Source organism: Ranitomeya variabilis, chromosome 4 (genome assembly GCF_051348905.1).
Source record: "Ranitomeya variabilis isolate aRanVar5 chromosome 4, aRanVar5.hap1, whole genome shotgun sequence".
NCBI classification, from domain to species: domain Eukaryota; kingdom Metazoa; phylum Chordata; class Amphibia; order Anura; family Dendrobatidae; genus Ranitomeya; species Ranitomeya variabilis.
In genome coordinates this window covers 79,356,158-80,462,456 of record NC_135235.1, presented here as the reverse complement: position 1 = coordinate 80,462,456, position 1,106,299 = coordinate 79,356,158, and the positions used below count along the sequence as shown (strand labels likewise).

Sequence of the window (1,106,299 nt, the reverse complement as noted above, 5' to 3'; positions counted from 1 at the left end):
TCCTTCAGTGTTTCAGTCCTTTATGCATGATATTTTCCGGAAGTATCTGGATAAATTTATGATTGTTTATCTGGATGATATTCTGGTTTTTTCTGATGATTGGGACTCGCATGTAGAGCAGGTCAGGATGGTGTTTCAGGTTTTGCGTGAGAATGCTTTGTTTGTTAAGGGCTCAAAGTGTCTCTTTGGAGTACAGAAGGTTCCCTTTTTGGGTTTTATTTTCTCCCCTTCTGCGGTGGAGATGGACCCAGTCAAGGTCCGAGCTATTCATGATTGGACTCAACCCACGTCAGTTAAGAGTCTTCAGAAGTTCTTGGGCTTTGCTAACTTCTACTTTAGTTTGTGCCTTTCACGCTGCTCATCCTGATCGCCCTGGTGGTCTTGGTGAGGGTTCGGTGACCCCTCCTTAAAGGGGGGGTACTGTTGTGAATTAGACTTTTTTGGCTCCCTCTTGTGGTCACTAGTGGTATGACTCTGAGATTGTCTTTCCCTAGTTTGGCACCCACCTGGGTCGTTAGTCCAGGGGTGTTGCTATATGAACTTCCTGAATTCTTAGTCTGGTGCCTGGCATCGTTGTAATCAGTCCTTTCTGTTTGCTCCTGTCTGCTGGTCCTGGTTCATGCAAAATTAAGCTAAGTCCTGCTTCCTTGTTTTTTGGTTATTTGTATTGCCATTATTTTTTGTCCAGCTTGTACTAAATGTGATTCCTGATTTTGCTGGAAGCTCTAGGGGGCTGGTATTCTCCCCCCGGGCCGTTAGACGGTTCGGGGGTTCTTGAATATCCAGCGTGGATATTTTTGATAGGGTTTTTGCTGACCGTATAAGTCATCTTACTATATTCTGCTATTAGTCAGTGGGCCTCTCTTTGCTAAATACCTAGTTCATTCTTACGTTTGTCTTTTCTTCTTACCTCACCGTTATTATTTGTTGGGGGCTTGTATCCAACTTTTGGGGTCTTTTCTCTGGAGGCAAGAAAGGTCTATCTTTTCCCTTCTAGGGTTAGTTAGTTCTCCGGCTGGCGCGAGACGTCTAGAACCAACGTAGGCACGTTCCCCGGCTGCTGCTATTTGTGGTGCTAGGATTAGCTATACGGTCAGCCCAGTTACCACTGCCCTATGAGCTGGTTTTTTGTGTTTGCAGACTTGGTATTCATTGCAGAGACCCTCTGCCATTGGGGTCATAACACATATGCATGGGCGATGTGGATACTACCATACCTTAAATAACTATAAAACAAATGATAACTTCAATCTGGGGTGCACAACATTTTTAGTCCAAGGGCCACAATGTCATACTGAACCAATCCAAGGACTGCAATTTTTTTAAAAAAGGGGTAAAACATGACAACTTCACCAAAACCACCATCAGTGCATCAATACATCATCACAAACAAATTTGGAGTATTTAAAAAGGATTTGGAGAGTTTCTGCTCAGTTTCGGCTAAAAAAAAATCATTGTCAACACACGCTAACCTAAACTGAGTTTTTGGAGTAGAAGCTCTCTAAATCCTCCTCATAATCTCAAATATCTAGGGTTTGACACTTTTTAAGTTTTAACATAGCCATGAAAAACGTTATGAACCGAAGGACCCGGTACCGAGTACCCCATTGCCCTTACGTGGGGGCGCTCCATCTTTCTAGAAGCTGCAGCTCTCAGGGCATGCACAGCTCCGTGTCCTTCTTCCTCGATCTCTGACAGGATCCCACCCCTGCCAGGGACCAACTACCTGAGTGAAGCTCAGCCAGCAACTCTCTAACTTTCCCTACAGGTCACCAGTTTTACCAGAGTGTGAGGAGTGACCTAATAAATAGGAGCGGAGCTCCCTCTGGGGGCCTGGAGTGTAAAATGTGTTGCATGTTTGTGATGCCTGGATGCAGTTGTCCTTCTTTGCCTCCAAACGTAACACCACTCTCCCCTAGAGGAAAATGACATTACTGCAACAAACAGGACCCCGGGGCGCTGCACTCCCCCCCCCACCCCCGTTAAATCCAGTACTCCCGGACTAGGAAAAGAAAACACCAATACATAAGCAAAAAGACATACAAACATTTTTTTGAAATGCTATGAAACAAATTAATATAACTAATGCTTCCCTTTATGGGAGGTGAGGACTCTTGAACGTTGCATAACAAACATATTTACATTGTGCGCGCGCGACTTAGTCATGAACAATATAGCTATAAACTAGCTATGAAACACAAGTACCCTTACAGGTATACTATCTATTAAGTGCAAATCAACATCTGATTATTTCGACTCTTCTTCACATGCAGGACTGTCTATCAACCCCCACAGGCTCACTGCATTTTCTCTCAATTTTATTCTAAGTGCTCTATAATTTTAGTTACATACGATCAGCTATGTAAAACACAATTCTATCTAGATTTTAATTTTTAACCTTATCTGCTATATTAACCCTTTAATATACTCTGTCAAGTGCAACAATTAAACATTCCCTTTAAGGGCGAACTCAAGTCTTTTCTGAGGTAGTGCAAAATATCAATACTCAAATCAATAATAGTGTAACAACAGGAACGATGAGAGGGACCCGTTATCAACCTCCAACGTTGGTTTTGGGCGGGTTACAAGGCGTGTATCCAGACCCGGAATTCTGCCACACCAACGAGTTTTTCTTCAGGCTTCTGAAAAACAAAGCAGTTCTCACAACAAGATTAGCAACAGTTTCTGTTGGAGGCAGTCTCTGTAAAAGCCTCCGTTGTAAAACCAGTAGGAAGCACCTTTAAGAAGGTGCAAACTATTTACAAATAAAGTTTGTGAATCATTCACCGTCCATGATTCAAATGTTCTTTAAAGCAAGGCAACTTGTGCAAAACAGGTGCAGAACTTGGAATCCTCCTATAACTGAGGACCCCCTTAAGGCATAGCCCAAGTCGGGTTCAATAAACTTCAGCAGCAGCAAAAAGAACTAAACAACTATATACAGTCATTTTCAGATTTGTACGGTTCTCTTACAGTAGGTAGCAAGGCATCAGCCAGTAACGAACACTTCCTGGCCTGGGAAGGTTTGTATTCGAGTTCTCATCTGATGCTGTATTAACATCATTGGTTTGTCTCTCAGGTGTGGTCAAGTCATTAGCTACCTGAGTACGGATGTCAGCTTTAGCATTTGCCACAGCGGCAGTTCCACTGGTGGTGATTACGCACACAGTGTAGTAGTGTTAGTTTGAGGAGTTGCTGTTTCAGAGGCTGGAGGGATAGCGCTGGTGGTCTTAGTTTTGGCACTAGGTGGCGCTACTGCAGGTGCACATCGTTTAACATTCTTGGCGTACCAATCTTTCTCGCCCCAGTATAGGTCACATGATCCCCTCGGCACAAGTCTCGGTCAGGATGTCCTTCCCGGAGATGGGTTTCCACGTTAAGGCTGGTGACATAGATTTCTGTCTGCAGTCCCGGCTCCTGAATGAAGCCCCAACCCTTTTCGGGTGAAAGGCTATTATTATCCCCCGCTTCGCTGGACTCCTGTTACATCGTTTGGTTTTGTGGGTCTGCGCTTTACGTACGGCTTCCCGCTCCTTTCTGTGTCTCCAGTGTAAGAGCAGGCTTTCTCTATACTCCTCCCAGGTGAGGATTCCAATATAGGCCCCGTTCAACCCATCTCTCAGAGTGTCCCAACGAAATATCACCCCCTCAGGGCTCACGTCCAGCGGTATTCCCTCGGTTGCTAGGAGCGGGAGTGGTGTCTCGTCAGTGGCGTGGGGAGTCGCTGGAGCTGTAACGACGGATGGTGTTCGCTTGCCGTCTGGAGGAGGAACGGTCACGGAACCGGGATCAGTAGCTGGGGGGGAGCAGTCGCTGGAGCAGTATCGGTCACTGGGGCAGGGGCGTTTTCTGTACCTGCGTCTGATGTGGTTCCACCGATGCTGGTCCCCTCCGCTAATGAGGACGCTGGAATCCGCTGCTGCCCGGACCATGATTCTTCCAGCGCGATCTTCCTGCACAGGGCCGACTTCCATTTCTTCACCGCGGTCAGTTCTGTGTTTAGGAGTTGGTGGCTCAGCTCCTCCTCTGGCGACTCCAGGAAGTCCACATCCTCTAGTGGCGGTAGGTCTGGGTACTCCTCTGGTGGCTCGAGACAGTCCTGGATCACTTCGTCGTCGTTCAGGTACCCGCTGGTCGCCATCCCTGTTCCTCAGTCTGCAGCCGCACATGCACGCTGCTCCTCCATTTTCTGGGGGTGGGACTTCATCTCCTTGTTCCAGCCATTGCAAATAAGAGGGTGGACCTCCTCGGCTGCTGGGCACGTCTTCATCTCGTAGCAGCAGTTGGAGGGGGCGGTCGTCACTTCTGGCACCACTTTGGTAGTCTCCTCCCATAATGGCACGCCCTTCTTCTCCAGCGCTCCTCGTGGTGCTGTAATGGCGACGGTTTGGGCGGGAATTTTGGCGGTCTTTTGCAATACACAGTCCTTTAGTAAATCACAGTTCAAGCATAATTCTGGCACAGTCCCTAGGCACACATGACCCAATTTTCAGGCTTAAGTAGATCCTGTTAGTGACGCCAAAGTTTGGAGCACCTTCATGGGGCCGTGGGGTACTCGGTACCGGGTCCTGCGGTTCACAGGGGGATGTCACGGTGGCTGACCCGGTCCGTGGCCCTGGGACATCCGTATTAAAGGGAAAGGTCTTTAAGGGGAATGTTCGTGATGCCACCTGTGGTATTCGGTCAGGCTGACCGACGCTGCTTTAAGGGGTCCGCTGGGGTGATGCTATGGCAGCTAGATGGTATACCTTCCCACAAGTGAAGTGTATCCCCAGGGCTTCCCGGTGTGTAGATGGTGGATGGTGAGAGGCGTAGAGAAGAACGAGGACACAAGGTTGCAGTCTCTTTACCTTTACTGAAGACTTCAGTGTCCACAGTCCAGAGCACCAGATCACAGGGCAGACAGAGTCCGGCCGGTTTGGAGGCAAGTCCAGAATCCCCTTATCCAGGTGGAAATCAGTAGCCTTCCTCTAGCGCCGTGGTGTTGTAGTCCCTTACTGCTAAGCTTCTCATAAGGTCCTCACAGATGTTGTAGATGTTGTGTCTCTCTCTGTCCCCCAGATGGATAGGACAAACCCGTATGACAGGTGGCTTGAGGCGTTTTACAGGGACTCTATCATGCCCCAGCCTCTAAGGGGTGCCACCGTGCCTCCTGGGTGTAGGGGCGTACAGGTAATGTGAAATTAGCTGTCCTGCCGGTCTCTCTGGAGCAAGGCATAAAGGATCGTTGCTCCCTCGGTGTTGCGGCTACCGGGATCTTGCGCCTCAGAAGAAGGCAGCTTGTGTAGGGCTGATCCCCTCCTGGTATCCACTCCTTTGCTACAACTTCTTTCACTCTCTCTGCAATACAGTTCTCCTTCAGTGTCTCTTTCTAGAAGCTGCAGCTCTCAGGGCATGCACAGCTCTGTGTCCTACCTCGATCTCTGACAGGATCCCACCCCTGCCAGAGACCAACTACTTGAGCGAAGCTCAGCCAGCAACTCTCTAACTTTCCCTACAGGTCACCAGTTTTGCCAGAGTGTGGGGAGTGACCTAATAAATAGGAGCAGAGCTCCCCCTGGTGGCCTGGAGTGTGAAATGTGTTGCATGTTTGTGATACCTGGATGCAGTTGTCCTTCTTTGCCTCCAAACGTAACACCACTCTCCCCTAGAGGAAAATTACATTACTGCAATGACCAGGACCCTGGGGCGCTGCACATATCCCCCCCACTCTGCCCATCTGTATAATATTTCCTCCACACTGCCCCCCTATATAATATCTCCCCCATGTAATATCCCCCAACATAAACCCTCCCCATAATGGTCCCTCACAAACTGCCCCTTTCCTATCTCCCCCAACTGCCTTTTTCCAAGTCCCCCATCCCTCTGTCCCTTCTTATACTATGCCCCCTTTCTCAATCTCCCCTAATTGCTTATAATGTTCTAAATTGTCCTACAATGTCCCAAAATTGCCCCACAATGTCCTCCATAATGTACCAAAGTGCCCCATAATGCCCCAAATTGTCACATTATGTGCCCTTGTAGGAATGTAACCCTTCTCTCCCTTTAACATAAAATAACATGACATTTAATCTTCGTCTCCTCCATGAAGCACAATTTTAGAACACTTCATGCTTCCCTCTGTCGACAAGCTTTTTGGAGATGGAGATTGCCAAAAGTACCAATCCCTGGTTTAAAAACCAAAGTATCACTGTGCTTGATTGGCCAACAAACTCTCCTGACCTTAAAGGGAACCTGTCACCACGTTTTTGGAAGATGGGATAAAAATAGCGTTAAATAGGGGCAGAGGTGGGCGTTACATTAGTGTGTGTGTTATGCGTTTATTACCCACCTAAGTTGCCGAAATAACTTTGCAAAGTCTCCGTTTTCGCCTGTCAATCAGGCTGGTCAGGTCGCATGGGCGTGGTGTCTTCACCCAGATTTGGCGTAGTTTTCCGTTGGTGGCGTAGTGGTGTGCGCATGCCCAAGGTCCCGAATCCTCTTCCAGGGGATTTAAAATAGCGCGGTGTTCGTTATTGCATTGGTGATCGGTGGGCGCGGCCATCTTCCTTTGGCCGCGCGTGCGCAGAAGCGGCGCTCTGCTGGCCGCGGCTTCAGGAAAATGGCCGCCGCGATGCCGCGCGTGCGCAGATGGATATCGCGGCGGCCATTTTCCTGAAGCCGCGGCCAGCAGAGCGCCGCTTCTGCGCACGCGCGGCCAAAGGAAGATGGCCGCGCCCACCGATCACCAATGCAATAACGAACACCGCGCTATTTTAAATCCCCTGGAAGAGGATTCGGGACCTTGGGCATGCGCACACCACTACGCCACCAACGGAAAACTACGCCAAATCTGGGTGAAGACAACGCCCATCTGACCAGACTAGCCTGATTGACAGGCGAAAACGGAGACTTTGCAAAGTTATTTCGGCAACTTAGGTGGGTAATAAACGCATAACACACACACTAATGTAACGCCCACCTCTGCCCCTATTTAACGCTATTTTTATCCCATCTTCCAAAAACGTGGTGACAGGTTCCCTTTAACCTCATAGAGAATCTATGGGGTATTGTCAAGAGGAAGATGAGAGATACCAGACCCAACAATGCAGACAAGCTGAAGGCTGCTATCAAAGCAACCTGGGCTTCCATAACACCTCATCAGTGCCACAGGCAATACCTGCATGCATTTACTGAACATACATTTCAGTAGGCCAACATTTCAGATTTTAAAATCATTTTTCAAGCTGGTGTTATAAAGTATTCTAATTTACTGAGATAATGACTTTTGGGTTTTCATTGGCTGTAAGCCATAATCATCAACATTAACAGAAATAAACACTTGAAATAGATAACTCTGTCTGTAATGACTCGCTTTTTGTATTGAAGAACTGAAATAAATTAACTTTTTGTTGATATTCTAATTTAGTAAGAAGCACTTGTATATTGCACCGATAAATATACATTTTTCTGTAAAAATTAAAAAAGCACACATATTGACCCGACCTATACCACTGTCCCACTTGTTAAACTCTTAAGTGAACAACAAAAAAAACCTAGGCAAAAACGTGTGCCTTTTAATTATACTAATGAACAGAAAAAGGAATGAAATGCTATCAAAAAGACGATCATCTTGTCCCTCAAAAACGACCCGCCATACAGCTACATCCGCAGAAAAAAGTTATGTCTCTCAGAATAAAGTAATGCAAAAATGATTAGTGGTAGTTTTTATTGTGTAAAAGCACAAAAACATTAAAAAAAATTAACATTGTCATATCAATTTTACAACATGTAGAATGGTTAAAAAAGAAAAGAAAAAGAAATAATTCTGAATTGCTGTTTTTTGTTCATTCTGCCTCCCAAAATTTAATTGGAATAGAAAGTGATAAAAAAAGTTATGTAACAGAAAATTGTACCCACAAAAACATAAACTCATCCCGCAAAAAACAAGCCCTCACATGACTCTGTCGGCAGAAATATAGAAAAATGATAATTCTCAAATATGGCGATGCACAATCTTGTTTTTGCAAAAAAAAAGTGTTTTAATGAGTGACAGTAGCCAAACATAAAAAAACTTATATAAATCTGGTATCACTAATACTGCACCCACTCGAAGAATAAAGTCACCTAATCACTAATACCACACGAGGAACAGCGTAAAAAATAAAACCAATTCCTCACCTGCTGTTGATTTGTTCATTCTGCCTTCTAAAGATTGCAGTAAGGCTTGGCACACATTTATTTATCTGAAATATGTGATTCAGATGGAATCCCGGATGGAAATGACGAGGCAGATGGAGACACTGTGGATTCCGTCTGTCCTATGATCCAGCGGTGTACGTCTGTTAAGGCGTGCATTAAAGCGTGATTGGCCACAGCTTTGTGCAATTCTGAAAAGAAAGACACTGCTGAACAGAGTCCAGACGGAATCCAGCATAACTCTGCTGCCTCATCATAGTGAATGGACCTGCCGGGCATGCCGTCTGAATTACTTCATTCAGAGATTTAGATTGAAACTCCGATGTAAGTACTCAGCTTAGAGCATAGGATAAATGTGATCCAAAATGTTAATTCAAAATGTTCCCAATAAAAGCTTCAACTCAACCCACAAAAAAGCAAGTTTCCACTCAAGTCAGTTATTTCTTAATGGAAATATAGGGGGCTTCCACATTACTGGTAACACAAAGGCTCTGGAAAGCGCTAGAACTCCTCACACCCACCCCAAAAGAAATCCAGTGAATTCTGTACACCCAAATCCAAAATCTCTCTCCCTTCTGAGTCCCACTGTGCTTAAGCCACCTTTAGTGTCCACATATCTAGCATTTCTGCAGAAATGAGAGCCTGCCTAATTTATGGGTGTGTATCTCCAGAAGCATGACCTGGGCATAATGTACTAAGCACTACAATGGCAGATTTTCAATTTTCACTTACAAACATCCACTGCTGCTTGTTTCCTGAAAACAACCATGGAGTCAAAACATCACTACCCCTGTAGATAAATTCCCAAAGGGGTATAATTTCCACAATGGGATCACTTGAGGGGGAATTCTGCTCTTATAGCACTTAGGGGCTCTGTATTTCGAGTCTGCAAACTATTTTAGGAAAATCTGTACTCCAGGATGCAAATAGCACTCCATCCCTCCCAAGTCTTGCCATATGACTAAGCAGTACAGTACAGCCACATATGAGGTATTTCTAAGTTTCTGCTCTTCTGGCACTTCGGGGCCCTGTATATGGAATCCGCAAACTATTCTATAATAACACAGGTCTGCAACTAAAAAGCTGTTTGATTATTTTCATCTAATTTCCATGTATTTTGGCGTGCTGAAAACGAAAAAAATATTGAAAAAAATCCTGGACGTCAGGATTTGCCACAAAATGCAACATTCTCTTCAAAGTTAGTATATTTTTCTCAATTTTTGGTATTTTTTGTTATCTTAGGGTTTTGAAAGTCAAAATTACTATTAATTAATTCACATCAATGCATTGAAGATATACAATGCCAAAAAAATATAACTTTCAAAGAAAAGAACTTTCAGAGTGAGCTAATGAAACCAGCATCAACATGCTGCAAGCTGAACGAGCGGGCTCTGACATGCCCAGGCTTGATTCAATTGTTTTATCTTGGTTCTCGCCTGTTCACACTTTTTCATCTAAGTTCGTGTTAGCTCGTCATATTCAACCGTGTTTCCCAAAATCAGCAATATGGCTCAGCGGAAGTGTATTAATTCCCCTCCTTTCTGTTACATTTGTGGTGAATATCCTCAAAAAGAAGGGTGGTTTGCATTTAAAGAGGTCGTAGAGAAATTTTTAGGCAATAACAAAGACCCTTACTACAAAAAAATCGTCGGACGAATGCTGAAAGCATTTCAAGCTTAAGGTTGCCTGATGAGTGCATTTCCTCCATTCCCACCTTGACAACTTTCCTGAAAATTTGGGAGCTGTGAGTGAAGAGCAAGGTGAACGATTCCACCAGGACATTAAAGAGATGGAAAGAAGATACCAGGGAAAATGGAGCATTACAATGATGGCAGACTACAATGATGGAGACATTCCAGATGCTACTCACAAGCGGAAATGTACCAAGAGAAGCCTCACAGGGTAGAAGAATCGATTTTAGTGTGTGTTAGTGAGCTCATTGCAGTTAAAAAATGATTTTCATGAAACATTTGTAATAAAAAATTAATTTTATGAGTCTATTTTCATTTATTTTGAGGTATTGTCTTATTTAACATAGTTACTTAAATTGTCAGAAAACGTGATGTCCTATGACAAAACGGAGGTCATATTCGGATTCAGCACACTTGAAAACATAAAAATTACGTGGAATAACCAAAACAGCTCTTGAAAAAATTTTTTTTGCAGACCTGTGATTTAGAATTTGTTCACCAAAAGTCAATAGCGCTTCCTCCCTTCCGAGTCTCGCCATGTAGCTAATCAGTATTGTACAGCCACATATGAGTTTTTGGCACATTCAGCAGAAATTATGTGACAAAATTTAGTGACATGTTACACATTTGTAAAATCTGGGGCCAAAACAAAATTTTTGTTGTTAAAAATTGAATTATTATTTTTTCACTGCCCAATGGTATAAAATTCTGTGACACACCTGTGGTGTCAATATGTTCACTGCCCTCCTAGATGAATTAATTGCATGGTGTCATTTGTAAAATGGGGTCACTTATGGGGGGGTTCGGTTCTGGCACCTCAGGATCTCCGTCAATGTGACTTGATACCCTCAAATAATTCCAGCAAAATCTGCAATGTAATATGGCGCTTCTTCCCTTCTGAGCTTTGCACTGTGCGTCAAAAGTAGTTTTCACCAACATATGGGGTATCGGCATATTCAGGGGAAATTGTACAACAAATTTTGGGGGCCATTTTGTCCTGTTACCCTTGTGAAAATAACAAATTTGAGGTTAAAGTACAATTTTTGTGAAAAATAGTAAAACATTTTTTTTTCCTCCACATTGCATTAATTACTGTGAAGCACCTAAAGGGTTAATAAACTTCTTGGATGTGGTTGTGAGCAGTGTCAGGGGCGTAGTTATTAGAATGGTGCCACTTTTGGGTATTTTCTGGCATATTGGCCCCCCAAAGTCACTTCAAATGTGATGCGGTCGCTAAAAAAAATAGTTTGGTAAATTTTGTTAATAAATTAGAAACTTCTGATCAACGTTTAACCCTTATAACGTCCTAAGAAAATAAGTTTAAAAAATGATGGAGATGTAAAGTAGTCATGTGCAAAATGTAATCCGAGGTCAGATACCCCGCTTTGATGCAGGGCTCCGCGGTGAGCCCGCATCAAAGCCGGGACATGTCAGCTGTTTTGAACAGCTGACATGTGCCCGCAATAGCGGCGGGTGAAATCGCGATTCACCCGCCGCTATTAACTAGTTAAATGCCGCTGTCAAACGCAGACAGCGGCATTTAACCGGCGCTTCCAGCTGGGCGGCCGGAAATGAGCACATCGCCGACCCCCGTCACATGATCGGGGGTCAGCGATGCTTCTGCAGAGTAACCATAGAGATCCTTGAGACCTCTATGGTTACTGATCGCCGGTAGCTGTGAGCGCCACCCTGTGGTTGGCGCTCACAGCACACCTGCATTTCTGCTGCATAGCAGCGATCTTATGATCGCTGCTATGTAGCAGAGCCCATTGCGTTGTGCCAGCTTCTAGCCTCCTATGGAGGCTATTGAAGCATGGCAAAAGTAAAAAAAAAGTTAAAAAAAAATGTGAAAAAAATTACAAAAATATAAAAGTTTAAACCACCCCCCTTTCGCCCCAATCAAAATAAATCAATTAAAAAAAAAAATCAAACCTACATATATTTGGTATCGCCGCATTCAGAATCGCCCGATCTATCAACTAAAAAAAAACATTAACCTGATCGCTAAACGGCGTAGCCAGAAAAATGCAATAACGGGCGATCAAAAGAACATATCTGCACCGAAATGGTACCATTAAAAACGCCAGCTCGGCATGCAAAAAATAAGCCCTCAACCGACCCCAGATCACGAAAAATGGAGACGCTACGAGTATCGGAAAATGGCGCAAAGTTGTTTTTTTTTAGCAAAGTTTGGAATTTTTTTTCACCACTTAGATAAAAAATAACCTAGTCATGTTAGGTGTCTATGAACTCGTACTGACCTGGAGAATCATAATGGCAGGTCAGTTTTAGCATTTAGTGAACCTAGCAAAAAAGCCAAACAAAAAACAAGTGTGGGACTGCACTTTTTTTGCAATTTCACCGCACTTGGAATTTTTTTCCCGTTTTCTAGTACACGACATGGTAAAACCAATGATGTCGTTCAAAAGTACAACTCATCCCGCAAAAAATAAGCCTTCACATGGCCAAATTGACGGAAAAATAAAAAAGTTATGGCCATGGGAAGGAGGGGAGCGAAAAACGAACACAGAAAAATGGAAAATCCCAAGGTCATGAAGGGGTTAATTATAAGTTTGAAAGTTGCGAAATGTTCGCCAAATTTCCAATATTTTCACAAATAAACGCAAGTCATATTGAACAAATTGTATTGCTATCATGAAGCACAATATGCCACAAAAAAAGTCTCAGAATTAGTGGGATCTGTTGAAGCGTTATCCTATTTATATTGGAATCTGCAGTTAAAAAACTTTGTGGATTTTTCTGTGTGAAACTATCCATTAATTTCACTGTCACAGAATTTGTACATTCTCCCTGTGCTTGTGAGAGATTATTGTTGTTTTGCTCTTTTACTCAATTGAAAATTGTAAAGTAATTTTGTATGTAAGATTAGTACCGTAGTTATGATCGGGCACTAAAATGCTTGAGTGCTCGGTACTCAAATCGAGCTGGTCGAACACTCGGATGGTCTCAACTCGAGTATTGAGTATAATGGGAGTCAATAGGAAACTCAAGCATTTTTATGGAAGACTCTAGCATGTGGGGCTGAGTAGGTAGGACAAATCGCTAAAATGTATGGAAATAGTGCTCAAATGAAGTGGGAACAGAATGGGGAAGGTGCCTGGACGCGTCGCTAACTCCCATATCGCTGCTGGGAACAATATTGTCAGAGTATTACTTAACTTTTATGAACAGACAATAAAACATACAAAGCCTAAGATTAAATGGATTTTACAGGAAAAAATGATAGGAAACATTCTTTGCTGTATAATGACTTGTACACAAGGCAAAATTTAAAAGAGAAAAAAAAAATCCTGCCTCCTCAACCCTTCAGACTACGTGCCTATGATCACCAATACTAGCGTTCTGGACGCAGTACAAGAAGTGTAGATGGGATTAATAGAAATCCCATGCCCACTGTGCTTTTTTTTTATGCTGCATAAAATCACCTGTGGTGTGGGTTTCTGAGTCACAGTGTGTCAATTTCTCTTGTGGGACATTCAGTCTTCTGTGTAGAATTTTCCCATAAATTTGCATTAGATGTGGTAAATGTGAAGTTAAAAAAAGCACGTGCATTGTAAGTGCATTTACGCAAGTGTTTTTAGCATGGTTTTAATAAATATATAAATTACTTTAAAAAGTGAGCTGGGGTCCTCCCTATTTTTGATAACCAGCCAAGATAAAGTAGACAGATGTGTAAGGCTGGGTCCCTGGTTATTGGGCCCATCCCAGCCTAAAAATAGGAGGCCACAGCCACACCAGAATTGGCGCATCATATTAGATGTGCAATTCTGGGACTTTGTCCGGATCTTCCCAATTGCCCTAGAGCAGTGGCAATCAAGGTAATGGTAGTTGGGGTTGATCACAACTGTGATTTGTCAAAAATCACAGCCTCCGTCAAGCCCTGGGGTTAGTAAAGTAATGGTAATTACTGGTAATAAAAAATATATACACACATAAAAAAAATCCACCAGCCAGAATGGCGGCATTTCAAGGGCTAGGAATTTGGACACTACTCCCACAGACACGGATGCAGAGTAGAACAATTTGTTTTTACGCACACTACTTCAACAGACTCGGAGGCAGAGTAGAATAATTTGTTTTTACGAACATTACTCCCACAGACACAGGTGCAGAGTAGAATAATTTATTTTTGCGCACACTACTTCCACAGAAACATATGCAAAGCAGAACAATTTGTTTTTACACACACTACTACCACAGACACAGGTGAAGAGTATAAAAAATTGCTTAGTCATACAACTCCCACAGGCATGGTTTCAGAGTTGAAAAATTGGTTGGGCACACTACTCCCTTAGACATGGGTGCAGAGTAGAACAATTTGTTTTTACACACACTAGACACAGGTGCAGAGTATAAAAATTGGTTAGATACATTGCTCCCACAGACACAGGTGGAGAGTATAAAAAATTGTTTGTATGCACATTACTTCCACAGACATGGGTGAAGAGTATAAAAAATTGGTTTTAGGCACATTACTCTCACAGGCATGCATGCGGAGTAGAAAAAATTGGTTTTAGGAACACTATTCCCACAGACATGGGTGCATAGTAGAAAAAAATGTTTTTAGACACATTACTCCCACAGACATGGGTTCAGCGTAGAAAAAATTTGTTGTAGGCACATTACTCCCACAGACACAGGTGCAGAGTAGAACTACTTGTTTTTACGCACAATACTCCCACAGACACGGGTGCAGAGTATAAAAAAATGGTTAGGCACTCTACACCTACAGACAGGGATACAGAGTAGAAAAAATTGGTTAGGTACAGTATTCCCACATACATGGGTGCGTAGTATAAAAAATTGGTCGTAGGCACACTACTTCAAAAGACACTGTTGTACAGTAAAATAAATTAACTAGGCTCACTACTTCCACAGACAAGGGGACAGAGTATAAAAAATTGGCTTTAGGCACACTACTCCCACAGACATGGGTGCAGAGAAGAAAAAATTGGTTTTAGGCACACTATTCTCACAGGCACGGGTGCAGAGCATAAAAAATTGGTTAGGCACACTATTCCTACAGAAACGAGCACAGAGAATAAAAAATTGATTGGGCACACTACTAACACAGACAAGGGTGCACAGTAGAAAAAAATGGTTAGGCACACTACTCACACAGACACGAGTGTAGAGTACACACAGAGAGGCTTTTTTGAAAATTGTCCACACATAAAACCTGGTACTGTTCCTCACTTCAGCTGCGTCCTGTCCCTACACTAAGCAGAGCAAAATGGCGGCGGCACCTGTGATCCGGCATTTATATAGTCTGGGTCTTGTGGTGCGCCGGCCAATCAAAGACATGCCATTACTTGCCATGGCTGTTATGGCTCAAGAAGTGCCCACAATCTAAAGGCTTGTTGACTGGTTGCGCTACAGCCTTTCAACAAACTTTATTCGCTATTCTAACCCAAGTAGTAAACTGGACTTCTGGTAAAAGGTCTGTGTCCAGGGTTCGGTACCGGACTTTGCAATGGATTTACAATTGGATGTTATTGTAATGTTTAGGTGTCCAAATACTTTTTTCTATATATAATAATAATAATCTTTATATGAATAAATTTAGTTACAAAGAAACAACAAGGTTCCAGGAGTTTTCGGCACAGACCAATGTGAAACCAACATTATAGAAAAAAGAAGCTTTTGCCAGCATGTTTGCCTTTGAAATAATCTCTCGGCATTTACATGTGATACAAAGTTTCTGGTTCACACGTTCCCAAATTTTAATCTCTATTGCTTCTCATGTAGGATTTATCAGGAAGAAATTTTTCATCTTAATCTTCTCAGAGGGTCATAGGAAGGGGCGCAATAGACTTATTAATGGAACATTTGGTCATAAATAACATCATTAAAGCCATTAGCAAACACAAATAGACAGCTCAGTTAAGGAGAAAAGCACAAAATCGTGAGACAAGCGTAGGATTATGTAGCATGCATTCATTCTGACCAAAAATGTTGAAGTAAGTACATCAGCTTCATCTGGTCTGAAAGATCTCTTTAACCCCTTCCTGACATGTAACGTACATATACATACATTTTTTTGTACTAGTAGGTGTTATACAGCTATTATTTGCCTATAACAACTGCTGACAGCAGGAATTGCGTGGTTAGAATCACTGCAGTCAGGGATCAAGTCAAGTCCCTGAGCACTGGACCAAATCGTACAGGAGGGGACTAAATATTTGGATAATATCGTTTAAAAATGTTCCAAAAATAAAAAAAAATAATGTTTGTTATTACTGCATCTGTAAAAGTCTGATACTCCATAATATAAAATTATTTATCCTTTACAATAAACACAGCAAAAAAAGAAAATGGAATCTCCCTTAAAAAATGGAATTAAAAGTAATCAAAAAGTCTTATGTACCCCAAAATGGTGCAAACTATTGCTCACCTAACAAAAGATAACTCACAGAAAATAATAAATTGATGAGTCTCAAAACATGTTGACAGAAACCACATTTTTCTTAAAACAGTTCTGAAAGCCAGTAAAATATAAAACATCTGTATGAAATTGCTAAACATACAGTGCCATAAAAATGAAACCCCCAAAAAACCGCAGAATTGCTTTTTTTTCAATATTTTGTCCCACGTGGAATTTTTTTCCCTGAGGTTTCAATACATTATAAGTTAAGGTGAATTGTGTCATTCAAAACTGCAACGCGTCCCTCTATTGTTTGTAAAGGTGATTATATACATTAGATGTATTGCTGACAAATAATGAACAATAATCAATATACACATGAACATTTTATCAAAATGGTGACACTCCGTCTTTGTCTGTAAAGAAGTCGGCCATGTTTTAACTTTTTGCCTAATTCACAAACAACTATTAAGACATCTTTGTGCGAAAGGCCTTCAGCCAAGACTGAATGAGCTTTCAGCAGAAGAGCGGCGTGAGGCTGCCAGACATCTGTAATCGCAACTTATCTTTCCTGAGAACAAAAGGATTGAGTTTTGAAAATCAATATGTCGATCCATGATCCGTCAGGAGAGATTTGGACCCTGCAAAGACTAAGAACTATTGTTCGAAACGTGTCTGCCCGTACTACTATTCTCACATGGGGGTTGTGATTTTTTAATAATGTGTGAATATTTTTAATGGAAAACGTTTTCTTCAATAAAAATTTTAACGAAATAATTTTAAAACGGACCCATCTGAGCTGGATTTCTCTTTGGATGATTGCTTGTTCTGCCGCACTGCTGTTTCCGTGCTCGGCTTTGGGACCGATTGATGGGTGAGCTGACTTTTTGGTTTTCTAATGTCTCAATGAATAATCCTCACTAAGCAGTGTGATATACTAAATAATATCTAGAACTGTTCTGCCCAAATTATCACCATTACAGCTCTGCTCAACCATCAATGGTGGCTTGTTCCATCCTGCCTCTCCTTCTCACTCCTGACTCTTCAACTCCTCTTCTGCCTCTAAGTCCATCATATCGTCTGAGTATGGTGATCCCCCAATAGTCAACCCCACATCTCCTGCATCACTCAACATGTCATTAAGACAAAACCTATCCATATAGCTTATTAGTGCATATGGACATCACGGAGAGAGCGTTACACACCTGTCACGGGAATCCTGGTCCATGCTTCCTTCCCCTGTAACCACTACCAGTGTTGTGGTCCACGCGGGGCAACTTTCAAAGCCAGTCAATCAGTGACATCATCTCCCTAGACCTATTTAAAGCCCATTGACGCCAACACCTTTGTCTTGAGATTGGGCTTCTAGATGTCTGTTAGGTGTTCTCCACCTTTTGTGCTGTTTATATTTTGTGTTCATGGTTGCATTAATTCTTGTTGAGTTTAACTGCAACCGCCCTGCTGATCCTGGTGATCTTTCCCAGTTCTCACGGCCCACATGCCTTCCTGCTTGCTGCATCGAAGCCCAGGGTCCGTGTCCCCACCCAACCTGGGGCTTAAAGAATACACATCACCTTGTGAGCAGTGACAAAGGTGTTCACCACTTTGCACCCCACCCCAGGAGCCACAACTGCAAGCCGCTTTGCAATCAAACCTCCTATTCTGGTGGACTCCCCATTCTTGTCTTACAAGGAGGACAGCCATTCATGTAAGTGAGTCCTGGGGTGATTAGCTGAGGCCTCCGTTGTAAAAGTGGTTGTTTAAAAAAAATCAGAGGAAGAAGAAAAATGAAATAACATGTATAACACAGCAACTATTTGAAGTAAATGGACACACAAAATGCAGTGTGAAACCATTCTAATGATTTACTTCTCTGCTTTCTTTTTAAAGGGCCGTGTAGGAAAGCAGCGTACTTTCTCTGGCTCTCTGCTGCCGGGCCAAGTCACTGTTACTAGTTGATACCAATTCCACACTTAACCTAGTTCTGACACAGCTGACTTCTGTTCATAAGGCTTGATGGCCTGGCTCAGCAATAGTATTCAATTATAACTGGAATTAAGCTGCATTCACACATCCATGTGACACGTCCATGTGCTGTCGGTTTTTCTCTCGGACGGCACATGTACCCATAGAGTTTCATTGATCCATATACACATGCATTTTAAAAATGGGCCTGTGTCTCCAGTCCGTGAGACTAAGATCATGGCCTATTTTTATCTGTTTTTTGGATCAGACTCGGTCATTAGAGTGTATGGGAACCGTATGAAATGGATGACACATGGAAGACAAACTTTATACTTCAAAGTTCCATCCGTGTTTCATACAATTTTTTGTGGAAAAAAATCGATAAGGAAAAGAAAGGATACAGCTAGGAAGACACCTGAAAAAAATCTCTTGGATGGTAATCCTCCACATCCACGTTTGAACGTAGCGTAAAATTGACTCAACTGCTTTAAAACTCAAAAATATCAGCACTTGTCAGTAGCAGCAATTATTTTACCAGGGCCAATGAGTAAATATATGTGACAGTATTGACTAAGCATCATTGATTAGATAGTCCCTGTAAGGTATTTGTCACATTCCTCTACTATATACAGTACTATATACAGTACATATCAGCTCTGCATGTAGCGTGTGAAGATTTTTATTATCACTGTTTGGAGTGTTCCTTTCATTGCTTTCTACAATGAAGACAGACAAGAGTGTAAAGTGCATCCAATTACACATATGTGGAAAGCTCAAAGACATCTTTGCATTGCAGTAAATGTATGTGCACACAATGTCTTTTTCAGGTTGATACCACTTGGAACCCCCCTGAAAAAACGCTTAAAAAAACATAAAACATGATGATCATATGCACAGCAATTTAAGACGACTTTTCCACTTCTTTTAACAGCTTCAAGCTTCAGAAGTTGTAAAAACACTAAGGCCACATTCACACATTCAGTATTTGGTGAATTTTTTTACCTCAGTATTTGTAAGCCAAAATCAGGAGGGGAACAATCAGAGTAAAAGTACTGTAGAAACACATCAGCACTTATTCATTTTTCACCCACTCCTGATTTTGGCTTACAAATTCTGAGGTAAAAAACTCACCTTATGCTCAATGTGTGCACGTGGCCTAAAAGAAGTGACTGACCGGTCCATACATTGGTAACTTCTGATTGGAGGCCACCTCTATTTTATATGTAAAATGTAAAAAAAAAATGGCGGCAGAGGCAGCAAAACCTGCGTCAAAAGTCGTCCAAAAAGAGGGAAGGAAAGTCACTTCAGCTAAAACACAGTAGGCCTTCTCCTGAAGTGCATTCTGCTTCAAAAATGGTGTGTGTACGCTGCTGTCTAAAAGATACTCTGTGCCCTAAGAACTATAGTCTGGGGGACAGCCATACTATACAAACTGCACCTATATGTGATAAATAGGGTGCAGGGACCCATCGGAGCTGGATTTTTCCTCGGATGATTATTCATTGACACAGTGTCAAAAATAAAGTTGAATCTTCAAGTGTTTGTAATAGGATTGATTTAACGCCACCTCTATTACAAACTGTGCCAAAGTTAAAAGGGTAACGTCTCCTTTAATAAACCTTGCCACAGGACTTAGGGCACAAGCAGGGCCGGACTGGCTATCTGGCAATTCTGGCAAATGCCAGAAGGGCCTGTCTGGTCATGGGCTGCCTTGTCTGCTAGGTTGTTAGCAGAATCTGTGTTTTCAAGACACCCATACTGTTAAGAGTTGTGATGGAGCACAAAGTCGCTCACTCAGTCACTTACCCCAGCAGGCCACGGGTATCATCAGAAATATTGGTCTTGTAGTATATCTTCCTTTCCTCCATCCAGGGTAATATTAGTAATATATTCCATCTGGTACTTGGGGACAGGGACAGCATGGGCCTATGTTATTTCAAATGCCAGGGCTGAATTACAGCCCCAGTCCGTACCTGGATACAAGCCAATCCAAGGCACTCTATTTGTAGAAACGTTTTCCCCTCTTCAGTGCAAAGCGAGAGTTATGACTTAAATGACTGAGCGGCCTCAGGTTTCTTCATCTTTGTGATTAGCAAAGATAATAACGTTATTGTCTATCCTAGTGAAAGGCTGTAACATTATTTAGATGGGTGTATCCCTTTAAACATATTTCAATAGAATTCCACACAATGAATATGTTTGACCAGTTGGTAAACTTCTGTACACTTGACTTGCTTTTCCCTTAAGCATCAAGTCTGGTAATTACTAGTCCAGGATTTACTCTATATTATTTGCCTAATTGCTTTAATTCTAATCTGACCTTTCATGTTGACTTTGAGAAAATACATTAATACTTTTTGAAATATTTTATTTGACTTTTAAAGATTTGCTCTTTTCACATGTAACACTGAGGTTTACCAGGCAGAGTCCTGTGAATACATTAATTGTAACATTGTGTTTGTTATGCTTTATGAACACGGTGTATTAAAAAGTTCATCAACTTTCTAATATACAAAGTTGTTTTCCCTGTTTTCTTGCGGAAAACACTTTGAGATCTTTCTACATTTTTGCTCAATTCGAAGTTGGGCAAAAATGTGACTTTTTCCATCAAAGCGGACAGTTAGGATGGGAAAGACACGTGGTAAAGTCTGCCCGTAAATTTAGCAAAATTTGCATCACATTTACAATGTAAGTCACGTTTCTGGGGTGGCGCATGGCAGTTGTAAGATGCGTCTCTTAAAGGGAATCTGTCACCAGCTTTTTGTTACCCCATCTTTGAGTACATGATGTAGAAACAGAGAAACTGATTCCATCAATGTATCAAATACTGGGCTGAATGTTGTTGTTTTTTATAAAATCACAGTTTTCTTTGTGGCAGATCTGTCAGTTCTCTGAATGCTGAGCTTTGTATAACACCGCCCTCACCACTGATTGGCAGTTTAGTTTTCTGTGTGCACTGTGCATAGGCAGAAAGCTTCCAATCAGTGGTAGGGGCAGGTTTATACAGATCTCATAAATATGGAGGACTACCTGGCAGCAGGTTTACATGTTCTCAGTAATAATCTTCTGCTAATAAAACACTGATTTTATCACAACTACAGCAAGTGACACATCCCTGGAATCAGGGTCTCTGCCCCTAGATTACGCTGCTGTCATATTAGGTGACACTAAAACCTAGTGACTAGTGTTGAGCGATACCGTCCGATACTTGAAAGTATCGGTATCGGAAAGTATCGGCCGATACCGGCAAAGTATCGGATCTAATCCGATACCGATACCCGATACCAATACAAGTCAATGGGACTCATGTATCGGACGGTATTCCTGATGGTTCCCAGGGTCTGAAGGAGAGGAAACTCTCCTTCAGGCCCTGGGAACCATATTAATGTGTAAAATAAAGAATTAAAATAAAAAATATTGCTATACTCACCTCTCCGACGCAGCCTGCACCTTACCGAGGGAACCGGCAGCGTTGTTTGCTTAAAATTCGCGCTTTAACCTCCTTACGTGATGTCCCGGCTTGTGATTGGTCGCGCGCCGCCCATGTGGCCGCGACGCGACCAATCACAGCAAGCCGTGACGTAATTTCAGGTCCTTCAGGATTTTAAAATTACGTTCCGGCTTTGTGATTGGTCGCGTCGCGGTCACATGGGCGACGCGACCAATCACAAGCCGTGACGTCACGGGAGGCTGGACACGCGCGCATTTTAATGCGCGCGTGTCCTGCCTCCCGTGACGTCACGGCTTGTGATTGGTCGCGTCGCCCATGTGACCGCGACGCGACCAATCACAAGCCAGAACGTAATTTTAAAATCCTGAAGGACCTAAAATTACGTCACGGCTTGCTGTGATTGGTCGCGTCGCGGCCTCATTTTCTTTGAGAATCTAAAACATGTACAAACCTAATACTTCCCAAAGTTGATATCTTGCTACCAATGTGACAATCTATGCAGTATCACATCTAACATACTCTTAACTTCCCTTTTCTTCCAGAATCCTCTCAGCTGATTTATGACCATAAGAAAGGAACTCAGAAGTCAGAGGATACAAATTATAAACTCTTTAATCAGTAAGAGCACCCTGATGGATTCTCAGTTAACTTATTCCGTAGCCAGCAGTAGACTGTACAACACAGAGGCTATAGAAGGCAAGCAGTGACATTTTTTTAGGAAACCAAATTGCAATAATGATTTTAGACAGAAATTCATGTTCAAGTTTCACAAAATACTCCCTTAAGATGATAATACTTAAAGGGACTCTGTCAGCAGGTTTTTGCTATGTAATCTGAGGACAGCATGCAGTAGAGGTTAAAACACAGATTTCAACAATGTTTCACATCCTTATTTTCTTAAACTGAAGGTTTTGTCACCTGGTGATTATCACTGTCTGGACTACAGCAGAGTGCTTGCTAGTCTGACTCCGCCCTTCCTGTGATAAGCAGCTCACTGTCTATAGACCAGTAAGAGAGCCTGGTGGGGTGCAGGGTTATTTTTCTCAGCTCTGCTGCATCTAAAAACTCTGATTGTGTCAGATCTGCTGCACCGAGTAAGCTACAGGGTCTCTTTGACTACATCATGCTGCTCTTAAGGTACCGTCACACTAAACGATATTGCTAGCGATCCGTGACGTTGCAGCGTCCTGGATAGCGATATCGTTGTGTTTGACACGCAGCAGCGATCAGGATCCTGCTGTGATGTCGCTGGTCGTTAATTAAAGTTCAGAACTTTATTTGGTCGTCAGATCGCCGTGTATCGTTGTTTGACAGCAAAAGCAACGATACCAGTGATGTTTTACACTGGTAACCAGGGTAAATATCGGGTTACTAAGCGCAGGGCCACGCTTAGTAACCCGATGTTTACCCTGGTTACCAGTGTAAAATGTAAAAAAACAAACAGTACATACTCACCCTCTGATGTCTGTCACACGTCCCTCGCTGTCCGCTTCCTGCACTGACTGAGCGCCGGCCGTAAGTGAAAGCACAGCACAGCGGTGACGTCACTGCTCTGCTGTTAGGGCCGGCGCCCAGTCAGTGCAGGAAGCGGACAGCGAGGGACGTGTGACAGACATCAGAGGGTGAGTATGTACTGTTTGTTTTTTTACATTTTACACTGGTAACCAGGGTAAACATCGGGTTACTAAGCGTGGCCCTGCGCTTAGTAACCCGATGTTTACCCTGGTTACCCGGGGACCTCGGCATCGTTGGTCGCTGGAGAGCGGTCTGTGTGACAGCTCTCCAGCGACCAAACAGCGACGCTGCACCGATCGGCATCGTTGTCTGTATCGCTGCAGCGTCGCTTAGTGTGACGGTACCTTTAGATGAGGTATCAAAAACTTGCTGACAGATTCCTTTTAAGATTGATCAAAGTTTAGCTAATGCACTTTAAACCTTTAATTTAAGTTCACATGCAGCAAATTTGTTGCAGAGACTATTAAAAAAATGTTTCATAAATCTGGACTTGTTTTGGTAGCAATGAAGATTACTATAAGCCCTACGTAGGTGAATGGAACAATCTGAATGTTAGAGATGATACAATGTTCTGAAATGCAAATTTGCCAGCTTAGTCACATAATACAGATTACATTGATATCTTTGTGGAAGAAATCCATGTTATTGTTCTTCTGTAAATCACCATTTGAAGTGTTATTGCAGCGTCCCAGGGTCCTGGTCGTTGCAGTAATGTCATTCTTCCACCAGGGGGAGTGATGTTACGTCTGAAGGCAATAAAGGAGATCTCTTTACCAGGTATCACAAACCACACAACACACTTCACACTCCAGTCCACCAGGGGGAGCTATGCTCCTATCTATTAGGGCACTCTTAACAATTAGGTAAAACTGGTGGTCTGGATAGGAAGTTAGGCAGAAGCTGACTGGGCTTCACCCAGGCAGCACCCTATCAGGCAGCCAGAGGGAAAGGAGGAACAGCTAAGAGCTGCGGACAGAGTGGTCCCTGACAGGGGTGGGATCCTGTCAGAGGCCTAACCAGAAGGCCACGGAGCTGTGCCTGCCCGACATGCGGCAGCATCCTAAGGAAGGGCACGAAAGAGAATTGTATTGTAGAGGGTGAGAAATGAAGTCATAGCACAAGGAGAGGAAACCAGAAGGAGTTCTGCCCTGCAAAAGGCTGCCTCTTTTCTGAGGCACAGGATCTGGTAGCTGGAACACTGAGGGAGCAATCGTCTCCATGCCTTGCTCCAGAGACCGGTAGGACAGATAATTCCACGTTACCTGCCCGACCTATACCCAGGAGGCACGGTGGCAACTTGTGGGGGCTGGGGCGTGCTAGAGTCCCTGTAAAAAGCCCCAGGCCATCAGTCATACAGGTTGTTCCTATCCATCTGGGGGACAGAGAGAAAGACATAACACCTAGAACATCTACAACAGTTGTGAGGACCTTATGAGAGGCCCAGCAGTAAGGTACTACAACATCCAGGCGCTAGAGGAAGGCTACTGATTTCCACCTGGATAAGGGGACTCTGGATTTGCCTTCGGACCGACCAGACTCTGCCTACCCTGTGGTCTGTACCCTGGACTGTGGATGCTGAAGCCATCAGTAAAAAGGTAAAGAGACTGCAACCTTGTGTCCTCGTTCTTCACTGCTCCTCACACCATCCACCAGCTACACTCTGGGAAGCCCTGGGGATACACTTCACCTGTGGGAAGGTATACCATCTAACTGCCATCACATCACCCCAGCGGACCCCTAAGCAGCGTCGGTCACCCTGACCGAATACCACAGGTGGCTTCACGAACATTATCCCTTTAAAGACCTTTCTCCCATTTAAAATGGACGTCCCTAGGGCCACGTACCGGGTCAGCCACCGTGACATCCCCCTTGAGAACCGAGGGGCCCGGTACCGAGTACCCCACTGCCCTACTGGGGGGTGCTTCATTATGATTAAATTCAATTGCACAGGGGCCGGACTTTGCACTGTGTCTTCCCCTCCCTGTATGTGATTCCCGTCTCCTGCGCCTGCCTCTGGTCTTTGAATAACAGGTCATTGCTTTTTCAGTCAAATAAATAAATTGGCCAAGAAGCACTCCTCATTTTAGCCACAGGTGTTTATAATCACAGCAGGATCACTACATTTAGTCAAAGAGAGCACTCACATTAGGTTCCCATTCAGATGAAGACTTTATTCTCAGAGAGGAAAGCCATTGCTAGGCCATTGTATACGAGAAAAGCCTTATTGTGGCTACAAGGTACACATAAATTGGCCAATTTATGCGCTAAACTTTCTCAATTTTACATGTATCTAGTGCAGTAATGCAATTCAATTTCCATGTTTCATGTTTGCAGGTTTTGGCGCCACAGTGTGCTGCCTTATTTATTTGACTGTATATGAGTTGGTGACTCTAGGTTCAGCACCTGTTCACACTTAGTCTATGTCAGTGACCTTGTTCCTTTTTCTGAAATCTCACACCGGCACTGTCATTGCCGTGTGTCATCTCTCTGTGTGAGTTTACATTTTTTGATGGTGCTGTTTGTGGCTTACAAGGTGTACAGACCATGGAAGACAGAAAGTCAGGATTGAATTGATTTTTTGATCACCTTCTCTAACCACGTTGATACAGGAAAGATAATCACTGAGGACTCTCACTTCTACGGTAAATATTTTTCTTCTCTAACCAAGTCAGTTACTGATGAAATATAACACTGCTGAATGAAAAACATGTATGAAAAAACGGTAATAGATACTGGACCATCATCAGAATTAGCCATCACTAATGAAATATTTGTTGAGCCTGAAATATATGAAGAAGTGACTTCTTCTCAACTCTTGAAGATGTATCCAACAGCATTGAGCAGCATTGATCTCCGAGATTTTATATTTGCTGACAGCAAAATTTTCCTTGTGTCTATCCCTGTGAAATTTTTTAACTATGCCCACATTTCACACTAAGCACTCATACTTCCCACCATGCTGCCTTTTTCAAACTGTGTCCCCTCCTCATACAGATCCCCACACAGTATGACGGTCACCACAGCCCTACATACACACTATGGTGTTCATCACAGCCCCCATATACAGTTTGAGATCCATCACAGCCCCCATATACAGTATGATTTCCACAACAGCCCCCTATATACAGTATGAGATCCACCACAGCCCCCTATATACAGCAAGATATTTACCACAGCCTCCCATACAGTAAGGTCACCACAGCCCCCCTCATAATGTCTCCCATAATCCCTTATAAAGTATGGTCATCACAGATCCCAGTATAATATCCCCCATAGTCCCTTATGGACACTACAGCCTCCCATTCGGGGGCCAAATAATATAAGAAAAATATTAAAAAAGCTAATACTGGTACTTAATCCAGGCTCCCGTCCTTCGCAGCCACAGTCTCCTCTTCTATCTTATGTCACAGTGGGCGCTGGGCAGCACGATGCAGTGATCTCCTCGCGCCACCCGATGTTCTCTGCATGAAGTCGGCCTCCAACGGGCTGTAGACCAAGTAGTCTGCATTCTGCTGGAGTTACCGGCGGAGCAGGAAGCTGATTCAAGCTCCTCTGCTCCTGTCCCGGGTGGCGCTCATGCAGCGCCCCCACTGTCGCAGGGCCGAGGGGTACCCGGTACCGGGCCTCTGAGTCTCTGTTCTGGGGTTGTCACGGTGGCTAGACCCGGTCCGTGACCCTGCTGAGGGGCGCCCAATAATAGGTGTGGATGGTGGTGGTAGTGCGGTGCAGTAAATAACGAGGACACCAGGTTGCAGTCTCTTTACCTCTTTACTGAAGGCTTCAGGGTCCTCAATCCGGAATACGGTTAACCGAGCTGCGCAAGCCTGGTCGGTCCGATGGCACATCCAGAGTTCCCTTTGCAGGTGGAAATCTGTGCCTACCCGCTAGCGCTTGTGTGTTGTAGTCCTTCCCTGCTGAGCACCATGGGATAGTCCTCACAACTGTTGTGTCTGTTTCTCGTGTTCCCTCACAACTCGATTCTGATGTTCTCCCTCTACGTCCCCCAGATCTTATGGTTAGGACGCACCCGTATGACGGGGAGGCTCGGAGCTCTTCCGGGACTCTAGCGTCGCCCCACTCCTGTTGTTACCCCCCTGTGTCTTGCTAGGTCAATTGGGTGAGACAGCCCGCCTATAACTGACTGTCCTGCCGTAGGTTTGAAGTTTGGCTTGGAGCTCTATACTTCCTCAGCGTTCCGGCCACCGGTTATGCGCCTCAATAGGATGTTGCCTCGTCTTACAGCACGACTCCTACTGGTATTCTCCTTGTTGCGTTGATCTCGTTTCTCACTCAGCACAATATACCTCGCTTCTTGTCCTTTCTTAGGGTACCGCCGCTATATCGTGCAGGCGCGGTCCCGTAACGTTCCCTCTGGTTGCTAGGCCTCTGTCAGGATCCCACCCCTGACAGGGACCCCTCTGAATCTTCCCCTACAACACCCTCTGCCACAAGGTGTTGCCTGGTTCCAACCCAGTCAGCTTTCTTAACTAACCTCCTGCCTAACCCCCAGTTTTACCAGATTGTGAGGAGTGGCCTAATAAATAGAACCCTTAGCTCCCCCTGGAGGCCAGACTGTGAAATGTATTGGTGTCTGTGATACCTGGTCAGATGAACTCCTTCAGTGCCATCAGACGTACCATAGCCCCCCTTAGTGGCGGAGCTACAGTACTGCAACAACCAGGACTCTGGGGCGCTGCACTCCCCCCCGGTTAAATCCAGTACTCCTGGACTGGGAAGAAAACAACAATACATGTCAGCAAAAAGACATACAATTTTGAAATTGCAAGTACAAGTAAACTTTTTAACAGAGCTTCCCTTTATGGGAGGTGAGGACACTTGAACGTTACAAACATGGTTAAATATTTTAAATAACTTTTCTTACCCAACCGGGTATTCTACTAAGTGCAAAATCTTTGAACAATAATTTAACATTGCCTTTAAGGACGTACTCGCTGGATCCACTAAAGACCTTCTTATAAAACATTATAAGGCTAATCAACTTTTATGCATTCTCCTTCTTTACATCGGCAGGACCGCCTGTCCTAACTGCTCCAGACCTACTGCCTCTCCTTTCTGTCACAGGACCGCCCCTTTCTGCCTGGGCCTACTGTCTTTCTACTACTATACACAGTATAGAACATATCATCCATCTTTCAGTTCGGATTACTGAGCCATCTCTGTATGGCTCCTAAGAGGACTCACCACTAACCCCTACGGGTTCACTTCCTGTCCTCATTTTCTAGCACATTATTAAACATTTTCTATTAAATAAACATTAAACTTCCTTCATTACTTTCTTACTGACATGTATGCAGGACGCTATGTCTACCCCTACGGGTCTGCTGCATCTTTCTTCTAGCTTTCACCTTTACAGGACTTTATTTCAGAGCACATTACCAACATGTCTTACAATCAACTAGTTAGTTACATTTAACTTCTTCTTTCAAGACATTATTGCCATTTAACCATCTCAAGGCAACACTGTTCATAAGTGCAATATGTGAACATTCCCTTTAAGAGGGAACCAAGTCTCTATGAGGTAGTGCAACTTCTCAAGCTGCAAGCCCGTTCGCAGCAAGGACTCCGGTGCTGGTTCTGCGACCAGTGTCTTCGCAAAGAGTCCTTTCCTTGTGTAAAACCAGTAGAGAGCACCTTTAAGAAGGTGCAAACTATGTACAAAAAGTTTGTAATCATGGATTGTTCATGATTCAGCAGTTCTTTCAACAATGATAAAACAGGAAACAAAAACAAAAAGCAGAAGAAGGGATCCCGGGTAAACAAAGGGATCCCTTTAAGAGTTACCCTGATCGGGTTATAGCAGCAAGAGGACAAACAGTTAACTATTTACATACTCGTGGTTCCGAGGTTTATTCTCGCTCTGGCGGCCGTAGCTCCGCATAGACCTCGCCCGGCAAGGTGATCGGCGAGATCGGGGCCTTTAAGAAGTGCTCCATACCCAGGGCCTGGTCCCAGGGTGTAAGGCGCTGGAGTCTATAGGTCCCAGGGAGAGGGGGTGCCGTAACGGGGCCTATCAGCAGGTCCTCTGCTGGCGGGGCAGGGTCGTTCTTCATACCTGCTTCAGATGCGGTCCCTCCGGTGCCGATCTGCTCCGTCTCCGCTGGGATCTGGAACGCTGGTTGCAGGGCCTTGCGCTGCGGCGCTGTCATCTCCGTTTGCAGCATCTCGCTTTCCGGCAGGGCCTTGCTTTCTGGCTTCGGAGCGCTGGAACTTCTTTCCGGCTCCGGACCAGACGAGGCTGCCGACAGACGTCTGGCGAGGCTCCCGATGATGGTCTTCTTCCACTCGGCCTCAGTGCTGAGCTGCGTCTGCAGGAGTTGGTGGATCAGCTCATCCGCTCCGGTCTGCAGGAGGTCAGCGTCAACTGTGGAGGTCTGGCTGCGGTGCCTCTCCAGGTAGCTGGGGGAGTCCTCGGCTCTGACCCCACGCTCCGGCTCCGGGCGGCTGGCCATGGCGTCCTCCATGTCACTGACTTCTTCCTGGTCCTTTTCCCGCTCTCTCCTTCGTGGGCGGTTTCCCTTTCGTTGTCTTCGCCCCCATTGAGGATCAGTAGGCGGATCTCGGCTGCTGACGGACACGTCCTCAAGGGGCAGAAATATTTAGACTGGGCGGCCATTGTCTTTCGCTCTCTCCAGCTTGTCTACGCCCACTCCACGCCCTTCTTCTTCTCCTGCGCTCTCCTTAGCGCTGTAATGGCGGCGGTTTTGGCGGGAACTTCTGGCGGCAAGTGGCAATACACAGTCTTTGCAATAAGTCACAGTCCAAGCACAATAAATCGCAATTCCAAGGCACACATGACCTGATTCTTCAGGCTTAAGTAGATCCTGTTCGTGACGCCAAGTTGCAGCGCCCCCACTGTTGCAGGGCCGAGGGGTACCCGGTACCGGGCCTCTGAGTCTCTGTTCTGGGGTTGTCACGGTGGCTAGACCCGGTCCGTGACCCTGCTGAGGGGCGCCCAATAATAGGTGTGGATGGTGGTGGTAGTGCGGTGCAGTAAATAACGAGGACACCAGGTTGCAGTCTCTTTACCTCTTTACTGAAGGCTTCAGGGTCCTCAATCCGGAATACGGTTAACCGGGCTGCGCAAGCCTGGTCGGTCCGATGGCACATCAAGAGTTCCCTTTGCAGGTGGAAATCTGTGCCTACCCGCTAGCGCTTGTGTGTTGTAGTCCTTCCCTGCTGAGCACCACGGGATAGTCCTCACAACTGTTGTGTCTGTTTCTCGTGTTCCCTCACAACTCGATTCTGATGTTCTTCCACGTCCCCCAGATCTTATGGTTAGGACGCACCCGTATGACGGGGAGGCTCGGAGCTCTTCCGGGACTCTAGCGTTGCCCCACTCCTGTTGTTACCCCCTTGTGTCTTGCTAGGTCAATTGGGTGAGACAGCCCGCCTATAACTGACTGTCCTGCCGTAGGTTTGAAGTTTGGCTTGGAGCTCTATACTTCCTCGGCGTTCCGGCCACTGGTTATGCACCTCAATAGGATGTTGCCTCGTCTTACAACACGACTCCTACTGGTATTCTCCTTGTTGCGTTGATCTCGTTTCTCACTCAGCACAATATACCTCGCTTCTTGTCCTTTCTTAGGGTACCGCCGCTATATCGTGCAGGCGCGGTCCCGTAACGTTCCCTCTGGTTGCTAGGCCTCTGTCAGGATCCCACCCCTGACCGGGACCCCTCTGAATCTTCCCCTACAACACCCTCTGCCACAAGGTGTTGCCCGGTTCCAACCCAGTCAGCTTTCTTAACTAACTTCCTGCCTAACCCCCAGTTTTACCAGATTGTGAGGAGTGGCCTAATACATAGTACCCTTAGCTCCCCCTGGAGGCCAGACTGTGAAATGTATTGGTGTCTGTGATACCTGGTCAGATGAACTCCTTCAGTGCCATCAGACGTACCATAGCCCCCCTTAGTGGCGGAGCGTCAGTACTGCAACGACCAGGACTCTGGGGCGCTGCACTCACATCCTTTTAGTTTGAGTCTTAAAGAAGCTAATAAAATTGAGCACAGCAAAGAAAGCACCACCTGCGCACAACCAAAGAGAGCGGTGAGCGGTGTTAAGTGAGTCACTGACACTGCACTGCTTACCTGTGATACCTACGCCCTGACCGTCACTGTGCAGAGATTTCATTTTTTTCAAATTGTGCCCTTCTCCCAGGAGGAAAGAGGTAGCACCGTAAGTTTGTGCCCCCCTTGCCTCCCTGTCACCCCAGACCTATCTCATTGTATTAGTATTCTCTGTAAAAGTAAGATTAATTAACTCATATGGGAAAGTGAAGGCATAGAATAGATGTTGAGGAATTAGCATGAGAAGTTACCCAACACAGCAGATGGGAAGAATAGAAAGTAAGAAATAAGTTATTTCCTGGTGAAAGTGATTTAGCAGTTAGCGATTAGTTCTGAAGAATAAAGGACGTGAGTCACATTACTGGGGTCACGGGTACATGTGAAAAAGGAAGATTGCTGAGTAACTGTACTGGAGAACAAATGGCAGAGATGCCCAGATATGGCCAGATCCTTGACACTTAGAAGTGAGCCTTACAGGAGGGAGCCAGCCGAAGTGATTAGGGCCTTAAGCCAGAAATACAGCCATGAGTCGTGGGCTCAAGTGGAGTGTGGGGCTGAAGAGGCAACATGTAAGCCGGTCCCGAAAGCATAGGAAAAAGATATCAGACAGTATGTGACCTGAGGAGGGTACCAGAGTCAGACCGTAACACACACAGGAGCGTGTTTCACTTGTGCCTGGGGTTGCCACTCTACACCCTGATGCTTGCAACCCTTACAGTGCTTCCTGAATGAAAAAATGGTGTCATTAAATTCACAGGCATCCATAAATGGTGCCGTACTGGATTATATTACAGGTCAATCAATTCACTGTACAGTGATCCATAAGTGTATACAATACATAAAATCAAGTCCATATGTCCAAGACCTTGTTTCCTGTGTCATTTTTGCAATAGATTCATGAAAAATGGATGTCATACAGATGTTACTCCCTCTGGCCTTCCATGCTTTTTGTTCACCCATATGGTAAAATGAGCTAGTTTCATCCAGTTTCATGCATGTTTCACATAGATCATGTGCTCAAAAGGAAAAACACTGCTTCGAATTGTGTTATAAGCTTAAATCAATCCAAGTGCTGTCTGTGTGCTGTTCTTCATGCAGGAGGACTGCACATGGCCCTAAAATACAAATATCTAAACTAAACCATAGGCCAGGGTCACACTACCATAGATTTCTTCATCCAAGCAAATCAGATCGATTATGCTAATGACACTCTGATCAAACTCTGATCTGAGGTTGCACAGTGTCAGCTTAGTGTGATCAGACTTTCATGGATGGGAGCAGATTTTTCCATATTCTCCATTATGTGAACTGGACTGTACTCAGATGATATCCAAGTGAAGTCCGATGTTTTCCACGCACTCATAGACTTGAATGGGTGAATTCAGAAAGTGAAAAAAATCCATCATCAGCACTGCCCCATTGAATAATATCGAGTAGCACTCATTCGATTTATATGCTCGTGTGACCCCGGCCTTAATCCGAGTCTTTTTCTCTGAAGGACCTGACAAGTTTGAATTAAATTATTGACCCATTGATTTTAATAGACACAGGCCCCTATTCATCAAAGCTTTTATTCCAGAATTTTGGGATACAAAATGTGGAAAATTTTACAATATTTAGCGTTTTCATTCCGTTTTGTCCACCTCTGCTGAAATGTGCAGAGCAAGAGTTGAAATTGTGCACGGCAGGGCGTAACAACCCCTGCATGCCCCTACATGCCTCACCCGATTCATTAAGATGTATGCACTTCGCTCTCCACATTGCCCCCTCGGGGCCACTCTGTACTGCTCTGTATCCACTGTGGGGGCGCTGCTTGGGAATTGAATATTTGTTGCCAGGCTTCCTCCTCCAGAAGAATGCTGGGGTCAAACAGTGGGGACAACCGGTGACCAAAATATCAACATGGGACTCATAAAAAAACATAAAGAAAGAGCCTGACCAAAATGGAAAACCGCCTTCAGGAGAGCTGGATTCTGAAAATGGTGTCTGTTGTACTGCGTACAGATCCCTGGAACTCAGCATGTCTTATATAGTATGTTTTTCACATGCATAATACTGTTCTTAAGAGGAAAAATGCTAAAAGGTTGAACAACTAGATTCCGATTTGTAACCCTTTGCAATTTTAAATCAAACCAAGTATTGAAGCAATGTGGCAGTATTTAGAGATACTCATTGAAGTTAATGGTAATTAAGAAAGTGCTATATTCTCAGTATCAAAATCATGTTTGAACATGGTAAGACAAGACAAAGTCCCATCTCATTTATTACTGCTCTACTAGGTTATAGTTTAACTCTGATTATAGAGATCCAAGCTGCAGAACATTCCGTAATATCCAATTTGGCAGGAACCAAAGAATGGGATGACATAATAATAGGTTAAAAGATCAGTGGAAGAGATACTGTATATGTTGATGAGAAAAGCAAAATTATGTTAAAGGATATCTGGACAGAGATATAACTGGCAGGTTGGTTTCTTCTAGCCTCGTTGGCTTATAGTATATAGTACGATGTGTAGAGTGGGTAGTTCCCAAACCACTCTGTACTATTACATTATAGGGAAAGTATGGTCTCAGGAGTTGTGCCTGTACCATGCAAAGCAGCAAGCAATTGTAACATGTAAATGATACCCAGCTGCAACAGCGAGGATCAGAGTTATTACAGATCTCAACTGTTTAACATCTGTAATGCTATGGTTGATATTGAAAATTGAAGATGGGGATGTAAGCTCATTGGCCTCCTTGTAATGTGATTACGGGGGTGCCATGGCCCCTAGGTCTGCAACCTACTTAAACCTTCTACTGAGAGAAGTAAAGAAGATCACTAAGATCACTGTGGCTGAGCTCCAGAGATGCAGTAGGGAGAAGGGAGAAAGTTTCACAAAGTCAACTATCACTGCAGCCCTCCACCAGTCAGGCCTTTATGGCAGAGTGGCCTGATGGAAGCCTCTCCTCAGTGCAAGCCATATGAAAGCCTGCATAGAGTTTGCTAAAAAACACATGAAGGACTCCCAGACTATGAGAAATAAGATTCTCTGGTCTGATGAGACGAAGATAGACCTTTTTGATGATAATTCTCAGCAGTATGTGTGGAGAAAACCAGGCACTGCTCATCACCTGCCCAATACAATCCCAACAGTGAAACATGGCGGTGGCAGCATTATGCTATGGGGTGATTTTCAGCTGCAGGGACAGGATCACTGGTTGCCATTGAAGGAAATATGAATGCGGCCAAGTACAGAGATATCCTGAATGAAAACCTCTTCCAGAGTGCTCTGGACCTCAGACTTGGCCGAAGGTTCACCTTCCAACAAGACAATGACCCTAAGCACACAGCTAAAATAACAAAGGAGTGCCTTCAGAGCAACTCTGTGACCATTCTTGACTGGCCCAGCCAGAGCCCTAACCTAAACCCAATTGAGCATCTCTGGAGAGACCTGAAAATGGCTGTCCACCAACGTTCACCATCCAAGCTGATGGAACTGGAGAGGATCTGCAAGGAAGAATCACAGAGGATCCTCAAATCCAGGTGTGAAAAACTTGTTGCATCATTCCCAAGAAGACTCATGTCTGTACTAGCTCAAAAGGTGCTTCTACTCAATACTGAGCAAAGGGTCTGAATACTTATGACCATGTGATATTTCAGTTTTCCTTTTTTAATAAATTTGCAAACATTTCTACACTTCTGTTTTTTTTCAGTACCTACTGTAGATATTTATTGATATAATATTATTAGATTTTTTACATTTATTTTGTGATTATTTAAAAAAATATTTTTACAATTTTTCTTAGCTTTTCTAACTTTTTTACTTATCCAGGTCCAAAAATGTTGAAAGCAATATTTTTTTTATCTAACTGTAGGACAAATCCAACAAAAAAATGCAATTGATGTGTTTGATGCCTGGAACGATCTTATAGAAGACTATGGAATCGGATACAGCATTAGTTTTCCACTGCTGTTTCAGTACTACATTGTGGGGAGGCCTTAATGGGTGCAAATGCATTGCCTTATATCTTACAATAATGGCATTATACCTATTCCCTAACATAAAATTATTTTCACCAATCTTACTACTGTTCCACTTCAATAATTTATATTATAATTTACAGTAAATTACATAATATAATGGAAGATACAAAACATGATGATGAATGGATATTCATGTCAGATCGGGTGCATGAATGAATTTGTATCTCATTATTTATCTAGGTCAACTTTATTAGAGTAACAATCTGCTAAATAGAAAGATAAGCTGACAGGTTTAATACAAATATGGTTTTATAGGTGTTGTACCTGCAGGGCTCAGATGTTAACCCAGATTTTATGGTGATTTATCTTGACAATCTCCAATGCATGGATGCGTGCCATGACTATTGCGTCCAAAGTGCTGCCATTTCCCGATCGTCTGCACATACCGAAAGGAATATTCAAGCCATCAGTATTTATCACCTATCCACAAGATTGGCGGCAGCGAAGACCTCCAATGACCTCTAGAAGTGCTTAGTCATTTCTATCCATGGGCCCCACATGGTTGTATGGATCTCTGTTGGTCTACAGACCAGGAGAAGTCTCACAGGTTGGACCCTATTAATCCAACATTTATCATCTGGATAAGTAATGTATATTGATGGAGGGAAAATCATTTTTAGTCACTACAGAATCTGCTGCTAATGTAAGTCCATTTATTTGAGCTGCATAGGGTGGTAAGTGGAGGTTTGGGATTGGGAAGAAATAATGGCAAGAGTATTTCATTATTCTTGAATGCATTTGTAATTTTTTAATTAATTTTTAACCCTATATTAATATTACCGTATATTATTTTTTTATACTGTATGATTATCATTATTATTATCCCATGGCATAATATATTATATAGAAATTAGAAATTCAGCTACAGTACAAAAAAAGAAAAAAGGAAAAAGAAAGAGAAATAAAAAAAATAGTGCCCACACTCCTTTAGCGCTAAATTGATGTACAGGTGGACAAACACGGTATGTGGCCAATATACATACATGATGCGTCAGTGCACTGTAATTAATGAACTCGAATACTGATAAAAATGTTAAAACGTAATGTACCGGTATTTAGATTTTTTTTATAGAAGAGCACTAAAGCCATCCAACCACGTCAAGGTGTTCCTAAATATAGATGGTCCCTATCGCAAATGTGCTAACTCACAATGTGCCAAATCAGTCTCATCTGAACGAGGAATGAAAAGGAAACCAGGCGTAGCTTGCAAATAATATCTTGCTTGGGAAAGATGGGTGGGTAAGGATGCTGAGCCCTGAAGGGGACCACACCTGATACGTACTTAGATACGTAGCGATACGTTAAAAGAAAAATAGAGCCCACACACCTCTAGCACTAAATTAATGTACAGGTGCACAAACACGCTATGTGGCCAATATAATAATCACAGTGTGCTGATGCATAGTGTGCACAGGTGGATTATTATGAGGGTAATCTTGGCTACCGCCCAGGGCCCGAGGCTCCAGCAGGGCCCATGGCCAGATTGATCTTATTATAATATTTTTTGCACCACCATCGGGGCGACTCTTATCGCAAACGGAGCGCTCCTATTGCTCTGCTGCTGGCAATAGAGAGACAGAACAGCGGGGGATCACCAGGGAGGTGAGTTATTCTTTTTTTCCTTTAAAGTTAATTAATTGGGATGGGGATGTGTAAGAATACAGTATGCTATACCGAATAGGATGGGGGATGGGTGAGAGCACAGAATGTTATGAATTGAGGTTGAGGATGGGTGAGAAGATATTACACTATAATGAATTGGGGTTGGGGTGTTAAAGAGGACATTGCATACTGAATTGAGGCTATGTAACTAATTATAATGAATTGGGGGTATGTAACTATAATGAATTGGGCGTATGTAACTATAATGAATTGGGGGTATGTAACTATAATGAATTGGGGGTATGTAACTATAATGAATTGGGGGTATGTAACTATAATGAATTGGGGGTATGTAACTATAATGAATTGGGGGTATGTAACTATAATGAATTGGGGGTATGTAACTATAATGAATTGGGGGTATGTAACTATAATGAATTGGGGGTATGTAACTATACTCAACCAACTTGATCAATGTAGTCAACACTAAACAACAAAATGTTAAACATAGTGAAGGTTTTGAATAAAAGAAAATAATGAAGCAGTAGAGAAAAAAAGAAAAAATACAGGTGCAATAATACCGATAATGCAGCCACCCTACAATCAGGAATTGGCCGCTTGGTGCACCTGTGCAAACAAATAGTCTGTATGTGGCGTGTTCACACAGGAATGCAAAGTATATGGCTCAAAGCCTATTAATGATGCCATGTAGCGGGCTCACCATAATGCATCCTGTGTACACTAAGGTGCAAGCTGCCATCTTAACTTGGGTCCGCTGCACCTTGGTTAGTGCAATTGTTGGAGGCCTTGAACAGGTAAGCATCTCTGCCTCTATACTGGTGTTTTTTTTGTTTAGAATAATGGAGGTTTTTCCTCTTATGGTGTTTTTTTAGATTAGGACTGCCAATATGTAAGGACCCTTGACGCGGGTTGGCAGCTTAAATATTGTGGCCATAATATCGACCAATACCTTGCATACATTGTTATGTTTTTGGTGCACTGTATATTTTTCTAGGGTGAGGTTGGGCCCTAGATGGCTCTGTACACTGTGGCCTCTGTTCACACAGGATGCATTATGGTGAGCTCGCTACATGGCGTCATTAATAGGCTTTGAGCCATATACTCTGCATTCCTGTGTGAACACGCCACATACAGACTATTTGTTTGCACAGGTGCACCAAGCGGCCAATTCCTGATTGTAGGGTGGCTGCATTATCGGTATTATTGCACCTGTGTATCTGCCATCTTAACTTGGGTCCGCTGCACCTTGGTTAGTGCAATTGTTGGAGGCCTTGAACAGGTAAGCATCTCTGCCTGTATACTGGTGTTTTTTTGTTTAGAATAGTGGAGGTCTTTCCTCTTATGGACTTTTTATTTAACCAATGTTTTGTAGTAGCATGTCAAAGGGTAACCTCTAATATGTGGGCCCCCCAGGAGAGTGAACAGCCAGGCTCGGATTCGGGCCTCTGCCCTAATCATGGGGATGAGACGTTACTGTATAATTCTGGAAACTTTTGTAATCCAAGTCAGAAGGTGCTTTTCAGCGTACCGTATATACTCGAGTATAAGCCGACCCGAGTATAAGCCGACCCCCCTAATTTTGCCACAAAAAACTGGGAAAACTTATTGACTCGAGTATAAGCCTAGGGTGGAAAATGCAGCAGCTACCGGTGAATTTCAAAAATAAAAATAGATGCTCCATACCGTTCATTATGGCCCCATAGCTGTGCCATATAGTGCTCTGCACCGTTCATTATTGCCGCATAGCTGTGCCATATAGTGCTCTGCACCGTTCATTATTGCCCCATAGCTGTGCCATATAGTGCTCTGCACCGTTCATTATTGCCCCATAGCTGTACCATAGAAAGCTGTGCCATATAGTGCTCTGCACCGTTCATTATTGCCCCATAGCTGTGCCATATAGTGCTCTGCACCGTTCATTATTGCCCCATAGCTGTGCCATATAGTGCTCTGCACCGTTCATTATTGCCCCATAGCTGTGCCATATAGTGCTCTGCACCGTTCATTATTGCCCCATAGCTGTGCCATATAGTGCTCTGCACCGTTCATTATTGCCCCATAGCTGTGCCATATAGTGCGCTGCACCGTTCATTATTGCCCAATAGCTGTGCCATATAGTGCTCTGCACCGTTCATTATTGCCCCATAGCTGTGCCATATAGTGCGCTGCACCGTTCATTATTGCCCCATAGCTGTGCCATATAGTGCTCTGCACCGTTCATTATTGCCCCATAGATGTACCATAGAAAGCTGTGCCATTGCTGCTGCTGCTGCTGCAATAAAAAAAAAGACATACTCACCTCTCTTGCTTGCAGCTCCTCAGCGTCCCGTCCCAGCGTCTCCCTGCACTGACTGATCAGGCAGAGGGCGGCGCGCACACTATATGCGTCATCGCGCCCTCTGACCTGCACAGTCAGTGCGGAGAGACGCCGGGAAGATGGAGCAGCGCCCGGCGTGTGGAACGCGGACAGGTGAATATGTAATACTTACCTGCTCCCGGCATCCCGCTCCTTCCCCCGGACAGCTGGTCTTTGGTGCCGCAGCCTCTTCCTCTATCAGCTGTCACCGTTACCGCTCATTAGAGAAATGAATATGCGGCTCCACCCCTATGGGAGTGGAGTCCATATTCATTTCTCTAATGAGCGGTCCCACGTGACCGCTGAACAGGGGAAGAGCTGCGGCACCCGGAGACTGTAAGACTGCAGGGACAGTGCCAGGAGCCCCGGAAGCAGGTAAGTATGCCTCAGCACCCTCTCCCCCTCACCCGCCGACCCTGCCGCCGACCGTGACTCGAGTATAAGCCGAGAGGGACACTTTCAACCGAAAAATTTGGGCTGAAAATCTCGGCTTATACTCGAGTATATACGGTAATAATAATAAAATGTATATTTCTATAGCGCAACATATTCCACATTGTAAAATGAGATACTGATTAGGCTTTTATCCTAAGTCATATTGCAAGACTAGTTTAAGGGTTGATTGTGATTGTAGGATCGCTACTTCCAACAGGTGGCGCTAGAGAGTTCAAGTCCTCTTTTTCTATGCAGAGGCAATTTGCATATTAAATTTCCCAGAGGAGCATTGTACGGCAAATAAGCCTCCTTACCTTGACAAGCCAGAGCTGGTATGTCACTCTCCACAAAGAGAAACCTTACCCCTTAGACCCCAGTCCAGAACATCTCACATAGCCAAATCAGTTCTCATGCTTTGCACTGACAAGGACCAATAGGCCAAAACACCATGTGTGCAAATTGAAATACTGATTTTGCTTTTATCCTAAGGGTACCGTCACACAGTGGCACTTTTGTCGCTATGACGGTACGATCCGTGACGTTCCAGCGATATCCATACGATATCGCTGTGTCTGACACGCAGCAGCGATCAGGGACCCTGCTGAGAATCGTATGTTGTAGCAGATCGTTTGGAACTTTCTTTCGTCGCTGGATCTCCCGCTGTCATCGTTGGATCGGTGTGTGTGACACCGATCCAACGATGCGTTCGCTTGTAACCAGGGTAAACATCGGGTTACTAAGCGCAGGGCCGCGCTTAGTAACCCGATGTTTACCCTGGTTACCATCGTAAAAGTAAAAAAAAAAAAACAGTACATCCGTCAGGGTCCCTCGCAGTCTGCTTCCCGATCTGACTGCCGGCCGGCCGGAAAGTAAGCAGAGCACAGCGGTGACGTCACCGCTGTGATCTGCTTTCACTTTACGGCGGCACTCAGTCAGAGCGGGAAGCAGACTGCGAGGGACCCTGACGGACACCGGAATGTGAGTATGTACTGTTTGTTTTTTTTTACTTTTACGATGGTAACCAGGGTAAACATCGGGTTACTAAGCGCGGCCCTGCGCTTAGTAACCCGATGTTTACCCTGGTTACCCGGGGACCTCGGCATCGTTGGTCGCTGGAGAGCGGTCTGTGTGACAGCTCCCCAGCGACCACACAACGACTTACCAACGATCACGGCCAGGTCGTATCGCTGGTCGTGATCGTTGGTAAATCGTTTTGTGAGACAGTACCCTAAGTCATATGGCAAGACTCGTTAAAGTGTTGATTGTGACTTGTAGGATCACTATTTCCAAGAGATGGCGCTATAGAGTTCAAGTCTTCTTTTTCTCTGAAGAGGCAATTTGCATATCACATATTCCACAGCACTTTACAATCCAGAGGAGACTTGTACAGACATTACAGACCAACACATAATTCAACACAAATCAGGAGGAGTGAGGGCCCTGCTCCCAGGGTACAATCTAGCATGGTAGAAACCAAAAAGAAAACTACAATGATGTTTATAATATAAAAACTGAACCTTTGAGTTTCTTATCTATCACCACAATAAAAGATAGTGCAATCAGTTTTTTATCTAAGAAGAAAGCACAGATAAGAAAACTGCAAGCTGGCCAAATTACAAGGTGTCACTCTGACCAGCATCAGACTGGCCTGGCGGAACACCAGATGATCCTCCGGTGGGCCCCGAGAAGTCAGTGGGACCCCATGTTAAATAGAGAGAGGGCTCACAGGTAACTGTTGTCGTTAGAAGCGTCAGTGTGCTGCCTCTGATAGGCCGGCGGCCATTGACCGTCACTGCTATGCGCTAGGTGCTGACGTCAGCAAGCAGCCTCTGATGGGTCGGCAGCCATTTTAACAACTGCGTAGGATATGAAATGGCAAGAGGAGGCCGGGGGAGTGTAGGAAGGTGAGAATAATATTTTTTTTTCCCCTCTGGGAATGGGCAGGGTAGTGGACATAGGTGCTCAAGATGGGGAAGCATAGGAGCCAATGACAAGTGCATGGGGCCCAGGATGGTGGGAATATAGGGGCCTGGGATGGACAAACATAGCGGAACATAGGTTTCCACGATGGGGGAACATAGGGGCCCAGGGTGGGGGGGAACATAAGGGCCTAGGATGGGGGAAATTATTAAATAAAGGGGCCCAGGATTGGGACATTGTTAAATAAAGGGGGCAGGATGGGAGACATTATTAAGTAAAGGGGTGCCAGGATGGGTGACATAATTACTGTATAGGTGTTAGAATGAGGAACATAGATTATTGCTTTATGGTGGCAAGTGGGGGACATAATTACTGTAGGGGACATTATTACTGCTGTAATATAATTTACTTTTGAAGATAATGTCTTCCATTGAGGGGAGCAGGGCAGCACTATGTCACTTTTTTTCATCTTATATAGAATAGAAGTCAGGGAAAAATTGGGGAATGTGCTCAATAAGAGATCAACTATAGATTCCAAAGACATACTGATAGGGAATTTAGATTGTGAGCCCCAACGGGGACAGCGACGTTAATGTGTGCAAACTGTAAAGCGCTGCGGAATATGTTAGCGCTATATAAAAATAAAGATTAAAGATTATTAGATGTCTGTGGGTTACTTTCTGCAGAGATGGGTCCTGGCTAGAAGAAGAGATAGCGGTCTGCTTTTGGAGAAGAAGAAAAGCAAAGATGAATGACTTTAACTATAGATGTCACTGGTAAATCACTGTATTAACTGTACACTTACACTATACACTATATAGTATACACAGAGCTCCTGTGCATAATGTTACTTGTGATCGATGTGTTACCTGTAAACTGACACTATACACAGAGCTCCTGTGTATAAGGTCACTGATGATCACTGTATATTACCTATACACTGACACTATATCCAGAGCTCCGATATATAATGTCACTGGTGATCCCTGTATTACCTGTACATTGACACTATATACAGAGCTCCTGTGTATAATGTCACTGGTGATCACTGTATTACCTGTAAACTATACACTATATACAGAACTCCTGTGTATAATGTCACTGGTGATCACTCACTGTATTACCTCTACACTATATACAGAGCTCCTGTGTATAATGTCACTGGTGATTTCTGTATATTACCTGTAATCTGACATTATATACAGAGCTCCTGTGTATAAAATCACCACCGCTCACTGTGTTACCTGTACACTGTATACTTTGTACAGAGCACCTGTGTATAACTGGTGATCCCTGTATTATCTGTACACTGACACTATATACAGAGCTCCTGTGTATAATGTCACCAGTGATCCCTGTATTACTTGTGATGAGTTTTACTGTGATGCTCCAGTATAACAGGGATAATGGATTACAGGTATTTGCATGTAGCTCTAGAGTCAATTCCTCCTGTGGGCCCCAGACACCCTCTCCACATTTATGTTGTTTAAGTTTATTGTTCTTGTGCATGTGATAATTATTAATATGTTTTCATATTTTAAGGACATGGAAGCCATTTACAAAAAGCACTAATAAGAATTGTCATATATGATACCACTCAGGAGATACTGATTAGGGTTGTGAAAATATAAACAAAGTAAGCAAAACAGCATTCTATCTGAAACTGCCTCCTTAGTTCCACCTATAGTGGGCTACCTCCATTACAAATCATGGGCTTCATTATACAGTCTGTAAGGTATGAGTGAACAAAGTCTCTCTATAAGGGGGCGGAGGACACTGTCTCTTTATAAATAATGTAAGTATAATACAAGATAATTAATTGCTATTCAATTCAGCACCTTAGAAATAAGATCAACTTACTGATTTGCGGATTTTAAAATGTGTAAATTTGTTAAAGCCATTTGGGAACCTGCAGTAGGATATGTCTGCATGAACTTCGCAGCATTGCATCCTTAGATGTCCCAAATTTGGTCATGTGCTAATTAGGTTTTGTGATGTTTGTGGTTTTTCTTAATGGCTAAAAATAATGTCAACTTAAAGTTTAACAATTGTCACAAAAAATAATCACATTCAGTCCATAGGCTGCCATAGATGAGTATTAGGTGAAGAACATACAGAAAAGTTGCTTACAACAATTTCAATTTTTAGAATTGGAAAGTGGATGTATAAGCAATGAGCATAGGTTCGGACTTCCTTAGCGATATATGATGCACTGGTACGTCGTATGCCAGCTGCCTGATTTTTATGCAAGCTAACAAAACAAGCTCGCATCTTTCCCAACAAATGGTGACAATGTTATTCAGCCATCATCTGCCTCTAACAGCCACTGGTGGAGCAGAGCAGAGCCCACGGCTGTTGACCTGATAAAAGGGATCTGCAGAACTTTAGAAAAAAAGGCATTTAGTTGCTAACAGAGGCATCTACCTGCCTGTTGTACCCAGCGCCGGTCATCTCCTGCCAGAGATTCAGCTGCTCCCTATCAACAGAGCAGCAGTTCTCTTCCTGTTGACAGGGCTGGACTACTGGTGTCATGCTGATTGACAGCTGGCTTCCTCCAATAAGGCAGCAGGAGACAGTTGTCAATCAGCATGACACCAGTAGTCTCACCTTGTCAACAGGAAGAGAAACTGCTGCTCTGATGACAGGGGGTAGCTGAATCTCTGGCAGGAGCGATCAATGATCGGGCTGGGTACAAAAGGCAGGTAGCTGCCTCTGTTAGCAACTATATGCCTTTATTTTATTTCGTACCATGAGGGGTCATGTTATTATATGCGCCCATCAGTGCACTCATGATGCAATCGCAAGGGGTTGATGGGTTTTCATGACAGCTGGGGGTCTTCTGAAGAACCCCATGTTTATTGTGACGGTACTCCTGTGAAAGCCAGCCTATAGCTGGCATTCATAAGAGACTGTGAATTTTACTACACATAGCAATGCATTAGAACTGCTGTGTATACTAAAAGCAATCAGATGATCACAAGTTCAAGTCCCTTAAGGGGACTAATAAATGCAGTGGAAAGAGGGGAAAAAAAAGTTTTTAAAGATATGGAAAAAAATAAAAATATAAAAGTTCAGATCACCCCCTTTTTCCCCATTAAAAATAAAGAAAATTAAAAAAAAAAAAAATACACGTATTTGGTATCGCTGCGTTTGTAAAAGTAAGATTTATCAAGATATAAAATATATTAACCTACTCAGTAAATGGCCAGAATTAAATCAAAAGGCCAGAGTTATCTTTTTTTAGATGCAGCAGCACCTAAATAAAATGCAATAAGAAGCAATCAAAACATCTTATCTACCTCAAAATCATATCAAAATGTCAGTTCACGGAGCAAAAAAATGAGCCCTTATACAGCTCCATTGACCAAAAAGTGAAGTTATGAGTCTCAGAAAATGGCACACAAGTGAAACACAAGTAACATGCCTGTTTGGTATCTGTGTAATTACAGTGACCTGGAGAATCATATTACCAGGTCAGTTTTAAGTCTTTACCCCTGATCAGTTTTTTCGTGACATTGTATTTCATGTTAGTGGTAAAATTTCTTGAATATAACTTGCGTTTACTTGTGCAAAAAACGGAAATTTGGCAAAAATTTGGAAAATTTTCAAACTTTGAATTTTCATGCCCTAAATCACAGAGATATGTCACACAAAATAGTTAAGGAATAACATTTCACACATGTCTACTTTACATCAGCACAATTTTGAAAAAAAATTTTTTTTTTGATAGGCTAGGTTCACATCGCGTTAGGGCAATCCATTTAATGGATCCATTTCTAAGCGGCACTAACGCTATTTAACGGATCCCTTAATGCACCCATAGACTTACATTAGCATAACGCATCCTAACACATGTCAAAATTAGCATGCGTTAGAGAATAGTCCATTATTTTGTGACGCACCTTTGAACGTAGACTACCACATTTTCGGATCCGTTACAGCGAACGCACATCGAACAGAAGCATTCGCTCTGCATAGAACTCTATTGTTAACACATGCGTTAACGCGATCGCAAAAATACAGACAATTGGGTGTTCGTCGTTAGCGCATCCGTTTAATGGATCCGTTAAACGGATTGCCCTAACACGATGTGAACCCAGCCTTAGGAAGTTATAAGGGTTAAAAGTTGACTAGCGATTTTTCATTTTTCCAACAAAATTTACAAAACCATTTTTTTAGGGACCACATCACATTTGAAGTCACTTTGAGAGATCTATATGAAAGAATATACGCAAAAGTGACACCATTCTAAAAGCTGCACCTTTTAATGTGCTCAAAACCACATTCAAGAAGTTTATTAACCCTTTAGGTTAATTCGCAGGATTTAAAAAAAATAAATAAATTAACATTTAACTGTTTTTCACAAAAAAACTACTTCAGATCCATTTTTTTTATTTTTACAAGGGTAACAGGAAAAAATGTACCCCAAAATGTGTTGTGTCATGTCTCCTGAGCATCCCAATACCCCATATAAGGGAGAACACCACTGGGTGCACGGCAGAGCTCGGAAGGGAAGGACCGGCACTTGACTTTTTGAATGCAAAATTTGCTGGAACGATTGACGGATGCCATGTCGCGTTTGGAGAGACTCTGATGTGCCTAAACAGTGAAAATCCCACACAAGTAACACCATTTTGGAGACTAGACCCCTCAGGGAACTGATCTAGATGTGTGGTGAGCATATTGAACCCTCATGTGCTTCACAGAAGTTTACAACGTTGAGCTGTAAAAATAAAAAAAAATCTAATTTTCCCCACAGATATGTTTTTAGCACAAAATATTGCATTTTCATAAGGGTAACAGGAGAAATTTCACCATACAATTTGTTGTGCAATTTCTCCTGAGTACGCCGATGCCCCATATGTGGGGGAATACTACTTTTGAAGCACAGTGCAAAGCTCAGAAGGGAAGAGGTGCCATATTGGAGTTCAGATTTTGCTGGAATGGTTTGAGGGTGCCATGTCACATTGGCAGAGCCCCTGAGGTGCCAGAACAGCAGAATTCCCCTATATGTGAACTCATTTTACAAACTACACTCCCCAATGAATTCATCTAGTGGTGCAGTGATCATATTGACACCCCATGTGCCTCAGAGTTTTATACCACTGAGCAGTGAAGAAAGAATAAATGACATTTTTATCACTAAAATGTTTTAGCCCCAAATTTTTAATTTTTCTAAGGGCTAATAGGAGATTTTTTGTTTACAAGAAACTGAGGTTCATTTTTTACTGAGTGTGCCAATACCCTACATGTAATCGGGAAATATTTTTCAGGCTAGCGGGCAACAACATGCGGTCATCCTTAAAGGCAGTACACTTTTAGACATTTCCCCTTTGGGGTACACAAACAACCGCTTAGATCTTGGTACAGATGCTAGTGGACACAACCATGCATTGACCCTTCATCGCTCAGATTTATGCTTGAAAAAGGCTTAATCAAGCCGAAACATCATGCTGAGATAATCTGTGTCCAAAAGGGTCGTATTCGTATTTTTATTTATATTTTCTTGTTTTTTTTCTGCAGTATTTGTATCCACACGGGTTGTGTCTTTCTTTTTTTCTAATTGTTTTTTTTTGCCTCAAAGTCTGTACACGACAATAAACTTTCAGTTTGAGTGCCGAAGTTTTTGGTTATTTTTGTAGTACAGTTTCTTCAGAGCACCAACATCTCTTGTTAGCAGTGAGCACCCCTTAATCTCTGGACATTGATTTATTGCTGCCTGACTTTGGACCTGGTTCTATCTGCTTGCTCAACCCCTCTGCTCTGATCTGCTTTTCTCCTGGTATTCTGACTTTGGACCATGACCTGACCTTCTTTTTTTCTTTGCCCTTTTGTTTATGTGCTCTCTTGGTATCTGACCCCGGAAAGTTTGATATCCTGCCACTCGGCTTGTTTGCAAATGGCAAATAGCATTAGAATATGGCCAGTGTCACACTTGCATGTGCAATGCGAGAAACTCGCGTGTCTATCACATCAATTCCTGGCACTGCTGCCGGCAGTTCGGACCGGAGCGTTCAGCTGCATAGAAATACATGCAGCCGCACACTCTGGTCCCGAGGGCAGTGCCGGGTATTCTTGCGAGAGACTAGCTCGAGTTTCTCGCATTGCACATGCAAGTGTGACCCCGGCCTATGGTAAATATACGGAGTATATTCTGAGTGATAGTCGCAGTCATTTATTTGATACAATAGAAGAAAGCATTCCAAGAAAATAAAATTGTAAAAAGGGGAACATAAAATGTTTATAATTAGTTAACGCAATAGGTAATGGTATGAAGCATGTTTACACAACATTTTGCATGCTTTTAATGATGTTTTATATTTCCCTGGGTAATAAAATAAAATATAATTTTTAATGATTTAAAAAAAAAAAATGTGGAAGCTTTAAGGAGCTACGTCTGGAGTTTCAGCTTCATGTAATAAGCTTTTTCCATTATACCATTTACTTAGAAGTGTTTATCAGAAATTGGACCATGTGATAGGTAAACAGGATGTCATCGTTGAGCATAAAACATATGACAGTGCTACTCCCCTGATCTGGGGGAGGATGGTTGGCGACAGTAAAAACATTGAAAAGTTAAATAACAATGCATGTAAGTGTTTGTTTTTGGAAAACCCCTTTGGATCATATTATAATTGGTATTTGCCTATTCAAAATAGTTCAAAGAGTGTTACTAAAATATGTGAATCTAGCAACTTATGGATGACATATAAATACTAGCTGGTAAGTGATTGCCTCACTTAACTGGGAGAAAAATCACTTGCACAAAGGTATTTTATAAGTTACTTATAGTTAGTAGAAAATGTGTTGTTTGCGCCTTTTAATTCTTCACTAGAAAAGTTATTCTAAGATCAATGTAAAAGTTTTTTCATTATGGTAGAAATCTGTAGAACTCAGCATTTAACATGAATCTTCTCTTTATATGTATGTTATGTAATGTGGAAAGTGGAACCTGAGACTTTAGAAACAAATAGAAGCCAAGATCACAGTCGTAGACACATGTACATAGTGTGTGGTTGGGCCGTAGTCAGGGTCACAAAAGTAGGTTTGTAATGGAGAAACAAGACAAGAGCAATCGGAGGACACAAGTAAAAGGTTGAAGGGAATAACGAAAAACAACAACGTGACTCAAGTGGTTCAAGACAGGCTCGGGCAGGATTAAAGCACTGAGGATCTCAGAGCAAAACTGACAAGTGACAAATGTAAACTATCTTCCTCTGACAATCAGGAAAGGCTCAAAACATTCACAGAAATGTTGGCAAGAAGCAACACCTGTAACAGGAAAAGTGAGATTTTGTCCTTCTTACGAGAATATCTACAAATGCAGAATTATTATGAAATTAAATGAAAAACTAAAATTTTGCATCTCAATTGTTTATTTACATCTTTTAAAGTGAGGATAATACCGTAATCAAACAACTTAAAATGTACAAAAATACTTTTCTGAAATTTCAACAAAAAATATCAGTGACTAGTGTTGAGCATTCCGATACTGCAAATATCGGGTATCGGCCGATATTCGCTGTATCGGAATTCCGATACCGAGTTCCGATATTTTTGGGATATCGGAAATCGGAATCGGGATCCATATTCATGTAAAAAATAAAGAATAAAAATAAAAAATATGGATATACTTACCCACCGACGGCCCCTGGCTCTCAGCGGTGCAACCGGCAGCCTCCGTTCCTAAGGATGCAGTGAGTGTAGGACCTGCGATGACGTCGCGGTCTTGTGATTGGTCGCGTGACCGCTCATGTGACCGCTCATGTGACCGCGACGTCATCGAAGGTCCTTCACTCACTGCATTCTTAGGAACGAAGGCTGCCGGTTGCACCGCTGAGAGCCAGGGGCCGTCCGAGGGTGAGTATATCCATATTTTTTATTTTTATTCTTTATCTTTTACATGAATATGGATCCCAGGGCCTGAAGGAGAGTTTCCTCTCCTTCAGATCCTGGGAACCATCCAGGATCGCTCCCTATTAAGTTCCGATATTTGTGTCCCATTGACTTGTATTGGTACCGGGTATCGGTATCGGCGATATCCGATATTTTTTGGATATCGGCCGATCCAATCCGATACCGATACTTTCAAATATCGGAAGGTATCGCTCAACACTATCAGTGACCAATATAGCCGCCTTCTTTTCAATATCAGTCAAAAGATCTATCCATGGAATCTGTCTGTTTCTTAATCTGTTGACAATTAACTTTTGGGCAGCATCAATCACAGCCTTTCAGACACTGTTCAGAGAGTTAAAAATGTAAAGAGATGAACTGGAATATATGTTGGTATGCATACAACGTGTAGGCGCATGTTCACACTGGCCACTAAATATACAAAACCTAAGAAAAAGACAAAATGAGCAAACACTGCAGTAAAAAAAAAAATAGCAACAGCGCATGAAAATAACATAGGGTACTTAGTTAACATAATTTTGATTAAAACAAAAACTAAAAATCATGCCACGGTGTCAAGTTGACCCCATTTGGGATGATCTTAACCTCTGATATTAAAATCTTACCATATGTCACATCACATAAATGTGAATAATGGCCGAGCAGGACCGAGACCTCGACTAATGGACACCTAGCCATGGAGAGCAATATAAACATAATGTCCATCTCAAAGAAAATAGAGACCACACCCTTAATTGGAAAAATCTGAAACAAAAACCTAAAGAGATGAACAGAAATATAATGCATGCAACGTGTAGGTGCATGTTCACATTGGCCACTGGTCTGGTCTGTTTATTTTGTTTCAGATATGTGACCTTTTTCCTTGATCACAAAGCTTCAGTTTAAGAAGGGCCCATAAGTTCTCAGATCAGGTAGTGAAGAAGGGTGCATATCATTAAACTTTTACTGGCAGCCAAGAAGTTGAGTACATCAATGCATGCGATGGAGCATTGTCCTGCATAAAAATCATGGTTTTCTTGAAAAATTCAGACTTGTCCTCTATCACTACTTTAAGAAATTATCTTATAAAAACTTTCAGTAGGTTTGGAAGTTTATTTTGAGTCAATGTTCCACCTGAAAAGGTCCAACTAGCTCATCTTTAATAATACCAGTCAATACCAGTGCCTCACCTTCATCATGCTGGACTCTGAGCGGAAGTGGGGGTCTGTCCTCGTTACTGATCTACAGGCCCATCCATCCGGTCCGTCAAGAGTCGCTCTAATCTTATCAGTCCATAAAACCTTTGAAAAATCTGTCTTCAGATATTTCTTGGCCCAGTCTTGACATTTCAACTTCTGTGTCTTGTTCAGTGGTGGTCATGTTTCAGCCTTTCTTACCTCAGCCATGTCTCTGACTACTGAACTGGCAACATCTTGTATTTCTGGGCCCCTCCAGGGAGGTTGCAATTCTGGAATATGACAGCACTAGGGAAAATAGGTTCCTGGTCTCTTCACATTTGTTTCTTCTCAAATCTTTGGCACTTTATGTGTTTTTTTTCTCAACACGTTATTTGTGACCCTGTTGACTATTTGCAACAAAACGTTTGATGGTTCCTTGATCACACCCTAATATCTTAGTAATTTCAAGAGTGCTGCTTCCCTCAGTAAGACTTTTAGAAAATTTTCACAATGCAATAGCAAGAAATTTTTATTTTTTTTGTGCTGCCAAGAATAGCAATGGGAAATCCGGAGAAAGAATCAAGAACCAGGATAAAGGACTATGGTATCCTCATGACAAACCACAAGCCAAGTGAGCAATTCCCTGTACCCTAGCATCCTTATCACTGGGATAAGACAATATTGTGCCATTATTTTTTTCAGCTCCTCCATATTGCTTTTAGCAATTTTTGACTTTTCAGTCAGCTGAATGTCTTTATTGGCCCATTTTGCCTGAGGAAAACAAGTTGCCTAATAATTCTGCACACCTTGATAAAGGGCATTTAGCCTACACCCCCTCATTACACAAAAACATATCATTTGATCTGTTTTATCCAAAAAGCATTCAAGTTTATACAGCTTGGATTTGGAAAATCTGCATAAAAATGATGATATGGTGAAAACACTCACTTTCCCAATAATTGTACACACTAATCAAAATTGTGCATTGGCGACTCCCAGTATGACTGTAGCCACCCAGTGTTTCACCCCCACCCTCTGGAGCATGCAGATGTGCCTCATATGTATCGGTGGAAATAGCCACTCATTACAAATGTACATTTCCAAAATTTCATAAAATATTGTAAAAATTAATAAACAAATTCCAGTAAACCATAAATCTACATTGTCCCAAATACTACACAAAACAAGCTGCCCACTCTCCTCCCATCTGCTCTGTCTCTCTCTGCTTCTCCTCACTGCTGGAGACATATCTCCCAATCCTGGACCCCCACAGCTCATACCCATTACAACCCTGTTATGACCCCAATGGCAGAGGGTCTCAGAAATATATACTAAGTCTGCAAACACAAAAAAACAGCTCATAGGGCAGTGGTAACTGGGCTAACCGTATATCTAATCCTAGCACCACAAATAGCAGCAGCCGGGGAACGTGCCTACGTTGGTTCTAGACGTCTCGCGCCAGCCGGAGAGCTAACTAACCCTAGAAGGGAAAAGATAGACCTTTCTTGCCTCCAGAGAAAAGACCCCAAAAGTTGGATACAAGCCCCCAACAAATAATAACAGTGAGGTAAGAAGAAAAGACAAACGTAAGAATGAGCTAGATATTTAGCAAAGAGAGGCCCACTGACTAATAGCAGAATATAGTAAGATGACTTATACGGTCAGCAAAAACCCTATCAAAATTTCCACGCTGGATATTCAAGAACCCCCGAACCGTCTAACGGCCCGGGGGGAGAATACCAGTCCCCTAGAGCTTCCAGCTAAATCAGGAATCACATTTAGTACAAGCTGGACAGAAAATAAGAGCAATGCAAATAACCAAAAAACAAGGAAGCAGGACTTAGCTTAATTTTGCAAGAACCAGGACCAGCAGACAGGAGCAAACAGAAAGGACTGATTACAACGATGCCAGGCACTGGACTGAGAATCCAGGAAGTTTATATAGCAACACCCCTGGACTAACGACTCAGGTGGGTGCCAAACTGAGAAAAGACAATCCCAGAGTCATATCACTAGTGACCACAAGAGGGAGCCAAAAAAGTCTAATTCACAACAGTACCCCCCCCTTTAAGGAGGGGTCACCGAACCCTCACCAAGACCACCAGGGCGATCAGGATGAGCAGCGTGAAAGGCACAAACTAAATCGGCCGCATGCACATCAGAGGCAACCACCCAGGAATTATCCTCCTGACCATAGCCCTTCCACTTGACCAGATACTGAAGCCTCCGCCTGGAGAGACGAGAATCCAAGATCTTCTCCACCACGTACTCCAACTCGCCCTCAACCAACACCGGAGCAGGAGGCTCAACAGAAGGAACCACAGGTACAACGTACCGCCGCAACAAAGACCTATGGAACACGTTGTGAATGGCAAACGACACTGGAAGATCCAAGCGAAAGGACACAGGATTAAGGATTTCCAATATCTTGTAAGGACCGATGAAGCGAGGCTTAAATTTAGGAGAGGAAACCTTCATAGGAACAAATCGAGAAGACAGCCATACCAAATCCCCAACACGAAGTCGGGGACCCACACCGCGGCGGCGGTTGGCAAAACGCTGAGCCTTCTCCTGTGACAACTTTAAGTTGTCCACCACATGATTCCAGATCTGCTGCAACCTATCCACCACGGAATCTACCCCAGGACAGTCAGAAGACTCCACATGTCCCGAGGAAAAACGAGGATGGAAACCAGAGTTGCAAAAAAAAGGCGAAACCAAGGTAGAGGAACTAGCCCGATTATTAAGGGCAAACTCAGCCAACGGCAAGAAGGTCACCCAATCATCCTGATCTGCAGAAACAAAACACCTCAAATAAGCCTCCAGAGTCTGATTAGTTCGCTCCGTTTGTCCATTAGTTTGGGGATGAAAGGCAGACGAAAACGACAAATCAATGCCCATCTTAGCACAAAAGGATCGCCAGAACCTGGAAACAAACTGGGATCCTCTGTCAGACATGATATTCTCAGGAATGCCGTGTAAACGAACCACATTCTGAAAGAACAAGGGAACCAAATCGGAAGAAGAAGGCAGTTTAGGCAAAGATACCAAATGGACCATCTTGGAAAAGCGATCACATACCACCCAGATGACAGACATTCCTTGAGACACCGGAAGATCTGAAATGAAATCCATGGAAATGTGTGTCCAAGGCCTCTTCGGGACAGGCAAGGGCAAGAGCAAGCCGCTGGCACGAGAACAGCAAGGCTTAGCCCGAGCACAAGTCCCACAGGACTGCACAAATGACCGCACATCCCGTGACAAGGAAGGCCACCAAAAGGACCTAGCCACCAGATCTCTGGTGCCAAAAATTCCCGGATGCCCTGCCAACACCGAGGAATGAACCTCGGAAATGACTCTGCTGGTCCACTTATCAGGAACAAACAGTCTGTCAGGTGGACAAGAGTCAGGTCTACCAGCCTGAAATCTCTGCAACACACGTCGCAAATCCGGAGAAATGGCTGACAAGATTACTCCCTCTTTAAGAATACCAACTGGTTCTGCGACTCCAGGAGAGTCAGGCACAAAGCTCCTTGAAAGAGCATCAGCCTTCACATTCTTTGAACCTGGTAAATACGAGACCACAAAGTCAAAACGGGAGAAAAACAATGACCAACGGGCCTGTCTAGGATTCAGGCGTTTAGCAGACTCGAGATACATCAGATTCTTGTGATCAGTCAAGACCACCACACGATGCTTAGCACCCTCGAGCCAATGACGTCACTCCTCAAATGCCCACTTCATGGCCAGCAACTCCCGATTGCCAACATCATAATTCCGCTCAGCAGGCGAAAACTTCCTAGAGAAGAAAGCACATGGTCTCATTACAGAGCAACCAGGGCCTCTCTGCGACAAAACGGCCCCTGCCCCAATCTCAGAAGCATCCACTTCAACCTGAAAGGGAAGTGAGACATCAGGCTGGCACAAAACAGGCGCCGAAGTAAACCGGCGCTTCAACTCCTGGAAAGCCTCCACGGCCGCAGGAGCCCAGTTAGCAACATCAGAACCTTTCTTGGTCATATCCGTCAAAGGTTTAACAACGCTAGAAAAATTAGCGATAAAACGACAGTAGAAGTTAGCAAAACCCAAGAACTTCTGAAGACTCTTAACTGACGTGGGTTGAGTCCAATCATGAATAGCTCGGACCTTGACTGGGTCCATCTCCACTGCAGAAGGGGAAAAAATAAAACCCAAAAAGGGAACCTTCTGTACTCCAAAGAGACACTTTGAGCCCTTAACAAACAAAGCATTCTCACGCAAAACCTGAAACACCATCCTGACCTGCTCTACATGTGAGTCCCAATCATCAGAGAAAACCAGAATATCATCCAGATAAACAATCATAAATTTATCCAGATACTTCCGAAAAATATCATGCATAAAGGACTGAAACACTGAGGGAGCATTAGAGAGCCCAAAAGGCATCACCAAGTACTCAAAATGACCTTCGGGCGTATTAAATGCAGTCTTCCATTCATCTCCTTGCTTAATGCGCACAAGGTTGTACGCACCACGAAGATCTATCTTGGTGAACCACTTGGCACCTTTAATCCGGGCAAACAAGTCCGACAACAGAGGCAAAGGATACTGAAATTTAACAGTGATTTTATTCAGAAGCCGATAGTCAAAACAAGGTCTCAAAGATCCGTCCTTCTTGGCCACAAAAAAGAATCCCGCACCAAGAGGGGAAGAGGATGGACGGATATGCCCCTTCTCCAGAGACTCCTTAATATACGAACGCATTGCGGTATGCTCAGGTACAGACAGATTAAATAGTCTTCCCTTAGGAAATTTACTACCTGGAATCAAATCTATGGCGCAGTCACAGTCCCTATGAGGAGGCAGAGCACTGGACCTGGACTCGCTGAATACATCCTGATAATCAGACAAATACTCAGGAACTTCCGAAGGAGTAGAGGAAGCAATAGACACCGGTGGGGAATCACCATGAATTCCCTGACAGCCCCAACTTGACACAGACATTGCCTTCCAGTCCAAGACTGGATTATGGGTCTGTAACCATGGCAGACCCAAAACGACCAAATCATGCATTTTATGCAGAACAAGAAAACGAATCACCTCCCGATGTTCAGGAGTCATGCACATGGTTACCTGCGTCCAAAACTGCGGTTTATTTTCCGCCAATGGCGTAGCATCAATACCTCAAAGAGGGATAGGATTTACCAACGGTTCAAGAACAAAACCACAGCGCTTGGCAAATGACAGATCCATAAGACTCAGGGCAGCACCTGAATCCACAAACGCCATAACAGGGTAGGAAGACAATGAGCAAATTAAAGTCACAGACAATATAAATTTAGGTTGCAAATTACCAATGGCGACAGGACTAACAACCCTTGTAAGGCGTTTAGAGCATGCTGATATAACATGTGTAGAATCACCACAGTAAAAACACAACCCATTCTGACGTCTATGATTTTTCCGTTCATTTCTAGTCTGAATTCTACCACATTGCATTAAATCAGGTGTTTGTTCAGACAACACCACCAGAGGATTAGCGGCTTTGCGCTCCCGCAAACACCGGTCAATTTGAATAGCCAGCGCCATGGAATCATTCAGACTTGTAGGAATGGAGAAACCCACCATCACATTCTTAATGGCTTCAGAAAGGCCATTTCTGAAATTTGCGGCCAGAGCACACTCATTCCACTGAGTAAGCACGGACCATTTCCGAAATTTTTGGCAATACACTTCAGCTTCATCCTGGCCCTGAGAAATAGCCAGCAAGGCTTTTTCTGCCTGAACTTCAAGATTGGGTTCCTCGTAAAGCAATCCGAGCGCCAGAAAAAACGCATCAATATTTGCCAATGCCGGATCTCCTGGCGCTAGCGAGAAGGCCCAATCCTGAGGGTCGCCCCGTAAAAAAGAGATAACAATTTTCACTTGCTGAGCTGAGTCTCCAGATGAACGGGGTCTCAGAGATAGAAACAATTTACAATTATTCCTGAAATTCCTAAACTTAAATTGATCTCCAGAGAATAGTTCAGGAATAGGTATTTTAGGTTCAGACATAGGACTACTGGTAACAAAATCTTGTATGCCCTGCACACGAGCAGCAAGCTGGTCCACACTTGTAATCAAGGTCTGGACATTCATGTCTGCAGCAAGCACAAGTCACTCAGAGGTAAAGGGGAGGAACAAAGAGAGGAAAAAAAAAAAAATCAGAATTTCCTTTCTTATAATCCCACTTCTGCAATGCATTAAACATTCAATGTTGGCCTGGCATACTGTTATGACCCCAATGGCAGAGGGTCTCAGAAATATATACTAAGTCTGCAAACACAAAAAAACAGCTCATAGGGCAGTGGTAACTGGGCTAACCGTATATCTAATCCTAGCACCACAAATAGCAGCAGCCGGGGAACGTGCCTACATTGGTTCTAGACGTCTCGCGCCAGCCGGAGAACTAACTAACCCTAGAAGGGAAAAGATAGACCTTTCTTGCCTCCAGAGAAAAGACCCCAAAAGTTGGATACAAGCCCCCAACAAATAATAACGGTGAGGTAAGAAGAAAAGACAAACCTAAGAATGAGCTAGATATTTAGCAAAGAGAGGCCCACTGACTAATAGCAGAATATAGTAAGATGACTTATACGGTCAGCAAAAACCCTATCAAATTTTCCACGCTGGATATTCAAGAACCCCCGAACCATCTAACGGCCCGGGGGGAGAATACCAGCCCCCTAGAGCTTCCAGCTAAATCAGGAATCACATTTAGTACAAGCTGGACAGAAAATAAGAGCAATGCAAATAACCCAAAAACAAGGAAGCAGGACTTAGCTTAATTTTGCAAGAACCAGGACCAGCAGACAGGAGCAAACAGAAAGGACTGATTACAACGATGCCAGGCACTGGACTGAGAATCCAGGAAGTTTATATAGCAACACCCCTGGACTAACGACCCAGGTGGGTGCCAAACTGAGAAAAGACAATCCCAGAGTCATATCACTAGTGACCACAAGAGGGAGCCAAAAAAGTCTAATTCACAACACTACCCCCTCCTACCACTCCCAACCCAATATAAACACCCGAAATCTTGCCCACCTCAAATCCGTGCCCATGACGCCCACCCCCCTCCACCCTCTCTCTGGATCACTATGGAATGCCCGCTCCATCTGCAATAAACTCCATGTGATTCACGACCTCTTTACCTCTCGTAATCTTTTCTTTCTGGGCATCACCGAAACATGGCTGACATCCTCTGACTCAGCCTCCCCCGCTGCACTATGTGATGGTGGCCTCCACTTCACCCACACTCCTCGCCCTGGCAATAAACATGGTGGAGGAGTGGGCTTTCTCCTTTTTTCCAACTGTACCTTTAACCCAATCCCACCTCTACCCTCCCTTCTTTTGAAGTCCACACTGTCCGCATCTACTCCCCCTACAACCTCCAAATGGACATCATATACCCACCTCTGGGCCCAAACCACTGCCTTTATTGACCAATTCTCCACCTGGCTCCTTCACTTTCTCTCTGCTGACATTCCCACCATCATCATGGGTGATTTCAACATCCCCATTGACACCCACCAGTCAGCAGCCGCCAAACTCCTGCCCGTTACTTCATCCTTTGGACTTACTCAGTGGTCCTCCTCAGCCACCCACACAGACGGACACACATTAGACCTTGTCTTCACTCATTACTGCTCCCTATCTAACTTCACAACCTCCCCTCTCCCTCTATCTGACCACCATCTACTCACTTTCTCATCCCTGTCCTCCTCACCTGTCACCCATGTCCAGCAACATGCGCACCCACGCAGGAACCTCGCACACCTAGACACCCACACACTCTCTGACTCTATCCTACCACTAGCATCCATATCCTCACTCCACAACACAGACACTGCCACTGCTTTCTACAATGCCACTCTTGTATCAGCTATTGACATGGTCGCCCCAGTCATGCATAGCAGAGTACGACGAACCAAAAGACAACCCTGGCACAATAACATCACTAAAAAGCTTCGGCAAGTATCCAGAATTGCAGAACGGCGTTGGAAGAAAACACATTCGCAAGATGATTTCACTGCACTCAAACAAGCAATACTCGCATTCAGGCTAAACAGGCCTACTTCACAACACTCGTATCTTCCTTATCCCACAACCACAAACAGTTGTTCAACCCTTTTAACTCCCTCCTCTGCCCACCACTGCCCCCTCCGAGTTCCCTAATCGTTGCCGAGGACTTTGCCACGCACTTCAAAAATAAGATTGACCAAACAAGGCAAATCTTTGTCGTCAAACCACCACAACCCCTTTGTATACCAGACCAATGCCCAAACCCCATAACTTCCCTCTCCAAAATCACTGAAGGGGAGCTTGCTCATCTTCTCTCCAAATCACACCTCACCGCTTGTGCACTTTACCCCATCCCATCCCACCTCCTCCCCAACCTCATCACCACACTAATCCCATCCCTAAGCCATCTCTTCAACCTATCACTAACTTCTGGTACCTTCCCCACTGCTTTCAAACATGCCACAACCACACCTATCCTCAAAAAGCCAACACTTGACCCAAGCGCTATGTCCAGCTATCGCCCCATATCTTTGCTCCCATTTGCATCCAAACTCTTTGAGCAGCACTTCCATGCTGAACTTTCCTCTCACTTTGCCTCTAACTCACTCTTCGACAACCTACAATCTGGCTTCCGTCCCCACCATTCCACTGAGACTGCCCTGACCCAAATTACTAACGACTTACTTACAGCCAAAGCTAACAGACAATTCTCTATACTCCTCCTTCTAGACCTGTCCTCTGCCTTCGACACAGTTGACCACTGCCTCCTACTACAGATCCTCTCTTCCTTTGGGGTAAAAGACCTCGCCCTATCTTGGATCTCCTCATACCTTGCCAACCGCACATTTAGCGTTTCCTACTCCCATACTACCTCTTCATCTCGCCCCCTCTCTGTTGGTGTCCCTCAAGGCTCTGTCCTTCGGCCCTTACTCTTTTCAATCTATACACTCGGCCTGGGACAACTCATAAGGTCCTTTGGCTTCCAGTACCATCTATATGCTGATGACACTCAGATATACCTCTCTGGCCCAGATGTCACCTCTCTGCTCTCCAGAATCCCAGAGTGTCTATCAGCCTTCTTCTCCTCTCGCTTCCTCAAGCTCAATGTGGACAAATCTGAACTAATTATCATTCCTCCATCTTGCATTTCTTCCCTACCTGATCTGTCTATCAAAATAAATGAAATCACACTTTCCCCTGTCCCCAAAATCCGCTGCCTCGGAGTAACCCTGGATTCTGCCCTGTCCTTCAAACATCCAAGCTCTTGCACCTCCTGTCGCCTCCAGCTCAAAAATATTTCCAGAATCCGTCCTTTCCACAACCCTCACTCTACCAAAATGCTTGTGCATGCCCTAATCATCTCCTGCCTCGACTACTGCAACATCCTCCTCTGTGGCCTACCTTCTAACACTTTTGCACCCCTCCAGTCCATCCTTAACTATGCTACCCGACTAATTAATCTCTTTCCTCGCTACACTCCTGCTTCCCCTCTTTGCAAATCCCTTCACTGGCTTCCAATTTCCCAGCGTATCCATTTTAAACTACTAACACTGACCTACAAAGCCATCCATAACCTTTCTCCTCCGTATATTTCCAAACTAATCTCTCAATAACTTCCCTCACGTAATCTCCGGTCCTCCCAAGACCTCCTTCTCTCCTCCATGCTTATTCGCTCCTCACCCAATCGCATCCAAGACTTCTCCCGAATATCCCCCATCCTCTGGAATTCTGTGCCCCAACACGTCCGGTTATCCACCACATTTGGATCCTTCAAAAGAAACCTGAAAACCCACCTCTTCAAAGAAGCTTACAACCTGTAATGACCACACGGTCACCTCAACACCAGCGGAGCTACTGCAACCCTCAACCTACTGTCTCCTTCTCCAAAATCCTGTAGAATGTAAGCCCGCAAGGGCAGGGTCCTCGCCCCTCTGTATCAGTCTGTTATGGTTAGTTTTGCTTACTGTAAGTGATATTTGTATTTTGATGTAACCCCTTCTCATGTACAGAACCATGGAATTAATGGTGCTATATAAATAAATAATAATAATTATGTGTGTTGCTCCGCATACCAGTCTAATATGTCCCAATTTTCAACCTCTTTAACTTTTGAGCGTGTGGTTCTTCTTCATCAGCATTCTGCCACCATTATAGGTGCTGGAACTTTTTTTTCTCTTACTTTCCAGCATGCATTGCAGATGCCATTGTCCAATGACTTGCCTAACCGGAACTGAACACCTTTCTCTCTGATATGCCTATAAGGTCGGTAGCAGGAGTCAAGAGACACGGACCCACAGCTACTTCCTGAAAATCTTCTTAGCATATTTTGTGCTCGTTGTGGATTTCACTTGACAACAGGCAAGAGACAGCTTGTTAGAGAAAATGAAAACACCTTGTGATCGGCACTTTGGAGGTAAAACCGCATAATCTGTGAAGAAAGTGTTTACAGGGAACCTTACAGCTGATACTTGTTGCCTCATGTGTCCGGCGTTGGCTGTATTATTTTAACCATGTATGTTTTGACTCTGAAATGCTGCAGCATTGCAAAGAAAAACATACTGTAAAAACTGCCTGGATCGAGCAGCATAGGAGACTAGTCGGAATGGTGGCTTTTTCACTGCCAATGACTGACAGGTCACTCCCTATACATGCAGGCAGGGAAAGACCTGTCATTCAATGGGAACAAGAGGAGTGAAGCAGCAGGGATCCCGCCTTTCTTACTATTGGCCAGAATGTGGCCCCTGTCAATTTCCCTTTAACAAATAGTCTATTTAGATAACAAATGAGATGAAGTTGTCTTAAAGTACTATATCATTACAGTGCTTGACTACTGCAGCCATCATTTCCTCTCTTGGCTGACGGAAAGCATTAACATTGATTCTGAAGGAAAAATACACCCATTTATTTCCTGAAAAGTTAAGGTATGTCTGTTACAGGGTGGTGTAATGTAAGTGAACTTATTCTCTGGGATTAGTTCCTCTTCAGTACAATACAGCAAATGGAAAACTTTACTTGAATGTTATAGTTTTTGCTGGATGAACTTTCTCTTGTTTCATACATAATAGTAAACTAGTACACAACGTCAAATGGTAAAACTAAAACTAGCCTTAGCTAAAGTGTGACAAAAGTTCAAAACAAGAGAAATGTTAAAAAAAAAGAAAGCGCTCCTTTGAAACAAGTTGTTTTGCTGAGTATCATTGTGAAACATATTTGCAGAAGTGCAAACTGGATATTCAACATTTATTAAAAAAAAAAAAAAAATCCAAGAAGTGATTTGGTTTCTTTTAAGGCAAATCTTGTATAGAATCATCTGACGGGTCACAGTGACATGTCAGTGGATGTTATTAACTGCCGATCTCTTGGGATGAAAATCTCTTGAACAATGTTAGCACTAAAATCCTTGAGAGGGACATTTGAAACTGCACTTATGTCAATAAGTGTCCTCGGAGCCACATTCCAACTGTTAACGTGGCTGCTCAGAATTCTCCCCATCCTCTTCTACCAGCGTTAAAGGAGCAGATGCCCACGGTTTTTGCAGAATGTATCAGTCAGCTGACAGATTCCCTTTAAGGACTCACTTCAAAAGCTTTCTCCTAGGTTTATTGGTGCATTCCAGATAAGTCAGTCTGCTCACTTCCAGTTTGAGAATGGCCTCTAATTGAAGACTGCGAATGCTTTTCTAATCTTCTTATTCCTTCCTCTGGCTCTCAATAAATTCTACTCTACGATCAAGTCAGCTCCTGCTTCCTCTACTGATCCAGACATAGAATGAAGGAATCTTTTCTACTTGATAGACTGTAATGGATACAGTCCTAAAAGAAAGATGTTTGTAAGCAGAACATTAATGCTCCAATTGTATCACAAAGTTTTTAGATGTAGCAATCCATCAGAGCTGAGAAAGCTTCCTCCGCCCACAGCAAATATATTGACGTTGTCTATTGACAGTGAACTGCTTATCACAGGAAGGGGCGGAGTTGAACTAGCAGTCGCGCGCCCGCAAGTCCAAACAAAGATAATGTCCTAGTGATAAAACCTTCACTGTATGTAAACAACAGCACACAGCTTGATATGTGAGACATCATTGAATTTGTGTTTTAGCCTCTACCTCATGCTGTCCTCAGATTACATAACAGAAACCTGCTGACAGATTCCCTTTAAATGGAGGTAATGATATCTGTTTTGGCATCAATGCTGGGCTTTGAATTCTCAATTCCTAGCAGCCGCCTCACTCTATGCTTGTGCTTCTCAGGTTATCATTATAATCCAATGTGTGTCTCTAATGTAATCCAAAGTCTTTTAAGGGGAGCTCACGTGGATGCAGTATGCAAGTTCATGTTGTTAGCTCATGCTTTCCAGGAGTTTAGCCATCCTTCTACTTAGTAGGTCCTGAGTGCTATACATCCAACTTTTCTACTGAAAGGTACCTGACTGTCTATCCAGCTCTGCTGATCCTGAGTGTTATCCACAATCCCAGGTCTGCTACTAAAAGGTGCCTGGTTGCCTATCAAGCTCTACCTTTCCTGAGTGCTATTTACACATTCATCCGTGTCAGTACAAGGTTCCTGTCTACTTAGCTCAAGTGTTGGGCTGCCGTCACACTAGCAGTATTTGGTCAGTATTTTACATCAGTATTTGTAAGCCAAAACCAGGAGTGGAACAAATAGAGGAAAAGTATAACAGAAGCATATGCACCACTTCTGCATTTATGACCCACCCCTGGTTTTGGCTTACAAATACTGATGTAAGATACTGACCAAATACTGCTAGTGTGACGGCAGCCTTAGTGTAACCTTTCTGCTACAAGTTGCTTGGTTATTTACTCAGCTTTGCTATTCCTGAGTGCTGTCCACATGTCCAGCTCTACTAAAACAAGATGCCTGAATGCAGGGCCGGCGTCAGCACCCAGCGCACCCTGGCAAGTGCTGGGACCCTGAGTAGATGGGGGGCCACTTGCCGTGCGCCCGCGAGTGGGTGCCCCAGCTTGCTCAGTGCCCCAGCACTTGCGATACCTACTTCTACCCACTCCACCGTAGCGGCTTCTTTCGTATCTCCTCACTGTGACATTCAGGTCAGACGGCGTGATGACATCAGTCTGTGCATCCTATGCCTGAACAGTCACAGTGCAGAGAGCCCGAAGACGGCGACACTGAGGAGCCTGAGCAGAGCAGCGGCCAGTGAGGAGAGGTATTTCATTTTTTTATGTTTGGGCAATATATGGGGCCCATCACACACTGGAGCATCATATATGAGGCTCATTATATATGGAGCTTCATATGGGGCCCATTATATATGGAGCAATATATGGGGCCCATCATATACTGTATGGAACATTATATGGTTCCCATTATGTATGGGGCATTATATGGGCTCATTATACTGTTTGGAGCATTATATGGGGCTCATTATACTATTTATAGCAATATATGGGGCCTATAAAATACTGTATGGAGCAGTATATGGGGCTCATTATTCTGTATGGAGCAATAAATGGGGATTATTATTCTGTATGGAGCACTATGTGATGCCCAGAATGCTGTATGGAGCAATATATGGGGTCATTATTCAGTATGGGGCTCATTCTGTATGGAGCATTATATGGGGCACATTAGTCTGTATGGAGCAATATATGGGGCTCATTATTCTGTATGGAGCAACATATGGGGCACATTAGTCTGTGTGGAGGACTATGTAGTGCCCATAATACTGTATGGAGGACTATACTATCCAGTTTCTGAGCTATTGTAGAATTTACAATAGATATCACTCATGTAATGTAAGAAGTGAAATCTTTGACATTGTACTACACCTATATTTCTCTGCTGTATCTGTGCATCATGAATCATGGCATGTGTTAAAGGGGTCCACTGAGACTCTTTCGCCCGGGGCCCATGAAAATCTGGAGCCGGCCCTGCCTGAATGTCTGCTCAGATTTGCTGTTCCCAAGTGTATCCGCACATCCAGCCCTGTAATAACAGCGCCTCCTGATTACCTAACTCAGTTCTGTTGCTCATCAGTGATATCTACATACCGCTATACTCTTTGAGATCTGTAATACAAATACAGTACAACCCTTTTAATTTCCAAGTGACTTTAACTTATGGAAAAACGGATGGTAACCAGAGGTAACTAACAGCGCATTTAACAACACTCTGTGGTATCAGACTTTGTAAGCTAATTATATTGTAAAAATGGTCCAACAGTCAGACTTATTTTTATGGCGCCCACGATTGCTAAAGTAGCCTAACAGTTGCCTTAACCTTTCATTGTTTTTTTGTATTGTTTTTTTGTTTCATTTTTTTTCTTAAATAATGATGATTCCCCCCTCCCTTCAACAAAACTGAAAAGTAATTTAAGGAAACTAGAAATAAACATGCAGCCTCAGCGCGCAGTATGGCCGTGGGGTGTACACTATCTAAAACAGACAATTAAAACAGGAATGCAATGAAACAAAGAGATCTTTTATATCAAAGATGAAAAAAAAAGCATGGCCATGTGCCTTTACAAAACAAGATGGAACCAGAAAATCTAGGTGGAATCCCGTCCCAAAAGCAAGCAACTGGAGCTGACCGCTGTATTCTGGTGGCGTGTGCACACTTCTAATATTAGACTATTTGAGCAATGAAGAAGAGGGCTCACAAAATTATTTTAACCAATGTACACACTTTTATGGGTAAACACATGTTTAAATTTCAGGATTATGGAGATTTCTCTTTAAAAAATAAAAATAAAACAATGGCTTGCACATCTCAAAATGCAGGAATCTCACTTTCAGTGACTCACAAGCTTTGAACTCAGATTTTGGTATGTGTTGCAAAATTAGCAATGAGGGGCTTAATACAGACTCTCCTTACTGACACTGTGTGAAAAAAAAAATGCAGCTAATTAAAGTGATGCTGCCCCAGTGTATCACAGATCAATCGATTCACTGTCACTCTGCGCGACTACACAGCTATAGCATTGTCCTTTATATCATCTGAACCTTGGATTTCTATTCACAGATTGAGACTATCACCCCCATTTTCAATATGCTGTATCAGCCAGTACACGACAATCGCATTTGGCCTTTTTCTGTCCCTATCCTGTGTTCCCTGAGCTCCTATCTCTACACAGCACAGGCATATAATGTAGTGATGGATCATTCGCGAATGATCTGGTACAAAGAGCCGGCTCCCAGCTGTGAAAGATAAGAGCCGGCTCTCACTGGGCATAAAATCCCGGCGTTCGGCAGACATAACGCCGCCCACCACAAAGCTCCACCCACTCATCAAGTTAATTGGTTACTAGCAAGGGGGCGGAGTTCCTGCCATAGGTTGGCGGGGTTTTGGATGCATTACGTCAGCATAAATATGTCTCCACGTATTGCGAACACATATCTAATAGGGATCCATTTAGGTTCCAAAAAGAGCCGAAGCCATGAGAGCCGGATCACCAAAAAGAGACAAACTGCCCATCACTAATATAATGGCATTCCTTTGCCAGACCCTATGTTTTATACTGGCTAAAATATCACCCCCTGATTGGCTAGACTAGACCATGTGATCTTTTAGGGAAGGAGACTAAATAGGCTGGATGGCGGCTGTAGGTTGAAGTAGGGTTACAACAACATCACGGCAGAATAGTTTCATCACTGGAGCAGAGTTGAGCAGTCCAGGAGACGCTCGCAGAGTTGAGGACAGTAGTAGAGCCCAGATGCCCAGCAGATCTGGGGGTGACAGTAGATCCACAGCTAGCAATGTAGCAGATTCTTGGGTATGTCAGGAGGCACACTTGTGGTGATGTAGCAGGGCCTAGCGGTATGATGGTTTGTTTTTTGTGGAAGGAGATGTAGTTTTAAATGACACTATTCATTTTATCATCTAATGCATTGAACATTGGGAAAAAAAAATACACGTAAGGGAAAATGGTGAAAAATATGCAAATCCTCCATAGTGTGGTTTTGTTTTACGGCATTCATTGTATGGTAACGAATGATAAAATGTATGGTAAAAATTACCTGGAAACCTGATACTCTAAGTATAGTGATACCAAACTTACATTTTTTTGTACTTATGTGTTGAAAAAAATTCTGGAGTTTGTAAAATAAAAAAAATTGTTTTGTATCTTGATTTTTGGAGACCTGTAACATTTTTATTTTTCCATCAATTAAGTTTTGTTGCTTTTTTTCGTGATGAGCTGATGTTTTCATTCATACCATTTTGGGGTCCAAAAGACGCTTAAATTACTTTATATTGCATTTTGCTAGGAAAAATGTAATAATGGCAATTCATTTGTTTTCTGTTTACCTAATTGAGAATGGGGCTGTCCACATAGTGGATAACCCTTTTAAAATTATTAGAAGTCAACGATTAAGGAGTTGCTGTAGTAGTAACTAGAACAGGAATACTGAGCAGGTATGCAGAGCAGTTGGTGAAGGACAGGTTAAAGGAACATCGCCACCTGCTGACCGAATGTGTAGTATGTTACTGCAATATACAAAAACAAATATAGTCCGCTCTCCTTCCTGGTCATGAGGAATTCAGAGATTCCGGAGCCAGGCACGGATCAAGCCACAGCAGCAGCAACAACTAAGGAGGAGTGTGATCCAGCGATATAAAGGCTTTCAGTCTCAGATGTAAAACATAGCATTTATTAAGCCATTGAAAGAAGCTCCAAATACATTGGCATTGTGCAACTCAAATACTAATGGCCGGAGCTACGCGTTTTGACTTGTGTCTTACTCATGACCCGTGAAGGCTGATCTGCAAGTTTTTCCTCAGCTGGAATTGGGCTGATGAAATAAATCGCAGCATGCTGCGAGTGGCCACGTATATCAGACAATACTCGCCTCTATGCTGATGACACACAGATCTACATCTCTGGACCAGATATCACCTCCCTACTAACCAGAATCCCTCAATGTCTGTCCACTATTTCATCCTTCTTCTCCGCTAGATTTCTGAAACTTAACATGGACAAAACAGAATTCATCTTTCCCCCATCTAACGAGACCCTCCCCAACGAACCTATCCATTACAGTAAATGGCCGCCTACTCTCCCCAGTCCCACAAGCTCGCTGCCTCGGGGTAATCCTTGATGCTGATCTCTCCTTCAAACCACATATCCAAGCCCTTTCCATTTCCTGCCGACTTCAACTCAAAAATATTTCACAAACCTGTACATTCCTCAACCAAGAATCTGCAAAAACCCTAGTCCATGCCCTCATCATCTCTCGCCTTGACTACTGCAACCTCCTGCTCTGTGGCCTCCCCTCTAACACTCTCGCACCCCTCCAATCTATTCTAAACCTTGCTGCCTGACTAATCCACCTGTCCGCCCGCGATTCCCCGGTCTCTCCCCTCTGTCAATCCCTTCACTGGCTCCCCATTGCCCAGAGACTCCAGTACAAAACCCTAACCCTGACGTACAAAGCCATCCACAACCTGTCTCCTCCATACATCTGTGACCTCGTCTCCCGGTACTTACCTACACGCAACCTCCGATCCTCACAAGATCTCCTTCTCTACTCCCCTCTTATCTCCTCTTCCCACAATCGTATACAATATTTCTCTCGCATATCAGCCCTACTCTGGAACCCTCTACCACAACACATCAGACTCTCGCCTACCATCGAAACCTTCAAAAAGAGCCTGAAGACCCACCTCTTCCGACAAGCCTACAACCTGCAGTAACCACCGATTGACCAAACCTCTGCATGACCAGCTTTATCCTCACCTACTGTATCCTCACCCATCCCTTGTAGATTGTGAGCCCTCGCGGGCAAGGTCCTCTCTCCTCCTGTACCAGTTGTGACTCGTATTGTTTAAGATTATTGTACTTATTTTTATTATGTATACCCCTCCTCACATGTAAAGCGCCATGGAATAAATGGCGCTATAACAATAAATAATAATAATAATAATAATAATAATAATAATAATGTAAGTCAATGGGTGTGAGAAAAAAAACAGGTGGCACACGATTCATGCGTTTGCCATTCGAATTTTATGCATACATCTCAAAGGAACCAAGACGTTGCACCAGTCAAGCACAGGAAGATCTAAGCCAGAACCCTGAGAATACATACAGCGGGGAAAATAAGTATTTGATACACTGCCGATTTTGCAAGTTTTTCCACCTAGAAAGAATGGAAAGGTGTGTAACTTTTATCATAAGATACACCTCAACTGTCCCCTGTGCAGAAATGCACCACCAAAGGTTTCCACCACCATGCTTCATGGTTGGGATGGTGTTCTTGGAGTTGTACTCCTCCTTCTTCCTCTAAACATGGCGAATGCAGTTGATACCATACAGTTCTATTTTGGTCTCATCTGATCACAAGACCTTCTCAGAAGGTCACTGGTGAACTTCAAATGGGCCTGGACCTTTCCTGCCCTGCAGGATTTTAATCCATGACGGCGTAGTATGTTACTAAGGCTAGGTTCACATTGCGTTAACAGCAGCCTGTTCAGCACATGCATTAACGGGCTGCTGTTAACGCAAGTGCCAACTTGTTATACCGCTAGCGCAGATAGAGCTAGCAGATGCTCTATCTGCGCTAGCAGTGACGGACCCGGAAACGCTGCAGCCCGGTCCCAGGGTCCGTCACTAGTCGCTAGTGATGCGCCCACCATAGGGCTTAATGGCGGCATTAATGGACTGCGTTACACCACGTTATGTTGCGGTGTAACGTAGTCCGTCTAACGGACCGCTAAAACGCAGTGTGAACCTGGCCTAACGGTAATGTTTTAGACCGTGGTCCCAGCTCTCTTCAGGTCATTGACCAGATCCTCCTGTGTAGTTCTGGGCTGATTCCTGACCTTTCTCAAAGTCATACTTACCCCTCGAGGCAGTATCTCGCATAGAGCCTCAAACTGAAGAAGATTGACAGTCATCTTGTGTTGCTTCCATTTTCTCATAATTGTCCCAACAGTTGTTACCTTCTCACGAAGTTGCTTGCCTATTGTCCTGTAGCCCATCCCAGCCTTGTGCAGGTCTACAATTTTGCCCCTGGTGTCCTTAGGCAGCTCTTGCTGGTTGGCAGGTGATCAAATACTTATTTCATGCAATAAAATCCAATGTAGTTGTTTAAAAATCACACAATGTGATTTTCCATTTTTCATTTTTAGATTCTGTCTCTCACAGATGAAGTGTACCTATGATAAAAATTACAGTCCTCTCCATTCTTTGCATGTGGGAAAACTTATAAACTCATATCTGCCAGATATATTACTAGTAGAACACAGAGGCTTGGGCAAACATAGATAAAAATGTGTATTTTTATTAACAATTACATAAAATCATACGTAAAACAAGACAAGGAAATTTCCTGAAAGTGTAACTGATGATAAGAAAATTTGTAAGAATTAAGAAATACTAAGGGCACAATATCAAAGAAGGTTCCAAAATGTTATATTTATATGTAAATGCCTATGACCCCTTTAAACCCATTAAATAAAGTGCATCATGCAATAAACCATCTCTCGGGTAAAACAAGGGGGTAGCCTGAACAAATTAGAATATGAACCTAAGTATACTTACTATGCATAGACTGCTGTAACTGTATATACTACTGCATATAGCCTGGTACAATGTAGAAATAAAGTGCAAAAGTGCTGTGTAAATATAGGTACCATATAAACTAACCACAGCTCACAAAGTGCATACTGCTGTGCAAATATGAATAACACTAATGGACAGGCAGCAGCTCTCATAGAGATAGAATATAAAGCACAATTATACATGAAAAATCAAAATGTACCCTAGCGTATGAATTCTATTACTTACATCAGTAATATTATCAGTGACCCCGACAGCGCCGTTTCGCCATACTGGCTTCCTCAATGGGGGCGTATGTGTGCACTGAAAAAAGACCGTTCTATTTAAACCCCCCGCGTACTTACTGCTGATTCATTATCAGCCTCGCTGGCGTGCCTTTGCGCATGCGCAGCTTTACGGACTTCCTCCAGGGAAAAAGTGACTTCCCGTGCCGCACGCCCGGAACGCAGGCATGGAACGCACAGCATCCGGCAATGGGCAGAACAGGAAGTTACGGAGTTGCCCCAAACTACGCATGCGCTAGCCGTGCGCTGAGATGAATAAAAAAAAGGGAGAAATGAAGAAGAAAAGTGAGAAAAGGAACTAAAAAGCAATACTAATGAGAGGTGAACAAGAAATAATAATAATAATAATGAAGTGCATGTTATTGTGAATAAAGAACTGTGAGCACTATATTAAATTACACATAAGTAAACACTACAAATGTAGTAAAATGAGGTATAATGCAACAACCTCCAAATAAGAGAGAATATAATAAGGAATAAATTAAATTGATAAGTGATGACTCCTATGTACTAATAACTACAAAATTGTGATACCAAAGTAAAATTAAAAAACAAAGTATACGCATATATATATAAACACATACATACATTTACATACATAAACACCTCTCAATGTGATAAGACAGCAACTAATAGCTTACTGCATGTGACCTCTGCCCATCATGGATCTACTATTAAAGGTATCCCCACTGGCCAGTTTGTGAGATTAAAAAGAATTTGTACCACGGAGGAAGATTTTATGAAGCAAGCCTCAGACCTAGCCCATAGGTTGAGTGACCGTGGGTATAGTAAAAGATTAATTAAAAAGGGATTCAAGAAATGGGTGGGCCTGGAGGGTGATCTCGTTGGCGGGGATCCTCAGACGATACTATGGAACACGGGAGGGGGGAGGTCGAACCTTCCATTCATGACTAGGAACATGCTTCTACTTGTACGACAGAGTGGCAGAAATACTATAACCTCTACAGCCCCGGGTCCACTAACCCCAATTTACGACAATCCTCACTTCCCCGCAGGTCTCCGTAGGGAAAATTTCCTGAGTAAAAATAGAGCTTCAAGACCCATTATATTTGACTTCATAAATCAGACAGGTATTAAGTCCCTACACGAAATTTACCAGGGGAGTGAACCTCCTGAGGGCTCTTGGTTCTTTTACGAACAGCTAAAGAGCTTCATAGGCACATCATTTAAACTTAATAAGTCCATGGGGGTGTTAACCCCTTTCGAGAAAATTTGTCTCGCTGAGGAGCCCCCGTCTCATAAGGTGTCCCTCTTATATAATATTTTCCAGGAGAGTCAGACTCCAACACATGACTTCCCAATGTTTTTCTCAAGATGGGAGTGTGACTTGGGGATTTCTTTGTCCCAAGAGGAAAGGGACAAGATATTGCTGTTCACCTTTAGGACTTCGCTGTCGGCTGTGTCACAGGAGAGGAGTTATAAGGTTCTGTCGAGGTGGTATAGATGCCCCTGCCGGGTACACACTATGTTCCCGGTGATACCGGATATTTGTTGGAGATGCACATCAGAAAAAGGGACTTATGTCCATATCTGGTGGGAATGTCCACCCATAAAGAAATTCTGGATGCTAGTTTTCGATCTCCATAACAAATTATCCTTTCGCAAAATACAACCCACAGTGGAACTAGCCCTCTTGTCTCTGTGTGACATGTCGATATCTGGTTTTAAGAGGAGTCTTCTCAGACATTTTCTTACGGCTGCCAGGAATTTGATTCCTAGATACTGGAAGCAGGATCGTTACCCCTCAGGCTCCGATTTTGTTGCGGAGCTTAACAACATTTACAGAATGGAACAATTGATAAGTGAATCTATAGGGGATTCGGCGAAATTTTTTAACACTTGGGCTTCATGGATTGTATTCAGGGAGACCCCGGAGTTGGACATTTGGTTGTCCAGGTCCTAATCCATATCTGGAGCCGATTTGGGAGCGCTCGCGTAATGGCTGTTGCCCCTATCCTCTGGCCTGCTGTCGTGGCCTAAAGCCAATGTTGGTGACTTAATGTTCTTCTCTCCACTACATGGGGCCTGGGGTCGGCCTGGGAGGGATACCGCATTCCTCATACCTAGCGTACCCTCTTACCTTCACCCGCTTTCCTTCCCCCCCCCCCCCTCTTTTTTTTTTTTTTTTCTTCTTTCTTTCTCTCTTTCTCTTCTTTCTTTCCTCCTCGTTCTGTTTCTTTACTTCTTTCTACCTCTGCTTACTATTATACTTATTATAGCTAGTAATGTTTGATTACCTTTGATGCTGTTTATATGTTTCAACTATGAAAAGTATCACTGCTAACTTGAAAGTTTTATCGTTGGCTGTGGCCAACTTCATTTAATATTTGCTGAGACTTTCTTCTTTGGTGTGATCTACGGGTTGTACCCTGTTGAGTTTAACAATTGTTTCAGCACTGTACCATTGTTTGTATTGTTTATTTGCTTCAATAAACCTGATTTATACAAAAAGGGATTCAAAAACGCCACTAGATGTACTAGGGATGAGCTTCTCTATAATCAGAGTAAAAATAAAAAGGGCAAAATGGGAACATCTAATTATGTAAGATTTATTACAGAGTATAACAAACAATGGCCTGAATTAGTGACAATAGTCGAAAAACATTGGGGTATTCTGCAATCAGATCCAATTTTGAAAAAAAATCTACCCAACAGACCTTTAATAACTCCTAGACGCTCCAAAAATTTGGGGACTTTTTGGTACATAGCCATTATTCAGGCTCCCCTGTGGGTAGGAGGGAATCGGAACTCCAAGGATTTTTCCCATGTAATAATTGTAAAGTGTGTAGCAATCACTTTAAAAGCACCTCTTTTCACAATTATGATGGAAGCAGGATTTTTTAAATTTGGAAAACTTTAACCTGCTCCTCAAAAGGGGTAGTTTACCATGCATGTTGTCCATGTAAAAAGGTGTATGTAGGCCTTACTACCCTGGAGCTCAGAATAAGAACTAGAGAGCACGTAAGAGATATCGAAAAGGCATCTACAATAGAAGATATTACGCTTAAAACTCTCCCTAGGCACTTTAAGCTGTACCATAAATGTGACCCTTCGGGCCTAAGGATACAGGCCATTGATCAAGTTTATTTAGGGCCTAGGGGAGGTAACATTGGCAAAGTCCTAGCACAGAGGGAGAGTAAGGGTATGTGCACACGTTGCGGATTCTGCTGCGGATTTTTCCGCAGCAGATTTGGAAAATCCGCAGTGCAAAACCACTGCGGTTTTCACTGCGGATTTTCTCGCGGTTTCTTCTGCGGATTCCTCTGCGGGTTTTCAACTGCACTTTCCTATTGGTGCATGTTGAAAACCGCTGCGGAATCCGCAGAAAGAATTGACATGCTGCGGAAAATAATCCGCTGCGTTTCCGTGCGGATTTTTCCGCAGCATGTGCACAGCGTTTTTTTTTTCCCATAGGTTTACATGGTACTGTAAACTTTGGGAAAACTGCTGCGGATCCGCAGCGTCAAATCCGCTGCGGATCCGCAGCAAAATCCGCAGCGTGTGCACATACCCTAAATGGATCTATTTACTGGGTACCATGGCTCCGCGTGGCCTGAATGAAAATTTAGGATTTATGGCATTTTTGTAGAATATTGCCGTTTTTGATCTTTATTAGTATATATTTTATTTATTAATTTTCCCCTTCTTTTCTGTTTTTATTCTTTTTATTGTTGTGTTTGTGTGTTCTGCTTTTAATACTTATATTTTTTGTCATCCATTATATAGTGAGGATCTACCATGTGAGGTGGTTTTCTGTCTCTTATGGCATGCATTGAGTTCTTGTCTCCTGGAATATATGGATTATTCTGAGGTCATTCCTCTCCAGGGATTTGCAAGACGTTTGCTCCATACAGCAACCTTATGGATTATCTTGGTCCACATAATGTGGGGTGGTCCTCTCTTTTTTGTTTTTGTAATTATTTATTTATATATATATTATTGCTATACTAATTGTGTTATTCTATACACTGCACCTTGTTGATATATTTTTTGATGTATTTATATATTGGATACAATTTATTGCAAGTTATTATATTTATCACATTGAGAGGTGTTTATGTATGTAAATGTATGAATGTGTTTATATATATATATATATATATATATACGTATACTTTGTTTTTTAATTTTACTTTGGTATAACAATTTTGTAGTTATTAGTACATAGGAGTCATCACTTATCAATTTAATTTATTCCTTATTATATTCTCTCTTATTTGGAGGTTGTTGCATTATACCTCATTTTACTACACTTGTAGTTTTTACTTATGTATAATTTAATATAGTGCTCACAGTTCTTTATTCACAATAACATGCACTTTATTATTATTATTATTTCTTGTTCACCTCTCATTAGTATGGCTTTTTTAGTTCCTTTTCTCACTTTTCTTCTTCGTTTCTCCTTTTTTTATTAATCTCAGCGCACGGCTAGCGCATGCGTAGTTTGGGGCAACTCCGTAACTTCCTGTTCCGCCCATTGCCGGATGCTGTGCGTTCCATGCCTGCGTTCCGGGCATGCGGCACGGGAAGTCACTTTTTCCCTGGAGGAAGCCCGTAAAGCTGCGCATGCGCAAGGCACGCCGGCGACGCTGATAATGAATCAGCTGTAAGTACGCGGGGGGTTTAAATAGAACGGTTTTTTTTCAGTGCACACACACGCCCCCATTGAGGAAGCCAGTATGGCGAAACGGTGCTGTCGGGGTCACTGATGATATTACTGATGTAAGTAATAGAATTCATACGCTAGGGTACATTTTTGATTTTTCATGTATAATTGTGCTTTATATTCTATCTCTATGTGAGCTGCTGCCAGTCCATTAGTGTTATTCATATTTGCACAGCACTATGCACTTTGTGAGCTGTGGTTAGTTTATATGGTACCTATATTTGCACAGCACTTTTGCACTTTATTTCTACATTGTACCAGGCTATATGCAGTAGTATATACAGTTACAGCAGTCTATGCATAGTAAGTATAGTTAGGTTCATGTTCTAATTTGTTCAGGCTACCCCCTTGTTTTACCCGAGAGATGGTTTATTGCATGATGCACTTTATTAAATGGGTTTAAAGGGGTCATAGGCATTTACACATATTATATATATATATATATATATATATATATATATATATATATATATAACGTTTTGGAACCTTCTTTGATATTGTGCCCTTAGTATTTCTTAATTCTTACAAATTTTCTTATCATCAGTTACACTTTTATGAAATTGCCTTGTCTTGTTTTACGTATGATTTTATGTAATTGTTAATAAAAATACACATTTTTATTTATGTTTTCCCAAGCCTCTGTGTTCTACCATTAATATATCTGGCAGATATGAGTTTATTAGATTGATTAGATGTGGCTACTCCACTATTGGACTTTTTGGTAATGTATAAATGTGGGAAAACTTGCAAAATTGGCAGTGTATCAAATACTTATTTTCACCACTGTAGATCGAGAGATCGATAAGTCCAGAGATTGGAGGCAGTGCACCATTCAAGTGAAAAAAAGCTTCTTATTTGATGGGCCATTAAATAAGGTGTTTTCACTTGAATGTGCGCGCTGCCTCCAATCTCTGAACTTATATTGAAGGTTAGGTACCGTAAATACCTGGGGGACCCTGCACCAAAATAGCTCTTATCTGTGCTGTTCTTATTTTTTCATTTTAGATAAATAGCTAGATAGAATAGATAGATATCCTGCAGTTATAACCCCCCTACATATTATACATTTGCACCCTTTAGTGCCTTGTTTGTGCAGTTTTTTGTTGTTGAGATTTTTAGGTTTGTTTAACTTAATAAATAAATAAATGAAAAAAAAATGACGTGGGCTTCCCCCTATTTTATGAAACCAGCAAAGGTAAAGCAGATAGCTGTGAGCTGATATTATCAGGCTGGCAAGGTCCATGGTTATTGGTCCCTTTTCAGCCTAAAAACACCAGCCATTAGCAACCCCAGAAGTGGCCGCCAATTCTGGCACTTTGTCTTCGCTCTTCCCAATTAACTTGGGGCGGTGGTAACTGGGGTAATGGAGTTTGGGGTTGATGTCAGCTATGACTTGTCAAAAGTCACAGCTGGCATCAATCCCTGGTTTTAGTAATGGAGAGGTGTCTATGAGACATTAGTAAACCAGTAGTTATTTGAATAAACAATCCCCAACACTTTCCCTGGTTAACCGATTTATTAACAAAACACATGCAGGTCCAACATAGTCCAGGGAATCTGACGTAGTCCACAAATAGAAACCTGAACAACATAAAAAGAGAGAAATAGAAACAAGACACTATCCCTCGTTCACCAATTTATTACATAATAAGGTTCCCACGCAGGCCCAATGTAGTCCAGGGCTTCCCTCAACGTTCCCCCATTCCGTCGTTAAAAGCCTATGGAGACTCGTTCTGAGGCTCCATAGGCTTTTAGCAGCAGCCACTCCCTGCAGTCTTTATATAAGATTGCTTTATAGGTGTTGTAATATAGCTTTAAACATGGAGCATTATAGTATGTAAAAGATTATGTTAAAAATGGATGTCATACAGATGCTGCGCAACAAAAAAAAAACCACACACTCGTATAGCATTTGCATGACTTATGGAATGACATACGCATGGCATTCGTCCAACTTTTCAGGATGAACATCAGAGCAATTTTTAATACGCAGATGTGAGCAAACCCTAAAGTGCAGCGGCTTTGATTACAACGCACTCGCTGTGTCCTGATCGCTGATTATTCTCTGCGATGGGTCTGCCTCAATGAATGGAAGTGAGCAGCTGCAGGGAGAATACAAATTCATTTTCTTCCTGCAGCCGCATTTTCAATTAGACACCAGCACATTTTACCCATTATTTACTTGCAGATACCCACAATGGCTGCAGGTAAATACAGTTGTTATGCTAGCAAGTTCCCTTTAATGCCAAATAGCAAAAAAGGAAAGAAAAAAAAAAGATTTGCTAAGTAAAGACCACAAACTATGCAAGTTAAAGTTTCATGAAAACATAAAAGCTGTCATTTAACAGATTGCCGCAATATAAGTCAACCTTTAGGATGTCAAAAGTTCAACTTATAATACTGCAGTAATTAGCATAATTTCCAGAGGTCTCTTTATGCCAAATTACGTGTATGCACTAGAGCCTGGACTTTAGTTTTCAGTTAAAGTAGTAATTCTCTGTGTCGTAGTTCTCTACCTGCTCATTACAACTGAGGGGGATGTGCAATTAACTTATTCGGTTCAAAGCGCTAAGGGACAAAGAATAGATAGGGGCTTTCATTTTCTGCACAAGCTGGATGGGAGCGCTCTTGTCGAGAAAATAACTGGAGCAGCTGCATCACATAACTAATGTCAGAAGATGACCAGACGACCACAGCACTAAGCGATAACATACCCTTGTCACATCTAGTGATGGGCAATCCACTCTAGTTGGGACTATCTGCAGTTATGAACTGTATATTTAGACATTGTTTTCATTTCCAGTTGGCAGAAGAAAAAACAAACTTTATTCCTCAAAAATGGCCTCTTTCAGTCATAGAGGCGCGGCCTTAGTCACTGCTCAGTACATAGTGAGCAGGGGTTGTAACCAGCACTGACTGACAGCCGACTCTGCAGAGTGAATCAGTGCATAGCCGACTGTCAGTCAGTGCCAGGTGTGGCTATAGCCGCTGCTCACTATGCACTGAGCGGTGAACTGAATAGAATCAGCTGCATCTCTATGACTGAAAGCTGGAGGCTGCTGGGAGAAATAAAGTCCATTTCTTCCCCATAGCCTGTCTTTCAGTGCAAAGGCCGCACAGTTTGGAATGTGGTTAACCTGCAGATGATCTGTCTGGGGACATGGCAGGTTCCATTTAAAGATGAGTGACTAAACTCATTGGACCTAGGTTTAGCAGACATGTTCGCAGTCCATGGCCGCTGAAGGGGAGCCCTGCAAACTGATTTCTATGGCCGCATTTCCACTTGCGAGATATACGTCCGTGTCTCGCATGTGAAAACTAAGCTCTGGCGCCGACACACCAGAGTGGAGATTGCGGCTGTATAGCAATACATGCAGCCGCACGCTACGCTCCCAAGTGCCGGCGCCAGAGCTTGGTTTTCACATGCGAGACACGGACGTGTTTCTCGCAAGTGGAAAGGAGCCCTAAATGTGGGAATTCCTATGGCCTTTTCTAATTAGTAGGCCTGGTGTGACATCATAGTTACGTTGTGATACTACATGATGTTGCATCGGCAGCAGTAAAGAGACAGTTCTCCAGTCCCCTGTTCAGCGGCCATGGACTAATGACGTTTGACCAAGGTCTAGCAAATTCCTTCACTGATCTGTAAGGGTATGTGCACACGTAAGAATTTCTTGCAGAAAATTCCTGAAGAAAACCGGATATTTTCTGCAAGAAATCCGCACGCGTTTTTTTCCGGAGCTTTCCCAATGCATTATATAGCGGGAAAAACACGAAAAAAACGCAAAATTAATGAACATGCTGCGTTTTTTACCGCGATGCATTTTTTTCGGGGAAAAAAAAGCATCATGTGAACAAAAATTGCGGAATGCATTCTAAATGATAGGATGCATATGTATGCGTGTTTTATGCTTTTTTATAGCGAAAAAAATGCAACGTGTGCACGCAGCGTAAAGCTATATGTATAATGTTATTCATGTAGTGTAGGGAAAGTCTAGGATTAAGTTTAGAGTATAAGGTTAGGACATAGGAATAAAGTTAGAAAGGGGGAAAGATTCAGTTGTGGGCATGTAAGGTGAACAGGGCGGTAGTCATGGGCAAGGGGCTGCTGTTTTCCCCCATCCTGGCACCCTACAAATAAACAGTGTCCCAATTCTTCTGTGCTATGCGTATGGTGTGTTAAACCCATGTCTTGGTCACAGGCCTCTGCTTTCTCCGGTTCTTCAACTTCAGGAACCGTGCACACACATTAGGGGACATCAAACTGGTTTTATAATAAAAAAACTTTACTTAACTGTCCATTTTCATCATAATGAGACACGCAGTATTGAGCCCAAACTTTTCTGTTTTCAAAGTCCATAATATAGAACGTTCTAATGTCCGCTGTTCGTTTGCCCTCAGCTATCCCTTCCTGGTCTGGCATCTCTAGCCCCAGGGATACTCCATCCGTTTCTGCAGCTGCCATGAGTCCCGTCCCAACTCCCATTTGTGATTCACCATCCAACTTCCTCTCCTAAGAAGATATTGAGGCACACTCCTCAGGGCCTCAGTTGGACCATAGGCTCTAGACGATTCAGGAATGTCCACTCGGAGTTTTATGGCTGACGTTCTCTTGCTGCTGTGCAGCCGGCGCGCTCCACGTGCACTCAGACTGCCAATTACTGCTGATATCTCTCCATCTAAATTCTCACTCTCCCTGCACTAACCAAGAAGTGTTCCTCTTGTTATCTGGTCCTGCCCTGGTCTGTTCCTGAACACATTAACTACTTCTATCCTAAACCTGCCCTTCGTGAACTTATTGTGCCCATCACTGCACTACACCCAGTCCATCTTGTAGCTAAATCTTAACCTATGTCCTAATCTTATCCTTTCCCTATCTCTAATACATTTATCAGAACACATGGAGTCATCCACATATTATAACAATACATTAATTGTGCACCTTGGTGCCTATTCGGTTCTATGCAATATAAAACACTTTTTAATACACAGGATATAACCGTTTTTCTAATTAAGGGAGAAGGACATGACCGTCCTGGTCACCCTCTTAGGGTGCGTGCCCACGATCAGGATGTAGCAGCGCTTTGGATGCATCGCATTTTCACTGCTTCCAAAACGCTGCATTCGGATCACGCAGCTAAATCCGCATGTGTTCACTGAACAATGCGGACTTACTGCATCCAATACATCCTATTGTGGAAATTTCTGTTATGGAGACTAGCGTTTGGAGCCAGCACAGTTTGGGAGGGGACAAGGTCAGTTAATAAGGGGAGCACTTCTTGGTTTTAGTCAGACAGATGAGAGTTACAGATTAGATTAGATAGTTTGAGCGTTCAGTATAAGAAAAGCAAAGTTTAAGGGAAGTCGGCTGGAGGCACATGTAACGTTTTTTGCAGCAGACGGTCCGCCACAACACGGCGCAACCGTCGCTCGACGGTTGCGACGTGTGGCAAATCATCGCAAAGCGACACTAATGCTAATCAATGGTGAAAAAACGCATCCTGCAAGCACTTTTGCAGGATGTGTTTTTTCTACAAAACGACGCATAGCGACGTGCAGTGCACGACGCTAGTGTGAAAGAGGCCTAAGTTGCACTTTCACACATGCTTTATAGTGTAGGTTCTTAACCTTTATATGGCTCTCTGAGTTTAGTCTATAGTGCGATTGTATTATACTGCACTTGCAGATTATATTCAATTCCCTATTAGCTATAACTAGCAATTAGGATAAATCAAGTACGTTGGCTATTTACCTTTCTTAAAGGGCCAGACATCCTTTTGGTTTCCTACCATATACAGCAACTTGCTTTAAAAAAAATGGCTATATGAAACCCTTTATGGTTAAGACATTAATTTATTTATTACTTTTTAAAACTATATATTATTAAATCTTGTTTGCATTAATGGTTACTTACAAATAGACCTGGTTATATTCTCCCTCTCTGAACCGGCTTGGTTTGTGGTACTCTACTCCTATGTAACATAATTCGCTTGTCGCCTGTGTTAGATACTGCGTGGCTGCTATATACTGCGTGGGCTGTTATATAGTACTTGGGCTGTTATATACTGCGTGGCCTGTATTAACGCATCGGGTATTCTACAATATGTATGTATGTATGTATATAACAGCCACATAGTATAGCACAGGCCACGTAGTATTTGTCTGCTATATACTACATGGCTCCTATATACTATGTGACTGCTATATACATACATACATATTCTAGAATACCCGATGCGTTAGAATCGGGCCACCATCTAGTACACTCATATTAGCTTAGCCAAATGGTGAATTTATCGAGATCTACTGGGTCGACGTTGACTTGCATTGCCGAGGGCAATCTGATTTATGGTTGCAAGCTGGAATTTTTTTCCTTGGGTAGATTCGGTCTCAGGAAAAAATTCAGACATGTGCACGGCCCCATAGAATAACATAGGTATTTTTTATTTGGTTAGATACGTAGAGGGATGGATATATTTTTTTTTCTTACAAGCTGCACAAACAATGTTATACTGGAGAATGTGTTTGTTTTATTAAAGAAAATGTCCCATCAAAATGTTTGTCATAAACCGCCCTAATTACCTCTGTAAGGGCACGTTCACAAAGCGGATATTAAACCCCAAGTCTGTTTTCACCTTCCTGACGGGGCCAAATTTTACAATTCTAACCAGCGTAACTTTATGTGGTAATAACTCTGGAACGCTTCCACGGATCCCACTGATTCGGAGACTGTTTTTTTGTTTTTTTTTGTGACACATTGCATAGGCTGCATCAATAGTAAAAAAATTGGGGACACACAGGGTTAATAGCAGCGGTTACGGAGTGCGTTACCCGCGGCATGACGCGGTCCGTTACCGCCAGCATTAACCCTGTGTGAGCGGTGACCGGAGGGGAGTATGCGGGTGCCGGGCACTGAGTGCGGGGAGTAAGGAGCGGCCATTTTCTTCCGGACTGTGCGCGTCGCTGATTGGTCGTGGCAATGGTCGTGGGCGTTTTGCCACGACCAATCAGTGACTTGGATTCCATGACAGACAGAGGCCGCGACCAATGAATATCCGTGACAGAAAGACAGAAGGACAGACAGAAGTGACCCTTAGACAATTATATATATAGATGGGTCCATAAAACCCTAATCCCATATGGGTCACCACTCGTACATCATGCGTTTTTCACAGATACACTACAAAGACAGAACGCTACAGTTGTCCTTTATGTAGTAAATTGTTCCTGTATAAAACAGGTGACGTATGGTGGCACACAGCCATAAAAAAAATGGACAGTAATGGCATACGGATGAAAATAGTTTCTCTGCACTTAGAACAAAAGACTCTACATTTTCTTGCGAGAACCCAGCCTTACACTGAGAAAGCGACTTCAGCTCCAGCATAAACCCCTTTATAATCCAGCTAATCTGCAGGTCAGGTGGGCCAGAACAGGACTGGAAACTGGATAAGATGGCAATCAGTAAGTAAATTAGCACTTGCTAGTAATGAGCGAGCGTAGTGGTCGTAAGAGTGGTCGTAACCATGGATACCCAAGTTACTGCAATGCCTGCACATGGGGTAAGCAACAGTGAATCATATACCACATTTCAAATTGGAGGGATTTGCATTATTATTACACCTACTACATATTGATATAGCATCTTAGAGATTGAATTATCCCATTAAGCCTAAAATGGAGTTTACATCAGCTCATGTCCAATTAAAGGGAGGCAATAATAAAGACACACATTGATCCACTGCAAAGTGAAACCCAAACAATTTATTTGTGCTAAATGAAAAAAACTAAAAATAATTGTACTCAAAATAATTCTTTATACATTGTACCGGCTAACAGTATTCTTCTGAACAAGCATTCATTAGTGCCAAGCTGTGCTACTTCGATAGGTAACCTGTCCTGCTTCTATTAAGCAATACAAAATGAATTCATGTGCTGCCAAGTACATTGCTAAAATTTCAATCTCAAGGGTATTTTCAAGGTTGATTTTTACGTGAATCATTAAAAATACTTTGCGCAATTAAAAAAAAAACAAAAAAAACCTGCCAAGATATATTTTTTTTTATAGCTTGTACAGCCAAGTGTATACATAATTAAAAAAAAAAAAAAACGAACAAAAAAAAAACGCTAAATACTGTGAGTGATAGAAATGGATTTGCGGACAGCTTACAGGATAAGAGTCACCTAAAACTGATACAATTAAATCTTAAGCTCCATTTACAATACATTCCACATAGTTAAACAAGGATTCCCACATTTTACTACCATGTCATTAATAGAGGAGGATTTGGTTTGGTGATTGTTGCATCAGTCATGGTTTGTGCGCGGTGGACGCCGCCGTGTCTGGTTTATGTATAGCTAGCTAGTAGATGTATGTGAGTTACAGGCACTGGATAACTTGAACCTACCTTCGGTAAAGCCATAAACACATTCTTACTAGCACATGATTTGTACATTTAACACTGTGCTTTTATAGGCCTTTATCATTTTACTTTTTTTTTTTTGCAACATAGGAGACATGCTGTTATATCAGATCACTGCTCTGCTCACAGGCTTGGCGTTACTAGTTTCCACTGTGCGCGGGCAGAAGATGTGCATCTCTCAGCAGCTGCAGTCTAAGACTACTTGCATGTAGTGATTTATCATATACGGGATACTTTCTAAAAATCAAACCCCTACCCTTCAAAAGAAAGAAGAAAAAAAAATAATCAAACCATCATGCTTTAGAGCGTTTATGCAAAATCCATGAGGAAAAAAAATAAAAAAAATAAAGGTATCCCTTTAATTATATAAACCTAAAAGCCTTAAAGAAAAAGCATTTGAGCAGCATGATATAACATTAAGGTTGCCCTGCTCACTATAGGAGCAGCGTCCCCAGCCAGGATACTAACGTACATGGAACGGGAACAGTGTGGGAAGGTTAACGCCGTCAGACCCACAACACTGGCCGATGTCTGGGACGGACACTTACAACACAATTAGACAGTGAAGCCTATGTAACCTCAGTGCAAATAAAGTCAAATCCGAATATGACAAGTAAGCCTTTGGCTCTGAGTAAACTGTTCCATGTTATGAGTCCGACTCAAGATGCAGAGACTGCGGAGGACATGCACTAGGGCTGAGAGGGAGGATGCGCTGAGTTGTGGGAAGTGGCGGACTGAGATGCAGCTGACGGGGCAGCGGGTAGTGCCGGAGGAGGTGGCGGGGGTGGAGGCTGCACCGGAGTCTGGGTGTTTGGAGATGGAGGTGGAGTGGGACGCTTAAACTTGTCAGGGCTGTTGCTCCTTCGAGGGGAGGGTCTCTGGTGGGGAAAAACAAAAAACAAAGTTAAATATGAGCATATTTTATCAGACAGAAAGTAGAACCGGACCCTCGCACATAATTATGTTGAGTATTACGTAGACAAACACTAATTATCTCATGTGAGTGCCAAGGCCCCTTCATTTTGCAGTTGAACTGGTTTTGGCCCTCAACTGTTGGAATCTCTACACATCAAAAACCTCTCTTTAACCATAAAAATGGAGACTCCTTAGTAAGGCTATGACCCCCCCACCGTCTCCACATAATCTTACAGGCATTCACAACTCTGATAACTGCTAAACTGTTGTCAAAAACGAGTAAAGAGTTGTGGTCTAATGTGTTTAGGGGCTGCAGAAGCATCTACTGGTGGGAACACAGGAATGAAACTTGACCTGAACCTTTGTACTCTTGTATAGGTCAGGTCCCCCCTGTATGATCTATATACACTGCTCAAAAAAATAAAAGGGAACACAAACAACAGAATATAACTCCAAGTAAATCAAACTTCTGTGAAATCAAACTGTCCACTTAGGAAGCAATAGTGATTGACATTCAATTTCACATGTTGTTGTACAAATGGAATAGACAACAGATGGAAATTATTGTCAATTATCAAGACACACTCAATATTTAGTGGTTCTGCAGGTGGGGACCACAGACCACATCTCAGTACCAATGCTTTCTTGCTGATGTTTTGGTCACTTTTGAATGTTGGTTGTGCTTTCACACTTGTGGTAGCATGAGACAGACACTACAACCCACACAAGTGGCTCAGGTAGTGCAGCTCATCCAGGATGGCACATCAATGCGAGCTGTGCAAGAAGGTTTGCTGTGTCTGTCAGTGTAGTGTCCAGAGGCTGGAGGCGCTACCAGGAGACTGGCCAGTACACCAGGAGACGTGGAGGGGAGTGTAGGAGGGCAACAACCCAGCAGCAGGACTGATACCTCAGCCTTTGTGTAAAGAGGAACAGGAGGAGCACTGCCAGAGCCCTGCAAAATGACCTCCAGCAGGCCACAAATGTGCATGTGTACGCACATAAAGGTTAGAAACCAACTCCATGAGGATGGTCTGAGGGCCCGACGTCCACAGATTGGGGTTGTGCTCCAGCCCAACACCGTGTAGGATGCTTGGCATTTGCCACTTAGCAACAAGATTGGCAAATTCACCACTGGCGCCCTGTGCTCTTCACAGATGAAAGCAGGTTCACACTGAGCACATGTGACAGATGTGACAGTCTGGAGACACCATGGAGAGCGATCTGCTGCCTGCAACATCCTTCAGCATGACCCGTTTGGCAGTGGGTCAGTAATGGTGTGGGGTGGCATTTCTTTGGAGGGCCGCACAGCCCTCCATGTGCTCGCCAGAGGTAGCCTAACTGCCATTAGGTACCGAGATGAGATCCTCAGACCCCTTGTGAGACCATATGCTGGTGCGGTTGGCCCGGTGTTCCTCCTAATGCAGGACAATGCCAGACCTCATGTGGCTGGAGTATGTCAGCAGTTTCTGCAAAATGAAGGCATTGAAGCTATGGACTGGCCCGCCCGTTCCCCAGACCTGAATCCGATTGAACACATCTGGGACATCATGTCTCGCACCATCCACCAACGTCACATTGCACTACAGACTGTCCAGGAGTTGGCGGATGCTTTAGTCCAGGTCTGGGAGGTGATCTCTCAGGAGACCATCCGCCGCCTCATCAGGAGCATGCCCAAGCGTTGTAGGGAGATCATACAGGCACGTGGCGGCAACACACACACACCTGAGCATCATTTCCTTGTCTTGAGGCATTTCCACTGAAGTTGGATCAGCCTGTAATTTGATTTTCCACTTTGATTTCGAGTATCATTCCAAATCCAGACCTCCATGGGATATTCACTTTGATTTACATTGATCATTTTTATGTTTTATTATTCTCAACACATTCCACTATGTAATTAAGATTTGCAACTGAAATATTTCATTCAGTGATATCTAGGATGTGGGAGTCCAGTGTTCCCTTTATTTTTTTGAGCAATGTATAATGTAACCGTGCATATGGATATGCTTTACTCCTGTCTTAAGGACAAAGCCTAATTTATTTTGTCCAGGACACACAGGAATTTCGTGCTGCTTAGCCACATTTGGAGTGTTAACTTCTTTTTTGTCAATAGCTCTACAAAGGATTATTTCTTTGCAGCAGGGGTATTTTTTAAGACAATTTAAGAAAAAAAAATATAGCCAATTGAATCATTAATTTTGCATTACTTGTACGGTGCATGTCATGAAAGGATTAATTTACGCTGTAAGGATGGGTAGGTAGCATTATTGAATAACCAAAAATGTATATATTAAAGTTTTTAGCATTTTGTGCAATATTAACACATTCTGGCCTCACATTCCAAGAGTCATCACTTGTTTTTATATTTAACCATACAATTTTTATTTATTTATTTTTAGAAACAAGTAATATTTGGAAACATTCTGGGGTACATCCGAAAAATACATTAGTCTCGGCTGCTTTCAACACTTAAGTGCCCTTTACTGGATGCTGTAATCTCTATTGACCACAGTATCTACAAGGTTAAATGGCCAGATCAGAGTTCTCCCCAAAACCAAACCTGAGGATGTTGGGTGCGTATTAAACCCAGGAAGGTGTCCTGATGTCCTAATAATGTAGGAACAGGTTTAGCCCTAATTTTTTTTTTTTAGGGTGGAACATTTTTTATGGGAGAAGTAATGTATAAAAGGAATATTTAAAGAAGACCACAAGTTACACGTTTTGTTCCTTTTTGAAATTAGCATTTTAAAAGCTGTATACCCCCTTCACTCGTTACTTACTGTAATACCATGGGATGAACCCATGTGCTGCACGTGTAAACCTGGAGAATTGAAATAAGACATTCCAGCTCTAGTGAGGGAGGTTGGAGGTGTGAAGCCAACATTGTGACTGGCATAGGACAAGCCTAAAACACAGAACATAAATGTCACACACAGCACAAGGTTGTACAGGACAAACGTTCACTAGAACTTATTACATGTATTCAAAGTAAGGGTATGTGCACACGCTGCGGATTTTGCTGCGGATCCACAGCAGTTTGCCATGCATTTACAGTACCATGTAAAGCTATGGGAAATGAAATCCGCAGTGCATATGCTGCGGAAAAAACCGCGCGGAAACGCAGCGGTTTATTTTCCGCAGCATGTCAATTCTTTGTGCGGAATCCGCAGCGGTTTTTCACCTGCTCCAATAGGAAACTGCAGGTGAAAACCCGCAGCGGAAACCGCAATAAAAACCGCGATAAATCCGCAGTAAAAACCGCAGCGGTTTTGCACTGCGGATTTATTATCAAAAACGCTGAGGAAAATTCTGCAATGGAATCCGCAGCGTGTGCACATGGCCTAAGGCTGCCCCTTCACAGATTGTCTGTGATACCCCAACATTAACCTAAAGTGAATGGGATCTTTTCTACTGTCCACTCGCTGGAAATAACGGCAAGAACTAGTCCCGTGCATGTGAGATTTTACCTGGTTTAGTTCAATATTCAATATGGCTTTTACAGTACGTCCACACAGACTGTGGCTTTGCCGTTTAAAAATCTGCTGCCTATCATGCTACAAGCGTTGTGGATGAAACTTCATGCCTAAAAATGGAGGAGAAACCTGCAATGTAAATGGACTAGAAGTGTCAAATTATGCTGTGGATATTTCACCCTTTGCAGACAATGAAGCACAACACTGCCTGCAAAAAGGGAGCATACTGTTACTGTGGAATTGCAGGGGCATTTTCACAGCAAATTCATCATGTGTGGGTATACACTTCTGATAACGGTTTGCCTTCACTCAAAACACAAACATCCATACTTGGCCAACAAAATGCATGTTTGTGGAGAGATTAGTGTGTTCATATACAGCAACTCCAGTCCTCAAAAGCCACCGACAGATCATGTTGTCAGGATTTCCTTAGTAGTAAACGTGATAATTCCATCACCTGTACATTACCAAAGAAACACTACCTGAAACCATAATCTGTTGGGGGCTCGAGAACTGGTTTTGAGGGTCCCCTGATCTACAGTATCTTAGAAAAATGGCTGGTTTTACATGTTATAAGATTTTCCCCATGATCCATACAAAATAAATGGAGGGGAAGTTCGCATGCACACCACTAGTCCATTCAAGAAGAAATTCTGCAAAACCTTGTTCTTGTGGATCCAGATGCCCCTTCTTGGGATCATTGGGGATCGCCACAGTTAGACTATCAGTTATCCCTTAACCCATGTATTTGGGATAACATGCAATCCTGGGAATACCTTTAAGACACTTAGCACAATGTTTCTACCGTGTTTCCCAGAAAATAAGACAGGGTCTTATAATATTTTTTGCTCTGAAAGATGGGTTAATTCTTATATTCAAGGAAAGTCTTTTCCCCCATGAACAACAGCTCAGTTATTCTTTAACAAAAAAAACAAACAACATTTATTCAAATATAATCATGTCATCACACACACGTATATATACACACACACACACATATATATACATACACATGTATATACACACACTGCACATGTGGCACATACCAGCCTGACTCCTATATAAAGGCCCGGACTGTAACGAGGACTTATTGGAGTACGGCTTATATTTCAAGCAGACTCCAAAAATTCTGTAAAGTCATGATAGGGCTTATTTTCGGGAAACACAAAATTATGCTACACCATCTGATGAGGCCATACTGTTTCTATATTTTGGTGGCCACTTTTGCAAAAAAAAATTATAGAATTCGTTGTCTCTATCACATTTCTAATAACTTTCCAGCATTGGGTGACAAACTGTTCCAATGACGCCCGCTACTAAGAACCCGATTACATATTTTTGGGTTTTTAATTTCATCCTATCAAACTCTTTGTAGCTCTAGACATGTGCAGAGGCCAGCAATAAATGCCATCAGTGTGGCGCTCAGTCACAGCTACACAGTTATACAACAACTCACCAGGAGAAATGGGTCTGCTGGAACTTGGCGATGGTGTGTATGGTATGGGGCTGGACACAGTTCGTGGCCTTAATCCTTGTGCAGACATTTCATTAAAATACCTAAAGAGAGAAAGAAGTTGGATATTGTCTGTCATGCTGCATAACATATGAAGATGTATTGTAACAGCTACGCAGGCGGGAAACCTGAATGGAAACTTCCACTACTGGGAAGATTTCATGAACTGTGCAGTGAGGGTGGCCATGGACATAACCATCAACGATCTAATAATTTTTACTAACTATCTTAAAATTGCTCAGAGCTATGATACTACAACAGGTCATAACCAGTTTAAATCTGCACCCACCATACTTACTACCAATGCATGAAACGTATCCGTGTTACTGGTGGTAAATGGCGCAATTACTTTACGCGGGGCAATATGAACCAGAGCGGATTTCAGCAAGCCCGCTCCTTTGTTCCCTGGGCACTACATACTGCCAGACATGTGCGGGAACGTAGCCTTCTCTCCCTACAGAGATGAAGATATCTGCCGGGCGGATCCATGAATATGAGTCCACGAGGAATTGGGGGATACAGCTATTGGCCAAATGAGCACCCTGTCCTAGTAATCTTATGTGTAGGGCCAGCAAAAAAACAAACAAACCGAAGAATAGGCCACACTTTCTGAAAATTAAGATGGAGATATCTATGCATGCACCCCTTGCGTTTAATAAGAGGATTTTCATCCAAATCTTAATAAATAAAAAAAAAGTGTTTCCAATATTTTGGTTTTCCTTGAGAAAGGCAACAAACACCTGGTGGATCCAACTCTAATCCTATAATTTCCTAAAGCTGCTTAAAAATGAAACTTCTCAGAAGACTGTCTTGTGTTTTTCAATGCCTGACAAGTAGGTAATGATTGTGTTAAAAGGTATGAATGTAATGACGGCTTAATACTGCTATATTGTCATGATAGACTAAAATGTAACCTCTCGTCATCCATTTCCAAGCTGGATTCGCTTTCCGACAGCTGCCTGCACAGGGCTTCCCGTCTCTCCATTTCCCTCTGCAGTTTTCTCTGGAGCCTTAAGTTTTCTTCCCTCATGTGGCGCTCCTCCTCCAAGTATTGGGCCATTTTCTCTGTGTCTGTATCAGATAAAAGTAGTTAATAAGATAGAATTTTATTGTAAAACGTGAGGACAGAAAAATAAACCAGCTGACCAGTGATGCATTTGTTGAGCTTCGGGAGGACGGACCTGCTTTGTCCAAACGCGTAAAGTACAAAAGAAGAAAAAATGTCCAGCTCCACCGAATCCGTGAAGATAAAATTTCTTTATTCACAAACTTGTAGCATAGAGGGTACAAACTTCAGCACAAACCATGTGTGTGTGAATCTCAACACGTGTCTGGAGACTAAGCTCCTTTAATCATGACAATGACGACATGACAATGACGACATGACAACGACGACATGACAACGACGACATGACAACGACGACATGACAATGACGACATGACAATGACATGAGGTCATGATTAAAGGAGCTTAGTCTCCAGAAACGCGTTGAGATTCATACACACATGGTTTGTGCTGAAGTTTGTACCCTCTATGTTACAAGTTTGTGAATAAAGAAATTTTATCTTCACGGATTCGGTGGAGATGGACATTTTTCTTCTTTAAAAAGTGATGACATTACTTTGGCAAGAAGATTAATAGTCCGGCAGCACATCTAGATGGATGACTGAATGAAGACCTCCAATATTTTGAAGGTGGCTGGCTTATTGCTCATTAATATACATGGGCCAGGCCCCTTCTATCTATGCAGTGGCTGCCATAGAGTCTGCTATACTAACACTGAACTCTAGCAGATACCAAAGGAAGAGACAGGACCATGTCTGCATAATGTTCCAGGCAAAGCACTTCTAGCTCCCCTACCCCTAAACCCCCGGACTATTTGCCATTTTTCCTTTTTTACGTTTCTCTTAACTTTCTTCCCAGAGTCATAACTTTTTAATTTTTTCATCAACATGGCCATGTGAGGGTTTGTGTTTTTTGCAGGAAGACTTTTGAAAAACATTGATTTTACTATATAATGTACTGGAAAAACGGAAAAAAGCGCGGTGGAGTTGCAAAATAAAGTTCAATTCCACAATTGTTTTATTACCATGTTCACTAAATGCTAAAACCGACCGGCCATTATGATTCTCCAGATACCAAGCATGTCTAGGTTCTTTTTTTAGACCCGTAGCGTCTATTATTCAGAATCTGGGGCTTGGTTAGGGCTTCATTTTTTGCGTGCCGAGCTGATGTTTTTATCAATACCATTTTGGGGTAGATACGAACTTTTGATCACGTTATTGCAATGTTGTGGCAACCCAAAAAAAGCAACTCTGGGACATTGGGATTTTTTTTGTCGTTTTGCCGTTTGCAGATCGGATTAATTATTTTTATATTTTGATAGATCGGGCGTTTTTATTGTTTTATTTTGAATGCAGCAAAAAGAGGGCGATTTCAACTTTTAGATTTATTTTTGTATTTTATTTATTTTTTTAACTTGCTTCAATAGGCTCCTTGAGGCTGCGATCTCCAGCCCTGCTATGTGTAGCAGAATTAATCATTTGCTATGAACGCCCCGGGCCAAGGTGTGGCGCTCATAGATTGGCAATGACAACTACGGGGGTCTCCGGCAGACACTGGGTTGTCATGTGACAGGGGTGCCGATGGGTGGAGGCAGTGACGTGCTTCCAGTATGATCATTGTAAATGTACTATTAGAGATTGGAAGCGGCATTTAACATGTTAACAGACATGGATAGATCACTATTCCACCTGCGGCTTTAAGGGGCACATGACAGCTGATCAGATCAGTTGTCTTGTGCCTGAAAACATGCAGGCTCAGCGCTGAAAGCCACATTAAACGAGAAGACAAGACATATGCATACGTCATATGTCGTGAAGGGGTTAAAGGTGATGATAGTTTGGACCTTGCCATTACTAAGCTGCGGCATTGTACAGGCACGGCCCAGGGGCTTCTACATAACAGATACTGAATCAAGGTTCCATTTTGTGTAACAAAAGAAACATCTCTGCGTTTATGGAGCTATACAGCCGGGATATAAAAAATGCATCTGTAGTTGACAGCCACAATGTTCATGGAAATGAAGGAATGTATAGTGTCATGGTGTGGGAAGAGGTTACCCATTGACGCAGACATGTTGGGCGTTATCTGGATCACACCATCCCCCATAGTTTATCTACCCTTAAACTTCCAAGAGTAAATACTTGATCTAGTGGTCGGCCATCTATAAACCGGCTGACTCACTTCCACCTCTTTATGAAACATGACATCAGATAAAAGGATTCAACAATCTGATAAGCACCAAAAGTTTATCGCCTGAAAATACAGAGAAAACAAAGTGTTCAAGGGCAAAACCAAGAGCAAAAGATCAGCAGCTTCATTTATCATCAGACTTACAGCATTAATGCCTTCTTTCGTTTATTCTGCATTTTCTGGTGGCCATGGATTTTTTTTTTTACAAGCCTTTTATGCGTTTGTGAACAAGACGTCAAGGACCGAAAAAAAACAATCAAAAGTGTGAAAGGCAGAATATCGTTTCTCCTTATGGAGAGTGACATACCATCTCTGGCTTGTCAAGGTAAGGAGGCTTATTTGCCGTACAATGCTCCTCTGGGAATTTAAATATGCAAATTGCCTCTTCTGAGAAAAAGAGGACTTAAACTCTACAGCGCCACCTATTGGAAGTAGCGATCCTACAAGTCACAATCAACCCTTTAACGAGTCGTGTTGTGCACGACTCGTTAAAGGGTTGATTGTGACTTGTAGGATCGCTACTTCCAATAGGTGGCGCTGTAGAGTTTAAGTCCTCTTTTTCTCAGAAGAGGCAATTTGCATAAAGGCAGAATAAAAACCTGTCTGTGGCATAAAGCGTGAATTGTTCAAACCTTCATTCCTACTGGAATACTGTACTCCGGGTGTAACGGTCCAATTCCCACGGTTACATTTGGTTCAGTGGAACCTTGGGTGGACCTGGAGTTACACCCGGATACAAGCAGGTAAGGGGTTAGAACTGCAAACGTCTGAAAATTACACGACCCCAGGAAAGGACAAAAATGGGAGTGTATGCAAAGGGATCAATAAAGCCATCAGTGGCAGGAGCACGCAAAGGAGGGAATGCAGAGGGAAGTGACGAGGGCGGGAGAATGTGCACTGCCCAGCTAACGAAATGGAGGTCAATGGTGACGCCTCGTTTCATGGGCTGGGACCTGGCGGGTGCACTGAATGTCAGCGATGAAGGAAGCGCGTGCCAAGCATTCGGACTTTACAGCAGAAGCATGCGCAGCAGAAAATACACAGCCCAGCGTATAAAACGGACGCCTCGATTCATGGGTCACCGCCCCCGGATGCTTCGGATGTCGCTTACTCTCAGGATGGAAAGGATAGTGACAGCGGTTTCAGCCAGCAGCTGACGATTTGTTTGAGAATCCATAGTGCATGATGGGATACTCAAAGGAATCATCATAGGAGGTGGGTAATATAAACAGAGCCATAAAGTTGCAGTACAGAGTGAATGGTGAGGAATTTTACCATTACTTAAATTAGAAAAGATATTCGTTTTTACAGATTTATTACTTGAAATCTACTTTTGGTTTCGGACTAACCATTTAAATACGTGTACAGTAAGTCAGAACGATGAAGTCTTCGCTTTACATATGATTTGTGTTACTTATCTTACACTGACCCCCGATTTGCATCGTTGGCCAATCAAGTCATTAAAAAAAAGCGGACAAGCTGCTCGCTAACAATAGGCAGAAATCACTAGAGAAACCATACTAAATCCGGAACGATCTCCGCAGTGCTATGAATTCTGTAATTCAGGGTCAGTACATTTATAAAGTTACACTTTATGAAGATTTTCTAAGCTTTCAGTCTATTGGGAGAAAAGCTCAATACAAATGTTGTCTTATAAACTGTATTCAGAGGAAAAATACAGGATTCAATTTCGCTGGTTAATTAACGCCGATCGATACAGGATTTACAATAACTAATTTAACACTAGGTTATGTCCATGCACTATATTACCGCAGCAGCAAAGTCGCCCCAAATAAGAATGTTGCTGCAGAAGTGCTGAGGGTTTATGAAAGCAGATTTCAGCCTAGAATTGCAAAAGAAATCCCAACAGGCTCAAATGTGCAGCGCCAGCGTGTGAGACATTTAGTAAAATTGCATCCACAGAGATATTGGACTAGAGAGCGGATTTTCCCATTTGCATATCTGACCCATGTGGACCCTCATGACTCAACCACAAGACACACAGAGCGGGTGTACTTACGCTGGAGCTGAGCGGCCCTCAGCTGCTTCTTCAGCCTTTCTACTTCATTCTTAAGGAAACGTATGTGTCTCATCATGTTTTCTGGGGAGTCGATCTCCATCGATATGTCACGAGGTGAAGGTGGAGCAGACACTGGTTGGTCTAATTTTTCCTGCAAAATCCTAGAGACGACATACAGCTATAAGGCTTAGCACATTAATTATTGGCATTACATATGCGTTGCACTATTTTCCGACATGGAAAATGAGTAACTAGGTTGGCACTTTTGTTAGTGATATACTTTGTTTGCACATTTTTATATTTATTTATTTATTTTTCTCCTTTAGTATATCTTTTACTACCTATTATATTCTAAGCAGCATTGTTAAATATACTTTTGATATACCTTTGGTCCAATAAGTTACACCTTGTTCGATTGCGATATATATTACTTCAATTTATTCTATTTTAAATCTGGTTGAAATTTATATTTATTATTTATTTTTGATTGTGCGCACATTTTTACTTATTTTATATTACTATTATACTACTGTCATTTGGATCAATAAAGACATTTTTCCACTATTATCTCTATTGTCTGGGCACTTATGGTCTTTCCGTAGTGTTGGTTTCGTGCACTTTGTGAGTATTTTTGTACTCTATTGCTTTATAGTACACCAAGTGGTTTAATTCTATTAAATATTATATCTCACATACATTGATATAAATATATTTTACCCCGTAAGGTGTCACTATTCTTTAAATACTGCGTGGGCTGCGCTCCATACCACCGCGTGGGCTGCGCTCCATACCACCGCGTGGGCTGCGCTCCATACCACCGCGTGGGCTGCGCTCCATACTACGTGGGCTGCGTTACATACTACGTGGGCTGCGTTACATACTACGTGGGCTGCGTTACATACTACGTGGGCTGCGTTACATACTACGTGGGCCGCGTTACATACTACGTGGGCCGCGTTACATACTACGTGGGCCGCGTTACATACTACGTGGGCCGCGTTACATACTACGTGGGCCGCGTTACATACTACGTGGGCCGCGTTACATACTACGTGGGCCGCGTTACATACTACGTGGGCCGCGTTACATACTACGTGGGCCGCGTTACATACTACGTGGGCCGCGTTACATACTACGTGGGCCGCGTTACATACTACGTGGGCCGCGTTACATACTACGTGGGCCGCGTTACATACTACGTGGGCCGCGTTACATACTACGTGGGCCGCGTTACATACTACGTGGGCCGCGTTACATACTACGTGGGCCGCGTTACATACTACGTGGGCCGCGTTACATACTACGTGGGCCGCGTTACATACTACGTGGGCCGCGTTACATACTACGTGGGCCGCGTTACATACTACGTGGGCCGCGTTACATACTACGTGGGCCGCGTTACATACTACGTGGGCCGCGTTACATACTACGTGGGCCGCGTTACATACTACGTGGGCCGTGTTATATACTACGTGGGCTGTGTTATATACTACGTGGGCTGTGTTATATACTACGTGGGCTGTGTTATATACTACGTGGGCTGTGTTATATACTACGTGGGCTGTGTTATATACTGCGAGGCCTATATTAACGCATCGGGTATTCTACAATATGTATGTATATAGCAGCCACATGGTATATACCACAGGCCACGTAGTACTCCTATATACTACGTGGCCTGTGCTATATACTATGTGGCTGCTACATACATATATACATATTCTAGAATACCCGATGCGTTAGAATCGGGCCACCATCTAGTTCAGTAATACTTATGAAAGCACTTGTAACATTTTAACCTGGGAGAGGCATAATTGATAAATATTAGGTTATCAAAGAAACGTCATCTTGATGTGGTTGATGGGCTCTCATCAACTGGCCAATTTATGGGCCAAGAATCTTCATTTTTGGAAAGTATATTCAATGTAGCAGTAATGAAGTCCTGTCATATATTCAATGCCTGCATACATGTTAGCCAATCATTTAAATCCACCTTGCCACCCGCTTGTTTTCCTTCATCTCCACAACTGTTTGTTATTTACCATGATCAATTTACGGTAAAACTGACCTGGCAATAGGATTCCCCAGGTCATTAGAAGTTCACAGACAGAAAAAAAAAAAAAAAAAAAAAAATACAAAACTGAACATGTTTGCTATTTAAGTAGCAAAAAAAAATTCAGAAATTTGTAAAAATATAAAATGGATTGTGGAAAAAAGGTAAAGACCGCGCATAAGGGAATACACTAGAAACAACACACAGTTAAAAATGGTATGCAATACCACAGCCCATGGAGGCATGTAATGAAACAAAAACCCCCCCTAGAGACTGTGGGTCCTTCTGATCAATGGATCCTATTGATCAATAGACAGCGGTACACAAACAAACTGGGCAGAATCGCTGATGTAAATTAATACACAACCAGCAGAAATAGACTTAAGATAAAATGGAGTAGAAAAAACTCCTCAGCATTAATGGTACACGTACCTGTAGCCTGTATGTTTCGCGTGGGGAAGCTGTAGATGTGCCGATAGATGTGGCTATATGATGAGCCGGAGTTCAGGCACCACGGTACCAAGTGCAAGGCTGTAAGGTAGAGTGTCCGGTATATGGATGCGGCGGTGGGTCGGCGAATACTTGTTCGTATCCAGGGATGCCACCGGCCGGGGCTTTCCCTGGCTCTACGCAGTCTCCCTGCAGCGCCCTTGTCCGGCAGCACTCCAGCATTCGCCGACCCACCGCCGCATCCATATACCGGACACTCTACCTTACAGCCTTGCACTTGGTACCGTGGTGCCTGAACTCCGGCTCATCATATAGCCACATCTATCGGCACATCTACAGCTTCCCCACGCGAAACATACAGGCTACAGGTACGTGTACCATTAATGCTGAGGAGTTTTTTCTACTCCATTTTATCTTAAGTCTATTTCTGCTGGTTGTGTATTAATTTACATCAGCGATTCTGCCCAGTTTGTTTGTGTACCGCTGTCTATTGATCAATAGGATCCATTGATCAGAAGGACCCACAGTCTCTAGGGGTTTTTTTTTTGTTTCATTACATGCCTCCATGGGCTGTGGTATTGCATACCATTTTTAACTGTGTGTTGTTTCTAGTGTATTCCCTTATGCGCGGTCTCTACCTTTTTTCCTGGTCCATTGTTCATATCAGGGGAGGCGTCCACCTGTTTTGAGTCAAGCTGCTAAGGGAATTGTTTATGTTAGTAAGCGCTGGTGTGTTTATTATATAAAATGGATTGTGTCGCCATTTTTCTGGAGATTTGACTGCCGAGACCACAAAGTGATGTGGAGTATGCACTCTGCAACCCCATAGCAAATGCAGCAGAGGTGCATTTGTTCAATTTCCGCATTGTTCATTGCCTATGGGTCTCGTACTGTCACATCGGTCATCTTAAAAAAACATTTCTCTCAAATGCAGCCATTATTTAGCAGCTACCCATAAAACCTCTGCATGAAAAACCAACCTTTTCTCAGCTTCAAGTTTGTCCATCCTCTTCCAGAGACGATTAACTAATGCTTCTTGCTCTTGTTCCAGGGTGTTTTCGAGGTCAATCTTTTCACGTCTTAGCTGAGTGCATAAAAATAATTCTGTTAGAAAATGAGCAGATGCACAACGGTTGCGAATGGGACACAGGAAAATGGATCCTTTATCTAAGACAACCAATAAAAAAAAGAGCCAATTCATTATAAACTTTAATAAGGGAAGGCCTTGCTTTAAGCTGCAAACAATTTGGTCTGCAACTATACACCCCGAGCTCCATAAATACCCCCAGGCTTCAATAAGCACATGAAATAGAAAAATGACAACTAGAATTTAATAGCATACTCATTAAATCTCTCCCCGATTCCACCCGCGCAGCTGGAGGGGCCTGTGACCTGATCTAGCTGGATCCTTGCAGACACAACCAAGCACAACTTGTAGAAATTCTACAGTCTAGTGCCATCTAGTGGACACAGCTGAAAATTCATTAGACACAAGTGAGGAGGGACAATAAAAATAAAATTCTTAGGTCTTTCACACTTCAGTCTTTTGGCGTCAGTCTGAAACCGCCATTTTCCTCAAATAGCGGATCCGCTATTTTCCCATAGACCTACATTAGCGACGGATTGTGGCGGATGGTCGTCCGTTCCATCCGCCATGCGACGGATCCGTCGAGATTTGGCGGACGTCATCTAGACATTGATGGACATTATAACGTTTGTCTGCGCCAAAATGGCGGTTCATGACGGATCCGTCGCGTCCGCCATTCCATAGAATGGCCGCCTATGGGCAACGGATCTGTCGCCCCAATCCGCTTTTTCAATTGCGCATGCTCCAAAAAGTAGATACTTTTCCCAGACAACTCCCAAGTAAAGGATCCATCAAAAAAACGGATCTGTTAGAACAGTTTTCTCAAAAATTGTGACGGATCCGTCACTATGTCGGAGGTGACTGACGCCAAACAACTGAAGTGTGAAAGAAGCCTTATGCTCAATTTAGGAAATGGGCATAAATATATCTGCACCACAAAAACCATACATGCAATATGTTCTGATAAAGTGCAACTCAGTCTAAATGGCTCAGGGGACAGATCAGTCAGCAAAACAGTGTGCGTGTGAGATTATATATATATTTCTGGCTGTAATACCTGTAATTGATTAGCACTGGCTGTATAAGACTTGATTTGGCTAATACAATATAAAGATTGTATGTATGTATGTATGTATGTATGTATGTATGTATGTATGTATGTATGTATGTATGTATGTATGTATGTATGTATGTATGTATACATACACACACACACATACATACACACTGTATTTCTTTATTGTATTAGCCAAATCAAATCTTATACAGCCAATGCTACTCAATTACAGGTATTATAGCCAAAAATGTCACCATAGAGTTGATGAAGTCTAAACCCATTTAAATATATAAATAAAATAAAAATCTCAGTAGAATTATGAATGGGAAAGGGCTCCCTCAAAATGATATGGCCACTTCCAGTCTCGTTGCAATCTCTTTATCGGCCATTTACAGCCTTCGCTCTCACCTCGGCATCCCATAGCCGAAGATAAAATCTGCTGACTGCTAATCCCCATTCTCACAGGTATCGTCTGTCATCCTTCAACCTTTTTTCTGTCCCTTTAACAAGGCCTACAGAGTGTTATTTAAGCTGGTACATCAGCAATTCAGGCATATCCTACAACAATCCTTGCATGCAAGTGTGACCAATTAAAAAGGTACAGAAAAGACTGTATAGCCTGCGGTGACTGAAGTCATCCATGTAAGTCACAAACAGGAATTGCTGCAGCAATCAAGCTGTAGATTAAATCTGAGAAATAAGCAAAATGGAGTTAAATGATCTAAGAACTTCAAAACATCAAATTGTGCGCTCATTTTTATTTTTTAACTTAAAAGTTATATGACCAAAACCTGCCTTCAATGGTCTTCGCACACTTAAACACTACAACACCCCCCTCCCCGAGACACTGCATCTTAATTCCCAAATGGGAGAGAAGAAGAAATGAACTCCGTGTCCGACTGCTACAATTACAGGGGCTGGTTGAAATGGAAATAAATACACTGCACAAGACCGGCAAACATACAGTTACAATCCTACACGTTATTTATCTATCATTACAAATTACGTTGATTAGTAAAACTCTACAGACTTCCTGCAGTTTACAATAAACCAAACAATAACAATTCACATAGCTCAATGCGACTAAAAAGTGGCTTCTCCAAATTAAGCAAAAATGGCACTCAATTATTCAACCCCTTCATGACCAGCGGCTTTAGTACTTAGAGCCCCTCTGGTTGTTTCTAACATGATGCAGAAGTAATGCATACCCAGCGACTGCCAGCGTTCCTGAGCAATCCTGGTCCATCCTTACTGGGCAATGGATTCAGTGTCACTAATATTCACTGATTTTCAAGAAAGGGGTCCAAAAAGTTAGGAAAACTGATCAAACAAGGAAAAAAAGATGAAAAAAGAAACTACATTGAATGTGCCTAAAGATACAGCTGGAAGCAGACTTCGCAAGTTGGAAGTTAAAGGGAACCTGTCACCCCCAAAATTGATGGTGAGGTAAGCTCACCAGCATCAGGGGCTTATCTACATTCTGTAATGCTGTAGATAAGCCCCCAATGTTAAGGCCCCGTCTCACATAGCGAGATCGCTAGCGAGATCGCTGCTGAGTCACTAGTTTTGTGACGCAACAGCGACCTCCATAGCGATCTCGCTATGTGTGACACGTACCAGCGATCAGGCCCCTGCTGCGAGATCGCTGGTCGTGTCAGAATGGCCTGGACCTTTTTTTGGTCGTTGAGGCCCCGCTGACATCGCTGAATCGGTGTGTGTGACACCGATCCAGCGATGTCTTCACTGGTAACCAGGGTAAACATCGGGTTACTAAGCGCAGGGCCGCGCTTAGTAACCCGATGTTTACCCTGGTTACCAGCGTAAATGTACAAAAAAACAAACAGTACATACTCGCCTTCTGATGTCCGTCAGGTCCCCTGCCGTCTGCTTCCTGCTCTCACTGACTCCCGGCCGTACAGTGAGAAGTGAGAGCACAGCAGTGACGTCACCGCTGCGCTCTGCTCTCACTGTACGGCCGGATCTCAGTGAGAGCAGGAAGCAGACGGCAAGGGACCTGGACACCGAAAGGCGAGTATGTACTGTTTGTTTTTTTTGGTAACCAGGGTAAACATCGGGTTACTAAGCGCGGCCCTGCGCTTAGTAACCCGATGTTTACCCTGGTTACCCGGGTGCTGCAGGGGGACTTCGGCATCGTTGAAGACAGTTTCAACGATGCCGAAGTCGTTCCCCTGATCGTTGGTCGCTGGGGAGAGCGGTCTGTGTGACAGCTCCCCAGCGACCACACAGCGACTTACCAACGATCACGGCCAGGTCGTATCGCTGGTCGTGATCGTTGGTAAATCGCTTAGTGAGACGGGGCCTTTACCTGAAAGAGGAGAAAAAGAGGTTAGATTATACTCACCCAAAAATCACTCTAGTGACTGCAAATGCCCTGCAGCAAGAATGGTGGCAGCAGGCTCTGAGGATTCAGTATGCATAGTAAGGAACATGACTAAATGCTGAAGAGCTGCATTTCTCTAAGGCTGGGTTCACACTGCGTTATTGGCGTCCGTAGACGGACTACGTTACACCGCAGCATAACGTAACCCGTTAACGCCGCTATTAATTCCTATGACAGACGCATCGCTTGTTGGGCGTGCGCTAGCTATGTGCTGTCATTGAGTGACGGACCCTGAGACGCTGGCTGCAGCGTTTCCGGGTCTCTCACTGCTAGCGCAGATAGAGCATCTGCTAGCTCTATCTGCGCTAGAGCGATGACATATTGGCACTTGCGTTAACAGCAGCCCGTTAACGCATGTGTTGAACGGGCTGCTGTTAACGCAATGTGAACCTAGAGGCATGCCCTTACTGACCCAAAAGAACAAGAGTCAGCTCCAATATGCTCAAAACCACATACCGTCTATACTCGAGTATAAGCCGGGATTTTCAGCCCATTTTTTTTAGGCTGAAAGTGCCCCTCTCGGCTTATACTCGAGTCACTGTCCCAGGGGGTCGGCAGGGGAGGGGGAGCAGCAGCTGTCACATCATACTTACCTGCTCCGGGCGTGGTCCAAACTTCTCACGTGGTACCGCTCATTAAAGTAATGAATATGGACGCGACTTCACTCTCATAGGGGTGGAGCGCATATTCATTACTTTAATGAGCGGTACCATGTGACCAATGAACACCGGAACAAGCTGCCGGCGCCCATCTGTCAGTGAGAAGCAGGGACCGCGCCGGGTGCAGGGGAGTATAAAACAGGGGAGGGTGAGCATTCCGATATTCACCTGTTCCCGTTCCACCACAGTGCGTCGCTCCATCTTCCGCGTCCTCTGGCTGTGCCATTCAGGTCAGAGGGCGCGATGCCGTGTTAGTGTGTGCCCTCTGCCGGAACAGTCACTGCGGAGACGGGATGCTGAGGAGCAGAGGGCAGCGACAAGAGGCATGTCATTTTTTTTTATTGCAGCAGCAGATATACAGTACAGTTAGTCATATAAGCATAAACCACATCTTATGGGGCCATAATCAACTTGTGTGTGGCATTTTATGGGGCAAATTTTCTATGGAGCATCTTATGGGGCCATAATCAACCTTTATGGAGCATTATATGGGCCTCCTGATCCAATATGGATATTCAAAAACGCTTAACCTACTGATGTCTCAATTAATTTTACTTTTATTGGTATCTTTTTATTTTTGAAATTTACCAGTAGCTGCTGATTTCCAAACCCTAGGCTTATACTCGAGCCATTTTTTCCCAGTTTTTTGTGGCAAAATTAGGGGTCTCAGCTTATACTCGGGTCAGCTTATACTCGAGCATATACGGTATGCAAGCCACAGAAGTTTTGGGATTCTGTTCTGTGAAGCAAAGATACAAAGCTAACTTTTCAAGCTTCTCAATTATGTCCAGAGGAATAAGAATGATGCACATGTAAAAAAAAAAAAAAAAAAACCCTGCCTACAGTGAAGCATGACATGGAGGAGGCTTTGTGATAAGCTAGGGCTGCCTTGTTTCCTCAGCAACTGTAAACTTGAAACGTGTGGAGGGCAAGATGGAGTCAGTCAAGTATCAGGAAATCCTAAGAGAAAATGACAATGAAGCTGAAAAATCATTGGACCCTTCAAAGAGAAAATAATCCAAAGCGTAATTCTTAATCCAGTGTTGTTTTAGAAGTAGCCCCAGAAGAATTTGGAGTGACCATGACAATTACTTACTTAGACCCCATATAAAATTCTTGATAGGATTTGTAGAAGGCCATTACTGCACCCAAACCTAGAAAATTAGTGATCTGGGAGGCCATTGCCCCTGGAAAATGAGTAGATTTGTCAGGCACGCTGCCAGAAGGTGCTGTCTGGTTATGCATCACATTTGCAGCAGGTTGTAACAGCCAGAGGGGCTCTACGAAGCACTATAAATGGTCGTCCTGAAGAGGGTGAATAATTCTGAAGCTGCAGTGCGCAGTAAAAGTAACCTTTTGTGTTGAATTTGGAGAAACCACTTGTATATTAGTTGTTTTGAGCCATTTACATTGTTATTGGTTCCTTGTAAACGAGAACATTTGTACATTTTTGCTGTAAAAAACGGAGTTTGTAGTGGGGCTGAATAACTGACTGCCACTGTAGCTGCTGTTTTCTCTGCCAAGCGCAGCGCCACTCTGCTGTATGGGATGTGTGTGGTATTGCAGCTTCGCTCTACTCCCCTGCCAGTACAGAGTATTACCTGTTCTAGTGTTAGCTGTTTGGAAATGGTGTCATTTTCCAGCTTCTTTATTTTTTTCATTAATTTGTTAACTTGAAACTCTTGTTCTTGTTCCAGGTGTTGTTCAAGCTCTGCCTTCTCGTGCTGTAACTAAATATAGGGGCAAAGAGGGGAAAGTGTTAAATGGACAGAAGAGGAGTAGATTTATGGACAGTCCATCATTATATGCCAAACTAGTGAAATGGCCGACGATACAATGCAGCACAGGTCAGGTCTAGAGCCTCAGACATTTATAGGGCCTACGAAGCCATAGACACAAATTACGCGCACATGAAATATTCAGTCTACAGAATCAATCAATCCTCTACAGTCCTGTCATCAACTTGATTATCATTGTACAGAGGTAAAAAAGAAAAATGGAACACAGCCTAAATATACAGAAGGATGAGGGATCATGCGTATCGTGATTGTAGCAAAAAGCGGAGTCAGAGGAAAGATGATGGAACTGATGAGGAGTTCATTATTCTGTTTGGAAGCAATTATACAATTAGAATAACTAGGGAGGAAATTATTCTGCATTTCCAGGCTCCGCTCTGCGAGGCTTACATGTAATTAACACCTCAGATTTCGGATGGATGCTTACAGGGGTCCAGCAAATCAGACAAACCCCTAAAGGTACCTTCACACGAAACGACTTTGTAACGATATCGCTAGCGATCCGTGACGTTGCAGCGTCCTCGCTAGCGATATCGTTTAGTTTGACACGCAGCAGCGATCAGGATCCTGCTGTGATGTCGCTGGTCGCTGAATAAAGTTCAGAACTTTATTTGGTCGTCCGATCGCCGTGTATCGTTGTGTTTGACAGCAAAAGCAACGTTACCAGCGATATTTTACAATGGTAACCAGAGTAAACATCGGGTTACTAAGCGCAGGGCCGCGCTTAGTAACCCGATGTTTACCCTGGTTACCAGTGTAAAATGTAAAAAAAAACAAACAGTACATACTTACATTCGCATCCCCCGCCGTCTGCTTCCCACACTGACTGAGCGCCGCAAAGTGAAAGTGAAAGCACAGCACAGCGGTGACGTCACCGCTGTGCCCTGCTACTGCCGGCGCTCAGTCAGTCAGTCAGTGCAGGAAGCGGACGCCGGGGGACGCGCAGGTGAGTATGTACTGTTTGTTTTTTTTACATTTTACGCTGGTAACCAGGGTAAACATCGGGTTACTAAGCGCGGCCCTGCGCTTAGCAACCCAATGTTTACCCTGGTTACCCGGGGACCTCGGCATCGTTGGTCGCTGGAGAGCGGTCTGTGTGACAGCTCTCCAGCGATCAAACAGCGACGCTGCAGCGATCGGCATCGTTGTCGCTATCGCTGCAGCGTCGTTTCGTGTGAAGGTACCTTTAGTGAAAAATGTCTCACAATGATGAGCTGATCGGAGGGAACTCTGCTGCTGGGAGCAATCAGCATAAATGGAGGCAGAAAGAAAGCCACCAGAATAGTATTTCCATAAAGAAGCATTCGACACCAGCCAATGAAGTCAATGGGCCAGCCACGTCATGCTTTGACCAGCTGGGATACACTTCACTATCCTTATGCACCGTAGATAATACAAGTCCTACTAATAAGATCTGTGAAATTCCCCCCCCCAAAAAAAGATTAAACTATACTGAAATGTTCCAGTAAGCCTCCGTTGTGCAGATATATGTCATAAGTGTCGACAGTCACCTGCCAGTCATGGTCGCATTTTAATTAAGTGTCAGGTGTACAATACCTACTGGTCATGTATGAGACCCGTCTACACTTGGGCAGGGGACCGTGGAGGCATCCTAAGCAGCACCTCTCACCGCAGAACTGAGCGCCAGATAAACCCCTTAGGGTTACTTGGGTCAGAATCACAAAGTGTGTGGCATGCATGTGCATCTGTATGAGCAATTACTCCATTAGCTGAACATCTGGAGCCAGTGCGCTTTCTAAATGTAATACTGTCTGCCATCGGACACCTGATTCCGGGAACGCTGCCGCCATGTGCGAGGATCTAATCACCTGCATGAGCTTCCGTGACAGTTCATTAGTGAGAAACTCCTCTTCTTTCTCGTAGTTCACTGCAAGAGTTTCCTTCTCCTTCTGCAAGGCTTGGATCTTCTTAAACAATGTGTTGCTGATGAATTCTTCTTCTTGCTCAGCCCTCGCTTGCTGTGAAGAAGAGACGTGAGAAATGAGGGAACGCCATCAGCACATAACAGCTTACTGCAATATACATTCACGGAATTGTACCTCGCACGTTCTTTCATCACTAAACCTACTGAATATTGATTCCAGGAAAGTTTTGATGTGAGAAAGCGAAGTGTTAAATTTATAAACAGCAATGTTCCCAGAGATATACTCCAATTACAGCTATTGAGACAGGCGCATGTTCTTAGCAGAGACCTGCCAGGAGAAAATGTACAAAGCTCCGGGAAGATGAAAAACTACTACTTATTGAAGTTACATATGTTGTGTGGATGCAAAATGCCCAAAAGATCCATGTCCCGGCATACATCATTACATACGTGTCACCGTGAAAGCCAGGGAGGATATAGATGTCAATAAGGAAAGAAATCACCGAGTAATGGAGCAGTCCCTCAGACCCCCAGGAGTCCAGGCCACTTACAACAATGTGCACAACCTTTAGGGTACCATCTCACAGTGGCACTTTTGTCGCTACGACGGCACGATCCGTGACGTTCCAGCGATATCTATACGATATCGCTGTGTCTGACACGCAGCAGCGATCAGGGACCCTGCTGAGAATCGTACGTCGTAGTAGATCATTTGGAACTTTCTTTCGTCGCTGGATCTCCCACTGTCATCGCTGGATCGGTGTGTGTGACACCGATCCAGCGATGCGTTCGCTTGTAACCAGGATAAACATCGGGTTACTAAGCGCGGCCCTGCGCTTAGTAACCCGATGTTTACCCTGGTTACCCGGGGACTTCGGCATCGTTGGTCGCTGGAGAGCTGTCTGTGTGACAGCTCCCCAGCGACCACACGACTTACCAACGATCACGGCCAGGTCGTATCGCTGGTCGTGATCGTTGGTAAATCGTTTTGTGTAACGGTACCCTTACTCTTTAAAGGGGTTGTACCACTTAATGCATTTATCACCTATCCATACAAATGGATGATTGCTGGGGGTCCGACCTCTCAGATGCAAACTAATCCAAAGAATGGGGGAAACAAAATGCCCAGTGTGGATCAGGGCTGTGGAGTCTGTGTCTATTTTGATGGAGTCAGTATAAAAAGGACCTACTCCTAAAAATATAATACATTGGGTACAGTAGTACAGTGCGGGATGTGCTGTAAATGTTTTCAGTAGTATTTGGGAAAGTCATGAAATGTCTGTTCTGCTCCTGATATAAGGATCTGGGCTTTTAGGTGAGATGAATCTGTGCTGCACTTTATGTACATGCTCAGTAGTGACCAGTGCTGTGGAGTCTGAGATGAAATGAATCTGTGCTGCACTTTATGTACATGCTCAGTAGTGACCAGTGCTGTGGAGTCTGAGATGAAATGAATCTGTGCTGCACTTTATGTACATGCTCAGTAGTGACCAGTGCTGTGGAGTCTGAGAAATTGAGGAGTCGGAGGTTTGGCTTACCAACTCCACAGCCCTGGTGTGGATGCAGGGGTACTATGCCTATTTTAACACTGCTCCATTCACTTCCATACAAGTGACTGGAGCTGTGGTGGGGCAATCATTCTCCAAGTCAGTGAAAGACCCAAAAATAGGACCCGAGTGTTCGTATAGTTATTGCTAGAGATGAATCGATTCACAAGTCCCTGCTCCAGCAGTCACAAGTGTCTCAGCGTAAAATCATTTTTACGGTGTGACGCAGGCAAGACTTTGCACCTACTAATCAAAAGAGATGTTGTGGTTCCGAGCAGGTAGGAGGAGGTTTGCAGGGCTATGGTCCAGCGCTGGACCAGGGTCCGGTGAATACATTTACTCATCCTTATTTATCACCTATCTTGTGGATAGCGAGAAATGTATTCAGTAGGAAAAGCCTTCAAGGACAGCGGGATACCAGCAGTTTTATAGGCAAGAAAGTCTATGCACAGTAACGCTTGCTATCATTTTATCAGGTTAGTGATGGATGGTAACACTGCTCAGTAGAATAAACTAAGCTAACCTGTCAGCAGTTTTGGCCAATATAAGATATGGCCATCACCTTTCAGGGCTTATACACAGCATTCTATAATGCTGTATATAAACCTCCCAACCCGACCTGGAAGAACTAAAAAAATACGTTATTATACTCCACCTGCGGGGCGGTCCGGTCCGAGTGGTGTCGCTGGTCTTAGTCCGGTGCCTCCCTTCTTGCTATGATCGCCGCCCTCCTACTTGCTTCATGTGGCTGACGCGTCGCTTCATTACACACACACACACAGTCCTCGGCATTGTGCTCCTGCGCCGCCGCACTTCTCTGTCCGGATGAGAGCAGAGCAAAGTACTGCAGTGCGCAGGTGCTGGGAAAGGTCAAAGGGCCACGGAACCTGCGCACTTCAGTACGTTGCTCTACCCTCAACAGGACAGAGAAGTGCGCTCGCGCAGGAGTGCGATGCCGGGGAGCCTGTGAGGATGATGCAGGGTCATGTCATCCTCAAGAAGCAAGCAGAAGGGCGGCGATCATAAGATGGGAGGTGCCGGACCAAGAAAGGCAACACCTCATAGACAGGACCGTCCCACAAGTGAGTATAAGAAAAGTTATTTTTCAGTTCTTCCAGATCGGGTTGGGGGCAGATATAGCGCATTATAGAATGCTGCATATCAGCCCTGAAAGGTGATGGCCGTATCTTACATCGGCCAAAACTGCTGACATGTTCACTTTAACTGCTGATCAGAGTGATTTCAATTAAAACTATGCAAAGGACATAAACAGTAGAAGAGCCTTGAAGACTACATGTATTACCACCACCATATAAACCTATTAAAACCATTGCCAATTGCGTCCTTATGGTCTGGACGTCTCTCTGCACATGACCCTACATAAGTGAGCCACAAACTGAAATTTTGAAAAGGTTATGCGATAAAAGTTTGTATACTAAAGGAAGTCACAATAAGGCCAAATGCAAAATCGTAAAATGAGTTGTGCAACATTGAGATTGCGTTGTTGCAGTGAGAGCAGGGCTGTGGAGTCGGTAAGCCGAACCTCCGACTCAGACTCCTCCAGGACACCGACTCCACATACCTGAGTGAGACATCGCATTTACCGTAATCATTTCCTTTAATGTTGTATTTTGACTTCTGACTTCCTGCGACAAGGTGCCCAATGCTTCCATATGCGTTTCATTTTCCATCGCCAGTCAAACAGTGTCTTGAGAGTTGCTGCTGAGCGCCGTGCATCGCCGTCTAGCCACAAAATAAGCGCTGATTGATGGGACATCCGGATAAACATCTTTCCCGACCCTTTCGGAATGCTGAACATACTGTGGCCTAAACGTTGTTGTGGAGATCAACTATTCAAAGTGTATGGAAAGATGGTGGTGGGTGTTGCAGCTTATTACTGACTGCCCAGCCCCCCTGTAAGTGTCCCATACATAGCGCTGACCACTGCACCTTTCCAGGCTTTCCGCACAGGACCGCGAGAGTTTCAAGGAAACACATCCAACACAAGCCTTGTACAGCAGAAGGGTGTGGAGCGTCTGCCATAGCCAATTCATGAGCTCACCACATATATTTATGGAAAGCTGTAAAGAACAAGCTACAACAACAAGGCATAAAGCTGCTCTGACATCACACATACAATGAAAAATTATGCTTGTAGGAAATCATTAAAAGGGTTGTGCAGATATACAAAAAGTGGTTTGTTTGTAACAGGAATTGACTGAACAGAATATATGAAAGCACAAGGGAGGTGTCCGTCAGACCACAAGCGATAGCCATCCACTTCGGCTCAGGTAAAGGAGAGAACTTCCTCCCAGCTTCAGCACCTGACCAACGATACGTATGACCAGGACTGGTTCTCTGCATCAGTTTAACAGCTATATCTCTGAATGACATGTGATGAAAAGTGTGCTGACTTTGCTAGCCAGCCCCCTTAACTGGTAACATTGCTTTGCAGATAGAGAAGTTTTGATTCTGTGAACACAAGAGAATGTGCCAAGAGAGGTGAATCTACGCAATAAATCTACAATTCAGTGATGGCGTCCAGTGCCCAAACTCACACACTTTGCTTAGCAAAACAGTTTTGTTCACCTGAAACAAATAAATGCATGTAACCTGGTTAATTATCTGGAACAGGTTATTGTGCAAAACCAAGGTGTAAACACGGTAGCTAGTCTCCGGGGGAAGAGTATCTCCAGAGGAGCTCAGCTAGGAATCAACAGAAATGGATGGAGACTAGACCAGCCTGTACAGCCCTAGCATAGTGAATCCTAGTCTGGCAGGTCTCTCCCTATACACACTCCCATAAAGTAGAGATCTGTGCATTCAATGGAGCGGGTTAGGAAGAAGCTGCCAGGGACCTGCCTCTTTGACTAGTCATGGCTGTAGTCTGCAGCCAGTTTTCAGGTCAGAGTAAAACATACAGTGCAGACTCGGGAGGGGTTAAAAGGAATGTCCAGGTTTGACACAAGTTGTCACTATGCCACAGCAGAGCTGTGAATCCTCACATTTTGCTGCTGTCAGGATTCTCTGGTGCCAAGCGATCATATGACCACAAGAATGCAATATGCAAACTTTCAGCCACATTCCGACTAGACAAGCATGGCCCTGCTAAACACAAGTGAATTTAGCGTGACCGGGCACACAGTCGGAAATATGCACATCGCTTACTTGTGGTCACATAACCGACCAGTATTGCCACCAGCACCAGAGAATCCGGACCTGGCGCACTGTGAGGATTCACATGTCTGCAGTCACAGTAACTAGACTTTCGTGCCAAACCAGGACAACCCTTTTAATGTTAACCCTGGTTCTGCAGCATTAATCATCGGTCAGGTTCCCCTTTAACGTGCAGAGTTTTGGCTACATTGGATGCGGTGGTTCTGGTACCTTGCAGAGATGATATTCTTCAATTAAGAGCACATTTTATGCACGGACGGAGTCCTGCTCTTCATCTATTCCAGTATAATCTGATGAGTAGCACTAATGGACGCGTCTAACATCGTCCTCTGCCAGGAGGAATGATTCATGTTTGAGAGAAGGGAGCCAAAGCTCGGCTGGTCCTCAGCCATCTACCTTTCTAATTTATATAGCGTCTGCTGGCGAAATAATCCAACATATACGTCAACATCTTGGAGTTCAGGTAATGGAGACTTTACGGTAGAATTGTAGCAAACACAAGGAGTCCTTTCTTAGCAAATTTCATGTAGTGAAAATACAGGTGTTCAATAAAGTTGGGCTGGATTGTAATCTGCATAGTTTCTTCAGATTACACTTTTAGGTTAAGTTCACACTGGGCGTTTTTTCTGTGCTTTTTTAATGCGTTTTTTATGCTAATTTTCAGTTGTTTTTTTACAGCACCAGCAAAACCTATGAGATTTCACAAATCACATGCACACAGCTTGGATTTTTTGTCAACAGAATTTTTGCTTTGCATGGTTATTTGGACTTCGAGCATGTCACTTCTTTCAGTGGTATTATGTTTTACTGCGCTTTTTGTGACAAAACCTGATTCGGTCGAATAGGACTTTTTTTTCCAACACTAAACTTTATCAGCATGCACAAGAGACAAATCTAGAATGCCAAAACCACCACAAAAAACATGCTTTTTTCCTGCAGCTTTCTTGCCAAGGGATCAGGTTTTGCTGCAAAAACGCCTAGTGTGAACTTACCTGTAAAGGTCACAGATCTCACTGAGTAATATTTAATCAGTATACTATGAAAGATCGCAAATATAAAAAAAAAAATTCCATTAAATTTGCCTACAACCAAATCAATGCAAAAATGCCACGCTCCAGTGCAATTGTGACCCCGATTGGCCCCTTTAGGCCAAGTGCACACGTTGCGGATTCCAATGCGGAATTTTCCACAAAAACCGCTGCGGTTTTCACTGCGGATTTATGGCGGTTTCTTTTGCGGTTTCCTCTGCGGGTTTTCACCTGCAGATTTCTATTGGCCCAGGTGGAAACCCGCAGCGGAATCCGCAAAAAGAATTGACAAGCTGCGAAAAATAATCTGCTGCGTTACCTTGCGTTTTTTTCCGCAGCATGTGCACTGCGGATTTTGTTTCCCATAGGTTTACATTGTACTCTAAAACTCATGGGAAACTGCTACGGATCCGCAGCTGCAGAAACGCTGCGGATCCGCAGCAAAATCCGCAGCGTGTGCACATACCCTTACTCATTCCTCTGCAGTTGTGGTCTTTTCTCTTTGTGTGGCCTGTGGATAGACGGTCCAAGGTGAATCAGAAGAAGCAGAATCTCTCAGGGGGCATTCCATTTTACCAACTCCTCATCCCCTGCCTTCTTCCCCAGACTGAAGATCACACAGCCTCTCAGTGATCCCACTAATGGCCAATGTCCCATTGTTAATTAGTCAGCTATCCCTCTATCAATCTCAGGACAGAGCAAGGAAGCTACCTTCCATGTGCATCCATCACTGAAAATGGATTAATATCCCAAGCCCAGGAGAAATCTCAAATACACGAGAAGATGTGATGTATATGTAAATGCCCACACTATTTTTAGTGGATGTATAATACTCTTGTATGTAACTTGGAGGTCCGGTACGATTCTGTGAGAATTTTTAAGAAGGGGTGGCTTAAGAAGAACAATTCTCAACAGAGAATCATACTGGACTTTCAAGTTACATACAAGAGCCCCACAGGGCAAGGACAAAGACAGAATCTAATATTGCAATATACCGTAATTATTCTATTTTCAACCTAAACAGTCAATGCTGGAGATTTCCCTTTTTTCCTTGTTCAATATAAAGTTATCACTTTCACCCACAGATCTCTTATTTTCTCCATCCACATTCCCTGACCGTGCTCTCCGCTCCACTACAGACTAACCTTTATAATCCCAATCACCCACTCCTGTCTCAGACCTCGCTCGTATGGATGCTCCATGGTGACTGGTTCATGCAGCGTTATATGAATGCCCCTATACAATACAAGAACAATTGAGCTTGCATCCCCCCTATTTCCTCATAGATTGGAAGATTTAGTGTAGGAGGCAGCCCCTTTACTCGCCGCGCTCAGGACTCAGCATTGAATGCTCCTTCCCCTCATCTCTAGTGGTCTTCTATTGTCTCGTCTCACAGCACTGGGGGCTACAGGGAAGGTACATGTTTCAGATACAGCTGGGCAGATCAATTTGCAGACTGACGCCAACATAAGCAGCCCAACACCCATTTAAGCCCCAGCAGTCTTGTACTAAATCAGTCACCTGTATACACGGATACTGTCTTATTACCCAGATCTCTAGACTACACCTGCGTTTATCCAATTATCACTGGAATAACGTCTCCTCATTATAATCCTTTGTAATTATACAGGATCGAGCTGCCACCTGAAGCCTCAATAGCCTTCAGCAGAAAACACTAAATGTTTTGGGAGATAAATGGCACACGAACAACAATATAATGATGCATAAAATTACAATGTAAGTACCGCAAAATGAAGAAATAAAAAAACAAAAACAAACAAAAAAAAGCAATATAACCCTCCAGTGTCCCCATATCTAGGGAGGGGAGCGTTATCTAAAAACACCACTTATTTAAGACAATGGCATGTATCTATTAATGAACCAGTGCCATAGTTTATCAAGACACTAACTATTAGTTTTGGATAGCAGTCATCAATAAATACGGGAATATGGTTTATTTGTCGATGTGCAACTGTTACCAAACATTCTGGTGACCTACCCAAGTACCAAAGGCCATATCTCAGTAGCAGCAGGAAAATGTAATCCTGGAGGTACAGAAGCCACATAACTCAGCCGTGCCATAGCCTCAGCTTGTGTCCGGCATATGACCGCTGCCGATTATCCCACCTCTGCTATGAAACCACCAAGTGCACTACCCTGCACACAGCAGCGCATGGACAGACTCACTGATCTGTATGGAAGATTAACGGGGGCATTTTTTAATAAATTTGCAAACATTTCTACACTTCTGGGGGGGTTTTCCACTCAAGATGGGGTGCAGAGTATACATTAATGAGGAAAAAAAAAAATGAAATTTTTTGAATTTACCAAAAGGCTACAATGAAACATGTGAAAAATGTAAAGGGGTCCGAATACTTTGCATACCCACTGTATTTATATTTCATTTTCAATCTTGTAATTTCTAGAAAAACATGCTACAAACCATGCTGTACACTAGGAGGTGACCAAAGTAACTTGAAAAGTGGGATCCGCGCTGATCCTGAGAACAAGGTTCTGAATTGTTCTCTTGGTCCTTCACTATTCTGCATATTATCACCTTTTCCTTTCATTAAGGTTTGTGCCCACGAAAAGGTTTCCTAGAAGACTTCAGAAAAAAGCCTGTGGTCTTATTCCTGAAGTGGCCTCGCTGGCGGTTCTGCTGTCGCCGTCTTTTTTCCTGTGCTTCCAACTATAAAGAAAAGGCGGCTTCCAAGAGAGGCTGCCCCCAAGAATGTTACAAAACACTGAACATGCCCAGAAATGTCATTTTAACATTGCGTATTGTTAATTTTTTGTGGCACTTTTGCAAGTGGGTCTGAGGCGAAATCTGCTTGATAAAAGATGTAGTTTGCACATACCCTTATATCTATGTTGGCAGCTCACCCCGAGTGGTGCGTTCACAGATCACAGTAATCCCCTAAAGAACCTTTGTGATCTGATCATGTGCTGATTTCACAGGGCCCGGCCTGTGATAGGTGTACTGCAATGGGGCAAGCTGCTTTCACCATGTAGGTGAAGGATGAACAACGGTCATTGCCACATTATTTTCAGAAGTGCATTTTATGCTACTTGCACCTTTTTCTCTCTCTCTGACTATTTTATGTTTGTGAGCACGCCTATAAATCTTTACTGTGGCCGCCTTAGCACAGTGGATGAACCAGTCTACTTTCCACAATACATCTCCTTGCCTCAGGGCAGGTGCAATTGAAAGCGTCCCTATCCTCAGGTTTCTTGGACACAGGAATCCAAACAGTCTCTACCTGTTAAACGGTTCAATGATTAACAGCTCGCTCCCCGTCCTGGCACCACGCTGCTGTAAAGCTTTATAGTGCACTGCGTAGTGCCGAAGGAGGACGTGGCCCAACTGGAATTGTGGTGACATCCGCTCCACAACTTAAGACCGTGTTTACTTTAGTGCTTTGTGATTATGGAATTATCTGAATACATCAGGTACAGTTTTGTATTACTTCCTAAAAGACACAAGGCAAAGTCTGACATATGGAAGAGATGTCTAAGAAAAGTCCAACATGTGATATTCTAAGCTGGAAACACTGGAGTTCTAGAGGCAGCGCTGGCAGCACCGATACAGGACATGACAGATCGCAAAGTATGACAAGCAGGAATCAGACATTGGCTGCTTATTGCAGCCATGTGTTGTATAGGCTACATGTTCCATGTGACACCAGATTGCATCTAATAAGGTCCGATGTCTCACTGCAACCGGTGAGAATTGCTGTTGCCAGACACGTCACCGTGTAGTCCTAGCCTATGTTCATATCATGTATGAGTCCCACGCCAGTAGCTTTGTCGGGTCTTACATTTGAAGTCCTGGGAAACTGGATTTGGGCACATGTGCTTCCGGGGCCTAATTATGCAGATGAAGTCACGGTGCTCTCTCGGACCTCATTTATGGCCAGATCTAAACTGGACACAAGTCATCAACTGCATTTTGGTGCCCGCCTCAAATATGAAGAAGGGGACAGAAAAGCTTGACCAACAGAGCAAACAGTGACTTCGTCTGCATCACTACAGTCAATGGGCTTTTCAACACACATCACAATCCATTTTTCCAGGACACAAACCTGAAGAAGCCGCTGACGTGGGGATTAAACCTGATACAATCATAGCCTTACTCTGAAACACTGCAGCTTTTCAGAGAAAACATACTTTGACTAGCCGGCAGAGGACTAGTCTTCTTGTAGGAGTAGTGCGAGGTAAGTAGTAAGTAACCCAGCAACTTGTCCCTGCCCCATTCCTCATGGCTGACAGGTCTCTCACTGGGCACATACACAGCAAGATTTGTATATATGGAGAAAAAAAAAAGGCAGCTAGGGACGCCAAACAACTTTTCAAAGTATGTTTTCCCTGAAATGCTGCAGGGTTTCAGAGTAAAACATACGCTGCTGCAATATTGGAGTATATAACTCATACTGAGTAAGGATCAAGCAGCGTAAATCTACTCCCATGAAAAAAAAATTGCAGAACATCCTCTCCTATAACTGTTGTGGTGTGCCTTGTGTTATTCCTCCTGAATACTTACTGACAAATGGAAAGTACAGTTTTGTCTGGCAAAGACCTGCAACCCCACAGTCCTGTACTGACTGGATACTATCATGAGATACATCGCCCCAACCTGTAACGGCCAAAAGTCAACTGCGGCTAGGACTGCGTCACAACAAATGAGGATAGCGAATGTGGATGTGCTGCAACCTGCAGGTTATGGCATCCACAAATAGGGGGGGGGAAGACCACCATTTTGGATATCCGTGTATTAATATTAATCATTAGAAGTGACTGGCAGCACATTTGGGAGCTTCTTGACTGGTGACCTTGAGTCGTGATCCTTGTGGATACATCTTAATAAAGGATGTATCAAAAGGAGAAATAGGAGCAATCAGGTATGATAAGTTAAAAAAGTCATTTATTAGTAATTCAAAATATGGAAAAAGTACATTATAAGTAACACCATCAAGTATATAAGAAAAACGTACGCAGGAAGGAGACACAAAAATCAGGAACCAAACAATTGCATCTGCCCAAGTTGTGCAAACAATTTACATTGTATAAAGTGCAAATGCAGTAGTATATCACATTTAAATGGCAAGCCCATTCATCCTGCGGTAAATATCAAGTGACTCCGTCAGAATACGGCCCAAGGGAGAAAAAATGCTTACCAAAGGCAGGGGTTGAAGGGTCCTGAACCGGGTGTGGATACCCCAGACACCCCCATCTTAATAAAGGAACAACAATACAGATATATATTGTGTACACACACACCAGGTCCTCTTCAAGGGCATGTTCCCACATAGTAAATACTAGTCAGACTAAAAAAAAAAAAATCTAATGTGTACACTGTGTAACCACCTGCAGCGTAAACTGACTTCTAGTGCAGATTTTCAGCCCAAGTTTCCGATTTTACATGCAGATTTCACTTTCGGGCCAGAGAATCCATAACTAGTTAGTATGAACATACCTATTTCTATAGACTACGGCTGTCGGCACAGATAAAAAATAAGGTAAAACCTGTGAGACCCCATAGAGCTGTCCCCTGCTCTAAGACCAGAATGCTCTAGTAAGGCTTTGTGCACACGTTCAGGATTTCTTGCAGAAATTTCCTGAGCAAAACTGGACATTTTCTGCAAGAAATCCGCATGCATTTTTTTTTTTGCACTTTTTTTTCCCCCGGAGCTTCCCAATGCATTAAATAGCGTGAAAAACGCGAAAAATCCGCAAAATTAATGCACATGCTGCGTTTTTTACCGCTATGCGTTTTTTTTCACGGAAAAAAACGCATCATGTGCACAAAAATTGCGGAACGCATTCTAAATGATGGGATGCATAATGTATGGGGTTTTTATGCGCTTTTATAGCGAAAAAAAACGCAACATGTGCACAGTCTTACTTCCAGACTGCCCTGCAACATCTCCAGCTGTCAGTTTAGCTTTTGGGAAGGTGAGACAATATAAAAGTGCACTTTATACACAATATTAATGCAGGTAAGCAAACAAAAAGGTAACAAATGCTATACTCACCGCAATGAAAGATTATTTATTCACAACACATCCCACAGCTTGTCTAAAAAGTATCCTGTATGGATATGTGTTATATCAAGGGGATTCTCATCCCTAAAACAGCTGTCCCAAGGTCCTGGCAATGCAATACCAACAGTTTACAGCTGACTAGGTGCTTATGTCCAACAAAAATGATACCATGTTTGTAGAAGTGCACGGGGGGAGTGTCTAAGTACTTTGCTTCTTCCAAGGGCATTGACACACCCCCAGTGCACTTCCAGCCTGCTTTGCATATTGCTTCTATGCTAGGTTTTTCATGACTGGCACTCAACAATAAAAAAACAAACCATTTTTACTGGCACCTACACAGACATAAGATTACTTACATATGTAAAAATGTATCGGCAGGTTCTCTTTAAAATTTCCACTAAAGTGTTATTTCTTATTGCATATCTAAAATATAGCAGGTGGAAATTGAAAGTAATTGTAATTTCTAAATCCCAGAAATCTCCTGCACATTTGGGGTCGATATACTACTGCAATGGAAAATGTGCTACATCAACTACAGAGCTTTGCAAACAATGAAACAACTACTTATCCGGATACTGACACGAATGCTGGAGCTGCAACTTTCTGCACCGTTTCATTACTACTCCCCAAGGCGTGGGAAGAGGCGTCTGCAGATTACACTGTGTAGGGGGCATTGTGAGCAGCGCCGTACAACTACTCCAGGCTGCTTGTTCCACGACTGCACAGAAGGAGCAAACATTTCTGATTAAGAGGTAATCATAGATAGAAACTCAATTTAGGAACCTCCAGGAAAATAAAATTGTAATAAAACCTGCAACTATCACTTTGGTTTACGAGTCAGAAGCCTCAGAGCTGGATGTCTACTGTCAGTCTTCAGCCATCAAGAAATAACAGATGTTCTTGCCAAATTCAACTAGAAACAAAGTGTCAAACAATCAGTTTACGTATTTTGCTACAGAATTATTGACAATAGTTAAGGACTTTTTATTTTACTTATGAGGCAGGTAGTTGCCAACTAACATAACAGACCGCCCCTGCTGGTGATTCTCGTTTCCTGTTTAGTCATGTAGACCACAATTCAGAAGAGAAGGAACTGCTCCGCCGACGTGATGTCACAGGAAGCAGGAGATTTGCAGGCAGGAGCGGAACATGACCGCCCTGAGATTGTACATATTAGCCTATGAAACTGTCGAATTTGGGTGACAAGATGTGCAGCCAGATGATGCTGACAATCATGTAATGCTATGGGGGGCTTTAAGTCTTGGGAAAGCAGTGACAAATTCACCTGTAAGGGCAGTTGATGCAGTCTAAATTAAGGCGGATCTGTTCCCAAATTTTACAACACAAACTGTAGACGATATTAAATATATATTAGACCTGATTGGACTGGTGTACTTAGAAAATTAATGTTAAAATGGCTGTATAATCCTGAGTCCAGCTATATAAAGTGTAAGAGCTGATTCCAAGTGTATTCCATCTCCACCCAGCCAGACTGACTGACTGACAGCCGCAGCTTGTACTGAGAAGTAGGGGGAGGAAGCTGTTAGTCTAGGAGTGCCTAAAATAGGTGAAAATCTGTCAGAAAGGCTGTATTATGAAAGTTCAAAGTAAACACACTCATCAGGTCCAAGAGATATCTAATGTGTGCAGCTTGTATTGTGAAATCTGATGACAGATCCTCGCTTAAGTACTCCGGAAATTTGGGTCCAATAGAATAAAAATAAACATCCAGATCTTCTATTCTTAACTTTCAGACCTCTATTCAGTTCCTAGGCTGTACTGTGCGACACTAACTGCTCCATACATATACATTACAGTTGTCCAAACCTGGCCATGTCGGCAGGATCATCCGCTAATCTTATGTGTATGGTGGCCTTCTGGTTCTAACCCCAACAGATGATGTAGCGGGAGAGAAGGATCTGGCCTGTTGAATGTCAGCAGTCGATCTGTTCGTTCTCCATGTAGAGATACACCTCTGCCATAGGAGTCTGGCTGCGGTGCTCTCAGAGAATACAAGAATATATAGCTGGGCTGTGCGGTCCGGTCTGTGGAGGAGTCAAGAGGTAATAATAGAGAAAAGTATTCCTGTGGATTATTTAAAAAAAGCCATCTATTTAAGTCAGGAGAGACAAGCGTCGGCCTTCACGCTGGCCTTCCGGATTACTCACTATCTTTCATGTAGACTGGAACTTGTGCATTCCTCTACTTATACTTGTCACTGCTTCTTCAGAAACGCCCTTCAGTCACATTCCAAAACAGCAGTAAAATGTTACCCACCTCCCACCTTACCTCGGCTATCTATATTAGCTGGCAATATCTGCTTGTTATAAAGAAAAGTAGAAAGATGCAAAAAAAAAAAAAAAAGGAGGACATACAGGTCCTGCCTTTCCCTGGAGCATCTGGCAGCTTAAATAAGAACTTGCGCAAAAGGTAACCTGTGCCAACTAGGAGAGCTCCATGTGCAGGGTACATGACTGTGAGCAGCTCTCTGCGGAGAGACCAGTAAAGTTACTACTTATTGTTATGGCACCCGATTAACCATTAATTACATCAGCCTGCCGACATGGAAAACGCAAGTAAATCAGATTAAAGTCCACCCTGCAATGACGAAGGACTTGTCTGCAGCGAGGCAATTAACATTACACAACCCAGGGATAGAGTCCACTACTGGATGATAATTTCTCAGCTCTTGGAGTCACTGCTAAGAAACTAAGAATTTAAATGGGTTTTTGTATTGTTTTACATGGTTAAAATTGCAGTACTTGTAAAAAAAACAAGAAGCCTCGCCACTTGCTTGTTAGCAAAAACCCTCTCAGTTCTTAAGACCAGAGGGATTTTTATTTCTTAAGTTTACTGCATTTGGCCTAGGTTACTGTGCACCTTGGCAGTGTATCAGCAGTAGCCGGTCTCTTAGGGAAGGCGCGCTCCATTTCTACGCTCTTCGTTACTCTTAGAAGCAGTCTGCATTGCTGGATCACCCCAGCTTCAGTCCCCCATGCTACCTGCACTATCAGAGAGCCCAGTTTAGGTCATTAGTGGAGCCTCGCCGCTGGTCCGAACTGTCAATCAGGATCACATGTTCATGGCAAGCAGGAAGGCAGGGAGCAATATGCTCCAAGAAAAAAGCCAATGCAAGAATAAACCTATGAAAAGGTCTGATATAAAACCATCAGAAACATAGCTGAAAGACAACACTTATCCATCTATTATATTAGCTGTATCTGATGGAGCCAGAATGTCCCATTCATGCACTATAAGGATGGCGAATATTCCAAACCCATATAAGATAAATGGTCCGTTCCCATTCACTTCTACGGAAACTGCAGCAACAGAGAACATTTCACAGTGTACGGCACACATTGCTTTTCTGACTCTGTAAACTTGGCTGTGGATAGAGCTGTAAAAAGTAAAACATACAATTCATGGACAATCCCTTTAAAATACATTTTCCTTGCAGCGTCCAATGCGCAGGAAATGTACAGCCAAATCCAGAAAAAGGGGTGTGTGGATATAAAACATCCTTTACATTAAGATCCACGACAAGGAACTGGTTTTCACCAGCCCAAACCATTCGACAAAGTATTTTGGTGCTTAAATGTCACGCAAACTCAAGCACTCAAGAAGGTGACAGTACTCAAGAGCTAAGCAATGGAACAGTTATCAAACTTACCCAAAAATGAAGGGGCCAACAGGAAATCTCTAAGGATAATGACCTGCCTGACTTCTGGGCATGATCCAACCAGGACAAGGCGCCTCACAGTAAGGCTATGTGGACACGTTGCGGAATAGCCTTAAGAATTTCTGGTGCGGATTCTGCCTCTCCTGGCAGAAAAAGCAGCTGCGGACTCGTCGCGTTTATGCTGCTTTTTTTTGCGGATTTGCTGCGTTTTTTACCCCTGCAGATTTCTATAATGGAATGGGTACAAAAACGCTGCAGATTCACAAAAAAGAAGTGACATGCTACTTCTTTTAAACCGCAGCGTTTCCGCAGCGGATTTTCCACAACGTGTGCACAGCTTTTTTTTTTTTCTCATTGATTTACATTGTACTGTAAATCAATTGCGGATCTGTAGCGTTTCTGCACCCCAAAAAACGTTGCGGATCCGCAGAGATTCCGCAATGTGTGCACATAGCCTAAAGAGTTGTGGCTCATCAGGAAAAAGCATGGTCTAATCAGCAACACAGTGCGCCAAAAATGCACCAGAATTATGGCGCACATTCTGGCACAAAGACAACTAAAATGTGGCATAAACTTAGACTTACAATACACCAGCATGACTCACTATGATAAATATGGTGTATGTTAAGACTGTCTAGTCTAGGGCCCATACGATTTTTGTGTACATAGTGAACAGATCGATATACTGAAGAAACGATAATTTTTAAGTTTGCTAGTGTTCATAAGGGCATAGTCAGAAGGCCGTATAAATCGACCAGAGATCAGAACAATGGCTATGGAGTTGGAGTAGTGGTGTCGGTGTCCATTTTGACAGAGTTGGAATAAAATGGACTGACTACTAAAATATATAATAAAATGGGTTCAGTATACAGTGTAGGATGTGCTGTAAGGCTATATGCACACGTCAGGATTTTCTGCAGAATTTTCCTGAACAAAATTGGACTTTTCCTGCAGGAAATCCGCATGCGTTTTCACGTTTTTTTCCCGGAGCTTTCCCAATGCAAAAAAATCTGCAAAATTAATGAACATGCTGCGTTTTTTACAGCGATATGTTTTTTCGCCGAAAAAAAAGCAACATATCCACAAAAATTGCGGAATGCATTATAAATGATGGGATGCATAAGTATGCGTTTTTATAGCGGAAAAAAAAAGCGAAAAATCCTGAACGTGTGCACACAGCCTAAATGTTCTCATAAGAATTTGGGAAAGTAATAAAATGTCCTATAAACGTCTGTTGCTGATCTAAGGATACCGACACTTAGTGGAGATGAACCTGTGCTGCACTTTATGTACTTGCTCAGTAGTGACCAGTGCAGGGGGAGTCGGAGTCTGGGAAATTGAGGAGTCAGAGGTTTGGCACTGATCAGAACGCAGTGCACGGACTGGCTGGTGGCTCTAATGACCCAAGCATGGCAGCTTGATATATTTCTATGCAGCTGTCACTCGGGTCAGGAGAGCAGTCGGTCAGTCCGCATACCGTCTTCTAATCTCGGGCAGATTTATACTGACTGCACCCCAAAAACATTCTTTCCTCAGTCGGTCTAAATGAGCTCTAAGTTTGCAATGTTTAGGAGCTAGAATTGGTAAAAAAACATCATAATGCCAAGAAAGCGGTAACCTGGGCAGCACGGTGGCTCAGTGGTTAGCACAACAGCCTTCCAGTGCTAGGTTTAAATCCCACCAAGGACAACATCTGCAAGGAGTTTGTATGTTCTCCCCGTATTTGCGTGGGTTTCCTCCGGGTTCTCCGGTTTCCTCCGGGTTCTCCGGTTTCCTCCCAAATTCCAAAGACATACTGATAGGGAGTTTAGATTGTGAGCCCCGAATGGGGACAGTGATGATAATGTCTGTAAAGCGCTGCAGAATAAGAAAGAGCTATATAAGCAAAGTATAATAAATAAATAACCTGAATTTTGTATCCATTTGCTTAGAACTCAACCCATCCAACTCAAGCAAAGAAGAGATGCTGCAAAAAGTGGCTTCAATACAGACATTATGGCCAATTTTACCAACTCCCCGTGGCTTCAATACAGACATTATGGCCAATTTTACCAACTCCCCTTGAACACTTGTGGACCTTGACAGAGACCTAAGAACAATAGTGGGAACAGAGGCATAGACATTAGGCAACTACTTACCTCCAGGAACCCAGTCCATGTTTGGCATGCAAAAAAGAACTAAAGTATTGGGGAATGAGAAATCTCAGATACCAATAGCCTATCAGCCTAATATTTTTCTGCCAACATCTTTGGAAGTTATTTTTGTCTGAGTAAAATATAAAGTTCTCCTGAAATGTCTGCTGCAGTGCACCTTTACATGGATTTACGCCAATGAAGACTCGCTTTGTAAAACTTGTGTAGGACATTTAGGAAGAACATTAGTCAAGTTGCTGAAGACAAGGCAGCTGTCTCATATACACTCCTCACAGTATCATATTCCAGTTGTCATGAAAGCACTCCTTTTAGGTGAAGGCAGTCTATAAGAAAGGAGAAAGTGACAGCCATAGTCACTGCATGGTTTAGCTATACTAGTCATTCCCCTAAAAGTAGATCTGTAGGAATGATTCATGAATTAAATGCAGTTCTCAATAATGTAGAGCCCCGCTGGCTGCTGAAAGACCCATGTATTAACCACTTAGGGTATGTGCACACGCTGCGGATCTGCAGCAGTTTTCCATGAGTTTACAGTACCATGTAAACCTATGGAAAACAAAATCCGCAATGCACATGCTGCAGAAAAAACGCGCAGAAACATTGCGTTGTTTATTCCGCAGCATGTCAATTCTTTGTGCGGATTCCGCTGCAGTTTACACCTGCTCCATAATAGGAATCCACAGGTGTAAAACCGCAGGTGGAATCCGCACAAAAACCGCGATAAATCAGCGATAATTCCGCAGTGCAGTTTACCTGCGGATTTACAAAAACAGGTGCGGAAAAATCCGCAAACATCCCACCTACGTGTGCACATACCCTTAGCGTAATGAAAACGTATGCACAGGGATTGGAATAATGCTATAGGATGGGACACAGAAGACATGTCACTCATACAAAGTGCGGATTAAATATTTACAGCCATACCACACTCCCCATCACACAAGATCCCTCCAGTCAGAAGATTAAAAGAGGTTTTCTAGACTTTAACAATCCCACTCACAATATAAAGAAAATGAACGTTATACACGCCCATGAGAAGTGGAAACAGCACTCTTCCCTAAATAAACCACTTACCCATACTATGCAGTTCAGGATAAGCAGCTATTATGTATAGCCTGTGTTAGCTATTGTCATTCGGGAAAGGGTGGCTGAAGGCAATAGGGTCACTACAGCACCAACAAAGGTTGTTCCCAATGTTTCCAGATTTCAATGCAGAAAATCTGTCATGTTCAATTGTGGGCACACAACATAGATCATGGCATAACTAAACATGAGCAAGCTGTGCTCACACCTGATCTTAGTAATAACTATTCTCTGCTCTAGAATTACCGATGGAGAACAGGACCGTTACATAATGAATGTAAACAGCACCAGAAAGACCGTATTAAGTATGATAGAGGTGCAGATAAAAAAAAAAAAAAAAGTGCAGCACACTTGTGCCCAAGCTATACCAACTATAATATAAGAACATGTACAGACCTGGCGCAAAGCTTGTGCCTGATCTATAGTATATTGTATGCAAGAGTACAGACCTGGCGCAAAGCTTGTGCCCGATCTATACTATATTGCATGCAAGAGTACAGACCTGGCGCAAAGCTTGTGCCCGATCTATACTATATTGCATGCAAGAGTACAGACCTGGCGCAAAGCTTGTGCCCGATCTATACTATATTGCATGCAAGAGTACAGACCTGGTGCAAAGCTTGTGCCCCATCTATAGTATACTGCATGCAAAGGTACAGACCTGGCGCAAGGTTTGTGCCCGATCTATTGTATATTGCATGCAAAGGTACAGACCTGGCGCAAGGTTTGTGCCCGATCTATTGTACAGTGCCTACAAGTAGTATTCAACCCCCTGCAGATTTAGCAGGTTTACACATTTGGAATTAACTTGGCATTGTGACATTTGGACTGTAGATCAGCCTGGAAGTGTGAAATGCACTGCAGCAAAAAAGAATGTTATTTCTTTGTTTATTTATTTTTTTAAATTGTGAAAAGTCTTTTCAGAGGGTCATTTATTATTCAACCCCTCAACCCACCAGAATTCTGTTTGGTTCCCCTAAAGTATTAAGAAGTAGTTCAGGCACAAACAACAATGAGCTTCACATGTTTGGATTAATTATCTCTTTTTCCAGCCTTTTCTGACTATTTAAGACCCTCCCCAAACTTGTGAACAGCACTACATGGTCAACATGGGAAAGACAAAGGAGCATTCCAAGGCCATCAGCGACAAGATCGTGGAGGGTCACAAGGCTGGCAAGGGGTACAAAACCCTTTCCAAGGAGTTGGGCCTACCTGTCTCCACTGTTGGGAGCATCATCCGGAAGTGGAAGGCTTATGGAACTACTGTTAGCCTTCCATGGCCTGGACAGCCTTTGAAAGTTTCCTCCCGTGCAGAGGCCAGGCTTGTCCGAAGAGTCAAGGCTAACCCAAGGACAACAAGGAAGGAGCTCCGGGAAGATCTCATGGCAGTGGGGACATTGGTTTCAGTCAATACCATAAGTAACGTACTCCACCGCAATGGTCTCCGTTCCAGACGAGCCCGTAAGGTACCTTTACTTTCAAAGCGTCATGTCAAGGCTCGTCTACAGTTTGCTCATGATCACTTGGAGGACTCAGACTGACTGGTTCAAGGTTCTCTGGTCTGATGAGACCAAGATCGAGATCTTTGGTGCCAACCACACACGTGACGTTTGGAGACTGGATGGCACTGCATACGACCCCAACAATACCATCCCTACAGTCAAGCATGGTGGTGGCAGCATCATGCTGTGGGGCTGTTTCTCAGCCAAGGGGCCTGGCCATCTGGTCCGCATCCATGGGAAGATGGATAGCACGGCCTACCTGGAGATTTTGGCCAAGAACCTCCGCTCCTCCATCAAGGATCTTAAGATGGGTCGTCATTTCATCTTCCAACAAGACAACGACCCAAAGCACACAGCCAAGAAAACCAAGGCCTGGTTCAAGAGGCAAAAAATCAAGGTGTGGCAGTGGCCTAGTCAGTCTCCTGACCTTAACCCAATTGAAAACTTGTGGAAGGAGCTCAAGATTAAAGTCCACATGAGACACCCAAAGAACCTAGATAACTTGGAGAAGATCTGCATGGAGGAGTGGGCCAAGATAACTCCAGAGACCTGTGCCGGCCTGATCAGGTCTTATAAAAGACGAAAGGTTATTCCACAAAATATTAAACCTAGGGGTTGAATAATAATTGACCCACACTTTTATGTTTAAAATTTATAAAAATTTAACTGAGCAACAAAACTTTTTGGTTTGTAAGATTTATGCATCTGTTAATAAATCCTGCTCTTGTTTGAAGGCTCTAACTTATTTGCATCTTATTAAACCTGCTAAATCTGCAGGGGGTTGAATACTACTTGTAGGCATTGTATATTGCATGCAAAGGTACAGACCTGGCGCAAAGCTTGTGCCCGATCTATACTATATTGTATGCAAGAGTACAGACCTGGCGCAAAGCTTGTGCCCAATCTATAGTATAACGCATGCAAGAGTACAGACCTGGTGCAAAGCTTTTGCCCGATCTATAGTATATGTAAGAGTACAGACCTGGCACAAAGCTTGTGTCTGACTTATAACAGCTGTATTCGATTTTAGACCAGAAATTATTCCTAATATTTTTATCAAAATGTACATTCATTCTTCCAGAATTGGAACAATTTCAGCACAAAAAAACTGAAGTAGCAGGGGCACTGTCCAGTGAGATTATGTACAATTAAATAATTGTAATTTATCACACATACAGTGCCATGGAATTAATGCGGCTTTAAAAAAAAAATAAAAAAAAATTGTAGTCAAAGCCTGATTTTCCATGGTGATGTCCTCCTGTTAGTGCATAACAAATCCATTTTGCAATGGCAGCTTATCAATTTTCCTTTTTCACTGGCCAGACTACCTATCGGGGACATAGCCTTAGAGGGTTATGCAAGTTTGGAGAAAAAAAAAAGTTGCGTTACGCCACATAAGATTAAGTCCTTACAGCTCGTCTCTTTCTTTGGTTAAAAGCGGCCAGCACACAAGTTCAGAAGCCCATCAGAGCCCGCAATGGTCACATAGCATCACGACGCAGAGCAGCAACGTCAATCACTGGTTATGTGCTGACATGTAGTTTGTGTGTTACATAATTTTTTTATTTTTTTTTTAGGTTGGATAACACGTTTTACATGATTCCATCATAAACACGTATCCTCCGCTAAAAGGGGGAAAATCCTCTGGCACAAGCTCAGGTCCTACAGGCACAAAGGACTCCAAACTATGCGCATTCCTTCCTATTCCTAACATTTGCCATACAGTATGGAGCCCCCCATACCCATCAGATCAGCAAGTTCTCACAATTTTTAGCTAAAATTGACAACTAAAAAGGGGTTGTCTGGGACAAACAACAATGACTTATCCACAGCATAGATCATCAATTTACTTGCTCCTGTGCTGGCCCATTGCAAACCATGTCCAAAGCTGCAACAGCACAGCTGTGTACACCGCGGGGGCCGCACCCGGGGACTGCATAATGTCTCCGATTCAAATTAACCAGAGATAAGGGGCCATACTGAGCAGTGGCAACCACACAGCTGTGCTGTTCCAGCTCTGTACACTGTTTACATCCAGCAGCAGAAATCATTTGAACAGTGGGAGAAGCGGGTATCGGACCCCCACCAATCTTAGACTGAACCTATAATTTAGCAATATCATAAGTATGTACCTTTTAAAGCCCCTGATTTCTATAAGTCATCCATGTAAAGGCGGGCCAGGACCACCAGAGAAAGAGCTCTACACAAGAGTGGACGGGGGTCCCCAATATGAAATCCATATGTCCTTATTCTATAGACATGGGGTTACTACTTAGGCCCCACTGAACATTACTATATCAGGGCTGCATCCCTCTCCCCCACACATGGGGGTACGGAGCTGATTATCAGTAGTATACAGCGCTGCAGATGCTCTCACGCTACGACTGGCATAGAGATGGCATGGAGTGTAGCTGCGTCCATAGATTAGACTGGCATGTCAGTGACGGAATGTGCACAGTTATATGACTAACGGCTGTACTCTACAGGCTAGAGCAGTGGGTCAGAGAACACTATGTGCCGCACCAATCAGTGGTGGCACTACATGTACCAGCATTTCATCCAAGATTCTGTAGGGGGCAAGGGGCACAATCAGAGCCGTAGTTCCCCTGCTGTGGTGGGAGGATTCACGCCAGGACACATAGCTCCCCAGCTGAGGAGAGGGGGTTGCACACTGGGAAATGTAGTACCCCAGCTGTGTTAAAGGGGGGATTGGATACTGGGAGGTGTAGTGCCCCAGCTGTTGGGGGGGGGGGGGAATGCTCTGGGAGGTGTAGTTCCTCGGCTTTGGGGAGGAGTGCACGCTGGGAGGTGTAGTTCCCCGGCTGGCGGGGTGCAGTGCTGGCAGGTGCCGCCCTGGGCTCCGCTACTCACTATGGTGACGCTGGCTTTCCGCAGGTCCCGGTTCTCCTCCTGCAGGGCCTTGCACTTCAGCTTGTAGGTCTCCAGCTCGATTTTCAGCACTTTGTTCTCCTGCTGCAGGGAGGCCAGGCGGTTAGTCAGCTCCTCAAGGCGAAATGGAGAGATGACGATGCCGGTCGATTTCCCGGAGGTAGAGGCTGAGGAGGACGTCTGCATAGCGGCCGAACTGTTTCCCGCTCCGTCCGTGTCACTCTCGCTGGCGCTGTCCGCCATCACCGCGGCTTATCACTGGGAGGAGGGATGACACAGGACAGGTGGCGGCGGCGGAGACCAGACACTCGCCCACTGTGTGAGCGCACACTGCACTGCGCACACTCTGCCTCACCAGAGAGCGCGGAGCCGGGAGGGAGCGACCGCTCACCACAAGCTAAGTCACTAACCCACAGCGCCACCGTCCGGCCACCGTGTGTACGACACGTGCGCGAGCCTGGGCCGGCTCTTGTGCTCTCACGGCCCTGACTTTGCACGTGTATTTTGTTCTTTCTGCCTTATCTTTATTAACTCATTAGGACGTTTTCCGTTTAAATTTTTTCTCCCCTCCTTCCAAGAGCCGTATTTTTTTTTACTTTTCCATCATTGTAGCCATATGAGGGCTTGTTTTTGGCAGGCGGGGATGATTTGCAGTTTTGTTTGACACCATTTGGTTTATCATATAATGTAAAGGAAAAAAATTCCAAGTGCGATGAAGTAGTAAAAATCACAATTCCACCATTGATTTTTGTTTTGGGTTTATGGGGTTCACTGTGTGGTAAAAATGAGCCGGTAATGTGATTCTCCAGGTCGGTATAAATCTGGCGATACCAAACTTGCCTGGGTGTTTTATAATTATTTTAGTGAAGAATAAGAGATGTAGCCGGTGCTCGTCCCAAAAATGACTCTACCCGAGAAAAACACCCGTGCAAGGACTAAAGGGCAGAAGAAGGAAACATGAGCAGTGGTCGCTACTGAATTATTCATAAAAGAGAATAAATGGCATGACAGGCGCGGGCAGGTGCGGTGGGTGAGGCGATAAGGCGGCGTCCACACCACCAGCTTTTGGTGCCACAAAAATACACAAACGCAGCGTCTTACAGTTCCAGTAAAGTGGATGGGACTTCTAGAGATCTCATACTCTTGTGCTTCTTTTTTACTCAGCCCTGTGGTTTGTGTTTCAGATCCGCAGCATGTCGATTTCTCTTGCACATATGCTGAGTTTTATGAGCAGATTTTCCCCACAGACTTGCATTAGACAAGGGTAAAAAAAAACGCACAAGTCCTTAGTACGTTTCCGCGGCACTAAATGCATCAAAAACACATGTAATCCACATATGACAAAAAGTCAATAACGTTTAGTCAAAGCGAAAGACCAGGAAGGAAGTATCAAAAACAAAGGAGCTTTATTTAAAGCTTGACATAACAACAAAAGACAAGACACGCAATAAAAATGCGTGTTAAAAAGAGCAAGTAACCTAATTTAATGGGATTGTTCCGACCAAACCGTTAAGGCTACTTTCACACTTGCGTCGTGCACTGCACGTCGCAATGGGTCGTTGTGGCTAAAAAACGCATCCTGCAAAATTGCTTGCAGGATGCGTTTTTTGTCCATAGACTAACATTAGTGACGCATTGCGATGCATTGCCACACGTCGCAACTGTCGTGCGACGGTTGCGTCGGACCGTCGGCACCAAAAAACGTTGCATGTAACGTTTTTTGGTGCGTCGTGTCCGCCATTTCCGACCGCGCATGCGCTGCCGGAACTCCGCCCCTGACTCCCCGCACCTCACAATGGGGCAGCGGATGCGTTGAAAAACAGCATCCACTGCCCCCGTTGCGTGGCACTTTCACCGCTTGCGTCGGTACGTCACAACGACGCAATTCGTCGTGCGTCGTACGACGCTAGTGTGAAAGTAGCCTTAGTCTGCAGCCACTCTGTGTGACTGCAGACTTATGAATCCACCCAGTGTGTGCACTGTGCACTGTTTGCTGTGGGGATTTGCCGGTTTCTAAGGCTACTTTCACACTTCCGTCTTATGGCGTACGTTGCAATGCGTAGTTTTGGAGAAAAAACGCATCCTGCAAAGTTGCCCGCAAGATGCGTTTTTTTCTCCATAGACTTGCATTAGCGACACATTGCGACGTATGGCCACACGTCGCATCCGTCGTGCGACGGATGCGTCGTGTTTTGGCGTTCAATGCAACGTTTTTTTGTTCGTCGGTTCCACTTTTTCCAACCGCGCATGTGCGGCCGGAACTCCGCCCCCTCCTCCCCTCTCACAATGGGCAGCGGATGCGTCGTAAGACTGCATCCGCTGCCCACGTTGTGCTAAATTTAGCACAACGTCCGTCGGGCCTACAGTTTGCGACGGCCCCGTACCGACGGAAGTGTGAAAGTAGCCTAAGCCGGGACTGGAGCGTATGTATGAGTTATACGGCCAGTGGGCACGGCATATCTCTGGATACACTTGTGCTGAGCGAGGCCGCACCCCGATTATTGACGCGGCCATCCAGTGGGAGTGGCTAATTAGAGCGCCACATCCATGTGACATCCGTGTATCCATTTGCTATCCGTGTGTCACACCCATGTGGCATCCGTGTGCCGTTCAAGTGCCCATGTGACATGTACCAGCACCTGGGAAAAAGTACAGTTAGCTGTTCCCAGACAATGGGTGCTTAAGGCAGCTTTCATCATTGTTTCCTGGTCTCCCTGAGATCAGCGTGATTAGGCAACAATGATGGGAGTTGTATTCAGCACCCCCTGTGTATATCGTGTGTAAAAAAAAATAATTCATAATCAGCAGAGGGAAAGCCCACAGCTGGGGGCTGAGGTTACTAATCTGGGACAAGGGACAATATCCCAAAAGGTTCCAGGCTATTAATAACAGACCACAGCTGTTTGTTTAGTCTTTACTGGTTAGTTTACAGGTGACACCAGAAAAAAAATGACTCAAGGTCCCCCTATAAAATAAAACCAGCAAAGGCTTAACAGTCAGCTGTGGGTTGATATTAATAGCCTGGGAAGGGGCCAGGGATATTGCTCCCCACCCTCCCTCCAAGCTACCAACATCAGTCCTCAGAATCTCCAGAAATATTGCATGCATAAGATGTGCCAATTCTGGCGCTTAGCTTAGTTCTTCCCACTTGCCCTGGTATGGTGGCAAGTGGGGTAATAGTATTGGGGTTGATATCAGCCATGTATTGTGAGCTGACATCAATCCCAGGGGTTAGTAATGGAGAGGTGTCTATAAGACACCCCCATTACTAACCCCATAGTAAGTTTTGAAATAAACACACAGCATAAATAGAATCCTTTATTTGAAATAAATACTCACGACCCTCTTTTTCCCATTTATAACAGCTGGTTATGAAAATTACGCTGGAGCTCATGCCAGTTTTTTTTATCTAATTCTTAATTTTACACACAATGTACACAGCGGTTGCTGAATACAACTCCCATCATTGTCGCCTGGTCGCATTCATCACAGGGAGACCAGGCGACAATGATGAGAGCTGCCTTCAGCACCTGAGGCCTGGGATCTGAACGAACTGTACCGATTTTTCTCAGTCGTCGGTACATGTCATACGGATGTTATCTGTGTGCCACACGCATTTTTTCTGTGCTGTGCAAAAAAAAAGGAAATGTCTGCAGGTTTTTCACACAGTTCGTGTGAAAACCTGACATGTGCGCACAGGGTCGGACTGGCCCACCGGAGAACCGGAGAATTCTCTGGTGGGCCCAGCCACTGATATCTGCAGGCATACTGGCCAGCAGCTGCCTAGGGCCCACACTGGTCCAGGGGTCCCCAGCCAGTGACGTGTCGCTAATAGCGGCACACCCAGCAGCTATGGGGCCCCTGAGTCAAGGGGGCCCATCTGGTGCCAGCGGAGAAGCAGCTGGAGACAGGAGCCTCTCCCGGCTGCTTAAGAGAAATGAATATTCATGCTTCCCCATGCCCCTATGTGCGTGGAGAGGAGTGAACATTCATTTCAGAAGGCAATCATGGAGGTGTTGAAATGGGCAATGATGGGGGTGGTGTGGGAGAAAGCAATGATGGTTGTGATGTAAAGGACAGTGATGGTAGTGGTGGAAAGGACAATGGTGGTGGTGGGGGAGGAGGCAATGATTGAGGTCATGGAATGGGCAATGATAGGGGTTGTGGGGGAGAAAGCAATGATTGAAGTGGTGGAAAGGGCAGTGATAGGGGTGGTGGGTGAGAAGGCAATGATGGAGGTGGTGATGAGGACAATGATGGGGGTGGAGGGGGATAACAATGATGTAGGTGGAGGGGGGCTGCATTATGCCCTATGAGTGGGGCTGCATTATACTTTATGAGGGGGCTACATTATATTCTGGGGGGCTGCATTATATTCTGTGTGGGGGCTGCATTATTCTCTCAGGGGACTACTGTTGTGAACTCTATTTCTGGGCTCCCTCTAGTGGTCACAAGCGGTACTGTGTAGTGTTGTCTTTCTGCAGGTTGGCTTCATCAGCTGGTTCGTTATCCTTGGTTGGTTTTCTATTTAGCCCACCTGGATACTCAGTTCCTTGCCTGCTATCAATGTATTCAGTGCTCTTCAGATTCCGTGTGTCTACCTTGCTCCCAGTCTCTCCAAGACAAGCTAAGTTTTTGTTTGATCATTTTTTGATTATCAGTGTTCATTATGTTTTTAGTCCAGCTCGCTAAAATGTGATTTATTCGCTTGCTGGTTGCTCTAGGGGACTGAGTTTCTCCCCCCACACCGTTAGTTGGTGTGGGGGTTCTTGAAATCTCAGAGTGGATATTTTGTAAGGGTTTTTTACTGACCGCATAGATTCCCTTTTCTATTTTCTGCTATCTAGTATTAGTGGGCCTCATTTGCTGAATCTGCTTTCACCCCTGTGTATGTGCCTTCCTCTTACCTCACCGTTATTATTTGTTGGGGGCTTCTATATCTTTGGGGATTATTTCTCTGGAGGCAAGAGAGGTCTTTCTTTCTCTCTAGGGGTAGTTAGTTCCTTAGGCTGGCTCGAGATGTCTAGGAATTCAGGCACGTTCACCGGCTACTTCTAGTGTGTTTGGTTAGGTTCAGATTTGCGGTCAGTCCAGCTTGCCACCTCCCTAGAGCTTGTCCTATGTTTGTTACTTAGCTGGAGTAATTTGTGATCCTCAACCACTAAGGATCATAACAGACTACATTATATTCTGGGGGGCTATGACATACTATATGAGGGGGGCAGCATTATGCCCTATGGGGGGCTGCATTATACCTTATGAGGGGGCTTCATTATATTCTGTGGTGGGGCTGCATTATACTATACAAGGGGGGCTGCATTATATTTTGTGGGGTGCTGCATTATGCCCTATGAGGGGGCTGCTTTATATTCTAGGAGGGGGGATGTATTATATTCTATGAGGGGGTCTACATTATATTCTATGAGGGAGGCTACATTATATTCTATGAAGGGGGCTACTGTATATTCTATGAGGGGGCTACGATATATTTTATGAGGGGGCTACCCCAAGTCCTGCTATGTAATTAAGATGTGTACTACCTCATATTATACCCTGATATTAGCGCGTTTTACTGCACAGTTGGTGGTCTTGTATTTATTTCTATGTAGCTACATAGTGGATCCCAAGAGTGATTTTCTCTGGTGGGCCCAAGGTACTCCAGTCCGACGCTGTGTGCGCACCACCATTGAACACAATGGGTGTGCCTGTGTCCGAATTGTCCGTATTGTGTCCTGAAAAAAAGGATCGCACATGGACACAAAAAACAGACGTGTGAAAGGGATCTAAAAGCTTGTCATATAATAAGTAAGTAACGCATCATGAATTGCTCCAAGATTCTAGGTGACATGGAAATATTAAGGAACAATCAAATGTAACCATGTAAAGGATCCAAGTGTAAAAGGAGGCATTGGAATATAAATGAAGGTGCCAACAATATTAAAGTCCCATGTAATGGCATAAAGTGCACATAGTACACATGGTAATAAGGACAGGGTCAGGTCACCCACCAAACACCCGAAGTGCGTTTCACCAATGCTTCGTAAAGATCATTCATCATGTTTTTTTCGTATCTACTTTAGTCCTTAATTATTACAGAAGTGAAAACCAAAATTCTGAACAGTGTTAAAAAAACTTTTTAGTTTTTTGGTGTGTGCAGATTTTACTGACCCTATTTTAAGGTTCATACAATGTTTTGATCGCTTTTTATTGCATTTTAGAGGGAGGTTCAGCATCTGATAAGTGGCAATACTAGAATGTATTTTTTACCGCATTTTGATAGATCAAACCTTGATAGACCAAATTTTCTTGGCTTACTTATAGCTTTATTTATTAAAAGGGGGTGATTCAAATTTTCTTTTTTTAACCCTGTTCTGATCGCATTTACTATACACTTGTACTGTTTCGAGTCAATATGACCCAACCTATTAAAATGTTGCTTTTAGCTACTGTAAGTGTTTTATTTGAATACCTATTTCATTATTAAACTGTATGTGAACATGGTTGATCATAAACAAATGAAAAATGAAATTAAAACTTAATTTTTATTTTTTTCAGAAAAAGGTAACACGGATCGACTCACTCGGCTACTTAACAAGGTAGTCATAGGAATGCTTTTTGTTTAAATTGTCAACTGATTTATGAATAAAGTCTTCATAAACCAGTCCAAACAAAAAAAATACATATTCAGTCTTCTTGACATAAAACAGCACTCACTATAGTCCTCATAACTGCAGGGTTTGTCTGCACAGAGAACAGGATTCAGCTCTCTTTACCAAGAGCCCAACTCGTAAGGCCCCGTCTCACATAGCGATTACCAACGATCACGACCAGCGATACGACCTGGCCGTGATCGTTGGTAAGTCGTTGTGTGGTCGCTGGGGAGCTGTCACACAGACAGCTCTCTCCAGCGACCAACGATCAGGGGAACGACTTCGGCATCGTTGAAACTGTCTTCAACGATGCCGAAGTCCCCCTGCAGCACCCGGGTAACCAGGGTAAACATCGGGTTACTAAGCGCAGGGCCGCGCTTAGTAACCCGATGTTTACCCTGGTTACCAGCGTAAAAGTAAAAAATAACAAACACTACATACTCGCCTTCTGATGTCCGTCAGGTCCCTTGCCGTCTGCTTCCTGCTCTGAGTGCCGCCGTACAGTGAGAGCAGAGCGCAGCGGTGACGTCACTGCTGTGCTGTGCTCTCACTGTACGCCACTCAGAGCAGGAAGCAGACGGCAAGGGACCTGACGGACATCAGAAGGCGAGTATGTACTGTTTGTTAGTTTTTACTTTTACGCTGGTAACCAGGGTAAACATCGGGTTACTAAGCGCGGCCCTGCGCTTAGTAACCCGATGTTTACCCTGGTTACCAGTGAAGACATCGCTGGATCGGTGTCACACACACCGATTCAGCGATGTCAGCGGGACCTCAACGACCAAAAAAAGGTCCAGGCCATTCCGACACGACCAGCGATCTCACAGCAGGGGCCTGATCGCTGGTACGTGTCACACATAGCGAGATCGCTATGGAGGTCGCTGTTGCGTCACAAAACTTGTGACTCAGCAGCGATCTCGCTAGCGATCTCGCTATGTGAGACGGGGCCTTTAAGGTCAACTCCCTTCCAGAGTACACAAAACAATCATTAAGTCCAAAGGCTTCACTTTTACCTCCTGGACGCCTCCCTAGTGTGGAGATATGGTGACCAGCTGTCTTGCCCACCTCTTCAGCTATTCATAATACAAGTGCTTCTCACTAAATTAGAATATCATCAAAAAGTTATTTTATTTCAGTTCTTCAATACAAAAAGTGAAGCTCATATTATATAGAGTCAATACACACAGAGTGATCTATTTCACGTGTTCATTTCTGTTAATGTTGATGATTATGGCTTACAACCAATAAGAACCAGAGAGTTATTATCTCAGTAAATTAGAATAATTAACAAAAAAACACCTGCAAAGGCTTCCTAAGCGTCTAATAAGGTCCCTTAGTCTGTTTCAGTAGGCTCCACAATCATGGGGAAGACTGCTGACTTGACAGATATCCAGAAGGCAGTCATTGACACACTCCACAAGGAGGGTAAGCCACAAAAGGTCATTGTTAAAGAAGCTGGCTGTTCACAGAGTTCTGTATCCAAGCATATTAATGGAAAGTTGAGTGGAAGGGAAAAGTGTGGTAGAAAAAGGTGCACATGAACCAGGGTAACCGCAGCATTGAAAGGATTGTTAAGAAAAACCCATTCAAAAATTTGGGGGAGATTCACAAGGAGTGGACTGCTGCTGGAGTCATTGCTTCAAGAGCCACCACACACAGACGTATCCAGGACATGGGCTATAAGTGTTGCATTCCTTGAGTCAAACCATTCATGATCAATAGACAATGCCAGAAGCGTCTTACTTGGGCCAATTAGGAAAAGAAATGGACTGTTGCTCAGTGGTCCAAGGTGTTGTTTCCAGATGAAAGATGAAGGAAGAGTGGAGAGGCACACAATCCAAGTTGCTTGAGGTCTAGTGTGAAGCTTCCACAATCAGTGAAGGGAAACTTGAAGGGAAGATGGATGGTGCAAAATACAGGGATATTCTTGAGCAAACCTGTTTCAGTCTGTCAGTAATTTAAGACTGAGACAAGACAATGACCCAAAGCATACTGCTAAAGCAATTTTAGGGTGGTTTAAGGGGAAATGTCTAAATGTTTTGGAGTGGCCTAGTCAAAGCTCAGACCTTAATCCAGTTGAGAATCTGTGGCAGACTTGAAGATTGCTGTTCACCAGAGGAAACCATCAAACTTGAAGGTGTTGGAGCAGTTTTGCCTGAAGAAATGGGCAAAAATCCCAATGGCAAGCTGGGGAAAGCTCATAGTGATCTGCAGCTGTAATAGCTGCAAAAGGAGGCTTTGCAAAGGACTGACTTTAGGGTAGTGAATTATTATGCACACTGACGTTTTCAGTTATTTTTCTTTTTTGTTGTTTGCTTCACAATAAAAAGAAAACCACATGTTCACAGATGTAGGCATATTTTTTACATGAACTGAAGCACACCCTTAAAAAAACTGTGAAATTCCAGGTTATAAGGTAGCAAATTACTAAAAATGCCAATGGGGATGAATTCTATCGTAAGACACTGTACCGTATATATTCGAGTATAAGCTGAGATTTTCAGCCCATTTTTTTAGGCTGAAAGTGCCCCTCTCGGCTTATACTTGAATCTTTGTCCCAGGGTGTTGGCGGGGGAAGGGGAGCGGCAGGGGTTGGCGGCTGTCACATCATACTCACCCCCTCCTGGGACAGGCTCTGCACTTCCCTGCTTCTAAGATGGTTTTTGGCACCTGCAGCTCTTCCTGTGTTCAGCGTTCACATGGTACCGCTCATTAAAGTCATGACTATGGACGCGACTCGACTCTCATAGGCGTGGAGCGCATATTTATTACTTTAGTGAGCGGTACCATGTGACCGCTCAGCATTGGAAGGAGCTGCTTCCCTGGGACAACGGAGAAGCAGGGAAGTGCAGAGACCGCGCCAGGAGGGTGAGTATGACGGGGGAGGATGAGCCATGCGATATTCACCTGTTCCTGTTCCACCACCGAGCTGTGTCTTCCGCGTCCTCTGGCTGTGACGTTCAAGTCAGAGGGCGCGATGATGTGGTTAGTGCGCACCATCTGCCTGAACAGTCACTGCAGAAAGACGGAAGACACAATGACGTGTGGCAGTGGAACGGGGACAGGTGAATATTGCAAGTGTCGGGGGCCTGAGCCAGCGGCGACTACAGCACCTTGGCCCCCATAGCACGCCGGTGTCCCCGCCTGCTCAGGACACCAGTACCTGACCCCCCAGCGACGAGAGGTGAGTATGTCATTTTTTTTTAATCACAACAGCATTATATGGGGCTTATTATTCTATGGAGCATCTTATGGGGCCATCATTAACCTTTATGCAGCATTATATGGGGCATATTTTAATATGGAGCATCTTGTGGGGCCATTATTAACCTTTGTGCGGCATTATATGGGGCATAGCTTTTGTATGGAGCATCTTATGGGGCTCATGAACTTTATGGAGCATTATATGGGGCGTATTTTGTATGGAGCATCTTGTGGGGCCATCATGAACTGTATGGAGCATTATATGGGGCTCCTGATTCAATATGGATATTCAAAAACATTTAACCTACTGATGTCTCAATTAATTTTACTTTTATTTGTATCTATTTTTACTTTTGCATTTTACCAGTAGCTGCTGCATTTCCCAACCTAGGCTTATACTCGAGTCAATAAGTTTTCCCATTTTTTGTGGCAAATTTAGGTTTATACTCGGGTCGGCTTATATTTGAGTATAAGTATATGGCAAGTCCACAAAATATGCCATAACTACGGTATTTATTAAAGGCAGGTCACATCGCTAGGATTCCTTTCTTTGTGCAATGAGAATGCAGATACAGTTGAAAGCTGTACATGCCCCCATGTGTAGTTGTAAGAGAGTGTACAACGAAAGATGAGATTCCCCAGCGTTGTACACCATTTGTGATTAGAGACTGCAATCTACTGCTCAAACAGAACACTGCATAACTAGGAGATAGAGGAAGTGTTGCAGGCAGGACAGGTCCAAAGATACCAAGATGTTAAAGGGAACCTGTCACCTGAATTTGGCGGGACCAGTTTTGGGTCATATGGGTGGGGTTTTCGGGTGTTGATTCACCCTTTCCTTACCCGCTGGCTGCATGCTGGCCGCAATATTGGATTGAAGTTCATTCTCTGTCCTCCGGAGTACACGCCCATATGACCCAAAACTGGTCCCGCCAAATTCAGGTGACAGGTTCCCTTTAAGGAGTTTGACGCCAATGAGTGAGACCGTGTGTCATCAGTGTGACAGAAACAGGCACCTGGGAAGAAATGGTACAGTTCACACTGTTTCCAGGTGTCGTCTGCTGAAGGCAGCTCTCAACATTGTCTCTATTCCCAGGCATCGGTACGTGTCACATGGACACACGGACTGCACACAGATGTGAAACACGGACACAAACAGCAAATGGATGTCACTTGGATGTCACATACGCACATACGGATGGCACATGAGGACGGGCCACGGATTTCGCTAGTACTGGTTTTTCCTGTACATGAATCACCAGGACATGTGAAGGCGGCCTTAAAAGGTAAAACACAAGTACAAAACACAGAATAAACACAAAGTGTTATTAGGAACTATCAAGACTAGCACAAATGTTTTTGATTTGAACGTCTTTATCTTTGCTTTTGTGCCAACTAGAGGACTACGGGTTCACCCAATCATATTAGCAACTACTTACTCATTTCCTTGATTCCTTTTATCTAAATTAATTACCGAGCAGCCAACACTCAAGGCGACCTGTTGACAACAAAGCAATAGGGATGGTCGGACCCAGCGATGTTCGAGTCTGTCAAGTTTGGCCGAACTCTATAAAAAATTTCAGTTTTGGTACCATAACGGTACCTGAACTCAATCCCGAATCTGGACTCCTTTCAAATGAATTGGGGGTCTGAACATCCATCTGTTCCCACGTTGTCATCAATATGACAGAGCACAAAACACTGGCTCTGATCGGCGGTAACCTTACTGACGTTACTGCTGGTCACAGTTACTGCGGTTCCCATGCTGCCACACAGATAACAGTGTGTGAGCCAACATCTGTGACTGGCGGTGAAAAGTTTACCACCAGTCAGGCATCAGATGATGACTACTACTCTCATCAGCATACGCCTGGTCTCACTGATAGCAGCGAGAGCAGGCGTACGCTGATGCCAGTATTCACCAGCCAGCGCCTGTGCATAGTAAGAAATACGTCAGTGGCAGTGAGATAATGCAGCTCGTGTGTAGCTTACTATATGTGTATTTACCTAATAAATAAAAGAAAAAAAATATATGTGGGGTCCCCCTTATCTATATTAACCAGCTGAGGGAAAGCAGACAGCTGGTGGCTTGTGTTAGCATTCTGGGAAGGGGCCAATATCCAGAAAAGTTCTCAGGCTATTAATATCAGCTCACAGCTGTCTGCGTGGCCTTTACTGATTATTAAAATGTGGGACACCCAAAAATATAACATGGTGTTCCCCCTATATTTAATAAAAAGCAAAGGCTTAACAGACAGCTGTGGGCTGATATTAATAGGCTGCGAATGTCCATGGATATTGCCCCCCTCCCAGACTAAAAGCACCAGCACTCAGAATCCCCAGAAATAGAGCATCCATTAGATTAGCCTCGGCTCTTTCCACTTGCCTTGGTACGTTGGCAAGCGGGAAAATAGTTTTGAGATTGATGTCAGCTATGTAATGTCAGCTGACATCAAACCCAGTGGTCAGTAATGGAGAAGTGTCTATCAGATACCCCCATTCCTAACCCCCATTACTAATAATCAAAAGTAAGAAAGACAGACACCGAAAATAATTATTTAATTGAACTAAACACTGCCCGACAAATCTCCTCTTACTTTTGATTACTCAGTTAGCAATAGGGGTGTCTGATAGATGCCTCTTCATTACTAACCTCTGGGCTTCAAATCAGCTGACATTACAAAGCTGACATCAACCCCAAAATTTGATCCCCGTTGCCAATCCCATGGCAAATGGGAAGAGCTGGGCAAAGCGCCAGTATTGGCACATCTAACGTATGCGCCATTTCTAGGGCAGCTGGGGGCTGATGTTATTAGTCTCAGAGAGGGCCAATATCCATGGCCCCTTCCCAGCCTACTAATACCAGCCTCCAGCTTCTGCTTTAGCTTGGCTGGTTATAAAAAATGGGAGGGATTCAACACCGATTTTTTTTATTATTTAAATAATTTGTAAAAAATGACATTGGGTCCCACCTATTTTTAATAACCAGCAAAGGCTAAACAGACAGCTGGGGATGATATTAATAGGCTGGGAAGAGGCCATGGATATTGGCCCCCTTCCAGACTAATAACATTAGCCCTCAGCAGCCCCTGAAATGGCGCATCCATTAGATGCTTTTCCCACTTGCCTTGGTGCATTAACAAGTGTGATAATGGATTTGGAGTCACCGTTGGTCACACGCAGCTGTGTTCTCATACTCAGCTCAGTGAGAGCTGGTTGCTAGCCTTAACGGTAGCATTACTGATGTCACTGCTCAGCAATGGAACCAATGCAACCAGATGTAGCAGAGTTGGTGCTCATCATTGGACATCAGCATTATGGATTATCAGCTGACAGGTGGGTATAACTTTGATTTTGGATTTTGTAATGAATAAATGGGAAAAAGAGGGGATTTGTCAGGAGTGTTTTGTTCCATTAAATTACTTTTTTCTGTGTTTGTCTTTTTTAATTTTTACTACGGGGTTAGTAATAGGGGTGTCTGATAGATGTCCCTCCATCTTTGTCATTACAAAGCTGACATCGACAGCCAAATATTATCCTGCATGCCAAGGCATCAGGGCAAGCAGGAAGAGCCAGGCAAAGCTTTAGCTTGGCCGGTTATCAAAAATAGGGGGACTTTTTTTAAATTATTTATATCATTTTAAAAAACGGTGTGAGGACCCATCTATTTTTGACAACCAGTCAAGGTGACAACTGAGGGCTGCAGCCAGCAGCTGTCAGCTTTACTTACTTGCGCTTGTTATCAAGAATAGAGGCGACACCATGTCTTTTTTTTTTTAGCACAGTGCACCGCCTAATAACAGCCATGCCCAATACTTGAAGTGGCTGTGATGGGGCAAATGAACCAAGCTTTGTTTGGGCTGCCAAACCCGAGTGGTAACACGGTCCGTTCGGGTTCGCCCTAACCCTACACAAAGTGGTGTGAAAAGAGGGTTTTATAGGTAAAATGTGTGACCCAGTGCATTTCTTCCTGTAAGCGTTACAGACCCAGGGTCTGCATCCTTTTCTCTGCATACTGCCTCTGTTTTTATATCTTTCCACTTTGTAGTAGTAGCGTAAGGCCGGGGTCACACTTGCGTGTTTAACGCGAAAAACTCGCGCAAGTCTCAATACCCACCACTGCTGCCAACACTCGGGACCGGAACGTTCAGCTACATAGAAATACAAGCAGCCATACACTACAGTCCTGAGTGCCGGCAGCAGTGCCAGGTATTGATGCGAGTTTCTCTAACAAGTGATTTATATGTGGCACTGCGATCAGCATTCAGGTAATATCTGCAATGTGCTGGATGAAGGTTGTAAAATATATGGTGCATCATAGGCATTACTATAGAATGGAGGCTTCTAATGCAATCAATTGCTAGATTGCATTTCCATAGCAATATCAATTTGTATGTCACAGCATAAAGTAGGTTTGACAGCTTGACATTTTTTCAGACAAAAATGTGTATGTCTATGTATATCTGTATATATATAGTCATGGCCTAAATTGTTGACACCCATGAAATGGTTCCAGAAAATGAAGTATTTCTCTCAGAAAATTATTACAATTACACGTTTTGTTATATACATGTTTATTTCCTTTCTGGTCTCTGGTGTGTTCGCCTGTACCCTGTGCTGTAAGTTCTGATCTTCTTCTGCTGCTGACCTTTGGACCGTGTTCAGACTACCCATTTGTTATTGCCCCTTTGCTTATCCGCTATTTCTCTGGTATTCTGACCCTGGCATGTGACCTGATTTACGAGTTTGTATTTTCCCTTGGTTTACTAGTAATCTTTTGGTATTGACCCCGGAACATCTGACTGCGCTGATTCACGGCCTAGCCGTGGGTTGTGACTAGCCTCACAGTATTGTTGGTGTTTTCATTTATCTCTGTCTGTCTCCCTTGTTTGTCTGATTAGTGTGCTCCTATACACTTTAGCTTCCCGCTACCTGAGGTGGGGGAGAGAACAGATAGGGGTTGTTATAGGGGCATAGCAAGGCACAAGAACCCGACGTCTCCACCTTCAGGAGTAATCCTGGAGACAGGGATAGATCAGGGCGCCCCTAGTTTTAGGGACCTGGTTAGAGCCCATAGTCTCAACCACAATGGTGACAGTAGTGCCCAATGTCAGAAAGCCTGGTTTTGTGTCCTAGGTTATGGGTCTTTCAGCAGGACAATTACCAAACATACTTGAAAAAGCACCCAGAAACGGATGGAAACAAAGTGCTGCAGAGTTCTGAAATGACCAGCAATGAATCCGGATCTAAATCCCATTGAACATCTGAGGAGAGATCTTAAACTTGCTGTTGGGAGAAGGCCCAAAATTCCACTTGAGAGTTGTAAGAAGCTTGTTGATGGTTATCGGAAGCGATTGATTGCAGTTATTCCAAAGCGTGTGCAACGATCAGGGTTCCAACAATTTTATCCATCCCATTTTTGGTTTTTTTCCCTGTTTTTTTTTTTTTGTCATATTCCAATACATACAAAGGAAATAAACGTGTGTAACAAAACAAGTGTAATTGCAATAATTTTCTGGGAGAAATACTTCATTTCCTAGAACACTTGAAGGTAAGGGAGATGGAGTATCATGGTGACTTGGCATTAGATGCTATTTCTTCCTAGCACCATAGTGTTGCCATTCCTTTTATGACTGTATTAATTACACGCTACTATGTGTTCAGTGACATATGTGACGTATGTGCGCAGTGGTGCGTCATTCATGCAATCAATTGTTTTTCATTCCCTTTTCACCCGTATTTAGATTTTGTAATGGAATTATGATATTTTTCTATAGTAATCATCATGTTTATGAAATCCCATGGTTACTTTTGTTCTAAGAAAGTCAAAAATATACCACATTTTTCGGACTATAAGACGCACTTTTTCCCAAAAAAGTTTGGGAGGAAAATGGGGGGTGCATCTTATAGTGCGAACGCAGGCTTACCTGAAATAGCAGCATTTTAATATATCTATTAGATGATTCCAAATAGGCATGTGGTTCGGTTTTGCTGCATATCAGTTATGGCGCCCCCCGGTGTTCATTTGTGCATTCACTGAATGTATCCAGTGGTTGCACATGCTCAGTAGTTCAATACCATCGCCTTTATTTTCTAGTAGAATGGCAGCAAAGTGATCCCTGCACATGTGCAGCCAATATGAATCCGTGTACTGGAAGCGACATCTTCTAACCTGCACTGGACACATCCTGAAAAAGGAAGCAAACAGATAATGAGGGGATATGGATCATAGATAGGATCTCGCTGATTGACTTCCAGGCATATTTTGTAATCTGTGAAGAAGTCATAGGTAAAGGGGGTGGACAAGGTGAAGTCTACTCTTCCACTTTTGTAGTTTTTGGTAGTTTTCTAGGTGATTTGGTTCAAATGAAAAATAATTTTTTTTGTTATAATCATGTTAAAAAATATCCGTATGTAGAACACTTTGGATCACACTATTCATTACTGTAATGGCTGACCTGATAGACCCTGACCAGCAGCTGCTCGGTAATACTGCACTGCACAGCCTTGTGGACCGCATCATCCGTTTGCATAATTGTAATGATCAACATAATAAGTGGCTATTAGGCATTGCCTTAATCTGCAGCTTCGTAGAGACAAATTATACTTTTTATTATCCACTTACTGTGGGAGTTCTTTGTAATCTTTGGATTTATCACTTGAGAGGTAAATGACACCGACCAAACATTTCTGCATTCCATAGTCCTAGCAAACGCACCCGAGAAACACTAATAGGACAAGAAGAAGAGAGCCCGATCCTTATTCCGTGATGATTAGACTTGGTGAATTGTAACTGTAATTATATCATGAGACAAAACCTTGACAATATAATTGTAGACTGCAAGCGGAGAGAACAAAGGAGGAAGGTATTTCATAGCTTTCAACAACTAGGAGATTGTAGAACAGGCTGAACTAAAAACAAACTTGGTGAACACAGCGAGATTAATGAATGGGCAGGTGTTATTAGCAAATGATCTATTGACCTATTTTGTTATGCTCATTCTGTTCACCTAGACTTGTACTTCGAAAATGTAAAGCGCTGCGGAATATGTCGGCGCTATAGAAATAAAATTATTATTATGTTCTGTACAGATAACTTTTCAGTAGTCTCATTATCAGCACAGATAGGATTACAATGAAAGGTATCCGCTCTGTATACATTACATGACAACACAGTATGTACCATCCACAATAAGTTGCTGTTTATGAGTCGCCCACCAGGGCAGCGGGGTACCCGGTCGCTATTAAAGGGGATGTCACGGGGGCTGCAACCCGGTCCGTGGCCCTGGGACTCACTGTAAAAGGGGAACGGTCTTTAAAGGGAATTGTGATAAAGTCTGTCGCGACGCCACCTGTGGAGTTCGGTCAATAGGGGAACCGACGCTACTTTAAAGGGGTCCTCTGGGGGATGTTGTTGCTGCAATGATGGTGACGCTTCCCACAGGTGAAGTGGGGTCCCCAGGGCTCCCAAGGTGTATGGCAATGATGGTGTATGCCGGTCAATGAGTAAAGGACACAGCATTGCAGTCTTTACCTGGTTTACTGAAGATGTAACAGGCCTCAATACAGGGTACCGGCAACAGGTACATTAGGTGTCCAGACGGCCCGGAAACAAGTGAAATCCCCTTGGCAAGTCAGGTTGGGAGCCTTCCACTTTGCTCTCGCTATAAGTCCCTTGCTGCCTGAAGTGTCCTAGCAAGGTCCTGGTTCTTTCCCCTGTCCTGGGACAGGTACCTGTATGGTAGGCAGCTTGAGCCGTTCCTTCTGGGGTCTCTGCACGGTGACTCCAGGTTCCAGAATGCTGCTGTACCACAGGCTTAATTTGGGCAATATACGTGTAGTTCTGTGCCCTCTGGTTCTGCTATGGGGCTTGCAGCTCTCCACGGCCTCGGGTTCCCGATACCCTGTCTCTGCGCTCTGGCTCCTCGGAGGCCCACTCGCAGCCTCCTTGAGCCCTATTCTCTCCTCTGTGCTCCTTTCCTATCTGTGTTCACTCTCAGACTGTCTGACTCCTCCATCAGACCAGGATCATTATTCAGGGAAGCAGCCCTAAAACCGGGTTTTGAGCTCCCCCTCCTGGATTCAGAAGGTGTTGTGTGTGTGAGGGTACCTGCCAAAGAGATCCCTCTTGTTTCCAGGCATAGCACTACCCTTCCCTAGAGGAAGACAGCACTACTGTGGTACCCGAATTCCTGGGGTGCCACATTTATCTCATCCGCTGCGCATATCGGAGCATGCCCAGAAAACTTTTCTGCAAAAGTCAATAAGTCATAGACAATCTATTGCTCCAAATTGCCATCCAAATAATAGAAAGTAGGAGTCTAGTCTGGCCTAGTGGCCAGTGTAAAAATTTCAAGAGTTTAATTTTACTTTACTATTTTAATACCATAGAATGTTAGAGTTGGAAGGGACATCCAGGGTCATTGTATACAACCCCCTGCTCAATGCAGGATTCACTAAACCATCTCAGACAGATGTCTGTCCAGCCTCTGTTTGAAGACTTCCATTGAAAGAGAACTCACCACCTCTCATGGCAGCCTGTTCCACTCATTGATCACCCTCACTGTCAAAGCGTTTATTCTAATATCTAACCTGTATCTTCTCCCTTTCAGCTTCATTCCATTGCTTCTCGTGTTTTCATTTGCAAGTGAGAATATGGATGATCCCAATACACTGTGACAGCCCTTCAGATATTTATAGACAATATGGAATATACTCTCTCTCTCTCTCTCTCTATATATATATATATATATATATATATATACACATTTTTCTTTAGGAGTACATTTGCCATAAAAGTTTAATTTCACCACTTATTAATGACAAATTGCATTTAAAGAGAACCTGTTAGGCGATTCACACTGCCAGAACTGTGGGCAGTGTGAATCCCAGCCCGGTTGCATGATTACAGCCTGTAGTATTACTCTCTGAAATGCTTGGACACTGCAAAGAAAATATACTGGCCAGGCACCATATATCTGGAGACCAGATTCGTCCAGCACCACCTCAGCCTGCTATTCCCAGCGCTGCTACAGCTGATTGATAGTTCTCTCCCTTGCATGAACACAGTAAACACTGTAACCAAGCCAGACCCCTTTTCTGCCAAAGCCAATGCATGGACAGTGAAAGGAGCTGGCTTAGCTATTCAAATGAGCCCCCTTAGCATTAATCTCTGGTCACCTGCCGACAATCAAATACTCTTCTGTACTTCAGTTTGACGTGGAAAATAATCTTGAGATTTAAGCACCTTCCTCAATTCAGGTATATTTTTCTATTAAACACATATAGGGATAATTTTTGGACTAGACAACAATCTTAATTTGATGGCCTCTTGTCGAGCGTCTGAGATTTATGGCAAACAACTGCTTTTGCCTGGGGAAGATGCCAGCCTCATATGATAAATGGCTGTCAGAGCGAGATTTGCTGCTTCTTAACAACTCTAAGCTGTGAAGCTCTTTCTGTCTGGTGAAGGGATTCTTATGATGAAATTTAGGATCACGGATGAGGCTACTCCTGCAGCCATGGGCCCCTCTCCCACATGTGGTGGATGCTTAGTGCAGACTGAAAAATGTTCCTCTACCAAACAGCCAAGCTTATGATATTGACAACAGCATTGACGCGTATCAGCTTCCACTATGAATTATGACAGCATCTGCTAGCAAACTAAATTACCAGCTATTACTGATCGCTAGCATTGGATTTATGTCAAATACCTGCCATAAATGCACATGGCATCTGTGATATCAGATATCTAGATTTTGATATTGGCCGGGCTGACATTTAGATATGCGAAGAAATTAATGGTCAACGTGCATCAATTCATATCAAGTCATATATTTTTTGCAGTTCATTTTGCAATAGATTTATCTTAACAGATAGGCACCAGCTTATGGGCCCCACATCTTCTGGAGGCCCCCACATTGAAAATATTGATTAGATATTGAAAGAAATGTACCATCAGCATGTCGGTCCGGCTGTCCGGCACTGGAGGCCATATGGCGCAACGGCGCTCCAATGTGAACATTATAGCAAGTGGCAGTGAAATTATGTTTAAACTGTTGTCAGGTATATTCAAGAATTCACAAGTGGTAGAGGAGGGAAATCGATGCAATCAGGCGTGGCAGAGGAGAGGTTTGCAGCCATTTTGGGGTGAATCTGGATAGTGACAGGACGTCACAGATCACAGATTCTCCATTGAGATAGGGAGAGAAATCCATAAAACACATAGAAACTGTACAGATAGTGTGTGACGGCACAACAGCGAAGAAAATCAGTGTGTGAGCTAAAGAAAAGAGTTTCATGCACGTACGTTTAGGGCACTTGGAGGCTTTCAGTACTTTCAGTTTGCCTTAAATTAATTTGCCACAAAACTAATTTTCTGGGAAAAAATTGGCAAAGCTGAATTTCAAAAGATTCACTCATCTCTTGAATTTTCAAGGTTCATTTAAATTGTCTTCTTTATGGATTCCCCTCTACCAATTTAATACCCATAGCCAGCAACATTAACCCCTTCAGTGCAGTACTGTTTTCTTTATGGCCAACTACACTTTGTCAGTATAGTTTGGCACTATTTGGAATGTAAGAAATTTTTTTTAACATACTTCAGCATACAACTCTGACAATGACTATAACGTTCCGATGTTTTGTCCAGATTTGAAGCTTTCCCCCTCCATTTTCTCCTGCTTACTCTCCTGTACGTCTTAACATGAGCAGGTTTCTTCGCTCCAGTCTCCAGGATGTTTGTGTGGGTGGAGAGGTTAGATGGCAGCTCAGCTATAAATGTAGTAATAACATCTTTATAAGCAGCACATAGAAGCCCTCAAGACATTTCTCACCAGATAAAGCAGTTATGTACTGCAGACTCAGAATTGCTGAATGGAGATGTCAGGTTTCCACTTTCTGCTGATTTCCTTTTTTTTTATCTTTAATATTTTCAGTCTTGCTTTTTTTTGATGGTCACAGTCTACATCTGAAAGTGAACAGATGCTCAGTAGTCTCCTTTAAAATATTGCAATGGTATTTTCATGCAAAAAAAAAATCTTTATGCTAAGCTCATACTTATACAGGTATGAGCTTAGCATAAAGATTTTTTTTGCGTGAAAATACCATTGCAATATTTTAAAGGAGACTACTGAGCTTTTCAGGGTATCTGTTCACTTTCAGATGTAGACTGTGAACATCAAAAAAAAGCAAGACTGAAAATATTAGCACTATATCGAAATTTGTGATGGAACATTCAAGACAGGAAGCCATTCATTTGACTTAATTTTTGGGATTCACGTTACTCAATTTGCCAGCCAGCCACTATTTTCCTAGATTTGTTTGGACTGAAAAAAGTCAAAATATATTTAAAAAAATGATACCCCATTTTTCTCACCTCTGCCACTATTGCAGCTCACATGTTCTGTTCTTACGGTCTTATGTTCATCCTCCATTTCGCCCATGAGATCAATCTTTTGACTGTGCAAGGCCAATAACAGGCCTCAGATTGACCTGATGCATCGGAATGGGTGAAGAACAGAAGTCTGGCACAGAGGACCAGGGAACTGCATTGGGGGTGTAAACAGGTGCATGGTTGCAACGGCGCAGAAGATGAAGACAAAGTTGTGTAACTAGTGTACAATATGAATGGATTAACAAAGGATTGGAATACAGTAAAGTATTTACGATATGAATAGCTCAATTCTGAGTAAAAAGATTCTAGTAACAATTCTAACATCTCAGCTCTGCCAATAAAATAAATGTACGATTACTATAAGTATTAATGTCTCAATCGAACACCTCGCTCTATAATGCATCAGAGTCTGCCCCATGGCCATTACTGTCATCACTTAATCACTATGTCTATGATAATATGCACCGTAAAGGCCCTCTCGGAAGATAAAGATGCCGCTTTGGTAGGTTGTAAGTCTCTTGCTTTTGAGTCCCTATAAGCCCAGCCCTGGTCCCTTCTGTACTGTACTGTATGCCTCAGGTCACAGCTCACATGATTTCCCTAGTTCCTCTATCTGGTCTCACAATCATGTAGGTCCCGTTTGTCTGTGCTCACACGGTTCTGGCTCTGTTCACACCAATCTGGCTATACTTACAGGGATCTACTCTATCACTCTTCCTCACTCCAGACTCAGGCCTCACTTCATTGGTTTCTCTAGCCTTGGTGGATGTGGATATAAGCCAGCTCAGGTGCTTTATATATCTGTCCTGATACAGGTTCAGCTGTCGACTCCTGCACCTCTTGTCCTCCTAGGCCTTTTATAATTCTTAACTGCGACACAGCTGTCACCCACCTGGTGTTTCTTCTTAACTCTTTCCTCCAGGAAACACATGGTTTGATATACAGTTCCTGTTTGCTCTCTTTTTGTTCCTGTCCTTACAATCTCTAGCCGCTAGATGGCGATCTTTACTTATTTAAGCCTCACAGTACATTCCGCTTCAGAGGTCCTTGATCTCCTTACAGAGGCAGAATAAGAACAGTTTAGAAAAACATTTGAATATGTTTTAACCTTTTGTAAAGAGCAATTAAGGCAGTGTTGATTTGGACTAAATTTAATCCAAATTCATGCAAATCTGCCAAAATCAAATTTCGAATTGTGAGATGGTAAATGCTAGTTAAAATTTTCCTTGATTTCAAAATTTCTCTTAGTTTGGGACATAATTGTAATTTCTGAATAAACTCTTATTAAATCTTTTACTGTTTTCTGCATTGTTTGGGATTTACAATTGCTCAAGAGCAGGGGTAGTTAATTAATTTTCACTTAATAATGAGCAGAATTAAAGCGGTATTTCCGTCTCCAAGATCCTATCCCAATATGTAGTCGGTGTAATATTAATGTTAGTAAATACCTCTACATAGAAATATACCACATTTTCTACCAATACTGGTACAAAGTGATTGAAAGAATCTTTAGGAATAAAAGAATGCTTTTTATTGAATACAATAATTAAAAACTGAATTTAAAAAGACAAGGGAAAGAAAGGGAACAACCTAAAAAAAATCAGGGAAAAGGAACAGTTAGGTGGAACGTTTTTACAAATACTGCAATTTAAGAAGAAATCAAATGAAAAATTATGTATCAGCCTGCTGGGTAGAAGGAAAAGGAAAACCTCACACCTCTACTTAGATATCACCTCAAAAATATTACAGCAGCTTTTTTTTCCAAAGGCAATGCAGCAACCAAAAAACACAGAGTACATGCAGTAAAATAAAGTGCTTTGTAACATAAATGCTTGCAAACAAAGAAATAGAATTATCATATGTACCAAAGGGCCCTTAGTGGTAGATTGGCTATGATATACTGAAAAATTCCTATTGTGGCTGTTACAGAAAGTAAGCACAGACATAAAATAACTCCATTCGGTGGAGATAATGATGTAAATCAAAATGTGATGTTACATGCAATTGAATGCTGGAGTGCAGGGCCGGCTCCAGGTTTTTGATGGCCCCGAGCAAAAGAGTCTCAGTGGGCCCCCTGCCCCCCTTTAACACATACCCCGATTTATGATGCACAGATACGGCAGAGAAATATAGGTATAGTACAATGCCAGATTTCACTTCTTACATGAGTGACAGCTATTGTAAATTCTGCAGTGTATATATACAGGACAGGAGGAGTGGTACTATACAGTGTATATATACAGGACAGGAGGAGTGGTACTATACAGTGTATATATACAGGACAGAAGGAGTGGTACTATACAGTGTATATATACAGGGGAGTGGTACTGTGCAGTGTATATATACCGGACAGGAGGAGTGGTACTGTGCAGTGTATATATACAGGACAGGAGAAGTGGTTCTGTGCAGTGTATACAGCACAGGAGGAGTGGTACTGTGCAGTGTATATATACCGGACAGGAGGAGTGGTACTGTGCAGTGTATATATACAGGACAGGAGGAGTGGTACTGTGCAGTGTATATATACAGGACAGGAGGAGTGGTTCTGTGCAGTGTATACAGGACAGGAGGAGTGGTACTGTGCAGTGTATATATACAGGACAGGAGGAGTGGTACTGTGCAGTGTATATATACAGGACAGGAGGAGTGGTTCTGTGCAGTGTATACAGGACAGGAGGAGTGGTACTGTGCAGTGTATATATACAGGACAAGAGAAGTGGTTCTGTGCAGTGTATACAGGACAGGATGAGTGGTACTGTGTAGTGTATATATACAGGACAGGAGGAGTGGTACTGTGTAGCGTATATATACAGGACAGGAGGAGCGGTACTATGCAGTGTATATATACAGGACAGGAGGAGCGGTACTGTGCAGTGTATATATACAGGAGAGGTACTGTGCAGTGTATATATATAGGGGGAGTGGTACTGTACAGTGTATATACTTCAGCATCTCAGCTGTAACCTGCAACTGCCCAGCTCACCCAGAACTCCAGAATACAGGGATACCATTGCACTCACTCAGGCGCCGGTAGGAGCTCCTCCGGAATCTGCCTGATAAGTTCAGCACTGCAGCCAGGGGTGGAGAGCAGAGCAGGAGAATGTGCTCTCTCCGCCCACAAACAGTCACGCTGGCTCCGTTCTCTTAACCCCTATGTGCTTGCCTGCCTGGCTGCACTGTCTGAGTGAGAAGATGCTTGTGCCAGCTGTATCTATGACAGCGTGAGAGGGCTCCAGCACTTGCCCGGGTGCTGACGCCGGCCCTGCTGGAGTGGCAAGCAGAGCATGAAGAAACTGTACCAGACCCTGCACCCGACGAGCGCCGCTTCGCTAAATAGCTTCTTCAAAATGGGGCATGGAGTAGCTACTTAGTGGGCCCCAAGAATGATTTTTTCTGGTGGGCCCAAGGTGCTCCAGCCCAACGCTGCCTGTGCCTGTCCCTAAGCTCCTCTTACGCCCTATGTGGGTCTTTCTCCCTGCCGCTGCCATGTGACTAGTCCCTGATTGTCATCTCAGTATACCCTAGCTAGTGATGCTAGCCTCACCACTGCAGATGGTAAAAACACAGGGAAAGTGATGAACACGGAACAGACAAAGATAAAGGAATATATACTCCGCTTCAGGCTCTGCTGCTAAGCTCCAAAGCAGCAGAGAATACAGCACCAGGAATCCAAACTCCGACAGCAGCAGAAACACCACTGACACCATAGAGCTCCTTATTCCATGCTGGTGTGCAAAAATTAACTCTATCACTGATGATCAGCTGATGGGTTATGTGACTATTTAAAGGAAGGTGGTAGAGTTTACCAGCCAACATTAGCTGACTATCCTAAAACAAGCTGCCAGCAAGACACTGACATTAACTCTTGCTGGACCAAAAGGAAAAAACAACATTTAAATTACAGCAGAACCAGAGCTGCCACAAATCTAATAATGAATCGTGACATTCGTTTAGACCTTCCGGGGATATTGTGGATAGTTTGAAAATCCAAAATGATTCCTTGTTTATTATTTTTGCAATCTATTAAAACATTTATCAGAAATCTACTCTAAAATAATTAATCGTAAGCTCTCAGGATTTTTTTGGTGTATATGAAAAAAGTGTCGAGAGTGACCTATTGTTAGATATGTATCACGTATCTGACAAGTTATAGCTTGTTACATATGTATAGAATCAGAGTCAAACACAGAGATGCATCACTAGAACCACCAACATTACTGAAATACATCACCAGTACCACCATGAGTAAATTAAGACTTCACTAGAACCATCATCAGTATATGAATACATGACCAGAACCACCATCTGTACATGAATACACCACCAGAATCCCCATCAGTACATGAATACATCACCAGAACCATCATCAGTATGTGAATAGATCACCAGAACCACCATTAGTACATGAATACAGCACCAGACCCAACATCAATACATGCATATATACCGTATTTTTCGCTTTGTAAGACGCTCCGAATTATAAGACGCACCCCAAATTTTGAGGAGAAAAATAGGAAAAAACTTTTTTTAATAAATTGGTGGGGCGTCTTATAATCCATGCGTCTTATTACTTACCAGGGGTTGTGGCTGCGGTGGATCAGGGTCCCAGGGTCGTTGCTGGAGGCAGGAGTGAAGCATTGCTGCAGTCTGGGATGAGGGGGTCTGCAGGGGGGCTCCTGTGCTGCAGGCTGGGATGAGGGGGTCTGCAGGGGGGCTCCTGTGCTGCAGGCTGGGATGAGGGGCTCTGCAGGGGGGCTCCGGTGCTGCAGGGCTGTCTCTGGTGCTGCAGGGCTGTCTCCGGTGCTGCAGGGCTGTCTCCGGTGCTGCGGGGGGCTCTGCCAACATTTTGTGAAAGGCCAGAACCCCCAGCAGTTCGTCCATGCTTTCCTGTGCGGAGGACTTTGGGAAAATGGCCGCCGGGAGGCGGCGCATGCTCAGATGGAGATCTTGGGACCAAGATCTCGAGAGATGAGATCTCAGCGCTGAAATCTCATCTCCCGAGATTCTGGCGGCCATTTTCCCGGAGTCAGTCATACAGGAAAGCATGGACGAACTGCCGGGGGGCTCTGGTCTTTCACAAAATATTGCCAGAGCCCCCCGCAGCACCGGAGCCTCCAGCATCACCTGGGGCAGCAGTGGACAACTGCGGCAGCGGTGGCAGGCGGCAGCAGCGGCGGACACCCCCTCATCCCAGCCTGTAACGGTAAGCGGTATATCCGCTTTGTAAGATGCACCCCCATTTCCCCCCAAAATTTGGGGGATATAAAGTGCGTCTTACAAAGCGGAACATACGGTACTTTGTACAGCGATTGTGCTGTTCAGCTAATCGTCTGCAAAGACTTTCAGCTATTACAGGGACATTTGCCTTATGTTATATTGTTTACTTCATTCATTATCATATATAGATATTATGATTACAGTGTTTACTGTACATTGCTGCCATCTACTGGCCATTGTTAGTATAGGTTTTCATATTCTGAAGCTGAAATTCCCATAATGCCTCTCTCTCTCTCTAACTCCTCCTATCTTGATCCTCATCCTTTCTGCTGGTCAGTGCCATCTTGCAGCATGTGCCTCAGGACTGAAAAGAGGATTCTCCTGCTACCTCTACCCTCCACCTTCCATATTTTACCTCATCTTAATTGCTTCATCTTCCCTGACATCCTACCTCTTCTCACCAAGGTACTGTGAATAAATAAGGTTAAAGATCATCACTGCATCATCCTTCCTTGATTTACCACATGCAGCTGGTCCAGCATAGGAAGTGAGGGTAGCGAGTAACATTATCTGCCATATCTGCCATGCTCATATCCCTCAGACACATCTCAGATAACATGTATCAGTGGCAGAATAGCGAACAATTGTAATGTAAGTTCAGCCCCACATACAATTGTATCACATGAACCTACAATTCACAATATACTGTTGTCTCCTCACACGTTTACACCCCCATACTGTTGTCTCATCACACATTTACCCACTGTTCTCCATACTGTTGTCTCCTCACACATTTACCTACTCCTACCTGTAATATGCATTAATTAAATCTTGTACCTTGTCTCTTTAAGAAAGATGAGATGTAGAGAATTGTGGGTAGTTACAGAGAGGAGGGGGAGAAGTTACTTTCACTTTGTCATGCATGCAGAGACAAGCTTATGCAACGTGCTAAAGAGAAATAAAGATAATGAAGATTTACTAGTGTGGAATACTTACAAAGTGTGGACACTACAACTGGCGACGAGGATGGGATGAAAATCTTCTGCTGCAGTGAGTACTAATCCCTATTTTACTGATCCACACGGCTGCACCACTGAAAAACTTCATCATGGCTGAATACTTACACAGTTTCCCACAGTTTGATATGACTGATGTCACTAATCTCTCCCATAACTGGAGAAAATGGTTGAGCAGATTTGAGAACTTTCTAGAAGCCATAGATATAAAAGAGGAGAAAAGAAAGAAAGCATTACTTTTACATTGTGCAGGCACAGGAGTCTATGATATCTACTGCACATTACCTGCATCTGAGACAGATACATACAGCGATTGCAGCAAAGCTCTCACTGATTACTTCAATCCCAAACAAAACATCAGATATGAGAGATACAAATTCAGAATTGCTAAGCAGCTTCCCGAAGAATCCATAGACACCTATGTCACACGACTGAGGGAGCTAGCACATGGATGTGCATTCACAGATATAGATGATGAAATCCTAACTCAGGTAATCGTCACCTGCTCATGTAACAAAATAAGGCGCAAAGCTCTGCAGCAAGATCTCTCTTTACATGAATTACTCAAAATAGCCCGTGCTACGGAAATAGCAGATCATCAGGCTACTACAATGGAGAATGGGGAAAAGTCACAGGTACATAATCTCGTGCATAAAAATACACAAGACAAACAAACCCCGAAACAGAAAAAATGCTATAGATGTGGACAGGAGTTCCCTCACCGCCTGGACAGATGTCCAGCTATAGGACAGACATGCAATAAGTGTGGAAAAGGGAACCATTTGGCAGCTGTCTGCAAATCAGCACAATACAAGCCTTCTCTGCCTATGACACGGCCTGCAGATGTAAAAATGGTAAATCAGGATACAGAAGAAGCATCTGGAGCAGAAAACTACGTGTTCACCACCTCTGCCACTGGCTCTGTACAGTCCCCCTGTATCACACTCCCAATCTGCGACACCAATATCACGTTTACAATAGATACGGGAGCGTCAGTGGACATCATAGACAGCACTACCTATGAGCAATTGAAGACAAAGCCAGTTTTGCAGCAAGTACATACTAAAATCTTCCCATATGGATCTAAAATACCTCTAACTACCAGAGGGCAGTTTGATGTTGAACTGAGCTATAAAGACAAGCAGAAAACTACCTTTCATGCGTTACAAGGATCAGGAGGCTGTCTTCTCAGCTATCACACTGCCTTGAAGCTAGGTCTCATCCAAATTATCCATACCATAACTGATCCTGCGGACATGGATATACAAACCATGGTGAATAATTTTCCCTCCCTATTTAGTGGCTTGGGGAAACTAAAAGACTCTCAAGTACATCTTCATGTGGACGATAGTGTTCGCCCAGTGGCCCAGTCACATAGGCGCATTCCATTTCACCTGAGAAGGAAAGTAGAAAAAGAACTCCAATTCCTCATGGACGAGGACGTTATCGAAACCATTACTGGGCCCACTCCCTGGGTCTCACCACTGGTGGTAGTTCCTAAACCAAAGGCTCCTGACCAGGTGAGATTGTGTGTTGACATGCGCCTACCCAACACTGCCATTCAGAGAGAAAGACATATCTCACCCACAATTGATGACATCATTCATGTGTTAAATGGAGTGACCGTGTTTTCAAAACTCGATCTCAATAAGGGCTATCACCAGTTAGAGCTGAGTCCAGAATCCAGATATTTGACAACATTTTCCACACATGTGGGCCTCAGAAGATATAAAAGATTGACTTTTGGGGTCTGCTCTGCAGCGGAAATTTTTCAGGATGCAATAAGGGGCGTTATTCAGAACATTCCAAATGCCTTTAATTACAGTGATGACATACTGGTGTTTGGCAAAACTCAAGCTGAACACAATCGTGCTCTATATGCCGTCTTTGAATGCCTCCTCTCTGCTGGACTCACCTTAAACAAGGAAAAATGTGAATTTGATAAAAATTCATTAGAGTTTTACGGTCATATTTTTTCGGCAAAAGGGGTACAACCTGATCCCAAGAAAGTGGAATCCATTAAATCAGCCTCAATTCCACAAGATGCCAGTGAAGTACGCTCGTTTCTTGGAATGGCCAGTTATTGTGCTAGATACATTCCAAACTTCTCAACAATTAACAGTCCATTAAGGGAACTTACAAAACAGAGTTGTGTTTTTCAATGGTCTCCAGACTGTCAAAATGCATTTGAAACAATTAAAACTGAACTTTGCTCAACAACCACAATGGCCTATTTTGATCCAGCTCTCCAAACTGAGCTAATTGTGGACGCCAGTCCCGTGGGGCTGGGTGCCATCTTAGCACAATATAAAGATAACAATCAAAATCCTCAGATTATTTCTTATGCAAGTAAAAGCTTAACAAGCATGGAACGGAAATATTCACAATCTGAAAAAGAAAGCTTGGCAGTTGTCTGGGGATGCGAACATTTTCACTTATTTCTGTATGGAGCTCCCTTCACTGTTGTCACAGATCATCAAGCACTCCTTACGATCTTTGGAAATCCCAGAGCTAAAATGCCTGCACGCATAGAACGGTGGGGTCTACGTCTACAGGACTACAACTACAAAATTGTCCACAAGCCTGGAAAATTCAGCAATCCCGCTGACTATCTGTCAAGACATCCGATGACTGATGATCTACCTGAGCATTCCGCCATTGAAGAATACATATGCTTCATTACAGCCCATGCAGTACCAAAAGCTCTTTCCATTGATCACTTTGTGAACGCCACAACAAGTGACAAGACACTACGTGCTTTAATACAAATCATCCGAAATCGAAGGTGGCATGAAATTCAAAGAGAAAAATTTCCCGATCCTGAGATTGATCTGACAGAATTAAAACTATTCTCAAGTGTACGGTATGAACTATCTGTCACTGAGGAATGCCTCATCCTTCGAGGTACCAAATTGGTTGTACCTAAGACTCTGCGCAGCTTAGTAATACAGATAGCGCATGAAGGTCATCTGGGAATTGTTGGCACAAAGAAATTACTCAGAGAAAAAGTGTGGTTCCCAAACATGGATCAATTGGTGGAAGAGAAAGTTAAACACTGTTCCACCTGCCAAGTTATCACTCCATCATCACAGCTGGAGCCTTTACAAATGTCACCTCTACCCACTGCTGTCTGGGAGGAGGTGGCAGTCGATATATATGGACCGTTACCAAATGGCCAATACATTTTAGTAACAATTGACGAATATTCCAGATACCCTGTCATTTCTTTTATCTCTTCAACATCTGCTACTAGTGTGATACCAGAACTGGATAACATATTTTCAGCATATGGCATTCCAAGAGTGGTCAAAACGGACAATGGACCTCCATTCAATGGACACGTGTTCACACAATTTGCTGAATACTTGGGGTTCAGTCACAGAAAAATCACACCGTGCTGGCCGCAAGCAAATGGAATAGTCGAACGCTTCATGCGCACCATGGGGAAACGAATCAAGGCAGCTAGCCTGGAGCACACCCCACTGAAACAGTCATTGTACAAATTCATGTGCAATTACCGCAATACGCCACATTCTACTACCAATGCTGCTCCAGCGCATCTAATGTTTGGCAGAACTCTGCATATACGAATCCCTGACATAGTCAGTCGTCCTGTACCAAGTGACTCCTCTGTGCGCTTAGCAGACTCTTCCAACAAACAAACCATGAAACACTATGCAGACAGAAGGCGAAGGGCACAGCCAAATGCTATCAAAAGAGGTGACGTCGTTGTGGTGCGTCAGAGACCAACCAACAAGACTTCAGCTGCATATTGTCCCGCAAAATATAACGTTATTGACAAGAAAGGCAGCATGGTCACGGCTGAGAGGGATGGACACTCCATAACTCGAAACTCTTCACATTTCAAAATTATTCCTCAAAATAATGACAATGGACATTCTCTGGGGGAAGATTCGGCACTCAACAGTGGAGAGAATCACCAGGAGGCAACAAGTTCTTCATTAATGGACACCATCGCTGAGCCCAGACGTTATCCATCAAGAGAGAGAAGGGCTCCATCCAGACTTATTGAAGAAGCGTGACTTCTTTTCTTTAACAGGGCAAAATGGACATACGTTTTCTTGGACATTTTTCTTGTTGCATCATTAGTTCATGTTATTTTATTTTAGTTTTATTCGTTTAAAAAAAAAAAAAAAAGGGGATGTTGTAATATGCATTAATTAAATCTTGTACCTTGTCTCTTTAAGAAAGATGAGATGTAGAGAATTGTGGGTAGTTACAGAGAGGAGGGGAAGAAGTTACTTTCACTTTGTCATGCATGCAGAGACAAGCTTATGCAACGTGCTAAAGAGAAATAAAGATAATGAAGATTTACTAGTGTGGATTACTTACAAAGTGTGGACACTACACTACCATACTATTGTCTCCTCATACATTCAGCCTCTCCCCATACTGTCATCTCCTCAAACGTTTACCTACTACCCCTCATACTGTTATCTCCTAATACATTTACTCCATCTGTTCTCACACATTAATGCCCTCCTCCCCATACTGTTGTCTCCTCACACATTTACCCACTTCCCCCATACTTTTCTCTCCTCGTGCGGTGCAGTTGTGACATCAGCAGCATGAACCGGTGACCTGATTATGCTGTTGACATCGCTCTGACCCGAAAGTGCTGGTGGTCGGGGCTACAATTGTACCTGAGAGATGCAACATGAGTTCCCATTCAGCTTCCTTACACAGTATTATTCCTCCACTCAGAATGATGTCCCCACACAGCCCCGACTCAGAATGATGTCCCCACACAGCCCCGACTCAGAATGATGTCCCTACACAGCCCCCTTACACAGTATCATGTCCCCACACAGCTCCCTTACACAGTGTCATGTCCCCACATGATCCCCTAACACAGTATTATATCCCCGCACAGCTCCATTTCACAGTATCATGGACCCCTTACACAGCATCAAGTCCCATCATAGTCCCCTTGCACAGTATTTTGTCCTCATACAGCCCCCTTATAGAGTATTATGTCCTCACATGGCCACTTTACACAGTATTATGTCCACACACAGCCCTTCAGACAGTATCATATCCCCCACACCTCCCCCTTACACAGTATGATGTCCCCACACAGCTCCCTTTCCACAGTATTATTTACCCTCCCAGCCGTCTTACACAGTATGATGTCCCCACAGAACCCCATTATAGAGTATTATCTCAACACACAGCCCCCCATTCAGAATGATGTCCCCTACATAATCCCCTTTGTCAGTATTATATCCCTACACAGCCCCCTTGCAGAGTATGGCTACTTTCACATTTCCGTCAGTACGGGGCCATCGCAAACCGTTGGCCCGACGTACCGATGGACATTGTGCTAAATTTAGCACAACGTGGGCAGCGGATGCAGTTTTACAACGCATCCACTACCCATTGTGATGAGCGGGGAGGAGGGGGCAGAGTACTGGCCGCGCATGCGCAGTCGGAAATGGCGATCCGTCGTGACAAAAAAAGTCACATTGAACTTTTTTTGTGCGACGTGCCCTCCAAAACACGACGCATCCATCGCACGACGGATGCGACGTGTGCCCATCCGTCGCGATCCGTCGCTTATACAAGTCTATGGGCAAAAAACACATCCTGCAAGCACATTTGCAGGATCCTTTTTTGCCCATAACGACGGATTGAGACAGAGGGCAAAAGATGGAAATGTGAAAGTAGCCTATTATGTCCCCACAAGCCTTCCAATCAAAATGATGTCCTAACTCAGTATTGTGTCAACATAACCCTCCCTCCCACAGAATGATGTAAAAAAATAAAATAAAACTACTCACCTAACCCTGTTCCCTTGCAGTTCAAATCTACGCCGTGTATTTAGGCACCGCTGGCAAATTGCCTCTACATAGAAGAAGAGGACTTGAACTCTAGTGCCACCCATTGGAAGTAGCATTGCTAAAAGTCAATATCAACCCTTTAACGAGTCTTGCCATATGACTTAGGCTGGGGTCACACTTGGCGTAAGACAATACGCCATGTATTATACGTCCGTACTACGGCCGTAATACGGAGAAATGTTCCCAAAATATTGATCCGTAGTCAGGGTGTGTCAGCGTATTTTACGCATGGCATCCTCCGTATGTAATCCGTATGGCATCCGTACTGCGAGATTTTCGCGCAGGCTTGCAAAACCGACATCTAATGGATTCATGTGCTCAAATGTTCATTAAAACATATATACAGTATATATATATATATATATATATATATATATATATATATATATGTCATTGAGACACATATATATATATTCTGTATTTAGCTTTCATTCAGCGCGATATCTGTGAAAAGTCGGTAATTCATACAGTAATTATTTTAAAAAAATTATTATTTTTCCAAGCGAGGGTGTTGCTGATGGATTGAGAGAGCAATAAATTATTAAAACAACCGCTGTGTTTATTTCATTAACCCCTTAGTGACAGAGCCAATTTGGTACTTAATGACCGAGCCAATTTTTACAATTCTGACCAGTGTCACTTTATGAGGTTATAACTCTGGAACGCTTTATCGGATCCCGCTGATTCTGAGATTGTTTTTTCGTGACATGTTGTACTTCAAGTTAGTGGTAACATTTCTTCGATATTACTTGCGATTATTTATGAAAAAAATGGAAATATGGCGAAAATTTTTAAAATTTTGCAATTTTCAAACTTTGTATTTTTATGCCCTTAAATCAGAGAGATATGTCACAAAAAATAGTTAATAAATAACATTTCTCACATGTCTACTTTACATCAGCACAATTTTGGAAACAATTTTTTTTTTTGTTAGGGAGTTATAAGGGTTAAAAGTTGACCAGCAATTTCTCATTTTTACAACACCATGTTTTTTTTAGGGACCACATCACCTTTGAAGTGATTTTGAGGGGTCTATATGATAGAAAATAACCAAGTGTGACACCATTCTAAAAACTGCACCCCTCAAGCTGCTCAAAACCACATTCAAGAAGTTTATTAACCCTTTACGTACTTCACAGGAACTAAAACAATGTGGAAGAAAAAAATTAACATTTTACTTTTTTTTGCAAACATTTTACTTCAGAACCATTTTTTTTAATTTTCACAAGTGTAAAAACAGAAATTTAACCACAAATTTTGTTGTGCAATTTTTCCTGAGTACGCCGATACCCCATATGTGGAGGTAAACCACTGTTTGGGCGCACCGCAGAGCTTGGAAGTGAAGGAGCACCGTTTGACTGTTTCAATGCAGAATTGGCTGGAATTGAGATCGGACGCCATGTCGCGTTTGGAGAGCCCCTAATGTGCCTAAACAGTGGAAACCCCCCACAAGTGACACCATTTTGGAAACTAGACCCCCCAAGGAACTTATCTAGATGTGTGGTGAGCACTTTGAACCCCCAAGTGCTTCACAGAAGTTTATAACGTAGAGCCGTGAAAATAAAAAATCGCATTTGTTTTCACAAAAATGATTTTTTCGCCCACAAATTCTTATTTTCACAAGGGTAACAGGAGAAATTAGACCACAAAAGTTGTTGTGCAATTTCTCCTGAGTACGTCGATACCCCATATGTGGAGGTAAACCACTGTTTGGGCGCACCGCAGAGCTTGGAAGTGAAGGAGCACCGTTTGACTTTTTCAATGCAGAATTGGCTGGAATTGAGATCGGATGCCATGTCGCGTTTGGAGAGTCCCTGATGTGCCTAAACAGTGGAAACCCCCCACAAGTGACACCATTTTGGAAACTAGACCCCCCAAGGAACTTATCTAGATGTGTGGTGAGCACTTTGAACCCCCAAGTGCTTCACAGAAGTTTATAACGTAGAGCCGTGAAAATAAAAAATCTCATTTTTTCTACAAAAATGATCTTTTTGCCCCAAAATTTTTATTTTCACAAGGGTAACAGGAGAAATTAGACCACAAAAGTTGTTGTGCAATTTCTCCTGAGTACGTCGATACCCCATATGTGGAGGTAAACCACTGTTTGGGCGCACCGCAGAGCTTGGAAGTGAAGGAGCACCGTTTGACTTTTTCAATGCAGAATTGGCTGGAATTGAGATCGGATGCCATGTCGCGTTTGGAGAGTCCCTGATGTGCCTAAACAGTGGAAACCCCCCACAAGTGATACCATTTTGGAAACTAGACCCCCCAAGGAACTTATCTAGATGTGTGGTGAGCACTTTGAACCCCCAAGTGCTTCACAGAAGTTTATAACGTAGAGCCGTGAAAATAAAAAATCTCATTTTTTCTACAAAAATGATCTTTTTGCCCCCAAATTTTTATTTTCACAAGGGTAACAGGAGAAATTAGACCACAAATGTTGTTGTGCAATTTCTCCTGAGTACGTCGATACCCCATATATGGGGGTAAACCACTGTTTGGGCGCACCGCAGAGCTTGGAAGAGAAGGAGTGTCGTTTTACTTTTTCAATGTAGAATTGGCTGGAATTGAGATCGGACGCCATGTCACGTTTGGAGAGCCGCTGATGTGCCTAAACAGTAGAGACCCCCCACATATGACACCATTTTGGAAACTAGACCCCTTAAGGAACTTATCTAGATGTGTGGTGAGCACTTTAAACCCCCAGGTGCTTCACAGAAGTTTATAACGTAGAGCCGTGAAAATAAAAAAATCGCATTTTTTCTACAAAAATGATCTTTTTGCCTCCAAATTTTTATTTTACCAAGGGTAACAGGAGAAAATGGACCCCAGCAGCTGTTGTACAATTTGTCTTGAGTACGCCGACACCCCATATGTGGGGGTAAACCACTGTTTGGGCGCATGGCTGAGCTCGGAAGCAAAGGAGCGCCATTTGACTTTTCAATGCAAAATTGACTGGAATTGAGATCGGACGCCATGTCGCGTTTGGAGAGCCCCTGATGTGCCTAAACAGCAGAAACCCCCCAAAAGTGACCCCATTTTGGAAACTAGACCCCCCATGGAACTTATCTAGATGTGTAGTGAGAACTTTGAATGCCCAAGTGCATCACAGAAGTTTATAATGCAGAGTCGTGAAAATAAAAAATATATATTTTTTAACAATAAAGATTTTTTAGCCCCCAAGTTTTTATTTTCACAAGGGTAACAAGAGAAATTGGACCCCAAAAGTTGTTGTCCAATTTGTCCTGAGTATGCTGGTACCCCATATGTGGGGGTAAACCACTGTTTGGGCGCACGGCAGAGCTCGGAAGGGAAGGAGCGCCATTTTGCAATGCAGACTTTGATAGAATTGTCTGCGGGCGTTATGTTGCGTTTGCAGACCCCTAATGTACCTAAACAGTAGAAACCCCCACAAGTGACCAAATTTTGGAAACTAGACCCCCTAAGGAACTTATCTAGATATGTGGTGAGAACTTTGAAAGCTCAAGTGCTTCACAGAAATTTATAATGCAGAGTAGTGAAAATAAAAAAATATATTTTTTTCCAACAAAAAAGATTTTTAGCCCCCAAGTTTTTATTTTCACAAGGGTAACAGGAGAAATTGGACCCCAAAAGTTGTTGTCCAATTTATCCCGAGTACGCTGATGCCCCATATGTGGGGGTAAACCACTGTTTGGGCGCACGGCAGAGCTCAGAAGGGAGGGAGTACCATTTGACTTTTTTAGCGCAAAATTGGCTGTCGTGTTTGGAGACCCCCTGATGTACCTAAACAGTGGAAACCCCCCAATTCTAACTCCAACCCTAACCCCAACACAGCCCTAACCCTAATCTCAACCCGATCCATAATCCTAATCACAACCCTAACGATAATCACAACCCTAACCCCAAAACAGCCCTAATCTCAACCCTAACCATAACCCTAATCAAAACCCTAAATCCAACACACCCCTAACCCTAATCCTAACCCTAATCCCAACCCTAATCCCAAACGTAACACTAATCCCAACCCTAATCCAAACCCTAACCCTAATCCCAACTCTAACCCTAACTTTAGCCCCAACCCTAACTTTAGCCCCAACCCTAACCATAACTTTAGCCCCCGTCGTCACAAAAAAAGTTCAATGTAACCTTTTTTTTGTACGTCGCGTCCGCCATTTCCGCGGATGCGTGGCCGTAACTCTGCCCCCTCCTCCCCAGGACATAGACTGGGCAGCGGATGCGTTGAAAAACTGCATCCGCTGCCCACGTTGTGCACAATTTTCACAACGTGCGTCGGTACATCGGGCCGACGCATTGCGACCGCCCCGTACCGACGCAAGTGTGAAAGAAGCCTTAGGCTACTTTCAGACATAGCGCATTTTTGAGCGCTATTTTGCGGGCGCTTTTCAAAAATGCGCAATGTCATTTTCGTCTGCCGGCAAAGTGAATGAGAAATTCACTTTGCCGTTCAGACACACCGCAAAAAAACGCGGCGCTTTTGTCTGCAAACACGCCGGCGTAAAAAGAATTGACATGTCAATTCTTTACGCAGCGGCGTGTCTGCGTATCCCCCTAGGGCCCCATATTACCTTCCACACACAGCGCCTTTGTCCTGGGTGTCGGCGTCTTTGTACGGAGGGGTTGACACCCAGGACCGGACGTGACGTCGGACAGGAAGAGGGAAGCCCCCGCCCCCCAGTGAAGCAGCATGGAGTCCTTCTGTGTGTGTGTGTGCGTGTGTGTGCGTGTGTGTGTCCCCATGCGACGCTAGTGCCACCATTGTGCTAAGTCGCCGTATGGGACTACTACTCCCATCCGGTATTAGGATGGGAGAGTTGTCCCTGTGTCCGGCGACTTAGCACAATTGTAAAGTTACACAAAACACCTACACACAATACACATACATGACACACAGTACATACAACATATAACACAGAGTATATACTCACCAACAGCACACTTGTAGGCGAAGCCCTCGATCCTCCAGGAAAAAATCCAAAAATAATAAACCAAATTCATACTCCCTGTCCGCAGAATCCATAAAACGAGTGTCCCACGCCGATCGGCTGCTCTCCGGCGATACACTGCCAGGAGCGAAGCTCCTAGCAGTGTATCGCGTACTGTTCCGGAGTTCAATGACTCCGGCGTCTCGGTTAACAGCAGTACAGCTGCGTTGAACTTTCCCACGCAGCACTGCCGTTAAGCGAGAGTGCCGGGGTCAATGACCGCCGGTAAACTCGCTCGCGCATGCGCAGTGACACACCGACAGGAACTATGGCTCCTGTCAGTGTGTTGCTGCAGCCGTGGAGAGCAGACATATCTCTGGATGTGTCTGTTCTCCATGGAAAATCTTGATACGTGGCACTTAAATATGTGGCAATTAAATACGTGACACGTGGCACTTATACGTGATACGTGTCACTTAAATACGTGGCACTGAAATACGTGGCACGTGGCACTTTGATACGTGGCACGTGGCACTTTGATACGTGGCACTTTGATACGTGGCACTGAAATATGTGGCACGTGGCACTTTGATACGTGGCACGTGTCACTTAAATACGTGGCACGTGGCACTGAAATATGTGGGACACGTCGCACAAAAAAGTTACATGTAGTTTTTTTTGTGTCGACGGTCCGCCGAAGCACGACGCATCCGTCGCACGACGGATGCGACATGTGGCAATCCGTCGCAATGCGTCGCTAATGCAAGCCAATGGAGAAAAAACGCATCCTGCAAGCACTTTTGCAGGATGCGTTTTTTCTCCAACGACGCATTGCGACGGAAGCCAAAAAACGCTAGTGTGAAAGTAGCCTAACCCTAACTCTAACCCTAACCCTAACCCTAATTTTAGCCCCAACTTGTCTTCTCCTGCCGGCCGGCAGATGGCAGCAGATGGCGGGCGCACTGCGCATGCGCCCGCCATGATGAAAAAGCCGGCTGGCAGGAGAAGACAGAAGAGGACCCAGGGACCCCGGGTGAGTATGTTAGGGTCCCCGAATCCCCCTATTTCTCTGTCCTCTGATGTGCGATCACATCAGAGGACAGAGAAATAACTGATCGCTTTTTTTTTTTTTTTTTTTTTTGCGGTCGCCGGTAAACTGTTAATTACCGGCGATCGCAAAGCAGGGGTCGGTGCAAATCGACCATGATCATGTTCTTTGGGGTCTCGGCTACCCCCGGCAGCCGAGATCCCAAAGAACATCCGGGTGCCGGGCGGCGGGCGCACTGCGCGTGCGCCCGCCATTTTTTCCCGGAAAAAAGATGGCGGCGCCCATGGGGAGACACGAGGAGCACCGGGGGAGGTAGGTAAGTATTGGGGGGCTATTGGGGGCCATCGGGGACCACATTTCTCTGTCCTCCGATGTGCGATCACATCGGAGGACAGAGAAATTAAACGGCAAATCGCGTTGTTTTTTTTTTTTGTTGCGACCGCCGGTAAACGGTTAATTACCGGCGATCGCAACTCGGGGGTCGGTAAAAACCCCCCGAATCATGTTCTCTGGGGTCTCGGCTACCCTCGGCAACCGAGACCCCAGAGAAAATCCGACTCTGGGGGGCGCTATTCACTTTTTCCACAGCGCCGTTAATTAACGGCGCTGTGGTTTAAGTACCCTTAGCGGCCGCCGTTAAAAGGCGTATCGGCGGTCGTTAAGGGGTTAAAATACTTTTAAATCATGTGTGTGTTTTTTAACCCTTTCATACAATTGGATTAATAATGGATAGGTGTCATAATTGACGACTCTCCATTATTAATCTGGCTTAATGTCACCTTACAATAGCAAGGTGGCATTAACCCTTCATTACCCCATATCCCACCGCTACAGGGAGTGGGAAGAGAGTGGCCAAGTGCCAGAATAGGCGCATCTTCCAGATGTGCCTTTTCTGGGGTGGCTGGGGGCAGATGTTTTTAGCCACGGGGGGGCCAATAACCATGGACCCTCTCCTGGCTATTAATATCTGCCGTCAGTCACCGGCTTTACCACTCTGGCGGAGAAAATTGCGCGTGAGCCCACGCCAATTTTTTCCACCATTTAACCCTTTATTTTAGCAGCTACAGCGCTGAAATTTTGCACATACACACTACTAACAGTAGTGTGGAATATGCCAAAAAAATGGGGATATGAGATGGTTTACTGTATGTAACCATGTCTCATATCCTGTCGGGTTTGTGCAGGAGAAATGAAAAGCCGGCAATTGAATTACCGACTTTTCACTAACACCGCTGCGTATTTCTCGCAAGTCACACTGCAGGTCCGTGTGGAATCCGTATTTTTCTCGCCCCCATAGACTTTCATTGGCGATTTTTTTGCGCAATACGCTGACAAACGCAGCATGCTGTGATTTTGTACGGCCGTAGAAGACCGTATAATACGGATCCGTAATATACGGCTGATAGGAGCAGCCCCATTGAGAATAATTGTGCCGTATGTAATGCGAGTTTTACGGACGTAGTTTCTGCGCTCTTACGTCCGTAAAACACGCATGTGTGACCCCGGCCTTAGAGTAAAAGCCAAACCAGAATCTCAATTGCAGACACGTGTTTCAGGGTGTTGCCTCCCTTCAGTTAAAACAATGATATCTGATTTGGCTGTATGAGAGGCCATTGACTGGGGTCTGAAAGGTATGATAGACATTACCCTTTAGACCTCAATCAGAGGCCTCACATACAGACAAATCAAATCTCATGATTTGCACTGAAGGCAGGGCCGGCCCGAACGTATAGGCGAACTAGGCGGCCGCCTAGGGCACCGACCCTAAGGGGGCACCAGAGAAAAAATAGAAAAAATTATAAAAAATCTTTTCAAAAGGCAAAAGGTGTATGGAGCGGAGCTGAATGTGTATGAGGTGTATGGAGCGGAGCCGTGTGTGTATGAGGTGTACGGAACGGAGCCGTGTGTATGAGGTGTATGGAGCGGAGCCGTGTGTGTATGAGGTGTACGGAGCGGAGCCGTGTGTATGAGGTGTACGGAGCGGAGTCGTGTGTGTATGAGGTGTATGGAGCGGAGCTAAATGTGTACTAGGTGTATGGAGCGGAGCCGCGTGTGTACGAGGTGTATGGAGCGGAGCGCGTGTGTACGGAGCGCAGCCGCGTGTGTAGGAGTAGCTATGTGTGGCCATTATACAGTATGGAGCATCATGTGCGGCCAATATACAGTATGGAGCATCATGTGTGGTTATTATACAGTATGGAGCATCATGTGTGGCCATTATACAGTATGGAGCATCATGTGTGGCCATTATACAGTATGGAGCACTGTGTGGCCATATTTTTTTGTTTATAATTATTCTTTATGAAACAGTGTGATCAGCAGTGCTAAATGGGTGTGGTTGGGACGTGGATATGGGTGTGGCTAGTTATGAATGGGTGTGGTCAGAGGCGTGGCCTAAAATTTGCCGCGGCGCGCGTGTCCCTCTTTCCCATCTTCAAAAGTTGGGAGGTATGTTAAAAGTAGTAGGGGCGCAACAAAATAGTTTCGCCTACGGCACCGTAATCTCTCGGGCCGGCCCTGACTGAAGGGAGGCCACACCTTGAAGCACGAGTCTGCAAACTGAGATTCTGGTTTTGCTTTAATTTAAAGGCATATAGCATGGGTTTATATTGACTTTTAGAAATGCTATTTCCAAAAGAAGGCACGAGACTTCAAGTCCTCTTCCTCTCTGAAGAGGCAATTTGCACTATTGTTTATGTAACTTTCCAGCAATGTGTTTTCATTTCAGTTCCTTGAAGCAGCTTCTCCACATTTGTACATGTTGTAACCAGCAGAGTCTGTCTCTAGGCTCTATGTTATAAGTGCTAATAATTACACTATTAATCCTGCCATCGCCTGTTATTTCTTACAGATTCTATTCGCCTATGACAAGGGTTATCTGTAGTACACTCAGGGGTCAGGATTTCTGCCTGTTTGGATGCCCTGTGTCCCCTGTGTCTCTTATGTTCTTTTCTATTGTGTCTTTGTTCCCCTAATACCACAACAATTGAATTGAGGCATCTGCAGTTGTTTAACAGAAAGCTGGCAAATACAAATCTGTCTGACTGTTGTAATCATGCCCCTGAAAATATCCAGAGCTATGTGGACTATTCCTGTGATGCTAAAATATGCTAACTATCTGCTACATACACAGCATATTCCTGTTTCATGTATTGTAATCTGCATTTTCAAAACACTAAGCAAGTATTTCTTAATGTAGCTAGAGCGCCCCCACGTAAGGGCAATGGGGTACTCGGCACCGGGTCCTTCGGTTCGGGGGATGTCACGGTGGCTGACCCAGTCCGTGGCCCTCAGGGGTGTCCAGTGAAAGGAATAGTTCTTATGGGAAAGGTCTTTAAAGGGGAAGTGTCGTGACGCCACCTGTGGTATTCGGTCAGGGTGACCGACGCTGCTCAGGGGTCCGCTGGGGATGATGTGATGGCAGCTAGATAGTGTACCTTCCCACAGGTGAAATATATCCCCAGGGCTTCCCAGAAGTGTAGATGGTGATGGTGGATGATGTAAGGCGCAGAGAAGAATGAGGACACAAGGTTGCAGTCTCTTTACCTTTACTGAAGGCTTCAGCGTCCACAGTCCAGGGTACGGACCACAGGGTAGGCAGAGTCCAGCCGGTCTGAAGGCAAATCCAGAGTCCCCTTATCCAGGTGGAATTCAATAGCCTTCCTCTAGCGCCTGGGTGTTGTAGTACCTCCCTGCTGAGCAACTCGGTAAGGTCCTCACAACTATTGGAGATGTTAAGTCTCTTTCTCTCTGTCCCCCTGATAGGATAGGACAAAACACGTATGACTGGTGGCCTGAGGCTTTTTATAGGGACCCCAGAGACGCCCCGGCCCCCACAAGTTGCCACCGTGTCTCCTATGTATAAAGGTCGGGCAGCCAACGTAGAATTAACTTTCCTGCCAGTCTCTGAAGTAAAGTGTAGAGATCCTTACTCCCTCGGTATTCTGGCTACCGGGATCCTTGTGCGCTTCAGAAGGAGGCAGCCTTTTACAGGGCAGAACTCCTTCTAGCTTTCCTCTCCTTTTGCTATGACTTCGTTTCTCACTCACTGCAAAACACTTCTCTTCAATGTCTCTTTCTTAGGATGCTATCGCACGTGGGGCAGGCGCAGCTCCGTGGACCCTCGTCCTCCTCAGACCGCAGTCTGGATATGACTGGACCCCGCTCCAGCCAGCTCGACCTGGAGACCTTTCTCTCTCGGTCTCCAGCCAGGAACTCTCTAACTTTCACTCCAACTACCAGTTTTACCTAACTGTGAGAAGTGGCCTAGTAGATAGAACCTTTGCTCCCCCTGGTGGCTGGAGTGTAAAGTGTGTTGTGTGGTTGTGATACCTGGACAGGAGATCTCCTTTATTGCCTTCAGACGTAATATCACTCCCCCTGGTGGAAGAATAACATTACTGCAACGATCAGGACTCTGGGGCGCTGCATAGCAGTCCAGTAATTTATATTATGCAGCATAGTATTAAAGGGAACCTGTCCATCATTACAGTAAATGACCTGTAATGATAATTACTTCCATACCTTTATATTACAAATCCATGTATTCCTTGTCTTGAACTTCATTAGCAAATTCTTATGAAACTAAACCTGCAAATACAAGAGCGTGGTCTGCCCTTACAGATCTCCAGCTTCTCCGGCCTCTTTTTCCTCCCAACGCCGGACTCCTGCCATTGACAGGTCACTCTTGTCTGTGACCCGCTACCCCTGCCGACATCTCATGCAGGCGCCGTCACTCCGGGGACGATGCTGCGCATACGTAGTAACAACCTTATGACGTTGCGAGACCCAGAATTTCCATCTGCACATGTGCTGCCCAGAACAATGATGGTGCAAGTGAGACTTCAGTGTCCTACTCCTCTGCCTGAGATCTCACGCAGACATCGTCATTCCCGGGCATGGGGCATGTGCAGGCGGATATTCCAGCTCTTGAAATGTCATCAGGAATTTGCCTACCATTCATGTGCCATATCTGTTGGCTGGAGTAAGCAGTTCATTGATAAGAGTGATATAGATTGGATGAACAATCAGCTAAAGCAGCCAATTCTGACGAAACTGAGTGACATTGAGGTATCATTTTATAAGGGTGTATTTTTGGCAGGCATCACACTCCTTGGTGGCCATGAATGGGGTGAATTTACAAAATCAGCAAGGGATCAAATACTTGTTTCCCAGACTGCAACATTAAACAAAAAGCATTAAAAATGATTTGGGAGTTAAATCTTTCACGCATACACTATTCCGTGGTCTGGACTACATTTCTGTGACATATAACACTCCAAAAAAGCATTAAAAACATTTTCTGGGTAACATTTCTTACCAATACACTATTCAGTGATCTGGGGTACATTTCTGTGATATATAACACTCCTAAAAAGTGTTAAAAATTGTTTCTGGATTAAATTTCGTATCCATACAGTATTCTATGGTTTGGGGTCAATTTCTGTGATACATAACACTCCAAAAAAGCGTTACATTTTTTTGCTTGGTTAAATTTCTCAGCCCTACACTATTCTGTGGTGTGGGGTACATTTTTGTGATATTTAACCCTCCAAAAAGGCATTCAAAAATTTATCTGGATTCAATTACTCATCCATGGAGTATTATGTGTTCTGGGGTACATATCGGTGGTATACAACATTCCAAAAAAGCATTCAAAAATTTATCTGGATTAAATTAGTCATCCATAGAGTATAATGAGTTCTGGGATACATTTCACTAGTATATAACCCTCAAAAACATTGATCAAAAGTTTATCAGTATTATATTGATCACCCATTGAGTATTACGTGTTTTTGGGTACATTTCGGTGTTATCTAACCATCCCAAAAATTGTTAAAAATTTATCGGTATTATATTGCTCATCCATAGAGTATGTTACCTCCAATTGTGGCACACGTGGTTCGTGTGGCACACTGTGCCATGGACCCGACTTATCCTGGAGGGGCGTGACTAAGAAGCTACCTTCATGTTTACTGGAGCCTCTAGTGCTGAGGTCAGGCTTGTGTGGTAGGTAGCTGCCAGGGGCAACTCCAGGGCAGCATCAGGCAGTAGCAGCTGACCCAAAGGGTCAGAAACGTTAACTCGGATAGAGTGTCCAAGACAGGGAAGGATGGCCACTTGGGACAGGTTCAGACTGTGTAGACAGGATGGCCACTTGGGAAACAGTTCTGTGGCCACGGGGTACAGATACCGAAGACATGGTTTTCAGGATAACGTGTAACAAAGACACAACTACAGGGACAGTAAAAGACAGGAAATCTCAATAGCAGCCTAAGGGAATAGGATACTGGAATTGTTCAGGGACCTGGCAATATACAGTTGCACACACTATTACACCTAACACTATACTATTGAGGTTGCTCAGGTACCTCCCAATTGGGGAGGGTGCCTTTTATACAAGATGCCTCCCAGCTTTTGGCTTGGAGACATCTAGCAGGTGTTCACATTAACTAAATGTTCCAAGCTGTTAGCTGGGAGCATTTTGCAATGTGCCTTTAAAAGCAGGGGAATGCACATGCACAGACCAGGAAGCAGGAGCATGCCGAAGATCATGCTGGGGCCAGGGCTGTGAGTAAGCCAGAGTCCCTGCATCACAGAGTCCCTGCATAGTGGGAGAAGGGGAACCATGCAGAAGCGCCGGCAGACGCTACAGACTATTATGTCTTTTTGGGTCCATTTTGTTGGTATCTAACCTTCCAAAAAATTGTTAAAAAATGTATCGGTATTATATTGCTCAACCATAGAGTAATACATGTTCTTGGATACATTTCAATGGTATCTAACCCTTCCAAAAATTGTTCAAATATGTATTTGTATTATATTGCTCATTTATACAGTATTACATGTTCTTGGGTACATTTTGATGGTATATAACCTTCAAGAAAATTGTTCAAAATTTATCGGTATTATATTGCTCACCCATACAGTATTACATCTTTTTGGGTACATTTTGGTGGTATATAAGCCTTCAAAAAATTGGTCAAAATTTATCGGTATTATATTGCTTACCCAAAGAGTATTACATCTTCTTGAGTACATTTCGGTGGTGTTTAACCTCCAAAACAAGTTGTCAAAAATGTATAGGTATTATATTGCTCATCCATAGAGTATTAAGTATTCAGTGGTACAGAAAAAGCAGTAAGAACACTTTCTGGATTCAATTACTCATCCACACAGTTTTATGTACTTTCTTTTACATTTCAGTGTAATATAAAACAAAAAAAATTGAATTTTTTTTTATTGATTCAATTACTGATCTATACAGTATTACATGCTTTCTATTACTCTTTGAAGTTATATAAAAATTGAAAAAAACTTGAATAAATGTATATGGATTCAATGATTTATCCATACACTGTAACATGGTTCTTGTTACATTTTCATCAATGTACTTCCCTCAAGTTCCCTCACTTGTTTTCCCTTCTTTTGAAGTCCATGCTGTCAGACTCTACCTCCCCTTCTCCATGGGACTGGTGGTGGTGTATCGTCCTCTGGGCCCCTCCCATCAGTTCCTGGATCATTTTCCACCTGGCTTCCACACTTTCTCTCCTGCGATATCCCCACCCTCATCATGGGTGATTTCAACATCCCCATTGCTTCTCCCCTCTCCCTATCTGCTACTCACCTTTTATCTCTAACCTCCTCCTTCAGCCTTTCGCAGCTTACTAACTCTCCAACGCATGAAGACAGAAACTCCCTCGACTTGGTCTTCTCCCGGCTTTGCTCAGTGGATGATTTCACAAACTCCTCTCTCCCGCTCTGTGACCACAACCTTCTTTCATTCTCTATCAAGAACTGCTATTCCGCCCAGGTCACCCCTACTTTCCACACATACAGAAATATACAGGCCATTAACACCCACAAACTTATGAAGAACTTGCAGTTATCACTGGCCCCTATCTCCTCCCTCTCATGTCCTGATTCTGCACTGAAGCATTACAATGAAACACTGCAACGTGCCCTGGATGAAACTGCACCTCCTATACATAGAACAACACGGTACAGATGGCGACAACCATGGCACACTTTGCAAACACGTTTCCTGCAGCGGTGCTCCAGGTGCGCCGAACGTCTGTGGAGAAAGTCCAATCTACCCGAAGATTTCATCCATTATAAGTTTATGCTTAAAAGATACAACACTGCCCTTCACCTATCCAAACAAACCTATTTCAACACTCTCATGACCTCACTATCCAATAACCCGAAACATCTCTTTGACACTTTTCATTCTCTACTCAACCCAAAAGTGCAGGCCCTAACCACAGATCTCCACGCTGACGATCTGGCCAATTATTTCAAAGAAAAAATTGATCACATCCAACAGGAAATTATCTCCCAATCCCATCATACCATGCACTCTTCTCCCTCCCCCACTGCATCTAGCTCTTTGAACCAGTCACAGAAGAATGTAATTAGGCTCCTTGCATCTTCTTGTCCGACCACTTGCACTAGTGACCCCATTGCGTCACATCTCCTCCAGTCCCTTTCCCCTGCAGTCACCACTCACCTAACAAAAATATTCAACCTCTCTCTCTCTTCTGGTATCTTTCCCTCCTCATTTAAGCATGCAATCATACATCCATTACTTAAAGAACCATCCCTCGATCAAAACTGTGCTGCTAATTATAGACCTGTCTCTAATCTTCCCTTCATTTCTAAACTCCTGGAATGCCTGGTCCACTCCCGTCTTATCCACTCTCTCAGATAACTCTCTTCTCAACCCTCTAAAATCTGGTTTCCGCTCTTAACACTCTACTGAAACTGCCCTTACTAAAGTCTCTAATGATCTACTAACAGTTAAATCTAATGGTCACTGCTCCCGGCTAATTCTCTTGGATCTCTCTACAGCATTTGATACTGTGGGTCATCAGCTCCTCCTCACTATTCTCCACTCCATCAGCCTCAAGGACACCGTTTTCTCCTAGTTCTCCTCCTAGCTCTCTGACCGCTCCTTCACTGCATCTTTTGCTGGCTCCTCCTCCTCTCCCCCTTACTGTTGAGGTTCCTCAAGGATCAGTTCTAGGCCCCCTCCTCTTCTCTTTGTATACTGCCCCTATTGGTTAAACAATCAGTAGATTTGGTTTCCAGTACCATCCCTATAATGATGACACCCAGTTATACACTTCTTCTCCTGATATCACGCCTGTCTTTTTAGAAAACACCAGTTTTTGTTTTACCGCTGTCTCTAACATCATGCCCTCCCTCTATCTGAAACTGAACCTGTCAAAAACTGAACTCCTTGTGTTTCCTCCCTCTACTAATGTACCTATGCTCGGCATTGCCATTTCCAAGTGTGGTTCCACCATTACTACCCAGCAACATGCCCGCTATCTTGGGGTCATACTTGATTCCGAGCTTTCATTCACCCGCCACATCCGATCACTGGCTCGCTCTTGTTATCTGCACCTCAAAAACATTTCTAGAATTCGACCCTTTCTTACTTTCAACTCTGCAAAAACTCTCACTGTTTCTCTTATTCATTCTCATCTGGACTATTGTAACTCTCTACTAATCGGTCTCCCTTTTACCAAACTCTCCTCTCTCCAATCTGTCTTGAATGCTGCAACCAGGATCATATTCCTCACCAATCATTACACCAATGCCTTTGCCTTGTGCCAGTCATTCTGGTTAGCCATCCAGAATCCAGTACAAACTTATTACCCTCACCCACAAAGCACTCCATGGCTCAGCACCACCCTACATCTCCTCCCTCATCTTAGTCTACCACCCTACCGGTGCCCTCCATTCTGCTAATGACATGAGGTTAGCATCCTCAATAATTAGAACCTCCCACTCCCGTCTCCAAGACTTTTCATGTGCTGCACCAATTCTTTGGAATGCACTACCCAGGTGCATATGATTAATCCCCACAGTTTTAAGCGTGTCCTAAAAACGCACTTGTTCAGACTGGCCTACTGTCTCAACACATTAACCTAACTATCCCTGTTTTGCCCATTCAAAATTGTTACTATAACTGGGCTCCTCGCATCATGTTCTCGCATGCTTTATGCTGTTACATACTGTACTTAGGCTGATAACCGGTTCATGCAGCATTACATGAACTCCCAGTTCTTACACTTTGGCTAGTCCGAACAACGAAAGCAGTTGTTACCATCCACCTTTTGTGTCTACCCTTTTCCTCGTAGATTGTAAGCTTGCAAGCAAGGCCCTCATTCTTCTTGGTATCTGTTTTGGTCTATGTGTTTATTGTTATGATGTAATGTCTATTGCCTGTACAAGTCCCCTCTAAAATGTAAAGTGCTGCGGAATATGTTAGCGCTATAGAAATAAAATTATTAATATTATTTCCTGGTACATTAAACCGTTAAAAAAAATCCAAAACTTTTTATGGATTCAATTATTTATCCATACAGTGTAACATGCTTTGTGTTAAATTACGGTGGGGTGAAATTTTTAAAAATCGCTTGGCCTGGTACAGTTCAAAAGATATTTTTGGTAAAAAAAATTGACTATTGTCATATATACTGTAGAACCTGCTTTGTGTGAAATTTTGTTGCTTTGAAATAAAAAACAAAATTGGCCTGCTACGGGTGTTCAATTTCTTAATATTTTAATGAGGCCATCCTATTGTTGCCTTCAAGGGTGTATAGATGACCCTGCTTGTAATTTTTTGCAGGCTTTGCATTGTGCAGAACTTTTATAAGTGGTGGAGTATCACATCTATTCTATGCTCACAATATTTGAATGAAGTACTACAGTTGATGCCTTCAAGGTTGTATGGAAGACCGTGCTTGTAATTTTGGGCAGGATTTGCACTTAGTGAATAGCCTTTATGTGTCTAGGAGTACCAGTACATGACAATATGAACAGAATGTGTACGAAGCCCTCCTTTATGAGTTTCTCATTTTTGTCACTTCTTGCTTCCTTCGTTAATTACACTGAAATTTCCAATTTTTAATGAAAAATTCAATTTTGGTTTAATTAAATTATTTTTTTTAATCCTTTTTAAATTTAACTTTATGTACAAATTATTATACAGGAAAAAATGTTTTTTAACAATTTTTTTTCCTGTAAACTCCAATTTCTCATCAATTTTGAATGTTTTATTGTCACTCATTAAGGTAGAGGAAAAGTGTGACACCATTTTTCTCAGCAGCGATCTGGGAGTCAGAGATGCTTCCAGGGGTCTTCACAGTGCTGTTCTCCTTCCATTCAACACTTTCTCCATCCATTTCAGCATTTTCACTGCCCCTGAGACCTCTGTATAGGGTCTGCCGGAAAAATGCTTAGATTTCCCATTGACTCCCATTATACTCGTTACTCGAAACAATCATTCTAGCATTAGGAATTGCTCAGCTTGAGTAACGAGCATCCAAGCATTTTAGTGCTCGCTCATCTCTACTGACTATAGACACTTATAGTAATAACAGGAATGAGACCTATAAATCCGAAGAAACCTGAAAAAGTCAATATTTTATTGCATTATTTGACTTGTTGAAAAATACATCATGATATCAGTATTTGGTTGCATGTTGACTGTACATACACTTTCACTACATGCATTTATAAAATATAAAATAAAGTACTAGACCTGACCTAGTTTTTACAGTACATACCTGCAGTTTGTCTCAGCGTTGGACATATCTTCGGTGCAACTGCACAGGGACCCAAGAGATAAGGGGGCCCATTTCTACATCTAAAACAGGTGTATTTGTGTATTATGATGAATTATTGGACTGTAAAGGGTCCATATATAGTATAGTTACAGCCAACATTAACAGAAATAAACACTTGAAATAAATCACTCTGTTTTTAATGACTCTATATAGTATATGAGTTTGACTTTTTGTATTGAAGAACTGAAATAAATTAACTTTTGGATGATATTCTAATTTTTTTGAGAAGCACCTGTATATGATGAACACATGTCTAACTGTATCCATGTATGTTGTGGACATGAGTATGAGTCTGTCCATGTACAGTATGTGGTTAGCGTGTACCATTGCATCTGTGTATAAGGTAAACACATGTATAACTGTATCTATGTATATGGTGAACTTTTGGAAAATGTGTCCATGTATGTGATGAATGTGTATATGAGTGCATACATGTATAAAATATTAAATGAAAAAAATATATATAAGGGAAAAGGAGACTTGTCATTTGAAATTGCTGTCTAAGTTTTAAGGGTGGATCAACCCGTCAGATTGTGATAATAGTCCTAGTGATGGACCACTAACCGCTGCATTTTAACTGCTTTGATGCTATGGTCAATTTTGACCTTGTCATCCAGGTGATCCGGTTGAGCGATTTCCCTCTGTCAACCCGTTGCTCCCCAGGGGATACTTGGAAAGTGCAAAGTGGCGTGCGGTATTTTGTCTTGAGTGTCCTTGTAGTTTGACATGCACATGGCTTCTACTCTATCACATGATGAGCATATTATGTCTATACAAAAAAGGTATGATTTTTATACAGCTATACTAGTACTTCAACAAGTAAAAATGGGCTGACAGGTTCCTTTTAAAAAATTGATGACTTGATCAAAATACTGGAGGAGTGCAGTTTGCCTTTTGTCAAACATAGCATAGGACTGCTTTAAAGTTGGTAAACTGAGAGATTTATACCTGCAGCAGACTTTAAATGCACAGTCTCATTATCAAACAGTAAGGTAACTATTACTATTTTACAATATTACAACTTTTGTAATGTCAATTGTTTGCACTGTGGTACAGTAATTGCTGTCATTCTTTGCAGAATGTAAGTTTCTGAGAATTTGAACAGTTGTAACCATGTAAATGTATGCACTGTAATTTGTCGTGAATTTATTAGTACTTTGATAAACACGTCGGAGAGTTTCCGACCTTTACATTGGTATTATACAATAGTTAGATAACTTGATCAATGTATCAGTAGATTGAGTCTTAAGGGCGCTGGAAGAAGAGCGTAAAGGTCAGGTTTTAAGACAAGAGGTTAGGACCATTCCGAATGGGGTGCGCCTTGTCACTGTGGGATGGCTTTTATGCTTTTTTTTATATCAAAAACAGTATTTAGTAAGTACCATATGTTATTTACATGCACTATCACTATTTATTTACTTACAGCATGGTATATGTTCATTTTGTTTCTATCTTAGGTTTTGTCTATAAAATGGCCACAGTGTGAACATGCTCTTACACGTTGTTTGTATACCAACTTATTCCCTGGCTCATTTCTTTGGTTTTGCTATAAATGTCTGTGTATCAGGGGTGACATAACACTATGTCTGATCAATATATGACAGATCCTGCATTATTTAACATTTTTTCTCTCTGCAGCCTCTATTCACTAGAAACTGCAGCAGTCTTTTTGTGTACTCTGCCTCCTTCTCCTTCCAGCTTCCTCCGGATCCTATCTCCGTAGTCTTTTATAAGCTGCAACTTGATTTCTCACTGAAGACAGTGCTGTATACAGAACTGAGCAGTTTTTTGGAATAAATGATCATGACAAGGAAAGAAGCAACCCAAGAATTGGTAAAATAATCATTTTCCTTTAGTGAGATGCGTTACAAAGTTTCTTCGTTTGTGTAACAAAGTGTAGTTACTCATTAATCTTGGAATTCAACATCACATTGTGATATAATTTATATTTTGTTCATTTCATACACATGATATATTACAGGATTTTCTGTAAAGGGATCTATGAATTACACAGATAAACTATTGATAGTTATCATATAAGGCTACCGAGGTTTTTAAGTTGACAAATCTATTGAGTTTCTTAGGCAGAAGATACTTTAGAAAACATTTTGGAGAGTTCTAAGGAGGATGGTTTTATTTTCTGAAATTTTTTCCCAACATTGTGATTTTCATAATGCCTAATTTGGAGCAGATTCTATCATGATCCACTTCAAAGAACTAACATGCACTTTTTGATTTTTTCTATGGGAAATCCACTTTGCTGTTGACATGAGGAAGTTAGAGGGTTTTTTTTTTTTTTAACTTGAAGAGGTTTTTAAAAGTGTTTGGTGCAAGAGTTTTCCAGGCAGCTATGGCTGGTGGGTGCACATGAATTGGCCAATTTGTGCGGTAAGTACCTTCATTTTATAAGTATGTTCTATATATCAGTAATGCTGTCTAAGTTTCATATAGTCAATATTTGCACACATCTCAGAGTATACAGAGCGCTGCTGTATTCTTTCTTTGGCACAATATGCTGCCACTGTGGCCAGCACCTGTTCACATTTTCACATTCTGGAAATATATATATATTTATATATATATATAAACACACAAAAAAAGAATATACAAAAACAAAAACTGACCAGCACCTCCTAAGTGTGAACATGTGCAAGCTGCCATATATAGAAAAAAGAAAGCACAGCGGCACGATGTATAAGATTAGGTCATGTGAAAACATTGAAAAACATTAAAAACATATAATCTACTCACAAAAATGTTTTTAAAAAACATTTTTTAAGCTTACGGAAGTGAATGAAGATGAAGGTTCTTAGCACATAAATTGGCCACTTCATGTATACCCATCAACCACATATACAGTATATATACAGTTTTGTTTTTTTATTTTGTGTATATGTATATATACAGCGTGTGTATAATATAATAAAATAACCCCTTCAAATACTGTACATTCTGGCAGGTTTCCCAGCGGATTACAGCTGATTGTTGGGAGTTCCAGCAGTGGGACACTTCCTTTCTAATATTGAATTCAACTTGCTACGAAGCATTTATTCGATATTTTAAGAAGAGACAGGTGACATTGCATGGGTCCAACTTAGGCTACTTTCACACTAGCGTCGGGCTCGACCCGTCGCCGTGCGTCGGGCCGAGGTCCCCGACGCTAGCGTTGTCCCCGCCGCACAACGGGGGCAGCGGATGCATTTTTCCCACGCATCCGCTGCCCCATTGTGAGGTGCGGGGAAGTGCGGGGAGCTGGGGGCGGAGTTCCGGCCGGGCATGCGCGGTCGGAAAAAGCCGACCGTCGGGAGCAAAAAACGTTACATGTAAGGTTTTTTTCTCCCGACGGTCCGCTACCACACGCCCAAGCGTCGCAAAACGGACGCGACGTTTGGCAATGCGTCGCAAATGCGTCGCTAATGTTAGTCTATGACGAAAAAACACATCCAGCAAGAACTTTTGCTGGATGCGTATTTTCGGCAAAACGACGCATTTGCGACGTATTGCAGTTAACGCTAGTGTGAAAGTAGCCTAAAAGAGAATTTGACATCACCTAAAACACTTCACTTGCAGATATTGGGTTATTCTGCAGGTAAATAGTGTAAAAACCTTGTGTAGCCAATTTTCTTGTAGTGCAGGTACACTTATGAAGTTTTTATCACAGTGTAATCTCCATTTAACGTCTCTCTCCTAGTCACCGAGGTGGTGCAGGGCAATGATTACGTTACCACTCAGTATACTGGGAGTGCAGCTGTAATCACGCCCAGGCATTTTGAGTGACAGCTCGTTTGGCACACAGGCTGCAGGCAAGCTGTCACTCAGGGTGCCGGGGTGTTATTATAGCCGCTAGGGGCTTAGCTAGGGTTTTGGTTCGGGGGTGGGTGAAGCTGAGTGAGCCCCTAACCAAGTAACCTTGATTATAACTGGGTGAAGCATCCTGAAAGTGGAGGAGAACCTCAGCAGATGACAGCGCTGTTACTGAAGATAATCTCTATACAAAGAGCAACATTGATATTACCGCCATATGGTCAGTGGTAAATACCAGTCCTGCAGAACATATAACAGATCAAAGTACAGTTACAGATGGTCACTTACCGCTGACGTTCTTTCTGATGCAGTTGTTCTCTTTTCCGTTTTTTTCCATCTGGCCCAGACCGACATGACAACTTCTTCCACCAAGGACTTGTCTACCAAGAATACAACAAAGACACGTTTCACTTCTCATATTCCAGCCCCATCACCATCTATTCCCAACCTGCACAAACTCCTCATCCTACTGGTACCCCAATGTTGCCGCCGTATGTGTCCCTATTACTGGACCTGCTGTGTGGTTCTTTGTGCCCTATAAATTCTAAAGCACCCCTCTAGAATATAGTAATGCTAGGTGTAAGTGCCTTAGAAAACAGTGCTCAAATTTTGTCCCGAGTCTCCCCCCTGTACAGCTACCCTATACACAGCATGATGCACTCTTACACATAACATGATGCCTCCTCACTGTAATGTAACCCCACACAGTATACTGACCCCTTAGTAGCCTCCAAACTGCTTGATGACCCCAACACTATATGAATGGCCCTCTCACTGTAATCCCCACACTGTATGATAGCCCCCTAGATAGCCTCCATATAGTATAATGTGCCAGATAGTCCTCAATATAGTATAATACATTCCCCATAGGCCTCCATATAGTATAACGCTTTCTCCATAGGCCTGTATAGTATAATGCACCCCATAGGCAGCCAGTACAGTATAATGCACCCCCATTAGGCAGCCAGTACAGTACAATGCACCCCCATTAGGCAGTCTGTATAGTGTAATGCACCCCATAGGCAGCCAGTACAGTATAATGCACCCCCATTAGGCAGCCTGTATAGTATAATAAACCCACATTAGGCAGTCTGTATAGTATAATGCACCCCCATTAGGCAGCCAGTACAATATAATGCACCCACATTATGCAGTATGTATAGTATAATGCATCCCCATTAGGCAGTATGTATAGTATAACGCACCCCAATTAGGCAGCCTGTATAGTATAATTCACCCCCATTAGGCACTCTGTATAGTATAATGCACCCCATTAGGCAGTCTGTATAGTATAATGCACCCCCATTAGGCAGTATGTATAGTATACTGCACCCCCATTGGGTAGGCTGTATAGTATAATGCACCCCCATTAGGCAGCCTGTATAGTATAATGCACCCCCATTAGGAAGAATGTATAGTATAATGCACCCCCATTAGGCAGTATGTATAGTATAATGCACCCCCATTAGGCAGTCTGTGTAGTATAATGCACCCCCATTTGGCAGTCTGAATAGTATAATGCACCCCTATTAGGCAGCCAGTACAGTATAATGCACCCTCATTAGGCAGCCTGTATAGTATAATGCACCCCCATTAGGCAGTCTGTATAGTACAATGCCCCCCATTAGGCAGCCAGTACAGTATAATGCACCCCCATTAGGCAGCCAGTACAGTATAATGCACCCCCATAGGCAGCCAGTGCAGGATAAAGCACCCCCATTAGGCAGCCTGTGTAGTATAATACACCCCATTAGGCAGTCTGTATAGTATAATGCACCGCGAATAGGCAGTCGGCATAGTATAATGCACCCCTATTAGGCAGCCAGTACAGTATAATGCACCCCGATTAGGCAGCCAGTACAGCATAATGCACCCCCATTAGGCAGTCTGTATAATATAATGCACCCCTATTAGGCAGCCAGTACAGTATAATGCACCTCCATTAGGCAGTATGTATAGTATAATACACCCCAATTAGGCAGTATGTATAGTAAAATGCACTCCCATTAGGCAGCCAGTACAGTATAATGCACCCCCATTAGGCAGCCAGTACAGTATAATGCACCCCCATTAGGCAGCCAGTACAGTATAATGCACCCCCATTAGGCAGTATGTATAGTATAATGCACCCCCATAGGCAGCCAGTACAGTATAATGCACCCCCATTAGTCAGCCAGTACAGTATAATGCACCCCCGATAGGCAGCCTGTATAGTATAATGCACCCCCCTTAGGCAGCCAGTACAATATAATGCACCATTAGGCAGCATGTATAGTATAATACACCCCCATTAGGCAGTATGTATAGTACAATGCCCCCCATTAGGCAGCCAGTACAGTATAATGCACCCCCATTAGGCAGCCAGTACAGTATAATGCACCCCCATAGGCAGCCAGTGCAGGATAAAGCAACCCCATTAGGCAGCTAGTACAGTATAATGCACCCCCATTAGGCAGTATGTATAGTATAATGCACCCCCATTAGTCAGCCAGTACAGTATAATGCACCCCCGATAGGCAGCCTGTATAGTATAATGCACCCCCATTAGGCAGTCTGTATAGTATAATGCACCCCATTAGGCAGTCTGTACAGTATAATGCACCCCCATTGGGCAGCCAGTACAGTATAATGCACCCCCATTCGACTGCCAGTACAATATAATGCACCCCCATTAGGCAGCCTGTATAGTATAATGCACCCCTATTAGGCAGTCTGTATAGTATAATGAACCCCCATTAGGCACTCTGTATAGTATAATGCACCCCCATTAGGCAGTCTGTATAGTATAATGCACCCCCATTAGGCAGTCTGTATAGTATAATGCACCCCCATTAGGCAGTCTGTATAGTATAATGCACCCCCATTAGGCACTCTGTGTAGTATAATGCACCCCCATTAGTCAGCCAGTACAGTATAATGCACCCCAATTATGCAGTATGTATAGTATAATGCACCCCCATTAGGCAGTCTGTATAGTATAATGTACCCCATTAGGCAGTCTGTACAGTATAATGCACCCCCATTGGGCAGCCAGTACAGTATAATGCACCCCCATTCGACTGCCAGTACAATATAATGCACCCCCATTAGGCAGCCTGTTTAGTATAATGCACCCCCATTAGGCAGTCTGTATAGTATAATGCACCCCCATTAGGCAGTCTGTATAGTATAATGCACCCCCATTAGGCACTCTGTATAGTATAATGCACCCCCATTAGTCAGCCAGTACAGTATAATGCACCCCCGATAGGCAGCCTGTATAGTATAATGCACCCCCTTAGGCAGCCAGTACAATATAATGCACCCCATTAGGCAGCATGTATAGTATAATACACCCCCATTAGGCAGTATGTATAGTATAATGCAACCCCATTAGGCAGCTAGTACAGTATAATGCACCCCCATTAGGCAGTATGTATAGTATAATGCACCCCCATAGGCAGCCAGTACAGTATAATGCACCCCCATTAGTCAGCCAGTACAGTATAATGCACCCCCATTAGGCAGTCTGTATAGTATAATGCACCCCATTAGGCAGTCTGTATGGTATAATGCACCCCCATTTGGCAGCCAGTACAGTATAATGCACCCCAATTATGCAGTATGTATAGTATAATGCACCCCCATTAGGCAGTCTGTATAGTATAATGCACCCCATTAGGCAGTCTGTACAGTATAATGCACCCCCATTGGGCCGCCAGTACAGTATAATGCACCCCCATTCGACTGCCAGTACAATATAATGCACCCCCATTAGGCAGCCTGTATAGTATAATGCACCCCTATTAGGCAGTCTGTATAGTATAATGAACCCCCATTAGGCACTCTGTATAGTATAATGCACCCCCATTAGGCAGTCTGTATAGTATAATGCACCCCCATTAGGCAGCCAGTACAATTTAATGCACCCCCATTAGGCAGTATGTATATTATAATGCACCCTATTAGGCAGCCAGTGCAGTATAAAGCACCCCCATTAGGCAGCCAGTACAGTATAATGCACCCCCATTAGGCAGTATGTATAGCCTAATGCACCCCATTAGGTAGCCAGTTCAGTATAATGCATCCCCATTAGGCAGCCAGTACAGTATAATGCACCCCCATTAGGCAGTATGTATAGTATAATGCACCCCCATAGGCAGCCAGTACAGTATAATGCACCCCCATTAGTCAGCCAGTACAGTATAATGCACCCCCGATAGGCAGCCTGTATAGTATAATGCACCCCCATTAGGCAGCCAGTACAATATAATGCACCCCCATTAGGCAGTATGTATAGTATAATGAACCCCCATTAGGCACTCTTTATAGTATAATGCACCCCCATTAGGCAGTCTGTATAGTATAATGCACCCCCATTAGGCAGTCTGTATAGTATAATGCACCCCCATTAGGCACTCTGTATAGTATAATGCACCCCCATTAGTCAGCCAGTACAGTATAATGCACCCCCGATAGGCAGCCTGTATAGTATAATGCACCCCCTTAGGCAGCCAGTACAATATAATGCACCCCATTAGGCAGCATGTATAGTATAATACACCCCCATTAGGCAGTATGTATAGTATAATGCACCCCCATAGGCAGCCAGTACAGTATAATGCACCCCCATTAGTCAGCCAGTACAGTATAATGCACCCCCGATAGGCAGCCTGTATAGTATAATGCACCCCATTAGGCAGTCTGTATGGTATAATGCACCCCCATTTGGCAGCCAGTACAGTATAATGCACCCCAATTATGCAGTATGTATAGTATAATGCACCCCCATTAGGCAGTCTGTATAGTATAATGCACCCCATTAGGCAGTCTGTACAGTATAATGCACCCCCATTGGGCAGCCAGTACAGTATAATGCACCCCCATTCGACTGCCAGTACAATATAATGCACCCCCATTAGGTAGCCTGTATAGTATAATGCACCCCTATTAGGCAGTCAGTACAGTATAATGCACCCCAATTATGCAGTATGTATAGTATAATGCACCCCCATTAGGCAGTCTGTATAGTATAATGAACCCCCCATTAGGCACTCTGTATAGTATAATGCACCCCCATTAGGCAGTCTGTATAGTATAATGCACCCCCATTAGGCAGCCAGTACAATTTAATGCACCCCCATTAGGCAGTATGTATATTATAATGCACCCTATTAGGCAGCCAGTGCAGTATAAAGCACCCCCATTAGGCAGCCAGTACAGTATAATGCACCCCCATTAGGCAGTATGTATAGCCTAATGCACCCCATTAGGTAGCCAGTTCAGTATAATGCATCCCCATTAGGCAGCCAGTACAGTATAATGCACCCCCATTAGGCAGTATGTATAGTATAATGCACCCCCATAGGCAGCCAGTACAGTATAATGCACCCCCATTAGTCAGCCAGTACAGTATAATGCACCCCCATTAGTCAGCCAGTACAGTATAATGCACCCCCGATAGGCAGCCAGTACAGTATAATGCACCCCCATTAGGCAGCCAGTACAGTACAATGCACCCCCATTAGGCAGTCTGTATAGTGTAATGCACCCCATAGGCAGCCAGTACAGTATAATGCACCCCCATTAGGCAGCCTGTATAGTATAATAAACCCACATTAGGCAGTCTGTATAGTATAATGCACCCCCATTAGGCAGCCAGTACAATATAATGCACCCACATTATGCAGTATGTATAGTATAATGCATCCCCATTAGGCAGTATGTATAGTATAACGCACCCCAATTAGGCAGCCTGTATAGTATAATTCACCCCCATTAGGCACTCTGTATAGTATAATGCACCCCATTAGGCAGTCTGTATAGTATAATGCACCCCCATTAGGCAGTATGTATAGTATACTGCACCCCCATTGGGTAGGCTGTATAGTATAATGCACCCCCATTAGGCAGCCTGTATAGTATAATGCACCCCCATTAGGAAGAATGTATAGTATAATGCACCCCCATTAGGCAGTATGTATAGTATAATGCACCCCCATTAGGCAGTCTGTGTAGTATAATGCACCCCCATTTGGCAGTCTGAATAGTATAATGCACCCCTATTAGGCAGCCAGTACAGTATAATGCACCCTCATTAGGCAGCCTGTATAGTATAATGCACCCCCATTAGGCAGTCTGTATAGTACAATGCCCCCCATTAGGCAGCCAGTACAGTATAATGCACCCCCATTAGGCAGCCAGTACAGTATAATGCACCCCCATAGGCAGCCAGTGCAGGATAAAGCACCCCCATTAGGCAGCCTGTGTAGTATAATACACCCCATTAGGCAGTCTGTATAGTATAATGCACCGCGAATAGGCAGTCGGCATAGTATAATGCACCCCTATTAGGCAGCCAGTACAGTATAATGCACCCCGATTAGGCAGCCAGTACAGCATAATGCACCCCCATTAGGCAGTCTGTATAATATAATGCACCCCTATTAGGCAGCCAGTACAGTATAATGCACCTCCATTAGGCAGTATGTATAGTATAATACACCCCAATTAGGCAGTATGTATAGTAAAATGCACTCCCATTAGGCAGCCAGTACAGTATAATGCACCCCCATTAGGCAGCCAGTACAGTATAATGCACCCCCATTAGGCAGCCAGTACAGTATAATGCACCCCCATTAGGCAGTATGTATAGTATAATGCACCCCCATAGGCAGCCAGTACAGTATAATGCACCCCCATTAGTCAGCCAGTACAGTATAATGCACCCCCGATAGGCAGCCTGTATAGTATAATGCACCCCCCTTAGGCAGCCAGTACAATATAATGCACCATTAGGCAGCATGTATAGTATAATACACCCCCATTAGGCAGTATGTATAGTACAATGCCCCCCATTAGGCAGCCAGTACAGTATAATGCACCCCCATTAGGCAGCCAGTACAGTATAATGCACCCCCATAGGCAGCCAGTGCAGGATAAAGCAACCCCATTAGGCAGCTAGTACAGTATAATGCACCCCCATTAGGCAGTATGTATAGTATAATGCACCCCCATTAGTCAGCCAGTACAGTATAATGCACCCCCGATAGGCAGCCTGTATAGTATAATGCACCCCCATTAGGCAGTCTGTATAGTATAATGCACCCCATTAGGCAGTCTGTACAGTATAATGCACCCCCATTGGGCAGCCAGTACAGTATAATGCACCCCCATTCGACTGCCAGTACAATATAATGCACCCCCATTAGGCAGCCTGTATAGTATAATGCACCCCTATTAGGCAGTCTGTATAGTATAATGAACCCCCATTAGGCACTCTGTATAGTATAATGCACCCCCATTAGGCAGTCTGTATAGTATAATGCACCCCCATTAGGCAGTCTGTATAGTATAATGCACCCCCATTAGGCAGTCTGTATAGTATAATGCACCCCCATTAGGCACTCTGTGTAGTATAATGCACCCCCATTAGTCAGCCAGTACAGTATAATGCACCCCAATTATGCAGTATGTATAGTATAATGCACCCCCATTAGGCAGTCTGTATAGTATAATGTACCCCATTAGGCAGTCTGTACAGTATAATGCACCCCCATTGGGCAGCCAGTACAGTATAATGCACCCCCATTCGACTGCCAGTACAATATAATGCACCCCCATTAGGCAGCCTGTTTAGTATAATGCACCCCCATTAGGCAGTCTGTATAGTATAATGCACCCCCATTAGGCAGTCTGTATAGTATAATGCACCCCCATTAGGCACTCTGTATAGTATAATGCACCCCCATTAGTCAGCCAGTACAGTATAATGCACCCCCGATAGGCAGCCTGTATAGTATAATGCACCCCCTTAGGCAGCCAGTACAATATAATGCACCCCATTAGGCAGCATGTATAGTATAATACACCCCCATTAGGCAGTATGTATAGTATAATGCAACCCCATTAGGCAGCTAGTACAGTATAATGCACCCCCATTAGGCAGTATGTATAGTATAATGCACCCCCATAGGCAGCCAGTACAGTATAATGCACCCCCATTAGTCAGCCAGTACAGTATAATGCACCCCCATTAGGCAGTCTGTATAGTATAATGCACCCCATTAGGCAGTCTGTATGGTATAATGCACCCCCATTTGGCAGCCAGTACAGTATAATGCACCCCAATTATGCAGTATGTATAGTATAATGCACCCCCATTAGGCAGTCTGTATAGTATAATGCACCCCATTAGGCAGTCTGTACAGTATAATGCACCCCCATTGGGCCGCCAGTACAGTATAATGCACCCCCATTCGACTGCCAGTACAATATAATGCACCCCCATTAGGCAGCCTGTATAGTATAATGCACCCCTATTAGGCAGTCTGTATAGTATAATGAACCCCCATTAGGCACTCTGTATAGTATAATGCACCCCCATTAGGCAGTCTGTATAGTATAATGCACCCCCATTAGGCAGCCAGTACAATTTAATGCACCCCCATTAGGCAGTATGTATATTATAATGCACCCTATTAGGCAGCCAGTGCAGTATAAAGCACCCCCATTAGGCAGCCAGTACAGTATAATGCACCCCCATTAGGCAGTATGTATAGCCTAATGCACCCCATTAGGTAGCCAGTTCAGTATAATGCATCCCCATTAGGCAGCCAGTACAGTATAATGCACCCCCATTAGGCAGTATGTATAGTATAATGCACCCCCATAGGCAGCCAGTACAGTATAATGCACCCCCATTAGTCAGCCAGTACAGTATAATGCACCCCCGATAGGCAGCCTGTATAGTATAATGCACCCCCATTAGGCAGCCAGTACAATATAATGCACCCCCATTAGGCAGTATGTATAGTATAATGAACCCCCATTAGGCACTCTTTATAGTATAATGCACCCCCATTAGGCAGTCTGTATAGTATAATGCACCCCCATTAGGCAGTCTGTATAGTATAATGCACCCCCATTAGGCACTCTGTATAGTATAATGCACCCCCATTAGTCAGCCAGTACAGTATAATGCACCCCCGATAGGCAGCCTGTATAGTATAATGCACCCCCTTAGGCAGCCAGTACAATATAATGCACCCCATTAGGCAGCATGTATAGTATAATACACCCCCATTAGGCAGTATGTATAGTATAATGCACCCCCATAGGCAGCCAGTACAGTATAATGCACCCCCATTAGTCAGCCAGTACAGTATAATGCACCCCCGATAGGCAGCCTGTATAGTATAATGCACCCCATTAGGCAGTCTGTATGGTATAATGCACCCCCATTTGGCAGCCAGTACAGTATAATGCACCCCAATTATGCAGTATGTATAGTATAATGCACCCCCATTAGGCAGTCTGTATAGTATAATGCACCCCATTAGGCAGTCTGTACAGTATAATGCACCCCCATTGGGCAGCCAGTACAGTATAATGCACCCCCATTCGACTGCCAGTACAATATAATGCACCCCCATTAGGTAGCCTGTATAGTATAATGCACCCCTATTAGGCAGTCAGTACAGTATAATGCACCCCAATTATGCAGTATGTATAGTATAATGCACCCCCATTAGGCAGTCTGTATAGTATAATGAACCCCCCATTAGGCACTCTGTATAGTATAATGCACCCCCATTAGGCAGTCTGTATAGTATAATGCACCCCCATTAGGCAGCCAGTACAATTTAATGCACCCCCATTAGGCAGTATGTATATTATAATGCACCCTATTAGGCAGCCAGTGCAGTATAAAGCACCCCCATTAGGCAGCCAGTACAGTATAATGCACCCCCATTAGGCAGTATGTATAGCCTAATGCACCCCATTAGGTAGCCAGTTCAGTATAATGCATCCCCATTAGGCAGCCAGTACAGTATAATGCACCCCCATTAGGCAGTATGTATAGTATAATGCACCCCCATAGGCAGCCAGTACAGTATAATGCACCCCCATTAGTCAGCCAGTACAGTATAATGCACCCCCGATAGGCAGCCTGTATAGTATAATGCACCCCCATTAGGCAGCCAGTACAATATAATGCACCCCCATTAGGCAGTATGTATAGTATAATACACCCCCATTAGGCAGTATGTATAGTATAATGCAACCCCATTAGGCAGCTAGTACAGTATAATGCACCCCCATTAGGCAGTATGTATAGTATAATGCACCCCCATAGGCAGCCAGTACAGTATAATGCACCCCCATTAGTCAGCCAGTACAGTATAATGCACCCCCGATAGGCAGCCTGTATAGTATAATGCACCCCCATTAGGCAGCCAGTACAATATAATGCACCCCCATTAGGCAGTATGTATAGTATAATACACCCTCATTAGGCAGTATGTATAGTATAATGCAACCCCATTAGGCAGCTAGAACAGTATAATGCACCCCCATTAGGAAATCTGCATAGTATAATGCACCCCATAAGGAGCCAGTACAGTATAATGCATCCCCATTAGGCAGCCTGTATAGTATAATACACCCCCATTAGGCAGCCAGTACAATATAATGCACCCCCATTAGGCAGTATGTATATTATAATGCACCCCATTAGGCAGCCAGTGCAGTATAAAGCACCCCCATTAGGCAGCCAGTACAGTATAATGCACCCCCATAAGGCAGTATGTATAGCCTAATGCACCCCCATTAGGCAGCCAGTTCAGTATAATGCACCCCCATTAGGCAGCCAGTACACTATAATGCACCCCCATTAGGCAGTATGTATAGTATAATGCACCCCCATAGGCAGCCAGTACAGAATAATGCACCCCCACTAGGCAGCCAGTACAGTATAATGCACCCCCATTAGGCAGTCTGTATAGTATAATGCACCCCCATTAGGCAGTCTGTATAGTATAATGCACCCCATTAGGCAGTCTGTATGGTATAATACACCCCCATTTGGCATCCAGTACAGTATAATGCACCCCCATTATGCAGTATGTATAGTATAATGCACCCCCATTAGGCAGTCTGTATAGTATAATGCACCCCATTAGGCAGTCTGTACAGTATAATGCACCCCCATTGGGCAGCCTGTATAGTATAATGCACCCCTATTAGGCAGTCTGTATAGTATAATGCACCCCCATTAGGCAGTCTGTATAGTATAATGCACCCCCATTAGGCAGCCAGTACAATTTAATGCACCCCCATTAGGCAGTATGTATATTATAATGCACCCCATTAGGCAGCCAGTGCAGTATAAAGCACCCCCATTAGACAGCCAGTTCAGTATAATGCACCCCCATTAGGCAGTATGTATAGCCTAATGCACCCCCATTAGGTAGCCAGTTCAGTATAATGCATCCCCATTAGGCAGCCAGTACAGTATAATGCACCCCCATTAGGCAGTATGTATAGTATAATGCACCCCCATAGGCAGCCAGTACAGAATAATGCACCCCCATTAGGCAGCCAGTACAGTATAATGCACCCCCATTAGGCAGCCTGTATAGTATAATGCACCCCCAATAGGCAGTCTGTATAGTATAATACACCCCATTAGGCAGTCTGTATAGTATAATGCACCCCCATTAGGCAGCCAGTACAGTATAATGCACCCCCATTATGCAGTATGTATAGTATAATGCACCCCCATTAGGCAGTCTGCATAGTATAATGCACCCCATTAGGCAGTCTGTATAGTATAATGCACCCCATTAGGCAGTCTGTACAGTATAATGCACCCCCATTGGGCAGCCAGTACAGTATAATGCACCCCCATTAGGCAGCCAGTACGATATAATGCACCCCCATTAGGCAGCCTGTATAGTATAATGCACCCCCATTAGGCCGTCTGTATAGTATAATGCACCCCCATTAGACAGCCTGTATAGTATAATGCACCCCCATTAGGCAGCCAGTACATTATAATGCACCCTATAAAAAAAAATCCAATACTCACCTTTCTTCCTCCTGGTTCCCGCGGTGCTCTGAGCGCCCGCTCATCTCCGTACAGCAGGTGCCAAGTACTAACGTCATTGCGCCCGCTGTCAGTGTCGGCATCGGTGACGTCAGTTGCTGACAGGGGGATGATGGGAGAGGGAGCGTAATGCTCCCTCACTCATCAATGCAGTCAGCTGTATCGGCATGTAGCCGATACAGCTGACCCTGCGATGACAGGCGGGGGGCCCACTGCTGGCACAGGGCCCCCCACCACCTCCTCAGGTGCCGCACGGCGGCCGGGCGGCAGAGCAGGGAGATCGCGTCTCCCTGCTCTGCCGCAGAATGTAACTGTATCGGTGCACTGCGCACTCCAAAAGTTACATAACGTAGCACCGGGTGGGCCCCCTCAGAGTGCCACCGCCCCCTCTGCCCCCGGTAGCTTTGCTACTGATAGCCGCACTCCCAGTATACTGAGTGGTGACATAATCATTGTCCTGCACTGCCTCATTGATTCAGAGAGAACCGATACACGGTGACACAGTGATTAAAACTTAATTTTCAATGAATTGCCGCTTTACAAGTCAGCCAGCTGCAGAGGGTTTTAATGCAATTTACTTGCACATTAACCCAATATCTGCAAATAAATAGCATTTTGGTGATGTCAGATTCCCTTTAAGTAATTGATAGTGTTGAGCAAAGATTCGCACAGCCAGTCCAGTCCTCCATGGCAGCTGGACCGGGGCGGACTTCACATCTATGGCACAATCTGTCCCGATTATGCTAATCACACTCTGATCACAGTTTGATTATGATGTGCTCCGATTCTATCGGATGAGAAGGAGAGAAAAAAAAGTCTCCATCTTCTCCATTCTATCAGTCCATGGAAATCGGACTTTACATACAGTACAGACCAAAAGTTTGGACACACCTTCTCATTTAAAGATTTTTCATGACTATAAAAATTGTACATTCACACTGAAGGCATCAAAACTATGAATTAACACATGTGGAATTATATACTTAACAAAAAAGTGTGAAACAACTGAAATTATGTCTTACATTCTAGATTCTTCAAAGTAGCCACCTTTTGCATTGATGACTGCTTTGCACACTCTTGGCATTCTCTTGATGAGCTTCAAGAGGTAGTCACCGGGAATGGTTTTCATTTCACAGGTGTGCCCTGTTTAATAAGTGGGATTTCTTGCCTTATAAATGGGGTTGGGACCATCAGTTGTGTTGTGCAGAAGTCTGGTGGATACACAGCTGATAGTCCTACTGAATAGACTGTTAGAATTTGTATTATGGAAATAAAAAAGCAGCTAAGTAAAGAAAAACGTGTGGCCATCATTACTTTAAGAAATGAAGGTAAGTCAGTCCGAAAAATTGGGAAAACTTTGAAAGTGTCCCCAAGTGCAGTGGCAAAAACCATCAAGCGCTACAAAGAAACTGGCTCACATGAGGACCGCCCCAGGAAAGGAAGACCAAGAGTCACCTCTGCTTCTGAGGATAAGTTTATCTGAGTCACCAGCCTCAGAAATCACAGGTTAACAGCAGCTCAGATTAGAGACCAGGTCAATGCCACACAGAGTTCTAGCAGCAGACACATCTCTACAACAACTGTTAAGAGGATACTTTGTGCAGCAGGCCTTCATGGTAAAATAGCTGCTAGGAAACCACTGCTAAGGACAGGCAACAAGCAGAAGAGACTTGTTTGGGCTAAAGAACACAAGGAATGGACATTAGACCAGTGGAAATCAGTGCTTTGGTCTGATGAGTCCAAATTTGAGATCTTTGGTTCAAACCACCGTGTCTTTGTGCAACGCAGAAAAGGTGAAGGGATGGACTCTACATGCCTGGTTCCCACCGTGAAGCATGGAGGAGGAGGTGTGATGGTGCATTGCTGGTGACACTGATGGGGATTTTTTCAAAATTGAAGGCATACTGAACCAGCATGGCTACCACAGCATCTTGCAGCGGCATTCTATTCCATCCGGTTTGCATTTAGTTGGGCCATCATTTATTTTTCAACAGGACAATGACCCCAAACACACCTCCAGGCTGTGTAAGGGCTATCTGACCAAGAAGGAGAGTGATGGGGTGCTACGCCAGATGACCTGGCCTCCACAGTCACCAGAGCTGAACCCAATCGAGATGGTTTGGGGTGAGCTGGATCGCAGAGTGAAGGCAAAAGGGCCAACAAGTGCTAAGCATCTCTGGGAACTCCTTCAAGATTGTTGGAAGACCATTCCCGGTGACTACCTCTTGAAGCTCATCAAGAGAATGCCAAGAGTGTGCAAAGCAGTCATCAAAGCAAAAGGTGGCTACTTTGAAGAACCTAGAATATAAGACAGAATTTCAGTTGTTTCACACTTTTTTGTTAAGTATATAATTCCATATGTGTTAATTCATAGTTTTGATGCCTTCAGTGTGAATGTACAATTTTCATAGTCATGAAAATACAGAAAAATCTTTAAATGAGAAGGTGTGTCCAAACTTTTGGTCTGTACTGTAGATGGCATCTGAGTGCAGTCCAATGGTTTCCACAGACTCATTGACTTGTGTGACAGAGAGTGATCCGAATATTGGATCAAATTTGAGCATGTAGCGATTTTTTCCCCCCCGTACCGGATTGCAATCGGACCGAAAATACATCCATGTGCATGAGCCGTAGTATAGGTCTGTTTTTCTCATTTATTTCTCATTTCAAAAAGATAATGCATTTTTAGATTAAAAGAAAAAACACAAAACAACTTAACTCCAATCTTCAAATAAAAGTCAAGGACAGTTTTAAACACAATTTATTTTTGTTTTAAATAATCAACTAGATCATCCAGTGTTTTGATTTCATACATTGTTATTAGAGCTATTATCAATGAATGCTGTTTTCATATGAATATAATCAACAAATGAAAAGATTTCACCAAAACCCCCAAAAATAAAAAATAAAAATGCCCTTTTAAAACACAGCAGCATTAACAACCTAATATTACACTGCTAGAATGAATACAGATGATTGGCTTTACTGAAAAGAGTCTACATCTTTATAGCCAGTACACAATACAGTAAGGACTTTACATCGTGCTGCCTGCCTAATTGTTCTTTTCAGTTTCTTTTTGTGCTTTTTTTTTTGCTGAAAGCACAACTTTCATTTCTAAAAACCTTACCCCACCCATGTAAAAGCAATACAGTGAGTGCCTGGAACTATGCACTACCGTACAATATATTATTATTTTGTTCTTAAAAGTTCATGAGAGGTTGGCAACAGCGATACGATTAAATAAAGGGCTTGTGTGGATAGCTCCGATGTTGGTTTGTGTCCTAGTGTAGCTTTTGCAAAGTTCAACAAAGGCTAAATGAAAGTAAAGTGGGTGATACATGCACCAAAATATTACTTAATCCGAAGAAAAATGATTCGGGATAGCAGAAGTCCCTGTTTCGTTGTGTACTGTTAAAGTTTACGGCAGAATTAAAGAAATTTGTGTAAAATCTGCTTGGCTTTGTTTTATTTTTATTTTTTTTCCATATACAAACAATTGAATTGATAATATACAAGATTTTGTGAAGACGCACCCATTATATACCCCATCGGTGAAGTATTATCAGACACCTATCAGGTTATATGGATATGTGAGTGATCTTCGGTTGGTAAGTAGTTACCAGGCGGTGCATTATTAACATCAATCGTAGTCTTGTTAGACTTTTATACAAGTGTCACTTATTTACAGCAAATCCATTGATGATTTATAAAAGAAAATCAAGAGCATTTTAGACCCCGGTTTACAGGGTACATGTAAAATAAGGCGAACTGTTGCTTATTTTTAGTGATTATTGTGTCTTTCACAAGTCCATCCAATGTCATCCTCTTCGTCGGTTGTTCCAGCATTGGGAAAATCCAGACGCTTGTAGAGACGTCATTACCAGCATGGTATTTAATATGTACACTGCATTGTAAACTACACACTCCTGGACTCCATCCGAATGAAGGTGATTTCCCATGCTCTGTATTATTGGCTCATGCTAAAATAAAGGTTTCTTGCATAAAAAAAACCCATGCGGTTAATGTGTGGAAGCGGCAAACACACACTTTTTGCTTGTTTTTCAGTGTTTTCCACTAATTGTTTTTTATTCTGAATACTGGCAGTAACCATTCATCCTATAAAAAAAGATAGAAGAATGAGCGTTATATTCACCATAAGGCTTTATTCACACTAGCCATGAATGTTAAGGCTTCTTCACATGTTGCAGCATTTTACAGTTCAACAAAGTGAATGAGATTTCTGAAATCTCATGCACATGCTGCTTAATTTTTCTTTGCAGATATGAATCACTATGCTATATTCCCACAATGACCTTTAGGTGCAAGAATTTCTGCTCCTATTATTTAAATTAGGTTACTTGCATTTTTCCATTGCATTTTTCTGTGCTTTTTTTAAATAAGTTTTTATTGCACTTTAGTTTGTCATGCTTTAAATGAAGCTACTTTAGTTTTAAACTTCCTGGTGTGGATTACATGTGTTTTTATGCATTTCAGCAGTGAAATGCACTTAGGCTATGTTCACTCCTTGCGTTTTGCGGCTTTTTTTATTATCAATAACACAAAATTCATACAGCACAGAATCCTGATTAAGGGATGGAATATAGTTTAGCGTAAACCGTTCAGTATATCATTGGTAGGAGATCAAACGGTTGAGTACTCCAAAACATGAACACTAGAGCAAAAGGACAAAAAAGAGTAACCATGAACCAACAATAAAAGTTAAAAAAAGATAATTTACTGAAGCAATTCACAATAAATATGAGTCTTCTAAGGAGGAAAGAAGATGGGGAGCTACACAAAAATCCTATGCATAAAGCAGAACACAGTGTGCAAAACACAAAAGTCAAGAGGTCCCCTTGACACCTCCCATTGAGAAAGCAACATGTCAAACGTGCGTCGGGGCAGTGTTGGCGGGCTCAAATAATCCTCCCTCACATTGGTAAGCAACACTTTATTTAAGTAATCTCCCTTTGTCTCATATTGTTCTTACAGCGACTCGACCTGCTTCACAATCTATGACCTCTTGAGACTGGGTGCTTTTGTATTTTGTACACTGTGGGCTGCTTTATGCATAGGATAAAAAAAAGTAAACTAAATCCCAGCACAGAGACCCACAGAGAGCATCGTTGCCACAATGAGGTAATAGGGGGATACTCCACTTACACCTTCCCTGTGAGACGCCCCCTCTCTTCGTCATCGGGACCACTCCCCCCCACCATATTCACATTGGTCCACACCCGCCCTACAAGACGACACCCGACTTTTAAGAAGATTTTCAGGGGTTAAAAGGTCGTCTTATAAACTGGAAAATATATATTTGCCAAATGCCAGAATAATGAGAGGGAATGTTTTAAGGCATTTTAATTACATACTGCAAAGTCAAAAATTTACATACATTTCATTAGTATTTGGCACCATTGCCCTTACACTGAATGACTTGGATCAAACGTTTGGGATATCCTTCCACAAGCTTCTCACAACAGATGGTCAGAATTTGGGCCCATTCCTCCCAACAACACTGGTGTAACCGATCCAGGTTTGTAGGTCGCCTTGCTCGCGCACCTGCCTTTTCTGCTCTGCCCATAAATTTTAAATAGGATGGAGATCAGGGCTTTGTGATAGCCACTCCAAAACAAGCCACTATGTTACCATTTTGGTAGTACGCTTCTGGTCATTGTCCATTTGGAAGACCCATTTCCGCCCAAACTTTAACTTCCTAGCTGATATCTTGAGATGTTGCTTCAGTATTGCCACATAATATTCTTTTCTCAGGATACCATCTACCGTATTTTGTGAAGTGCACCAGTCCCTCCAGCAGCAAATCAACCCCACAACATGATACTGACAGCCCTGTGTTTCACAGTTGGGATGATGTTCTTAGGCTTCCAAGCTTCTCTCTATTTCCTCCAAACGTAACAATGGTCATTATGCCCAAAAAGTTCAATTTTAGTTTCATCAGACAACAGGATATGTCTCCAAAAATTAAGGTCTTTGTTCCTGTGTGCATTTGCAAACATTAATCTAGCTTTTTTATGTTTCTTTTTGAGTAATGGCTTCTTCCTAGCAGAGTGGCCTTTCAGCCCATGTTGATACAGTACTCGTCTCACTGTGGATATTGACACAATCATACCAACTTCCGCCATCATGTTCACATGGTCTTTTGCTTTTATCCTTGGTTTGATCTGCACATGTCGGACCAAAGCACGGTCATCTCTGGGACACAGAACCCATTTCCTTCCTGAGCGGTATGGTGGCTGGACATTCTTGTTTGTACTTGCGTATAATTGTGTGTACAGATGAATGAGGCACCTTCAGGTATCTTGAAATTGTACTCAAGGATGAGCCAGACTTGTGCAAGTCCACAATTCTCTTCCTGATATCTTGGCTGATTTCTTGAGACTTTCCCATGATGCTGCACAAAGAAGCAGCGTGCTTCAGGTGTGCATTAAAATACATCCACAGGTGTGTCTCTAATTAACTCAGATGTTGCCAAAAAACATTAGAAGCTTCCAAACACATGACATCATCATATGGGCAGTCCAGAATTGTTTAAAGGCATAGTAATCTCAATTTATGTAAACTTTTGACTTTGCAGTAAGTAATAAAAATGCCTTAAAATATTCTCTATCGTTATTCTGGCATTTGACAAATATTAATAATTCTGGTAATCCTAATTGACCTAAAACGGGAAAGGTTTATTATGATTTCATGTTAGATATTGAGAAAAACATGCAGATGTGTCTTAATATAGTGTATGGAAACTTCTGGTTTCATTTGTAGATGAGATTCCAATAAAACTCATGTTACTGAAAACTTCTTTCCAGAAACTGATGTGATGCAATTTTAAAACCTGCAGCTTATCAATTGTTGGTGCGGACAAAGGGCAGATTTGACCCTTTGCAGTGGAGAGGATGAAATCTGCAACAAAATCCACAGAAAAATCTGAATGTAACATGCAGATTTTGCTGCAGATGATCTGCAGGTATGTCGTGGACAAATATGCATCAAACATGCAAAGGGTGAACTTAGCCTTAAAGGGGCTGTCTAGTGAAGATACATTATCACCCATCCAATGCATAGGTAATAACTTGTAGATTAGTGAGGGTCCAACATTTGGGACCCACACGGATCTGGAGAACAGGGCAATTTCATCCTTGATGAGACAATTATATCTGCAGTAGAATGGAGTGGCAACGTGTACGCCCAACTGCCACTCCATTCATTTTCTAACGGGAATAAACGTCCCACCCTCTGCCAACTGGTGCTGGTGGCAGCGATCGGATCCCAACCAATTTCTAAAGTATGACATATCCTGGGGATCCTTATTTTCACTGGACAACTGATTTAATGTTCCAATATTTTTTATTTCATGCTTGACCCCATATTGGAGGCTCCACTATTTGTGCCATGAGAAATACCAGATTGTTTCCATAATACTAAGGGGCATCATTAGTATTAGAGTGAACAAAGCATCATTAGTATTTGGAAAGCTTCTTGTGTACTTGTAGCAAAGGGCCTTAACTAAGGTTGACTCTGCAAGATTATCGTGAATGAGTGTTGTTAAAAACATTCGTTTCACGATTATTCTGCCGTGTAATCAGTGCTATGCAGATGATGCAGGACACGTTATCCACATCAATCAAAGCTGGAGGACGGCGATTAGGAGCAGAGAGGAGGCACAGATGAAGCAACAATGCCACCCATCGGGCTGGACCATCCAAATCTACATACAGCGTGGGAGCAATTAAAACCGTATTTTTAGGGGTGTACAGGGGTAGTCAGGAGATGATAGGCAACTTTGTGGAATGCAGTACAGAAGCAAATAAAGTTGGTGACATTTGTTCAAAGACTCAAAACCTGGTGAAAAGATCCCTTTAATTCTGGGGTTTTTAATTTTAATCTTTTTAGATAGTAGTTTGTAGTGGACTTTTGCTGTTGGTGATCTGCAGCAAATTTTACAACAAATGGAGTTATGTGGATTTTGACCTTGACTATTGAACTCAATGGGGAATCCAGAACAAATGTGTATCATAGATTAGAATGCTGCTCTTTTGCTGTTTTTTTCCTTTTCTTTTTCAGTGTGTGAATAAGATTTGGAAATCTCTCAGCCCCTCTACTGCTGCTGTAATTTTCAAATCTGGACAGAAAATATGAAGTGTAACTTCCATTGTGTGCATATTGTCTCTTGAGAGAGGAAGAGGACTAGAACCCTCGTGCTACCTATAGGAAGTAGCAATCCTAAAAGTCAAATCGACCCTCCAACGAGCCTTGTCACATGACTTAGGATAAAAGCCAAACCATATCCTAAGTCATGGGACAAGGCTTGTTAAAGGGTCAATATTGACTTGTAGGTTGCCGGTTCCAATAGATGGTGCTAGAGTTCTAGTTCTCTTCCTCTCTGAAGAGGCAATTTGCATATTTAATTTCTCAGAGGAGCATTGCAAGGCTTAAAAGTCCCCTTACCTTGACATGTCACTCTTCGCAAAGAGAAATATTACCCCTTGATTCTCTTGTGTGAACATGCCTGAAAGTTACAGCTCTTGCTGATGATGTATTCTAGAGACTCTTAAAGTCACCCTCACCCACCAAATAAAAACCCCAAAACAAATTGGAAGCATTGGTCTAACACAAACAGTGGCCTTACTGGGTAGCTAATGGGAAAATTCAGCCCAAAATGTCATACCTATATGTCCAAAATATGTTTCTCACTGATAAGCGAGTAGAAGGTGAGACCAGCAGTGATTACCTGAGGGATTTAGCTGCTGCTCTTTTAGTTATTGGAAGCTCCATGTAATGTGGTCTTGAGCCTGGTATCTAGTGTAAGATATTTATCAGGACACAAGTGATCACATGTGAATACTCTACTCAGTGGAAAGGTGATAAATATCCATGGTGGGGAAAAATCTTTAGTAGGTCTGATGTGCTCTTATGTTGAAATTGGTGGTGTTCCAAGCTGACAGACTCCACAGATATCATGTGTGTTGGAACATGGCTTATGGGTGGATTTTTAGTTTTTTGTCCATCATCACATTCTGCATATGTCTTTCATTTCCCATAGTTATAATAAACTAGAGGGTTTTTTGGACTTAGAATACTAGATTGGTGGGAGTCGATATCCGACAGCTGCAATGATTAGCTGATTTCAGATCTGGTCACCAGTAGAGATGAGCTAACTCAAAATTAAAAGTTCGGGATTCGTACCGGACAGTTAGTGCCTGGTGCTATACGCCAAACATGACCTTCTCCCAGAAGTCTGTTGTAGTGTTCGAAGTTCCAGGGAAGTCCATGAGAGAGGTTTTTTCCCAGATCAAAAGTTCAGGTCTCCATTGTTTTCAATGGGGTTAGGGTTTTGGTCCAAGTACCCAAACCGAACTTTGGGCTAAAGTTCTGCTTGGGCACTAGAACCAGAATATCCATGGGTCTACTCATCCCTTGTCACTACCATTCTCAGCAATGACCACTACATGGTGAACAGATCTGTGCTGTTCCAGCTTTGTTCAATGTTTATGGCCAGAGCTAAAAACATCATCATTGATCAGATACTGACGACTATCCGATCATAAGGCCAGACAACCCCTTTAAATCTGAACTAGAAAAGAGTGAATCTTCCGAAATTCAAATTTGTTGTTTGAATTTGAAAAATTGCTCGGAGTAACAAACCTGCCTTCATCTGCCTTGGAGTCGGGGATCTTTCACTTCCTGCAGCAGGGTGGTCATCTTTAACGCCTAACCTCCTATCCATTATCTATTCCATGCAGAAGAGGGTGGATAGATCGCAGCGGCTGACTCACCCACAAGCTTTTATTGGAGTAGTGCCAATCACGACTCCACCAGTTGAGCAGTATCTCACCCTCTATTTATGGTACCATATCACCCTATGGGAGTTTGTCTTTTTTTCTTCTTTCTCGAAATTCAGATTTCACAGATTTAGGCAACTTTGATACACATTAAATACTTCATGCGAACCAAGTGTGCCTTACTATGTCCTGGGGTCTCTCCCGATTACAGAGCATAATAAATGTTGTGTAAAAATGTTGTGTAAAAAAAGGTAATATTAATACTCGCCTCTCCTTGGCATCACCAACTCGCTCTCTCCAGTCTGGATGAGTGTGAGGACTAAAGAAAAGACTCGATTGGAGGAAGTAACTGGACACAGTGTTACTTTTTACACCTTCCTGGCCCTTCAAGATTCAGCCGGCTGCCATTTTGCATGATTCACGTGAAGCAAATCACAAAAAAGTATTTTGCCTTAAATTGCTTTTCTTATGATTAATCTGAACCTATATGATGAGGTTCTTTAAAATATGGGATTCTGCTAAATACTTGGCACATTGTATTTGACTACAGTATTAATAAGAGATAATTGAATAGTTGGATTTATGAGATTTGTACCACCCATGAAGGCTAATTAGTTTACCTTGGACTAACATGTATGAGATAATCTGGTACTGTAGCCTCAATGTTTCCAGACCTTGGCTGATGACTTTGTATTGTTATAAAATCTTACACACCACTCACCTGAATCACTATGGTATTAAGAATAACTTTTCTTCTCAATGTGTCGGATTTCCTTCTTGGTCTTCACTTTATACCCGTCATTCTAGAATATAAATTATTCAAGAATTGTTATAGATAATTCAAAGAGAAAATTCTGTATTTTAATATTTTAGTTTGTTCTCAAAAATCCTAAATAAAGTCTTAAAGAGATTGCCAGTTCAAAATATATTGATGATCTACCTGTGGGTTTGGTCATCAATATCAGACAATGTGGGGTTCTACAATCGGCACCCTCACCGATGAGCTGTTGCAAGGTTTATTGTGCTGTACCCATGAGCGGACATTGAATGGAGCTGTACAGTGCAGGTCCATTCCATGTGTTTACACCCAGACGCCACTGGAACAAATAATGGCTGATCAATGGGGATGCGGGTGTCGGACCCTCATGATCTGATATTGATGACTTATTCACCATATAAGAAATCAGTATATTCTGACCGGACAACCCTTTTAAGACAACAATCGAGGCTTTGTTCACCCATTGGCTTTGCAATTTTACATATATGTCAGGTGACCTAAGAAATGAAATTGTGGAGGAACATTTCCCTCTAAGTTGACTGTCCATAAGTTTCTAAAGGACTCAGAGTCAACCCTAAATCAGGGGTTCGGCACTCACTCAGGCCTACTCCTACAGTAGGTATTTTATCAGAATTAGAATGGTTAGTACCACTGAAGCCAATGAAAACCTGACAAAATATTAATGGCAGAAAACATAGAACACATAAAGCAAAAACAAGATTAGCCTTTCCACAACCAACCAAGGTATAATAAACGTTATAAGGTCTAAAACCGGTCACCCAAAAGGTGTGTGCAAAACTTTAACAAGAACAGTTTTAGGTTAGACCTTTAATATGGATGAGTTCATCAGGAATACTTACCTAAATAACCAGAATTACTTTCTGTACAGTTCATTTTGGCAGTGACCAGTCACTAGTGAAAGGTGCCTGCATCATTTCTAGATTGCTTTAGACGTGTGTTGTTTTATATGTTACCAAACAAGAGAATATAGAATGTGTGATAAGGGCACGAGTAAAGAGCATGCACTATGCTAACTACCATACATATTGTAAAGGAATAAACTTTATTCAGAACAGCAAATAGAAGACCAAACAAATAAAAAGAGCACATAAGCTCCAATGACAAGTGTGGGGCCGCACTCTGATAAGTACCGGTATCCTATCCCCTCCACACACACAACCACGAAATAATAAGCCTGGGACCCTTAAAGATGTAAACCTATTAAGACAGCAAAAAAAGAGCGTAAAGCATATTTAATAGCAAAGTAATAATAGCAAGTGAATTTAAAAAATGAACCGATATAATAGAACTAGTGACCTGAATGAATGAATGAATGAATGAATGAAACTGATTTAATACGTCCAGTGACCTGGTTGCATTATATTGGCTTTTTTTTTTCTTCACTTGCTGTTATTACTTTGCCATTGGCTATACTTTTATGCTTATTTTTGCTATCTTAATAGTTACAATGAGAAAAATAAGTATTTGATACACTGCAGATTTTGGAAATTTTTCCCACCTACAAAGAATGGAGAGTTTTCTAATTTTTATCCTAGGTACACTTCAACTGTGAGAAACAGAATCTAAGAATAAAAAAACAGAAAATCACATACTGCAAGATTTTTAAATAATTAATTAGCATTTTACTACATGAAATAAGTATTTGATCACCCACCAACCAGCAAGAATTCTTTCTCTCACAGATCTGTTAGTTTTTTTCTTTAAGAAACCTTCCTACTCTGCTCTTAGTACATGTATTAATTGCACTGTTTGAACTTGTTTCATGTATAAAAGACACCAGGCCACACACTCAATCAATCACACTCCAACCACTGCACCATGGCCAAGACCAAAGAGCTGTCTAAGGACACCAGGGACAAAATTGTAGACCTGCACAACGCTGGGATGGGCTACAGAACAATAGACAAGCAGTTTGGTGAGAAGACAACTGTTGGCACAATTATTAGAAAATGGAAAAAAACACAAGATAACTGTCAATCTTCCTCGGTCTGCATGCATGATCTCGCCTCGTGGGGTAAGAATGAATTTGAGAAAGGTAAGGAATCAGCCCAGAATTATCTGGAGAAGATCTGTATGGAGGAGTGGGCCAAAATCCCTGCTGCAGTGTGTGCAAACTTGATCCGGAACTACATGAAACGTCTGACCTCTGTAATTGCAAAAACAAAAATTTCTGTGCCAAATATTAAGTTCTCTTTTTCTATTGTATAAACAATAAAATGCTAAGTATGAAAAAATCATACAATGTGATTTTCTGTTTTTTATTTTTAGATTCTGTGTCTCCATTCTTTGTAGGTGGGAACTTGCAAAATCGGTGATGTATCAAATACTTATTTTCCCCACTGTATTTATATTTGAGGGGTCCCAGACCTATTTTTTCATGTGTTTTCGGAATATGGCACATATCAGAGTCTAGGCCTGAGATTATCATTGGAGCACATGATGGGCATATTATATTGTTTATTTTTTTCATTTATCTGGTAGTGTATTCCTGGGCTCATATCACACAAACTCTTTTCTTTTGTTTGGCTCTGTATAACTTACTAGTGTGTGGTACTTTACTTGCACTGGGATTTCAGCTATTCATGTTTAACCTGTTTTATACTTTCTACTGTTATACATATGCATGAGAAACATTAGTTCAGAGCATAGGGCAGTTGAATAGGAACAGTTTGGAGGGTTTTGCTCTTCAACCGCTAATAAAATGCAACTTGGGGGCTGGATCAACACCTACAAACTAATTATATGGCTGCATCTGTCTTTTAGGGCTAATTACAGACAACCCCATTGTGTGAGGAAACTTTGCTTACCATTTCAAACTTCTTTCAAGGACCTTGTCTAGTGGAACACTCGTGCACTATGGGTGTACCAGTCCTACTATTCTGCCGATAGAACGCCCACTGAGGCATGGCTGGAATCCCTAATCCGGCCTCACTCACTCCTCCCAGAACTTTACCACTTGCGGCTGCTTGAGAACTCATCAATTTTGGGCATGTGCCGTGGATCTCAATCAACATGACAGATACTTAAAGTCACAGTGCGCATGTCTGAAGTCATGGTGATCACAAGCAAACACAAGATGCAAAGTTCTGGGAGGAGAGAGTGAGTCTCAATAAGGGATTTCAGCCATGCCTCAATGGGCGTGCTATTGACAAAACTTGTCCACCTATAGTGCACACCTTTTTGACTATTCAAGTGTTCAAAAGAAGTTTGAAAAGTTTATTATCACTAGATACTGTAAGCGTTCCCCACACAATGCCTGTAATGAGCCTCAAAAGACAGATGCAGCCATATAATTAGTTACTAGGTGTTGATCCAGCCGTCAAGTTCACTTTAATGAATGTTTGCCAGTTTCACATACATACCAGTACAGAAGACAACATCATAGAGATCCATGGTGCTGTCGGTTCAGGATAATAAACCATTAAGCTATAATACTGTCTTGTGAAACTATCCTCTAGGAGAAACTCACTCAGAAATTTCCATAAGCATTTGTCAGAGTTGTTGATGAGGATTTTGAATCGGATCCTTCGAATACACTTTGAATATTCTTGCTATTGATTTTAATGGAAAATCCACTTCATGCTGTTCAATTGACAAGTTTGGGCGTTTTTTTCTGATGAGGTTTCAAAAAAAGAAGTGACATGTCACCTCATTAATGTGGATTCCTCATGGAATCCACTCCAAACTTGTCAAAGCATAGAAAAAAAACTCCAAAAACTTAACAAAAAAGCTTCAAATAACCCTTCGGAAAAAAAAGTATTCAAAAACAGTGATTCCTGAAGCAATCCCATGTGAAAACCATGCCTAATATTTCTACCTCAAAAAACTCAAGTGAATCTACCAAAAATCCCTCAAACATAACCCAAGCTACTAATAACTAGGGACTATTAGCATAGTCCTTGCATCTCACATGCAGTGTAGTAAGGAAAAACTTTTCTTAGTGGTAGGACAGGGCAGCCGAGAGTGCTGCTGTGCAGTTGCAGACATCATATGTCTGCAACCTTACATTTCCACAAGTCCATAGTATGAGTTAAAGGTGTTTTCTTTGACGGTTTTCATTTTTTTATTATGTGCTTAAGAACGAACAGGCAGGTAGTTGCTAAATACCTGCCTGCTCTACCCTGCCCGGACTGCTCCCGCTGGCGATTCTGCTATTTCAATTCAACAGAGTATCTCTTCCTCTTCCAGGCTGTTCCGTCAATGGGGCGTGACTGCTGGCGTCATGCTGACTGACAGCCAGCTTCCCGCAGTCAGGCGGTGTTGTCTTCGTCAGTCGCCCCATCAACAGAGCAGAGCGAAAAAGAAGAGAAGCAGCTGCTGTGTTGATGTGACGTCAGCAGAATTGCGGGCAGGAGCGGACTCTTAGCTACTACCTGCCTTAGGCGCAAAGGAAAAAATAAATTAGTCCTGGATAACCCCTTTAAGGTTGTAAAAGCTTCTATTTCCAGAATATAAATATATGGAGAAAAGATCCAAAACATGTTTGCCACAGTGTTAAATACACACCAAACGGATACTCGTCTTAAGACATCAAACCTGGCACACAGAAAGGCATGTGTCACCACAACAAACAGAATTACTTGCCCCAACCTTTACAGTTCCACCAACTTTTTTCTCTTGTGGAACCACAACACGTCTCACGACTTTCCGTGTCACCTATGAGAAGCAGGAACATTGACTTTCTATGGTGCTCAACATTCAGAAGCTCACACCACAAAAAGTTGAATATGGGAATACTTCCCAAATTAACGAAGGACATTGAGGAAAGAAAATTACTTTTCTGGTGATAATGTTGCCTTCTTCATCTGTGTATTGTTCTTCAGTAACAGTTTCACCGGGAATGTTTTTAACTTCCTCCCCCTAGAGAGTGTCAGATTATTACATCAATTGTACATTAATCCTTAATTCCTAAACACAGCACCCTGGGCATGCAAGGTAAGGAGGATAAGACAAGACAAGCCTTTGGGAACCATGCTACGAGTGGGTAACACTGGTAACATAAGGAAGGTTGATTGGAAACAAATATATGGTTAGATTTCATGTTTACTGCAAAGCCTAGTCTTTCACTTTGTGGAATTTATCCTAACTACATTGTTGTAAATGTCAGACAGACGGTTTATTATAGTAAATGAGGTCACATAGTAATCATTTATCGAAGATTAGTATTAGATATTTGTATATGCCATTGGAACAGACCTGTGAGGAGCTTGTGTCAGGCTATGTATATGACCACCCTATGACCACAATATTCCACTCGATCAGCATGAAGACAAAAATGAACAGAACTTATCCAATCTGGCCACTAATGTCTAGACATTTATACAGCCAATCAACCTTCAAATTAGTTGTGAAAATAATTTACATTCCCAAGATTCTTCATAGTTAATGAAATTATAAAAACTTTTAGAAAACTATTTTTTTTCCTTATTTTTAATAATCATATAGTTAGTGATAGCATTTCGATAGGATATGCCATTACTTTTTATTGGAGGTAATATGACTATCAGGTTTACCATTGCTTTTCAGTAAAGCATCACGTCACCTTCAGTATAAGTTCAGATGTGTTGGATTTTCTGCATATTTGCACTGCCCTATTTACTCTATTTGTTAGGTGTTGCATTCTTAAATAGCTGTTGTCCCAGGAGCAGCCACAGATAGTAGTGGACCCAATTAATCCACATCTCTCCTCGCTATTCCTCCGCATCTTCCAGCTACAAATCCCTTCATTAGCTTCCAATTCTCCAATTAATCCAGTTAAAACTACTAACCCCGATCTACAAGGCCGTCTATAATCTGTCTCCTCCATATACCTCGTATCTAATCTCCCGATATTTTCCTACACATAATCTCTGGTCCTCCGAAGATCTTTTTCTCTCCTCCACACTTGTACGTTCCTCACTCAATCACCTCCAAGACTTCTCGCGAGTATCCCCATCCTTTGGAATTCTGTGCCCCAACATGTCCCATTATTCACCACATTTGGAATTTTCAGATGGAACATGAAAACTCATCCTTTAAATAACCCCTTGCCCCACCTCACCATTACCAAAGCTGCAGCAAGCCGCTAACCTACTGTCTCCTCCCCTATTACTCTGTAGACTGTCAGCCCACAAGGGCATGGACCTCTGTACTAGTCTGTCAGTGGTAGTCTGTTCACTGTAATTTATACCTTGATTTTGTATGTAAATTCCTTTTCACATGTAAAGCCCCATGGAATCAATAGAGCTCTACAAATAAATAATAATAACAACAGTGCAAGAACTGTGTATGGAACCCTCATATTCCACAGCTCTTCATAAAGCACCTAATTATTTCTAACAAATTTAGTGATGAGGAAGCGTGCTCAGATAAGGTGTTATCCAAGTACGCTCATGTCCTAATCAAGTATTTTTGGCGTGATCGGAAAAAAAATGCTTGAGCCGTTGCGACTGCATGTTTCGGGGCTGTTTGACAGCCACAACACATGCAGGGATTGCCTAACAAACTTGGCAATCCCTTGTGGGCTACAAAGATTATGAGCTTGTGCATTCTGATTGAGAGTAAGAAACTGCTGTTAAGACGAGAGTAGACCCATTAATCTATTGGGCCTCTCCACCGTTGCACAGTTTGCACCAATGATACGTGTTGTCACAACATTCATTTGGCAGACAGCTATCTCTCCCGACTCCCGCATACACATGAGTGCTTGACTTGGCCAAGCGTTCATATGTTTTCAACTGGGAGAGCGAAGAAAGCCAATGCTAAACACATCTGGCAGATATTCCTGAAAATAAAAAGGATTGGGAGCTAAAATTCCAATCCTCATCCTTCACTCCAACTGCCCGATCCCACATACAGTGCTGCTCACCATTATTGGCACCCCTTCATTTTTTTCATAGACTGTATAATATCTTCAGAAATAAATGGACATGTACCAAAGTTATATCCTCAGGATTTTTTAATTAGTGGTCCAAAGTAAGACAACAATAAAACATTGTTTTTTAACTTCCAAGATACAATTTCAAAGAAGAAACAGAATAAACAGCACGTGAAGCAATAAAGGCACCCCTAATTAATACTTGGTTGCACACCTTTTGGCATTGATGACAGCCTCCAAACGTTTCTTGTAGGCATTTTTAACCTTCTTGCACTTCTCAGCTGGTATGTTGTCCCACTCTTCCTTTGCAGTTTGTTCAAGCTCTTGAATATTTGCAGGGTTCTTTTTCCAAATGGCAGATTTCAGCTCACCCCAAAGATTTTCAATGGTATTGAGATCAGGACTCATTGTTGGCCATTTTAATAGTCTATTTTTTCTTTTCCACCATTCCTGTGTACTTTTGGATGTGTGCTTTGGGTCACTGTCTTGCTGGAGGACTCATGATCTTTGACTTAAATCAAATTCTTACACTGGGTAGGACATTTTGCTGAAAAATTTCTTTATAATTCTCTGATATCATGATTCCTGTGATACGGTTAAGGCCTCCAGCACCAGATGCAGCAACGCAACCCCACAGCATTATGGATTTTCCACCATGCTTAACTGTTGGTAGGGTGTAGTGATGAGCGAGTATACTCGTTGCTCGGGTTTTCCTGAGCATGCTCAGGTGTCCTCCGAGTATTTTGGCATGCTCGGAGATTTAGTTTTCGTCGCCTCAGCTGCATGACTTTCGCCTGCCGGACAGCCTGAATACATGTGAGGAATGCCTGTTTGTTAGGGAATCCCCACATATATTCAGGTTGTCCAGCAGCCGCAAATCATGCAGCTGAGGAGACGAAAACTAAATCTCCGAGCACGCCAAAATACTCGGAGGACACCCGAGCAACTAGTATACTCACTCATCACTAGTAGGGTGTTCTTTTCCTTATAACTTTAATTGTGCCATTTGTAAACAAACTGTTGCTTTGCATTGCCGAAAAGTTCTATTTTTGTTTTATCTGTCCACAGAGCATTTTCTCAGCAGGATTGTCATTTGTCAAGGTACTCTTTGGCAAAGATCAGTTGTTCCTTTTCATGTCTTTTCTTCAGCAGCGGTTTCATCCACGGCCTTTGCCCATAAAGATCTGCTTGGTTTAGTGTGCAGCATTCGGTACTTGTTGAACCCATGACCCCAGACTGTTCCAGGTTCGCTTTCATGGCCTTTAGATGTTTGACGTGGTGTTTTTTCCACCATTCGCACCAACCTTCAAAGACATTTCTTGTCAAGTTTCCCCTTTCCCCAATATCCAGGGAGGATCTTTATAGTTCCATGCATGGGGAACTTCTTAATAACATTAAATTATTGTCTATCATTTGCTCTTTTGCATTTAACACAACAACTCTTTACTAAAAACTGCTTCACTTGATTCATTTTTTCAGGAGATGTTCCACATTATGTACTTAAACTTCATGGGTGCCAATAACGATGAGCAGGACTGTACACAGCAGATTGCTCTGTTATCCCAACTTTTTAGTAAACTGTGATAGACTTTCTTCTTCTACTTCATTCTACAAACCACACAATCATGCACATAGTGAATGTTCATATCCCGATCGATCCGAATTCTGCAAACCATGCTCAAAAAGAGAAGCCTTCTCAAAACTAAATTAGACAGCAGGAATGAATGTGGGAGGGCAGAGCTCTTCATATCACAGGGAAATAGGGTGAAAATCAGGAATCCACAGGGCAATGATGATCGGTTCATCAATTTCAGAATAACATTCTAAAGCTTAAATGTACGTGTTCAATCATTACCCAGGATTCCTCAAAGTTGTAAGGTACAGGATTCTGCTCCATGCTAAAGACACATGTTCCAACAAATGTAAGTTATGTTACTTTGTTCAAGTTGGTCATGTCAATTTAGTGCTTTCTTTTATATTCCACTTATAATGGGATGCACAATGACATTTTAATATATCGATTACGGAGGTCTGCTATGCTAAAAATATTTGTACTGATTTATCTATTGACCGTTATAAAATGGAGCAGAAAACTAAAATTATAATCTGCATATATCACCACCAGGTAGCTTGGACAATGATGTATGCACTGTGAGGATTGTCAAGGGCTAATGTATCATAAGGTTATTATTTCAGCATGCTTGTAAGAAAACTGTAAATAGCAAACATCCAAGGTATTGGAGGCAAAAACTCATGCTACAGCTGGGCCCAGGAGTCATCTGCACTCGGTACCTTATAAATCAGCCGTCGCCGAGTAATTTTTGTAGTGATTCTTCGTTCCTCATCTGAGCTTGACTCACTTTCATATTCACTGCCACTAGAATCCTGATAAATGCATTTTAGGCATGTTTTACCAGAAAACTTAAAAGAAAAAGAAATATTTTTATCTACGTAGCCAGAAATTGACATCTGAGTCTTTTTCGAGAGATCACAGACATCATTGCTTTTCTTTGGAGATTAGTAGTTCAGGTGTTGACGATACTTCTCGAGGTTTACGAAATGCTATGCGAGAGACCAGTTGTCAAGAGAAACTTGATTCAACCCAAAACCCAAGACCAATAACTTCTTATACACTTGGACTAACCAACACTTGTTGGTTACACACAAGTAAAACCTCATTTAAATAGTAACCAACCAAATGGGAAAATCTGTCATCACTGAATACAGATTTTACCTCAGGATTGAGAATTTTGATAATGACTGATAAATTTTGGCAGAGAAAGAAGCAGATTTCTCTGTTAAGATATATTACAAAGTTATTTATTTTCACGTGTACTATTTTTTTATGACATAAAAATTAAAACAACTGTTACTCTTTAAGGTCTGTGCACACAACGTTTTTTACATGCTGATTCTGTCTGGAACCAGTCTGGAAAATTGTAAAAAAAAACAGCAAAAACAAGGAACACATGCACTGCAACATTAAAACAACTTCCTGTGCACACTGTACGTTCCAGCTTCTTGAAGTTCTTTTAACTGCTTCCAGCTTTAAAAGTTAAGAAGCATCTAAAAGTAATGACCTTACTATTCTTCAGATGGCTTCCCTTTGGAAGCTGCTCAGTAGTATGTCTACACAATTAAGAAAAAAATCACAGATGACAAGGTTAATGAAAAAAAACCAACAAGGAAGACGGCAAGGATGATGCGTCAAGACAAACATCGCCAACCTTATCCTGAAGCACCATCTGTTTCAAAAACTCTACGGATACATCTATGAGGCGTCTACAAGACGTTGTGTGCACATACTCATACAGTGATAAGGGGCCTTGCACAGCAAGCTTTGATTAGCTGACTGCCCATTACAGAAGGTACAAACTGGTCTATTAGAAGAAGTTTACAGTCAAATATCGGGGAGATTATTTTTTTATTATCTAAGATCAGACAAGTGTAATAGATCTCAATCCATTTGCAGTATCAAATTTTCTCAATAGGAGTCATTTTGATTGAACATATGTGACTTAGTACTGTACATTCTTAGCAGGAGCTCCTATTTGGACATTTTTTCTAGTTTCAAGCACTATGACGGAGTAAATATATAGCTAAATTAACCTCTCACGACTTGTCTGTTTTGGTCTCTCAGTGTCAAGAAATCTTTTTCATTAACACATTCTAAAGGTTGCAGCTTTTACCCAGTGACAAAGCTGTATGAAGGTTTGCTTTCTTGTAAGATTAGTTCTAGTTTTATGGCACCATTGTTACATAATATTTATTGGAAAAGAAAATGGTTTCAGCTCACTCAGTGTCCTTTTCATGAAACCACAGTTCTGAATTAGCAGTGGAGTGTGTACCGTGTTGGCCATGTGTAGACCAATTGTAGTATAGATAATCCAGCACATTTCCAAAATCATTAAAAATCTTCATTCCAAAAGTACATCAAACCGTATCCTCAAGGATTACACATTTCAAATGTTTCTAGTCTAGGCTTAGTCATAATGAGTAGTGATGAGCGAACGTGGCAAATCCCTGCATGTGTTGCGGCTTTTGAACAGCCTTGAGACATGCAGCCGTGGGGGACTCCAACATATGTTTTGAGCACGCAAGCATGTTCGGATAACACCTTATCTGAGCACATTTGCTCAACACTAGTAATGATCAAGAATTAGTCACGACTACAGATGAGCGTCTTAAATAAAAATTTAAACCTGTCTGTGCATTTTTTCCTTGGAAATTTTATTGAAAGAAGTTATTCTCCACAAATTGAATGTTTCTTCTTATGCTCTGGTATCTCTGCACATCCCAGAGAATAACAAACATCATATGTAAAAAATAGAGAGAAACCTTATACTTACATCATCGCTCACCTCTCTGCTCCCTTAGCTACTCACCGTCACCCATCCAGTCCTCGTCACATCTTCTGATCTCGGGTATGAGAGCTGTTTTCCTGGGCCTCTCACACTGAGCAAAGCTCTGAGGAGGTCTTGTACAAGCGTCCAAAAGGTCATGACATGAGGTGTACTGTGACCGTGCATGCGCATGGAATTAAACACTCAAATCAGAAGATGAGGCAAGGACCGGATAGGTGATGGTGAGGAGTGGAGAGGCCAAATAGGTGAGCGGTAAGGTGAATGTAGGGATTTTTTTTTATTTTTTAACCTGTTGATAGCTCTTTACAGTTCTGAAAAATGGCAGTCAGCGACCACCAAATTGAATATATACAGTGGGGAAAATAAGTATTTCATACATTGATGATTTTTCCAAGTTTTCCTACCTACAAAAATGGAGAGCTTTGCAATTTTTATCGTATGTACACTTCAACTGTGAGAGACAGAATCTTCAGAAAATCACATTGTATGATTCTTAAATAATAAATTTGCATTTTATTCCATTAAATAGGTATTTGATAAAATAGAAAACAGAACTTAATGTTTGGTACAGAAACCTTTGTTTGCAATTACAGAAGTCAGACGTTAACTGCAGCTTTTGACCAAGTTTTCATTCAGGGATTTTGGCCCACTCCTCCAGATCTTTCAAGTTTAGGGGCTGTTGTGGAGTAACATTGAGTTTCAACTCCGTCCAAATATTTTCTATTGGGTTCAGGTATGGAGAGTAGCTAGGCCCCTCCAGGACCTTGAAATGCTTCTTACGTAGCCAGTCCTTACTTGCCCTGGCTGTGTTTTTCGGATTATTGACATGCTGGAAAACCCAGCCATGACCCATCTTCAATGGTCTTACTGAGCGAAGAAGGTTGTTGGCCAAAATCCCGCGATAAATGACCCCATCCATCCTCCCTACAATATGGTGCAGTTGCCCTGTCCCCTTTGCAAAACAGCACCCCCAAGGTATGATGTTTCCCCTACCATGCTTCATGGTTAGGATGGTATTCTTGGGGTTGTACTCATCCTTCTTCCTCCAAATTTGGTGAGTGGAGTTGATACCAAAAAGTTCTATTTTGACCTGATCTCCCATGCCTACTCTGGACCATCCAGATGGTTATTGGTGACAGTGAAACGGGCCTGGACATGTGCTGGTGTGAGCAGGGGGACCTTGCTTTTACAGGCAATGAGTGCAGAGTAGGAGGTCTTCTAAAGAAAAAATAACAGGTCTGTGAGAGCCAGAATTCTTTCTGGCTGGTAGGTGATCAAACATTTATTTCATGCAATAAAATGCAATTTAATTATTTAAAAATCATACAATGTTATTTTTTGTGTTTTTATTTTTATATTCTGTCTCTCACCGTTGAAGTATACCTAAGTTAAAAATTACAGACCTCTCCATTCGTTGTAGGAGGGAACTTGCAAAATCTGCAGTGTATCAAATACTTATTTTTCCCACTGTATGCTCATCTTTAGTCATGGCTAAAAGTCCAATAGGGTTTTAAACACATAAACCTCAAGGATATAGTCTCACATACTGTGGATTTTATAACTTTCCTTCCTTTCAGACCAGGCCCAGTTTTGGATTAAATTATATTTTATATATATTATATTATTATATTGTACACGTTCTTCTAATGTTTGGTTTTTTTTAAATTCTTGTTTGGATTTTCTAATAATTCTTACCTCTTTTTTTCATGACACATGGGGCCTAATTTTCATGTCATTTTTAGGCTCTGCTTTTTGTTGCCTTTTTCTGAAAGCAAGACCTGCTCATTAGAAACTCAAAAACACATTTCATTTTTTTTGCAGCAATGTTTTTGCAGCTTTTTTTATGGTGTGGGTAATGAGTTTTTGTCCACAGTACACAAAGTCCACAGTTAAAAAAAGCTCGATTTTCTTCACCAAAAATGTAACAAAAATTGCAACAGTTTTTGCACTGTCATTGCTGGGTGAAAAAATGCTGCGAAAAATACTGAAAGAATTGACATGCTACAGAATTTAAAAAAATGCTGCAGTTCACAAATTAAGTCAAGAATACAAAATGCAAGTGTGTGCATGAGATTTCTGAGATCTCGTAGCTTTTGCTTGTGCTGTAAAATGCAGCTTTTTTGCATTAAAAAAATGCGGTGGCTCCATCCCTCCCCCGGAACAAAAAAAATGTTACATGTGAACATATCCTTATATTCCTTTTTTTCTTTGCTGATATCAGAGAAAAATGTAAAGAAAATAAGAAACACGTGTCTATTTTTCAATTTTTTTTTCCGACCGCAATGGACCAACAAACATTTTTGACTGTGTTCCCCTTTCCATAAAAATTATTTTTATATATTGGACTTTTTTTTTTTCATGGTTAGGGGGGGCTGGCAGTGTTTCTTATTTTCAGTTTTGGTTTTGTTTTATTTTTTTTCTTGCTTTTTTATTAATTTATTTTTTCATTCATTGTACACACTGTTCCCCCATAACGTCTTTAAAGACCTTTGGGGAGAAACTGAATATATTAAGAGAGAGTGAATCTTTTGAAATTTGAATTTGCCAGCTTTGCCGAATTTTGCCCCAAAATTTGTTTAGAGATGAATAAAATTGCATTGATTTCAATACTGAAAAAAAAGTGTGGGTGGGAAGATGGAAAGAGAAGAGAGCAACGTTTCATTTCAATATGATCTACCTACTCCACACACTTGGTAAATCTGGAGACAGAATCCATCTCTGTTGTACATACTACCAGTCATGCGCCCGACTGTACTCCACTGGGAACCATTAATGTCCCGCGACCCAGCGGTGTACCGACCACTGTACAAGGTATGAAGATCCAATCAATTAACTGGGATATGTCACAGCTGCTGGTCATTATGGGGAAGCCAGCTCGACTTACGCAGGCTAACATTAGTCCAATCACTGATGTTTCACCAGTGTGGGAAATGGTGACGGGCAACTTTTGTTTTGCAAATTGAATCTCAAAATGATCAAATTTGCATGGAGCTACGAATTTCAGGAAATTACACTCGATCTTGGTCCTTATTGCATCGTTCCACACATCTTTAATTAATACAGTATTTTTGTTGTTGGTTTTCCCTGTAATTGGGCTTGGTATATTAGCCCCAGGTAAAATGGAAATTCAGCCTCCCAGCTGCATAGCAGAGTTGACTGGTTCTCCTAGGACCCAGAAGTTCCTGCTTCCATCCTATACCTAATGAACACATGATTACTGGATCCAAAGGAGAAAGCACCTTCACTACTTCCTAATTTGTATACACAACACTTGTTCAGCTTTGTGTAGACAGCGATCGGGAAGGCAAATAAGATAGTAAATCACATCTGCTTCCCAGTAGGGGAGTCTGGCTGTGTCTGACAGCCAGCTCACTACCCATGCAGTTTCATAATCCAGTAAGAATGTCAATGCAGAGTAAAGTGTGGATCACCGGAATGTTTAAAGTTTATGGGGGGGTCAGAAGTAGTTAACCTTATTGTACTGGAAAACACAAACAGAAGAGGGCCCCTGTGCAACAACAGTAAAAGGGCCCTTGGCAGGCAAATAATTCATCATAATGCAAAATTCCACCTGCTTTCGAACTGGATGTAGGCTGCTTACCTCTTGGGGCCTTGTATCAATGGTATGTCTACTAGTGATGAGCAAACATGCTCAGATAAGTTGATATCCGAGTAAGCTTGGGGGCTAACTGAGTGACTTTGGTGTGCTCAATTAATATGTTCGAGTCATCGCGGCTCCATGTCTCACGGCTGTTTGACAGCTGGAACACATGCAGGGATTGCCTAACAGACAGGCAATCTCTGCATGTGTTGTTGCTGATAAACAGCCATGAGACGTGCAGCGGCGAGGATTCTAACATATTTTTTCAAGCCCTCTGAAGTCACTCGGTTATCACCCGAGCATATTCAGATAACACCTTATTCGAGCAGGTTCGCTCATTACTAATGCTCACTGCTGCCTTATGAAATAAACATTTTTCACACCTTTAATCATTTTGGAAGTGTGCTAGACTACCATTTACCAATACTATAAGTAGATATACTGAATAATTTATTATCTTGCATTTTAATTATTTTATTTATTTATTTTCATAAGAAGGTGAATATTAATACAAAAGGCAATTTCACTATCATGAAATCACTATTTCACCGATCATGTTAGTTTTATAGTATAAAATGGTGTGATTGTAAAATTATAGAAGTGTTTTTTAAAGGCTTTTGCTGAATAAAACTGAGTTTTGAGGAATAAAAAAATCATTTTTGGAGAGCCACTTTTCACAACCCATATATTTTTCTACAGTTTTTTTTTTTTTAAACATGAGTTTGCTTCTTGTCAATGGTTTTGCAAGCATTTTAGGAAATTGTATCAGATTTTTTTTTAGTGAGAAATTGGATTTGTCCACTACTAGGAAAATCCCTTCTTATTCCCCATGAGGGAACGTGAGCCCTGCGCCCAATACTGTCCCTGCCTTCAGACGTATAAGTAATTAACAGGGAGTAAGCGGCAAGCCATAGCTCCCGCTTCCAGTTAATTGCATATACATCTGAAGGTAGGGACAGTGATGCCAGCGCTGATTGGCTGCCAGGCTTACGTGTCATATCAACCTCACTTGAACCTCGGAATCGAGACTGCCAACACCGCTAGAACAGCGCCGACACAGGAGGTGAGTGTGTTTTTATTTTATTGGAGCTAAACACTCAGATTCAGAAGGGTTGTCCTAGTAGCTAGTAGCGGACAACCGCTTTAACTAAATTCTAGAAATAAGAGTGGACAGATCTGTACCAATCTAGGCGATTAAACGGGGTTGGATTTGAGCTCAGGAATATGACTGTTGACAAGCTGATAACTGGTTCACAAAGCAACATGAAGAATTCTGAGTGTAGACTGGGATACAGAGTGTTTGTATGAAATGTCTGTGTTGTGAGAAATTCTACACTACTTTTTTTTTTTTTTAAATAATAAATATGTATACATGCCTATAATTTATTGTCACTCGTCCATTTCCTCAGGCTCAAAATATTTCAGTGCATTCTTGGTATGGAGCAACTAAATTGAACTGTACCTTTTCAGATGTTCCTTCTTCTACATGGGCTGAAGGCCTGGATTTTCCATCTTCCAAGCCAGTCCGTTTTGCACTAATAGGTAATGAGCTCTTGTGCTCTATTACTGTCTTGCTTGTCATCTCTGATTTTTGATGTCCCATTAATATTGTTGTTTGTTCCACTTTGCCTTGGAGTGTTTTTGGTTTCTGTTTTTCGTTCAGTTTTACAGGTTCTTTTTCCAGAGCACTGGAACTTGTCTTACCTTCTGGTAATGACTCAGAAGGACTTACATTAGATCCCAGCCTTCCTACTTCTCCCTTGAGATATGAGGTAATTGACTCATGGCTATAAAATCATAAACAAAGTGAAATAGATATATTAGGCAATACTTCGTACAATCTAAATACACAAAATCAAACTTCATGACAAATGTTTATTATTTACATCGATCATTGATAGAAAACTCTAAAACATAGATAGAAGTTTATGCATTTAGCTCATGTTTGTATTACAGTGATAGTGTAGCCATCTATTGAATGGAAATCTCAGTCCATTATGTCCACTCTGACTTGGCCTTTTCTATACATTCCAAATTGGATGCACAGAGCAAGACAACATGCCATATAAATTCTTAGCCACCAAGATGTTCCCTAACAATTTCAAGAGTTTCATCAGTCCAACCCTTGCCAATCACACATTTATCACGTATTCTGTGGATAAGCTATAAAGTGGCATCTAAAAGGTTGGGCACCCCCGGTCAAAATTACTGTTATTGTGAACAGCTAAGTAAGTTGAAAATGAAATGATCTCTAAAATGCCACAAGTTAAAGATGACACATTTCCTTTGTATGTTAGGCAAAAAAATATTCATTTTCATCTTTTACATTTTAAAAATTACAAAAAGGAAAATGATCTGATGCAAACGTTTGAGCAACTTGGGAGATTTGTGTGGTCAGATAACTTTGGCCAAGGTTTCAGACCTTAATTTAGTCTGTTAGGGTTATGGCTTGATCCCTATCATCGCTAGGAAATGCCAGGTGATGCAAATTTCCCAGCTTTATAAAAACCCAGCCTCCTCTAACCTTGTGCCAAAAAACAGAAGCCATAGGTTTTTCTAAGCAGCTGCCTACCACTATGAAAATGAAAATGGTGGAGGCCCACAAAGCAAGAGAAGGCTATAAGAAGATAGCAAAGCATTTTCAAGTTGCCCTTTCCTTACTTTGAAATGTTATTAAGAAATGGCAGTTAACAGGAATGATGGAGGTCAAAATAAGGTCTGGAAGACCAAGCAAAATTTCAGTGAGAGCTGCTCGTAGGATTGCTAGAGAGGTAAAGTAGAACTCCCACTTGACTACAAAAGACCTTCAGAAAGATTTAGCAGACTCTGGAGTTGTGGTACATTGTTCTACTGTTCAGAGACACCTGCACAAACATGGCCTTCATGGAAGAGTTATCAGAAGAAAACCTCTCCTGCGTCCTTCACCATAAAATCCAAAGGCAGAAGTATGCAAAAGAACAGCTAAACAAGTCTGATACATGTGGAAACAAGTCCTGTGGATGGATGAGGTTAAAATAGAACTCTTTGGCCACAAAGATCAAAGGTATGTGTGGAGAAAACAGAATTTCCAGAAAAGAAAATATCGGTAACCCCGTTAAGCAAGGAAGTGGATCAATCATGCTTTGGGGTTGTGTTGCAGCCAATGGCATGGGGAACTTTTCATAGGTAAAGGTAAGAAAGGTAAATCCAAAATATAAAGAAAAACAGAAGTGGCACTCACCCGATATTGCTGTACAGGTAAGAAAGGATTTAATGATATTTCAACAAATTCTTCATGTAAATCAATCGCCCCCAAGGGCCGTGGGGTACTCGGTACCTGGTCTGACGTTCACTGGGGAATGTCATAGTGGCTGACCCGGTTCGTGGCCCTGGGACGTCCGTATAAAAGGGAAAGGTCTTTAAAGGGATTAAGTTTATGTTTATGACGCCACCTGTGGTATTCGGTCAGGGTGACCGACGCTGCTTTAAGGGGTCTGCTGGGGTGATGTTATCGCAGCTAGATGGTATACCTTCCCACAGGTGAAGTATGTCCCCAGGGCTTCCCGGTGTGTAGATGGTGATATGGTGAGAGGCGCAGAGAAGAACGAGGACACAAGGTTGCAGTCTCTTTACCTTTACTGAAGACTTCAGCATCCACAGTCCAGGGCACCAGATCACAGGGTAGGCAGAGTCCGGCTGGTTTGGAGGCAAGTCCAGAGTTCCCTTGTCCAGGTGGAAATCAGTAGCCTTCCCTTGCGCTGCGGTGGTGTAGTCCCTTACTGCCTATGGCTTCACATAAGGGTCTCACAGATGTGCTCTCTCTGTCCCCCATTTAGGATAGGACAAAACCCGTATGACTGGTGACTTGAGCCTGTTTATAGGGTCTCTTAGATAACCCGGCTCTGTAGGTGTCACCTTGCCTCCTGGGTGTAGGTGCGGACAGGTAACCTGCAATTAGCTGTCCTGCCGGTCTCTGAAATAAGGCATAGAGGTCCTTACTCCCTCGGTGTTCCGGCTACCGGGATTTTGAACCTCAGAAGGAGGCAGCCTGAGCGGGGCTGGTCCCCTTTTGGTATCCTCTCCTTTGCTTCAACTTCCTTCACGCTCGCTGCAATGTAATTCTGCCTTTCAATGTCTCTTTCTGGGAGCTGCAGCTCTGAGGGCATGCACAGGTCCGTTAACCTTCTGTCTTCCTCAGAACCAGGTCTGGAACTAACTGAGCTGAGCTCAGCCAGCAACTAACTAACTTTCCCTACAGACTACCAGTTATATATATATATATATATATATATATATATATATATATATATATAGGGAGTGACCTAATGAATAGGAGCAAAAGCTCCCCCTGGTGGCCCGGAGTATGAAATGCGTTGCATGTTTGTGATGCCTGGATGCAGTTATCCTTTCTTCCCTCCAAACGTAGCATCACTCTCCCCGAGAGGAAAGCAATACCACTGTGATGACCAGGACCCTGGCGCGCCACATAAACATAACACCATCTGTAAAAAAATCTGACGCTGAAAAGAGGATGTCTTCTACAAATGGTTAGTACTGCTAAAAACATTTCAAAATCCCCAATAGGCTACCTCAGAAGGCACAACCTGAAGGTTTTACAATGGCCCTCACATTCCCTAATCTGAACATCACTGAAAATATGTGGCTAGACCTCAAAACAGCAGTACATGGAAGACAACCCAGGAATCTCATAGAACTGGAAGAAATTTCCAAAAAGAATAGATGAAAATCCCTCAAAGAAGAATTGAAAGACTCTTGTCTCACTAGAAAAACCATTTACAAGCTGTGATACTTCCAAAAGGTGCTACTAGGTACTAACAATGCAGCGTGTCCAAACTTTTGCATTGGCCTATTCTTTTTTTGCAATTTTGAAAATGGAAAATATATATATATATATATATATATATATATATATATATATATATATATATATATGTGTATATATATTACTTGCCCAAAATACAATGGAAATATGTCATCTTTAACTTAAGCCTTTTAGAGATCATTTCATCTTCAACTTGCGTAACTGTTCAGAATAACAGTAGTTTTTGACCAGGGGTGTCCAAACTTTTACATGTAAATATTCATGAATGGAAAACATTTTTTATCTGTTATTTAGAAATAATTAAATGCATGAAAAAGTAGGCATTTAAAAAACTAAGCTTTAGACTGGATTCAAGCATATAATTTTAAGTATTTTTTAATGTAAATAATTCAAAAGGAAGGGGAAATATAAAGGAATGACTAAAGCTGCATTTACATTTCCATATTTATGCCCATAAGCAAGCGCCGCTTGATTTTACATAAGTCCATAGGCGGTTGTTTAATGGTCGTTCACACAGGCCGATGTGCACTGTATAGAGACATGATGATTGTTAATACAATCGTTCCCATACAGCATCCAATATGTCAACAGCTCTTTCCCTATTTGCGTGGAGTTTTGCAGCATGTTTACATGGGCCAATGATTAGAAACGAGTGCTGGTAAGAACACTCGTTCGCCAACTATTTGTCCATATAAAGGGACCTGTTGCTGAATCCACTGCTGACTTTGAATATCTCAAAACAATTATAAATGCATTTCTGGCCTTTAAGGAAGCTATACTCAGAAAATAACCCATTGTTTAAATCAGGTTGTTGTGGTAAATTTATTTTTAAAATATTTTTGGTATAATTTTTATTCTATACATCATAATCTGTATTAAACACAAAACATAGAAATCTAGCAATTTTCACTCTGACCACTGAGGTTTTTTTTTTACTCTAACTTCCGGTTGTTTCAGGAAACAACACATGTATATAACCACAATGCTCAGACTATGAGCCTATCTTCTGTATTGAAGTGTTTAATGAGCCTGTGCAAAGGTTATTGTAAAGGAAGGGGGGAGCAGCATCAAATGTGAAATCAACTATTGTGAATGGTGGCTCCAGAGTTATCAGATGTATATACAGTACAGAGCAAAAGTTTGGACACACCTTCTCATTTAAAGATGTTTCTGTATTTTCATGACTATGAAAATTGTACATTCACACTGAAGGCATCAAAACTATGAATTAACACATGTGGAATTATATACTTAACAAAAAAGTGTGAAACCACCTTTTGCTTTAATGACTGCTCTGCACACTCTTGGCATTCTCTTGATGACCTTCAAGAGGTAGTGACCGGGAATGGCCTTCCAACAATCTTAAAGGAGTTCTCAGAGATGCTTAGCACTTGTTGTCCCTTTTGCCTTCACTCTGCGGTCCAGCTCACCCCAAACCATCTCGATTGGGTTCAGGTCTGGTGACTCTGGTGGCCAGGTCATCTCTCCTTCTTGGTCAAATAGCCCTTACACAGCCTGGAGGTGTGTTTGGGGTCATTGTCCTGATGAAAAATAAATGATGGTCCAACTAAACGCTAACCGGATGGAATAGCATGCCGCAGCAAGATGCTGTGGTAGCCATGCTGGTTCAGTGTGCCTTCAATTTTGAATAAATCCCCAACAGTGTCACCAGCAAAGCACCCCTACACCATCACACCTCCTCCTCCATGCTTCACAGTGGGAACCAGGCATGTAGAGTCCATCCGTTCACCTTTTCTGCGTCGCACAAAGAGACGGTGGTTGGAACCAAAGATCTCAAATTTGGACTCATCAGACCAAAGCACAGATTTCCACTGGTCTAATGTCCATTCCTTGTGTTCTTTAGCCCAAACAAGTCTCTTCTGCTTGTTGCCTGTCCTTAGCAGTGGTTTCCTAGCAGCTATTTTACCATGAAGGCCTGCTGCACAAAGTCTCCTCTTAACAGCTGTTGTAGAGATGTGTCTGCTGCTAGAACTCTGTGTGGCATTGACCTGGTCTCTAATCTGAGCTGCTGTTAACCTGCGATTTCTGAGGCTGGTGACTCGGATAAACTTATCCTCAGAAGCAGAGGTGACTCTTGGTCTTCCTCATGTGAGCCAGTTTCTTTGTAGCGCTTGATGGTTTTTGCAACTGCACTTGATGACACTTTCAAAGTTTTTCCAATTTTTCGGACTGACTGACCTTCACTTCTTAAAGTAATGATGGCCACTCGTTTTTCTTTACTTAGCTGCTTTTTTCTTGCCAAAATACAAATTCTAACAGTCTATTCAGTAGGACTATCAGCTGTGTATCCACCAGACTTCTGCACAACACAACTGATGGTCCCAACCCCATTTATAAGGCAAGAAATCTCACTTATTAAACCTGACAGAGCACACCTGTGAAGTGAAAATCATTTCCGGTGACAACCTCTTGAAGCTCATCAAGAGAATGCCAAGCGTGTGCAAAGCAGTCATCAAAGCAAAAGGTGGCTACTTTGAAGAACCTAGAATATAAGACTAGGGTTGAGCGACTTTTGCTTTTTTAGGATTGAGTCGGGTTTCGTGAAACCCAACTGTCTCGCAAGTCGGATCGTGTGAAATCGGCCGATTATTGTGAAAAGTCGGGGGGCCGACCGAAACACGAAACCCAATGCAGGTCAATGGGGATTTTTTTTTTTTCTCTCTCTCTCTCGCTCCACCGTCCCTGCAAAGTTTGTGCTTCACTGTGCAAATCGCTATATCCCAAACGTTAAGATGGCGGTTTTACCCCCTGTGACGCCGCACAAAGCAAGCCGGAACCTATGTCATCACGCTGCCCACACTCCATTGGCTGAAAAAATGGCGGGGAAAGCGTCATATGAAACGCGACTTTGGCACGAAGATCGCCGACCGCATGGCCGATCCCACAGTGGGATCGGGTCGGGTTTCATGAAACCCGACTTTGCTGAAAGTCGGCGACTTTTGAAAATGTCCGATCCGTTTCGCTCAACCCTATATAAGACATATTTTCAGTTGTTTCACACTTTTTTGTTAAGTATATAATTCCACATGTGTAAATTCATAGTTTTGATGCCTTCAGTGTGAATGTACAATTTTCATAGTCATGAAAGTACAGAAAAATCTTTAAATGAGAAGGTGTGTCCAAACTTTTGGTCTGTACTGTAGGTGTTACCTGTCATTGTGATCCTGACTCTAATAATATATAGCCTTGTTGAAAACGTTTCATTTTTTTTTGTTTAAATACATGTAACCGAAAAACCTGATATAAAGCAATAGTTAATTTTCTCATTATCCCTTTCCTTCTAGTTTTATTTAGATGGGCAGATTCCTGCAGATAAACAAGCGCTGATTGACTATATACTATATTAATGGCCTGATCACATAGCCTGATACAAACTCTATGGGGACAAAACAACATGACCCTATACAGCATGCATATTGTTGGCAGCACATCCCCTGTTAATATGGGGCAATGTGCTGCCGACAATGATGTTTTTCATGTCCACATATGAAATATAATCAATGTACAAAAAAATCATTTTCTACATTTGTTGGCTGAATGTTGGCATGTTTACTGGAGCTGATGAAAAATAACACTCCTTTACTGTTTAGTGGCCCATTTAAATGGGCAGTTAGACTAATTTGAAAAAGGTGGTCACACTGCACCTTGTCTGAGAACAGCAAAGGCCCCCATACACATCTGACTAACGTCAGCTGATCCTGCCGATATCAACCGGTTTAACCTACAAGCCAATGTGTATGGGGGGCTTCCTGTCAGCCGACAGAGGAGGTTGAGGGACAGAAGGATCCGGCATGTCCTATATTGGACTGCCAATTCTTTAGTTCTTTAAGATACTATCTATCATTATAAAAATGTCTGGCAGCACTCTCAGAGAACATAGGAGTGCTCCGTCAGCTGAGCACTCCAATGACTCGTATGAGATAGTTGGTGGAAATAGCTGTTGGCTCAATGGCAGCTTTCTAAAGTGTCTTTGTTTGTAACTTTGGGAGACATATTAAGTACTTTTGTAGGGCAAACACCATTATTCTTTCAATAAATCACACAATGTACTAAGAAAATCTTTATTTACTAGGGGAAAGTTGGGTCATACCTGTCATCCAATCGTTCTAACAGTTCACTATTCAGTTTCCGCTCAGGTGTTGACTGATCCACATGAACACTTGATGCTTCTGTGTGCCAACCTGCAATTGAAGACATCTCTTGTTCGGCTTGTTGAACATTTTTGAGGATGGCCTGCACCTTCTCCTCAGTCATCTCCTCTGATTCAATCTCTTCAAGATGAAGATGCTTAAACAGTAATTTAAGCCTTTCCTCAGTGATCTCCTCAGGACCAGATGTATCGCTCTTAAGCTGGTCAGCATCTTCTGCTCTTTCAATCAGTTTATGCTCTTTGTATTGAACAGACTTCTCAACTTCAATGTAGCTACCCTCATTTTGGGGTTCATCATACAACTTAACATCTTCAAATTTCACCCGATGAATGGGCATTTGAAAGGAAGCATCGGGACTGTGAATTAGATAGTCTGGTCTGCTGTCATCAAGAGATGTGTCTTCTGCTACCACCACGGGTGGTGCAGCTGAAATGTCTCCATTTCCCTGTTGTGTTACTAACACATCACTTAGTCTACTAGGAGTTCTAAAGGGTGATTCTATACTAGAACTATCACTAAAGAAATCATCTTGGTGGAGGGGGGTAGGAGGCGTGTAACGTAAACCAGTGGGAGTTTCCAGTTCCACTTGAATGGTAGGATAACCTGAGGAAAACAGTACACTGAACTGAATGAAATGGTTTATGAAACAACAAAAATAAATTACAATACAAATCATGCTGATATGATAAGTTGATTGAACACATGAAATGTACAATGTTACATTAAAATGAAAAATGTTGTGAGGTACAATGATGTTAACATTAGTTTGCAGACATCTTCCCACATATTTAGGTTCTTATGCAATTATATTAATATTTTTCACAATTTTTAGTTGAATAGACCAGTGCACCTGGAAACGGAATTTTCCAAACTGGTGTAAAAGACTACAGAGCATTTTGAAGCTAAATCTAAAGGGAAGAAGTGGTATAGGAAAGGTTGTCTATAAGGATATTTCAGGTATAGTAATAATAAGTGGATGAGTAGAGTGTGATGCGAAAGATGATCTCGGAGAGTGAAGAGAATTCGTTCTCATGGGTAAAATCAGAAACACTGAGAAAAGAAAAAGAAATAGTAAACCATGGAGTAATGATCACAGTCATGTTACACAGTGGATAGACCGGAAGATGGAAGCAACATATATTGGAAAATGATCATTCGAAATAAAGCTTTAAGAGAACATCTGTCACCAGTCGGCAATTCATTGTATCCTTTTGCCAAATCTTTTTAGAATATTTTTTTTTGCGGAATGGTTTTGGAACGGTTATTTATTTTTTTGATTGAAATTATCTATGTGTCCTAAATATATTGAACAATATAAACTTTACAGGACATTCATTAAAGTGTACCTCCAATGACAAATTGAAAGATTGGCAGTGCTACAAGGTTCTCATATACACCACAATTGTGGAGCCTTTGCCTTAAAAGCCCAGCCATCTGTGCTGCTGATCTCTAGCAGGAAATGATCATGGTCTGCCATGTCACGGATGTAGTGGAGCTGAAGCCCAATCATTGGTCACTATATCTATAAACCTACTAAATCACTTTAATTTACATTCAGCCACTCATCCTTCCCCTCTTTTGTACTGTTAGTTGTTTCCAATGGTTAAATTATAACTTTATTTTAGCAGCACAGTGACTCAGTGGTTAGCACTGTTGTTTTCCAGCACTCGGGTCCTGGTTTAAAATCCCACCAACATAATCACCAACAACATCTGCAAGGAGTTTGTATGTTGTGTATGTTTGCGTGGGTTTCCTCTGGGTTCTCCAGTTTCATCCCATACTCCAAAGACAGACTGGTAGGGAAGATTTAGCTTGTGAGCCAAATTGGGGACAGTGATAATGATGTCTGTAAAAAACGTAAATTCTACACACAGCAGAAATTGGTGCAGAGGCTGCTGTAATCACATGAATTTACTAGCAAGTTTTCTCTACACGCACAGATTTTAATGTTTTGTTGAAGCTGGTCATACACATTAGATGGCTTTTACCCAGCTCTCTTATACACAGGAGCTTATCTACAAGAGAACAAAGCGATCAGCAGTCTGAACTCAGACATGCCCAATCGTCATCTCCCTAAAAATTATCAGTTGGTTGGCACCCCCCATACACATGAGAGTGTTGGCTGAATCTGTCAATATCAGGGGGTTCGGGATGTAAGTCTAATGTGTATGGGGGGGCTTCAGATAAGATATCAAAGTTATTTTAGTAGTATTTTAGCTCCCATTACAATGGAGGATATAAAGGGCTTCAGTTATTCAACCATCTTTTTTCTTCTCTTCTCTTTTGTAAATGGATCCTTGAAGGTACAATTTAACCCCTGTCCAACTACTTTATACATTTCTTCTAAATTTACTTAAAAAAATAAGATTTATTATCTTACTGAAATCTCTAAAGATAATATATTAGAGTAATATTAATTCTAACTTACAAATAGTGACAAATGCTCATTGAGCGAGTTTACAACAGAAAAAGTAAAAAAAAAAAAAAAAAAAAGGAGAAATGAAAATACTCATGAGTCAACAACTGGAAAAATAAATATGAACTGTTGGATAGCTATGACACTTGTAATGTGTTATCCACTTCAGGTTATGTAGCTAACACTTATAAAATCTCCATTTTTTGTATTGTTTCTCCATTGAAGGATTGCTTTAAATCGTAATCTGACAATGAACTCAATCAATTCTCAATAAATAAAACCAAATTTTCATTTCGCGGTGAAGAGCATTACAGCTATATTGCAATAAAGCAACATAGGTCATCATAATAGTGGAGAGTACTTCAGATATGTGTTTCCTATTGAATTTAGTTTAGGGGACACTGTGCACCAATAGAAGTTTTCATTAAATAAAATAAATGATAAATGCTAAACACATTCTTCATTCTAGATGAATTCTAGAAGATTATATTGAAAGAGCAGTAGTCTGTAGTCTGGTCTTGATGAGGTGTAAAGGATTCAGAGGAGAGACCGGAACAGTGTTGCTCAATCTTTAAGAATTGCAGATGCAGACTCAAGCTGGTCAAATAAGAAGATGATATGAAACAGCAAAGGGCGCAGGGAATTTCACATGCATGCATTTAGAAGAAGCATTATGACAAAAATTTCCAAATGAAAATCGGCAGATACTGAGTGCATGGTAACACAGTTAAAAATCACATTAGATTACATACTTGAAAAATTTGTCACTATTATTATATTAATGACCTAAACACAAGATAGGTCATAAATACCAGTTTGGTGGGAGTCAGACACCTAGTACCCCCACCGATCTGCTGTTCCCAGCTCTTCCAGCAGCCAGTTGTAAACAGTATATGAAGCAGAACCCCCGCCGCTCCATACACTGCTTACTGTTTGCTCCCGGGTACTGTGGATTACCTCCTAGGAACTAATCAAAGTACCCGGCTGATGTCCTTAAATATACTGTTTACATCCGGGCGCTGCCAGAGGTGATAACATTGGATGAGTAATGGGGTGGGTGGGGTGAGGTTGTTGGGTTTAAGACATCCACTGATCTCATATTAAGGACTAGAGATGAGCGTTTCGTATTGTACAACCCAGGTCCACAGTCCAGGTCAGTGCTCTCTGGCCGTGGACAGAAGCTGTGCGAATCTCCTGACTTTACAGATTCTTTTGTGCGGTGTTTGATTAGCGAGCCTGGTGTGATGTCATCTGTGCGCTGTGCGGCTCATAGGTGACGGAGCGCCAGCACAGCTAATCATAAGATGAACCCGGGATCCTGAAAGGTCAGGAAATTCGCACAACTGCCGTCCACGGCCAAAGAGCACAGACCTAGACTGTGGACAGGGGTTGTTCAAAGCAATTTGCTCATCTTTATTGATGACCTATCCTACATCTAGGATCAAACTAATGTATCAAACTAATGTAAAACCCCCTTTGATACAGTCATAAACTTATAGAAGTGTCCTTCAGGTAGGGCAAAGTAATGTAAAACCCCCTTTGATACAATCATAAACTTATAGAAGTGTTCTTCAGGTAGGGCACAAAGCCTATTTATAGTCCGCAAACATGGTTTATAACTTTAATTGATATTGTTAATTAATTTTACTACCAGTTTGAATTTTTTAGGGTCAGCTTCCCCCTTACTTTGTTCTTCATCTATGCTTAAAAAGAAGCATATAGGGGGAGGCTTGGGGAAAGGCTTTTCCAAAGAAAATAGTTTGCAGTCCACTTTGAAGTACATGTTCTCCCTTGTACACCGTTTTTATTTTTGTTATCTGAACGGGTCAAATTGTGAGCTGAATTGTACACTGTATTTGGCAAGTTTGATTATGTCACCAGATTCAACTGAAAAATAAGCAGTCCACCAGCATCCACGAAATATCCGTTATTGGTCATCAGAACATAGACGCACAGCTGCTGATCACCAATAAAGTATATTTAGGGGAAGCTGGTTGACGGCTGATTTTTGTGAATAGTTGAAAGCCTGGAAAGGGAGTTGGACTACTTCAATGCATTCAGTGTAAATGTCTTAAGATAATAGTAACTTTCTTTAGTTAAACAAATACACTCATTCTTACTATTCTGATTTAAAATTGTATTCTGATCAGATCTGCTATCCGATGTCATATTCAAGAGAAATTTTCGTTTTTCTTATATGTAAATGACCTCTTCCAAGCTCTGGGGAGGATGGAGAGTTGTGTTCCAGGCGACCTCCTCCTGAGAACCTGGAAGAGGTCATTTATATACAGCGATAGAAGATGATTTATCAACAACAAGGCATCTGATATGAGACACACAGGGGGAACGGTTTGCCCATATTAATAGTTTAGATACGTCATATATGGTGACTGATTCCCTTTTTAGTATTAACGTATTTGGTTTTTGAGGAAATGCCCAATCTATGTACACGGATCTCTAGATTTTCTCCTGAGACTACTAATACTTCCAAAGTACCGTAAATTTCTCTTCCCAGAGCTTATTCATGGTGTCATATATCAAGCAAATTCAGCACAGAAATTGCTTTTTATCTTAATTATGAAAAAAGGAACTATGCATAAAGTGATCTTGATTTATTGAGTAGACTTCCCTCAGAAAATAGCTTCTTGCTAGAATGACACCAGATTTACCTATGACATGATTACCAAAACTTCCAATTTTTGTGTGAAAGTCAAACAAAATAGGCCTCAAAGGGGTGGGGAATAGCAAAATAACGCTCAAAGTGGTTCTTTCAGGGGTGTTATTTGTGGTCTTGGAAGTGGTGACTTAATGTTCACATTTTGTGTTCTAAATGTGGGTAAATATACTATGAAGATAATATTAGAAAATGAGGTTTAGCTATGTAAAAGCCTTTCGACTCTCCCTTAACCAATATTGACCAGTAGACTCTAATATTGCACAGCTATTTGCTCAATAACTAGAGTTACCAATAGTCCATCAAAATATGGGACTGCATTCCACTATTTGTGAGAAAAAAATGGATGCGTCTATGATTTTTTTATTTTCTTGTATTATTAAGATATGTTCATTATAGTGCCTTAGTATAGTATAACTTGTGATCTCTATGATTTACTATATTTTTTCCAATGTGTTCAGGAAAATATCAACTGTCTGTCAACATGCTACGCTTAACATGCAGGACTAGGTTTAGAGCACAATGCAATGTTATAACATAACACTGGATCAACCCTTTAAGACCACAAGTTGTCTCCATTTGATGTATAAGCATCTGTAATTTAGATACGCAATTTACTTTTACCATCAACAGCGGGGTCACCAAACACATTGTTGTCATCTGCAAAACTTCTAGTGCCGCTAATATTTCCATAGTCAAAAATTGGACCCTCCAGCAATGTTACAATATCTATTCGGTTGATTTTTGTCAGGACATTGGTTAAGGCATCAGCTAAAAAAACCAAACAAACAAAAATATATTGTACATTAATTATGTGATAAGAAATAAACCATTTTTACACTGATAATTTAGCTAAAATAAAACATAAATGGATTTTTTTGCATAATCATGCCCAATCCCCACAGCTGGAACCCTCAATAATCCCCAAAACGTAGCTCTGAAATTCAGGAACCATGCTCTGCAGAACCTCTCTTGAATCAAGCAGAGGATCATATGTTTGACCCCTGCTCCATTCATTGTCTATGGGACTTCAAGAAATAGTCGAGATTTGTATTCGACTTTCTCTAGTAGTCCCATAGTCAACGACTGGAGTAGAAGTTGAACATGCATACCTAATGCTACGTTCACATTTGCGTTGTGCGCCGCAGCGTCGGACGCTGCAGCGTCGCCGCATGAGTCATGCGCCCCTATATTTAACATGGGGGCGCATGGACTTGCGTTGCGTTTTGGGACGCATGCGTCCTTTTTGGTGCAAGCGGCATGGTGCAGAGGACGCAGCATGTTGCATTTTTTTTTGCGTTCAAAAATAGAACGCATGCGTCGCAAAACGCAGCGTTGTGCATGTGTTGTTCCTGCGTTGTTCCTGCATTGTGCGTTGCGTCTCCGACGCTGCGGCGCACAACGCAAATGTGAACGTAGCATAAGCCTCATTTTACACGTAACGAATCAAAATACAACAGGTTTTGCAAGTCTAGCTTTTAAGAAAAAGAAATGTATATTCATATTCTCCATCAATTTTCATTAATTGACTACTTTTACGTAAATATATGTCCATATGTGCATGCTGCTAAATGCAAGGCTTCGATATAATAAGAATTACAGCTTCATCGAAGTGGGATTTTGCTACAGTTTACACACAAACACATGGAAAATAAAATACAACTGTATTAAATATTTTTAAATGCTAGTTTTAACATTGATTACTGTATAGCCAAAAAGGTAGGGTGTAACTTTATATAACTTTACAAAAAACCTAAATTCCAAACTCTTAACATTACCGTACTCACTTGTTGCATTTTTGCCATCTCTGATAACCCATTTCTTTAACAACATAAAGCTTTGTGTAGTCAGCGAATTTGGATTCTCAACCCGAATTTGATTAATTTCATCTACTGAAAAGTTCAGCTCTCTTGCAAGTTCTAAAAAACAAATATATAAAAATATACATTATTCTAACAATAAAGATCTAAGACATTGCAAGTAAAAGAGGTTGTATACTGTTAGTCAATATGTCAGAATTTCCCCAGAAAATTTAACATTTTGAATGCTATAATATATTTTAATTGAACCTTATAAAGACTTTTTTTTTATCAAAGAACATACGGTAAATTAATTTGTAACTTGCATGTGTGGAATTGCTAAATTGGAGTAATTTTGTACCTGTCCAACTAAGTCCCAAATGATCAGCAACTATGGCCATTCTTATGTCCGTCCGCTCACATGGACTCTGAGGACCTGAAATTTACAAAACAAAAATTATAACATTTTGTTGCTTTCCGAGAATGTGTTGGAAGTTTGAGATTGTCTACTGAAACTACTCTACGAAACTGTGTGATCCGTGATCTAGAAACATTGGACTGTTACGACTTGTACTTTTATGTGTTTGGGGAGTACAAGTTGATCTCTGTGAGTACAGTTATTAAATGGATGTAAACATGCTGGTTGAGTGTACAAGAGGTGAGTTTCAGTGTTGGATGATGTTGGCCTGGAAGAGGCAGTTTTCATGTTTAGATCCATGGGTAAAGTGTCATTTTTTTTTCTTTACTGGCATGCTTTTCTAACTAACTGAAGTGTATTTTTAAAAAAAGAAAGAACGTGTAGTGTAAGACACAGACACAGATGACGATGAAAGAATGGAAACTAACATAGGTCACTCCACAAGCAATCACGACAGGTCATGCACTAAGGTCAACAAGTCGAGAGGTTTACAAACTAGGCTGGATTTCCACGATGTGAGCTATTACAGCCCCAGAAACCTGACTGCCTTTATTCTCACCAGTCCTTCTACTGCTCCTTCTCTCACTGTCGGCCTTTTCAATCTTTGATTTTAAAGATGCTGCGTCTGCTTTCATGTCTTTAGCAGACCTCGATGTTACCGAAGGCTGGGACACTTGGGTGGCTTCAGATAGTGATGTATTTCGCGATGTGCTCTCTTCATCATCAGAGATGTCATGCTGCAACTTTTTTTCTTCATCAGAAAGGCGATCCACAAGCTTTAATGTCTCACCACTAATTCCCTTAAAATATTCAATAGAATGTTTACACACCTCACTGAACTCAGGTTTCTTTACTTTGGCTGCTGATGTGGCAGTGGGCAAAGATCTTACCTTTACTGGTAATTTAGAAGGAGTAGGTTTACTTGCCTCCTTCTCTATCTGTGCCTGCCTTCGTTTTGGTGCCACTTTTCTTTGTATGGGTGGGTTCACTCTACTTACATTTTTAACTGGAATTTTAGACTTTATTTCTATATTAGAAATATATCCCTGTCTTGTTTCTTTTGTAACCTTACTAGGCAAACTTCTTCTAACAACTGAAGTGTTTGTATTGCTTATTCTGTCAGTCACTGGCTTTACTGAAATGGCTTTGACTGGTAGTCTAGACCTTAACCTATTCGCTGGTGGATCTGTCAACTTCTGCTCATTTCGATGTAATTTTCTCTTATCTATATCAATGTTTCGATTGGAGGTCCCTAAATCATTATCTACATCAACTTTTGTTTTACTAAGTTTTTTAGAAGACTTAGATTTACAATCTTCGCTAAGTGCCAAATTGATTGTGTTATTATTTACATTTAAAGCTAATGAATCCAAGTTGTTATTGTTGTTAAAATTTTCTGCTTGAAAATCATGTATTTCTATGTGTCTTATAATTGTCTCGCTAGTTGTTATGTTTGTGAAAATAGCCTTGTTCTCATTATCTAACTTCTGGGAATCTGGCACAGACTCTATTTTATCTGCCACTTCTCCAGTGCCATCTTTCTTCGTGGTCATTGTAGAGGCAGATATGCCCATCTTTATAGGTGTACGAAATTTAGGATCAACTTTACAAATGGAAGTAGTAGGTGGTTGGTCCAATGAATTATTACCATTTGTTCCATCAAGACAATCTCCACTTCCCTGGATGATCGAAGCACGTTCAACTGTCGATGTCTCTACTTGTTTTTCTAGGATGGGATCTATCAAGATGTCCCCTGACTGTGGAAGTGTGATGGCAGTAATTTTGTCCCCTTCCCCCTTGTCCCCTGACTTCCCTTCAGAATTATGCTCACCAATCTGAAAAAATTGAAGTCTTTCTTCAACAAAATCCCTCTTGCTCATGTCAATAGCACCACTGCGAGTCATCTCAAACATCTTCCCTTCATGAAATGGGAAGGGGTTGGGCTCACTAGTTGGAGTGCTTTCATCGGTAGGAGTTCTGGCAGGAGTTGTATCAGGTGTAGTTGCTTGAGAACGATCTTCTACGGCCAGACTAAACTGCTTTGGTTCCTCATCTTTGGATTTGGCTTCAAACACATCATCATCTCCTGCTTTACTGGACCATGGATCAAAATCAAGGCTTTTTGTAGCTACAGTTTTAAAAGGTGTTGCAAACTCTTCATCCACTTTATAACTAAAGTATGTATCTGGAAACACTGGTCGATCTGGATGCCTTCCTTCTAAAGTAAAAAACTGCCCTCCTTGCTTCTTGTCTCCAGTTTCAGCTTTCTTTTCACCATCAGATATTTTTCTACATGGCTTATACTCTTCAATTACTACTTTTTCTTCTTCAATAACTTCAAGTTTACTTTGACTAAAACTACGATCACTGTGTTTCAGCGTTCCTTCTTTTGTCCATGGTTCCTTTTTCACTTCCACATCTTGACCATGTTTTGTATCGCATTCTGTCAAGCCATCATCTTCATCTTGCAGGTCATAACCATCTAGAGAATCAATCTCCGTTGCATCTGTATCATGTGAGAATTCTGCAGTGGTTGCTATGGAGCACTCTGTGACAGATTGGTCATTATTACCATTTTGTTCAAGGTCATTAGATGGTGCATTGAAGCCCATATCTGACTCTTGAGCTTGCTTTGAAGTACAAGACTTCCCAGAAGAATTCATTTTTGAACATTCCTTTATCTCTTCATTGTTAATTTTGAATGTATACTTTTTAACAGAAAAGGGCTGAAGCACTGATTCATCATCACTTGAATCACTAATGTCTAATTCAGGGGGAACTGGAGATGGTGGTTGTACTCGTATTACTGGCTCAGCTGAAAGGAACTTGTCATGGTCATCTTGTAGATTAACTTCAGTTAGTTCCATTTCACTGTCTGTTGAATTTTCCATATTTTTTTTGCTAGAGTCGCTGTGCTCAGAATCTAGAGGTGGTGGAGGCGGAAACTCAATATATGCAACTCTGTTGTCTTTTGATCTTTTGTTTAAGTCTTTGCTAACAGTAACTGGTTTTACTATATCAGAATTTATAGTATCTGGGATATTCTGTTTAATGCTTGGAAGTTTCACTAACTCTTCCTCCTCTGACTCTTCAGAGACTTCTGGTATAGGGCTTGGTTTTCCTGGTATATAGGGCATTAGTGAATCAGGGGTTTTAGAATTAAATTCATAGCTAACTTCCTCTGAACTGGGTGTTTCGGGAGTCAGAGGACTTTTACCTGAGCTATCTATAAATGACACTTGTTCTAGGGTATCATCCTCTGGGCTACCTTGAGGAGATGGGGGTTGTTTCTGTTGCTTAAAGAGGCTGCTTCTAGTTTCCTGAATTGTCCTACTCTCCTGGCTTACTATCTTTTTAACACCTCCTTGTTGTACTTCTTTGTCATATTGTTTTCCTACTTGTACAATACTAACATAAACAGGTAATGTTTTTATTTCCTTTAATACCTCAGTATTCCCTGATTTAAGTTTTTTGTTTAAGTCCTCTACTAGCATAGATTCATGAATATTGGCCAATCGTTCTTTAACAGGACTAATCTCTAAAGAATCTGGGGACTTAACAGGGGATATCTCGTTTTCTTCAGTAGAAGGCGAGAACCCCAGGTATTCTTGGGCCTTATCTGCACGTCTATTACTTTCATCTGCAACTAGCGTAGAATGTAATATATCGGGCTTTATCTTCTTATTTAAAGGTAATGAAGATGTTCTATTAACATCATTAAGTTTTGACTGACTCTTATGGCTGTCTGCACTATGTAATGCTCTCTTTTCATCAGAGACTCTGACAGGAATATGGGATACGTTTGTCCCTTCCCTCTTGTTCTCGTGTTTTTCATCACTGATATGTCCTACATCCTTTCGAGCAAGTTCTGTGTACAAAAGTTTTTTTGAAGGAGATTTAACACTCTCTTTTGTATCAGTTGTACAAGATCCATTTTTGGGAAACGTTTTGTCTTTATCAGTTTCACAGTTGGAATGATGTGATCCACTGATTTCTTCTCCATTGTCCTGTATGAACACGTGCGCCAATTTTTCCTTCGGTATTTTTTGAGTAGCAGCACCAGATGTCTCCCATGTTCTATAAGTTTTCTTTTCAGGGGAGTCTTTAGTGCCAGAAACGGAGGTCACTGACTGCTGTGGTAACTGATCCATTAGTCCTCCAATTAATTTATCGGCTTTGTGATCTAAAAATCCACTGCTATTTTTAATCCTTTCTTTGAATTTTAAACATTCCTCATTAATGGCTTCTGAAATTGACTCCTTCAGCAAGGGAAACTCTCCATTAATTTCCTCAATGGTCTTTTGTGGTTTTTCTTTTGTGTGAAACTGAAAAAATGGAAGCCGACTGTCCTGTGTTTTCTTAATTGGAATTTTTGATGGAGTCCCATTTTTTTTCTCTTCCTGGCTGTTGTCCTTATTTTTAAGATTTATACTTTGCTCAAATTTTAATTTAATAGAGTTGAGTTTTGACTGTTTTAGTTGAAATCCAGATTGTGAACCTGATTGTTGGCTGTCTGCCCTGTGGTCAAACATCTTTTTCTCAGGACTACAAGGCAGACTTGTTGCTTTTCGGTCATCAGCTAACGTGGTACACTTTCCATCATGTAAAAATTGGTGCATTTTAGTCCAGTCTTCGCTGGAAGTCCTAAAATCTGTAATCTTTCGTTTTTCTGGACTACTGTTAGTAGAATGTTGACCTGAGTTATAATCTTTACCATTCTTTTTGTGTGACTTCTTCTCTGGTGACTGTAGCTCATCATTTAGCTTTTCAGTTTTGTCCCGAAAAAACTGTGATACTTCAGTGAGTTTTTCCTCTGCCTCTTTAACAGTCCTATCCACCCTATCTTCATACAATATCTTTTCTCTACCTCTGTCTAGCCTATCCTCTGTAAACCGCATCCACATTGCATGTTTAGGACTTTTAGAATCTCCGGCATAATGCAATACTGTCACTTTATCAAGAGAGTCATCATTGCACATTTTACCTAAACCATTTTCAGCTACATCCTTATATATTTTGGAAAGGATTTCCTTTTTAGGGGTAGTGATTGTTTTCTCTCTGCATTGTTTTTCAGGTAGATGGAAATCAGATCCAAGGAGTACAGCGTGGTCTGTCAAAGACTCCTGCACATCATCTAGATTTTCTGAAAGGAGCATTTTCTCAGCAAATCTGTATGACTCCCCTCTCAGCTCCGATAACTCATCATCATGATATTCTACAGAATGTTGACTCAGTAATTTGAGTGTTTTGTACGAGTCATCTGATATAAGTTGGGCAGAACTTGGACGGCTATCTTCTTCTTGGGAAACTGGGGTGTTTACTCTTGATGACTCCAAATAAGATGGCAAAGACTCCTCTGCAGTCAACTCCTCTTCTTCTCCCTGTCCCTGTTCATCTGAACATGGAAACATTTTATTTCTTTCTGTTACCATATCTTTGATAAAATCTCCCTGACTTAAGTCCCTTTGATAAACATACATTTCCTTTTCTGGGTGTTTTTTCGTTTCTCTAATAATGACTTCTGTAGGCTCAGCTTGGTTACCTTTTTCAATATGGACCTCAATTATGCGCTCCAGTTTTGGTTTCATTTTGATGTCCCTTTCAGCATGTTGTTGTGAGGTATCAGCATACTTCTGAACATCTGACGCTACTGAAGTTTTATGTTCAAAGAGGCCTGCCAGCTCTTTAGATGGATCACGGCCTGACTGGAAAGCTTTCATTATGTCATGAACAGACATGGTTTCCTCAATTCTTTCTGATTTTTCAGCAGATTGAGGAGGATGATACACCATTCTTGTAGTAGTTGTTATATGAGTTTCTTCTTTCACTCGTACGCCCTTTCCCAAAACCCCTGCATGGTCATCTTCATCAATCCCAGTTTTCAACTGAAATGCCTTATTTTTTACTTTTAAAGGACCCGGTTGATTTTGTTCTAGCTCCATGAATGTTTTCTCTGGTTTTAACTGTGGTGGCTCTATTTTATCAACTTCTCCAACCTCTCCAGTTGATGGCTCATAGCTCCTTATAACATGAACAACTTCTGTTCTTGTTTCTGTAATTACTGGCGGAATAGGTACATCATGAAAAAGTGGCTTAGGACCAGTGCTCTCTGCACTCTGCGGAGCCGATGGGGTTTTTTCACTTCTGGTCTCAAAACCACTATCAGATAAAGGACTTTTATCTTGTTCATGTTGTGAAAAATCATCTGGAGACTCTAAAATCATGTCTGTTCCAAACACAGAGTCTGCTACTTTGCACAATTCTTTTTCTGATGCTGATGATCTCATCGATGGTGGTGGCATTTTAAGTTTGTGATCCTGCAGCGCTATACCTGGCTTCAGAACTCTTTTTTGTTTCTCTTCTCCTTCTTTTCTCCCTTCATCATATTTGTATTTAAGAGTTGAAAATGTATTCCCACCAATATCATTTGTCAGGTAATCAATTACTTTTGTTAAATTATAGTCTTTTTCGGATAAAGTCCTAGATTTAAAATCTACTTTTTCTGGTGGATAAAGGTTTTTTCTAGCACTCTCTCTGGCTTCTTCAATTTCCTCCCTACTGAATTCTACCCAGTCGTCATCTGGTGACAAGCCTTGATCAGATGGAGATGTCATTTTTTCTAAGAATACATCTTTTTTTAAAATTTCACTGACTTTTACCAAGTCCTCTTTTACTTTCTCTACTATTTTAAATGGCTCCTCATCTTCAATTCTGACTTCTTTTGCTAACTCAGAATGGAACGGTTTGTCTTCGGTAGTATCGGTCTGTAAGATTGCTGTCATTCGTATTAAGTCTTCTTTCATATCTGCAACATCTTTCAGAATCTCTTGACTTGAAGATAATGAAGAGGTTGTAGATAACTTGAGGGCAGCAGGGGAAAGAAATAAGGATGTCTTAAGTGGTGAGGAAATTCGACTGAACTGATTAGTTTCGGTCGACATGTTTTTTGATGTTGATAGTAGAGTAGCTGCAGACTTTGTCAAGGATGCAGATTCTGTCAGTTTCTTTAAGGTTGGCTCTGACAGTACATTTACCACAGAATACACTGGTACAGTTAATGTAGAAGATGTAACAGATGAGGTAGTCGAGGATAATGAAGATCTAAAATTTGTGTAGACTGCACCAGCAGGAGGAGCTCTTATTGTCTGAAAAGCTGATGTGGTTGATGCAAAAGACTTGATTGGTGAATATGACATTTGAGTTGTTGTTGGAATGGAGTAAGTTTTCTCAGTTGTATCGATGGCCGTATTAAGCGATGCAGTTGCAGATTTGGTCACTGCTGATATCTTGTCTTGCAGATTTACTGCTGAGCCATTAATATAATTGGAACAGAGTGGATACTTCAGTGGTGATGCAGACCCATTCACTAATCCAACTTCACTTGGCCCATTCCCAATCTTTAAAGGTGAAGAAAGAGAGGGTGCAGTGCTTACTTTAGAAGTGGAGAGTGTAGAAGAAACCACAGATTTTAGAGGTGAAGATGAAAGTGACCCTGCAGAGGTAATGATTGATTTGAAAGGGAGGCTTGAAGAGTACATGTTAATGTTTGATTTAGGAGATGCTGGAGGTGTCATTGTAATGGATGATCTTTCTAAAAGAGTGCCAGCAGTAGTCACTGGAGATGTTCTGGAAGTAAAAACTGAGGTTGTGGATAATCCCTTAAAAGCTGGAGCTTCTGCAATTGTAGCAGCTCTAATTGGTGAACCCGTGGAGCCTTGAAGTGTATATGGCGACTGTGTGACAACAGATTTTATTGGTGAAGCAATTGTCCGAAAGGATCTTAATGGAGATGCTACATCACTAACAGATTTAACAGAAGATGTAGTGGAGGCTCCTAATGTAGATTTTATTGGAGAGGCAGAGGAGACAGACCAAATTGATTTTAATGGAGATGCTGATGGAGTATTAGAGGAAGAGCTTGATAGAGAGGTAAAGCCTGATTTGGTCTGCCCAGGCACTGTTATTGGAGCAGTTGTCCATGACTGATATGGTCTTGTTGGAAAGCCTGGCTTGTATGAATAGGTAACAGGTATAGTTCTCGGTGCTCCTGCATTCCGATCAATGGGTTCTTTTATGAATAAATTAAAATTAAATGCAAAATTAACAAAAAATGATTGAAAAAAAACAGAGAGACCAGAGAAAAAAAAAATTGGTCAGTAACGATTATATTATTTCAAAAGCAAGTACAACTGTTTTTATGAGTCAGGATGATGGTTATGGTTTTAATGTATGGAAGGAAAAAAAAAAGATTTGTTGAACAAAAAATGAGCCAACACTATAAGCAACACAAAGCGAAGGACAAACAACAAAAAAACAACAAAAGGACAGAAAACACAGCACATGTCAAAAAGGGCTACAAAACACTTTGCTACTCAAACTTCCTATTGACTTTCTGATGTGCTAATTTCGTCCTGCAGAATACATTATGGGTGTGTAGAGTTAGTGTTCAGAATTAGTATTGCCTTTTGCGCTTTCTCTGGTTGTATCATGAGTTCACACATTACTGTCAATTGAAAAAAATATAAGTGATAATTAATATTATATTTAGGCAGTACCTTTCATGCAGACTCCAAATTGAAATGTGTGACAGGCAAGTACAGTGCAAAAATGTGGAGGAACTTCGATACATTCGAAAATATATATATATTTTTTTTCATGCAGAATTTAGATATAAGCTGCACAATCACAAAGCCAATAAGATCAAGTTTTCTCAAAATATTCTCAATAATTGTATATTCCTTGCATTTTTTTTCATGCTGTTGTTTTGTCTTACTTATTCATAAAACCAAAGAAAACATGAAATGAAATGATGTAAAAACCATTGGGTGAAACGTGATGCCTTGAGAACATGGTCAGGCAGGGGTAGCCAAAGTATGGTGTCTGGACTTAAGCGTGCATGGAATGTTATGTCAAAACAAGCAATGGATTATGACATTATCTTTTATGTTATTTTTGTACAGATCGTTTCCAACGCCAGCCTTTCAAGCTCCAGTCATGGTCACGTTGCAGAATAAATTACTTTTTACCAAATAAATGTTACCCACATAAATTTTAGGTTCTACAGTAATCAGGCTGGATTTGGAAATCTACAGTTGAATATTTACATTCACATTTCCTTTTAAAAGAAGAGTTCTTCTTGATTACAAGTTCTCATTTTTTTAAATTAACTTTTAGGTGCAATTTAGCATAATACTTGAAGATTGCTATTGGGCCCACTGCAGCATCTGGAAAATGCTGCTGGAAAATGTTTTGCAATATCTGATAAAAAAAAAATTAATTAAAAAAAGCTGTTCACAGGGCAGCTCATTAATCAGACCATCAACAATTAGCTGTATCAGACTAAGGAATCTCTAATTTACTGCAACGCCACCACTGGGTGCGTGAAATATTACTTGGTGCTGTGCATAAAATGGATTATGGTATCAGGTCCTAATTAGTGATGAGCGAGTATACTCGTTACTTGAGATTTCAGGAACATGCTTGGGTGGTCTCCGAGTATTTCCGTATGCTAGGAGAGTTAGTTTATGGCGACGCAGCTGCATGATTTGCGGCTGCTAGACAGCCTGAATACACGTGGGGATTCCCTAACAAACAGGCAACCCCCACATGTATTCAAGCTGTCTAGCAGCCGCAAATCTTGCAGCTACGGCGACAGACAGTAAATCTCCAAGCACATCCAAATACTCGAAGACCACCCAGGCATGCTCGGGAAATCTCTAGTAACGAGTATACTCGCTCATCACTAGTCCTAATTAGTTGGGGGTCAGAATGTTTAAAAAAGGTTTTATAACTCGAACAAATCTAGGGAGAATCTGACACCATAAACATAGTGTCCTATTAAAGAAAAGTTACCAGTTAATTTTGTCTATAACTGCACCCGCACCTGACTGTATGTCACACTATGGTTTTCTAACCTTTTGTCTTCATCTTGATTCCTAGCTTACATCCGGATGTTATTCCTCTATTCTCTGATATAAATCCCATGATTCATCAGTACAACATCACAAGACCTGATGTGGCCAGTACCAGGTCTAATTGCTGGGATGACACTAAATACTCTTTCTTTATATTCTCCTAAATAAGTTACTATCAGTATACAGTCACAGAGGCTGAACTGTAATATCCTACATTACAATTGTGTGGCAGGAACTGAGCAGTCATCATCATTTCACTTTGATATAAAGTCCTGCTCCCTCCTTACTGTGGAGAACTTCAATAGTACAGTCCATGAATTGGCATCATACAGGCAGTTCTGGTGACCTTCTAACAGAGAACTTAAATCCATGTCATTCCAAGGGGGTCAACTGGGATTTAACTGAGGAGCAGCATACCATGAATTTCCAGATTGAAAGGAACAACCACATAATACAAGCTAAATTATATCGCCCGATATCTCTTCTCCCTTATGCCTCTAAACTACTTGAACAGCATGTCCATCTTGAACGGTCCTCCCACTTCTCCTCCTGCTCCCTCTTTGACCGGTTACAATCTGGCTTCCGACCCCATCACTCAACTGAAACTGCCCTAACTAAAGTCACCAATGACCTACTAACTGCCAAGAGCAAGCAACAGTACTCTGTCCTCCTTCTCATGGACCTGTCTTCTGCCTTTGACACTGTGGACCACTCCCTTCTGCTACAGATCCTCTAATCTCTTGGCATCACAGACTTGGCCCTATCCTGGATCTTGTCATATCTAACAGACGGAACATTCAGTGTCTCCCTCTCCCACACCTCCTCTTCACTTCGACCTTTGTCTGTCGGTGTTCCTCAAGGCTCTGTTCTAGGAACCCTAATCTTCTCCATCTACACCTTCAGCTCATAGAATCCCACAGTATGCAGTATCATCTCTACGCCGATGACACGCAGATCTACCTATCCGGACCTGACTTCACCTCTTTACTCACCAAAATCCCACACTGTCTGTCCGCTATCTCTGCCTTCTTTTCTGCTCGCTTTCTAAAACTGAACATGGACAAAACAAAATTCATCATCTTTCCCCCATCTCACTCTACCCCTCCACCAGACCTATCCATCAATGTCAATGGCTGCTCACTTTCCCCAGTCCTGCATGCTCGGTGCCTCGGAGTGATCCTTAACTATGCCCTCTCTTTCAAGCCACATATTTAAGCCCTTGCCTCCTCCTGCCATCTCAAACTCAAAAATATTTAAGGGATTCGCGCATTCCTTGACCACGAAACCACAAAAACACTAGTTATCATGTCCCGCCTTGACTACTGCAACCTCCTACTCTCTGGCCTCCCCTCTAGCACTCTGGCACCACTCCAATCCATCCTACACTCTGCTGCCCAACTAATCTACCTGTCTCCCCGCTATTCCCCAGCCTCTCCCCTATGCCAAGCATTTCACTGGCTTCCTATTGTGCAGAGACTCCAGTTCAAAACCCTTACTATGACATACAAAGCCATCCCCAACCTGTCTCCTCCATACATCTGTGACATGGTCTCCCGGTACTTACCTACATGCAACCTTCGATCCTTTCAAGATCTCCTTCTCTACTCCCCTCTCATCTCTTCTTCCCACAACCGCATCCAAGACTTCTCCCGTGCTTCCCCCATACTCTGGAACTCTCTACCCCAACACATCAGACTCTCGCCTACCAAAGAAACCTTCAAAAAGAACCTGAAGACTCACCTCTTCCGACAAGCCTACAGCCTGCAGTGATCCTCAACCTACTGAACCACCGCACAACCAGCTCTACCCTCTCCTAGTGTATCCTCACCCATCCCCTGCAGAATGTGAGCCCCCGCGGGCAGGGTCCTCCCTCCTTATGTACCTGTTAGTGCCTTGTTTTTTGCTCATGTTTATTGTATTTGTCTATATTTGCCCCCTTTTCACATGTAAAGCGCCGTGGAATAAATGGCGCTATAAAAAATGTATAATAATAATAATAATAATAATATAAGGGGGAAGTAAAGGGGGGGCTAGGGACAGGATGAGTTAATTAAAAAAAAACTGGATTGCTACTTCAAGCATAGCGTGTTTCAGTGACAGGCTCGCTTTTCCGTTTGGCTTTGACAGATTCCAGTAGACTCATAGTTAGGAGTCTGAACTATTTAGGATGGAAGCGCTCCCCTCATCTCCTCTCTCCCTTCTTTATTGCTTGCTGGCTATCAGGTACCCGCTTGGACACATGGTGGCCATGAGTCAATTGTGCATGGGCAGAAGGTGGCACTATATTCTGTATTAGGTGCCCTTTTGCCAAGTGGAGTTATATTTTTGAGCTGTTTGGTTTGATAATATCACATCTTTCACAATAATATGTTGACACTGATGTGAAATTGATCAGCTTACATGACACTAACTTCAAAGCAAGTTACTTTGACCCATAGTATACTTTATCTAAAAGCAGACCTGGACTAGGCCCTCATTAAACCGTCAGGGTAATGATACTTGGGTTGCACTTTTCAACTCACATAAAGAACTTGCATTCTGAGATGCAACTAACATAAAAAAAGCTCATATGTCAGTAAAGAAGACTCTTCTTTTAAAGTGATTAGTACTGTTAGATTGTTAATAAACTCACTCATTCCAGGCTCAGTCAGATAGCTGTATCGCTTACGCAAGGCTAAAGATACAAAGTTCTGACGACGATCCACTTTCTCATTCTGTGAAAAATAAATAGAAAAAATTATATAAATATGTAATAAATTAAGCAATAAGTAACCAAATGTATAAGTCATATGTAGAGATGAGCGAACATGGACTTCTCCTCGAAGTCCGTTTTAGTGTTCGGAGTTCCAGGAGAACTGTGTTGCAGAGAGAGATATGGCAATAGAGATAAAGCCCCCTAGCCCTTACTACAACCATTTTACAGCACCAAAGTTCGGGTCCCCATCTATGGAGTTCAGGTTCAGGTTCAAATTCGAGTAAAGTTCTGGTACCCGAACCGAACTTTGAACAAAAGTTTGGTCGAACACGACAATCACGAACATCCACGCGTCCGCTCATCCCTAGTCATATGTAAACATCATAACAACATAGAAAAATGGTGTTTCCTATCAGATTATTCCATAACATTTTAGTCAAAAATAAGCTTTATATTAAATTTTCAAAACAAAAATATATGCATGTAATCAAAAATCTTTACTCTAGGTATACTTAGTTTTGTTACACTGTAATAGCACAAACAATCAACAAGGTAACATAGCATGTAACAATAGACAAAAACTACTGAATTTCGCATTACTTAGGTTAAGTTTGCTGCACTAGACTCAACTCGTGTATTATTAGCTGCATTTGTTATAGTTTTATTTATATTTCTTTTGTACATTTCAGTCCACAAAAAGAAAGGTAAGGAAACACAAACTAAATCCTGAGTTTAAGATTAAAAGTTGTGAATGCCATGGTTAAAGCTACCCATGCTCATTACAAATATGTTAGTGGGATCCATCAATTTGGGAGTGATCCAGTCTAAATCTATTGTATACTGAGATTTCTCTAATGGCCTGATTTACTGATACTGTCAGAGGTTATTTTTAGACAGTTAAAACGTATAGGGGTAAAATATTCTCCTTTAAAAACCCCTTAAATTACTCTGCTGAAAACCCAGCGCACAAGAGATTAGTATTTTTAATTCCTTTGAGTTGGACTTAAGGAGCCAAAACTGTGAAGCTCATGGAAGGTTTACACTGATTTCTACGGGAGTGAGACTTTGCATGCTGGTATCATAATGGCAGCAGTTGTATCATTGGCACACGGTATCAGTCTTGATACTTTCCTATGGCTGAGATCATTATACAACTGTGACTACCATATAGCATTATATATTTGAAGCTGCTGTGTATCCCAGGCCATATATTAGTCAACCAGAATTTAGACCGGTAGCCAAAGTGTGATACTGATAAAAAATGTTGCTTTTATTTACAGACTAATTGGAAATTCTCTATTCAGTTGTGACAACTATTTTTGCGAAAGTGACAACAGGAAGCATAGCCATATTTGTTGTGAGGAAAACAGAATATTTCTAAAGTGACATCCATGAGTGAAAAGTCACGGCTGCACAATTTGTTGTCACTTTTCCAAAAGCGTCTGGCAAAGCTTCACAGAAAAATGTCAATATTGGTAAAAAACAAAAAAAACAAACATTTAAAATGGGTTGTCACTTGTCACTACTCAGACAACCCCTTCTCAATGGCTATATTTCCTCAATCCGGTGTGGGTGCATTCCAGCTATGTCGGCGCCGGGTCTCCCGTGACGCTGTTATGTCACGAGAGTCCTGCAGTCAATCAGCGACCGCTTCACTTCTCACTTCCTTCTGAAGTAACTGAAAACCGGAGGAAGTCAGAAAACAGCAGCAGCTCTCAGTTCTTTCGGATGTCCATTTTGTTGAAGGAAGTGAGAGTGAAGCAGACGCTTATTGGCTGCAGGACTGTCTTGACATAACAATGTCATTCGGGAGACTTGGCGCCGACATAGCTGGAAAAGCACCGCACCGGAGGTGAGTATAGCTGTTACTATTTTACACGGGGAAGTATAGTGATTGAGAAGGTGCTGTCCGAGTAGTGGGCAAACATTACAAAAAGGATATTTGCATCTCATACATCCAAGAGACATGTCATAAATGAATAGAGACCCCAAAAATAAGACTTGAGGGGCAACTGTCAGTGAAGAGGTGTCTGAATTCTCATTGATTTCTACAGGAATTCCTACAAGCAGGAGGGACTCGCATCTACTATACATTTCTGGAATATCCTGTGAGTATGCCATAACTGTACCAAGAGGTACAGTGGGGCAAAAAAGTATTTAGTCATTCAGCAATAGTGCAAGTTCCACCACTTAAAAAGATGAGAGGCGTCTGTAATTTACATCATAGGTAGACCTCAACTATGGGAGACAAACTGAGAAAAAAAAATCCAGAAAATCACATTGTCTGTTTTTTTAACATTTTATTTGCATATTATGGTGGAAAATAAGTATTTGGTCAGAAACAAAATTTAATCTCAATACTTAGTAATATATCCTTTGTTGGCAATGACAGAGGTCAAACGTTTTCTGTAAGTCTTCACAAGGTTGCCACACACTGTTGTTGGTATGTTGGCCCATTCCTCCATGCAGATCTCCTCTAGAGCAGTGATGTTTTTGGCTTTTCGCTTGGCAACACGGACTTTCAACTCCCTCCAAAGGTTTTCTATAGGGTTGAGATCTGGAGACTGGCTAGGCCACTCCAGGACCTTGAAATGCTTCTTACGAAGCCACTCCTTCGTTGCCCTGGCGGTGTGCTTTGGATCATTGTCATGTTGAAAGACCCAGCCACGTTTCATCTTCAATGCCCTTGCTGATGGAAGGAGGTTTGCACTCAAAATCTCACGTTACATGGCCCCATTCATTCTTTCATGTACCCGGATCAGTCGTCCTGGCCCCTTTGCAGAGAAACAGCCCCAAAGCATGATGTTTCCACCACCATGCTTTACAGTAGGTATGCTGTTTGATGGATGCAACTCAGTATTCTTTTTCCTCCAAACACGACAAGTTGTGTTTCTACCAAACAGTTCCAGTTTGGTTTCATCAGACCATAGGACATTCTCCCAAAACTCCTCTGGATCATCCAAATGCTCTCTAGCAAACTTCAGACAGGCCCGGACATGTACTGGCTTAAGCAGTGGGACACGTCTGGCACTGCAGGATCTGAGTCCATGGTGGCGTAGTGTGTTACTTATGGTAGGCCTTGTTACATTGGTCCCAGCTCTCTGCAGTTCATTCACTAGGTCCCCCCGCGTGGTTCTGGGATTTTTGCTCACCGTTCTTGTGATCATTCTGACCCCACAGGGTGGGATTTTGCGTGGAGCCCCAGATCGAGGGAGATTATCAGTGGTCTTGAATGTCTTCCATTTTCTAATTATTGCTCCCACTGTTGATTTCTTCACTCCAAGCTGGTTGGCTATTGCTGATTCAGTCTTCCCAACCTGGTGCAGGGCTACAATTTTGTTTCTGGTGTCCTTTGACAGCTCTTTGGTCTTCACCATAGTGGAGTTTGGAGTCAGACTGTTTGAGGGTGTGCACAGGTGTCTTTTTATACTGATAACAAGTTTAAACAGGTGCCATTACTACAGCTAATGAGTGGAGGAAAGAGGAGACTCTTAAAGAAGAAGTTACAGGTCTGTGAGAGCCAGAAATCTTGATTGTTTGTTTCTGACCAAATACTTATTTTCCACCATAATATGCAAATAAAATGATAAAAAAACAGACCATGTGATTTTCTGGATTTTTTTTTCTCAGTTTGTCTCCCATAGTTGAGGTCTAACTATGATGTAAATTACAGACGCCTCTCATCTTTTTAAGTGGTGGAACTTGCACTATTGCTGACTGACCAAATACTTTTTTGCCCCACTGTATATATACGCATTTACATAGTGGTTTAACAAAAGTCTGCACAGTTTTTCGTTAGTGTGAGGGCAGCCATGGGAAGGTGGATACATATAATACACATGGTGCCGTTATTGATATGCCTTCTGCATACTTCCCTACGGATATAACACACATGTAATGTAGACTCGGTCAGGGACGTTAGTGACATGCCTCCTAAACGCCTACATTTTCAGAACTGACGTGGGATCCTTAACTACAGATGATTGTTATTGAGAAAGGTGCACGAGTTATATTACCTCATCATCTTGGTCTGACTCTGTTTCCTTTTGGGTCCAAGATGGATTGCAGAGATAAGGTAAATTATAGTGGGCAGCAGGGAAAAGAATATTAGGATGTGATAAGGGAGAGGAAAGCAGCAGCGCAAGCACAAAAACAGCAAACAGAAGTAGACAAGTAAATTAAAAGGTAAAGAAACGTACAGGTTATCAGAAGTATACAAACTCACACCGTGAACCAAGCAATCCACTAGAACACACAATTACAATTATGACAGTACAGTGGGAACAACAGATATTTGTCACAAAATCCTGAAGACTAAGCAGGACGTGAGGAAACCCAGCCAAAGTGACAGCGGACAAATAATAGCAATTTAGATTTACTACTTTTTAGTAAAAAATTAACAACACTCAACCGCTTTAACCTGGACATTTCACCTATACATGCGGTTGTCATTCGTTGCTAATCATGACAGCGGGGAACGGGTTTGCTTGGAGATACATCATTTTAGCGATGAGAGAACACGCTCGGATAAGGTGTTATCTGAGCATGATCGGGTGATAACCCTTCGGTGTGCTCGACAAATATGCTCAAGTCCCCGTGACTGCATGTCTCGTGGCTATTTGACAGCAGTATAAAAACCTTTTTGCTTACAATCTGGATGCTGTAAAATAAAATAATAATTTCCAACGCTAGAGGGGTTTAGCAGTTTTAGTAAACCCCTGTTCCTCTGCTGCAGCTCGTTTGGAAAAAAAAAAAAAGAACAGAGTCTTACTCACCTTCCCCGGGTCCTGCACCGAGTCTCACTGATTGACTACAGACTGTAACATCAATGCTGCAGACAATAAAAGATACTGGAAGCAGTGGCATAGACTCTGCACTGGACCTGGTGTGGGGGAGTAAAGCTCAGTTTGTTTGTTTCTCTTTCTATTTTCAAAAAACTTCAGTTAAGGGTCAGGTGTTTTCCAAAACTAGAAAACCCCTTTAAGGATCTATTAGCATAACAAAAAAAAATAAATAAAAAGGAAATAGATAAGTATTGGATATGAAAACTATTTTACTCTGTATGCACATTCTAGTTTTTAATTTTAAGACTGGAAACAATGTAGGAAGGTATTGTTGGGGGGGGGGGGGGGTAGAAAGCCTGGTGAATTTTAACCTACTGAACAATTCACTACAATGAATTCTTCTTTGCATTTATGGTCCTCTCTCATCTTCACGATCTTTAGTTCCAGACTTGACGTCTGAAGCACTTCTTTAATCTTTGTTACTTATGCTCCTGGGTTGATGGATGTAATCACAGAAGCATATAATGATGCTGTTATGGGGATCCAGATCAGGTTAAATGCATTTATTTTTTTTAAATGGGTGATGAAAACTTGTACAACGATCCTTGGAAATCAAATGAAAGATTATGGAAAGGAGTTGGGAGTGACAAACAAAAACCAGATCTTCCAGTCTGAGGTGGTTAAGCATTCAATAGTCAGGAGCTTGCAATTAACTTTTACTAAGTCGTCCCTTCTTCTGTATGTATGTAATATAAGCTTTTCTGTCTTTTAGTATTTTGGGGAACATCTGCATAATTTGGTGTACCCTAACTGGTTTGACGGGACATCGATGCAGATGAAGATTTCGGATGGTCCAGCCATCTGTCAGAATGCCCGCCGAAGTCAATAACGAGTTTTTCTCCATTTCATGGTAAATTGAATCTCAGTAATTTAAACAGTTGTTTTTGTCTTTGTCTGGATCTACTCGACAGTCTTTCAACCCAATAAACTATGGAACTATGAGGTCAACATCCCCATGAGAATTGTAAACCAGAATATAGAGGTTGGAGCTTTGTCATAATAAGGAAAAGGAAGAGCTGCTGACATAAGACCTTGAGCTTCCAAAGCTGATATCTCAATACTAAGCTAAGGGAGGGAACAAGTATTTTCACAAGTTTAATCCAGAGTAAAGGACCTACCATGTAGAACTTGCTGGAGTTCACATTTATGGGGTTAAAAAGAAATTTGCATGAAAGATGAACCATCAATGATGAGTATTCTTTATACTTAATTTTCCCTTTGTCTAATAAAATAACTATATATTAAAAAAAAAAGATTTGAAAACAAGTCATGTTATCATTGGTAATCCAGGGATATTGCAGAGGATTCCTCCTTCGGGATTCTTTATCCACTGGCATTTGGAAAAGTCACAGTAGCCAAGGTTAAGTTGTTTTTTTAATAAAAATGGAGTAGGTAAAATCCACTGTAATTTTTTCCATAATTGGTCTAATGACAATCAGCTCATGGTCATTATTTCCTTTAGAATTTTCTAAAAGAAGAACTAAACTGAAGATTAGCATTTCCTTGTTGGCGAGTCCTCGATAATAAGGACAAGAAGAGAATCTGGAACCAAAATGATAAAAGTACTGCAAGTATTGTGTGCAATTCTTGTGGAGGTAATAAAAAAAAAAATCTCTACGCTACCAAACAAGTCAAGAGCCACTCAGAGAATCAAGAAAAACTATTATTCCAATTCCGGTTGGATAGTAGGTACTATCAATGTAATAAGTGGAAGGGATCTGGATTCAAAGCCGTATAAATTTGAAGACCACAACGATTTAAGCCGCAAGGATACACTCAGTGGTTGTATTAAGTACTCTAGAATATCAAGGTAAAAAGTGCCGTAATATTTAAAAGGTGAACAACATGAAAGATATGTAGACCTAAGCTGAACCGCCGTTGACTTTGGAATATAGAAGTTGTTTTTTACAGGATCCCCAATTTGAGCAGAATTCTTCTGACCAATAGGGAATTATATTAAGCTGTATTCATGAACATAGCCATACAGAACAGCTAACTCCCTGTAGTCGTCTCATTACCTTTTTCTGGGTTGGCAGAGTGATGTTGAGGTTGCAAACTGCAGTCTGGGGTAGGCCTTTTGTTGTCTTTGGCTCTTTCAAAAATGACAGTCGCCCACAAGGCTCCTGACTGGGGTCTCTCACCTGAAATGTATTTTACAAATCACAATACAAAGCACGTTAAATAAACAATAATAGTATAGTATACAATCTGCTGTAACTTTTAGGTAATATTATGAAAATCACAGACTGATGGATCATATTTATTAAAGCATAGGTTTGAGTACAATTAGCTATATCCACAAGACTTCAGTAGGAATTCGCACAAAGAACTGGCGTACGTGCTATTGAAGTGTTGTGGACAGCTTTTTCTCCTCCTTTAACAAGGCGGCATGGACTGCATATACAAGTCTAAAAGGAGGTATGGTATGAAATGAGAAAGTAAGCCAACCAACTGGGGAAAAATTCCAAAGAAAGAGGAAAATGCTGGCACAACCATTCAGTAAAATAAAAAAACCTTCATTCAAAATTCCATAAAAATAGGTGGAACCACATAATAACTTAAAAACCTGACATGTTGCTGACAAGACAAACACCCTTAGTCAGCCTAGAAACATTTCAGGTTTTTAAGTTGCTATGTGCTTCAGCCTGTTTTTATGGAATTTTTAATAAAGGCTTTTTGATTTTATTGTATGGTTGTGACGGCATGTTCCTAGGACAGGTTTGCTATGCTTCACAGGCTGGATTTTGCAATTTTGCACACTTCCTTCAATATGTCATCCGATCACAGGCGTGGTAAGCCCCCTTTTTGTTTCTTTCAACCAACAGGTGTTCTAAATGCAGATACAATATCTAAATATTCATGAAATGTATTATACTAATGAACAAATCTGCTAAAAATTGAATTAGGCAAATCACATGAATTATCCAGGAAGTTCACACTGAAGTTATTTGATATGGATCAAATTCTCTGCAGACCTCAAAGCATAATAAACATGGGGTGAAAAAAGAAGCCTCACCACACCTCTCACCTGTGTCACTCCTACAGCTCGCAGTGTGGTCCTCTGCGAGTCTGGTCCTCTGTGCATCCTCTTCTGCCATCTGCACTTAGTACCAGGGATTCTGGCAACGAGTAGGTCTCAGACGTCACAATGCACGTTGCCCAAGACCTAGTCATTGCCTCAGGTGATGTGCCATATGACGTGACATCATGACGTAATGACTGATATCTGAGGTCTACATGGCGCCAGAAGCCCCAGCTCTGGGTGAAGATTTCGGAAGAGCTGAAGAGTAGGCATGGAGATGTGGATGGCAGAGCTGCGGTAGGATAGATGAGCGGCGAGGTGAGAATTTTTAGAGCCCTGTACAATTCAGGAAAATGGTCGCCAGATGGTCGCCATGTTATTGAATTTGCACAAGGCAAATCACAAAAAAAATTCAGATTCAAGAGAACAGATTGGTCCATCGCTAACTGTCCACCATAAGCTCTGATATAACTTTGGTAAATATTCTGACTTTCAGGTTAATGTTAGTATTGAATCTGAGTTACAGTCTGTATTTATTGATTACTCATTTTAAATTATGTAGAAAGCGAAGCTTAAATATCCCAATTTCCTAAGAGCAACCAGCAAGAATCTAATGTGAGTAAAAATCTATTTGTGCTATTGAGTCTACTAAAGGTTGTGGTGGGAAACAGTGAAATGTTCTTGGGGATTTCAGGACCTCCTCTGGTGCTTATTTTCTGAAGTAAAAGCCTTTTCCAGGATGAGAAGAACTCTGAAGTTGGACCTACCCTGTGCATGGTACCTGGATGACCAAGAGCTTCAAGCTACATTATATCTTTACACTTATCCTACCTGACCGCATAGAAAGTGTAACACCCATCAAGTTTTACAACTAACGGCTATTGTGTCATCTGACATTAGAGGCCACGTGGTGTTTATATAGAAATGAGAAGTGCTACATAGGAATCAGTCATCTCCCCCAGCACTAGGAATATGTTTCAGGACGTTTCTGGCCATTAGAAAGTTCCTCCTCTTATACTGACCTTTGTTACTCAAAATAAATCATAATTTACATTTGAGCACTTGGGGTCAGATTGTACATACATCCAAGAAATCCATAATAAATTATCATATTTATCACTTACCTTCACAGAAAAAGGCAGTCTGTTTTCTTTGAAAGCATAGAAATTAAATACAAGCTGCTGCCCTCCTTTTGTTAGTGGCGCCAGATTTCCATAGCAGTCCAAATGGATGGGTTTCCCTTCTAGTACCTGTTTAAAATAAAAAAAATTATTAACATGACGATCAACTGAATGAAAAGATCAGTGGCTTTATTTATTTAATTATTTTATTTTGATAAAGTATCTTTACTGAAGTTTTCCAACAATTTTTACACAAACATATTACCTGCATTGGGTAAACACAGAAAATTAAGAACAACTGGGAAGGGGGGAATGGAACATGGAAAGGGAAAGATCAAATTAAATTAAAAACAAAAGTTCTGAATCTACAAAAAAAAAAGGACAAAACATATAGTCATCACCACTGTAATACCTAGATAGAAAACATCTCCTTTTGGAGCTTCTAGCTGTGCAATCATTATTATTGCTCATGGGATAAACATGGATCATATCTCTCGTAATCCTCTTTATTAAATCAAGCCCAATCTATATCTTACTAATTCCCTCGACGGGAGCCCTGGTTCGTCCATCCCGGCAGCCCAAAGCTGTCCAAATTTATTAATATTGCCTCTTTTTTGTACACACCTTTTCCCAAACTTATAAACCAGTTAGTGGTCTTATTTATGGACAACACATCTTTCAGAGTCTGTAAATTCTCCAGACAGTAATGGTTTAGTACAAACTTATATTCCCCTGGAAGTGTAAATTCTGGAGAATTTGTTCCAACAACTTTACATCATGCAATTATTTTGTTATTCTCCTAGAAATGCCTTGTAAATGTTGCATGCCAGTACATGATAGTGCTAGCTTCTCTAGGGTCACATCTTCTAGAGAAGGAGAGGGATGATCAAAAGAGAAGTGATCCCCTTTGCATTAGCTTCAAAGAAGGAAACGTTTCAGCCAATAATAACAGTGAAAATGAGGGTTGACTTCGGCATATACTCTATATAAGCTATTGTCAACTCAATATTCTCCTACGGACAGAGAAACTTACTTCTATGTCTTTACTCCTGGCAACCTCTTCAAAGTTCTCCTGCTGTTCCAGTGTTTTGTCCACTTTGTCATCTGTCATGCAGAAGCAACGCAGTCGAGCTTCCACAGGGTCGTTCATTTTGGCAAAGACAACAAACTTGGCCATGTATGGTACACATATCAATTCCCTGTAGAGCTGCGTCGCTAAACTCACAGTTTCAGGAATCTGATGACAGTCGCCAAGCCAAAATCTGCACAAACACACAAAAATAAGTGATATAACTTCCATATGTAGAGAAGTTTAGCAGGTTAAAAGGGTTGTGCAATGTTTGTTCCTCAGGAGTGCACCATTCCTTGACCTCCCAACTTCCGTCTTGCAGAGGGGCGGATCGCTCATGAAGATTTGGCCCAGTGATATGGCTGAGCTGATGGTCTCAACTCTACACTCTCCGATTTTACTTTGCCTCTACACGATTGCAAAAGTGTGTGGGCACTGATGCTGGTCGAATCAGCAACTGCGCCAGCGTCATAACAGCTTGCAAGACGTGGAGCAAACGGCTTGGAAGGGTGCACTTTTTGGCTTGGAAATCAGCCACCTCCCAGGTGGCCACTATCCTTGGCAATGAGCTGTAAGAATTAAAAATCCCTCCACTCTGGAGAATGAAAAGGATTTTTAGTGAGTAGTAAATTGGAAAGTTGCTTGTTTTTAGCACTTTGCAATTGCTAAAAACAACCGCAAAGGAAATTTTTCATGACGTTCTATGCCACCTTGCATGGCAAGACTTCCAGGGCACAAAACGTCATGGAAAATGCCAGCGCATGCGCAATAGTGACTTTATGCTTTGACCACAGTTGGGCAAAACATACTGCGCAGGCGCTAGAGGCCAATTCAATGCGCACGCGCAGAAACTGTACGGGATCTGTGCTATTCACAGATCTCGTTACGTCAAGCACGCCGAGGAGCAGGGGGAGAGAGACGGCGAATAGGCCCCGTCCATCGGACCGGACCGGGGTAATTTACATTCGAAAACGGAGAGATTACAAAGGTATTTTATAAGCAAAGGTTGGGAATCGAATTGAACCATATTTTTATCTCAAATCGAAAAAAAAAGGGGTGACAGGTTCCCTTTAAACAGATGAATTATGGTGATCAATATTTTTTGTCAGGGATAATTTTTAGGCATGTTGGTGTCCATAGTATGTCGCTCAAACAGGTCATGTTTGCTATCCCTTTTCTTGGCTTCCAGAGCTTATCACCTGTTTCAATTTTTTAAAGTGGGTATGATAGGATAAATATTTTATTTTAAAATATATTACATCTTGAAGACAACACTTTGTAACTTATGTATTGCTATTGTAACTAATTTTGCCAATGCATACCCATTGTGAGGCAGTGACTGGTGCTATATGCGAGGGTCGTTATGAGTCCCCCATGATGTGCAAAGAAGCATATGGCGTAGCTGTGGTTGCAATGCAAAATAAAGTGAGTATCGGTCTTGGACATGCTATATGTCCAGGGCAGATTTAAGAAAACCTATTGGGCTTTTATTTTTGAAACGGACTACAGGATGGTAGTGGGGCAGTCGGTTTCCTCCCCCACCCCCCAGCCTGGGTTTTCCATGTGGCCCATGGACACAGATTCAAGTTAAAAAGCCTGCAGTAAAGGGTTTGGGTGTGTCAGTTTTGGTCTTGTAAGCAGGCATGTGGAAGGCTCTGCAGAGCTCTCCCTGTGTGAGGCAACACAGGGTCATGGCACTCGCAGCGTACACGGCGGGGCAGTTGCCCATGGCAACCGGTCACAGACTGTCTTTGTTTTCCCGGCTGTGATCCGGAGGATCCATTGTACTTTCTGTTTGTGAGTACGCTGTACATTAAAAGAGACTTTACTTTTCACTTTTCCTGGGTCACTGCATTTTTTGGTGACTTAAAATTTACCTGGCAGACACATTGGTTGTAAAAGATACACAGTCATTGACAAATGTCAGAGGAGTTGTTCCTGTAATGTCCTCCCATTGAGCTGGAGACGTCCCACCTACGACAAAACATCAAACCGTTGTGAATAGTAACTAATAAAAACGTATTACCTTTTAAGACTTCAAAAAGTTGCAACCTAAACAAACTGCTAATCATTGGGTCTGATTGATATTTGACCGGGACCTATAACGAACTGCAAATGAATGAAAATAGCACTGAGCAATTTGCTGGCTATAAAGTATTCAAGCACATGCCAAGGTTCAGAAGGACTTCTGTCCAAATATCATGAGGTTTTGAGTCTGAACATTTTAAGTTTTTACACTTTGATGTAGCAATTTCGGCAGAATGGTGAAAGCATGTAATTATGGGCACAGCAGCTGTCAAAGCTCAATTTCTTTGCAATGTTTAAGTGCTTCTCAAGTGGATACAAATTACTGTACAAAATTATTTGCTTGATTTAAAAACAAAAAAAACTTAAAGAAGCAATGCCCTCATCGATCGCCCAGTTCTGATGTTTAACCAGGCCCCAATACTTCTCGATCCCATCTCAACACACAGAAAATAGCAGGAGATGCCTAATTTGCCAATTACTGGCCAAAGTGTGTCACTGCTATGGCTAATGATCGGCTGATGGGGCATTTCCTGTATGTTGAGATGGTCTCGAGATGTAGTGACCAGTGTGGAGCAGGGAAGTGTCACAACCGGAGCTACAGGGATTGGAAGAAAGCACTTGGAGGAGAAAGCACTTGGCTTTTTTTTATTTCTTGAACCAGTCTGAGACCTTTATAAAAAAAATTTGACCAACCCCTCAAAATGTGGAATCATCATTTGATATGAGGATACTGTATTTGGAATGTTATATATTCCAAAATGTCAATATTTTTATACTTTTATATATATTTATTCCATTAGGGTATGTGCACACGTTCAGGTTTTTCCACGTTTTTTTCGCGCTTTTTTTTTTGCAATAAAAACGCTATCAAAACTCATTAAAAGCGCATACATTATGCATCCTATCATTTAGAATGCATTCTGCATGTTTTGTGCACATGGTGCGTTTTTTTCTGCGAAAAAAACGCATCGCGGTAAAAAAAGCAGCATGTTCATTAATTTTGCGTTTTTTTCGCGTTTTTCCCGCTATTCTATGCATTGGGAAAAAACGCATCAAAAACGCAGTAAAAACGCGGTAAAATCACGGTAAAAAATGCATGCGGATTTCTGGCAGAAATGTCCATTTTTTGTCAGGAAATCCTGACGTGTGCACATAGCCTTATAGATGAAAATGATCTGACAATAGGAAATAATTAACGTGCCTGACCAATAGTATGACCGACTGTTTGTAAAAGCTCGCTCATACTGGCGTATAACACAGCCGAGTGCTATCCGAGGTTTTATCGGATAGCACTCGGCCCAATGTTATACTATGGGGTCATGCAGATCTAGTAATTATTTTTCATGCTGATTTGGCATGAGAAAAAAACTGCAGCATGCTGCGGGTGGCTCTGCAAATCAGATCACATGCACCCATTCACATCTATGCGTGTAAAACATCGGACTGCACTTGGATGACATCTGAGTGCAGTCCGATTTAAGCGGATACAGACAATGGAGAAATTACGTTCAGTGCACCGACACTCGGATCTAACTCTGATCAGAGTTTGAGCTGAGTGTCATTAGCATAAGCCATTAATTCTTGCATAAGAAAATGATCGCTTGTGTAATCTCCTACTATTAACATTCTGAAAAGAAATGGTAGATCAGAAACCATGATTGGAAAAAACCAACATGTTTCCTTTTAGGCTAATATTGGTTCCATTTAAAACTATGATCAGCCAAGTGGTCAAACCTACCATCGTTTTGCCCTGTGCATGGCTAACGTGCGGGTTTTAGTCATTGATACGCACCTGTAATACTGCACAGCAGCCTGAGACTCGGGGTAGTGTCTCCTTTATAGCCGTTGGTTACACCTTCACCGGATGGCGGGGGCACCGGGATTGTCATAGTTATTGGCTTGTGGAATTTCCTCCTCCTGGGTTCCACAGTGACAATAGGACTAAACGTGGCTCGGTTTCCAATGACCTTTTTGACCAACTCATCGGGTACCGGCTGTGCCTGTAATTCATTAATGTTTTACATAATTAATAGCATCCATCCAGCAGGTCAACAGTAAAAAAAGCTATTGTTTCATTTTTCATTAACTAAAATATCATTTGTACTTAATTGATTTAGAAAGTATTGAGCTGCGGGGCCGAGCAGGTGCATGGGCGGTCAACCACAACAAATTAACCAGAACCTACAAAAACAACAGTTTTTTTTGCCTTGTATTCAATTTCCAGCATCAAATTACAATATAAGTAAAAACAAAATATTCCCTGTATGATTAACTCCTCAATCACTGTCTTAAGTTATGTTAACATTCTAACTACCGTAGAGGAATAATTGTAATATCGGCTCCATTATTGGTAATTTGCCCCTCAAATCAGGCAGCAGGTTTTTTTAATTTTATTTAAAGCAGGGATAAGGGGTATGCTGAATAGGAGGCAAATAAATGGCATTTACTGACTATCCAAAAGCTATTATTCTGACATTTAGGAACTGAGGGTGATACATTCTGATTATTGGACCCCAATATTGCATGTCCTGCTCCTGTTTCCCTGACTTCTTAAAGAAGCAAAAAATGTCATGTATTCTAAGCCTGAGTTGTTCTGTTCATTTTCAAGGAAGTCCATCACACCGCCAAAAGAAAGAAGACGGTCCTAGTATGGTTGCTATAGGGGCCAAGCCCCTACAACACTGTATAGGCCATTTAAAATGCATTTTGGGGGTGACGGACTCCCTTTAATGTTTCTTAACTCTGCTGTTCTGCTCCTTCGTTGCATGCATTGTTTTGTCTGGATCTGTGATGGAAGCCCTGAGCGGAGCCCCCAATGCACATGTGAGAATAGCCTTACTACTTTTTTCCTTCTTGCTTTCCATCTTTAGATCATAGTTTCCATCTGATTAGTTTGGTCATTTGATCCAAAGTTGACCTCCACCGGGATTTAATGGTGTCTCTGTGTTCTTAAGGGGTACCGTCTTGGCGTGAGTCATTTGCATCCGCCTACAAGCATCTTTGGGGTTGAATAGAGCTGCATGCTTGCATGCATTAAAGGGTTTTTTCTGAAATCAGGATTTAAAAAAACGGGGCCTCCGGAATAATAGGGCTTTGCGGAGTCCCATCTTCAGTGGAGCAGAAGTGCATATGCTCAGCTTCCATTCCATTCATTGTCTATGGGACTGACGGAAATAGTGGAGCGTTGTATTCTGGGTCTGCTGGGAAAAGCATAGACACTGACTGTGGCATAGATCTGCTATATGAAAAATGGGGCTCCACCGAGGCTTGTTCTTGGGGTTCTGAAATCCTGTTCTCAGGAATGCTGGGTGTCTAAGAAGCTGGACCCCCAGCGATAAACAAAATATCCCCGATCATACAGATAGGGGATAACTTGTGATATTGGGAATAACCCTGTAAAGGAAACCATCAGCGGCTGGCAAAGTGACCACTGGGTGACTCACCTGTGGCTCTTCCACCTCTGTCCAAGCTTGATTAACAGGTCTCTACCTACATGTATATATTATGTACCTTGTATAACACAATGAGTCTGAAGAATAAAATCCAGTTGTCTTATTTACCTGTAGGCCTACTCGAATTCTCTTAGTCAGCGCCCCCTCTGGGAAGGAGGCCTGAACTCGAGGGACTGTTGTACTCTTCAGGACTCCACCTTCAGGTCCAATCTGATTACTCTCTTGCTTTATCCGAGACACAACAGCAAAATATTGTGGGAAATCCTTTGTAACAATTCGACATATTCTCTTCTTTTCAAGTTCTTCTGCGCTGTCCAATTCTTAAGTAACAAAGAATAATATCTTAAGGTCAGCATTTTTTTTTTAAACTCGTCTTAGTCAATGTATTATGGGACACAATTGTCCTGGAGATTAAAAATATCAAGTTCTGCTAAATGCATTTGTAAAGTATGTGCCGTGTAGTGTGATTTATATTTACACCTCTTAGACCGCTGTGGATCATTATTTAGTATATGACGCCTGTTATATTGATCCTGCAATGCTCTTTTCTTTATTTAATACTATAAATTGATTTAAAAATCAAGGTTTTCAAAACAGTCATATAATGGCCATGCGGAAGGTCCATTATGTGCAAGCTGCACCTTGAAAAGGGGGGTGAGTCTGTAATGACGTTTTATACTTGGATTGTAATGGTTTTTACTTTTTATTGCTTTATTTTTACTTTATGATTGAAATTAAATTATAAGAACAATTTTTCATGAAGACTTCACTTTCCTGTATATAATCATGTCCCCTTTAGGTTGTATGGCAAAATGTGAAAATATCTATATGGAGCAGCATGATACATAGAAGAGAGGGGTTTACAGTGGACAATTATATTATCTAAACCCTACCACTGGTGGCTAGCCTCCATTTAGACACTACAGGTAATGCTTTGTGTACTGTCTTCATATTCTCTCATTCTTGTTTTCTAATATTACAATTCTGATGAAAACACTTGTTTTTTTTACTTTGAGAAAGGCGCCGTTTCGGCACTGAAATGAGTTGGGGAAATAAAAAACCTTGCTTATACTCTCCAGATCTCGACCTTTCTAAGCTTTCACACTGTTATAGTCTCCACTTTGCCAAACCGTTATCTGGACAATACTCCCTCCAGCGCCGGCGGGGCTGCAGCTACGGCACATCAGGCTTCTATACGTGTTATGCCCTTATGCAACGCTTACAGGTGAGCGCTACCATCTCCCTCACCCCCATCCTGTTCCTTCCCTATCTGCGCATTTATCCCATTCACATCTTCCCAATTCTTATGAAAAAGCCTATTTACATAATTTATGGTGTATACCCTAAGCTGGGCTTCCTTTTTCCACATCTCTTATGGCTGTGGCATATGAAAATTCCATACCCTTGATGTGAAGGAGATGAGAACAGTAACGTAATGAGAATTGGCCATAATACTTCATGTTAAAAACTGTATGCGTTTTTAAAATACGGTAGTTATTTTTGACCTGACGAGGCCGGTGTATTTATTTTTAAAATCCATGATATAATACCTTTTAATTTTTCAGCAAGAAAAGGAGATGACAGATCTCTAACCACAACATAATGGCCAAATGCTTAAATTACTGGAATGTATTTTACACAAATAGAAAAGGGCCCCTGTGCAAGAACAGTATATGGGCCCTTTGCAGACCAATAGCTCCTCATAATGCACAATTCTACGTATTTTGGTAGTGGAAATGGTCCCCCTTTACCTTTGGGGCCCCTGTGGGGCTGATAGATCCTCCTCTGGTACTTTACTGAAAATAAGATTTACCTTCATCCATGCCGTTCAGCAATTCAGTCAGCTCTTCCAGTTTGCAGTCATATTGGTGCTCCTTCCAAGACTCTCCGTTCTCACTTCTCAGTACAATCAATTCCCTTTCTTTGCTTCTCATAGATCCAAAGTGGGGGATTTCTACTATGACAGGTCTGCACAGAAACAAAAAAAAGTCACTTTAAAAACAAAACCACCAAAAACACAGACACCAAACAGCAAAATGATGTAAAAAAGGAACAAAATAATATAAAAACGAAAACCAAAAAGCTGCAGAATCCATCAGATGATAAGTGATTATAAGTGCTCTTCATAAGAGAATTATTATAAGGCTTAATCATGTGTTATTTATTTCTGAAGTTTCTGGTTACAGAAGACGGATTCTGCAGCTTTCTTGGTTGATTAATAGACAGTATCCATATTCTCCTACAGAGGTTGTACACATGTCATCCAAGCTGTGAGTTGCAAAAGAAGCACAGAGCAAATTTTTAGAAGAAGAATATATCATCGTATGGAAAGCATCTGTTAACCCGATCTTTTCATTTCCTATTTAGAGCTAAGGAATTAGGTTGTTTGGAGTAAATCTTCCATGCAATCCTGTAGACATACAAACATAGGAGACTGGACATACTTTAGTCAAAGAAATGAACACAGGGCAATGGCAAGGGCAATACAAACTTTGCAGGTTAATAGGTCAGATACTGTCTGCTTTTCGTCAGAGACTACATAATCATTGTGCATGGCGTAGAACGTGACTGTTCGGAGAGAAGGTATTTCACAGTCGTTTCATCATTTCAACTTTTTTTGAAAATTTTAGAATTTGTTCAGTAACTTTTATTATAAGTACACATAATACTACAAAGCAATGGCTTATAAACACAACTTTTCTAGAAAAATGTTACTTTCTGAGTAGAGACCCGCATCAAACAAATGTCAGTCCAAGGATATGAATAGGCTATTGAGTTCACTTTGCTAAATTCTACTGAACCATTTACTTTTATCTGTTCATGGGCGGACTGGGTGAAAGTCAATATGACAAGGTCAATTGGGTATTCTGCGCTGTTGGTGAAGATCCAACTGAAAATTTCACGAGCCAGATAAGATGTAAAACTGATTTTATTTTCAAGTAGTTTTAAAGTCATCTGAGTTCTTCATCAGGTAAAAACAAGGACAATCTGAAAAACCAGGACAATTTTTCCTGATGAAGAATTCAGAAGAGTTCAAAACACGTTAAAAATAACAGCAGTTCTCCACTATATCTGGTTTGTGAAATGTTCTTTTGGATCATCACCAACAGCGGAGAACACTCGCCTTTCCTTCCTCAATTCATGATTTATTGGTTGTTTCAATCCGTTGGGCTGCAGCAGTTGTTCTACATGCGGTTTATGTGTTGTGTCTCACACAACTGAACCAGGAGAATGTAACCTTTTTACCTATACCAGTGGTTGTCGGAAAAAACCCTATTGCACTTTTCTCTTCCCTAGTTACTCAGCCCTTACACAAGGTCACACAAAAACACTCCTTTATTTGTGGGGATCCTCTCTGATCCTTGGGACCCTAATTCACTCTGAACATTCATGATCCCTTGAAAGGACCGGAGATGCACAGTGTGTGGCTAGGAGTGTCACTATGAAGATGAGCTGTGGAGGGAAATCATTTTAAGGATAGGAATAGTGTTGCATATCCTACTGATATTTCACAACATTACTGGATTGGAGAATCTTTTTGAAGACAGCCTGTCATCACTTCTGATGTCTGTTTTAATATTTATTTGTTACTGCAAGAATTTAAGAAAAAAACAATCCGGGAGCATCTTTTCTTAGAACTCTACATTGTGCTTCTGATATTCCTCCTCGAAATGTATAATTAAAGTGAGATGTTGAAAATGGAATCTGATCTGCTGGCTGGATGTTATAGAATTGGAGGAGCTGATTTTTTTTTTTAATTTAGGAAAATCTATATTTTTTGTGGGAAAAGTTTAAGAAACTTGCATTTTATTTATTGTCATCCCTGGTATGACTATGAGTCCAGTGGGCCGGACTGCATGTACAACATGACACCCAATTCACTACTGGGTATCAGCATTCACCTTGTCAAAGAGGTATATCCCAACATACTCTCACACTGTCCAATCAGGGCTTCCAGACAAGTCAGACTGTTTAGGGACATACTTCTTTAAGAAAGAGAACTATTGTCAATTCATTCATTCATTTCTAGGAGGAATAACAGAGGAGCAGCACAACACAGAGACTTAATTAAAAATGCCCCAGGTTTGTAATTTGTAATTTCACACGGAATACAAGTAGTTGATAAAATGGCGAGGTCAGGGCAGCTGATAGATCCTCTTTAAGATCTGATTTCCAAATCAACAGTTATAAAATAATTTTATAAGGTAGAATGTAGTTTTTCTACTTTAAGTTCTGCAAAAAACTGCCCTTCTAGCCTTTTCGATAAATAAGTTTGCCTACGAAATTGAATTTTTTAACATCTTAACAGAGAATAACAGGTTGTTATTGTCTTTGGGGCAAATAGACTTTGATCTCATTTAAGGGATTGTTCTGTCTTCTCTTTTATGGGGAGCATTAGTCCCAATCAATACAGAATCCCTACATGATTCAAGATTCAAACCTTATAAAATGAGGGCATATTACCATTTACATTATTATAAGTGGTTTATATTTGAACACTATGTTACAGTTTAAATTACATAAAATACAATTTTCATTAAAAAAAAGTTAAGAATCTTGCTAAACTGCCATGTATTATACATTCCGAGCCGTGCTGACATTTCTGATATTTTCTTGTGGATCTCAAGATCTATCACTTACAGTTAAATTGAGCACATATAATATACTGTTATCTGTTGTATTATATATTCTGAAAAAGTAAACTTTCTGAGTACCAGATTCTGTACAGTGCCGAGTATATCATCAGGGCAAGCGCTGTACATATACACTACAAGTAAGAATGCTGAGACATATAAACTCAAGCGGTTGAATTATATTTCTACAAGTTAATTATAGCAAAATATTTGTAGAGCTGCTCAACATGGTACAAAGATAGAATGTGTTTTCCTGTATATACTGTAGGTTTATCAGTATATAAACTTAAAGGGTAAACATCAGAATTTTTGAATCCTTCTGCATAATTTTACAGAGATGTTCACTTAAAGAGTTTGCACAGTACGTACTTTTTTTTTACTATCTGCCTAAAAACTAACAGGTATCACGATTCCAGCATTCTATAACAGCGTAGCTGCTCTATAGGACAAGGTCATTGTAAGTGACAGCCCAATCGCCCAATCTCGCAGGGCCTGCCGGATCTTCCAGGTGACACCCGTTCTGGGTGATTACCTGGCTTTTTAGTTGTCTAGCTATTATCAGACCTTGCTAGTTGCAGCTTTTAGCTCAGTCGTGTGTTTGCTCTGTGCTCTGTATTCTGATCTTTGTTGCCGAACCTTGGAATTGCTTTTTTGACTTCCCATTTATATTACCTCTTTTGCCTTGGCGCACTCTCAACTTGGCTTCTTGAACCCGGACTTTGTCTTTGACTATCCATTTGTATTATCCCTTGTCTATGATGTAACCTCCTGGCATTTGACCTCAGACTCTATGACTTTCCTGCCTCATAGCTTGCCCGTGAGAAGTGACTCAGCATCACACAGGCAGCTAGTTGCTAACTATATTCCTGTTGTACCCGGTGCTGGCTCAGAGCTGTCACAGACAGCTCCTGCTAGCAATTCAGATGCAACGTGTCATTCCTTCCTCCTCTGGGCTGCTCTATCAACAGGGTGGCGTGGGTGCTGGTGTCATGCTGATTGACAGCTTCCCGCAGTTAAGCAGTAGTCAGCCGGTTGTTTATCAGCATGTTATTGGCAGTCAGGACCAGTCAGCAGAGCAGAGCGGCTGCTCTGTCGACGTGACATCAACAGAAGCCAGTGAATCGCCGGAAGGAGTAGTCTGAGACTGCTCTGTGCCAGCAGAGATCAGCACTGGGCACAACAGGCAGGTACTTAGCAACTATCCGCCTGTTAGTTCTTAGGCACATTTAAAAAAAAAAATTCCCCGATAACCCCTTTAATGTGTCATTTCACTATGACTGACAATAGCTTTTTTAAAATATTAGGAAAAGGGAAAAGATTTTTACGTTCTGAAGAGAAACCAGAGTATAGAGCCAGGAGGGGTCTTAACGCTAAAGAGGTTGTCCACTACTAGAACAACCCCTTCTTAAACTAAATGTTATGCCTCGATAAAATAATAAAGCCTATACTCACCTCCCATGCGGCTCCATTCCAGCGGTGTTGGCACTCGCAGTCCTGGGGCTGTGATTCAGTCGAATGACACTTCATGCCTGGCGCCCAATCAGAACTGGCGTCACTATCAACACCTTCAGACAAACTGAACATGAAGAGGAAGTCCGGGCTATAGCTGATCCCTGGCTTCTTCTTCATGTCCAATTTGTTTGAAGGTGGTGACACCAGAGCTGATTGGGTGCAGCGTCACGTGTCACAACACGGCATCACAGCCCTGGAGAGAGCGAGCGCCGACACAGCGGGAATGGAGCTGGCACGGGAGGTGAGTATAGGCTTTATTATTTTATCGGAGCTAAACATTTAGCTTAAGAAGGGGTTGTCCTCGTAGAATCTTTATGATTCTAGTGAGTTGCCTTATATGCTTCCACAGCTTGCAACAGTACATGACCACTCGGAACGTTATCAGGCAAAGCTAACCAGATGTTGGAATGTGTCCAATATCATTCAATAAGTAATGATTAACTTAGTGATTCCGATGCGGTTCATAAAATATAATGCTAGTTACTCGCCTTTTCACTGTATACCTCAAACTAGTATTACAACAATAGATACTGTACTTGAATATACTGCATTGCATATACTGAATATGCATTGTTCCATAATGGTATTATTTTTTCTTTCCTCCTACATTATCAATAAAACAATATTATGGCTTGGGGTAATCCAAAACCTTTTAGGTTTTCTTTTTTATATACGGTATATTTATGCCTTTATGATTATACATTTGTGCTCTGAGATCTTCCAATAATCAACTAGGTTGTGTAGCTTCTGGCTTCAGTAAGTGCAACTAGCCAAGGGGAAGATTTATTTCTTCTCCTATCACAGTCCTTGTTCGCCATCTCTGGTATGTGTGCTTATGATACAGCTCCTTTGTTACATTAGATACAGATCTTGGGAGCTTTGTTTCTTCAGACTACAGACAGTCCTGACACTTGACTATGTTGGGTTGATATTTGAATTACCTGACTAGGGACATTTTATTACATTCTCAGAGAACCTGTTTCAGGGGCAAGAACACAAGCACATTTAGCTTCGGTTGATTGATGGAGCCTAAGGGCTCATTCAGATGTCAGTTTTTCTCATACAAGTTCTATTTGTATTTTCTATGGATAGCACTCGTACCTATGATAGTCTGTGAGGTTGTCGAAGTGTCCGGGTATGTTTGCCAACCAAGTGGTCAGCACAAAATCACGAGACATGTCTTTGATTAGACTCACCATTGCAAATCTATGAAAAAAGTTCGATGACACTTGGATGTCATCTGTGTGCAGTTCATTTTTCACTGACTATTCAGTATGAGAAGGTTAAGAAAATGTCATTAATTTTGTTTTTCGTCCTTGAAAAAGTGATGAAATTCTGACCAAAATATGATGGCAAAAACTGAAACTGAAAACTGATGAAACTCATGTAAAAAAAACATAGATGCAATGTCTGAATGAGCTTGTACAGCAGTACAGAGGCAATGTGGCTGCATACTAAGGAGCAAGCTGCATTGTGTGTACTGCTGTGCAGACTCCATGTGATTGTGCTTATGGCCTTATGCTTAGTGTGTAGGGGGCATATAGGTAGTAGTCATACCCCATCCACCAGGCACTGCATTAGTCATAAAAGAATATATCAGTTTTTCTAGGAGTGTTCCTTTAAAGGGTTTATCCAGGACTATTTAATTTTTTTTTTTCACTATGAGCCCTCACAGACCGCTCCTGCTGGCAATTCAGTGGCTTCTGCTGACGTCACGTTGACCGATCAGCAGCTTCTCTTCAGCTCTGCTCGCTTAATGGCATGACTGCCAATGTCATGTTGATTGACTGCTGTCTTCTTACTGCCTAACTGTGGGGAGCCGGCTGTCAATCAGCATGACGTCAGCAGTCACGCTGTATCGACACAGCAGCCCAGGAGAAGGAAAGCTTCTCTGTTGACATGAAGCCAGTGAATTGCCGTCAAGAGCAGTCCATGATCACTGTGAGCTGGCGCCGGGTACAACAGGCAGGTAGATGCATCTTTTAGCAACTACCTGTCTGTTAGTTTTTAGGCATATAGTAAAAAAAAAGTCCTGGATAAAATCTTTCAATACTAAAAGTAAAACTTATTTAACTGTTGTTACAAGGAGTGAATTCATTCATCGTAAAAAGGCCGTTCTTACCATATTTCTGCAAAACTCTAATAGTCAGCTCGGTGGCAATTTTGACTGGCAGAATGGAACTTTTGCAGGCTTGCCAGAACAGGATAATTATTCCAATACACACATAGAACCAGCCTGTGTTTCTGCAAATATCAGGCCACGTTCAGACAAGAGAAGAACATTCCTTACTGTTCACATGACTGGAATTCTTTGAAGAATGGCTGCTGATAAGCAGCTCGCTCCCACCGCCAGCTGGGAATGAAGAACTCATTCAGTGCTTTAATTCAGCTGGAAACCTCCTCTGTGTAACTGAACCCACCGGGGTGTCTAGGTCCCACATTCATTATGACTGTGGCAGACATATAATTATATAACAGCAGTGGGATAATACAGAGCAATGGAAACCATGCGTACAAATGACTTACCGTACTAAACAAGCACATGTAGAAATGTCATAGTATATGTAATTGCATACAATTTTCCATTAACTGCGAATACCTTCTCTTGAACAAAATTATATGAAAATACTGTCTCTCCAAACTACAACGTGTTAGATGAGGCACTAACATTAAAAAAATAAACAGACGAAAATATAGCAATCATGAAAAAAGAAAAAAAAAGCAACTTAAAAGAAATCATTGTTTGCCGTGAGTTTCACATGCCTAAAAGCACAATAAAGTCAGCGATAGACAAGCCACTCTCCCTTCACCAACATGAATTCACTTAAAAATTGTAACAACAGAAAAGAAAAAAAAAATGAGGATGGAAAATAATAGAAAATGTCCAAAAAAAAAACCCTTCGACCATTTAAAGCCTTAATTTTTGGCTTAATAATGCAGCATCCTACCCAATAAATTTTGTCCCTTGAGGCCCAAGCTGCAGGATTCGGCTAATCAAGCTCTCTCCCTCGTTTAGAGGGGGGGAATTAGTAGGAAGATGCAGTTTACTGAATAACATCCATGCAGCAAGAAGAGAAAGGGGAAAGAAGGGGAAATTAGGATTGGGGAGGCCACTCCAGACAATAATTGCCGGTTTTAAGCCAGAAGTAATGAGCGTAAGGTAAGGTGTTTTTGGAGCATACTCGGGTGCTAACCAAGTAACTTCGACATGCTCGAAAAATATATTCCGAGTCCTTGCTGTCGCTTGTCTCGCAGCTGTTCGACATCCGCAACACATGCAAGGATTGCCGAATACATGCATGCGTTGCGACTGTGTAGAAGCCGTGAGACATGCAGGCGCGGGGACTCAAGCACGACGAAGACACTCGGTTAGCACCTGAGCATGCTCTGATAACACCGCACCCGAGCACGTTCGCTCATCACTATATGGCACAAGTCTGGTATCCGCTTTGGAAAATAAAGTAAAGTTCTGCATGCAGTCTAAGGGGAGGGCATTCATGGACCTAGTGGTCAATAGCATAAAGCATATGCATTGACAGCCTGCGTACACACTGGACGTTCTAAGAATTTGCATTACAGACACAAAGCAACCACATCAAAATGTGAGAAGTTCTGTAATGCAGCGTTTCAGAACAGTAGAAGCAATCTGGGTTTTCAAGGTCTAGTCCATACCATGAGGTTTGCTGCCTGCCATGAAGATGGATAATACAGCAATGTCACAGGTATGATTGCTTGCAAAATAGAATATGACACTTACACTAACATTATCGTTTCGGTTGGCTTCACTAATGGTGAAGTACTCTGAATTATTTAATAATGAAATATTCATTATTAATCTGATATGGCAAGGAGTTCCTATAACGTCTTTGTGATATGAGAAGATGTAATCTTTATTTTAAATAAGTAAAAACGAAAAAAAGACACAGGCTGTATGAAATAGCGGACTTTAGTCAGTATCACACATTGCAAGGTTGTTTAACCATAAATGCATAATTAGTCACTTTAAATGGGCACTATCATCAGTGACATAATTATGTTGGCCTGTCATGCAAAAAATAAATGATGAAATATTGCAGTTTTCACATTGGCCAATAGATGCCAGCACAACAGGCTAGTTAAGTTAAAAATCTCGTTTTACAGCCTACAGTAAATGGGAATGTCAGAGTCTTTGGTAGTCAGAGAGTTGAAGAGGTTATCTGGTCAGAGGATACTGATGACGGGATAGATCATCAATATTAGATTGGTGGGGCGATCGACATCTGGCAAACCAAGTCATCCGCTCTTACGAGCTTTGGCGTTTGCCGGATGTAAACAGGTGAAACAGAGTTGCAAAGCGTGGAGCGTAGTGTAGGGCTGCTGCTGAGTGCTGCAGAACATCTCTTATGCTCTTGAATAGGAGTTGTTGTGAAGGACACGGCAGCAGCCACTACACATTAAATGGAACTTTGTTCCATCTGTTTACATTTGGCCGCCGGCAGAGCAAAAAACCACTAATCAGTAGGGGACCTATGGATAGATCATCAATATTCTCTGACCGGAAAACCCCTTTAAGGACTTCATACACATGGTAAAAACAGCCCAAACAATTGTTGAATCAGTGTTCAGTGTAAATGTGCAGTCGTGAAAGGATCGGGCATAATTTGTTTGTACATTGTTGATTGACACATCTATGTTGACCTACAAATTGAGATTTGTTGGCAGCACCTCTGTAAGCAGGCATGTTTATCTGACCATGTGAAAGGACACTTAAACGGGTTGTCCAGGTTTTTTTGCAAACGTCTTCTGTCATTCAAGGAGAATCCTCACATTGTGCACAATGCGCACTGGGAGGATTCTCCAATGCCAGTAGTGAGACCCGAGCCATCATGTGACCAGAAGTATGTGATATGAATACTCCCAGCCACTTTCCGAAGAGATGTGTATGACCTCGCTCAATTTTGTGTTGAGTGAGGCCATGCACAACTTGTTGGAATGTGGCTGTTCCTACAGCTCCCCCTGATATTGATCAGTTCAGCCAAAATTCTAATGTGCGAATGGGGACTTCGTTGTGGGAGATGTCCATCAAGCATGTCCAATGTCTGAATGTCTGTCTGCAGTTTTGTCATAGAGAACACTGAAGCACTCAGCTGAACGAGGGCGCCTGTATATGGGAAAGATGGCCAAGATGGCTGTTGGCCAAACGATTGGTCTAAGCATAATTCGGCAGAAAGCCATATAATGTGTATGGCTGGCTTAAAGAAGCAGGGTTACCAGTAGAGAGGGGACACATAACAGAGTAAAATCCCCCACATTTGAATTACAGTGGCTGAAATTGCTGATATCGATGGGTTCAGCTTCCAGTTTAATGTATATGCCCTGGACAGATGATTGTTGGGGGACTTAAGGACCTGACATGTCTGATTTCAGACAGAAGATCCTGATTTCTCCTTAAGATAAGCCATCACTAGAGATGTCCATACTGCTTGTCTGGAGCTGAGAGTTTAAAGTTGTCATAGTCACACTTATGTCCGTTGTGCTCAGGGCAACTTGTAATCGCTCAACAGTGAGATCAGGTTGTCTCTCGCTGTATGTATCACACAGGGGTAACCTGCCTGTTCTGAGCTACGCCTGTGTGAGACATATAGTGACAGCTTGGTCTGAAATCACTGCAGTGTAATTACAAGTTGAGCTGAGCACAACAGACATATATGTGTTATGTACTGCTTATGGATGTACATTAAAGTCATTTCCTTTCCTGCCTTTATCCACAGTTGAGTGCCAAGTTTATTTCTATAAATGTGTTACTGACACCTTTGTACTTTCAGCTCTAGGTGTTTGTGTGTGTGGGGAGTGGTGGTGGAAGTTAGACATACAGCAGAGGTGTCTGTGCTATGAGAGGAGGAGAGCTGATAGAAGTGTTTGTAATGTGACACAGCTAAACTCAGCTGTGCAGCCTCTCTCGACACTGACTGACGGGACCTTATTTGAATAGTTTTAGTGACCTGTGCTTTTACTCTCTGTATTTTCTAATCATGCAGGGAGTTAGACCAGGAGATCAAGGCTGTCAGTCACATGTCTCACACAATGTGTTTGTATTAAGGAGTAATTCTTCCAGCGGAGAACATAGTGCAAAATGAATAAATGGCGTAAAAAACATAGAAATATTCAAAAGATAATATTTTCTGCAGAGTGCAGTGCCGTCACAACTGTCTTCTAAACTGATCTGTTGCAGAGTGAAAGGTGTAATGGCTTTCTTAAAAAGGTCATAGATGTAAAATAATCTACATAATAAATACATTATAGTTAATTCAATGGGTAAAGATATGATTTTGGATGTCGATCATTCTGTATGAATGTCACTATGGAATCGGCATGTACAAATAGCTTTATCGGATATCATGGTATAAAAACTTATCTTAATCTGCAAATTAAAAGAATAATGTATAAATAAAATGTATAATAAGGTAACTCACCCCAAAAACTGAGCCCCTGCTGGGCCCATTTCAACTAAACGACTTGCCAATCCTTCTCCTTCTACCATTGGTGGTGGTGTTGCTAATTTGTGCCTCTTGACCAGGCGGCAGGTAATACGAGTTGGAGCTGTGCATTTCCTTGGTGGGATAACGATTCTCATGCCATTGTGTCGGCTTCCTCTCATTGAGCCACCACGGGCGTCCACCATGAAGCTTACCAGGAAACTGTTAAAAACAGGACAGCAGGTGTCAGTAAAAAAGCGACAAGGAAAAATAAAAGACGATATATATTCAGCTATTCATGCAGTTTCTCTGATTAGCTGTAATAATTAATATTCCAAGCGCCCCTGGAAGATCAATTGTGCAAGTATAATAAACTTTGGATAGGTTTATCATGCAAATGCAATATTTGAAGTGCAAAATTCAGTTCTGATTAATTTCTATATATCTGTATATCTTTATAAGGTCAAGGCTCCATTTCATAGCTCCAAATTGGCCACATGGACATACAGTTATATGATAAAACTCTAGTTTGCAGCAGGGGGGAGTTCAAGAGCTGGGTGGTCCACCTTTGCCGACAATTGTTTTTTTTTTTACATAAGTGCATGTATAAGGGTATGTGCACACGTTGCGGATTTTGCTGTGGATCCGCAGCGGATTTGACGCTGCGGATCCGCAGCAGTTTTCCCTAAGTTTACAGTACCATGTAAACCTATGGGAAAAAAAACCGCTGTGCACATGCTGCGGAAAAAACTGCGCGGAAACGCAGCGGATTATTTTCCGCAGCATGTCAATTCTTTGTGCGGATTCCGCAGCGGTTTTACACCTGCACCAATAGGAAACTGCAGATGTAAAACCGCAGTGGAATCCGCAGAAGAAACCGCTATAAAATCCGCAGTGAAAACCGCAGTGGTTTTGCACTGCGGATTTTCCAAATCCGCTGCGGAAAAATCCGCAGCAGAATCCGCAACGTGTGCACATACCCTAAGAGTATGTGTCCACGTTCAGGAAACGCTGCGTTTTTGACGCAGCGCTGAGCCGCAGCGTCAAAAACGCAGCATCCAGATGTTACAGCATAGTGGAGGGGATTTAATGAAATCCTGTCTCCACTGTGCATTAAAAAACGCATGCGTTTTTCCCGCAAAAACACACGTGTTCCGTTTTTTCAGAACGCAGCATGTTGCTACAATGAGCAAAATACGCAGGAACACCGTAGGTGATCTGCCAGTGACCTCAGGTGCATTTTTGGTCAGGATTTTACCTGCATAAAATCCTGACCAAAGCCTGAAGCAATCCTGAACGTGGACACATACCCTAAGGCTAAAAAAACTATTCTGCAATTTTATTGTTTGTGTTTTTTCAGGTTCTTTTTCTTTTACAATGTTCACCAAGTGGAATTAATGACATGTTTCATCAGGTCAGCATGATAATTTCTATAGATCTTTTGATTTACGGTACATTTTCATACTTTTGTCCAATAAAATCCATTGAAAAGAAAATCATTTGTGTCGCCATATTCTGAGAGCCATATCTTCTTATTTTTCCATCGAAGGAGCTCTATGTTTGCTGGATGAGATGACATGTTCATTAGTAACATTTTGGGGTACGCTCATTTTTTATGTTTTTTTTTACGATGTTAGGGAGCACGATGAAAGATAACAGCAATTTTGCCCCTTATTTTCATATGGAGTTCACTATATGGCATAACTAATGTGACATTTTTACAGCCAGGACCGTTACGAACATGGCAATACCAACTACGGTATATGCTTTTAACATTATTAGATTTTTTTTTTTAAATAATAAAGAAATGTCTAAGGGATAAAGGTAACCTTTTTATTTACATTTATACATATAAATGTAAATAAAAAGTTACATTTATCCCTTAGGAATATATATATATATATATATATATATATATATATATATATATATATATATATATATATATTTCCTTTTCATTTTTTTTGTCACTTTTTATGTCTAGTTCCTCTTGGGTACTTGCACTTGTTTGATCTTGATCGCTTATGTAAGACACTGCAATACATCAGGCCAAAAGGGATTCTATTAGACCGTATCTTGCTGGGTCTAAAAGGAGGACAAAATTGACAGGTTTGGGCTCCGTGGAAAGCCCCAGTCTAAAATAACAACATATGAGTACCCCCATCATCGGGGTAGGGTGGGATTGGTCTGACATAGGGAGCTCGCTCCCTCCCTCATTTTAACCACCTACATGCCGCAGTTGCTTTTGACTGTGGGTAGCAAACAGTTCTCACGTAGTTTCAGCAGGAGCCTGGCTAATGAATCGGCTGATTGTGAGAACAGACGTAATACTTGTTCAGCATGATGAATTAATCCGTTATGTAGAGCCATGCATACAATTCATACAGTGCACTCAATAATAAAACAGTATGCAGGTAGCTCCCTCTAGTGGTGACTGAAGCCTTTGAGAACTTTGCACATGTCATTTAACAGCTGTATGAAAGGAAGCAGGTATATTGGAGCTGTGACCGCTATAAAGATGTTTTATGGAATTAATCAGTACACAATTTAGACTTAAAAAACAATATTCGGTTTAAAGTGAACATTCACGTATTAAAATAAAATCTCTGAACTGGTCCATCCAGTCGCAAACTGCAAATTTACATGCATCAGATCAAAATCACTCTAGTTAGTTTCAAATATGTGATAGTTGGAAAATCTGGATGGACAATGACTGTAATTCTCTATCAGATGCTCTTGGATGTATCAGCCAATACAGGCACACAATTAAAGAGGACTTATCACTTGTCATAAATATATAATATTTTCTAGCTGATCTGAATGTCACTGATCCTTGCATCTAGTGTTGTATTTCTTTGTTACTGCACCTTCTGGGCTTTTAAGATGTGACCTCCTATTCCCTGTGTGTAAATCTAGTCTTTTTAGCCAAGGGGGTGTGGTCCTCAACTCTCTTCTGTGGGCGTCTTCATGAGGATTCTGTCCCCTTGGCTAACAAGACTAGATTTACAGAACTGTGCAAAACTTTCAGGCAGGTGTGGAAAAAATGCTGCAAAATAACGATGCTTTCAAAAATAGAAGTGTTCATTGTTTATTTTTATGAACTAACAAAATGTAAAGTGAAGGAAAATAAGCGAAATCTAAATCAAATCAATATTTGGTGTGACCGCACCTTGTGCAAGGTCAGGGATCATAACAAACAAGTGATAATTAACGGATTTTCATTTGTAGGTAGAAACACGCTCATTAACTGAAACAGAAACAGCTGTGTAGGAGGTTTAAAAAAAGGTGAGGAACAGACAAAATCTGCTAAAAAGGTGAGGTTGTGGAAGACCAAGTATAAAAAATGTGCATGTTATTGGAAAGAGAATGTTTTCTGGGTTTTTGTTAAAGAGACTCTTTTTCTATAGCCATGGCTGCAGTATATGGGGCCGTTGATGAAGCCTTGGGTATATAGTATACAGTGAATGTCAGATGTTTTCCTATTGAGTAAAGCTTGGCAAGTCTTCCATCCTGAACATACATTTACTTTGTCCATCACTGATTAGTGCAGCCGTTTTTGTCCTTGTCATACAATTAAGCCAGACGCAGTTCTTCTGGCAGCAGTTGGCTCCCGTGACCACAGACAAGCAGCGCCTGTATCAGGCACACAAAGCGCCTTTGATTTAAACCGGTTTGATTAATAAGGGACAGAATGGCCCCACAGGTTATGGGATATCCTCAGGTTTCCCCTAGCATTGTGTAATGTGAATCCTCACCGTCTCAGACCCTGCAGTGACTGATTCACTAACAGTTCTGCATCAATATGACTGCCATATTAAGCAAGAAAAAACCTTTTAAATCAAAACACACTTATATAATCAGGGTGCAGTGTGTTCTGTTAACACAAGGACTATTCTTACTTCTGAGTCCAGAAATTTAATATTTCTATGTAGAACTTACCAACAATGGAAACTGGATTCCCGTAAAGACAACCCCTGTCCATATCCCATATAAGATCATATAGAAGTCATAGACCACCTCAATGGGACAGAATGGACGCCATGTAATAAAATATTATATCCACTGAAGTGAACGTGAACCAAGCTGCAACAAGAACCTCAATGATAATTGGCAAGCTTAATGGGAATCTGCCATCAGATTTTTGCTACCTCACCTGAGAGCAGAATGACGTAGGGGCAGAGACCATGATTCCAGTGATGTATCAGTTACTGGGCTGCTTACTGCAGTTTTGATACAATCCCTGTTTTCTCTGCTGCCGATCTACCAGTGCTCTGAATGCTGAGCTCTGTCTGTATACACTGTGCATAGGCAGAAAGCTGCCAATCAGTGGTGAGGTTATACATGGCTCATATATATGGAGGACTACCTGGCAGCAGGTTTGCGCGTCTTCTAGTGAAAATCTGCTGCTGGTAAAGCAGTGATTTCAACAAAACTACACTAAGCATCCCAACAAGTGACACATCACTAGAATCAGGGTCTATGTCTCGACATTTCGGCGCTGTTGGATTAGGCGGCAAAAACCTGGTGACACATTCCATTTAAAGACTTGCTAGTAATTGGTGCATGTAAGGCTATGGTCACACTATCTTTGAATAGATGACAAACCCTATTTTAGTACAGTGGTGTGCATGGCAAGCCACAATGCTACTCCACTTGTCTCATGGTTTCCATCATAATCATGAGAAGAATCAAATCTGTTGAAACCGCCATGTAATGGCTCAGAACCGAATCTATGAACGCAGCCTAAATTCCCAGATTAGCTATCCTCACTATTTTCCATGCTCGAAGGAGCAGCAGTTCCAAGCACAGGCACTACAAAACATACAGAGCTGTGCTTGGCACACAATGACGTGATCTTAATCAGCTGATCACTGGAGGTGATGCTCATGGATCTGGTAATAATGTCCTAAGGAAAAGGTCCCCATACACAATACACAGTTGTTCGTCAGATCATTCTGCCGCCAGCTATTGCCCCCAACTTCTCCATACACAGAAGTGCTCCGTCCAGTGCTCCTATTCTCTCTGTGAGAGAGCCGCTGCCACACTCTTTCGGCGGTGGCTTAATTAGCTGAGAATAAAAGGATTGGCAGTCTGAAATCAACTGAGAAAGAGAGGAAGGTGATCCAGATTCTGATCCAACAACTCAAATTGGTATGTTAAAAACATGAAGTCTTTATTTTGAAGATTAAAAGTATACCCAAAGTGTCAAAAACTCACACATATGGGAAGTCACTGGTGTTTTTTGAAACCCTGGACTTTTAATCTTGGAAATAAAGACTTGATGTTTTTAATCTTACGATTTGAGTTGTGGATCAGAAGCTGGATCATCTTCCTGTCCTTCTCAGTGCGTACTCACGCCGGGCAGTGGTGTGGATCTTGTGCTTCTGTTCAGATTGAACTATTGGGTGAGCTGGCTTTTTCTTCTACCTTATTATAGTCTGAAATCAAGACTTACTGGATTCTTACCTCCCTTACATCAATAGTCGAGGGAGAGCTGGGAGGCCACCAATTGTCGAGGGAGAGCTGGGAGGTCACCAATTGTCAACGGAGAGCAGGGAGGTCACCAATTGTCGAGGGAGAGTTGGGAGGTCACCAATTGTCAAGGGAGAGCTGGGAGGTCACCAATTGTCAAGGGAGAGCTGGGAGGTCTCCAATTGTCAAGGGAGAGCTGGGAGGTCACCATTTGTCAAAGGGAGAGTTGGGAGGTCACCAATTGTCGAGGGAGAGCTGGGAGGTCTCCAATTGTCAAGGGAGAGCTGAGAGGTCACCAATTGTCGAGGGAGAGCTGGGAGGTCACCAATTGTCAAGGGAGAGCTGGGATGTCACCAATTGTCGAGGGAGAGCTGGGAGGTCACCAATTGTCAAGGGAGAGCTGGGAGGTCACCAATTGTCGAGGGAGAGCTGGGAGGTCACCAATTGTCGAGGGAGAGCTGGGAGGTCACCAATTGTCATGGGAGAGCTGGGAGGTCTCCAATTGTCAAGGGAGAGCTGGGAGGTCACCATTTGTCAAAGGGAGAGTTGGGAGGTCACCAAGTGTCGAGGGAGAGCTGGGAGGTCACCAATTGTCAAGGGAGAGCTGAGAGGTCACCAATTGTCGAGGGAGAGCTGGGAGGTCACCAATTGTCAAGGGAGAGCTGGGAGGTCACCAATTGTCGAGGGAGAGCTGGGAGGTCACCAATTGTCGAGGGAGAGCTGGGAGGTCACCAATTGTCGAGGGAGAGCTGGGAGGTCATCAATTGTCGAGGGAGAGCTGGGAGGTCATCAATTGTCGAGGGAGAGCTGGGAGGTCACCAATTGTCGAGGGAGAGCTGGGAGGTCACCAATTGTCGAGGGAGAGCTGGGAGGTCACCAATTGTCGAGGGAGAGCTCGGAGGTCACCATAATCATTACACTGTCAATCAAGTTGATATTGGTCTAATGATTATCTGGGCCTTAAATATTAAAATCCTGGAAAAACCTTTTAACTCTATGGCTGTGTGACGGTAAGAAACGCCCATATGACCCAACCATGAGTTCCTATTGCAAATGCCTAAGCTCTCTCAGTGCCACCATGTACCGCCTCTGAGGAACTAATGTGGTACGTTACGGTACAGTATTATATTGTTATTGTCGTGTACTTGTTCTTTGTATAATATTGTACAGCACCACAGAAGATGATGGGGATACATTAATAGGTAATTCCAATCTGTGATATATAATTTTGACATTCTTAATAAAAATAGCAGAAAATAGTAGTGAATTTTATGTTTCTTCACCAATCTAACACATCAATCAATCTGTAATTCTGTACCAGCATGCTAATCCACCACAGCCACATTAAATAACTGCATTCAATGCATTCTCTATCTTACTGCCCATGATAATCACGCACTTAAAAAAAATAAATACAGCAGCGAAAATCCAGTTAGTACTTTTAAAACAAATTGGCACAAGCGCACACAAATCAGCATGATCACCTTGCATCATACAGTGGAGGTGAAGAGTAATAGCTGCAAAATAATATGGAAAAGCAAAATGGAAAAATAATCATATAAACAGTTATACGCAAGCAAAAAAATGTATCAATGTAAAGAACCATATGGGTAGCAAAGGAGAGAAACATGAGTCATCATGAGCGCGCCGCTTTCTTTCTATATAAGGCTCGGGTCACCTCTTCTGAGATAATCTTGCTAATTATGCTAATCACACTCTGATCAGGGTTTGATCAGAGTATGAGCACAATATGATCCGATTTTCTCGGATGTGGAGAAGTTAAAATTCTCCATCTTCTTCACTTCTTCATTTTGTCAGTCTGTGAAAACCGGACTGCATTCAGATGTCATCCGTGTGTAGTCCAATTTTTTCCATGGACTCATTGAATAGCATGGCCGAGTGTGATCCAAATATTGGACGCAAATCAAGCATGTTGAGATTTTTTTCTTCGGACAGAATTAGTCCAAGGAATAAATCGGACTTGTGCACGGCCCCATAGGAGAAGATTGGATAACACACGGACCCAAAATACATTTGTCTGCACAAGCCCTTATTGCGGATATACCGCATAGCACCCATCACCTTCCAAATTATGCTCCAGCAAAATGTAGGGGGAATTACAGTGGGTACGGAAAGTATTCATACAACTTTACATTTTTCACTCTTTGTTTCATTGCAGCCATTTGGTAAATTCAAAAAAGTTCATTTTTTTCTCATTAATGTATACTCTGCTCCTCATCTTGACTGAAAAAAACAGATGAAGAAATTTTAGCAAATTTATTAAAAAAGAAAAACTGAAATATCACATGGTCATAAGTATTCAGACCCTTTGCTCAGTATTGAGTAGAAGCACCTTTTGAGCTAGTACAGCCATGAGTCTTCTTGGGAATGATGCAACAAGTTTTTCACACCTGGATTTGGGGATCCTCTGCCATTATTCCTTGCAGATCCTCTCCAGTTCCATCAGGTTGGATAGTGAACGTTGGTGGACAGCCATTTTCAGGTCTCTCCAGAGATGCTCAATTGGGTTTAGGTCAGGGCTCTGGCTGGGTCAGTAAAGAATGGTCATAGAGTTGTTCTGAAGCCACTCCTTTGTTATTTTAGCTGTGTGCTTATGGTCACTGTCTTGTTGGAAGGTGAGCCTTCGGCCAAGTCTGAGGTCCAGAGTAGGGTTGAGCGAAACGGGTCGTTCATTTTCATAAGTCGCCGACTTTTGGCAAAGTCGGCATCTCATGAAACCCGACCCGATCCCTGTGCGGGGTCGGCTATGCGGTACGCGATCATGGCGCGAAAGTCGCGTTTCGTATGACGCGATTAGCGCCATTTTTTCAGCCAATGAATGAGCGTGGGCAGAGTGATGACATAGGTGTTAGGGGAGTGAACGCCTATCGTCATGTTATCGCTTGTGTGCAGTAGGGATTTGGAATGTGCAATACGAAATTTTCTGTGCTGGGACGGAGGAGGAGGAGGAGGAGGAGGAGGAGGAGGAGGAGGAAAAAAAAAAAAAAAAAAAATCCTTCATTGGGTTTCGTGTTTCGGCCGAAACCCGACTTTTAACGGTGGTCGGCCGATTTCACTCGACTCGACTTTTAAGACAGTCGGGTTTCACAAAACCCGACTCGACCCTAAAAAACTAAAGGTCGCTCAACAACTAAAGGTCGCTCAACCCTAGTCCAGAGCACTCTGGAAGAGGTTTCCATCCAGGATATCTCTGTACTTGGCCGCATTCATGTTTCCTTCAATGGCAACCAGTTGTCCTGTCCACAATCACAAGGAAATGGACAGCATGTGACTTAAATATGAGTGTCTGAGCAAAGGGTCTGAATACTTATTATGACCATGTGATATTTCAGTTTTTCTTTTTTAATAAATTTGCAAACATTTCTACATTTCTGTTTTTTTCAGTCAAGATGGGGTGCGGAGTATACATTGAGAAAAAAATGAACTTTTTTGAATTTACCAAATGGCTGCAATGAAACAAAGAGTGAAAAATGTAAAGGGGTCTGAATACTTTCCGTACCCACAGTATATATATATATATATATATATATATATATATATATATATATATATATATATATATATATATATATATATATATATATACTGTGTATATATATATATATATATATATATATATATATATATATATATATATATATATATATATATATATATATAAAACTGCAGGTAATTTTGCATTTCCCACCATTGTATAGCTGATCCTGCAGGAGACTGAAGCTGCTTACAGCACTCAGTATGACCTGTCTATGAATTCCATATAATTCTGTTTACATCTTGTCTAAACATATGTAGAAGGCAAATGTCTTGAGGATCTACCAATGAATATATCTGACTAAAGGTAGCATTCTACTCCATAATATGGGCATATAATGCGATATGTCACCCAAAGGCTTCCTCTCAATGTAAAATCATCTTACTCCTTACAGAGTGCTGGCAGAAATTCAGAGATTCCTGGTAAACTTACTCTCCGCTAGTTGAGATCAAATTTAATACAATACTACAAAATCAGCTATTTGGATGATTCTCTTGCAGATTTTGCATATATAATGCAGTCTGATGATATATACGGTATATATATGGTCCTATATGGAAAAAAAACATTAAAATGTATAGATCCCCATTTAGTGAATAAGGATTGATGATTTCTCCTGCTGCGGCAAAGCAGACACAGAGAAGACTCAGCAATGCTCAGAGGTTAATGTCAGCAAGGGCAAAAATGCTGGGCCATAAACTGGGCCATAAACAGTTAAAAATACATTTTTACTCAATGATTGCCCTGGATCTACTGGCATGCAAAAGCACTTTGCTCACTTTTGACTGTTATGACTTCTTTTTCTCTCTCAGTTGATAGTGTATCACCAGGGTCTTCTCTAGCCCATATGGATCCATTGTCAAATTTCACAAAATCTCATAACATGGTTTTTTTTCATTTCAAACAATAGACAGGTTCAATTGGTTAAGTTGACAAAAAACAACTATGAAGTATATAAAAAAAATAGTTCAAAAACCCCTGAGATTTTCAACTTACCCAGAATGCACAGGGCTTGAGACAAGATTGACGTTGTCCAAAGTGTCTGCAGCCCAGCTATAGTGCCTCAGTGAATCCGAGTCAAACTCTCTTGTGAAGGAATTATGCTGAAATAGAGACAGTACAACTGGTGAGTAATCTGGAAAATGCCATAATCTGCACTATTACCAATACTAACCTGATAGAAAGAGGCAATAATGAGCCATTTGCATGAAAGAAAACCACACCAACATTCTGTATGGATGATTTTGTTTAAATAGCTTATCCCATGTTCATTATTAAGGGCACACAGCTCCCCTGTCACCCGGCTTCTTATTTTCCGGGGGCAGTGCACGCTTGATTAGTTGCCCGAACTGTGCACTCTCTGTTGCTGTAAGCGGGGGCAGCTTTGCCACTGTGGCATCAATGGAGTCCAGTGGCACTGAAGATGGCCAGGTCTAGTGGTCTGGCCAGGTTCAGAGCAGCACTTCATAGCTTTATTGGAAAGAGCTTGTAAGCACTGCACTCCATACCTAACAGACCTCCCTCTGCTTATGAGACTGCAGCGGTGGCTGATGACATAGACAATGATCTGTAGGCTTTCAAATGTAAAATCCCTCCATTCTTAAGACTGAAGATGAATTTGTAATAACAATTAAATTGGAACGATGTTGCAAGCATTTTGAAATTTTACCCGCTTGATAAAATGAAAATATCCTTTTAAGTCGTTTTCAAATCAGTTGTATTGTCTTTAAATATCATGATACCAATTGTTGGACACTTGGTGACCCCCCTCAATACTCAATACCAAATCGTGAACCCAATATTATCTGTGGGTGTAGACTCACCATCTATAACCCATTTATTTGTTTTAATATTGAAGGGGGGGGGGGGAATTCTTTGATGAAATTCCATTTTTAAGCTTCATGGTTGTTAGGGAACAGAAATCAACAATATGTGTTCAGCTACTGTTGTGCTCAAAAGTTTACATACCCCTGCAGAATTTTTGCTTTCTTGGCCTATTTTCAGAGAATATGAATGATGACACCAAAACTTTTTCTCCACTCATGGTTAGTAGTTGGGTGAAGTCATTTATTGTCAAACTACTGTGTTTTCTGCCGGGGTTTGTAAACTTTTGAGCACAACTGTATTACCCTCAGTACCTCTAAGACAGACCAATGTACAATTCAAGGGTACTAGTAAAGTATGACATATTTGAAAAGCTAGAGCCCGTAAGGCTGGGTTTAGATTAGGCCAGTGCTCCACATCCATCATTCTTTGAAAGGATCCAGATGAATGGTCCTAAAATGGGATTCAGCCAGAACTCCCAAGGGAGTAATTTAGTATGATGATTCAAACAGAATCCAAAGGCTTTAGTATATGACTCCTTTTTAGCTGGACACAGTATTGTAGTCTAAATTTTGTCAACTGTATAAGGCTGGTTTCACATTTGCGGTTGTTGCCGCAGCGTTTGTACCGCATATAAACACATGCGTTTTGTTTTCCTATATTTAACATTAAAAACGCATGCGTTTTTGTTTTCTCGCGTTTTGCCGCGTTTGACGACGCATGCGTTTTTCCGTCGTTTGCGGCTTGGCGCGGAATTGCAACATGTAGTAATTTCTAGAGGCGTCTATTTGCCACCAGGAAACGCATGTGGTCGATTGCGCAAGGATTGCGACAAAAAAACACATTGCTGTCTATGTAAACGCATGCGGTTTTAAGCACATGCGTTTGGTTGCGTTTTTTAACGCATGCGTTTCAATAGAGAAAAACAAGTTTAGACACTGATAAGCCACCCCCCACCATGAAGGTGATAAAGGGATCCAAACCCTAACCCTAGCCCTAACCCTAGCCCTAACCGCAGCCCTAACCCTAACCGTAGCCCTAACCCTAACCCTAGCCCTAACCCTAACCGTAGCCCTAACCCTAGCCCTAACCCTAACCCTAGCCCTAGCCCTAACCCTAACGGGAAAATGGAAATAAATACATTTTTTTAAATTTTTTAATTTTTCCCTAACTAAGGAGTTGATGAAGGGGGTTTGATTTCTATTTATAGGGGGGTTTCTAGTGGATTTTTATGATTGGCAGCTGTCACACACTAAAGACGCTTTTTACTCCCAAAAATATTTTTTGCGTTACCACATTTTGAGAGCCACAATTTTTCCATATTTTGGTCCACAGAGTCATGTGAGGTCTGGTTTTTTGCGGGACGAGTTGACATTTTTATTGGTAACATTTTCGGGCACCTTACATTTTTGATCGCTTTTTATTCTGATTTTTGTGAAGCAGAATGAACAAAAACCAGCTATTCATGAATTTCTTTTGGGGGGCCATTTATATCGTTCCGCGTTTCGTCATAATACATGCCCTCTGTAGTCCCATTGGCGGTGTCTGGGTATCTTGATTTTTCTCTTGTGAAATTTCTCATCATGCACACCAAAAACGCAAATGCAGGAAAAAACGCATGTAAACGCGTACAAACGCGGCGTTTTCTTAAACCGCATGCGTTAACGCATGCGTCAAAAAACCCGCCGCATTTGTACGCGTTTACATGCGTTTTTTTCATCACTTGCGGATGCGTTTTAAACGCTGTGGATTTAGACGCAAATGTGAAACTAGCCTAAAAAACACTTAAAAAGTATCCAGGATCCATTAGAATTTACTGAATATATTCAAGGAATCTAGCAAAGTTCTCATTCTCATTCTTCAGACTAAAGAAAGGTAGGAAAGATCACTTTGAAATAATATATATTACTTAATTAGTATATTGCTAAAGGGTTTTGTGGGACCGCTGACTGAATGTCTAATAGGGTTTTGGGAGTGACACAACTCTACACATTGCGTAGTCACCATAATTGGCACAGGAGACTCTTTTCAATTCACCGATCTGATATTAGTGACCTATCCTAAAGGTAGAGAGTCCTGGTAAAACACTTTAATATCATAGTTATAGTCTTTAATAGGTAAAAAAAAATCTTCTATATTGAGCAAAGCAATGGTTAATATGTCCGGTACACTTCTATATGTAGTATGCAGATAGTAAAGCTTTTTCTATTCTTGTACTTTGCATAGCATGTAAAGGAAAGCAGATGGAGCGATGTTTCCACGACATATAGCCCTTTGTTGGCCGTGTGAGCTGGAAACTTTATTGTTCTGAACATATTGACTTACATAACCCAGATAATCCTATGTGAGTGGCGCACAATTACCTATTAGTCCAGGTGCACCGATAGACATTTTCCTGCCAAGCGCTTCCCCCTGTTCATTAATAAATGTATTATTTAGACACCTAACAGTGGCTTGTTACAGGATTGTCAGTGACCTAAAGTGAAGCAGATGGTTTCTGAAAATGAACGGGATTAAAAATTTCCCTTAATTGTAATTAGCATGTAACGGAGTTGTATACTCTCAAAGATCCCTTTTTAGAGCTCGGCAGCCGTTCCGCCTCCTGACGACCACTAACCTCTCACAGGCCGAGGCTTAAACTTTCCAAATTAATCAAAGTGTTTTAACAGAAAAAAATTGGCAAATACATGGAGAAAAAACTAAGGATACATACATGGTCAACAGAGCAATATGGTCTCATAAATTTTACTGACCAGAAAAGCGTATGTTTGTGTGTTACATGGGGCTGGGCTTACTGCAGTTTTGTATTAGTTTAGACTATGGAGATACAGAGGGAGCAAGACCTAGAATAATACTTGTGCAATGCAATTTATACGGCGGGAGGGTCCAAAGGTAGGAAGTTCTCCCAGGTGAAACAGAGCCCCCCATTGTCTGCCAAATAGCAACTCTTCTAGGCTATATTCTCATGACCAGTAATCATCTGTTAGAACGGATCCAGCAGCAGTCCATTGGCAAAAAAAGTTGAGCAGACATAACATTTTTGTCAGTTTTAAAAGAAAAATTAAACTAACTGGATCCGTTCTTTTAACATTGAAGTTTATGGAAGTTGTATCCGTTAATCAGCCATCTGTTTGTTTGTTTTTTTTGTTTTTTTTTTATTTAGTAACATAGTTCTTAAGGTTGAAGGAAGACTTTAAGTCCATCTAGTTCAACCCATAGCCTAACCTAACATGCCCTAATATGTTGATCCAGAGGAAGGCGAAAAAAACCCATGTGGCAAAGAGTGAGCTCCACATTGGGGAAAAAAAAAATTCCTTCCCGACACATACGGCAATCAGACTAGTTCCCTGGATCAACGCCCTATCAAGGAATCTAGTATATATAACCTGTAACATTATAATTTTCAAGAAAGGCATCCAGTCCCCTCTTAAATTTTAGTAGGGAATCACTCATTACATCATACGGCAGAGAGTTCCATAGTCTCACTGCTCTTACAGTAAAGAATCCGCTTCCTGCTGGGATAAGCAGGTGACACTTAATGGGGAATTTTTGTTATCACTGATCATATTGTCTGTCATGGGATTTTCTTGTGTAAATATTGATGAAAAAAAGTCATTTAGCAAGCATGGCTTTTTCCTCATCCTCATCCACCATTTCACCCAGACTATTTTTAAGGAGGCCAACACTATCATTTTTTAGTTTCTTACTATTTACGTAGTTAAAGAATATTTTGGGATTATTTTTACTCTCTCTAGCAATGAGTCTCTCTGTCTCAATCTTTGCTGCCTTGATTTGCTTTTTACAGAATTTATTTAATTTTCTGTATTTATTTAATGCCTCATCACTAACTACTTCCTTTAATTCTCTAAATGCTTTCTTTTTGTCACTTATTGCGCCCCTTACAGCTCTATTTAGCCATATTGGTTTCCTCCTATTTCTAGTATGTTTGTTCCCATACGGTATATACTATGCACAGGTCCTATCCAGGATGCTAATAAACGTCTCCCATTTTCTTTGTGTATTTTTATGTCTCAGGATATCGTCCCAGTTAATTGCACCAAGATCCTCTCTCATCCGTTGGAAATTTGCCCTCCTGAAGTTTAGTGTCCTTGTCACCCCTCTACTACACATCTTATTAAAGGTTACATGAAAACTTATTATTTTGTGATCACTATTCCCCAAGTGACCCCCAACCCTTATATTTGATATACGGTCTGGCCTGTTGGTTAATATTAGGTCTAGCAGTGCCCCCCTTCTTGTTGGGTCCTGAACCAGTTGTGAAAGGTAATTGTCTCTCATAGTTGTCAGAAACTGATTACCTTTGCTGGAACTGCAGGTTTCTGTTCCCCAATCTATTTCAGGGTAGTTGAAGTCCCCCATAATAATGACTTCTCCTTGAGTCGCAGCTTCATCTATTTGCTTTATGAGGATATTCTCCATTGCTTCCATTATTTTTGGAGACTTATAACAAACCCCTATCAGTAATTTATTTATTTTTCCCCCCTCCCCTTATCTCCACCCACAGGGACTCTACATTTTCATTAAATTCACCTATATTATCACGCAAGATGGGTTTTAAGGATGATTTTACATATAGACACACCCCTCCCCCTCGCTTATCTGTACGGTCATTTCTGAGCAGACTATAGCCCTGCAAGTTAACAGCCCAGTCATGGCTCTCATCCAGCCACGTCTCAGATATCCCCACCATGTCATAATTATGCTCCAACAACATTAATTCTAATTCCTTCATTTTGTTGGCGAGGCTTCTGGCATTAGTATACATGCACTTTATGTATCTCTCTGCACCTCTATTCTTTCTTAAATGATTAATTGTTCTAATCCCACCCCCATGCTACCGCCACCCCCAACTTCCTTATTTGTGCCCAGGTCTCTATCTGCACTATCTTCCCCTCCTATAAATTGAATACCCTCCCCCCAATCCCTAGTTTAAACACTCCTCCAACCTTCTAGCCATTTTCTCCCCCAGCACAGCTGCACCTTCCCCATTGAGGTGCAGCCCGTCCCTAGCGTAGAGCCTGTAGCCGACTGAGAAGTCGGCCCAGTTCTGCAGGAACCCAAACTCCTCCTTCCTACACCAATTTTTGAGCCACTTATTAACCTCCCTATTCTCCCGTTGCCTCTCTGGCGTGGCACGTGGTACAGACAGTATTTCGGAAAATACCACGTTGGAGGTCCTTGCTTTCAGCTTGCAAAAGACATTTGAAAAATAAATTTTTTTGCTCACTGGATCAGTTTCAAACAGAAGATAACGGATGGCTATTTAACAAATGTGTTTTTCCATAGACTTCAATGTTAAAAAAACAGATCCAGCTGAAATCAGTTCTTTAAAAATTTGTATCTGGACAATTTTTTGCCAATGGATTGCTGCTGGATCTGTCCTAACGGATGATTACTGGACATGTGAACTTGGCTTTAGGACTGACAGGAATACAAATTGGCTGAGATTTGGTTGATAATTAATCAAGGATTCCCCTTAAAAGTCCACCAACTGTTGTGATTTAGGTCTCTATATAAAAAATAACTGGTTTTCAGTTATTCAAACTGAAAATAGATGGAATTTACAAATAAAATTTCATTAAGAAAACTGTCCCAATGGTGATATCAGTGCCCCTACCTTGGTTTTGGCCACTCCACAATTATGCTAGTTTTATTACAGAAGGGACCTCTTTGAAGGACAGGAAGCTGGATTTCTGGCTTAATTACTTAAAGTACCACTCCAGCGTTTTTTCTTTTTTATTGCTGCGCAGAAGTGGTGCAACTAATGTAAGGTCCCTGCCCCTAGACTTATACTTAACAGCTCCCATCCTCATCTTTTATCCGCGCCGCTCATTTGGGACCTGCCGGATTGCTCCAGGGTTTGCTGGAGTGAGCCGGAGGTCACTTTTCAATGCAGGTCTATGAGAGCATCGCTTGTGCTCTCAAAGACGTACGTTGAGAACTTGTGACAGTTACTTCTAACTTACAGTTAGTCAGAAGCTAAACTAGGAAAAAAGGGTGTAAAAACTTTGATGAATCGGGGTCTATGAGTTAAAAAAATAAATATTTATCATAAAACGTTATTTAAGTAACTGATCATTTCCTGATGACAATTTCTTTTTAAGGATTTAAGGGAGGGTTTGAAATGCATGTGCCTAACGAAAGATGCCCATGGAAAAATACTTGCTATCGAATGGAGAACAAAGATATTAAATCTGTTGATTAAATTAGCTCACTGGAATATGACCAACAAATGTAGAGATATTGAGCTGCCAGCCTTCTTAGATTTGAAACGTGCTGTCTTTTCGGTCTGTCTCCGTCTCTGGAAGTGAACATACCCAACATCTAACTCAATATGCGAGGGTTCTGCTGGGGATACTTCTTATCGTATTTTGTATTCAGTCTCTTTGGCCCAAAGCCTGAGAGAACAGCTGAGGGTTGTTTATGAAATAAGAAGCGTGCGTGGCTAATGACGGATAAATAGAAGGTCGTCGGGGCTGGAAAACAAGAAGATAAACTGAATCTGCATAGTGGGCTAGAAGAACATGCATTCTCCCGGAAGCTCGAATGTATACAATTTGGACATTCGCCTTAAAACAAATGTACCAAGAATTTGAGGAACATATACAGAAGGTCACCAGTATTAACCTCTGACCATGTTTTTGTATCTTAGTGTATATGTGATGGAGACTATAATGTAATCATCAATGACTTCATCTTTTAGCTTAGTAGTGTTGGTGAGACCTTCTGACCCATAAGTATCCACATATGCCAGTTTTGTCATAGTTTTTTGTGCGCTTTTTTCTCATTTCCTCTGTGCCTGTTTTTTTTACAATCACTTTTGTTAGAAGAGCCCATTGACAATAAGATTAATACAAAAAGTCTGATTAGGACCCTTGACAATCAGCTGTGATCTGTGAGAGAATCTTCACTTTCCCTGCAGCACCCCCAAAGGGCAAACTAAGTATTACAGTGTTTCTGAGTCCCCAATTCATTGAAATGAATGGGCTGTAACTGGGCTCTATGGCAGCTTAAGGGCCTACAATTACAGGCAAGAATTAAAAAACAAAAGCGAAAAGTCACTGGATCCTCCTGTTGTGTTGCTGCAGGTGCTATCAGGTAGGCAACACTGCAGGAGTGCCTGGCGATCACATGTGTGGCTAAGTGGGTTCATGGTGTCACAGTGGGCAGCACAACATTAGTGATGAGCTGTGAACCTCATTCAAAAGTTTTTAATGGAAACTTGGCTCTTGTATTTATCCCCTTGGATCGTAAATGGAATTCGGTCATGTTGAGTCCACCAGAGCAGCGCTTCTCATTCTGTGAGGTGCTGCCTACTTGTTGGGGACCAAGAGTATCTTTATCTGCAGCAGTTTTGCTATGGATTACAACGAATGGTGAAGCCTAAGCAATTCCTTGTAAGCCTAGTGAGGTCCCAGTTGAAAAAGGCTTAGGAGTCACGCTCTGGATCAAGAGAGGCCTTTTGTAGTCACTCTGCACTCTTGCGGGAGGATGAGTTTTTTGGATGGTGGATCTAACCTGGACTCAGCATTCCATAATAGGGCCTTTGCTAGAAAGGTTTTCTAATTCTGAAAAGGACACTGTTTTATTGTGATAACGATCATTAATTCTAATAAAATGTCATGTATAGGATTTCAGCAGGAAACATGAACGTACCTGATCCTTTGAAGGTGCAAGGAGTTCTTCAATCATCATACTGTCCCGGGCGAAAGAACTCCTGTTCAGTGTGTAGGACCTATCCGAACTGAAGGAGCGGAGGCTGTTGTTGCATTTACAATTTACCACAGTACACGCAGATGACAATGAGATGGATGGAAAAAAAAAGGAAACAATGAATGCAGCTTCCAGGGCAAAACAAAATATGATTAAAAAAATATGGTCAGAGCAACAATGAATTTAGAAAATCGTACGAATGAAAAAAATATTTGTCACAAATGATTTGGATAATAAATTTCTTTTGGAGAAAAAATAGCTACTAGGGAGAAAATATATACTGTACATATATTGATTAAGGTTCAGCAATCATCGCTGAGCAACTCAGTCAACTTTTAGAGTAAAGTTTATGTGTCATATGAAAACGGGACCCTGGAAGATACATGATTGGCAGACTCCAAGCCAAAACCTACATCTAAGAGGCAAAGCAAACAGGTAAAACTAAACATCCACTAGGTCACTCTCACTTCAACCTGTTATACGCAGTCTTTAAAAACATGACATGCATTTCACAGTTATAAACATCATCAGAACAAAGGCCAAAATAGCCCAGCGAAAAGATCATTGAGGGGTTTATAAAAAGTTGTTACAACCAGGGGCTAAATGTTCTGTGGGCTCCTTCCCGTGCACATTATTGACAGAGTAATATCACTGTCAAAAGGCATAGAACAGCATATGGGGGCACATGATTCTACTACAAGGCTCAGCAGTGTGCCTAAGGCCTTGTATTTAGAAATCCTTTAAAGGGAACCTGTACTAAGCCGTTTACACCTCAAACTTATGACATGTATTTGCAGGTGCCTTTATGCTGATTAAATCTATATTGTGACGACGGTGGGTGTGGACCCACTGTGCCACTGGCCAGGCTTACCCTGGTGGAGTGTAGCTAAGTGACTGCCTGTTCTTCACTAGAACCTCTGATGGTGAGGATATGTTGGACCGTTGAGGTATTCACCAAGTACCACTCCAGGGCAGTCCTTGGACCTGCAGCAGCTGACCAATGGGTCATAGGTAAATATGAAGCAAAGATGGTGAAGACAGAGACGTAGTCTGACAATTCGAGGACAAGGCGGGCAGCACAGGTTTAAAATAAAAAGCCTGGGTCAGGAGCCGAGATATCAGAACAAACGAGTAAACAAACTGAGTACGTAACAAGAGAGTCAAAACAATAACGCACCTTTACAGGGACCTAGTGAATAACTGCAACTTGGACCTAAACTCAGGCAAGGTGTGGAGGGAGGAGTTGCCTAATATATCCACTGCTGTAAGGGAATAGACCAGCGAAGCAAAACTCTGCAGAGCACAGTGGTTTTAAATTCCTGCAGTGTCTGGCTGCAACTCTCTATAGTCGGGTGAAGGCTCTCCAGCAACAGGAGCATGTAGCCATGCTTGAAGTGTTGCATGAGGCAACTCAGCGAGATGGTCTGACACTGGGGGGAGCATAGTGGTGCTTGTAGTGAGTAGTATGGCGCTTAGAAACTGTACAAGTCGCCGGCTTGATTGTTGAAATCAGTTTGGTAGTTTCTAAGAAATCCAGCATTGAACTCACATGTAAATGAGCTGCAAGTGCTTTTGGGAGGGACAATGCACTTACAACTCTCCCTCCCTATTCCCTACTCTCTGTGACAAACTACAGTTTTTTTGTATCCAATTTTAATGCTGGATTTCTCAGAAACCACTAAACAGATTTCTACAAAAAAGGTATAGATTTAATCAGCATGAAAGCGCCTGTAAATACATGTCATTAGTTTAAGGTGTAAAATCTTCATGATAGATCCTTTTAAAGATGTGACACAGATTCTTGAAAAAAAAATATTAGAAGCATACAATGACATATTCCCCTTGCACTGTAAATACGGGACAGACCAGCCATCAAGCTTTATCTTGTTGGAGAGAATCATGGCTCTTATTTAATAAAAATATGTCTCTTTCTTGTAAAGTTAAGAATATATGGGGGCACCAACTACAGTGCCACAAAGCAGTAGTGTTAGACTTCTGATTGGACACTGCCATATTTCTGATTTGGAAGTCTCGTCATCAGACGTAGGTTATGACACATATTGTTAGACAATACTCCTTACACAAGCACGCTTTCCTAGACACACAATAGATGACTGAGCCTTACGTAAGCAGCATTTCATGCATTAATAATTACTATGGTCAAAAAATCATTGTACTTATTTTTTGATTATGCTTCATCTGTGAGTTAGGCCATTTTATGGTGTAGCAGTTGCAGTAGAAATGCTTATAAAAAAAAGTGGAGAAGATGCACAAAGTATCCACTTGGGTTTCATATCAATCAGCTCTGTATTTTGTACATACCAGTGAATGCAGTCATTTCTGTGTACTGCCTACATATACACTACTCACAAAAAGTTAGGGATATTTGGCTTTCAAGTGAAATTTCAAGATGATCCTGAAATGCATTCCAACCTTTTAAGGTGAGCTTAATGTGACCATCTCTAAACTTTTGGATGCACGTGTCCAACTGTTCAATGTTTCAGTACTTTTTCCACAACTTGCTGTTCTCTAACAAAGAGCTTAATGGCAAAATTTACAACAGCTGTTTAATCCATGAATTGGCCAATACATTTCTGAGTTCAATTAGAATTGCTATTAAACAGTCCTCCTCATCATGCTGTTCATATTTTGACATCATGAGACCAAGACGACACCTAACAATTGATCAACAGTACCTCGCCATTGTGAGACTTCAAGCAGGATGTTCTCAGATGGAAGTGGCCACTGAGCTTAGAGTGTCACAGAGTCATCAGCAGGTTATAACAGAGATATAGAAAGACTGGAAGAGTCAAGTGGACATCATTTGGCCACATCCCAAACTGATTCCCGCTTCATTGTGAACAAGGCCCTTCGGAACGGGATGATGAATGCCACACAACTCCATGCACATTTGAGGGAGGTGAGAGGCACCCAAGTATCACGTCAGACCATTCACAACCATTTACATCAGCATGGTCTGCGTGCTATACGACTGCAAGGGTATCTGACTACACCACAAGGCACAGGCGTCTGTTATGGTTACCCCAATGACCATGGGAAAAAAATACAAAACGGACTAGCTCTCGGGTGATGGAAACTAAGGTCGACCGTGACCTGAACCTTACCCAACACTTACAGTAGCCGGGGGATGTACCTACGATGCCCTAGACACCACGCGCCAGCCGGAGATCTAACTACCCCTATAAGAGGAATATACAGGCCTGCCTTACCTCCAGTGAGGAACCCCAAAAGATGATAGTAGACCCCCACAGATATTGACGGTGAGTTCAGAGGAAATGACATACGTAGGATGAACAGCAGATTTAGCACAGTGAGGTCCGCTTACTAGATAGCAGAAGGACAGGAAAGAGTTACTTCACGGTCGACCTAAAAATCACTATTCAAAAACACCATCCAGAAATTACTTTAAACTCCAGTGACAACTCATGCCACTGGAGTAGTAATTTTCTGTCCACAAGAGCTTCCAGCACTGAAGAGTCACATTGCAGATAGCTGGACAAAAATAGCAAAACAAGAAACAAAATTCAACTTAGCTGAACTGGAACTTGAGGCAGGTGAATGCAACAGAATGCTACTAGCACATTGTTGGCCGGCATGTGACTAACAGCCAAGCAGCCTTAAATAGGAAACTCCCCTAGAGGGTGGCGACAGGTAATCAGAGATGGAGGAAGGCACATAAGAGACACTACCATAACAGACCACCGGGGGAGCCCACAAACCGAATTCACAACAGTACCCCCCCCTTAAGGAGGGGGCACCGAACCCTCACCAGAACCACCAGGGCGACCTGGATGAGCACTATGAAATGCACGAACCAAATCGGGAGCATGAACATCGGATGCTGTCACCCAAGAATTATCCTCCTGGCCATAACCTTTCCACTTAACCAGATACTGAAGTTTCCGTCTGGAAACACGGGAGTCCAAGATCTTTTCCACCACATACTCCAATTCACCCTCAACCAACACAGGAGCAGGTGGATCAGCAGAAGGAACAACCGGTACCTCATACCTCCGCAATAATGACCGATGGAAAACATTATGGATATTAAAAGATGCTGGGAGGTCCAAACGAAAGGACACAGGATTAAGAACCTCCAGAATCCTATAAGGGCCGATAAACCGAGGCTTAAACTTAGGAGACGAGACCTTCATAGGAACAAATCGAGAAGACAGCCACACCAGGTCCCCAACACAAAGACGAGGACCAATACGCCGATGACGATTAGTGAACTGTTGAGTCTTCTCCTGGGACAACTTCAGATTGTCCACAACCTGTCCCCAAATCCGATGCATCCTATCAACCACAGCATCCACTCCAGGACAATCCGAAGACTCCAATTGACCGGACGAAAACCGAGGGTGAAACCCTGAATTACAAAAAAATGGAGAAACCAAAGTGGCAGAACTAGCCCGATTGTTAAGGGCAAACTCTGCCAATGGCAAAAAGTCAAGCCAATCATCCTGATCAGCGGACACAAAACACCTCAAGTAAGTCTCCAAGGTCTGATTAGTACGCTCAGTCTGGCCATTAGTCTGAGGATGGAATGCAGACGAAAAAGACAAATCGATACCCATCCTGGCACAGAACGTCCGCCAAAATCTAGACACAAACTGAGTACCCCTGTCAGACACTATATTCTCAGGAATACCATGCAAACGCACCACATTCTGAAAAAATAGAGGAACCAACTCAGAGGAGGAGGGCAATTTGGGTAAAGGTACCAAATGAACCATCTTGGAAAAACGGTCACAAATCACCCAGATGACAGACATCCTACGAGAAACCGGAAGGTCAGAAATAAAGTCCATAGAGATGTGCGTCCAAGGCCTCTTAGGAATAGGCAAGGGCAACAACAACCCACTGGCCCTAGAACAGCAGGGCTTGGCCCGAGCACAAACATCACAAGACTGCACAAACATGCGCACATCTCGAGACAAAGAAGGCCACCAGAAGGACCTAGACACCAAATCCCTGGTGCCAAAAATTCCAGGATGACCTGTCAACGCGGAAGAATGAACCTCCGAGATAACTCTACTGGTCCAATCATCAGGGACAAACAGTCTACCAGGCGGACAGCGATCAGGCCTATCCACCTGAAACTCCTGCAAAGAACGCCGCAGGTCTGGGGAGACAGCTGACAATATCACCCCATCCTTCAGGATGCCGGTAGGTTCGGAATCACCAGGCGAGTCAGGCTCAAAACTCCTAGAGAGGGCATCCGCCTTCACATTCTTGGACCCAGGCAGATATGACACCACAAAGTTAAATCGGGAGAAAAACAACGACCAGCGCGCCTGTCTAGGATTCAGACGCCTGGCCGACTCAAGATAAATTAGATTCTTGTGGTCAGTGAGGACCACCACCTGGTGTCTAGCACCCTCAAGCCAATGACGCCACTCCTCAAACGCCCACTTCATGGCCAGAAGTTCCCGATTTCCCACATCATAATTTCGCTCAGCGGGCGAAAACTTTCGGGAGAAAAACGCACATGGTCTCATTACTGAGCAGTCAGGATCTTTCTGCGACAAAACTGCACCTGCTCCGATCTCCGAAGCATCCACCTCAACCTGGAACGGAAGTAACACATCAGGTTGGCGCAACACAGGAGCGGAAGAAAAGCGGCGCTTAAGCTCTTGAAAGGCCTCCACAGCCGCAGAGGACCAATTAGCAACATCAGCACCCTTTTTGGTCAAATCAGTCAAAGGTTTAGCAATGGCAGAAAAACCCGCTATAAATCGGCGATAGAAATTAGCAAAACCCAAGAACTTTTGCAGACTCTTCAAAGAAGTAGGTTGCATCCAATCACAAATAGCCTGGACCTTGACAGGGTCCATCTCCATAGATGAAGGGGAAAAAATATATCCCAAAAAGGAAATTCTCTGAACTCCAAAACTACACTTTGAGCCCTTTACAAAAAGAGAATTAGCTCGCAAAACCTGAAAAACTCTCCTGACCTGTTGAACGTGAGATTCCCAGTCCTCCGAAAAAACAAGAATATCATCCAAATACACAATCATAAACTTATCCAGATATTCACGGAAAATATCGTGCATAAAGGACTGAAAAACGGAAGGGGCATTTGCGAGACCGAAAGGCATTACCAAATACTCAAAATGGCCTTCAGGCGTATTAAATGCGGTCTTCCACTCATCCCCCTGCTTAATCCGCACCAAATTATACGCACCACGTAGATCGATCTTAGTGAACCACTTAGCCCCCTTTATACGAGCAAACAGATCAGTCAGTAAAGGTAACGGGTACTGGTATTTAACTGTAATCTTATTCAAAAGTCGATAGTCGATACAAGGTCTCAATGAACCATCCTTTTTACCCACAAAGAAAAACCCTGCCCCTAGTGGAGACAACGAGGGGCGAATATGACCCTTTTCCAAGGATTCTCTGATATACTCCCGCATAGCAGTATGTTCAGGTACAGACAAATTAAACAAGCGACCCTTAGGAAACTTACTACCGGGGATCAATTCAACAGCGCAGTCACACTCTCTGTGGGGAGGGAGAGAATCAACTTTAGGCTCTTGAAAGACATCATAAAAATCTGACAGAAATGCTGGGATCTCAGAGGGAGTAGATGAAGAAATAGGAACCAAAGGTGCATCCCCATGAATGCCCCGACATCCCCAGCTCAACACAGACATAGATTTCCAGTCTAAGACGGGATTATGAATCTGTAACCATGGTAATCCAAGCACTAAGACATCATGTAGGTTATATAATACAAGGAAACGAATAATCTCCTGATGGTCTGGGGTAAGACGCATAGTCACTTGTGTCCAATATTGTGGTTTATTGCTAGCCAAAGGTGTAGAATCAATACCCTTCAGGGGAATAGAAACTTCCAACGGCTCCAAATCAAACCCACAACGCTTGGCAAAGGACCAATCCATGAGACTCAGAGCGGCGCCAGAATCCACATAAGCATTCACAGTCACAGATGATAAGGTACAAATCAATGTCACGGACAAAAGAAATTTTGACTGCAAGGTACCTGTAGAAAAAGATTTATCAACCTTTTTATCAACCTTATTTATACGTTTAGAGCATGCTGATATAACATGAGCTGGATCTCCACAGTAGAAGCACAATCCATTTTTGCGCCTGTAATTTTGACGTTCGCCTCTAGACAAAACACGATCGCATTGCATATGCTCTAATGCCTTTTCAGAGGTCACCGCCAAATGGTGCACAGGTCTTTGCTCAGAAGACACCGCCATACGGTGCACAGGTTTTTGCTCAGAAGATACCGCCATATGGTGCACAGATTTTTCCTCAGAAGACCCCGCCATATGGTGCACAGATTTGCGCTCCCGCAAACGCCGATCAATCTGGATAGCCAATTTCATGGCATCATTCAGACCTGTAGGCACAGGGAACCCCACCATGACATCCTTCACGGCATCAGAGAGACCTTCTCTGAAATTAGCTGCTAAAGCGCACTCATTCCATTTAGTAAGCACCGACCATTTACGGAATTTCTGGCAGTATATCTCAGCTTCATCTTGCCCTTGGGAAAGAGCTATCAAGGCTTTCTCAGCCAAAATCTCCAAATTAGGTTCTTCATAAAGCAACCCCAAAGCCTGAAAAAACGCATCTACATTTAACAACGCAGGATCCCCTGGCGATAATGCAAATGCCCAACTTTGTGGGTCGCCGCGCAGTAGAGAGATAACAATTTTAACTTGTTGAGTCTGATCACCAGCAGAGTGAGATCTCAGAGACAAAAACAATTTGCAATTTTCTCTGAAACTCAAAAACCGGGATCTGTCTCCGGTAAAGTATTCAGGCAGAGGAATCTTAGGTTCAGACATTGGAGCACGTATAACAAAATCTTGTAGGTTCTGTACTTTTGTCGCAAGGTTATTCAAACCTGCAACTAAACTCTGTGGATCCATGTTTCAAATGGGTGTAACCCAAGCATTCAGAGGTTAAGAGGAGAGGAGAAAAAAAAAAAGGCTGAAGACTGCAGTTTAAGCAAGGAATACAAATGATCAAACTAAGGTGCACTTTCAAACACAGAAAAAAAAACCTTTTCTTCTCCTTCCTACTTTAGTGCATATTTTAACACATAGATTTTTTATGGCCGGCCAAACTGTTATGGTTACCCCAATGACCATGGGAAAAAAATACAAAACGGACTAGCTCTCGGGTGATGGAAACTAAGGTCGACCGTGACCTGAACCTGACCCAACACTTACAGTAGCCGGGGGATGTACCTACGATGCCCTAGACACCACGCGCCAGCCGGAGATCTAACTACCCCTATAAGAGGAATATACAGGCCTGCCTTACCTCCAGTGAGGAACCCCAAAAGATGATAGTAGGCCCCCACAGATATTGACGGTGAGTTCAGAGGAAATGACATACGTAGGATGAACAGCAGATTTAGCACAGTGAGGTCCGCTTACTAGATAGCAGAAGGACAGGAAAGAGTTACTTCACGGTCGACCTAAAAATCACTATTCAAAAACACCATCCAGAAATTACTTTAAACTCCAGTGACAACTCATGCCACTGGAGTAGTAATTTTCTGTCCACAAGAGCTTCCAGCACTGAAGAGTCACATTGCAGATAGCTGGACAAAAATAGCAAAACAAGAAACAAAATTCAACTTAGCTGAACTGGAACTTGAGGCAGGTGAATGCAACAGAATGCTACTAGCACATTGTTGGCCGGCATGTGACTAACAGCCAAGCAGCCTTAAATAGGAAACTCCCCTAGAGGGTGGCGACAGGTAATCAGAGATGGAGGAAGGCACATAAGAGACACTACCATAACAGACCACCGGGGGAGCCCACAAACCGAATTCACAACAGGCGTCATCGTCTTGCCAGAGAGCATCTACGCTGGACGATGGACCAGTGGGCCTTAATGTTGTTCACCGATGAAAGTCAATTCACGCTTTTCAGAAATCGTGGCTGCCAACGATGTCGGATACGTCAAGGAGAGAACTATGCATCAAACTATGCATGAGCCTGTGGTGGTGGTGTTGCAGTGTGGACAGGTGTGCCTAGTCAATACAGAACTGCTCTACACTTTGTGAATGGTACAGTGACAAGCCCCTCAGTAACCTCATTAATTCAGTCATTGTGCCTCTGCATGAACAACACAGGCCTAATTTCATCTTCAAGGATGACAATATGCTCCAGCGCATCGAGGTTGCATCATTAGGGAATGGCTGTTGGGAGACTGGGGTACCTCAAATGGAGTGGCCGGCACTTTCTCCAGACCTGAATCCTATAGGAAACCTAGGAAACCTATGGCATCAGCTGAGTCGCCGTGTATAGGCTCGTAACTCTGTACCCCAGAAACTCAATGACCTGAGGGTCACTCTTCAAGAAAAGGGGATGTCATGCATCAGCAAACAATAACTCTACTTGTGATCAGCATGAGATGTCATTGTCAAGCTGTAATTGATGATCAAGGCCACATGACAGGTTATTGAGACATTGACATATTTATTTAGGCACTGTTCTTGGCTTTTGTTTCAATAAATTGAAATCAGGAAACCACTGTTGCTTGCTTCTACGTAAATGCCCTACTTTCACGATAAAATATCACTGTAGCGTGAAATTAAAGTTTTCCATAAATATCACCCAAAAGCCAAATATCCCTAACTTTTTGTGAGCAGTGTATATCCAAAAAGTCATTTGTTGTATTCTCCAAATGTGGGGAAAAAAGTAATGAATGCACACGTCCAAGAAATCAATTAATGTTACAAGCTTCTCACAGCCTCTGTTAGTTTTTAGGCCAAGTTGATGCCACAAGCTCAGCACACCGAGTGAATGCTCCACACATAGGACTGCATGACTGTTTAGGAACTTTTCATGAAGCATCTGCCAAATGGTTGTCATGCTAGCCTATCGGTGATGGAAGCTGTATGGCATTCTTTACAGGAATCGGTCATTCCTAGGCTGTTACAGCATAAGATTAATGGACACAACTTAAAAAGTTCATGATATATACAGTTGCCTGTGATGGGAGCCTAATAGTGACCTTCTTCACATAAGCTTCAATGTAAAAAAAAAAAAAAATAAAGTTGTGGTTTTTTTCCCTTTCTACCGTATATATGAAATAACAGAGTTGCAGACAGTTTTTTTGATGTATCATGTCCAGATGGAAGCCAAAAGAATATTTTTTACCTCCATCATTAGATGTTTGCCCACCGGAGCGGCCCGTGTAGGATTTATGGGCGTAACAGGAGGCAATATGCCTACGCTTCTTAATTTAATAACCCGTTGTGGCTAAAAAAAAAATGTTTAATGCTTTAAATCTCTATTTAACTGGGTTATATTAGGTCAGAATTTTTAATAAAAGTCGATGAACAGGCTTTTAAGACCACTTTGAGTATTTTAGTCAAAACTAGGAGTAGGCCAAGTAACAGAAGGTACAAATCTTTTCCATCATAGTTTTCTGTATGACCCTGAGTCATCATTGCCTTTGCGCCTGTTTTTTGTTTAGTCTTTGTGTTTTGCACCTTTTTTTTTTTTTTTATTAGCACCCAATTCACTATTCTACTTGTGCCTTTTCTAAGTCTATTTTGTTACTTGTTCGCCTGTGTGTTTTTCTACTTTGTTTAGTTTAGCAATTTCACATGTTTTCACCTGATTCTTCAATTGCAACTTTTTTTTAAAAAAGTCGCTATTTTGGGGAATTTTGGTGCCAAAAGCTGAAAAAGCTATTCAAGACAAGGCCATTTTTTGTTTTTCTTTTTACTTTGAGAAAATGAGTGCGTCATTTTGTTGAATTTGAGGCCAAAAATGGCAGCTAATACCGCATGACGAAAGAGGAAAAGTGACTTAAAAAAAACGCAAATGGTGAATCGGGGTCTATAATTTCCACTAGTGGTAAAATACTGACCAATATACCACCATATGAAAGTAGACTTTCACAGTCTGCTGGGGTATGTACATTTATGGGGGTCAATAGAGCTATAGCACTGGATGTGTTTTTTTCTCTCCATGTATGTAGAAGATATTAAATGGGCTAAAGTTGCCTCTTTTTCAGTACTAGTCCAGAACGCAGATTTTACATCTGTGAAAATATGACTACATCAGTGGTCCTTAATACAATGACAGGCTGAAAGAAGTCAAATACAGGAATAGTACTCTAAAAAAGGACCCATAAAATGGCCTTTACCCACTTATAAAATCTTTACATTAGCACTAGTGATGAGTGAGTGTACTCATTGCTTGGGTTTTCCCGTGCACGCTCGGCTGGTCTCCGAGTATTTGTAACTACTCGGAGATTTAGTTTTTGTTGACGCAGCTGCATGATTTACGGCTGCTAGCCAGCCTGAGTACATGTGGGGGTTGCTTGGTTGCTAGGGAATCCTCACATATATTCAAGCTGGCTAATAGCTGTAAATCATGCAGCTGAGGCAACGAAAACTAAATTTCCGAGCTGTCATAAATACTCGGAGATCACCTGAGCGCGCTCGGGAAAATCCGAGCAACGAGTACACTCGCTCATCACTAATTAGCACTGATTTTCCAAAACTGTCAAAACATTACTAAACAGGAAAAGCTGCTTTAACCCCATTGTGATGAATGAAAAGAACATCCCTTCAGCTAAGATGTAAATGTAAAAAAACAAAACAACAACCCATAAAGAAAAAAACACAACTTTCCAAATCTAAAAATAATAATAAAAAAAAAGAATATGCACGGCACAATAATGACTAATATGAATGACAATGAGCGAAAGTTAAAGCGGCACTCTGAAAACGATGGATTACATGCCTTCTTACCTGATTTTAGGACTAGTTTAAAGAAATATATTTTGAACAAGGAAAAAAAGTAAAATAATAAAATCAGAGGCAGCAAATGTAAAAAGTATAAATGAATAAGCAGTTGGATGGCTGACTTCTCTGTTCATGTTATACACAAATATGCCTGTAGATTTATCAGTAAGGGAATAATCTTAGCTAAATCAGTCGTGTATAAAAGATATTATGTGTATAACATGACAATTATGACTTGATATGTAAAAGAATTTCAAAATAGAATAAAATTTGGATGAATAAAAGCATTTTCTAAGCAACAACACAATGCATTAGATATAAGATAATATGCACCTTTAACTGCAAAGTCTCACGTTGATGATCTGATGAATGGTGTGAAATATCCAGGGTTGTATTACCTATAGGGGTGGTGGGTAGGGGTGCTTGTAAAAGGGATTGCTTAGATATGAACGCACTGCACAACGTGCTGTCGACTATCCTCATTGCCATAGACTTAAAGTAGAGCGGCAATGCATGTCGCAGCTCCATTCAACTACCCCTGGCCTTGGATTTTCTGCAGTCAATGAAGAATGGGAAACACTGGCTCTGAGTTCTGGCAATCAGTTGGTGTCCCGGTATTGAGAACCTCACCAATATTATTGTCACCTATCCAGTGACTAGGTGATCATTTACATTTACCAAAATTCCCCTTAAGGTACAGCCTAATGGTCTGCATAAAAGGAGGTAAATCAAGTACACCGCAAACATTAGCTAGCCGTTGGACCTAATGATTGTTCATCCGACAGCCATATGGCCCAATTTGGCCGAATATTTCTGTGTTCTCTATTGAGATAGCCAGAAATATCGGACAATGGACTGGTGGCTGAAATTCCACAGACCAGATCCTTCTTCCCCCCTTTCCTGACATCATCTGTTGGGGGTGAGTTGGGAGAATATATAGCTTCAAAGATGTGATTCCATTTTTGCCACTTTTCATAAAATTTCACTACTACCGAAAAACTAATTGGGTTGAGCTGCTAGAATGATCAACCTTTTTTTCCCCGTTTGTGATTTTTTTTTTCTAAACTGTGTTATGTACAGACTACTTGTAGAAAATGATAATATATTATGTGAAGTGTTTAGTTTTCATGGGAAAAGTCTGCAGGGCTTTAAACTTTTGAGAGGCGGCATTATTGGCTTAAAGATTGGCTCATCAGCAAACACACCACTGTAATCCGAATCACCGACGGTAATCTCCTCCACCAACACAGAGACGGGTTTTGTTTTGAGCTTTGAGTAATCTTCATAGAGAATGTATGGCTATGTCTCCGACAATCGCAGGGCTCCAGAGTACAGATATCTCAGACAGCAGAGATTTAACAGACCCCAATTCCACATGCAAAGTGTAATATCCTGATACACTGATGAGTGTTCGGTCTGTTCAGAAATACCAGCAAAGAAATAGTTAGCGTGTCTATTAATATTGTGGATCCTTATAAAGGGAACATACTGAAATAGAGCTAAAGAACAAAATTAGAAAGGCGCCGCTTCACAAACTATGGCAATACCTCCTAAGTAAGAGAATGTTGTCTATTCTTGAACAACAGCTTTAAGCTACGTTGATAAAAAATTTTGCATAAGTTTAATGGCAATTATTTTTCTAGATGGCATAGTAGATCATGCTGATTTACCTATCCTGAGGTTATAATGGATAGCCGGTCCACCTGGGCCATGGTACCTAAGGGTATATGCACATGACATCTTTCAAGTGGCCAAAAACATCAGTTTTTCAAGTAGAAGACATTTCAGGAAACTCTCCTTTTCTCTGGTGTTTTGTAACCTGAACCGTCTTTTTTTTTCCTCTCTTTTTTTTAGCATTATTTAGTCATTTTCTGAGCGATTTTTTGAGGTTTGTTAAAATTGGTGATTTTTTTGACCATTTTTTTTCTAGCATTATGGGGGGGGGGGGGGGAGTATTTTTTAAACTGTGGATTACAGATGTTTGTTTTTTTAATTCCAACCATGAAGAAACTGCTAGTGGTTTTTCAAGCAAAAATGCAGACAAAATGCTCTAATGATGCCCGGGGAGTCTTTTGAGCCTTCCCATTAACTTGTATTTTAAGCGTGGAGCATCTTCCAAGAATATCCAGCTCAATTCTTTTAACCGCTTGCCATCTTTGGAAGTCTGAAACGGATAAATGACGCTAAAAAGCATGAATGAATGAACAGCGAGTCTTTTTTCCCCATGTAAATACATATATTCTTTCTTTTGAGCTTTTTTTGGGGGGCACTTTCGGAGCGGAGCCAAACAAATCCTACCTGAAAAAAATCATAGTGGGCACATACCATAAGAGTGGCCCAATGACCCCACTACCACATAAAAAACACCAATATTGTAAATAGCACAAGGAAAGTTACATCTTTGACTATTCCCCACCTATCGTATGGGGCAGCAGGTGACCATTTAATTGTAGGAAGTCTCACTTTATATGGTTTGGCTCAGATTTCAGAGGTAAACTCCACTTATCTGCCGCCATGCTGTCTTGTGCCATATAGATGTAATACAATGTAAAGGCTTTGGGCACTCACACATTGTGATACACCGTAATGTCCTCCTGACCTTCGAGTGAGGATCCGAGGGTTCCAATGTACTCATGATATATTTTGATATTCAATATATATATATATATATATGGACTTTTGTGGTCCACATGGTCATGACCATTATGGTCGTAAGTCCATATGACCATATATTAATATGTGCCTGCAGATAAATTGTTAATAATGGGATCTATCTTCCAGGTATATGGTACATGATTCCGCATGTATGTGTTTATGGAAGCCAAGACAGAAATAAAGAAAATTATTTTATTATATGGCTGCTGCTAAAAACTGTTCTAAGTCCCCCAGACCCCAGCAAGCATGATGCAGTAATTGGTATATACAGTATATAATGCACAGGGTTTATTCTAGCTATACTTTTCCATGCACAAATGGAATATGCACACATATTAGATTTCCAGGCGATATAATCAGGTTTTGTGACTATGAAGTATTGGCATGAAACTGAAAATAGATGGAAAAATGTAAGTCAATGGTGTATCATGACATACAATATTAGCATCCTGGGACTTACCTGGCCGATCTGGCTCCAAGGCTGAAGACCATGTATCCTTCTTGGGGCAGAGAATCATCCCCAAGCTCTTTGAGATCTTGGGGTCCCAGGTATTTGTCAGTGTCACCTGTCATTGCATCTTCACCTAAGAAAGAAGAAGAAGGACTGTTTAGCTACAAGCAGCAGCTTATACAAGCCCTGATGATAGCTTACTAGATCATCATTGTGAACACTCCGACATCTAATCAATGATGTGACACAGCCCTGGGACATTTTCCATACTGAAATTCCAATAATGTGCATCAGCAACAGGACAACACAGATGACTGAGCCTCTGGATGTCACGTTACAAGGATACATGGCCAAAAATCAGATGCAAGATGTATTTCTGCAGTGAAGCCTCACACTGCATATTATGGAGGCACGGATAATGTATATATATTAAGCCTTGTAATTATGTTATATATTCACAACTGCCCATGTTACTTTATGTGGCTGACTGCTGGTCCGCCAACCGCAATCTATGCCACCATGCAAGACAATGGGTTTCTCAATGTCCTATTCACCTACTATAAAAAAATATGCATGGCTTTTATGTAATGTTTTAGATGTTCAAATGTCACCAATTTCTTTCTGATTTTTGCTGCGGATTCCACTTTTTGCAATCTAAAGCAAACACATGCAAGAAAACTGGTCCAAAACTGACTATGTTGGGTTTTGGCAGTTGATGCCTGAAACACCTTTCCTCATATCGATCCAATTTTTGAGTATAATCATCTTATTTATTATGCTCACTTATATAGCGCCATCATATTCTGTAGCGCTTGTTACAGACATTATCATCACTGTCCCCATCGGGGCTCACAATCTTCATTCCCTATCAGTAGGTCTTTGGAGTGTCGGAGGAAACCGGAGAACCAGGAGGAAACCCACGCAAACACGGGGAGAGCATACAAACTCCTTGTGGATGTTGTCCTTGGTGGGATTTGAACCAAGGATCCCAGGGCTGCAAGATTACAGTGCTAACCACTGAGCCACCATGCTGCCCCTTAGGTATTCATGGTTACAACCACGAACAACTAACTAATTTACTAACTGTCAGTATATGAGTGGTCGTAATCATGGTTACCTAAACTATTGCAATGCCATGCCATGCACATAGGGTAAGCGACATAGCAAATCAGGGGAACTATACTACCTTTCCAATTGGAGGTATTTACATGTGCTTCTTTTCAGTTCAGGATAGCTTAAAATGTACTGGCGCTGAATTTGAAAAATTGGGACAGTCCAAGCAAGTTCGTGACTGTCGGTAGCCATGAGGTAATGTACAGTATGCAAGCCACACATACACATTATATGTTCACTGACAGATCCCGCTGATATTAGTATGCCTTGATTACAATCTAATATGTATGACAGGATAAGAATGTCCCCTGTCTTGCTACTGGGGAGGATTTTAGAGACAAAACCGGGAACTATAATCAGATGACATATTTGTCCTTCATCCAGTCCTGATGCAATGACTTGAGTCTTACTTTAACAAAGGGATGGACTTTGTTGGATAAAATGGGTAGAGTTAATGTTTTTTTTAGCAGGTTGTTGTTTGTATGCTAGCCTGAAAGTTGAATAAATAGGAAGCTGAATAAAATAATACCTTGATATCTGCGATCTGATGTTTTATCCCAGAGAAATCCATGTTTTCCTTATGTAAATGACCTCTACCAGGCTCTGGGGAGGACGTTGCCTGAAAGATAACTCTGCCTCCAGAGCTTGTTTTACATGAAGATGGAGTTACCAGTGTAATGTGTAATGGCGGCTCTCTGCTCTCATGATATCACTGCAGAGCTGTGTGTGATTATAACTAACACATCTGCTGGTTCCTCTCAGCTCCCAGCTCACAGGCAGACAGGGCTGCAATATTGTCTTAATGCATTAGAGCTCAGAAAGCTGCAAAAAAATGTGTTTGTAAGAAGACAAAGTTATTATCTTGTGTTCTGGGTTAGTTACGTGTCTCACACTGGCATCTCCCCCTTTTATTAAAAATAATCTTTGGAGGCAGATCAGTGTCTGGCCCGAAGCCTTGAACAGCTCAGTTACATATAAGAAACATATTGATATCTCTGAAATAAGACATGAGATCGCAGATATGAAGGAATTATGATGTTCAGCTTCCTATCACCTGCATGCCCATGTAGACGGTTTAGGAGGGGTGGATCCTACTCACAGATTCCCTTTAAAAGGATCCGATAGGAATAGACTGATCTCCATGGCACCTTTGTGGTTGATAACACAATGAATGCTTTGACAGGTTTTAGATATTCTTTACATCTGGCACAAACTGTTGCCCATAGACAATATAAGAAGCTCACAATGACATGAAATCAATGTAAAACATAGGACGCATCACTCATCAATATTCTGGAAGCATTTTCCATTTTCCTCATTTGGCTCTTCAAATATTTGTATCCTCATGTATTATACAAAACGGAAGGGGCAGGGGGAGGGAAGTCATTCCGAGGAGTTTATACTGTGATCTCATTTTGTGTTGTAATACAAAATATAAACAAATATGCATCACAATCACAACACAAGTAGATACATTCTATATAAAATAGGCAGGATATGTTATGTATTCATGCGATTACATCTGATAATGTGCTGTAACAAACTTGTATGTAGTCTAAAGGCAAAAGTAAAGTCAAATTAGTGGTAGAAATAGGGCACCAACAACCGCATTACAATCAATTCAGTCTATTGAAGTGGGTTTTTGGCTAGAAATGATCTGTGAGTGTCCAAGAAGCCAGGCAAAGCAGAAAATGGCAAAAATCACCATCTATGGATTAAAACATATCACAAAGCGGTGTTCTTTCAAGGCTACAATAAGTCACTTGGTAAATCTACAAGGTCTTCTCATCTCTTTAAAACAGACCTGTCACCAGATTTCACAATACAAACTACATATATATATATACACATTCCCTACCTGATCTATCTATCTATCTATCTATCTATCTATCTATCTATCTATCTATCTATCACAATAAATGAATTCACACTTTCCCCTGTCCCGGTAATCTGCTGCCTCGGAGTAACCCTTGACTCTGCCCTGTCCTTTAAACCGCACATCCAAGCTCTCGCCACCTCCTGTCGCCTCCAGCTCAAAAATATCTCCAGAATCCATCCTTTCCTCAACCCTCACTCTACCAAAATGCTTGTGCATGCCCTCATCATCTCCTGCCTCGACTACTGCAACATCCTCCTCTGTGGCCTACCTTCTAACACTCTCGCACCCCTCCAGTCCGTCCTTAACTCTGCTGCCCGACTAATTAATCTCTCTCCTCGCTACACTCCTGCTTCCCCTCTTTGCAAATCCCTTCACTGGCTACCAATTTCCCAGCTTATCCAGTTTAAACTACTAACACTGACCTACAAAGCCATCCATAACCTTTCTCCTTTGTATATTTCTAAACTAATCTCTCAATATCATCCCTCATGTAATCTCCGGTCCTCCCAAGACCTCCTTCTCTCCTCCACGCTTATTCGCTCCTCACCCAACCGCCTCCAAGACTTCTCCCGAATATCCCCCATCCTCTGGAATTCTGTGCCCCAACACATCCGATTATCCACCACATTCGGATCCTTCAAACGGAACCTGAAAACCCATCTCTTCAAAGAAGCTTATAACCTGTAATGACCACACGGCCACCTCAACACCATCAGAGCTACTGCAACCCCCGACCTACTGTCTCCTTCCCCATAATACTGTAGAATGTAAGCCCACAAGGGCAGGATCCTCGCCCCTCTGTATCAGTCTGTCATTGTTAGTTTGTTTACTGTAAGTGATATCTGTATTTTGATGTAACCCCATCTAATGTACAGCACCATGGAATTAATGGTGCTATATAAATAAATAATAATATATTCAGCCTCATTTGCAGACCGATTCAAATGCAGATTTTTCAGTAATAGAGGAAGGGACTGGACATACAAAGGTAAGACTGGACACATGTAAAGTTTGGGGGTTGAAATCCTGCTGGCAAATTCCCTCTAACCTTAACCTCTCCTCTAACAATGGACTTCTTAGACTCCATACTGCAGGCTGTCACATGAAAACCGTTTCTACCTGCTGATACTTATGAGGGAATGCTTTTACTTTGATCTTAAACTTTGTTGGTTATAGTTAATTTAGTGACAAACTGCATAATTTTTGGAGAAAGGCTGAACCTGATGGACCTGGGCCTTTTTTCAGCCCATGTACGGTAACTATATATGTACTTTAAACACTTCCCTACTGTAGTCCATGAAAAGTTGCAGGATCAGCCTACGCTATAGGCCACGGTTGATGACAATTTCTCATGTAACTGAAGCAGATATTTGTAAAAATGTCATTTAGATGCAACTCTTAGGGGCCCCTGTGTAGCTGCACCGGCTGAACCGGTGGTATGTCCGCCCCTGACTTCAGGGTCATTTACTTTAGAAAAAATATGCAATGGTATGGAATGAGGATCAAGACAGAAGTGCAAATTTTTCCATACACTTTTGTGGTAAAATTGGCCATAGACATAAGATGGTAGTTGTTGGCCAAGCGGTCATTTGGCTGACAGCGATCCTTGCCAGCTGCTTGGCTCAACCAAGCATCCATGTTATCTCAAAGGGCAGAGGAGGGAAACCTACTGACAGCAGAGTCCGGCACAACGATTGCTCTCAGCCAAACACTTCTGAGACTGAAATCAAACATCAGGCCTTGAAATTTTATCTGCCCTATAAAAATCAGATTGTCACTCAGTTTCATCAAAATTGGCTGCTTTAGCTGATTTCCATCCACCATACATAGGGCCTTAAGATTTTAGTTGGGAGCACTTGTTCCAGTTTAGATATAGTCTAGCCCAGAGGTTAGTAAGTGTATACACCAATCTATATACCACTACTGTTCATCTTCATGGACAAGTAATAGTCACTGTGCCCATACAATGGCTAACTACACTCGCTCCCCAGTGCACTATCATTAGTGCTCACTGTACTATAATGGTTTATAAAAGCAATGCTGAAATGTTTACTCTGCTTTGCAAACAAACTCTGTGTATTTGAGCACCTGGGGGTATGCTCACTTTGCAGACGAGCGGCTGAACCTTCCTCACTCAGCTACGGCTTGTGTTCAAAATATTAATTTCCAAAAACATTTCTTGATTGATCTTTAATTAATCTCACAATAATTCCCTTAAGTTGATATTTGTATATTGGACTTTGTGTCTAAGGATCTTTTTCCACAGGAACAAATGATATACATATTATAAAATACCTATTTGGAAAGGCGCGGATCTTTCTATTGTAGTCAAATGTACAGTATTATATGATCTCATATAAAACATGAGAGATCCGAAAAAAAAATAAATAAATAAAACGGGCACCAAAATCACTAGAAGTAAAATTACAGGGTTGTGGGAGATTAGGAAAATATAACTGTTTTCTACCAGGAACAGCGCCACCCTTGGCTATAGGCTGTATACGGTACTGCAGCTCTTCTCCATTCACTTGAGTGTGAAGTGCTGTACGCTACATGGGACCATAACACACACGGACAACAGTAGACCTTCTTACAATGACCAACACTCTACTGCAGTGGTCAGCACCTTGTGTCACTATAGCTATTTGAGAAACCACACCCCCCTGTAGCTACAGAGCATGCTGGGAGTTGTAGTTTCATATCAGGTGGAGTGCTAGTTGCTAATACCTGCTTTACAAGTTTCATGTTGCTGAAAATGCAGATTTCATCTGTCAGCACTCCTGTTCTCAGAATAGAGACGAATGTGACCGGACCTGTCCATCACCATCATCCAAATGGAAAACAGCTTTCCCATGTTTGGTGCTTTTTAATTGGACGAAGCTGATGGACAGGTCTGATCACATGCTCCTCCATCAGCTGTAATTTTGTGGACAAGAAACCTATGCGGTCAGTGAGGACAGCAGACGAAGAACCTGTAATACTGTTAATAAAAATGTACTTATAATAATAATTATACTCTACAGTATAATGTAGAGACAGAGACCCCGATTCAAGCACCATGTCCCTTATTGGACAGTTTGCTGTAGTTTCGCTAAAATTACAGTTTTATCAGCAGCAGATTATTATTAGTGGCAGCTTTATGTGTTCATTGTACATGGGCAGAAAGCAGCCAATCAGTTTTGTGGTTATACAGAGCTCAGCATTCAGAGAACTGCTAGATGTGCAGCAGATCAAACAGTGATTTTTATTTTTTATGGGTCCATAAAAAATGCAGACAGAACATGGATGGCAAAGAGAACACATATGGCAGTCAGCACATGGATGGCAGACAGCACACGGATGGCAGTCAGCACACGGATGGCAGTCAGCACACGGATGGCAGTCAGCACACGGATGGCAGATAGCACACGGATGGCAGTCAGCACACGGATGGCAGTCAGCACACGGATGGCAGATAGCACACGGATGGCAGACAGCACACGGATGGCAGACAGCACACGGATGGCAGACAGCACACGAATGGCAGACAGAACTCAGATGGCAGACAGAACACGGATGGCAGACAGCACATGGATGGCAGGCAGCACATGGATGGCAGACAGCACACGGATGGCAGACAGAACACAGATGGCAGACAGAACACAGATGGCAGACAGCACACAGATGGCAGACAGCTCACGGATGGCAGTCAGTACATGGATGGCAGACAGCACATGGATGGCAGACAGCACACGGATGGCAGACAGCACACGGATGGCAGTCAGCACATGGATGGCAGAATGGCAGACAGCACACGGATGGCAGACAGCACATGGATGGCAGACAGCACACGGATGGCAGTGAGAACATGGATGGCAGAATGGCAGACGGCACATGGATGGCAGACAGCACATGGATGGCAGTCTGCACATGGATGGCAGAATGGCAGACGGCACACAGATGGCAGACAGCACATGGATGGCAGACAGCACAGGGATGGCAGACAGAACACAGATGGCAACAGAACACAGATGGCAGACAGCACACGGATGGCAGAATGGCAGACAGCACATGGATGGCAGAATGGCAGACAGCACATGGATGACAGACAGCACATGGATGGCAGACAGCACATGGATGGTAGACAGAACACGGATAGCATCCTAGTTGTATCTTAGTGCTGCGAGGTTGTCAATCTTTGCTAGAAACTTGAGAAAACACTATCTTTTTTACATATGAGAAAAACTGATGAAAAATCAATGGTATAAACTGACAAACTGTCGAAATCTGATCCAAAACACTGATGGAAATTGGACATCTGAATAATAATATTTTCTGTACAGCAGCAGCCATGAATGAGATCACAGGAGGCAACAACTCGAAGTATCACATTATCATATAAACATTGGTCAAAATAAAACCAATCTTGCAGCTATCTTCCTTCCTGACTGTCTCCTCGTTGATTATCGCACATCTGTCAACACAGCACTCACATTCATGTGACTATAAATTATGCAAATACGGCTCATTTACTGAAAACAAATACAAATAACAAAAAGTTATAAAGCTTTATAATACACTCTGTGATTCAACCGCTTGATGTCAGTGAACTAAGTATTCTTTTTTACATTCGGATTGTAAATATGTCCCTACCACTTCTTGCCGACAGAAGCTTTAATAAAAGACTTACAGTCTGCAGTTGTGGGATGTTACAGGTTTTGCACCCGCTCAGTGAGGACTCACATTTTATGCTAATTAAGGAGGTTTGTGGAGTATGTGTCACATGGAGAAGGCTGGGACTTCTTTGTGCTATGGCTATGACCACATGACACATCTGGGCCCACCAGGAGAGTTGTAGAAATTAGCATAGGACACCACAACACAAGAAAGAAAGGCGGAAAGGGAAAACCAAAACCAAAGAAAACCTTCCATATATCCAATGCAATTCAACAAATAGTAGATATAGATGTCTCTTTCGCGTTTCAGGCGCAACAACTGGCTCTTAATCAGAAAAAAAGACAGGTTGCAAAATACGGACGGATAATAATAATCTTTTTATTTATATAGCGCCAACATATTCCGCAGCGCTTTACAGTTTTGCACACATTATCATTGCTGTCGCCGATGGGGCTCACAATCTAAACTCCCTATCAGTATGTCTTTGGAATGTGGGAGGAAACCGGAGAACCCGGAGGAAACCCACGCAAACACGGGGAGAACATACAAACTCCTTGCAGATGTTGTCCAAGGTGGGATTTGAACACAGGACCCCAGCGCTGCGGTTGTCTACAGCGCCTCACGGACCCTGTCGACTTATGGTGCATTCATACTAAGTTTTCAGGCATGGATTTTGGAGCGGAGCCTCTACAAAATCTACATCAAAAAGTTTGCAAAGAACATTGGAAGCATTTTTTTTTTAGGTGGTTTTTGACTTTTGTAGTTTTGCCATTCAGACTCCCAGACTCCGGGTGGACACAAGTCTGATCTATTAGATGATGATCCCAATGGCCCCTGATGGACCCAACTGACTTTAAATTAAGTCCATCGGGTACCATTGATGTGCTGCATCCACCTTGGATCCACTTTAATTAGGGATTTTCATTAGCAGCCAATGGCTAAACTATTATTATTGGAATCTTTCCTTTTACATAATGGAGCTTCCAGGAACTTCAAATTCACCATCATCATCCTGAAATGTAGGATACAGCTAAACTCGCTCCCAAGACCCTGGGACATTCATTCCAATACATCTTCTATACAACTTTTCTCTTTTTCCAACCATTTGCGCCCATATGTGTCTAATGGCTTGTTCAGATGAGATGAGCACTGTCCGTAGTTTTTCCAGATCAAACTCATGCCCATGTTATTCTATGGGGCACATATCCGATTTTTTTTCCTTGAACTGAGCGGTCCTAGAAAAAAAATAAGTCACAGCATGCATGAGTTGCATCCAACTATCTGATGGCACCGGGCCATTCATTTCTATGGACCTGTGGGGAAAGAAAAAAAAATCGAACTGCACTCGGAAGACATCTGAGAGCAATCCGATTTCTACTGACTTACCGAATGGAGAAGATGGAGATTTTTTTTTTATTCTCCACATCTGAGAAAATTGGATCCCACTCTATTTAAACTCTAATCAGAATGTGATTATAATAATAGAACTGATTCTCCCGGAAAAACAAACAGTCGTGTGACCCCAGTCTAATACACACAAATTACAGCCCTACACCTCACTGAACTTTTCTCCCTTTTTATTCACTTTTCATGCCAAAATCGCAGCAGATGACACAGGGTTACCGCGCAGAATGCACCTCCGGTTACCAGCCGCACATTCCAGCGGTGACACAGGACAAGAACCTTTATCTGTACTTTCACTGTAATTGCTTTTTCCATTGCAGGTAAAGCAAAGTTCAGGAACTGGCTTCTCTCCCCCCCGCCTTATTATACGGCCAGCTATTACCCCTGTACAGAGACTGGTAATTAAAGCAATCTCCATCTTTCCATTCTGGTTTACAAGGATAAGTCAAAGCCACAGTTTCCATCCAGGAAGCCGCAGATGGACTCTGTATAACTGGCCAGAAACCATCTAAAAATACCCAGCACATACACGTCTACTTATAAAGAATGGATCATCTTTCCGCCTCTCCCAATTTATTTTAAGATCTTCTTTCTGCATTTTACACCCACCGGCAGGTCAATGCATATAAAGTACGGAATCGAAATCTTACTTGTTAAAAGAAGAGCCATTCGAGCGGAGTTACAAGATGTTCCTTTTTTTTCTGCAGAAATTCCTTATAGTCCTTAAACGGTGAATTAAATTTAATCCAAAACAGCCCAGGAAAGAAACTAATTCCGCAGGGTCATGTTAACTTCTCCATGTGACAAGCAACATGTTCCAGAGCAGCTCCGGCCGAAATAATCCACAAAGACCAAAGTCCCTTTACATTTCGTGTTACAATATAGAGTGACACAAACAACTCCCCAACCACGAAAACAGACAGACAGCAATCATCATCCAAAGGGTGGCATATGATCTGCCCTGCACACATCCATTTAAAAGTGCTCCTGATTGGACACCAAAACTTCTTGCAGGCAGAGAATGGTGAAATAATGAGCCCTTCACTATTTGTATGTAAATAGGTATCTGCTAGGGGGTGTGGAGGCTTTTTTTCTCTCGTAATCTGAGCCTTAAAGGTACAGTCCCCTTCTCTGCAGCTGTAGACACTAGTCAGGGACATCTATAACGCAGCAGTTCAGAGAGTTTGTAGTGCTAATAATCTGCAACCATACTGCAAAGTATACAACGTTACAGTAATTCTCTGTCATTTCAAGCTAGTTTACCAACTAATAAAACAATCTTATATACAGATAGAGATAGATAGATGTTATTGAGATATATAACCAGTGCAGCTTACTGTAAGTGTATTTATCTCATATTTAAATAAAAGAAAAAATGGATTGGGGTCCCCCTTAATTTTCTTAACCAGCTGTGGGAAAGGCAACAGCTGGGGAGGGGGTAATAAAACACATAGTTTCCCTGGCTATTAATATCAGCTCCCAGTTGTCTACTTAGCCTTTACTGGTTAGTGACAATGTGTGAGCCCCCCTAAAAAAAAATGATGCTCCGTGTTTATTACCCCCTTCCCAGATTATAAATATCAGCCCTCAGCTGTTGGCTTTCCCTCAGCTGGTTAAGAATAATATGGGGGTCACTATGCTGTTTTTTTTAATTCTATAATCTGTATCTCTTCTATTGTACTCTGACGGTTCACGCTGTGAATTAACTGTCCTTCCTACATATAGCCCTTTAAAAAATTAATATTTATCAATATAAGTATGCACGTGTTTGTCCCCTTTTGAGTATATTTACTTTTGAATTGAATCACTGACTAACATTAGTTAAGAGTGCAGTCCGATTTTTTTATCGGAATTGTACTAGTCCGTTTTAAATGTAGATACAGCTCTAGCAAAAATTAAGAGACCACTGCAAAATGTTCAGTTTGTCTGATTTTTCTCTTTATAGGTATATTTTTGAGTAAAATGTAAATTGTTCTTTTATTCTATAAACTACTGACAACATGTCTCCGAATTTCCAAGCAATACATTTTGTTTTGTTTTTTTCTGACAAACAAAAATGGTCAAAATAAATAAAAACTCAATGCTTTCAGACCACAAATAATGCAAAAAAACAAACAAATTCATAATCATTTAGAACCAACTATACTAGTGTTTTAACTCAGGAAGAGTTCAGAAATCAATATTTTGTGGAATAACCATGATTTTTAATCACAGCATTCATGAGTCATGGCATGCTTTCCACCAGTCTGTCACACTGCTTCTGGCGCAAAAATGGAAGCAGTTCTTCTTTGATGGCTTGTGACTATCCATCATCCTCTTGATTACATTCCAGATGTTTTCAATGGGGTTCAGGTCTGGAGATTGGGCTGCCCATGTCAGGGTTTTGATGTGGTGGTCTGTTAATTTTTGCCAGAGCTGTAAGTATGAGCCCTAAACAAATAATATCCCAAGCCCCACGGCTATCAGGAGTGGAACAATCAGAGGAAAAGTATAATAGAAACACGTCACCACTTTTGCATTTATCACCCACTCCTGGTTTTGACTTTTAAATGCTGATGTAAAATACTGACCGAATACTGAACGTGGCCTCAAAGTTAAAGGGAATCTGTCACCTCATTTTGGCCCTATAAACTGCAGCCACCGCTATTAGGGGCTTATCTATAGCATTCTGTAGTGCTGTAGATAATCCCCCGATGTATCCTGAAAGATAAGAAAAACAAGTTAGATTATACTCACCCAGGTGCGGTCCCAGTGCGGTCCGGGTCCATTGGGCATCGCAGGTCTGGGTCCGGTGCCTCCCATCTTCATGCGATGACATCCTTCTGTCATGGCCCATGCGCAGCCGTAATTCTCTGCCCTGTTGAAAGCTTCCGCTGCTTCATTGTAAGGTCCGGGGAGGAGGGGGCGGAGTTTCGGCAACGCATGCGCGGTTGTAAATGGCGGTCCCGACGCACAAAAAACATTACATGTAACTTTTTTTGTGGCGGCGGTGCGCCAAAACACGACGGAACCGTCGCACGACGGTTGCGACGTGTGGCACTGCGTCGCAATGCGTCGCTAATAAAAGTCTATGGAGAAAAAACGCATCCTGCAGACAACTTTGCAGGATGCGTTTTTTATCCACAACGACGCATTGCGACGTGCAGTGCACGACGCTAGTGTGAAAGTAGCCTTAGGCTACAAGCATGCAGTCACTCTATGTGACTGCAGACTTGTGAATCCTTACGTAGCGCACACTGCGTGCTGTAAGGATTCTCCAGTGTCGGCGCCGGGAGCAACGAGCGCATGACAAGTATATGATTTGCATTCATGCGGTTACATGCTGACTAGTTGGACACAGTCTCGCTCAATGCAAATGCATTGAGCAAGACCAGATACAGTCTAGTCGGAATGTGCCTGGAAGTACACATGCTAGAGGTCACATCACCGCCTGGAATTGAAGAATCCTCATAGCTCTCTACTTGTAGCACTGTAAAAAAAAAAATACGTTCCAGTCTATCAAAATCTCTGAACTATAAAATGCCAGATTAAAAGAGGCTAGATGTGATTGATTTGTTGTAATTTTTTTCTGAGCTGTGTGTTTTTCACCAGGTTCAAGACAAAGATCAGTCTGGTCAGATCTAGGTCTTATAATACCAAAAGGTAAATAATATAAACATTTCTAAGATGATCAACTATGAAGTGGTGCGAGCATTAAAATGAAGCTGCAAACAATCTGTATTACTTCGTCCATTGATAATGTCCCAGTGGGGGAGGGGAGCTTTTTATAAAAATTGTTCCCAAAAATGTTATTTGAACTATTTTTAATCCAAACTATATTATGATCTCAGACGTAAAAAACCCTACATGGAGCGTTCCTATTGTTTCCTAGTGAATAACACGTGTTACAGAACGCAGACACTTTTATCCTAATTTAAATCAATAGGGAATGCTGGTTACAAAACCGCAGCGGGGCTTAAATTCTACAGATTTATGTATATAAGTTTACTGGAGGAAAATCATTAACCATCCATGCGCTGTCCATTATTCACAGAATAGTTGCTTGGGAAACGGACATCTGATTTTTTTTTGCGCACAAGAAAGAAGAATGACGCATGATTAGTAAAAAATAGACACAAGGATCACAAACAGATGAAAATCGGATCACACTGGTTAAAGTCCCTTTTGTTCTGAAAGCAAAACAGACATGGACATCTAATAGCTTAAAGGGGTTGTGCAGTCAAAACTAGTGATGAGTGAATATACTCGTTACTCGAGATTTCTCGAGCACGCTCGGGTGACCTCCTAATATTTTTTAGTAATCGGAGATTTAGTTTTTCTTGCCGCAGCTGAATGATTTACATCTGTTAGCCAGCATAAGTACATGTGGGGGTTGCCTGGTTGCTAGGGAATCTCCACATGTACTTATGCTGGCTAACAGATGTAAATCATTCAGCTGCGGCAAGAAAAACTAAATCTCCGATTACTAAAAAATACTCAGAGGTCACCCGAGCATGCTCGAGAAATCTCGAGTAACGAGTATATTCGCTCATCACTAGTCAAAACCAATAAGTCTGCAGTCACTCTGTGTGGATTTGCCAGTTTCAGACCTGGGAACAGAGGGTAAGTTCCATAAATAAGTATTCTACCAATGGGACCACAAGTTCCAAATATGTCGCATGATACAGCAGCAAGTGTTCAGTTTACATGCTGTGCCACCTCAGGCTAAATTATGTATTACATGCTGGTTAGGCTACTTTCACACTAGCGTTAACTGCAATACGTCGCAAATGCGTCGTTTTTGCGAAACGCCGCATCCAGCAAAAGTTTTTGCTGGATACGTTTTTTCGTCATAGAGTAACATTAGCGACGCATTTGCGACGCATTGCCAAACGGTGAATCCGTTTTGCGACGCTTGGGCGTATGGTAGCGGACCGTCGGGAGAAAAAAACGCTACATGTAACGTTTTTTGCTCCCGACGGTCCGCTTTTTCCGACCGCGCATGCGCGGCCGGAACTCCGCCCCCACCTCCCCGCACTTCCCCGCACCTCACAATGGGGCAGCGGATGCGTGGGAAAAATGCATCCGCTGCCCCCGTTGTGCGGCGGGGACAACGCTAGCGTCGGGGACCTCGGCCCGACGCACGGCGACGGGCCGAGCCCGACGCTAGTGTGAAAGTAGCCTAAGTGGTTTGTGCAATGCATGGATCTACCGGGTCCTCCAGGGAAAGAGATGTGCTCTTAGGCTTCTTTCACACTTCTGTCGACAGGCGGCCATCAGAATGCGTCGATGCGACGTATTGACGGATGTCTTATATATAGTGAAAAACGGATGCAACGCATCCTGTGTCCTGACGGATGCGTCGAATCCGCTGCCTGAATTTGAATGTGTAAAATTCGAGAGAGAGAGATATTCCCCTGACTACAAAATCCTTCCAGGCATGCTCAGAATACAAAAACGGGATACGTCGCTGGATTCCTGTTTTTGACAGTCAGTGACGGATCCTGCGTCCATAGGCTTCCATTATAGCCAACGACGGACAGCACAGGACTCGTTGCTGAGCGATTTTCCGACGTGCAGAAAAAACGTTCCTCTGAACGTTTTCCCTGCCCGACGGACAGCAATTTTCCGACGGATCCAGTGCATGACGGATGAAACAGAAGGCCATCCGTCACGATCCGTCGCTAATACAAGTCTATGGGAAAATACAGGATCCTGAAGAAAAATTTGCAGGATCCTGTTTTTTCAAAAATCGACATACTTCGACGGGAGCTAAAAGACAAAAGTGTGAAAGAGGCCTAAAGGAGACCCCTGTCTACAAAAGACACAGGAGATTGTCATCTACATTCACAATAGTTTACTTTTCGAAGACGTTCACCCTAAATAGAGTGTAAGACCTCATCGGATTTTTTGCATACAAGAAAAAATTAAGCATTTTTCATCGATGTGCTGGATCCAGTTTTTATCTATATATTGTTTGTGTGTCTGTTTTTACCAACAGTCTAGTCCCTGCTTTTGTTGTACGCAAAAAAAATAAAAATTTCCAAGCTTTTCTTACCTATTATACACACATAGTACACATGAATGATATCAAAGAACCATCCTTTTTTTATATGATCCAATTATTTTAAAGGACGACTTTGATTTATGATTTAGATGAAAAAAGGACACTCAATCAGCAAAAAAACACAGACATATGAATTATCCTATAAACTGTAATAATTATGGGTTTTATCTGTGACATAGCTGGAACACTACACAAAACATGGACATCTGAGTGAGGTTCCCAGAATGAGTTTTTGTAATATTTTTGACAGTGTAATTTTGATGCACAAAGAATGCCATGTCTTATGGTTCCAGCAAAATGGATGGGATTTATAGAAATCTCATGCCCACTGTGATTTTGTTTTCACACTTTGTAAACTGTCCTATAGAATGACATCAGATGTGGAAAATCTGCGGGTAGAAAAATGCATACCCGCTTTTAGTGCATTTCCGCTGCTTTATTTAACCCCTTTACCCCCAAGGGTGGTTTGCACGTTAATGACCGGGCCAATTTTTACAATTCTGACCACTGTCCCTTTATGAGGTTATAACTCTGGAACGCTTCAACAGATCCCGGTGATTCTGACAATGTTTTCTCATGACATATTGTACTTCATGATAGTGGCAAAATTTCTTTGATATTACCTGCGTTTATTTGTGAAAAAAACGGAAATTTGATGAAAATTTTGAAAATTTTGCAATTTTCCAACTTTGAATTTTTATGCAATTAAATCACAGAGATATGTCACACAAAATACTTAATAAGTAACATTTCCCACATGTCTACTTTACATCAGCACAATTTTGGAACCAACATTTTTTTCGTTACGGAGTTATAAGGGTTAAAAGTTGACCAGCAATTTCTCATTTTTACAACACCATTTTTTTTTAGGAACCACATCTCATTTGAAGTCATTTTGAGGGGTCTATATGATAGAAAATAACCAAGTGTGACACCATTCTAAAAACTGCACCCCTCAAGGTGCTCAAAACCACATTCAAGAAGTTTATTAACCCTTCAGGTGTTTCACAGGAATTTTTGGAATGTTTAAAAAAAAATGAACATTTAACTTTTTTTCACAAAAAATTTACATCAGCTCCAATTTGTTTTATGTTACCAAGGATAACAGGAGGAGAAAATAGACCCCAAAGTTTGTTGTACAATTTGTCCTGAGTACGCCGATACCCCATATGTGGGGGTAAACCACTGTTTGGGCGCATGGGAGAGCTCAGAAGGGAAGGAGCGCCATTTGACTTTTCAATGCAAAATTGACAGGAATTGAGATGGGACGCCATGTTGCGTTTGGAGAGCCACTGATGTGCCTAAACATTGAAACCCCCCACAAGTGACACCATTTTGGAAGTAGACCTCCTAAGGAACTCATCTAGATGTGTTGTGAGATCTTTGAACCCACAAGTGTTTCACTAGAGTTTATAACGCAGAGCCTTGAAAATAAAAATTATTTTTTTTTCCACAAAAATTATTTTTTTATCCCCCAGTTTTGTATTTTTCCAAGGGTAACAGTTGAAATTGGATGCCAAAAGTTGTTGTCCAATTTGTAGTGAGTACGCTGATACCCAATATGTGGGGGTGAACCCCCGTTTGAGCGCATGGCAGAGCTCGGAAGGGAAGGAGCGTCATTTGGAATGCAGACTTAGATGGATTGGTCTGCAGGCGTCACATTGCGTTTGCAGAGACCCTAATGTATCTAAACAGTAGAAACCCCCCACATTTGTCCCCATATTGGAAACTAGACCCCCCCAAGGAACTTATCTAGATGTGTTGTGAGAACTTTGAAACCCCAAGTGTTTCACTACAGTTTATAACGCAGAGCCGTGAAAATAAAAAATCCTTTTTTTTCTCACAAAAATTATATTTTAGCCCCCAGTTTTGTATTTTCCCAAGGGTACCAGGAGAAATTGGACCCCAAAAGTTGTTGTCCAATGTGTCCTGAGTACGCTGATATATATAGTTGGGGTAAACCCCTGTTTGGGCGCACGGGAGAGCTCGGAAGGGAAGGAGCACTGTTTTACTTTTTCAATGCAGAATTGAGATCGGACGCCATGTCGCATTTGGAGAGCCCCTGATGTGCCTAAACAGTGGAAACCCCCAATTATAACTGAAACCCTAATCCAAACACATCCCTAACCCTAATCCCAACGGTAACCCTAACCACACCCCTAACCCTGACACACCACTAACCCTAATCCCAACCCTATTCCAAACCGTAAATGTAATCCAAACCCTAACCCTAACTTTAGCCCCAACCCTAACCCTAACTTTAGCCCCAACCCTAAATGTAGCCTTGACCCTAGCCCCAACCCTAACCCTAACCCTAGCCCTAACCCTTGCCCTAACCCTAGCCCTAACCCTATCCCTAACCCTAATCCTAGCCCTAACCCTAACCCTAATGGGAAAATGGAAATAAATACATTTTTTTAATTTTTTGCTAACTAAGGGGGTGATGAAGGGGGGTTTGATTTACTTTTATAGCGGGTTTTTTAGCTGATTTTTATGATTGGCAGCCGTCACACACTGAAAGACGCTTTTTATTGCAAACATTTTTTCCATATTTTGGTCCATGTGAGGTCTTGTTTTTTGCGGGACGAGTTGACGTTTTCATTGGTGACATTTTCAGGCACGTGACATTTTTTGATCGCTTTTTATTCTGATTTTTGTGAGGCAGAATGACCAAAAACCAGCTATTCATGAATTTGGGGGAGGTGTTTATACCGTTCCGCGTTTGGTAAAATGGACAAAGCAGTTTTATTCTTCGGGTCAGTACGATTACAGCGATACCTCATTTATATCATTTTTTTATGTTTTGGCGCTTTTATACGATAAAAACTATTTTATAGAAAAAATAATTATTTTTGCATCGCTTTATTCTGAGGACTATAACTTTTTTTTTTTCTTTGATGACGCTGTATGGCGGCTCGTTTTTTGCGGGACAAGATGTCATTTTCAGCGGTACCATGGTTATTTATATCCGTCTTTTTGATCGCGTGTTATTCCACTTTTTGTTTGGCAGTATGATAATAAAGCGTTGTTTTTTGCCTGTTTTTTTTTTATTTTTTTTACGGTGTTCACTGAAGGGGTTAACTAGTGGGACAGTTTTATAGGTCGGGTCGTTACGGACGCGGCGATACTAAATATGTGCTCTTTTATTGTTTTTTTTTATTATTTAGATAAAGAAATGTATTTATAGGAACAATATATATATATACATTTTTTTTTTTTGGGGGGGGGATTTTTTTTTTTTCTTACACATGTGAATGTGTTTTTTTTTTACACTATAACATTGCCCCAGGGGGGAAAATCATGTTATAGTGTAAGATCGCCGATCTGACACTTTGCTGTGCACTGTGTCAGATCGGCGATCTGACGTGCACAGCTCCTGGAGGCTTCCCGGCGCCTGCTCTGAGCTCCCCTGCTCCCTGCAGGACCCGGATGCCGCGGCCATCTTGGATCTGGGCCTGCTGCAGGGAGGAGGAGGTAAGAGACCCTCGGAGCAACGCGATCACATCGCGTTGCTCCGGGGTTCTCAGGGAAGCACGCAGGGAGCCCCCTCCCTGCGCGATGCTTCCCTATACCGCCGGAACACTGCAATCATGTTTGATCGCAGTGTGCCAGGGGTTAATGTGCCGGGGGCGATCCGTGACCGCTCCTGGCACATAGTGCCGGATGTCAGATGTGATAACCAGCTGACACCCGGCCGTGCTCCCCCCGTGATATGAAGTACTATCCCGTCGGTGGGCATACGGGCCCACCCCACCTCGACGGGATAGTACGTCTAATGTCAGAAAGGGGTTAAAACATGAGATACGAAAAAGAGAAAAAAACGCATTTAAAAAACGCACTTAAAAATGCAAGTAGGCTAATTTAGCTTAGGCCGCATCCACAAGTTGAGTACTTCAGTTTTTTACCTCAGTATAATTGTAAACCAAAACCAGGAGTGGAACAATTAAAGGAAATGTATAATAGAAACAAGTTACCATTTCTGCATTTTTCACCCACTCCTGGTTTTGGCTTACAAATATTGAGGTAAAAAACTCACTAAGTACTCAATGTGTGCACGTGGCCTAATAGGTGCAGAAATGTTGCAGAAAATCTTCAACATCAAAAACATACCAAATACTCATTGTGAGTTTTTTACCTCAGTATTTGTGAGCCAAAATCAGGAGTATGTGAACAATGCAGTGCTGCACATGTTTCTACTATACTTTTCCTCTGATTGTTCCACTCCTGATTTTCACTTACAAATACTGAGGTAAAAAACTCATCAAATACTTAGCTTGTGCTCAAGGCCTAACACTACAATAGTGATGAGTGAGTGTACTTGTTACTGGGGTTTTCCGAGCATGCTCGGATGTTCTCCAAGTATCTTGGGCGTGCTCATAGATTATGTTTTGAGTCCCTGCAGCTGCATGATTTGGGGCTGTTAGACAACCTGAACACATGCAGGGATTGCCTGTTTGTTAGGGTATCCCCACATGTATTCAGGTTGTCTAGCAGCCGCAAATCATGCAGCTGCAGGGACTAAAACTTAATCTACGAGCATGCCCAAGATACTCGGCGAACACCCGAGCATGTTCGGAAAACCCCGAGTAACGAGCACACTCACTCATCACTAGTGTCCAATGCAATTCTATTGGGAAAATCTGCATATAAAACTCAACATACAAGAGAAAATGACTTGTGGATTTCAAATACTCACCACAGGTCATTTTACACAGCGTAAAATAAAAGCAAAGTGGGCAGGAGTTTTCTATAAATCCCATCCACTTCAATGAACTTTAGGACGCTGTGCTGTTTGTGCACTGAAAATACGCAGCGTCAATAACTCACCAATAACTCATCATGGGAACTTAACCCTAATATGGATAATGGCCTCAGGTGTCTTCCTTTTATTGGAGTTCTTTGCATCCCATCGTTATGTTCCCAGCAGTGTTTCCTGTTCTCATACTGTGCTTTTCTGTCTCACATCTGTATTACTTCCATGTTACTATCTAGGTCTCTTCTACAAGCACTTTGAATATGAAATGGGATAAAAACAAAAGAGGCCAAAGCACTGAGGCACGTGTTAATTACACTAAATTGGGACACACTTTCCCATGAATAATGTCACCTGAGGCGGTAATGGTAAGTGAGGACACAGTAGACTAATCAGGAGCATAGAGTGGGCAATCCTAGAACTCATCTGAAAGTACAGCATCGTTGATCATTTAACTCAAAGATTTCTCTTAGTATGTGCAAAAAACCCACTAAAATTGCAATACACTTTAATCCAAGCATTTTTATAAGCAACATAAAATACATATGAAGGTTCATTGGAAAAAAAAAAGTACCAGAAATGAACTTGCCACATTTGCAAATTATTCTAAAGTCACAAAAAAATACGCTACAAAAGTGAAAAATACATGTTTACAAAAAGTAACGTACTAATTGTAAGGTATTTTCTATTTTCCTACTGATTTACAGATAACGCGATGCGGTTTCCGCATTTTGATGAAGAAAACCATCAACAAATAAAAAGTAGTGTTCCATATGAAACGCAAGAGAAGGTATCCATTCATTTTCTATAGAAGCTCTTTCCATTTAGGTTGACAAGACAGCCTAGTTTAGGTGAACTGTGGGAACTGAAGAAGGGTTTGGCCTACAGTCTATTGTGTATGGGGGGACTGGACGATTTACTGTCAGGAAAAATATTCATCTGGAATGTCTGATTTCAGAGTGTCTCTCGGAGATGAGCCGCCCCCAGACATGTCTCTCATAGAGAACACAGGAGCTCTCGACCGAACGAGCACTCTTATGGTTGATGACTACCGGACAAATGATGTATTTTTGTAAACAGAATACCCCAGAGAGGTGTACTGATCTTCCCCAATAAAGGATTGGAAATGTTAGATTTAATATGTCCTATGCTTTGTTCCTACAGGACATAAGACATCGCAAGAGATCTCTGGCAAAGTCATGTGCTTGTCTCTCCATTACCAAGCAAGATACTAAAAAGTATAAAATTCAGACTCAGGACACCAACCATCTACAACAACAAAATATTTTAATCCATATAAAGGATTAAAATTGTCTCTCATTGCTCCAAATTGCATGTCCTGGATTGACTTTTCTTTTGCTGTTAATACCAGATTTTAACCTCATTGTATAAGCTAAGGCCCATTTAGACGAGATGATAATTGGTGAAACTAGGGACGATCACTCCATCCCGATGAGTCCATGTAAATATGCGAGCAATTACCCAACGAATGAACGAAACGCACAGGGAATGTGCTGCCCTCAATATGATGCTGTTTGGGGACAGAATTAATGTATTAAAGCAGATTCCACAACACAAACCGTACTCATTATAAAATACATCTCTCAAACCTGATGGGGCTGGTATATGTACTTTGATAATCCATGTCAAAATGGCTGTATAATCCTCATATTAAAAGGAATCTAAATGTATTCACCCATCCTGACAGCTGCAGCTGTGAGACCTGATCAGCAGGGAGGAGGGACACTGAGGGATTGTCAATCATGCTAGGTGGGCAGATATTGAGTTTAATTGTTCACATAAGATTATACATCCATAATGACATGGATAGATACAGCATTATTATCAGATCTAAGAGACTGATGAATTTAGTCATACTGTATAAGCAACTTGCATTGTGAAATCTGGTGACACATCTGCTTTAAACACTCATTCTGTACCCATCGGGTTTTTGTTGGCCAATGTAAACAAGTGCTGGAATCATGTATATAGTTGATCAACGCTGGTTAGCTAATGACATATCCAACATACAATCACAGTTTAGATAAGCTGCCTTGAAGTGCCATTAAGACATTAATTGCATTGAATACTCAGAACTTCTATATGAGCATAGAAAAGTATAAAAAAAAAATATGAGTGCAGTGTGTTTCAGGTGTGCATTAAAATAAATCCACAAAAAACCAAAACAAATCAGAAACTTCCAAACTTTCATATGGGCAGTCCAGAATTGTGTAAAGACATAGTAATGTAAGTGTATGTTAACTTTTGACTTTGCATTAAGTAATAAAAATTCCTTAAAACATTCTCTCTCTCTGTCTCATTACTCTGGCATTTGGCAAATATTAGGAATTATGGTAATGCTAATTGATCTAAAACGGGAAAGGTTTATTCTGATTTCATGTCAGATATTGAGAAAAACATGCAGATGTGTCTTTTTATATAGTGTATGTAAACTTCTGGTTTCAGCTGTATCTAAAGATAATGCTGTATCTGAGCACAGAGGCCGTATCTAACAAGACGGACTATATGTATCTAAACATAATGCTGTACCTGAAAAGAGAAGCTTAATTTAGGAACACATTCAGCTTTCTCTTTAGGCCGTGTTCACATCTTGTCTGTGGCAGCATGGCAGGTTCCAGGATTCGAATATACCATTAGACGGAGCCATAGATTTCAGTTATCACATGGAGTCCAAAACATGCAACTTTGGACTTTTTTTTTTTTTTTTGAGGGGGGGGGGGGCACAGCCAAAGAAGGCTGAGTTTGCATGCACTGTGCCCCGTGTTATAACTGGAATCTATGGCTCAGTCTCAGCCACATCCAAACCTCATTTTCGAATCCCCTGACGGAACCGTGAACGTGCGTCAGAGATGTGATGATGACACATACATACATACAGCTCCTGTCTTTGAGTTCACACATCAGGGCTATTTCTTGTATCAAAGTTGAGTTATAGTTCGACAGAACATTTTTTGAAAAATGTCACATTTACATAATAGCATTTTATTAGGAGCTCTAACACTTCAGGGTTAAACTCATCACCCACTTAGGAAATACCAGCTGAAGCTTCGTGCAGTTAAGATCCACACCAAAATTAATGGATTAGATTGGAAATAAAACAAACACTTGGACGGACTTGGAATTAAAGAAGCGATTACAGTACGTAACTTGGAGCTCACACAACATTCTGAGGGCTTTACCTACTGATAGTGCCAGTACTACACGCCTCACCACAGGGCAGGGAGGGCTGGACAGACAGCACTTGGATGACACAAGTATGGCCACCAAGAGCAATCTGTTTTCATTGACAAGTTCGAGCCATGAATTGAATCAATAATGGTCGTGTCTCTAGATAGGGTTTTTTTGCAATCAGTTCACACAGAAAATGAACCACTTACAGATTATAAGCTTGCGGGCAGGGCCCTCGCTCATCCTGGAAATGCTGAACTACGTGTTACTTTGTGATGTCTTTATTGTTTGTACATGTCCCCACTTAATTGTAAAGCGCTGCAGAATATATTGGCACTATATTAATATAATTATTATTATCCTTGAAAAAACACAGAACATTATGCTAAATGACAACTAAGAGCTCTTTCAGAGATGATTGCATAATCGTCAGATCCCACCAATTTTTATCATAAGCCCAGAAAACTCCATTTACCAGTTATGGACAGAAATATACGTGGCACTCCTTAATGGTAGATGAGAGCTCAAGTAGGATCCAAGTAGCACTCCAAAATAAATTCAAAGCTTTATTACAGAATTGCAATCCTCTATGCATATGATTAACGTTTCGGCTACCTCTTGGCCCTTCTTCAGAAATAAACTGCAAAAAGCAATCCTCATCACAGCACCATAAGTTTATCACCTAGTGCTGTCTTTTCTGTTGTCTGCTTGCTTTTTGCAATCTGTTTCTAAAGTAGGCCCAAGTGGTGGTTGAAACGTTAATGCATATACAGAGGATTGCTATTCGTAATAAAGCTTTGAATTCATTTTGGAGTGCCAAGTTCCCCAATTTAACAATTAGCCACATAAATTCCAGTGAGTTTTCTCTGTTAGGTTGCATTTATATGGCTGCGTTGCATGGTCCATGCACAAACTGTTATTTCTGGACTATATGCCTATGAGGCTGCTGAGTTCTGGTAATGGGACCTGAAGCTGGTCTGGAAATCACAGAAATTGTTTCTACTGTTTTAAGACATCCATAAAGCAGCCACATTTTAGCCTCCATTTCAGGTTTGCAAGTCTTAGGCTATCTCCAGGTCTTCCCCCAGCATAGTTCTACAGAACCAAAGCTAGATTAACATCAGGTTTTATAGTTATTGAAATTTAATCCGTCACAATTTTTTACATTTGCTATAAAATACATCTTAAACCTGAAGAGGCTGGTGAATATACTTTGAAAAGCCATGTCAGAATGGCTGAAAAATCCCGTTATCAAAATGAGACTTTAGATTCCAGCTAAAGAGTGAGAGAGCTCATGAGTACAAGTGTATTCAATCTCTGTCCACCAATCCGGCCTGACTTGACATTTGCTGCATGCACTGAGCAGTGTGAGATCTCAGCAGGGAGGAGGGACACTGAGAAGCTGTCAATTAGGATAGGTGGGTGGAGATTGCTTTTAAACTTTAATAAGGCATTATACAGCCATTCTGACAAAGGTTTACAAAGTAAGTACACCCTCAGGCCTCAGATCTATTTAATAATCTTTGCAGTCTGTATTGTCCTATCTGGTGAAGCAGAAATGTGGGAGGTTTAGGTATTATGGGCAAAAAGTTAGTCTTAGTTAAAATTATCTCTAGTGTTTGCAATGCCAAAATCACTATTATACATATTACAGGGGTCTAACGATAGAGTAAGTTTATGGCACTCAGCTTGCTAATTCTTTCCATTTTATATGGGAACACTCGATTATTAATTCATGACTATCACAGGCTGCACCTAAACCCTGTGGTTAGCCCTGAATCTCATTGTTGTGAGAGCCTCAAATTACTGATAAACGTTAGTTGAATCCGCTGCGGATGAATAAAGCATTGTACCTTCATCCCCTTCTGATAGATACTCTGCATCACTGAGAATCTCGGGTACATTGGCTTTACGTACTGTGTAATTCAAGTAAACATAAGTAAATGGCAGCAATGAGATGCACAGAAAATTCATTTATTTTGCACACAGAAATATTTGCTTATTGGCCAGCACTAATTTTGTCCAGTATACCGCAATAATAGATAAGATAGGCTGTAAAAATGTGTGACAGTAGACATGTGTAGCTGAAAACTATTACCCCTGATACCTCATGAAAGTGCGTTCTGTTTGGTATATGTTATTTTGGAGCGACCATTTCCTCTATTCTAGAGGAGAAAGATGGACACGCTCCCGACTCTAATAAAATGTAAGGACTGACCGCTCCGCCTCGTAGACATTACAGGAGCAGAACATCCGGGTGAAAAGCAGAACTATCCAACCAATATAAATCAAATCTCTGTTTCTAACTTTGTGTTTTTGTGGTTGATTTGTGGTCATTAGGTCACATATAATAATATAGAGCATCGACAGGAAAATAAAAATTGCAATATAACTTGAATGAGTACCTTATAATGATGAGCGAACGTGCTCGGATAAAGTGTTATTGGAGCATGCTCATGTGCTAACTGAATGTCTTCAGCGTGCTTGAGAATTATGTTCGAGCATGACTTAGCCAAACCAGAATCTCAATTTGCAAACACATTGTTTCGGGGTATTGCTCCTCATCAGTGCAAAGTATGAGATCTGATTTGGCTAGGTGAGAGGCTTAAGACTGGGATCTAAGGGGTAACGTTTCTCCTTGTGGAGTATGACAAACCAGACCTGGCATGTCAGAGTGAGGAGATGAATACGTATGCATTGCGCATAAGTCTCCTCACTCTGACATACCAGGCCTAGCTTGTCACTCTCCACACAAGAGAAATGTTACCCCTAAGATCTTTGGTTTATCCAGAAATGTTATTTCAGACAATTTTATAACATGATAAATTAACCATAACTTTGATTTCTGCAGTAATGACATTATGTTTATGATTTGCATGACCGCTGCAGCCAAACAGAGTTGAAGCTGGCATATATTGCATGTGATGAGCTGCAGGATCAACAGGGACCACCAAAGTGGTGACTTAGGAATGGCAAGTAATGTGCAAGATGACTTAAAATTATTCAATTACGATATTACATTCCCTGCTGTTAACCAAATTTTAGAAATAATTATTTAACTGATCTGGCACCCAAAGCTTTTAAGCACCATGAAATGTATGGTACTGTTACTAATGCGCCATACTGTATGGCAATTTTAAGGAGGTACTGTATGGTATGGTTATATGTGCACTGCAGGAAAGTTATTGGCCTACGTATGGCACTGTTATCTGGACAACGTATGATATGATATGACTATTTGCACATATACCGTATGATCGGGGTGGAGTGCCAATAGAGGGTACTACACAGGGTCCATCATGGGCGGCAGGTCCTGCTGCTACCTCTGCGCACCCATATCAACGCCCCTGACTGAACAGTAAAATCTCTGCGCTCAGTCGTCTGATTATCCTCTTAGTTTGTAACCCTGTGCGGCTTTGTTGGGATTTTAGGAATACTGGATTCAGATCTAAATAAATTTTACTGGATATTAATTTAATGGAGGCAAAAAGTTAAAAGCTAAAACTCTTCATAGTGCTGGTGATGACACAGATAAAAGGAAGGATATACGTTGTTCCCATACCTTCATCATCTGACATGTCCAGGACCTCGTTCATTGTTTCAGGAACATTCATTTTATGCTTTTCAGTCACCATCTGTTGGATTAAAAAAAAAACAAAAAGAAAGAAATGATCACTTCCTATGTTAAGTTTAGGATATACGAAGCCAAGTGTGATAACATAGTTGGAAAAAGCAGCAAGATGATGTGTTGTGTGTGTGTCGGCTTTCATGCCAAGAGAAGAGCAATCCCTGGAGTTGATAAAAGATTTACTATGCCTATAACACGTGGGCTCCAAACTCTGAAACCTCAACACATGGAATACACGCACAGATATCTTGATTAATACATCCAGGCCTAAAGGAAGGTCACCGTGCTTAAAGAGGTTGTCCTGCGGTCAGAATGTCCAGCAGATAGGCAGGAGTTTGTGTGGAGCAGTGGTCATACGTTGGAAGAGGCCAAACAGAAACCACCAAGTGAGAGTGGACCCTCCCTGCTGTAGGCTAGCGAAAAAAGGGGGCAGCGGGATGAGAGTAATGCATGTCTGCAAGATCAGACTACACACAGGGTTTACTTGTAGCCTGCAACCATGGAGACACACAAGTCCTATAGCTGCAGAACAAAAGAAGTTAAGTGTAAAAAGGTTCATGACCTTAACTTTATGAAACATCTTTTAAATCTGAAGCACACAATAAAATAAGTAACTGGACATCACTAGTTCGGCATACTATGCATTTCGACATCTCACTTGTGACAGTGGCACATCCAATCACAAGGTTTAGAGATGCAGTTTTGCTACATACATCTTCCCTCCTGCTTGGTTTACATCTATCTCCACCCTTCTCAGACTTTAAGAAGCCAGAACTGTCAATCAAAGAAGAGGGGGAGGGAGAGATAGAGGTAAAATGACTGATAGGAAGGTGTATGTAAATGATTGGTTCCGCCGTGAAGCACCGAGCGGGGGGACTTAGTTTGGACAGTTATTCTGTGCTGTCAGAGTCCCTTAAAGAGAATCTGTGAATCTGTCAGTAGGTTCCATCCTCCTAAGCCGGGTACATGGGCATGTAGGTAATAGGAAGGCGAATTAAATAATACTGTAATGAAGGGGAATCCCTCCAAAATTATTAATTATTAAAGGGGGAACTCCTACACCTCTAATGGGTTCCGATAGTAATTATTCTCAAACTTGAGCACTATACTAAACATGTGGGGGGATTATATATATATATTTTGACCCAATACCCACTGGTGAGTCTATGTGAACATGTATATTTTGGCATTACTAGAATAATGCTAAACTATCAGGTATTCCAATATATAGGCCATATATAGTCATTTGATGGGTATGTGCATCATCTATGTGATGACATAAGCTAGCAATATATCATCTGACATCTGGGACCCCCACCACTCACATGGGAGGTAAATTGCAGTACCCTGCAGCAGTCACTAAGCAGTGTATGGTATTGCGGTGCTCTGCTCTGCATATAACTTAAATCCGGCCACCGCTGGAGCAGATTGCAGCTGAATCGGTGCAGGTTCAGTATGAAAAATGTTCTCATTGATCTTATATGGGTGACCTATCCTATGGATAGGTTATCAACTGTGTAGTCCAGAGCAACCCCATTATGCCCAATCCTGAAGGTCTGGCGTATTACAGTCACATACTATGTAACTGTGTTATTTAACATTCAGTAGAACTGAGTGCTGATTTAATGAGATTGGTATTTCCAGCCAATGAGCTTTCATGTTTTGTCATAATAAATGTGTAAATCTATATATCCAAGCATAAACTATGCTAAAAGTTAAAACAGTAAAATGCTTTTATGTAGATTGCAACTTTCATAAGAGATTTAATTATCTGGTTGCTAATCTCCTCAATCATTGTGGGCTGTGCAGCTCATCTCTCAGCCAGAGATTTGGCTCATCAGTAGAACACAACGTGTCATCACCTGCTTATTGTCAATGCTAGGAGAATGGAGTTACTGGACGTTTTCACATCAATCAAAAAGTGTTTTCTATAAATCTACATAGAAATAATGAATTGTAGTTTTTTACGCTCCCATCAAAGGTTGATGCATTGCAAGGGACATCAGTAAGCAGACAGAAATACTGTAAGGCTATGTTCACACGATGCGGTTTTTGCTGCGGATCCGCAGACGTTTTCCATGCAGGGTACAGTACAATGTTACCCTATGGAAAACGAAATCCGCTGTGCCGACGATCCTTTTTTCCCCAAGAAAATCCGCGCTGATTTTCTGCGGAAAAAAAGAAGTACCATGTCAATTCTTTCTGCGGATTCCGCTGCGGGTTTCCACCTGCCCCAATAGGAAACTGCAGTTGGAAACCCGCAGTGGAATCCGCAGTAGAAAAAGGACCAAAAACCGCAGTGGAAATCCGCGGTGGGTTCTCAAAATCAGGACCTGAAAAATCCGCAGGCAAAAAAGGATCGTGTGAACAAGCCCTAAATGTAGAAACCAATGGCTCCAGTATTTATAGATCCTGCCTCCAAAAACACTGTGTGCACAAACTGTAACCCCGCAATATCCATAAAATACCGCCACTTCTAGATTATCTTTTCTTAGAACTCTACATTTTGCCGTTCCCTTGTTATTAACCCCTTTACCCCCAAGGGTGGTTTTCAAGTTAAGGACCAGGCCAATTTTTACAATTCTGACCACTGTCCCTTTATGAGGTTATAACTCTGGAACGCTTCAACGGATCCCAGTGATTCTGACAACGTTTTCTCGTGACATATTGTACTTCATGATAGTGGTAAAATTTCTTTGATATTACCTGTGTTAATTTGTGAAAAAAATGGAAATGTGGCGAAAATTTTGAAAATTTCGCAATTTTCAAACTTTGAATTTTTATGCAATTAAATCACAGAGATATGTCACACAAAATACTTATTAAGTAACATTTTCCACATGTCTACTTTACATCAGCACAATTTTGGAACCAAAATTTTTTTTTTTGTTAGGGAGTTGTAAGGGTTAAAATTTGACCAGCAATTTCTCATTTTTATAACTCCATTTTTTTTAGGTACCACATCTCATTTGAAGTCATTTTGAGGGGTCTATATGATAGAAAATAACCAAGTGTGACACCATTCTAAAAACTGCACCCCTCAAGGTGCTCAAAACCACAGTCAAGAAGTTTATTAACCCTTCAGGTGTTTCACAGCAATTTTTGGAATGTTTAAATGAAAATGAACATTTAACTTTTTTTCACAAAAAATTTAATTCAGCTCCAATTTATTTTATTTTACCAAGGGTAACAGGAGAAAATGGACCCCAAAAGTTGTTGAACAATTTGTTCTGAGTACGCTGATACCCCATGTGTGGGGGTAAACCACTGTTTGGGCACATGGCAGAGCTCGGAAGCGAAGGAGCGCCATTTGACTTTTCAGTGCAAAATTGACTGGAATTGAGATGGGACGCCATGTTGCGTTTGGAAGGCCCCTGATGTGCCTAAACATTGAAACCCCCACAAGTGACACCATTTTGGAAAGCAGACCCCCTAAGGAACTTATCTAGATGTGTGGTGAGCACTTTGACCCATTAAGTGATTCACAGAAGTTTATAATGCAGAGCCGTAAAAATAAAAAATCATATTTTTTCACAAAAATGATCTTTTTGCCCCCAATTTTTTATTTTCCCAAGGGTAAGAGAAGAAATTGGACCACAAAAGTTGTTGTACAATTTGTCCTGAGTACGCTGATACCCGATATATGGGGGTAAACCACTGTTTGGGCGCATGGGAGAGCTCGGAAGGGAAGCAGCGCCGTGCGACTTTTCAATGCAAAATTGACAGGAAATGAGATGGGACGCCATGTTGCATTTGGAGAAAAACTGATGCACCTAAACATTGAAACTTCCCACAAGTGACACCATTTTGGAAAGTAGACCCCCTAAGGAACTCATCTAGATGTGTTGTGAGAGCTTTGAACCCCCAAGTGTTTCACTACAGTTTATAACGCAGAGCCGTGAAAATACAAATTATTTTTTAGCCCCCAGTTTTGTATTTTTCCAAGGGTAACAGTTGAAATTGGACCCCAAAAGTTGTTGTCTAATTTGTTCTGAGTACGCCGATACCCCATATGTGGGGGGGAACCACCGTTTGAGCGCATGGCAGAGCTTGGAAGGGAAGGAGTGTCATTTGGAATGCAGACTTAGATGGATTGGTCTGCAGGCTTCACATTGCGTTTGCAGAGCCCCTAATGTACCTAAACAGTAGAAACCCCTCACAAATGACACTATACTGGAAACTAGACCCCCCAAGGAACTTATCTAGATGTGTTGTGAGAACTTTGAACCCCAAAGTGTTTCACTACCGTTTATAATGCAGAGCCGTGAAAATAAAAAATAATTTTTTTTCCACAAAAAATTATTTTTTAGCCCCCAGTTTTGTATTTTCCCAAGGGTAACAGGAGAATTTGGACCCAAAAAGTTGTTGTCCAATGTGTCCTGAGTACCCTGATACCCCGTATATTGGGGTAAACCCGTTTGGGCGCACGGGAGAGCTCGGAAGGGAAGGAGCACTGTTTTACTTTTTCAACGCAGAATTGGCTGGAATTGAGATCGGACGCCAAGTCACGTTTGTAGAGCCCCTGATGTGCCTAAACAGTGTAAACCCCCCAAATATAACTGAAACCCTAATCCAAACACATCCCTAACCCTAATCCCAATGGTAACCCTAACAACACCCCTAACCCTGACACACCCCTAATCCCAACCCTATTCCCAACCGTAAATGTAATCCAAACCCTAACCCTAACTTTAGCCCCAACCCTAACCCTAACTTTAGCCCCAACCCTAACTGTAGCCTTAACCCTAGCCCCAACCCTAACCCTAGCCCTAACCCTAGCCCTAACCCTAGCCCTAACCCTAATGGGAAAATGGAAATAAATACATTTTTTTAATTTTCCCTACCTAAGGGGGTGATGAAGGGGAGTTTGATTTACTTTTATTGCAGGGTTTTTAGCGGATTTTTATGATTGGCAGCCGTCACACACTGACGCTTTTTATTGCAAAAAATATTTTTTGCGTTACCACATTTTGAGAGCTATAATTTTTCCATATTTTGGTCCACAGAGTCATGTGAGGTCTTGTTTTTTTGCGGGACGAGTTGACGTTTTTATTGGTTACATTTTCGGGCACGTGACATTTTTTGATCACTTTTTATTCCGATTTTTGTAAGGCAAAATGACCAAAAACCAGCTATTCATGAATTTCTTTTGGGGGAGGCGTTTATACCATTCCGCATTTGGTAAAATGGATAAAGCAGTTTTATTCTTCTGGTCAGTATGATTACAGCGATACCTCATTTATATAATTTTTTTATGTTTTGGCGCTTTTATACGATAAAAACTATTTTATAGAAAAAATAATTATTTTTCCATCGCTTTATTCTGAGGACTATAACTTTTTTATTTTTTCGCTGATGATGCTGTATGGCCGCTCGTTTTTTGCGGGACAAGATGCCGTTTTCAGCGGCACTATGGTTATTTATATCCGTCTTTTTGATCACGTGTTATTCCACTTTTTGTTTGGCGGTATGATAATAAAGCGTTGTTTTTTGCCTCGTTTTTTTTTCACGGTGTTCACTGAAGGGGTTAACTAGTGGGACAGTTTTATAGGTCGGGTCGTTACGGACGCGGCGATACTAAATATGTGTACTTTTATTGTTTCTTCTCTTATTTAGATAAAGAAATGGATTTATAGGAACAATATACAGTATATATATATAGATATATATATTAGGATTTTTTTTCATTTTTTTTTACACATGTGAATTTTTTTTTTTTTACACTATAACATTGCCCCGGGGGGGGGGCATCATGTTATAGTGTAAGATCGCTGATCTGACACTCTGCTGTGCACTATGTAAGATCAGCGATCTGACGTGCACTCCTGCAGGCTTACCAGCGCTTGCTCTGAGCAGGCGCTGGTAAGCCACCTCCCTGCAGGACCCGGAAGGCCCCCCGTGGCCATTTTGGATCTGGGCCTGCTGCAGGGAGGAGGTAAGAGATCCTCTGAGCAACGCAATCACATCGCGTTGCTTCGGGGGTCTCAGGGAAGCACGCAGGTAGCCCCCTCCGTGCACGATGGTTCCCTATACTGCCGGAACACTGCGATCATGTTTGATCGCAGTGTGCCGGGGGTTAATGTGCCGGGGGCGGTCTGTGACCGCTCCTGGCACATAGTGCCGGATGTCAGCTGCGATAGTCAGCTGACACCCGGCCGCGATCGGCCGCTCTCCCCCAGTTAGCGCAGCCGTTTGCTATGACGTACTATCCCGTCGGTGGTCATACGGGCCCACCCCACCTCGACGGGATACTACGTCTAATGTCAGAAAGGGGTTAATCCAAGCAATGAAAGCTCAAATTGAGATGTTACAATTCCCATAGTCAATGGGTCATGTACTTTTAGACTCTGAAACTATCAGAGCAGGGGCAGACACAGACAGAAGATGGCCCCTGTGCAACCAAAATATATTAGTTCTTTGCAGTCCAATAACTCTTCACAATAGACTGTGAGCGCTCGCCAGCAGGGTCTTCTCTCTTATTGCACCAGTCGATGACTTGTTTTGTTCGAGATTATTGTTATTATTTTTATTATGTATACGCCTTTTCACATGTAAAGCGCCATGGAATAAATGGCACTATAATAATAAATAATAATAACAATAATAAAATAATAATGTACAATTCCACAGATTTGGAGGTGGAGTTGGGCCCCATCACCCAATGGGCCCCTAAGCAGCTTCCCTTGTGTTAGGGGAGGTGCAGACGGCCATATTATTGTTCCGAGTGTGAGCTGACAAGACATCTGGATCATATCTGGACCAGGGATAGTCTATGTGGCCGTGCACATGGCCGACTTTTTCCTCGGACAGTATCCGTCCGAGGAAAAATAACAGCTGTCTGCCTGAGTGATGAGATATTCAGATTGCACTCCGACATGCAAGTCAATGAGTCCATGGAAAACATCGGACTGCGCTTGGCTGACATCTGAGTGAAGTCCGATTTTCACAGACTGACAATGGAGAAGATGGAAATTCTGTTCTCCATCTTCACCTCATCACAGAGAACAGGAGTACATTATGATCATGCTCTAATCAAACTCTGAGATTGATCAGTGTCTTGTGCATTATTGGCCGGAACCCGAGAGAATTTACGGCGATCTACACGAGCCCTTAGGCCTCTTTCACACGTCAGTGTCTCCGGTACGTGTAGTGACAGTTTTCTCACGTACCGGAGACACTGACACACGTAGACCCATTCAAATGAATGGGTCTATGCATATGTCTCCTCTCTCCTCTCTGCGCTGGCAGCAGGTCCTGTGTGAGCGGTCACGTGGGACCGCTAATTACAGTGAGGAATATGTGCATATTCCTCACTGTAATGAGCGGTACCACGTTACCGCTCACACAGTAGAGGCTGCCAGAGCTGAGAGGAGAGAGGAGACATCGCGGGAGCTGGCCGGGTGAGTATTTCTTCTGCAAGGGGCCGGGCGGCGCACTGGGGATGGGAGGCGGGGGTCAAATGCAACTTTATTTTTAACAAAAAAGAAAAAAAAACTTGATCATTCATCTCTTCTCTCCTGCGGGGAGAAGAGATGAATGCCGCCTTCAGCACCACAGCGGGGGGGACAGCGCTTACTGTAGCGCTGTCTCTCCTACACGGTCCGTGTGGTCCTCAGGCGGCACACGGGCAGCACACGGATGCTGCACGTGTGCCACACTGATGTGCCACGTGAGCACACGGACACACGGACACGGATAACTCCGGTACCGATTTCTCCGGTACCGGAATTATCTGGACGTGTGAAAGAGGCCTTAGACAGTGTATTGACCCCCAAGGGAAGAGTGACACCCTCTTGGTAATTTATTCATACAAGAGGAACAGCACTAAAAAAGGTCTAGAAAACATGGTCTAGAATTGTTGTTTCATGATGAATGCAGTGTTTTAGTATAACAGACTAGAGGACAGCTCCTTTTTACACTGGATGTGAAGGAAGTGATGTCTGGGACTTCTAGTGATCAGGTCGTCTCCATGTAACTCTTTCCTTATAAAGGAATTGTCCACATTAGCCAAACGCTTTACTAGACTATATTATCACATTATTACAGAGAGTAGCTGGTACGAGGAGCACTGTAATGATATAAATCCACTTACCACTGTAGTCAGAGTCTCTTCTGTCACCACCTTCAAAGTATCAACCACTGAAATGTAGCCCAATCTTCGAGCAATGGCGAGAGCAGTGTTGCCATTCTGGAGGAAAAATAATACAGCAACGCTTTGTATTAGTGCCAGAGGTTAGACACCGATAGCCTAAATGTGAAGAACTGCGACTGTGATTTTTCTACATCCGTACACCCACACCAGACGCCTCCAGCTCACTTCTCCTGATCTACAACTTTCCCTGTGAAGTTTATGCTCTGATGACTCTTTCCTGGATCTCATCCACACATGAAATCAGCGCTGAAAGACAACATCCTGCATGCAATAAGCACAGAACATGTGCAAGTGTATAAAGCTTTAGTAAAGAACCACTGGAAAATATTTAATGAAAAATATTTAATGAAACCTAATTGAAAAAATGATGATTAGCACCAACTGCATGCATTTACTTAAGAAAAAAAAAATTTTCCTCAAAGGTGGACATGCCCATTAAGGCCAATTTTTTGGTTTGTCTGTAGATTCATCAAGTATCAAAACAAAAAAAAACCAAGCATTTTATTTATCAAATTTTATTTTATTCATTTACTGTATATATCTGTGCATGACATATTTTTAGCCATGTAGTTGTTGATGAACATATTTAACACAAATTCATATTTTGGGAAAAAGGATTGGATTTTTCTTTTGGTAATAGTTGTTTAAAAACAGAGTGAAAATAATAAGCGATCTTTTGTGAAAAACTGTTCCCTATGCAAGACCCAGGATTTTGAGGGACCATTTCCAGTATAAAACTGAGGAGTAACTGATTAGATTCTTAGCGACTACTTTAGAATGAGTCTCCATCTTTTAACATCATGTTTTTGTTTGGTACAATATTCAATGCTGATTTATTTCCTAATATATCTTCATGGTGATCCAAGTCATTTTTATTATATACGGTACATCTCTATATCATCTGCAATGTTTTCGAGAAGCAAAAGAATAAAAAAATAAAGCTTGGACTTGCTGTAGCTGTGTCTATACAGGGCTTACAGTACTGGCCACTGCCTAAGTATTGTGTTTAATGTATAATAGTATTCCGTAAGATGACCCAGTGGTAAAAGTAGACCACCAGAATTGAAATTATTTTTAACCCGGTTACAAAATGGAGAGGCAGATTGTCTAAGGGACTGCATTAGCCAGTTGTTGTCTCTGTGCCCCAAAACGCCTGACATAGGTGACCCTAGGTGTGTGCACGTGTTACTGTTTCAGCTGCTGACACCTTCAAACTATGTTCTGCCATGACTTGCGAGACACTTGGACCCTTTAACTCCACGATGAAGAAGACAAACAGGTTTACGAAAATAAACTCTTGTTTACTAGGTCTGAAACATATGTACAAGGAATGATGCTTGAGTTTTTCATCTGGACAGTATAACAGAGGTTCACACTTGACTGTTGCGGACGGTGGCACATTACTTGTGTAGAATGTTGTGTAGAATGTTGCAAATGAATAACAGGCTACGCTGGGGGCCTCCATCTACCCGGTACAGGGCCACGGGGGACAATGTGTTGCGCTGTGACCACTGACCCCCAACGTACACGCTGTGAACGATGTAAGGGAGCCCTCCCTGCTACCACCTTACAGTCATGCACCAGCAGGGCTGATCCTGTATTTATTTACAAAGACCTGCAAGTCTGGCTAACACCAAGACTTGCTTAAGATCCACTTAAGATCCCAACTTGCCTGCTATGAGGATAACTGCTGCCACTGTTCCTTGCTGAAAAAGTGCTACCTTGTAGGTCTGTCCTTCACACACACCCAATGATGATCAGAACTGACTGAGGGTGTCCTTTCTTCTCTCTAGCTCAACCAAGACTGACTATAAAAACAGAAATTAATCCCTAGTGCCCATTTACTCCTTCCCAACTTTGGCCTGGCCCTACAGTTAACCCTGTCACCCCTGACTAAAAGGAAACTGCAGTCTACATCAAGATAAACACACAATCATAAACGGGCCACATTAGATATAATGACAGGGGTCTTCAGAAAGGGTGTTCCACCATCTGTTCCACCATCTTCTCAGCCTTTACAGTTCGAAGCACGACTGACGCTTTTTTCATTTTGTATGGGCTCAGCAGCCCCAAAGGGAATTAATGGAGTATTAATCAAGCATGAGCACTGCCGTTCCATTCTAGTAGAGATAAATGTTCCCCATTCTGTCAATAGGTGCAGGTCCCAGCGATCAGACCCTCACTAAATAACAAACTTGTCACCTATCCAGTAGAAAGGTGATAACTGTTTTCACCATTAAGTCCCTTTGAGCAAACCACAGAAAAAAACTAAATCGGTATTTAATGTCTATAATGCATAGAGCGCAAATTACCGTATATACTCGAGTATAAGCCGAGATTTTCAGCCCACTTTTTTGGGCTGAAATTGCCCCTCTCGGCTTATACTCGAGTCATACCGGGGGTCGGCAGGGGAGGGGGAGCGGGGGCTGTCTAAAAATACTCACCTAGTCCAGGCGCGGTCCCTGCTTCCCCAGCGCCGGCAGCAGCAGCTTCAGCTTCTTCCTGTACTCAGCGGTCACATGGTCCCGCTCATTGCAGTAAATGAATATTCGGCTCCACCTCCCATAGGGGTGGAGCCGCCTATTCATTACTGTAATCAGCGGTACCATGTGACCGCTGAGTACAGGATGAAGTGCTGCGGCGTCGGAGAAGCAGGATCTACACAGCGGCAGGACCAGGTGAGTATACGGGGAGGGGAGCGCAGCGCTGCGCGATAGTCACCTGCTCCTCGTTCCGGGCGCCGATCTGTCTCCAGCACTGACGCTGAGGTCAGAGGGCGCGGTGACGTGGTCAGTGCGCGCCCTCTGCTGAACGTCAGTGCTGGAGACAGATCGGCGCCGGAACGAGGAGCAGGTGACTATTGAAAGTGCCGGGGGCCTGAGCGACGGAGAGGTGAGTATGTGATTTATTTTTTTATCGCAGCAAATGGGGCAAGTGTCTGTATGGAGCATCTATGGGGCCATAACGTTCCTGGAGCACTATATGGGGCCATAACATTCCTGCAGCACTATATGGGGCCATAACGTTCCTGCAGCACTATATGGGGCCATAACATTCCTGCAGCACTATATGGGGCCATAACATTCCTGCAGCACTATATGTGGCCATAACATTCCTGCAGCACTATATGGGGGCCATAACGTTCCTGGAGCACTATATGGGGCCATAACATTCCTGCAGCACTATATGGGGGCCATAACGTTCCTGGAGCACTATATGGGGCCATAACATTCCTGCAGCACTATATGGGGGCCATAACATTCCTGCAGCACTATATGGGGGCCATAACATGCCTGCAGCACTATATGGGGCCATAACATTCCTGCAGCACTATATGGGGGCCATAACGTTCCTGCAGCACTATATGGGGCCATAACATGCCTGCAGCACTATATGGGGCCATAACATTCCTGCAGCACTATATGGGGGCCATAACATGCCTGCAGCACTATATGGGGCCATAACATTCCTGCAGCACTATATGGGGCCATAACATTCCTGCAGCACTATATGGGGCCATAACGTTCCTGGAGCACTATATGGGGGCCATAACGTTCCTGCAGCACTATATGGGGCCATAACATGCCTGCAGCACTATATGGGGCCATAACATTCCTGCAGCACTATATGGGGCCATAACATTCCTGCAGCACTATATGGGGCCATAACATTCCTGCAGCACTATATGGGGGCCATAACATGCCTGCAGCACTATATGGGGCCATAACATTCCTGCAGCACTATATGGGGGCCATAACATGCCTGCAGCACTATATGGGGCCATAACATTCCTGCAGCACTATATGGGGCCATAACATTCCTGCAGCACTATATGGGGCCATAACATTCCTGCAGCACCATATGGGGCCATAACATTCCTGCAGCACTATATGGGGGCCATAACGTTCCTGCAGCACTATATGGGGCCATAACATGCCTGCAGCACTATATGGGGCCATAACATTCCTGCAGCACTATATGGGGCCATAACGTTTCTGCAGCACTATATGGGGCCATAACGTTTCTGCAGCACTATATGGGGCCATAACGTTTCTGCAGCACTATATGGGGCCATAACGTTTCTGCAGCACTATATAGGGGCATAATGTTTGTGCAGCACTATATGGGGCAAGTGTCTGTATGGGGCCATAATTAACGTTTGTAGGGCACTACGGCATATGGGGCAAGTGTCTGTATGGAGCATCTTATAGGGCCATAACGTTTGTGCAGCACTATAAGGGGCAAATATCTTTATAGAGCATCTTATGGGGCCATAATCAGCATTTGTGCAGCATTATATTGGGCAAATGTGTCTATGGAGCATCTTATGGGGCCTTTATTAACCTTTATGCAGGATTATATGGGGCATATTTTAATATGGAACATCTTATGGGGCCATAATGAACAGTATGGAGCATTATATGGGGCTCCTGATTCAATATGGATATTCAAAGACACTTAACCTACTGATGTCTCAATTAGTTTTACTTTTATTGGTATCTATTATTACTTTTGACATTTACCGGTAGCTGCTGCATTTTCCCCCCTAGGCTTATACTCGAGTCAATAAGTTTTCCCAGTTTTTTGTGGCAAAATTAGGGGGGGGTCGGCTTATACTCGGGTCGGCTTATACTCGAGTATATACGGTATGTGGATTGTAAAACATACTGTTCTGAATATTCACTTACCACAGTGACTTCATTGGGGGAGGCACCATGCTGGAGTAACACATTGATGATGTGGGTATGTCCTTGCTGAGCAGCCTGATGTAATGGAGTATATCCATTCTGGAGAAAATAAATATTGCATGAATAATCTTCAAGAGAAAATCTTCTCCAAAACCAAGGAAAGCAAGTACAAAGAGAGGCTCGTGTACTCACGATCTTAATATAATGAGCTTTATTGGTATAGACATTACATATGTCACTGATATAAGTGACATCTCTAACAACATGACAAAGAAAATCCCTAAAACGGTGAACTTATTAATGTGGAACCATGGGAAGATGTGTAAACTTTGTTATTTGCATGTGCACGTGGCGTGCCATTGAAATCTGCAGTGCAAGATTACTTCTCCCCCAACCACCATGTATGTTACATTTGTAAATTGTTAAAAATTACAACCCACCTTGGTTTTGGCATTGACTTTGGCACCATGCTGCAGCAGGAAGTTCACCATTTTAATGTTCCCATAGTGGCTGGCTACATGCAGAGGAGTGTATCCCATCTGTAGAACATAAGAAAAGAAAGGCGATTACCCCCACCTCCATTCATAGCTACATTTTTTTCTTTTACTGTGTTACCTTCATAGCCTTTAGGCGCATGTTCTTTGTTCACAACACTATGATGTGTCACATCCACCACCCAAATTTTGTACTATTCCCTGTAATGTTAATGGTTATTAAAATGGCCAATAAATATAGAGTAAAAAATAAAATTATTATACTAAACTGTTTAATTATTAACCATGTGAATTTCCACAGTTTTATATAGTTTCCATGCCTTCAGCCACTCCAAATTTATACTATGTCAACAATAGAAACCAGGCAGTGCAGACACTTTCTCTATTAATTGGTTTTGAAGAAGTGACACGTTCTTTGTTCGTACAATACATCTTGATTTAAAATGAACCCGTCATGACATTTTTAAGCCGAAATGGCCAAGCTTGAAAAAAGTTCTGTGAACCGCAGCCATTTGGGCTTAATAAAGGCCACACTTCTTTTTGTATTTATTTTGTGGAGTGCTGCCTTTCTCTTTTTATATATTTTTTTTAAGATGTCAAACATCACTTTAAGGATACTAATGAGACACAGTAATATATTAGGACGGGTAGAAAAAAATGCATATGTCCTTCTATTCAACTTGTTTTCCTAAACAGTTCATGAAGATAAAGGCAAATCCTTATAGTGAAAAATTTCTCTGTAAAATAAGAGGTAAACTATTTGTGTAAAGCTCATTCTAGAACCTAAAAATCCATAACTTGAGACCAAGTACTTGCCAACATTCCCATATGTCACTGGACTCTCCTGCTTATTGTTTCCCAAATGGGGCACTTCTTAAAGATTTAGGGAGAATTTTGATACCGATAGATATATATTTTGTGTATATTAAAATGATCCAGTCAGCAAGATTTTGCTAAGTAAACTACAGGCATTGTCATGTTGTCGCTGTTACACTGATTAAATTGATTTCTGGGGTGAAGAAATCCATCTTGTAGTTCTTGTGTAATCAGTGTAGGAAGTTGTCAGTTAAAGGGACTCTGTCACCTGAATTTGGAGGGAACAATTTTCAGCCATAGGGGCGGGGTTTTCGGGCGTTTGATTCACCCTTTCCTTACCCGCTGGCTGCATGCTGGCTGCAATACTGGATTGAAGTTCATTCTCTGTCCTCCGTAGTACATGCCTGCACAAGGCAATCTTGCCTTACGCAGGCGTGTACTATGGAGGACAGAGAATGAACTTCAATCCAATACTGCAGCCAGCATGCAGCCAGCGGGTAAGGAAAGGGTGAATCAAACACCCGAAAACCCCACACCTATGGCTGAAAATTGTTCCCTCCAAGTTCTGGTGACAGAGTCCCTTTAATGATATGTCTGTGCTCCAGGGCGGGACTGTAGGCAGACTCTTACGTTATGCTCGAAGCCAGAGAAACGAAGGAAAGACCTGCCCACAGGCCGCCCCAAAGTACAAACATGTCCCTCATCATAGAGACAGACTATTTGGGCTTCGGGGTGGCCTGTGACCAGGTCTCTCCTTGGTTTCTCTGTCTTAGAACAGGAAGTTAAGACTTTACCTATAGTCCTGCCCCGAAGCACGGGTATATCATTAACTGAAAACATTGATTACACAAGAACCACAAGGCGGATTTCTTCACCCCAGGTATCAATTTAATCAGTGTAACAGCATGAACATGACAATGCCTGTAGTATACTTAACAAAATCCTGCTGACAGGTTCACTTTAAATACAGTTTGAGATATTAAGTATTGGGTTCAAATACAAAACTACATGTAGACGTTTCAGTTGGAGCCCAGGACGTTCAGGTTATCCTTCTACCTGTAATTATTACTCTGATTAGCTTTTCCCCATGAACCTTACTTTGAAATTCATCAGCATGGCTCGGGGAGGCAAGGCACGACTACATGGCAAGAGAGCAGCAGAAGGAATTAAAGAAGATACAAAAAATATCATTCATGCAAATATTTAGTATTTTCCATGAATATTTCATATTTGTCTCACCTTTATGAATATATTCAGAAAAGAAGGATACTAAGTCAGTCATTTTACATTTCCTTGACCCCCAAGGCTTTTGCAGTTTAAATGACAATTGAAACTAAATAATATGTTTATAAGGTTCTTAAAGGAAAATCGGCAGCTTCCCCAGGCACCGCTTCCATGTATTTATTGCTACCTTTATACCCTTCATAACAAGCCCTTTTTATAGTTTTATTGATTACTCCATATGGCAAAATCCTATTTTATAACTTTGGTGGTGATATGCTAGTTGGTTTTGCTTTCTCCAGACCGGTCATCCCACTAATCATGTTATCACATCTCTATGGGCATGCGTAATATAATTTTGCAGGAGCGGCATCACCACCGGCTCTTTGCAGATATCGGCCTCCCTGACATTATGTAGTAAGTTGGGTTTATCCATTCTGAATTCATCGGCGCACTGAGCATGCCCTGGAAAGCAGAGGTGACGTAGGACACAGCCAACCGCATGATGTTTAGAGCCACTGGTATCGGCTGGCTGAGTCACTGCTGCCTCCCTGGTCAGTGCACCAATGAAGCTGGGGTGCATACAACCGGCTTCAGTATGCATTGTCAGATAGATCTGCAAACAGCTCGAATATCATGTTACTCATGAACTTATATAATTTTTAAGATGTCCCCATAAATAGATTTTTGCTTAGGACACTTACATCTCCTATCATACACAGCACACAAATAATAAATACCTTAGTTGTGCAGTCGGTGACTGTTCCATTGTTGAAGAGGACTTGGGCAACGCTGACTCTGTCCTCCTGAGCTGCCAAGTGTAGAGGTGTCAGTCCGCTCTATAAATCATGTGAAATATCAGTTTTTAGTATGACGACAACTTATTATTTCTATTCACCAAGTATTAGTGACCTTTTTGTAACCTCTAAACTGATCCTTAAAGGGTTTATCCAAAACTAATTTTTTTTACTATGTGCCTAAAAACTAACAGGCAGGTAGTCGATACCTACCTGCCTGTTGTGCCTAGCGCCGATCACTTCCGGCACACAACAGTCACAGACCGCTCCTGCCAGTGAATCAGCGGCTTCACTTCTGCTTTACTGTGTGGGGAGCTGGCTGTCAATCAGCATGACGTCGGCAGTCACACCTGGTCGAAAGAGCAGCCCGGAAGAGGAGTAGCTCCTCTGTTGATGTTGAGCAGCTGAATGGCCGGCAAGATCGGTCAATGACCGCTCTATGTTGGCACTGGATAGAAAAGGCAGTTAGTTAGCAACCACCTGTCTTGTTCGTTTCAAGGCCCATAGTAAAAAAAAAAATAGTCCTCGATAAATCCTTTAAACTTTTTTAGGAGTCCTTGAAGTCTATCCTAACTACTGCATAATCTATCCTAACACAGATATGTAATAATAGCAAAATCTAAAAGTAATGTATACATATACTAGTTGGCATAATATTCTTGGTCTATGATTAACTTTTCCACACAATGCAAATTTACATCCTGCCTGACGAAATAGGCTAAAGAGACTAGGTGCTTCCATGTGTTTTTCAGGTAGAGATAGGAGTTTATTCCCACTTTGTATCTTTCCGCAGATTGTGTTAGCACAAAATAAATAACACGGAATATATAGTATATAAACATATAAATGGGTGTTGTTCTCTCGTGTAAAGTATTTCATTTTCTATTCAACTCTTTTTTTCAAGGCTCAATGGTCCACTAAACAGATGCTAACCATTAGTGCCACAGAGGCTATTTATAAAAATAGCTTTATATTTATATATACTCTATAGGATTGAAATAGAATAAGAAAAAAAAAGACAATAGCTTTATCCATAGGATCCTGGAAGGAAAAGTGAAATGTTTTGTTAAAAAATGACTGGGATGATTTTGTAACATGGGATTTGGAAATTGTTGTCTTTCGGAAATTCTGGTTTGGCTGGTTTTGTCACAATGTGCATAAGCAATGGAGATTATGTTGCTCTGTCGAACTTTATGTATAAAACATCTATTCAATGTGACGTAGCAGGAAAGCTTTTAAAACATTTACAATCAGAGCTACAATATTTGCCAATTTCCTTCCCAAATTAGAAAGCAGTGGGTCCGGCTGGATGCCAGGAAAGAAGGGGAGACAGTTGGTAAAATGCTTTGTCCTGATTGGCAAACTGATGAGACACCCAGCTACTTGTACATCTGCAGACACATGAGCGTATACGGTATATACATATACATTGCTCAAAAAAATAAAAGGAACACTAAAATACCACATCCTAGATATCACTGAATGAAATATTCCAGTTGCAAATCTTTATTTATTAAGTAGTGGAATGAGTTGAGAACAGTAAAACATAAAAATGATCAATGTAAATCAAAATTAATATCGCATGGAGGTCTGAGTCTGAATTTGGAATGATACTCAAAATCAAATTACAGGCTGATTCAACTTCAGTGGAAATGCCAAGAAAATGATACTCGGTAGTGTATGTGGCCTCCACGTGCCTGTATGTTCTCCTGAGGGGTCTCTTCCCAGACCTGGCTTAAAGCAATCAGTCAACTACTAGAAATTCTGTGGTGTAATGTGGGGTTGTGTCACAGATGTGGTCGAATGGATTCAGGTGTGGGGAACGGGCAGGTAAGTCCATAGCATCAATGCCTTCATCATGCAGTAATTGCTGAGACACTTCAACTACATGAGGACCAGCATTATCATGTATCAGAAGGAGCTTAGGGCAAACTGCAACTGGTCGCACAAGGGGTCTGAGGATTTCATCTCGGTACCTAATGGCAGTCAGGCTACCTCTGGCGAGCACATGGAGGGCTGTGCGGCCCTCCAAAGAAATGCCTCGCCACACCATTACTGACCCACTGCCAAATCGATCATGCTGGAGGATGTTGCAGGCAGCAGAATGTTCTCCACAACGCCTGCAGACTCTGTCACGTCTGTCACATGTGCTCAGTGTGAACATGCTCTCAGCCAATGTCGAATCTGCCAATTTTGGTGTTCTCTGGCAAATGCTAATCGCCCTGTATGGTGTTTGGCTTACAACCCAACACCCACTTGTGGATGTCGGACCCTCATACCACCCTCATGGAGTCTGTTTCTGACAGTTCGAGCAGACAGATGGATGTTAGTGCCCTGCTGGCATTGATGTGCCATCCTGGATGAGCTGCACTTCCTGAGCAACTTCTGTGGGTTGTAGACACCACCTCATACTACCATATAGTACCTCTAGGGGTGAGAGCAATGACAAAATGCAAAAATGACAACAACAACAGCCAAAAGGGATGAGACCAGAGAAATGGTCTGTGGTCACCCCCTGTAGCACCACTTCTTTATAGCGGTTGTCTTGCTAATTGCCTACCATTTCTACCTGTTGGCTGTTTCATTTGCACAACAGCAGGATAAATTGATTCACAATCAGTGTTGCTTCATAACTGGACCAGTTGATTTCACAGAAGTGTGACTGACTTGGGAGTTACATTGTATTGTTTAAGTGTTCCCTTTATTTTTTGGAGCAGTGTGTATATACACATACATATATTTCTTCTTTAGATCAACCTTATGCCATACTTTAAATGTGACAATTCTTGCCTAAGGCACAAACAGATATTTGACTAAGGTCTGAAGGAAGACGTCAAACCTGATTTTCATGCCGGATAGTGAATCATAGATTTATTTTTTCACTATCACTTTATAAACCTGAGGAAACCCTTTTTTGTAGCACTTCAGTCACTTTGGCAGTGCATTAATACATCTCATCATATCTGAGGTTTATTTACTATCAGACAAGCCAAGTTACTGGGCATTTTGGAATATGTTGGCACTATGTAATATGGCGTCTCTCTGACTGATGAGTATTTTTGTAGCATTTTCAGTACCTTGTTGCTAACATTAACATTAGCATTTCTGGTGAGAAGCAGAGACACCATATCCACGTGGCCCTCCTGGGCAGCTAGATGGACAGGAGCTATTCCTTGCTTAGTAATAGCATTGGCATCAGCACCATATTCGAGTAAGGTGGTGGCTATGTCCATTTGGTTTTTCTTTGCAGCAATGTGAATAGGAGTGTAACCATTCTGAAAGGAAAGTGACAATAATTGATCATTTTTACCGTGGCACTGAACATCAGTAAATCAGACTCATACACCCTACTACAAAGAATCCTATTTGTCAGAAAATATATAGCATGAAAAGACCACCCCCACCATACCCGCATAACTAACAGATAGTATTGTTCCTTTAGTCCAATGTTAAAGGATGTCTATAGGTGAGACTACAGAAAATAGGAATAACAATAAAAGACAGACTGCGGTGTGACTAAAAGCCACTGTGTCCATGACATGGGTGTCAGAGAACAGTAGTAACGACAGAAAAATATCTGAAATGGGTTGACAAACCCTGTTTACGAATGTTTTATTGGGAGACAGGGATGTCAGACAGGGTCTCCTGCTGGTAACCATGGGGTAATCATGATTACTCCTGTATGACACCTGACCCGCAGACCAAACGGGCGGTTCGTGTGGACTTCCTCAGGGGCTGTGACATGTTGTGTTCAGACATACCCTAAATACTACCACTGCAGATGTCAGTTAAACAGGCCTGATTATCGGCACATGCGTGTATGTAGCGAGCGGCAGAAGTTACTTCATTTCGTGGCGGCCCATGTGACAAGGGGGGGCAGACAAAAAAACCTATGACATCAATGATCCACACGTGTCACACACAGGGCGACATTAGTGATGCTCTGGAACACATCGCGTCATATACAACCCCTGGCAAAAATTATGGAATCACCGGCCTTGGAGGATGTTCATTCAGTTGTTTAATTTTGTAGAAAAAAAGCTGATCACAGACATGGCACAAAACTAAAGTCATTTCAAATGGCAACTTTCTGGCTTTAAGAAACACTAAAAGAAATCAAGAACAAAAAATGTGGTAGTCAGTAATGGTTACTTTTTTTAACCAAGCATAGGGAAAAATTATGGAATCACTAAATTCTGAGGAAAAAATTATGGAATCACCCTGTAAATTTTCGGTTATAGGATGTTTCACCCCCAGCAGTTCGCCCCCAGCAGTTCGCTCCTAGCAGTTTGCCCCCAGCAGTTCGCCCCCCCCGGGTACATCCTGTTCGTGACGCCAAGTTGAGTCGCCGGCCAGGGCAGTGGGGTACTCGGTACCAGGGCCGGTACTTGAAGGGGACGTCACGGTGGCTGCGACCCGGTACGTGACCCTGGGCACTCAAATAAAAGGGAAAAGTCTTTTAAGGGTTTGGTTAATAAAGTTTGTGTTCGTGATGCGACCTGTAGTATTCGGTCAGTAGGGACCGACGCTGCTTAAAGGGGTCCTCTGGGGTGATGGTATGGCAGCTGGATGGTATAACTTCCCACAGGTGAAGTAAATGTACCGGGGGTGAACTGCTGGGGTCGAATTGCTGGGGGCGAACTGCTGGGGGTGAACTGCTGGGGGCGAAACATCCAAATCCCGTAAATTTTCATACCCAAAAATAACACCTGCATGAAATTAGATCTGCTCATTAGTCTGCATCTAAAAAGGAGTGATCACACCTTGGAGAGCTGTTGCACCAAGTGGACTGACATGAATCATGGTTCCAACATGAGAGATGTCAATTGAAACAAAGGAGAGGATTCTCAAACTCTTAAGAGGGTAAATCACCCAATGTTGCAAAATATGTTGTTTGTTCACAGTCAGCTGTGTCTAAAATCTGGTCTGGACCAAATACAAACAACATGGGAAGGTTGTTAAAGGCAAACTTACTGGTAGACCAAGGAAGACATCAAGTGTCAAGACTGGAAACTTAAAGCAATATGTCTCCAAAACAGGAAATGCACAACAAAACAAATGAGGAACGAATGGGTGGAAACTGGAGTCAACGTCTGTGACCAAACTGTAAGAAACCGCCTAAAGGAAATGGGATTTACATACAGAAAAGCTAAACAAAAGCCATCATTAACACCTAATCAGAAAAAAACAAGGTTACACTGGGCTAAGGAAAAGCAATCGTGGACTGTGGATGACTGGATGAAAGTCATATTCAGTGATGAATCGCGAATCTGCATTGGGTAAGGTGATGATGCTGGAACTTTTGTTTGGTGCCGTTCCAATGAGAATTATAAAGATGACTGCCTGAAGAGAACATGCAAATTTCCACAGTCATTGATGATATGGGGCTGCATGTCAGGTAAAGGCACTGGGGAGATGGCTGTCAATACATCTTCAATAAATGCACAAGTTTATGTTGATATTTTGGACACTTTTCTTATCCCATCAATTGAAAGGATGTTTGGGGATGCTGAAATCATTTTTCAAGATGATAATGCATCCTGCCACAGAGCAAAAACTGTGAAAACATTCCTTGAAAAAAGACACATAAGGTCAATGTCATGGCTGCAAATAGTCCGGATCTCAATCCAATTGAAAATCTTTGGTGGAAGTTGAAGAAAATGGTCCATGACAAGGCTCCAACCTGCAAAGCTGATCTGGCAACAGCAATCAGAGAAAGTTGGAGCCAGATTGATGAAGAGTCCTGTGTGACACTCATTAAGTCCATGCCTCAGAGACTGCAAGCTGTTATAAAAGCCAGAGGTGGTGCAACAAAATACTACTAGTGATGTTTTGGAGTGTTTTTTGTTTGTTTGTTTTTCATGATTCCATCATTTTTTCCTCAGAATTGAGAGATTCCATCATTTTTCCAATATGCTTGGTTAAAAAAAGTAACCATTACTGACTACCACATTTTTTGTTCTTGATTTCTTAAAGCCAGAAAGTTGGCATTTGAAATGACTTTAGTTTTGTGCCATGTCTTTTGATCTGCTTTTTTTCTACAAAATTAAACAACTGAATGAACATCCTCCAAGGCTGGTGATTCCATAATTTTTGCCAGGCTGTTGGTTCTTAGGCCCATAAGAAAAAATATATAATCGTCCCGAATAACCCCTTTAACCCCAAAACAGGAATTAAAACTAAATATTAATATATATTAATATAAAACGCATTTGTTCAGACTGGCCTACCGCCTCAACGCATTAACCTAACTATCCCTGTGTGGCCTAATAAAAAAAACAAAACAAAAAAACAAAGAAAAAACGGTCCCTCGCATCATGTTCTCATACACTTTATGCAGTTAATAGCCTCTGTGTCTGTACTGTTACATACTTAGGCAGTTAACTGGTTCATGCAGCTTTACATGAACACCCGAGCCTTACACTATGGCTGGTCCAAACTAAAGCAATTGTTACCATCCACCTCTCGTGTCTCCCCTATTCCTCATAGTTTGTAAGCTTGCGAGCAGGGCCCTCATTCCTCCTGGTATCTGTTTTGAACTGTGATTTCTGTTATGCCGTAATGTCTATTGTCTGTACAAGTCCGCTCTATAATTTGTAAAGCGCTGCGGAATATGTTGGCGCTATATAAATAAAATTATTATTATATTATTATTATTATATTTACGGTAACTCTCCCATTATTTAGACTAACTGCTGGCTTTGCACTAATGGAAGATGCTGAAATGTGAATGAGGCCTGATTAAGTAACTAAACTTTGTGTTATTTAACTATCCTCCAGGCATTCCAAAGTTGTGATCTTTTTTGCTAAATACTTTTTACACAATCTCTCCCAAACAGTGCTGGTTTATACAGCCAGTTCATGCTTCATTAAAATCTGTTTTCAACTGCTACTCAGCCAAGCTCTATATCCTGTTTGCAAACAGATAATTGGAATATCCGCATCTGAGTACAGGAATATAGAACAGGGAAATACTGTGCTCTGTGTGTTTGCATACAGAGTACTCCTGCCTGAGCAACAGTCGAAAGCAGCTTTTAAAGAAGCATGAACTGACTATGTGACAAAGGAGTGCAGCATGATTTTGAGAGAAAAGGAAAAAAAAATAAGGTAATTAAGCGTATTCTAAAAAATTATAACTTTTCAATGCCTGGATGATGGCAAAATAAGAACAAAAAGTTTAGTTACTCTATAAACTGTATGACATCAAATATGGCTACAACTATCTGTGGCAGCTATAATGGGTGGCTTTGTAATGAGATGGGATTTGTTAAGTATATGGGATATTTGTTGCTATCCAGCCTCTACATAAAAAGCTATGATTAGTATTTGTAGGTGATTTATTTTAAAGGAGATGTCCAGTATTAGAGAAAAGATCTTTTTTTTTTCTAATCCCAACATAGGATGGACACTGCTCCTGTTGATATTAATAAAATAAATCACACACAGAAAAATAGTCTGAGTCGCTGCACCCTCCTGTCCATTTCTAATAAATATCTTCTTGTTATATTTAACACTTTGTTATGCCGATTGCTATTTACTCCTTCATTTAAAAGGTCAGTGTGGACACTCGCTCCCTTTCAGCAGATATCAGATGTGCATGCCACAACCCACAGAGCATGTTTTACAGATGTCTAATGTCAAATGCATTTCTGTGTTATTAGTCACCACTCCCTGTCTGTGAGGGTATGCCTGATATTATTGGAGGTCTTAGCAGAATGACACGTCATTGCTCACACACAGTGAAAGGGGTTCTGCAAAGCTAAACTTTATTTTAGGCATAGATATTTTCAAAATAACAAATGGAGGCATACTCACCTTCTGTCGTTTCCATGGGCCTAGCACCGGTCGTTCTGGAGGTCTGCACTAGATCTGGAAGCAATGTCTGCTTTGTCTGGGTGTTGACAGAACTACTGAAGCTGCATCAGTCAGGTGGCAAGAAAAACACATCATCAGATATACATCCAATGAAAAGCTCTTCTAGTCACCGGACTGCTGCAGCAGGTCCTTGGCTTCAGCGGGTTTGTGAACATTTGGCAAGTGCAGACATTGCTTTAGGAGCCGGCGCAGACCTCCGCCGCAGCCTGTGTCACATGTGGAAGTTGAGTATGCCACTGAAACAGTGCCATCCTTATACAGAGGCCACATCTGGTATTGCAATGCCAGACATAGCCCATTGAACATACGATCAGTATTTCTTGGATATGACACTTTTTAAATACCTTTGTCTAATATCTTACAATGTTTTATAATGTTACAAGGAAGAATGGATGAAAATCCTTTAAACAAGAATTGAAAGACTCTTGGCTGGCTACAAAATCCATTTACTAGCTGTGATACTTTCAAAAGGGGTTGGTGCTAGGTACTAACAATGCAGGGTGCTCAAACTTTTGCATGGGTCTAATTTACTGTTTGTAATTTTTTAAATGTAAAAGATGAAAATATATACAATTTTTTTTTGCCTGAAATCCAAAGTAAATATAATAAAGTATAATTTGTAGCCTTGCTCAAGTGGTGTGTATTTGCTCTGAGCTCTTGTTCTTGTATTCTGATCTTTGCTGCTCAACCTTGGATTTGCCTTTATCATCTGTTTGCGTAGCCCCTTTTGTTGTGATCGGCTACCTTCCTGGAATTCTGACCTTGAACTGTTACCTGATTCCACCTTGGTCTCACCCCTCTGCCTATGACGTACCCTCCTGGCTTTTGACCTCGGACCTCTTGACTACCCAGCCTCACGGTCTGTCCGTGAGCAGTGACTAGCATCACACCAGATTTATTAATTTTGGCATATTTTAAGACTAACTAATCAAAGGGTCTGTTTATACGGACCGACCGATGGCAGTAATATTTACTGATTGATGGTGGTTTAATAGCCTGTTTAAACAAGCAGACCACTGTAAAAGTTGAGCATTGAACGATCTGTAATAGATCTGGAATAGATTGCTCGGAGCGCATAAGCTGCCTTGCCTCTCGGCAGTGCAACTCCTGTTTATACAGGAATCTACATGGCCAAGAATGATGATCTTTTACCCTGCACAAAAGATCATTTCACTAGATGAAAGAGAGTTTAGCTTGCTCATCAGATGATTGGCAGCCTGTTTACATTGAGAGATTCTTGTGAACGGTCTTAAGAGAACATTCAGTGTAAATGCAGCTTACGTTTGACAGTATTAATAAATCAGCCCCATTATCTATTTGATGGATCAACATAGTTTGTCTTATAATAGTCTGAAAACACCTATATGTATCCTATACAATAATAGTCTGTACATATAAATCCCAACTGGTAAATTGGCATTAGCCATTCTGATGACATTAGCAAGGAAATTACCCTATATCATGCATATATAACGTAAGGTGGGTTACCTTTGCAGCTCCGTGGGGCGATGCACCTTTATCCAAGAGTAATAAAGCCACTTTCTGGTTATCATAATGTGCCGCTACATGCAGTGGAGTTAGCCCGCTCTAAAGACATGCAGAAACAATGAAGGTCACACAACATGTCAATGCGGAAATCTGTGATAAGTAGAATTCTTATTCTGCCCAATTGGTGACTAACGGAATGTGTTATATCTGTATGTTAGTAGTAGCCAGAACATCACCGTTTAGAGGAATAGAAAGTCTTTGTAAACCCAATATAGTTAGCATATATGACTGCTGCATAGACAAGTGTCCCTCTTGAGAGAGTAGATTGAGAAAGTAGAGAACATAGTTGGATTACTTATACTGCTATCATAGTATGAGGATTAGGCCGGGGTCACACTTGCGAGTGCAATGCGAAAGACTCGCACAAGTCTCTCGCATCAATACCCGGCACTGCCGCCAGCACTCGGGACCGGAGCGTTCAGCTGCATAGAAATACATGCAGCCACACGTGTGTGGCCCTGGCCTTACTAATACTATCATAATATAATACTAATATGTGTAGCCTAAATTAGGGCTGCACGTTCCAGGGTTTTGCCAGTCTTTGGGAAAAATTCGTCATTGGAAGTCAGTTTTGTTTGTGTCTAAATTGCCATTGTTTGAGCAAAATTTACCAAAATTGTCCACATTATTATTTGGTTTTGGCACAACTTTTGATATAAACCTTCTGTCTAGAGATGATTTTATACTCCAGTTAACTACTGGGTTAAGTTTTTAACTTTTTGTGAAACTATTTAACAAGTTACAGTTCTTCAATTTGATTTAAACCAAATTTGCATAGCTAACCAATTTTTTTTTTTTTTTAAAGTATCAAGAGCAGACTTAAGATGAAAAAAGTTGCACATTTTCCCAAAAATGCATGGACAAAGTTAGCGACACTTTCTTAATGACAAAAAAAAAAACAACCTTTGGTTTCAGCCATCGTTTGTATCCTATATGAATAGATTTTTTTGTTTAATAGTTTCAATTAAATGACTAATAGAACCCTATGGAAATTATGGCCATGTTTGGTTTCTATCTGCTATTCAAAAATGTATCCAAAATTGCCATGATTTATTATTTTCAGACAGGATGCACTTTCACAAGTGTTAATCCAAAAGTTTTTAAGAGTGGGATTGGAAATATAGAAGTAGGACCTTTCCTATAGGCTTTTTCTTCTGACTATGGCTCCAAAACTGCATCAAAATGTCACGTATGAACATACTCTTACTTTCTGGAACCTCAGACAGCTTGCAGGTGCAATTAGCAGTGGAAAGGTCCACTAAGGCGCCATACACAACCAGCCATGAGGTTCATTTGAAGTTCATCTGAAGCTGATCACTTGCTCGTTGGTGGTGAGATGGCTTGTACCCAGTAATAAAATTAGTATTTACAATTCCATGAAAAGGGGATACTCATTGCCCTCAGTGTCAATCTATCATCCCAAAGGAACCATAATCTGGCACTTGCTGAAATGTTCACATTACAGGAGGTCTCTAAATCCAAAGCAACAAACTCAGACGACTCATAAGAATGGTGGGGTATTTGTAGATAACGGCTACATCTGTGACTTTTAGTTCTTCTGAACTTTTGAATGGCAATTTTTGCCTTATTACTTACAACGGAATAAAAAAATCTAGTTCTATACTTACCTTTCCAGCTGCATCCGGGGATGCATTTTTCTCTAAAAGCAGCTTGGCTACTTCAATCTTTCCATATTTTGCAGCAACGTGTAGAGGAGTAAATCCTTTCTGTAAATATACATTTTACACGCGGTTATACAGGTTTTGCTCCTTTGTTCATTATTTGTTCCATTAACTTTTTCATAGTTTATTTCCCTTCACAATTATTGATGCACAGATTGGTTCAATCCCCAATATGAAAGTCTATAAACCACTCGAACCCTAACGCTAACCCATGTACACATTACTGGGATACTGCCATACCAGAATAACAAAATGCAGTATGCTAATAATGAAACAGGAGTAAAAACCTGTCAACGAGTATAACAGATAATCATCAGCCCTAATACCACAATGCATAAAGATAGCTTTATTTCGCAGAGTATAACATTATCTAAGGTTTCCATGCCATATGAGTTATTACCTTACCTTTGTGACTATTGCATAGGTAGCCCCATGTTCCAGTAACACAGACGCTACGTCATCGTGCCCTTCCCTGGCAGCCAGGTGCAGTGGAGTGTAGCCAGAGGTTGTGGAGGCATCAGGGCTTGCATCTTGCTTAAGTAACTGCTGAACGATGTCGGCTTTCCCAAGGCGAGCTGCTATGTGCAGTGGCGTTTGGTCATCCTAAGAACAGAAATAGACAAACTTTTTTTTAACATTTTTAGGAATACGTCGGAATAATTTGTATTTATATATTTCCTAAACCTGAGACTAGACTGTATTAAGTAATTAAGTATGTCATGCATGCGGGAGTGGAAAGAAAGCAGATGTCTGACCCCTCTAGAATATATTCCCTGGAAATATGTTTCCCAGCAAATCTTAGAAATAGTGGACATATCTGTGGGGGGCGACACCCAGAACCACCATCACCTCATCTCTGCCGGTGGCCAGATGTAAACAGTGGACAGACTTGAAAAACCTGGAACAGCATGGCTCTGAACACTGTAGTTGCCGCTCCCAGGCACTGCAGATCACCTCCTATTCCCTTCAATGGAAGCTGACTTTAGGCACCTGAAACCTGTACACCATGGCGCTGTTCTAACTCTTCTTGGGAGTGTTGTCGACTGGAGCCAAACTGGTCTGATATTGATGATTATTTCTAAAGATAGATCAGCATTCTCACAGTTCTGGATATCACACCAGTTTAGAAAATCAGCAGATCAGTGCATGATAAACCATCACGGATGGGGCTAAAATTTGGCCTGGAATATATGCTGCATAAGCAAACATGGTGTGAGATCATCACCTTGTTCCACTTTACCTATGAACTCATTTTCTTTCTTTGTCTTGCTGTTATTGTGCAGCCAACTACTACGTAACACTTTTGTTTTTTGCTCCACTTTTTCATGAGCTGAACGCAAAGATCTAAGACTTTTCTATGTACACAAAAGGACTTTTTCTCTCATATTGTTCACAAAATAGTCTAAATTTGTTTTAGTGAGCTCTTCTCCTTTGCCGAGATAATCCATCCACCTCACAGATGTGGCATAACAAGGTGCTCATTAGACACCATGATTATTGCATAGGTGTGCCTTAGGCTTCTTTCACAGTTCAGTCGTTTGGCGTCAGTCACTTCCGACAAAGTGACGGATCGACGGATCCGTCACAATTGTTGAAAAAACGGATGTAACGGATCCGTTTTTTTGACGGATCCGTTACTCGGGGGTTGTATATACTTTTTGGAGCATGCGCAATTGAAAAAAAATGAAAAAACGGATTGGGGCGACGGATCCGTCGAAATAACGGTCGCGACGGATCCGTCGCCCATAGGTGGCCATTCTATGGAATGACAGATGCGACGGATCCGTCGCGATCCGTCATTTCAACGGAGACAAAAAACGTTGCAATGACCGTCAATGTCTAGATGACGTCCGCTAAATTTTGACGGATCCGTCGCATGACGGATGGAACGGACGACCATCCGTCACAATCCGTCGCTAATGCAAGTCTATGGGGAAAAAAACGGATCCGTCGAAAAAAAAAACGGATCCGTTTTTTGAGGAAAATGGCGGATTTAGACTGACGCCAAACAACTGAAGTGTGAAAGAGGCCTTAGGCTGGACACAGTGAAAGGTCACTCTTAGGCTACTTTCACACTAGCGGTTTTGGCTGTATGTCGCAATGCATCATTTAGGAGAAAAAACGCATCCTGCAAAGTTGTCTGCAGGATGCGTTTTTTCCCCATAGACTTACATTACCGAAGCATTGCGACGTATCGCCACAAGTCGCAACCGTCGTGCGACGGTCGCGTCATGTTTTGGCGCACCGCCACCACAAAAAAAGTTACATGTAACTTTTTTTGTGCGTCTAGTCCGCCATGCGTGGCCGAAACTCCGCCACCTCCTCCCCGGACCTTACAATGGGGCAGCAGAAGCGTCGTAAGACTGCTTCCGCTGCCCCCGTTGTGCTTTTCTTTCACAGCATGTGTCGGTACGTCGGCCCGACGCACTGCGACGGGCCCGTACCGATGCTAGTGTGAAAAAGCAGCCTAAAATGTGCAGTTTTACCGTATTTGTGGGTCCAGGGGGTCAGAAAACCAGTCAGTATCTGGTGTGGCCACCATTTGCCTCACGTAGTGTGGTCACATAGTGATTGTGGTCTGAAGAATGTTAGTCCTTTTCAATGGCTGTGTGAAGTTGCTGGATATTGGCAAGAACTTGAACATGCTGTTGAATACACCGATCCAGGGCATCTCAAACATGCTGAATGGGTGATATGTCCAGTGAGTATGCTGAACTGGGATATTTTCAGCTTCCAGGAATTGTGTACAGATCCTTGCAACATGGGGCTGTGTATTATCATGCTGCAACATGAGGTGATGGTCGTGGATGATTGGCACAACACTGGGTCTCAGGATCTCGTCACAGTATCTCTGAGCATTCAAAATGTCATCAATAAAATGCCCCTGTGTTCATTGTTTATAACATACACCTGCCCATACTATAACCCCACCGCCACCATGGGCCACCTCACTCACAACAGTGACATCAGCTTAACCACTCACTCACACAACGTCATACACACAGTCTGCCGTCTGCCCTGTACAGAACCGGGATTCATCAGTGAGGACTCAGGAGAACACCTGTCCAACATCCCAGACGCCATTGAATGTGAGCATTTTCCCACTCAAGTCGGCTACCATGACAAATGGCTGTCAAGTGGAAACCCCGAAGAGGGTGACAAGTTGAGCATGCCAAGGAATTTCCCTGAGACAGTTTCTGACAGTTTGTGCAGAAATTCTTTGGTTATGCAATCCGATTGTTGCAGCAGCTGTCCGGGCGGCTGGTCTCAGACAATCTTGGAGGTGAAGATGCTGGATGTTGAGATCTTTGGCTGGTGTGGTTACACGTGTTCTGCGGTTGTGAGGCCGGTTGGATGTACTCCCAAATTCTCCGAGATGCCTTTGGACACAGCTTATGGTAGAGTATGGCACAGCTCTGGTGGACATTCCTGCAGTCAGCATGCCAATAGCAGGCTCCCTCAAAACTTGCGACATCTGTGGCATTGTGCTGTGTGATAAAACTGCACATTTTAGACTGACCTTTTATTGCGGCCTGCCTAAGGCACCTGTGCAATAATCATGCTGTCTAATCAAATTCTGGATATGCAAGACCTGTTAGTTGGATGGATTATCTTAGCAAACGATAAGTGCTCACTAACACAGATTTACACACAAATTTGTGACACTATTTGAGAGAAAGAGGCCTTTTGTGTACATTGAAAAAGTCTTACATCTGAGTTGTGCTTATATTTTTGTTCAGTGTCACCAGTTTCACTATACCCATCTTTGTACCCTATTTCAATCATGGACAAGTTGAGAGTTGTTTCTTCTAATACCTGGATCCCTCTTCTGAGCAGTTCAGATGACATCAATTAATGAAATACAGTGGGGCAAAAAAGTATTTAGTCAGTCAGCAATAGTGCAAGTTCCACCACTTAAAAAGATGAGAGGCGTCTGTAATTTACATCATAGGTAGACCTCAACTATGGGAGACAAACTGAGAAAAAAAAATCCAGAAAATCACATTGTCTGTTTTTTTATCATTTTATTTGCATATTATGGTGGAAAATAAGTATTTGGTCAGAAACAAACAATCAAGATTTCTGGCTCTCACAGACCTGTAACTTCTTCTTTAAGAGTCTCCTCTTTCCTCCACTCATTACCTGTAGTAATGGCACCTGTTTAAACTTGTTATCAGTATAAAAAGACACCTGTGCACACCCTCAAACAGTCTGACTCCAAACTCCACTATGGTGAAGACCAAAGAGCTGTCAAAGGACACCAGAAACAAAATTGTAGCCCTGCACCAGGCTGGGAAGACTGAATCTGCAATAGCCAACCAGCATGGAGTGAAGAAATCAACAGTGGGAGCACTAATTAGAAAATGGAAGACATTCAAGACCACTGATAATCTTCCTCGATCTGGGGCTCCACGCAAAATCCCACCCCGTGGGGTCAGAATGATCACAAGAACGGTGAGCAAAAATCCCAGAACCACGCGAGGGGACCTAGTGAATGAACTGCAGAGAGCTGGGACCAATGTAACAAGGCCTACCATAAGTAACACACTACGCCACCATGGACTCAGATCCTGCAGTGCCAGACGTGTCCTGTTGTGAATTTGCTTTTTGCTCCCTCTAGTGGTTACTAGTTTTTTGACTCTGGTTTTTCTGTCATTCCTTTTATCCGCACCTGGGTCGTTAGTTAGGGGTGTTGCTATATAAGCTCCCTGGACCTTCAGTTCTATGCCTGGCAACGTAGTTATCAGAGCTAGTCTGCTGTGCTCTTGTCTACTGATCCTGGTTCCAGTTATATCAGCTAAGTCTGCCTTTTGCTTTTTGCTATTTGTTTTGGATTTGTATTTTTGTCCAGCTTGTTCCAAATTTATATCCTGACCTTTGCTGGAAGCTCTAGGGGGCTGGTGTTCTCCCCCCGGACCGTTAGACGGTTCGGGGGTTCTTGAATTTCCAGTGTGGATTTTGATAGGGTTTTTGTTGACCATATAAGTTATCTTTCTTTATTCTGCTATCAGTTAGCGGGCCTCTCTGTGCTAAACCTGGTTCATTTCTGTGTTTGTCATTTCCTCTTACCTCACCATCATTATTTGTGGGGGGCTTCTATCCAGCTTTGGGGTCCCCTTCTCTGGAGGCAAGAAAGGTCTTTGTTTTCCTCTACTAGGGGTAGCTAGATTCTCCGGCTGGCGCGTGTCATCTAGAATCAACGTAGGAATGATCCCCGGCTACTTCTAGTGTTGGCGTTAGGAGTAGATATATGGTCAACCCAGTTACCACTGCCCTATGAGCTGGATTTTTGTATTCTGCAGACTTCCACGTTCCTCTGAGACCCTCGCCATTGGGGTCATAACAGTTTGCCAGGCCTTGATTAAATGTTTAATGCATTGCAGAAGAGGGATTATAAGAAAGAAGATTCTGAGTTTTTTTTTTTCTTCTTCCCCTTTACCTCAGAGTGGCTATGCTTGCTGCAGACATGAATGTCCAGACCTTGATTACAAGTGTGGACCAGCTGGCTACTCGTGTGCAGGGCATACAAGACTATGTTATCAGAAATCCTAGGTCAGAACCTAAAATACCGATTCCTGAACTGTTTTCCGGAGACAGGTTTAAGTTTAGGAATTTCGTGAATAATTGTAAATTGTTTTTGTCCCTGAGACCCTGTTCATCTGGAGATTCTGCTCAGCAAGTAAAAATTGTTATTTCGTTCTTACGGGGCGACCCTCAGGATTGGGCTTTTTCGCTGGCGCCAGGAGATCCGGCATTGGCTGATCTTGATGCGTTTTTTCTGGCGCTCGGTTTACTTTATGAGGAACCCAATCTTGAGATTCAGGCAGAAAAGGCCTTGCTGGCTATGTCTCAGGGGCAGGACGAGGCTGAAGTGTATTGCCAAAAATTTCGGAAATGGTCCGTGCTGACACATTGGAACGAGTGTGCACTGGCCGCTAATTTTAGAAATGGCCTTTCTGAAGCCATTAAGAATGTTATGGTGGGTTTTCCCATTCCCACAGGTCTGAATGATACTATGGCACTGGCTATTCAAATTGACCGGCGGTTGCGGGAGCGCAAAACCGCAAATTCCCTCATGGTGTTGTCTGAACAGACACCTAATTCGGTGCAATGTGATAGAAAAACCGCAAATTCCCTCATGGTGTTGTCTGAACAGACACCTGATTTAATGCAATGTGATAGAATCCTGACTAGAAATGAGCGGAAAATTCATAGACGCCGGAATGGCTTGTGCTACTACTGTGGTGATTCTACACATGTTATCTCAGCATGCTCTAAACGTATAGCTAAGGTTGTTAGTCCTGTCACCGTTGGTAATTTGCAACCTAAATTTATTCTGTCTGTAACTTTGATTTGCTCACTGTCCTCTTATCCTGTCATGGCGTTTGTAGATTCAGGTGCTGCCCTGAGTCTCATGGATCTCTCATTTGCTAAGCGCTGTGGTTTTACTCTTGAACCATTAGAAAATCCTATTCCTCTTAGGGGTATTGATGCTACACCATTGGCAGCAAATAAACCGCAGTATTGGACACAGGTTACCATGTGCATGACTCCTGAACACCGCGAGGTGATACGTTTCCTGGTTTTACATAAAATGCATGATTTGGTTGTTTTAGGGCTGCCATGGTTACAGACCCATAATCCAGTCCTGGACTGGAAGGCTATGTCAGTCTCAAGTTGGGGCTGTCGTGGTATTCATGGGGATTCCCTGCCTGTGTCTATTGCTTCTTCTACGCCTTCGGAAGTTCCGGAGTATTTGTCTGATTATCAGGATGTCTTCAGTGAGTCTGAGTCCAGTGCACTGCCTCCTCATAGGGACTGTGACTGTGCTATAGATTTGATCCCAGGCAGTAAATTTCCTAAGGGAAGACTGTTTAATCTGTCGGTACCTGAACATACCGCTATGCGTTCATATATCAAGGAGTCTCTGGAGAAAGGACATATTCGTCCGTCTTCTTCCCCTCTTGGTGCGGGATTCTTTTTTGTGGCAAAAAAGGACGGATCTTTGAGACCTTGTATTGATTATCGGCTTTTAAATAAGATCACTGTCAAATTTCAGTATCCTTTACCGCTGTTGTCTGACTTGTTTGCCCGGATTAAGGGTGCCAAGTGGTTCACCAAGATAGACCTTCGTGGTGCGTACAACCTTGTGCGCATTAAGCAAGGTGATGAATGGAAAACCGCATTCAATACGCCCGAAGGTCATTTTGAGTACTTGGTGATGCCTTTTGGGCTCTCCAATGCGCCTTCAGTTTTTCAGTCCTTTATGCATGACATTTTCCGGAAGTATCTGGATAAATTTTTGATTGTTTATCTGGATGATATTTTGGTTTTTTCTGATAATTGGGATTCGCATGTGGAGCAGGTCAGGTTGGTCTTTAAAATTTTGCGTGAAAATTCTTTGTTTGTCAAGGGCTCAAAGTGTCTCTTTGGTTTACAGAAGGTTCCCTTTTTGGGGTTCATTTTTTCCCCTTCTGCTGTGGAGATGGACCCAGTCAAGGTCCGAGCTATTCTTGATTGGACTCAGCCCTCGTCAGTTAAGAGTCTTCAGAAGTTCTTGGGCTTCGCTAACTTCTACCGTCGTTTTATCGCTAATTTTTCTAGCATTGTGAAACCTTTGACGGATATGACCAAGAAGGGCTCCGATGTAGCTAACTGGGCTCCTGCTGCCGTGGAGGCTTTCCAGGAGTTGAAACGCCGGTTTACTTCGGCGCCTGTTTTGTGCCAGCCTGACGTCTCACTTCCCTTTCAGGTTGAGGTGGATGCTTCGGAGATTGGGGCAGGGGCCGTTTTGTCGCAGAGAGGCCCTGGTTGCTCTGTTATGAAACCTTGTGCCTTTTTCTCTAGGAAGTTTTCGCCTGCCGAGCGAAATTATGATGTGGGCAATCGGGAGTTGTTGGCCATGAAATGGGCATTTGAGGAGTGGCGTCATTGGCTCGAGGGTGCTAAGCATCGTGTGGTGGTCTTGACTGATCACAAAAATCTGATGTATCTCGAGTCTGCTAAACGCCTTAATCCGAGACAGGCCCGCTGGTCATTGTTTTTCTCCCGCTTTGATTTTGTTGTCTCGTATTTACCAGGTTCAAAGAATGTGAAGGCCGATGCTCTTTCTAGGAGCTTTGTGCCTGATGCTCCTGGAGTCGCTGATCCTGTTGGTATTCTTAAAGATGGAGTTATCTTGTCAGCTATTTCTCCGGATCTGCGACGTGTGTTGCAGAGATTTCAGGCTGATAGGCCTGAGTCTTGTCCACCTGACAGACTGTTTGTCCCGGATAAGTGGACCAGCAGAGTCATTTCCGAGGTTCATTCCTCGGTGTTGGCAGGTCACCCGGGAATTTTTGGCACCAGAGATCTGGTGGCCAGGTCCTTTTGGTGGCCTTCCTTGTCAAGGGATGTGCGGTCATTTGTGCAGTCCTGTGGGACTTGTGCTCGAGCTAAGCCTTGCTGTTCTCGTGCCAGCGGTTTGCTCTTGCCCTTGCCTGTCCCGAAGAGACCTTGGACACATATCTCCATGGATTTCATTTCTGATCTTCCGCTATCTCAGGGCATGTCCGTTATCTGGGTGATATGTGATCGCTTCTCCAAGATGGTCCATTTGGTTCCTTTGCCTAAGCTGCCTTCCTCTTCCGATCTGGTTCCTGTGTTTTTCCAGAACGTGGTTCGTTTGCACGGCATCCCTGAGAATATTGTGTCAGACAGAGGATCCCAGTTCGTTTCCAGGTTCTGGCGATCCTTTTGTAGTAGGATGGGCATTGATTTGTCGTTTTCGTCTGCTTTCCATCCTCAGACTAATGGACAGACGGAGCGAACCAATCAGACTTTGGAGGCTTATTTGAGGTGTTTTGTCTCTGCTGATCAGGACGATTGGGTGACATTCTTGCCGTTGGCTGAGTTTGCCCTTAATAATCGGGCTAGTTCCGCCACCTTGGTTTCGCCTTTTTTCTGCAACTCTGGTTTCCATCCTCGCTTTTCTTCGGGTCATGTGGAGCCTTCTGACTGTCCTGGGGTGGATTCTGTGGTGGATAGGTTGCAGCAGATCTGGAATCATGTGGTGGACAACTTGAAGTTGTCACAGGAGAAGGCTCAGCGCTTTGCCAACCGCCGCCGCGGTGTGGGTCCCCGACTACGCGTTGGGGATTTGGTATGGCTTTCTTCCCGCTTTGTTCCTATGAAGGTCTCCTCTCCCAAATTTAAACCTCGTTTTATTGGGCCTTACAAGATATTGGAAATCCTTAATCCTGTATCTTTTCGTCTGGATCTTCCTGTGTCGTTTGCTATTCACAATGTATTTCATAGGTCCTTGTTGCGGCGGTACATTGTGCCTGTAGTTCCTTCTGCTGAGCCTCCTGCTCCGGTGTTGGTTGAGGGCGAGTTGGAGTACGTGGTGGAGAAGATCTTGGATTCTCGCCTCTCCAGGCGGAGGCTTCAGTACCTGGTCAAGTGGAAGGGCTATGGTCAGGAGGATAATTCCTGGGTGGTCGCCTCTGATGTTCATGCGGCCGATTTAGTTCGTGCCTTTCATGCCGCTCATCCTGATCGCCCTGGTGGTCGTGGTGAGGGTTCGGTGACCCCTCACTAAGGGGGGGGTACTGTTGTGAATTTGCTTTTTGCTCCCTCTAGTGGTTACTAGTTTTTTGACTCTGGTTTTTCTGTCATTCCTTTTATCCGCACCTGGGTCGTTAGTTAGGGGTGTTGCTATATAAGCTCCCTGGACCTTCAGTTCTATGCCTGGCAACGTAGTTATCAGAGCTAGTCTGCTGTGCTCTTGTCTACTGATCCTGGTTCCAGTTATATCAGCTAAGTCTGCCTTTTGCTTTTTGCTATTTGTTTTGGATTTGTATTTTTGTCCAGCTTGTTCCAAATTTATATCCTGACCTTTGCTGGAAGCTCTAGGGGGCTGGTGTTCTCCCCCCGGACCGTTAGACGGTTCAGGGGTTCTTGAATTTCCAGTGTGGATTTTGATAGGGTTTTTGTTGACCATATAAGTTATCTTTCTTTATTCTGCTATCAGTTAGCGGGCCTCTCTGTGCTAAACCTGGTTCATTTCTGTGTTTGTCATTTCCTCTTACCTCACCGTCATTATTTGTGGGGGGCTTCTATCCAGCTTTGGGGTCCCCTTCTCTGGAGGCAAGAAAGGTCTTTGTTTTCCTCTACTAGGGGTAGCTAGATTCTCCGGCTGGCGCGTGTCATCTAGAATCAACGTAGGAATGATCCCCGGCTACTTCTAGTGTTGGCGTTAGGAGTAGATATATGGTCAACCCAGTTACCACTGCCCTATGAGCTGGATTTTTGTATTCTGCAGACTTCCACGTTCCTCTGAGACCCTCGCCATTGGGGTCATAACAGTGTCCCACTGCTTAAGCCAGTACATGTCCGGGTCCGTCTGAAGTTTGCTAGAGAGCATTTGGATGATCCAGAGGAGTTTTGGGAGAATGTCCTATGGTCTGATGAAACCAAACTGGAACTGTTTGGTAGAAACACAACTTGTCGTGTTTGGAGGAAAAGGAATACTGAGTTGCATCCATCAAACACCATACCTACTGTAAAGCATGGTGGTGGAAACATCATGCTTTGGGGCTGTTTCTCTGCAAAGGGGCCAGGACGACTGATCCGGGTACATGAAAGAATGAATGGGGCCATGTATCGTGAGATTTTGAGTGCAAACCTCCTTCCATCAGCAAGGGCATTGAAGATGAAACGTGGCTGGGTCTTTCAACATGACAATGATCCAAAGCACACCGCCAGGGCAACGAAGGAGTGGCTTCGTAAGAAGCATTTCAAGGTCCTGGAGTGGCCTAGCCAGTCTCCAGATCTCAACCCTATAGAAAACCTTTGGAGGGAGTTGAAAGTCCGTGTTGCAAAGCGAAAAGCCAAAAACATCACTGCTCTAGAGGAGATCTGCATGGAGGAATGGGCCAACATACCAACAACAGTGTGTGGCAACCTTGTGAAGACTTACAGAAAACGTTTGACCTCTGTCATTGCCAACAAAGGATGTATTACAAAGTATTGAGATGAAATTTAGTTTCTGACCAAATACTTATTTTCCACCATAATATGCAAATAAAATGATAAAAAAACAGACAATGTGATTTTCTGGATTTTTTTTTCTCAGTTTGTCTCCCATAGTTGAGGTCTACCTATGATGTAAATTACAGACGCCTCTCATCTTTTTAAGTGGTGGAACTTGCACTATTGCTGACTGACTAAATACTTTTTTGCCCCACTGTATATACAGTACAGATATTAAATTTTTACTCTTAAGCATACAAGACCATAATACTTTTCAAACCAAACTTCTGCAACCCCTAGACCACCAGAGATACAAGGTATTAACCACTAAGTCGCTCTGGAATCCCATTGATATTACTTACTGTTTACAGCCCCTTTAGACAGCCATTAATGACTGCTGATTGGCTACATGCGAGGCTGATGGACAGTCTATGCTCATAGAGAAATCTTTAATAATCCATCTTAATGATCATCGCACTCGTGAGACGAGTGTTTAGTTTGTTCACCTTGTGACTGCTGGCATGATTAGAGAGGAAAAAGTTGGAAACAAGATTTTCTAGAAGTCTTCCCCAATTATTGGCTAGTTTGGAAGCGCTATTAAGCAACTTTTATGTAATGTAGTACATGAAGGAGGTTGAGAAAACCAGTATAATCGAGGTAGGGGGTAAAGGAGGATAAATTACCTACCTCTGTTTTGGTACCATTACACTTGGAAAACCCTCTTTAAAAATTGATATCAGCATGTACCAGTGTAAGACATGTTGTGAAAGCAAATGTAAGCACCCCATACATATTACACAAAAATGGTCTGAACCCGCTAATATTGATGGCTTCGGATGGTAGTCTAATGTGTATTGAGGCACCAGGACAAATGATTGTCGGGCGAGATAAGGATTCAGCATGTCTGATTTTGCACTGCCGATCCTTTTGTTCTACCGATATAAGTCTCCATAAGAAATATCTGGCAGCAGAAATGGCCAGCTGTGATCCAAGGCGTTGGGCTCTGTATAAAGAAAATCTTATATAAAATTCTGAAGTAATCATGTATAATACCAACATCACCTACCTTTGCTTTAGCTTCTACCTGAGCTCCATTTTGCAAAAGGTATCGAACAACTTCAGACTGACCAGCTCTGGCAGCCATATGGAGCGCCGTTTCTCCCCTCTAGAACATTTATGGAAAATAAGCCAGTTATTATCACAACTAATTTACATTAAGGGTTACATAGTTGTACAGCAGTGAAAGGCCTTTTCTTTAGAGGCAATCTGTCACCGGGTTTTTACTAACCCATCTGAGAGCAGCATGATGAAGGAGCAGGGACCCTGATTCCAGTGATGTGTCACTTCATTTACTCTTGCTGCCGATTTGATTAAAAGTTTTCGTCTGCTGCAGATTTAGCAGGTCTCTGAATGATGAGCTCTGTATAACCCTAGCCACAACACTGGAGAAAATACGATGGATCCAGCAGGAAAACACTAGTTACAACTTTTTATGTACACTGTGCATAGGCAGAAAGCTGACAATCAGTGGTGGGGTCGTGCAGAGCTCATGAATACGATTGACTTCCTGGCAGCAGGTTCCAGAATCCTTTAAAGATAATCTCCTTGTCACTGTGGTAACTCGCATGCGTTCCCACCACTGTGCTATTCACTGCGTCTACCGCTCTGCTTACCCTCATGTATGGCTGCTGCATTGAGTCCATTCTGCACTTCTAACTCTGCTGCATATCTCTGATGTCTTCACATGACTATCGTGGGGTGCGGCCAGATCTTGCAGGAATTTAACCCTTCTGTGTCCTGCAGGGTTGGGATCCCCAGCAGTTGTCAAGCAGCGCGGCCCTCCAGACCTCGCCTGAGCTTAGGTTCTAGTATCTTTTGCCTCTAGTTTTCTGCTAAGGTGTACCTCTGTTTAGTCTCCTCAGGTTATATACCAGACTTGTCTACTCATCTGTTCTGATCTCTCCGTTCCTGACCCTGGCTTTGTTTGTGAACCTGTGCTGCCTGCCCCGACCTCGGACCATCTGACTACTCTTCTATCTTGCCACTCTGCACCTCGTGTACCTGCTCTGACTTATGGGTCAGCTGCTGCAGGTCCAGACACTGCCCTGGAGTGGCACCTGGTGGCTATTCTGTGACCCAAGCCTATCCTCGCCATCAGAGGTGCTAGTGATGACCAGATAGCCACTTAGTCACACCCCTCCAGGGTAAACCCGGCCAGTGGCGCAGTGGGTCTACACCCACCAACATTATATTAATATGGTAAAACAATGATTTTTTAGAAAAAACTACAGCAAGCAACCCAGTAAGTGACACATCACTGGAATAATTTCTGTGCTTCTAGATATACTGTTTTCAGGATAAGTAGCAAGAACCTGGTGACAAATTCCCTTTAAACTACATTGGTGTGACAGCATTTTCAATCCCTTTTTGACCATCTTGGACACATCACTGCTGATTAAATCTGCCTACTGTATCACCGCGGAAAAATGCTGCAGATATGTTAAATAGGAGGTATACTCCAGCCAACCAGAAATTACATACGCCCACATGTAAAACATATTTGCATATTTTAAAGTAGTAACTAAACACATTTTGCTGAATTTCCTGATTGGATTTCATTTATTATTTTTATTCGTAAAAAGTGGAACAGAAATAGTGGTAGTGATACAGCACTGTTGTATACACAGAGCAAATGACAGCTACCTGAACTAACCCTAATGAAAAACTTATCTAAAGGGTACAAACAAGTTCTAAACAAACAACCTGTAGCACAAGTTAGGGCTACTATAGACATTATGGTCATGGTCTATATTAAAGGGGTTGTCTGGCACTTTAACACTGATGGCCTATCCTTGGGATGGGTCATCAATATTTGATCCATGGGGGTGCGACACCGGAACCTCCCCTGATCAACTGTCACATAGCAGCTGGAAGTGATCAGTCACATCGCTGCACAGCACAGCTCCCTCGAGTGTATACTAGCCGCGGCTGGTACTGCACATCTGCCACCTACTCAATCAATAGGGGGTGGATGTAAATACCCGGCTGTGGCGACTATTCCGTCAGAGCTGTGCAGCCCCATAACTGAGCAGTTCCAGCCAACACCAGTAACAGCTAATCGGCAGGTGTGCCAGGAGTCACGTCTCCCACCGATCAGGCATTGATGACCTATGCTAAGGTTTGGCCATCAATTTTAGGGTATATTTCCACGGTCAGGAACCGGCAGCACTTTGGACGCAGCACATGTCTGCTCCATCCAAAGCGCTTCCGGCTTTTGAACACCGGTGATTCTGCATGTGTTCACTGAACCGTGCGGAATCACCGCGCCCAATACATTGGAGGGTGATATTTATCTTGCGAAGATGGAGCGTCTCCGCAAGATAAATAGACATGCTGCAGTCTAGAAAGACGCGCCGCATGTCCGTCTCCGCAGGGATTCAAGAAATCCCATCTCCACTATGCTGTAACATCTGGACGCTGTGGATGTACGCAGCGCATCAACCCACAGCATTTACTGACCATGGAAACATACCCTAAGTCCCAGAAAACCCCGTTAAAATGGCAATTAACATGTACCCCCTAAAGACACATGGTTACATGAGAAATTTCCAAATCTATCATACTACAGCTTTTATAAGAAAAGAATACAAATTTGCCATGAATCTGGGAAGTAATTTTAATCATTGGAGGAAATCTATTCCCAGCAATTTGATAGACCATATTTATGTATCTTGGCACATGAATAGCCGCAGAGCCAGTTAGTGGACGATTTTTTGATGTGACTCAGTCCTAAAATTATCCCAGCTGTACAGGACACATGGGTAAAAATAAATAAATCAAGACCTCCAACATATAAGGCTGCTGTTTTATGTTAGGTAATAGGAGATGACCATGTGTGTGTCCTGTGCTCTTTAAACATTTCCGGTTGGCAATAAAATAGGATTAAAAGAAAAAAAAATCTCCTGAGAATATCATGTTTCAGGCCTGAAAAGATAAGGAACATTTCTAAAAATACACTGTACATTACACTATGTGCTGGAAACTCTACTGTCAATGTGCAAACTTCCCGACTTAACTTGTAGCTCAGCCGCTGTGTACAGTGACATTAACATTACACCAACTGGATTCTGTCGCAGAGCAATGTCTTTACTAATGGACGCGATTACATGTAATCCACTGCAGCCAAGCTACACAAAACTGTTGGGGGAAGGATCGGAGCGCAGCGCTGGAACGATGGGCAGTAAATGACTGAGTGCACATTTACCGTGGACAACCCCAGTAGTCTAGTCATGCGATTAGCATGGTTATGTGCACACAGGGCGCTTTGAGAGCGTCTGCTTTAAAAAAAAAAAAACACCTGAAAAATCCTTTTAAAACACTTTGTGTTTCTATAGTAAAATCAATTTGATAGTTATATGTTTAAATATTTTTTGTGTTTTTTTTCTGCTTCAGGATAAGAAAGTGCACGTCATCTCTTTGAAATGGCGCCTGATTAGACCTCCTCTGTCTAATGAGACGTAAGCAAAAAATTAAGGAAAAAAAACCTCTTAAAAAAAAGAAAAACTTCTACAAAAACTCATTTTAGGCTAGGTTCAGATTGCGTTAGTGCAATCCGTTTAGCGCAAGCGCTAGCGGATTGCGCTAACGCAATGTCTTTTTCGGGGCCGCGTTCAGGGGTCGCGTTAACGTCCCCGCTCTCGCAGATCCCCTATCTGTGAGAGCGGGGAACGGACCTCTGGCGCGCCGCGGACGCTGCAAGCAGCGTCCGAGGCGCGCTACAAAAGACTGGCACATCGCTAGCGCGTGCCGAAAATGACACGCGCTAGCAATGCGCTCTAACATTGCCGGCAATGGGAGCGCTAACGGACGCGGTGCACGGCGTTAATTTCGCCGTGCAACGCTGTCCGTTAGCGCTATCCCATTAACGCAACTCTCCTTAAAAAGGAGAGTTTACTTAAAATGATTTTCACTTAAAAACTCGTTGTTTGGGTTCACCTAAAAAAAAAAAAAACTTCAGTGTGCACAGGGCCTTACAGTCAACATTGTTTAAAAAAAGTAAAAAATGTTAAAAAACTAAAAAAGGTTTACTCTCTTGATTGAATATAATTTTAATGACCAGGGAATTTTTCATCTTTGCAATTCGTTTATTTCCTTTCCTTGTTCCAAGAGGCATAACATATTTATATTTTCTGTTGATATAGCTATATGAGGGCTCGTTCTTTTTTTTATGTATGATTTGTAGTTTTCAATGACAACCATTCATTTTACCATACAATGAACTGGAAATGACCTGACAACCTGATTCTCCAGGTCAGTAAAATTCTAGTGAAACCAAACGTAAATGTTTACATTTCTTTATTTTTGAAGGAACAATGATTTAATTTTTTCAATATATTTTTTTAAACTTTTTTTTTCATTTTTACTTTTTTTAGTCTCCTTAAGCAACTTAAACCTTTAATCATTCACTCAAACTATATCCTAAATACTATATATATACTATTCTATATCCTATACGATATCTTAAATATTAAAATATTGCGGTACAAAGCAAAATCGCAATTCTATGAAACTTAGGATGCCGATGGGAGCAACATCTAAGTTGCCAAAATACAGCGATGGGCGCACACTTCAGTCAATATCAATGTGGTAGCAGGCAGATACCGGCTATGTAATGCAGTCGACATCTGCCATGTATGGAGCAGGCTCAGCTCCTGAGCCTGCTTCGTATTTTACTTAATGACCTATGTACATGAAAGGCTGTTAACCAGTCAAAAGTGTGAATATTAAAACTTTGGGAACTTCAAATCCTCTTTGTAGCAACTCTCAACTATTTCCAAGAAATTCAAGCTCCACTCTGTTCGACTCATAATTTCCTGGCATATATGAAACGGGGTTTGCTAAACTGGATAATCGCTTATAGGATCTTGCGAAACAAATTCCCATTGAAGGAATTGTTTACCAAACATACACATACAATGAGTTGTACTAAATGGCAAACTCAGCTATTCTACAAATGTTATGCAAACTTCAAAATTTCTGCATTTCTTTTAGCAAACGGTAACCCAACTCACCACATTGGTTGTATTGGGGGATGCTCCATGGTGCGTTAATTGAGAAACAATATTAACGTGTCCCATAAAAGCAGCAACATGGATCGGTGTCAGGCCAGACTGGAAATGAAACATACATAAAGATATTTGGTAGCGGTAGTGTTATTGCACAGGTTGTTAGTCAATTTAAATAGTAATTACACTTGTTTTTTTTTACATAAATCACCAGTACAAGCAAAGATAAGAAACGTTGTATTATTAAAGAAAACAATGCCTTTTTTCCCCAACTTATCAATCACTTCTCTCTCCCTGTACTCATAATTGACTCTCAAAAACTGCTCAAATGTGTCTACAGGTTTGTCTACAGTGATGGATCAAATTACCACCTGCTGTCTACAAAACTCTATGGAAAGGGAAGTGGAGAGAAGCTGGAAGGAGACGTAGGGCTAGCTCACACTGGCATATAACACGGCCGAGTGCTCTCCAGCGCTTTATCGAAGAGCACCCTGCCCAGTGTTATACTATGGGGCAGTGCAGATCTGTGATTATTTTGTCATGCCGATTCGGAATGAGAAAATAGCAGCAGCATGCTGCGGGTCGGATCACGCACACTCAAACTAGTCTGTGGGTGCATGTGAAACATCGGACTGCACTTAGATGACATCAGAGTGCAGTCTGATGTATGAGCACAGAAACAATGGAGAAGATGGAAAAGTTAAGTTCTCCATCTTCTCCACACCTGTGCTAGCATTAGAGAATATACAACAGTGTGAGCGAACCCTCAGCCAGAGAACTAAAAGAGAAAATGCCGAGGCTTCTAGTGCAGAGGGGAAAAACAGCTAAAAATGCAGATTACAGGACATAGAATAGACAGAAATAATGCTATTCCTCGTGTACACTCATACATGACACCTGATTCCGAAAGGCACCGGAGAGTGCAACTACACTTTAACATTGCTATATTACAGTATGTTAGTGATAGAAGAAATTCTAGTTCCAAATTTCTAAAGCAGATTAGCCCTACTAACCACCAGAGACAGGAGGACTTGGGGCTTGTTTGCCTCCTCGCGGCTCTATTTAATAATGCGTGGGTGAGATCCCCCTAACCCTTGTTTGCTAATGTTATATACTAGGCTTAGCAAGGGAAACCCTCCATAGAGGGGCAGACAGTAGATAGACCCTCTGCAAGAACAGTATATGGGCTCTTCTTATCATAAAGCACATCATTATTTTTCTCTAACAATCTGATGGTTAATGTGAAGTCTATAAGGTCACACTTAATGTCAGTGTTAGTAGGAGACTGCTTTTAAGACGACAGTGGACCCCCTAACCTATTGGGCCAGTGTGCAGCTGCACAGGTTGCACCAATGGGGTGTCCACCCTTTTTCAAGATGTTCTCACCACCCATTTTAAAAAGGTTCCAGCCAACCTGAGATGGGACCTATGGGCTACTTTTATGGTACTATGCCCTTGCTCTCCTAGCTACTACCCTCCATCAGTTTCCGAATCTTAAGAACATAGCAAAGCTGACAGCAACTTACATGCCATCCAGTTGGGTGTCGGTGTCTATTTTTTTCAATAACTCCCCTGTCAATATGATACTCACTTCAGTGACTGCTTGAATAGAGGCACCATGTTTCAAGAGAAGTTCCATTACTTTATTCCGGTTCTTCTTGCAGGCTATATGAAGAGGTGTGAAGCCATTCTGTGGGCCAAAAAAACAAGAGAAATCCATTAGTGGCTCCATATTAGTTGTACAATTTTCTCATCTACAATTTTCTATTTAGAAGAAAAAAAAATGGAACAGCACCGTATAGATGAATTCAGGGTGCAAGGCCCTCCAAACAAATATCCATTTGTGTAAATAATAAAAAATAATAAAGGAGGCAGCACTCCAATAAATGATGAAAAATGTGGACTTTATTAGCCCATATGGTGTGGCAATTTTATATTTAGATACTTAGGTTCTGCATGTGCGATGAGCACCTTCCAAGGGGAATGATCACCTACAGAATACGGGGTGAAGGAAGAAACTAAAATATTTGTAACTCACCCAAACACTGACCCACTCATTTTATCTATAAAAAAAAGTGCCAAAATGTCCATTCCTGTGTTGTGTATATAGGTACATTTATAAATAATTTATGTTTGAAAGACAAAGAGACTTTTAGATAAAACTTTGGATACTTTTGGACTTTCTCTAGATTTAAAAGTTCATATTAGGAGCTCCCATTGGGATCACATATATTGGTTATTATATAATTTGTAAAGCACAGCACCACTTGTATTTTATACTGATTTTTTTTGGTGTTCCAAGGGCAAGGAATCCCCAAGCTCAGCAAAAAACAGAAATGTATAATGCTGCACGCCACTGAACTGTGATGATGACTTGGCATGATGGCGATGTACTCTGATCAAACTTTTATGAAAGCTTGCTGGTCAGGTAGCATGGAGGGACACAAACCTTTACAGACACATTTTTAGCTCAATATGTTTTTACATATTTCACGCAAACATTTGAACTTTAAATCCTGAAATTAAGACCTAAGATGCTGATCTTTAGCAATGCTTCACTTACAGAGGAAAGTCACCAGCTCGTGTAAATATAAAGCATGCAGTGGCCATTGGTGGTAAAGAAGTCCCCCACACCGGGATGGCGGAAAGAATGTAGGAACATGTGGGAGACAGTTCAATTAAAGCTTTATTCACAACGCTTAGTTGTTACAAGAAGCAACAAGCTTAGTCTTAGTGGTTTCAACAACCTTGCAACAAGCAATGGCTTAGCATGAATAGACATAGCCAGCTGGTTTTTATTAAATCAGTGGGCTTGTACCTGGGACATGTATCAGCCTGCTGACAACCTCAACAGCATCTTGGTTACCCGGGCAGTCCCTAGGCCACTCACAATGCAGCACATCACAGACATTACGCAAAAAGTATTACAAGTATAACACAAAAATATGATATTTGCATAGTAATAAGGCACCGAATGTAAACAGTTGGTACTTCAACTGCAACACATTCAACGGTAACCCTTCAGCAATAGCACTAGGTCCTGGATATTTAAGAACCTACCAGAATGCTTCTGGTGGCATTAGTCCTGAATTTTTGCTGACCCATTCCTAAAAGAGTTGTCCAGGCTTAGGGCTCAAATTTGCATTCACTCTATGAGACTGCCGACATGTGAAGCTGCAGCGCCCCAGAGTCCTGGTCGTTGCAGTACTGTTGCTCCGCCGCTAAGGGGGGCTATGGTATGTCTGATGGCACTGAAGGAGTTCATCTGACCAGGTATCACAGACACCAATACATTTCACAGTCTGGCCTCCAGGGGGAGCTAAGGGTTCTATTTATTAGGCCACTCCTCACAATCTGGTAAAACTGGGGGTTAGGCAGGAAGTTAGAAGAGAAAGCTGACTGGGTTGGAACCAGGCAACACCTTGTGGCAGAGGGTGTTGTAGGGGAAGATTCGGAGGGGTCCCTGTCAGGGGTGGGATCCTGACAGAGGCCTAGCAAACAGAGAGAACGTTACGGGACCGCGCCTGCACGATATAGCGGCGGTACCCCAAGAAAGGACAAGAAGTGAGGTTTATTGTGCTGAGTGAGAAACGAGATCAACGCAACAAGGAGAATACCAGTAGGAGTCGTGCTGTAAGATGAGGCAACATCCTATTGAGGCGCATAACCGGTGGCCGGAACGCCGAGGAAGTATAGAGCTCCAAGCCAAACTTCAAACCTACGGCAGGACAGTCAGTTATAGGCGGGCTGTCTCACCCAATTGACCTAGGAAGACACAGGGGGGTAACAACAGGAGTGGGGCGACGCTAGAGTCCCGGAAGAGCTCCGAGCCTCCCCGTCATATGGGTGCGTCCTAACCATAAGATGTGGGGGACGTGGAAGAACATCAGAATCGAGTTGTGAGGGAACACGAGAAACAGACACAACAGTTGTGGGGACTATCCCGTGGTGCTTAGCAGGGAAGGACTACAACACACAAGCGCTAGAAGGTAGGCACAGATTTCCACCTGCAAAGGGAGCTCTGGATGTGCCATCGGACCGGCCAGGCTTGCGCAGCCCGGTTAACCGTATTCCGGATTGAGGATCCTGAAGCCTTCAGTAAAGAGGTAAAGAGAATGCAACCTGGTGTCCTCGTTATTTACTGCAACCTGCACCGCACCACTACAACATCACCACCATCCCGCACACCTATCATTGTACGCCCCTCAGCAGGGTCACGGACCGGGACTAGCCACCGTGACAACCCCAGAGCAGAGACTCAGAGACCCGGTACCGGGTACCCCTCGGCCCTGCGGCAGTGGGGGCGCTACAACTTGGCGTCACGAACAGGATCTACTTAAGCCTGAAGAATCAGGTCATGTGTGCCTTGGAACTGTGATTTATTGTACTTGGACTGTGACTTATTGCAAAGACTGTGTATTGCCACTTGCCGCCAGAAGTTCCCGCCAAAACCGCCGCCATTGCAGCGCTAAGGAGAGCGCAGGAGAAGGGCGTGGAGTGGGCGTAGACAAGCTGGAGAGCGCGAAAGACAATGGCCGCCCAGTCTAAATATTTCTGCCCCTTGAGGACGTGTCCATCAGCAGCCGAGATCCGCCTCCTGATCCTCAATGGTGGGCGGAGACAGAGAAAACGAAACCGCCCACGAAGGAGAGAGCGGGAAAAGGACCAGGAAGAAGAAGTCAGCGACATGGAGGACACCATGGCCAGCCACCCGGAGCCGGAGCGTGGGGTAGGAGCAGAGGACTCCCCCAGCTACCCGGAGGGGCACCGCAACCAGGCCTCCACCGCTGATATTGACTTCCTGCAGGCCGGAGTGGATGAGCTCAGCGACCAACTCCGGCAGACGCAGCTGAGCACTGAGGCCGGGTGGAAGAAGACCTTCATCGGGAGCCTCACCAGACGTCTGTCGGCAGCCTCGTCTGGTCCGGAGCAGGAAAGAAGTTCCAGAGCTCCGAAGCCAGAAAGCAATGCCCTGCCGAAAAGCGAGATGCTGCGAACAGAGAGGACAACGCCGCAGCGCAAGGCCCTGCAACCAGCGTTCCAGATCCCAGCGGAGACGGAGCAAATCGGCACCGGGGGGACGGCATCTGAAGCAGGTATGAAGAACGATCCTGCCTTGCCAGCAGAGGACTTGCTGATAGGCCCCGTCGCGGTACCCCCTCTCCCTGGGACCCATAAACTCCAGCGCCTTACACCCTGGGATCGGGCCACGGGTGTGGAGCACTTCTTAAAGGCCCCGATCTCGCCGATCACCTTGCCGAGCGAAGTCTATGCGGAGCTACGGCCGCCAGAGCGAGAGTAAACCTCGATGCCATGGATATGTAAATAGTTAACTGTTTGTCCTTCTGATGTTTTTGCTGCTACAACCCGATCAGGGTTAACTCTTAAAGGGATCCCTTTGTTTACCCGGAATCCCTTCTTCTGCTTTTTGTTTTTGTTTCCTGTTTATTCATCATTGAAAGAACTGCCGAATCATGGACGGTGAATGATTCAAAAACTGATGTTGTAAATAGTTTGCACCTTCTTAAAGGTGCTCTCCACTGGTTTTACACAAGGAAAGGACTCTTTGCGAAGACACTGGTTTTGGAACCAGCATCGGAGTCCTTACTGCGAACAGACTGGCAGCTTGAGAAGTTGCACTACCTCATAGAGACTTGGTCCCCTCTTAAAGGGGATGTTCACATATTGCACTTATGAATAGTGTTGCCTTAAGATGGTTAAATGGCAATAATGTCTTGAAAGAAGAAGTTAAATGTAACTAACTAGTTGATTGTAAGAAATGTTGGTAATGTGCTCTGAAATAAAGTCCTGTAAAGGTGAAAGCTAGAAGAAAGATGCAGCAGACCCGTAGGAGTAGACATAGCATCCTGTATACATGTCAGTAAGAAAGTAATGAAGAAAATTTAATGTTTTATTTAATAGAAAATGTTTAATAATGTGCTAGAAAATGAGGACAGGAATTGAACCCGTAGGGGTTAGTGGTGAGTCCTCTTAGGAGCCATACAGAGATGGCTCAGTAATCCGAACTGAAAGATGGATGATATGTTCTATACTGTGTATAGTAGTAGAAAGACAGTAGACCCGGGCAGAAAGGGGCGGTCCTGTAACAGAAAGGAGAGGCAGTAGGTCTGGAGCAGTTAGGACAGGCGGTCCTGCCGATGTAAAGAAGGAGAATGCATAAAAGTTGTTTAGCCTTATAATGTGTTATAAGAAGGTATTTAGTGGATCCAGCGAGTACGTCCTTAAAGGCAGAGTTAAATTATTGTTCAAAGATTTTGCACTTAGTAGAATACCCGGTTGGGTAAGAAAAGTTATTTATAGTATGTTATTCAAAGTATTTAACCATGTTTGAAACGTTCAAGTGTCCTCACCTCCCATAAAGGGAAGCTCTGTTAAAAAGTTTACTTGTACTTGCATTTTCAAAATTGTATGTCTTTTTGCTGATATGTATTGTTGTTTTCTTCCCAGTCCAGGAGTACTGGATTTAACCGGGGGGGAGTGCAGCGCCCCAGAGTCCTGGTCGTTGCAGTACTGTTGCTCCGCCGCTAAGGGGGGCTATGGTACATCTGATGGCACTGAAGGAGTTCATCTGACCAGGTATCACAGACACCAATACATTTCACAGTCTGGCCTCCAGGGGGAGCTAAGGGTTCTATTTATTAGGCCACTCCTCACAATCTGGTAAAACTGGGGGTTAGGCAGGAAGTTAGAAGAGAAAGCTGACTGGGTTGGAACCAGGCAACACCTTGTGGCAGAGGGTGTTGTAGGGGAAGATTCGGAGGGGTCCCTGTCAGGAGTGGGATCCTGACAGAGGCCTAGCAAACAGAGAGAACGTTACGGGACCGCGCCTGCACGATATAGCGGCGGTACCCCAAGAAAGGACAAGAAGCGAGGTTTATTGTGCTGAGTGAGAAACGAGATCAACGCAACAAGGAGAATACCAGTAGGAGTCGTGCTGTAAGACGAGGCAACATCCTATTGAGGCGCATAACCGGTGGCCGGAACGCCGAGGAAGTATAGAGCTCCAAGCCAAACTTCAAACCTACGGCAGGACAGTCAGTTATAGGCGGGCTGTCTCACCCAATTGACCTAGGAAGACACAGGGGGGTAACAACAGGAGTGGGGCGACGCTAGAGTCCCGGAAGAGCTCCGAGCCTCCCCGTCATACGGGTGCATCCTAACCATAAGATCTGGGGGACGTGGAAGAACATCAGAATCGAGTTGTGAGGGAACACGAGAAACAGACACAACAGTTGTGAGGACTATCCCGTGGTGCTTAGCAGGGAAGGACTACAACACACAAGCGCTAGAAGGTAGGCACAGATTTCCACCTGCAAAGGGAGCTCTGGATGTGCCATCGGACCGACCAGGCTTGCGCAGCCAGGTTAACCGTATTCCGGATTGAGGATCCTGAAGACTTCAGTAAAGAGACTGCAACCTGGTGTCCTCGTTATTTACTGCAACCTGCACCGCACCACTACAACATCACCACCATCCCGCACACCTATCATTGTACGCCCCTCAGCAGGGTCACGGACCAGGTCTAGCCACCGTGACAACCCCAGAGCAGAGACTCAGAGACCCGGTACCGGGTACCCCTTGGCCCTGCGGCAGTGGGGGCGCTACAAAGCCCCACAGTGCGCACAGTGTGCATTGTCAGGATTTTTATGTGGCGACAAATATGAGATTTGCATACTTCTAGCCACATTCTGACTAGTCGTGTCCAGTATTGATCAATTCACTTGCATTGAATGAGATCGCACATGTCTGTTCTGCATGTAACTGAGTCGCCCGCCAGGGCCGTGGGGTACCCGGCACCGGGTCCGTTGTTCACAGGGGGATGTCACGGTGGCAACACGGTCAGTGGCCCTGGGCGCCCATGTAAAAGGGGTATTTGAATAAAGTTTATGTTCATGACACCACCTGTGGTATTCGGTCAGTGGGGACTGACGCTGCTTTAAGGAGTCCTCTGGGGTGATGTTATGGCAGCTAGATGGTATAACTTCCCACAGGTGAAGTATATCCCCAGGGCTCCCCGTGTGTAGATGGAACATGGTGAATGATTCATAAAGAACGAGGACACAGGTTTGCAGTCTCTTTATCTGGTTTACTGAAGACTTCAGGCAGCCACAATCCAGGGCACCAGATCACAGGATAGGCAGAGTCCGGCCGGCTTGGAAGCAAATCCAGAGTTCCCTTTACCAGGTGGAGATGAAAGCCTTCCTCAAAGCGCGGTGGTGTTGTAGTGCCTTACTGCCTATGGCTTCTGATAAGGTGCTCACTGTTCTTCTCTCTGTCCCCCATATAGAATAGGACACAAACCCGTATGACAGGTGACCCGAGCCTTTTTACAGGGACTCTATCACGCCCTGGGCTCTATGCGTCACTGTGCCTCCTGGGTATTGAGGCAGACAGGTAACTTGCAGTTCAGCTGTCCTGCCGGTCTCTGCTATAAGTCGTAGAGTCCCTTACAACCTCGGTGTTCCAGCTACCGGTGATCTGCGCCCCTTCGCAGCTGGTCTCCCCTGATATCACTCTCCTGTGCTTCGCTCTCCTTCACGCACGCTAAAGTCTGTTCTGCTTTCGGTGTTATCTCTTTCCAGGAGCTGCAGCACTTTCTAGTGGCTGCACGGCTCCTCATACGCTCTTCCTGCCTCAGACTGCTCCAGTCTGCTTCCTGGCACTATCTGACTGAATCTGATTCACTGTCCCTCCAGACCACAACACACATAGGGGAATCAACCAAGAAACAGGATCAAAAGCTCCCCCTTGTGATCTGGAGCACGAGCATGTTGCATGCCTGTGATTACCTGATAAAGAGACATCCTTCATCGCTTCCAAGCGTAACATCACTCTCCTTGTGAGGAAAGCAATGTCACTGTGACGACCAGGACCCTGGGGCGTCACATAACCACCTGTACACAAATCATATACTTGCAGTTGTGTGCCAGCTTGCTCCTGGTGTAAGCACCAGAGAATCCTGACAGTGCGCAGATTGCGTGCTGCGAGGATGCACAAGTCTGCAGTCACAAAGGGATTGCAGACTTTAACCACAAACATGGACAACTTTTTAAGACCTCTAACAGGTGTATTGGCCACAAACTCCTTTGTTTATCATAATTATGTTCTGATTATTTCTTATTACTATTGCATAGTGCTTTCAGGTCTGGTTTGCTGACACAGAGCTAAAATCTACCTAATAAGCACAGAATTTTGGACTTAATTTGGTTATAAAAATGTTTTCAAGAATGGATATTGACTTGGAAAGAATTTGTATAATTCACATGGTAGGTAATGAGAAGTTACATAGTTGGTATGGCTGAATAAAGACATTTATCCATCAACTTCAGCCAAGGGAGAGGATAAGAATAAAAGGAAGGGATATAATGTTGTGATTGTAACACTATAACCAACCCTAATACTTAGCAATTGGAAAACGCGGAACAAAGAAATGCAATAAAACTATAGATAAGCCCATCAATTTTAGTACTAATGTGACCCACGATGCGTCAGTCCCGGATGCTCAGTAATGACGGGATACAGAATACACATGATACCTCATCATACTCCTTCTTGCTTTGTGCTTTCAATTACTGGAATTAAGAGCATTCATGTATAATGAGGAGGACGATGACTAAATTATATGGAGAATTACAAAACAGATACTGCTAAAAAAGAAAAACATCTACCATAAAAAAACAACTTCCCTTATGAGTAACGATAAGTAAAAAAGCAAAAAAAAAAAGTTAACTGCACAATTGCTGGAGTAAAGCAATAAAAAAAACACAAGTTGTGGCTCCACTCACATTATTAGGTGGTAGGTTTGCAACTGAAAGCTGAGCCATTATCCCTTCGTGGACCCATGTTATGTCCTTTTGTAGCAGGACCCTCACCATTAGCCACGTTACTGGGGGAGACTAGGCCAGACCATGTCATCTATCATATGTCAGCCATCCATTGGAGCAGTTTGCATCTTTACTTCATGCATTTCACTCAGATGAAGATGTCCTCCTGACCTAATTATAACATCTCATTAAATATGAAACCATAGTGATGAGCTGATTGCCGGCTATGCTATAATAAGGGGATGTAATGAGGAGAAAATGCTAATTTACAAACTGGGAGATAACGATGATTGATAAATTGTGAGATAATGATAATTGCCAAATGATGGCACAAGCTGCAGGTATAGATGGTAAAGCACAAGCGCAACACACAGAATAAACACAAAATATTACTAGGAACTAAAATATATATTTTTTGTATTTTACCATTATTTTTTAGTAATGGCTATAGCGCCATTAATTCCGCAGCACTATACAGAAATTATTGACTGCTGTCCCCATTGGGGCTCACAATGTAGATTCTCTATCCGTATGTCTGAGTGTGGAAGGAACTGAAGAACCCGGAGGAAACCCACGCAAACACGGGGAGAACATACAAACTCCTTGCAGATGTCCTTGGTGGGATTTGAACCCAGGACTCCGGCACTGGAAGGCTGCAGTGCTAACCACTGAGCCACTGTGCTGCCCATAGACAGAAAAAACCTAGAATATTTTAATAAATATTTTGGATACATTTTGTAAAGTTGCTTCCTTTGTTATTTATGATGCATTGAAGCAATTAAAATGTTTGCAAATGTGAAGACATTTGGTAAATGTTACTCTGGTTATTGACACGGAAATCAGAACATCCTGCTTATAATACTGGTAGTCTGGGAAGGAAAGGTGGTACAATAAAGCATACCAAATATGATAAAAAGTGCAAGTTTTTAAATGCATTTGGCACATCCTGAACTATCGTAAAGACAGAAAACCAAAAATATATGATGACTGCTATGTACAGGCGCAGGTTTACTCTAAAGTTTGACCCATTTGCTGACTTTACTTATAGTAAATCTGTCATTTGTTGTTCTCCATCCCCCTAAGTAAATACTTTTACAACACTTTTTAATAACTATCCTTAGAAACAAAAAGTTGCAATTTTTTGTGCCGATATGATATGCTCTATACTTTGCGACTTTTTTAAATGAAAAAATGTCACAAATTGAATCAGAAGTTCCTCTGTGTCTCTATCTCAGTCTTATCGCTTTGAGTAATCAGCAAAAAAGCCTTCTACAGCTAGGACCCATGAGATCTACAGGTCCCATTCCTGTCACCCGTGATACAAAAAACAAAGGAAAAAAAAAAATTCAACATATGAATATATATATTATGAATTACCCCTAAGAATTAACATTTATTGGATGTACTCTAAAAAAAACCCTTCTTAAAGGCCTGTAAATATGGAAATCTAATCCACAACCACTGATTGGAAAACAATCAGTACTGATAAATCTCTGTTCTGTAACTCCAGCACCTACCTATTAGCGGAGGCTGGCACCCTATATGAATGAGAATGGCGCCCCGCTCCTCGGGGGCTCTCCCTCCTTTACCTAGGCAACCCAAAGGTAATAGTGGGGTGACAAGGATAAGTGCACAATACCGTTCTGGCATAAAATATACCAACAAAATATTAGTATCAGAAATAAAGTGACAATGTGCAAGATAGAAAAGTGACTATGTGCAAAAACAAAAAACTGAATTGTTTTGGTACTCCGATAACCTCTGGCAATGACTAACCGCTACATCACTAATTGATACCCGAGCCCTCACACCTGCCTGCCCTGCTTATCATATGGAGTTATCGTTATATCAGCCTCCTGAGGAACCTTGGTATGGGGAAACGCGTTGAAGATTTACCAAAATGACAACAAAGGATTTTATTAAGCTAAGTACGCTCGGCATATTGACCACAGCATTTTTGGCTCGCTACCTGTTTGAAACATTATTTCTTATATGATATTTCTTCCCTCCCCTGTTTTACTATGACTGGTCTTAGGTTGTGATCAGGGATAATAAAGGAGAGTCATCGAGGAGCGGGGGCGTCATAGTCATCATCACATAGGGTGCCAACCTCTGCAGGACAGGCGCCCACATGAGAGGTGAGAATGTTATTTTTCTTTTACAAGGAAGACTACTTTATAAAGAGGTTGTCGAGTTAGGTGACAACCCTATAAATCTGAAAGTCAACGTGAATTTAAATGGCTTCATCTGAATATAAGATTGCTATCTACTATAATGATTTTTGTGAGGACCTATAACCAGGTCAAAGTTGAATAGTTTCAGCTTTTATTTTATTCCTGCTCCCTCCGGGGTTAGTTTTTTGTTTGTTTTTTTTAATCCACCATATGGTTTCAGAGATATGTTCCTTTTTAATTCTTGTTCATTTTCAAGGCCTTTACCAAGGGGGCATTGCTCACAGAGTAAAAATGCAGGGCAGCCTAAAGACTCGCCCCCAAGAATCCTGTAGGAAACGCTTTCTTGTTAAAGACTGTCAAAATTAGCACAAAATAATAAGGCTCAAATTTCTGGAACCGTATGGTGGATAAAAACACAATAAAAAACCCCTAAATACTCAAGGGGAACAATGGGAAGTCTATGAGTGGAGTAACAGTTATGGTGAGGTGCACGGAGGCGCATGGCAGAGTCAAGATGCTGCATGCACCTTTTAATAAATTACTTTTAATAAAGTACCGTGACATCACTGTGCTTACTATCCCTGTGCTGTGACATCACTGTGTTGCCTGGTTGCTAGGGAATCCCCACATGTAATCAAGCTGGCTAGTAGCTGTAAATCATTCAGTCGCCGCGATGAAAACGAAATCTCCGAGCAGTCATAAATACTCAGAGGTCACCCGAGCGTGCTCTGGAAACCCCGAGCAACGAGTATATTCGCTCATCACTAGTCCACATTTTTATATATGGAAGTAGTGGTATAACTGTGTAGACCCCCCCCCACACACACACACACACACATACAAAAAAAAAGATAACATTTTAATTTATTAGAAAATCAAGTGTAGAAAACTTATGTAAATCAGGCTGGAGGTGCAACCTGTTTTGCATATGTCTCGTAAGATAGATTTCTCATGACTGGCACATTGAATCTCTACTAGTGATGAGCGAGTATACTCGTTGCTCAGGTTTTCCCGAGCATGCTCGGGTGGTCTCGGAGTATTTGTAAGTGCTCGGAGATTTAATTTTCCTTGCCGCATTTGCATGATTTGCGGCTACTAGACAGATTGATTACATGTGGGAATTCCCTAGCAACCAGGCAACCCCCACATGTAGTCAGGCTGGCTAGCAGCTGTAAATCATGCAGCTGCATCAACAAAAACTAAATCTCCGAGCAGTCACAAATACTCGGAGACCATCCGAGCGTGCTCAGGAAAACCCGAGCAACGAGTATACTCGCTCATCACTAATCTCTACTAAAAAAAAAAATCACTGTATTGGGGTATAAGTGTCATTGTAGCTCAGTGTCATAAAAGGGCCCACTAGAAACCAACTCCAGGGCCCCACTTTTCATACATAGTGATTCAAGTACATTGTGCCAAGTACTGCTCATGTGGCCCACACTTGCACAGGGGCCCACCGGAGGATTCTCCTGTTCTCCTGTGGGCCAGTCCAGGCCTGCATACAACTATTTCTATATGGTTAAACGTACTGACATATTCCCTATATGTGTCAAGCTCCCCTGGAATTCCGAGATACTGTAAAAGCATTATGACAGGGGTACTATAGGGGTACTCTAGAAGCATTGCTCCTGAGGTAGAAGATCTCTGTAGACACACAGCCCGGCAGAGTGTGCAGCAATACATGGAGCCTATACATCTGAATGAGCGCTATTTAAAAATGAAAGAACCACTTGTATGCCACGGCAGAGATATATCCGACATCCTGAAAATGGCTCTGAAAAATTGAGCAGCCTGCTTGGCACACAAAGCTGTGCAACTAGAAAGTTAGCGAATGTGCCTGTAATATGTTATAGTTAAAAAGAAATCACGGCTGACAGACATAAATAATAAATCACATCCACAGAAGTCACCAAGAGGAGAGAAGAACGAGACAAGGCGTACTGACTTGTATAAAATTGGAATATTTCATATTAATGAAGTTGGTGTCAACACTTCTGATTTCAAGATTTGAAAAACTTCACTTGTTTCTAAGTGTTCAAAGAATTTCTTAAACATTCCTCCAAACTTGACTATCCGCATAATCGGCCTTGTCCCATAATGCGTGCCCCCATATGTCTCTCTTCATCGCATGGTAAGGCTCTAATATCTCCATAACTGGTCATTAATGAGACACCCCTGCGAGTGCTGAGTCCGTAGAACATTTGTGATGCAGTCAGTGCTCAATAATGTCAGTCTGTACTAACAGCATCCGGTCATACTGACGATACAAGGTCATGGTTACACTCGACACACTGAACCTGTGGGGAGCTATGATGCTGAACCTGTGGGGAGCTATGATGCTGAACCTGTGGGGAGCTATGATGCTGAACCTGTGGGGAGCTATGATGCTGAACCTGTGGGGAGCTATGATGCTGAACCTGTGGGGAGCTATGATGCTGAACCTGTGGGTATCTACCCAGTGTAAAAAAGGCACAATGATTGTACATCTACGACCAAATATATTATTAAGTGTAGTGGGAAAAGGTTTATTATATGTGCATTATGCTTCAACCGTATAACTTTGTGTATTACATCAGTGCTGTGACATCACTACATTATTATCTGTGACATCATTATGTTAATTATCCCAGCTCTGTGCTGCTATATTTGTTCTGTGGCATTCTTTTGCACATGTATCGCATATTGTGATATCACCGTGTGCAGAAATCCTTATGATATTAAATATGAACTACACTGTTTATTATCCATATACTGTGGCATGTGTTTGTTATTTCTCTTTTGTGGCGACATTGTCTACTATCACTGTAAAATACTTCACTGTGAATGACCTATATGCATTATCTACTGTGACATCACTGTGTGCTTCATCTCTGTACTGTGACATCACTGTGTGCTTCATCTCTGTACTGTGACATCACTGTGTGCTTCATCTCTGTACTATGGCATCACTGTGTGCTTCATCCCTGTACTGTGACATCACTGTGTGCTTCATCTCTGTACTGTGGCATCACTGTGTGCTTCATCTCTGTACTGTGGCATCAATGCGTGCTTCATCTCTGTACTGTGGCATTACTGTGTGCTTCATCCCTGTACTGTGGCATTACTGTGTGCTTCATCCCTGTACCGTGACATCACTGTGTGCTTCATCCCTGTACTGTGACATCACTGTGTGCTTCATCCCTGTACTGTGACATCACTGTGTGCTTCATCTCTGTACTGTGGCATCAATGCGTGCTTCATCTCTGTACTATGGCATTACTGTGTGCTTCATCCCTGTACTGTGGCATCACTGTGTGCTTCATCCCTGTACTGTGACATCACTGTGTGCTTCATCCCTGTACTGTGACATCACTGTGTGCTTCATCCCTGTACTGTGACATCACTGTGTGCTTCATCTCTGTACTGTGGCATCACTGTGTGCTTCATCTCTGTACTGTGGCATTACTGTGTGCTACATCTCTGTACTGTGACATCACTCTGTGCTCCATCCCTGTACTGAGATCACTGTGACTATTATTCCTTTTCTGTTATGTTACTTTGATCATTACACTTATGCTTTGACTTCATTGTGTTTAATATCCCAGTAGTGTGGAATAACTGTTTATTATCCCTGTACTGTGACACCATTGTGTATATCATCCCTGTACTGTGACATCACTGTGTTTATCATCCCAGTACTGTGACATCACTGTGTTTATTATCCCTGTACTGTGACATCACTGTGTTTATCATCCCAGTACTGTGACATCACTGTGTTTATCATCCCAGTACTGTGACATCACTGTTTATTATCCCTGTACTGTGACATCACTGTGTTTATTATCCCTGTACTGTGACATCACTGTTTATTATCCCTGTACTGTGACATCACTGTGTTTATCATCCCTGTACTGTGACATCACTGTGTTTATTATACTTGTACTGTGACATCACTGTGTTTATCATCCCTGTACTGTGACATCACTGTGTTTATCATCCCTGTACTGTGACATCACTGTGTTTATTATCCTTGTACTGTGACATCACTGTGTTTATCATCCCTGTACTGTGACATCACTGTGTTTATTATCCCTGTACTGTGACATCACTGTTTACTATCCCTGTACTGTGACATCACTGTGTTTATCATCCCTGTACCGTGACATCACTGTGTTTATCATCCCAGTACTGTGACATCACTGTGTTTATCATCCCAGTACTGAGACATCACTATGTTTACTATCCCTGTACTGTGACATCACTGTTTATCATCCCTGTACTGTGACATCACTGTGTTCATTGTCCCTGTACTGTGACATCACTGTGTTTATTATCCCTGTACTGTGACATCACTGTTTCTTATCCCTGTACTGTGACATCACTGTTTATTATCCCTGTACTGTGACATCACTGTGTTTATTATCCTTGTACTGTGACATCACTGTGTTTATTATCCCTGTACTGTGACATCGCTGTGTTTATTATCCCTGTACTGTGACATCACTGTGTTTATTATCCCTGTACTGTGACATCACTGTGTTTGTTATCCCTGTACTGTGGCATCACTGTGTTTATTATCCCTGCACTGTGACATCACTGTTTATTATCCCTGTACTGTGACATCATTGTGTTTATCATCCTTGTACTGTGACATCACTGTGTTTATTATCCCTGTACTGTGACATCACTGTGTTTATTATCCCTGTACTGTGACATCACTGTGTTTATTATCCCTGTACTGTGACATCACTGTGTGTATTATCCCTGTACTGAGACATCACTGTGTTTATTATCCCTGTACTGTGACATCACTGTGTTTATTATCCCTGTACTGTGATATCACTGTGTTTATTATCCCTGTACTGTGACATCACTGTGTTTATCATCCCTGTACTGTGACATCACTGTGTTTATTATTCCTGTACTGTGACATCACTGTGTTTATTATCCCTTTACTGTGACATCATTGTGTTTACTATCCCTCTACTGTGACATCACTGTGTTTATCATCCCACTACTGTGGAATCATTGTGTTTATCCCAGTTTATTGTCCCTACAATGTGACATCATTGTCATTATTATACTTGTACTTTGACATCATTGTCTGTACCATCTCTAAACTGTGATATCACTGTAACTATTATCATTGTAACTATAGCCTTATGCTATTATGCTGTCCAGCAGAGAGGTGCGTGAGGGCGGAGAAAACATTCTCTGTCTGCTGTGTCCTGGGTCCTCCCTGCAGATTCAGCCTGCTTTGCCTGTGACAGTGCATGAGTCACAAAGGCAGGCTACCCTTATCAAAAAGAAGGGGAAGCAGGAGCAATGAGTACCACTGCACCGTTTAAGTGTCATTGTTGTAAGGTCACTCGTCAGGGACACTGTGGATCTCAAGGTGAGAAGTAGAGGAATGTGAGGGGGCTAGATAACCCGTCTAGGCTTTTTTTTTTATTTATACTAGCAATAGGGTGGACGAGATGGTGGAGTGGAAAATATGCTTATACATGTCTGAATATGTTCCTGGAGTTGGGGGGGGGGGCATTATTTTACTGCAAAGGGGTGTTGTGTGAATGAATCATATTGATCACATGCACCCATTGTTGTAAAATTGTGCCTCCTTGAAGTATAATCACATACACCCCTTAAAGTCACCTTGACTATAATCATATACACCACTTGTAATAAAATGACATCCCCTCCTTCCCTTAAAGCGGTTGTTCCCTTTCAGCAAATGTCTGGCCCTGGCTGAAGTTTATTAGAAAAAAACAAACCACGTGGAATCGTTTATAGGGACACCTTTATAAGATTATCTCGGGTCAGGACTTTTTTTTTTAAGACATCCATTGTGGACCTTATTTTATTCTAAGATCTATTAATAAAATGTACTGTGTTCATGGGACAACAATGATCAGCATTATGAATAGGGATGAGCAGACCTCATGAAGGTTTGAGTTCAGCAGAACGTTACTCCAAAGTTCGGTTCAGGTACCATAACTTGTCCTGAACTTAAACCCGGACCCTAACACCATGAAGTCAAGGGGGACCCGAACTTTTGTGCTGTAAAATGGCTGCAAAATGGTCGTAGCAAGGGCTAGGGGGCTGCAAAAGGAAGCAAAATCGGGATAAGAGCATAACAATTGCCCTGAAAATAAATGTTGATAGGAAAATTGCTTAAAATAACATAGAATAAAAATAATTATCTTGAACCAGGAGGCAGAGATCCAAATAGAGGCGCAGAGCAGGGCCTTGCGTGTGTAGTTTACTGTACTTATTAATAAAAAAATAGATGAAAAGTACGACATGGGGTCCCCACTATTTAAATTAACCATCCAAGGAAAAGCAGACAGCTGTGAGCTGGTCTTATTATGCTGAGAAAGAGCCAATATCCATGGACATTCCCAGTCAATTAATATCAGCCCCCAGCTGTCTGCTTTGCCTTTGCTGGTTGATAAAAATGGGGAGACCTAAAAAAAATAACCAGCTAAGGCAAAGCAGATAGCTTTGGGCTGACATTAATAGGCTGGGAAGGTCCATGGATATTGGCCCCTTCGCAGCCTAATAAGACCAGCCCTCAGCCATTAGATGTGCTAATTCTGAGTTTAGCTTTGGCTCTTGCCGATTGCCCTGGTGCAGTTACAATCGGGGTAATAGTTTTAGGGGTTGATGTCAGCTGTGTAATGACAGCTGGCATCAAGCCCTGGGGTTAATAATGGAGAGGCATCTACCAGACACCCCATTATTAACCCTGTATTTAAAAATAAAAAGAAACACAGAAGAAAAAAAAGTTGATTTGAATAAAGACCCCTACACATTCCCTGGCATGCCCATTTATTATTAAAAAGGAATCCCAGCAGTTCTAACGTAATCCATTGTGGGTTCACACAATATCCAGTGATTTGTAGATTGTGAGCCCTCGTGGGCAGGGTCCTCTCCTACTGTACCAGTCGTGACTTGTATTATTTAAGATTATTATACTTGTTTTTATTATGTATACTCCCTCCTCACATGTAAAGCGCCATGGAATAAATGGCGCTATAATAATAAATAATAATTCTCTCAAGCAACCTATGAAGCTCCATTCTGAGAATGACGCTCCAAAGGTACTCACGGTCATGTCTGATGAGCGGTAATGTCATTACTAGTGAGTAACATCATCGACAATGATACACGACCGTGAGTGACCTATGCAGCCTCATTCTTGAGGATGGCAAGGTCAATGGATATTGGCCCTTTCCCGGCATAATAAGACTAGCTCACATCTGTCTGATTTCCCTTGGCAGGTTATTAAAAATACGGGGGGACCCTACATCATTTTTTAAATTTATTTATTTTACACTCATCCTCACTTGAGCTGTTTCTACGCTAGTCAGTGCACAATGGTGGCACCACCCGTGATCTGGCGGTTACACAGGCTGGGTCAGCCTTTCAACAAGCTTTACAAAGCATCTGAATTCCAACCAGTAACACGGACTTCTCTCGGACTTTTGGGAGCAGTCCGTGATCAGGGTTCAGCACCTGACACTAGGTGTATAGTATGATCCTCAAACTTTACAGTTCAGGTTCTCTCATCCTTATTTATCAGAAATTACTACAACTTTTAGTTTAACTTTTCTTACATTCCTAAAAAAGTCCCTATAGCCTTAATAATGGTGTTCCACATGCTCAACTATGTGGGCGTTGGGTGTAATGTTAGACTATGACTTTGTAACTGAAATAAATATAAAGAGAACAGTAAAGAAACACGCTTGAACTATAATTAGTACTCACCAGTGCTTTGGCGTTAGGATTGGCTTTCTTATCCAGCAAGACTTTCGCAACCTTGTAGTGGCCACAGTGTGCGGCAACATGTAGTGCAGTTAGATAGTCATTGGTGACATCGTCTACAGGTACGTTGTGCACCAGCAAGAGTTGGACACAGTTCAGGTGATCTCCTTGGGTTGCCATGTGCAATGGTGACAGTCCGTTCTGTAAACAGACAAGCAGGATGAATTACTGGTGAGCAAAAGCTTCCAATACTCTTCTCCTGTTACTGAGAGATCCATGGAGGTTTGGCAAGTTACTTGTCTATAATGACTGTATGCAACCCAACCCTCCTTCTATTTTTACATTTTATTGAAATACATAATTGAAAACAGTCTCTCATACATCTACTGTATTTTAAAAGGACTCTGTCACCAGATTTTGGTACCCTATTTGAGAGTAGCATAACGTAGAAAAAGAGAGCCTGATTGCAGCGATATGTCACTTACTGGGCTGCTTGCTGCAATTTTGATAAAATCCCTGTTTTGTTTACTGCATGGTAATACCATGATTAAGAAGCAAGTCGAAACACATTGGTTTCAATGCTGCACCATTGTTCATTGTGCTATTATGTGCTGATTGTTATCCAGTGGACCACAACTCTGTGATCTTCATATTTTAATGGCTCATTAAAAGGTATTTTTTATTACAAGGTTGCAATTTTTTTAGCTGGATTCACCCTGCTTTTTCCTGTTCCTTCACCGGCTGCTCAGCCTACATCTGTGCGAGTCCTGGACTTTAAGAATCCATGTATTAGCCAGGTGAGCTGACTTTTTCTATTTTTTTTTAAACTTAGAAAAAGGATGAATTCCCATCTCCACACAATAAAAGAAAAAATAATAGGTCTATCAATGGCCAAACATTTTGTATCCCTGATTACAGCATCATGGACATGAAATTTCTGGTATTGAAAGGTAACTTCAAACCTCAGAGAGACAGAAGAGCCTGGGAATACAAACTTATGATGACCAGTGACACACTCAGAGCAGGAATGAATGTGTAGCATGGATTTATATCTTTCTACATCAAGTAAGGAATGTAATATAAGATGAGCATAGTATCACACTATATAAGATGAGCATAGTATCACACTATATAAGATGAGCATAGTATGGCACTATATAAGATGAGCATAGTATCACTATATAAGATGAGCATAGTATCACACTATATAAGATGAGCATAGTAACACACTATATAAGAGGAGCATAGTATCACACTATATAAGATGAGCATAGTATCACACTATATAAGATGAGCATAGTATCACACTATATAAGATGAGCATAGTATCACACTATATAAGAGGAGCATAGTATCACACTATATAAGAGGAGCATAGTATCACTCTATATAAGAGGAGCATAGTATCACACTATATAAGATGAGCATAGTAACACACTATATAAGATGAGCATAGTATCACACTATATAAGATGAGCATAGTAACACACTATATAAGATGAGCATAGTATCACACTATATAAGATGAGCATAGTATCACACTATATAAGATGAGCATAGTATGGCACTATATAAGATGAGCATAGTATCACACTATATAAGATGAGCATAGTATCACACTATATAAGATGAGCATAATATCACACTATATAAGATGAGCACAGTATCACACTATATAAGATGAGCATAGTATGGCACTATATAAGAGGAGCATAGTATCACACTATATAAGATGAGCATAGTATCACACTATATAAGAAGAGCATAGTATGGCACTATATAAGATGAGCATAGTATCACACTATATAAGATGAGCATAGTATCACACTATATAAGATGAGCATAGTATCACACTATATAAGATGAGCATAGTATCACACTATATAAGATGAGCATACACACACTATATAAGATGAGCATAGTATCACACTATATAAGATGAGCATAGTATCACACTATATAAGATGAGTATACACACACTATATAAGATGAGCATAGTATCACACTATATAAGATGAGCATAGTATCACACTATATAAGATGAGCATAGTATCACACTATATAAGATGAGCATACACACACTATATAAGGTAAGCAAAGTATGACACTATACATTCCCTGACAGAAGTTATGTCGCTTATCCGTGTTATGTAAATAAAAGCTTATAACCTGACATTAAATTCATCAATTGGTTGTATAAATTATTCTTTTGAAAGCTGAAACCCTCCAAAATGTGGTTTAGGTTAAGAAAATAAATTGGCATCAATGCAGAAATACTGTTCTGTTAATGGACACAGAATGGTCAGATTTTGGCAAGACAAAAGTTTTGTCGCCCACAGAAAGTAATGTGATAGTCAAACAAATAATTAACTTAAAATACAAATATATGTTGCATAACATTGGTGAATGAAGTCGTGGTGCTATTAGAGTCATATTTAATATTTTGTGTGACTTCCATGACCTTGAAGGACTGCATCCATGCGGTTCAACAATGATTCATACAATTTAGTAATGAAGTCATCAGGAATAGCAAGGAATGCAGTCTTACATGCCTCCCAGAGTTCATCTAGATTCTTTGGTTTTGTCTTCCAAGCTTCCTTTTTCATCCTACCCCAAACATGCTCAATGATGTTCATGTCTGGTGACTGGGCTGGCCAGTCCTTGAGCCCCTTGATCTTTTTTGCCTGGAGGAACTTTGTTGTAGAGATGAATGTATGAGATGGAGCACCATCCTGCTGCAGAATTGACCCCTTTTATGATTTGGAATATAAGATGTAGCTAATACTTCTTGATATTTTAGGCTATTGCTATTGCCTGCCACCTTGCAAATGTTTCGCACACCCCCATACTGAATGTAATGCCAGACCATGATCTTTCCACCACCAAATTTAACTGTTTTCTGGGTGTATTAGGGTCCATACGGGCTCCAATAGGTCTCCTGCAGTATTTGTGGTGGCTGTAGTGTAATTCTACTGAAGATTCATCGGAAAAATCCACCTTCTACCACTTTTCCAGTGTCCTTCTATTTAGCAGGCTGTGGGACTTTGCAAATGCCACACAGTTTTTTATTTGCTTTTGTTTAGCGCTGGCTTCTGGGCACTGATTCGACCATGGAGGCCATTTCAAGACAGAATCCTACAAACTGTTCTGGTTGACACAGGGACTTGAGGTGACCAGGCCTGTTGGAGCTCTGCTGCAGTGGAAGAGGGGCTTACTTTGGATTTTCTAACCAACAGACGTTCCTCCTGAGCAGTTGTCTTGCGGGGTCTGCCGGATCTGGGCTTGTCAAACACATCTCCAGTCTATTCAAATCTTTTTTTACTTCTTTGTACTTGACACTGAGACACATTAAAGGTGCCAGCCACCTCTGCAGTGGATCTGGTCTTCAGCCTCTTGATAATCCAGGCTTTGGTCGCAGGGTGGATTTTTGGCATGTTGTCAGAACTCAAGTTGCAGTTCAAGTGAAGGTCTGGGGTGCTGGGTTTCTTTTTATACACACACTAATTAACCGATCATTTACTGAGCGCAGGTGAGGATGTAAACTAGGATTGGGTGCATTATATGACCAGGTGACAAAACTTTTGTCTTGCCAAAATCTGACCATTCTGTGTCCATTAACTGATCAATATTTCTGCATTGATGCCAATTTATTTTCTAAACCTAAACCACATTTCAGGGGGTTTCAGCTTTCAAAAGAATAATTTATACAACCAATGAATTAATTTAACTTCAGGTTATAAGCTTTTATTTACATAACATGGATAAGTGACATAACTTATGTCAGGGAATGTATAAGGTGAACATAGTATCACACTATATAAGATGAGCATAGTATGACACTATATAAGTTTAGCATAGTATCACACTATTAGATGAGAATAGTATGACACTATATAAGGTGAGCATAGTATCACACTATATAAGATGAGCATAGTATCACACTATATAAGATGAGCATAGTATGACATTATATACGATGAGTATAGTATGATATTATATAAGATGAGCATAGTATAACACTATATAAGATGAGCATAGTAAAACACTATATAAGATGAGCATAGTATGACACTATATAAGATGAGCATAATATGACACTATATAAGATGAGCATAATATGACACTATACTGTGTTCCAAATTATTATGCACAAAGAGTTTAGGAGTGATAAGGTTAGAATTTTTTTTGTCATTTAAACTCATTGATGGTGATGTGTGTCAGGGCTCTTTATATCACTGAAAGCAATTGCAGATACCTGTGCACATTAGTTTGGCAGGTGTGTCCAAATAAAGGCAAGACTACTTAAGAAGGCTGTTCCACATTATTAAGCAGCCTACATTTTTTGCCAAAATGGGAAAGAAAAAGGATGTGTCGGCTACTGAGAAGCAACAAATTGTGGAGTATTTAGGTCAAGGCATGACTACAATCAACATTGCCAAGACACTTCATCGTGATCATCGCACAATCAAGAAGTATGTAGCTGGTTCCCAGCACACACGTGTGCGTGCTGATAAGGAAAAATTGAGGGCTCTTTCCAACAGGCAATTGCGTAAAGTTAAAAGAGCAGCTGCAAAAATGCCTTGTCCTAGCAGCAGACAAGTTTTTGAAGCTGCTGGTGCCTCCAACGTCCCCAGAACAACAAGATGCAGAGTCCTTCAGAGGTGCGTAAGCCATCCTGTCGACCACCTCTATCCACTGCACACAAGCAGAAACGGCTCCAGTGGGCCAAACGATACATGAAGACTGACTTCCAAACTGTTTTGTTCACCGATGAGTGCCATGCAACGCTCGATGGTCCAGATGGATGGAGTGGAGGATGGCTGGTTGATGGACACCCCATGAAAACACGGCTAAGGCGCCAACAAGGAGGAGGTGGAGTAATGTTTGGGGCTGGAATCATGGGGAGAGAGATTGTCGTCCCCTTTATGATCCCTGAAGGGGTTAAGATGAACTCCATAATCTATGTGGAGTTTCTAAAAACACTTCCTGCCATGGTTCAAGAGGAAGAACCGTGCTTTCCGCAGCAAGATCATTTTCATGCATGATAATGCACCGTCTCATGCTGCAAAAAACACATCTGCATCTCTGGCTGCTATGGGCATAAAAGAGGACAAACTTATGGTGTGGCCACCATCTTCCCCTGACCTCAACCCCATTGAGAACCTCTGGAGCATCATCAAAAGGAGTGTCTATGATGGCGGGAGGCAGCTCACATCTAAGCAACAGCTCTGGGAGGGTATTCTGTCCACATGCAAAACAATTGAAGCAGAAACCATCCAAAAACTGACAAATTCAATGGACGAGAGAGTTCAGAAGCTTCTTTCCAACAAGGGGTCCTATGTGCAAATGTAACATCACCTAGAATAAAGTTTTCACTTGAAAACTGTTTGATTTCATTTTGTAATAAGCTGATAATGCTTATAACTTCACAATTGACCATTTTTTTGTTCAAAATAAAAAAAAAGGTTGAAAACTCTGCTGTGCATAATAATTTGGAACATGCATTTTGAGTGTTTATTTTTTTTTTAAATATACTGTTTTCATAGGCAGTTTGTTCCAAAACATTGCAATTATACTAGAATAGTAGATGACTGGAAAATAACAATGACTGCAATTCAGATAGGTAATTTAGAGAAAATATGAGGAAATATTATTTGCATAATAATTTGGAACACAGTGTATATAAGATGAGCATAGTGTGATACTATATAAGATGAGCATAGTATGGCACTATATAAGATGAGCATAGTATGACACTATATAAGATGAGCATAGTATGACACTATATAAGATGAGCATAGTATGACACTATATAAGATGAGCATAGTATGACACTATATAAGATGAGCATAGTATGACATTATATAAGATGAGCATAGTATCACATTATATAAGATGAGCATAGTATGACACTATATAAGATGAGCATAGTATGACACTATATAAGATGAGCATAGTATGACACTATATAAGATGAGCATAGTATGACACTATATAAGATGAGCATAGTATGACATTATATAAGATGAGCATAGTATCACACTATATAAGATGAGCATAGTATGACACTATATAAGATGAGCATAGTATGACACTATATAAGATGAGCATAGTATGACACTATATAAGATGAGCATAGTATCACACTATATAAGATGAGCATAGTATGACACTATATAAGATGAGCATAGTATGACACTATATAAGATGAGCATAGTATGACATTATATAAGATGAGCATAGTATCACATTATATAAGATGAGCATAGTATGACACTATATAAGATGAGCATAGTATGACACTATATAAGATGAGCATAGTATGACACTATATAAGATGAGCATAGTATGACAGTATATAAGATGAGCATAGTATGACATTATATAAGATGAGCATAGTATCACACTATATAAGATGAGCATAGTATGACATTATATAAGATGAGCATAGTATCACACTATATAAGATGAGCATAGTATGACACTATATAAGATGAGCATAGTATGACACTATATAAGATGAGCATAGTATGACACTATATAAGATGAGCATAGTATCATACTATATAAGATGAGCATAGTATGACACTATGTAAGATGAGCATAGTATCACACTATATAAGATGAGCATAGTATGACACTATATAAGATGAGCATAGTATGACACTATATAAGGCTGGTTTCACACTTGCGTTTTGATCTGCAGCGTTTTAGCGCTAAAAAACGCATGCGGTTTTTTTTCTATACTTAACATTAAAAACGCATGCGTTTGTTAGCATGCGTTTTGACTCGTTTTCGGCAACGCATGCGTTTTTTGACACGTGCGTTTAGTTGCAGAAATGCAACCTGTAGTAATTTCTAGCGGCGTTTTTTTGCCGCAAAAAAACGCATGCGTTTATTCGCGGCAAAAAAATGTATTGCTGTCTAAGTAAACGCATGCTTTTTAAGCACATGCGTTTGCTTGCGTTAAAAACGCATGCGTTTTTATAGAAAAACACACGAAAACACACAAAAAAACCCCCCTAACCCTGACCCTAACCCTAACCCTTGGGTTACTAGGGATCCTAACCCTAACCCTAAGGTTAGGATCCCTAGTAACCCTAGGGATCCTAACCCTAACCCTCACCCTCGGGATTCTAACCCTAACCCTTAGGGTTAGGGTTAGGATCCCTAGGGTAACGGTTAGGGTTAGGGTTAGGATCCCTAGTAACCCTAGGAATCCTAACCCTAACCCTAGGGATCCTAACCCTAACCCTTAGGGTTAGGGTTAGGATCCTAACCCTTAGGGTTAGGATCCTAATGGTTAGGGTTAGGATCCCTAGGGTTATGGTTAGGGTTAGGATCCCAAGGGTTATGGTTAGGGTTAGGGTTTGGATCCCTAGGGTAATGGTTAGGGTTAGGGGTAGGGTTAGGATCCCAAGGGTTATGGTTAGGGTTAGGGGTAGGGTTAGGATCACAAGGGTTAGGGTTAGGGGTAGGGTTAGAGGTAGGGTTAGGGTTTGGATCCCTAGGGTTATGGTTAGGGTTAGGGGTAGGGTTAGGGTTTGGATCCCTTTATCACCTTGATGGTGGGGGGTGGCTTATCAGTGACCTGGTGACCAGGACATTCTTCTAATAAAAAGCTACCCCTAACCCTAACCCTAGGGATCCTAACCCTAACCCTAACGCTAACCCTAGCTAATTCTATTAATAGTGGGTTTTCTAGTTGATTTTGATGATTGGCAGCTGTCACACACTTCTCATCATGCGTTTCAAAAACGCAAACGCAGGAAAAAACGCATGTAAACGCGTCAAAACGCCGCGTTTTTTTTCTGCATGCAAAAACGCATGCGTCTAAAAAACGCAGCGTTTGCATGCGTTTACATGCGCTTTTTCACCACCTGCGGTTTTTTTTTAAAACGCTGCAGATCAAAACGCAAGTGTGAAACCAGCCTAAGATGAGCATAGTATCACACTATATAAGATGAGCATAGTGTGGCATTATATAAGATGAGCATAGTATGAAATTATATAAGATGAGCATAGTATGACATTATATAAGATGAGCATAGTATGGCACTATATAAGATGAGCACAGTATCACACTATATAAGATGAGCATAGTGTGACATTATATAAGATGAGCATAGTATCACACTATATAAGATGAGCATAATAAGACACTATATAAGATGAGCATAGTATGACACTATATAAGATGAGCATAATAAGACACTATATAAGATGAGAATAGTGTGACATTATATAAGATGAGCATAGTATGACACTATATAAGATGTGCGTAGTATGACACTATATAAGATGAGCATAGTGTGACATTATATAAGATGAGCATAGTATCACACTATATAAGATGAGCATAGTGTGACATTATATAAGATGAGCATAGTATCACACTATATAAGATGAGCATAGTATGGCACTATATAAGATGAGCACAGTATCACACTATATAAGATGAGCATAGTGTGACATTATATAAGATGAGCATAGTATCACACTATATAAGATGAGCATAATAAGACACTATATAAGATGAGAATAGTGTGACATTATATAAGATGAGCATAGTATGACACTATATAACATGTGCGTAGTATGACACTATATAAGATGAGCCTAGTATGACACTATATAAGATGAGCATAGTATCACACTATATAAGATGAGCATAGTGTGATACTATATAAGATGAGCATAGTATGACACTATATAAGATGAGCATAGTGTGACACTATATAAGATGAGCATAGTGTGACATTATATAAGATGAGCATAGTATCACACTATATAAGATGAGCATAGTATGACACTATATAAGATGAGCATAGTATCACACTATATAAGATGAGCATAGTATGGCACTATATAAGATGAGCATAGTATCACACTATATAAGATGAGCATAGTATGGCACTATATAAGATGAGCATAGTATGGCACTATATAAGATGAGCATAGTGTGATACTATATAAGATGAGCATAGTATCACACTATATAAGATGAGCATAGTATGGCACTATATAAGATGAGCATAGTATGGCACTATATAAGATGAGCATAGTGTGATACTATATAAGATGAGCATAGTATCACACTATATAAGATGAGCATAGTATGGCACTATATAAGATGAGCATAGTATGGCACTATATAAGATGAGCATAGTATGGCACTATATAAGATGAGCATAGTGTGATACTATATAAGATGAGCATAGTATGACACTATATAAGATGAGCATAGTATGGCACTATATAAGATGAGCATAGTGTGACACTATATAAGATGAGCATAGTATGGCACTATATAAGATGAGCATAGTATGACACTATATAAGATGAGCATAGTATGGCACTATATAAGATGAGCATAGTGTGATACTATATAAGATGAGCATAGTATGGCACTATATAAGATGAGCATAGTGTGATACTATATAAGATGAGCATAGTATGATACTATATAAGATGAGCATAGTATCACACTATATAAGATGAGCATAGTGTGATACTATATAAGATGAGCATAGTGTGATACTATATGAGAATTGTATGATACAATTTATTTCAGCATTGTATGACACCATTTCCAAGGACTCATGGACCTTCCCCCTTATGTGTGCTCTTCTTGATCTACCAGAAATGAAGGGATCCTTTTAGGAAGAAGGGGAGGTCTGTATTAACGCTTTGTGATTGCCCAAAGGCTGCTGCTATGACACTGAGGAAGCTAAAAAGATTTAGAAATATTGTGGCTGGTGGAGGCCGTGTAAATATGACGGCTGTGACCCGCACCAATCGCCAGAACAGGGGCCCATGTCACACACCCTGCCATCACCCTGCCATTGCATTCAAAGTCGAAGGCAGTGCCAAAGACAGCAGCCGAATTCTAAACTTGTCAAAGGCAAAGACTGAGGTCAGTCAGTAACAAACCTTTGTTTTGGAAAGAATCGGGGCTCCTCTTTCCAGAAGCATTTCCACGACCTGGTCATGGCCACTCCTTGCTCCACAGTGAAGAGGCGTCAGGCCATCCTGTAAGAAAGCAATACACTGTATAAATAGTTTGCACTCCTGTTATTTTTTTCATGCTTTACACTGAATTACAACCCACAATTGTTGTATGCCGTTATTCACATTATTCCTTTACAGTTTTTTCTGCTTCCTTGCACCACACTAGTTACAGGTTATATTTACAATTCTATATTCTTTTACCATAGATGACACGTACATTATATTTCACATATTTCATGCCCTTAGTTATCACATGCATTATTTTTACAAAAATAATGTCATACCTTCTCTATCCACTGAGTGGCAGTATTGCTCCAAACAATAATGTTACTCTATAACTATAAACTCCCCGAATCTGGTGCAAAGCATGAAGCCAGGAGAAATCACAATATGTAGGGCAGAGATTTCCCTACTTGGCCTTAAAAATCTAAGCATCAATAATATGTCTAATGGTGAAGAAAATGATTACGGTACTATGAATAGGCAATTCCATATTATATATAGGGATCCATGGGGTAACATTCCTCCTTGCAGAGAGCGACACATCAATCCTGACATGTCGTGTCACTGTTACCTCTTGGATCCTGGTCAGACTCCTCTCACCCGGCCAAGCCAGATCTCACACTGTGCACTGACGAGGGGCAGTACCCCGAAACACAGTGTCTACTAATTGAGATTTTTGTTTGGGTTTTTATCCTAAGTCATGTGACAAGCCTCGTTAGAAACTAAAATGCCATAAATAATTATCAGATAAATATAGATAGATGATGGAGTGCTATAGCAAAAGGGTGAGGGAAACACAGGGGGCTAACAAAGGCACCAATTATATTAAAGCACAAGATTTCACGGGCTCCCCTCACTGCACTGACCAGCGAGCTAAATTAGTATCACTTTTTAGTTGAGAATTCCTATGCCAAAAAAAAAAGGTAAGATGAGTTTGTCATCGGCTGTTGCGCTCTGAATCAGGAGCGGCCAAGATGACAAAGGTGTCGGTACACAAAGTGAGCTTTGTCATTTCAGTTACAATGGCGGCATTGCACATGGGAGAGTACGTGGATGGCATCCGAGTGCTGTACGATTTTTCATGGACCCTTTAAATAAATATTTTACAAAAACAGCGTGTGGTCCTCCCAATTTTTGACAACCAGCCAAGCTAAAGCAGACAGCTGGGATCTAGATATTGGCCCCCCAGCCTAAAAATAGCAGCCTGCCCAGAAAAGGCGCATCTATTAGATCTTTTACTAGCTCTTCCCACTTGTCCTGTGGCAGTGGCTAGTTCGGTCAATATTCATGGGGTTGATACAAAAATACAGGGGAACCCGCGTTATTTTTTATCTATTTATTCTTAGAGCAGGCGCCGGTTGATGAATACTCCCATCAGCTGCCGCCTGCTCTCGCTGTTACCACTGACAGCAGGTGTAGGCTGATGGGAGTAGTAGTCCCATCAGCCAACACCTGTGACTGGAGTTTACCTCCAGACAAAGCTGCGGGTTCAGCAAGGCAGCCGCAGCGCTCTGACCAGTGGCAATGATCTTACCAGAGGCAGTGTTTGCCGCATTGTCATGCACATGACAGCGTGGCAAACACTGGATGTTTGGGCCCCCCATTCATGTGAATGAGGTCCGGATTTGGGTGATGTGCTGGTACCTGAACCAAACTTCTTTTTTTTTTTTTTAACTGTTCAGCCCCGCCGAACCCGAACATCCAGGGGTTCACCTCTCACTACTCAATACTGTACTGATGGAAGAAATTTAGGGAGGGATATAGATAGATAGATAGATAGATAGATAGATAGATAGATAGATAGATAGATAGATAGATAGATAGATAGATAAAAAATATTAGGTAGACAACCTCATTAACAGCACATTTAGCATCTTCCATTCACATTCTGCCCTCTCTCTGTTGGTGTTCTTCACGATTCTGTTCTTTTGTACATTCCTCAACAAATCACCTTCAAGACTTCTCCTAAGCATCCCCCATCCTATTTAATTCAAGGCCCCAAGATGTTCAATTATCTCCCACATTTGGAACCTCCAAACATAACCTGAAAACTCATTTCTTCAGAAAAGTCAGCAGCCTGCAATAACCCCACTGTCATCTCACCGAAGTTGATCCAGCGCTAGACCAACTGTCTCCTTCCCCACCCAATACCCTGTACATTGCAAGCACATAATGGCAGGGTTCTCATCCCTCTGTACCAGTCTGTCAGACTGTTCATTCTAATTTACATTTGTATTTTGTATGTAACGCCTTCCCATGTACAAAATCATGTAATCAATGGTGTTCTAAAAAGAAATAATAATAATAATAATTCTAGAAAAAATATTAGATAGATAAATACAGTGGCTCCCCTTGGCATTTTTCTTGTTTTGCTACTTCACAGGTTTTTTTTTTTAGGGCTGGCATCAGTTCAAGTAACACACATACTGTACCTACAACTGTGAACATTTGGTTTTCTCTTTTTTATGAAGCAAACAAAGATGACAAAATAACTGAAAACTTCAGTGTGCATACACATTCACGACCCTAAGGTCAGTACTTTGAAAAGCCTCCTTTCTTGACAATTACAGCTGCAAGTCGCTTTGAGTAAGTCTCTATGAGCTTTCCACATCTGGCCACTGGGATTGTTGCCCATTCCTCAAGGCAAAACAGCTTCAGCTTCTTCAAGTTAGATGGTGTCCTTTGGTGAACAGCAGTAGCGTAGCTACCGGGGGGCAGAGGGTTCTCAGAGAGGGCCCACCCGGAGCTACGCTACTGTACCTGCATCGGCGCGTGCAGCGGCCTCCCTGCTCTGTCGATATGGGGCCCCTGAGCAGGCGGAGGGGCCCGGTGCCAGCAGTGGGCCCCCGCCGTCATCGGAAGATCAACTGTACCGGCATTTAGCCGATACAGTTGATCGCAATGATGGGAGAAGGAGTGCTGCGCTTCTTCGCCCATCATCCCCCTGTCAGTGTCGGCGTCTGACGTCGCCGACAGTGACAGCGGGCGCGATGAAGTCACTGACCGGCGCCCGCTGTCAGGAGATCAGCGGGAGCAGCGCAGGAACCAGGAAAAAGAGAGGTATTTATTTTATTTTTTTTAATGGGTGCTGCTGCTTTATTACAGGGTCTGCCTATGGGGGGAGCTGCCTTATTACAGGGTCTGACTGTGGGGCTGCCTTATTACAGGGTCTGCGGGTCTGCCTATAGGGGTGCTGTCTCATTACAGGGTCTGACTATGGGGGCTGCCTTATTACAGGGTCTGACTATGGGGGTGCTGCCTTATTACAGGGTCTGACTATGGGGGCTGCCTTATTACAGGGTCTGACTATAGGGGTTCTGCCTCATTACAGGGTCTGACTATGGGGGTGCTGCCTTATTACAGGGTCTGACTGTGGGGGCTGCCTCATTACAGGGTCTGACTATGGGGGTGCTGCCTTATTACAGGGTCTGCCTATAGGGGTTCTGCTTCATTACAGGGTCTGACTATGGGGGTGCTGCCTTATTACAGGGTCTGACTGTGGGGGCTGCCTCATTACAGGGTCTGACTATGGGGGTGCTGCCTTATTACAGGATCTGCCTATAGGGGTGCTGCCTTATTACAGGGTCTGCCTATAGGGGTGCTGCCTTATTACAGGGTCTGACTATGGGGGGGCTGCCTTATTACAAGGTCTGACTGTGGGGGCTGCCTTATTACAGGGTCTGCCTATAGGGGTGCTGCATTATTACAGGGTCTGACTATAGGGGTGCTGCCTTATTACAGGGTCTGACTATAGGGATTCTGCCTTATTACAGGGTCTGAATATGGGGGCTGCCTTATTACAGGGGCTGCCCTTTTACAGGGTCTGACTATGGGGTGCTGCCTTATTACAGGGTTTAACTATGGGGGCTGCCTTATTACAGGGTCTGACTATGGGGGTGCTGCCTTATTACAGGGTCTGACTATGGGGTGCTGCCTTATTACAGGGTTTAACTATGGGGGCTGCCTTATTACAGGGTCTGCCTATAGGGGTGCTGCCTTATTACAGGGTCTGCCTATAGGGGTGCTGCCTTATTACAGGGTCTGACTATGGGGGGGCTGCCTTATTACAAGGTCTGACTGTGGGGGCTGCCTTATTACAGGGTCTGCCTATAGGGGTGCTGCATTATTACAGGGTCTGAATATGGGGGCTGCCTTATTACAGGGGCTGCACTTTTACAGGGTCTGACTATGGGGTGCTGCCTTATTACAGGGTTTAACTATGGGGGCTGCCTTATTACAGGGTCTGACTATGGGGGTCCTGCCTTATTACAGGGTCTGACTAAGGGGGCTTCCTTATTACAGGGCCTGACTATGGGGGCTGCCTTATTACAGGGTCTGACTATGGGGGCTGCCTTATTACAGGGTCTGACTATAGGGGTGCTGCCTCATTACAGGGTCTGACTATGGGGGGGGGGGCTGCCTTATCACAGGGGCTGCCTGTGGGGGTGTTGCCTCATTACAGGGTCTGACTATGGGGGTGCTGCCTTATTACAGGGTCTGACTATAGGGGTGCTGCCTTATTACAGGGTCTGCCTATAGGGGTGCTGCCTTATTACAGTGTCTGCCTATGGGGGCTGCCTTAGACTACAGAGTCTGCCTATGGGGAGTGCATTATACTATACTGTGGACTATTTGGTGCATTATGCTACTATATATGGAGGCTATCTAGGGGGCCATCATACAATATGGAGATTACAGTGTGGGGGTCATTATACATTGTTGGAGCCATCAAACAGTTTGGGAGCTACTAAGGAGTCAGTATACTGTGTGGGTGCATTATACTGTGTATAAGAGAGCATCATGCTGTGTATAGGGGAGCTGTACAGGGGTAGACTCGGGACTTTATTAAATGTAAAGTGGGGACTTATTGTTATAGGGGAACTCAGGTTACTGTGGCTATCAAAGGGGCACACAGAGGGCATTATTACTTTCTAGGGGGCAAAATATGGGCACTGTTTTCTAGGGCACTTGCACCCGGCATTACTATATTATAGAGGGGTGCTTTAGAATTTAGAGGGCACAGAGAACCACACAGCAGGGGCAGTAATAGGGACACATACGGCAGCGGCTCAGTATTGGGGTATCAGGGGCAGTAATAGGGTCACATACGGCAGCAGCGGCTCAGTATTGGGGTATCAGCAGGATGAGGAGTTTGTGCAGGTTGGTAGTAGATGGTGATAGCTGGAATACGAGAAGTGAAACATGTCTTTGTTGTATTCTCTGCAGACGAGTCCTGGCTGGAAGACGTTGTCATGTCGGTCTGGGCCAGATGGAAAAGACGGGAAATCTGTAACTGTACAGTGATCTCTTATATGCTCTATAGGGCTGGTATCTGCCACTGACCATATGGCGGTAATATCCATATTGGTCTTTATATAGAGACTAGATGGTGGCCCGATTCTAACGCATCGGGTATTCTAGAATATGTATGTCCACGTAGTATATTGCCCAGCCACGTATTATATTGCCCAGCCACGTAGTATATTGCACAGCCACGTAGTATATTGCCCAGTGACGTAGTATATTGCCCAGCCACGTAGTATATTGCCCAGCCACGTAGTATATTGCCCAGCGACGTAGTATATTGCCCAGCGACGTAGTATATTGCCCAGGGACAAAGTATATTGCCCAGCGGCCTTAGTATATTGCCTAGCGACGTAGTATATTGGGCAGTCACGTACTATATTGCCCAGCTACGTAGTATATTGCCCAGCCACGTATGTCACAGGTTAAAAAAAATAAAAAATAAGCATATACTCACCTTCCGCAGGCGCGTTGTAGCTCTGTCACCTGTGTGGGGTGCAGGCGGCTGCTTCCGGTCCCAGGGTGTGATGACGTCGCGGTCACATGACCGTGTCACAGTCACATGACCGTGACGTCATGGCAGGTCCTGCTCGCGCAGGCGCGCAGGACTTGTGATGACGTCGCGGTCACATGACCGTGACATCATGGCAGGTCCTTCTCCCAGACCATCCTTGCCACCGGAACGTGCCACTTGCATGGACCGGCCGGGGCATCGCGAGGAGCAGGAAAGGCGGCGGAAGGTGAGTTTCTAATGATTTTTTATTTTTTTTATTATTTTTAACATTAGATGTTTTTACTATTGATGCTGCAATAGTAGTAAAAACTTGGTCACACAGGGTTAATAGCGGCGGTAACGGAGTGCGTTACCCGCGGCATAACGCGGTCCGTTACCGCCGGCATTAACCCTGTGTGAGCGGTGACCGGAGGGGTGTATACGGGCGCCGGGCACTGAGTGCGGGGAGTAAGGAGCAGCCATTTTCTTCCGGACTGTGCACGTCGCTGATTGGTCGTGGCAATGGTCGTGGGCGTTTTGCCACGACCAATCAGCGACTTGGATTTCCATGACAGATAGAGGCCGCGACCAATGAATATCCGTGACAGACAGACAGAAGGACAGACAGACGGAAGTGACCCTTAGACAATTATATAGAGATTATCTTCAGTAACAGCGCGGTCATCTGCTGAGGTTCTCCTCCACTGTTAGGGCACGTCACCGAGTTGTAATCAAGGTTACCTGGTTAGAGGCCCACTCAGAAGCTTTGCCCCCCCTGGACCAAAACCCTAGCTACACCTCTGGTGAACAGCAATTTTCAAGTGTGACCATAGATTCTAAATTGGATTAAGGTCTGTGCTTTGACCACATTTACACGTTTCCCCTTAAATCACTCAAGTGTTGCTTTAGCAGTATGCTCTGGGTCATTGTCTTGGTGGAAGGTGAACCTCAGTCCCAGTCTAAAATCACTGACAGTCTGAAACAGGTTTTGCTCTAAGATGTCCCCGTATTTTGCACCATTCATCTTCCCCTTGACTCAGACCAATTTTCCTGACTCTGCTGCCGAAAAACATCCCCGCAGCATGATGCTGTTACCACAAAGTTTCGCTGTGGGGAAGGTGTTCTTGGTGTGATGAGCTGTGTTGGTTTGGTGCTAGAAATAGCATTTACCTGCGTTGGCAAAAAGTTCAATTTTGGTCTCATCTGACCTCAGCACCTTCCTCTATACATTTGAGGAGTCTCCCTCATGTTTTCTGGCAAACTCAAAACGAACCTTACAATTTTTGTTTGTAAGTAAAGGCTTTTTTCTGTCCACTCTTCCATAATGACCACCTCTATGGAGTGTATGGCTTATTATGGTCGTATGAACAGATGCTCCAGTCTCTGCTTGATAATTCAACAGTTTTTTCAGGATTACCTTTGGTCTCTGTGCTGCCTCTCTGATTAATGTCCTTCTTGCCTGGGCTGAGAGTTTTGGTGGGCGGGCCTTTCATGGCAGGATTGTTGTGGTACCATGTTCATTCCATTTGATGATAATGGATTTGATGGTGCTCCGAGGAATCATCAGAGATTGGGATATTTTTTTTTATCCCAACCCTGACTGGAACTTCTCAACAACTTTGTCCCTGACTTGTTTGGGGATCTCCTTGGTCTTCATGGTGGTGTTAGATTAGTGGTTTCTCTAGCTTAATGGTGTTGCAGCCTCTTTGGCCTTTCAGAAAAGGTAAAATGTATATACTGACAGACATGTGACACTTAGATTACACAGAAGTGAACTTCCTTTCACTAAGCATGGGACTTATTAAGGTAATTGCCCCAGAAAGTTTTAGGGGTTTCATAACAAAAGGGATGAATACATATGCACATGCCAATTTTTAGTTATTTGATCCCACAAACTTAATTTATGCCTATATTTTTTCACTTCACTTTGCCAACTTTGAGCTGATGCATCGCATACTTATGTAAACTGAGGTTGTAATGTAACAAAATAGGTAAGAAGCCAAGGGGGAGGTGAATAGCTTTGCAAGACTAGATAGATAGATAGATAGATAGATAGATAGATAGATAGATAGATAGATAGATAGATAGATAGATAGATAGATAGATAGATAGATGAGCAAAACGTTAACAATATTTTGAACTTTTGACTTTCAGGCTCCATATCTCAATATCCACTTCTGCTTCGAACGTGAGTCTACGATCATTTTATAGACAATCATCTTGGCTGTCTCATACATAAATTTGACTTGCAGCTACTTAGCATATGATTAGTTATGCAGATTCTTATGTCACTGCATTGTTACTGTTTTTCTTCTGAAAATAAAATTTTTTTATTTTTATTATTTTGTTAATCCACCTTTGGCTTTCAACAGTGCCTGAATCCTTCTGGGCATGCTCTCAATCGGATTCAAGCAAGTCTCGACCAAAATCTTATCCCAGGTCTCTTCTACACGTTTGCACAGTTGGTGCATAATGGTCATTTCACTTGGGTATGTATATATTTTTTTCTTCAACTCTACCCACCAGTGTTCGATTGAGTTGTGGGGACTGTGGGGGCCAATCCAGAACCTCTACTTCATTGTCATTGAACCATTTCTTCGCCAATCCCGACATATGCTTCTGGAAGACTATGTTGCCCTTTTCATACTCATACACTCACCGGCCACTTTATTAGGTACACCTGTCCAACTTCTTGTTAACACTTAATTTCTAATCAGCCAATCACATGGCGGCAACTCAGTGCATTTAGGCATGTAGACATGGTCAAGACAATCTCCTGCAGTTCAAACCGAGCATCAGTATGGGGAAGAAAGGTGATTTGAGTGCCTTTGAACGTGGCATGGTTGTTGGTGCCAGAAGGGCTGGTCTGAGTATTTCAGAAACTGCTGATCTACTGGGATTTTCACGCACAACCATCTCTAGGGTTTACAGAGAATGGTCCGAAAAAGAAAAAAAATCCAGTGAGCGGCAGTTCTGTGGGCGGAAATGCCTTGTTGATGCCAGAGGTCAGAGGAGAATGGGCAGACTGGTTCGAGCTGATAGAAAGGCAACAGTGACTCAAATCACCACCCGTTACAACCAAGGTAGGCCTAAGAGCATCTCTGAACGCACAGTGCGTCGAACTTTGAGGCAGATGGGCTACAGCAGCAGAAGACCACACCGGGTACCACTCCTTTCAGCTAAGAACAGGAAACTGAGGCTACAATTTGTACAAGCTCATCGAAATTGGACAGTAGAAGATTGGAAAAACGTTGCTTGGTCTGATGAGTCTCGATTTCTGCTGCGACATTCGGATGGTAGGGTCAGAATTTGGCGTAAACAACATGAAAGCATGGATCCATCCTGCCTTGTATGGAGCATCTTTGGGATGTGCAGCCGACAAATCTGCGGCAACTGTGTGATGCCATCATGTCAATATGGACCAAAATCTCTGAGGAATGCTTCCAGCACCTTGTTGAATCTATGCCACGAAGAATTGAGGCAGTTCTGAAGGCAAAAGGGGGTCCAACCCGTTACTAGCATGGTGTACCTAATAAAGTGGCCGGTGAGTGTAGTTCTCGAGTGTACAAAGTACTTGTCTTGCAGGATACTCACATGTAGCTCAGCAATGAGACCACCATTGATCCTGGTGAATCCTGGTCCAACGCCTTTGGCTGTGAAACAACCCCATATCATAAGGCTTCCTCCACAGTTCCTTTAATTTCTCGAGCCGTTAGCCACTTTTCCCTTGTTTCTTCCAGACCCATTTGCACCCATCAGAACCTAGACTATTTACTTTCATTTCAGTTCTCCAAATCACCCGTTTACAATCTTTTACTGTCCACTTTTCACACGTTTTTGCAAACTCGAGTCGACGCTTCTTATGACGATATTGAAGTCAAGGATTCTTCACCTTTCTTCGAGTCAACATTCCAGACTTGTGTAACATGCGTTGCACGGTGCTTGCATGGACATCTGTGATCTCACTATTATGCAGCACCACCGTCGTGTTTGTCAAGCCAGAACTGATAGACCTTATGATGAGCTGACCTGTAGACTCCGATATTTTACCTGGACGTCCACCTCTTGGCTTTTGAATGGATAGACAGGCTTCATTTCATATTCTTCCAACTATCATGGCACTCACATGATGCAGTTTGGCAATTTTCGTGGCAGACAGACCGCTATAGATGAGCTGGATGATGCTGTTACTTTTTTCTTGAGAAACCTTCCTCATGGCTGCTCCTCAAGTTCGTACCAATGACCTTTCAGTTAGGAATGAACCTAATAACACACTGAGGTATTAGTGAATGTGAGAACAGGTTGTAATTTGTAGTATACAGGCAGAAATATATTTTCCACCACCAGAAGCAAAACAGTGACAATGCAGTGACTTGACAATCTGCATAACTAATAATATGCTAAATAGTTGCAAGTAACACTTATGTATGAGACAGCCAAGATGATTGTCTATAAAATGATGGTGGTCTCATGTTCGAAGCAGTAGTGAATGGTGAGACATGGAGCCTGAAAGTCAAAAGTTCATAACGTTGTTAACCTTTTGCTCATTAGTGTAGATAGATATGGAATGGATGGATGGATAGATAGATAACATAACCTTCATAAGCTCACATGACCTTGTATAGATATTACTGACTGTATCTTGTTTTTTAGGAACCACTGAGCGCTCTGTAGCATTTGCACATATGTAATCAGACAGCTTTTGACTAATGTCAGCCCCTGGTAATGAACCTTGTTGAGTCTCTAGTCAGTGTCTGTAAGCCTCCAGGGCCATTGCATGCTGCCACTGCTGCACTAAGAGGGCTGGAAGGATCCCCATGGCAGAAGGGTCTTATTAAATATATAAACGGTTAACATCTGTAAAGAAATCACTTTCAGCTATTTATACTTTGGGTAAAAGGCCTAAAAACCTGCAAGATACTACTCTGGTCCAGCTCCAGGGATCCTAGGGAGCAGCTGAGATGACTCTGGCATCTGCGTAAAGTAAGCAAATAGCTATGACATTAAGACGTGTCCTCGTATACAGAAAGTCATGGCCAGCCAAAAGAACGGTTCAGTATAATAGCGCAACGCGATATTCATGGTATTTTACTGGCTCTCGAGTGATGGGCTATCATGGCACTAATGCACGACTGGTCATCTAGGTTATATCTGTACATATATCTGTATATTTTACCTATGAAATGGGAAACTAGTCAACATGTTATGCCTGGGCTCAGAGTAGGATATGTGTTCAGTCTACAACGGTCTATATATTTTAACAGATAGAAGGGTTAAATAGATTTCTATAGCACGAAGAGCAAAATGAAGTCAGGCAGGGAAGACATCCAGTCTCACAGGTAATATCTCACCTCTTGTTCTCTTTGTGCCGGTCAGGTAATATATAATGGATAAAGCATAAGACTGGATTCTCTCCCAAAAAATCAATACTGCAGCATCAGCTTTACGTAAGACATGATGCGCGAGTTATAGACTGAATGCATATTCAGCATCACCGCCAGAGATGTTTCTGCCTTCCAGACGCACTCATTAAAATGTATGATATCTGTGTGGTTTTATGACGCTCTCAAGAGCTGCAAATACTCTGAAGTTACTCTGATCAACAGACTTTTATGTGTCTTCCCCTATAAATAGTGTTTGTAAGTGCGGTACAGCTTATATGGTAGATCTGTCTGGAACATGGGGCTTGATTCATCATGTGCCCTTTTTGTTACAGTCACTTTTCTTTTCCTTTTTTATGTCTTGTGATATTCGCTGATGGTGTTATTACCCAACTATTCATAATCGCACACGTGGATCATGAATTTTAACGACTTTTTCAAGCCAGTTCTGGCCAATATGTGTGGGATGAACAATGGCCAAACCAGCACGTCACATGTATGAAACATTACTCCACTTTACTGGCTTAACTTACTCCAGGAATGTACTCCAGTCCTGGACTAGAGTATATTTTTTGCTGGAATTGAAAAGCAGTTGTAAAATGCACCTAATTCATTAAAGAAGCACTCCTCCTCCCATCAAGGTTTTTATCCTCTTAATATATTGCAGTCATCAGAATATAGCACTGTATCATTTAATTTGCTTGTTTTGACTTTCTACACCGCTAGTTCTTCTCTTTACCATTAGGTCTAGGACATCATGTGATTAAAAACAGACTAGCTGAATCTTTCTAAGCTGTATGTAGAAACAGGAAGTCTCTTTTTTATCTCTGCATGAGTCATCATTAAAACTACAATTCTATATCACTGCAAACTCCCTAGCAGCCCAGCTCCATACCAGCTTCAAATCCAGCTCCAGCTGCTCTGCTCTTCCCCTTTAAATTGACTTTACAGTGAGCTAGAATTGTAGTTTTAATGATGACTCATACAGGGAAGTGAGACTTCATATTTCTACATAGAGCTTAGAATGATTCAAGCTGTTGTTAATCACATGATGTCATAGACCTAGTGAAAAAAAGCAGAATTAACTGGGTAGAAAGGAAAAATTAGCAATTGTAAGTGCACAGCACCATATAATATGATGACTGCAATATATTAAGAGGATGAAAACTTTGATGGGAGGGCTTATTTAAATGGCGTGCACCTCGTAGTAAATTAGTCACTTCTTACGCCAGCCGCCCCTTTCATTAAGACTTAACATAGTCTTAGGGCGTCAGTGGGCACAGCTCGATGTGCCTGGGGCACAGTGTAAAATCTGTACTAACACCCTTTACTCTTTTTTATTTTTCACACGCTGTTTATAATACTGTTGTCTCCAATCATGTCAGAGAGATCATTGGATCACCCATCAAGCCTAGTTTCCTTTTAAGAATCGGAAAATATTCCTTGCTAAACCACAGAAGATGACAAGTATAAGTCCAATGTCACACTCACAGACAAGTCCCATTTTATGCCATCATTGGGTAGGTCTTAAATGTGTCTTACCCTAGTTTTGGCATCGATTTTGGATCCTCGATCAAGAAGAAGTTTCACCATGTTACCGTTGCCTCTCTTGGAAGCCACATGTAAGGGAGTAATGTCATTCTAGGAGAAACAAGAGCACAAAATAATTTACATATGCAAAGTCGAGCAAGGGAAAGAATAACACATTTTTGAAAGGTAGTAAATTATACAATCCCAGAACTGACAGTGTTAAACACTGGTCTGATGTTAGATAGCTAATCAGGAATCAGATCCTCAGCAGCAAAGTAATGATGGCAAACGTTAGGATATAAACTACAATTTTATTTATTTTTTAGATAAAATAGTACAAGGAAAACATTAGAAACTGTAGAATGTATCTTATTGGATAAAAATTCTTCCCTAGACACTTATAAGTCACTTCTCTCCTGTACTGAAACATTCTCAAAAACTGCTCAAATCTGTCTACAGATCTGTCTGCAGTGAGAGATCAAAGTTCACCAATTGCTTATAAAACAAAAGCAGAAAGGTAGGAGGGGACACGAAAGGTCATTGATAAAAAGAGCTTGTATTGTACAATCCAGCCATCAAAATAATACATAGGTTATTCACATAACGTTGCATGAACCGTTCACCAAGGACAGTCACAGAGGGCTATTAAGTGAATGGAGGTGTGTGAACAGATGATACTAGGGTCCTAATTTTTAAGAAAATTTTGTATGTGCAAAATGGGGATAATTAGATAAGTGAGGTTAGAAGATAGGCCAGTCTAAAGAAATGCATTTTTAAGCCACACTTAAAACTGTGGGTATTGGGAATTAATCGAATTGTCCTGGGTAGTGCATTCTAAAGAATTGCCGCAACACATGAGAAGTCTTGGAGACGGGAGTGGGAGGTTCAGATTACGGTATTATAAATGTTCGTCGCTGGCACCTGAACGCCGAACACAGACTTTCTTCTGATGTCCAGTGCAGTGTTCAGTGCAAGTTGGGGTGGTGCAGAGGGGAGAGAGACGTAGAGATTTTTAATTTCTTAGCAGTGTAAGTATGCATTATTTTCAATGGGGTTCAAGTTCTGGTGGACGTTTGGGTACTGTTCTGTTACCTAAACTCAACTTTCTAAAAAGTTTGTTCCGCCCATCCCTAGTCTTAGGTCATTGGCAGAATGAAGGGCACGAGTAGGGTGGTGGACTGAGATGAGGGAGGAAATCTAGGGTTTGTAGATGAGAGTGATAAATACATATTGGACTCTGTAGCAGAAGGGCAACCAGTGCAACGACTGGCACAGGGTGGAGGCATCGGTGTAGCTGTTGGGTAGGAATATGATCCTGGTGGCTGCATTCAGCATGGATTGGAGTGGGGAGAGATTAGTAAGAGGGAGACCAATTAGTAGAGAGTTACATTAATCTTGACGAATGTGAACAAGAGGAACAGTAAGAGGTTTTTCAATTATAAACAAATTAATATCCATGTCAATGTGATTATGGGCAATGTTGTAATATAAGCATTACAGATAGATCCTGAAATCTTGTTGCGTTTGCAGTTACACAACATACTCTCTGAACTATACACTATTCATGAATGTTTTATAAAGACAAATCAGCTGCAGTGCGGAATATTGTTGCACATTTCCTTTAGGTGCATTACTTCTGCTCTACTTATTGCATATTGTAGATTTTTCTCACCCAAACTGACCCAGAGTTTGGGAACTTAGATCCACACTTTGCTGTGTTGCCGTGACATGAATGTTATTTTATTGCTGCTTCAAAAAGACCTTTTTTTTTCACAACCTTTGAAAACTCCAATAAGCAAATGCTTGAATATTAAACAATTGCCATCAGCCTGGTACAATTTCTCCTTGATTAGAATTTTCTTTTTTAAACAAATATATGTAACAAGCATAATAAATGAACTTACTCTTAAAAAAACCGACAGAATTTGGGTCTAAAACAATGCAAAGCAGCTGTCATCCATAAGAAAGAAAAGCGTCCTATCTGTACAATCCATAGCTATCTACCATGTAAGCCAATGTCCCACTCGTGAAATAGCCTTGATATTGGCCAAAGCACAGATAACCATCTATAGACCGCTGTTTCAGAGCTTCTTGCTCCTTATCAGTACAGAGCAAGATATTGTTTGACCTAGCTGGAATGCCATTGATACAATTCAATTCAATTCAAATGAGCTTTATTGGCAGGACTAAGGGTACTGTCACACAGTGGCACTTTTGTCGCTACGACGGCACGATCCGTGACGTTCCAGCGATATCCATACGATATCGCTGTGTCTGACACGCAGCAGCGATCAGGGACCCTGCTGAGAATCGTACGTCGTAGCAGATCGTTTGGAACTTTCTTTCGTCGCTGGATCTCCCGCTGTTATCGTTGGATCGGTGTGTGTGACACCGATCCAACGATGCGTTCGCTTGTAACCAGGGTAAACATCGGGTTACTAAGCGCAGGGCCGCGCTTAGTAACCCGATGTTTACCGTGGTTACCAGCGTAAAAGTAAAAAAAAACAAACCGTACATACTCACATTCCGGTGTCCTTCAGGTCCCTTGCCGTCTGCTTCCCGCTCTGACTGACTGCCGGCCGGAGCAGAGCACAGCGGTGACGTCACCGCTGTGATCTGCTTTCACTTTACGGCGGCACTCAGTCAGAGCGGGAAGCACTTAAGCAGTCGGCAAGGGACCTGAAGGACACCGGAATGTGAGTATGTACGTTTTTTTTTTTTTACTTTTACGCTGGTAACCAGGGTAAACATCGGGTTACTAAGCGCGGCCCTGCGCTTAATAACCCGATGTTTACCCTGGTTACCCGGGGACCTCGGCATCGTTGGTCGCTGGAGAGCGGTCTGTGTGACAGCTCCCCAGCGACCACACAACGACTTTCCAACGATCACGGCCAGGTCGTATCGCTGGTCGTGATCGTTGGAAAATTGCACTGTGTGACAGTACCCTAAGTACACGTTAGCATTGCCAAAGCATATGGTAAAAATACGGGGGTGGGGAAGGGAGGCATATAGAGGTCCAGGATATATCAGACTCCTTTTAGAGGATACGGGATGTTTCCAGGGTGGGGTATAGGAGTCCATGACATATCAGGCTCTTTAGTCGGGGGGATAGGGATATGTTTAGTGTTGGGGTACAGGGGTCCATGACATATCAGGCTCCTCTTAGTCTGTGGCAGGCACTGACATATTCCGCTGCTACGGCCACTGCACTTTCCTTTTCCCCCAGTATTATCGGCAGTTTCTCTTCCTCCTCCATGGAGGTGAAGTCTGGGAGGAGATCAGACAGTCTCTTGAAGTGAGTGTCCCTAACTGCGGAGTATTTGGGGCATCTCAGCAGGAAGTGGGCCTCATCCTCCATGGCCTCCTGGGGGCACTGCTGGCAGAGTCTGCTCTCTCGGGGCTTGTATTTCTGTCAGTGCCGCCCGGATTTGATGAATAGGCTGTGGGCGCTCAGTCTGTACCGGCTCAGGATCTGTCGATCTTTGGAGTTTTCTAGTTTCTCTAGATATGGGGCCAGTTTGTACTCCCTCTGTAGATTCTGGTATATTGTCAGTTTCTTGGATTTGTTTATGTCGTTCCTCCAGATGCTGAGATATTCCTCTTTGACTTTGTGTACCATCTTCTGGATTTCACCTTTTGTCAGGCCATGTAGGTTGATGGCTTGGTCAGACTGGCTTTGGGTACTTTTTCTTGGGAGGCTTCCTGAGGCTTCCTGGTGTAGGAAGGCTTTGTGATGGTAGGAGCTGGGACTGCTACTTTGTAGATGAACCTTGAATGACAGTGCCTTCTTCTTTATTGCGATGTGTAGTGGGAATCAGCCCAGCTCTGCTCGGCAGGCGCTATTTGATGTGCTCCGATGGACTTGGAGAAGATGCTTGCCGAACTCTAGGTGGAATATTTCTGTTGGCCCAGCATCCCACTTTGACCAGTTTGGGTATGAGACTGGGCCCCCGACCTCACTACCATACAGAAGGATTGGGGCAATGATGGAGTCAAAGATTTTTAGCCAGATGGTTACTGGTGCCTTGAGATGGTACAGACGCCTTCTGATGGCATAGAAAGCTTTGGATGCCTTGTCTTTTAGTAACTCTATGGCTTGCTTGAAGCTCCCTGACTGGCAGAGTTCTAGGCTCAGGTAGGTGTACCTGTTGGTTTCTGTAAGTGGACGGTTGTCTATCATAAAGGTAGGATGGCCAGTGGGTTTCTGCTTTCTTTTCTGGAACACCATGCTATAAGTTTTTTTCGCGTTGATTGGCTGTGCCCATGTGCTGCTGAAGGTCTCTAGGATTTTCAGATGATCTTGGAGGCCTTTCTCAGTTGGTGATAACAGCACAAGGTCATCTGCATACAGCAGAAATTTCACCTGGGTGTCATGGAGAGTGAGTCCTGATGCTGAGGAGAACTCTAGGGCCACTGCCAGCTCATTGATGTAGATGTTAAAGAGCGTTGGACTGAGGCTGCAGCCCTGTCTCACTCCTCGACTCTGTTGGAAAAAGGCCGTCCTCCTTCCGTTGACCTTCACACTGCAACTGTTCTCAGTGTAGTAGCTTCGGATGACGTCATATGTTTTGCCTCCTATTCCGCTCCCCAGCAGTTTTAGGAATAGTCCTGGGTGCCACACTGAGTTGAAGGCCTTCTTGAAGTCCACAAAACAAGCGTATATCTTCCCGTTCTCTTGTCAACAGTTACAGGAGAATCTCAGGAACTGGGTCACAAAACAAGCAAGGTTTACCAAAAGGAGAAAAATGGCAGCAACCCCAAAGATGAAAAGATTAACACATCACATTTATTGTAGTACGTAAAAATCCAAAAGGAAGATTAAAAATACATACAAAAGATGAGACACTGGGTCTAACCATTTCGAGTTGACTATCTCTTAAGGTACCTTCACATTAAGCGACGCTGCAGCGATAGCGACAACGATGCAGATCGCTGCAGCGTCGCTGTTTGATCGCTGGAGAGCTGTCACACAGACCGCTCTCCAGCGACCAACGATGCCGAGGTCCCCGGGTAACCAGGGTAAACATCGGGTTACTAAGCGCAGGGCCGCGCTTAGTAACCCGATGTTTACCCTGGTTACCAGCGTAAAACGTAAAAAAAACAAACACTACATACTTACATTCGCGTCCCCCGGCGTCCGCTTCCTGCACTGACTGAGCGCCGGCCCTAACAGCAGAGCGGTGACGTCACCGCTGTGCTGTACTTTCACTTTCACTTTACGGCGCTCAGTCAGTGTGGGAAGCGGACGCCGGGGGACGCGAAGGTGAGTATGTAGTTTGTTTTTTTTACATTTTACACTGGTAACCAGGGTAAATATCGGGTTACTAAGCGCGGCCCTGCGCTTAGTAACCCGATGTTTACCCTGGTTACCAGTGTAAAACATCGCTGGTATCGTTGCTTTTGGTGTCAAACACGACGATACACGCCGGTCTGACGACCAAATAAAGTTCTGAACTTTGTTTAACGACCAGCGATATCACAGCAGGATCCTGATCGCTGCTGCGTGTCAAACTAAACGATATCGCTAGCCAGGACGCTGCAACATCACGGATCGCTAGCGATATCGTTTAGTGTGAAGGTACCTTTAGTCTTGACTAAAGGTACCTTCACACTGAACAACTTAACAACGATATCGCTAGCGATCCGTGACGTTGCAGCGTCCTGGATAGCGATATCGTTGTGTTTGACACGCAGCAGCGATCTGGATCCTGCTGTGATGTCGTTGGTCGGAGCTAGAAGGTCGGCACCTTATTTCGTCGCTGGATCTCCCGCAGACATCGCTGGATCGGTGTGTGACACCAATCCAGCGATGTCTTCACTGGTAACCAGGGTAAACATCGGGTTACTAAGCGCAGGGCCGCTTTACCTTGGTTACCAGCGTAAAAGTAAAAAAAACCAAACACTACATACTTACATTCCGCTGTCTGTCCCCCGGCGCTGTGCTTCTCTGCACTGTGTAAGTGCCATCCGGAAAGCAGGGCACAGCGGTGACGTCACCGCTCTGCTTTCCGGCCACTGTGCTTACACAGTGCAGAGAAGCAGAACGCCGGGGGACAGACAGCGGAAGGTAAGTATGTAGTGTTTGTTTTTTTTTACTTTTACGCTAGTAACCAGGGTAAACATCGGTTTACTAAGCGCGGCCCTACGCTTAGTAACCCGATGTTTACCCTGGTTACCCGGGGACTTCGGCATCGTTGGTCGCTGGAGAGCAGTCTGTGTGACAGCTCTCCAGCGACCAAACAGCGACGCTGCAGCGATCGGGATCGTTGTCTGGATCGCTGCAGCGTCGCTAAATGTGACGGTACCCTAAGACTGTCAAGACTAAAGGTACCGTCACACTAAACGATATGGCTAGCGATCCGTGACGTTGCAGCGTCCTGGATAGCGATATCGTTGTGTTTGACACGCAGCAGCGATCAGGATCCTGCTGTGATATCGCTGGTCGTTGATTAAAGTTCAGAACTTTATTTGGTCGTCAGATCGCCGTGTATCGTTGTGTTTACCATTGTAAAACATCGCTGGTATCGTTGCTTTTGCTGTCAACCAGGGTAAATATCGGTTACTAAGCGCAGGGCCACGCTTAGTAACCCGATGTTTACCCTGGTTACCAGTGTAAAATGTAAAAAAACAAACAGTACATACTCACCCTCTGATGTCTCTCACACGTCCCCCGCCGTCCGCTTCCTGCACTGACTGAGCGCCGGCCGCAAAATGAAAGTACAGCACAGCGGTGACGTCACCGCTCTGCTGTTAGGGCCGGCGCCCAGTCAGTGCAGGAAGCGGACGCCGGGGGACGCGAAGGTGAGTATGTACTGTTTGTTTTTTTACATTTTACACTGGTAACCAGGGTAAACATCGGGTTACTAAGCGCGGCCCTGCGCTTAGCAACCCGATGTTTACCCTGGTTACCCAGGGACCTCGGTATCGTTGGTCGCTGGAGAGCGGTCTGTGTGACAGCTCTCCAGCGACCAAACAGCGACGCTGCAGCGATCGGCATCGTTGTCTGTATCGCTGCAGCGTCGCTTAGGCTAGGGTCACATTGCGTTATGTGACCGCGTTTAACGGACTACGTTACACCGCGGCATAACGCGGTGTTAACGTAGTCCGTTAACGCCGCCATAGCCTGTAATGGTGAGCGCGTCGCTAGCGCCCGCCCACATTGGGCGGGCGCTAGCGATGTCGCGTCATTTGAGTGACGGACCTCGGACGCTGCTTGCAGCGTCCGCGGCGCGCCCGAGGTCCGTTCCTCGCTAGTGCAGATCGGGGATCTGCGCTAGCGGGGACACCGAACGCGGACCCTAGGGAAGCATTGCGTTAGCGCAACCCGCTAGCGCTATGCGCTTAACGGATTGCCCTAACGCAATGTGACCCTAGCCTTAGTGTGACGGTACCTTAATAAGAATTACTCATCTCGAAATGCATAGACCCGGTGTCTAATCTTTCGTATGTATTTTTAATCTTCTTTTTGGATTTTTACGTACTACAATAAATGTGATGTTTTAATGTATTCATTTTTGTGGTTGCTGGCATTTTTTCTCCTTTTTCATGTCTCACACACTCAGGAACCGGTCTAAGGCTGCCATGCACCGCACCCGACTTTTAGATATTTTCCTACTCGGTGAGCTGATGTTTCTGTGTAGAGTTTACTAAAGCCATGCCCAGAAGTGGACATTCGGACGTATTCTTAAGGATGGAACTTAAAGAGGACCTTTCACCACCCAGAACAAAAGTAACAAGTTTTTGCTCTTATTTTATTTCCTGCTGCTCCCCTCAGTTTTACACTTTTTTCTTTTTTAAAAAAAAATTGGCCAGAGATCAATTTATTTAGTGATATTTTTATAGTATTTAACAAGGGGGCGTGGCTCACAGGGAAATAATGCACGGCGGCTTAAAGACCCACCCCCAGAGAATCCTAGGAGGCTGAAATAGGCCTATAAAATAATATAGGGTTACATTTTTTACAAAATATTTATCCATTTTTCAATTACTTTTTTATTTTACTTGTATTCCCCTATACATATTCTTTGTGATATTAGAGGTATATGGAGATGTGTCCTTTTATAGTTGCATATAGCCTCATCATTGCACGGCCATTGTTGCAGCTCCCAAGTGGGCCATCATTAATGTTGAATAGACTCTTATATAGCATATCCACCCAGTCAGGTAACAATGTCCTACACTCCAAAACTGATGATACCGAGAAGCAGATAAAATAGAAAATAATTAAAAATAAAAATTAATTTAGGCCATTCTGAATTACCATAAAGTGAAAAGTTTAGCATGGCCAAATATTGCATATGACAATAAGTAAGTTTCAGGCCCTTTTAATTTATGACTACCCCACAACCTTGAATATGATGTTTCACATTTTATTTCATTTTAGTTATCTTCATGAAAACAACATTAAACATGGCTGGAAACTAAAAATAAGACACAGTTCTCGTATTTGGAGTATTCTAGTGGTAAAAAAAATAAATTCCATTTTCATCAGTCAGCAAAGATAGATTAAGGTAAAACACTTAGGTCATATGTCAATCAGTAATAATGCTTCTATAGCATTACGGCAAACATGAGTCAGGTGATCGATAATGTTTAACATAGGCTGACCAAAACGCTTTTATTTCACTAATCCCCGGGCTTTCTTTTCATAGCCCATGCTGTAACTGTCATGCAAGTGCCTTGTTCAGCAAAATCCCTATATGATCCATATAGCTATAGAGACAACACTTGCCCTGTCCTATTCACTGCTCATACTCTTCTAGTTGTTATTGGTTTGGATATGATGTCTCTTAGCATCACCCCATAGTATAAATCATATATAAACCGTATTTTATTAATGAGCTTTCACCTCATCCTCAGTCCTTTCTAGAACTAGGCAAGAGCCTGTGACATCACTTTTTTGTCATCATCAGTACTAGCTAGACCTAATCAAGATTTAGTGACATCACTCTCTCCCAGTCACATCGGATTTTGTTATCAGTCTTTCTTCCACACAACCAAGATTCACTGACATCACTCTCATCTAGTAACATCACATTTTTGTCATCATTAAGCCTTAGAATCATAGAATGTTAGAGTTGGAAGGGACCTCCTGGGTCGTCTGCTCCAGCCCCCTACTCAATGAAGGATTCACTAAACCATCTCAGACAGATGTCTGTCCAGCCTCTGTTTGAAGACTTCCATTGAAGGAGAACTCGCCACATCTCATGGCAGCCTGTTTCAGACCCAACCTTCCTGGACCCAACCAAGATCCAATGACATCATTCTCTTTCCCAGACAAATTTGTCATCATCAGTCCTTGCTGGACCTTAGCAAGAGCAAGTTACATCATACGCTTTCCCTTTTTTTGTCATCGTCATTCATACCTAGACCTACCCAAGATCCTGTGATATCACTCTTTTCCAGTGACATTACCTTTCTGCTGAGATAATCGTCATTAGATATGGGTAAACCTTATGTTTCATAAATGATCTGAATAAGGAAACAGAAGTAATTTACAATTAATTTAGGCCCAGATTATTGACTTACTCTGGCAGTGAAGTCCACAGCTGCTCCCCGGCTTATGAGCAAGGTTGCGACATTAATGTTCCCATAGTGTGCGGCAATGTGGAGGGGTGTAAAGCCACTCTGGAAAGACCAAACAAGAGCAATGTAAATTTTATGGATTGGTCAATGATGGCAATATTAATTCACATAAGCAATATCAAAAGCAAAGGCAATAACATTCTAAACCTATTGGCACACACAAAACATTAGCAGTAACCGGACCAATATTCCTGCTTCTGCTGCATTTGACTTATAGTTCAACAGTTAAGCTGTCGACATAACTCACGGCCTGTTTTATCATCCGTAATCCTTCCGTAGCCCAGCACAGATTACATATTTAATTTATTTTTTTTATAGTTAAATACAAGTACATTTAATGTTGCCTATAGTATATGTGAGTCACTGCAATCTTTGAGCATAGGTATACTTTTCCTGCATGTTCTGGACACACAGGAGCGGACACCAGCATATCAGAGGATCCTCTAATGGGCTCATGCTTGACCCTAAAGGTCCAGCAGAAGAAAATTCCCTTTTGGAGAAAAGGTTCCCATGCACATTAGGCTAATGTCGTCCGATCCCACAAATATCGACGAGTTTGGCCACAATCTAATATGTATGGGGGCACCTGCCAACTGATCATCGGGAAGCTATCAATCGGTCAAGTCCTATTTCAGACTGCAAATCGCATTTCTCACCCGGAGATAAGCCACTAGCCGACACGCCAACTGATGGCTTTCAAATGGACTACACAGGAGCTCTCGGGCAAATGGTTGCTCCTCTGAATGGGAGAGCTGACTGAGATGGCGGTCAGTTGAACGCTGCCTCTAATGTGTATGGGGGCCTTAGTGATGGAGACAATCAGATGCTTCCTACTAGGAACTGTACTCTGTGTTTTCTACTTTCAACTAATGTATTCAATGTCTACTTCTAATGTCACAATGTGACTAGAAGTAGACATGGACATGCTCTGTGTGAATGGAGGGAGGATGCTCAGAACAATTTCCCCTTGTTAGCCCAATTAACCCCAGTTCAACACTGTGTGACCAAGACCGATTTACTATTTTTATGTAATAGGTTCCTATTCAAACATTCTAAACTTTTTATTTCACATCTATTAACCTCTATTTATCTTGAAAACTAATATAGGAATTAAGAATGCTGTGCTAATAAATATACAAATATCATAATTGTGAATGTGAACATTCTTCAACGAGCGTTGTAGCATATATGATGTCCACACATGGTGTTTGTCTACATGGATGGAATACACACATTTATGAATATACTTCATGCCATGATCGTCCCATGATCTCCAAGATCAAAACCAGATAATTACATTATACGAGTGTCATACTCCCTACATGTTCACTTTTAGTGTGTCCTTACATTGATGATCTCCAACCTGTGCAGCCACCATGGAGTGCATGTGCAACCACAGATGGAGACCCATAGGTTTGAGGCCATTGCCTTTTATGAGAAAAACTACGGAAATCCATAACTAAATGCATACTCTAATGTTTCCTTATGGATTGGCTTTTGCTTAGAACACGAGATCACTGTATAATCGACCATTTACGCTATGGGATCTAGAATTTGCCCACTAATAACATGCAAACAGTCTTCAATTCATCCTTCAAACAATGTCTCTAATAAACTAGATGCAATTTGTAAAGAGGTAGCAAACATTTCAGCCATGCTAGCCGATAAAGGGCTTCATAAGTGAGGGTCTGCCAAATTCTGGCAGCGATTGCTGGTTTGCTGACACCAGGTAAGTGCAAGTGTCATGCAGAAAAGCCTACTAGAAAAACAGTCTAGGAAGCAGTGTTTCAGGACTGTCTGCAGCTCAGGACCAAGCCAATAAAATATTTACGAGGACGTCCCAAGCATTATGTGACATGCTGATAATTTGTTTCTCCGTTCCGGTTCTTTACTGCAGGCAGCCCCGTTTACAGTATTGCCTCCTATTGCACATGCTACCTTATAGTCTAAAGCAAATCAATACTACATAGGAGGCAAAACAAAGAAGAGAAGGAGAAAGCAGCAGCAGTGCTAAGGTATGAGCAAGTGACTGCGTGTACATATATACCTCGGTTGTCCTATTCACCATCACCTATGTTTACACATTGGGAAGCAAAGAAGGGGAAAAGAATGAATGGTTAGTCCACCAGTGATGATATGGATGACATAGACTAATGGTCATATTATGGGATGTGGGTGATCACACGACAGGCAAAGAAGGGGAGTTACATCTTACAGATAAGTGTTAGCGTGGAATTCTGCATGCCTTATCATGCATGTTACACAAAAATTACGTGACCCTCAACAAATTATTAGGGTGTGACATTATACTGGATTACTAAAAAATAGACATAATTTTAGCGTGTCTTATAGGATTGGTAATATTTAAAAAGAAATACATAATTTACTGATTGCGTTATTATGAGTTTGCAAAAATGGGTCATGTAAGATAACACATTACAGCCCAAAGCTAAGGTGACCCCCTGAGCACAAAACTGCACCCATGTTGAGTTTGGAGTCAGCTCGTGTAGAGGTTGTCTACATGAAAAAATCAAAAATCTCGATTTTTTTTTCTCAGAGTAATGGGACAGTCTGATGACCATGCTGGCTCAAATCTAGTCAATGCAGTGAGGAACTAATGGTATAGTGATAGATTAAAGGGAACCTGTCAGCAGGTTTTTGCTACCTCATCTGAAAGCAGCATAATGTTGGAAGAGAGACCCCGATTCCAGCGATGTGTCACTTAGTTTACTGGGTGCTGCAGTTGTGACACAATCAGAGTTTATAGATGCAGCATGTTGCAAAGATCAGAAAGCTGCCCCCACCCACATCACAGTTTTCTGCGTACATTGTCTATAGACAGTGAGCTGCTAATCACAGGAGTGATAATGCCCTAGCGTTAAAATCATCAATGTGTTGAAGCAACAGCACATAGCCTAATAAGTGATACATCGCTGAATTCAGTGGTTTAACCTTAACAGCATGCTGTTCTCAGGTTACATAACAAAAAACCTGCTGACATATTCCCTTTAAGGTCTGTAGGTTATGGGTCAAAACTACAGTATTACTGCAGTATAGAAACAGACACTATATGATGCAAAAATTAACAATGCCATATGTCTCGTAAGGCTGCCATATAGTGGACCTATATTAGTGCGATATTGTGACTAAATACTGCAAAATTTCTAAATAAACAAGTAAGTTTACTTTGATGCTGCAGGGGTGTGTAACGGACCTAGCAATGACCTATTCTCTGACTCCTCCTTATTGTCTTTTCTATAACCCGACCTCCCAGACACAGGAACTCTGACATAATCTTCCCTTATAAACTCGAAAACAACGACCAACCCATGAAAATAAATCTTGACTTCTTTTTGATTGAAACTAAGGGGAGATGCAGTGATGTACTACTGGCACTACTGTGTGTTGGCCGAGGTTCCTCTAACCAGTAGGTCAATGACAAGTAGCATACCTTTAATGTATGACCTTATACTTCTACAGGCATAGGTGATATACATGTTAGGGTTACTGATGTATAAAGTACTAATGCTAGCCTAACTCGGGTTTTCCATAGCCCCACTACAGTTGTTAGCCTTATCTGCGAGACCTTGTCTGGTCACGTACATGGCGCTTCTGTCCTATAATTACATGTGAGTCTCCTATAATAAAGTTTTCGCATCTGAGTGGCAGAGACATTCCTGTGAGCAGAATGTGCTGGCACATGCACTGCACAAATTAAAAGTAGATAATAAGAAATAAACTTAACTGGCAACTTAAAGCTGTGCCCATAAATTTCCAGAAAGGAATGACTAAATAAACAAAACTAGATGTTGGGTGGAAGCAAGGGAGACATAAGAGTAATAGAAGGAAGGGCTCGCGGTGCAACTTGGGGAGATGCTTTGCTGGTAGACATTTGGCTGCATTATAACATGCATTAAATTGTCTATTACATCCAAATAAAACAGACGAACCTTGGATTCCACATCGGCGTTGTGGTCATTCTGCAAGAGAAGAGCCGCTGCTTTCGTGTCGTCCTTCCGGGCAGCAATGTGGAGAGCTGGCAGGCGGACTTTTCCTTTAGTGTCATTTTCAAGAAGAAGAGAAACCACTTGGTCATGACCTTGCTGAAGGGCAACTGCCAGAGGCGTGAACCCATCCTGAGAAGGCAAATGGGGTGATTTCAATTTATTTCAACTGTTTCAGAAGAAGATAACTGAATAGCAATTGGCGGTGGAGATGTAAATGAGAGACAGCTAGAATGGGGTCTATAACCTAAACCTAAGGAAGAAACAGATTCCTGTCCCCATTCTTCATTAAGGGGTTTCCCAAGACTTTCATCGCTGTAGCAAATAACAATTTTTTAGTTTATTCACTATAGCCAAAGAGCTCCCGTTTTGGTAATTATCCATAGATCATATGACTATCATCAGAGATACCTGTATAATCAGTCTCATAACCCTGTTTCTGATATTCTGCCCCCAGGATATGGAATGTCATAAGTAACGTGGCATTCCTGGGGTTTTATTGAGTTTCCCCAATTGTTCAGGTGTGGTCTCAGCTCAAAGTAGCCGCTTTTGCCATGTGTAGTGGAAACATTTTATGGGAGTGAACAGCAGGGCAGTAGTTAGAGGAAGGAGGTCAGAGCCTACTATTCACTGTATAAAACTGTATAAAATGGTCCAATGACAGTATAATGGTAGGAGACAATTGGCACAGGGACCCAGAACCATGATATTACCAAGACATAAAGAACAACTGTTCAGGAACCATTTGCCCAAGTGCAACACTTACCTCTGTAGCAAGACTCTGACTTGCTGCATTGTCTAGCAAAAATTTCACAACTTCCAAGTGGTTTTCCTGTGCTGCCATATACAGTGGCGTGAATCCATTCTACAAGGAAAAAAATATAATACAAAAATAAATACATTTGCATTTGACGTTAGGAAATTTTGAAAAATTTTAGCTTCTCCATTGTACGGAAGCATCTGTCGGACATAGGTATTCCCTAAAAGCAGTGCTTCCCATCCTATTTTTTTCCCATTGGAAATTTTTTTTCTATTTTGTTCTACCAATTTTTTATACGTAGAGGATGCTTAAGTATTCTATCTGGTTAAGAATTAGTTAACTGCTTTGTCCGCCACCCTGCCAAGCATCCTGAGACTGAAATAATTGCGCTATCTCTACTCGTGTTGTGTTCTTGGGACCTACTGGTCATGATCCAGAGAAAGGTGGTTGGGCATTCCTGCCGTAGATATAAGAAAATCTGAATTTTTCTCTGCTCAAAAACCACCAGCTTAAAAAAAAAAATCACGGACTGTTCAGAAATTTAGAAACTTTGATGAAAACTGTCATCCAACATTTCAAATAAAAGTTATCATATGATAGACTTAATACGATAACAATGATAATATACCGTACATTAAAATTACTGTAATAATTCCTAATTAATCATTCTATTGTTTTACTTACGGTATATTTAATTACAACGGGACAATTTCCTCATCCCCTCTTGCCATAAAACTTAATATTTTCCAAGGACATTTACTTTTACCTTCACCAAACTAGCTCCAATTCATAAAGCATTCAGGCAGCATTGTCTGCAGCCTACTGGGAAATGTTTTTTTCTATCCTGCCCTTGAATAACCTTCTTTAATGACTTGAAGTCATTTTGATGACATTTCCAGTGATTTACTTGTGACTAATAACATCTAAGCCCTGGTGCACTCCCTGGACTGGAGCTCTCTATGCTTTAGTTTGTTCTTGCTATTGATTAAATATATTTTGACCTCTTCTAGGGACCGTACCATCGTTGATAATCCTGTCTTAAATAATTATCAGGATTGAAAAATGATTTTAGCTGAGAACACTTCTGGTGTAAGGAGAAATTGGTAGGACAGATACCAAAGCCCAGATACAAACTGACTTTCATGAACTCTGAAAAAGCAACCATCTTCTGATTCAGATATGGTCCCCATGGCTGCACATTAAGGCTACGTTCCCACGATGAGTTTTTAGCAAAATTTTAAAGCTGCGTATGGTAATTTTCAAAAAATGCAAATAACCTATTTGACTTTATGGGTGCAGAAATGGTACAGAAAATTGCAACACCAAAAGCTCATTGTGGGAACCTAGCCTAAAGACAGATTAGAAAATTTCCATTTCACTAAAAGGAAAATGCATATATGAATCACGAGTATAGAAATAGATACATACAAAATGCACTTAAACGAGACAAAAGAAAGGGGCAGAATACTTTTATACAACACTATGCTTTACATACACAATACTGTGTAACAGTTTTAGGCAGTTAACTAAATTTGTCCCTCCCTCCAGTTAAATGTAACTTAACAAACTGTACTATGTAAAAGTTTTAGGCAGGTGTGTAAAAAATGCTGCAACGTAAGAGTGCTTTCAAAAATAGAAGTGTTGCCAGTTTATTTTTTATCAATAAAATTGAAAGTGAAAGGAACAAAACAGAAATCAAAATAAAATCAACGTTTTGTTGTGACAACCTTTTGCCTTCAAAGGAGCATCAAAACATCAATTCTTCTAGGGATACATGTGATGCAAAAAATCAGAGGAAAAAAAAAAAACGTTGTCGCGGGCACTGTCACGATGAAGGCCAGGATGAGAAGGTGTAGGGAAGCAACAAACATCTATTAAAAGACAGCAGCGCGTTTCCAATCGAGTTGATTTCCTCATCATACATGACAGCCTGACGAAGAAATCAGATTGATTTTGAAATGCGCTGCTGTCTTTAATAAACGTTTGTTGCATCACTACACCTTCTCATCCTGGTGTTCATTGTGACAGCGCCCACCGCAATGTTTTTTCTCTCACTTTTTGCAGTGCAATTATTTCAGTCAGCAGTTTTGTCTGCTACACTAACGATCTCATCAAATTTGAACCTGACCTACACAACTCCACCAGGTGAGCAGATTCCATCTACTCTTCCCTGTTTCTCATCACCAGGACTTCACCATGGAGCTCCCCTATTTTGTCTTCTAGGTACACTTGCATACAGCCAGGGATTTTGCAGGATTTTAGTCATGTGTATGAGTAACAAAAACAGCTGTATGGAAAGCATAGAACTGGGTGAAGAATAGCCAGACTGGGAAATCAAGTTGTACTATTCAAACGCCTCTGAAGAAGCACCAAGAAATGGCCAGTGTTGTGGACCGTAGATGCAGTAGTTGGCCATGGAAACTTAGTGCAGCAGGTAAAAGACACACCATGCTTACTTCCCTTCGAAATCAGAAGCTGGCAGCCATGCCTGTCATGATCTCTGCAGGCAGAGATCATAGCAAGCCTATAGAGGGACAAGCTCTCGGAAGATGGAACTATACTGACCATGAACTAAGCCTGCCGCGCAACTAGAAATAGCCAGGTAGCATTACCTATTTATCGCTAGATGCCCAGCTCTGGCCTAAGACCTAAATAGCTAGCAGAGGAAAATATAAGACCTGGCTCACCTCTAGGGAAATATTCCAAAGAAGACAGTAGCCCCCCACATATAATGACGGTGAGTTCAGATGAAACAACAAACGCAGCAGGAAAATAGTCTTAGCAAATTTGAGGTCCGCTTACTAGATAGCAGAAGACAGATAGTATACTTTCATGGTCAGCAGAAAAACACTAACAAAACACCATCCAGAGATTACCTTAAACTCTGGTATTAACTCATAACGCCAGAGTAGCAATCCCTGATCAACGAGAGCTTTCCAGACACAGTAACAAAACTTCAGCTGTGAACTGGAACAAATAGGCAAAACAAAACATGGACAAAAGTCCAACTTATCTAGTAGTAGTCTAGAAGCAGGAACAAGCACTGAGAGGCATCAGATAACATTGTTGACCGGCAAGAAACCACCAGAGAAATGAGCTTAAATAGCGACACCCACTACTGATGGAACCAGGTGAAACAGGAAGGAGGATGACAAGTCCAATTCCACAAGCGGCCACCGGGGGAGCCCAGAATCCAAATTCACAACAGTACCCCCCCCTCAAGGAGGGGGCACCGAACCCTCACCAGATCCACCAGGGCGACCAGGATGAGCCCTATGGAAGGCACGAACAAGATCAGAAGCATGAACATCAGATGCATTGACCCAAGAATTATCCTCCTGGCCGTAACCCTTCCAGTTGACCAGATACTGGAGTCTCCGTCTGGAAACACGAGAGTCCAAAATTTTCTCCACAACGTACTCCAACTCACCCTCAACCAACACCGGAGCAGGAGGCTCAACTGAAGGTACAACAGGTACCTCATACCTGCGCAATAACGACCGATGAAAAACGTTATGAATGGAAAAGGACGCAGGGAGGTCCAAACGGAAAGAAACAGGATTAAGAATCTCCAATATTCTATAAGGGCCGATGAACCGAGGTTTAAACTTAGGAGAAGAGACCCTCATAGGGACAAAACGAGAAGACAACCACACCAAATCTCCAACACAAAGCCGAGAACCAACACGACGATGACGGTTGGCAAAACGCTGAGTCTTCTCCTGGGACAACTTCAAATTGTCCATAACCTGCCCCCAGATGTGATGCAATCTCTCCACCACCGCATCCACTCCAGGACAATCCGAGGATTCCACCTGACCGGAGGAAAATCGAGGGTGAAACCCCGAATTACAGAAAAACGGGGACACCAAGGTGGAAGAGCTGGCCCGATTATTGAGGGCGAACTCTGCCAATGGCAAAAAAGCAACCCAATCATCCTGGTCAGCAGAGACAAAACACCTCAGATATGTCTCAAGGGTCTGATTAGTCCGCTCGGTCTGGCCATTAGTCTGAGGGTGAAAAGCAGATGAAAAAGACAAATCTATGCCCATCCTAGCACAGAATGCCCGCCAAAATCTAGACACAAATTGGGTACCTCTGTCAGAAACAATATTCTCAGGAATACCGTGCAATCGGACAACATTCTGAAAAAACAGAGGAACCAACTCAGAAGAAGAAGGCAACTTGGGCAGAGGAACCAAATGGACCATTTTAGAGAAACGGTCACAGACCACCCAGATGACAGACATCTTCTGGGAAACAGGCAGATCTGAAATAAAATCCATCGAGATGTGTGTCCAAGGCCTCTTAGGAATAGGCAAGGGCAACAGCAGTCCGCTAGCCCGAGAACTACAAGACTTGGCCCGAGCACAAACGTCACATGACTGCACAAAGACTCGCACATCTCGTGACAGGGAAGGCCACCAGAAGGATCTTGCCACCAAATCCCTGGTACCAAAAATTCCGGGATGACCTGCCAATGCAGAAGAATGTACCTCAGAGATGACTCTGCTGGTCCAATCATCCGGAACAAACAGTCTATCAGGCGGACAACGATCCGGTCTATCCGCCTGAAACTCTTGCAAGGACCGCCGCAGATCAGGAGAAACGGCCGACAAAATTACTCCCTCCCTAAGGATACCTGTGGGTTCAGAATTACCAGGAGAGTCCGGGTCAAAACTCCTAGAAAGGGCATCTGCCTTAACATTCTTAGAACCCGGTAGGTATGACACCACAAAATTAAAGCGAGAAAAAAATAAAGACCAGCGCGCCTGTCTAGGATTCAGGCGTCTGGCAGTCTCAAGATAAATCAAATTTTTGTGGTCAGTCAATACCACCACCTGATGCCTAGCCCCCTCGAGCCAATGGCGCCACTCCTCAAACGCCCACTTCATGGCCAAAAGCTCCCGATTCCCAACATCATAATTCCGCTCTGCGGGCGAAAATTTGCGAGAAAAGAAGGCACAAGGCCTAATGACGGAGCAGTCGGAACCTTTCTGCGACAACACTGCCCCAGCTCCGATCTCCGAAGCGTCAACCTCAACCTGAAAAGGCAGATTCACATCAGGCTGACGCAACACAGGGGCAGAGGCAAAACGGCGCTTAAGCTCCTGAAAGGCCTCTACAGCATGAGGGGACCAATTAGCAACATCAGCGCCTTGTCTGGTCAAATCAGTCAGTGGTTTAACGACATCCGAAAAACCAGCAATAAATCGGCGGTAAAAGTTGGCAAAGCCCAAAAATCTCTGAAGACCCTTAAGAGAGGAGGGCTGAGTCCAGTCACAAATAGCTTGCACCTTGACGGGATCCATCTCAATGGAAGAGGGAGAAAAAATATACCCCAAAAAGGAAATTTTCTGGACCCCAAAAACGCACTTAGACCCCTTCACACATAAAGAATTAGACCGCAGAACCTGAAAAACTCTCCTGACCTGCTGGACATGAGAGTCCCAGTCATCAGAAAAAATCAGAATATCATCCAGATATATTATCATAAATTTATCCAGAAAATCGCGGAAAATATCATGCATAAAAGACTGGAAAACTGAAGGGGCATTAGAAAGACCAAAAGGCATGACCAAATACTCAAAGTGGCCCTCGGGCGTATTAAATGCGGTCTTCCACTCATCCCCCTGCCTGATCCGCACCAAATTATACGCCCCACGAAGATCAATTTTAGAGAACCACTTAGCACCCTCTATACGAGCAAACAAATCAGTAAGCAATGGCAATGGGTATTGATACTTAACAGTGATCTTATTCAGAAGCCGATAATCAATACATGGTCTCAAAGAGCCGTCTTTTTTTGAGACAAAGAAAAACCCAGCTCCCAAGGGAGAAGAAGATGGACGAATATGTCCCTTTTCCAAAGACTCCTTTATATATTCCCGCATAGCAGCATGTTCCGGCACAGACAGATTAAACAAACGACCCTTTGGATATTTACAACCCGGTATCAAATCTATGGCACAATCGCACTCACGGTGCGGAGGTAACGACCCAAGCTTGGGTTCGTCAAAGACGTCTTGATAATCAGAGAGGAACTCAGGGACTTCAGAGGGAATGGACGACGAAATAGAAACCAAAGGTAAGTCCCCATGAATACCCTTACATCCCCAGCTCAACACAGACATTGCTCTCCAGTCCAAGACTGGGTTGTGAGACTGCAACCATGGCAATCCCAGTACCAAATCGTCATGTAAATTATACAGCACCAGGAAACGAATAATCTCCTGGTGATCCGGATAGATACGCATGGTAACTTGTGTCCAGTATTGTGGTTTATTATTAGCCAATGGGGTGGAGTCAATCCCCTTCAGAGGAATAAGAGTCTCCAAAGGCTCTAAATCAAAACCACAACGATTGGCAAAGGACCAATCCATAAGACTCAGAGCGGCGCCAGAGTCAACATAGGCGTCCGTGGCAATGGATGACAAAGAGCAAATCAGGGTTACAGACAAAATAAACTTAGACTGAATGGTGCCAATGGAAACAGACTTATCAAGCTTCTTTGTACGCCTAGAGCATGCTGATATAACATGAGTAGAATCCCCACAATAGAAACACAATCCATTCTTCCGTCTAAAATTCTGTCGCTCGCTCCTGGACAGAATTCTATCACACTGCATACTTTCTGGCGTCTTTTCCATAGACACCGCCAGATGGTGCACCGGTTTGCGCTCCCGCAGACGCCTATCAATCTGAATAGCCATTGTCATGGACTCATTCAGACCTGCAGGCACAGGGAACCCCACCATAACATCCTTAACGGCATCAGAGAGACCTTCTCTGAAAGTTGCCGCCAAGGCGCACTCATTCCACTGAGTAAGCACAGACCATTTACGGAATTTTTGGCAGAAAACTTCAGCTTCGTCTTGCCCCTGAGATAGTGCCATCAAAGTTTTTTCTGCCTGAAGTTCCAAATGAGGTTCCTCATAAAGCAAGCCCAAGGCCAGAAAAAACGCATCCACATCGCGTAACGCAGGATCCCCTGCAGGCAATGAGAAGGCCCAATCTTGAGGGTCACCCCTGAGCAAGGAAATCACAATCCTAACCTGCTGAGCAGGGTCTCCAGCTGAACGAGACTTCAGGGACAAATAAAGCTTACAATTATTTCGGAAATTCTGGAAGCTAGCTCTATTCCCTGTGAAGAACTCCGGCAAAGGAATTCTCGGCTCAGATACCGGAGCATGTACCACAAAATCTTGTAAATTTTGTACTTTCGTGATGAGATTATTCAAACCCGCAGTTACACTCTGGAGATCCATTATTGTCAGGTGCACACAGAGCCATACAGAGATTAGGAGGAGAGAGAGAAAAAAGACTGCAGCAAGGCAGACTGGAGGAAAAAAAAAAAAAAAAAAATTCCAGCAGACTTCTTATAACTCTCCTTTCTCAACCTGGGTCTTTAACACTTTAGTGGCCGGTCAAACTGTCATGATCTCTGCAGGCAGAGATCATAGCAAGCCTATAGAGGGACAAGCTCTCGGAAGATGGAACTATACTGACCATGAACTAAGCCTGCCGCGCAACTAGAAATAGCCAGGTAGCATTACCTATTTATCGCTAGATGCCCAGCTCTGGCCTAAGACCTAAATAGCTAGCAGAGGAAAATATAAGACCTGGCTCACCTCTAGGGAAATATTCCAAAGAAGACAGTAGCCCCCCACATATAATGACGGTGAGTTCAGATGAAACAACAAACGCAGCAGGAAAATAGTCTTAGCAAATTTGAGGTCCGCTTACTAGATAGCAGAAGACAGATAGTATACTTTCATGGTCAGCAGAAAAACACTAACAAAACACCATCCAGAGATTACCTTAAACTCTGGTATTAACTCATAACGCCAGAGTAGCAATCCCTGATCAACGAGAGCTTTCCAGACACAGTAACAAAACTTCAGCTGTGAACTGGAACAAATAGGCAAAACAAAACATGGACAAAAGTCCAACTTATCTAGTAGTAGTCTAGAAGCAGGAACAAGCACTGAGAGGCATCAGATAACATTGTTGACCGGCAAGAAACCACCAGAGAAATGAGCTTAAATAGCGACACCCACTACTGATGGAACCAGGTGAAACAGGAAGGAGGATGACAAGTCCAATTCCACAAGCGGCCACCGGGGGAGCCCAGAATCCAAATTCACAACACATGCCATCAGCTCAGAACTGGAGGCAACCAATGGGGCCCATCTACACCCATCTTTTGTTCAGAGAAATCTGGCCAGAAATAGTCTTAGAAGCATTATAGCCAAAAACCTACCTTGAAGTGGAAACAAGGCCAAGTGACTCAACTATGCATAAAAACAAAGGAACTACGGTGACGAAAAATGGTAGCACGTGCTTTCGACTGATGAGTCAAAAAGTGTATTATTTGACTGTAACAGAAGGCAGTTTAATGCCGAAGTGCTGGAGAGCGGAACAATAATGCTCATCTGTAGGCAACAGTGAAGCATGGCGGAGAGTCCCTGCAAGTTTGAGGCTGCATTTAAATGAAGTTGGGGATTTAGTCAGGATTAATGGTGTCCTCAGTGCTAAAAAATACATGCAGATACTTATCCATTATGTAATACCATCAAAGAGGCTCCAAATTTATTCTGCAGCAGGAGAACAAGCCCAAACATACAGCTAATGTCAAGAACAATCATCAGCGTAAAGAAGAACAAGGAGTCCTGAAAGTGATGGTATGGCCTACACAGAGCCCGGATCTCCACATCATATGTCTGGGATCACATGAAGACATCCATGGTAAGTTCCAGATTTGAAGCAACCTCCCTGCTGAGTTCCTTCAAAAATTCTGTGCAAATGTAGTTAGAAAAATGAATGCTTTGATGCTGTTTTGAAAGCAAAGGGCGATCATGCCAAATACTGATTTGATTCAGATTTTCCAATTAGTAAAATGGAAAGTTTTATTTTTACACTTCCATTATTTTAAAAGCTTTCTTACTTTGCAGCATTTTTGCATACCTGCCTAAAACTTTTGCACAGTACTGTACATCAAAAGTATTTCTACAGCATTGTTAATCTATGTGATACCATACTTGAAAGCACGCAGCCTAGGGGACAGTGTAATCTTTTCTAAGTGGCAGGGACATGTTCCTGATGTTCTGCACTTGGTGTTTGCTTCTGCGATTAAAATGAGATAATCAGGGGAATAGTGTGGAAAATTCCTGTACAGACCCTGATGTAAGGTTACAATGGAGAGATTAGCTGGGAATGCATTTCGTACACAGTTAGGTGAAGCCATTACTTCCCATTGGCTTGAAATGGGCAGACGTTGTTCAGATGCAAGGCAAAAATTATCCTGGAATGTTTTCTATAGCTTTTGATATAGTGGGACAGATTATTATTCATTGTTGACCTAAAAAGGAAGGGATCACAACCTAAGGGAAAAGGGAATCATTCCTCCCCTCTTTCCCCATGATCTAGATGACCCTTCATGTCTGTGTATTTCCTAATATTTTATTGATTTTTATGGAAACTGTACAATTCTTAAAGGGGTTGTCCGGTCTTAGGTTACAAGTCTACAGTCACTCTATGTACTAAAACAAGCCTCAGTTGCATGCTATATGCAGGGTGGTAGTACTCAGTAGTGGCCCACCCTAAGAGAAGATATGCACCAACTCCGTGACGGGGTATCGCCACCTGGCCCAGGGTCCTACTCCTTCCATCTTGGTAAGCACCCTCCCTATATGGGATTTATAACTATTACTGCTTGTATTATATGATGTTACTTCTCTTGGGAGGTTCTTTCCATGGTTCACTTACTGTTATACTAGCACCTTAGACATCTGGTTTCCGGATGCACGGGACATGTGCAATGTTGTTGTAATAGTGAGTAGTGATCCTGGGGTTTGTGTCTTATTCCTGGAACGTGTCACATAACATGTTTCTAGAACTTTTTACTGTTTTCTAATTAAAATTGATCTTTTATCTCATCCACCTGAGAACTCCTTATCCTCCTTTCTTCACATGTGAATGCAGACGTGTCAGTCCCCAAATCGTGTGCAGTGTGAGGTTTCTCTGGTGCTGGAACTGGAAGCAACGTGAGTGTGACCACAAGTATGTGATTTGCATACGTGCAGTCACACGCTGACTAGACGTGCCTGACATGTCTAGTCGAAATGTGGCCAGAAGTACGCAAATCTCATACTTTCGGTCAAGACTGGAGAATCCTCACAGTGCGCAGTGCACTCGATGTGAGGATTCACAAGTCTGCAGTCACATACCTGGACTGCAGACTTGTAGCCTAAGGCAAGACTGCACCCCGATCTGCCTCAAGCCAGTGGAACACCGCAACTCTACATTGCTTAATGGCTACTGCTGATAGCTGAGGCTTGTTTCTCATTCACTTGCATGGGAGATTGATAGCAGCCAATAAATAATGTACAGAGCTGCAGCGTACTGCTCCATTCATTGTTTACATCCAGTCATTGCCAAAACAGATATCAGATGATCATGGGGGTAATGGGTTTCGCAAACCCACCAACATCAATGTGTAAGTTCCAGACAACCACTTTATCAATGTGCCAAGAGACTGCTGAGGCCAGTGATTGACTAAATGGTCATGTGGGTGTCACTAGAGTATACAAAGATGGGTGGTGACCACCAGATCGGCAGCACTGGTACAGCAGGGGAATTAACAGACAAGTCATATTGCTTTATTATTATTGTTTCCTTTTGACACAGACCTGTTTTATAGTCCTACTTCTTCACACTAGGGGGTTAAACATACAATTATACTATATATAATAATAATAATAATAATAATAATAATATATTTGCACTATAGTTTGTACAGTAATTTGTTTTACTTTTCTTTTCTGTGTTTGCATTCCTTCAACTTGACCAAACATTGTTAAAACCCCTAAAAATAAATCTGTTAAGCTGTTTTATCCCTATTTCTTGTGTGTACTAAGCTTTGTTTAGGGTAACCTTAGTTAACCCATGCATAAGATAAAGATCCTCCTGCCATTATACAGAGCACCCAGCAAGATGTGAGCTAAGTTGGGTCCCTTTAAAGGGAACAGTGGCCCATTAAATAGAGTCTGTCATCAGGTTTTCGTTATGTCATCTGAGGACAGCATGACGTAGAGGTTAAAACACTGAATTCAACAATGTGTCACTTATCAGGCGCTGTTATTTACTTACAATGAAGGTTTTATCATTAGGACATAGTCATTGCTGGGACTAGCTGCCCTGGGCCAAGTGGTCCGACCACGCCCCCTCTTGTGATAAGCAGCTCACTGTCAATGTACAGAGAAAGCTGTGGTGTGGGCAGCTTTCTCAACTGTGCTGGACTGTACATCTAAGAACTCTGGGTCACAACTTTTGCACCTAGTAAAATAAGTGATATATTACTGGAATCAGGGTCTCTTTTACTACATTATGCCGTTAACTTTTGAGGTAGCAAAAACCTGGTGACAGATTCCCTTTAATGGTTACCTTTTGACTTGGGGATTGGTAAAAGCCAAAACTGAACTACTGTATCAAATTGCTACAAAATGCCAATAATACGCCCAAAAATAGATAGCAGCTACCACCCATATCTTGAAAATAAGTTAATCCAGACCCCTTTTCATTTGCACTTCAAAGGCCAGTAAAATAAGCTATTAATCTACAGAATGACTTTGGGAGACGCAGCTGTCATCCTTACATTATACCATCTTCCTCAAGCAGCTGAACAAAGATCTGAAAAAGGAAACTACCGTAGATAAGTTGGAGGTCAAAAGGGTCTCAGTAGTGTGGGAGTCTCAGCACTGCCGATCAAGGTGCGATTTTAGTAACTGATACATGTCGCACCTTGGCTGCTTTTACTATTTCACAATTTATTAGATTTCTGTATCCAACAAAATAATTTTTCGATCTGTTCTTTGCTTACACTAGGAAAGGCGGAAATGTAGCTGACTGCACTCTCACTCTCTCATTATTTATTCAGACCATGTAACAATGCAGTTTACGCGACTGTACTGAGGACACGTGAGTACCGGCTCATAAGTCGTCTGGGCAGAAATTGCTCTAAGGATACTATCGTCTCAAAAAGTCATGGCACATCACTAGGATATGCCAATACTTTAGGATATGGCAATTATAAGATCTGTGGGGAAGTTTGACCTTCTACCAATGACAAACAGAAATTACTGAAAAAAAAAAAGAAAATACAAGTAATGTAAAGTAAAAGTTTTTATACAACCTACTGTGTACAGAGGGCCCTAATTTTTAACTGAATTAGTGCGTGCATTAATGTTTACAAGGCCGGGGTCACACTTGCGAGTGTGATGCCAGAAACTCGCATCAATACCCGGCACTGCCGCCGGCACTCGGGACTGGAGCGTGCGGCTGCATGTATTTCTATGCAGCAGAACGCTCCGGTCCCGAGTGCCGACGGCTGTGCCAGGAGTTTCTCGCATCACACTCGCAAGTGTGACCCCGACCTAAGAGAAGCAGTGGGGCTCCATTGTTATATACATTAGACATGCTGTATATTTTTAGAACGTTGAAAAAAAGTTCTGCTCAGAAATATTTCTTCTGTTCTAGCAATAAGCGAACAATGAACAGAAAGCAGACGGACCCCATATAACTCAAAGGGGTCTTTATTAGTGATGAATAGTGATGAGCGAGTGTACTCGTTGCTCGGGTTTTCCCAAGCACGCTCGGGTGTCCTCCGAGTGTTTGTTAGTGTTCGGAGATTTAGCTTTCATCACCGCAGCTGAATGATTTACAGCTACTACCCAGCCTGAGTACATGTGGGGGTTGCCTGGTTGCTAGGGAATCCCCACATGTGTTCAAGCTGTCTAGTAGCCGCAAATCATCCAGATGCCGCAAAGAAAACGAAGGGTACTGTCACACAGTGGCACTTTGGTCGCTACAATGGCACGATCCGTGACGTTCCAGCGATATAGTTACGATATCGCTGTGTCTGACACGCTACTGCGATCAGGGACCCCGCTGAGAATCGTACGTCGTAGCAGATCGTTTGAAACTTTATTTCGTCGTCAAGTGTCCCGCTGTGGCGGCATGATCGCAGCGTGTAACAAAGGTGTGCACGATATTCCCAATGTCCCGTATGACTTCTACATCGCAACTACGTCATGAAATTATCGCTCCAGCGCCGTGCATTGCAAAGTGAGACCGCAGTCTACGACGCTGGAGCGATAATCAAGCGACGCTGCAACGTCACGGATCGTGCAGTCGGAGCGATCAAAGTGCCACTGTGTGACAGTACCCTAAATCTCCGAGCAGTCATAAATACTCGGAGGTTATCCGAGCGTGCTCGGGAAAACCCGAGCAACGAGTATACTCGCTCATCATTAGTGATGAACGAATGTGCTCGTATGTTTTCCAAACATGCTCATGTGCTAACCGAGTGTCTTCGGCGTGCTCAAAAAATATGTTTGAGTCCCCATGGCTGCACGTCTCATGGCTGTTTGACAGCCGCAATACATGCAGGGATTGCATGTTTGTTAGGCAATCCCTGTATATGTTGCGACTGTCAAACAGCCGAGAGACATGCAGCTGCGGGGACTCGAACATACTATTTGAGTACACCGAAGACATTCGGTTAGCACATGAGCATGCTGACAATGACTTATCCGAGCACATTCGCTCATCACTACTCATATGAGCACGTTCGCTCATCACTACCCATTATGTTTACTTTAGACACAGGACTGCACAGGACGTTAATTCTGTTTATCTCCTCTAAGTTGGACACTACAGATTTGTAAAAAACTGTGTATGTGTGTATTATTAAAAAAACTAGAATAAGCCACCACTATTAAAAAAAAACAACTAAGAAAAAAACATATCCATTGCGGCCCATCTCAATTTCTACCAGGGACTACCTGTATGTCGCAAGTAGGGCCCGAGGGGAGGGCCACATGACTAGGATTTATTTCAGGGTCTTAAGGTACCGTTACACTAAACGAGTTACCGAAGATCACGACCAGCGATACGACCTGGCCGTGATCGTTGGTAAGTCGTTGTGTGGTCACTGGAGAGCTGTCACACAGACAGCTCTCCAGCGACCAACGATGCCGAAGTCCCCGGGTAACCAGGGTAAACATCGGGTTACTAAGCGCAGGGCCGCGCTTAGTAACCCGATGTTTACCCTGGTTACCACTGTAAATGTAAAAAAAAAAGAAACACTACATACTTACATTTCGGTGTCTGTCACGTCCCTCGCCGTCAGCTTCCCGCACTGACTGTGTCAGTGCCGGCCGTAAAGCACAGCACAGCGGTGACGTCACCGCTGTGCTCTGCTTTTACTTTACGGCCGGCGCTCACAGTCAGTGCGGGAAGCTGACGGCGAGAGACGTGACAGACACCGGAATTTAAGTATGTACTGTTTTGTTTTTTTTACATTTACAATGGTAACCAGGGTAAACATCGGGTTACTAAGCGTGGCCCTGCACTTAGTAACCCGATGTTTACCCTGGTTACAAGCAAACACATCGCTGGATCGGTGTCACACACACCGATCCAGCGATGACAGCGGGTGATCCAACGACGAAGTAAGGTGCCGGCCTTCTAGCTCCGACCAACGATATCACAGCGGGATCCAGATCGCTGCTGCGTGTCAAACACAACGATATCGCTATCCAGGACGCTGCAATGTCACGGATCGTTGTCGTTCTCGTTGGAAAGTTGTTCAGTGTGAAGGTACCTTTAGTATTAGGGTAGGGTATCAATCAGTGGAGGAACCTAGTGGGTATCTTAAGGTATCTGCACACGTTGCGGATTTGCTTGAGGAAATTTCTGCGCGGTTTCTGCATCTCTTTGCAGAAAACACAATGGAAATTCCGCACGGATTTGATGCATTTTTGTTGCGGTTTTGATGCGGTTTTGTATGCGTTTTTGTAAGCTAAATAAAGATATATTATAAAAACAAAAAAGAATTGTGATGTAATTTCCTTGTTCAACCTCTTCAGCCAGGTACCCTCATTAATATTAAATAAAGACACATACACACACACACACACACACAGTCACCAGCCTATGTAGCAGCATTAACATAATTAATAGTGATGAGCGAATATACTCGTTACTCGAGATTTCTCGAGCATGCCCGGAGGTCCTTCGAGTATTTTTTAGTGCTCTGAGATTTAGTTTTTCTTGCCACAGCTGAATGATTTACATGTGTTAGCCAGCATAAGTACATGTGGGGATTCCCTAGCAACCAGGCAACCCCCACATATACTCAGCCTGGCTAACAGCTGTATATCATTCAGCTGGAAAAAGTACACACGTCACATAGCTACACACAGACACACAAACACAGACACAGGCATATATTTTTTGCTCACACACATATTCTCCACTCACACATATATTCTCCGCCCAGAGAGACACACGCACATATTCTCCACACACACACACATATTCTCCGCCCACACACACACACACACACATATTCTCCGCACACACACACACACACACACACACACACACACATATTCTCCGCACACACACACACACACATTCTCCGCCCACACACACACACACACATATTCTCCGCCCACACACACACACATATTCTCCGCACACACACACACACACATATTCTCCGACCATACACACACATTCTCCGCACACACACACATATTCTCCGCCCACATACACACACATATTCTCCACACACACATTCTCCGACCATACACACATTCTCCGCCCACATACACACACATATTCTCCGCACACACATATTCTCCGACCATACACACACATATTCTCCGCCCACATACACACACATTCTCCGCCAACATACACACACATATTCTCCGCACACACACACACATATTCTCCGCACACACACATATTCTCCGCACACACACACACATTCTCCGCCCACACACACACACATATTCTCCGCACACACACATATTCTCCGACCATACACACACACATATTCTCCGCACACACATATTCTCCGCCCACATACACACACATATTCTCCACTCACACACACATATTCTCCGACCATACACACACATATTCTCCGCCCACACACACATACATTCTCCGCACACACATATTCTCCGACCATACACACACATATTCTCCGCCCACATACACACACATATTCTCTGCACACACACACACATATTCTCCGCCAGCATACACACACATATTCTCCACACACACACACACACACACATATTCTCCGCCCACATACACACACATATTTTCTGCACACACACACACACACACATATTCTCCGCCCATATACACACGCATATTCTCCGCCCACATACACACACATATTCTCCGCCCACATACACACACATATTCTCCGCCCACATACACACACACATATTCTCTGCCCACACACACGCACACACACATTCTCCACCCCAAACACACACACACATATTCTCCGCCCATATACACACATATTCTCCGCCCATACACACGCACACATTCTCCGCCCACACACACACACATATTCTCCGCCCAGACACACACACACGTTCTCTGCCCACACACACACATATTCTCTGCCCACATACACACACGTATTCTCCGCCCACATACACACATATTTTCCGCCCACATACACACATATTTTCCACCCACACACACATATTCTCTGCCCACACACACACACACATATATTCTCCGCCCCCCCCCACACACACACACACACATATATTCTACGTCCCCACACACACACATATTCTCCGCCCACATACACACACATATTCTCCGCCCACACACACACACACATATTCTCCGCCCACACACACACATATTCTCTGCACACACACACACATATATTCTCCGCCCCCACACACACACATATTCTCCGCCCACATACACACACATATTCTCTGCCCACACACACATATTCTCCGCCCACATAAACACATATTCTCCGCCCACACACACATTCTCTGCACACACACACATATATTCTCCGCCCCCCCACACACACACATATTCACCGCCCACATACACACACATATTCTCCGCCCACACACACACATATTCTCTGCCCACACACACACACATATTCTCCGCCCACATACACACATATATTCTCCGCCCACACACACACATATTCTCTGCCCACACACACACACACATATATTCTCCGCCCCCACACACACACACACATATATTCTCCGTACACACACACACACACACACATATTCTCTGCCCACACACACACACATATATTCTCCGCCCCCACACACACATATATTCTCCGCCCCCCCCACACACACACACATATTCTCCGCCCACATACACACACATATTCTCCGCCCACACACTCTTCCTCCTTTTGACATCATTTCCTTTGACAATTTGCAGCGTTTTTAGCAGCAACTCTGCAGCAAATCTGCAAACCTTTTTACACCTGCATTTTTGCTGTGGATTTGACTGTCTCAATGGAAGTCAACGAGTGCAGAAATGCTGCAGATCTGCAAAAAGAATTGACATGCTGCGGAAAATAAAACGCTGCAAATTAGGATGGAAATTTCCAGATCATGTGCACAACACTTCAGGAATGTCATTGATTAACATTGCTTAAGTAATCCATTGCGTTTTTGGAGCATTCCCGAGTGGAAAAAATGCTGCGGAAACGCTAGAAATCCGCATCGTGTGCACATAGCCTAATATGGCGCTTTAGGAGGCAGTAAACAGGGTCAACACTGAAAAGTGGAGGTAGATTAGGGGAGTAGAGTGATTACATAGTCCTACCTGATTGGTTGATGCAGAGTGGTATATAGGATGGCCTAGGCTGTGTAATGGCAGTCCGTTAGTGTATCTGTGGGCTGCACCCGATGGGCATGCTATACATTGCTATGAATGGTGGGTGTCCTATGGTATGCACATTTTTGAGTTCCCCTGTTCTTAATATGGCTAGTCTAAGTATTAGGCCTAATAACAAAGCCGAGGAGTACCAAGACTTGTGTCTTCATATGTTTCAAAAAACATATGGGTTTCACAGGTACCCATTCAGATGGAGACGTTTATTCTCAGAGGGGAAAGGAAAGCGTAGGACCTGGTATATGAGAGATGCCCTAAAGTGGCTACCAGATACACATAAAATTGGCCATTTTTATGCGCTAAACGCTCTCATTTTTCATATTTCTAGTGCTGTAATGCAGTTCAGTTTTCATGTTTCATGTTTGCATGTTTCAGCGCTGCAGTGTGCTGCCTTATTTACTTGATTGTGTCTTCATATGTGACTGAATATTAATGTAGCCCACACAATGGCGGTTGGGCATCTCCCACGTTGCACCAGCTCCTCTTTTGTTTCACAGCTCATGTGACAAGATTTTTTTCCCCTGGTAACTTCTGATTTCTGACATTTATCTCATGGATATTATTTTGAGCTATGAGTAATAGATACAATTTTGTCCTAGATTACACAAGGATTTTTGCATTTGATAAAATTTCTTAATGTATGAAATTATTTTGACAGAAATTCTAAAATTGAGACTTGACAGATTTCCAAAGTAAATCTGTTTGTGACAAGTCAACTATAATAGAAGATATTTTTAGCACTTTGGGTGTATTAAATACACTTCATACTGGAAGGCCAGGGTCACATAGCCGTGTATTCTCTCATCCGAGAGAATTGGGGCAATTATGCAAATTATACTATGATAAAACTCTGATTAGAACTGACCAGAGTGTCAACATAGTGTGATCCGATTCCCTCAGATGAGGAGAAGATGGAAAAAAAATGTCTCCATCTTCTCCAATGTGTCAGTGTGCAGAAATCCGAAGACACAGATGTCATTCGAGCACAGTCCAATGTTTCCACAGACTCATTGACCTGCATGGCCGAGTGTGATCCAAATATTGAATCTATATTGGGGATGCAGCATTTTTTTTCTCGGACAGGCTCTGTGCAAGGAAAAAATGGGACATGTGCACAGCCCCATAGAATAACATTGGTTCAAGTGCGATCCGATGTTTTGTCGGCTCACGCTCATATCGAAAATATGGTCATCTGCACCTGCCCTTAGAGAGTCCCATTGGATTTCATATTGTTTGAGCAGTCTGTGGTCCCATTCTTACCAGTGTCACGCAGGCGCGTCCTCTGGCAGGAGAGTTATATAAGCGGACACAGAAGTGAATTTCCAAAGTTAAACAGGTACATCTGTCTCATACCAAATATTCTAAAGACTTGGCTAAATTATTGTAATATGTAACCACGTTAAAACATAAGACATCCCCCCAAACTATCAAGATAAAGGCAGACTGTAGTTGCTATGGGGGTCCTAGAAAGGAGAGGTTGAGCACTGGTTGGCCTCACCTACTAGGTAGTGGCAAAAACTTGTGTAGGACTCCATTCTACATAGCAACCACTAGGATCATGCTGAGAATTCAACAGAAGGAAAATTACAAGATGCCAAAATTCAGCACTATAATGTTGGTTCCGGTTTTATCTCTGTCATGGGGCCTCCTCTATTCAAAGGAAACCACTTCAAATTAACATCATCCACAAGGATCTAAGTTTTTAAAGATAGATGTTGAAATCCCAATAGAACATATGTATAATTATATATTTCAAGCAATAAAAGTGTATAAAACACACATTACAGGCATCCGACAGCCTACCTGCGACTGTGCATTGACGTTTGCGCCATTCGTCACCAAAACTCTTACGACTTCTGTCTGTCCAGCCAATGATGCTATGTGAAGAGCTGTATTTCCTTTCTGTAAAAACAAATAAAAATATGACTGTTTTATAATATTCCCATCTATATTATGTTTTAAGGCATAAATGTCAGAATAAAACAAAAGTTTTGCTGCTTCAATGGAGTTGTGTGGTATAGAAAATAAATAATCTTATCCCTTATTGAAATGATTAGGTCTATGATTCTGATGAAAGAAGGAAATCTTTTTTAAATTGGGACATAAAAACAAATTATCATCTATCCACAGGTTAGGGGATAACTTACGGATTGACTGGGGTCTGACTCGTGGGACCGAAAGGGGCACTTTTACTCCGTTACAAAAGGAGCTGCGGACTGGATAGCCAACCACTGTTCCATTCATTCTCAAAGGGGCTTCTGTAGAAAGCTGAGTGCAGCCCTCAATGAATGGAACAACGGTTGAGTATGCAGAATGTCGCTCCATTCTGACAGGGATAAAAGTGACCCATTCTGCCAATCAGTGCAGATCCCAGCAGTCGGTCTCCCACTGATCAACAGGTTATCACCTATCTTGTGATTAGGTGATATAGGGATTATCTGTCTGATGAAAACACTTAATACAAAGTTATTCAAGAAGAAATGGAAAACTTGAAATTAAAAAAAGAAGACAGCGATTGCAAACAAAATGGGCATTATTAATCCCTGCCATCTGGAAAAATATATAATGTATACCCATCCTGCTACTGGAGCGCAATATGGATCAAAAGAAGATCCCAGTGTACAAAGTCAGTGCTATAGGGAATAAGGTGGATATAATCACATCGGGGCCCAATTCCCTTTGGAGTCCCCAAGGCTTCTCTATCACATAAAGACCAAACTACATACAAAGAATGTGGTATCAAAAAATGTTGTTAGGAAGGAGCATTTATCAAGTTATAGAGCCAATTAATTATATTACCAAAGTGTAGTGCATGAAGAACTTCAAGAAAGTACATTTAGGAGAAGGAGATTTAGCCCTACATTGAAATATCAGTTATCAGCCTCTTGAGATCTTGCCTCAGTGAAGAAACATTGTCCCATTATTTCAGATTGCAATACTAATAAGAAGTGCCATCCAACCTCAAGTGAGTGATGAACAGAGGGGACCTTGTGCTGCACTAATTACGGCTGAGATGTGTACCACAATGCTTTGTCAGGTGGGCTTGTGAAACGTGGTGAATTGGATGACCTGAATCTGGACATAAGGCACAAACCTTGGTTGCCGCATCCACATCAACACCTCGTTGGATGAGTTCAGAGACTATTTCCACATGCCCTTCTTTAGATGCAAGATGGAGAGCGTTCAACCCATTCTGATAATGAGAAATACACAATATTAGTAAACATGTTCATCAAAATGAAAATCTATGACCTAATCTTCGTTTCTTTTTATCACATATATAGTCTTCTCTGCTCTTCTTCACCTTAGACCATTCAGCAACCCTTAACATGGTCAATGGCTCCCTTCTATGAAAACTTCTCTTGTCCCTTGACCTCTGAGACTTGGCACACTCTTATATCTCCTCATCCCCTCACATCAGAACATTTAAAGATTAATGTACTCTGTTTCCTAAACTAGAAGCTGTAAGTTATCAGTCAAATAGACATGTCAGAAGATAACATCACTAGTGGTTGATGTTTTCAAGTAGTTGATGAGCTTAGACAGCACCATGTTCCAACCAGAAGGGTTTTGCAGGAACCTTTTTGGCATAGAGATTGCTTCTGAAATGTCAAATACGTAAGATCACCAATAACTGAAGGGAAACACATGATCTATAGATCACAGGATCTGGGTTTTTTAAATAGATGCAGGGCTAATTTTAGATATCGACACTTTAATCAAGTAATGATATTTCAGGTATGTGCACATAATGTTTTTTTCTGGAGGATTCTGCTGGAATTCTCTGAAAAAGTATCAAGAAGCTTCTCATAAAATTAGCAATGCACAACAATGTCAACTCCATATGGTTGTGCATATTTTCCGTCTTATGTTTCATCTTTTAACTGCTCCAGTATTAGGAAGTCTTGAAATGGTTAAAAGAAGTGACATTCTCATTTTTCAGCTCAGAAGCCGCCCGCGCTCTATACTTCACAGTATAGCAGAAAAGACCTTGCTGCAAGAACAACGGCTGATTCGCCGGCAAGGCTGCCTCGGAAAAACAACCGCTGAAGTATGCACCTATTCACACTAGTTTGGATGTGCCAGTCGTTTTTCTGTCATTTCTATGTTAGCTGACTGACTGAGCACTCCTCCCATCACCATCTGGTTTTTAATTACATCTAATCACACTTGGTTCCGGCCAACCCATATGTAGGCTTTGCTGAGATAGGTGTCCATATTCACCCAAGCATACAGACATTAGCCTTCGGGAAGTGTTCACATTTGGACAGGGAGGTCAGGTACCCATCAGTTCAATGAGACCACCTTGACGATGGTTGATGGGCTCACACTATTTGGCCAAATTCTGTGTTAAGGGTCTCAAAAAAATGTTTTCCTAATGTTCAAAAAGCCATTTTGCTATTCATATTTCATGTATTTCATATTTGACGTGTTTTGGCACTATAGAGTGCAACCTTTTTTTGTATAGTTTTCCTGAAGTGGGTTCGTCTTGGGAAAAACTTGAGAATGACACCATGTGCATAAAGCCTAGTACAACCAATAACTAGTGATGTAAGCCTGCAACACATAAAGAATAATAATAAGTGATGAGCGAACGTGCTCGGTTAAGGTGTTATCTGAGCAAGATCGAATGCTATCCAAGTATCTTCGACATGCTTGAAAACTATGTTTGAGTCCCAGTGGCTAATAGACAGCTACAAGACATGCAGCCACGGGGACTCAAACATGTTTTTTGAGCACACCAAAGGCATTTGGTTAGCATACGAGCACGTTTGCTCACCACTAGTGATGAGCGAGTGTACTCGTTGCTCGGGTTTTCCTGAGCACGCTCGGATGGTCTCCGAGTATTTGTGACTGCTCGGAGATTTAGTTTTTGTTGACGTAGCTGGATGATTTACAGCTAATAGCCAGGCTGTGTACATGTGGGGGTTGCCTGGTTGCTAGGGAATCCCCACATGTAATCAAGCTGTTTAGCAGCCACAAATCATGCAGCTGTGGCAAGGAAAGCTAAATCTCCGAGCAGGCACAAATACTCGGAGACCACCCGAGAGTGCTCGGGAAAATCCGAGCAACGAGTATACTCGCTCATCACTATTCTCCACTACTACTAATAAAAAAATTTGTATTATTATTATTTTTTCATTAACGTGCTTACCTGATTGCAGACATTGATATCCACACCATTTTTTAAATAGTCGAGAGCCTTTTCTAAGTTACCAGCTCTGGCAGCTCTCAGATAACTTGCACTTGTGTCTGACTGCTGCAAGACAAAATAAAGGAGATAGCAATAATTACTATCAGTTTTTACCTAAAAAACTATTACAGAACTTTAGAAAAGTGATAAAAAAAAGTCTTAAACAAAAAAAAAAAACAGGTATCAGTCATTGGAAATGGTGGATTTAAAGTTCATTAGCCGAATAAACAGTGAGGCTCTGCACACGTCTGCCTCTCTGATGAGGGCCACATTACTTCTGGGACCTATAGAAAGTGCATGTAAGGTTATGGTTACATTCTTAAAGCCCACATAGACATTAAATTAAAGGTCTCCAAATCCAGCGATTTTAGAGAAACCATCAGACGATCTATTGTGTATGGGAGTCTCTTCACTCTCCTATTACAGATGATCTCATACTGTATATACAGTGGGTTCGGAAAGTATTCACTTTCACTCTTTGTTTCATTGCAGCCATTTGGTAAATTAAAAAAAGTTCATTTTTTTCTCATTAATGTATAAATTAAAAAAAGTTCATTTTTTTTCTCATTAATGTACACTCTGCACCCCATCTTGACTGAAAAAAACAGAAATGTAGAATTTTTTGCAAATTTATTAAAAAAGAAAAACTGAAATATCACATGGTCATAAGTAATCAAACCCTTTGCTCAGTATTGAGTATTCAGTATTGAAGCCATGAGTCTTCTTGGGAATGATGCAACATGTTTTTCACACCTGGATTGGGGGATCCTCTGCTCATCATTAATAATGATATAAAATCTCCTCCTTACACTTTTTCTAAAAAGGCTCAACACATCCTCCCACGCCATCATCATATTTCAAATGATTCATGATAGCAATTCTAATTAACAATAAGCCCCCTTTATGCCCCGTAGATAATGTGTATTCATATTCGTCATTGTGTTGCTGCCCCTGACCTGATGATTATGTAAACAGTGAGCGCGCTGGGCCAGACGTCATGGATCCAGTTCACACACGTCCACCCCTTCTAAAGAAGGCGATTGTTTCAAAAACAAATGTTCAGCATTCTGCTCTGGGACAGAGGCCAACGGATTGTGCTGCTCAGCACAGACAGAACGTACTGGAGGTCATCATTCAATGGATGACCAAAGAACACCTTAGATCAGAATCACTTATCTAAAAGGTTAGAGATGCCAAAATATTACTACTCCTAAAATTATTTGCTTTAGAATTTAACTCCCAAAGTATTATCTAATTTTTGAGATTAGATGCTTAAATGATAATTCCAATCATTGCAATAATTTGAAAATGATTATCTAAGGATCTAATTAAAATACTCAAATTCTAATTTTGGAGGAGGTACAAATTTATAAGCTTCGGAGGTATCTGCTTTTATTTTTAGATTTCGTAGAATTTCACAAGTTACAAATAACTCCTATCCCTCAAACTGAATTCCTTTTGCCACTTTTGAGGTTTCAAGCCTTGCTTTTCTTAAAAATAATGGATGACAAAAACATTTTCAGAAACAATTTGCCAAAAATGGTAAAAAAAAATATGTCTACAGGTATTAACATGAACACTTAGGCTACTTTTACACTTGCCGTGGTTTTTGCGGCCCGTTATTGGGGGTCTTTTTTGTGGGCCGTATCGCCACAATTTTCACGGCCTGCCGCAATAAAGGACCGCAAAAAACTTGCGGATCGCCGTTTTTCGGGTTTCCAACACTATGGAAATAGTATTGGGAGAAAAAACGGCGTTCCGCAAAACTGGAAGTCAAGGTGCACTGCAAAAACAAAAACAAGCTTCCGTTGTTTTTGTGGCCCCATTGATTTCCAATGGGGGCCGTGTTCATTGATTTTTAATGGGGGCCGTGTCCATAAGCCATGAAAAAGATCGAGCAGGCTCGATCGTTTATCACTGCCGTAAATACGGCCCTCACGGCCGCACGGCGCACCGTGAAAATATTGCGGCCCGTTTTTGCGGCCCCATAAAAATCTATTGGGGCTGCAAAAATGGGCCGCAAAACAAAGGTATGTGTAAAAGAAGCCTTAAGATGCATTTCCCTGTGAACGGTTATCAATTTTAACCTATGAATGTATCTGTAGTCCTCTCCCCGCCCCATCAACAAAAAATTCTGGTAAAAAAAAGAGTTTGCAGAGTAAAAAGGGTGAGCATAGTTCAAGCCCAGAATATGTAATGGGGGGAGTGTGCGGTCATTGAAATTGCCCTAAAGAGATCAGCACAGGCTAAAGTTAGGGGAATAGAATGGATACCATTTGTACAAGTCCAATAAGGACTTTAGATCAATGGGACTCTACAACATCTAACATGTTTTTATTGAATTGTAGGTGTGCAAATTGACTCTTCAGAGAGGAAGAGGACTAGAACTCTGGTATCGACTATTGGAAGGAGCGATCCTAAAAGTTAATATTGACCCTTAAACAAACCTTGCCACATGACTTATCATAAAAGCCAAACCAGAATCTCAAATTGCAGACACAGTGTTTCGGGGTACTGCCCCTCATCAGTTTTAAGTATGATATCTGACTTGTCTAGTTGAAAGCCTCTAGACTGGAGTCTAAGGGGTAACGTTTATCCTTGTGGAGAGTGACAGTGAGGAGACTTATAAGCCATGCAAACTCCTCAGGGAAATTAAATATGCAAATCATCTCTTCAGAGAGGAAGAGGACTACAACTCTAGCACCACTTTTTGGAAGCAGCGATCCTAAAAGTCAATATTGACCCTTTAACGAGCCTTCCAATATGACTTAGGATAAAAGCCAAACCAGAATATCAATTTGCAGGCACGGTGTTCGAAGCTGCTATCTCTCATCAGTGCAAAGTATAATGAGTCTGTATAAATGAGTATAACGTGTTTAATGAGCCGTGCCACATGACACATGACTTAGGATAGGGAACGTTTGTAAGGAAATATTACTAGCCAATATAAAAAGTGAAATAAAGAAAGTCTTTTTATTAATATTTTACTCAATTATTGTATCCAATGAATATGTTGCAGAATTTTATCTTAAAGATCTTAAAATGCTGTTAATAGTTCAGGGAAACAGGATCATTTTTTTTAAGGGTGTACGAAATATGCTTTTGAGGATCTTTATATCATTATTTTTTTTGTATATAGAAACAATACTGGAAAATGGTGCCTTCAATTACAGATCACACTTAAAAAGAATGAATCAGTAGGCATTAATTAGATGTACATCTATTGACTTAAATATAAAAAAGCAAAAACAAGTTTTCATGGTCTTATAAGGTGGAATAGTGGAACTGGCTATATTGTATTGCCTACCACAAAACAAATATTGACAGAATTAAGACAAACTTTTTGAAGGATAAAGATAATTTCTAAAAGGGTTTAGACTGGAATAAGAAAGAGTAAATAAGTATCTGTCACCCTCACTGATCCTTGTACTGACGCTTACTTGGTTCCTGCTGATGTCAACCTCCTGATACTGTCTCAATACACTGGAAATGTCCAGAAATGTCCATTGAGACAATCGCACTAGTAATCCACCTAAGACCGTGATTGACTGAGTAGACATTTTCTTCCATTTCTATTGTGTCAACATGGACATTCCTACAAAATATTTTTTGCTCCCTGGACAACCTCTTTGATGGTGTTTCCTATTTGAAAAAGAAAAATTCTGCAAACTCATTGGGAAAATTTATGGAAAACAGAAATAATGGAATATAATAAAGCTTAAAAATACTAGTGTATACATTTGACAAACAGGCAAACAGATTAGGTTAGATGCCTGAAACGATCATCCAAAGGCTTGAGAAACCATTCCATGTAGAAGGGCCTTTAATCCTTAAATCCATGGCCTTAACAAAATAACATCCATAACTCAACAGCTCAAAGGAAGCGCTTCTCATCCCTGAAACATTGATCTGCAGGCAGTATGGCAGAAAGTGGCTTTATGCTGTAGTAGAAATGGGCTCGGACATTTCTGGGTATATTCTAATATAGATGTGAGAAATAATGAGATGATAGTCAGCTTTTTTTTACATCATTTCCAGCCATAGTTGTTACATGTAATATCCAATCTTCCTTGAACGTGGACCTAGGGGTGTACTGTGCTTCCAATGGACCCTCTCGATAAATAGCACAATAACTTCAAATATAAAAAACATCCATAAGACACATATTACTTTGCGCAATTTCGATGACAAGGAAGGGGCATCGTCCCGAAAAGTTCACACAGTCTCACGGGTGAATACACATCGATGAGTTTCAGCTACGCCTCCATGTGGATTTGATGTAATAGTGATAGGACTCTACCACTTTGGGTGAGAATTAGGACTTCTATTGCCTAAACTTACACATTGATTTGCTAATATGTTATGTGGTATTATGAGAATTTCAAGAGAAGATAAAAAATATGCAATTTATGTGGTGCATTTTTTCTATTTCCAGCAAAAGTTCCCATCATTTATAACTACAACCAACTACAATAAAATTGAAAATAAAAGTTAGAGTACAGAAGAACTTTAAAGAGATCTTCCCGTCCAAATTGAAGATGTTACGTAATACTGCATCTGGTGCCGTTAATTTGAACCTTTCTGCCACTGTTCCATTCTTCTAGAACTTCATTTGCAACATCCTGTGATTTCTTTATGGGACGAATTGTTGGAGGCCCCACACATGCTCTCCCCTTCCATTGCCATTGATGATGTTGGCGCTGGCGCCAGTGCTGGTCCTATCAGAGAGCAGTGGAGGGGATGGAGACAATGTGTCCTGCTACACAGGAAAAATTTGAGGAACATGACAAGGAGTCCAGATTATGAGTTGGCTCCCAAATTCCAAGTATTGCCAATTCAATAGAGAACCTGTGAAATATGCTGAAAAAAATAAGTCCAAGGAGACCTAATCTTGCATTGTACAAGTCTTAAACGATATGTTGCTAACCTCTTGGTGCCGGATATCACAGGGCACCTTCAGTGAGATGTTTTAGTGGCAGGAGGTGGCCTGCACAAAATTAGACAGGTGTATTTAATGTAATGTCCATAGAAAAGAAAGCGGATTGGCACATACCGTCCCGTGCAACAAAAATCCTTTATTGTGGCATCATCATACCAACAGCAGGCAGATAAAACAGTGGAGCAAATACAGACGACGATCGTTTCACACTTACATTGCGCTTCAACAGGTCATGTGTATTTGCTCCACTGTTTTATCTGCCTGATCTTGGTATGATGATGCCACAATAAAGGATTTTTGTTGCACGGGACGGTATGTGCCAATCCGCTTTCTTTTCTATGGACATACAGATTCTTTTTCTTTGGAAGTGGCACCCGTAATCCCTGGTGTGTGTGCAGCTTCATCAACCCAAGGTCACACAGCTGTGCCTTTGTCCTGCTTCTCTCCTATGGTATATTTAATGTAATGGTTGATTAGTGAATATACTATTTCTCATGTACAGATGTGCTAAGGTTAAAAGAATGTTGTTCTTCTCGAAGTAAGAGTTGGGACATATGAAAATCTACATCTGTATGGTTCAGCCACAAGCTACTTGATCAGTTTGCTTCAAGCGATGGTGACTAACTGATTTTCTGTCTCAATAATCCCAGTGCCTTTTAAAGGGAACCTGTCACCCCCCCCCCCCCAGGCGTTTGAAACTAAAAGAGCCACCTTGTGCAGCAGTAATGCTGCATTCTGACAAGGTGGCTCTTTTAGTTCTGGGTGCTGTAACTGCAGAAATAATCCGTTTTGTAATTTGTCCTAAATACCTTTCTTCAGTCCTGGAGGCAGGTGTTTCCCCTCCCCTGCTGCAGACGCCACACAGCCGTCACTCAAGTCTTCTTGTCGCCGGGCGCCGCCTCCTTTGCGCTCTTTTGTCATGCCTTGGGCAGGCGCAGTGAGCGCTGCCCGTCTTTCCTCATATGCAGTCTAGCTGACTGCGCCTGTGCGGCCGCCCGGCCTGTGAATCCCAGCCCCGCAGTGAGAATAAATCATAAGACAATGCGGGGCTGGGATTCATTTTAGTTTCAAATGCCTGGGGGGGGTGACAGGTTCCCTTTAATAATGCAATAAATTGGGTCTTGGATGTGTTTACAACCAGCACCAACTACAATCAGGAAACAAAAAATCTATATTATTAGTTTTCTTATTTGGCATACAAATAAAAGTTGGGTTCACCAATTTCTCCTTCAACACAGCCCCAATAGATTGTAATACTCCTGATCTTCATCCATATAAATAATTAAACATTACATATAATACACTTGGTATAGATTATTATTATTATTTATTTATATAGCACCATTGATTCCATGGTGCTGTACATGAGAAGGGGTTACATACAAATTACAGATATCACTTACAGTAAGCAAACTAACAATTACAGACTGATATAGAGGGGCGAGGACCCTGCCCTTATGAGCTTACATTCTACAGGTATAGATGATGGCTTGCATCATTTTTACTTCTGTATTAATAATTTTCATGACCATATAAGGTTTGCCAAAAACAGGAGCAGATACCATCAAACCAGCAAGAAAATGTTCTTCAGGGTAAGGTTAACTTCTCTTTTTCCTCAGATGAGAGCTACTCACTTTTTTAGGAAATAAATATACAGTCTTCACACAGTCCATTTTTGTGGAGGTGTGAATGCAGCGTTACTATAGAAACCTTTCTCTTCAGTTACTGCTTTTTCCTTTTCTGTGGGCCCAAACAGGTGTTGTATTACCAAATTATGTCGTAAAACACTGTGATAAGTCGCAAACCTTTTGCACAAACCAAGTGTCATGAGGTTTCCGCAACAGAGAGGAGCCAGAAGACCGCGGTGTCTGATCGCTCCTACTCCTGCGATGAGAAAAAGCACTTCTCCTTCATTTTAATGGTGTTTATTCCTTTTGGCAGAACAGGGGTTAATTGGCCATGTTGGAAAACCCTGAACTCTCAGCTCAGCTCAGTTAGCCACTGCTGTTCCCTTTATAATCTGGCTCCTGATTCAAATCCATGTCAGAGCTAGCACTTGCTGCATGGCTTAGGAAGAGAGGAGTTCAAATGAGAAGGAGTTCTGAAGGAGTTATCTGTGACTGTTGCGTGGTTTGTAAGTGTGGTAATTCCCTTCCCTCTTCTACATTGGTTTATTCCCCTTCCTCCATGCACCAATGCATTCCTCTGTTACATGTGAGTGAATATTTTGTATGCTTGGTGTTTTCACTTTACCCTCATTTGTGTAGCCTTGTTTGTCGGGTTGGTGTACTGCGGTGCACAGTAGTGCCTCTCTTCCCTGGGTGGGGGAAGAGAACAGACAGAGGGCTAACTCAGGAGATAAGGCAAGGGTGGTGACCCCAGCATCAGCTAGGGTGCCCCCTAGTGTCAGGGACAGGGAAGGAGCCCCTGGTCGTGAGTCACTCGACAGCTGTGTCATAACACCAAGGTTACACAAAAATGTAGAGAGTTTTGACATTTTCACTCCAGTTGTGCCCAGTTCCCCCAAAATGTGCAGAGCTGGGGTGGGTCAGGGTCAAAACAGGCGCATGACACCACAGCTCATTGAATACATAATTAGTGACAGCATTCCTTACGCCATAAATCTTACTTCAGTCCCTGACTGGAGTAAGATTAGCGACGTAGAACGTCTCATTAAAACCGGCGTGAACAAAACCGGTCTTGATGATTCGGGCCCTTTGGTTACATCAAGCTCACAGTCTTTTTTTACATTGCCCTTGGTCAGGCTAACCTTTTCTTGCACAAAAATAAAAAAATAAGTCAACTAAAATCCTAGATGCCTGCACAAAGGAATCCAGTGTCCACTGCATCCATCAAATACACCATGGCTACTATAATAAAGGAGGTCATGATGCCGGTGCGAGTCATTCTTACAAGTTCGGAAATCTTTTCTTTTGTGTCCTACATTGAATGTATAAATTCCATTGAGGAGTGCACTCTTGTAGACAGAAGCAGTCAAATTTCATAATGGGTGACCTTGGCAATGACTTGTTTTTCATTTTTTCTTCTAGCAGTTTAAAAATATTCTTTTCACAGTATAATATCACAACATCAACATGAGATCATCGTGACAAACATTAAACATTACATATAAGAACAGAGCTTGATATGAACCAATTACTTGAAGATGTCACCCCAGCTTTGTCAGGAGCAAGCGTGCCCAGATGGCATAGACGTTATTCATAAAGTGGGTCAGAGGAAAAGGCTGACTTTTGTCAGGCAAATCACTGCAATGTGGGGTCATATGGCTTTGCACAAGCCATGTAGGTTAACATCTTTATTTACTCTTAAAGGGGTGGGCCAAACCACAAATTAGTTTTCAGCCTAAATTACTATCGTTTTAATGCCATAATCTAAACTGTTTTTCAATATACTTGAATTAAAAATTCCCTATCCTTCCCTCACTACATGATCTAACTGTTTCTCTTTCTTTTTTTTCCACCTCCGTCTTTATGACACTTTGAGAATCCCAGTGTATGCTGGGATACTCAAACGAAGTCTCATCTGCCCCCCATCCCCGAAACATAATGTCATCAGTGACCTTTGATTAATGGGCTGGGCTAAACCCCATTCTGTCACTGTGCGATGTGCACAATGACAGCGCGCTCTCTTACCAGCTCAGATCAGTAGTAACGAACCAGCAACAAAGAACACTATAAGCGTGTGTTGTCAGAATACTCGGTGTGCAGACCTATGTCACCTCTGCATATGATGTTTCTTGCAAGGATGGTGCTGGTCTTTGCAAGCCAGGTATTCATCTTACAATGTGCACTGACAGTGTGCTCTATCGCTGGCTTGTTACTGCTGATCTGAGCCGGCGAGGGTGCACGCTGTCATTGTGCACATCGCACAGTGACAGAGCAGTGAGCAGCCCAGTGGAAAGCAAAAACCCCAAAAAAATCTTCTACAACACTTGCCATTCGTCTCATCAAACATGCCATAGCTCACTAAGTTAGTCACCCTTCTAAGCAATCTAATAGAGGTCAGTTGAAATATATCTTAATCCAGACCCATCATGTAGTAATTCAATGAATTAATCCACTATCACAACATCCTGGGGAAGAGAACAATAGAAAAAAAAGTAGACTAATATTGAAAGCCTCTTTCCTCCATAGGTGATCTCAGAAAATAGGTTAACCACAACTGGCTATTCCTTGGTAAACTGGGGTGTAGCATGGATGGGCGGTCTACTAGCAGATTAAAAGAGTTTGTTGGGTGAAAGGCACTTATGAAAACCAAAGGCCCCAAAACGCAAGGATTTTATTAAATGTTTCTGTATATCCAGCGTTGTATGGAGCACAACAGCAAACATGCTGGAGGAACAAGACATTTGGGCCATCATACTAGTGGATATGTGATGAATTTTGTTAGTTGGTTAAATGTGGAATATTTTTCTTTGAATGAGTGAATTACGGAAATCGTTTTTGTTTTAATATGGTGGAAAATAAAAGATCAAGTTCAATATTTGCACAATAATTAATCATCAAACCAAGTATTACACTGACAATGAGAAAGTCTTTAATTCTAAGAAAAGAGATTGGAATTATTTGTCTGCCCAAAAATTCCAACTCGGGCCAATGGTTAAGATTTGGTACTGATATGATAAAACAGGACACGAAAAAAAGTTCTGCTAAATTGAACTATGTAAGAGAAGTTCTCATTGAGGTATGAGAAACGGAGCAACGTTCCTTCGTAACCATGGCATTTTTGGAAATAACCTTTGATGTTGTGTTAAGAAATGAAGATTTAAATGATCACTGATGTCATTTGATAGCTATATGAGAAACAGAAAATATGAAAATTGCTTTATTTAAAGATTATGGCATCATACCCCTGAAAAAAAAATCCTTCTGTGTATATTGCTGCCCACTACCTGCTATCAGGTATAACCTGTCTCTAGCAGCAGTGATTATAACTCACATTACAGGAGGTAGGGGCTGGTCATTGTCTTTCTGTTTCTGCTCTTTTGTCTATCAAACTGCATAATGCCCTAAGAGAGAGACTGGATTTCTATAAGGGGCAGACAAGCCATTGAAGAACAACTGGGAAGTGGGTTAAAGAAAGTCCCTGCACCTATAGTGCTGGCAGAATGTTAATTAAGAGGGAGTAAAAAAGATCGCAAGTTACAGAGTATGATAATAAATTCATGGAGAGATTAGACTTCTATGTGCACCTAAAAGCAGTTTTAACTTATCAGTAGTGACGGCAGCATAACCATGCTTTCCATACGTTTTATGTCAAAGGAGAGGTAGATTTTAAATTCAACTGCAAGGAAAAATGCTAACAATTTAGAAAGGTTTTCTACTGCCGGTTGCAGGATACATACTACAACATTTCAGAACTATTAGAAAGAAAAGCACATTGTCAAAGAACCAAATGTGAGGAACAGCAACAAAGCAGCATTGTCTGTGACAAGGGATATCCTACACAGGAGACCGGCTCCAAGCTGAGCATGCATTTTAGATATTGCAGACATTTTGGGAAGTGTCCAGGCTGCTCGTCCAGCTCGTGCTGCCGTCGGCACTTATTGTGAGCACACCGTAAAGTGGAGCATGTTTGTGCCCCATTTCCATACACTAATCCTCAGCTATGTGACGAGACAATGCAATGCTTATTTAGACCAAGAATACCAAAGCAGGAAAACAAAATTACTATTAAAATATTCTCATTTTATGCAGCCCACTGAATTACGCTGCCTTGGGCACATGCCACGTTTGCTCATATGATAAATACAATTTTAGAGATTAACTTTTAACAATTTAACACAACGTTAGATAATGCTAATTACTGTAATATTTAAGTAGAAATGGCAGCTTGTTTCTTGTCTACCTGGTCATTCCCTGGCTAATATCCTAATCATGTGGGTGCTTAGCCAGAGCGGCAGCATATTGGTTTTTGGAATTGTTGATGTGCTCATGTAGATCTGTTTTTGAGGGGATCAATATCGGACCACAATGCATGGACTGGCCGGCGGCTGTCCCGGCCCAAGCGTGACGGCTGCATAAAAATACATGAAGCTGTCACACTCAGGTAGGGAGAGCCGCTGGCCAGTCCAAACATTGTGGTCCGATATTGGATCCAGAAGAAACCCTTCTTATAAAATTACTTTTACAGGCTAGATTATAAATATCTGATCACTGGGGGCCTTATCACCAGTATTGGGGTCTCTTACAACCCTGCCCCTCTATACTGCATGCCCACAATATGGAGGAGTGATTGAGCATACACATTGCAGCTGTGGTACATATGAGCATTTTACTTAGCGGTCTCCTTCAGACCCCTACATATTGGAGGAAGCGATGGCAGTGACACACACGCTCAACTTTTGCTTCTTCCAAAGTCTTCCTCACTGTGATTTTGCAGCAACCGTGATTTTCGGTAAGTGCATTCTTCTGCTCACTGCACTTAAAACTCATCCAGCAAAAAATGACGCTCATAACGCAAATATAAAGGCACCAGTGAGTCCAATTTTTCTAATCATTACTCAACTCAATCCAAAATAAGCCCAACGGTGCACAGCAGGTCACCTTATACACAGAGGGTACGGAAAGTATTAAGACTCCTTTAAATTTTTCACTATTTGTTTCATTGCAGCCATTTGGTAAATTCAAAAGAGTTAAATTTTTTCTCATTAATGTACACGCTGCATTCCATCTTGACTGATAAAAAACAGAAATGTACAAATTTTTGCAAATTTAATTAAAAAGAAAAATTGAAATATCACATGGTCATAAGTATTCAGAAACTAATATTTAAGTCACATGCTGTCTGTTTCCTTGTGATCCTCCTTGAGATGGTTCTACTCCTTCATTGGAGTCCAGCTGTGTTTAATTAAACTGATAGGACTTGATTTTGAAAGGCACCCACCTGTCTATGGCTACGTTCACACTAGCGTTGTGCGCCGCTGCGTCGGCGACGCAACGCACAACGCACGCAAAAACGCGGCAAAACGCACGCAAAAACGCTGCGTTTTGCGACGCATGCGTCGGTTTTTGCCGAAAATCGGACGCAAGAAAAATGCAACTTGTTGCGTTTTCTTGGTCCGACGCTTGCGGCAAAAAAGACGCATGTGTGGCACAACGCAACAAAAAAAAACGCATGCGTCCCCCATGTTAAGTATAGGGGGCGCATGACGCATGCGTCGCCGCTGCGTCGCCGACGCAAACCCGACGCACATTAGCTTAACGCTAATGTGAACGTAGCCTATATAAGACCTCACAGCTCCCAGTGCATGTCAGACTAAGGCTAGTTTCACACTAGTCCGTCGGTACGGGCCGTCCGGGGAGGAGGGGCCGGAGTTTCGGCAGCGCATGCGCGGTCGAAAATGGCGGACTCGACGCACAAAAAAAGTTACATGGAACTTTTTTTGTGCCGCCGGTTCACCAAAACACGACGCATCCGTCGCACGACGGATGCGACGTGTGGCAATCCGTCGCAATGCGTCGCTAATGAAAGTCTATGGAGAAAAAACGCATCCTGTGGGCAACTTTGCAGGATGCGTTTTTTCTCCAAAACGACGCATTGCGATGTGCGTCGTACGACGCTAGTGTGAAAGTAGACAAAATGAGAATCATGAGGTCAAAGGAACTGGTCAAGGAGCTCAGAGACAGAATTGTGGCAAGGCACAGATCTGGCCAAGGTTACAACAGAATTTCTGCAGTACTCAAGGTTCCTAAGAGTACAGTGGCCTCCATAATCCTTAAATGGAAGAAGTTTGGAACCACCAGAAGTCTTCCTAGACCTGGCCATCCAGCCAAACTGAGCAATTGTGGGAGAAGAACCTTGATGAAAGAGGTAAAGAAGAACCCCAAGATCACTGTGGCTGAGATTCAGTAGGGAGATGGGAGAAAGTTCCACAAAGTCAACTATCACTGCAGCCCTCCACCAGTCGGGCCTTTATGGCAGAGTGACCCGACGGAAGAATCTCCTTATTGCAAGACATATGAAAGCCCACATAGAGTTTGCTAAAAAACACATGGAGGACTCCCAGACTATGAGAAATAAGATTCTCTGGTCTGATGAGAGGAAGATAGACCTTTTTTGGTGATAATTCTAAGCAGTATGTGTGGAGAAAACCCGGCACTGCTCATCACCTGCCCAATACAATCCAAACAGTGAAACATGGTGGTGGCAGCATCATGCTATGGGGGTGCTTTTCAGTTGCAGGGACAAGACGAATGGTTGTCATTGAAGGGCACATGAATGCGGCCAGGTACAGAGATATCCTGGATGAAAACGTCTTCCAGAGTGCTCTGGACCTCAGACTTGGCTGAAGGTTCCCCTTCCAACAAAACAATGACCCTAAACACACAGCTAAAATAACAAAGGAGTGGCTTCAGAACAACTCTGTGACCATTCTTGACTGGTCCAGCCAGAGCTCTGACCAAAACCCAAATGAGCATCTCTGGAGAGACCTGAAAATGGCTGTCCACCAACGTTCACAATCCAACGTGACGGAACTGGAGAGGATCTGCAAGGAAGAATGGCAGATGATCCCCAAATTAAGCTGTGATAAACTTGTTGCATCATTCCCAAGAAGACTCATGGCTGCACTAGCTCAAAAGGTGCTTCTACTCAATACTGAGCAAAGGGTCTGAATACTTATGACCATGTGATATTTCAATTTTTCTTTTTTAATAAATTTGAAAAAATTTCTGCATTTGTTTTTTTTTCAGTCAAGATGGGGAGCAGAGTGTACATTAATGAGAAATAAAATGAACTTTTTTGAATTTACTAAATGGTTGCAATGAAACAAAAAGTGAAAAATTTAAAGGGTTCAGAATACTTTCCGCACCCACTGTAAGTTCCTTCCACTTCTCACCATGAAAAACCATACCACAAATTGTTCCTATACTTCATATCTCTATAATGGGATGTTGGAGAATTCAACAAATAAAAGAGCAGGACAAGATCAGATGCAAATGACCCTATGTAGCAACAGATGATGACATCAGCAAGACTATAGTATATGTGAGCGATATATCCAAACAAGTGGGTTACATTACCAGCACGGTGATGTTCTTTTCCATGATTTAGTCCATTGAAACTGACAAGCTCCAGATGAAACCATCGGTAAGCGGGGTATCCAAATGAGTGTTTGCAACCCCCCCAACCAGCGCAGTAAATACTGTCCCATTGTTGTATGGCCAGACTTGCACAGGGTCAGCACACTCCTAAATCCACAGCAGTGGACAAATAATGACTTCACTTCAGCTCTGGAATCACAGCACACAAGCTTAGTTATACTGACTGTACCGAGAGCTGTAGACATAATTGGGAGCTTATTTAGGCAATATTAAACAGTGAAAACTGTTATAGCCTTCACCGAATGTCCAAAAAAACTCTAAAAATCCCTTTAAAGGAGAACTGTCACTTGCTATATATGTATTCTTTACCTGTTTTTCTAAATCGGGCATCATTGTTCTTTTGTTTCTGCGCCTCTCCATTCCCGAGATATGGCTCCATCTTCCCTGTATGTAAATCTATCATTTTTAGCCACGTAAGTGTTGCCTTCAACTCTTGAATATGGAAGTCTTCTTGAGGACCATGCCAAGTTGGCCAAACAGAGTAGATTTATACATAAGAAAGAGAAGGTGATATCTCAAGAACTGAGGGGCACAGGAACGAAAAACACCTGGTATAATAATCACTTATTAGTGGCAAATGACAAATTCCCGTAAAACATCCTCATATAATGGACTGAACCTACCAATATTTACAGATGAGTCAATTCTTCACCAGTCCTTTTAAAAATTAAGAAAAAGGGTAAACTATGTCCTAACATCAGAATCCAAGAAATTCATTTATTAGTCAAAAATATATCATCTGACCATCTCAAAAAACTGTTGTTTCGGAGCCGCTCACTTCCAGAAAGGGTGACAGATAGCGGCACAGAAGTAACCCTAGAATGACGACATGATCCGTCCACACTTAATTTGCTAGTTGGACAATATTATACTTGTATATGAATAACTTCTACTTACAAAATATCTAACATTGCTCTGGAACAGATACAACGGCATCTATTGAAATCAATAGGCATCTGTCCAATCTAATGGCCGGTCCTCTAAATGTAAAAGCCACCAGACTCCGCTCCTGACTGGAGCTAATAGAGGTGATGCCTCATGGGAGAACAACTACGGGAATGATAACATATCCTATTAGCGCGAATAACAATGAGTTATCAAAAACAGACAAGTCCTTTAATTGAGTAATTGATGAGGGTTGATTTGCCCTGGATGGCTGTATAGTGAATACGACATTTTACTGAGAGCTTCCAAAGGACAATTGGAAGTAAAATAATTATTTGTATTACACTATAACAAGAATAATATCATCATAAATATTATTATTATAATTGAAAGAACTTACTGAAATGAAGGTGTATTTTAATACCTAGGGTCTGTGAACATGTTGCATTTTTGCCATTTTGCCACAAAACCTGAAGAGTTTCCTATTAAAGTACCTGCAAACTGAATGTGATTCCTGAAGTCTAACAGGCTGTGTGCACACGGTGCGTTTTTGACCGATTGAATGCAGAAAAGAAAAATGCATGCTAAAAAGCACCAAAAACGCAGCAGAATTTTCCGCAGCGTTTTTGCTGACAAGAGATGCAGAAACTTTGCTGAACTTTCTGCAAGCAATTTTTTTCCTTTTGAATCTGCAGAATGTCAATTCTTTCAGCATTTTTCCTTCAGATTTTACCCATATTAATGAGCGGGGAAAAATATGCAAGTGAAATGCATGTCAAAGCGCCAAATAAAAACTCAACAAAACCACAACAAAAACACGCTAATTTAATGCTGTCTTTTCCTGCCAAGAGATGCACAAATGGTGCCGACATTGGTGACCACTGACATACTGTACATTATCACTCAGTATCGCAGACAAGCACTGATCATCATTAAATGTTCTATAAACCACTCTGCATTTTGGGCCGGGGTCACACTTGCGAGTGAAATATGAGTCTCTCGCATCAATACCCGGCACTGCCACCGGCATTCGGGACCGGAGCGTTCAGCTGCATATGCATATGTTTTTCTTTCTCCAAATATAATGTTATTCATTAAAAACAAAAACTTTATATTTGTCTCAAATACCCAAAAATCATTATTGCAATAGCCTTCTGATGCAGGTGATATTTAGCAAACTGCAGAAAGGTAGCAATGTTCTTTTTGGAGAACAGTGGCTATTTCATTGCAATCCTGCCAATGCAAACAATGTTGTTCAGTGTCCTCAGGGTACCGTCTCACAGTGGCACTTTGGTCGTTACGACGGCACGATATGTGACGTTGCAGCGTCGTATGATTATCGCTCCAGCGTCGTAGACTGCGGTCACACGTTGCAATACACGGCGCTGGAGCGATAATTTCATGACGTATTTGCGATGTAGAAGCCGTTGGTTACTGTGCGCACATCGTATACAACCTGTGTCACACGATGCAATCATGCCGCCACAGCGGGACACTGGACGACAAAAGAAAGTTTCAAACGATCTGCTACGACGTACGATTCTCAGCGGGGTTCCGGATCGCAGTAGCGTGTCAGACACTGCGAGATCGTAACTATATCGCTAGAACGTCACGAATCGTGCCGTCGTAGCGATGAAAATGCCACTGTGTGACGGTACCCTTACTGTGGACTCTTAAACATTACCATTAGCAAATATGAGAGAGGCCTTTAGTTGCTTAGACCATTACCTTGGGTTCCTTTGTGACCTCACATACTATTTTACATCTTGCTCTTGGAGTGACCTTTGTTTGTTGAACACTTTTGGAGATTGTAATATGGTATTTAATTCCCTCTATTTGTACAAATCTGTCTAACTGTTGATTTGTGGAGCATCCAATTCTATTTAGAGATGGTTTGTAACCTCTGACAGCCTGATGATCATCAACACCTCTTCTTCTGAGGTCCTTAGAAATTTCCTTTGTTTATGCTATGCTATAATACCACAAACTTGTGTTATGAAGATCCAACGATCGATAGCTTCAGATTCTATTTTTCCCCTCAAATTATTTGCTAATCCTAAAGGTTCCCATACTTTTGCTACTCACAGACATGTCATTGGATCATTTTCCTCAATAAAAAAGTCTCCTTTAATGACTTGTGTGAAAATCAGATATAATTTTATTAGAATTCAAATTTATATAGAAATATGGAAAAGGGTTAACAAACTTTCAAGCACCACTTTTTGCTAAGTTGTTCTACATGTTCTTTAAAGAAAAGCCACATCATAAGCACCATGTTCATCTTATCCCACAGCAAGCCTAGAAACAAATAAAGCAAATGCCATGCTAACAGCCTGCAGACAACCGTCGTCAGCAATTCACATAAATTATTCTTTGATACATGTATCCCAGCACATAATCTGTATTACCCTTGAAACATCACCATTGACGTCGGAGCTCCTTACTGCTCCTAATGGAATAATCTGGTATGGAAACCCGCAAGACGCATTCATGGTAAAAGCAGCAAACAAACTAAGTGCTTTTAAAGAAATTGAATTGAGGCCATTTGTTATACAGAATACAATCCAAAGAAAAAGCAGCACAGTCTCTGTGGGGGCCAGATCCTGCAAGGATAACCGGCACCGTACTCTCCCCACAAAGATACAGAACAAAGATACGGCAGAACATCGAGATGGTGAAAAAGATCCTATATTCATCCATACAGGCTACGGTTCAGCTCTTCCTATGGAGCGTGCCTTGAGTAAATGTCTATATAGGGTGATGAAACACAGCTAGTATGGGTGTGTATATATATATATATATATATATATATATATATATATACTGTATATATATACTGTATATATATAATACATATGTCCAAAGTCGTAATGATGATTTAGTTCTAAAATGATAAATACTAATAGAAAAGAATTAAGCAGGAAGGTTCTCACTGTGAAATACTATATCATTCACCGTCTCACTCCTGCATTCCTACATTAGTGATCTGCAGTACATGGCTGGTATCAAGTGTCATAACGACCTCAGCCGTATGCTGCAGAATGATGTCACATTACCAGCTACATGCATGGTATATAAAGAAGAACAAGCCAATGCACCAAGGTCTTATAACAAGAACTAGATGTTCTGAAAGTAGCTTTGCACAACGCCTCCCTAATATGATGTGTCCTTATTAGTGATGAGCGAATGTGCTGGGTGTTCTCATAGCACGCTCGTGTCTCAAGATTATTCTCAATATTTTCAAGACTTTTTAATAGTTCTGCCACAGCTTACAAATACCAATATAGGGGATGGAGTGTCTCCATTACGGAAAGAGAAATGTCTGATGATTCAAGATCGAAGAAATGAAGGTGTATGAGGCTTGTTTTTCTGTATGTCTCTGATTTCATGCAGAATTTCAGGTAGATTTCATATGAATCCAACAGAAAAAAATGAAATACGTTCCATCAGACCATGTATGCAGCACAATAAGAGCCCGTTCCGGCCCGTACACGGGAGCCATGGCTGGGACCCCTAACCAGTGTAAAAACAGGCTCCATGCCGCTGTGTCTGAGCCCTAATAATTCAGAAGTTCCTCAGGCAGATTTGCTCAGAAAATCTCTTGATCTAAGCTACATACACAATAATAATAATAATAATAATAATGACTGAACAAATGCAACTGTATCAACACAACTCAATAATAAGATTGCAAAAAAAAAAAACAAGAAGAAAACATATAGTACGTTTTTTATGGAATATTCTTGTATTAAAAAGTATATTTGACTATTTTTTTTTTAATAAAGTTAAAAGAAGCTATACCTGTCATAAAGGCCAAGTGGCCAATTAATCAAAACTGGGGTAAATAATTAATTTAGTGTTGCTAGTAAGTGGGATGAGCTACCGTGTGCTGCAGCAGATATGCTACTCTAGTCAGGAACTGGACTGGCATTTCTGGAGTAAAAATGCCAACAGATTTAATTCATTGGGCAGGGGGATGAATCCATACCCCATTATGGCTCCTCCCTGGCTCTGCCCATTTTAGTGGGGCTATTCCAATATGGCATAAAAACATCAAAAGTCTCAACTCCGCATTGCACAAATATTTTGCTATTTTTCAATGCTTTTAGGCCACCTTGATTCAAAAAACAGCGATTCAGTCATTTTTTTTTCTATTTTGGCATTCATGAGACTGTGATATTTTATTATTTTAGGCAGGTACACATCGACCAATATCAAATATGTTACATTTTACTTTTTGTTGTTTTTTTTTTAGATTTTATTTGTATTCTGGGAAAAATGGTATAATATGGTCTTTTATTTAATTTTTTTGAAATATTACATTTTTAAAAGTAGATTTTTATTGGTTTTCTTGCGATACTGTAATATTGCAGCAGTATATTATAAAAGGATGGGCTTTATAGCTGTACAAACATGGAAGATATCCATCTTCACACCAATGCCATCGGCACCCTGTGACAACTGATATATAAGAGCTCGGCGATTAGGTTCCGGAGCTGGCTGTACAACACAGCTAGCATACCGGCTGTATGGAAGGGGATCAGCTCCTTAGACTGCTCCAAACATGTAGTGTGCACATCTGCCGTTCATGGATGCCAGATGTCACAAATTGAACCCTGGGCATAGTGGGTCATGTAAGTGCCACGAGTCAGGTGTTGGCGCCAGCACTGAGGGAGTTGAGGGTTAAAGAACTATTGAATATAGGTTACACCAACGCAGCCAAAAATGTTTAGTCCATGCTGGACATTACAGTTGCCAATCTGGCCATACACGCTTAATGGGACCAAGTAAAGGCGGACAATCATTTTCTGAATGTTACAAGAATGTTTTGAGAACTATCCAAGAATCCCGAGGCCCCAGTGGATAATCCTTACAAAGATCTTTATTCCATAACATTTAAAATCACCATAATAGGAAGACAAGGCAACGTTTCAGCCATACCTGGCCTTTCTCAAGCCTCAAGATACAGCTATCACAATACAGTTGAGGCTTGAGAAAAGCCAGATATGGCCGAAATGTTGCCCTGTCTTCCTATTATGGTGATTTTTAATATTATGGAATGGAATAACTGGATCTAAGGATTATCTTTGGGATTTTTGGATATTCTGCTTTTGGGCCTAGTGGGAGGCCCTACTGAGCAAGCACAGAATGTATCAATGGTGCATGGCACTTGGAAACTGGATTAAGTAATGGTTTGAGAAATGTTCTTTCAGGGAACTACCGTTGATGCACTAGCATCTATCAGTCACGATACGACCGCCGATCGATAAACTTTAACTGATCGGCGGTCGTTTAAATGCCTGTTTCTTCTGGCAGACCTCAGTAAACGATGCGCATAGAGCAATCCATACTACATCGCTCAGTGCACGTAGGCTGCCATATTTCTCGGCAGTGCGAGTCCCGTTTACATGGAACGATGCACAACCGAGTACGATGATGTTTTCTGCTGAACAAAAGTTCATTTAGTCTGAAAAACGAGCGTTAAACTCTTTTACCAGGAAATCGGCAGCCTGTTTAAATAGCAAGATAATCATCACACAAGCACTTTTAACAATGCTAGTTCACAATTAACCATCAGAGCGAGCACAGAGAAGCTACAGACAGCAAGCGGTGCAAACTTTTTAATGAAGCCCAACTACAAAAAGGATTTTTAGCCAAAAATACAGGCATTTAAGTTTACAAAAATCCTTAAAACGGAACAACCCAAGATTTGACACAGTAGTCATACTGCACATCAGCAACCATCATCATCATCATCACATCTCCATTTCTGTGTCTTTGGACATTGTCCATGACTGACGATAACACCATTGATTAATATCTATGGAACCTCATCCGCCATATGCCCAGTCTTTGTTTTAAACACCTCTGTCCCTTTAGATTGGCAATTACTATTAATAAAACCCATCAAAACAAAACAAACAAAAGCCGTCATACTCATACTAGTGCTCTGCAGCAAATCAAACAGTCCTGATAGATGGATACTGACTGCGCATCTAGTAAAAAACATGAATTAAAATGCAGAAAATATCCATGCGACCCTAGCTTCTCATAGACAGACGCAGCAGAGCTGAACGCATTATTGACTTTTTAGTGTCCGCATTATTAATCCCCGAATTAATATTATTCGATACAGTCCCATGTAAAACCACCGATAACACATTGTGACTCACCAGAAGATAATGATTACCTTTGTAAATGCAATGTTACAGTGGAGGCAAAGTATAATGACCTTTCATTACAAATATTTACAAGTCATGTTATATACCATAATGAAAATTATACTTGATACATTTGCAATAAAGAGGATCATGCAATAAAAGTACATAATTAGCCAGCTGTAATGAAATGACCTTCAGGATTGAAGCCATTTAATTTAATAGCTTATAAATAATACTGGGGGGGGAAAAAGTTATAAAAATATGAATATACTAAAGTGGTATAAAGATGAGCTGTTCAATATATCCGTGCAATAGTAGAATGCTGCACAACATTTATCCTGGAGGCAAGGGCAAGTGCGGACGTCCTGTGCAGATGCGTGGAAATGTTTACATCTGTTCCTCGCCTATGAGCTAAGTTACCAGGATATAAAAAAAGAAAGTCACCCCAGGCATTACAACCAAGGAAACGACAAAGAAGTCCTTACTTGTCCGAAAAAGCGTTCTCCTTCTTCTACTGCCATATTTACAATGAAACCTGATAATGTGATGAATTAATACCGCATCCCAAGAGCAAAAATAAAAAAATGGCAAAACGTAATCCCGAAAGGACACGGACTTAAATTCCAGGTGACGTCCCACAGTCTGAACCATGCACTCAGCAACGCTTGCAAAACAACAGTGGATGAGGATTCCAGGCTGACTTACCATATTTGTAAGCTCCGATCATTCTCTGTATATGTAACCATGATATGTGGCATACCCAAAATAGCAGCAGAATCAGCCGGCCACTTCCCTACAGTTGCTTGGAAGGGCTCAGAAGAGGCTTTTGTCATTTCGCTTATCAGCTTTCTCAGCTGTAATTCAGCCTGCTTAGGATAATGAATCAAATTGCTGTAAGTGTGGAAAGTCCTATACTGTGAAGTCGGAGGGATCTAGAATGTGTATCTATTGTGTAGTGGAGACATAAGCATATTAACGAAACAAAAAGGGTCAAAATGCTGAAAGAGGATTAAGAAATGGAAGCTGCACCAAGGCTAATAATGTTAAGCAGTCAATGGCAGAATGAGAATCCTCTTTATGGACAAGACCAAAGAATATACATATATATATACATACAGTATATAGAAGATGTGGGTTGGCACATAAGAGGCGACTTCTAGCCAAGATCAGTCAGGGTCATTCATTATTGCCTTGGGTTCTGCCACTTAACTCATAAGGGCTTGGTGTTTCTTTCTCCTCCACAAGACCTTTTGGTCATGTCCCTACTAATTTGCCAGTTGCAGCTTTGGTAAGGAGCCTGAGATCTAGAAGTATAGAATTACAAGCCAAACCCTAAAAGTATAGATTCACGAGTCTTACGCATTGTGCTAAAACTGGTCTGACCTGACAGTGTAATGTATATATGGGCCTTCTGACTTGATAGATAATCAGCATGTCTTATTTCGAACTGCTGAACCTTTTTGTTTTTTGGTAAAATAAACCTCTGCCAGAGAAGCGCCTGGCAGCAGCCTTCTCATAGAGACAAATAGACAGTTTTCTATTGTGTGGGGGACTTATGGCTGTATTTAGACAGGCCAACCACGGGTCTTAAATTACTGCATCAAAACGCTCAGTTTTGGAAGTATAAAATCATGAGTCACAGTCCTGGTAACACAGAATCGTGAGTCTCAGTCTTGCAAGTACAAAATTAAAAGCCTTAGTTCTAAAAGAATAGAATCTAACCTCTGACCTACAAGTATAAAATCACGTGCCATAACTTTTATCCGGCCATACACATTATGGAGCTATTTGCCAAATGCTTATTTGGCCAACAGCTATCCCTTCTATGTATGTGATTTTAATGAGAAAAGGTGAATAAACAGGTTCAGACAGCATTCATCTAATGTGTATAGACGTTTTTAGTCCAAAGCCTCTAAAATGAACCTTGATTGTAATCTTCTTCTCTAAGAGCCTAATGTTAGGGCCAACTATGTTGAAGGGTCCATAAAAGTCTGGGTTAACATTACCAAAGCGTCCACTGTGACTTCCATGGGTCCACAAACACCTTGAGCTGGCCCTGTTTCCAGACTTAGTGATTAAACCTATGACTTGTTCAACATTGCAGTGCTCACAACCGACTGTCCCTCATCCGATGGCAGTGATAATAATTGTTAACTACCTTACTAATTTTTTTCCCAAAGGAAAGAAGCCCCAAATTTTCAAGTTCCTACTGATCTCCACTCTTTTCACACCTGTTCTATGGGAACAGGAAAAAATAGAAGGAATACATTAAATATGTGTGATCCGATACATGGTCATCTTTTGGCCCTTGGAAGAGAACTTCCACCACTCTTCGTTGCACGTCTTCATGAGAACGTCGGGATCCCATGGGACTCTATCATTATAAAGCTTTAGAACTATCAAATCATGTAATTTCTAAAAATGATACTTACAAATATAGATTTCAGAACACTCAACACAAAGATAGCTTTCCTCAAAGTTCCAGAGGAGCAGTGCAATCTAGTAAAGACTATTTTCTACACTGAGCATCAAATCCTCTTTTCATTCTATGTTTCATTCCTATAAATCCTATGAAGATAGCAACATTAATGTCTGCCTAATATCTTTATTGGATTAGCCAAGTGCAATATTAGCATATAAAATAAGCTTCTAAAATGCTAATCTGGATCTACCTAGTAAGATTAATAAAACGGCATAATAATCTTAGTTGGGAGGATGTCAGACTGAACCATGATTAGGTTGCTTTTCTGGGTTTAGCACTGCGGTGTTTTTCACCACACATAGAGATTGCTTAGACCTCATATTATGCCCCCATGCATGCTATTTCACAGAGCCCATTGTGGACATCTACAGGCGCGTGCCAGAGTCAGAAGCTGCCCTGCTTGTTAACAGCATGTAACAGGAGACTGAATAGAAGGCACGCAAATCAATACTGTGCTCTTCAGACTTTGTCCTGTGACTAAAGAAGGTTATGATGGTGGGAAGCCATGTTATAACACGAATGTTTTCAAGGACTGCTGATAGCACACTAGGCTTCCTTCTGTCTCATCAAATCCACTATTAATATTAATCATCCCGCCAGGCCTCTTCACAAAATGGTAGAGTAACAGCACCTCATGAGTATGGCCCCTAAAGGGTAACTATACTTTCAAGTAACTTATCAGAATAAGATGTCCTGTTTGAGTACAGGAGGTATAACACTGTTTCCCGCCATTATATTACTTGTATCCTGCACTTTCACCAGTTTTCTCCTTTGTGGACTCTAGGTCTTAATATGCAATTGACTCTGAGCTGGTGGGCATCTGGTATGATCTCCAGTACACATCACAGCACACAGTGATGGATTCCTGCTCTTCACTCCTTAGTTAGAACCCAGAGAGAAGCATTCACAGCATGTATTAAACAGTGAAGATGTGAATCCAGCTCTGGGATGAGGTAACAGACTTGTTTGAAAGCTCAGCATAATCTTTCTGTGTCTCCCTCTGCTTTTTACGTTCAGAAGACAAGTTGGGAGGGGAAGAAGTTACTATTCAGTAGAGAAAGAAGCAGAATTCTCTTCTAAGATATATTACAAAGTTTCTTATATTCACATGTACTATTGATTTAATGTGAAATTTGTTAAAAGTAGAGGTCTCTTTTAAACACTCATGAAAGAAACTGTGGCATATTATGGATGTGCAAGGCTTAGCGCACCGTGTTAAATCTCTTTTCTAATCAGGAAATTATTATTATATTTTGTAAGAACTGCTAAATTGTAAAGTTACAGAGAACAAATGTGTAGATTTTTCATTAAATTTTATGGAGGTTCAAAAAATAACCAAGCATTTTAGGTTTCAGAACTCACATAGAAGGAAATAGAGAGAGCTAAGCATGAGCGGCAACCTCTCTGATTACAGCAGTACGACATCGAACCAGAATTTTTTCACATTGGAATACCCCTTTGTAGAGAAGCGTAACAAGTAATGGGGCAATATCACGACCAGTATCAGTATCAAGCAAATTCAGAACATGAAAAGTGTCTTGAGTTTATAAAAATTCTATAAATCTGTGTCAACAAGTAGAGAGAAAATCAGAGCATAGACAATACGCACAGCAATGTGATAGTATAACGACAATTCACCATCCACTGTGATGTCAGATTGCACAAGGTGAGGTCACTGCCGTTCCCGTGTTATGCATTGTTCATTTATCTGCATGTGTCCATGATGAGCAATAAGGGGCAGTGTTCATATGTATCATACTATTTTTTATACTTCTTGTTGGCGGACCGTTCATCCATCAGTAAAAAATAGCTGACTGTCCCATTACCATTCGTTATCTAAAGTCTATGGGCAGCCTAAAGTATCCATCACAAATTACAGCAATAATGCCTGTGCCAGAAGACTACATCTAGGAACATCAAACGACCGAAGCGCTGGTGGAGACAATCATTTGTTAACCATTGCCCCTGGCGGTCTGAATAAATAAGCTGTTGTTAGATATTCCAGCATTTATAATTTATCTTATGCACCAAAGGACACAGACAAGACCACGAGGTAAAATCCCCCCAGGGTCCATACAGTTTATTGAAGTGCAGTTAGCTTTAATTGTCCTTATGAATATTTTGGACAACTGGTAGAAAAAGCTGAATTATTTTAATGTATTCTTATTGTGGCAGCCAGACCAGATTGTGGAGTATAAGTACTGGCAAAACAGAGAAGAGTCCTGGGAGGTCGACCTCAAAAACTGCACTGGCATTGCAATTGATAATGTATGTTTCACCACCTGCTTAGCTTCACGCTAGCGCAGAGTTGGTGCATTGATGGAATATAAAGAATATTGACATTTAATAGAAATCTACAATCTTCGTCTTTGAAACCCAGTATTTTTTATATATATAAAAATAAGTGATGAGCGAACGTGCTCGGATAAGGTGTTATTGGAGCATGCTCAGGTACCATCTACAAAAGTAACATCCTAAAATAATACAAGCTACAAGACCACGCTGGATTGGTTACCAACAAACAGCACATGTGCCCAACAGACCTCATTGACCTCAACAAGGTCTGTAAAAAACCTGACAATGATGAACTGAGAGATGTGAAAAAGAAATATAAAAAGAACAATATAACATTGTTGGTTATAGTTACCATATATACTCGTGTATAAGCTGAGTTTTTCAGCACATTTTTTTTTTGCTGAAAACGCCCCCTCGGCTTATACATGAGTCATTGTTCCAGAAAGACGGCGGGGGAGGGGGAGCGGCAGGCCTGTGCCTGCTGCTAAAGAGAAATTAATATTGCTAGACTGGCCGGTACCAGTAGCTCTTCTGGGCCAAGCAATCACATGTCCTTCGCTCATTAAGGTAATGAATATTCACCTCTCTCCACTCCCATAAGCGTGGAGTGAATATTCATTACCATAATGAGCCAGGACAGATTGACAGTGATGGCTTCACTTGGGCAACCGCTGTCAATTAATTTTTAAATGATCAAACAGATAAAAAAATGGAAGACACAAATAGAAAGAAAAGATGATAAGGCCTCAAATGAAAACTACAGTTCTATCTAGGAAAAAATAGGTCCTGGTTGGTCACCACTTCTAATATTAGGGTAGCTTTGCACATGTTTGTCCACTTCCCATACGGAATCTTAGTAAGTCATTGTAATCTTCAAGTAGCACCATTAAAAAGTCAAGGCATTCCAACTACTGATAAGCGAGCGTGCTCCGATATCATGTTATCCAACCAGACGAGTATCTCGGGTGTGCTCGGGTAACATGCTTGAGTCCCCGCAGCTGCACGATTCGTGGCTGTTCAACAGCCGCAACACATGCAGGGATTACTTGTTTTTTAGGCAATGCTTGCGTGTGGTGCAGCTAACGAATCATGGAGCCGCGGGGACTCAAACATATTATGTGAGCACGCCCGAGATACTCGGCTAACACCCGAGCATACACGGATAACACGAGATCGGAGCATGCTCGCTCATCACTAATTCCAACCACTTTGTTGTAGCCATCGTTGCATCATCTAAGAAAACTACTCAAATTGGTATATACTCCTGTATGTATTTCAGCTTATGCCGAGAAATATTTACAGCTTCCTCCATACAGTCATTGTAATTGCTTTGATGCTGCAATGAACGTTTGTGCCCGATATATTCCACCCTCACAGTGTTTGACGAGCAAAGTGTAGTCTACAACACAGCGTGAAAGGTATGAGGGATGCATGCAGCTAGTAGTGAGTCTTACCGGAGTGGGGTAGGCCACAGAATCCATTACTCTAAGGGCTGCCTGTGCTGTTAACACTGCAAAAGCCACTCATGCAGTCTAGATCCATAGTATAATTGTCCGCTTGTCACTTTAAACCAATACATGTGCCTTTATTAAGTAATCAATGAAGGAGCTTTACCTCAAACAGAAGCCATTTCCCTGATGATAATGTATATGGCGACCTGGGTCCACATGGAGAGATTTACTTGAGCCTACAGTACATATACTTACCCCAGTCTGGACAGGATTTGAGTTCATTGTGTTTATGTAAATGCTCGTATAACGTATTCTGGTGTAATATTAGGCCTCCTATGAGTTATCCTGCTGTATCGAAACTGTTTTCTATCACATCCTCCCAATCTATTGTCCGGGTGTTATACTGCATAGGCGATGGATCATACAGGCGTAATCCTGCGTTCTTGGGTGGCACACTCCTTACATTGTATATTCTGTAGTCCTCATTTATGCAGGTTTTTTTTTAAGACATCAAAATTTACTGTATTTTATTTGTACTATTATTTCTCTGTTTATTTCAGTTTCTGATGCAGGTTTCAGAGATCCAAACATGATATTACTCATGGATTACTTCCAAAATAAAGTACTACACAACTGCGTCACAAAAAAGGAGTGCCACGCTCTCTATATTCCTTTTATATGCCAGCCATTCACATAAATGTCTGTCCATGTACAACATGTGTCCACCAAATGCTCTTACAAAGGCGACTGTTTGCTGTAGCACATAGCGAGTGATCCTAAACTGGGAACTTCTTTTATGACCGCCATGTGTTCTAGTAGGGCATATTAAGAAAAAGCATCCTGAATGGTCCATACCTTTTGAAAGGTCATCCTTATCTCACACATATATAGCATATCCTTGAGAAAGTCGGTGCTGCCATACTGTCAAATGTCAATGCCCGTAAAACCCTTCATTGTGAACCTTTAATGGGCAATTGAGAGACTTGGCTGTTGTGCTGCATAAGCGTCAGGTACTTTCCCTTCATTGAAAAGTGACCCCCCGGATGGTGTAATATCTGGACTAATATAGGGGAATATTTCTCTTTCTATACACTTCTAGATCCAAACGCCCATATACTAGCACTGACTTCTGCAATGCGGAACATGCCAAGAGCAAGGAGACCTGCAGCTCAGTATGGAGGGACGCCTCTGCCTAATGCTAAGAGAACATGGTTTAAATCACCGCATGTCATTCATTCTCACTGTGACCTTTGTCTGAGACACCAAAATTAGACTGCAGATAAGGCAGACACATAAGAGCCATATTATGTCCTCTATAGACGTGCCTCGCTGTGCAGACAAGCATAATGTGCCCTCATGATCCGCAGTATGCCATTCTCATGTAATGTATATGTTGAGAAATATTCTGCTTCCGTTATAAAAAAAATCTAAAAAAAAAAATACTCCTGAAGCAGCTGTCTCCCATTGTAGACACCACAACAAAAGCTGATACTGATAATACATTGCTTCTGATGGACATTTTATTTGATATTTCTGAGTCATTTTTCTACCTATTGATCTTTACTAATGTTCTGCCCTTGCTTATTACACCAGTATACCGCACCCGGCAATATGATCATGGGAGGATACAGTGCTCATGGAGGATACTACAGAGATGGACTCCATTTTACAAAATAAAAGGTCAGTTTTGCCATGTGTATGAACCGTTACTACCGTTCTCCTACTGTTCTTGTGTAATGCTGACCACACTCATTAGATAGCACAGCTACACCTACCAACCCATATATACATGCACAGTCACCTTGGCATCTTTATGCAGTAGGAAGATGGGGCCTAACGACCCCCATACATATTAGATTAAATCCAGTCAAACCTGTTGATTTTTAATGTGGACCTCCCAACTCACCCCTGAAAGATGATGTACAATCTGCCAATTCTTGTCTCTTCCAACAATGCCCAATTCTTTTGCTTCTTCAAAAAATAAACTTCTTTTTGAGTTGTGAGTTGGCAGCTTACACCACTCTTACCATTGAAAACACATACACGCTTGACAGTTCTGAGTGTGGATGTGTACAATGGAGTTGGGAGAGAGTCCTGTTGCCTGATCTCAAGTTAACTTTTAGGGATGCCTTAAGCCATTACTCAGGGGCGGACACAATAGAAGAAGGACCTTGTGTAAGAACTAAATATTGGGCCTTTGAAGGAAAAAATAATAATCTTTGAAGCTGCTTGATGATTTGGAGGTGACAATAACCTCTTTTACCCCTTGGGCTCTTGTGTGTCTGCACAGGTTGCACCAATGATATTAATGGAGAAGGAAGATTAGGAAAACCAGGTCACCATTGTGTCTCAAATCGTACAGATGCACAGAACTTGTGACCAAACGTATTAAATCCAAGGAAAAATGGATTGGTTCCAGATTCTTTAAAAAGTAGTCCTTTATTAATATACATTAAAAACAGATTCCATATATCATAAAGAGAAAGGCAACATGTTTCAAACGCACTTCCGGCATTCTTTATCTGACAAAGAATGCGGGTATGCATTCGAAACGCGTTGCCTTCCCAAAAGGAGCTGAAACCAACCCATTTTTTCCTTGCACCAGTGACATGTCTGCCCTTGCACCTAAGGGCAACAACTTATGTCCGCAGAAACAAAGGAACTGGCTGGACAGTTGAACTCCAACTGCTCGATCTTTACACTCACTAATATCTGACCTCCGAGGAAATTCAGAAGGAGTTCTTGACCAATATACTGTACATCTATCTAATGCATACTTTTATTAAATTATAGTCGGCACTCCAGGATAAAGATAGACAAGTGCAAGTGGAAAGGGAAGAAAACCCAAGTCACAACCGTCTGGAGTAAACCACAGTATTTATGATTCTCGTCAGATTGCTTTTTTATTAAGAATTCATTGATCAATCCAGCAAGAGCTTTGTGTTTTCATGACTTCAATGTATTATAACAGATGTACAGTAACAAAATACTTAAATACACCACCAATGTTTCAGTCCTCCCACACTCCCGGCATTGGACTTGCCAATTTGTCTTTTCTTCATCTCTCGCAGACAGAATAACAGCGTGATCAAGGTGCTGGAAGAACAAAATGTTGGTGGTGTATTCAATTATTCTGTGACTGTACATCTATAATAATACATTGGATTTTTGAAAACACAAAGTTCTTGCTGGATTGATCAATGAATTCTTAATAAAAAGCAATCTAATGAGCATCATAAGTGCCATGGTTATCTAATCCACACTGCCATCATACAGAGGGCCCATCACTTGCCATAAATATGTCACTTATTACTTGGTCTAAATGCAACCGTTCCTCTGAATCTTTTCTTGTTCCTGAGGTTCTCCTTACCTGAGATATGGCCCAATCTTCTCCGTATAGAAACCTAGTCTTCTTAGCCAAGGAGCGTGATCCTGAACTCTTCTGTGGGTGTCTCCATGAGGTTCACACCCAGTTGGCCAACAAGACTACATTTATACATGAAGAAGAGAGGGCCATATCTCAGGAATGGAGAGGAGCAGAAACAAAAGAAAAGGAATGCCATCTTCAGGAAAACCGCAGCATTTATACCAGATAGAACATAATATTATTGGCAAGTGGCAGGTCCTCGTTGAGAGTATAATGAAGTTCTGAATAAGCCATAGTTATAGTTTCAGCCTAAATAAAAAATAAATAAATTGGTAATCAATATTTAAATTTACTTTTATTTCTATTTTTATCAGTGTAAGTAATGCTGGAGCTCTGTTTGCCTCATCTCATGAATTAATAAAGGTAAATTAAAGATAAAAAAAAACAAAACAAGAAAGCATGGCCATGAGCTGCAACAAAAGAAAGAAAACAATAACACACATGTATCGAACCCTTGAGATTTCTAATTGTCTTGAATTGTTTTTCCCTCTTTCAGGGGCACAGTCGTAGAATTGAAGTGAGCCGCTTCACTTGTTATTGTCATGGCAACCATTAGTACTGTCATAATACTCCGAACAGCTGAGCTGCGCATAGAGCGGAGACCCTGCAAGCATCACGTATTACTCAGCACAGACACAACCAAGGAGCCCACCACCGGCTGCAGAGTATTTATGTGTCTAAATGATGTATAGTGATAAGCGAATATGCTCGGATAAGGTGTTATCTGAGCATGCTCGGGTTCTAACCGTATGTCCTCGGCGTGCTCGAAAAATATGTTCGAGTCCCCACGCCTGCATGTCTCGCTGCTGTTCGACAGCCACAACACTTGCACGGATTGCCTCCCTGTAAAACAGCCATCAGACATGCAGCCGTGGGGACTCGGAACATATTTTTCGAGCACCCTGAAAACACTAGATTAGCACCCGAGCATGCTCCGATAACACCTTATCCGAGCACGTTCGCTCATCACTAATGCTGAATGTGGCGGACGGAGGCACGTTATACCGAGAGATCATGTATCACAATTGCCTTTATATCTGTTTTCATATAAATTTAGGGAACGTGCATCCTAGAAAATAAACTGAATACCGCATTAGTCTGCGTCACATGCAATGACAAGGTGCCAGCCACAGATGTGAATGGGGTTTCTGCAATCAGTGCATGACAATGAAGTCTGATCCTTGTGAATACCTGCTGCGGATCTGCTGCACATTCACTGCAGAAATCTTACTGCTTGGCCTTATTAGGACATCTATTTTCATAATTTCTATTCTATCCATGTTTTTCCCGGATAGAACACGTACCCGTTATATCATTGGTGTCATTCACATGTACATGTTTTTGGTCTGGGCTTGGGCATACGTGTGACGATCAAACTCATCAATGAAACATGGTCTGGGCTTGGGCATAAGTGTGACGATCAAACTCGTCAATGAAACAAATATTGATCGAACTCGACTGCCATTTATGTGTCATCCGAAAGCTGTCTGTTTTTTACTGTTCTGGGGAAGCTCGGACATTTTATTTTTGCATCCAAGACAAACAAATGCCCACTGATGGTAAAACCCAACAAATGGACCAAAAATGAAGGGAATATGCATCCAACATAGCGATAAAGAGTCTCTATTTTTCACAAAAGAAAACACTACTTATTCGTTCTGATGAAGTGTAATGGAGCCCTGGGATCTTTCAATCGAGGTAGGGAGGCTCGGAAAGAGAAAATCCCAGCTGGACGATGGTTGAGGCACAATAGGAATAGGAAAAATCCAGCAATCCCAAGAGAACAAATATTGTACTTAAAACTTCACATTTAATGACACTCAATTCAAAACGTATTCAAGGGGAAAGAAAAAGGGGACATAAAAAAATTAGAGAAAGGATGACGTGTTTCGAACTAGTATGGCTCTTTCTCATATCCTACTAGATCGCTAAATGCCCAACCTCTAATCATAGGGAAATGAAATATTTAATATTTTTGGATTTTTCATACATTCAAGTTTAATAGACTGAAATATCTGGAAAGACAGTGTGTCTCCTGACCCGCAGTGACAGCGTCGTTGGTATATATGAGGCTGTTAGTTTGGTTCAGGACACCAGCGGGCATTGTGGTCTGTATATGGACTTTAAAACACGGACTTCTGACTTGAGCCTAAGTCTTAACAGAGCCATAGATCATATAACCTTGCAGCTTATTTTGGGGTCAAGAACATTAATCTAATCAAGCATTCTAACTTTAGGGGACCCCCAGCTCCCTTTTCAACACTTTTTGGAAACCAACACTTCAAGAGATGGAGCTAGCAGACTGGGCCTGTTTATTCTTAAATTCTTACTAATATACATATATAAGACATTAGAATCAAGAAGAAGAACATTTTTATGGATCTTTTAATATTCCATAGCATGTATCAGATCATCAGATATCGTAAATGCCCCATTACAGGATTAATTGAAACCTGAAATATCAGTTTAAAATGGTGTTGACTAATATAAGACCAAAAAGAAACAGAGGAAATGAGCACGCTGATGTTCTGCCTGGGTTTTTGGCTTGTGATTTGCTGCTGCAGTTGTTTTTCAGATTCCCTTTAATTTAGCTCATCATGTGAATCAATGTTTTATGAGGGCATTAGCTGTGATTGTATCACCAGAAGTACTGAACTGTGAAAGAATGATTAGAGAGCACAAAAGGACAAATGTGCACCAAGCCGATCTATTTCTGATTGTTCTCTGCAGAGAGGAATAATAAAATATTCCTGTTTATTAAAAAGAATTATAAAATAATTAATATATTGTATCATAAGCTGATATGTATAACTATGTTGTTTTTGTATATGGTATGATTTTGTACAGTATTAAGGGCCCCACATAGTGCTCCATACACTATAATGGGCCCCACATAGTCCTCCATACAGAATAGGCCTCCATACAGTATAGGCCTCCATACAGTATAATGGCTTATATAGTGCTCCATACAGTATGATGGGTACCGCATAATCTTCCATACAGCATAATAGGACTCACATAGATCTCCATACAATAAAATGGCCTCACATAGGCCTCCATACAGTATAATGGCTTACAAAGTGCTCCATACAGTATTATGGGCCCCACATAGTTCTCCATACAGTATGATGGGCACCACATAATCCTCCATACAGTATTATTGGCCCCACATAGTCCTCTATACACTACAATTGGCTTCACATAGTCCTCCATACAGTATAATGGGCCTCACATAGACCTCCATGCAGTATAATGGGCGACACATAGTCCTCCATACAGAATAACGGGCCCCCATAGTCCTCAGTGTCGTGGGCCAAATATCATCACCCAGAGGGCCAGATTTGGTGTGGGGCCAGAGTTTAACATGTGTGCATCAGATGGTTAGCTGGGAGGGGTGTAATAAAGTTTTGATTAGACAAAAACGGTTAAGCCTAATGATAGTGAAAGATGCAATAAAGTCGGCTGTAATCCCTGGAACTGAATACCAGGGGACTCTCCCAGTGGCATCTGTGTATAATACATGTTTATTGTTATTGTCTGTTAACTTTTTGATAATGTGATACAATTATTATACATCTTTTGATATATTACATGACTTTGTATTGTCTTATATATATTTACCATTATCATTTTAATAAATTATAATAAGGTATTTACTTGAACTATTGTGCATAAATCAATTTATTCTTGCATCTTTGAGTCTATTACAAAAGAGCAATTATACATAATACATACTAATCTTATATAACTATTATTGTGGTACATATTACTATGTTAGATTTATACAATTACTGTATAATATCCAGTAGATATGTGGGAATTCCATATGCGGATTCTTGTTTCCCCAACTACATAAATTAAATGGTTGGACGGCTCTCAAACTGTAAGCAAGATATTGTCAGCCCAATATCAGCAGAATCCACAGATATATATATATATATATATATATATATATATATATACTGTACATATTATTGTGCTTCACCATGATTTGCCAGATGGATGGATTTTTAAATATTGTGTTGAAATGTAAATTTTATGTCTCAAAAATCCAGATTGTATTATGGAGAATAATTCAGGTAAAAATCCAACCAATTTCTAGACCTAATATCTCCCATCCCCCATGCCCACCATCCACTTCACTAAACAGAAGGGTCCCATCTGCTAAAGTGTGAACTATGAAATGAAATACAAATGAATGATCCCCCTAAACAGATAAATCAGTGGGGTTGCACTATATATTATTAAAAAATGCTGGCTTTTTTTTAATTATAAGATGAATATTCAAATTAATTTAATCATGCAGTGTTCAACCTACAGTGAATAGAATGTCCCTTATAAATCAATATCAAGGAAATCCATCCCCAGATGCACAAGTGGCATATATCCAGCAAGTACATCTGGTGAGTTTGTACGAGTCGCTCTGACATAGAGATGCCAAATATAGAATTATCCGCATCACTGGCATCACATGCTGCACCACGCTGCTGGAGAACGTGAGGGACGGAGGGATCCGAGCTTCCAATGTCCAGCACCAATGACCTGATTTGTAACGTAGACCTTGACACTTTCAAGTGTCTGATTGGGATTAATACAAGGTTCAGTCTATGAGATAAGACAAACATGCTTAAAGGGAACCTGTCAGCAGGATTGTGCACAGTAACCTACACACAGTGTCAGGTCGGCGCCGTTATACTGATTAAAATGATGCCTGTGGTGATGAAATCCGTCTTGTGGTTGTTGTTTAATCTTTATTCTCAGTTTTGAGTTAATGATATGCTCGTGCTCCGGGGTGGCCTGTGGGGGTCTTCATGTGGTGTCTCGTTAGGTATTTATAATGCAGACTGCTGACAGGTCAGTGATCCCTCAGTGACCTGCCTGCTAGTTCACATAATGAATATTATATATACAGTACATATTGAAACAAAAAAAAAAACTTTTGTAGGCAGGTGCCGGCAGTGGCACCTGCGCTACAACATTATCGCATATATAATGTGTATGTAACTAATTTCTTTGATGCTATCCTTAAAATTCCTAAAAAAAAAATCAGTTTGAAAATGAAGCTGGCCGCATCTGTGCAGTAGCAGCTATCGGCAATCCGATAGCTGCTATTGCGCAGGTGTTGGCGGCGCCATCTTGCTAGAGAAAAAAATCTCCCTCCAAGATGGCGCTGGCACCTGCGAAGTAGCAGCTATTGGCGATCGCCGATAGAAGCTACTGTGCAGGCGTCGGCAGCGCAATATTGGGGGAGGAATTTTTTTTCCTCTTTTTTTTTCCTCTTGCATTTTCAAACTGATTTTTTTTTTTAGGAATTTAAGATAACATCAGAGAAATGAGTTATATACACATTATATATGTGATAATGCTGCAGCGCAGGCGCCATCGCCGGAACCTGCCTGCAGAAGGGGAGTTTTTTTAAAATAAATATATATATATATATATATATATATATATATATATATATATATATATATATATATATAATATTCATTCTGTAAACTAGGAGGCAGGTCAGTGAGGGATCAGTGACCTGTTATAAGCCATCTGTATGAATTCCTAATCAGAGCACCACATGAAGACCCTCCACAGGCCGCTCCGGAGCACGAGCATATCATTAGCTGAAAATAGAGATTAAACAACAACCACAAGACAGATTTCATCAACTAAGGTATCATTTTATCAGTATAATGGCTCCAACCTGACAATGTGTGTAGGTTACTGTGCACAATCCTCCTGACAGGTTCCCTTTAACATCCTCTATGTCCAAGAATAGGCGGGATTGTGCACAGGTTCTATAGAATCTGTTATCACTAAGGTGTTTTCAATGTCATGTTGCCGGCAGGAAAGTTATCATGGTTATATAGATTGAATTTCTGGGACATTGCTGGAAATCATCTATGTACAGCAGGGGTGGGGAATCTTATCTCTGCTAAGGGCCATTTGGATATTCATACCATCCCTCGGGGGCCGTACAAATTGTACACTAACTCCGCCCACAGAATACTGCACTGGTGTCAGGACGTAATCTTCCATTACACACGCTGCAGTGTTCAATATTGAATACTGCTTGAGCGTGTCCACAGAGCAAGGAGAAATTAATGGATTAATGGGCCAGCGGCCATCAAAGCACAGCTGCTGGCCCAAGCACTGCGGTCCCCAGGAATGTGACTGGCCATAAATGGCTCACAGGCCTGAGGATCCTCAACCTTGATGTACAGGAATAGCTAAAGCTCTTGCTATTGGTGCATGTCCTGCAGCACTTCCGAAATATCCCAGAATTTTACTGGTTTACTGGATGGGTCAATATTACTGGTTTACAGAATTTTACTGGTATACAGTGATTTTGATGTCTGAACGGTTTTAAGTTTATGGTGCTGATTAAGAATATGACTTCGGTTTTGCCAGATTGGCTAAATATTTAATAATTAATTACAGTAGAATTTTGGCTTCCAAAACCGTCTTTTCTAGCATTGTAAGCTTACAAATTGAAATGCAAAATAATTAGATGGAATATTTTATTACCTAAGACACTCAAAATCTAGAACCAATTCAGCAAAAGTAATTGGATTTTTGAATTCAGCACCCTCAACATACCCTAAATCCATTAAAAAAAAAAAAAACCTTTGCACCTGAAAAAAAATGTTTTGTAGACCTGTGTTATAATATACAAATCACAATGATTATATTTCAAAATGCCAATAAGAGATATCAGCACTGGTTTAAATAAATGTTTTCCAACTGATCAATTTTAAAAAAAAATGCCTCTGATGCCCTCGGTTCTTTCGACAAACAGAAAATGCTGCAATCACTAGATGAGACAGATCACTGCTGTAGCTCCAGATTGATGGATCAGGCAATTCCTGACCAGGTAGCCGAGACCTGCAAGGACTCATGGGGTATTGGAATTGAAGGATTGATTACTTATTTTTGTTTATTTTTGATCCAATCTCACTGAGCTAGAACCATTTTGCAAAGAAAAATGGGCAACAATTTCAGCCTCTCGATGTGCAAAGCTGGTAGAGACAGACCCCAAAAGAGTTGCAGTAGTAACTGCAGCAAAAGGCGGTCCTACAAAGTATTGACTCATGGGGGCTGAATACAAATGCACGCCACATTTTTCAGATTTGTATTTTTTAAATATTAAGAAAACCATGTATTATTTCCTTTACAATAGAGCAAAGCAAAGTCCAGCTCACCATGGTTGACATCTCTGGATACTCGGAGCACCCATGACTAAGGGTGATCTGTCACCAGAAACGCGTTGATACTGTTTTTATTCCTGTTGTTGCTGATGTTTTTATCCTCCACATATATTATTGAAGTGAATAAAGGAACGACACGTTTTTTCACTATCTCGTTGAGCTGGATGTTTCCTTCTTCCTTGATTATTTCTTTTACACTTCACAAATACTTGCTACTTAGTGATCGTATATCACATAAAATCCCAATAATATACATTTACGTTTGTGAGTGTAACGTGAAAAATTGTGGAAAAGTTCATGGGGTTATGAATACTTTTTCAAGGCACTGTAGCTGCCATATAAATAACATTGTTTTTCTAGTTTTAGACTTTTTTCTCAGTTAAAAACATTGGAATTAATCAAAAAATCTCCACTCCCATTAAAATCTCAGTTTCACAAGACAGTAACTATAAAGTGGACAGCGCTAAATATTCTGCAGTAAAAGTTGAGATTTATACCAAAATGTTGATTAGACTGCACTACAAAGGAAGGATACATTTTACCAGAAATATCCGCGTAACTGGAGCCCATTTATGTAAATTACACTCTTCTTGAAGGATCACAGCAGGTCTTACCTTCTTCCCGACACTTCCGAAAAATACTTTCTACTTTAATTTTAATATTGTACATTATATAGCAATGGCATACGTATGTGCACTTATTTGTGTTTTGTCACCTCTGCATGTTGGTATATTACCGGGAACAGTGGAATAAGTACGGTAATAATTGGGTAATATGTGCTTAGAGCATAGAAACAAGTAAATTAGGAGTGTTTCGCTGACACATTCATGTCCATGGACTGTGTCTAGTACTGAATCTGAGCTTCATTCTCTTATGTGATGACACAATCTGAGGACCTCAGTGACATTGCTTAAAATCTCAGATAAACCCCTTTAACTTTTTAGGAGGATCCATTAGTTATCAAAAGCATACAGAAGTAAACCTTTTTACACTTGATATTATGGAATATTTACATGTTTAGAGTGTGCATGAGTGTGCGTACATGTAGTATGTATCTACAGCAGCGTGCAAAAGTTTTTGGCGGCTTTGGTAGAATGTTACAAAGTAAGAATACCTTCAAAAAGAGAAGTATTAATAGTTTCTTTTTTCATCAAAATTGTAAAGTGAAAAAAAAAAAATCTAACTCTGATCAATATTTGATGTGATCATCCTTTGCCTTCAAAAGATTACTTCTAGCTACACTTGTAGTTTTATAGGAACTCAAGAGTTCATATAATCCCCAAAAGACTCATAGAATCATAGAATGTTGGAGTTGGAAGGGCCCTTAAGGGTCATCATGTCCAACCCCCTGCTCAATGCACGATTCACTAAACCATCTCAGAGGTCTGTCCAGCCTCTGTTTGAAGACTTCCATTGTAGGAGAACTCACCCCTAGTGATGAGCGAGTGTACTCGTTGCTCGGGTTTTCCCGAGCACGCTTGGGTGACCTCCGAGTATTTATGACTGCTCGGAGATTTAGTTTTCATCCCGGTAGCAGAATGATTTACAGCTACTAGGCAGCTTGATTACATGTGGGGATTCCCTTGCAACCAGGCAACCCCCACATGTACTCAGCCTGGCTAGTAGCTGTAAATCATTCAGCTGCTGCGATGAAAACTAAATCTCTGAGCACTAACAAATACTCAGAGGTCACCCGAGCAATGAGTACACTCGCTCATCACTGCTCCCCACCTCTCCTGGCAGCCTGTTCTACTCATTGATCACCCTAACTGTAAAAAAATTTTTTCTAATACCTAGTCTGTACCTTCTCCCTCTCAGTTTCAGTCCATTGCTTCTAGTGTTTCCATGTGCAAATGAGAATAATGATGATCCCTCTACACTGTGACATTCCTTCAGATATTTGCAGACTGCTATTAAGTCTCCTCTTAGCCTTCTTAGTTGCAAGCTAAACATTCCCAGATCCTTTAATCATTTCTCGTAGGACATAGTTTGCAGTCTGCTCACGATCCTCTCTATGATGTTGAGATCAGAGCTCTGTGAGGGTCATAGCAACACTTTCAGGCCTCTAATTTTTCTTTACTTTGATGACAGTACTTAACGACATTAGCTGTATGTTTGGGGTCGTTGTACTCCTGCAGATTAAACTTGGAGTCAATCAGATGCCTCCCTGATGGAATGCACATTAAGGATCGAAGATGCCAGTAAAGGAAAGTTAGTGCAACAGATGAAAGACCCATCATGCTTACTTCCCATCAAAATTGGAAGTGGTTCTGCAGTGTCAGCAGCTCAGAATTGGCAGCAATGACTAAGACCCAGATCCACTCAACTACTATTTGGATGAATCTGGCCAGAAGTCATGGACTTCATGGAAGAATTGCAGCCAAAAAAATAGAAAAATAAGAACTACGATATGGAAACAAGGCCAAGTAAGGCTAAGTTCACATTAGCGTTCGGGGCTTTGCAAAGGGCTGCGTACGTCCTCCGTTAAGTTCTGCCTACTTTCACATACTTCTGCATGCGTACTGCGTACCTATCTTTAACATTGGGTATGCAGTACATGTTGATGTATGCGGATGTATGCGGATGCGTTGTTTTGACATGCCTGCCGACCGCACTGGAACGCAACAAGTTGCGTTTTGTGCGGACGACGGGCACGTCAAAACAACGCATCTGCATACATCCACATGTCCTGCGTACCCAATGTTAAAGAAAGGTATGCAGGACGCATGCAGAAGTATGCAGAAGTAGGCGGCACTTAACAGAGGACGTACACAGCCCTCCGCAAAGCCCCTGAACGCAAATGTAAACCCGGCCTAAGTCAACTGTGCACGAGTACATAGGAACTGGGGTGTCGAAAAATAGTAGCAGGTGCTCCTGATTGAGGAGTCAAAAGTTTAAATATTTGGCTATAACGGAAAACAGTTTGTTCTGTGAAATGCTGGAGAGTGAAATTGGGGATTTGGTCATGGATAATGGAGTCTTCAATACTGAAAAATGCAGGCACTTATCCTTTATATAATATCATCAGGGAATTATCAGATTGGCTCCAAATTCATTCTACAGAAGGAAAATTATTCAAAACATACAGCCAAAGTCATTAAGATCTATCTTCAGTGTAAAGAAGAAGAACCAAGAGTCCTGGAAGTGATATTATGGTCCCCACAGAGCCCTGATCTCAACATCTTGTCTGAGATGCCATAAAAAGACATCTACAGAACATCAGTAGTTAGTGTTTGGAACAACCTCCCTACCAAGTTCCTTAAAAAATCTGGGTACAAGTATAGCTAGAAAAAAAGATCTGATGGCAAAAGGCAGTCACACCAGATATTTATTTGATTTAGATCCCTCTTTTGTTCATTTACTTTTCATTTGGATAATTGATAAAAATAAACTAATAAGACTTCTAGTTTTTCAAGCTAATAACAGCTGATCGGTGGTGGTGCCATGGGTCGAATAGGTCAGCAACATCATACAAGCCAATTAAGTAAGGAAACATCTATGGTATAAGCCAATTATTGAAAATAGTGATTTTGGAGACAAACCCTTTTTATATGCATTGATTAAAGGCAAGATATTTTTAATTTATATGAAACAATATCATCTTTTCCGCACATATTAGCATATGATTATGTGACAGATGGTACAAGGACATTACATAAGTCATTCATTGGAATTAACAATACTGCTTGGAAGCAAAGCACATACAATCTGATTTAAAAACCAAAATACTACATGACATAGTACATTTACTATTCACAAAAAGTTCTAAAGGGGTATTCCAGTCTGTAGAAATGATAACTGCTTAGTTACTATCATCAATCCTGTAGGCAATGAATGGAGTAGCAATGTGCCTGAGTGACCACCAGCTCCATTTAACCTCTCACACATGTGGTGACAATGGGGGTCATGAGCCTCCTATCTGGCCACGGGTGGTTTCTTTTCAGCGTTGGTAGCCAAAATGATCTCAGAATTAACACTTGATCAGTGACGTGGGGGTGTATTTTTATTTGTTTTTTTATAAATTACAATATCCCTTTTTAGGATTATCACTGGTTCTCACTGGTTGCAGGACTGCGGTCTATCTTAGCTTTACCGTAGATATTGCTAACCACCAGATTTGCCGAAAAGTAACAGATTTAAATGAACATGGCTACCTTTTATATATGTAGTTGCCATTTCCAACCAGCAGTCATCTACAGTATATGCACAAGAAGGTTCCCTCTCGCTGTCATGAGCTCCATAACACAGTGCTCCATACATATCTGTTATCTTGAGGTCGTCATTGATCGCCCTGCTATTTTCTCCAAGGAACTCAATCACTCAAGTCTCCATATAAAACATTTCCTTGGTTCCCTCATTGATCATGTCTTCTTCCACAATCTATACCATCAAGCCGGCCAATATTCTTCTAGATGCAATTGTCAGCAATCCATCCAAAGTAGCCTGTCCATTCCCTCTACTCACAAGATGTATCATCAACTGAATGCACAAGCCTGCTCTCTGCCACATCGGTCTGGTAGACTTTCATAGAGCTACCCATCGAAAACGCAAATTATTTTAAGGGAACAAACGAATTTCTGTTTCTCTTGAAGGGTCCTACACTGGAGTCTTCTGTGATGGATTGTCCCAGAACTCAAATAAGGTCACGGAAGAAAGAAGTTTTGTATACCATATTCAGTAAAAGAAAAAGCTAGATCCTTCTTGGTGATATACTGTGTCTTGTATTACTTTATACATTACATAAATAAGTATAGAAGAACAGGCACGGGGAACAATGAGAAAAACTCAGAGAGGGGAACTTTCTTTAAGGACAAAAGGAGAAAAAATGCAAATTATCTCTTTCTCTCAGGGTGAAAAGGGCTCTTTTTGCAAGTGTCACCTAGTGGAGGTAGTCACACTGTAAGTCAATGTCGAACTCTTGCAACAAGTCTGGCTTGGCTTATATCCCTGGACATGTTGCAAAACATATAAGGGCATGTTCACACTTTGCAGATTTTGCTGCGGATTTTTCCGCAGCGGATTTTGAAAAACCGCATTGAAAAACCGCTGCGGTTTTCGCTGCGGATTTTCCTGCGGTTTCTTCTGCGGATTCCTCTGCGGGTTTTCAACAGCACTTTCCTATTGGTGCATGTTGAAAACCGCTGCGGAATCCGCAGAAAGAAGTGACATGGTCCTTTTTTCCCGCAGCAATTCCGCGCGGTTTGTAAAGGGATTTTCCGCAAAGTGGGAACAGCGGTTTTTGTTTTCCATAGGGTAACATTGTACTGTACCCTGCATGGAAAACTGCTGCGGATCCGCAGCGTCAAATCTGCAGCGGATCCGCAGCAAAAACCGCAAAGTGTGAACATAGCCTAAAGGGTTGCACACTGACTTATAGGTCAGCTGCCTTCAGACACGGTACTGGTGAGAAAGCATCTTTTAACTCTTTAGGAACCCTAATTTGCAAACTATGAAAAAATAAAATAAAATCAATCATAAGACATATACGTGCAGGAATTTGTTTTAAACTTCGATTTTCTGGGCTGTATACTTTTAATAACTCCTTTTTTTCAGAAGTCTTCCCCAAAATTAAGCTGGTCACTGGGTGTCCTCTAACAATTATCTGTAATCTGGGCACCAAGTGTTCTATTCCTATACGGCAAAACCAAAAGGGGAAATTAATGCATTACAAAGCGCCCACCTAAATTGGTCTGTGAGTGCTATATGATGCATCTGTGTATATTATTTATTTTTGCTTTCTTATTGGGTAGAAAACTTGACAGCATCAAAAACTTGTAATCACAACTGTTTGGAAGAGAGCTTTAAACTATGCATTGAAGGAGTTGTTGGACACTAATATATTGCGGGCCTATCCATAGGATCTGTGATCAATATGAGATTGATGGGGGTCTGACGCTTGCCCCCCCCCACTAATCAGCTGCTATCTGCTCCGGCCAAATGCAGACAATGAATTGAGTGAAGCATCACCGCTCTGTACATTGTTTGGTGGCCGCCGCCTTGTATGGAGGTTTATCTTCCAAGAAGTTCCAGCTGATGCAGGTAATTAGCAGTGAATGAGTGGCCAACCATGTAATATATGGGTAGTCAGGGTCCAGCTAAAAGGAAGCTGCTCCTAAAGGGCTCCATAGAGGGATCCAGAGAGAAGAACTCCCTCCATGACTTTGTTCCCCAAGCTCAGTCTTCAAAAGCCTCCAACAGACCATGTTTTCTGAATGTCCTTAGTTTTGCCTAGGTGATAATTCTTTCACCTCTATATGGCTAAGGAAATCCTGAAAAGACGAGGACTGGAGCTGGGGAACACTGGGGAACACTGCTCTATGATGCCCATATGCATTAATCATGCCCCTATGCCCATATTCCTCATACGTGCAGTCGCGAGGACTTGAACATTTTATTCGAGCTCGCTGAAGACACTCAGCACCCGAGCGTGCTCGGACAACACCTTATCCCAGCACATTCGCTCATCACTAATCCCAACCTTACCAAAAATTACTAATTAATTATAGACCAATCGCACTGTGAATTTTGTCAAAGCTCATTATATCTCATCATTCTCCCCTCATCATTAGACTAATCTATTATAGTGCTCTCCTTGTACTCAGATTTTAATAGACGTGTTATTCTGCCAGGCTTAGCACATAGTAGTCTTCATTTTCTACTAGGTTAAGCATAACCCAGATAGAGAAATATTATACCATTCACTTGCACAGACTTACTAGGATCAGATTTTCTTTCCGCTGACCTGATTTCTTCAATCAATCTGGATATTACAGAACATTTACAATAGTTTATAGAAAAGCACCAAGGAATATTTAGCTACAGGAGGCACGTTAAATTAACCAGCTAAAACATTGATATTACAGCCACTTCTGTTAAAATAAAAAAGTGGTTAATGTGTTAAAGTGAACCTGTCACCAGGTTTGGCCAATATAAGATGCGGCCACCGCCTTTCAGGGCTTACCTACAGAATTCTATAATGCTGTAGATAAGCCCCCGATCTGACCTGAAAGATAAGAAAAATAAGTTTTATTATACTCACCTGGGGGGGCGGTCCGGTCCGATGGGTGTTGCAGGTCTGGCGCCTCCTATCTTCTTATGATTGCCGTCCTCCTGCTTGCGTCATCGCCCTCCTGTGAAGGTGTACTTATCTGCCCTGTTGAGGGCAGAGCAAATTCCGGCAGTGTGCAGGCGCTGGGCCTCTCTGACCTTTCCCGGTGCCTGCGCACTGCAGTACTTTGCTCTGCCCTCAACAGGACAGATAAGTGCGCCTGCACAGGAGCGCGATACCGGGGAGCTATGACGCAAGCAGGAGGGCGGCGATCATAAGAAGATGTGAGGTGCCGGACCCGAACCTGCGACACCCATCGGACCGGATCGCCCCCAGGTTAGTATAATAAAACTTATTTTTCTTATCTTTCAGGTCAGATCGGGGGCTTATCTACTGCATTATAGATTGCTGTACATAAGCCCTGAAGGGCGGTGGCCATATCTTATAGTGGCCAAACCTGGTGACAGGCTCGCTTTAAAGGTTCCTACTAACTTGCGAGCATCTCGGATAAGTCTCGCATCTTAAAACCCGGCTCTGCTACTGGCACTCAGATCGAAGCATGCGGCCGCATAGGAATACATAGGTGCAGTGTCGGGTATTGACGTGCGAGACTCATCCGAGTCTTGTGCAAGTGAGTAAGAGTCCTAAAGTAACCCCTAACTGCTGAGGGGAATGACAGACATTATTAGGGGTTGTACAAGTTTAGAAAATCAAAGCTGCTTCTTTCACAAACAGCGCCGCTCTTGTCCACAGGTGGATCGTTGTATTGCATTTGAAATCAATTTACTTTAATGGATCTAAATTACAGTAGCAAAATTCCACCTTTGAATCCTGTTTATTGAAGAAAGGAGCCACCTTATATTTTTTCTAAACCTGTTCATCCCCCTTAAGTAGCAATACCCTAAAGTAATAATGCTTCTCCATAGGGGAACACATTTTTGCAGCCCCAGTTTGTTTTGTGTTTCTACAATGTACCCATTCTTCTCAGCCAAACATGGATTAGAAGAAAATGTATACATCACATTATATAAAACCAGCAGCCAAGCGTTCGGCAATGAATTCCATGGTGGCCACAGATGGAGTTGCTCCTGGTGAATATATTACTGGTGTCTGCCTAATAGAAGCCAAACATAAAACAGTTGCAGAAGCCCCGGGCTGAAGCACAGCACAACCCTTTGGGTATTGCAGTATCCCAAGGAGGTCTGATTTATTATACAAAATAACACAGAGCCTTTCATTTCCTATGACACTCCCATGTTAATATGCACATCGGGGATAATACAGCAGGAGATGATGTGCTCAATCAATAGATCAAACCATTGCCAGGATTCGCTTCTTGCAGGAATAGGTTTGACGGGAACCAATGATCGATGAATGAGTTCATGCATGGGTTTAGATTAAGACAGATGTTGATCAGCATTGTTGGTCATTTTTCATAGAGAACAATTGTATGTAGCGTCATCTAATTCCCATTAATTTTACCCTATTCATTTAATTAGTGGACATGTCCTGCAGCTTCGGATTCATTGCTCTGTTCAATGAAAGTTTCTCCCGGACTAAATTAGTTTTTTAACTGGTGCTAATAATTAGTTGCAACCACCTGCTTGTTCTATCCGGTGCCGGCTCAGATAGGTCACGGACCGCTCCTGCCAGTGATTCTACTGCTCCATATCAACAGATAAGCTGTTCTTCTTCTGGGCTGCTCTGTCCATGGGGCGTGACTGCCGACGTCATGATAATTAACAGCAGGATTCCCGCAGTTAGGCAGTGAGGAGCCGGCTGTCAATTAGCAGGACATCAGTCATGCCGTCAACAGAGCAGAGCAGAAGAGAAGCCATTGCTCTGTTGACGTGATGTCAGTAGAAAATGCAGAATCGCAGTCCTGGATAACCCCTTTAATATTTCGGTATGCTTACGATGTAGGTTATAAACGATAGTTTCTAAAGCAAAAAACGATGTTACTCATAGCTAGAATAATGTATTAAAAAGATTATTTAACAATCAACAAACGTTAAGGCCATGTTCACACGATCCTTTTTTTGCTGCGGATCCGCAGACGTTTTCCATGCAGGGTACAGTACAATGTTACCCTATGGAAAACAAAAACCGCTGTGCCCACTATCCTTTTTTTCGCAGGCAAATCCGTGCGGATTTGCCTGCAGAAAAAAAGAAGTACCATGTCTATTCTTTCTGCGGATTCCGCTCCTGTTTTCAACATGCACCAATAGGAAAGTGCTGTTGAAAACCCGCAGAGGAATCCGCAGAAGAAACAGTCGGAAAATCAGCAGTGCTGTTTTGCACTGCGGATTTTCCAAATCAGGACCTGAAAAAAAAAGGATCAAAAAAAGGATCGTGTGAACATGGCCTTAGAATTAGGTCAGTTTTTTACCTCAGTATTTGTAAGCAAAAACCAGGAGTGGAACAATCCGAGGAAAAGTATAATAGAAACACGTCACTACTTCTGTATTTATCACCCACTCCTGGTTTTGGCTTCCAAATACTGAGGTAAAATACTGACCAAATACTGAACATGTGAACGTGGCTTTACAACATAACTCAAGAGATGATTGAATCTGACAAGTTTCTAATTCGGTCAGTCGTGCAAATATAGCAGGGAAATTTGACTGCAATCAATCTTATTCAATTTGAATAGAATGTTACTTATTATACTCTGGGGGTCCCACCATTAATACCACTCACCAGTCCAGCCTCCTTTGCAGAGGTGCAGAGGATCGGACGGTGGGCTGTGGGAGCGGTCAGATAGGTGACGTGAGTTGACTACTAATTTTACTTAAACCTTTTGTTGGCCCTCTACAATTCAGCAGTATAGTAGTTAGCTGACCGCCACTTTGCTAAATTTGCATTGATCAAATTCCCCAAAATTTATTTTCTAGAGAATTAAATTTTCCTTGAATAAATTTACTCATCTCTATTTCCCACCCATCCAAAGGATAAGTATTACATCTCTTTTCACTGAGGGAGCTATCGCTAGGACCCTCACTAATGACGAGATTAGGGGTCCTGCATCCCCTTTTTGGAATATGCAAATTGCCTTTTCAGAAAGGAAGAGGACTAAGGCTAGTTTCACACTAGCGTTCAGCAGGGCTGCAGACTTCCTCCGTGAAGCCCCGCCCACTGCCACGCCTCTTCCTTCAGCCCCACCTCCGGCTGCATGCGGCGTGCGTACCCTATCTTTAACATTGGGTACGCAGGCCATGCGGATGCCACCGCATGCGTCGTTTTGACGGTGCGACGACCGCACAAAATTGCAACTTGTTGCATTAGGATCAGGTCATCACACCGTCAAAACGACACATGCGGCAGCATCCGCATACATCCGCATGGCCTACGTACCCAATGTTAAAGATAGGGTACGCACACCGCATGCAGCCATAGGCGGAGCTGAATGAAGAGGCGTGGCAGGGCTTCACGGAGGAAGTCCGCAGCCCTGCTGAACGCTAGTGTGAAACTAGCCTAAATCTCTTATCCTAAGGCCACGTTCCCACCTTCAGGTTTTGGTCAGTATTTGTAAGCCAAAACCAGGAGTGGGTGATAAATACAGAAATGGTGATGTGTTTCTATTATACTTTTCCTTTGATTGTTCCTCCCCTGATTTTGGCTTACACATATTGAGGTAAAATACTAACCAAATACTGAAGGTAGGAACATGACCTAAGTCATGTGACAAGGCTCAATAAAGGGTTGATATTTACTTTTGCTACTTCCAATAGGTGGCACTAGAGTTCTAGTCCTCTTTCTCTCTGAAGAGGCAATTTGCATATTTAATTTCCCAGAGGATCATTTAATGGCCTATAAGTCTCCGTACAGAGTCTTGGCACTCTCCACAAGGAGATTTGTTACCCCTTAATTAAGCCCCCTTTTGGAATGGCACATTATCTATGGTACAACTGACGACCAGTAATAGTTGGTGGCCCTTTTGGAAATTTTGCATTGGGGTCTATAAGCTTCAAGTTACCCCACTGGATCCCGGCAGTGGCACTTACAGTGATTGCCAACTTATCACCTACAATGTGACTGGTTGATAAGATCCACTGTGGCACAACCTCTTTAATGGAAAACCACTGAATCCCAATGAATGAGATCGTATATACTGTAGTTACAGGATGGTTATTCTGGTTCCTCGCACATCAGACAGAATAAACTTTGTGACTTGCCGCATTGGATGTAATATGTATGGAGTAAGATATTCCATACAATTATACACCAGATATTACACAATAAATATTTTGTAAGCAAAGAAAATATTAAAAAAAATTGAACTTGAATTAAAATCCATGTACAATGCTACGGTCCACCGTACAATGGTGATTTATCACCCCAGTACCAGGCACACTTTACAACCCCCTTAGCACTTAAGTATTTTACATTAATTTAGTAATTTTGACAGCTTGCCCCATTCCCCTCCCCCACACACGTCTCGCACAATGAGGAGCAAGCTGAGGCCTTTGTGTGGTTGCCATGAAAACCAAACCATTTTGCTTTTGAAAAGATTAAGTGTTTTTTTTCTTGTGTGTGTGTTTAAAAGGTACCCAAATATTGGGATCTTCTGAATATACAGAAGGCATTCCCTCGCTTTGGCTCAGGCTGCAGTAATAATAATAATAACAAGGTCCGATCATGACGAATGTTGTCATCAATTAGTACATTGTTGGGTGGTTAGCATAATCATTGTTTTGTTATATACGTGACAGCTGAAATGGAAAATTAACTGTATTTCCCAACCTGCACTGTATGTGGTCCAAAAATCACCATAAGGCTATGTTCACACGTTGATTTTTTGCTGATTTTTTTAATGCAAATTTTAAGCTGCGCTTTACAGTACAAGCAAAATCTATGAAATGTAAGAACTCTTATGCACACACATTTCTTTTCCTGATTGATTTGAAAAACTGCTGTGTTTTTGCCAGGGGCGGGCTGCGCCGGGTGGCAAAGATGCAAATGCCCCCCGGGCCGCTCCCCCAGCAGCTGCTCAGGGCCGGCAGCAGTCACAGTCAGCGCACATGTCCACGCCGGGGCCGGGAGTTGTGCGCGGCTGTCACCTTGACGGCTGCACAGCGCCTTCTCCCTCCATGATCTCTCTACTGTATGCTTCCGGGTCAGGTGTCGGGCTTGCGCGATGACGTCATCGCTCACGCGCCGACATGTCCCGACCAGGACGCTAGAAGCAGAAAGGCGCTGCAGGGGAGCGAATGGTGATGTAAGTATAAAAACAACTTTTTTTTTTTTTTATTAAATGGTGGGTAACTGCAAATGAAGAAGTGGGGAGGGGTGAAAGGAGGACTGCACATGATGGAATTTGAGGGGTTAAAGGAGGACTGCACATGATGGAATTTGGGGGGTTAAAGGAGGCTGCACATGATGGAATTTGGGGGGTTAAAGGAGGCTGCACATGATGGAATTTGAGGGGTTAAAGGAGGCCGCAGATGATGGAATTTGGGGGGTTAAAGGAGGCTGCACATGATGGAATTTGAGGGGTTAAAGGGGGCCGCAGATGATGGAATTTGGGGGGTTAAAGGAGGCCGCACATGATGGAATTTGGGGGGTGAAAGGAGGCCGCACATGATGGAATTTGGGGGGTTAAAGAAGGCTGCACATGATGGAATTTGGAGGGTGAAAGGAGGCTGCACATGATGGAATTTGGGGGGTTAAAGGAGGCTGCACATGATGGAATTTGGGGGGTTAAAGGAGGCTGCACATGATGGAATTTGGGGGGTAAAGGAGGCTGCACATGATGGAATTTGGGGGGTTAAAGGAGGCTGCACATGATGGAATTTGGGGGGTTAAAGGAGGCTGCACATGATGGAATTTGTGGGGTTAAAGGAGGTTGCACATGATGGAATTTGGGGGGTTAAAGGAGGCTGCACATGAGGGAATTTGGGGGGTGAAAGGAGGACTGCACATGATGAAATTTGGGGGGTGAAAGGAGGCTGCACATGATGGAATTTGGGGGGTTAAAGGAGGCTGCACATGATGGAATTGGGGGGTTAAAGGAGGCTGCACATGATGGAATTTGGGGGGTTAAAGGAGGCCGCAGATGATGGAATTTGGGGGGTTAAAGGAGGCCGCACATGATGGAATTTGGGGGGTGAAAGGAGGACTGCACATGATGGAATTTGGGGGGTTAAAGAAGGCTGCACATGATGGAACTTGGGGGGGGGTGAAAGGAGGCTGCACATGATGGAATTTTGGGGGTTAAAGGAGGCTGCACATGATGGAATTTGGGGGTTAAAGGAGGCTGCACATGATGGAATTTGGGGGGTTAAAGGAGGCTGCACATGATGGAATTTGGGGGGTTAAAGGAGGCTGCACATGATGGTATTTGGGGGGTTAGAGGAGGCTGCACATGATGGATTTTGGGGAGTTACAGGAGGCTGCAGATGATGGAATTTGGGGGGTTAAAGGAGGCTGCACATGATGGAATTTGGGAGGTAAAGGAGGCTGCACATGATGGAATTTGGGGGTTAAAGGAGGCTGCACATGATGGAATTTGGGGGATATGGAGACAGCATATGATGAAGGTGAGTGGGGCCGCACATGAAGGAATTTGGGGGTTAAAGGAGGCTGCACATGAGGGGAGTGGGACCGCACATTATGGAATTTGGGGGTTAAGAAGACTGCAAATGATGAAGGGAATTGGGGCCAAACATGATGGAATTTGGGGGTTAAGGAGGCTGCACATGATGAAGGGGAGTGGGGCCGCACATGATGGAGTTTGAGGGTTAAAGGAGGCTGCACGTGATGGGGGACTCGTAAGCTTGCAATCTATGAGGTTGCATAATAACCAATTATATATTGATTGTGGGTGGACCTCTGTATTCAGATGTGTAGTGTAGAAGAAAGGGAAAAAGTGGGGAATGTGTTCTGGAAGCGGTGCTCTAACTGTGTTATTTTATGAAGAGGCGAGTCCTGGCTGGAAGAAATGATGGCGGTCTGTGCTGCATGAATGAGAAAAGCAAAGATGAAGGACTTCAGCTACAGACGTCACTGGTGAGTCAGTGTATTACCTGTACACTGACACTATACACTGTATACTACATACAGAGCTCCTGTGTATAATGTCACTGGCAGTGGTGATCACTGTATTACCTGTACATTGGCACTTTTTACAGAGCTCCTGTGTATAATGTCACTGGTGATCCCTGTATTAACTGTACACTGACACTATATACAGAGATCCTATGTATAATGTCACTGGTGATCACTGTATTATCTGTACACTGACACTATATACAGAGCTCCTGTGTATAATGTCACCTGTGATCACTGTATTACCTGTACACTGACAGTAAATACAGAGTTCCTGTATACAATAGCACTTAGTATTGTGTTTTTTTTTTTTAATTAATGATCAGTATTGCAGTATTCAGTCACTATGTGGTGTTAATATGTGGTGTGGTCATGGTGTGGCGGTATTTGTTCCTTGTATGTGGTATTATTGGTCATCATGTGGTGGTAATATGTGGTCTGAACATGGTGCGTTGGTATTTGTTTAGTGATGAGCGAGCATACTCGTTACTCGAGATTTCCCGAGCACGCTCGGGTGTCCTCCGAGTATTTTTTAGTGCTCGGAGATTTAGTTTTCAGCACCGCAGCCAAATGATTTATATCTCTTAGCCAGCATAAGTACATGTGGGGGTTGCCTGGTTTGTAGGTAATCCCCACATGTACTTATGCTGGCTAACAGATGTAAATCATTCAGCTGCGGCGCTGAAAACTAGATCTCCGAGCACTAACAAATACTCGGAGGACACCCGAGCGTGCTCGGGAAATCTTGAGTAACGAGTATGCTCGCTCATCACTATATTTGTTCCTTGTAAGTGGTATTATTCAGTCACTATGTGCTGATAATATGTGGTCTGGTCATGGTGTGACGATATTTGTCCCTTGTACTGTAATGTGGTATTTATGGTTGTTTAAAACAAAATGTAAATGTATGTCACTCATTCCCTTAAAGAAAAATCCATAAAAATATATTTATTTTTAATAGTTTAGAGTAGAGTAGGGCCCTGCTGAAAGAGTCTACCGTGTCGTGGTGTCAACTTAAAAATTATTTTGGCCAGAACAAAAGCTGCTGGTTATTAATGTGATCAGCTGTTTGATGGGAACTGGTAATATCTGATTGGTGAGGATGTGGTGGAGAAGTTGAGTTTTTCCAAGAATGAGCAGTGGGACAGTGGAGGTGGAGGTGAAGCTGGGGTGGAGCCTGGGCGGAGTCTCAAGGGAACCCGAAAATGTTGCCAGTATGGGGCCCCGAAATTCCTAGTGGAAACCCTGGTCTGTCTAATAAGCTGCAGACCGCAGCTTCCTGAGACTTCAGTGTGCTGACACAGGTGGGGCGATGACATTATTGCCTCATACCTCTCTGCGGACCGGAAGAGAAAAATATGGGGGAGAACTGGGGCCATCCTACTATATATAAGGGGAGAACTGGGGTCTTCATTCTAGATATTTGGGGGAGAACACACACACACACATACACACATACATACATACACACACACACACACACATGCAACTTGTGCCATCGTCCTATATTTATGGTGGGAACTGGGGCCATCGCACTACATGTACTATATATGTGGGGCTGTGGGGACCATCATACTATATATGTGGGGCAGTGGGATACCTTCATACTGTATATATCATACATCATATGGGGCTGTGGGGCCACCATATTCCATATAGGGGGCTGTAGGGACATGATACTATATATAGAGGGGATGCGGGATCATCATACTATCTATAGGAAGCTGTGAGGTACATAATATCGCAATTAGAGAGCTGCAGGGGACCATCATACTAGATATAGGGGGTTTTGGTGACATACTATTTGTGGGGAGCTATAGTATATATAGGAAACTTTAAAGCCTCATACTATATATAGGAGGCAGTTGGGACATCATATTTTATATAGGGGGCTATGTAGCCATTTTACTATATATAGGGAGTTTTGGGGTCCTCAATGTGTAATAAAGGGGTATTGGGGGCTGTAGGACCATCATTCTGTATATACAGAGCTGTGTGGGTGCTCAGAGGACATTATTTGTTATGAATAGGCACATTATTAGTTTTGATAGGGGCACTCAGGATCCTTTTTTTTTGGGGGGGACAGTGTTACTTTAAGTGAGCACTCAAGGGTATTTGTTGCTGGAAGGGGGCACTTGGGATATTATATCCTTCAGAGGCCCATACATGTCGTTGCACAGTAGGGGCATTACTACTTTCTGTGGGATACTTTAATTTTGGGGGTGGGAGTAAATCTAGTAATGGCACAATTGATTAAATATTGGGGTCAGTGGTCCACACTGCAGGTGCACACAGAGTGGGGAGTGTTTGTAGGTTGGGAATAGATGGAGACGGTGCCAGAAATGTGAGAAGTCAAATGTGTCTTTATAGTAATCTGTGCAGACGAGTCCTGGCTGGAGAAGTTGTCATGTCGGTCTGGGCCAGATAGAAATGTGAACGATCTGAATCAGAAAGAACGTCGTGTGTAAGTTACTGTATATAACTGTACTGTAATCACTTGTTCTGCGGAACTGGTATCTACCAATATACGGTTACTGTTAGGTTGTAATATTGCTCTTTTTAGGTAACATTTTTTTTTTAATTTAGTAGCAGCTAAATGTGATTCAGTCATAGTAAAGGGTGTATGTTGGTATCATTGGTCTTTGTATAGAATGTAGTTTCATATAGAGGTAATGGTGATAATATAATATTATGTATTCGCTGTGTAGTGGTGACAGTAGTAGGCACTGTGTAGCCGTATTGTATGTATGTTTGTAAGTAAGCTCCGTTATGGCACCATATCTAAGCAGTAAACTTGGTTCTAGTACTGTATCAATGTAGTAATCTAGATTATGGTACCGTATGTATGCCGTAATCCCGGTTCTGCTCCAGTTTCTATGTAGCAGGCTTGGTTCCATGTAATAGACTTATTAAGCTCGGTTCTGTTCTCTTATTTCTGTAGTAAGCTCCGTTGTGCTCCCATATCTCTGTAGTAAGCTCCGTTCTGCTCCCATATCTCTGTAGTAAGCTCTGTTTTGCTCCGATATCTCTGTGGTAAGCTCGGTCCTGCTCCCATATCTCTGTAGTAAGCTCGGTTCTGCTCCCTTATCTCTGTAGTAAGCTCAGTTCTGCTCCCTTATCTCTGCAGTAAGCTCCGTTCTGCTCCTATATCTCTGTAGTATGCTCCGCTCTGCTCCCATATGTCTGTAGTAAGCTTAGTTCTGCTCCCATATTCCTGTAGTAAGCTCTGTTTTGCTCCCATATCTCTGCAGTAAGCTCCGTTCTGCTCCCATATTTCTGTAGTAGGCTCTGTTTTGCTCCCATATCTCTGTAGTAAGCTCTGTTCTGCTCCCATATCTCTGCAGTAAGCTCTGATCTGCTCCCATATTTCTGTAGTAAGCTCTGTTCTGCTCCCATATCTCTGGAGTAAGCTCGGTTCTGCTACCATATCTCTGCAGTAACCTCCGCTCTGCTCCCATATATCCGGAGTAAGCTCGGTTCTGCTCCCATATCTCTGTAGTAAGTTCGGTTCTGCTCCCATATCTCTGGAGTACACTCGGTTCTGCTCCCATATCTCAGTAGTAAGCTCGGTTCTGCTCCCATATCTCTGCAGTAAGCTCCATTCTGCTCCCATATCTCTGTAGTAAGCTCGGTTCTGCTCCCATATCTCTGGAGTAAGCTCGGTTCTGCTCCCATATCTATGCAGCAAGCTCCGTTCTGTTCCCATATCTATGAACCAGCCTGTTTTTAAAGCCTGTTATCTCTGCTACTTTTATGCAGTGGCCAGAGATTATTAGGGAAAAGGAGGGCCACCGCAACTGAAGGGCCACTGCCTTGTGATTGCCCCCCAGGCTGAAAAATGCCAGCCAGCCCCTGGTTTTTGCAGACTTCTTTCAGCGTTTTTGCAGCGTTTTTTCACCCATAGTAAGTGCAAAAACACAACACAACAAAAAACACAGGTATCAGGTTTTGTTGCGTTTTTGGTGCAACTGATCCTCACTGATCTGGCTTCTCTAAACCACAGCAATCAGTTGTGATTGAAGATGGCAGCCAAGTCGGACTACATATCCGAAATATATGGAAATGTAATTGTAACACCTCAGGAAACCGGTTGTTACAATAGTGTTGCCTTCCTTTTGGGGAGGGTGATACCATGCCTGGAAGCGAGGAGGATCCCTTTAACAGGTGGTACATACACGCAACGTGTTCTGATTCCAGGCCAAAAGGGGGAGCTCTAAATCCGGTTTCAGGGGAGCTTCCTCAAATATATATTCTGGCTTGTAGGAGGAGTTAGAGCAGATGGTGAGAGGGAGAGAGAAAGCAGACAGAGAGAGTCTGAGAGAGAAAGGCTGGGGCCATGCAGCTACATGGAGCTGCAGCTCCAGACCAGAGTGGAGAAGCAGGAGCATTGCATCTGTAGAACGTGCCAGAGGGAAGAAGCACAGGAGAATTAAGGAGCTAGAGGAGAGCTGCAACTGAGCTTCTTCCACACTGAGGTGCAGGAAACGGGCACCGGGAGCCCGAGGCTGTGTGGAACTGTATGTCCCATAGCAGAACTGGAGGGCAGAAGACTTCAGGTCGTCTACCCGCACCCACACCCAAAGGTACAGCAACATGCAGAGCCCAGAGTCATCTGAGAGACCCCTGTAAAAAGGCTCACGTTGCCTACCATGCGAGTACTGTCTTAGGACAGGGAAATAAAGGACCTTGTGTGGAGCCTTAGGCTATGTTCCCACGTTGTGGATTTCCAGCGTTTTTTGTGTGGATTTCACCTGTGCTTTTACACCTGTGGATTCCTATTGTGGAGCAGGTGTAAAACGCTGCAGAATAGGAACAAAGAATAGACATGCTGCGGAAAATAAACCACAGCGTTTCCGCAGGTTTTTTCCGCAGCATGTGCAGTGCGGATTTTGTTTTCCATAGGTTTACATGGTACATGGAAAACTGCTGCGAATCCGCAGAGTCCAATCCACTGCGGATCCGCAGGCAAATCTACAACGTGTGCACATACCCTTAGGCAGCAAGGAACTCGCCCTACAGCGCAAGAAGGAAGGCTTACAACCTCACCTGAAAGGGGATCTATAATCACCTCCAGGCCGACTGGACCTCACTTACACTTGTTACCGGTACCCTGGACTGCGGCCGTGAATCACCAGTAAACAGGTAAAGAGACTGCAACCTTGTGTCATCTGATTATTTCTGGCACCACACCATCTTTGACAGAATACACCGGGAGCCCTGGGGACCCAACTTCACCTGTGGGAAGCCATACCATCCTTGCTGCAGTGCCATCACTCCCCAGAGGACCCCTTTAAGAAGAGTCAGTCACCCCTGACCAAATACCACAGGTGGCGTGAAGAACATTCTTATTTCTAATAACCCCTTTAAAGACATTTCCTTTAATTTGGACGCCCAGGGCCACGGACCGGGTCGCTGCCACCGTGACCTTCCCTTTTAATGACCACTGGACCCGGTACTGAGTAACCCCTAGGCCCTGGTGGGCATTCCATAATACTACATGTAAGTCATTAAAGCGACCACAAAAAGAATGATTGAGCCAGTACACCAGAGACAGAGCCTCACTTACAGAATAGGACCACCCACTGGACTCCTAAGAAGAGGCAGAGATTTACATCACTAATTTACTAATTTTACTGAATCCTTCCCCATAATCTACTATATAATTGTCTAAGGGTCACTTCCGTCTTTCTGTCTGTCTGTCTGTCTGTAACGGAAATCCCAAGTCGCTGATTGGTCGCGGAAAAACAGCCACGACCAATCAGCGACGGCCACAGTCCGGCGGCAAAATGGCCACTCTTTACTCCCCGCAGTCAGTGCCCGCTCCATACTCCCAGCAGTGAGCGCTCACACAGGGTTAATGGCAGTGTTAGCGGACCACTTTATGCCGCGGTGTAATGCACTCCGTTAATGCTGCTATTAACCCTGTGTGGCCAACTTTTTACTATTGATGCTGCCTATGCAGCATCAATAGTAAAAAGATCTAATGTCAAAAATAATAAAAAAAATAAAAAATAGTTATATACTCACCATCCGTTGGCCCCTCGGATCCAGAACCGGCCTTTCCCGCACCTCGCGGTTGTCATGATCCCAGTGCAGGGTTTCACCTGCACGCCAGGGGTTAATGTGTTGATCAGTGCAGGCTCTGACCGACACACCTGGGGCTTATTATTGGCCTCTCTTTGGTTCGGGGTGAGCTTCTTATAGCCCTGGGAAGCTCCAATCTCTGTCAGTTATACTTTTGCTTTTGGCTGAGTGTGTTGACCTCTGTTTGCTTGTGCCTTGTGCTTATATTCTAGTTTGCTTGTATGGTTTTGACTCGGTTCTGTTCCCTGGTGTGATTTTGCCTTTTGATTCTGTACTGTGTATCTGCTTCTCTGGTTTTCTGACTCCTGCCTCGTCCCTGACTATTCTTTATTTCCTTGCTCCTTGTGTACTGCGTTGCCGCTCCAGTTTATTGACCGTGGCTTGTCTTGGATTGCATCTCCCTCTACCTCATCCTTTTCCTGGTGTCCGGGGACTCCCTTTCCCTTCTCCTGTACCTTTGTTCCTGTAATATCCTGCATACTCCTGCTATAGGACTCTAAGCCCCGCCCCCTGTTGTCACGTGACCACAGGTCCTTTCAGTACACTCACCACCAGGCGTTCTGCTCACTCTAGCTCTGCTGTAATGGTGTTTTCTTGCCCAGCTCTCGGGCGCTTTGAGTACAGTAGTCACAGGCTGTCTGAGACTCTGGGTTCTCACTGTCAGGGCAGCAGAAACCGCTCGGGAGTGCCACCTGGCGGTTTCTTCTTATAGTTTGCCCTGATAGCGATGCTCCGGTGACTGCTCCATGCATTGCGGTCTCACAAGATGATGACGTACCGGTCTCGCGATACCGCTACGTCATCATCTATTGAGACCGCAATACACTCTTGGGACCGGAGCGTGTGAGGAGCATCAGTAAACACTTCGCCTGCATCCGGGGGCCAACGGAAGGTATAGTATATAACTATTTTATTTTAATTATTTTTTTTAACAGGGATATGTGTTGTGAATTAGACTTTTTTGGCTCCCTCTTGTGGTTACTAGTGATATGACTCTGGGATTTCCTTCCCTCAGTTTGCACCCAGCTGGGTCGTTACTTCAGGGGGTGTTGCTATATAAACCCCTGGAACCTTAGTCCAGTGCCTGGCATCAGTGTTATCAGACACATTCTGTTTGCTCCTGTTTGCTGGTCCTGGTTCGTGCAAAATTAAGCTAAGTCTTGCTTCTTTGTTTTTTGGGTCATTTGTTTGCTATCATTTTTGTCCAGCTTGTACTAAATGTGATTCCTGACCTTGCTGGAAGCTCTAGGGGGCTGGTGTTCTCCCCCCGGGCCGTTAGACGGTTCGGGGGTTCTTGAATTTCCAGTGTGGATATTTTTGATAGGATTTTTTGCTGACCATATAAGTTATCTTTCTATATTCTGCTATTAGCTAGTGGGCCTCTCTTTGCTAAATACCTAGCTCATTCTTATGTTTGTCTTTTCCTCTTACCTCACCGTTATTATTTGTGGGGGGCTTCTATCCAACTTTTGGGGTATTTCCTCTGGAGGCAAGAAAGGTCTTTCTTTTCCCTTCTAGGGGTAGTTAGCTCTCCGGCTGGCGCGAGACGTCTAGGATCAACGTAGGAACGTTCCCCGGCTGCTGGTATTTGTGGTGCTAGGATTAGTTATATGGTCAGCCCAGTTACCACTGCCCTATGAGCTGGTTTTCTGTATTTACAGACTTAGCATTATTCCTGAGACCCTCTGCCATTGGGGTCATAACAGATATGATGCCCACATTGCTATATACTACGTGGGCTGTGCAATATACTATGTGGGCTGTGCAATACACTACGTGGGCTGTGCAATGTACTACGTGGGCTGTGCAATTTACTACGTGGGCTGTGCAATGTACTACGTGGGCTGTGCAATGTACTACGTGGGCTGTGCAATGTACTACGTGGGCTGCGCAATGTACTATGTGGGCTGCGCAATGTACTACGTGGGCTGCGCAATGTACTACGTGGGCTGTGCAATGTACTACGTGGGCTGTGCAATGTACTACGTGGGCTGTGCAATGTACTACGTGGGCTGTGCAATGTACTACGTGGGCTGTGCAATGTACTACGTGGGCTGTGCAATGTACTACGTGGGATGTGCAATGTACTACGTGGGCTGTGCAATATACCATGTGGGCTGTGCAATGTACTACGTGGGCTGTGCAATGTACTACGTGGGCTGTGCAATGTACTACGTGGGCTGTGCAATGTACTACGTGGGCTGTGCAATGTACTACGTGGGCTGTGCTATATACTACGTGGCTGTGCAATATACTACGTGGGCTGTACTATATACTACGTGGGCTGTACTATATACTACGTGGGCTGTGTTATACACTACGTGGGCTGTGTTTTATACTGCGTGCGTGAGCTGTTATATACTACGTGAGCTGTGTTATATGCTACGTGGGCTGTTATAAACTAAGTGGCTGTGTTATATGCTATGTGGGCTGTTATACACTCCGTGGGCTGTGCTATATACTACGTGGCTGTACTATAAACTCCGTGGGCTGTGTTATATACTACATGGCTGTGCTATACACTCCGTGGGCTGTTCTATATACACTGTGGGCTGTGCTATATACTATGTGGCTGTGCTATATACTACGTGGCTGTGCAATATACTCTGTGGCTGTGCTAAGTACTACGTGGCTGTGCTAAGTACTACGTGGCTGTGCTATGTACTACGTGGCTGTGCTATTTACTACGTGGGCTGTTATATACTACGTGGCCGGCCGCGAACAATCAGCGACAGGCGCAGTCTGTGTATAAATTGCATTATTCTAAAATCTTCATAAATAAATTACATATATATTCTAGAATACACGATGCGTTAGCATCGGGCTACCATCTAGTTATGTAATAATTAGCAAGCGTGCTTGGATAAGGTGTTATTGAGCATGCTTGGGTGCTAACCGAGTGTCTTCAGCGTGCTCAAAAAAGATGTTCGAGTCCCCGTGGCTGTATGTCTCGAGGCTGTTCGACAGTCGCAACACACGCGGGGATTTCCTGTTTGGGAGGCAAAACCTGTATGTGTTGTGGCGGTCGAACAGCATCGAAACATTCAGCAACGGGGACCTGTTCACTTATTTTTCACTAAACGTGACCCACACTATGCTGCAATTTCAATGTGACGGGCGTCCTTTAGAGCTTGTTCACACATTGCATTTCTACATTTTTTTTTTACATGTTTTTCAAGTGTAAAAAACACAGCAGTTTACAATATTTCCCTTGCGGATATAAACCATCAGATCATTTTTCTTTTAATCTGCAGCATGACGATTCTTTCAGCATTTTTGCAATCTTTTTCACCCATTCAAATGAATGGGAAAAATGCAAATAGAATACATAATAAAAAAGACATAAAAATATGTATTTCACACCATGTTTTTCCTACCAACACTAGTTTTTAGTAGAGAAGAATCTGCAGCAAATACTCCACGTGTGCACATACCCTTAGGGTTACACTAAACATTTTTAGGCTGCAGTGAGTGAAGACATTCGGGGTAATAAGCCGATGCTATAAAGACAATGGAAAATAGATGAGAAGAGAACAGAACATAGACTCGTAGCAGGAAGGTCACATAATGTACATTCAATACTGCTAATATTTGTTTTGTGAGAGTCCAATTCCCAGCAGCATATTTAGTATGTACATTAGCATTTTTTCTGGAGAATATGGGGCATTTTTGTACTTTTTCTGCTGGCATACATCATCTGAATGGCTCATATCTGAAGCTTGTTTCATTACAGCATGTCCTGGCTTCATGACTTCAGGCACATTGTGCATGCGCTCTTTCAAGCCGGATTTATTGTACATGTTCAGTGGTTTTAGGGCTAATTGGAATTGTACAAATATAAAATTAAGAAGCACACCAGAAGTTTACATTCCGAAATAATTACAGTCAATAAATAAATCAGACACGTAGAAAATGTCCTCATTCGAGGACCGTAAAATAGGGTACGTATTTGTATGCAAAAGTTTCATTATTGTGGTTTGCTAATACAAATAAACACAACATACAGTTCTGTAATTCTAGAGATTAGTCATCCTGGGTATATTTTACAAAAACTCTCCAGCATACTGTAAAATATAAAATAAAATAAACATTCTATATCCTTCTCCTCTTCTTCTAATCCTTGATCCTGGATTCCTCTCCACTCCAGTCCCTGAATTTACTATCACACGTTCAGTATTTGGTCAGTATTTTACATCAGTATTTATAAGCCAAATCCAGGAGGGGAACAATTAGAGGAAAAGTATAATAGAAACACGTCACCACTTCTCTCACCCATTCCTGGTTTTGGCTTACAAATACTAATATAAAATACTGACCAAAAGCTGAACGTGTGATCGTGACCGCTGCAGCCAATCATTGGCCAAAACAATGATTGGTCACTGCTCCAAGTAGTTGCAAGGATTGGATGCAAGGATGATTGGAGTACAATACTGGAGTATAATAGCACCAATGTTTGTGACTTTTGAAAAGTCACAACTGATGAATCAGCTGAAAACACATAAAACACGTGGGAACCACACACCTTACCCCAATGGCGAACATAAAAAAACTGTTTAACACATAAAATACTCTTAAAAAAAAAGACAAAAAACAATATTGCCTGACATACATGGGCAATTCCTGCATGTTTTGTGGCTGTCTAACAGCTGTGAAACATGTGGGCGCGGTGGCTCGAACACGTGACTTGAGCACCCGCGATACTCAGTGCTTACATGGGCACCCTCGGCAAACTTGAGCAACGAACATTTGCGCGCATTAGTACTGAGCGCGCATCTATGTAAATCGGGAGGTCCGGGGGAAAAGCAGTCAGGCTAACAAGCACTTGGCTGAAGGCCATCTAAAATGCATGGGCAGCGTTATACTACGTAATGATGCGTCACTTTAGTTAAAAACACCACGACTAACTGACATGATCTGTTTTGTGACAGCATACGCCAGCATGAGGCGGCCATTCCACATTTCTAATCTTTGTTATAATCTACACAAATGGAATATATGGAGCTAAGCAACGTTTTGGCCTTTTTTTTTGTATTTGGTTGATCCAAACTAATCGCTTTTATATCTTTCACACGCAGCAAAGACTGCAGCTATATATGCTACGTCCTGTATCCACCAGCTAGTGGAAGGGTCCATCCTATATATCTGTAGTGTGGCATGGAGCCAGGACGAGCACTGCAGATGTAGGCAGCACCATGCATGTCTGTAACACACAAGTATTGCTCAGATCAACTGCAGAGGCGCAGCAAAGGAGAGCAGCAGAGATGGCCAGCAGCCGCAATGGATCTTACTGACAACAGTGATTATCCCTAACCCTTACCAAACTGCACTGCTCAAAAAAATAAAGGGAACACTTAAACAACAGAATATAACTCCAAGTAAATCAAACTTCAAACATAGGAAGCAATACTGTTTGACAATCAATTTCACATGCTGTTGTGCAAATAGAATAAACAACAGATGGAAATTATTGGCAATTATCAAGACACCCTCAATAAAGGAGTGGTTCTGCAGGTGGGGACCACAGACCACATCTCAGTACCAATGCTTTCTGGATGGTCACTTTTGAATGTTGGTTGTGCTTTCACACTCGTGGTAGCATGAGGCAACCCACACAAGTGGCTCAGGTAGTGCAGCTCATCCAGGATGGCACATCAATGCGAGCTGTGGCAAGAAGGTTTGCTGTCTGTAAGCCAGTGTCCAGAGGCTGGAGATGCTACCAGGAGACAGAACAGTACACCAGGAGACGTGGCAGGGGCCATAGGAGGGCAACAACCCAGCAGCAGGACCGCTACCTCTACCTTTGTGCAAGGAGGAACAGGAGGAGCACTGCCAGAGACCTACAAAATGACCTCCAGAAGGCCACAAATGTGCATGTGTCTATCATTCAGTGATATCTAGGATGTGGGATTTTAGTGTTCCCTTAATTTTTTTGAGCAGTGTACATTTACATTTTTCCATTGAGTGTAATAGAATTGCTTTGCAAATCAGGAGAAATATAACTTGAATCCTGGTGCAAATTTGTACCCCAACTAGGGAACACAAGGGAACAGTTCATCTATATCCCTCCAACCCCTACCTATCAGTTACTTGCAATTCTATAGAGAAAATCCAAGCATAAAACTTAGCATACCCACAAGAAAAATTGACATGTTGCAGATTTCAAACACGCACCGCGGATCAGTTTACACTGAATAATAAAAGAAGCACACTGGACTTAAGGTTTCTATAAATTCCATTAACTTTGATGGACCTGTAAGACGCTGCGTTTTTTTCTTAGTTAAAACATGCAGCGTCAAAACTCACTAAACACTCATTGTGGGAACTTAACCTTCATGATGTAAATTACCGTATAATTAATTAGTCGAATGTGCTTGGTCACACACCATCCCCAGCTCAGCCCTGCCCAAATATATAAAAGTTAGTGAAGCTTGCCCAAACGTGTAAAAATGGCAAAAGTCACCTAATGTTTGTGTTTTACACCAGAATTCTACTTCGAGTTCTGCATTTGAAGAGGAGACCTCCTGGAAAAGTTGGCAAGTCTCCTGTTTTCTGGTGGTTTCCTAGGATGATCTGTCATCAGACAAGCTCCAGGATGCAGACTTATATTCTGGGGATGGAAATAGTCGCGGTTTGTGAATGGGGATGTGGCTATGCAAAAAACTTCCCAAGCTGCGTTCAGTAATTTCTTCCATTGTCTGTATAAAGTTGGCATATATGGTATACAGTAAAGAAACACAACATGAAGCTACTACAGGAACTCGTAAGGAGGAGTCTAGCCCTGGTTGGTCCCATTCCCTTTGCCATTTATTGGCAAAAGCTTGAGCATGATTTCCCTTTCCATGGAACCTAAGGAACAAATTTATGAGGGCAATTCATCAAAGCTTTTACACCAGAAACCTGACATAAAACACTCTGAAAAGTCACAACATTTTTGCGTAATACAGAGTAGTGTAAACATTTTACAACTTTTTGTATTTTCCCAGTAGTTTGAAACAGCTTTGCCAAAATGGGCAGAGATGGGAAGGAGCTGGCTAGGCATGGCTACAAAGCCCGTCAGGGCATGGCTACAAAGCCCGTTAAATTCAGCAAAAGGGACAGCTTTTTTTACACCAGAAATGCTACTCCAAGTTCAGACTGATGGAGAATTTCAGGCAAAACGACGATACTGAGAAAATATGCCGAATTCATTAAGTGGCATGTGTGTCCTAGTGAACTTGGCACACCAGACTCCAAGGAGACTGGCACTGTATGTACATCAGTCATAGTTGATGCAAATAGTTGTATGTACGACAGACCATTACATGCACATAGCCTTAAAGTCTTCTATGTTCAGTCTCAGGCACCTGAACTGAAGAAGGGGTAAAGTACTAAGGCTGAACAACCTAATATGGCAAAAGTCCCACATAAATCTATGTATAACATGAGCATGTCACTTTTTATTTAATTTTATTTATTGTTGAGAACCTGGGTTTTTCCACACACTACAGGAAAGCAAGAATTAAATAGTGCTGCCCAACAAAAGCCAAAGTCACTTAGGGATTTACCCGTCACTGTGCCAGCAGGACACGCAGAGCGACCCCATCTTACGCCTCCCCCTCATACAACTAACACAAAACACACAGAGAACAGACACGCATTGACTAATACAGGAGCACAAAAGACGTTAGAACTCCAGCGGCTTATCAGCTGTTATTAGCTCTGGCGGCCCCATGTAAATATTGAACAGAGCTTAAAGGGGTTTTCCGCTTTCAGAAAACCCTTTTCAACAGGCACAGTTTGTATATTAAAAAAAAACACCGACTCTGCTTTAATCACCATCTCCAGGTCTAGCGCTGAGTCTCTGCCACTAGTCATGGTGCTGGTTATTGTCTGCAGTGCCGACGTCATATTGACAGCGCTGCAGCCAATAACTGAGCTCAGCGGCTCTGCCAGTGCAGATGGCACAAGCCCGTGAGCTCACCGATTTACTGCAGCGATGTCAATGTGACATCAGGACTGCAGACAATAAAAGACACTGGGAGAAATGGCAGAGATGTGACACCTTGGAAGTGTGGCCAAAGCAAATTTTTTTTTAAGGTCTCGCTCACACTAACGTATAAGGCTGGTTTCACATTTGCGTTTTTTGCCGCTGCGTTTTAGCGCAAAAAAAGCATGCTTTTTTTCCTATATTTAACATTAAAAACGCATGCGTTTTGCTGCGTTTGACGACGCATGCGTCGTTTCTATGCTTGCGTTTTGTTGCAGAAATGCAACATGTAGTAATTTCTAGAGGCTTTTTTTGCGGCAAAAAAACGTATTGCTGTCTATGTAAATGCATGCGTTTTTAAGCACATGCATTTGGTTGCGTTTTAAACGCATGCGTTTCAATAGAAAAAAACAAGAATACACACTGATAAGCCACCCCCCACTATCAAGGTGATAAAGGGATCCAAACCCTAACCCTACCCCTAACCCTAACCCTAGGGATCTTAACCCTAACCCTAGGGATCCTAACCCTAACCCTACCCCTAGGGATCCTAACCCTAACCCTAACCTTAACCCCAACCCTAGCTATTTCTATTTATAGTGGGTTTTCTAGATGATTTTGATGATTGGCAGCTGTCACACACTTCTCAGCATGCGTTTCAAAAACGCAAACGCAGGAAAAAACGCATGTAAACGCGTCAAAACGGAGCGTTTTTTTTACCGCATGAGAAAACGCATGCGTCTAAAAAACGCAGCGTTTGCACGCGTTTACATGCGTTTTTTTCACCACCTGCGTTTGCGTTTTAAACGCTGCGTTTTTAAACGCAAATGTGAAACTAGCCTAACACAGCCGAGTGCTCTCCAATGTCTTATCAGATAGCACTCCACCCAATGGTATACTATGGGGCAGAGCAGATCTGTGATTATTTTCTCATGCCGATTTGGCATTAGAAAAGAATCGCAACATGCTGCATGTAGCTCCTATATTCGGATCACGTGCACCCATACGAGTCTATGGAGTGGGGTCTCCCATAGTTTTCCAAACCAGCAGGGGGAAAGCCGAAGACTGAGGGCTGATGTTAATATTCTGGAAGGGGTCAATAGCCATAAAGGTTTCCAGGCTAGTAATATCAGCTCACAGCTGTTTGCTTAGTCTTTACTGGTTATTATAGGGGAGACCCCCCTCCAAAAAAAAATGACATGGGATTCCCCTATATTAACTAACCAGCAAAGGCTAAAAAGACAGCTGCAGACTGATATTCGGAAGGGGCCATACATATTGGCATCCTCCCAGACTAAGAACATCAGCCCCAGAAATGGAGCATCCATTAGATGCACCAATTCTGGTGCTTAGCCTCCATTCTTCCCTCTTGCCCTAGTGCGGTGAGAAGTCGGGTAAGGCTGCCATCACACTAGCAGTATTTGGTCAGTATTTTACATCAGTATTTGTAAGCCAAAACCAGGAGTGGAACAGTCAGAGGAAAAATATAATAGAAACATATGCACCACTTCTGTATTTATCACCCACTCCTGGTTTTGTCTTACAAATACTGATATAAAATACTGACCAAATACTGCTAGTGTGACGGCAGCCTAATAGTTGTGTGCTTGATTTCAGCTGTTTTATGTCCACTGACATCAAGCCCAGGGGTTAGTAATGGAGAGGTGTCTATAAGATACCCCCATTACTAACCCCATAGTCAATTGTAATAAAGACACAGAGTAAAGCCCTTTAATTGAAATAAACACACAGACTCCTTTAATTGAAACAAAAACTCCCTGACTCTCTTTTACTCATTTATTCCACAAAAATAAAAAAGAAAAGTTATACCCATCTTTCTGCTGATAATTTATTAACACTCATGTCCTACAACAATCCTGATGGTTTGGTGAGTGGTCACATCAGTGATGCGACAGCTCTCCACACCAGCTGGAACACACTGAGCTGAGTGTGAGAAGCGGTGCCTGTGACCGGCGGTAACCTTAATGACGTCACCGCTGGTCACAAGCACACTCTTTAATTTCCATGCTTCATTTCATTCCATACGAGTCACACTGACAGCACACAGACACACGGATGTAACATATGTACACACAGATGGCACTCGGTCACAGACCATGGATCTCACCAGTACTGTTATTTTCCAGTACAGGAATCCCCAGGAGGTGTGAAGGAGCCTCATGTGTAGCAGACACTGTGGAGTACTGCAGATCAGCTTAAGCCCCCGTCACACATAGCGAGATCGCTAGCGAGATCGCTGCTGAGTCACAAGTTTTGTGACGCAACAGCGACCTCAGTAACGATCTCGCTATGTGTGACACGTACCAGCGATCAGGCCCCTGCTGCGAGATCGCTGGTCGTGTCGGAATGGCCTGGGCCATTTTTTGGTCGTTGAGGTCCCGCTGACATCGCTGAATCGGTGTGTGTGACACCGATCCAGCGATGTCTTCACTGGTAACCAGGGTAAACATCGGGTTACTAAGCGCAGGGCCGCGCTTAGTAACCCGATGTTTACCCTGGTTACCAGCGTAAATGTAAAAAAGAACAAACAGTACATACTCACCATCTGATGTCCGTCAGGTCCCTTGCCGTCTGCTTCCTGCTCTGACTGAGTGCCGCCGTACAGTGAGAGCACAGCACAGCAGTGACGTCACCGCTGTGCTGTACTTTCACTTTCACTTTGCGGCGCTCAGTCAGTGTGGGAAGCAGACGGCAAGGGACCTGACGGACATCAGATGGTGAGTATGTACTGTTTGGTTTTTTTTACATTTACGCTGGTAACCAGGGTAAACATCGGGTTACTAAGCGCGGCCCTGCGCTTAGTAACCCGATGTTTACCCTGGTTACCCGGGTGCTGCAGGGGGACTTCGGCATCGTTGAAGACAGTTTCAACGATGCCGAAGTCGTTCCCCTGATCGTTGGTCGCTGGAGAGAGCTGTCTGTGTGACAGCTCCCCAGCGACCACACAACGACTTACCAACGATCACGGCCAGGTCGTATCGCTGGTCGTGATCATTGGTAAATCGCTATGTGAGACGGGGCCTTTAGAAATCGAACAGATCTGCTTGTCAGGAACTGCTACACATTAAACAGAGCTGTGCTCAGTGTTGGACGCACCATTTTCTATCTGATCATCAATATTACATGCCCAGAGAACCTCTTTGATGCACCTAGGGAACATAATGTGAACAGGATATATGTAAAGTTTTAAAAATTGATGATCAAATCTGAAGTAAAAAAAAAAAAAAGAATAATATATTCAGCCAGTTACATTATGACACCCACAGCATTACGGAAGTCGGCCAATTCCCAGTGTTCTTACTCTATTCTGAGCAGCGAAAAAAACAACATCACAGGTTCCTCCTCGGCACAGCAGCGAAACATACGCAGCAAATGTATTCATGAATTCCCCTTGAAGGCTGCGCTCCTTCCATAGCCAGTGAAGCACTGGGAAGTTTTCTGATGTAAGACGAACCCCTGATTTAATCTCGCTTTAATATGCAGTTGTGAAATATTAAACACGTTCTGTTTCTCGGCTGAATGTTTCAAATGTGGAGACAGTGTCAATGCAACCAGCGGGTGGCTATAGGCACAGATCTGAACCTAGTCCAACCCAGGGCCGGTTTTAGGCAAAGTGGGGCCCTAGGCAAAGTTTAAAATGGGGCCCCAAATGCTAACATATTGCACATCACACAGAAGCATTTCGGTTGTATTTACATGCGCTGATCTCAGGCCGCTAAACGAGTGTGATCTACAGTACTGAAGTCGTTGGACGCTTGTTTCCCAGCCTCTTTCCACCGTCTGAGAAAGAATGAAGGGGACAGAACGATCACTAATAGATCACTAACAGATCACCATACAGTATCATGTTATCAGCAGCACATCAACAGTTTACATCGGCGATGTGCTGCTGAGAACAAGGATTTTTATTCTGGCATAAACAATCCAATCACCCAATGAATATGCAGCATTTTGCTTGTTTAGAATAATACACCCCATAGTCCTCCATATATTATAATGTGCACCACAGTCCTCCATATTGTAAAATGCACACCCCATAGTCCTCCATATAATATAATGTGTCCCATAGTCCTCCATATAGTATAATACACTCCTCATAATCCTCTATATAGTATTATACACTTCCCATAGTCCTCCATATAGTATAATACAGTCCTCCATATATTAAAATATACTCCTCAGTCCTCCATATAGCATAATACACTCCTCACAGTGCTCCATATAGTATAATGCACCGACATAGTCATCCATGTAGTACAATTCACTTACCATAGTATAATGCACCCCATAGTTCTTCATATAGTATAATGTATTCCCCATAGTCCTCGGTACAGTATAATTCAACCCACATATAGTATAATGCAGCTACCACCCCACAGAGTATAATGCAGCCACCCCACAGAGTATAATGCAGCCACCCCAGTGTATAATGTAACCCCCCCACAGAGTATAATGTAACCTCCCCATAGGATATAATGCAGCCCCCCATATAGTATAATGTAGCCCCTTCATAGAGTATGATGCAATCACCCATCAAGGAATATAAATATAATACAGCCCCCCCATAGAATATAATGTAGCCCCAAACAAGATAAAATACAGTCCACCTCCCCATAGAATATAATGTAGCCCCATTAAAGGGTATGATGCAATCATCCCTCATAAATTCTAATAAAGCCCCCCACAGAATATAATGCAGCCCCCCATAGTATATAACACAGCCTCCTCCATAGAATATAATGTATAATGTACCCCCCAAATATATAACACAGCCACATAGTATATAACACAGCCTCCCCCATAGAATATAATATACCCCCATAGTATATAGCACAGCCCATATAGTAGTATATAGCACAGCCACTTAGTATATAGCACAGCCCACACAGTAGTATACAGCACAGCCCACACAGTAGTTTATAGAACAGCCCACACAGTAGTATACAGCACTGCCCACAGGAGTATACAGCACAGCGTACAGGAGTATACAGCGCAGCCCACAGTAGTATATAGCACTGCCCACACAGTAGTATATAGCACTGCCCACACAGTAGTGTACAGCACTGCCCACACAGTAGTATACAGCACTGCCCACAGTAGTATACAGCACTGCCCACAGGAGTATACAGCACAGCCCACAGGAGTATACAGCACAGCCCACGGTAGTATACAGCACAGCCCACAGGAGTATACAGCACTGCCCACAGGAGTATACAGCACAGCCCACAGGAATACAGCACTGCCCACAGTAGTATACAGCACTGCCCACAGTAGTATACAGCACAGCCCACAGTACTGTACAGCAGAGCCCACAGTAGTATACAGCAGAGCCCACAGTAGTATACAGCAGAGCCCACAGTAGTATACAGCACTGCTCACAGTAGTATACAGCACTGCACACAGGAGTATACAGCAGAGCCCACAGGAGTATACAGCACAGCCCACAGGAGTATACAGCACAGCCCACAGGAGTATACAGCACAGCCCACAGGGGTATACAGCACTGCCCACAGTAGTATACAGCAGAGCCCACAGTAGTATACAGCACAGCCCACAGTAGTATACAGCAGAGCCCACAGTAGTATACAGCACTGCTCACAGGAGTATACAGCACTGCCCACAGTAGTATACAGCACTGCCCACAGTAGTATACAGCACTGCCCACAGGAGTATACAGCACTGCCCACAGGAGTATACAGCACAGCCCACAGGAGTATACAGCACTGCCCACAGGAGTATACAGCACAGCCCACAGGAGTATACAGCACTGCCCACAGTATTATACAGTAGAGCCCACAGTAGTATACAGCACAGCCCACAGTAGTATACAGCAGAGCCCACAGTAGTATACAGCACTGCCCACATCCCCACTTCCCTCCCCGCCTCTCTCCTCCCGAGAATGGCCGCACAGTCCAGTAAAAAAAAAAAAAAACACAAGCTCCTCACCTCTCCCCGAGCCCGCGCTGCTCCCTGCTCCTGTGTCGGCGGCTGCCGCTGCACTGCCTGACACACACAGCGAGTGCGCGATGACGCGCACCCGCTGTGTCAGAGGCAGAGCGGGGAATGATGGGTGAGGGAGCGTCAGGTGACGCACTCGTCTCCATCATTGTATTGAACTGTACCGGCAGACGCCGGTATAGTTCAATGCGGCGGGGGAGTCAGCACTGGCGGCAGGCGGGCCCCCCTGCCTCACAGGGGCCCCATAGCGGCTGCGTGACTTGCCGCTAGCTGGGGGCCCCTAGCTGTGGCCCCAGGCAGCTGCCTGGTCTGCCTGCCCCTAATGCCGGCCCTGGTCCAACCCTATCCCCAGGGTGGCTAACTTGACTTTTTATTTTTCAGGACAGATAAAAAAAAAATCACAGACAAGCAATATTTTTTTTACGGTCACATTGGAAAACCGTAATAAATCATTATGATTATAAGTGATCCATGTGTACAGCCCATAATTCTGACATAAAGACATCAGCTGTATTTACTGTAAAATCAGAATAATTACAGGCAAAATAATTTGTTTCTTCAGCTTCAAAAAGTTTACAGACGCCTCAAATAGTTTTTATAGACAGGGCAAAAAAAGTGCCTTATTCTTATGGACTGTCCAGGAATTTCAGGATGGTTGGCGACCCTGCCTTTCCTATATTAGATGAAGCAAGTATTATAAAACTTCGCTTAGACAGGTCCTGTATGCAATAGAGCCAGATGGAAAATCAGCTGCATATTCCAGTATCTGCATTATGCACACACTGCAGTCAATGGACGTCTCTGACCATCACCTCTAACATTCCTGACCATCAACATGCACACAATAATATGGAGATGACTGCAACTCAGGTGTCAGATGTATTTTAAAGTAGTCTTATTATCACCTTTTTGATTTTTTAACCCCTTTACTACTTTAGGTTTTTCCTGTTTTGCGCTTTCATTTTTTCGCTCCCCTTCATTCCAGAGCCATAACTTTTCATTATTTTTCTGTTAATATGGGCATGTGAGGGCTTCTTTTTTTGCGGAACGAGTTGTACTTTTGAACTACACCATTGATTATACCATATAGTGTACTGGAAAATGGGGAAAAAAACTCTTAAGTGCGGTGAAATTGCAAAAAAAAAGTGTAATTTTACATTTTTTTAAGCATGTTCACTAAATGCTAAAACTGACCTGCCAATATGATTTTCCTGGTCATTATAAGTTCGCAGATACCAAACATGTCTAGGTTCTTTTAAGTGGTAAAAAAAAGTCCAATGTTTTTAGGGTTGGCTCAGTGGTTAGCACTGCAGCCTTGCAGCGCTGGGGTCCTGGGTTCGAGTCCCACCAAGGACAACACCTGCAAGGAGTTTTTATGTTCTCCCCGTGTTTGCGTGGGTTTCCTTCGGGTACTCAGGTTTCCTTCCACATTCTAAAGACATACAGAAAGGGAATTTAGATTGTGAGCCCCATCGGGGACAGCTATGATAATGTGTGCAACCTGTAAAGCGCTGCGGAATAGGTTAGCGCTATATAAAAATAAAGATTATTATTATTAAGATTATTGTTAAAAATTAACAAATGGCGCCATTTTCTGAGACCTGTAGAGTCTCAACTTTTCAGCATCATTTTTTTGTTGATACCATTTTAGGAAAGATACATTGTTTTTGATCACCCGTTTATTGCAATGTTGCGGCGACCCCCAAAAAATAAATTCTGCAGTTTTGATTTTTTTTCTCATTCCGCCTTTTACCAACTGGATTAATTCTTTTTATATTTTGATTGAGCGTTTCTGAACTTAGCGATTTCAAGAATGTGTATTTTGTTTTTTTTAACTTGTTTTATTTTTAATGGGTCAAAAGGGGGTGATTTGAACTTTTATTTTATTTTGTTTAATATTTTTAAAAACATTTTTTTTTACACTCTTGAATAGTCTCTTTAGGAGACTAGAAGCTGCGATCGTCTGATCGCTTGTGCTACCCATAGAAAGGCTTTCAACCCTGCTATGTGTAGCTAAAATGCTTATCTGCTATGAGCGTAGGCCACGGGGTGGCACTCATAGCAGTTCTGCAATGACAACCACCGGGGTCTCCTGCAGACCCCCGGTTGTAATGCCAACCCACCGGCGCCCGCGATCACGTGACAAGGGTGCTGATGGGTGGAGCTAATGACGCACATCCGGTTTGCAAGAGTTAAATGCCGCAGTCAGAGATTGACAACAGCATTTAACATGTTAACAGCCACGGGTGGATCGCGATCAGATTAGCTGTCATATGCCAGAAAAGGTGCGGGCTTAGTGAAGGAGCCCGCGCCAAAGTGGTGGAGGAGACTTATGACGTACCTCTACGTCATAGGTCTTAAAGGTGTTAAAGGAGTTTTCCGGGACTTGGATACACATGAATTATCCTTAGAGTAGCTCATCAATATCAGATGGGTGGGGGGGTCAATACCTGGCACCCACGCCAATTAGCTGATTATAGCTAATGTAACTTTAATCCTTACATAGCCTTAATTCCAAAAAAGTTGGGATGCTGCGTAAAATGTAATGAAAACAAGAACGTAATGATTTGGAGATTTCTTGTAGTCATATTTTATTCCCAACAGAATATAGAACACAGATCAGAAGGTGGTCAGTTTTTCTGTTTGTAGCAAACGCCTATGACATCAGCCTAAGGTGATTTTAATTAGCTGGTTCCTTCCTGCCCTATAAATTGGAGGCTTTTCAGCCCAGGAGAGGTGGCTTATCAGGTTAGGGACCAAACAATAAGCTATGCCTTGACAATGGCTGTTGGGCTCACAAAGCCGAAAAGCATTAGTGCGCATGCGCTGGCGCACTATGTCCCGGAACACAGCAAAATACTTCCGGGACATAGTGCACCGGCGCATGCGCACTAATGCTTTTCGGCTTTGCCCGCAGATGGGCAAAGCATACTGCGCGTGCGCAAGGCAAGATTGCCTTGCGCAGGCGTGTACTGCGGAGGACAGAGCATGAACTTCAATCAAATATTGTGGCCAGCATGCATCCAGCGGGTAAGGAAAGGGTGAATCAAACACCCGAAAACCCCGCCCATATAACCGCAAACCTGTCCCGCCAAATTCAGGTGACAGGTTCCCTTTAAGCACATAGTTATACATCTTATTACTTCTACCCAAGTGCATGACCTTACATTTATCCCCATTAAAGCTCATTTGCCATTTATCAGCCCAAGCTTCTAGTTTACATAAATCATCCTGTAATATAAAATTGTCCTCCTCTGTATTGATTACCCTGCAGAGTTTAGTGTCATCTGCAAATATTGAAATTTCACTCTGTATGCCCCCTACAAGATCATTAATAAATATGTTAAAAAGAAGAGGGCCCAATACTGACCCCTGTGGTACCCCACTGCTAACCGCGACCCAGTCCGAGTGTGCTTCATTAATAACCACCCTTTGTTTCCTATCCCTGAGCCAGCTCTTAACCCACTTACACATATTTTCCCCTACCCCATTCTTCTCATTTTATGTATCAACCTTTTGTGTGGCACCGTATCAAAAGCTTATGAAAAGTCTATATACACTACATCTACTGGGTTCCCTTGGTCCAGTCCGGAACTTAACTCTTCATAGAAGCTGATCAGATTAGTCTGACATGAACGGTCCTTAGTAAACCCGTGCTGATACTGAGTCATGAGGTTATTCCTCTTCAGATACTCCAGTATAGCATCCCTTAGAATGACCTCCAGGATTTTACCCACAGTAGGGGTTAAGCTTACTGGCCTATAATTACCGAGTTCAGTTTTTGTCCCCTTTTTGAATATTGGCACCACATTTGCTATACGCCAGTCCTGTGGTACAGACCCTGTTATTATGGAGTCTTTAAAGATTAAAAATAATGGTCTATCAATGATTGTACTTAGTTCCTGCAGTACTCGGGGGTGTATACCATCCGGGAGATTTGTCAATTTTAGTGATTTTTAGATGCCGCCGTACTTCCTGCTGGGTTAAGCAGGTGACACTTAATGGGGAATTTTTTTTATCACTGATCATATTGTCTGCCATGGGATTTTCTTGTGTAAATGCTGATGAAAAAAAGTCATTTAGCATATTGGCTTTTTCCTCATCCTCATCCACCATTTCACCCAGACTATTTTTAACCCCTTCACCCCCAAGGGTGGTTTCCACGTTAATGACCGGGCCAATTTTTACAATTCTGACCACTGTCCCTTTATGAGGTTATAACTCTGGAACGCTTCAACGGATCTTGGCGATTCTGACATTGTTTTCTCGTGACATATTGTACTTCATGTTAGTCGTAAAATTTCTTCGATATAACTTGCGTTTATTTGTGAAAAAAACGAATATTTGGCGAAAATTTTGAAAATTTCGCAATTTTCCAACTTTGAATTTTTATGCCCTTAAATCACAGACATATGTCACACAAAATACTTAATAAATAACATTTCCCACATGTCTACTTTACATCAGCACAATTTTGGAACCAAAATTTTTTTTTGTGACGGAGTTATAAGGGTTAAAAGTTGACCAGCAATTTCTCATTTTTACAACACCATTTTTTTTTAGGGACCACATCTCATTTGAAGTCATTTTGACGGGTCTATATGATAGAAAATACCCAAGTGTGACACCATTCTAAAAACTGCACCCCTCAAGGTACTCAAAACCACTTTCAAGAAGTTTATTAACCCTTCAGGTGTTTCACAGGAATTTTTGGAATGTTTAAATAAAAATGAACATTTAACTTTTTTTCACACAAAATTTATTTCAGCTCCAATTTGTTTTATTTTACCAAGGGTAACAGGAGAAAATAGACCCCAAAAGTTGTTGTACAATTTGTCCTGAGTACGCTGATACCCCATATGTGGGGGTAAACCACAGTTTGGGCGCATGGCAGAGCTTGGAAGCAAAGGAGCGCCATTTGACTTTTCAATGCAAAATTGACTGGAATTGAGATGGGACGCCATGTTGCATTTGGAGAGCCCCTGATGTGCCTAAACATTGAAACCCCTAACAAGTGACACCATTTTGGAAAGTAGACCCCCTAAGGAACTTATCTAGATGTGTGGTGAGCACTTTGACCCAACAAGTGCTTTACAGAAGTTTATAATGCAGAGCCGTAAAAATAAAAAATCATATTTTTTCACAAAAATGATCTTTTCACCCCCAATTTTTTATTTTCCCAAGGGTGAGAGAAGAATTTGGACCCCAAAAATTGTTGTGCAATTTGTCCTGAGTACGCTGATACCCCATATGTGGGTGTAAACCATTGTTTGGGCGCAGGGCAGAGCTCGGAAGGGAAGGAGCGCCATTTGACTTTTCAATGCAAAATTGACTGGAATTGAGATGGGACGCCATGTTGCATTTCGAGAGCCCTTGATGTGCCTAAACATTGAAACCCCTAACAAGTGACACCATTTTGGAAAGTAGACCCCCTAAGGAACTTATCTAGATGTGTGGTGAGCACTTTGACCCAACAAGTGCTTTACAGAAGTTTATAATGCAGAGCCGTAAAAATAAAAAATCATATTTTTTCACAAAAAATGATCTTTTCACCCCCAATTTTTTATTTTCCCAAGGGTAAGAGAAGAAATTGGACCCCAAAAATTGTTGTGCAATTTGTCCTGAGTACACTGATACCCCATATGTGGGTGTAAACCATTGTTTGGGCGCAGGGCAGAGCTCAGAAGGGAAGGAGCGCCATTTGACTTTTCAATGCAAAATTGACTGGAATTGAGATGGGACGCCATGTTGCGTTTGGAGAGCCCCTAATGTGCCTAAACATTGAAACCCCCCACGAATGACACCATTTTGGAAAGTAGACCCCCTAAGGAACTTATCTAGATGTGTGGTGAGCACTTTGACCCAACAAGTGCTTCACAGAAGTTTATAATGCAGAGCCGTAAAAATAAAAAATCATATTTTTTCACAAAAATGATCTTTTCACCCCCATTTTTTTATTTCCCCAAGGGTAAGAGAAGAAATTAGACCACAAAAGTTGTTGTGCAATTTGTCCTGAGTACGACGATACCCCATATGTGGGTGTAAACCATTGTTTGGGCGCATAGCAGAGCTCAGAAGGGAAGAAGCGCTATTTTACTTTTCAATGCAAAATTGACTGGAATTAAGATGGGATGCCATGTTGCGTTTGGAGAGCCCCTGATGTGCCTAAACATTAAACCCCCCCACAAGTGACACCATTTTGGAAAGTAGACCCCTAAGGAACTTATCTAGATGTGTTTTGAGAGCTTTGAACCCCCAAGTGTTTCACTACAGTTTATAACGCAGAGCCGTGAAAATAATTTTTTTTTTTTTTTTCACAAAAATGATTTTTTAGCCCCCAGTTTTGTATTTTCACAAGGGTATCAGGATAAATTGGACCCCAAAAGTTGTTGTCCAATTTGTCTGGAGTACGCTGATACCCCATTTGTGGGGGGGGACCACTGTTTGGGCGCATGACAGAGCTCGGAAGGGAAGGAGCGCCATTTGGAATGCAGACTTAAATGGATTGGTCTGCAGGCGTCACGTTGCATTTGCAGAGCCCCTGATGTACCCAAACAGTACAAACCCCCCACAAGTGACCCCATATTGGAAACTAGACCCCCCAAGGAACTTATCTAGATGTGTTGTGAGAACTTTGAACCCCCAAGTGTTTCACTACAGTTTATAACGCAGAGCCGTGAAAATAATTTATTTTTTTTTTTCACAAAAATGAAATTTAGCCCCTAGTTTTGTATTTTCACAAGGGTATCAGGATAAATTGGACCCTAAAAGTTGTTGTCCAATTTGTCCTGAGTACGCTGATACCCCCTATGTGGGGGGGAACCACTGTTTGGGCGCATGACAGAGCTCGGAAGGGAAGGAGCGCCATTTGGAATGCAGACTTAAATGGATTGGTCTGCAGGCGTCACGTTGCATTTGCAGAGCCCCTGATGTACCCAAACAGTACAAACCCCCCACAAGTGACCCCATATTGGAAACTAGACCCCCCAAGGAACTTATCTAGATGTGTTGTGAGAACTTTGAACCCCCAAGTGTTTTACTACAGTTTATAACGCAGAGCCGTGAAAATAAAAATTATGTTTTTTTCACAAAAATGATTTTTTAGCCCCCAGTTTTGTATTTTCACAAGGGTATCAGGATAAATTGGACCCTAAAAGTTGTTGTCCAATTTGTCCTGAGTACGCTGATACCCCCTATGTGGGGGGGAACCACTGTTTGGGCGCATGACAGAGCTCGGAAGGGAAGGAGCGCCATTTGGAATGCAGACTTAAATGGACTGGTCTGCAGGCGTCACGTTGCATTTGCAGAGCCCCTGATGTACCCAAATAGTACAAACCCCCCACAAGTGACCCCATATTGGAAACTAGACCTCCCAAGGAACTTATCTAGATGTGTTGTGAGAACTTTGAACCCCCAAGTGTTTCACTACAGTTTACAACGCAGAGCCGTGAAAATAAAACATATTTTTTTTCCCACAAAAATGATTTTTAGCCCCCCAAATTTTTATTTTCCCAAGGATAACAAGAGAACTTGGACCCCAGAAGTTGTTGTTCAATTTGTCCCTAGTACGCTGATACCCCATATGTTGGGGTAAACCCCTTTTTGGACGCACGGGAGAGCTCGGAAGGGAAGGAGCACCGTTTTACTTTTTCAACGCAGAATTGGCTGGAATTGAGATTGGACGCCATGTCGCGTTTGGAGAGCCCCTGATGTGCCTGAACAGTGGAAACTCCCCAATTCTACCTGAAACCCTACCCCTAACCTCACCCCTAACCGTTTACTGAACATTTTCTGACAGTCATAAGTGCCACGTATATAAGTGCCACGTATTTAAGTGCCACGTATTTCAGTGCCACGTATTTCAGTGCCACGTATTTCAGTGCCACGTATTTAAGTGCCACGTATTTAAGTGCCACGTATTTAAGTGCCACGTATTTAAGTGCCACGTATTTAAGTGCCACGTATTTAAGTGCCACGTATTTCAGTGCCACGTATTTAAGTGCCATGTATTTAAGTGCCACGTATTTAAGTGCCACGTATTTAAGTGCCACGTATTTAAGTGCCACGTATTTCAGTGCCACGTATTTCAGTGCCACGTATTTAAGTGCCACGTATTTCAGTGCCACGATATTTCAGTGCCACGTATTTAAGTGCCACGTATTTAAGTGCCACGATATTTCAGTGCCACGTATTTCAGTGCCACGTATTTCAGGCACTGAAAAATACGTGGCACGTAAATACGTGGCACGTAAATACGTGGCACGTAAATACGTGGCACTGAAATACGTGGCACTGAAATACGTGGCACTGAAATACGTGGCACTGAAATACGTGGCACTGAAATACGTGGCACTTAAATACGTGGCACTTAAATACGTGGCACTTAAATACGTGGCCTCTGAAATATCGTGGCACTTATATACGTATATAAACGTATATTTCAGTGCCACGTATTTCAGTGCCACGTATTTCAGGTTAGGGGTAGGGTTAGGGTTTTTTGTTTTTTTCTTGTTTTCTTGTGTTTTTCTATAAAAACGCATGCGTTTTACCGCGTTTACATGCATTTTTTCACACGTGGTTTTTTAAAAAAACGCATGCAGATAAAAACGCAAGTGTGAAACCAGACTAAAAGACGCTTTTTATAGCAAAAAAGTTTTTGCGTCTCCACATTTTGAGACCTAGAATTTTTCCACATTTTGGTCCACAGAGTCATGTGAGGTCTTGTTTTTTGCGGGACGAGTTGACGTTTTTATTGGTAACATTTTCGGACACGTGACCATTTTTTATCACTTTTTATTCCGATTTTTGTGAGGCAGAATAACCAAAAACCAGCTATTCATGAATTTCTTTTGGGAGAGGCGTTTATACCGTTCTGCGCTTGGTAAAATTGATAAAGCAGTTTTATTAGTCGGGTCAGTACGATTACAGCGATACCTCATTTATATCATTTTTTTATGTTTTGACGCTTTTATACGATAAAAACTATTTTATAGAAAAAATAATTATTTTGGCATCGCTTTATTCTGAGGACTATAACTTTTTTATTTTTTTGCTGATGATGCTGTATGGCGGCTCGTTTTTTGCGGGACAAGATGACGTTTTCAGCGGTACCATGGATATTTATATCCGTCTTTTTGATCGCGTGTTATTCCACTTTTTGTTCGGCGGTATGGTAATAAAGCGTTGTTTTTTGCCTCGTTTTTTTTTTTTTTTTCTTACGGCGTTTACTGAAGGGGTTAACTAGTGGGGCAGTTTTATAGGTTGGGTCGGTACGGACGCGGCGATACTAAATATGTGTACTTTTATTGTTTTTGTTTGGTTTTTTTAGATAAAGAAATGTATTTATGGGAATAATATTTTTTTTTTTATTATTATTTATTTAGGAATTTTTTTTTATTTTTTTTACACATGTGGGAATTTTTTTTTTTACTTTTTTACTTTGTCCCAGGGGGGGACATTACAGATCGCTGATCTCACAGTGTGCACAGCACTCTGTGAGATCTCCGATCTCACTTACAGCCGTGCAGGCTGCAGCTTTCATCTGCAGCCTGCTCCGACCCGGAAGTGCTCCCTGCAGGACCCGGATACAGCCCCTCGGCCATTTTGGATCCGGGGCCTGCAGGGAGAAGACGTTCGGTACGAGGTGAGTACATCACCTTGTACCGATCGTCTCAGGGAAGCCCGCAGGGAGCCCCCTCCCTGCGCGATGCTTCCCTGCACCGCCGGCACATCGCGATCATGTTTGATCGCGGTGTGCCGGGGGTTAATGTGCCGGGGGCGGTCCGTGACCGCTCCTGGCACATAGTGCCGGATGTCAGCTGCGATATGCAGCCGACACCCGGCCGCGATCGGCCGCGCTCCCCCCGTGAGCGCGGCCGATCGCGTATGACGTACTATCCCGTCGGCGGTCATGGGGGCCCACCCCACCTCGACGGGATAGTACGTCAGATGTCGGGAAGGGGTTAAGGGGGCCAACACTATCATTTTTTAGTTTCTTACTATTTACGTCTATTGATTCGAGAAAAAAACTCGGACACCACACAGACCATCAGTGTGACTTGCGAGAAATACGCAACCATTTTCCACAATTCAACCCCGTTGAGCCATAAAATTAAATGGGGAAAAGCAGTGAGAAATTTAAAGCCATACGCATGTGATACGGATGTCATACGGATACATACAGTAGGTGCGAGAAAGTCGCATCATCGCATTACACACAGATGACCATACGGAGGACACTTGTGCAACTCTCGGCAGGGAGACTCGGACAGATTTTCAATATGGTAAGTGTGACCCCGGCCTAATGAGGAGATTTTCAATTGTTTTTGAGATTTTTTTGGGCGGTTTTTGGTTAAGAGGCTCAGTACACATTTCCACCTACTGGCTTTTCATGTCCCGCCTCCTTCACTGTTGATTGACAGCAGTGCCAGAGCTTTGCCAGCGGACAGTGTTCACTGTGTGCAAGCTAGTGCTAACATGCAAGGGCCAAATTGCTCCCAGCCCACTGCCAAACCCACTATGTCATGCATTAAACCTAGGAGTCAGTTCATAGGCAGTGGATTCTGGTATACTTTAAGGTTGTCCAGGATGGAGATAAAAACCTGGCGTCAACCTTTATGCCTGCAGACTGTTGGACTGTGACAATATGCAGTGTGCAGAGCACACACTGTCAGGATTTTCCAGCACTGCCGATGTGAGCGAGTAGTCATGTTACTGCATGCATGCGATTTCCAGGCCTGTGGTCAAGCACTAACTAAACATGTCTAAATTCTCTCAATTCACTCCCATAAAGACTAGTCACCACACAAGACCACAAGTATTCACATCACATACAGTCACGAGACTATCTGACTGCAATAGCAATGCTGGGGAATCATGACAGTGTTCACACTGCGTGTAGTCTGCAGCTATGTAGAGTGACTGCAGATTTTTGTCCAAAACCTAGACCCCTTTAGTTGGCAGTCTTATAATTTCATTATTATAATGTGTTTGCATACATTTATTATGTAATAAAGAAATATTGAAGAAAGTAAGAATGAAGGCCATCTTCACCTTGAATGAATACTATGGGGATCTTTGAAGCGCTGTTTTTCAGTATGGGTACCTGACATACTCGGAGCTCGATAATTGGAAATCTGTAGCCAGCATTCTTCGCCATTGTGCTGGTCCAATTAAAAATAGATGTAGAGGAAGTAATGCTGACCTCAATAAGCAGCTACATCGCAGAGTTATGTGCTGAATCTACTCTACTTAGTGGCTATTAGTATAAGACACCCACACACTAGAGCAGTACTCTGATGAAGCGTTTTCACACACAGCATAGACCAGCATTGTATCACCGAGCATCAGGGTCCATATAGGCTGCAAATCTGGTCATCGACTTCATGAACAAGTTTCTTACACTTAGTCTCACATTGAAATGATACAGTTGAATAGTAAGGAATAATGTTATCTGTGGATGAGTGCTTCTTAGACGTTATCTGGATCCTGGGACCATCAATAATCAGCTCTGGGGGAACAAGTGTTTAAATTCCATGTATTATTATTATTTTTATTATTTATTACTATTCTAGCACCATTTATTCCGTGTGAGGAGGGGTATACATAATAAAAAATAGGTACAATAATCTTGCCCGCGAGGGCTCACAATCTACAAGGGATGGGTGAGGATACAGTAGGCGAGGGTAGAGCAGGTCATGCAGAGGTTTGGTCGATCGGTGGTTACTGCAGGTTATAGGCTTGTCGGAAGAGGTGGGTCTTCAGATTCTTTTTGAAGGTTTCCATGGTAGGCGAGAGTCTGATGTGTTGTGGTAGAGGGTTCCAGAGTAGGGGTGATGCGTGGGAGAAATCTTGTGTGCGATTGTGGGAAGAGGAGATAAGAGGGGAGTAGAGAAGGAGATCTTGTGAGGATCGGAGGTTGCGTGAAGGAAAGTACCGGGAGACGAGGTCACCGATGTATGGAGGAGACAGGTTGTGGATGGCTTTGTATCAAATCCAACCCACTGTGGAGCAATTTTATTTGGCTGAAGGAGAATTCATGGTACAGAGTCTTAGGACCCTGATAAACATTAGACAAGGAATGCACAACCTGCAGCCAGGGGGCACATGCAGCCCGTCACGCCTTTCTCTGTCGCCCCCAATAATCTGGTCACTGCTTATATGTCCGTATCCAGGGAAAGTAGCACGAAGTCCTCTCAGTGTCCCCCATAAATATTAGGAGAACATTGTCTATTGACCCTTGTTGGGCGCTCTAGGAAGGTGTATAAGAGAGAATGGCGGGTGACCACCTATGAAGAACTCTAATGTAGTTAATGATAGTTGACAATCGGAAGAGTCACATACCACAATGTCCTTCCTTCTTTCTGGAGTGAAAGCTGTGGAAGAAGGGGATCTCTATTCTTCTTCTAGGCAAAGGTTATACTTTCATGGGCTTTTATCTATCACGTAGGTGTGGTATTTATATTTGATATACCAGAAATGTCCTAGCAGGTCTTACTGTGACCTCGGACCACAAAATGTCGGCAGAACATGCCAGTCTGATGAGTATGGGGGGCTCCTGACTCGCCCATGACAGATGATGTCCGGGAAGATAAAGGATCCAGTATGTCCAATTTTAGAATCCGTTTGTTTTTGGCAAGATAACTGCCAGGCGGCTCTTTTGTAGACAATACAGGAGTGCTTGGCAGAGCGAGTATTCCTGTGTATGGAGGAATCAGGAGAGATAGTTGTAAACCGAACCAACCTTCAGCTGACAGCTATATATTGTTTAGGGGTCCCTAAGGGTCCTTTTATAAACTGCTCATAACAAGAGCTAATCAATGATCTACAAAGTCAATCAGCCCTTTTTTTTTTTCCACCATCATGTAATAATATTTTGCATGTTAGTATGAACGGTCATTTGTGCCCGCATGGAAGAAATGACAAGCAAGCAATTTTCTGCATATCTTTTGATTGCTGTTGAGGTTTACCTTGGCCAATGATGTTGAATGAAGGCATTCATTAAGGTTATTTTTTTCCTTTGAAAAAAAAAGACATATAAGAAGTATTCCCATTTCCAAAATTCCATCATAATATGTAATAAGTGTAGCAATAATATTAGCAAATACCTCCAATTAGAAATGTAATATAGTTCTTCTGATTATCTGTCACTTACCCCATGTGCAGGGCATTGCAGGAGCTTAAGTATCCATGGTTACAAACGCTAACAACTAACTGTCACTATGTTAGTGGTCGTAACCATAGATATCTAAGCTACTGTAATGCCCATGGGGTAAGTGACATAGCAAATCAGAAGAACTATACTACATTTCTAATTAGAGGTATTTGCTAAAATTATTATTATTACACCTACTACACACTGGAATAGGATCCTGGAGATGGGAATACCCTTTAAGGACTTTTTCACTTTCTCTTTAAAATGCCCCTCATAAGCGTATGGAGGGACTGTACAGGAAACCCCCATGTAGCACCCCTAGTGTAGTCAGAAATAGCAATATCTGGTTCCTAGCAGACAGAAATTTGATGCCATTTACAAAAGACGGATGGCTAATCATTAAACACCAAAATCAGGGCGAACAGAATTCAATCAGAACGGGTACACAGAATCCGGTCAGGGCAGGCGGCAATCATAAATCAAGTCAATAAATGGTCTGGATAAAAACGAATAATCACAAATGCACACTGGTCACCGCCAATATACAGAGAAAGAAGGGGGCTGGCTGAGCTACTGAAATGGCCAGACAGCCACCAACACACGCTGCCCTGGTCTCTGCCAGCACCGGAAATGAGAACTCATTCATGTCAGCTCATTCACCACAATTGTTTGTTTCTTGTTTTTTTAGTTTGTTTTATATCTGTCACCAATTTAACAGGTATGGATAAAGAGAAAAGGATTAACAAAGGCTGGTAAAGGAAGGAAACAATGGATTATTGGAAACGCATAGCAAACATTTTTCATGTACACGGAGTCAAATATTCAGTTACATAAAATATAATTGCAACAAGATATATGTAATGCAATTTAAAGGCTATGCCGTGCTCTTCTGTCCATCATTTCAAAGGGAAAACTCGTCTGTCATATCAGTGTCGGCGTCTGCACATATTTACACTTTGAAGTTGACTTCAAAGAAATTACATTGTAAGGCATCCAAGTCTGCCGGGGGTCTTAATCTCCGTAACCCCTTGTGTTACAGTCCTCTGCCAAACAATTGTACCCCAACATCACAAGCATACCTCCACCCACCAAGGGTTCAGACTGCCTTCCCATACAATTCACCACGTCAGTAAGTGGGAGTCTTGGTGGGCTTCTTTTCCTCTAGATTAACTACTGCATATTGTCTATTAACTATTACAATTATAATTCTATTTTTACGGAATTCATTATATCACAAGAATGTATAATGTGGTAAAACTGACCAAAAATGTTCACTGCAACCAGAGAAAACCATTTAAAGAGAAGCTTCTGTTTGTGTTTTTTTCATGGATCTATTTTTCGAAAGTTAGAAGGATAAATCTTTTCTATGGTTCTACCAATGTGAGGCCACAATGGGTGCTTCCAATCAGATTGTGGAGGAGATAAGAGCACGCTGTAGTCTCCAGCGTGCCCAATAATGGCGCCCTCATTAGAGGATACAAATCAGGGCAGTATCTCAGGTTCTGAAGCGACGGATGGCTACAGTGTCCTCTATAGAAAAGTGTGGTTAGAAATGAATGCGGACAAGTCCCATATGTACACAGAATGCTGGTCATACACATCAGACATGTCGCAGCTGTAATCACCATTTATAGGGGATATCTGGTCACACCATATCGATGACCTTTCCAGAGAATTGGCGGGGGTCCGACACCTGGCATCCCCACAATCGGCTGATATTTTCTCTGGGAGTGGCTGGATATAAGTACATGAAACAGAGCTGTTTTCAGCTGATATTTGGAGGTGTCTGGTGGCGGCTTCCCACCGACGTCATACTGATGATCTCTATCCCACGGACCTATTCTATCCCATGGATCGGCCATCAATATATATTGTGACTAGACAAGCCCTTTAATGTATAAATGGGCTCTCTACCCTGATTGTCCTCAAAGGGATAAACACTCTCCAAATGTGTCTGGCAAAAGCTTAGAACACATGCATGATCAGCTGAGCAGAGCGTGCATGTATGTGCGGGTTGGGAGAGGTAGCCGTTAGCCGCACAAACCTTTGGCCAATAACTATCCAATGTGGATAGCCAGGAACAGGCTTGTCATTATACCTTTCAGGGACAGGCTTTCCTGCCACAACTCAGCTACAAAGACACCAACAAATTTGATGCATAATTAGCAGAGGAGAGTTTCGGATTCTCAGCAAATTCAGGATGCTTCCATCACACCACAAATAATTAAATAGTTGTCTGGAGGACAGGGTTGCCAGCCATCTGGAAGTTCAACGAAACGCCATAAAAACTTTTTTTCAGCTACTGTGATAAATACATGCGTATGTGATTTTATTTGGGCTATATAGGGATTTGGGCAAATGATCAACGTGGTATCACAAGACCCAGTGGATGCAGCCGGGAGCACATATCAGCATCTGTAGACATATATCACTATTATCATTACGATTCATTATGGTTTTGCACTTCATTCGAAAAAATTGTGTCTGTCTGTGTTTTTTGCATGGAAAAAAAAAGAGGATTGTGCCCCTGGTGTATAATAATTTACAAAGCGGTGACATAGTCTGCATTTAGGGCGTACATAGAGAGGACATGACCTCATAGCAAAAAATTCAATAAGGACCATAATTAATGTTGATTATTACTACAGCACTCAACCCCCTGGGACTAAAGGACTTGGTGTTTGTTTCTCCCTTTTTTTTTTACAGGCTCTGTTAATTTTTTAACTTTGACAGAGGTGTAAAATGTGGCGCTGTCGAGTGAATACTACCCCTGCAATGTTATCTGTGGATGTTAAAGGAGCAATCCACCTTTGGGGACATTTTTTTTTTCCTTAAATGCATGTATAGTCTACTGAGCTCACTGATGGATTCTCAGTTAACTCATTCTACAACCCTCAATAGACAGAGGCTGTAGAAGACAAATGGTACAAATATTTTAAAGAAATCCAACTGCAAAAATTATTTTTCGACAATGATCCATACATTTAAGGAAATATAACATCCCTGATGATGGACAAGCCCTTTTAACATTACATACAATTTTTGCTCATATATGTTCTGTAAAGAATGTAGATAAAGTAAAATTTATTTTGTTAAAGGGTATTTCCCAATATATTAAGCATTTCTCTATTTACAGCATAGGCATAACTTACTGATCATTGGGGTCCGACTGTTGGGACTACAACGAGGATGGGGCTCAGACCTCCAGGGATCAATAAGTTCTTCTCTATCCTTTGGATTTGTGTTAAAAGGATGTTACTAACATAGTAAGTTAAGTGATAAAGTGATAAAAATGATTTAAACTTATTCGTCCCTTATCCCAGATATGAGCAGAATAGAGAAACACAAGACAGTATCAGCTAATGTCCGGCATATTACAGAACAACATAAAATACTTTGGCTGATAGTCTGATATATTTTATTAAACCCACTGAGAACTAATGAGGTGATGATATACCATATGTTTTACTGGTGCTACATACGTCCATAAACCATAGGAACAAAAGCCTTTGTTAGAGGCATCTGGCCCTGGTTTCTGGGCCCACATTGCCGACATCACGTTGAAGCATTGTATCCGTCACACATAAATATTCCCTCTACTAGCCTGTCAGCTAGGGGTTAATTCCATTTGACCTAAGATTTCTATGCAGTAGAGGAGGCATCAGCTGGATCATGTATACAATGGATGGCGCTGGGTCAAGTCAGGATCCATTGTAAGTGATTGCCAGCCCCCTTATCCTACAGGCTTAATGTATAACATGCTAACTCTCAGCAAAGCTTATTAGGCGGCATATCTGTATCATAAGCGCATCTAATATAGCGGCGATATATGAAGGAATCAGTTTTCAGGGCCGGACAGGATTATGGTCAGACTCCTACTAATTGCATTGACAGGTTTCTTTATTGGCAAGTCCAGATGCTCACCATTGTTGTTGTGCATTGCCCAAACCATTGTTGTTCCTGGGGTCATTGATACTGCAAAAAATCCTTGATTTCCCCAATGAACCACAGATGAGCTATGGCTTGCTCATTACTTACATTGAGCAGTTCACAGAAAGCACAAAGACTGCATACCCCCCCCCCCCTAAACAAAAAAATATATAAAAATATATACATACTGCATATATATATATATATATATATATATATATATATATATATATATATATATATATATATATATATATATATATATATATATATATATATATATATATATATACTGGACATTTCCATTGATGGAATGACTGCATTGAATGAACAGAAACCAGACTCCTATGGTGAGTTGTGAGGGTCACCTAAATTATGGTGATCTCTCCCACCCCCCATAATAACCTAGTGGCACTCTATAGCAAACTATGGAAATGTTATATACTGTACAGTTAAGAAGAGAAATATATATTATCGCAATTATTTCTGAAGGAGCAACTCCTAAAACCCATATACTCTGCACAGGATTTAGGCGACACCACAGCAGCTAGAGAGACCCAGAGCGGAGGATGTCACGGAGCAGATACGATGATATTCACAGACGATCCTTACTAGAGATGGGCAAACCCAAACAGAAGAGCTCGGCGTTCATACCAGACAGTCACTGATTGGGTCTGAACGTCGAACACAGACTTTCTGCTGAAGTCCGCGACAAAGAGAGAGATTTTTCTTAGCAGTTCGGAATCAATGGGGTTTGGGTTCTGGTGGAAGTTTGGGTACTGATCTGGTACCTGAACCAAACTTTACAAGAAGTTTAAGTCAGGTACCAGAACCCGAACTTCAACCAGTCCGCCCTAATCCTTACATGACGTCTTTTTGGTGACTAATCCCATGAGTACATCAGAATGATCGCCGACATGTGATCGGGGTTATAAGAATGGGCAGAGACATCATCAGCGGTAACTAAACAGGTGTACGGCATACATACGGCCCGCAGATAATCCACATGGGGGTACCTGCAGCATAACAATACAGTACTGTGTAACAACTATACACCGGATATTACATGAGTTCTACATTGTAGTGACCTGTAACCAATGTCTTGTCCTTGACCCATGCACTAGTGATCAAGCATACATATTCTATGTAAGCGGTGTAAATCTATATTACGCCACCCCTGCCAGTAAATAGTCTGGCTGCGTAAAGTTGGAGAGTGTCTGCGGAGCAGTAATAAGTAGAGGCAGACTCCGTTTTAGCTTTGATTTGATGAAAACAGAAATGCTGACTCGTCCATTACGGAAAACCACACCCATCGCTTTGCACAAATATTAATGTGGCTTTAATGGAGTTAAACATTGTACTTTCTGTACTGGAAACATTTGATTGATCTCGTTCTAACACTCCATTGAAGGTCTTCGGAGACACTAAAACACCAGTGCACTACACATAATGCCATGTTGGCACTATATGGATATCAATATAAGCGCTGGGTATTCTAATGCCTATGCCTATAACACAGGTCTCTAGGCTGCATTATTGTGCAGTTAGTAACCATCAAGTCATTAACACCATATTTTGAGGTGACAACATTGAGAAAATGTAGATCATTCAGCGAGTTGATGGGCGTTTATGACATAGTGGCAGCATGAAGTTTTATTGTGCATTGTCTGTAGGCCTCATATACAATCACTCATACCAGACACATGATCAAAGCTCTGCTGGAGAGACAAAGGCGTTACACACCACAATGTAAACCCTTTCAGTCTTCTCTCCCCCTCTATACTGAGGAGGTGGTCTTATGGTAATAGAAAATGCTTGAAGAATGGAAGCGGACGCTTTAACTCTCAGCTGTGACCCCGACGCATGTTACCGCTATTGTCATTCCGCTGTATGGTTTTACAAATTGATAATGATGACTTTAAAGGCGAACATTAGGGGGGCACAGCGTGAACCATTTCCTGCAGAACCAGGCGCAATAAGTGAGCACTTGGCAAAAATATATTAAGTGTTAGATAAAATGATCGAGAACTAAGTATTATACACTGAAGCCAAAATAGTAATAAATGAAGGGATCTGGCCAAATATTTAGAATTGAGAGTCCTCAGTGGTTGATAAGTTTCTGGGATCTGGCCAGGGATCAGTTTCATTACTAGGAGCTGTCCAAATGACAATTGCTGAATCTTCTGCTTACTCACGAATGGTGGGTCTAGACACGTGTATACATTGGAAAGGTGTGTGACATTCAGGCAGACCCCAATATCGATGCACACACATAGTGGTCATCCTCGAATCTCTGCCCAAAGTAATGTTCTCCTTGTGATCATTCCTCTATGTCTTGTCCTTTTTCCATGCCATTTTCTGCCCGGTCAATACACATCCGGATCATACACAAAAACCGCTAAGGGCACTGAGAACACAATGGCCGATCGCCCACAATGATCAGCCAAGGGTGACAATGTCACATACTTCCGTCACAGCGCTCAGCGCAGTTTTGAGATATTTAATGCATAGGAATAGGAGGGAATACATTCAACAGTCAAACCAAGAAACATCCTCTCCGATGACATTACCTGGAGCCTGTCTAACACGTCACATACAACAATAGTTAATGGTTTCCTCTGAGAAATGTGCGGTGTAACAGTGTATACAAAAAGGAAGCCAAGCGGTGTGATACCCTATGTGCTACAACTGGGGGGATACACATTTACTGCAGCAGATCTACATGTCATTGAGGGAGCTCATGCATCAATGCCCCTTATAAAGTGGGATTATCTGTCCTTCAGGGAAGACCACAAAGGCTCATAAAATGAAAGGAAAGGGGAAAAAACTATATCTATAAAGAGCTGGTCTCAGACTGTGGCCTCCTGGTCAATATTAATTGCACTAAATATTATACTGGGCCTAATCTACGGAATTGGAGGACGGAGTCTCCCCGCTGCCTACACCGTCCTCTACAGGAACATGCATTTTAATTGCCCTTTGTCCCGGGCAGAGACTCTGGCACCAACAGAAATGCAGGAGACAATGTTTTTATCTTTCGGGTGCTGTTTTAAATTAATAATTTAGCAACATTGTCAGAAAAATTTACGTCACCCGCGTACAAGTGCGATGGTACTGACATAGTGGGCAATCTAGAATGAGGTCACAGCAGTGGTAGCATAGCGCAGCAGCTCACTTAGGAAATCTAGACGGTGAATTATGTATATATATATATATATATATATATATATATATATATATATACGTATATATATATATATATATATATATATATATATATATATATATATGACACACTTTGCACATAAACATATATTTGTGAATATCTCATTCAATAGGAACAATAGTTCAATCAAGTGAAGAATGAATTATGCTGTATGTATCCTAATTGCTGACCTCATATATACAAATTCAATACATGATATATACTATATATGTGTGTGTGTGTATGTCTGTGTGTGTGCATATTATATGTATATCTCTCTCTATATAGATATATATACACATACAAGCACACATATACATATATTTATATATACACACACATTATATATACAGTATATTACACACGCACACACTACAGAAAAGTACATCTAATTTCATTATGTCAGGCAATGCATAACATATTCTGGAAAGGTGTTGAATGGCAAATATGGGTCCTCCTGAAGCTCTAAACCACAGAAGTGGAAATCAGATGCTCGAAAACCCCATAAAGAAGACGGCCATGCGTGTCCAGCACACACCTCACACCTCCTGCACCATCTCTGCAGTTGTCTAGGACAGTGTGACACAGGTTTCTTGCTTCCATGCCAGGCTAGGGCTGACTCTACACATGTGAAATCATCATAAAGCCACAGATCTGTCATATGTAGGAATGATACCTTTTTCTTGCGATCCTTGGAGCGTTTCCTGTGCCTCCTTTTCTCCTTAGCTTCCTCCTCTGCATTAATTTCCAGATCCCTGTTCTTCTTTAACTGGGATGCTGCATGAGCCATTATGAGAAAGAATATCCCATGTAGCAAAGGTCCCTTGAAAAAAGATGCTGTACCCTAATGCACCTTCTATCCAGCTTGACAGGGAAGACTCCCAACAAATGGAGAGACAGAGGCGAGAGGCCAGTACGCAGGCTCAGGATGAGGAGCCGTGGAAATATCCCGAGCTCACATCCCTGCCTTTACCTGGAGCATTCCCAGTCATTGTTATGCATAAGTACAATGAGAAAGACAGCTGAGGCTGAGTGTGCTGGATGACTGCTGTATCCCCCTGCTACCAGCTGGAAGTGTCTAAGTGATCCCAGTAAGGGGGGATTGCTCCTAATGATGCTCTATGCAGAGGGACAGTCATGTGGAGCCGCACATGCAAAGATCCAACATCACAATCTGTTTCCCAATCCAGGAGCTGGAAGCTAAAACATTCACGTAGTCATTAGCTGAAGACCAAAATGTGTCCTTGTGTGGATCTGTGAACCCAAGACGCAGAGCATCCTCCCACTGTCATATAGCTGCTGATGATGTAGGCAAAAAATAGAGCAAAAAATAAAAATATAGAGCCCCTGAGCGGCAATATGCAGAGCTCAACGTGACGGCACGGTCTTATCAACACTTTGTGTGTTGGATGCTCCCCCCCACCACCAATGACAACAAATTCATAGAGGGAGGTAGAAGAAAGCCTTTTCTTGTCTCAGAAGAATGTACACATAAACACCCACTGTAACCCACTCCTGCAAAGAGGAAAAAAATATGGATACAAAGGCAAAAATACGAATTATTCCAAATGTATTATTATTATTTTTTAATATCACTAATGAATAAGGACTAACGAGTTGCATCAAGGCCTCCTTCAATCACCTTAGCATCTATCACCACCTGAGTCCATAGCATCTGCAGCTTGTGAATATTCATCACATGTATAAAAATAGCAGAACGTCGGCCCTGGAGCTGGAGCTATTAACGGAATGTACACAGGAGAAAATTAAAAATCGCTCGAGCAAACGCTAATAGGTGACATGCACAAAATGATGTTTATTTGCATCCCCCCTCAATTAATAAAAAAAAAAAGGGGAGAGAAAATAATTTGGGATGATTTTCTTATTCTCTGGACATGATGTTGTTTACAAAATGTGACCTAAAAAAACATTTTGTTCGACCATCACGTGATACACACGAGGCTTAGACTATTCCACTTTCATCATGGATGGGTATATTGTCAGGATGCTGAGCCCGGTTAATCTCTGCATGCTTGATCCAGATGCCAGTGTGCACGTAAGGCTAGACCCAATAAACCCTTCTAATATGCATGGAGCAGTAACTGGTTTATCCAAATACGGTTAATCCAGATGAAAAAAAAAAATTCATTTTACCAACTGCTCTCCGTCAACTAGGTCATGTTACGTGGAAAAGAACGAAAACTATCATAACAGTAAACAAATGTAACGATGATGAATAATAGAAGGCACTCAATAAATAAATACAGATCATGAAAAAAAAATGGTTACATCAGTGAAGATTTAAAGGGTTACTCCATATTTTAATTTTGTTTCAGAAAATAGAAGAACGCCTTTACTGAGGGGCCACTTTCACTGAACTCTTGAATGTAGGTTTGTGGAATGTTGGAGGAAACCGGAGGAACTGGAATCCCATGCAAACACCATGCAGATGTGGCTCCCGGTCAGATTACAGCTCAGTGATGCAACAGTGTTAACCAGTGAGCCACCATGATGCCCTCCATAAAAGGACAGACACCTTAGGTCCAGATACACTGTGCATATGTGCAAATCTCTAATGATCCCACAGCGGATCTCAACTACAGGTATCCAACCTTTCTGGGTAAAGTTTCCACATAGTATAAAAGGCTGTATTTTTTATTGTGCAAAAAAAATCTGCTGCACTTAACAGTTTCGGAAATTGTCTGCAATTTCCAGCAAGGTCATGTCCACTGTGCATTTCAAGACGTTGCTGAACTGTAAGGGTTTTGGTGAGTTTTATTTTCCCTATAAGCTTTTATGGAGAGCCAGAAAAAAAAAAATTCACGTGTAAAATACACAATGGTGTTTTTCTGTCTTTCTGTACAATTTGTGTGTGTACTTAGTATGCAGAATGCTGACAGTTTGTAATAAACTCCCGGTCAGCATTCTGCATGTCCTAGATAGCACACCTAGTCATGTGAGCAGCTGTCTCCTGATTCTGGAAGAGCTGCTCATTCCCCGACTACAACCCCTGGCAGAAATTTTGTAATCACCGGCCTTGGAGGATGTTCATTCAGTTGTTTAATTTTGTAGAAAAAAAACAGCAGATCACAGACATGGCACAAAACTAAAGTCAATTCAAATGGCAACTTTCTGGCTTTAATAAACACTAAAATAAATCAAGAACAAAAAATTTGGTAGCCAGTAATGGTTACTTTTTTAGAACAACTAGAGGGAAAAAAATTATGGACTCACTCAAGTATGTAGGAAAAAATTATGGAATCACCCTCTAAATTTCAATTCTCAAAACTAACACCGCATCAAATTAGATCTGCTCGTTATTCTGCATCTAAAAAGGAGTGATCACACCTTATAGAGCTGTTGCACCAAGTGGACTGACATGAATCATGGCTCCAACATGAGAGATGTCAATTGAAACAAAGGAGAGGATTATCAAACTCTTAAAGGAGGGTAAATCATCGAGCAATGTTGCAAAAGATGTTGGTTGTTCACAGTCAGCTGTGTCTAAAATCTGGACCAAATACAAACAACATGGGAAGGTTGTTAAAAGCAAACATACTTGTAGACCAAGGAAGACATCAAAGCGTCAAGACTGGAAACTTAAAGCAATATGTCTCCAAAACAGGAAGTGCACAACAAAACAAATCAGGAACGAATGGGTGGAAACTGGAGTCAACGTCTGTGACCGAACTGTAAGAAACCGCCTAAAGGAAATAGGATTTACATACAGAAAAGCTAAACGAAAGCCATCATTAACACCTAAACAGAAAAAAACAAGGTTACAATGGGCTAAGGAAAAGCAATCATGGACTGTGGATGACTGGATGAAAGTCATATTCAGTGATGAATCGCGAATCTGCATTGGGCAAGGTGATGATGCTGGAACTTTTGTTTGGTGCCATTCCAATGAGATTTATAAAGATGACTGCCTGAAGAGAAGTTGCAAATTTCCACAGTCATTGATGATATGGGGCTGCATGTCAGGTAAAGGCACTGGGGAGATGGCTGTCATTACATCTTCAATAAATGCTCAAGTTTATGTTGATATTTTGGACACTTTTCTTATCCCATCAATTGAAAGGATGTTTGGGGATGATGAAATCATTTTTCAAAATGATAATGCATCCTGCCATAGAGCAAAAACTGTGCAAACCTTCCTTGAAAATAGACACATAAGGTCAATGTCATGGCCTGCAAATAGTCCGGATCTCATCCAATTAAACATCTTTGGTGGAAGTTGAAGAAAATGGTCCATGACAAGGTTCCAACCTGCACAGCTAATCTGGCAACAGCAATCAGAGAAAGTTGGTGCCAGATTGATGAATAGTACTGTTTGACACTCATTAGGTCCATGCCTCAAAGACTGCAAGCTGTTATAAAAGCCAGAGGTGGTGCAACAAAATGCTAGTGATGTGTTGGAGTGTTTTTTTGTTTGTTTTTCATGATTCCATAATTTTTTCCCACATAATTAAGTGAGTCCATATTTTTTTCCCTCTGCTTGTTCTAAAAAAGTAACCATTACTGACTACCGCATTTTTTGTTCTTGATTTCTTTTAGTGTTTATTAGTAAAGCCAGAAAGTTGCCATTTGAAATGACTTTAGTTTTGTGCCATGTCTGTGATCTGCTTTTTTTTCTACAAAATTAAACAACTGAATGAACATCCTCCAAGGCTGGTGATTCCATAATTTTGCCAGGGGTTGTAGAGTTTTCCTGTCTGGCAGAGACTGGTCTTAACGTCACACTATTACTATAGACGGAGGTTCTGCAGTAGCTGTAGTGTGTTATGAGGTATATATTTAGATATACACACATAGTCACACTCTTGCACACACATGACTATACTATTTTCACTTCACAGTGCTCATTTGTCAGGGGTGATGTGGGGACATGTGAAGCTCTACCACCACTGTGGATGTGATGTGGGGACATGTGAAGCTCTACCACCACTGTCGATGTGATGTGGGGACATGTGAAGCTCTACCACCACTGTGGATGTGATATTGGGACATGTGAAGCTCTACCACCACTGTGGATCTGATGTGGGGACATGCGACGCTCTGTCACCACTGTGGATGTGATGTGGAGACATGTGAAGCTCTACCACCACTGTCGATGTGATGTGGGGACATGTGAAGCTCTACCACCACTGTGGATGTGATATTGGGACATGTGAAGCTCTACCACCACTGTGGATGTGATGTGGAGACATGTGAAGCTCTACCACCACTGTCGATGTGATGTGGGGACATGTGAAGCTCTACCACCACTGTGGATGTGATGTGGGGACATGTGAAGCTCTACCACCACTGTCGATGTGATGTGGGGACATGTGAAGCTCTACCACCACTGTGGATGTGATATTGGGACATGTGAAGCTCTACCACCACTGTGGATCTGATGTGGGGACATGCGACGCTCTGTCACCACTGTGGATGTGATGTGGAGACATGTGAAGCTCTACCACCACTGTCGATGTGATGTGGGGACATGTGAAGCTCTACCACCACTGTGGATGTGATATTGGGACATGTGAAGCTCTACCACCACTGTGGATGTGATGTGGAGACATGTGAAGCTCTACCACCACTGTCGATGTGATGTGGGGACATGTGAAGCTCTACCACCACTGTGGATGTGATGTGGGGACATGTGAAGCTCTACCACCACTGTCGATGTGATGTGGGGACATGTGAAGCTCTACCACCACTGTGGATGTGATGTGGGGACATGTGAAGCTCTACCACCACTGTGGATGTGATGTGGAGACATGTGAAGCTCTACCACCACTGTGGATGTGATGATGGGACATGTGATGCTCTATCACCACTGTGGATGTGATGAGGGGACATGTGAAGCTATATAACCACTGTGGATGTGATGATGGGACATGTGACACTCTGTCACCACTGTGGATGTGATGTGGGGACATGTGAAGCTGTATGACCACTGTGGATGTGATGTGGAGATATGTGAAGGTCTGTCACCACTGTGGATGTATGTGGGGACATGCGAAGCTCTATCATCACTGTTGCTGTGATGTGGCCACATTGCTAAATTTAGCATGGAGCTACATGTCGACAAAGTCCCCCACACTGCAACCGAGTACAAATATGCTCCACAACAGTAGTATATAATCAGCCACTACACAACCCACCAGTCAGAATACAGATAGATAAGATAGCACTGTGCCTACCATTAACTATAATGAGACACTTTTCCTCTAGCAAATACAAATTGAAATTAGCCACTGTGCCTCCCTCCAATTCATTAAAAGTCCCTGTCCTGTGCCCTACCCCCCAATTCATTGCAATTTCATGTCCTCTTGCGAACCTCCCACTTCATTTCATTTACATATCCTCTCTCCCAATCCCCCTCCCCAATTCAGTAATTATAATTCCATGTCCTCCCTCCCACCCCCCAATTCAGTTAAATTCAATGTCCTCTCTCCCATCCTCCCAAGACATTGGAATGCCATGTCCTTTCTTCCCCCCAATTCATTGCAATTCCATGTCCTGTCTTCCGCCCCAACCCCCATTCATTCCATGTCCTCTAATCCATGCCCTCAGTCCCCAAATTCCAAATTCATTACAACTCCATGACCTTTCTTCCACTCCTCCAGTTCATTATAATTACATGACCTCTTTACCACCCCCTGCCAAATTCATCTCAAGTCCATGGCCAATCAAGCACCCTCACTCCATTTGCATCATGCTCTCCCCCAATCACTTACTTCCCTAGATGATAATTTTTATTTCTATAGTGCCATCATGCTCCGCAGTACTTTACAATTTACAGGGTTCTTGTAAAAAACAAGATATGACCTTACAGAGTGTGACACATAGTTCAACATATGCAAAGTGGAGTGAGGGCCCCTCACAGTGTCGCTTCCACCCACGTCTGGCCAGGTAACTGCTAGATTATGTAGTCGATGCACCAGCGGTATCAGAGAAAGCACCGGGCAGGAAGCTGATAATGGCTTCCTGAAGCTACTCTGCAACTTGCTATTGTCACTAGCGGGACTGGAAGAATACTACCTACACCATCATGCATGCTGCCAAGGATTGCGAAAAAGACTGTAATGAGGGCAACACCACCCACTCCAACTCCAGAGCCCCAGACTCTGAATGCTAGCCCAGATTTTCCCAATTATAGTTTGTCCCTGGCTGTGCGCCATAAGAAATTGCTTTGGTCCACGGGCCGCTTGTTTAAAACCCCTAATGTAAAGGGCATCTCTAGATCTTACTTGATACTGGAGGTCTGACGGTTTTGTAAAATTAACCAGAAGTAGAGAGGTCTACTAACACTGACTGTTGGCAAAAGATCCACCTATCCTGAAAAATCTCACAAATCCATAAATTATGCCAGCTCACTTGAAGTTTCATCCTTCAAGGGGCAGAAAAACACAAGGGCCCCTGTGAAAGAACAGTACATGGGGCCCTTTATTTCAAATGCCTAATTTCATGGTTCACATAGTCCCCTGTGTTTACCAGACTCAAACTAATATGGTAGCTTTCTCGTGATGGTTACAGCGGCTTACCTGAATGATACACATTTTCAATGTCACAACATGTTCGTTTTCTTAACGGGAATGTCAAACTTTTCATAAAAAAATGTGTGCAAATCGATAAAATGAGGTATATCCCCGGCTCCAACCTTCAGGGCTGGCCATCAGTGGCCATCTCCACTGGGTCAGGAACTGCTGATCTCCTGTTTTTCAGACAACTGCAGCCATGTCATAAAGCAGGCACTTGCCTCTAACAGCAGCGAGCGGAGTTCGCTCCATACACTGCTGGCTAGCTAGTTAACACCTTCCTGACCAGGTGAGACCAATCATGCATAGTTTTTTGTATTTTATTTAAGTGGTGAAAAAAATTCAGACTTTTTTTTAAAAAACATATATATACCGTATATACTCGAGTATAAGCCGAGATTTTCAGCCCAAATTTTTGGGCTGAAAGTGCCCCTCTCGGCTTATACTCGAGTCATGATCGGTGGTGGGGTCGGCGGGTGAGGGGGAGAGGGCGCTGAGGCATACTTACCTAGTCCCGGCGATTCTGACGCTCCCCCTGCCCGTCCCACGGTCTCCGGGTGCAGCAGCCTCTTCCCCTGAGTGGTCACGTGGGACCGCTCATTAGAGAAATGAATACGCTGCTCCACCTCCCATAGGGGCGGAGCCGCCTATTCATTTCTCTAATCAGCGGTGCCGGTGGTGCAAGCAAGAGAGGTGAGTATGTGGTTTATTATTTTTATTGCAGCAGCACAGCTATGGGGCAATAATGGACGGTGCACAGCACTATATGGCACAGCTATGGGGCAATGGTGCAGAGCACTATATGGCACAGCTATGGGGCAATAACGGTGCAGAGCACTATATGGCACAGCTATGGGGCAACGGTGCAGAGCATTATATGGCACAGCTATGGGGCAACGGTGCAGAGCACTATATGGCACAGCTATGGGGCAACGGTGCAGAGCACTATATGGCACAGCTATGGGCAATAACGGTGCAGAGCACTATATGGCACAGCTATGGGGCAATGGTGCAGAGCACTATATGGCACAGCTATGGGGCAACGGTGCAGAGCACTATATGGCACAGCTATGGGGCAACGGTGCAGAGCACTATATGGCACAGCTATGGGGCAACGGTGCAGAGCACTATATATATGGCACAGCTATGGGGCAACGGTGCAGAGCATTGTATATATGGCACAGCTATGGGGCAACGGTGCAGAGCATTGTATATATGGCACAGCTTTATGTGGAGCATCTATGGGGCCATAATGAACGGTGCAGAGCATTATATATGGGGCAGCTTTATGTGGAGCATCTATGGGGCCATAATGAACGGTATGGAGTATCTATTTTTAATTTTGAAATTCACCGGTACCTGCTGCATTTTCCACCCTAGGCTTATACTCGAGTCAATAAGTTTTCCCAGTTTTTTGTGGCAAAATTAGGGGGGTCGGCTTATACTCGGGTCGGCTTATACTCGAGTATATACGGTATATATTCTTGCTTCTGTTACCATATTCCAAGAACCAAAGCGTTTTAGATTTTTGGGTTTGGGTAATGGAGCTGTGTGAGTTTGTTTTTTTACACCCTGAGCTGACATTTTTATTGATACTTTTTAGAGGCAGATGCAATGTTTTGATTGCCTCACACTGCACTTTTTTTGCGCTGCTGCAAACGAAAAATCACAATTCTGGCATTTTGATTTTTTTTTTCTGAATACGACATTTAGTGATTTGGTTATTTAATTTTATATTTTGATAGATCAGACTTTTATGGACATAGTGATACCACATATGTGTATTTTTCAAATTTCTTCGTTTTTAATGGGGGAAAAGGAGGGGGATTTGAATTTTTACATATTTTTTTCAAACTTTTTTTGTAGTTTTTATTGTATTTCTTAGTCCCTTAAGGGGATTTGAACCTGTCACCATTGGATTGCTTGTGCTATGTACACTAATAACAGAGTATTGCTGTATAGAGCAAAAATCACAGTCGCGGGTTAGCTTTCACGGGAGGACCATCATGTCAGGCACAGCAGACTCCTGGCTATTATGGCAACACATGGGCATCCTGCGATCAATGTTTTGGAGGCGCCAATGAGTGGTTGGACCAATACAACCCCGGGATGCGTGCTGTAAATGTCGCTATCACAGATTAGCAGCCAGTTTTAACAGCCATTGTTTTCCATCAAAGTTGCGGGCCCAGGAACTGAACCTGCATTCAAGTCAGGGAGCTGGCATATGACATAACTGTATGTCACATTTCGGTAAGGGGTTAAATGATGCTGTCAATCAATGGTAACAGCAAATTTAAATCTCACTGTTGACATGATCGTGAGTGATGATGGGATGCCGGGCAGTTAGGGGCCTGCAGCAGGCCCCCATTGCTACCATCTTGGCACTCCTGTGAGGCCCAGCCTCAGGCTGAGTATCATGGCAGAGTGATTAGTACTTACTACTGCAATATTAAAGTATATAAGCTTACAAAAATACAGTAAGGCTACTTTCAGACATAGCGCATTTTTGAGCGCTATTTTGCGGGCGCTTTTCAAAAATGCGCAATGTCATTTTCGTCTGCCGGCAAAGTGAATGAGAAATTCACTTTGCCGTTCAGACACACCGCAAAAAAACGCGGCGCTTTTGTCTGCAAACACGCCGGCGTAAAAAGAATTGACATGTCAATTCTTTACGCAGCGGCGTGTCTGCGTATCCCCATAGGGCCCCATATTAACGTGCACACACAGCGCCTTTGTCCTGGGTGTCGGCGTCTTTGTACGGAGGGGTTGACACCCAGGACCGGACGTGACGTCGGACAGGAAGAGGGAAGCCCCCGCCCCCCAGTGAAGCAGCATGGATAAATGAATGAGCATAAACGTGGGGCTGCTGATCGAGACGGTAAGTATCCCCCGTGTGTGCCCCCCCTGTGCGTGTGTCCCCCCACTGTGTGTGTGCCGTGTGCGCCCTGTGTGTGTGCCGTGTCCCCCCCGCCCCCCCCGTGTGTATGTATGGGTATGTGCTGGGTCTGCTGCAGGGGGTGGGGTGGTCTTTGGTGTGTGTGTGTGTGTGTGTCTCTGTGTGCAGGCATTGTCCGATGGGACTACAAGTCCCATCGGGCTCTGCCTGCTACAGTGACAGTCAGTGACACAGTAGCCAATGATGGGACAGTAGTAGTCCCATCATCCGGCTAATGTGTTGAATGTAAAACAAAAAAAAAAAAAACAAAAAAAAAAACACACATATACAGTACATACACACATACAGAACATGCGCCGACATGCGCCACGCAACGGCATGCACCATGCGACGACATGCGCCACGCGACGGCATGCGCCATGCGACTGCATGCGCCATGCGACGGCGTATGACGCCATGCGACGACATGCGCCATGCGACGACATGCGCCGACATGCGCCACGCAACGGCATGCGCCATGCGACGACATGCGCCACGCAACGGCATGCGCCATGCGACGGCATGCGCCATGCGACTGCATGCGCCATGCGACGGCGTACGACATGCGCCACGCGACGGCATGCGCCATGCGACGACATGCGCCACGCGACGGCATGCGCCATGCGACGACATGCGCCACGCGACGGCATGCGCCACGCGACGGCGTACGACGACATGCGCCACGCGACGGCATGCGCTATGCGACTGCATGCGCCATGCGACGGCGTACGACGACATGCGCCATGCGGCGCCATGCGATGGCATGCGACGACATGCGCATACATACATACAGACATACAGTACATACATACAGACATACAGTACATATAACATAGATTACATACTCACCATCACTTGTCACTTTGATCCCCGAAGCCAGTGTCATAAAAAATATTAAAATAATAAACAACCAATATACTCCCTGATCCGCAGAAATCCAATTAAAACGAGTGTCCCACGACGATCTCCCGTGGAGAACAGGAGCATCTGCTGATGCGACCACTCTCCAGGGGCTCCAGGAAGACAATGAGGGGAGGAAGGTATCCTTCCACAATGTATTCCCCACAATGTATTCCTACGCCCCTGTGAGAAAATAGTCCCTAGTTTCACTTTATGGCATGCTGTATGAGAAAGTTCCCACGCAGCTTTTTGCCATAAAGTGAGACCAGTGAACTATAGTAACCTCAGTGATGCACTGCAGGAGCCATTGTCCTTAAATACGTGGCACGTGGCACTTACATACGTGGCACTTACATACGTGGCACTTATATACATGGCACGTGGCACTTACATACGTGGCACTTACATACGTGGCACTTACATACGTGGCACGTGGCACTTAAATACGTGGCACGTGGCACTTACATACGTGGCACGTGGCACTTACATACGTGGCACTTACATACGTGGCACTTACATACATGGCACTTACATACGTGGCACGTGGCACTTAAATACGTGGCACGTGGCACTTAAATACGTGGCACGTGGCACTTACATACGTGGCACTTACATACGTGGCACTTACATACGTGGCACTTACATACGTGGCACTTACATACGTGGCACGTTGCACTTACATACGTGGCACTTACATACGTGGCACGTGGCACTTAAATACGTGGCACGTGGCACTTAAATACGTGGCACGTGGCACTTAAATACGTGGCACTTACATACGTGGCACGTGGCACTTAAATACGTGGCACTTAAATACGTGGCACTTAAATACGTGGCACGTGGCACTGAAATACGTGGCACGTGGCACTTAAATACGTAAAATATATTAAAATAATTTTATAAAATTGTGAAAGCGGGGAATACCCCATCCTGCATGGAAACCCCCGTTCTTTAAAAAAAAAAAAAAAATTCAGTGAATTGTGAAAGAAGGGAATCCACCTCCTGCATGGATACCCCCTTTTCTGAATATTTTTTTTTTTCGTATTCATTACACAGTGAAAGCGGGGAATCCACAGTCTTGCAGGGAAGGCCCATTTGTTTGTTTTTTTTGGTGTTTTTTTTGTAATAAAAAGGCGTAAGCGTAGAATCCCTATTTATTTCCAATTTGGTTTTTAAACCTAGCAAAATATTTATTAAAAAAAACGCTCTTCACTGGATTTTCTGTCCCGTGTGTGTCCCCTGTGCGTGTGTGTCCCGTATGCGTGTGAAGGTAATAACAAGCAGTTGGGGTTGTCATTCCTCAGCAGCCTGTGTTACTTTTTCTGCCTCTATCAAGTTTGTCAAATTTTGTGTGTATAACTAATAGTAGTTAATGTTTTACCTTTTTTAGGTTCAAAACTTCCCATGTCTTTGGGATAAGGGGTGCCGGGAGTTTTCCAACAAATATACAAAAACTGCTTCCTGGCACAAGGTCTGTGTCACCCTCTATCCCCTGTACGAGTCATACACAAAGGAGCGGCAAAAAGAAACTTGTAAATATTTTCCATTTTGGAGGAGTATTTTTGAATTTCTTGTCTGTATGTAGTTGAATAGTATATTAATAGGTTCAATTTTTCACTTTTTAGTTTCAGCCTTGAAAACCCGCTGGAGGTCGGTGAGGGACAGATTTACACGGTCACGGTCAGAAGCACCAAGTGGCTCTGCGGCACCTGCTTCTCAAGGGCGTTTTGAACAGGAACTCCAATTTTTAAACGGCAGTCTACATTACCGACCGTAAGTATCAGTAACGTCTTTAATTTTGAATAGAAAATAAAATGTATTAAAACTATTGTTTTGATGTTTCTCTTTACAGAACCATAGGCAATGTCCAGCCGATGACCGAAATCCCGGCCACAGCAACAACTCCAGTGTATGAACATGCTTCACAGCCTGCTACCAGCTCTCTTCCAAATGAGCCAAGGCCTGACCCTTCTACCCAAAATGATGATCTGCCCCTCTCCGAGACTAGTTCATTGGCATCGCCACCACCGCCACCAACACCACCTCCACCTCCAGCCTCAACACAGAGGAAGAGGAAAAGAGGCTCTTCAAAGGAGGATGAGGAGACGGCTGCCTTGGCAAGGGCAATTTCTCTAATTGATCGCCAACCTGAAGAGGATCAATTCTCAGCATATGGAACCACTCTAGCTTCCAGAATGCGTACTATGTCCCCCGAGGTCCAGGACTCCTGCATGACGTATCTTTCAATGGCGGTGACATGTTTTAAGAAGTATCCGCATATAAATCCAACCTTTGAAGAAATGGTTTGTTCACTAAACCACATCTGGCATCCACCGACGCCGACTCCTCTTGCACCTGCAGCAGCATTCAATAAACCTCTGCCATCTGCTCCAAGTGCTGCTGCAGGTGCACCAACATCAAGAGTAGTAGCCCAGTCTGAAGAACACCATCCAGACTGGAGCTACTACTCATATTCACAAAGCCTATATGAGGACCAGTAGGCATAATGTTGCTTTTCATGTTTAAAACGCCATGATGTCCAAGTCCACTCCTCAGTTTCCGCCAAGAGGGCATGTTTCCAGCTCTGATTAGTGTTGCGCAAGTGCCGAATGACTCACCGTCAGTGGTGACGGGGAAAGGGCCTTGCGCAATACTAATGAAAGCTGGAAGCATGCCCTCCTGGCGGCAATTAATGAGTGGACTTGGACATCCACAGGTTTATAATCCCATTTTGGGGATGTTTACAGTGTTTACGTGTGGAATTTTGTTAATAACAAAAAAAAACAACAAATCATTCTATTCTCAATTTTATTAGAAAAGTTTTTCAATTTTGACAGTTACTACAAATAAATATTTGAACTTTTAACTATGATGTAGTCTGCTTCTTTGATTTGTCGACCATGGCCAAAAATACACATTACATAACACCCACTTGCCATGAATAGAGGACACCCCCTAGAAATCAGATATACTACGAGGGGAACTGCTGAATAGAAGGCACTCTATATCTATGGTAGAAGAACTCACAGGAGTGTCAGGAATAACGTACAGCAAACAATGTGGAGTACCGGAAAACTCCAGTGTTAACTCCAGTGTGTATTGTATTCTGAGTCATAAAGACAGGAAATGACCTCAATGACTCTTTTTTTTTTCACCTTTTTTTTTTTTTCAAACAAACTTTAATTTCAGTACACAATGCTGAAAAAAACGCAGCTGCAAAAAACGCAGCAAAAAACACAGCAAAAAACGCAGTGTGTGAAAGCAGCTGCGTTTTTTGCCTGCGTAAAAAAACGCAGGTAAAGCAGCAGCAAAATACGCGCGCGTAAAAATACGCAGCAAATATGCTGTGTGTGAAAGTAGCCTAAATACCATATAGAAAAAAAATCGAAATGTCAAAATTGCCACTTTTTTGGTCACGGCACGTCACCATCAAAAATAGAAGACAATCAAAACTTCATATGTTCCCCAAAATGGAATAATTAAAACATTTTTTGGAGGTGGAAGCACACAAAAAAACTCTCATACAAGTATTTTTTTTCTTTGTTTGTTTTAAATGGCATCACAATTATTTTGTTTTGGAGAAATCTGAGTTTTTTAAGCCACTAAAATCATAAAAACAATAGAATTTTGCCATCGCTGTAGTCATGCTAACCCGGAGAATCATGTTGCCACTTCATTTTTACTGGGCAATAAACAGAAAAACAAAATCCAAAAAACAATTGTGGAATTGAGTTGTTTTTTAACTATTTCATCTGATTTTGAATTTGGTTCCAGTTTTTAAAGTTAATTATATGGTAAAATGAATGGGGTCTTTCAAAACTACAACTTTAGCAAAAACAAGCCTTCATATGGTTATGCTGAAGTGAAAAAAATGTTGTTAGAAGAAGGGAAAGAAAAAGGAAAAGCGCAAAAGTGAATCCTTAACCCCTTCAACTTTTTTTTTTTTTTCAACCCCTTCTTCCAAGAACTATATCTTTTTTATATCTCTGACCGCCTAGCCATGGTTGTTGGCTTGTCATTTTGTTTGACAAGTTGCAGTTTTGAATTACACCCTTCAATTTGATATATAATGTGCTGAAAAATGGGGGAAATATCCAAGTGGGTTCAAATGATGAAAAAAACTATTCTGCCATTGTTTTTAGGTTTAATTTTTACGGCATTCATTGTATGGTTACAGTTTGTTACAAATATAAAGATACAAAATGTGCATTTTTTAATTATTTTATTGGTAAAAAAAATTCTGAGTTTTGTAAAAAAAAATTGTTATAATATATATATTAAAATCCATACTTTTTTTTATTTTCCAGCAATGTAGCTGTGCTTGGCTTTTTTTGTGTCACAAGCTGATACTTTTATTGATACAATTTTTGGAACCATAAGGCATTTTCATCACATTTATTGCATATTTTATAAGACATGAGCAACTGAGAAACAGCAACTCTGGCATTTCTTTTTCCTTCACTCTTTATGGTGTTTACTGTACTGGTTAATTACTTTTGTATTTTGATAGATCGGACTTTTACAGATGCAAGTATAGCAGACGTGTATTTTTATTTCTTTATTTTTAAACTGGGAACAGGGGAGTGATTTGATTTCTTTTACTTTTTAAACTTTTTTTTATTTTTTAGTCTTCAACCTACGATCCTTTGATCGCTTATTCTACATACTCTTATACCACAGTATTGCAGTGTATAGTCATAATGATCGTCCCCTGTGGCTAGGTTTCACAGGAGTTCCAAAATGGCAGCCATGTGGGTCTTGAGCAGACCTCTACCATCATGTCACAGGGGCCAACTGGAGCCAGTCCACACATGTACTATTCCATTTAAATGCCAATGTCAGTTTTTGTCAAGGTCATTTAATGGTTAAATAGCAGTAATCTGAGCTAGCTCCAGTCTTTGTTGACTGATTCCGGCTCCTAACCTCCACATCCCACAGGTGGACTTGTTGTGGACATGCGGGTACATCCTTATGTATCAGTGGGTTAAGGGGTTAAACTCACTTGAGATGTCACAGTAGCTTACATAGCTAAAACACTTGAGAAGTCACAGCAGTAACATGAATGAAACATAATGTCACAGCTTACCTAGATGAATCCCACTTGTGATGTCACATCAGCTTACCAGATGAAACACATCTGTGATGTCACAGCAGCTTACAAGATAAAATACATCTGTGATGTCACAGCAACTTACCAGATAAAACACCTCCGTGATGTCACAGCAGCTTACCAGATAAAAAACATCCGTGATGTCACAGCAGCTTACCAGATAAAAAACATCCGTGATGTCACAGCAGCTTACCGGATAAAATACCTCCATGATGTCACAGAAGCTTACCAGGTAAAACACATGTGATGTCACAGCAGCTTACCGGATAAAACACATCCGTGATGTCACAGCAGCTTACCAGGTAAAACACATCCGTGATGTCACAACAGCTTACCGGATAAAACACCTCCGTGATGTCACAGCAGCTTACAAGATAAAACACATCCGTGATGTCACAGCAACTTACCAGATAAAACACATCTGTGATGTCACAGCAACTTACAAGATAAAACACCTCCGTGATGTCACAGCAACTTACAAGATAAAACACCTCCGTGATGTCACAGCAGCTTACCAGATAAAACACCTCCGTGATGTCACAGCAGCTTACAAGATAAAACACCTCCGTGATGTCACAGCAGCTTACAAGATAAAACACCTCCGTGATGTCACAGCAGCTTACCAGATAAAACACCTCCGTGATGTCACAGCAGCTTACCAGATAAAAAACATCCGTGATGTCACAGCAGCTTACCGGATAAAATACCTCCATGATGTCACAGCAGCTTACCAGGTAAAACACATGTGATGTCACAGCAGCTTACCGGATAAAACACATCCGTGATGTCACAGCAGCTTACCAGGTAAAACACATGTGATGTCACAGCAGCTTACCGGATAAAACACATCCGTGATGTCACAGCAGCTTACCAGGTAAAACACATCCGTGATGTCACAGCAACTTACCGGATAAAACACATCCGTGATGTCACAGCAGCTTACCAGGTAAAACACATCCGTGATGTCACAGCAACTTACCGGATAAAACACATCCGTGATGTCACAGCAGCTTACCAGATAAAACACCTCCGTGATGTCACAGCAACTTACAAGATAAAACACATCCGTGATGTCACAGCAACTTACCAGATAAAACACCTCCGTGATGTCACAGCAACTTACAAGATTAAACACATCCGTGATGTCACAGCAACTTACAAGATAAAACACATCCGTGATGTCACAGCAACTTACCAGATAAAACACATCCGTGATGTCACAGCAGCTTACCAGATAAAACACCTCCGTGATGTCACAGCAACTTACCAGATAAAACACATCTGTGATGTCACAGCAACTTACAAGATAAAACACATCCGTGATGTCACAGCAGATTGCCAGATAAAACACATCCGTGATGTCACAGCAACTTACCAGATAAAACACCTCCGTGATGTCACAGCAGCTTACCAGATAAAACACCTCCGTGATGTCACAGCAACTTACAAGATAAAACACATCCGTGATGTCACAGCAGCTTACCAGATGAAACACGTCTGTGATGTCACAGCAGATTGCCAGATAAAACACATCCGTGATGTCACAGCAACTTACCAGATAAAACACCTCCGTGATGTCACAGCAACTTACCAGATAAAAAACATCCGTGATGTCACAGCAGCTTACCAGATAAAAAACATCTGTGATGTCACAGCAGCTTACCAGGTAAAACACATGTGATGTCACAGCAGCTTACCGGATAAAACACATCCGTGATGTCACAGCAGCTTACCAGGTAAAACACATCCGTGATGTCACAGCAGCTTACCGGATAAAACACATCCGTGATGTCACATCAGCTTACCAGATAAAACACATGTGATGTCACAGCAGCTTACCAGATAAAACACATGTGATGTCACAGCAGCTTACCAGATAAAACACCTCCGTGATGTCACAGCAGCTTACCGGATAAAATACATCTGTGATGTCACAGCGGTTTTCCAGATAAAACATATATATGATGTCACAGCAGCTTTACTGACAGCTAACTACTAGACAAATTTAACAAAATCGGTTTATAGAAAAAATTATTTCCAAGTGAAACAGTGGTCGCCATAAACCATCCCAGTTGTTCTCAAAATATATACACTCACAACTGATTCAACTTAAAGACAACATTACTATTTTTTTTTTGTGGGGGGGGGGGAACGGGGCCTTGGGGACCCCACGGGGGTGCATGGTGTGCTCCATCCCGGGATACTTCAGTGTTTTATACAAATAGAGCAGAATGAATGATTATGTAATAAGAGGTTATCACACGACAATGACTTTTTCATATGCACTATTACGCATCATAAAGGAGGTCATCATGAGGACTCATTTCACTCATTTCACCTCATTTCAATAGCCATCATGCAAAATGCTACATTTCCTTTGCAGTGGCTGCTGCGGGAGAAATGTAAACCTGTCCATGGCTTCCCCCAGCAGTGCAAGCTATGGGGACAGAAACTAAGGCACAGAAAGGGGATGCACACGCGTCCTGCACCATCTCTGCAGTTGTCTAGGACAGTGGGAAACGTTCTTGTTTTCATGCCTGGGTAAGGCTGGATTGACAAATGTGAAAGCAACAAAAAGCCATATATCTGTCATAGGCAGAAATGATACCTTTTTCTTACGATCCCTGGAGCGTTTCCTGTGCTTCTTTTTCTCCTTAGCATCCTCTTCTGCATTAATTTCAAGATCCCTGTTCTTCTTTAAGTGGGATGCTGCGTGAGCCATTATGAGGAAGAATATCCCATGTAGCAACCGTCCCTTGAAAAAGATGCTCTACCCTTATGCACCTTCTATCCAGCTTGACAAGAAATACTCCAATACAACAAATAGAAAGACAGAGCTAAAAGTCCAGCATGCAGGATGAGGATGAGGAGCTGTGTAAATATCCAGAGCTTATATCCCGTCTTGTACTTCCCTGTACCTGGTGCATTCCCAAAGACAGCTGAATCGGTGTGCAGGACGACTGCAGTATCCCCCTACTACCAGCTGGAAGGGCCTATGTGATCCCAGTAAGGGGGGATTGCTCCTAATGGTGCCCTATGCAGAGGAACACTAATGTGCTGCACGGATGCCAATCGTCAGAAAATTCATGGACAATTGACGACTTTTTTTCAAGGGTCTATAAAAAAAATTAATGCCTGTGATGTTTTTGGAAGCTAAAGGTACCCGAGCAGATAATTCTCATTATTTTACTACTCGTTTAAACTGCTGCTAATGTGCTCAGGACAGTATATTATAGACATATACGTTGGCTGTCTGTGATTTCTGGATTAGCTGCCAGAAAAAAATTAATGTTAAGGCTTGGCAACCCTCATGTAGAGCTGCAAATGCAACGTCCCGGAATCACCATCTGCTTCCCTTAGCTTAAAGTAAAAACAGCAAATGCATCCTTGTGTAGGTGTCTGGACCCAAGATGCAGAGCCCCCATCTCTCGCCATTTCGCGGTCTCCATTGGGATAGACATCTTTTTTTTTTTATTGCAGCACAGAATAGCAATACGGAGTAGTTATGGCTTCTGGCAGAACCACTACTCTATATAATAAGGTATCGGTGTTGCAAGAAGCCATGATCGTCTCCCTGTCCTGCTGCTCAGAGCCTTTTCTATGACACAACCTGTGCAATGATGTAATTTTTCTGGCGGTGTCATGTAGGGGGTTGGCTGGGTTGATGAAGACGCTGTGGCAACAGGGGGTTGTTATGATGTTGTTTGGAGTTTGATGTACTGATGTTGATGTGTGAATATTTATGTGTGATAAAAAGGGTTTTTATTATATTCCTATGGCCGGTATGTATTCAGTTCACCTATAGGCTATGCCTAAGGCCGTCCCTGGGAATGAGGGAGGTCTGTCCACTAGGAGGACCACACTAAGTACAGGAATAAAGCTTACACTACACTAGGGATTAGATAGTTAATAGAGTTGGGATTAGCCCACAGTTTGGGAGGGGTGAGACCAATTTTATAAGAAAAGGTTTCCGGGTTACAGCGAGATAGAGTCTAGAACTCAGTCAAGTGCAAGCTCAAAGAGAGAGTCTAGGGAGAGTGGAAGTAAGCTGGACAAGGCCGCAGTAACAGGCGCTAGAAGATTCAGATGCAACAGAGCCAAACAGGTGTTGTCAGGTCAAGCTTACCCACAGCATGAGAGCACAGTTGAAGTTTCGACTAGACGCAGGGGCAGTCTTGGGCTTGAGGTCCAAAAGAGGTATTCAGTGCCATACCCCTGCTCACCTCTGTGAGGAAGATGGCAGCCAGGTCACAGAGAAAGGGAAGGATGGTGGCTCTCTGGGAAGCGGTTATGCCGGAAGGAGGTTCCCTAGGGTCAACAAGAGCAGGTGGGCTGGGGACAAGTCGAGTAGTAAGGAGACAAAGACTGACAGACCAGGAAACAAAGGATACATCACTAAAATGGGACTATGTCTTATGTATGCTGCAGCTGTGTGTAACCGAATTGCACAGTAAAGCTGAACCTGCTATCCCAGACCCAAGTTCTCCTGTCTTGTCTGAAGCTACAGAGTGGATCCAATCCCATGGACAGGGAGGTAGAAGGTACAAGGTAGACGGAACAGTGAGTAAAGAAGAAACTCCACACTCTCATGACTGACTCCTGTTTAGAAGAGGGGTTTCAGGGCAACCAGTAATCAGTGTCGGTAAACAGCAAACCGCCGGCCCTGTGTCACCCTTCAAGTGGAGCTGCAAGAAGGGTCAGGCCCTGGAAAATGAAGAAAAAGATGAAACAATCAAGTAAAGCATTAACTACCTTAAAGGTGATAAAGATGGCAGACAGTAACTTGAACTCCAAAATGGCAGATGGTGAGTTGATTCCCAGGATAGCGGACAGCATCAAGAGACTCAAGATGGCAACTACGGGGGGGTCCGAAGAAGGGAGATCCAGACCATTGTGGGAGTGGTCGGTGTCCGATGGCGCGAAAATCGTGTGCCCAGCCTACAAGAGGTGTTTGGGATCCAGGATCCATCCCAGAAAAGGTGTGCTGGCACAGAAGAAGGCGCAACCCAGGAAGAGATACGCCTCACCTGGTAAGAGATGATGAGATCAGGGGGCTCGTCTTAAGGTGGAGTCGAGAGGAGTGAAAGCGGAGGTGTCATTCGCGTCACTGGTGTGTTTCCTGAGTTTGGACAGAGAAGACATGTTGAGAGAGATCCTGAAAATGAGTTGCGCTAGTCGTAATTCCCAAGAGGCCGAGGCGATGGACTGTCTTCCAGATAAGAAGATGATATACCTCACCACCCCAGGGGTCGCCGCCTGAAAGATTCCCTACGGGGCCAAAGAAAAAGATTCTTCACTGGTCATCACAGTCTACTGGGAGGCCATACCATGTCCAGAAGTGGGACTTATCCAGCACGAGGTTCGGCTCGTGTATTGGAGCCTGATGAACGAGGAAGAAAAGATGCCAGTTAGTGATGAGCGAATATACTCGTTACTCGAGATTTCCCATGCACGCTCGGGTGTCCTTCGAGTATTTTTTAGTGCTCAGAGATTTCGTTTTCATCACCTCAGCTGAATGATTTACATCTCTTAGCCAGCTTGATTACATGTGGGGATTCCCTAGCAACCAGGCAACACCCACATGTACTTATGCTGGCTAACAGATGTAAATCATTCAGCTGCGGCAATGAAAACTATATCTCCGAGCACTAAAGAATACTCGGAGGACACCCGAGCGTGCTCGATAAATCTCGAGTAACGAGTATATTCGCTCATCACTAATGCCAGATTTAGAATATGTACCACTCTGAAAGTCAGTGTACTCCCCCTGGGCCAACCAAATCACCCCAAGTGGCGAAGAGGAGAAGGATATTCCCCTGCCTGCCCCCATTCCCCTGCCGCTGCCTACGCCCGAAATCTTCATCTGGGATAGTGGACGCTGGTACCTCCCGATCCCAGAGCTCCCCAACATAGGTCAAAGAGAGGATGCAGGCCGACTCTCTGGCCTGGGAGTGGCTGGTGGGCCGAAGCGGGCCCAACTGAGGAGCAGTGTACTGAGGGGTGTGTGGTTGACATCAACCATATCAAAGGGTATGGTTTCATTAAAGAACAAGGTACAGATGATGACGTATATGTTAATTATTTAGGAGGCATATTGGTTGCTTAATTTATATACAGGGGATCAGTGGTGTCTTCATTTATATTGGGGCGCAGTGGGGGCTTACTGTATATTTAGGGGTCACAGTTGTGGTTACATATATACTAAGGAGTCACAGTGATTGCTTCATATATTATTAGGGTGCATATTGGTGCCTTTATTCAGGACTCAAGAGAGCACATTGGTGGCGCCTTTTATATTCAGGGGCAGTGGTGGATTCCTTCAAATTTAGGGGAGCACAGTGGTGGCTTCATTTATTTTCAAGAGGTACAGTGGTAACTTTATATTCAAGAGGTAAAATGGCTACATTTATAGGTAGGGGGCCCAATAACTAATTTTATACACATGGGCACAGTGTCAGTTACATATTTTAATGTTATAATAGGGGCACAATGACTAGTTAAATATTCATAGGGGGCACAGTGCCTACATATATATTTCATGCTACATATATAGGTAGGATGTAAGACTAAAGCACTGGCATAATGGCCAATTTCTCAGAAGCCTCCAATATCTAATTGACTTCACTACCCTTTTTAAAGTACGTGCAGTATTGATTTATTGTATATTGTATTGTAGCTGGCCTTCGTTATGCTTGTTACCAAAAATGGAGAGAGGCAACAAGGGCTATTACACGTCGTGATTGTGCCCTGGTTCATCAGATTATGAAAATCTACATCCATAATTCCAAAAAAGTTGGGACACTGTGTAACATTTAAAGAAAACAAGAATTAAGTGATTTGGAAATCTTTTGTAACCATGTTTTATTCAGAATAGAACATAAAACACAGACCAAAAGGTGGAAATTAGAAATTTCATTTTAAAAAGTTAACAGATTTAGAAATTGATGGCAGCAATTTGTCTCAAAAAGTTAGGACAGACTTAATAAAAGCCTGGAAAAGTAAGTGTTACTAATGAAAAATATCTGGATGGTAAATTTTCAACTAAGTCACTTGACTGCATATAAAAAGAGCATGTTAGAGGCAAAGTTTGTCAGAAGCAAAGATGGTCAGAGGTTCATCAATCTGTGAACAACTGCATCTAAAATTTGTGGAACAATTTCAGAAAAATGTTCAATGTACAATTTAAGGATTCTCTGGTGCCGGCACTGGGAGTAGGCACTCATGTCACTCAATTATGCTATAAGCAAGCATATAAGCATACTCCATACACCCACATGCACTGCAAGGAGTGGTACCTGCACCATTCCTGGCAGCTTCACCCACTAAATGCTGTGATCGATACCGATCGCAGCATTTAGAAGGTAGAAAGAAGGAGGAAGCCCTCACTGCCCTCCGATCGGCGCCCCCACGATTACTTAATTTCTGGGGCCTGATCGCTGCCACGACATCGAGGTCATCAGGGTCTAGCAAGCTTGTTAGTGTTAGTTTGTGTGAGAGCAGACTGACAGTTGTAATACATTGCATCTATACATGTAGATAAATTCCAAAAGGGGTATGATTTCCAAAATGGGGTAACTTGAGAAGGGATTCTGCTCTTGTAGCACTCAGGGGCTTTGCATATGGCATCTGCAAACTATTCTAGGAAAATCTGCGTTCCAAGAGGCAAATAGAGCACAAATTTTTGTGAAATTTCACAGATCAACATTGTAAAATTCTGTGAAGCACCTGTTGGTTCAAAGTCCTCAACACATGTCTAGATAAATTCCTTGAGGGATCTAGTTTCCAAAACAGGGTCACTTGTGGGGGGTTTCCACTGTTTAGGCACATTAGGGGCTCTCTAAATGCGACATGACACTCGCAGACCATTCTATCAAAGTCTGCATTCCAAAATGTCACTCCTTTTCTGAGCCCTACTGTGTGGCCAAAAAGCAGTTTTCCCCCTCATATGGGGTATCTGCGTACTACCGTTGAAATTGCACATTTTGATAATTTTGGGTTCCATTTTCTCATGTTACCCTTGTGAAAAAAAAATTAGGGCAAAAAGATACTGTACGTTTTGTGGAAAAAAAATCTGATTTTTTATTTTCACGGTTCAACGTCATAAACTTCTGTGAAGCACCTTGGGGGTTCAAGGTGCTCAATACACATCTAGATAAGTTCCTTGAGGGGTGTAGTTTTGAAAATAGGGTCACTTGTGGGGTTTTTCATTGCTGAGGCACATCAGGGGCTTTTCAAACGGAACATGGCGTCCACTCTCGATTCCAGGCAATTTTATGTTCAAAAAGTCAAACGGTGCTCCTTACCTTCTAAGCCCTGCCGTGCGCCCAGACAGTAGTTTTCCTCCACATATGGTGTATTGGCGTACTCAGGAGAAATTGCACAACAATTTTTAGGGTCCATTTTCTCCTGTTACCCTTGTGAAAAATAGATTGTGATCTAAAAAAGGTTAGATGTTAATTTTTTCCTTTAACGCTCCATTAATTCCTGTGAAGCACCTGAAGGGTTAATAAACTTCTTGAATGTAGTTTTGTGCACCTTGAGGGGTGCAGTTTTTAGAATGGTTTAACTTCTGTGTATTTTCTGTCATATAGGCACCTCAAAGTCACTTCAAATGTGATGTGGTACCTAAAAAATGGTTTTGTAAATTTTGTTGGAATCTTAGAAATCACTGGTCAACTTTTAACCCTTATAACTTTCTAACAAAAAAAATGGTTTCAAACATTGTGCTTATATAAAGTAGACATGTGGGAAATGTTATTTATTAACTATTTTGTGTGACATATCTATCTAATTTAAAAGCATAAAAATTCAAAGTTTGAAAATTACAAAATTTTCCAAATTTCCGCCAAACTTCTGATTTTTTCACAAATAAATAAAAGAAATTTTACCACTATCATGAAGTACAATATGTCACAAAAAATAATCCCAGAATTAGTTGGATTCATTGAAGCATTCCAGGAAGTTATAAGGGTTAAAAGTTGACCAGCGATTTCTAATTTTTACAACAAAAATTACAAAATCATTTTTTTTAGGGACCCCATCACATTTGAAGTGACTTTGAGGGGTCTATATTATAGAAAATACCCAAAAGTGACACCATTCTAAAAACTGCACCCCTCAAGGTGCTCAAACCCACATTCAAGGAGTTTAGTAACCCTTTAGGTGCTTCACAGGAATTTTTGTAATGTAGAAAAAAAGAACATTTTACTTTTTATAACAAAAAACTACTTCAGATCCAAATTTTATTATTTTGACAAGGGTAACAGGAAAAAAGGGACCCTAAATTTTGTTGTGTAATTTCTCCTGAGCATGTCAATACACCAAATGAGGGAAAAAAAATCACAGTTTGGGTGCACGTTACCTCTCGGAAGGGAAAGAGCGCTATTTGACTTTTTGAATGTAAAATTTCCTGACACAATTGGCGGACACTATGTTGCGTTTGGAGATCTCCTGATGTGCCTAAACAGTGAAAATCCCCCACAAGTTACACCATTTTGGAAACTAGACCCCTCAGGGAACTGTTCTAGATGTGTGGTGAGCACATTGAACTCTCAAGTGCTTCACAGAAGATTATAAGGTAGAGCCATAAAAATAAACATCAAATTTTCCACACAAATATGTCTTTAGCACAAAATAGTGCATTTTCATAAAGGTAACAGGAGAAATTGCACCATGTTGTTGTGCAATTTCACCTGAGTACGCTGATACCTAATATGAGGGAGAAAACTACTGTTTGGGTGCATGGCAGAGCTCAGAAGGGAAGAAGCGTCATTTGACTATTTGAATGTAAAAGTTCCAGGAATCATTAGGGGATGTCATGTCCCATTTGGAAACCCCCCACAAGTGACCCCATTTTGGAAACTAGACCCCTCAAGGAATGTATTTAGATGCGTGGTGAGCACATTGAACCCACAGGTGCTTCACAGAAGTTTATAACATTGAGCTGTGAAAATAATAAAATCCCATTTTCCTCACAAAATTTTTTATTTTAGCCCAAAATTTTGCGTTTTTATAAGGGTAACAGGAAAAATTTCACCATACAATTTGTTGTGCAATTTCTCCTGAGTACGCCGATACCCCATATGTGGGGGAATACTACTTCTGAGGCAATGGAAATCTCAGAAGGAAAGCGGTGCCATATTGGAGTTCAGATTTTGCTGGAATGGTTTGAAGGTGCCATGTCACATAGGCAGAGCCCCTGAGGTGCCAGAACAGCAGAATCCCCCTATATGTGAACTCATTTTGCAAACTACACTCCCCAATGAATTCATCTAGAGGTACGATGGTCATATTGACACCACGTGCCTCTCAGAATTTTATACCACTGGGCAGTGAAGAAAGAATAAATTACATTTTTACCACTAAAATGTTGTTTTAGCCCCAATATTTAACTTTTTCTAAGGGCTAATAGGAATTATTAATATAATTAATAGGAACAACAAACTGAGGTACATTTTTTTTCTAAGTGCGCCAATACCCTACATGTAATCTGGAAATATTTTTCAGGCACACTCCAAAGCTCAGAAGGCCAGGAGCTCCAGATTTTACTGTTATGGTTTGCAGGTGCCATGACCTACTGAGAGCGCCCATGAGGTACCAGAACAGCAGAATCCTCCATAAGTGGCCCCATTTTATAAACTACACCTCTCAATGAATTCATCTAGGGGTACAGTGATCACACTGACACCACGGGTGTGTCACACAATTTTATACCATAGAGCAGTGAAGAAAAAATAACTACAGTTTTACAACCAAAATTTAGTTTTAGCCCCAGATTTTACATTTTCACACAAGAAGTGGGTAAAAATGGCACCCAAATCTGTCCCACAATTTCTACTGAACGTGGCAATACCCCATATGTGGCTGAATAGTACTACTTAGCCATACGGAGAGACTCGGGAGGAACAGAGCGCTATTTGCCTCTTGGAGCGCAGATTTTCCTAGAACAGTTTGAATACTCCATATACACAGCCCCTAATTGCTAGAAGAGCAGAATACCCCCCTCAAGTGACCCCATTTTGGAAACTGTACCCCTTGGGGATGGGGAATTTATCTACAGGTGGAGTGATGACTTTGACTCCATGGGTAGCAATCAATGTTGCCGAATGAAAATTGAAAAGTGTCGCAGTAGTGACCAGTACGTTGCAGTCACCAGTATGTTATGCCCATCCCGTGCTTCTGGAGACATTCACCCGTAAGTTAGGCGGGCTCTTATCACTTCAGAAATGTCAAACGTGGACGATGTATGTGGCTTAGGTACACTGTGGGGCTCAGAAGGGAGGGGGCATTTGGATTTGGGAGCGGAGAATTTGCTGAATTTCTTTTGGGGGCGAGGAGCCATTTCGGTTTTCCAGAAACTTTGTGCTACCAGTAACATGGAAGCCCCCTACATTTCCGTTAACAGATGACAGACCTGAGTAGGGACTTGATTTTTTTCTGGATTGAGTTGAAGCTTTTATTGGGAACATTTTACACAACCTTTGGGATCACATTTATCCGGTGCTCTACGCTGACCACTTACAGTGACATGATTCAGATGAAAACCCCGAATGATCCATTCACTAAAATGAGGCAGCAGAGTTACTCTGGACTCCGTCTGGCCTCTGTTCCGTGGTGTCCTTTTCAGAAGTGCACAAAACTGTGGCCGACAGCACTTTTTATGCAATCCTAAAAAGACGGTCACCGCCAAACCACAGGTCAGACGACTTCCACAGTGCCTCCATCTGCCTCATTATAGGGAATCTTCTGCCAGAGGTTCAGTCTGAATCACGTATTTCATAGATTTACACGGAAGCCCTGGTGTAAGTGCTCAGCGCAGAGCGCAGGATAAATGTGCGCCAAGCCTTACTGTAATCTTTGGAAGGCAGACTGAAAAAAATCAACAGCAGGTGAAGAATTGGTTTTATTTATTTTTTACGCCATTCCTCGTGCGGTATAAGTGATTAGGCGACTTTATTGTTCGGGTCGGTGAGATTGCAGAGATACCAGATTTATTGCGGGTTTTTATGTTTGGCTGCTATCACACACTAAAAGACGCTTTTTATTTCAAAATATAGTTTTTGCATCATCACATTTTGAGAGCTATAATTTCTTCATATTTTGGCCCACAGAGTCATGTGACGGCTTGTTTTTTGCAGGACAAGTTGACGTTTTTATTGGTACTATTTTCGGGCACACATTTTTTTATGGCTTTCTATTCCGATTTTTGGGAGGCAAAATACCGTGTGTGGTACAATTGATAAGGCAGTTTTATTCTTTGGGTCAGTACGATTACAGCAATACCTCATTTATATCTTTTTTTATGTTTTGGCGCTTTTACACAATAAATACTTTTATATAAAAAATAATTATCTTTGCATCACTTTATTCTGAGAGCTATAACTTTTTTTATTTTTCCGCTGATGGAGATGTATGGCAGCTTGTTTTTTGCTTGACAAGATGACGTTTTCAGCGGTACCATGTTTATTTATATCCGTCATTTTGAACCCTTTTTTTTCCACTTTTTATTCGGCAATATGATGATAAAGCATTGCTTTTTGCCTTGTTTTTTATTTATTTTTTTATGGTGTTCACTAAAGGGGGACAGTTTTATAGGTCTGTTCAGTGGGCGACAATACCAAATGTGTACTTTTATTGTTTTTTTCATACAAATATTTATTTATAGATACAGTATCTTTAGATTTTTTTTATTATTTTTGATATTTTTTATATTTTTACAATTATTTCAAAAAAATTATTATTTTTTTTTTTACTTTGTCCCAATATGAGACCTATCATTTTTTGCAGGCTGCTCGCTTATATAGTATGGGGATGCAGCAGCATCTCCATGCTGTAGAAACTGTCAGCTCTGCACTGACACAGAAACCAAGTCCAAATCCAATCCAAAGGCAGAGGGGCTGTCATCCCTCTGCCGACTCCTGGAATGCTGCGATTGTTTTTGATAGCAGCATTTAGGAGGTTAAAGTGCCGGGAGCAGTGTGTGACTGGTCCTGGCACTTAGTGCCGGGTGTCAGCTGTCAGAATCAGCTGACATCTTTTGGCGATTGCCCACGCACAGCACGTGTGCTTGGGCGATCGTCATGCAGTAATAATATGTCCCTGGTCAGATAGGCCCATGGCACAGGGACGTATTATTACGACAAATGTCAGAAAGGGGTTACATTTTCCATTACTTCCTCGACCATACAAACCGTACGTGCCTAATATTTAATACATCCTCCCTTACTATACCGAGCTTAGCATCTCCTTGAAGGGGTTATCTGGGTATATTTCATTCTTTTTACTATGGGCCTAAGAACTAAAAGGCTCAGCGTTGATCTCTGCCAGCACAGATCGGTCACAGACTGATCTGCTGGTGATTCTATGGCTTCCGCTGATGTTATGTCAACAAAGCAGCACATTTTTTTCAGCCCTACTTTCTTGATGGGGCGTCACTGCCAATATCATACTGACTGACAGCAGGCTCACCTCAACATAACTAAGGGGAACCGGCTGTCAATCAGCATTACGTAGGCAGTCACGCCCCATCAACCGAGTGGCCAGGATGAGAAAGAGCTGCTTTGTTTATGTGAAGCAGCAGAATCGACAGCAGAAGCGATCCATGTTATGGATCAACTTTGCCAATGCAAGTCTATAGCCCCATGGAAAAAAAATGCTGACAGCACCTGAATTTTGTTCATGTGCTAGTGTATTTTATTGTAAGAGAATGTAAGAAAATGTTTTCTTAATATAAGAAAAACAAATGGGACATGGATTGCAAAATCTGACACATGGACCAAAAATGGATCCTTTACACTAAAAAAAGGTAAGTTTTTCTCATACATCAAACCTACCTAAAGGGTTTGTACCATCAAGTACATTTCTTACCTTTGCACAGGGTAGGGGATACATATTTCACCAATGGGGGTCCCATTGCTGGCTATACTCATCTGCTTTCGTTAGCCCCCATAGACCAATTGAGTGGAAGCGGGGCCCTGGGCAAAAGGGGCCCCCAATGCTCACAAACTGTACCATCACAAAGAAACATTTCAGCTGTATTTACATGCGCGGAGTTCAGGATGTTAAACTAGTAATCAGCAATATTCACGTCTTTGTCTACCGGACTCTTCACACTGGCTAATGAAGAACGATGTGCACAGAATGATCAATCTGTCCCCAGAAACATGTTATCAGCAGCACATTTGCAGTTTATACTGGGTGCGATTGCGGACATGTTTACACCTATGGACTCTCGTCTGCGCTGCCGGGATTTATAAATGTGGATGCTAGACACAGTATGTGACAACAACACTGTATGTTATACACACAGGTATACACAGAGTACATACGCACACGTTTGTATATGTGGACCAGAAACTTGCACACACAAAGCACATACATACAGACACATGCATGCATAGAGCACATACATACAGACATACTTAGAGACATGCATGCACATACATACAGAGACATGAATTCACATAAATACAAATGCACGCACATACATATACCGTATATGTTGTGGCTGTCAAATGCAGGTGCGCGGACTCAAATATATTATTTGAGCACACTGAAGACACTCTGTTAGCACCGGAGCATGCTCGGATAACACCTTATCCGAGCACGTTTGCTCATCACTAATGCTAACCAATCATAAGTTGGAAGCAACACAGCACAAAAAGAACACACCCCACAATAGCTTAGAGCAGATTTCTCAGCGTGTGAGCAAGTACAAGTTGTTTGACCACAACAAACATAAGTCTGATTAAATCTCACACACTGAGAAACTTGCTCTAAGCTATAATGGGGGCGTGTTCTTTCTTCAGTGTGTTGCTGCCTGCTTATGATTGGACAACTCATACAAGGAGACGAAGTGCACGCCCCCAGTGTAAACTGTCTCACAACTACTTGGACTTAAACTCATTAGGTGCCAAATACATTGATTGCTAATATCTCCTCAACAGTAAGGTAACAAAAAAATAAATAAAATATGTTTTTTTCCACTCTACAGCCACTATTAGATCATGTGTCCAGTCCGACATGAAAAATTTGGTGGAAGGTCCTCCTTAAAGTATACAGAAAATACTATAGAATTATGTGAGCACGCGTAACGCTATAGTGGTGGTAGCAACATATTTTGTGCCCTAGATTATGGTATTCTATAGGAACTAAATATTGGTTGTATTCTTGATGAATAATATTAAATTATAGCCCAGTGTTCTGTTAATAAAATGACCATGATATATTCCTAGAAAGCCCCTTTATCTTTTTACTACATATGTAGTGATACTGCTTAGTAATGTGTTGTGAAATTGGATTCTGGGCTCCCCCGGTGGCCACTTGTGGAATTGTACTTGTGTGCATCATCCCCTCTGTTCACCTGCTCCTATCAGGATGTGGGAGTCGCTATATAACCTTGCTCCTCTGTCAGTTTCATGCCGGTCAACAATGTAATCAGAAGCCTTCTGTGCATGTTCCTGCTACTAGACAACTCCTAGCTAAGTTGGACTTTTGTCCTTGTGTGTTTTTGCATTTTGTTCCTGTTCACAGCTGCTGTTTCGTTACTGTGTCTGGAAAGCTCTTGTGAGCGGAAATTGCCACTCTGGTGTTATGAGTTAATGCTAGAGTCTTAAAGTAATTTCTGGATGGTGTTTTGATAGGGTTTTCTGCTGACCATGAAAGTGCCCTTTCTGTCTTCATGCTATCTAGTAAGCGGACCTCGATTTTGCTAAACCTATTTTCATACTACGTTTGTCATTTCATCTAAAATCACCGCCAATATATGTGGGGGCCTCTGTCTGCCTTTTGGGAAAATTTCTCTAGAGGTGAGCCAGGACTGTCTTTTCCTCTGCTAGGATTAGGTAGTTCTCCGGCTGGCGCTGGGCATCTAGGGATAAAAAACGTAGGCATGCTACCCGGCCACTTCTAGTTGTGCGGCAGGTTTAGTTCATGGTCAGTATAGTTTCCATCTTCCAAGAGCTAGTTCTCATATATGCTGGGCTATGTTCTCTCGCCATTGAGAATCATGACAGTAATGAACCTCTATTAATGCTGCTTGTGCAGACATTTATTAAGAAACAAAACAACATAACCTTATACCCAAATGATATATAAGATAAAAATCAACTTTTAATGAGGACCTATAAAACGGACGCAAAACATACAAACAATCACCATACAGCCAACTGTGCTGGCTACTTGCACCCTGCACAATAGTTCCTTTTTCAAGGCCTACCTACCAGCGGAGGTTGGCACCCTACACATAAAAAACTAGAAATGGCGCCCCCGCTCCTCGGCGGCTGTCCCTAAATCTCCTGGATAACCCTGTGCTGGTGAATCATGTAGTCACCCAATTATATACACAGGAAAAAGGAGTACAAAAGGGATTGCCAATTGAGGACTAATAGCAAGAGATAGAAAACAATAATAGGAATGTGCCATAGGGTGAATAGTACCACAATAACGAAGTGACAAGTGCATATAAATTGGTACCTCGCTATGCTGTTCCCTGCTGATGTAAAACCTGCCTGACAGCGGAGGTACTGTAGGCACCCTACTTGTCAGCGGATATGGCACCCCCGCTCCATGGCGGCTCTCCCTGAGAGTCACTAGTTTTTGTCTGATAAATCCATGAAATAGTTATATAATGAACCCATTGGGTAGCCATGTACTCGATAATAGGCAGTCAAAAAACAATGTCAATAAAGAACAGATGAAAGTTCAATGACACATGGTGATAGCTGACAACTGAATAATTCTGATGACAGCAAGCAAAAGAGGTACTTATGATTTTAGATGCTCTCGGTGACCTCTACGCGTTTCACCATATTGGATCATCAGGAGGTTCAGATGTAAGCCAGCATCCTTGTTGTCTACCTTTTGCTATTAGTCCTCAATTGGCAATCCCTTTCGTACTCCTTTTTCCTGTGTATATAATTGGGTGACTACATGATTCACCAGCACAGGGTTATCCAGGAGTTTTAGGGACAGCCCCGGAGGAGCGGGGGCGCCATTTCTTGTTTTTTATGTGTAGGGTGCCAACCTCCGCTGGTAGGTAGGCCTTGAAACAGGAATTATTGTGCAGAGTGCAAGTAGCCAGCACAGTTGGCTGTATGGTGATTGTTTTTATGCTTTGTGTCCGTTTTATAGGTACTCATTAAAAGTTGATTTTTATCTGATATATCATTTGGGTATAAGGTTATGTCGTTTGGTTTCTTTAATTTTTCACCTGATTAGTTTATTTTTGGAATTTGTTGCAGACATTTTTTATGATTTTTTTTTGGTTCAGACATTTGATATGATCCACTAAGACATAACATTATTGAAAAGACAAAGTCATAATTCGGCTAGTCAGATTAAGTTTAGAGAAGATGAAAACAGAGAATTACTATGAATGCTCTTATTACACATTCAAATAAATAATATGGAAATACAAAAGAATCCTAGAAGGATAGAGTGCCGTAATAAAAACAGCCATCAAGTGAAATTCCAGATAGGTTTATGAAAAACTTTTAAAAAAAGCAGATACATGCTCGCACTATATATTTTTGTCCTGTGCAATAAGCATGCTGGGAAGCACTGCATACATACAGTGTAGCATGGTTGAAGACTGTAAACAAGAACTTTATTATTATGCTTTACTTATTTAGGGCCATCATATTGAACAGCACTTTCCATAAATTTTCGTTGCTGTGCCCAATGGGGCTCACAATCTGATTTCACATCAGTATGTCTTTGGAGTGTCGGAGGAAACACCACACAAACACCGAGAGAACATACAAACTCCTTGGATTTGTCTTTGCAAAGCAACAGTGAAAACCACGGGCTGTGTTATACCGTTAGGTGAGCAAGCCCTCACAGTGAAGATTGGAAGACATACAGAAATAAGTACCAGTAGTAGCCATTAAATAATTGATAACCGAACACAATAGCTTACATTTATTTTTTAAGACGCATATCCACAAGTTCTGTATTCCCTAAATATAAAAGCATCCATTAAAGATTTGTTACATAAATACAATCCTTGTCCACACGCTTGGGACAGCAAAGTGGAAAGTAGATGTTGTCCTTGGTGGGAATTGAACCCAGGATCCCGGCGCTGCAAAGCAACAGTGCTAACCACTGAGCCACTGTGCTGCATGGAGCATGTATGTTCCCCCCTCGTTAGTGTGAGTTTCTTCCGAGTTCTCCGGTTTCCTCCCACACTCCAAAGACTGACTGATAGGGAATTTAGATTGTGAGCCCCAATGGGGACAGCGATGATGATGTCTGTAAAGCGCTGGGGAATTAATGGTGCTATATAAGTAAAGAATAATATATAAATAAATAAGAACCTTGTTAGGATCCCCTTCAATACAGCAAGAAGTGAAAGATGCATCGGAATGGCTGCACACCATGTTTTACTACACTGTCTGGAAAATCTATGGGAAAATCAGTTGTTTCCGGCCTCTGTAGACAGTGGCCTATTAAAGTGACCCAGTGACCTGCATAGAAAGTAGCCACATATTGAAAAAGTTCTCTCGGCTTTAAGTCTCCTCATCCTGGCATGCTTAGCATGTCAATCTTCACAGGAAGAAATGATACTTCTTGGATATCTCTCATGGGAAAACCCATTTAAAATTATAAGGACACACATAAAGAAAACTGAAGAGCGTATATTGTTTCTTTGCTGAAAACCTAGAGAATACTATACATGCCTCTTCTCCTGGACCATCCTTGATGCTCTCACAACTACGAGACACCTCCTGGACTCATGGTGGAGTTTGTAAAGCTCTCGGGTGAGCACCATTCTCAGTACTTTTTTATTGATGCATCTATTTTATTTAAACAGAAATAAGTTAAAAAAGTAAGAAAAAAAAAGAAATAGAACAAATAATTTCCTAGCAAGAGAGAATGACAGAGAGCAGCTTGTGCCTTAGCGACAGGCCTTCTGTGCTTCCCGTCATGGCCGACAGTCATATCCCACAGTGCACGTTATGCATCACATATCATATGGAGGCAACAGAATAACAATACGGCCGCAGTTCTCATGATTAGTCCACTAGGAAACTACCAACATGGTATTGATTCGCTTGTAACACGGCTACAAAATGATTCATCTGCAAAACAGGAACGCTCCGCCAGGGACTATGCTGCAGTGCTGCCTGCAGACAATGGGAGGAAATGAACATTACTATGATAGATCCAAGCAAAAAAAAAAACTAATTTACATCCCAAATCAGTCTCCGAGGATAGGATGAGTTTCAGCCAGATGAAGGGGCGAGAAATAACCTTCAAAGGACAAACAGTCAGTATAATCACACCCATAGAGGGTGACTTACACCGCCATAAGGGCACGTCCGCTGTCAAATCTAGAGCAGCAAAATCCACGCTAAACCGGGTTTATTGCAGAAATGCTGCAGGTTCACTACAGATTTCATCTTCTGCAATTTTTTTCAAGGAAAAAAACACAACATTTCCCTAAAGCATCTTCTGCTTGACAAGCTCGGCAGGTTCACCTGAGTTTAAAAGGCGTCACTGTAGAATTGGTGCAGATTTTACACATCCCTAAACTTAAATCCAACGCATTTCTGCAACTAAAATCCATGCCTATATTCCACACTCAGTCATGATTTTTTACGAGCAGCTTCTGTTGCAGAAACACCCAAAGAACACAGGAAAACGAAGATTGGGTTTAACTGGCGGATTTATGGTCCCTATTGTAATGAATGACTAAAATCAAAAGTCAATTTCTGAGCAGATCTTGCGGCAAAAAAAAACATTAGGTGGATGAGAATAAATTAAAACTCATCCACTTTGCTGTAAAATGCTGTGGCTAAAATCAATGGATAAAATCTAAATATGCGACTTTTGAATGTAACCTTACATGGACCGATCAGGCACGGGACAGATTGATAGAAGAGGAGTGCAGTGGCTCAGCTGAGCTCGGGTGATTTCCTGGACGGTGTTGCCATATGTCACCCTTCAGCTGTGATCGGCAGAGGTGTCGGACCTCAGGTTTCTGCTAGGCTTGTGACATTATGTAACACAAGTTGTAATAGGAAAGGATACATCATATTCATGTATGTTCCTTCATATTATACAATAGACAGTATTAATGCTATTGTAGGGGCAGTTACTGAATCGGTCACCCGGTGCCCCCAGCCTGGGGGGTTGGAACAAGAGATCTAAAGCCCGTGGGAGTCATCATCAATAGGACCATGATGCGGTGCTGGGCTCAGAGCCTCAGTAGTGAGGGACACTGTACGTACTGTGTATTCAATGGCTAAATGGCCAAGAATTTATTTTTGAACTATGATGCACCCATTTGAGATAACAAAGCTGCTTGTGGTCAATTCCAAACCTAATTTGATATTTTGGAGTTAAAGATTTTCAGGTGCCAATTGTCTGAGGGCTCCTTGAGACTTCAGTGATTTTTCATCAGTGTTTGAATGTCAACACCAGGACTGGAACATACTGAAAAAAGCTATTCCGTAATTGAAAGATTGATTCCAGTTCTGTGCTTTGGAGGCACTCCTGGTTTTGGAATACAAACACTGACGAAAAATCACTGATGTCTGAACGAGCCATCAGAAGAAGGAGGTAGTGGTGGCAGATATGCAACAGATACAGACTTATTTGTGTGCAGGAGGAGTTTACACTTTTCTGACAGTAGATGGCGATGTTGTTACTGTTATATGCTTAGTTGAATGTAAGGCATATACTTGTATGTCCGCCCCTGTGAGGCTGCTCAAGTTTCACCAATGGTATGCCCGCCCCTGTGAGGCTGCAAAGGTTTCACCACTGGTATGTCTGCCCCTGTGAGGCTGCACAGGTTTCACCAATGGTATGTACACCCCCTGTGAGGCTGCACAGATTTCACCAATGGTATGTCCACCCCTGTGAGGCTGCACAGGTTTCACCAATGGTATGCCCACCCCTGTGAGGCTGCACGGGTTTCACCACTGGTATTTCTGTCCCTGGCGCTGCACAGGTTTCACCACTGGTATGTCTGCCCCTGTGAGGCTGCACAGGTTTCACCACTGGTATGTCTGCCCCTGTGAGGCTGCACAGGTTTCACCAATGGTATGTCCGCCCCTGTGAGGCTGCACAGGTTTAACCACTGGTATGTCTGCCCCTGTGAGGCTGCACAGGTTTCACCACTGGAATGTCTGCCCCTGTGAGGCTGCACAGTTTTACCACTGGTATGTCTGCCCCTGTGAGGCTGAACAGGTTTCACCAATGGTATGCCCACCCCTGTGAGGCTGCACGGGTTTCACCACTGGTATTTCTGTCCCTGGCGCTGCACAGGTTTCACCACTGGTATGTCTGCCCCTGTGAGGCTGCACAGGTTTCACCACTGGTATGTCTGCCCCTGTGAGTCTGCACAGGTTTCACCAATGGTATGTCCGCCCCTGTGAGGCTGCACAGGTTTAACCACTGGTATGTCCGCCCCTGTGAGGCTGCACAGGTTTCACCACTGGAATGTCTGCCCCTGTGAGGCTGCACAGGTTTTACCACTGGTATGTCTGCCCCTGTGAGGCTGCACAGGTTTAACCACTGGTATGTCCGCCCCTGTGAGGCTGCACAGGTTTCACCACTGGTATGTCCGCCCCTGTGAGGCTGCACAGGTTTCACCACTGGTATTTCTGTCCCTGGCGCTGCACAGGTTTCACCACTGGTATGTCTGCCCCTGTGAGGCTGCACAGGTTTCACCAATGGTATGTCCGCCCCTGTGAGGCTGTACAGGTTTAACCAATGGCACGTCCACCTCTGTGAGGCTGCACAAGTTTCACCACTGGTATGTCCGCCCCTATGAGGCTGCACAGGTTTTACCACTGGTATGTCCGTCCCTGTGAGGCTGCACAGGTTTCACCACTGGTATGTCCGTCCCTGTGAGGCTGCACAGGTTTCACCACTGGTATGTCTGCCCCTGTGAGGCTGCTCAAGTTTCACCAATGCTATGCCCGCCCCTGTGAGGCTGCACAGGTTTCACCACTGGTATGTCTGCCCCTGTGAGGTTGCACAGGTTTCACCACTGGTATGTCTGCCCCTGTGAGGCTGCACAGGTTTCACCAATGGTATGTCCGCCCCTGTGAGGCCCCACAGGTTTCACTAATGGTATGTCCGTCCCTGGCGCTGCACAGGTTTCACCACTGCTATGTCCGCCCCTGTGAGGCTGCACAGGTTTCACCACTGGTATGTCCGCCCCTGTGAGGCTGCACAGGTTTTACCACTGGTATGTCTGCCCCTGTAAAGCTGCACAGGTTTCACCAATGGTATGCCCACCCCTGTGAGGCTGCACAGGTTTCACCACTGGTATTTCTGTCCCTGGCGCTGCACAGGTTTCACCACTGGTATGTCTGCCCCTGTGAGGCTGCACAGGTTTCACCACTGGTATGTCTGCCCCTGTGAGGCTGCACAGGTTTCACCAATAGTATGTCCACCCCTGTGAGGCTGCACAGGTTTCACCAATGGTATGTCCGCCCCTGTGAGGCTGCACAGGTTTAACCACTGGTATGTCCGCCCCTGTGAGGCTGCACAGGTTTCACCACTGGAATGTCTGCCCCTGTGAGGCTGCACAGGTTTTACCACTGGTATGTCCGCCCCTGTAAAGCTGCACAGGTTTCACCAATCGTATGCCCACCCCTGTGAGGCTGCACAGGTTTCAGCACTGGTATTTCTGTCCCTGGCGCTGCACAGGTTTCACCACTGGTATGTCTGCCCCTGTGAGGCTGCACAGGTTTCACCACTGGTATGTCTGCCCCTGTGAGGCTGCACAGGTTTCACCAATGGTATGTCCGCCCCTGTGAGGCTGTACAGGTTTAACCAATGGCATGTCCACCTCTGTGAGGCTGCACAAGATTCACCACTGGTATGTCCGCCCCTATGAGGCTGCACAGGTTTTACCACTGGTATGTCCGTCCCTGTGAGGCTGCACAGGTTTCACCACTGGTATGTCCGTCCCTGTGAGGCTGCACAGGTTTCACCACTGGTATGTCCGCCCCTGTGAGGCTGCTCAAGTTTCACCAATGGTATGCCCGCCCCTGTGAGGCTGCACAGGTTTCACCACTGGTATGTCTGCCCCTGTGAGGTTGCACAGGTTTCACCACTGGTATGTCTGCCCCTGTGAGGCTGCACAGGTTTCACCAATGGTATGTCCGCCCCTGTGAGGCTGTACAGGTTTCACCACTGGTATGTCCGCCCCTGTGAGGCTGCTCAAGTTTCACCAATGGTATGTCTGCCCCTGTGAGGCTGCACAGGTTTCACCACTGGTATGTCCATCCCTGTGAGGCTGCACAGGTTTCACCACTGGTATGTCCGCCCCTATGAGGCTGCTCAAGTTTCACCAATGGTATGCCCGCCCCTGTGAGGCTGCACAGGTTTCACCACTGGTATGTCTGCCCCTGTGAGGCTGCACAGGTTTCACCACTGGTATGTCTGCCCCTGTGAGGCCCCACAGGTTTCACTAATGGTATGTCCGTCCCTGGAGCTGCACAGGTTTCACCACTGGTATGTCTGCCCCTGTGAGGCCACACAGGTTTCACTAATGGTATGTCCGTCCCTGGCGCTGCACAGGTTTCACCACTGCTATGTCCGCCCCTGTGAGGCTGCACAGGTTTCACCACTGGTATGTCCGCCCCTGTGAGGCTGCACAGGTTTTACCACTGGTATGTCTGCCCCTGTGAGGGTGTACAGGTTTCATCACTGGTATGTCCACCCCTGTGAGGCTGCACAGGTTTCACTACTGGTATGTCTGCCCCTGTGAGGCTGCACAGGTTTCACCAATGGTATGTCCGACCCTGTGAGGCCGCACAGGTTTCACTAATGGTATGTCCGTCCCTCGCGCTTCACAGTTTCACCACTGGTATGTCCACCCTTGTGAGGCTGCACAGGTTTCACCACTGGTATGTCCGCCCCTGGTGATAAATCATATGTGATGCTTTTTGCTGGAACAGGAAATGAGCCATCAGAACAGCCATCTGCTTCCGTAAATGAGCCTGTGTGTACATCGGCCTTCACTAGGAATGGCATTAGGAATGGCATTCTAGTGAATCCATGCACAAATTTTTCTCCTTGTCTGACACAATGATTCGGTCCGCATACAGACACCCATCCTTCCCAGTCATCTAAATTCTGCATTTTAACCACAGTGGTCAGTTTAACACTTACTAAACCATAAGATATTAGAATTGTCTTGAATAGAATCTCAGACATTGTGTTACTCGGTGCATTTCTTTGGCATATGACATTTCTTGCCTTATCTTGCTGTACTGGGAAATCTGCAGAAGCCTCACTCTGTAGGGGAACACTCCTCCATGTTACTGGCCTGTGCTATTTATAGAGCTGGCGGAGAAAAACTAACAAAGGCCGCCATCTGCTGGTAGCTTTTTGTCATGACATGAAAGTTACAGAATTTAAGAAATTCATTATTGTATAATATTTATTGCATTTTTACATAGTTATATTCCTCTTCTTTAACAGAATTAGTAATATTACTAATGTATATATATATATATATATATATATATATATATATATGTGTACGTTGCACTACTCATTGGGAGAAAATGCAAATGAAAAGAGCCTAAACGTAAATTTATAAATAAATTTAGATAAATTTAGAACGCGGTTCACACATTGGGCCTCACTTAGCGTAGGCCGCAAGCAACGTACATATTTTTCATAATTTAGGTTTAATGTAAGTCTGGCAATAGTTTTCTTTTAAACAACAGAGTAAATCTTTAGAGGGTAAAATACATCATCAGAAAATTATCTACTTTTTAAAAATCTTAAACGCAGTTATTTTTTTAAAAAAAAGAAATCTGGCAATTGTGAGACTTCATGGTCAAAGACAGGGTTAATAAAAGGTTAATTAAAAGGTGACACCTCTATATACATTAGATCAAACAGGATCCACTATTCACAATAGGTGATGTCACAGCTCACCTCCTCCTCCTTCCTGCACAATTCTATTTGCACAGGATAGAGTTTGACTAGTTACCGTATTTTTCGGACTATAAGACACACCGGACCATAAGGCGCACCCCAAATTTGGGGTGAAAATTGCAGAAAAAAAGATTTTTTATAAGATGGGGGTCCGTCTTATTGTCCGAATTTACAGTATCTTACCTGAGGGCTGGCGGTGGCAGAGCAGGGTCACAGGAGGCATGGTGTCGGCAGAGGTGGGGTGATGCGGTATGGCGTGCACCTGAGCAGGGTCTCTTCCTGCTTAGGTGGGCGACGCCACGGCCTGGTGTCCATGGGAGGGTTGCAGCACTGGTTACCGGCAGAGGTGCTGGGATGAGGAGGCGCAGTGAGCGGTATGGCGTGAGAGGGGTCCCTTTCCCCGGTGAGGTGATGCAGCAGCCCGGTAAGCAGCAGAGCCGGGTGAATCCTGTTGTTATTGGTGGTGGCAGCCATCTTCCTGAGGCCGTGCGTGCGCAGATGGAGCGCTCTGCTGCCCGGGGCTTCAGGAAAATGGCCGCGGGAGGCCGCGCGTGCGCAGATGGAGATCGCGGTGGACATTTTCCTGATGCCAAGATCTAAATCTGCAAACTCGGATTCAGGAAAATGGCCACCGCGATCTCCATCTGCGCACGCGCGGCCTCCCGCGGCCATTTTCCTGAAGCCCCGGGAAGCAGAGCGCTCCATCTGCGCACACGCGGCCTCAGGAAGATGGCCGCCACCACCGATAACAGGATTCACCCGGCTCTGCTGCTTACCGGGCTGCTGCATCACCTCACCGGGGAAAGGGACCCCGCTCACTGCGCCTCCTCATCCCCGCACCTCTGCCGCCGCACCTCTGCCGCCACACCTCTGCCGCCACGGTAAGCCTGCATTGCGACTATTAGACGCACCCCCCATTTTCCCCCCTTTTTTGGGGAGGGAAAAAGTGCGTCTTGTAGTCCGAAAAATACGGTAATGCTTTTATAAAAACAAATGGAGTCGGAGTCAGTCTTTTCCTGTTAATGTCCATGTCGCTATTGAAAAGAAGATGAAGCAAGGAGTCTAATATTAGGCCTAGGGGCCATTTCTTTTATTATTTTTATATAGTGATATAAACAAATATTTTTAAATTACATTTGACATAAAACCTGATTAAAACAAAAGGTCATTTACAGATATTACATTCCTTTTAAGCCTGAACACGTCTGCATAAAATTTAAAATATACTTTTAGCCCTGTTTCAAAACCAATGTCCATAAGAATAAGCAATAAATCTCTTTTTTCAGTGTCACACGGTAGTAGCATTCCTACAACATTTATGTAAAACGCAAAACATGAATGTTCAAGAACGGCTATAAGCGGTAATTGTCTTTACCATTACGCACACGGGGTGCCATCTAGTGGCAATCAGTGATATTGCAATGTGAGTCTAAACCTATGTGTGAAAATATATATACACTATATTTACAGTATATATACAGCTCTGAGTAGAGCTGAGTAGAGTAGCACGTCCATACAGCAGCTTTGATACTGGTGTATATAAACCACTGTGGATCCTCTTAGGATTTGGGAGTGAATTTTGTGAAAAAAAAACAAAACAACAACATCAGCTCTGCAGCCGTAACTAAATCGTGGGCTCTTTGTTTAAAAGGCAAAAGGATCAATGTAACATTATTGGGGTCCGTCAATGGAAACCTCTCATTACAAAAATGGGTTCCCAAGTCCATGTAAAGGGTAGTGAGCCTTAGTGAAGAGCGAACATGCTCGGATAAGCACAGAACCACGCCACATAGATGTAGTGGTTTGTAAAGCCCACGTCAAGCTGACGGTTGATTACTCGTGACTACCACTACTGTAAGACTAACAGTTTAAGAAAACTGTAAAGGACTATTAGAATTTAATTAGCTGTGACATTTCCTGCCACCAAAGGGTTTTATAATTCTTAGATTTTTGTTCACTTTCTTGATTAACAAATTAAATCGGAAGATGCTTCATCAAAGCTTTTTATATAAAGTATTTTTTTAAGCACACCTGTGTACATGATACAGTATCGCTTACCACAAAAAATGCTAAAGGAGCAGCCCAACCGATAATTTATTTCATAAATAGGATCAGAATTAGAGAATGATACTCCTCTTACTAATCCCCTGTCAGTCATACTCTCCTTTTTTCCTGTGTGTTAAGGAGGATTAGGACCCTGGAAGGGTGGCTTGGTAAAGTTTTTAATCTTTATTGTCCAGAATATAAAACAAAAGTTTCCCTATACCTATCCACTAAAGTGTTTTTTTCTTTTAAACATCACATTTATTATTAAAAAAACATAGGTGAATAAATATGTTTATACTAAGGGATGAAAGATTTGTAGTGGTCAGAGCCCCTATTGGTAAGAGCCTGATGGGACCTGTATATTTGTATCTCTTGTTTCTGTATGGCTTTTGGGTGGTGTGACTGCAGTACACACCAGCTCAAGTGATATTAAAAAGACAGACACTAATTATTAAAAACGTAATCACTCAGACCACTCAACATGTTTTGGTGCTAAACCAGCTTCATCAGGGGTTTAAGGTATTTGGCTGTAGACTTTGAACCCATGATGAAGCTTTTTTTTTTTTCTCTGAAAAAGAATTATGCTAAAACCAGCTTTTTATTTCAAAGAGAATTGTTTAGCCACCCCAAGCGTGTTTTGGAGATAAATCAGCGTCGTCAGGCTGAACTCCCGATTATTACTACTAAGTCTCCTGAACAACAATTATATTGTCCTATCAAAAAAGCTTGGAGAACTCGTAATAAAATCAACAAATCTTTATTAAACACAATAATCTATAAAACATAATTATAAGGTAGCATGTGACTAGACAATACATGGTACATTCAAGTAAGAAGTGGCATTAATACTAGACAATTCTTTAAAATACTCGATTGTTCCTTTTTTTGAGAACAATCATGTATTTTTAAAGAATTGTCTAGTATTAATGCCACTTCTTACTTGAATGTACCATGTATTGTCTAATCATGTGCTACCTTATAATTATGTTTTGTTTATTATATTATTGTGTTTAATAATGGACTCCCAATTAACATAAATGTATTGATGTTTCAAGTAATTAGGGTTCAGTTCAGAATATCAGTTGTGGTGGTGTGCACTGACAGCATCCAACAGGACTATGGCCACATGTACTCTGTTGGAATGTTTACTCACTTACTACATGTCTTTTAATAATTTAAAGAGTAACTATACTTTCAAGGAACTTTTCACAATAAGGTGTCATGTGAGTGTACCTCCCCCATCTCCTCATTTGCAATCCACTCTGAGCTGATGGGAGTAGACTGGCTGCTATGATGTCTCACATACACAGTACAGCACACAGAAAGAGGAATTCCTGCTCCCCATTGATGATGACATCCGTGTGTCATCACTGTGACACATACCGGAGCCAGGGAAAATCCGTACAGTTAATGCTGACCCCAGATGCTGAAGACAGCTCTGATCATTGTCGCCTGGTCTCCCTGAGCTCATCGCAACCAGGTGACAATGATGGGAGCTGTACTCAACATTAGCTGTGTACATAGTGTGTAAAATAAAGAATTAAATAAATAAATTGGCGTGGGCTCCAGTGTCATTTTGATAACCAGCTGAGGGAAAGCCGATATTAATAATCTGGGAAAGGGGACAATATCCCAAAAGTTTCCCAGACTATTAATAGCTCACAGTTGTTTGCTTAGCCTTTAATAGATAATTTACGGGGAGACCCCAGAAAAAATTTGACGTAGGGTCCCCCTATACATTTTAACTAGCAATGGCTAAGCAGGCAGCTTTCTGTTGATATTAATAGCCTGGCCAGGGGACTGGGATATTGACTCCCTCCCAGGCTAACAATATCAGCCACCGTAAAAATAGAATATCCATAAGATGCGCCAAAGTTGTGGCTTAGTCTCGCTCTGCCTACTTGCCTGGTGCAGTGGCAAGTGGGGTAATAGGGTTGGGGTTGATGCCAGCTTTGCATTCTCTGCAGACATCAAGCCCAGGGGTTAGTAATGGAGAGGCGTCAATAACTATTACTAACCCCATAGTCATATTGTAAATAATAAGAAATATATAGTACACCGCACTCTCTAAATGTATATGATGCAATAGTGAAAACTTATTAAATAGCATGAACAACTATGTGTTTTGAAAGCGACCAGAGGCAATTGTGACGTTTCGGCTCTACCAGAGCCTTAATCATACAATCGCTAGGAAAAAACAGAAACAAAATACATAAATAAACAGTATATACAGTAATCAATATGACAATAAATGGCAAACAAAACAAAATAATATAGTTCCCATCTTTGGATAGAAAAAATAAAAATAAAAGGGAAGGGTAAAACAAAGCAAAAGGGTAAAATAGAGTAACTGCGAGAGGCCGTGGTGCATATTATGTGGGAGACACCAAGTATAACAGCAAGGAAGGCTGGAAGCAGTTTCAAAGTCAAAGGGGCAGAAGGCTAAGGCAGCCAGATCATGTGACTATATTATCAGGGAAAATAAAGAATGGGTTTTTTTACCTTTATTATGCAAAAGAGAAGAGGATAGAGATTCTTGAAGATTCGAAATATACACACTGTGAAAGGAAGGTGAATACATATGAGGAGGAGTAGGTACATAGAGGATATCCTCTTTATTTTCCCTGATAATATAGTCACATGATCTGGCTGCCTTAGCCTTCTGCCCCTTTGACTTTGAAACTGCTTCCAGCCTTCCTTGCTGTTATATGTGGTGTCTCCCACATAATATGCACCACGGCCTCTCGCAGTTACTCTGTTTTACCCTTTTGCTTTGTTTTACCTTTCCCTTTTATTTTTATTTTTTCTATCCAAAGATGGGAACTATATTATTTTGTTTTGTTTGCCATTTATTGTCATATTGATTACTGTATATACTGTTTATTTATGTATTTTGTTTCTGTTTTTTCCTAGCGATTGTATGATTAAGGCTCTGGTAGAGCCAAAACGTCATAAATGCCTCTGGTCGCTTTCAAAACACATAGTTGTTCATGCTATTTAATAAATGTTCACTATTGCATCATGTACATTTAGAGTGTGCAGTGTACTATATATTTCTCATTGTATTTGGGGCTTCTACAGCCCATTACACCAGCACCTCGCTCCCTCATTATCCTGAGTGCGCGCCAATTTTCTTTACCTATATTGTAAATAATACACAGCAAGAATAAAGTCCATTAATGGAAATAAACACATCTCACCGTCATTTTCTAAATTATTATTATAAAAATGCAAATAATGAAAAAAACATATTCCTCAACTGACAATTCATTTGTCACACGAAGAAGTCCTGCTCAGCTACATCTGGATTACATGGCTGGCAGTGGCATGATGTGACATTTGAATTGAAATTAATTTTTTTTTATCTCTAAAACTTTGTTAACATGAGGTTTACTAATGGGCACAAATGGAGGTTTGTTAATATCAAACTCAGTTAATATGGGGCGCATAACTACTTTTACTAGTTGACTGCAGCCAATAGCTGAGCTCAGCGGCTCCGTCTGAGTCGACAGCACGAGCCATTTATCTCGCTGACTGGCTGCAGACAATAACAGACAAGAGGAGCGGAGGACATGCAGTGACTGGCACTGGGACGGTGGGTGAAACCCAGTTTGTATGTTTGTTTGTTTTTGTTTTTTTTAAATTGCAGCAAAGGAGAGGGGTCTTCCAAAATCGAAAAAGCTCTTTAAGCAGAGACATTTCTGTCTCAATTTATCATATATTTTTTTTCAAGCCACTTTTTTTCATCCTGTGGTATTTGTTGCCTCTTTTTGCTCCAGTTTCTTCAAAATGGCATATATGGTTCAGGAATTTTGCACCAACTAAAAAATGGTCTTCATTTTTGTCTTTTAAAGCTTTTTTGTGTCATAAAATCACTCACTGGAGAATATTTAATCAAATCTTTTGCGACGTTTCAAACAGTTACACATAAATAATCAGGCAAAAACATCTGCAACCCTTAAACCTTGCCAACAATGACGAAAAAACAAAAATAAACTTTAAAAAAGCCAAAAATTCAATGAAAAATTCAATGTAAATAAAAACAGGCGAAAAACGTGAAAAACTAGAGAAAAAAGTGTGAATCCAATGGTGAATCGGCCAATATATACACACAATTGTTTTACATTCTGTTCTACTGCTCTGTTATGGGAGCAACAAAATTAATAGCATGCTGGAAAGCAGATTTGCCCGATGGACCCCATTGACTAGAATGGGATCGTTCGTGTTTTCGTCATGTTGACTAATAACACTGGATGTTCCAGTAAAAATTTCAGATTCTGCAACAAGAGCTCTTATAAGAGGCTCCAATTTATGTGTGAACAGCGCCCAATGGTCCATTCACTTTATGAGATACGCCACAGATTTTGCTCCTAAATCCTCATCAAATTCCACATCAAGTACATGTGAATGGGGTTATTAAGAAATGACACAGAAAATATACGTATGGACACAATTCTGCAGAGGTCAAGCGTAAAGGACATGGACTAGTCCATTAAATGACTACGAGGGCATCCTTGTTCGCCCTTGTGTGGATCTGTGGCATATCAACATCACATCCACGGCTGCTGTATATTCACTCATATAGTCAAATTCAGGAGAAATAAACATACTGTAACATGTTTTCCTCGAAAAAAAATTCTTCATGCTAATATGCCCCGATACACCGCACCATCCTATTTTTAAACTGGATCGGTTTCCAAATATGTGATCAGCCGTATGGTACGATGTGTAAACATATGGAAGTGAATTCAACTTGAAAAGACGTGTGAAAAATAAAGCTAATATTTATGCTGATTCATGCGATAAACAGAGACAAGTCTTCGAAATGAATCCTCCTAAGTGAACGCTGAATAGACTGATACAGGCAGAAATAAGTGCAAGTTAGATAGCGGGGAAACCTTAGATGACTCTTAAATCTACCTGCCCCTAGCACCACCACATCAGCCTACCAGTGCCACTGTGGGTTTATGATCACCCATCCATGCAACCTACATGTCCACAGTACTACCGTGCTGCTAACAAATGGAAGAGCTTTCCCTGCTGCGGCCATTATCAGCAGCTGCGGACACTGAGGACAACTGATCAGTGGAGGTGCTGGATGTCGGAACTCTAACGATCAGACATTCATGAACTATCCTAAGGCTTGGTATTGCACATCCGCCTACTATTCAAATCAACAGGAGGTGGAGGTTTAGTACCCTGCTGCGGCCATTATCAGTCGCTGCCGACACTGAGGACAGCTGATCGGCGGAGGCGCTGGGTGTCGGAACCCTAACTATCAGACATTTATGAACTATCCTAAGGCTTGGTACTGAACATCCGCCTACTATTCAAATCAATAGGAGGTGGATGTGTAGTACCCTGTCGCGACCACTATCAGCCGCTGCCGACACTAAGGACAGCTGACCTGCCGATGAGGTCCTGGGTGTCGGTGCCCGACCGATCAAACATTCATGAACTGTCCTAAGCCTTGGTACTGCACATCCGCCTACTCTTCAAATCAACAGGAGTCGGATATGTAGTACCCTGCCGCGGCCAATATCAAAAGATGGCCAGCTTCGCAAGTGAGAACTTCCAGTCAGCGGCCTCCGCCACCGATAACAGCTGATTGGTGGGGGTGCCAGGAGTCGGACCCTGGCCGATCAGACATTAATGACCTAAGGATAGGTCATCAATGCTAAAGTAGTGGACAACATCTTTAACAAAAGCAGGGGGTGAGTTAAAGTTGTATAAGCCATAAGGGTCTAAAAAAAGATCCATTGTGATTAGTGCAGGCACCTGCCCATGAAGTATGGTGAAAACTAGTTTGGTGTGGGTGCGCGCCAGGACCTATGAGTACCTGTAGGCCTACCACCCCTGCTGCAGTGGTCTGCTTAGAGAGGTAAGCTAGAGCCTGGACAAAGAGGAGGGTGTGAACTGTGCTGTGCACTTTACCCTTATTGAGAGGAGATGAGCCATGGCTGGAGGGTATGGAGTAGGGTGTTGCAGCTGAAGAGAGAACATTAATGATGTGGGCTGTGGTCGGGCCACAGACATAGACATTCAAAAATGAAATAATGTCTGGGAATTGTAAAGAAGACCAAGAGCAGCGAGGTGGACTCTAAGGAGTCACTACAAGGAGAAGGGGGTGGATCCGGTCCCTGGGCATTGTGTTACACTCACCATGGGTAAGCTTTGCTGCTATTAGATGCATTGTTATTTTCTTTCTCCTCAGTGATAGCACTGGCATATGGAATAGCCTGAGGGGGTTTTCTTTATACTTAGGACATCTAGCTTTAGGAGTAATACTCTGGTTACGTGAACTATGTTTACACTTGATGCTGGATGCATCTATGGTCCGCATGATTAATAGTGATACATTACTAGCACCATGGTGATACACATAATTGTTCTTTATGCCCGGGTGTCACTTGTTTGCTACTAGGGTCTCTTTCTTTTTGTTGTTTTTTGATTATGTTAATTTGTGATATATCATGTAATGGTATTTATAATAAAATTTACATTTTTTTTACCTAATTTATGTGTATGGAACTCCGATTTGTTTGTTTTTAAAAGGAGAAGGAAGTAGTTTTCAGCTGTTCTTCTTATTCGTGATGGTGATGTCTACTGTCAGGTTAATTGTGCCTGCATATTGCGAGACCAACTGTATGAGTTTATGTCCTATGAATCCGATAAAAAGAAACCGCCTGCTTGTTTGTGCCTGAAACTTTCCATAATAAATTATTGTTGCTGCATTTATTAAAGTTTGTCTCCATCTGACATTTATTCCACATCAGGCCAACAACCTGCATAGTTTGAAAAAAGACCTAGGTCCATCAAGTTCAACCTTACTCCACCAATTATATGCTCATCTGAAATGTAGAATAAAAGACATGGACCGTATAGCCAAATATTTTACATGTATCTATTGCAACCAAGAAAAATATTTTCAGTTAAGAAAAGGTTCTTAATATTTTGATAAAATTGGGTAAGCCCACTGCCGCGTCACAGCAAAATCTTCTTAAGTGGGTTTCTACATTATTAAGTTTAGTGCTACACTACGTAATTTCCTTGACGTGGCAGTGGGCTTATAAACTTTGATCAAAATGTCAACTAAAAGCCTCAGGGTTTGGAAAAATGTTCCATAGCCGCAGTAGATCTAAGTATAACATTTGAGTATGGTCCATGTCTTTTTTTTACACATATTGTAAACCTGCACATTTGTTCTTTGAAATAAAATAATGTAATTCCTTGTGTTCTTTTTGAAGCAGAACGTTCCACAGTAACAACTGCTGCTGTGGGTTCACAGTCCACCTTGCTGGAAGATCGTCTGCGTGGTTTTGCCTTGTGGCTCACCGAGACGCTTACTCAAAGTGACATGGCCTTATAAAAAAAAGTATCTTTGTCACACTGTATGACTTGACAGATTTGCACTATGGGCAGTTTAGTCATAGACAACATCAATTGTACATTTCACTTCACTGAGAATAGTCTCAGCGGCCGGGGTTTTCATAAAATATTGGCCGACTGCCTTTGGCATATTATATGCCATATTATTTTATAATTCCTAGAAATGATCTCTGTCCATAAAACAGTAACAGGATGAAGGGGTTAGAATGGTGATATTTTGAATTACGGTTCTTATTTAAAAAAAAAAAAAAAAAAGGACTCAAAATTTAGCAGCCATATTTAATCAAAAGATTGATGCCATCTTGAACAAAATCAGTGTTGGCCGCTTGATGATATTCTTCCCTGGTTACTTGCCCTTGGAAAGGTCATTTGATAATTTCGTGCCACGTTTCCTATTTAAAGTGCGGCCATAGATCACTAATTCTACACTAAGTTAGTTAAGGATATATAAGATTTATGAAAAATGTTGTATGCAAGAACTCCCGACCTCCTGAGGTTCTACTGAGGTCTCATTTCGGTCTACAGAATTATTAGGTGTTCGTATGGTGGAACCATAATATGAATAAATAATGTTTTCATGATCCTGATTCACTCATAATCCAGGACCACATTGCTGTTTAGAATGGTGGGATTCCTCAAAAATTTGTTTTGTGATTTGTGGATAATGTAGGATCTAGTGGGGTAACTTGAAGCTCGAGGGCCCCAATGCATAAGCTCTAACAGGGCGCCCAATTATTACCAGTCTTTAATAATATTTGTCTTTTCATATAGGACAAAGGGACTTATTCTACAGGGCCCGAGTGCAATTGCGCCTTTTGCATCTTCTGTTGTTACACCCCTGGCAGGATCCCAATCTGCAGAAATATATAAATTTCCGAGCACACTAAAATCATTAATGGAATATTCCCAACTCCAGGCTCTTATCCCAATACGTAGGAAGTGTAATAATAATATTAGTAAATACCTCAAATTAGAAATTATTATAGTTCTTCTAAATGTTGCTTACCCCAATGTGCAGGGCATTGCAGTAGCTTATGATCCATGATTACGATAACTCATGTAGTGCCAGTTAGTTAGCTGTTAGTGGTTGTAACCATGGATGCCTAAGCTACTGCAATTCCCTGCACATGGGGCTAGCAACAGAGAGAATCAGAAGAACTATACTACATTTCTACGAGGAGGTATTTACTAATATTATTATTACTACACCTACTATATATTGGAATAGGATGTTAGAGATGGGGATACCTGTTTATTTTTTTTTTTTCACCAAGTGGCGTCACAAGACATAAAAACATTGAGGGTACGTGCACATGGTCAGGTTTTTTCGCATTTTTTCTAGATAAAAACGCTACAAAAACTCATTAAAAACGCATACATTATGCATCCTATAATTTAGAATGCATTCTGCATGTTTTGTGCGCATCGCGGTAAAAAAAGCAGCATGTTCATTAATTTTGTGGATTTTCTGCGTTTTTCCCGCTGTTCTATGCATTGGGAAAAACCACAAAAAAAAAAAAACGCACAAAAAAAGCGTGAAAAACGAAAAACCTGGCAGAAATGTCTGTTTTTTTGTCAGGAAAATTTCTGCAAGAAATCCTGACGTGTGCACATACCCTTACACTTCTGTTTTCTCTATGATGAAGGGGGCTGGCTTAGTCCCCTTTACGCACAGCTCTGGACATGATGCCGGCAAAGAGAATATCCCATGTCCAACACAAATTGAATAATTGATATTTGTTTTACTTTTCGATTATCTGTATGCTAGCCAAATCAATGGCAGACACAGTTAAGGGAAGGCCCCTGTGCAAGAATAGTATACGGGCCTTATACAGCCCAAGTGCTCCTCATAATGCACAATTCCACCTGCTGTGGAGGTACAAGTGCCTCCCTTACCTTTTGGGCCCCTGTGTCCACACAGTTGACACCAATGATACGTCCACCCGTGATCCAATTGACCATGGTCCCTGAATCTTTCCAAAATGTCAACAATTTTTTAAAACTCTGAACAGCTGTTTACAATACATCATTACTGGGTGGGGCGGTGTATATTTCCCTACATTGTGAGGCTCCGCTATGAAAAGGGCTGAATACCTGATTGTTCTACTAACGTGTCCCTGTATACAATCTGCTGACACACCTGGCTGATGGGAGAATCCCATGATTGTAGGTCAGTGATCCCATGTTGACAATGCACTCCAGTCCCCAAGCCTAAAGGTACCTTCACACGAAACGACTTTGTAACGATATCGCTAGCGATCCGTGACGTTGCAGCGTCCTGGCTAGCGATATCGTTTCGTTTGACACGCAGCAGCGATCAGGATCCTGCTGTGATGTCGCTGGTCGCTGAATAAAGTCCAGAACTTTATTTGGTCGTCCGATCGCCGTGTATCGTTGTGTTTGAAAGCAAAAGCAACGATACCAGCGATGTTTTACACTGGTAACCAGGGTAAACATCGGGTTACCAAGCGCAGGGCCGCGCTTAGTAACCCAATGTTTACCCTGGTTACCAGCGTAAAAGTAAAAAAAACAAACAGTACATGCTCACCTGCGCGTCCCCCAGCGTCTGCTTCCTGACACTTACTGAGCGCCGGCCCTAAAGTGAAAGTGAAAGCACAGCGGTGACGTCACCGCTGTGCTGTTAGGGCCGGAGCTCAGTCAGTGTCAGGAAGCAGACGCTGGGGGACGCGCAGGTGAGCATGTACTGTTTGTTTTTTTTACTTTTACGCTGGTAACCAGGGTAAACATCGGGTTACTAAGCGCGGCCCTGCGCTTAGCAACCCGATGTTTACCCTGGTTACCCGGGGACCTCGGCATCGTTGGTCGCTGGAGAGCGGTCTGTGTGACAGCTCCCCAGCGATCAAACAGCGACGCTGCAGCGTCGCTTCGTGTGAAGGTACCTTAGTCAAAAGTTTTCCCCCACCCTGAGGATATATTTGTTCCTAGACAGTTTGCTATTTACATACCTTATCGCAGATGACTTGGAAGCCATCTATCTTGGAAGATCTATGAGAGTAGCAGGATCTCTCCGTACTTTTTTTTTTTTTTAAATGCTTGTAAGACAGATCCAAAATAAGTGTGACAAAATGTCAGCTCTTGTTAGATATCGGTGACTCATACTCCAGAAAATTACGACTTCTCTGAAATGTTTTCATTTCTTGTCTCTCTAATACCATTTAATGGATCGTTCAGTGAATCCAGCGAAGCCCTTACAATGACAGAGGGTGACTCATAGGTTATTTAAGATTTTGGGACTGTGTCTCTTAACGCCATTACCTGACATCTCTGGGGTTTCTTATACTTCTCTCTCTCTATATATATATATATGTTGCATAAATTCCTGAAAATTAATTTTTTTTTTTCAGTTTTAACATTAAATCAAGTTTGATGTTTAAAAATGGTGTCAATAATACCCATCTTTTTTCTGTGTTTGCACTTTTATTTAAAGAAAAAATTTGGCAGCCATACACAGAAGATTGGGTGTGTGTTCATTTTTTTATTTTTGGTTTTATTTTTTGCTATTAACCATATTAACCCGTTAAGGACCGGGCACTTTTTCATTTTTGCGCTTTTGTTTTTTTCTCCCCTTCTTCCTAGAGCCATAACTTTTTTATTTTTCTGTCGATATAGCCATGTGAGGGCTTGTTTTTTGCAGGATAAGTTGATCTTTTGACACTATCCATTTCATGAAGTGATAAACAGGAAAAAAAAAATCCAAGTATCAAAATAGCAAAAAAGCGCAATTCCGCAATTGTTTTTTTAGTTTTTTTTATTTACAAAGTTTATTTTATGGTAAAAATGACATGGCAATAAGATTCTCCAGGTCAATACGATTACACAGATAACAAACATTCACCCACGGCTGTTAGAGACAGATGATAGCTGATTATCACAGCCATCATCTGCCAGGAAAAATGCAGGTTCACAAATCAGGGAGACAGCATGTGACGTACCCTGTATGTCCATATGTCATTAACTTGTAAATATAATTTGGAGATCATAATTGCTAACTTTCAGTGCATAGTGCACATCCACAATGCCGTATGTGGCAGCCACGTACAATGGCGTCACAGTGATATAATAATATAGTGTAAATGAAGTAAAGTTTAACCCAAGAAACTTCTTCTGACGTCTAAGAATGCACCTATACACATCACCGGGGGGGATTCATGGTTCATTTATTTTGCTGTGTTATACTGTAAATATGCTAGTCTACGAAGAACTACTCAATATGCGTCTTGAATTTTTTTCGATTTTGATATATTATTGATATCGACAAGAACGTTTTGACTTTGACTTCTTTGCTCTAGGGTTTTCACTAGATTTCGAAAAACGAAGCTTACATGATTTACCATTCACGTTGAAGTGTAAAAACACTAGATCTCCTTCCAGGCTTATCACTTGTTTATAGAGGGTTTTAGAAAACTGAGAGGAATGAATAAAACCTTTTCTTTCGCTATCATCTAGGATGATGTTGAATATGAAGAGTATTAACTTTTTCATCAGACGATATAAAGCAGCTTTTAGGGGATAGACACAGATTTTGGATAGACATTATAAGGCAGCAGAGTCCATCTCCTGCAGTAGAGGACAACATTATCCTATTACTCTTCTGTTATATTAGAGATAGTTGAGTGTCATTTTCACTTGAAGGCTTTGTTCATCCATCGGCTTAAAAGGCTTTTACCAGGTTTTTAAGTTCTCCCTTATCAAGAGGATAGGGGAGAATTTACTGATCGTGGGGGTCCAACCATTGGGCCCTTCAGCAATTGCGATAACAGGCCTCTACATTCTCATCTAATTGGAGCAGAGGTTGAACATTTGTGCACTTCTGCTTCATTTACTCTCAATGGGACTACCAAAGGTAGCCAAGTACAGTGCTCAGCGGTCTCCAGCAGTCCCATATAGAATGAATAGGGTGAACTCGCTCAGGCTTGACCTCCTCTCCATTCAGATGGGATTCTACAGAGCATGTCAAGGGGATCTCTGAAGCTCTTGGTGGCCTTAACTCTAGGGATCAATAAGTTATCCACAAATAATTTAAGAAAAGTCTGACAAGGTTGAATAGGTCTCTAAAAGGTTGTGTCATGTTCATCTGCTAAACTGTTGATAGAGGATAACTTAAAAATTTGGTATTACCCCTTTAAGATCCAAAATGTAGTTCCACTGCAGAAATCGGAGTTTAATCCTTGGACATCACAAGGTACAGTATATGCTCCATCATTTGACACGGCTAATCTTGAGGTTTTTTTCCTTGCATGCTACTTATTTCTGCAGGTGATTGTTTTCCACCTTGCACTAAAAAAAAATCAGTAAGAAAATTTTATGTTTCATGTGTACAATGTTGCTGAAACTCAGAAGTTGCACAAAAGTCTGACAGGTTATATAGGGTTGTGTCATGCTCCTTAGGCCGGCCTCACACTAGCGAGTTTTACGGACGTATTAGCGCATAAACTACGTCCGTAAAATACGCATTACACACGGCCCAATGAATCTCTATGGCCCAGCTCCTATCTGCCGTATATTACGCATCCGTAATATACGGTCTTGTACGGCCGTAGAAAATCGCAGCATGCTGCGTTTGTCACCGTATTGCGCAAAAAAATCGCCAAAGAAAGTCTATGGGGGCGAGAAAAATACGGATTCCACACGGACCAGCAGTGTGACTTACGAGAAATACGCAGTGGTGTTAGTGAAAAGCCAGTAATTCAATTGCCGGCTTTTCATTTCTCCTTCACAAACCCGACAGGATATAAGACATGGTTTACATACAGTAAACTATCTCATATCCCTTTTTTTTTGGCATATTCCACACCACTAATGTTAGTAGTGTGTATGTGCAAAATTTGGGCGCCGTAGCTTGTAAAATAAAGGGTTAAATGGCGGAAAAAATTGGCATGGGCTCCCGCGCAATTTTCTCCGCCAGAGTGGTAAAGCCAGTGACTGAGGGCAGATATTAGTAGCCTAGAGAGGGACCATGGTTATTGGCCCCCCCTGGCTAAAAACATCTGCCCCAGCCACCCCAGAAAAGGCACATCTGGAAGATGCGCCTATTCTGGCACTTGGCCACTCTCTTCCCATTCCTGTGTAGCGGTGGGATATGGGGTAATGAAGGGTTAATGTCACCTTGCTATTGTAAGGTGACATTAAGCCAGATTAATAATGGAGAGGCGTCAATTTTATTAGACTCTTAATCCACCTGAAGACCATCGTCCTGAAACAAAGTTAAAAAAACAAACAACAATATTCCATACCTTCATCCAGCAGAGGGCGCATCACCGCAACTCAAGGTAACTACAGATCACCCAGCTTTCCATTCAGTACCCGGGGTTTTACAGGCACGAGCGAGTGCATTAGCAGAGCTCCTGGCTGTAAAATGATTTAACCCCTTCAGATGGATTTACATCGTGGGACATAACGACGGAAGGTATGGAATATTGTTGTTTGTTTTTTTAACTTTGTTTCAGGACGATGGTCTTCAGGTGGATTAAGAGTCTAATAAAATATTACAACAACATGTGTCTTTCATTAAAGGACTTTGTAATAATGTGTGTGTGTTTTATTAACCATTTAGTACTATTGGATTAATAATGGATAGGTGTCATAATTGACCCCTCTCCATTATTAATCTGGCTTAATGTCACCTTACAATAGCAAGGTGACATTAACCCTTCATTACCCCATATCCCACCGCTACACGGGAGTGTGAAGAGAGAGGCCAAGTGCCAGAATAGGCGCATCTTACAGATGTGCCTTCTCTGGGGTGGCTGGGGGCAGATGTTTGTAGCCAGGGGGGGCCAATAACCATGGACCCTCTCTAGGCTATTAATATCTGCCCTCCGTCACTGGCTTTACCGCACTGGCGGAGAAAATTGCGCGGGAGCCCACGCCAATTTTTTCCGCCATTTAACCCTTTATTTTAGCAGCTACAGCGCCCAAATTTTGCATATACACACTACTAACATTAGTAGTGTGGAATATGCAAAAAAAAAGGGGATATGAGATGGTTTACTGTATCTAAACCATGTCTCATATCCTGTCGGGTTTGGGAAGGAGAAATGAAAAGCCGGCAATTGAATTACCGGCTTTTCACATATCTTGCGCTGAATTAAATATAAATACAGTATATACACTCACCGGCCACTTTATTAGGTACACCATGCTAGTAACGGGTTGGACCCCCTTTTGCCTTCAGAACTGCCTCAATTCTTCGTGGCATAGATTCAACAAGGTGCTGGAAGCATTCCTCAGAGATTTTGGTCCATATTGACATGATGGCATCACACAGTTGCCGCAGATTTGTCGGCTGCACATCCCAAAGATGCTCCATACAAGGCAGGATGGATCCATGCTTTCATGTTGTTTACGCCAAATTCTGACCCTACCATCCGAATGTCGCAGCAGAAATCGAGACTCATCAGACCAAGCAACGTTTTTCCAATCTTCTACTGTCCAATTTCGATGAGCTTGTACAAATTGTAGCCTCAGTTTCCTGTTCTTAGCTGAAAGGAGTGGTACCCGGTGTGGTCTTCTGCTGCTGTAGCCCATCTGCCTCAAAGTTCGACGCACTGTGCGTTCAGAGATGCTCTTAGGCCTACCTTGGTTGTAACGGGTGGCGATTTGAGTCACTGTTGCCTTTCTATCAGCTCGAACCAGTCTGCCCATTCTCCTCTGACCTCTGGCATCAACAAGGCATTTCCGCCCACAGAACTGCCGCTCACTGGATTTTTTTTCTTTTTCGGACCATTCTCTGTAAACCCTAGAGATGGTTGTGCGTGAAAATCCCAGTATATCAGCAGTTTCTGAAATACTCAGACAAGCCCTTCTGGCACCAACAACCATGCCACGTTCAAAGGCACTCAAATCACCTTTCTTCCCCATACTGATGCTCGGTTTGAACTGCAGGAGATTGTCTTGACCATGTCTACATGCCTAAATGCACTGAGTTGCCGCCATGTGATTGGCTGATTAGAAATTAAGTGTTAACAAGAAGTTGGACAGGTGTACCTAATAAAGTGGCCGGTGAGTGTATATATATGTGTCTCAATGACATATATATATATATATATATATATATATATATAGATACTGTATATATGTTTTAACGAACATTTGAGCCCAAAAATCCATTAGATGTCGGTTTTTCCAAGCCTGCGAGAAAATCTCGCAGTACGGATGCCATACGGATTACATACGGAGGATGCCATGCGCAAAATACGCTGACACACCCTGCCTACGGATGACATACGGATCACTATTTTGGGGACTTTTCTGCGTATTACGGCCGTAATAAACAGACCGTATTTTTATACGCTGAGTGTGAGGCCGGCCTTTAGCAGTAAAAATTGGAAATTGCTTGTAAAAATCAAGTTACTTTGTTGTTTAATTCAAATTAAAAATCCTCTGCGTTCCCAACATAGGAGGGATTTTAAGATTTGTAGTGTACAAAGGGTGCGACTTCAACTGGGCCAGTAGAGTTAGAGGGCCCACTGATGCCAGCCCCATTTTCAGCTGAATGTGCATCTTTGGACGCACATTCAGCTGAACTGTATTGTGGCACAAAGATCCTTCAGCTCTTTGCTGCGCAATAGCTATAGTGACTGCCGCTGTCACAGGTTTACCGCAACAGAGAGGAGTGACAAGACCGCAGCGTCTGATTTCTTCTACTCCTGCACTGATTAGAAGCACTTCACCTTCTTATTAAATGGTGTAAATTTCATTTGGCAGTGCAGGGGTTAATCTGCTCTGCTGAGAGCTCCTGGAGCTAAGGCTCTCAGCTGTGCACTGTTAGCCACTCCCATCTATCTATATAATCGTCTAGGGGTACTTCCGTCTGTCTGTCTGTCTGTAATGGAAATCAGTGACAGGCTTAGTCCGGCCGCGAATTGGCCCCTCCCTACTCTCCTCCAGTCAGAGCCCCCTCCCTACTCCCATCCAGTCAGTGCCAGTGTGTCGCCCCATCCCGGACCAACTTTTTACTATTGATGCTGCCTATGCAGCATCAATAGTAAAAAGATATAATGTTAAATTTAAAAAAAAAAAAAGAATTGTGCTATTCTCACCTTCCGACGTCCACCGATGCGCGCGATGCTGCCGCCAGCTTCCGTTCCCAGAGATGCATTGTGAAATTACCCACATGACTTAGCAGTCTCGCGAGACCGCTAAGTCATCTGGGTAATTTCGCAATGCATCTCTGGGAACGGAAGCTGGCGGCCGCATCGCGCGCATCTGGACAGCTTCGGTGGACGACGGAGGGTGAGTATACAACTATTTTTTATTTTAATTCTATTTTTTAACAGGGATATGGTGCCTGTTGGGAATTTACCTTTTGGCTCCCTCTAGTGGCTACTAGTGTTTTTACTCTGGGTATTTCTATCATCCCTTGTATGCTCACCTGGGTCGTTAGGTCAGGGGTGTTGCTATATTAGCTCCCTGGACCTTCAGTTCAATGCCTGGCAACGTTGATATCAGAGCTAATCTGTAGTGCTCTTGTCTACTGATCCTGGTTCCTGCTTGATTAAGCTAAGTCTGCTTTCTTGCTTTTTGCTATTGTTTTTGTTTTGCATTTTTGTCCAGCTTGTACATAATCTGTATCCTATCCTTGCTGGAAGCTCTAGGGAGGCTGGAGTTCTCCCCCCGGGCCGTTAGACGGTTCGGGGGTTCTTGAATCTCCAGTGTGGATTTTTGTTAGGGTTTTAGTTGACCATATAAGTTATCTTACTACATTCTGCTATTAGTGAGTGGGCCTCTCTTTGCTAAACCTAGTTCATCTCTGTGTTTGTCATTTCCTCTTACCTCACCGTTATTATTTGTGGGGGGCTTGTATCCAACTTTTGGGGTCTATTCTCTGGAGGCAAGAGAGGTCTTTGTTTTCCTCTTCTAGGGGTAGTTAGTCCTCCGGCTGGCGCGAGACATCTAGCGACCAACGTAGGCATGTTCCCCGGCTACTTCTAGTGTTGGCGTTAGGAGTAGATATATGGTCAACCCAGTTACCACTGCCCTATGAGCTGGATTTTTGTACTTCGCAGACTTGCTGATATCTCTGAGACCCTCGCCATTGGGGTCATAACAGTTTGCCAGGCCAGTATTAAATGTTAAATGCATTGCAGAAGCGGGATTATAAGAAAGAAAGTTCTGAGTTGTTTTTTTTTTTCTCTCTCTCATTTTTTTTTTTTCTTTTCCCCTTTACCTCTGAGTGGCTTGTGATTGCTGCAGACATGAATGTCCAGACCTTGATTACAAGTGTGGACCAGCTTGCTGCTCGTGTGCAGGGCATACAAGATTATGTTACCAGAAATCCTATGTCAGAACCTAAGATACCGATTCCTGAACTGTTTTCCGGAGACCGATTTAAGTTTAGAAATTTCAGGAATAATTGTAAATTGTTTTTGTCCCTGAGACCCTGTTCCTCTGGAAACTCCGCTCAGCAAGTGAAAATTGTTATTTCTTTTTTACGGGGCGACCCTCAGGATTGGGCTTTCTCGCTGGCGCCAGGAGATCCGGCATTGGCTGATATTGATGCGTTTTTTCTGGCGCTCGGTTTGCTTTATGAGGAACCCAATCTTGAGATTCAGGCAGAAAAAGCCTTGCTGGCTATGTCTCAGGGCCAGGACGAGGCTGAAGTGTATTGCCAAAAATTTCGGAAATGGTCCGTGCTGACCCAGTGGAACGAGTGTGCATTGGCTGCAAATTTTAGAAATGGTCTTTCTGAAGCCATTAAGAATGTGATGGTGGGTTTTCCCATTCCCACAGGTCTGAATGATTCTATGGCCCTGGCTATTCAAATCGACCGGCGGTTGCGGGAGCGCAAAACCGCAAATTCCCTCATGGTGTTGTCTGAACAGGCACCTGAATTAATGCAATGTGATAGAATCCTGACTAGAAATGAGCGGAAAATTCATAGACGCCAGAATGGCTTGTGTTACTACTGTGGTGATTCTACACATGTTATCTCAGCATGCTCTAAACGTCTTACTAAGGTTGTTAGTCCGGTCGTCATTGGTAATTTGCAACCTAAATTTATTCTATCTGTATCTTTGATTTGCTCACTGTCATCGTATCCTGTCATGGCGTTTGTGGACTCAGGTGCGGCCCTGAGCCTTATGGATCTGTCATTTGCCAAGCGCTGCGGATTTGTTCTTGAGCCATTGGAAAATCCTATCCCTCTTAGGGGTATTGATTCTACGCCATTGGCAAAAAATAAACTGCAGTTTTGGACACAGGTTACCATGTGCATGACTCCCGAACATCGGGAGGTAATACGTTTTCTTGTTCTGCATAAAATGCATGATTTGGTTGTTTTGGGTTTGCCATGGTTACAGACCCATAATCCAGTCTTGGACTGGAAGGCTATGTCAGTGTCAAGTTGGGGCTGCCATGGAATTCATGGAGATTCCCTGCCCTTGTCTATTGCTTCTTCTACGCCTTCGGAAGTTCCGGCGTATTTGTCTGATTATCAGGATGTCTTCAGCGAGCCTAAGTCCAGTGCACTGCCTCCTCATAGGGAATGTGACTGTGCAATAGATTTGATCCCTGGCAGTAAGTTTCCTAAGGGGAGACTGTTTAATCTGTCGGTACCTGAACATACCGCGATGCGTTCATATATCAAGGAGTCTCTTGAGAAGGGGCATATCCGTCCTTCTTCCCCTCTTGGTGCGGGATTCTTTTTTGTGGCCAAAAAGGACGGATCTTTGAGGCCTTGTATTGACTATCGGCTTTTAAATAAGATCACTGTCAAATTTCAGTATCCTTTGCCGTTGTTGTCAGATTTGTTTGCCCGGATTAAAGGTGCCAAGTGGTTCACCAAGATAGATCTTCGTGGTGCGTACAACCTTGTGCGCATTAGGCAGGGCGATGAATGGAAAACCGCATTCAATACGCCCGAAGGTCATTTTGAGTACTTGGTGATGCCATTTGGGCTCTCTAATGCACCTTCAGTTTTTCAGTCCTTCATGCATGACATTTTCCGGAAGTATCTGGATAAATTTTTGATTGTTTATCTGGATGATATTCTGGTTTTTTCTGATGATTGGGACTCGCATGTGGAGCAGGTCAGGATGGTTTTTGAGATTTTGCGTGAAAATTCTTTGTTTGTAAAAGGCTCAACGTGTCTCTTTGGTGTACAGAAGGTTCCCTTTTTGGGGTTCATTTTTTCCCCTTCTGCTGTGGAGATGGATCCAGTCAAGGTCCGAGCTATTCATGATTGGACTCAACCCTCGTCAGTTAAGAGTCTTCAGAAGTTCTTGGGTTTTGCTAACTTCTACCGTCGTTTTATCGCAAATTTCTCTAGCGTTGTTAAACCGCTGACGGATATGACCAAGAAAGGCTCTGATGTAGCTAACTGGGCTCCTGCTGCCGTGGAGGCTTTCCAGGAGTTGAAACGCCGGTTTACTTCGGCGCCTGTTTTGTGCCAGCCTGACGTCTCACTTCCCTTTCAGGTTGAGGTGGATGCTTCGGAGATTGGGGCAGGGGCCGTTTTGTCGCAGAGAGGCCCTGGTTGCTCTACTATGAGACCTTGTGCCTTTTTCTCTAGGAAGTTTTCGCCGGCAGAGCGAAATTATGATGTGGGCAATCGGGAGTTATTGGCCATGAAGTGGGCATTTGAGGAGTGGCGTCATTGGCTCGAGGGTGCTAAGCATCGGGTGGTGGTCTTGACTGATCACAAAAATTTGATGTATCTCGAGTCTGCTAAACGCCTGAATCCTAGACAGGCCCGCTGGTCATTGTTTTTCTCCCGTTTTGACTTTGTGGTCTCGTATTTACCAGGTTCTAAGAATGTGAAGGCCGATGCTCTGTCTAGGAGCTTTGTGCCTGATGCTCCTGGAGTCGCTGAACCTGAGGGTATTCTAAAGGAAGGAGTTATCTTGTCAGCGATTTCTCCAGATCTGCGACGTGTGTTGCAGAGATTTCAGGCTGGTAGGCCTGACTCTTGTCCACCTGACAGATTGTTTGTGCCTGCTAAATGGACCAGCAGAGTCATTTCCGAGGTTCATTCCTCAGTGTTGGCAGGGCACCCGGGAATTTTTGGCACCAGAGATCTGGTGGCCAGGTCCTTTTGGTGGCCTTCCTTGTCAAGGGATGTGCGGTCATTTGTGCAGTCCTGCGGTACTTGTGCTCGAGCTAAGCCTTGCTGTTCTTGTGCCAGCGGGTTGCTCTTGCCCTTGCCTGTCCCGAAGAGACCTTGGACACACATCTCTATGGATTTCATTTCGGATCTCCCGGTGTCTAAAGGCATGTCTGTCATCTGGGTGATATGTGATCGTTTCTCCAAGATGGTCCATCTGGTTCCTTTGCCTAAGCTGCCTTCCTCTGCTGATCTGGTTCCTGTGTTCTTCCAGAACGTGGTTCGTTTGCACGGCATTCCTGAGAATATTGTGTCGGACAGAGGATCCCAGTTTGTTTCCAGGTTCTGGCGATCCTTTTGTGGTAGGATGGGCATTGATTTGTCGTTTTCGTCCGCTTTTCATCCACAGACTAACGGACAAACGGAACGAACTAATCAGACTCTGGAGGCGTATTTGAGGTGTTTTGTCTCTTCTGATCAGGATGATTGGGTGACCTTCTTGCCGTTGGCTGAATTTGCCCTTAATAATCGGGCTAGTTCTGCCACCTTGGTTTCGCCATTTTTCTGCAACTCCGGTTTCCATCCTCGTTTTTCCTCAGGACATGTGGAGCCTTCTGACTGTCCTGGAGTGGATTCTGTGGTGGATAGGTTGCAGCGGATCTGGAATCATGTGGTGGACAACTTGAAGTTGTCACAGGAGAGGGCTCGGCGTTTTGCCAATCGCCGCCGCGGTGTGGGTCCCCGACTTCGTGTTGGGGATTTGGTATGGCTGTCTTCTCGATTTGTTCCTATGAAGGTCTCCTCTCCCAAATTTAAGCCTCGATTCATTGGTCCTTACAAGATATTGGAGATCCTTAATCCTGTATCCTTTCGCCTGGATCTTCCGGTGTCGTTTGCCATTCACAACGTATTTCATAGGTCCTTGTTGCGGCGGTACGTTGTGCCTGTGTTTCCTTCTGCTGAGCCTCCTGCTCCGGTGTTGGTTGAGGGCGAGTTGGAGTACGTGGTGGAGAAGATCTTAGATTCTCGTCTCTCCAGGCGGAGGCTTCAGTACCTGGTCAAGTGGAAGGGCTATGGTCAGGAGGATAATTCCTGGGTGGTCGCCTCTGATGTGCATGCGGCCGATTTAGTTCGCGCCTTTCACGCCGCTCATCCTGATCGCCCTGGTGGTCTTGGTGAGGGTTCGGTGACCCCTCACTAAGGGGGGGGGTACTGTTGTGAATTTACCTTTTGGTTCCCTCTAGTGGCTACTAGTGTTTTTACTCTGGGTATTTCTATCATCCCTTGTATGCTCACCTGGGTCGTTAGGTCAGGGGTGTTGCTATATTAGCTCCCTGGACCTTCAGTTCAATGCCTGGCAACGTTGATATCAGAGCTAATCTGTAGTGCTCTTGTCTACTGATCCTGGTTCCTGCTTGATTAAGCTAAGTCTGCTTTCTTGCTTTTTGCTATTGTTTTTGTTTTGCATTTTTGTCCAGCTTGTACATAATCTGTATCCTATCCTTGCTGGAAGCTCTAGGGAGGCTGGAGTTCTCCCCCCGGGCCGTTAGACGGTTCGGGGGTTCTTGAATCTCCAGTGTGGATTTTTGTTAGGGTTTTAGTTGACCATATAAGTTATCTTACTACATTCTGCTATTAGTGAGTGGGCCTCTCTTTGCTAAACCTAGTTCATCTCTGTGTTTGTCATTTCCTCTTACCTCACCGTTATTATTTGTGGGGGGCTTGTATCCAACTTTTGGGGTCTATTCTCTGGAGGCAAGAGAGGTCTTTGTTTTCCTCTTCTAGGGGTAGTTAGTCCTCCGGCTGGCGCGAGACATCTAGCGACCAACGTAGGCATGTTCCCCGGCTACTTCTAGTGTTGGCGTTAGGAGTAGATATATGGTCAACCCAGTTACCACTGCCCTATGAGCTGGATTTTTGTACTTCGCAGACTTGCTGATATCTCTGAGACCCTCGCCATTGGGGTCATAACAGGTGCCCACACTGCTATATACTACGTGGGCTGTGATATATACTGTGTGTGCTGTGTTATATACTACGTGGGCTGTGTTATACACTACGTGGGCTGTGCTATATATTACGTGGGTTGTGTTATATACTGCCTGGCTGCTATATAATATGTGTGCAGTGTTATATACTGCGTGGCCTGTGTTATATACTAAGTGGGCTGTATAATATACTACGTGGGCTGTGCTTTATATTACGTGGGCTGTGTTATATACTGCCTGGCTGCTATATACTACGTGGCCAGTGTTATATACTGCATGGGCTGTGTTATATACTACGTGGCCTGTGTTATATACTGTGTGGGCTGTGCTATATATTACGTGGGTTGTGCTATATACTACGTGGCTGCTAGATACTATGTGGCTGCTATATACTACGTGGCTGTGCTATATACTACGTGGCTGTCAGTGTTACATGGGCTGTGCTATAAACTATGTGGCTGTGCTATATACTATGTGGCTGTGCTATATACTACGTGGCTGTGCTATATACTATGTGGCTGTGTTATATACTACGTGGCTGTGCTATATACTACGTGGCTGTGCTAAGCGCGATGTACATACATACATACATATTATAGAATACCTGATCCGTTAGAATCGGGCCACCATTGTTATGGACTGGTAATTTAGGAGCGACATGCGACTAGCTCTGGGCAGGTGGTAACTATACAGACCGCAGTTCCTGATCTTAACACAACACTAGCAGTAGCCGTGGAATGTTCCTGTCACTCCCTGGACATCTCGTCACAGCCGGAGAACTAGCTACCCCTAAGGTAGAAAACGGAAAGCTATCTTGCCTCAGAGAAAATCCCCAAAGGATAGGACAGCCCCCCACAAATATTGGCTGTGAGAGGAGAAGGAAATGACATACGTAGTATGAAACAAGATTTTAGCAAAGGAGGCCAATTCTAGCTAGATAGACAGTAAGGAAAGAAACACTGTGCGGTCAGTAATAAAAACTAGAAAAAGTCCACCGCAGAGATATGCAAAAATCTCCACACCTGACTAAAGGTGTGGAGGGCAAAATCTGCAGCCCAGAGCTTCCAGCTTAGCTAAATAGATCAATACTGATAAGCTGGACAAATGAGCAAAACATAGAATGTGCTGATCAATAAGTCCACAACAAGTGGATTGCAAAAGGACAAGCAAGGACTTATCTTTGCTGAACGAGTCACAGTGTCAGGGAAATCCAAGAGCCGTGCCTCAGGCAGGAACAATTGGCAACTGGCATTGATTGAGGGATAAAGCCAGACTAATATAGCCGAGCAGAAAGAAGATCAATGGACGCAGCTGCTGATGCTAAATCCAAGAAGCAGCTATACCACTCAAAACCACAGGAGGGAGCCCAAGAGCAGAATTCACAAAAGTACTACTTACAACCACCGGAGGGAGCCCAAGAGCGGAATTCACAACAGTACCCCCCCCCTTGAGGAGGGGTCACCGAACCCTCACCAGAGCCCCCAGGCCGATCAGGACGAGCCAAATGAAAAGCACGAACCAAATCGGCGGCATGGACATCGGAGGCAACCACCCAAGAATTATCCTCCTGGCCATAACCCTTCCACTTGACAAGATACTGAAGCCTCCGCCTTGAAAAATGAGAATCCAAAATTTTTTCAACCACATACTCCAACTCCCCCTCAACCAACACCGGGGCAGGAGGATCCACAGAGGGAGCCACAGGTACCACATATCTCCGCAACAACGATCTATGGAAAACATTGTGGATGGCAAAAGAGGCTGGAAGGGCCAAACGAAAAGACACTGGATTGATAATCTCAGAAATCTTATAAGGACCAATAAACCGAGGCTTGAACTTAGGGGAAGAAACCTTCATAGGAACATGACGAGAAGATAACCAGACTAAATCCCCCACACGAAGCCGAGGACCAACACACCGACGGCGGTTAGCAAAATGCTGAGCCTTTTCCTGAGACAACGTCAAATTGTCTACCACATGAGTCCAAATCTGCTGTAACCTGTCCATCACGGAATCAACACCAGGACAATCAGAAGGCTCAACCTGCCCTGAGGAAAAACGAGGATGGAAACCAAAATTACAAAAAAAAGGTGAAACCAAAGTAGCCGAACTGGCTGATTATTAAGGGCAAACTCGGCCAACGGCAAGAAAGCTACCCATTCATCCTGATCAGCAGACACAAAGCATCTCAAATAGGTTTCCAAGGTTTGATTAGTTCGCTCAGTTTGGCCATTTGTCTGAGGATGGAACGCCGAAGAAAAAGACAAATTAATGCCCATCCTGGCACAAAAGGACCGCCAAAACCTGGAAACAAACTGGGAACCTCTGTCAGACACAATATTCTCCGGAATACCATGCAAACGAACCACATGCTGAAAAAACAATGGAACCAAATCAGAGGAGGAAGGCAATTTAGGCAAAGGTACCAAATGGACCATCTTAGAGATCCGGTCACAAACCACCCAGATAACAGACATCCTCTGAGACACAGGAAGATCCGAAATAAAATCCTTGGAAATATGCGTCCAGGGCCTCTCAGGGACAGGCAAAGGCAAAAGCAACCCACTAGCGCGGGAACAGCAAGGCTTACCCCGGGCACAAGTCCCACAGGACTGCACAAAGGAACGCACATCCCGCGACAAGGAAGGCCACCAAAAGGACCTAGCAACCAAATCCCTGGTACCAAAAATCCCAGGATGACCGGCCAACACAGAACAATGGACCTCAGAAATTACCTTACTTGTCCATCTATCAGGAACAAACAGCTTCCCCACAGGACAGCGGTCAGGTTTATCAGCCTGAAATTCCTGAAGCACCCGCCGTAAATCAGGGGAGATAGCAGAAAGAATCACCCCTTCCCTAAGAATGCCAACTGGCTCAAGAACTCCAGGAGAATCAGGCAAAAAACTCCTAGAGAGGGCATCTGCCTTAACATTCTTAGATCCCGGAAGATATGAGACCACAAAATCGAAACGGGAGAAAAGCAGGGACCTGTCTAGGGTTCAGCCGCTTGGCCGACTCGAGGTAAATCAGATTCTTATGATCGGTCAAGACCACAACTGTTGTGAATTTGGTTTCTGGGCTCCCCCGGTGGTTTCTGGTGGTACTGCACTTATGTGCTTCATCTCCTCTGTTCACCTATTTCCATCAGGATGTGGGAGTTGTCTATTTAGCCTTGCTCCTCAGTCATTTCTATGCCGGCCAACAATGTTACCAGAAGCCATTCTGTTGCATGTTCCTGCTCCTAGACTACTATCAGCTAAGTTGGACTTTGAGTCCTAAGTTTGTTTTGCATTTTTGTTCCAGTTCTCTGTGTTTGAATATTTCTGAGGCTGGAAGCTCTTGTGAGCTGAAATTGCCACTCTGGTGTCATGAGTTGATATTAGAGTCTTAAAGTAATTTCAGGATGGTGTTTTGAAAGGGTTTTCAGCTGACTGTGTAGTTCCCTTTTCTGTCTTCCTACTATCTAGTAAGCGGACCTCAATTTGCTAAACCTATCTTCATACTTCGTATGTCAATTTCCTCTAAAATCACCGACATTATATGTGGGGGCTACTGTCTGCCTTTTGGGGAAAATTTCTCTAGAGGTAAGCCAGGTCTGTATTTTCCTCTGCTAGGGTCAGTCAGTTCTCCGGCAGGCGCTGGGCGTCTAGGGATAAAACGTAGGCACGCTACCCGGCCACTGTTAGTTGTGCGGTAGGTTTAGCTCACAGTCAGCTCGAGTTCCCATCTTCCAAGAGCTAGTCCTTTGTATGCTTTACTACGGTCTCTTGCCATTGAGAACCATGACAGTTTGGCCGGCCAAGGGTTAAAATAATTGGCAGAAGAAAGGAGAGAAAAGAAGTCTGCAGAGAATTTTTTTTTTTTTTTTTTTTTTTCCTGAGTTTGCTCATTTGTTGATTCACTAGCATCTCTGCTTACTGCAGCCTTCGTCTCTCTCTCCTTCTAATCCTTGAATGGTTCTGATTTCACCTGATTAATATGGATCCTCAGAGTTTAGCTACAGGTCTGGATAATCTCGCTGGGAAGGTTCAAAGTTTACAGGATTTTGTTATTCATGCTCCTATATCTGAACCTAGAATTCCTTTACCTGAATTTTTCTCCGGGGATAGATCTCGCTTCCAGAATTTCAAACATAATTGTAAATTATTTTTGTCTCTGAGATCTCGCTCCGCTGGAGATCCTGCACAGCAGGTCAGGATTGTAATTTCCTTGCTCCGGGGCGACCCTCAGGACTGGGCATTTGCTTTGACACCAGGGGATCCTGCGTTGCTCAATGTGGATGCGTTTTTCCTGGCTTTGGGGCTGCTTTATGAGGAACCTCATTTAGAGATTCAGGCTGAAAAAGCCTTAATGGCCCTGTCTCAAGGGCAAGATGAGGCTGAAATATACTGCCAAAAATTTCGTAAGTGGTCTGTGCTTACTCAGTGGAATGAGTGCGCCCTGGCGGCGAATTTCAGAGAGGGTCTCTCTGATGCCATTAAGGATGTTATGGTGGGGTTCCCTGTGCCTACAGGTCTGAATGAGTCCATGACAATGGCTATTCAGATTGATCGGCATTTGCGGGAGCGCAAACCTGTGCACCATTTGGCGGTGTCTACTGAGAAGGCGCCAGAGATTATGCAATGTGATAGAATTCTGTCCAGAAGCGAACGACAGAATTTTAGGCGAAAAAATGGGTTATGCTTCTATTGTGGTGATTCAACTCATGTTATATCAGCATGCTCTAAACGTACTAAGAAGGTTGATAAGTCTGTTTCAATTGGCACTTTACAGTCTAAGTTTATTCTATCTGTGACCCTGATTTGCTCTTTATCGTCTATTACCGCGGACGCCTATGTCGACTCTGGCGCCGCTTTGAGTCTTATGGATTGGTCCTTTGCCAAACGCTGTGGGTTTGATTTAGAGCCTCTGGAAGTTTCTATACCTCTGAAGGGTATTGACTCCACGCCATTGGCTAGTAATAAACCACAATACTGGACACAAGTAACTATGCGTATTAATCCGGATCACCAGGAGATTATTCGCTTCCTTGTGTTGTATAATCTACATGATGTGTTGGTGCTTGGATTGCCATGGCTGCAATCTCATAACCCAGTCCTCGACTGGAAAGCAATGTCTGTGTTAAGCTGGGGATGTCAGGGGGCTCATGGGGACGTACCTTTGGTTTCCATTTCGTCATCTATTCCCTCTGAGATTCCGGAATTTTTATCTGATTATCGTGACGTTTTTGAGGAGCCTAAAATTGGTTCACTACCTCCGCACAGAGAGTGCGATTGTACTATAGATCTGATTCCGGGCAGTAAGTTTCCAAAGGGTCGTTTATTTAATCTATCTGTGCCTGAACATGCTGCTATGCGGGAATATATTAAGGAGTCCTTGGAAAAGGGACATATTCGTCCTTCGTCATCTCCCTTAGGAGCCGGTTTTTTCTTTGTATCTAAAAAAGATGGCTCTTTGAGGCCGTGTATTGATTATCGGCTTTTGAATAAAATCACGGTTAAATATCAGTATCCTTTGCCACTGCTTACTGATTTGTTTGCTGGAATAAAGGGGGCCAAGTGGTTCTCTAAGATTGATCTTCGTGGGGCGTATAATTTAGTGCGAATTAAGCAGGGGGATGAGTGGAAAACCGCATTTAATACGCCTGAGGGCCATTTTGAGTATTTAGTAATGCCTTTTGGTCTTTCAAATGCCCCTTCAGTCTTTCAGTCCTTTATGCATGACATTTTCCGTGAATATTTGGATAAATTTTTGATTGTGTATCTGGATGATATTTTGATTTTTTTCGGATGACTGGGACTCTCATGTCCAACAGGTCAGGAGGGTTTTTCAGGTTTTGTGCTCTAATTCCTTGTGTGTAAAGGGTTCTAAGTGCGTTTTTGGGGTTCAAAAGATTTCGTTTTTGGGGTACATTTTTTCCCCCTCTTCCATTGAGATGGACCCTGTCAAGGTTCAGGCTATTTGTGATTGGACGCAACCCTCTTCTCTTAAGAGCCTTCAGAAGTTTTTGGGCTTTGCTAATTTTTATCGTCGATTTATAACTGGTTTTTCTGATGTCGCTAAACCGTTGACTGATTTGACTAAGAAGGGTGCTGATGTTGCTGAATGGTCCCCTGCGGCTGTGGAGGCCTTTCGGGAGCTTAAGCGCCGCTTTTCTTCCGCCCCTGTATTGCGTCAGCCTGATGTTACTCTTCCTTTTCAGGTTGAGGTCGACGCTTCAGAAATCGGAGCTGGGGCGGTTTTGTCGCAGAAAAGTTCCGACTGCTCCGTGATGAGGCCTTGTGCGTTCTTTTCTCGTAAGTTTTCGCCCGCTGAGCGAAATTATGATATTGGTAATCGGGAGCTCTTGGCTATGAAGTGGGCTTTTGAGGAGTGGCATCATTGGCTTGAGGGGGCTAGACATCAGGTGGTGGTATTGACCGACCACAAGAATTTGATTTATCTTGAGTCCGCCAGGCGCCTGAATCCTAGACAGGCGCGCTGGTCGTTATTTTTCTCTCGGTTTAATTTTGTGGTTTCTTACCTACCGGGTTCTAAAAATGTGAAGGTGGATGCCCTTTCTAGGAGTTTTGAGCCTGATTCCCCTGGTAATTCTGAACCTACAGGTATCCTTAAGGATGGAGTGATATTATCTGCTGTTTCCCCAGATTTGCGACGGGTCTTGCAGGAGTTTCAGGCGGATAGACCTGATCGTTGCCCGCCTGGTAGATTGTTTGTTCCTGATGATTGGACCAGTAGAGTCATCTCGGAGGTCCATTCTTCTGCGTTAGCAGGTCATCCTGGAATCTTTGGTACCAGGGATTTGGTGGCTAGGTCCTTCTGGTGGCCTTCCCTGTCGCGAGATGTGCGAGGTTTTGTGCAGTCTTGTGATGTTTGTGCTCGGGCCAAGCCTTGTTGTTCTCGGGCTAGTGGATTGTTGTTATCCTTGCCTATTCCGAAGAGGCCTTGGACTCACATCTCCATGGATTTTATTTCTGATCTCCCTGTTTCTCAGAAGATGTCTGTCATCTGGGTGGTGTGTGACCGTTTTTCTAAGATGGTCCATTTGATTCCCTTGCCTAAATTGCCTTCCTCATCCGAGCTGGTTCCTCTGTTTTTTCAAAATGTGGTGCGCTTGCATGGTATTCCGGAGAATATCGTTTCTGACAGGGGAACCCAATTCGTGTCTAGATTTTGGCGAGCGTTCTGTGCTAGGATGGGCATTGATTTGTCTTTTTCGTCTGCTTTCCACCCTCAGACTAATGGCCAGACCGAGCGAACTAATCAGACCTTGGAGACTTATTTGAGGTGTTTTGTGTCTGCGGATCAGGATGATTGGGTTGCCTTTTTGCCCTTGGCGGAGTTTGCCCTCAATAATCGGGCTAGTTCTGCCACCTTGGTTTCTCCTTTCTTCTGTAATTCGGGGTTTCATCCTCGTTTCTCTTCCGGTCAGGTGGAGTCTTCGGATTGTCCTGGAGTGGATGCTGTGGTGGAGAGGTTGCATCAGATTTGGGGGCATGTGGTGGACAATTTGAAGTTGTCCCAGGAGAAGACTCAGCATTTTGCCAACCGCCGTCGTCGTGTTGGTCCTCGTCTTTGTGTTGGGGACTTGGTGTGGTTATCTTCTCGTTTTGTCCCTATGAAGGTTTCTTCTCCTAAGTTTAAGCCTCGGTTCATCGGCCCGTACAAGATATTGGAGATTCTTAACCCTGTGTCCTTTCGTTTGGACCTCCCTGCATCTTTTTCTATTCATAATGTCTTCCATCGGTCATTGTTGCGCAGGTATGAGGTACCGGTTGTGCCTTCCGTTGAGCCTCCTGCTCCGGTGTTGGTTGAGGGTGAGTTGGAGTACGTTGTCGAGAAGATCTTGGACTCCCGTGTTTCCAGACGGAGACTTCAGTATCTGGTCAAGTGGAAGGGCTACGGTCAGGAGGATAACTCTTGGGTGACAGCCTCTGATGTTCATGCCTCCGATTTGGTCCGTGCCTTTCATAGGGCTCATCCTGATCGCCCTGGTGGTTCTGGTGAGGGTTCGGTGCCCCCTCCTTGAGGGGGGGGGTACTGTTGTGAATTTGGTTTCTGGCCTCCCCCGGTGGTTTCTGGTGGTACTGCACTTATGTGCTTCATCTCCTCTGTTCACCTGTTTCCATCAGGATGTGGGAGTTGTCTATTTAGCCTTGCTCCTCAGTCATTTCTATGCCGGCCAACAATGTTACCAGAAGCCATTCTGTTGCATGTTCCTGCTCCTAGACTACTATCAGCTAAGTTGGACTTTGAGTCCTAAGTTTGTTTTGCATTTTTGTTCCAGTTCTCTGTGTTTGAATATTTCTGAGGCTGGAAGCTCTTGTGAGCTGAAATTGCCACTCTGGTGTCATGAGTTGATATTAGAGTCTTAAAGTAATTTCAGGATGGTGTTTTGAAAGGGTTTTCAGCTGACTGTGTAGTTCCCTTTTCTGTCTTCCTACTATCTAGTAAGCGGACCTCAATTTGCTAAACCTATCTTCATACTTCGTATGTCAATTTCCTCTAAAATCACCGACATTATATGTGGGGGCTACTGTCTGCCTTTTGGGGAAAATTTCTCTAGAGGTAAGCCAGGTCTGTATTTTCCTCTGCTAGGGTCAGTCAGTTCTCCGGCTGGCGCTGGGCGTCTAGGGATAAAACGTAGGCATGCTACCCGGCCACTGTTAGTTGTGCGGTAGGTTTAGCTCACAGTCAGCTCGAGTTCCCATCTTCCAAGAGCTAGTCCTTTGTATGCTTTACTACGGTCTCTTGCCATTGAGAACCATGACACACAACGCGATGCTTGGCTCCCTCAAGCCAATGTCGCCACTCCTCAAATGCCCACTTCATCGCCAACAACTCCCGATTGCCGACATCATAATCGCGTTCCGCAGGCGAAAACTTTCGGGAAAAGAAGGCACATGGTTTCATCAAGGAACCATCAGAGTTCCTCTGTGACAAAACGGCCCCTGCCCCAATCTCAGAAGCGTCAACCTCAACCTGAAAAGGAAGAGACACATCAGGCTGACGCAAGACAGGGGCAGAAGTAAATCGGCGCTTAAGCTCCTGAAAGGCCTCTAGAGCCTCAGAGGACCAATTTGCCACATCAGCACCCTTCTTTATCAAATCGGTCAGGGGCTTAACCACACTAGAGAAGTTGGCAATGAAACGGCGATAAAAATTAGCAAAGCCCAAAAATTTCTGAAGGCTCTTCACAGATGTGGGTTGAATCCAGTCATGAATGGCTTGGACCTTAACAGGATCCATTTCTATAGACGAAGGAGAAAAAATAAACCCCAAAAAAGAGACCTTCTGGACCCCAAATAGGCACTTAGACCCCTTCACAAATAGAGCATTATCACGAAGGATCTGGAATACCATCCTGACCTGCTTCACGTGAGACTCCCAATCATTGGAAAAAAATCAAAATATCATCCAAATACACAATCAAGAATTTATCAAGATAATTGTGAAAAATATCATGCATGAAGGACTGAAATTCAGAAGGAGCATTAGAAAGCCCGAAAGGCATCACCAGGTATTCAAAGTGGCCTTCGGGCGTATTAAATGCAGTTTTCCATTCGTCACCCTGTTTAATACGAACAAGATTATACGCCCCTCGAAGGTCAATCTTGGTAAACCAACTAGCCCCCTTAATCCGAGCAAACAAATCAGAGAGCAAAGGTAAAGGGTATTGGAATTTGACCGTGATATTATTAAGAAGGCAATAATCAATACAAGGTCTCAAGGAGCCATCCTTCTTGGCAACAAAAAAGAATCCTGCTCCCAATGATGACGAAGATGGCCGAATATGCCCCTTCTCTAAAGACTCTTTAACATAGCTCCGCATAGCGGCATGCTCTGGCACAGACAGATTGAAGAGTCGGCCCTTAGGGAACTTACAGCCAGGAACCAAGTCGATAGCACAATCACAGTCCCTATGAGGAGGAAAGGAACTGGACTTGGGCTCATCGAATACATCCTAGAAATCTGACAAAAATTCAGGAACATCAGAAGAGGGGGAAGAGGAAATTGACATTAAAGGAACATCACTATGTACCCCTTGACAACACCAACTAGTCACAGACATCGATTTCCAATCCAACACTGGATTGTGTACTTGTAACCATGGAAAACCCAGTACAACAACATCATGTAAATTATGCAACACCAGAAAACGACAATCTTCCTGATGTGCTGGAGCCATGCACATAGTCAGCTGAGTTCAATACTGAGGTTTATTCTTGGCCAACGGTGTAGCATCAATACCCCTCAGAGGAATAGGGCTCTGCAAAGGCTGCAAAGAAAAACCACAGCGCCTGGCGAAATCTAAGTCCATCAAGTTCAGGGCAGTGCCTGAATCCACAAATGCCATGACAGAGAAAGATGACAATGAGCAAATCAGGGTCACAGACAGGAGAAACTTAGGCTGTACAGTACTAATGGTAACAGATCTAGCGACCCTCTTAATACGCTTAGGGCAATCAGAGATAGTATGGACTGAATCACCAGAGTAAAAACACAGCCCATTCTGACGTCTGTATCCCCTCTGTTCCGCTCTAGTCAGAATCCTATCACATTGCATAGGCTCAGGACTCTGTTCAGAGGACGCTGCCATATGGTGCACCACTTTGCGCTCGCGCAGGCGCCGATCAATCTGAATGGCTAGGGACATAGATTCGCTCAAACCAACAGGCGTGGGGAACCCCACCATAACTGTTGTGAATTCCGTTCTTGGGCTCCATCCTGTGGTTACGAATGTTATTTTTGGGAGTTCTGCTCTTGGGCTCCCTCTGGTGGTTTCAAGTGGAACTTAGCAGCTGCGTTCACTAATCGGTTTCCTGGCCTTGTTATTTAACTGGGCTTTTGGCTTTAGTGGATGCCAGCTGTCAATGTATTTCCTGTGGATTCAGTCCTTTCCTGGAAGTTCTCTGTTGGCCAGTACATTTTCAGCTTAAGATAATTCTGCTACTTTTTGGGTGTTTCCCTGCATATGACCTTCTGTTCAGTTCAATTTATGTCTTTTTGTCCAGCTTGTCATTATGAAATATTCCGGCTAGTTGGAAGCTCTGGGGTCGCAGATTTGCCCCTCCACGCCGTGAGTCGGTGTGGTGGTTATTTTTGTAAACTCTGCGTGGACTTTTAGTTTTTATACTGACCGCACAGCAACCTATCCTATCTCTGTCTATTTAGATAGTAGTGGACTCCTTTGCTAAAAAAATCTAGTTTCATTTCTGAGTTTGTCATTTCCCTCTCCACTCACCGTCAATATTTGTGGGGGGCTATCTTCCTTTGGGGGTTTCTCTGAGGCGAGATAGCTTTCCGTTTCCATCTTTAGGGATAGCTAGTTCTTAGGCTGTGCAGAGGTGTCTAGGCAGAGTTAGGTACGCTCCACGGCTATTTCTAGTGTTGGTGTTAGGAGTAGGGATTGCGGTCAGTAAAGTTACCACCTCCTCAGAGCTAGTCCTATTTTTGTTTTACCCACCAGGTCATTTCAGTGCTGCTCCGTAGTGAGTCCATGATTGGTTTTGCCCACCAGGTCATCTCAGTACCGCTCCGTACCCACCAGGTCATAACAGTACAAGCCTTCAGAAATTTTTGGGTTTGTACTGTTATGACCTGGTGGGTACGGAGCGGTACTGAGATGACCTGGTGGGCAAAACCAATCATGGACTCACTACGGAGCAGCACTGAAATGACCTGGTGGGTAAAACAAAAATAGGACTAGCTCTGAGGAGGTGGTAACTTTACTGACCGCAATCCCTACTCCTAACACCAACACTAGAAATAGCCGTGGAGCGTACCTAACTCTGCCTAGACGCCTCTGCACAGCCTAAGAACTAGCTACCCCTAAAGATGGAAACGGAAAGCTATCTCGCCTCAGAGAAACCCCCAAAGGAAGATAGCCCCCCACAAATATTGACGGTGAGTGGAGAGGGAAATGACAAACTCAGAAATGAAACTAGATTTTTTAGCAAAGGAGGCCACTACTATCTAAATTGACAGAGATAGGATAGGTTGCTGTGCGGTCAGTATAAAAACTAAAAGTCCACGCAGAGTTTACAAAAATAACCACCACACCGACTCACGATGTGGAGGGGCAAATCTGTTGTGGATTCTGTTTGTGGGCTCCCTCTGGTGGTTACTGCTGGTACTGGGTGACTTTGGTGGGTTGCGGCCTTTGGTTTCCACCTGTCCATCTGAGGCTGGGTGTTTCCTATTTTACCTGGCCTTTCTGTCATTCCCTTGCCGGCTATCAATGTATTCAGATGTGCTCTGTTTAGTTCCTGCATACCTGCTCCCAGATCTTTCAGGATAAGCTAAGTGCTGATTTTCAGTTGTTTGGTTTTTTAGTCCAGCTTGCTTATTATGTCTCTATGCTAGCTGGTAGCTCTAGTGGACTGAGGTTCTCCCCATGTGCCATGAGTTGGCACATGGGTTCTTGTAATCTCAGGATGGTTTTTGATTAGGGTTTTTTGCTGACCGCTCAGACCCCTTTTGTATCGTTCTGCTTTCTAGTTTACAGCGGGCCTCAATTTGCTAAACCTATATATATCATCTCTATGTGTGTGCCTTCCTCTCATTTCACCGTCAATACATGTGGGGGGGCAACTATACCTTTTGGGGTTCATTCCTCTGGAGGCAAGTGAGGTCTTTATTTTCTCTGCAGTACTAGTTAGCTCTTAGGCTGGTGCGTGGCGTCTAGAACCAACGTAGGCACGCTCCCTGGCTATCTCTAGTTGCGTTTGTCAGGCGTAGGGCAGCGGTCAGCCCAGGTTCCATCACCCTAGAGCTCGTCCGTTATTTATTTGTACCTTGCTTGTCCTGTGCTATCCCCTAGCCATTGGGATTCATGACACAAATCTGCGACCCCAGAGCTTCCAACTAGCCGGAATATTTCATAATGACAAGCTGGACAAAAAGACATAAATTGAACTGAACAGAAGGTCATATGCAGGGAAACACCCAAAAAGTTGCAGACTTATCTTAAGCTGAAAATGGACTGGCCAACAGAGAACTTCCAGGAAAGGACTGAATCCACAGGAAATACATTGACAGCTGGCATCCACTAAAGCCAAAAGCCCAGTTAAATAACAAGGCCAGGAAACCGATTAGTGAACGCAGCTGCTAAGTTCCACTTGAAACCACCAGAGGGAGCCCAAGAGCAGAACTCCCAAAAATACCATTCGCAACCACAGGATGGAGCCCAAGAACGGAATTCACAACACATAACATCTTTAAGGGCTTCTGAAAGACCCTTTCTGAAAATTGCTGCCAGAGCATCCTCATTCCATTTAGTGAGCACAGACCATTTTCTAAATTTCTGGCAGTACAATTCTGCAGCTTCCTGACCCTGACACAGGGCCAAAAGTGTTTTCTCAGCATGCTCTACAGAGTTAGGTTCGTCATACAATAATCCGAGCGATTGAAAAAATGCATCTACAGTAAGCAATGCCGGATCCCCTGACTCAAGGGAGAATGCCCAGTCCTGAGGGTCACCACGCAGCAGAGAAATAACTATTTTAACTTGCTGAGTGGGGTCACCAGAGGAACGGGGTTTCAGAGCAAAAAACAATTTGCAGTTATTCTTAAAGTTCAAAAACTTAGATCTATCCCCATAAAACAAACCTGGAGTAGGAATTCTAGGCTCTAAGGCTGGAGTCTGAACAACATAATCTTGGATACTCTGAACTCTTGCAGCAAGCTGATCCACACGAGAAAACAAACCCTGAACATCCATGTCCGTGCCCAAATCCACCCAGAGATTAAGAGGAAGGAAAAAGACAAAACAGACTAAAGAAAAAAAAATGGCTCAGAACTCTTTTTCTTTTCCTTCTTTTGAGATGCATTCAACTCATTTTTGGCCAGTTGCACTGTTATGGACTGGTAATTTAGGAGCGACATGAGACTAGCTCTGGGCAGGTGGTAACTATACAGACCGCAGTTCCTGATCTTAACACAACACTAGCAGTAGCCGTGGAATGTTCCTGTCACTCCCTGGACATCTCGTCACAGCCGGAGAACTAGCTACCCCTAAGGTAGAAAACGGAAAGCTATCTTGCCTCAGAGAAAATCCCCAAAGGATAGGACAGCCCCCCACAAATATTGGCTGTGAGAGGAGAAGGAAATGACATACGTAGTATGAAACAAGATTTTAGCAAAGGAGGCCAATTCTAGCTAGATAGACAGTAAGGAAAGAAACACTGTGCGGTCAGTAATAAAAACTAGAAAAAGTCCACCGCAGAGATATGCAAAAATCTCCACACCTGACTAAAGGTGTGGAGGGCAAAATCTGCAGCCCAGAGCTTCCAGCTTAGCTAAATAGATCAATACTGATAAGCTGGACAAATGAGCAAAACATAGAATGTGCTGATCAATAAGTCCACAACAAGTGGACTGCAAAAGGACAAGCAAGGACTTATCTTTGCTGAATGAGTCACAGTGTCAGGGAAATCCAAGAGCCGTGCCTCAGGCAGGAACAATTGGCAACTGGCATTGATTGAGGGATAAAGCCAGACTAATATAGCCGAGCAGAAAGAAGATCAATGGACGCAACTGCTGATGCTAAATCCAAGAAGCAGCTATACCACTCAAAACCACAGGAGGGAGCCCAAGAGCAGAATTCACAAAAGTACTACTTACAACCACCGGAGGGAGCCCAAGAGCGGAATTCACAACACACCATCTAGTCTCCTATATTATCTGGGTCCTGGCTAGCACTCATTGTCACGGCTAGAGGTTGCTGTTGGTTGTTATTGGAGAAAGGCGTGCTAGGTTTTGAGTGTGTGAGAAGTCCCTTTCTTCTCCAACTTTTGTCTAACCCCATCCTCCACCTCCTAGTGCATTCCCCTGTTATATGTGTCAATATATTTGTATGTTTGGTATTTTTCGTTACTCTTGTTTGTATTACCTTGTTAGTCTGGTTGGTGTATTACGGTACACTACTACTCCTCTCTTCCCTGGGTGAGGGAAGGGTACAGACTGAGGGTGGATTCAGGAGCAAAGGCAAGTTACGTGGCTCTGACATCTACACCAACAGAAGTAATCCGGGAAGCAGGGCGAGCTAGGGTGCCCCCTAGTGTGTTAGGGACAGAGAAGGAGCCCCTGGTTCCGGGACACCCGACAATCAGAGGCTGGCAGCTGATGTCGCGGGCAACACATGACGCCACTGCCATGCTCTGTCTGCTCTCCAGCTTCGATAATAATGTAAAAACTTGTCACTCTTGTCGTTTTGTAAACACAGACGTAAATTTTATCATGTGAAAGTTTCCAGACAAAATGTGAGATGTTTCAGTCAAAACCTGACCTTCAATAGTCAATTGGATAGATGAGACACTGTAGAATACAGCGCAATGTGAAGCTATGTGGTATCCACCGCTCTGCCGGCTATGGAGGGGGAAGAGGGCACAGCTCACTGCTGGAGCAAGGAAAGGTAAGAATAATCATTGATTTTTTTTTTTTAGTTAAATGTGTTTAGGGATAGCACCAAAGTGGGAGACATTATTACAGGAAGGGGCCTAGGTTGGAGGCCATTATTACAAAAAAGGGCCAGGATGAGGACATTATTACAGGAAGAGGGGGATTATTATAGGATTGGGGCCAGGATGGGAGGCATTATTAAAGGTCCAGGACTGGGAACATTATTACAGGATGGAGGACATTATTACAGGACTGGGTCATTACTACAGGATAGGAGCCAGGACAGATGACATTATTACAGGGGATTATAAATCTGACCAACATGCTGATGGGGGCCGTAGTCCAAATTTTGCACTGGGGCCCAAAGGATTCTAGTTACTCCACTGAGTGTACAAGCTTGTTACCTAGATTATTGGCCACCTTGGAGTGGCCGGTTTCCTAGGCAAGGAGCAATCCCATACACAGGAGTGGTCATTTGGTTTCTTGTGATCTCAATCTCATCTCCAGGAGAACAAAGGGATTGACAGACAAAAACCAGACATGCCGAATTCTTAACATCACCAACTATCAATTGTCTGGGGCCCCCATTTACAATAGACTGTCGGCAGAAGACGTCAATATTGGTGGGTTCAGCTGACATTAGTCTAATGTGTATGGTGGGAGGGCTTGAGTTAAGAGAATTCCTTCCACTTTGAATCCCAAATGTTCTTTTAAGTGTAAAAGGCAGGATAATACTTTGAGAATATTAATCTGAACAAAGAAAATGGCTAAATCAAATAAGTCAACCATAGCATGGATACCGCTTCCACAGAAGATGAAACCTGGTAGATGAACTTTTCAACCCCGACACATAAGAGTCTCTGTTTAGTACAAAGTCATTAAAGGTACAAGAGACCGGACAGTGTTGGAGTAAATCAGTATCCAGGGCGTAATCCTGCTCTATTCTAAGTCACAGCAGGACTGTAAGTAATGTACGAGAAAGCTTAAATCGCTGAGTGGCTACAGACAAAATCATTTCGGGAAGTAGAAGAGGTTGTTTTGTTTCCCAAAATATTACAGCAGTAAGTCCGAATGAATTACTTGTTCCCAAACCCACTGCAATAATATAGAATAACCCAGTCACATAATGGGGCTTTGCTACAAGTTTGCATGTACATGGTCTAATATGTTAGAACAAATGCAATTAACTACAGTTATAAACTTTGAGCAATAGATTTGGTACAGATGATCCACATCCAGAAAGGAAAACATGGAGGAAGCCAAATTCCCAGCAGCCCATAAACAGGGTAATTGCTTTCTTATACTTTACAACCTGTGTCCTAAAAACTATAGATTGTGGCAGTGATACAACTAGAATCAAAGGGATTGGCAATAATTTACCAATAATTATGCACAAAAGAGAACACACATATATTAAATAAAGTCAGATAGTAGAAAACCACCAATGTCCAACCTACATCTGATTAGGCTTCCTCGGTCGCCGAGACCTATGGCAGCCAACTGCTACGATTTCTATAGCTATGGTTATATTCATGAATACCTTGACTCCAGGAAGCTAAAAATGTTGTGTTGAATTTGTTCTATTACATTTTCAAAAGTTTCTTGATGTTTTATAAACCATTAACAAATGAGGAGCACGTAGAATTCTGGTGGTTTTTCAGTTTGGGTCTACGTTTGCCAGAAGAGGGACTTCTGAATCTTTCTGGTGGTAGGTAGGGTACCGATATTATAGACTGCTTACCATCTTTGATTAGGTTTTACTACTATTACATCTACTAAATATTTACTTAAAGGGGTGTTTGAAGATGAAAATATCATAACAGGCAGGATCAGAATGTTATATCAAAAAAGGTGAGGGTCAATCAAGATTCTCGAGATTAGCTGTTTGAAAGGTCCGAGAACTGCAGCCTCTTAATTCACGTTGCTCTGTCTCCCTGTACACCACCCACTTAGTTGATAGCCTTATGGTAGACATGGTAATGTAGACAATGAAAAGGTCTCAGAACTTCACCAAGACAGCAGCATCTCCGAGCAGCTGATTCCCGGAGGTATCAAAAGCTAACCCACCACTAATCTTATATTGATGGCTTACAATAATAATAGGCCATCCTAATTCTGATCCTAGAAAAACTCCTTTAAAGGGAATATGCCATAAGGTTTTTACTGCCCCATTTGAGAGCAGCATGATGTAGAGGCAAAGACCCTCCTTCCAGTGATCTATTACTTACTAGGCTGCATGGGCTTACCAAAAGGTGTAAATCAGTGGTGGGGTGGGGTTATACAGAGCGCATTATAAGGAGGACTACCTGGCAACAGATTTACTAGTCCTCTAATGATAATTTACTGCTGGTAAAATAGTGATTTTACAAAAACAAATATACAGCATGAAGCCCCGTAAGTAACACATCGCTGGAATCAGGGTCTCTCTACATTATGTTGCTCCCAGATTAGGTGGCAAAAACCTGGTGACAGATATTGTTTAAAGAGGTTCTACCATCAGAATAAAAACCCTGTTTCTATGTCCTTTTTTGTTAAATGGATGTCACACAGGTAGTCTCCCGCATGTGCCTCCCATCTATGGGGCTATGCGAGGGCTGCCGGCAGCTCCGCGGGAACAAGTCTACTATTATTATTCTAATTAATAACTGCCCCCTTAATTTGAATTGGGAGGGAATTAAAGAGATTGTCCAGAAGTGTGAGAATGTTATCCCTTCCTTAGGATAGGACATCACTTTCGAATTGGTGGGGGGTAGACATTTGACCCCTTCACTGATTAACTGTAATGAGCTCTGGCGTTGACCCAATGTAAACAGTGTATGGAGCAGGAAAGGTTGATTTGTGAGGGTTTCAGCCCCTTCCCTCCGCTGATCTGATAGGGGTTATCTAAGTCCACAGTCTTGGACATCCCTGTTCTTATTATTTATTAAAGTGTTTATCAAGTCTAGAACTGAAGCCGTTTCACAAAAGAAGTGGAATCAGTATTTTCAGTTTTCCTTTCAGTTGCTAATAAACCCATCCTGTTATGACGCACGAGCAATTACAAAGAAAAGAAAATGTTTTTCCACCATTGACAAGACTTCAATTTAAAGGACCTGGTACTTGAGATGTGCAACGTCTATTATTAGAGATCTGTGTTGGTGGATGCACTCTAAAATGCTTTAACCGTTCAAGTGTGCTCTACCTTCGACGTTCATATAAAACCTACGTGCCTGACACAGGAGAAAGGCAAAAGAGTAAAAGACTTTATAGCATCATAAAAAAAGATTAATCATCACAGATGAAAAAAAAAAGTTTAGACTTTTTGTACTTGCCCAAATCAATATTAAAAATAAAATATAAAAAAATACAGCATGTGTCATTATAATGCTATGTCATGCAATGCTATGCCATGCTACATCTGCAGGTCTAGAGGGTAACGCTTCTTGTGGAGAGTGACATGCCTGACATGCCAGGCTAAAGAGGCTTTTAGGCCATGCAGTGCTCGTCTGGGAAATTAAATATGCAAATTGCGTCTTCAGAGAGGAAGAGGACTAGAACTCTAGCGCCACCTATAGGAAGTAGCAACAAGTTAATATTGACCCTTTAACGAGCCTTGTCACATGACCTAGGATAAAGCCAAATGAGAATTTGGAAATCAGTGGGCCGTCCATTCAGAACATAAATGTGTCCATGGATCCATCCACACGCTCACATTCATGTGTCACGGTCCTTGATCCACAAACTAGCTGTGGCTCTCCCAACCTCAACTCAACAACCTCATAGGCATATACCAGGCTGTCAAGTTCAGGTTGGGAGACCAGAAGGCAGTCTGTGCACCGTGGACTGACTATGGATGTGTGAATGCAGCAGAAAAATGGACACATTGGGTTTAAACTCTAGTTAATTGATGATGGTAGAAAAGTAGGAACTTCATTCTATCAATTCAATTTAGAATTTTTGAATGCTGTTGTCTTATTACAGAAAGCCCTAATATGAGTAATATGAGGGTTTTATAGGGGATTTTGGAGCAGAAACAGAGTGAAAACTCTCCAAATCCTCCTCAAACTCTCAAAAGTGAGTATTTATGGTACGTGTGGTGACAGTTTTCAAACGTCCCGGAGACACTTGCACACGTAAACTCACTCAAGGTCTGTCCACATGTCAGTGTGTTTCCATGGACCGTATGTCTGTGGGCTAAACACACCGACATGTCTGTTTTTTAACAGCAGCATGGGCCGCAAACCCACATGCACACTGATGACACATGGATGACATCCGTGTGCCATCAGCGTGACACGAACGGGCCCCTGGGAATTGGAGGTACTGTTCGCAATGTTCCCCGCAATATTTAATTATTTAAATTTTTGACAACCAGCCAGCTAAAGCAGACAGCTGGGGCTGGCATTCTCAGGCTGTAAGGGGCCATGGATATTTGCCGCTCCAACCTAAAAATAGATTTTTAGATGCGCCAATTCTGGCGCTTTGTCCATCTCTTACCACTTGTCCTGTGGTGGTGGCACGTGGGGCTTATCCCCAGACATGGATTACAACGTGGGACATAACAATGGACAGGTGAGGGATATGGTTGTTTTGTTGTTTTTATTTTATTACAGGAGACTTTGGCTTCAGTGGAATGGGTGATGACGCGAGTATGGTTTAATTTAGATTTATTAAAGAGGTCTGTGTCATTCTTTCAATTACAGGACATTATACTTGCTGTGTGTTTATTTACAAAATAACTATAGGATTAGTAATGGATAGGTGTCTTATAGGTGCCCCTCTATTACTAAGCCATGGGCTCGATGTCACCGGACAATACAAAGGTGACATGAACGCCAGAAATATGAAACCCACTTGCCACCGCCACAGGGCAAGTGGGAAGAGCTGGGTATCTAATAGATGTACCTGTTCTGGGCTGCTGCAGACTGCTATTTTTAGGCTGGGGGGGGGCAATATTCATGACCCCTTATCAGCCTTAGAATACCAGCCATGCTGTCTGCTTTAGCTTGTCTGGTTGTCAAAAATGGGGAACCGCCACACTTTTTAAAAAATTATTTATTTAAATAATTAAAAATACGGCATACGGACCCCTCTATTCTTGATAACAATACTTGATGACAAGCTAAAGCTGACAGCTGGGGTTGCAGCAAAGCGGTATATGGGTGCAACTGTAAGTTATGGGTCTATGCATTCACACGGACTGAGCTGTTTGGATCTACAGCGTTACTATGAGCCCGTACATCACTCTGCTCGCAGCTCAAAAGCTGCCGACTTCAGAGAAGTGTTTTGATTGATCAGTAAGGATGTCAAGACCCGGACACCCACCGATTAACAACATTATGCAGCGCCTGTCCTATATAAGAGCTTATTCAAAATGATAGTTGCACTATAAACTATATGGATTCATGTGCTGTCCATTTTTAAAACAGACGGAGCATTTTTTTAAGAAATACAGGCAAATTATTTGCCCTAAGCCATCACATCCATGTGCCCATGCACCTTCAATCTACCCCACTTGCCCAGACATATGCATGCTCAGCTAGACGTAGCATACACCTGTTTCCAATTGACAGCAGGAAGTCACTGTCAGGCACCTGTGCTGAACTGCAAGTGGGAACAGAAGGATTAAGCTTGTAGAAATTTGTTTAACGCAGAATTGTTTTGAACAGCCTGAGCCTGAGAGGTTTATTACTCATGAGTTTTTCCAATAACCCATAAGCAAAACCCAGCTCATCCTGTATTATCTAAAAAGTAACACGAGTTGGAAAAGTTGCACTTCAGAGGCATTATCTCTGTAGGCTTAATGGCTGCGTTCATTCTAGAATATGTCACTTCTCATTGGAGATAATACCTACTATGTGGTAATCCATGTTATGGCTCAGGCTTTCCTCCAAACACTTTCTTGCTTCATTAGTCTGCATCAATATTTTTCATTCCTTGCGGGAAAATGGCTGCTTACTTGTTGTGACTTGTGTTTCCATAAAAGTACTTAATGGACTTGGGTTATGTTTTATGTTGCTGTGGAGATTATGATTAGGTCATGCTCTTAGTTCTCTTAGCTGATGCTGAAAATTAACTCACAAGCAAAATGTAAACTGGGTGCAGGCAACATTGGAGTGGGTTAATTTTCAATATATTCTTCTATTAAAGGGGTTGTTGCATCTTCTTTCTTCTGGAGCACAACATTCCTCTGCCTCCTGGATTGCTGTGCGGTGATATGCTCCTGAAAACTGACAGTTCACACTAGCAGCATGGTGGCGCCCCTGGTCTAGTTTGTGCTCTCTCCCATGCAGAGTTGTCTCTATTGCATTGTAGCAGCACAGAGGCAGTAAATCTTTTGCACATACATGTTCTATCCAATGGATAGGGCATGTACCCATTATAACCTATTCTACTATTCACATGTCCGTGTTTTCATGGACCATGTGTCTTTGCAAAACTCAGGCTGAACTGTGGTGAACTCAGAGCTGAACTGCGGAGAACTCGCTGACTTTTTCTCACTGTGCTGAGGTTACCACAGTTCAACCTGGCTGGGAACACAGCCTCAGTGATTCGCGGTAACCCCGATGAGGTCATCGCTGGCCACTGAGTCTGCGCGTGCACCAGCTCATTAATCACCTGTTCCTAGCCTGGATGTTTGCATCTTGGCACCGTCCAGGTTGAAATTTGTTTATTTCCAGACATGGATTAAAGCGTGGGACAGAACAACGGACAGGTGAGGGATATGGTTCTTTTTTATTTTTGTTCTTTACAGGAGACGAGGGCTTCGGTGGAATGGGAGTTAGGTGAGTATAACTGTGTTTGTTATTTTTAAATAAAAAAGGAAAAGTGTGTTTTGTTTTTATTTCAAATAAAATATTTTATATTTGCTGTCCATTTATTTACAATATACCAGTAACTATAGGATTAGTAATGGAAAGGCGTCTTACATACGCCTCTCCATTATTACTCTGTGGGCTTAACGTCACCGCATAATGCAAAGGTGACATCAACCCCACAAATATGAACCCCACTTGCCACTGCCACAAGGCAAGTGGGAAGAACCAGGCAAAGTGCCTTTTCTGGGTGGCTGAGGGCTGCTATATTTAGGCTGTCGGGCAAATACCCATGGCCCCTTATCAGCTTGAGAATATCAGCCTCCAGCTTTCTGTTTTAGCAATTCTGTTTGTCAAAAATGGGGGGGACCCCATGCCATTTTTTTAAAATTATTTTTTAAAATAATTGAAAAAAACTGCGTGTGGATCCCTCTATTCTTGATAACCAGCCTTGCTGAAGCTGACAGCTAAGCATTGCAGCCTGCAGCTGTTAGTTTTGCCTGGCTGGTTATCAAAATTACACTGTTTTCTTTAAATCTATTATTTTATAGTGCAGGCGGCGGCTGATGAATTCTACCATCAGCCGGCACCTGCTCTTGCTGTTATTAGTGGCAGCAGGTGTAAGCTGCTGGGAGTAGTAATCCTATCAGCAGCCACCTACTCTTTCTGTTTTCAGTGGAATACAACTCTCAACATTCTCCCCTGCTAGCGCTGATGGCAGCGCGAGCAGGGGAGAATGATGAGAGCGGTCTTTAGCACCCAGAGCCAGGGAACAGCAGGAACAGTACTGCTGATTTCCAGACGTCGGTATGTGTCACACTGATGACATGTGTCGGGTCGTTTTGCGGCCCGTGCTGCTATTAAAATGAATATGTCAATGTGTTTCGCTCACGGACACAAGGTCTGTGGAAACACTGACGTGCACAAACACATTCACTTGAATGTGTCTCTATGTATGTAAGTGCCTCTGGTATGTGTGAAAACTGTAAAGCGCTGCAGAATATGTTAGCGCTATATAAAAATAAAGATTATTATTATTATTATTATTAAAACTGCCACCACACGTACCCAACACACTGACCTCTGAAAGAGCCCTAAGAAAAATCCACTGTAATCTGTTGTCATTTTCACAATGAAAGATGTAGGAGTGCAGATCTTTTAGGGCTCCTTCACACCACTGTATAAATCAGACAATTGCTATCTGAATTTTTATTGCATAGCACTGGGACCAATGTTATTCAATGGGGCAGTGATGATGAGCAATTCTTCTAACTGACAGTATCTGTCTGTGAAAAAAACTGCATCGTGCTTCACTCCAAAATCAGATGGGTGCGAGCAGATTGATGGAAGTCTGGGTCAGGAGACCCCTGCCAATCACAGGACAGAAGAAGCACACAGCTCGGAGCATGGATACTATACTGTATAAGGCCATGTTCACACATTCAGTATTAGGTCAGCAGTTTACATCTTTATTTGTGAGCCAAAACCAGGAGTGGGTGCAAAATGGTGACGAGTTTCTATTATACTTTCCCTCTGATTGTTCCAGTCCTTGTTTTGGCTTAAAAATACTGATGTAAAATACCGTGGCCTAAAGCATTCAATATGAAGCCTGTGCTCTGTATTGAATCTGTACCTAACACTGTGGGTGCTCTCAGCCACGAGTTGTGTGTTCCTGTCACCTGAGCTGTGTGCTTCTCTTAGGCCGGAGTCACACTATCATAGAATACGGCCAAGTGCTATGTGAGAAAACATCGCATAGCACTCGGCCCAGTGTTAATCTATGGGTCAGCTCACATCAGCTTTTTCTTTCTCAGCTGTATTCAGTGTGCATGTAAAATCGAAGCATGCTGCGATTATCACCGAGACTCGCCAATGCAAGCCTATGGGTATGAGAAAAAAATCGCACAGCACTCGGACCAAGCGAGGGGTACCCTATTATTTATTATTATTGCCCCATTTATTCCATGGTGCTTTACATATGAGGAGGGGTATACATAATAAAAAGCAGGTACAATAATCTTAATCAATACAAGTCACGACTGGTACAGGAGGAGAGAGGACCCTGCCCGCGAGGGCTCACAAACTACAAGGGATGGGTGAGGACACAATAGGTGAGGGCAGAGCTGGTCGTGTAGTGGTATGGGGGATTCACCATTTTTATAGCCAGTAACGGCTAAGTGTACAGTTGTGAGCTCATATTAATAGCCTGTGAAGCTCCATGGGTATTACCCCCTTCCCAGGCTATAAACATATGCCCCCAGCCCCCTGCTGGTTAAGCAAATTACGTGGGAGCCCATGCCATTTTTTTTCAGATAAATAATCTTTCATTAATTAAATACATGTACAGTAGGCTGCACACATATTGTACTAATTGTATTTGTCACTGATATCTATATATCTTATCCACTTGAAGCAAGCAGGAGGACCGGACTCAGGCTAAAATCATCAGCCCTCAGCTGCCCCAGAAGGGGTGCACTTAGCCTCACTCTTCCCACTTGCCCTGTATATATATATATATATATATATATATATATATATATATATATACATACATACACACACAGTTGTGCTCAAAAGTTGAGAGACCCTGGCAGAATTTTTGCTTTCTTGGGCTTTTTTTTCCAGAGAATATGAATGATTACATCAAAACATTTTCTACACTCATTGTAGGTGGATGGGTAAAGCCATTTATTGTCAAACTACTCTGTCTTCTCCTTTTAAATCATAATGACAACCCAAAACATCCAAAACCCTGATCAAAAGTTTACATACCCTGGTGATTTTGGCCTGATAACATGCACAGAAATTGGCACAAATGGATTTGAATGGCTACTAAAGGTAACATCCTCACCTGTGACCTGTTTGCTTGTAATCAGTGTGTGTGTACACAAAAGCTGAGGGAGTTTCTGGGATCCAGACAGACTCTTGCATCTTTCATTCAGCCACTGATGTTTCCATATTGTGAGTCATGGGGAAACCAAAAGAATTGTCAACGGATCTACGGATCTAGTTGAACTGTATAAAACAGGAAAAGGATACAAAAAGATATTCCAGGAGTTGATAGTGCCAGTCAGCAGCGTTCAAACTGTGTTTAACAAATTGAAAAATCAGGGGTTCTTTAAAAACAAAACCATGGTCAGGTAATACGAACAAAAATGTCGTCCACAACTGCTAGGAAAATTGTTCGGGATGCAAAGAAAAACCCACAAACAACATCAGCTGAAATACAGGACTCTCTGGAAGCTAGTGGTGTTGCTGTTTCAAGATGCACAATAAGGAGGCACTTGAAGAAAAATGGGCTGCATGGTTGAGTTGCCAGAAGAAAGCCATTACTGCGCAAATGCCACAAAGTATCTCACCTACAATACGCAAAACAGTACAGAGAAAAGCCTCAAAACTTCTGGAACAAGGTAATTTGGAATGATGAGACCAAAATTTTACTTTTTGGCCACAACAATAAACATTACATTTGAAGAGAGGTCGACAAGGCCTATGATGAAAGGAACACCATTCCTTCTGTAAAGCAAGGAGGTGAATTGCTGATGAAATGGGGATGTGTGAGCTACAAAAGCACAGGGAACTTGGACAAAGTTGAAGGAAAGATGAATGCAGCATGTTATCAGCAAATACTGGAGGTAAATTTGCACTCATCTGCCCGGAAGTTGTGCATGGGAAGTACTTGGATGTTCCAACATGACAACAATCCAAAACACAAGGACAAGTCGACCTGTCATTGGCTACATCAGAACAAAGTGACGGTTCTGGAGTGGTCATCTCAGTCTCCTGACCTCAATATCATTGAGTCGCTCTGGGGAGATCTCAAGCGCGCAGCTCATGCTAGACAGCCCAGGAATTTACAGGAACTGGAGGCTTTTTACCAAGAAGAGTGGGAATTTACCATCTGAGAAAATAAAGAACCTCATCCACAACTACCACAAAAGACTTCAAGCTGTCATTGATGTTAGAGGGGGCACTACACGGTATTAACCCCTTAGTGACAGAGCCAATTTGGTACTTAATGACCGAGCCAATTTTTACAATTCTGACCAGTGTCACTTTATGAGGTTATAACTCTGTAACGCTTTATCAGATCCCGCTGATTCTGAGATTGTTTTTTCGTGACATGTTGTACTTCAAGATAGTAGTAACATTTCTTCGATATTACTTGCGATTATTTATGAAAAAAATGGAAATATGGCGAAAATTTTTAAAATTTTGCAATTTTCAAACTTTGTATTTTTATGCCCTTAAATCAGAGAGATATGTCACAAAAAATAGTTAATAAATAACATTTCTCACATGTCTACTTTACATCAGCACAATTTTGGAAACAATTTTTTTTTTTGTTAGGGAGTTATAAGGGTTAAAAGTTGACCAGCAATTTCTCATTTTTACAACACCATGTTTTTTTTAGGGACCACATCACCTTTGAAGTGATTTTGAGGGGTCTATATGATAGAAAATAACCAAGTGTGACACCATTCTAAAAACTGCACCCCTCAAGCTGCTCAAAACCACATTCAAGAAGTTTATTAACCCTTTACGTACTTCACAGGAACTAAAACAATGTGGAAGAAAAAAATGAACATTTAACTTTTTTTTGCAAACATTTTACTTCAGAACCATTTTTTTTAATTTTCACAAGTGTAAAAACAGAAATTTAACCACAAATTTTGTTGTGCAATTTTTCCTGAGTACGCCGATACCCCATATGTGGAGGTAAACCACTGTTTGGGCGCACCGCAGAGCTTGGAAGTGAAGGAGCACCGTTTGACTGTTTCAATGCAGAATTGGCTGGAATTGAGATCGGACGCCATGTCGTGTTTGGAGAGCCCCTAATGTGCCTAAACAGTGGAAACCCCCCACAAGTGACACCATTTTGGAAACTAGACCCCCCAAGGAACTTATCTAGATGTGTGGTGAGCACTTTAAACCCCCAAGTGCTTCACAGAAGTTTATAACGTAGAGCCGTGAAAATAAAAAATCGCATTTGTTTTCACAAAAATGATTTTTTTCGCCCACAAATTCTTATTTTCACAAGGGTAACAGGAAAATTAGACCACAAAAGTTGTTGTGCAATTTCTCCTGAGTACGTCGATACCACATATGTGGAGGTAAACCACTGTTTGGGCGCACCGCAGAGCTTGGAAGTGAAGGAGCACCGTTTGACTTTTTCAATGCAGAATTGGCTGGAATTGAGATCGGATGCCATGTCGCGTTTGGAGAGTCCCTGATGTGCCTAAACAGTGGAAACCCCCCACAAGTGATACCATTTTGGAAACTAGACCCCTTAAGGAACTTATCTAGATGTGTGGTGAGCACTTTGAACCCCCAAGTGCTTCACAGAAGTTTATAACGTAGAGCCGTGAAAATAAAAAATCTCATTTTTTCTACAAAAATGATCTTTTTGCCCCAAAATTTTTATTTTCACAAGGGTAACAGGAGAAATTAGACCACAAAAGTTGTTGTGCAATTTCTCCTGAGTACGTTGATACCCCATATGTGGAGGTAAACCACTGTTTGGGCGCACCGCAGAGCTTGGAAGTGAAGGAGCACCGTTTGACTTTTTCAATGCAGAATTGGCTGGAATTGAGATCGGATGCCATGTCGCGTTTGGAGAGTCCCTGATGTGCCTAAACAGTGGAAACCCCACACAAGTGATACCATTTTGGAAACTAGACCCCTTAAGGAACTTATCTAGATGTGTGGTGAGCACTTTGAACCCCCAAGTGCTTCACAGAAGTTTATAACGTAGAGCCGTGAAAATAAAAAATCTCATTTTTTCTACAAAAATGATCTTTTTGCCCCCAAATTTTTATTTTCACAAGGGTAACAGGAGAAATTAGACCACAAAAGTTGTTGTGCAATTTCTCCTGAGTACGTCGATACCCCATATATGGGGGTAAACCACTGTTTGGGCGCACCGCAGAGCTTGGAAGAGAAGGAGTGTCGTTTTACTTTTTCAATGTAGAATTGGCTGGAATTGAGATCGGACGCCATGTCACGTTTGGAGAGCCGCTGATGTGCCTAAACAGTAGAGACCCCCCACATATGACACCATTTTGGAAACTAGACCCCTTAAGGAACTTATCTAGATGTGTGGTGAGCACTTTAAACCCCCAGGTGCTTCACAGAAGTTTATAACGTAGAGCCGTGAAAATAAAAAAATCACATTTTTTCTACAAAAATGATCTTTTTGCCTCCAAATTTTTATTTTACCAAGGGTAACAGGAGAAAATGGACCCCAGAAGCTGTTGTACAATTTGTCTTGAGTACGCCGACACCCCATATGTGGGGGTAAACCACTGTTTGGGCGCATGGCTGAGCTCGGAAGCAAAGGAGCGCCATTTGACTTTTCAATGCAAAATTGACTGGAATTGAGATCGGACGCCATGTCGCGTTTGGAGAGCCCCTGATGTGCCTAAACAGTAGAAACCCCCCAAAAGTGACCCCATTTTGGAAACTAGACCCCCCATGGAACTTATCTAGATGTGTAGTGAGAACTTTGAATGCCCAAGTGCATCACAGAAGTTTATAATGCAGAGTCGTGAAAATAAAAAATATATATTTTTTAACAATAAAGATTTTTTAGCCCCCAAGTTTTTATTTTCACAAGGGTAACAAGAGAAATTGGACCCCAAAAGTTGTTGTCCAATTTGTCCTGAGTATGCTGGTACCCCATATGTGGGGGTAAACCACTGTTTGGGCGCACGGCAGAGCTCGGAAGGGAAGGAGCGCCATTTTGGAATGCAGACTTTGATAGAATTGTCTGCGGGCGTTATGTTGCGTTTGCAGACCCCTAATGTACCTAAACAGTAGAAACCCCCAACAAGTGACCCCATTTTGGAAAATAGACCCCCCAAGGAACTTATCTAGATATGTGGTGAGAACTTTGAATGCCCAAGTGCTTCACAGAAGTTTATAATGCAGAGTAGTGAAAATAAAAAATATTTTTTTCCCACAAAAAAGATTTTTTTCGCCCCAAAATTTTTATTTTCACAAGGGTAACAAGAGAAATTGGACCCCAAAAGTTGTTGTCCAATTTGTCCTGAGTATGCTGGTACCCCATATGTTGGGGTAAACCACTGTTTGGGCGCAAGGCAGAGCTCGGAAGGGAAGGAGCGCCATTTTGGAATGCAGACTTTGATAGAATTGTCTGCAGGCGTTATGTTGCGTTTGCAGACCCCTAATGTACCTAAACAGTAGAAACCCCCACAAGTGACCAAATTTTGGAAACTAGACCCCCTAAGGAACTTATCTAGATATGTGGTGAGAACTTTGAAAGCTCAAGTGCTTCACAGAAGTTTATAATGCAGAGTAGTGAAAATAAAAAAATATTTTTTTTTCCAACAAAAAAGATTTTTAGCCCCCAAGTTTTTATTTTCACAAGGGTAACAGGAGAAATTGGACCCCAAAAGTTGTTGTCCAATTTATCCCGAGTACGCTGATGCCCCATATGTGGGGGTAAACCACTGTTTGGGCGCACGGCAGAGCTCAGAAGGGAGGGAGTACCATTTGACTTTTTTAGCGCAAAATTGGCTGTCGTGTTTGGAGACCCCCTGATGTACCTAAACAGTGGAAACCCCCCAATTCTAACTCCAACCCTAACCCCAACACACCCCTAACCCTAATCTCAACCCGATCCATAATCCTAATCACAACCCTAACGATAATCACAACCCTAACCCCAAAACAGCCCTAATCTCAACCCTAACCATAACCCTAATCAAAACCCTAAATCCAACACACCCCTAACCCTAATCCCAACCCTAACCCTAATCCCAACCCTAATCCCAAACGTAACCCTAATCCCAAACGTAACCTAATCCCAACCCTAATCTAAACCCTAACCCTAATCCCAACTCTAACCCTAACTTTAGCCCCAACCCTAACTTTAGCCCCAACCCTAACCATAACTTTAGCCCCCGTCGTCACAAAAAAAGTTCAATGTAACCTTTTTTTTGTACGTCGCGTCCGCCATTTCCGCGCATGCGTGGCCGTAACTCTGCCCCCTCCTCCCCAGGACATAGACTGGGCAGCGGATGCGTTGAAAAACTGCATCCGCTGCCCACGTTGTGCACAATTTTCACAACGTGCGTCGGTACATCGGGCCGACGCATTGCGACCGCCCCATACCGACGCAAGTGTGAAAGAAGCCTAAGGCTACTTTCACACTAGCGTCGTACTCGGCCCATCGCAGTGTGTCGGGCCGACGTACCGACGCTAGCGTTGTAAGCGCCGCACAACGGGTGCAGCGGATGCTGTTTTTTCAACGCATCCGCTGCCCCATTGTGAGGTGCGGGGAGGCGGGGGCGGAGTTCCGGCCACGCATGCGCGGTCGGAAATGGCGGACACGTCGCACAAAAAAGTTACATGTAGTTTTTTTTGTGTCGACGGTCCGCCAAAGCACGACGCATCCGTCGCACGACGGATGCGACATGTGGCAATCCGTCGCAATGCGTCGCTAATGCAAGCCAATGGAGAAAAAACGCATCCTGCAAGCACTTTTGCAGGATGCGTTTTTTCTCCAACGACGCATTGCGACGGAAGCCAAAAAACGCTAGTGTGAAAGTAGCCTAACCCTAACCCTAGCCCTAACCCTAACCCTAAATTTAGCCCCAACCCTAACCCTAACTCTAACCCTAACCCTAACTCTAACCCTAACCCTAACCCTAACTCTAACCCTAACCCTAACTCTAACCCTAATTTTAGCCCCAACTTGTCTTCTCCTGCCGGCCGGCAGATGGCAGCAGATGGCGGGCGCACTGCGCATGCGCCCGCCATGATGAAAAAGCCGGCTGGCAGGAGAAGACAGAAGAGGACCCGGGGTCCCCGAATCCCCCTATTTCTCTGTCCTCTGATGTGCGATCACATCAGAGGACAGAGAAATAACTGATCGCTTTTTTTTTTTTTTGCGGTCGCCGGTAAACTGTTAATTACCGGCGAACGCAAAGCAGGGGTCGGTGCAAACCGACCCCGATCATGTTCTTTGGGATCTCGGCTACCCCCGGCAGCCGAGACCCCAAAGATCTTCCGGGTGCTGGGCGGCGGGCGCACTGCGCGTGCGCCCGCCATTTTTTCCCGGAAAAAAGATGGCGGCGCCCATGGGGAGACACGAGGAGCACCGGGGGAGGTAGGTAAGTATCGGGGGGCTATTGGGGGCCATCGGGGACCACATTTCTCTGTCCTCCGATGTGCGATCACATCGGAGGACAGAGAAATTAAACGGCAAATCGCGTTTTGTTTTTTTTTTGTTGCGACCGCCGGTAAACGGTTAATTACCGGCGATCGCAACTCGGGGTCGGTAAAAAACCCCCGAATCATGTTCTCTGGGGTCTCGGCTACCCTCGGCAACCGAGACCCCAGAGAAAATCCGACTCTGGGGGGCGCTATTCACTTTTTCCACAGCGCCGTTAATTAACGGCGCTGTGGATTAAGTACCCTTAGCGGCCGCCGTTAAAAGGCGTATCGGCGGTCGTTAAGGGGTTAAGAAATGGGGTATGTGAACTTTTGATCACAGTTAATTGGATGTTTTGGGTTGTCATTATGATTTAAAAAGAGAAAACACAGTAATTTGACAATAAATGGCTTCACCAAACCACTAACCATGAGTGGAGAAAAAGTTTTGGTATTATCAATTATATAAACTGAAAAAAGGCCAAAGAAGCAAAAATTCTGCCAGGGTATGTAAACTTTTGAGCACAACTGTACATAAATGAGTATCTGTGTTTTGAAGAATATTTCCTTTGAAAACGATGTGTAAATGACTTAGAGAATTGCTCTATGTAAAAGATAATGTTAAATTCGTATTGCATTCAGATGTAAATTGGATTGTACTCGCATGACACACGCATTACACTTGTGCGAGTATCGGCAGGGAGACTCGGACCGATTTTTTATAAGTTTAGTGTGACTCCAGCCTTAGGCCCCTTTCACACGTTCGTGTCTCCGGTACGTGTGGTGACAGTTTTCACATGTACCGGAGACACATACACACGTAGACCCAATCAAATGAATGGGTCTATGCACATGTCAGTGTGTTTCCACGGACCTTGTGTCCGTGGGCAAAACACGCTGACATGTCCGTTTTTTGCCGTCAGCACGGACGACAAAAGGTCCCACACACATGCAAACGGAGAAAACACTGATGTCCTCCGTGTGACACGGACAGCTGCCGGGGAAGAAGCGCTACTGTAAGCGCAGTTCCCCGGCGGCTGGTGCTGAAGCCGGCTCTCATCATTCTCCCCTGCTCTACTGGCGAGCAGAGGAGAATGATGAGCATTATATTAAAGTCCGAACGACAGCAGGTGGTGGCTTTTGGGACTGTTACCCCATCATCCAACACTGGCTATCGCTAATAACAGTGACAGTAGGTGCGGAGGATGGGGGTATTCCACAGCCACCGGCTGCGATCGTTCGGAAATAAATGATTGAAAAACCCGACGTGGGTTCCCCCCTATTTTATTGAACCAACCAGACAAAACTCACAGCTGGGGGCTGCAGCGCTAGCAGGGGAATGTTGAGAGTTTTATTCCACTGATAACAGAGAGAGCAGGCGACGGGTGATGGGATTACTACTCCCAGAAGCCTACACCTGCTGCCGCTAATAACAGCAAGAGCAGGTACTGGCTGATGGGAGTATTCATCAGCCGCCGCTTGCACTATAAAGTAATAAATTAAAAAAGAGCACAGCATCTGTAACGGGGTCTACTGTGCTGTAGTACCTCTTTAGGTATCACCCCGTGTTTCAGGAGGTCCACTCTGCCTTGGCTGGATTCTGAATGAAGGACGCTGGCTGGAATTCCTTGGTTACATGGGTGCATATAAAATCTCACTGCTTCTCCACGTATTTCCAGTCTAACAACACTTTATTCACAGCACACAGAATATATAACACAGATACAGAGGGCAGGCCAATAGAAAAACAGCAGGCCAGACATACATTACAATAGCCGCAGGTGGCCGGAGCCTGACGATATTTACTTTTGGGAATTACAAAGGTGGGGGAGGTCAGAAGGAGAATATCTTGTCCCCTCTGCCCAGGGGCGCAGCCTGTGGACTGATGCATTTCACATGGAACCTATTATACATACATATACTGCATAACATATTCTTGGTGCTGGGGGGTTCTGTAACAGCATCATTCACCAGCGGTGACATCTTCATGGCCGGGCTGAACTGAGGTGACCTCTAGATCATAGGAAAAAGCCGGTAATTATGTCTCCGCTGGTGAATGATGCTGCGCTCTCAGCAGCTCATTCACCAGTGGTTTTCAAACGGGACAGTCTCATCTTGGCAACGTCCTGGTTGAAAACTATTTAGCCCCCAGACTTGGACTACAGCATGGGACAGAACGACGGACAGGTATGGTATATTGTTGGTTTATTATTTTATTTTTATTAAATGAGATCTAGGGCGTAAGGGAATTAGGTGTTACAGTAAGTATGGTTTAATTTAGAACATTAAAGGAGTCTGTGTAATCTTTCCAAATAAAGGATTTTATTCTGGCCATCTCTTTATTTAACATAACAACTATAGGATGAGTAATGGATAGGTGTATTATAGACACCTCTCCAATACTAAGCTGTGAACTTGATGTCACCTGAAAGGTGAAATATTACCCCACTTGCCATCGCTACAGGGCAAGTGGGAAGAGCCGGGCGAAGCGCCAGAAAAGGCACATCTAATAGATGCGCCTTTTCTGGGCAGCTGTGGGCTGCTGTTTTTAGGCTGGTGGGCCTATATCAATGGCCCCTTACCAGTCTGAGAATAGCATCCCCCAGCTGTGAGCTTTAGCAAGGCTGGTTGTCAAAAATGGGGGGGACCCCACGCCGTTGTTTAAATTATTTTCATTAATTTATTTCTTAACGATCGCAGGTGTGGCTGTTGAATACCCCCATCCTCCGCACCTACTGCCACTGTTATTAGCGACAGCAGGTGTTGGATGATGGGGGTAACAGTCCTAAAAGCCACCACCTGCTGTCGTTCGGACTTTAATATAATGCTCATCATTCTCCTCTGCTCGCCGGCAGACCAGGGAAGAATGATGACAGCCGGCTTCAGCACCAGCTGCCGGGGAACAGCGCTTACTGTAGCGCTTCTTCCCTGGCGGCTGTCCGTGTAGTATTGATGCAGCACACGGGTGGCACATGGTTGCCACACGTAGTACACACACGGACACACGGATATCTCCGGTACCGGAAATATATGGACGTGTGAAACCGGCCTTAGGGAGATGGCGTGGTTGAGTGTTCGGTGGGGGTCTTAGGACCCTGACTTCCACAGATCTGCTTAGAGGAATTAAATTTGAAAAACATTTCAAAGACTTAGTTCCTCTTTTAAGAAAAGATGCTCCAGAATACCGTAGTTTTGCTGTGTCGTATAGCATAATTTACTAAACCAGACATTTCAGGAGAGATGACCAGTTCTCTATAATCAGTGGTTTCTCTTTTATCATTAAAAACAATCTTTCACCAGGTTTTTGCTACCCCATCTGAGAGCAGCATGATGTAGGGGCAGAGACCCTGATTCCAGCAATGTATCACTTACTGGGCTGCTTGCTGCACTTTTGATAAAATCACAGTTTTTCTCTGCAGCATATCTCTGAATAACCCGCACACACCACTGATTGGCAGCTTCCTGTGTACACTATGCACAGGCAGAAAGCTGCCAACCATCGGTGGGGTGGAGATATACAGAGCTCATAAATGTGGAGGAATAGGTGACAGCAGGTTTACTAGTCCTTTATAGTGATAATCTCCCTCTACGATTTTACCAAAACTGTAGCAAACAGCCCAGTAAGTGACACATTGCTGGAATCAGGGTCTCTGCCTCAGAATATATGACAAAAACCTGGTGACAGATTCCCTTTAAGGTCTCTGAATATTTCACAAAAGCTGATGCTTCATATTTACTAAAGTTTATTTGTTACATTTGTTAATTGGCGACCATGAATCCTGTAGAAGGTCAACCAAAAAAGTGCAATTAATGTGCAAATAATTTTTTGCCCACGGAACACGGTAATTACACAGATCCACAACCGCGATTCTTTTTTTTTTCTTAGGTTTTTTTTTGCAAAACCAATGCATTACACAGATAAGAATCCTGCGAAGCAAACGTGCTTATCAGTCCGCCTCATATGGTGGGAGCTCAAAGGACGGATCTGTGTATATTCATCACACGCCGAAGAACATAATCACAGCCGTTACTATGGTTACTGAAAGAAGGGAAAAAAAAACCTCGCTTAGTCCCCAATGTTACAATTACCGAGCATCTAACCTTTTGGATTTTGGATTTGATCTGGATGGAGCTGCCTATCTGGACGCCTTTAATCCGCTCGGCTTGCGGCGAGGAACACACTTAGTCGAATTAGTTTGAAGGGAGGGGAAAACATTTATCTTTTTTTATTTATTTCCTTTGCAATTCTGCTTAGACGACGGCTTTGTTCATTTCCGATGCTTGTGATTTACGAGACAGAGGAATTAGTGCGGTTTAATAGGCACACGGCGCTTCTACACTCACATGAGGTGTGATTTCAGCAGCGGCAAATTTTAACACACAGGTTTTTGACAAGGATTTGGAAGCAGAATCTATTCCAAAATCCACATCAATAACTGCTTAAGGCTATGTTCACACATTGCATTTTTGCTGCATTTTTTAATGCAAATTTTAAGCTGTGCTTTCAGTACCAGCAAAGTCTATGAGATTTCAGAAATCTCATGCGCACGCATTGGGTTTATTTTCCTGACTGATTTTGAAAACTGCTGCATGTCACCTCTTTCAGTGTATTTGCACGTTTTTGCACCCATGGGAAACAATAGGTGAGTGCAAAAATGCAGCAACAACGCGGGTATCAGTTTTTGTTGCGTTTTTGGTGCAAAAACCTAAGGAAGTGAAATCATGCTTTATAAACATGTACAAGAGACAACAAAAAACAAAGCAAAAACTCAGCAAAACCTCCTTTTTGTAAGCAACTTCTTTTCTGCCTGAAGAAAAAAACACATCAAAAACACAATGTGTGAACATAGCCTTATATACTTCTATGGATTTTGATAGGAAAACATGTTTGGATTTTTTTTACATTTTTTTAGCATTTCCCATTAACCCCTTCCCGACCTTTGACGCCATGTAGGCATCATGAAAACCCGTGCCAATCCGACCCATGACGCCTATGTGGCGTCATGGAATGATGGCGTCCCTGCAGATCGGATGAAAGGGTTAACTCCAATTTCACCCGATCTGCAGGGACAGGGGGAGTGGTACTTCAGCCCAGGGGGGGTGGCTTCACCCCCCCGTGGCTACGATCGCTCTGATTGGCTGTTGAAAGTGAAACTGCCAATCAGAGCGATTTGTATTATTTCACCTAAAAAACTGGTGAAATATTACAATCCTAAAAAAGGCGATAAAATTAAGCACACCAGTAGCGCTTCAGAAACTGTGAATCCTGCAGCGGATACAAATACAGTGCCACCCTTCTGTATTAGTAGCTATAAACAGGTATATATATATAAAAATAATCCGCGCTGGGTTCTCCAGTTTTGTGACCACTAAGTACCTCCAAAAACAATAAATATTTGCACCTTTTATATGACTTTAAAAAACTATTAAAAAATAAGTTTGTGTTGTGTTTTAAAATAGCTCCACCGTGGAGCACGACATTACCATAAGGAAATTCTGAGCGAGATAATAAAGTGATTTTTTACCTGGTGCGGTATAGTCGATAATGTCCACAGTTCCCTTTAGTCGGTCTTTGTAAAAGTCCAAATGTGGAAAAATGCGGCTTCAGTGGAGTTTTTTTTCCTCTTTTGCTTTCACGTGAGCGGGCTCCAGGCAGTGCCCCGGCCGGCGGCAAACAGCCCTATGCTCGCTCACTGCTAGTAGCGACTATGCGCTGTTGTGCAGCTCTCGGTTCTCTGCCTCTGCAGGACCTTGCGTGACGTCACGGTCATGTGATTGCTCACGTGACTTGCTACAGATAGCACGGTGGACCAATTTCCTACTAGTTTCGGAATAGGACGTATTCCTTCATCATCCTGATGAAGGAATACGTCCTATTCCGAAACTAGTAGGAAATTGGTCCACCGTGCTATCTGTAGCAAGTCACGTGAGCAATCACATGACCGTGACGTCACGCAAGGTCCTGCAGAGGCAGAGAACCGAGAGCTGCACAACAGCGCATAGTCGCTACTAGCAGTGAGCGAGCATAGGGCTGTTTGCCGCCGGCCGGGGCACTGCCTGGAGCCCGCTCACGTGAAAGCAAAAGAGGAAAAAAAACTCCACTGAAGCCGCATTTTTCCACATTTGGACTTTTACAAAGACCGACTAAAGGGAACTGTGGACATTATCGACTATACCGCACCAGGTAAAAAATCACTTTATTATCTCGCTCAGAATTTCCTTATGGTAATGTCGTGCTCCACGGTGGAGCTATTTTAAAACACAACACAAACTTATTTTTTAATAGTTTTTTAAAGTCATATAAAAGGTGCAAATATTTATTGTTTTTGGAGGTACTTAGTGGTCACAAAACTGGAGAACCCAGCGCGGATTATTTTTATAAATATTACAATCCAGCCATGGCCGATGCTGCAATATCATCGGTCATGGCTGGAAACACTGATGTGACCCCCCCCACCCCACCGATCGCCCCCCCAAGCCACCGATCTGTGGTCCGCTCCCCTCCGTCTTGTGCTCCGCTCCCCTGTCCTCCTGTCCGCTCCCCCCGTGCTCCTATGCCACCCCCCCGTGCTCCGATGCCCCCCCGTGCCCCGATCTCCACCCCCTTATACTTACCGAGGCTCCCGGTGTCCATCCGTCTATTCCATGGGCGCCGCCATCTTCCAAAATGGCGGGCGCATGCGCAGTGCGCCCGCCGAATCTGCCGGCCGGCAGATTCGTTCCAGATTTAATTTGGTCACTGTGATAAAACCTATCACAGTGATCAAAATAAAAAAAATAGTAAATGACCCCCCCTTTATCACCCCCATAGGTAGGGACAATAATAAAAAAAAGAAAATATTTTTTTTTCTTTTTCCACTAGGGTTAGGGTTAGAACTAGGGTTAGAACTAGGGGTAGGGTTAGGGTTAGGGGTAGGGTTAGGGTTAGGGGTAGGGTTAGGGCATGTGCACACAGTGCGGATTTGGCTGCGGATCTGCAGCGGATTGGCCGCGGATCCGCAGCGGATTGGCCACGGATCCATAGCGGATTGGCCGCAGATCCGCAGCAGATTGGCCGCGGATCCGCAGCGGATTGGCCGTTGCGAATTCGTAGCAGTTTTCCATCAGGTTTACAGTACCATGTACACCTATGGAAAACCTAATCCGCTGTGCCCATGGTGCGGAAAATTCCGTGTGGAAATGCTGCGTTGTATTTTCCGCAGCATGTCAATTCTTTGTGCGGATTCCGCAGCGTTTTACACCTGTTCCTCAATAGGAATCCGCAGGTGAAATCCGCACAAAAAAACACTGGAAATCCGCAGTAAATCTGCAGGTAAAACGCAGTGCCTTTTACCTGCAGATTTTTCAAAAATCGTGCGGAAAAATCTCACACGAATCCGCAACGTGGGCACATACCCTTAGGGTTGGAATTAGAGTTAGGGTTGGAATTAGGGCTAGGGTTGGAAATAGGGTTAAGATTAGGCTTGTGGTTAGGGTTATGGATAGGGTTAGGAGTGTGTTGGGGTTACAGTTGTGGTTAGGGTTGGGATTAGGGTTAGGGTTGGGATTAGGGTTAGGATTAGGGTTAGGGTTGGGATTAGGGTTACGGGTGTGTTGGGGTTAGGGTTGTGGTTAGGGGTATGTTGGGGTTAGGGTTGTGATTAGGGTTAGGGCTACAGTTGGGATCAGGGTTAGGGGTGTGTTGGGGTTAGTGTTGAAGTTAGAATTGAGGGGTTTCCACTGTTTGGGCACATCAGGGGTCTCCAAACGCAACATGGCACCACCATTGATTCCAGCCAATCTTGCGTTCAAAAAGTCAAATGGTGCTCCCTCCCTTCCAAGCCCCAACGTGCGCCCAAACAGTGGTTTACCCCCACATATGGGGTACCAGCGTACTCAGGACAAACTGGGCAACAACTGTTGGGGTCCAATTTCCCCTGTTACCCTTGCAAAAATAAAAAATTACTTGCTAAAACATAATTTTTGAGGAAAGAACAATTATTTTTTATTTTCACGGCTCTGCGTTATAAACTTCTGTGAAGCACTTGGGGGTTCAACGTGCTCACCACACATCTAGATAAGTTCCTTGGGGGGTCTAGTTTCCAAAATGGGGTCACTTGTGGGGTGTTTCTACTGTTTAGGCACATCAGGGGCTCTGCAAATGCAGCGTGATGCCCGCAGACCATTCCATCAAAGTCTGCATTTCAAATGTCACTACTTCCCTTCTGAGCCCTGACGTGCGCCCAAACAGTGGTTTACCCCCACATATGGGGTACCAGCATACTCACAACAAACTGGGCAACAAATATTGGAATCCAATTTCTCCTGTTATTTTTGTGAAAATAAAAAATTGCTTGCTAAAACATCTTTTTTGAGGAAAGAAAAATGATTTTTTATTTTCACGGCTCTGCGTTGTAAACTTCTGTGAAGCACTTGGGGGTTGAACGTGCTCACCACACATCTAGATAAGTTCCTTGGGGGGTCTAGTTTCCAAAATGGGGTCACTTGTGGGGGGTTTCTACTGTTTAGGCACATCAGGGGCTCTGCAAACGTAACATGATGCCTGCAGACCAATCCATCAAAGTCTGCATTCCAAAACGTCACTACTTCCCTTCCGAGCCCCAGCATCTGCCAAAACAGTGGTTTACCCCCACAAATGGGGTATCAGCATACTCAGGAGAAACTGGTCAACAACTTTTAGGGTCAAATTTCTCCTGTTACCCTTGGGAAAATTAACAAATTCTGGGCTAAAAAAATATTTTTGAGGAAAGGAAACACATTTATTATTTTCACGGCTCTGCGTTATAAACTTCTGTGAAGCACTTGGGGGTTCAGAGTGCTCACCACACATCTAGATTAGTTCCTTGGGAGGTCTAGTTTCCAAAATGGGGTCACTGGTGGGGGAGCTCCAATGTTTAGGCACACAGGGGCTCTCCAAACGCGACATGGTGTCCGATAATGATTGGAGCTAATTTTCCATTCAAAAAGCCAAATGGCGTGCCTTCCCTTCCGAGGCCTGCCGTGCGCCCAAACAGTGGTTTACCCCCACATATGGGGTATCATCGTACTCAGGACAAACTGGACAACAACATTTGGGGTCCAATTTCTCCTATTACCCTTGGCAAAATAAAAAATTCCGGGCAAAAAATCATTTTTGAGGAAAGAAAAATTATTTTTTATTTTCACGGCTCTGCGTTGTAAACTTCTGTGAAGCACCTGGGGGTTTTAAGTGCTCACTATGCATCTAGATAAGTTCCTTGGGGGGTCTAGTTTCCAAAATGGGGTCAGTTGTAGGAGAGCTCCAATGTTTAGACACACAGGGGCTCTCCAAACGCGACATGGTGTCCGCTAACGATTGGAGCTAATTTTCCATTCAAAAAGTCAAATGGCGCGCCTCCCCTTCCGAGCCTTGCCGTGCACCCAAACAGTGGTTTACCCCCACATATGAGGTATCGGCGTACTCAGGAGAAATTGTCCAACAAATTTTGGGATCCATTTTATCCTGTTGCCCATGTGAAAATAAAAAAATTGAGGCTAAAGGAAATTTTGTGTGAAAAAAAAAGTACTTTTTCATTTTTACGGATCAATTTGTGAAGCACCTGAGGGTTTAAAGTGCTCACTATGCTTCTAGATAAGTTCCTTGGGGGGTCTAGTTTCCAAAATGGGGTCACTTGTGGGGGAGCTCCAATGTTTAGGCACACAGGGGCTCTCCAAACGTGACATGGTGTCCGCTAGCGATGGAGATAATTTTTCATTCAAAAAGTCAAATGGCGATCCTTCCCTTCCGAGCCTTACCATGTGCCCAAACAGTGGTTTACCCCCACATGTGAGGTATCGGTATACTCAGGAGAAATTGTCCAACAAATTTTAGGATCCATTTTATCCTGTTGCCCATGTTAAAATGAAAAAATTGAGGCTAAAATAATTTTTGGGGGAAAAAAAATACTTTTTCATTTTTACGGATCAATTTGTGAAGCACCTGGGGGTTTAAAGTGCTCACTATGCATCTAGATAAGTTCCTTGGGTGGTCTAGTTTCCAAAATGGGGTCACTTGTGGGGGAGCTCCAATGTTTAGGCACACGGGGGCTCTCCAAACGCGACATGGTGTCCGCTAAAGATTGGAGCCAATTTTTCATTCAAAAAGTCAAATGGCGCTCCTTCCCTTCCGAGCCCTGCCGTGCGCCCAAACAGTGGTTTACCTCCACATATGAGGTATCAGCGTACTCAGGACAAATTGGACAACAACGTTCTTGGTCCAGTTTCTCCTTTTACCCTTGGGAAAATAAAAAAATTGTTGCTAAAAGATCATTTTTGTGACTAAAAAGTTAAATGTTCATTTTTTACTTCCATGTTGCTTCTGCTGCTGTGAAACACCTGAAGGGTTAATAAACTTCTTGAATGTGGTTTTGAGCACCTTGAGTTTTTAGAATGGTGTCACTTTTGGGTATTTTCAGCCATATAGAACCCTCAAAATGACTTCAAATGTGAGGTGGTCCCTAAAAAAAATGGTTTTGTAAATTTTGTTGTAAAAATGAGAAATCATTGGTCAAATTTTAACCCTTATAACTTCCTAGCAAAAAAAAAATTTGTTTCCAAAATTGTGCTGATGTAAAGTAGACATGTGGGAAATGTTATTTATTAACTATTTTGTGTCACATAACTCTCTGGTTTAACAGAATAAAAATAAAAAATGTGAAAATTGCGAAATTTTCAAAATTTTCGCCAAATTTCCGTTTTTTTCACAAATAAACTCAGAAATTATCGACCTAAATTTACCACTATCATGAAGCCCAATATGTCACGAAAAAAACAATCTCAGAATCGCTAGGATCCGTTGAAGCGTTCCTGACTTATTACCTCATAAAGGGACACTGGTCAGAATTGCAAAAAACGGCCAGATCATTAAGGCCAAAATAAGCTGGGTCATGAAGGGGTTAAAATCAATAGGTAAATTAGTCAAAGAGTGCCTGAAGTCTTTTTATGTGGTTTTTGGAGCAGAATCCAGTTTATCAGGCCAGTGACGCCCATCCATTAAACACGGATCAGAAGATGTGGCCCGACAGCCGGATCTCCCAACCTGAGCCAAGTACTTCATATACACCTGACAAGCAGTTAGCTCAGGTCGATTTCACGGCTGCATGAAACCAGCCTAAAAAGTATGTGACGAGGATTTTGAGGCAGATCCACTCTAAAATCCACATCAAAATCTGCATCAACTCTTCTTCAAATACGCTTATTTATATTAATGAAAAATTCTCTTTAGTGTTCATATGATTAATTTCTTGATTGTTTCATTCTTCTAACGAGGTTTTGAAGCCTCAATTTAGGAAAAAAAAAAACAATGGCATCTTTGAGGCAGATTGCTGATGGCACCAGCTCCAAACTTGTGGACACAAACACTTTAAAAACTTTTTGAAAACTTCATGAAAATCACTAAAGAGAAAACAGCTCTGAAAATAAAAACTAAAAAGCATCGATTCCTGAAGTAGAATCTTCTTGAAAATCATGCCCCATTTTATTTATGTCTCCTAAAACATACCTTAACCACTTAGATCCTCTGCGACTATGCGCATATTCATCACTGTAATGAGCGGTACCACGTGACCGCTCACACAGGACAAGCTGCCAACGCTGAGAGGAGGCATCGCAGGAGCTGGGTGAGTATTTCTCTGCAAGCAGGCAGGCGCACGGGGGATGGGAGGCAGGAGGTGACCCCAAACTTTATTTTTAACAAAAAAAACCCCCAAAACTTGATTTTTCATTTCTCTCCTGCAGGGGAGAAGAGATGAATGCCGCCTTCAGCACCACACGCAGGGGGGACAGCGCTTACTGTAGCGCTCTCTCCTGCACGGTCCGTGTGATCCTCAGGCGGCACATGAGCGGCACACGGCTGCCGCACGTGTGCCACACTGATGTGCCACGTGAGCACATGGACACACGGACACAGATAACTCCGGTACTGTTTTCTCTGGTACCGGAATTATCTGGACGTGTGAAACCGGCCTTATAAAAACCCAGCCTCCGCTAACCTTGTGCCAAAAATCAGCAGCCATGGGTTCTTCTAAACAGCTGCCTAGCACTCTGAAAATGAAAATGGAGGTCCACAAACCAGGAGGTTATAAGAAGATAGGAAAGCATTTTCAAGTTGCCATTTCTTCCGTTCGAAATATAATTAAGAAATGGCAGATAACAGGAACAGTGGAGGTCAGGATAAGGTCTGGAAGACCAAACTAAATTTCAGTAAGAAATGCTCGTAGGATTGTTAGAGAGGCAAATCAGAACCCCGCTTGACTGCCAAAGACCTTCAGAAGGATTTAGCAGACTCTGGAGTTGTGGTTCATTGTTCTACTGTTCAGAGACACCTGCACAAATATGGCCTTTATGGAAGTGTCATCAGAACAAAACCTCTCCTGCGTCCTCACCATAACATTCAGCATCAGAAGTATGCAAAACATCAAGTCCAAGTCCTGTGGACTGACAAGGTGAAAATAGAACTGTTTCACCACAATGATCAAAGGTATGTGTGGAGAAAAAAGGGCACAGAATATCAGGAAAATAATATCTCGCCAACCATTAACCCCTTTCTGTCATCGGGCATAATAGTATGCCGATGTTGGACTCCCCCTGTTTGGTGCGGGCTCAATTTCTGACAGCGGCATTTAACTCATGCTTACCAGAAGCGCATCACTAATCCTGCCCATTGGTGACCCCGTCACAAGATCGCGGATCACCAATATGTTGGCATGACAACCAGAGGTCTCCAGCAGACCTCTATGGTTGTCATAGCCGGATTGCTATGAGTGCTGCCACACTTGGAATTGTTTTGCTGTTTTCCAGTACACGATATGTTAAAATAAATGATGTAGTTCAAAAGTACATCTCGTCCTGCAAAAAACAAGACCTCACATGGCCATACTGACCGAAAAATTAAAAAAAATATGGCTCTGGGAAGAAGTGGAGCAAAAAACAAATACGAATAGACCTCTGGTTGTGAAGGGATTAAGCATGGGGGTGGATCACTTATGCTTTGGGGTTGTGTTGAACTCAGTGGCGCCGGGGAACATTTTCACGGGTAGAGGGAAGAATGGATAAAATTTCAACAAATTCTTGATTCAAACACAACACCATCTCTAAAAAAAAAAGCTGAAGTTGAAAAGAGGATGTCTTCTACAGATGGATAATGATCCTAAATACACGTCAAACTCTACAATAGATGACCTCAAAAGGAACAAGCTAAAGGTTTTACTATCGCCCTCACAGTCCCCTGACCTGATCTATATAGACAGGTGTGTGCCTTTCCAAATCAAGTCCTATCAGTTTAATTAAACACAGCTGGACTCCAATGAAGGAGTAGAACCGTCTCAAGGAGGATCACAAGGAAATGGACAGCATGTGACTTAAATATGAGTGTCTGAGCAAAGGGTCTGAATACTTATGTCCATGTGATATTTCAAGGCTTTTTTTAATTAAATTTGCAAAAATTTCTAAATTTCTGTTTTTTTCAGTCAAGATGGGGTGCAGAGTGTACATTAATGAGAAAAAAATGAACTTGTTTGATTTTACCAAATGGCTGCAACGAAACAAAGAGTGAAAACTTTAAAGGGGTCTGAATACTTTCTGTATATAGCTCGGTATGAGGCCCAGGATGGAGGACATATATACCAGAATGGGGGGTCAAATACAAATCTTGCACCGGGGCCCATCTGACTATAGTTACTCCACTGCTAACTACCATGACTAGATTGCGAGAGGCTGATGGGAGTTGTGAGAGCCATCACCCACTCGCTTCCATTTACATGCCGCAGTCAGAGATTGACAGCGACGTTTAAATGGTTGAGAGTCGACCTCCGTCCGCGGCTCGTAGACACAGTTACCCACTGTTTAATTTATCCGGCATCTGCCTCATGTGGAGGCAGAAAAATCCAATGTGGTATTTAAAGAGAAATCCAGTTTACAAGTCTGTACATTCTTTTATGAGGTTGTCAAACGCGATGTTGTTTTTTTAAGTGTTTTTTTTTTTTTGCCATGTCAGCATCTACTGAAAAAGGGTTTGTATGAAGGGAGGTGTCCATTATGAATAAACCTCTTTTAAATATTTCTTTTCCCCTTTTTTTTGTATACAGAAATTATTTTCCGGCATGATCATTCATTCATTAGCATTGTCTTTTCATATGTGTAATGAGTTCTTATATTGCACATTATTTCCCTTACCAGCATCTTTTTGCCGTTCTGTCAATTCAATCAGCATTACGGCAATCATTTCTCAGAATAATGGGCAGTAAGTGCATCTGATACAGTATTTGCAGTGCAGAGCAATCAGAAATACAATCTGGATTTTAAGAGCTCGGAGTACAGTCTGTTCTGTGCACATCTACATAAAGGGAAATTGCCAATACAGCTACTAAGTGTACAAGGGAACCTGGTAGGTCTTGCAATCAATTTTAAGTGTATGCCTAGGAAATTATGGAAACAGATCTTCAGGTACAGCTGAGCTGTCCTGTCAGTAGGAACCAACATTAACCTCTGTGTCCCTGTCATCGCCACATCAGTACATTTCGGTCGTATTTCCGGTCTTACGCTCCATGGAAAGGGCTGTTCAGGCTGTCGAAATGTCTCATTATATTTTGATCACCAGCAGAGACAGAGCATTGATTGACCCAGTGCTGATTAAACGTGAAATGAGAGCAGTGTACACACAGCCCGCTCCCACATACACGGCTTTGTTCTGGATACTGTAGATCATTACGTGAAACATAAAGAATTATGCTTGAGGTGACTGAGGAAATGGAAGAAATGATCTTCCTGCCCATACCTTAAATATATTTCCTAGTAAATCTACGTAAAAAACAACCTGAGACATAATTTTGCTTTTAAGGGGTTGTCCAAAACTACAATCTTCAAAGCTCTCTTGGCAATGAATCGAGAACCGCGCACGTGTGGCCACCTCTCCATTCTTGGTATCTCAAGATAGATGAGGGACTCCGACATAAATGTCCCAGATGGAAAAGCATGTTCAATTATTTATTATATACTTTGAGTTCTTGCCAGTTCTTCTCCATTCCTACACATAATCTATAACGCTGTTGGATGACTTTGAAATCAGTCAACATTTTGGCACTTTCCGCCATTAGGCATGACCATACAGTTATATTCTATCGGTTTAACAATGTTCTGAATTCCGTAATCTTACAGGAATTAAGAAAAAAAATGTTTAAAGCTCTACTCCAACATTTTTTTTTAATTTCAGTACTGGAGTGGTATCACTAATGAAAGTTCTTTACCCATACTGACCAGTCACCGTCTTCTTTCCTGGCACAGATCTGATCCCATTCCACCAACTTGTGATCACAGCTCCTGACTCACCGCAAGTCAGAGGTAACGGTCACAAGATCTCAATTTAAGTCTACGAGATCCTCGTTTTGGCCTAATTCTGCCTCCCATATACTTACATTGAAAAGTGACTTCCAGCTCATCCAGCAAACACTGGAGCCATTAAGCAGCTCACAACTGGAGAAGACAACTAGACCAGTACCGAGAACAGAAGATGATGGCAGCTGGTGAGTATGACCCTAGGGTCAGGGAACTCACATTAGTGACAAAATTCCAGTGCTGACATGAAAAAATAAACCACTGGGGTGGTGCTTCAACTTTGCTTTAGGTATTAATGTAGAAGAATACATTGGGGTAAATTTGCCATTATGAGAGTGACTCGACCTGAAAAATTTGGCACTTCCAGTTTTAGACCTGTGCATGTCAGATCATGTGAATCATGAGGTCAAAGGAACTGACCAAGGAGCTCAGAGACAGAATTGTGGCAAGGCACAGATCTGGCCAACTTGAAATGCTCTAAATGGGTGTGTAGGTTTGCTGGAGGAACTGGCTTAATAGAAAATTAATGTGGATGAATTGTGCCAAATTGCACAAAAAGTTTCCAATAATGGAACAAGTTTAGCATCTAGCATGAGCCCCTGTGATCAATTTGCCCTTTTTTGACTGTCTAGTTTTTGTTTGCATTGTATAATAGGGCAGGATTAGTAAATATTCCCCAATTATGTATTTCAAAGTCAAAAGAAGAAAGATATGGCCTAGTATATAAAATGTACACCGCACAAGAGGACGCCAGAGGGGTTTCTGACCATAAACTGTCCTGTTCATTCATAGTTTTCTGTATAACGGAGTAAGGTTTCACTTATTCTGGCCAAAAACGAGTGTCTCTAAACAGGCTGCCAAACACCCGTCAAATGAGCAAAAAGCTTGCTTGTCGGGTGAAATGATTTTTAAGCTTGTTTATTTATACATTCTTGCTCTCAGCAGCACATCGTGCTGTGTAAACAGATGGAGTGCTGTCAAGAACCATGATATTTTATGTGCACAGAACAATCTTAATTGTTTCTGTGCACATGGAAGTACGATCAGACTGTGTTAACAGGCTGTTAAAAAGCCACTGGTTGGCTTATATGTAGCCTATCCACAGACGTTTTATGACTGCAATCGAGCTGTCTACTGCCGCCTAAGAAGTGAGAGTGAGTATATTATGTTCAGTATGCTGTGGGACTTAAATATGGAGATGTAAAGCAATGCTGGACACCAGGTATTAATCATTCACCTGCCACAAACAAATAGGGAACTCCCTTAGTGTCTGAGACAAACAGAATACACAATACTTTTGGCCTCCAAAGACGCATCATCTAAAGGTGATTAATAGCTAAAATACCGACAGCTATCCCTCCCTACATGTACATCCGGTAGTATCTTTTTCCCTTCTCTGATGAGAATGATGAGAACAGGTAAAGTACCCTGAGGACAAAATAATTTTGCATGCTGAAATCTACATATGCCTTTGAAGGAAAGTTGGACAACATCCCCTATACACATTAAATGGTCGCCTGGTCTTGTGAATGAATCTTAATCCAATGTTTATGGCCAAATCAACCCTTTTAGTACCCCATATCCCCAGGGAAATAACCCTCATTTTATTCTGGATTACTAGGAAGATACCCATTACCCCTCCACACCCTAGATCACCAATTAGACAGACTAGAAAAATCTCACAGAGTTATTAACGATGGTTTAGCCATAACCCGGAAGAAAAGTGACTACTTAGGCTTCCTGAAATCTAACGAAATCCTCGTGATGCTGAAACCTTCTAGAAATCATAAATTAAAAGAAAAAAAAGTTTTTTCTTCTTCTTTGGATTCCTGGACAGTTGTTGAAGGAGTGGAGAACTGAGCACAGAAGAGGAACGGAGGGCTGTGCCCAATGTGGTGGAAGGCTCTTCGTCTCCCAATTACCAACTTCTTCCAAAATTTGACAACGGGTGGTAAGAACTTCTGCCAAATTTTAGGAACAAGGATGTGGAGAATTAACTCAAAGAACACAGAAAGGCGATCGGGGCAAACAAGCACCATATCCTCTTGTCTCACATAGTGGATAGATGGGGTAGGGTTAAGAGGAACCATAAGGAAGCCCCACTTTAATCTTATCAGGACCTCTTTATCTACATAAAGTAAAATAATTTTCAGAGGTATAAACTGTGATTTGACATTTTGTCACCTATAGTAAAAGCTTCTGCAGCCACACATGTTCTTAATATTAATAATACATTTTCATCTGCAGAAATCCTCAGCCCCACTCCAGTATGAAGCTGAGGAAGTCACATACCGTATACTGCTAAACATAGCAATCAAAACTCTTCCCTGCTCAGCTTGGGGAAGTCTTGAAGCTTACAAGGAAATTTTTACGATTACGCCTGGAGTGAGATCTTGTTCGGTTCCCCGGATACTGAGCTGAAAGTGCTGAAGTCGTATCCGGGCTCAGATGCTATATGCCATGCGCATGGTAATTGGCAGTAAACTACTTTAAATAGTATTCCTCTTTTGATCCCAAGGAGAAGAAAAATAGGTTCTTCTCAATGACAGCACATAATATTCTGGGATTAGAAAGCTTTAAGGCTTCCTATTTCTAAACTGGGATACAGATTAGGATGAATAAATGTAACATGACACATTGTGGATGAAATCTGGATGAACAGAGAATTTGTATCCGTCTTTGATAATAACAATGTTGCAAGTTTTTGCTTTGTTTGTATCATTGTATCACTAATGCTGAAAAGAAATTGCCGATATTGCAAGAAGCAATTAGATGCAACACTTCATCAGGGGCACAGCTGCATGGAGATCAGAGATTGTAGTCATGCCTGGACCCCAGTGCCTGAGGGTGGTGAGGGTCCCTTGTAATGATTACCCTTAAAGGGAATCTGACAGAAGGTTTTGCTATGTAATCTGAGATCAGCAGAATATAGGGCAAGAGAGCCTGATTCCAGCGATGTACCACCTACTGGACTGATTGGTGCAGTTTTGAATGAATCCCCGTTTTATCCCTTACAGATATAGCAGTGGTCACATTGCTGAGCTGTGTGTAACCCCGCCCCCACCCCTAATTAGCGTCTTGCTGACAATGGACAGTGTACACGGGAAGCTGCTAATCAATGGTGAGGGGCGGAGTTACATAGACTAGTTTGACTACTGTGAATGTGAGACCTAGTCCGGCAGTCATAATCTCCTGCTGATTGTATTCAAACTATAACACACAGGCCAGCGAGTGACACATCCTTGGAATCAGGCTAATCTGCCCTACATTATACTGCTATCAGATTAAATAGCAAAAACCTGCAGACAAATTCCCTTCAGGCCACGTTCACACGTTCAGTATTTGGTCAGCATTTTACATAAGTATTGGAAAGCCAAAGCCAGGAGTGGGTGAAAAATTCAGAATTGGTGACGTGTTTCTACGAGGTTTTGGCTTACAAATACTGACCGGAGTGTTGTCCGAGTGTCATCCATTTTTCTTGTGCATGGAGAAATTAAAAAAAAACAAAAAAAAAACAAGCTCTCCATCTTCTCCAATCTGACAGTCTATGAAAATCGGACATACTGAGATTTCATATTAGAGTTGTCCAATTTTTTCACGGACTCACTGACTGGTATTGCTGATTCTGATCCGACCCTGAGATCAAACTCGGACGAATGTCCGCAGACCACAAGCTTCGACATGTAAATGGCCACATAGACTATCACAGGTACAAGTCTTCTCTGTGAAAAATTAGAACGATGTAGGAATCGTCATTATACAATGAATGAGCTTTAGTAACATGAATATATGAACAGCCCCTTTACATATTTCAGATGACCTTTCCTTTCAGTTTATACAGTAAAATTCATATAAAGCTCATCTGACAGGCCAAAATTCTGGCGTAAACAACATATTTTTCAAATGTTTCACAGCATCAGGGACAACATCAGGCTCGTGACTACATTATATCATTAAAGCCTGGAAATATACCACTTTACTGGTGAGAGAAAAAAATGATGACAATAAGCATTAGATTACCGCTGAATCATGCCCAAGTCTGCTTATGTAAGCCATAAGTGAGTACAGCTCCCCGGATGTAATTCTGATACTGACGCATGTGTGCGAGCCTTACAGAGATGCAGAACAGAAGAGTCACCACACCGCCCCTTTAAATGCATTAAAGCAATATACAGTAAATGCTTCCTGTCTCACCGTACTGTCTGCACTCAGCCGCTAAACCGAGCTTTATTTTAAAGGCATATTGAAGGAACAGTGAGATCGTGGCTATCAGGGATTTAATATAGGGCAGGCTGAAAATTATTCTTAAGAACATAGACATGCGGATGTGAGAAATGGACATATTGAACTCTGTACAGGTTAAAAAATAAATAGCTGGAGATGATCCCATTTTTGAAAATTGGATTCGGGTTCATCCATATTGTCATTTTTTTGTTTGACCAAATCAATCCATCATAAATCGAAAGTGCCCCAAAAAGATATTTATTATTATCTTGAGGTCTCTCCAGATCCTAAATTGTTGTAAACAGCAGGCTGGGAAGGGGTTAAAAATGACGAATATTATACTGACTTGTCCCAATGTCCTGAAGAGAACACCGAGGGTCAGAAGACCATCCAAAGCAAAGCTCAGAGGCCATGGGTGAGGGCGGCTGCAGAATTTGGACAGGTGAGGGGCAGGTCATGGCAGAAAAATATGTTTTATATTATATATATTTTTTAACCCTTTTCCGGCCTGCTGGCCACCATTTCGCTAGATCCATTTACATCATGAAAAATTCAGAAGAAATCCAATTAGTATAGAATCAATTCGCTCGTCTCTAAACATTCTCTTTTTGTTCCCAAAGGAATGATAGGTGGATTTGGAAGCTCACAACATGTGTGAATTCAACATTTCATGGTTTTATATTCTGTTTCTTTCCTATAATGTATCAGTATACAGTAATTACAATTAGGGATGAGCGGACCCATGGACGTTCAAGTTCTGGTATCTGATCCAAACTTTATTCCAAAGTTTGGTTCGGGTACCAGAACTGTCCCCGAACTTCAACCAGAACCCGAACCCCAGTGAAAACATGGTAACCCGGACTTTAGATGTGTAAAATCTCTCTCTCTGCAACGTTCTTCCACCGGAACGCTGAACATTGCATTAGACTTTCGGGGAAAGTCCGTGTTTTGGCGTTTAGCACCGGAAAGGTCCGGTACGAACGCTGAACTTTGCAGTTCGGGTTTGCTCCTCTCTAATTACAACGTATCAGTCTGGCTTCGGGGCTGTTTAGCTCACACGGTTCTTTACTTTGAGTGAATACAATTGAATTAAGTTTGTTGCTTTTACAAGTATTACTTCTGCGCAGATTTTCAGCTTTCGAACAAATTATTCACTGACAGCAAAAAGATCACTTCATTATATAAAGAATGTACTACCTGAAAAACATTTACAATTACAATGGTGTCCATGCATTTTTTAAAAACTTGTAAAACTGCACTAAATTCTAAACCCTTCCATTCCGTCTATAACAGATGTGTACATTGTCCTGGTACAGACAGACATATACGGTAAATTCTGTACGGAATTTTGACATTTTCAACCTGAACCTCCAAGTTCAGCACAGAAAAACTCCAATCAACCACTCATTATTGATAATATAACATGAAACGGCGTCTCTCCAGAATTCAAAATAGTAGAAAAAGTTGTGTCTTTATTGAGCCATGTGGTTAAAGAAACATTTCGATTGCTCCTGGAACCTTTTCACGCCATCACATGGTGTTAGAAGTGCATTTAAATAGAGCAAATGTGAATACAATGCAAAACTGACATTCACTGCAAGCAATTATTACATGCAGAGATCTGATTATGTGATACAGATCAAAAATACAAATAATATTCCAGAATCATAAAATACCATTATATATGTGGAAGAACGGCAAAAGTCACACAAGTGATATATATACAAAGTGCCTAAAAGTGCTAAAGTGGATAGTAAGTATAAGAATGTGGATGAATACATTACATTCAGGAGAACTCGCCCTACATGAAGAGTAAATGTCTCTGATTTATAGGAACACATTATTGATAATGCTTGTGTATCTTCTGGTTCCCATAACCATGAGTGTAATTAAAGTAGCGTCCTAAGTAGCTAGTATTTTGGCTGCCATATGAATTGCCCCAAAAAAGCTAAAGAGCAAAAACTACTTGAGAAAAACAGAAAGTCAATATCTCACAATCTAGCAAAGTCGTTCTGATTTTACTCCAGAAAAAGCTCATTTCCTGGGAAGGAGATACTCTTCACTTGCACCTAAAATCCGTTGCAGGCGAGTGCGGAGGCACGATGGGTCATTTGCACTTACCATCCTTCGTCAGCCATTAAATCCCCGGAATTGAAGCATAGCAGACTTTTGTCAACTTTATTAAATCCACCATCACCATAGAAAGTGATACCAAGAAGGATACAATTCACTGCCACTTACCTGGAAAGAGAAAAGGACAGAGTATGAGCCCGCTAATCACACAAGGCTAATCTCTTTACCAAGCTGCTAAGTGGTTGTGACATAAAGTAGGATAAGACCTGACGTGGCAACAAAATAGAAGCATTTAACCTTGCAGTGAAGCAGATATTTGATGGACTGACACAGTGCGAGAATTAAAATTATTCATTTATTGAGTCCTGAATAACCGATCTGACAGTGTTCTACTGTTTAGCGAGCAACAGATGTGCAATCGGGGAAGGTGACAGATCTGTAAGCCTCTTAAGTCCACCCTGGCGATCCCTTCAGGAAGAATGGAATGATTGCAGCTAGATCTGCTGCAGCTTTCTCTCTTTGTAGGCCAGCCGGGAGCAGGTTGTGGTGGCAATCTGCCAGCGATTTCCTAGGCAACTGACATCTCAAAGGAGCCACAAATAGCAGCAAACCCCAGAACGCTTACTGGTGTCGCGCACAATCCCATCCAGCCTGACAGCAAACATACAAGTAATCTTCAAACACGCTTTATGCAAACACTGGTAATCAGGCCTTATCTCCGGGACTTGGAATTCACCACTTGATAGCAGCGTGATATGGAAATGATTGTTATTGGAAAAGGTATATCTCGTCACAACTGACTCTGTTTTGTCCCAGTGACCATTTTGTAATCAGAAATTGCAACCAAATGAGTATTTAACTTTAAAAAGAACCTGTCACTTGACATACTGTAAATACACTCACCGGCCACTTTATTAGGTACACCATGCTAGTAACGGGTTGGACCCCCTTTTGCCTTCAGAACTGCCTCAATTCTTTGTGGCATAGATTCAACAAGGTGCTGGAAGCATTCCTCAGAGATTTTGGTCCATATTGACATGATGGCATCACACAGTTGCCGCAGATTTGTCGGCTGCACATCCCAAAGATGCTCCATACAAGGCAGGATGGATCCATGCTTTCATGTTGTTTACGCCAAATTCTGACCCTACCATCCGAATGTCGCAGCAGAAATCGAGACTCATCAGACCAAGCAACGTTTTTCCAATCTTCTACTGTCCAATTTCGATGAGCTTGTACAAATTGTAGCCTCAGTTTCCTGTTCTTAGCTGAAAGGAGTGGTACCCGGTGTGGTCTTCTGCTGCTGTAGCCCATCTGCCTCAAAGTTCGACGCACTGTGCGTTCAGAGATGCTCTTAGGCCTACCTTGGTTGTAACGGGTGGCGATTTGAGTCACTGTTGCCTTTCTATCAGCTCGAACCAGTCTGCCCATTCTCCTCTGACCTCTGGCATCAACAAGGCATTTCCGCCCACAGAACTGCCGCTCACTGGATTTTTTTTCTTTTTCGGACCATTCTCTGTAAACCCTAGAGATGGTTGTGCGTGAAAATCCCAGTAGATCAGCAGTTTCTGAAATACTCAGACCAGCCCTTCTGGCACCAACAACCATGCCACGTTCAAAGGCACTCAAATCACCTTTCTTCCCCATACTGATGCTCGGTTTGAACTGCAGGAGATTGTCTTGACCATGTCTACATGCCTAAATGCACTGAGTTGCCGCCATGTGATTGGCTGATTAGAAATTAAGTGTTAACAAGAAATTGGACAGGTGTACCTAATAAAGTGGCCGGTGAGTGTATATATTTACTAGCTGAAGAGCCCGCTGTTGCCCAGGCATGGTAACTGTGGTTAGTTATAACAAATTATGATGATTATATTGCACATAAAAACATTTCACATCATATATTCAACACTACAGATTTGCAACACAAATTAACTAAATGATTACCCAAGTATTGATAGTATTTTAGTTTCAACTTATTCAAGAGCCTTTTGATAAACAACATTTTTGGTTTTTCCTTCCAGTGCAAAGATGACAGATTTTTGTCAGTTCCAACTCTTGAACATGTCGCTGTTGAACATAGCAACGCTTCCGCACTGGTACACAGGACACAACCAGCGCCATTTTGTTGAAGCAAAAGTTTTTTTTTAACACAATATTAACTCCTTAACGACTGCCAATACGACTTTTAACGGCAGCAGTTAAGGGGCCTTATTCCTCCTGCACCTCACGCTCTTCCTTTATACACAGCATTTTTCTGCAGCACAGCTTTTCTCCTTTATAGTCGCCTCCACCGCCAGCACCTCACACTCCTCTTCCATATACAATTGGAAACACCTGTCCCGAGAGAAATTGCTCTAATTGCAATAAAGCGTATCATATACATAGCCTACTTCTTCTGCAGCAACACATTTTTCTCCTTTAGACCTCGTTCACACATTATTTGGTCAGTATTTTTATCTCAGTATTTGTAAGCTAAAACTTAGAGCAAAACAATCAGAGGAAAAGTATATTATAAACACGTCACCACTTCTGTATTTTTCTCCCACTCGTGGTTTTGTCTTATAAATACTGAGGTAAAATACTCACCAAATACCGAACGTGTGAATGTGAATTTATACACAGCCTCCACCTGCAGCACCTCACTTTTCTCTATATATAGCCTCATACTGCAGCAGCACCTCACATATCTCATTTTCCCTCTCACACCTGTCATTTTGACTTCAACCTGTCATTTTCCAATCACTCCACTATTTTCCACTCACACCTCTTCATTTTCCCCTCACTCCGCTATTTTCCCCTCACTCCTCTCATTTTCCCCTCACACCTGTCATTTTGACCTCACACCTGTTATTTTCCAATCACTCCACTATTTTCCCCTCACACCTGTCATTTTGACCTCACACCTGTTATTTTCCGATCACTCCACTATTTTCCACTCACACCTCTTCATTTTCCCCTCACTCCACTATTTTCCCCTCACTCCACTATTTTCACCTCACTCCACTATTTTCCCCTCACTCCACTATTTTCCCCTCACTCCACTATTTTCCCCTCACTCCACTATTTTCCCCTCACTCCACTATTTTCCCCTCACACCTCTCATTTTCCCCTTACTCCTCTCATTTTCCCCTCACACCTGTCATTTTGACCTCACACCTGTCATTTTCCGATCACTCCACTATTTTCCCCTCACTTCTCTCATTTTCCCCCTCACTCCTCTCATTTTCCCCTCACACCTGTCATTTTCCGTTCACGCCACTATTTTCCCCTCACTCCTCTCATTTTCCACTCACACCTCTCCATTTTCATGTTACTCCACTATTTTCCCCTCACTTCACTATTTTACCCTCACTCCTCTCTTACCCTCACTCCTCTCTTACCCTCACACATGCACAGCAACTTCCTGTTATGAGCACAGAGGTGTAATCCATGAGGCTCCACCCTTGACGTCATGCCTCAAAGGAGCAACTCCATTCTAGGCACGACAGAGCTAGATGTGGTTTGTGCCTGCCGCTCACGGATACTCTGAAGGAGGAGGCCCTGATTGCAGCTCGCAGTGGCTGGGATGTCACAGCCAGTGAGTTTTGCAGGGTGGCTTTTGAGATGAATGTGTCTCCGCCCGTGTGCGCTAATAACGTGGACCGTGTGGAGTGAGCGGGGCTATGTGGAGTGGATGTAGCTTGATACATACATACACACACATACACTCAGCTATATATATATATATATATATATATGTATATATATATATATATATATATATATATACTGTATATATATATATATTTCTTACTTGGTGTAAATCCTAATCCTGCTGTTCTCCTGAATCTGGAGTTTTCTTTTTTTTTTTTAACCTGTGCCATTCTTTGCCTATGGTACCTCTTCCTTGTATATAAATCTATTTTTGCCAACTGGGTGTGGTCCTTAAGAAGACTCCCATAGAAAACAGTAGAGGACAAAATCCATTCCCTAACTTAGCTAAAGAGACTAGATTTACAGCGGGTAAAATAAGTAATTAACATGTCACCAATTTTCTTAGTAAATATATTTCTAAAGCTATTGAAATGAAATTCTCACCAGATGTCGGTAACAATCCATCCAATCCACACAGACAAAGAAATCAAACCATACATGTCCATAAATTCCGTTATTTGTAAAAATGAGAAATGACATAGGGAAAAAGTAGTGAACATTCTTATTGAAATGTAATTAATACTTCACACAAAAGCCTTTGTTGGTGATTACAGCTTTAAGATACCTTCTGTATGGAGAAACTAGTCGCATACATTGCTCAGGTTTGATTTTTGCTCATTGTTCCATACAAACACTCTTTAAATCCTGAAGGTTCTGCGGGCTCCTTCTATGACCTTGGAGATTTAGTGCCTTCCATTAATTTTCTGTTGCATTCAGGTCAAGTGACCGGCTGGGCCATTCTAGCAATGTTATTTTCTTTTTCTGAAACTAATTAAGAGTTTCCTTGGCTGTGTGTTTGGTATCATTGTCTTGCTGAAATGTACACCCTCGCTTCATCTTTATCGTCCTGGTAGATTTTTATCAAGAATGTCTCTGCACATGGTGCTTCTATTTGAAGTTTACCAGTGTTCCCACCTCCAAACTTCACTGTTGGTTTGGAGATTTTTGGGTGATATGCAGTGCCTTTTGGCCTCCAGACATTGTGTTTATTATGGTATCCAAAGGGTTCAATTTTTGTTTCATCTGACCAGACTATATTCTCTGTTATGATCCTAGTGGCAAGGATCGCAAGTAGGACTAGCTAAGTAACTAAACCGACTACAAACTCTGGGGAAGTGGTAACTGAATTGACCGCAACCTGATCCTATCCGCAAACAACTATAGGCAGCCGTGGAACGTTACCTGAAAATCCTAGACGTCTCTTCACGGCCTGAGAAACTGACTATTCCTAGAGGGAACGAAAGTCCTCACTTGCCTCAGTGAAATGACCCCAAAGATATAGAACAGCCCCCCACAAATATCAACGGTGAGTTAAGGGGAAAGCACAAACGCAGAAATGAAATTAGATTTAGCAAATGAGGCCCGCTAACACTAGAAAGCAGAAAATAGGAAGGGAGCTGTGCGGTCAATTAAAAATCCTATTCAAAATATCCACGCAGAGATCGCTCGAGCCCCCGCACCAACTAACGGTGCAGGGGAAGCAACTCTGTACCCCAGAGCAAACCAGCAGAAGAAATCACATATTAGCAAGCTGGACTAAACTCATCATACACAGAAATCATATTGCAGACTGATGAGAAAAAAATAAATAAACAGAACTTAGCTTCTCCTGAAGAGACTGAAACCGAAGATAATCAGGAGTAATCAGAATAGCACTAAGTACATTGACAGCCGGCAACAAGTGGAAGTGAAACAGAGCTAAATAGGAAACTCCCAAGAGAATAACGAGGCAGCTGATCAGCCAGAGACCCGCAGGATAACAAACAAAGCCACCAGGGGGAGCCCAAAACAAAAGTCACACAATACCACCTGTGACCACAAGAGGGAGCCTGAAAACAGAGTTCACAACAGTACCCCCCCCCTTGAGGAGGGGTCACCGAACCCTCATCAAAACCCCCAGGGCGATCAGGGTGAGCCACATAGAAGGCACGAACCAAATCGGCCGCATGAACATCAGAAGCGACAACCCAGGAATTATCCTCCTGACCATAGCCCTTCCATTTAACCAAATACTGAAGCCTCCGTCTAGAAATACGAGAATCCAAGATCTTCTCCACCACGTATTCCAATTCTCCCTCAACCAGCACAGGGGCAGGAGGCTCAACCGGAGGACCCACAGGCACCACATACCTCCGCAACAACGACCGATGAAACACATTCTGAATAGCAAACGATGCTGGGAGGTCCAAACGAAATGACACAGGGTTAAGGACTTCCAAAATCTTATAAGGACCGATAAACCGAGGCTTGAACTTGGGAGAGGAGACCTTCATAGGAACAAAGCGAGAAGACAACCACACTAAGTCCCCAACGCGAAGTCGGGGACCCACACAGCGACGGCGGTTGGCAAAGCGCTGAGCCTTCTCTTGTGACAGCTTCAAATTGTCCACAACATGATTCCAAATCTGATGCAACCTATCCACCACAACATCCACTCCAGGACAGTCAGAAGGCTCCACCTGACCCGAGGAAAAACGAGGATGAAACCCCGAATTACAAAAAAAAGGAGAAACGAAAGTAGCAGAACTAGCCCGATTATTAAGGGCAAACTCGGCCAATGGCAAAAAAAGTCACCCAGTCGTCCTGATCAGCAGAAACAAAACATCTCAAATAGGTTTCCAAGGTCAGATTAGTTCGTTCGGTTTGGCCATTTGTCTGAGGATGGAAGGCCGACGAAAAAGACAAATCAATGCCCATCTTAGCGCAAAAGGTCTGCCAAAATCTAGACACAAACTGGGATCCTCTGTCGGAAACAATATTTTCAGGGATCCCATGCAAACGAACCACATTTTGAAAAAACAGCGGAACCAACTCGGAGGAGGAAGGCAACTTAGGCAAGGGCACCAAATGGACCATCTTAGAAAAACGATCACACACCACCCAGATGACAGACATTCTCTGAGAGACAGAAAGATCCGAAATAAAATCCATGGAAATGTGCGTCCAAGGCCTCTTCGGGACAGGCAAAGGTAACAGCAAACCACTGGCACGAGAACAGCAAGGCTTAGCCCGAGCACAAATTCCACAAGACTGCACAAAGGAACGCACATCCCGCGACAAGGAAGGCCACCAAAAGGACCTGGCCACCAAATCTCTGGTACCAAATATTCCAGGATGGCCCGCCAACACCGAAGAATGAACCTCGGAAATAACTCTGCTGGTCCATCTATCCGGGACAAACAGTCTCTCCGGTGGACAACGGTCAGGTCTATCCGCCTGAAACTCCTGCAGCACTCGTCGCAAATCTGGGGAGATGGCAGACAAAATCACCCCTTCTCTGAGAATACCAGCCGGCTCTGAATCTCCAGGAGAGTCAGGCACAAAACTCCTAGAAAGAGCATCAGCCTTTACATTCTTCGAACCAGGCAGGTACGAGACCACGAAATCAAAACGAGAGAAAAACAACGACCAACGAGCCTGTCTAGGATTCAGCCGTTTGGCCGACTCGAGATAAATCAGATTCTTGTGATCAGTCAAGACCACCACACGATGCTTAGCTCCCTCGAGCCAATGTCGCCACTCCTCAAATGCCCACTTCATAGCCAACAACTCCCGATTACCGACATCATAATTCCGCTCGGCAGGCGAAAACTTTCTTGAAAAGAAAGCACATGGCTTCATCACAGAGCCATCGGCACTTCTCTGCGACAAAACAGCCCCCGCTCCAATCTCGGAAGCATCAACCTCGACCTGGAAAGGAAGAGAGACATCTGGCTGACATAAGACCGGAGCCGAAGAAAACCGGCGCTTCAGCTCCCGAAAGGCCTCCACAGCCGCAGGAGACCAGTTAGTAACATCAGAACCTTTCTTGGACAAATCCGTCAAAGGCTTAACAACACCAGAAAAATTGCCGATGAAGCGACGGTAAAAATTAGCAAAACCCAAGAACTTCTGAAGACTCTTAACAGATGTAGGCTGCGTCCAGTCATGAATAGCCTGAACCTTGACTGGGTCCATCTCAATAGTAGAAGGAGAAAAAATGAAACCCAAAAAAGAAACTTTCTGGACTCCAAAAAGACATTTTGAGCCCTTCACAAATAAAGCATTGGCACGCAGGACCTGAAACACCATCCTGACCTGCTTAACATGGGACTCCCAATCATCAGAAAAAAACAGAATATCATCCAGATACACAATCATAAATTTATCCAGATATTCGCGGAAGATGTCGTGCATAAAAGACTGAAAGACAGAAGGAGCATTAGAAAGTCCAAAAGGCATCACCAAGTACTCAAAAATGGCCTTCGGGCGTATTAAATGCAGTTTTCCATTCATCACCCTGCTTAATACGCACAAGGTTATACGCACCACGAAGATCTATCTTGGTGAACCAACTAGACCCCTTAATGCGAGCAAACAGATCAGATAACAATGGCAAAGGATACTGAAATTTGACCGTGATTTTATTTAGAAGGCGATAATCAATACAAGGTCTCAGAGAACCATCCTTCTTAGCCACAAAAAAGAACCCCGCACCAAGAGGGGAGGAGGAGGGGCGAATAAGTCCTTTCTCCAAAGACTCCTTTATATAACTCCGCATGGCAGCATGCTCCGGCACTGACAAATTGAAAAGTCGTCCCTTAGGAAACTTACTACCAGGAATCAAATTTATAGCACAATCACAATCCCTATGAGGAGGTAGAGAACTGAGCTTGGGCTCATCAAATACATCCTGGTAGTCTGACAAAAACGCAGGGACTTCAGAAGGAGTGGATGAAGCAATTGACACCACAGGAGCGTCGCCATTAATTCCCTGACAACCCCAACTTGACACAGACATTGCTTTCCAATCCAGGACTGGATTATGAGTCTGCAACCATGGCAGACCCAACACGACAACATCATGCAAATTATGCAGCACAAGAAAGCGAATCACCTCCTGATGAACAGGAGTCATGCACATGGTCACTTGTGTCCAGTACTGAGGTTTATTCGTAGCCAATGGCGTAGCATCAATTCCCCTTAGTGGAATAGGGAATTTTAAAGGCTCTAAAACAAAACCACAGCGCCTGGCAAATGACAAGTCCATCAGACTCAGGGCAGCACCTGAATCTACAAAAGCCATAACCGGGTAAGATGACAAGGAACAAATCAGGGTAACAGACAAAATGAACTTAGGCTGTAAAGTACCAATGGTGACAGATTTATCAACCTTTTTTTTGCGCTTAGAGCATGCTGAGATAACATGAGCTGAGTCACCACAGTAAAAGCACAACGCATTTTGCCGTCTATAATTTTGTCGTTCACTTCTGGTCAGAATTCTATCACATTGCATAGACTCAGGTGTCTGTTCAGAAGACACCGCCAAATAGTGCGCAGGTTTGCGCTCCCGCAAACGCCGATCAATCTGAATGGCCAGAGTCATTGACTCATTCAGACCTGCAGGCGTAGGGAACCCCACCATGACATTCTTAATGGCCTCAGAAAGACCTTTTCTGAAATTTGCAGCCAGGGCACACTCATTCCACTGAGTAAGCACCGACCATTTCCGAAATTTCTGGCAGTACACCTCTGCTTCATCTTGCCCCTGAGAGAGGGCCAACAATGCTTTTTCAGCCTGGTTCTCAAGATTAGGTTCCTCATAGAGCAATCCAAGGGCCAGAAAAAATGCATCAACACTGAGCAATGCCGGATCCCCTGGCGCCAATGCGAAGGCCCAATCTTGAGGGTCACCACGCAAGAAAGAAATTATAATTTTAACTTGCTGAACGGAATCACCAGAGGAACGAGGTTTCAAAGAAAGAAACAATTTACAATTGTTCTTAAAATTCAGGAACCTAGATCTATCTCCAGAAAACAACTCCGGAATAGGTATTCTAGGCTCTGACATAGGACTGTGAACAACAAAATCCTGAATACTTTGTACCCTTGCAGCAAGATGATCTACACTGGAAGCCAAATTCTGAATATCCATATCAGCAGCTGAGTTCAGAGCCACACCAAGATTAAGAGGAGGAGAGAAGCTAGACACAAAGCAGCTAGACACACGGCAAAAAAAAAAAAAAAATTCTCAAGGCTTCTTTTCTCCTGCTTCTGCCATGCAATTAACACTTTACTGGCCGGCTGTACTGTTATGATCCTAGTGGCAAGGATCGCAAGTAGGACTAGCTAAGTAACTAAACCGACTACAAACTCTGGGGAAGTGGTAACTGAATTGACCGCAACCTGATCCTATCCGCAAACAACTATAGGCAGCCGTGGAACGTTACCTGAAAATCCTAGACGTCTCTTCACGGCCTGAGAAACTGACTATTCCTAGAGGGAACGAAAGTCCTCACTTGCCTCAGTGAAATGACCCCAAAGATATAGAACAGCCCCCCACAAATATCAACGGTGAGTTAAGGGGAAAGCACAAACGTAGAGATGAAATTAGATTTAGCAAATGAGGCCCGCTAACACTAGAAAGCAGAAAATAGGAAGGAAGCTGTGCGGTCAATTAAAATTCCTATTCAAAATATCCACGCAGAGATCGCTCGAGCCCCCGCACCAACTAACGGTGCGGGGGAAGCAACTCTGTACCCCAGAGCAAACCAGCAGAAGAAATCACATATTAGCAAGCTGGACTAAACTCATCATACACAGAAATCATATTGCAGACTGATGAGCAAAAAATAAATAAACAGAACTTAGCTTCTCCTGAAGAGACTGAAACCGAAGATAATCAGGAGTAATCAGAATAGCACTGAGTACATTGACAGCCGGCAACAAGTGGAAGTGAAACAGAGCTAAATAAGAAACTCCCAAGAGAATAACGAGGCAACTGATCAGCCACAGACCCGCAGGATAACAAACACAGCCACCAGGGGGAGCCCAAAACAAAAGTCACACAATACCACCTGTGACCACAAGAGGGAGCCTGAAAACAGAGTTCACAACAATTCTTCCAGAATTTCACAGGCTTGTCTAAATGTTGCCGAGTAAACTTTAAACGTGCTTGAACCTGCTTTTTGTTCAGTAATGGAGTCTTGTGTGGTGAGTGTGCACACAGGCCATGGTGGTTGAGTGCATTACTTATAGTTTTCTGTGAAACAATTTTACCTGCTGATTCCATGTCTTTCTGTAGCTTTCCACAGCCACAGGTGGTCCTTGGCTCTTGGACAACTCTTCTGACTCCTCTGTCTGAAATCTTAAGTGGAGCATCTGATCGTGGCTGGTTTATGGTGAAATGATGTTCTTTCCATTGCCTGGTTATGTTCCCAACAGTGCTCACTGGAACCTTCAGTAGTTTAGAAATTCTTCTGTGGCCAATGCCATCAGTATGTTTCTGTCAGGATTCCTTCTGTCGAATAGTTTGACCACTAGTGGCTGCTATTGTTCAGCTTGATAATTATGCTGCAATTATACTCCTTACCACTGGAGGCTACTGTTGTGTTCTGCTTGCCCTTTACTAAGATTGCAGATTCTGAACCTATAGAATCCATCTTGTTTCTTGTTTGTGCCTACTTAAATCCACATTGATTCCTCACTCCTTATTTGAGTATTGTATAGAACTCAAACAAAAACGATGATCAAGAGGCAGTATTCACAATATAAAACCATAATTTTATTGTATAAACGCATGTAAAAACATATTACCAAACTTTCAGGAGACACGGATACAAACACATGTCTCACACCGTCGTCAGTGTTGACGCGCAGCGTCACATGACACACAGCTGACTCCCATATTGGGTATAAATGGAAGGCAAAGATTTAAGAGGTACAAAACATGCACAGTTATTATCAGCTCACATAGATTATAGGAGGATACCATCATTTTTACAATCACATGAACGTATCACAAGACTGTCATGACCCATTTGGGCCAATGAATAGAAAGGTAAATTTACCCGTACATGTGACATATTTAAAATCCCATAGACCTAACACAAAAAGCTGTCATGACCCATTAGGGCCAGTACACATTTAAACGGTATATTTACCCGTACCAAACTAGCGTCACAGCTGGATTGTCACCCGGCGGCGCGCGTCTGCCCCGACGCGCGTTTCGGACACCTTTTTCAAGGGGCCTACTGTGTGCACGTCCGTCCGCCATTATATAGTACCGAGATGCCGCGTGATTCGCAGCACACCCGGATGTAAAGTGTCCTCCCCCGGAAGTGACGCGCATAGTTGCCCGGTCACTAGCGACGCCGACAGGCGTCGGCGTCACAACAAGGGAGGAGCCAAAGGCATCCACCCCGTCAGAAGACGCCGAAAGCCCGCAGGCGCAGCCAGGAGCGAGCAACCTGCGCGTACAGAGGAGGACATAAGGTGGCAGAGGACATATCTATTATTGCACACATATAAATATATATAAAATATCCGGATATACTACCCTATGTCATACAAATTAAACACCAGGTACCACAATAGTACACATATACAATTATGACATAAAGATACTCAGTCTACAACAATATGAAAAAACACTATTAGTCAAGACACGTATGTAGAATGATCCCATCATATTCAATTATCATGATATCGTCCATATCTTGCTTGTTTTCATCAATTATTTTGGATTGATTCAATCCTGGCGATTATTGCTGAGAGTCTCATATATCCTATGTACAAAATTCTAGAAGAAAAGAACATAAAAACAAATGAATAAAAACACAGACACGGAGAGACACGTGCAAGGAACCGTCGACTGGCGATGTGGTGGAACTAGAGAAATGGGACATAACTAATATTTTCATTGAGTCCAGATGGATAAAGCGACCCAATGGTCCATATCCACCTGGACTCAAGTTGGGCCAATTTCCTAGTCATATCCCCACCACGAACACCAGCATCAAGCATATCGATGCCGCGGACTCTAAAAAGAGTCCCATCACAATTGTGGTATTCCCTAAAATGGCGGGGAATCGTTTTTAACATCTGCTCATCTTTTGCAGTTGCCGCTGCCTCTATACCAAGCACGTGCTCTCTGACACGTACTTTAAGCTGCCTACTAGTCATACCGATGTATATCTTGTGGCAGGGGCAAATCCCATAGTAAATAACGTACCTGCTTGTGCAGGTTATCCACTTCCTGATCTTAAATGTACGGGAACCATCCTGACTCTTAAAATCTTGACTCCTCTCTATGTTCACACACGCGACACAACGGCCGCACGAGGAGCATCCCTGTCGTTTTATCCTATGATCAAGAAATGTTTTCAGAGGTTCCCCAGCATAGTGGCTGTAGACCAGGTGATCACGCAAATTCCTAGATCTCCTGGCTGTAATTGCAGCCTTTGCTGGTAGAAATTTGGTGATCACCGGATCCGCCTTTAAAATGTGCCACGACTTCTCCATAATGCTCCTCATACGGGAAAAAAGTGAGTGGTAATTTGTCACAAATCTGACCATATTTTGATCTTTCTTAAGCTGTTTTTGGCCATATAGCAACACATCCCTTGACGCATGTTTAGCCCTATTAAAGGCTTTTTTAATCATGCGGTTACTATAACCACGTTCACGGAGTCGTAATTTAAGATCCTCCGCCTGACTAACAAAATCTTCGTCAGTAGAGCACAGTCTGCGAAGACGCAGAAATTGTCCGGTGGGTACTGACTGTATCATATGTCCCGGGTGGGATGATGACGCGTGCAACAACATATTAGTGGAGGTTGGCTTGCGGAAAATATTGGTCTGAACTTCACCTTTTACATCCTTACGTAACAACACATCCAGAAATTCAATAGTCTCAGGATTGTATTTGTACGTAATATATATGTTTAAATCATTCTGCATTTTTGGCCGTCAAAGATTTGCATTTATTCGCCCGCTCGTTGATTTTCAAAAAACATATTTTTAATGGCAACCTCTCTGAACTTTTTCCAACAGAAGAAGAACAAGTAGCCCTACGGGTACTAGAGGAGCTATCCATCGAGCAGAGCACTCCAGAAGGAGGTAAAATTCCATCTACAATACGCCCTAAATCTAAAAAATTCCCCCTATTGTCATCTTGTACTAACGTGGATTTATTTGTACAAATTGTTTCCAAAGAATTTAAAGAAATTCCGCGTTATGTATATAAAGATAATTTGACTAGGGAGGAAAGGGGGCGTCTGCGCGTCCTGCAGGAGCTAACTGATGTAGTATATAAACCAGCGGATAAGGAGGGTAATGTGGTTGTCTGGCCAAAAAAATTATATGAAAAAGAGGCGTTTCGCCAACTAAACAATAACATCTGTTATAAAAAACTTACATTCAACCCATTATCCTCCTTTACTACACAGCTCCATCTGATTATCAATCAGGCGGTAGAGATGGGTGTGATAACAAAAGAATTGGCAACAGCTTTGATTGTACCTGAACCCACCATCTCTACCTTCTATTTGTTGCCAAAAATCCATAAGGACGCGCAGACTCCCCCTGGACGTCCTATTATCTCAGGAAGGGGGAATTATTTAGAACATATAAATCGGTGGATAGACTCCAAATTACAGCCGTTGGTTGAGGGGTTGCCATCATTCTTGAAAGATACTGGAGATCTATTGAAGCGGGTGGATGGTTTGCAATTAGAGGAGGACATGATACTCGTGACGGGGGACGTTGAGTCCCTCTACACGAGTATCAGACATGAAGACGGTATCAGAGCAACTAGGATATTTCTCAGTATGTCGAGCTTACCTTTGGACATCCAGGAATTGGTGATTGAACTGCTCAGGTTCACACTTACCCATACTTTTTTTTTGTCTTCAAGGGGTCTTTCTTCCTGCAGCTCCAGGGAACAGCTATGGGGGCTTCATTTGCCCCTGCGTACGCCAACCTGTTCCTGGGGCTGTGGGAGAGAGACCTCTACCTGCCGGATCAGTCGTCGCCGATGTGCCGCGTCCTTTCTTGGACGCGGTACATCGATGACATTTTACTGATCTGGCAGGGGTCATCTGAAGATTTGGAGTCCTTCATGACGTCCTTGAATCAGAATGATTTAAACATATATATTACGTACAAATACAATCCTGAGACTATTGAATTTCTGGATGTGTTGTTACGTAAGGATGTAAAAGGTGAAGTTCAGACCAATATTTTCCGCAAGCCAACCTCCACTAATATGTTGTTGCACGCGTCATCATCCCACCCGGGACATATGATACAGTCAGTACCCACCGGACAATTTCTGCGTCTTCGCAGACTGTGCTCTACTGACGAAGATTTTGTTAGTCAGGCGGAGGATCTTAAATTACGACTCCGTGAACGTGGTTATAGTAACCGCATGATTAAAAAAGCCTTTAATAGGGCTAAACATGCGTCAAGGGATGTGTTGCTATATGGCCAAAAACAGCTTAAGAAAGATCAAAATATGGTCAGATTTGTGACAAATTACCACTCACATTTTTCCCGTATGAGGAGCATTATGGAGAAGTCGTGGCACATTTTAAAGGCGGATCCGGTGATCACCAAATTTCTACCAGCAAAGGCTGCAATTACAGCCAGGAGATCTAGGAATTTGCGTGATCACCTGGTCTACAGCCACTATGCTGGGGAACCTCTGAAAACATTTCTTGATCATAGGATAAAACGACAGGGATGCTCCTCGTGCGGCCGTTGTGTCGCGTGTGTGAACATAGAGAGGAGTCAAGATTTTAAGAGTCAGGATGGTTCCCGTACATTTAAGATCAGGAAGTGGATAACCTGCACAAGCAGGTACGTTATTTACTATGGGATTTGCCCCTGCCACAAGATATACATCGGTATGACTAGTAGGCAGCTTAAAGTACGTGTCAGAGAGCACGTGCTTGGTATAGAGGCAGCGGCAACTGCAAAAGATGAGCAGATGTTAAAAACGATTCCCCGCCATTTTAGGGAATACCACAATTGTGATGGGACTCTTTTTAGAGTCCGCGGCATCGATATGCTTGATGCTGGTGTTCGTGGTGGGGATATGACTAGGAAATTGGCCCAACTTGAGTCCAGGTGGATATGGACCATTGGGTCGCTTTATCCATCTGGACTCAATGAAAATATTAGTTATGTCCCATTTCTCTAGTTCCACCACATCGCCAGTCGACGGTTCCTTGCACGTGTCTCTCCGTGTCTGTGTTTTTATTCATTTGTTTTTATGTTCTTTTCTTCTAGAATTTTGTACATAGGATATATGAGACTCTCAGCAATAATCGCCAGGATTGAATCAATCCAAAATAATTGATGAAAACAAGCAAGATATGGACGATATCATGATAATTGAATATGATGGGATCATTCTACATACGTGTCTTGACTAATAGTGTTTTTTCATATTGTTGTAGACTGAGTATCTTTATGTCATAATTGTATATGTGTACTATTGTGGTACCTGGTGTTTAATTTGTATGACATAGGGTAGTATATCCGGATATTTTATATATATTTATATGTGTGCAATAATAGATATGTCCTCTGCCACCTTATGTCCTCCTCTGTACGCGCAGGTTGCTCGCTCCTGGCTGCGCCTGCGGGCTTTCGGCGTCTTCTGACGGGGTGGATGCCTTTGGCTCCTCCCTTGTTGTGACGCCGACGCCTGTCGGCGTCGCTAGTGACCGGGCAACTATGCGCGTCACTTCCGGGGGAGGACACTTTACATCCGGGTGTGCTGCGAATCACGCGGCATCTCGGTACTATATAATGGCGGACGGACGTGCACACAGTAGGCCCCTTGAAAAAGGTGTCCGAAACGCGCGTCGGGGCAGACGCGCGCCGCCGGGTGACAATCCAGCTGTGACGCTAGTTTGGTACGGGTAAATATACCGTTTAAATGTGTACTGGCCCTAATGGGTCATGACAGCTTTTTGTGTTAGGTCTATGGGATTTTAAATATGTCACATGTACGGGTAAATTTACCTTTCTATTCATTGGCCCAAATGGGTCATGACAGTCTTGTGATACGTTCATGTGATTGTAAAAATGATGGTATCCTCCTATAATCTATGTGAGCTGATAATAACTGTGCATGTTTTGTACCTCTTAAATCTTTGCCTTCCATTTATACCCAATATGGGAGTCAGCTGTGTGTCATGTGGCGCTGCGCGTCAACACTGACGACGGTGTGAGACATGTGTTTGTATCCGTGTCTCCTGAAAGTTTGGTAATATGTTTTTACATGCGTTTATACAATAAAATTATGGTTTTATATTGTGAATACTGCCTCTTGATCATCGTTTTTGTTTGAGTTCTATGTAGTAGTTGATGATGGGCGTTATTTATCCCATTTAAACACATGATTGTTATATATGAAAAAATATAATCCATCACATTACCATGGTTTATAGTCATACATATTTGTGGATTATTTGAGTATTGTGTCTAGCTGTTAGTCCAGTTCCAGTCTCCAGCTCCTGAACTTTTTTATCCAGACTGTTCTCAATTATCTCCGGATTGTTTCCTATAACTCCTTTGCTATCTCCAATGACTTCTGTTACCGCTTGCTGTTCCTTGCTTGTGCTCCTCCGGCCACTGGATTCCAGCAGTAGTACATCAGTATCTTAACAGTTTTGCAACAATGAGGTTGTGAAGGTCTTGAGACAGCTTACTGGTTTTACCCATCATGAGATGTTTCTTGTGTCTTGGTTATGAGACACCTTTTTCTAGGCTATCAGTTGAACCAGCCAATATTATTTTTCCCTAAGTGGCAGGATTGCTTTCTAATTACTGATAGATTTCAGTTGGTGTTTTAACTTTCAATGACTTTTTGCACTTCTCTTTGTTCATGTGTTCAGTACTTTTTGCCTGTCATTTCTCATTATCACACAAGTGGATCGAATGGGTTGTTATCAACATCTGTTGATAATTTCATGTCAAAAGCACCTGTAGAAATATATTTACTTAGAGAATTGGTGATGTGTTCAATACTTATTTTACCGATTGTATTTAATAATGTATACATTTTATATTGTGAAATCTGAGGAAAGATCTGCTTTAAAGTGGACTACTAATTTATATATATATATATATATATATATATATATATATATATATGTAATTTTTTTTAAAAATAAGTTTTCTTCCTATCCAGGCATTTTCTTTTTCCTAAATTGCTGTTGTGGTCTTCTGGGGATCTGCTGACTATTTTGGTTGAGAAACACTATTATTGGCGATCAGTACTCAGAACTCAGCTTCTATTTTATTTTTATTTTAACTCAAGGCCGAGGTTGATTCTCACTTTTTAGACACCATTAGACATACAAGAAAAAAATCTTGCCTCTATCAAGGTCATCACTTCAACTTCTCAGTCATACAACTCAGTCTATTCTCCCAAGTGGCATACTCACTAGTTAGCATCATCTGTTCATTTCAGCCATCATGTATAAACGTAAAGCGAACTTGTCACATTGAAAATGCAGCCCAATCTGCAGGCAGCAAGTTATAGAGCAGGAGAAGCTGAGCAGAATGATACATAGATTTGTGGGAAAAGACTCAGGAGAACTCATGTTTTCCTTTATTTGCACTTTGTAGACTTTTCAATTGAGTGGAAAGTCCTAGTCAGTGACTGACCACCTTTCTTGCATAAATCTGCATAAAGATAGATCAATCAATGATTAGAACCGCCCACTTGACAAAAAACAATTGGATTTAACTGAGAATAATTCAAGTTCTACTAATTATTTTCTTAAAAACCTATACATTGTTTTGTTCAGCTTGTCCTGCTCTATTACATGCTGCCAGCTTATTTTCAATAAGTTACCTATAAATGTATATATTTTATTGTTCCTATATACTATCATGTCCTGGTGTTAAAACAAAACAGAACATTTTCACCATTTAGAATCTTTTATGCTTATGAAAAATACTGAAAAGTATAATACATTTTAGACTACTTAAAAAAAAAAGGTTCCAAAAATTATCCTTTTTTTGGGGGGGGCAGATTGCTGCAATGTTCGTAGGGTGTACGGATCTAATACTGGACAACAAAGAAATGTATAAAAAAAAAATGTGGGTTTTTTTACAACAAGCATGCTATGTGAGGTAGACAGTTCTGTTTACATTTCTGTGATAACAAAAAAAAATTAAATTAGGAGAGAGGGGTATTAGACAACCTTCATTATTTGGCTTAAAAAGGCCATTATTCCGGTGTTGTTACTGCAATGTATAACAGATCAATCAATTCAGAGTTACACTGACTCTATAGATACAGCACATCCCTATATCACTTGAAATTTTGGATTATTATTCACAGTCTGAGACTACAACTCCCATTTTCAATGTGCTTCAGCACTGCAGTAGTACACCACAATTAGATTAGACCTTTTTCTACCCTGAATTGCGGTCTGACCTCCTATACCTATGCTGTATAAACCCATGGTCATTGATCTTCTGCGCAGGCGCGGTGAGTCACTGTGCAGTGTCAGAGACTTGCCGGCGCCTACGCAGACTATGTGCCTTGACCCAGCTTACCCCACCAAATATTTTTTTGCCGGGGGGGTGGGGGGTGCTCAATATGGACTTTTGCTATGTGGCCTCATGAGTAGTGATGAACGAGTGTACTCGTTGCTCGGGTGACCTCCGAGTATTTGTTAGTGCTCGGAGATTTTTCATCCCGGCAGCTGATTTACAGCTACTAGACAGCTTGATTATACATGGGGATTCCCTAGCAACCAGGAAACCCCCACATGTACTCAGCCTGGCTAATAGCTGTAAATCATTCAGCTGCCGTGATGAAAGTTAAATCTCCGAGCACTCCGAGGTCACCCGAGCAATGAGTACACTCGCTTATCACTACTTATGAGTTCTATGCATGTCTCTGAATAAAATAGCTACTTTTAATAACATTGGGACCAGGAAGCAATATGAAATCATTAAGGTGATGGTGGGAGTTATAGAAAATGAATTTTATTGAAAATCTTTTAACAATATCTTTGATACTGTACATAAATGGACAAAAACATCACTTAGGTCATCCCAATAAATTCACACAAAAAGACTATGATTCATGACTCCTGCTGTTCTAACAGTTCTACTTACTGAGTCACCCTAATGCACAAATTACTGATTATATTCACTGTGCTCACATCTCTTCAAACAGGACGTGAGCTTTAATTAATCTTCTAACAATTCAGATATTAAATCAGCAGTTAGAATTTAGAAGAAAAATCAGACTGATGAATCATTATAAAAGGTGCAGCACTAAAGAATCCCGCATACAGCGTGTGATGGAAATACTACTCCATATGGGATGCGTGGCACAGTTGGATCATTTACAAATCTACATTAATCATGGAAATCCTGATGAAACACAAGCTCTGGCTTCCTAAATGTATTTTTGCCAGTACATTTGTGCATTGCTGATTTGTACTTTAAGTATTTGGGCTAGTGTCCTTCTTCCAACATGTAACTTCTGTGAGAGTCTGCAAAAAGGGGATATTCAGCTTGTTATAAACTCCTGTTTTGAGATCAGACACTTACGAAATCCACCATGTTCTCACATCATCTATTAAAGTACACCTTTAGTAATCCACTTAAATTGCACATTTTTTTGTGGCTCTAAACAAAGAAGTTACTATTTAATAAAATCCTGTGATTACTGCAGCCTCAGCACTAGTTATACTAATGTGTAGAGGTGTAGTAACTAGGTAGAGACAAGTTGGGAATGGCACGGGCAATCAATATAGGCTTGCAACTTGTGTTTATAGAAACAATACATACTGTATGTGCTCTATTCCTGTTTACATTTCTTTGAAATCATCCTACTTGTGAATTTCACAGATTTTTTTTTTTAATGAAAATTATTTTTTTAGGTACTATAGTGTATTTGTAAGAGCACCGTACTGTCTTTATGTCTGACTTTAAGAACTCATGCAGACGTTAGTGTAACTCTGTCTTAGCATGGACCACCATTCACAGACTTTCTGTCCGTGGGTCTCCTAACACAAACTTGACTCTGTCACATACACATATGAAGCTGTTGAGTTTGGGTCAAGACACCATCGGACAGTCTGGGTATGGCGGTCCGTGCTCAGTCAGAGTTACACTGATGTCTGCATGAGCCCCAACTTTGAGAAATTTATTTTCAGAATTAGACTAATGATGCGTCATCCCACCTTAGCTCAAAGGCTATATAGCATTCTCCACCTTTCGATGTGAGATTACTGGGGTCCAAGCTATCAATGGTCATACTCCCATACATCATTTTTCAATTAATGAAATAGACTTTCCAGCTACCCCATGATTAGTCTTGACTTCAATGTATAAAGTAAAAAACTAGCAATCAGATGTGAAGGTTTTTTTTTAAATTTATGCTACTCACTTATATAGCGCCATTAATTCCACTGCGCTTTACCGATATCATCATTATTGTTCTCAGAGGGGCTCACAATGTAGATTCCCTATCAGTATGTCTTTAGCGTGTGGGAGGAAACTGGAAAACCCGGAGGAAACCCACGCAAACACGGGGAGGACATACAAACTCCTTGCAGATGTTGTTCATGGTGGGATTTGAACCCAGGACCCCAGTGCTGCAAGGCTGCAGTGCAAAATACTATGTATTTGTGATGCACTTCAAATATGGACGATTGTCTAAACAAAGAAAAGGATGGCGTTATACATTCCTATGTCCACAATGTACTTTCTCGTAGAAGTAAAATTAACATTGCTAGATAAATGATAGAAGGATTAACATTAAAATAAACAATATACATACATCAAAATTACTAAACAAAATGTAGCTTCATGTAGGTATTGTGGACACTCGACACATGAAGCCAATGGAGGAATGTGTTTTATCTGGAGTGAGCTATTCCTGTTGCACTGTGATCTCTGGGAAGTGTTAAAGCACATGGCTCTAATTCCAAAGCAGCGGAAGCATTGGATCTATGTCAATAATGTCAACACTGCACCGGATGAGCCATTGACTGAGTTCAAATTATTCCTATTATACCTCATCATATCCTGTTCCCAAGGAGCAAAATAACTTCCCATACATGCCATTAATGAGCATCTGGCAACCTGTAACATGCAATCCTAGACTTGTCCATTTCCTACTGTAAATCAAGAGCAAGTTATTTACTACATTTACATGTAATGTTTTCATCAGTGATGAGCGAACGAACGGTGCTAACAGAGTGTCTTCGCCATGGTTGAAACATATTTTCGAGTTCCCGTGGCTGCAAGTCTCATGACTGTTTGACAGCCGCAACACATGCAAGGATTGCCCAGAAAACAGGAAATCCCTGCATGTGTTGGGGATGTCGAACAGTCGGGAAACATGCAGCCACGGGGACTCGAACATATTTTTCGAGCACTGTGAAGACACTCGGTTAGCACGCTCAGATAACAACTTATCCCAGCACATTCGCTCATCACTAGTTTTCAGCACTTACAGTCTCTAAATTCGATATGGACCATATACTTTATCGTGGTCTACGGCTATAAATATTTTTTGGTCATTGTACCTTAAGTAAGAATAGAAAAAACATTAATCCAGAAATGATTTATCGCTCATCTTAAGCAGCATTTTTCAACTACAATCCTTAAGTGCTCCCAGCAGATCATGATTCACAGATATTCCATGTAATAATACTTGAGGCGCCAACAAAAATCAAATTGCCTGCAAAATTCTAAAGAAGTTTGGAAAACATGACCTCTTGGGGGATTCTCAACAATGAGAACTGTACATAGTCCAAACTGACAATGCAACATCTGAATTCTAAAGATGAAACAAAGGCCACTTATGTAGATCATACTGTATATTATATTGAAGCAAGCACAGAACATACAATATTGAATACAACCGATGACTGACTGTAGGCTACACATCAAATAAAAGTTAGAAATAGTGGCCTTGTAAACCCCAAACAGAGGATAGGAAAAGGAACAAAAGTATGGTACATCTTACTTTTAAAGCACATAAGTGTGTCCTGAAAAAATGCTGTCAAATTAACCCCTTCACGACATATGTCCCCGATATAGATGCTGGCTCACGTGCTGAGTACTTAATAAAGTAAATAAAAGTTTTAAAAAATATGAAAAACATTTAAAAACCCTACAAAAGTTCAAATTGCCCCCTCTCTTTTGCCCAATTGAAAATTACACAATTTAAAAAAGAATGTCTGAATTATCAAAATCTAAAATAAATTAGTCTGATCAGTAAACGACATAATGAAAAAATTGAAAACCAGAAATACGTTTTTTTGGCTCCACAACATTGCAATAACATGCAATAAGAGGAGATTAAAACATTATATCTACCCCGAAATGGCATCCATAAAAATGTCTGCTCAGGGCGCAAAAAATTAGCCCTCATACAGCCACATATCACAAAAAAACCATTACAGGTCTTGGAAAATGGCGACAAAAGCAAAACAATGTTTTCATTTAAATTTCCAAATTTATTTTCAAAACTTTAAATAGAAAAAGAACACTATACATGTTTGGTATCTGCATATTCGTACTGACCTGGAGAATCATATTGCCAGGTATGTTTTACTATATAGTGAACATGATAAAAAAAAAACTAAAACATTATTTTGAAATTCCACTTTTTATTCCAATTTCACCGCACTTGGAATTTGTTTCCCGTTTTCCAGTACACTATATGGTATAATCAATGGTGAATCTCAATACTGGAAAGCTGGGCAGCACGGTTCAAATCCCACCACGGACAACATCTGCAAGGAGTTTGTATGTTCTCCCATTGTTTGCGAGAGAAAGAGAAGACTCCGCTTACCTTAAGAACTTGCACTCTATAGAAGAGAGAGAACCACAGTGACCCTAAGAGTTTACACACTACAGGAGAGAGACTCACCCAGTGACTCCAGAGATTGAAAATGACTCTGCCGTACAAACTGTGCTCCATTGGGAACCGATGATCTGTGATGACCCCGGTACTGACCACCACTGTACAAGGTATGATAATCCGTAAAATGTTATAGCTGCAGGGCATCATGGCCCGGAAAATGAAGGATGCTAGTTCGCTCTCTGATGCTTCAGCAGTGTTTTTTTTTTCTTTTGTGAACCGCAAATCAAATCTCTTCATCAAATTTGCATAAAAACAGCAAATTTCAGGAAATTAAACTAGAAATCAGTCCTCCGCGGACCAGTCTACTCATTCCATAGTCAACAGCTATTTAAAGCATGTGGACAACTCCCTGGTGCATGAAGGTGGAGTAACCATTTGTTAAAAATCCAATGACTGTTAGGCCTGACAAACGTGTTTTTTAGGGAAACCAGGATCCAAAATTCTTTATTATTTCCTGTCAGATCCATTGTTTTTCCAGGTGACTAGTGTCTGCATAAGTGTCTGTCGATCTTTAATTTCTCCACTGATATAATAATCAAACTAATACGAGATTTCAGGCTAATGTATGGCCAGGATTATTGTAATTAGTACACTGTTTCAAATTGTAAGACATTTGTTATGATTGCCCCAACAATGAGGTTTTGCAACTGCTGCCACCTTGCTGTAAACCTGTTTCCCTTCCTCTGGAATAGATGAAATGCTCCAATTTAAATTTGCTTTACTTAATTTGTGTTTTTAAGTTATATCCTCAAGGCAAAACTTTCTAGACAAACCTCAATTTGAATCTGCATACACTTAATAAGAGATTACCATATTATAATGTGTCTCTGCTGTGCAGTGAGAAGGAGGCACATAACCGTGACAAAATAACAGACAAGTGAAATTATTCATGCAGAGTCTAAAAAGATTGTGATTACAATGCCAGGTCTGAAAACTGCCTAATACCTTTATACAAAAGAGAAATATCCTCTAGACACAGACAACATTTAATCACAGCATTCAAGATGAACATGGTGAGGAGCACAGACTCTAGGAGCTCTAGCTAAAAAAAAAAAGTTACATTTTTTTGCCAAAATAGAAAAAATTCTTCTGCCTTAAGCTGTCAGTTAATGAGCAACCATGCCATAACTCAGGGGTGCACAACCGGCGGCCTGGAGTCCACTTGCAGCACATGGTTCTATTCTGTGAAGTGTCAAAAGAAGTTTGAGTATCCCTGGTCAAAATTACTGTTATTGTGAACAGGTAAGCAAGTTGAAGATGACATGATCTCTAAAAGGCCTAAAGTTAAAAATTACACATTTTGTTTGTAAATGAGCCAATGAAAAAGTTTGGGCACCCTTCATGGTTAGTACCTAGTAGCGCTCCTCCCTTTTGAAAGCATCACAGCTTGTAAACACTTTTTGAAGACAGACAAGAATCTTTCAATTCTTGCTTGAGGGATTTTTATCCATTCTTCCTTGGAAAATGTTTCCATTTCTGTGAGATTCCTGCGTCATCTTGCATGCACTGCTATTTTTAGGTCTAGCAACAGATTTTCAATCATGTTTGATCAAGGGACTGTGAGGGCCATTGTAAATGTTCAGCTTGCGCCTTTTAAGGTATTGAGGACTTTCACATGTGTTTGAGATCATTATCTATCTGTAGAAGCCATGCTCTTTTCAACTTCAGCTTTTTTACCAATGGTGTTCTGTTTGCATCATGAATTTGTTGAAACTTCACTGAATCCATTCTACCCTCCAGCCATGAAATGTTCCGAGTGCCGTTGGCTGCAACACAACCCCAAAGCATGATTGATCCACCTCCATGCTTAATGGTTGGTGAGATGTTCTTTTCCTGAAATTCCGTGCCCATTTTTCTCTACAAATACCTTTGATCATTGTGGCCAATGAGTTCTATTTTAACCTCATCGGTTCAAAAGGCTTGTTTCCAAAATGCATCAAGCTTGTTTAGATTTTCTTTTGCATGCTTTTGAAGCTGAATTATATGATGAGGATGCAGGAGAGATTTTCTTCTAATGACTCTTACACCAGGCCATATTTGTGCAGGAATCCCTGAACAATAGAAAAATGTACCACAACTCCAGAGTCTGCTAAATCTTCCTGAAGGTCTTTTGCAGTCAAGCAGGAGTTCTAATTAGCCTCTCTAGCAATCCTACGAGCAACTCTCACTGAAATTGTTCTTGGTCTTCCAGACCTTCTCTTGACCTCCACTGTTTCTGTTAATGTTAACTGCCATTTATTATTTACATTTCGAACTAAGCAAAGGGCAGCTTGAAAACGCTTTGCCATTTCTTATAGCCTTCTCCTGCTTTGTGGGCCTCCACCGTTTTAATTTTCTGCTAGGCAGCTGCTTAGAAGAACCCATGGCTGCTGGTTTTTGGCACAAGGTTAGAGGAGACTGAGTTTCTATAAAGCTGAGAAATTTGCATCACTTGGCCTTTCTGAACGATGACAGTGAACAAGCCCTAACCCTAACTGGCTAATTAAGGTCTAAAACCTCAGTAAAAGTTATTTGAGCACACAAATCTCCAAGGATGCCCAAATTTTTACATCAGCCCATTTTCCTTTTTGCAGTTTTTAAAATGTAAAAAATGATAGCATATTTATATACATTTTTTGCCTAAAATACAAACTAAATATGCCATCGTCAACGTTAAGCCTTTTAGAGATCATTTCATCTTCAACTTGCTTAACTACTCACAATATCAGTTAATTTGACCAGGGACACTCATACTTTTACATGCCACTGTATATTCCTTGCCAAAGAGAAGAGGCATGGTTTAGTGTGAATTAAGGATAGATAACTACCTATGGTTCACTTTCTATCCCTCACTGGAACTCCAAAATATTAGCAGAATGGTTGTTTCCTGATTCCTTTGTAGCACGACATAAAGGAGAGGATGACGTGGAGACGTGGCAATGCATAAGGCTTTATTCAATGTATTTTTATGGGTATGAGTGAAACATTTTAACAATTCGCATCATAGGGATTCTCCAACAATGTGATAAAATGGCCACAATCACATAATTCAAACTGCAGCCTGTCCTAGACATGTGTCAGACTCAGTAGGGGTTGCAGTCTGAAAAAACAGCTCCCAAAACTTGTGTCTCAACTGTCACAGGAGACATATTGTAAAAATACATACCTCAGTGAGCTCCTGGAGCAGGCCTGTCACACGAGAAGAAATAAATCTTTTCCTCTCTGACTGACTGCACATGGAAGTCTGACGCTGGAGGAAAAAAAAATCATTTTTGCTCAGAGAGAATATTTATTTCTTCTCATATTGCAGCCCTGCTCTGACAGCTCCCTGAGGTATATCTGTTTAGGATATTAGTCTTCTGTTAGCTGAGACACGCGTCTAAGGCCGGCGTCACACATGCGAGTTTTACGGACGTAAGAGCGCAGAAACTACGTCCGTAAAACTCGCATAACATACGGCACAATTATTCTCAATGGGGCTGCTCCTATCAGCCGTATATTACGGATCCGTAATATACGGCTTTCTACGGCCGTACAAAATCGCAGCATGCTGCGTTTGTCAGCGTATTGCGCAAAAAAATCGCCAATGAAAGTCTATGGGGGCGAGAAAAATACGGATTCCACACGGACCAGCAGTGTGACTTGCAAGAAATACGCAGCGGTGTTAGTGAAAAGTCGGTAATTCAATTGCCGGCTTTTCATTTCTCCTGCACAAACACGACAGGATATGAGACATGGTTTACATATAGTAAACCATCTCATATCCCCATTTTTTTTGCATATTCCACACTACTAATGTTAGTAGTGTGTATGTGCAAAATTTCAGCGCTGTAGCTGCTAAAATAAAGGGTTAAATGACGGAAAAAATTGGCGTAGGCTCCCGCGCAATTTTCTCCGCCAGAATGGTAAAGCCAGTGACTGAGGGCAGATATTAATAGCCTAGAGAGGGTCCATGGTTATTGGCCCCCCCCTGGCTACAAACATCTGCCCCCAGCCACCCCAGAAAAGGCACATCTGGAAGATGCGCCTATTCTGGCACTTGGCCACTCTCTTCCCACTCCCTGTAGCGGTGGGATATGGGGTAATGAAGGGTTAATGCCACCTTGCTATTGTAAGGTGACATTAAGCCAGATTAATAATGGAGAGGCGTCAATTATGACACCTATCAATTATTAATCCAATTGTTTGAAAGGGTTAAAAAACACACACACACATGATTTAAAAGTATTTTAATGAAATAAACACAGCGGACAGCGGTTGTTTTAATAATTTATTGCTCTCTCAATCCATTTGCAGATCCTCGCTTGGCAAAATAATAAACGCACAAGATACATACCCTCAGCTGAACCGTCACGTCCCACGAGGTAATCCATCTGAAGGGGTTAATTATTTTACAGGCAGGAGCCCTGCTAATGCAGCTGTGTGCTCGTGCTTGTAATTCCCCGGCGAATGAAGGAAATGTAGGTCATTGACCTACATTTCCTTCAGTCGCGGTGAAGCGCCCCCTGGTGGATGTCCTCATATGACCTGGAGCGTGGGAAAAAGTTCCCAGGCTGCAGTTCATGAGAACATCCAGCAGGGGCGCATCACCGCGACTCAATGTAAGTACAGATCCAGCTTTCCTTTCAGCACCCGGGGGATTACAGGCACGAGCGAGTGATTTATCGCAGCTTGTGCCTGTAATATTAGTTAACCCCTTCAGATGGATTACCTCGTTGGACGTGATAGGTCATCTGAAGGTATGTATCTTGTGCGTTTATTATTTTGCCAAGCGAGGATCTGCAAATGGATTGAGAGAGCAATAAATTATTAAAACAACAGCTGTGTTTATTTCATTAAAATACTTTTAAATCATGTGTGTGTGTGTTTTTTAACCCTTTCAAACAATTGGATTAATAATGAATAGGTGTCATAATTGACGCCTCTCCATTATTAATCTGGCTTAATGTCACCTTGCAATAGCAAGGTGGCATTAACTCTTCATTACCCCATATCCCACCGCTACAGGGAGTGTGAAGAGAGTGGCCAAGTGCCAGAATAGGCGCATCTTCCAGATGTGCCTTTTCTGGGGTGGCTGGGGGCAGATGTTTTTAGCCACGGGGGGGGGGGCCAATAACCATGGACCCTCTCCTGGCTATTAATATCTGCCCTCAGTCACTGGCTTTACCATTCTGGCGGAGAAAATTGCGCGGGAGCTCACGCCAATTTTTTCCGCCATTTAACCCTTTATTTTAGCAGCTACAGCGCTGAAATTTTGCACATACACACTACTAACATTAGTAGTGTGGAATATGCAAAAAAAAGGGGATATGAGATGGTTTACTGTATGTAAACCATGTCTCATATCCTGTCGGGTTTGTGCAGGAGAAATGAAATGCCGGCAATTGAATTACCGGCTGTTCACAGATATCGCGCTGAATGAAATCTAAATACAGAATATACACTCACCGGCCACTTTATTAGGTACACCATGCTAGTAACGGGTTGGACCCCCTTTTGCCTTCAGAACTGCCTCAATTCTTCGTGGCATAGATTCAACAAGGTGCTGGAAGCATTCCTCAGAGATTTTGGTCCATATTGACATGATGGCATCACACAGTTGCCGCAGATTTGTCGGCTGCACATCCCAAAGATGCTCCATACAAGGCAGGATGGATCCATGCTTTCATGTTGTTTACGCCAAATTCTGACCCTACCATCCGAATGTTGCAGCAGAAATCGAGACTCATCAGACCAAGCAACGTTTTTCCAATCTTCTACTGTCCAATTTCGATGAGCTTGTACAAATTGTAGCCTCAGTTTCCTGTTCTTAGCTGAAAGGAGTGGTACCCGGTGTGGTCTTCTGCTGCTGTAGCCCATCTGCCTCAAAGTTCGACGCACTGTGCGTTCAGAGATGCTCTTAGGCCTACCTTGGTTGTAACGGGTGGCGATTTGAGTCACTGTTGCCTTTCTATCAGCTCGAACCAGTCTGCCCATTCTCCTCTGACCTCTGGCATCAACAAGGCATTTCCGCCCACAGAACTGCCGCTCACTGGATTTTTTTTCTTTTTTGGACCATTCTCTGTAAACCCTAGAGATGGTTGTGCGTGAAAATCCCAGTAGATCAGCAGTTTCTGAAATACTCAGACCAGCCCTTCTGGCACCAACAACCATGCCACGTTCAAAGGCACTCAAATCACCTTTCTTCCCCATACTGATGCTCGGTTTGAACTGCAGGAGATTGTCTTGACCATGTCTACATGCCTAAATGCACTGAGTTGCCGCCATGTGATTGGCTGATTAGAAATTAAGTGTTAACAAGAAGTTGGACAGGTGTACCTAATAAAGTGGCCAGTGAGTGTATATATATGTGTCTCAATGACATATATATATATATATATATATATATATACTGTATATATGTTTTCCCGAACATTTGAGCACATAAATCCATTAGATGTCGGTTTTGCAAGCCTGCGCGAAAATCTTGCAGTACGGATGCCATACGGATTACATACGGAGGATGCCATGTGCAAAATACGCTGACACACCCTGACTACGGATCAATATTTTGGGAACATTTCTCTGTATTACGGCTGTAGTACGGACGTATAATATGTGGCATATTGTCTTACGCCAAGTGTGACGCCGGCCTAAAGCAGTGATTTTTCAGACTGCACCCCACCCTGACATGCAACGAAGATGGGTTGCAGTTTGAATTATGTGACAGGGGCCATTTCTTCACATTCTTGACAAACACGTTTAAATGAGGTTAGGGAACAGTCCACTGGAGGACATAGAAATCACGGGGCTATATAAACCTAAAGTCTAAATTGCCCCTTCCCTCTCTACTCCCCCGCCCCCCAAAAAATAGTTGCCGAAGTAGGTGAGGTCATACCTTCCCACTTTTAAAAATCAGGGGGAAGAACACATATTACAGCAGGAACACAGTAATTATGCAAATAATGAAGTTCCTTAGTGTCCTCACCCAATACTATACCCTTTTCAAGGCCCTTATAGAGTATAATGCAGTGAAAAATACCTCGCATTCTGAATGACCCCACCATAGTATAATTCCTCCCACAGCATGAAGCACCTAAGGTTCCCCCTACACAGTATAATTGTCCCATCATAGCTCTCCTGTATATGGCATTGAGGCCTCACAGCGCAATATACACATTATAGTCCCCACACGTAACATGAAGTCCTATACGACCCCAATAAGCAGTTTGAGGGCCCCACATTGTATGAGAACCCCCACACACAATATGATGCCCCCCAGCTTTCCACTCAGTATAAGAGCCCCCACATCACCCAACACAGTATGGGGACACCCAGAAGCAGTTTGATATCCCACCCCGACACACACATGTTCCCCCAATGCCTGCTCCAGTCAGTGAAGTGTCAACTAAGGCTCCATCCGCCCAGGAGGTGAGATGTAATGACGTCATCCCACCTGCTGTGCTGGTCCAGCAGCGAGCTGATGGCTTCCTCCTGCATCGTTCTATTCAACAGTATCTGCATCCGATACCACTGAAATTGCAATAACAGGTGGGGTGAATTGAGGGTGAGTGGTGCCACCGGGCACTGCCCCCCAGCTCACGGGTTCTGTAGTGGCGGCGTGGTTTGCCACTATGAATGATACGCCCCTGGAACAGTCCTTTCTACATGGCAAACAGATTTTGTGATAGGTAGGAGTTCTGAAACTTGACTACATCGGACATATATGGCATATATTTTATTTAATTATAATATTTTATAAATGCCCTAGATCTCAAAACCACTTGCAAGACTTGGAATTGATTCAATCTAACAATGCAATGTGGGTTATACACAGCTCAACATTCAGAGAACTGGTAGATCTGCAGCCGAGAAAACAGTGATTGTATCAAAATTGCATCAAGCAGAATTGCTGGAATCAGGGTCTCTACCCCTACATCATGCTGCTTTCAGATGGGGAAAGAAAAACCTACAGATTCCCTTTAAAAACAGATCTTACCAGTGAATTCATAGAAAGTGAAGTGAGGGAAAAGCATTTTTCTGCAATAAAATAAATGATAAAGTTTCCTATCTTTGTTTGCAATCTTTGTTTAATGGAAAGTTGATGAAAATGAAGGTTGAACTTAATTGGATTTCGAAAATGATAAAAAGATGAATATAATAATCATATTCTATTTGGCTTGAAATGTTTTAGTAAGAACAATCAACACTGAAAAAAAAGAGGTTTTGATTGGTTGTCTGTGTCCCCCCCACCGGAAACAGCTTTTTTTCTTTCATTGCCCCCAGCATTCAAGATCATGTTTTACATGAATGTGATATATAATAGAGAAAAATACACTGTATATTTGTGGACCGCTGGTACAAATAGATAAATGTAAAATATCAATTAATAAAATAGTGCACCGCACAGCAGCGCCAATATTAGTCATTACCATAATCAGGCATGAAAGTATTTCCACAAGCCAGCCTGATTAATTAGCATAAATAAAATTAAAGATGAGGAGAAAAAATGTTATCAGTTCATGCAGAGTATTTGTCATACCAAATGCTCTCCATTTAATTATGCATATGGTACTTTTCCCGCCAAGTTAAACTGCGCTGCAATGCATTTTTAATGTTCTTTGTAAGTAGCAGTAAATTGGAAGGTCACATAAAGCATGGGGCTTAGGGTCTGGGTAGGACTTTAAACAGAAATGATGAACAATTTCAGCAAATTACTAGGCTCCATTAGATTACTAAGGTTCTACAGAATTGACTGATTTATTTATTTTTTCACACATTGTTCAATTTTCCCCATATGCTAATCAATCTTACATACAGACAGCAAAAAAACAATAGTTGTTGGACACAAGGATTGCTGGATTTTGTATAGGTATTTGCGATATGAAGAGGTTTTGTCTTGGGATACTTTTTAACCCCTTCACGACCTTGGGATTTTTAATTACTTTGCGTTTTCGTTTTTTTGCCCCCCTTTTCTCAGAGCCATAACTTTTTATTTTTTTTCCATCAATATGGCCATGTGAGGACTTGTTTTTTGCGGGCCGAGTTTTAATTTTGAACTAAAGCATTGATTTTACCATATAGTGTATCGGAAAGCAGGAAAAAAAAATCCAAGTGTGGTGAGATTGCAAAAAAAGTGCAATTCCACAATGTTTTTTTACCATGTTCACTAAATGCTAAAACTGACCTTCCATTATGATTCTCCAGGTCATTACGAGTTCGCAGATACCAAACATGGATAAGTTATTTTTTATTTAAGGCCGGAGTCACACTACCGTAGAATATGGACGAGTGTGAGAAAACATTGCATAGCACTCGGCCCAGTGTTAATCTATGGGGCAGCTCACATCACCACTTATTTTTTCGGGTGTATTCGACGTGCGTATAATATCGCAGCACGCTGCGATTGTACACGTATATCATCCGAGACTCGCCAATGCAAGTCTATGGGTGCCAGAATAACACGGACACCACACGGACCATCTGTGTAGCTTGCGACAAATACGCACACATTCTCCTTATTTCAGCCCATTGAGCAATTTAATTCAATGGAGAAAGTGAGTGAGAAATGTAAAGCTATACACATGTCATACAAGATGTCATTATGATTTAAAAAGAAAACACAATAGTCTGACAATAAATCGTTAACCGAACAAGGAATGATATATATCTTGGTACCGTGTTAGCCAGTAGGTAGAAAAATATTAATGTCTAATGTGGTATACCAAATTATTTGTACTAAATGTCCAACTTGGGGTCTGTATGTGAGGGAGACAGGGCAAATACTGAGGTCAAGGATGAATTCTCATCGCCACACAATAAGAGAAAAAAGAATGGATCTACCTGTGGCAATACATTTCTGTCTCCCTGATCATAACTTTATGGACATGAAATTACTTGTATTAAAAGGTAACTTCAAATGATTCTCCAGAATTTCTTTTAGTCTATACCTGATGAAGAGACCTGAGTAGTCTCGAAAGCTAGCAATTTGTTACCATCTTTTCAGTTAGCCATTAAAAGGTATGAACCACTGAGGACTCTCAATTCTAAGCATTTTTTTAACCGAACCACTAACTATGAGTGGAGAAAAAGTTTTGTTGTTATCATTCACATTCTCCGAAAAAAGGCCAAGAAAACAGAAATTCTGCCAGGTATGTAAACTTTTGAGCACAACTGTGTGTAATTATATATATATATATATACACACACACACACACACTATATATACAGTACAGACCAAATGTTTGGACACACCTTCTCATTTAAAGAATTTTCTGTATTTTCATGACTATGAAACTTGTACATTCACACTGAAGACATCAAAACTATGAATTAACATATGTGGAATTATATACTTAACAAAAAAGTGTGAAACAACTGAAATTATGTCTTATATTCTAGGTTCTTCAAAGTAGCCACCTTTTGCTTTGAAGACTGCATTGCACACTCTTGGCATTCTCTTGATGAGCTCCAAGAGGTAGTCACCGGAAATGGTTTTCACTTCACAGGTGTGCCCTGTCAGGTTTAATAAGTGGATTTCTTGCCTTATAAATGGGGTTGGAACCATCAGTTGTGTTGTGCAGAAGTCTGGTGGATACACAGCTGATAGTCCTACTGAATAGACTGTTAGAATTTGTATTATGGCAAGAAAAAAGCAGCTAAGTAAAGAAAAACGAGTGGCCATCATTACTTTAAGAAATGAAGGTCAGTCAGTCCGAAAAATTGGGAAAACTTTGAAAGTGTCCACAAGTGCAGTGGCAAAAGCCATCAAGCCCTACAAAGAAACTGGTTCACATGAGCACCGCCCCAGGAAAGGAAGACCAAGAGTCACCTCTGCTTCTGAGGATAAGTTTATCTGAGTCACCAGCCTCAGAAATCGCAGGTTAACAGCAGCTCAGATTAGAGACCAGGTCAATGCCACACAGAGTTCTAGCAGCAGACACATCTCTACAACAACTGTTAAGAGGAGACTTTGTGCAGCAGGCCTTCATGGTAAAATAGCTGCTAGGAAACCACTGCTAAGGACAGGCAACAAGCAGAAGAGACTTGTTTGGGCTAAAGAACACAAGGAATGGACATTAGACCAGTGGAAATCTGTGCTTTGGTCTGCTGAGTCCAAATTTGAGATCTTTCATTCCAACCACCGTGTCTTTGTGCGACGCAGAAAAGGTGAACGGATGGACTTTACATGCCTGGTTCCCACCGTAATGCATGAAGGAGGAGGTGTGATGGTGGGGGTGCTTTGCTGGTGACACTGTTGGGGATTTATTCAAAATTGAACACATAGTGAACCAGCATGGCTACCACAGCATCTTGCAGCGGCATGCTATTCCATCCGGTTTGCGTTTAGTAGGACCATCATTTATTTTTCAACAGGACAATGACCCCAAACACACCTCCAGGCTGTGTGAGGGCTATTTGACCAAGAAGGAGATTAATGGGGTGCTACCCCAGATGACCTGTCTTCCACAGTCACAAGACCTAAACCCAATCGAGATGGTTTGGGGTGAGATGGACCACAAAGTAAAGGCAAAAGGGCCAACAAGTGCTAAGCTTCTCTAGCAACTCCTTCAAGATTGTTGGAAGACCATTCCCGGTGACTACCTATTGAAGCTCATCAAGAGAATGAAAAGAGTGTGCAAAGCCGTCATCAATGCAAAAGGTGACTACTTTGAAGAACCTAGAATATAAGACATATTTTCAGTTGTTTCACACTTTTTTGTTAAGTATATAATTCCACATGTGTTAATTCATAGTTTTGATGCCTTCAGTGTGAATTTACAATTTTCATAGTCATGAAAATACAGAACAATCTGTAAATGAGGTGTGTCCAAACTTTTGCTCTGTACTGTATATATATATATATATATATATATATATATATATATATATGTGTATATATATATATATATATATATATATATATATACACACACTATATACAGTTGGGCATTGGGTCCAATATAGTCCTTGTGTTGTTACACTCAAGGTTTTCTGTCTGCTTCCAAAAAGATCAGCATTCCTGTCCATTATTACCGTATTTGTTTTTGGTATTTCTTTCAGCTCCACTTAAGAGAATTGGGATTAAAGTGCAACATGACACACCACCTATGGACAGACGTGGCACTGATTTTTGAAAAAATATGTTTTTCTAATCCTGATAGAACATAAAATGTTCCATTCATGGAGACTCTAGCTTTATTCTTGTGTTACTTTTTTTACCAGACAAATACATGTAATAAAATACTTCTGCACAACAGTCTGTAATCCCATGTTCATTTGCTACAATAAAATAATAATTATTGATTGTTTGCCACCATTCACTTAAACCGCTATGAAATGAAATCAGCTAATGTCTGCTCTAGCCATTTACTAGATTCTACGTGCCAGGCTTCCTCAGCAAATAGCATTATACAAGAATAAATAATAATTATTTGATTACAGCCTGTTATTTACTTCTGCTCATGGTCTGGTTTTTACAATTGTGCTATAGTAAATGTTGCTGTTTGCTCAGATTATTTTTTTGTCTAATTTTGTTAACCCTTTATTGACTGCCAAGACGCCTTAGAGACAAATATATAGATGTCTTTAGAAATATATAGCACTCCACGACAGGCGAAATTGTAGCAGGGGTCAGCCATATACTATAGCTAATACCCCGCTGCATCAGCCACGATTGATGTGAGAACTGATCATTACCATTTAACCCCCTAGATGCTTCTGTTAATAACGACAGCAGCATCTACATGGTAACCAGAAGGTGGGGAGATCCCTCTTTGACTCCATCCATTAAACTTCATATGGTGCAGTGTGCAATACAGGGAAAAGAACGTGGTGGTAATGCATCAATCTCACCTTATTAACTAAAGATCACATACAATAAATAGTATCCAATAGCAAATATCACAATTAGATCATTAATAATGTAAGCAAAAGTCAATGTAACATGATTAAAGAGGCTGTCCGCTACTTTTTCATTCATAACCTGTCACTAGGATAGGTCATCAATGTCTGAAGGTTGGGGTCAGACAATTGGCACCCACGCCGATCTGCTGTTATTGGTGTCGGCGGCCCCCGGCCGGAAATACTCACTTGCCGAGTTGCTCCGTCTTTTGATAGTGGCTGGGACTTTGTACTGCACATTCAAATCAATAGGAGGAGCATATGTAGTACCCTGATAGTGGTCACTATCAGAAGACAGCCAGCTCCGCAAGTAAGTATTGCGGGTGGCCGCCACCGACACTGATGACAGCTAATTAGGGAGGGGGTCCGGGTGTCAGACCTCGACCGATCAGACATTGATGACCTATCCTATGTATGCTAAAATAGAGGAAAACCTCTTTAATTACCCACCAAGCATTATTTTGACATGATACATACAGCACTCTGCCTATCACCCTTATTTACTTTGCTTCCATCTCACTACAGTAAGATCTGACTGCTTGTTCCCTTTACTCATTATATGGTGGTAACATTTGGTCCTGGTATATCAGCATCAATGACAAACGCTAATCACATATGTACGTTTTTCTTCGAGGAGGCATATGGATTCTATGCCTAATCTTTTTAGACCTTAGCAAGATCCTTAATTGCAAGTTCAAGTTCTGTAGAACCTGAAGTAGATGTTATAGGCTGCATTAGCTCATACAGAAACTATTGGAGCATATGTATATTATGAGGAAATGAAGAAATATTCAACTCCCACGATCCAAAAAATATAAATCGATTGCTTTATTTAATAATCCACAAAAAATGTGTACAAGACAGAGTGTAGATATGCACCGCGTTTCAGATCAGTTACGATCCTTCTCCATGAAGAAGGATCATAATTGATCTGAAAGGCATTGCATGTCTACAGCCTGTGTCTTGCTCATATTTTTTGTGGATTATTTAATAAAGTGAGTCATTATTTTATTTGGATAGTGAGAACAGGATGTTTCTTAATATTTCCTCTGATTACACACAGGCCGTGTGATCTGTGCCACTGTTGGTGAGTGAGGTGGACTTTTGAAATGTCCACTTAATAAAGAGTTGGCCATCCATTTAAATGGCTGTTATCGCTTTTCAATGCTTAATGAGACAACTCGTTTAATTATGTTCTTCCCATTTTTAAAAGGGTTGTCCACTACTAGGACAATTCCTTCTCATTCCTCATATTTGACCCTATTAAAATAAAAACTCTTATGCTCAGCTCTGGTGCAGGCGCCGTTCAAGTGGTGTCAGCACTCATGTTCCTGGGGATCATGTGAGGTTGCTGTGTCACGTGAGCCAGCACTGGCATCACTGTCCCCGTCTTCGGACAAATCGAACATTAAGAGGAAGACATAGAGCAGTTCGCAGCCCAGAATACTGCTGATGCTCAATATGTCCAAAGGTGGGGACGGGGACGCCAACGCCGATTGGGAACTGGGCTCGTGTTATGTCTCAACCTTGTGAATCCTGGGAACGTGAGTGCTGACTCTGCTGGAATAGCGCAGTCACCAGAGGTGAGTATAGGTGTTTTAATTTTAAGGGGCCAAACATGAGCAATGAGAAGGGGTTGTCCAAGTAGTGGACAACCCGTTTAAAGCATCTTCTATAGAATTTTACATTTGTATTATAAGGCAAGAATATGAACCTCAGTCTTTGACCTATATTTCTACAATCTGCATTACAAGGTTGCATGATATCATATATACTTTTATGATGTACTTCTAAATTTAATGTTCCCTCTTTGACTAAGGACAAGACCATTACCATTTTGTTCTCTTTTAGACCAGTGCTTAATAGGCCTGAGCTTCACCTTCAGATTGTAAAGCATCTTCTTCTCCAGAATTAGCCCTCAATACTGAGTAATTCTGACATGTACTTCCTGTGTATTCCTCCTTAATGACACATTTAGAAGCTAAAGCAGTCCTGCAGATGCCAGGCAGAGCCTTGGTAATGTAAACTGTGTAGGTATGCTGAAGTCAATAAATCAAATAGACCCTTTACTTTATTGCTTAATCTTCAAGTCAGAAAGATTTACTACAATATGACATAGAGGGACCTGCGTGATGTTAGATTACACAATAGCAAAATAGTTTCCACACTTTAAAAAAAATACTGAAAGCTTTTAGCTAAGTTTTTTTTTTTTAAAGACATGTACATGGACTTGAGCCACAGATTACACATCAGTTCAATACCCCTGTTGATCTAGCTGCCGTTTCTACTGTCAGTCTCCACGAAAAGTTAGTAGACCACAGCAAACGTGAAGCTGTCAGCTGGAATGAGATGGACAATTTCACATTTTGGTTAGCGGTCCTGCTGCCCTGATAGGTTGGGGTATGTCCAACTTCAACTTTTTCTGTATCCTTTGGAAAATGGTCAGGATATGTCCAACTTCATTGGTATCTATGTTCTTTAGATAATGTATATACATATATGGTTACCATTGCTGCAGAAATACCATGACCAAATGTTACCATAGTGATTAAAGGGAATAACGAGTCCGATCAGACTCTGTGGTGAAGCGGGAGTGAAATGGATATAAGGATGTTACTGTGATGCTGAGTCACTTCTCACCGCCAAGCTGTCAGTCAGGATGGCCAAGAAGTCCAAGGTCAGAAGCCAGAGGGTACATCAGGGATAGACAAGCCTTCAATCAACACACTAACAGCTCAGCACGCCCTTGCACCAGACTGGATGACTGAGCTGTCAATCAAATCACTGATAGCTTCAGCACGCACCTGTGCCAGTTACTAGACATGGCAGTATATTTCCCATTCGTTTGTGTTCTGCTCCATACATTGTTAACGGACTTCCACCGATCTCACACTGATGACAGATGACATTGTGGTGTTTCTCCACTACCTATTTTGCCTTGGACATTTCCATCAAGTCATCTGCCACGACCGGAGGATTGTCTTGTTCAACTTTTAGTGAAAGCTCTCCCTGAGCTTAGCACTATTCAAGATCCCTCACCAAGATGGGCATTTGCAGTTCCTCCTCTTTACTACTCTGGCACAGCCATTGTATGTCTGCAACCACCATCTCCTTCTCCTGTAGAAGTCCTCTTAATGCTTCTCTGAGCACCTTCATATTTTCCAATATGGCCTTGCTCACAGATTGAATCACCAGTCCGCTCTCCATGACTTTTGTGGGTTTTCACTCCACCTGCGCTCTCTGGGATTTCTCCTCCTACCACGATCTTTGCTGAAAGGCTCCTCACCATCAAAATGTGTGAGTTTTATTTTCAGCATATCAGCAGCTACCTCTGTGCTGGGGATTGTCAGTGGCATTGTGACCTCCATATCTAGGACATTGCTTGTTTGCACCTGACCCCGTCTCTTCTTCAAAGGGTTCAGTCTGACCTGCCTTTCTGCGGCGTGTCCCTGGCGACGAGGGGAACAGATTTAGTTTAGACCAACACTTTTTCCCGGTCACTCCTAACTCTGGGACCTTGACCTTAGAGGGCTCTACCGCCATCTCTTGATACATCCCATTAACAGGAACCCTTTCAGCCCCCAGCTGTGGTGGGGCTCCCTTAGGGTCATTCCGGCTTCCCTCTGAGCGATCAGACATTCCCCTCTCCTCCCACAAGTCCCAAAACCATTTAAAGTCCCGGCCTATTACAATAGGGAATGGGAAGTCCAGGACTACAGGGACATCATGGCTGGTAATAATCGTGGGTGTCTCAATGATCACACTGATTAGGCTTTGTTGCCCAGGAGAGGTGACAAAACAGGACAGGTTGGCACCTGTTTACACTAGCTCGGATGTGCTGGTCTTGTTCTCTATTTGTATTAAGCCTTTTTGGACACGTGCACTCCCACTCCCAATAGCCACAGGTGATTTTAGGTAGTTAGCTGGTCCACTCCTGACCCATAAATTGTAAGTTTTTCTTCCCAGGAGAGGTGACAAAACAGGACAGGGACCAAATTATGAAGGACGCCTTGACATGGCAATTGGGCTCACATACATTGGCCAATTTATGCGCGAAGTACCTTCTTTTTATAGCAATTTTTGCAGATAAATATTTCATGTGTACATTATATAGCTCTTTTTTCCTATTTTCTATGGCAGTAATGCATTTTCAATGTTCTAGAGTAATCATTCTCAGTAAACAATGGTGCAACCTTTATTGTTTTTCAACTTATATGATTTTGTTTTGGCTGGCACCTGTTCACACTAGCTTGGATATGCTGGTCTTGTTCTCTATTTTCACCGGATAATCCCTAGGGACCCCATGGATGCAGTGGACTTCCATGTTCCTTCCGGAAATCAGATAGGCAGGGAGTGTGGAGCTCACCAGGGTCACCGGGCTCCCTGAGTCTAGAAGACCAATCACACTCTCTCCATTGACTTCTACAGTACACTTCTGTGACCTCTGACCTCTTGTCAGATGGATAGTCAGTGCATAATCCCGGACCTGCGCTGTTGGAACATTGTTCGCAGCAACAGTCCTTCGGCACATTCGCTGCCGCCCCTTTTTGAGCCACCACCCCTATTTTGGTCACAGCCCCATTTTGGGACTCCACCCCTTTCTGAGCAACCATCCCTGTTTGGGTCACCGCCCTTTTGGGACTCCACCCCCTTTTGGGCAACGATCCCTCCTTGGGGTGCATGCCATGGGCTCCCCATGCCCTCTCTGGCCCCTAAGCGCCTGTGCACGGCAGTCTATCCACCCCCAACAGTTCCTCACAGCGAGCGTGTGTACCACTCTGCAAGGCTCTGCACGGTTCTGCACGGCTCCACACCGCTCTGCGCGGCTCTGCACAGCTCCACTCTGCAGATTTCATGCACTCGCTGATCCACAGCAAGCCGCCCGGTGTTTGTGGACCCACCGATCCACAGCAAACACCTGCTTTAGTCCTCCCAGGTACCTCCTAGACTGATGCCCGCAGTCTAGCACCAACTGTGGTGTTTCTCCACTATCTGTGGACAGGGAGTACTCACTTGGCCGGTCGTAGAGGTATATCCTGGGACACTCAGATTAAAACAAAAATCCATTCCGCTTATTGACACACAGCATAAACCAAATCTCAGGTACTTGGTAACATGCAGCACCCCGTGCACCGTCCGGCAACTGTTCAGCTCGACAGTACCCACGGTTTTTGCTGGGCCTTAGTGTGTCTAACATGGATTAGTGTCCGTTAACTGTCCATGATGATTTCACAGGTTTCCGGATACCTCTTATCCTCAGAGGCATCCTCTCTGGAGGTATACCACAGGCCTCCTCTCTCTGGCTCAGTCTAGCCAGCACTGCCCCTGCACAAACACACAGACTCCATATTGAGTGTTCAGACACACCCCTTAGGTGGGGTATGTAGGTGACTGGACTCACCCATCTCTCCAAGTCACCTGGAAGCCTTCCCAATGTATAGTAACACTCAGCAGTAGATCTGCTGAGCAAAACAAGCCCAGGCTTCCATCACAGGGCCACCCACCTCTGTGATACATACCGCCCATTAACCACATGGCCACTCATCGTACCACAACATGTTTAGCATCTAAAGGGGCCTATTCACTAAGACTTGTTCTGAGCACGCCAGTCTTAACAGGGCTAGCTGGAGTACAATACATCAAATTCATTATGAGGTGCACGCCATTCAATGAATTCAGAGCATGTTCTCTGGCGTACAGCTTGACAGAAATGCAATTTTTTAAATTAATTTGATAGGCAAGCAAGGCAATGCCACTTTCCACCTATTGCAACACAGCTGCTTCAATCTGGTGTGAAAATACCCCTTTCCAAACAAAAGACCATTAATGGGCCACAAAATATCACAAAATGTAGCATGGCTAAAGTATATTTGTAAAATACACCAAAACATGGTCAAAAATGCTTATATATCCCTGCCCTCTCTTTGTTGCCTGTCAGTTATCAAGAAGTTGGGGAAAGGATCAAATTGAATAGAGCCCCCCATTGATATTAGACTAACAATCAGCTAAACCCACCAAAAGAGAGGGATTTGGATGACGGCCTCATGTGCATGAGTGTCCCCAAGGTTACACGATGTTGGGGGAGATAAGGATTCAGCATGTCCAATTTCGTCCGCTGATCCTTTTGTTATCTAAGTCGCCAGATGTCTGACAGTAGCTGCCTCATAGAGAGTGCAGGAGAGCTCAGGTGCTCTGTGTATGGAGGAGTCTTGAGAGAAAGCAGTTGGCAGAATGATCAGTCATACCATTGCTCGTCTGACAGCTGTTAAAAGTTATTTGGAGGATACACACCTCTCTGCCATATAAAAATGCACAATTGTCCTTTTGAAGTCTGTATTCGTAATGAAATCTGGTCATTCATGTTATATGGCCAATGACCAAACAAAGCTTATGGCGATCATTGGGCCAACAGCCATCTTGGTTGATTCTTCCATACACAGAGGCACTTATTCAGCTGAGCACTACTGTGTTCTCTATGAGAAACCCATCTCCAGACATGTCTGGTGATGGCTTACCTCTGTCAGACAGCAGTCCGAAATCGGGCACAATCGATCAACATCTCCCACAACAATCAAATGGCCGGCGCCCCCTATACACAGTAGATTGTCAATATCGGCTGGTTTGGTTGCTATTAGTTTAATGTGTTTGGGAACCTTAAAAAGACATATAGATAAGCATAGAAGCTGTATACACAAACTGATGAGATATTTCATTTATGACAATAGATCGCGTCATGAGACCACCTACCCTGCTGTTTGTTTACTTTCATCATCTGAGATTCAGTTCCTTTTCTGAATCCATAAAATACAAACCATCACATGTGATGAGACGGATTGTCTAGCCAACGCTGCATCCTCCATTAAACAAATGTGAATGATGCAGGATAATTCAGAGTGTGGCACCCGTCAAAGCAGGAAAATAGGAGACGGGATTTATAGGAGGTGTGGGTTTTCTAGCTTCCGTTCTAGCACAGTGGGACCACCAGATGAATGAGGCAGTGCTCCTAAATAAAGGCACCACAGAAGGTTATGAAAATACAAAATAATAATGTAGATAAGAGTACTGGGAAGAAGCATGATCGGGTATGCCTCTGTACCATTTTGTACAGTATGGGCCCAATTTATCAAAGCTTTCACACAATTTTGGTGTTAAACTTTGAAAAGTTGCAAAATGTAGGCACAATTTAGTACTGTGCCTAAATTTTTCGAACACAGGAGTCTTCTTGTCAGTTCCTTACAGTGGGACAGTGGCATGGCGACTGCCGCTCATCAAATTCAAGACTAGTGGCGGCGTTTCCTAAGCCACAAATCTTGCACACACAAGCGTACACTACTCGTCTAGCGCTCCTGATTTATGAAGAGGCATACGTTGGTCTTTATGAATCAGGCCCTTTGTGGGTTGCTATTTTCTTTTTTAAGTTGTATAACCCTTCTGAAGTTAAGAAAGTTTAGAGTCAAGTCTAAAAACGAATGCACAACACATTGGAGATGTAAAAAAACAATAAAGGTTCTGGTAATATGTTAGAATTAGACACACAGCTGCAAAAAGAGTCACGTTACTGAAGTCACAGGGCACATGCTAAAAAATATCTTCAGGTAATTATTTTTGACTGAGAAAATGCAGAAAATAGATGTGAAAAAGATCAAGACAAAATTGTATCATACCGCCGTTCTTCATATCCTTAAAGGCTAAATGGCAGAATTTCCCATCGCAAACTTGCTTTATACCCGAGCCTCACAATGAATATCAAACACTAGAGGGCATTAAAGAAGTAGACAAGAGGCTGAAGTACGGGAGCGAGTCATAAAATGAGATGTTATATTTTGTCCCTTTAAATCAACGCCAATGTATAGAGGATGCACAGAACATGGAAAGAAACAAAGGTTGTTTAAATGCAAACACTCCACAAAATTTAATGGAGAAAACAACAAACAGCTTAAAAATCAAGTTTTGTAGTTTTTAGCTTAAAATACATAAAATGACAAAAATGTTACCAAAGGGTTCTGCCTCCCTTTATCTCCGGCCACTTCCCTGATCCAGGAGAGAGCACCTTGAGACATCCTATAAAGGCACACTGGTAGGCTGCAGCTTTTACAGCTTTGTCCAAGCTTAAGGGTGCGTGTCCACTGTCCGGATTGACGGCGTTTTGGACGGATCAGAAACCTGCTCCTCCCAAAGTGCCGTCACCTTCTGTACGCACGGTGATTCCGGATGTGTTCATTGAACATATCCGGAATCGCCGCACCCTATACATAGGACCCTGTTATTTACCTTGCAGTGACGGAGCATCGCCGCAAGGTAAACAGACATGCTGCATTCTAAAAGACGCGCCGCATGTCCGGAAACGCAGGGCCGCCGGATGCGTGTTCGCACGCATAGTGAAGACGGGATTTCATAAAATCCCCTCCACTATGCTGTAACATCTGGACGCTGCAGGTTGAACGTTGTTGTTGAACGCAGAGTTCAATCCGCGGCTAAGGCCTCTTACACACTTCCGTCTTTCTTTTTCCGTCACAATGTGTCGTTTTGTGAAAAAAAAAAGGATCCAGCAAATGTTTCTGCTGGATCCGTTTTTTTCTCATAGACTTGTATTCGCGACGGATTGTGATGAATGGCCTTCCGTTTCATCCGTCGTGCACTGGATCCGTCGTAAAATTGATGTCCGTGGGGCGGAGACAACACACATAGAAACGTTTTTTGTGTATGTTGGAAAATCGCTCAGCAACGGATCCTGCACCGTCCGTCATTGGCTATAATGGAAGCCTATGGGCACAGGATCCATCACTGACTGTCAAAAGCAGGAAACCAGCGATGGATGCCGTCTTTTGAAACTGAGCATGCGCGGAAGAATTTCCAGTCAGGGAAATTCTCTCTTGCTCACTCTATCTTTTTACTATTGATGCTGCCTATGCAGCATCAATAGTAAAAAGATATGTTAAAAATAATAATAAAAAAAAAATTGTGATATTCTTACCTTCCGGCGTCCCCTGCAGCCTTCCCAATGCTCGCGATGCTCCCGGCATCACAGGTCATTGTCTCACAAGACATTACTAGGAACGGAAGCTGCCGGGAGGATCGCAAGGATCGGGAAGGCTGCGGGGGACGCCGGAAGGTAAGAATATCACGATTTTTTTATTTTTTTATAATTTTTAACATGGGTTGTGTTGTGTATGTGTTTTCACAGCGTAAAAACGCGGTGAAGATGCATACACAACGTGTGCACGTTGCCTCCATGGATCCGTCAAAAAAACGGACCCAATGCAACCTTTTTGACAATCTGCACAGGATCCGTCTTTTCAACATTTTGACGGATTGTGACTGATTGTAAAAAATGGAAGTGTGAAAGAGGCCCCGGATGTAATCCAGCCCGTGGACACATACCTTAAAAATAATATCCAATGGGGGACATAGCGCTATTATTGGAAGAATCAGCGTTGGGTGTAAATATTGATTTTTTTTATTTTATGCTGCTTCCTAGGGTTATTAATATGGAGTTGTCCAAAAGTGGTCAACCACTTTAAGCCTATGTTTAGATGAGCACTGTACTTTGTGAACAAATCACGTCCACAAATTGCAGATGTGAAAGACTCATAAACTTCCTACTATTTATATGAACTGGTCTGTTCTATAAATTGGATCAGACTATGCTGGAAAATAACCCTGGGCACCAGCAGATAGGCTATCATACAGTAGGTCCGTCCTACATGAGCAGTACTTTGCGCAGACAGATAGCACAAAGATTTGCTTGTGTGAACTTTTGACATAAACTGCTTAGAATGGCCACAACTTGCCAAAGAAACAAGATTCTGTTAGGCACAGCAAGGTCGGCAATACTACCATAAGTCATATGCTGCACAAGCCTTTCTATAGTTAGGTTATTAATGATTGTTTGAGAAATGTTCGCTGAAAGAACTTGGACACACAAATAATTAAGACCCCTTGCTGGCAGCAATTGCAATCATCGATCAATGACGGTCCAGATTTGCTTGATAGGAGACAAGTCTGGAGATGCTACAGGCTGTGGGAGCACATTTAGGCCACTCAGGCTGCAAACAATAGCACGAACAATATATGGCATTGTTGCGTTAAAAAACGGCTCCTGTGAAACTTTGGTAAAGAAGCTGTACCACTGGTTCCACCATCATAGTGTTCATGTAATGAAGATTACAAGGGTCTAGCTACTGTACATTATGCCACCTTGCACTATAATCTCGGGCACAGGGCTGGTGGGATGTTTTCTTGTGAAAGTCTTTTCATGGCGCTGCCCATGTGATCTCCAAATGGCGATCAAAGGCAGGAATGGAGTGATGGAGGTTGGAAAAGAGGTCTACTCTCTTCAGCAATGACTCCCACTGTCAGAACTTTTGGAAAACCAACAGTGAACCACGACAATGAACCTCCCAAGGGTGAGCTGGCCTGGTGGACCACCCCCAATACAGGGAGTGTTAGGGGCAGGCCCGAGGGAGACTATTGCCGCAGAAGCTGATAGCCGGGGACAGGAAATAGGAGCAGGAAAGATGCTGAACTAGCTGGGTTGAAAGACAAAGAGCAGGATATGGCGGATGCACTGGACAAACTGGCTATGGCGGAGACACAGGACAGACAGGATTTGGTGAACGCACAGGACAGACTGGCTATGGCGGAGACACAGGACAGACTGGCTATGGCGGAGAAACAGGACAGACTGGCTATGCCGGAGACACAGGACAGACTGACTATGGCAGAGACACAGGACAGGCAGGATATAGTGAAGGGACAGGACAGACAGGATATGGCGGAGACACAGGACAGACAGGATATGGCGGATGCACCGGACAGAGAAACGCAAAGGACAGAGAGACCTGGGTCGCAAGAAGACAAATGACAATCAGGCATGGAGCAGAGAGAAGGGTCACCTTAAATAGGCTGCGTGCTGCAGGACTTCCGGGTCAGGGTCCTCCAGGATCACCGAGTGGAGGAACGGAGCGTCTGCAGTCCAGAACCAGGAAGTGCGCGTGCGCAGAAGGAGTTGGAGAGGTGCGCACGCGCACCCGACGAGAGCCTGGGACCAGCAGCGAGACAGGAAGAGAGGACGGAAGGAGCGTGCACACCGCAGGAGCGCACCGGGACGGGTAAGTATGCCGGCAAGCAGGGAAGGGGGCGGCAGGAATGGAGACAGGTGCGGCGGCAGGGAGAGATGCCGTGACACCCACTTTTGTCTTGAGCACAATAGGGACCACATGAGCAACGCCATGAAGATTCCGTTGTGAGGGACTGTCACACTAGTCCTACTTCTGGGATTATGGTGTGGGGTGGCATAATCTACATTGATTTAATTGTGGAAGCAGTGGTAGGGCCATTTCTCCAAAGTGTTTCAAAAGCCATTTTTCAACATGACAATACCATGCCGCATGTTGATCTAAACATGTTACAATAGCCAGCAGCGGATATTGATGATTTGCCAAAGTGCATTCAGCCTGGCAGAATATTCTTCAGACAACCATTAACAACCTCATTGTAAGAGCGGGGATTTCTGCATGTGGCGCTCATAATTGACATAGAATTAATAAAAATGTTTCCATTTTTTATCATTTATATATTATTACAATGTCTAATCATCCTTTGGTTTCCATAATTCATGACTTTCCCTTCTTGGTGTTGCCATTTTAATTCTGAGTGGTAAATGACTCACTTTGTGTCTATTTTAAGTGTCTGCTGGGTTGAGGAGACAGATTAAAAACGAAATTAGGATAATTTTAAACATTTTTCCACAAACTATGACCAATGTTGACATCAAGGAACTAATTTTGTGGCTGTGAAGCCCTTGTAAAAAAAAGATGTTAGTAACAGATTTTGGGCGGTGGGGTGTTCTGAGGTCTGTATTTATTTATAGGCTCTGGCCTGTGGCCGGTATCGATTCAGTACGTCACGTTTCTGAATCACAATGGTATCCTTATTTAAAAGGGAGCAAATATAGGTAACATCTTCATTGATGCATACTCAGCACTGTTGGACTTCTCACGTGTCTGATTTTCAACACTTTCTTCTTTTCCACAACGAACAAACAGCTGCACAACAGGAGCTACTACCATTGATTTTCATGTCAGAATTTATGATCGGCTCCATATACCAATTGAGTTGCAAGTGAGCAAATACTAGAATATGGCATGCACAGACAGTAGTTGTGAACATTGTTGAGTCGCAGTTTAGACCAGACCTAAGAACTGCTGAAGATTTGCATCTGGGCTCCTGGCAGGTGAGTAGCAGATACGCGTAAAGTCACATTAACCAATATCAAATCATTAAATATGACAATTTGCTCATAAACTTACAGAGGTTTTCCTGGTATTAGAATATTATCTATCCTCATGGTAGGAAAAGAGAACACTACTGATTAGATATTTATCACTTAACCCTTTAATTTTATCGTGTAGCCCTTTTTCAGGTAGCTGCTCTTTGTATTGGAGAATGGAAGATGCTGATAGGCAAACGAAGGTCTCCCTGGTAGATACATTGAAAAAGTTGAGCTCATCATGCTTGCATATACAGGAGAAGCTGAGAATATTGCACCAGTGGGGGCCGTGTCCTGCTGGTTCGGTTCAGCCGAAATACCAAAGTTCTACATGAAAAGTTTCGCACGACCATCGGATACAATAAAAAATCCTTTATTCAGAAATCCATTAAAACAAGCAAATCCATGGTGAAGACTTTTTTAAAAAACTGACGCGTTTCTGGTGCCTGGATTTACTTGTTTTTATGGATTTCTGAATAAAGGATTTTCAATTTTATCCGATGGTCGTGCTGAACTTTTCCTGTAGAACTTTGGTAAAGTCTACCAGCTGGACTCCGGCGACCTCCATTAATCTAATATTTAAAAAAAAAAGAAAAAGTGATTGGGTCCTTTGCCGCTAATATTTCAAACCAATATGTGTAAAATAGAGAAAAAAAGGCTATTGAAATGTACAGGCGGCTTAACTCAGTTACAAAAACCAACAACTGGCTAAACGGACATTAATAAAGCCACTCACTTCCATGGTCCACGTCAGTGCGCTAACAATCAGTCCACAAATAATGGTGGCCTAGGTTGGCTCACTGAACCCCATGTAATTTGCATCAGTATGTGTTCTGTTGCATTGATTTCCTTACATGGGTGGAAATTAACGCTTGTAAAGAATCTTTTGAAGAAAGATTGATGAGAAAGGTACAGTTTTTATTATTATGCATCATTTTTAGTGTTTTGGTCAAATATTTAACAGGAACTCATAAGCACCTTTTTATATATGGAAGTAGAATATGCCAGTGTAGGTGCTTGTGACCCACTAAAAAATTATTTCTTATTTTCTGGTGATTTAATGTGCCAGTCAAAAGACATCATGCAGAAGCAATATGCAAATCAGGCTGGAGGTGCATTGGGGCGTGGTACTTGGACTACTTCCTTGTGCACCGGCACGCTCCCAGTGCACTTCCAGCATTGAATATGGCTTTCTATGCTAGATTTCTCATAACCAACACATCGGATCTCTATAATAAAGATATACAGGTAATTTTAATTGAGGGTTAAGGGCCTATATAGCAATAATAATGTACTCATGGGTTCCCCTTGGAAAGGCTGCACTTTATTGGTAAAAAGTTGGCTGTGGTTTTCAGGACTAGACCAGTCCAATTTCAACAAGTGTGGAGCTTTGTGACCAGATACTATTAAGTTCTGTATAATTCAGTTTTAATCACATGTACATATACTTTAGATTTCTAGATGAAGAACCTCTTTAATCTTACATGTGACATAAGGTATCAAGATGCACTTTACAGAATAAAGTCACATTGTATTACAATAAAAAGCATTTATACTTCAGCCAAGAGATCAAAGTCACAGATTAAGGGCTGGCATAAGCCTACCATTGCAGAATAATGACTTTGCTTCCCTCCGAGTTTTAACCCTTTTGGTCCTAGAGCTAAATCCCAGACAATGTTGTTTTTGTGATATATAAAAAGGTAGGAAATTGCAGCAATACTGTAAATACACCAATTCTGAGCTGTAACACCTGGCACATTGTGTACTGCGTCTTTCCTCTGTGTGAGTCGATTCCCAAGTGATTAAATCCCCTGGATGGGGCTGCCTATTAGCACTGGCTTTAATCATATAGTCGCTGGGAGTTTTTCCAATGCACAACTAAATGAAAGGGAGTGGTATACTGGGCTCACTGCCTGTCTTCAATTTGCTTCCCAGAAAAGGTGCCATCATCAGTTTACCATGTACACTAGATGTAATTTTTTTTTATTGTAATTTCTTAAAAGAAAAAATGTAATTGTTGGGAATATGGGCATGTAAGCAGTTCTAGTCAATGGCACCAGTCGCACAGGATGGGAATCATCAGAGTTCTAGTGGGATCAAATATATTTTGCAGGGGTTCTAGAATCTATTAAGTCACGGCGACAATTTACGGTTATTTTTTTCTTCAAACGTTTGCTGTATATTTTTCTATTTGCCAAACAACAATCATAATCTAGGCTAGGATTTCACAGATTTTAGATAATGATTATTAAAAAAAGAAGACAGTTTGCATAAATAGTTGTATTTATTTTGGCACTCGATTCAATTTGTTAGACAGGAAATAATTTTCTGATCACTAGGGGTGCAGCCATTGAAACTCCCCAGTGATCCCAAAATCAGGTCTTTGGAACCCCCAGAACTGGGCTCTGCAATTCCGCTCTGAATTCAGGTGCACGTGCCAATAGACAATGAATGGTCCTGTGGCATGTATTGCCACAGGTAGATCCATTCTTTTTTCTCTTATAAGAGAAAAAAGAATGGATCTACCTGTGGCAATACATTTTTGTCTCCCAAATCATAACATTATGGACTTGAAATTACTTGTGTTAAAAGATAGCTTCAAATCTCAGAGAGACAGAAGAATCTGGGAATATAAACTGATGACGACCTTTGACACTCTCACTGCAGGAATGAATGTGTCGCATGGATTTATGTCTTTTTACATCAACTAGGGAACTTGCCCCTCAGACCATGTGGGGTCATCACAACAGAACCAACCCCAACCAGAGAATAATAAAACATTCCTTATCTAAGAACTGGTCCAATATTTATGGACATAACTGTTTATCTCTCATGGTAATTCTGCTTCATGTCACCTGTCTTATCCATGGTTTTTCCTTGGTGTTTTTTTGTTTTGTTTTGTTTTTCCTGTGCTATTTTGTGCATAAATATGTGATTCTTCAGAATTTCTTTTTGTCTTTGCCTGATGAAGAGACCTGTGTAGTCTCGAAAGCTTGCAATTTGTTACCATCTTTTCAGTTAGCCATTAAAAGGCATCAACCACTGAGGACTCTCAATTCTAAATATTTTCTATCTACTGGCTAACACTTTACCAAGATGAATTCTGAAAGTCAGCAATAAGCACACTGTCCACTTTGTTCCACTTTGTTGTCTTCCTGTTGATTTCCATGCTGGTGGTCATGTGCCAACTAACTTCTCAAACACTTTCCTTAATCGAACATTGAGAGACGAAGAAAAAGTTGCTCAACATCAGAAATTACATACTTCTGGTGAGGACACCTGCCATTCGAGAAGGCACCCGAGTGGAATCCTGACAGTGTGCACATACCACTTTTTTAAGATTTAGGAATCCGCAGTCACATAGAGTGACTGTAGAAATGAAGCCATAGCCCGGAAAACCTCTTTTATAATATTTCCAATAATTGAAGACTCTCCGACTTTCCTGACACTTGACTTTGGAATCCTGAAATTGGATAACGAATAAGCAGAACCTCTTAAAAAAAATATCAGACTTATTCAGGCCTAAGACGTGGATTACACATACTGCTAAATTTAAATCCTCAGATTGTATAAGAATAGAGACAAATCCTACTCATCGCACAAACTGAAATTAATGATCAGCTTACATTACCAATTAACATAAAGGGTAGGCATAACAATGCCACCTCCTAATTCACATGTGAATGGAACTAAAAATTAAGTAATCACATGGTGAATTTTGTCTGTTCCCGTACAGCTATAACCTCCAGCTTCACAGACTAAATAGAACTGGAGATGAAATGATAATCTGCTGCTCTGGCTGCCTGGAGGCCATGTCTATATGATATGATTCTCTAATGCTTAAAACTCATAGCTCCATTTACCGTAACAACTTAATTTTCCTACTGGCATATTTAACCTAAAATGGATTTGTGGAACGTAGGTCATTAACAAACTTCCAGATTAGTTTTCTTGTGCATATAAAATAATTCCCAATGTAAAGACAAGTCAGTATGATTGACACTGCTGTCAAGGACCTTGGCAAAATGAAATGCAATCACATTGGTGATGCCATCTACTCAGTATTTGTCATTTGTTGCACAGGAACTGAGAAATTTAACATCTAATATGTAAGTATCATTTTTTATGGGTATTGATGGTCCAAACCTGGTTCCCAGTATGGTACCTTTTATTTCAGTGCAACGGCCCCAATTATTCTGTCCTCCCTATGGACTAATTATAAATATAGTACAAGCCTCAGAGGCTGCATAATTATCAAATTATTATCTTTCACACTTCTTCTCAAGCACATGGGAATAATTATAAAAGTGTTTCCTTTTTCATTTATTGACCCACCAAATGGGCAAAATAGGGAACACGATACAGGTGGATGAGCATAGGAGAGCGATCAGGGACCCTGATTCTACATATGTATGGGGGTCAGTTTTGTGATCGTGGACTTGGATGTGGTCATTATGAAAAACAGAAAAATGTGCTGTTCAGTAGTCTTTTCTGCAAGTGTACAGGTCCCACTCCTTACTTATCCCTTCACTTGGGTTTTGGATTAATTTAGCTTCTGTAATGGGAGTGGTGGATCCACTGTGCCATGGTCCAAGGAGAGCCTGGAGGGGTGTGACTAGGTGAGCACCTGACTCTTCACTAGTGCCCCTGATGGTGAAGTTAGGCATGTCTCCCGATGGACACCAGGTGCTACTCCAGGACAGACCTAGCACACATGGCAGGTGATGCCCAAGGGACAGGTAGTCGGAATGGATTGGTAGGAGAGTAAGGTTGATACAAGCAAGCACAGCAAAAACACAGGAACCACAGATGCAGATGGGTAAGGCTGGTATACTGGTAGGCACAGACAAGTGCAGGAGGGTCCGGCTGATATGCAGACTGGCACAACAGGTATAGGAGGGTCTGGCTGAAATACTCCCTGAGAATCTGACTATTTTATATGAAAGGGGATGTTACCAGTATGAGATATGTAATGACTAACAGTCTGGTCTGCTGTGTGTGATTCCAAAGAGCAGCATGGAGCAGACATAAGTTTGATTACTAACAATTCTTCAGCTTTCATCTCACACAGCCAGTGTGGGGGGAGGTGCAGTACAGCAGAGCTGACAACAATGAGGGGAGCTGTTAGAAATGTTTGTTATGAGACAAGGCTCAGTGAGAGAGTAGACTGTCTGTCATTACATGTCTCACACAGGAGAGCCTTCTTTCCTGATCTCTCTGCAGAGCTATGCCTGATTACAGCTAACACTTCCTCAGTTTCTATCTCAAAGGCAGCCAAGGTGGGGAGAGGTGAAGTGCATCTGAGCTGACAGCACTGGGAGAGAACTATAACTGTAAATGCATTTGTAATGAGACAAAGTTCACTTCAGCCATACTGTTTTTTATTATTATACACAGCTCTGTAGTGACATCAGGAGAGCAGACATTAAAATAAGCTCTGGAGGCAGATTTTCAGGGAGATCAGTGTCTGGCCCATAGATCTTAACAGCTCATTTACATATAAGAAAAACATGTATTTCCCTTTAATAAGACATACGATAGCAGATATCAAAGTATAATTTTATTCAACTTTCTATGATTTGCATGACCATTTAGACAGCTTAGGAGGATTGATCAGATTCCCTGTAAAGATTCCCTGTAAAGATCTTCAACATTACAAAGTAATCAATTGAAAAAAAAAACGCACAAATATTTTTTCACATCACTTGTTATATGTTGCTAACCCTTGTCTTTCTGAATATGAAGAGAACACAATTTCACCACATTAATTATGCAAATATATTGGCGAGTAAATGAAAACTTTTCTTAGGATAGAGTTGCATCGAGAAATGTTCTATTACCTATATGCCCATATACACCGTGTTCCAGATTATTATGCAAATTGGATTTAAGTGTCATAAAGATTTAATTGTTTTGTTTTTCAAATAAATTCATGGATGGTATTGTGTCTCGGGGTTCAATGGATCACTGAAATCAATCTTAAACTCATGTGATAATTAGTTTTCCAGGTGATTCTAATTGAAGGAAAACTACTTAAAAATGATGTTCCACTTTATTAAGCAGGCCACAGTTTTCAAGTAACATGGGAAAGAAAAAGGATCCCTCTGCTGCCGAAAAGCATCAAATAGTGCAATGTCTTAGTCAAGGGATGAAAACATTAGATATTTCCCGAAAACGTAAGCATGATCATCATACTGTGAAGAGATTTGTGGCTGAATCTGAGCACAGGCATGTTCATGCTGATAAAGGCATAATGAGGAAGGTTTCTGCCAGGCAAATTCATCGGATTAAGAGAGCAGCTGCTAAAAAGCCATTACAAACCAGCAAACAGATATTTGAAGCTGCTGGTGCCTCTGGAGTCCCTTCAACCTCAAGGTGTAGGATCCTTCAAAGGCTTGCTTTGGTTCATAAACCTACTATTCGGCCACCCCTAAACAGTGTTCACAAGCAGAAACGGTTGCAGTGGGCCCAGACATACATGAAGACTAATTTTCAAGCAGTCTTGTTTTACTGATGAGTGTCGAGCAACCCTGGATGGTCCTGACTGACAACTTTTTTCCATGGTATAAAAAGCAGAAAAGTGCCTTCAGGAGCAAAATCATCTTCATGCATGACATTGCACCATCTCATGCTGCAAAGAATACCTCATTGGCTGCTATAGGCATAAAAGGAGATAAACTCATGGTGTGGCCACCATATTCCCCTGACCTCAACCCTATAGAGAACCTTTGGAGTATCATCAAGCAAAAGATCTATGAGGGCGGGAGGCAGTTCACATCAAAACATCAGCTCTGGGAGGCTATTCTGACTTCATGCAAAGAAATACAAGCAGAAGCTCTCCAAAAACTCACAAGTTCAAAGTTCAATGGATGCAAGAATTGTGAAGGCGATATCAAAGAATGGTCCTATGTTAACATGTAACTTGGCCTGTTGGGATGTTTTGGAGTTAAATAGCTTTTTTGTTCAGTGAATGTGACCTCCTAATGCTGCAAATTCCACAAATAAGCATTTTCAGTCCGAACATATTAAATATTTAGAAATTCTACTGTGCCTAATAATTTGGAACAGTGCATTTTGAGTTTTTATTCATTTTGGAGATTACACTGTTATCATTGGGAGGTTTCTTTAATAAAATTCGATGTATACTCTGAGTGATGACTTATTAGACTGACTGTCATTTGCACCGACCATTTAGGAAATTCCAACAAAAATATCATTTGCATAATAATTTGGACATGGCGTAGTTGGCTTAGAAGGGCTGATCCTACTGATCCTACAGTTTCCTTTTATATATCTATAAGTTATTATGACACGTAATACTTTTTCACAGTTTTTTCTTTTCTTTTTTTTTTCACAGCAAGCTCATTTAATTTTTTAATGGGATTTCTGTTTCGACGCACACAGCATTATTTTTACTGCAGTTACTAAAAGCCATTATCTATATTACGATGTATTGAATTGATGCAAGTAACTGATGTTGTTATTCATGTTCTATATTCTCCGTTTATTCACTAAAACCACATACATTTATTTACCATGTAATGGCCAAGATAAGATGAAATATTTAAAAAAAACTATTATTGGTCTCCAAAGCCAAATAAATGAAATTGATGCAGCGAAGAGTTGCCAGGTCAGGATCAACTCCTGTGTTATGAGCTTATCCCCAATGGCTTTTAATGGGCAAGAAAACTATGACATAGAGTTCTTTTCATTCACTATAACAGCACTGAGCAGAAATATCACGTTCAGTTCATGGAAAGGTTACACATTGTCTAGGAAGACAGAGTAACAGTAACAGGCAAGGTCAAGGCATATGGAGAAATCCAAAATGTATTCACATCAAACACATATTCACATTCCAAAGTATAAAGCCGAGGGATGTCCCAAAGATGAGTATTATCAGCGATAACACTAAAGGGGTGTTTCCATCACACACATTCATGACATATCTAAGAGATAATGCATACAAGTGTGGTAAATAGTGGCATGTAAACGCTTGGGCACCCCTGGTCAAAAGGGTTAATAACTGAGTATATACAAAATAAATGGAATCCAACACACCCTCACTCACCCTCAGTAGACTGCCATACCGGTGTCATACATCTAAAGGCATTAGAGCATATAGAGCATTTTTAGATGTTGAAACATGACTTCAAGGTGTTTTCTGGGATTCAGCTACATTTCTGCATTCTCTAGATATGATTGCAAATTGCTGAATTCTGAAAGAAGCAATAAGCACACTGTCCACATTGTTCCACTTTGCACTTTGTTGTCTTCCTGAGTGGCCGTTCACATAACAAACATGTGATTTCCATGCTGGTGGTCAAGTGCCAACTAACTTCTCAAACGCTTTACTTAATCGAACATTGGAAGACGCAGAAAAAGTTGCTCAACATCATAAATTGCATACTTCCGGTGAGGACACCTGCCATTCGAGAAGGACCACAGTGGAATCCACTCCAAGTGTACACAAACTTTTGCATTGTCTCATTTTCCTTTTTGCAATTTTTAAAATGTAAAAGATGAAAATATATATTTATTTTTCATAAAATACAAAGGAAATGTGTCATCTTTAACTTTAGGCTTTCTAGAGACCATTTCATAAATTATTATTATTATTATTATTATTATTATTTATTGTTATAGTGCCATTTATTCCATGGCGCTTTACATGTGAGGAGGGGTATACATAATAAAAACAAGTACAATAATCTTAAACAATACGATTTATAACTGGTACAGGAGGAGTGAGGACCCTGCCCGCGGAGGCTCACAATCTACAAGGGATGGGTGAGAATACAGTAGGTGAGGATAGAGCTGGTCATGCAGCGGTTTGGTTGATCGGTGGTAAATGGCGCTATAATAATAAATAATAATAATAATAATTTTCAACTTGCTTAACTGCTCACAATAACAGTACTTTTGACCAGGGGTGCAACAAATTTTACATCCCACTGTATGTGTTTCAACAATGGAACCTGCATTTATCTCAAGAACAGGGCTGCTTTCAGTAGAGAGATGGTCGAAATGTACATACAAAAGAATGGACATTAACACCAGCTCTCCACTGACAGCGGTTATCTTCAGGGCAATGTTCTCAAGATAATTCATATCTTCAATACATTTATGGCATATCCTTTGGTTACAAGATGAGAATACACCTTTTACTCCACTGATATTAATAACAATGACTATCTAGCTACAATGACACCTGTCAAGGAGTGAGATATATCCGGTGGTAAATGATCCATTGGTTCTTGAAGTCAAAGTTTTGGAAGCAGGAAAAATGGCCAAATGTAAGGTTAAGAGTGACTTTGACAAGAGCCAGATTGTGATAGTTAGATGTCTGGATCAACAAATGTTCATATTGGTAGGTCTTGCTGGGTTTATTCTTTACGCATTGGTTAATACCTACCAAATCTGGTACAAGGAAGAACAAAAGGTAACAAGATTATAGTTGACCAAGACTCACAGGGGAACATAGACTAGCTAATGAGGTCTGATCCCAAAGAAGACCTACTGGACGAAGAAAGTCTGGTCACTATATCATAAGTATGGCCAGATATGTGTGTATCACTTACTTAGAATAGAAATGGCACGTGAAGAAGACAAGAAAGCAAAGGGTGGGTAAGGCTCTGGGTATTGTTTGGCTGTAAACTTTGGGTTCTGGCATTCATGGGGCTGATATTTTATATGTACTTCCTTAGGTACCTAAGCATTGCTGTAGACTAAATAAATCCCTAATTGCAGTGTCCTCTTTCAGCAGGAAAATGTGTCATGTACTTCATAAATTGTTCAGGAATGGTTGTAGGAACATCATCACAAGGAGTTCAATGTGATGACCTTGCCTCCAAATTCTGATGGAGCATTTATGGGATGTATTAGAAAAACACGATTGATCCACAGAAGCCCCGTATTTTATCTCATAGGTCATATGACATAGGACTTCAAGCATCTCTCAGCTGCTAACATCTTTGTCAGGGAAACTTAGAGGTCAGCCTATGTCTCGAAGGGTCAAGGCTGTTTTGGAGCAGGAGCATGTGACTTTTTCAATATTAGGAATGTGGTTTCAGAGTTGATTAGTGTATATAAATAATAGAAAGACATCTAATAATCTAGGTTGATAATCCGGGACTTACATTGGGCACAGAATAATGAGTAATTTTTAATAACCAGAAACATAAATTTATGCATCAATTTCTATCATCATTCCATAATCCACTAAATCAGGATAGAGAAAGGCAAAATGATAACAAACTATTAAATATTTGCAAAAGGGGAATATGGCAGTTTACTTATCATACTTAAGTTCTTTCAATACACATTTGTTACAGAAGTAGATTGGTTTCTGGAAAGTGTGGACTGGGCGAAATAACATTAGCTAAAGGGGTTATCCAGGACTACATTATTTTATTATTATGGGCCTAAGAACTAAGAGGCAGGTTGTTCTGCCCAATGCAGATCTTTGCCAACAAAGAGATGTCACAAACCACTCCTGACGGCCATTCTGCAGCTTTCGCGCACATTGCGTCAACAAAGTAATGGCTTCTCTTCCCCTCTGCTCTGTAGACGGGACATGACTGCAGATGTCATGCTGGTTGAAAGCCGGCTCCCCGCTGCCTAACTGCAGGATCAGCATGACGTCGGAAGTCGCCCCGTCGACAGTGATACCGAATCACTGGCAGGAGCGGTCTGGATAACCTCTTTAATAAGAAAACAAATGTAGCAAGCACAATTCCATAAGCATCTTCTGACAAATCACTGCTACTAGATGAATGTGCATAGTTTGCTCCGGTATTGCTATGACGTAACAACCGTGAGTCATTATGGTACAACAAAGGGCAATTTGGGGTCAGTTAATTGTACTGTGTTATAGCTATAATGCTTTTTCAGAGAAAGGACTGTCTGCTCGCAGTGTAGACAGTGAGGTCAGTGGATCTATCTTTCTGTCAAACTGTCATACATTTCATTTGACGAATATTTGCACTAAAAGGCATTTACACATTCAAATAGTACTGTGTTCAAAATATCTACAGGCACTCAATATTGCTGCCAATAGCAGCCACCACTATGTAAGCCCTTATTGTCCACATGTAATATATGTAAAAGTAGATAAAATCAGCACCTGATATTAATATAGTATTAACTTTGATTTAAGAGAGACAACGCTAACCCCATCCCCATAAAATATGGCATTTATTTAAGCAAATTAACTAATGTATAAAGACAATGCCTATAGTCACTCAATATGGCTGCCTATATTGGCTGTCACTGAGTCTAGTTGACAGACCTTGCTAAGAATCTACTAGTATGAAAAATGTAGTAATAAAGTATAATATGACATCATTTAAGGATAACTGTTCTTCCAAATAAAATTGGCAGAAATGGAGTAGTGCTTGGCCCCAAAACAAGATAAAACTGCTTTTGGTGCACATACCAGTCTGATATGGTTAGAAGTTGTCCAAAATATCATGCTCCGACACTTGACATCCACTGTTTTTCAGTGGGCAGTTCCTTTCCATCGGCAATTTCCCAGCACTCTAAGTGTCGGAGCTTTTTTCCAGCATGTATTGCACCTGACATTGTCCAAAACTTTCCAACCTCAAAGTGAATATCCTGCTCTCTGCTAACTGTATGCTGTTTAACAGAGAAGAAAGTAAGATCAGGGAGACAAAGACCTGTCCCCACTCCTTGTAATCCATCTCAGCATCAGTGATGCTAAAGATGGATTACATATGCCAAAAGGCAGACAACACTTTTTAATCATTTTCTTTCTTAACGCTAACTAAAGTTCAATTCTGCAGGCTGAAGCCTTTAAAGAGGACCTTTTACCAATTTTAGTTTGTTAATAGACCACCACGTGCAATAGTGACTGCAAAGCAGAAAACATTTCTCCTCTCTCGATATTAGCTTGCAAAGTTTAGGTTAAAATTTATGTTAAGACTAAGGAGGCGTTACCAGAGATTCTTCTCTGAGGGTGTGTACTTTTTTCCTGTTTTGACATTGACCAATCGTAGGCAGGAGGTGTCATACACAATTAAAAAGAAAGGAAGAAACGGTCAGAACAGCTTTCTCCTGTGAGACATCTAACTACACACAACCCTGCTCTCCTCCAGAATCTCACTTCTGGTATCTACGTTGCAGAGTAGAGGAGCATGGACAGTGCTTTGAGATAAAAGAAGTGTTTGTAATGATACATAACTCTGCACTATTCCTCTTACTCACTCACTGACTGCCATGAGATGAAAGCGGCAGGAGGTGTTTGTAATAACACATTGCTCTGCTCTACTCTAATACCCCCACACTGACTGCTGTGATATGAAAGTAGCAGGAAGTGTTTGTAATGACACATCATCAACTCTGTACGACTCTGTACAGTAGATACGAACAGTCAGACCACAGTGGAAAGCAGGGCTGTGTGTCAACATTTTTCTATTAAAAAAAAAAGATGCACGATTAAATACTAACGGCACTTCTCTGGTGGCAATATCTGCTCAGAGATTGAATGAAATCTGATTGGATTGTTACACTGTTATAGAAAAACCCCAGCAGTGCTTTCAGTTCGAAACATAAGAGGTGGGCAGATGTGCAAGGCAATGCCCCTGGGGCAATCCATAGAGTAATAAAGGTTTGTACACATAAAATGCTATGCTGAGCAACTGAAAAGTATTCTATTGCATCTATTAGATAAGACACATTATCTGCTGCATATTCACACTCAGTCAGCATCCAAACACAAGGGAGATCCCCTTTTGATCTGTCTATGTCAATCATATCCCCATTAGGTGTTATGACTGCGCTAGACATAGGTAAAATCAAAGAAGCCTATACTGTCAAACACTATAGTTTGTTCTATGGAAGCTAATTCATAGCACTCAAGGTCATTCATATCGTAAACACTATTCACAAGATTTACGTGGTTGATAAGTGTGTTTCATCTAAACAAGGGAAATTATGAAATTCTAATCTATGTCATTACAATTTGCTTGTGTGAATTAAAATGGAGTTAGTGCACTGGGCACAGGCACAGAGAACAAAAAATGGTCCAAAATGTTTTTTATGCTGAAGCATTACAATTTCCCTTCACTGGAACTAATGGGCTTTGGCCAACCCCTGAATAAATAACCCATAGCATTATACATCTTCAACAAAACATTGGCACAATGCAGTCAGGATAGTAACATTTTCCTGACATTCACCAAACACAGACTCATCCTTCAGGCTGCCAAGTAGAGAAGCGTGATTTGTTACTCCACAGAACACTTTCCACTGCTCCAAAATCCAGTGGCAGTTGCTTTATACCACTATATCTGACACTTGGCATTGTGCTTGGTGACATAAGGCTTGGATGAAGTTGTTCGGCTAAGGCAACTCATGTCAAAGAAGCTCCTGGTGCACAGATTTTCGTGCTTTAGGAGGTTTGGACTTTCTGGCATAACTTGCTATGAAAAGTCGTAAAATTTTGGCACAACTTTCGGCGTTTTCATGCCAGTGTCTCCCACCTACGCCAAAATGGTCCAGGTTTGGTTGAAGCTGGGGCGTGTCAGGAGTACAGCAGGGCATGACTCCATGGCTCATCTAATTCAGGATGAGCTGTGGCGTTTCTTATGCCAGAAATCTTACTTCTGTCAAAGACTGGTGATAAGATGTCCTGAATGGTGCAACCTTCTTCATGAATCAGGAGCATCTGATGAGTGGCATGTGCCTCTGTGCACCATTCCAGAAATCTTACACTAGTCGCTGACTGCAGTAAGATATGTAGTGTAAGTAACGCTATAGCTCCTAATGAATCAGGAGCATCTGTCTCCACCATGTCCTCTCATCAAGACTAGTGGGAAAACCATCGGTCTTGATGAATCAGGGCCTATGTGCCTCAACACTCAGCAATCTCGATCTCTAACTTCACGTGGTCTCTCCTTCAGTGTTGTGTTGCTATGGTTCCACTTTTAAATGATTCCATTGATGGGATGGAGGAATATGTAGGAGGGAAGAAATTTCATGAACTGAATTGTTACAATGGCGGCAACCTATTACAGGACCGTGCTAGTATCAGTGACCTCTTTACAATGAGCCATTCTTTCCTAAATGTTAGTAGTAAAGACAGACTGCATAGTAAGGGCTTGACGTTATACACTGCGGGCAATGGGGCTGAATGAAAAAACTGATAGTTTGTCCCAATACTTTTGTATACACACACATTTATACACACATATAGAAAAATGTATCAGGACTAAAGTTGCCACCTGCAGTTTTTCATAAATTGCCAATACATCTACTAGGTTTCCAATCCAGTGCCCATGAACAGTCAGTCTCCTAAAAATGTTATTGAAAATAAGGTAACACCTAAGTGGGAAAGAAATAACCCCAGCCCCTACCGAAATTTGACTTACCCTTCAGCATTACATTCCTTATGAAGAAGGATAATTTCTGGCAATAAACCTATCAAAAATCATTGTTGTAGCATAGAAGAAATTATAGTGCAACTATCACTATTTTTAACAAACCTCCTGAAAGCAAAATTCTCCAAGAACCTCCATAAATAATGGTAATCTAATAGAACTGTGCTTTATGAGCCTCCTCCATTCATGGTGGGGCGTTTTATATACTGTGATGTCACCGCATGAACATGTACAGCCAAGATTGTCCTTGAAAAGTCTGAAATGTCACACGTCTTCGAAGAGAGAATTATGTCTTTCAGATTTTGCCAATTTTTTTTTTATAACCACAGCTATGAACACTCGTCACAGTGGGCATCCCTCGTCCACATGGTAAACAAACAGTAGTTTTTATGAGTTTTGGCCGACATGGCCAACATAGAAGTCTATACTGGAAGAAGAGAGTAAAAGTTTAATACACAGCATTATTTTCTTACTGTGCCTATATTCACACATAGATGTAGCAAACCTGTTCTCCTGAAATGTAGCAGAGCTGAGTGGGTCAGTTACGCAACTCACTGAGCTATCGTTGTGATACGCGCTTTTACGTACTACCGCGCCACTCAAGGAATGATCACTATGCACAAGTAACATGGCCCATAGTATTAAATGACATCTGTCAATCACTCAATATTCACTTTTGTACCAAACCACGTCCCTACTTCGCACAAGATAAAACACCGCGGTCAGCCCTCTACTGCTGGTATATTCATAAAAATGTCAGCGAGATGGAGCATGAATAGGCAGCGTTCACATTGAAATCAACAGCATAAAAAGGTGATGTAATAAAAAGAGGCGTAACGAAGGCGGAGCTGGACGTACAAAAAAAACAGTATGGCATTACTGTGGAAAATGACTAAAAATTGATATAATCCTTTATAAAACCATTACGGCATGAAAGAGATTATAAAGAAAAAAAAGAGCTTATAATAAAAATAATAAAGTCGTAATTATTCACACAGAACAGAAAAACAGGTGCTGCCATGGATTTCATTTCACACTGAGACGATTCGAATCTTGACGGCTCTCATTTTTTCCAAACCATTCACAAGCTGAGATTTCCACAGTATTAAAATCGAGTCGTGGGATAGTAAGTGGCAAGTAGGTGTAATGACCACGACTGTGGACACCCCTTCATTGCATTATCTATCTATCTATCTATCTATCTATCTATCTATCTATCTATCTATCTATCTGAGAAATAAAATGTATTAATTGATTTCTCTTTTATTTTTGTGTATTATATGTATTATATTGTGTATGTTATAGTTGCGTTTTACGTAATACAGATTTTAGCCTTTATTTTACCACCCTCCATTTACACTGTACAATCTCTAACTAAACAGACAAAGCACCTGTTTGCACAATGCAAGAACCAGGAGTACACTGCAATAAAATGCAATCCTGCCATGATTCAGATTTACAAAGCTGAATCTCAATACATTTTGCTAATCCTAGTACAGCAGGTACCAATCTCCACCGATAAGACCATCTATTGGACATATTGATAGCCATCAAAGCCTGTAGACTCCTACAGAACCCCAAACCTGCCCATAACAGAAAGTTCTCGGAGCAGCATGGGCATAGGATTGGCATATATATAATATATATATATATATATTAAACCTGATAGATAGAAGTCCAATCGGTGATATTCTACAAGGCAATGCCATAAGCAGGATCTGATCACCCATGTGAAGGTGTGTCTATATGATGGCACATGAAGTCCTTTACTGTTTTCCTCCTATATGCACACCCAGCAGACTCCATTGTACACCACCAGCATCATATCTGGTGGTCTTTTTTTTTTTTTTAAATAAATTAATATGTTGATGACAGTAAGCACGGCAAGCACAATGCAAGCAGCAGACATATCTGTTACCTTTTTTCCTTTCTTTTTCCTATGTGCAGGCTTGGAAATTTTCTCCTTGGGTTCCTCACTCATTTTATTGGTATATTGTAAGTAAAGTGATCGCTGTTCCTATATATTCCAACATCCGAAGGCAAGGAGTGAAATCAAAACACAGAAACCCAAAGTCCTTCTCCCGATATGTCACAGACAAGTGCTGCTTTGAAGCTGATAGCTCTACAGTCTTGACTTCCAGCTGCACAGACAGAAAGTGCCCATGCCTTGGCTTAAAGGGAGGAAAAAAAAAACTGGGAGTTTCCCTGACACAAAAGACTATTATTCCTTTAAATAAATGAGCGTTAACCCCATCCGGCATTAACTATACTATATCCCTGAAGTCAATTGGAATAAGACTTTGAAGCCTTGTCCTCCCAACAGTGTTTCCAGGCTTTAAATGGTATTGACGGGAACAGGAATGAGCTGCAGATTGCTGACAAGTCTGGGAAGCTTTTCCTCCTTGGATGATCTGCTCTTTTTTCTCTCTCGTGGACTGGAAAGTGAATATGAATTTCACTGATTGCAGCGAGCGTCTTAATACTAACACATGTGTTAAATGCATCAAGGCATGGCAGAGAGGAGAAGGACTCACGCTCCCTCTGCCTTTCAAGCCACTCCCAGGCTGGCGAGCAAAACAATCAAGTTACATCAAACTGTTGGTGATAATGAGGTTCATTTTAACCATCTCTAGGAATGATTTCACAAAGCCTGAAGATTTAGAGTCATATGACGTTATCGTGAGAAATATTATCAAAGCTACCATATTGTTGGTGAGAAGGCATCTACTGGGTCTTCATGTTTAATCCTGTGACATTACAGCACTTAGATGTACAAAATAAATCATAGCGATTTTTTGTACTTTTCCTTAAAAAGTGATTTTTGACTCTAGGTGACCATATAGTGTTTCTTCAGAATATCTTCTCGACAGTTACCTTTTTATTATTATTTTAAGGCGCTCTTTACTTTGGACAACATCGTATTGTTTAAGAGTTTATTGATAACCATTTAAAGGCTATCTTGCTGCTCGGACCTCTTACCATAAGGGGAAAAAAAGACACATGGCATGTAAGGCAGGTGTTAGAGAATGGTCTAACCCTCTAAAATGGTGCCTAAGAATCGGCAATCATTCAGTTAACAGTTATCAAACTTGATTTACTCAGTGACCTGCACGTTTGGCCTGGTACACGTGTAACATCTGAACATGTTGTGTTCATTTTTTTGTTCCTCAATTACCTTTTCCTTTAAAGACTGGATGTTAGTTTTCAATATCTCTCGATAGGTTTTCTATATCTCTGATATAGTGGTTTCACCTCACCGCCCTTTGATGTCTACAAGGGCACTCGTCAAGGCTTCCCACTTGACGTCCACAAGGGCACTCGTCAAGGCTTACCTCTGTCCTATTTATCATCGGTTTTAGCCCTAGAGTCTCTATTAATCACAATCAGGCAAAATCGTGACATCGAGGACCTTCAGATGACTTCTGTTATTCAGTAAATTTGCAACTTCACATCCGATATTTTACTTTGAATTTGTTTTCTCCACATCCTTCCTTACCAATCTTCTATGTGTCCTAGTCAGCTTTAGTCTTTGGTCCTGTAATGAACATTCCAAAATCGAGGGCTCTCAATAAGGTTAAAGAAAACCTGGCATTAGGATTTTATGTCCCAAACTAACATTTGTAAAAGTGCTTTAAATGCAGAGTAAATCCTTACTTTGCTGGTAAAAATTATTTTTGTTGTTTTAAAGAAATCCATCATTGAAATTGTATGCTAATAAGTTGCAAGTGCTTAACAGTGGGATGGTGCACTTGCAGCCCCCTGCCTTTCTCTCTATTCCCTTCCCACTGCCTGCCTTATGTCTCTCACTGATAGGTCCCTCCCGTTTCAGTGACCGGCCTTGCCTTGATGACATCTATCAGTCTGAGACTGGAAGCAGGTGCTGGGCAGGGAATGGAGAGAAGGCCTGAGGGCTTTATGGGCATTGTCCCACCCACTGCACTTGTATGTAATTAGCATACAAATTCAAGGATGGCTTTGTATGAAAACAAATTTCTACAATCATGGTATGATTTAATGCAATCAGTTTGAGATATAAAAACCTGATGAGTTCCCTTTACACAATCCACTTTCTTCCTCCTGTTGCTTGCCACCCTGTGCACGAGTCACATTTTTTTTACTCTTGATAGGTATTCACAAATAGTTTACAAAGGTGGACAGTGCTCAGCAAAGGGATGGTTTATCACTGAATAAAGGAATGAAAAATGGCATCTCTTGGTACATGATTAACAAAAATATTATTTTCTACCTTATCCAATGTTCAAGATAAATTTCAGCAATCCTGGACTGCATGGAAGTAATATGCCTTTCTACCTGGCAATTCCAGGAGCTTTCTCTCCCTTTAGTCAATTTATTCCACTAGGAGTACTGTTCCTCTCCCCTTCCTTTTTAGTCCTTCTCATTTCCCCTCTCTTTTTTCCTTTTCTATATTCCAGTAATGTTATATAATTCCATACTAATATTTACAGCTTCAGTATTAAACATATCCCAGTATAATAAAGGTTTCATTGTCTCATACAGTGAATATCATGGCACGGATTTTCATCTTTTCTTCCATGGAAACTTTGGTTGAACTTTTTGACATTTTTGCCAAACTCCTGAAATGTGGAAGAATAGAACTAATATATAAAAATGTATTTCCTAAATAATTTCCAGAGCATTTAATACTAAAATATGTGAAAGGAATACTGCGTAGAGGCCTAAGAGATCACAAGACAAGGTTTTTATTTCAAACATATGGAAGCTTTAACCTTGCAGAAAATATGTCAATAGGAAATCAGGGATGGGCACCAGCATTAAAATGTGAAGACTTTGGCAGTGATTATATAGTAACCAAATGCAATAATGTAGAATCTCTGCCAGTTATACATAATTCATTCATACTCAATGCTTACCATGGGACAAAAAGCTTTCAGAGTTCCTCTGGACTTCTCTAGTAAAAAAATGAAGTTTTTTTAATATTCTTCTCCCATATTATACCATCATCTCATAATATCTTTGTCTTCAACCAGTACATTTTACTTTTATACATACATGCTACTTCTGTTCATTGTACATGTGCACAGAACAAATGACAACACACATCCGATTCATTCTTACTGTTTTTTCCCAAGTGTTATGTGTTAACGAAGAGATATATTACCTGCAAGATATAAAGTAACATACTCACCGTTAGCTCTTCTCTCTAGTTTTTTTTATTTGTAGTTAAAAGAGTAACAGAGCTAAAACCTCAATTGAGTTATGTATTGATTTTGAAAATCTCTGGTAAACTATGCGTTTCAGGCTTTTTTTTTTTATTTTGTGATGTGTTTTTCACTTTTACATATAATCTATTAAAAATTAGGTAGTAGGTTTGAGACAAAAACAATTTGCCTCGATTTTCCAAAATATTCAGATTTAGTTTTTTTGCTGATTTGTAGAGGGTCAAGTGTGAAAGTAAAAATAATAATCACCTATACGTTCACCTGTCCTCCCTCTGGAGCTCTACGAAGGACAGGCCTGAGGGCTGCAATGGCGGAGATGGTGAGCAGCACATTGAATTAACTAACCTGAACTTTATCAGATTTGCTTCACTACTATATATATATATATATATATATATATATATATATATATATATATATATATATGTGTATGTGTGTATGTATATATATATATATATATATATATATATATATATATATACTAGATGGTGGCCCGATTCTAACGCATCAGGTATTCTAGAATATGCATGTCCACGTAGTATATTGCCCAGCCGCGTAGTATATTGCCCAGTGACGTAGTATATTGCCCAGTGACGTAGTATACAGCACAGAGCCACGTAGTATATTGCCCAGTGACGTAGTATACAGCACAGAGCCACGTAGTATATTGCCCAGTGACATAGTATACGGCACAGAGCCACATAGTATATTGCCCAGCCACGTAGTATATTGGCCAGTCTCGTAGTATATTGCCCAGCTACGTAGTATATTGCCCAGCCACGTATGTCACAGGTTAAAAAATAAAAAATAAACATATACTCACCTTCCGAGGGCCCCTTGTAGTCCTGTCGCTTCCGGTGCCAGGGTTGGTATGAGCGCAGGACCTGTGATGACGTCGTCATGGCAGGTCCTTCTCGCGCAGGCGTACAGGACCTGTGATGACGTCGCGGTCACATGACCGTGACGTCATGGCAGGTCCTTCTCGCATACCATCCTTGCCACGGAACGTGCCGCTTGCATGGAGCGGTCACCGGAGCGTTGCGAGGAGTGGGAAAGGCGGCGGAAGGTGAGCATATAATGATTTTTTAGTTTTTTTATTATTTTGAACATTAGACGTTTTTATTATTGACGCTGCATAGGCAGCATTAATAGTAAAAACTTGGTCACACAGGGTTAATAGCGGCGGTAACGGAGTGAGTTACCCGTGGCATAACGCGGTCCGTTACCGCTGGCATTAACCCTGTGTGAGAGGTGACTGCGGGGAGTATGGAGCGGGCGCTGGGCACTGACTGCAGGGGAGTAGGGAGGGACTAATCGGACCGTGGCCGTCGCTGATTGGTCGCGGCAGCCATGACAGGCAGCTAGCGAGACCAATCAGCGACTTGGATTCCATGACAGACAGAGGCAGCGACCAATGAATATCCGTGACAGACAGAAGGATAGAAAGACGGAAGTGACCCTTAGACAATTATATAGTAGATATATATATATATATAAAAAGAAAAAGAAATCTCCTAGTTTTCACTACTAGTGAGATGTATAGGTGATTATTATTTTTACTTTAGTGAATCACTAGTAATACTAGTCTCATATTTCCTGTTCTATAGCGATAGACAGATAGATTTACAATTAAATGTGATATGACTTTGTTAAGTCGATAACAGAGGATCCACTTATTCATAATAGGTTATGGTCTTATCTCACCTGTCCCCTCTCTTCAGAATGGTGTTTGCCCAGATCAGAGAATGCCTAGAAAAACTCTCTTGTAAGAGCTAAAGAGTCAGACTCATTCTATTGCATCTTACATAATGATGAGCGAACTTGCTCAGATGAGGTGTTATCTGAGCATGCTCCGGTGCTAACCGAGTGTCTTCGGCCTGCTGGAATAATATGTTCAATTCCCTGCGGCTGCATGTCTGTGACTGTTCGACAGCCGCAACACATGCAAGAATTGCCTATCAAACAGGAAATCCCCGCCTATTGTTGCAGCTGTTGAGCAGTCACAGACATGCAGGCGCAGGGACACGAACATATTATTCGAGCACGCCGAAGACACTCGGTTAGCACCGGAGCATACTCACATAACACCTTATCTGAGCAAGTTCGCTTATCATTAATCCTATATCATGTGTCTGCTGTACAGAACAACATGTACATATGTGGTGAAAATTGTTGGTACCCCTCGTTTAATGACAGAAAAACTCACAATGGTCACAGAAATAACTTGAATCTGACAAAAGTAATAATAAATAAAAGATCTATGAAAATGAACAAATGAAAGTCAGACATTGCTTATTAACCATGCTTCCACAGACTTAAAAAATAAATACCGTATATACTCGAGTATAAGCCGACCCGAGTATAAGCCGACCCCCCTAATTTTGCCACAAAAAACTGGGAAAACTTATTGACTCGAGTATAAGCCTAGGGTGGAAAATGCAGCAGCTACCGGTAAATGTCAAAAATAAAAATAGATGCTCCATACCATTCATTATTGCCCCATAGATGCTCCATATAAAGCTGTGCCATACATAATGCTCCATACCATTGATTATTGCCCCATATATTATCCATATATAGCTGTGCCATATAGAATGCTCTGCACCGTTCATTATGGCCCCATAGATGCTCCATATAAAGCTGTGCCACATATACAATGCTCTGCACCGTTCATTATGGCCCTATAGATGCTCCATATAAAGCTGTGCCATATATGCTCTGCACCGTTCATTATGGCCCCATAGATGCTCCATATAAAGCTGTGCCACATATACAATGCTCTGCACCGTTCATTATGGCCCTATAGATGCTCCATATAAAGCTGTGCCATATATGCTCTGCACCGTTCATTATGGCCCCATAGATGCTCCACATAAAGCTGTGCCATATATGCTCTGCACCGTTCATTATGGCCCTATAGATGCTCCATATAAAGCTGTGCCATATATGCTCTGCACCATTCAGTTTAGCCCCATAGATGCTCCTTATAAAGCTGTGCCATATATGCTCTGCACCGTTCATTATGGCCCCATAGATGCTCCATATAAAGCTGTGCCACATATACAATGCTCTGCACCGTTCATTATGGCCCTATAGATGCTCCATATAAAGCTGTGCCATATATGCTCCGCACCGTTCATTATGGCCCCATAGATGCTCCACATAAAGCTGTGCCATATATGCTCTGCACCGTTCATTATGGCCCTATAGATGCTCCATATAAAGCTGTGCCATATATGCTCTGCACCGTTCATTATGGCCCCATAGATGCTCCTTATAAAGCTGTGCCATATATGCTCTGCACCGTTCATTATGGCCCCATAGATGCTCCTTATAAAGCTGTGCCATATATGCTCTGCACCATTCAGTTTAGCCCCATAGATGCTCCTTATAAAGCTGTGCCATATATGCTCTGCACCGTTCATTATGGCCCGATAGATGCTCCTTATATAGCTGTGCCCTATATGCTCTGCACCGTTCAGTTTGGCCCCATAGATGCTCCTTATATAGCTGTGCCCTATATGCTCTGCACCGTTCAGTTTGGCCCTATAGATGCTCCTTATATAGCTGTGCCCTATATGCTCTGCACCGTTCAGTTTGGCCCCATAGATGCTCCTTATATAGCTGTGCCCTATATGCTCTGCACCGTTCAGTTTGGCCCCATAGATGCTCCTTATATAGCTGTGCCCTATATGCTCTGCACCGTTCAGTTTGGCCCCATAGATGCTCCTTATAAAGCTGTGCCCTATATGCTCTGCACCGTTCATTATGGCCCTATAGATGCTCCATATAAAGCTGTGCCATATATGCTCTGCACCGTTCAGTTTGGCCCCATAGATGCTCATTATAAAGCTGTGCCATATATGCTCTGCACCGTTCAGTTTGGCCCCATAGATGCTCTTATAAAGCTGCCCCATATATAATGCTCTGCACCGTTCAGTTTGGCCCCATAGATGCTCCTTATATAGCTGTGCCCTATATGCTCTGCACCGTTCAGTATGGCCCCATAGATGCTGTTATAAAGCTGCCCCATATATAATGCTCTGCACCGTTCAGTTTGGCCCCATAGATGCTCCTTATATAGCTGTGCCCTATATGCTCTGCACCGGTCATTATGGCCCCATAGATGCTCATTATAAAGCTGCCCCATATATAATGCTCTGCAGCGTTCAGTTTGGCCCCATAGATGCTCCACATAAAGCTGTGCCATATATAACGCTGCTGCTGCTGCAATAAAAAAAAAAAACACATACTCACCTCTCTTGCTTGCAGCTCCCCAGCGTCCGGTCCCGGCGTCTCTCCGCACTGACTGATCAGGCAGAGGGCGGCACGCACACTATATGCGTCATCGCGCCCTCTGACCTGAACAGTCAGAGCGGAGAGACGCCGGGAAGACAGAGCGGCGCCCGGCGTGTGGAACGAGGACAGGTAAATATGCGATACTTACCTGCTCCCGGCGTCCCGCTCCTTCCCCCGGACAGCTGGTCTCCGGGTGCCGCAGCCTCTTCCTCTATCAGCGGTCACCGGCACCGCTGATTAGAGAAATTAATATTCATTTCTCTAATGAGCGGTCCCACGTGACCGCTGTACAGGGGAAGAGCTGCGGCACCCGAAGACAGTGTGACGGGCAGGGGGAGCGTCAGGATCGCCGGGACTAGGTAAGTATGCCTCAGCGCTCTCTCCCCCTCACCCGCCGACCCTGCCACAGACCGTGACTCGAGTATAAGCCGAGAGGGGCACTTTCAGCCCAAAAATTTGGGCTGAAAATCTCGGCTTATACTCGAGTATATACGGTAAATAAAACTCATGAAATAGGCCTGGACAGAAATGATGGGACCCTTAACTTAATATTTTGTTGTACAACCTTTTGAGGCAATCACTGCAATCAAACGATTCCTGTAACTGTCAATGAGACTTCTGCACCTCTCCACAGGTATTTTGGCCCACTCCTCAAGAGCAAACTGCTCGAGATGTCTCGTGTTTGAAGGTTGCCTTTTCCAGACGGCATGTCTCAGCTCTTTCCAAAGATGCTCAATAGAATTTAGGTCAGGGCTCATAGAAGGCCACTTCAGAATAGTCCAGTGTTTTCCTCTGAGCCATTCTTGGGTGTTTTTAGCTGTGTGTTTTGGGTCATTATCCTGTTGCAAGACCCATGACCTACGACTGAGACCAAGCTTTCTGACACTGGGCAGCACATTTCTCTCTATAATCCCTTGATAGTCTTGATATTTCATTGTACCCTGCACAGATTCTAAGCACAGAGGGACAGATGCAGCAAAGCAGCCCCAGTAAATAACAGAGCCTCCTCCATGTTTCACAGTAGGGACAGTATTCTTTACTTGATATGCTTCATTTTTCCGTCTGTAAACATTGAGCTCATGTGCCTTGTCAAACAGTTAAATTTTTGTCTCATCTGTCCATAGGACATTCTCCCAGAAGCTTTATGGCTTGTCAACATATAGTTTGGCAAATTCCAGTCTGGCTTTTTTATGATTTTTTTTCAACAATGGTGTCCTCCTTGGTCGTCTCCCATGAAGTACACTTTGGTTCAGACAACGACGGATGGTGCGATCTGACATTGATGTTACTTGAGCTTGAAGTTGACCTTTAATTTGTTTAGAAGTTTTTCTGGGCTCTTTTGTTACCATTCGTATTATCCGTTTCTTTGATTTGTCATAAATTTTCCTCCTGCGGCCACGTCCAGGAAGTTGGCTACAGTTCCATGGATCTTAAATTTCTGAATAATATGTGCAACTGTAGTCACAGGAACATCAAGCTGCTTGGAGATGGTCTCATAACTTTTACCTTTAACATGTTTGTCTATAATTTTCGTTCTAATCTCCTGAGACAACTCTTTCCTTTGCTTCCTCTGGTCCATGTTGAGTGTGATACACACCATGTCACCAAACAACACAGTGAGTATCTGTAGCCTTATATACAGACCCACTCACTGATTCCAAGACTGTAGACACCTGTGATGCTAGTTTGTGGACACACCTTGATTTAACATGTCCCTTTTGTCACATTATTTTCAGGGGTACCATTATTTCTGTACAGGCCTATTTAATGAGTTTTATTTATTTTTTTTAATTCTGTGGAAGCATGGTTGGAAAGCAATGTATGACTTTCATTTGCTCATTTTCATAGTTTTTTTATTTATTAGTTTTTTTCAGATTCAAGTTATCTCCGTGACCATTGTGGGTTTTTCTGTCATTAAACGAGGGGTACCAACAATTTTGACCATGTGTGTAAGAGGCTAGTAGTAGGCTTGGTATACAGTGCGAAAATTGCAAGATTTCTGAATTTTTTTTAATAGAGATGAGCAGATCTAAAAAAAAAATTAAGTTAGCCAAAACGAACAGATTGCGATTTGCAAAGACGTTTTTCTCTATGAACTGAAAGTGCCTTATATTAGAGTCCCCAGAGCATACTAAACGTAAGATGAAAAAAGGAAATAAAAAAAGTCATGCTTAATCTTTCTAGCTGTTTCCTGCCCATTGTTGGTCCTCTACGCCTCTTTTCCAGACGCAGGACCCAAAGATCACTGAGCATACGTTGTGACCTCCATGGCCTACAGCCAGAGGTTTCTAGATCAGTGCTCAGTCCAGGTTGGAACTTCTAGACAAGAGTAAGCCCTGGAGCATGCACAGTGAACTCCAGGGCCTGCTCGCAGCCTGAAGCCCTGGCCTAGAGCACTGGACTGGAAATATGGTGCAACAGAGGACCTTTCAGGGGACAGCTGTGGCCAGAAAGGTGAGTGGTGAGGTATTTTTTTTTCTTTTTAACCTTCTGCTGGCACTATACTATCAAGCAAGATGGCAGCCACACCTGTCCACCATTATGCTGAATTCTTACAGAGCAAATGATAAAAAAAAATCTGTATTCTCCAGAATGTGGATTTTTGTAAAATTCGAGTACAATTCAATTCCGCTCAAAGACATTCACCCATCTCTAATAGAAAATACATGGCTGTGATTGTTCGGCCAATGGCTGATACAGCGCTGCCCACAGTTTGGGCAGTATGTATTAGCTGACAGGTTCGCTTTAAGTGACATGAAAAAAAATTATCCCAAAATATTTAAAAAAAAATACATTTATCTAAAAAACCTGATTTAATTAACCAATGACACATTTCTACTGACACGTTCCCTTTAAGCAAAAGCACCATCTATTTTCATATCATAAATAGGGAAAAAAATTGATCTTTTTATTGACATTACTAACCCGTCATGATCATGGCCTTCTTAAGAAGTCGTTAGCCGTTCCTCATGTCGGGTGGTATACAATCAGACCAAACTGCGCCATAGATAATAATGTTTTGCATTGCTCAAGATTCGTCATCGACAAGCAGCACAATCGCTTTTGACATGTCTAAGCTGAAAGCTAATAGCACGGCTATTACCTTCTATTACAATTCATTTTGCCATTGCAGAGAATTTCTGATGCATTTGTGCATTGCCATGACAACATAGCGTGGCCTCACTCACTTGTTGGACATCTCATGTAAAACCCGACCAGAACGGAATATTGCACTCCGCAAGCAGCAATTATAGTTACACAACCACCAGGGTTGCCTGTGATTAAAATGTCCAGACGCTGAGCATTCACTGCTGAAGAGTAGACGCTAAAATACACTAATGGTTAATTCCTGCTGTTATAGGAAAACGCCATTACAACATATATATACATATATATACACGTTGTGTGCATATTAATGATTTCTAGCATCAGAAAATATATGATTAGGGACTTAAAAGGGTTATCTACCCCATTAAGACTGAAGATTCCAGTGGTCATCATGTAGTCGCCAGTATGCGATTTGCACACATGAGGTCACGTGCCGACTCAAGATTCAGCCACATGTGCCAATGTTTTATAGAGAGACACCGCTGAGACTCTAGTGGGCATGTGACCACACATGAGCAAATCGCGGTTAATGGTGCGTACATTACTTCCCGTTAGGATTTAGCAACCTGCAGTGCTGTACATGTGTAGTATATTAACAAACGACTAATAGGACATAGCCATAGCTACTGCATCAATCATTTCTGACTTTCAAAATCAATTTAGTGGGGTACAAACAGACTTAGGCCACGTTCACACGATCAGTATTTTACCTCAGTATTTGTAAGCAAATGCCAGAAGTGGTTGAAAAATCCAGAAGTGGTGACGTGTTTCTATTACTCTGACCGTTCCTCTCCTGATTTTGAAATACTGAACGTGTTAATGGAATTCAGACGTGTACCCTCATTTCTTTAGAAATTCAGAAGTCGATATATCGTGATTGGGTTACGGACTGTATTTCAGAACTGACTGCGGGTCTTCTGTCCCAAGCTCGGCCACATAGGCATATATATCATAAGTCTGATGTGCACGAGTTATGTGACCCCCTGTCAGTTCTGAAACAGAGACTTATTAATTTGGCCTTAGAGAAGCCATTATGATCAGCAGATGGCAGAACTATTTAAAAGGGTGCTATCTCTCTTCATGAGACAACTCTCTTAAAGAGGTTGTCCGGTCACATGATATCGATGGTCTATCTTTAGTTTATACCATCAATATCAATTCGGTGGATGTCTGACACCTGGCATCTCCATCATCATTGGTCATTATTGCTGTTCGGATGTGAACATTGAAGGAGCTGCACTGCACAGCTCTGTTCAATGTCTATCGGCCATTACCGTGTACTGAAGATCGGTTCCGTGCACCGTATTGTCAGCAGCCGGTACACATTAAACGGAACCGTGCAGTGCAGACCCTTCAATGCTCAAATCCAGCCACCACCGGATCTAACTGAGGATTGGTGAGGGTGCCAGGTGTCAAACCCTCACCGATTTGGCATTTATGACCTATGCTGAGGATAGGTCATCAATATCATATGACTGAAGAATGCTTTAAGCCTAGGGCATCACCTCCTTGTCAACCTGTACATCTCCAGATCAATTGGGAAGGCTAAGACCAGAAGTGGTGGCTAATTTCTGGCATGGATTTTATTGCAAATTGAGGGAAATTCTGTATTACAGAATTGTTACATGGTACAATGGTTCAAAGAAAGTACCCTTGTCTTATGCACCACCCAGTCAGGCTCTCCAATGAGCATTAGGCCAGCGACACATGTCGGTATTCTGGTCAGCAGAAACAGAATTGGAACCTACACGGAGAAAAAAATATAATAGAAACACTTTCACCTTTTCTATATTTAATACCCAATTTTGCTTTTGTCTTGAATATACTGATGTAAAATATTGTCCAAAGTATACTACTGTGTGAAATGTGGCTTTACATGATATAGCAGATATAGACACAGTTTTCCTTTAATTGAATTAATTAAAGGCTTATTCCGAACTTTACCATTTATTTGTTAGGCAATCCTTGTATGTGTTCCAGTTGTCAAACAGCTGCGGCAACTCGAGCATAGTATTCAAGCACGCCGAAAATACTCGATAAAGACATGTGCTCGGATAACACCTTATCTGAGGAGACTCGCTCATCACTGCAAGTTATCCTAAGGATAGGTGCTGATTGATTAGGAGGATAACTACCCGTTATCCAAAGGATGGGGCTCTCAAATGTGTCATTAGTATGCAACAGTGGCCCCACATGGGATCGCTGTCCTCCACTATCTCAAACAGTCCTACAATGAATGGAGCAGAGACGTACATGCATGGTCATGGTCATCTCTCAGTTTTGACGAGGTATTTCAAAGCTCCGTTTTCAGGAGCAGTGGAGTTTTAAGCAGTTGGACCTTCAGCGATCAGCTGGTTATCACCTATCCTGTAGATAATTGATAGCTGCTAGCAATTTGAGAACAACCCTTTGAGACACTGAGCAGACATCAAATAAGTAATTCTTAGTTATGCCACTAAATATTGCCTTATAATCCAGCAGGTATTTTCTACATGCCTGGTAAATAACAAAACAGGTGGCCTCTTAGAATGTCAACCGCTCAGGAACTGCTGAATATTTTATACTTGGTGTTATTTCAGAATCAGATTTTTCCAGCCGAGCCAACAATTATCTTCAATCAGCCTGTTATTTTTCTCAGTTAGTGAATTCTACAGACCATATAGAAAGAGATTTTTGTATTCTATACACATGAAATTAGATATTATAGAAGCATGTGTATTTTACATAAAACAACTAAGAACAAGGCAGTACTTTACAACATGTTTAAAGATAAACTCTGCTGCAAAACTGAATGGTACGTAGACTCCAGAAAGAAAGAGGGGAACATGTGGAGGAGGTAAATCGATGACGATGTTTCCAGTTTTCCATGGAAAAGGTTGTGTACCTTCATAACTAAAAGGAGTTGTCCACTGCTTCTTAAAAACTGTATTCCGCCAGAGAAAATTAAAAAAACAATATACTTATCTCCTGCGCCAGCGCTCTTCATGTGGGTCTGCTGACGCATGCATGATATTATTATGCCATGTGAGGGATGCAGCCAACCAGCAGCTGCTAATTGGTTGTAGGGTTCACACATGCCCTGGACATCCAGGTTTTGTCCAAGGGAAGTGTTAGGAAGGCAACTCATTAGCAGTCACTGATTGTTATGCTACATGAGTGCTGCAGTCAATGTCATATACGGTATGTCAAATAACCAAATAGCCTCTGTAAAGAGGAATAGGACATTAACTCTAGGACCACGGATTGGATATAGCAATCCTATAACAAGCCTTGCCACATGTATTAGGATATGAAACCAAACCAGACACTCCATTTGCAGACTCATGTTTCATGGTGCTTGCTCCTTCTCAGTGCAAAGCAGATCTGATTCTTACACCGACTTGGCACTCTCCACAAAGAGAAACATTCCCCCTTAGTATACCAATCAGAGGCCTCTCACCTAGCCAATTTAGATCTCCTGCTTTGCACTGAGGAGAGGAAAACACCCTGTAACATTTCTGTGCACTTGGAGTTTCTGATTTGGCTTCTTATCCTAAGTCATGTGACAAGGCTTTTTAATGGGTCGATATTGAATTTTAAGTTTGCTGCTTCCAATAGTTGGCACTATAGTCCATATCCTCTTCTTCTCTGAATTCTCTGAATATGTGATATATACTATGACCAATGTTATTAGATCTCTAGCTTCAATAGTAATTAAACCTTAGATTTTTTTTCCTGCTCCAATGAATCTTATTTTGCAAGTAGTCCTTAAAAATAAGGTCATGTTTTGTGTCAATAGCACCTATTATGATTATGTAGATCTCCATAGCTAAAGACTACAAACAAATGCTGTGTAATCTAATCCTATTACCATTCCTCACTGGCTAGCCTAAAATATTTTTATTTTAGATGTGCTAGGGCTTTAAATTTGGCTATCATGGTGGTTACAATCTAGAGTAAGAAATAATTGCAGTTTAAGGGCGCAGTCAGATGGCTGTATTATTTGTTCGAGGATCACATCACAATCCTCAGACTGTCCATTGGTTCTCCGACGTGCGAGTAATATGGCCGTCTGACTGTGCCCTTAGGCTAGGGCTACACAGGAACATGTGCCACACGACACTGCAATCGCATTGACCCATTACAACATTGGAGGTAATGACTTCTACTGATGTCATGTTGTGACCTGAGACATACTGTAGTTGTGACACAGCCAAAAAATGTTTCCAAATGTGTTAGATTTTCTGTCGCAAAATTGTAGACCTGCACAATGCTAGCATGCGCTACATGACAATAGGTAAGCAGCTTTGTGAAAAGGCAAGAACTGTTGGCACAAGTATTAGAAAATGGAACAAACACAAGATGATTGTCAATCTTCTTCGGTCTAGGGCTCCATGCAAGATCTCTCCTCGTGGTAGATTATTCGGAGAAAGGTCAGGAATCAGCTCTGAACTACACGGGAGGACTTGGTCAATGACCTGAAGAGAGCTGGGACCACAGTCTCAAACATTACCATTAGTAATGCACTATGCTGTCATGGATTAAAATCTTGCAGGGCACGCAAGGTCCCCCTGCTCACATCAGCACATGTGCAGGCCTGTTTGAAGTTCGCCAATGACCAGCTGGATGATCTAAAGTAGGCATGGAAGATGTGATCAGAGGAGACCAAAATAGAACTTTTTGGTGTCAACTCCACTTGTCGTGTTTGGAGGAAGAAGAATGAATACAACCCCAAGAACACCATCAGAACCGTGAAGCATAGTGGGGGAAACATCATACTTTGGGGCTGCATTTGTGCACTGTATTAAAGGGACAATGGATGAGGTCATGCATCGCGAGATTTTGGCCTACAACCTCCTTTTCTCAGTAAGAGCATTGAAGATGGGTCGTGGCTTGGTCTTCCAACATGACAATAACCAGAAGCACACAGCCAGGACAACCAAAGAGTGTAAGAAGAATTTCAGGGTCCTGGAGTGGCCTACCCTGTCTCCAGACCAAAACCCAATAGAAAATCTTTGGATGGAGATGAAACTCAATGTTGCCTAGCGACAGTCCCGAAACCTGAAAGATCTGGAGAAAATCTGAATGGAGGAGTTGGCCAAAATCCCTGCTGCAGTGTGTGCAAACTTGGTCAAGAACTACAGGACACGTCTGACCTCTGTAATTGCAAACCAAGGTTTCTGTACCAAATATTAAGTTCTGTTTTTCTAATGTATCAAATACTTTTTCCATGCAATAAAACGCAAATTAATTATGTAAAAATCGTTCAATGTGATTTTCTGGATTTTTTTTAATGTTCTGTCTCTCACAGTTGAAGTGTACCTACGATAAAAATTACAGATGTCTCCTATCCTTGTAAGTGGCAAAACTTGCAAAATCGGCAGTGTATCAAATACTCTTTTTTTCCCCACTGTACTGTATATACAAGAAAATAATAGATGTGAAAATCTAAGCAATTGATCAATACATCAGCTAGTTCAGTCAATGTGAATGTGCTTTGCTTTTTTGCAGCCAGGTACTGCTATTATGAACCATGGAAACAAAGTACCTGATTGTATTGAGAACAGGTAATATATTCATTCATGCAAACAAGAAGATATGCAAAAAGACATGGAAATATGTACTAAAATACTCTCTGTAACAGTTTAGTCATGGGTGCTTATCTCTGGATCTAATGGCTAAGATTACATTTTAGTGTTGGAGGCCTGTGAGTGAAAAAAAAATGTAATTTAACTTTATTAAAACTTTGTATGGATTTCATTACTTTATGCTCCCAAATTGCATGACCGGAAGTTTAACTCCTCCTTTTCTCTTGACATGGGAGGAAACTGCTCCTTTGTTGACATCAGTGGACCATGTGACCACAGCAGTTTGGCTGTTTTTCTAGCTGTTCTTCAAGTCAATTCCATTCAGTCCTACCCTCTCAGCAATGTCAGCCTCTTTCATAGCATGTCTATTTCTGCCATTCTCTCTAACGCAGATAACCAGCTTCCAGGATCATGGAAATCGGTTTTCCCCTGTGCAGAGCACTGAGATTCAGGTTTTACCCCCTGAGGAGGAGACACTACGGAGCAATGAAGAGGGTGAGTAGAAGTCGGGACAAAGCCTTGACCTGCTGACCTGCTGGGACAGCGGGGCTGACCTCTCAGATAGGGACAGTCCCGTTGATTCTGGGATGGTTGAGAGCTATAAAACACGTACCATAAGACACAGCCTTCCCAAAACCCTGTCTGATGACAAATGCACATCTAGTAGGATGGTTGAGAGCTATGGCTCTCTATCTACATTACAAATAGGGGGGGGGGGGCAACACTAACCACCTGTGGGGAATTGAATGCAATGTTAGCAATGGGTGTAGAATGCTGCAGTCAAATAATTGCTCAAAGCAATCATATAAGCAGGAATACTTGTAAATATTGAGTTATCATGAAAGCTGGTTACGTATGGCGAGAGATAGAGGTGTAGAATTACTCAGGTTTCAAAAGAAACTGGCCTTGCTAAGTAGGCAGGACCCAAGAGTGTGGCTTTGATCAAGGCAGTGAAGAATGTCAAACTCTTTTGGCCACATGATCCACTGACACTGACTCCAGTTCTGCAAAAACGCAACAGAAAGTATACATATACATCTGAATTTTTAAAGAAGGTAAATTACTAAGACTTTTGTTTTACACATTGCCAAAAAAATAAAAATTTTTAGTTGCTCGAAATGTTTTTTACTTTGATGGACCCATATAATCTCCAAATCAGTAATTAAGCAACTAAGGCCAGTTTTAGAATTCCTTGATTTAGGTTTGCGTAAGCATGATTTCTGGACCAGCCACAGTTCTTCTTACCCAAACTCAACAATTTCACAGGCATGAGGCTGTTGAGTTTGATTCAGGAGATCTATGGCCCGTATAGAAAATCGTAGTCCATACACAGACAGTAAAATATGGTCGAAAACCGGTGTTGCTTTATAATACTTCTTTTTTGCACATTTTCTACATTTGCGGACATTTTTTTGCAATTTACAACAATATTAGTGTTATAATTGATGATAATGATAATTAATAGTAGTAATTACTTTTAGATCTTACTTTATTTCCTTTAAAAACACATCATAAGGGATAAACACTGGAATGACTCTCAATACACATAGTGCAGAGAAGGCATCTAGAGGCCATGCCGCTGGAACGCTGCCTAGCTGTGCTGTGCATAGTGCAGCATGTGACTGCCTAGCACAGGATAGACCCTCCCCCTCTGGAAGCAAATGTAATTAAAACACTGTGGCATGGTACCAAATATGCCCACTCCGCCTTTAATGCAGTAGCTAAGTTTCTAAAAATAAAAAAACTACCTCCATGAAAACTACAACCACTCATGTTTCTTGACAGCTCTTTGCTATAGTTTGTTTGTGGGCAAAGAGTTATTAATAAACGTAGGTAAACCCATCGCAATTACATGGTTGTGAGCTGATAGGTGGGTAATAGGTGGGTTAGAAAATGTAAGGATGACTGGGTTAAAACAAATTTACTAATACAATTTTTCTTAACACACTTGAACCAAGTATGACATACAAAAAAAATCACCCAAGTACCCCAATGTGATAATTTATTCATGGCTCCAAGCAAAATTGCTCCCCTGACATCTTATTACTGTGATACTTCTACTACCAACCAAAGCCATATTTCCTGTGACTGCACAGCTTGGAAATTCTGAAGAAGGTAGAAGATAAATTTGTGCTTCGATGTGCACACTTTGGCAAATGTCGCCGCTGATGCGATGCCTGTACGAGAGTAAGTCATGGTCCTCCTGAGAGCTGCAATTAGGGCCGTCCTCAGGACATTACTGCTATTAATACTGTATAGGGCCCGGTGAGAAGAGGGGGGCCCAGACCCAGCACAAGCCCCGCCTCTTGTTCTTCTGCTCACAGGGCCCCGGGGTATAATAAAGTATTTTTGTGCCGGCGTGCTGCCTTTGACAGCGCACATCTTGGCGCAGGGAGCCTTCCTGGATGTCCACGGCCTTCAAAACTGAACGGACGTGCAGCTCCAGGGTTCCTTCCACCTCTTCTGTAATGTGCTGGTGACGGTGCATACTCGATGTCGTGCATGTGCAGATATGTATGCACGAAACTCGCCAGGACACCAGAATTGGAGCGAGCTGCACCTGCAGGGGATCATGAGAGGTGAGTATAAATTTTTATTAAATATTTGGGGATTCAGATCGCTCTCCCTTTGACCTGCTTTGAAGAACTGAATTTGGGGCCGCTTTTGCGGAGAATACGTACTAAAATCCAGGCATGGAAAAAATTACATCTGTCGGTAGTTGGCAGGGTGAATCTCATAAAGATGATAGTAATGCCTCAACTTCTTTATGTGCTACATAACTCTCCCATTTGGATACCGCAGAATAGATTTCGTGGGATTAGATCTTTGTTTGGTGAATTGATTTGGGCAGGAAAGAGCCCAAGATTTAAACAAGAAACCCTACAAAGGCCCAAGACAGAGGGTGGTTTGGCACTCCCTAATCCTTGGCTATACTTCTTAGCGTCACAGTGTCAACATTTTAGGGGATGGGGAGAGGAGTCTGGGGGGGCACGGATACCCTGTTGTCTGAGGACACTGATTGGGCCGAAGGTACTGTGTGAGGGTCTGGAGGGTGGACATTTCCAGGAGAAGGGTTCCACATTTTGTACTATTAGACTTATTCATAAGGTTTGGGATAAAGTAAAGGATATAAGGGGTGTGAGTGCTCTTACTAGATTTTCACTTATCTGGAATAATAGATACCTACAAGAGTTCAGACAGATGTCGGGATTTCATATTTGGAAAGAGGCAGGTATTTCTCGGATGGGGCAACTTCTGTACCAGGGTAAACTCAAGAATTTTGAGGTATTGCAGGAGGAGTTTCAATTGCCAAGTTCTGAGTTATATTAATATAGCCACATCTCTTATGCATTTCTGGCACAGTGCAAAAGAGGACCTATAGTGCTGCAAGTAGATCTTATGTTGGACTTTATTCTTATGGGTGGTGGCACGAAGGGGGTGATTTCGGGAATATACGAATATCTTCTTTACTCTTTTCTAGATAGGCATCCTATCAGAGCCAGAGCGAAATGGGAAAATGAACTGGGGGCGATTGACAATGACCGATGGGATTCAATATTGGAATATGTACCCAAGATCTCTATGAGTGAACCTGGGAGGTTGTCACAATTATTTGTTATTCATAGGGCCTACAGAACTCCAGCTATGTTATTCAAAGCTGGACTGAGACCCAATTCAGAATTCCCTAGGTGTTCGCAGTCTGAGGCAGGTATTCTTCACATGATGTGGCAATGTCCCAGACTATCCTCCTTTTGGATTGTGGTGTTAAATAGAGTCAAATTGATATATAACTGTACTATACCACCAGATCCTTTGGTGTGTATTCTAGGCTATGTGGAAGAGATTGTAACTGATAATAAGAACAAAATAGCTATTGCTAGATTATTATTTATTGCACGGAAGCTAATTGCCAATTTCTGGATAAGGGAGGAACCACCAACAAGAAGAGACTTTCTGGTACAAGTGGACAATATTCTTGCTTTGGAGAAAAGCATTTATTTTAGGAGAAATAAGATGGACCTCTACCACGGGTTGTGGAATCAATGGACTGACTCAAATTAAGGGGCTTTATCTGATTGTTTGGGCCTTAGGGTCCCCTGGGAGGGTTATTGGAACATCATCTTCATTTTTGCACGATGCTGTAAATTGTGGCGGCTCACGACAGGTCTCTAAAGGTTGGAAGGGAGGGGGGTTGGAGTTTGGGTTGGGGTTAAATGTTATAAAAAAAACTATACATGTTTAATATAAACAGTAGTGCAATATACTATACTTGTATTATCCTTACTGTTCAATAAAAATTATCTGATTAAAAAAAAAGTGTACAGGTTGTAATTAATTTATATATTTATTGGGCATGGAAAGTGGCTATTTATAGTTGGTGGGGGTACAGTGGAGGATTACAATTTATATTTGGAATGGTGGGTTGCATAATAACTAATTATATATTAATTGGTGCACGTATGAATTCAACTGCGTAGCGTAGAAGTTGAGGAAAAAGTGGGGAATGTGCTCTGGAAGCAGTGCTCTAGATAACTGTGTGATATTTTATGCAGATACGAGTCTTGGCTGTAAGAAATGATGGCAGACTGCGTTGGATGAAGAAGAAAAGCAAAGATTAAGAACTTCAACTAGAGACGTCACTGATGAGTCACTGTATTACCAGTACATTGACACTATACACTGTATACTATATATAGTATACAGTGTATAGTGTCAATGTCAAAGCTCCTGTACACTGACACTATATACTGAGCTCCTGTGTATAATGTAACCAGTGATCTCTGTATTACCTGTACAATGACACTATATTCGGAGCTCCTGTGTGTAATGTCACCTGTGATCACTGTATTTATTACCTGTATACTGACACTATTTACAGAGCTCTGTGTGTAATGTCACTTGTGATCACTTTATTACCTGTACACTTACACTATACACTGCATATTATGTACAGAGCTCCTGGGTATAATGGCACTTATGGTAATATTAGTATTGTGGGTTTTTTTTTATTAATGATCAGTATTGTAGAATTCTATCACTATGTGTTGGAAATATGTGGTCTGGTCATGATGTGGCGACATTTGTTTCTTTTATGTGGTATCATTCAGTTATTATGTGGTTGTAATATGTGGTCTGGTCATGGTGTGGTGTGGTGTTACTTGTTCCTTGCATGTGCTATTATTTGGACATTATGCGGTGGTAATATGTGGTCTGGTCATAGTGGTGCAGTGTTTGTCCCTTGTATGTGGTATTATCGGTCACTATGTGGTGGTAATATGAAGTCCGGTCATGGTGTGGTGGTATTTGTTCCTTGTATGTGCTATTATTTGGTCACTACGTGGGGGTAATATGTGGTCTGGTCACGATGTGGTGGTATTTCTCCCTTGTACATGGTATTATTCAGTCACCATGTGGTGGTAATATGTGGTTTGGCCATGGTGTGACGGTATTTGTCCCTTGTATTTGGCATTATTGGTCATTTTAAAAAAATGTATGTGACACTTTCCATTAAAGATAAATAAATAAAAATATGCCTAAAAAGACTTTTAGATATTTTAAGAAATGTTTAATGGGTTAGAGTTGAGTAGAGCCTGGCAAAAAGAGTCTACCTTGTTGTGACTGCGGCTTAAAAAATCTTTTGGCCAAAACAAAAGATACTGGCTATGTATGTGGTATGGTGTTCAATGGGAACTGTTAATGTGTGATCGGTGATGACCTGATGCAGGAGTGGAGTTTTTACGAGAGTGGGTGGTGTGACTGTGGTAATTTGGAGGGGTGGAGGCAAAGCTGGAGTGGAGCCTAGGCGGAGGCTCCTGTTGGCCGAAAATGTTGTCAGAATGCGGCCCTGAAATTTCTGGTGGCAGCCCTGGCTGCAGTGCTTCATGGCAAGATCAGATTGCACCAGCGAAACAGAAAAAACAGTAAGGTGTAGAAGACATGTATCATTTTGCTCGCTGCATAGTTTAATATGTTTACATGTTTTATTTATTTATATTTTAAGTAAATGTATTAAAAATGTTATCACTGAACTTTATTATGTGGCCAGTAAGGGATGCTTTCGTATGGAAGTGGAGGTATAGATAGTTTACTAAAGGGCAGTTGACATGGCACATGGGAGAATCAGCACTGACAACTTGCTGGACTGTTTTCCTGAGTCCTCTGTTAAGGAAGGATTTCCAGAGGCTGGATTCATAATATTGGTTGTGATATCGGTAGGCGTCAGTATTTTGGTATGTGTTATGATCCCAATGGCAGAGGATCTCTGATATTCCGGCAAGATAGCAAAAATATAAATACTGCTCTAGGGAGGTGGAAACTGGGCTAACCGCATACCTGATCCTGACACAAACAACTAAAAGTAGCCGGTGAACGTGCCTACGTTGGTTCTAGACGTCTCGAGCCAGCCGGAGAACTGACTACCCCTAGAGGGAAAAAAAGAAGACCTCGCTTGCCTCCAGAGAAATTGAACCCCAAAGATATAGAAAGCCCCCAACAAATAATAACGGTGAGGCAAGAGGAAAACACAAACGTAGAGATGAACTAGATTCAGCAAAGTGAGGCCCAATAGTCTAGATAGCAGAAAATAGATAGTGGACTATGCGGTTAGCAGAAAACCCTACAAAACATCCACGCTGAACATTCAAGAACCCCCACACCGTCAGTCGGAGAATATCAGCCCCCTAGAGCTTCCAGCGAGTCAAAAATCAAATGTAAAGCAAGCTGGACAAAAACACTGAATAATGAAAACGATCCAAATTGTACAAAACAGACTTAGCTTTTCTTGCATGAGGCAGACTGAAAGGAATCCGGAGGAGACCAAATAGGTCTGGATACAACGATGCCAGGCAAGAGACTGAGTCCAGAGGAGACTCAAATAGGAAACACCCGCTGCTTAACGACACAGCTGGAGCTCAGGCCTGCAACAAGACAAACCTAACACACTACCGTTAGTGACCACCAGAGGGAGCCCAGAAACACAGTTCACAACAGTACCCCCCCCTTAAGGAGGGGTCACCGAACCCTCACCAAGACCCCCAGGGCGATCAGGATGAGCAGCGTGAAAGGCATGAACCAAATCAGCCGCATGAACATCAGAGGCGACAACCCAGGAATTATCCTCCTGACCATAGCCTTTCCACTTAACTAAATACTGGAGTTTCCGTCTAGAGATACGAGAATCCAGAATCTTCTCCACCACGTACTCCAACTCGCCCTCAACCAAAACCGGGGCAGGAGGCTCAACAGCAGGAACCATAGGCACCACGTACCGCCGCAACAAGGACCTATGGAACACATTATGAATAGCAAAAGACGCTGGAAGGTCCAAGCGAAAAGACACCGGGTTAAGGATTTCCAAAATCTTATACGGACTGATAAAGCGAGGCTTGAACTTAGGAGAGGAGACTTTCAAAGGAACATGCCGAGAAGACAACCAAACCAAATCCCCAACACGAAGTCGGGGACCCACACCGCGGCGGCGGTTGGCAAACCGCTGGGCCTTGTCTTGTGACAATTTCAAATTGTCCACCACATGGTTCCAAATCCGCTGCAACCTATCCACCACAGAATCAACCCCAGGACAGTCAGAAGGTTCAACCTGACCCGAGGAGAAACGAGGATGAAAGCCAGAGTTGCAGAAAAAGGGTGAAACCAAGGTGGCAGAACTAGCCCGATTATTAAGGGCAAACTCGGCCAGTGGCAAAAAGGTAACCCAGTCGTCCTGATCAGCAGAAACAAAACATCTCAAATAAGTCTCTAACGTCTGATTAGTTCGCTCGGTCTGGCCATTAGTCTGAGGATGAAAAGCCGACGAAAAAGACAAATCAATACCCATCTTAGCACAAAAGGATCGCCAGAATCTGGACACAAACTGGGATCCTCTGTCAGATACAATATTCTCAGGGATGCCATGCAGACGAACCACATTCTGAAAGAACAAAGGAACCAAATCAGAGGAGGAAGGCAACTTAGGCAAGGGCACCAAATGGACCATTTTAGAAAAACGATCGCACACCACCCAGATGACAGACATCTTCCGAGACACCGGAAGATCCGAAATGAAATCCATGGAAATGTGCATCCAAGGCCTCTTTGGGATAGGCAAGGGCAAAAGCAACCCGCTGGCACGAGAACAGCAAGGCTTAGCCCGAGCACAAATCCCACAGGACTGCACAAAAGAACGCACATCCCGCGACAAGGAAGGCCACCAAAAGGACCTGGCCACCAAATCTCTGGTACCAAAAATCCCAGGATGTCCCGCCAACACCGAAGAATGAACCTCAGAAATAACTCTGTTGGTCCATCCATCAGGGACAAACAATCTCTCTGGTGGACAACGATCAGGCCTATCAGCCTGAAATTTTTGCAGCCCTCGTCGCAAATCTGGGGAAATGGCAGACAAAATTACTCCCTCTCTGAGAATACCAGCCGGCTCAGAGACTCCCAGAGAATCAGGCACAAAACTCCTAGAAAGTGCATCAGCCTTCACGTTCTTTGAACCAGGCAGGTACGAGACCACAAAGTCAAAAGGGGAGAAAAACAACGACCAACGGGCCTGTCTAGGATTCAGGCGCTTGGCAGACTCGAGGTAAATCAGATTTTTATGATCAGTCAAAACCACCACACGATGTCTAGCTTTCTCGAGCCAATGTCGCCACTCCTCAAATGCCCACTTCATGGCCAACAACTCCCGATTACCAACATCGTAGTTCAGCTCAGCAGGCGAAAATTTCCTTGAAAAGAAGGCGCATGGCTTCATCACGGAGCCATCAGAACTTTTTTGCGACAAAACAGCCCCTGCACCAATTTCAGAAGCATCAACTTCAACCTGGAAGGGAAGAGAGACATCCGGCTGGCACAAGACTGGCGCAGAAGTAAACCGACGCTTCAGCTCCCGAAAGGCCTCCACGGCCGCAGGAGACCAATTCGCAACATCAGAACCCTTCTTGGTCATATCCGTCAAAGGTTTAACCACGCTAGAGAAATTAGCGATAAAACGACGGTAAAAATTAGCAAAGCCCAAGAACTTCTGCAGGCTCTTAACAGACGTGGGCTGAGTCCAGTCATGAATGGCACGGACCTTAACTGGGTCCATCTCCACAGTAGAAGGGGAAAAAATAAAACCCAAAAAAGAAACCTTCTGTACCCCAAAGATACATTTTGAGCCCTTCACAAATAGAGCATTCTCCCGCAAAACCTGAAACACCATCCTGACCTGGTTCACATGGGACTCCCAATCATCAGAAAAAACCAAAATATCATCCAGATAAATAATCATAAATTTATCCAGATATTTCCGGAAGATGTCATGCATGAAGGACTGAAACACAGAAGGAGCATTAGATAATCCGAAAGGCATCACCAGGTACTCAAAATGACCCTCAGGCGTATTAAATGCCGTTTTCCATTCATCTCCCTGCTTTATGCGCACAAGGTTATACGCACCACGAAGATCTATCTTGGTGAACCAACTGGATCCCTTAATCCGAGCAAACAAATCAGACAACAATGGCAAAGGATACTGAAATTTAACAGTGATCTTATTCAGAAGACGATAATCAATACAAGGTCTCAGAGACCCGTCTTTCTTGCCCACAAAAAAGAATCCTGCACCAAGAGGGGACGAGGATGGGCGAATATGTCCCTTCTACAAAGACTCCTTTATATAACTCCGCATCGCGGCATGCTCTGGCACAGATAAATTAAAGAGTCGTCCCTTAGGAAACTTACTACCAGGAATCAAATCTATAGCACAATCAAAGTCCCTATGAGGAGGAAGGGCACTGGACCTGGCCTCATTAAATACATCCTGAAAGTCTGACAAAAACTCAGGGATCTCAGAAGGAGTAGAAGAAGCAATAGACACCAATGGAGAATCGCCATGAATCCCCTGACACCCCCAACTAGACACAGTCATAGCTTTCCAATCTAAAACTGGATTATGGGCCTGTAACCATGGCAGACCCAAAACGACAGCATCATGCATTTTATGCAGTACCAGAAAACGAATCACCTCCTGATGTACAGGAGTCATGCACATGGTCACCTGCGTCCAATACTGAGGTTTATTCTCTGCCAATGGCGTAGAATCAATTCCTCTAAGAGGAATAGGATTTTCCAAAGGCTCCAGGACAAAACCGCAGCGCTTGGCAAACGAAAAATCCATCAGACTTAAAGCAGCACCAGAATCCACAAAAGCCATAACTGAGTAAGAAGATAATGAACAAATTAAAGTCACAGACAAAATAAACTTAGGCTGAAAAGTACCAATGGCGACAGGATTAACTTTTTTCTTTAAACGTTTAGAGCATGCTGAGATAACATGTGTTGAATCACCACAGTAGAAACACAACCCATTTTGACGTCTATGATTTTGTCGCTCGGCTCTGGTCAGAATTCTGTCACACTGCATAGAATCAGGTGACCGTTCAGACAGCACCGCCAAAGGATTATCAGATTTGCGCTCCCGCAAACGTCGATCAATTTGAATGGCTAGAGCCATTGAATCATTCAGACCCGTAGGGATAGGAAACCCCACCATCACATCTTTAATGGCTTCAGAAAGACCATTTCTGAAATTTGCGGCCAGTGCACACTCATTCCATTGAGTAAGCATGGACCATTTCCGAAATTTTTGGCAATATACCTCAGCTTCGTCCTGACCCTGAGAGACAACCAGCAACATTTTTTCAGCCTGATTTTCAAGATTAGGCTCCTCATAAAGCAAACCAAGTGCCAGAAAAAACGCATCAACATCCACCAATGCAGGATCTCCTGGCGCCAGAGAGAAGACCCAATCCTGAGGGTCGCCGCGCAAAAAGGAAATAACAATCTTAACTTGCTGAGCGGAATCACCAGAGGAACGAGGTTTCAGAGACAGAAACAATTTACAATTATTCCTAAAATTCAGGAATTTAGATCTATCTCCAAAAAACGGCTCAGGAATAGGTATTTTTGGTTCAGACATAGGGCTATGGATAACAAAATCCTGAATGCTTTGCACCCTAGCAGCAAGCTGATCCACACTAGAAGTCAAAGTCTGGACATTCATATCTGCAGCAGAGTTTCAGCCACTCAGAGAAAAAGGGGATGGAAGAAGCTAGGCAAACTGCAGCAAGACAAAAAAAACCCAAAAAACTCAGAACTTCTTTTTAATCCCGCTTCTGCGATGCATTAAACATTTTCTTTTGGCCTGGCATTCTGTTATGATCCCAATGGCAGAGGATCTCTGATATTCCGGCAAGATAGCAAAAATATAAATACTGCTCTAGGGAGGTGGAAACTGGGCTAACCGCATACCTGATCCTGACACAAACAACTAAAAGTAGCCGGTGAACGTGCCTACGTTGGTTCTAGACGTCTCGAGCCAGCCGGAGAACTGACTACCCCTAGAGGGAAAAAAAGAAGACCTCGCTTGCCTCCAGAGAAATTGAACCCCAAAGATATAGAAAGCCCCCAACAAATAATAACGGTGAGGCAAGAGGAAAACACAAACGTAGAGATGAACTAGATTCAGCAAAGTGAGGCCCAATAGTCTAGATAGCAGAAAATAGAGAGTGGACTATGCGGTTAGCAGAAAACCCTACAAAACATCCACGCTGAACATTCAAGAACCCCCACACCGACTGACGGTGTGGAGGGAGAATATCAGCCCCCTAGAGCTTCCAGCGAGTCAAAAATCAAATGTAAAGCAAGCTGGACAAAAACAATAAATAATGCAAACGATCCAAATTGTACAAAACAGACTTAGCTTTTCTTGCATGAGGCAGACTGAAAGGAATCCGGAGGAGACCAAATAGGTCTGGATACAACGATGCCAGGCAAGAGACTGAGTCCAGAGGAGACTCAAATAGGAAACACCCGCTGCTTAACGACACAGCTGGAGCTCAGGCCTGCAACAAGACATACCTAACACACTACCGTTAGTGACCACCAGAGGGAGCCCAGAAACACAGTTCACAACAGGTATGCATCTATACGCTATCCAGTAGTCTAGCCACACGTCCTACTTGGCTCCACCACAACCCGGTGCCTGATTGTCTAATAAACTCAGGTATTCCTTAGAGCTACCCGCACATCCTACTCTCCCTTCTACACGTGCCAGATTGCCTATACAACTTTACTGTTCCTGAGAGTTACCCGCACATCCGGCACTGCTACAACAAAGATTCAGATGATCAACTCAGCCCTGCTGTTTCTGAGTATTATACACACATATAGCTCTGCTACAAAAAGGTGTGGTCTGTTTGCCTATTCAGCTCTGTTGTTCCTGAGTGCTATCTGCACACTCACCTCTGCGGCCTCAAAGTACCTGCTTGCCTACTAGTCTCTGCAGACTCAAGGTGCTGTCCAAATACTTGGTTCTACTGATGTACCACTTCAAGCTCCACTCATCCACCAGCCATCCTGAATATAATGACTGCTCCTTGTGTTCCACGTGCCGCCTGGCTACTCCAGCTTCTATGTATTAATACCTCCGGTCCGTGCTGCTCACCTTGACCTATGGCTTAGCAAATATATATCACCGAGTGATCCCAAAACAATAACAAAGCTCCTTGGAGATTGTGAAATTGGAAGAAATCTGCTCAGAACATGGCCTGGGGGCTTCATATATACCCCATAGATCTTTGCCACATATAATGTATGCAAAACTGTTTAAGTAACCATTCTATAGACTAAGAAGGAAACAGTGCAAGTCATGGTTGCAATATTTGTTGGCAATGTACGTAATACACGTGGTAAACCCAGTGTCACCATAGCTCTTAGGTGGCTAAGCTGTCAAACACACGCACACAGGTTGATTGGCATAGAGTATTATGAAGCAGCCAATTTAAAAGACGCACTGTCTTTCATCTACTGACTCTTTTTATCTTTGTGACTGTGGATACCTTAGATCAAACTCTTAATTAGAACAGAGTCAACACAATCTGTCTTATTCTTTTCAAAAGTATTAAACATTCAATAATCTTTTGCATATAGTTTATAACTTTTCATTTTGACCCAAATTCACTTATGTAACATTTTAGACTTTTGAAAGAAAAGAACAAACAATAGTGTTATGTCCCACAGGCATGCCCTCCAATAACTGCCATACTGCGCAGAGTTTCAAAACTGATGGACCACCACTTTCAGAAGACGCTGATTTCCAAGCCCACTTTATCTGGGAACTTGAAATATAAAGATCTAGGGGTTCTCTTTACCAGTTTCCTTTGGATCAACACAAGAGACTTGTTCATATTAATCACTTCATCCTCTTTCTGGGATTTTCGGTCCAGTGGGTGGGCCTATCAGTGACTGACAGCTCCCTTCACATAAGCGTGCATACAGAGGTATCTGTCAGTCACTGATATGACCGCCCACTGGACTGAAAATCCCAGAAAGAGCAGAAGTTTAAACAGCTAAAACACATGTTATACTGAATCTTCTCTCACAAATCTACGGTATATATCAATCTGCTCAGCTCCTCCTGCTCTATAACATGATGTCTACAGATAGGACTGTATTTTCATGGAGACAGGTTCCCTTTAATGTCTTGCTCTGCCACCACAGTGGTCATTAATGCATTATGTCCTTCAATGGATTGTCTGTGTAATGCAGGACAGGACAGGTCATTTAAAGTGGCATATGGGCTTTTCAGCCTATTATTTTCTCCAGCCAAGAGATGAGAAATCTGAACAGTGGATCTTTTAATTTTGCAATGGGATGATCAATCCTTAAGGTTTTTAGAGGTCCCTTAGTAAAAAAGAAAACAGTGAGGACCCCCATTCTTATTGACTCAATGTCCGACTTACACGCTCTGTTCGGCTAGAGTCAGAGCCGCGTATTTTCTCACATCCGAGAGAATCGGGCCGATTATGCTATTCACATGATGATCAAACTGTGATAAGAGTGTGATCATAGTGTGATCCGATTCTCTCGGATAAGTAGAATATGAAAAAAAAAATCTCCATCGTCTCCATTCTGTCAGTTCATGAAAATTGGACCGCACTCGGATGTAATTCGAGCGCACCCCAAATTTTATCAATGGACTTATAGACTTGCATGGTCAAGTGTGATTCCATATAATCGGATGCAACTCGGGCATACTGATTTTTTTTTTTCCCTCAGACCGGCATATATGAAAAAGTGAAATGCGCGTAGGGGACGCAGGGCTTCTGTCCTTGGGTTGACCTCTCCTCTGGTGATTTTTAATTGGTATGTTCAGTTTGATTACCACAATCATAATGTGTATGTGTTTGTCAGATGTTGTGACTCATGATTTATTCAATAATGTGCTATTTCCTACATGTTCATGCCTGATACTTTGTTACTGGTGTGTGGTCATTCCTAGACTTTATATTGGTACTGTACTGTCCTTTTATTGTATCTTTTTTCACCAGCTGTAAGTGTCAGCCCTACTCTTTGCTACAATCATCTTTTAATTTGTTTGTGTGTCATTTTCTATTCATTATTGTCTAAATAAAAGGTTTGTTATTTTGGAAGCACTATAGACTCCAACTTTTTTTCTCCTGTGTACAAATGTTGTTTCATAGACATTTATTTGTTATCATGCCTTTTCATACTTTGTGGATTTTCATTTAATGATGTTCAATTTTTGTAGCGTTTTTTATGCTTTTTCATGAGGATTCCTGGTGGAATCAGTTTGAAAAAAGACATTGAATGCGCATATTCTTGAAGAGTTTTCGAAGCGTTTCCGAAAGCGTTCTTTTTTCTTTTGCAGCCATTTGATTAGACAATGCCTAGTTTGCGGATTCCATATCAACAGCCCGCTTCAAAGAAATGACATGCACTTTTTTCCCGCCAGGCATTTTTCAAAACCTGAAGTTGAAAAGAAAGAACAAAAGACTGTACATATGAACTGCAACGGTTTTACAGTAGAAACTAATGGAAAGAGTCTTTCAAGAAAAATAAATCTTTTGAAGAGTTTAAGAATTTTTAATTTTGAAACTCTGCATGCACATAGGCAAAACAGTCATAAGAATAAATCCCATCAAAAAACTAATTAGGAGTACTGACATTGCCATGTCGCTTGATGAAATGAAAAGATGAATAGTGACAAAAATTGGATCCACTATGGCGTGCAGGGAGCAGGTGCACTTTAAGTGAGGACAGATATACTGTACATGTGGAACACACATAATATTCATCAACAAAATAACCTTGACTCAGGGCCCCGTGAAAGATGTAAGCTATAAAAAGCACGGAATGCCATACATGCAAGTGACTGACATGTATTGTAACTGTTTAAGGCCGAATGTGTTGCAATGAAGTCACACAAAAGAATAAAATCATGATTCTATTAAGTTTTTCTTAAGTTCACAATTCGGATTTGATACAGATAATTTAGCAGTAAATCCGACCTAGAATCCGCAGGTAAATCTACCAGAAAATCTGCACAATTTTGATGCAGATTTTCCAAAGCTTGTTCTAGGAGAAAAGAAAAAGCAGTTTCCTCACCTTCTGCTGCTTCCATGCTTAAACAGTTATGTGTTGACACAGGAGACCACTGAAGAACGTGATTGGCTGCAGTGGTCACATGCCGAAACAACAAATGACATGAAGGGGCCAGTAAACTACGACAGGAAGAGAGACCAGGAGATATTTGCCATGGGAATGGCCGGGAGACTGGAAGGTGCATATACTGTTTTAATTTACATCATTTTATGCAACAGATTTCACTTGTCCACTTAAGTCAATGAATGAAATCTGCAACAAATCGTTATATTTTCCCCAGGAAAAAATTGACAATCCGTGGATTTAAAAGTCTGCTGTATATCGCAGGTCAATTTAAAGCAAAATTTGGAGCCAAAAAGTATGAACGTAGTCTAAGGCTATATGTAGACGACGTCTTTCATCCGACGACAGAGCCACCCGAGTTTTCTTTCACAAATACTGAACTTGACATTGCTCTGCATTATGTCCATTTTAGGTGTTTTTTGGTGGCTATTTTTCATGGATTACGGGCACAATATGCCTGAAAAAGATGCTCTGTGCATATAGCTTAACAGAATGATCATAATGAGCTTTTTAGGAGTTTTTGGTGCAGAAAATTAGCAAAGATTCTTCGAACCCTCAAAAACTCAAAACTCCTCAAAAACGAAGCTCAAGCACTCAGCAAAAAAATCTCAGTGTGAACACACCCTAAGGCTTGGGTCATACGACAATATAAAGAAATCAGTCCGATTTTCATCCAGAAAAGTGGGAGAATTTTTTTCCTCACTTGTCATCTGTGTGCAGTCCGCATACAATATATTTTTACTAATCATTTACAGGACCATTTACAGTTTCCTATACTGTATATGTGATACTGTCATTTCCCTCAGGATCAATACAGTGTATTGTATAATATTGTATGCTTAATATGTAAATGAGCTGTTAAGATGTATGGGTAGGACACAGATTTCCCTGAGAATTTGCCTCCAGAGCTTTTTTAAAGTAAAGGGGGTGTTACCAGTGTGAGACATGTAGATCAGCAGAGCACACTGTCAGTCATTACATGTCTCACACTGGTAATGCCCCTTCTCATTTAAAATAAGCTCTGGAGGCAGATTTTCAGGGAGATCTATGTCCAGCCCATAGATCTTAACAGCTTACTTACATATAAGAAAAATGTGGATTTTTCTGGAATAAAATATCAGATCACAGATATCAAGGTATCATTTTATTTAATTATCTGTGACTTACATGCTCATAAACATGGTGTCACGATTCCTCTGCTCAGAGTGTCCGGGACTCGGTGATGGACAGCTCTGTCATCCAATCCTGTGCTGGGGTGTGCCGAGCTGTCAGGGCTTTGATTGACAGCTTGGTTGACCTATCTGAGACTGTAGGGGCAGAGATTTCCACAGGTGCTCCCTGTTCTTGGTAATTGCCCTGCTATTTAGGTGAGCTGTCTGGCCCAGATCACTGCCAGCCAAAGCTTGTTCTAAGCTTGTGCTCCCTGGTGTGTGTTCGCCTGTTCCCTGTGCTGTAAGTTCTGATCTGCTGCTGCTGACCTTTGGACTGCTTTCAGACTACTCTTTTGTAATTGCTGACCTTTGGACCATGTTCTGATTACAAGCTTGCTATTGCCCCTTAGCTTTATCTGCTATTTCTCAGGTATTCTGACCCTGGCATGTGACCTGACTTACGATTTCATATTTTCCCTTGGTTTACTACGTGCTCTCTTGGTATTGACCCCAGAACGTCTGACTTTGCTGACTCACGGCCTGTCCGTGGGTTGTGACTAGCATCGCACATGGCTTAGGAGGGTTGATCCTACTGGCAGATTCCTTTAAAAACATAGCAGGAAGCCCGGTAAGTGACACAGCATTTGAATCAGGGTTTCTGCACCTATTTTATGCGGCACTCGGATGTGGCAACATAAACTTGGCAACAGATTGTCTTTATAACATGAATCATAACGATTGAGAACACCTTTAAAGCTTTTATCTCACAATTCTATTCCGGACAGTGCGTTCTTGTGATTCAATTACTGCCTCTTCTCAGACATTTGTCAGGTACTAAATCTCTTTTTTCTCTACCCCCATGTGATCCAAGTCTGTGTAAACCTCCACAGCTGAGAGTTTGCCGATTTCCCCACCCACGTTAGGTGCTGTACTCAGTGATCACATAATGGAAGTCTGGACACGGGCCCAGATATTTTGGCAGCTAATGCACATGATTCAACAATTTGCTCTACTTGCTTTGGAGTTGCAGCGACAACAATTCTCACCTCTTCTATTTTGCCTATGACACACTTCATAAGGCATTAAGGCAATGTAAAATAGAGGCTAGATGGTTTAATATGAATTATGTGCACCGCAGCTACGTGCTACTGAGAACTTCAGATCACATTTTTCTGATTACTTTAAATACAACAGAAATCATGCTTGATAACTTTTTGAGAAATTCTTTTAGGAACTTAGAATGGGTTGCACAATATTTTCAGAACATTCTAAAGCCCTTCATATATGTCTTGGATTCATGATTATTACATGTGACTGCTGACGCCAGTCCCCCTAGAGAGAAAATTCACAGTACCCATAAAATAGTGTTATATATATCAATGCTAACCGAAGAGTTTCTTCTGTGATGTGTGCTACTTACGATGCAAAGCAATGGATCTAATGTCTTACTTGGATGGTTGTGCCACCGCACGAAAACAGTGCAGAAATGAAACTTTATAGAGGAACCCTCTTTATTTTTATAGTCATTTCGGCATGTTGGTGAGGTACGCCATAGCTCAACATGTATTAGAGGTGTCGCACCCCCATTCTGCTCCTATTCCGCCCCTGTCGTGGTCAAAACTGTTATGAAAATGCAAAAAGTCACAATTTCCCTGTACAACTCGGCTTTGGGCAAAAAGACTGGCAACTTTTCAAAGCATTTAACACCACAATTCTGTAAGAATGTTTTTTGATTGTTTGCTTTTAATTTGCTGTCTTATAGAAGCCCTCCCATCAAAGTTTTTATTCTCTTAATATATTGCAATCTTCATATTATATAGCACTGTGCACTTACAATTGCTCATTTTGCCTTTCTACCCAGACAATTCTTCTCTTTTCTTTGCTCTATGTAGAAACAGGAAGTCTCTTGTCCCTATATTTATCATTCCGCTCTTCAACTCCGAATACAGCTGCTCCCTCCTCCCCCTGCCAGGGACTTGTGCAGTGACTAATGATTCATACAGGAAAATTGACCTCCTGTTTCTACATAGAGCTTAGAAGGATGCAGCTAGTCAGTTTTTAATCACATGATGTCATAGACCAAATGGAAAACAGAAGAAATGACTGGATAGAAAGGCAAAATGAGCAATTGTAAGTACACAGTGCTATATAATTTGATGACTGCAGTATATTAAAGGGATCCTGTCACCAGAAAAACGCTTTTAACTTGCAGATATGGGGTTAATCTACAGGTTAATAGCATTATTAACCTGCCTGGTGCACGCTCTTAGCCGAATGCTGTGGGAGGGGGAGATTGAACTTTGTTCTCCCTGTCAGAGTCCCAGTTTCAATCACGGGGATGGCAACAGGGCAGGTTCTGTCACCGCTCTGAGTATACAGAGCGGTGGCTGATACAGATCCCCTGGTCCTGACTGATATTGGCTCTGCAGTGTGTCAGGGCCAGAGGTGCGGTATACTAAATAAAGTTAATAATAAAGTAAATTTTCATTTTTCGGCTAAGTGCGGGTGCCGGGCCGGTTAATAACATTATTAACCTGCAGATTAACATTAACAATAGCATTCTTTCTGGTGATTGGTTCCCTTTGGGAGGATAAAAATTTTGATAAGAGTCTTTCGATAAAAGAAAACACCACTGGCAGATATTAGCTCTGTGAAAAAAAACATATGATTTTTCAATTAAATTCACCGTGTTTCTTTCGTTTATCTTTCTTACAAAACATGACGTGTTTTTACAAAATGGCTGTGAACATTGCATATAAAGCACATGAATTTTTCCATAAAAAACAGTTCCCAAAAATAGTTTTCATACAGAAAACACCAGCATCATGTCAATTATAATAATATAAGGGACAGTTCTCACAAGTAAAACAAATGTCGGCCTACATAAAATCCATGCGCTTAGTCAACGGCCTCATGTATAACAACTGCGGACAGACAGTAACTATACACAGAAACAAGATTAAGAACAGGCCTGTTAAGTTTGGGCTTCTGCTTTGCTTCTCCACTGTGTCATGGTACTGTGCATTTTTTAGATCCTTCTCTACTAAAATCACAGCATGGCCATCTGGTATTTTAACATTACTGAGTTGTATAAAAGTTCTCCACAGAAAATAAGGACCTACGTGTCACAACCACTAATTGTTGCTAAAGCATGTACAATAAATAAAAACGAGCGCAATGCCACTAATTTCCTCTTTGCCCCGAGTTATTATTTGTACAGTTCTTGATGTTCCAAAGGGTAGCCTGTTGTAGAGATTAGAGTATCTCCAGACAATCATTTTAAATTTGCTTGAATCGGCCTAGAGATCTGATTTGGTCTGGAAATAAGTCAGACTGAATCAAATCCTACCCAAAATGCCATTTTTTATTATACTCTGAAGTCTTTCCAGACCCCAATGCATGGAGGGCTAGGGAGGTATTGAAAATAAAAGACTTTACTCGCCTGTCCTAGGCCCACGCCCTACCCAACCTGTTGACACAGCTCCAAGCTTAGTTTTAGATTTGTTTCTTCTTTGAGGTCTTCTCTTTGGTTGTGATCTCAGGTGTCTCATGATCATTTGGGCACAACATGAGGGGCAAAATAGATCATTGACATGAATCACGCCCCACGTGATCAAGTGAACCCTAATCAGTGCATGTTGATCCAGAATGAAGAGAAGACCGATTCAGAGACCAAAGACCAATCCTAATCGAACAGAAGACTGGGCATGGTGGTAGGACAGTTGAGAGGCAGGCGAGTATAGTCTTTTTTTTTTTTACCCCCTACCGGCCCTTAAACGAATGCAGCAAAACGGCAGCTCACCGTTTACCATTTTACTGGATTGTGCAGATTCCAGCAAATTCAAATTTTGAGGGAAATTGATAGCAAATGTGATTAAGGTCCAATCGATTAACCCATCTTTACTAAGTAGTCTTAACATCAAGCACAATAGTGTAATAGGCTTAGCGCATCGAACATCGTAAATCTCAAATCCAGTACATCTAAAGTGCAAGAAAAAGATATCTTTGTACCGTGTTAGCTAATAGATAAAAAAATATTAACATTTCAGAGTCCTCAGCAGTTGATAGCTTTTAATTGTTTATGAAAATGATGGTATCAAATAGCAGCTTCCGAGACTACTCCAGTCTCTTCATCAGGCTCAGTATAACACAAAATATGAGGAGTCACATAGTTATACACAACAGGACACAGGAATAATACACAAAAAGCAAAACAGGCTGACAGCACTCACTGTTTCTGGAGCGCTCGTTCCACATCCAGGGAACCGTCCTGGATATCATCAGACCAAGAAGTATATAATGAACAGCGCTCCATCCAGGTGTAAAAGTCTTCAAGATAAACTTTATTTAAGCCATGGTTCAATAGCAACGTTTCGACCACAACATGGTCTTTATCAAGCATACAATAAAAGACAAAGGGCTGTCTTAAGTAGTGTGGATGCCACACAGTGCACCAATCACCACTCAGTACCGCCCATTCAATACAATTAACAGATATCATATAAACAACAAACAACAGTGGTATACACACATAAGCAATAACAGAAGATACCCATACAGTGTATAAAACTTGCCCTGCCTCATCAGAATTATAAGTCGATCTTCATATATTTACTCACGATCGGTCAGCTGTCATTTTCTGTTTACACCATCACCATGGGGACAAACCACCCCTCGACACTCCTATGGTGTATCACGCCGTCCAATCCAGGTTCATAGCGCCAAACGAAACAGCAACCAATCCCTGCGTCTGATATACCCAACCCCCTAATCAGTACCAATCAATGGGATTCTAACACAAATGAAGGACCCTGTACCTGTGCTCTACTACCGGGTCACCTGGGGCTCACCACACAACGTCACCAGGCCTCGCCGGCGCAGAAGGAAGCAGACGAGCCAACATCACATGACCGCCGCTGCCGCCCGCCCCCATGTCACTGAGCGCAAGCGTCAACCACCGGATACCCACTGCCAGGGCGCCGGAGGAGAGCGCACGCGCACAGCACACGGCTCGAGCCGCACCACATGATCGCAATGCTGGCCCGCTCCCACCATCCGCGCAGGCGCCTGCACCCAGCCAAAGGACCATAGGATGCCCTCATCACAAGTACGAAGGGAGCTACTGCACTGGAGCGCAAGCGCGTCAAGCTCCAAAGATAACCCAGATATAATCCGGGCCAATCAAGAGAGCCAGACCACGCAAGCGCAAAACAGCGCAGGCCCAACACCTCGGAGGGCATATCCATCTATCAGAGACATCCATCCCAGTCAAGTAAAACAGACAGGGGGCTAGAGAACAAAATAAACAAAATACTATAAAGCATAGGGAGAATACCCAAAAACACAGCAAAAATACACATATTTCCACAGTACCGTGTGACAGTCGGCCGGCGAGAAAGGAAGAGATCAAATACATAAAAGTCCATTTATTGTCACTATAGGATATAAGTAATCCAAAGTTAACCCAATCCATCCAGCCACCGACTGTCTCAGAGTAACCTGAAAAATAAAAAATAAATAAAAACATTACCAAAGTGTACATAAACCCACATGTATAAAAACAAGCACACACTGATAAAAGCAGCTGCACCACAGAATCTAAAGCACATCAGGTACAAGAATGTAGGTTAAAGTCTAAGTTTAAACCCTTAGGTTGAAGGGACCCCAACGTGTAAATCCACCTCATCTCTTTTGTTTTCAACATTTGTACCCTATCACCACCTCTCCTAAGCACAGGGACGCTATCAATGACCCTAAATCGCAATTGATTCACAGAGTGTCTTTTCTCTATAAAGTGCCTAGGAACCGGTAAATCTGTCAGGCTCGTCCTTATGGTGCTCTTATGCTTACTAATGCGATTTTTCACCTCCATTGTGGTCTCACCCACGTAAGTCAAGCCACATGGGCACACAAGCATATACACCACATAGCTTGACAGACAGGTATACCTCTCTTTCAAGAATATCTTTTTACCCGTGTGGGGGTGATAGAAAATAGGAATAATACAGTCTTGACAAGTGACGTGAAGCAAAACTATCAATGTAGGATGGAGAGAAAACAGTTGTGGCAGTAAATATTGGAGCTGTTCATGGATAAGGAGTATGAAAGTTTTATTGTCCTCCGAAAAACATCATGGACAGGAAATTGCGGGTATTGAAAGGTAACTTCAAATCTCAGAGAGGCAGAAGAGTTTGGGAGTACAAACTTATGATGATCTGTGACCGATTAAGAGCAGGAATAAATGTGTTCCATGGACTTGTTATTTTTATATCAATTAAGTAATGTGCTCCTCAGACCTCCTTGGGGCATCACAACCCTGAACCCGACCTCAATCAGAAGACAACTAAACTTTCATCCTACTTATCTATGAACTCCTCCAATATTTACTGCCACAACTGTTTCTCCCTATCCCACATTGATAGTTCTGCTTCACATCACTTGTCTCATTACTGCATTTTTCCTGTGTCCTGTTGTGTATAAAGATGTGATTCTTCAGATTTTGTGTTACACTGAGCCTTATGAAGAGACCTGAGTAGTCTCAAAAATTTGCTATCTCTTACCTCTTACTTGGCCACAACTACTGTGCATCGCAGAAGTCAATCACTTGACAGATTGATGATGTCAACGTGGACTGAAAATCACATCGGTAGCCAAAGTTCTCTGCTGAGGACACATGTCAAGTAAGACACATTAAGACTTAAAAGAGGAGGTTCTATAATTTTTTTTACTTTTAGCCATATGTAGCTACTACTGTTCTCCAAACCACCCATTTGAGGGTGTGCTTGTTAGCAAGGTACTGATTGGTGTAAAAGAGTAACCTGATGAAATCTGAATGCACTTTTGGATAAGAATGGACTATAAGAGGTTCTGTAACTCAGAACGAATGCAAAGTAAATGTAAGTAAATACCCAGGGAGATTATACACTACTAGATGGTGGCCCGATTCTAACGCATCGGGTATTCTAGAATATATATGCAGTTTATTTCTCAAGATTTTAGAATAACACAATGAATACACAGAATTCGGCTGGCCGGGTGCGACTAATTAGCGAAGCGTGGGTCAAATCCCGCACCAATTCGCGGCCGGAGTGCACCTGCGCTGATTGTTCGCGGCCGGCCACGTAGTATATAGCACAGCCACGTAGTATATAGCAGCCCACATAGCATATAACACAGTCACGTAGTATATAACAGCCCACATAGCATGTAACACAGCCCACGTAGTGTATAACACAGCCACGTAGTGTATAACAGAGCCCACATAGTATACTGCACAACCACGTAGTATATTGCACAGCCTACGTAGTGTATTGCATAGCCATGTGGTATATTGCACAGCCACGTAGTATATTGCACAGCCCATGTAGTATATTGCACAGCCCACGTAGTATATTGCACAGCCCACATAGTATATTGCACAGTCCATGTAGAATATAGCACAGCCACATAGTATATAGCACAGCCACGTAGTATATAGCACAGCCACGTAGTATATTGCACAGCCGAAGCAGTATATTGCAAAGCCGACACAGTATATAACACAGCCCACGCAGTATATAGTACAGCCCACGCAGTATATTACACAGCCACGTAGTATATTACACAGCCCACATAGTATATAGCACAGCCACGTATTATATTGCACAGCCGATGTAGTATATAGCACAGCCCACGCAGTATATAACACTGCCCACGTAGTATATAACACAGCCCACACAGTATATAGCAATGTGGGCACCATATCCATGTTAAAAAAAGAATTAAAATAAAAAATAGTTATATACTCACCCTCCGACGGCCCCCGGTTCCAGCCCAGGCCTTTCCCGCTCCTCGCGCGCCGCTCCGGTCCTAAGCGGCAATAACACATGATGATGTAGAGGTCTCGCGAGACCGCTACGTCATCTCCAGTCATTGCCGCAATGCATTCTGGGGACCGGAGCGGCGCGCGAGGAGCGGGAAAGGCCTGGGCTGGATCCGGGGCCGCCGGAGGGTGAGTACATAACGATTTTTGTATTTTTTTAAATTATTTTTAACATTATATGTTTTTACTATTGATGCTGCATAGGCAGCATCAATAGTAAAAAGTTGGTCACACAGGGGGTTAATGGCAGTGTTAACAGACTGCCTTACACCGCGTTATGCCGCGGTGTAAGGCAGTCCGGTTAACGCTATGTGGGCGCTGACTGGGGGGAGTAGGGAGGGGGCACTGACTGCAGGGGATTAGGGAGGGGCCAATTCGCGGCCAGACTGTGCCCGTCGCTGATTGGTCGCGGCCTCAGGTCGTCTTTGGTTCATGCAGATCCCTTGTCCCTTCACTGATTGGCAGCTGTGTATAACACAAGCTTATCACATAATTAGCAGGAAACGTGTGCATGAAGAGCCATTTTCTATTACAGCAAGCAAAGAATAATTATTACATACAGGCGACTAAACTGCCGGTAAGAAAAACATAATTATCATGTAATTGTTACACATCTGCCGGTAGAAAGCCTGGAGAGTCACTTTTAAGCAAGTTAACCTACAACATGAAAAATAAAAATCAGTTTTGAAATGTAATATTACACTTTTGTGTTCTTTAAATTCTGAGGAATTAAAAAAAAACCCTCATCCAACACTAATCTCTGTGGTTAAAAGGACTATGTCATCCAAACACTCAGATTAACAAGATCAGAATCTGGAAGAATATGGAATGTCCTGCAGTTAAATTGTTCCACAAATTACACTTGTTCCTATCTGAAAAACTGAGACATTATTATGGCACAATCCGAGAAAGTGTCATTTCCTGCTAGTGTGCCGAAAAAAGAAAGACGTATTTAACTGTAGAAGGAAAGCGGCGATTAAACGACTTTACTTCTGATGTGTTTAGAAGGTATCATGTAATTCTCACTTGCAGCCATGTGAAATATGTAGGGGGAAAAGTTCAGGCTTTGCTGACCTTGTAGATATGGAGGGAATAGCTCTGTGTACTTCATGTCCTAGTTTTCTCTGCACCAGTTGGTAGGGAAATGAGTGTGAAGTTTTTCAAAAATATTCTAACATGTTTCACCCTAGACAGCAGAAAATACTTTACACCCGTGATTAAATTTAGCAGCAGTCTGGCAGACTAATCACAGGAAAATATGGAAAAGTTCAACAAATAGGATTCTTCCAAGTAGATGAGAATCCAAACAGCATAACAAACACATCGATTGTAAGACATAACCAATCACATCAACCGGTAAGGCTACGTTCACATTTGCGCCTTTGGGCCCAGCATCGTCGACGCAACGCACGACGCATGGTGAACACATGTAAAACGCACGTTTTATTGACGCATACGTTCGCCGCATGCGTTGGAAAATGCTGCGTTTTTTTGTAAAAACATTCCGTTTTTTACAAAAAACGCAGCGTTTTCCGACGCATGCGTTGTCCTAAAGTGATGTCATTCTTTACACAATTGCACAAAATAAAGCCCCAATTAGTGTCTAGACACTAGATAAAGACCACCAATGGCTAGAAGAGGGTGGGTGTAATGGAATTTGTGTATATATACACTGGCAGAGATGAATTCCTCACATTTTGCTGGGGTGCATCATGATGGAGCGTCCTATGGAGAGTATCTACATGAATATGGAGTTGGATTTTGCCTTGGCTAATGCCTATGCTATTGCCTATTACAAGCAAAGGAAAAGAGATAAACGGAGAAGGAGTCATCGGCGCTTTTGGCTACACCCTATAGTTGAAGTCCGGGAGAGCCGTGGAGCCTACCATTGTTTGTTTGGCGAGCTAAATGACAACCTGGAAAAATATTTTGAATATACCAGGATGTCTCAAGACAGCTTCTGCTATCTGCTGCGTCTGGTGGAAGGAGCCGTTACCAGGCAGGACACACAGCTCTGGAGATCAATTTCTGCAGAGGAACGGCTGCTGGTGACTCTACGGTACGTAATGTAGCTATTTGAACGACTGTGATATGTTCTGCCCTTTTTGTTTTTGTTTTTGTTTTACTTTTTTTGGGTGGGTATGGTAAATGTATTTTTTTTTATTACAATGTACTTTAATTAAATTTATTTATTTTTCTTCTTGGCAGTTTCCTGGCTACCGGAGAGACCTTAAGATCCCTGCATTTCCAATTTAGGATTGGAGTCTCCACACTTTCTGGAATTATTGCCGACACATGCCGCGCTTTGTGGGATAATCTCCGGGATGAATTTTTACCCCTCCCTACAACTGAAATATGGGAGGCCAACGCCAATAAATTCGAACAACTGTGTTCTTTCCCTAACTGTATTGGAGCTGTGGATGGGAAGCACATTAGGATTACAAAGCCTGCAAGAAGAAGTGGATCTTTGTTTTTTAATTATAAAAAATACTTTTCCACCGTGCTCATGGCAATTGCAGGTGCGGACTGCAGGTTTCTCGCCGTGGACATTGGAGCGTTTGGCCATACAAATGACTCACGGACATTTAAGGAGTCTGATATGGGCCAAAGGTTATATGGGAACAATTTTAATTTCCCCCAGCCACGACCTCTTCCCAACACCGAAGGCCCGGCAGGTTTCTCGCCGTGGACATTGGAGCGTTTGGCCGTACAAATGACTCACGGACATTTAAGGAGTCTGATATGGGCCAAAGGTTATATGGGAACAATTTTAATTTCCCCCAGCCACGACCTCTTCCCAACACCGAAGGCCCGGCAATGCCATTTGTTGTGGTTGGGGATGAGGCATTTCAAATGTGTGCCAACCTACTGAAACCCTACTCCAGTCGGGGCTTGGACCACACCAAAAGTATTTTCAATTACAGACTGTCCAGGGCCAGAAGAACTGTGGAGTGCGCCTTTGGCATCCTGGTCTCCAAATGGCGTATTTTAGGATCCGCCATTAATCTGAAAATTGAGACAGTGGATGAGGTGGTGAAGGCTTGTGTGGTTCTCCACAATTATATTATGGCCAAAGAGAGACTGAACGTGGAACTAGATGAACCCATACCAAACCTATTGCCCGATTACCAACATCATCCTCTGAGGACAACTGTTGAAATTGGGCAGATGAGGGATCGATTTGCTTCCTATTTTGTTTCTGATGTTGGCCGTGTGTCATGGCAAGATACAATGGTGTAGTATTTATGTTTTACTGTTATACTTTATTCTGCTTTTAACTGAAAAATAATACCTTTATTGTGCTAAAAATAAAATAATATAATGACAATAAAAGATTTCTACACTATTATGTCCAATAAATGTCACCAGTTAAAGGTGCCTAATGTAATGTTATTTCAAATTTGGCATCTACCTAGATTTTAAAAATGTGTGTGTTTTGACTAAACTTACTTTAATGTGCCCTAACATATAAAAACTCGCTACCCTTTTATTGAAATGTTGTTGTTAATAAAAATTTTTTTACACTTCTCCAAAGTCAATTTTCCTACCAACTGCTCTAAAACTGTGTACCGCCAAAAATGTACTCAGGTGCTCCCAAATTGACTCTGCAAAACCACCACACTTTTGTTCACATGGCCGTGTGTTAGATAGTTGAGCGAACTTGATCGGCTCCCTCCTTGGCAAACTGTCAAGCTTCCAGACTAGTTGCATATGGAACACGGCTTCATTGAGCGTGCTGGCTGATCATCAATTTTCACCCGCCGCATGGGCCGCGGCAGTGTGACTGGCACCACACCATGGCGAGGCCAACAGATAGGCTTCGGTTGTGCATGTGTTGTGCCAGTCACACAGCCTTGGAAAATGCGGCGGCGGTGCCGGAAAAAAGCAGATCATCAACCGCACACCAGGAAGCCGGGTCCATATGCAAGTAGTTGGAAAGTGTTTAGCTTGCCAAGGAGGGAGCCGATCATGTTCGCTCCACTCTTGCGAGTCTAAACTATTGAAGTCAGGATGCTGAAATACATCCTGATTCAAATAGTGTCGACACTTGGCCACGTGACCATTGCAACCACCTCACCGGAGCCATGACCTTATTGCATGTGTACAATCTATGTGATAATCCTGTTTGTGTTTGTAAACACCTCATAGAACAATGAGACACACAAAAAAAAAAGGCGAATTAAAAATTGATAAAATAGTGTCTGACATTGCATATATATGAGGTGTGTAAAACACAAAATTTGTGTAGACGGCACACGGTGTGAGTTGCTGATAACTATAGTGAACAATAAAAACAAATATTGCTTGAAACATAACTGGTTTATTTGGGGAAACAAAAACAAAAGGGGGAAAGATAACTATGGGGTATCTACTTCTGCAATCAGGGGTGACTGGTAGCTCCCTGCTTGGGAGTGGGTAGAGGAAGAGGAGGATGTGGGGCCATAGTCCAAAAGACTGGAGGGCAATTCAGACCACCCTGTGTGAGATGGCGATGATATTGCCACCTCTGTAGGAGAGGGAGGAGGCAACACAAGTCTGCTACTTGGTCTTGACTGGCTCTGGCTGCTCCTGCTCCGGCTTGACCCCTGCCGAGACCTTGTTGTCTGTGTTGGAGCAGCCAGAGCCGCAGAAGCTGTTCGGGTTGTCTTCCTCCTTTTGCTTTGTCCCTCGGCGCCTTCCCCAGCAGGACGGGTTCGGGAGGTTGAGGTCCTACCAGGAGCAGGACTCGGCGGCTCTGTGTGATGGTGTCGGTGGCGGCGTCCCTCGGCACCCAGACCTCGGTAGAGTGGCTGTGCAGCAGGAGTCGGAGTCATGCTAGCCAGCCATGGTACTACGGGCATTGTAGTCGCTGACTGCATGATCCGAGCCTGCTGCAGAGCACTCACGTAGGCATTGTTGCAGGCCTGCATCACCGAAATCTGGAGTTCCGGCGTAAGATATTCCACCATGCCCTTCGCAATGGCACTAAAAAATGTTTTGCCGGCCTCATGAGCTCGGATTCCATTGTTTCAAGGCGCCGGTCGATAGTGGCCAGAGCAGTGTCCATTCTATCTCCCAGCACCTTGAAACAATTTTGGAATACCGTGCCCAAATGAAAATATTCAGGCATTAGCGGCCTGTCCGAGGCCCGCTGACGCTGGCGGGAATATCCAAAAGAAGGCGCGACAGAGGCCTCGGCCAGGGGAACACCTGATGGACCGGCTGCCGGTTCTCCAGAAAGTGGTGCAAGCCTGCTCTCGCTGTGGGATGGCTGTGATGGGTCAGATGGCGATTCATGAAGGACCACTTCAGAAGCCCGAACAGGTTCGAGGGTGCTGCTATGTGTTCTGTGAAAAGATAAGGAAAACATTAGTATTCCAAAAATAACATATCACATACGCCAAGTCCTGTAATATAATAAAGTTAACATTACATCACACAACACTATAAAATAATTTAAAATATAATTGTATGGGTAACTTCCGTCTGTCAGTCTGTCTGTCCTTAACTCACGGTTAATCATTCGCTGATTGTTCTCGCCAGCTGCCTGTCATGGCTGACGCGACCAATCAGCGACGGGCCCAGTGCAGAAGAAAATGAGCGCTCCTTCCCGCAGTCAATGCCTGTCGCTCGCATACTCACCACTGTCATCGCTAAACACACGGCCGGCGTTAACACAAAAAGTTTTTTGCCGAAAAACATTGGTGTCAGCAACTCTTTAGTATTGACGCTGCCTATGCCGCATCAATATTAAACAATTTTAAGTTACCAATTTGATAAAAAAAAAACCCTGCTATGCTTGCCCTCTGTTGGCGTTTGAGACGACCGCCAGCTTTTACGCTGATCGCAGGACCTGCCATGACGTCACAGTCATGTGACCGAGACGTCATCACCGGTCCTGCGATCAGACCAACCCTGGCTCGGAACGGAACCTGTCGTGGACTACAAGGACTCACGCGGTTAATAATTTAAAAAAAAAACAAAAAAAACAGTCAAAGACCTGGATGGGCAATATACCATGCCACTAGGGAAAATGTAACGTGGCTGGCCAATATACTACGTGTACTACGTGGATGGCCAATATACTACGTGGATGGGCAATATGCTATGTGGCTGGACAATGTTCTATGTGGCTGGGCAATATACTATGTGGATGGGCAATATAATACGTGGCTGGGCAATATACTACGTGTACTACGTGGATGGCCAATATACTACGTGGATGGGCAATATGCTATGTGGCTGGACAATGTTCTATGTGGCTGGGCAATATACTATGTGGATGGGCAATATAATACGTGGCTGGGCAATATACTACGTGGACATGCATATTGTGCAGTACCCGATGCATGGCACTAGGTACACCAATAATTAAATACTTACGCTCGGCGGCCAAGGATTGGTCTCAGGAACTGCAACGCCCTTGTGTATTTGTATGTTGATGACCTGGCCGCAGCAGCACCACTTCGAGCCTGTTCCTCCTCCTTCCGCAGGCCCCGATTGAAACGGTCCTTCATAGATCGCCATCTGGTCTTCAATTTTTTGACTGTGAATGCAAACAACAAAATAGGTTAGATATTGTACATTTCCAAATGATAACACAACCGTGTGCGATGCGACGAAGTTGAAGGAGTTGATCACATCACACACGGTTGTGTTATCCTGGCCTGATGGGTCTGAGCGGAGTTTCAGAAATACTTACCAAAGTTTGATTTGTTCGCCGCGGAAGCGCTGTCAAAGCCATCCCACAGCGATTTTGCCACCTCAGCCCACATCCGCCTCAACACGACCTGGTCCGAGTGCCGGGGGTCACGGCTGTCCCACAACGGGCCACGCTCCTGTATACTGGCTACAAGGAGATCTATATCTATACCCTCCTCGCGGTCCCGTTGTGAAACCTAGAATAAAATAAAAACATTAATGTTAGAAAGTTTTGAAAAAATTGCTAACGACCCCCCCCCCCCCCGAAAAAAAAAGCAAATAAAAATAAAAAACATTCCTTTTGTTTTGAAAAATACTTGCTCGCTGTCTTGCCGCCAGAGCTTGGCCCCGAGGTCGCTGCTCCTGCTGGGTACCTTCCTCCTCACTTGCAGAAGCCTGTTAAAATTGTTTACAAAAAAAATTAGTGCCAAGTCTACAAATGACACCGAATAGTAAGCAACTGTAGATAATTTACTCACTGAACTCCCCTGCGCCGTGTGGCTCGATGAGTCCGTCGCCATTCTACCAAGATAATTCTGCAAGGAAAAATTGAAAAAAATATTGCATTAAAAGCACAAAACACAGCCACATACAAGAAAATAGCAAAAAAAACATACATAACATTACTACCACAACGGACTGTTCACTCATAGGACAATGCCAACTCAACAAGCGCTGATCAAACCACAACGCCATACATTGCAATAAAAATCAATGGCAGATACGACACAATGCAGAGTATAGCAAAAGATTAATAAAGTTCCAGAAAAAATTAAAAAGAAAATCAGCAACAACAGCCCCCTATGTACAAATCAAAAAAATTAGACACATATACCTTTTTTGTTTAACAAAAAAAATATATATTTACAAAGGGCAAAGAAAAGGCAAACTAGTATAAACCGCCATACTTTACAATTAAAAACAACAAGACATGAGCCAAAACAACACCATCTGGTTACATATAAAATACATCAGAAACAGATAAAAGATAAAAACCATTATATATACACTCACTGGCCACTTTATTAGGTACACCTGTCCAACTTCTTGTTAACACTTAATTTCTAATCAGCCAATCACATGGCGGCAACTCAGTGCATTTAGGCATGTAGACATGGTCAAGACAATCTCCTGCAGTTCAAACCGAGCATCAGTATGGGGAAGAAAGGTGATTTGAGTGCCTTTGAACGTGGCATGGTTGTTGGTGCCAGAAGGGCTGGTCTGAGTATTTCAGAAACTGCTGATCTACTGGGATTTTCACGCACAACCATCTCTAGGGTTTACAGAGAATGGTCCGAAAAAGAAAAAAAATCCAGTGAGCGGCAGTTCTGTGGGCGGAAATGCCTTGTTGATGCCAGAGGTCAGAGGAGAATGGGCAGACTGGTTCGAGCTGATAGAAAGGCAACAGTGACTCAAATCGCCACCCGTTACAACCAAGGTAGGCCTAAGAGCATCTCTGAACGCACAGTGCGTCGAACTTTGAGGCAGATGGGCTACAGCAGCAGAAGACCACACCGGGTACCACTCCTTTCAGCTAAGAACAGGAAACTGAGGCTACAATTTGTACAAGCTCATCGAAATTGGACAGTAGAAGATTGGAAAAACGTTGCTTGGTCTGATGAGTCTCGATTTCTGCTGCGACATTCGGATGGTAGGGTCAGAATTTGGCGTAAACAACATGAAAGCATGGATCCATCCTGCCTTGTATGGAGCATCTTTGGGATGTGCAGCCGACAAATCTGCGGCAACTGTGTGATGCCATCATGTCAATATGGACCAAAATCTCTGAGGAATGCTTCCAGCACCTTGTTGAATCTATGCCACGAAGAATTGAGGCAGTTCTGAAGGCAAAAGGGGGTCCAACCCGTTACTAGCATGGTGTACCGAATAAAGTGGCCGGTGAGTGTATATATAAAAAAAAAAAAATTATGGCACAGCCGCTGTTAATTACAGAGCAACCCAATACAAGATAAACCACCATAAATTGTATTTAGTCAAATAAAAAAAAAAAAAAAAAAAACACGTCAAAGAAAAGGCAATCCAGTATAAACCGCCATACTTTACAATAAAAAACAGCAAGACATGAGCCAAGAAAACGCCATACGGTTACCCCCAGAAATAGAAACCAGAACTAAAACCACATAAACCAGAAATTAAACAAGAAAATCCTTAAAAACACAGTGGAAGAACCGCATGACATTACAGAACAACCCAAAATACATTAAAACCAATCCAAAAACAAACAAGGCCGGAGACAAGAAAACGCCATCATATAACACCAGAAATAAATCAGAACAAGATTTAAAAACACAAATTTTCAATAAAAACCCACAGTGGCATAGCCGTACTAAAGTACAGACCAAACATTGCACAAATTGCATTCAAAATGAATAAATAAAACACACATAAAGAAGAAAAATGCAATGAGAAATTATATACTTACAGCTTTTGAAAGCAGATCACTGTTGTTCTCACGTCTTGTGTCCTGATGCCAATTGAAAGACGATGCCAATCCCTTTTTTTTTATATATATAGGGTCTTTTGTCAGTGTCTAGACACCGTCTAGACACTTTTCCTGTTTTTTAATTAAAGGACGCATGCGTCGTACAACGCGCTGCGACGTAAGTACTTGCGTCTTCTGCGTTGTCAATAGACTTCAATGGGGGTTTTGGCGCATAGACGACGCAAACGCGACGCATGCGTTTTTTGGAAAATTTATGACGCCGAAAAACTGCAACATGTAGTGTCTGCCGCGCCCTGCCAGGTGCGCCGAAACGACGCATGCGTCGCAAAACGCACTAAAACGCATGACAACGCATGTCCATGCGCCCCCAATGTTAAAGATAGGGGCGCATGACGCATGCGTCGTCATGCGTCGACGACGCTGCGCCCAAAGGCGCAAATGTGAACGTAGCCTAATTGGATATTATTTATTCTCATTTCAACAAAGACAAATATTATTGAAATATTACTTTTTAAAGCTGGATTCCGACTTGTATAGTGCTGCTAATAGTTTAAGTCCATAAACCCATATTGGCCCAGGGTATCCAGCCATAATATGAACTGTACTCAGTGCTCATATTATGCCCCAGTGATACTGACCTTAGAGTATTGCTGTTTACAGAAAATTTGGTGTGTAACAAAATAACACAAAAAAGGATTTATAAGTGTGTTCTATGAAACCAGTTTGTAATCATTATTAAAAAAAATAGTTAAAACTTAATACGTTTAAAATATACAATACAATGTAAGCCGTCGTATAATTATCGTACTAACGGGGAGGAGACACACATCCAAGTTTCACAGTCCGAGTATGGGCAGCGATGTAAGGGTCCCTTTCCACTTGCGAGGAAAACGGATGCGTGCAATCCGATAAAAAATCGGATTGCACTCTGACCAATGTTATTTAATAGGTGGCTTTTCATTTGCGATTTTTTTCTCAGCCGAAATCGGACTGAGAAAAATCTGGATCGGCTGAGAAAAAAATCGCAGCATGCTGCGTATTGCTGCGATTCTCGGACGAGACTCGCCAATGCAAGTCAATGGGTGCGAGAAAAAAATCGCACCGCACTCGCACCATGCGAGTTCTGTCCGATTTTTACGCACCGGTGTCCTTTGAAAAGCCGGTAATTCAGCGCGGTGTACAGTAAAATCACACTGACAGGTTAGAATAGACTAGATATATACACATAGAATGTGTCTATATACATATATATATGTCAGTGAGACATCTATATATGTATATTTATATTTAATGCAGCGCTAGATAGCATTAAAGCCGCTAATTCAATTGCCGGCTTCTCATTTCTCCTGCACAAACCCGACAGGATATGAGACATGATTACATACAGTAAACCATCTCATATCCCCTTTTTTTTGCATATTCCACATTACTAATGTTAGTAGTGTGTATGTGCAAAATTTCAGCGCTGTAGCTGCTGAAATAAAGGGTTAAATGGCGGAAAAAATTGGCGTGGGCTCCCGCGCAATTTTCTCCGCCAGAGCGGTAAAGCCAGTGACTGAGGGCAGATATTAATAGCCAGGAGAGGGTCCATGGTTATTGGCCCCCCCGTGGCTAAAAACATCTGCCCCCAGCCACCCCAGAAAAGGCACATCTGGAAGATGCGCCTATTCTGGCACTTGGCCACTCTCTTCCCACTCCCTGTAGCGGTGGGATATGGGGTAATGAAGGGTTAATGCCACCTTGCTATTGTAAGGTGACATTAAGCCAGATTAATAATGGAGAGGCGTCAATTATGACACCTATCCATTATTAATCCAATTGTAGGAAAGGGTTAAAAAACACACACACACATGATTTAAAAGTAGTTTAATGAAATAAACACAGCGGTTGTTGTAATAATTTATTGTTCTCTCAATCCATCAGGAACACCCTCGCTTGGCAAAATAATAACCGCACAAGATACATACCTTCTGGTGAACCGTCTCGTCCCACGAAGTAATCCATCTGAAGGGGTTAACTAATATTACAGGCACGAGCTGCGATAAACCACTCACTGGTGCCTGTAATCCCCGGGTGCTGAAAGGAAAGCAGGATCTGTACTTACATTGAGTCGCGGTGAGGCGCCCTCTGGTGGATGTTCTCATGAACTGCAGCCTGGGAACTTTTTCCCACGCTCCAGGTCATATGAGGACATCCACCAGGGGGCGCATCACCGCGACTGAAGGAAATGTAGGTCAATGACCTACATTTCATTCATTCGCTGGGGAATTACAAGCACGGAGCACAGCTGCATTTAGCAGGGCTGGTGCCTGTAATATTAGTTAACCCCTTCAGATGGATTACATCGTGGGACGTGATCTGACATCTGAGGGTATGTATCTTGTGCGTTTATTATGTTGCCAAGCGAGGGTGTTCCTGATGGATTGAGAGAGCAATAAATTATTACAACAACCGCTGTGTTTATTTCATTAAACTACTTTGTAATCATGTGTGTGTGTGTGTTTTTTAACCCTTTCCTACAATTGGATTAATAATGGATAGGTGTCATAATTGACGCCTCTCCATTATTAATCTGGCTTAATGTCACCTTACAATAGCAAGGTGGCATTAACCCTTCATTACCCCATATCCCACCGCTACAGGGAGTGGGAAGAGAGTGGCCAAGTGCCAGAATAGGCGCATCTTCCAGATGTGCCTTTTCTGGGGTGGCTGGGGGCAGATGTTTTTAGCCACGGGGGGGCCAATAACCATGGACCCTCTCCTGGATATTAATATCTGCCCTCAGTCACTGGCTTTACCGCTCTGGCGGAGAAAATTGCGCGGGAGCCCACGCCAATTTTTTCTGCGAGTTAACCCTTAAATTTAATAGCTACAGCACCCAAATTTTGCACATACACACTACTAACATTAGTAGTGTGGAATATGCAAAAAAAAAGGGGATATGAGATGGTTTACTGTATGTAATCATGTCTCATATCATGTCGGGTTTGTGAAGGAGAAATTAAAAGCCGGCAATTGAATTAGCGGCTTTTATGCTATCTAGCGCTGCATTAAATATAAATATACATATATAGGTGTCTCACTGACATATATATATGTATATATACCTATTCTATGTGTATATATCTACTCTATTCTAACCTGTCAGTGTGATTTTACTGTACACCGCGCTGAATTGCCGGCTTTTCAAAGGACACCGGTGCGTACAAATCGGACAGTAATACGGATGTCATACGGATGATGCGATTATAAAAAACGGATGATGCGATTAAAAATCGCATTGTACTCGCATGACACTCGCATGAAAATCGCATACGTTCCATCCGTTTTTTCGGTCCAGATTACGGACCGTTTTTTATCTCGCAAGTGGAAAGGGACCCTAAGGACTAGTCATGGGTTTCCTGACCCAAAATAAATTGCATTATACAGTTAGGTCCAGAAATATTTGAGCAGTGACCGAATTGTCATGATTTGGGCTCTGCATGCCATTATTTTGGATTTAAAAGGAAACAACAGTGTTCAAATTGAAGTGTAGACTTTCAGGATTAAAGGGGCTAAATAAACATATCCTGTGAAACGTTTTGGAATCTCAACCCTTTTCCTACAAAGCCTCCTCATTTCAGGGGGCTCAAACTTAATTGGTCAAATTAACTTTATAATAAAATGATTGTTTTTAATACTTTGTAGAGAAACCTTTGCAGGCAATGACTGCATGAAGTCTGAAAGCCATGGACGTCACCAAACGCTGGGTTTCCTCCTTTGTGATGCTTTGCCAGGCCGATACTGCAGCTGACTTTAATTGTTGCTTGTTTGTGAGCCTTAAATTTTGCCTTAGGAATGTCAAATGCATGATGGATGGAGTTGAGATCTGGTGATTGACTCGCCATAGCAGAATATTCCACTTCTTTCCCTTAAAAAAACTCCTGGGTTTCTTTTGGAGTACATTTTGGGTAATTGTTCATCTGTACTGTGAAGCACTGTCCAATCAACCTTGATGCATTAGTTTGAACCTGAGTAGAAAGTATCGCCCTGTACAGTTCAGAATTAATCCGGCTGTTTCTGTCTTCAGTCACATCATTAATAAACACTAGAGACCCAGTGCCATTGGAAGCCATGCATGCCCATGCCATCACACTGCCTCCATCATGTTTTACAGAGGGTGTGGTGCGCTGATGATCATGAGCAGTTCCAAACCTTCTCCACACTTTCTTCTTCCCACCATTCTGGTACAGGTTGATCTTAATTTCATCTGTCCAAATAATGCATTCCATACTGAGTTGGCTTCTTTAGATTTTTTATTTTAGCAAAGTCTAATCTGATCTTTCTATGTTAAAAGGCTGATTAAGGGTATGCACCTTGTGGTGATTCCTCTGCATTTGCTCTCATGCAGTCTTCTCTTTATGGTAGATTTAGATACTGAAACACCTATTTCCTGGAGAATCTTCACTTGGATGGATGTTATGAAGGACTTTTCCTTCACCGTGGAAAGGATTCTGTGATCATCCACCACTGTTGTCTTCCGTGGACATCCAGACCTTTTTCAGTTCCTAAGCTCACTAGTGCGCTTTTCTTTTTACAAAGTGTACCAAATGTTGATTTGATCATTCTTAACATTTCGTCTATCTCTCTGATGGATTTCTTCTTTTCAGCCTAATGATGGTCTGTTTCTTTTCCATTGAGAGCCCCTTTGACTGCATTTATTGGGTTCACAGCAACAGCTTTCAAATGCAAATACCACGCCTAGAATCAGATCCAGACCTCTTTTACATACGTAATTGATGATGGATAAATGAGGGAATAGCCCATGCTGCCCATTAAAAGGATTTGGAGATAACTGTCCAATTACTTTTGGTCCCTTGAAAAAGAGGCAGCTACATATTAAAGAGCTGTAATTCTTATACCCTTACTCGAACTATGATGTGAATGCCTTCAAATTAACCCCTTAATGACCGCCAATACGTCTTTTAACTGACCTGAGAAATAAGAGAATATCCTCCCCATACAGGTGACAATCCAGCAGCCGTCGGTTGTGCACTATAGCGGACAACTTGCTGTATCAGCCACGATCAGTGTTTGCACCATCCAAATCTGTTTAACCCCTTAGATGCTGCTGTCAGTAGTGACTACATCATTATAAATGGTTAACAGTGTGAGGGCTTCCTCTTTATCCAAATTGGTGCCCTCAGATCATGATTGTGTGGTCCTGATGTTTGCCATGTCAGTTCATGACCAAATAGCAGCCTTACAGTCTGACTGCTGTAGTAATCTGTTCAGAAGTTAGAGGCATTTAGGTGGTAAAAATAGACATTTTCATTTCTGTCATGCCACTCTGCATTAATTCCTGTAAAGCACCTGAATGGTTAACAAACTAACTGACTGCAGTTTTCAATATGTCAGGGGTGCTGATTTTAAAATGGTATCACTTTTGGGGTTTTTCTAATATATAGGACCCCTAAAGTCACTTCAAACATGGATAAGTCCTTAAAAAAAGAAATTGTGTAAATTGGTATCACTTTTGGGGTTTTTCTAATATATAGGACCCCTAAAGTCACTTCAAACATGGATAAGTCCTTAAAAAAAGAAATTGTGTAAATTTCCTTGAAAATATGAAAAATTGATGCTACATTTTTAAACCTCATAAAATGCTAACAAAACAAAATAACATTTTACAAATGGTGCTGATATAAAGCCGACACGTGGGAAATGTTATTTATTAATGGTTCGCTGTGGTGTGACCATCTGGATTAAAGAGATAATCATTCAAATTTAGAAAAGTGCTAATTTTTTAACATTTTACTAAAATTTTTGATACTTGTTATAAATAAACACAAAACATATTGACCTAGATTTACTATTATCATAAAGTACAATGTGTCATGAAAAAACAGTCTCAAAATCACTGGGATTTGTTGAAGCGTTGCAGAGTTATTACCACATAAAGTGACACTGGTCAGATTTCAAAAATTTGGCTCCGTCACTAAGGGGTTAAATCTTAGAGTCTGCACTTTAAGCTCATATTGGTTATACGACTTTATCTTGAATATGTTTTGGTAAACAGCTAAAATGCCAACTTAAAGCTGGTGCAGCATTTCTGGCTTAAAAAAAATCAGCATTTGTAATGAATTTGATGGGGTGGGCGTGGCCACACCTGTCCTGCTCCGATGTCGCCCCATGTCTACGGAGATACTTCACATTGCGCAGTAAAAACTGTGACTTTTCATAACTTTTACACCAGTTTTCTGGAGTACATGCTTTTCTTGAATTGATCCCAATGCATATTGACAGATTGGTAAGTCATTGAATGGATGGTGGTTCTGCATTTATTCTCACTTTAAATGGCTGATTATGTGCACTATAAAGTACAGAATTCAAAAGCATGCAAAGACATGTTATACAAAGAGGCAGTGCTAAAGAATAATATATATATTATGTTGCACGTAACATGTAGTGCCAGATTGTGAAGAAGGGAGATCTCGGCAGACAAGGTATGGCATAAGAAGTGAATACTAGTCATATAAACCTAGTGACAATCACATGCAGTCACGCTCCGGGAATAACAGCTTCCTTAGGTTGCAGTACAAGGTAATATTTCACACATGACACCACATTCATGACATGACAAGTAGCAGGGTCAAGGAGATGCAAGATATCATTTGAACTTCTGGGATGTACATGGAAGAGGTAAAAAAAGCTACAAATAGACCTCCAACAATCTGCAAATGATTACTATGATTTTAGAAACCTACTACAAACTATGCCTACACTTGTTTATAGCTACACCATTTCTTAAAGGCCATAAACTGCTGGCAAGGGGCTGTCCATATTCCCGATTAGGGCACATATGCAACATAAAGGGGAACAGTTTAAATGTTTTCTATGGCCAATAGGAAGAGACTGGAGGAGTAGCTGCATCTGGATCGGCTTTGGCACGCAAGCACCGGCTGTGTCCTGGTTGATGACCGCTGCCCGTGTCTCTATGTTTCCATGGTGTCGGGTCACTTGACCTGGAATAATTGGTTTCATAACGCGAGTGGCGGTGCACCTCCAGGTTACGTAAGGCAACGGATGCGGCTACTCCTCTGACCTCTTCCTATTGGCTATAGACAACTTTTAAACCTCTGGTCCACAGTGGGACATCATAAAGTGATGAATGATCATATCCAAAACACGCATCCGGGTGTGCACCACACTTTTGAAGCTGGACCACCCTGGCAATGTACTGTTTATTCATTATTTGCCAGTCGACCTCCTGCCTCTCTATACCTTCTATACCTTTTTTTTAATTTGGCCCTCATGTTGTTCACTGATATGTATCATCCAACTACTATAATCCATTTACGTGCATAGTTTCCACTTCTTTGCCTGCGACAATAAAATATACAAAGAACCTTCTGGCTTAATTGCCCCATTCCTATCTTACATGGCAAAGATCTGGTTATGTGCACGTATTCTCTACCTCTATTGTACCATTAAGCACATATCCTAAGTTATATAACACCTCTAATCATCTCATACCTTAAAGGGAACCTGTCACCCCCAAAATCGAAGGTGAGCTAAGCCTACCGGCATCAGGGGCTTATCTACAGCATTCTGGAATGCTGTAGATAAGCCCTGATGTATCCTGAAAGATGAGAAAAAGAGGTTAGATTATACTCACCCAGGGGCGGTCCCGCTGCGGTCCGGGTCCAATGGGTGTCGCGGTCCAGTCCAGGGCCTCTAACATCGCAGCACTCACCGACACTCGGCCGAGACTCGGCTCACTCGCACCCATATAAGCCTAAGGGTGCGAGTGAGACAACGCACATCACTAGGATATCATCCGAGTGATGTGCGATATACACTGACCCCGGCAATGGAAGAGATGGAGAAAGTAATTTCTCTGCCTCCTCCACAGTTGTGCTCCAATCCTTTCTTAGTGAGAGGCTCGGAGCACAGACGCATGACACTCGGCTCCTGCTCGCAGCAGAGCAGGAGCCGAGGGTCATTAGCATATTGCATCGGATGCTCTCACATCGGATGCCATACCCTAGTGTGACTCCAGCCTAAAGAGCGTGACGCCATTGTTCTCAGCAGCGATCTGGGAGCCAGAGATGCTTCCACAGATCATTCCCATGCTGTTTCCTTCCATTCAGCACTTTTTCCATCCATTTAAACATTTTCACTGCCCCCCAGAACTCCTTGTAGTGTCTGCTGGAAAAATCCTCAGATTTCTCATTGACTCTCATTATACTAGTTACTTGAAATGAGCATCCGAGCATTAGGAGTTGCTTGGTTCCAGTAATGAGTATCTGATCATTTTAGTGCTCCCTCATCCCTATTAATTTTTAGCTCAATGTGGCTTTTCTAGATGTTTTAGACAAAGTCATGAAACGCGTCTTTTTTAAAAAGTCGCTAAATTTGGCACAACCCTACTCCAGTCCCCCCCTGGAATGATTTTATGTACATCGCTTAGATTGTTGCGTTTTGGTGCCATTTTTCAAAATGTGCGACTTTTCCTGCCAAAAGGTCACAAAATCAGTTATAGATAGAAAGAATGTATAAATGCATTTAAGAACATCTCCTCTGATGCATTGGAAGCGGCAACACACTGCAGGTTTTACTCCAGAAGCTTCGGACTTGCTTCTGCTTGCATCTTTTCTAGCACTAGACCAAATGAAAGCCAATGTCTGCAATTTATTGCCTCTTTACTAAATTACTTGTTCCTAATATCCTGCTTTACTGTTGGCTCAATAGTAAAATCCATAATAAGATAAAGTTGCCAAAAACATACACAATGTATTGTACCTGGCAGACAAATACTCCTAAATCCTGTACAATAAGGACTGCAGACATGAAATATTTAGTAGCTTTACTGATGCATCAAACATATCATTTTTGTATTATGTATACACAGGTTGTGAACAAAGAACATGACTACAAGCTCTCCATTTGTGTGATCATACAAGATCTATTATGTCTTCATCCAATCTTTAAAGGGTGTTCTCATGTAGACTTTTATGGGTTTTGTTATGGCTAATTACTCTCCACCACAGGTGATGTTAACAGAAAAAAGGATCAGGCATTTAAAATTTCAACACACAATCATTGTCTTCGCAAAGGAGATAAGTCACAGCCATAGGGAAGGCACTGGGTTACTCCCCTCTCATCATTGAATAACTGAATTAATTGTGCATATAGTTGATGGAGAAAATGTATGGCCAGTTTTACAAAAACTCTGGGCAAGTTTATTTTCTTTTTACTTTTATCAATTTTTTTGTTAGTTCTTTAATCTATTTTGACAATGAAACCCGGAACCATTCCACTAGGAATAGAGAGTTGGCTGCGGCAGCACGGCTCTCCCCATTCATTTCAATGGGAGCTCCAATAATTGGCAAGTAACCATGCTTGGATATTTAGGACATATCAAGTTGATGTACCATTAATGTGCAGACATAAATATCCCAAAAAAAAACAACCAGATATAAGTGATAAAAGTAAACATGAAATTAACTTGACAATATTTTTTGGAAAGCTGGGACCCCATGTCACATACATGCATACACAGTATGGCGTTTTCAGTAGCGAGACGGGAGTAAGTGGTGCCATACCTCTGACTGCAAATTATCTCCCCAAAAGAACAAAAGGCTGGGGAGTTGAAATGCATCATGCCCGATCCTTTTTTGCCCTGACAGCATTTGTCTGGGACGAGTTAGGAAGCCTCTATACACTTTAGAAGGTGTTAACTTTTTTTTGCCTATTTTCCATTTTTGATGTTGCTTTAATGGTGCTTTTTCACAGCATAAAGATATAAAGTCCTACCCAGTAGCATAACTACCGGTGGGGAAGAGGAGGTCGGTCGCCCTGAGTCTCGCACTCTGCAGGGGCCCACTGGGAGCTACGCTACTGTAACTGTATCGGTATGCACAGCAATGTTCTGAGGCAGAGCAGGGAAAAGCGATCTCCCTGCTCTTCCACCCGGGCCGCTATGGTTTCCTGAGCAGGCCCCCCCCATCATCGTAAGTTCAACTGTTACGGCTGGATGCCGATACAGCTGACTGCATTGATGAGAGAAGGAGCATTATGCTCCCTCTCCCATTATTCTCTCAGCATCTGAAGTCCCTGATGCAGACACTGATGGGTCGCGATGACGTCACTAAGCGCCCGCTGTCCGGATATATGCTGGAGCTCAGAGCAGTGGAGGAATCAGGATGAGAGATGAGTATTGAATGTATTTATTTTCTTTGGAGGTGCTTTATTATTATATAGAGTCTGCCTATAGTGGGTGGGGAGAACATACACCGACCTCTAACTGTGACATCAGTCACTGCCTCACAATTGCAATCACAGCTACGCCTGTGACTGCAATGCATCTCCATGGCCTCAATATGCCTCCGTGCGCATCCTGGGGAGAACATACAGCGACCCCTACTTGTGACACCAGTCACTGACCCACACTATATAGAGTCTGCGTATGGGGCTGCATTATACTATATAGAGTCTGCCTATAGGGGTCTGCATTATACTATAGAGTCTGCTATGAGATGCTGCATTATACTATATAGAGTCTGCCTATGGGGGCTGCATTATACTATATAGAGTCTGCCTCTGGGGGGATGAATTATACTATAGAGTCTGCATATGGGGGACTGTATTATACTATATAGAGTGTGCCTATAAGGGCTGCATTATACTATAGTCTGCCTATGGGGGACTGCATTATACAATATAGATTCTGCCTATGGGGGTGCATTATATTAGAGTCTACTTATAGGGGGCTGCAATATACAATATAGAGTGTGGCTATGGGGGCTGCATTATACTATATAGTGTGCCTATGGGGGGCTGCATTATACTATATAGAGTCTGCCTATGGGGGCTGCATTATACTATATAGACTCTGCCTATGGAGGATGCATTATACTATATAGAGTCTGTCTATGGGGTGCATTATATTAGAGTCTGCCTATGGGGGTGTATTATACTATAGGGTCTGCCTATGGGGGAGCATTATACTATATAGTCTGCCCATGGGGTGCATTATATTATATAGAGTCTGCCTATGGGGAATGCACATAGAGTATGCTTATGGGGAGTACATTATACTATATGGAGGCCTATCTGGTGCATTATACTATATGGAGGCCATCTAAGGGGCCATCATACAGCATGGAGATTACAGTGACGGGGCCATCATACAGTGCTGTAGCCATCAAACAGTTTGGGGGATACTAAGAGGTCAATATATATACAATGAGGAGGCATTATACTGTGTATAAGAGAGCATCATACTGTGTATAGAGGAGCTGTAGAGCGGAAGGAGATTCAGGACATTATTAAATGTGGGCACTTATTGTTATTGGGGTACTCAGGTTACTGTGACTGTTACAGGGGTACACAGAGGGCATTATTACTTTCTAGGGGACAAAATGTGGGCACTGTTTTTTAGGGCACTTGCACCCGGCATTACTATATTCTAGAGGGCTTCTTTAAAATTTATAGTGCACACAGAACCACACAGCAGGTGCAGTAATAAGGACACATACGGCAGCAGCAGCTCAGCATTGGGGTATGAGCAAGATGAGGAGTTTGTTCAGGTTGGAAATAGTCCCATTGGGGACAGTGCTGAAAATATGAGACATGAAATGTGTCTATGTTATTATCTCTGCAGCCGAGTCCTGGCTGGAAGAAATTGTCGTTTCAGTCTGGGCTAGATGGAAAAGACATGAAAAGTGAACGACTCCATCAGAAAGAACGTCCTCTGAAGTCACCATCTTTACCTGTGCAGTAATCTCTTTTGTGTTCCTTAGGACTAGTATCTACCAGTGACCATATGGCGGTAATATACATGTTGGTCTTTATATAGAGAATATTTCAGTAACAGCGCGGTCATCTCCTACATCCACTATTAGGGTGCGTCACCCAGTTGTAATCAAGGTTACCTGGTTAGGGGAGCACTCACAAGTTTTCCCCCCAAACAAAAAGCAAAAACCCTAGCTACGCCTCTGGTTCTACGACATTTTCTGATGAAAAATGTTTTCAGGTGCTAGTGGTGAAATATGGCACTGCATGTTACAGGTGGAGCTATAAATTCAATTTAGGGTAAAAATAAAGTAACAGATATAGATATCTACCTACAGCAGGGTCAGACACAAACAGACGAAGACCCCTGCGCAGGAAGAATATATGGACCAGTAGCTCATTACAGTGCACATTTCCACCTGCTTTGGAGATGGTAACGGCCCCCTTACCTCTTGGGCTGCACAGGTTTCATCAATGACCTGTGCACCTCCGACCTACAGTGTTATCTGATGTTACATGTTTGTAGCCTCATATGGATTTAAGTTTGTTTTTTTTACATTTTGTGCTGACAAACATCCAAGGATGTGCGGCTGTCAGCTTATATTTTTGGTAATCTGAGCAATCCTGTCATGATAAAAACCTAAAAGGACATGTAATGATGGCTTATGGTTATCATAGTTCCTCTGTCTATTTCATATCATATGTTCTGATTTGGCCTTGGAGACTTCTTTGTGATCAGTCAGGCACAAATGTGATTTCACAGTAACTGGCAGTCAGCACTCCATCTCCCACACATGGAAAAGCATGATCTCTGAAGGATCTGGGACCAACTGTTCTTAGTTGTCACATCAGGTAATGTGTATCCTAAATTCATGTGCTCACTACAAATTTTTGTCAGTCATTTATATGGATCATGTTGGATTCATCTATACGAACGTTCATGTCCTGCTCGATTGACTTTTTGGCTTTGAGGCGATCTAGAAAGGGGTAATATGTGGTCATTTTCAACCTCTGCTCATTACCCTGACTAGGGCTAGATATGACAAATCAGTAAAAGGATGACCAAGGTCTGGCATTCATCACGGGAAATTCTGGCTAGCTATAGCTCCCCCCCAAATAAAAAATTCAGCTTTGCAAAAGGCAGTTCCTATCAGACATGGGTTGTCTCTGATAAGATAACTCCTTTAAAGGAAATGTGCCATCAGAAAATATCAAGTTTACATGTTTGTTTAAACATTTTAGATGATATTATTTTTCAATGTTCCACACCACTATTTACATTAAATAAAATCTGTAATTTTGCCATTATTTAAATTAGTAAGATATACGGACGGCACCAGGCTGTACTAACACAATTTCTTCTTTGCCACCAAAGTTCATATATCACATATGCATAAAAAATGCAGGCATCAGCGGGGGTGCTCAACATAAAAGCAAAAAACAATGTCCATAACAAATGAAAAAGAAATGTGGCACTCACCCCACAGGCACTGCTATATTAGAAACCTTTATTCATCTTAAAACTGAACAAACATCATGTGGAGAGGCGGCTGGGAGCGGGAGAAGGTGTGCGGAGGAAAGAAAAGGGACACACCTCCGCACACCTTCTCCCGCTCCCAGCCGCCTCTCCACATGATGTTTGTTCAGTTTTAAGATGAATAAAGGTTTCTAATATAGCAGTGCCTGTGGGGTGAGTGCCACATTTCTTTTTCATTTGTTTGCCATTATTTATCAATGGCCAATAAACCCTATGCTCGACTCATACTTAAGGTACCTTCACATTAAGCGACGCTGCAGCGATACAGACAACGATGCCGATCGCTGCAGCGTCGCTGTGTGGTCGCTGGAGAGCTGTCACACAGACCGCTCTCCAGCGACCAACGATGCCGAGGTCCCCGGGTAACCAGGGTAAACATCGGGTTGCTAAGCGCAGGGCCACGCTTAGTAACCCGATGTTTACCCTGGTTACCAGTGTAAAATGTAAAAAAAACAAACACTACATACTCACCTTCGCGTCCCCCGGCGTCCGCTTCCCTGCACTGACTGAGCGCCGGCCCTAACAGCAGAGCGGTGACGTGACCGCTGTGCTGTACTTTCACTTTACGGCCGGCGCTCAGTCAGTGCGGGAAGCGGACGCCGGGGGACACGAAGGTGAGTATGTAGTGTTTGTTTTTTTTACATTTTACACTGGTAACCAGGGTAAACATCGGGTTACTAAGCGCGGCCCTGCGCTTAGCAACTCGATGTTTACCCTGGTTACCAGTGTAAAACATCGCTGGTATCGTTACTTTTGGTGTCAAACACGACGATACACGACGATCTGACGACCAAATAAAGTTCTGAACTTTCTTCAACGACCAGCGATATCACAGCAGGATCCTGATCGCTGCTTCCTGTCAAACTAAACGATATCGCTATCCAGGACGCTGCAACGTCACGGATCGCTAGCGATATCGTTTAGTGTGAAGGTACCTTTACTGTTCTGTAGAGATAACTATTAATCAGTCTTATTATCACAACAGGCAGGATTACAATGAAAAAAAGATATGGTACTTTGAAAGCTGCCCAGGGACTATGTTATGACTAGTCTGATGCAGATCCCTGGTAGAGTCTTCCCAACCTGATGTCCTTTTCTGTCAGGTCTCTTCCTATGTGCTGAGATGCTAGTCACTACTTATGGAGACACCGTGAGGTGAGGAAGTCAGGGAGTCTGAGGTCAAAACCAGCAGGATACATCATCAGAGGGGTGAGGCAAAGATGTAGTCAGGTCACAGTCCAGGGTCAGAATTCCAAGAAGGTAGCGGATCAAGACATAGGGGCTAGGCAAATGGATGGTCAAAGGCAAATCCAAGGTTGGTCAACAAAGATCAAAATGCTACAACTCAAAGCACAGAGCAAACACATTCCAAACTGAGAAAAGCTACCACTGGCAGAGAACAGGCAGAAAGCCTGGGAATCATTCTGAACAGCGAGTTTTGCGCTTTACACCTGGTCCCCGCTGGCGTCCTGCCTTACGCTCCCCTTCTGCCTTGGGAAGCCATACTATTGTGGTCAATGCACAGTACTCAATTATTTCATGTACTTGACATAACTGGACATAGCGATGTTTGAAAAAGACCCAGGCTGGGTCAAAACGTAACCCATCATTTACCTATCGCTTTACCCATCATCGCTGGTTTTTGGTTTTCAACGGTGTGGCGAATGATGACTTCATGTTAAAATACAAACAAACACTTTTCCAATCTTCTGAGAGTGCAGCTTATTACCTTATTGACGATTTGGAACTCTCCAGTCCGGCAAGCACCCACATATCTGCTGAGTGCACACCTATTCTATTGCTTACCAACTTGTGAATCCTCACACAGGGCACTTTGCATGCTGTGAGGATTTTCTGGTGCTGGAAACGATTTGCATACTTCCGGTCATATTAGGATTGCACTGTAAGCGGCCTCATTCCTTACTCTTACACTGAGCAAGGTCACACCCATCACATGACCGCATGGCATGTATGTATGCTTGCGGCAACGTACCTGCCGCTCCTGCAGGCCTTGGAGAATCCTCACAGCATGCACACTGCACACAATGTGTCACGGGGTTACCGCAACAGAGAGGAGCCAGAAGACCGCAGCGTCTGATTGCTCCTACTCTTGCGCTGAAAGAAGCACTTTACCTTCTTTTTAAATGGTGTTAATTTATTTTGGCAGAACAGGTTAATCGGCCATGTTGGAAACTCTGGGAGTCTGAGCCACTCCTATCCCCTATATAATCTGGGTCTTGAATGAAACACATTGTCAGAGCTAGCTTATGCTGCATGGCTTGGAGGAGAGGTGCTTTGGTGATTATATGAGGAGTTAGAAGGAGTTATCTGTGACTGTTGCATGTGTTTCTAAGTGTGATAATTCCCTTCCCTCTTCTTAAGGTACCTTCACACGAAACGACATCGCTAGCGATCCGTGACGTTGCAGCGTCCTCGCTAGCGATATCGTTTCGTTTGACACGCAGCAGCGATCAGGATCCTGCTGTGATGTCGCTGGTCGCTGAATAAAGTCCAGAACTTTATTTGGTTGTCAGATCGCCGTGTATCGTTGTGTTTGAAAGCAAAAGCAACGATACCAGCGATGTTTTACACTGGTAACCAGGGTAAACATCGGGTTACCAAGCGCAGGGCCGCGCTTAGTAACCCGATGTTTACCCTGGTTACCAGCGTAAAAGTAAAAAAAAACAAACAGTACATACTCACCTGCGCGCTCCCCAGCGTCTGCTTCCTGACACTGACTGAGCTCCGGCCCTAAAGTGAAAGTGAAAGCACAGCGGTGACGTCACCGCTGTGCTGTTAGGGCTGGAGCTCAGTCAGTGTCAGGAAGCAGACGCTGGGGGACGCGCAGGTGAGTATGTACTGTTTGTTTTTTTTACTTTTACGCTGGTAACCAGGGTAAACATCGGGTTACTAAGCGTGGCCCTGCGCTTAGCAACCCGATGTTTACCCTGGTTACCCGGGGACCTCGGCATCGTTGGTCGCTGGAGAGCGGTCTGTGTGACAGCTCCCCAGCGATCAAACAGCGACGCTGCAGCGATCGGCATCGTTGTCGTTATCGCTGCAGCGTCGCTTCGTGTGAAGGTACCTTTACTTTGTTGTTTTCCCGTCCTCTACTCCCCGATGCATTCCTCTGTTATATGTCAGTGAATATTTGTATGCCTAGTATTTTCAGTTACCCTTGTTCGTGTTGGCTTATTCGTCAGGTTGGTGTACTGTGGTGCACGGCAGCTCCCCTCTTCCCAGGGTGATGGAAGGGAACAGATGGATCATTCAGGAAATAAAGCAAGAGTGGAGGCTCAAGCATCTTCACCTTTAGAAGTATCCCGGGGGAATAGGACGAGCTAGGGCACCCCTAGTGTTAGATACAGGGAAGGAGCCCATGGTCCCGGGTCACCCAACAGCTGAGTAGTGATAGTGAGGACCCACAAGTCTACCGTCACATAGAGTGACTGCAGGCTTGTAGCTTAAGACCGGACAATCCCTTTAAGTGTTAGACATGAGTCAAAGTGCAAAACGGAACTGTGATTAGTATTTTTAAATGGTATATCTCATCAATGCAGCCTCTGTCCATAGGCACTATTAGTATATCCATAAGAACGCTCATTCCCAACTACTATCAGCCCCTGGAAGGTACCTTTTTACTTTATCAGTGCTCTTATTTAATTAAATTTTATTACTACATGTCAAAGTACAAAATATTTTTCTAAGTTTGAGAACTTCTTTAGTCGTCTTGTTTCATCGTGGAAGCAAAGCAGATTTATGAGCTCTCTCAGTGCTTACGTTACAGGATGCAACTTCTCTAGGTCCACTGAAACTCAATATGAAATGTTTAAATTTGTCCTGTGCTTCCTGTACGCCGGTTATCACTGCGAATAACTCATGGCACACGTTGTAACTTTCTGCCCGTAGACATTCTGATGAAGTATTTCCATAAGGATTTACATATTTTTCCAGGAGGTATGTCATATTGGCAGCCAGAGCAATCAACAATACATATATATATATATATATATATATATATATATATATATATATATATATATATATATATGTATATATATATATATAATAGTCATTCTTTATGTGTGCTTTTTCTTCCAAAAGGCAATATGTATGAGTCATTTATTACTAGCTATAAGTGTGAGAAAACCATTAACTGAAAAATGGACCTCCCAAACAGACGATTCCAGGATACACCACGAACCAGGATTCAAGAACTCCCAGGGGTCTACCCTTTCATCCACAAAAAGGGATCTGGACTTCACTGCATGAGCCCCTAAGATAAAGTTGGAGTCAAAGTAATCGCTGGCTCCTGATAGGAGTAGAGGGAAAATATGAAAACCTTGGATTAGAACCCGACTGGGAGGTAAATGACAGTACTCCAGAGAAGATACCAGCTGAGCGGTGGGAGTGCCAAGCAGGCTTGGACCCTGTGCAAGAGTGAGCCAAGGCTCTTTTATCTGAATAGTACTCAGCACAATCCTTCTATATTATTTCAAAACAATGTTTTTCGGTGATTACTTTGTATCTCCGTTCATACTGCACCCACATACACAAATGATACAGAATTTGAAAGGTAAACTTGCCTCCTTCAGCAAGAAAATAGCCAAACAAACCACACATCCACAATGTGATCACAAAATACATTTTAAACATACATTTTCATAAACCTGCAGTAAGTAAAAATGACCTGCAGGTGGCACCACACTACCCCAAAGCGTACTATCACAAAGCTGAAACAAATCCTAACATTTGCCTCGGGGGCTTTCCAGCTTGCCGAACTCCTTACCCAGCCGATTTCAGGCAGGCACATATAAAAGATTTGCTACATATGTGGAAGCAGAATAAAAGTAAAACTTTACCTGTTTAAGACTTCAGCTTTAAAACTGAAGATATACAGTGGGGCAAAAAAGTATTTAGTCAGTCAGCAATAGTGCAAGTTCCACCACTTAAAAAGATGAGAGGCGTCTGTAATTTACATCATAGGTAGACCTCAACTATGGGAGACAAACTGAGCAAAAAAAATCCAGAAAATCACATTGTCTGTTTTTTTATCATTTTATTTGCATATTATGGTGGAAAATAAGTATTTGGTCAGAAACAAAATTTCATCTCAATACTTTGTAATATATCCTTTGTTGGCAATGACAGAGGTCAAACGTGTTCTGTAAGTCTTCACAAGGTTGCCACACACTGTTGTTGGTATGTTGGCCCATTCCTCCATGCAGATCTCCTCTAGAGCAGTGATGTTTTTGGCTTTTCGCTTGGCAACACGGACTTTCAACTCCCTCCAAAGGTTTTCTGTTGTGAATTTGCTTTTTGCTCCCTCTAGTGGTTACTAGTTTTTTGACTCTGGTTTTTCTGTCATTCCTTTTATCCGCACCTGGGTCGTTAGTTAGGGGTGTTGCTATATAAGCTCCCTGGACCTTCAGTTCAATGCCTGGCAACGTAGTTATCAGAGCTAGTCTGCTGTGCTCTTGTCTACTGATCCTGGGTTCCAGTTATATCAGCTAAGTCTGCCTTTTGCTTTTTGCTATTTGTTTTGGTTTTGTATTTTTGTCCAGCTTGTTCCAAATCTATATCCTGACCTTTGCTGGAAGCTCTAGGGGGCTGGTGTTCTCCCCCCGGACCGTTAGACGGTTCGGGGGTTCTTGAATTTCCAGTGTGGATTTTGATAGGGTTTTTGTTGACCATATAAGTTACCTTTCTTTATTCTGCTATCAGTAAGCGGGCCTCTCTGTGCTAAACCTGATTCATTTCTGTGTTTGTCATTTCCTCTTATCTCACCGTCATTATTTGTGGGGGGCTTCTATCCAGCTTTGGGGTCCCCTTCTCTGGAGGCAAGAAAGGTCTTTGTTTTCCTCTACTAGGGGTAGCTAGATTCTCCGGCTGGCGCGTGTCATCTAGAATCAACGTAGGAATGATCCCCGGCTACTTCTAGTGTTGGCGTTAGGAGTAGATATATGGTCAACCCAGTTACCACTGCCCTATGAGCTGGATTTTTGTATTCTGCAGACTTCCACGTTCCTCTGAGACCCTCGCCATTGGGGTCATAACAGTTTGCCAGGCCAGTATTAAATGTTTAATGCATTGCAGAAGAGGGATTATAAGAAAGAAGATTCTGAGGTTTTTTTTTTTTCTTCTTCCCCTTTACCTCAGAGTGGCTATGCTTGCTGCAGACATGAATGTCCAGACCTTGATTACAAGTGTGGACCAGCTGGCTACTCGTGTGCAGGGCATACAAGACTATGTTATCAGAAATCCTAGGTCAGAACCTAAAATACCGATTCCTGAACTGTTTTCCGGAGACAGGTTTAAGTTTAGGAATTTCGTGAATAATTGTAAATTGTTTTTGTCCCTGAGACCCTGTTCATCTGGAGATTCTGCTCAGCAAGTAAAAATTGTTATTTCGTTCTTACGGGGCGACCCTCAGGATTGGGCTTTTTCGCTGGCGCCAGGAGATCCGGCATTGGCTGATCTTGATGCGTTTTTTCTGGCGCTCGGTTTACTTTATGAGGAACCCAATCTTGAGATTCAGGCAGAAAAGGCCTTGCTGGCTATGTCTCAGGGGCAGGACGAGGCTGAAGTGTATTGCCAAAAATTTCGGAAATGGTCCGTGCTGACACATTGGAACGAGTGTGCACTGGCCGCTAATTTTAGAAATGGCCTTTCTGAAGCCATTAAGAATGTTATGGTGGGTTTTCCCATTCCCACAGGTCTGAATGATACTATGGCACTGGCTATTCAAATTGACCGGCGGTTGCGGGAGCGCAAAACCGCAAATTCCCTCATGGTGTTGTCTGAACAGACACCTAATTCGGTGCAATGTGATAGAAAAACCGCTAATTCCCTCATGGTGTTGTCTGAACAGACACCTGATTTAATGCAATGTGATAGAATCCTGACTAGAAATGAGCGGAAAATTCATAGACGCCGGAATGGCTTGTGCTACTACTGTGGTGATTCTACACATGTTATCTCAGCATGCTCTAAACGTATAGCTAAGGTTGTTAGTCCTGTCACCGTTGGTAATTTGCAACCTAAATTTATTCTGTCTGTAACTTTGATTTGCTCACTGTCATCTTATCCTGTCATGGCGTTTGTAGATTCAGGTGCTGCCCTGAGTCTCATGGATCTCTCATTTGCTAAGCGCTGTGGTTTTACTCTTGAACCATTAGAAAATCCTATTCCTCTTAGGGGTATTGATGCTACACCATTGGCAGCAAATAAACCGCAGTATTGGACACAGGTTACCATGTGCATGACTCCTGAACACCGCGAGGTGATACGTTTCCTGGTTTTACATAAAATGCATGATTTGGTTGTTTTAGGGCTGCCATGGTTACAGACCCATAATCCAGTCCTGGACTGGAAGGCTATGTCAGTCTCAAGTTGGGGCTGTCGTGGTATTCATGGGGATTCCCTGCCTGTGTCTATTGCTTCTTCTACGCCTTCGGAAGTTCCGGAGTATTTGTCTGATTATCAGGATGTCTTCAGTGAGTCTGAGTCCAGTGCACTGCCTCCTCATAGGGACTGTGACTGTGCTATAGATTTGATTTCAGGCTGATAGGCCTGAGTCTTGTCCACCTGACAGACTGTTTGTCCCGGATAAGTGGACCAGCAGAGTCATTTCCGAGATTCATTCCTCGGTGTTGGCAGGTCACCCGGGAATTTTTGGCACCAGAGATCTGGTGGCCAGGTCCTTTTGGTGGCCTTCCTTGTCAAGGGATGTGCGGTCATTTGTGCAGTCCTGTGGGACTTGTGCTCGAGCTAAGCCTTGCTGTTCTCGTGCAAGCGGTTTGCTCTTGCCCTTGCCTGTCCCGAAGAGACCTTGGACACATATCTCCATGGATTTCATTTCTGATCTTCCGCTATCTCAGGGCATGTCCGTTATCTGGGTGATATGTGATCGCTTCTCCAAGATGGTCCATTTGGTTCCTTTGCCTAAGCTGCCTTCCTCTTCCGATCTGGTTCCTGTGTTTTTCCAGAACGTGGTTCGTTTGCACGGCATCCCTGAGAATATTGTGTCAGACAGAGGATCCCAGTTCGTTTCCAGGTTCTGGCGATCCTTTTGTAGTAGGATGGGCATTGATTTGTCGTTTTCGTCTGCTTTCCATCCTCAGACTAATGGACAGACGGAGCGAACCAATCAGACTTTGGAGGCTTATTTGAGGTGTTTTGTCTCTGCTGATCAGGACGATTGGGTGACATTCTTGCCGTTGGCTGAGTTTGCCCTTAATAATCGGGCTAGTTCCGCCACCTTGGTTTCGCCTTTTTTCTGCAACTCTGGTTTCCATCCTCGCTTTTCTTCGGGTCATGTGGAGCCTTCTGACTGTCCTGGGGTGGATTCTGTGGTGGATAGGTTGCAGCAGATCTGGAATCATGTGGTGGACAACTTGAAGTTGTCACAGGAGAAGGCTCAGCGCTTTGCCAACCGCCGCCGCGGTGTGGGTCCCCGACTACGCGTTGGGGATTTAGTATGGCTTTCTTCCCGCTTTGTTCCTATGAAGGTCTCCTCTCCCAAATTTAAACCTCGTTTTATTGGGCCTTACAAGATATTGGAAATCCTTAATCCTGTATCTTTTCGTCTGGATCTTCCTGTGTCGTTTGCTATTCACAATGTATTTCATAGGTCCTTGTTGCGGCGGTACATTGTGCCTGTAGTTCCTTCTGCTGAGCCTCCTGCTCCGGTGTTGGTTGAGGGCGAGTTGGAGTACGTGGTGGAGAAGATCTTGGATTCTCGCCTCTCCAGGCGGAGGCTTCAGTACCTGGTCAAGTGGAAGGGCTATGGTCAGGAGGATAATTCCTGGGTGGTCGCCTCTGATGTTCATGCGGCCGATTTAGTTCGTGCCTTTCATGCCGCTCATCCTGATCGCCCTGGTGGTCGTGGTGAGGGTTCGGTGACCCCTCACTAAGGGGGGGGTACTGTTGTGAATTTGCTTTTTGCTCCCTCTAGTGGTTACTAGTTTTTTGACTCTGGTTTTTCTGTCATTCCTTTTATCCGCACCTGGGTCGTTAGTTAGGGGTGTTGCTATATAAGCTCCCTGGACCTTCAGTTCAATGCCTGGCAACGTAGTTATCAGAGCTAGTCTGCTGTGCTCTTGTCTACTGATCCTGGGTTCCAGTTATATCAGCTAAGTCTGCCTTTTGCTTTTTGCTATTTGTTTTGGTTTTGTATTTTTGTCCAGCTTGTTCCAAATCTATATCCTGACCTTTGCTGGAAGCTCTAGGGGGCTGGTGTTCTCCCCCCGGACCGTTAGACGGTTCGGGGGTTCTTGAATTTCCAGTGTGGATTTTGATAGGGTTTTTGTTGACCATATAAGTTACCTTTCTTTATTCTGCTATCAGTAAGCGGGCCTCTCTGTGCTAAACCTGATTCATTTCTGTGTTTGTCATTTCCTCTTACCTCACCGTCATTATTTGTGGGGGGCTTCTATCCAGCTTTGGGGTCCCCTTCTCTGGAGGCAAGAAAGGTCTTTGTTTTCCTCTACTAGGGGTAGCTAGATTCTCCGGCTGGCGCGTGTCATCTAGAATCAACGTAGGAATGATCCCCGGCTACTTCTAGTGTTGGCGTTAGGAGTAGATATATGGTCAACCCAGTTACCACTGCCCTATGAGCTGGATTTTTGTATTCTGCAGACTTCCACGTTCCTCTGAGACCCTCGCCATTGGGGTCATAACAGTTTTCTATAGGGTTGAGATCTGGAGACTGGCTAGGCCACTCCAGGACCTTGAAATGCTTCTTACGAAGCCACTCCTTCGTTGCCCTGGCGGTGTGCTTTGGATCATTGTCATGGTGAAAGACCCAGCCACGTTTCATCTTCAATGCCCTTGCTGATGGAAGGAGGTTTGCACTCAAAATCTCACGATACATGGCCCCATTCATTCTTTCATGTACCCGGATCAGTCGTCCTGGCCCCTTTGCAGAGAAACAGCCCCAAAGCATGATGTTTCCACCACCATGCTTTACAGTAGGTATGGTGTTTGATGGATGCAACTCAGTATTCTTTTTCCTCCAAACACGACAAGTTGTGTTTCTACCAAACAGTTCCAGTTTGGTTTCATCAGACCATAGGACATTCTCCCAAAACTCCTCTGGATCATCCAAATGCTCTCTAGCAAACTTCAGACGGGCCCGGACATGTACTGGCTTAAGCAGTGGGACACGTCTGGCACTGCAGGATCTGAGTCCATGGTGGCGTAGTGTGTTACTTATGATAGGCCTTGTTACATTGGTCCCAGCTCTCTGCAGTTCATTCACTAGGTCCCCCCGCGTGGTTCTGGGATTTTTGCTCACCGTTCTTGTGATCATTCTGACCCCACGGGGTGGGATTTTGCGTGGAGCCCCAGATCGAGGGAGATTATCAGTGGTCTTGTATGTCTTCCATTTTCTAATTATTGCTCCCACTGTTGATTTCTTCACTTCAAGCTGGTTGGCTATTGCAGATTCAGTCTTCCCAGCCTGGTGCAGGGCTACAATTTTGTTTCTGGTGTCCTTTGACAGCTCTTTGGTCTTCACCATAGTGGAGTTTGGAGTCAGACTGTTTGAGGGTGTGCACAGGTGTCTTTTTATACTGATAACAAGTTTAAACAGGTGCCATTACTACAGGTAATGAGTGGAGGAAAGAGGAGACTCTTAAAGAAGAAGTTACAGGTCTGTGAGAGCCAGAAATCTTGATTGTTTGTTTCTGACCAAATACTTATTTTCCACCATAATATGCAAATAAAATGATAAAAAAACAGACAATGTGATTTTCTGGATTTTTTTTGCTCAGTTTGTCTCCCATAGTTGAGGTCTACCTATGATGTAAATTACAGACGCCTCTCATCTTCTTAAGTGGTGGAACTTGCACTATTGCTGACTGACTAAATACTTTTTTGCCCCACTGTAAATGAATGCAGCCTAAAAGGGACTGGACAGGTTCTGAACCATCAGATTTTCCGTATTATTTGACAGTCATTGAAAAGTCTATCTTCCTTCTATGGTTTCAGCTTATTGGTGACCTGGATTCAACTCTGGTTCCAAGTAAAAAACTGCAGTGTTGACATAACTCAGACTGTACATTGTTCCCCGATGGGAGAGATTGGTGGAAGCAACCTTGCAAAAATTGAAAAAAAAAAATCCAACCGTAGGGGAAAAAAAAAGGTAAAATAATCTGCAGATAAAACTTTTTTTAAAGGGATATTTCCAATTGTTATACAATGGTGTAAATACGCTCAGTTATGGGGTCAATTCTCCTTCATCATTTTTACTGTCAAAGTGGCACTGCTGTACAGGAAGCTGCTCCGTTCACATACATAGGGCTGTGTTGCATTTCCCTATACTGCAGATAGATTGCAGTGATGCTGTGGAGGGGAAAAATGCTGCAGCCTCTGTTCTTTTGCAAAGTCCTGACAATCAGATCCCTTCTGATCAGTAAGTAAAATACCATTATGATTAATGTTGGGGGATCTCCTTTAGGCTGGAGTCACACACAACGTATTAAAAATATGTCCGTTTTACATGGACGAGAATCGCAGAACTGTTCCCTGGACAGTGATCCGTATGTCATCCGTGTGCAGTGTGAGGATGCGATTCTCTCCCATGTATATACACATATTATCAGTGACACACATACCTCTCTGTGTTCATCATCTTATTAACTACATTTACATTTGACCATGATTTTCCAATGCGAGAGGGCACTGCCATTTTTATACTTATAGTCACGTGACAACTAGACGTATCCAGCTTCACTCAATTCACTTCTATTTAGGGAAGCCATACGCATGTAGTCAGCACGTGAATGCAAGTATGAAAATTGCATAAGTGCGTCACATGATCACCGGCTTGCACCTGGAATATGACACTGAATGCTGTCATGATTCGACAGTCTGTAGTGACATTGGGTGATTGCAGATTTTTGTCCCAATCCTGGAGAAACCATCTAAGTATTTGACCTGACCTAGTAGCTGGATTGTGTTAATAACCACCGGTAATTCTCATCTCGATTGCTTGATCCAGATCATTTCTATGCCCATGTGACTTCCTACATCAGTGAGTAATGATCACTCTAACGTGCTCACAATCACCATGAGTAGCTCAATGTAACTGATTGCTTATAGCAGTAATGTCTTCAATTTCTTCTCCGTATTTATTATAATGAGGAAAGTGATTTTTTGCACTAAGTACCTGGATGTGTTTCTTAGAACCACTTATGGTCACTTTGCAATAGCTTACAAATTGCTTACAACAATAAATGGAAAGAACATAACGCGAAAGGGAAGAACCCCTTTGATACATCCTAAATGGATTTCCAAGTAAATCCAGAGAACACATATTTATACACATGCCATAAAACATTTCAAAGATTATATAAACTAGCAGAAAAAAAAATCACAAGAGTAAACTGGTTAGAGTATGGGGAAAAGACTACAGGATAGTTTGCTAATATAGGTTCTACCACAATTATGATTCCAAGATGAAATCCATGTGGGTATTATAGGTCAATGCGTTTCGCTGAGATAAACAGCTTCGTCAGGCGGTGGTCTATAACTTTACCCACATATGTAGAAAAGTGTCAGCGACAGTCAGGGAGAAGCTGGTGGAGATAAGACATCTTGGACTTGTCACCTTGTCCCTGGCCTCACTTTTAACATTGTTTTTCTATGAAATGCAGTAAGGATGTTTGTAAGGCAGGATCTAATCTTTGAAATCACGTTGCCCATAGTTCAAGCATCATGAATCAGCTGAAAGGTTCCGTTTAAATGCACAATTTTGACTAGGTTTTACTTCACTTGAGGAAAAGATTCAGTTTCCTACTCACCATTTATCTAAATCATACTTGGCAATTTTTTGACGTGAGAAAATCTGAATTTGTTTGCAGAGCTGCACCTCCATCAGTCAAACATGCCATCACAACATACAGAAAACCTTTAGAGAGCACTGCTTACTGGAAGTTTTCTGCAACACTCAGGAGTCTCAATCGTATCGCCATTTTCAAAAAGTCTATCTAAAGTTTAAGGAAAGTCAAGTTTGACCTGGTGGAGAGTCACCATGGAAACCCCTCTACAACTACATGTTTTGCCATGGCCAAGGCACAGTGGCTTGTTGGTGCAGTCAGAATAAATACCGATTTTTTCGCTTTGTAAGACGCACTTTATTTCCCCCAAATTTTGGGGGGAATGGGGGTGCGTCTTACAATGCAGATATACCACTTACTGTTACCGTTGCAGGCTGGGATGAGGGGGTGTCCGCCGCCGCTGCCCAGGGTGTCCGCCGCTGCCCAGGGTGATGCTGGTGTCTCCGGTGCTGTGGGGGCTCTGCAGACATTTTGTGAAAGGCCAGAGCCCCCCGGCAGTTCATCCATGCTTTCCTTTCTCTCGACATCTTGGTCCCAAGATCTCCATCTGCGCATGCGCCGCCTCCCGGCGGCCATTTTCCTGAAGTCCACTGCACAGAAAAGCATGGATGAACTGCCGGGGGGCTCTGGCCTTTCACAAAATGTCGGCAGAGCCCCCCGCAGCACCCGAGACACCCCTGCAGCACAGGAGACACCCCTGCAGCACAGGAGCCAACCGCAGCACAGGACACCTGTACACCCCCCCATCCCAGCCTGCTGCACTCCTGCCTCTTCCAGCAGCGACCCTGGGACCCCTGCTTCACCGCAGCCACCACCCCCCAGTAATCAATAAGATGCATGGATTATAAGAAGCACCACCAATTTTTTTTTAATAAAGGTTTTTTTCCTATTTTTCTCCTCAAAATTTGGGGTGCATCTTATAATCCGGAGCGTCTTATAAAGCGAAAAATACGGTATCTATCAAGTTCTTTTCATAGCTATACCCCTTGTTATAATGTTATTCAATCACTACATGAGGAAAACAGAATACACACATATGATAACTAATATTGTACTTTGTAGTTAATTGGTATGTACTACCTTAGACGAACTCCGAGGAGAAGACAACCGCTTGTCAATCTAAAAAGATGAAAAGTTTTACTTTGTTAAAATTTGAATTTACACTTATGGAAATGATCTGAGAAATTATCTGCTACAACAGAAAGAAATAACATTTTTAAACCACTACATTGAATACACCCCAAAAACAAACTTATTTTTTCCACTAGATAAAGATGCTGGTACAGCATTGAAACACATTGTCAATAAAAAACCTTTTCATCATCATTGTTGAAGAATCGATTTCCTTCAGTAAGATAGCCCACCTTATGTGTTTTATCCAAACTGGTTCCAGAATCAGGAAGGTGGGTAGAGCCTAGCCCCACCCACAAAAAAAAATTCACTTTCTTGGGTGGGGTTGATCCCAGCTTTGCTTTTCTGGTTCTCTCCTTACAATGTGCACTGACAGTGCGCTCTCTTGTTGCCAGTCACTAGAGTCGGTGAGGAATTGCACTGTCACTGTGCACCGAGAACAATATTGCACAATGACAAGGAGCTTGCACTGAGTACACTGTAACTGACAACAGGTGGCATCTCAGTACAGCAAGGACTAGCCCAGCCCTGAAACGGATGTCACTGATAATTCTTTTTTTCAGGCTGCAGGGGTGACAGCTAACCTCGGCCACCTGATGATATCGCTTTTGCAGCAGCATGCCCATGCTGTAGAAACTGTCAGCTCTGCACTGACAGAGAAGAATGCTGATCATGCACTGATCACATGATCAGCATGTTTCTTAGCCCTGGTGACCTGGATGTCATTATGATCATTGGGTCACCATGGCAACGATCGCAGGGTCTCTGATCCAAAGGCAGAGGGGACTGTCAGCTTTCTGCCAGCTCCCGGAGTGCTGCAATCTGGTTCGACCGCAGCATTTCAGGAGATAAAGTGCCAGGAGTGGTGCATGAGCACTCCTGGCACTTAGTGCTGCGTGTCAGCTGTCAGAATCAGCTGACACCAGAAACCGATCACCCGCAGACCACCCGTGTGCGCAGGCGATCGCATAGACATAATAATCCGCCCCTGGTCAGATAGACGCAGGTCACTTGGATGGATTATTACATCTAATGTCAGAAAGGGGTTAAAGTGAAAAGAGATTCGATTATTACAATAAATAGACATTTAGGATTAACCCCTTCATGACCGTGGGATTTTTCGTTTTTCCGTGTTCGTTTTTCACTCCCCTCCTTCCCAGAGCCATAACTTTTTTATTTTTCTGTCAATTTGGCCATGTGAGGGCTTATTTTTTGCGGGACGAGTTGTACTTTTGAACGACATCATTGGTTTTACCATGTCGTGTACTAGAAAACGGGAAAAAAATTCCAAGTGCGGTGAAATTGCAAAAAAAGTGCAATCCCACACTTGTTTTTTGCTTGGCTTTTTTGCTAGGTTCACTAAATGCTAAAACTGACCTGCCATTATGATTCTCCAGGTCATTACGAGTTCATAGACACCTAACATGACTAGGTTATTTTTTACCTAAGTGGTTAAAAAAATTTCCGATACTCGTAGCGTCTCCATGTTTCATGATCTGGGGTCGGTTGAGGGCTTATTTTTTGCGTGCCGAGCTGCCGTTTTTAATGATTCCAATTCGGTGCAGATACGTTCTTTTGATCGCCCGTTATTGCATTTTAATGCAATATCGCGGCGACCAAAAAAACGTAATTCTGGCGTTTCGATTTTTTTCTCGTTACGCCGTTTAGCGATAAGGTTAATGCTTTTTTTTATTGATAGATCGGGCGATTCTGAACGTGGCGATACCAAATATGTGTAGATTTGTGTTTTTTTTAATTGATTTATTTTGATTGGGGCAAAAGGGGGGTGATTTAAACTTTTATATTTTTTTATTTTTTTCACATTTTTTTTTACTTTTTTTTTTAACTTTTGCCATGCTTCAATAGCCTCCATGGGAGGCTAGAAGCAGGCACAGCACGATCGCCTCTGCTACATAGCAGCAATCTGCTGTTCGCTGCTATGTAGTAGAAAATCAGGTGTGCTGTGAGCGCCGACCACAGGGTGGCGCTCACAGCTACCGGCGATCAGTAACCATAGAGGTCTCAAGGACCTCTATGGTTACAATTGAGAAGCATCGCCGACCTCCGATCATGTGACGGGAGGTCGGCGATGCCGTCATTTCCGGCCGCCCGGCCGGATGCGGTAGTTAAATGCCGCTGTCTGCGTTTGACAGCGGCATTTAACTAGTTAATAGCGGCGGGTGAATTGCGATTTTACCCACCGCTATTGCGGGCACATGTCAGCTGTTCAAAACAGCGGACATGTCCCGGCTTTGATGCGGGCTCACCGCGGAGCCCTGCATCAAAGCAGGGGAGCTGACATCGGACGTACTATCCCATTCGATGTCAGTAAGGGGTTAAAATCAATATTAGTTTCAGACCACCCCTTTGGTTCCTGAGTTCTATGACGAGGTTAACTGTTAAGTTTCTTACCAGCCAACTGAGTATTTGTTTCAGACCCACCTGAATATCAGCGAGACCACATAGTCTATTGAGTTTCCATTCTGGAGAAAGCTCTTAATATCCAACTTATTTACAAGAAGGAAATTGTAGAAACTTCATAGAACCGATTTCAGTTTATATTCTTCCATTTACTTTACTTCTGTATATTTTAGTCCTATTAGACTTTTATCTTTCGCACCACTACTTTGGAAATGCAAACAATATTGATCCGTAGAATCCCACAGTACAATCAGTACAGAGCCAAATGTATAGCTGAAATTCCTTCTTCCTCTGTATTATTGTATTGCTGTTCTGGCACTGCTGGCCATTCATTTGATATAGGCTTAATCTAAGTAAATGTAAAGTAATTAAAAAAAATGTAGCCAAGATTTAACAATGTAGATCTGCAAGTTTGTAAAATAAATCAACTAGTGAAAAACCTCGAAGCTCAATACAACTTTGAATCGGAGCTTAAACCTTTAGACAATGTTTTAAAAATAAACTAAATATAGAAGAAAGGGCAAGAGCTCAGTAAACACGGGAACTGACCACGAAGCAACAGGTCATCCCAAACCTAGACATCAAAATGGGTACTGAAAGTAGCATACCTCCCAACTTGTGGCCTGGCACCAGTGTTGTTCAACATTTTTATAAATGATCTAGATAAGGGAACTGGGTAAACTGATTGTCACGGGGAGACTAGGTAAGCGAGAGCTAATAACCCGGGCCCCTGCAATTTCCCTCAGACTAGGGAAATCCTGACTGACCCTCTACCTGGAGTTTACACTGATGGTGTGCATGTCCAGGCCTCGAACCTCACCCTGTCTCCTGTTTCAACCCTAGGCTGAAACCTCCACCCACCACCCAGTGAAGAGGTAATACACTAATACCCACAGTTAGCACAGACAAGGATAAAGGAAAATATACACCATGCCGCAGTCACTCAGGAATACACTATAAATGTGCAGGGCAAAATAAATACAAATATAGGAAGGAGTAAATAAGACAGAGGAAAATACACCACCAGCAACGAATCTCCAACAACCAGCTCTCCACTCCAGACCGAGATAACAACGCACAAGACAGAAGCTATAATCGGCGACGCCCAATGATCAGGAGAACTATTTAAAGGCAATGGGCATGGCCCAGCTTCCAATCCAAGGATCAGGTTAATTAACCCCGGAACAGCTAGATAAAATCTAGCCGATGCCAATGAGCAAATAGTGGTCAAAAGCGGAATTACCGCTGTCTGTCGAACGACCTGGTCTGAACAGCGTCCGACATGACAGTACCCCGCCTTCTACGAGGGACCCCAGGGTCCTCACGGCTTATAGGACCCGGCTTGTCTGGATGGCGACGATGAAAAGACCTGACCAGCCGATCTGCATGAATATACGAGGCTGGTACCCAGGACCTCTCCTCAGGCCCATAACCACGCCAGTGTACCAAGTACTGTAAAGTGTGACGCACTACACGAGAGTCAACCACCTTGGAGACTTCAAACTCCAAATTACCATCCACCAAGACTGGAGGTGGCATAGGCGCCGCGTCCACAGAACCCACCACCTTCTTTAGAAGAGACCTGTGGAACACGTTGTGTATCTTATACACCATAGGGAGCTCCAATCGGTACGCTACTGGGTTAATGACGGCGGTGACCCTAAATGGACCAATAAACCGTGGACCCAATTTAAGGGACGGTATTTTGAGTCTTATGTTTTTTGTGGATAACCACACCCAGTCATCCACACTCAGGTCCGGACCTGGCACACGCCTACTGTCAGCCACACGTTTGTACCTAGCACCCACACTCAACAGGCGCTGTTTAACTCTCCTCCAGACTGATGACAATTGTGCTCCTAACTGATCCTCCTCCAGAATGCCGGAAGAGCCCCTCTGACTCAAGGTACAAAATTGAGGATGTAGCCCGTAAACACAAAAAAACGGAGACTCCCCAGACGACTCCTGGCGGTGATTATTGATGGCAAACTCAGCCAAAGGAAGAAAGGTAGACCACTCCTCCTGGTTATCAGAGACAAAGCAGCATAGGTACTGTTCCAAATTTTGGTTCATACGCTCAGTCTGACCATTTGACTGAGGATGGAACGCCAAAGAATGAGAAAACTTGATCCCCAGCTGTGAGCAAAATGCTTTCCAAAATTTTCCCACAAACTGAGACCCCCTATCAGACACGATGTCAGACGGAACCCCATGAAGTCTGACCACCTCCTGCACAAATACCTGAGCCAGAGTCTTAGCGTTAGGCAACGAAGGCAAAGACACAAAGTGCGACATTTTAGAAAACCGATCAACAATCACCAAGATGACCATGTTCCCAGCTGATGAGGGCAAATCAGTGATGAAATCCATGGAGATTTCCGTCCATGGCTTACTAGGTACTTCAAGAGGAAGTAGTGTGCCAACAGGACGGAAGCGGGGCGTCTTAGCCCTAGCGCACGTGGTACAAGCTGACATGTATGAGACCACGTCCTGTCGGATCTTGGGCCACCAAAACCGACGTGACACCAACTCCAAGGTACCTCTAACCCCTGGGTGGCCAGCCAGGACAGCATCATGATGCTCCGCCAAAACCTTTAAGCGGAGATAAAGCGGTACAAAAGATTTGTTGATGGGAAGCTCAGAGGGTACCTCCTCCTGAGCCTCGGCAATCTCAGCCTCAACCTCGGTAGTGAGAGCCGAAACCACAACACCCTTTTGGAGGATGGGGACTGAATCTTCCCGAGGATCACCCCCCGGAAAACACCTGGACAGAGCATCCGCCTTAGTGTTTTTAGACCCCGGTCTGTAAGTGACAACAAAATTGAACCGCGTGAAAAACAATGCCCAGCGAGCCTGCCTGGGGGACAGACGCTTGGCTGACTCCAAATACAGCAGATTCTTATGATCGGTAATAACAGTAACCTGATGTACCGACCCCTCCAAGAAGTGTCGCCATTCCTCAAAGGCCAACTTGATTGCCAACAACTCCCTGTTGCCGATATCGTAGTTACGTTCGGCGGACGACAGTTTCTTGGAGAAATAGGCGCACGGACGCAAACCACTCAAAGATGAGCCTTGAGATAGTACCGCCCCCACACCAACCTCAGACGCATCGACTTCCACAACAAAGGGTTTCGATACGTCTGGCTGCACAAGAATGGGGGCTGAAACAAAACTGTTCTTAAGAAATTCAAATGCGTGCACAGCAGCCTCAGGCCAAACGGAGAAATTGGTACCCTTTTTAGTCATGTCAGTTAGCGGTTTAGCAATGATGAAAAAATCCTTGATAAATTTCCTATAGTAGTTAGAAAACCCAAGGAACCGCTGAAGTGCTTTCAGGTTATCAGGACGTTCCCAATGCAGCACCGCTTGCACCTTAGCGGTGTCCATTTTAAAACCAGAAGCAGACACAATATAACCCAAGAAAGGCAACTCTTGAACAAAAAATACACATTTCTCAAGTTTTGCATACAGCTTATTCTCTCTGAGAAGCTGTAACACCTGCCTGACATGATTTAAATGAGCATCACGGTCGCAAGAATATATGAGGATGTCATCTGGGTACACGATAACGAATTTCCCCAAAACATGCGAGAACACATCATTGATGAAATGTTGGAACACTGCAGGTGCGTTAGTCAACCCAAAAGCCATCCCCAAATTTTCAAAATGACCCTCAGGGGTATTAAAAGCCGTCTTCCACTCATCACCTTGACGGACTCTTATGAGGTTGTACGCCCCCCTGAGGTCAAGCTTGGTAAACCACTTAGCACCCGCCACCTGGTTGAACAAATCTGGTATCAGTGGCATCAGGTATGGATCACGAACCGTAATCTGGTTCAACTCCCTGAAATCCAAACACGGGCGTAATCCGCCATCTTTCTTCTTCACAAAGAAGAACCCTGCTGCCACCGGCGAGGATGACGGCCTGATGTGCCCTTTGCTCAAGCTTTCAGCAATATAATCTTTTAACGCTTGTCTCTCCGGACCAGAGATGTTAAACATCCTTGCTTTAGGCAACTTGGCCCCTGGTTTAAACCTGATAGAACAGTCATAGGAACGATGTGGCGGCAACTCTGAACAACCCTTTTCAGAGAACACATCCACAAAATCCAGAAGTGACTCCGGAACGCTTGAAGTCACTGCAGCCACACATGTGGCCAGGCAATTCTCCTGGCAGAACTTGCTCCACTGAATTATGTCCTGAGTTTTCCAGTCAATTACCGGGTTGTGCATGGACAACCAAGGAAAACCCCAAACCACCTGAGCAGGAAGATTCCTGAGCACCTTACATGTAACCCGCTCGGAATGTAGAATCCCAATGTGGAGTTTCACCTCAGCCACAAATTCAGTAATCTCCCCCTGAGAGAGAGGAGCAGCATTGATGGTGACCACGCGGATAGGATGAGACAGTTTTTCAATCCTAAAACCTGCTGTGCGCGCAAACTCCTCATCAATGAGATTTGTGGCTGAACCACTATCCACAAAAACAGTAATTGGCAGCTCACTGCCAGCGATAAAAACCTTAGCAGGGAGCATGCATTGAGAAACCACCATGGAGGATATACATAAGCTCAGATTGGTCTCCTCCACACCCTCTGAGCTTAGAAGTTTTCCGCCGTTGCGTTTTTCTTAGACAGCAGAGGACAGATGTTAATAAAATGACCAGTTTTACCACAGTAAAAACAGGCTCCCTGCTTCCTGAGCTCAGGGGCTCGACGCTTCACATGTGACACCCCTGCGATTTGCATAGGCTCCGTGGGCTCACCTGCAGCAACCTCACGTGAACCTAAACCCTCTCCCATAGGTGGTGTCTCATGCTCCCCCTGACGCAAATGGTGATCAATGCGGACAACCAGACTCATAGCAGAATCTAGAGAAGCAGGAGTCTCGTACATCAGAAGGGCTTTTTTAACCCTTCCAGAAACCCCATGAATAAACTGACTCCGCAGTGCTGGATCATTCCATTTTGTATCGATCGCCCAGCGACGAAATTCAGAACAGTAATCCTCTGCAACTCGCTCCCCCTGGCGAATAGTGCGTATCTTAGATTCTGCTAGAGCCATTCTGTCAGGTTCATCGTAGATTTTTCCAAGAGAGGAAAAAAAAATCTCCACAGAGTCAAATGTTATGATCTGGTGGCCTAGGAGCAGCATGGACGAGCTCTGGAGTAGGTGGCCTCTATACTGACCGCAGACCCTGAACTTAACACCGCAACTATAAGTAGCCGTGGGATGTTCCTGTCACTCCCTCGACACCTCGTCACAGCCGGAGGACTAATTACCCCTAAAGAAAGAAACAGGAAGACTATCTTGCCTCAGAGAAAATCCCCAAAGGAAAGACAGCCCCCCACAAATATTGACTGTGAGAGGAGAGGGAAATTACAAACGCAGACTGAAAACAGAATTTAGCAAAGGAGGCCACGCTACCTAGAAAGAAAAGACAGGACAGAGTACTGTGCGGTCAGTATTAAAATACTACAAAAATCCACCACAGAGACTACAAAAATCTCCACACCTAACTAAAGGCATGGAGGGTAACTCTGCGACTCCAGAGCTTCCAGCTTGGCTGAATAAATCCTTACACAGACAAAGCTGGACAAGAAAAAACATAGCAATTCACTGAACTATAAAGTCCACCGCATGTGGACTGCAAAAACAAAGCCAGGACTTATCTTTGATGATTTGGACAATCCAGCAGGAGAAACCAAGCAGAGATGTGAATCCTCCAGAAAAACAATGGACAACTGGCACTCACTAAAGGGTGATGCCAGACTAAATAGTCCCGTCCAAAGTGGAAGCACCTGATGACTGCTGTGAAGGACAAACAGCAGCACTTCCACTTATAACCACCGGAGGGAGCCCAAGAGCAGAACCCACAACAGAGTTCACAACAGTACCCCCTCCTTGAGGAGAGGTCACCGAACCCTCACCAGAGCCCCTAGGCCGATCCGGACGAGCCAAATGGAAGGCACGAACCAAATCGTCAGCATGAACATCGGAGGCAACAACCCAAGAATTATCCTCCTGGCCATAACCCTTCCACTTGACAAGATACTGAAGCCTCCGTCTTGAAAAACGAGAATCCAAGATCTTCTCCACAACATACTCCAACTCCCCATCAATCAACACCGGGGCAGGAGGATCAACAGAGGGAACCACGGGCACCACATATTTCCGCAACAAAGATCTATGAAAAACATTATGGATGGAAAAAGAGGCTGGAAGGGCCAAACGAAAAGACACTGGATTGATAATCTCAGAAATCCTATAAGGACCAATAAACCGAGGCTTGAACTTCGGGGAAGAAACCTTCATAGGAACATGACGAGAAGACAACCAGACCAAATCCCCAACCCGAAGCCGGGAACCCACATGCCGACGACGGTTGGCAAAACGCTGAGCCTCCTCCTGAGACAACACCAAATTGTCCACAACATGAGCCCAAATCTGCTGCAACCTGTCAACCACAGAGTCCACCCCAGGACAATCAGAAGTCTCAACCTGCCCTGAAGAAAAACGAGGATGAAACCCAGAATTACAAAAGAATGGTGAAACCAAGGTAGCTGAACTAGCACGATTATTAAGGGCAAACTCGGCCAATGGCAAGAAAGCCACCCAATCATCCTGATCGGCAGACACAAAGCATCTCAAATAAGTTTCCAAAGTCTGGTTAGTTCGCTCGGTTTGGCCGTTTGTCTGAGGATGAAATGCGGAAGAAAAAGACAAATCAATGCCCAGCTTAGCACAAAAGGACCGCCAAAACCTAGAAACACACTGGGAACCTCTATCGGACACAATATTCTCCGGAATGCCATGCAAACGAACCACATGCTGAAAAAACAATGGAACCAACTCAGAAGAGGAAGGCAATTTAGGCAAAGGTACCAAATGAACCATCTTAGAAAACCGGTCACAGACTACCCAGATAACAGACATCCTCTGGGAAACATGAAGATCCGAAATAAAATCCTTAGAAATATGCGTCCAAGGCCTCTCAGGGACCTGCAAAGGCAAAAGCAACCCACTGGCGCGGGAGCAGCAAGGTTTGGCCCGCGCACAAGTCCCACAGGACTGCACAAAAGAACGCACATCCCGTGACAAAGAAGGCCACCAAAAGGACCTACTAACCAAATCTCTGGTACCAAAAATCCCAGGATGGCCAGCCAACACAGAAGAGTGAACCTCAGAAATCACTTTACTAGTCCATCTGTCAGGAACAAACAGTTTCCCCGCTGGACAGCGATCAGGTTTATCAGCCTGAAACTCCTGAAGAACCCGTCGCAAATCAGGGGAGATGGCAGAAAGAATCACCCCCTCCTTCAGAATACCAACCGGCTCAAGAATCCCAGGGGAATCAGGCAAAAAACTCCTAGAGAGGGCATCAGCCTTAACATTCTTAGAACCCGGAAGATAAGAGACAGCAAAATCAAAACGGGAGAAAAACAGGGACCATCGGGCCTGTCTAGGATTCAGCCGTTTGGCAGACTCGAGGTAAATCAGATTCTTATGATCGGTCAAGACCACAATACGGTGCTTGGCCCCCTCAAGCCAATGTCGCCACTTCTCAAATGCCCACTTCATAGCCAACAACTCACGATTGCCGACATCATAATTGCATTCCGCAGGCGAAAACTTTTGAGAAAAGAAGGCACACGGTTTCATCAAGGAACCATCAGAATTCCTCTGAGACAAAACGGCCCCTGCCCCAATCTCAGAAGCGTCAACCTCAACCTGAAAAGGAAGAGAAACATCCGGCTGACGCAACACAGGGGCAGAAGTAAATCGGCGCTTAAGCTCCTGAAAGGCAGAAACAGCCTCAGAGGACCAATTAGCTACATCAGCGCCCTTCCTCATCAAATCGGTCAGGGGTTTAACCACACTGGAGAAGTTGGCAATGAAACGGCGATAAAAATTAGCAAAGCCCAAAAATTTCTGAAGGCTCTTCACGGATGTGGGCTGGATCCAATCATGAATGGCCTGAACCTTAACCGGATCCATTTCCATAGATGATGGAGAAAAAATGAAGCCCAAAAAAGAAACCTTCTGTACTCCAAAGAGGCACTTAGACCCCTTCACAAACAAGGCATTATCACGAAGGACCTGAAATACCATCCTGACTTGTTTCACATGAGACTCCCAATCATCTGAAAAAATCAAAATATCATCCAAACATACAATCATGAATTTATCAAGATAATTCTGAAAAATATCATGCATGAAGGACTGAAACACAGATGGGGCATTAGAGAGTCCGAATGGCATCACAAGATATTCAAAATGGCCCTCGGGCGTATTAAACGCAGTTTTCCATTCGTCACCCTGCTTAATACGAACAAGATTATGTGCCCCTCGAAGGTCAATCTTAGTAAACCAACTAGCCCCCTTAATCCTGGCAAACAAATCAAAAAGCAAAGGCAAAGGGTATTGGAGTTTGACCGTGATCTTATTCAAGAGGCGATAATCAATACAGGGTCTCAAGGAGCCATCCTTCTTGGCAACAAAAAAAAAACCTGCTCCCAATGGAGAAGAAGATGGCCGAATATACCCCTTCTCCAAAGACTCCTTTACATAGCTCCGCATGGCGGCATGTTCAGGCACAGACAGGTTGAAAAGTCAGCCCTTAGGAAACTTAGAGCCTGGAATCAAGTCAATAGCACAATCACAGTCCCTATGGGGTGGAAGGGAACTGGACTTGGGCTCATCGAAAACATCCTGGAAATCTGACAGAAACTCAGGAATTTCAGAAGAGGGGGAGGAGGAAATTGACATCAGAGGAACGTCATCATGAACCCCCTGACAACCCCAACTAGTCACAGACATAGATTTCCAATCCAACACCGGATTATGTACCTGTAACCATGGAAACCCCAGCACAATAGCATCATGCAAATTATGTAACACCAGGAAACGACAATCTTCCTGATGGGCTGGCGCCATGCACATGGTTAACTGTGTCCAAAACTGAGGTTTATTTTTAGCCAATGGTGTAGCATCAATACCCCTCAAAGGGATAGGACTCCGCAAAGGCTGCAAGGGGAAACCACAACGTCTGGCAAATTCTAAGTCCATCAAATTTAAAGCGGCGCCTGAATCCACAAATGCCATGACAGAGAATGACGATAATGAGCAGATCAGGGTCACAGATAACAGAAATTTAGGCTGTACAGTACTGATGGTAACGGAATTAGCGATTCTCTTGGCACGCTTAGGGAAATCAGAAATAACATGAGCAGAATCGCCGCAGTAAAAGCACAACCTATTCTTACGTCTGAATCCTTGTCGTTCAGCTCTAGACACAATCCTATCACACTGCATAGGCTCAGGACTCCGCTCGGAAGACAATGCCATAGTGTGCACAACTCTGCGCTCACGCAAGCGCCGATCAATTTGAATGGCCAGAGACATAGAATCACTCAGACCTGCAGGCGTGGGGAAGCCCACCATAACATCTTTAACAGATTCAGAAAGAACCTTTCTGAAAACTGCAGCCAAAGCATCCTCATTCCACTTAGTAAGCACAGACCATTTTCTAAATTTCTGGCAATATGATTCTGCCGCTTCTTGACCCTGACACAGGGCTAACAAGGTTTTCTCAGCATGATCCACAGAATTAGGTTCATCATACAATAACCCAAGCGCCTGAAAAAAGGTGTCTACATTAAGCAAGGCTAGAACTTGAAAAGAGAAAAGGAATGGACTACAAAGCGGCTCGCACAACCATGTATATTATGAAAATACAAAAACTGTTTATTCAAAACACCAAAACACAGGAGTTAAAACATTAAAAACACACAGTATCTGATATACATCACCCACATATGGTTATATAGATCAAATAGGAGAAAAGACCCCAAGTAACTGTATCACAGATGTCATGCCACGGACTCAGTTAAACAACAGGTATAGTACCTGAAAATGTCATGACAGCTAAATCAAAGGAGCCCCCATAGATATAATCATATATAGTAGCGAAAACACCCCTAAGTTAGAGTCTGGATGAATAGATGAATAATAATAAGGTATAAACCTATAGAGACCTAAAGGGTGATATCACACAAAATAGTCAGTCTATGTAGCTAGATAGCAAGAGGAACTGAGTCGTCACCCAAACCTCAATCAGCCCTGGGGTCTTTACATGAGAGTCCGAGTCAAATGTCCGGCATGTGGATACAGAAAAATCGGGTGATGAGCAAACACCCCACGCGTATCGCCGCCGCAGCGGCTTCGTCAGGGGAAGTGAGTGTAGTGGTGGTGAGAACTTACACATATATACAGGCCAATCATTGTCCGGAGTGCATGCAGGTGATTCACCGCCAAGCAGGAGGCGGAAATGAGGAGGTACGTGCTCACCGCATAGAAGGGATAATAAGCGCCGGAAGTACGAGGGGTCTCCATGGAGATGAGCGGCGTCTGCGCAAAGCCGACTCAGTGTTGAGTCGCATTGCGCAAGCGTCAGAGAGGGCATACCCGGACCCAGGGAAATAAACTGGCCGGAATGGGAATGAAGGAGGAAAGGAAGAAAAGAGGAAGAAAAAGAAATTAAATACATAAATAAGAAATGAATAAATAAGAAATGAGAAAGGGGGCCATAACGGCCAGGTGGAAAATATAATGGCTAGACCAAAGTTCCAGAAGACTATATGACTATGCAGTCAATGGGACACCTAAAGGCAAAAGTCAGGTTAAATAGCGGATACATGTCAAATAAAATATACATGTATAGACATGGCAGCCTATGGATATGAGGTATAGTAAAAAAGTCTATGCAGTAATTAAAGTGATAGAGTGAACCCGGAGATAAATATATCCCGGTGCAGACAGGATACAGATACATGTACACATATGATATACATATGCACATGAATAAGTAAACCAAGCATATCTCACATGCAGCCATGTCTACCATCATATCCACAATGTAATTAAACGTAAGCGATACATATTCATCTCATGTTATCCAACCGGAGATAGTCCAAAATAATACAAAAATAATCCATAAATATAGTCCCAGAGAAAACTCTTCATCAATTCATCCATGGTCCAAAGTGGCATCGGAACGAGTCCAAGGCATATGATCCATGCCAATGAGGTCATGTACATGAACGAAGTGTCCAGCCCGTTTCCACATATACGGCATCCCACTGTCGAAATTTTCAACTCCGTCCAAAGGTAAACAGATGGCTTGTCACATAGTCCGCAGTTCCTCCACCCATTCCAGGGTCCAGAGACGTATTCTGATGACAGTCTATCCAATTCCCAGATGGTAAAGGAATAGATGACGAGGACTATCTCGGCCAATTGTACCATCCTGTGTCCAACTGCTGTTGAAGTCAGTAATGAATCTGGTTTGTGTCTCCTGACACCGTTGCCTGGGGGCCAAAAGAGATCTCTGATCCTGACTTCTTGCTCTTTGGTAGGCCGTAGATATAACACGTTTCGGATAACCTCTCTGCTGAAAGCGATCCGTTAAGTCACGAGCCTTAGTATGCCAGGGGTGAAAGCTTGTGAATGCCAATAGCGAATTCGTTGCAGTTGGCTTACGATAAAGGTTCGTCGCCAAGCCATTCCCCTGAGGAAAGATCTTCAAATCCAAGAAAGTGATCTCAACGCCTTCTCACATATGCTGCCTATACTGGAGACGATAGGTCTACCCGGAGGTCTATCCTTATCCTTGTGGATTTTCGGCAGCATGTAGAAAGTCGCCGTAATCGGGTTAGCCACCCATAGATATTGTTTCTCCTGTTGGGTGATGATAGAAAACTGTAGAGCCCCGAGTAGGCATAGAGAGAATGTCTCGCTTGACCACTTCAAAGAATATCTTTATGGCCGGTATCAAGGAAAAGGACGGTGTTTTAAGTGATTTATTCTTGTAGGGAAACCTTCTTCTATTCAAACCAGATTCATTCTCCTCCAACAGTTCTAGCAGATCTTGAAAAGTGCGACGTTCATCCATAGGCATTGTTTGTAGGACATCGGGCCTCCTGTACATGACCTGAAAGGTAAGTTTCCTGTAGTGCCATGGACCTAGGGTCCTGAGTCAAGGTTCCTTGATAGGGAGCCCCCGAATCCTCTACTTCCGCCTGGTTGGATAGTTGTGTCGGAGGGGAGATGTATGACCCCTGTGCCGTGTCAACCTTCTCCTTGCGTTGTTTACGCTTCCGCCCTCGTCGGGTCCGTGATCAACCTCGCTCCCGGTGGACGACAAAAAATCACTGGAATAACCTTCTCCATGAGAAGAGGCAGTAGCCAAGGGTGGAACATAATCCCTGGGAGCCCTAGGGCGACGGGCATTACCCACATGTCTCCATTTATAAGCCATCTTTTGCTCAAAATCAAATTTGTCACGTTGGAATTTCTTACATTTACGTTGAGTCACCTCAATCTCATATTTATCTATCGTGTCCTTAAGTTTATTTTTGAAAGTCAAAACTTGCCCTTCATCAAAAGTGGCCAATTTTATTTCTAACTCTTTAATACTATTTTTTGTAGACGTGAATAATGACCTGTCATGGTCCAATAATAAATTCATCAAAATAGTCGAACAACGGGTGAGGCCCTGTTCCCATAGATTTTGAAAGGCATCAGACGGTTCCCAAGCCGGGAAAATGGATATACGGAGGCCCCTAGGCACGTAGCCCGACCTGATGTATTCATCCAGACTCCTAATATTCCACCATAATCTGACACGTTTTATGGGCTTTCGTTAGATCTGAACACAATAAAGAAAAAACTTTGTCCATCGGAACTATAGGGGCCATAGTAGCTGTAAACATGCTAGTGGATTTAGCCATCAGAGCCGCCTCTCTAGCCTCCCAATCCATGGCGGTTATCAACAGAAAACACCCAGGAAAAAGTAAGAAGCGATAACAACAACGGCACCACTGATATAAGTGTGTGCGACCCTAAAGGAAATACCCTGGAACACAGGGCTAAAGACTTAATACTGTAATGAGAGACAGGGTGCACTCAAGCCGTGTATAAGGGTTAATTTAGGGCGTGCAGAGCCAAGTCCAATATGTTATAACTAGAACTTGAAAAGAGAAAAGGAATGGACTACAAAGCGGCTCGCACAACCATGTATATTATGAAAATACAAAAACTGTTTATTCAAAACACCAAAACACAGGAGTTAAAACATTAAAAACACACAGTATCTGATATACATCACCCACATATGGTTATATAGATCAAATAGGAGAAAAGACCCCAAGTAACTGTATCACAGATGTCATGCCACGGACTCAGTTAAACAACAGGTATAGTACCTGAAAATGTCATGACAGCTAAATCAAAGGAGCCCCCATAGATATAATCATATATAGTAGCGAAAACACCCCTAAGTTAGAGTCTGGATGAATAGATGAATAATAATAAGGTATTAACCTATAGAGACCTAAAGGGTGATATCACACAAAATAGTCAGTCTATGTAGCTAGATAGCAAGAGGAGCAAGAGGAGCAAGGCCGGATTCCCAGATTCCAGGGAAAATGCCCAATCCTGCGGGTCGCCACGCAACAGAGAAATGACAATTTTTACCTGCTGGATGGGATCACCAGAGGAACGGGGCTTCAGAGCAAAAAACAGTTTACAGTTATTTTTAAAGCTCAAAAATTTGGACCTGTCCCCAAAAAACAGATCGGGGGTAGGAATTCTAGGCTCTAAAACAGGAGTCTGCACGATATAATCAGAAATACCCTGTACTCTAGCAGCAAGTTGATCCACCCGAGAAGTAAGTCCCTGAACATCCATGTCAGCGCCTAACTCTTGAGCCACCCAGAAGTGAAGAGGGAAAAAAAAACACAACAGAGTACAGAAAAAAAAATGGCTCAGCACTTTCTTTCCCTTCTTTTGAGATGTGGTTAAGTCATTGTTGGCCAGTTGTACTGTTATGATCTGGTGGCCTAGGAGCAGCATGGACGAGCTCTGGAGTAGGTGGCCTCTATACTGACCGCAGACCCTGAACTTAACACCGCAACTATAAGTAGCCGTGGGATGTTCCTGTCACTCCCTCGACACCTCGTCACAGCCGGAGGACTAATTACCCCTAAAGAAAGAAACAGGAAAACTATCTTGCCTCAGAGAAAATCCCCAAAGGAAAGACAGCCCCCCACAAATATTGACTGTGAGAGGAGAGGGAAATTACAAACGCAGACTGAAAACAGAATTTAGCAAAGGAGGCCACGCTACCTAGAAAGAAAAGACAGGACAGAGTACTGTGCGGTCAGTATTAAAATACTACAAAAATCCACCACAGAGAATACAAAAATCTCCACACCTAACTAAAGGCATGGAGGGTAACTCTGCGACTCCAGAGCTTCCAGCTTGGCTGAATAAATCCTTACACAGACAAAGCTGGACAAGAAAAAACATAGCAATTCACTGAACTATAAAGTCCACTGCATGTGGACTGCAAAAACAAAGCCAGGACTTATCTTTGATGATTTGAACAATCCAGCAGGAGAAACCAAGCAGAGATGTGAATCCTCCAGAAAAACAATGGACAACTGGCACTCACTAAAGGGTGAAGCCAGACTAAATAGTCCCGTCCAAAGTGGAAGCACCTGATGACTGCTGTGAAGGACAAACAGCAGCACTACCACTTATAACCACCGGAGGGAGCCCAAGAGCAGAACCCACAACAGAATTCACAACAGTCAAATGCAGCAGAATCAGATGGCAAAGAAAACGCCCATGCTTGGGGATCCCCGCTTAACAATGACAACACCAGGCCCACACGCTGAGCCTCATTACCCGAGGAGATCAGGCGCATACGGAAATATAGTTTGCAAGCTTCACGAAAAGAAACAAATTTACTGCGTTCCCCAGCAAATTTTTCAGGCAAAGGGAATTTATGCTCAGCAACTCTTCCTGTCATTCCAGCTTGCACATTAGATACTGCTAGTCCCTGTTGCTGAACTGCCCCCCTCAACTCAGTGACCTGTAGGGACAGCGCCTCCAACTGGCGGGTTATGGAAGTCATGGGATCCATGACAAAAGAAAAAAAAAAGAAACCCCTTTTTTTTTTTTTCTTTTCTTTTTTGTTGTTGGGCCGATTATAATGTCACGGGGAGACTAGGTGAGCGAGAGCTAATAAACCGGGCCCCTGCAATTTCCCTCAGACTAGGGAAATCCTGACTGACCCTCTACCTGGAGTTTACACTGATGGTGTGCATGTCCAGGCCTCGAACCTCACCCTGTCTCCTGTTTCAACCCTAGGCTGAAACCTCCGCCCACCACCCAGTGAAGAGGTAATACACTAATACCCACAGTTAGCACAGACAAGGATAAAGGAAAATATACACCACGCCGCAGTCACTCTGGAATACACTATAAATGTGCAGGGCAAAATAAATACAAATATAGGAAGGAGTAAATAAGACTAAGGAAAATACACCACCAGCAACGAATCTCCAACAACCAGCTCTCCACTCCAGACTGAGATAACAACGCACAAGACAGAAGCTATAATCGGCGACGCCCAATGATCAGGAGAACTATTTAAAGGCAATGGGCATGGCCCAGCTTCCAATCCGAGGATCAGGTAAATTAAACCCGGAACAGCTAGATAAAATCTAGCCGACGCCAATGAGCAAATAGTGGTGAAAAGCGGAATTACCGCTGTCTGTCGAACGACCTGGTCTGAACAGCGTCCGACATGACACTGATCAAATTTGCAGAAGACGCAATGCTAGGAGGAATAACAAACACTAGAGAAGACAGAGAAAGCATTCAGAAGGATCTAGATAAGATTCAACAATGGACAGTACCTAATAGAATGGTATTTAATAGGGAGAAATGTAAAGGTACCTTCACACTAAGCGACTTTGCAGCGAGAACGACGACGATGCATGACGTTGCAGCATCCTGCATAGCAATCTCGTTGTGTTTGACACGCAGCAGCGATCTGGATCCCGCTGTGATATCGCTGGTCGGAGCTAGAAGTCCAGAACTTTATTTCGTCGCTGATCACCCGCTGTCATCGCTGGATCGGTGTGTGTGACACCGATCCAGCGATGTGTTCACTTGTAAACAGGGTAAATATCGGGTTACTAAGCGCAGGGCCGTGCTTAGTAACCCGATATTTACCCTGGTTACCATTGTAAAAGTAAAAAAAAAACACTACATACTCACCTTCTGATGTCTGTCACGTCCCCCGCCGGCGGCTTCCCTGCACTGAATGTGTCAGCGCCGGCCGGCCGTAAAGCAGAGCACAGCGGTGACGTCACCGCTGTGCTCTGCTTTACGGCCGGCGCTGACACATTCAGTGCAGGAAGCTCTGAGCAGCAGCGCGTAACCCTGTGGACGCCGGGGGACGTGACAGACATCAGAATGTGAGTATGTAGTGTTTTTTTTTTTACTTTTACAATGGTAACCAGGGTAAATATCGGGTTACTAAGCGCGGCCCTGCACTTAGTAACCCGATGTTTACCCTGGTTACCCGGGTGCTGCAGGGGGACTTCGACATCGTTGAAGACAGTTTCAACGATGCCGAAGTCGTTCCCCTGATCGTTGGTCGCTGGAGAGAGCTGTCTGTGTGACAGCTCCCCAGCGACCTAAACAGCGACGCTGCAGCGATCGGCTCGTTGTCTATATCGCTGCAGCGTTGCTGAGTGTGACGGTACCTTAAGATTCTACATCTGGGCAAAAAAACAAAAAAGACATCTACAGAATAAGGATTAGAACGAAGCAACAGCACGTGTGAAAAAGACTTGGGTATACTAATAGATCACTGATGACTGCACATGAGTCAACAGTGTGATGCAGCAGCAAAAAAGGCAAACACAGTTCTGGGATGTATTAAGTAAAGGATATAGTCTAGATCACGTGAAGTAATTATCCCCCCTACTCATTTTACCACATCACATGTAAAGCACCATGGAATAAATGGCGCTATAATAATAAATAATAATAATAATAATAATAAAAACAATAATAATAGCATATTGGAAAATGAGAGAAAAAAATTCCAAGTGAAAAAAAAAAATTCTGACATTGTTTTTTTAGGAATTGTTTTTAAGGCATACATCATGTCTGGTAAAAATGACTTTGCAGTATGATTCTCCTCATCGGTATGTTTATGGCGATATAAAATGTGACCAATTTTTTTTTATCATGCTGGTGAAAAAAAATCAGAACTTTGAAAAAAAAAATTGTTTTGATTGTATTTTCTTTTTTCGACATGTGTAACATTTTAATTTTTCATTCGATGGAGCTGAGTAATGGATTACTTTTTGCAGGGTGAGACATGGTTTTTACTAATACCCTCTTGGGATAGCTATGACATTTTAATAACTTGTTACAGCATTTTTTTGTGGTATTGCAGCACCCAAAAAAATGCAATATTGACATTTCTGATTTTTTTTGTTTATTGTGTTTACCAATCAGGTTAATTACCTTTATATTTTGATAGACCAAACTTTTCTGAATGTATTTATTTTTTTTATTATCGTTATTTTTAATGGCGGAAAAGGAGAATGATTTGAAACCATCACCGATTATGGAAACTTCACACTAGACCTCAAGCAGCTTGGATTCTTTGCCTCTCCACTCTTCCTCCAGACTCTGGGACCTTGATTTCTAAGGTCTAGTGTGAAGTTTCCACAATCAGTGATGGTTTGGGGAGCCATGTCATCTGCTGGTGTAGGTCCACTGTGTTTTATCAAGATCAAAGTCAGCGCAGCCGTCTACCAGGAAATTTTAGGGCACTTCATGCTTCCCTCTGCCGACAAGCTTTTTGGAGATGGAAATTTAGTTCTCCAGCAGGACTTGGCACCTGTCCACACTGCCAAAAGTACCAATTCATGGTTTAAAAACAACAGTATCACTGTGCTTGATTGGCCAGCAAACTCCCCTGTAACCTGGGCTTCCATAACACCTCAGCAGTGCCACAGGCTGATCGCCTACATTCCGCATTGATGCAGTAATTGATGCCAAAGGAGCCCGACCAATTATTGAGTGCATTTATTGAACATACATTTCAGCAGGCCAACATTTTGGATTTTATAATCATTTTTCAAGCTGGTGTTATAAAGTACAGTATTCTAATTTACTGAGATAATGACTTTTAGGTTTTCATTGGCTGTAAGCCATACTCATCAACATTAACAGAAATAAACACTAGAAATAGATCACTCTGTTTGTAATGACTCTATATAATATATGAGATTCACTTTTTGTATTGAAGAACTGAAATAAATTAACTTTTTGACGATATTCTAATTTTGTGAGAAGCAGCTGTATGTTCTAGTCCCTGTGGCTGCTTGTTTTGTGGCTGTTAGACAGCCGCAACACATGCGGGGATTGCCTAACAAACAGCTGCGCACCACCTGTGGCTGTAATACACACACCCATTACCTGTTAAGTATGGGGCGAGCTCACCCTGCGAGTTCATTCCATACACACCCTACAGACTTGCATCGTACATGTATATTGGATGTCGGTAAGGGATTAAATGAAAAAAATAACTCAATACAAGTTTGGTATCGCTGTAATTGTACTGACCTGGAAAATCAGATTTCAAAGTCACTTTTATTGCTCAATGAATGTCATGTCGGACGCTGTTCAGACCAGGTCGTTCGACAGACAGCGGTAATTCCGCTTTTGACCACTATTTGCTCATTGGCGTCGGCTAGATTTTATCTAGCTGTTCCGGGGTTAATTTACCTGATCCTCGGATTGGAAGCTGGGCCATACCCATTGCCTTTAAATAGTTCTCCTGATCATTGGACGTCGCTGATTATAGCTTCTATCTTGTGCGTTGTTATCTCGGTCTGGAGTAGAGAGCTGGTTGTTGGAGATTCGTTGCTGGTGGTGTATTTTCCTTAGCCTTATTTACTCATTCCTATATTTGTACTTATTTTGCCCTGCACATTTATAGTGTATTCCTGAGTGACTGCGGCGTGGTGTATATTTTCCTTTATCCTTGTCTGTGCTTACTGTGGGTATTGGTGTATTAACTCTTAACTGGGTGGTGTGCGGAGGTTTCAGCCTAGGGTTGAAACAGGAGACAGGGTGAGGTTTGAGAGGCCTGGACATGCACACCATCAGTGTAAACTCCAGGCAGAGGGTCAGGCAGGATTTCCCTAGTCTGAGGGAAATTGCAGGGGCCCGGGTTGTTAGCTCTCGCTCACCTAGTCTCCCCGTGACATTATAATCGGCCCAACAACAAAAAAGAAAAAAAAAAAAAAAAAAAAAAACAGGGGGTTTCTTTTTTTTTCTTTTGTCATGGATCCCATGACTTCCATAACCCGCCAGTTGGAGGCGCTATCCCTACAGGTCACTGAGTTGAGGGGGGCAGTTCAGCAACAGGGACTAGCAGTATCTAATGTGCAAGCTGGAGCGACAGGAAGAGTTGCTGAGCCTAAATTCCCTTTGCCTGAAAAATTTGCTGGGTAACGCAGTAAATTTGTTTCTTTTCGTGAAGCTTGCAAACTATATTTCCATACGCGCCTGATCTCCTCGGGTACTGAGGCTCAGCGTGTGGGCCTGGTGTTGTCATTGTTAAGCGGGGATCCCCAAGCATGGGCGTTTTCTTTGCCATCTGATTCTGCTGCATTTGACTCTGTGGAGAGTTTTTTTCCTCTCTTGGAAAAATCTACGATGAACCTGACAGAATGGCTCTAGCAGAATCTAAGATACGCACTATTCGCCAGGCGGAGCGAGTTGCAGAGGATTACTGTTCTGAATTTCATCGCTGGGTGATCGATACACAATGGAATGATCCAGCATTGCGGAGTCAGTTTATTCATGGGGTTTCTGGAAGGGTTAAAAAAGCCCTTCTGATGTACGAGACTCCTGCTTCTCTAGATTCCGCTATGAGTCTGGTTGTCCACATTGATCGCCGTTTGCGTCAGGGGGAGCATGAGACACCGCCTATGGGAGAGGGTTTAGGTTCACGTGAGGTTGCTGCAGGTGAGCCCACGGAGCCTATGCAAATCGCAGGGGTGTCACATGTGATGCGTCGAGCCCCTGAGCTCAGGAAGCAGGGAGCCTGTTTTTACTGTGGTAAAACTGGTCATTTTATTAACATCTGTCCTCTGCTGTCTAAGAAAAACGCAACGGCGGAAAACTTCTAAGCTCAGAGGGTGTGGAGGAGACCAATCTGAGCTTATGTATATCCTCCATGGTGGTTTCTCAATGCATGCTCCCTGCTAAGGTTTTTATCGCTGGCAGTGAGCTGCCAATTACTGTTTTTGTGGATAGTGGTTCAGCCACAAATCTCATTGATGAGGAGTTTGCGCGCACAGCAGGTTTTAGGATTGAAAAACTTTCTCATCCTATCCGCGTGGTCACCATCAATGCTGCTCTTCCCTCTCAGGGGGAGATTACTGAATTTGTGACTGAGGTGAAACTCCACATTGGGGTTCTACATTCCGAGCGGGTTACATGTAAGGTGCTCAGGAATCTTCCTGCTCAGGTGGTTTTGGGTTTTCCTTGGTTGTCCATGCACAACCCGGTAATTGACTGGAAAACTCAGGACATAATTCAGTGGAGCGAGTTCTGCCAGGAGAATTGCCTGGCCACATGTGTGGCTGCGGTGACTTCAAGCGTTCCGGAGTCACTTCTGGATTTTGTGGATATGTTCTCTGAAAAGGGTTGTTCAGAGTTGCCGCCACATCGTCCCTATGACTGTTCTATGAGGTTTAAACCAGGGGCCAAGTTGCCTAAAGCAAGGATGTTTAACATCTCCGGTCCGGAGAGACAAGCGTTAAAAGATTATATTGCTGAAAGCTTGAGCAAAGGGCACATCAGGCCGTCATCCTCGCCGGTGGCAGCACGGTTGTTCTTCGTGAAGAAGAAAGATGGCGGATTACGCCCGTGTTTGGATTTCAAGGAGTTGAACCAGATTACGGTTCGTGATCCATACCCGATGCCACTGATACCAGATTTGTTCAACCAGGTGGCGGGTGCTAAGTGGTTTACCAAGCTTGACCTCAGGGGGGCGTACAACCTCATAAGAGTCCGTCAAGGTGATGAGTGGAAGACGGCTTTTAATACCCCTGAGGGTCATTTTGAAAATTTGGTGATGCCTTTTGGGTTGACTAACGCACCTGCAGTGTTCCAACATTTCATCAATGATGTGTTCTCGCATGTTTTGGGGAAATTCGTTATCGTGTACCTACTTGACATCCTCATATATTCTTGCGACCGTGATGCTCATTTAAATCATGTCAGGCAGGTGTTACAGCTTCTCAGAGAGAATAAGCTGTATGCTAAACTTGAGAAATGTGTATTTTCTGTTCAAGAGTTGCCTTTCTTGGGTTATATTGTGTCCGCTTCTGGTTTTAAAATGGACGCCGCTAAGGTGCAAGCGGTGCTGCATTGGGAACGTCCTGATAACCTGAAAGCACTTCAGCGGTTCCTTGGGTTTTCTAACTACTATAGGAAATTTATCAAGGATTTTTCCATCATTGCTAAACTGCTAACTGACATGACTAAAAAGGGTACCAATTTCTCCGTTTGGCCTGAGGCTGCTGTGCGCGCATTTGAATTTCTTAAGAACAGTTTTGTTTCAGCCCCCATTCTTGTGCAGCCAGACGTATCAAAACCCTTTGTTGTGGAAGTCGATGCGTCTGAGGTTGGTGTGGGGGCGGTACTATCTCAAGGCTCATCTTTGAGTGGTTTGCGTCCGTGCGCCTATTTCTCCAAGAAACTGTCGTCCGCTGAACGTAACTACGATATCGGCAACAGGGAGTTGTTGGCAATCAAGTTGGCCTTTGAGGAATGGCGACACTTCTTGGAGGGGTCGGTACATCAGGTTACTGTTATTACCGATCATAAGAATCTGCTGTATTTGGAGTCAGCCAAGCGTCTGTCCCCCAGGCAGGCTCGCTGGGCACTGTTTTTCACACGGTTCAATTTTGTTGTCACTTACAGACCGGGGTCTAAAAACACTAAGGCGGATGCTCTGTCCAGGTGTTTTCTGGGGGGTGAACCTCGGGAAGATCCAGTACCCATCCTCCAAAAGGGTGTTGTGGTTTCGGCTCTCACTACCGAGGTTGAGGCTGAGATATCCGAGGCTCAGGAGGAGGTACCATCTGAGCTTCCTATCAACAAATCTTTTGTACCGCTTCATCTCCGCTTAAAGGTTTTGGCGGAGCATCATGATGCTGTTCTGGCTGGCCACCCAGGGGTTAGAGGTACCTTGGAGTTGGTGTCACGTCGGTTTTGGTGGCCCAAGATCCGACAGGACGTGGTCTCATACGTGTCAGCTTGTACCACGTGCGCTAGGGCTAAGACGCCCCGCTCCCGTCCTGTTGGCACACTACTTTCTCTTGAAGTACCTAGTAAGCCATGGACGGAAATCTCCATGGATTTCATCACTGATTTGCCCTCATCAGCTGGGAACCCGGTCATCTTGGTGATTGTTGATCGGTTTTCTAAAATGTCGCACTTTGTGTCTTTGCCTTCGTTGCCTAACGCTAAGACTCTGGCTCAGGTATTTGTGCAGGAGGTGGTCAGACTTCATGGGGTTCCGTCTGACATCATGTCTGATAGGGGGTCTCAGTTTGTGGCAAAATTTTGGAAAGCATTTTGCTCACGGCTGGGGATCAAGTTGTCTCATTCTTCGGCGTTCCATCCTCAGTCAAATGGTCAGACTGAGCGTATGAACCAAAATTTGGAACAGTACCTACGCTGCTTTGTCTCTGATAACCAGGAGGAGTGGTCTACCTTTCTTCCTTTGGCTGAGTTTGCCATCAATAATCACCACCAGGAGTCGTCTGGGGAGTCTCCGTTTTTTTGTGTTTACAGGCTACATCCTCAATTTTGTACCTTGAGTCAGAGGGGCTCTTCCGGCGTTCCGGAGGAGGATCAGTTAGGAGCACAATTGTCATCAGTCTGGAGGAGAGTTAAACAGCGCCTGTTGAGTGTGGGTGCTAGGTACAAACGTGTGGCTGACAGTAGGCGTGTGCCAGGTCCGGACCTGAGTGTGGATGACTGGGTGTGGTTATCTGTTGTGATTTTGCTTTTTGCTCCCTCTAGTGGTCATTAGTGATTTGACTCTGGAGCTTCTGTCTTTTCCTATATCCTCACCTGGGCCGTTAGTTCAGTGGCGTTGCTATATAAGCTCCCTGGACCTTCAGTTCAATGCCTGGCATCGTTGAAATCAGAGCTAATCTGTTGTGCTCTTGTCCTATGATCCGGGTTCCTGTATTTCAAGCTAAGTCTGCTTCCTTGCTTTATGCTTTTGTTTTGTTTGGTATTTTTGTCCAGCTTGTTCCAATCTGTATCCTGACCTTTGCTGGAAGCTCTAGGGGGCTGGTGTTCTCCCCCCGGACCGTTAGACGGTTCGGGGGTTCTTGAATCTCCAGCGTGGATTTTTATAGGGTTTTTGTTGACCAGATAAGTTATCTTGCTATATTCTGCTATTAGTAAGCTGGCCTCTCTTTGCTGAACCTGGTTCATTTCTGTGTTTGTCATTTCCTCTTACCTCACCGTTATTATTTGTGGGGGGCTTGTATCTTGCTTTGGGGTCCCTTCCTCTGGAGGCAAGAGAGGTCTTTGTTTTCTTCTCCTAGGGGTAGTTAGATTCTCCGGCTGGCGCGAGTCATCTAGCGATCACCGTAGGCATGATCCCCGGCTACTTCTAGTGTTGGCGTTAGGAGTAGCTATTTGGTCAACCCAGTTACCACAGCCCTATGAGCTGGATTTTTGAATCTCGCAGACTTACACGTTCCTCTGAGACCCTGTCCACTGGGGTCATAACAGTATGCCAGGCCAGTATTAAATGTTTAATGCATTGCAGAAGTGGGATTATAAGAAAGAAAATTTTGAGGTTTTTTTTCCCTCTCTCATTTTTTTTTTTTTTTCTTTTCCCCTTTACCTCAGAGTGGCTTAAGCTTGCTGCAGACATGAATGTCCAGACCTTGATTACAAGTGTGGACCAGCTTGCCGCTCGTGTGCAGGGTATACAAGATTATGTTACCAGAAATCCTAGGTCTGAACCCAAGATTCCGATTCCTGAACTGTTTTCAGGAGACTGATTTAAGTTTAGGAATTTCAGGAATAATTGTAAATTGTTTTTGTCCCTGAAACCTTGTTCGTCTGGAGACTCTGCTCAACAAGTAAAAATTGTTATTTCATTCTTACGGGGTGACCCTCAAGATTGGGCTTTTTCGTTGGCGCCAGGAGATCCGGCATTGGCTGATATTGATGCGTTTTTTCTGGCGCTCGGTTTACTTTATGAGGAACCCAATCTTGAGATTCAGGCAGAGAAAGCCTTGCTGGCTATGTCTCAGGGCCAGGACGAGGCTGAGGTGTATTGCCAAAAATTTCGGAAATGGTCCGTGCTGACACATTGGAACGAGTGTGCACTGGCCGCTAATTTTAGAAATGGCCTTTCTGAGGCCATTAAGAATGTTATGGTGGGTTTTCCCATTCCCACAGGTCTGAATGATACCATGTCCCTGGCTATTCAAATTGACCGGCGGTTGCGGGAGCGCAAAACCGCAAATTCCCTCATGTTGTTGTCTGAACAGACACCTGATGTGATGCAATGTGATAGAAAAACCGCAAATTCCCTCATGGTGTTGTCTGAACGGACACCTGATTTGATGCAATGTGATAGAATCCTGACTAGAAATGAGAGGAAAATTCATAGACGCCGGAATGGCTTGTGCTACTACTGTGGTGATTCTACACATGTTATCTCAGCATGCTCTAAACGTATATCTAAGGTTGTTAGTCCTGTCACCGTTGGTAATTTGCATCCTAAGTTTATTCTGTCTGTAACTTTGATTTGCTCACTGTCATCTTATCCTGTCATGGCGTTTGTAGATTCAGGTGCTGCCCTGAGTCTTATGGATCTCTCATTTGCTAAGCGCTGTGGTTTTATTCTTGAACCATTAGAAAATCCTATCCCTCTTAGGGGTATTGATGCTACGCCATTAGCAGAAAATAAACCGCAGTATTGGACACAGGTTACCATGTGCATGACTCCTGAACACCGCGAGGTGATACGTTTTCTCGTTCTACATAAAATGCATGATTTGGTTGTTTTGGGGCTGCCATGGTTACAGACCCATAATCCAGTCCTTGACTGGAAGGCTATGTCAGTGTCTAGTTGGGGCTGTCGTGGTATTCATGAGGATTCCCTGCCTGTGTCTATTGCTTCTTCTACGCCTTCGGAAGTTCCTGAGTATTTGTCTGATTATCAGGATGTCTTCAGCGAGTCCAGATCCAGTGCATTGCCTCCTCATAGGGAATGTGACTGTGCAATAGATTTGATTCCAGGCAGTAAATTTCCTAAGGGAAGACTGTTTAATCTGTCGATACCTGAACATACCGCTATGCGTTCATATATCAAGGAGTCTCTGGAGAAAGGACACATCCGTCCGTCTTCTTCCCCTCTTGGTGCGGGATTCTTTTTTGTGGCTAAAAAGGACGGATCTTTGAGGCCTTGTATTGACTATCGGCTTTTAAATAAGATCACTGTCAAATTTCAGTATCCTTTGCCGCTGTTGTCTGACTTGTTTGCCCGGATTAAAGGTGCCAAGTGGTTTACCAAGATAGACCTTCGTGGTGCGTACAACCTTGTGCGCATTAAGCAAGGGGATGAATGGAAAACCGCATTCAATACGCCCGAAGGTCATTTTGAGTACTTGGTGATGCCTTTTGGGCTCACTAATGCCCCTTCAGTTTTTCAGTCCTTTATGCATGACATTTTCCGGAACTATCTGGATAAATTTTTGATCGTTTATCTGGATGATATTCTGTTTTTTTCTGATAATTGGGACTCGCATGTGGAGCAGGTCAGGATGGTCTTTAAAATTTTGCGTGAAAATTCTTTGTTTGTCAAGGGCTCAAAGTGTCTTTTTGGTGTACAGAAGGTTCCCTTTTTGGGGTTCATTTTTTCCCCTTCTGCTGTGGAGATGGACCCAGTCAAGGTCCGAGCTATTCTTGATTGGACTCAGCCCTCGTCAGTTAAGAGTCTTCAGAAGTTCTTGGGTTTTGCTAACTTCTACCGTCGTTTTATCGCTAACTTTTCTAGCATTGTGAAACCTTTGACGGATATGACCAAGAAGGGCTCCGATGTGGTTAATTGGGCTCCTGCTGCCGTGGAGGCTTTCCAGGAGTTGAAACGTCGGTTTACTTCGGCGCCTGTTTTGTGCCAGCCTGATGTCTCGCTTCCCTTTCAGGTTGAGGTGGATGCTTCAGAGATTGGAGCAGGGGCCGTTTTGTCGCAGAGAGGCCCTGGTTGCTCTGTTATGAGACCTTGCGCCTTTTTCTCTAGGAAGTTTTCGCCTGCGGAGCGAAATTATGATGTGGGCAATCGGGAGTTGTTGGCCATGAAATGGGCATTTGAGGAGTGGCGTCATTGGCTCGAGGGTGCTAAGCATCGTGTGGTGGTCTTGACTGATCACAAAAATCTGATGTATCTCGAGTCTGCTAAACGCCTGAATCCTAGACAGGCCCGCTGGTCATTGTTTTTCTCCCGTTTTGACTTTGTTGTCTCGTATTTACCAGGTTCAAAAAATGTGAAGGCCGATGCTCTTTCCAGGAGCTTTGTGCCTGATGCTCCTGGAGTCGCTGAACCTGTTGGTATTCTTAAGGATGGTATTATCTTGTCAGCTATTTCTCCAGATCTGCGACGTGTGTTGCAGAGATTTCAGGCTGATAGGCCTGATTCTTGTCCACCTGACAGACTGTTTGTGCCTGATAAGTGGACCAGCAGAGTCATTTCCGAGGTTCATTCCTCGGTGTTGGCAGGTCACCCAGGAATTTTTGGCACCAGAGATCTGGTGGCCAGATCCTTTTGGTGGCCTTCCTTGTCTAGGGATGTGCGGTCATTTGTACAGTCCTGTGGGACTTGTGCTCAAGCTAAGCCTTGCTGTTCTCGTGCCAGCGGGTTGCTCTTGCCCTTGCCTGTCCCTAAGAGACCTTGGACACATATCTCCATGGATTTCATTTCTGATCTTCCGGTGTCTCAAGGCATGTCTGTTATCTGGGTGATATGTGATCGCTTCTCCGAGATGGTCCATTTGGTTCCTTTGCCTAAGCTGCCTTCCTCTTCCGATCTGGTTCCTGTGTTTTTCCAGAACGTGGTTCGTTTGCACGGCATCCCTGAGAATATTGTGTCAGACAGAGGATCCCAGTTCGTTTCCAGATTCTGGCGATCCTTTTGTAGTAGGATGGGCATTGACTTGTCGTTTTCGTCTGCTTTCCATCCTCAGACTAATGGACAGACGGAGCGAACTAATCAGACTTTGGAGGCTTATTTGAGGTGTTTTGTCTCTGCTGATCAGGACGATTGGGTGACCTTCTTGCCGTTGGCTGAGTTTGCCCTTAATAATCGGGCTAGTTCCGCCACCTTGGTTTCGCCGTTTTTCTGCAACTCTGGTTTCCACCCTCGTTTTTCTTCGGGTCATGTGGAACCTTCTGACTGCCCTGGGGTGGATTCTCTGGTGGATAGGTTGCAGCGGATCTGGAATCTTGTGGTGGACAACTTGAAGTTGTCACAGGAGAGGGCTCAGCGCTTTGCCAACCGCCGCCGCGGTGTGGGTCCCCGACTACGTGTTGGGGATTTGGTGTGGCTTTCTTCCCGCTTTGTTCCTATGAAGGTTTCCTCTCCCAAATTTAAACCTCGTTTTATTGGTCCTTACAAGATATTGGAAATCCTTAATCCTGTATCCTTTCGCCTGGATCTTCCTGTGTCGTTTGCTATCCACAACGTGTTTCATAGGTCCTTGTTGCGGCGGTACGTTGTGCCTGTGGTTCCTTCTGCTGAGCCTCCTGCTCCGGTGTTGGTTGAGGGCGAGTTGGAGTACGTGGTGGAGAAGATCTTGGATTCTCGTCTCTCCAGGCGGAGGCTTCAGTACCTGGTCAAGTGGAAGGGCTATGGTCAGGAAGATAATTCCTGGGTGGTCGCCTCTGATGTTCATGCGGCCGATTTAGTTCGTGCCTTTCACGCCGCTCGTCCTGATCGCCCTGGTGGTCGTGGTGAGGGTTCGGTGACCCCTCACTAAGGGGGGGGTACTGTTGTGATTTTGCTTTTTGCTCCCTCTAGTGGTCATTAGTGATTTGACTCTGGAGCTTCTGTCTTTTCCTATATCCTCACCTGGGCCGTTAGTTCAGGGGCGTTGCTATATAAGCTCCCTGGACCTTCAGTTCAATGCCTGGCATCGTTGAAATCAGAGCTAATCTGTTGTGCTCTTGTCCTATGATCCGGGTTCCTGTATTTCAAGCTAAGTCTGCTTCCTTGCTTTATGCTTTTGTTTTGTTTGGTATTTTTGTCCAGCTTGTTCCAATCTGTATCCTGACCTTTGCTGGAAGCTCTAGGGGGCTGGTGTTCTCCCCCCGGACCGTTAGACGGTTCGGGGGTTCTTGAATCTCCAGCGTGGATTTTTATAGGGTTTTTGTTGACCAGATAAGTTATCTTGCTATATTCTGCTATTAGTAAGCTGGCCTCTCTTTGCTGAACCTGGTTCATTTCTGTGTTTGTCATTTCCTCTTACCTCACCGTTATTATTTGTGGGGGGCTTGTATCTTGCTTTGGGGTCCCTTCCTCTGGAGGCAAGAGAGGTCTTTGTTTTTTTCTCCTAGGGGTAGTTAGATTCTCCGGCTGGCGCGAGTCATCTAGCGATCACCGTAGGCATGATCCCCGGCTACTTCTAGTGTTGGCGTTAGGAGTAGCTATTTGGTCAACCCAGTTACCACAGCCCTATGAGCTGGATTTTTGAATCTCGCAGACTTACACGTTCCTCTGAGACCCTGTCCACTGGGGTCATAACAGTTATCCACAAAAAACATAAGACTCAAAATACCGTCCCTTAAATTGGGTCCACGGTTTATTGGTCCATTTAGGGTCACCGCCGTCATTAACCCAGTAGCGTACCGATTGGAGCTCCCTACGGTGTATAAGATACACAACGTGTTCCACAGGTCTCTTCTAAAGAAGGTGGTGGGTTCTGTGGACGCGGCGCCTATGCCACCTCCAGTCTTGGTGGATGGTAATTTGGAGTTTGAAGTCTCCAAGGTGGTTGACTCTCATGTAGTGCATCGCACTTTACAGTACTTGGTACACTGGCGTGGTTATGGGCCTGAGGAGAGGTCCTGGGTACCAGCCTCGGATATTCATGCGGATCGGCTGGTAAGGTTTTTTCATCGTCGCCATCCAGACAAGCCGGGTCCTATAAGCCGTGAGGGCCCTGGGGTCCCTCGTAGAAGGCGGGGTACTGTCATGTCGGACGCTGTTCAGACCAGGTCGTTCGACAGACAGCGGTAATTCCGCTTTTGACCACTATTTGCTCATTGGCATCGGCTAGATTTTATCTAGCTGTTCCGGGGTTAATTTACCTGATCCCCGGATTGGAAGCTGGGCCATGCCCATTGCCTTTAAATAGTTCTCCTGATCATTGGGCGTCACCGATTATAGCTTCTGTCTTGTGCGTTGTTATCTCGGTCTGGAGTGGAGAGCTGGTTGTTGGAGATTCGTTGCTAGTGGTGTATTTTCCTTAGTCTTATTTACTCCTTCCTATATTTGTATTTATTTTGCACTGCACATTTATAGTGTATTCCTGAGTGACTGCGGCGTGGTGTATATTTTCCTTTATCCTTGTCTTTGCTTACTGTGGGTATTGGTGTATTACCTCGTCACTGGGTGGTGGGCGACGGTTTCAGCCTAGGGTTGAAACAGGAGACAGGGTGAGGTTCGAGGCCTGGACACGCACACCATCAGTGTAAACTCCAGGTAGAGGGTCAGTCAGGATTTCCCTAGTCTGAGGGAAATTGCAGGGGCCCGGGTTGTTAGCTCTCGCTCACCTTGTCTCCCCGTGACAATGAATGCCATAAAAACACACTTGGAATTTTTTCACCTTTCCCAGTGCATTTTGCGATAAAACGAATGGCGTCTTTCAAAATTACATCTCGTCCCACTAAAAACAAGCTATGTCAATGTTAAAATAAAAATGATTTGGCTACTGGAAGAAGGGGAGTAAAAATCAAAAATGCAAAAAACAAAACAGAAAATCGCTCAGTCAAGAAGCAGTTAATATAACTTATGTATGTTGTCTCCTGGAACGTCTACCAAATGTTGCGGATTTTCTTTCTGCTTTTATCTTACCGTGGGATAAATATTCACTGTAAATGAGAAGTGTGTGCCGAGAGCTTCTCTTATATTAGCATTTTGTCTCATTTCGTCTGACGCTTTGGGTAAAACCAAGAGCGTTCTTTGTCAGTTTTCACACAAGTAGCACACAGGCAACATGTACTCGAACCTGTGATTTACTTGTCACAGTTTCTAAAGGAAATTCTTCACCTTCTACACCCATGCACCTGATTTGGTCTGCGGGACGTAACATATATTCAGTAGCCAGAACAAAAGGAATACAAATGAAGGATTGCAAATAGGATTAAAAAAAATGTATAAAAAGTCATATCTACTATATAATTGTCTAAGGGTCACTTCCGTCTTTCTGTCTGTCTGTCTTTCTGTCTGTCACAGATATTCATTAGTCGCGGCCTCTGTCATGGAAATCCAAGTCGCTGATTGGTCGCGGCCACGACCAATCAGCAAGGGGCACAGTCCGGCGGCAAAATGGCCACTCCTTCCTCCCTGCAGTCAGTGCCCGCTCCATAGTCCCCTCCAGTCAGCGCTCACACAGGGTTAATGGCAGCGGTAACGGACCGCATTATGCTGCGGGTAACGCACTCCGTTACCGCTGCTATTAACCCTGTGTGACCAACTTTTTTACTATTGATGCTGCCTATGCAGCATCAATAGTTAAAAGATCTAATGTTAAAAATAATAAAAAATCGTTATATACTCACCGTCCGTCGGCCCCTCGGATCCATCATCTCGTGAGACCGCAATGCACTCTTGAGATCGGAGCGCCCGAGGAGTGTCGGTAACCACTTCGCCTAGATCCGGGGACAACGGAAGGTGAGTATATAACTATTTTTTATTTAAATTCTTTTTTTTAACAGGGATATGATGCCCACATTGCTATATACTGCGTGGGCTGTGCAATATAATACGTGGGCTGTGCAATATACTACGTGAGCTGTGCAATATACTACGTGGGCTGTGCAATGTACAGCGTGGGCTGTGCAATATACTACGTGGGCTGTGCAATATAGTACGTGGGCTGTGCAATATACTATGTGGGCTGTGCAATGTACTGCGTGGGCTGTGCAATATACTACGTGGGCTGTGCAATATACTACGTGGGCTGTGCAATATACTACGTGGGCTGTGCAATATACTATGTGGGCTGTGCAATATACTACGTGGGCTGTGCAATGTACTACGTGGGCTGTGCAATATACTGCATGGGCTGTGCAATATACTGCGTGGGCTGTGCTATATACTATGTGGGCTGTGCAATATACTATGTGGGCTGTGTTATACACTACGTGGCCTGTGTTATACACTACATGGCCTGTGTTATACACTACATGGCCTGTGTTATACACTACGTGGGCTGTGTTGTATACTGCATGTGTGGGCTGTTATATACTACGTGAGCTGTGTTTTATGCTATGTGGGCTGTTATACACTCCGTGGGCTGTGCTATATACTACGTGGCTGTGCTATATACTCCGTGGGCTGTGTTATATACTACGCGGCTGTGCTATATACTCCGTGGGCTGTGCTATATACTCTGTGGGCTTTGCTATATACTACGTGGCTGTGCTGTATACTATGTGGCTGTGCTATATACTACGTGGCTGTGCAATATACTACGTGGCTGTGCAATATACTATGTGGCTGTGCTATTTACTACGTGGGCTTTTATATACTACATGGCCAGCCGCGAACAATCAGCAACAGGCGCTAATTCGCTAATTGGTCGCGGACGGCCGAATCCTGTGTATTCAATGTATTATTCTAAAATCTTCATAAATAAACTACATACATATTCTAGAATACCCGATGCGTTAGAATCGGCTACCATCTAGTATCCAATAAAGATTCTATAAAATGACCATGTGATCAATAAAGCATCAGACTGGTTATTGATGTAATAATTTTCTTTAATGATAAAAAACATCAAAAAATAGAATTTACTGGGAACGTTTTTGTAAAATATAGTGAAAATATATTATGAACCCAATTACATGACCAATATATTTATACACAGCGAAGACACTCATGTACATTATTTTTATACTGAAGACTGCATTATTTATGTTCACTTTTCATTTCCACACAACAGAAAAAACAATCTTTACTGAATGGGACAAATTAATTCACTGAGAACCAACCACAATGGCCCAGCACTGTCAGTGGAAGTCCTATACTCCTTGTGAGATTTACTTTTACCCAATGGTGTAATTTGAAGCTCATGGACCCCAATGCAAAAGCTCCAACAGGGCTCCGAATTATTGTTAAGTCTAGTATTTGTCTTTTCATATAGGCCAAAAGAACTTTTTGGGACCCTTAGGCTCCATTTGCACTTGCAACCCCTGCACCTGTTGTGGATACGCCCCTGCTAATGTAACCTATTGGCTGAAGGATTACCAAATACTATGAATTAAAGGCTGGATAGGATACATGTTAATTTATAAAATGTATTAAATGTAAATGAACGCTGTCATTTCAACAAATTGCATAAATCAATAGTACAGGTGAATATTTGTAGGATATCTTATTATAGGAATATGCTTCTTTCTCCAATTATGAGCCACTTCTTATCCTCCCCTCTGCCTCATATACTCATCATTCACGCAGAAAGACAGATAAAATTAATCTCTGTCAAATCAAGAGGGTCTTCCAGCACAGTGAGGTGTTATTTTACAAATGCTTATTGACGTCTCTAGAGAAAAGAAAGGAAAAAGTTGGGTGAAAGAGACATGAAGACAAACAAACTATGCTGTTGTTTTCTGGTAAGTATTTTATTTTAACCCAGAGCTGGATTCACAGTTACACTGGTTGGTACTGCTTTATAATGTCATCCATGCTGCTGTGGAAAATTACAGCAACATCGGGGTGAGTGCCACTTCTATTTCTTTTTTCTACATTTGAATAATACTTGGCGTTGAGCACCACTCGCACGTTGCTGATCTATATGTGCCGCATGTGTCCTAAATAGGATCCTACGTCTGCTATTGAACCGCTTGTTGCCACGCAGCCTAGTGCCGTTCTCACTTCAAGTTTCTCTTATTTTACAAATGCTTATTGACGTCTCTAGAGAAAAGAAAGGAAAAAGTAGGGTGAAAGAGACATGAAGACAAACAAACTATGCTGTTGTTTTCTGGTAAGTATTTTATTTTAACCCAGAGCTGGATTCACAGTTACACTGGTTGGTACTGCTTTATAATGTCATCCATGCTGCTGTGGAAAATATGTTACATAAACACAAGGAAACAGGAATCCCTCATGCCTGTATGCTGTGTATGGGAGACATTATAACATTTAGTTTCTAACAATAGCTCAAAGACAACTGAGAATCAGAGATAGAGTCCGCAGAGGGTAAAACTGCTGAAATGGATCCAAGTCACATAACGTCCAGAAAATGCAAGATCCAAGTCATATAATGGCCTTACATAATGGTGATCATTTTGTACACACAACAGCTTATTCTAAAAAAAAACACTTGGAACAAAAGGCAAGCTTTAACCGTAAAGATAGAGGCATCCAATGTGGCCATTACTACTAGTTCCAGGACTATCACTACCAAATGTCTTCTTGCTATTCTATCTGAACAGCATTCTGCAGCTTCTATGGGTTTATCAAATTCCGTTATATCAGAATTGTCTCTTCTAATAAGTCATGATCTCTTTATGTCCTGCACAAGAACCGGAGAGATGTTTAGTCTCTAGGGGTAAACAAGGAAAGCATCAATTGGAAGACTGCAACCGGGGATCTTGAAAAACTATCCGAAAATCAGACAGAAAGTATTTTAATATATATATATATATATATATATATATATATATATACTGTATATATATATATATATATATATATATATATATATATATATATATATATATATATATATAATTGTTTTGGACTAAAGCAAAAAAAAATCTCTGATATCCACACAGTCATTTTGGCAATGTTCCCTATTTTTCAGTCGATTGTCAGACGTGTTGTTTGTCAAGAAAGCAAGAAGTGATTCCACACACAAACAGGTTCAAGGTCTTTAAAATAACCCTTGATCATCACATATTAAGAGATGTCATTTCACAGCTATCGACGCCGATTTCCAGCCTCTTGTAGATACCTAATGGTGGAGAGTCACCATGGAAACCCCTCTACAACTACATGTTTTGCCATGGCAACAAGGCCTCCCCAGAATATTAATGAATGCCTATGGCAACAGGAAGTTAATACAGGGATATCAAGGGACCTCGTATCTCATGTATCATTTATAAAACATTGCTATTAAGGAGGTTAAACATATCCAAAATATTATTATGAGGAGCAATACATTTTATGTCGTCAGGTGAGAACAAGCTGGGGAATAAGGGGAATCTAACCTGTGACTGTGCATTTACATGGATATCATCGTATTGGCAGCCTCCACACGGGAAAACAACAAGTCTGCTTAACCAGGGCTGTGGAGTCAGAGTTGTGGAGTTGTGGAGTCGGTGTCCATTTTGGGGAAGTCGGGGTTGGTATAAAATGGACCGACTCCTAAAATATATAATAAATTGGGTTCAGTAGTTCAGTGCAGGATGTGCTATAAATGTTTTCAGTAGAATTTGGGAAAGTTATAAAATGTCCTTTAAATGTCTTTTCTGTTCCTGATCTAAGGATCTCGGCTTTTAGTTGAGATGAATCTGTGCTGCACTTTACGTACATGCTCAGTAGTGACAAGTGCTGTGGAGTTAAGAGTCATGGAGTTGGGCGGGAGTCAGGGAATTTAAGGAGTCGGAGGTTTGGCTTACTGACTTCACAACCCTGATATTAACGGGACCACCTAAACATAATGCAATATAATGTTACTGATCTGCTGAAGAGCGTAACCTGCATAACAGGCGGCCCATGGTGCAGCTCTCCACTTGACAACTACATTTTTGGCATATTGAATAGCCCTCTGGGACCCGCCAAAAAATAAAGATAAAAAAATAAAATACCTAGAATTTGCATATACAGGGACATATATACTGTATGTAAAGTAACAGAGACAGTTGAGTCTGGATTGTTGGTGCTGACAGTGATCTAAATAAGATCTTATTCTAAACCATGTTTTTCACCTGTCTGTTTTTTTTTATTTTGTGTTCTGCATGTTTATTTTTACTTTCTGTGCTTTGGCTCACATGGTTAGGTGGATCCTCCAAGCCCCTGGTCCAGGTAGGCAAAATGACCATGGGTATCAGTGCAGCAGGTAAGGCTTGTTGACACAAGGAAAGGACTGGCAGCATTGAGGACCACAGGCAGACCGGACAACGGAAAGCATGTATGGATATGGAGCAGATACTGGAAGCACTGGAGGCCGCAGGCAGACAAAACACAGATGAAATAAGTATTAACAACAAGGTGGGTGTCTCAGTGGACCTCATATACTGTAGGTCACATGGCAGCACGCAAGGCCACTTGCAAAGCCTGACGCAGAGCACAATAGAGTTAAGAAGACCAAGGCAAGGGGAGCAGAGGCCTGACCCAGGACAGGTGTGTAACACTCTTGCTTCTCTTGTCCGAAAAAATACTGGATATATGCTTCCCAAGTGTCTCCTAAAGCTGGTTCATGAAAGCCCAACCATTCAAATGGATGAATCTGTTATAAAAAAGGATAGCTGATAAGTTATAGATCGATGGGGGTCTGACCACACTGGGACCCCCACCGATCAGCACAACTAATGTTTTCCGGCATAGAAGAGAATGAATGAAGCAATGGTTAAACATGCACAATTTCGATTCATTTTAACAGGGGAAAAAAAGAGCTCTTTTCTGCGTTTGGAATCTAACTGATCAACAAGTTATCAGCTATTCTATGATCCTGTTAAAACCAAGCCAATATCAATATCTGTCCTCAATCAAACCTTACTTTTGGCACAATGCAGTCAGGCAGGTTATGTTCTCCTGGCATTTGCGGAACCCAGACTTGTCCATCAGATTGCTAGATAGAGAAATGTGATCGCACGCTCAATAGAACACGTTTCTACAGCTCCAAAGTCCAATGTCAGTGTGCTTTACATCGCTCCATCCAGCACTTGGCACTGTGATTGACACTTGGCATTGTGATTGGTGATATAAAGCTTTCATGCAGCTGTTCAGCCATGGAAACCTATGCCATATATCTTCTGGTCAAGAGTTTTTGTGCTAATATAAATGCCAAAATTGGTTTGGAACTTTTTCTACTTATTGAGTCAGCAGAGAGTTGGCACTTTTATATAATATACACCTTAGCACTAGTGTTGAGCATTCCGATACCGCAAGTATCGGGTATCGAACGATATTTGCTGTATCAGAATTCCGATACCGAGTTCCGATATTTTTGTGATATCGGAAATCGGAATCGGAAGTTCCCAGTGTATGGTTCCCAGGGTCTGGAGGAGAGGAGACTCTCCTTCAGGCCCTGGGATCCATATTCATGTAAAAAATAAAGAATTAAAATAAAAAATATGGATATACTCACCCCTCCGGCGGCCGCTGGACCTTACCGATGTAACCGGCAGCCTCCGTTCCTAAGAATGAGGAGTTTAGGACCTGCGATGACGTCGCGGCTTGTGATTGGTCGCGTGAGTGGTCACATGAGCGGTCACGCGCCAATCACAAGCTTGACTTGCATTGGTATCGGGTATCGGTATCGGCGATATCCGATATTTTTTGGATATCGGCCGATCCCATCCGATACCGATACCTTTGAGTATCGGAAGGTATCGCTCAACACTATTTAGCACTCTTTGACCCCGCTTTGTAACTTTCCGTTGTTTGGCCATTTGTGGTTCCTAAATGCTTCCACTTGTCATGATCCATTCCAGAGTTTAGTCCTGTCTGCTCTTTCTCTGGGTGGATCATGTCTAGGGTTAACTTTGCTCTGCCTCATTCTGGGCTCGGGTTTGCTATTTAGCTCCCAGGTATCCTGAGGGTGGTGTCAGCTATAGCTGTCTTTGGCGCATGAACCTTACTCTGGAAGCTCTTGATTTGTCCTGCTGCGAAACCTGACTTGTCCTGTGTCTGTTATCTCCCCCTGCCTGCCCTTTCCCAGTGTCTCTTTGTTTGTCTGTAGATCTGCTTGACTCCCTGGTTCTGACCTCCTGGCTTGGCGTTTTGACTCCGTTTCAGCTTGTCCCTATTGTACCGTATTTTGCCCGTCCTGGTTTACTGATCCCTTGCTACGTCCTGACTATCCATTCTGTCTAAATCATTTTGTACTGTAGTGCTATCTTGTGTTCTGACTTGGCTATCCTGACCTCTCTCTCTCGCCACTAGGTGGCATCTGTTCAGCTGTTCTGTGTGTGCAGTCTCGCTTCTCTACCAAGCTCCCCCTGGTGGAGGTTGAGCTGTACTGCACTGCAGCTGCATGACACCACTGTTCAATAATACCACTCACTGTTGATTGCGGAATATATTGGCTGGAAGAAATTGTATGCACGATCTTGTTTATGTTAGAATTCATATTATTGGTATCCGAGTTTAGCAACTTGGAAATTACAGAGACTTATATTGGCACAAAAAATATAATAAAGTTAAGGGTACCTACCCTGAACATTACATGACATGTGGAACGGTTCAGAAACTAGTTAGATCTCTTTATAACTAATTTCGCCACCACATCTGTTTCCTCTCAATAATTAAAAGGTCCTGGGATGCCAATCATCTCTTTATTTAGATTTGTTTCGATATATCTGCATCAGCCTTTGGTTCTTAAGTGCTCTTAGAATCCTACTGTGAAAAGTAATTATCAGCAGGTGGAAACCGGTAGCAGTAGTAAAAATGGTCATTTTACTTTCCATGAAAGCTACAATTTTTTGGTCGGGTTCCTAGAAGACTATGGACATTTTTAGCATTCTCACACATCTCTATAAATAGAGCATGAAATGAAAAAAACAAACAAACAAACATAATTTCTTAATGTTCACATTATACAATATCAGCCATGCAGACGTTGGAGACCTTAGGTCCTAGGTTCCAGGGTTTAGTTGACCGGGGCCTCAGTATTTGTTGTCCAGTGGTCTTTTACTACTTACTAGTGGCTTGATTAAAATCATTGACATAAAGCTTTCAAATAAAGGTAGTACTAGTGAGATTCAATTCTTCTTTCTGGAAGAGAGCTAGTCTGCATACTTTTTTTAATACAAGAACACTGCAAATAAGATGCCTTACCCAGCCAGTTCTTTATGTATACATTTTTATATAAAAGACTGGAATGCAAGGAACTCATTAAAAGGAAATCTGTCAGTAGGATCAACCCTCCTAAGCTATCTATGTGGGCATTCAGGTTCTAGAAAGTTGAATAAAATGATATTTTGATTTCTGTGATCCAATGTTTTGTTGTTTTTCTAAAAAAAAAAATCCACATTTTTCTTATATGTAAGTGAGCTATTAAGATCAATGGGCTGGACATACTGGGTGGGCCATGTATATGGATACACCTAGATAAAATAGGAATGGTTGGTGATATTAACTTCCTGTTTGTGACACATTAGTATATGGGAGGGGGAAAACTTTTAAAGATGGGTGGTGACCACGGCGGCCATTTTGAAGTTGGCCATTTTGAATCCAACTTTATTTTTTCCAATGGGAAGAGGGTCATGTGACACATCAATCTTATTGAGAATTTCACAAGAAAAACAATGGTATGCTTGGTTTTTACATAACTTTATTCTTTCATGAGTTATTCACAAGTTTATGACCAATTCTAAAAATGTATTCAAAGTGCTGCCCATTGTGTTGGATTGTCAATGCAACCATCTTCTTCCACTCTTGACACACTGATAGCAACACCGTAGAAGAAATGTTAGCACAGGCTTCCAGTATCTGTTGTTTCAGATGCTGCACATCTCATATCTTCACAGCATAGACAATTGCCTTCAGATGACCCCAAAGATAAAAGTTCCTACATGATCAGTTTCCTGGAAAGTGGATTGGTCGTCGTGGGCCAGTTGTATGGCCACCAAGGTCTCCCGATCTGACCCCCTTAGACTTTTATCTTTGGGGTCATCTGAAGGCAATTGTCTATGCTGTGAAGATGTGAGATGTGCAGCATCTGAAACAACAGATACTGGAAGCCTGCATATAAGAAAAATGTGGATTTATTTGGAACATGACATCAGATCGCAGATATCAAGGTGTCATTTTATTCAACTGTCTATGCCCTACATGTCCATATAGATGGCTTAGGATGGGTTGATCCTACTGACAGATTCCCTTTAAAGCTTTGCTGCTCCAGTGCCACAGCTATGTCAGTCCCTGAAGATATATGTTTACATAGCTGATCATATCAAGTGACCACTGCAGTCAATCACTGACTTTAGTGGCTTTCTGCTGTGCATGCAGTTATCACCACTGAGGGAAGTGATTAGCGTCAGTTGTCATGGGTGAGATTTTTTTTATCATGTTTGTGTTGTTTACAGCATTTATCGACTTTGTAGAAGGGAATATTAATATCCGTCACAATTTTTTTTTCGTCTAAGTGGGGTACTATTAGCTTTGGACAGTTAGAAGGCCTTCCCAATTATAGGGTTTCCCAGCAATCAGAAAAATCCATTTTATCCTTCCAAATTCATTAAATAAAAACAGTAACAAATTCCAAAAGGAGCAAACCAATTATTCAAGCATATATTTTCTGAATGGTAATCTGAATAAAGCATTTTTATATTTTGCATTTCAGGCCATCTCAGCTAGTGCTTGTCTTATGGAATGGAAAATATAAATCCCGTGACCGCTATGCTTAAGGGAATGGGCAAGTTTTTGTTATCAATCCCTCAGGTACCAAAACATCTTCTCTCACTTGATCAGTATTCCAATCACTTTCCCACAAAATTCTGTGATAACATGTCTGCCCGATACACCACCCAGCTGTGCTGAGACACAGAATCCTGAAATCCTGCGTCACAACAATGAATCATTTTATTCCTTCAGCAAGGTTAATTCAATTCACAGCTCTCTAGAACAAGACAAAAACTAATTTTTGCCTTAGGGAAGAACAGGCAAATACCTTGTGCTTTGGAAAAGAATGTTCTAACTGTGGTTTATTAATGAAAACAAATAGGCACAAAGTCCATACAAGACTTTCTAGCTCAGTCTGTGCTATTTGTAAGAAAAAATTAATTTAGGGGATTTTTGTCACAAAAATATTCGGCAGCGCTAGCAATTTTGTGCTTGTGATGTATGCTCTTTAAAGTCAATACATAAATACCAAGTACCAAATTTAGCAGGGATCTAACCGCTGCTTGGGTATATGTAGAATACTGTGTACCAATAAAAGAAGTCACATGGATTGGTTAGACTTATTTTCATACTTTTGTAAACTCTACAGCAAAATCTTTTTTTTTTTTTTTTTAAATGGGGGAAACTTTAGAAAATATCTGTTCTCCGACATTAACCCTAATGCTTGCCCTAGCACGATTGATGCCTGAGTGGGCAAAAACTTCACTAATAATCATTCAGTACTATCTTCTGGCATAGGATTTTTGACTGATATGCCAACTTCCACATTGGGAACCAGCCTTAAAAAAAAATATGATTTTCCTAAATTATTGGATTTTTTTTTATATATATATTTTAGGGAATCAGTGAGCAGGTTCAGGTTGCAAAGCACAAGTTGAATAATCCATGGCCTACAGTAAAACTCCAATAACTTGTGTAAATCTTATTAGAAAAACAGAAGATTGGAATTTGTTCATTCTCTCCTCTGGGGACTCGGGAATCAAATCCAAAAACATCACATAAGTTTTCTAGTGAAAATAAACAATTTATTTCCTTGAAATAGGGGAATATCATTGTGAGCTTCAATGATGATTAGGACTTTAGTAGACTAAAGTATATTGTTGATGTGTTGGGAAAATTATGGCTTTAGCATTGACATATGAAAGTGTTCTTCAAACTTATTTTCCCCACCATCACCATGGTTAATGGTATTGAGAGCCCAGGAAAATAGAGAGGTCAAGAACGCCTTTTTTCCTCCCAGTAAAGACCTGTTTAATAGTAAAATGTTATGTCACACTCAATTGGGAGATTTTGTAAAAATTATTGTAACAGTAAATATAAATGAAGCTAATGCCGCCAAAAAATAAAAATAAAAATATTGTACATAGCAGCAACACGATCATAAATGTAAATGATGCTTATAGGCATTGCGGTGGAAGAATGTTGCAAAGTCTTCACTAAGCAACAACAATCTTCTTTGCCCGCCATGGAGCAGATTCCGCTCAGATGAAAAATACCACAATATACTGATTAAAGCAGGAGTGGGGAGCCTCATGTCCATCATTTGGATTATCCATTGGGCAGATTCCAAGCAGTTCTTGCACCATCTGCCTCATTTTTACATAATTTTCCAATAGAGTGTGCACACAAGAACATTGTGCTCACTACTACTCAAAGTTTTCATGTGGCTGAGACAGGGAAAGTCCTGTACTGTAATTGTAAATAGAGTATGGATTCTTGCTGGACAGCAGTTGAAAGCTGATTCTTCAGGATCTCGAACTAGGCAGTTAAAACAGCACAGCAGCATAATGTTGGGGCAGAGGGAGACAAAATATGGTATATGAAATGCATTACAAAATGTCATAACATTGCAAAGGTTGATTGATAATTAAAAAAAAAGTTGTTACTCTTTACACAATTTTTTTTATATTCTCCACTGTTCGTAGGTAGTTTAAAAAGTTGTCCAGCGTAGAAGGGACCTTTAGCATCTGATTCTGCACACTACAGAAACTTTTCATATATTTGTGGATCCCATCTGCTTAGAATGTAAAGTGGGAAGGAGACACTGCTTAAGCCCACTCACAAGAATATAGATTAGCACGAGAACCAAGGTGAACCCAGGTACACAAACTGTGATGATGGTAGGTTTGGACCCATAGCATCACTGGCGGGGCTTACCCTGGAGGGATGTAACTTAGTGGCTACTTGATCTTCACTAGGGTCTCAGATGGTGCAGATAGTCTTGGGTCACTCCAGGGAAGTGTCCAGACAGGCAGCAGCATACCAAAGGGTCAAGGCAGGGATATGAGGTACAAAGGCCACAGGCAGAGATGTAGTTAGACAGGCTGAGGTCAGGCAGGCAGTACAGGTTCAGGATAGAAAGTCGAGGTCAGGAGCGAAGAGATCAGATGGAACGCGTGGACAAGCTGGGTCAGTAACAAGAGACAAAACAGGAACACAACTAGACTGGAAGCTAGTAGCAACTACTGATTAGAACCAAAGCTCAAGCAATGAATAGAGGGCGGAGCTGCTGAATATATTCTCTGCTGGCAGCGGATAGACCAGGGAAGCTAATCTCTGCAGGACATGGCAGGGTTAAATTCCTGCAGAGACTGCACATGCCTCCCTATAGTCAGGTGGAAACAGCAGGAAGTTGCCGCAGTGCTGGGGAGTGCTGCAAGAGGCAAACTCAAGGAGATGGCCTGACATGAAGGAAAGCGGGGGAGTGACCACATTGAGTAGGACGGCAGTGAGAGGGCGAGCGAGTTGCCGGTGTGACACAAAAAACATGAGAAATTTTATTTTTGTATGCCATAAAGACTGTAAATTGCTCTTAAAACATATTAACAGCTTTCAGCATTCTTCGTGTAAACACATATACATTTACTAAATCTAGCATTGCATAACCTTATTAGCGATATATATACACAGCTTAAATGCACTTAAGTTCTTTACATGTATATGCATTAAATGGAACATTAGTCCAAATCCTTGTATTTTTACAGGTCATACACAGATTCTAATTAACAGACGAGCACAGAGGGAAGTGGAAAGTGTTTGTTGACAGTAAAACACCAGTACTCTAGGGGGCTTGATCCAAGCACAGCAGGAAAAATGTACTGGGAAAATAAAATAATATTACTAATTAGGAATACATAGGCAATTTCCAATGTCCGTGCTGCTTTTTGTTGCCTGCTGAGGAACAAAAGATCCCTACACATTCAAAGATGGAAATTTGCTCAGACAAGTGGCTATAATAAATATTGCTGAAATATTTCAGGGAAGTCTAACAATTTTGATTCTGTTCCTCTTTATTAGATATCCTTATTCACAGCAAAAATTATATTATAAAATGCTGTAAGTAAATTCTACTTGCTATAGCCAATAGCACCAATAAAAGGAGCACTCCAAGAAAGACTGATATATTGTGTTATGCCTATTGAAATGTCTGAAAGAGATTACTGCATATATGATGGCCTTGTAATCTTGCACTATGCATTACCTCCTCTGGTGCCAGTCTGAGCCATCTGTGTATCTAATGCCTACTTGTCACGTCTCACGACTTGGGAATCATACAGTCTTGTATTGTATTGTTGTGTTGCTATGCAATAAGGTTTGTCTTTTACAAGTTTGTACTCCCTATCTCCCTGTCTGCCTCCCTAGCTTTTATGTAAGTAACCCTTCCCTTAGTTTCATTCTGATTATAAACATGTTATGAGGCTCATGTCTTTGCATCTCTGGATCAGAATCAGTATTTTTTATCTACTGTAATTGTGCATAACTACTAGAATTAAGCTTGAAAATAAACCTTCTTCTGTACTCTTCAGTCGAGTCAAGCTATCTAATGAAATATCTTTGTGGGAGTACTGGTACTCAGAGACAGCCCAAAAAACGGTGTCTCGAGAGCCCCACACTCGCAGCCTAGTTAAGGATTAAGAATACTACTGTTGGGAAAGTGCAATACTTTTATGCTTACTTAGGAAAGTCTTCTGTCATCTGCATTCCTACTTATGCAGAGCGCAGCAGTCAAGGTAAGTTTGTCATCAGCCACTGTGTTCTGCATAGGCAGCGAATGAGATTGGAAAGCTTGTTTCATAATATTGAGCTTTGTACTTTTGATGAATAACTCATCTCCCCTGTTCTGCTCCGCATAAACCTCTCCAAGCAGGCACTCCCTGCATCTCTCTAAGTAGAGGCAGTATTTGCAGGCACCGATCACTTGACTAGGGTGGTGGTATAGGTGAGGTGCAGGGTTGGTTTGGGTACAATTTTGCTTCCCCATAGACTTCTGTCCCCTGTGTTGGGTCTATGCAACAGTGGAGATTTTTTACATGAAGGTGGTCAATCATTTTTCAACCCTCAGACATGTATCTTGCATCTCTTATATATGTTTACGGGCACCTCATGCATTCAAAGATAGAGTAGTAGGGTCACTTACTTATTTTCCTGTTCTGTATTTGGAAACTTTTTTAAATGCCTTCAGGATAGGGTCATGTGCTGGTGACTCTTGGTGCACATGGATCCACTGATCACAAGTGGATAGAATAGTTGAATCAGATCGCTGGGCTAAATGGGGTTGTCATCATGAGAAAATCCCTATACCACTGTTTTATAGGTAAGATGTAAGTAAGAAGCTACTATTTTAATACTACCCTTAGCTGGCTCTTATGGCATATTTGTTAATTCTGACATCTTCCAGGATAATCTAAGATTTATAACGTTTTTTTTGTTAATGATATGACTTTACATGGTCTTGTTGAAAACCCAGGAATGGTTCCAGGATTCTAAATGCAAAAACATTGTACATTTAATTTGCATTTAAAAAGGAAGCTGATGCTAAAAAATAAATACAAAAAACTCAAATAACATTAGCAAGGCCTACATTTAACTGTTAAAACATTAGAAAGTATTGAAGGTAGTAGCAATCAATGGCTGATGTGCGTATAATTTAAGGCCTTATTCAGATGTTCGTTTTCTGATTTTTTTAATAGAAATTAGTATGGGCTTTCATTGCAAAGAAGAGAAAGAAGTCCCAGTATAGGCCACCAAACCGCTGCTGGATTAGTGAAGAGGACCATAACCAGGCTTAGTGACAAGATAGCAGCACCACCAGTGAGCTGAGCATTCAAAGCACTCCCTGTCTCGATGTCCTCTACAGGCCTGCACGCTGTTTCCTTTCCTGGTTCTCTGAAGATAACGTGGGAATCAGGGCACTGGTGTATGGAAGGACCGATTCAGTGGCTGCCGGAAAAGGATAAGGCACTGGGAAGTAAGTTTAGGGCACATTGGGAAAATAAGAACTTCACCTTGATAGTAATACATATGTCCGAGGATAACAATACTAGGGATCCCTTAGGCTGACACTCCTACAATGCCTACACGTAGGGCACACAGTCAGTAATGGCCAGTAACCCTTTGTTGCTGGTTGAATATTTTTTGGACTACCTATTAATTTTATGACTAAAAGTTGAGACACTTTTACACGTAAAAGTTACATATCACAAACCACTCTTTTGTCAGAAGCATGTATGTTTCTCTTTATATACCATTCAGCTTCTTTTTTGCTATTATGCTTTTATTTTAAATAGGAAATTAATAGCAAGGTGTACACTAAGTTAGGCAGGCCAGGGTGCCCGTACACGACCAAGGTCTGTACCATGGTGCATACAAGGTGCTGGCGCTAAACAGATGTCTTATCTTGGGTCCAATTTTGGGGTCTGCTCTAGGAGGTCCATTCTCAGTGAGCTTCATTATAAACTGTGGCACACTTTACTTATTCTACTGCTTAAGTAACTTTTGTGAATACAGTGAATTACTATACATATCTTGTACTGATACCGTACTTATAGTTTTTTATGAGCTGAAATAAGTCATCACTTTTTGTAAGTTCAGTGCAAAGAGCTGGTAAATTGTATTCTCTGAAGTGTTGACTTGACACCAGGTTATAAACAATCATCTGTCTGTGATGTAATACAGTCCCTCAGTATTATAGGATTTCTGTGTGGACTAGAAGTCACTTTCTCAATGTAAGTTTAAGAGACTCAGCAGGGTTGGATTAAGAGAAGCCAGGGCTCGAAGCAGTTTAGAAGGCATGGCCACCATCCAGGTACCTGATGTATCACATGACATGTCACATGATCCCCCGATAGACCATGTGATAGGTCATATGAGTAACACTCAGGTGCTCTGGGGCACATCCATACAAGGAAAATGTCAGAGACAGTGGTGCGCTTACTGCACAGCGCAATTTTTTTCCTTATGTACGGTACTATACTGTAAATAACATGGCACTATACAAAATAGAGTGGAATAGGACATTAATTAATTTTCTCAAGGGGCCACAAGACAGACCATGACTTTTGTGCAGGCTGAAGCAATAGGCTGAAATTCATTCCGGTCAACAAGAATAAAATATTTAAAAAAATAAATATTAATAATTGTATGACTTAATATTGAGACAAATTAAGTATGCTTACATCCCCTATCTACAGTATGACCCACCACATAGCCCACTAGATACAATACGAGTCTACACACAGCCCCCTACATACAATGTGAGCCGCCTCATTGCTACTTATATACAGTATAAGCCTCACATAGCTCTATATATATAACATGAGCCCCCATATATCTACCTACATACAGTATGAGCACACACATAGCCTCCTATATACAATATGAGCCCGCACATAGCCTCTTATATACAATGTTACCGCACACATAGCCTCCAATATACAGTATGAGTTACATATAGCCTCCTATATACAGTATAAGCCCCTACGTAGCCTCCTGTATATAGTGTGAGCCCTCGTATATCCTCATATACAGTATGAGCCTGCACATAGCCCCCTATATACAGTATGAGCCCCCACATAGCCTTCTGTATACAGTGTGAGCCCCCATTGAGCCTCCCACATACAGTATGAGTCCGCACATAGCCTCCTGTATACAGCATGAGCCTGCACATAGCCTCCTATGTGCAGTATGAGCCCACAAATAGCCTCCTATATATAGTATGAGCCCTAACATAGACTCCTATACACAGTATGAGCCCTCACATAGCCCCCAATATACAGTTGTGCTCAAAAGTTGACATACCCCTGCAGAATTTTGGCTTTCTTGGCCTTTTTTCAGAGAATATGAATGATAATTCCAAAACTTTCTCCACTCATGGTTAGTGGTTGGGTGAAGCCATTTATTGTCAAACTACTGTGTTTTCTCTTTTCAAATCATAATGACAACCCAAAACATCCGAATGACCCTGATCAAATGTTCACATAGAATATATATAGAAGGGGTGCTCACTGTTGAAAAAGGTGCTCTGGAGAAAAAACAGTATAGCTATCAAAAAATAACTCCGGCACACTAAGAGTTCCAAATGAATAATATAGTTTATTGTATGCTTCCAAAATCACTGTATTTCTTATATTTCATAATACATTCCGCACAAGGTAGCCAAAAGAAGATGAGTGAATCAAGTATCAAATTCAACGTTTCGGCTAGCTGTAAGCCTTTATCAAGAAATACCTACAGTATATCTCATATGAAGAAAATGTCCGGGTGATTAGAATTCGAGCACAACTGTCCCCACATAGCCTCCTATATACAGTAGTAGCTGAAGAGCCCAGCGTTGCCCAGGCATAGTAACTAGCTGTGGTTAGTTATAACAAATTATAATGATTATATTGCACATAAAAAGGCTACTTCTTCTGCAGCACCACTTTTCTCCTTTAGACCTCGTTCACACTTTATTTGCTCAGTATTTTTATCTCAGTATTTGTAAGCTAAAACTTGGAGTAAAACAATCAGAGGGAAAGTATATTATAAACACGTCACCACTTCTGTATTTTTCTCCCACTCGTGGTTTTGGCTTATAAATACTAAGGTAAACTAATGACTCAATACTGAACATGTGCAAGTGACTGTCATGCCAAGGCAGGCGGAGCAAGGTTAGTAAACCCACTAGACCACAGAGGACTCTGTGGAAGCTGAATCCTAGGAACCAGCTGGACAAGGGTGTCAGATGCATCAGCAATGCTTTATTCAGGCTACAAAGCAGGTGAACCCACAAGGGAGAACCCCCTGGGCTGAAACACAGAATACTCCCGACAGAGCTACTGCGAGCGAACCACTATACATGGATAGACCCGGCGCAGCCAAGGAAGCTCAGGTGCAACAGCTCCAAAGACCAGAGGGTCAGACCCAAACGGGACAGTGGTACTGGGTGAGGAGGAGCGAGAGGTCCAGGGAACCGGAGAAAGAGAACCAGCAGGGCCCAATGATACCGTCAGAGTCCGCAGGTCGATGGTAGGTATACGGGACGACGGCACTAAGGGTAAAAACACTGGATATTAGTTCAGGCAAGACAGTATAAGAAAGCGCTGATTTGCGACCTGAGAACGGCAACTAAGACCAAAAAACAAAGTTGCCCAGTCACCTCCCAAAGGAAGTGAGGACCTTAAATACACCCAGCTCTTTCAGCGATTGGCTGAGAGGACATTCAGGAAAACGGGTGCGCTGGCCCTTTAAATGATTTTACAGTGGCACGCGCCCTATGCTTGCTCCCCTGTAATCAGGAAGTGAGGGAGCGGAGGAGACGCGTCAGACAGACGCACAGCCAGGGGGAGCATTGCGGGAGCGTGGACTGGGCGAGAAGGATCCTGACCCCCAGGCTCTTAAACCCGGAAGTACTAGTCCAACAAGCAGCGCGCTTCCCCCGGCGACACAGAACGCCACCAGCGCTGGAGCTTCACTACGTGCTGACCATCGGATCCCCTAAGCGCCTTAGTGCACTACTTACCCCAGGTCTATACACTGCATTTAGTGTTGGTGATAGCTTATATATTATCAGAGGGACTCCCCTACTGGCCATACGTATTATCCTAACATTCCAGGTAAATTGAAGAAGGTCCACCTGGGACCGAAAACGTTCAACAACAAACTGGTTCTGTGTCTGGATAAGAATAAACTGTATTTTCTGTTTTTCACAAACCTTTTGAGTGCCGGGTTATTCTTAGACATCACTATTCTCTATACACAGCCTCATACTGCAGCAGCACCTTACTTCTCTCATTTTCCCAACACGCCTCTCAATTCCCCCTCACATCTCTCATTTTCACCTCACTCCTCTTAATTTCCCCCTCACACCTCTCATTTTGACCTCACACCTGTCATTTTCCGATCACTCCGCTATTTTCCCCTCACTCCTCTCATGTTCCTCTCACTCCTCATTTTCCCCTCACTCCTCTCATTTTCCCCTCACTCCTCTCATTTTCCCCTCACTTCCTGTTATGAGCACAGCGGTGTAATCCATGGGGCTCCTCCCTTTCCTTTGACGTCATGCCTCACAGAAGCAACTCCATTCTAGAAACAATAGAGCTAGATGTGGCCTGCGCCTGCTGCGCACTGATACTCTGAAGGCGGTGGCCCTGATTGTAGCTCGCAGCAGCTGGGACGTCACAGCCTGTGAGTTTTGCAGGGTGGCTTTCGTGGTGAGTGTGTCTCCGCCCGTGTGCGCTAACACCTTGTGCCGTGTGGACGGGGTTTTGCGTGTGCAATGAGTGTGGCTATGTGGAGTGGGCGGGGCTATGTGGAGTGGGCATGGCTTACATACAGTCATGGCCAAAAGTTTTGAGAATGACACCAAAATTATATTTTCACATGATCTGCTGCCCTCTGGTTTTTATTAGTGTTTGTCTGATGTTTATATCACATACAGAAATATAATTGCAATCATATTATGAGTACCAATAGGTTATATTGACAGCTAGAATGAGTTAATGCAGCAAGTCAATATTTGCAGTGTTGACCCTTCTTCTTCAAGACATCTGTAATTCTCCCTGGCATGCTCTCAATCAACTTCTGGACCAAATCCTGACTGATAGCAGTCCATTCTTGCATAATCAATGCTTGCATTTTGCCAGAATTTGTTGGTTTTTGTTTGTCCACCCGTCTCTTGATGATTGACCACAAGTTCTCAATGGGATTAAAATCTGGGGAGTTTCCAGGCCATGGACCCAAAATCTCTATGTTTTGTTCCATGAGCCATTTAGTTATCACCTTTGCTTTATGGCAAGGTGCTCCATCATGCTGGAAAAGGCATTGTTGGGCGCCAAACTGCTCTTGGACGGTTGGGAGAAGTTGCTCTTGGAGGACATTCTGGTACCATTCTTTATTCATGGCTGTGTTTTTAGGCAAGACTGTGAGTGAGCCGATTCCCTTGGCTGAGAAGCAACCCCACACATAAATGGTTTCAGGATGCTTTACAGTTGGCATGAGACAAGACTGGTGGTAGCCTCTTCTTCTCCGAATAAGCTGTTTTCCAGATGTCCCAAACAATCGAAAAGGGGATTTATCAGAGAAAATGACTTTGCCCCAGTCCTCAGCAGTCCACTCCATGTACCTTTTGCAGAATATCAGTCGGTCCCTGATGTTTTTTCTGAAGAGAAGTAGCTTCTTTGCTGCCCTCCTTGAAACCAGGCCTTGCTCAAAGAGTCTCCGCCTCACAGTGAGTGCAGAAGCACTCACACCAGCCTGCTGCCATTCCTGAGCAAGCTCGGCACTGCTGGTAGTCCGATCCCGCAGCTGAAACAGTTTTTAGATACGGTCCTGGCGCTTGCTGGTCTTTCTCGGGCGCCCTGGAGCTTTTTGAAAACAATGGAAGCTCTCTCCTTGAAGTTCTTGATGATGCGATAGATTGTTGACTGAGGTGTAATCTTTGTAGCTGCGATACTCTTCCCTGTTAGGCCATTTTTGTGCAGTGCAATGATGGCTGCACGTGTTTCTTTAGAGATAACCATGGTTAACTGAAGAGAAACAATGATACCAAGCACCAGCCTCCTTTTAAAGTGTCCAGTGATGTCATTCTTACTTAATCATGACTGATTGATCGCCAGCCCTGTCCTCATCAACACCCACACCTGTGTTAATGGATCAATCACTAAAACGATGTTAGCTGCTCCTTTTAAGGCAGGACTGCAATGATGTTGAAATGTGTTTTGGGGGTTAAAGTTCATTTTCTGGGCAAATATTGACTTTGCAAGTACAGTAATTGCTGTTAAGCTGATCACTCTGACATTCAGGAGTATATGCAAATTGCCATTAGAAAAAATGAAGCAGTAGACTTTGGAAAAATTAATATTTGTCTCATTCTCAAAATTTTTGTCCATGACTGTACATACATACACACACACATACATATGTAACACCCCAGGGTCCTGGTTGTTACAGTGGCACTGCTTTCCTCATGGGGAGAGTGATGTCATGCTTGGAAGCAGGCAAAGATCTCTTCTATCAGGTAACACAAACATGCAACATGTTCACACTCCAGGCCAGAAGGGGGAGCTTTGATCCAGTTTGTGGGTGGCTCCCCTATATATATTTTGGCTGGAGGGGAAGTTAGGGAGAGTCTGTCAGGAGGACAAAGAAGAGAGCAGTCAGACAGTGAATGTCGCAAGGACTGAAGGGGCCGTGCAGCCACAGGTGCTGCAGCTCCTGGGGAAAGGGAATAAAGAAGGAAAGAACAGATTGTAGAGAGTGTGCAGGAGAGCGAAGCACAGGAGAGTAACACCTGGGGAGGATAGCAGCATTTGGGCTGCCTCCCTGCAAAGCGCAGATTCCGGTAGCCGGTAGACCGAGGTTGTGTCGGACTCTAAGAGGCACAGCAGAAACCAGCAGGACATCTGGACTACACATAACCTGTCAGCCCTAATACCCAGGAGACACAGTGGCGCATAAAGCCCGGGTCAGGATAGAGACCCTGTAAAAAGGCTCGAGCCACCTGTCATACGGGTTAGTGTCCCACCTTTATGGAGGACAGAGAGAACTGTGAGGTCCTTGATAGAAGCCACAGGCAGCAAGGGACTACACCAAAGTGCTGGTAGGAAGGCTTTCATCTCCACCTGGGAGAGGGGACTCTGAACTTGCTTCCAAGCCGGCGGACACTACCTGTACCTGTGATGTGGTGCCCTGGACTGTGGATTCCTGAAGCTTCCAGTAAACCAGGTAAAGAGACTGCAAACCTGTGTCCTCTGTTCTTTACTGCACCACTCACCATCCTCATCTACACACCAGGAGCCCTGGAGACCTACTTCACCTGTGGAAAATTATACCATCTTAGCTGCCATAACATCACCCCAGAGGACCCCTTTAAGCAGTGTCGGTCCCCACTGACCGAATTCCACAGGTGACGTCACGAACGCAAACTTTATTACAACTCCCTTAAAAGACCTTTCCCTTTTACTTGGGCGCCCAGGGCCACGGACCGGGTCGCGGCCACCATGACATCCCCTTTAAGTACTGGACCCGATACCGAGTACCCCATGGCCCTGGCGGGCGACTCACATACACTCAGCTTTATATATATACAGTATAGATGAGTTCTCATATAGCCCCATATATACATTATGAGCCCACACATAACCTACTGTATAAAGTGTGAGGAAGCACATAGCCTCCTATATACAGTGTGAGCCCCTATATATCCTCATGTATACAGTATGTGCACCTATATAACACCCTACATACAGTGTGAGCACCTGTATAGTCTCCTACATACAGTGTGAGCCCTTATATAGCCTCCTGTATATGGAACGCCCGCCAGTGCCTGGGGCACTCGGTACCGGGTCCGGTTGCACTTAAAGGGGATGTCACGGTGGCTGCGACCAGGTCCGTGGCCCTGGGCGCTCAATTAAAAGGGAAAGGTCTTTTAGGGGAGTTGTGATAAAGTTTGTGCTCGTGACGCCACCTGTGGTTCTCGGTCAGAGGGACTGACACTGCTTAAAGGGGTCCTCTGGGGTGATGTTACTGCAGCAAAGATGGTAACGCTTCCCACAGATGAACCGGGGTCCCTAGGGCTCCCGGTGTGCTGGGCAGGGATGTTGTGGTGGATGCTGGCAAATAAATGGAGGACACAGGGTTGTAACGTCTTTACCTGGTTTACTGGTGGTAGCAGGCCACAGTCCAGGGTACCAGGAACAGGTGGTGATATGGTCCGGCTGGCATGGAGTTAAAGGTGGATACCTCTCCCTGGTGAGGTCTGTAAGCCTTCCTACTTGCGCTCGTATGCGAGGTCTTTGCTGCCTGTGGCTTCCATACAAAGTCCTCTCTCTCGTGTCCTGGGACAGTTACCCGTATGGTGGGCAGTGTGAGCCGTTTTATAGGGTCTCTATCATGACCCGGGCTCCCAGTGTACTGCTGCACCTTCAGGTGTGGGTGCAGGCAAATAACATTAAGTACTATGACCTCCGGTTTTGCCATGTGACCTGGAGTATAACACAGCCTCGGGCTCTCGGTGCCTGGTTCCTGCGCTTCGGCTCTGAGGGTGCCCGGTCACAGTTCCCCTCTGAGCCCCTTTCCTTCTCCTGTGCTTCTTTCCTCTGATGCTTCACTACATTCAACCCCTTGGGTTTACTTCCTTTCTCTGGAGCTGCAGCTCAGTCCTGGCTGCACGGCCCCGCTGTCTACTCTCCGTCTTCACTCCTCCACTGTCTCTCCAGACTGACTTACTCTTCGTCCAGACCAGAACACTTAAAGCTAGGGAAGCTCCCCTAAATCCGGGTTCAGAGCTCCCCCTTCTGGCCTGGATTCAGAATGTGTTGTATGTGGGTGCATTACCTGGTAAAGGGAATCCTCCTTGCCTCCAAGCATGATATCGCCTTCCCCGAAAGGAAGGCAACATCACTGTAACAACCAGTTACCTGGGGCGTTACATATACAGTGTATTTATAGCCTCCTGTATACAGTGTGAGCCCACACATCCCATCCATATATTAATAATTTTTAAAAATACATACAGACATACCTCACTCCAGTTCGAATGGCGCTCTGTTGCGGTCCCCGAGGCTCCACTTCTGGTCTGGCCAGCGTGAACATACTAGCGTGATGACGTCATCATGCCAGCGCCAGCTGATTATGTCATAGCGCTGGCACAGCAGGGGCGACGGTCGTCGATGCAGAATGGCAGCACAGTGCCAGGAAAGCTCCCTGCCAGGATATGTGCGCCAGGATATGTGCGCCAGGATATGTGTGCCGAATCGGTGGTGCACAAAACATTATAATGAGGACAATGTGGCAATGAGCTCCTTGGAGCCACGGGCCCCAGCCAATAGCCCAGATTGCCCTTATTATAATCCACCTATGAAACTCAGAATGAGGCTCTCACAGATTGTAAGACTGCGAAAAATGGCTCTCACTACTCTTGGTAATTGTTGAATTATGTGTTACTCTGTAATATCTTATTTTGTCTGTACATGTTCGCCCTGATTTGTAAAATGTATATGTTGGCGATATACAAATAAAATGATTATTTATTGACTTACATTAAGAAAGGAATTAATAGTCTGAGGTGTGAGCCAGCAAGAAAGAGCTGCGGTCACACAATGCAGGGGAGGGACTTGATCAGAGCTATAAACTGCAGAAGACAACGATGTGTAAGAATTTTATACAATTTTATACACGTGTATACTTTATTTTAATTAATAAAGGTGCCCTGATCTCTAGATATCAGTGATGCTCACAGAACCAGTTCTAATTCTGGCCTGTGTTTGACTTAAGTGAGCTTTTTCTATATTGGCATATGAACAGTGCTGTATGTGAAGCCAATCCAAAGACAGAAAAGATAACTGGCCCATGATCCACCCGAGTCATTTTGACTGGGCTCGGGCAGCAGGATGCCTCCTGAGTATTCAGGTAGGCAACATTCTTGCCTTTAAAATGCACGCAACTCTGCTGTGCACTCTGCTATTCTGCGGTTCCTACACTGTTTACATCAGCCTCTGTTGTACAACTCTGCAATTCCCTGATTTTAGCACTGCTACATCGTAGTGACAACTCTGCTGCTAAGACGACACAGCCCTGCTACATCAGACATTGCTCAACGTGCTTTGCTTAACCTATCATCGCTAATCCATATCTGCTACACTGTTCATCACTCATCTGGATCTGCTACCCCTCATCATTGAGCCAGCTTTTCTACACCAATCATCACAGATCCAGCTTTGCTACATCATTTATCACTGAGCCAGCTCTGCTACACAATTCATCACTGATCCAGCTCTGCTCCACCAGTCCTCACTGATCCAGCTCTGCTAAACCTGTCTTGAGCTCCTGCTCCACCAATCACTCCAATTCGAACTGTTCTTCCAGATTGGGGGCTTTGAGGATACACCTCACCAGATTAGTCATAACACTTATAAATTGACAAGAGCAAAAAGTATTGGCCCACAAGTCATGGTGAACAATGGAATATGATCTCTCATTTACATAAAATTCCATACCCAAGTTCTGATCTCCAGTACACAAGTACAATACATGCATTTCTTCTCCATATGGCTGCCCTGGATGTAAAAGGACCTATTTATGGGATGCAGGTAAAGAATCACATGTAGAAAGACTCTTGTAGTTGGATTCATCTACTGTATGCATGTAAAATCTTGTAAAAATCAGATTATTCTCCAATTTTACATATCCTAGTATATATATGCCTAAACAATAAAAAGTCCTTTGTCATGTAGATATCTTCTGAAACATCCAAAAACATAGGGAAACCTAGAATGTTTAATATCAATCGGGGGAAATTTATTTGTGCTTTTGCTAAAATATCATGAAAATAAGCAACATTTATTTCTACACATATATTTCTTTCAATCCACTTGGAAAAGTTCGGCCTCACAGCAGGGCAGGAAGAAAAGAAATTCTCATAAAAGCTCTGAAATGACTTGCAGAAAAAAAGCCATAACAACAACATCATCGGCCATGACAATAACTGTATTATTGCCATGGCAACCACCAATCATGGAGGAGTGACACATTTTTTTCATCGCTCTTCTTTCTGAAGTGGCCACACAGCACCAGAGAATTCTGAAGCAATATCTGTTGCCGTGGTAACACATCCCCCCCCCTCTTTGTTTTGGATGTGATATGACCCTCTCTGCGAATTGCATGCAAAAGCAGAGATGTTCTATGAAATATCCATGTCTGTTCTTCTAAACACGCAATTCCCGATACAAGCTATACACCCCTGTATGAACATGGCTTACAACGCTCGCTCGGCATTGCTTCCAGCTAGACAAATAGTCAGCCCTACCGTGCGGAATTCGACATGTTTGTATTACAGGAAAAAAATGACATTGACTCTTCTCTGGAAACAGGGAAAGGTGTCCTTGAAGCAGTAACACAGTGAAGAACTGAGCAGAAGAGGGTAACATATTACCTATGTAGAGCTGTGTTTATAGGAATGACTACTACCTGCAAGACACTGGTGGACATAGACAGAAGGGGCCCCTGTGCAAGAACAGTATATGGGCCCTTTGCAGTCCAATAGCTCATCATAATGTACAATTCCACCTGGTTTGTAGGAGTAATTGGGCCCCCTTACCTCATGGGCCCTGAGCGGCCACACAGGTTGCACCAATGATATGTCCGCCCCCTCCTCTACAGATGGATGACTATTGTTCCTTACATTAAGACTCTTCTTTATACTGTAGAGCTGCAATATCGCATACTTACCTTCGAGTAGTGACTTTCGAGAGATAATGTGCTCAATCAGCATGCCTTAATATACAGGCAGACAGTTTAAACTTCCCCAAACCAATGCCTTGAACCAGAGGCGTAGCTTGGGTTTTGGTTCAGGGGGAGCAAAACTTCTGAGTGGGCCCCTAACCAGCTATCCTTGATTACCGCTGTGTGACACATCCTGAAAGTGGAGGAGAACCTCAGCAGATGACCGCGATTTGCTGAAAATATTCTCTTTACAATGACCAACATTGATATTACCTCCATATGATCAGTGGTAGATACCAGTCCTACAGAACATAAGTGATTACATTACAGTCATAGATGATGACTTACAGAGGACATTCTTTCTGATGGAATTGTTCACTTTTCCCATCTTTTCCATCTGGCCCAGACCGACATGACAACTTCTAGAGCCAGGACTCAGCTGCAGAGAATACAACAAAGACACATTTCACGTCTCATATTTTCAGCACTGTCCCCAATGGGACTATTCCCAACCTGCACAAACTCCTCATCCTGCTGATACCCTAATACTGAGCCACTGCTGCCGTATGTGTCCCTATTACTGCACCTACTGTGTGGGTCTGTGTGCCCTCTAAATTCTAAAGCACCCCTCTATAATATAGTAATGCCGGGTGCACGTGCCCTAGAAAACCTAGAAAGCTAGAAAGTAATAATGCCTTGTTTGTGGGCCCATTTGACAGTCACGGTAATCTGAGTTCCCCTATAACAATAAGTGCCCACTTTACATTTAATAATGTCCTGAGTCTGCCCCCTGTACAACTCCCCTGTACACAGTATAATGCTCTCTTACATAGGCAGACTCTATAGTATAATGAATCCCCCATAAGCAGACTCTATTGTATAATGAACCCCCCATAGGCAGACTCTGTATTGTATAATGAATAAAGTAAGAAGAAACAAAGTCCAGCTCACCATACTGACATTCCCAAGGACTCGGAGCACGGAACCGCTGTGTCAAGGCGTGGATAAACAGGAAAAGGAAGGAGATCCAGCTCAACGATGTAGTGAAAAATCCATAACTTTATTCACTTCTCATATCGTGTAAGGATAAAACATCAGCACATAATAGAATTAAAAACAAGATCCAAGATCAACGCGTTTCTGGTGGCACGGCACCCTTAATCATGATACCATGATTTATCATGATTAAGGGTGCCGTGCCACCAGAAACGCGTTGATCTTGGATCTTGTTTTTAATTCTATTATGTGCTGATGTTTTATCCTTACACGATATGAGAAGTGAATAAAGTTATGGATTTTTCACTACATCGTTGAGCTGGATCTCCTTCCTTTTCCTATTGTATAATGAACCCCACCATAAGCAGACTCTATATTGAATAATGCACTCCCCATAGGCAGACTCTATGGTATAGTGCACCCCCATACGCATACTCTATAGCAGGGGTCCCCAACCTTTCTTACCTTGAGAGCCACATTCCGCTATGAAAGTTGGTTGTGAGCCACAATGCAGATAAAGTCATGGAAAAACCTAGAGAAGGCACAAATAATAACATGCAGATTTTCACTTTCACTCTATCCTTATGTATTTTACATTATTGTTATGCAAATTGCTTAGTCAAAGAAGACTTGAACTCTAGTGCCACTTATTGGAAGTAGCAATCTTAAAAGTCAATACTCAATACCCTTTAACAGTCCCATAAGATGCTTCATATATTATTGGCCCCATATACTGCTCCATATGTAATTGACCCCATAAGATGCTCCATATAGAATTGGCCCCATAAGATGCTCCATATAGAAATGGCCCCAATAAGAAGCTCCATATAGAATTGGCCCCATAATATGCTCCATATAGAATTGGCCCTATAAGATGCTCCATATTAAATTGGCCCAATTAAGAAGCTCCATATAGAATTGGTCCCATAATATGCTCAATATAGAATTGGCCCCATTAAGAAGCTCCATATAGAATTGGCCCCATTAAGAAGCTCCATATAGAATTGGCTCCATTAAGAAGCTCCATATAGAATTGGCCCCATTAAGAAGCTCCATATAGAATTGGCCCCATAAGATGCTCCATATAGAATTGGCCCTATTAAGAAGCTCCATATAGAATTGGCCCCATTAAGAAGCTCCATATAGAATTGGCCCCATAAGATGCTCCATATTAAATTAGCCCCATAAGATGCTCCCTATATTATTGGCCCCATAAGATGCTCCATATAGAAATAGCCCCATATAATGCTCCATATATGGGTCCCTTCTGATGGTCCCCATAGATTGCTCCAAATATAAAAAAAAAATGAAATACTGACCTCTCGTTGCTTGTCGCTGCTCTGCTCTGGACTCCTCAGCGTCTTCCTGCTTTCTGTGCTGTGACTGCTTAGGCAGAGGGCGCACACTGGTGATGTCATCATGCCCTCTGACCTGAATGTCACAGTCAGAGGATGGAAGATGCTGCAGCGCTTTAACCGGGAGAGTTAAGTATCGCAAGTGCCGGGGCCCGAAGCAGGCGGGGGGGTCCACTCGCGGGGGTCGGCACCATAGCACGCCAGTGTCCCCGATGGCAAGTCGGCCCCCTGACTGCTCAGGGCCCCGGCACTTGCCTGGGTGCTGACGCCGGCCCTGGGTGGGTATTACAGGCAGCGGGGCAGCTCCCTGGGGACTTCTTTTCTGTAACCGTCAGCGAGCCACATCAGGAGCAGGCGAGCTACGGGTTGGGGACCCCTGCTCTATAATGCACTCCAATACGCAGACTCTATATTGTATAATGCACCCGCCATAGGCAGACTCTATAATGTATAATGCACCCCCATACACAGACTTTATATCGTATAATGCACCCTCATAGGCAGACTCTATATAGTATAATGCACCCCTCATAGGCAGACTCTATATAGTATAATGCACCCCCATATTCAGACTCTATAGTATAATGCATCCCCGCCCGTAGGCAGAATCCATAGTATGATGCACTCCCATAAAAAAATAAATACATCCAACACTCACCTCTCTTCCTGGTTCCTCTGCTGCTCTGAGCACCCGCACATCTCCGGACAGCGGGCGCCAAGTAGTGACATCATCGTGTGACCCCTGTCAGTGTCTGCGTTAGTGACATCAGACGCTGAGAGGGGGATGATGGGAGAAGGAGCATAACACTCCCACTCTCACTAATGCGGTCAACTGTATCGGCATCTAGGTGATACAGTTGCAGGGGCCCCATAGTGGCTGGGTGGCAGTGCAGGGAGATCGAATCTCCCTGCTCTGCCACAGAACATAACTGTATGGGCATGCTGTGCACGCCAATACAGTTGTGGTAGAGTAACTCCGGGTGGGCCCCCTCAGAGCACGAGGCCCGGGGTGACCGCCTCCTCTGCCCAACCCAGATAGCTACGTTACTGCCTTGAACACATCTACTATATAATTGTCTAAGGGTCACTTCCGTCTTTCTGTCTGTCCTTCTGTCTGTCTTTCTGTCTTGGATATTCATTGGTCGCGGCCTCTGTCTGTCATGGAATCCAAGTCGCTGATTGGTCTCGCCAGCTGCCTGTCATGGCTGCCGCGACCAATCAACGATGGCCACAGTCCGATTAGTCCCTCCCTACTCCCCTGCAGTCAGTGCCCGGCGCCCGCTCCATTCTCCCCCAGTCACGGCTCACACAGGGTTAATGCCGGCGGTAACGGACCGGATTATGCCACGGGTAACTCACTCCGTTACCGCCGCTATTAACCCTGTGACCACGTTTTTACTATTGATGCTGCCTATGCAGCGTCAATAGTAAAAACATCTAATGTTAAAAATAATTAAAAAAATAAAAAATCATTATATACTCACCTTCCGCCGCCTTTCCCACTCCTCGCGACACTCCGGTGACCGGTCCATGCAAGCGGCAGGTTACGGTGGCAAGGATGGTCTGCGAGAAGGACCTGCCATGACGTCACGGTCATGTGACCGCGATGTCATCCCAAGTCCTGCGCGAGAAGGACCTGCCGTGACATCACGGTCATGTGACCGCGACACGGTCATGTGACCGCGACGTCACCACACCCTGGGACCGGAAGCTGCTGCCTGCACCGCACACAGGCGACAGAACTACAAGGGTACCCTCGGAAGGTGAGTATATGTTTATTTTTTAACCTGTGACATACGTGGCTGGGCAATATACTAAGTAGCTGGGCAATATACTACGTGACTGGCCAATATACTACGTGGCTGGGCAATATACTACGTGGCTCTGTGCTGTATACTATGTCGCTGTGCAATATACTACGTGGCTCTGTGCTGTATACTACATCACTGGGCAATATACTACGTAACTGGGCAATATACTATGTGGCTCTGTGCTGTATACTACGTAACTGGGCAATATACTACGTGGCTGGGCAATATACTACATAACTGGGCAATATACTACGTAACTGGGCAATATACTACGTGGCTCTGTGCTGTATACTACGTCACTGGGCAATATACTACGTAACTGGGCAATATACTACGTGGTTGGGCAATATACTATGTGGCTGGGCAATATACTACGTGGCTGGGCAATATACTACGTGGCTCTGTGCTGTATACTATGTCACTGGGCAATATACTACGTAACTGGGCAATATACTACGTGGCTGGGCAATATACTACGTGGCTGGGCAATATACTACGTGGCTGGGCAATATACTACGTGGGCTGTGCAGTATACTACGTGGACATGCATATTCTAGAATGCCCGATGCGTTAGAATTGGGCCACCATTTAGTACACTATATGAACATAAATAAATTGAACTATAATTCTCTATAAATTCAGGAGCATGCTGTAAATAGTGTCTGTATTCTACTGACATCTACAGAGAGGCAGCAGAGAAATTGCCTTCAGGGTCACTGCCCTCTCCAGTTGTTAGGCAGATGTACCTTGAAAGTAAAACATTCAAACTGACATCGTCCTGCCATTGACTATATTGAAGTTCAGAGTTTAGGAAATTCTTATGTTTTTTACCAAGAAACTGTGCAAGGATTTTTGAACTACATGAAACAAAGCACTGGCGTAACTACAATAGATACAGGGGTTGCAATCGCACCTGGACTTTGGAGACTAGGGGGTCTAAAAATTCTCTTTGGCCCATATAAAAAGATTGTTACTATTAAATATTTGCAATAATTGGGGGCCTCGTTGGAGCTTTTCCACTGGGGCCCACAAGCTTCAAGTTACGCCAAGGTAAAGAGAATGAACTCTGGCTCCAGTTGCTACATTTACATTATGATCTTGGCTTTAATGAGGTGTTTAAATCCTTGTTTTAATTATTAAGTATGTATAACCATTTTATGAATAAAAGTATAGTCATAATTGTAGTAGGTGCAGACTTTACAGTTGCATCAAGCCCTAGAGCCTTGGAGGGCCCATAAGGACCCTTTGGCTCATATGGAAGATCAATCCTACCAAACATTTGTGATAGTTGGGGGCGCTGATGGAGATTCTGTATTGGGGCCCATGAGCTTCAAGTTACGCCATTGGATAAAAGTAATGCTCACATGCAGACCAAGACGTCCACAGAAATTGGAACCATTCCATAAAGCTTGTTTTTTTCTGCTGTGTGGAAATCAAAAGTGAACCTAATTATTACAGTTGTGAGTATAAAAATAATGCAATTAACTCAGAAAACTGGAATGCTAGTAATTAACTACTTAGTCGATTTCAGAATTTTAAAAAAAAATGATGCTGCATGGAAACTAGTAATTGGCTTCTAACAGAAATAGCTCCATCGTGGTTGATTGGAATTTGTGTAGAATTTAGAATAGGTGATCCACTAGAATTATGACAAAATGGCTCAGATACTTTACTATAATCTCTTATTATTGTGCTATGCTATATGCTCTAGAGTGACAATGAATGCAGAAGCTTTCAGTACTTTGATTGACAGCTCAGTCTTCCAGTCTGGTGCAGGGGCGTGCCAAGCTGTATTTTGATTGACAGCTCGGCCGCCCAATCTGAGACTGGGAGGTGCTGGCTGTCTTCAGTTGTTCATTGTCCCTGGTGACTGACAGGCTATTTAACTCTTCTAGCTGCTGTATACTGTTTACCCTGAGAGTTGTGCAACAGTTTGGTTATTCTAAGCTGTGGCTGATTATCTATTTAACTAGGCTGTTAGCCCCAGACCTCTGCCAGATGAACATTCAGCTTTTGTGTGGTTTGTCTCTTTGTGCCTTGCATTCTGTTTGTTGATTTTTCGTTGCCTGACCTTGGACCTCATTGTGACCATCCGTCTGTTTAACCCCTTATGTTCTGACCCGCTATCTTCCTGGTATTTTGACCTCAGACAGTTACCTGACTATGCCTTTTGTCTCTTCCTTTTGTTTATGATGTACCCTCCTGGCTTTTGACCTCGGACTCCTTGACTATCCCAACTCACGGCTTGTCCATGGGAAGTGAATTTGCATCACAGACAACATATTGGGACCATTACATTTTTGTTTTTTTTTATAAAATATCACTAAATGGGGTCATCCCCAGTGTTAGAAAGATCCATTGAAGTACACAGCTGCCATTCAAATCAATAGGTTGTTTATGTAATACAGGACAGGACAGCTCCTCATGGGAAAGTATTTTATAGCTGCTCTTCTCTTTCATCAAGAGATCAGGATCCTGAACGGAGACGTTCCCAATCCTTTACTTTATTAATTCAAATTTTTTTTATTAATGATTTTTTATTAGGTTTAACAGTAACAAAATAGATGTTCATAAATAACTATTATTAATAATTTTTTATCTAAAATAATAGGGTTGGGAGGGTAGTAAAAAGAAGTCTAAGTTGTTGGGATAAAGGTATGAACAAAATAACAGGACTGGGGGAGGCGGGAAGGGGGAAGGAAACAGGAAAACAGATAACGAGGGGAAGAAGAAAAGGGAAAAGGAGAGTCAGAACTACTTAATGGTCAAACAATTGACCAGTTAATATTTTAATAAACAATTATACCTAAATTCTGATGTTTCTAGGATACCTTTAAGGTTGTCAACTGCCTGAGAGGTGGTACTGCTAAACAATTAAATCAAAGTTGTCCCAAATTTTCTATTCCAGAGAGACCAATTTTTTTCAGATTTGCAATGTTATCATTTTTAAGAGCGTAGTTATGTTCATAAATGTTATGGGCTGCAATCCTTTCAATAATATCTTCTATTGTAGGGGGATCTTTTTCCATCCCAAAAAGTAGCTATCGGATGCTAGCTGTGGAGTTAGTGTAAGATGACTACCAATGATATAATGAATTAAAGATTCCACTTTCGCCCAATGACTTGATATTTCTACAATCCCAGAAGAGATGTTTCAAGTGTCCATTGGAGCATTAATTCAGAATTTTTAACATAGTTTGTGAAAATATATTTTGGTAGGAACTATGTGTATTCTGTCAACTCCATGGATGGGGCTTGGGCTTGCACTGACAGTCTTGACCCTAACTACTCTGCTTTGCAGGTTTTCAACCCTTTCCCCTCTATACAGCGATTTCACCTCTAGGTTAGCATCCACCAAAAGAGTTGCTGCTGGCTGTTGAGCCCGTAGGGAAGCCAGGTAAAAACCAGAGGGACGGAGACAGTGGAAGAATCAGAAAGCAGGGACAAGGTCAAAAGGATAGTCATGGTTAAGTCCAGGATATCAAGCACAGATGGCTGACAAGCAAAATTTTACATTGTCTAGAGTAAAATAGTAGACAAGCGATTTATCATGTTTGTTCATAAAACAGATTATCACAGAGCAGTAATTGCACCACAAGATATAAATACTATGCACTTGACAATGCACTGAAGACAGATACGGAATTAAATAGGGTGCTGTGCTCCGCAATTGGTCCCTTAACCAAGTCCTGCAGTTGGTTGATAGACAATGGTCCTGTTGTTAACAGTCCATGTCATTGGCCACCGAACACTGTTCTGCAAATGGTTCATAGAAGATGATCCCTCATACCAGCCATGCCATTGGCCAGTCAGCAGAACCTCAACTGCCCTCTTCCAAGTGTAATAAAAAGAGGGAACCTGAGTTCTTGGGTCACTAATCCATGATCTTAAATATATGACTCAAGTAAAAAACTGGATAAAAAGAACGTTGCTGCCAAAAATATGGAGTTTAGCCTGACATAGTCTTAAATTCATATAAATTCAATTTGTATGTAAATACATAAGGACACAAGCTAAATCCAAGGCTGTGAGATTAGCCAAAGTCTTCATGTCAAATCAGTCTCCGCTCATGAGAATGAGGAACAAATCATATTATAGACAATGACCTGTGAAATGAGCCCTAGAAAGCAGCACTCAGAGGGAATATTCAGAATGTACCTAAAGGGTTAAAAGTCGAATGTTTCATAGAAGACGCTCTGCCTATTTGCCGCTCATGCAGAACTTGCTAGAAATGTCTGTGGATGACTGTAGATGATATCTAGCTGTGCTGGAACCTGTGGCATGCACAGGGTAATTTGTTGCACCTTTTCAACCCAGCCTATTTATAGTTTTAAATGCCACTCTAAGAAAACCTATGAGTCATCTAATCAATAATTCTGAGCATGCTGCTCCGTGCTGTCGGCATGTAAGCCGCTCAGCTCCGAGTCATGTGGCTAGACTGCCATCTATTGACAAGAAAAGGGTAGCCTCTGATGTACGGTTGTGTGTGCCTATATCAATAGTAATAATAATAATATTCCACAGTAAAAATGGAACATTAACATACACTTTTCATATGATTACACTCAGACTTGTTTCATCCAATGCACAAGTCTATCCCGATGATGGGGTTCTTCTCCCTATAACACAGAGGTGGACATATCATTGGTGCAACCTCTGCATCTGCACGGAGGCCCAAATGGTAAGGCGGCCACTATCACGTCCATAGCAGGTGGAATTTTGATGAAGTATTGAACTTCAAAGGGCCCATATATTGGTCATGCACAGGAGCCCTCTTCTCTTTGTGTCTTCTCACGCAATAATGTCACGTTCTACATAGTTACATGTGACTATGGAGCTTGCCTTTGAGTAGTATGACGGTCAATGCTTTACTGAACGCTGGGTCATTTATGTAACATATTCTACAAAGAACATGGATAAATATTAATATACACTGGTGGTGACAAATATGACAAATCTTCAGGACAAATTGGAATATAATTGTCTTAGCAGGAAAATCATATATAGTACATTATTCATCTGAAAAGTACAGTGAATAGAACCATCTGATTTCTTGTTTCTTGGGGTGGTAAAGAAACCTGGTATTCTCTTACAGTATATTAATAAAGAGATTATTATTATTATCGTTTTATAGAGCAAAAATTGTAATATTAAAGGGCAATATTCTGAAATACTTTTACTTTTTAGAGATCAGTATGTGATGAACCAGGTTGTGCTCTCATCACAGACAACCTTGGATTGGTTTCCCTACTGTGTGCTCTTAAAGGGAATCTGTCACCAGGTTTTTGCTATGTTATCTGAGAGCAACATTATGTGGCCAAGTCAAAGTCCAGACCTCAATCCAATCGAGAATCTGTGGAAAGGGCTGAAAACTGCTGTTCACAAACGATCTCCATCAAACCTCACTGAGCTCGAGCTGTTTGCCAAGGAAGAATGGGCAAGAATTTCAGTCTCTCGATGTACAAAACTGATAGAGACATACCCCAAGTGACTTGCTGCTGAAATCGCTGCAAAAGGTGGCGCAACAAAGTATTAAGTTAAAGGGGTCGAATAATATTGCACGCCCCACTTTTCAGTTTTTGAATTTCCACAAAAATTTAAAATAACCAATACATTTCGTTCAACTTCACAATTGTGTTCCACTTGTTGTTGATTCTTCACCAAAAATTTACATTTGGTATCTTTATGTTTGAAGCATGGTATGTGGGTAAAGGTGGAAAAGTTCCAGGGGGCTGAATACTTTTGCAAGGCACTGTATGTAATGTACTCATGTGTCATATAACTTATTGCTGCAGCCTCAGATTATGATATCCAAACTGACATATAGGTCATGAAAAATACCCCCAGTAAACCTTCATCTATCCTGCTCATCTGCTCGGGTGAGAGTGTTCCTTTTTCATGCTATGTACTCTCATACTGTAATGGGGATATTTTTCATGACCTATATGTTAGTTTTTAAGACAAGGAAAAGGGAGTAAAAACATGTCAGTTAAATAATTTTGAAGGGTTCTTAGTTATAGACTATATCATAGGCTACGATTAAGAACCATTAGAGGTTCGAAATATGTCACCCAACATGTTTTTATTCCCTTTTCTGATCTCTATTTTGCACTATGATGCATGGATTTTAAAGGGAATCTGTCACCCCAAAATTGGCCTATAAGCTAAGGCCTCCGGCATCAGGGGCTCATCTACACATTCTATAATGCTGTAGATAAGCCCCCAATGTCACCTGAAAGATAAGAAAAACAGGTTAGATTATACTCACCCAGGGGCGGTCCCAGTGCGGTCCGGTCCGATGGGCGTCGCGGTCTGGGTTCATACGATGACATCCTCTTCTTTTCTTCCTGCCTCGGCTCCTGCACAGGCGTATTTTGTCTGCCCTGTTGAGGCCTCTCTGACCTTTCCGGCGCCTGCACACTGCAGTACTTTGCTCTGCCCTCAACAAGGCAGACAAAGTACACCTGCGCAGAAGCCGCGGCAGGAAGAAAAGGAGAGGACGACATCGTGTGAAGATGGGAGGCGCTGGACCCGGACCGCGACGCCCATCGGACTGGACCGGGACTGCCCCTGGGTGAGTATAATCTAACTTGTTTTTCTTACCTTTCAGGTTACATCGGGGGCTTATCTACAGCATTACAGAATGCTGTAGATAAGCCCCTGATGCCAGAGGCCTTAGCTTATAGGCCAATTTTGGGGTGACAGATTCCCTTTAATCATTTTTGAATAATAGTGTGTTTTTTTTCATCTTTTTTTTGTGGGGGGGGGGAATGTTGGTTACACTGGCAATATATGGCCTAGATTTGCAGCATAAAGGGCTCAGGATATATCTGAAATATTATAATTGTAGATGTTTCTTATAACTTTTGAATATAGTGAATATAGGAATGGGTTGACCTTGGGAAAATATCGTAAAAAATGGTCATACTTAGCAGATTTCTTTGCAGTTATCATTGCTTCTGTAAGTTGGTTCCATACATTAAAAAAAAAAAATCTGTAGCAGGTGCATGGATTTCTGCAAGCCTAATTCAAATCTGCCATGTGTGTTTACATGTTTATTTCATCCTGCACCAAAAAAGTTCAAAGTATACCAGGAATAATATATCTTTGTTAGTCAGTAGATAGAAAAAATTATTTTAAAAAATTGTACCCTTAGAGGTACACTGAGAACTCTCAATTCTTCTTCTTTTTTTAATATATCTCAGCTGAGTCTCTCCAAATTTTAATTATATTATAAAAAGTATAATGTAGAGTCATGCCTTGTTTCAAAAGATATGGCTCCAATAACAGCTATTGAAAACTTATTTGAACAGAACATTGTGTCCACATGTAAAACAATAAAAGCCTCCTCCACTTAATAGATCACATGGTGAACACTGACTACAGAGGATTACACCCTTCTTGTTTAGGTCTTTGATGTTTGCTGTTTGGCATTTCCACCCAAGTATCATTTTGACAATAAATGCAGCCTATGCTGGGTTTACGCCTGCATAGTAGCTAAACAACAAATTCAATAGTAATACTGGATCTATCATATGACTAAAACTAGGGATTTCAGATGGATCCTACTGATCATAAGGGAGAAGTCAGAAGGCCATATAACTTTGACAAAGATTGCAACGCAATGCTCGCACTGGCCGGCAGCTCTACCGACCCAAACGTGACAACATGTACCGTATTTCTATGCAGCTGTCAAGCTTGGGTTGGGAGAGCCAACAGCCAGTCCGAGCATTGCGTTGCGATCCTCGTCCGAGCTATACGGCCGTCTAACTCTTCCCTAACAGAGTCTATTGAAGTTCTGTCATGGTGTCTAACAATGCGAGCACTGAAATCCCCAGGTATCTAACAATGAACCAGGATTAGTGGCTCCCACAAGGCCTGGGAAGGTTCTGTGCAATTGTGCAAAAAATCATAACATCATGAGGCCATGACATGTGCCGTGACCTTGCACACGCATGCACAAACCATGCTACCAAAGCTCCAGCCATGGAGAGTCATTGACCTCATGATTGTGAAACAAAATCATATAATAATTTGTCGTTTTGGAGGGAGGAGTCTTGACCACATGCATCCAAGCTGTGGTCTTATCCTTAGGGTACATTCAAATGAACATATTTTCGGTTTAAGTACAGTCAATGATAAAAATGACAGCAATAGGGCCAATCTTATTCAATTAGGCTATTCAAATGAGCATTTTTTATTTTCGTGGACCAAATTTGTACGTGAAAAAAAACTGCAGCATACACTAGTTCCTCCTGTATGCCGCATGAGATTTGACAATTCAAGTTTGTGGATGCCCAGAAATACACGGATCCCTTAGTAATAATTCTTACAGCATCATTTTTTTTCAGATACATTAACATTGCAGTTCTTAACAGAGGAAACTGTATTTGGTGTTTTAAATAACTAGTGACATAAAAAAACTGCTGCATCACAGATTGCATACTGACCACCATACAGGTAAAAATCATACTTTTTTCCTGAATGAAACTGGGACGATTATTTTATAAGCTCGGGTGAACCCAGGCCTGACATTGAATGAAAAAGGCGTTTACTGACACTTGGAATTCTAGCACAATTGATCAGAGCCAAGTGGAAATTATAAGAGGAATTCATCAAACACTTTATGGCAGAAAACTGGCACATAAAAGACTTTTGGGGCCCGATTAATCAAGATTTTTTTTAAAAATGTTGTGACTATTGGCATTTTGATGCCAAGGCCGGTCAGCTCCGTCTAAGTCGGCATACTTTAAGCTTAATGGAGAATGGTGAGGCCAGCCTGGCAAATTTATCAAAATGTATGACACTATATGTCACGACTCTGTTGTCGGATGTGCCAGTACCAAGTGATCCTTCCCTGTCCCTTACACTAGGGGCGCACTAGCTTGCCCTGTTTCCCAAATTATTTATGATGGTGAAGACGCCGGGGCCACGTGCCTTGCCTTAGCTCCTGAATCCACTCTCAGTCTGTACACTTCCCCCACCCAGGGAAGAGGGGAGTAGTAGTGTACTGTAATACACCAACCAGGTTAACAAGGAACAGGGATAAAGGCAAAAAGCAATCATACAAATATATTCACACAAACTACAGAGGTAGGTATACACCAGGGAATGGAAGATGGGGTGAAACCAAACTAGGAGAAGAAGAGGAATTTGCACACACCCAAAAGCTAGTAACAGTCTGAGATAAATCCACCAAACACCTTCTCAAATAACAACCACCAACCAACAACCTCCAGCCATGCAGCATAAACTAACTCTAACAATGAGTGCTTGCCAGGACCCAGATTATATAGGAGATGGGAGTGGCTAATAGTGCACAGCTGCGAGCCTTAATGCAGGAAAGCTTCCAGGAGCTCTCACTGCTAAAAGAAGCCTGCACTGTTTAATAAGAAAGTGAAATATTTCTAATCAGATGCTGCAGTCTTGTGACTCCTCTCTGTCGCGGTAAACCCGTGACACTATAGTGGCGGAAATTATTCCAGAAATGTAGCTGAATCCCTGGCTAAAGTAACATTTCTAGTGAGGCACACGGCAGTTCTAAGATGCGCTTCTTAATGATTTAGGTGAATCGTGCACCATTAGTATAATTAATGCCAGAAAGAGCAAAATGTACTGCAGCACATGAATGGAATACATTCCCTGACCCATGAGAATGTGCAGACCAGAAGATCCAAAAAAAGAGCCAAATTTGCTGCATTTTACTTCAGTGGATTCTTGGTCAAGAAAGGCGTATTAAAAGTCAGTATTGATCAATTCCCCCCCTAATACATATTTTTCTGATTCTGAAATCAAGTTGAGCACTGAGATGTCTGTAAATTTTATTTTTAAAACCCTAGTGTATGAATATATTGGGAAATAACACAAACAGAAAGTTCATAATATGCATTCCATATGTTCCCTGCCCCTGCCTTTCAATTATATGTCCACTTTCACCACTGCTTCTTTTACTGCTCCTATACAATGTCTCCATGGCAACAGATTACAATCACACTGTGTATAACCTGATTCTGCAGTGTTCAGGCCTGCCAAGGTGACAGATATTTAGGATTTTTTTCAGCAACGACACCAACATAAATTCATAAAGAGTACATATACATAAAAAAGAGTGATGGCTTTGGGGAGGGGGTTTGAAGTAGTGGTCATGTGCTGTAGAAACTATATGTATAGGCCTCATGTGACAGGTATAGGGTACAAATAGTCCTATGCGAGTACTATTAGTTGTACATCAGATGACCAATATGTATAGAATGTCGGGTTCTGAATTGTTAAGCCTTTATTGTACTTTTGTACTTTAGTTTACTTTTGGGTTTCTATTTCCCTTTAAGTTTATATTACAATTCTGAAGCCACGATACAATCAGCCATACAATATAGTGCTGTCCATGGCTAGATAAAGTCACCCCATTGTTTCCAAATGGTCCTATTGTATACACAAATGAGTCCTCTGTGCACAGTGCACATTATGCTGAGGCTTCACTTGTCTATAATACAAAACCATTTTTGCACAACAATCCCATAATTTTCATTTTACAATTCCCAGTACAGATATCATTTGAAATGCATTGGGAAATGGTGAATGACCAGAACAAAAGAGATTCTGTCTCAGTAAAATCAGTCAGTCAATGGAACTTATTCCCTCATTATACTATTCATCGTCTCAGTGATGCACCACTCTCTGGTGTCTTGGAGAACATGCAGGTGCTGGTCACATTTTGCAATGATCTAGTGTAATTGTGTTATCAGGAATAAAACATATCAGATGAATATTGTTTGCCCCTTTTGCGTCAAGTGTTGTGACTAGAACTGGTGCGAATCAATTTGCACGTCCCAGTCCATCAGCCACGTCACTAATCTGTTGCAGCTAAGTGGGAGCCGGAGAGCTGCCTCTTACCTGATGGCATCTAAGGCTCTTGTTGTAATGAGTCGGCCTAGAGTGACGTCAAAAGAAAATCGTGAATGCTGGAATGTAAGAGACGGTTCTCAGGGCTCCAATCCGGGGACCACTGACCACTATCGTAACCGATGAACTGGGACATTTGCACCAACTCTAGTTGCAAGGTATAACTGCTTGAAGTTATAGGTCCAAAGTCTGAAGCTACACTCTTCGGTGATTCTGGGGACACTATGTCCTGTTCTTAGTTCAATGGGAAAGTGCAGTTGCTAGCTTACAGTGAATTTTTGTTTGGCATAAGGTTTTTTATTAAACAGAATTTTTGACTAAAATGATATTGATGACTCATCTAACGGGTTATCAACATCAGATCAGATCAGTGTGGGATCGATACCTTATAGGTCTACTGATCAGATCATTTTCTCTGCTCCATCAGCTGTCAGCTGTAAGCCATCACGGAGTGTAACAGCACAGATCCGCCAACTGTTTAATGGCTTCTGCTATTTGATGGCTCAATTCTTATGCCTATTAAAGCTAACAGAAAAAAAATCAAAGAAAGTATGGTAAGGCCCTACTCCTTGTCTGGGTGTCATATTAGTGCTCTCCAGTTTAAATTACTAAAGTTGACCTACAAAGCCGTCCATAATCTGTCTCCTCCGCATATCTTCAAACTAATCTCCCGATATCTCCCCACACATAATATCCAGTCCTCCAAAGATTTAGTTTTTTCCTCCACGCTTGGACATTTCTCACAAAATCGCCTCCAAGAGTTTCCCTGGGTATCCCCCATCCCCTGGAATTTTGTGCCCCAACACGTCCCATTTTCCACCACATTTGGAAATTTCCGACAGAACTTGAAAACCCATCTCTACAAGAAAGCTTACCGCCTGCAGTTACCCCCTGCTACCTAACAACCACCAGAGCAGCCGCAGCCCCCAACCTACTGTCTCTTTACCCATTATCCTTTATAGTCCGTAAGGGTATGTGTGGATCGCCCTACCAGGGCAGCGGGGTACTTGGTACCGGGTCCGGTCTCTGTTAAAGGGGATGCTATGGTGGCTGCGACCCGGTCCATCGCCCTGGGAGTCCACTTTGGAGGCAAAGGTGATCCCTCTTCCAGGTGAGGTCTGTAAGCCTTTCCTACTTGCGCTAAGATGGAGAGGTCCCTGCTTCTTGTAGCTTGCTGGTAAGGAATCCTCTCTCTCCTCTCCTGGGACAGTTGCCTGCATGGTAGGCAGTTTGAACCTTTTTATAGGGTCTCTACCATGACCCGGGCTCTTAGAATACTGCTGTACCTCAGACTTGGTGAGGGCAGTTAATGTGTAGTCTAGTGCCCTCCGGTTCTGTCATGTGTCTTAGAGTCCCACAACAGTCTTGGGCTCCCGGTACCCGTTTTTTGTACTCTGGGTCTGAGGTTGCCTGGTCACAGTTCCCCTCTGAGCCCTGTTCCACTCCTGCGCTCCTTTCCTCAATGCTCCACTGCATGCAACAACCCTTCAGGTTCTCCTCTTCCCAGAGGCTGCAGCTACCACGTGGCTGCTGGCCTCCCTGTCTGTTCCAGACGTCCTTCCTCTATCTATCCCTCCTGGAGACTGACTAGCTCCTCCAGGCCAGGATACATAAAGTCTAAGGAAGCTCCCCTGAATCCGGGTCCTGAGCTCCCCCTCCTGGCCTGGATTAAGAATGTGTTGCATGTGTCTGCTTACCTGGTAAAGAGAATCCTCCTTGCCTCTACACATGACGTTGCCCTCCCAGAAAGGAAGGCAACATCACTGCAACAATCAAGGTACCTGGGGTGTTGCATGTGCACACGTTAAGTATTTGGTGCAGAAATTTCTGCACCATTTTTGCATCTCTTGGCAGGAAAAATGCTTAGACAAAAGGCGCGCTTATGCTGCATTTTTTACTTGCATTTTTGGTGCAGATTTTTCCCCACTCATTAGTATGGGTGAAATCTGTAGCAAAAGCACTGAAAAAATTGTCATGTTGCAGATTTAAATCTGAAAGTCACAAATAAGCAATGTGTGCATGACACTTTAGGATTCTCATTCATTTTGCTGGCATCAGGTTTTGTGACAAATCTGCACTGAAAAAATACAGCAAAAAACTCAACGTGTGCACACTGCCTAAGCCAGCAAGGGCAAGGCCCTCGCCTGTCTGTACCAGTCTGTCATTGTTAGTTTGTTCATTGTAATCTATATTCATATTTTGAATCTAACCTCTTTTCTACATGTACAAGCACCATGCAATCAATGGCACTCCAAAAATAATTAATAATACGGTACAGCTTAGAGATATCATATAGCCAAGTGCAGGGGCTATAAACTTGCATTAAAAATAGTTATAATATTTAATTCCCTGAATGAATATTGAATGTGGCTCCCTTCAGTTATGAGGTCAGGGTGGAATGGTGGATACAAGTCATTCTGGTGATCAGTGATGGCTCAGCTTTGCTTAGGTAAGAAAATTAAGTTGCCACGGAAGTCATTCACTATCTTATTGTCTATCACCAAGGGTATCAGATTTAAGCAAGCTACACGAGTCGAGGGCTAGTCATCATTATTATTAGGTTTGCTCTCGTGAGAAATGCTATGGGCTGATGCTGAAGGTGGCCGGGTGTGGAGGATTATATTGGGCTGAGGGTGTCAGGGCGTTCATATATTGTTTAAAGCAAGGATTGGGTGAGGCAGATACTAGATAAAAGAAGATTCAATAAACCGGAGTATATAGTGGATTTGTAAAGCTGTTCCTCTAGTAAATGCAGCTATTATGAGAAGCATAAAGCCATCTATGAGTGCAGGAAAATACATTCAGTATATTCAGTACTATGATCGTAATCTTCAGTAATCAAAGAGAACCTGTCATAGCACATAACTACACTATCTACTGAACATGGACTGTCTTATTTTGTGATACTGTCACCTATTAGGCCGGCGTCACACTAGGCGTAGGGAAATACGGTCCGTATTTTACATGCGCAATATGCAGAAATGATCCCAAACAGTGATCCGTATGTCATCCGTAAGCAGGTTGTGGCTGCGTATTTTGCGCATGTAAACCTCTGTGTATAATCCGTATGGCATCCGTACGGCGAGATTTTCTCGCCGGCTTGCAAAATGGACATAGAATGGATCCATGGGCTCAAATATTCGTGAAAACATATATACAGTCTATATATATATATATATATAGATATATATATATGCATATATGTCAGTGAGACATATATATATATTTATTTAATACAGCGCTACATAACAGTAAACTATTTCATATCCCTTATATTTTAACATATTCCTCACTACTAATGTTAGTAGAGTGTGTGTGCAAAATTTGGTGGCTCTAGCTGTTAAAATAAAGGGTTAAGTCGCGGAAAAAACTGGCGTGGGCTCCTGCGCAATTTTCTCCGCCAGAGTGGGAAAGCCAGTGACTGAGGGCAGATATTAACTCTCTTCCCACTCCCGAGTAGCGGTGGGATATGGGGTAATAAAGGGTTAATGTCACCTTGCTATTGTAAGGTGACATTAAGCCAGGTTAATAATGGAGAGGTGTCACTAAGACACCGATCCATTATTGATCCACTAGTAGGAAAGGGTTAAAAATACACACACACATTAAGAATAAAGTATTTTATTGAAATAAATACACAGGGTGTTGTAATAGTTTATTATACTCTCAATCCAAATGACAACCCTCGTTCTGTAAAAAAGGAACAATAATAAAACAACAATATCCCATACCTTTCCACCGTTACAGTCATGTCCCACGATGTAAATCCATCTGAAGGGGTTAAATAATTTTACAAGCAGGAGCCTGCTACTGCAGCCGCTCCTGCCTGTAAAAACTGGGGAATGAATGGGAAGCAGGGTGTAACAACCCTGCTGGCATCACTGCATGGCCTCCCATCCCCCACCTGCATTACACTCAAACTCGCTTCTCTGGGCCTTGTTGTGACTTCTCTCTGCTGCCAGCTCCATGCTGTGTGCCTCATGTCTGCTGTTTGCTCTGTGCATGCTCTGTCTGTGTGCATAGGGGCAGCGCCGGCAACTCCTGTGTCTTATTGAGACTGTGTGCACCTTGCTAAGGTGTCCCCGGCCAATTGCCATGAGGCTTCCTGTATTTAAGACATCCCCACCCACTGGTGGGGCCTGTGCAACTTACTCCCTCAGTCAGTTCTTGCTGCTGAGGTGCCAGGCCCTGTCTCTGTTAATCTTGTATCCGTCACCCAGGGGGCGTTGTACCCTGGTCTGTGTCCTGTGTTTGCCATCCAGTAGGGCTTCGTACCCTGGCCTATGTCCGCCACCCAGTGGGGTGTCGTACCCTGGCTTGTGTCCATGTCTCTGTGCCTTGTCCTGTTCCTGACTTTGTCTTAACCTAGTACTGCTCCTGTGTCCGTTTATATCCCTGCTTTGGTTTCCTTTCCCTGCTGTGCTTTCTCTGTGTCTTGCTCTGCTTTTGGCTCTGCTATCTGCAATCTTGCTTTGTTCCTTACTCTGCATTCTGTGACCTTGCTCTGCTCTCTGTGGTTTTGCTCTGGGCTCTGCACTCTGTGTCTTGCTCTGCTCTCTGACTTTTTTCTGCTCTCAGCTCTGCACTCTGTGGCTTTGCACTCAGCTCTGCTCTCTGTAACTTTGCTCTGCACTCTGACCTTGCTCTGCACTCTGTGGCTTTGCTCTGCGGCTCCACTCAGCTCTCGTTCTACCTGGCTCCGCTCCTTGCGGTTCTATGTCTCTTGCTCTTGGCTCTGCCTCCTGCGTTTCTGCACCTGGCTCCTCCTCCTGCTCTTGGCTCCGCCTTCTGCGTTTCTGCACGTGGCTTCGCCTCCTGCTCTTGGCTTTGCCTCCTGCGTTTCTGCACGTGGCTCCTGCTCTTGGCTCCGCCTCCTGCCGTTCTGCACTTGGCTCCGCCTCTTGCTCTTGGCTCCTCCTCCTGTGTTTCTGCACTTGGCTCCTCCTCCTGGCTCCGCCTCCTGCGTCTCTGCTCTTGGCTCTGGCTCCTGTGCTTTCACTCTGCATCCGCTCTTGCGGTATCTCTCTACCTATTCTTAAGTCCTCCTGTCTGAACAGGTTCTTACCTGTTTTACATACCTGCCTGCAGACCGGTCCCTAACGGTTCTTCCAGTGTACCAATCTTGTCCGCCTGTCCTGCCAGAGAGCCAGCCGTACCTTCCTGCCTACCAGAGAGCCAGCCGTGCTCGCCTGCCTGCCAGTGTCTCTATTGTATCTGTCTGCCTGCCTGTGTCCCAGTCATGCCCGCCTGTCTGCCAGAGTGCCAGCCATGCCCGCTTGCCTGTCTATGTTCTGTTCTCTGGTGGCATCAGCAGCCACAGCCAGACACCACCCTGGAGTAGCACCTGGTAGCCTTCCTGCCGCACAAGTCTGACCTCACCATCAGAGGCTCCAGCAAATACCAAGGAAGCTACTTAGTTGCGCCCCTTCCAGGGTAGTCTGGTCTGTGGTCCAGTGGGGCCACACCCCCGCACGCCGGCGCCAACCAGTCTGGGCGTGAGCCTGACACAACGTAGCTACCTAGACTTGCGGTCTGAAGTGGTTAAAAGAAGTGATATAAGACTGTATATGAGCATAGCAATGTTGTTTTTACATTGCTATGTTCCATTGTGGTGGTTTTGTAACATTTTTTCATTCAGATTCCAGAGGAAATCCACCTGAAAATGACGTCATGTGCACATACCCTTATACTAGTGCAACGAGGGCCAGGGCTGTAGTCGTGGCTTTCAATGGTGGCTGCTTCAGCACACCCTGGCCCTCTGTCACATGCACACAATGTCCCAGCAGTAGCGTACCTTTATGTCCGCTTTCCCGTCCATCCGGATCCTTTCTGGTCCGCTGGGAGTCTCCCTCTTGAGGTTCCACACAAAGAGAGACATAGTCAGGTTTCAACTTAAAACAAACGATTTTACTTAGTTCCTTTCTTAGCTCTTCCAGTTCACATTTAGGTACAGCACCAGGTGCTTCATAAGACACATTTTCTTGCCCTGGACTGTACCTCACTTCTTTAGGACTATTGCAGGATAGTACCATTGTCCCTAGGACCACAGTATTCTGTCTGACAAGTCTGACTATCTTTAGAAGTTCCCGGTCCGTTTCGCTGCAGACACGCCATCGTCTTCCTATATAGCTGTTTGCCACCATGACGAAGCTGTCCTGCATTCCTTTTCTTCCTGGGCCCTGGATGAGCTGGGCTCCTTTTCTTAAAACAACATTGCGTGGATCAACTGCCCTGTTAAGGCTCTGAGGCCCATCTACTTAAAGTGCAGGAAACTCACTGACTTACCCACAGTTGGCCCCTCCTATATTAGTTAATTCCTATCTTACTCTTACTGCTATTCCTACAATGCCCCCCTCTATTGGGCTAAATCAATCACTACGCTTTCCCTATATCTGTACAGTACAGGAGCAATGTACATTAGCAGCATTATGATACAAGGCATTATAAGACAGAACTTTATATATATATGTATATATAATCAGAATATACCAATCATATAAGATGTACCAGTGCATCACCCGCTAGGGCCGTGGGGTACTCGGAACCGGGTCGCACGGCTCTTAAAGGGGTGGTCACGGCAGCGGTGACCCGGTTCGTGGCCCTGGGCGCGCAATAAAAATAAGAAAGGGGAAGTTCATAAGGCATTGTACGTGACGCCACCTGTGGTGTTTGGCTATAAATGGCCAACGCTGTTTAAGGAGACCGCTGGGGCCGTTGGTGATGAAGCTGGGATGGTTCTGCTCCCCCAGGTGGAGCAGGGCCCCAGGGCTACCGATGCAGTTTTGTAAGGGACTTTTGGACGTTGGGGTGCAGGACTGAGGGTCCAGGATTGAGCGTGCGGGAATAACTAAGAGAACACAATGGTTACAGTTTTTCTTTACCTTTAATCCCAAGTTGAAGGTACAGTCTGGGGCACAAGTCACAGCTGGTGATGGAGATCTAGGCAGCCTAGAAGCACTTCAGACTCCACCTAGCCAGGTGGAGTTGGAGGCCTTCCTACTGTGCTGTTCTCTTGGTGCTTGATGCTTTTAGTTCTCCTCAAGTCCCTCTCTCAGTCTGTCCACTAAGTGAAACACTACCCGCAGGCAGCTTGAGCCTGTTCCAGGTGTCACTCCCTCGTGGTGACTCCGGGCTCTCGTATGCTGCTGTGCCTCCGGGTGTCAGCTGGAGCCAGGAGACCTGCAATCTCCTGTCCTCTGGATTTGGTTGCCGGGCCTGCAGTTCCCACACAACCATGGACTCCGGCGTCCAGTCTTCGGCGCTTAGTCCTGGGGTGAGCTAAGTCACAGCTCCTATCTCCCAGATTCTCCTCACTTCTTGCCTCTTCCTCCTACACTGTCTGCTCTCTTTCTCTGACTCAAACTAAACTAACCCCGCCTCCAGGCCAGAATTTATAGGGAAGTTCCCGTGAAAACCGGCTTAGAGCTCCCCTTCTGGTCTGGAGTCAGGAAAGGTGTTGGATGCGGACATCAGCTGGTAAGGGGACCCCTCTTTGCTTCCAGGCATGGCATCACTCCCCTGAGGAAGGCAATGCCACTGGGCAACCGGACTCCTGGGGTGCCACACCAGCACTTCAGGAACATAGAAGCAGGTGCAGGGTATAACATATCCCCTGTAACACCTTACACTAGTATAAAGCATGTGGCTTTTAAAATGATACAATTTATATTATTATTTACTTTTGGATGAATCAGAAAAGAATTAGTTATTTACATGTTAAAAATATTGCTTTCACTAAAATATTTGGGTTTGGAAATGTGCAATAACCATAGGGAAAACATGCACCTATTTCACTATGCCAGTTTTAGCAAAGGTCTTTACTCTCTTGGTTCTTCTTTATTTCTCATCAATCTCCATGATACCGTTTTAAATTCATGATAATTAGACACTTTTTCTTGTGTGAGGTTGGCCGGTTATAAGGTTTGAGGCTGCAATGTTTTGTGATACTTTAAAAAATGTCTTTAGCAAAAGTTTTATGACTTCAGAAGCGTTTAGTTGTCTTCGCTGTCACCTTGTTAGTTTCAGGCAGGGAAGATGAGAAATATCGCTGGGAAGAAACTGCTGATTGTACCGTATACTCCACAGTTATTCAATTTTAATTTTACATTAAATTCTCCTGTGTATACGGCGTATGTATGAATTAATATACAATAAGAATGTTTAGACTCCATCCAGTTACAACATGAGCTGGCTTTCTAGAATTTACTGGAACACCAAAAATTCCCAAAACATTTCCCTCATAGGTAAAAGGGACTTTCCATGCAGAATTCCCCAATAGTTTTACAGTTTACTTTTGGTTTACTGGAGACATGACTTCAAAGTATAATTTGGGCAGAATAAAATGCAATCTTGATTGATATAGATTGGGACGACATAGTCTATCATTTGGGACAGGGCCGGCTCCAGGTTTTCGTGGGTCCGGGGAGAAAAAGTCTCAGTGGGCCACTTTAACACATACCACAATTCAAGATGCACAGATATAGCAGAGAAATATAAGTATAGTACAATGCAAAGATTTCACTTACTTCTTACATTACCTGAGTAATATCTATTGTAAATTCTACAACAGCTTAGAAATCGGACAGTATAGTCCTCCATACAGTATTATGGGCACGATATAGTGCTCCCTTCAGAATAATAGACCCCATATAATGCTCCATACAGTATAATGAGCACATATATTGCTCCATACAGTATTATGAGCCCCATATATTGCTCCATACAGAATAATGAGCCCCGTATATTGCTCTATACAGTATAAAATAGGCCCCATATATTGCTCCATACAGTATAATGAGCCCCATATAATGCTTCATACTGTATAATGAGCCCCATATAATGCTCCATACAGTATAATGAGCTCCATATATTGCTTAATGCAGTATAATGTGCCCCATATAATGCTCCATAAATAATGAGCCCCATATATTGCTCCATACAATATCATGAAACCCATATAATGCTCCATATAGTATACTGATCCCCATATATTCCTCCATACATAATGGGCCCCATAAGATGCTCCATATATAATGGGCCCCATATAATACTCCATACAGAATAGGCCCCATATAATGCGCCATAGAGCATATGATGGGCCCCATATATGATGCTCCAGTGTAAGATGGGCCCCATATAATACTCATTATATATAATGGGCCCCATATATGGTGCTCCAGTGTATGATGGGCTCTATATAGTGCGCCATATATGATGGACCCCATATGATGCTCCAGTGTATGATGGACCCTATATAATGCTCCATATATAATGGGCCCCATATATGATGCTCCAGTGTAGGATGGGTCCCATATAATGCTCCATATAATGGACCCCATATATGATGCTTTAAAGCTTAGTTATTCTTTAAAATGTATGTAGCTGCAGCAGTTAGCGATGGGCAAAAAGCTCCTGACAGGTCCTGATAAATGGACAGAGAAGATTATACAGTAAATTTGCGCATAGTTCCACAGCAGTGATCATGCCGAATTCATCCTGCATAGTGTAGAGTTTGCCTCTGTGTCCAAGTTCCTTTGTGTTTGGGCCTTTGTAGTAACACTGGGTGTATTATGCATACATACCGTAACTCCGGTTGCTGTAGCTATGTAAACCTTCTAGCGGATTGCATGTAGGGTTAGATACTTGTTACTGATGTATTTTCATTGTTAATAATATCGTGGCATACTGATCTCCCCTTACTCGATGTTTTCTGTAGGCAGGAAACATTACATTTATTTACTAATTAATATTACTCATGGTCTTATTGGTGCTTTACTAATAAAAGGTACTACGTGCATGTGCTCAGCAAAGCATAGGTTTGCAAACATCAGGGTTCAGACCTCATGCCTATTGGCATACTAAGGACTTTTGTGCCGCTATATTCTCGCGTTTCGCATGGGCTTCCTCAGGGGGCTGTAACTCACTGTGTGCTAGATCACCTATAAGTGCAATAACACGTAAATAGCTGCGCAGGCACAGAAGATTGAATTTAGGGTGAATGTCAGCGAATGCTGTTGACTTTTTTATTATTTGCTTTTTTTTGCTTGTGTACTTTATTTGTAATAAACTTTTTTGTGACATTTACTTATAGTAGTAGACTCTGACTCCATGTCTCTTGTAGGAAATATATGTTAGGGAGTGTCCATTAGTGCCTTCTTTAGAGGCTTTTTCACTTTTCTCAGGCAATTCGCCATGGTACATTAAAATATTGCCATATTATTATACAAAGTTGTTTGCTCAGGTGATATTGATCTTGTACATATTGCTAAGGTATAAGGGAACAGATTATTATATTTTTGGGAATACACCTTTTAAAATAATTTACATTTTCAACTTTTTTAAAAATAATAAAGTCAGTAGGCGCTGCATCTCTGCGGCTGCGTCAGTGATTGTGGACAGGCTCCAAAGGATCGATGAGTTTCATATTTTTGTTTTTTATGTCATACTGAGCCTTTTTCAAAACAATTGTATTGTGTCAAGTGTGAGAGTGCTTTTTTGATGGAACCTATATTCTAGTCATAGCTGAAATATTACAGGTGTAGATGTTGCCACCAAAGGTATGGCAGGTATGTAATAAAGGTAAAGCAAGGCAGCTAAGCTGTCATCGCCTGAGGGTACATTTCTGTGAGAATTCAGGCAAGCAAGCCGCATTTCAGCAAAAATGACTGAACAAGTGGAGAGATGTAAAATACATTCCAGATAATTAATTGAACATGACATATTCCCTTTCAGTAAAGATAGCTTTTCTTTCCATCATCCATCAAAAAGCATACCCATAATAAAAATATCAAATAGTAACGTGCGTAAACACCTTGGCCCCCAGTACAAAGTCTGAAACAGGCAGAGGGGTTATTGAGCCTTCTCAAATAGCATGTGCTACATCCGCACCCCACCTTCCTGTATAGCTATGCTCCCATTTGACTGTTCACACAGAATTTTTGGGATGAGAATTTTTCTCATCTACTTCAGAATACTAAAGTTTTTGATGTGTTTTAGGCAATTTTTTGTATGGGGCATTTTTCTGCTTCCAACTCAATTAGCCAAATATCAAGAGGATTTTAAGAAAGAAAAGCTTTAAGAAGTGACATGCTGATTTTTCGACACGCGGTGTGGAGTGGCACCAGGCAGCCACCTGCTGCACAAGCCTGACCTTACCAGGCTCCAGCGAACACTAGGTAGTTGCTTAGTACGCCGCTCCAGGGTGAGTCCGGTCCATGGCACCAAGTGCCACCTGCATGCGAGACATATACCAGGATGGTACCAAGATGAGGAACATATATACCAGGATGGAGGACATATTCATATAAATACATAGGTCAAGGTAAGGTCTAGAAGACCAAGCAAAATTTCAGTAAGAGCTTCTCGTAGGATTGTTAGATAGGCAAATCAGAACCCCCGCCTGACAGCAAAAGACCATCAGAGAGATTTAGTAGACTATGGAGTTGTGATACATTGTTTTACTGTTCAGCGATACCTGCACAAATATGGCCTTCATGGAAGAGTCATCAGAAGATGCATTTTGGAAACAAGTCCTGTGGACCGAGGAGGTTAAAATAGAACTCTTCAGTCACAGTGATCAAATGTATGTATGTGTGGGGAAAAAACAGAACCAAATTTCAGGAAAAGAACATCTCGACAACCATTAAGCATGGGGGTGGATCAATCATGACTTGGGGTTGTGTTGCAGCCAATGGCACGGGGAACATTTTACATGTAGAGAGAAAAATGGATTCAATGAAATTTCAACAAATTCTTGATGCAAACATAACTCATCCATAAAAAAAGCTGAAGTTGAAAAGAGGATGGCTTCTACAAATGGATAATGATACTAAACACACATCAAAATCCATAATAGACTACTTCAAAAGACACAAGCTGAACGTTTTACAATGGCCCTCACAGTCCCCTGATCTGAACATCATTGAATATCTGTGGCTAGACCTCAATATAGCAGAGCATGCAAGATAACCCAGAAATCTCACAGAACTGGAAGAATTCTCCAAGGACGAATGGATGAAAATCCCTCAAACAAGAATTGAAAGACTCTTGTCTGGCTACAAAAAGTGTTTACAAGCTCAAAATGGAGTGCTACTAGGTACTAACCAGGTGCCCAAACTTTTGCATAGGCCCATTTTCCTTTTTGTAATTTTTAAAATGTAAAAGATGAAGACATATATATATATTACTTTTTTTTGCCTAAAATACAAAGGAAATGTGCCATGTTTAAATTTAAGCCTTTTAGAGATCATTTCATCTTCAACTTGCTTAACTGTTCACAATAACAGTAATTTTGACCAGGGGTGTCCAAACGTTTACATGCCACTGTATCACCTGTTTGGTCCCCTGAATGAGCCCTACAAGAATGTAGACTCACATCTGATAAAGAGCTGAAAGCTGCAGCCGTGGTTTGCAGGTCAAACTCAAATATTTTTTAATGAGGGAATATAAAAGCTTGTTAATAATTGGACAAATTGTATTTAAAATTGTGCGATTATGTAAAAAAATTATGCATTTATCTGTTCTGAAAGTTGATTAAATTCTATAGCCAGAGTGCAGATAATTTTTGACTCTGCTTTGTATGTTGTATTATTTTACAAACCTGCGGAACGTCTTGTGTTCATTGTATGGACACATATAATAGTACAGATCTCCTTTAAGTATTTAATGCAGGTAATCTGTTTTCTATTCTGCAAAGCGCACCAAAATCACACAGAACATTAACCTCAGCAGGTTTCCAGGCTCCTCAGCTAAACGTAAATTGCTTGAATTTTCTGTGTGTCAGACTATAAAAAAGCAGAGTAGAGTCTCCTATAGAACAATACATCCAGAGTCAATTTACTAGAAATAAATAACGTGTGTCTGACGGAATTCAGGGCTAAGTAGCTCAGTGTCTAAATACCCATTTATGTCTGTCTTAGGATTTGCTCTCAGTGGCGTTTAGGTTTCAATGTGGGTTTTATATCAGCTTTCTGACCTTTTGACATACAGCATAGAGGAGGAGTGTACAACACTATTTTTATCTGGGTTTTAAAATGCCCATTTTGGTTTTTTTTTCCTCAAATGTATCCACAAAAGCTGTTTAACCAACTCTGGGCAAAATAGTGTCCTTTTAATTCCCTCAATGTGATAGCATTAGTGATGGGCGAACATGCTCAGATATCTGGAATATGGAGTTTAGTTATATGCAAAGATTAAAAGAAATCTATTTAATCTTGAAAAGTCCCCAAAGGGGGACATGGTTAACTTGTACAATTACATAAATGTCCCATACAAAAAATATGGTCAAAAGCTTTTTTTTTTATATGCTTAGAGCGCTGAAAAAAACCCCACTGGAGTGATGCTTTTAATCTAAGCCCACTGCCCCCGGTCATATACTCACCCTCCAGCATCTTTTTTTTTTTATTGGTCCTTTTCTATTTGTTATTGATTACATATTATATATGCATTCTATGGAATAGTTCATTTTTTTCTACAATCTTGCACATCATATTTAATATATTGTGTAGTTTGCAGTCAGCACTTTGGTAGGATTCTGGTGTGGAGTAATTTATTGAAATTAGGCAATTATCGGCCTAATTAAGCGTATTTTTTACCTCTAAATAAACGCTGCAATTTAAGATGAGAAATTTTGTAATATATCTTATAACAGAAAACTGCCTCCATTCGCCACTTATCACTATTTGTCTCCTGCGCTGATCATTCGTTCTCAAAAACTGATCAAATCTGTCTACAAATCTGTCTGCAGTGAGGAGCCAAATTACAGTTGCTGCCAAGAAAACTTTTAAGAGCTAAGTTAACAAAAGCACAAAGCGGGAGAACCAATAAAAAAATCGACAACTTTTGTCTTTTGTTGCTGATCAGTTCCATTCAAATGCAAAGTGGCAGTGTCTCTTTTTTTTATAAACCCAGAGAGCCCATTTAACTACAGTACAAAAGCTGTTTTTCCAACAGTAAATATAGTTAGTATGTGCACCTTCTTTCTATGGATCAAGGAAAAGGACAAAAAAACCTCCCTTAGGCTGGGTTCACATTGCGTTTTAAAAGTCCGTTAGACGGACTGCGTTACACATCGGCATAACGCGGTGTAAGCAGTCCGTTAATGCCGCCATTATGATCTATTTTGGGCGCATCGCTAGCGCACACCCATAATGGGTGTGCGCTAGCGATGTGCCGTCATTGAGTGACGGACCCTGGGACGCGGGCTGCAGTGTTTCCGGGTCCGTCACTGCTAGCGCAGATAGAGCATCCGATAGCTCTATCTGCGCTAGCGATATGACAAGTCGGCACTTGCGTTAACAGCAGCCCGTTAACGTATGTGTTGAACGAGCTGCTGTTAACGCAATCTGAACCTGGCCTTAAAAAATGTGCCAATCCTTGGTATAACACAAGTTGGGTTTCCTGCAGGATTACAATATTACAAGATATCAGGTATGCACTTAGATCTGCCCTGGTTCATATTCAGGAAAACAAATGACCACAGATGTCAGTATTAGTCTGTTCTTAAATGTTTAAAGAGTATTTTTTTTTCTTTTAGATTTACATAAACCAATAGTACATGTGAAAATAAGAAACTTTGTAATATATCCTTTTGGAGAAATCTGCTTTCTGCTTCTGAACTGATCATTAATTCTCAATTCATGAGTAAAGTATGTCTTCAGTGAACACAGACTTTCCCATTACTGAGAGAGATGGCAGTTGGTGTTTGTAAACTTCTATGGAGAAATGTAACTGTTGCCTCAGGAGAACTTGCAGCAGCATGTCAGTGTCTGTCTCTAGCTCCTCCCCCTCACTGCTCTATAGAATTTTAAAAGCACCAACTGTCATCTCCTATTTCAGTAATGGGAAAATCTGTCTTCACTGTACACAGATTTACAGATTTTGCCCATGAATTGAAAATAAAAGATCAAGGAGGAAAATGAAGCAAATTTGTCTAATCAGATATATTACAAATTACTTATTTTTGTGTATTATGATTTATGAAATAACAATTAAAACAAAATTACTCTTAAGGTACCGTCACACTCAGCGACGCTGCAGTGATATAGACAACGAGCCGATCGCTGCAGCGTCGCTGTTTAGGTCGCTGGGGAGCTGTCACACAGACAGCTCTCTTCAGCGACCAACGATCAGGGGAACGACTTCGGCATCGTTGAAACTGTCTTCAACGATGCCGAAGTCCCCCTGCAGCACCCGGGTAACCAGGGAAAACATCGGGTTACTAAGCACAGGGCCGCGCTTAGTAACCCGATATTTACCCTGGTTACCATTGTAAAAGTAAAAAAAAAACACTACATACTCACCTTCTGATGTCTGTCACGTCCCCCGCCAGCGGCTTCCCTGCACTGAATGTGTCAGCGCCGGCCGGCCGTAAAGCAGAGCACAGCGGTGAAGTCACCGCTGTGCTCTGCTTTACGGCCGGCCGGCGCTGACACATTCAGTGCAGGGAAGCCGCCGGAGGGGGACGTGACAGACATCAGAAGGTGAGTATGTACTGTGTTTTTTTTTTTACTTTTACAATGGTAACCAGGGTAAATATCGGGTTACTAAGCGCGGCCCTGCGCTTAGTAACCAGATATTTACCCTGGTTACAAGTGAACACATCGCTGGATCGGTGTCACACACACCGATCCAGCGATGACAGCGGGTGATCAGCGACGAAATAAAGTTCTGGACTTCTAGCTCCGACCAGCGATATCACAGCAGGATCCAGATCGCTGCTGCGTGTGAAACACAACGAGATCGCTATCCAGGATGCTGCAACGTCACGGATCGTCGTTGTTCTCGCTGCAAAGTCGCTTAGTGTGAAGGTACCTTAAAAGGGAACCTGCCAGCAGGATTGTGAGCCGTTATACTGATTACAATGATACCTGTGGTGATGAAATCTGACTTGTGGTTGTTGTTTAATCTTTATTTAAAGTGAATGATATGGTCGTGCTCCGGGGCGGCCTGAGGAAGGGGTCTTCACGTGGTGCTCTGATTAGGTATTCACCGGTATGGCTTCTGATGGGTCACTGATCCCTTCTGATAGTGACCTATCAGAAGCCATACTGGTGAATACCTAATCAGACACCACATGAAGCCCCCCACAGGCCGCCCCGGAGCACGACCATATCATTAACTCAAACCTGAAAATAAAGGTTAAACAACAACCACAAGAAAGATTTCATCACCACAGGTATCATTGTAATCAGCATAACGGTGCCGACCTGATACTGTCTGTAGTTTAAAATTCACAATCCTGCTGACAGGTTCCCTTTAAACGGTATGTCTGATGTCTCAGATTAGGTCTAAAAAAGGAGCTGAGTAATCGTAAAGTGTCTGCTTTTATATAGAACCAATTTCTAATTAAATAATTTATTGGTTATTCAAACATATTCAGAATTCTGCAAGGTTCCTGTTACCAGGGAACAATGTACTGTGTATTGGGACAACTACACATTACAGGCATTACAGCTACAGGGCTTTATTCTAAAATAGGGGTGGGGAATCTTTTTTCTGCCAAGGGCCATTTGGATACTTATACCATCCTTCGGGGGCCGTACTAATTCTGCCCACAAAGTACATCCTGACTCACACTGGTTTCAGGACGTAATCTTTCATTGCATGCCCTTCAGTGTTCAGTAGTGAACACTGCGGGTGTGTGCTAACAGAGCAAGAAGAAATTAATGAGCTTGTGGCAATCAAAACACAGCTCCTTGCCCAAGAATGCGGTCCCTGAGAATCAGCTCGGGGGCCTGATAAAAGGTCGCTGAGGGCCATAAATGGCCCTGGGGCCTGAGGTTCCCCACCCCTGTTCTAAAACCATACATATTAATATGGAGTTGCTTCTCCTTTGCAGCTACAACAATTTCTGCTCTACTGGAAAGGATTCCTAATAATTTTTATTTATATAGCACCAACATATTCCGCAGCACTTTACAATTAAGCGGGGACATGTACAAACAATAAATTCAATACAAGTTAAGTCAATTTAAACAGTGACATTAGGGGTGAGGTCCCTGCTCGCAAGCTTACAATCTACAAGGAAAGGATTCCTACAAGATTTTGAGGGTGTCTATGGACATGTTTGCTTAATATTAATCTTGGATGAAAGGGCCGGGCCCCTCAATCTTCCAAGAGTGTTTGATGGGGTTCAGTTCACAGCTCTCAAGTTCTTCCACACCAAAGAGCCATGCCCATATGGACCTTGCTTTAGGCACGATGGCAGTCATGCTAGAAAAGAAAATGGCCTTCCTCAAACTGTTCCCACGATGTTGAATGCTACAGTTGTCCAAAATGTCTTGTTACATTACAGAATAGTGATTTAGCTTTATTGGCACTAAGGGTCCTAGGTCAACCCCAGAAAAACATTATCTCTCCTCACCCAAACTTTACAGCTGGCACAATGCAGTCAGGCAGGTAATGTTATCCTGGAATTCACCAAAACCAGACCCATCCATAAGCCTGCTAGGTAGAGATACATGATTTGTTAGTCCACTAAACATGTGCACATGGCTCTATCTGATGCTTTGCCATTTGCTTGGTGAGCTAAGCCTTGCATGCAATTGCTCCAACCTGGAAACCCATGCCACGAATCTCCCAGTGATCAAATTTTTTGCTGATGTTCATAACGGAGGAGAATTGGACTCTGCAGTAATGGAGACAGCAGAGCGTTGGTGATTTTGATGTACTATGCGCTTCAGCACTTGTTGACCCCTCTGCATGATTTTTATGTGGTCTGGCAGTTTGTGGCCAAGTTGTTGTGGTTCCTAAATTACCTTTTTGATAATACCACTCACAGATGATCATTGAATATTTAGGATTTTCATGAATTGTCTTGTTACAACAGTAACACACTATTACGGTACCACGCTCAAATTCAATGAGCTCATTAGAAGGAGCCATTGTTTCATCAATGTTTGTAAAGTTCGAATGCATGGCTTGGGGCTGGATTTTATATACCTGGGGCAATCAGACAGAATAAAAACTTTAAGTCAATAATTTAATTAAGAGGGAGTCCCAATACTTTTAATACATAATAAGTGTTAAATTAACTAGTATCTTCCACATAAATACATAACTGATGAGCTCGGCTGTCTTATGTAAAGTAGCCACTGTCTTAAATATTCCAATCATTTGTCATATCTTTGATGTACAATGTATTTTAGACATGGATTTTAGGGAAAAAGTGACAAATATAAAACAAATCTGCTGTGTCACCAGAGGAAGTTCTACTTAAAGGTCTAGAAGGGTTTATGTGCACAAATAATAGTAAAAGTAAGCTTAAAAGACAACAACACCCAACTCATATAATCCTTCAGTGAAATTAATGGTAATTCTCTGATCACATATTTTTATCCTTGGAATACCCGTGTAGCCACATTAAATCTTTATCAGTCATTCATGAAATCCACTGATCTTATAAACTAATTGTAGTAAAAATCCCAGTAGCACAACAAGTAAAGCTGTCACGTCCTCCTGGGAGATCTGGGGTTAGAAGATCACTACATGAGATCTTGCATGTAGCCTTTTTGTTTATGTTCCATATTAAATGGATTTGGTTTCTTTTGGTGCTGAAGAGGTTCATGATCCATTCTATGCTGGTCAGAAACTTGCAGCTTTATTCATCTGCTTCTGATCTGGTCATTACCTCTCCACATAAAACCTGGCTAGACCTTCTCTGTCTTGCTAGTGAAGGCATTACTGGAGACGCTCTGCTGAATAGAAGATTGTTATTGTTACTGGAGATTGTTACGTGCTGTTTTGGGGTTTATGCTTTCCTTATTGTCCTATTCCTATTTGGTTGATACATTCCTATCCTTCCCTATATACCTCTTTACCTTTGGTGAATGTTTCTATGTTTGTTGCCTTCTGTTCTCCCTGTTTTGTCTCTGTGTCTTGTTTACCTTATATTTCTGTCCCATGCCTCATGATGTGGGGGAGGGTACAGTTCGGGGGTTAACAGGAGCATAGTAAGGTCAGAGACTCAGGCCTCTCTACCTTCAAGAGTACCCCTGGGGCAGGGATAGTTAGGGTCCCAGTTCTAGGGACAGTTTGAGGCCCTCCGTCCTTACCTAAGACCATCACTGCATGACAAAAGGTCCCTGAATCCTTCTCATCCGACATCTACACATATCAAAGCATCATTTTAAAGGGAAGCTAAGCCTAGAAAAGAATGATGATAGTAAACAGGAGATAAACTTTCCTACATTGTTTGTCAGTCTACAGGATATTTTGCATGTCCCTAAAGCAAATAGTCCAATAGAAATACAGTAGAGCACACAGAGGTTATTTTCCGTCTCTGATCTCTAACACATTTTGGTTGAAGAGTGAAAGGTGGGGTTTAGACAAAGAGGTGGGAATTATTATCAAAGTAAAGAAAAATATTGCAATTTATTGGTTTCAAAGCACAACTGATCATAAGGTTTTTCTTTATAGATTTCCACTTCACTTCACTGGGGATGCCAACATCCCATAGATAAGAATGGCATTGTTTATTATTAATCCCTGGAGAGCCACTTTAGTTTTAGGACCTGGGGACAGAAGAAATCTAAAGGTCAAAGTATGTCTATGATGAGCCACACAGTTTGTACTCCATGTTTCTTCAGTTTAATCAAATAAATTGTTTGTTTTTTTATTCTACAGAGAGGATGATCACATTTTGTAAGTTTTGTTGTAATTTGTAGGTTCTTTGTTGGTATTTTTCTTTATGACTTCAAGTTGTTTTTCATGCAAGGTTAGATAAAAATGAAGTAACATCAGGGCAGCTGGCTAATGAGAAATAATAAGAAACAGTGGGTAGTTTTCTCATGGAATGGCGCATGACTTAATTTCATGTTTATATAGATTTAGATCGAGTAAACTGCAGCTTTCCTCCAATCAACCTCAGTAGATCCACTTTGTATAAAAACATTACTCATGTGCTGCAAAAATTAAAAAATGTCCTTTTCCTTCCCTGATAAAAAAAACAGAACTTGCTGCACTTGAAAGGTTGCTTTCCTGACACTTCTCACTATGTGTTTAAGAAACATATCTGTTTAACAAAAAAATTAAGAAAAAACTAAATACAAAAACAGATCTCTTTCAGTTCACAGAAATACTAACCTGTAAAGTTTAGCTGCTAAATCTCTTAACTCGTCATAATTTTTTTTTTTTTACTAGGGGTGTATAATTCTTCTCCTATTTATCACTGACCAACCATAAGCAAGCAGCAATGTTCAAAAGAAAAAAGAACACGCCCCCACCATAACTAACAACACTGTTCTCGGTTTGAGGCTACACTACCATTATCAGTATTTGGTCAGTATTTTTTTGGTGACATGTATAAGAGAAACACGTCACCACTAGTGATGAGCAAGTGTACTCGTTGCTCGGGTGACCTCTGAGTATTTATGACTGCTCGGAGATTTAGTTTTCATCGCGGCAGCTGAATGATTTACAGCTATTAGCCAGGCTGAGTACATGTAGGTTGCCTGGTTGCTAGGGAATCCCCACATGTACTCAGCCTGGCTAATAGCTGTAAATCATTCAGCTGCTGCGATGAAAACTAAATCTCCGAGCAGTCATAAATACTTGGAGGTCACCCGAGCGTGCTCGGGAAAACCCAAGCAACGAGTACACTTGCTCATCACTAGTCACCACTTCTGCATTTTTTATGCACTCCTGGTTTTGGCTTACAGATACTGCTGTAAAATAGTGACCAAATACTGATAGTGTGACCGTAGCCTAAAGACATGTAATCAGACAATCTGCTCTACTCACTAGAGTCACTGCAGAGTTATTACAAATTGGGGAAGTAGAGCAGAGATTGCTAACACTTTTCAGCTTTCATCTCACAGCAGTCAGTACTGAAGTACTGAGCTTTGTCTCATTACAAACACTTCTGCAGCTCTAATGTTCCTCCCCCACATTGACTGCAGTGAGATGAACATCACACAGTCAGAAGGTTAAAACTATCTATAAAGTAATTATACCTAGATTACAATCTGTCTGGATCAAAGTGCACAGCAATATTAGCAGACTGCTTACAATGGAAAATCTTTCAAAATTAGTGATTAATTTTAGAAACTTATCAATGCCCTAATACATATTATCAGAATCACATTACATTGAGGCAAAAATTTACTAATGATAAACTGCAAGCTATGATAAAGTATGTTCCCCATGCGATTTCTTCAGTAACCATCACCAGAATATAAATTCTCTCATTGCTCTGAGGTTATAACAAATTGACATCTTACAACTCTGATAATGTTTACCATGCTGCACTATTTTTATGTCACAATGACGGACAAATAAATCTAGGTGACTCATTTAAAGTCAATAGCATCTGTCTGTGTTCATAACGGCATGCACTTCCATACTGCAGTAATTCCATATTTTCTGTTAATATAATGGAACAGAAAACACTAGTAAGAACCAAGACTAAGGAAAAAAAAGCTTTAAATAATTACAAGCCTGGGAAATTGACTGGGGAGAATTTAAGAACAGAAGAGAAGCAGTAATGTAAAGGGAGATGAAATGAAAAAAATAAATCTGTCATGTTACTTGTAAAATGTTTCATACTGTGTATATGTCCTAACTTAAATTTATATACTCAATGCTGAAATTGCAACACCAAGAAGGAAAAGATGTAGTATTTCGGAGATCACAGGATGGATAGACATGCTATGAAATGCAAATTATGACAAAATGGAAACAAAATTTTCAAACATCTCAGTATCAAGTATGAGTGCCACATGAGTACAAGTAAGCTGAGCAGCAGTACACAAAGTCAAGCAGCAGCCGCAAAAGCAAACAAGATTTTAGGATGTATAAAAAGAGAGATACAATCCTGCGATGGTAAAGTATTATTACCCCTTGATAAATAACTGGTAAGGCCACACCTAGAATATGGGATCCAGTTTGGGCTGCACATTTTAAAAAGGATATTCAGAAGTTAGAATAAGTTCAAAGACGGGCAACAAGATTATTACAAGGGATGGATGCCTCAGAGGGGATCTCATTTACATGTATAAATATATGTGTGGCCAGTATAAAACACTGACACATGACTGATTCCATCTAAAGAGCATACTAAGGTCCAGGGGGCACTCATGACATGTGGAAGAAAGGCGATTCCGGCAGTTAAACAGGAATAATAATAATAATAATAATTTTATTTATATAGCGCCAACATATTCCGCAGCGCTTTACAACTTATAGAGGGGACTTGTACAGACAATAGACATTACAGCATAACAGAAATCACAGTTCAAAACAGATACCAGGAGGAATGAGGGCCCTGCTCGCAAGCTTACAAACTATGAGGAAAAGGGGAGACACGAGAGGTGGATGGTAACAATTGCTTTAGTTATTTGGACCAGCCATAGTGTAAGGCTCGGGTGTTCATGTAAAGCTGCATGAACCAGTTAACAGCCTAAGTATGTAGCAGTACAGACACAAACATAACTGCATAAAGTGTATGAGAACATGATGCGAGGAACCTGATTATGTTTTTGTTTGTTTTTTTTTGTTTTTTATTTTTTTTTTATTAGGCCACACAGGGATAGTTAGGTTAATGCGTTGAGGCGGTAGGCCAGTCTGAACAAATGCGTTTTTAGGGCACGCTTAAAACTGTGGGGATTGGGGATTAATCGTATTAACCTAGGTAGTGCATTCCAAAGAATTGGCGCAGCACGTGTAAAGTATTGGAGACGGGAATGGGAGGTTCTGATTATTGAGGATGCTAACATGAGGTCATTAGCGGAGCGGAGGGCATGGGTAGGGTGGTAGACTGAGACCAGAGAGGAAATGTAGGGTGGTGTGTTATGACCCCAATGGCAGAGGGTCTCAGAAATAATTACTAAGTCTGCAAACACAAAAAACCAGCTCATAGGGCAGTGGCAACTGAGCTGACCATATATCTAATCCTAGCACCACAAATAGCAGCAGCCAGGGAACGTGCCTACGTTGGTTCTAGACGTCTCGCGCCAGCCGGAGAACTAACTACCCCTAGAAGGGAAAAGAAAGACCTTTCTTGCCTCCAGAGAAAAGACCCCAAAAGTTGGATACAAGCCCCCAACAAATAATAACGGTGAGGCAAGAGGAAAAGACAAACGTAAGAATGAGCTAGGTATTTAGCAAAGAGAGGCCCACTAGCCAATAGCAGAATATAGTAAGATGACTTATATGGTCAGCAAAAACCCTATCAAAATATCCACGCTGGATATTCAAGAACCCCCGAACCGTCTAACGGCCCGGGGGGAGAACACCAGCCCCCTAGAGCTTCCAGCAAGGTCAGGAATCACATTCAGTACAAGCTGGACAAAAATGAGAGCAAGCAAACAACCGAAAAACAAAGAAGCAGGACTTAGCTTAATTTTGCACGAACCCGGACCAGCAGACAGGAGCAAACAGAAAGGATCTGATAACAACGATGCCAGGCACTGGACTAAGGATCCAGGAAGCTTATATAGCAACTCCCCTGGACTAACGACCCAGGTGGGTGCCAAACTGAGGAAAGACAATCCCAGAGTCATATCACTAGTAACCACAAGAGGGAGCCAAAAAGTCTAATTCACAACAGTACACCCCCCTTAAGGAGGGGTCACCGAACCCTCACCAAGACCACCAGGGCGATCAGGATGAGCAGCGTGAAAGGCACGAACTAAATCGGCCGCATGCACATCAGAGGCAACCACCCAGGAATTATCCTCCTGACCATAGCCCTTCCACTTGACCAGATACTGAAGCCTCCGTCTGGAGAGACGAGAATCCAAGATCTTCTCCACCACGTACTCCAACTCGCCCTCAACCAACACCGGAGCAGGAGGCTCAACAGAAGGAACCACAGGTACAACGTACCGCCGCAACAAAGACCTATGGAACACGTTGTGAATGGCAAACGACACCGGAAGATCCAAGCGAAAGGACACAGGATTAAGGATTTCCAATATCTTGTAAGGACCGATGAAGCGAGGCTTAAATTTAGGAGAGGAGACCTTCATCGGAACAAATCGAGAAGACAGCCATACCAAATCCCCAACACGAAGTCGGGGACCCACACCACGGCGGCGGTTGGCAAAACGCTGAGCCTTCTCCTGTGACAACTTTAAGTTGTCCACCACATGATTCCAGATCTGCTGCAACCTATCCACCACAGAATCTACCCCAGGACAGTCAGAAGGCTCCACATGTCCCGAGGAAAAACGAGGGTGGAAACCAGAGTTGCAGAAAAATGGCGAAACCAAAGTAGCGGAACTAGCCCGATTATTAAGGGCAAACTCAGCCAACGGCAAGAAGGTCACCCAATCATCCTGATCTGCCAAAACAAAACACCTCAAATAAGCCTCCAGAGTCTGATTAGTTCGCTCCGTTTGTCCATTAGTCTGAGGATGAAAGGCAGACGAAAACGACAAATCAATGCCCATCCTAGCACAAAAGGATCGCCAGAACCTGGAAACAAACTGGGATCCTCTGTCAGACACAATATTCTCAGGAATGCCATGTAAACGAACCACATTCTGAAAGAACACAGGAACCAGATCGGAAGAGGAAGGCAGCTTAGGCAAAGGCACCAAATGGACCATTTTAGAAAAGCGATCACACACCACCCAGATGACAGACATGCCCTGAGACACCGGGAGATCTGAAATGAAATCCATGGAAATGTGTGTCCAAGGTCTCTTCGGGACAGGCAAGGGCAAGAGCAACCCGCTGGCACGAGAACAGCAAGGCTTAGCTCGAGCACAAGTCCCACAGGACTGCACAAATGACCGCACATCCCGTGACAAGGAAGGCCACCAAAAGGACCTAGCCACCAGATCTCTGGTGCCAAAAATTCCCGGATGCCCTGCCAACACCGAGGAATGAACCTCGGAAATGACTCTGCTGGTCCACTTATCAGGAACAAACAGTCTGTCAGGTGGACAAGAGTCAGGTCTACCAGCCTGAAATCTCTGCAACACACATCGCAAATCGGGAGAAATGGCCGACAAGATAACTCCCTCTTTAAGAATACCAACTGGTTCTGCGACTCCAGGAGAGTCAGGCACAAAGCTCCTTGAAAGAGCATCACCCTTCACATTCTTTGAACCTGGTAAATACGAGACCACAAAGTCAAAACGGGAGAAAAACAATGACCAGCGGGCCTGTCTAGGATTCAGGCGTTTAGCAGACTCGAGATACATCAAATTTTTGTGATCAGTCAAGACCACCACACGATGCTTAGCACCCTCGAGCCAATGACGCCACTCCTCAAATGCCCACTTCATGGCCAGCAACTCCCGATTGCCAACATCATAATTCCGCTCAGCAGGCGAAAACTTCCTAGAGAAGAAAGCACATGGTCTCATTACCGAGCCACCAGGGCCTCTCTGCGACAAAACGGCCCCTGCCCCAATCTCAGAAGCATCCACTTCAACCTGAAAGGGAAGTGAGACATCAGGCTGGCACAAAACAGGCGCCGAAGTAAACCGGCGCTTCAACTCTTGGAACGCCTCCACGGCTGCAGGAGCCCAGTTAGCAACATCAGAACCTTTCTTGGTCATATCCATCAAAGGTTTAACAACGCTAGAAAAATTAGCGATAAAACGACGGTAGAAGTTAGCAAAACCCAAGAACTTCTGAAGACTCTTAACTGACGTGGGTTGAGTCCAATCATGAATAGCTCGGACCTTGACTGGGTCCATCTCCACAGCAGAAGGGGAAAAAATAAACCCCAAAAAGGGTACCTTCTGTACTCCAAAGAGACACTTTGAGCCCTTAACAAACAAAGCATTCTCACGCAAAACCTGAAACACCATCCTGACCTGCTCCACATGTGAGTCCCAATCTTCAGAGAAAACCAGAACATCATCCAGATAAACAATCATAAATTTATCCAGATACTTCCGGAAAACATCATGCATAAAGGACTGAAACACTGAGGGAGCATTAGAGAGCCCAAAAGGCATCACCAAGTACTCAAAATGACCTTCGGGCGTATTAAATGCTGTCTTCCATTCATCTCCTTGCTTAATGCGCACAAGGTTGTACGCACCACGAAGATCTATCTTGGTGAACCACTTGGCACCTTTAATCCGGGCAAACAAGTCCGACAACAGAGGCAAAGGATACTGAAATTTAACAGTGATTTTATTCAGAAGCCGATAGTCAATACAAGGTCTCAAAGATCCATCCTTCTTGGCCACAAAAAAGAATCCCGCACCAAGAGGGGAAGAGGATGGACGGATATGCCCCTTCTCCAGAGACTCCTTGATATACGAACGCATTGCGGCATGCTCAGGTACAGACAGATTAAATAGTCTTCCCTTAGGAAATTTACTACCTGGAATCAAATTTATGGCGCAGTCACAGTCCCTATGAGGAGGCAGAGCACTGGACCTGGACTCGCTGAATACATCCTGATAATCAGACAAATACTCAGGAACTTCCGAAGGAGTAGAGGAAGCAATAGACACCGGCGGGGAATCAGCATGAATTCCCTGACAGCCCCAACTTGACACAGACATTGCCTTCCAATCCAAGACTGGATTGTGGGTCTGTAACCATGGCAGACCCAAAACGACCAAATCATGCATTTTATGCAGAACAAGAAAACGAATCACCTCCTGATGTTCAGGAGTCATGCACATGGTTACCTGCGTCCAAAACTGCGGTTTATTTTCCGCCAATGGCGTAGCATCAATACCTCTAAGAGGAATAGGATTTACCAACGGTTCAAGAACAAAACCACAGCGCTTGGCAAATGACAGATCCATAAGACTCAGGGCAGCACCTGAATCCACAAACGCCATAACAGGGTAAGAAGACAATGAGCAAATTAAAGTCACAGACAAAATAAATTTAGGTTGCAAATTACCAATGGCGACAGGACTAACAACCCTTGTAAGGCGTTTAGAGCATGCTGATATAACATGTGTAGAATCACCACAGTAAAAACACAACCCATTCTGACGTCTATGATTTTTCCGCTCATTTCTAGTCTGAATTTTATCACATTGCATTATATCAGGTGTTTGTTCAGACAACACCACCAGAGGATTAGCGGTTTTGCGCTCCCGCAAACGCCGGTCAATTTGAATAGCCAGCGCCATGGAATCATTCAGACTTTTAGGAATGGGGAAACCCACCATCACATTCTTAATGGCTTCAGAAAGGCCATTTCTGAAATTTGCGGCCAGAGCACACTCATTCCACTGAGTAAGCACAGACCATTTCCGAAATTTTTGGCAATACACATCAGCTTCATCCTGGCCCTGAGAAATAGCCAGCAAGGCTTTTTCTGCCTGAACTTCAAGATTGGGTTCCTCGTAAAGCAATCCGAGCGCCAGAAAAAACGCATCAATATTTGCCAATGCCGGATCTCCTGGCGCTAGCGAGAAAGCCCAATCCTGAGGGTCGCCCCGTAAAAAAGAGATAACAATTTTAACTTGCTGAGCTGAATCTCCAGATGAACGGGGTCTCAGAGATAGAAACAATTTACAATTATTCCTGAAATTCCTAAACTTAAATCGGTCTCCAGAAAACAGTTCAGGAATAGGTATTTTAGGTTCAGACATTGGACTACTGGTAACAAAATCTTGTATGCCCTGCACACGAGCAGCAAGCTGGTCTACACTTGTAATCAAGGTCTGGACATTCATGTCTGCAGCAAGCACAAGCCACTCAGAGGTAAAGGGGAGGAAGAGAGGAAAAAAAAAAAAAAAAACTCAGAATTTCCTTTCTTATAATCCCACTTCAGCAATGCATTAAACATTCAATGTTGGCCTGGCATACTGTTATGACCCCAATGGCAGAGGGTCTCAGAAATAATTACTAAGTCTGCAAACACAAAAAACCAGCTCATAGGGCAGTGGCAACTGAGCTGACCATATATCTAATCCTTGCACCACAAATAGCAGCAGCCGGGGAACGTGCCTACGTTGGTTCTAGACGTCTCGCGCCAGCCGGAGAACTAACTACCCCTAGAAGGGAAAAGAAAGACCTTTCTTGCCTCCAGAGAAAAGACCCCAAAAGTTGGATACAAGCCCCCAACAAATAATAACGGTGAGGCAAGAGGAAAAGACAAACGTAAGAATGAGCTAGGTATTTAGCAAAGAGAGGCCCACTAGCCAATAGCAGAATATAGTAAGATGACTTATATGGTCAGCAAAAACCCTATCAAAATATCCACGCTGGATATTCAAGAACCCCCGAACCGTCTAACGGCCCGGGGGGAGAACACCAGCCCCCTAGAGCTTCCAGCAAGGTCAGGAATCACATTCAGTACAAGCTGGACAAAAATGAGAGCAAGCAAACAACCGAAAAACAAAGAAGCAGGACTTAGCTTAATTTTGCACGAACCCGGACCAGCAGACAGGAGCAAACAGAAAGGATCTGATAACAACGATGCCAGGCACTGGACTAAGGATCCAGGAAGCTTATATAGCAACTCCCCTGGACTAACGACCCAGGTGGGTGCCAAACTGAGGAAAGACAATCCCAGAGTCATATCACTAGTAACCACAAGAGGGAGCCAAAAAGTCTAATTCACAACAGTGGTGCTGAGCCATGGAGTGCTTTGTGGATGAGGGTAGTAGTTTTGTACTGGATTCTGGAGTGGATGGGTAGCCAATGTAATGACTGGCACAAGGTAGAGGCATCGGTGTAACGGTTGGTGAGGAATATGATCCTGGCAGCAGCATTCAGGACAGATTGGAGCGGGGAGTTTGGTAAGAGGGAGGCCATTTAGTAGAGAGTTACAATAGTCCAGACGAGAATGAATAAGTGAGACAGTAAGAGTTTTTGCAGAGTCGAAAGTAAGAAAAGGGCGAATTCTAGAAATATTTTTGAGATGCAGATAAGAAGAGCGAGCCAGTGATCGGATGTGGGGGGTGAATGAAAGCTCGGAATCAAGGATGACCCCAAGGCAGCGGGCATGTTGCTTGGGAGTAATGGTGGAACCGCACACGGAGATGGCAATGTCAGGCAAAGGTAGGTTAGTAGAGGGAGAGAACACGAGGAGTTCAGTTTTTGACAGGTTCAGTTTCAGATAGAGGGAGGACATGATGTTAGAGACAGCGGTAAGACAATCACTGGTGTTTTCTAAGAAGGTCGGAGTGAAAGCAGGAGAAGAGGTGTATAATTGGGTGTCGTCAGCATAGAGATGGTACTGGAAACCAAATCTACTGATTGTTTGTCCAATAGGGGCAGTATACAAAGAGAAGAGGAGGGGGCCTAGGACTGATCCTTGAGGAACCCCAACAGTAAGGGGAAGGGGAGAGGAGGAGGAACCAGCAAAACATACAGTGAAGGATCGGTCAGAGAGATAGGAGGAGAACCAGGAGAGAACGGTGTCCTTGATGCCGATGGAGCGGAGCATAGTGAGGAGGAGCTGATGATCAAAGGAAAGGGTTCTTTACAGTTAGAGCGGTCAGACTGTGGAATGTCCTACCACAGGAGGTAGTAATGGCCGACACTATAACAGCTTTTTAAAAAGGAGCTGGAAGGCTTAATTGATACACATAACATTGTGGGTTATAGTTAAATTATTGACGAAATGTAGAATTGGTGGAGGAAGGTTAAACTTGATGGACCTAGGTCCTAGGTCTTTTTTCAACCTATGTAACTATGTGGGACGCCATTGGTTGGGAATTGTAAGGAGAGCTGACAGCAGCAGATCTTGATGATTTACCCATGTGCATTCATCATGTCAGAACATTCCTCAAAAAAACATTAATATCCTTAATGAAAGCAGCCGAGGCATGTGTGGCACTCATACTAAATACTGAATAAATCAAACTCTTTTGAAAATTTTGGTTCCATTTTTTTTATAGCTAAAATGTCTATCCGTCCTGTGATTTTCACAATTTCACACCTTTCCCTCCTTGGTTCTGCAATTTCAATGTTGAGGAGTGTACTTATCCTGCTTAACGTGACAGCAGGCAGTTATTACTTAGTGCCTTTTGTGAATGTGTTCAACCTCAGAGAGCCACTTGTCACCCGTGCACGAAAGAATAATGAAGTATGTGTATATCTCCAGCTCAGTCTTCCATGCCCCGTTCTTCTTGAATGCCAATTAGAACATTTATTAGAGTTTCCCAGCCCAGTTTATGCCAGTAACAGTGAGAATGCAGCACATTCATTGTGAGAGCATTGTGAATTCGGAGGGTCAGGAGCCAACAAACTGTAAAACACACAGCGTTTTTATGTTAGAATGGATTCAAAGCTGGCCTCTTAAGTATTACCAGGGAATTCGGGGAAAGGTACAGGGGCTTGTTCTAACAGATCTGTACAATTATAAAGAGATGTTGTGTACTCTATTCAACTGGCTTGGACACTGAACCTTTCCCATATGTGACAGTTATGTTATAGTAACATTTTTGTTTGCTTTAGTAGAGATCACAGATCCCATGTTAGCGGGAAATTGCTATAAACATAGTCACAGCACATCATACGTGGCAGATGCTGGCTATGTTACAAAGCCGGTATCTGCCTCTAACAGCAGCAATCAGAGCTAAGCTCCGATCATTGCGAGAGAATTGTCAGCATAGTGTGATCCGATTCTTTGGATGAGACAATCGGAGCACACTGTAAGGAGAAGATGGAGAACAAAATGTTTCCATGTTCTCCATTGTTTCAGTTTGCGGAAATCAGATTCCACTCAGATGTCACCCAAGTACAGTCTGGTTTCCACGCACTATTTGACTTGCATGGCCGACTGCGATCCAGATATCAGATCAAACTTGAACACACAACGATCTTTTCCTCAAACCGGTTCGAGGAAAAATATCAGACATGTGCATGGCTCCATAGAATGACATGGTCCGAGTATGATCCGATGTTTTGCCAGATCGCACTTGGACGGAAATTACGGTGGAGTGAGTGAGCGCTAAAGGGAATGTGTCAACAGGATTTCACACCCAAACTCTTCATATGTCAATATAGCTCTTTAAAAGTCCAATAATACATTTTACTGTTATCCCTCTTGGAAAAAATAGGAGGAAAAAAAGAAAATTTTCAGCGGCAGGAGGGTTTGATACTATGGCTTATTTTATGAATGTAAGGAAGCCATTTAAAAAAGATAAAAGATAATGGCCGCAGTACATTAAAGTTGTCAAGCTCTGAGAAACTTTTTATTAGCCATGTTATAAACCAGTTTTGATGCACTTTGCTCAATGTGTAATATGACCTTTCACAAACAAAACATTCCAAATAGAAGCTCATTATTAAAGACAAGCTTTACCATAACATCCCATTAAGCTTCCCGTGAAACGATGCCCAAATGAATCTCAGGTTACCTTAATAAAATAGGTAAACTATCTATACTTTAAAGAAAACCTATCACTAAGATACCATGCATATTAGTATGATAATCTAATGCTCTACTGAATACATTTGCACCTGCTAAAAGCCCCAACCTGTCAATCACTGGTTCTATGAACTTCCAAGTGCATCAGGTGATCCACACCAGCTTTATAGGACTATTCCCATTCATAAAGTGATTGAAGGCATAAGTTCTTCTGGGTGTCCATCAATCCTGAGAATTAAAGAGACGCAGCACTGGGATAGCACTGAATTCCCTCTACTGATAATTATTTGCACTGTACTGTGCATGAAACTTAAAGTTAAAAAGTTAATAGGGCCCACAGCAGTTTCCACAGAGTCAGGTATTCGGGGGGGTTGCATCTTTCATTCTCAGTAGTTGCATTATTTATGTATGGGCCTATTGTTTAGGCATTCTATAGCTAATTTGTTGATATTATATACTGTATGTCATGGGTTTACCATGACAGAGTGGAGTCAGAAGACCACAGCACCTGATTTCACTTACTCCTGCACTGATTAGAAGCACATCTCCTTATTAAAATGGTGTAGGTTTCTACTAGTAGTGCAGGGGTTAAACTGTTCAGCTTAGAGTCTCTGGAGCTTTCCTGCATGGATGATCTCAGCTGCTCAGTTTTGACCACTCCCCTCTATATACTGCCTCTGGCAGGGGCTATGGTGGACATTATATTATGTGGGGTAGTTGTGGGGGTCCATCATATGGTATAGGGAGCTGTGAAGTCTATCATACTATGTAGAGGTTGATTGGAGCCATTATACTGTGTGGGGCCTGTGGTGACCATCATACTGTATGGGGTGGTTATGGGGGACATCATTCCATCATTCCATGTAGGGACATAATAATCTATGTTGGTCAGGAAAAATATATCATAGTAGGTGAGACCTCTTAGGGGCTTCAGTAGGGGCAAAATAACCGTGTTACTGCTGCAATTTATATCCTTCTCTATTTCTTAAAAAGTTGAAAGATATGCACTTATTTGACTGTGACATGATAGAACTTTTTCTATGAAAAGCCTGCTATGTCTACGTATGCCCCTGCTTGGGGGCATTATTTCAATAAAAATGTGCTGAGGGTCATTATTATAAGGAAGCACAATGCTGGATCATTATCATTATAGGGGAAGAAATGAGATATTATTATTGTAAGAAAGCACAGGGGGTGTTTGTATTATTATAAGGAAGTGTCGTTATTATAAGGGATCAAGGGGGATTGTTATTAAAAGAGGCAGCACAAGGGAACATTATTACTGTATGCAGGTACGGACTGGGACTGAAATTAGGCCCTGGCATTTGCAATCACACAGGCCCATGTTATCCCCGTTTCCAAGCACCAGATGGGATAGATTACTAATATTACCACAGATGGAGGAAAGCAAGATTTACTACAAGACCAATGTTTCTAATGATACCGGTGGCCAGCTGCGGTAAGTGAAGGACTCAGCGACTTTCTGCTCCGTCACAACTCTTAACAGTATGGATGTCTTGAGAACACTGATTGTGTTAGTAACATAGCAGACAAAGCAGCCCACGACCAGACAGGCCCTTCTGGCATTTGCCAGAATTGCCAGATGGCCAGTCCAGCCCTGACTGTATGGTGCCGTATGAGGAGGCACAGGGAGATATTATCAATATAGGATGTTGTATAACTGTAATTAATGAGGCACATGGGAGTATTATTAGCATTATTCCCACAAGGAAGCGCAGGGGAATTATAACTGTGTAGGGGCACACACACGGTGGCACTGTTGTGTGCAGCACAGTAGGAGGGTATTATTACTCTACTAGAAGGTGGCCCAATTCTAACGCATCGGGTATTCTAGAATATGCATGTCCACGTAGTATATTGCATAGCCCACGTAGTATATTGCCCAGTCAGGTAGTATATTGCCCAGCCACGTAGTATATTGCCCAGCCACGTAGTATATTGCCCAGTCACGTAGTATATTGCCCAGCCACGTAGTATATTGCCCAGCCATGTAGTATATTGCCCAGTCACGTAGTATATTGCCCAGCCACGTAGTATATTGCCCAGCGATGTAGTATATTGCCCAGCCACGTAGTATATTGCCCAGCCACGTAGTATATTGCCCAGTGACGTAGTATATTGCCCAGCCACGTAGTATGTAGTATATTGGTCAGCCACGTAGTATATTGCCCAGCCACGTAGTATATTGCCCAGTAACGTAGTATATTGCCCAGTGACGTAAAATAAAAAATAAACATATACTCACCTTCCGAAGTGCCGTTGAAGTCCTGGCGCCTGTGTACGGTGCACGCGCCAGCTTCCGGTCCCAGGGTTGGTATGAGCGCAGGACCTGTGATGACGTCGCGGTCACATGACCGTGACATCATGGCAGGTCCTTCTCGCGCAGGCACGCAGGACCTGTGATGACGTCGCGGTCACATGACTGTGACGTCATGGCAGGTCCTTCTCGCGCAGGACCTGTGATGACGTCGCGGTCACATGACCGTGACGTCATGGCAGGTCCTTCTCGCATAGCATCCTTGGCACCGGAACCTGCCGCTTGACTGCCGAGGACACCGCGCCACGTCGGAAAAATTTGGTCACACAGGGTTAATAGCTGCGCAACCAGAGTGTGTTACACCGCGCTCCGGTAACGCTGGCATTAACCCTGTGTGAGGGCTTATTGGAGGGGAGTATGGAGTGGGCACTGACTGCGGGGAGGAAAGAGCGGCCATTTTGCCGCCGGACTGTGCCCGTCGCTGATTGGTCATGGCAATGGTCGTGGTCGTTTTGCCACGACCAATCAGCGACTTGGACTCCATGACAGACAGAGGCCACGACCAATGAATATGTGACAGACAGAAAGAAAGACAGAAGGACGGACGGAAGTGACCCTTAGACAATTATATAGTAGATTATTACTGTATAAGGCAAAGAAGGGGCATTATTACTGTCTGGGACACTATTAATAGCACTATGTAGTTTGTGTAGTGGTGGTAAAATGTGAGGAAGGTCATGAAAAAGCACTGTGTGTGTGTATGTTACATTTTACAATTATGGGGTTTTCATACATGCAGTCACATGCTGACTAGACATGCACGGTCTCTCTCAAAACAAGTGAATTTTGCAAGACCAAGTACTTTTAGTCGGAATGTGGCCGGAGGTGTGGAAATCGCATTCTTGCAGCCACATGACGGCCCACTGCTAATACCGGCAATGGAGAACCCTGACAGTGCGCACTGTGAGGTTTCAGAAGTTTGCAGTCACATAGACTTTGATCTCAAGTCTGGACAACCCCTTTAACGATCAGTATGGTGGTATTATCAATACTGTATATGCTGGTTATGGTTTGTTGGTATCTGTCTGTTATATTGCAATATTATCATTGCGGTATTATTATTATTTTATACAACGGCATTATTAGAAATATTGATTTCCTCCAGGCACGGTAATATTAGCAATAGATATCCTCATTTGGGCCTCGGGTGCAGGTACAGCATGGTCTGTGTGCTTTCAAAAGCCTTGGCTGAATTTCAGTCCCAGTCTGTCCCTGCTGTGATCAAGTATTTTATGGTTGTTTGAATACAATGTGTAGATTTTGGGTGAGGCTTTAATGATAGGTGTAGCCTAAAGCAGCTGGCATTCAGTGCCTTTAGGTGAAAATCTACTTTGGCTGACCTGAAAAGCCTCAATAATGTTAATTAGTCAAAAAACCTCTATGATCATACTTCTATATTTGCTATCATATGCATAGCAAATTGGGAAATTATCTGTGCCACATATGGCATAGATTGGATTTCAAAATCTTATTTTCTGGTAACATACATTATGTTTTGGTGCACGTATTTTCTGTATCTTCAATTTTGCATTATATTCTAAATTACTATAAAATAAGCGTTCCTGGTTTTTAATATAAAAATGAATATATCAATAAATCTAAGGATAAATACTTATTGCTATAAACAAATGAGTGGGAGCCTTTAAGAGCCCTTATTGTAACCACAAGAGTGAATCAGTCTTTGTTAGAAATGTGATTGCTCAACACCAGGACAAACAGTGAAGAGAAACTGATATATGAATTACAGTAATGGAACTTGACTCTTTAGTGCAAAACAGACCGAACATCTCACAATAGAAGCGGAGAGTGATAAGTTTTTTTTAATAAGAATATAATGAATCCTCAAATAGGTGTTTATCTTCGGTTCATATTGCTCAATACTTTCGCTTAGAAGCCTGGAGTAATTCCATTTACAAGACATTGTCAGCACGCCTCATACAAATAGCCACATAGGTCTATACATATAGACAAAATAATGGAGCCCTACTGTACTTTCGTAAGCCTCCAAAGTACCAAAAAGTAATTGGTTTCCTAAAATGTCAAGCCAATCAGTTGTAATTAAAAAGGGTGGTCCGAAGTTCAAAGTCATTTTCAATCGAAACTATTTTCTAACATATTCGAATTATTTAATATACTTGAACAATCTAACTGTTTTTTTACTTCCTTTTTGATGACGCTTTGTTTGATAATCCAAGTGCATGCTGGGATACTCAAATGAAGAATCATCAGGGGGCAAAGGCTGCGGTCACTGTTGTAGCCCTTTCCCTCTCCCTGAAATGAAGACTCTTCAGTGAATCGCATTTCAGGGGCTGGGCTAGTCCCTGTGAGATGTGCACAATGACAGCGCACTCTCTGTTGCCGACTCAGATCAGCAGTAACAAACCGGCACCAGAGCGAACTGTTTGTGTGTGTTGTAAGGCAGCTGATATTGGCGTGCACGTGACTGGGGGTGAATGGCAGTGAAAATGTACGCTACTGTCGCTTGCAAACTGAAGTCAGCTGCCGGCTTCAGAAGAGGATGCAATGCAGCGGGGGAAGGTGAGTATAATCATTTATTTTTTTTCTTTGCATTAAAGAACAGATGGAAAATGGGGGACATATACCGAACCAGGATGAGCCCAGGATGTGGAACATATATATCAGTATAGGGAACATATATGCCAGGATGGAGCATATATACCAGGATGGGGAACATATACATCAGGATGGGGAACATATGTACCAGGATGGAAGACTTAAGGTAAATACTAGAATAGGCCACGATGGAGGACATATATACCAGGAAGGAGCTCAGGATAGGGGACATTACTACATAATGGGGGAGGGGGGCAACTCATATGTCCTTATAGAAATTAGAATACTACAAGGGCCCATACATCAAACCAACATGTGGGATGGGGATGGGGGCCCAGGTCGGTCAAATTTTGCACCGGAGCCTATTAGAGTATAGCTACGCCATAGCCCCTGATGACACTTTGTTTCGGTGTCCCAGCATGCACTCAGATTTTTAAACGAAGCATCATCAAAAAGTTAGTGAAAAAATATATATAAAAGCAGTTAGATAGTGTAGTTAGAGAGGGATAGGGAATTTTTAATTCAAGTTCCTAACAAAACAGTTTAGATTATGGCACTAAATTGATAGGGATTTAGCCTGAAAATCACTTTGGACTTCGGACCACTTCTTTAACTCTCTACTATAGAAAGCCGTTAATATACTGTAAGTGTTTATTAGTGAATATGTACACTCACCGGCCACTTTATTAGGTACACCATGCTAGTAACGGGTTGGACCCCCTTTTGCCTTCAGAACTGCCTCAATTCTTCGTGGCATAGATTCAACAAGGTGCTGGAAGCATTCCTCAGAGATTTTGGTCCATATTGACATGATGGCATCACACAGTTGCCGCAGATTTGTCGGCTGCACATCCCAAAGATGCTCCATACAAGGCAGGATGGATCCATGCTTTCATGTTGTTTACGCCAAATTCTGACCCTACCATCCGAATGTCGCAGCAGAAATCGAGACTCATCAGACCAAGCAACGTTTTTCCAATCTTCTACTGTCCAATTTCGATGAGCTTGTGCAAATTGTAGCCTCAGTTTCCTGTTCTTAGCTGAAAGGAGTGGTACCCGGTGTGGTCTTCTGCTGCTGTAGCCCATCTGCCTCAAAGTTCGACGCACTGTGCGTTCAGAGATGCTCTTAGGCCTACCTTGGTTGTAACGGGTGGCGATTTGAGTCACTGTTGCCTTTCTATCAGCTCGAACCAGTCTGCCCATTCTCCTCTGACCTCTGGCATCAACAAGGCATTTCCGCCCACAGAACTGCCGCTCACTGGATTTTTTTTCTTTTTCGGACCATTCTCTGTAAACCCTAGAGATGGTTGTGCGTGAAAATCCCAGTAGATCAGCAGTTTCTGAAATACTCAGACCAGCCCTTCTGGCACCAACAACCATGCCACGTTCAAAGGCACTCAAATCACCTTTCTTCCCCATACTGATGCTCGGTTTGAACTGCAGGAGATTGTCTTGACCATGTCTACATGCCTAAATGCACTGAGTTGCCGCCATGTGATTGGCTGATTAGAAATTAAGTGTTAACAAGAAGTTGGACAGGTGTACCTAATAAAGTGGCCAGTGAGTGTATATTACTATTTTTAACTAAAGGACACGGTAGTAAAGTTTTGGAGCAATAATATATTTAAATAAAGCAAAGAATATCTTAATGTGGCTGTAAAAGCACCGGGTGAATGTTGGAAATAGTTACTGTGTAAAGTATAAGTGCACATTAAGAAAGGTTAAATAAACAGATTGCTCTTAAGGAATCTACATGTAGTGGATTCAAAGGATTATTCCATGGAAAACATATTCTTAAAAGGGCATATAAAAAGGGTGTTTAAAAAAATGAATAAAAGCAATGATACTCACCTGCAAAGATCTCTCACAGCACTTGGGCTCACTGATACCGAGTTTCCGCTGGTCTATATTCCTGGTCCTTCTCATCACATCAGAAATGCCCATGAAGTAAATCACGGTCCACAGATGTCTCCTGCAGAAGTGTTTGAAGACATGACGAGGAAGTATATAGACTGTCAGAGAAAAGGAGTATAGACCGGCAGAGACAAGGTAAGGGCTCACTCACACTAGCGTATACATCGGACAAGTGCTATGTGATGCTTTATCGTATAGTACTCGGACCAATATTATACTATGGGGAACTACAGAGCTGCAGTTTTTTTCTCATGCTGATTCGGCATGAGAAAGAAATTGCAACATGCAGCGAGTGGCTCCTGAATTTGGATCACACATCCGTGGACAATAGAGAAATTAAGTTCTCCATCTTCTCCACACCTGTGCTCCGATTCTCGCATGTGAGAGAATCAGATCACACTAAGATGACACTTGTATCAAAGTCTGACAGATTTTGAGCTGAGTGTCATTATCATAATGGGCTCGATTTCTTCACATGAAAGAATCATTGCTAACCATTGCAATGGGACCTTTTGGAGATTAGAGATGGTTTTACATCTTAATTTTTTTAGCCCAGAAAATGCATCATGTTAGGTTTAGGATCCCAACAAAAGGGTACTGTCACTACCCAGCTGTCGGGTGACCAACCAGGGGCTCCTTTCTTGTCCCTACCACTGGTTGGCACCCTAGCTTGCCCTCGTTCCCGGGATACTTCTGAAGGTGAAGATGCCAAGGCCACCACCCTTGCCTTATTTCCTGAATCAGCGCTCCCTCTGTTCTCTTCCCCCACACCAACCAGACCAACAAGGCAACACAAACAAGGATAAACTGAAAACACCAAGCATACAAATATGCACTCACATATAACAGAGGAACACACCGGGGAGTGGAGGATGGGGAAATAACCGAAGTAAGAGGGAGGAAATTATCACAATTATAAGCCACGCAACAGTCACAGGTAACTCCTCCAAAACTCCTTCTAATATGAACACGTCTCTACTAAGACATGCAGCAAAAGCTAGCTCTGACATGGATTTGAATCAGGGTTATGAAGGGGATGGGAGTGGCTAACCGAGCTCAGCTGAGAGCTCATACTCCCAGAGTTTCCAACATGGCAGAATAACTCCTGTTCTGCCAAAAGATATAAAAACCATTTAAAAAGAAGTGCTTATTTTCAGTGTAGGAGTAGAAGCAATCAGATGCTACGGTCTTCTGGCTACTCTCTGTTGCGGTAACCCCCTGAGAGGTATGGCTTGCCCCTGGCTGCCAATTTGTGCACGAAGGCCCTTAATTTTTTAACATGTTCTCTTCAACAGTAATGTAGTTATAATTTCATATATCCAATGTTTATATATTATAGCGTTTCAGAGTGCAGCTTTACCTTACAGTTTCATGGGCATTTACTGTATAAGGCCATTAGTGCAAGACAGGGAACCCATAGTTGGTCCAAGAATAGCAGTATGTGCACGTCCTGTGAAACACGGACTTGCGAATTAAAGCTAAGTTACGATGAGCACTGTATTTTGCAGATGAGCCAGTTTTGCAAATTCAGACCTGATTGTCTCCGAGGGCTTGAAATTAGTGCATGCTGCAATTTTTTTACCCATGCAAACCATAGGTCCATGTGGAAAATGCCCCATGTGCACTAGTGCAGAGGCTATCATTGGTCAGTGTGCCGTACGTGTAATAGTCCATTGTGTACCTGGACAACACAAAAAATGAAAATACACTCAAGTGAAATTAGCCTAAGAGCACATACTAGGACACAGAGGAAACAACAATCACTCTCCAAGAAGAACATCGTTAATTAAAATCACCTGTAAGGGTCAGCATTCACGTGAACTTTCAAAAAAATGTAGAGGTATGTATGGCAAAAAAATAAATAAATACCGGTAATTGTTGTATTTCTACCTAAATATAAACCTATACAAATTACAGGAACAAAAATAATGTATTAAAATAATCAATAATTATTGTATTATTTGGTTACATAATTAAAATTTATCAAAAATATGGAGAATCTTCATGTTAACCAAAATCATAGGTGAAGCATACATAATTATTGATTGTTCATACATTGTAATAAAGCTCATATACCAAGGACTCCATTGGTGATAAATATGCTGGGGATATTAATATACCGGTAGTTAAGAACTTCGTCAATGGTACATAAGTTATTTAAATAAAGTATACAGGCATACATACAAATTATTAAAAATAATATAATCCATGAAGAAATAAGAAACATACAGATAGATCCAGAAATATTTGGGCAGTGACCGAATCTTCATAATTTGGGCTCTGCAGGCTACAATTTTTTGGTTTAAAATGAAAGAACTGAGATGCAATTGAAGTGTAGACTTTCAGGTTTAATTAAAGGGGTTGAACACAAATATCCTGTGAAACGTTTAGGAATTGCAACCATTTTTCTACAAAGCCTCCTCATTTCAGGGGCTCAAAAGTAGTAGGACAAATTTGCCATAAATAAAATATTCATTTTTAATACTTTGTAGAGAATCCTTTGCAGGCAATGACTGCCTGAAGTCTGGAAGCCATGGACATCACCAAAAGCTGAGTTTCCTCCCTTGTGATACTTTAACAGGCCTTTGCTGCAGTGACTCCAGTTGTTGCTTGTTTGTGGGTCTTTCTGCCTTAAGTTTTATCTTTTAATGGAAACCTGTCAGTTAATACATGCTGCCCAAATGATTTGGACAGCATCTATCAGCTGACAGGTTCCCTTTAAGTAAGCAAAATGAATGCTCAATGCGGTTGAGATCTGGTTATTGACTCGACCATTGCAGAATATTCCACTTCTTTGCCTTAAACTCTTGGGTTGTTTTCACAGTATATTTGGAGTCATTGTCTATCTATACTGTTAAGTGCCGTCCATCTAACCTTGCTGCATTTGGTTGAATCTGAGCAGAATTCATCTGGCTTCAGTCACATCATCAATAAACAACAGTGGCCCAATGCATGCCTGAGCCATCACACTGCCTCCACCATGATTTACAGAGGATGTGGTGTACTTTGGACCATGAGCCATTCCAAGCCTTCTCCATTCTTTCTTCTTCACATCATTCTGGTACAAGTTGATCTTAGTTTCATCTATTCAAAAAATGCCTTTCGAGAACTGGGCTGGCTTCTTTAGATGTTTTTGACAAAGTCTGATCTGATCTTTTTATTTTTAAGGCTGAGTAATGGTTTGCCCCTTGTGGTGAACGCTCTGTATTTGCTCTCATGAAGTCTTCTCTTTATGGTAGACTTCGGTACTAAAACACCTACTTCCTGGAGTCACTTGGGTGACTGTTGTAAATGGGTTTTTCTTCACCATGGGACAGATTCTGCGATTATCCACTACTATTGTCTTCTATAGGCGTCCAGATTTTTTTGAGTTCTTAAGATCACCAGTGCGCTCTTTTTTTGCAGAATGTACCAAACTTATATAATAAAAACAAAGAAAACATATAGCGTCGGGTAACATAAGGATGGTGCCACACGGTGGATAGAACTGCTGAACTAAATTACGTGTTGGAACGTGTCGCCAATTACCACAGCTAAATTACAGGTTCAACACATTTGTCTCACTGGAATCGAACAACCTTAAAATAAAGTAACAGGTAGGCCTCTTTCACACGTCAGTGTCTCCGGTACGTGTAGTGACAGTTTTCTCACGTACCGGAGACACTGACACACGTAGACACATTAGAATCTATGTGTTTCTGCACATGTGCGTGTTTTCACACGGACCGTATGTCCGTGTGCAAAACACGTAGACATGTCCGTTTTTTTCCGGCAGCAAGTACAGCAATACGTCCTGCACACGTAAAACAGTGTGCACTCTCCTCCGTGTACACGTACCGCCCGCAGGAGAGACAGCGCTACACTAAGCGCTGTCCCCCCCGCTGTGGTGCTGAAGGCGGCATTCATCTCTTCTCCCCCGCAGGAGAGAAGAGATGAAAGATCAAGTTTTTGTTATTTTTTGTGAAAAATAAAGTTTGCATGTGACCCCCGCCTCCCACCCCCAGTGATCCGCCCGGCCCCTTGCAGAAGAAATACTCACCCAGCTCCCGCGATGTCTCCACTCTCCTCTCAGCGCTGGCCCCTTGTCCTGTGTGAGCGGTCATGTGGGACCGCTCATTACAGTGAGGAATATGCGCATATTCCTCACTGTAATGAGCGGTCCCACGTGACCGCTCACACAGGACAGGCTGCCGGCACTGACAGGAGAGTGGAGACATCGCGGAAGCTGGGTGAGTATTTCTTCTGCAAGGGGCCGGGTGGCGCACTGGGGGTGGGAGGCGGGGGTCACATGCAAACTTTTTTTTTCACAAAAAATAACAAAAACTTGATCTTTCATCTCTTCTCTCCTGCGGGGGAATGCCGCCTTCAGCACCACACAGGGGGGACAGCGCCTAGTGTAGCGCTGTCTCTCCTGCACGGTCAGTGTGGTCCTCAGGCGGCACACGGGCGGCACACGGATGCCGCACATGTGCCACACTGATGTGCCACGTGAGCACACGGACACACGTACACGGATAACTCCGGTATTGATTTCTCCGGTACCGGAATTATCTGGACGTGTGAAAGAGGCCGTACTTAGTATATGTTCATTCCTTCCATATATCACATTACTATATGTTCTACAGTGATATATGCCAAATACTTCCACAGACGATATTCTCCATGAAAGCCAAACCCCATAGAAACTTAATATGTTCATAGTTTCTCTGTCTCAAAATCAGATGCGTTCAGATGGAGACGTTGCATGGAAGAATAAGGAAACTCTTTTCCTAGTGGACAGTCATGTGACGGCTTTAGTTAATGGAGTTGTATAAAGATTGCTCTGCTTTGTAGAAACTATTTCTGGAACTTGATACTTAGAAAAGGACAGAATAAGTACGGTGGGTGCAAGGGTTGCAATTGCATCAGGGCCCTGGAGCCTAGGGTGTCTCAAAGGTTCCTTTGGCCAATGTAAAAAGAACCATACTATTGAAGGCTCCTGATAGTTGGAGTCCTGTTAGAGATTTTTTGCATTGGAACCCACGAGCTTCAATTTTTGCTACTAATTGGTGGTTAGATATCATAAGGGCATGTCCATGCATTCACATAGAAATTTCCATGATTGAGGTGTGTCCCATTTTTTAAGGAGTTTGTAAAATCACAGATATGCTCTTCAGAAATAACCTACTGTAATTTAGGCTGTTCACAATGTGTTTTGTACCGTAAATGAGGCAGGAGAGCGCCTGGTGAATATGCCAAACATAGTAATAGGCCCCTCATTCACCTGTCATAGGCCAAAATAATGTCTCATTGTCCTCATGTCACTATATCACTTTTTCCTGAATAGAAAACTGTAGAAGACTATAATTGTTCTATACCTGGCTGTAGAGTGCTATATGTCAGAGCCTTCATCCCCAGGAAATTCTCCTGAGGAATACCTCTGATAGGCGGGTCAAACTGCCTGTAGACCCCAACTAATTCCTAGAATGAAACTATAAAAAAGGACACAGGGAGCTCCCAGAGTATAATCCATTTGAGTTGGTAATGATACGGACAGCATATCAAGATATATGTCCACCTCCTTGTATACAGCCTTGCAGAAAGCAACTGCCACTGAGCCAGACTGGGACAGCGCTCGCTAGGAGATGGACGACAATGAAAAAATGGTCACTCACTGAGCGGTGGCAGATTTGGATGCAATGAAGATAATCCTAGACATCAATGAGAGTATATTAGTTATATCATCTTATTAAACCGCAACATGTTTGTACTAACATCTTCTTCATCTGATCTCAATGCCGAAAATGTGCTGTTTGTAGTCATGTCAACCAGGGTACAGGAGGCTATGTATACTTCATACCTTTAAAATTATTATGAGCCAGTGATTGTGCAGAATGATCTAACTAACTAAATACTGATAAAATATTGGAAGGCTAGACAAAACTTTTAAGTAGGTGTTTACACTAGCAGGTACCCAGGCTGACTTTGTGTTGGTGCCACTTACTCTGATATGGTGTATGGTCACACAGTATGCACGTGGCTAAACCAGACAGTGCCTTAGTATGAGCGCAATACAGTATGTACCCAATAGCATTGCCAATTATAAGCCAAATAACTTTCACTCACCAGCAAATGATTTAAAAAAGAAACCTCTTTTCATATGGACAGTTTGTGTTATCTTCACATTCATAAATCAGACACTGATTTATGAACGTCATGATTAAAGCACCACTCCAGCGTTGGAGTGGTGCTTTAAATGTAATTCCCCTGCCCCCTGTCTCATCCTCCCTTACCACCGCATTCATCGTTTTCCAGCGTCACTCCCTTTGGTCTTTATTTCATGGAGCTGTATGGAGGTCACATTTCAATACAAGTCTATGAGAGCTCTTTCTGGCCTCATTCTGGCCCTCATAGACTTGCACTGAGAGCTTGTGGCGTAACTTCTGAGTTCCAGCCAGTCAGAAGCTGCTCTCACAAGACAGAACAGGGGTACCACAACAGCACCGAAAAACACTGCAGATGCCAGAGGGTGAGTATATGACCGGGGGTGGGGGGACTTACATTTAAAGCGCCACTCCAGCCTTTTGGGTTTTCTTTCAGCGCTTTAAGCATATCAAAAAGCTTTTGACCATCAACAGTCAGTGCTGTTACAAGTTCAGCAGTGATATAGATTAATTACTAATGAAAAATGTCAATGTCAGAGCCTAAATCTAAATGGCACTGGCTATAAAGAGACATGGTTTTCCTGGTTCTCCACCTATTTTCTCTGTACTGGAATCTGGACTTGACTTCTGGGAATCCCCCAAGTAGTTTCATATTGTTGAATGTGGTGTTGAAAAGTAGCAAGGTCAGGATTTAAACCAAATGTCATAATAAAGAAAGCAGACAGAGGTAATCAGACCATGAAATAATCAATAAGTGTAGTCAGAACCAGGGAAATGCAGCAGAGCAAGGCAGGGTATCCAAAGTATCACACGTGAGTGGGCTCAGGGACTAGGCCAAGGTCAGAATTCAAGACTCCATCACAAGAACCATGTAGACTAAAATGGATGGCTGGGTTGAGACAAGGCCAGGAACAGGGCTGGGATCAGAGGACAATATTAGTAATAGACCAAAAGCAAGCAAACAGGATCCCGGAAAGGTTTTTACCTTATACACCATGCAATTAGTTGCATAAAATATGTTAAAAAGGCATACAAAAAAAATGTTCTTCTTACATGTTCAAGTCTGTCCAACTCTTACATCCCCCAAACAAATTAAATGGCTGTCGGCCAAATAGTGGTTCAGCCAACTGGTCAGCCATACACAAGAGTGCTAGTACTATTTCTATGAGAGAGCCACTGCCAGACAAACGAAATAGGCAGTACGACATATATCCCGATCAACTGCCTGCCCCATATCGGCAGAACCCGTTGTTTTCGGTGGGTCAACATTAGCTGAATGTGTATTGAGGGCTTTAGTCTAAGACTAAGAGTCAGACAGACTCAGAACTTTTTTTTTGTATGACTATGACATATTTTTAATGAAGCAATAAAAAAATAGATTTCTTTCACTTTTTAACCTGTGCTGGATAGGAAAATCTAATTGCCGTGACCAGGTAATAAGCCTGAGACACAGCTGGGTTTAAGTAGCAAAACCAATGACATTGTAGAAACAATATACAAGAGATGAACAATGGGACTCTTCTGTGCCTTGGTGCCCATCCCTCAATGTCCACTCTGCAAAGGGCGGACGTATCATTGGTGCACTCACACAGGGGCCCAAGTGGTAAGGGGCCAATACCATCGCCAAACCAGGTGGAATTGTGCATTATGATGAGCTATTGAACTGCCAAGGGCCCATATATTGTTCTTGCACAGGGGCCTCTTCTGTCAGTGTCCGCCAGTGCGCTCTGCCTATGGTCTTTTACATCAATAATACAAAACAAATGAGACAGTACGCAATTCAAAAATTTATTATTACCACCATTCGCATGGCACCCTTTCCCAGGCATTTAGTAGTAATTCTGTGAGTAAAGCTAAGGTCAGAGTCTCAAGCAGGGCCGGACTGGCCATCGGGCACTTCTGGCAAATGCCAGAACGGCCGGTCCCTCTAATGGGCCGCTCGATCACCTCCACTCCCTCTTCAGCGTGCATGTCTGGCAGGCGCAGCATTAGCTTGCCTGCACACACAATCACGCTGCACTGATGAAACCAGCAGGACCAGGAAAGGGGTGGCTCTGTGCTGTTCTGTGCCGCCCCTTGGCTCTGCTGATTTCAATTCTGCAGCGCGATCATGCACACAAGCAGGGGGCTCTGTGCAGGTCTGCCCCGTGCAGAAGTTTTAGGCCTCCCGGCACTGTACTGTACCATCAAGTTGTACAAGTGCCGGCCCGGACATCCCAGCATTGCAGACACACCACATGATGTGAGGGTGGACGTCACCAGCGAGCCGGCCGGGCTGAGAGGAGCTTCAGTGATGAGGTCAGCAGAGCAGGGGGCCGGGGCAGGAGGTCTCTGACAGAATCGGATCTTGTCTTGCCGTGGTGTCTGCAGTCGAGCTGAGGCCGGAGAGATGATTTATTGTCCAGCTTGAAGCTTCACACAGATGGGGTCGCGCTGTCAGTGGGGTCACCAGCTCCAGTGTGGCCTGATCTGTGTGCAGGAACAAGCTGCAGCAATAACTCCCAGCAGACAGCTGTATACAGGATCATAGGCTGATCACTCCTGAGCCTGGCTGCAGGACATCATACACTGTGCATATATATATATATATATATATATATATATATATATATATATATATATTTATATATATATATATATATATATATATATATAGCCACTGTATATTATATCATGTATGTCCTGTAGCCTGGTCCAGGAGCAATCGGTCAATGCATATGTCATAATATACAATATACAGTGCACATAGTATACACAGTGCACATAGTACTCATACTGTACAGGAGAATATGTCACTCATATCCTATACTATGTGCACAGACATCTGATCTTATATACAGGATAATATGTGATGATATAAGACCTGATGTCTGTACTCATAGTGTAATATACAACATGACATATAATCCTGTATATAGCATCTGATGTCTGTACACATAGCATAGGATATATCAGGGATATGATATAAGTGGTGCACAGATATCGGAAGTTATATACAGGGAACTATGTGACTGGTGTAACGTCTTATGTCTGTAGCCACAGTATACAGCAGCGCAGCTACCAGGGTGCAGAGTGGACGGATACCCTGGGCCTCAGGGGTCGCACCCAATGCTGCACTACCCTTAATTAATCAGCATGTATAATGTGCATATACAGTTGAGCCCTGCAGTAGATCTCCCTGCACTACCGCTCTCTGTTCTGTAGACCGCAGATCACTTTATGCCTCAGGTCTACAGAACCACCGAGGCGCCGACGCACGCTGGGGACGTCAGAGTCCTGGCGCATGCTACACTGCGTTGCCTTGCCACTGGACTTGTCAGGATCCTGGGTTAGATGAGTATATGATTTTTTTTAAATTAAAACTTGTGATGTGATGTGGGGGCATCATAAACAATGGGAGACCCTTCTACGTAGTGTGTGGGACTCTGAAACTTTGTGGCGGGCCCTCATACAATTCAGGGACTAATTCAGCATCTGTTATACAGCTTGTGGACTAATGCAAGGGTCACTATACAGCTTGAGGACTAATGTGGGGGCCATTATACAGATTGGGGACTAATGCAGGGGCCATTATACAGCTTGGGGACTAATGCAGGGGACATTTTACAGCTTGAGGACTAATGCGGGGGCCATTATACAGATTGGGGAATAATGCAGGGGTAATTATACAGATTGGGGACTAATGCAGGGGCCACTATACAGCTTGGGGACTAATGCAGGGGACATTTTACAGCTTGGGGACTAATGCAGGGGCCATTATACAGCTTGAGGACTAATGCAGGGGCCATTATACAGCTTGGGGACTAATGCAGGGACCATTATACAGTTTGGGAGCTAATGTGGAGGAGCATTATAGTGTACAGTTTGTGAGCTAATGTGCGGGGGCCATTATGCAGTTTGGTGACTAATTTGGAGGTCATTATACAGTCTGAGGGCTACTGTGGTAGTCAGTATTTTGGGGGAGCAGTGGGGACATCATACTCTGTATAGCGGAGCTGTGGGCCCAATATACTGTGTATAGGGGAGCTGTGGGACCACCATACTGTGCATTGAGAAGCTGTGGGCCCACCATACTGTGTATTGGAGAGCTGTGGGCCCACCATACTGTGTATTGGGGAGCTGTGGGCCCACCACACTATGTATAGTGGAGTTTAAGGCCCATAATGCTGTGTAGAGGGCAGTTGTGGGAACATCATATTGTGTATAGAGTAATTGTGGGTGTATTATACTGTATATAGGGGAGCTGTTTGCCCATCATAATGTATGTAAAGGAGTTGTACATTGGGGACTCAGGGGACTTTAGTAGATGTTAACTGGGCACTTAAGAAGCATCATTGTTATAGGGGCACTCAGAGTATTATGGCAGTCATGTGCACAAGGGGCATTATTACTTTCTAGGGGAAAAATGTGGATACTGTTTTCAAGTGCATTTGCACAGTGCATTAATATTTTCTAGTGGGGGCAATTTTACCATATAGAGGGCACAAAGGCATTATTACTATTTAAAGGGCACAGTGGTGGCATTATTATGTAGGGCAGTAAAAGGAGTGCTGTTTTTGTACCACACAGCAGGTGCAGTAATAGGGACACATACGGCAGCAGAGGCTCAGTATTGGGGTATCAGGGGCAGTAATAGGGACACATACAGCAGCAGCGGCTCAGTATTGGGGTATCAGGTGCAGTAATAGGGTCACATATGGCCGCAGGGGCTCAGTATTGGGATATCAGCAGGATGAGGAGTTTGTGCAGGTTGGGAATAGATGGTGATGAGGCTGGAATATGAGAAGTGAAATTTGTCTTTGTTGTATTCTCTGCAGACGAGTTGTGGCTGGAGAAGTTGTCATGTCGGTCTGGGCCAGATGAAAAAGATGGGAAAAGTGAACGAGTCAATCAGAAAGAAAGTAATCTGTAAGTCATTATCTGTAACTGTGCTGTGATCTCTTATATGTTATGCAGAGCTGATATCTACTGCTATATGGTAACGATATGGCGTTAATACAGATCTTGGCCTTTGTAGAGATTTTTGGTGGCTCAGTGGTTAGCACTGTTGCTTTGCAGCGCTGGGGTCGTGAGTTCAAATCCCACCAATGACAACATCTGCAATGAATTTGTATGTTCTCCCGGTGTTTGTGTGGGTTTTCTCCGGTTCTCTGGTTTCCTCCCACATTCCAAAGACTCATAGGGAATGTAGATTGTGAGCCCCAATGGGGACAGTGATGATAACGTCTGTAAAGACCTGTGGTGCTATATCAGTGAGTAAAATAAATACATAAATAATAGCTCATTGGTATCTGACCCTTTGCATCACTGTCCATCAGCTACTGTGTATGAAGAGGCCGCAGCACCATGTAGAGCGCAGCATCATCTTCATTATCTATGAGACCCCACTCTGTGTGTAAAATAGCAGTTTTGCCCGCTCCTGCACCTAAGAGCAATAAATAGGACTGAGCTGTAATACTGGGCACAGCTGTGACTATATGTTATATAGTCGTGTTACACGCACCTCACTTCTTGTGACCTACAGGTGCACAAAGATATTACATATTCACCATGTGACAAGTGGGCCTGTGTACCTTCAAATGCCAGGGCTGAATTTTAGTCCCAGTCTGGCCCTGGTCTCAAGTCTTGATAATAACATAGAACCTGCTCTCCAGAAAGCATCATGTTGCATAGCAATAAAGCACTGAACAAAGAGTTAACACAGCCCTGATAAGGCAGCAAGGTGTGACTGAGAAAGAGAAAAAAATGTCACAGGAACCTGTTTGCAGCATGCACTACTTTCTTTCGTAATTTGGAAGAGAGTCTACTGGTGCGTAAAAAAATCAGATGTCATACAGAGGCTCAGTATAGCATTACATTTTTACAGACACGTTGCAATTCTATAGCAATCTGTAAATGCTCTTGTAAGGGACTGATAGCTGCTGCTGTACAAAAAATGGATTGTATATGGATGACAAGTGAGAAAAAAAATCAAACCACTTTTCTGGATGAAATTCTGTGCGACTTTTTTATATGCTCATATGAACCTACACTATGTTCCCCTTCACACGTGTTTTTTATATCCGTATGCAGTTAGTTTTTTGAGGACACAATAATATGGACACACGCACACCTATTGTATTCAAAATCTCACAGACATGTCCTTTCTTTCTGGCACCACGGAGGAAATGTGAGCCGAGGCTAAAAGCCAAAATTGGCACATCTAATGGATGCACCTTTTCTGGGGCGGCTGAAGGCTGGTGTTATTAGTCTGGGAGGGGGCCAATATCCATGGCCCCTTCTCAGCCTATTAAGATCAGCCCACAGCTGTCTGTTTAGCCTTTGATGGTTATTAAAAATAGGGGGGACATCATATCATTTTTTGGGGGGTCCCTCCTCTTTAATAACCAATAAAGGCTATGCAGGCAGCTGTGAGCTATCATTAAGAAGCTGGGAACCTTTATGGATATTGGCCCCTTCCCAGAATATTAACACCAGCCCCCAGCTGTCTGCTTTCCCTCAGCTGGTAAATAAAAATAAGTGGTACCCCGTGCCATTTTTTAAATGTATTTATTCAATAAATACAAGTGCAATAAACTACACATGCAATGCACTGATTATATATCACAGTGACATATTTCTATCTACTTAATTACGCTCTTCATAGCTATCTATTGCTATCTTTGAAAATCTTTAATACATAACACTTTTTAATTTCTATGCTACATTTCATTCCATATGTGTCACACTGACAGCACACGGAAACACAGATGTCAGATACATACACACGGATGGCGCACGGACCATGGATCTCACCACTACTGGTGATTCCAGTACAGGAAACACCAGGACGTGTGAACTGGGCCTAACAGATAAGTTGTATTCAGTAATGGAGCTAGCTAGTATACAGAACTTGCTGCACAGCACTTTATGGCTCACGGACTGTTGTAAATGAAATTAAAAATTAGTTTTTAGGGTCAATGTGCTCCTGTGCTACAGTATCAAAAGGCAAATGTGAGCCTTAAAGTACCACACTCCTCTACATTCATGGTGAATTTTACATAGCCATGCTCAATAAATATTAACTTTTAAAAGCTTCCAGGCTGTGAATTCATTGTAAGAGTTTAAGTTACCCTATTAGCATAGTCATGGAATAAAACTCCATATTTTTACATATTTGTGCATGTGTATATTTTAATAAAACACATATATTTAGATATACAATATTATCAAAAGTGTAGACACATCTGTTCATGCAATGTTTGTTCTTGATCTCATTGGAGTGTGCACATTGTAGATTCAGACTCAAGACAGCAAAACCATAAAGGGATACATAAGAAAACAAGGAGTAAAGAAACGTGTGAAACAAATCAGAATAATGGTTAAGCTTTAGGTTTCTCACAGTACCCCCCTTTTAATTGATTGCAGCTTTACACACCCGTGCCATTCCCTCAAGCAGGTTCAGCAGATAGTCAGCTGGAATAACTTCCACTGAACATGTATGCATTGTCCACAGTTTATTTGTGGAATTGCTGGTCTTTAGAAAATGTTTGTGACCATCAGCTATTTTGCAGAGGCATTGTTGGTGCACAATTCCATAAGGTGCCGAGTCCTATTACACAACTGTTCTAAACCAGAATATAGCAAGAATCACTGAGCTAAGAAACGACAGTCCATCGTTATTTTAATAAATGAAGGTCAGTCAATGTGGAAAATTGCTAGAACCTTGAAGATTTCGTCAAGCGTAGTCATGAAAATTATCAATCGCCCCATCGGGTCCGTGTGCGACGATACACACTGCCGGCCAATCAGAGGCCAGCAGCTGACGTCGGCGTGCACCTGATGAGATGCATGGCAGTGATGTCATACGCTCCTTCACACGCCAAAATCAGCTCCTGGCTTCACAACAGGATGCTGCATGGCAGGAGAGTGAAGGGAAGGTGAATATTTTTATTTTTTTTTAATCAGTGGCCATACTAGTACACGGATGACTATGGGATGCATTATAAATTATGAATGACTGTGGGGTGCATTATATTTTATGGATAACTATGGGGTGCACTATACTGTATGGATAACTATGGGCATGCATTACACTTTATGGATGACTATAGGGTGTACTATACTTTATGGATGACTATAGGGTGCATTATACTTTATGGATGACTATGGGGGTGCATTATACTTTATGGCTATCTAGGCTCTGTTAATTATATGTTAAGGATTACTATGGGGATGCATTATACTTCATGGATGACTATAAGGGTGCATTATACTTTATGGATGACTATGCTGTGTGCATTATACTACATGGATGACTATGAGATGTGCTTAATACTATATGAAGGAATATAGGATGCATTATATTATATAGAGGACTATGGGGGGGTGCATTATACTTCTGATTATGAGCCCCATGACTTCTATGTATGCCCCTGGAAAGCATAATGGTATATTTTTTACTATACATTAAAGAACAGCAGCAAAACGGGGGACATATACCAAGACAGGGGATATATATATTCCAGGTTAGGGCTCAGAATAAGGAACATATACCAGAATTGGTGATACATACCAGGATGGGACTAGAATGAGGGACATATATACCAGGATGAGTGACATATATACCAGGATGGAGGGTGCATATATACAAATAAATATATTTACATAATTTATCAGGATGGGGGGTCTGGCTCAAATCTGGCACCAGGGCCCATAAGACTCTATTTATGCCACTGGATAACAGTGCAATAAATGATGCAACAGACAGATATTAACATGAACACTTTATAGGAGTTTGCGAGGAGCGTGGCCTTCATGGCCAAATTGCTGCAAAGAAGACACTTCTGAGGACTGTAAGCAGGAAAATTATTTTGCAACAAGTAGAACAAGGACTAGGCATTTGATCAGTGGAAATCTGCACTGTAATCTGATGAGTCAAAATTTATGGTGCCAATCGCCATGTCTTTGTGGCGAAAAGGTGAGCGGATAGTTTCTACGTGCGTGGTGCCCACCATGAAGCAAGGAGGGGAAGGTCAGATGGTGTGACGGGGGCCTTGCTGGTGACACTGTTATTGATGTATTCAACATTCAAGGCATTCTGCAACAACATGCCATCCCATCTGGTTTGCACTTAGTGGGACCATCATTTTTATTGCAACAGGAACAAAACAATGACACAAAACACACATTTAGGCTATGTAACCAAAAAGGGGAAGGGGGGTTGATACTTTGGTTCCTTTGTGGGTTTTTTTTGTCTTCAGTCTGAATATACATTGTGCACATTCCAGGGAAAACCATTGTTTGGAAAGGTGTTTAACTTTTGACCCATACTGTATGCCAACAAAGGAAGCCGATTTCAAAGCACGACTGCTCCTGCCATTTGCTTGCCTGCTCGGACCTGAGAAACTGTCTTTATTATGCCTGTATGTATTTTAACAGACAGAACAGATCAGAGAGATAAAGACGCAGGACCGTTTCTGCTTCCCTGCTGCTAGAGACAGATTACACTTGACAACAGGCGGTTACATCTGTTGCATATCTGCTAGTAGGAAAACATCTAATGGCTGGTTCAGGTAGCAATATATAATTTGTAATAGCATAACAAGTTATGCTAAAAAGGTTAATCAAAACTGTTATTAGAAAGCTTCTATACACTGCAGCCAGTGGATAGCGGCAGACAGATTAGTTTTAATCTACAGCAAAACAATTTAGGAATTTTTTTAAATTGTTCTCAACACTGGAAATTAATACATTCCTTAAATTGAGCAAATTTAGGGTAAAGGTCATAGAATAAGTCTAGATCAAACATAGACCTCATCTGCTGTAAAGTAATAGCTAGAGGATACGTGTCTCCTATTCCAATATGACTGGGCACCATTACGTAACTACTACATAAGGTGCATGGCACACTCCCATTAATATTAATATTTTCTCCGGGATCCGGGCTCTTCTTCTTAGTGACGTCACCACTCTTCAGACTCTCTGGCTCACTCTATGCTCTGCGTGTGAGCCGGAAGTCTCTTTTACAATGCAAGTCTATGGGGCCACACTCTCATGCTCCATACGTTTATATTGTAAAAGCCACTTGCAGGTCACGCAGGGTGCAGCATTATCAGGAGAGTCTGATGAAAATCTTTTATATTCCTGAAGAGACAATTTGCGTAAAACAACTTGAAAAGTCAAGAAACAATCGCATACATATAAAGAAATAATATTAAAGGGATTGTCCACTACTACGACAACCCCTTCTTGATCTAATGTTTGGCCCCGATAAAATAATAAAGCCCTACTTACCTCCCGAGGCAGTGCCGTTCCAGCGGTGTTGGCACTCGCGCTCCTGGGGCTCCTGTGCAGTTGTTATGATACATGAGCCCAGCATCCAATGAGCGCTGGCATCACTGTCCTCGCCGTTGGACGGTTAAGTGATTAACAGGAAGTTAGCGGCAGCCTCCCATCCAGCGGTCAGAGAGCACACACTTGGTCAATGGACTGGAGTCCTAAAAGTCAGAAGAGCACATAGGCTTGGGTCACAAGCCATGATAAGGCAAAGGACCACCCCACAGGGTTGTTTAACATGGTCTAGGAGTAGAGACTCAATGTTCGTGTATATGGACATTGGTCACAGCTGTACAGTCTCTTATGTGTATGTGACTGTTTCTTCGGTTTATGGGATGCAAGTGTTTTATGTAATCAAATCTGGAAAGGAAGGACCGGTGAGGACGGCGAAGGCTACCCCAGTATCGGATAAACGAAAGGGGTGGTCCGAAGCCAATCTAAATTTAATTAAAATCCCAATCTATTTAGTGCCGTAATCTAAGCTATTTTCTAATATACTTGTATTAAAAATTCCCTACCGTTCCTTAACTACACTAACTGCTTTTCTATTTTTTTTTCCTTACTTACTGTGCACTGCATGCTGGGATACTCAAACGAAACGTCATCAAAGTAGGGGGCAGAGGCTGCGGTCACTGTCTGCCTCTTCCTCCTCCCTGAAATGAGGCGTCATCAGTGATGCTCGTTTCAGGGGCAAGGCTAGTCCCTGCTGTGTCCCTCCCTACGACCTGTGCACTGTGCATACACTGGGATTCTCAAACAAATCGGCATCACACAGGAAATAGGAAAAAAAACAGAAAAGCTACTGTAGTTAAGGACCTGTAGGGAATTTTTAATACAAGTATATTAGAAAATGGCTTAGATTACGGCACTAAATAGATACGGATATAAAAGGATGCACACCTGTGACCAATGTACATATGCACGAACATTGAAGTCATCACACAGGAAATAGGAAAAGAATTAGAATTGGTGTTAAATAGCGTAGTTAGGGAATGGTAGGAAATTTCTAATCCAAGAATATTAGACATTAACTTATAACACAGCACTAAATAGATAGGAATTTACAATTAAATTCAGTTTGACTTCGGACCACCTCTTTAACAGGTTTGTACTGTTTGTCTTTTCATTTCACAGTATTTTCTGCTGCTAGTTTAATTACTAAAACTCTAGAACAATCCCTATAATTTTGGTTGTAGTTGGGGCGTTACCCATTAAAAGCACGAACATGACTTATAAAACCTGAAAAGCTGATGCGAGCCATAAACCATGAAATAAACCAGCACTGCATTAAATCACAGCTGGAATTCTGGACACGCATTAGATTTTCATTAATTATGGAAGAAAGATCCCATGTATTATCTAACACAGCAACGAGGCATTTACCGACAGCATTATGAACACACGTTTACCTCAGCATTAAAATATTAGCGGAATAATGGATCACTGAGACGTGCACTTCCTCGGTGATGCATTACTGAGCCCGCAGCTCCCAGCAGTAAACTCTGACAAATGGACATTGTTCATTGTGCTTCACTCTGATGCCAAGAAGACATAAAACATCATCAATGTCTCATACGGTTTAAATTAACGTTCTGCAGAAATGCATTATTATGTTGTATCTATCTATCAAATCATTATTAAAATAACCCAAACTACAGATAATTATGCTTTATAATTCAGCATTCCTTCAATGTATCTCCTACCTTTATAGCAAGCTTCAGAATTTACTGACCCTAAATAACTTCCAAGGCGAAATAGGTCATTTAAAAATGAACCTGTCATTGGGTTCATGCTTCCAATCTGAAGGCAGAATTAAAAGGTGGAAAGGTGCAAAATAGTGACAGACGACCATTCACACACACATCCTCCATGAGTGCAGCTTAGTATTATCAATGCACATGGATAAGGCTTGTATAAGGTGTCAGTCATAGACATCTGTCGTGCACCATGGCCTAGGGTACGTTCACATGTTCTTTCACCGACAAACTGATGTTAATTCTGCATATGGAATCTAAATATTATGCAGAAGAAAAGAAGTGTGCTACTGAGTCAGGATCCCTAAATGTAGTAAAATGAATACTTTAATTAACAAAAAAATAATAATGTACTGTATATTAAAAACATGACATGCACTGTATATTAAAAACATCTAAAAAGCACAATGGCTAATGACTATTACCCCTGAGGAAGCTACACTTTGGGTGGCGAAACGCGTGGGGTTCCATTCCTCCGTTATTTCTTCTCCATATCTACAGTTCCCATTTACTCATGGAGATCTTGCTACAAGCTTATTTTTTTTTCCTAATAGGGTACTTACTATTGTTCTCATACATCTGGTGATCACTTTCTCTTGCAAAAATAGGTATTGTTCCTTATTCTTCCTTTCTATCTTGCAAACCATTATCTTTATATTGCTACTGCTTTATGCTATACTTGGTGTAATCACGGTTACTTATTTTTTTATTGTTTAGATAGCCTTATTTTTGTTATAAACCCATTTATTTTTGTTATCCTAAAGTGTTTTTTTTTATAGTTTCAGATTTTTTGTATTTCTATTGTATTAACCCTTTTACGGCAAATTACAGTGGTCCTCAGTATTTCTCTGTGATAATTACCGGTATTTATTGATATGACTGTGATTTTTTGTGTGTTGAACATTGCATGAGAGGTGTAGTTTCTTATGTGGGGAGGAGACACAAACTACGCAAGATATTAGAAAAAACTTTTTGACAGTTAAGGTGATCAATGAGTGGAACAGGCGGCCACGAGCGGTGGTGAGTTCTCCTTCAATGGAAGTCTTCAAACAGAGGCTGGACAGATATCTGTCTGAGATGGTTTAGTGAGTCCTGCATTGAGCAGGGGGTTGGACACGATGACCCTGGAGGTCCCTTCCAGCTCTAACATTCTATGATTCTATGATAGAAACACACCTGGTGAATTCATTTTAGCCATTGTGCTTTTGAAATGTTTTTAATATACTGTACATGTCATTGTTTTTTGTTGAAGTATATATTTTACTATATTTGGTGATCCTGACTGAGTAGCACACTACTTTTCTTCTTATTCCAGGTTTTGTTCTTGGTGTGCAGATGGCTGATCTAGTATTTATCAGTATAGTGTTCACAGGACATACACTATATAATATATTAAAACATCAATTTTATTGTGTCTTTTGAAAATAGGGGGATTGTATCAACAATTAAATGAAACCAATATACCAGGTAAGTAAACCTGACCAAGAATTGCTAAATAGAGGGAGAGTTGGGGATGACCCCAGCACTGGTCTAGCCTGTTACCACTTCACCACAGAAGTTGGCACCCTATAAACACAAATGGGGCCCCATTCAATGTAAGCGCACCCTAAGGCCGGAGTCACACCAGAGTATGGCATGCGGTGTGAAAGCATCAGATGCAATATGCTAATGACCCTCGGACTCCTGCTCTGCTGCGAGCGGGAGCCGAGTGTCAGTGCTCTGTGCTCCGATGCTCTTGCATGACAGGATCGCAGCACAGCTGCAGAGGAGACAGAGAAAGTAATTTCTCCATCTCCTCTGCTGCCGGCATCGGCAAGAATCGCACCGCACTCCATGGGTGATATCCAAGTTCAGTGCAATGTTTCACATGCAGCCATAGACTTATGTGGCTGGGAGTGAGCCGAGTCTCGCTGCCCATCGCAGCATCAAAAAGTCTATATAGGCATATATTAGCACAGGAATACTAGATGATATCCACAGGGATACGGAGATGTCATATTTTCACAGCTGTAAACTGTCCCAGATCAGTTTCTATCCAATGTATATGGTATGTCATATTCTCTCGGCGGCGAGGTAAGGACAGGATAGACCAGTACTAGGCTCATCCCCAACTTTCTCTCTCTCCGCTTAGCAATTCTTGATCAGGTTTACTCACCTTGGTTACCTACATCTACAGTATATTGGTTTTATTAAATTCTTGATACTATCCCCCTATTTTAATGGAAACAATAAAAGTGACGTCGTAGTATTTTCACATGTTGCGTAAACGCAGAGTATTTTACACAGTGTGCATGGTGCATATAATATGCAGAATTTTACATTACCAACACAATTAGTCAGATTACAGAAATAATCTGTTGCATATTGTGCTCTTTTCTATGTGTATTGTGAGCTCTGATGCATTTTTTCAGATCTGCAACATTTCAATTATTTTGTGTTTTTTGCAGCGGTTTTCGCTCATTCAAATGAACGTAAAAAAAAGAAAAGCTAGTAAAACCGCTGCAAAACCACACGTGAGAAACGCGTGTATTGTACGCAGCATTTTCCCTACCTAAATAATGTGTTTTGGTGAAGAAAAATCCACTGCAATAACACCACATGTGAACATAACCTTACAACCTATTGGTGACACCCCTGTTAGATCAGGCAGGCTGCCCAGCACTATATAAGTGAGCCCCAAAAGAACAAACATCTTATTTCATTCACCCCAACATTACAGGGCATGCCTATATCTTGTAAAGGAGAAAAATACATTATTTTGTATTTTAGCCAGAATATACATTCTGGTTACGAACGTCAAGGGTGCCCATCTGGGGCGGACATATCATTGTAGCAACAGGGCTCCAAGGGCAAGGAGGCCTATTCCCACCTCCAAAGTAGCTGGAACTCTGCATTATGATGAGATATTGGGCTGCAAAGGGCCCATATATTGTTCTCGCACCGGGCCCTTTCCTGTTTCCGCCAGCGGTGCTCATTGTCTTGTGAATTCAAACTCTAATATTAAAAGCAATTCATACGTATCAATACCAATATACTGCAGGGTGCAGACAGGACGCCATAGCGCCAAGCCTTACCTGTGTACATCTATAAGGCCGGGGTCACACTTGCAAGTGCAATACGAGAAGCTCGCGTGAGTCTCTCGTATCAATACCCAGCACTGCTACCGGCACTCGGGACCGGAGCGTGCGGCTGCCTAGAAATACATGCAGCCGCACTTTCTGGTCCCGAGTGCTGGTAGCAGTGCCGGGTATTGATGCGAGTTTCTCACATTGCACTCGCAAGTGTGACCCCGGCCCAATACTAGGCATCAGCCCTCCATGGAGGATGCGTATGTGAACGGTTGATTTATCAGCCTTTATAATGGGGGTCTGCTGCATTCTGATTAATATTGTGACCAGTTGTTGGTAAGTATGGCCTCTTTTTTTCTGTGCTTTTATTAGATTCGATGTCTTTACTTGTGATTTCTTTATAACATGCTAAGGAATGAGCTACACGTAAGAAGTAAATAAGTTCTGTAAAAGAACCAACATTGTTATCTCAGTGATTTGTTTTTCAAAGAAGTTCAGCAATGGAAATAAAGAATACAAATTGGAAGAAATGAAATTACATCTAGATAATCATTAATCTATCCTGTTTGTAAACTGTGATTGTATTACATTGGGGGATGGGGAGTATATATCGGTACCACTGCATTATCTCCAAGTCAATTGCAAAATTATCTTACCTATTACATTCCTCCATAACCATAACATCTAAATGTTCAAACTGATTTGGGAAAAAATCTTCGGCTATGTTCACACATTGCGCCTTTGATGCATTTTTTTCCGCAGGCAAAACCTGTCCTCTTGGCAGTAAGAAACGTGCTCCAAAAAAAAGCAGGTTTTGCTTAGTTTTTGTTGTGTTTTTGTTATGTCTTTTTCCTGTGTTTTTGTCAGGGTACATTTGTCTCTTGTGCATGCTGATAAAGTTTAATGCCTAAAAAAAATCTGATTCTACTTCATCAGGTTTTGGCACCAAACACTGGTACCTGCGTTTTTGCAGCATTTTTCAGCGTTTTTTGCACCACCCATTGCTTTCAATAGGTGAAAAACACTGAAAAAACGCCAAAAGAAGTGACATGCTGAATTCTGCAAAAACCAAGGCATTGCACAAAATACTGAGGACAACAAAACAAGCTGTGTGCATGAGATTTCTGAAATCTCATACACTTTGCTGGTACTGTAAAACGCAGATGAAAATTTGCATAAAAGATGCATAAAGAAAAGTTGAAAAAAACGCAACGTGTGAACATAGCCTTATTTTGACATCAGATGGCATTTTGATACAATAGGGTAAACAATACTACAGCTCACAGACTAAAGTCCATCAGCATTTTACATAGGGAGGACGACTTCTAAAAAGGATTATATAGCCATTCTGACATGGATTTACAAACTGCACCAGACTCATCGGGTCCAAGACCTCATTCACGTGCTCCCGTGTGAAAAACACGTACAGAACAATACTAGGACTAAGGGCGTTTAAGGCTCCAGAAACGCATCAGTGTTATAATTCCTCCTTGCGTTCCTTCATTTTAAAGGATCATCAATACAGTATTATTAACATATTATATGACCAGATGGAAGTGCCGACCTCTCCTTCCATTTTCCAAGTTGCTGCACCAGTGAGATCGGGCACCCGTCGGTTACAAGTCTCCCAACTACCTATATGAGCGGAAGGCGAGGTGATCTCCTTATATACAGTACTTTTTATATCATCTATGTCCTTTGATATCATCTATGTATCCAGTATCAGTCTGGGGTGACAAGGGCCCACCAGTAACATTGATATTGGGGGGACCCATTTTTCACCTGCATGCAAATATTGTACTACCTTCGTTCACAAATTTACCTTTATCTCTATATAATAATAAACTGGGTAAAGTGGTTAATGAATGATGAGATGCTGCTTTTTTCTTTACAGAGTTAATCAAGTGAATTATGCCAAGTACTGCCCATACAGTGGGGTTGGGGCCCAGATCTACACAGGGGCCCACCGGGGGATTCCCCTGCTACCCTGTGGGCCAGTCCGAGCCTGTATGTATCATCTAGATATCATCTATGTCCATGCATTCAAAATCAGGTACAAGTCCAAATAAATAACATGGAGAACCATTAGTGATCGCACATGCTGCGTCTTGCTGCATCACATTCAGTCATTGATGAAACTTGGTTCTATAAATACTGAACCGCTATAATATTGAAACCACTCACAGGTGAAGTGAATAACTTTGACTTTCTTTAACATTGGCACCTTTCAGGGGTGAAATATATTAGGCAGCAAGGAACAATCAGATCTTTAAGCCGGTGTGTTGCAACAAGGAAAAATAGACGAGTACATTTTGACAAGGGTGAAAGTGTCAAGGTTAGAAATCCTCCAATATGTCAGTTTTTGTGTCGTATTCCAAAAATTCAAAGGTTAGTGCCGACTAAAAGCGGTTTAAAGAAGGAGAACCCGTGAACTAGTAACAAGAGCATGGGTGCCCAAAGCTGACTAATGTAGGTGGGAATTAATCGGATCAATCAGACAAAAAAGAGCTACGGTAACACAAAGAGATAAAAAGGTTGCGCTGGCTATGGTAGAAAGTGTGTCTCATAGTGTCCATGCAGGCCCTGTCCACAGCTCAAAGTGCCTTCAATAAGCATGTTAGCATCCAGATTCGCCATGAAGAAATGGAAGATATTGGCTTGGTCTCATAAATCACATATTTTTTTACATGGATGGGTGTATGTGTAGTGCCGGGGAAGATATGCCACAAGGATGCACCATGAGAAGAAGGCGAACCAGCAGAGGCTATGTGTTCTGCCTCTCCCGGTTTGCCTTCTTCTCATAGTGAATAGAATGTGGGCCATACAGAGCTGCATCGCAGGCCATGTGTAATACAAGCCTGACCTGAAGGAAGTTTTCTTTGGTGTGCAACAATAATCGTTTTTTTTATAGCTCATGGTGATGTTTTTCTTAGTGTCATGTTTACATGTCACAACAACCTCACGAGAGTGCCAGCATCGAAAGTGCCGACATCGCTAGAATGCTGCCACCATGGGAAGTGAATATGTGTTTTAATTTTACTGGCGGCAAATATTCAGATCTAGAAGTAGTTGTCCTAGTAGTGGGCAATGTTGTGGGCTGGGTGATCAAACCACTGTGCAGTGATCCGAGGAGAACCTGGAGGGGTGTGGCTAGGAGGCTCACCAAGTCCAAATTGGGTGCACAGCGGCAGGTGATACCGTGATCTGACGAGGGAAGAGGCACCAGGTGATACACCAGGACTGACCTTGGGTGGATGGCAGCTGACCCCCAAGTGACAGGAGGCAGGAACGACCCGAAATGGTAGACAGGCAGGTGGGTACCGCTGATAGACTGGCAGGCGAGTATGGCTGATTGGCAGGCAGGTGGGTACGACTGATAGACATGCTGTCACAGGTGTATCAGATGCTACAGTCGCTCTCCATCTGGCAGAAGTCTTCTTAATAATTCTGACTTTTGAACCCAGTGGCAACCTCCCTTTGGCTCTAATTGATACAAATGGACCAGGGTGTTTATAGACTCCCAGCCTGCTTCAGGGAGTCGCCGGTGATATTCGCATTTTCCCCTTGTGAAGGCTTGGAGCAATAGCAATCGGCTCACTTCCTCTCTGGTGCTGTTGGAGGATGTTTGGCTTTACCTCTCTGGAGTTTGCTCAAGCTAAGTTTCTTCCCCCTTTTTGTTTCCCTTCTTATTTTTAGTGTTCAGTGGGGACTAACCAGTGCTCATCCTCCCCCTTCCCTATTCAGGGCCTACCTCTAGGAATATACAGGGCTTAGGTTCCTGCTTGGCGATTGGTGTGTAATCAATATAGGGGTGGTAGGGGAGGTAGGGTGCTATTAGATCTGCCTAGGGGTCTCTAATTCTCCTTTCCCTAGCGTTTGGGCTTCCTTCCCCTCGTGTTGCACTTAGTCTTCCAACACTGTGTGTGACACAAGCACGCAGGTATACAGAAATATGAGCATTGGGACCTGAGAACTAGCAAACATGTTAGACACAGTATACTACATCGCACAGGCACCTCCCAACTGGTGCAGGTGCTTTAAATAATAAGTGTCCCCCAGCCATTGGATGGGGACACTTTAAGACGGCACGATCTAACCACAGTGCCTGGGGATCTGCAAGCCGTGCGCAGACCCCAGGAAGCCACAAGATGATGAGAAAGAGGTGCGGGACTGCGGCGGTGACAGAATCGGCGTCTCTGCCAGGGAAGTTGGTGCAGAGACGCCACCGTTACAGACAACCCCTCTAAGCAACCTAAAGAAGTAATTTTGAATAAACTGCAAACATGTTATATACAGTTCACTCCTAAGCGGTAGTGCACGAGTGGATATCTCTGCTTCCCAGCCCTCCTCTCAGGAGTGTCAGTGGATCACCTATCAGACATTTATAGCATTTTATGTGGAAATGCCATGTTTCAAATAGAAATAAACTTCCAATGATTATAAATTCCTGCAAAAAAAAGTTTTTAGGAATTTAAATTCTTTATCTTAGCCTTTTAATATTTTGCTGCTTTTGTTATATGCAGTTTTACTGTCTTAAAGAGCAACAAATAAAAAAAAAATACCTAGAGCATGCTGAATTTTAGAGAAAAAAAGTCCACCATACTCCATATGCAGTAGGGCATTGCAAAATTTGCAAAAATTATTTTTTTAAATAAGGGTAATGCAACATTAAAAAGTATGCATTTAATATTCTAGAAAATTTCCCCTATTTTTGTTAGATATGTTCTCATAATTTAACGAGGCAGAGAAATGATTTCCCAGAGTACTGTGCAGAGGAATTCCATTCAATGCAAGCCAGTGTTTGGCTGTATGTGAACATCTGACCATGACAGAGACACAGAGGAGCTGGCACCAAAACCCACAGCAAATGGAACTGACAGGTCTTCAGCGCTGTGAAAACAAACCCACTTGTGTGCAGCCAGCACGGCTCATTGTGTCTTGTGTCCACACTTCCCCAGCTTATGTACCTCAGAATCTTTTTCTATGGAATATTTTCAAAATAGTAACCGACATTATGGAACATTTCGATATTATCATTTCTACAAACGGGACCTGTTGTTACAAATAGAACATCTGCATATAGAGAACAGTAAAGCGACCATTAATGCACTGTATCAACATAATAAACACTGCAGGAAGATACTAATATGAATAATTTCCTACAGAAAAACACAACTTTTCAGCTTCAGAAAGTCTTTAAAACTTGTACCAAAATCTGCAACTCCAAAAACCTTTATGTACCATCTGCTGTAGTACTACAAGTCTCTAGGTGATAAAGTTGCACAATCTTCATAAAAGTCTCCAAAGCTCCACTCTTGATGCTGTATCTAATGCTATAGTCACACTATGAGTATTTGTAATAAAACCAGGTGAGGAACAACCAGAGGAACCTACAATAGAACCTTCTGCACCAACTCTACATTTTTGACCCACTCTTGGTTTGGGCTTACAAATACTGATGTGAAATACTGACAAAATACTGCTAGTGTGAACAGGAAAAGTAGCTCAACATCTGCACACAACTGAAAGTCTCCCAAAAGAGAAAGTAACTGGAGACCATTGCTCACCTGGTGTCTTTCTTTACCACCCCCTGAAGAGAAGGAAGCCATGTCTACACAATGTGCAACTTCTGGAGGAGTCCAAACAGTGATGATAATCCTCTGTTGGGTTCTGGATAAGAGTCCAGAAGAGCAGGAAGGTCCAGGGTCCCTATGTGACCAGTGCAGGGAGGTATCCTGAGAGTTGTGCTCTGTGCAGAGCTCCCTGGATACTTGTTGCAGCTGCTCAGCCTGCAGTCACTGGTATTACATTACATACAGAGGGAGTGGCTGCTGGGCAGCCAGGTACAGGGCTCCAGTGCTGCAATCACTACAAGTCATCTACACTACTTTACATGTTTACACACCATTTTGTCAAGGGCATTATCTCCACTGCTAGGGTTAAAGAACAAAAGAGCAGTAATGATGTTCAATGTACAATATATACTGTATATGTATCTAGGAGTCTTAAATGATAAAATGCGGTCATTGTGTGCTACATCCAGTAAAAATTAATTTATCCAAGTGATGAAAAAAATGAAAAAAAGGTCAATCCGGAAAAGCAAACTAAAATAGTAGTACGGGCACAAAAAATATCTGACGCATTTAGAGCTTGGTTGACTCTCAGTCGTAGATATAGACTCGGAACGCAATGTTTTCCAATGCCCTTACTACTCTTTTAATGAAATCACAATAAAGAATTTTTGCTTTTAAAGGGAACTTGTCACCCCCAAAATCGAGGGTGAGGCAAGCCCACCAGCATGAGAGGCTTATCTACAGCATTCTGTATCCTAAAAGATGAGAAAAAGATGTTATATTATACTCACCCAGGGGCGGTCCCGGTCCGGTCCGATGGGCGTCGCAGTCAGGTCCGGCACCTCCTATCTTCATCAGATGACGTCCTCTTCTGGTCTTCACGCTGCGGCTCCGGGCAGGCATACTTTGTCTGTCCTGTTGAGGTCAGAGCAAAGTACTGCGGTGCGCAGGTGCCGGGAAAGGTCAGAGAGGCTCAGCGCCTCCGCACTGCAGTACTTTGCTCTGCCCTCAACAGGACAGACAAAGTATGCCTGCCCGGAGCCGCAGCGTGAAGACCAGAAGAGGACGTCATCCTATGAAAATAGGAGGTCCCGGACCGGACCGCGACGCCTATCGGATCGGACCGCCTGCCCAGGTGAGTATAATATAACCTTTTTTTCTCATCTTTCAGGATACATCGGAGGCTTATCTACAGCATTACAGAATGCTGTAGATAAGCCCCTGATGCTGGTGAGCTTAGCTCACCTTCGATTTTGGGGGTGACAGGTTCCCTTTAATTTGCTTTGCTGGATTTAAATTTTTTTTTGTCAAATTGAACAAAGCTGCTTGATAAGTTACAAACTTAATCCGTGTACAGTGGAATGGATTGCCCAGGAACCAGACTGAACAACATATACGTGTATTGGATGGGTGAACTGTATCCACAAACTTTCTTATATTAAAAAATGCATTTAGTTGAACAATGTACGGAAAGCAATGCCTTTCCTTTAACCCCTTCACCCCGAAGCCTGTTTTCACCTAACTGACACGGCCAATTTTTACAATTCTGACCACTGTCACTTTATGAGGTCATAACTCTGAAACGCTTCAACGGATCCTGGTGATTCTGAGATTGTTTTCTCGTGACATATTGTACTTTATGATAGTGGTAAAACTTCTTCGATATGACTTGCATTTATTTGTGAAAAAAACAGAAATTTGTCGAAAATTATGAAAATTTAGCAATTTTCAAATTTTTCGTTTTTATGCCCTTAAATTAGAGAGTTATATCACATAATATAGTTAATAAACAACATTTCCCACATGTCTGCTTTACATCAGCACAATTTTGGAAACATAATTTTTTTTTGTTAGGGAGTTATAAGGGTTAAAAGTTGACCAGCGATTTCTCATTTTTGCAACAAAATTTGCAAAACCATTTTTTTTACGGACCACCTCACACTTGAAGTGACTTTGAGGGGTCTATATGACAGAAAATGTCCAAAAGTGACACCATTCTAAAAACTGCACCCCTCAAGGTACTCTAAACCACATTCAAAAAGTTTATTAACCCTTCAGGTGCTTCACAGGAATTTTTGGAATGTTTAAAAAAAATTGAACATTTAACTTTTTTTTCACAAAATTTTTACTTCAGATCCAATTTGTTTTATTTTACCAAGGGTAACAGGAGAAATTGGACCAAAAAAGTTGTTGTACAATTTGTCCTGAGTACGCCGATACCCCACATGTTGGGGTAAACCATTGATTGGGCACATGGCAGAGCTCGGAAGGGAAGGAGCGCCATTTGACTTTTCAATGCAAAATTGGCTGGAATTGAGATCGGAACCCATGTCGTGTTTGGAGAGCCCCTGACGTGCCTAAACAGTGGAAACCCCCACAAGTGACACCATTTTGGAAAGTAGACCCTCTAAGGAACTAATCTAGATGTGTGGTGAGCACTTTGAACCTCCAAGTGCTTCACAGAAGTTTATAATGTGGAGCCGTAAAAAAAATTAATATTAATTTTCACAAAAAATGATATTTTTGCCCCAAATTTTTTATTTTCCCAAGGGTAGCAGGATAAATTGGACCCCAAAAGTTGTTGTGCAATTTGTCCTGAGTACGCTGATACTTCATATATGGGGATAAACCACTGTTTGGGCGCATGGCAGAGCTCGGAAGGGAAGGAGCGCCATTTGACTTTTCAATGCAAAATTGGCTGGAATTGAGATCGGAACCCATGTCGTGTTTGGAGAGCCCCTGACGTGCCTAAACAGTGGAAACCCCCACAAGTGACACCATTTTGGAAAGTAGACCCTCTAAGGAACTAATCTAGATGTGTGGTGAGCACTTTGAACCTCCAAGTGCTTCACAGAAGTTTATAATGTGGAGCCGTAAAAAAAATTAATATTAATTTTCACAAAAAATGATCTTTTTGCCCCAAATTTTTTATTTTCCCAAGGGTAGCAGGATAAATTGGACCCCAAAAGTTGTTGTGCAATTTGTCCTGAGTACGCTGATACTTCATATATGGGGATAAACCACTGTTTGGGCGCATGGCAGAGCTCGGAAGGGAAGGAGCGCCATTTGACTTTTCAATGCAAAATTGGCTGGAATTGAGATCGGAACCCATGTCGTGTTTGGAGAGCCCCTGACGTGCCTAAACAGTGGAAACCCCCACAAGTGACACCATTTTGGAAAGAAGACCCCCTAAGGAACTTATTTAGATGTGTGGTGAGCACTTTTAACCCCCAGTTGTTTCACTAAAGTTTAGAATGTAGCGCTGTGAAAATCAAAAAATCATTTTTTCTTTCCACAAAATGATGTTTTAGCCCGCAATTTTTTTTCCCCCCAAGGGTAACAGGAGAAATTGGACCACAAAAGTTATTGTCCAATTTGTCCTGAGTACGCTGATACCCCATACATTGGGGGGAACCACTGTTTGGGCGCACGGCAGAGCTCGGAAGGGAAGGAGCGCCGTTTGAAATGCAGACTTAGATGGATTGGTCTGCAGGTGTCATGTTGCATTTGCAGAGCCCCTGATGTACCTAAACAGTAGAAACCCCCCACAAGTGACCCCATATTGGAAACTAGACCCCCCACGGAACTTATCTAGATGTGTTGTGAGAACTTTGAACCAACAAGTGTTTCACTACAGTTTATCACGCAGAGCCATGAAAATAAAAAATATTTTTTTTTCCACGAAAATTATATTTTAGCCCCCACATTTTTATTTTCCCAAGGGTAACAGGAGAAATTGGACAACAAAAGTTGTTGTCCAATTTGTCCTGAGTACGCTGATACTTCATATATGGGGATAAACCACTGTTTGGGCGCACGGCAGAGCTCGGAAGGGAAGGAGCGCCGTTTGAAATGCAGACTTAGATGGATTGGTCTGCAGTGTCATGTTGCATTTGCAGAGCCCCTGATGTACCTAAACAGTAGAAACCCCCCACAAGTGACCCCATATTGGAAACTAGACCCCCCACGGAACTTATCTAGATGTGTTGTGAGAACTTTGAACCAACAAGTGTTTCACTACAGTTTATCACGCAGAGCCATGAAAATAAAAAATATTTTTTTTTCCACGAAAATTATATTTTAGCCCCCACATTTTTATTTTCCCAAGGGTAACAGGAGAAATTGGACAACAAAAGTTGTTGTCCAATTTGTCCTGAGTACGCTGATACTTCATATATGGGGATAAACCACTGTTTGGGCGCACGGCAGAGCTCGGAAGGGAAGGAGCGCCGTTTGAAATGCAGACTTAGATGGATTGGTCTGCAGTGTCATGTTGCATTTGCAGAGCCCCTGATGTACCTAAACAGTAGAAACCCCCCACAAGTGACCCCATATTGGAAACTAGACCCCCCACGGAACTTATCTAGATGTGTTGTGAGAACTTTGAACCCCCAAGTGCTTCACTACAGTTTATAACGCAGAGCCGCGAAAATAAAAAATATATTTTTTTCCACGAAAATTATATTTTAGCCCCCATGTTTTTATTTTCCCAAGGGTAAGGCTGGTTTCACACTTGCGTTTTTTTTAAAAACGCATGTGTGAAAAAACGCATGTAATCGCGGTAAAACGCATGCGTTTTTTTAGACGCATGCGTTTTTATAGAAAAACACAAGAAAACAAGAAAAAAACAAAAAACCCTAACCCTACCCCTAACCCTACCCCTACCCCTAACCTGAAATACGTGGCACTGAAATACGTGGCACTGAAATACGTGTATATACGTATATACGTATATAAGTGCCACGATATTTCAGTGGCCACGTATATAAGTGCCACGTATTTAAGTGCCACGTATTTAAGTGCCACGTATTTCACGTAAATGCCACGATATTTCAGTGCCACGTATTTCACTGAAATACCGTGGCACTTAAATACGTGGCACTGAAATATCGTGGCACTGAAATAACGTGGCACTGAAATACGTGGCACTGAAATACGTGGCACTGAAATACGTGGCACTGAAATACGTGGCACTGAAATACGTGGCACTATGACTGTCAGAAAATGTTCATTAAACGGTTAGGGATGAGTTTAGGGGTAGGGTTAGGGTTAGGGTTTGGATCCCTTTATCACCTTGATGGTGGTGGGTGACTTTTCAGTGTGTGTTCTGTTTTTTTTCTATAAAAACGCATGCGTTTTTAACGCAAACAAACGCGTTGAGATCGGACGCCATGTCGCGTTTGGAGAGCCCCTGATGTGCCTAAACAGTGAAAACTCCCCAATTCTAACTGAAACCCTAACCCCAACCCTAACCCTAGTCCTAACCCTAGCGCTACTTTCACACTAGCGTTTTTTTGCATACGTCGCAATGCGTCGTTTTGGCGAAAAAACGCATCCTGCAAAGTCATCTGCAGGATGCGTTTTTTCCCCATAGACTAACATTAGCGACGTATTGACACACGTCGCAAGCGTCGTGCGACGGTTGCGTCGTGTTGTGGCGGACCGCCGGCAGCAAAAAACGTTACATGTAACTTTTTTTGTGCTGACGGTCCACCATTTCCGACCGCGCATGCGCGGCTGGAACTCCGCCCCCACCTCCCCGCACCTCACAATGGGGCAGCAGATGCGTGGAAAAACAGCATCCGCTGCCCCCGTTGTGCGGCGCTTGCACAGTATGCGTCGGTATGTCGGGCCGACGCAGCGCGACGGCCCCGTACCGACGCTAGTGTGAAAGTAGCCTAACGGGAAAATGGAAATAAATATATTTTTTAAAATTTTATTATTTTTCCTAACTAAGGGGGTGATGAAGGGGGATTTGATTTACTTATATAGCGTTTTTGGGCGGATTTTTATGGTTGGCAGCCATCACACACTAAAAGACGCTTTTTATTGCAAACAATAGTTTTTGCATCACCACATTTTGAGAGCTATAATTTTTCCATATTTTGGTCCACAGAGTCATGTGAGATCTTGTTTTTTGCGGAACGAGTTGACGTTTTTGCTGGTACCATTTTCGGGTACATGACATTTTTTGATCGCTTTTTATTCCGATTTTTGGGAGGCGGAATGAACAAAAACCAGCAATTCCTGAAATTCTTTTAGGGGGTGCGTTTATACCGTTCCGCGTTTGGTAAAAAGGATAAAGCAGTTTCATTCTTCGGGTCAGTACGATTACAGCGATAACTCATTTATATAATTTTTTTATGTTTTGGCGCTTTTACACAATAAAAACTATTTTATATAAAAAATAATTGTTTTTGCATCGCTTTATTCTGAGAGCTATAACTTTTTTATTTTTCTGCTGATGATGCTGTATGGCGGCTTTTTTTTTGCGGGACAAGATGACGTTTTCAGCGGTACCATGGTTATTTATATCCGTATTTTGGATCGCGTGTTATTCCACTTTTTGTTTGGCGGTATGAGAATAAAGCGTTGTTTTTTGCCTCGTTTTTTTTTTTTTTTTTTTACGGTGTTCACTGAAGGGGTTAACTAGTGATATAGTTTTATAGGTGGGGTTGTTACGGACGCGGCGATACTAAATATGTGTACTTTTATTGTGTGGTGTTTTTTTTATTTAGATAAAGAAATGTATTTATGGGAATATATTTATTTTTTTTTTCTTTATTTAGGAATTTTTTTTTTTTTTTTTTTTACACATGTGGAAAAATTTTTTTTTTACTTTTTTACTTTGTCCCAGGAGGGGACATCACAGATCGGTGATCAGACCGTGTGCATAGCACTCGGTCTGATCACCGATGTGCCAGGCACATTGCAGGGGCTTGCCGGCGCCTGCTATGAGGATTCTCAGCAGACGCCGGCAAGCAGGGTCATCTTATGACCCGGAAGGAGTCCTGCGGCCATCTTGGATCCGGGGACTCCTTCCAGGTCACCGGAGCAGCGCGATCTCATCGCGCTGCTCCGGTGGGAGAGCGCAGGGAGCCCCCGTCCCTGCGCGATCCCCCTCTATGCCGCTGTCACTATTGACAGCGGCATCAGAGGGGTTAAATGCCCGCGATCGGCGACAGCGCCGATCGTGGGCATTGCTGCGGGGTGTCAGCTGTCATATACAGCTGACACCCGCACCCGATCACCGCGGCGCTCAGCGTGAGACCGCGGTGATCGGGGCGCCGTACTAGTACTGCGGCTGTCAGTAACGCAGTGCCGGCAGCGCAGTACTAGTACGGCGCATGTCGGGAAGGGGTTAAGGGAACCTGTCAGCAGGATTGTGCACAGTTACGTACCTACAGACACTGTCAAGGTCAGCGCCGTTATACTGATTACAATGATGCCTTGGTTGATGAAATCCGTCTTGTGGTTGTTGTTTAATCTTTATTCTCAGTTTTGAGTTAATGATATGCTCGTGCTCCGGGGCGACCTGTGGGGGTCTTCATATGGTGTCTCGTTCGGTATTTATAATGCAGACTGCTGACAGGTCACTGATCCTTCACTGACCTGCCCCCTATTTTACATACTGAATATAATACTTATTGAAAAAAAAAAATCACATTCAACAGGTAGACTCCAGCGGTGGTGCCTGCGCTGTAGCATGATCACATCTATAATATGCATTAAATTATTTATCTGGCAGCGACGGCTCAGTAGCATCTGTTGGCAATCCGATAGATTCCACTGCACAAGTGCCACCGACACCATTTTGCTAGAGGAAAATGTTTTTTTCTTCATCAGGATGGTGCTGGCGGCGCTGGCACAGTAGCATCTATTGGATTGTTAATAGATGCTTCTGCGCAGGCGTGACCGGCGTCATTTTGTGACAGAATTTTATTTTTTTTCAGAATAAATGTATATCACTAAATAAAATAATTGAATGCACACTATACATGTGATCATGCTGCAGAGCAGGCGCCACCACCGGCGCCTGCCTGCTGAATGATGATGATTATTCTTTTTTTTTCAAAACATATTATATTCAGTATGTAAAATAGGGGGCAGGTCAGGGAGGGATCAAAGATTAGAATCCTTATCCAAATTCAGTAAAAGATGAGTTTGGACACATTATGGGGAGTTTGGCCTAAGGGTACCGTCACACAGTGAAATTTTGATCACTACGACGGCACGATTCGTGACGTTCTAGCGATATCGTTACGATATCGCAGTGTCTGACACGCTACTGCGATCAGACATCACGCTGAGAATCGGACGTCGTAGCAGATCGTTTGGAACTTTCTTTCGTCGCTTGATCACCCGCTGACATCGCTGGATCGTTGTGTGTGACAGCGATCCAGCGATGTGTTCGCTTGTAACCAGGGTAAACATCGGGTAACTAAGCGCAGGGCCGCGCTTAGTAACCCGATGTTTACCCTGGTTACCAGCGTAAACGTAAAAAAACCAAACAGTACATACTCACATTCCGGTGTCTGTCCTCCAGCGTCTCAGCTTCTCTGCACTGTGAGCGCCTGCCGGCCGGAAAGTGAGCACAGCGGTGACGTCACCGCTGTGCTTTCCGGCTATGGCGCTTACACAGTGGAGAGAAGCAGAACGCCGGGGGACAGACACCGGAATGTAAGTATGTACTGTTTGTTTTTTTTACGTTTACGCTGGTAACCAGGGTAAACATCGGGTTACTAAGCGCGGCCCTGCGCTTAGTAACCCGATGTTTACCCTGGTTACCCGGGGACTTCGGCATCGCTCCAGCGCCGTGATTGCAAAGTGTGACCGCAGTCTACGACGCTGGAGCAATAATCATACGACGCTGCGACCTCACGAATCGTGCCGTCGTAGCGATGAAAATTTCACTGTGTGACAGTACCCTTAGACAAGCCACATTACACTAAAATCTGCACTCTTTTTTTTTTTTTTTAAAGAAAGTCAGTCAAGAGGTGCTATAAAAACAGACAGATATGAAGAAGCATGAAATTTATCATGCATCATGAGCCACTGAGATAAATGTTGACATAAATTTGCTGGTTTAATAAAATGAGATCTAGTTAAAAAAGAGAAAAAGAAACATTGATCATAGATAATAAATGGATATTCATGAAAAAATAGCATTTTGGGCCAGTATACTTTTAAGGTGGACCTGTCCTTTTAGCTAACTTGTCAAAATAAGGCTAGGCACAGGTTACATTCGTGCCCACTGTTGGGTGCATACTGCATACACTCAGGAGGACATATCATTGGTGCAACTTGTGCTGTCATGTAGGGGTCCAAGAGGTGAGGGGGACAACTTCTACTGTATCTCCAAAGCAGGGGTAATTGTGCATTATGATAAACTTTTGGATTGCAAAGGGTCCATATATTGCTCATGCACACAGGCCTCTTCTGTCTGTGCTCGCTCCTGATCTGTGTACATGAGAAATAACGCTATTTCCTTTAGTTGTATTAGTCTACTTTTTGCCAGTTTCCCTCTCTGCATGCTCTAGCTCTAATTTTCAGTTCTCTCTGACAGTGAGGTGCTCTTATGTATTCAATATATCACGCTTAATAAGAGATGGATTCCTGCTCCTCTTTCTCTGTAGCACACAGACCGAAGCAGCAGCAGCATTGAAGATATTATACAGCAGTACTGAGCTGTGTGGCTGTGATTCCAGCACTGTAGTGAGGTAGCTGTGAAGCTGCAGCAGGATCTGCCTGTTTCTCTCTCTCTCTCATTGTGCCAATTGCTCCTCATTCCTCCTCCCTTTTCCATAGAGTATAAAAAGAGGTGTAAAATGACACCTCAATGTGCTGGCAGTCTGTCTTGCTTTGACTAAGATGGATTTTAGCTATTTTTGTAGAGTACATGGTGTGTTAAAAAACAGGAGAGCAGAGGTAGCTAATATGTGGAGAAAGAAGTAGATTTCTCTGAGAAGATGTGTTAGAAATTATGCTATATTTACTTTTGATTTACTGTATATGCTCGTGTATAAGCCGAGTTTTTCAGCACATTTTTTTGTGCTGAAAACGCCCCCCTCGTCTTCTACACGAGTCATTTGTACCAGAGAGTCGGCGGGGAAGGGAGAGTGGCGGAGCAGCGGGTCACAGAGGCAGGAGCCGGCGGCTAAAGCCTGTACTGCTGCTGTAATAGAGCACAGTGCCAGCCGCAGTCGCCGGCTTCCAGCATACCTCCTACTCACCTTCCGGCACGCCCTCGCTGGTACTGCATTTCGTTCATTTCGGCGCCAGCAGCTCTTCCGGCGGAGAGATCACGTGGTACCGCTCATTTAGGTAATGAATATGCAGGTCTATCCACTCCCATAGGCATGGAGCGCATATTCATTACCTTAATGAGCGAGACCACGTGATCTCTCCACCAGAAGAGCTGCTGGCGCCGGAACAAACGAGATGCAGTGCCACCCAGTGCACGCAGGAAGGTAAATAGGATGGTTTTTTTTTTAGCAGGAATCATGCATACAAGGATAGGAGATAAATAGCCATACTTACAAGGATAGGGGATAAGGAGCCATGCATACCAGGACAGCGATGTGGGAGCCATGCATACAATGACAGTGACGGGGAGCCACGCATACCAGGATGGAGATTAGGGGACAATGCATAACCGGCTTTTACTCGAGTTAATAAGCTTACCCAGTATTTTGTGGCAAAATTAGGTGCCTCGGCTTATACCCGGGTCGGCTTACACTCGAGTATATGCGGTATGTGAAATTTGTTAAAAGGCAAGTGACCATTTAACCCCTTCCCAATCTAACAAATTTTTATGTTTTTCCACTTTTGTTTTCCCTTTCCAAGAGCCATAACATTTTTTATTGTCTGTCCACACAGCCATCTGAGGGCTTGATTTTTCTGGGACAAGTTGTAATTTTGAATGGATCCATTAATTTTGCCATTCAATGTAATGGAATATGGGAAATCAACAGGAAAATGAAAAATGCAATTCTGTAATAGATTTTTTTTTTGTGTTTTATTTTTATGGCGTTCAGTGTGTGGTAAAAATGACCTTGTAGCATGGTTCACCAGGTTGGTACAATTACAACGATTCTAAACATGTGTAGTTTTTATTTATAAAATAGAGAAAGCAAAAATCAGAAAGTAAAAAGCAAATCATAATTTTGTCATAACCACAACGTTTTCATTTTTCAGTCAATTGAGCTTTGTGAGGGCTTTTTTTTTGTGTGGCGAAATGAAATGTTTTTATTGATATACTTTTTGGGATAGATACTACACTTTGATTATTTCTTATTCCTTTTTCATGCGTTGCAGTATGGCAGCAGCCAAAAAACTCCCAAAGTTCTTTTTTTTTTTTTCTTTTTATGGTGCACTGTTTACTGATTAAGTTAAATAATTTTAGATTTTGATAGATCGGACTTTAATGCTCATAGAAGTGCCAGATAGGTTTACTTTTTTCCTTTTTATTACTTCTTTATTTTGAATGTGAGAAAACAGCTTTCCCATTGTTTTTTACATCTTTTCTTACTGTAAATTTCTTCACACCATTGAATATGCAAATTGCCTCTTCTGAGAAAAAGACGACTTAAACTCTATAGCGCCACCTGACGAGGGCCAACAGCCCGAAACACCGTGTCTGCAAATTGAGATACTGATTTGGCTTTTATCCGCAGTCATATTGCACGACTTGTTAAAGGGTTGATTGTGACTTGTAGGATCGCTACTTCCAACAGGTGGCGCTATAGAGTTTAAGTCCTCTTTTTCTCAAAAGAGGCAATTTGCATATTTAATTTCCCAGAGGAGCATTGCACGGCGAATAAGCCTCCTTACCTTGACAAGCCAGCTCGTATGTCACTCTCCATAAGGAGAAACGTTACCCCTTAGACCCCCTTCACACCATTGAATAATGAAGAAACCGCTAGTGATTTTTTTGAAGGGAACCTGTCAGGTGAGATAACACTATCAAGGCCGGGGTCACACTTGTGAGTGCAATGCGAGAAAATCACGTGAGTCTCTCGCCTCAATACCCGGCACTGCCGCTGGCACTCGGGACCAGAGCATGCGGCTGTTTAGAAATACATGCAGCCGCACGCCCCGGTCACGAGTGCCGGTGGCAGTGCCAGGTATTGATGCAAGTTTCTCGCCTTGCACTCGCAAGTGTGACCCAGGCCTAACCTGCATTATAGGGGTATTCTGCAGGTTAATAGTGTTAGAAAGGTGTTTGACCACTGTACTGAAAGCGCAGGTCCCAGGAGAAGTTGAACTTCATTTCTTCGGGAACCACTGGCTTTCATTCATACAGGCGTGATGGAGCGGCTGTAGTCATTGCTCAAATCATTGAGAGCCAGGTACTGACTGGGCCGAAATTCAGTCCTGGCATTTGAAATCACACAGGCCCATGCTGTCCCTGCCCCCGAGCACCAGATGGGATATATTACTAATATTACCCTGGATGGAGGAAAGGAAGATTTACTACAAGACCAATATTTCTGATGATAGCCATGGCCTGCTGGGGTAAGTAACGGAGTCAGCTACTTGGTGCTCCATCACAACTATTAACAGTATGGGAGTCTTGAGAACACAGATTCTGTTAACAACATAGCAGACAAGGCAGCCCAAGACCAGACAGGCCCTTCTGGCATTTGCCAGAATTGCCAGATGGCCGGTCCGGCCCTGCTGAGAGCAATGACTGTCATCACGCCCCAGCACTGACTGACAGCTCGCAGTGCATCAGTATAGAGCCAGCTGTCAGACAAAGTGTCGAGGAGAGCTTATAGCAGCCGCTCTCAGTGCTGTGAGCGATGACTATAACTGCTCCAGCACGCCTGCGTGACTGAAAGTCGATGGTTCCCGGGAAGAATAAAGTTCATTTTCTCCGTACTTTCAGTACAGAGGCCGGGAACCTTCCTATTAACCTGCAGATTAACCCCATATTTGCAGTTTTATAGATTTATCCGACATGACAGGTTCCATTTAAGCAAAAACTATTGCGAAACGAGCAAAAAGAAATCCAGGAATCTTTCGAGCTTTCCTATGCTTTGACATCTACTTATTGTAAAGGACAAAGTCGCATCTGAGCTGAAAATGCAGAAGAATGGACATTTCACGTTTTTTAACAGCTTGTTTTTTTCAAACTTGTGAAAAAGCTGAAAATATGTACAGCACACTGTTTTTACATAAAGATACGTATGTTCATTCTTTTGAGCGCCTTCAGGCAGAAATCGCCTGAAAAAAAACATAAATGTACACATAGCTTTAGGGAGTTTTGGGAGGAATTTCCTGAAATGTCCTAAAGTGGTTTAGAAGAATTTTAAAAGAGTTTTTTTTTCTTGAAGCGTTTTTTTGCAGCCTTCTAATTGGACAGTGTCTACATTTAAATGGATTCAATCAGGTTAACTATTTTCTCACAGCAAGTGGTTTTCAAAACTTTTGTTTTCAAAACCTGAAGCTGAAAAACATGCTCAAATGACAGAACATATTAAAAAAAAAGCATTTTTACAATAAATATGAACACAAAGAGTCTCTAAAATGTTTTTTTTGGATGATTTTTTCAGGCATATTGGAAGCGGACCCTCTCCAACAATGTGTTCGCATAACCAAATGGTTCATAGATTCATGCTGTTTGCATCGGATTCTGATCTCCCCGTCAGAATAGTGCACCTGAAACTTACATTCATTGCTAAGGATCCAATATTTGTCCTTGTTTGCCACCTGGAGTCTTGCCTTTCTGTTTCCCTAAGATAGTACCGGAAACTTGAACTGGTCGTCTGTCACTGTTGTTATAGCTCAACAGTGCTAAGGAAAGACAAGTTGTGAAGAATATGGGGGGATGTAACGGCAGCTTACAATCCTCCTTCAGCATGTGTAGCTGTAACAGGACACCTGGCTCAACAGGTGGTCCAGACCCACCAGCTAGTGTCCAGGCACATACAGGATGACCATCAATGGAGCCCACGCTGTTTGACTGTTTAATTCAAACTTTCTCCAGTCAGATAGGATTTCATATTTCAAATAAAAGACTTTATAATGAGTGTTTTTTTATTTACATTATGACTGAGGTTAGGAATGTATAGACGTCTTAAAGACGCCTCTCCATTACTAACCTGTGGGCTTGATGTCATCTGACAATACAAAGGTGATAGCAACCCCACAACTATTACCCCACTTGCCACCGCCACAGGGCAAGTGGGAAGAACCGCGCAAAGCACCAGAATAGGCGCATCTAATAGATATGCCTTTTCTAGGCAGCTGCTGGCTGCTATTTTTTGGCTGGGGGGGGGGGCAATATCCATGGCCCCTTACCAGCCTGAGATTACCAGCCCCAGCTGTCTGTTTTAGCATGGTTGGTTGTCAAAAATGGAGGGGACCCCAAGCTATTTTTTTAAATCATTTATTTAAATAATTAAAAAAAACAGCCTGGGGTCTCCTTAATTCTTGATAACCAACCTTACTGAAGCTGACAGCTGAGGGTTGCAGCTTACAGCTGTCAGTTTTGCCTGGTTGGTTATCAAAAATACAGGGAACCCAAGCCGTTTTTAAATTTATTTATTTAAATAATAAAAAAATAAAAAACAGTGTGGAAACCCCTCTATTCTGGATAACCAGCGATGATAAAGATGACAGCTGAGGGTTGCAGCTGTCAGTTTTGCCATGATGGTTATCAAAAATAGAACAGGCCCTACGTCATTTTTTAAAATTTATTCATAGAGCAGGTGCCGGCATCTGAATATTCCAATCAGCAGCGCCTACTCTCACTGTTATTAACAACAGCAGGCGTAAGCTGATGGGAGCAGTACTCACATGACGCCTCTGTGACCGGAGGTAAACTTTTTACCGCTGGTCACAGCTGCTGGCTCATGCTGTCATCTGACATGGAAACCGCAGCTCTCTGACCGCCCTTAATAATCTTACCGTCAATCAGAGACATTGTTTGCCACGCTGTCATGCAGATGACAGCATGGCAAGCAACGGATGTTTGGGCCCTCCCATTCATCTGAAATGGGGTACAGGTTTGGCTATTGTTCTTTTTTTTTTTTAGAACCATGATTTAGCACCTGTGTTTTAGGTTGTGTGTTTGGCCTTCAGCTTCTATCAGATTTACCTTATTTGTAATATTAAAATGTTATCAAACATGCAATATTTATACATTCATTTTTCATTTTTTGAAAGAGTAAAATTATCAATGGGAGACAAATGCCATGCCACAAACAACCTAAAGAAATGCTGATGCTGTGATTTTAAAGAAAAGCCAAAAATGAAAATTGCAGTTACCCCCCCCCCCCCCCCCCCGAAAAAAATAAAAAAATAAAAATAACCCTGCATGTATAGAGTTTAATATTTCCCTTTGGACTAAAACATCTGAATGCTGTGAGAGAAAGCTTTTAAAATATATATCACACTTTTTTTTTTTTTTTTTTTTAAAAAAGCAAAGATTTCACTTTGTAATTGTGAGTGATAAGACCCCTAGGGTCTGCATATGTAAATTAACAGATTAAGTGAATGTGTAAAAAGGATAGTTTCCATGGTCAATGAAATGGAACGTGCAAGTAAATTCACACCAACTCTACCTTTGATAAGTTTGGAATCGTTTTCCTTGTTTTTGGCAATCAATGTTCTCTAAACTTTTTGGACCACTTTCTAGACACCCCAAGTGCATTCAGCATGGTAGAAAAGTCCTCAGACAACCATTGATAACCTCATTGTTAGAAGCCAAAGTGTGTAAGTGCGGGGATTTCTGCATATGACGCTCATAATTATAATCGATACTGAATAAATAGAGATGTTTTGAAAATTTTCATCATTTGCATATCATTAACTTGCCTATACATTCTGTGATTTCCATAATTCTGTGACCTGTCCTTCGTAGTGTTGCAAATACTGAGGAGTGTATACTAGATTATATAAAGATACAATTACACAAAAACACAATTTATTTAACCTATTAGAGTCCATGAATTAAAACAGGAATTGGTAAGGACATGACAACAAAAGTGGTTTAATAACAAATATGTGTAAACTCATTACGTATATTTATTAGTAGATGCACATACAAGTTCCTAACGTACCAATAGTCTCTGTTGCAATGCCCCCTAGTGGTAGCACAGTTTACATGATTAGGTAACACAAACATTAATTCAAATTCTGTAAAGAATCCTTTTTATTTGCTAAATCTATGGAAATGTATATGTAGTGTTGTGTAAGATCATTAAAGGGGTTGTCTCACTTTATACTACAAGTCTGTAGGCATTCTATGTGACTGCAGACTTGTGAATCGTCATAGTGCTCGCAGACATGTCAGGCCTTGATCTACTCACTTGCATTGAGCAAAGTCATGCACTTCTAGCCGACACGTGACTGCATGTATGCAAAATGCCTACTTGAGGTCATGCACCCACTGCTCCCAGCACCGGAGAATCCTCACAGAGCGCAGATAGAGTGGCTGCAGACTTGTAGCCTAAGGCCAGACAACCCCTTTAATATACTGACCAATTGCCGCCTTCTCCGGTTTCCAGCACCACTCTTGTCCTCTTCTCGGTCTCGTGATGGCTATAACAACTTGCCAGTTCACACTGGCGTTTATGTGTGAGACAGACATTGCTTATGTACCGTATATACTCGAGTATAAGCCGACCCGAGTATAAGCCGACCCCCCTAATTTTGCCACAAAAAACTGGGAAAACTTATTGACTCGAGTATAAGCCTAGGGTGGAAAATGCAGCAGCTACCGGTGAATTTCAAAAATAAAAATAGATGCTCCATACCATTCATTATTGCCCCATAGATGCTCCATATAAAGCTGTGCCATATATAATGCTCTATACCATTGATTATTGCCCCATATATTATCCATATATAGCTGTGCCATATAGAATGCTCTGCACCGTTCATTATGGCCCCATAGATGCTCCAGATAAAGCTGTGCCCCATATACAATGCTCTGCACCGTTCATTATGGCCCTATAGATGCTCCTTATAAAGCTGTGCCATATATGCTCTGCACTGTTCATTGCCCCGTAGATGCTCCTTATAAATCTGCCCTATATGCTCTGCACCGTTCAGTTTGGCCCCATAGATGCTCCTTATATAGCTGTGCCCTATATGCTCTGCACCGTTCAGTTTGGCCCCATAGATGCTCATTATATAGCTGTGCCATATATGCTCTGCACCGTTCAGTTTGGCCCCATAGATGCTCATTATAAAGCTGTGCCATATATGCTCTGCACCGTTCAGTTTGGCCCCATAGATGCTCATTATAAAGCTGTGCCATATATGCTCTGCACCGTTCAGTTTGGCCCCATAGATGCTCATTATAAAGCTGTGCCATATATGCTCTGCACCGTTCAGTTTGGCCCCATAGATGCTCATTATAAAGCTGTGCCATATATGCTCTGCACCGTTCAGTTTGGCCCCATAGATGCTCATTATAAAGCTGTGCCCTATATGCTCTGCACCGTTCAGTTTGGCCCCATAGATGCTCATTATAAAGCTGCCCCTTATGGAATGCTCTGCAGCGTTCAGTTTGGCCCCATAGATGCTCTACATAAATCTGTGCCATATATAACGCTGCTGCTGCAATAAAAATAATAAAACACATACTTACCTCTCTTGCTTGCAGCTCCCCAGCGTCCGGTCCCGGCGTCTCTCCGCACTGACTGATCAGGCAGAGGGCGCCGCGCACACTATATGCGTCATCGCGCCCTCTGACCTGCACAGTCAGAGCGGAGAGACGCCGGGAAAATGGAGCGGCGTGTGGATCGTGGACAGGTGAATATGCGATACTTACCTGCTCCCGGCGTCCCGCTCCTTCCCCCGGACAGCTGGTCTCCGGTGCCACAGCTCTTCCTCTGTCAGTGGTCACCGGCACCGCGCTGATGAGAGAAATGAATAGGCGGGTCCGCCCCTATGGGAGTGGAGTCCATATTCATTTCTCTAATGAGCGGTCCCATGCGACCGCTGTACAGGGGAAGAGTTGTGGCACCCGGAGACCGTGTGACGGGCAGGGGAGCGTCAGGATCGCCGGGACTAGGTAAGTATGCCTCAGCGCCCTCACCCGCCGACCCTGCCACAGACCGTGACTCGAGTATAAGCCGAGAGGGGCACTTTCAGCCCAAAAACTTGGGCTGAAAATCTCGGCTTATACTCGAGTATATACGGTAAGTCTATGGATATTTGATCCGGAGAGTTGGAATTGCTGTGACGTGACCTAGAAGAGGATCAGAGCAATGCTGGAAATCAGGGAAGATGGCAATCGGTGAGTATATTCATGAACCTTCATTACACTACATAGACATTTACTCAGGTTTAGGCAATAAAAATTTTCATGGGAGGGTTGATGTCAACAGTATTTGTTCAGTAGCATTAACTACTTCCAGACCGCCTGGACGTATGCAGCATAGAGTATTTGTTCAGTAGCACTATCTACTTCCAGACCGCCTGGAAGTATACAGCTTTCGGGCAGTCTGGAAGTAGTTAATGCTACTGAACAAACACTCTACGCTGTATACCTCCAGGCGGTCAGCATTATACTCTGCAGTGACTGTTGTGAATTCTGCTCTTGGGCTCCCTCCGGTGGTTGTTGGTGGTAGTGCAGTTGTCTTGGGGTTGTAATCCAGGGCAGGTGTTTCTGCTGATTGCAGCTCTATTAGGTATTTAGGTGTGCAGGATCCATGAGTCCTTGACAGTTGTCCATGGTTCATGGAGGGATTGCATCTCTCTCTGGTTCCTCATGCCCTGCTGCCAATTCAGCTAAGATAAGTGTCTGGTTTTTTGTCTCTGTGCACACATGCAGTGTGCTTTGCAATTCATTGTGTTTTTGTCCAGCTTAGACTTTGTTTGGATTTTTCAGTCATGCTGGATTCTCAGGAGATGCAGATATACTTTCTGTGTCTTTAGTTAGATGTAGAATATTTGTATCATCTGCTGTGGATATTTTTAGGATTTTAATACTGACCGCTTAGAATTCTGTCCTATCCTTTTCTATTTAGCTAGAAGTGCCTCTTTTGCTAAATCCTGTTTTTCTGCCTGCGTGTGTCTTTCCTCTTATACTCACAGTCAATATTTGTGGGGGGCTGCCTATCCTTTGGGGTTCTGTTGTGAATTTACCTTTTGGCTCCCTCTAGTGGCTACTAGTGATTTGACTCTGGGTATGTCATTCATCCCTTGTATGCTCACCTGGGTCGTTAGGTCAGGGGTGTTGCTATATAAGCTCCCTGGACCTTCAGTTCAATGCCTGGCAACGTTGATATCAGAGCTAATCTGTAGTGCTCTTGTCTACTGATCCTGGTTCCTGTGTTGATTAAGCTAAGTCCGCTTTCTTGCTTTTTGCTATTTTGTTTTTGTTTGCATTTCTGTCCAGCTTGTATATAATCTGTATCCTGACCTTGCTGGAAGCTCTAGGGTGGCTGGTGTTCTCCCCCCGGGCCGTTAGACGGTTCGGGGGTTCTTGAATCTCCAGTGTGGATTTTTGATAGGGTTTTTGTTGACCATATAAGTTATCTTACTACATTCTGCTATTAGTAAGTGGGCCTCTCTTTGCTAAACCTAGTTCATCCCTGTGTTTGTCATTTCCTCTTACCTCACCGTTATTATTTGTGGGGGGCTTGTATCCTACTTTTGGGGTCCTTTCTCTGGAGGCAAGAGAGGTCTTTGTTTTCCTCTTCTAGGGGTAGTTAGCTCTCCGGCTGGCGCGAGACATATAGCGACCAACGTAGGCATGTTCCCCGGCTACTTCTAGTGTTGGCGTTAGGAGTAGATATATGGTCAACCCAGTTACCACTGCCCTATGAGCTGGATTTTTGTACTTCGCAGACTTGCTGATATTTCTGAGACCCTCGCCATTGGGGTCATAACAGTTTGCCAGGCCAGTATTAAATGTTAAATGCATTGCAGAAGCGGGATTATAAGAAAGAAAGTTCTGAGTTTTTTTTTCTCTCTCTCATTTTTTTTTCTTTTCCCCTTTACCTCTGAGTGGCTTGTGATTGCTGCAGACATGAATGTCCAGACCTTGATTACAAGTGTGGACCAGCTTGCTGCTCGTGTGCAGGGCATACAAGATTATGTTACCAGAAATCCTATGTCAGAACCTAAGATACCGATTCCTGAACTATTTTCCGGAGACCGATTTAAGTTTAGAAATTTCAGGAATAATTGTAAATTGTTTTTGTCCCTGAGACCCTGTTCCTCTGGAGACTCCGCTCAGCAAGTGAAAATTGTTATTTCTTTTTTACGGGGCGACCCTCAGGATTGGGCCTTCTCGCTGGCGCCAGGAGATCCGGCATTGGCTGATATTGATGCGTTTTTTCTGGCGCTCGGTTTACTTTATGAGGAACCCAATCTTGAGATTCAGGCAGAAAAAGCCTTGCTGGCTATGTCTCAGGGCCAGGACGAGGCTGAAGTGTATTGCCAAAAATTTCGGAAATGGTCCGTGCTGACCCAGTGGAACGAGTGTGCATTGGCTGCAAATTTTAGAAATGGCCTTTCTGAAGCCATTAAGAATGTGATGGTGGGTTTTCCCATTCCCACAGGTCTGAATGATTCCATGGCCCTGGCAATTCAAATTGACCGGCGGTTGCGGGAGCGCAAAACCGCAAATTCCCTCATGGTGTTGTCTGAACAGGCACCTGATTTAATGCAATGTGATAGAATCCTGACTAGAAGTGAGCGGAAAATTCATAGACGCCAGAATGGCTTGTGTTACTACTGTGGTGATTCTACACATGTTATCTCAGCATGCTCTAAACGTCTTACTAAGGTTGTTAGTCCGGTCGCCATTGGTAATTTGCAACCTAAATTTATTCTATCTGTAACTTTGATTTGCTCACTGTCATCGTATCCTGTCATGGCGTTTGTGGACTCAGGTGCTGCCCTGAGCCTTATGGATCTGTCATTTGCCAAGCGCTGCGGATTTGTTCTTGAGCCATTGGAAAATCCTATCCCTCTTAGGGGTATTGATTCTACGCCATTGGCAAAAAATAAACCGCAGTTTTGGACACAGGTTACCATGTGCATGACTCCCGAACATCGGGAGGTAATACGTTTTCTTGTTCTCCATAAAATGCATGATTTGGTTGTTTTGGGTTTGCCATGGTTACAGACCCATAATCCAGTCTTGGACTGGAAGGCTATGTCAGTGTCTAGTTGGGGCTGCCATGGAATTCATGGAGATTCCCTGCCCTTGTCTATTGCTTCTTCTACGCCTTCGGAAGTTCCGGCGTATTTGTCTGATTATCAGGATGTCTTCAGTGAGTATAAGTCCAGTGCACTGCCTCCTCATAGAGAATGTGACTGTGCAATTGATCTGATTCCTGGCAGTAAGTTTCCTAAGGGGAGACTGTTTAATCTGTCGGTACCTGAACATACTGCGATGCGTTCATACATCAAGGAGTCTCTTGAGAAGGGGCATATCCGTCCTTCTTCTTCCCCTCTTGGTGCGGGATTCTTTTTTGTGGCCAAAAAGGACGGATCTTTGAGGCCTTGTATTGACTATCGGCTTTTAAATAAGATCACTGTCAAATTTCAGTATCCTTTGCCGCTGTTGTCAGATTTGTTTGCCCGGATTAAAGGTGCCAAGTGGTTCACCAAGATAGACCTTCGTGGTGCGTACAACCTTGTGCGCATTAGGCAGGGCGATGAATGGAAAACCGCATTCAATACGCCCGAAGGTCATTTTGAGTACTTGGTGATGCCATTTGGGCTCTCTAATGCACCTTCAGTTTTTCAGTCCTTCATGCATGACATTTTCCGGAAGTATCTGGATAAATTTTTGATTGTTTATCTGGATGATATTCTGGTTTTTTCTGATGATTGGGACTCGCATGTGGAGCAGGTCAGGATGGTTTTTGAGATTTTGCGTGAAAATTCCTTGTTTGTAAAAGGCTCAAAGTGTCTCTTTGGTGTACAGAAGGTTCCCTTTTTGGGGTTCATTTTTTCCCCTTCTGCTGTGGAGATGGATCCAGTCAAGGTCCGAGCTATTCATGATTGGACTCAACCCTCGTCAGTTAAGAGTCTTCAGAAGTTCTTGGGTTTTGCTAACTTCTACCGTCGTTTTATCGCAAATTTCTCTAGCGTTGTTAAACCGCTGACGGATATGACCAAGAAAGGCTCTGATGTAGCTAACTGGGCTCCTGCTGCCGTGGAGGCTTTCCAGGAGTTGAAACGCCGGTTTACTTCGGCGCCTGTTTTGTGCCAGCCTGACGTCTCACTTCCCTTTCAGGTTGAGGTGGATGCTTCGGAGATTGGGGCAGGGGCCGTTTTGTCGCAGAGAGGCCCTGGTTGCTCTACTGAGACCTTGTGCCTTTTTCTCTAGGAAGTTTTCGCCGGCAGAGCGAAATTATGATGTGGGCAATCGGGAGTTGTTGGCCATGAAGTGGGCATTTGAGGAGTGGCGTCATTGGCTCGAGGGTGCTAAGCATCGTGTGGTGGTCTTGACTGATCACAAAAATCTGATGTATCTCGAGTCTGCTAAACGCCTTAATCCTAGACAGGCCCGCTGGTCATTGTTTTTCTCCCGTTTTGACTTTGTGGTCTCGTATTTACCAGGTTCTAAGAATGTGAAGGCCGATGCTCTGTCTAGGAGCTTTATGCCTGATGCTCCTGGAGTCGCTGAACCTGTGGGTATTCTTAAGGAAGGAGTTATCTTGTCAGCTATTTCTCCAGATCTGCGACGTGTGTTGCAGAGATTTCAGGCTGGTAGGCCTGACTCTTGTCCACCTGACAGATTGTTTGTGCCTGCTAAATGGACCAGCAGAGTCATTTCCGAGGTTCATTCCTCAGTGTTGGCAGGGCACCCGGGAATTTTTGGCACCAGAGATCTGGTGGCCAGGTCCTTTTGGTGGCCTTCCTTGTCAAGGGATGTGCGGTCATTTGTGCAGTCCTGTGGTACTTGTGCTCGAGCTAAGCCTTGCTGTTCTCGTGCCAGCTGGTTGCTCTTGCCCTTGCCTGTCCCGAAGAGACCTTGGACACACATCTCTATGGATTTCATTTCGGATCTTCCGGTGTCTCAGGGCATGTCTGTCATCTGGGTGATATGTGATCGTTTCTCCAAGATGGTCCATCTGGTTCCTTTGCCTAAGCTGCCTTCCTCTTCTGATCTGGTTCCTGTGTTCTTCCAGAACGTGGTTCGTTTGCACGGCATTCCTGAGAATATTGTGTCGGACAGAGGACCCCAGTTTGTTTCCAGGTTCTGGCGATCCTTTTGTGGTAGGATGGGCATTGATTTGTCGTTTTCGTCCGCTTTTCATCCACAGACTAACGGACAAACGGAACGAACTAATCAGACTCTGGAGGCGTATTTGAGGTGTTTTGTCTCTTCTGATCAGGATGATTGGGTGACCTTCTTGCCGTTGGCTGAATTTGCCCTTAATAACCGGGCTAGTTCTGCCACCTTGGTTTCGCCATTTTTCTGCAACTCTGGTTTCCATCCTCGTTTTTCCTCGGGACATGTGGAGCCTTCTGACTGTCCTGGAGTGGATTCTGTGGTGGATAGGTTGCAGCGGATCTGGAATCATGTGGTGGACAACCTGAAGTTGTCACAGGAGAAGGCTCAGCGTTTTGCCAACCGCCGCCGCGGTGTGGGTCCCCGACTTCGTGTTGGGGATTTGGTATGGCTGTCTTCTCGATTTGTTCCTATGAAGGTCTCCTCTCCCAAATTTAAGCCTCGATTCATTGGTCCTTACAAGATATTGGAGATCCTTAATCCTGTATCCTTTCGCCTGGATCTTCCGGTGTCGTTTGCCATTCACAACGTATTTCATAGGTCCTTGTTGCGGCGGTACGTTGTGCCTGTGGTTCCTTCTGCTGAGCCTCCTGCTCCGGTGTTGGTTGAGGGCGAGTTGGAGTACGTGGTGGAGAAGATCTTAGATTCTCGTCTCTCCAGGCGGAGGCTTCAGTACCTGGTCAAGTGGAAGGGCTATGGTCAGGAGGATAATTCCTGGGTGGTCGCCTCTGATGTGCATGCGGCCGATTTAGTTCGTGCCTTTCACGCCGCTCATCCTGATCGCCCTGGTGGTCTTGGTGAGGGTTCGGTGACCCCTCACTAAGGGGGGGGTACTGTTGTGAATTTACCTTTTGGCTCCCTCTAGTGGCTACTAGTGATTTGACTCTGGGTATGTCATTCATCCCTTGTATGCTCACCTGGGTCGTTAGGTCAGGGGTGTTGCTATATAAGCTCCCTGGACCTTCAGTTCAATGCCTGGCAACGTTGATATCAGAGCTAATCTGTAGTGCTCTTGTCTACTGATCCTGGTTCCTGTGTTGATTAAGCTAAGTCCGCTTTCTTGCTTTTTGCTATTTTGTTTTTGTTTGCATTTCTGTCCAGCTTGTATATAATCTGTATCCTGACCTTGCTGGAAGCTCTAGGGTGGCTGGTGTTCTCCCCCCGGGCCGTTAGACGGTTCGGGGGTTCTTGAATCTCCAGTGTGGATTTTTGATAGGGTTTTTGTTGACCATATAAGTTATCTTACTACATTCTGCTATTAGTAAGTGGGCCTCTCTTTGCTAAACCTAGTTCATCCCTGTGTTTGTCATTTCCTCTTACCTCACCGTTATTATTTGTGGGGGGCTTGTATCCTACTTTTGGGGTCCTTTCTCTGGAGGCAAGAGAGGTCTTTGTTTTCCTCTTCTAGGGGTAGTTAGCTCTCCGGCTGGCGCGAGACATATAGCGACCAACGTAGGCATGTTCCCCGGCTACTTCTAGTGTTGGCGTTAGGAGTAGATATATGGTCAACCCAGTTACCACTGCCCTATGAGCTGGATTTTTGTACTTCGCAGACTTGCTGATATTTCTGAGACCCTCGCCATTGGGGTCATAACAGGGTTCTGCTCTGAGGCAAGATAGAATTCCATTCCATCTATAGGGGTATTTAATCCTCCGGCTGTGTCGAGGTGTCTAGAACGTGTTAGGTACATCCCACGGCTACTTCTAGTTGTGGTGTTAGTTTAGGGTTTGCGGTCAGTACAGGTACCACCTACTCCTGAGAAAGTCTCTCATGCGGCTCCAAGGTCTCCGGATCATAACAGTACAACTGGCCAACAATGAGTTAAATGCATCTCAGAAGAAGGGAAGAAAGAGCCATTTTTTTTCTGTAGCCTGCTTTGTCTTTTCTTCCCTCTTTTCCTCTGGGTGACTGAGGAGTTTTGTGCCAGCATGGATGTTCAGGGATTAGTTTCTCGTGTAGACCAGCTTGCTGCTAGGGTACAGGGTATTTCTGATTATATTGTTCAGACTCCGCTTTTAGAGCCTAGGATTCCTACTCCTGATTTGTTTTTTGGGGGCAGGTCCAAATTTTTGAGTTTTAAAAACAACTGTAAACTGTTTTTTGCTCTGAAGCCTCATTCCTCTGGTGATCCCATTCAGCAGGTTAAAATTGTCATCTCCCTGCTGCGCGGCGACCCTCAGGATTGGGCATTTTCCCTGGAATCTGGGAATCCAGCCTTGCTTAATGTAGATGCCTTTTTTCAGGCTCTAGGATTATTATATGATGAACCAAATTCTGTGGATCAAGCGGAGAAGACCTTGTTGGCCCTGTCTCAGGGTCAAGAAGCGGCAGAATTGTATTGTCAGAAATTTAGAAAATGGTCTGTGCTGACTAAATGGAATGAGGATGCTTTGGCGGCAATTTTCAGAAAGGGTCTTTCTGAATCTGTTGGAGATGTTATGGTGGGGTTTCCCACGCCTGTTGGTCTGGGTGATTCTGTGTCTCTGGCCATTCAGATTGATTGGCGCTTGCGGGAGCGCAGAACTGTGCGCGCTGTGGCGTTGTCCTCAGAGCAGATGCCTGAGCCTATGCAGTGTGATAGGATTCTGTCTAGAACGGAACAACAAGGATTCAGACGTCAGAATAGGTTGTGTTTTTATTGTGGTGATGCTTCTCATGTCATTTCAGTCTGCCCAAAGCGTACAAAGAGAATCGCTAGCTGAGTTACCATCGGAACTGTACAACCTAAATTTCTGTTATCTGTGACCTTGATCTGCTCATTGTCGTCATTTTCTGTCATGGCGTTTGTGGATTCAGGCGCCGCTTTGAACTTAATGGACTTTGAATTTGCCAGGCGTTGTGGTTTCCCCTTGCAGTCTTTGCAGAACCCTATTCCTTTAAGGGGCATTGATGCTACACCTTTGGCTAAAAATAAACCCCAGTTTTGGACACAGGTGACCATGTGCATGGCGCCAGCCCATCAGGAAGATTGTCGTTTTCTGGTGTTGCATAATTTGCATGATGCTATTGTGCTGGGTTTTCCATGGTTGCAGATACATAATCCTGTGTTGGATTGGAAGTCTATGTCTGTGACTAGTTGGGGTTGTCAGGGGGTTCATAATGACGTTCCTGTGATGTCAATCTCCTCTTCCTCCTCTTCTGAAGTTCCAGAGTTTTTGTCTGATTTTCAGGATGTATTTGATGAGCCCAAGTCCAGTTCCCTTCCACCGCATAGGGACTGTGATTGGGCTATTGACTTGATTCCAGGCTGTACGTTTCCTAAGGGCCGACTTTTCAACCTGTCTGTGCCGGAACATACCAACATGCGGAGTTATGTAAGAAGTCTTTGGAGAAAGGGCATATTCGGCCATCTTCTTCACCGTTGGGAGCGGGATTTTTTTTTGTTGCTAAGAAGGATGGCTCCTTGAGACCCTGTATTGATTATCGCCTCTTGAATAAGATCACGGTCAAGTTTCAATACCCTTTACCTTTGCTTTCCGATTTGTTTGCCAGGATTAAGGGGGCTAGTTGGTTTACTAAAATTGACCTTCGGGGGGCATATAATCTTGTTCGTATTAAGCAGGGTGATGAATGGAAAACTGCATTTAATACGCCCGAAGGCTATTTTGAATACCTTGTGATGCCATTCGGGCTCTCTAATGCTCCATCTGTTTTTCAGTCCTTCATGCATGATATCTTCCAGAATTATCTTGATAAATTCATGATTGTATATTTGGATGACATCTTAATTTTTTCCGATGATTGGGAGTCTCATGTGAAACAGGTCAGGATGGTATATCAGATCCTTCGTGATAATGCTTTGTTTGTGAAGGGGTCTAAGTGTCTCTTTGGAGTGCAGAAGGTTTCTTTTTTGGGCTTCATTTTTTCTCCCTCATCTATAGAGATGGATCCGGTTAAGGTTCAGGCCATTCATGATTGGATTCAGCCCACATCCGTGAAGAGCCTTCAGAAAATTTTGGGCTTTGCTAATTTTTATCGCCGTTTCATTGCTAACTTCTCCAGTGTGGTTAAACCCCTGACCGATTTGACGAAGAAAGGCGCTGATGTAACAAATTGGTCCTCTGTGGCTGTCTCTGCCTTTCAGGAGCTTAAACGCCGATTTACTTCTGCCCCGGTGTTGCGTCAGCCAGATGTTTCTCTTCCGTTTCAGGTTGAGGTTGACGCTTCTGAGATTGGGGCAGGGGCCGTTTTGTCTCAGAGGAATTCTGATGGTTCCTTGATGAAACCGTGGGCCTTCTTTTCCCGTAAGTTTTCGCCTGCTGAACGCAATTATGATGTCGGCAATCGGGAGTTGTTGGCTATGAAGTGGGCGTTTGAGGAATGGCGACATTGGCTTGAGGGAGCCAAGCACCGTATTGTGGTCTTGACCGATCATAAAAATCTGATTTACCTCGAATCTGCCAAACGGCTGAATCCTAGACAGGCTCGATGGTCCCTGTTTTTCTCCCGTTTTGATTTCGTGGTCTCGTATCTTCCGGGTTCTAAGAATGTTAAGGCTGATGCCCTCTCTAGGAGTTTTTTGCCTGAATGTAGACATTTTTGCAAATTTATTAAAAAGCAAAAACTGAAATATCACATGGTCATAAGAATTCAGACCCTTTGCACAGTATTGAGTAGAAGCACCCTTTTGAGCTAGTACAGCCATAAGTCTTCTTGGGAATGATGAAACAAGCTTTTCACACCTGGATTAGGGGATCGTCTGCCATTCTTCCTTGCAGATCCTCTCCAGTTCAGTCAGGTTGGATTGTGAACGTTGGTGGACAGCCATTTTCAGGTCTCTTCAGAGATGCCCAATTGGGTTTAGGTCAGGGCTCTGGCTAGGCCAGTCAAGAATGGTCAAAGAGTTGTTCTGAAGCCACTCCTTTGTTATTTTAGCTGTGTGCTTAGGATCATTGTCTTGTTGGAAGGGGAACCTTTGGCCAAGTCTGAGGTCCAGAGCACTCTGGAAGAGATTTTCATCCAGGATATTTCTGTACTTGGCCAAATTAATGTTTCCCTCAATGGCAACCAGTCAAACTGTCCCTGCAGCTGAAAAACACCCCCATAGAATGATGCTGCCACCACCATGTTTCACTGTTTGGATTGTATTGGGCAGGTGATGAGCAGTGCCTGGTTTTCTCCACACATACCTCTTAGAATTATCATCAAAAAGGTCTATCTTCGTCTCATTAGACCAGAGAATCTTATTTCTCATAGTCTGGGAGTCCTTCATATGTTTTACCAAACTCTATGCGGGCTTTCATATGTCTTGCACTGAGGAGAGGCTTCCGTCAGGCCTGACTGGTGGAGGGCTACAGTGATAGTTGACTTTGTGGAACTTTCTCCCATCTCCCTACTGCATCTCTAGAGCTTAGCCACAGTGATCTTGGGGTTCTTCTTTACCTTTCTCACCAATGCTCTTCTCCCAGGATTGCTCAGTTTGGCTGGACGGCGAGGTCTAGGAAGACTTCTGGTGGTCCCAAACTTCTTCCAGTTAAGGATTATGGAGGCCACTGTGCTCTTAGGAGCCTTGAGCACTGCAGAAATTCTTTTGTAACCTTGGCCAGATCTGTGCCTTGCCACAATTCTGTCTCCTTGGCCAGTTCCTTTGACCTTATGATTCTCATTTGGTCTGATATGCACTGTGAGCTGTGAGGTCTTATATAGACAGGTGTGTGCCTTTCCAAATCAAGTCCTATCAGTTTAATTAAACACAGCTGGACTCCAGTGAAGGAGTAGAACCATCTCAAGGAGGATCACATGGAAATGGACAGCATGTGACTTAAATATGAGTTTCCGAGCAAAGGGTCTGAATACTTATGACCATGTGTGCACCCCTCCAATCTATTCTAAACTCTGCTGCCCGACTAATCCACCTGTCCCCCCGCTATTCTCCGGCCTCTCCCCTCTGTCAATCCCTTCACTGGCTCCCCATTGCCCAGAGACTCCAGTACAAAACCCTAACCATGACGTACAAAGCCATCCACAACCTGTCTCCTCCATACATCTGTGACCTCGTCTCCCGGTACTTACCTACACGCAACCTCCGATCCTCACAAGATCTCCTTCTCTACTCCCCTCTTATCTCCTCTTCCCACAATCGTATACAAGATTTCTCTTGCGTATCACCCCTACTCTGGAACCCTCTACCACAACACATCAGACTCTCGCCCACCATCGAAACCTTCAAAAAGAATCTGAAGACCCAACTCTTCCGACAAGCCTACAACCTGCAGTAACCACCGATCGACCAAACCGCTGCATGACCAGCTCTACCCTCACCTACTGTATTCTCACCCATCCCTTGTAGATTGTGAGCCTTCGCGGGCAGGGTCCTCTCTCCTACTGTACCAGTTATGACTTGTATTGTTCAAGATTATTGTACTTGTTTTTATTATGTATACCCCTCCTCACTTGTAAAGCGCCATGGAATAAATGGCGCTATAACAATAAATAATAATAATAATAATAATAATAATAATAATAATGTGATATTTCAGTTTTTCTTTTTTAATAAATATGCAAAAATCTCTACATTTCTGTTTTTTTCCAGTCAAGATGGGGTGCAGAGTGAACACTAATGAGAAAAAATGAACTTTTTGGAATTTACCAAATGGCTGCAATGAAACAAAGAGTGAAAAGTTTAAAGGGGTCTGAATACTTTCTGCACCCACTGTATATGTACAGTCATGGCCAAAAGTATTCACACCCCTGCAATTCTGTCAGATAATACTCAGTTTCTTCCTGAAAATGATTGCAAACACAAATTATTTGGTATTATTATCTTCATTTAACCCCTTCCCGACCCATGACGCCACGTAGGCGTCATGAAAACCTGTGCCAATCCGACCCATGACGCCTATGTGGCATCATGGAATGATCGCGTCCCTGCAGAGCGGGTGAAAGGGTTAACTCCAATTTCACCCGATCTGCAGGGACAGGGGGAGTGGTACTTCAGCCCAGGGGGGGGTGGCTTCACCCCCCCGTGGCTACGATCGCTCTGATTGGCTGTTGAAAGTGAAACTGCCAATCAGAGCGATTTGTAATATTTCACCTAAAAAACTGGTGAAATATTACAATCCAGCCATGGCCGATGCTGCAATACCATCGGCCATGGCTGGAAACACTGATGTGACCCCCCCTACCCCACCCCACCGATCGCCCCCCCAAGCCACCGATCTGTGGTCCGCTCCCCTCCGTCTTGTGCTCCGCTCCCCCGTCCTCCTGTCCGCTCCCCCCATGCTCCTATGCCACCCCCCCCGTGCTCCGACGCCCCCCCGCCCGTGCCCCGATCTCCACCCCCTTATACTTACCGAGGCTCCCGGTGTCCATCCGTCTTCTCCATGGATGCCGGCAGATTCGTTCCAGGTATAGTTTGATCACTTTGATATAACCTATCACAGTGATCAAAATAAAAAAAATAGTAAATGACCCCCCCCCCTTTATGACCCCCATAGGTAGGGACAATAATAAAAAAAAGAAAATATATTTTTTTCTTTTTCCACTAGGGTTAGGGTTAGAACTAGGGTTAGAACTAGGGGTAGGGTTAGGGGTAGGGTTAGGGCGTGTGCACACAGTGCGGATTTGGCTGCGGATCCGCAGCGGATTGGCCACGGATCCGCAGCGGATTGACCGCTGCGAATTCGTAGCAGTTTTCCATCAGGTTTACAGTACCATGTACACCTATGGAAAACCAAATCCGCTGTGCCCATGGTGCGGAAAATTCCATGCGGAAACTCTGCATTGTATTTTCCGCAGCATGTCAATTCTTTGTGCGGATTCCGCAGCGTTTTACACCTGTTCCTCAATAGGAATCCGCAGGTGAAATCCGCACAAAAAAACACTGGAAATCCGCTGTAAATCCGCAGGTAAAACGCAGTGCCTTTTACCTGCAGATTTTTCAAAAATCGTGCGGAAAAATCTCACACGAATCTGCAACGTGGGCACATAGCCTTAGGGTTAGGGTTGGAATTAGAGTTAGGGTTGGAATTAGGGCTAGGGTTGGAAATAGGGTTAAGATTAGGCTTGTGGTTAGGGTTACGGATAGGGTTAGGAGTGTGTTGGGGTTACAGTTGTGGTTAGGGTTGGGATTAGGGTTAGGGTTGGGATTAGGGTTAGGATTAGGGTTAGGGTTGGGATTAGGGTTACGGGTGTGTTGGGGTTAGGGTTGTGGTTAGGGGTGTGTTGGGGTTAGGGTTGTGATTAGGGTTATGGCTACAGTTGGGATTAGGGTTAGGGGTGTGTTGGGGTTAGTGTTGAAGTTAGAATTGAGGGGTTTCCACTGTTTGGGCACATCAGGGGTCTCCAAACGCAACATGGCACCACCATTGATTCCAGCCAATCTTGCGTTCAAAAAGTCAAATGGTGCTCCCTCCCTTCCAAGCCCCGACGTGCGCCCAAACAGTGGTTTACCCCCACATATGGGGTACCAGCGTACTCAGGACAAACTGGGCAACAACTGTTGGGTCCAATTTCCCCTGTTACCCTTGCAAAAATAAAAAATTACTTGCTAAAACATAATTTTTGAGGAAAGAACAATTATTTTTTATTTTCACGGCTCTGCGTTATAAACTTCTGTGAAGCACTTGGGGGTTGAAAGTGCTCACCACTAGTGTTGAGCATTCCGATACCGCAATTATTATGAATTAGGCATTCAGGACCTGAAATTACGTCATGGCTTGCTGTGATTGGTCGCGTCGCGGTCACATGGGCGGCACGCAACCAATCACAAGCCGTGACGTAATTTTAAAATGCGCGCGTTTCCTGCCTCCCGTGACGTCACGGCTTGTGATTGGTCGCGTCGCCCATGTGACCGCGATGCGACCAATCACAAGCCGTAACGTAATTTTAAAATCCTGAATGCCTAGAATTAGGCATTCAGGACCTGAAAATTACGTCACGGCTTGCTGTGATTGGTCGCGTCGCGGCCACATGGGCGGCACGCGAGCAATCACAAGCCGTGACGTCACGGGAGGCAGGAAACGCGCGCATTTTAAGCAAAGAACGCTGCCGGTTCCCTCGGTGAGGTCCAGGCTGCGTCTGAGAGGTGAGTATAGCAATATTTTTTATTTTAATTCTTTATTTTACACATTAATATGGATCCCAGGGCCTGAAGGAGAGTTTCCTCTCCTTCAGACCCTGGGAACCATCAGGGATACCGTCCGATACTTGAGTCCCATTGACTTGTATTGGTATCGGGTATCGGTATCGGATTAGATCCGATACTTTGCCGGTATCGGCCGATACTTTCCGATACCGATACTTTCAAGTATCGGACGGTATCGCTCAACACTACTCACCACACATCTAGATAAGTTCCTTGGGGGGTCTAGTTTCCAAAATGGGGTCACTTGTGGGGTGTTTCTACTGTTTAGGCACATCAGGGGCTCTGCAAATGCAACGTGACGCCCGCAGACCATTCCATCAAAGTCTGCATTTCAAATGTCACTACTTCCCTTCCGAGCCCTGACGTGTGCCCAAACAGTGGTTTACCCCCACATATGGGGTATCAGCGTACTCACAACAAACTGGGCAACAAATATTGGGGTCCAATTTCTCCTGTTACCCTTGGGAAAATAAAAAATTGTGGGCTAAAAAATCATTTTTGAGAAAAGAAAAATTATTTTTTATTTTCATGGCTCTGCGTTATAAACTTCTGTGAAGCACTTGGGGGTTCAAAGTGCTCACCACACATCTAGATTAGTTCCGTGGGGGGTCTAGTTTCCAAAATGGGGTCACTTGTAGGGGAGCTCCAATGTTTAGGCACACAGGGGCTCTCCAAACGCGACATGGTGTCCGCTAACGATTGGAGTTAATTTTCCATTCAAAAAGTCAAATGTCGCGCCTCCCCTTCCGAGCCTTGCCGTGCACCCAAACAGTGGTTTACCCCCACATATGAGGTATCGGCGTACTCAGGAGAAATTGCCCAACAAATTTTAGGATCCATTTTATCCTGTTGCCCATGAGAAAATGAAAAAATTGAGGCTAAAGAAATTTTGTGTGAAAAAAAAGTACTTTTTATTTTTTACGGATCAATTTGTGAAGCACCTGAGGGTTTAAAGTGCTCACTATGCTTCTAGATAAGTTCCTTGGGGGTCTAGTTTCCAAAATGGGGTCACTTGTGGGGGAGCTCCAATGTTTAGGCACACAGGGGCTCTCCAAACGCGACATGGTGTCCGCTAAAGATTGGAGCCAATTTTTCATTCAAAAAGTCAAATGGCGCTCCTTCTCTTCCGAGCCCTGCCGTGCGCCCAAACAGTGGTTTACCCCCACATATGAGGTATCAGCGTACTCAGGACAAATTGGACAACAACGTTCGTGGTCCAGTTTCTCTTTTTACCCTTGGGAAAATAAAAAAATTGTTGCTAAAAGATCATTTTTGTGACTAAAAAGTTAAATGTTCATTTTTTACTTTCATGTTGCTTCTGCTGCTGTGAAACACCTGAAGGGTTAATAAACTTCTTGAATGTGGTTTTGAGCACCTTGAGTGGTGCAGTTTTTAGAATGGTGTCACTTTTGGGTATTTTCAGCCATATAGAACCCTCAAAATGACTTCAAATGTGAGGTGGTCCCTAAAAAAAATGGTTTTGTAAATTTTGTTGTAAAAATGAGAAATCACTTGTCAAATTTTAACCCTTATAACTTCCTAGCAAAAAAAAAATTTGTTTCCAAAATTGTGCTAATGTAAAGTAGACATGTGGGAAATGTTATTTATTAACTATTTTGTGTCACATAACTCTCTGGTTTAACAGAATAAAAATTCAAAATGTGAAAATTGCGAAATTTTCAAAATTTTCAACCAAATTTCCGTTTTTTTCACAAATAAACTCAGAAATTATCGACCTAAATTTACCTCTAACATGAAGCCCAATATGTCACGAAAAAACAATCTCAGAATCGCTAGGATCCGTTGAAGCGTTCCTGAGTTATTACCTCATAAAAGGACACTGGTCAGAATTGCAAAAAACGGCCAGGTCATTAAGGCCAAAATAGGCTGGGTCATGAAGGGGTTAATTTGTCTTAAGTGAAAGAAAAACACAAAAAGAATTGTTCTAAAGCCAAATTGGATATAATTCCAAACCAAACATAAAAAGGGGGTGGACAAAAGTATTGGCACTGTTCGAAAAATCATGTGATGCTTCTCTAATTTGTGCAATTAACAGCACCTGTAACTTACCTGTGGCACCTAACAGGTGTTGGCAATAACTAAATCACACTTGCAGCCAGTTGACATGGATTAAAGTTGACTCAACCTCTGTCCTGTGTCCTTGTGTGTACCACATTGAGCATGGAGAAAGGAAAGAAGACCAAAGAACTGTCTGAGGACTTGAGAAACCAAATTGTGAGGAAGCATGAGCAATCTCAAGGCTACAAGTCCATCTCCAAAGACCTGAATGTTCCTGTGTCTACCGTGCGCAGTGTCATCAAGAAGTGTAAAGCCCATGGCACTGTGGCTAATCTCCCAAGATGTGGACGGAAAATAAAAATTGACAAGAGATTTCAACACAAGATTGTGCGGATGTTGGATAAAGAACCTCGACTAACATCCAAACAAGTTCAAGCTGCCCTGCAGTCCGAGGGTACAACAGTGTCAACCCTTACTATCCGTCGGCGTCTGAATGAAAAGGGACTGCATGGTAGGAGACCCAGGAAGACCCCACTTCTTACCCAGAGACATAAAAAAGCCAGGCTGGAGTTTGCCAAAATTTACCTGAAAAAGCCTAAAACGTTTTGGAAGAATGTTCTCTGGTCAGATGGGACAAAAGTAGAGCTTTTTGGGCAAAGGCATCAACATAGAGTTTACAGGAGAAAAAAAAGAGGCATTCAAAGAAAAGAACACGGTCCCTACAGTCAAACATGGCGGAGGTTCCCTGATGTTTTGGGGTGGCTTTGCTGCCTCTGGCACTGGACTGCTTGACCGTGTGCATGGCATTATGAAGTCTGAAGACTACCAACAAATTTTGCAGCATAATGTAGGGCCCAGTGTGAGAAAGCTGGGTCTCCCTCAGAGGTCATGGGTCTTCCAGCAGGACAATGACCCAAAACACACTTCAAAAAGCACTAGAAAATGGTTTGAGAGAAAGCACTGGAGACTTCTAAGGTGGCCAGCAATGAGTCCAGGCCTGAAACCCATAGATCACCTGTGGAGAGATCTAAAAATGGCAGTTTGGAGAAGGCACCCTTCAAATATCAGGGACCTGGAGCAGTTTGCCAAAGAAGAATGGTCTAAAATTCCAGCAGAGCATTGTAAGAAACTCATTGATTGTTACCGGAAGTGGTTGGTCGCAGTTATTTTGGCTAAAGGTTGTGCAACCAAGTATTAGACTGATGGTGCCAATACTTTTGTCTGGCCCATTTTTGGAGTTTTGTGTGAAATTATCAATGTTTTGCTTTTTGCTTCATTCTCTTTTGTGATTTTTCATTTAAGACAAATTAAATGATGATAATAATACCAAGGAATTTGTGATTGCAATCATTTTCAGGAAGAAACTGAGTATTATCTGACAGAATTGCAGGGGTGTGAATACTTTTGGCCATGACTGTATGTGTGTGTGTGTGTCTGTGTGTGTGTGTGTGTCTGTGTGTGTGTGTGTGTGTGTATACAGTATATACAGTGGGGAAAAAAGTACTTAGTCAGCCACCAATTGAGCAAGTTCTCCTACTTAAGAATATGGGAGAGGCCTGTAATTGACATCATAGGTAGACCACAACTATGAGAGTCAAAATTAAAAAAAAAATCTAGAAAATCACCTTGTCTGATTTGGCAAGATTTATTTTTCAAATTATGGTGGAAAATAAGTATTTAGTCATTAACAAAAGTTCATCTCAATATTTTGTTATATATCCTTTGTTGGCAATGACAGAGGTCAAACGTTTTCTGTAAGTCTTCACAAGGTTGACACACACTGTTGGTGGTATGTTGGCCTATTCCTCCATGCAGATCTCCTCTAGAGCAGTGATGTTTTGGGCCTGTCGCTGGGCAACACAGACTTTTAACTCCCTCCAAAGGTTTTCTATGGGATGGTATGGAGATCTGGAGACTAGCTAGGCCACTCCAGGACCTTCATATGCTTCTTACGAAGCCACTCCATAGTTGACCTAGAGTGGTGTTTGGGATCATTATCATGCATTATCATCCAAGTTTGATCTTCAATGCCCTTGCTGATGGAAGGAGGTTTGCACTCAAAATCTCACGATACATGGCCCCATTCATTCTTTCATGTACACGGATCAGTCGTCCTTGTCCCTTTGCAAAGAAACAGCCCCAAAGCATGATGTTATCAGCCCCATGCTTCACATGGGTATGGTGTTCTTTGGATAGAGCTCAACATTCTGTCTCCTCCAAACATGACGAGTTTTGTTTCTACCAAACAGTTCTACTTTGGTTTCATCAGACCATATGACATTCTCCCAATACTTTTCTGGATAATCCAAATGCTCTCTAGCAAACTTCAAATGGGCCTGGACATGTACTGTTTAAGCAGGGGGATCTGAGTCCCTGGTGGCATAGTGTGTTACTGATGGTAGCCTTTGTTACAGTGGTCCCAGCTCTATGCAGGTCATTCACTAGGTCCCCTCATGTGGTTCTGGGATTTTTGCTCACCATTCTTGTGATCATTTTGACCCTACGGGGTGAGATCTTGCGTGGAGCCCCAGATCGAGGGAGATTATTAGTGGTCTTGTATGTCTTCCATTTTCTTATTATTGCTCCCACAGTTGATTTCATCACACCAAGCTGCTTGCCTATTGCATATTCAGTCTTTCCAGACTGGCGCAGGGCTACAATTTAGTTGCTGGTGTCATTGGACAGCTTTTTTTGTCTTCACCATAGTGGAGTTAGGAATATGACTGTTTGAGGTTGTGGACAGGTATATTATATACTGATAACAAGTTCAAACAGGTGCCATTTCTACAGGTAATGAGTGGAGGACAGAGAAGCCTCTTAAAGAAGAAGTTACAGGTGTCACGATGGGACTGGCGGGTAGACTGGGACCAGGGGCACCTTTCCTGGCCCTAGCACCTGGGGGCGCCCTAGCTCGCCCTGTTCCCCGGGATAACTCAGATGGCGAGGATGCCGGGGCCTCCGCCGTTGCCCTGTCTCATAGCTGCAGCCCTGCGTCTGTCCCCTTCCCCCACTCGGGGAAGAGAGGCGCTACTGTGTACCGCAGTACACCAACCCGACAGACACGGGAACAAAGACAAGGGTAAAAGAAAATTCCACTCACACAAAATATACTCTCACAAATAACAGAGGTATTTACCAGGGTGTGAAGAACGGGGAAGAAAATAAGGCAGGTAAGGATGAGGAATTTCCAAGCGTACAAACCAAGCAACAGTCGCACAATAAACTCCTCCAAACACCAGCTCCTCACTCTCCAGATCTATGCAGCAAGTGCTAACTCAGACAAGGACCTGGCCAGGAGGCATAGCTTTTATAGGAGAGAGGAGTGGCTAACCAAGCACAGCTGAATGTAGCAATTTCCAATTAACCCCTGTCCTGCTGAAAGAAAACAAACACATTTAATACACCAGAGAAGTGCTTCTTCTCCAAGGTGAAGCAGGAGCCATCAGACGCTGCAGGCTTCTGGCACTGCTCTGTCGCGACAACAGGTCTGCAAGAGCCAGAAATCTTGCATATTTTTAGGTGACCAAATACTATTTTCCATCATAATTTGCAAAATAAATCTTGCCAAATCAGACAAGGTGATTTTCTCGATTTTTTTTTTCCTCATTTTGACTCTCATAGTTGTGGTCTACCTATGATGTCAATTACAGGCCTCTCACATCTTTTTAAGTGGGAGAACTTGCACTATTGGTGGCTGACTAAATAATTTTTTTCCTCACTGTATATATAAATATATATATATATATATTGTGAGGCGGCGACCGGTGTTATTTGCGAGGGTCGCTATATGTCCCCCAGGATGCACTCAGGGTATGTGCACACGTCTGGATTTCTTGCAGAAATTTCCTGAAGAAAACCGGAAATTTTCTGCAAGAAATCCGCATTTTTTTTGCGGTTTTTTTCCCGTTTTTTTGCGTTTTTTTAGCATTTTGCAAGCGAAATTAGCTTGAAGAATGCTAAAGTTTTCCAAGCGATCTGTAGCATCGCTTGGAAAACTGACAGGTTGGTCACACTTGTCAAACATAGTGTTTGACAGGTGTGATCAACTTTTTACTATAGATGCAGCCTATGCAGCATTTATAGTAAAAGATAGAATGTTTAAAAATAATAAAAAAAATGGTTATACTCACTTGCAGACAGCGGATCTCCTCAGCGGCGTCCGTTCCTATAGATGCTGTGTGTGTGCAGGACCTTCCATGATGTCGTGGTCACGTGAGCGGTCACATGACCGGTCTCGCGACCAATCACAAGACCGCGACGTCATCGCAGGTCCTTCACCGCACACCAGCTATAGGAACCGAAGCGGCAGCATGCACCGGAGAGGCGGGAAGACTCCGGAGGCCATCGAAGGTGAGTATATGACTATTTTTTATTTTAATTCTTTTTTTTTATTTTTTTACCAATTATATGGTGCCCAGTCCGTGGAGGAGAGTCTCCTCTCCTCCACCCTGGGTACCAACCGCACATGATCTGCTTACTTCCCGCATGGTGTGCACAGCCCCGTGCGGGAAGTAAGCAGATCAATGCACTCCTAGGTGTGCGGAATCCCCGCAATTCCGCATTTTAAATGAACATGTTGCTTTTTTTTCCGCGATGCGATTTTTTCGCTGAAAAAAATGCAACATTTGCACAAAAAATGCGGAATTCACTGTAAATAATAGGAGGCATATGTTAGCGTTTTTTTCACGTTTTTATAGCGAAAAAAACGCAAAAAATACTGAACGTGTGCACATGGCCTCAGAAGCATATTAGATCCACTGGCGTGCCTAGTGGTCACAGCAGGACACCTGTGAGTCCCAAGGCAAAATAAAAGTAAGCATGGACCAGGTCAAGCTATTTGGCCAATGCATTATTCAAGAAAAACCCGTTATGGGCTTTTATTTTTGAAACTGACTGCAGGAAGATAGTGGGACCGGTCCGTTTCCTCCAGGCTGGATCTTGCAAGTGGCCCACAGCCACAGAATCCAGTTAGAAAAACCCTGCAGGAAGGGTTTGGGTGTGTCAGTGTGGAGTTTGCAGCAAGCAGAGCAGTCGGCTCTGCAGAGCTCAGCCTGTATGAGGGAACACAGTGCCAAACAGAGCAAACTCCTGGCACACTGCAGCATGATACAGTGGTGCAGTCGCCCTTGGCAACTGGACACACTTATGGACTGTCTTGTTTCCCGAATGCAATCTGGAGTATACCATGTGCTGTGCACTGTGCGAGTTTGGACATTAAACACGTTTTGCTGTGACCTTTTCCTGTGATCACTGTCTGTCACACTGAACTAACCCTGCTGCACTACACTGTATATATATATATATATATATACACACATATTTATAATCTGTAGCCTTGTCGCCATAAAAGGAAGGGGGCCCAGACACATTTCTTGCATAGGGGCCCCAAGCTGTCAGTGTCCGACCCTGGATAGATACATAGATAATAGATAGATAGATAAATATTGGAGGTTGCACACCATTCAGTGAAAAAGTGAAAAAAAAAAAAATTAAATAGAAGCTTTTTTCACTTTGAATGTTTGGTGGATACCTGGGGAGCTTGACACTCAAATAGCATATACTAGTGCTGCTCTTGTTTTTTCTTTTTAGGGTATGTCCACATGTTCAGTATTAGGCAGTGCTTTGGACGCAGCACATGTCCGCTGCGTCCAAAGCGCTGTCGGCTTTTGAATGCAGGTGATTCTGCTTGTGTTCATTGAACCACGCGGAATCACCGCGCCCAATACATTGTACAGGTGATATTTATCTTGAGAAGACTCACGTCTCCGCAAGATAAATAGTCATGCTGCGGTCTGGAAAGACGCACCGCATGTGTGTCTCCATTGGTAATCCACAGGAGTCGGTGCACACATAGTGGGTATGGGATTTCTTGAAATCCCATCCACTATACTGTAACATCTGGTTTACTGACCGTGGGAATAGATAGATAGATAGATAGATAGATAGATAGATAGATAGATAGATAGATAGATAGATAGATAGATAGAGCAGGAATTTAATGTGACTGGATGGAACCAACGTCATTAAAAAAAATAGTCAGAAATCCTATGTGTCCTACACAGGCACACTCATTACAAGGTATATATACATGAAGTCCAGAAGATAGAAGAAAAAAAATGACTTCACTTACAATCAGCAGCTGGAACATCCAAAACCTGAACAACTTGGCCTTTGGATGTAATACAAATTATTCCGACTTTATAATAATAATAATCTTTATTTATATTATTATAAATACTATTATTATTTATACAAAGACTGAAAAATATAGACATTCAGATCCTCCTGGAAACATGGACCAGAGCTGAAAATGAACACCTGGTACCCATCAGATACAGGGAAAGCTCTGTCTCTGCCCAGAAAAAAAACCATCAAACAGGACTGCTGCTCAGGAGGAATATTGATCTGGTATAAAAGAGAGTTCCACCAGTACATCAAACCGACGAAGAGAGGAGACAGCCACATATGGATCAGAATTAGCCACTCCATCCTCACCTCTCAGTCTGACGTCTACTTCTGCACCACCTACATATCACCACAAGAGTCACCCTACTTCAATCCAGACAGCTTTGAGATCTCAAAAAGAGAAGACACCCATTATCAGGCCCTGGGCAAAGTTTTTGCCCTTGGAGACCTCAATGCAAGAACAGGGAGAGAAAAAGACTTTTTGACCATATATTTGGAGCACAGACTGACTGCTACTGTGGCACCCCTGGGGTTCAGTTGCCACAGAGTACTGCACCCCATCCAGAGGTGTGGTATTCCGCTCTCAGGTAAGGAGGGGGCACGGCACAGAACCCCACACCTGCATCCAACACTAGACACTTCAGTCAGGGCACCTTGACGTACCCTAAGGGAGGAAGGACTCATCTCAGGCTGGATAGGAAAGGGTGTTTGTGAGGAAAATGTATAATATAAGTAGTAGTTTCTCTGCCTGTTAGCACCAGTTGAGGGATTTTTGCACTTCTGACCATGGTCCCCAAGAACACATGGCAGACACTGGGCTCAAAACCCCCCCTTCCCATTACTTCAGGATTTAGCTTTCCTTCTCAGAGAGTGTGGGGGTTTTATGAGAGCCAAGGTATTTACGACCGGCATTTCCTGCCGTGTAAGCTCTTGTCCAGCTATAACTGGACTAGAAACTTCTAGAATCCAGGAAAGTTCTTTGTTTGGTTTTTGTAAGATATAAGGCAAACCATTTAAGTTACGAACACGAAAATATATATTCGCAAAGTAAATCGGAGCATCTATCCATCACTCTAAAGACGAGTTTCTAACTCCATCTGGTAAAGAAGTAGGGATTTCTCTGTAAATATACATCCCAAATAGGACATATTTGATCTCCCTAGAATGCTAGCGATAATCCGAGATGAATGCTGGTTTTGTTAGGACTATGACATGTTCGGTAGCGGAATTACAAGTCTTAGAAAATTTAGCTTACACTTAGTCAGATGGAAAAGGTAGGAGGGTCTGGGATAGCCAGCCCTTTTTGGTGAGGTCACCAAGCTGAGCTATAACTGTTTTGGCCAGACCCCAGCAGTCAGTCTGTTGCTGGAAGAACATGTGAGTCTGACCTGAAGAGCTGTACCTCATGCATTGGGATTTTTGGGAGCTCCGCCCACCAGCATGGTGTTTGCCAGAACTGATATGAACTAAGAACATGTGAGTTATCTTTTCTCCTTTAATCCTCTTTATGTTATAATTACCTTGTACATAATTGCAATTGTCTCATTTGTAACATCTTTATAAAATAGTTTTGATAAAGCACTGCCTAATTTTTACGGGGTATAATATTAATACCAGTTCATTCTCCATGCTCTAAACGTACCCTGTCTCCTGAAGGGAATTACGCTACTGTTTTGGGTTAGCTTCGGACCCGTTTAATCGAAGCTGGTGGCAGCGATACCGTGCAGGCTTTTGGGTGATGTTGTAGCGACTGCGGCGTTAATAATTATTGTTCCTGCCTGAGTGGGAGTAGTTATCGCGTCGCTGCAGCGTGCCCAATAGCCCGTACATAGCAGGCAGCCTTTCTGGCGACTAATTACCCTAGGTGCAGTACCTAATCTGACCTGCGGGTAAAGGGGGCGCCAGAGAGCTGCAAGTGTTAAGTGGAACTGTAAGCGGGATACATAAATCCCTGCAGTTCATGGTATATTGAAGAGCAGTGGGATACCTAGAATAAGCCCCTGCTGTAAACTAAGAGGTCAATAGCCTTGTGTGTGTTTTTTTATCACATTGTGGCAGTGGAGGGATAACTAAGATAAGCCCCCTGCACAGGTGATAGCCGTCTGTTGGCCTAAAGTCACCCCGATCCGTGACGTAGGGGTGACGGTCACGGTGTGGATCCCTGACATATTGGTGGAAGCGGCCAAGGGATCGTGACAGTGTTGGAGTAGTGGGTGGGGTAGGTAGAGTAGGGGAGGAGCTTAGTAAGCAAGAGACAGGAAAGATCTAGAAAGTTAGTGAGTTGATGAAAGGAGAGGAGCTGAGCAGACATAAGGGTCTGCAGCTCCTGTCAGACAGAAAAGCGCTCCCAAAGAGAGGGAGCTGTAGGAAAGTGAAGCTAAAGAAAGAAGCTCCCAGAAGGAAAGGGTCCCTAGAGGCACAGATAGTGAGAGATCCATTTGTTGGGCTCGTATCCACCAGCGTGGTCAGTGGAGGGACCAGGTCGCAGTCAGGGGACCGGCCCCATTCTAGTGGAAAAACTAAGGTATCTGTATGTGCCACAGCCACATCTGCACACATTCGCTGAAAAGGCAGCCATATAGGATCCAGGGGGAATCAGCGCACACCGCCTGACAAGATCCGCAGCTGCTGGCTTGGGACACTGTGTGGCAGGCGCGGGGCAGAGAGAAAAAGCAAGCGCAGTGAGACGGCTAGGAAAGGACATATGAAAGAGGGTTCTGGAAAGTGCATCCAATTTGCTTGAGAACTGACTGGGCCACAAACCTGGAGGACACAGCACCCCGGCTGGGGCAACTAAGAACTGTGAGTAAAGCATTGGAAACTCCACCACGCTGTTTCCTCACATTTATTTACTGCGCCATCCACCCTGCAACACAGCTACCACAACATCCATCTTCTCACAATTTCATCTAAGTGCCCTGTGACTAAAGCTCTACCTGTGGAGAGCTGTACCAACTCTGCTGCATCACCATAAGCCCCAGCGGTCCCTTCAAACAGCGTCGGCTAACATCTCCTATATGCTGAGTACCACAGGTGGCGTGATGAACATTTATCCCATAAACTTTATTTCTCCATTTATTTCACTTTTATTGGACGCCCAGGCCCATGCTGCCCTGTCACTGCTGCCGTGATACGTCCACTATAAGAACAGGCCCGTTACCGAGTATCCCCACGGCCCAAGCGGGCTCTCCATTTTTGAGTCAAGAACAGAATGGACTGACCCAGTTTGCTGGGTCCTGTGCGGCATAGATTTTGTTGAACTGTGTAATACTTGCCATTACAGTGCCACTAGGCACGCAGGAAAAGAAAGGTGTGTCATCGTGGGCAGGATCCAGCTGTGAGGCACGAAGACCATGTCCGCCCATTGCCAGCGCTACTATGTGATGAGGAGGTGTCCGTCAGCAAGTGAGATCTGCCTCCTGATCTTGGATGGCAGGAAAAAGAAGAAAAAGAAACCCCGCTCATGAAGGAGAGAGCGGGATCGGACCTGGGTGCAAGAAAAGATCTGGACGGCAAGATGGCGAAGGGAGGTGAGTGAGCACCGGTGCCAGGGGTGGAGCAGGAGGACTCCCCCAGCCGAGACTCGCAATAACTGTTCCAGTCGCCTGCAGTGGATCCAGACCACCTGGACGTGGAGGTGGAGGAGCTGGCCCGTCAGCTCATGCACACTCAGCTGGCGGCGGTGAGCAGGTGGACATCAACCCTGCAGAAGAAGATTAAGCAGGAGGAGCAGCGTCAACCACAGCAGAGGAGGAGACCGGCACCAGTGAGACAATAGCAGCAGGTACTGTGACCGACCGTGCCCTGGTGACTGACCCCGCCCAAGTGACCGACCCCGCTCCAGTGACCGGCCCCGCTCCGTCGACCGACTATGCTGCGGTAACCGACGGCACTTTAGCAGGCCCACTTCCCACTTCGACAGCCTCTAGGCCTGGCTGAACATCCAGAAATGTGCCCTGGGACCGAACGCCAGACATCTTAGGCGAGATACCAGCCCCACTGACACCAAAGAGTGGGCCCCAGGAGGTGCACGCTAAGCTGGTGGTATTTAAAGGGGAACCCCAGGGGGGCTGATATGATCAAGCTCAAGGGTGAAACCCTGGCCATCATGCGGGAAGAATATCGCAGGCAGCAAAATATGATGCAGAAAGAAGGGCCCGGCAGGAGGAGAGGGAGAAGAGGAACCTGCGGGCTAAGGCCCAAGCCCATAAGTTAACCAAAGCCCACTGCAGCAGGGAATAGTGGTGATAGCCTTTCATCAGAAAAAGGAGTGGTATGCCCTGAATGTTAGGAATTGTAAATGCACTGCTCCTGAATCAGAGGCTGTCAATCCTGACAAACCAGCAGTACCAAAAGTGACAAAAGCCAAACCAACCCCTGCAGCAACACCTAGAGCTGCATCGGCCCCTGAACCAGTGACCGAACAGTCCATGAGGACACAGGCCACCCAAACCTCAGCAGTGGGACTAATTCTGTTTGACTCGCAGGAGCAGGAACTTCCTAGGTCAAGAGGTCATGGACCCCAGGACCTGCCATGGAAGAAGTAAATGTCTATGATCACTGTAAAGAGTTAATAAAGTTAATGTTTGAAGGTTTAAAAATGTAAAGGGACAGTGAGGTCATGAACAATGTGTGATCCTAAAACTTCTTTTGTACATAGCTTGCACATCTTAATGTGCTCCTTTTTGATTTTACATCTACCTCTGTAGAGTGTGACTAAGACACTCTACCCCTTTAACACGGTACCACAGAAAGAAAACCATCTGGCGTGACCAAAGATGTGGTCCTAGATGGAGACCAGCTATGCTCTGCAGTCATGCCCAGAGCCTATGTGGGGGGTTTGTGATGGTTCCCCCATAGTACACTGACTGGAGGGATGCCCCAGCTGGGAATGTCACTAAAGCTTGTTTAACTTTGAAAAATAATTGCACTTCACCTAAAAATGTTCTAATGCACCTAAAATGTTTTATTGCAGTTAAAAGATGCATTATTGCACTTAATATAACATTGGGTTATTGCTACTGAATCTAATGAAAATGTTTATATTTGGTAAAATTGAAAATGTTTACAGTGTAGAATAATTAAATTGGGAAAGTTTTCAGGAGAGTAATGTTATATTTTATTGAGAATATTATGTTTTATTAAGGGTTTTAAGTTGGAAATTGTTGTTATTTAAAATTGTAATGTTCGAGTTTAATGTGCCTCCCATAAAGGGAAGAAAGTTTTTACCTGTTCACCTGTGGCAATGCATTGCAGAAAAATTAATTTGTGTGTTAACATCTGTTTTTGCTCTGTTCCAGCCCGAGGACGTGCTGTGTTTAACGGGGGGAATGTGGCACCCCTGGGGTCCAGTCGCCACAGAGTGCTGCACCTCATCCAGAGGTGTTGTATTCCGCACTCACGTAAGGAGGGGGCACGGCACAGAACCCCACACCTGAATCCAACACTATACACTTCAGTCAGAACACCTAGATGTACCCTAAGGGAGGAAGGCCTCATCTCAGGCTGGATAGGAAAGGGTGTTGGAGGAGTGGGTGGGGTAGGTAGAGTAGGGGAGGAGATTAGTAAACAAGAGACAGGAAAGATCTAGAAAGTTAGTGAGTTGATGAGAGGAGAGGAGCTGAGCAGACGTGAAGGTCTGCAGCTCCTGTCAGACCGAAAGGCGCTCCCAGAGAGAGGGAGCTGAAGGAAAGTGAAGCTAAAGAAAGAAGCTCCCAGAAGGAAAGGGTCCCTAGAGGCACGGATAGTGAGAGATCCATCCGTGGGGCTCGTATCCACCGGCGTTGTCAGTGGGGGGACCAGGTCGCAGTCAGGGGACCGGCCCAATGCTAGTGGAGAAACTAAGGACTCAGCTAGCTAACTGGAGGCTGTGGTATCTGTTATGGTTCTCAATGGCAAGAGAACATAGCCCAGCAAACATAAGAACTAGCTCTTGGAAGGATGGAAACTAAACTGACCATGAACTAAACCTGCCGCACAACTAACAGTAGCCGGGTAGCGTAGCCTGCGTTTTATCCCTAGACGCCCAGCGCCGGCCGGAGGACTAACTAATCCTGGCAGAGGAAAATATAGTCCTGGCTCACCTCTAGAGAAATTTCCCCGAAAGGCAGACAGAGGCCCCCACAAATATTGGCGGTGATTTTAGATGAAATGACAAACGTAGTATGAAAATAGGTTTAGCAAAATTGAGGTCCGCTTACTAGATAGCAGGAAGACAGAAAGAGCACTTTCATGGTCAGCTGAAAACCCTATCAAAACACATCCTGAAATTACTTTAAGACTCTAGTATTAACTCATAACATCAGAGTGGCAATTTCAGATCACAAGAGCTTTCCAGACACAGAAACGAAACTACAGCTGTGAACTGGAACAAAATGCAAAAACAAACAAGGACTAAAGTCCAACTTAGCTGGGAGTTGTCTAGCAGCAGGAACATGCACAGAAAGGCTTCTGATTACAATGTTGACCGGCATGGAAGTGACAGAGGAGCAAGGCTAAATAGCGACTCCCACATCCTGATGGAAACAGGTGAACAGAGAGGATGATGCACACCAGTTCAATTCCACCAGTGGCCACCGGGGGAGCCCAAAATCCAATTTCACAACAGTACCCCCCCCTCAAGGAGGGGGCACCGAACCCTCACCAGAACCACCAGGGCGATCAGGATGAGCCCTATGAAAGGCACGGACCAAATCGGAGGCATGAACATCAGAGGCAGTCACCCAAGAATTATCCTCCTGACCGTATCCCTTCCATTTGACCAGATACTGGAGTCTCCGTCTGGAAACACGGGAGTCCAAGATTTTTTCCACAACGTACTCCAACTCGCCCTCAACCAACACCGGAGCAGGAGGCTCAACGGAAGGCACAACCGGTACCTCATACCTGCGCAATAATGACCGATGAAAAACATTATGAATAGAAAAAGATGCAGGGAGGTCCAAACGGAAGGACACAGGGTTAAGAATCTCCAATATCTTGTACGGGCCGATGAACCGAGGCTTAAACTTGGGAGAAGAAACCCTCATAGGGACAAAACGAGAAGACAACCACACCAAGTCCCCAACACAAAGCCGAGGACCAACCCGACGCCGGCGGTTGGCAAAAAGCTGAGTCTTCTCCTGGGACAACTTCAAATTGTCCACTACCTGCCCCCAAATCTGATGCAACCTCTCCACCACAGCATCCACTCCAGGACAATCCGAAGATTCCACCTGACCAGAAGAAAATCGAGGATGAAACCCCGAATTACAGAAAAAGGGAGACACCATGGTGGCAGAGCTGGCCCGATTATTGAGGGCAAACTCCGCTAAAGGCAAAAAAGCAACCCAATCATCCTGATCTGCAGACACAAAACACCTCAAATATGTCTCCAAGGTCTGATTCGTCCGCTCGGTCTGGCCATTAGTCTGAGGATGGAAAGCAGACGAGAAAGACAAATCTATGCCCATCCTAGCACAGAATGCTCGCCAAAATCTAGACACGAATTGGGTACCTCTGTCAGAAACGATATTCTCCGGAATACCATGCAAACGGACCACATTTTGAAAAAACAGAGGAACCAACTCGGAAGAAGAAGGCAACTTAGGCAGGGGAACCAAATGGACCATCTTAGAGAAACGATCACACACCACCCAGATGACAGACATCTTCTGAGAAACAGGAAGATCCGAAATAAAATCCATCGAGATGTGCATCCAGGGCCTCTTCGGGATAGGCAAGGGCAACAACAATCCACTAGCCCGAGAACAACAAGGCTTGGCCCGAGCACAAACGTCACAAGACTGCACGAAGCCTCGCACATCTCGAGACAGGGAAGGCCACCAGAAGGACCTTGCCACCAAATCCCTGGTACCAAAGATTCCAGGATGACCTGCCAACGCAGAAGAATGAACCTCAGAAATGACTTTACTGGTCCAATCATCAGGAACAAACAGTCTACCAGGTGGGCAACGATCAGGTCTATCCGCCTGAAACTCCTGCAAGGCCCGCCGCAGGTCTGGAGAAACGGCAGACAATATCACTCCATCCTTAAGGATACCTGTAGGTTCAGAATTACCAGGGGAGTCAGGCTCAAAACTCCTAGAAAGGGCATCCGCCTTAACATTCTTAGAACCCGGCAGGTAGGACACCACAAAATTAAACCGAGAGAAAAACAACGACCAGCGCGCCTGTCTAGGATTCAGGCGTCTGGCGGACTCAAGATAAATTAGATTTTTGTGGTCAGTCAATACCACCACCTGATGTCTAGCCCCCTCAAGCCAATGACGCCACTCCTCAAAAGCCCACTTCATGGCCAAAAGCTCCCGATTCCCAACATCATAATTCCGCTCGGCGGGCGAAAATTTACGCGAGAAAAAAGCACAAGGTCTCATCACGGAGCAATCGGAACTTCTCTGCGACAAAACCGCCCCAGCTCCGATTTCAGAAGCGTCGACCTCAACCTGAAAAGGAAGAGCAACATCAGGCTGACGCAACACAGGGGCGGAAGAAAAGCGGCGCTTAAGCTCCCGAAAGGCCTCCACAGCAGCAGGGGACCAATCAGCAACATCAGCACCCTTCTTAGTAAAATCAGTCAATGGTTTAACAACATCAGAAAAACCAGCAATAAATCGACGATAAAAGTAGGCAAAGCCCAAAAATTTCTGAAGACTCTTAAGAGAAGAGGGTTGCGTCCAATCACAAATAGCCTGAACCTTGACAGGATCCATCTCGATGGAAGAGGGGGAAAAAATATATCCCAAAAAGGAAATCTTTTGAACCCCAAAAACGCACTTAGAACCCTTCACACACAAGGAATTAGACCGCAAAACCTGAAAAACCCTCCTGACCTGCTGGACATGAGAGTCCCAGTCATCCGAAAAAATCAAAATATCATCCAGATACACAATCATAAATTTATCCAAATAATCACGGAAAATGTCATGCATAAAGGACTGAAAGACTGAAGGGGCATTTGAAAGACCAAAAGGCATCACCAAATACTCAAAGTGGCCCTCGGGCGTATTAAATGCGGTTTTCCACTCATCCCCCTGCTTAATTCGCACCAAATTATACGCCCCACGGAGATCTATCTTAGAGAACTACTTGGCCCCCTTTATGCGAGCAAACAAATCAGTCAGCAGTGGCAACGGATATTGATATTTAACCGTGATTTTATTCAAAAGCCGATAATCAATGCACGGCCTTAACCCCTTCACCCCCAAGGGTGGTTTGCACGTTAATGACCGGGCCAATTTTTACAATTCTGACCACTGTCCCTTTATGAGGCTATAACTCTGGAACGCTTCAACGGATCTTGGCGATTCTGACATTGTTTTCTCGTGACATATTGTACTTCATGATAGTGGTAAAATTTATTCGATATAAGTTGCGTTTATTTGTGAAAAAAATGAATATTTGGCGAAAATTTTGAAAATTTCGCAATTTTCCAACTTTTAATTTTTATGCCCTTAAATCACAGACATATGTCACGCAAAATACTTCATAAGTAACATTTCCCACATGTCTACTTTACATCAGCACAATTTTGGAACCAAAATTTTTTTTTGTGACGGAGTTATGAGGGTTAAAAGTTGACCAGCAATTTCTCATTTTTACAACACCATTTTTTTTTAGGGACCACATCTCATTTGAAGTCATTTTGAGGGGTCTATATGATAGAAAATACCCAAGTGTGACACCATTCTAAAAACTGCACCCCTCAAGGTACTCAAAACCACTTTCAAAAAGTTTATTAACCCTTCAGGTGTTTCACAGGAATTTTTGGAATGTTTAAATAAAAATGAACATTTAACTTTTTTTCACACAAAATTTATTTCAGATCCAATTTGTTTTATTTTACCAAGGGTAACAGGAGAAAATAGACCCCAAAATTTGTTGTACAATTTGTCCTGAGTATGCTGATACCCCATATGTGGGGGTAATCCACTGTTTGGGCGCATGGCAGAGCTCGGAAGGAAAGGAGCGCCATTTGACTTTTCAATGCAAAATTGACTGGAATTGAGATGGGACGCCATGTTGCATTTGGAGAGCCCCTGATGTGCCTAAACATTGAAACCCCCCACAAGTGACACCATTTTGGAAAGTAGACCCCCTAAGGAACTTATCTAGATGTGTGGTGAGCACTTTGACCCAACAAGTGCTTCACAGAAGTTTATAATGCAGAGCGGTAAAAATAAAAAATCATATTTTTTCACAAAAATGATCTTTTCGCCCCCAATTTTTTATTTTCCCAAGGGTAAGAGAAGAAATTGGACCCCAAAAATTGTTGTGCAATTTGTCCTGAGTACGCTGATACCCATATGTGGGTGTAAACCATTGTTTGGGCGCAGGGCAGAGCTCGGAAGGGAAGGAGCGCCATTTGACTTTTCAATGCAAAATTGACTGGAATTGAGATGGGACGCCATGTTGCATTTGGAGAGCCCCTGATGTGCCTAAGCATTAAAACCCCCCACAAGTGACACCATTTTGGAAAGTAGACCCCCTAAGGAACTTATCTAGATGTGTGGTGAGCACTTTGACCCAACAAGTGCTTCACAGAAGTTTATAATGCAGAGCCGTAAAAATAAAAAATCATATTTTTTCACAAAAATGATCTTTTCGCCCCCATTTTTTTATTTCCCCAAGGGTAAGAGAAGAAATTAGAGCACAAAAGTTGTTGTGCAATTTGTCCTGAGTACGACGATACCCCATATGTGGGGGTAAACCACTGTTTGGGCGCATAGCAGAGCTCGGAAGGGAAGGAGCGCTATTTTACTTTTCAATGCAAAATTGACTGGAATTAAGATGGGATGCCATGTTGCGTTTGCAGAGCCCCTGATGTGCCTAAACATTAAAAACCCCCACAAGTGACACCATTTTGGAAAGTAGACCCCCTAAGGAACTTATCTAGATGTGTTTTGAGAGCTTTGAACCCCCAAGTGTTTCACTACAGGTTATAACGCAGAGCCGTGAAAATAAATTCTTTTTTTTTTTTCACAAAAATGATTTTTTAGCCCCCAGTTTTGTATTTTCACAAGGGTAACAGGATAAATTGGACCCCAAAATTTGTTGTCCAATTTGTCCTGAGTATGCTGATACCCGATATGTGGGGGGGAACCACTGTTTGGGCGCATGACAGAGCTCGGAAGGGAAGGAGCGCCATTTGGAATGCAGACTTAAATGGATTGGTCTGCAGGCGTCACGTTGCATTTGCAGAGCCCCTGATGTACCCAAACAGTACAAACCCCCCACAAGTGACCCCATATTGGAAACTAGACCCCCCAAGGAACTTATCTAGATGTGTTGTGAGAACTTTGAACCCCCAAGTGTTTCACTACAGTTTATAACGCAGAGCCGTGAAAATAAAAATTCTTTTTTTTTTCACAAAAATGATTTTTTTAGCCCCCAGTTTTGTATTTTCACAAGGGTATCAGGATAAATTGGACCCAAAAAGTTGTTGTCTAATTTGTCTTGAGTATGCTGATACCCCATATGTGGGGGGGAACCACTGTTTGGGCGCATGACAGAGCTCGGAAGGGAAGGAGCGCCATTTGGAATGCAGACTTAAATGGATTGGTCTGCAGGCGTCACGTTGCATTTGCAGAGCCCCTGATGTACGCAAACAGTACAAACCCCCCACAAGTGACCCCATATCGGAAATTAGACCCCCCAAAGAACTAATCTAGATGTGTTGTGAGAACTTTGAACCCCCAAGTGTTTCACTACAGTTTACAACGCAGAGCCGTGAAAATAAAAAATATTTTTTTTCCCACAAAACTTATTTTTTGGCCCCCAGTTTTGTATTTTCCCAAGGGTAGCAGGAGAAATTGGACCCCAAAAGATGATGTCCAATTTGTCCTGAGTACGCTGATACCCCATATGTTGGGGTAAACCCCTGTTTGGGCACACGGGAGAGCTCGGAAGGGAAGGAGCACTGTTTTCCTTTTTCAACGCAGAATTGGCTGGAATTCAGATCGGATGCCATATCCCGTTTGGAAAGCCCCTGATGTGCCCGAACAGTGGAAACCCCCCAATTATAACTGAAACCCTAATCCAAACACACCCCTTACCCTAATCCCAACAGTAACCCTAACCACTCCTCTAACCCAGACACACCCAACCCTATTCCCAACCGTAAATGTAATCCAAACCCTAACCCTATCTTTAGCCCCAACCCTAACTGTAGCCCCAACCCTAGCCCCAACCCTAGCCCTAACCCTAGCAATAACCCTAGCCCTAACACTAGCCGTAACACTAGCCCTGACCCTAGCCCCAACCCTAGCCCCAACCCTAGCCCCAACCCTAGCCCTAACCCTAGCCCTAACCCTAGCCCTAACCCTAGCCCTAACCCTAGCCCTAACCCTAGCAATAACCCTAGCCCTAACTCTAGTCCTAACTCTAGCCCTAACCCTAACCCTAATGGGAAAATGGAAATAAATACATTTTTTAATTTTTTTATTTTTCCCTAACTAAGGGGGTGATGAAGGGGGGTTTGATTTACTTTTATAGCGGGTTTTTTAGCGGATTTTTATGATTGGCAGCTGTCACACACTGAAAGACGCTTTTCATTGCAAAAAATATTTTTTGCGTTACCACATTTTGAGAGCTGTAATTTTTCCATATTTGAGTCCACAGAGTCATGTGAGATCTTGTTTTTTGCGGGATGCGTTGACGTTTTTATTGGTAACATTTTCGGACACGTGACATTTTTTGATCGCTTTTTATTCCGATTTTTGTGAGGCAGAGTGATCAAAAACCAGCTATTCATGAACTTCTTTTTGGGGAGGCGTTTATACCGTTCCGCGTTTGGTAAAATTGATAAAGCAGTTTTATTCGTCGGGTCAGTACGATTACAGCGATATCTCATTTATATCATTTTTTTTATGTTTTGGCGCTTTTATACGATAAAAACTATTTTATAGAAAAAATAATTATTTTGGTATCGCTTTATTCTCAGGACTATAACTTTTTTATTTTTTTGCTGATGATGCTGTATGGCGGCTCTTTTTTTGCGGGACAAGATGACGTTTTCAGCGGTACCATGGTTATTTATATCAGTCTTTTTGATCGCGTGTTATTCCACTTTTTGTTCGGCGGTATGATAATAAAGCGTTGTTTTTTGCCTCGTTTTTTTTTTTTTTCTTACGGTGTTTACTGAAGGGGTTAACTAGTGGGCCAGTTTTATAGGTCGGGTCGTTACGGACGCGGCGATACTAAATATGTGTACTTTTATTGTTTTTTTTATTTTATTTAGATAAAGAAATGTATTTATGGGAATAATATATATTTTTTTTTTTTCATTATTTTGGAATATTTTTTTTTTATTTTTTTTACACATTTGGAAATTTTTTTTTTTACTTTTTTACTTTGCCCCAGGGGGGGACAATACAGATCGGTGATCTGTCAGTTTGCATAGCACTCTGACAGATCACCGATCTGCGAGAAGTGGAGGCTGCTTCACAGTGCCTGCTCTGAGCAGGCTTCTGTGAAGCCACCTCCCTCCCTGCAGGACCCGGATCCGCGGCCATCTTGGATCCGGGTCTGGAGCAGGCAGGGAGGGAGGTAAGACCCTCGCAGCAACGCGATCACATCGCGTTGCTGCGGGGGGCTCAGGGAAGCCCGCAGGGAGCCCCCTCCCTGCGCGATGCTTCCCTGCACCGCCAGCACATCGCGATCATGTTTGATCGCGGTGTGCCGGGGGTTAATGTGCCGGGGGCGGTCCGTGACCGCTCCTGGCACATAGTGCCGGATGTCAGCTGCGATATGCAGCTGACACCCGGCCGCGATCGGCCGCGCTCCCCCCGTGAGCGCGGCCGATCGCGTATGACGTACTATTCCGTCCTTGGGAAGTAGGGCCCACCCCACATGGACGGAATAGTACGTCTAATGACAGAAAGGGGTTAAAGAGCCATCTTTCTTAGCCACAAAGAAAAAACCGGCTCCTAAGGGAGATGACGAAGGACGAATATGTCCCTTTTCCAAGGACTCCTTTATATATTCTCGCATAGCAGCGTGTTCAGGCACAGACAGATTAAATAAACGACCCTTAGGGTATTTACTACCCGGAATCAAATCTATGGCACAATCGCACTCCCGGTGCGGAGGTAATGAACCAAGCTTAGGTTCTTCAAAAACGTCACGATATTCAGTCAAGAATTCAGGAATCTCAGAGGGAATAGATGATGAAATGGAAACCACAGGTACGTCCCCATGCGTCCCCTTACATCCCCAGCTTAACACAGACATAGCTTTCCAGTCAAGGACTGGGTTATGAGATTGCAGCCATGGCAATCCAAGCACCAACACATCATGTAGGTTATACAGCACAAGAAAGCGAATAATCTCCTGGTGATCCGGATTAATCCGCATCGTTACTTGTGTCCAGTATTGTGGTTTATTGCTAGCCAATGGGGTGGAGTCAATCCCCTTCAGGGGTATAGGAGTTTCAAGAGGCTCCAAATCATACCCACAGCGTTTGGCAAAGGACCAATCCATAAGACTCAAAGCGGCGCCAGAGTCGACATAGGCATCCGCGGTAATAGATGATAAAGAACAAATCAGGGTCACAGATAGAATAAACTTAGACTGTAAAGTGCCAATTGAAACAGACTTATCAAGCTTCTTAGTACGCTTAGAGCATGCCGATATAACATGAGTTGAATCACCGCAATAGAAGCACAACCCATTTTTTCGTCTAAAATTCTGCCGTTCACTTCTGGACAGAATTCTATCACATTGCATATTCTCTGGCGTCTTCTCAGTAGACACCGCCAAATGGTGCACAGGTTTGCGCTCCCGCAGACGCCTATCGATCTGGATAGCCATTGTCATGGACTCATTCAGACCCGCAGGCACAGGGAACCCCACCATAACATCCTTAATGGCATCAGAGAGACCCTCTCTGAAATTCGCCGCCAGGGCGCACTCATTCCACTGAGTAAGCACAGCCCATTTACGGAATTTCTGGCAGTATATTTCAGCTTCGTCTTGCCCCTGAGATAGGGACATCAAGGCCTTTTCCGCCTGAAGTTCTAACTGAGGTTCCTCATAAAGCAACCCCAAGGCCAGAAAAAACGCATCCACATTGAGCAACGCAGGATCCCCTGGAGCCAATGCAAAAGCCCAATCCTGAGGGTCGCCCCGGAGCAAGGAAATCACAATCCTGACCTGCTGAGCAGGATCTCCAGCAGAGCGAGATTTCAGGGACAAAAACAACTTGCAATTATTTTTGAAATTTTGAAAGCAAGATCTATTCCCCGAGAAAAATTCAGGCAAAGGAATTCTAGGTTCAGATATAGGAACATGAACAACAAAATCTTGTAAATTTTGAACTTTCGTGGTGAGATTATTCAAACCTGCAGCTAAACTCTGAATATCCATTTTAAACAGGTGAACACAGAGCCATTCCAGGATTAGAAGGAGAGAGAGAGAGAAAGGCTGCAATATAGGCAGACTTGCAAGAGATTCAATTACAAGCACACTCAGAACTGAAGGAAAAAAAAAAAATAAAAAATCTTCAGCAGACTTCTCTTTTCTCTCCTTTCTCTGTCAATTAATTTAACCCTTTTTGGCCGGTCAAACTGTTATGGTTCTCAATGGCAAGAGAACATAGCCCAGCAAACATAAGAACTAGCTCTTGGAAGGATGGAAACTAAACTGACCATGAACTAAACCTGCCGCACAACTAACAGTAGCCGGGTAGCGTAGCCTGCGTTTTATCCCTAGACGCCCAGCGCCGGCCGGAGGACTAACTAATCCTGGCAGAGGAAAATATAGTCCTGGCTCACCTCTAGAGAAATTTCCCCGAAAGGCAGACAGAGGCCCCCACAAATATTGGCGGTGATTTTAGATGAAATGACAAACGTAGTATGAAAATAGGTTTAGCAAAATTGAGGTCCGCTTACTAGATAGCAGGAAGACAGAAAGAGCACTTTCATGGTCAGCTGAAAACCCTATCAAAACACATCCTGAAATTACTTTAAGACTCTAGTATTAACTCATAACATCAGAGTGGCAATTTCAGATCACAAGAGCTTTCCAGACACAGAAACGAAACTACAGCTGTGAACTGGAACAAAATGCAAAAACAAACAAGGACTAAAGTCCAACTTAGCTGGGAGTTGTCTAGCAGCAGGAACATGCACAGAAAGGCTTCTGATTACAATGTTGACCGGCATGGAAGTGACAGAGGAGCAAGGCTAAATAGCGACTCCCACATCCTGATGGAAACAGGTGAACAGAGAGGATGATGCACACCAGTTCAATTCCACCAGTGGCCACCGGGGGAGCCCAAAATCCAATTTCACAACAGGTATCTGTATGTGCCACAGCCACATCTGCACACATTCGCTGAAAAGGCAGCCATATAGGATCCAGGGGGAATCAGCGCACACCGCCTGACAAGATCCGCAGCTGCTGGCTTGGGACACTGTGTGGCAGGCGCGGGGCAGGAGAGGCGAAGCCAGCACAGTGAGACGGCTAGGAAAGGACATATGAAAGAGGGTTCTGGAAAGTGCACCCAATTTGCTTGAGAGCTGCCTGGACCACAAATCTGTAGGACACAGCACCCCGGCTGGGGCAACTAAGAACTGTGAGTAAAGCATTGGAAACTGCACCACGCTGTTTCCTCACATTTATTTACTGCGCCATCCACCCTGCACCACAGCTACTACAACATCCATCTTCTCACAATTTCATCTAAGTGTCCTGTGACTAAAGCTCTACCTGTGGAGAGCTGTACCAACTCTGCTGCATCACCATAAGCCCCAGCGGTCCCTTCAAACAGCGTCGGCTGACATCTCCTATTTGCCGAGTACCACAGGTGGCATCACGAACATTTATCCCATAAACTTTATTTCCCCTTTTATTTCACTTTTATTGGACGCCCAGGGCCACTGACCGGGTCACTGCTGCAGTGACATGTCCCCTTTAAGAACAGGCCCGGCACCGAGTATCCCCACGACCCTAGCGGGCGCTCCACTACGACTCGGTACACACAGAGAGAAACAGTTAAGACAGTACAGTCAACAAAAGTGACAAAAAGCTCCTGAACGTATGTAGAAATTTAGGACTCATATTCTTAAAGGCCGCACCAAGGGAGACTCTCTAGGAAGGTGTACACTAAACTCCCATGTAGGAAGTAGTGTAGTAGATTATGCCATTACAGAAATGGACCCAGCAAATATCGGCACCTTTATAGTCACCCCACAAACGCACCTGTCAGATGACAGTCAACTTGTTCTGTACATGAAATCTACAAAGAAACCATCCACACAAAAACCTCAGCCGAGCGGCCTCTTCAATCTGTCTCCATCCTATAAACCAGGGGTGTCAAACTGCATTCCTCAAGGGCTGCAAACAGGTCATGTTTTCAGGATTTCCTTGTATTGCACAGGTGATCATTTAATTACCTGCACAGAATGATTCCAGCACCTTGTGCAATGAGAAGGAAATCTTGAAAACACGCATGGTTTGAGGCCCTCGACGAATGCAGTTTGACACTCCTGCTATAAACGGTCCAAGACGTTGGCAATAAAATATAAAGAGGTTCCAAGCAGACCCGAAATACAGGAGATGCTCCACCACTACATCAACTACAACAACTCCCAGAAGCAGTGAGTCAAGCTGCAAAGGACCTCAGTGATATATTGTACACAATGGCCAGATTGTCCGACCTTACAAAAGTCAACTACAAAAGGCCAAAAGAGAAACAGATCAATGGTCGGTTTGACAGAGAATGCAAAGCTGTACAAAAGATCCTGCGAACAACCTCAAGAAGGATGCCTATGACACCATACAAAGGCAGTATAAAACAATCCTCAGTAGGAAGAAGCAGAGTTACATCTCTACCAAACTTAGCCAACTCCAAGACGCCCTTCAAGATAACTCCTTCTAAGAACTATGGAACCTCATGGGCACAAAAAGAAAGAAAAACAACATCCATATCCAAAATTGCAAAATCTGGCTCCAATACTTCAGAGACCTCTATAAAGATATCCCGAAGGAAGGACTAAGCCAAGAACAGAAAAACATGATGGCAAAAGTAAAGGTAATGGAGGAAAAACGTGATACACCAATCACATTACAGAACGTTACAGACAGAATCTCTGCCATATGCATATCTCCCAACTTTTGAAGATGGGAAAGAGGGACAAATTTTAGGCCATGCCTCTGACCACACACATTCATAATTAGTCACACCCATATCCACGTCCCAACCACACCCATTTAGCACTGCTGATCACACTGTTTCATATACAATAATTATAAACAAAATGACCGCACATGATGCTCCATACTGTATAATGGCCACACATGATGCTCCATACTGTATAATGACCGCACATGATGCTCCATACTGTATAATGACCGCACATGATGCTCCATACTGTATATTGGCCGCACATGATGCTCCATACTGTATAATGACCGCACATGATGCTCCATACTGTATATTGGCCGCACATGATACTTCGTACCATATAATGGCCACACATAGCTACTCCTACACACGCGGCTGCGCTCCGTACACTTTGCACACACAGCTCCACTCCGTACACGCGCGCTCCGCTCCATACACCTCATACACACGCGGCTCCACTCCGTACACCTTGTACACATGCGGCTCCGCTCCGTACACCTCGTACACATTTAGCTCCGCTCTGTACACCTCATACACACAAGGCTCCGCTCCATACACCTCATACACACACGGCTCCGCTCCATACACCTCGTACACATTCGGCTCCACTCCATACACCTCGTACACACACGGCTCCGCTCCATACACCTCATACACACACGGCTCCGCTCCATACACCTCGTACACATTCGGCTCCACTCCATACACCTCGTACACACACGGCTCCGCTCCATACACCTCGTACACACGGCTCCGCTCCATACACCTCGTACACACACGGCTCCGCTCCATACACCTCGTACACACACGGCTCCGCTCCGTACACCTCGTACATATTCAGCTCCGCTCCATACACCTCATACACACATGACTCCACTCCTCCGTACACCTCGTACACATTCAGCTCTGCTCCATACACCTCATACACACACGGCTCCGCTCCGTACACCTCGTACACACACGGCTCCACACACCTCGTACACACACGGCTCCGCTCCGTACAGCTCATACACACACGGCTAACTGCACAGACTTCTCCATACCTGATACGCCGATCTGCAATCACAGCAGCAGAGGCCAGTAACAGAGGAGGCTGTCAGTTTCCATCCCACCCTGCTCAGCCCCACTCATTCCACGCACGATTAGTTTACTAGCCAGGCATGAGATTAGCTCAGCAGTCCACTGGTCTGCTGCTTATTGCGGCACCCAGGGCTGTGTTCGGCAGATAAGCCCTGGAGGTGGTGACAGACTGTGTTGTAACTTATATACCTCAAAGAACAGAAGTGTCCCCTCTCAGTGTCTCCCTCTCTGAAGTTCTGTACCGCACGCACACTGGAGACTCACTCAGGAACATACCGGAAGGGGAAGGGGCGTGGCCTAACACAAGGGGGCGTGACACGTACCTCAAACATGTCCCCTCTCTCTCCCTCTGAGCTGTACCACGCACACTGGAAGATAAACAGACTGCAGGAGGCATGGCTTAACACAAGGGGGTGTGTCGGTTGCTTCTCCTGCTGTCTGCGGGATCAGAGCGTCCCGTGCTGGACAGCGGGGCAAAGCATCAAAACCGGGACAGTCCCGCACAATGAGGGATAGTTGGGAGCTATGCATAAGGTGTAGAACATCCAGTGGCCTGGATGGCATCCCACCAGATATACTGAAATACAGCTCAACAGAAATACAGGCAGCAATGGTTAAACTGTTCAATATTGTGCTGAGAGCACACTCAATCCTCATCGTACCCATTCACAAGAGTGGGGACAGGTTTGACCCTGCCAACTACAGAGGCATATGTGTCAGCAGCAACTCAAGAAGACTCATGGCTGTACTAGCTCAAAAGGGTGCTTCCACTCAATACTGAGCAAAGGGTCTGAATACTTATGATCATGTGATATTTCAGTTTTTCTTTTTTATTAAATTTGCAAAAAATTCTACATTTCTGTTTTTTTAACGACTGATTTCCAGCAGAGCCACAGAGTCAGACAGGGCTGTAGCTTAAGTCCAACGCTCTCCAACATTTACATCAATGAGCTGGACACTGCTCTGGAATCCTCCGCAGCAACAGGTCTCACACTACAAGACGCCAAGGTAAAATTCTTGCTGTATGAATGCAGATGACCTACTGCTGCTGCCACCAACCGAGAAAGGCCTCCAAGACAACCTGAATATCTTGGAGAAATTCAGCTCCACATGGGCGCTACTTATAAACCTAAAGAAAATCAACATCATGGTGTTCCAGAGGAGAAAGGCAAGATCGGACCAGCACACTATATTTGTGCTAAACAACCGCACTCTTACAGCAACAAACAAATACTCCTACCTGGGTCTGGAAATTGACCTGTCAGGGAGCTTCAACCAAGTCATAGAGACCCTGAAGGACAAGACCTGCAGAGCCTTCTATGCCACCTGAAGGAAACTCTACCATCTGAAGCTGCTGGTGAGGGTCTCTCTAAAAATCTTCTAAGCCATCATCACCTCAATCCTCCTGTATGGCAGTGAAGTCTGGGGTCCTTACACAAACCCAGACTGGTCAAGGTGGGATTCTAGCCCAACTGAAATATTACACCTGGAATTCTGTAAGTACCTTCTTCAGGTCCAGCGGAGCACCACCAACATTGCCTGTCAGTCTGAGCTGGGCAGATTCCCTCTACATTTAGCAGTTCTAAAGGGGGCGTTGTCATTCTAGACTCGCCTACATAGCAGCAATCCAAGCAACCATCACCATACAACCTTGTTACATATAGGTGGTCCACCCGAACAAGAACCCCTGGAACAGGTCACCAAAACCCAACCGGCAAAAACACCAATCACAGCAGCCTGACAATAGCCAGAATCAGGAAGATGGTAAACGAGGGCCAGGAGAAGTATGTCAGTGACTGGAGGAATGATATCATCACCCCACAGAAACTGACCATGTACCTGAGTCTACAGAGAGACTACAGACTGGCTCAATATCTGGAGAAACTACTGGACCCCAGAGATCACCAGATGCTGGTTTGGTATAGACTCAGTGCCCACAATCTGGCCATCAAGTCCGGCAGGCACAGACAGAGCTACAAGCCTAGGGAGGAAAGACTGTGCCCACACTGTGACCTGGAGGATGAGATCCACTTCCTGCTACACTGCACCAAATACTCAGCAGTGAGGGACACTCACCTCAGGAGAATCTCCGATCTCTTCAAGGATTTCAACTTCATGAAGGAGGAAGAGAAAACATTTATCCTGCTGGGGGAAAAAGAAAGCGCAGTGGAGAGAGCAGCGCAGTATATGAGCGTATGACATAGGCTGAGAGAAAGAAAACTATATATATATATGCCCTAGACTTCCATAGCCCCCACCCTGGATGTGCCTCATTCATCCTTCCTACAGTCCCTATCCATGATCCCCACAGTCCCTATCCCTTTTCCCTTCTGTACACGTGCTTTAGCAAAACTAATGCTTTTTTTTCCTGCCAATAAAGCTTTTTTAAATGTTGATATGATAGATAGATAATATATAGAGTATATATAGGTAGATAATGATATAGATAGATAATAGATCGGGATGAGCAAAATTGGTTGGTGGTACACAGGAGCTCTGTATATAGTGTCAGTGTACAGGTAATACAGTGATCACCGGTGACATTATACACAGGAGCTCTGTACACAGTATATAGTGTGCATGTACATGTAATACACTGATTCACCAGTGACGTCTGCAGTTGAAGTAATTCATCATCGCTTTTCTTCTTCATCCAGCACAGACCGCCATCACTTCTTCCAGTCAGAACTCGTCTCTGCAAAAAATAACACACAGTCCTCAATAGCTGATCGCTTCCAGAGAACAATCCCTACTTTTTCGCCGACTTCTACACTATGTCAGATGAAGAAAAAAGCAACGTAGTTCTGCCCTGCACAGTAACAGGACCCTCCTTTTGTTCACTCCATGGAAAACAGTTTCCTAAAAAGTAAATTATATTACAGTAGCAGGGCCGGACTGGCCATCTGGCAATTCTGGCAAATGCCAGAAGGGCCTGTCTGGCCATGGGCTGCCTTGTCTGCTATGTTGTTAACAGAATCGGTGTTCTCAAGGCACCCATACTGTTAACAGTTGTGTCGGAGCACAAAGTCACTAACTCCATCACTTACTCCAGTATCCCACGGGTATCATTAGAAATATTGGTCTTTTAGTAAATTTTGCTTTCCTCCATCCAGGGTAATATATCCCATCTGGTGCTTGGGACGGGGACAGCATGGGTCTGTGTGATTTCAAATGCCAGGGCTGAATTTCAGCCCCAGTCCGTGCCTGTACAGTAGTAATAGTGTCCTTAATTGGGCCCCATAGAAATTATGATGATAATAATAATAATAATAATAATAATAATAATAATAATAATCTTTATTTATATAACGCCAACATATTCCGTAGCGCTTTACAGTTTAACAGTTTCAAACACAACAGTCATGGGTAACAATGTTAACAATACAGTAATAAAGCAAAATAAGACAAAATAAGAGGACCCTGCTCGTGAGAGCTTACAATCTACAATGAGGTGGGGGAGATACAAAGCACAGGTGTGTATTTACAATGATGTATTTACAATGATGGTCCAGTTATCTTCAGGGAGTGGGGGGTAGGTGGAGATAGTGTGTGTGTGTGAATGGGCTACACACACACAAACATAAAATGAGTTTGATTAGGGAACGTGGTAGGCCGCTCTGAACAAATGAGTTTTGAGCGAGCGCCTAAAACTATGCAAGTTGTGGATGGTCCTAATATCTTGGGGTAGAGCATTCCAGAGGATTGGCGCAGCACGGGAGAAGTCTTGGAGTCGGGAGTGGGAGGTACGGATTAGTGCAGACGTTAGTCGTTTGCAGAGCGCAGTGGTCGGCTAGGCCGATAGACAGAAATGAGGGAGGAGATGTAAGGGGGTGCTACACTGTGGAGAGCTTTGTGGGTGAGAACAAGTACTTTGAATTGTATCCTGTAATGAATGGGCAGCCAGTGTAACGACTGGCGAAGAGCGGACACGTCCGAGTAACGATTAGCCAGATGGACGACCCTAGCTGCCGCATTAAGGATAGACTGGAGAGGGGAAAGTCGCGTGAGGGGGAGGCCAATTAATAGAGCGTTACAGTAGTCCAGATGGGAGTGGATTAGGGCGACAGTGAGAGTTTTTGTTGTCTCCATGGTGAGAAAAGGGCGGATTCTAGAGATGTTCTTTAGGTGTAAGCGGCACGAGCGGGCAAGAGATTGTATGTGGGAGGTGAAGGAGAGATCAGAGTCAAACATAGCACCCAGACAGCGTGCCTGCTGCCGGGGTGTTATTATGGTGCCACCCACGGAGAGGGAAATGTCAGATTTAGGGAGGTTAGTAGAAGGCGGGAGCAGAAGAAGTTCAGTTTTGGAGAGGTTGAGTTTCAGATAGAGAGCGGACATGATGTTAGAGACTGCAGACAGACAGTCAGTGGCGTTCTGTAGTACAGCGGGGGTAAGGTCAGGGGCTGACATGTATAGTTGTGTATCATCAGCATAAAGATGGTACTGAAAGTGTTGTGAATTCCGCTCTTGGGCTCCCTCCGGTGGTTGTAAGTGGCACTTTTGTGAGTTCTGCTCTTGGGCTCCCTCCGGTGGTTTTAAGTGGAACTGCTGCTCCTTGAATTTAGTAGTCAGCAGCTGCTTCCACTGATCGTCTTTCTGGCTCGGCTATTTATCCTGGCTCTATCCTTCAGCCAGGGCCAGTTGTCAATGGTTCCTGGTTGGATTCACATCTCTCTTGGATTTCCCTGATATTCTGTCCAGTTCAGCAAAGATAAGTCCTTGCTTTGTTCTTTTGCAGTCCACTTTTTGTGGACTTAATCGTTCAGCACTTTCTATGTTTTTTCTAGTCCAGCTTGTCAGTATGGATTTATTCAGTTAAGCTGGAAGCGCTAGGAAGCAGATTTACCCTCCACACCTTTAGTCAGGTGTGGAGATTTTTGTAAACTCTGTGGTGGATTTTTCTAGTTTTTTAATACTGACCGCACAGTATTCTGTCCTGTTCTATCTATCTAGCTAGAGTGGCCTCCTTTTGCTACATCCTGGTTTCATTCTGTGTATGTCATTTCCCTCTCCACTCACAGTCAATATTTGTGGGGGGCTGTCTGTCCTTTGGGAATTTTCTCTGAGGCAAGATAGCTTTCCAGTTTCTATCTTTAGGGGTAGTTAGTCCTCCGGCTGTGACGAGGTGTCTAGGGAGTGACAGGAACATCCCACGGCTACTTCTAGTGTTGTGTTAAGTTCAGGAACTGTGGTCAGTACAGGTACCACCTCCTCCAGAGCACGTCCCATGTTGCTCCTAAACCACCAGTTCATAACATGAAAGCCAAATCTGCTGATGGTCTGTTCAATTGGGGCTGTGTAGAGGGAGAAGAGAAGGGGGCCAAGGACTGAGCCCTGAGGTACCCCGACAGTGAGAGGAAGAGGAGATGAAGTGGAGCCAGAGAACAGAACACTGAAGGAGCGGTCAAAAAGGTAGGAGGAGAACCAGGAGAGAGCAGTGTCCTTAATGCCTAGTGACTGGAGCCTAGAGAGTAGGAGAGGGTGGTCAACAGTGTCGAAAGCTGCAGAAAGGTCAAGAAGAATGAGCAGAGAGTGGTCACCGTTACATTTTGCTGTCAGAAGGTCATTGGTCACCTTGATGAGTGCAGTTTCTGTCGAATGTAGGGGGCGGAACCCGGACTGTGAAGGGTCTAGGAGGGAATGAGTGGAGAGGTAATGGGTAAGGCGGGAGTATACTAGGCGCTCCAGGAGTTTTGAGATGAAGGAGAGATTGGAGACCGGTCTGTAGTTGTTTGTGCATGATGGGTCAAGGGTGGGTTTTTTTAGTAATGGAGTAATGATAGAGTGTTTGAAGGAGGAGGGGAAAATGCCAGAGGAAAGGGAGAGATTAAAAATTGTAGTTAGGTGAGTTGTGACGACTGGAGAGAGAGACTGGAGGAGGTGTGAAGGAATGGGGTCGGTGGTGCATGTAGTCGGACATATGTATGTATATGTATGTCACCATAAAGTAATATAACATGTTCCTCATTCTGGCCCCCAAACAGTATTTAAGTCGCAAATCATGGCCTCTTTTATTTAATAACTAGATGGTGGCCCGATTCTAACACATCAGGTATTCTAGAATATGTATGTATGTATGTATGTAAATAGCAGCCACATAGTATATAGCACAGGCCATGTAGTATATAGGAGCCATGTAGTATATAGCAGACAAATACTACAAGGCCTGTGCTATATACTATGTGGCTGCTATATACATACATACATACATATCGTAGAATACCCGATGCGTTAATACAGGCCACGCAGTATATAATACAGCCCAAACATTATATAACACAGCCCACATACTATATAACACAGCCCATGCAGTATATAGCAGCCACGCAGTATATAACACAGGGCATGTAGTATATCGCACAGCCCACGCAGTATATCACACAGCCCACGCAGTATACAACACTGCCCATGTAGTATATAGCAGCCACGCGGTATATAACAGCCCACGCGATATCCCTGTTAAAAAAAATAATTAAAATAAAAAAATAGTTATATACTCACCCTCCAGGATCCACCGAAGCTCTGGCGATGCCTGCGCGGCTGCCGCCATCTTCCGTTCCCAGGATGCATTGCGAAATTACCCAGATGACTTAGCGGTCTCGCGAGACCGCTAAGTCTTCTGGGTAATTTCGCAATGCATCTCTGGGAACGGAAGATGGCGGAAGGCGCGAGCGCATGGGCAGCATCAATAGTAAAAAGTTGGGGACACACAGGGTTAATAGCAGCGGTAACGGAGTGCGTTACTCGCGGCATAACGCGGTCCGTTACCGCTGGCATTAACCCTGTGTTAGCAGTGACCAAAGGGGAGTATGGAGCGGGCGCCGGGCACTGACTGCGTGGAGTATGGAACGGCGCCGGGCACTAACTGCAGGGGAGTCGGACTGTGGCCATCGCTGATTGGTCGCGGCAGCCATGACAGGCAGCTGGCGAGACCAATCAGCGACGCGGGATTTCCGTGACGGAAGTTGCAGACAGAAAGACAGAAGTACCCCTTAGACAAATATATATATAGATCTCTCCAGCCTAGCCCCCTATGTCCCTTGTCCAGCCTGGTACCCATATGTGCAGCCTGGCACTCAGATATGCATCCTGCCAGTCTTCCCCATGATTGTGGAGCCTACTGAAGCCTTTGCAGGTGTTTTTTTGTTAATTATTTTAATTTACTGAGATAATGACTTTTGGGTTTTGATTGGCTGTAAGCCATAATCATCAACATTAACAGAAATAAACACTTGAAATAGATCACTCTGTAATGACGCTATATAATTTATGAGTTTCACTTTTTGCATTGAAGAACTGAAATAAATTAACTGTTTTTGATATTTTGTGCATAATATAATATATATATATAGTATACATCGGTGCGTCTATATATAGGTGCTTTTTTAAATATATATTTTTGTACAGTATAATAAAAGGCATACCTATAGTAGGTGCAGGGATTGCTATTGCAGCCAGGCCCTGGAGCTTAGGTGGCCACAATGTTCATGTTGGCCCATATGAGAAGACCATTAGAGAGTGTGTATTCACACATTGTACATATATTGACATGTCACATGTGATGTATGTAGCAGCTGCAGTAAAGCACAGCAGGAGCACGGTCTCGCTGGAGGGGTTTTCTTTCCCCCACCTCATGTCTCACGCTGATTACACCCCGTAACCTAAAACTCTAATTTCTGACAAAACATTAAAGAGCTGGAGGAAAACTCGCCCTACCGCGCTTAAACAAACAAAAGTTTTATTCCGCAATATAATGCAGTCACGTCCCCTCCCGCATGCTTTTTTTCACCGCCCTTCCTCGTACGTTTCGCGCCGTCATCACTGCTCGATTCTGATTGGTTGCTTTGAACGTTCACTTCCGCTCTGATTGGCTGAGCTGCATGAGTTTTGAGCGGCCGGTTTGAAATCCCCCCAGTCTGTCGCTGCCCGTGTATTAGTAGGAAGAGGCGCTCTGTGAGGTAATGTCGCCGGTGTGCTCCGCGCTGTGCGGCCGGTGTGGTCCTGCAGACTGATACATGTGACCAGTATGTAGGGGCCGTAATGTCTGTGCACGTGTGTGGCGGGGGCTATGCTTTATATGACCACTATAAGGGGAAACGGTGGGGGGGGGAATCTAGAACGATCAGTGATTCCGGATGTTATTCTGTTCCATTGTCTGTGACAGGCCCAGGGATATACAGCGCTGTGCTTATACTGCTCCTGTATACTGCGAGCAGCCACGTGTGCAAGGCATGCTGCGACTTGTAGTCTCCCAACTGCTTCTCTTGTGTCTGGAAACTATGGTGACATAAGGGACAGTACACACTATTTTCAGTAAGCACCCCCATAGTTACTGTAGGGGGATCTACTGCTGCCTGTAAGGGGGGGGGGGGATCTACTGCTGCCTGTAAGGGGGGGGGATCTACTGCTGCCTGTAGGGAGGGGGGTGCTACTGCTGCCTGTAAGGGGGGGGGAGCTACTGCTGCCTGTAGGGGGGGGGGAATCTACTGCTGCCTGTAGGGGGGGGATCTACTGCTGCCTGTAGAGGGGGGTGCTACTGCTGCCTGTAAGGGGGGGGGGGGTGCTATTGCTGCCTGTAAGGGGGGGGGGACCTACTGCTGCCTGTAGGGGGGGGGGGGGGGTGCTACTGCTGCCTGTAAGGGGGGGGAGCTACTGCTGCCTGTAGGGGGGGGGGGTGCTACTGCTGCCTGTAAGGGGGGGGGAGCTACTGCTGCCTGTAGGTCTAGAAATCTGTCTGAACTGCTGACCTTTGCTTTCTTATACCTTAGATCCCCAGATCTAATGATCTGTACACAAATTTCTTTATGATCTCGCTCTCACATTTCGCTTTATAGACTGGATGTTTTCTGTGTATATAGGTAGTCTGGGATATTTTTGAGTAACATTGTAGCTTGATGGAGACGTGTGTGTATATAGTGTGTTTTCCTGCCTACAAACAATGGAGAGTTCTATAATTTTTATTGTAGGTACACTTCAACTGAGACAGAATTTAAAAATAAGAAAATCTAAAAATCATTGTATGATTTTTACATAATTTGCATATTATTGCATGATATAAGATTTTGATACAAGAGCAAGACAGAACTTTTAATATTTGGTACAAAAACCTTTGTTTGCAGTTAGAGGTCAGACGTTTCCTGTAGTTTTTCTCCAAGTTTGCACACAATGCAGCGGAGATTTGGGCCCACTCTTTCATACAGAGCCTCTCCAGATCTGTCATGTGTCGGGGCTGTGGCTGGATAACATTGAGTTTCCGCTCCCTCCAAAGATTTTCTATTGGGTTCTGGTCTTGAGACTGGCTAGGCCACTCCAGGACCTTGAAATGCTGCTTACAGAGCCACACCTTAGTTGCCCTGGCTATGTCTCAGGTTACTGTCGTGCAGGAAGACCCAGCCACGACCCACCTTAAATGCTTTTGAGTGAAGGAGGTTGTGGGCCAAAATCTCCCGTTACATGACCCCATCCATCCTCCCTTCAATACGGTGCAGTCATCCTGTCCCCTTTGCGGAAATGCACCCTAAAGTATGAGGTTTCCTCCACCATGCTTCATGTTTGGGACAGTGTTCTTGGGGTTCTACTCATCTTTCTTCCTCCAAACATGATTAGTGGAGTGGATACCAAAAAGTTCTATTTTGGTCTCACCTTACCACATGACCTTCTCTTATGCCTCCTTTGGATCATCCAGATGGCCATTGGCGAATTTCAACTGGGCCTGGACATGTGCTTCGTGAGCAGGGGACCTTTCTTGCACTGCAGGATTTTAATCCATGGCGGCGTAGTGCGTTATTAACGGTAATGTTTGAGACTGTGGTCCCAGCTCTCTTCAGGTCATTCACCAGGTCCTCCTGTGTAGTTCTGGGCTGATTCCTGACTACAGGACTACAATTTTGTCCTTGGTGTCCTGAGACAGCACTTTGGTCTTGGCCATGGTGGAGAGGTTGGAGTGTGATTGTGTGTGGACAGGCGTCTTTTATGCAGATAATGAGATCAAACGGGTGCATACAGGCAATGAGTGCAGAGTAGGAGGGCTTCTTAAAGAAAAGGGTGGCAGGCGGAGAGAATTATTTAAGATATTAAGGAAACTTTATTTAAATGGTTTGTCCACCAAATTTTGTTTTCCAGGTATATTCAGAAATCCCACAGAAATGGATGAATATGCGAAGATAGAAAAAATCGGCGAGGGTATGTATAATAATATGGCAAAAGTACAATTCAAAGGGAGTGTTAAAGGAAAACATTTAAGTCAGAATATCACCAGTAATCGGCAAATATATGGGTTAATCTGCAGGTTAATAGCATTAGGTAGGTTCCCGGCTGCTGTACTGAATGTGAGAAAATTAACTTTTTCTCCCAGGAGCCGCCGACTTTCAGTCATGCCGTCGTGGCTACGGTCACCACGGTATAGAGATCCTGAAAACATGACCTGTTGGTGGGCCTTGAGAACTGGAGTTGGGGAACACTGATTTAGGCTGTTTCCACAGTCCGGAATACCTGCGCTTTGGATGCAGCGGATACCCCGCTCCGCCCAAAGCGCTGCCCCCTGTTGTACGCGTGGTGATTCTGGATGTGTTCATTGAACACATGCAGAATCACCGCATCGTATTCATACTGTGTGATTTATCTTGCGGAGACGGAGCGTCTCCGCAAAATAAAGACATGCTGCGGTCTGGAAAGATGTGCCACATGTCCGGTAACGCAGGGCTGCCGGATGTGGCCCTACACACATAGTGAGACGGGATTTCATAAAATCCCCTCCATAATGCTGTAACACCTGGATGCTGCGGATGTACGCAGCATCCAATCTGCAGCAAATACTGAAGTTGGGGAAATTGGGGAGTCATGGGTCCTTGGTTTGGCTTCCCGACTCCATAGTCCTGGTTCTGGCTGCTGCCGACACTGGGAACAATTGAGTGGCGGGGATTGGGGGGTGCCGTGTGTCGCACCCCTGCCAATCAGACATTGACCTATCCTAAGGATAGGCTATTACTGTTAGTCCTAAACCACCCCTTTAAATCTGTAAAACTGAATACATGTGGAATGTGACTAGAGAAGAGTTGTGATTTTATTTATTTATTTTTTTTCCTGTGCCAGTGTAGAAGAAGCCTAACAAAAACTTTATTGTTTTCAGGCACTTATGGGGTTGTATATAAGGGTCGACACAAAGCAACAGGGCAGATTGTTGCCATGAAAAAAATTAGATTGGAAAATGAAGAGGAAGGTGTCCCTAGTACAGCGATCAGAGAGATCTCTCTCCTCAAAGAACTTCAGCATCCAAACATTGTATGGTAAGTTTCTGATTTATTAGTCTTACATTAAAGGGGTTGCCAGGCTTTGAGTGTGCACACTGTCGGGATTTTCCGGTGTTGCTGGTGCAGTCACGTGACTGCATGTATGCGATTTACATACGTGTCATAAAGTGTTGACTAGAGTGCTTGGTCTTTCTCAATAGAGGTGCATTAAGAAGGGACGAGCACTTCATAGTGACTGGACGTCTTCAACCTAAGTCTGGACAACCCTCTTTAAAACGACCAATAATGGACATGGCACTTCATGAGCGCTGGTTAGTTCCTGCACAATGACTTGCTATGCCCGTCATGATTTAAAAACGCAGTGACCGTTCCGTGGCGACAGCTGAGCAGCATGGGAAAAGCTGTGGGGACCGATCTTACTGACAGCATGAATCTTGCAGAAGGTGCTGAAATTCAGTGCTGCTTAGGCCTGAGCTCCTGCAGTAACAGCCAGGGATAGTGCCAGCACCGCCCTTGGTGGTTTAACACCCTGAATGCTGCTAGTTATAACAATTGCAGAATTTAGAAAGCAAGGAGAGGGATAGGGGTCACTCTCCCTTGAGATCTGCACCCCTGCATTGTAGTCACGGGGCCCGATCGTTGCCATGGTGACCTGTGGTTGTCATGGCTACTCAGTGTCACCAACTGCAGAAAGTATCTTGGATCATGCTCAAAGCATGGTCTGAAATGCTTCTGTCCATGCAGAATGTTGGTGCATTGCAATGCTTCATACCAGCGATCAGAGTAAAATAAGTGAAAGCCCCATAGAGGTAATAATATAAAAGAAAAATAAATTTATAAAAGAAAAATCACAAAATAATTAAAAAAAATCCATAAATGTGTTTTTATGTAAAAATAAATAAATGCACATTTGGTATCTCCAGGTCCAGAATGTCCCCATCTATAAAACTATCACAATAGTGAACTCCTAGAGCAGTGTTTCTCAACTCCAGTCCTCAAGACCCACCAACAGGCCATGTTTTTAGGATTTCCATAGGTGATGGAGTTAATGCTGAAGCAAGTGATGAAATTATCACCTGTGAAATACTAAGAGATCCTGAAAACTTTACCTGTTGGTGGCTTTTGAGAAACACTGTCCTAGAGTGAACGCTGTAAAAAAAAAAAAAAAAGTGGCAAATTATGGTTTTTCATCATACCGCTGGGAAAAGTGGACTAAAACTCGATAAAAGGATATACAGTAAATGTGGTATTGCTATAACGGTACACACTCGATGAATAAATCTGCCTGTATCAATTTTACCACACACAAAAGGCATAAACAACACTCCGAACAGAAAACGATTAAAAATGTGGCCAAAAATGGTACCAATAAAAACGTCAACTCGTCCCGCAAAAAATGATCCATCACAAGACTGTGGACTGAAATATAGCAAATTACTGTTTGGACTATGGCGATGCATAAACTTGTTTTTGGACAAAAGCGTCTATTACTGTGTGACAGCAGCCAAAGATGAGAAAAACTAACGTATTTCTCTAGTTGCCTTCCACGACAGCCCAGGAGGTTGTCTCCATATCCTAATGGGGGACAGGAAGCACAAGAGGCTAAAAGCTCCTCCCATTAACCAGTGTCTATCCTGTTCCCCATGGGGCATGGAGAGGTTCCTGGTATGCTGTGCGGCCGGCTCTGGCAGTGGTACCTGTAAGCTTGTGACGGGCAGTGGTGGTCGGGCCCCGGGCTTCCTCCTCCGCTTTCTGCTCCCGTCTCCTCTGGATTCTGGGACCGCTATCCTGGTCCTCCTGCGTCCCCTTGCTGGGGGTAAAGCGGGCCAGTGATCCCCTGCCGGAGGCCTCCCTGAGCTCTCCGGCGTCTCCCCCTCCTGTGCGCGCTGTTCGGTGACCCAGAAGTCACGTGGCGCTTCACTTCCAGGTCGGCGCTCCTGTACAGGAGCGTACCTACATACGGGATTCCGGACCTCCGAACGACATAAGGCACGCTGCATCCTCGCACACCTGCCTGGGACTGAGGAGGGGGAGGGGAAGGCTAATTGCCAGGTGTAAGAGGGTGAACTGTAGTCCCACTGAGAGAGCACTAGGACCCTGTGGTTTTTGCCTGCTGCAGCATGGGACAGACACTGCCAGACTCCCGGAGACAATGTGTGCTGGTGGGTGGGGTCTGGTGTCCTGTGTGTAAAGTGTCAGATAAGGAAGTGAGAGAAGTAAAAGGCGGGAAGAGGAGAAGAAGCTGCAGTGATATAGCAAGAGACTGGATTTACTGCGAGTGTGTTGGAGAAAAAGCTTTTGAGACTTTTTGTTGCTAACGTTTTTCTGGAGAAGAGCTAACCTTTTAGTTTGGAAGACTGAGACTTCACTGGAAACTCAGTACGTGTTTGAGAGTCTGTGGAGTCCCTGTGCATTGAGTGGAGAAACAAGTTTGGACAGACTGCTCATATAGAGACGGACGGGTTGTTGTGGGAGCATTTCTAGGAGCTACAGAAGCAGAGACAACATCGTGAGGCCACCAAACTAAGTCCCCGGCGTTTGGGCTCGGCATCGGCCGACAAGACAGAGGAGCCTGCTGTAACTTATTGGCTCTGAAGATATGGACTGGCTGCAGCCTGTGCAGATTCCTGCCTGAGACGAGATCTATCTCAGGATACGGTACCATAGTCATAGATACCCGGGTATCCCTGTTCAGAGTGTTTAATCGTTAATATTAGATGTGTATAAGTTATACTCAGTGTGCCATTCCAGGGGCTCCCTTGACTGCACTACAATCAATTTACACTTGTTCTTGTATTGAGTTGTTCTGTTAGGTAAATTGATAATTAGTCTGTTGGAGCATACACTTCTCAGGAGACCTTGGAGTGGCACAGTGATTTCAGCTGATGCTGAATTGGTGTATCTTTGGGGTGCATCTGCCTTAGTATTCTCCATACTACCTTAGTTATTTTGTCTTTGAGTAAACAACTGTTGGAGATTTCTGCCTTAGGTTTGGTTTGTGACTCACTGGATCTTATTCGGACCTCTGGTCATTACACCAGGTGCTGGGGCAGCATTTATTTTTCTATATAAAGCTGCAGAAGAGCTCTCAGGTAAGCCTGCTCAGCATGGATACGTCTTGCTCTGCAGCTGCAGAGCCCAGCGCTCCCCAAGCCCCAGTAAGTGTGGCAGGGACGGGTCCCATTTAAGGGTGGGTCTTAGAATACCTTCTCATACTGCTCCCTCTCGTTTCAGGGAGACAAGCCTGTCCATAGATCCACCACTAAACGCAAATGCGCTACATGTATTGAAGAATTGCCCTTAAAATGGGAGAAAAAGTTGTGCCAACCCTGTACGGACAAAATAATCCGGGCTGAACATCCTTCACGAATTGAAGAGATACGTTCCTTGGTTAGACAGGAGGTTCAAACCTCTTTAGCCACGTTTGCCCCTCCCCTGCCGCCACCACCACCCTCACCTGGTCCATCACTTTCCAAGAAAAGGAAAATCCAGGAATACTCTGACTCAGAATCTGACGGCTCATATGCGTCATCCTCAGTTAAATGGGAAGATGTCCTACCTCATAAAACTCCTGAAATCAGAAAATATCTTTTTTCTTCTGAACATATTGAAGAATTGGTGTCCGTGGTGCGGAATACTATGGGACTAAAAGAGGAACCCGTTCCTCAGACTATACAGGATGAGTTATTTGGCATACATACTGATAAACAGACTGGCTTTCCCGTTCATAAGAGTATCATTGATATGATCAATCAGGAGTGGGAACTTCCAGAGAAACCGCTAACCACCCCATCAGACTTTAAACACAGGTTTCCTCTGGATGAAGATTTAATTAAATGGAACATCCCAAAAATAGGTGTTCAGGTGGCAAAAAAAGACTGCCCTGCCGTTCAAAGACTCCTCCCAGTTAAAAGATCCTTTTAGATACGAAGATTGAAAGCCTTCTTAAAAAATCCTGGGAAACCTCCACTTCGGCTCTCAGGTTTAATATTGCATCTACCTGTGTAGCCAGGTCTCTCTTCCGCTGGATGGAAGAATTGGAGAACCATATCTCTCAGGGAGCTCCGAGAGATGGTGTTGGACTCCTTGCCTATTTTACATAGAGAAACTGGGTTTCTTGCAGACGCCTCCATGGAATCTATCTGTGTAGCCGCCAGATCCTTAATCCAGACTAATTCAGACAGAAGAGCTCTCTGGCTCAAGATGTGGAGTGGAGATGTGACTTCAAAAATAAAATTGTGCTCCATCCCCTTTAAAGGAGACTGTTTTCGGGCCTTCATTAGATGATATCCTGGAAAAAGCCACGGATAGGAAAAAAGACTCTTCCTGAACAGAGACCTCTGAGAAAGCGTTTTTTTGGCCCTCCCAGTCTCAGCCCTCCCAGGCTAAGGGCAAAGAAAAAACTGGTAGATGGAGCTATGCGAAGGGGAAACCCAAAAATATCCTTATCCCCCAGCAGCCACAGCAAGAAAAGCAATGACTCCGATCCAGTAGGGGGGAGGCTTTTGAACTTTGTTGGTGGAATATCTCTAACAGCCCCTGGGTCTTAAGTGTTATCCAGCAAGGTCTTTTTATAGAGTTCGAAGCCCCCCCTCCCATGATCCTAAGTCACCTCCCCGTCATCTTGGGACACTCAAAAATTGATGTCAGGGTTACAAGACCTGATGACCTCGAGAGCAATTTCTATGGTCCCAGTAAACAAACAGGGAAAGGGGCATTATTCCCGTATATTCATGGTAAAAAAGCCCTCCGGGCAAGCCCGAATTATAATAAATCTAAAGGCTCTCAATCAATACATCACCTACCGCAAATTCAAAATGGAGTCAGTAAAATCAGCCATTCCTCTGATAGCTCCTCATTCGTATATGGCAACAATAGATCTCAAGGATGCCTATTTTCATATCCCGATGCATCCTTGTCACAGGAAGTATCTGAGATTTGCGGTTCAGCTGAATCACAAGATTCTACATTTCCAGTACAATGTTCTTCCCTTCGGGATCTCCTCGGCCCCAAGGGTTTTCTCCAGAGTCATGGCGGAAGCCGTATCTCATATCAGGAACCAAGACGTCGCCATAGTTCCTTACCTGGATGACCTTCTAATCATTGGTCCTTCCGCCGAAATTCTCAAACAGAGGGTTTCCAGAACTCTGAACATTATACAACTCTTGGGTTGGGTACCCAATCTAAAGAAGTCTCAACTTCTGCCATCAAAAACGATAAGATTTTTTGGGGTCCTCTTGAACTCAGCAAACCAAAAATCTTTCTTCGGCTACGTTCACATTTGCGGTCAGCGCCGCAGCGTCGGGCGCCGCAGCGTCGCCGCATGCGTCATGCGCCCCTATATTTAACATGGGGGCGCATGGACATGCGTTGTGCTGCGTTTTGCGCCGCATGGCCGCAAGCGTTGGACGCAAGAAACGCTTCAAGTTGCATTTTTTTTGCGTCCAACTTTCGGCCAAAAAGGACGCATGCGGCACAAAACGCAGCGTTTTAGCGTGCGTTTTGCCGCGTTTTTGTTTGCGTTGTGCGCTGCGGCGCCGACGCTGCGGCGCACAAGGCAAATGTGAACGTAGCCTTACTAGAAGATCACCGGGTGAACTTAATATCCAAAGTTCTAGACTTCAAAAAACAAAGGTCCCCTACTCTGCGGACAGCATTCTCTACTAGTGTCTATGACGGCCTGCATACAGTCAGTCCCGTGGGCTCAATGCGAACTTCCTAAACAGAAGAATCTACTCTCCAGGGGGGGTAAAAGCCTCCTTAACCTGGTGGGTGATCCAAACAAATCTTCTCAAAGGTGTGGACTGGATACAAACTCCCCTAGTGACAGTAACAACAGATGCCAGTCAAAGAGGCTGGGGTGCTGTTGTATCGCAAGTCCCATTCCAGGGTCACTGGAATCAAAAAGAAAGCTCCAATTCTTCCAACCTCAGAATTGATGGCGGTGAAGGCCCTTTTAGCCGCAAACGGTCTAATTGTAGGTCAACATGTCAGAGTATACTCAGACAACATAACGACTGTAGCACATCTCAAACATCAGGGAAGTCTGAAATTCAACTACCTGAGAGTTGTCAAGCAGAATTTTTTGCTGGGCAGAGAAACATCTCTCATTATCAGCAATACACCTCAAGGGGTCGGTAAATGTTCAAGCAGATCTCTTAAGTCGTCACGACTTACAACCAGGAGAATGGAGCCTGAAAACAGACGTTTTCAGGATGCTGACTAACAGATGGGGCCTTCCCGACATAGATCTGTTAGCTTCAAGTCAGAATGCACAGGTCGAGGCTTAATTCTCTCTAGACCCCAGAGACAGATCTCAGGGAGTGGACGCTTTTGCCCATACATGGAGGTTCCGGTTAGCGTATGTATTTCCTCCAATACCATTGCTTGCAAAGACCCTTCGGAAGATCCGAGGCTATCAGGTCCCGACTCTCCTGGTAGCCCCAGCATGGCCGAAGAGGAGCTGGTACCATCTCATCATTTAGTTACAAGTAGATGGTCCAGTCTTTCTACAAACATCAAACTATCTTCTTCAAGGTCCCTTTCATCACCCGAACCCCCAAAAATTCAACCTGGCAGCCTGGTTGCTGAAGCCCAGGTGTTAAGAGCTAAAGGACTCTCGGAATCAGTGATCTCCACTTTAGAAAAATCGAGGAAACCTGTCACTAACGCTATATATAGCAAAATTTGGAAAAGGTTCTCCTCGTGGTGTCATCCTTGTAATCCTGACCCTTTCCACCCTAATCTCTCAAATATTAGACTTTTTACAAAAAGGGCTGGAATTGGGGTTAAAGCCGAGTACATTGAAGGTTCAAGTATCAGCCTTGAGTTCTGTCTTCGACCAAGACCTTGCAGGTCATCGTTGGATAAAAAGGTTTATGGTCTCCGCATCAAGACATCATCCAAAACAAATCTTTGTACCATCATGGAACTTAAACATAGTCCTAAAAGGCCTTACGGCTCCTCCATTAGAGCCGTTATCTTCTTGTTCCTCGCAGCTCCTATCCTGCAAAGCAGCCTTCTTAGTTGCCAAATCTACTGTGAGACGAGTGGGGGAAATACAAGCCCTTTCAATCAGGGAACCTTATCTCAGCATAAGGGACGATTCCATTGTGTTCTGACCTGATCCATGTTTTATTCCAAAGGTGGTGTCAGTTTCACCGATCACAGGACATAGTCCTCCCATCGTTCTGTCACAATCCTACAAATCCGGAAGAACATAGATTTCATACTTTGGATGTACGTCGCATAGTCTTATACTATTTAGAACAAACTAAATCCTTCAGAATTGACCAAAATCTCTTCGTTAATTTGTCTGGCCGAAACAAAAGCAAAAAAGTAGCGTAGAATACCATTGCCAACTGGATAAAAAAGGCCATAACTGAAGCATATTTAGCTCAGAATATCGCGGTACCTGCAGGCCTAAAGGCTCATTCCACCAGATCTACTCCTGTCTCCTGGGCTGAAAGGGCAGGTGACACCCCAAATTTTGAAGAGAAAAATAAAAAAAGCTTTTTATTAAAATGGTGGTGCTTACTATCCATGCGTCTTATTGCTTACCGGGGTGGTGGCTACGGTGAAGCGGGGTCCTAGGGTCACTGCTGGCGGAGGCAGGAGTTGGGTGATGCCACGGACCCCTGACTGGGAGAAAGGGGTGTTCGGTTGTGCAGGGGCTCCGCCAACATTTTGTGGAAGCGCGGGACCCCCCGTACTTCCATGGTTTATTTTGCGGTGGACTCTGGGGGAAAATGGCTGCCTGGGGCGGCGCATGTGCAGATGGAGATCTTGGCGCTGAGATCTCATCTCCCAATCTAATCTAATCCAGTTCTTCAGCTGCTGTTGTGTGTTGGTTTTTTTTTTTTTTTTTTTTTTTTAGTTTTTTCTTCTTCATTCTGCCTTCCAAAGATTGCAGTAAGGCTCAGCTCACGTTTATCTTGCGCTGAGCGCTTATACTGGAGTTTGTGTAATTCTCTGAAATGTGTGATTCAGACAGAACCTGCGGCGGAAGGTTCCCTATGAGGCAGATGGAGGCTTTGTGGATGGCGTCTGGCCTCTCCTTTTTTAGACGTGCAGTCTGACAGTTTTGTGCACTATTGAAAAGGACAATGCTGAACAGAGGCCAGACTGAGTCCAGAGAAGCTCTGCAGCCTCATTATAGGGATGGACCCTCAGAGGTTTAATCTGAATCACGTCATTTGGAGATTTATGCTAAATCCCAGATGTAAGTGCCCAGCGTAGAGCCCTGGATAAATGTGATCTGAAATGTTCCCAATAAAAGCTTAAACTCAATCCACAAAAGAAGCAAGTCTCCCTTGGGTCTGTCTTCTGTTAACAGAAATGTAGGGGGCTTCCACATTACTTGGAGCACAAAGGCCCTGGAATAGTGACATGGCACCCACCAAAAGAAACCCAGTAAAATCTGTGCTCCCAATTCTAAGAACAATAAAACAAAAATCAAATGCCATTATTTATCGCTTCTTTCAGAAACTCCCAATCTATCAAAATATAAAAAGAATTAATCAGATCGGTAAATGGCGTGACAAGAAAAGAAAAAAACAAAAATTCAAATTAGGTGTTTTTTTTATTTATTTTTTTTGTCGCCGTACATTGCAATAAAAGGTCATCAAATGATCTGGCTTTTTTTATTTATTTATTTTTTTACGAACTTTAGATTTCATTTTTTCACCACTTAAATAATAAAGAGCCTATACTTGTCTAGTATCTGCAAACTCGCAATGACCTGGAGAATCATCATGGCAGGTTTGTTGTTAGCATTTAGTGAACATGATAAAGACAAAAAAAAAACACAATTGTGGATTCTCTCTCCCCCCCCCCCCCCCCCCCCCTGTTTTTTCAGTGCATTATATGGTAAAATCAATGGTGTCATTCAAAAACACTACTCATCCTGCAAAAAAAGGTCTCACTGCCATATTGACAGTATGGCTCTGGGAATAAGGGTAGCAGACAACAAAACTGGAAAATGGCCCTGTTGTGAAGGGGTATTTGCACGTCTTTTATTTATTTTTTTTTTGGTCGTTTTTCACCATTGATTGTCTTAGCATTTTTTTTCACTCCTCCATTCAGCAATGAAGAAACTGGCAGCGGTTTCTGTGAAAACTATCAAGATGCCTGGGAGTCTTTTGAGACTTCCCATTGACTTTCTTTGTAAAGTATGGAGCGTCATCCGAGCGGCAAGCTCCTGGAAAATGGTCTGCTGACTTGTTAGCTGCTTGGTGTATTTTGAAACCTGAGGCTGTCAAAATGCTCAAAATCCTGAATATATGCAAGTCATTTTTACATGGAGTTTTGTCTCGTTAATAATAGTAACATAGCAGGAGATTTGCTATGCCATGTGTAGCACTGTGTGAAGTGCAAGACACCATTCTCCCCCTTTTTATTATTGCTAGAGATGATCAAATCTTTAACCCCTTCCCGACCTTTGACGCCACGTAGGCGTCATGAGTCAGTGCCAATCCGACCTGTGGCGTCATGGAATGATCGCGTCCCTGCAGATCGGGTGAAAGGGTTAACTCCAATTTCACCCGATCTGCAGGGACTGAAAACTGGTGAAATATTATAATCCAGCCATGGCCGATGCTGCAATATCATCGGCCATTTCTGGAAACACTGGTCTGCACACCGCCACCGATCACGTCCCCAGTCCTCCAAACTGTGCTCCGCTCCCCTCCGTCGTCCTGTCCGCTCCCCCCGTGCTCCGATCTCACCCCACCGTGCTCCGATCTCACCCCCCCGTGCTCCGATTTCCCCCCCCCCCCCCCCCCATACTTACCGAGCTTCCCGGTGTCTGTCCGTCTTCTCCACGGGCGCCGCCATCTTCCAAAATGGCGGGCGCATGCGCAGTGCGCCCGCCGAATCTGCCGGCCGGCAGATTTGTTCCAGCTACATTTTGATCACTGTGATAGGTTTTATCACAGTGATCAAAATAAAAAAAAATAGTAAACGACCCCCCCCCTTTATCACCCCCATACGTAGGGACAATAATAAAATAAAGAAACATTTTTTTTTCCACTAGGGGTAGAGTTAGGGGTAGGGTTAGGGTTAGAACTAGGGTTAGCGTTAGAATTAGGCTATGTGCACACGGTGCGGATTTGGCTGCGGATCCGCAGCGGATTGGCCGCTGCGGATTCGTAGCAGTGTTACATCAGGTTTACAGTACCATCCGCTGTGCCCATGGTGCGGAAAATACCGCGCGGAAATGCTGCGTTGTATTTTCCGCAGCATGTCAATTCTTTGTGCGGATTCCGCAGCGTTTTACACCTGTTCCTCAATAGAAATCCACAGGTGAAATCTGCATAAAAAACACTGGAAATCCGCAGTAAATCCACAGGTAAAACGCAGTGCCTTTTACCTGCGGATTTTTCAAAAATGGTGCGGAAAAATCTCACACGAATCCGCAACGTGGGCACATAGCCTTAGGGTTGGAATTAGGGCTAGGGATGAAAATAGGGTTAAGAATAGGCTTGTCGTTAGGGTTATGGTTAGGGGTTAAAGTTGGGGTTAGGGTTATGGTTGGGGTTAGGGTTGTGGTTAGGAGTGTGTTGGGGTTAGGGTTGTGATTAGGGTTATGGCTAGAGTTGGGATTAGGGTTAGGGGTGTGTTGGGGTTAGAATTGAGGGGTTTCCACTGTTTAGGCACATCAGGGGTCTCCAAACGCAACATGGCGCCACCATTGATTCCAGCCAATCTTGCGTTCAAAAAGTCAAATGTGCGCCCAAACAGTGGTTTACCCCCACATATGGGGTACCAGCATACTCAGGACAAACTGGGCAACAACTATTGGGGTCCAATTTCTCCTGTTACCCTTGTGAAAATAAAATATTGCTTGCTAATACATAATTTTTGAGGAATTAAAAATTATTTTTAATTTTCATGGCTCTGCGTTATAAACTTCTGTGAAGCACTTGGGGGTTCAAAGTGCTCACTACACATCTAGATAAGTTCCTTGGGGGGTCTAGTTTCCAAAATGGGGTCACTTGTGGGGGGTTTCTACTGTTTAGGCATATCAGGGGCTCTGCAAACGTAACATGATGCCCGCAGACCATTCCATCAAAGTCTGCATTCCAAAACGTCACTACTTCCCTTCTGAGCCCCGGCATGTGCCCAAACAGTGGTTTACCCCCACATATGGGGTATCGGTGTACTCAGGAGAAACTGGACAACAACTCTTGGGGTCAAATTTCTCCTGTTGCCCTTGGGAAAATTAAAAAATTCTGGGCTAAAAAAATATTTTTGAGGAAAGAAAACACATTTATTATTTTCACGGCTCTGCATTATAAACTTCTGTGAAGCACTTGGGGGTTCAAAGTGCTCACCACACATCTAGATTAGTTCCTTGGGAGGTCTAGTTTCCAAAATGGGGTCACTTGTGGGGGAGCTCCAATGTTTAGGCACACAGGGGCTCTCCAAACGCGACATGGTGTCCGCTAATGATTGGAGCTAATTTTCCATTCAAAAAGCCAAATGGTGTGCCTTCCCTTCCGAGCCCTGCCGTGCGCCCAAACAGTGGTTTACCCCCACATATGGGGTATCAACGTACTCAGGACAAACTGGACAACAACATTTGGGGTCCAATTTCTCCTATTACCCTTGGGAAAATAAAAAATTCCGGGCTAAAATTCATTTTTGAGGAAAAAAAAGGATTTTTTATTTTCACAGCTCTGCGTTATAAACTTCTGTGAAGTACCTGGGGGTTTAAAGTGCTCACTATGCATCTAGATAAGTTCCTTGGGGGTCTAGTTTCCAAAATGGGGTCACTTGTAGGGGAGCTCCATTGTTTAGGCACACAGGGGCTCTCCAAACGCGACATGGTGTCCGCTAACGACTGGAGCTAATTTTCCATTCAAAAAGTCAAATGGCGAGCCTTGCCGTGCACCCAAACAGTGGTTTACCCCCACATATGAGGTATCGGTGTACTCAGGAGAAATTGCCCAACAAATTTTAGGATCCATTTTATCCTGTTGCCCATGTGAAAATGAAAAAATTGAGGCTAAAAGATTTTTTGTGTTGAAAAAAAAGTACTTTTTAATTTTTACGGATCAATTTGTGAAGCACCTGGGGGTTTAAAGTGCTCACTATGCTTCTAGATAAGTTCCTTGGGGGGGTCTAGTTTCCAAAATGGGGTCACTTGTGGGGGAGCTCCAATGTTTAGGCACGCGACATGGTGTCCGCTAAAGATTGGAGCCAATTTTTCATTCAAAAAGTCAAATGGCGCTCCTTCCCTTCCGAGCCCTTCCGTGCGCCCAAACAGTGGTTTACCCCCACATATGAGGTATCCGCGTACTCAGGACAAATTGGACAACAACGTTCGTGGTCCAGTTTCTCCTTTTACCCTTGGGAAAATAAAAAAAAAATTGTTGCTAAAAGATCATTTTTGTGACTAAAAAGTTAAATGTTCATTTTTTCCTTCCATGTTGCTTCTGCTGCTGGGAAACACCTGAAGGGTTAATAAACTTCTTGAATGTGGTTTTGAGCACCTTGAGGGGTGCAGTTTTTAGAATGGTGTCACTTTTGGGTATTTTCAGCCGTATAGAACCCTCAAACTGACTTCAAATGTGAGGTGGTCCCTAAAAAAAATGGTTTTGTAAATTTTGTTGTAAAAATGAGAAATCACTGATCAAATTTTAACCCTTGTAACTTCCTAGCAAAAAAAAATTACCGTATATACTCGAGTATAAGCTGAGATTTTCAGCCCAAATTTTTGGGCTGAAAGTGCCCCTCTCGACTTATACTCGAGTCATGATCGGTGGTGGGGTCGGCGGGTGAGCACTGTCATATACTTACCTGCTTCCGGGGCTCCTGGCGCTCCCCCTGCACGTCCCACTGTCTCCGGGTGCCGCAGCCTCTTCCCCTGAGCGGTCGCGTGGGACCGCTCATTAGAGAAATGAATAGGCTGCTCCACCTCCCATAGGGGCGGAGCCGCCTATTCATTTCTCTAATGAAGCGGTGCCGGTGACCGCTGATAGAGAAAGAGGCTGCGGCACCGAAGACAGGCAGGGGGAAGGAGCGGGACGCCGGGAGCAGGTAAGTATGACATATTCACCTGTCCTCGTTCCACACGCCGGGCGTCGCGCCATCTTCCCGGCGTCTCTCTGCACTGACTGTGCAGGTCAGAGAGCGCGATGATGCATATAGTGTGCGCGCCGCCCTCTGCCTGATCAGTCAGTGCGGAGAGACGCCGGGAAGATGGCGCCGAGGACCTGCAAGCAAGACAGGTGAGTATGTGTTTTTTTTTTTTTTATATATATAGCAGCAGCAGCACAGATTTATGTGGAGCATCTATGGGGCAATGGTGCAGAGCACTATATGGCAGAGCTATGGGGCAACGGTGCAGAGCACTATATGGCACAGCTATGGGGCAACGGTGCAGAGCATTATATGGCACAGCTATGGGGCAACGGTGCAGAGCATTATATGGCAGAGCTATGGGGCAACGGTGCAGAGCACTATATGGCAGAGCTATGGGGCAACGGTGCAGAGCACTATATGGCAGAGCTATGAGGCAACGGTGCAGAGCACTATATGGCAGAGCTATGGGGCAACGGTGCAGAGCATTATATGGCACAGCTATGAGGCAACTGTGCAGAGCACTATATGGCAGAGCTATGGGGCAACGGTGCAGAGCACTATATGGCAGAGCTATGGGGCAACGGTGCAGAGCACTATATGGCAGAGCTATGGGGCAATGGTGCAGAGCACTATATGGCACAGCTATGGGGCAACGGTGCAGAGCACTATATGGCACAGCTATGGGGCAACGGTGCACAGCACTATATGGCACAGCTATGGGGCAACGGTGCAGAGCACTATATGGCACAGCCATGGGGCAACGGTGCAGAGCACTATATGGCACAGCTATGGGGCAACGGTGCAGAGCACTATATGGCACAGCTATGGGGCAACGGTGCAGAGCACTATATGGCACAGCTATGGGGCAACTGTGCAGAGCACTATATGGCAGAGCTATGGGGCAACGGTGCAGAGCATTATATGGCACAGCTATGAGGCAACTGTGCAGAGCACTATATGGCAGAGCTATGGGGCAACGGTGCAGAGCACTATATGGCACAGCTATGAGGCAACGGTGCAGAGTATTATATATATATGGCACAGCTATCTATGGGGCAACGGTGCAGAGCATTGTATATATGGCACAGCTTTATGTGGAGTATCTATGGGGCCATAATGAACGGTGCAGAGCATTATATATGGCACAGCTTTATGTGGAGCATCTATGGGGCCATAATGAATGGTATGGAGTATCTATTTCTAATTTTGAAATTCACCGATACCTGCTGCATTTTCCACCCTAGGCTTATACTCGAGTCAATAAGTTTTCCCAGTTTTTTGTGGCAAAATTAGGGGGGTCGGCTTATACTCGGGTCGGCTTATACTCGAGTATATACGGTATGTTTCCAAAATTGTGCTGATGTAAAGTAGACATGTGGGAAATGTTATTTATTAACTATTTTGTGTCACATAACTCTCTGGTTTAACAGGATAAAAATTCAAAATTTTAAAAATGGCGAAATTTTAAAAATTTTCGCCAAATTTCCGTTTTTTTCACAAATAAACTCAGAAATTATCAACCTAAATTTACCACTAACATGAAGCCCAATATGTCACGAAAAAACATTCTCAGAACCGCTAGGATCCGTTGAAGCGTTCCTGAGTTATTACCTCATAAAGGGACACTGGTCAGAATTGCAAAAAACGGCCAGGTCATTAAGGTCAAAATAGGCTGGGTCATGAAGGGGTTAAAATTCAAATCCATCAGGTTTGGCAAATTTTTTCCAAAAATGAGATTTATGGCTAATAAATTCACTGAGATTTGTATGTACTACAATACGAATATTACAATTGTATCCTGCCCCTATTAATCTATTTAAGGCTAGATTCTGACATCCTTATTCTTGAGTCTGCTGAGTTTGGGGTCTGGGGATCCGTGGCTGTTCCGTGCCCCATGATCTGTGTTCGATCGCGTGACAAATGGATGTGTGAAGCTAGTTTACTCTAAACACAGCCTTAGTAATGTCATAGAGATCACACCTTAATTCGTGATATATATATATATATTAGTCAAAAATGTATCCCTTTAAGCCATCTGTGGTCAAGCAGACAGTTCTCTGCAGGAACACTCACTCAAACTGACTGTCAATATTAGGGGGAACCTCATCCTGCTGATTGGGCAAGTGATGTGCCATGTATTCCATAATACCTTCTGCTTCCTCCCCACTATTATGCCTGCCAAAGACAGGAGGCAAGTTGTGACCTATTTGGTACTAATACTGCCTGGACAGCTGGTGCCAGTGCTGTTGCTGGTGGTGCTTCTGCTGCAGCTAGCGGCACATGGCTGCAGTATGCTTTAACAGTTTCAAACACAACAGTCATAGGTAACTATGTTAACAATACAATAATAAAGCAAAATAAGAAGACCCTGCTCGTGAGAGCTTACAATCTACAATGAGGTGGGGGAGATACAAAGTACAGGTGTGTATTTACAATGATGGTCCAGCCATCTTCAGGGGGTGGGGGATAGATGGAGATAGTGAATGGGCTACACACAAACATAAAATGAATGACTGATTAGTTTGATTAGTTAATGTGGTAGGACGCAATGAACAAATGTGTTTTGAGCGAGCGCCTAAAACTGTGCAAATTGTGGATGGTCCTAATATCTTGGGGTAGAGCATTCCAGAGGATTGGCGCAGCACGGGAGAAGTCTTGGAGTCGGGAGTGGGAGGTACGGATTAGTGCAGAGGTTAGTCGAAAGTCATTTGCAGAGCGCAGCGGTCGGCTAGGCCGAAGGCGGAAGGCTAGACCTTCCTAGGGGGAAGGCTTGTGGAGTGTTGTCCCGGGGACTGGGTGTGAAAGCGCAGCATGCGCTATGGCTGTGGTGCCATATGTGGTCTATATTTGAACACTGTGGTGTACGACTTACCTTTTATACAATAAGACATGTCTTACATAATATAATATGGACTACCCTCAAATCATTTGCTGAAGAATGAATGGCGCCGTGCAAAACTGGCATGTAAGTAGCAATTACCTGCCTGTTAGTGCTAAGGTGCCTTTTTGTAAAGTGACCAGTGTCACATTGGGGTAATAACTCTGCAACGCTTCAACCGATTTCAGTGATTCTGAGGGTTTTTTGTTTTTAAATCACATGTTGTCCTCCATGATAGTAGTAAAATTTGTGTTATGACTTGGGTTTTTGTGAAAATATCAGATAAGTTTGAAAAGTTTTGCAATATTAAAACTTTTAATTCTTATGCCCTTAAACCAGAGTTGTCACACAGAATAATAAATAAATAACATTTCCCACATGTCTACTTTACATCTGCAGAATTTTTGAAGCATAATTTTTTATTTATTTTTTTCTTGTTAGCAAGTTGAGAGTTTGCTAATCAACTTTTAACCCTTCTTTTTCCAAATTTAATTTACAAAACCATTTTTTTAGGGACCACCTCACATTTGAAGTGATTTTTGGGGGCTTATATGACAGAAAATACTTAAATTACACCATTCTAAAAACTGCACCCCTCAAAGTCCTCAAAGCCTCATTCAAAAAGTTCAAACCTTCAGGTGTTCCATGGGAATTAAAGTAATGTGGCAGAAAAAAATTATTTAACATTTTTTTTTTTATTATTTTATTTTCACAAGGGTAACAGGATAAGGCTACTTTCACACTAGCGACGTGCCGACGCAACGACGCTAGCATTGAAAGCGCCGCACAACGGGGGCAGCGGATGCAGTTTTTCAACGCATCCGCTGCCCCGTTGTAAGGTCTGGGGAGGAGGGGGCGGACACGACGCACAAAAAGTTACATGTAGCGTTTTTTGTGCCGACGGTCTGCCAAAGCACGACGCATCCGTCGCACGACGGATGCGATGTGTGGCAATCCGTCGCAATGCGTCGGTAATGCAAGTCAATGGAGAAAAACGCATCCTGCAAGCACTTTTGCAGGATGCGTTTTTTCTCCAAAACGACGCATTGTGACGGAGGCCAAACGACACTAGTGTGAAAGTAGCCTAAAATGGACCCCACAATTTGTTGTGCAAATTCTCCTGACGATGCGGATACCGAATGTATCATGTAGGGGAAAACATTTTGAAAAGTAGATCACTGAAGGAATGTATCTAAATGTGTGGTAAGCACCTTGAACCCCCAGGTGCTTCACAAGTTTATAACGTAGAACTGTGAAAATAAAGAAATCACATTTTTCCCACAAAATGTACTTTTAGGCTACTTTCACACTAGCGTCGTTCGACACACGTCGCAATGCGTCATTGGAGAAAAAAAACGCATCCTGCAAAGTTGCCCGCAGGATGCGTTTTTTCTCCATAGACTTTCATTAGCGACGGATTGCCACACGTCGCATCCGTAGTGCGACGGATGCGTCGTGTTTTGGCGGACCGTCGGCACAAAAATAAAGCTCCATGTAACTTTTTTGTGCGTCGAGTCTGCCATTTTCGACCGCGCATGCGCGGCCGAAGCTCCGCCCCCTCCTCCCCGGAACTCACAATGGGTAGTGGATGCGTTGTAAAACTGCATCCGCTGCCCACGTTGTGCTACATTAACACACTGTCCGTCGGTATGTCGGGCCGACGTTTGCAATGGCCCGTACCGATGGACTAGTGTGAAAGTAGCCTTAGCCAGAAATTTTTATTTTCACAAGGGTAAGGCCAGGTTCACATTACGTTTTGGTCGTCTGTTAGACAGACTACGTTACACCGTTGCATAACGCGGTGTAACGTAGTCTTTTAACGCCGCCATTACTTCCTATGTCGGACGCATCGCTAGCGCACGCCCACGATGGGTGTGCGCTAACGATGTGCCGTCATTGTGTGACGGACCCTGGGACGCGGGCTGCAGCGTTTCCGGGTCCGTCACTGCTAGCGCAGATAGAGCTTCTGCTAGCTCTATCTGAGGTAGTGCGATGTCATGCTGGCACTTGCATTAACAGCAGCCCGTTAACGCATGTGTTGAACGGGCTGCTGTTAACACAATGTGAACCTAGCCTAACAGGAGAAAGAGGAACCTAAAAATTTGTTGTGCAATTTCCCCTGAGTATTCCGATACTCTGTATGTGGGGGGGGGAACTGTTATGAACTGGTGGCCTAGGAGCAGCATGGACGAGCTCTGGAGTAGATGGCCTCTATACTGACCGCAGACCCTGAACTTAACACATCAACTAGAAGTAGCCGTGGGATGTTCCTGTCACTCCCTAGACACCTCGTCACGGCCGGAGGACTAATTACACCTAAAGAAAGAAACAGGAATACTATCTTGCCTCAGAGAAAATTCCCAAAGGAAAGGCAGCCCCCCACAAATATTGACTGAGAGGAGAGGGAAATTACAAACGCAGACTGAAAACAGAATTTAGCAAAGGAGGCCACGCTACCTAGAAAGAAAAGACAGGAAAGAGTACTGTGCGGTCAGTATATAAAATACTACAAAATCCACCACAGAGAATACAAAAATCTCCACACCTAACTAAAGGCATGGAGGGTAACTCTGTGACTCCAGAGCTTCCAACTTGGCTGAGTAAATCTTAACACAGACAAAGCTGGACAAGAAAAAACATAGCAATTCACAGAACTATTAAGTCCACCGCATGTGGACTGCAAAAACAGAGCCAGGACTTATCTTTGATGATTTGGACAATCCAGAAGGAGAAACCAAGCAGAGATGTGGATCCCTAGAAAACAATGGACAACTGGCACTCACTAAAGGAAGGAGCCAGACTAAATAGCCCCGTCCAAAGTGGAAGCAGCTGATGACTGTTGTGAAGGACAAACAGTAGCACTACCACTTATAACCACCGGAGGGAGCCTAAGAGCAGAACCCACAACAGAATTCACAACAGTACCCCCCCCCCCCCCCACTTGAGGAGGGGTCACCGAACCCTCACCAGAGTCCCCAGGCCGATCCGGATGAGCCAAATGGAAGGCACGAACCAAATCGTCAGCATGAACATCGGAGGCAACAACCCAAGAATTATCCTCCTGGCCATAACCCTTCCACTTGACAAGATACTGAAGCCTCCGTCTAGAAAAACGAGAATCCAAGATCTTCTCCACAACATACTCCAACTCCCCATCAATCAACACCGGGGCAGGAGGATCAACAGAGGGAACCACGGGCACCACATATTTCCGCAACAAAGATCTATGAAAAACATTATGGATGGAAAAAGAGGCTGGAAGGGCCAAACGAAAAGACACTGGATTGATAATCTCAGAAATCCTATAAGGACCAATAAACTGAGGCTTGAACTTCGGGGAAGAAACCTTCATAGGAACATGACGAGAAGACAACCAGACCAAATCCCCAACCCGAAGCCGGGAACCCACACGCCGACGACGGTTGGCAAAACGCTGAGCCTCCTCCTGAGACAACACCAAATTGTCCACAACATGAGCCCAAATCTGCTGCAACCTGTCAACCACAGAGTCCACCCCAGGACAATCAGAAGACTCAACCTGCCCTGAAGAAAAACGAGGATGAAACCCAGAATTACAAAAGAATGGTGACACCAAGGTAGCAGAACTAGCCCGATTATTAAGGGCAAACTCGGCCAATGGTAAGAAAGCCACCCAATCATCCTAATCGGCAGACACAAAGCATCTCAAATAAGTTTCCAAAGTCTGGTTAGTTCGCTCGGTTTGGCCGTTTGTCTGAGGATGAAATGCGGAAGAAAAAGACAAATCAATGCCCAGCCTAGCACAAAAGGACCGCCAAAACCTAGAAACAAACTGGGAACCTCAATCGGACACAATATTCTCCGGAATGCCATGCAAACGAACCACATGCTGAAAAAACAACGGAGCCAACTCAGAAGAGGAAGGCAACTTAGGCAAAGGTACCAAATGAACCATCTTAGAAAACCGGTCACAGACCACCCAGATAACAGACATCCTCTGGGAAACGGGAAGATCTGAAATAAAATCCATAGAAATATGCGTCCAAGGCCTCTCAGGGACCGGCAAAGGCAAAAGCAACCCACTGGCGCGGGAGCAGCAAGGTTTGGCCCGCGCACAAGTCCCACAGGACTGCACAAAAGAACGCACATCCCGTGACAAAGAAGGCCACCAAAATGACCTACTAACCAAATCTCTGGTACCAAAAATCCCAGGATGGCCAGCCAACACAGAACAGTGAACCTCAGAAATCACTTTACTAGTCCATCTGTCAGGAACAAACAGTTTCCCCGCTGGACAGCGATCAGGTTTATCAGCCTGAAACTCCTGAAGAGCCCGTCGCAAATCAGGGGAGATGGCAGAAAGAATCACCCCCTCCTTAAGAATACCAACCGGCTCAAGAATCCCAGGGGAATCAGGCAAGAAACTCCTAGAGAGGGCATCAGCCTTAACATTCTTAGAACCTGGAAGATACGAGACAACAAAATCAAAACAGGAGAAAAACAGGGACCATCGGGCCTGTCTAGGATTCAGCCATTTGGCAGACTCGAGGTAAATCAGATTCTTATGATCGGTCAAGACCACAATACGGTGCTTGGCCCCCTCAAGCCAATGTCGCCACTCCTCAAATGCCCACTTCATAGCCAACAACTCACGATTGCCGACATCATAATTGCGTTCCGCAGGCGAAAACTTTTGAGAAAAGAAGGCACACGGTTTCATCCAGGAACCATCAGAATTCCTCTGAGACAAAACGGCCCCTGCCCCAATCTCAGAAGCGTCAACCTCAACCTGAAAAGGAAGAGAAACATCCGGCTGACGCAACACAGGGGCAGAAGTAAATCGGCGCTTAAGCTCCTGAAAGGAAGAAACGGCCTCAGAGGACCAATTAGCTACATCAGCACCCTTCCTTGTCAAATCGGTCAGGGGTTTAACCACACTGGAGAAGTTGGCAATGAAACGGCGATAAAAATTAGCAAAGCCCAAAAATTTCTGAAGGCTCTTCACGGATGTGGGCTGGATCCAATCATGAATGGCCTGAACCTTAACCGGATCCATTTCTATAGATGAGGGAGAAAAAATGAAGCCCAAAAAAGAAACCTTCTGTACTCCAAAGAGGCACTTAGACCCCTTCACAAACAAGGCATTGTCACGAAGGACCTGAAATACCATCCTAACTTGTTTCACATGAGTCTCCCAATCATCTGAAAAATCAAAATATCATCCAAATATACAATCATGAATTTATCAAGATTATTCCGAAAAATATCATGCATGAAGGACTGAAACACAGATGGGGCATTAGAGAGTCCGAATGGCATCACAAGATACTCAAAATGGCCCTCGGGCGTATTAAACACAGTTTTCCATTTGTCACCCTGCTTAATACGAACCAGATTATATGCTCCTCGAAGGTCAATCTTAGTAAACCAACTAGCCCCCTTAATTCTGGCAAACAAATCAGAAAGCAAAGGGTATTGGAATTTGACCGTGATCTTATTCAAGAGGCGATAATCAATATAGGGTCTCAAGGAGCCATCCTTCTTGGCAACAAAAATAAAACCTGCTCCTAATGGAGAAGAAGATGGCCGAATATGCCCCTTCTCCAAAGACTCCCTTACATAGCTCCGCATGGCGGCATGTTCAGGCACAGACAGGTTGAAAAGTCGGCCCTTAGGAAACTTACAGCCTGGAATCAAATCAATAGCACAATCACAGTCCCTATGCGGTGGAAGGGAACTGGACTTGGGCTCATCGAAAACATCCTGGAAATCTGACAGAAACTCAGGAATTTCAGAAGAGGGGGAGGAGGAAATTGACATCAGAGGAACGTCATCGTGAACCCCCTGACAACCCCAACTAGTCACAGACATAGATTTCCAATCCAACACCGGATTATGTACCTGTAACCATGGAAACCCCAGCACAACGGCATCATGCAAATTATGTAACACCAGGAAGCGACAATCTTCCTGATGGGCTGGTGCCATGCACATGGTTAACTGTGTCCAAAACTGAGGTTTATTTTTAGCCAATGGTGTAGCATCAATACCCCTCAAAGGGATAGGACTCCGCAAAGGCTGTAAGGAAAAACCATAACGTCTGGCAAATTCTAAGTCCATTAAATTTAAAGCGGCGCCTGAATCCACAAATGCGATGACAGAGAATGACGATAATGAGCAGATCAGGGTCACAGATAACAGAAATTTAGGTTGTACAGTACTGATAGTAACGGAATTAGCGATTCTCTTGGCACGCTTAGGGCAATCAGAAATAACATGAGCAGAATCGCCGCAGTAAAAGCACAACCTATTCTGACGTCTGAATCCTTGGCGTTCCGCTCTAGACACAATCCTATCACACTGCATAGGCTCAGGACTCCGCTCGGAAGACAACGCCATAGTGTGCACAACTCTGCGCTCACGCAAGCGCCGATCAATTTGAATGGCCAGAGACATAAAATCACTCAGACCTGCAGGCGTGGGGAACCCCACCATAACATCTTCAACAGATTCAGAAAGACCCTTTCTGAAAATTGCCGCCAAAGCATCCTCATTCCACTTAGTAAGCACAGACCATTTTCTGAATTTCTGGCAATATGACTCTGCCGCTTCTTGACCCTGACACAGGGCCAAAAGTGTTTTCTCAGCATGCTCTACAGAGTTAGGTAGGTTCATCATCTAATAACCCAAGCGCCTGAAAAATGTCTACATTAAGCAAGGCCGGATTCCCAGATTCCAGGGAAAATGCCCAATCCTGCGGGTCACCGCGCAACAGAGAAATTACAATTTTTCCTTGCTGGATGGGATCACCAGAGGAACTGGGCTTAAGAGCAAAAAACAGTTTACAGTTATTTTTAAAGCTCAAAAATTTGGACCTGTCCCCGAAGAACAGATCGGGGGGTAGGAATTCTAGGCTCTAAAACAGGAGTCTGCACGATATAATCAGAAATACCCTGTACTCTAGCAGCAAGTTGATCCACCCGAGAAGCAAGTCCCTGAACATCCATGTCAACGCCTAACTCCTGAGCCACCCAGAAGTGAAGAGGGAAAAAAAACACAACAGAGTACAGAAAAAAAAATGGCTCAGCACTTTCTTTCCCTTCTTTTGAGATGCGGTTAACTCATTGTTGGCCAGTTGTACTGTTATGAACTGGTGGCCTAGGAGCAGCATGGACGAGCTCTGGAGTAGGTGGCCTCTATACTGACCGCAGACCCTGAATTTAACACATCAACTAGAAGTAGCCGTGGGATGTTCCTGTCACTCCCTAGACACCTCGTCACGGCCGGAAAACTAATTACACCTAAAGAAAGAAACAGGAATACTATCTTGCCTCATAGAAAATTCCCAAAGGAAAGGCAGCCCCCCACAAATATTGACTGAGAGGAGAGGGAAATTACAAACGCAGACTGAAAACCGAATTTAGCAAAGGAGGCCACGCTACCTAGAAAGAAAAGACAGGAAAGAGTACTGTGCGGTCAGTATAAAAAAATACTACAAAATCCACCACAGAGAATACAAAAATCTCCACACCTAACTAAAGGCATGGAGGGTAACTCTGTGACTCCAGAGCTTCCAACTTGGCTGAGTAAATCTTAACACAGACAAAGCTGGACAAGAAAAAACATAGCAATTCACAGAACTATTAAGTCCACCGCATGTGGACTGCAAAAACAGAGCCAGGACTTATCTTTGATGATTTGGACAATCCAGAAGGAGAAACCAAGCAGAGATGTGGATCCCTAGAAAACAATGGACAACTGGCACTCACTAAAGGAAGGAGCCAGACTAAATAGCCCCGTCCAAAGTGGAAGCAGCTGATGACTGTTGTGAAGGACAAACAGTAGCACTACTACTTATAACCACCGGAGGGAGCCTAAGAGCAGAACCTACAACAGAATTCACAACAGGGAACTATTGTTTGGGTACAGGGCCTGGAAAGGAAGGTGACCTTTTTGAACGCAAGCTCTTATGGAATGGTTTGTGGGCTTGACTCCTTTTTGAAACTATGCCTGGATAAAATCTTTCAGGGGTGTATAGTGAGCAATTTGAGCCCACTGATACTAATCAAAATTTGATATTAGGTCATCATACGGAAAATCTTTTTCATTTAATAAAAAAAAAATAAAAAAAATGTTGTAGCCCCAAATGTGCAAATTTTTCTTAATTTGGATAATAGGAGAAACCGGACCCCATAATTGGGCAATTTATCTTGAACCCAATGGTGTCCCATGTGTGGGGAAAAGCTTCTGTTTGGGCACATGTCAGGGCTAGGAAAGAAGAGCGTGCTGTTTGTCTGGAATAGTTTGTGAATGCCATGTCACATTTGAAGAGCCTGTGGCATGCTAAAACAGCAGAAACCCCCACAAGTGAACCCATTTTGGAAACTAGACCCCTCAAGGAATTCATCTAGGGTTGTAGTGAGCACTTACCCTACAGGTGATTTGCACAGCTTTATAGCATTTAAATGTGAGGAGAACAATTTTTTTTTTTTCCACTAAAATACTGTTTTGGCACCAAATTATAATTTACACTTGGGGTAATTGGAAAAATTGGACTCCACAATTTTTTTATGCAATTTCCCCCGAAGTGGCAGTACTCCATATATGATCATAAACTACTGTTGAGCACATTGCAGGGATCGGATGGGAAGGATCGCTACTATGCATTTAGAGTGCAGATTCCATCTAAATAGATTGTGGCCACCATTAGCTGAGCCCTGAAGTGCCAGAATAGCAGAAACTCCCCCAGGTGACCACATATTGGAAACTTCACTGCTAAGGAATTCAACTAGGGGTGTAGTGATAGTGAGTAGTTTGAACCCATAGCTTCATAGAATGTTATAACATTGAGATGTGGAAATAAGACATTTTAGTAGTAAAAATATAACTTTTGCATTTGCAGTAAATGTCAGGTACACAAGGGTTAATAGATGAAACTAGACCCACAATTTATTGCACAATTTCTCCTGAACCCAGTGGTGCCCCGCATGTCTCAGAAATTACTGTTGGGCCACTTGCCAGGGCTGAGAAGGAAGGAGCACTATTTGGCTTTTGGAGCACAGGTTTTGCTAAAATAGTTTGTGGGTGACACTTGCGGAGCCCCAAAGGTGCCAGAACAGCAGAAAACTCACAAGTCACCCTATTTTAGAAATTGCATCTCAATGAATTAATCTACGGCTGCAGTGACTATTTTGTGACAGCCACACCAGGCTTTATTCTGGAGAATTGCAAATATGCCAGTTTAGTGCCCATACATTGTGCCCCCATAAAGTGTAGAGCCCCCATATATGGCAGCGCCTCTATACATTGGGCTCAGCTTGTGCTTCTGGCGACCTACATCCTGTAAATTGCCAAACATGTGCATGCTTACAGTGGTTTAGGCGCAGTGGGGCTCAGAAGGAGGGGGAGCATTTGGATTTTGGAGCGCAGAATTAATTGGATTTTATTTGAGGGGGTGGGAGCCGTTGCACTTTTCCAGAGTCTTTGTTGTAGCAGTAACGTTGGAACCCCCTATACTTCCAGTGACAGATGACGGACCTGTGTGGGGGCTGGTTTTGTGCGGGATGAACTGGAGTTTTTATTGGTTACATTTTGGGGTGCATAATTTTGAATTGCTTACGGAATAAGGGTGGATCATTTTCTTGTGTTCTACTCAGAGCACTTACATCGGGGTTTCCGTGTAAATCCACAGAATTGCATTTCAGGCGAAGCCACCAACGGAACCACCCACCATAATGAGGCCGATGGAGGCATTTTGGGTGGTATCCATCTTTTTAGGTGTGCACAGATCTGTAGTAGTCCACACTTGGGTGCAAAAAAGACACCTAAAATGATGGCACACTTCCGAAACACGGACCTGTCCAAAGTGATCGTATCTGCCTAATTGGGGGTTTTGTCTGAATCGCGGTTTGGGGGAAATTTACACGGAAACCCCAATGTAAAGCACAGAATAAATGTGAGCCGAGCCATATTCCCATTTTAGGGAGGTAGTATGAACAAATAGACAGTAGCACAAGAATAGTTTTTATTTTTGCGCTGTTAACTGTGCTGCATAAGTGAATGAGGCAGATTTTTTTTTTTGGGGGGTGGGGGTCAGTGTGATACCAGATTTGGATTGTTTGTTTTTTTCTTAATAGGTTTTACAGCTATCACACGGTAAAAATGTTGTTTTTTTTTGTTTGTTTTTCATTATGTGTTCTTTGTTTCCCTCACCATTTTCTGAGAGCTGTAACTTTTTTTTTTTTTTTAATTATTTTTTGGCCAACAGAGCTCTGAGGGCTTATTTTGTGGGACAAGCTGCAGTTTTTTTTTTTGCTACAGTTTTGGGGTACCTAATTTTTTGATCGCTTTGTATTCAGATGTTTCAAACACAGAATGAACAAAAACCGGCAATTTAGTTATTTTAATTTTTTTGTGCCAATCACCATTTGGTATAAGTGATTTTGTTTGTGGTGGTCAGTGTATTTAATTTTTTTTTTATTCATTGCTATTTTTACACACTAAAAACAATATTTTACAAAAATGATTTTTTTCTTTCCATTGTCATATTCTGAGAATTATTTATTTATTATTCCTCAGCGCCACTAAAAGGCATATCGGTGGTCATTACAGGGTTAATGTAGCAATGGTTTCAAAATTCCTCATGAAATTCTAAACATTGTGAATGGGGCCTAAAAGTAAGAAAATGTATTGAATGCATTCTGTGCTGGTAAATGATTGCACCTAATTGCAGGGGAAGAAGAAGAACAGACTGGGTTCAAGTCTGATCTCAGCCTGTCGGTATAATGCCACCAGAATGTAATGGACAAAAGCAAAGCATTAATTCCAGAAGTGTATCTACACTTGGCAGTAATTGATTTTAATATATTTCTCCCACAGCCTTCTGGATGTTTTGATGCAAGATTCAAGGCTATATCTTATTTTTGAGTTTCTTTCTATGGATTTGAAGAAGTATTTGGATTCCATCCCGAGTGGTCAATATTTAGACGCAATGCTTGTAAAGGTGAGGAATATCCAATCCAGTTGACGCCTCTTTCGTTGTTACAATGTAGTCCACAGTGATCTGCTTTGCCCCACGTTTCTTCATTTTGGCCATCATTTCTCTTGTGTTTGACAGAGCTACTTGTATCAGATCCTACAAGGCATTGTGTTTTGTCATGCCAGAAGAGTATTACACCGAGATCTGAAGCCCCAGAACTTGTTAATAGACAGTAAAGGAGTAATAAAGCTGGCTGATTTCGGGTTGGCTCGAGCATTTGGCATCCCTGTCCGTGTTTACACACATGAGGTAAGAAAAAATAAATGTGTAGTGACATGGCATTTAGAAATGTTTAACTTTTATTTTTTTGTATTCTCTTATAGAATGTGTAATGCTGCAAAGTGCTTGCAAAAACAAGCAACTATGCAATTTAGCTTTTTCTAAAATAAAAAAAAAAAAAAAAAAATTTGCAGCTTTCAAACGGAGGGATTTTTGATGCGGTAGTTCTACTACTCATTGCCAATTATATGGTCCACATCAGTGATTGCCTTTCTAGGCAACGAGTGCACTTTGCAGGTTGTTTGCTTAGTTTGCAAGCGTTGCTCTGAAGCTGGCCAAGATGCACTGCACATCTCCTTCCCCTCCACCCCCAATTAGCAGGAAGGCAGGGGACTGAGGAGCCCCCCCTGAAGATTGGAATGAGACAGCCCTCTTAACGCCATAAATGGATTTTTTATTTTTTTTTTCTTTAACAACTTTTTCCAAAATGGTTGGGTTTTGCTATCCCATCTGAGAGCAGTATGATGTAGTGGCAGCTGCCCTGATTGCAGCGATGTGTTACTTACTGGGCTGCTTGCTGCAGGTTTGGTAATTATCTACTGCAGCTGTCCCAGTTCCTCATGCTGAGCTCTGTATAACTCTATGTAAAAACCTGATGACTGACTTCCTGTAACAGAAAGAGTAAGGGTCTTCCAGTCACATGACAAATTTACTGTTACATGCGAAATGTTGGTATACATTAGAGTGCAAATTTGATCATTTTATAATTGGCATAGCCTTTATTTTCTGGTACAAGCTGGAGAAATAACTAATTTATTTAGAAGTGTACGTCTCTTAATACAAAGCCTGCTGGAGGGGCGCATAAAGTGCCAGTCTTTAAAAAATTCCTGGGCGGAATAAAGGTAATTTTCTCCCAGTAGTCGCACTTTATTCAGTAAGGCGGTCGAACAGAATTGTAATGCTATTAAAGGGAACCGGTTAGCCGGATTGTGCTGCTTAACCTGAAAAGTGTTAGGTTGGCCCCATTATACTGCTTAAAATGATACCTGGTGATGAAATCAGTTTTGTGGTTGTTTAATCTTTAATTGTAGTTTTGAGTTAATGAGACACTCATGCTTTGGGGGCGGCCTGTGTGGGCACTTTATGTGGTGTTCTGCTTACATATTCGTCTGTATGGCTTATGACAGGTCACTGATTCCCTCCCCCACCCCCCAACCTGCCCCCTATTTTACATACTGATTATTATATGTATTGGGAAAAAAATCACCTTCAGCAGGCAGTGGCGCCTGCAATGCAGCATGATCACACGTATAATGTGCACTAAATTGTTTTATTTAGTCGTATACATTGATTCTGAAAGAAAATAAAAAAAAAATTCTCAATTTGGCGGCTACACAGTAGCATCTATCGGCTAGCCAATAGATGACACTGCGCAGGTGCAGCTTGTGCAATTTTGAGTTTTCTTGTGTGGGTTTTTTTTTTAAATCATGTACCGTATATACTCGTGTATAAGCCAAGTTTTTCAGCACATTTTTTTTTGTGTGCTGAAAACGTGCCACTTGGCTTGTACACGAGTCACGGTCCAGAAAGCCAGTGGGGGGGGCAGCAGGTGCCAGGAGCACACATCATACACTCCTACCTGCGTGCCCTCGGTGCTGGCACTGCATCTCTTTCCAGCCGCTGGCGCCTGCAGCTCTTCCTGCCGAGCGATCGTGTGGTACCGCTCATTAAGGTAATGAATATGGACGCGTCTCCACTCCCTTAGGCATGGAGTGCATATTCATCACATTAATGAACGGTACCACGTGACCGTTGAGCACAGGAAGAGCTGCAAGCAGGCACCGGCGGCCAGAACGGGATGCAATGCCAACACTGAGGGTGCGCAAGTGGGTGAGTAGGTTGCGGTTTTTTTTCCCCCAATAGGAAACCTGAGGGATAAGGAGGCATGCATACACGGATGGAACGGGGGAGGCATGCATACAATTACAAGAGACAGGGACGGTGGCGCAGTGGATAGCACAGCGGCCTTGCAGCGCTGGAGTCCTGGGTTCAAGTCCCACTAAGGACAACATCTGCAAAGAGTTTGTATGTTCTCTCCGTGTTTGCGTGGGTTTCCTCTGGGTTCTCCGGTTTCCTCCCACATTCCAAAGACATACTGATAGGGAATTTAGATTGTGAGCCCCAATGGGGACAGCGACGATAATGTGTGCAACCTGTAAAGCGCTGCGGAATATGTTAGCGCTATATAAAAATAAAGATTCTAAAAATAAAGATTATGGGGAGGCATGCATACCAGGACAGGGAAGGGGGGCAATACATACCCGGCTTATACTCAAGTCAATAAGCTTACCCAGTTTTCCGTGGCAAAAGTTGGTGCCTCGGCTTATACTCGAGTATATATGGTATCAGGGCACCACATGAAGACCCGCCACACAGGCCGCCCCGGGGCATGAACTAAAAACTGAAAATAAAGCTTAACCCCTTCACCCCCAAGGGTGGTTTGCACGTTAATGACCGGGCCAATTTTTACAATTCTGACCACTGTCCCTTTATGAGGTTATAACTCTGGAACGCTTCAACGGATCCCAGTGATTCTGACATTGATTTCTCGTGACATATTGTACTTCATGATAGTGGTAAAAATTCTGTGATAGTACCTGCGTTTATTTGTGAAAAAAACGGAAATTTGGCGAAAATTTCGCAATTTGCCAACTTGGAATTTTTATGCAATTAAATCAGAGATATGTCACACAAAATACTTAATAAGTAACATTTCCCAGATGTCTACTTTACATCAGCACAATTTTGGAACCAAAATTTTTTTTCTTGTTAGGGAGTTATAAGGGTTAAAAGTTGACCAGCAATTTCTCATTTTTACAACACCATTTTTTTTTTAGGGACCACATCTCATTTGAAGTCATTTTGAGGGGTCTATATGATAGAAAATACCCAAGTGTGACACCATTCTAAAAACTGCACCCCTCAAGGTGCTCAAAACCACATTCAAGAAGTTTATTAACCCTTCTGGTGCTTCACAGGAATTTTTGGAATGTTTAAATAAAAATGAACATTTAACTTTTTTTCACAAAAAATTTACTTCAGCTCCAATTTGTTTTATTTTACCAAGGGTAACAGGAGAAAATGGACCCCAAAAGTTGTTGTACAATTTGTCTTGAGTACGCCGATACCCCATATGTGGGGGTAAACCACTGTTTAAGCGCATGACAGAGCTCGGAAGCGAAGGAGCGCCATTTGACTTTTCAATGCAAAATTGACTGGAATTGAGATGGGACACCATGTTGCGTTTGGGGAGCCCCTGATGTGCCTAAACATTGAAACCCCCCACAAGTGACACCATTTTGGAAAGTAGACCCCCTAAGGAACTTATCTAGAGGTGTGGTGAGCACTTTGACCCACCAAGTGCTTCACAGAAGTTTATAATGCAGAACCGTAAAAATAAAAAATCATTTTTTTTCACAAAAATTATCTTTTCACCCCCAATTTTTTATTTTCCCAAGGGTAAGAAGAAATTGGACCCCAAAAGTTGTTGTACAATTTGTCCTGAGTACGCTGATACCCCACATGTGGGGGTAAACCACTGTTTGGGCGCATGGGAGACCTCGGAAGCGAAGGAGCGCCATTTGACTTTTCAATGCAAAATTGACAGGAATTGAGATGGGACGCCATGTTGCGTTTGGAGAGCCACTGATGTGCCTAAACATTGAAACCCCCCACAAGTGACACCATTTTGGAAAGTAGACCCCCTAAGGAACTTATCTAGATGTGTTTTGAGCGCTTTGACCCACCAAGGGCTTCACAGAAGTTTATAATGCAGAGCCGTAAAAATAAAACAAAAATCTTTTCCCACAAAAATTATTTTTTTAGCCCCCAGTTTTGTATTTTCCCGAGGGTAGCAGGAGAAATTGGACCCCAAAATTTGTCGTCCAAGTTGTCCTGAGTGCGATGATACACCATATGTGGGGAGAACCACTGTTTGGGCGCATGGGAGGGCTCGGAAAGGAAGGAGCGTCATTTGGAATGCAGACTTAGATGGAATGGTCTGCAGGTGTCACATTGCGTTTGCAGAGCCCCTAATGTACCTAAACAGTAGAAACCCCCCACAAGTGACCGCATTTTGGAAACTAGACCCCCCAAGGAACTTATCTAGATGTGTTGTAAGAACTTTGAACCCCCAAGTGTTTCACTACAGTTTATAACGCAGAGCCGTGAAAATAAAAAATCTTTTTTTTTTTTCCCCACAAAAATTATTTTTTAGCCCCCAGTTTTGTATTTTCCCAGGGGTAACAGGAGAAATTGGACCCCAAAGGTTGTTGTCCTATTTGTCCTGAGTACGCTGGTACCCCATATGTTGGGGTAAACCCCTGTTTGGGCACACGGGAGAGCTCGGAAGGGAAGGAGCACTGTTTTACTTTTTCAACGCAGAATTGGCTGGAATTGAGATCGGACGCCATGTCGTGTTTGGAGAGCCCCTGATGTGCCGAAACAGTGGAAAACCCCCAATTATAACTGAAACCCTAATCCAAACACACCCCTAACCCTAATCCCAACAGTAAACCTAACCACACCTCTAACCCTGACACACCCCTAACCCTAATCCCAACCCTATTCCCAACCGTAAATGTAATCTAAACCCTAACCGTAACTTTAGCCCCAACCCTAACTTTAGCCCCAACCCTAACTGTAGCCCTAACCCTAGCCCTAACCTTAGCCCTAACCCTAGCCCTAATGGGAAAATGGAAATAAATACATTTTTTTTTATTTTTCCCTAACTAAGGGGGTGATGATGGGGGGGGGTTTGATTTACTTTTATAGCGAGTTTTTTAGCGGATTTTTATGATTGGCAGCCGTCACACACTGAAAGACGCTTTTTATTGCAAAAAATATTTTTTGCGTTACCACATTTTGAGAGCTATAAATTTTCCATATTTTGGTCCACAGAGTCATGTGAGGTTTTGTTTTTTGCGGGACGAGTTGACGTTTTTATTGGTAACATTTTTGGGCACGTCACATTTTTTGATCGCTTTTTATTCCGATTTTTGTGAGGCAGAATGACCAAAAACCAGCTATTCATGAATTTCTTTTGGGGGAGGCGTTTATACCGTTCCACGTTTGGTAAAATTGATAAAGCAGTTTTATTCGTCGGGTCAGTACGATTACAGCGATACCTCATTTATATTATTTTTTTATGTTTTGGCGCTTTTATACGATAAACTATTTTATGGAAAAAGTAATTATTTTTGCATCGCTTTATTCTCAGGACTATAACTTTTTTATTTTTTTGCTGATCATGCTGTATGGCGGCTCGTTATTTGCGGGACAAGATGACGCTTTCAGCGGTACCATGGTTATTTATATCTGTCTTTTTGATCGCGTGTTATTCCACTTTTTGTTCGGCGGTATGATAATAAAGCGTTGTTTTTTGCCTCGTGTTTTTTTTTTTTTTTTTTTTTCTTACGGTGTTTACTGAAGGGGTTAGCTAGTGGGCCAGTTTTATAAGTCGGGTCGTTACGGACGCGGCGATACTAAATGTGTACTTTTATTTTGTTTTATTATTTAGATAAAGAAATGTATTTATGGGAATAATATATTTTTTTTTTTTTCATTATTTTGGAATATATTTTTTTTTTTTACACATTTGGAAATTTTTTTTTTTTTACTTTGCCCCAGGGGGGGACAATACAGATCGGTGATCTGCCAGTTTGCATAGCACTCTGACAGATCACCGATCTGAGAGAAGTGCAGGCTGCTTCACAGTGCCTGCTCTGAGCAGGCTTCTGTGAAGCCACCTCCCTCCCTGCAGGACCCGGATCCGCGGCCATCTTGGATCCAGGTCTGGAGCAGGCAGGGAGGGGGAGGTAAGACCCTCGCAGCAACGCGATCACATCGCGTTGCTGCGGGGGGCTCAGGGAAGCCCGCAGGGAGCCCCCTCCCTGCGCGATGCTTCCCTGCAACGCCGGCACATCGCGATCATGTTTGATCGCGGTGTGCCGGGGGTTAATGTGCCGGGAGCGGTCCGTTACCGCTCCTGGCACATAGTGCCGGATGTCAGCTGCGATAGGCAGCTGACACCCGGCCGCGATCGGCCGCGCTCCCCCCGTGAGCGCCGCCGATCATGCTGGACGTACTATCCCGTCCGTGGTCATGGGGGCCCACCCCACCTCGACGGGATAGTACGTCCGATGTCAGAAAGGGGTTAAACAACCACAAGACTGATTTCATCAACCAAGGTATCATTTTAGTCAGGTTAGCTGCGCTGACCTGACAATGTCTGTAGGTTATGCAACACATTCCTGCTGACAAGATCCCTTTTTTAAACTGTAGATTAATTGTAGATCTGCAGGTCAATCGCTTGTGGGGACATGATGGGTTCTCTTTAAGGCCGGCGTCACACTCGGCGTAAGACAATACGGTCCGTATTTTACGGCCGTAATACGGCCGAAATACGGTGAAATGTTCCCAAAATAGTGATCCGTAGTCAGGGTGTGTCAGCGTATTTTGCGCATGGCATCCTCCGTATGTAATCCGTATGGCATCCGTACTGCGAGATTTTCGCGCAGGCTTGCAAAACCGACATCTAATGGATTTATGTGCTCAAATGTTCGGGAAAACATATATACAGTATATATATATATATATGTCATTGAGACACATATATATATATATTCTGTATTTAGATTTCATTCAGCGCGATATGTGTTAAAAGCCGGTAATTCAATTGCCGGCTTCTCATTTCTCCTGCACAAACCCGACAGGATATGAGACATGGTTTACATACAGTAAACCATCTCATATCCCCATTTTTTTTGCATATTCCACACTACTAATGTTAGTAGTGTGTATGTGCAAAATTTCAGCGCTGTAGCTGCTGAAATAAAGGGTTAAATGGCGGAAAAAATTGGCGTGGGCTCCCGCGCAATTTTCTCCGCCAGAATGGTAAAGCCAGTGACTGAGGGCAGATATTAATAGCCAGGAGAGGGTCCATGGTTATTGGCCCCCCCGTGGCTAAAAACATCTGCCCCCAGCCACCCCAGAAAAGGCACATCTGGAAGATGCGCCTATTCTGGCACTTGGCCACTCTCTTCCCACTCCCTGTAGCGGTGGGATATGGGGTAATGAAGGGTTAATGCCACCTTGCTATTGGAAGGTGACATTAAGCCAGATTAATAAAGGAGAGGCGTCAATTATGACACCTATCCATTATTAATCCAATTGTAGGAAAGGGTTAAAAAACACACACATGATTAAAAAGTATTTTAATGAAAAAAACACAGCGGTTGTTGTAATAATTTATTGTACTCTCAGTCCATCAGGAACACCCTCGCTTGGAAAAATAATAAACGCACAAGATACATACCTTCTGCTGTCAGATCAGGTCCCACGAAGTAATCCATCTGAAGGGGTTAACTAATATTACAGGCAGAGCTGCGATAAACCGCTCGCTCGTACCTGTAATCCCCGGGTGCTGAAAGGAAAGCAGTGATCTATACTTACATTCAGTTGCGGTGATGCGCCCCTGCTGGATGTTCTCATGAACTGCAGCCTGGGAACTTTTTCCCACGCTACAGGTCATATGAGGACATCCACCAGGGGGCGCATCACCGCGACTGAAGGAAATGTAGGTCATTGACCTACATTTCATTCATTCGCGGTGATGCGCCCCCTGGTGGATGTCCTCATATGACCTGTAGCGTGGGAAAAAGTTCCCAGGCTGCAGTTCATGAGAACATCCAGCAGGGGCGCATCACCGCAACTGAATGTAAGTATAGATCACTGCTTTCCTTTCAGCACCCGGGGATTACAGGCAGAGCGAGTGGATTATCGCAGCTCTGCCTGTAATATTAGTTAACCCCTTCAGATGGATTACTTCGTGGGACCTGATCTGACAGCAGAAGGTATGTATCTTGTGCGTTTATTATTTTTCCAAGCGAGGGTGTTCCTGATGGACTGAGAGTACAATAAATTATTACAACAACCGCTGTGTTTTTTTCATTAAAATACTTTTAAATCATGTGTGTGTGTGTTTTTTAACCCTTTCCTACAATTGGATTAATAATGGATAGGTGTCATAATTGACGCCTCTCCATTATTAATCTGGCTTAATGTCACCTTCCAATAGCAAGGTGGCATTAACCCTTCATTACCCCATATCCCACCGCTACAGGGAGTGGGAAGAGAGTGGCCAAGTGCCAGAATTGGCGCATCTTCCAGATGTGCCTTTTCTGGGGTGGCTGGGGGCAGATGTTTTTAGCCACGGGGGGGCCAATAACCATGGACCCTCTCCTGGCTATTAATATCTGCCCTCAGTCACTGGCTTTACCATTCTGGCGGAGAAAATTGCGCGGGAGCCCACGCCAATTTTTTCCGACATTTAACCCTTTATTTCAGCAGCTACAGCGCTGAAATTTTGCACATACACACTACTAACATTAGTAATGTGGAATATGCAAAAAAAAAGGGGATATGAGATGGTTTACTGTATGTAAACCATGTCTCATATCCTGTCGGGTTTGTGCAGGAGAAATTAAAAGCCGGCAATTGAATTACCGACTTTTCACTAACACCGCTGCGTATTTCTCGCAAGTCACACTGCTGGTCAGTGTGGAATCCGTATTTTTCACGCCCCCATAGACTTTCATTGGCGATTTTTTTGCGCAGTACGCTGACAAACGCAGCATGCTGCGATTTTGTACGGCCGTAGAAAGCCGTATAATACTGAACCGTAATATACGGCTAATAGGAGCAGCCCCATTGAGAATAATTGTGCCGTATGTTATGCGAGTTTTACGGACGTAGTTTCTGCGCTCTTACGTCCGTAAAACTCGCCAGTGTGACGCCGGCCTAACTCAAAACTGAGTTACCATTTAGGCTAAGCGCACACGTTGCAGAATTGCCGCGGATATTTCCGCGGCAATTCTGCAACTCCTGCCGTGGGTATATCGCATGCAGAATTGGCGTGCATATTCCCGCTAAAACTAGCGTTTTGCAAGCATAATTAGCTTGCAGAATGCTAGCGTTTTCCAAGCGATCTGTAGCATCGCTTGGAAAACTGACAGGTTGGTCACACTTGTCAAACATAGTGTTTGACAAGTGTGACCAACTTTTTACTATTGATGCAGCCTGTGCCGCATCAATAGTAAAAGATAGAATGTTAAAAAAAATAAAAACAATTAACCATTTTTTTTTTATTATTCTCACCTTCCGCAGACAGCCAATCTCCTCAGCGGCTTCCGCTCCTATAGATGCTGTGTGCAGGACCTTTGATGACGTCACGTGACCGTGACGTCATCGCAGGTCCTTCACACACAGCATCTATAGGAACGGAAGCGGCCACGTGCACCGCTGAGAGGCAGGAAGTCTCCGGGGGCCATCAGAGGGGTGAGTATATCACTATTTTTTTATTTTAATTCTTTTTTTTTTTTTTTTTAATTTTTTTTTTACCAATTATATGGTGCCCAGTCCGTGGAGGAGAGTCTCCTCTCCTCCACCCTGGATACCAACCGCACATGATCTGCTTACTTCCCGCATGGTGGGCATAGCCCCATGTGGGAAGTAAGCAGATCAATGCATTCCTAGGTGTGTGGAATCCCCGCGATTCCGCAAATTTTATGAATATGCTGCGTTTTTTTTCTGGAATGCGATTCCGCTCAGGAAAACACAGCATGTGCACAAAAAAAGCGGATTGCATTCTATTAAATAGGATGCTTAATATGAGCGTTTTTTTCGCGTTTTTATAGCGAAAAAAACACGAGAAATCTGCTACGTGTGCACAGCCTTAAAGCGATGTTTGGCCTGTGACCATGTGTATGGCTTCTGACCTCTATATAGCTTGGGGGGGGGGACCCTTCTGCAAGCAGCAGTGGCGCTTGCACTGCAGCATGATCGCATATCTATGCATTATATGCACAATATATGTTTTCTTGATGCAATTTGTATGTGGTCATCCCCCACCAAAGCCTAGAAAGAGCAGGCCTCTCCCGCAAACTGTTTTATTCAAAACTCACACATTGCTGGAAATGTAACACAAGCCCATCCATGGTACAATACTTGGTTCTGCAGTTGGGTGGTCATTGGCTCTGTATTAGAAATGAGCTTTGGAGATGGGGAACTGAAAGACCGGTTACTGAATATTGGTTATGTCCAATTAAATACCAATTATTCCTTGTCATCACTGCAGGTTGTGACCTTGTGGTACAGGGCGCCGGAAGTCCTCCTGGGCTCTGTGAGATATTCCACACCAGTCGATGTATGGAGTATAGGCACGATATTTGCAGAGATTGCATCAAAGAAGCCACTGTTCCATGGAGATTCAGAAATAGATCAACTATTCAGAATATTCAGGTACGTGGATCTACAGTGTTTGGGGATAGTGACGGTGATGATGGCGTCATAATCTCTGGCCATATTTGTGGAGTACTCGAAGCAGCGCAGCGTGGTGCACACGTCCCTCATAGACCCACTCATTGAAGTGGTGGTTTTCTTCAGAGCAACTCGCCCGTCCGTGCTGCAGCTGAAGCTTCATTGCTAGCTGTGCCTCGCACAGGCTCTCCAGCATATGCACGTTGGCGCCCCACCTTTACGGGTAGGTTGCATATGAGGTAGGGAGCAGGAAGTGAAGCTGCAGCACAGACAGGCGAGCAGCAGCAGAGTGAGCAAGCCAAAAGCGTGCACACACTGCCTGCACTGGACTATGGAGGAGGCAACATGTAGATTTTAAGCTTGCGAGAAATGCCCTCACTCCTCCTGTAATTGTTTGCAGTGCCTTAGTTTGTATTTATTTATTTTTTTTGGCTGTCTGGTCTATAGAAATAAAATTAATATGGACAGAGAAAATGCTAAGGAATGGCCACTGTGTGCAGTATTGGCCAACTTAATAACTAGGGGTCGGCCTCAGCGTTTTGTAGCAGCTGATGTAATAGCCAGGGGCCAGCCGCGGTGTTCAGTAGCAGCCAACTTAATAGCTAGGGGCCAGCCTCATCACTTCTGCACCCTGTTCTCTCATTTGCTGTTCATCTGGGGCATTGTGGCCACCACCTCTTCCTCTGTACTGCCCACATGACTTGAATGGCCATGACTCCATGTGGGGTCTAGAACCTCATCATCCATTGCATCGTCACCTCTCCAGTCTGTCTGTAAAGGCCCCGTCTCACATAGCGAGATCGCTAGCGAGATCGCTGCTGAGTCACAAGTTTTGTGACGCAACAGCGACCTCAGTAGCGATCTCGCTATGTGTGACACGTACCAGCGATCAGGCCCCTGCTGCGAGATCGCTGGTCGTGTCAGAATGGCCTGGACCTTTTTTTGGTCGTTGAGGTCCCGCTGACATCGCTGAATCGGTGTGTGTGACACCGATCCAGCGATGTCTTCACTGGTAACCAGGGTAAACATCGGGTTACTTAGCGCAGGGCCGCGCTTAGTAACCCGATGTTTACCCTGGTTACCAGCGTAAATGTAAAAAAAACAAACACTACATACTCACCATCTGTTGCCCGTCAGGTCCCTTGGCGTCTGCTTCCTGCTCTGACTGACTGCCGTAAAGTGAGAGCACAGCACAGCAGTGACGTCACCGCTGCGCTCTGCTCTCACTGTACGGCGGCTCAGTCAGAGCAGGAAGCAGACGGCAAGGGACCTGACGGGCAACAGATGGTGAGTATGTACGGTTTGTTTTTTTTACATTTACGCTGGTAACCAGGGTAAACATCGGGTTACTAAGCGCGGCCCTGCGCTTAGTAACGCGATGTTTACCCTGGTTACCCGGGTGCTGCAGGGGGACTTCGGCATCGTTGAAGACAGTTTCAACGATGCCGAAGTCGTTCCCCTGATCGTTGGTCGCTGGAGAGAGCTGTCTGTGTGACAGCTCCCCAGCGACCACACAGCGACGCTGCAGCGATCAGCATAGTTGTCTGTATCGCTGCAGCGTCGCTGTGTGAGACGGGGCCTTTACTCTGCTGCTCTACTAATCCACTCCTGTCCTCACTACTCCTCCGCTTCTCCCCTCTGCAAATCCCTTCATTCTCTCAAATATCCACAAAGTATCTACTTCAAGCTGGTAACAAAGCTGTCCATAATCTGTTTCCCATATATCTCTGAACTAATTTCTCACCATGTAATCTCTGGTCCTCCCTTCTTTCCTCCATAATTGTACTTTCCTAATAATCCCCACATGTTTCACCCTGCCCCCGGCGTCTCAGCTTCTCTGCACTGTGAGCGCCGGCCAGCCAGAAAGCGAGCACAGCGGTGACGTCACCGCTGTGCTTTCCGGCTCTGCTGCTTACACAGTGGAGAGAAGCAGAACGCCGGGGGACAGACACCGGAATGTAAGTATGTACGGTTTGTTTTTTTTACGTTTACGCTGGTAACCAGGGTAAACATCGGGTTACTAAGCGCGGCCCTGCGCTTAGTAACCCGATGTTTACCCTGGTTAGCCGGGGACTTCGGCATCGCTCCAGCGCCATGATTGCACCGTGTGACCGCAGTCTACGACGCTGGAGCGATACTCATACGACGCTGCGACGTCACAGATCGTGCCGTCGTAGCGTCCAAAGTGTGACTGTGTGACAGTACCCTAACAGAACAAGTTGTTGAGCATCAGTGCACTTAATCTTTCAATTGTTGGCCAGGGCCAGGTGGATGGCTCATGGAACCATAGCCAGCAGTTGTCAGAGCAGAAGTGAGTGCTGCATGGCTAGGGGCTCAGACTGCTTGCCTGATTTTCAAAGGGGTGAGATGGAAGACTGATGCCCATGGGCCTCTGGTGCCAAATCTGCACTTTCAGCAGGGGACCGGGTGGAAGACAAAAGGGCCTGAACAGACTCTCAGCCAACCACTCTAAAACCACCACTACTTTTTCTGGCCTCACCATTCATCCAGTGGTACTTGGGCCTTTGAAATTACACAGAATAACCTGTCGCCTTCTTGCAGCAGAAGGTAGTGTTTTATTTGGGCGCATAGCAGGCAGTTTGACCATTCCCCCTCTCACTGCAGCAGCTGCATCATCACCACCAGCAACACGGCCACATCTTCTATTTGATGCTTTCAATTTTTGGGTTGAAAATTAGTATTTATTTCCCACTCTGCTTGGACCTCTGCCTTCTGGTTCAAGATTATCATTTTTTTTTAATTCTGTTTGCATGACCTATCCACATTTGTTTGCAGGGCACATGTCCTGCTCTTACCCCCATTTAGCGTATTTTGCATCCCCTTAGCCCTTACTATGACTAATTTACAGCCATTTTTTTTAATGCCCTGAAGTTCGGGCCTCCCATGGCTTCTATTGGGTTTGGTTTTGGGGTAAAGTTCAGTTCTGAAACAAACTTTCAGCTAGCTTTGCCAAAGCCAAACATGCACCGGGTCCACTCATCCCTAGTCCTAATATCTTTGCAGTTCCTGGAAATTGCCTTACCGGTACAACATGGTGGTTGTGCAGGAACTGTGCCAGACCAGAATACCGCAGGAGCTCGGCTGAGCAATTCTGCACCTTCTACAACAGATCAGAGCAGAAGAGAAGAGTCACTGCTGACATGTTTGACAGCCGGCTCTCTGCAGTGGTCTATCAACATATGGTCGGTGACACACTGGCGATAAGTGCTTAGTTCTATAGGGAAAATATAAAGTCCTGATTAAATTCCTTTTAAGGTCTTTAACCCCTTAGTGACCACCGATAAATCTCTTTACTGACCAGAGATGTAAGAGAATAGCATCCCCTGACAGGTGGCAAGCCAGCAGCTATCAGCTGTCCACTATACCTGACAACTTGCTGCATCAGCCACTATCCATGTTGGTACCAACTATAGTTGTTTAACCCCTTAAATGCTGCCGTCAATGACTGCAGCATCTGGATGGTTAAGTGTGGATGCTCCTTCTTTAATGGCATTGGCTACCTGAGATCTTAATTGTGTGGCCGTGATGTTTGCGATGGCAATTCATGGTCAAATAACGGCGCAAGTCTTCCAGCTATAGCGGGCTGCTCAGAAATTAGCGACATTTAGGTGGTAACAATCAACTTCTTTATTCCGGTCATGTCACTTTGCATTAATTCCTGAAAAGCACCACTTTTTTTTTAAGGACCTATTATGTAAGTTTCCTTGAAAAAATGAAAAATTGCCCCTACGTTTTTAAACCTTCTGAAATTCTAAGGGTATGTTCCCAATGTCGGTAAACGCTGTGGGTTTGACGCTGCGTACATCTGCAGCATCCAACCCGCAGTGTCGAGGTGTTAGTGTAGTGGATGGAATTTCAAGAAATCCGATGTCCACTATGCGTTCACCGATGCCCACGGCTTCCCTACAGACAGACATGCAGGGTGTCTCTCCAGACCGCAGCATGTCAATTTATCTTGTGGAGACGCTCAGTTTCTGCAAGATAAATTTCACCCGTCCAATGTACAGGATGCGGTGAACCCACATGGTTCACTGAACACATGCAGAATCGCCTGCGTTCAAAAGCCAGCAGCGCTTTGGACGTAGCGGACATGTACTGCGTCCAAAGCGCTCCCGATTACTGACTGTGGGAACATACCCTAACAAAATAAACCTTTTACAAATGGTGCAAAAATAAAGCAGACATGAGGGAAATGTTGTTTATTAATGTTTGTGTGGTATAACTATGTAGATTAAAGGGATAATAATTTAAAGTTCAATAATTGCTTTTTTATAAATGCAGAAAATTTCTGCATAAATTTATCATGTGCAATCTCAGAATCAATGGGATATTTTGAGGCGTTCCAGAGTTACCACATAAAGTGACATTGTTCAGATTTTAAAAATTTGGCCCAGTCACGAAGGGGTTAAAAGCAAAATAAAAATAAACTGTATTAGTTTAGTAGTTGAGATACCCTTCACATTGCTTTCTTGCTCCACTTTCTTGCTCCTGTTCAGTGCTCCTATCAAGGCTTGTCTCTTCCCAGCATTTATTGGGATTTGGCGCATGTGCTGATAATCAACGTACATCATTTTCAGGCGTATATTCCCGAAAATGATGCAGAGTCTGTACCATTTAGTCTATGGCCTCATTGGCACATATGCTGAAAACTGTTTAGCATGGGATGCTGATGAATGTGGGCAAGAATGCAATGTGAAGGGAACCTTGGGCATTGATGGTAGTCGCACATAATCTAACTTTCCAGATTTTCTTTTTTAAATGTATACAGAGCTCTGGGAACACCGAATAATGAAGTATGGCCAGAAGTGGAATCTTTGCAAGATTACAAGAATACATTTCCAAAATGGAAAGGTGGCAACCTTGGTTCTAATGTGAAGAACATTGATAAAGATGGCCTTGACTTGCTATCGGTATGTACTAAAAGTAGAGCTCTATAGTCTATGTATTTTAGTGGTGACATTTTTTCTTTTTCTCCTGTGGTTCTCAAATTGCTTATTAAGCCGAAATACAAGCAATTTCTTTCACTTAATTTTTTTAAAATTTAAAAATCCTCCCTGTTCTCGAGCGATTACCACTTGCAGACTTTGGATTGCAATACAGCATCCAAGAAGTCCCTTACTGGCTCTTTTGCAGGGGAAGGGCTCTTTGGAAAGGGCCAAGACGGGATAATGAATGGCTGGGATGTTCTTTTCCAAAAGATTTGTCAGGATAACCTAAGTGACAGCCCCTTCCTGACCAAGTTATCTCTAGGTTACAAGATCAAATTTGTGTCCCTTTCTAAATATTTTGCATGGAGTCCTGTCACTACAGAAGAGAAGAATTTATTTTGCCATACTTAATGCTCATCTTCCCATTCCCATTGCTGAGTGCTACCAGCAATTTCTTGGCTTCTCTTCCAGTATATTGCACTTATTTTTAGATTAGTGAAGGCCCTCAACATGGTCAACCGTGACAGAGGGGTAAAAATTATCCAGTATCTGGACAATCTTTTGGTGAAAGCCACGTCCAGAGAGGACTATCTGTCCAGTCTCCAAATTTTTTTGGACTCCTTGGAGCCCTTAATTTGGATCATCAATCAACATAAATTATGTCTGATACCATTCCATCTCTTGCAATTTTTAGGCACACCTGTGTGGTTTGGTTTTTCCTATCATTAATCAAGTTCTCCCTTCTTTCAACTGGAGTGTTTTGTTTGTTGAACTTGAGCTGCATCGGAGGTGTTTTTTTTGCATGATGGTCTGTCTTCAAGGCAATTCCCTTCACTCAATACCTGCAACATTTCATTCTCTCTTTGAAACAAGTCGGTGGAGTCCTTATAAATTTGATTCAGTTTTTCTGTTCTAGTCCTAATAGCCCTTTTGTGGTTGGCTGGAAAACTGGGCTGCAAACTCTCAGCCAAGCAACTCTGCACCCAGGACAGTAGAATCACTTCAGTGGTCTTCAACCAGCTCTGATTTTGCTAATGCACCCCTGACATGGATTTCTTTGCACTTTACCTTAATCACAAAATCCCATCTTATGATACCTGGATGAGACAGTCAGGTCTTTGTCATTTGTATGTTGGCTTACTGACTGAGCACTCCGCCCTTCAATATGTGGTGATTTTGGTTTTAATAGCAGGTTCCTACTTACCCATAAATGCAGGCATTGCTGACAAATGTGCACGTTCACCAAGGAATTCAGACATAGGCCGGCCTCACACTGGGCGTAAGACAATACGCCACGTATTATACGTCCGTACTACGGCCGTAATACGGAGAAATGTTCCCAAAATATTGATCCGTAGTCAGGGTGTGTCAGCGTATTTTGCGCATGGCATCCTCCGTATGTAATCCGTATGGCATCCGTACTGCGAGATTTTCGCGCAGGCTTGCAAAACCGACATCTAATGGATTTATGTGCTCAAATGTTCGGGAAAACATATATACAGTGTGTGTGTGTATATATATATATATATATATATATATATATATATATATATATTCTGTATTTAGATTTCATTCAGCGCGATATGTGTTAAAAGCCGGTAATTCAATTGCCGGCTTCTCATTTCTCCTGCACAAACCCGACATGATATGAGACATGGTTTACATACAGTAAACCATCTCATATCCCCATTTTTTTTGCATATTCCACACTACTAATGTTAGTAGTGTGTATGTGCAAAATTTCAGCGCTGTAGCTGCTGAAATAAAGGGTTAAATGGCGGAAAAAATTGGCGTGGGCTCCCGCGCAATTTTCTCCGCCAGAGTGGTAAAGCCAGTGACTGAGGGCAGATATTAATAGCCAGGAGAGGGTCCATGGTTATTGGCCCCCCCGTGGCTAAAAACATCTGCCCCCAGCCACCCCAGAAAAGGCACATCTGGAAGATGCGCCTATTCTGGCACTTGGCCACTCTCTTCCCACTCCCTGTAGCGGTGGGATATGGGGTAATGAAGGGTTAATGCCACCTTGCTATTGGAAGGTGACATTAAGCCAGATTAATAATGGAGAGGCGTCAATTATGACACCTATCCATTATTAATCCAATTGTTGGAAAGGGTTAAAAAACACACACACATGATTTAAAAGTATTTTAATGAAATAAACACAGCGGTTGTTGTAATAATTTATTGTTCTCTCAATCCATCAGGAACACCCTCGCTTGGAAAAATAATAAACGCACAAGATACATATCTTCTGGTGAACCGTCTCGTCCCACGATGTAATCCATCTGAAGGGGTTAACTAATATTACAGGCAGGAGCCCTGCTAAATGCAGCTGTGCTCCGTGCCTGTAATCCCCGGCGAATGAATGAAATGTAGGTCAATGACCTACATTTCCTTCAGTCGCGGTGATGCGCCCCCTGGTGGATGTCCTCATATGACCTGGAGCGTGGGAAAAAGTTCCCAGGCTGCAGTTCATGAGAATATCCACCAGAGGGCGCCTCACCACGCGACTCAATGTAAGTACAGATCCTGCTTTCCTTTCAGCACCCGGGGATTACAGGCACCAGCGAGTGGTTTATCGCAGCTCGTGCCTGTAATATTAGTTAACCCCTTCAGATGGATTACCTCGTTGGACGTGATCTGACATCAGAAGGTATGTATCTTGTGCGTTTATTATTTTGCCAAGCGAGGGTGTTCCTGATGGATTGAGAGAACAATAAATTATTACAACAACCGCTGTGTTTATTTCATTAAAATCCTTTTTAATCATGTGTGTGTTTTTTAACCCTTTCCTACAATTGGATTAATAATGGATAGGTGTCATAATTGACGCCTCTCCATTATTAATCTGGCTTAATGTCACCTTCCAATAGCAAGGTGGCATTAACCCTTCATTACCCCATATCCCACCGCTACAGGGAGTGGGAAGAGAGTGGCCAAGTGCCAGAATAGGCGCATCTTCCAGATGTGCCTTTTCTGGGGTGGCTGGGGGCAGATGTTTTTAGCCACGGGGGGGCCAATAACCATGGACCCTCTCCTGGCTATTAATTAATATCTGCCCTCAGTCACTGGCTTTACCACTCTGGCGGAGAAAATTGCGCGGGAGCCCACGCCAATTTTTTTCCGCCATTTAACCCTTTATTTTAGCAGCTACAGCGCACAAATTTTGCACATACACACTACTAACATTAGTAGTGTGGAATATGCAAAAAAAATGGGGATATGAGATGGTTTACTGTATGTAAACCATGTCTCATATCATGTCGGGTTTGTGAAGGAGAAGGAAAAAGCCGGCAATTGAATTACCGACTTTTCACTAACACCGCTGCGTATTTCTTGCAGGTCACACTGCTGGTCCGTGTGGAATCCGTATTTTTCTCGCCCCCATAGACTTTCATTGGCGTATTATTTGCGCAATACGCTGACAAACGCAGCATGCTGCGATTTTGTACGGCCGTAGAAAGCCGTATAATACTGAACCGTAATATACGGCTGATAGGAGCAGCCCCATTGAGAATAATTGTGCCGTATGTAATGCGAGTTTTACGGACGTAGTTTCTGCGCTCTTACGTCCGTAAAACTCGCCAGTGTGACGCCGGCCATAAGCCTAAGAGGTGTTCACACATGTAGGTACCCATCAGTTTTTGAGACCACCTTGACGATGGTTGATGGGCAGATATAATTTGGCCAGATTTTATGCTAAGAGTCTCAAATTTTTTTCCTAATATTCCAAAGCCGTATTGCTATTCATATTTCATATATGAATAGATGATAGAGTGCATTTTTTTTTTTGTATAAAGAAAAAATGCAACTCTGCCTACAAAAAAGTCTTCATGGTTGTGAGTGGATGAATAAGTCATGGCTTTTGGAAGAAGGGGAGGGAATAAACAAAAGTGCCGAAATGTAACTCGGTATGTCGGGAAAAGGATATCACCAAGAGGTAGTCTTGGGAAGACCCTGATTGCCATTGTACCAAAGGGGGGCAATTAGGAAACGTGCTCTTCCTGCCACCCATCTCTAACCACTTGGATGCTATGATTGTGATTCTGTGGCTTATGATAGGGTAAACTGTTACAATTAATGATTGCTACAGTCAGTAACAGACTGTATAACACAGAGGGCACCAACCCTTTTGACTGTCTCTGTTCTGGAGCACAACTTGTACATACTCTGGAAATATTTTCACCACAGGAAAATAAGTATAAGTAACTTTAATATTTTGTGTCCTCTCATTAACAGAAAATGCTGGTCTATGACCCTGCAAAGAGAATTTCTGCCAGGAAGGCCCTGCTTCATCCATACTTCGATGACTTGGACAAGTCAAATCTTCCAGCCAATCAAATTAAAAGTTAAATCCTGACACCCATGCTGGGTCCTAACTACTTAATTCTATGAATGGTCGCCTCTTGTTTTTTTTTTTTTTTTACTACTTGTGTATATCTGTTGTTTTTTGTCAAATTTTTTTTTTTCCTGCAGACTTTGCAGGTAATGTATTTACATGTAAATATTGCCGTGTGCTGTGTACAAATACAGTAGAGGAAATCACAGCAAAGACTAAAATAAAGATCTATATTCACAAACCATCAAAGATTTAATCAAGACATGCTGCTTAAATCATGTCGCTGGTGGTGAATTTGTTCTCGAAGTATGGAAACCAAAGGCAAGTTGTTGTCCTATGTGGTGACCACTAAAGGGGATGTATTGCCTATATTAAACTCAATCCAGAAAGTGAAACACTTGGTAGTTTAAAAAAAAAATCTAGAATTTTGTTTTCAGAAATAACTCTGGTGCTTTTTTTTCCCCCCTCTCCAGTTTATTGGGTGTGTGTGAAGCTTGCAAAGTTTAATTTTGTAATTAAATTATTTCTTTTAGTTTAAACTATTGCCTCACAAAAACAGACTAAATTGGATCATGCACTCTGTTCTCTGGTGTCCTTTTCTGATCCCTTTGTACTTATACATCTCCTTTATGTATGCTGTCAATCTGTGCTGTATAAATGTTTTTGACATTAGCTTTTTACTGCTGTATTCTTCAATTCTTGTAGAAAGGAATATATTTCTAACTTGTCAGGTGATGGAATGTACAGTGCTCGGCATGAATGCCTACACCCCTACAGATTTGTCAGAAAACACTTGGTTTCCTTTCAGAATCAACATTTTCTATGGGATACATTACTACAAAATACTCAGGGATATTACCTTTTACAATGACACTAACACATTTATTCAAGACCATGTGGCAAATAGGAGTACACCTCAATGAAAGGCTTAGGAGCACAGCTAAAGTTTGGACTACAGAATTCTAATTAACAAGGATTCAACCACCGGTAACTAATTCATTAGGCAGGTATCCAGCAGACAGTTAATCATAAATGGTGTTACTTAACAGAACCCTTCCCATTTCATGATATCAACAATGGCACCACATGGAAGATAAATGTCACAAGGCCAAACAAAGAAAATTACTACTTTTATGCAAGAAAGGTGAAGGCTACAAAAAGATCAACAAAGCTTTAATTATTTGTTAAATTGTATTCTGACTAAACTGCAGCCATCTCCCAGGTGCCCAGGCTGGCCACAGACATTAATACTTAAATAGGGGCATCTTCTGATGAGAATGATTGAAAAAAAAAAATCAACGTTCAAGTTGACAAAGTAGAAGTTTAAGAGTTTCCTTGACACAATTTATTGTACACTGCAGAGCAGAGGTGTCAAACTGCATTCCTCGAGGGCCGCCAACAGGTCATGTTTTCAGGATTTCCTTGTATTGCACAGGTGATAATTTAATCACCTGCACAGAATGATTCCAGCACCTTGTGGAATGCTAAGGAAATCCTGAAAACATGACCTGTTGGCGGCCCTCGAGGAATGCAGTTTGACACCTCTGCTGCAGAGGGATGAATATGCATGGGTGTCATCCATGAAGGAAGTACCTCCTAGAGCCCATGCAAAACAAAAACCTGTCATGCTGAAAAATATGAAGACTCTCTAATCTGGAGTGATGAGACCAAAGTAAATTTGTTTTGGTAACACATTGCTGTGAAGCTGGCATTGCATAGGTGAGGAGCGCAAAGAAAAATGTATGGTGCCTACATTGAAATATATTGGTGGTGGCAGTGTCCTAATGGGGGGCTGAATAAATGCTGCTGGTGTTGAGAAGCTGTTTCATTGCTTTCATGAATCCACAGATGTACTGCTCTGTATTGAAAGAGAAGATGCTGCCATCATTTGGTGCCCTTACTAGACAATGATCCAAAACACACATCAAGGGCCAATGTTGTGTTTCTGAAGGAGGACAGGGTAAATGTGATTCAGTGGCCAAATGTCTCTTGATCTGAACCTAGATGAACACCGATGGGGAATTCTGAAGAGAAAAGTTGAACTTCACTCTGCATCCAGGCGCTAAGAGTTCCTTGAATGGAAAAAGGTGGATGTTGCAATATGTCGCCAACTTGTTCATGCCATGCCTAGAAGGCTTGGTGCTGTCCTTAAAAAAAAAAATAAAAAAAAAATGACAGGTCATATGAAATAGTAGATGTGGGATGTGTTTATTTCTGCATCAATGAATTTGCATTTCATAAAACAGTTTTTTAACTCTAAACATGAAAGTAAGGTTTATAATATAAGTCATTACTAAATCTTCAGTTTTAAGCAGTCTTGCCAGAATTTGGGAAATTGTTTTTTTTCATTGAGCTAGTGATTAAAATCTTATTTTCAAAGGGGGTGTACTTATTTATGCTGAGCACTGTATATGTTCTATTATTTGACTATGATATGGTAATTCGGTGGTGCATTTCCCTTACTGCTCATTAATTGGCATGATTCACTGCGTACAGGCACTTTTTTTACTTACTACTATAGATCATACTTTTTTGATCACATGCGATTGTACTTTTTTTTTTGGACGTATGTATTTGAAATTTTCATTATGAGCTCACCTACCACACACATGACTACATGTATGTATCATATAGTTTTTGTTTTAAGGTGTCTCTTAACATTCTAAATTATTCGTGTGATATATCTCATCCCCTACACAATCCTTTTTTTTTTTTCTTCTTCTTTGGTTATTGAATTAATTTTTGTGGGGAAGTGCTATACATTTAGGTTAATTGAGAAATATTGGCAAAATGTATATGTAAATGAGGCAAGTTCTCTGCCTCCTTGGCCCTATTCTCCCAGCTCCCAGGAATGACTACATAGACAGGGGAGGGGCTTGCTATGTGCTTTAAAGCACAACTCCAGTGTTTTGTTTATCACCACTGGAGTGGTGCATTAAACGTAAGTACTCTTGCCTCCGGTTGTATACTTACGGTACCTGTTATGACCCCAATGGCAGAGGGTCTCAGAAATAATTACTAAGTCTGCAAACACAAAAAAACAGCTCATAGGGCAGTGGTAACTGAGCTGACCATATATCTAATCCTAGCACCACAAATAGCAGCAGCCGGGGAACGTGCCTAGATGACTTATATGGTCAGCAAAAACCCTATCAAAATATCCACGCTGGATATTCAAGAACCCCCGAACCGTCCAACGGCCCGGGGGGAGAACACCAGCCCCCTAGAGCTTCCAGCAAAGTCAGGAATCACATTTAGTACAAGCTGGACAAAAATAAAAGCAAAGCAAATAACCAAAAAACAAAGAAGCCGGACTTAGCTTAATTTTGCATGAACCAGGACCAGCAGACAGGAGCAAACAGAAAGGATCTGATTACAACGATGCCAGGCACTGGACTAAGGATCCAGGAAGTTTATATAGCAACACCCCTGAACTAACGACCCAGGTGGGTGCCAAACTGAGGAAAGACAATCCCAGAGTCATATCACTAGAACCACAAGAGGGAGCCAAAAAGTCTAATTCACAACACTTACCCTCCGCCGCCATCACAAGCTCTCAATGCAAGTCTGAGATACAGAGGTTACTAATCAATGTGACATTGGAGCAGCCGGCAGGTCAACAACTGTAGGAGATTGATGGGAGCGATGGTAAAAACAGATGAAAAATGCTGGAAGGGTAGTATCAGATGGGGCAGGGGACTTGTAATTTAAGCACCGCTCCAGTGGTAAAAAAAAAAAAAAAAACCCGCTAGTGGTGCTTTAATACTTCCATAGCACCTAAAACTAATTTGCTTATGGATTAAAGCAAAGTTTTTCAAAGCGACAAGATTGCAGCAGTAAAAGTGTAGATGAAAAGATAAGCTAGGGGGTTGGATCGTTCTGAAATTACTAGTAACGACAGGAGGTCTATGACAACTATTTGGATATTCAGGTCACAGCGAGGCTGGACACATTGTCATCAAAAACTTGCATCCCTTCATTTTTTTTAGGACTTGTTCGTAAACCGCTATTGCTTCTACAAAATGTTATAAAGCAAACCTCTTCAGAAGCTATAGCTCTGCATCTTCTCTCCATCTAAAATAATGACGTCATTGCAGAGTGTATACTATTAGAGAACTGGCTCCTCACAACAAGGTTGTTACGTTATCTCCAGAAAAATGTATGAAAGTTGTATTCAACTGCTAAAACAGGGAGCAGGTGGCAGCTGATGGGACTACTACTCCCATCAAACTACACCTGCTGCCACTAATGACCGTGAGAGCTGAAAACCCAAAAGTCATTATCTCAGTAAATTAGAATACTTTATAACACCAACTTGAAAAATGATTTTAAATTCCAAAATGTGCTACTGAAATGTACAGTTAGGTCCATATATATTTGGACAGAGACAACATTTTTCTTATTTTGGTTATAGACATTACCTGTTGTGAATTTGGATTCTGGGCTCCCCCGGTGGCTACTGGTGGAATTGAACTTGTGACATCATCTTCCCTGTTCACCTGTTCTGATTAGATCTGGGTGTCGCTATATAACCTGGCTTCTCTGTTAGATGCTTGCCGGTCAACAATGTTATCAGAAGCCTCTCTGTGCTTGTTCCTGCTCCCAGACATCTACTAGATAAGTTGGACATTCGTCCATGTTTTGTTTTTGTATTTTGGTTCCAGTTCACAGCTGCAGTTTCGTTACTGTGTCTGGAAAGCTCTTGTTGATCAGGAATTGCCACTCTGGTATTATGAGTTAATGCCAGAGTCCTAAAGTAATTTCTGGATGTGTTTTGTTAGGGTTTTCTACTGACCATGAAAGTATGCTTTCTGTCTTCTGCTATCTAGAAAGCGGACCTCAAATTTGCTAAAACTATTTTCCTGCTGCGTTTGTTGTTTCATCTCATATCACCGCCAATATATGTGGGGGGCTTCTGTCTCCTTTTGGGCATTTCTCTAGAGGTGAGTCAGGTCTTATATTTCCCTCTGCTAGCATTATTTAGTTCTCCGGCCGGCGCTGGGCATATAGGGATAAAAAGTAGGACATGCTACCTGGCTACTTCTAGATGATGCGGTAGGTTTAGTTCATGGTCAGTACAGTTACATCTTCCAAGAGCTTGTTCCTATAGAGGCTTATGCTAGTTCTCTGGCCATGGAGATCATGACAGTTTGACCGGCCCACTAAAGGGTTAAAATCCTTGGCTGAGAAAGGAGAGAAATAAGAAGTCTGCTGAGAGTTTTTTTTTTTTTTTTTTTTTTTCCTCTGTGCTCTTAATTGGATCACTTGCCAGTCTGTCTATGCTGCAGTCTTTCTTTTTTTTCTCTCTCCTTATAATCTTTGAATGGCTTTGTGTTCACCTGTTAATAATGGATCTTCAGAGTGTAACTGCAGGTTTGAATAATCTCACCACGAAAGTACAAAATTTGCAAGATTTTATTATTCATGCTCCGGTATCTGAGCCGAGAATTCCTTTGCCGGAATTCTTCTCAGGGAATAGATCTAGCTTTCAGAATTTTAGAAATAATTGTAAGCTATTTTTGTCCCTGAAATCTCGTTCTGCTGGAGACTCTGCACAGCAGGTTGGGATTGTGATTTCCTTGCTCCGCGGCGACCCTCAAGACTGGGCTTTTGCATTGGCACCAGGGGATCCTGCGTTGCGCAATGTGGATGCGTTTTTTTTGGCCTTGGGCTTGCTGTATGAGGAACCTCATTTGGAACTTCAGGCAGAAAAAACTTTGATGTCCCTATCGCAGGGGCAAGATGAAGCTGAAATTTACTGCCAAAGATTCCGTAAATGGTCTGTGCTTACTCAGTGGAATGAGTGTGCCTTGGCGGCTACTTTCAGAGAGGGTCTCTCTGATGCCATTAAGGATGTTATGGTGGGGTTCCCTGTGCCTGCGGGTCTGAATGAGTCCATGACAATGGCCATTCAGATCGATAGGCGTCTGCGGGAGCGCAAACCTGTGCACCATCTGGCGGTGTCCACTGAGAAGACGCCAGAAAGCATGCAGTGTGATAGAATTCTGTCCAGAAGCGAGCGGCAGAATTTTAGACGGAAAAATGGGTTGTGTTTCTATTGTGGGGATTCTACTCATGTTATATCAGCGTGCTCTAAGCGTACTAAAAAGCTTGATAAATCCGTTTCCATTGGCACTTTACAGTCTAAATTTATTTTGTCTGTGACCCTGATTTGCTCTTTGTCATCTATTACTACTGACGCCTATATCAACTCTGGCGCCGCTTTGAGTCTTATGGATTGGTCCTTTGCCAATCGTTGTGGGTATGATTTAGAGCCTTTGGAAACTCTTATTCCTCTGAAGGGGATTGACTCCACCCCATTGGCTAATAATAAACCACAATACTGGACACAAGTGACTATGTGTATTAATCCGGATCACCAGGAGACTATTCGTTTTCTAGTGCTGTATAATCTACATGAGGATTTGGTGCTGGGATTGCCATGGCTGCAGTCTCACAACCCAGTCCTTGACTGGAGAGCTATGTCTGTGTTGAGCTGGGGATGTAAGGGGACTCATGGGGACGTACCTTTGGTGTCCATTTCATCATCTATTCCCTCTGAAATCCCTGAGTTCCTGTCTGATTATCGTGACGTCTTTGAAGAACCCAAGCTGGGTTCACTACCTCCGCACCGTGAGTGCGATTGTGCTATAGATTTAATTCCGGGTAGTAAATACCCAAAGGGTCGTTTATTTAATCTGTCTGTGCCTGAACATACTGCTATGCGAGAATATATAAAGGAGTCCTTGGAAAAGGGACATATTCGTCCATCGTCATCTCCCTTAGGAGCCGGTTTTTTCTTTGTGTCAAAAAAAGACGGCTCTTTGAGACCATGTATTGATTATCGGCTTTTGAATAAAATCACGGTTAAATATCAATACCCATTGCCGTTGCTGACTGATTTGTTTGCTCGCATAAAGGGGGCCAAGTGGTTCTCTAAGATTGATCTCCGTGGGGCGTATAATTTGGTGCGGATCAGGCAGGGGGATGAGTGGAAAACCGCATTTAATACGCCCGAGGGCCACTTTGAGTATTTGGTGATGCCTTTTGGTCTTTCTAATGCCCCTTCAGTCTTCCAGTCCTTTATGCATGATATTTTCCGCGATTTTTTGGATAAATTTATGATAGTGTATCTGGATGATATTCTGATTTTTTCGGATGACTGGGACTCTCATGTCCGGCAAGTTAAGAGGGTTTTTCAGGTTTTGCGGTCTAATTCTCTGTGTGTCAAGGGTTCTAAGTGCGTTTTTGGGGTTCAGAGAATTTCCTTTTTGGGATATATTTTTTCTCCCTCTTCCATTGAGATGGATCCTGTCAAGGTTCAAGCTATTTGTGATTGGACGCAGCCCTCTTCTCTTAAAAGTCTTCAGAAATTTTTGGGCTTTGCCAACTTTTATCGTCGATTTATTTCTGGTTTTTCGGATGTCGTTAAGCCATTGACCGATTTGACTAGACAGGGTGCTGATGTTGCTAATTGGTCCCCTGATGCTGTGGAGGCCTTTCAGGAGCTTAAGCGCCGTTTTTCTTCTGCCCCTGTGTTGCGTCAGCCTGATGTGACTCTTCCTTTTCAGGTTGAGGTCGACGCTTCTGAGATCGGAGCTGGGGCAGTGTTGTCGCAGAAAAGTTCTGACTGCGCCGTGATGAGGCCTTGTGCCTTCTTTTCCCGTAAATTTTCGCCCGCTGAGCGGAATTATGATGTTGGGAATCGGGAGCTTTTGGCCATGAAGTGGGCGTTTGAGGAGTGGCGCCATTGGCTTGAGGGGGCCAGACATCAGGTGGTGGTATTGACTGACCACAAAAATTTGATTTATCTTGAGACCGCCAGGCGCCTGAATCCTAGACAGGCGCGCTGGTCATTATTTTTTTCTCGGTTTAATTTTGTGGTATCGTACCTACCAGGTTCTAAGAATGTTAAGGCGGATGCCCTTTCTAGGAGTTTTGAGCCTGATTCACCTGGCAACTCTGACCCCACAGGTATTCTTAAGGAGGGAGTTATCTTGTCAGCTGTTTCTCCAGACCTGCGGCGGGCCTTGCAGGAGTTTCAGGCGGATAGACCGGATCGTTGTCCGCCTGATAGGCTGTTTGTTCCTGATGATTGGACCAGTAAAGTCATCTCTGAGGTGCATTCTTCTGCGTTGGCAGGTCATCCTGGAATTTTTGGTACCAGGGATTTGGTGGCAAGATCCTTCTGGTGGCCTTCCCTGTCACGAGATGTGCGAGGCTTTGTGCAGTCTTGTGACGTTTGTGCTCGGGCCAAGCCTTGTTGTTCTCGGGCTAGTGGATTATTGTTGCCCTTGCCTATTCCTAAGAGGCCTTGGACACACATCTCGATGGATTTTATTTCAGATCTGCCTGGTTCTCAGAAGATGTCTGTCATCTGGGTGGTGTGTGACCGTTTTTCTAAGATGGTTCATTTGGTTCCCCTGCCCAAATTGCCTTCTTCTTCCGAGTTGGTGCCCCTGTTTTTTCAAAATGTTGTTCGTTTGCATGGTATTCCTGAGAATATCGTTTCTGACAGAGGAACCCAATTTGTGTCTAGATTTTGGCGGGCATTTTGTGCTAGGATGGGCATAGATTTGTCTTTTTCGTCTGCTTTTCACCCTCAGACTAATGGCCAGACCGAGCGGACTAATCAGACCCTGGAGACATATCTGAGGTGTTTTGTGTCTGCTGACCAGGATGATTGGGTTGCTTTTTTGCCATTGGCGGAGTTCGCCCTCAATAATCGGGCCAGCTCTGCCACCTTGGTTTCCCCGTTTTTCTGTAATTCGGGGTTCCATCCTCGATTTTCCTCCGGTCAGATGGAATCCTCGGATTGTCCTGGAGTGGATGCGGTGGTGGAGAGATTGCATCATATCTGGGGGCAGGTGATGGACAATTTAAAGTTGTCCCAGGAGAAGACTCAGCTTTTTGCCAACCGTCACCGTCGTGTTGGTCCTCGGCTTTGTGTTGGAGATTTGGTGTGGTTGTCTTCTCGTTTTGTCCCTATGAGGGTCTCATCTCCTAAGTTTAAGCCTCGGTTCATCGGTCCGTATAAAATATTGGAGATTCTTAACCCTGTTTCCTTCCGTTTGGACCTCCCTGCATCCTTTTCTATTCATAACGTTTTTCATCGGTCGTTATTGCGCAGGTATGAGGCACCGGTTGTGCCTTCCGTTGAGCCTCCTGCTCCGGTGTTGGTTGAGGGTGAGTTGGAGTACGTTGTGGAAAAAATCCTAGACTCCCGTGTTTCCAGACGGAGACTCCAGTATCTGGTCAAGTGGAAGGGATACGGCCAGGAGGATAATTCTTGGGTCACTGCATCTGATGTTCATGCCTCTGATCTGGTTCGTGCCTTTCATAGGGCCCATCCTGATCGCCCTGGTGGTTCTGGTGAGGGTTCGGTGCCCCCTCCTTGAGGGGGGGGTACTGTTGTGAATTTGGATTCTGGGCTCCCCCGGTGGCTACTGGTGGAATTGAACTTGTGACATCATCTTCCCTGTTCACCTGTTCTGATTAGATCTGGGTGTCGCTATATAACCTGGCTTCTCTGTTAGATGCTTGCCGGTCAACAATGTTATCAGAAGCCTCTCTGTGCTTGTTCCTGCTCCCAGACATCTACTAGATAAGTTGGACATTCGTCCATGTTTTGTTTTTGTATTTTGGTTCCAGTTCACAGCTGCAGTTTCGTTACTGTGTCTGGAAAGCTCTTGTTGATCAGGAATTGCCACTCTGGTATTATGAGTTAATGCCAGAGTCCTAAAGTAATTTCTGGATGTGTTTTGTTAGGGTTTTCTACTGACCATGAAAGTATGCTTTCTGTCTTCTGCTATCTAGAAAGCGGACCTCAAATTTGCTAAAACTATTTTCCTGCTGCGTTTGTTGTTTCATCTCATATCACCGCCAATATATGTGGGGGGCTTCTGTCTCCTTTTGGGCATTTCTCTAGAGGTGAGTCAGGTCTTATATTTCCCTCTGCTAGCATTATTTAGTTCTCCGGCCGGCGCTGGGCATATAGGGATAAAAAGTAGGACATGCTACCTGGCTACTTCTAGATGATGCGGTAGGTTTAGTTCATGGTCAGTACAGTTACATCTTCCAAGAGCTTGTTCCTATAGAGGCTTATGCTAGTTCTCTGGCCATGGAGATCATGACAATTACCACAATGAATTTTAAACAAAACAATTCAGATGCAGTTGAAGTTCAGACTTTCAGCTTTCATTTAAGGGTATCCACATTAAAATTGGATGAAGGGTTTAGGAGTTTCAGCTCCTTAACATGTGCCACCCTGTTTTTAAAGGGACCAAAAGTAATTGGACAGATTCAATAATTTTAAATAAAATGTTTATTTTTAGTGCTTGGTTGAAAACCCTTTGTTGGCAATGACTGCCTGAAGTCTTGAACTCATGGACATCACCAGACGCTGTGTTTCCTCCTTTTTGATGCTCTGCCAGGCCTTCACTGCAGTGGTTTTCAGTTGCTGTTTGTTTGTGGGCCTTTCTGTCCGAAGTTTAGTCTTTAACAAGTGAAATGCATGCTCAATTGGGTTGAGATCAGGTGACTGACTTGGCCATTCAGGAATATTCCACTTCTTTGCTTTAATAAACTCCTGGGTTTCTTTGGCTTCATGTTTTGGGTCATTGTCCATCTGTAGTATGAAACGATGACCAATCAGTTTGGCTGCATTTGGCTGGATCTGAGCACACAGTATGGCTCTGAATACCTCAGAATTCATTCGGCTGCTTTTGTCCTGTGTCACATCATCAATAAACACTAGTGACCCAGTACCACTGGCAGCCATGCATGCCCAAGCCATCACACTGCCTCCGCCGTGTTTTACAGATGATGTGGTATGCTTTGGATCATGAGCTGTACCACGCCTTCGCCATACTTTTCTCTTTCCATCATTCTGGTAGAGGTTGATCTTGGTTTCATCTGTCCAAAAAATGTTCTTCCAGAACTGTGCTGGCTTTTTTAGATGGTTTTTAGCAAATTCCAGTCTAGCCTTTTTATTCTTGATGCTTATGAGTGGCTTGCACCGTGCAGTGAACCCTCTGTATTTACTTTCATGCAGTCTTCTCTTTATGGTAGATTTGGATATTGATACGCCGACCTCCTGGAGAGTGTTGTTCACTTGGTTGGCTGTTGTGAAGGGGTTTCTCTTCACCATGGAGATTATTCTGCGATCATCCACCACTGTTTTCTTTTGTGGGCGCCCAGGTCTTTTTGCATTGATGAGTTCACCAGTGCTTTCTTTCTCAGGATGTACCAAACTGTATATTTTGCCACTCCTAATATTGTAGCAATTTCTCGGATGGGTTTTTTCTGTTTTCGCACCTTAAGGATGGCTTGTTTCACCTGCATGGAGAGCTCCTTTGACCGCATGTTTACTTCACAGCAAAACCTTCCAAATGCAAGCACCACACTTCAAATCAACTCCAGACCTTTTATCTGCTTAATTGAGAATGACATAACGAAGGGATTGCCCACACCTGTCCATGAAATAGCCTTGGAGTCAATTGTCCAATTACTTTTGGTCCCTTTAAAAACAGGGTGGCACATGTTAAGGAGCTGAAACTCCTAAACCCTTCATCCAATTTTAATGTGGATACCCTCAAATGAAAGCTGAAAGTCTGAACTTCAACTGCATCTGAATTGTTTTGTTTAAAATTCATTGTGGTAATGTCTATAACCAAAATAAGAAAAATGTTGTCTCTGTCCAAATATATATAGACCTAACTGTATGTTTAAGTAAATGCGCTCAATACTAGGTCGGGGCTCCTTTTGCATCAATTACTGCATCAATGTGGCGTGGCATGGAGGCGATCAGCCTGTGGCACTGCTGAGGCGTTATGGAAGCCCAGGATGCTTTGATAGCAGCCTTCAGCTAGCCTGTATTGTTGGGTCCGGTGTCTCTCCTCTTCCTCTTAACAATACCTCATAGATTCTCTATGGGGTTAAGGTCAGGCGAGTTTGCTGGCCAATCAAGCACAGTGATACTGTTGTTTTTAAACCAAGTATTGGTACTTTGGGCAGTGTGGACAGGTGCCAAGTCCTGCTGGAGAATTGAATTTCCATCTCCTAAAAGCTTGTCGGCAGAGGGAAGCATGAAGTGCTCTAAAATTTCCTGGTAGACAGCTGCGCTGACTTTGGTCTTGATAAAACACAGTGGACCTACAGCAGCAGATGACATGGCTACCCAAACCATCACTGATTGTGGAAACTTCACACTAGACCTCAAGCAGCTTGGATTGTGTGCCTCTCCACTTCCTCCAGACTCTGTGACCTTGATTTACAAATGAAATGCAAAACTTACTTTCATCTGAAAACAACACCCTGGACCACTGAATAACAGTCAAGTTATTTTTGTCTTTGGCCCAGGTAAGACAATGCTGGCATTGTCTATTGGTCATGAGTGGCTTGACACAAGGAATGTAACACTTGTAGCCCATGTCCTGGATAAGTCTGTGTGTGGTGGTTCTTGAAGCAATGACTCCAGCAGCTGTCCACTCCTTGTGAATCTCCCAAATTTTTGAATGGCCTAGTCTTAACAATCCTTTCAAGGCTGCAGTTATCCCGGTTGCTTGTGCACCTTTCTCTACCACACTTTCTCCTTCCACTCAACTTTCCATTAATATACTTGGACACAGTACTCTGTGAACAGCCAGCTTATTTATCAATGACCTTTTGTGGCTTACCCTCCTTGTGGAGTGTGTCAATGACTGCCTTCTGGACAACTGTCAAGCCAGCAGTCTTCCCCATGATTGTGGAGCCTACTGAAACAGACTAAGGGGCCCTTTTTAAACACTTAGGAAGCCTTTGCAGGTGTTTTTGTTGATTATTCTAATTTACTGAGATAATGACTTTTGGGTTTTCATTGGCTGTAAGCCATAATCATCAACATTAACAGAAATAAACACTTGAAATATATCGCTCTTTCTGTAATGACTCTATATAATTTATGAGTTTCACTATTTGTATTGAAGAACTGAAATAAATTAACTTTTTGATGATATTCTAATTTAGTGAGAAACACATGTTAGAGAACTGTTGCCTTCCATCTCAAACATACTGAATCTGAAGTTTTCTTCTAGCTGCTGTTCACCTTCATTTTTCTCATTCACCAGTTAATTGTACTTATGTTTGCAGCATTGTCAGTTACAATAGCAAGAACCTGTTCTTTGTTTTAGTTTAGATTCTTTCAGAACTTTTTCTACTAAGGCCTGGAGAAACTGGCTTCTGTGAAGAGCTTTAGTATCTGTTCCACTGTCTTCTGGAGCTCCCCTCTCCCTCTACGGTTTACATTTTTCTGACACCACATCCGCAGTCCCTGAAAGGACCTCTAGGTGCTCCAAAAAGTAATGTCTACATTCCTCCACCTCTTGTATGCTAGCCCTCAAACAGTGCAGCGCGCCAGCATGCTTTTACATGTAATCAGCAGGCCCCATACGGACCCCCGCTATCACACTGTGCTTCCTCCTCTTCTGCATTTTTAGCAGCTATTATTTCTTTGCGTCGATTCCCCACCGATCTCACTCTGCATGTGAAAGAGTGACATCCCTGGTACAAATACAGAGCGAAAATTTACATGTTGCAGATAACAAATAAGCAAGATTGGTCAATGTCCGCTACAGATCTTCTCCATAGCAGGTAGGTAATATTTAGAAAAAAATCTCATCCACAACGCTGGTATTACAATACACAGTGGATTTTACACCCAGAAGCAGGAGCTGCCCGTTATTGATATGCACTAGTCTGGTTTGTATGTCGGACTGACCAGTGCATGCGGTAATGCTCATCACATGGAACAATCATTGGGATGTACTGGTTAGGCCGGGGTCACACTTGCGAGTGCAATGTGAGAAACTCGCGCGAATCTCTCACATCAATACTCGGGACCGGAGTGTGCGGCTGCATGTATTTCTATGCAGTTGAAGCTCCGGTCCCGAGTACCGGCGGCAGTGCCAGGTATTGATGCGAGAGACTCGTGTGAGTTTCTCGCATTGCACTCCCAAGTGTGACCCCGGCCTTATTACATCAGCGTGCGGCCCATTGAGCATATACTGTATATGGAGGTCTGAACGAGCCCTAAATGTGTCCTCTGTGTCTGGTATCTGATTGTATATCAAATGGAATTATAGGAGAGTCTAGTAGACTGCACTGTGCAAACAACAGCATCCTGTAAAAGACATGCAGATTAAACATTTACTTTTTGACGTAAGCCACTGTAAGGCAACCGAAGGAGGTAATTGATTAAAGGGGTTGTCTAGTCTAAAATTGCAAGTTAGCAGTCACTCTATGTGACTGCAGATTTGTGAATCCACCCAGACCCGCACTGCTCGCTGTGAGGGTTCGCCGGTGTCAGTGCCAGGATCGGTGATCATTACCAGAAGCATGTGATATGCAAGCTCCTGGCCAGAATCTGATAGTTTGCGGCCTCACACATTACACTTGTATTGAGTGCACTGGAAACAGTCTAGTCAGATTCTGCCTGGGAATATGCATATCATATACTTGCCGTCACACGAATGCCATTCCCAGTACTGTCACTGGCAAATACTCTTAGCGTGCAGTGCGTGTGCAGGGAGGATTTACAGGTCTTCAGTTACACAGACTGACTGCAGACTTATGATTTTAGACTGGACAATCCCTTTAATGTATATCTGTATACAACCCCTGGCAAAAATTATGGAATCACCGGCCTTGGAGGATGTTCATTCAGTTGTTTAATTTTGTAGAAAAAAAAAAAGCAGATCACAGACATGGCACAAAACTAAAGTCATTTCAAATGGCAACTTCTGGCTTTAAGAAACACAAAAAGAAATCAGGAACAAAAAATGTGGCAGTCAGTAAGGGTTACTTTTTTAGCCAAGCATAGGGGAAAAATAATGGAATCAGCCTGTAAATTTTCATACCCAAAAATAACACCTGCATCAAATTAGATCGCTCGTTAACCTGATCCCTAAACTGCGTAGCGAGAAAAAAAATCAAAACGCCAAAATTAAGTTTGCAAATGCAATAACGGGCAATCAAAAGAACGTATCTGCTCTAAAATGGTATCATTAAAACGTCAGCTCGGTATGCAAAACATAAGCCCTCACCCAACCCGAGATCACGAAAAATGGAGACGCTGCCAGTATCAGAAAATTGCGCAATTTATTTATTTATTTTAGCAAACGTTGGAATTTTTTTTTACCACTTAGAGAAAAAAGAACCTAGACATGTTTGGTGTCTATAAACTCGTAATGACCTGGAGAATCATAATGGCAGGTTAGTTTTAGCATTTAGTGAACCTAGCAAAAAAGCCAAACAAAAAACAAGTGTGAGATTGCACTTTTTTTGCAATTTCATCACACTTGGAATTTTTTTCCTGATTTCTGTTACACGACATGGTAAAACCAATGGTATCGTTCAAAAGTACAACTCGTCCCGCAAAAAATAAGCCTTCACATGGCCATATTAATGGAAAAATAAAAAAGTTATGGCTCTGGAAAGAAGGTGAGCAAAAAAAGCTGCTGGGGTGAAGAGCCAAATGGAGCGCCCACCAGGGCCGTGGGGATACTCGGTACCAGGCCGGTTCTTAAAGCGATGTGTCACGGCAGCAGTGACCCGGTCCGTGGCCCTGGGCGTCCAATGAAAATGATGAAATGAAGGGGAATATAGTTTATAGGGGAATTGTTTGTGACGCCACCTGTGGTACTCGGCTAGTAATGGCTGACGCTGCTTAAAGGGGACCTCTGGGGCTGATGGTGATGCAGCAGAGTTGTTACAGCTCTCCACAGGTAGCGTTTAGTCCTAGGGCAGTTATGGTGTTAAAGTCAATGATGGTGGTTATTGTAGTTGTAGTGCAGGGCAAGTGATGCAGGAATAATTCAGAGGACACAGCTGGGTGCAGTTTTCAATGCTGTACTCACAGTTCTGCAGATTACTGTCTCCAGCTGTGTGCTGTGTCCTCCGGATCTGTGGTCCAGCCAACCCCCAGATGATTTGGGGTACACTCCTCCAGGACTCTCCTCTCTTATGTTCCTTTCCTGGCCATCTCACTGTGCTGGTTCTCACCTCTCCTGCCCTACACCTTCACACACAGTGTCCAAAGCCAGCAGCCCCGGATCTTGTCGGGTGACGTCTCACTAGTCCCCTTGGTCCTATGTGGCTGCCTTTTCAGCGAAGGTGTGTGGCTGTGGCTGTGGAACCTACAGATACCACAGCCTCTGGTTGGCTAGCTGAGCCTTGTAGGTCTCCAATAGTCTTGGGGACCGGTTCCCCACTGCGACCTGGTTCCTCCACCCGACTCTGGTCGGCGTGGATGCGGCCCCCACGGGTAGATTGCTCACTACCTGTGCCCTCAGGACTGCTTCTAAAGCTTCTTTCTCTCTACTTTTCTTTCTCTAGCTCCCTCTGACAGGGAGCTTCTTTCTGCACATCTTACTCCATTCAGCTCCTCTCACAATCCGACTAACTTTCCCTTCTAATTAGATCCTCCCCTAACTACTCACTCCACCCACACCCTCAACCTAGTTACCCTCTCCAGTCTGGGATGAGGCCATCCTCACTTCGGGTATGCCCAGGTGCCCTGACTGGAGTGTGAGTGTTGGATGCTGGTAGGGGTGGAAGGGGTGCTACCATTGCCCGAATATGTACTGTAACCAACAAAAGAAAAGAAGGCGCAAACAATGGTGCACACCACTAAATAAAGTGTCAAACAAGCTTTATTAGGTAAACAATAGGTGCAAACATTAAAAACATCTAAAATCACATATAACGTGAAACATAGTTAAGACTGACAGTAAGGGTACTGTCACACAGTCACACTTTGATCGCTACGACGGTACGATTCGTGACGTTCTAGCGATATCCATACGATATCGCTGTGTCTGACACGCAGCAGCGATCAGGGATCCTGCTGAGAATCGTACGTCGTAGCAGATCGTATGGAACTTTCTTTCGTCGATCACCCGCTGACATCGCTGGATCGTTGTGTGTGACAGCGATCCAGCGATGTGTTCGCTTGTAACCAGGGTAAACATCGGGTAACTAAGCGCAGGGCCGCGCTTAGTAACCCGATGTTTACCGTGGTTACCAGCGTAAACGTAAAAAAAACAAACAGTACATACTTACATTCCGGTGTCTGTCCTCCAGCGTCTCAGCTTCTCTGCACTGTGAGCGCCGGCCAGCCAGAAAGCGAGCACAGCGGTAACGTCTGACGTCACCGCTGTGCTTTCCGGCCGCTGTGCTTACACAGTGCAGAGAAGCTGAGACGCCGGGGGACAGACACCGGAATGTGAGTATGTACTGTTTGTTTTTTTTACGTTTATGCTGGTAACCAGGGTAAACATCGGGTTACTAAGCGGGGCCCTGCGCTTAGTAACCCGATGTTTACCCTGGTTACCTGGGGACTTCGGCATCGCTCCAGCGCCGTGATTGCAACGTGTGACCGCAGTCTACGACGCTGGAGCGATAATCATACGATTGCTGCGACGTCACGGATCATGCCGTCGTAGCGATCAAAATGGCACTGTGTGACGGTACCCTAAGGCATGATAGTAAATACGTAACAGTAAGAAAAACCCTCTGGGCCTAAGTTGGCAATGCTGCAATAAACCAAGTATATCAGCTGGAAAAATGTGATAGAATATAATTGACAAAGCATATGCCGCCAAGGGGATGAATTCAAGCGCTTATATATAATATCTCAGCAGATACATAGAATGGCTTAAAAAAATTACCTAAGGGTATATGAAGTGGGCAATTGTATGAACACGTGCATAGACAAAAATGTTTAATCATCCCAGGAAACCATTTGCCAGGGTGAAAGTGAAGACCATAAATATATATCCGTCTTATAATGCTAATTGGTGAAGGTAATGCATGTCAAAATTCTTAAGGACTAAAGAAATGGCTTGTTTCTATAAAAAGACCATCATAACCTATATGTCCTAAAAGTGATCGCATATATGTCAAAACAAACTATATTTGCCCATGCCTGTAAGGGGTAAAAAAATATACCACGTCCCTGTAATAGGTCATTAACTAATCACTTGCATAGAAAAAAATATTTAATCATCCCAGGTGACAGTTTGCCAAGATAAGGATGAAGGCAGTAAAAATATAGCTGTCTTATAATGCTGGTGTTAGAGTCCTGGGTAGTGCCCCCTCCTTACCTGAGAGTGGGATACCACACCTCTGGGTGAGGTGCAGTACCTCTGTGGCGACTGAACCCTCAGGGGCACCACACATACCCCTGTCCACCCTGTGAGGAAGATAGCTGGGTCGCAGAGAAAGGAAAGGATGGTGATCCTCAGGGAAGCTGTTATGCCAGGAGGAGAGTCTCTAGGGTTGGGCTAGGGACTAGTCAGGCAGAAAGGAGATGAAGACTGGCCAGGAAAAAAAGTAAACATCATTAAAATGGGACTGAGTCTTATTCTGTATGCTACAGCTGTGTGTAACCAAATGGCATAGTAAAGCTGAACCTGCTAACCCGGAGCCAAGGTCTCCTGTCTGAGGCTACAGCCAGTCAAAGGACTCCTGAAGGAACAGTGAGTAAGGAACAAACTCCACAGCACCACACTCTCATGACCGACTCCTGTGGAGAAGATGGGTTTCATGGCAACCAGAACTCAAGTTCTGGCCAACAGCAAACCGGCCCTGTGCCCTCCTTCACATACACACACACTCTCTGTGATGTAATTTCGGGCATACAGTCTCCTTACTTGACAGATCCTACATGACGATCACTGTCCCAGTAGAAAAGATAACACAGCAGCTGACAAGGAGCTGCAGAAAGTTCTGTGAAAGAGGACAGCCACAGACAGGACAGACAACTTCCTGGTCCTGCTGTCCTGTCCTCACTCTGAGCCCTCCCCTGACCTCTGCTCCCTGACTCGAATATACTGAGATGGGCTTCCAGTGGTGATGTGTAAACGTGCTTGGATAAGCGTTATCAGAGCATGCTCAGGTGCTAACCGAGTGTCTTCGGCGTGCTCGAAAGATATGTTTGATTCCGCGCGGCTGCACGTGTCGTTACGCCCCTCCCCTTCTGATATAAGGTGGTGCTGTAGGCTGTGGCCTACTCTGCGTTCCCCTCATCCCAGCTCGGGCTGTGCTACTAATAGAGCTATGACCAAGGTTGATGCCTAACTAAGTATTGGTCCTGAAATATTTGGGGAAAGACCTCTGATGACGATGGTAACTTGTAGAACACCAGATTTAAATGAGAAAAAAACTCTTGTAAGTGATATGATTTCTGCTTGTTATTTTTTTAATCATTGTTATGCTTTGCATATAAAGCAGCATCATATGTCTTTGGCGTGTGGGAGGAAACCGGAGAACCCGGAGGAAACCCACGCAAACACGGGGAGGACATACAGACTCCTTGCAGATGTTCTTGGTGGGATTGGAACCCAGCTGCAAGGCTCCAGTGCTAACCACTGAGCCACCGTGCTGCCCTCAAATGAATTAAGACAAGTTCTTTGTTACAGCAGATCCATCCATTTATGTTCAGCCTTGTACTGAATAGCGAGGAGAGCTGTCCTCTTCGCCTCTTCGCACTTGTTGTTGTTACATTCTTAGGTGGTGGCCAGTGGATGTAATCGGCCTCCACAGCGGCTGCAATAGCATTTATTCTTTGTTATTTCTCTGTAACGCCCAAATCTACAAAGATAGAAGGAATATTGGTTAACAGGCTGGTATGAATGTTGGTTAGTATCTTGGATTGTATCAAAAAGAAGTAATTGTACCCAATATGTTAAGAACTGTTGATGGACAACAAAATATAATATATAGCATCCTTAACCCTACAGCTTCCAGACGTCAGTCTTCGCTGATAATAGTAAAATATAAAAGCTTAATATGAACAGAACCGCACTGCTGCCATTCCACAGTGAGTGCGTTTCATCAGGCATTGAATCATCAAATTTACTTACCTCTTATCACGTAAAGAACATTGATAGTAGAAGTTGTACTTTATGATGTAATAGTGATATTGCGTCACCTCTGGCAGCTCAGGATGGATATGTTTGATGCTTTTTGCATAATCCTGCCATAAGGGACCATGATGATCTTTCAATAGACCATCGATAGTCCAGCAGGCTGCATGGCACATCTCATGTGCAAGTGTGGAACGTAATCGTTCTGAAAATAAGAGTATATGAGATGTATTACCTAAGTTGGAGCTGTTTACCATGTATACACGTTATCTTATTAAGCTGCTGGAAGTGATGTCGTGATGTGAAACCTACCGGCAGAATCCAAGAATTTATCAGAAAGATGTGTCATGGAAAGACGTTGCTTAGTCTTCATATTCAGCATGTGGTGGCATCGACCGGCTGTTGTTTTCAGTCTCTTATTCCACACAATGTTCGCTTTTTCAGGAAGCTAAGGAGATGAAACAAATTCCATTAAATCTGTAAACTCTTAGGTCCCAATCTAACAAAGTACCCAATGCTCATATGCAATTTACATTACTGGTCTCCTTATATTGGGCATGGGGTATTTTGAGAAGTCCAAGTTGTGAGAGCAACAACAAAAATAAACTTATAAACTATCCAAATGTCAACTAAATGGATTTATTTCTAAATGTAAAATTCCTTTCAACTTCAAGCCAAAATTTGAGAATCACTCTATCAGTTCATAGTATTTCTCATGTCCGGCTCCATTAATTCCATAGATAAGAAGAGGGTTTTCCTGAGATTTTCAATAACTAAATTTCAGAAGAGTAACACAAGTGCTAGCGTGCTCTCCAGAAAGCAAAGCCTCTTTTCTTGGAAATAATTTTGGGAGGAGGGAGATGATGGATGAGTCATGTATAACCCAGATACTGATGATAAGATACCTGATTCCCGAAGATGGTTATATTATACAGATGGTACAGTTCTTCCGCTAGCTCCTTTTTAGTCTCCTGGAAGTTTGTCACGTAGATGGAACTGGGTGATATAATGTCTTCCAGGAAACAACCAGGGATTTGGCACATTGGCATACTGGGAAAAATAAGGAATCATCTATAAATTCACCAGAAACATTTCTTACCTAGTTCATGGTTTTATATAGAGATATTTATGCATTATATAACTCACCTCTCCTCTGTGTCGGAGCACTCCTCACTATCAGATGGTTCATTATCTGTACAGAAAAATGGAAGAGTAAAAAGATATTTACAATTTTTAGGTTCAAAACTGATGATTTTGTCTATGAGGTATGTCTGTATGCAGATAGAGGTCCATAAACATGGAGTCTGGAAAGTCAATAAGACTTCAAATATAGGTTCAAACCAGAGCAGAATAATCCCACACCAGACTACAAGAGACCCTCAGGATCCTACATTGGGACCAGGATCTCACATTGTAAGGAGGTCCAAACACAACAGGACCAAGGAGTTTTAGCACACGTCTACCCCACCTGCTGCTCAGTGAAACTGCCCTTATTAATGATATGATGTATGTGTTTAGTACAAGATTAGAAGTGAACATGTCCAACGTCGCCAGAGTATGAACTCTCAACAATCTCAACCATTCTAACAATGGTTTTCAGAAAATAAATGGTTGTCAGGAAATAAATGAAAGCTGAACTTATATGATTTCCAAATAGATATGAAAATTTATGTCAATTAATATGTTTTGCACCTCTAACACAGGTAGTACTGTCATATTAATTATTTATGGCAGATCAATGGGAAAGTCCTGTCTAGTGGGTCTTCCTTGTAACATGAAAATAGATGTGATGTGACGTTCTTTGCCGAGTCATGATAGTTTCCATAGGTTTCGATGAAGATATGGAAGCACTTGCATATGACTCTATTGATGTCTATGGGACTTACAGCAAAACCCAAGCAAATTTATTGCACTGCTGTAAGAAATTCTGTAAAGACAACGGTGGCACTTAGCCAACATGGCGGTCACTAGCTCTGCCAATATGGAAGTGTCCATGACCTTCATGCAGCACAGAAAACTAGGAATTGTTCGTTCTACTATAACATTAACCTTAAATGAAAAAACCAAAAAAAGATGATACACTAGCCGATGTATAGAAAATGTTATACTAAACTTTATTGACACAATTTAAAAACCTCCATCGCACCAAATTGGAACAGAGAGTGAAAATCGGCATTACAATGCGCTCTTTGTAATACATGGGTGACCGACACACTCACCCGGCACCACAGCCAAACAACCACCTGGTATTGATATGTCTATTTTTTAGCCCTTTTATATATAACCACTGCACCAGCAGCTAAAAGCATTGCTTATTCCACATAGAAAAGAGTACTAATTAATTACATCATTTCACCGGTGCAGAAGACAGGGCAAACCTGCACTATTTACCCCATAGTAGCTAATAGCGACCATATAATGAAATAATCATTTTACCTGTACTGCAGGGATACCAGGGTGAGGCTGTAGTCCGGGCGAGTACGTCTGCCCCGACGTACGTTTCGGACCTTTACCTTTTTCAAGGGGCCTAGTTAACGCTGTTCTCTGCCCGCTTTAAATAGTATTACACTAATGTGCATGGTGTCCACGCCACCGGAAGTTGCGCACCCGACCCGGAAATGACGCGCCGCGTCGCCGAGGCAACCGCAACGACAACAAGCACCGGAGTCACATGAAGACAGGGAAATACCCCGCCTCCATGTAAAGAATCCGATACCCGCAGCCACCGCGGCATCCCAGGCAGCGAGCGCGTACAGGGCACAGATTTGCAAAGCCGATACCTATATATCTACACTATAACAAGTACACACCATACCCCATAAACGAGCACCGCATGATTAAAAACCCGGTCATGTACAGACAAAATAGTGGATACAATATGATATATAAGCCAATCATACAATATTGCTTATAAACATAGCACAGAATGCAGGAAACAGATATGCACAGGTATATAACGCAATAAACATTAGTAATAATGAATTGATGATGTTGTTCCTTCTTGCATCCATAAAGATAATTTCCCACAGTGTACAAGTGCTTCCATCGTTCCATGTGCCTATCAGTAGAATCCACAGTGTCTCCACAGATACCTATACTAAAACAATGTAAAAACAAATTAAAATATGCACACAAAAAGCGCATTGTCCCCCGACTGTGCTACAGAGGGTGGGAGTTAGAGAAATGGGGTATAACTCAGATTCTCGTTGAGCCCAGATGGATGGACTGTACCTAGTGTCCATATCCACCTGGACTCTAATTGGGCCAACCTTTTGAACATTCCTCCACCCCGAATATTGCCATCCAACATGTCGATGCCCCTTACCCGCAACTGTCTACTATCACATCCGTGAAACCTATGAAAGTGTTTGGGAATTGTTTTAAGCAGTGTCACGTCCACTGCCGTGGCTGCTGCTTCAATTCCCAACACATGCTCGCGGATCCTTATCTTAAGCTGTCTAGTCGTCATCCCCACGTAGATCATATTACATGGGCAGACAGCATAGTAGATTACGTTTCTACTGGTACACGTAATATTGGTTTTTATTTTAAATTCCCTGGAGCCATCTTGATTTTTAAATGAATCTATTCGATCCATATTGACACAGGCCACACAGTGGCCACAAGGGGCACTACAATGCCGTCTTTTCATTTGATCAAGGAATGTGGTAGTTGGCTCACCCGTATAATGACTGCGTACTAATTGGTCCCGTAAATTTTTAGATCTTCTGGCTGTGATAACAGCTCTATCTGGGACAAATCTCGCAATCACCGGGTCGGCCTTCAAGATGTGCCAAGATCTGTCAAGAATTTTCCTCATTTTTGAAAAATGTGAATGGAAATTGGTGACAAATCTTACATCACCACATTCCTTGGATTGGCGTATCCCATAAAGTAACTCATTTCTGGAAGACCCTTTTGCACGGTTGTAGGCTTTTTTGATCATGCGGTTGCTAAAGCCTCGCTCCCTCAAGCGTTGTTTTAAATCATCCGCCTGTGTGTGGAAATCACTCTCTGTCGAGCAGAGTCTCCGCAACCGCAGAAACTGTCCGGTGGGGACAGACTGGATCATGTGTCTCGGATGAGAGGAGGCCGCATGTAACAACATATTTGTGGAGGTGGGTTTTCGAAAGATGTCTGTCTGTATCTCACCCTTATTATCTTTTTTCAACGTGACATCTAAAAACTCAATAATAGACTTGTCACACTTAAAGGTGATAAAGATATTCTGGTCATTATCGTTTAGTGACCTCATAAACACATGGAGATCATCAATTGATCCCTGCCAGATCAGCAAAATGTCGTCAATGTACCGCGTCCAAGACAGGACGCGGCACATTGGCGACGACTGATCGGGCAGGGTGAGGTCTCTCTCCCACAGCCCCAGGAACAGATTTGCGTACGCTGGGGCGAAAGAAGCCCCCATTGCTGTCCCCTGGAGCTGCAGGAAGAAAGACCCCTTAAACACAAAAAAATTTTATGAGTCAAAGTAAAATTCAACAATTCAATGACCAATTCCCTAATATCACCTGGTAAGTTAGACATAGTCAAAAAGAATTTAACAGCACGGACACCATCCGTGTGCCTGATACTGGTGTAGAGGGATTCAACGTCCCCCGTCACCAGTACCATATCATCCTCCAAAGTGAGGCCATCCACCCGCCTCAACAATTCTCCTGTGTCTTTCAGAAACGATGGCAGAGACTCGACCAGCGGTTGCAGTTTAGAATCTATCCATCTATTTATATGTTCAAGATAGTTCCCTCGCCCTGATATAATGGGGCGACCGGGAGGCGCACGTGCATCCTTATGTAATTTTGGCAGCAAGTAGAAGGTGGGAACAACAGGATCAGATACAATTAAGGCATCAGCCAAATCTTTTGTTATTGTTCCCATCTCCCTTGCCCCAACAACAATGGATTTCAGCTGTGAGGAATAAGCGGACAAGGGGTTGAACGTGAGTTTTTTATAGCATGTGGCATTATCTAATTGGCGAAATGCCTCTTTTTCATATAAGCTTTTAGGCCACACCACCACGTTCCCCCCCTTGTCCGCTGGTTTAAAAACCACATCAGTTAGATTTTTAAGGACCCCTAGCCGCTCCCGTTCACCCCTAGTGAGATTATCATTGTAGATGTAGTGTGGTATCTCACAGAATTCCTTACTGACAATCTGTACGAATAAATCGACATTTGGACATGTAACTAACGGGGGAAATTTCTTGGACCTAGAACGTATGGATACCGGGATCTTACCTCCCTCTGTCGTGTTGTGTTCAACCGCTAATTCTTCAAGAGTTCGTAAAGCTATTTGTTCTTCCTCTGTGGGGAACATTTTTAATAAATTGCCATCAAAGAAATGCTTTTTAAAGATTAACGAGCGAGCAAATAGATGTAGATCCTTTATTGCCAAAAAGGTATCAAAAGGTGCAGCAGGTGAGAAAGAGAAGCCCCTTTCCAAAAGTGCCAGATCTACATCTGTGAATTCATGCGTGCTCAAATTAATTACCTTGTTTCCGTATCGAGTAGACACAGGAGAAAAGTTTGTTCTTCTATACGGGTGGAACGTGTGTTCCCTTTGATTGCGCCTCGTCTGTCCAGACCCAGACGCCACTGACACCTCTGAACCATCCGACATATCACTTAGAGAGGAAACGGAGGAATGTAAGGTAGCCTGCTTCGACTGGTGTCCTCCTTGAATAGTTTTCCTCCACAAATATACGTGATTGCTCTCATAGTCCCGACGGTCCCGATTTAATTTATTCAATTGGGTGGTTTGAATTTTTTTGACCACTGTTTCTAAGATCTTATCCGTCTGACCATGAAAGGCTTTCACTTTTTCAGTCATATTAGACATACAGAGTTCATCTTCCAAAGTTTTAATTGACACATCCAATTGGGTAATTAATTTGCCATTATGTTCGCTCAATAATCGCATGAGCGTTTTGGAACAAGTGCTGCACGCCTCCTCCCATCCGGACACGAAACCACTGTCCTCCACCGGAAATGTAGGTATGACACGTACCCTCAACCCTCTCGGTATCATATTTTTACTCAGATATTTCTCCAGAAATGTACGGTTCCACCATAATTTAGTTCTTTTTATTATCATTTTTTGTAGAACCAGTACTTGCTCATCCCATTTCCCCTCACCACTCTGCTGAATGTTGGACCCCTCTCCCCCAAACAATTGGTCGATGTGTGACAGCCAAGTCTTCTCCTTGGCTTGAAAGTCCATGTCAAATCCGACTCCTGTGCAAAACACAGCAACATTAAACCATATAAAACAAAAATGACAGAGACACATGATCTGAATTATCTGCAATATATTTACTCCTATCATCATGTGTCTGCTAGGACTATCAGACTCATCATCATAACCATAAATGAAAAAACCAAAAAAAGATGATACACTAGCCGATGTATAGAAAATGTTATACTAAACTTTATTGACACAATTTAAAAACCTCCATCGCACCAAATTGGAACAGAGAGTGAAAATCGGCATTACAATGCGCTCTTTGTAATACATGGGTGACCGACACACTCACCCGGCACCACAGCCAAACAACCACCTGGTATTGATATGTCTATTTTTTAGCCCTTTTATATATAACCACTGCACCAGCAGCTAAAAGCATTGCTTATTCCACATAGAAAAGAGTACTAATTAATTACATCATTTCACCGGTGCAGAAGACAGGGCAAACCTGCACTATTTACCCCATAGTAGCTAATAGCGACCATATAATGAAATAATCATTTTACCTGTACTGCAGGGATACCAGGGTGAGGCTGTAGTCCGGGCGAGTACGTCTGCCCCGACGTACGTTTCGGACCTTTACCTTTTTCAAGGGGCCTAGTTAACGCTGTTCTCTGCCCGCTTTAAATAGTATTACACTAATGTGCATGGTGTCCACGCCACCGGAAGTTGCGCACCCGACCCGGAAATGACGCGCCGCGTCGCCGAGGCAACCGCAACGACAACAAGCACCGGAGTCACATGAAGACAGGGAAATACCCCGCCTCCATGTAAAGAATCCGATACCCGCAGCCACCGCGGCATCCCAGGCAGCGAGCGCGTACAGGGCACAGATTTGCAAAGCCGATACCTATATATCTACACTATAACAAGTACACACCATACCCCATAAACGAGCACCGCATGATTAAAAACCCGGTCATGTACAGACAAAATAGTGGATACAATATGATATATAAGCCAATCATACAATATTGCTTATAAACATAGCACAGAATGCAGGAAACAGATATGCACAGGTATATAACGCAATAAACATTAGTAATAATGAATTGATGATGTTGTTCCTTCTTGCATCCATAAAGATAATTTCCCACAGTGTACAAGTGCTTCCATCGTTCCATGTGCCTATCAGTAGAATCCACAGTGTCTCCACAGATACCTATACTAAAACAATGTAAAAACAAATTAAAATATGCACACAAAAAGCGCATTGTCCCCCGACTGTGCTACAGAGGGTGGGAGTTAGAGAAATGGGGTATAACTCAGATTCTCGTTGAGCCCAGATGGATGGACTGTACCTAGTGTCCATATCCACCTGGACTCTAATTGGGCCAACCTTTTGAACATTCCTCCACCCCGAATATTGCCATCCAACATGTCGATGCCCCTTACCCGCAACTGTCTACTATCACATCCGTGAAACCTATGAAAGTGTTTGGGAATTGTTTTAAGCAGTGTCACGTCCACTGCCGTGGCTGCTGCTTCAATTCCCAACACATGCTCGCGGATCCTTATCTTAAGCTGTCTAGTCGTCATCCCCACGTAGATCATATTACATGGGCAGACAGCATAGTAGATTACGTTTCTACTGGTACACGTAATATTGGTTTTTATTTTAAATTCCCTGGAGCCATCTTGATTTTTAAATGAATCTATTCGATCCATATTGACACAGGCCACACAGTGGCCACAAGGGGCACTACAATGCCGTCTTTTCATTTGATCAAGGAATGTGGTAGTTGGCTCACCCGTATAATGACTGCGTACTAATTGGTCCCGTAAATTTTTAGATCTTCTGGCTGTGATAACAGCTCTATCTGGGACAAATCTCGCAATCACCGGGTCGGCCTTCAAGATGTGCCAAGATCTGTCAAGAATTTTCCTCATTTTTGAAAAATGTGAATGGAAATTGGTGACAAATCTTACATCACCACATTCCTTGGATTGGCGTATCCCATAAAGTAACTCATTTCTGGAAGACCCTTTTGCACGGTTGTAGGCTTTTTTGATCATGCGGTTGCTAAAGCCTCGCTCCCTCAAGCGTTGTTTTAAATCATCCGCCTGTGTGTGGAAATCACTCTCTGTCGAGCAGAGTCTCCGCAACCGCAGAAACTGTCCGGTGGGGACAGACTGGATCATGTGTCTCGGATGAGAGGAGGCCGCATGTAACAACATATTTGTGGAGGTGGGTTTTCGAAAGATGTCTGTCTGTATCTCACCCTTATTATCTTTTTTCAACGTGACATCTAAAAACTCAATAATAGACTTGTCACACTTAAAGGTGATAAAGATATTCTGGTCATTATCGTTTAGTGACCTCATAAACACATGGAGATCATCAATTGATCCCTGCCAGATCAGCAAAATGTCGCCAATGTACCGCGTCCAAGACAGGACGCGGCACATTGGCGACGACTGATCGGGCAGGGTGAGGTCTCTCTCCCACAGCCCCAGGAACAGATTTGCGTACGCTGGGGCGAAAGAAGCCCCCATTGCTGTCCCCTGGAGCTGCAGGAAGAAAGACCCCTTAAACACAAAAAAATTATGAGTCAAAGTAAAATTCAACAATTCAATGACCAATTCCCTAATATCACCTGGTAAGTTAGACATAGTCAAAAAGAATTTAACAGCACGGACACCATCCGTGTGCCTGATACTGGTGTAGAGGGATTCAACGTCCCCCGTCACCAGTACCATATCATCCTCCAAAGTGAGGCCATCCACCCGCCTCAACAATTCTCCTGTGTCTTTCAGAAACGATGGCAGAGACTCGACCAGCGGTTGCAGTTTAGAATCTATCCATCTATTTATATGTTCAAGATAGTTCCCTCGCCCTGATATAATGGGGCGACCGGGAGGCGCACGTGCATCCTTATGTAATTTTGGCAGCAAGTAGAAGGTGGGAACAACAGGATCAGATACAATTAAGGCATCAGCCAAATCTTTTGTTATTGTTCCCATCTCCCTTGCCCCAACAACAATGGATTTCAGCTGTGAGGAATAAGCGGACAAGGGGTTGAACGTGAGTTTTTTATAGCATGTGGCATTATCTAATTGGCGAAATGCCTCTTTTTCATATAAGCTTTTAGGCCACACCACCACGTTCCCCCCCTTGTCCGCTGGTTTAAAAACCACATCAGTTAGATTTTTAAGGACCCCTAGCCGCTCCCGTTCACCCCTAGTGAGATTATCATTGTAGATGTAGTGTGGTATCTCACAGAATTCCTTACTGACAATCTGTACGAATAAATCGACATTTGGACATGTAACTAACGGGGGAAATTTCTTGGACCTAGAACGTATGGATACCGGGATCTTACCTCCCTCTGTCGTGTTGTGTTCAACCGCTAATTCTTCAAGAGTTCGTAAAGCTATTTGTTCTTCCTCTGTGGGGAACATTTTTAATAAATTGCCATCAAAGAAATGCTTTTTAAAGATTAACGAGCGAGCAAATAGATGTAGATCCTTTATTGCCAAAAAGGTATCAAAAGGTGCAGCAGGTGAGAAAGAGAAGCCCCTTTCCAAAAGTGCCAGATCTACATCTGTGAATTCATGCGTGCTCAAATTAATTACCTTGTTTCCGTATCGAGTAGACACAGGAGAAAAGTTTGTTCTTCTATACGGGTGGAACGTGTGTTCCCTTTGATTGCGCCTCGTCTGTCCAGACCCAGACGCCACTGACACCTCTGAACCATCCGACATATCACTTAGAGAGGAAACGGAGGAATGTAAGGTAGCCTGCTTCGACTGGTGTCCTCCTTGAATAGTTTTCCTCCACAAATATACGTGATTGCTCTCATAGTCCCGACGGTCCCGATTTAATTTATTCAATTGGGTGGTTTGAATTTTTTTGACCACTGTTTCTAAGATCTTATCCGTCTGACCATGAAAGGCTTTCACTTTTTCAGTCATATTAGACATACAGAGTTCATCTTCCAAAGTTTTAATTGACACATCCAATTGGGTAATTAATTTGCCATTATGTTCGCTCAATAATCGCATGAGCGTTTTGGAACAAGTGCTGTGCCCTGTACGCGCTCGCTGCCTGGGATGCCGCGGTGGCTGCGGGTATCGGATTCTTTACATGGAGGCGGGGTATTTCCCTGTCTTCATGTGACTCCGGTGCTTGTTGTCGTTGCGGTTGCCTCGGCGACGCGGCGCGTCATTTCCGGGTCGGGTGCGCAACTTCCGGTGGCGTGGACACCATGCACATTAGTGTAATACTATTTAAAGCGGGCAGAGAACAGCGTTAACTAGGCCCCTTGAAAAAGGTAAAGGTCCGAAACGTACGTCGGGGCAGACGTACTCGCCCGGACTACAGCCTCACCCTGGTATCCCTGCAGTACAGGTAAAATGATTATTTCATTATATGGTCGCTATTAGCTACTATGGGGTAAATAGTGCAGGTTTGCCCTGTCTTCTGCACCGGTGAAATGATGTAATTAATTAGTACTCTTTTCTATGTGGAATAAGCAATGCTTTTAGCTGCTGGTGCAGTGGTTATATATAAAAGGGCTAAAAAATAGACATATCAATACCAGGTGGTTGTTTGGCTGTGGTGCCGGGTGAGTGTGTCGGTCACCCATGTATTACAAAGAGCGCATTGTAATGCCGATTTTCACTCTCTGTTCCAATTTGGTGCAATGGAGGTTTTTAAATTGTGTCAATAAAGTTTAGTATAACATTTTCTATACATCGGCTAGTGTATCATCTTTTTTTGGTTTTTTCATTTATGGTTATGATGATGAGTCTGATAGTCCTAGCAGACACATGATGATAGGAGTAAATATATTGCAGATAATTCAGATCATGTGTCTCTGTCATTTTTGTTTTATATGGTATAACATTAACCTGAATTTTATCTAGAAGTTATTACTTACTTTCATTTGAGGAAGTTTCTCGACCATTAGATTCCTCATTATTACTAATGAGAATGATATCATCATCGGAGCTGTGAAATAAATATAACAACATATGAGCCCACCGCTGATCATTAATCCCTATGAAGTATTTAGTAATGGAGAAGATGTATGTCTTACCTGGTGGTATCATCCGAATCACTGTCTGAAGTTATTACTTTCAGATCTGCGGGAGCAAAAAACCATAAATCTCTTTTTAGAATATTGTAATTACAATGACTGACATTCAACATCACAGAAATAAATGGTATTAAGTAGTGTTGAGCATTCCGATACTGCAAGTATCGGGTATCGGCCGATACTTGCTGTATCGGAATTTCCGATACCGAGATCCGATATTTTTGTGATATCGGGTATCGGGTATCGCAACAACATTAATGTAATAATGTGTAAAAAAGAGAATTAAAATAAAAAATATCGCTATACTCACCTGTCCGACGCAGCCGGGACCTCAGCGAGGGAACCGGCAGCGTTGTTTGTTTAAATTTCGCGCTTTTACTTGGTTACGTGAAGTCCCGTCTTGTGATTGGTCAGGGCGGCCATGTTGCCGGGACGCGGACCAATCACAGCAAGCCGTGACGAAATTACGTCACGGCTTGCTGTGATTGGTCCGCGTCCCGGCAACATGGCCGCCATTAACCAATCACAAGCCGTGACGTCACGGGAGGCTGGACATGCGCGTATTTTGAAAAGCGCGCGTGTCCAGCCTCCAGTGACGTCCCGGCAACATGGCCGCCATTAACCAATCACAAGCCGGGACGTCACGGGAGGCTGGACATGCGCGTATTTTGAAAAGCGCGCGTGTCCAGCCTCCAGTGACGTCCCGGCAACATGGCCGCCATTAACCAATCACAAGCCGTGACGTCACGGGAGGCTGGACATGCGCGTATTTTGAAAAGCGCGCGTGTCCAGCCTCCAGTGACGTCCCGGCAACATGGCCGCCATTAACCAATCACAAGCCGTGACGTCACGGGAGGCTGGACATGCGCGTATTTTGAAAAGCGCGCGTGTCCAGCCTCCAGTGACGTCCCGGCAACATGGCCGCCATTAACCAATCACAAGCCGGGACGTCACGGGAGGCTGGACATGCGCGTATTTTGAAAAGCGCGCGTGTCCAGCCTCCAGTGACGTCCCGGCAACATGGCCGCCATTAACCAATCACAAGCCGGGACGTCACGGGAGGCTGGACATGCGCGTATTTTGAAAAGCGCGCGTGTCCAGCCTCCCGTGACGTCACGGCTTGTGATTGGTTAATGGCGGCCATGTTGCCGGGACTCGGACCAATCACAGCAAGCCGTGACGTAATTTCGTCACGGCTTGCTGTGATTGGTCCGCGTCCCGGCAACATGGCCGCCCTGACCAATCACAAGCCGGGACCTCACGTAACCAAGTAAAAGCGCGAATTTTAAACAAACAACGCTGCCGGTTCCCTCGCTGAGGTCCCGGCTGCGTCGGACAGGTGAGTATAGCGATATTTTTTATTTTAATTCTTTCTTTTACACATTAATATGGTTCCCAGGGCCTGAAGGAGAGTTTCCTCTCCTTCAGACCCTGGGAACCATCAGGAATACCGTCCGATACCTGAGTCCCATTGACTTGTATTGGTATCGGGTATCGGTATCGGATTGGATCCGATACTTTGCCGGTATCGGCCGATACTTTCCGATACCGATACTTTCAAGTATCGGACGGTATCGCTCAACACTAGTATTAAGATATTCAGTTTACCCCTATATGTATATGGGAAAAATTGTCCCACTAGGCTACAGTAAATCGCACTATGGACAACTTCAGTCAATGTGACTCAACATGAGAAGAAATTCCCAAATCCCATTATTGTCTGAATTAAGAATGACAGCATGAATATCCCTAACCAAATGTTGAAAAGAAATGTAAATATTAATTAATTACCAGGGAAGTAAAAATCCCAACCATGACCAGGCACGTTACGATGGTGATATTATTATAGGATGGGCCAAAGATGGCGGATATTTTTACAGGATTCATGCTTGGATGAGGACTTAGTTACAGGATAAGAGCCAGGGTGGATGACATTATTACAGATGCCTTTATATCTGACCTACATGCTTCTGGGGTCATAGGTCCAAGGTTTGCCCCAATGCCTACAGGACTCTAATTATGCCGCTGCTCATTACCACCCACATACAATAGAGGATAATCCAAACCCTTACCAAAATGTGCACATAGGCAGCACCCAATGGCTACAATGACAGCACTAAAAATATCAGACCCTTTTCTGGATCAGAACACAATACCTGGTTTACTCGGTGACGAGCAGGAATTCAAGCCACTGGTGGTATTCAGGCTTGGGGACCTGGGAATTGGCTTCTTCCTTGGATGAGTCTGGAGAAATATCAAATATGTCAACTAAAATCTTTAAACATGAATATCTCCAATTTATTATTTTAACTCAAATGCATTCTAAATAATTAACAATATAAAATTGAAATTTACCTGATGGAAATCTTCATCATCACTACTGTCCTCACAATCAGAAAGGACAATAATTCGCTTAAAGCGCTTCGTTTTCATCATATTTGCAAAATAATCTCTCAACACTCCTCTCTCCACAAACGCCTACAGACACCCTCAACAGAACTTTGGATGGCGGGGTGTTCTATATCTTTCTGTCACTTGTGACATCATTGGAATAATGCATTTCTTTTATTTTTTCAAAATCTTTATTTAAATATACTATAAAATGAACCAAAAAAACAGACAAAACCAACAGTCTTTTTAATTTTGCAGCTCCAACCTAACTCCAACTGTTCAGAAAACAACCAACATAAACCGACTTAAAAAAAAACTGGAAAATTGGTAAACGTACAGAATAATTATCCCAAATATTTATGCCTTCCTCT

General features: G+C 42.8%; 4 protein-coding genes and 1 long non-coding RNA gene across 56 annotated transcripts; 2 read left to right on the top strand and 3 right to left on the bottom strand.

The window, feature by feature from the left end:
- Positions 1–48,383: 48,383 nt before the first annotated feature.
- LOC143769854 (uncharacterized) lies at positions 48,384–124,428 on the top strand. Of its 2 annotated transcripts, none has more exons than XR_013214496.1 (3): positions 48,384–48,401; positions 118,510–118,787; positions 123,646–124,428. It is a non-coding gene; the product is annotated as an uncharacterized LOC143769854 (long non-coding RNA). The 2 variants fall into 2 exon arrangements; XR_013214497.1 differs by lacking the exon at positions 48,384–48,401 and adding an exon at positions 113,602–113,731.
- On the bottom strand, positions 82,997–129,835 carry CCDC6 (coiled-coil domain containing 6). The gene is made up of 9 exons (XM_077258850.1): positions 129,324–129,835; positions 106,187–106,336; positions 104,163–104,291; positions 98,338–98,441; positions 94,855–95,015; positions 90,493–90,649; positions 89,522–89,622; positions 87,373–87,497; positions 82,997–84,555 (listed from the first exon to the last, which is right to left on the bottom strand). Exons 1-9 carry the CDS (start codon positions 129,582–129,584, stop codon positions 84,367–84,369), a joined length of 1,377 nt encoding a protein of 458 aa, XP_077114965.1. The 5' UTR covers positions 129,585–129,835; the 3' UTR covers positions 82,997–84,366.
- Positions 129,836–198,701: 68,866 nt separating this feature from the next.
- ANK3 (ankyrin 3) lies at positions 198,702–954,939 on the bottom strand. 50 transcript variants are annotated; one of them, XM_077258828.1, is made up of 51 exons: positions 954,720–954,939; positions 815,992–816,030; positions 462,687–462,791; positions 460,626–460,724; positions 459,335–459,433; positions 439,766–439,864; positions 438,946–439,131; positions 437,043–437,066; positions 434,939–435,037; positions 425,423–425,521; positions 412,622–412,720; positions 402,692–402,889; positions 384,518–384,616; positions 382,933–383,031; positions 377,928–378,026; positions 366,254–366,451; positions 365,795–365,893; positions 364,107–364,205; positions 357,821–358,018; positions 354,687–354,785; positions 351,856–351,954; positions 351,416–351,514; positions 346,668–346,763; positions 338,510–338,582; positions 336,801–336,863; positions 311,917–312,040; positions 296,963–297,065; positions 288,458–288,564; positions 285,390–285,422; positions 278,431–278,655; positions 274,927–275,025; positions 267,646–267,800; positions 265,941–266,152; positions 264,173–264,380; positions 262,230–262,326; positions 260,317–260,545; positions 259,287–259,412; positions 257,159–257,281; positions 254,313–254,339; positions 250,234–250,315; positions 243,230–245,755; positions 237,631–237,705; positions 237,258–237,389; positions 236,089–236,241; positions 230,320–230,983; positions 222,849–223,173; positions 215,714–215,842; positions 211,342–211,425; positions 211,150–211,221; positions 206,488–206,569; positions 198,702–200,085 (listed from the first exon to the last, which is right to left on the bottom strand). In XM_077258828.1, exons 1-50 carry the CDS (start codon positions 954,759–954,761, stop codon positions 206,504–206,506), a joined length of 8,784 nt encoding a protein of 2,927 aa, XP_077114943.1. In that variant the 5' UTR covers positions 954,762–954,939; the 3' UTR covers positions 198,702–200,085; positions 206,488–206,503. The 50 variants fall into 50 exon arrangements, with proteins under 50 accessions (XP_077114943.1, XP_077114919.1, XP_077114910.1 ...); XM_077258804.1 differs by lacking the exons at positions 815,992–816,030; positions 954,720–954,939 and adding an exon at positions 738,825–739,552; XM_077258795.1 differs by lacking the exons at positions 815,992–816,030; positions 954,720–954,939 and adding an exon at positions 574,190–574,432.
- Positions 954,940–1,022,067: 67,128 nt separating this feature from the next.
- On the top strand, positions 1,022,068–1,073,002 carry CDK1 (cyclin dependent kinase 1). Of its 2 annotated transcripts, none has more exons than XM_077258792.1 (8): positions 1,022,068–1,022,174; positions 1,024,339–1,024,398; positions 1,025,345–1,025,501; positions 1,052,287–1,052,410; positions 1,052,525–1,052,695; positions 1,062,861–1,063,024; positions 1,067,832–1,067,973; positions 1,072,231–1,073,002. In XM_077258792.1, exons 2-8 carry the CDS (start codon positions 1,024,362–1,024,364, stop codon positions 1,072,342–1,072,344), a joined length of 909 nt encoding a protein of 302 aa, XP_077114907.1. In that variant the 5' UTR covers positions 1,022,068–1,022,174; positions 1,024,339–1,024,361; the 3' UTR covers positions 1,072,345–1,073,002. The 2 variants fall into 2 exon arrangements, with proteins under 2 accessions (XP_077114907.1, XP_077114908.1); XM_077258793.1 differs by lacking the exon at positions 1,022,068–1,022,174 and adding an exon at positions 1,022,318–1,022,529.
- An 18,626-nt stretch (positions 1,073,003–1,091,628) lies between these two features.
- LOC143769849 (germ cell nuclear acidic protein-like) lies at positions 1,091,629–1,106,029 on the bottom strand. Its single transcript, XM_077258791.1, has 9 exons — positions 1,105,893–1,106,029; positions 1,105,694–1,105,781; positions 1,103,538–1,103,583; positions 1,103,379–1,103,449; positions 1,093,381–1,093,426; positions 1,093,140–1,093,284; positions 1,092,547–1,092,682; positions 1,092,232–1,092,439; positions 1,091,629–1,091,959 (listed from the first exon to the last, which is right to left on the bottom strand). The coding sequence occupies exons 1-9, from the start codon at positions 1,105,971–1,105,973 to the stop codon at positions 1,091,875–1,091,877; spliced, it is 906 nt and encodes a 301-aa protein (XP_077114906.1). The 5' UTR covers positions 1,105,974–1,106,029; the 3' UTR covers positions 1,091,629–1,091,874.
- Positions 1,106,030–1,106,299: the final 270 nt, after the last annotated feature.

Excerpts from the sequence above, each read along its gene's own strand:
- CCDC6 (XM_077258850.1), bottom strand. The coding sequence starts at position 129,584 with ATGGCGGACAGCGCCAGCGAGAGTGACACGGACGGAGCGGGAAACAGT. Across the intron at positions 98,442-104,162 it reads AACAGCTAACACTAGAACAG|CTAAGACGTGAAAAGATTGA; the intron begins GTAATACTCTGT and ends TTATGCACTCAG. Across the intron at positions 87,498-89,521 it reads CAGCAGACCCATTTCTCCTG|GCTTGTCCTATGCCAGTCAC; the intron begins GTGAGTTGTTGT and ends TCTGTGTTTTAG.
- ANK3 (XM_077258795.1), bottom strand. The coding sequence starts at position 574,303 with ATGGCTCACGCAGCATCCCACTTAAAGAAGAACAGGGATCTTGAAATT. Across the intron at positions 267,801-274,926 it reads CAAGGGACAAAATTTATTGG|ACCTGTCATAGTAGAAATCC; the intron begins GTAGGATGCTGC and ends GTTTCTGTGCAG. Across the intron at positions 257,282-259,286 it reads GACTGCCTTTTTCTGTGAAG|GTGAGAGACCCCAGTCAGGA; the intron begins GTAAGTGATAAA and ends AATACATTTCAG.
- CDK1 (XM_077258792.1), top strand. The coding sequence starts at position 1,024,362 with ATGGATGAATATGCGAAGATAGAAAAAATCGGCGAGG. Across the intron at positions 1,024,399-1,025,344 it reads GATAGAAAAAATCGGCGAGG|GCACTTATGGGGTTGTATAT; the intron begins GTATGTATAATA and ends TATTGTTTTCAG. Across the intron at positions 1,052,696-1,062,860 it reads TCCGTGTTTACACACATGAG|GTTGTGACCTTGTGGTACAG; the intron begins GTAAGAAAAAAT and ends TCATCACTGCAG.
- LOC143769849 (XM_077258791.1), bottom strand. The coding sequence starts at position 1,105,973 with ATGATGAAAACGAAGCGCTTTAAGCGAATTATTGTCCTTTCTGATTGT. Across the intron at positions 1,092,440-1,092,546 it reads TAAATTCTTGGATTCTGCCG|AACGATTACGTTCCACACTT; the intron begins GTAGGTTTCACA and ends TCTTATTTTCAG. Across the intron at positions 1,091,960-1,092,231 it reads TGTTCTTTACGTGATAAGAG|ATTTGGGCGTTACAGAGAAA; the intron begins GTAAGTAAATTT and ends CTATCTTTGTAG.